Here is a 1153433-nt window from a genome sequence, read left to right on the forward strand (position 1 = left end):
AATCAGAATGAGCTTTACTCTCTCTGGGGTTTATTTTGGATTTTTTTGGCCTGGTGTTTCTCCACCAGCTCAACTGCACCAAGCTGGTCAAACAGAGGATACAGACCTGCTCTCCACACCGATCCACCTGTTTGTGAGGCTGTCACACGCAGCCAGCCCACCTGGGAGCGCCGCCATCAGCGCTCGGGATGTCCTGGTTCGGGGTTCTTGTTCAATCAGCGCTCTCCCGGCCGCCGGTCGTGTTGCCCGTGGCATTTTGATTGAATGTTTTCTATTCACACGCAGAACTCCCCTTTAATGGCCCCTTTCCATGTGACAGTGATCTATACGCAGGTAATTACAATCGGCCATGATGGATAGCGCTGTCCGATTCACCGTGATTATCCTGAGATTAAACATGTTTCAGAAATCCCAAATGTCAAAAACTATTACAAGGTCACAGGAAGAGCTGCTGCTCCGCTTCGCCACATTATGATTTATTTGAAATGATGTCACCGCGGAGCTCGCCGGGAGTTTGTGTGAATGTCGGAAAACCTTTAAGAGTCGAGATCACGTGATGTTTGCGGGAAGCTTCCACGTGCCGCGAAATCAGACGGCGTGCGCTCTGTGTACCATGTGTGCCTTGTTTACCGTGATTAAATCTCTTTAGCGTGGCTGTCACACCGCAGACTGTGGAAATACACTCGTCTGATGTTTAGTCAGACAGGTTTCGCCGGCTTATCTGACTGACTGAAGCCTGCCAGGACTGTGACGGATGCTTTCTGGAAGACGTGATGACAGAGCGAGTGATGTGGAGTCATCCGTCAGCGTCTGTGCAGGAAACAAAATGGAGAAAATGGCATTGCAGTTATTTAAAGGAGCAGTTTATCCAACAAAAAGTACAGTACAGGAATTATTTCCTCCCCATCCTGGAGCTCCTATCTGTTACCGTACCGTGACTTTTTTCCTTACACACCTCCACACATCACGGCCGTGACAGGCGGAAGGTGGAAGCGCCGTTACTGTCCACATCTTTTAAGGCACGAGGTAATTTTGTGGTCATTATACACAAAACACAGACGTGCAAGAGCGCAAGAACCGAGCCAGATTAGCACGACTCTCTTCCTCCCTGGTTTTTCCAAACAGTCGAGTTGGATCGGCAAAAAAAAGATGCTGTACTCTCCATCCAAACCGCCCGCTTTCTTCTCCAATGCATGGGCAGTTTGTGTTTCAGCAATAAAAGCTGACACAACAACAGTCACACACGTCTCTACGGTCCGTTTGACGTCTTTGTTGCAGAAGACGCAACGTCCTGCGTATCGAGGAACACATGGAAGTCTTATAAACTGAAGAGGTTATTAAAAGTTCAGCTCTACGTGTTATAGAAGCCTGATTAGAGAAAAAGAGCAGAGCAGCAGAATTTACCAGAGCGAAGAAGAAACTGTAGGAGCCGTTTTACATTTCTTTGGCTGCTTCGGTTGTTTAGCAGAATGCTGCATTGCTCACTTGACTTTCCACCGGCGTGAGGGGGAACAGATGATGACTGAACTTTTCCTTTTGTGTGGATTGTTCCTTTAATCGTCCCCTTGGCGTAGACCTTTGTTGCGTCTTGTTGCTTTTCATCTGGACTGTCATCCCGAACAACCATTTGTTCCTAATTGACCTCCGTTGTTAAATAAAAGGTGATGTGGAATATAAAAGTGAAAAGATGTAAAGAAAAAAAAGCTCAAGGTTGTCCTCTGAAAGCTCGGCTGGACCTCGGCCAGCGCAGACGGGAGGAAGCCAAAGAGCTTCCTGAACTAAGAGGACAACCGCCAGAAAGACAAGGCTTTAAATTCTAATTGGTCTGATTAGAGGGACTCTAAGCCAGCACTTCTGATTAAGTGGAGTGATGGAGGTGATAAAGGCCGACTGGCAGGTGGCGCTGGACCATTAAGCGGGCAGAGTGAAGCAGAAGTTCGCTCCCGGCCGGACGGGGATCCCGTCCTCTGCGAGCGGTGAGATGTGACCGTATCAGTCATCATCTCACGCCGGCGCCGGCTCCACGCGTCTCGCCGCCGCAGCCATTCACGGCCTGACACGCGCTGCGAGTGTGAACAAGAAGCGAGGGCAGAGGCAGGAACATTTCTGCTCCGGGAGTTTCACATTTTCCTCCTTCGGTCGACGTTTAATCGCCTCATTCTTTTTCATTCTTCTGTGTTTATGCTGCCGGACCCCTAAACCCTGTTTTTTTTCCCCCCCTGCACCTCCTGCAATATGCACAATTCAATAGCTGTACTTATATATATAATAAAGCTGATTAGATTTCCCTTTTTGGAGACACAACAACAAGTTAAAATTCAGTTTAAAAACAATAAATGTGGAGAGGAGAAAGCAACGATGCCCGTGTAGCTCTGCAGGGCGTGAGATGTAACTGAGTTTAACACACCGCAGACAAAAAGAAGCTTTTCCTTCCAAATCTGGTGACGTAAGGCGGTTTTTTAATGTTCTTTTTAATGTTTCTGCTGAATGCACAACACTTACTATAAGAAATAAAAGCACAAGGGGCATATTCTTGTTAAAAGCCTTCCTGCTGTCAGCCTCGCGGTGTAATTTCAGGACACGAGTCTTGATAAGGAATTAGGTCGTGTGCGCCGGGTGAGGAGGAGGAAAATCGCGCGCCTGGAAAAAGAGAATATTAAAACCACGGAGGAAAACTTAAAGCTTATCCTCGCTCCTCAGCTATATGTGAGACTGGATTTGCAGCTGTGGACAAGTGGAAGTGACACTCAGCGGCCGATTCAGCTGTGAACAGTCACCACAAAAGAGTGAGGATCTCGTCAAACTGACTCTTTTTATGCATTTGTTGAGTATCGGAGGTTAGTCAGCGAACTCGTGAGATCATCATGTGTGACTGGAAAGCTTGTGTCATGATTTTAATATCCCCACTCTGCAGTGTTAGGAAGGCAAACCTCTTTAAGTTCCTTTTAAATCTTGAATTCCCAGTTTTATTCTGAGGTTGTTGGCCTGTTTACGATTTTAAACTTAGAAATATGTTTGTTTTTTTTGTCCATAAGTGAATAAACAAGTTCTGTTCTCAGATGAAATGAAATTAAAGGTCCCAGAACACTGAAGCTAGACAGGTGGCAGGGTCCGCCACAGGGTCCGAAAACATTTGGGATAATGCGAGTAACAAAATAAGCGACAAAAATCTACTTTCATGCAGAAATCTTTCATGTTACATCTCGGTTTCTTTCGGAGGAACGACCCCAGCGCTGGAGATGACCAGACTCTGATCCTGCTCCACCCACGCAGCACACATGGCGCTCAGATGGCAGCGAACGCCTCGGTTGGAAACAGGTGGATGATGAAGGTGGGGTTAAAAGCGCTACATGGAGCTGCAGCGAGTGTTTGCAGTCGTGTTACTGCAGAGCCGGTAAATACGACGCGGAGCAACAGCGCAGAGCGTTGACCGACACGTCAACTCACAACTTGTATATTTGTTGGAACGGAGTCTGCAAACACATCCGAAACATATCAAATACGATGTGATGTTTGCAGTCTGAGCTCTGATCCCGTCACTCTCCTGACAGAAAGCTCAGCGCAGCAGAGAAAAAGGGAGTGACGACAGCAGACTGACTCACAGGCTGCAGAGATGCCGGAGAGGAATCAGGGTTTTATAAAATGAAACAGCAGCGGCGGCGGCGGCGGCGGGAGCTGACAATGACGAATCATCTCACAGAACGTACGTGAGCGCACGGAGCTTTATTTACATTAACGTGGTGAAGTCGAGCAGCGGTCTCGCAGTTTCTCAGCGTGGAGTAAAACGTCTGGGATCAAGCTGCTCGTCCCGTCACAATAATCAAGTTTCCCTCCAAATCTGAGAGGAAATCTGAGCAACGGTTTAAAAAAATCATCTGAAGAAAATGTGAGTTTATCTTCACTCCCATCCACTAAAGTTTGGAGTTGGTTCATCGTGAGTCAGGTGCAGTTTAGAATCGTAGAAGAGATGAAGTCAAAACTCGAATGTTGGAAAAACCAGGATGGAAATGACATTTCTGTTAGCTTCACGTATGAATGTGAGGAAGGTTACAGCCTCCTCGTCACTACAACACAGATCTGATGTTTTCTTCTCTTCCGTAGATGTTTAATTCACATAATTTATGATTCTTCTTCCTCCATTGCACTCTGTTGCATTTAGTTTCATTTATTGTGTTTTATACACTTATATATTTTCAAATCACTTGTGTTTTTTGATCCAAAATGTGCAGGAAAACTTCAGTAAGCTGTTGGTAGTCGAGCTCCCTCATCAGCCCGGTCGGCGTGCAGAGACCACCTGCCGAGACTGCGTTTCAACATTTCTCAGCAGGATCCCAACTGGATATTTTTCAAGACGTTTTTCGCAGCACAAAGCCTGGTTTCTATTATGATAACCTGACATTTTCTTGCCCGAACAAAGTAGTTTCTATGCCTTAAATCCAAATACATTTCTACCTAAAAGAATGTAAACATATTAGATAGTATTACTGCAAGTTTTGCAGAAGAGCAGATCAATGAAAACTTAAACCTTTCTGCAAACGCTGCGTTGGATCCACTGCATGTTACAGTAAGTACAGTTCTGGAATTTCATATCGCAGTGAGCAAACGCAAAATACATTTATTGGCATCTAAATAAAACATTAAAGATTTTCATTTAGTCTTGAACACACTTTGTGTTATAGAGTATAAATGTAAAACAAAACCAGAATACGATGGTAAACAAGCAGAATAGATTTTCCAGGAGAAGCCGAGTTATTAATCTGCATGCAGTCTTTGGTTAAATATACATTTAAACATGAACGGATGATTAATTAAGTATTTTGGCTAATATTTGTTATCAGTAATCATATTCATCCCCCGGGCAATTATTATTACATAAAGCAGAACATCTTTTATTCCTTTGCCAGATTTGTATCTCGTTATTTTAGAAACTCTGAGATCACAAATAGTTTTGTGATTTAAACATTCTGTATATACGACGTCCGTAGTCTCCAGCTGCACACGCCTGCATCTTCACTCGCATTAAAGTGAGACAATATCACAAAAACCGAGTTAACGGCGCTCCGCTGTTCTGCGGCAGGAGCCTGAATACAATATCTCTGAATGAAGTCGGAGGAATGACTGCAATCTCCCCTCCTCCTCCACCTCTTCTTCTCTCTTACAAACACCGTCCTCCGAGCTCGAGAGGAGGAAGAAAAGGCTTAAGAGATTCCTCTTCTCATAATACACGTCAAGTCCTTATTGCCTCGAGGTTATTAAAAGTAAATGTTATATTGACATTTCAATCACTCAGCCTTATTGCTTTCTTCAAGTCGCTGACGGTGACCGCCGGTATCCGAGGTGATTTTCTTTGGACTTGTGTCTTTTCGGTTACATGCAGAGCTTCTGTTGCCAGAGCAAAGGTCATCGATAGAGTCTGTGAGCGTCTCTGGAGCTGCCGTTACGCTACGTAATGAGGTTCTCGTAACACCCCTAATACAAGTATTATATCCAGAGTGGAAATGATTAAAAGGAACAAGAGTTTTGGCTTAAAACATTTTAAAAAATGCACCATGTTGCAGAGATTTCTTCTGAAGTTAGCATGCTAACCAGCTAGCCCTGTTCCTGTGTCATAACACCATATTTTGCATGTTTCAGTGTTTCAGCTGTGGCCATGTTCCACAAGCTCTCTTATGTTTTAATGAAGAAAATAAAACACACAATTTGTCAAAAGAGGAAATGCTCTTAGACGCAGATAAAAATGATTTATGTTTCTCTCCTTTACTGAACGAAAACGACCTTAATCGCCTCGTTAACTCATCCTAAAAACACACTTCATTCAAACGCGACAACACTTATTCAAAATTGCCAAAACAATCTTGGTTCAGTCTTAATTCACAGAGTAAGATGTGAAAATATTACAGCTCCACATGTCGGTTCGCCCACTGCTGATGTCCGGATCTGTTGTAAATCGCCTCTGTACTGTGTCCCAGGTCTCCAGATGGGTCAGCCATGTTCACACCTGGTTGAGGTGACCACTGTCGCCCATGATGACTTTCCCCGGTGATCCGACATCTTGATCTAGGAAACTCTAGTGCGACTGGCTCCACATATAACGATAACATGAGCTAAAGGTAGCTCGCTATAGCCAAGAATAGCTAGCAAAGAGCAGCTTCCTTCGTATTCTAGCCGTATTTTACAACTTATAGCTGCGTTTACAAGGACGGTGTGTAGAATTCATTTAAGTGTAAACTGGCAATAAAGTTGCATCTTATCGTATCGTATGTGTGGCACGCATCAGGTGACAACATTTCTGCAAGGGACAGAAACTAAACATAACTGATCTGTGACCGATACAACATTTTTATTGGACATCTTAAAAGATTAAAAGATTGTTGAACACCTCGATGGTCGAAAGGCTCAAAGCAACAAGTTGTTGTTGAAACGTAAATATTGTTCACAGGACATCAGGCAGAACCACTTTGTCCGAGTCAAAAAAATAAATAAAAGCCCTCATTAAAAGCTTTGTGCATGTAAAAGAACATCTAATCACATCACTTAGTTTAACGTCCTTGTAAAAGTTTCCGTCTCTGATCAGACTGAAGACGTAGTGATCATATAACCACAGCTACTGTGAGCACTGAGTTTTCCATTTCCTGTTTTCTGCCTCTGCGAGTAAAAGATGAATTTTAATTGGAAATATGTCTTATACAGCAGCAGGAATATGTGTTTATGAAACCCTCAGCATCTCTTCCATCCTTAATAAAGCAGCGGCTCCTCTCAGTCTCTGCCCAGTGACAGTTTCCAAAGCTATGACATTTATATCCAAATGGTAATTGATTCAGGGGAGGCTGTTAGTATGCAGCTACAATTTAACAACTCTCCTCTCGGGGGGGGAGGAAAAGGAAAAGGAGGAGGAGGTGGAGGAGGAGGGATCAAGCTCCGCGAAGGAGATGCAAGATTTTTTTTTTATTTGATTTTTTTTTATGTCGCTGTTGTTTTCAGCGTTTAAGGCGGCCACCTCCCCTCGAGATAGGAGGGGAAAGATGGGAGAGGTGGCTTGTTTTCAACGTTTTGCTTCCCGGCACACACACACACACACACACACACACACACACACACACACAGTGCAGTGGGATGCTGCTGAGGCTGTTATTGATTGGATGCCACTGACAGAATGGACTTTGCCACAGGCAGTACTCTCCGCTCAGGCTGCAGGCTGTGTTTACTGGTGCGTCTCACCTACGAAGTCGAGGCACAAACACCAGCACAGACGACGACGACGACAAAACAACAACAACATGAGGGACTGAGAGGCTGCAGTAATCCTCCCCAGATACTGTCAGGCCTGCTGCACAGAAATAATGGCATCCCATCCAACACGCTGACTGCATGCAGACCTCGCAACAACATTGCCAGAGTTGTCACTCATGATTACCGCTCGTGAGCACCGGCCGTGGAACCGTTACAATTATGACACACTTAAGGGGAACAAATGAAGCCGTGATTGGTCGTGTAATGTGACCTCTGCAACAGCGTGTGTCCTGAGTGTGTGTTTATCTTTCAACAGCTGCTCACACGGATGAAGGCCATCACTTATCACGAGAGACACACCAGAAAAAAACCCTGCGCCCGAAGATTCCTCCGTTCATTACAGCGATCCTGGGCTCCTCTTGAGCAAACAATCGGGCCGGAGCAGAGGTGGAATGAGTTTAGCGCCTCAGTCTTTGCTAAACAAGAAGAATGCACCGTGTTCGACGGTTTACACCCTCTAATCTAGTCACCCCCCCCCGATGGTTAGTGTCGCACGAGTGATGAACAGAAAAGAGGAACTCATCAGCTCTGCGAGGTTTCCTCTGGCGTCTTTCATTAAGCTCCACTATCTCATAGTCATGCAAACCAGCGTGAGAAGGAGGCATGACTGACAGCTTTAATCAAGACTCCGCTCCTTTACTACAATTATACCATTTTTTTATATTTTCAGAGTGTTTTCAGGTCTTCTGTCCCTCAGATATCACATTCATGAGAATGGGACGAACGCCTCGAGGGAATTTGTTCATATTGGCACCATCTGTATCAGACTGCCTCTGTGTTTTTAGGTGTATAACACACATTTTTAAGTTTGTTGTTTTACAGGTCAAGCTCAAAACAAACATCTCTGTCAAGGTTCAAATGCTAACTTAAGTTTTTCCACTCATCTTTACACAAATGAATGGGTTGCTAATGCCGACCGAAGCTTCACAATAAAAGCCTTTAACTGCGCAAAATGCAGGTTGAATTTTATCAGTGGTGTGCACGGGGGGCTCGTGGCCCAATTGTTAAAAAATGCATGCTAAAGTGCTCTCATTGGAGCCAAAACGTGTGCTAAAGTGCCCTCTTGGGAGCCAAAATATGTGCTAAAGTGTCCTCTTGGGAGCCAAAATATGTGCTAAAGTGTCCTCTTGGGAGCCGAAATGCGTGCTAAAGTGCCCTCTTGGGAGCCAAAACGTGTGCTAAAGTGCCCTCTTGGGAGCCAAAATGCATGCTAAAGTGCCCTCTTGGGAGCCAAAACCTGTACTAAAGTGCTCTCCTTGGAGCCAAAACTTGTGCTAAAGTGCTCTCCTTGGAACCAAAACGTGTGCTAAAGTGCCCTCTTGGGAGCCGAAACGCACGCCAAAGTGCCCTCTTGGGAGCCAATATGCACGCTAAAGTGCCCTCTTGGGAGCCAAAACGCACGCTAAAGTGCCCTCTTGGTTGGAAAAACACACTTAACTGCCCCTGGTTAAAACATGATAAACTGACCTCTTTGGTGGCAAAAACGCGTGCTAAAGTGCCCTCTTTGGAGCCAAAACGCGCACTAAAGTGCCCTCTTCATTGGCAAGAACTCGCTGTATTTTCGCCCCTACCATTCAAAAAGTCTGTGCACGCCACTGAATTTTATTATGAAGGTGTTCGTGACAGGAAATGCAACGTGTACAGCGAGTTACCACCATCGTTCATCCAAATAATGTCTGCACAGTCTGCTGCGGCTTCAGATGCCCTCAGTTTATAATTGAAGAATCAATCGTGCAACTAAGTATTGATTTTAAGAAGGAAAAACAATGATTGGCAGGTAATATAATCAGCGTATACCGTGTAACACCAACTACTGCAGCAATCTTCGTGTCCACGCTGGCGGTGTTTGGTTCAGTTCAACGGTGTGAAGCATCTATGTTTTAATAATTTGCAGCATCTTTGCAACAAACATTGTAGTCCTGATGTCGACTTTCAGGTGAGTGTCATTGCATACGATGGAAGATAACTTCCATTTTGTCAAAAAATGACTTTTATCAAGTCTTTACGATATTGAAGTCCGGATAGACGTGAGTGTAAAGTGCAAGTTGCCTGTCTGACAGAGGCGGACAACTGTGATGTGGTGATTCTAATTTATTATATTTAGACTTTTATGTGAAAAGCATTAATCCCTCAGTTTGCTCCGATGTCCCTCTTAAAGACGGAAGCATTCTCTCTTAAATCTGCGCTTTATTTCCCCTCCAGCTCTGACGGCCAGATGTCTGCTCGTCAGTAATTGTTTGCTAGTCACAAAACACCTGTGATGGCGCGATGCACTCACGCAGTCTGCTCCTCGACTCTGTTTGGATATTTACTGTGCAATCACTCGTCTCCTCTGAGAACAACCTCTGCAGTTTTCTTCCCTCCTGCTCGGCGGTTCTGTACATTGGCTTCACACCCTGAAAAAACACATTTAAAACAAACAAAAGATGCTCGAAGTTTTAATTTCCCCCGACCTTTTCTTTGCACTCTTTAGGAAATTCATTAGGTATTCTTTAAGGTGCAACTCATCCCAGTCACTTAGGTCCAAATTAGAAGTTTAGGTGCAGCTTGTAATCCTCTTCTATGCATGAAAGAGCAGTGAGGTGTGTCAATGAGAAACAAAACACACCAACAGGTCTCTGTGGCAGCTCAGGATACAAAGTTTGAAGAGAAAGACAAAGACGAGCTTCTGAAACTTTTCTCGATCCTCTGTCATGCTCACACCGAACATCTTCGGAGAAGTTTACACAAACCAACCACAGGAGGATATCGCTGTTTACTACTGTAGGACTATCTGCCAGCTCAGTGACTTCAATCAGTATGAATTATTTTAAATAACACAGCTGCAGACTTTTTAAATACATGAAGATGACTCGACATCTTCTAGTTAAGCTCTGTAGAAAACAGATGTGTTGAACTACCACACATAAAAAATGTTACCCAATCGCCAGATTACATTTAAGTCAAGTAAGAATCTGTGTTGTAACTTTACATTTGTTTTCGTTAAAGTTTGAATTTCTCTCTCATGACAACGCTGTGCTTGCTTTCAAGCCGAACCATTTTGTTTTCCTGTCTTGCTCGCCACGTTCACGGACGGAGATGGTTTCCCGAACTTCACCGTGAAAAATCGCCGGTTTGGTTGGCATAAAAATGTCTCCAAATATCTCCAGGTGTCCTTAAAAATATCCGCTGGTGTGACTTAACTGAGGTCGGACATTTGGCAGCCTTGTCGGCTGAAAATGGCGAGTGTTGTAGTGTAAAGTGAAAGGTGTTTGACCCTCAGACAAGCAGTTCTGACAGAGGATACTGGCAGGAAGCCGTGGAAGCAACACTTTAATGATGGACAGGACATTGTTTACGTTGAAGTTTGAATTTCTCTCCCACGACAACGCTGCGCTCTTTGCTTTCAAGCCGAACCGTGATGTTTTCCTGGCTTGCTCGCCACGTTAACGGATGGAGATGGTCCCCGAACGTCCCCGTGTTTGGTTGCCATAAAAATGGCTCCGAACGTCTCCAGGTGTGACTTAAATTGAGGTCGAAAGATTTGGCAGCCTTATTGGCTGAAAATGTCTGATGTGTTGTAGGGTTGGACCCTCCAACAAGACATGGAAGAAACACTTTAATGAAGCAAAGGACAGTTTAAAAACTTGGCTGTCTCGTTGTCTTATTCCCATAATTTCTTAAAATCTTTGGTAACAAATAAATTGGTTAATGTATCTGCGTAGTCCACCGGCTTCATCAAGAAAACTTTGTGTAGCTCAAATATTCCCAACAGGGTGTGAGGAGAACTCTCCATGAAATAATAAAAAAAAGAGGGCAACAAAGAGTTTCATAATTTCCATAATATTTGGTAAATAATTCATCAGCTCATCAGGATCTCTTGCACATGGGAATAAGAAGTGTTGGTGACAGGTGGGTTGGCAGCGAGGAACGACGCTCAGTCAGAGTGCAGCGGCATCACTTTAAATATTATCTGTTCGCTGAAATGTTTTGTTCTGCCTCGAGAGAGTCCCGTAATTAGTAAATAACATCCTGCAAGTGAAATTGTCAATCAGAGCTTCTTCTTTTTTCTTCCTCACCACTGAATAAAAAGATGCTGCAAGTCTGAAATATTTGTGCATATTTCATTCAGATTTAAAATGTGTTCGCTGCAGCTGAAGTTAATTCAGTTACAGGAGCTTTCTGGTTATTCCGGCCAGTGTTGCCAGATTTGACTGACAAAAAGAAGCACGATTAGAGTCTCGATCCACTTATCACAAAAAAGGTAGCTCAGTTTTTGCAGGAGGAGCTAATTTGAAGAATACAGCCAAACTTTCCAGAAGTGGAAACCAAACTAAAAATCCATTTTCAGAAAGTTGACCCCCATTTTTTAATAAGTTACCCATTTGGGTGGAAATAATGTCTTATTTCTTTCTCATTTGAATATTTAACACTATTTATTTGTGTTTATTGTGTAATAATTACCTGTATGGTGTCCCTGAAGGTCAAAACAAGGAAATTTTTTTGGAAATCACCAAATCTGTGATCTGAAATGTTCTATTTACCCAATTTTTCCCCCCCAAATGTTGTGTTATGTCCAAAGTTTTATTTTGTTTCTTCAAAATGTTTGTTTTTTTCTGAAATATTAAATGTTGTTTTCCACATTTTTTATCCCCCAATTGTTGTTGGTTTTTGAAGATGTTACATTTTGTGACATTTTGTTTTGTTTTCGACAGTTTCGTTTTTCAAAATGTGTCAGGTTTTTGTGATATGTTGCTGTTTTGACCCCTCAGGGCCACCTTATGCTTATTTTATAACATTGTTTTATGTTCTCATCATCCTCTTTGTCTTTGCTCCGTTCTGAAGGCGTCATAGAATATATATGCTTATAACTCGATAGCGGTCGTGTCTCTGCAGGTTCACGTGCTCGACACAGAGGATAATTATGGGACCACTTCAGGTCAAGAGGCATCGTATGGAGGATCAGACGCCTACAAGGTCGACGGGAAAATGAGCCGTGTGGCCCCTTTAGTGATGCTCCGTCATACCGGAATGGTGTTAAGATTCACTTTGCATGGAGTGTTGAGCCTTTTTGAAACATGTTGAGGCTGCCTGGCTCATTAACAAAGGCGACGGAGCGGACCCTTGAACAGGGCCGGTGTCAGAGGAGAGCAATTCCCCTCTGCACCAGAACTGGGGCAGACATTTTGGTTGGTTGCTCTGAGCTAAACCAAATCAAGACCCACATAGACTCCCTGATTGAAAGACAAAATATAGACCAACTAGATACTAGAGAGAGAATGTGGGGCAAATATTCGTGAGACTAATCAACGTGACAATTACAAGGCGAGAGCTTTGAGGAGCCTCCCCGCAGCGCCGCAGAGCCGTGTCACTTTCTCCCGCGTGATTGTTTTTGTGCTGTTGGGCGTCGAAAAAGCCGAGCTCCGGATCTTCTTTGGTGTCATTCATTATTTCAGTCTTCTGTTGGAAATATGGCCTCATTATTCTTCAGCCAATGTCGACCCCGCCGTTACCTGTCAGCGCTTTTCTGCTGAGGCCAGCTTATGTGCACTCGGAGCTGTTTAACACTAATGGACGATTCCTCTTCCCCTTTTGTGCTCAACATGCCATCTGATGTGCCATTTTGACTGACAGACGAACGGAGGGGCCAATTTGCAAATGCTGACTTCCGGAGCATCCAGTGTGGAAAGACATTCATCAAAAGCTCCGTGCCCTTTTTTTTTTTCCTCTCTCTCTTGTCTCCTTGTCATATTATCTGTACGGCGCTGTCAGGGGAGCGCCGCCGAGCTGATCTCACTTTATTTCTACGGCCTGAACGAGCAGATCAAACGACTGGTGTAAAATGTGGCTGGACAATTAAAAAAAAAGGTCCACTTCCTCTTCTGTGAAGTTAGCGGTCTGAGAGAAAAGTACTGCCGAGGTCCAGAAGGGAAGCAGGAGTCAGGATCTGTAAATTAACAATCATTAACTGACGGTAAATACGTCGTTAATCACACTTTGGTTAGTCGTTATTTTACTATTAAACAATAAAATACCTTATGAAGCATTTATAAGACTTTATAATAAAGAACTGCAGAATAAATGGCTCAAAACGCATTAAATTGTCTAGTTAATGTTAATTTCCTGTTAACAATGTTTGATTAAAGGTGCAATACGTAAGATTTTTTGTTTAAACTCTTACAAAACAAATAACAAAAATATCAGACATCTATGTATTGTGGTAACAAGATATCCTCTGACGCTAGCATGCTAATCAGCTAGCCACTTTTTACTCCATGAGGTGCTACAAGCTAATAGGCGTGCTAGCTACACGGCTAATTTGGCTAACTAGGTGCTCCGTTCTTACATATTGCACCTTTTACTGTAAATGCACCATTTATTAGTATAAACACAATCGGTAAATTACTTTAAAATGTATCAGTGTGGTGCAAATACAGGTGTTATCCTGTTTTAATGACCTTATAAATGATCTATAATGTTTCTACAGTTTATAATTACTGAAGCATCAGCTGGACTAATATATGCTGTTGATAAAGAGATGTCAGGACAGTCTTCTTTTAGAAAACAGCGACTCTTTGTACAAAATTATGAGCCCAAAATATGATAACATGTCTTCATGACCTGTAGCAAGAAAAGAACTGTTTCACTTTGTCTTGTTGTGACAATAATTAGAAATCTGTAGAGGTGAAAGACAGAAAAAGGTAAATATCTTGTTTGCTTTGACCACAGATGTCGGTCAGAGGAAAGCTTTTTACTCTGAGTACATTTCACAGCCTGTACTCTGTTACTTTAACTGGAGTAAAGAAGTTGAATCAGTACTTCTGTCTTTCTGAACAGACACACTGTGGACTTTTCTCCACTTCTGACGCTTTGATGATGTCACTTCGAATCTCACAATCAAACACTGAGAAACAGGAAGTCACTTTGCTGATCTGGATGAACGTTGCTGTCGTGTCTCAGGTTGTAAGAATCCAACAAGTCGTGCCGAGTGATAAAGACGACTTTGTTAAAGGCTGTTTAGCGGTTTAGTGTCTGTGTCATAACTCCAGTGTAGTTAAATGTTGCAGAGGGCTCCGATGAATATAATCACCAGGTCCACTCGGGGCCACACGGACCCTCTCTGTGCTGTAAAGGTAATAACAGCAGACCTTCGTCAAACAGCGTTCACCTTGATCAAACAGCACTCAGGCCGGCTACGACAAATAAATCCAGGCAGCGCTTTTTTTCTTTTTCTCTCGTCTGCACACCAGATGGATGAGCTTTGACACGCCGGGTAATAACTGAGTGAATGAGGACAGCCGAGTTCAGCCAATGACAGCAAAGTATTTGAAAGTCAATTTTGATTTGATTTCCTTTTCACCTGTCTGCGATGTTTTAATGGGCTCGTTTTCACCATCTGGCACAACCAGATTTCACCAGACCGGTGAATAACATTAACAACATTTTTCAAAACCAGCTCATTTTTTCCTCTCCTTGTGGTGCCTTTGTGGAGACGGACTGTTTGAAATGAACTTAATGTAGGTGCAAATAAAACGAGAGACCGTCCTGTGACCCACAAGTCGTCATTATTCACAACCATCGTCAACTTTCATCTGCATCTTGTACTATTGTGACAAATAAAACACCTGCCAAAATGCTCTGAGCTGTTTCTGTGTCCGTTCCTGCTACAACACTTTTCTCCAGAACACATTTTTTGCCTTTATGAAATGCACACAGACTCACAAGGTGATGCTGATGTCGGATGAACCGAGATGACACGTTTCGTGTCCTTCTCGAAGAATCAGCACCTGTGGAAGGAGATGAAATCATAAAAGTTTGAGGACAGTGACGTTTGAGGTTCAGGTGAAAAGTTTCAGATATTAGCTTTAGCTTGAAGTAAAGACTGAGAAGCTGGACTGTCTGAGACGTTCACATTTCAGAGTAAACTTCTGCAATTTGATAATATTCATAAACCAGAGTTTATTCATGAATGTACTCGTATAAATCGAGATGAAGAAGCAGATAGAAATTATATCATTTCCTCTGGAGATTGACAGAATAGCACAGTGAGAGCAAAGTTTGTCTTACAACTGTGACATTGTGTATTCAACATTTACTTCATGATGATACGTTAAAGAAATAGTGAGTTCAAAGTCACATGTCAGGCTTAAAAGTTAATAATCTCAGATCAAAGTCAGAAAATATGAAATGTGAAATCTGAATAAAGTGGCATTTAAGTCATAATCTTCAGAATAAAGTTATACTTCTGGGAGTGAAGTTGTGTAGAAGTTGCTGAGGTCATAAACTGATGAGATTAGAGAGTTTTCTGTAAACATGATTAAATATTTTGACACTTTATCGCTCAAAGTCACAAATCTGAGATAAATTCTTACATCTGTGAAAAAGAAAAACATCCTAAACCGAGATTGTTTCATGTGCTTTTATGTCTAATTCATTCTACAGAGTGTCCTGACTTGTATCAGGAGCCCTGAGTGTGTCATAAAGTTCGAACTGAAATCAGAATATCTATAGATTCATGAGGATTTTCAAAATAAAAGCGCAAAACTCAGCGTCCATCCGTCAGATTTCAGACTGTGGTTTAATTTGAAGGAGAAGAAGTCAGAATTCAGTTAAATGCTTCAAAATCAGATCCTTTTACACACATCCATCCCATAATAAGAGATTTTACTTTGAAAGTCGGAGCTGAAATTTACCACTTTGTGTCAAACAGCAACAGAACCCTTCCTCCTCCTCCTCCTCCTCCTCCTCCATTTAAATCCTAAAGTCAACCAGCTCAGGCATGTTTTCACATTACACACACACACACACACACACACACACACACACACACACGCACGCTGATTGGTGACTTGTGAGTGGATGCAGCTTGTGTGCGCGCTGGAGCGTGAACGTGCACCAACAGCAGCAGCAGCCTCGCGCCTCTTACACACAATCTCCAACACACTTATCTTTTTTTTTTCTCTTTCCTCTCTCCACCTCCGCGAGTTATCGAGTGAAGCCTGGAGGTATATGACCGAAGCAGAGAGTGAGTGAGTGAGTGAGTGAGTGGAGGGGTGGAGGGGTGGAGGGAGGAGAAGAGATGCCGATTGATAATTAACTGAGGTACCTGAATCGGTGACGTGGGTGGAGGGGTGAGAGGAGAGAGAGGAGAGAGAGAGAGGGAGGGAGAGAGGGAGGGAGGCGGGCCGGAGAGGAGAGAGAGGTCTTGGCTCTTGTCTTGCTGAGGCTCTTTGATTCAGTGGCAGAGGCTGAGACGAGCCCGTTACCGGCCACCGCTCCCCCGGTAAGTCCTCCCCATCTTCTCTAAATCAAACTCAGTCTTCAGTTTTTATCTCTAACAGGCAAAGTTAAAGCTCCGGGTGGAAGAAAAGTTCGTGCGTAAAAGCGATTTTTCGTTTTATTTTGCATTTCTGTGCAGCTTGTGAACACAGATTGTTTGGATTTCATAGTTTAACACCTCGATTTTATGTTTAAAGTGAAATTAAATCAGAAAAATGTCGATTTTTTTTTTGGTACTTTTTGGTGCTGAAACGCGTAAAACACCCAAATGGGAACTCGGGCGCTGTCCGCGGTGCTGAACGCGCTCAAACTGCAGTTACGATCCGAACTCTTCTTTCTCTGATCAAGTCAAGTTTCTTACTGATATTTAATTCATCGATTAAATCCCTCTTTACATTCTCCACAGTCTAACTACGAGCTTCAAGATCAACAGCTCGCGGCAAAGAGAAGACAGATTTCCCAGGAGGACATCGGCTCTTTACGCGTCTCTGCACCAGAAAATCAAGAAGAAAAAAAAGAAGAAAAAAAAGAAAAGGGACATTTGCCCAAAGCGAAACTTTTTCCCCGAAGAAGGCCGGCTCTGCTCTGGGTGACAAAGTCAGAAGATGCCTCCTTGTGTGTGTGATGAGCAGTCAAAGTCCGTCAGTGAACGCTTGGCACACGAAGGAGTAGCTGCGGTGGAGAAAGCCGCCAGTCGGTAAAAAGAAGAGTGACACTCCGAGAGGCAGATCCGTCAGAAGAGAGTGGAGGCCGAAGAACAAACACCAGCGCGTCCTCAAATGATGGGGATACAGCACCTTCTGCTTCTTTTGATTTACTTAGACCCGCTGAATGTCCTGTGCGCCGCCACCGCCAATAAAAAGAGCAAAAACGCGCCGAGGAGGACCTCAAAGGTGAAGGAGGTCAACGGCAGCACCACTGCGGTCCCGCTGGCCGCGGTCGTCCCGGGGAGGATCACGCAGGTCCAGGCGCCCTCGGTGCAGCACGACACCTGCCTGGGCTACTACGACGTGAGCGGCCAGTACGACAAAGAGTTCTCCTGCAACAACACCGACCACCGCTTCTGCTGCGGCAGCTGCTTCCTGCGCTTCTGCTGCGCGGACCGGGGGAAGCGGCTGGAGCAGAAATTCTGCACCAACTACAACACACCGGACTGGATCAAAACCCAGCCCCCGTCACCGGCGCCGACAGGTGACACGTACGACCCGGAGCTGGACCAGACCAACACCACGGTGTACATCAGCTGCGGGGTCGTTGCGCTCATCATCGCCATTGGGATTTCTGCTAAAGTTGCCTATGATAAAGCCACCAAGCCGCCTCAGGAAATGAATGTACACAGGTGAGATCTTCTTTATTTCATAGATGATGTGCACAGAAAATGGTTTTTGCGCAGGATTTGGAGTTTAACGCACCAAAAATGTCCCTGGAGACGTGTTTCTGGTGCGCGCACTGCGTTACTGTTTGATCGATTTAGTGAGAAAACACGTTAAATTCATCTTCCTCTGCTAAAAAAAATGCATTAAAAATGACTTAACACTGTCACATGTATCTATTGTTTGGTGCCCAACATGTTTCATCGTGCGTAAAACTGTAAAAAACATGACTGACATTTCCCCTTTAAGTGGAAATCTGCAGCCTACATAACTCACAGCGTCGATATCACGGGTTCAATCAGGCTCGTGCCCTTTAACACGTGCCATTACTCTCCTCCCCAGAGCCCCCCTGTCAAAAAATGTCACCACTGTATACCTTTCTATGGTACACATCCCATCCCAGTCCATCCCAGGAGAGGCAGGCCGTGGTATTTTGTGTCGGTGCAGCCTCAGGAGGGGGGGAAGAAGTAAATGCCACAGAAAGCCATTATCAGTGATCACGTTCACTGTGATGGGAGTGGTCTCTGCTACAGTGACAATATGTTTGAACCCCCCAGGCACCCATAGCGGTCAGAGAATTGCTTGATGAGCGTGAAAGCAAACATATAAAATAAAAAAAAAGACATCCTGTGGTCATTTCATCCAGCAGCTGAACAAACCGCTCCCGATCACCTCCACACCAAATGATTTCTGAACGGTGGCAATGATTTCTTTTTATTTTTGAGATTGTTATCTGCACTTGTGTCCTGAAACAAACCTCACAGAGAGATTAACAGATTCAAAACAACTCAAAATTGATCAATTGTGGCCATAACTTGGCGTTTTAAGCACAAGTGTGTTTAAATGCATCCAGAGAGCTTCGGAAAAAACGTAGTTTCAGATCTTAAATTCACCTTGAGAACGTTTAATATTCACGATAATTAAAGATATAATCACTTCATCTCTGCATTAAAGACCTTTTCATATATTTTCCTGCCTTGTGTGCCAAATCCAAAGAAATCCATAATTTCTTTCAGTCACCTGTCGCTAAAACCTTAGAAGGAAACATCAGAGGAAACGTCAGAGAGTGAGGAAGGAAGTCGGCGAACGTGGTTCAGGTGGTCTGAGTGACGTCAGCCATTGCTCCCATGATCCCTTGCTACTTCATGACATCACAGGTCCGACATTTTTGAGCTCCACGATGTCTGGAAGGCGGCACGACTATTTAGTTTCCCTCGTTTCCACCGAGGAACGTATCAAAGAAGGGAGGGTCATTACGTCACTGAATCTCGCCTCGGTGCCAGACTGTGGCGACAGCTGTATTAAAGTCTATGAGAGATGCATTGAGAGAAACACTAAAATCCAACTTATCTACGTCGTCTGACTTCTGATGAAGAAACGCCTTCAGAAATCAGAAGAACACACTTCAGAGATGAGGCTAACAAGTCATTTTTCTATCCACACGTTGTTCCTTTCCTCAGATTCGGCTCCTGTTCTCGATGTAATTGCAGTCGGACCTGCCTCGTTTGATCAGAATGTTATTATTTGGAGGGAGAAATCAGTAGTTAACCTCGTCTCTGAAGTGTGTCAGACGACGACAATATGTTGGGTTGAAGTGTTTCTCTACGCATCTCCCACTGACTTCCATACAACCAGCACCGCAGTCGGGCCTGACGGTGAGATTCTCTGACGTAACGACCCGTCCAGCTTTGATAAGTTCCTTGGTTTTGACCGACCGAGTCATGAGATCAATAAAAGTTGAATTGAGACCTCTAGTGGCAGAAATATGATGATGCTGGATTCCTATTGGTGCATAGAAGTATGTGACATCACCTTTTTCGACAGAGCCCCGCCCACTTCAAACCAGTAAGAATGTGTCATGTGACAAAAAAAAAAAAATCAGCTGATTGAAGTTCTTCAGGCTCTTTAAAGGACAACAAATCCTGTTTTTAACCATTTTCATGATTAATTTGACGTAATTTTTCAAACAAAATGTCAAACATTTGTTGGTTCTGCTTCTAAATCATGAGGATTTGATGCTTTTCATCGTCTTTCATGATACTGAACTGAACTTCTTTGAGTTTTACGAGCAATTTATAGAAGTCAGCTTTTGGCATTTTCACTATTTTACGAGTTTTTAGCGCTTTAGATGATTGAACGCTAATAAAAACGATCGTTAGTTGCAGCCCCTCGTAACACTGCGTGCATAAAGTGAAGGTTAGTGTATTGTGTTTTAGCCAAAATGTCAAACATTTGGTGGATTTGATGCTTTTTCTCGTCTTTCATGGTACTGAACTGAATTTCTTTGAGTTTTTGGATCCAAGGCAAGAAATGTAAAAGGTGTCAGCTCGGTCGAATCTGAGTCTGTAGAGCAGATGATTAATCGATCATTAGCTGCAGCCCCGCCTGTAACACTCCAGTGTGTCGTGTGGAAAAGCCTAAAGCAAGAAATGATTCTGGATTGATTCACATTTATGAAGGATTTAAACCGTTTTTTTAGGGCATTTCGATGGTTTGATGCACATTTTCATCTTGTCCACACGTCACAGAGTTCAAACACACACACAGGTGGAGAGGAATCCTGAAACTGAATGAGTTTGTCTCATAGAGGCATAAATATCTCGACTATCGCCACTCTTCATCCCATCTGACGCAGGCACTGAAGCTGCAAAAAAGACGGATAAATTGGCTTTTAATTGGAGTGACGACTAAATAAAATTGCATGTTTTCCGCCCACAATCCTCGCCTCTTAGTCACCGCTCTTACACAAGAGTCACCTGAGTCACCTGCCATTAGGAGTTCATTTTGGATGCAGTCAGGAGGAGGACTGATTAAAAAAAAACAGACATGAGTATAATCGAGCATTGTTGCCTCGGCTATTAAACTTTGGTGCCTGCTGCTTTGGAAAATGTCAAGGGAGATTACTCAGCTTCCCCTCGCGCAGGCAAACACGGCGACACGTTCCTGATCAAACAAAAACAAAAACAATCTAAAAACTGGAGCCCCGACGACGACACGAAGGAGCTCTTTCAGTAGATCAGTTATAGATTAAATCTAAGCTCCAGCGATCGCCGTAAGTGTCTTCTCAGAAAGTTGGCACAGTCGGCTTTTAATATCCATATGGACTCATGAGAGGGTTCTTTTCAAACACAAAAGGAACAACAAAAGCTCCTGATGCAGCATTTCTTTTTGTCTCCATCTCTGCGCTGAGAAATGAAGAGATGGTGAAGTTTATGTCTTCATATCGCACTTCTGTTGCAGCCAGCGGGCGTCCTCTCAAGTGGATCCGCGCAAATGCCGCCACTCCAACGTGAGCGCGTGGCCGTGAGAGTTGTAGAGAGCCGACGTGGCTTCCTGGGTGTTCAATAGAGTCTCTTTTTTCCCTTTTTATGACTTGTTTATTTTTCCACCGACCGTTTGGCGCACAGAGCTGTCGTAATGATGTCTGCTGGAATAGACCTCAGAGGCTGGCAGCAAGACGTTCACGCTGACAGCCGTGACCAAGAAGAAGTAGTGGAACATGGGATTAGCTTTATATTTGGCAAAGGGCCCCGGCTCCTAAAAAAAAGTGGGAGCTTCTCTGTTAATTTCCGGTGCTTTCTCGAATGTCATTTGGACTCCTACCTCTGCGACCGAGTGGAGGACTGTGAGCAGAATACTGAGCCGCTGGCAGACCTTTGCTGTTTGAGTCCGTGACCTTCACCGAAACACAAGAAAATGCCGAGTGAGAGCTGAAGCCAGTGATTTGAACAGGATGTATTGATCACTGTCTCGCAGAGCAAACCCCAGATGCAATTTATGCCGGCAAGGTGGTGAGAATAATGCTCGGTTCTCCGATTGCAGGACCCGAAAGGCAAACGGTGGATGGGCAGAAATAGAAGCAGACAGACACAAAGTTCAAAGTAGAATGGACAAGAAAAGGGCAACGTTTGTACAAGAAGTCTGCGGTGAGGATTTAGATCGGATTCTGTATGTTGGACTATAAAGAACATCAGATTTCAGAACAGCAGAGTCCAAGTCATTACATCGTTTGTCCACTTGAGAACAACAACGAGCAACAACAGTTTAATTATTGTTCTTTCAACCTCGAGATTCTTGAAAGTTAACTTTATCTTCAAAAGGTTACGGCCAATGTTCTGTGTTTGTTTCTTTTAATAATGTCCGATGAAAACAACAAACCCAATCATGTGCGTCTCACAATACTTTATCCATCTCGTCTGCTGCCCTCAGGCCAAAGAAATTGATCGACTATTAAGACCTGGACGCTTCATGTTGCTGCTCAGGTTTTCTTCCAATTTTGCCCAGTTACAGTGAAATAAAACCCTGCGGACCAAAAAGCATTTCCCCCCTAGAGCACCAGTGTAAAAGACATCAAATTTTTTGATCCTTAGAGGTTTTATATTTGTAAAACTTACCTTGACTTAGTCATTTAAACTCCTATGATTTCATCGAAATGTAAAGTCTGTGGGTCACTGAACCAGGAAGTAAACTTTTTTTAACGTACGCAGTTCTCTTTGGACTGATTTGTGTGTATACGGTGCGTTCATGTGCTGTCGGATTTATTGGAATAGCAAGATTCACATGAACGCTTTCAAGCTGGACCAACAGAACATTTTTGCACATGAGTTGACGTCACATGACGCTGAAACATGGCGGATGAAAACTTACCAAAGTCATGTATTCATTTTGTTGATGCAATGATGCATCAGCTCTTAAAGATCTATGGACCCAAGCTCTTTGGTTGCTTATCTCAAAATATATGGTTTAATTTTTCATGAATGTTTATTTACTGTTCTGGTGTTTTTGTTGGCCGGCTGTGGCCTTTTCATGGGGTTTGTTGGCACAATGATCTCATCATCTCTAGAACCCCGTGAGGCGCTTTGAGTATCTAGAAAAGCGCCATACAAATCCAATATTATTATTATTATTATTATTATTATTATTATTATTATTATTATTATTATTATTATTATTATTATTATTATTATTATTATTATTATCTTACTAGCAAAAGGGAACTGCTACTGTACATAAGTACATTAGTTGTGGCGTTCCCCAGGGATCCGTCCTCAGCCCACTGTTGTTTTCACTTCTAAACACTTTTCTGTATATCTCTTTGGTTCTGCATGAATTTTAAAATTCTTTCCATCAGATACTAAAGGAAATAAATTGATTCCTGTTGACTCCCTATTTGCCAGCGTGTCCCCTTAGATGTATGACGGGAGCTCGGCTGCTTATTTGTAGGTCTCATCAAGATAAATGCTGACCAAACCATCAGTCAACACCTGTATACACACTCACAGATATCAAATTTACATCTTATAAGCAATTTTTGTGAATATTTCATATGTTTGATTCAAGTTTTCATCTACCATCAACATTATTCTTCTGTATATGAGCTTAATTTCATTTTTTTTTAAAGTTTATTTTCTGTCCTTTGTAAAGCTTTTTATACATTTTCATAAAGGTGTGATATGATAACAGGTGTTTTAACATTTATCTATAAAAAAGTAGATTTTTGAGTCTCATTCCCAACTTGTCCAATGTGTCAGTATTTGATGGGTTGTAAACTCTTATAAATTGGACCTTTAAACTCACAAATATTATAAGTATCATCCCCAGAATTCAGTTTGAACCAGACTCTTTTCAGAGTATAAACATTAACAGCCTTTCTGACTAATCCTCATGCGACTAGACGTCAATTAGAAGTTCTGTTTGCTTCTGTGGTTTCATTTCGTGGACCAGATGTTGTTCCATCTTATAAAACATATGTTAAAAGTCGGGCCCGTCCCTGCAAATCTGCTGTAGCTCCCTGCTGCACACGACGTTTCCGCCAACTGGGACAATGCAAAAAAAAAAAAAAAAATCAGGTCGCCTCCGTCTGCGAAAAAGAAAACGGCTAAAGTGTGCTCATCCTGGAAGGGAAATGCTATTAATATATACTGTATCTCCCAAAGTCACAGAGTTCTGGAAAAGTGGACTGTGCGGTTCCTTTAGGTTGACATTGACACAGTTAAATCATTTCCTTTAAGAAGACGCAGCGCTGGCGGTGCGTCGCAGTGTCGCCGTGCCTCCAAAAGTTGGTGAAATAGTGCTTTTATTTTGTGGCTGCAGAGGAGACACCGACTTAACTCTCCATAAATGGGCTTTCAGCTTGCGTCCGGCACACATAATAGGACTTGTCTGTACCTTGTGTACCAGGCTATTGAAACTCCCTCACTCCCTCGTGACTGTGGGTGTAATTAGGATTTCCTTTCTGCCTCGCTTCAAACCTCTATGATTCAAATTGGAGCTAAATGAATTAGAGAGACCTTAGAGGGCGAATAGGAAAGCGAGGAAAAAAAGAAAATGTGGGTAATTGGAAAACATTTCAGTTTCAGCATTTCCTTTTTTCTTCATTTATGTGATTTCTTTTCAGAGCGTTGGCAGACATTCTGAGGCAACAAGGACCGGTTCCAATATCTCAGTACGACCATGAAAACATCGCAGCAATTGATGGGTCGCCCAAAGACGAGACGCCGGTCAGAACCTCCAAGAATCATTACACACCTGTTCACGGCAAGACATCAAACCACGGTAGGAGACGCAGCTTTTTTACAGATAAACAGCTCTGACTGCAGGCATGTTTTGTTGCCCATGCTTACTCTGCTACTGCACAAAGAATGGACATGTTAAACTTTACATACTGTAGGCTCACTTTCATGCAGTGACAAAACAGAGATAGTCTGGTTACCCACCACTCAGGATCTGGTGTTGCTTCTGGAACATCATTCCAACGCAACACTTTTCAGTAATGTCATAGAAAAATCTACACATGAGAGAAGTTAGCCTTCGTAACACGTGGTTAACATTGTGAAAGGGTCTGTTTTAACCCAAACCATGTCTGCCCAAAGCTAACCAAGTGCTTCTGTTGCCAAAACCGAACCAAACTGTCAACAGTTGTGTTCCAGACAGGATGTGAACTCAGTCGTCTCGAGTGAAAGTCCAATAACTGACCCATATTGCCATGACAACTCTCTCCAGGAACACAACTGACAGGACTCAGTTTAAATACCTGGTTTTATCTCCTCAACATGGCTGGCGATGTCCTGACATCTCGTTAAAAACACTTGGTTTTCTCACCACAAACGAGGCTGAACATTGTCCTGAGAATCCTCAAATTTCCAGTGTTTGCACTCTTACAAATATTGGAACATAGTCTTGAACAGGGGTCACTGGTTTGCCAGCACCACCGCAATCCTCTCCACCCCCTGATAGTTCATATACATGTTAACTGCCAAGGTTTTATTCTGACAACTGCTCTGTAGAAAGAGAGTTTGAAGACCAAATAAGTGTCTTATGTTTAGCTTTCTCTGCACGTCCATTTTTAAAGAAATCCAACTTTACATCACTACGTTGGCGTTAAGCTTAAGTGTTGTATAGAAAAACTCCATTTGCTTTTCCTAAATCTGCCACTTCCTTTGATTGACGTCCACTGAGATAGATGGACGGGCTGTGAATCTTAAGCTTCTCCTCACCAAGAGAACATATAAGGACATATATAGCGAATTAAATGCAGTGCTGCAGTCCCATAAGCCTACTCAGCACTGGGCTCAAAATCGAGATGCAAATTATCATCTTCTGCGGGAGACGCCTGCTTTTTTGTCCAGAGATAATTCTGTCGTGCAACGCTGTTCCCTCCTACTTTTATCCGCTCGGTCTCCAGATCCCTGCTCCAGGGATCAGCTCGTTTGCTAAGTGCCCTAGTATGGTGTCCCAGATTCAACAGTGTTATGTTTCACTCTGGTGTCACCCTGCCTCCACCTCTCTCCCCCTCTCCATCACCGCCGCCACCACCCAACATGGAGGGAATGTGTCAGAGCAGAACTGATACAGACCGTTCTGATTCTGATTCTCTGCAGCAGAATGATTGTTGAGGGGTTCAGTTTTTATGAGGAGAAGATAAGTTCTAGTTCTACTAAAGAAAAGTAGATTAAACCACGTCTGGTCGCCGACAGATGGTCCTGACTTTTTTTTGACTTTGTCGTACATCTGCTGCTGCATTCAAAGCATCATCATCGTCTTTAAGATGCAGCTTTCCATTTTTTTAGTTGAATTTTTTTCTCTTTTGTCACAATGCTTTTACACAAATGACACTTTGTTAGGGTCAGAAAAGCATCTTGATTCAGTCGCCTCACTCACGAATGGAGATGATACGACTTCCCCTGAAATATTGCAGGTTTTGTTCGTCACAAACACAGATGGAAATGTGTCAACAGCTCCATAAAGAAAAAAACTCGGCTGCACTTTTATATTATCTGTCACTTTATTCATATAGTCAATGTTTTGACAGTCGTGTCATAGTTGAGTCTCAAAACATCAGCAGTGATAGCTGGAATAATATTTGAGATTGCTGGCTGCAGTTAGACGTTATAACCAAATCAGCAAGTGTATTTTTTAAGTTACAATCCACTATGTAAGGGATAATATATAGAACGGCAGTCATTATCGGGAAAATTAGTCCCGACAGAACGAAACGGATTTGTCTGGTCTGATTCGTCCTGAAGGGACTTATTTTCCTGATAGTGACCGCCGTTCTATACATTATCCCGCTTATTACACGGTTACTTGCCAACACGAAAAAAACTTGACACAGTGTGTCTTTTTACAGTTTGTTACCGTTCATAGTGTTTTCCAGCAGAGAAATATAGTTTGCCAAACCGACGCCGTTTCTCTTCTCCCTCTTCGCTGCTTTCCTCTCTTTTTCTTTCCTTGACTGGTGACGACAACTCAGCCTTTTGCCAAGAGTTGAAATCACCGTATTTCCCAAGAATATTAAAGTTAATGTGAAACTCGTCCATACTAGTGGCCTAGGAGTACGTTTTTTCCGATATGAAGTAGACTACAGATCAGCTGACGTCGCTTAGCGGCCGAAGACGCTGGGGTGAAAAGTGACCGGACTACTTGCGGAGCAAAGATTTTAGAGCGCGGAGTGATACGAAATACGTGAATCAGAGGCAAAAAGGCCACTTTCCTTGACGACAGTAAAATATGCCTAGCAGCAGTCAATTATACCAAAACAATTGACCGCCGAACGTTGGGAAGCAAGTGAATGGAGCATTCAAGTGAATGGAGCATTCTACAGAATTAAGACGAGCCGCGTTATAACATAGTAATCAAAAGTTAAGAATAAGTAATTTCTATCACTTAATAAAGTTTTGATTTGGCCCACAGTGTTGTGAAAGTACCTCAGAATTGTACTACAGTCCAAACCGAAAGTTTTTATGGGATAAAGTTGAGTTCAGAGAGTCCAGGAATCTACAAAGTTCATCAAATGGGCTCTGTTGAACTTCTGTGTTGTGTTAGAAGCCGGTCGTTTGTTTTAATTAGCCTACGTTAGCTAGTGTTGCACTCTGTTAGCGGAGAGAAGAGATGCCCTGAAACAAGATGCTCGACTTAACTTAAACACGTCATCCACAGGCTCGTATCGACAACCGAGAGAGTGTTCACATGTGTCCAATAAAAAAGCGATTAAGCCCCTTTTAAAACAAAGTTTGTCTGGAATAAGTAAAAAGGTGGACTAGTAGAGAAGCTAATCTGGAGAAGTTGAAGCCAGCCGGGCCGAACAGACAGAAGTGGTGCCACTAAGACTTGATTATCCACCGGGCAAAGTGGGCAACTGTCCCAAATCATTAAACCATCATGAGACCCAAACGCTCCAGGTTCACTGTGGGGTAATTTAATTTATTGCAGACTTGTTTGCATGCACCGCTGAAACACTGTTTGGCCAGAATTTATTGTGATTACCAGTGGAAGAAATTAGAGCGGCGGTGGGAGGCCACAGATCATTTGTGCCCCAAGGCTGTCCAGAGAGTTACGCTGGCACCGAGCCCCCCGACTAATGCAGCTTCAACTTCATCTGAATATAAAAAACACAACGAAGACAATATCAGCACATTGGACAACTCAATTAACAGCCAGTGTCTTAGAAAGTAGTACATTATAATCAGGCTAAATCTATAACAATACCTTATAACCTTTATTGAGCTCATATTTTTGCTGTTTTTGTATCAGCAGCAGAAAAATGCCTGCTATGACAACAGTTACAGGTCTTTCTTATTCAAACATGGCCTTTTAGGTGTGTAAATACCACCTTTAAAAGAAGACAGTTTGAAAAATGTAGCAGTCAGAGCTAATAAAGGTTCGCCCTCGTGCTAATTGTGCACTCATATTTCATCTTGACTACACGCCGACGGCTGCAGCGCCTCTGTTTCCAAGTGCAAACGCAGAGCAAAAGATTACCCGTCTGTGTGATTCACAAAGCCACGCATTGTCATTTTGTTCATTATATGACAAACGCCCACGGAAAAGATGTCCTAATTGTCCAACCTGTGTCATATCAGCCTCCTATTGTTTGCTGGGTGAACAGTAGCGGGACGTCACATGGCCGGGGCGAGTGCTTCAGAGCGGAGAAGCCTTCAGAGAGGAGGGTGGAGGGAGTCCGAGCAGGGATGGAGGCACTCCAGGGGAGACCTGATGACAATGTGACGTGAATTTAACAAAAAAGGGGAAAAGAATCTGTTCTTCTGTTAGTGTAGAAATGCTCAAAGCTCATTATATTCATATTTATAATGTGGCTGAAGATTCCCAGCTTGCATTTTTATGGATTGAAACGTGTTTTTTTGGGTAAAGTTTATGATTAATTACAGTTAGACGTTAGGAACAACCCAATCACAAGAATAAATGTTACATTTTTATACAATTTTATGTCGTCACAACGCTGTTATAATGCTCTGTAGACGCCACTCCTCATCTGGACATTAATGCGAGGTCATACACATGATGAGTAAACGAATAAATCTCTGACTGGCCTTCAGTCGTTGTTACGGCTTTGCTAAATAAAAGGCTGCAGAGGCCGCCTAAATTACACGTCAGGTGATGTTGCCTCTGTTTAATATTTAGATGCATTAGCAAATTTGTCATCTAGCTAGTTTCACAAGCCATGTCAGCCCAATTCATAGTTTAACCGCTCGCATGTTATAGCCAGTTGTTCTGTGTTTAAAATCAATAGATATGGGAAATATATTTCTGTTGCATGAGGGAAGTTGATGACGAAACGTATCTTAAAAATGTACAAATTTACCATCGTTGGTTCACAGAAAATATGGAATGAAAAACATTTTTTTTACTGACTCATGACAGCAGAAACAAGTTTTCAATAAGGGGTTTCTCATTTTGTAAATTTCTTCAAACTGATTAGCTGATTAAACCATCCTCCGTTTAAATAATTATTAAAGATAAAGTTATATGCAGATGACGTCTCTGTTTATACGGAAGTTCAGCTGAAATGTTCCTCCTACGTTATTAGATATTAGACATTACATTTCTTTAACTACCTGTTTAGCATTTGAAAAAGGTCACATTTCGGCTGCCTGGCTGCCTGCAAACTAGCCCCAAACCACATAAAGATATAAACAAAAAGGTCACAAATACTTCATCAAATACCTCTTTAAATGGTAATGAAACTAAAATATGCTTTTTTCAACCACATCTAAAGTCCCCAATGGAACGAAAAGAGAACAAACTGAAGGTGTACAGAAGGGCTCGGACATCGTGCAGATTGTATAAACAGCTAAAGAAACCTGCAGGTACCAGGCTATTAAAACGCAAACAACACTTCTATAATTAAGCACGGCTCTGATGCAGATATCAGAGCTGATGGTGACTTTTGATGGTCACCTAACTCGGTTGTTGAACGCTCACAATTTCCCTCGACTAGAAAGAACAAGGATGGCAAGAAATCTCAACATGAAGTGATTAGATGCGTGAACGACTCTCCCCACCTCTCTTAAGCCTTCACAAAAGGCCGTCGTCACACTCTGATTGGCTGTGAGGGGAATGCCCCCAAGCTGCTCTCACTCATTAATTAAGAGCCGGTCTCCAGATCCAGGTGATCTGAATCAACTGCAATCAATCCAGAGGGACAACGATAAAGATAGCAAGTACCACACGATGGCAAAAATGTCCAGTAGTTTCATGTTAAACGGTTCATAATATGTGTAATATGAACGTGATGTGACAAATCATTCTAATAATCAATACGATACGCACACATTTGAACGTATCCATCGTTAAAAGAACGCTTTTGGTTAACTCAAACACATTTCGTGTCGATTTTGCACGTTCTGGTCTGTTTTTGAGAGCTGCAGTCTGCCTGTGTTGTAAAAAAAATGGCTGTTTTTCTTACAAATTCTCCTTCACACCGTTCTGTGACCTCGTGATGTTTCTCATCGTGGTCAAGGATAAATATCCAGGAAGAGAAAATGATCCTCTTCAGGTTCATGAGATGGCTCTTATGAGGGCCAGCCAGCAGCTTTGGTCTGAAAACCATCTCCTGGGTCGGATCTGAGAATAAAGATAGATCTTAATAGATATTTTTGGGACGCTGATGTAGAGTCATAAAAGAGAATCAAATAGACTAGTGGAGCTCATTTCCTCTTTTTTAAATCCTTTTTATCGCTCCATCTTACACACTGAGTGATAAAAGCTGACCGTAAAATCATTATTACAGTTCAGTCAAAAGAGAGCAATTTTATGGTATTCTTTACCAGAACGTCCAATAAAAAGAGGCTGATGCTACGGATGCAGCAGAGGTGGATTCCTGGATTTGGACTGAAAACATCAGCAGTATGTGATGTGAAGTCGTCCCACTCGATCGCCCGGAGGAGATATTATACCCACATGTGATGCTGCGGCGAGGATGGCACTCTCCAGAATTGTCCTGCAGTGAGGCATTATCACTTCAATTTCCCAGAGTTCACTTCTCTTCTCTCATTTTGTGCTCGGAGAAGTTTCCACAGCGCTGCGAAAAATAGGCGACAAATGTCTTCCGCGCTTTCGCAGAGAAAAAAGAACGGGAATCATCTCCGTAGGACACTCACAGCAGCCGGGTTCATTTGGACTTTTTGCATGCAGAAGTTCAGTATGAGAGTAATTTTGGAGCGATATTTTCAGAGGATGACGTCGTGCTGCTGATGGTAATGAGTCTGGATGTCTCGGTCTGCCTGCAGAGGAACAATTAGAGACTGTTTGTGTGCATTCATTCAGCTAAAAGCCGTTAAATTCCCCCCGTCACGTCTTCGACATTAACACAACATTTTTACACAACAGAATTTAAACCCTCCACCATAATGTTTTGGACCAGACTGCAGGGATTTGCTCTCTTTCTCAACCACAACAGCATTAGCGAGGTCCAGCAGTGATGTCGGGAGATAAGAGCTGGCTCGGGGGGGAGGTAAGCTCCGGCTCGCAGCCGGCCTTCCAGTTCATCCCAGAGGTGATGGATTCGGTTGAGGTCACTGTGCAGGCCAGTGGAAAAGTAGAAGGATAAACACAAACCGTTGCCACAAAGTTGGGAGAACTTTATTACAACTTTTAAATATTTTTGTGTAGCATCCGAGGAATAGTTTCAGGCAAGTCAGGGCAAGAAAGGAAGATCAGTATCTATCTCTGAAATGTTCAGGAACATTTGAAGTGAGAATAGGAGCAGGGATCAATCTGTGCCGCCAATATCCCGCCTCAAGACCTACTGCTGTTTCTGAAGGACGGCTGTGGGAGCCACTTGACCAATCACAAGCCGCTGTTTGTCTCCAATTCTATTCTTGCCTTGCAAACTTGTTTAATATGAAAGACAAAAACATCTCCGCACCGACTTCCTGAAAATAAAATTACCTCTTCCAAATTATACAGATACGTCCCCCATCTTCTTCTTCTTCTTCTTCTTTTTGGTTTTATGACAGTTTGCATCCGTAAGTGTTGCATTACCACAATCTGCTGGACTGTCCAGCATTGCACCCACATCTGTGAATAGTTAAAGTTTATCCCAGTAATTTACCAGGACCAAAGTAGAAGCCAGTTAGCTTAGCTTAGCCTTGCGAGTAAAAACAACAGGGAAGCAGTCAGCCAGGTTGTGTCTAAAAATCTGCTCGTCACATCTAACTCCAGCTCGCTAATGAATACGTTGTCTTCTCTTCCATCATCTGTTTAACTGACTCATGTCTAAGACTGTCTTCATCACAGCGAGGTTGCCAGGCAACCAGCGGAGACGAAGGAAAGTCACTGCTTGCATCCCACAAACTGGCACATACATAACGCACAACATGTCAGTTTCATGTTTTTGATATTTTACCTGTGTGAATTTCTGGGCTTTATGTATGCTTCGTGAAAATACAAAGACGAGTGGAAAACGTGGGGAAAGAACCAGAGTTTATGGTCAGTTCTGTGTTGAGTCAGAGGCCGAGCTGAACGCAAACTCACAGACACATTCATACAAAAAACAGTCGGTGCGTCTGTTGCTAGCTAGTACCGTTAGCATTGAACAGAGCCAGGAGGGTTATTTCCCCCTGTTTTCAGTTTTTATAGCTAAGCTAGCAGGATGCTAACCCTTTGCAGAACAAACAGTATCAATCAGCTTGTCCAGGGCAAGAACGTGAAGCATTTTGTTTCCCAAAATGTCAAACTATTCGTAACTAAGAATGGGGCAAGCGCCAGCTCCAGACCAAAGTTTATACAAACCATTCTGTCTGCACATCAAGACCGTCAAATGTGGCTGATGACTCGCTGTACTTCCTGGTTAACAGCATTCAATTTAGCCAAACGTTGTGTGTTAATGCGTGACCCTCTGTGACATCAGCTCCTGTGCTGCAGGACTGGAGTGCAGAACTGTGGACAATGAGTCACTAATCTGATGACTGTTCACTTTCCCCCAAAAGGCCAATTCAGATGTTACCTTTTTTTTTTCCCATCACCAGGTTTGACTTTTTATCTTTTTTATCTCCAACATAAACCCCCCTTTGTCCTTCATTCATGCTGAAAACCTTTTTAACAGAAAGGTTAGACCTTGTTTCATTATGCGGCGTAGATGAGGCAATTTTAAAGACCATCGTCAGAGATAATACGGGGGGCTGTATGTTTGTGCAGCCGCATGGGAGCAATTTATATCACGGTCAGCATCCCCGGCTACCTGATTTCTGCTGCACGGTGCCGTCCTTGGAGCATGCGGAGGTTGTGAATCACCCTCAGAGACACCACAAACACGCTTGCTTATAAAACTTAGTTTCTTAGATTCTGCGAAATGTGTGAATTATTCTGATTTCTTTAAAGGTCTCCCAAATTAACAGATGGTCCGAGTGCGTCAGTAATCGGTGTGTAGTCATCCTCTGGGTTTGTTAATAAGAAACAAACGAGCTGTGCTGCCTGAAGCTCGAGCGCCAAACCTTCGACGTGATGAAGACCGGGCCGAACCGGTCCCAGGTGTTTCTTCTCATTATGATAATTTGAAATGCTGTTTGATCTCGGCTTCCAGAGGCCCAAAGGTCTGAGTGATGTTATTGACTTTGAAGTGGCTCCTCGGAGAAAGAGGCGTTTAGCCGTTCACGAGTTAATGGAGACTCACGGAGAAACAAGGAAGAGGTTTGATAAACTCTCCAGATTTTGGATTTTATCGTTGTTTTCCTCCTTTTATTTGTCGATTCTACATTCTCCAGTTTCGCTGTAGGACCCGTCTGTGATTGACGGGACAATTGAATGTTGTCGGGGTGCTAGCGGGCACCTCGTCTCGCTCCTTTGTGCTCTGTGCACTCTTCAATTACAGCTCTGTTTCGGAGTAGAGTTAACACAAACTGCATTACGGAGAGAAAATCCAACAACGTCTGTACCTGCCTGAGGTGTGCTGGCATCCTTGAGGAAGGAGGCTTTCGATCTGAGATCAAGTGTATCAAACCGCAGTCCATTCGCCTCCGAGGCAGCCAAAGTGTTTCCAGTTATATTTAATATTTCTCTGACTGTGCTGAGGAAGAGAAAAGGTGTTTGATAAATGGCCGATACGTTACGCTGATGCCCTGAAACCTGCAGATTGCATCTCTGGCATCCTTAAGCAACACGTATTGACGAGCTGATCCCACCTGACACTCACTTTTGTCAGTTATGCCATTTTAGCCCTGTTTAGTATTCTTGTCATCGGCCGGCCGCTGCTTTATAAAAGACAGGCGATGACGGGGGAATAGAGTACAGACGCTGCTCGGCGTTATGGCCGGCTCGCAGCAGCATTTAAAGTGCTGAAATTTGGCAGTGAATTAATTTAAACGGAGAGGCCACCGTGGACGGAGACTCTAAAATGGCAGGAGTTGTCGTAGATCATAACGTCGCAGAGCAGGAAGTGTATTTCCTCGTTCTGCTAACGTTTGAAACATTGATATCCATAATTTTGCTTCAGATGCAAACACAGGACAACATAGATGATATAACAAGCGTACAGTAGAGGGTTGGTTTTAATTATCTCAACTTTGTTTATGAGGAATCAGGTCTCGTCCATCATTTTATGAGCTTAGGCCTTTAGCTTTCAGATGTAAAGCAAGGTATAGAGCTCAACAGTAACCGCCCACTTTTTTAACGGCTCCGGTTCCGGAAGTGAATTTGCCATTAATTTACGCCATTGAGGTTTCATAAAATCCTTATTAAAGAGTTTTAGGCCTGGAACCAAGCTAATCAGCTAGGAGATGAATCGTGACCATAAAACATTTAATTCGGTGCAAAAAAAAAATTTTGGAAAACGGAGAAAAAAAGCAAAGGTACAAGACTGTGTACATAATTATCTTAAGAGTAAAGGAACTACTCACCCTATAAACCAGAATAAATCGGCTGAACCCTTAATAAACTCTCCTCATCACTAAATAAACGCAGTAGGTCAGAAAGTGAAATCATGTTCGGTCGTAGAGTTCAGTGTTAGCAGTAACTAGCTAACATGAAATCGTGGGTTTGGTAAACATTTCCATGGTAACAGCGAGCTCCACCAATCAGAGACGTCGCTGTTACACTATAGGATTGTGGGTAGTGTAGTACTTCTCCATGACATCGCAAATAAAACATGTTTTTCTCAAAACAAGATTGATATCATGCGGACTTGTGACTTCTACAGGATCATATATCATCGTTTGACAATCTGATAACTCGTGGTGAGTCTATTTTGGATGGTTACGACATTATGGCCAATAATCAAAATCTATATGCAGAATATGAATGGCATTTTCACTTCCGGAACCTCATTGTTGAGCTCTATTTGTATGTTTCCCGCTGAAATGCACCATGGGAGTTGTAGTTAACTGGAGAGCTTCATGTCGTTCCAAGCAGTAAACTTATTAAGACACTTATAGGACACGTTTGAATGATACAAATATGTTTTTAGGGATAGACGATGAACTTATTGTCCCGTTAGCAACGAGATAAATTCAGTTCAAGGAGAGTTTTTATGGTCTCTTATTATTATCTAATTATTTCCTGAATAAATGGATACACAATGTCAGAGAGGGAGTGAACGACCAACAGTAGAGAAACTAAATAAAATCTACGTACTGTCTAGTGCTAATACTGTATGTTCCTTTAAGAAAATTCCCCAGACTCCCTTGTAAAATCACTCAATTTTGTGAGTTTTCAAGTTAGGACACCCTTTATAACTTTGTGAAACACTGTCTAAGACACATTTCTTAATTATCTTGGCCTTCTTGTTAATTCGGCATATGTTAAGTCCAATTACTGAACAGTTACGGTATGTTCCTTCTTCCTTTGAGTAAAAATCATCGTGTTTAGTTGCATATAAAGTGAGGACACAAGTAGAATATTGTCATTATTGTCCTGGACAATCTGCCACGTCTCGTCACCGTAATGTCGCTGATTAATATTCCACTTCTTTTTCCATTTCACCAGGTCACTATGGGAAGGAAAACATGCGCAGCGGAGGCCAGGACATGCACAACTTCATCTCCTCCGGCTTTGTGACGCTCGGACGCGGCCACTTGAAAGGTAAAGTCCGTCCTCATTATCAGTTTTTTTATTCCCACTTCACAGTTCAGAATAATAAATCATCCGTCCACTCTCGAAGCCGCCGTGTCATGCTGTCGCTCTCTCTGCCAAATGTGCGAGTGTGACTTTTGTTCCAGCCACACTTTTTTTTGCAATGACAAAGTAACACTTCCGCACTTGGTAGGCAGCCAGTGTGCCAAGAGTGCAGCATGGCACGACGGAAGATTCCCCCCCCCCCGCTATTGTCTTTCATTTGGAGTTGTAATGAATGAGTGTCGGCGTGAGAGCGAGCTGTAAACAAGAGGCCCGTTGTTGTGTTTCTACAGCGCAGCACTCCATCGACGAATCGGGGCAGATGTCCTGGCAGGGCGAGCTGGACATCCCCATCTCCTACGGTACGTTCTCCGAATGTTCTGCACCTCGCCACGCGCCCGGCTTTCTGCTCGCACCTGATAAGAAAACACACACAAACACACAAACACACACACGCGAAGCCAGTCGAGTGCACTTGGCTGATAATCGCAGCGCCGTCATCGGTCTGCAGACTGCCAGAGTCGTAATATTTCATTTATTTATTTCTTTTCAGTTTAGTGGTTTCGTGAGCCAAAGTATTTTCCACTGGTGGTTTTGAAATGAAAGTGATTTATATACGTATAGACTTTGATGGACAGGTGAGGGTGTCATTAACACTGAGAGTCTAGAGAGCTGATAGGTGTCTGCAAGGTAAGTGAACGTTTGATTCAGACACTTAATCTGAAGTGTTTTATTTATTTATTCATCGATGTCAGTTTTGCTTTGTGTTTTGCATCCATCACATCATCAGTTTGACGTCAACGTCTCTGCTGTTGATGATATTTGAGCTTTTACACTCCGAATCCTTCTGAATCCAGATTAAACACCTTATTGTTCAGGAGCCGCACAATACTTCCTGGTTCTGACTTCCTCCGGGTCTCTTTTATTTTGAACTACACGTCACTTTCGTTCAGCTTCTCCACACTTCTGTTTCAGCTCAGGTCCATGAAAACGTCCGGTTTGTTGCTCTCGAGTTACTTTTTACAGTTCTGCTGCTGTTCTAAGTGACATAAATATCCAGCGAGCGCCGAGACAAAAAGGTGTTTCACCGTGAAAAAATAAAAATCTTGTGGCGGGCCGAGTGTTTTATTGAACCGATGATTGTGACCTGACAGCTTTATTTCACAGTCTTTGTGATATAGAGAGACGCTCGCTGTGGAAATGGGTTTGCTATTGAACAGGAAATTACTTCTGAGCTTCTCTTCAACTTGTTCCTTTTTGTCTTATCCGTCTCCGCTGTCAGCAGCAGGAGTACAGTAACAGTCCACTCCTGCACCCTGAGGTACAATCTGCACTAATGTGATGGGCTTAAACATCGGACCTCGAGGAAAACCATTGACGTTTTTTCCACTCGGTTTGACTCAGTACGTCAGTCCAGCGCGGCAGGGATTTGCTATTGCCATGACAACAGGGCTACCTGCTTGAAGGTGTGTCTTTTAACGGCTGACAGTTTTAGCTTGTGTGGTGCTCAGACGAGCCGCTGTGGACACGAAAGCGAACATCCTGGGTGTGGCTCAGCACAAAAATGCATATGGAAATGCAAATTAGCGCCTCGGTTTGACTCAAAAATGGAAAAGCCCCATTTGTGTACCCTTTGAGGACCAAAGATATACACATATGTACCATTTGTTTCAAATTTTACCCTTTTTTAAGGCTTGAAATTGACACCAGAGATACAGGACTGGGTTCTTTAAAGGTACAATACACGATATGAAAGGTACAACAGCTGTAACGTAGACGGTTCTGCCCCAGTGGCGACCCAATGTACCCCCAAAATGAACCCTCTTCTCTGGCAGTGTACGGACTGTTTACTTCCTGGTTAAAAGCGAGGAACTTATTAGAGAAGGAAGGGTCATTACGTCAGCTGTGTTGAAGTCTACGGGAGATGCATGGAGAGAAACACTAAAACCCAACATATCTACGACGAGGTTCGACGTAGATATGTTGGGTTTTAGTGTTTCTCCGTGCATCTACCATTGACTTCCATACAACCGGCACCGCAGCTGTTTCAGGGCAGGGAAGGTGATTCTGCTGGAGAGAGATCGTTTCATTCCCAGTTTCATTCGTCGCTTCTGGCACAAAATTCTCGCCCCACCATCAGAGTTTGACGACCTGAGAGTGAGACTCACTCATCAGCCATCTTTCTCCAGAATTGCCTTCCCCCCCTTTTTGTCTTTAAGTGGCCTTACGAGACTTTTCCACGAGGGGTAAATCTGAGGACATCTTTCTTGTTAAAGGTCCCGCTGCTGCTGCTGGAAATGAACCGACTGACAGTCATTGTTGGTGACGAATGACTCAGCTGAAACAACTATGACACACTGAAGGAGGCACAACTGAAAAGCTGTGTTTTATTCCCCTGCGCTGAGCAATTCTGAGAATTATACAAACAAAAAATGTGCCGTTTGGAAAAAGACACACACACACTAAACTTGTGACACAACACCTGGAGGCGAACGGTCAGCAGCAGGTTGCAAACAGCATGTCAGCGCTCATGAACTGTGACTCACTTCTGTATTATTTCACTTTGCAGCGCAGTGATAACACATTAGTGAGGACTGACTGTGTTAGTTCACTTCACTTAAACTTATCATTTAAATAAACAACTCGTCTGCGTCCATATTTCTTGAGTTCAAACCCGAGAAATGTTTTATGTAAATGTAACGTGAATGAAACTTTAAAACAATCATCTCGTCCACGAACGTGAAATCTACTAGAATTAAATCCTTCATCCTTCCTTCCTACCTCCACTTTGTCCCTTCCTTCCTTCATTCCTCTGCTCTCTTCATTTCTTTACTTTCTTCCTTGCTTCTTTCCTTCCTTTGCTCACTTCCTTTATTTGCTGTCCTCCCTCCTTCTTTCCTTTCTTTGTTCTCTGCCTTCCTTCCTTCTTTCTTCTCTTCCCTTCTTTGTCTGCTTCCTGTCTTTGCTCTCTCCCTTCCTTCCTTTGCTCTCCTCCTTCCTTCCTTCCTTCCTTTGCTCTCTTCCTTCCTTCTTTTGATCTCTTCCTTCCTTTGCACTCTTCCTTCCTTCTTTCCTTTGCTCTCTTCCTTCCTTCCTTCCTTCCTTCCTTTGCTCTCTCCCTTCCTTCCTTTGATCTCTTCCTTCCTTTGCACTCTTCCTTCCTTCTTTCCTTTGCTCTCTCCCTTCCTTCCTTTGCTCTCTTCCTTCCTTCCTTCCTTCCTTTGCTCTCTCCCTTCCTTCCTTTGATCTCTTCCTTCCTTTGCACTCTTCCTTCCTTCTTTTGATCTCTTCCTTCCTTTGCACTCTTCCTTCCTTCTTTCCTTTGCTCTCTTCCTTCCTTCCTTCCTTCCTTCCTTTGCTCTCTCCCTTCCTTCCTTTGATCTCTTCCTTCCTTTGCACTCTTCCTTCCTTCTTTCCTTTGCTCTCTCCCTTCCTTCCTTTGCTCTCTTCCTTCCTTCCTTCCTTCCTTCCTTCCTTTGCTCTCTCCCTTCCTTCCTTTGATCTCTTTCTTCCTTTGCACTCTTCCTTCCTTCTTTCCTTTGCTCTCTTCCTTCATTCCTTTGCTCTCTTCCTTCCTTCCTTCGCTCTCTCCCTTCCTTCCTTTGATCTCTTCCTTCCTTTGCTCTCTTCCTTCCTTCTTTCCTTTGCTCTCTCCCTTCCTTCCTTTGATCTCTTCATTCCTATGCTCTCTCCCTTCCTTTGCTCTCTCCCTTCCTTCCTTTCTTTGCTCTCTGCCATCCTTCCTTCCTTTGCTCTCTGCCATCCTTCCTTCCTTTGCTCTCTCCCTTCCTTCCCTTATTTGCTCTCTCCCTTCCTTCCTTTTCTCTATTCCTTCCTTCGCTCTCTCCCTTCCTTTGCTCTCCTCCTTCCTTCCTCCCTTTGCTCTCTCCCTTCCTTCCTTTCTTTGCTCACTGTCATCCTTCCTTCCTTTGCTCCCTTCCTTCCTTTGCTCTATTCCTTCCTTCGCTCTCTTCCTCCCTTTCTTCCTTTGCTCTCTCCCTTCCTTCCTTCCTTCCTTTGCTCTCTTCCTTCCTTCCTTCCTTCCTTCCTTCCTTTGCTCTCTCCCTTCCTTCCTTCCTTTGCTCTCTTCCTTCCTTCCTTTCTTCGCTCTCTTCCTTCCGTCCTTCCTTTGCTCTCTCTCCCTTCCTTCATGAACTAGATGTGTGTTACCAGCTTCAGACAAACACTGATATTTAAAGGTGTGTGAGGTGGTGTCCCTCCCCCCGTTCTCCCTCCGTCACCCTCTCGCTGCACCCATTAGGAGACGCTCTGCGGCGGCCTGATGGCGGCGGCTGTCATCTCAGAGTGGAGGTCCTGTCAGCCTCCATCCTGCGTGACTTAGTTTAACAGCTGGCTGTCGGCGAGCTCTCAGCCTCCCCATCATCAGCAGACCTGCTGTCAGGAGGAAGCAGACTGACAGATGTGCAGCGTGTCACCGCTTCCTGAACAACTGCTGAACAAACAGCTCAAATCTGTAGACAACATCTGGAGTCAAACACATCTGCACAGGTCATCGGGTCGCAACTGGATGTGAAGACGACTTTGAGTTTTTATTAATGTGATAATATTCCACCTTTTTGTTTTCTTCCTTCGTTCCCTTCTCGTCTTTTTAATATTTATAATTTCCACTCCTACATTTATCTGACGGCTGACAGCTTTTATCTGTTCCCTTCCTTCTGTCTTATCTTCACCTTTAGGCTTCATCCCTCTCTCTATCTCCTTCTTCCCTTCTCTTTGGCTTCCTTGTGTTCTATTCTTTCTCTCCTCTTTCCATTTCTTCTTCTTTTCCTCCGAACTTACTTTGTGAGCTTTCTTTTCCTTGTTGATATCATCTTTCCCTTTTTTTAAATTCACTTCATCCCTTCCTTCCTTCCTTCTTTCACTTTGTCCCTTCCTTCCTACCTTTGCTTAATCCTTCCTTCCTTTGTTTTAACCCTTCCTTCTTTCCTTCCTTCACTCTATATCTTACTTCCTTCTTTTATCCCTCCCTTCCTTCCTTCACTTTGTCCTTTCCTTCCTTCCTTTGGTTTATCTTTTCCTTCCTTCCTTCGCTCTATCACTTCTTTCCTTCCCTCCTTTACTTTGTCCCTTCCTTCCTTCTTTCAATCTATCCCTCCTAGGGCTGGGTATCACCAGGTACCTCACGATACGATACTATCACGATATTTTGCCCACGACAACGATAATATCACGATACAGCGATTCTGCGATAAACGATATATTGTAAGAAATTTCCTCCACGATACATCACGATATCTGTGTCACTGAAGAAATTCAGAATTTATTGACTGCACTGAATCCATTTCACAGGAATTATAAAACATTGTCAATCAATTTCACATGAATGACAGCCAAGTAAAACAAAGTGACTGACTGACTGCAACTTAAATATTGTTAAATATCGATATTTGGCGCCAGTGTATCGATAACGTACCTCAAGATGAAATATCGCGGTACATCGTAGTATCGATATTTTGGTACACCTCTAATCCCTCCCTTCCTTCCTTTGCTTTATCTCTTTGTTCCTTCCTTCACTTTGTCCCTTCCCTCCTTCCTTCCTTTGCTTTAATCCTTCCTTCCTTTGCTTTGTCCCTTCCTTCCTTCCTTCCTTCCTCATCTCACCACACCGTCCTCACTCTCTGCCTTGCATGGTCCCTTTCCTTCCACCATTACTCTTCCCTTGTTTCCTTCCCTCCCTTCTTTAGTTTTCCCTGTCCTTCTTTCTCTTTAACCTCCTTCTGTTTTCCTCCTCGGATTAGCAGCAGCGAATCAGACTACCCTCCTAATGATTTCTGCCAACTGTTGCTATTAGCTGGTTAAATATTTGTATTCACGAGTTGAATCTGCGGGTGAGAGTATTTTTACACTGTGGCACATTTAATCACAGCCTCGCTTTGCATTTCAAACGTTGAACTTCTTCAGGCAAACAAAACATTTCCAGTAATTCCTAGAAAATCTCCTCGCTCTCTAACGTCGAACCGACCGGGAACTCCACGGCGTGTGAAACACCGGATTGTTTGCGTGGGCGCATCACAGTACACACAGTACAGATCCGAGTGTACGTCAGGCCTTAACAAGCTGCTAAACAAAGCGCCAAGTAATGCCGTCATTAATATTCATGCGTCTGTGATGTAACACGACACTCGGAGCTCTGAGTGGATCCACATGAGCAGCGCCGGTTCTACCTGCTCCGCGGGTTTGACTCATGTGGTACAGCAGAGTGTGTGAGGACACCGCCAAGGCTGCGAGATGGATTCACGTCTGATAGGAGCGAGCGCCGGAGGAGAGTGGTGTGTTCACTGCCACCTTCCCCCCGTCTGTCCGTCTCCATCGCCTCTGATGGATTGTTTGTAGTGAAGCGGCCATTTAACAGCTCTGGACCGCGGCGGGTTCTGTCTGACTGAGGGAGCTGTGCGTTGATTCGAAGTGGACCTGCAGTCAGAAAATGTGTTTGTCTTCTTGTTCCTGCAGTTGAATGTTTGAGCTTTGAGCGACGAATAGGAGTCAAACTCTGTATGAACACAAGAGTGAATCGTCTCTGCACTCGCTGGAAAGCCTGATTTAAAAGGGGGCGGGGCTTACGAGCATTATTTGTGACATCATAGAGCTTTTTAAGCCAATCCTGGTCCAGTATTCAGTGTACACAAATCTGATGCAGAACCATGTTTTTCTACTTTGTTGTGAATATTTGTATTTTCATATATTTGGGATTTTTTAAAGAAAAGGACATTTTATAATCGTAGCTGCACTGAAAACACGAGCCCCATCAAACGCACACCAGAGACTTTTAATTCATGAAAAGTACAAAGTTTGGCACGATGGGTTTCTTTTCTTTTCTTTATATTTAACTTGTTCCACCTGACATGAAAGATTAATATTGCATTTAAAAAGACGCGAATAGACAGTTTAGGATTTAAGAAAGAGGTGTGTGTGGAACAAGCTTGAAGGAACAATCTTTTATTAAATGAACAAACGCTTTATTCAGAGAAAATGACCCGTATGCTTCTCCTGCTTGTCTCTGCAGGTGTGTGTTCACGCTTTACATAGAGAGACCAAAATGTTGTCGATGAGTAAATCAGAATAAAAACTAAAAACCATCTGACTGATCGCTGTCTCTCCTCTTCTAAAAACAAACCCTGTGCATCCACAGACGTCCGAGGTTAAACGATTTGTGCGTTTTGTGCGTCGTTCCGGCGATCGGCTCGCAGATATCTTTGTGTACAAACATTCCCCGTCGTCCTCGGGGCTCGTTCGTCGCTCTCCTTGCCTTCTCCGCCTGTGGCATCCACTGATGTGCATCCTGCTTAATTACTTTTTCATGAGTTGCTCCCTGTTTTCATCCCGAGGGAATCGTCCCCCCCTCCTCCTCCTCCTCATCCCAATCCACTTAAGGTGACCTTGTGTTATTGGGACGCGCTGCTGCAGTGCTCCCACCTCCCCCTGCTGTAATCCCTGCAGGCCCTACAGTGAGTCTGTGCACGGCTGTGTAGCCGAGTGTGAGTGCAAATGGATGGCGGTCGCCGTGTGCCAAGAAGGTATCAACTTGCCCGGTTTGCCTCCATTACCGAGTCCTCATACGCCTCCGTCTTTAAAGCGGGCGGGTGGCTCTGAGCTCCAGCCGGCCGTAACTGAAAACTTTGATCTTGAGAATGGCGGATCAATAAATCATGTAATGTGACATCATCAGCACGCTGCACACTCATGTTTACCGGCCTCACTATGATGCTTCATATCGATTCAAGATGATCGAGCGGTGGTGAGTCAAGTTCTCTCTGGATCGAGTGTTCGCTCGCTCGCTGCTTGAAATCCACTCTGAAGTTTCAGAGTTTCAGCGTGTGAGGACTCAGGATCAGATTCTCGTTCGTGTTGCAGCTTCATGATGCTTTTAGGTGTTCTGATCAAGTGTTAGTGGGTTTGTTGCCAGGTTCTGAAAGCAGTCCACTGGTCCAACACTCCTGGAACTCTGTTGGACTCCTTAAGAAACAAATGATCAAAGTTGAAGCAGAACCAGAGACAAAAGTTTTTATTCCACACGTTCTTCTTCCTTCCTTTAAATCCAGCTGCCTACATTACCCACAATGCAACTCGAGATACCTTTTTATTCCATCTGTGCATTAATTCAAGGTTGTGCTCCTATTTAACAGCCAACTATCCTGCAGGGTTTGAGTTCGAAATTCTGACTGGAGCTGCAACAATTTGTCGATCGAAAGAAAATTAATCGTCGACTGTTTTTATAATCGATTATTAAAGTTATTTTTCAAGCTAAAATGTCAAAATTTGCTGGTTCCAGCTTCTTAAATGAGAGAATTTGCTGCTTTTTTGTCGTTCATGACAGAAAATTAGTCTTTTGACTGTTAGTTGGACAAAAGAAGCGAATTCGAAGACGCCATTTCTGGGCTTTGGGAAAATGTGATGAGCATTTTCCAGCATTTTATGACATTGATTAGTGTCGAGGGAAGGAATTTACCATTTTCTTGACCTCAACCCAGTGATTTAGTTACCCAACCTGAACCAAACTGTGCAAGTATTGTAGAAAATCCCTGAACTAAATCTGGGACACTGACGAATCTTTCTGCAGGAAGTAGAGAAACGAGGGCGAGAGTGTTGGAGAACGAAGCACTGAGTAAATTCTGGTTCATGGTCGGCATCTTAACCTCCATGCGCCCCAATATTGACGTTCTTATCTGGTGATTTTAATGAGAGCCACCTCCGTCAGTGGACACAGCCTACACCTTTAATCCTCCCCCATCCCTCTCCCATTGACTCTGAATAATAATGATACAGACGGATCTCAGTAAAGTCGTGCGTCATAACTTCTCGTTCTCTGGCGTGCAGAAGCATTAAGGTCATTAAGACCACATGTAGATAGAGAGGTCGTGTTTCTGCTCCTTTCATTGTGCTGTGACACATTCGGGCTTGAACTGAAAGGAAACCGTGACATCTTCCTCGGCCATTAACAGTCCCCGAATAGATTCAGAGACAAAAAGCAGAGCGGCAGGAAATCTATCGGTGAGGCGGAGAAGCCTTTGTTAGTCCCGCTGCGCTCTGGACAACGATGCTGCTGTTGTTTTGTTCCTAACAGGGTTTCGTCCTCCACACGTTCAGCCACATCCATACAGCGCAGCATAAAACGCCAGAGACTAACAGCAGACGTCTTGAGACGATCAAAGTATTCGCAGGACTGCGGCTCAAAGACAACACGCGAGTGAAGCTTTCGCTCTCCTGCCCCTGAAGCTTCCCGTCACAGAGCTGCAAACTTTTTCATCCCGGTGATTTGTGTCGTCGCCGCCTCACGCTGGGACAGAAACGAGCCCCCGACGCACACAAATTTTGTAAAGCTGAGCATTTTGACCAAAACGACACGACTCTAAACTCTCAGATGTGTCTGCAGAGGAAGTTTTTTTCCCTTCAGAGATAAAAAAAAACAAAAACAAGGAGAGTCTAAAATATTTATCAGGTTGTCGAGCCGAGGAGGCTTTTTGTGCAGCCGCTGAGATTAAAGCAGCAGGTGACAACAAGGTTAAATGAGACACTTTTTGCAACACTAATTGGTTTATTTGCATAAAGTTGGAATTACATTTTCATAAAAAAAAAAATAATCCAGCTTTAAAAGAAAAAACTCATTAAAAACATTTGTTCTGCGCAAAACTTAGCTGCAGCACTAAAACCCCCCCGATCCCAAGATGTTTACCAGAAACAGCTTTAAACAGTCAATTACATTTTCTTCTCAGACTCGATGAATAAATGCATCAGTTTGCTGCATTTTAAGAGTCCGATAGAGAAAGAAATATGAATCAGATCGGATTTGGGTCGAGGATATTTAACAGCCAGGACGCCACGTTGATGTCGGGTTAAGGGAAACAAAATCATACTTATACGATTGTTTTTCAAAGATTAATAGATCGATATTCGGCAAAAAATATGTGCAAAATGAGATTGAGAATAATGTTGAGATGTTGTTTCACTTCTTGACGGTTGCACAGATGTTTTCAGTTGATGCTCAGTGTGTGAAGTGTACCAAAGTCCAGACAGAATGACAGAAGTGCAGCAGAACGAGAGGGAGATCGAGGGAGTCTCTGGCATTAGGAGGAGTTCATCCTGCTGTTCTCGTTTCAAGCAGCGGAGAAGAAAAGACCTTCCTGTCTGCGTCGAGACAGATGGTTGATATTTGTTATATTTATTGCTATATTTGTTTTCTGATGAACAACACGTCGGTGTAGATTATGTTTTTTTAACCGAAGACGTGGATTTCTCGGGGAGACATCCCTCTGAATATTTTAAACACACGAGTTTGTCCCAAGGGGCCGTATGCAATTTAAAAAAACAATGGCTGCAATCTGCTGTGAAATGAAAAGACGGAGCTGCAGCTACACAGGGCTCATAACCACAGAGATAGGGAAGTTTGATTTCTATGCTGAAATATTGATGTTTCCACCATAAATCCTGCAAGAAAGGACACATGCTGGTGCAGAAACGTTCACCAGAATGCAGGAAAAGAAGTGTTTGACTCATGTGCACGTTCACTCAGAGGCACAAGTCATTTCTCCTCAACGTTAGAGGATTATTTTGTGTTTGTGTGACGCCCCTGAAACAAATACAAGTATGAGTTTTATCCTGATATGTGTGAAAATCCGTCTAAACTCCAAAACCTTTCCGTCCGTCTCCGTGCAGCGTCGAGCCTCTGACGGTCTTTTATCAGGTCATTTGAAGTCGGCGCAGCGTTCGCCCGACCGGTCATTTCCTCTTCCTTTCTCAGCGTGCATGATTCAGAGCAGCAGGAAGTCGGCCGCTCTCACATAGCTCCGATCTGCCGCCCGCCAAAAGCACAATATGAATTGATTCCCCTCCTCATCTCTCATGTCCGTTAAATAGGGAGGCTAATGAAGCTGATTAGGCCGGTCGGATGAAGCTCACACTCTCACAAGTCTTCCACCCGAGAGTGAATACCGAGATGGCGAACAGATAACCTCTCTCGTACGCAGCCTCGCCTCATGCATCATGCAGAGCCGGACGTCAAACCTGCGATATCTCACGTTAACGCGCCTCCTCTTAACATTCTTTATCTCAAATTGGAAATATAAACACAGCCCCTTCTTCCTGCCTCCACACATCTGTCTGTATATATTTGTGTCAGAATATCTGCGATGTGATAGGTCAGTCCGCTTTCATTTACGTATTTATGATCCGACTCTGGACCGAACCGATAAAAAACCCTTAAAAATGTGTATTTGTGCAGCGTCGGTGTCGATCCGTGAGATTCTCGCGTCCTGAGCGCCGCGTTCCGTCCTCGTCTTCGCGTTTTGACGCTGTCATTTTTTTCCGCCGTTGCGTTAGATTGCGTTGAGATTGCATTTTACCCTTCACTGAACCCAGCAGCTCTCCGACGGTGTTAAAAAAAAAAACAGAACATAACAGTAAAAAGCAAAGCCCATTTATTTATACTGCACAATTCACACACGAGGATGTTTCCGAGTGCTTTACATGCTTTTAAAAAGGAAGTGAAGACGGTGGTGAAGCGATGCACGCCAGAGCTGCGCAACTAAAGCGAGAACGGAAAATAAACACACATATTAATGACATTTGCTCTGCAACTGTTGTGTGATGCAGTGCAAAAGTTTGTTTTAAAGAACAGGCAAGAAAAAGGTCATAACAGAGGGAAGAAAGTGACAGCTGAGATACGGACGACCTGTCGGGGGCCTGGAGGAACACACCAGGGAACTGGGAGAGCAGGTGTGCGAGGGGGATGTGGAGGTCAGGTGATAGGAAGTGGTGGGAGAACAGAATCTGGATCTGGCAGCAGAGCGAAACACGGTAAAAATGCTTCTAACGAATAAGCTGCTACTTTGAAATCCACAAGTGACGGATAAGAAAAGGGTTGAACACACTAGATCCTACATTTCCCATGATGCAACAACAGCAGCCATCACGGTTTGGTTTGAAAATGTCCACAAGAGCGACGACGCCTCGAGCTGCAGTCGGCCATGTTGGTTTGTGATAACCTGTCGCTCGACCCCACACGCTGCAACATCCTCCAGTCTCGTGAGGTTATCGTTACCCACGAGTCAAATTTACCCAGCATGCATTGTGCAGCTGTCGACGTGAAGGCCCTCGAACAACCTTTTTTTTGTACTTTTCCCTCAATTTTGTGATTGCCTATCTTTATTTTTTGATCAAAATATCATTTTCAGCTCCGTAGTTCGTTAATTAAATCTTTCACCGTTGCTTTTCTAGCCTGTACACTTCCTGTCATCTGTGTTAATGGGACAATGGGTCTAACAAGCATCCGTTCACCTGCTCAGCCTCGGCTCACACGAGTCGGGCTCCGCTCTCACATCGTTCCCTCTGAAGGCCGCGGGCTGTGCCACCGTGAAATGCTATTAGCGGCATAACAAAGTTGTGAATTGAATGCGGCCGCGATGAGAAAGACATGTGGAAATCCTGTTAGGATGCAGATTAGCGCTATCTGCGCTGCACCTGTCAATATCTATTATGGTTGGAGGGCAAGGACAGGCCGGGGCCGGACATGGAAACGCTTCAGTCAGCACGCCGGCCACAATCAAACACCAACGCTTAGGAGGACGGCGTGCATTGGTATGCAAAGAGTCAGCTCTGATACAGTAGGCAGCCCGTCTTCCCCCCCGGAGCAGCCTTGTTTCTATCACAGGGTAAATATTCTTCCTTCGCGACGAGGAGGGATTGTATTCAAACCGGGAAGCTGCGAGAAAAAGACAGAATAATTCAAGAAAAAAATCCGCTGACAACCAAGGACGGAGAAAAGCCTCGGTGTGATGAGAAGAGGCAGAGCGTTAACGACTGTGTGCCGAAGGACAACGTCCTCATTTGGAAAACAAATGCAGAGTACTGGCGCTCACACACACACACACACACACACACACACACACACACACACACACACACACTTACAATTTTATTCATAGGTTTTCATCCTAAATCTACACTAAAGGAAAGGTTACTTCCCACAAGGAGAAAACAGAGCAGTTCTTCTGAACATACGTACTCGTCGGACAATCAGTCACATGGAGACAGAAGACAGCTGCTAGCTTTATGTTAGCTTAGCATGGTTTTAGCAGATGTAGCGACACAATCAACGACTGTATAAAGTATTGACAGCTTCTTTAGTGGTCATTGTATGTAAGCTTATGGGAAAAAAAATAGGTTTATGGTCTCAATCTCTATTTCGAGTCTTCTTCAAGGAAATCATCTCGATTTGGGTTCAAAATCGTTCCTTATTTCTGCAACTTCCATCACAAACGCACCTTTTTTTTTTATTGCTTCGTGTTGTTTACAGGACAGCGACTGCAGCGTTTATACACAGACAATAATCTAATCTGGAGCGATCACACGTCTACAGTCAGACTGCACTCACACACATCACACAAAGGACTTGGTAACAGGCACAATGAGCTCATCAGCGAGACAGAAACATCGGCCTACAAACAAATCAGAGCCCACTCGGGTGGAGATGTGATTTTGCTCCACATCAAACCTCCCACTCCTCTCCACGCCGCGCTGCTGCTGCTACTTCTGCAGCTCGAGTGTCAAATTGCGAGCGGCGGCGGGTAATTGTATGTAAAAACACGTCCGGAATTACAACTGCGGCTCATCTGCAGGTCGACGACACCCAGTTTTTCTCCACTAAATGCTTCATTAGTCACTGCCTCTGGATGTTTTCTGTGAACGCCAGCCGCCGCCCACCACATTCCCTCTGACCCTTCGGGCGGACCTGCAGTCGCTCGAGTGATGCTTCCTACACACGGCAGGCTTCATTCATAAATCTGGCTCTTTAAAAAAAAAAAAAGCACAGACTTGCGGGAGACCTCGCCTGTGCTGGAGTGAACAATTCAGCATCCGTGCAGCAGCGTGCTGTGACAGTAGGCTCGGGGATCGCAGGCTTAAATCTTGGGAGTCAGACTGAGGCGCAGTGATAAACCTGTGATTAGCTCCGTCCCTCGAGTGTCGTCCTGGAAAAGCAACCAGGCTGCCCTGCCCTGCCCGACAGAGCGGCACAGAGAGGCGGAGGTAAAGACAGGAGAGCGAGCCGGAGGGGGCGGCAGGTTTGGATTTCCTCACGAGGACCTTTTTTCCCTCCCGTAATGTGAAACATCCATCAGCGATGTTTCAACAAGCTGTGTGGCCACTTTTCTGTAGCGCTCATTAAGAGTCGTCACCAGCTGGGTGCCTGCAGAAATGCATGATGGTTCATTATAATATTTACCCACTTTTTGCTCCCATTCATCACGGGGTGTAATGTGGTTTGCAGAGAGCACATCAGCGTCGGGTGTTTGTTGTGAGTGCGTTCCACTGAGCCGCCTGGTGCCTCGCAGCGTGAAAAGGTCCTGGAGCACGAAGCTGGGTGGTTTCCAAGACAAATGCCAGAGTACATTTCTGCAAACCACAGATATACAAGCATAAAGTTCAGTTTTATGTCGTGACACGGCTGCGTTTATGGTCTGGCACAAAAAACACTTGGTTACGTTCAGGAAAACATCACGTCTTGGCTTAAAATCCCTGGTTTTGTCGCCACTAACATGGCTGGAAAACGTCCAGAAGTCTTCTGTGTAAAATATTAAGTCGTTTCTCGCTTACAAATGTTGAAAGGCCATCTTGTAAAAGTGGTCTCTTGCTTGGCAGCCATCTCCACCTCCTCCAGATCATGAAAGCCAACTCAGGGCAGAAACCTAAAAGTGCCAACATTTTAATTTGCCTTTGGTTCTGATCTTTCCTCTGGCTGGTTTCCCAAACGCAGGTACAGTAACGTGGATTAGACACTAGATTCCTAGTTATCCTGCTTCTCACCCAGTGCACACAGCGACAAATGCATTGAATAAGATAAGCAGTATAGAAAATGAATGCATGGATGACTGCAGACGGAAGAAGTTTTGAGGCCATATCTACATTTTTTTCTTCTCCCAGCCAGCGAGTAAAAAAGGTATGCAAAGCAGAAATGGAACCAGGTCACCCTTGAAACAAAGTCAGTCTCGAGTCTGAGTCTCGAAGTAAAGAAGGTCGACATTTATAATCATGTAAATCTTCTGTCAGCGGATGTTTCTACAGAATCTGGGCCCGGCAGCGACAGACGGTATGGTCCGATTTATGGCAGGTTCTGGAAGGTCACTGTCTGGTGGACGAACCACCAGACAGTGACCTTCCAGAACCCAACACACTTTTATTCACTACTCTACTACTTTCGTTTAAATTCTGGCATTTGTCACAGATCCACTGGACACTTTATATTTTAATATCCCCTGAAAAAAGTGACTAAATGCAACTTTTTGACATTTTCTAAACCAGGTGCTGCACACGTACAATAAAAGCCTGATATTATAACGGACGACTGGTTTCCTCTGCAAGAAGAATTGTCTAAGATGCTTAAATTCAACATTTCAGGGGCCAATCTGATTTAAAAACTTAGAAATAATTTCCACAGTGACTTGCTTTCCCTCGATAAGTATTTTGCAATAACTGTTCGAGGAAGCTTTCATCTCCAGTTTACTGATCGCACACTTTAATTTGTATTCATTTTAATTTGCTTGATTTCGTTGACCGTGAAGCACTTTGTGACTGCAGTCTGTGAAGGTTGGTGTATAAATAAACTTTGCTTGCTTTAATACAACGTAGACAATAATTACTTTTGACATTTTAAATCCTGAGATGTTTTTCTCCCAAGACTTTCCACAGTTTTGATCACAGTGGAGCTGAATGCACGTTCTGGTTCAGATTTGAGTTCTTTGAAACAGGATCTTAAATAAAACCCTTTAGCAAACCGTGTTTTTCAGACCAACCCACTTTGTTTTGTCTTCATCAATCCATCACGGAGAATATGAAAGACAGACGGTCGAATGTGTTTTGATTCGTTCTGATTTCATTAAAGCCTGATTTGATCTGTCGTCGTTGCTCGGATATCACCCGCAGCCTCCGCTAATCATGCAGCGACGTACATAATCGCTTTGCACGGGCGCTCTAAACTTTACATAAGACAGTTTTGTTTACATGCACACTAATAAACCAATCAGCATCTGACGAGGGGAGCTGCAGGATTATTCAAGCGGTCACGTAGACGACATAACGTGATATGCTTTATCGGATTATGAGGAAATCCGATGAACACAGCTAGTTTTTCAGCCAGAATTCTCTTTCTTTCTTTCTTTCTTTCACATCTACACATTTGTAAAAACCTAAAAGAAACTGGTTGTATTTCTTTGCATGGAGACGCCACGATAGACAACGCCACGTTGACAAAGCAGAGCAGTTTTATTTAATGTTCTCGTAAAGGAATCGCACTAATTGCACACGTTTTTTCAGTCAGATCAGATTATTAGCAAAACCTTGATTGTTCCCAGTTATCAGAATATTGCGGTCACGTGAACGTGCTGAAGGATGAAGCATGTGCGGTTGTAGGTTCTGGTTTGGCATCATTAAAGCATTAGACTGGTTATAATATGCTCGTTATCGTTGGTTAATCACATGTTCGTGTCCTTCAAATGATCATTAATAGCTGATCGGTTGATTAATCAGCTCTCTGCTCGCTCCAAACTATCGTCGTTATATCAGCATTTAAAAATCAGCTGTCAGTCGACCTCTAATGACGATGACTGCAGTTTGTTTAAGTGCATATATTTAAACTTTGCATATAGAAAGAGTTTTGTTTGATGCTCAAAAAAGTAAATACATCTGTCTAGACTTTAAATCGATCGCTGTACGTCCGCGCCTCTCCTGCACACCTGTGGATAGTTTCCTGTTCAGAGTCCATTCTTGCAGAATCCTTTTTTTTTTTTTATGATTGTCAGAAATAAAATGCAATCTGAGGGCCGTGGTATTGACTTGTGTTGGGGGCCTTTGGAGTGCCGCTGCTCCAAGTTTGTGTTTGAGAATATTTGAAAAAGCTCATATCACAAAAAAGTCGGTGTTGGACTCAGTGAAATGGAAAAGCCAATGTCCGGGGAAAGTGTTGTACGTTTTTTACTCAGCCATGTGGAGCTGAGTTTGACTGCAGGTCATGTCTGGAAAAAAAAAAAGCTTACCGGTATATTTTATTTTTGCATTCGAGACTTCATCACGCCGATGATATGATCGATCTGCAGACCGTCAATTAACTCGACTCTTCAGCGAGCCGCGTTTCAGATGGCACGATTCTGAAATGTTCTGTCGAATGAGATGGAAAAGCGATGTCTTTATGGAGCAGTAATGATGCATGCGGCCGTCTTGTCTCTCCCTTATCGTCGTGATGTGAGCTTTAATGTGCTGCAGAGCCGCGGCCCTATCAGATCACATGTGGCTCCGGGCGACTGGAGCCTTCATGGGCGGAGAAGGGATGGAGGCGAAGGAGGAGGAGGAGGAGGAGGAGGAGGAGGAGGGGGTGAGCGGCTCGGGGTGAGCATCATATTCTTCCCATTTCTCTCCAGTTCCAGACAACAGGCCCCGGTGAAATGACTGTGGGTGCCGCCAACTGTGAAATTAATTGAACTTGTGATCCGAGGGGGTAGAGACCAGCATCCGGCCTCGAGGAAGCGAGTGTGCAACCACTCTTACATTAGCTCATGAGAGAGGAACAGCCGAGCCCCGAGGCGCCGACCGGAATCTGCGGTCAGTTTCCTCGACAAGATGTCTCCGGACGTGGCCGAGCTTCACTTGACTTGCGTGACATTGCAGCAGAGTGTGTGAGACGTGCTGTCACGCTGCCGGCTCTCGTTAGAGGCATTACTTCAGAGGGATTTGTCGGCGGATCCATCGTGTCAAGTTTATGACGGGTCTTGTAGATAACGATTGTGTACTCCTGTAGGGATTAAGGCTAGTTTGCCAAGATATAGGAGGATATCTCAATTATTGCTGTGTGATTTCAAACAAAGTGCTCGTTGGAGCGACTAACAGCAGCTAAAACACACTCTGTCTGACCACATTTGCACAGTCTTCTGCTCCGTCTGAAACGCCCCGAAGACCTGCGATTTTTATCCTTAAATCGTGAAAATATGTGATCTGATTCCCTTAATGAAGATCAAGAGTTACTGCGGGTCTAAATCACGGCTTAAATGAAATCCTCCTAGGAGACAGGTTTAACTTCAGATTAATGCCGTCTGCCAGCGAAATCAACATGAATTATTTGGACTATTTTAATGAAGACGTCAAGAAAAAAACACCGGCAGCCAGAGAGGAACGCTGGCACGGAGCATTTTTAAGTTCCCACACATTCGAGGAAAACTGCGGTGGAGATAATTTCACTGCTTCTTTAACATATTTGCATCGATGTTTACGGCGCTGTAGAGCTAATTATATTAAGTTTTTTTTTTTTGACAGGGTTGTTTTTCTGTTCTTTTCTCCTTTAATTCCAACAAATGAACAGCTTTGTGTGATTTACTCCCGCTCTCGTTATTAGCAGCCTCGGGGTCGGCGCCGTGTGCAGGCACTCTCGCTAACGAGGACCAACACAGGTGGAGGAAATTAATCTCGTTTAACTCTGTTCGGGCCTCCTGAGACCGAAAAAAAGTGAAGCGCAAAGCTACTTTTGAACCGAGATCAACTATTGAAGCTTGTTTCATGGTGATCGGTGCCAAAAGGGTGAAGCTAAACAACAGCTGCGTCCATCCTCCGTCCAAACTGTCTTCATATTCGAGCCAACGTCTGATGAGATGTAATCAGTGGGGAGTCAAAGAATCTATTACACTTCTCTGATTTTCCTCGTGGCGTTTCCGACCAGAGGCCGAGCCGAACAGACCGGAGGCTCTCAGAGCGAAGGCGAGAGTAGGCCATCTCTATCAGCGCTCCGCTTTAAGCAGTTTGTGTCCCTGAAGTTTCTCCTCGGCTCGGCCCCGCGGATACAATGCAATCTGCGCTGCCCCACATTAGATAAGTATCCTCCAGCTCTCATCCAGGTCACGTTGCACCGCAGAGTGCAGCAAAGGGGCTTCCAAGACTCAGGTGGAGGGAAGACACTGCGTACGTGACGGAGAGAGAGAGCCTGTTGGTCCAAAGTGTTTCAGGTCAGCTCCGAGTGGATCTGACGCCACTGGTTCTGTTCATGGAGAGGTCGTCAGCACAGCAGCGTTTCAAGAATTCAGCCTCTTTTATCAGACGTTACTTGTGTTTTCCATCCTGACGGTTATAAAACAAGATCAACACTGAAGTTTCTGAAGTGTTTTGTAGCGAGTCCTCCTTTAAAGAAAGTCCAGCCAGCCAACAAAGTCCAAGTTTGGTCTCAAGTCCTAGACGACAAGTCACATGGCATGTCTGTGAAAATAAGTCCAATTCAAGGCTTGAATTTTTAAGGACAAGTCTCAGACGTGTCAAGCAAAGTATAGGTTAAAGGGATATTCCGGTGTAAATTTAATCCATGGTCTAACACACAGTGAAACTGTGTTAGACTCCCTCTCGAGAGATCAAGTTAGCAGACCGCTAATTTACGGAGTTTTATCAACCTCAGAAACGACCGCACGACAACAATACACTGCAGTAAATGGATCCAAATATAAACCGCCACCAAAAAGCCACAAATAATGCTCAGAACAGCACCAAACTTCAGCAACAGTACAAATAGGGTCTCAGCACATAGTCCGGGGCATCTAACCTCCGCTAGCTTAGCTGGATTTCTATTGTGAAGCTAAAAACAGATTTCAACTCTCCTCCATCAGCTTCCGGGTCGGGGAAGTCCCGACGCGACGATTACGAGTGTGGTTAGAAATGCTCAATTCCGTTCTTTTCCCTGTCCGCTCTCGATAATAACTGTTATAAACTGGCAGGTAAGACACATATGAACTTTGATTGCTTTTCCATGGAGTCATAATCAGACATTTTCATCCATGAGCCGCGGAACTCTGCTGCACTCGGTAATCGACTCGTCGGGACTTCCCGCCAACAGGAAGCTGCTGCAGAAGAGTGGTAAATTTAGTCAGCTTTTCAGTAGAAATCCAGCTAAGCTAGCGGAGGTTAGATGCCCCGGACTATGTGCTGAGACCCTATTTGTACTGTTGCTGAAGTTTGGTGCTGTTCTGAGCATTATTTGTGGCTTTTTGGTGGCGGTTTATATTTGGATCCATTTACTGCAGTGTATTGTTGTCGTGCGGTCGTTTCTGAGGTTGATAAAACTCCGTAAATTAGCGGTCTGCTAACTTGATCTCTCGAGAGGGAGTCTAACACAGTTTCACGGTGATTTAGACCATGGATTAAATTTACACCGGAATATCCCTTTAAGTCAAGTTTCAAGTCCTTTAGGGCAACACTTAAGTCTAGGTGAAGTCTCAAACCCCCGAGGACAAGTCAGAAGTCATGTCCACTCAAGTCCAAGTAAAGCTGTCCAGCAAATTACAAATCAGGTCTCAAGTCCTTGACGATAAGTTTGAGTCTGAGGTGTCCAACAAAGACCAGATAAAGTCAAGTCACAGGTCATTGCCAACAAAGTCCAAATAAAGGCAAGTCAGACATCATGTCAAGTCTTTTGTTGAGTCCAACAAAGACCAGATGGAGTAAAGTCTCAAGTCCAAGTCTATTCTCCTGACTGGGTCACGTTTTGTGGACAAGCCTCAAATCATGTCCAACAAAGTCCTGATCAAGTCACTTCTTGAGTCCTTCAGTACGTCTCATCAGGTCTTAAATCCTTTGGGACGAATCCAAATCCTGTCCAGTAAAACCCATGTCAAGTTCCAAGTCCTTAAAAGCAAAGTTCTTGTCCAGTCGGGTCCTGGGACTTTGCTTTCAAGTCTTCAGGGAGTCAAATTAAATCCCACAACAATCAAATCTCAAACTGTATTCTTGTGAGATTTAATTTGACTTGATTTCAAGTCTTCAGGTGAAAAACGTCTTCTACTCAACGATCATACAAAAGATAAAAAAGCTCGAATTAATGCTCGAAGTTGCATCAATGCATCATGATTTTCTGACTGTCACACGAAGAGGTTACGAACCCTGTGCGACAAAAAACATCTAAAGCTTGTCGCCTCTGTGAAACATTATGTTTGTGGAATAATGAGCGTGGAACTTAATGCACCTTCACAAAAAGCTTTAAAGATTTATGTTAAAAGCCCCAAATGTGTCCCGGTGTAGCTGCTGCATCGATCAAACGGCGATAGAACAAAAAGTAGCTGTTTGCTGTTCAAGGATGAACTTCAGCATGACATTCAATTATTAATAGAAGTCAAAGTATAGTGATATTTAATTAGAACTCTTTGAATATGTGGTTCAAATACCACAACCTTTAAGAAAAACAGCCTCCTTTGTTATAAAACTCCACGGCTGCCTGCCCGCCTTAATCAATTAAACGTGTAAGCTTTTAAGCTCTTTCCTCTTGATATCTGTGATATGCATAATAACGACCTCATTACTGGAGGCGTCGGCATTGTGTTGTGGAGATTGGATGCTAAAAAAACGCACTTTTATCAGTTTGTAATTCATCCTTTCGGAGGAGAGGAAGCGAACGGCGAGAGGAGACCGGGAGGCTGCGACGGAGAAATCAGACACTGTGCGAAATCGAAAACCAGCCCGAGTCATTCCAGGCATGAACACACATCCAACCATGTCTGTAATATCTGCTCACGGTCGGCTGCGAAGGCGTAAGGACAGTCACGTGTCCTCTCCTTGAATATAAAGCATCCACGGCTGTTTTGACAAAGCCAGGTGTCAACAGGAGGAAGGCAAAATGACCTTTTCGTTGAGCAGAGATCAGGTTTTCTCTCCACCCGGCTCCTTTTCTTTTCAAGGTTTCCTCTCAGTTGTCAAGGTTTCACCGTGAGCGTTATCTGTTAATGCAAATATTCATGTTTTGCGTGATAATTGCAGAGCCTTGAACACAACACGGCACTGCTCCGAGTGCTCGGCTCGTTTAGTTTTTTTCCCCCCGCTATCCGGATTTTGGCGAAACAGTGCAGACACAAATATATTTCTTTGTGTGTCAGAAATAATTAGGTGTTGTGAGTTGTATTGACGATGCCTTGATGCATTCGGAGGCCCTTTTTTTTGCAGATAACCAATTCATGATTTTTTTGTGTGTGTTTTGTTTTGTTTTGTTCTCTCTCGTGCCAGCAGACAGTCTGAATGTCAAGCAGTGGTGTGAAAAGCACTGAGAACAGAGCGGATTTAAAAAAAAACAGAAAACAAGCGAAGAACGCAGCGCCTCGTTCAACACGCTCATCTGTTCTCCTGAAGAGGCCGTCGTAGTCGTGGTGGTGGACTAAAAAAGTGCCTTTTAAAAACCAGATTAAGTATATTTTCACCGTGTTAGATTTAGTAAACTGTTAACTATAATTAGAGATGTAAATTCAGATGTTGTCGTCGTGTGCGGTGGAAACATTTGGGCTGCAATGAAGACATTTATATCACAGATCAGAACTTTTCTTCTGAGATTTAATGTTTAGATGCACCGATTTGCAACAACAGAAACAAAAACCACAGAACTCCCTCAAAGCAAACACCTCTAACATGATAATAAAATTGCAAACACATGAATCAACCAATGTCAAACGGCCGACATATCGAACAGAGAACCATGTTTATATTTAAATGTTTGCATCTAAGTTCCTGCAAACTACAGATATGTTCAAACTTTTAACACTTACTTCATGTCGTCACAACAGTTCAGACAGTTGAAGCAACTTGTTCTCGTTCGGCTCCTTGACTGTGGATGTAATAGAGATCTTGTAAGTTGTTTTTTTTGGCACGTTTTGCTGATTGCTTAATGTTTCGATCATCCTCTGTGGATTAAACAGCAAACAGCTTTCCCGAGCAGCCTCGGGACGGAGCAGCGCTGCAGCTCCTCTCGCTAACGAGGACCAGCGCAGGTGTTTGAGATTAATCTCGTTTAAGTTAGCTCAGCGCTGCTTTGTCAGGGTTATTTATACGGCCCGGAGCTGCAGAGCTCTCCCAGAGGGTTTGCAGTGTGTGTGCGATGTATGACGCCGACTTTCTCTTGACTGCTGAGTGAAAAATGTCCTCGACATTGTTGCGATGCAGACAGGAAGTGGGACTGCAGGGGAATACTTGAACAAATTCATGCAAGGAAGAAGTAGTCAGAGTGTCGTCGTTGTGCTTCACAGGAAAAAAGCTGAATATTTAAAATGCTGCACACAGACTTTTAGATGCAACAAGTTAAAGAGTATCAAGTGGAAAACTCTGACTCAAGTCAAAGTTTTATCACCATATTTCCTGTTTTTTTTTTTGAGCACTTCCACTTTAAACGAGGAATCTTCACCAACAAACTTTATTGACAACAAGCAGCGAACATGACATCCCGGTCAGCTCGTCCCTGTGGACCGTTCGCACGCTCGGGATACAGATCGAAGTCGAGGTGGAAGCAGAGGGACGGCGTCACGGCGTCGAGGCGTTTACAGCTCATCAAGTTTCCCCGCTGAGGTCGTTAGCGAGCTGTCACTCCACACGGCAGCAATAACTGTCCCTGAGAGGGTTTTCACCTTTAATCAACCAGAGATTAACCTGAGAGACGTCTGGCCCGAAACCTGACAGGATGTTTGGCACCGGACTCGTGTCTGTTTATTGGCTGGATGTCTTTATTAGATGCTCATGCGAGGAATTGTGCAGACACTGATTTTTTTTTAATTTTTTTTGAGTGTTTCGTGTAATTTTGACTTCAATCTGTCTCTCAGTTGAACCTCATCCTTTTTTTCTTCCCTCACCCTGTTTTTGAAGAAGCAGCATGTCGCTTTGTTTTTCATTCCAGAAACACAAAAAATCTGTCAGACATCTAATCAGACGCTGAATTCTGATGTGTAGTTTCTTGGCTGGCATTTCAGAAAATTGCAGAACAAAATATTTCACCTGTCTGTCTGAATAACTGAAGGCAGACGGAGACAGCCAGCTGCTCAAATATTGATCTTTGTTTTCCTCCGGATGCTTCTTACTAGTGTATTTCTGCAGTTTGTTCAGAAAGAACCAAATACGGGAACTATTTGTTATCAGCCAACACATTTCTGATGCAACAGGAAACTTTTAATAAATGTAGAAAACCATCTGGTGGTGCTCAGACTGATATTGTTCCGTAACGTAGCCTGCCGTTAAGCATCGCCGAAGACAACCGCGATTGGTTTTAAAGAAATACAAACGATTGTGGAGGACGTGATGACATCAGATCCTCCTTGAAAACAGGCCATTGCTTTATTTTCCATCCTTTTTTAAAGTGCAACCTGCTAATTTAACCTTTATTTTTTCCCCCCACACTGTTTCTTGTTATCGCTTCCTACTTCAAACGTTAATCAGATTCTTCCTCCACTGTTTTCCCTCCGTGTGCTGTGATTACAGACTCTGAATGTAATCCTGCCGGTCTTTGTGAGCGCTGCAGCAGGTCCTCACCGGCTCGATTGTTGTGCACAGATGGTGTTTCCTCTCTGACACCGTCGGGGATTTTTGTTGGCTTGAAAGCAGCTTTTGTTTGCGATGGTAAAAAAAAAACAAAAATCGAAGTTCCACCATCACTTTGTGCCGCAGCCTGACTCGCTGAATGCAGATGAACGCTTTGACTCCTTTTTTTTTTATTAACCTCGGTTATTAAAGAAGAAGTCGGGGCTGATGAGGGGCAGCGCGACGCTTAATGAGGGTTTGTTTTAAAAAAGAGGCATGACGTCTTTTACCAACTTTTTCCTGGTTGCATGGAGGAAAACTTGAAGTTCAGACTCCTGGGACGTCGATAGCGACACTGAGAGCTGAAGAAACGCAGGCAGTGCGACAAAAACAAGCACGTTAACAAGTTGGTTTTGTCGCAGTTTGTAGCCTTTGAACAGGCTCCTGCACTGGAATCGAGGGAATTTACAAAATAAGTAGTAAAAAGAAAGTTTCATGATAAGATGCTCAGACTCAGTCCACAAAATGACTCGTCATCGAGGAAATGTGTGTGATATCGGATAAGAAGTGTTTGGACTGAGCTGCTTTTCGGCTAAAACAACCTTTTTGCACCTTGACGAGGTGAAAACGACTCCACTGCTGATTTACAACTCTCTCCGTTTCATGTCAATTTATTCTGAATTGCCCAATTTTGGAAATAAGGTTTTTTTGTTTTTTTTGCCTCTAGGAGCTTTACGGTCTGTACATCATGCAGCATCCTGCAGTTTGAGATAATATGTGGAGGGACACTCGACTGGGACTAAAGATGAGAAACAGATCTTGTGTCTTAAGAATAAAAAACAACATAATAAAGTTTCAGTACGGATAATAACACTGACAGAATTGATCGACAGCTGTAAAACGAGGATGCGTTGATTAATTAAAAACCACGATTCTGTTCCATGTGTGTTTTTTTTTTTTTTTTTTTTTTTTTTTTTTTTTTTTTTTCTCTCCTAAAAGAGAGATGCCCCGTATTTATCCTCACAGCGCAGTGCATTGTGGTTATTGTAGTTTTCTGCCTTTCTTTGGAGCCAAAGGGAACTCACATCTCTTGTTCTGTGTTTCTCAGTGAAATCTTCTTTAACATCAGTGACTTCTGTTGGACGGAAGCGTTTCCTCCACAGACTGTAAACCTGATGACACGATGAGAAACGTCTCCATGAAAAGACTCGTAACAAAGACCATTAATTCTTTACAAGATGTAACATCAGGACTGCGTAACGCGATCGTGAACATGCAGTCGATCTGTGCGTACGTGTTATATTTGCAGTATGAGAAGAGTTGTTTCGTCAGCCGACTCTCTGGTGTTTAAATCCTCACACGCCGTCTCCTCCCTCCTTCCTGCTGCATCTCCAACATTTTTCCTCACTCGGATTTTAATGACGTGAAAAGAAGTTTCTCTGATGTGCTTTTTGAGTCACGCCGCCTCAAAAAAAACGCCATTGTTGTGACACACGTCACTCCAGAAGATCCCCAGTATTTGCAGGAGACGTGTTTTTCACGGAGGGGAGAAATGCAATTAGCCGAGCAGCCAGCAGGGATCTCGAATGAAAAGTCACATCTCTTGATGAGTTCATTAGATTTCAGGGGAATGCGTTTGTGCGACGGCGGAGGAACCCTTTCGGCAAACGACTGACAAAACAAAAGTCGCAGCGTGTGATTAAAACACATTTGAAGAGGGATTCAAGAAGGCGTTACAGGATCAGCTGAACACTCCATTTTCTAATTTGACACTCGCGTGTTGTGAGGAAGAAGAAGAAGAACCGTCCTCTGCAGCTCGCCGGCTCCCTCCTCCCCCCTCCTGTGAGAAGATAAACCCTCCGCTGCTCTCACGTCGCCGTTCATTCAGATTTTGTTTACAGACGACTTTGATGTTCTTGCGTCATGAACGAAGCCACTCGCGATGATCTCCTAACTGATGTTGCACTGGCAATATTTTCAACTCGGCAGCTCTGCCGGCAATTAAAATGTCACAGGAGGAGAAGAAGACGTGAGCAGATCAGAGAGAGGCAGAGAGGAAATTAAATTCAGTGTGAAAGGCGACATATTTAACACTTGACCCCGTTCTGGAGAGTGGGCAGGGTGGAGGTGTGGCGCTCTTCAGCGGCCTTTGCACCGACGATGTTCATTTGAGAAAATTACATGATCTCTGGTCGGGATCTGTGGCCTACTTTCTGCCGTGATATCCACACTGTCAAGATCCGACTCTGAATTAATAACTCGAATACTTATATCGCTGCTCTCCAACTCTCCGCCCCCCCCTCCGATTATTAAATCTATCTCCTCCAGTGTTATTATATTCTTTTTTATTTCCAATGCAGCCTCGACTCCAGAGTAAAAACTATAAACTCACAGCTCACCTGAGAAGAACTTCAGGGTGTTTTATTATTCTTTCAAATGTAAGAAGGAATTCATGGGCACTTTTGAAAATGTAGAGTTCAGAAGTTCATAAAACTGAAGTCGGGTTGTGAAAAGAGAGTAAAGTTGACACATTTTAAATCTTAAGAGTTGAATGTTTTTAGGAGGGAACTAACGCCCAGCTTTAACGTGAAGCAGGGAGAAAAAAGGAAAACCAAGAGGTGTTAACTCCAAGAATACAAAGAGCAAAAAAAACAAAAAGTACAACCAGTAAAAACACGAGGAACAAAAACAGAAACGTACCACTGGGAGACGCGGAGAACAGGCTCAGGTGGGAAAAACACAGGACGAACAGACGCTGATTCACAGAGCACAGAACAGGAACACATAAGGTAAAACTTCAAAGTAAAACAGGAAATCAGAGTCACAAACTGAAACATGACGAACAGATTCACCTCTTAGAGGATGTTTGTAGGGACATTACATCGCCTCAAAGTGTTTGTGCATCTGTTAATATGCCAGTAATTTAACCAAACACACTGAAAATCAACTTAAACTACAGTAATAAAGGTCTTGAATCTTGTTTTTTGATGACATAAGAGTCACAGCCGTACATAAAGACACAAAAACTCAAAGATATTCAATGATTTTCCAGGTAACAGTGCTTGCAAGCCGACCCAGAGAGATTTATAAGAGTTTCAACTGATTTGGTTTCGGCTGCAGAAGGATTTTTAATTTTAGGCTCGTTAGAAGAAGAGGAGGATGTCACACTTATTCAGAGGATTACCAAAATAAAAGGTGAAGTTATTTTAAAGATTAGACGTTCAGTTCACATTTGTTCAGGTGCTCTCTGGTTGTTTTTATGTCTCTGTGAGCGTTAAAATGAAGTCAGGACTTTTTCCACATTCACTTAGACGTGAGCCTGGACTGCAGCTTTGCATGCTGGGAGGGGATTATTGTGATTTGAACTCATATTATATCTGCATTTCTTTATGTTTTGTGGCAACTGAGCAGCAGCACAATTTTTAAAGATGACATAATTTATTATAAGCATTTATTTGGATTTTTTTTAAATGTTCCAGCCAGTAAGAAGGTTCATTATTCTCCTTTTTTAGCTCTGTTTTGTTCTTTACTAACTCCTGAGGTAAATATGTGGCTCTCCAGCAGATAAATGCTGCTTTATGTCACCGGCTTTTTGCAAACCTCCTCCGCCTGCCTTCGCCGGGCAACTAACAATAATGTACAACAGTGAAAACAGGCTCCATGAGAGCAGTAAAAGTAAAGATGGAGGCTGAGAAACCGAAACAAGGAGCCAAAAGACACTAAAGCGCCATCTGATCTAGTGTTGATATAAAAATCTTAATGAGTGCAGCTTTTAAAAAAATAAATAAATATGTGCAGCATACGGACTGAAGATCATCGAGCGTAAACACACACACACACACACACACACACACACACACGGAAAAAATGAAAATCCGGAGCAGCTTCACGCTTCATGAGACGAGCCGGCCTGCTGGCTGCTGTATGTCGTAACCATGGCAACATGTCTATTGTAAAGTGGGGTTGCCTGTAGTGCGAATGACCGGAGGGAGGGGTTAGATATGATGGCGTGATGTGGACACAAGCCCGCGGACTGTGTGTGCATGCTGATGTCCGAGCCCGGCTGGACATCAGCTCCCTCGAGGTTCTTCTTCTTCTCCTTCTTCTTCTTCTGCTGCTTCTTCTTCTTCCTCTTCTTCTTTTTCTGCTTCCTGTCGGGAGCAGCTGGCAGATTCTTATGAAGTATCAAGAGGGAAAAATATTAAGAGAGGAGAGGTGTGGAGGTGGAATGGTACTCTTAACACCGCTGGGGAGAATAAATGCTTTTTTTTTTTACATTCGGGCGGTTTCAGGTTGTTTGTGGCAGGATTTACCTGGTCGGAGTCGGAGGAGGAGGAGGAAAATCCAAGCGCACAGTGCGAATCGCTGAGCAAGCTGTTCTCCTCCTCCTCCGAGGAAAGTCTGGCTGGATGAAAAGGGTTTAGTGTTTGAAAAACACTCTCATTACCTCTGGGTTAAAGGGGCATTAACTGATCTTGACTTTTAAGACATGAATACATCTTAGATCCAATTGCAAAATCTGGCAGACTCATGAAAAAATAACTAACGTCTCCCAAACTGCACGGATCAGAATCTGGGTGCTGAAACTCGTCCAGTCCGCCCTGAGTGCTGCTTTAATTCAGCACCTAATGAAACAACCAAATGTGGCGTATAAGAACCAAATCCAGCCACGTAGATCAAATTTAATGATTACCTCGGAGCTTTTGACCCTCTGGTGACTCCATCTCTACAAACTCGTGCTGTCTTTTTGCACAACATTTGTCAAACTAACCAAACTTTGCTCCTAAACGTCCCAACAATGTCAGACTGAATATCAGGGAAATGTTTTTTGAAGTGTTCCAATGAAACAACGAGAATATTTCTGTCTGATGGGACGCTGCGGCTGCAAAAAGTGTCGGGTTTGAATGTTTCACCGTGTGCGCAGCTTCGGCAAAGAGAGATAAGAGACGGAGTGTTACCTTAATAATGTCAGACGATGTAGAGAAATATGTTTCCTATCACGCAGCTTCTCGAGGTCTAAAAAATGTGGCTTTAATCTCTACCCATCAGGTCTGGACGTGCACTGGTTAGACTTTCAAAATAAAGGCTTGCTGACAAACTGTTCCCATATTATGACTTTTGGACTCTCAGATGTTCTTATCTCTTATCTAAGTCACTGCAGAGCGTCTCACCTCCGACTTTGTGAGGAATAGAAAGCAGTCAGTTTGCTGCTGCAGATGGATGGAAGGTCATCCTGTGAGTGAACACAAACAACAGCCTCGGTTTGTCTGAGATCCGTTTTTCTAACTACGTCATCAAACGTCAAATTGATGCTCACACATGGGCCGAATTAGTTATTAGCAGCTCCTGTTGTCAGTGTGCTCTTGGATGTACAGCCTGCTGTCTCTAGATTACCGTGAGGCTGAATAAAACTTTAAATTGTGACAATTTTCAAGCACGTCTGGGACTTTTAAAGTCTATTATTCCTCTGAATGTGTACGTTCCACTTAATCTAAAAATATGTGGATCATTTCTCCGAGTTATAACTCTGAAGTGGAACATTTGATGCAAATTTGTGCTCTTAAGCAGCTTGTTATATTTCCTATAAGCGCTGCGTCGCAGCTGCTGGCTGTGTCGAGGTGACCAAATCAGCAGGAGTACTTTAGATAATGACTTGTTGTTTGGCGCCAATCAGCCAATCAGGGGCACAGAAACTATTACGACTCACATATAGACATACATACCGGTCTCTTTCACCTCATGTGGTATTTTGTTTCAGGTTGTCGATGGTTTGATTGGTCGTCACTCAGAGAACAGAAGTTGCTATATAACCACATGTGTCCCTCACTAAATTTAAAGAAAATTAGACGGGTTGAGGGGTCGGGATGCAAAGTGAAAATCAAGATTTTAAAAAGTTAATTGAAGACGGAGCTAAAAAGACAAAACACTATCATTTGTTTTCCATTGGCTGAACAAGGCTGCAGCTTCTGGCGACGATTCAGTTTCGGGGCAAGAACAATTTAAAGTCTCCAATTAGTTGAATTGATTCCACGTTAAACTCAGTCACCAGAGACGAGCAGCACAAATAGAGAAGGAGGTGATTTTTCTTTTTCTTTTTAAATATTTGGGTCAGCCTCGACTCGGAGGTAAAACTTTTCCATTTGAGCACAAAAGCATCTTTTTGTTGTTATACTTTTTTGTTTCTCTCAAAGTAATAATAATGCCTGTTAATGGTGTGATGCATGGAGTGGAGCATCGAGGTGAAGCGATGGAGAATAGCTGGTGCTGCATTGTGTATATAACGCAGAGCAGTACCTGGGTCCAATCGGAGCCACGGAGACTATCATGACTCACATTAGATTAGACCAGGCTTCTTTCATTGTTCCCCAGGGCCACATAAATCTTGTGGCAGTCACCAAATATTGACTGTAATGGTGACAAATGTGGTGTGCATAGTACAACACTTTACGGCTGATATTGTGCTCTCCTGTATAAGGCCAGTTCATTACTGGAATTCATTATACGCGCAGGACAGACTGGGTAATGCTGCGAGAATTGAAAGGCACCAATTTACTTTTAACAATATGCAAGGCTCCCCTAATCCCTCGCTATAGACCTCATCAGTGGAACGGATGGCTGTGAATATGGAGCCCATGAATCTTTAACCACCGCCGCTCCGTTCCCCCTAGTTGTTGAAGTTGCTTGGCTGGCACTGTTAGAATTCAGAAGTAGAAGCAGCTCTGGAGTTAATCCGCAGGTCTGTGCGCTGTTTACCTGCCCAGTCGCCCAATCCCGACCACTCGCAGGCGCCCACCACGCCGTTTTTATAATCACAACCCGCCAGTCGGAGGGATCCTGCGGCGTCTCGTGTTGGTTTATATAACTCGTGTCCCCCCTCCTGCGTGGACAGGTTCGCCATGCAGCGTGCTACACCCCGAGCCTCGTGTGCTGCCCTAGTTAAAGGGGTATTTTAAGAGTTCCCACACGGGTTGATTTGCCCTCGTATCCTTCTGAAGTTCAGCCTTTTTTCCCTTCCGAAGCCTCCTTCAGTGTCAGATGAGAGGAGAGAGCCCGAGACAATCGTACACCACCGTCTTGTTCCAGTGAATAAGGATGTGCACGTAAAGATAATATAAATATATATTTAAGAAACATGAATGCATAAGTTTGAACCAACATTGTCAAACTGCTATCTCTCTCTCTTTGTTTGTTCCTTCCAAATTACATTATAGAAGATGTTTCAGGTGACTGGTTTTATGATCGGCCACCTTGTGAAGGTTTGGTTAAATCTGGACAACTAAGGGTGCCCCAGTGGCTCAGTTGGTGAGGCCTTGTGTCCTCGCTGCAGCTGCTCAGGGTTTGCATCTGACCTGTGGCCATTTGAAGCATTTCATTCCTCATGTTAGCTTGCACAAAAACAACAACGGAAGCTGTAAACTGAAGTGTTAAACTCAGCAGGCTTCACCCTCTTGGGACCATGAATGTTTGGTGGATTGTGGTGCCATGTGGTTCCAGTAGTTATTGAACTATTTCAGTTTGAACCAAAGTGGATTGTCTCTGGAGCTGTTCTGCTTAAAAAACAACTTTATTAAGGTGTTGGGAGGATCACAGTCGAGGTGGAAATAAATACATGTTGATGGTTGGGAGGGGTTGAGATGCTGTGGCTATTTAAAACAGCAAAAATCATTCTAATTGACCTGTAAACTATCATTTAGAGTGATCTATCTCTTATTACTGCCATCAAAAAGTTAGGAGGAGAATCCATTCAGTTTATAGTTCTGGTATTAAAGGAGACTTCGCTCCGCCATAAAAGATAAAATGGTTACGGAGGAAATTATGAAACCGTAAAAAGGCCAGAAGCAGATCAGATAAAGAGGAAGATAAAACTGAGCCCACAATTGCCAATAAAAAATACTTCACTCTGCACATTTGACAACTATAATTCTAAATTGCAAAAAAAAAAAAAAAATGAAACGCTGAAAGGTCTGCCAGCTTAAAGGGCAACTCCACCAATTTACACATTAAAGTGTGCTAACAGGAGTATCACTGAAATTTAGTCCACTGTGGCTCCAGAGGAAGCTGCAGCTAATCTGATAAAATGTCACTTAGTAGAGAAATTACATGTAGCTGGATGTGTCACACACTGGACTGTCCCCAAAGAGACCGAGGCATCAATCCTGTGTGGCAAAGTGTCAAGATTGGTTTGTTATGTTACGTACTGCAAGTAAGGTAACTTATATAAATTATGTAATTAAATTATATAGGTAACATAGTCATTTCAACTAAAAGTGCAATCATTTCCTAAATATAACCAGGTAGTTTTTGTGGCTGCAACTAACCCTAACCTATGGTTGTTTAGCCTAAACCTAACTTAAACTAGTAGTTTTTAGCTTAAACCTAACCTAATATATTTGTTGTTTAGCCTAAACCTAACTTAACCTAGTAATTGCTCAGTCTAAACCTAACCTAGTAGTTGTTTAGCCTAAACCTAACTTAAACTAGTAGTTTTTAGCTTAAACCTAACCTAATATATTTGTTGTTTAGCCTAAACCTAACTTAACAAAGTAGATGTTTCACCTAAACGTAACCTAATATAGTAGTTGTTTAGCCAGAACCTAACCTAACCAAGTAGTTTGGTGCCTAACCCCTAACTGTACCTAACCTAGTAGTTGTTTCACCTAAACTTAACCTACTATGATAGTTTTTTAATCTAAACCTAACTTAACACAGTAGTTGGTTAGCCTAAACCTAACCTAACCTTACCTAACCTAGTAGTTGTTTAGCCTAAACTTAACCTAATGTTGTAGTTGTTTAGCCAGAACCTAACCTAACCAAGTAGTTTGGTGCCTAAACCTAACTGTATCTAACCTAGTAGTTGTTTCACCTAAACTTAACCTACCAAGTAGTTTGGTAACTAAACCTAACTTAACATAGTAGTTGGTTAGCCTAAACCTAACCTAATGTAGTAGTTGTTTAGCCTAAACCTAACTTAACCTAGTAGTTTTTAGCTTAAACCTAACCTAGTAATTGCTCAGTCTAAACCTAACCTAGTAGTTATTAGTCTAAACCTAACCAAGTAGTTGTTTAGCCTAAGCCTAACCTAATATATTTGTTGTTTATTTGTAAACCTAACTGTATCTAACCTAGTAGTTGTTTCACCTAAACTTAACCTATGATAGTTTTTTTAATCTAAACCTAACCTAACCTAGTAGTTGTTTCACCTAAACTTAACCTAATGTAGTAGTTGTTTAGTCTGAATCTAACCTAACCAAGTAGTTTGGTGCCTAAACCTGTTGCTAACTTGACTACAGATCCCAGGACGAGCACAACTGACGCTAAAAGGTTTAGTGGAGCATCAGTGAACGTCTTAAATGTATACAGATATATTGCATGTGGATTTGTTACTCTGATACTCGACCATTTGTGATTAATGTCTGATTTAGACTGTCTGAACATGCACCTATTCACACACTAGCTTTAAAACCGTGTGGTGGATAAAAAGTGATGCCTTCAGTTCTGTGCAGTGAAACACTAAGTAAATGATGTGACCCAGCAGCGTTTCACTCTTAATGTTTTTCACTCTTATCACCTTTTTTTTCTTTAAATCTTTGGACGTGCCTCAGATTAATGCAATTGCAATAACGCTCCACTCAAACAGCAATCGAGTCATTTTAATGGCTTTTTGTCGACTTTTGGCAGAATTTAATTAGCAGGATATTATTTGAATCGTCTTTCCCGCTGTGCTTTGTTATTTGTGCCTCTCTCTGTGACCTGACGGTAACGACTCCTCTTTCTCGGAGCGGCTCCTTTTCAAACAACGATCTCCAGTCTGGTTTCATTCATCAAACGCCGCGCAACCGGAAATGAATTATGAATTTGAAATGTTTGCGCTCGATTGTTTTTTAATCTGCCAAGGTGATGATAGGTTTCCGACAGTGTCAGCAGTAACCGAGGTGCCCGGCTGTTCATAATGGAGGCTCATTACTTCACACAGTCCTGATCAGCATTTCTGGGAGGTTGGTGGAGAATGTTTTTTGTAATAAGATTTAAATCTCCTTCTCCTCCTTCTTCAATTATGTGAAGAGCTTCCATCTTGATGATTTTGTCAACCAGATCAATTTAAAGTTAATCTGTGACCTCTATCGACTTCTACGAGACTAATTACAACATCTCTGACAGACGCAGCTGAAATTAATATTTTACTAGCAACTGAATTAACTCTTTATTGTGCAGCAGAGATCTGAGATTCTGACATTTTTAGATTCTGGGGCCTGTAGCAAGAAGTTTGCAAGCTTGTTTCCTTTTGCTCATTTTTACATGTTTCACTAATCAAACCTTAAAACACACTTGTGACCCTTCAAGAGACCTGCAGGATTTACAAATGCAAAATCAAGATGTGCAAAAACTCAGAGCTTTATATGCATTATTTGCTTCGATTTGCAGCAGTCAGTGATCAGATTGTGTTGAAAGCTGTTATGCAAAATGCTTCTATTATACCTGATTTTCTTTATATCGGAGCATTTGAGAGGACAGGCTTCAATCAGCTGCAACACAAACTGACTTGACTGGAGAGTGAATCACTGTCAAGTCAAATGTTTTAATGAAATAGTGATGAATTGTTGTTTTCAAGAGTTTCATTCATCATCTTGTCAAACACTCGTCCTCCTCCTGATGTCCAAACTCAGGGTACTGCAGAAAGCTAACAGGAACTTGGTTATTGAAGTTTATATTAAAGCTGCTGTAAGCGTTATTTTCCTTTTTATAAAAGACACATTTTCTCATATCCCTGCTCACTTTATCAAATCAGAGACAAACAATTGAGTGAAAGGAAAAAAGGTGCAATCGGAGCTGCCAAGAAAGAAAGAAAAAGTCGTGCAAGTGTGGTGATGTAGGGAGGAGGGAGGGGATTGCTACCTGCAAAACAGACAGGAAGTTAGCTAAAACAAAGACGATGCTTAGAGGAGCTTTAACGTGCACAACATGGCCTTAAGTATGTGGACAGCTAATAATGACACATCTCACTGTTGAAGGCATTGTTCGAAAACCAATCCTGTGCTGGTATAACAGCCTCCGCTCCTCTGCTCTGGGGATCTCCAACACATTTTCAAATCCTGGCTGCAGGGATTTGCAGACACAACGAGCATCAGGGAGGTCTAACACTCATATCAGGTGATAAGTCAGGGTGAGGTCAGGAGGAGATGGTTTTTTCATGTTGTAACAGGAAAAGGACAAACATGACACTGTTGTATAAAGATGTCATTGCCTAAGATCATATACTTCTGGCCATAGCGTTGAAATACATCAGCTTCTCGCTCACCCTTCATCACTGAGCATATTAAAATGTCCGACGTACAGTAGGCCGGGGTTCATTAGGTCAGTATATCTCATTCTGTGCAGCACATTCCTCCCTGCTGTCCAATTTAGAAGCTCCGGTTTTTCTTATCTGCAGCCACTCTCCTCGAAAAGCTGCTGTTCTTCTGACATCATGTTTCCTCGTCAGGAGCGACAGACAGCAGGCTGAATCCCTGCGTGGATTCCAGTCATGCAGTGCCCACTAGGATTTCATCTCCAAGCAGTCACGACCCCTGCGAACCCCACAGACTGATGCGTCTGGCACCCGGAATGAGCAGAAAACAGCGAGGGGTGGAAAAAAAAAAAACGAGCCACTCCGAGGGGCTTGTTAGTGCATCGCTCTGTCTTGTGAGAAGTGCCTCCATGTTGTTGTTCCCTCCGTCGCAGAGGTGTGTTTTCTAACTCCCCTGGACCAGCAAATCATCCGGCCTTTTCTCCTCATACCTCCCATTTCTCCGGGTTCAGGTTTTATTTAGTTTTCATCTATCAGGTCGTAAAAGCGCAATTTCCCATTTTTTTAAAATATAAATAAAGTGCCTGTGTCTGTGTGGTCGCCGGTCGGTGTGTTTACCGCACATATGGCTCCCCCTCCCCCCCTCCGGCTATTATACTGAGATTTCGTGCCTCGGTTAATGCAATCTCCTTTCAGATTGAAAAATGTATTTTGAGGTTCACACATGAAAAAGTGAAGCCAAGCCTATTCCCCGGCTCTAATTAAAAAGCGAGATATGTTTGGTTAGAGGGGGAGAAACGGAGAGACATGAAAGCAAAGATCAAAATGTGACTGGCGGTGGCTCACCGACAGCAGGAGTCTTCAGATGGGAGACAAGAGGTAGCAGGAACTTCATTTGCTCCACCGTGCGAGACACTTGAAGGCACAACGAGGCTCCGAGCAAATCAATCTCTCAAATGATTTCCCTTTCTTTTTCTTCGTCTTCCTCATCTCCGACTGTAAATGAACGCCCCGAGGTCTTCCAGCGTACGTCCTCTAATGCAAATCACCAGTCGCTGTTTGCTTTTGTGCAGCTTTTGTTGAAACTGAAGCTGCGACTGCACGACGCTCGCAGGGTTTTCAACGCTGAAACTTTTTCGGATCGATCCCTCACATCAGGTATTTAAACTGAAGGAAGGCGAGCTAGCTGGTCTCAGGTGAGAGGAGGGAAGTGCCGGCGTTGCAAATGTCATTACAGCAGGAGGTGTAAATCAGGGGAAAACAAGTCCTCACAAAGGGATTTAGTGATTTGTTTTTTTATCGATCAAACGATGTTAGAGCGTCTAAAAAAATAGAAATGTTATTGAAACACTTAAAGGAATATGTCGTGGCCTTTTCAGCGAGTCATAGCTTCCTGGTCTGAATTCATTCTAATGGCCAGTAGGGGGCGACTCCACTGGTTTTCAAGTCTAATTGCATGTAAGTTTATGAGAAAATGAACCTACTTCTCACCCCAGTAAACAGTTTCTCGATGTGTTTTTGGTCTCAGTTGCTAGTTTCAAGTCCTTCAGGTCCCATTTGCAGAAAAAAATGGTAGATCATTTCCACATGTGGCAACAAAACATGGCGCATAAACTCATTTTCGGAAGAAATGAATATAATACACATAAATTACAGACATTCAGTATGTTATTGGCATTTTTCCACAGCTTCAGTTGGAAACAATGGGTTCTGGTTGTCAGATATACGCAGTAGGTATTCAGAAGACGGATGAACGTGCTGCTGGTTTTGGTCTTTTCACGGGATTTGTTGACGATAAAGTTTAAAATGCCAGAATGATGAGTTGTAATCTGTGGCTGCCGCGCCCTGCTGCACCGTCTCTCTGGGCTGCAGCGACACACTGGGATTGTCTAATTTCTTCAGAACGTCAGAACAACAAGATAAGAGCTCTCTTCACGTCGAGTCGTCTGGGAACATTTCCCAGCTCGTGTAATTTCAAAAAAGTCGAGACCTGCTCTTAAAGACCGGGTTTGTGTTTTCGCCGTCCGCCGTCTCGTCTTCTTTGATGTCGCCTCGGTCAGAAAATGTCTCCCGTCCCTTGGAGGGTTGGTTTGCGTCTGTCCTCTTCCCTCACCCGTGTTTCTCATTCTCTTTGTTTGGCCAGGTGGGATTTTCTTCACCTGTGCATATGACAGACCGCTCTACCCTTATCTGCTCGCTGACCTGTCCTTTTGTACGAACCAGACGGCTCTTCAAAAGCTCCGACAATCACTTCACTGTTTCCTACGCATTCATTCTCTCTCAGCGCTCCCTTTCATCTCCCTCCCTCGTTCCTTATCCCCCCCTCCCCATCGGACAGGTTGAGATCAGATATGAAGCAAAGTATTTTCCTCATTTTCTTATTGCAGTCCCCCAAATATTCCCTCACTCGCATTCATCGAAATAAATCCTTTCTCCTGCTGTGATGATCAGATCTCACCTTCGCTTTCTCTGCGAGCTACATGAAACATCGCGGCGGCAGAATATCATATTTATGGAGAGAGGGAGAAAAACAACAAAAGCTTTTTGTAAAAAGTTACATTTCTGATGTTTTTGGCAGGCGAGTTGCCTTTTTCACAGCGGGCCTCCCCGCTGTTGTATAATTAGTAATCACTCCTGCAGTCAGGACGGCGGGGAGCAAGTCGAGCTCCAGGTAGACAACCGACAACTGTGGACACACGGCGAGCACAAAACGGACCTCCCTGAGGAACACGTGAATTAACTCGCTTCCTAAAAGTGCGGTGGTGTAATTTGGTGACTCTGTGAACTTTGTGCACGGACAGAGAAGTTTGTTAAATGTGTGTAATGGCGTTGTAACAAGCGCTTCACTCCGGGACATTTAGACGCCGATAACGGAGGATGAACACACCTGACTGCTTTTTGCGGAGCGTTGCATCATTTGACACCCGCAAACGTTTAACTGACTCGTCAGTCAAAGGGAGCGAATGACATGAAATTGCTGCCATTCTGAATGTGTGGCCATGCTGGAAAACAAAACGATGACACACACACACTACAGGAGAGAGACAGGAGGCGGCAGGTGTCCACGTCCTGTCGGGTCGTCCAACCCAGTTCATCAGAAGCGAGGAGAAGGTCAGCGCTTCTGAATCTAGGACAGTTTCGGCGTGATGCTCTTGTTCTCAGATGTTCAATCCCAGTAAATGCTGCTGCTGCAGTCAGAATTATAGGTCTGACACTGAGGAGACGACAGCATCGGTTTATTTTTCTTAACAGCCTCTTTGGGTCGTGGAAGTGTGTGACGTCGGTAGAGAAACATTTTCGAGGGAGAAGGTCAGGCTGAGAGGTGTGAAGTCATCGCTGCTCTCTTTAAACTAAGTCATCTTTGTTAGGAGCTCAAACACAGCTCAGTATTTAGAGGTGGCGCGTACAAACCTCACTAAATATCTGAAATTATCTCTTTGAAATTATCTTTCTTTAATAAAACATACTGAATGCGTCAGTGAAGTGTTAACTGACGAGATATTTAATTTAACCCTAACCCTTAATTTCAGCCAAACCATTTTAATAGAGCGATACAAAAACTGCTTGCAGGGACTTTTTGTTTAAACTTATAGAAATGTGACATTTTCACATAAGAATCTAATCCACATGTGAAAAAGCACACATGAATCTTTGTAATTCAAACATGTCAATTCCACATTTCATGCTTGACAGCTGAGCATTTTTCCACAGTAGTTCAAAAAACTCTGGTCACCAGTGAAGGTGTTGAAACTGGTTGAAAAGTGAACATCTTCTCACCAGTGTTGCTGTATTTTACTAACATTTCCAATTCAGGCATTCAACTGGGAAATCTGGATGTTTTCTGAAGCCGAGCTGACTACGAAACCGCATCCAAAGTGCCCAAAGACGAGACTCAGGATGTGAAGCTGCTCTGTCGTTGTCGTCTGAACATAATCCATGTGGTTATTACATCTGTAAAAACATTATGAGCGGGAAAACAGTTCTGTAGGAGACGCCGCTGCGCTGTGACATGTTCCACTTCTTGTAAACGTCCCAGTGTCACGTCAGTAGAAACACCTGTGAGTGAAAGCGTCCCGCCGTGTGAGGATTATTACAGCATGTCGATTGAAGCGGCGGCTCGGTCTGACCCGAGGTCAAAACCGCCATCCAGACGCCTCTCGGCGAACACTTTGCACCTGCAGCCCACCAGCGAGCCTCACATGCTACCAGTTCAGAAGCAGCCAGAGGCTCTTTGGGCTCCGAGCCAGAGTTTTAATAAGCAGTCTGACTGTGTACCTGTTGAGGCGCAAACCCGACTGCAGGGCATGTTTGACACGAGGCTGCACAGGGTGAGCAAATGTTCTTAACACCTTCACCGAAGGGGCTCCGGGCCGGGCCAGGAAGAATTAAAAAGCACAGCGGGGACGAGGAGCAGGAACGTGATTATATCTGAAATGTTACAAACGCACAATCAAGACACTGTTGCTCGTTGTTATGAAAATGAGATTTCTGGCATCTATTTATAAAAGGTCCTCCTGTTTGGAAACCCGCTTGGCTTCGTCTTGACATTTCACAAAAGTCCCACTGCGCCCAAATTTTAACGAGTGCTGGCATTATCACTCGAGTGCTCATTTGAGATTCCTACGAGGGCGGTCGATATTCGGGGGTTGACGGCACCTAATCAATTAGGCCCGCGGCCTCTCAGACAGTGTGCAGAGATGCCGCTGCTGCTGGAGGGGAAAAACAGATCATCCTCCGTCTCTTTATGAAGTCGTATTAATCATAAGTCTCCTAATAAACACCATTAGACGAATGCAACGGTGGCGTCTCTCAACGCGGCTCACAGTGTTCAGCCATCGTTAATTAGCATCATCATCCCCAATTGTTTACTTGTCGCGAATGATCATTTAATTAGGTAACTTCAGATGGAGGATCCAAATATTATGGATAGATTATAACAAGATCAGTGGCAAACGGCTCCTGCGGCGGCTTAAGGAAGCTCGGCTCCGTGGGACAAGTATCAATCACATTTATATGTAAATAGATGCAATTATCTGTTCTAATCATCACACATTACTCACGAGGCAGAGGAAGAGAAGGGCGCTTGTTGCTTTTTAATTCTGTGAAAGTGGCAGAAGTGTGAAGGAGACAAAAGCGCCTCAAAGACGCTGAGCCAAGAAACGCAGCTCTGACGGAAACGGCTGTAACAAAAAAAAAAAAAAAAGGCTTCGTGATGAAAGTGTCTGCGAGTAAACGGCGAGACTCTGATGCGACGTCTTTGTTGCTTCTTTTCTTCCCTTCCAGGAACGCCAAGGTTACGTTAGCTTTGATTTCACAAGAAAGCGAACACATCTGCAGAGGGAAAAATAAAAAATACTAAATCTCCTGCTGGGGATTCATATTAGTCACAGCTTTCAGTTTCCTGTTCGCTCACCGAACGAGGTTTCCAGTATTTTGTCCACTCGCGCCACAAAAACCTCCTGGAGCTGCAGAAACTCATCTCATCGAGTCTTTCAGTTTCTGTAATTCAAGTTATTTTTCTCAAAACAAGTGGGAAAGTTAGACAGGTTACTTTACCTACAACGTAAATACACTCGTATATTAAAACAGAATTGCAACTGCAACAATCTGCCGTATTCATCCCCGTTTCAAGGTTGAATGAAGTCGATTCTGTTGGACACTACTGTCCGAAGACATGAAGGAAACGAAGCCGGACAAAGTATTTAACGACTTAATTACAGACAAAGGAGGCAACAATTCATCCTCCCATTCTTAGAAAGACCAAAAATATCAGGGTCCTTCTTCAAACCGCCACGAATAAAATACTGGAACAGTTTATTCATGATGTCGTCCTAAAACAAGTCCTCACTGCGAGCTTCGAATCTCGATGTTTTTTAAATCACGTCCTCGTTTTATTTCTTCGTCCCTCCGCGCTCATTTACCGCTGCCCGTCTGGCCTTCAGGCTCCGGAGAGCTCAGGAGTTTGTCTACCGGAATTTCTTTTATTTTTTTGTTAAGGAGTCACAAGGTCGGCCTGAGGGGAGCGAAACAACAGTCTGAGTCTTTCTCTTGACTTGAAAAAAAAAACCATGTCGGGGGCGCATGATGTGTCCAGGAGCTGCGACACACAATCCCTAATCGATAAAGGAGAAACAAAGATCCTCGGCCTCGGGGGCCTCTGGTGGGAAGTCTTAATGTGTAATGCCGAGCCGGTCGCCTCTGTTCGAGGGAGGGCTGTCTGAACACACACACACACACACACACACACACACACACACACACACACATACACACACATACACACACATAAGCAAAGAAATCAGACACACAAATAGGAGCAGCTGGAATGGAAACAACCTCCTCTCTCCTTGAGTTTCCTCCACTTCTTACACTCCAATATGAATTTTCACACCACACACGACTGCGTAACCGCGTCCGATCGAGGCGTGAACTCAAATTAGCCGCGTCTCAACCGAAGCGCGTTCCCCTAAATCGACGCGAGAGACGTAAACATTTTCGGATTAGCATTCTGTTGCATCCGAGCTCGAGTCGTAATTGCAAAGTCATTAAACGATCTCGGCGGTAATTTTCCAGTGCGTGGCGTCCTCACAAAGACGGCCTTTTCTCCCCTTTATTTAATCTTTTCATCATCCTGCTTATCAACAGTAGCTTTGCACCAAACTACCAATATAATTACGGGAAAACACGGAGTGTAATTATGGAAAATAAGTTACAGGGGTGATTCATTTTTGGAAGACTCAGCCGCCTTTTTTGTTTCTTTTACTCCCAAGCACGATAAGAACGTTTGGCGTCCTCACTTAATTACTTCTGACATATACTGTCTTGTGTTTGTGCCACGAGTGTTATTAAATTCTGCTTTTCAGCTTTGAACCATTAAAGTTTCATCACAACAGAGCTGTAGTCTGCAGATGTTCTCTGAGTGCTCGGAAGAACAGATGCAGAATAAAAAAAAACTCGTTCCATTCTTTGAAAGTTCGACAAAAAAAGAAAAATGAGCCAGAAGTTTCCTTCATGCCACGCTGAAACTATGGATTTGATGTAATTTAAAATGAAATTACTCAGTGTTTTCATGCACGTTATAGTCATTAGTATGTGAACAAACCGAATATCAAAGCCGTAGCTGGCTTTTGAACACGCCGGTCCAAATCGTAGTCATTATTCTGCAGCTCTAACAGCCTCCTCCTGGTTTCCAACAAAGCTTTTCCCCCACAGGTGTTTGAACCTGGCTGCAGGGATTTGCTCCAATTCAGACGCATGAACATTAGTGAGGTCCAACACCGACGTCTAAAAATTTGTCTTTCTGTAAAGGATAAAGGAAAGGAGGATATCGTGGTTGGATATTTGATATAAGCACTTGAGAAACATCAGTATCATCATCGTGAAATTAACGTATTTCATTTTCTTTCCGCCTTAAATAGGCAAACTGCATCATCTACTTTAAAAAACGACCTGTAGATCAACCGTGAGCAGCTTATCACGACCAATATTAATGTTTCTTGTTAGGTGGCGACCTCTAGTGGCCTTTGTGATTATTACAGCAGCAAAGGAGGAAGTCAGGAGATGTAGCATAAAGAGCGAAAAAGGCTTTTGCACACGGAGGACGACGACGTTTTATTTTTTTGTTACTTACTAACAAGTGAAACAGCGCTGTTGTACTGAACTAAGTAGTTTTAGTGCCTAAACCTAACCAGACTGCGAGTGAACAACAAAGGCCGTGTACGCCCGTTGTTTGTATGCTGCAACGTTCATTACGCTTCTGTAATGTGATATAAGTTATTATATCATTAGCTTCTTTTAGATAGAAAAGGTGGCACATTTGCAGCAAGGTAAAGGCTGAAATGTGCCGCCTTGTCTCTCTAAAAGGGAGGTGTAATATTCCACTGGGGTAGACGTAAACATGTGACGTGACGTGAAGCACGAAGTTGGGTTGTGAACAGTGGAGCAAGTCGAATTTGTCTTCAAAATAAGAGCTTCACATTGCACCCCATTGGAGTTTAGCGACTGTTAGTAGCTTGCCGCTACAACAACAAGCTAACACAACCAAACAGCTACAGAGACCGAGGAGACGCTAGCATCTCCTGGATCTCAGCAGCTGTCCAGTTGCTCATCTTGACGTCCGTGGATGGAGTGATGGACTGACTGCTGTGATCAGCTGTTTCCTGGTTTTGAAACTCCCCGGCTGTGGGTCGCACAACAGTGCACGTCATCAACACCTCCGCCCATCTCACACAATTGTCGGCACATCGACTGCTTGGATTTACAAAGCAATGGAGGAGGAAACAAGTGTACCCTCCGAGGCGTCAAAGTGGTGGACCAAAACAGACCCCCAATATACCGCCTTCTGTCTAAATCCACAGACCCAGCTGCAAAAAGGACGGCCACATTGGCGGCTTGCTGCTCAGTACAAAAACAGCTATTGTGAGAGTCACTGGCAATCGAGGTATGAGGATTGGTTGGTGTGGAACTTGGTCAGCAGCACGTTGAGACATGAGATTTTTAAAATTCATTTTATTACTAGGTATGCTTGCCATCCATCTGTTGGTGCCTCCCTGCAGCTCCAGCGTTGCACACATACGTAGTGTTTCATTTACTCAAAGAAAAATGTTCCATGCAACATACAAACATTATTTCTAGGCTGCAGGATTGGAATGAAATAAAACTTCTGGTTCCTGAAGCAACACGCCGGCACAGACTTGACTTTTTTCGCAGTGCTTTTTTTTGTTGTTTTGTTTTGTTAGGTGGGCTGTGAGCTGGTAAGTGACCTGGCTTTGTGTCCCTAAACTTGTGGCCATATAGTAAACACATCAATATATGAGCCAAGCCGTTTTTACATCTATGTATCGAGAGAGATTTGTGTGTCGGTGCAGGTTTTTCTCTGAAGACTCGGACATGATTCAGCCTCAGCGTGTCGACACGGATCCTTCAGCATCGTCTCGTTTTTCTGCCCCGCACTTCACGGAGTCGCATATTCCACGGCAAGGATAACGGCAGCTTTGTGTGATGTTACTTCTGACGTATCGGAGAAGACATCAGATAAATCTGTGCTTATCCTTGTTAGTAATTCACAGACTCCAGAAGAAGCTCCCTGGGACGCCGTCGACACTTGTACGGGTAAGAAGGTGCACAGGCCGAATGTGATCCGCTGGGAAAATGTAAGAAATCGCTTTCCAGTAAGTAAAAATAAGCTGCAGAGACACGCTGACTGTTTCTCTGCTGCAGCCTGAGATGGAAAATAAAGAGATTTATAGTCAGCGGAGGATACTCTGTGTTTACTTGTGATGATTCCAGGAAACACAGGGTTCATTTGTAGACGGGGCTCAGATTAATTCATGTGCAGAGAGTAATAACATTATGGAGTGAAGCGCACAGAGTGTAAATGTTTTAAACACCCAGTACGCTGAGATGTGCCATTAAGAGGCTCGGGGGAGTTTCATTGAAGAGAAGACGCAGACGTGACATCAGCAAGATGCCAGCGAGTCATCAAAGATGAATACAGGCCCTCAGATGAGAAGCGAACGACGAACACTTACGCACGAATTAGCATTTTCTTTTGACAATCTTGAGGACGTTTTGTTGAGACGTGACCTGACTTTAGACTTTGAAATGTTTGTTCCCAACCAGCCGATGAAGAATAGTCTGAAAACCTTCTAATCATTACAAGTTTGCAACCATCTCTCCTTGATTGGTTGCCATTTTTGTTTTAATTTTGTTCATAGATTAAGTTCCTGTCTGAGTTTTCATCTGTAAATTGACTTACAACAACTGTGCACAGCTGCATCCGTCTCATACAACTTAGAAACATTCCTAGTTTGGTAAAAACTCCTATGAAATGTCCTCATCATTGGTGGGTTCAGTTTTCAGGCTTTGTGGTCATACTTGCGCTACATTTTGTGGTGGGTCAGTCAAGACGCTAAAGTACCACTGATCAACTTAAAGGGATATTCCGGTGTAAATTTAATCCATGGTCTAACACACCGTGAAACTGTGTTAGACTCCCTCTCCAGAGATCAAGTTAGCAGACCGCTAATTTATGGAGTTTTATCAACCTCAGAAACGACCGCACGACAACAATACACTGCAGTAAATGGATCCAAATATAAACCGCCACCAAAAAGCCACAAATAATGCCCAGAACAGCACCAAACTTCAGCAACAGTACAAATAGGGTCTCAGCACATAGTCCGGGGCATCTAACCTCCGCTAGCTTAGCTGGATTTCTACTGAAAAGCTGACTAAATTTACCACTCTTCTGCAGCAGCTTCCTGTTGACGGGAAGTCCCGACGCGACGATTACCGAGTGCAGTAGAGTTCCGCGGCTCATGGATGAAAATGTATGATTATGACTCCATGGAAAAGCAATCAAAGTTCATATGTGTCTTACCTGCCAGTTTATAACAGTTATTATCGAGAGCGGACAGGGAAAAGAACAGAATTGAGCATTTCTAACCGCACTCGGTAAACGCCGCGTCGGGACTTCCCCGACCCGGAAGCTGATGAAGGAGAGTTGAAATCTGTTTTTAGCTTCACAATAGAAATCCAGCTAAGCTAGCGGAGGTTAGATGCCCCGGACTATGTGCTGAGACCCTATTTGTAGTGTTGCTGAAGTTTGGTGCTGTTCTGAGCATCATTTGTGGCTTTTTGGTGGCGGTTTATATTTGGATCCATTTACTGCAGCGTATTGTTGTCGTGCGGTCGTTTCTGAGGATTGATAAACTCCGTAAATTAGCGGCTCTGCAAACTTTATCTCTCGAGGGGGGGTCCTACTCGGTGTCACGGTGTGTTAGAACATGGATTAAACTTACACCGGAATATCCCTTTAACTGCCAGTTGGCTAAAAGTGGGTATACGGAGCATCGAAACAAATTCACGTAACCTGAACATGATCGAGGTTTATTTTAGGAGAAAAGACCCAAAAGATTTATCAGAAAACATGTCCTGTATCACAATGTATAAAATACTGTGACAGAAAATGTCGGCCACGGAAACTGTGATTGTTCTCCAGCCAGGAGGAAACAGCCAATCAGGAGCACTCGACCAGATGAGCCGCTGAAACAAAAAGCAGCAATTTAGAGGCGTTGGACCAATTCTACTGTAACCTCTTTTTCTCCGAGAGCGACACACACACACACACACACACACACACACACACACACACACACACACACACACACACACTCGCCAAGATCTCATTACTGCACAGGACGAGACAAAAACAGGACAAACTTTCCTTTGTGATGTGTTTTTTTTCTTCTTGTGTCGTTTGATTCTGATAAGAAGTCTCTTCGTCGTAATGATGATGAATTGTAGCTGTTTTGGCAAAAAACGCAATGAATCTGCTCGGATTAAACTGCCTGTTCGTCATTTTCAGATCATCAGATTGTAAATGAATCTCCTGTAACTTGACATTTTAGCGTCTGAGTTGTGAATCCCGCTGCCAGTAAAAGTCCTGAGTGGTTTTGAAGGTGAACAACAGCAGGCTCTCGCTCTTTTCTTTTCTGTCTCTCCATCACGCTCATGGATACGCACAAGGACAAAACGAGGTGATCCGTCCCACCAGCGGGTCCACATGGTCCTCCGCACTCTGCCAGCATAATGACATAGCGTGGGCTCTCTCCGTCGCCAGCGTCTGTCCGTCAGCCTCCCCAGAGCGAGGCGTTTAAAATGGATCTGGGTCACAGTGGGATCCCCCCACTCCGTCCACCCGCCGGAACCTGGAAGCGTTCGATTCATTTGTGACGGGGCCGCCCTGCGCTGCTCCTGCCAATCCGTGTGACACACTTAACCGTCAGTGAGAGCTGCTGCATTATGTATTAACACTTAGCAGGTGCGTTCCCCTCCGCGTCCTTCACATAGCACGGAGCTTCATCTCAGCTGGACTCAGGATGCCAAACGCTTCAGTGTGAATGATAAAACTGATATTTTGGAAGAAGTCCCCTGACATTCCTGCTCCACTTTTCTCGGTCAAGTTCCTGTCGTCGTGCGACGGTTTAAACCTTTAACACCAGCAGCTGTGAAGAAAATCAGAGACTTTATCTTCAGATATGTTTCTTTGTGTACTTAATACATCAACAACTACTAAAATACTGCAGAGACAGATTCTCTTTAAGTGTGTAAGTCGGCTGATATTCTGCATTTTTCTTCGTATCAATAAAAACCAATGAAACCACCAAATGATCAGGGAGTTTGCAGCCGTCGTGAAACTATGTGAAGTTTCAACTTCGCTGCCTTGCGTTGCATTGTGGGTAAACATTATGAACTGAGGTGTGGTGGAGGGAGGCAGCAGGTATTTTAAAAGCATGGAGACATTTCAGACACAAGCTGTGTTGCACTTAAAGGACATTCTGGGGAGAGCGTCCTCGTTACTGCGATATTTATTCTTTATCTCTCATATTTATTCCTTTGCAATACCTCTACTGCTTCTTGATACTCATGATAACATACAGATGTCTTTGTTTTCGTCCTTGTTCCCAGCAGAATGTCTGTCAGTGAAAGCAACGTAAACATAATGTTACCTGCAGCATCTCCGGTTTCACTCCAGCTTGGGGCCCTTTTGTTGCCTCTCTGCTGGAAATGCCCCCAAAGAATTTCTTTAATAATTAAAAGAATTGGTTTGGAATGAAAGGACTCGACTGGTCTGCTCACAGCCCAGAACCTCAGCCTCGTCCAACACCTTTTGGATGAGGCCGGAGCGCCGACAGTGAGCCAGAATTCAGTTTCAGACCTCACATCACTGCAGCCAGGCACATAAACATCTGAAGGACGGACTCAAACCAAAGTAATGTTCGGGAATGATCCGGTGTCTACATTCTTTTCCTCAAACAGCACAGGTTATTTTGTCCCTGCATGGTTTTCATGTTTATTGGCTCTGTCAGATTTTCTGCACATGTCAAGAGTTTGTGGAAACTGCAAATGCAGAGTGACAAACAGCGGAGAGAGACTGCTGCCACATCCACCGCTGCTGCAACAGACGGTCGTTTATTGCAGCAGCGGTTGGACTCAATTTCATCAACCGACCTGTCATCCTGCTCTGCGCAAAAAAACAGAAAACCAGTCAGATTCTGGTACCTGTAGCTCTCCTCCGACATAAGAACAAACAAAGAAATACAAGTGTGAGCGTCAGACGGCCGTCGATGATTTTCTAGTTTCTTTTCAGACTTCTTGCTGCAGTTTTTTTGTGGTTCCACTTGAGCTCAGGTGACTTTGGTCTGACTCGAGCCGCAGAAAATAACTGTACTTGCTGTGAACACGTTCCCGTTCGACTGCTTCGTGCGGGGTGATTGCTCACTTTCCCCCCCGAGGCTGATTCACACCGGTCGAGTACTTGGACCAGACTCTTCTGTGAAACGTACCCCTCCAATAAACAAATGTCGTTCTTTCTTTCTTTCTCCTTTTTTCTTTAGTGCCCCAGCTGCTGCACGATACCAGCAATAACCGTCAGATATCCCACATAAAGAGGATAATTGGATCACGGGAATGTAAAAACCCTGAACCAGAGATTACCTCCACGGGAAGAAAAAAAAAGCATCCTCGCTCGGTGATAAACTCGTGAACCTCGGTTTAAACACTCGCGCTACATTTTAATGTGTGAAATTTTACGAGGCTGTCGTTTTCCTCTCTGCTGTGGAGGGAGAGAAGAAAAAAAATCAGTTTCTGCAATTACACTGATAGTAAAAAGGTTGTTATTTATTCGGGAATTTAGCGCGAGCTTTCTGTAGCTGTTATAATTGGTCCCTTGATCAAAAACCTGTGTGATTGGGAAAAGAAGCAGAGTACAGCTGCAGGCTGGAAACGGACCGAATACGACTTGTTTTGTAATTATGCTACGCAGCCACTTAAAACCATTTAACTCTCAGTCTTTATGTTCCTCCGTTCTCCGTGAGCTGGAACATAAATTTCACCACGGCGAAAATATGTGAGATTAATCTTCATACGGGCTTCGGATCTGAGCGAAAAGTCAAATAACATCTGTCGGAAATGTCACACGGAGCCGCTGGGAGAGCGTCATGATTGAAACACACACACTGATCTTTAACAAGAGCAGAACACACAACCTCCCCCCATCTAAAGAGCTCATATCTGTAGTTTAAAGCCATCAGAGCTGTGTTTTTATTGTCTTTAGCACCCTTAGAGGATGATAGATGAACATATTTAAATGCAAATAAGCTACAAGTATCACATATCCATGTTTTGTGCACGCCGCCGTTCAGAAAACACCCGCTGTAATTGAATAAAGGCGATATTTCCACTCTCTGAAATTATTTGAACTCGCCATCGCAGCTCGGTGATGGAGGTCTCAGATGATGCCGCTTTGTTCTTCTAAGTACTCGAACAACACGTAACGATATTACTGCGACATCAAATGACTGCGCCGCAGCAAAAGATGGATCACCACGAGCTGTTTCCACGTTCCCAAATAAAAGCGGCTGTAATCAATCATTTTGGAGCAAAGCAGTGGTTCGCAGTGGATTCTGTCAAATGGAAGAAGAAGGAAAAAAAAACGCTCACAGGCCCGTAACTGAGCCGTGACAGTTTACTGCTCACTTGAGACACGGCGAGAAAATCAAAGCTCTTCTATCTGAAAAAAACAGCCGACGCTGACGGAGAAGTCGGCTGATACTCCGTCAGCCAGGCGTGTGCTTGTTGTGCTCGACTCACAGAGCGACTGTCCTTTTAAAAACAGTCCGTTTGCTAAAATCCCACAACACATTTTTCACCCACTCGTCCGCAGCGACACAGTATCTGGACGATGCACAAAACTGTGAGGGTCAGAAAAGGCAAACAGGGTTCAGAAGGGTTCGATCTAAGACAGAAACATCTGGGAGGTCGTCGTTTGAAAAAGGGGAAGGCACTCGATCGATACAGTAAGAGAGCGCCACCACCATCAGACTCTTTCTGAAGCCCGTCAACAGAAGAGCGATATCGTGTTTCCAACGGAGAAAAGTCTTCAGTGTTGTGGATGAAGTAAACTCTCTGGTTCTGATAGAACTGATGCTTCTGAACCTCTTGTGACTGAAACCACCGCTGTAGCTGCCAGTAGTTCCTCATTGGACTCTAATTGGTTCGAACAGCTGTGTGTTCGGCTTACGTAGCTACATTTGCGAGATCACATGATCCTGTTATCTGACAGATAACATCTTCCCAGGCCGGTCTCATGAAGTGAGGTTTGGTCCGGTTGATTCTTGGCGCGTTTCTATCTAGTGGCAGCAAGAAAGCGATTGCACCATAGACCAACAAATACCCGGTCTGAAGTCAGGGCTGCAGTCTTTTTCTTGCTACAGCTTCCTCAATCAAATAGTTGCTGTGTCTCAGTTCAGGGTGTGCATCCTCTGAAGGACTCGCCTTCAAGGTCTTCGAAGGCGAGTCCTTCAGAAAGACCTCGTTTACCGTGTCAGACGTTGTTAAATGTGACGGTCTAGCCTTTGGAGCATTTCCTGTTTTCATGTTTACCCTTACGTCACGATTTCTGCCGCCCAGGCCCACGAAAGTGACGATCTCCGCCACGCAATGTCGCCATGTTCTCTCTTTTCGGGTGCACAAAGAATCTTGGGATATGTGGGGCCACGAAGGATAGTAGAGGTGCATCCTCCAAAAAGACGGAAAAGAAGGTGCATTTGGATTGGGTCAGCCTTCGGGCGCCATTGTGACTTAATTGGCCTTCAAATGCTCCTCCAAGGATGCAGACCCTGAATTGAGACAAAACAATTGTTGCATTTGCTCATGAAGAAAGTGTTTGAATTGTGTATTAAACAAGTGAGCTGCTGCAGCTTCAGAGGAAAGAATTGTTATGTCTTGGAAACCATCAAGGTCGAGAGAGAAAATCTGTTTTTGATTGGGTTGATTTGATCGAACTGACCCTTCAGCGTCAAGGCGAAGGAGCTGCCTGATGAGACGTCTGATTTTCTTCTCGTCACTTGAACCTGACATGTTGAAATGAACTCTGGGTATTTTTTTCTCTCCACAGGAAACCACCACCATGAGTACCAGCACAGCCACCTGGATCTGACGGCGCTCACACCTAAACTGGGTAAGAACACGAAAAGCACACGTCGTCTCTCCGTGTTGTGTCGGGTTGTTAGAATAAAACTTCTGTGTAGCTTTTTTTTATTCTTCTCTGACTTTTAAACAACAATAACTGACCTGACTTCGACTTTCCCCATAAACGATCTGCTTCATTATCCGTCTGTAAATGAAATCAAACCAAAACAATCCTCGCGATGGACCGTTTCCAATTTCAAGGACAAAAAGTGTTTCTTTTCACGGGGAAATTAAAAATCCGAGGAGCCGATAAAGAAGTCCTCTGAGAAAATGAAAAGCAGGGGTGGGGGAGAAAAAAAAGTGTCTGATAATCAAAAGATCATCTGCGCAGTTTGCCGAAGAAGTTATTGAAAGCCCAATTACTGTTATTGCATCCCATCTATTCCTCTTAATGTGATTTTCTGTGAAAGGGGAGCAGCTCTTAGTGTGGAATCACTGAACGCTCCTGCGACTAAACGGCAATGAAATGAAACACCGTGTAATTAAAGAAGGAATCAGGCCTCGACTCGACACAAAAGAGAAAAACCTTTGATATTCTAAAAAACCCACAGAGGTCGACTTTTTTTTGTGGAAGCGTTTTTTTTTTTTTTTTTCACAGAGTCCTCGTACAAACCCTCCCAGCGTTAATGGAGCGCCGCCGTCCACGTTCTGCCACCTTTTCACCGGGGAAATGGGTTTCAAAAGTACTTCCAGCGCCAAATAAAACCCTTCAAACGGCGCTTCTCCGCGGCTATTTAGCATCCGACAAAAGGGGGGTTGTCGTGTCTGTTCTGCATAATTCAAGAGTTTTTTTCCTGGTTAACACATTCTTGTAATATTTGAACAGCCTCCCTGGTTTATGGGAGGTTTTGACTGTGCACATTGATTGTCATTGATCCTTTCTTTCTCACTTGGATTCGTTAGCCCACAGACAAATGAGATACGGTAAGTGATACACATACACATGGTGCCTATGTGTATTTTTTCCTTTCACCTTTCTTTCTCCAACTTCTATCATGTAGAGATGAGTTGATTTCTACCTGCACACTGGGGGTCATTTTTTTAAAAATTCTCCTTTTTCTTTCTTTTCTTTTCTTTTTTTAAGCGCTTGTGTATTTTTTGCAGTCACAAAACTTCACGCTGCTGCATCACAATCCATGACCTTTAGTCCAAATCTGCTACAATCTCTCTCTTCACACATTTTCACTCCACCTAACCGGCTCAACACACACACACACACACATGCACACACACTCCCCCTTCTAACGCCATATGTTTCCTCGGTGTTGTGTGTCCCTGTCCTCCTCCTCGCTGCGCCAGTAGTCGCCCCCGTCCTATTTTTAAATCCAGCACCAGAGTCCCTGCCCGTATCCCAGCACCTCCCCACCCGCTGCGCCTCCTGACCCATGACTGGGCGTCCCAAATACCGAAGCCACGGGAGCTCCGGCGCAGTGCGGGGAGCCTGTAATGGTGCCACGCATGTCACCGATGGCAGACGCACAAACCGTTAAAGGGAATTTCAAGATGAAGCAGCTGACAGATGTGATTTGCAGCCGGCTCAGAATCACAGATTAGTGCGTTTTAACGACGCTACGACTCGCCAACATTCGGTTAAACGTAACCTTTTTAAATACTCAGGGGAGCGTCACCAGACTCCATTCAAAAATCAGGGATTTTAATGTTTTTTTGCCTTCCACCGCCAGAAAACTGTACGAGCAGTTATGAAGGAACATGTTAATCTTTTTAGTGCCGTAAGTAAAGTGATATGTCTCACTAAGTAGTTACTAAGTAGTCCCTGATTACTTCATCGTTATGACAATTAGCTGTGACCCCAAGTTAAAACCAAGCTGCTGCTTCTCTTGATAGTGAAGAACTGCTAACGATCAAGTAATTAATGAGGCGTCGCTTGTTTGTGCCGCTGGTTCATAGTTAAAACACAGAAGCATTGTTGAGGAACCGGATCTGAGGCGTTCTTTCGGGCCCTGATCCAAATATGGGCCACAGTTCATTTTCTTCTCTCGTGGGCTGGATCTGGCCGAGACCTGGGCCGGTTCTGGTTTATCTGGGCTGACACGAGTCCATGTTGCGGCCTGCTTATTATTCAGATCCATTAAAGGGATATTCCGGTGTAAATTTAATCCATGGTCTAACACACCGTGAAACTGTGTTAGACTCCCTCTCGAGAGATCAAGTTAGCAGACCGCTAATTTACGGAGTTTTATCAACCTCAGAAACGACCGCACGACAACAATACACTGCAGTAAATGGATCCAAATATAAACCGCCACCAAAAAGCCACAAATAATGCTCAGAACAGCACCAAACTTCAGCAACAGTACAAATAGGGTCTCAGCACATAGTCCGGGGCATCTAACCTCCGCTAGCTTAGCTGGATTTCTACTGAAAAGCTGACTAAATTTACCTCTCTTCTGCAGCAGCTTCCTGTTGACGGGAAGTCCCGACGAGTCGATTACCGAGTGCAGTAGAGTTCCGCGGCTCATGGATGAAAATGTATGATTATGACTCCATGGAAAAGCAATCAAAGTTCATATGTGTCTTACCTGCCAGTTTATAACAGTTATTATCGAGAGCGGACAGGGAAAAGAACGGAATTGAGCATTTCTAACCGCACTCGGTAATCGTCGCGTCGGGACTTCCCCGACCCGGAAGCTGATGGAGGAGAGTTGAAATATGTTTTTAGCTTCCCAATAGAAATCCAGCTAAGCTAGCGGAGGTTAGATGCCCCGGACTATGTGCTGAGACCCTATTTGTACTGTTGCTGAAGTTTGGTGCTGTTCTGAGCATTATTTGTGGGTTTTTGGTGGCGGTTTATATTTGGATCCATTTACTGCAGTGTATTGTTGTCGTGCCGTCGTTTCTGAGGTTGATAAAACTCCGTTAGCTAGCGGTCTGCCAACTTGATCTCTCGAGAGGGAGTCTAACACAGTTTCATAGTGATTTAGACCATGGATTAAATTAATACCGGAATATCCCTTTAAACGAGAGCGGACCGTTACCTAGTTGATATCTCAGTCGCTAACAACTAGTAGAAGTTGCTTCTTCTGTCCAATCAGGAGTCCAAAACCCCAAAACATTTACTGTCATCACTCACAAAAGAAAAGCATTTTGAGATGCTGAAACCTGTAAATATTTCTCTTTTTCTGCACTGCTAAAGTTGGCGGTTAATTCACTTTTGATCGACTTTTCGTCGCAGCTTCAAATTCAGATTTCAGTTCACAGTCGGTCTGAACGCAGCTTTTTAGAAGCAGATGCTACGCGGTGGTTCCCTTTAACACCCCGACACGTAAAACCAATCAATCTCTGAATCCCTCCTCTAAACGGCGTCACCTCCAGTCTCTCACTCCACACTTCTCTCCACATCACACCTTCTCTACCTGCCTTCCTCTCTCTCTCTCCTCCAGTAACGACTCCCAGTGTATAACCCTTATTTCTGACTGACTGCAGCGCACCGCTTCCTCCCCCTGTCCCCTGTAGAGAGACCCCAGCGGATGAACAACATCCTGACCTCAGCCACGGAGCCGTACGACCTGTCCCTGTCCAGATCCTTCCAGAACCTCAGCCATCTGCCGCCCTCCTACGAGCTGGCCCTCAAGTCTGACTTAAGTAAATACTCCTCCTCCCTCCACAGATTAAGTAGGTGGTCCTTCATTCGTCCTCCATCGCCGTGTTCTGCCTGATGCACCCACAAAAAAAAAAAAAAAAAAAGAGGCGGGAATGACGTGCCCCCGCGCATTAAAGGGTCGCCGCATTCACCACGTCCGGCCCGGTGAAACATCTGAATGTCCATTACAGAGACATGCATCATGATAAGTATCTCCAGATGTTCGGCGCCTCATCACGCAGGTCGCCCTCTCACTTTTTCACCTTTTTCCGGGAAATAAACTTCCTTTTTAAAATGCATGACGCGGCGCCAGAGCCTCCATACTCATCTCCATCCCCTCATCTCCATCGACTGACAACTAATCGGTGTGTAATTTGGCTCCATCTGCAGCCCATATCATGTTGCTAATGTCTCTTAATGACATATTAAGGGCCGTTTTCTCGCAGCTGAATGGCTTCTATACCGCAACAAGACGGCGCTTTTAATATCTCCGGCAATGCAGCAGTTCATTATCTGTGCCGTGGCATTTGACGTGGATGATGTGGTTCTGACCTCGTGACCCGGCATGCCCAGTTTTCTTTTAGATGAGATGCATGTGTGCTGTGTTTGTCCAGGTTTTTTTCTGCTTGTTGATGTATCCTTTAATAATCCAGGAGACACATTTTGGCAAAACAAACCAAAAGTGGACGATAGTAGCAAACAGACAGACGAGACAAGCGGCTTGAACGAGAGTTCGACTAATTTAAAAAGTTCCTTCGTCGTAAAACATGTTTTGCATGTTTGTCTGATAGGAAGGCAGAGTTTCCAATGTAGCTTTATCTTGTACATTATTCCAAAACCTCCCCAAAAATGTTTAAAGATCTTTAAAGATGAAAAGATGAATCTTCCCTTTGTGCTCGTAGTTACATCCATCAGTTTCACACTTACAGAGTGATGCAGTTTTGATCCAACATTCAAAACAGACGTAAAGATGAAGAGTGTTTTCACATTAACCCGTTTGGTCGGTTCATTTTTGGCGTGAAGGCAAAAGTCAAACCACACATGAACCATCAAGAAAGCAATCTGAGCAGCTCACACATCCACGTGTATGTACGTCACTGTGAATTAAAGACTGTGAGATGGTTTTTGGTGTGACTGATTTCACCATGTTGGTGTCGTTCTTACTAAATCATAAGTAGTGTTGCTCCAACAGAGTCAAAGTGAGTGTAGGACGAGCTGTTGTGTGACTTATTATTTTCCATTTCTTTTCCACTTTGTGTCGCTGTTTGGTAAAGTTTCGGTAACAGAAACTCTTTGTTACGTCGTGAAGTTGCATCTTCATCTGCTCTCTTTCCTCCCAGAGTCGCTCAGCTGTATCTTCATGGCGGTCAGTGACGTCTCGGACATCATTAATTCTGATCTTGGAGGAAATGCATCAACACAGCGATGATCAGATCGTGCAAAGATTTCCCTGATCAGACAGTTTGGTTGTGTTTTTTGTCGCTCTCTGTGTTCTTCAGCAGCTCACCTCATTAAAAGTGAAACACAGCAGCCACCCTCCTCCTCCTCCTCCTCCACCTGAGATACCTTCATCGGTTCATTATTCAAACTATATAAGTCAAGTTGCAGTTCCCACTAATAACGCTTAAAAACATTTTTAGCTGTTTGTGACAGCAGAGGACATAAATACGCACATTTAAAGCATTAAGTGACTTAATGTCAGTCACCACAACTTTAATTTTCTGCATCGGCTCACACGCTGGAAAAAATACATCTTCTAAAATAAGTACAAACATTTTTTGTCTAGAAATGAGAAAAATACACATGATTTTGCCTAATTTTCATTTCTTGCAGATGAAATGTTTGTAAAAATGACACCAGCATGTGTTGTGCAGCTTCCTCTTTGCACAGGATGGTTATAAATGTGTTTTTCAGACGTTCGAGGTTCGATTCGATTGGTAAAATGATAACTGGAGTTCGGTAAAGTCAGCTCAGAGATCAGTAACAGAAGCAGTCGGCCTGATGCTCTGTTGCATCCTGGTTTGAAGTTTAATGGACTGAAAACATTTATAGTTACACGTCTTTCTTTCATCTTCGGCTCTTCTGACGACACCGAGGTGCGCAAAAAAGCAAGAATGCATCATCTCGTCCTCGACGTCGAGCTCTGGAGGGTTTTATGCAGACGTGGTTCAAAGAAACCCTTTAAAGCAGCAGCAGCAGGAATATTTTATAAAACCTACCATATTTAGTGACTATTTCCGCTTCAGATGCTCCACTTGAGACACATCCATTTTTCATTATATTCTTGCGTCAGTGTTTGAGATGGATTCAGAGCGATGAGATCGTCGGAGAGAGACGCTTCAGGTTTCAGCTGGACTCGTCTCGCCTGAGCATGAAAACTCCTTCAAGACGTGTGAAATCTAATCGAACGGCACATTTCTCCGTCTCACAGCTTGTACCTTCAGACTCTTCAGACTTCTTTGTGACACGCTCAAGTAAACACGCATTGAGCGCGTGCCGCTCGGCGCGCCGCCACGTCGCCCGTTTGTCAGCTGAGTGAAAGCACCGACTGTGGAAACACACTGCGCGCTCGCGAGCCGTATTATGTTGTGAGTTATCACATTTAACACATTTGTTGACAGTAAATCTTTTCCCGAGAAACATTTCCTTTAGCCTGAAGCGGCTCACATCGATTTATTCTTGTTGTCCACACACAGAATACTCGTGCCGTACTTTTTCTTCACAGCGTTATTTGCGGAGACGATTTCCAAATTGCGCCGCGCCGCTCTCTGTCCTTGACTCTTAAGAGAAGTTAGACAGAAAGCCACTTTAAAAAGTGCCATCAGTGGTTGTGTGATAGAGGAAACATGCATCGGTGCAATCTCCTTTCAGCGCGTTCAACATTCGTCTTTTCTACGTTTTTTTTTTTTTTTTCTCTTCACTCCCTTATCAACTCGGGGCTTTGCTCTTATCTCGCTGGAGCCTTGTACACACACAGAGAATCACAGAGATGAATCACGGCGAACTACAAAAAAGAGCTTTTCGAATTTGAGACGGGAGCCCTGCGGAATTTGTCAAACAAGCGAGCGAAGTCGTCCCCTGACGGAGGCCGTTTCACTCAGAGAGGAAAAAAAAACATTTTACTGCAGGTTGAAGCGTGAGTGAGGTCTTTGGAAACAAGCCTAAAAGTAATATAATTAGTTGCCTTTTAATGAAACCATCTGGAGAGCTGATGATGACAAAATTAAATTAGTATGGTTTATTTGCAGTTTTAAATGATCGTGTGTGTGTGTGTGTGCAGACTGTGTGTGTGCAGACTGTGTGTGTGCGACTCCTCTTCCGTCCTGCCGTCCTTCAGCGATGTCAACGCGACAGAGATGGAGGACGCTGCTCTGAAGTAACCCCAGCTCCTCTGCAAAGAGGAGGAGAAACAAATCTGTTATCTTAATCGCACTAAAAGGGATCAAAACACCTCCGGAACAAAACAAGTCGCCCGTAAAACGAAACAAAAAAAACAAAACATGAAATGATATCGCCGCGTTTACCCATTTTAATTCCAGCGCTCCGGCTCTAAAGATCACTTTATAATTGATGTTCCACCAGTTTCGCGGGTTTTAGTGCATTATATGATTACAGGCTTCTGTGATCAATAGCTGACACATAAATAAACCGGCTATATTGAATCTAATCTAGCAGAGTGGGAGCTGGGGGTTTAATTAGCCGTTGTTAGCAATTTACTGTGTTTGTAGCTCCGCTCCACGTTTGGGACCCCTTCGCCCCCTTCGCAATCATGTTAATTGTAAAGTGCTGCATTTTATCAGCGCCGCAGAGATGAGATCGAGCGGTGTTGCACCGCCCCTGCTAAATCATTTCAGTCACTTAAAGTGTAAACAGTGAAACAAGTGAACGCTCGTAAAGAGCAGGTCCTAAATCAAGCGGTGGTGGAGGCCGGGCCGCAGGAAGAGGAAGTGTGTTTGTGGGTGGACGTTTTGAAATTAATATCACAACTCTATTTAGCTCAGCGGTAGAGAGAGGGAGGCCCACTTCACTCTGATTAAAGTTGGACCCTGTTTTCCGATCGGCTCCGCTTTAATTTGCTGCTAATTACAGCTAATGCTAACTGCCTCCATGTTGTCATAATAAATGTCAGAGTGTTTGTACATTAGCTCAGTGCAACTGTGACGTCGTCCTCAACACTCTCCGGCTCTGATTCACAGTTTTCACTGACTAATTACTTCCACTCACTCGTGCTTTACTGCTTCAACACTCTGGATGCCTATCACGGATATATTATGCAAATTTATAACTGAGATCTTTGAGTGACGTTTGATGTCTCAACAATACAGTTTGGGCGGACGAGGAAACCGGAAGTACAAAAATGCTCAGTCATGTCTTCGTTTGAGGACTGCAGCACTTTACAACGAGTGATAAAGTGATAATGAAATCATTTTACTAACAAACATCATATCATCCCTAAAGGTCCTGTAACAGTCGGGCTCTATCTGTCGTTGTTGCCATCAGTGGGCATGAAACCTACAAAACAGTCGTTTGACAAAAGCTCTAATTTCCTGCCGAGCTTTTATTGAAACTCTAACACCGATAAACGTTGGATATGTAGTGACATCACTGAGCTTATGGTCTGGTTAGGTTGGACTGGTTTTGGATTATAATACCCGGTTTAGTCGCCACAAACATGACTGGAAAATGTCTCGATGCCTCCTTGAAAATATCCAGAGGTTTCACTCTTACCGATGTTGTAACAGCGTCTTGAACAGTGGTCTCTGGCTCGGCAGCCTTCTTGCTGTAACGCCACCACCAGCTCGATCTCCTCCTGTCATTTAAACATAACTGTGGTTTGCAGAAACTTAAAATGAGGCATTTTGTTCTGGTGTTTGGGACTCTTTGAGAACTTCTGTCTCTCTCAGTGATACTGACCTATTATTGGAGCTCTGGGCCTCTGCGCTGTAGATCGTCTGTATATTTGTAGCCTCTGGTTGAGTTTGGTTGACATTTCCTGCCATAATGTCACATCTAACCAGAGCCCTTGAGGGAGGGATGCTGGAGCACATCGCCACAGGCCACAGTTGGGCCCCTCCGTCATTAAAAATGCGGCGAGCGGTGGACATGAAGCCCCTGATGGAGGGACAATAAGGTGACCTTCTGTATCCAGGCTTGACATCTCTCCCAGAGAGCCGCCGAGCATCCAGACAAACAATTCCCATCATCCCTCTTCTCCCCAACTCGCTGAAGCGTGAGATGGTCCTAAAGCGGCCGTTCGACCTCTGTGTTCTGCGATAATTAACTACCGCAGAGGTAACGACCCCTCAGCCACCGCGGTTCATCACCGAGCTGCTGTGGTAGCGTCCCCCCGTGAGCCAGCGCTGCCAAAAACAGGTAGAAAGAAGTGTGCTGAGAGCCGATTTGCCGAGCTGTGGTTAATACAGCCGTGAACGACTTCGCCATTAGGAGCGTTTGTGCACCCGCAGAGACACAGACTCGCTTTTCTGCCAGAGGAATTAAACAACCGGCCGAGCGTTCAGGCACAACCGGCTCATGAGCCGTCGAGTTATCGCGGCGGCCTGATGAGTCCTCTCCACGCTGAAGGACAATGATGCTGATGAGAGTCTGCTGTCCTGTTGTTCGTGATGCAAAAGGACAAAACCATTTTGAAAACAGTTTGAATTGGACTCTTCGGCAGCGCGGCGGTCTCATCATCACGTCATCCATTCAGCAGCAGGCAGCAGGTGGAGGACGGAGATAATGGAGACTGATGAGTCGACATTATACTTCCAAATGCTTCTCAACCGCTCACGTTCAGTCGGCGTGTTTGCACAGCAGGGTCGGAGGGATTACTTTAATACTGTGATGAGATGTGGTGAGGTAATCTAAAGTTACTATCAAACATGCAATTAAAACAAGAGAAAATAAGATTACTTTAATTTGTAATTCTGCTGGTAATCCCTCTTTTTAACTCACTGTTTTCGTATCCTAGTTTTGTAATCCTGATAATTTGTTAGTGAGATAAAGGAAGTCTGATTTGACCAAATGTTCATTTCTGAATGTGCAAAATTAACTTTATATGCACTGAAAAAGATCCTTTTTTAGTCTAAGGTGCAATATTTCCAATATTTATTAAGTAATCCAGAAGTTTTCTGAGTTAATGTAACTTCATTTGATGTTGATTCATGTTATAACTCTGCATATATATGACTCACCCCTTTACAACCTGGTTATTCCTTAGTGCTACTCTTATGTACCATCAGGATCACATGTGTCGCTTGTTGATATTTTGTAGAAAAAACGTTCAGAAACACATCTCGACATGCTTTTGATTTCCATTTTGACTGAACAACACTAGAGACACACGTCCAGTGTTCAGCGCTGCATGCGGACCGTCTTGAGAAAATGCAGGGAGCTCCGGCAAAACTAAACAGGGTGCTTTACTTTGTAACGTGGAAAATATTGTCTTTGAGTAATCTCAGCCATCTCAAAGTAGATCTTCAAGATCTTTCGTTGTTGATCATACGTACCCACCAACGCAGCTGTGAAGCTGTTTAACTCGGGGCTGTTTCTGGTCCCACTTCAGCTGGCTGGTCGGAGCTCTGGCAGTAAAGGATCAGAGTTTCCAATTGATCAGCTGTGAGTCAAACTGTGATGGTTTCCACACAGCCACAGCAACCAGACAAGGGGAAACTATTCCAAACAAGAAGCCTTCTCCCAGCCGGGCATCAACGCCTGAGTCTGGCCACAGATCTTGTCTTGAAGCTTTTTTTAAGAATATTTGTGCCGCTGGCGACAGAAAAATAACTGAGTCTTTGCCCTCCGTATAAAAAAATCTCACTTAAAGTAGTCGTCCTAGGATACATTTCACAAAAGCGATTGCTGCTTGCAAATTGCAGTGAAATTTGCAAGTCCTTCAGACCCCCTGCATGATCATGCATGGGTTGCAAGAATGTATGTCTGTTTTGAAAAGTAAAATTGGGTTCAATGAGCCCCAGATACTGTGTCATAACTCTGCCGTGATTAACTGATCACGGCAGAGTTAGGAAGTCAAGATTTAGACACTTAACATTGACATCGAAGTATCTGAGGGTGTATTTATTCAAAGCAGATCCAGCAGTCTTGACACTGTCGCCTCTCTGATTACCTTTTGTCTTCGTCCTCAGGTGATAAGGACATCGATGAGTACTACGCAAGGAAGCATCATCATCAGGACTTCGGCGGCCAGGGAACGACCCACATGGTGAAGCTGAACGCAGATCCCCATCAGCACCAGCAGCGGCAGCGTCCCCGCCGAGTCCAGAGGGCCATGTCCCAGGACCACGTCCTGTCTCCACCCAGGACGCCACGTCGCGGGGACTACGGCCTATCTTCGTACGGCGTCATGGCAGCCAACGCGTACAGCAGCAGCCGCCACCTCTCAGAGGAGCAGCTGCTGTCAGCGGACCGCCTCCACTCCCAGGATCCCTTGCTGCTGTCTCCGGCGATGAGGCGCGACAAGTTCCGGGAGAAGGCGATGGCGCGGGCGATGTCTCACGCCGACATGTTGATGCCAGTCACGCCTGTCATGGACCGCCACAAGATAGCCAAGATGCACTCTCAGCCCAGTGCCTCTAGCGACTCCTACAACACGCTGACGGTCAACCACGGTCAAATGACCACGTCTAAGAGGCAGGCGTTCGCCTCCCGACGAACTCACACGGTGGACCACCTACAGTACATTCCCGGCCACCACCACACATACCGCACTGCCAGTAAGAACGAGGTAACTGTTTAACCTGCGGGGTGGTCAGCTGAAGGATTCCTCAGACTCACCACGGACGGTCAACAGAAATCAGCAAGTCCCCTCAGCAGAGGCGTTTCTGTCTTCTTCTTCTTAAAAAAAACAACAACCTCCTACATTAAAGACTCTTCCTGCTTTTTAGCACAAGCTTCCCGTGTCACCCAGAATCAAACCCCGGCAAAGACGTTTTCTCTGTTAGAGCATCATAAGGGCTTTGCGCGTCGACACAAAGAGGGATCCTTCATGTCAGACGTTCAACAGCGCGAGGACATATTTTTTAAACTGGACATGGGACTGGAAGGGAATTGTATCAACTTTATAAATATATAAATACACTATATTTACTATTTGTATTTTCAGTCCTTGTTATAGCTTTAGAGATTCTCATTGACTGATGTAAGCACTTCAAGTGGTGCCTCTTAAAAAGCGTCCCATTTCAACGATGAAGTGGATTTGTGGGTTAAAAAGCACAATTACTGAATTCCCTTTTTAAATTTTATTTTACTCTTCTTCTTCTTTGGTAAACGGCCAGAACATATCAGCTTATTAGTGAGAACAGAGGCTCTTTCTGTTGCGTACAATAGATGATTGTAAATAGGCTATATTAGCAGCATTTAAACAAGAGAAGCTGGCCCTTTTTTGGCGTTACGTTTTGGGTTTTTTTCTCTCCCACCTGGAATCTATCACGGATTCCTCAATTAGTAATTTTAATTTTAGATAAGGTCCCACGTTGATATTATTTCCACAGATGTCTGCAAAATATGTGGATGTAATATGTATATGGGGAGTATTTTTTCTTTTTTTTTAAAAACTGTGCTTGTAGCATAGAATGATTGTGTATGAAACCACCGTCGATTGGCAGCTTCAGTCTAAATCCACAGGTGAAAACTGGAGCCTGGTGATCGCCTGAATTAGCGTAATTTCTCGTTCATTTCCTTGCTTTGTCGTCCGCGAGGGTGACCCTCCCACCGTGCTCGGGTAGTGATTGGCCAGCTGCTTCCATCTCTACGTATCAGGTACTCTGGGGAGCGTTTTGGTGGAGTCGTAGTTTCGTGTCGATGTGTTGACAGAAACAATCAGTGTTAGAAAGGACGTCATAGTCGCTCGTCAATCAAGCATTAATCAAAAAACTGTGAACTGTTTTTGTGCGGATGTTTTCATTAAAGCAATGCCTTATTGTATGGATTCCCATATGCTCTTGATTGAACAATCACGCTTTTGTCACATGTCTTGTTTGTCTTTCGCTTTCTGTGCAATATTATTGATTTATAATTTACCAGCAGTTTTAACCTGTACAGTGATAGATGATGCAGATGATGCAGTACATTATACCTCAAAAAAGACTAAATTCAATTGAAGGAGTGTCAAACTTTTGCCACAATCAGAACATTTGATATTAGAGGGTATTTCTATCAGAGAACTGTTAGACTAATTAGTTACCTGAATTAGCTTTGTAAAATGATTATGGGCTCATAGGTATACAGTGCTTTTGATTTCAGCTGTTTCAGTCAGATGAACTGCAGAGTCGAGGTCTTCAAGGGTTCATCTGGTTCCCAGTATTCAAGACAGGAGTTGTGACTGGTTCCCGGATGTTGCCAGTCTAACCAGGTCAGTTCGGGTCCAGCTGGATTTGTTAGGTCTCTGGACTCTTTGCCAACACGTCCCAATACGGTTTGACCCGAAGAGAGTTCCAGTTCGGAAATGGTCGCAGTTTGGTTCGGTTTAGTCAAGGAAATTACCTGTTTAGGGTTACGTTACGTAAATCTAGTGTTACGGGCCTTGTTACGTTAACTATACGTAACGTACTTACTGATTTTGATCTCGCGCGGGACATGAAGGGGTTGAAAATCTTATGTTTGACCCATCCATCCACCCATACCTTCTCCAAAAGTGTAGCTCATTATAGTAATAACTCCTCCTTTGCTCCTGTCATGATTACTACAGCCACTAGAGGTCACCATCACAAGAAACATACAAATGGACTGTTATAAATCACTTGCCTATACAGACATTTTTTGTGAGTAAAGGTCTGTGTCATACCTTGTGTCACTCTTTCAACCGCTAGCTACGAGTTACAAAGTCTTTTTATTTAAATAGTCTTGTCTATAAGTCCAAATTTAAGTCTTTAAAGTCAGGAAGCTGAAGTCCAAAGTCAACTCCCAAGTCAATTTGGTCCCAAATAAGCCATGAGTGAAAACTGAAGCCAACGCAGAGTTTCCAAAAACTGCAGTTCCTTAACTGAATCCAAAAGTGAGTCAATCCCTACAGAACCCTCGTATTAAAACGCCTTGAACAAGAATTGTCTTGTTTCCCAAGTTCATGACAACTGCGGGCCCGTCTCAGCTTCACCGCTCGAAACCAACAGCCCGAGCCACCACGCTTGGAGCCTCACAATGGCTCCTCAAAAGAACCTGTGGGTGAGATCATTCAGACTACATCCATGTTTTGTACAGTCTATGGTCCAAACTCAATTGAAGACCCATGAATCAATGTGATCCGGGTAGATTTCCCACAGGTCCATTTCTACTCACGTCCACCATAACGACCTAAACTAAGTCCAAAGGCCTTAATATGTCAGTTTAGACAGTTTGAGGGTTAAAACCAGTCGGACAAGAAGCCTTTATATTTTGTAAACGTGCACTATCCACTCCCAAAAAGCCAAGAATTATGAAATTGTGGGTATTGCTTACTTATAACATTAATCAGACTACAACTTGAACTTACTGTACAGGTAAAACATCAGGAACATTGTTGTTTCTACCATCAGATATTTGAGTTGTACACGTCTGTATGTAAAGACTTTTTTTTAAATGGCAGATGTCTCATTACACATAAATCTGTCCCAATGTTGAAATGTGCTCATATCTTGTTGTTTTTCTTACGTTGACTTATTTGTTTTAATAAATTAATGATTGCTGAGGAACTTATTTCAAAATTGATGTGCTACCTTTAATTTTTTTTATGTCAGGTTTGTATTAAATGATGTCAATTAGAAATGGTATTTTTTTGTTTTTCTCCAAATCATTGTCATTTCTGTTCTTTATCTTGGAGAGTGTTTGCAGGTTATGTAAGTATATTTGATAGCTATGGCTGAGGGTGGAGTAGACCGCTTCAGACAGATATCTGTACCCTTTCACCTCGCTCAGACGTCGCTCCTTCTTTTCACTTAATTAATAATGATGTCATCCCGAGAGCCTTTTTCTCTATGTGCAATATTTCCTGTTCATGCAGCATAACTCTATAGCCACTTGCTCTTTTTGGAAAAATGTCGTGAGGTTCATTTGCTGCCATAAAGGCTTTGTTGTCCTTTATTCATTTAGGACTGTTGTCTTTCATAGTCAAAGAGGAGTTTTTTTTATATATAATACAGCTCAATGTGGTATGAATGGGAAAAAAAAGGTGTCTGTGTAACTGCACAAATAACTGGAGACGAATTTAAAGGCTTCAAAACAACAAAATATGACTGTTCTTGTGCATTTTTCTGTTTGTTTACTATTAAAGCACATCATGTGTGTTGTATACATCAATTTCATCACGTATGGTCTTTCATAGCAGTGAAATAATTACTAGAAACAGACGATAAGATCATTCTTGTTATTACCCAAAGAATTTGAAACTTGATGACTTACACTTCTTTGATACGATTTTAGGTGATACGTCTGTTATTCGCCAGAATTAGTGGAAGAAAAGTCTTAATAACTGACTCAGTATTGGACTATTCAAGGCTTAAGAAGCTTTACATATATATATAATAGTGTTAGTAGTATTCTCGCAATAAAGTCACTCATCTAGATCTTCATAAATAAATGTTATTCAGTAACAAACACTCAGGGAAAGACGATTATTGTCCTGGAATCATGGAAAATGGTGGTTCAAGCGACACAACCATAATTGGTGGAGTGAACTCTGGGCCAGTAGCATCGCACCAAAAGAGACGGTGAATTAGTTCACAGAGGTGCAGTCATTAGCACAAACCCCCAGGAGGAGCGCCAGGATTTGAAGCAAGTTTCAAATCATTTTCATGGTGGACAAACTGTGTTATTACGTCACGTGAAGCACGGCGTCCCAAAAAGATTGGTCCCCATTAGCTATTTTGAGCGTCAAAACTCCTACAAAATGACTCGTTCGACTGTCCTAACTAGAGCCATTTGGTCCAATAACCACGTCTAGAAGAGCTGCACGAATAAATGATTGAATCCACATTCAAGGTAGCCGGGCGCTTAACCAGAAGTTATGCCGCGAAGTCTTTAGTGCGCATGCTCGATGGGTCACACAACAAGGGAGATCAGGTTATTTTCATAGCTGGGAAGTCAAGCTTTTTTGGCCACTGAGCAGCTGTCATAGGCATGAACGGGTCTCTGCCTCCAAGGCTGTGTCACGATGTAATATATCGTTCTTGGATTAGCATTGTTGCCTCACAGCAAGAAGGTCCTGGTTTCGAGACCCGGCTGCGAGGAGTGGTGAGGAGCTTGCATGTTCTGGGTTCTCTTATTTCAGGGTAGCACGTCAGTTTGGGGGTTAAGCTACTGTTTCTTAATGTTAGCATTGATGTTAGCATCCCTGTTTTGATCGTTAGCCGTCTTTTAACAAAAAATATAAGCTAACGTAACTTTTTCCAACCATTTCACACTTGTGTGTTTTGCCAAAAAGTCAGTCGAAATCTACTCGCTTGCTAAGATATGTTGTAGTGCCACCCAAGCAAGCTAAAAGCTCATTTTCAGGAGCTGTCAGAACAATTAATACGATAAATAAAAAGTAACATCAGTGCATCACTGTTCTAAAAACACAGAGACAGTGACCCAGAAGAGGTCCTGGTGGTTATTTTCTGAAAAACGAGCTGACTACAGACCTACTTTCGTGAGGTAAGACCTAATTTTCTCAGCTGGCTTGTTCTGATTATCTTTGTTCCATTTACTTATGATGTGTTAAAAAAGGCAAAGTGCTGTACAGTAGGAAAATATAGAGGTTAAATGGCTTGGGACTGTTGCACCTAAAATATCTCGTCTCGTGATACTGGGTCATGTTAGCATTAGCTCTTCATCTCAGACTGACTTACACCTCGTCGCAGTGAATTTCCTACGTAACGTGCCAAAGATACAGCTGTAAAAATTAATCCCCATTTATCCAACTGTTATGCCAAAGATGTCCATCACTTAGTTAAGAAAATGTTTTATTTACATACCTAACTTAACTTAACTTATCCCAAATGCTTTAAAATGTTAACCATTCATTCTTAGATTAATTGGACGTCGTCATCAGCGTAACAATAAGACATTCAGGGTGTATGAGAGTTTTCAAATCAACTGGCCTTTGTTTTCAGTACTAATGGTGTTTTTGGAATAATAGATCATTGGAACAATGGGTCTCCACCATTACCTTCATGATTTTAACACTTACTTCGTGGGCAGTGAAACTACAGCTCTCATTTTAAAAAATTACAAAGTACTGTTCTCTGGGAAGGCGGCCGAGCCGTCCCTCAATTAAGAAGTGTCATTATTGGACGAGCTGGGAATGATACTCACATATCAACTTTTCTCTCAAACTTAGGACCTTTGAGACAAATATGAAATTGTTAGGCTGCATCCGAGTGTCTGGACTTCACAACACTTGCTGACTCAAGGTTTTTGCGGGGGCGTTCATCGAGTCCACAAGGTCTCTCAAGAGGACTTTCTGCAGACTTCCAGTGAGTCCACTTGAGCTGCAGACTTCACCGGACTTCACTGATTTAATTACCCACAATTCATTGCAATACAGGCGTGACATTGTAGAAATGATTATGCATTTGTAAAATAATTACTCAAAATTTGTTTATGGGCATTTTTAACTCCTTTATCTCTAGAAGGTTAATCCAACAAGGGAAGATGTAGAGCCTAAGTGCCCCTTTTTGCAACATATTGGTCTTTTCACCTCCTTTTGTTTTGCCTCCTCGATCCAGAGTTTCTAGTTTCTTTCTTCATTTCTTATTGATGAGGGCACAGCTTTGTTGAGGTATTATTTCCAGTGGTTCCACCCCTCTGCGTGGTTTTCGCTGTTCATTTATAGTAAGGCACCTAACGATGTGCCACAGTCAATTCTTTAAAATTCTCGCCCAGAAACACAGAACAAATACAAAAGCAGATGCAATAGCCGAGAGTGTAACACTGGTCTCAGTGTTTCTGCTGCCAGTGCACGATGTAATCGAATGCGGCCCATGAAGAATGAGGCTTTTCAGCTCTCACACTATCAAAAGGCTGATAAAGTCAAAGCAATCCCACAATGTGATTGAACAACCATTTACGTAAAGGCAGTCTTTGTAAGATTTTACCCTTAATCCAGTTTATCTCCTAATAGGTTAAAAGATGTGGACAAAAGGCAACTTGTGTTTTCATTTGGTTTGTTGTTGTTCCCTACACGCTGCTCCATCTGTGATTATTATGTCTGAGAATGCAAGTCGATACTTGTGACCTTGTAGAGAAAGTCTTTCCCAAGTTTCCTTGGAGAGAAAAGCCGTTTGGAGAGAACGGCTTTGTTACAGTTCGAGACAGACTTTGTGTTTGACATTGTGCAGGATCGATAAAGACACCGCTCTTAAGTTTCCTGTGTGGTCACTGTGGCTCTTATTGCATATGTGTCTTTATTTAAGTGAGTATTTAGACTCACCACACCTCACCTGTTCTGTTAGCGCTGTCGTCTACGCGTTAATTGTTTTGTCCTGAAATTGGACTTCAAACTTGCGCATTTCCACAGAGGATTTGCCAGGTTTCAAATATCAACACTGACCTTTAAAGAAAAGCCAGAGACAGGGTTGCAGAGATACAATGTTGGGCAAAAATCCAATTAATTTAGAGGTGACCAAATGTTTTTTTTCCCTCAGAGGACCAAAAGAAAATCTCTCCTCTATTGTATTGTTACACACAAAATGCTGCTGTCCAGCGACAAAATCAGAACAGCTTTTTTAAACCAAACCATGATTTTTGGTCACCAGTTGTGACAAGAGACACATAGAATATTGAACTTAAACAAATGTAAAGTAGCAACAGAAACACAAACGCACTTAACTAACATTTATTCTTGCGAGTGGATTGAAAATGTAACGACACTGTCTAGTGTCTCTAGACCTCGCGTGAAAACTGCAAGACTCGTAAATGGTCATCTTAGGCTTCAAACGTTTTCTCCTACAAGTTTCTGTTTCTGTCAGTTTTAGTTGACGGTGAAGAAAACATTTAGAAGTTAGAGAGACTTGGTTATATCCTCGTTTTCAGTCACTCATTCTGAAGACCAATGAATAAAAGAGCCGTACCATGGATATGTTAAATTTGTTCATCTCAGTTCAGGTTAGGTTCAGGCACAAAAAGACCAAAACACTCGGTTAGGGTTAGAAGAAGATCATTTTTTCAGGCTTTGACATGCAGACATTTGCTAAACACAACATCTCCTTTGAAATATTTGATTTTGTTAACACAAAATGTTGAAATGTCAGCCACCAGCATCCCCTCCTCCTCCCGACGTGAGGAGAAGAGTGACGCATCTGTTGTTTGCAGAAACGAATAATGACAACATTATATTCTGGAGAAATGGGGAGAGAAAGAGCTGGGATGACGTGTCCTTCACACATTCATTAACAACTCTAAAATAAAATACTTCTTGGCAGCTATTTCATCCAGGAAACAGGCTCAGAACTTTTGAGTGTGCGTCATAATCAAGTGGAAAAAGTTCACGCTTTCTTTCCACCACCATGCTTTTATTCTGAAAAAACACAAATCACAAAATGCGCACTCTAAACCTGCCTTTGCCTCATAAGCACAACAAAAAAAAACTTTCATTGTACATCTGGTCACTGACACCATCACCGAACGCACCGAGACTCCTATTACTTTTATGACAAATGTATAAATACCCAGAGTTCCCATCACGTCCTGGGCCATCAGAAGCCTTCTTGAAATTCATAGAGGAGCGAGTGGGGCAATGCATTTCTCGCACAACCAGAACAAAAACTCGGTGGTTACAATAGTGGGCAGATAGCAAATGGCAGTGGTTTCCACTTTCTTCAATACCCGTCCATTTGCATTTAGATGGAAAAAGGAACAAGGTTATTTGGACGACAGTGGCCCAAATGGAGGGGCAATGGTCAAATGTTTGGCCATTAAACAATTCTGTCCTGCCCGTGTCCTTATCAGGTGAATTAATTCAGTATGCTGCTTCGAATGATCCCGATCATCGCAAACCAACTTGGTCGTCCACCATCCAAAAAGGTGATGTTGTGTCTGTGGAAGGCCAACATGCAGTGTTATTATCAGAGATCCAACCATCAGAGGGGTCCGCCTGAGCCCGGGGGAAGAACACTGTGTCCATTTAAACCAAATGCCACCGCCAACAATGTAAAATATCCACCGCTCGCCCATAAATCTTCCTGTTCAGTCATTGTGTCTGATGTCGTGCTCTGAGGTTCGTCTCTGATGGGATGACCTTTACATTTTTTATGAAAAAAAGGAAACATGCAGACCTCTGGGACGAAGCAGAGCTTTCCGCCTTTTTTTTCTCCTCCTCCTCCCATTTTATTTTCTATTAATCCCTGAATTTGTGAGCCGACTTGACTGGCAGAGTGAAGGATTTTAAAAAAGGCTGCTGTCGACTTTATGTATCACCGCCTGACCTTATCCGATCAGAAGCCACAGCGCCGCGAGGGACAAGTCGGGCCTGATTGATTGACGTGCCAAACAAAGATCCGCAGGTCAGAAGGAAGCCGGGCGGAAAAGAGACGAGTATACAGTACAACACAAACAAACATCAGCTGTAGAGGCACTGAGGTCGTTTAAAGCTGCGCTAATCAATATGTTTCTATCAACGAAGGATCAAATGGACTGCATGTAATGTGAAAGGAGTCAACTGCAGTGATGAACCCACAGACGATTATCACCTGACTGCAGTTTCCACCTCAGGTTTATGGAGCGTTTTAGCATCTTTTAGCTCGTTGTTTTGGTTTCGCAACCCAGAAAATTGCAGTTTTGCAGACAGACACAGTGGTGGAGACCAAAAACAGAGCTAAAAAAGAGAGAGTGAATATTAGATTAACATTGTTAATGGTTGTTTTCTACGTCATCGTTTGCCAGCATATATATAATTAACCTGACATAGAATAGAATGACTGGCTTTCAATCCAAACTCTCGTACTCGTTAATCTCACATCATTGTAGTAGTGTGGTTAATGTTTGATAGTAATATGTTTAATTTAAGGTTTTCCATGAAACGTTATTCAATAGTCTCGCACTTTCATTCCTTGTTCTTCGATTTGTGTCACCGTGCTCATATTTGAATTCAGTTTTCTCAAGTTTTATTCAAATTGTATCGAACTTTTTTCCATCTTCTTAGATTTTTAATACGCTTATATATTTTTGTTCAAAACCAGAGGCAATCCAGGCTCTGCAAACAGAGAAATGTCTGTTTTTCCACTCTTAAATTTTGCAATTTATGTTTCTGCAAACCACTGATGCATTAAACTGTGTGTGTCATCTGTAATATTCTGCCATATCACATTCACACTACATATATACGAGCTGACTTTGCCAGAGACAACTGTTTGAGACGACGTATCAACATTTGTTAGCCTGATACCAGTGGATTCTTTGGACGAGACATCGATGCATTTCCAGCGACGGTTGCGGCAACAATTGGGATATTTTTGAGGAACCATTGGAACAATCTTGGCCGTGTTTGTCACAACAAAACCAGGTATTTTAAGCCAAAACAGTATCTTCTCAGAACCTTTAGCAACTTGTTTTTATTCCTGAACCCAACCAGACAATGAGCACAAAGATGATAAAACATTTCCATGCATTGTGTGCATAAACCATACATTTCTTCTCATATTAAACTCAAATATTTCCCTGCTTGTTTAGTCAAATTTATGACAATGCATCATATTTAACTCTGTATACTGAAAAAGCACAAACATCTAATTGCAGTGGGCTGAAAAGAAAACTTATTCCCCTCTGAAATTCGATGTTGTGGCGTATAAAGATATAAAAAAATAAATAAAAATAAATGTACTATTTCCACTGCTGAACAAACCACCTGGGCAGAAATAGGAAACCATTATCTGAGCTGCAATTATACCAACAGCATCCAACCTGAGCAGAAATTGGACAATTCGTGTTATTTATGGTTCACAGAGCTGCTCACCTCCAGGGAGAAACGATTGGATGTGGGCAACATGTAAATGCAGCGAGTTAATAGAGCCGGGTGCTTAAGGAGCCCGAGTGTGTAAACACCATGGCATTCACCGGTGACCGTACCACCATGGGAGCGCGATGATGAATGCAGCTAATAGGCCGAGGCAGTTCTCATTGCACCGCACACACACGTACGTCGTTCGCATAGGCGGCCGGTATCGATCCCTCCGACATACTGCTTCACCACTGCTTAAATGAGAGCAGTCAATAGCAGAGCTGTCTCTGAGATGGCCCCCGAGTGTTTCTGCAGTGGAATGGAAAGCTGTTGATTGAGGAAGAACAGAAAGATTTTAAGAAGAGGGAAATTGTGTAACTACAGCCTAAAGAGGAAGAAATCGATTTGCGTTTGCAGAACAGACGCAGCAGACAATCTGTATGTCTGTTCGCTTTTTTTTTTTGTGGAGAGATTTATTTGAGTTTGAAATGAAAAGACCTTCAAAACATTATGCATCGGTATGTTCTGCTGTCCCTGTGTGGTCATGATAGAGCTTCTTCATCACTGGTAAAGGACACGTCTTCACCATTTCTCTTGAATAAATCAGACGTTGCTCTTTGATATTTTTCTCTTGACATTGAGAAATCAAGGCTCAGACAAGGCTCGGAGCGCCCCACTGTTCGCTGTGATCACCCGCCGGGGGAATCAGACTTTGGGGGTGACAAGAACTTACCAACAAACTTCTTGGATGTCGGATTGAGGAGCTGCATCTGAAAAACTTCAATCCACCTTCATGTGTAGCTTGTTTGTGACAGTGAACATGTAAACACGACACAAACTAGTTATTTGTCAGGCATTAACCATCAGTTAAACAGTAAAGACACCAACATGATACACCTCATGTTCTCGAAAGAGTTTTGATTTATATAAAGTACAGACTTTTGTGTAAGCCTCAGAAAAAATGGAATAAACGCTTACAGGCTTGAGTCAGAGTTAAGCAAATGGGCCAAGGCCTCAATTTAAGTCTATAGTAATGCTATGCATTGTAGGAAAGTTCAATCAACAAACAAACAAGCATGTATAAAGTTTTGGCATCTCACCAATGAAGTGGGAATATATTGGAGTTTGATGTACGACTGAAACACCCAAATGTCCTCTAGATGCATCTAAGTAAGTCCAAAACACAGTATTCAGTGATTAAATGGTGACAAAAAATGTAATTGTGGATGCTTTTTCATGGTTTTATCTGAGCTTCTGTGCCCACCCTAGAGCCCACAATGGCCAAATAATGGATGTGTAGACCCGTGAACCACCGAAGCACTTATTTTGTATTATTTTATACACATAAAGCCAGTGTAAATAAAGAAATAAAGAAGTATAATGAGTTTTTTCACCCTAAAGCGGGGGTATTTCACATTCCTTAGATGTGGAGCCATTGTGTTTTCTGACTTAACATTGGCAGTTAATTAGTAATAATTAAATGTGTTCAAACTCTGATAGATCAATGACAGAAGCACGTATAACGCCTCTAAAATATAGTTTATAAAATGTTTTAAAAAGCCCAAAACCATGTCTGTAATCCAAATGGTGCAACAACAGCTTTTAATTTACTTTGGGCTGGAGTGGGATGGATGTTTTAGGATTAATTTAGAGACATTTCCAGAAATAACAACAGGTTAACAACATTTATTCAAATGTCTTTATTGTACTTGCAACAACAGTCAAGATAAGAAAACACGATATGTGTGTATTCGCGGTATATTCCTTTAAAGTGGCCCATCTCTGAGCCGTGTCTTCACATAAACACTGAGCTCTCTCCTGTTTTTATAACCCTCTACAAATTAAGATGTGAATTATTATGAAGTGGCTACCTGCAGGTAATAATCCATAACTTGGATGTGATTTGAGTAATTTCCTAATGAGGCTTGGCACCATGATGATCGGCCGTATACTCTGAATGTGCTCAGGCCTCATCGCCTCGGAAAGTTTTTACCCTGCGAACGATTTAAAGGTCCGGTGAGCCACACAAAGCATCCTGCACAAGGACCGGGGAATGATGATGATTATTGCATCATAAACGTAATCACAACAATTATGGGAGTTATTATTAAATCCCTCCTCAAATATCGTGGAAATATCCTCATCACGGAAAACTGCATTCAAAGGAAGCATTATGTTTACCACAGCAGCTGTAGAGTTCTACAACAAATCACCGCCGACATGATGCTTTTATTGTTTTATTCGCCCAAATGTCTCGGTTTGATATATATTCAAATCTTTAATTGTGGCAATGAGCAGAGTAACAAAGAACGTTGAGTTGAACTGGTCTCATTAGAGCCGAGAAAATGAAAACAATTCAACCCAATCACCAGGATGAATGTGGGCAGTGTAGGTTTCCACAAGCTACAGGTGTGTCCAAACTTTACATGTTGTAACTTTATAGGTTACATTTACTATTTTATTTTGCCACAATACTGTGTTTATGGTCTGGTCAGGTTTAGGCACAAAACAATCTTTTTTAAATACCTGGATTTGTCACCATGAACTCTGGAAATGTCTGATTTTGTTGCCAGAAACACGGCTGAGAATGTCCTGACGTCTCATCAAAATGTCTAGATTTGTTGCCACCAACCGGGTTAAAATGTCTTGCTTGACATCTCATAAAAAAAAATCTGACTTTGTCTCCACAAATATGGCTCACCAAAAATGTCTGATTGTGTTGCCACAAACTCAGCAAGAAATCTCCCGACATCTCATAAAAATGTCTGGTTTTGTCGCCACAATCACCTGGAAAATGTCTTGACTTCTCATTTAAAAAAAAATGTAATTTTGTTGTCCTAATCACAGCTGGAAAATACTCCAACATCTTGTTCAACATATTAGATTTTGTTGCCACAACACGACTGTTAATGTCTCAATTTCTCATCAAAAACATCCAGTTTTGTTGCCACTAACAGGGCTGAAAATGTCCTGACATCTCATCAAAACAATTTGATTTTGTCTCCAAAACATGGCTGGTAAATGTCCCCACATCTTACCAAAAAATTATCTGATGTCTCGTCAAAAATACCTGGTTTTGTTGCCACTAACATGACTGGAAAATGTCAAAAAATCTTGTCCAAAAATGTCTTGACTTCTCATCACAAATGTCCTGTTTTGTTTCCACAAATGCAGCTGACATCCTGACATCTCACTAAAAATGTCTGATTTTGTTGCCAGGAACAGCTGAAAAATGTCCTGACATCTCATTAAAAAAAATCTGATTCTGTTGTCATGATCACAGCTGAAAAATGTCCCGACATCTTGTCCAAAACATTAGATTTTGTTGCCATAATCACAGCTCTTAATGTCTTGATTTCTGGTCAGAAATACCTGGTTTTGTTGCCACAAACAGCAGAAAAAGTCCTGACATCTCATCAAAAAATGTCCTGATACCTCATCAAAAATACCTGGTTTTGTTGCCACTAACAGGGCTTAAAATTTCTTTACTTCTCATCACAAACGTCCTGTTTTGTTTCCACAAACTCAGCTGAAAATGTCCTGACATCTCATTAAAAAAATTTGATGTTGTTGCCACAATCACAGCTCTTAATGTCTCAATCTCTGGTCAGAAATACCTGGTTTTGTTGCCACTAACAGGGCTGGAAATGTCCTGATGTGTTGTCAGAAATATCCAATGTTGTTGCCATGAATCAACTGCAAACATTTTCTAATCAGCAGAGGCTGATGAATGTCATTCAGGCCTGAGTATCGACCGGTGTGAATAGTATGTTCTACACGTTACGGCCTTGAAAACAACTCCCAGCTATAAAAAGTCCTATTTCTATGTGCTCCACATCCAGAGAGAAACATTCTTCAATTATAGTCGGAGCCTCCTGCCAGACTGATGAATTAATATCCCGCCTGCATCGTCTTATTGACAAGCACCTTCATTAATCACAAAACATACACACAAATCAGTCTCCATCTGCTGCCGAGATAACAATGGCAGCGGTTTGTTAAATTCTCCGCACACTGCCTTCTTACTCCTCTCCGTCACTCTCTGCCTCCTTCCTCCCTCTCTTCACCTTGAAGTTTTTTTTTTTTTCCATCTTCTGCTTCAATGTCACTTTCAGCCGTTTTTTTTTTTTTTCCCCCTCCAGTCTGGACTTTAAGCCATGAAGCTTCAGACGGGTTGAGGCCACAGAGCGGATCAATGTGCAGCACACCAGAGATCAGAACCCTCTCCAGAGTCTGAGACTCGGCTCATAAGTCCATTTGATCGAATGCGTGCAGAAAAATATATATAAATATGAGGAATAATGTGAGAAAACACCTTTCACACCTCGATGAAAGAGCTCAGGGGTTTATCAAAGTGCTCTCAGTTTATTTGCTGCGACTACAAGAGCTCCATGTTGAGGTGACCTGTCGGTGAAAGGTTGAACTCCCCTCACAGGTGGAGCCGGCACTAAAATGCCAACATGTTGAATTTTTACCTCCCGTTGAGGGAAAACAGCTTATACATAACTTCTCGAGGTTAAAATAATGCTCTCAAATGAAGGTTTAAACACATCTGCAGATTTTTAGCTCTTTAAATTCTCTGTTTTGGTCTCCAGATGCTACAGGGCTTCGCTAACTTTTTTTTGCCTTCGTCTCCATTAGCACGTATCTCCGTTAGCTCTGTTAGCTGTAAGCTCCGTTAGCCAAACACACTGTGGGTCTTCCCCCTCACCAAATGCTAACAGCTAACTAGCTCTCCTCCTGTCAGTTTTAATACTGATTTGTAGTAGTTCGAGATGTAAGCTAGCACCAGTGGAAAATGGGTATGTCCCCAACGTAATGGTTAGTTTACGGAGTTCTTTTTGGTTTTAACACATTGGATTTTTTCTAGGTCTAACACTGCGTAGCCAGCGATTGATATTATGTACAACAAAATGGTTTTATTGATCACATGTCTGCATAAGAATGCAACCAGTACCAGTTTGACCTGTAAGGATGGGAAAATATCATATTTTGGGACCCAAATGGGTGGAAAAGCAGGGCGCAAGTGCCCCATGGTGGAAGAAAACATGATGAAGGGACCCTACGGGGACCCTCAAACATCCTGAGACCGTCCCTGCCCGGTGGTTTCACCCATACAAATGGTTAAATGCAGTTTTGTGCCTTCACAGCTTTTAGCTGCCAAGCCACTGCCATCACCTCCACCTGCTCACATGAACTGATCAGTGGTTTGCAGAAAGGTAAAATGCCTCGTGGCGCTCCAGTAAAAGTACACATTATCTGTGAGTCTGGCTCGCGGTGGCGACACAGCAGTATCATGTGGGGCCTCCCGTTTCCTCTGAGGTGAGGTGGAGAGGCTTCCGACTGGTTGAACATGATGAGACGAGGATGCTGAACAAGATGCCGCTGATCTGACTGCGTCCTGCTGTGAGCTATCTGACGGAGGGAGGGAGCCACCAGCAGAGAGCGGCGCTTGTTTACTGGGTGTGTTCGGAGATGTGCTCATTTGTGTCACTGATCTCCGTTCACACTCGATTTCCGATTGTTTTTCGGGATGTAAGACTGTATAAGTGAGGGGTTTAAAAGACATAACAGCCTGAACACTTTCAGGATGTGTAGCAGCAGGGGGGTTCGAGGGGGAACTCACTTTTCTACTTGGTTTAAAGTTTCATTCCAGCGCGAGCCGACCACTTCCAGGCAGATATTTAATGTGGGCAACTAGGCTGAAGTCTCTCTGAGGGATTTACTCTGAGGGGCACAAAGTAAGCACACAAAGAGAAAAAGAAAATACCCACCGTGCTCCATAAATTTTTCTCGGCAGTAAACAGTTTGGAGAGGCCTCCAGCAGATTTGGCTCTTCACAAAGTTCACGGAGGATTTGAGGGGGTTTCAGGAGATCAGCTTGTTCTAAGGGGAAGTTATAGTTTACAATAAACCTCTTCAGCTCTTCTGTGCACATTTTGCGGCGCAGCAAAGTGCCCGGTCGCTCTGCCACCCCGGTAATACGAGGTAGATGAACAGCTCGTCCCATGAGGCGAACCGTCCCAGATTTTAAAGACACTGTATGACCTTGATTTCTACGGGAGGGAAACCTACAGAGCTCTGATTTATTTTCCTTAAGCCTAAAGGAAAAGCTGCACCTTGCGTCGGAGCGGTGCGATGTTGGTGTGCAGCCTACTTTTTAGGATGAAATCTGGCGGGGAGGAGTGAGAACGACTCACACTGATTGGTACCGACAGCGCACAGGTTTGATTCTGAAACTAGAATAAATGTACGTGTAGGATATAATGAGGTATTAGCTGGATACTAATGAACTGCAGCTGTGCAGAGGCGGCACGAGTACAAATACTCTTCACTCAGGTAGAAAGTACTGATCCGACTTCCGGCTCTGAAATGTACTCAGAGTAAAAAAGGACATTTGTGGTCAAAGCTACCCAAAGCTCACCTCGTATATATATAATTTAAAGACAATTAAAGTTAAAGGTAGAATCAGTAGGATTTGTCCCAGCTGTTCCTGAACGCACCACAAAGACAGTTGATTGTTGAGTCTCATTCCCAGGACGTCAAATAGACACATGTTGGGTTGGTAAAGTGTCCCGAGCAGCAACAAAGAGAGAAAATCAGAAACTCTCTGCAGATACGAGACACTAACACGCCTTTTCTCCACATTCCAGTCTCCCTCTCTGTCTGTTTACGGCTTCTCACGTCTTTGTTTCGTCTGAAATCAGTCTTGTGATGTTGGGAATGCGGCGTGCGATGACGCCAAATAAGATTAATCCATAATTCCCCTCAAAGGCATCAAACTAAAGAGATGAGCCTGTTTTGAGAATGTGAGCAGGAGAAAGTTCAGATTTAAGAAATGACTTTCACTGTGTTTTCTGTTCACTGACGCTGCACGTTCCCACTTTCCTGCTTTAAATCTGAGCTCATAAATTAATAAGATTGTTTATTTTATTCTCTTGTGAGGTGGCGTTCAGTGTCTGGCCTCGGGCCCACAGTTGTGTCCTGATAGTTCATTTCTTCTGGTGCAGTTTGCTTCCCCGAGTAAAGAGTAAAGTAGCTGTTTTGCTGTGTTTTGCTGGCGCCTGACTTGGCAGGACTGATCGGCGCTGCGGTTCTGTATCTGTGCTGGAAGCGGTCCAGACTCCGCCAGTGGAGCTGAATAGTAAACAACTCCGTGCTTCTGTTTCTGTTTCATTAAAAAACAGGCGTGATTGGCTCTCGCCCGGCCGTCGCACACGCTGCCTCTTCAAATCTCTCCCATTCACAATGAATATCAGCCCGTGTGTGCGTGAACGGCCTCTGACAGACGCTTCGCTGCAGCACGGTCGAGATAAACGCTGCGTTCAGACCGACAGCAGCACTGCGTCCAAACACGCAGCCTCAGAAAATAACAATGAATGTTCCGAGGAAAACAATGTTCCTGAACTGTTGCTGTGATGTCATCCAGCAAACTACATTAAATTACATTAAATGTAGGAATCACAGGTTGTAAAGTTCCCTGGAATTTAAGCCACATCAAGTTAATTGATATGCAGATTGTCTCGACAGAGATTTTTTAAAGTTTGTGTTGGTTCTTGTATGTGAGAATGTGACAGTATGACTCAGAATTCACACCATAACTTCAAATCATCTGAATTTCAGGACCTAAAAAAAACACAAATGCTTTAAAAAAAAATTCTAATCATCTTGGAGAGGAACTAAACTTCATGATTTGCTAAATGAAACGTGCCACATTTGATTCCCAGGTTGTGGAAAAAACCAGGCTAACCTAATTAAAACGACTTCCCTCCTGTGATTTGCCAAATCAGAGAGTTGCTAATTTCACCCGGCGCTGCACAAGATACCCAAAGAACCTGGAAGAAGTCGCCTGGTATCAACTAACTTTGGTGTCTTTATTGACAGGATCCAGTGAGGGACGAGACTTTTGGCTAAAAAAGAAGCAAGATGAAGATAAGAATCCAATTATTGGGTGTAAACTTTCCTTTTTTAATCCAAGAACAATTTAATTTTGGCTTTAAAAGATGGTAGATAATAGAAACACCTGTAGAAGATAATCCAGACAGGTATGACATCCTACCTGTGGTCGTGTGTGAGGTTGTACTTCATGGTTTTTGTGTATTTTCAGTGAAGGGAAAGGTCATTTGTGTGGATTTGACCCCCGATAATTAAGACTTGGACCCCGACAAAAGACGTAAAAACAGAAGTCAAGGAGGTTGAAACATTTATACATCCTTCTTATCTGTATTCTTAAATATCAAAGTCTATATTTTCCACATTCATGCCTGCAAAAATCTTCTAATACAGTTTCAGACACCCCTAAACTGGACCACACTATTTCTTAACCAGCTAAACGTTACTCCTATGTCTACGCTCGCTTATGTGCAGCAATGCTAGATGAAGATTAGCAACTATTTAGCCTGTTTGACATGCTTTCATACCTTTAAAGACTCTAATAATATTGTTTCAGGTGTCAACAGATTAATGAAAGAAACGATTGTCCTGGAGTAAAAGTTAAACCCTCTAGATGACCGAAGCAAACAAGACCATCAGCGAGAAGATCGGCTGTTTGTAGTCGTTCTTATTCTGCGTTTAAGTGGGTCGGATACTGAAAATAAAAAATAGTTTTTACGTCAAAGCCCTGAGGATTCATCAGTGCTTCCAAAGCAAATGCATGGAGCCAATGGTTCATACCGCTTTTGTCCACAGGGGGCGCCAGAGACAACACGAAAAAAGGTCCTTTTAGCTGCTTTAACTAGAAAAATATAAACATTTAATGCAGGAAAAATGTAATGCAGGAATCAAAATGCATTTGTTGACTGGAGCGCAGATGAAACAGACACGACGGAGACGATCCCAACAACACTGATGCCATTATTGCAAGAGATTGCAGCACCAGATCATTTTCCCACCTTAAGAAAACTTTGTTCAGTCGTTGTTGTTGGTTTTTCAGCTTTTACGTCTCATGGCTTCATTCTTCAGGGTCGTTGTCAGCCGGCTCTTATATCACCGGAGAGTAACGATGGACGCTGCCCCGCTCGGCTGCACTATCTTCACAGCCTACGGTCCAGTTCGAGTCTTCACTCTCATTCACAGTCACACGTATTGATTTGCGCGTACGTGAAGACAAAAAAATAACATCAAGTAATCCTTAAATGCGTGTCTCTCTGTGGATTTATGTGCCGGCTCTCAGTGAACCTGATAAAAAAGACTGCTGACCTTAACTGGCGTGCACTGCAGAGGGAGAGAGAACGAGCAGCTACTCTTTATCTGGCATTTCAAGTGTCCTGCGAACGCACTGCGAAGGAATTGGCTAAAGAAAAAATAAAAGAAGGCCATAAATGTTTTGATCTAAAGTGGCAGAAAGATTGCCCCGTTAAGGTCAAACCTCTTTGTGTTCCCTCTGCGAGCGTGGAGAGGCTGCCGAATAATTAAATGCGGCGTGACAGTTTGGAGCAAACAAAAACAGATTCGGGGAGAAAAAGAGTACACTCATGAATAATTCAGAGTGGTTAGTCTTTCAGCAAACATCCGCTTTATAATGAACTATGAGTGTAAGAAAAATAAAGCTGCCAAGAACGTGTTGATACTGACAATGTTCGAGTCGATTACAGAACACGGGCGTGCAGAGAGGAGGCGACGAACACAATCAGATATACAGTTTGAGTGTTTAACTTTCGCACGAGGGAAGATTTTCAGACAAGCAGCCGTTTCTGCAGGAGGAAAAATGTTTGATTGCGAAAGTTTCTGACAGCGAGGGGCTGCTGTAATTATACTCCGGCTCCTCTTTTGAAATGAAGCAAGTAAAAGAAATCAATGGCTGTCTGGATAGGCAGATGAGAACGGAGGAGAGAAAACTCAATCGTATCGACGTGAATCCGAGGGAGTCGGTTGTTCCTGCGCTCGCTTGTCGGAGAAGCGCTGAATGAAATCTTTAAAGCTCAAACGGCAGAGAGGAAGTCAGACGTCCATCGTCCACAAGACCACAGCGGAAACCCAGCAGCTCGACAGACGGCAGGATAAATGTCGGCGTTTTGTGTTCTGCAAAACACACATACGTTCAAGTTTGTGCATATTATATCAATACGTCAGGAGGTGGAGAGGATGTACGTCTGCCGAGCCAGAGACCGCTGACTGAGACTTTATTTAAACATTTGAAAGCGTGAAACCACCGAATACTTTTAAGAAGACAGGACATTTTACAGCCTTATTTGTGGGAACAAAATTGGATATTTTGGATGAGATGTTGGGACATTAACAGCCGTGTTTGTTGCAATAAAATAGAATAGTTATGACATTGTTTTGTGGCAACAAAATCGAATATGTCTGATGAGACGGGACATTTCAAGCCCCGTTTCTGGAAACAAAACCAGGTATTTTAGGCCGAAACATGATCTTTCTCCAACCCTATTCTGTTCTTTTGCCCTGTGTCCGTCAATATTTCTTTCATATCAGTGGAAAACGCATTATTTTAAAATACTTTCTGCATTAACAAACATTTTGATGATGTTTTTAGCGAGACACAAGTTGTATTTTCATGCTCTTCATTCAGTGAATGTGTGTGATCTTTATTTTGTTGGTTATTATGAAGACGTATCCAGGTTTCGTTGGCGTAGTTTCATCGCGTTTGTAACATCGTCTTTGTGTTGTGTAGTTATCTGAGCTTTAATGTTACTTGTGTTGTGTGTCTTCTTCTTCGGTTTTCCAACGAGGCATCACGATGCTCCCGTGTTAAGGTTTTCTTTCTTTTAATTAAATCCTCAACAGTTCAGGAGTCTCAACCTTTTGAGGGACGAAGCTGCTCTGTAGTCTGGTAATACGGCAGCGGAGTGAACAGACTTCGTAGCACTTCTGTAGCATTCAACTACAACGTCCTTCAAAATGTGCAGCATATAAATAAATATGTTCTTTGAATAAATATAAATCCTGGTTCAGTTTTTAAAGTGTCTTATCACCAGCGATGGACACAAAAACAGGAACTTTCCCACCAGACAAACAGTCTTTTCTAACCTGTTTCCTTCATGTGTGTGCTCTCAGTTTTCTCTGTGAATATAACGTTGCTGTTTATCATCTCACACGTCAGAGATCGCATTAAAACCTGGACGTGAAATCACCATTTGTCGGTGCGACCGCGGGGGACCGGCTCTCACAAACAATCAGCGTGACGCGCTGCTCCGGCCTCTCACGCCTTCATTTGATTAATCAGTGGCTCGGTGTGGAGACGGCTCGGCGTTAGATGAAGTCGGACCACCTGTTCAACTCGCTCCATTAACGTGTCAGTCTGAGGAAGGTATGAATCGCTTTTTATGCCGTTTGGCTGATTTGGTTGTTATTTTTCCGTCGCTTGTTACGCGGAGAAGCGTTCCGACAAAGCGGAGAGAGAAATGAACGGTGTCGACGCGACGAGTCCCTTTGAGTCCTGAACCGAATACGATCATCATCACAAACACGGCTGACTGTAAATCTGTGCTACCTCTATTTATCCTCCTCCACTCACAATAAACCATAAATACACCCATTATTTTTCACACTGAGTTGACTTTCTGTTCTATATATTAATGCATTCACATTGGAGGGGTGCATTTAACATATTTATGTGAGAAGATTGTTGCATTAAACGTTGGTCGAGGAAAATGTTGTGGAAAAAATGTCTCGACAGCTCTCGAAGGTTCATTGTTGGCTTAAGATATAGATTGAAATGTCGGTATCTCACAATCTTAGAGCCATTACTGTGAAACTACTACACTTTAGACACGTGAGGCTCGGTTTCTACTTGCCACATACTCTACTCCATCAGAAAATATAGATGAAAGTTGTCATGGCATAAAACTACCGATTAATTCTAGATTCAAATGTCTGTTGTTAAAGTTGCATAGTTGAAGCAAACTCTCGCCAAAATGCAACCGAGGCTTCTTTTGTTAATGTATATGAGTCAAACCTTTGTGTAAAAGCATAATTACGATTAAAGAGGCACTTTTAAGATTTACCGTATTTTCGTTTTCAATGGGAGTGCTACGGGCACTTTTACGATAGCATCAAAATCTCTATGTTTAAAACAGTAAGAAGTCTCGACACAACATGAAACTTTGCTGGTAGTATCACCAGGGTCTCTACACATGAACACGAGCATTGAGAACATTGTTTGTGTACACAGAGTTTACTAAAAAGAAGGTTTTTAACAACTCACGTTAGCAGTAGCTTGTTCCGCTCGCCGCCGTCCTGCCAGTGGAGAAGTGTCGATCTCAGAATGTGACGTAACCTGGAGGACAGTTAAGGTGGAACTACTGTCTTCCAGCAACAACTATCCACGCGAGATCTCACGTGACTTTTCCAGCTTTTTATTTTAGTACTGTTTCTTATATGAGGCTCCTTTTTCAACTTCAAGGTCAATATTGTTTTTCGCTAACGACAAAACAACAAATTATCCTGCATTTATATGGAACTAAGCTTTAGGAGCGTTCCACCTTAACTGTCCTCCAGGTTACGTCACATTCTGAGATCGACACTTCTCCACTGGCAGGACGGCGGCGAGCGGAACAAGCTACTGCTAACGTGAGTTGTTCAAAAACCTTCTTTTTAGTAAACTCTGTGTACACAAACAATGTTCTCAATGCTCGTGTTCATGTGTAGAGACCCTGGTGATACTACCAGCAAAGTTTCATGTTGTGTCGAGACTTCTTACTGTTTTAAAAATAGAGATTTTGATGCTATCGCTAAAGTGCCCGTAGCACTCCTATTGAAAATGGTTTTGACCCGAAAACAAAAATATGATAAATCTTAAAAGTGCCTTTTTTGTCGTAATTATGCTTTTACACAAAGGTTTGAGTCGGGTACATTCACAAAAGAAGCCTCGGTTGCATTTTGGAGAGAGTTTCACTTTAAATGGTTTCCTTATTTGTTGGTTTATCGTTAATATTTCTGACTGTTGTGCTGCAGACACCATGTCGGCACACTGTTTTATTTTGAAAATTGACATGATGCACCGTGTCGCTCTGCTGCTGGACTTCCTGTCTGGCTGAAAAATAGATTAGATGAAATAGATGTCTGGCGATCACATTGCGGCTGCGATGGTCCTACAAGAATCTGGAGGTTACAGTCGAATTGCTAGAAAAGAAAGATTTAGAGAATATTTGTGTTGTGATACATCGCTGTTGAACTCTCTGCATAAGTCGCCTCCAGCTGAAGCTGCAGAATCAGACAACAGTAGAAGGAAAACTTTCAAATTGCCGCTTGTTGCGCGACTCCTGAACTGTTTCCTCCGAGTAATCTAAAGTCTGCGAAGCGTCTGCGCTCCGCAGGGAGTTTCTCCAGGCAGCTCAGTTGGACCACCTTATCGACTTTACAGCCAGCAACAAAAGACTCCACATTTATCTTGATTAGGCCCGAACATCTGCACGGCCTCGACCATCAAAGTGTCACTGAACATTAGCCCCGGTGCTCTGCAATCGCACAAAATATGGAGTACTGCGAGGAGAAAAAAAAAAGGGGAGGATGTAAAATACTCATCCGTATGACCGCAGGCTCTCCTCCTGACTCCTGATGGGGATCAATACCATCGATCGGTCCCTGCTGCTCTGGGGGGAATTAGCATTTCAAAAGGAACTCCAGCCACAGCTGAGAAATTAAATCGACTGGAGGGTTTCTCCATCAAAGGTGAGACGTGTCTAAGCCTTGACCTGTGATCTCGGCAGAGACGGACTGTACCGAACGCCACGCGGCCTCCAAACCTCGGCTTTACGGAGGAGCGATTGTGAGATCTCAGCTGTATATATACGGACACGCCGAACTCTCTTTATCCCTTTGACCCCGGCTAGATTGCACTTATTTCCCATGGTTCAGGAAGCCAGGCCCTCTTGATATCTGAAATGAGATGTCAGAGTCTCTCTTGTGAAGCAGAGTCATAACTTGCTGTATATTGCTTTAGTTGGTTTGTAACCTCGACCCTGAAAAGCTCCCGACTCCTTCTCGCCGCTGACATCGTTAGAGGTTTATTGCTTCTAAAGGGATCATACGGAGGAAGATGGAGCACTGGACGGGTTTCTGAGAGTTCCTGAGGTTTTTTTTTTTATGTCTCTTTTGTAATCTACAAATCTGGTGTAAAATAGAGTTTCTTTGATGCGCGATGGTCGTCATCTGCAGAAAAACTCAAAATAACATTATCCCCTCCGTGCTTGAAGAAAATGGGCTTTCACACCCTTAAAAAACCTGACGTGATCTTAGATGACATCTTGAAAATATGATGCTCATAGCGCTGCTTCACCTGTCTGCTGCAATCCTCTTTCATTTCTGATACACGACATCCAGGTAGCGTCTATAAATACCGTAGAAATCTTCTTTAAGGCGGCGATCAGTGGGTTCCTCGTCATCTCCTGAAAGCACACAGAGGTCAGCGCTTAATCAATAACCTGCGACAGCGTCATCCTTGGATTTTTCTCCGGATGACGCTCGACTTGATGCGGGTGCCGCTTGTTTTCCTTCATCTTCACTTTGTCTTGCCATCAAACAGCAGCTGTCCCCTGATCCCTGTAACTCTCCTCAACATCAGTCTGAACTAAAACCTCATTGAAATGTAAATCACATAATTTCCTGCTCTTTTAAAAAAAACATTTTAATTGGAAAATACATGTTTTCACAGATAGAACAGGAATAATGATCCCTCGTGGGACAAAAGAAGCGAAGCCTTGTTGACCTTTTCCTTATTTATGTATGTATTTATTTATAGGGCAGATTGTTAGAAATGAGACAAAAGAAACAAGAATATACATCATTTATAAACTGATACAGGATCAGATAAGCTTGCAGTAACAGATTTTAGGCCACTTGGGGGCAGCAGAGACGAGTTATGACCACAACGCTGATGTGTTTACATGTTTTAAAGTTGATGGCGCACTAATTTTCAAAGCAGAGCGACAATAACGTTGATGCCGAGTCGCGTTCGCGTCCATCACGTCAGATATTCTCCGTCTTTTAGCTCTGACTTTGGTCTCCACCAGCTCCTGAGAGAAAATATCTGGGTTTTAAGACGATGCATTTTAAGACGATGCATTTTTCATCAGCGAGAATAAACAAAGCTGGACAATAAGGTCAGAACACTGAAGCTTCAGAGGTGGCAGGGTCCGCCACATATAAACAAAGTGAACAAGCTGTCCTTTAAGGTCAGCTTGTTCACTGAGACATGAAAACAAAGAGAGTTTGTTCGAATCTTTCTCCTCTGAGTGCTCCTTTAACGGCGCAGAGGCAGTCAAGCGCACATCACCTCGGCTGATTTAACGGTTATTATTACAGGGTTGTTGTTTTTTTTTTGTTGTTGTTGCTGAAGTTAATTAAATAAGCACATTGATTGATTGGAGAGTTTAGAGGCAAGAGAGTAAGAATGAAAGTGCACGGCTGAGTCACCGCTGTTGCTCGGCAGGATGTAGCGGGGAACGTTTGTGCGAGATACGTCCGAGGTTGACATTTGTACCAAACGTGTCATATCACATCAGCTGACGGAGGAGGTGGAGGTGGCAAACTGCCGGCTGCAGTTTGAGTCACACCAGTGGGTATTTGTGAGGACACCTGGAGACATTTCTGGAGACCAACACGGGCTATTTTTCCATCTCCAGCTGCAACTAACCAAGTGGTTTTTGTGCTGCAGTGTCATCGGTGGTTTTGCAGGACGGGATGAAGAAAACAACTTTTTCTTGCACTTTGAGGTTCTTGGTTTACGTTACTGGCACATATTATTAAAAGAATGGCGTTCAAATAATGTAACTCTTGTTTTCTGACATTTTGTGAACTACAGGTCGACTGAAAAATAAAAAAACGTATCATGCATTAGTTTCGATCGCTGCCGTGTCACTTCAGTCAATGACAAGAGGCAAAACACACTTCGCCCTGAGTGTTACCTTCATGCAGATCACACTCGCACCTGTGCATCGAGTGGGATTCTTATATCTTACGGTATACGTGTGTGTTTTAAACTCTCTCACAGAGCAACAACATAATCTATACCCCCACTCGTGATCTCTTAAAACATTGTTCAGGCTGTATATTTTAACAGAAGCACCGGAGAAACTCTTTCACGCTGCTCTTATTAAAGAAATTCAACCTTAAGTGCACATCACTCCGCAACGGCTTTTATATACTTCTGCGCAGGAATCTATGGTAAGTGCACATAACAAGACCTTTTTTTTTTTTTTTTCACGCGCGCTGAACAAAAAAAAAAGAAAGAAACACTTGTGATGCTCTTTGATGAAAGCTGTACGAGTTCAGCAATGAAAGCTACGACACGAGATGTGTTATTTTATCATCCGCCGAGCTGCAGATGGTTCGAAACGTGCGTGTGAGAAATCAATCCGGCCGATTTCATAAAACAAAAACAAAAAAACAGCAGAAAGGTGTTCGGTTCCCGCTCAGCAGATGAAACTACACGTGTTTTTCCTCTCAGCTGTGTTTTTGTCTCCACGCAGCCTCTTTCTATTTCAAATACGTGACTCATCGCAGACTCAACGCTTCAGAGAAATCATCGAATTATTCAGTTCGAGTGTGAAAATCGCCCTTTGAGTGTCGTTCTCCGGCCTTGTGTGGTTTCACCCGCGGACACTTCTCAGTCTTCTGGTTGATTTCTCACCTGAAGCACCGTGTTCACGCCGACACCTCCAGGCCACATACCCCACGTTTACCTTTTAAGAGGCTGTTTGAAGTGACGGTCATTCCTCAAACCTGTTTTTTGGTGGGCTGAGTACAAAGATGTTCGCTTCTTTGTCACGGTTTTAACAGAATCCAGAGGGTCAAATATGAAAGAAAACGTTGAAGCACGTTGATATTTGATTGTGAGAGTTAATTAAGCTACATCGGGATTTTTGCACCTTAGAAGCTCTGGGTTTTTACACAATTCACCTTTCTTTTCTAGATGTAGTTTTCTAAAAACTCATGTAATGATGTCGCTGGATAGTGATTTGACTTAAAGTGAAACTCTCGCCAAAATGCAACCTGAGTCAAACCTTCGTGTAAAAGCACAAATACGTCGAAAGAGGCACTTTTAAGATTTGATGTATTTTCGTTTTCAGGTCAAACTCATTTTCAATGGGAGTGCTACGAGCAAATTAGCGATAGCATCAAAATCTCTATTTTTAAAACAGTAAGAAGTCTCGACACAACATGAAACTTTGCTGGTAGTATCACCAGGGTCTCTACACATGAACACGAGCATTGAGAACATTGTTTGTGTACACAGAGTTTACTAAAAAGAAGGTTTTTGAACAACTCACGTTAGCAGTAGCTTGTTCCGCTCGCCGCCGTCCTGCCAGTGGAGAAGTGTCGATCTCAGAATGTGACGTAACCTGGAGGACAGTTAAGGTGGAACTACTGTCTTCCAGCAACAACTATCCACACGAGATCTCACGTGACTTTTCCGGCTTTTTATTTTAGTATTGTTTCTTATATGAGGCTCCTTTTTCAACTTCAAGGTCAATATTGTTTTTCGCTAACGACAAAACAACAAATTATCCTGCATTTATATGGAACTAAGCTTTAGGAGCGTTCCACCTTAACTGTCCTCCAGGTTACGTCACATTCTGAGATCGACACTTCTCCACTGGCAGGACGGCGGCGAGCGGAACAAGCTACTGCTAACGTGAGTTGTTCAAAAACCTTCTTTTTAGTAAACTCTGTGTACACAAACAATGTTCTCAATGCTCGTGTTCATGTGTAGAGACCCTGGTGATACTACCAGCAAAGTTTCATGTTGTGTCGAGACTTCTTACTGTTTTAAAAATAGAGATTTTGATGCTATCGTAAAAGTGCCCGTAGCACTCCCATTGAAAATGAGTTTGACCAGAAAACGAAAATATGATAAATCTTAAAAGTGGCGCTTTCGTCGCAATTATGCTTTTACACGAAGGTTTGACTCGGGTACATTCAAAAAAAAAAGCCTCGGTTGCATTTTGGTGAGAGTTTCACTTTAAAGTGACAACAAGGAAACACTCTCGTGATTCCTCTGATGACCTGTGACAGAATACGAGACCATCAGCTGTGATTAAAGCGTCTGCTCAGGTCCGATCAAATATAAAATGACATATAAATGTGCAGCAAAGATCTTTACAACAACAGACGTTCAAGATTTTGGGAAGGAAACATATTTAAGCAGCAGGAGCATCCTTAGATTTTCAAATAAACTTCAATTTTACATAAATCATCACGTGTGCTTGTGTCGGAATTGAACCTGAAGCGTCCACAGACACGACTGTCGTTGCTTACTGCAGAGGGATCTACTCACCAGACTCACAGCCTGTTTGTCTGTGCATCACTTCTGTTGACATGTTAGAAGCTGCAGGTCATTATTTATTTACAGCGTCTACATGCTCGAAAAGATGCAGCAGAAGAAGAGAAGAAGTTAGGCGAAGGCGAAGGAATCGTTTCACCGTAACGGCCGACAGATTTATTCCAAGCAGAGTACGAAGTTTAGGAGACACGTCGAAACACCGAGAGAGGATTTATTTATCAAGTTTCGGCAGATTTTAGATTTGCAAAATCTCTATAATGGATATGTTGTTTGAAAATACAAGAATTTTCCTTTATTTGGGATAAAACGGCTGCTCCAGTGTGTGTTCTCTCTGTGCCAGTGTCTGTGTTTCAGGATGATAAATGGATGAGGTCTTCACAGGTCCACCTGAGAACCCAGGACCTGCACAGGTTCAGGATCCACGTTATATGTGATGGGTTGGGTCACATTCTTTCACTCCCACTGAGTCTCGGTTTAACGTTATGTGTAATACCCGAGTGGATCCGTTAAGACCGGTATCTGTGTCAGTTCTTCATGGTCTCGGTCTCGGCTTGGGTCCAGTTCAGTTTGAGTTATGTGGTATTTTCTCACTGTGTGTGGAGGAATGTCTCGGTATAAAGATCTCACCTGCGTGTCCACTGGCCAGTTTCGGTCCGTCAGCACCCTCCCCCACCTTGAAGAGACCGTGAACCGTGAGATCAACAGGAGCGAGGCCGCACTTTGTTCTTCGTCCCAATTATCAGACTGTGAAAACTGTCAGAAATGAGATGTGGCTCAGCTATTGATCTGTTTACACTGATGTATGTCTCTTCCCTTCCCGCAGCATCTATTAGCGCTGCCCGCCTCTCTCCGTCTCTGACAGGCCACAGCAGGGGCGGCACAGCGGAGGCCATTGACGTCATCGGGGGGGTCAGCATCACTCGCAGATACCTGTCCTCTAACTGCTGACGGCACGTATTATTATGAGCTCCATTTTCATTCCAGTGCGGTGAATGAACCAGACGGGCCCGTGTATATTAGCACAGATGGATGTTGTGATCATCAGAGCGAGGAAATGCATGCGGTGAAAGCAGGCCTCCACTTTCCTCCCCTGAAATGGAAAAAAAACTCACCCAAAAATCATCCACTCGGGCAAATCCACGAGCAGATCTACACATTCTGTACCTAACATGATATTATGATTATCAAACAACATGATTAGGGCTGTTATTACACTTTAATTCATTTGACGTTTTACAGAATCACTGCTCCAGAGGACAGCGATCATCGAAGATAGTGAATGTGAAGAAAAGTAGGTGTTTGCAAGTTCAAATAAAGTGGAAACACCTCCAAAGTACGAACTAAATGAAGGAGCAGTGATACTGAACAGTGTCAGTGAGGTGTTCTTCCTGTTAGAGGTTGTTTGGAAACTGAATTTTACAGATCTTCTCTGTATTTCCACGGCTGAAAGAGCCTTTATGCTACAGTTGTTTGGGTGCCTTTCCCCCTCTGGGATTACTCAACAAAAAGCTGTAAATATGCAAAGCAGATTAATTAGTTTCCCAAGGTCACTTGTACAGAAAAAAAAAGGGCTCCACGTGTTAATAAATCAACGGTGTGTTGCAGGAAATGTGATTTGTCTGCAGACGGTTGAGCATCCGCAGACGAGCTGCCGCGCGGCTTTTTATTGATATTTGCTCGGGAGTTAACGAGGCTCCGTGCGAGGCTTCATTTGGCCAAAAAGTATTTCTGTTTAATCCACAGCCTTGGAAAAACCGCAAGGGTTGGAGTTGTTAGAGCATCTTAGTTCTGGTGGCTTTAACCGGAGGGCGTGCACGCTGCACCTCAAAGTCCACACTTCATTTGAATCCGAGTCCTAAAACCCTTCTGCCAGGCCAACGAACTCAGCGTGCTGACTCAAGACGAGGCTTATTAGCGCTAATCCCCGGCAGCCTCCTGTGTTTGTGTTATCAAGCAGGATTAGACTGATACCTGTGTGTCGGTTTACCAATACACCGGCCCCACTTTTAACTTTTAAACACCAGCAAGTCCAATAAAATCCACCTGTGATGACGTCACTCTGGAAAACCTGCAGCTGCGTTTTAATTGGTCCTGCACATCATTTGTATATTTTCTTGACATTTATTCTTGGAGTCAAACTATTCTGTCAGTGTGTCAGACAGTTTAATTTGTAGCGGCATCAAATATCAACAACAGCGACACTCGTGCAGTATCGTGTTCACATATCAGCTGAGCTCCACGTCAGGAAGTCGAGTGAATGATGGTGACGTTACAGCTCGTCCAGAGACCACTGATTGAGATTGTGTTTCAACATTTGTGAGCGTTAAATCACTGGAAGTTTTTAAGTAGACATCAGGTCATTTTCCGGCCGCGTCTGAGGCGACAAAATTGGATATTTCAGACGAGACATCAGGAGATTTTCAGTCTCAATTGTGGCGTCACGACTGTGTTTCAGCAGGATTTTCTGACGAGATGTTTTGACATTTTCCAGCCAAGAAAGTGTCATGTTTTTCTTTTCTTGACCCTAACCAAGTATTAACATATCTGTGGTTTGCAGAAGCGTACACTCCCAATTCTGTTGATTAAGTTTGGCCACAATATTCGAAAGCCTAATCTCAGGTTGTGAAATTGTTTTTTTTTTATCTGAAAATACTCAAAATATTATCACATAAAAGAGAGAACAGCAGCAAAAGTCACACATAAAAGGCCAAATGCTTGAAAAATGACTCAAACACTTCTTCAAGTTCACCCTTAAAAGCACACGCGCCACACTTAAAGGAACAGTTCACCTGTCGTTACCTCCTCCCTCCTCGCTGACGGACAGTCAGGTGAAGTTTCGTAGTCCACAAATCATTCCTGGAGCTTCACAGCCAAACAGCGCCGCAGCTGACTGACTCTCCATCAGCATGAAGGTGAGAAGATAATGCCTGATTTGTCCCTTCTGGGTGAACTGTTCCTTTGCATGTTACTAAAAAATGCTTAACTGGTTTTATAGTCTTGAACCGAACATCTTGATCAAACAGTTAAACGGAGGCCTGCGTCTCCGCCTCATCCGTCAGCGGTGTAAAAAAAAAAATACCCTCAGATGACTATGATCAAGTGAACGGGACACAACCCGCTTTAAATGGACCATTAAGGAGAATTAGGCGCATCATAATCGCAAGATACTGTAGCACATTACACGGAGCGGCTGATTAATTTCCCACATGTGGCTGCAAAATAAAAGACTTTCATCCAGAGAGAACTGGAGCTAAGAGGTAATTACAAATATACCGAATTAAGCGATTCATTAGCTTATCCTGCTATGAAATATTTCACTAAAAGTTAATGATACAGCAACACTGGATCCCAATCGTTTGCCCACACGTGAAGACACATGTCAGTACTGCCCTCTGTTGGCCGGAGCGGCTCGTTGCGGGCCGCTGACAGCTTTCCATCACGTCGCCACAGGATGGTGCGTTTGAAAACAGATGACGGCTGTAATGAGATCAGGCAGGGAGCTCCTGTGTTTACTACGCAGGAGGAGCAGGAGCCTCTCCAGCTCTCTGCAGAGTGTAATTGTGTTAAAGAGCGGGGCTCAGGTTCAGATCAATGGTCGCATACTGACACTGTGTCTTCTCCAGAGGAGGACACACAAACACAAACGTGATATCTCGGGCTGTCAGAGTGTCAGGTCGCAGAAAACTCTCTCCTCATTCGTTTCCCTCCTGGCAGGAAGCATAAATCCTAAATTCCAACCAGACGTCTGTTTGATTTCCTCCATTTTTCTGGGGGGTTAATTATGCCACATTGATCTCATGTTCAGCAGATAAAACTACAACTTGCAGATAATTGCTCCAGGGTACTTTGGGATCAATACCGTACCGACATATCAGGCTGTATTGGAAAGTCTCTGTATGGGTGATTGCTCGCTCCATCAATCCGGCTGTAACACAGAGAGCCATTTCCTCGTTGCTGCCCTGCTTCTCTTTGTGCTGAAAGACTTCCAGCCACAATTGAGGCTTTTTTTTTCTTTGTCCTGTTATTGTCCAGAAGTCCTGCAACATTTCAGGCTTTTTGAAACTAAAACTTTTGTCTCACATCGTTTCACAGACTGATGGAGGTTTCGGCCTGAGTGCTTTTTTTTGGGAGGGGGATCTATGGATGTCCTCTGGGGACCGGAAGGCGAGCTCCTCGCCCTGGACGCCACATCAGGACTGAGAGGCTGCGATGGTAGATGATGGTAAGGAGATGGTGGCCACAGATTTGTCTCGAGGAGGTGGAGATAGCACACGAGGGTGGGTTGGATGGTTGTTCAGTGGGGAATCTGTAGCACTGCGTTTTTTTCACTGGTTTCTCTGGTCGGACGGTGGGCGGAAATCTCCCCCTCGGCTTCTCCTTCAGATTTCTGGACGTTCTCTGACGGTTTAGAGATTTAAACTTGTTGTTGTTTCTTCAGGAATACAGAATACAAAGACACTTGATTGTGATCTGAAGGTAGGTGTTTGTTCTACGTGTTTATATCTGGTTTGCTGGAGAGGAAGACGTCCTCAGATCAGTTTCGTCAGTAAAAGTAGCGCTAACACAGCGTTACCGTTAAAGGTGCAATGTGTAGTTTTGAGGAAGACGTTTTAAAATCTTTTCCGACTTATTTTTCTTTTTTTTCCTCCCTAAACAATCTAAATAAATAAACTATATTTGTTTACATGACTGAAAATAACAAACTGGCCTTAAATGACAACACAGTTTATCCTGTTTTACTTTGTTTATATGTGGCGGACCCTGCCACCTTTATGGCTTTAAACAGTGTTCTGATGATTTGGAAAAAATACATATTTCTACGATTATTAATGGCTTTTTTGAAACTTTAACTATATTTTTAAGTACTTGAAAGAAAAAGAAGTCTTAAGAATGAAGAATAATACACATACTAATAATATTATATATAATTTGATTGATTAATGCATGCATGATTGTAATGTCAGGGCTTTACATACTGCCGTGCAGCTTATTTTATAATAATAAGGTCATGTGTTATCTGTCAATAATGTCAGGTATTGATTATTTGAAGCCACAGAGTCAATAATGACTCAATTCATCAAATAAATGTAGTAAACAGAAGGACAATTATTCCCTCTGGAATGAAGCACAAAATGGAATTAGTCAAATTAAGAACAGAACTCGAGTAAATGTTCTTGTACTAGAGAGAAAAGTGTTTTTGCATCATGCTGATGTGGAAAAACTCAACGTTTTAATGATTTTACGAGTTCTATATTTGAAATGCTGATGATTAAAGGAACAGTTCACACAAAAAATGAGAGGATCACTCTTTATCTCTTCGCCCCCACGCTGCAGGACAGTCGGGCGATATTTCTTCTTCCTGGAGCTTCACAGCAAAATGTTTTAAAAGATAAAAAAAAAAAAAAAATTAAATGTGTCCGTGCAGCTTGTCCGGTGTTATTCAACTTTCCGGAAGCCCCGAGATCGAAAATTCAAAGCTGAACTCTTCACTTTAGCCACACGTGGGTGAAAATTATGATTTTTTAAATCAATTTGGGATCTCTCGGCTTCCAGAGAATTGAATTAAGTCGTTCTAGCTGCCATTTTATGTTTTAGATTTGGGATGTCAGTTGTTTGAGGAGAGCGCTGCCGGGCTTTTTTGTAATGAAGCTCCAGAAATGTTTTCCTCATCTGACTTTCCATCAGCGTGGCGGGAGGCGGGAGGCGGGAGGCGGGGGGCGGGGGGGTAGATGATGAACTGTGCCTGTGAAGTGCTCGACAGTGGCTTCCCGATCACAGTCGTCTGCATGTTTTGTGCACGTTATATATCATGTATTGGATAAAAAAAAGTCACGCCTCCCCGCTCACAGACTGATTCCTCCTCCCACAGAATCACCCAGGAGGCCATGTCGGGCAGCCCAGAGAACATCCCCCTGGGAGAGTGCACCCTCTCCGAGTCCAGGGACCAGCTGACGCCGCCCAGCCGCACGGAGAGCACCGTGTTCAGCCTGTCCCGCAGCGAGTCCCTCTGGACCCAGGAGGCCCCTGAAAAGAGGAGCCAAGTCTACTGGTTCCCCATCCACCTCATGTCCACCGGGGGCAGCTTCCTGGCGTGCGGCATCATCATCAGCGGCCTGTACTTCGCCGGCCACTGCAAGAAGGTCACCAACATCCTGGGCCCGGGCCTGCTGTCCATCGGGCTGATGGTGTTCGTGGTGGGCGTGGTCCTGATCCCCATCACCAAGGAGAACAGGAAGAGGGCGAAGAGGAAGAAGGTGCCCAGCTACTACAGGCAACCGATGTTCAACCTGTGACGAAGCACAACACTTCCTGTTTGACGCTGAGGAACTCGACTTGGACTGAAATGATCCTGTGCAGCATGGGAGCCTCTGTGGAAGATAATTACTTAAAAGACTCCACGTGGTGACGTTAATGTTTATTCTCTGATTTACCAGGATCGTCGACACTAAGCACTTATCTCAGTCTCAAGCGTGCATGACAACATTTTGCATCAATAAACCCCCCGCGGCCGCCGACGAGGAAGGTGAGAGCACGACGGACAACAATGAAATGCAATTATTCACACACGATTTAGCGAGGTTACTCGAAAGCAAACTGTCCTCGTGAATATTTATGAGGGGGAGAGTGGACGAGGGGGACTTCCTAATGCTGTGTGGTACAGTATATGCCAATTCATGAATAATTAAAGGATGTGAGAGCTTGTAATTGTCGGTTCCCGCTTTACTTTTGTCTCCTGCGTCCGCTGAAGTCCTTAATGTGGAACTGAGTCACTTTGAATCTGAGTGCATTCATCCTCAAATGTATGTAAACGGGGGAAAACAATTTGACTGCTGTGACCTCAAAGCACATTTTCATAGGATTTAAATATTATGTGGCCCGGAAATGTCTAGTTAACCTCGTCAGAACCAGAGTCTTTAATGTACATGTGCACTTAAAATAAGACCTGCAGCAGGGATTGTATTTAAAGCAACAGCAATCAATACTGAATGGGTCACATGACTGCTTGTAATCTCAGATTCTAATCGCCCTTATTAGCTTCAGTTTAATAATCAACAACTACATAATCAGAATCAGTGACATCAGTGGAAATTTCTGCACATTTCAGTTGTTTTGGTGTCTTTTAATAACAGAATACTGATTATTGGATCTGTGAGTCTTAACTCGGTGGTTCTTAAACTGTTCCTGCTGTCTTGTGGTTTTCTCTTCATTACTCGACATTTTATCGGCGAATCTGAGGATGAGAAACGCCTCGTCGTATCTTCATGTCTTTGTTTTGGTGGCTGTAACGACTGACGTAGATTCATCAGTCCTGACACAAACTAGCCGTGCAGAATCGCAACACCTCCAGGTCCAACTTAGGACATGTCCTCCAGTTTGGGAGGCACACAATATCCTTTTTTTGATGCAGGCAGCTCAGGCGCTGGTTCTGAGCCGGTTCCTACTCATTTCAAAACCCAAAGAACTGGTTATTTTATCGGTATCGGCCACAACAGTCAAGTAATCATCTGTTATCGCATCAGCTGAAAAAAATCCATATTGTTGCTCGATGATTTAAATCCCTTTAGACGTCGGTGTCGCCTCTGCTGCTTTACACGTGTTGATTTTATTTTATTTTTGAATAAAAATGTACTTTAATCTTTATATGCATTGTTTTTAATAGCAGTAGACTGTTGAAACTGAAACTACAAAGTGACTAGTGACTAAATTTATCAAACAAATGTCGTGGAGAGGAAGAATAAAGTAGCAGAAAATGGGAATTACTCAAGTAAAGTACCTGCAATATGAACTCAAGAGCAGTACTGAAGTAAATTTGATATCATCCTGAGGAAGAAATGTGCTGAGTGACCTTCCCTGTTTGAAAAGGTCGTGATGATGAATCCACTCATGCAAAAAACAAAAAAACTAAAAGAAAACCACCCAGGCTGAAGACTTCCACGTTACACAACAATCATGTGTCATCACATCTGCATGAGAAAAGGGAAGTGGGGAACAATCTGACATTAAGTGGTTCAACTTAAACACCTGATGGCTCCGGTGATAAACAGAAGCTGGTTTATAATGAAAACACAGGCCGCCTGCGTCACAGCTGAGAGGCCGGCTCACCTCTGAGAACAAGGACGTCTCATTTGAAAGTCAAATCAGATGTTAAAACCTCCTGCAGCTCTGCTTTTTATTTGCATGGCGACTTAAACATCACATGTTTTTTTATTTGAACTACCTTCTGCAGGCTGCAGTGTGCTCAGGTGTGTGTGTGTGTGTGTGTGCAGGGAGGAAACACCCTGTTTGTCTCCACTGTGAGGAGGGGCGTTGCTCTCCAGGTGTCTCAGGTGCGCAGGTAACACAGACACACATCAGGCATCCTCCCGTTATCCTGCAGCTGCTCGGTGATGTTCCCAGCATGCAGCTGCTCAGGTGTATCGGAGGCTGCGTGCCTTTCTTCCTCTTCGCCGTCGCGCTCGATGTGGTCGGTGTGATCCTCCTCTTCGTCGGGATCTTCGCCAACCTGCGCCTGGACGGCCGCTTCTACGGAGACTTCTTGATCTACACCGGCGCGCTCGTCGTCTTCTTCAGCCTGGGCTGCTGGCTCATGTGGTACGTGGGCAACGTCCCGGTGTCGGAGGACGACGGCCTGAGGAAGACGAGCAGCATCGTGCGGCTGGCCAGGAAGCTCTCCGAGAGGCTGAGCCAGACGCTGAAGCGGGGGGAGGACCGCCAGAAGTGCGTCCAGGACGAGGAGTGCCACAGCCAGGCGAGCCCACCCGCGCGTAAAGCCAGCCGGGTGACGTGGGGCAAGTCCACGGCCTACCACAACGACGGGTACGACTACAGTCTGGACTCAGAGGAGAAGAGAGTGGAGGCAGAGAGAGAAGAAGAAGAAGTGGACATCTGAGCGTGACTGACAGCTGCTGGAGAGACTGGACCGGTGTATGAAGGATGATTTACACACCGACACTTTAGTCCACTTTTAAAGGTGCATTATGTAGTTTTAGAGACGAGTCACAGGTGTATCTGTTTGTCCAGGATGGAGAGCCAGGGTGGATGTTTCTGTACATCGAGCCCTCATCAAGTAACGTTACGCGGCTGGATGAACATAATATGGCAGATAAGTAGCTCTCCTGGTAAAGAACGCGCCTCGTTTAGACCAATCAAATCCTTCCTGTAGCTTCTGCTGCACGGCCGTCAGAAAAAACTTAGCTTATCTGTGACTTATACTGAAAAAAAATGTCTGAAATTTCACTGTTAAAACGTCATATTGAACCCTGGAGGATGTGACTTAGATACGTCATATATTTATTTTCTCATAAGCTGTTCTCAGAGGAAAATGAGAACTTTGTTTGGGGCTAGAAAGGTGGCAGGGTCCGCCACAGACATGACAACAAAGAGGGTTTGTTTGTTTAGTTTGATCAGGGAGTGAAGATTTTATAATGACGTACTGCTCCTTTAAAAAAGAATGCCATCCACAGCCGCGGGGTCAAAGGTCTCAACATTTCTGTTATGTTATCTCGCAGGTGTGTGATTTCAGAGGGACGTTTCCCTAAAGAAAAATGTGGTTCTGGTTCTATTTATAGTTGATAAAGAGCGAGAGTTCACTCGCTGCACTCCCCATGAATCAATTCCAGCTCATTGTGACCTACTGAGAGTGGAGCCGACAGGAAACGTGTGCAGCCGGGCTACAGGAGAGACGTTAGCTGTTTTAATAATCACGTCTTTATTGTTTCAAGTCAAACGTCGCGTGGTTCCAGTTTCTTTTAAATATGAGGATTTGCTGCTTTTGTTTTGGACTGTTGGTCGGACGAATGAAGCGATTTGAAGACGTCACATCGAGACCGAAGGAAACCGTGACGAGCTTTTGGACAATTTATCAACTTTAACGCTTAATCGTGTAAATACTTGGCGGATGAATCACTTAATGAAATAATGGTGAATGAAATGTGGTATAGATGATCTGAGAGACATGAGACATATTTTTGTAGCAATACAGTCGAGGAAATTCCTTCAATTTCCACCAAATGACGTCATAATTCTGTGTTTTTATTTCATCTGTTCGACTGTCTTCTTGTATTTTTCTGCGCACTTTATTTCCAAATGTCAGACTGGACTTTACCACTCCACGTTCAACTGGTTCTGATCCAGATTCTGCACTTAAATCTGATCCATTTGGAGCATTTCTAGCTTAAATAAATTGGTAATAGAAGGTTTGAATGGAAGTGGGCGTGTCTTATGGCTGGTTGTTGTTTATGTAATGTCCATGTTCACCAAGTTGCTGTTAGTTTATTGTAACTGAATTAATTTTAAATGTGTTGGACCTGAATTATTTCAGGTTAGATTTGTTTGTTTTTTAAATAAATCAATAAAATTCTGCTTAATCAAGTTAATTCACGTCTTCTAAATACTCACACAGAGAAAATGAGCGTTTGAATCGATCAGTAGGGACCAACAGCCGGTCGATCTGTTTTATTTGTTTCTTCTTTTGCTGTTGTTGTTGTTGCAGAGTGTATTGATTAACTCTCAGCGGTCACTTCACTTGTTTCAGGTAGACGTATCCGGAGTAACTCGACCCAGTGCAGCCGCTCTGACATGAATTCTGTCTTTTTACGAAGCTTTTATTTCTGCAGACGTTGAAAGGTGATAATTGTAAAAACTCTCTCATGTCCGTAAATAGGGTGGACAAAATATTAGAAACACCTCCTCTCACTTTAAACCGCAACCTCAGTGATAAACGTACAGCGTCAGTTCAATCTTGACGTCCTCATTGGTAGCTGTGGCCCTGTTTTAAAGACAAGATCAATCTTTGGACCTCCAGTTTGTGGAGGAAATGTTCCTGTTTCCTGCTGTATTTATTCTGTGCAACAGCTCACACGTGTTCCTCAAACATTTAACATGTTTTGTACTTGTTTTAGCTGCTGCTTGACACAAAAACAGTCAAGTCATGCTCCTCTTTGATTTGCTGTCAACGCAGCTCCAGCACTGGTCCGACTGGTTTCCTCTCCGCGGTGTCGTGTTGGTTAAACAAACCTGAAAGCCTTCAGCAGCGGATCATGTGACGTGGGGACTGAATCTCCACCGAGATGACTACAGTCTCAACAAGTCATCCACACATCGGGGGTCACGCCTTATGCAAATGTCACAGATCTGCAGGGCGAGCCTTGACTGGCAGCTTAAACGCACTTTAATCAAACTCCCGGACGACGTTACAGTAAATAAAATCCATCTGTGCTGTGTAAACCTGCTGCGGGAGGGCAGGACAGTAAGTCAAAAGCTGCGGAGCAGAGACAAATAGTGGCAGATTAACAGGTCAAACAAGGTCCTCGGAGGGAAGTTTCCATTACGTTCATTTCCTCTTTGTGACAGTCGCTTCACAATAGCTGTCGTTATTGTCGCGGCGCATGAAGCGTGGATTGTTAAATATTTAAGGAGCGCTTGAATGCAGCGTATCCACCCCGCAGAGCTGCGCCTGAGCTAAATATACAAAAGGGTAAATATATTTCCAGGGGTTAAAAAATCTCTGAATGCTGTTGGGGAGAAGTCAAAGAGGAAACTCTGACGCTAAAAAGATGCAGCACACTTCAGTTTCATTATCCGAACACACAAAGATCTCAGGGGGGGTCCCAATTAATTACGGCAGGCTTATCGCTGTGTCGGCGCCGCTCTCGATGGCGGCTGATTGTGAAATATATGTGCATAAATCTGCCACACTGGTTACAGACAATGAGGCTGATGTGTCGCATTAATGTCATGAGAGGTGCAAAACAAGTCGGTCCTGCACAGGAATGAAGATGGACCGTGTGACAGCTAATTGCAGCTCAGCCCGTCATTGTGGTTGGATACCAGTCTTGCCACTAAGTCTCGAGCTATGAGGGAAATGTGAGGCGTGAAAAAGAGCGATCCACATGACAGGGGAGCACTTTACCCGAGAGACTCGCTCCTGTCAGACCTCCAGACGCCGTCCGACTCACCCGGCCCGGCCATGGAGGAGGGGAAGGCCACCGCCTTCTTCCTCGCGCTGGCTGTGATCATGGACGTCGTCGGCCTCATCCTCTTCTTCCTCGGGATCTTCGCACCGCTGAGCTTCTGGGACTTCTTCGTGCTGTCCGGGCCTCTGCTGATCTTCTTCAGCCTCGTCTTCTGGATATTCTGGTACTTGGGGAACCTCAGGGTGTCTGACGAGGAGCTCAACCTCACCAAACGCGACATCCTGTGACTTCAAACGAAGCAGGACTGAAGTCAGATCAGCGGTTTGATGGCGCTGTGGAGGGGAAACAGGCAGGTCAGACAGAAGCTTCAGCAAAAATCATGAATTTTGTGTGAGACCTGTGGCTCTCTGAACCCCCCCTGAGGTTTTTGCCTCTGTGAAGGAAATGTGATAAATCCAAATCCAGGCACGACCAGGAACACATTTGACTAATCCCAGGAGATAAAAAAAAAAAAACGGTTCCATCCTCTGACTCCAGGGAAAACAACTCGTCATGTTGTGTACAGACAGCACTGACTCCTGGACTTTGTTGAAGTGGAAAATGTTTTTTCTCAGCACTTTTACACGCTGACACCGTCTGAACTTATTTCTCTCATTATTAACACATATGCACATTGTGAGTTGATATTTATTATATTATGTCTCTGCACGTGTCATGTAAGAAGGAAAGGCTTTGAATCTAGTCACTAAACATGCTTTAAGAATCTGTTGTTGTTGATTTGATTTATTTCGGCTTCAGGTTGAGATGCAAAATCTCTTCTACAGCTTTTATAATGAACGTGTCTTCTGTTTCTTTATGTTGCAATGTTATTTTTCTTTAGGTTCAATGCTGTGATTATGCTCTGGTTGGGTTTAGGCACAAAAAAAAACGTTGTCAAGGTTCGGAAAACATCATGTTTTAGCTTGAAATACCACGGGAGGTGTCGCTCGGACGGAGCTGGATATTTCCTGAGGTCACGTTCAAAATATCAGTTTTTTGTCGCCCAGAACTCGGCTAAGTGCTAAGTTCCCTCCGTAAAAACACCCGGCTTTGTCATCGTGAACACAGCTGGTTCGGCCCGACTTCTCATCGGAAACTTCACAATATTGTCGACAAAAACACGGCTGGAAATGTTAAAAAAAAGCAGTTGTTGTAGATGTAAACACAGATAGAGACGGCCCGACTTCCCATCAAGACACCAGAGTTTGTGTACACAAGCCGGCGGGAGTTGTCCCGAGGTCTCTTTAAACACATCCAGCGGTGTCAGACTGAGCTAAACCACCGAGGCTCTTCAAAAACAATTCGTCCATACGATACGTAGCTTGTGACAAATTTGACAAATTTCCTCCTTTTCTTCCTGGTGACTGTGCTGAAGAAACAGGCAACAAATGACATTAAGACGATGAACTCATCAGTCACGTGTGCATTCGGTGCTCAGATCGTCTTTATTGAAGGAGTAAAAACTTTAAAAGCACTTCGAGCAGCGACTGCGTGGGTTAAATGTTCTTTGTGAAGCTGCTCCTTTGTAAGAACTAACCAAACAGGCGCTGTCGGTTTGTGCTCGGGGGTTATTTTAGTCAGATCCACCCAGTGCGGAAAGGAATAAACATCACTCTGACAAAACTACTGAGGTATGTAGAGACGGGAAACAGGTTTCTTCATCAAGTCTCGCTGACGCTCCGGCACCTATAATGTGCCGAAACCTTTTTTTTTTTTTTTTGCCAATTAGCAGTTTCCCCCCTCGGATACAAACAACACCGCAGCGACGCACCGCCTCAGTTTGTTCACCACAACAGCCAGCGAACAGGATGAAACTAATACTCCTCCTCCAACTCTTCCCAGCCTTAATCAGCACTCAAGGCACCATTAGCTCCCTCAGACATGGGGAGTGTTATTAATGTGTCCATTTGGTTCCTGCCCCTGAGAGAGGAAATGGAGGAGAGGCGTAATGGCTCTCTCTCTCTCTCTCTCTCTCTCTCTGCAAAGAGATGGAAACCCTGCTGCTCGGCCTCTCCTCCCCCCCGCGGGATGCCGCCCTCTCTGTTGTGTTCAAATCCCCAAGTTGTCCTCACTGTATATGTCATTACAACCTTAATCACAAGTGTACTCGTCGGTGCATTATAGGATTTTTCCCAGGAGAGACGCAGAGCAGTTCAGCTCCAAATGTACATCCTGGTCGGTTGTACTCAGCTCAAATAACGCAGCATGATGCAGCATATTACACACTGTAAAGGCTGCGAATCCCAATCATGTGGTTGGAGAGAGCTTTGACTTCCCATTAGCCGTGCCACAGCGGTCACTGCTCTTCCTGGATTGTAGTGAAATTGGACCGACTGTCACCAGTCGACTCACGAGCGCTTTAAAGTACACAGAACGGGCCAGAACAAACACACAGGTGGGTCGCTCAAACGTCCTCGCTTCAGAGGTTTTTAATATTTCAGATGTGGGTCTCTAAACAGCCTCATCAGAATAATCGTGACATGAATTATTACTCGGGATGTTTTATTTAAAAAGTGCGATCAATCTGATGCGTATGAACGTTATCTGCTCTCTTATTAATAAACAGATAAACGCCGGCGTGCTTTGGCCTCCTGCCAGGCGATGAAGCGATGATGTCCATCACCGCGCTCCGTGTGTGAACACCACTTCAGCCCCTTAAAAGCTTAAAATGGCTGGTGAGTTCATGATGTCATCTTTGCAGGATTGTGACGGTGCATGTCTCCCTCCAGTGGCAGGAAGAGCTCCAGGTTGATGTGACGGACTCTTCAGGGCCAATTCAACCATTTCTGTGTCAACAATAAGGAAATATGAAACTTTGGACGGTGTCTGCTTCTGTCTTACTCTTACACTGATTGTTTAAATGAACTCACAAACTCAAATTTTCTTGTTTTACAACATCGACAGTGTCTTAATTTACTCGGAGAACGCTGATTTTATTCAACAGATCAGCTGCTGGTTGGTTTTAAAGGTTATTCAGACACATTTCCACATAAATCTCTTCCTGTTTTATGTGAGGAGAATAAACTGCATGCTCACATGACAAGAGACGCTACAAGAATATCACAGTTTGGCGCTACACGCTGTAATCAAAGAAAAATAATGCATTCACTGGATATTAAGGCATTACACTAAGAATAAGAATAAACATACTGAGTGTGGTATGAGGAGAAAATCAGCATCAACATTAACAGACAAAGAAAAATAACCAAAATATCAAAATAAAATCCAGAAGAGGGAAAGATAACCTGCCACCCAATCACCTGAAAAAAAATGCTGTTAATGAACATTTCTGCAAATTATGGATATATCTAAAGTTTTACATTTCTTTAAGTTCAATTCAAAGTTCAGTTTTCAGTGTTATATGTGGTCTTGTTAGGCTTGGGCACAAAACATATCATGTTTTGGCTTCAAATACCTGGTTTTGTCTCCACAAAGCTGGAAAACTGTCCCAACATCTGGTATAAAAAAATAAATATCCAGTGGTTTCACACATGTTGAAACACCATCTCAAGCATTGTCATATACATGTGATGTGACGCGTTAGTGTTTCAGATTGTGTAAATACATTATATATAGTCAGATATATATACAGTTTTAGTTTTCATCAGTTCATTTTTTTATAATTCTGGTGAAATAAGGAAATGATCAGCGAGGATCATTGAGGAAACATGTTTTAATTGACACTTGCAGTTGTAAGACGATGCGTGCATTTTAGCTCAAGAGCTGCGACGATTAATTCTCAACTGTTTTGATAATTGATTAATCATTTAAATCATTTTTTTAAAGAAAGAAGAGGATTCTAGCTTCTTAAATGTGAATATTTTCCTCCCATATGACAGCAAACTGAATATCTTTTGGGTTGTGGACAAAATATTTGAGGACGTCTTCTTAGTCAACATTTCTAATTGTTTCTGACATTTAAAGACTAAAAAAACCGACCTGATTGATCAAGAAAATCATCAGCAGATTAAAGGGATATTCTGGTGTAAGTTTAATCCATGGTCTAAATCACCGTGAAACTGTGTTAGACTCCCTCTCGAGAGATCAAGTTAGCAGACTGCTAATTTACGGAGTTTTATCAACCTCAGAAACGACCGCACGACAACACACTGCAGTAAATGGATCCAAATATAAACCGCCACCAAAAAGCCACAAATAATGCTCAGAACAGCACCAGACTTCAGCAACAGTACAAATAGGGTCTCAGCACATAGTCCGGGGCATCTAACCTCCGCTAGCTTAGCTGGATTCTATTAGTGAAGCTAAAAACAGATTTCAACTCTCCTCCATCAGCTTCCGGGTCGGGGAAGTCCCGACGCGACGATTACCGAGTGCGGTTAGAAATGCTCAATTCCGTTCTTTTCCCTGTCCACTCTCGATAATAACTGTTATAAACTGGCAGGTAAGACACATATGAACTTTGATTGCTTTTCCATGGAGTCATAATCATACATTTTCATCCATGAGCCGCGGAACTCTACTGCACTCGGTAATCGACTCGTCGGGACTTCCCGTAAACAGGAAGCTGCTGCAGAAGAGTGGTAAATTTAGTCAGCTTTTCAGTAGAAATCCAGCTAAGCTAGCGGAGGTTAGGTACCCCGGACTATGTGCTGAGACCCTATTTGTACTGTTGCTGAAGTTTGGTGCTGTTCTGAGCATTATTTGTGGCTTTTTGGCGGGGGTTTATATTTGGATCCATTTACTGCAGTTCCTAAAGCCGAAAGTGAAGTATTAAAATGTGCTCAAAATCCAAAATATATTTAAAATTCACAATAAATTAAAACAGTCTTAAGTGGGTGTATAGTGTTTGACACGGTTGCACCATAAATTTCTCTTATTTTATTTTATTTCATTTTAATGGTGATTCAAACAGATTTCGGCTTGTTGTTTGTTTGTTGATGATAACTAACCTTCCTCCATGATGCGTTCAATGAAAACCTGTTAACGCCTGTTCATCAGTTCACACCTTGTCAGAGGTGTTATCGCCTGTGATAGAGGCCTTGGCTGGTCTCACACACGCACACACATGCACACACACCACTTCCGCACAGACAGTCCCTCAGTGTTTACAAACAAGTGGCCTACAGATGGCAGGGTCACTCACCCTGGTGATAACAAGGCGTGCAGACAGGACAGGCCGGGCTGACAGACCTGCAGCCTGCCGCCATGATGCAGCTCTGTCTGTCTGTCACAGCAACAATCTGTGTCTGCACTGATTACAGCCTGTAACGTGGATTTAAAAAGATATCTAACCTCATCATTATAGAGTAGCAAGGTGCTGCAAAGGGGGCGACGTGGGAAACCCGGCATGGATTCTGTAGTGGAGGAGGAAGACCGTCGTGCACTGTGTCTTTACCCTGCTGCGACGTGGAGACTGTTTGGAGCCGAATCCTGCAAAATGACCGGATACGTGTGTTTATTTCTCGATTTTAAAGCGTGATTAGTCGGTGATATCGATGCATTATCATAGATAATCGATAATCAGTCGCTGTGGGGATTATTGTGACTGATAGCACGTGTGAACTCGTTGCTCCACTCCTTCTCTGTGTGGTTGAAAAAAACTCCACTGCGCGTCTTCGTTCTCACCAGGCGGCATATGCGCGTATTGCTACACACCAACCGACCTTGAATCGTCCTCGGATTAATTCTCGCCTGTGATTGGTTGCAGCCGCGGAGCTGCAACAGCTCACTGGATTCTCATTGGTGGAGCGCGCTGTCTGTCAAGTCATATCCGCCTCCTGCTCTGTTTGGTTGGATCTCTCCCCTACCCTTTCTCTCGGCGGTGGGTCGGAGCCGCTGTCCCTGGCCTCGCATGTTCCCCTCTAAATTCCTGTTTTGAATTTGATGCCCCTCTTGTAGATTTACTCCATTTTCACGCCTCTGTAAGGCCACAGTCGGGCGTCTGCACACCGGTGTTTTATTTGTCCCAATATTTGTCGTTTAGGCAGTTTAACCCGAACATGGCCGTGGTGAGCGGATCGTCTGGGCCGGTTGCCCGGCTCGAGGGCCGTGAATTCGAATACATGATGAAAAAGCGCTCGGTGACCGTCGGCCGGAACTCGTCTCAGGGCTCCGTGGACGTGAGCATGGGCCACTCCAGCTTCATATCACGGAGGCATCTGGAGATATTCACCGCCAGCGACGACGGCACCGGCAGCGGAGATTTTTACCTGAGGTGTCTCGGTAAAAACGGGGTGTTTGTAGACGGAGTGTTCCTCCGACGGGGCGCCCCTCCTCTGCAGCTACCGCGAATGTAAGTTTCCCCTCTCGGTGAACATGTGGATGCTAGCGCTAGTAGCCGGCCGGCTAAAGTTAACAGTTAACAACATTGGGTTTATATCGGCTAGCAGGGGTCGAAGGGGACCACGTGTTTTAGCATGTTAGCAAGAACTCCGCATCCTGTTCCCATTGCCATTTTCTTTGTTGACATTTTTGCTAGCAACAGTGTTAATTAGCCTCCTGCTCTTATCCCACATTCCTCCCCGTGGTTAAGTTAGCGTTAGCCGCATTCCTCAGTGCCTGTATCGGCGCTACCTAGCAAAAATAACTCTGCTAGCTCTTAGCTTCAGGGATGCTATTGTTGATGTTGACTTGTGGTGTGTTTTGTATCACGTGGAGACTCTCGAGTCGGAAACGTACACCTGGTGATACTGTAAACAAGTCGCCCTTGTTGTCATGCAAACATGGTAGCTAGCAAGTTAGCCGCGGCTTCTGTGTAGTTGTGAATGGAGCTCCTCTCGACCCCGAAACGTAAACAAACCAGTCCGTCCCCGCCCTGCCGGCTCATAACAGCAGAGCCTGCGGGACCTTTGGCCTCCATTCAAACCAACCGAACTCAAGCCAGCCAATGGGCTTCACTAATCATGTACCAACATTAACCATCAATCAAGAACTGGAGCCTGATTATTTGATTTAAAGTTTAATTAGAGTGTTTTTGTAAGGGAGGCTGGTTCAGATCTTCAGAGAAAGTTTCTGGGCCACGTTGTGCAGGTTGCAGCTTGTCTGTTCAACTTTTAGGACTGTTGATTATGTGCTGTTGTGAAATGTGCTGCTTTCTAAACAAACATTTATCACACAGGGGAATCTATATGCCTGTTATTGAACTAATGGGCTGTAAATCTTGGCACCTGAATGAAAGTAAACATTCTCTGCTTGATTTGGATGTAAGTCACGTTTAAGTTGGCGTATGCAGAAAGTCGCAGATGAAAGTAAGCGATAAAGTGGTAAGAGATCGGTTTTGAAGCGATATGAAACAATGATTTCATCAGTGGGATCCTAATCACCACCCAATCATCACAGTTATTTTATAGGCTGCAAACAAGTCAAAACATTTCCTGGTTCTTGTTTTTCACACGCGAAGATCTGCTCTTTCCACTTTGTAATCGTGATACGTTGCATATCTTTTTGGTTTTGGTCTGTTGGTTGTACAGAAAAAACAGTTTTGTCAATGTGCGTTTGGGGAAAATGTAACTTACAGTTTTCAGTCAAGGTTCAAGTTTCTTTATTTGTTACATACACAAAACAATTTAGGTTAAGATCTCCAAAATTAGAAGCAAAGAAGTAACAACATATAGATAAAAAAAAAAAAGGAAATTGGAGATACAAGAAGAAATATTACGTACGTATGTTTTCATGTTACTGAAAATTAAAAGATGAATCGGTTAGTTTCGATAAATTGACAGTGAAACTACTCAGTAGCTCCACAGCCAGAATATAAACGACGAACCAGAATGGGAAGATCATCTCGACCAAAAAACAAAATCCAACAACCCAGTTTGTTGACGCTCGGAGCAGACAGATTTATTTGGGATTTGAGCTCGCCAAAGAGCGGCTGCAGTTTATTCACTGGAGTGACTTGTAATGTAGACAAACCTACCAGGCTCTGCCAACACTGGCCAGACTTCCCACACTTCTCTCAGCTATTGTGCAATTCCTCAATGTGAAACCACTTTTCCTTTTTTTTTTTTTTTTTTGTACGCCACAAAGAAAAAGCTTGTTTTGACTTGATGCAATTTCGGCACCAGCTAACTTTTTGTTTTTTTTGCACTAAAGTATTGTGAGCAGCTGAACGTGTTTTGTGTTGAGGGTGGTGGTTAGTCAGTCAGTTTCTGCCCCGCTCGCAGCCACATCAAGCGCCTACTCGTGCATTTCATTCTAACAGTTCACCAGGAAGGAGGAAGGAGCAGCGGCGGTTTCAGGTTGTCGTATTGATCCGGCCAACTGCCAATAAAGAGCTTTTAATCAGCGGCGCTCTTTTACTAAATGCACTTCCACAAGTAAGACGTGCTTTACTGTAATCCTCCAGCCGGTGTAGGACGCTTAAAGACCCTCAGTGTCCACGCTGCAGCCACAGATTGACAGCATGAGAGAACTGGTTGCGCTGTGGCCCGGGGGACGGCTCGGTTGTGTTCCAGGGATTCCTCTTTGGTGATGTAAACAGTCTGAAGAGAAAGGAACAGCCTCTCTCCCCCCTTCCACCTCCCTGTCCTCTCCCACACCCGCAAATTCTCTCCAAGTTGGTGCTCTTCCCCGTCTTGCTGTCTTCTTTTGTTTACATTCTTGTTTTTCAGCAGGGCGGGCGGGGGGTGAAAATCAAGTGAAAGTTTTCAGTCGGACGGGCTTTGTTTGTTGCCGTCCTCGCAGCTTAGCAGCATAGCAACTGTGCGTTTTTTTGTGTTTTTGGAGTTCGGGCCTCATTGTTCATACAGGAGAGAAATGGGGTTGATAAAGAGGCTTCAGTGAATGCTCGCTTTGAGGGGGGACACTCAACAATGAGGACGCAGTTTTCCGGACCACCAAGCTCCACTCAGACAAAACAAAAATGTCTGGTTATGAATTAAACGTGATGCATGTAGTGCTGTTCAGTTAATTAAGCAATTAGTTAATGCTAGGAATATGTATGGCTTGATTACATATTCGTTGATCAAATTACATCCTCTGATGGATTGATTTCTTTTTAGGAGTGACAACTAAAACTTTTAAATGATACTGAACCTCTTGATCGAACAGATGTCCCTTGTTTTGGTCATTAAGATGCGTAAGTGGCAAACGTTTGCTGGTTCAGGCTTCTCAAATGTAAAGTTTAATATCATTGCGATAAATATCTTTTGGCTTTGAGCAATTGGACAACATTTATAAACTATGTAATGATTACCTGAAACATTAACCAGTGCAATATGAGCAAAATCTCATATTCCAATAAACGGGTCATTTAAAAAAACAGATAACGATAAATATAACGAACAAGCATATTTTCTTTTTGTAAATTAAATATATGGTTTATGCAGAATAACCAGGTATAAAGACATATTTTTAGGATAAACACTACAAATAAAAGTACAGTTATATCCTCTTATTTAGAACCTTTTTCAGTTAAGCATGCAACAAAATGTAGAATATTAATGTATAAATATTCAATATCTGAGACTTTTCCTGCTGAAATCACGTCCATAGCACAGAAGCTGCTTGTTTTGTGACACCTTCACTGTCCTCCATGATTGTGTGTGTTGCCTTCATGCACATTTCCTGGCTGCATACAATATTTATTTTTTACACCAGCAATCTTTAAGCCTTGATTTGTGTTGGGATGGAGGATTGGTCAACCTAATTAGCGGCGGGTCTTCACTGAATACCGTGAGCAGGAATGCAACTTGTCGGCAGAAAACGTTGCTGTAAAGGCTGTGATTTATTACTGCAAAAAAAAAAAGCTTATGGTGCATTTTACCTCATAGTGGTCGGCCCTAGCTGGAGAGATAAAACATGTTGTAATGGTAGTTTTGATCTTCTTCTCAAAAGCCTCGTAAAACAATATATAAACATCAAGTCTTGGCTGTTTTGGAAACTCTGGACTATGAACACTTTCTGATTGGTATGTGGACACGTATCAAATGTTGGAATCTGATCCAGTCAAATATTTCTTCCATCTGGTTTGCTCAGTATTTGATGAGATAGTTCCTGACCTAGTTCTTTGGTTCAGTGCAGAAAGAAGATTTTTCTACCCCTCAAACCACGACAGGGAGACAAATATGGTTTTCTAGCCGAGACTGAGAAGATAAGATCAGATTCAGGTATTTATTGTCATTGTGCAGAGCATCTATATCTGAGTGTTGTAGTGCAGAATATAGATGAAAGTAGTAATAATAGAATAAAAATAAAATGGCTACCGAAGAATGAAATTGATACCTCCCAGATAAAATAGTCACTCAGAGCTCATAGCTGCTGCGTTTCTGTGCGCCTCCATCTTGGCTCGCTCTGTTTAGTACACACTTTTGTGAAATTAAACTACAACCTTTAGGGTACAAAATGACGTGAGTGTGATTTTTGTCGAGGCCATCGTTTACTGACAGAAATCGATCATGACGTGAGATGATCCGGCTGGCCTACAACCCTGAAATACATCAGGTTAGCTGCAGGGAAGAGTTCAGGAGACGACCTTGTTTGTTTAAAGTCTCCTAATAGAGAAATATTTCATGCACAGTCTAAACCAACCCACGCTGCCTGTGTACTATACTGCACACAGTCCTCCTGATTTAATATTCCCTTATTAAAGTTGCCCTAATGGCTGACAGCCGAGCTCGTTTGTGTTGTGACTAATATACAGCGGTGCTCACTGACAGCGCGGCGAGCCACGCTGAAGAGCATAAAGGAGCAGGATCGTGTTTGATGATTTATTATTTATCGGTATATTTAGATATCATTGTCCCCACTCTGTCAGTTAAACACAGTCTCCAGATATTGAGATGGCTCTGATGTTATTTAAGGATCCTCCACAACTTCCATCAGACCCACAGAGAAGTCTCTCTACGCTCCCCGAAAGGAAAGGGTGCTCGGAGGGCACGCGCATAATGAAAGCCTCTCCCCTCCAGTAGCAGCCCGGCTCCAGGAAGTGTTTCGCTCTCCTCCTGTGAGCAGCAAAGCTAATTTGAGATGTAGGTGTCGGGGAAACGGTTCCCTCAGCAGATGCCAGCTCTGTGAGGGCCTGGCGAAAGAAACTGTGCCTGGCACCCTTTTAACTAAACGAAAGCCAGTGTGTGTGCCCGCTCCGTCTCCAGGCTTCCTTCTATTATCTGTGAACGTTTTACCCTCATCCGTCAGATTTGAATGTTTCCAATCCTCCGATGACGAGCGGCTCCAAAGTATTTTAATTACAAGGAAACCACCTTTAACCCGGTGCTCAGTTTCTGTTGGCAGCTGCTGTGCATTCCTAACTTCACGTTGTCGGTTGTTGTAGTTTTATATCGTGATGGCGTCGAAGGGAGACATGAAGATGGTCATTTTTAAAAATCAGCAAATAGTTTTCATGTCCAGCGTGAGAGGAGCAGACCTGTTCCTTCAGACAGTAAAGATATACATGACACCAGTCAACACTTGATCAGTTAATTCAGATATAATCTTGGCTGACTGGGAGCAAACGACATCCGGGCCCAGACGTACTTGTTGGTGTTCTGGTCAGTGTTCACAGTGCGATTTAACGACTTAAAGTGCAACAACGGAGCTTTTCTGCTAATCTATGTAACCGAGGTTGCTAAATAAAAAGCTAAACCACCAGACGATAGCTGATGGGTTCTGAGATTACACTTCGATAAGTGTCCTGTGGCTCTTTTGCTGTCGACATGCGCCGTTTATCTGCATGTAACCAAAGCCTGCTCACACACGGTTCATCAGAACTACTTGGACCTAAAAATCTATTAAAAATGGAAACCAGAACACCTCAACTTCTCTAAGCTAATTAATACCTTGATCGAAATTTGAGATTTGAGATTTTTTTTTTGTCTTAAACACGTGTTTTTGTTAAAGAAACATTCCGTATAGTGTCGTCAAAAGTACAGAAACATCAGTCGATATCTTTAATGAATATTTGAAATGGTTTCACTACACGTTTCCTCAGTATTGATACTGATACTAGCTGCGCTTTCTCAATCACTCCCCCCTCCGACAGCAAGTCAACACACACACACACACACACACACACACACACACACACACACACACACACACACACACACCGCCTCCTCACGCCCAGTTACCGTAAATGTTTTACAGTCTTATATTCTGTTATTTATCAGCCTGACTCTGATCTGTTGACGTGGCTTCAGTCTGTGTTGTGGTTGGTTGTTGAGGTGGTTGTAGGTTTGAATCCAGCCTCACCTGTATCAGGATATTTTTTTCCATCCGTTGTGTCACAACCAAGACACATCAGCACATCACTCCTAACATCCTTTGGTGTCGTGATTATTTGCTCGGCAGCTCGGCGCACTAGTCTTCTCAGTTTTTGCCGTACTGAGGAGAACAGCAGTAACTTTATTTTATCGAGGGCAGCAGGACGCGATGTAGGTCTGATCTACAGGTAGAGGTACCAGGTTCTGTAGGAGGCAGCCTCATTGGACCACAAGGTGTGTTGGATTTAAAGGAAAGTGGAACAAGTCCTTAACCTGTTTTTCAGCAACGTTTTGAAAGTCATTGTTGTATATGAAGCAAAGGTTCAGAGGATGTTGGGGGAATATGTACTGATTGTTTGCAGAATAATAAACCACCTAGTATTTGTATTGTGTATCATGTAGTCTAGAAAATGGCAAGAAATACTGTCATCATGTCGTCATATTTCTTTTTTGTCCGACAAACAGTCCAAAACCAAAAGAAAACCAACTTGCAGACAGAAAATGACACTTGAAGTCATCAATATTTATCATTCTACACCTGATGCGTCTCTGTTGTCACCTCATTTGCTGTGAATCAATTGACACATTTTAAGCTGAAGTGCACGTTGTCATCTGAGACGTGTTTCTAATAGCTGGCACGATGCTGAAGCTGCTGCGCTGTAAGCACGCTTTATATTTACCACTCGGACTAATTTGGGCCTCCATCGAGGCCACCGCTCCCCCCAGAGCAGCCACACCAGAACAGCTTCGCTCCTCTGCAGTGAAGCAAAGTAGAGCCATCTAATAAATCCTCGGGTTCAGATGATGCCGGTGGAAGACGGGCGTCTCACCGAGCATCAGTATTCAAATGTAATTAACTCGCACGTCGTCTCTGTCGGCTAATTAAAGTCAGTCAGTCGGCAAACGGTTCCACCTCAGCTGCAGTCGGCGTGTCGTTATCAAGTTCAGACTGATTTGATTTCCCTCGAAACACCTTTTTGTAAGTCTTGTTTGTTTTTCCTTTCGCAGGTGCACGTTCAGGTTCCCCAGCACAAACATCAAGATCACATTCACGGCCCTGTCCACCGGGAAGAAGGTGAAGCGTGAAGCTCCAGAGTCCCCGGTGAAGCCGGTGCAGCCCCAGATCTCCCCGCTGACCATCAACATTCCAGACAACATCGCTCACCTCATGAGCCCCCTGCCATCGCCCACCGGCACCATCAGGTACTGCAGGTTATTACATGCTTCACAGGCAGGAAGTGACTTTTCTGCTTATGACTCAATATTTAACAGCTGCCGAGATGATTTCACTCCACAGATTAGTAGGAAGTCTGCTCACAGATGATTGTGGAGCGTTTAGTGATCTCGTTCTGTGTCACAGCAAAGATTTCGCAGTAATTTGCTTGTTCGGTTTGAGGCTAGTTTTGAAGCTTAATGTGTACGTTTGACACGGTTGAAGGTCGTCGACGTCTCGTTGTTTTATCGACAGATATTTCAGTTTCACGATGACACTAGCTTGAACCTCCGTCCAGGTTGAAGGTGTTCAGAAGCTCAGTCTTTATTGTTCAGCGTCTGGACGACAGAAATGAGGATTTTTGGAAACAAAAAGAAGACGCATGTTTATCAGAGCAGATAGAATCATGAGAATGTGATCTCAAAGTACGTGGAGATATTTAGCTTGCACGTTGTCAGGATGGATGTTTATTGTTTAACTTAATATTCAGAACAGTGATGGAAGAAAGAGAAAGATGGCTGCTAAACCGCCATTTATTGGAGTTGTGAACATTTTCCTTTGCATAAGAACCTTACAGGATAGTGAATGTTCCGGCTACAATCACATGAGAATATAAATGAATGGTGTAATTTCTTTTCTTTGGCGAGTGGCCATGGTATAAGTGGGATAATACTCTTATTCAATGTGTCTGTAATCAGGAATTAATGGGCCTCATTCATCCAGCATCCCATTAATTCCTGATGATGAACACCTTGGTGGGATTTATCCCAACGTTGGTAATAAACTAAACATCAGAAGTCGAGCTGTGTCGGTTTCCCCGAGAGAAGACTGTTGGACCTTCTTCCACCATTTTATCACTCGCAGCACAGATTAAGTTCCCGCGACCCTCGATCGGCGCCGGGTGGCGAGGAGTCACTCCCACACCCCCCTGGGTGACCTTGGCGTGTCAGCTGACCTTGATATTGCCCCTGCATGGTGATCAGCTTAGGCTTAGTTCAGCCACTGCAGGGCTCAGAGAGAGAGCCGGCTCCATCTCAGACTCTTAGATCCTCTCAGCCTCCTGATCTCAGCCAGATGGCTGAAAACCAACCAGGTTTCTTCCTTCGTACGAGGCCCGTTTGAAGGTTATATGATAAAACATGTTTACTGTTGGCAGACGAGCAGTCGGTGTAATGAAGGAGGCAGCAGGTGTAGCACATGTTCCTGAATCCTGAGCTGCTGCTGCGTCTTTGTTTGGTTTACCAACATCTCCAGAGTCCCCCGAGTGCTGCAACACACAATAAATATGGAGAAGCTTCTTTACATAAAGTCTCTTCATCCCCTGGTTACTCCCAATATTAACCGGATAATTAGAAGCGATTAAGATGTGAACGCGTCGTAGCTTCAGGCCTGATTGTGTCTCCTAACGAGACTGCAGTGTTTGGAGACAATCTGGGAGGTGGTAGTGTGATTTGCATAGAAGTCGGCCAAAAGCGTGCCACTGCAGCACAGACTGCGGCTGAGCCGAGCCAGGAAACAGAACCGTGGCCCTTCTGGGACACGACAGGCTAGTTATGTTTTAGCCTCAAGCACTTAATCCAAACATATTGTTGGTTGTTTATTCCTGTAAGCCGTCTCTGCGCTGAGTTTCCTGGCAGCTGACAGTCTTGTTCTTGTGTTTTTTCTTTTTCTTTTCCTGCAGTGCTGCTAACTCGTGCCCCTCCAGCCCGCGAGGCGCAGGCTCGTCAGGCTACAGGATGGGCGGCCGCATGGTCAGCTCTGCAGAGCTGCAGCTTCTTAATGACAACTCGCAGCCTGAGAACGACAAAGACGCCTCCGGAGGGGACAGTCCCAAGGTGAGAGCCTCACGGTCCGGTCGAGTGTTTCAGTCCTGACCTTTAGTTTGAGATGCTGCTCAACATGTCATCGCTTCTTTCACTGCCCTTTAAGACACAGCCACAGGGCGCTTTGTGTTCAGCTCCAAACTGGTTTTCAATGCGTCTTTTAAATGCTGCTGTCGACACACAATATGTCATCACAATATGTCATCGCAGCTGATGGAGTAGATAATCAGATGAGTTGTCCGTGTTGTCCCTGGTCAGTTTGCAGTGCTGTGTTACATATCTGACAGCTGCAGTTGTCATGAGGCCTCCTGATGTTTGCAGAAACATAATTCATCACGTGTGTTTCTGCTCTCGCTCCACAGGACGACTCCAAACCTCCGTACTCCTATGCACAGCTGATCGTCCAGGCCATCACACTGGCTACGGACAAGCAGCTCACACTAAACGGAATCTACAATCACATCACAAAGAATTACCCTTATTACAGGACTGCAGACAAGGGCTGGCAGGTGAGTCCGTCTGTTAGAGGACGCAGTTTAACTCGCCCGCTCCAAAACAACGTGTATTTTTGATGATGACCTTTTTCTTCATCCCCTGCTGCAGAACTCGATCCGTCACAACCTGTCGTTGAACCGCTACTTCATCAAAGTGGCGCGGTCGCAGGAGGAGCCGGGCAAAGGTTCGTTCTGGAGGATAGACCCGTCCTCGGAGGGCAAGCTCATCGAGCAGGCCTTCAGGAAACGAAGGCCCCGGGGAGTCCCCTGCTTCAGGACCCCACACGGACCCCTCTCCTCCAGGTCAGTACAGGAACCTTTTTAACTCCTTACACTCAAACAGTCATCAGTCACCTCTTAACTCGTACATACTGACATGTGACGGTGAACCTGTCTGACCCTCAGGAGTGCCCCAGCGTCTCCCAATCACTCGGGGGTTCTCTCCGCTCACTCGAGCGGCGTCCAGACCCCCGACAGCCTATCACGAGAGGGCTCCCCGGTCCCCCTGGAGCTGGACACCTCCTCGGCTCCTGCCCCGACCTCCACCACAGTGACCCAGCCCAAACTGGCAGTCATCCAGGAAGCACGCTTTGCACAAAACACACCAGGTACGAGCTCCCTCACTCTCTCCCTCGACTGTCTGATTGGCGTCCTCTCTCCGACTCCGAGGTTTAAAGCAGCGTTTGTGTTTCAGGCTCGCCTGTTAACAACCAGCCGGTACTCATAGCAGTCCCGCGTCAGTTACCTCAAACCATTAAGCCAGTGACCTACACCATGGCCTCCCCCGTGAGCACCAGCACCTCCCAGCCTGCTGTCCAGACGGTCCACGTCCTGCAGCAGATCCCAGCAGGGTCCCTCAGCTCCGCCGTCATCGCCCAGCCGGCCACCATCATCAACAAGAGCGAACTGCAGGAGAACGGAGAGCACACGGAGGTCAAAGGTGAGGCGGGAGGGAGGTGCTTTCATCTGCTGCCATCAGAAGCCTGTTTATCAAACCAGTAACTGAGAAAGTCTTGTTTTGGTATCGAGACTAAGATGTTTTATTGATTACCAAACAGTTTAGACGGCAGCCCTACTGGCAACAGCAGCTGTTGATCCCAGAGCTCGATCACTTGGGGAAAAAAAGTTATTTATTAAGTGGTGGTATTTTTAAAATGGTAAAAAATGTCTATCAGTGTTTCCCAAAGCTGTAGAGAACATCCTGAAATGTCTTGTTGTGTCCAAAACCCAAAAAAATACTCAATTTCCTCTCATAGAGGACGAAAGAAACCTTTTTTCGAAGCTGGAATCAAAACATTTTGACTTTGTTTTCCTCTAAAACGGCTCAACCACATGAATTAATTAGCAAAAATGATGAATTGCTTTGAGTTCATCGCAGCTGTAATGCTTTTATGTTTAATTACAAAGATGATTGCTTAATTTTTAATATAATCTGGTGTTTCATCGTCATTCATGTAAACAAAACATGTCTGTAGTTGGATATAAATGTAAATCCAAGTTATTTGTCTACAACGAGGTCTAAAGATGCCGCTTACAGCAACATTTAGTTTACGGTTCATATCTTCATGTTTATAATTTAAAAGCAGTGATATCAGTTTACTAAATTGACGTCACTGCTCGTTTCATAACCCTCCATTCATCGTATTATTTGTGCAGTCTGTACTCGGCTTATTTTTATAACATCAGTTTTCTGAGGCAGAGTAATGAGATGACGTGAGGAGGGAGGGAGCGGAAAATCCTCCACACTTTGATCTTTCATATGTAAATGAGACTCTCATGACAGAGTTTTTGTTTTTTTGCTCACATGTTCCCAAATAAAACTTTTCTTTCCGCTGATTTTCTGCCACGTGAACCTTCACTGACGTCTGTGTCCTCCTCTCAGTCAAAGTGGAGACGGTCCCCACCATCACCTCTATAGGCGGCTCCAGTCGCATCATCCAGAGCACCCAGTCGGCCACGCCCCTGCAGACTGTCACCATAGTGCAGTCGGCCCCCATGGGTCAGCACCAGCTGCCCATTAAGGCCATCACACAGAACGGCACCCACAGCATCACCACTGCCATCCAGGGACCCGTCAGCTCAGGTGAGACACGTCAGCTGTGTTTGTGTTCATGTTCGTATGCTGTAATCACATTAGTCCTTTTTAGATAGAAAAGGCGGCACATTTGCTCAAAGGTAAGGACGGAAATGTGCCGGCCTCCCTCTGAGGTAGGCGTAAACATGTGACGTGACGTGACGTGAAGCTGGAAGTTGTCTTCAAAATAAGAGCTTTACATTGCACCCCATTGGAGTTTAGAACTGGGTTCTTAGCGGGGGGCTTTTAATTTGAATGTAGCGACCGTTCCTAGCTTGCCGACACAACAACAAGCTAACACAGCCAAACAGCTACAGAGACCGAGGAGACGCTAGCATCTCCTGGATCTCAGCGGCTGTCCAGTTCATCTTAATGTCCGCGGATGAAGTGATGGACTGACTGCTGTGATCAGCTGTTTCCTGGTTTTAAAACTCCCCGGCTGTGGTCACACAACAGTGCAGGTCATCAACACCTCCGCCCACCTCACGCAGAGGCCGGCACATTGCCGCTTCGTTTTTAGATCGCAGGCGAGGCGGCAATAAGTGTACCCTCCGAGAAGGAAAATCGGCGGACCACAACAGACCCCCAGTTTGCCGCCCTCTGTCTAAAACCGCAGACCGAGCCGCCAAAAGGACGGCAAATTGGCGGCTTGGTGCTCTGTCTAAAAACGGCCAGTGTCTCTTCACCGCTGTCCTGAAAAAACTACTTTAACAGCCCAGAAGTCAAAATCAAAATGTCTTTCCTTTATTTTATCATCAACAGTTGTTAGTTACAAGTCTTCAAACTGTTCTCAGCTGAAGAACTTAATTCACTGCCAACGTGTGTGTTCATGTTCCTCTGATGCTCAGTCCCGCTCTGTGTTTCCTGTTAGCTGCATTAGCTTTGTTAGCTTCCTTAGCCAAACACACCTCAAGTTAGCTGCCCAGAAACTAACGAGCTCTCCTGCTGATGTCAGCGTAGATCTGTTGTTAATGAACCTTCAGGGGAAAAGAAGAATTTGTCGGTGTGAGTTTCGGATCTTAATGAGTCATTTTTTTCAGGTCTCGCTATGAGAAGACATTCAGTCATAGTAACTATACGAACATTATGAGAAGATGTGCTTTGTTGTAATGAACGTTGGCTGAGTTTGTCGTTAGTTAAACATACGTACGTAGAAAAATCCTAATCGCTCTGCCAAAGATGTTAAATTTACAGTCACGTAAGATGAAGAAAAGAAGAAGTTTTGTCATTTTTGCTTTAAATTCTTTTGCTCACTCTGTTTTAATGTACGTCTCCTTTAAACTCTCTAGTTTGGTGTCTTCAGTTGTAATCGTTTCCAGTGTGGTTACTCGCTCTTCTGACTGAAGTCGACCACAACGTCTCCTTCACTCGGTTAGATGTTGAAACAATAAAGACTCTCTGAGCCTCCAGTGAATCACGAGGCTTTGTTATCCGCCCCGTTGGTTAACCACAGCGCGAGCAGCTCTGTCAGTCGGGTGTTTCCTCTGCTAACCTGCTTCTCCTCTTCTGTTTCCTCCCGTTCAGCTACAGTGGTGGCGAGCCCCCTCCACCTGCTGGCGACCCACGCCTCCGCCTCAGCCCTCCTCCCCACCAAACGACAGAACGGGGACCAGCTGGGCGCCGAACAGCCCGACGCCAAGCGCATCAAATCAGAAGACGAGGCGGCCCCGACCTCCTCGACCCCGGCGGACTCGTCAGCAGCTAACAACTCGGGAGCCCACAACTAGTCTGTACAACCACACACCACACGACCCTCCTCCCCTCCTCCTCCTCCTCCCACCACCTCCACATCCACCTCCACCTTCTCCTCCCTCCACGGTTTCTCTCTCCTCGTCCCTGTCGTTCGTTTTGTTTCTCCTCCTTCTACCGCTGACTCCCGAGGTGCCAAAACGGAGAGGATTCTTTTTCATTTTCACGTTGGGTTTTTATCTGTTCTAGAGCATCGAAAAAGGAAGAAATAATGTCCACCCCTTTAAAAGACTGGAACGTGGGTTGAGAACAAAAAACAAAAACTAAACGGGACAAAGATGAACTCAAAGGTGTCCCCTGTGAGCCACTGAAACAGGAGAGTGACTAAAAAAAAACAAAAAAAACCAAGACCACAGGAAGCCTTAACAACAATTAACCCTTAAGAGCTGACCTTTGACCTCAAGCGGTCCAGCGGGGGAGACTCAGCTCGGGGCTGGACGCCACCTTTCTGTCGCATCTACCTCAGAGCAGATAGGAGACTCCGGCAGCCAGCAGACGACGCCCCCCCCCTCCCACCGGACCCCCCGCCAGGACGAAGCGACCAACCGAGCAACACGTGTAACGAAAAAACCGGTCAACGCATTCAGAAAGGGATCAACTCGGAGCCAATATTCCTGAAACTCTGGCAGCTAGCCTCTCACAATACTGACCTTCCTTTTATCGCAGCTGTACGTAGATATGCAGTATTTTGTTGTTCAAATGTGGAGCATAGGATTCTTTTCTCTTTTTTTTTTTTTTTTATTTTAATGTATTTTCAATTATCTAGATAAGTAATTTAATTAAAGGAAGCGTACAAAATGATGAGGTCGAGGACATTTCGGTAACTAAGTTAGAAATATCTCACTACTTTTTATTTTTTAAATTTCTACGTGGACTTCCTCCTTCTGTTCGGTGAAACAGTGTAATTGTTATTTCGTAATATTTGTTTTCTTTTTCTCCCCCCCCCCCTCTCTCTCCCCCTTCGTTCTGACATATCCATAATGAAATTTGCTTAGTTATACCTACATATTTTAATACTTGCACAGATAACCGATATTAAGCATATGAAATCTCCATGTGTAGTTCCAGATGTTGACCTTGCATGTATCCGACAAAACAGAGAAGATGAACTGTAAATTGAACAGAGGAAAAAAAAAAAGGAAAAAAAAAAAAAAAAGACCTGCTTTGTCCAAAAACCACACCTGCACTTGATTAAATGTTTGTGTTTTTCATTTCCCTCCTCCTTCTCCTTCTTCTTCTTCTTCTTCCTTTTTTGTTTCCCCTCACACCCTCCTCCTCCTCCTCCTCCTGGTCCTCCTCCTGGTCCTGGTCCTCCCGGCTGTGTTGACGTTGTGGTGTTGGCAGACCTCCCTCCTCCTCCTCTTCCTCCTCCTCTCCCCTCCTTTTTTTTGCTTGATTATTTTACTCTGTTCCGGCGACCTGGCGAGTCTGTTTTCTGATTGTACACGTTCCAAACAATAGTAACGGAAAAAAATTGATGTTTGTTCTGCTTCAGTGGAGAAATGCTTTTTTTTTTAATAAATTAATTTAAAGCCCTGTTCTGAATCCACGACGTCTGCTTCACCTCCAGAATCATGATTTGTTTTATTTGTTTGTCTGTCATTGAGTTTTAACACAGGGGTTGTGATCCCACTCTCGTCCACCGGGGGGCAGCGGAGGAATGTTTTTACAGGATGTCAGATGGCTGGAAAAGCAGCATGTTTGTCCTTTAACACAAGATGGCTGCATCCTAATGACACGAGAGGTCAGGGACACAAACACGAGGAGAGCAGGAACATTTTAATACCCTTAATTATTATTATTATTACTCATCAAGCCATTAAATATGAGTGTTTTTTCAGTTGAGTTCAGGTGTAAAGAGACCGATCGTCACTACAATGAGATCTTTTTAATTCCACATTTGACAGCCAACAGTCTCCATGAAAACAAACATTGTAGAGCTGCGCCTGAATATCAGCAGCTCACAGAACTGCTGTTGTCAATATGAGCAGATTTATTGTGATTTTCATCTTTCTTTACTCACCTTTTCTGAGCCCAGTCGGCGGCCATGTTGGTGACGATGTAGCTCACTGAGCGCTTTAACACAAAATCATCTAGTATTCTTTGTTATTTACGATAAACTACCTCATTCTAAAATGTGTAATACCTTTTAAACCGCTAATCCAACCATATGCTTTAAACGCTCGTGTAAAGTTGAGTTTCTCAGCTTTTCAGTCGTATTAAATGACTCGTTTGAGCCTTCAGGGACTCCGTAGTGAACCTGATTACACCAACAAGCGATGGTTGTAGCCGAGTTACTTTTCTTGCAACGTTCTTGGGGGGAAAAAAAGTCTCTTTCTCCTCAGTTTCCTCTGTTATGATTTAATTAACGTTGTGTTTACTTTTTTGCTCACATCTACGTGGTCGGTGAAATGAAAGATGCTGCTTTTCACTGCAGTGATTCAATAATAAACGACTGTAACTTACTTGGACACACATTTTGACTGCTGTAGACAAACACAAATGTAGGATTGTGACTTTAAATGAGCCGGACTGAAACATGAAGTCCTCCTGAATCAGAGCAAGGAGGCAAAACTAAAGAAATACAGGAGATCCAGACGCCTTGAATATGTTTTTTGAAGGGTAAAATGATAAACATCAGCAGTCAGTCAGTCGTCCTCACAGGTCCAGGATCAGTCGGGCTCTGATCAGCCTCATACAAACACCAACCAAACGTGTAACTCTTCCTCAGACTAGAAGTTTTGCAGGGATCTTGACCTTTTCCCTCCATCAGTCATCCAGCTGCAGAGAGCCGCTCGCTGCCTCCCTCATGTTGTTCTCATGTGTCGCTGGATAAACGCCCTGCGACAGTGAAACAATTATCCACTTTGCGGCCCGCTGAGTTCCAACATTCCTCCTTTTGTGTCGGACGAGCTAAATAAAGCCGCCGCGTCGAAGGTGTTTCCTCACCCGAGCTTGCGACAGAAAGCTGCGAGCAGATGTGCTGAACGCAGCAGCAAACCTGCAGAGTGAGAGCGACAGGCAGCAGCTTTTAGTCAGAGCTTCCATTTGTTTATCATGTGATCGTTATCTGTGCATGAAACCAAAACTCATGAGCCTCATGACACAGAGTTGTTTTATATCATACGATGCCACGGAACAGATGTGCACAAACATCAGAAGAGTAACGCTGATTAACTCGAGAAGAAATCGTCTCCTGCAGGGTTGTTAGTTTGTCATGAATCCACCGGGAAACTGACTTATGACGGCACATACACAGTAATGACCAGAGTCCAGTGGGAATAACACAACACAACACACAAACATAAAGCATCGTTTGCTGACATGTAAACAGGGTGGAAGCTCATTAACAGGTGTGCATCATCACGAGCTGTTTACATTGTCAGGTACACAGATGGAGGAGCTGTGGGCAGATGTGGGTTGTTCGTCACTTACAGAGTTGAAAAGTCGTGTGTCATCTATTTAAAAGGAGAAATAAAACTACTGAACAGATTTCAGGACCACAGACAGGAAGGGTGAAAGATCTCGCCTTGTAGAAAGTGAGATTTTCTTAAGTCTTTTCTTTATTATTAAGCAGATCTAGGTGCTGAATAAATACTGTGAAAGTCAGAGCTGGTATCAACACCCGTCCTGAGCCGAATTTACAAGAAGGCCCAATTGATTAAGAATTTCTTGTTGACGGCATTTCACAAGGTTGAGAAAGTTTCTGCTAACACCACAACACACAAAATTCTGCAATTTCTTAAGGGAGTCTGGCGGCTTTCTTCGCGAGCAACAAAGAATTATCCTATATTGGTTGCTATTTATTTTATTTGTACAATTTGACATGTTTACCCTCAAAAAACGAATTAATTTAGTACTTATGTTCAAACAGCTGCTAAATGTCGGCAGGTGAGACGCACTTTACACACAGAAACAGACAGGCTGGTTCAGTGATGCTGACACAAGGAAATAAACAACTTCATGTTGCATTTAATGCCGAATTTACAAGAAGGAACAAATGATTAAGAATTTCTTGTCGACAGTTTTTTAAAAGTTTAGACCGTTTCTGCTAACTCCACAACTCACAGAATTTAGCAATTTTTGAAGGGAGTCTGGTGATTTTCAGGATGGGCTTCAAAGAAGTAGCGTTTATTCGTTACTATTTCTAAAAATTAAATGAAATTCATAACTTAAGAGTATTCAAATCTTATGTGTACATTAAACAGTAACTAATATAGGTGTATTACTTGAAGTCGTTGAAGAAAGTCCCCAGACTCCATTAAGAAATCGCTAAATTTTGTGAGTTGTGGCGTTGTGAAGAAACTTTTTAACTTTGCAAAACATTATTGCTAACAAATTCTAAACTTTTGGGGCGTTCGTGTTAATTCGGCAAACATTATACATAAAGAAGCCATTTTTTAAAATTCTCTTTAGGTTGTTTTCCAAGTAAAAGTCGTGCACTTAAACTCTCTCTGCAAAGCTAATAGCAAGCATCAAAATATACACACACGAAGCATCAGTAAGCGTCACTAAGCTGATGTTTGATTGTGTCCCTGTCGCATCTTAAACCCTTCAGTCTCCGTTATGTAACCAACTGTAACACTGATGAGTTTGCTGGTCTGATGATGCGGCTCTGACCTGCAGACAGGACGCGCTGCTCCGTATGTAAACACTCTGAACATGGAGTCTGTCTGTAAATATCCAGCTCACTCTGACACTGTGCTGATGAGATGAGAGACACTAGTGAAGGTGACTAACAATGGCAAGAAGAAAAAGCAGCATTTAAAACACTGGGAAGAGACGGAGGGGGGGGGGGTAGATTGGCATTATGAACACATTTGTGTTGCCTCCACTGCTGCCTGTGTAGGTGGAGTCTCCATAGAAACCAGGAGCTTATTGAGACGGCCTGATTCGAGTGTTGACGCTCTGGAAGCTGCTGGGAAAAAAAAAAAAAAAAAGAAAGACCAAAAAATCTGCTCCGCATGATTTTCTTCTTATCCAAACTGTTCTTGGAATCATCTTTTCTTTGAAAGAAGCGACTTTTTTTCACACAAAACCAAAGTCTGCTGTCTTTTATTAGCTCGTCTTTCAGGTCATGAGGTGGTTGCTGGCTGTTTGTATTCACAGAGTGGAGGAGGAGAAGGGGGGGGGGACTATTCCAGGACTCTAATCCTCTGATATTATCTGCACTCCGCATGTTGAGCTACAGCTCGCCTTAAAGCCGCCGTTTCAACGAGGATCCTTCGCTGAGACTTCGCTGGGTGACTCCTGAGAAGAACGACATTTAAAGCTCGTCAGTGCGCAGAGGAACAGTCCTGGTCTCCCTCAACACGTGGACTTCCACTTGTGATCTCTGCTATTTTAAGAGACCAAATCCAGTTATTTGGTAATTATTGCAGTCCCGGTTTTGACATAACAGTAGCAACAAGAAGCCTTTCAGTGTTTTCAGCCTCACAGAAACTGAGTTTATGTTCCGATCAGAGCTCCGGATGCTGCGACTGGATCGGAAAACCAACGTTCGCTCCTGGTCTGATTATTTACTGATGCATTTATTTCTGCAAAAACAGTGGAAGCATCGTCACTCATGAATTAAAGATGCACTCGAGGGAACTTGACATGCTTAAGCGCTGGTTGCAAGTTTGTCGTTTAATTTAGTTTGTGAGACGTGTCATAATTAATGTGAGAGGACATTAGCTCCAACGTCACAACCCCCAGAGAGAAATGACTCGTTTCTCTGTCGTAATTTGAGCCAGACGGTCCAATAACATTCGGAAAGTCTATAAGAGCCGCACGAGTAAATTATTATATCCTCATTCAAGTTAGCTGGGCGCTAAACTGGAAGTCAGCTACTGTGCAGCTTTCATAGGAATGGACGGGACTCCACCTCCATTTAATGTGACGTCCTCGGTTTGCACCATCAGTGACCGGGTTGGCGTTGGAGTAAACTGCCTCTTGTGGCCGATCAAACAGGCGCTGAACCAGGAAGTGTCAGCTCCAGCCGGGGTTTGGGTGTGAAAACAAGCATGAGCGACGTTTGTTTGGATCCTCGAGAGAGACTGAAGGTTTTTGTCGATGGAGAAGATGTTTTCCCAGAACAGCGAACAGAAAAGCTGTCAGGAAGTGTCCACAGAAACGAAAATCCTTCAGTCTGTCATCAGTTATGAACAACATTTCAGTCATCAGATGTCTGACGTCTGATTGGTGCTTTTTCTTACATAAAAACCCAAACAGACCTTTTGTTCACATGAAATATGCCTCAGATGATTATTTTAACCATCTGCGGCATGCCTGCAGTACTCCTGCTGACCACTTGATGGCAGTGCAGAGCAGAACATGCAAACACTCTTGGCCGACACACACACACACACACACACACACACATTTCAACACATTCACAAGTGCTGCACCAGATACCTGAGCGTTCACAACTCTGCGCTGCACAAGTGCCACCAATGTCGAATCTAATGGCCGTTTATTTCGCCCTCTCAGCCTCTCGACTGCTCCGACATCGGACGGCATCCGAGCGGCAGCAGAGAGAGTGGGGAGCGAGGACGGAGGGATGAGAGCCTGATGGAGTGAGAGATGTGTGGGTGGGTTTGAGAAGCAGAGAGGAACGATGCTCCACTCAGCCAGGCGGCAGGGATGAGGCCTGTAACCCCGGGTAACAGCTGCTCCACATCCGGCCCAGACCGGTTCCACCGAGCTCCCAAACTCACACGACTCCCACAAGTCTCAGCGCTCACAAAAACCTCTCTCAGCTGGTTTGCTAAGAGCACTCATTTCTCTGAGAGGCCTCGACAGACTGCTGGTGTTTCACGCTAATGGGATGCTAAAATCACTTGACATGCAAAGTATGAGCTCCTGCTTTGTGTCGGCCTTCATGAAGAGTCTTCTGTTTCTTGACCTCCCCTCAGTGTATCTCATGTTGCATCTCTCCGTCTCTGCTGGATGGATTCGGGCATGTGTCTCGCTGCCGCTCTGCTACGTGTCGGAGGGGCCGGGATCAAGCGGTGCCTCCGGGTCCATCAAATGGTCTGAAAACATCACGAGGTCGTGTTGGACCGACATCAGAGGCGTCTCAGGAGGCGTGCAGCAGCAGCAGCGGCGTGTTCGTCCATCCTGTAACGCTTTTCAGGAGCTTCACAAACAGACTGCGAGGGCAAATTTTAGTCCACAGCTACCGGAAAGACGCCGTCATAAACACAATCTGTCGCGGTCAAGAAGTGCGAACATGAGAGCAGCTGCCTGTCTCGTTGCCTCAAGATATCCTGAAACCAGACTTCTTATCGTGATGATATATCTCAGACTTGGAACAATCCAGTGATTGTTCTGTTTTCTTCTTGGAGGGTAGAAACCTTTGTCCAGACAGTCAACAGAGGTTTAAACGCTTCACATTTTTACAACCCAGACAGACTCAAGTACTTTGAAGGTTAATACCTCTACTGGAGGCTGCACAGCCGGCAGACTTTGGTATTTTAAAGCTCCTGTGTGGCCAATTTCAAGACTTTGGGGGCAGCATTTCTCCAGAAAGTTGGAGGGTCCACCGATCATAAGAAGCAAGGAAGTGATGCGGTTTCAGAATCAAATGTCGTCGTTTTGCTCGCCAAGAAACGAGGGCACAACTAAAATTAATGCCTGGTGTCCTGTGGAAAGTAAAAATGCAAGAGCAAACACGCTGCAGTGTCAGAAAACACACGCAAACCTCCTCAACAATCAGGCAACATTTAGGACGCAAATGTACAAATGCCCTGCAAACACTTTCCAAGAGAGAAACGTGCAAATACACAAACGATGCAAAGTCAAAAACACAAAACGCTGAGTATTCAGTCGCCACAACTAAAGTGCTCCAGGCCTCTAGAGGGAGCTCTCTCCAGCAACTGCAAGTCTTTTCTAGCCCCTGATGATCGGGCCGGTGAGTTGTGGGATTTCCTCGCCGGATGGACGGACAGCACAGCACACGTGTACCAGGTCGGTCGGGTGGCGTAAGAGGAAATGGGTGAAGTTTAAGAGCAAGACAGATGAGATAAAACATTTCGTTACCTTCTCGTCTTTGTTGTTATTTAACAACCGATAATACATAAAACATTTCGTACAGGGGGAAAGTAAAAACTGACTTCAGGTAAGTAAATTCAATGACCCAGTTACTCGATCAGGAGCTTGAAACGGTAAAAATGTTGACTCACTTTCGCCTCCTGTGGTTCAAAGTGGTATTACTGGACAAGACAAGCCGAGGCTAGCTGGTTGGCACGCTAACATCAGTGCACTCACAATATATAGACATCTTTGACATAACGTCAACAATTCTACACATTCTGCTGATTAATTTTCAAATATTTTATACTTAAATTCTCACATATAGCTCCTTTGAAGCCACTTTTTGGGCCATTTGAGGTCAGCAGAGATGGTTTATAAGTCATTATAGTGTTAGCAAACATTTTCTATTCCCACGTCCAGCAGACATTTGAAGTCTGGCCCACAGAGTATAAAGCAGCAGTGACGAATTCTAAGAAATCTCCCTGGATTGGCATCAAAATCTGTTCCCTCCGCCTCAGCGTATGGCCAGAATTTCTCCCAAAATTTCATTAAGTCATTGTCGAGTTTCTGAAGTAAGTTGCTTATTTAACAGAGCTAGATTTTTTTGCGTCTCCTCCGGCTACATTTCCTGGAAAATCTGCTCAGATTGAAGCTTCAGTGAGTCTGTGACAGTCACATCGTTGTGTAAAAGAGAAACCTGCTTCTGCCTCGATGATTCTCATTTGCACAGACGTCAAAGAAAAGAATCTGGGTCGAAGACGTGAGTATTGTTGTTGATTTTTCTCTGCAGGTGCTGCCTCCTGATTGGTCCTTTCCGGTGGTTGCAGAGTTGTCGATTGGCCGTAAAGAAGGTTTATGGATATTAGATCTTATGAGTGAGGAGGATTTTTATTTATTTCACCGACTGTGAACAATCAGCAGAGGGCGACTAAAATTCTTTATAAAAGGTCCAATTGTATAGAAGCGTATGAGAAAATGACCGATTTCTTTCTTGATGAATTAATTTCCTGATGAGTTTATGGTCTGAATGTTCTTCTTCAACACAGCACGGTGTTGATTTAGTAAATTATGGTCACATTTTGAGTAAGACAGATGACAGAGCGTGTCCTCTGATTCTCGGTCAGATCAGATCAGGATATGCTCTCCGGCTCCGCCCCTTCGTGTCCAAATATGGTCACTTCCGGCGATGACAACAGCCGTAACACCAAACTCGAGGCTTCGAAAACAGGCGTCCACAAACCAGCGATGACATCATGCTGGGTTCACACTAGATTTTCTTTTGGTTGTGGTTAAAAGCCTGCAGGCGTTTTCTTTAACGCGTGAATTTCACCAAATTGTTCTCGCCGCTTCTGACCCAGAAGTCATTACGATGATTTCCTTTGGACGATGAAATGTGTTCATCATCACAAGACCAAATATTTCCCAAAAGGAACAAACTTCTGGTGAAGCTTGATTAAGTGATTAAAGGAGGCGGACAATTTATTTCATAACATTCAACTGAGCAGAACACAAGATCTCATGTCTGCTTGGCCCGTTTACAAGAATCCATGAAAGCAGAACACTGTATCTCTGTAACATCCAGTATTAACATCCGTGAGCTACGTGTCCTCTGCAGCCTGAGCCTCGCGCCCTGAAATGAAAACATGAAGAAGAAAACACACGGCGTCATGTATGGCCCGCGTGTAATGAGTTCAGTTTGTTTATCAGGAATCCATTCGATCAATAACTCAAACTGCAGCAGGGAAAAGATGTGTTTGTTTTCTCAGTGATGTGCAGAAAAGATTGTTATGTTCTTTTTAAGCGTCTTTATTTTAACCTCCAATGGAAACATATAGATATTCGCGTTCCCCAGAGGATCATCCGTAAAGATTCTGGTGACTGCAGGACTGTTTTTCTCTGTCGCAACAACTCCAAACCTTTACAGAGACCAATACGCTTGTTCATGATGAGGTATCATAGAAACTGAGCTAACTATAAAAGGCACTGTGGGTGTTCATGGTCCTCAGATGATGAACCCTTGGCACAATCTGAAAAAGTGCTCGATTGTACACAAAAAGACATCAGACTGAGGGATGGACCTGCACATTTTGGACGCTCTCTGATCAATGTTGGTCAAAAACTGAAGCTAATTGGATTTTAAACTAATTGTGTTGCACATTCTTGCTCACCAGAGGATGAAGCATTTATTTTGGGATCTCCAGCTCTATTTTTCATGGTACATGAGCCTTCAAACCAAGTCCAGATCAAACCTCCAGCCTCAGTAAATGTCCAGCGCAACCGTCAACTTCACTCCTTTATTTGTAATCACTCAATCCAGAAGAGTCCCATCCTGTCTTCATTTACTCTCAGCTTTATTGAAAAACATGTTTTTGTCATCAAACCCTCTTCAGGTATTGTTCTGTTCTTAAATGACCGAAACCTTCAGTAACTTCTGGCTCTTCAGTGGACGTCTTTTTGGATTTGTTTTGCTCGGAGTGGATCAGTTCGTCGACTACCAGCCAGTGATAAGTGCATTTTTTTCTCGTCGTCTAAATGGAAAACAAGAAGCTACACTCAGCTCCTGACCTCCACAGATGTCCTTCTTGTCGTCCAAATGTTTTGACGTCTTTACAAAATATGTACGCACCAAAAATTCATATAATCGTAATAATCCGAGCGTCCCTTTTACCCCAAATGAGCCATAATAGCTCCAATTAGACTAAAAGACTTTTAGTGGCTCTTTGTTAATGTTCTCCTTAAGACCGAGAACATTTGAAGAGAAAAGGGAAAAAAAAAGTTGCGCACACTTCAAATAAAGTGAAGCCAAAAGCTTTATTAATAATCCCCGGAGCTTTTTTCCTTTCTTTTTTAATTGCATTTCTTCGCTGCGGTGACTGAAAAGCTCTTGAAGATAATTTACGGATGCCGTGCGAGAGGTGCAGCACCGCCGGCCTCTCGCTCTCGCCTCTTAATTGGTCAGTGCCGCTCTCTCTCTCGCAGCACTCGGCTCGGAGATGGAAAGCCTCCTCTCAGTTCCCAAGGAAACGACGAGGCCGCTCTCACACTGCAGCAGCTTTTCTTTTTCTTTTTTATTTTTTTTGCTCAGGGTAGCGATCGTGGGCTTCCACACGCACACAGACTGTTTCACTGAGTGGTTTTTAGTCTTTTTTACACGCCAGCTTCGTTTAACCCCGTCGTCGTCTTGCGAAAGGACCTCCCGCGGTCACAAAGCCTCACATCTACACGCCACGTTTCTCCATGTTGTAACTCTTCATGATGTAAAAGGCTCCTGTTGAATTTGTTGCATCATGTCTCCACGACTACCGGTTCTCTGATGGAGAAAGGCTTTCATAACACTGAGACGACTCATGGTTCCAGGAGAAAACACACCTGTTCACCTGCGGACGGCCGCGTGATGATACTCCACACCGACATGTTGCTTATCGTTATCACCGCGTGCACCAAATGTGGGTTAATCCACCGCCGAAAATAGACCCAGACAAATGTTTTGTTTCCTAGAAAACCACCAGTCGCCTGCTCTTTTATGAAATCGCTGATAAAAAATGCACATTTGTCAGCTGTGTTTAAGGATTTATTCAGTGCTAGGCATCTTCTTATGTTTGCAAAGCGTCCAAATGTCTCCGAATTAATAATTAACAGCCAATCAGGTGTGACGACGCCCCTTCATGAGGGCCTGAGACAGGTGAGGAGCAGCTCACCTTAACAGACCGTCAGCCAGAAACTCTGCTCGGATGTTTCTTTGCTGTCTTTTATCCTTTCAGAGTTTTGCTGTTTCTGTTTGATTTCAGTTGGGAAACTTTCAAAGGAGGGAAAGAGAAGAAAAACATTTCAGTTTCATTATTACTGAAGAGGCATTTTTGCGAGGTTTGGGATTCCCGGTTAATATTTGTTTTCTTTGAAACTGGTGACACTGAACAAATTCGACTGGTTTACTGAGATTCAGTGAAATAAATGTAATCAAGACTTGACGAAAGCTTTTTTAAATTCAGTTTTGAAGAGCGTTACAGTGACAGCCAGACGACAACAAAGAAACAAACTGAAGTGAACAAACACAGACGAGTCATCGTGTCTCAAGTCAAGTCGGGTCAAGTTGTAAGTCATCAAAATTTTGACTTTACTCCACATCTCTGTCAGTCCATCATCCAAGAATATCCCCTCATCCAGTTTGTTGTCACTCTCACAAGATATATCAGTTTTTTGTTTATGTAAAGCCAAATACTTCCTGAGAGAAGTGAAACACTTGAAATGAAAGAGACGAGAGAGAAGTTGAGACTCTGCCCACATTTAATGCATTTTTTATTATCCAAGTACGTTTCTACAAGCCGACAGACTGAATAATTTATTTTTAAGTTGCAGAAACGCACCGAAACGTTAATTCCAGGTGAGGGAGTCTTTTTCCTGATTTGGTCCGTCTTCTGTCTTTTCCTTACGCACCTGTCGAGTCTGAGGTGTTTCAAAAGCTGCACTCTTTCAGAAACTCTGCCTTTTTCTTTTGGGGGAATTCACTGTTTCTCTCTCGTCACAACGCTGTGCTTATGTTCTGGTTAAACCCACGAGGTGAGAGTTAGTTAAACATCATGGTTTGGCTTAAAAATGCATTTTTTTTTTGGTTACTACGATCACGGATGGAGACGCTCCAGGTGTGACTCATACTGTGGTCGTCCGTTCGGCAGACTTGTTGCCTTTAATAACAAACGTCCAGTGTTGAAACAAAGTGAAATCGAGCATAAAACCACGTGGAAAGAAAAGAGGTTTACCGCGCGTCCCTGCTGTGTTTGAAAGCTTCCACAGACGACTTATAAAGTGGTGCTTAAAAATATCTCACATCATCAAAACATCCATCGGTTGGTCTTTTTCACAGCAGACATTTTGACTTGGCGTGAAATCTAGTTGATGCTAAATGAACGATGGCTCGGCGGCGACAGCGTGACATCGTGCACAATAGCGTGACCCTGAAACTGATGAGCTAAATGGGATTCAGCCATCATTCATCTAATTACACACCTCGTCCTGCTGTGACATGTCAGCGTGTCGTCCCTGAGAACACGTAACCGGCGGCTACTCGACCTGCTTCGTGTTCACATGAAGAATAAAGTTGAACTTACGCAACCGGCAACATGTGACGGCGACGTTGGAGGCCAGCGGTGACCGACGACGCCGGGAGGACTCGACACACTTCAGCCTCAGTTGGACGGTTGGATAATAGAAGCACAGAGAGATTTATTATGTCAGCGTCCATCTACGTGACAGTCTGATCCAAACTCCTGCACTCTCACTTCAACCATTTTATCTTGTTAACGCAGATTATTTCGTACATAAAATGTTCCAGGTTGTGTTCTTGCTCATCCTTAATGCCGTCTGACAGCTGATAAACTGAAAGGAGGACATTGATAAAAGGATACGTGATGAATAAAGCTTTGAGAATATGCTTTCTACTGATTACTTTGACAAGATAATCTGTAATAAAGTACGTCACTAACAGGATTTTTAATGAGCACAAATGTACATTAAAATCGGACCAAGATGGAGGTTTTATCTCATTATTTTCAGTAACAGGATGCGCAAGATGAACCACTGTGAAAAGGGCGAGCAATTTAAAAAACAAAATACATGGCAGGTGATTGGATGAACCATCCGTCAATCACCGTCTAACTTCAACGAATCAGTGCCACCACCAGTGGCGCCGGTTGGTAGATGAACTTGTACTGGAGTCATAGGCAAATCAAAACTCTCCCCTTCTAATATAAATGATGCTACGATGCTACGCTAACGTCTTGACGAGCCGCCATTGTTGTTTTGTTTTCAAACAAGCTGCTAGAAGCTCGAAAACCTGGCGAACACAATCACGTGATCTTCGTCTTCACGGCGTGTTGTGCTTCTCCTCATTTGCTTAAAGTTGAAGTCTGGCTACTTCCTGCAAATCGTGGTGACGCGACGAGATGTAAATTGACTCCAGAGGCGCTGAGCTATTTTTGTAATGTACGAGAATGTCCCAGACGAGCTGCCATGTTGGAGCGCAGCCAGCGAGCAGAAGGTGAAGTCTGTTTTGTTCGGGCGTGCCGAGCTGTGGGAACCATCGCGTGTCTTTCTTCACCTATCCTGCGCCAATAGGTAATAAAATGAAATGCTGACAGGTGGAAGGTGAACGCTGGCAAAACGTGTATAGCAAACTTTTCAAACAGATTGCGTCAACATCAACCGTCCGATTCCTGTTTAATTGGTGTCAGTTGCCGCTGTTATGTAAGAAACTGCATGATCAGAAACAGTCTGTGACACGGGAACAAATCTGAAGTTGTGAAACTCGCAGCTTTTAAACAACGCTGGGGAACATTTAATGAACGTCAAAATAGATTTAATGTGGCTTTTTGTGACACGGATCAACAGAACAACGTCTCCTCCGGTGTCGGAGTGAAAACGGACGTCTGCAAAGTGTTTGCATCAGAGGACACACCTGAATCATCACCTGTGCAGTTTGTTTGAGAAGTTGCACGATGGGGTGAATGGAGATCACCTGTGTGGAGAGGTTTCAGGTGACAGACTGCAGGATAAGTGAGAGAAGGTGGATACAGAACATTTCACAGATTTTCTACCGGAGGGAAAGAAGGCGACACTGAGTTCACAATAACAACATGAAGACAGGAAGAAGTCTTCATCTTTTCCTGATATACAGATTTAAAACATGGTTCGTGTTCGTGCTGTTAATGCTCGATCGTCTGCACTGACAGCTGCAGGAGGCTGACCGGCGTCTTTGTTTGAGCTGGAGGTCGGAGGTCAAGCCCTTTCCATAATCCCTCCTTCGGTCCAAGATAGCAGCGAAAGTATTTCAGATAATCCATGAAGAGAGAACTCTGAACATCTGATAGATTACATCTGTGCAGACTCTCTGTGTGTCTGTGTGCTTTGTTTGTTTTAGTCTTTATGGCTCCAACAAACCGCTGGACTCCAAACATCGACAGGAACCTTCACTTTGAATATTCAGATGTCTATAAATTTAACTTCAGGCTGTTGTGTTTCTGTTCACGGCCACCGGGGGCAGCAGACTGACACCAGACTGAGGAATCATCCCTGTTTGTTGTGAAGGATTTAAAGAGGAAGTTTTCTGTGATGTGATGACAACAAACTGTACACAGCTGACTTTTTAATGTCAGAACAGAGGAAACCGTAACAAGTCACTTAACATGCGGGTTCCAGGGGTGGAAGTAACTAATTACATCTACTCAGATTACTGTAATTAAGTCGCTGGTTGGTAACAGAAAGCTCTGCAATCAATGATGCATCAAACATCAACAGTTAGAAAGTAACTAACACTCTGAGTAAAGCGTCAGAGGGATATCCTACATTTTAACTTGTAAATTAGTAATATTTAAGTAATGTAACTATGTTCTGTAATCAAACTCTTATTGGAGTTATTTATTGTACTTTTTACTCCGACTACATGTATTTGATAACTTTAGTGGCAGGTTACTTTGCAGACATCGTGTTTCATCAGAGCCAAAGTGGAACAATTTCAAAATAATGTATTTTATTCTCGTTTGCATTAAATAAAACAGCAATTTTGATGATCAGCATATCAAAAAAATATTGAATATTGGTCAAGATGTCGATAAGCTCACGCCGACTACACAGTACATATGTACACGTAAGTATAATTTAGTTTCACTTTGTACTTTTTATACTCTATTCTTATGACACTGACTGCAATAAATAAAACAAATGGTTAAATATATTCACATTTTTACACATTTCCTCTCCCAGGTCGCACAAACGGACGTGAATCATCTCCCATAAACGCAAATTAAATATCCGGACAGTCAAAGTAATGTGTGCTTCTGTTTTATTTATTTTTTTTATTGCTCTGACTCACACTCGGTTGCTGTTTTTATTGTCTTTTTTTCCCACGTGTGTATATTTAACATGTAAATGTCAAAAGCTGAAATGATTTTCAAAGCAGCTGAAAGTGGGCGGGACTCATCCATTAGTCACCATGACAACCATGTCGTTTAAATAGCAATCTTGAAGACGTTGCTACCCAAACAGCCTGACAACTGGTTCCAGCGGCAGCCCGGTCGACCTCCCCCAGTACCAAGAACTTCAGTCCACCTCGTGTTTGACCTCGGATCTATTTTTATCCGCCAGTGAGTCCCAACATACGTCCTGCCGCTGGACGCAGAGTGCTGACGGTGTGTCCTACATTTCCTCCCTCGCTCGCGTCCGGCCCTCTGTGAGCTGAGAGGAAACGCTGGCTGTCACCTCACAGAGAAAGTGTGTCATCGGGCTTCTTGTGAAATAATTTACACACACGGTGATTTTTTTTTTTTTTACCTTTCTGGCAGAGAAGATGAAGCTTTCATCTGCACAAACTGTGAAGGAATTTAGTTTTTGATCATACGTCAGTGCCACTCCAGGACAGACGAGGGTGGAGCGAGTAAACTCAGAGAAAATCCTCATTATCAGACTGAAGTATTCTGACGCACACATGCTGCGCTGAGACGTATTTCCAAAACTTACCAGGTAGTCAGACTTTCTCCCTCGCACACTAAAAGTATCAACGTGTCAACAAACCGACTCCCTCGATTTTAGCATCTTATTTTCACTTTTCTTAAGAGTTGCTGTTGATCTAAAACGAGGTCTTACAGATTACATGAAAGTTTTAAAGGTTTCGGAACGTGTTTGTTTGATATCTGCGGGGAAGAAAGGGGAACACCGCTGGTTTCACACGTCAAACTTCTGGGGGAGTTCCTGAGAAGTTCGACTGCATGTGTACATCTGTTGATTGAAGCTGATCTTACTTGAGTTTATTAATGTTTAAAGATAAAACCTGTTGGTGTGGAGAGCTTGACCCGACATCTGCCGCTCGTGCTCGTCTGTCGTTGGACAACTTTTTTTTCTGTTTGGGCTCCAAATGTGACGACGTTGACCTTTAGTCGTCTGACAGAAAATATGATGACCGCAGAGGGTTCATGTTTACCAGCAGTCTGCGACGATATGAAGCAACAGACACCAAACAGCTGAGCAACATCTGAACAGTCGATCCTCTTTGGATCTCTTCCGATGCACCATTGAACAGAAAGTCTTCTTCCTCCTGCAGACCAGAGGAATATTAATATGTTCATCCAGTGAATAACTGCCTTCTGCTTAACGGCAAAATGTATGTTTCAAGCCCGACAGAGAGCCCCCAGATGATTAAAAGTCATTAGATGTTGGAAAACTCATTAATTACTCCCATTAGAAAACATAACCAGCCCCGAACAACCTGTAATCAGCTCCTTAATTACTATGGGAGGCATGTTAAATGAGACTGTAGCAATAAATCAAAGCAATATGATAATTATGAGTTTTAGACGGCGTGATGTGTGTGTGTGTGTGTGTATTTTGTTTTGTTTTTCGCTTCCTGTGTGTCTCAGTTTCCGTCCACGCTCGCAGCAGAAAATCGCCCCGGCAACAAGTCTCACATCACATCGCTGCTGCAGATGAAAGGATGCAAACAACAACAACAAAAGGTAGAAAATAGCAGGAATGCAGAAGAGTGAGTGCAGGGTCAGAAAGTTTACATTGCCCAGATTGATGGTATGACACATGTGTGAGGCCCTGTTTCTGAACTGCATTCCTTGTGCAGGGAGGCCTCCAGGATAGGGGCTCTGCAGTATTCTTGTGCCTGCCTGTTTAATCACATTTGGAGGCGCTTACAAGCCGCGGTCAGGGACTCCCAGAACCGCTGGATCGGACTCTGGAGCTCACATGGCATACCATGCTTTCTGCTCCGGTCAAACACGCCTCCTTTCTCTAAATACCAACACAAACCAATACCGACGCCGGCTCGTCACCGCTCCCCTCCGCCTCCTGATCCCCGGCAGCTCCTCCCCCGGTCCACCTCCGTGCAGAACTCCACTCCACGTCTTCTCTCGAGCTTGTTCCCTACTTCGAAAGTAGGTCACTGTTTGCTTTGTATTATTCAGCAACTGGAATGATTGTGCGTGAGGGCTCTTGACTGTGATCTGGGTGACATGCAGCCAGCCGGTGGTGTGCAGAGCAAAAAAAAAAAAAAAAGGCAGAGGAGACGAACCGGCCAGGCAGCAACACACCCCGGCCGGTCGATTCCAGATACTGTTTGGCGCTGGAAAACAAAGTGAAACTTCCCAATCAGTTTTGCAGTCTCATGCTTCGGCCTTCTCTCTCTCTCGCCCCTCAGCACAACAAGACAGATCCTCAATGAGCAGTCATGAGGAGGCCCGTGAATACACAGTAATCGAAACTGTGAGGAAATGTTTTTTAACGCGGAAGAAAATAAAACGAGGCGCCTGCAGAAACACAGAGTCATGGAAGTTCTCACCACAGGCCCCCCGAACAGCCGGCAGCGCTTTGATAGAAAAATCTGGCAGGAGTTGTTTTGGTTTTGTGTGCAGGTACATTCAGCATATCTGTGCCCACTTGGTGTGAAATATTTTCAGCTTTTTGTGCACAAAAAAGAAAAAGAAAAAAAAGAGTCTGTGTTGGGTCCACAGGAGTATTAGCTCAGGCTGGGATCCTACCTGGAATGCAGAGCTGTTGCATAACTGCAGGACTTTGGATGATCTGTGATTGATGCACTTTGCGGCATGTTGTTTTTGGAGCGGCTCCATCTGAAAATAGGCTACAGCAGTGACACACGCACACACACACACACACACACACCACAATACATTTATTGGTACAAATGTTGAGCTGCATGTAAACACGAGTAAGCTCATTAATTCCCATGTTTTATTGTAAATGTACACTTTTATATTGATGAGAGACAAAAGGAAACAAGCAAAAAAGTGCAGAAGGCCACAATCACACATACTGTTGGCATATGTATCAATTATATATGCCAGTTAATTATTAATTGAATTATCTGACCTTTAAATAAATCAATGTTTCACAATGAAAATCACACACTTGCAAACCCAGAGACCTCAGAAATAGGGAGGATTTTGAAACCAAAGCAAGATTTCGAGGGTCGAACCTCCGAAAAATGTGAGATTCACAGAGACGGTTTCCTGCATTCAGGCGACATTTAAAGAAAGAAAAACAACAACATGAGTAATAATCATCACTTTTCGCACCACTGCTTTGTGATTTCTGTTCGGCAAGATGGACACACTAGTTAGAAAGCTAATATTAGGCTATAAGCTAACTACATCGCTGTAGCATAGCATCCACATCACCCCCACTGAGCCTCTCCTGCACTCTGCTGTATGCACTTGACTCTAAACAGGTAAATCTACAAGTAGAAAGAAAAGATAGTCGGCCTGTGAAGACGGACTAGCGAACGTGATCGAGATAAATGTCCCCAACAGCTTTAGTCTCATTGAGCCACTTGTTGGCAACCGCCTTTTTAAAGATACGTGAAAGCTTTAAAATTCCCGTGCAGGGTTTCTTCTGATGTATTTAGTTGTAAAACAAAACGTGAAAATCTCTTAAGCTTGTGTTTAAAACCTCGAACTAATAACCTGTTAAAAAAAAAACCTGCTGACTTCGAGTTGAGGAAACCGAAAGCGGAAAATAGTAACTGGTTTCCTTGTTTTAGGATTCCTTCAGCACTCTATGATGAAACATGTTCGCTAACAAATTCGCTTCCAGTTTAACAAAATCCTTCTTATAACAGCCAAAAAGTCGAGAAAAAATATTCTTTAAATTCTCTTTACCCCAGCAAACAAACGGGACAAGAGGAAGGATTTATATCCATTATGACTGCGATCGAGGGAAACACTCCTGCAGCGTATGAATCACGGTCTCTACTCGTACGCTGGCATGCTGGCAGAGCTCAGAGGAGGGAGTGATATATGATCTGTGGAGGATCTTCAACTGTAGATGTCTGAATCTGACTGACTCGGAAACTCGCAGGGTCACTCTGCCGCTCTGATGAGGTGAGCGAAGGCCTTAAATCTTGTTCCCGCTGTGACCAAATCAAAGAGGAGAGAGAGGAGGTGAGACAACTGGAGACAGCATCTCTGCCTGATGCTCAGGACCTGAATTAACCGTCTCTGGACTTATGGTCCATGTCCAAAGATTTGACAAACTGCAAGACAGTATTTGTGAATTGCTGCCTCAAACCGTTTGTTAGCAGATTCACAACATAATCGCCGGAATAAATGTCATCTTAGTACGTTTCTGTAAAACCACAGATGAGTTAAAACTTCTCTTTTGTTCTTTTACGTTTGTTTAGGTAACATTTTCTCTCATTGTGTCACGTCGCTGTGCGTATGGTCCGTTGAAACACTTGGTTACGGTTGGGAAAAGATCACAGTTTGGCTTAAACTAGCCTGTTTTTGGTCTGCGCAATAACGACGAAGCTGCATTAGAGAAACAACACGTTTTTGTTCCCCGAGAAACAGCAGGAGTTCGTACACCTTCTCGAGGAGAATAGCCGGCTTTAAAGTTACATAATGTTGCTTTAATAATCCTATTATCTACCTTTGAAAGGGTGGTACCACAGTAATGATGGATGAATTTGTTCTTGTCCTGCAGCTAACCACTCACCTCTTTTTCTATCCATTAATATCCCAGAATAAGACTTTATCCTGCATTAAATGCTACACCTGGTATTCTTAAGGCCTCTTCGCTCTCTTGACATTTTTCTTACTATCATTCGTCCTTCTGCACAAAAGAGGAGAACATTCTGTTTATATTTTCAAACCAAGGCTTTGAAATATACAAAGAAAGAGAGGAGAATAAAATAGTCCATCTTAGAAGAACATTCATCCTGAGTACATCAGCTCTGCCCCATGAAGTCAGCGCCAAAACATATTTCAGTAATAATTATTCCAATCCATAAACCCCAAATTATTCACCTCCTACACGTTCCAGATATTGATTAACACCACATTTGAATGATCATGAGCTTCTACGCCCGTCCTGTGGCCTGCAACAGCCAACGACTGATTTCACGGACGATAGACCCACTCCTTGTTCCATCCTGTCTCACCTGAGCCAAGGTGTGTCTTAAACTAATGAACAATAAACCTAACTTAGTCATTTAAATGCTTTTATTATAAAGCAGCATTACAGGAAACGTGTTTTCACCAGCAGTGACTAAAACACGACTCCTGAAACGGCTGAAAGTGAACTCGATGCTGAAACAGTAAAACACAGCACATGTTTGAAAGATCAAACCGGACGCGAGAAACTACAGAGAACAGATATTCGTCCGGAAACAGGTTAATAAAAGATCATCTGCATACGTATTTAGTTTGAAATCATGACCACCGGGTAACGCACGAGTGCACACACTCATTGTTCTAAAACAAACAGTAATGGAGACGAGCAACAACATGATGAGTCAGGCTCATGAGACGATACTTTAATCCTCTGTAAGATCAAAACCGTGTCTGGAAAAGTGTGTACGACAGGTATGGCGACTGTTTCCGACCAGCGATACTCGTCGCCACTGGATGTTGGACTGAGCTGGTCACATGCGTAATTTGCTGGGCCCTCCTAAAATTTATTAAAAGCCGCCCTGGGTAAAGCCAACCTGATCCAGGTGGATTAGAGTGGATACAACATCTTCAGTTACCATCTGTTGAATCAAACACACTGTATGTTCGGAAAATGTATCAGCTGTCACCCGTCTTTAGCCTTTCCTTGACGTGGACAGAGCTGCTGCCTGTACTCGGTTAACTCTTGTCACTGATCATTTCTGTTGTGAATTATAGGTGGATATTAAAACTGTACCACAGGACGAGTTAAATACAGTAGATCGTTGTCACACGGCAGCCGTTTCCCTCTTGCTCATCGTGGGAAGTGCAAATGTTGCACCGCAATCTGACAAACCTTTATCGTCAACTAACCCTGATTGATCAACAACTGGCTGCCGTGTGATTATAGTTCATGTGACGGTGTGAGAGGATCCCTTGTAGTGATAAACTGAAAAGAATTATCACCTGAATCTTCAGCTTTAGTGACTTTAAACTCACGGTTTAGCTGTCGGGCTGCAACGTCATTGTTTTGGTCAACGTTCTTTAGTTTTTGGCGCCAACAAACAGGCATCACGTCATTAACTCCAATGGAGCGTGCAATAACTTGCGATCTAGCAGCACTGATACTTTCTTGCAGTCAAATTTCACACATTTTTTCTGATTTGATTTTGTAGTAGCGAGCCACGAAGATGTTTAGGGGGAAATTTGGAGATGGTGGAGACCAAAAATGGAGCAAAAAGAAAATGTTTAGTGGATTTACATTCATCAAGTGACGCAAACATGACTCCAAATTAAAGATACGTTGTTCTTTAATGGTTTCAATGTTGTTTTTGTGGATTTAAGTTTGATTCTAATTCACAGGGGAGGATCCATTACAATGTTGTGCCTGTAAATCCATCCAGTCCATCAGTTACTCTCATTCTTTTCCCTCCTGATACAATTTATTCTCATTTTCCTCGGGCTGAATAAATAACCGGTATAATAACCACAGATGATGTAAGCTGTCATCGTGTTAATGCCATTGGCTGAAAGGCTGAATGCCTCCGAAACACAAAGCCTGCAGGTTTCAGATTGATACCCTGGCCGGGATAAAGACATCGGTGAGCAGGAATAAATCATCTCCTCGTCTCATGCTGCGATTCTGATAACCTTTTCCTTCCCTCATTAACAGATGGAGATTACAGATGTTCCCCCTTTTTGAAATCTGTCATGGTTTCATCTCAGCGTGATAAAAACCCATCAGACAGCGATGTCTGATTGACCTGCCACGCTGTTTTGCAGCTCCCGCATTCATCTTTGTGGCTCATCTTTTCGTCGTTAAATTGAATAAATACAAAAGTAGTGTGCAGATCTGGGCTTCCTGGGAAAGAAGGGTAGCAGCAAAGGTTTATCATCTGCTCCTGCAACATAGGAAGGTTGATAGAGACGCTTTAACAAACCGCAGAAAACCAATTTGTTTCCTTGTGTCATGTCAGAGTTAAAGAATGTCACCAACCTGTCGCTGATACATTATTATTTTATAGGTGTGAAGGTGTGGATGAGAACAGCTTGTAAAAAAAGATGCAACAGGTGACATAACGACGAGCATCCTTACAGAAACGTTTGTCATGTGTCAGTAAAGTGTCTCTCGGATTGTGCAAAGTTGTGAGGCAAGTCCAAGAAAAAGTGCGAGAAACTTAAAAAAAAAAAGTCCCCTCAGTGAAAGAAACAAAGGACGATGTCAGCTCTCTTCCTTCAGCTGTGATCATGTAACCACCTTTCACTTCCTGATTCAAGCCAATACGTGAGGTTGTGTGCACCACAGAAACAACAACACAAGTCAGTTGTTGAAATGGTTAAAGCCACGCTAACACTTGGTAATTCAGTGTTGCATATCTGTATGGAATCAGATGTGATAACTCTTGACTGCATGCACTGTGGTTTTCCTGTCCACAGGGAAGTGGTGTTGAACCCGAAGCCCTTTTGTAATGCCCAACAGTTTACAGCCATCAACTAAACTAACACAAACACTTTCATGAACGGCGTTTATGGTTTGAGAGCAAAGCCAACTCCAGCCACTTCCTCACCTGTGAGGTTCGATGCTCTTTTACCACAGAGACGGTCGAACTGATCACAGACAGTTTGACCGTATGTGCTGAAAACAGTTGGGCAATTTTCTTGCCGCTGCTCTAATATCGAACATTTCTGCCTTTAAATGTCAGAAAAAATGACTAAACCTTTGTTACATACGTTGTTGAGTCCCTGTAACTCCTGAGAAACACCACACGGTAGTCGGAGGGGAAATGTAAGGTGAGATTAAAGTTTATTTCTTTCTTTTGAGTGACTTCAAGGGATAACGATAAATAATCAGAATCAGAATACTTTATTGATCCCTGGGGGGAAATTGTTTTTGTTACTAAATAAAATGGGCAAATATAACCTCTTCATCCCGCGGTGAAGCAAATCCTCCTGGCTTTGCATCGATTCGACTTAACCAATTTGACCCACGAAGTCGCGGGCACAACCAATAGCAAAGACGTTACGTAATTATTTCTAAATTTGTTGAAGGGCGAATGTTTCCAGCGATTTCTTGCAGCTGTAAAAAAATAATCAGCCGAGCTGGAAATAATGAAGCCGAAGTCAACCTTGGTCTCTTTTAATCACCATCACAGTCTTTCCCTAAACTCATTTGTGTCATTTTCTCATAAATGTGAAGTATAACGCCGGCATGAATGTTCTTTTTGTTCATCATCAGTAATAACAAGGAAAAGCCTGATGACTTTGTCACAGTTTGACTATTACTCACGTCCACACTGGACATCAAACTGTCATCAGCAGGTTTTTGATCTTTAAAGAGATTTGATGCCAGGAGGAAAAGGTTCAATGACGCCTGATCTGACAATCCTGTTAATGACAGGAACGTTGGTGTATTTTGTGTTCGGCTTCCTTGTGCGTATTAAACACAAATTCCTTCCTGTAAGCAACAAGGAAAAATGTAGCTGGCTTTCAGAGGGAACATCAGCCCACACAGCTGCCTGCATGCTCCACTGTGTCTTTGTCTCTCGGCTCAGTGGTGGGTTTAAAGCTGGTGCTGTTCTCTGCCTCGTCCTCCACAGGGACTGGCAAGAAAATCACCCAAAATGTCCTGCAGAGCCGGAAGATGGAGGCCAACGTCTGCTCCACTTAAGTTCTGTCTTTGTCACATGAACGAAAATGAGAGCGAGGCACCTGTCGGCCTTCTTCCTGAGAGCGGTGGTGTTGATGCAGGACAGTCTCAATTGTTCACCTGCAGATGCTGCAGAGTTTCCTGGAGTCCATGTTGCGTCTCCGCTACCTGCGGAGGACGGAGAACTGTTGTCTCGCTGTGCTTTTCATGGTGTTGTTTAGTTTGTCCAGGCCGTCTCATCACCAGCGGTTGTGTCATCGGCAATCTTGATAATTGTGGCTTCGAGTTCCATGAAAAAAAACACCAAAAACATTCACAGAAATGCTGCTTCTTTGGACAAGTGGACATGGACTTCTGATATGGTTAGATGTTGGTTACATTGGCAAATCTGAACTAAAATTCAGCTCCAGTTAGCAATCGAGCTAACGTCATGCAACACAGATGTGTGGGACGCTAAGCTGCTGTTCTGCCAAGCAATTTGGAATTGTTACCTGGATCTAAACCATATCATAAAGAAGAAGGAAAGCAAGGAAATGGGTGTGAAAGATGCTCTTTTTGCTCATTAGCTTTTTTTAGCTAATGTTGCGGTAACTAAATTACTGACAGCAGTGTTTAGATAGAGTTCCCATCCAATACCGACACTTTGGCTCCATATTTGTCCTGAGAGTTTCACCCAAAGCACCAGTTCCTTCCTCCATTTTGGCTGTCAACTCAAAGGCATAACCGAGCTAACACAACCTGTAACACGTCCTCTGGAAACACGCTGGACACACTGGATGCCTGTTTGCTTCACTGCTGCTGCCCTATCTGTCTACACGGAGTTTGACTTTGATGATTATCTATAACGCTGATGACGTGATTTTCCTTTACCCCCGCTGAAAGAGCGAGAAAGCCGGAGAGGGAGAGAGAAAGTGAAAGGAAAGAGTGCACGGGGAAGAAATCTGACCGTCACCTGTTGTGTGTTTCTGACCGTCTGCAGGTGGGTTTTAGCCGAGAACCAGGCACGTGTCGAGGTAGAAACAGGTGAGACACTGAAGCACGTCTCAGGTGTCCAGTGTGTCAACACGGCCGCCGAAACGGAAAAAAAAAAAGGCCAGAGGCAACGCCGCGCAGCAGCACTGACTGATGCCTCTTTTCTAACCACTTACCGCTGCTGCCATGGTTATAACCCACCTGAGAGTTTAATACTGATGGCTGCTTGATTATGAGTATCCAATATGTTCAGTGTCAGTTCGAAACATTTCACACATTACGACTTTTGGAGTGTTTATTAATGTTGTCAAGCTGTTTTAGTTTGGAGAAACATCCTTCTTTGTGTCCAATTAACGTTCAGTTGCGCCACTTATGTAACTTTACCGACACAAATCTTGATCTTCCAGGGAAAGTCCTGCGTATGATCCGACCAACTAACCCCCAACTTTTCTTGTTCCTGATATTCCTACAGCGTCAGACTTCGATGATTAGATCCACTGACCGGCCCTGCTGTGTTTGACGTGTTGAGGTGAGAACAACTTGTCTCCAACTTGCAGTTTCGTTTTCTTTTAAAAGACTTAATAAGGAAAAAAGCACTCTGTGTCCCGCGGCCTTGTCATTCTCCCCTTTTCATATGCAAAGATTCAGTTTCCCTCTGTTAGTCACTGACGAGTCTTAATTTTAAACAGAAAAAAAAATAAATTAAAAATCCTCTGCGGTCTGAAATCTGCAGAAAATTACCAAATGTACCAAAGTCATGGAGCGTTAAACAGCAATCAGATCAGTCATGCGATCAAAAATGGATGTTCTGTGTTCTGACGGTATACAGCCTCATGCTTTCTGCAGGATCCTGTCTGCAGACAGACGGACAGCTGACACGGACGAGTTGGTCAAAAAAATGAAGCCGGTTGCTGAACGTAGAGCCGCCATCTGCTGCGCCGCCCTGAGCTCAGAGACTGAAACTGGGAGAGAGTCTTACCCTGTACAACCCCTGAGTGCTGCTTTTATTCATGCTTACTAAGCCCACTTCTGCCTCGGGAGTCAGACGGATAAACATGAAGAGATCAGTTTGTACCCACTGCACCGCATCATCACAAATTCACAGAACTCAGAACTCCCTGTTCATTATTTCCACTCAGGGTAGAAGGGTCACATAGACAGCGGCTCTAATTCTTAACTGTGGGAGGGATTTTAGTTTTTTAACATCCTCAAAACTCTGACATCCTCTTTATAAAATATGGTGACATGTATGATAAGTGTCTCAAAAGCCCCGGGTTCACTGTATGTCAGCTGGTTCTGATGGTTTTGTTAATGACGGATTTGAAAGTGCATTTATCAAGAGTACAAGATCAACGATTAGCTTCTGTTGTGGCTGTAATTGGATGATTACATGACGATGTGTTCAATCAAATGGGCAGTTTTATTTTGGCACTGAAGGACTATTTCATTCTACTACTTCTACAAAGACGACCGGGGAGAAGCAGAGACTCTGTAAGACTACGAACAAGAAGACCATGAAAAAGACTAAGAAGGTAAATATGACAAAAACGGAGACGAAAAGATGGAGACTACGAAAACAAAGAAGGCTAAGAAGAAGACAAAGGTGACGAAGACTACAAAGACGAAAACTACAGAGATGGCAGAGTACAAAGAAGATGAAGACTACAAAGTTGAAGACTACGAAGAAGAAGACAGATATTACAAGGAAGAAGACAAAGGCTACAAAAACGAAGACTGCGAAGAAGACGAAGACTACGTAGAAGACTACAAAGAAGACGAAGACTATGGAGTTGCAAACAGAGACTACAAAGACGAAGACTACCAAGAAGACAAAAACTATGGAGAGGTAGACGGGGACTACGAAGACAAAGACTATGAAGAAGACAAAGACTATGGAGAGGTAGACGGAGACTACGAAGACAAAGACTATGAAGAAGATGAAGACTATGGAGAGGCAAACGGAGACTATGAAGACGAAGACTATGAAGAAGACATAAACTATGGAGAGGTACACGGAGACTACGTAGAGGACGAAGACTATGAAGACTACGAAGAAGACGAAGACTATGGAGTTGCAAACGGAGACTACAAAGACGAAGACTACGAAGAAGACTGTGGAGAGGCAGACCGAGACTACGTAGATGGAGACTATGAAGAAGACGAAGACTACAGAGAAGATGAAGACTATGGAGAGGCAAACGGAGAGAATACGAAGACGAAGACGGAGACTACGAAGAAGACGAAAACTATGAAGACTACGAAGAGGACGAAGACTATGAAGACTACGAAGAAGACGAAGACTACGAAGAAGACGAAGACTACAAAGAAGACGAAGACTACGAAGAAGACGAAAACTATGAAGACTACGAAGAAGACGAAGACTACGAAGACTACGAAGAAGACGAAGACTACAAAGAAGACGAAGACTATGAAGACTATGAAGAAGACGAAGACTACAAAGAAGACGAAGACTACGAAGAAGACGAAAACTATGAAGACTACGAAGAAGACGAAGACTACGAAGAAGACGAAAACTATGAAGACTACAAAGAAGACGAAGACTACGAAGAAGACGAAAACTATGAAGACTACGAAGAAGACGAAGACTACAAAGAAGACGAAGACTACGAAGAAGACGAAAACTATGAAGACTACAAAGAAGACGAAGACTACGAAGAAGACGAAAACTATGAAGACTACGAAGAAGACGAAGACTACAAAGAAGACGAAGACTACGAAGAAGACGAAAACTATGAAGACTACAAAGAAGACGAAGACTACGAAGAAGACGAAAACTATGAAGACTACGAAGAAGACAGAGACTACGAAGAAGATGAAGACTATGGAGAGGCAAACGGAGACTACGATGACTACGAAGACGAAGACTATGAAGAAGACGAAGAAGACGAAGACTACAGGGAGGCAAACGGAGACTACTAAAAAGACAAACCCTAACTAACACTAACTACAAAGAAGAAGATGAAAGATTACATAGAAGACGACAAAGATTATTACAGTTGGTCTTTTTGCAGTTTAAACTCCAACATTCACTAAAATAACTGTTCATTGAGCAGCCATATTTTCATGAAATCATCCACTTCAAAATCTATTTATTGGCAGAACTATTAAAACTCAAGGTCCCCGTGTTCAGAGTTTTAAAAGGATTATATGTGATGTATTGAAAACTCCTGAACAAACAAAGTAAACCTCGAGTCGAGATTCTTCAATCAACATTTTATTGTAAAGATTTACAAATATTTCGCTTTTCATTGACACATAACAAGCTTTACCGAGGATTTCTGTTCTCTGTGACACTTTTAGTTTCCCTTTCAATCAATAAAGTCAATCTTATCTTACATGTTGGTTGATCCGTAACGTTATCAATCGCTTCCAGAGAAATTACAGCTTCTACTGAGTGTTTGTGGTTCTCTGACTGACACCAATCTGTATGTTAAAGGTGTTTCTGTGACTCACTATGGGCAGCGTCTCTCATTAACCCAGTTTTTATGTTTATGTAATATCTTTCCTGCACACCAGGAAACAGGTTGCAGACGTGAGATTGTTCAAAGATTGATTACCTTCACATATTCTTTGTGCTTTTCACGTGTTTTTGCACATTTATTTTGCAACAGTTTGCAGCTCTTTGATAACATTTGTAAAAACATGCATTTTGTACAGTTCTCTGCACCAATAAATCAGGTCAAATCCCATGTTTGTGAGCACCTCCTTGCCAATAAACCTGAATCTGATCTGTAATCTGATTATTCCAGAGCAGAAACAAACTACTTGTCGGGTTTTAAATAGGCCTCTGAAGAAGCTTTCAGCACAAAAAGCACCACATTTATGTAATAAAATATCAAAACTGGTGAGTCTCTGTTTTATTCCAGACTGATCCTCCTCCAGTAGCTGTTGAAGAACATCCTCCCACACTGTACTGTGATTGTTGTGTTGGTCAGGGATCTGCTGACGACAGAAATAGCAGCGTTATTGAAGTAGCAGTGGAGGTGGACGGGCACCGAGGGTTAAACTGAGTGTTCAGACCTGCAGGCTAAACTTACCACTGCTGCTAATTTCTCCTCCAAAGCAGAGGATGCAAAAAAGAAAAAACAGTGGTCAGAGCGAGTCAAAGTAGACACGTAAGTCAACCGTCTTGTAAAGAGGTGATTGGCTCAGAGGCGACTAGTGTCAGAGAGAGTACATGTGAAACTAGGTCACCCTAACCAGCATACGTAAGACAGTGAGAGCATGAACTCGCCGCTGATTATTTGTCCGGTGGAGACGAGGTTGCCTAGAAACAGAGAAACTGCTTATTCCTCACATCTCAGGTTTTCATATCGTTGTTGTTTTCGACGTTAAGACGCGTCATCACAACTCTCCAGCCTGTGTGATCTGATTCTTTACAGTGTGGGACACTCAAAGTGCTGGTTCTGTTTGAGTCACATGCGTCTGCCATGGATTTTCCTCTCAATGAGGTGACATAAGTGCGGGGTTACGAGAACAACGACTAATCCTTTATTTTTGATCGGGCAGCAGTTGAAGGGTCTGAACGCGGAAGCACGCGGGAAGACTAAACATTCGCGCTGTGTTAATAGCAACGCTGCGCGCCGTATTTATACGTTGCGTTTTATTCTCTTTCACTTCTGGTTCTGTTGATCTAAAGTGCCCTCCAACACATTTAGGTGGCTCGTTAAGAGTTCCAGGACACCAGAGGATTAACCGAGTAATCCTCCATCCATCAGCTGGTCAAAGCCAGTGGTCGACTATTTCTGCTCTGCTCATAGTACACCGAACTATTCCTGTAGTGTTTTTCTTCTCGTGGATGAGCGGCAGGAATACAAGCTGCGCCGTGTGGATTATCACGGGGTGGGACATTAACCACGAGTTCAACTGGTGGTTTACGTGCAGTTTTGAATGTCGTACATCAGGGCTTAGATATTTACAATATACGCTCCGAAACATAACACAAATTAATAATAGATACTGGTCTGTAACAATTAACTGAAATGAATCATCAGTTTTCGTGATAATTCCGATTTTAAGGTTGTTTTTCTCTGTTATACATCACAGGAAGCATTTTCCACAGCTTTCTGACATGTTTTAAGAAAAGTTATCACTTGATTAAAAGATAATTGCCATTTTTTTCCTCTCTCAGGAATGTGAGTCAGTTTATCAGTTGTTTTTTTGGTCATTTCAGTCGTCAAAGCTCAGATTTTATGAAGAAAAACCCAAGACGAATTAATAATTCAGCAGCGGTCCTGCAAGAATAATTGGGTTTAATTAACAAACTGAGTGCCAGAAAATCAATCATCACGGTTTTCATAATTGATTCACATTTTCAAAGGTTGTTTATCAAATAAAAGAACATGCTTGTATTCTATAATATGTCATTAGAAGCATTTCGGACTGTTTTCTCATACTTGTTGGAAAAACAATTGCTTGATTAATAGAGAATTGCTGTTTTCCCCCTCAGACGGTCGATTCTGGGGTCAAATTACATCAGAGCTCAGATTTTATCATACATAAATAAAACCCTGACACAAATTAATAATTAAACAAAGGTTCTGCAAGAATTATTGGATTTAATTTCCTAACCGAGTACCAGAAAAATCAAGCATCATTTGTTTTTATAGTCATTTATCAAGCAAGATGCTTGATTATTCTCTCTGTTTCCCATCATCTTGCGGGAACAATAATTGCTTGATTGATAGAAAATTGCATTTTTTTTCCTCCTTACAAATGTCAGCGAGTCAGTTTGTATCACTCGGCTTCAGTTGATATTGAGGCTACTTCAGTTTACAAGCCTAACCTTCAGCTTTTCATCCCCAAAAAGGTCACATTAAAAATAAAAAAATAAATGGAAGTTGCTCATATTTTAGAGTGACAGCGGTGGCGCGACACAGCAGGTAGATTAATCTTCACAAGGTTACGGGATGAATTGATTATAAAGGACAGAGTTAAAAGGTTTAAAGCCATTGATGTAGAGAAATAATGTGCTAAAAGTGTGCAGATAATTTGATATTTTCACAGATTTACATCCAGTTTCACACCTTTTTCTCCTTTTTTAGCTGCTGTGTGACAGTAACACATACAGTTTATTCTGTAACCTCCAACCTCCAATTAGCTTTGTTGCCTCTGCATTGTTGCTGTTCATTGTATATTCAGCTTGCTAGGCTACTAAACTGTAGAAATAAAGCATGGTCAATATTATGCACACTGAGGTCAGCGCTACTGCTCACTGTGTCAAGAAGTCATTTACAGCTCTTGGTGTTTGGAAGGCCTGCTAAAGTGACTAAGAGCCCCAGTGACGAGCTTAACATTAGCAGAGCTAGCTGACTAGCTATTGTGAGACGTTGATGATCACAAACATTATAAATAACCTGCTATTAACAACATGTTAGCTGTGAAAACTCAAGTAGGCCAAACTTTCTACGCCACTTTCTAGAATTGGCTCTTCAATAACGTTAGCTTAGCCTCTAACTTTTTCCCTTTTCACATTTTGTATATGTGGCTAATAGTATTTAGCCCACCATTCAGGCTGTGTAGTGTTTTTGATCAGTTTGATAATCACCTGAGGTCTTATAGATTGGCTTATTGTTAGCGACGTCAGCTAGTCACTAGCTAACGTTAGGCCGCTATGGTTCTTTTTTTACAGGAGCCGACAAAAAAATTATACCTTTTCTTTTTTTTCCATTTCAGCAGCCAGCCATGTAAGTTAGCTGACTGGCAAATAATTTCTAACACTGCTAGTGTGGTGATTATCATACTAATCAAAAAAACTATAAACAAAAAATATTGGTTAATACTAATATGAAAAGCTGCAAAACTGTTGCAGGTGAGAGTAAAAAAAACAGGTTGGATGCTAAGGTGACATTACTGTAGAGTTGACACAGGAAGAAATGTTCAGTTTGTAAAACAGATCAATCAATCAATAAATTTTTGTAGAGCACAGCAAACGTGTTGCAAGAGTTCTTAAAAGTTAACCACCACCAGGTTGCTGTTAAGAATACCACAAAGTCAGTTTAACCTGGTTTATGCTCTTTGTTTATATCTCTGTAATCATCTTTACCTTCCTGTTATTGCGTGTATTGATTGTTTAAGTTATTATTAATGCTATTGCCTCCTCTTCTTGTTTTATTTCTCTGTATAACTGTGAACAGGAAATTACTGCAGCAAGTCACAGGCCACCAGAAAAAGGTTAAATGACAAACCACATCAGTGAACGTCAACACTCTGCTTTTAGAAGCCTCTGTCTCAAACTATTTCTGATGGTATCTGGTCAATAAGACCGAGCTGAGCCCTGTTTCTCAAAGACTTCCGGCCCCTCACTCACACAGAGCAGATGCGGCTAAATGCTTGCTACTTGTTAGCGTGATGACATTAGCGCCTGTGTGAATCACTTGGCCTGGAGGCTGGCTGGCGAGCCTCCAAGGGGCTTCCGTGACAACACCAGACAGCCAGAGGACAACCACCGCGGACGCACACACACACTCATACAATCACACACACAACTCATTTTCCTGGCCCTCGCTCTTCAACTCCAAATCCTCAGCTGGCTCTGCAGACGCTGGCCCGGCTCTGCTCTGGCCGCCTGAAGGCAGGAGGACGGTATCGCCAGGGCAGCAGCTGCTGTTGCCGTACCAACGCTGGTACACCGGAAATAACAGACGAGCCTGATGAGCCTGAGAGCGTTCAGCAAGAGAAACGGTGCACCATAATTTATCTTCCAACTCTTTAAACCTGGTTCTAAGGTGACGAGTATAAGAAGAGAAGAAGAATTATCGGATTGTGATTAAGGGCACTTGGCTTGCTCCCATATTAAACTGGTTCCTGCGGCATGGAAACTTATTTCACCTTTAGTTCAGCCCACGTAGGACTCGAACTGGAGATCTGCCAATAGATGGATTACTGAGTGCATGCAAACAGCGAGCAGTCTCTGTGTATATCATTTAACAGTTTAGTAAGACCTCTCCCATTGGGCCTTTTTGTTAAACATCACAGAAGCTGTAGCCGACATGCTAAAGCTAGCTCAGAGAAGGAGTGCGTTGTGCGTGATAACCTCAGATAATCAGTCCCAATCTTAAACCACAAGAGGCAAATGAAGCGGAGCAGGTTTTGACAAATTATCATCTCATTCAAATTCACCAGCGCCGATCCAGGAAGTCGCCTGCAGATAAAACAGCGGGGGATAGGCGTTTTCCACACTGGCATCCTGGTCAAAATGTTTTATTATAATCTCAGACAGTTGTTACCCCGGGCATGTGTGCATGTGCATCCGTATGCTTCTGAACCCATCAGCGTTAAACCTAAAAACCTCAACTGACTCCTATTGCCCGGTTGGTACGGGCCAGAAATGATCGACAACCACTTCAGTGCTGTTTCCGCTAGGGTCAACAAATGCAGTGTTCATGTTTCGTCCGTTCTCGGCACGTTTTCTCGAAAGTTTACGGAAACAGTAACTCCGGTTGTCTTGTGGTAGAGTAGCAGTGTAGCGAGTGAGTTTTAGCGGCGCCCTCTAGTAAGTATTTCTAAATCAAAGTATGTGGGGCCTGATGGTTATATAGTTTGAAACGTATTTGTCCATTTTCTTGCTTAAAGGGAGCAAAAATTAACCTTTAGTGCTGGCGGATGCCCCCGGACACACCTGGCGGAGATCCTGATCTTCGTTCTACTGGGTGCACCCTTCTAGTTTGAACACGAACTCAGTCGTCAATAGCTTGTCAACATTTCAGCTGTCTAAATTTGGAAATGTACTCGGTAATTGTCTTGTAAAGCACTTAATAATGTGTCTTAATCTCTTGAACATCAGCTCTTAAAGTTGAGTCATTCGATGACTTAAGGATTTGAAGTTCCTCAGACTCTGTTCATAGTCAACGGTGAAGTCATTCTGTTCTGGCTTGTGTCAAGAAGTCCAACCAACAAAGCCATTTGTCATTAATGGATAATTCTGCCTTTCTTAAACTTGTTTTTCAGATTAAACAACCTTTGTACCCAACACATATCTCACCGGTCACATTGATCTCTCGCTGGGCTGTGTCCAGACCAAAACTGCTTCAATAGGAAATGATCACAATGAAGTAACAAGACAATTTGTTTAGCAATCTTTAGCGTGCATGATCACAATCTTTCATTATCGTCAGCAGAGTAGTTTCTCTATGCGGGAATTAACCTGTCGAGAAGTGTCTCATAAATTATATTTTACTAACACAATATCGGTACTGCATCTAGGACTGATATGAATCATCACTGAACATAACTCAGGCTTTGCAGCATTACGTACATGTTCATTTTTAGGAAAGTGGGTTGCATGAATGAGCAATGGTTCATACGCTTCCCTGTTTGCTGTTATGACACATCACGCCTCACAGATCAGGATTCAATATGTGGACACCTGAACATTACAACCAGATGTGATGGTTCAACATGTCATTCCCAAAACATGGGAATTAACTCCACTCTTCTGGTTTCAAGCTTTCCACCAGATGTTGAACCTGGCTGCAGGGATTTGCACCCATTAGGCCACAAGAGTGTGAATGAGGCCCAACACTTCCACAGGTGTTGAATCGGGTTGAGGTGAGCCAGCGTTCGATGAGATGTTCAAGCATTCTGTCTTTGAATATCTCGAGCCCAGATAATAAGAATTAAACCAAATAAACTTTGATGAAGCCAGATTTAGCTGCAATAAACGATGTTGGACAAATAACAAGTCAGGTGTTGGCTATAAAGTTCCAAGATACAACCCAAATTGGGGCCAAACTGACCTAATTCAAGACTAACAGGTCCCAAGTCAAGGATAACAAGTCTTATATCAAGAGCAGAAAGTGGCACGTCATAAAAGTCAAGATAAACAAGTCAAGACCAACATATCCCAAATCAAGCCCCAAGACAAGACCAACAAGTAAATACCAACAAGGCCAAGGTCAAGATCAACAAGTCAAGTCCCAATACAAAATCAACAAGACCCAAGGAAAGACCAACAAGTCAAAAGTCAAGACCTACACGACCCAAGTCAAGATCAACAAGAAAATACCAACAATGTCCAGGTCAAGATCAACATTTCCCAAATCAAACCCAAGACAAGACCAACAAGTCCGAAAGTCAAGATCAACAAGTCAAGACCAACATTTCGCAAATCAAGCCCAAGTCAAGATCAACAAGTCAAGACCAACATTTTGCAAATCAAGTCCCGAGACAACACCAAAAAGTAAATTCCAACAAGGCCCAGGTCAAGATCAACAAATCAAGACCAACATTTCACAAATCAAGTCCCAATACAAAATCAACAAGACCCAAGGCAAGACCATCAAGTCAAAAGTCAAGACCTACAAGACCCAAGTCAAAATCAACAAGAAAATACCAACAATGTCCAGGTCAAGATCAACATGTCAAGATCAACAAATCAAGACCAACATTTCGCAAATCAAGCCCAAGTCAAGATCAACAAAACCCGAGGCAAGACCAACAAATCCAAAATCAAGATCAACACCCCAAGTCAAGATCAACAAGTCAAGACCAACATCTCGCAAATCACGTCCCAGGAAAAGACCAACAATTCCCACGTTAAGATCAACAAAACCCAAGTCACGACTAACGTGTCAGGGCCGACATTTCCCAAATCAAGACCCAAAACAAGACCAACAAGCCCCAAGCAGAGACCAACAAGTAAATGCCAACAAGTCCCACATCAAGACCAACAAGTCAAGATCAACAAATCCCAAGTCGAGACCAACAATTAATAAATTAAGACCAACAAGTCCCGAGTCTAGACCTTCAAATCCAAGAGCATCACAACAGGTCCCACTGTTTACATTTCAGGCCCTAACCAAGTCAATAAGCACTCTTCTCCAACTTTTCCTGCCATTTTGGATTAAAGTCTAAAATCAACACGTTCAGGACTCGAGTCACATGACGCGATCCTGCCGCTCCGTCTGTAACTGCAGCGATCATCCATCTACAGTTCTCTTCTCGTACATTGGAAGCATTTGACATTTACAAGCCAAGTGAAGTTAATGGTGGTGGATAATCACTCTTTCTCTGATTGCAGCAGTCATTCCCTCACCGAGGGCTGCCGTGGCTCAACACCAACAACTTCAATCAGCCGAACATTGGCATGGGAGCAGGCAGCAGTCGTTTAATGAGGCGCTCTGCTGGGTCCAGATTGTTTACGCTCGGTGTCATGGAAAAATGAGAGGGGCTAAATTAAAATGTTCTGCTGCGCGGTGTGGACGTCCACTACCTGCCTCCTGCTCTCTGTTTCACAAACGCTCTCCCGCAAAGGAGGCTGTAAACATGTAAATACACCGGCACACATGGCCACAACGTCAACACAACAAAAGGCTTTTTGTATACGAGGCAGGGAACAGAGAGATGTAGAAACAGGAAGGAGGAGAAAGGAAAAAAAAAGGTCCATTCCAAATAGGGAGAGGAGGGAGGCAGCGCGAAACACAGAAAGAGAGGAGACGGAGGGCATGTGCTCAGAAACGTGTTCATCCATGCTGACAGCATGTGACTCTGTACAAGTCTGAGAGCAGGACACAGCAGGGGAGAGTGTGTGTGTGTTTGTGATTGTGATTTTAATGGATGTGTGTGTGTGTGTGTGTGTGTGTTAGCGCCTCAGCCTCTCTCTCTCTGCATGTGTGAGCTGAGCTGCTCGATCACAAACTCGTTTTTTTTTTTGCAGAATCACTAAGACTGTGAATGAAGCCCGGTCATCATGTTACTTTTGACTCAGGCAACAGTAATCAAACTGACCGGCCTCGCTGTCGTATCGGCGAGGAGGATCTGCCCGGTCCTTTCTGTTTAATCCTCGCAGGCACTGTTGTTTTGGCAGGTCGTCTCCAACAGGGGAGGATTGGCTTTCATGTGTGATGTTGCCTCCTAGTAACACCACCACCACCACCACCGCTCGTACAGGAGGAAATATTATGTGCCACGTGAAGGCCGGCAAGGTGACTAGGTGGAAAAGACAGGATGCATCAACTGAAGGCGATGATGCGTATCAGGTGATGAGACACGGTTGAACACAAAAGAGGGAGAAAATAGAAGCAGATGTTTGGTAATAAACAACTCGTGACCCCTGAGACCCAATCTGTGGAAAACTAAACGGACTGCAGACAAACAGAAACAGATTTTAAAAGAGAAATAACGGACATATAAATTGTTTTTATTCATTATTATCAGTGTGTCCCGGATTCTTTCCAGACTGCCAACCAAAACCGTCGCTTCCATTATAAGTGAGCTGCAGAGTCATTTTTTCTCGCCTTTTTTCTTTTTAATTACCAACTTTATTTCTCTTGACTCACTGCAGCGCTTCAGATTTCTTTTAAATTCTCATCCCAAACAACTAACGGGTGATTTACAGCGTCATGATCACCGAAGGATGAATTTTGTGACTCTAAAGACTGAACACAAACTAATATCATTCCCATCAAACTAACCTGTACCTTGTATTTATCACTAATTAGCAAATATTGAAACGCTAACTATGATTGTGAATAAACGTCGTGAACATTTATCCTGTTCCTGCTTTTTACATCAACATGTTTGTGTTTGTAACTGTGAGGATGTTAGCGTGCTGATGTTAGCATTTAGCACAAAGCACCACTGTGTCAAATTCAGTCAATCAATCGAACTTTATTGGTATTCGCACTTTTCACACAGCAAAGAAACACAATCCAGTAGCTCTGATTAGCCACTTAAGACACGAGAACTCCATCGCTTCATCGCAGTTGAGAGACGACTAAACTAAACGTTCCCATTTTGTCCAAAGCCTCTCGCCTATTTTTCACTCTCCACCTGAATGTAACCGATGTGTGCTCGTAACTGATTGATAAATACTACTCAGGCTACAGGTGAAAAACAGAACGCTCCTGATACCAAAGTCTCTACAGAGATTAGACGTCTAAGATTAGATAGCACGGGTGTTGACTTGAGGGGAAAAGTCAGCCGGACTCGTTCCTCTGGGGCCCATAATTGTCTGATCCAGACTCACATATCAACTATTGTTTGGGTTCCTGTGCAATTTGGGTCAAAGCAGCGGACCGACAGGCCGACAGAGAGTCTCTGAGTACTGTGTTTTTCCAGCTCAACCCTCCAGTTTCCCTGTCAGAGATTTTCCTACCAGAGGATTGAACAGAACATCACTCTCTCAAAAACGTCTTTCCTAATTCTCTGTTTTGGTGATGTCGGAGTTCTGTCTCGTCTGTGGTCAGATACATTAACTGCGAGGCTCATACCACGTGATTCACATCATTTCACTGAATGAGAGCGTTTGAATTCATGACGTCTTCCCACTGATTTATGCAAGTTTTCCTTAATTTGTCACACATCTGCCTAAATGAAGGATTAGATAGAACAGAAATCATCGCGTTTTGAGGGAATGGTGCGTTTTTCTATAGATGCAACGTACAAAACCTGTGGATTCGATGCTGTAATCCGACAATTTTAACAGATACAACATCAAATATTCCTTTACAGCACATTTACTGTAATATAATCAACCTCCACAGCGGAGGCTGACGGACAAACCAAATCGTTTCTGATTTCAAATCGTTGTTTTCCCCCCTTAATATTCAGCCTCTTCGCTCATTAACGCCAAGAGCAAAGTTCCATTTCAACACGGCATTATGAAATTGAATTTCAAAACCACTGTGAGTAACTTTCCTCTCGCCCCGAGCTGTCAAATCATTCACTGCGCTAACAGAAAAAAACTGCAGCATTTTCCACAAAAAAAAAAGAAAAAAGAAAAGAAGAATCACTTTAATCACTTTGGTTCAGAGAGTTTGAGCTTGTTTTTTGGCAGCACTGTGCTCTCAAAATGAAAATGAAATATTCCTTAAGAAGGTTCCTCATCCATCTGCATGTTAAACAGTCAAGTGCTAACAATGAAGAAACACAGCAGAGCATCATTTCCCCCTCCCACCTCTATAAATGGACCGACAGCACATTACAGGCTCCAGAAATATACAGTATCTGTCAGCCACTTGTTTCACCTGCAGCCCTCTCGCTGTGTGTGGGCACCTGAGTGTACGGCGGCGGGCGGTGGGGGGGGTGTGAGTGTTTTAATGCAGTGTGTGGGAGGCGGAGATGAACGACCCTACGACTCAAACATCTCTCACCTGCTGGCAAGAGCGGATGATGGAAATGCAGAGCTGAAGCTGCTGGTTTCTGTTTTCTGCCGGAAAACACAAGAGTGTCTGTGCCATACTGCGAAGATGCATTTTCTGCATCTGCTGTGTAAGTTTCCTAAAACACGGAACAATGAGGATGACGCCTCGCTTCATTAACTGACTCATCACTCAAGATTTTATCAGGAGTGTCTTTTCCTTCTCCTCGCCCGGCGGAGTAACCAGGAAAAACACGAACCTGACACTCGCCGTTGTTTCTAAATAAGTCTTTTGTCAAGCACATTCCGGAGAATTAGATCTTGTAAAAGCATTTGTCATCGTCCAATTATGTGTCCGAGGAAGTTCTGTCAATTCTGGGAAATGTTTTTCTCGCAAAAGCAGCAAATTAAACATCTGCAGAAGGATGTAAATGAGCTGGCTCGACCGTCAATATGGGGATAATTTGACCATAATGCAAAACTGTCACAAGAGAAAATGTCTGCAGTGGGTTTGAACCACAAAAATGTAGTTTTGTAAACAATATTGTTGATGGAAGTTGTTTTTTCCGTCTCTTGTGTCTTATGTTTCACACATTTATACCCCGAATGAAGAATAATCGTGCTGCTGTCAGGAAAACAACCTCATACTGTTAGCTTTAGCTTCAGCTTATATCTGCAGCTGGTGTTATAGTGGGAAGGTTTAGCTTTGTCCTTTAGTGTTTGGCAAACTGTACTTGTGTCTGTCGCTGCTCTTTGCTAAAGCAGTTTCTCCTGAATTCTTCAATCACCGTATCGTATACATCTCGGATATTTGGATGCCCAAATTTTATGGACCAGTGCTGTGTTCAGATATTCATATTTCCATACTTACACTATCCGCACTTACTAAGTACGCAGATTTCAGCAGGTGAGTGTTGTTCCAAATCTAATTCTCCGAGGTGCCCTTACCGGAAATTACGATCGCGACAGCTGCCGCGGCTCGTCACCCGCCAAAAACATCCCGCTTTGAGCGGTGAACAAAAGAAATCTACGACTTTACTTTTTAACAATTACAATCCTACAATCCTGCAATATGGCTCCGCTGCAGGTGCTGTTGTCTCGGTAGCTATTAAAAAAAAAAATCCGAGCTGAGCGCCTCTGCCTGGCTCCGCTTCTTCCGCTACGTAGACAAGATGGCGGACGTTGAGTGCGTAAAGTGTACATCGTTGCACACTCAACATTTTTGCCGTTATGAGCGCAACATCCGGGTACTTTAAGTACACTTCTTTTCGCCGCGATCGATATCAGAACACCCTAAGTACTCAAACTAAGTATAGTAAGTACAGGAAGTATGGAATTGGAACACGGCACAGGTCATTTCGAAGGGGAACAAAACCACAACCGGCCAATAAGGTCGAGTCTCAGTCGGCCTGCCGCTTCGTCTCAAAGGTTCTCTGATTTCAGGATTAAAGGAAACATTCAGGAACACATTCTGATCCATTTTTAAACACTTCCCACGGTATAAACTCTCACTTATCATCTGCAGAAGATAATATTGATTGTAGTCGGTCACAAGAATGCACCATTGTAAATTCGGTTAAAAAATAGCCTGTTAGTCAAGTCGCTCGCTTTGGTTTAACCTCCGAAGTAGAGAATAATGTGCAACTCGTGCTGTTTATCCGCATTCCAAGCATGTATGAGGTGATTACACAGGATTCCTGTGAATATTCTGCCTCTGATGGAGGCGTCAGATGGGCCCCGAGTGAAGGTCCGACGGTGTCAGCTGGGATGGTTGTGTTCTGTGGGACTCTGCTGTGACGAGCGAGGGGATAACAGCCTGTGAGTCTGTGTAATTGCTCCGCTAAGTGTTACGTAACAGGAATAGTTTTGTTGCAGATTCAGGATCATTTCAGCAGAGTGCTGCAGGCTTAAAGCCTCAGTGCTGCTGGATTATTCTGGTATATTTAATCAAGCTTATTTTGTACTCCCCTCCTCCCGTTATCGCATTTCTCAGAAAGAGAAAAAAAACTGGCCGTGTGACATCGTTTGACCCGTTTGTCACATCGGGTTCAGAGCTTCTACTTTCGGTTGTTTTTGTTATCTAATTTTCATATTGTCAGAACGTCTGCAAACAATGAGCACGTTGTTGAGCAAGTGGGGAAAAAGATGTTTATTTTTTTAAAAGTCTAAGGGAGATAAATGTGCAGTGGAAACAGTGTCACACACCTGTCTGCATACCTTTGTGTGCATTTCAACAATGGGTTGGTGTTTTTCTGGTTCGTGCACCAACAGCATTTTCTGCTTTAGGATAAATATTTCAGCTCGGGGGGAAAGTTCTTGTTTCAACACGACAACGAGAGCCACAGGTGAGGTTCTTATCTGGGTTATATTACTTTAGTTTTGCTCTTTAGATTTAGATTTTTTCATTATTTCAGCACCAACGTGTCACAAGTCCGACAGTCAGAGAAGGCGTTTATATGTGCTGCACTGAGGAGAAAGTTATCACTGCAGGGATCATTTCATCTACGTCTAAACGTCTGTGAAGTGTCGCAGTCTGACCTCGCAATGAACATTAAAAAGAGCATCGCATTGAAGTGGAATAGAACAGTTTTGACCCTTCAGGAGCGGAGGTTTCTGCAAACGGTCAGGGACTGTTTCTTTCTTCGTCATGCCGTCTGTCCGTCTGTTTTGAGCCTCCTGCAGCCCTGAACTGTCCATGAATGTAAAAAAAAAAAAACCCAACATATTTTTCAGCCTACCCGGAGACAGAACATCAGAAATAGACTCTTTGTCAACAGCAGACGGTTCAGTGTCATTTAATAACCGCTGCATGTTCAGGTAGAGGTTACCACGGCAACAGAACAGCTCAGACAACAAAATAGGCTTCTGCGAGACGAGCCAATTTGGGTCAGTGTCTTGCGGAGTGTGTTGCATGATGGGTAGTGATGTCGTCCTTCTTGCTCTCGGCGACACAGCTTTGTCCTCAAGTCCAGAACAGAAGCTCCTCTCTCCCGCAGAAAACGCTGCTCCCTAAACGCCTCGTCAGCGGTCCCGCCTCTTATTCCGTGACTTTGTGACATCACGCTATGTCACCTTGTCGCACATTTACACAATTTAAAGCCGAGTGTCTAGTTTGAGACGTGAGAATTGATTTTGCAAGGCTGCTCTGTTGTCGTTAGCGGTGCTGGCTCGGGTGCGTGTGAGAGGACCAATCACAGGAAGAGGAGGGGGCGTCTTAAAGAGACAGGAGCTTAAACAGCGCGTTTTAGATAGTATGGAAACACAGATGTTTTTTTGAGCAGTAAAGCAAAAAAATAATGAGCCTAAAAATTAGCTTAATATGTCTTTTTTTACTTATTTATGCATTTGTACATTCTCCTGTCGTGTTTCCACATCTTTTCCTTGAGTAGCTTTTAATTTATTCGTCTCCATCAAGATATGATATTACATTTTTCGCCATAACAAGTCGAGTCAGGCCGTCGCTGAGATGTTTACGCCATATTTTGAAACCTTTGTCTGACTGCCATCGTCCACTGTCCAGGCGAGTCCCGACACGCCTGAAACAAGTCTGATGTGTTCACACAGTCACGGTGTCTGGAGGGTTGGGTGGGTCGGCTGGGTTCACCAAAATAAAAACAAAGAATCCAGGATTTTTGTTACTATCTGTGCAGATGGTTCGAATGTTTACGGTCCCAGAGTTTGAGGTACAACAAGTTTCTTTTGCGTGACATACAGTTCATCTTTTTCTCATACTGTTCCCTGCAAGTTCTGATAATGTTGCAAGGGAATGATTGGATTTTTAACATTTGAAGATTATAAAACAACAATTAAAGCATTAAAGAAAAACTCCTGCAAAACTTTTCAATCATCTTCATTCTTAGCCCCTGAATATAAACGTAAACGAGACCAAATGCTGTCAATCATCGTGTGAGAACATTCTCTTCCAGGTTACTCAAGAAGGATTTGTTAACTTAAAAAATATTTTCTTTATTTGTGAAGCAAACATAGCACAAATATCTCACACTGACACTGAGCAGCAGGCCTCTGTTAAACCGTGTAATCCCCTCCACTTCCACACACAAGTCTTTGTGCTGCGCTGTCACAGTCTGAAATCACATTTTCATAGGGCTGAACTTCTTTGAATTCGTCTTTTTTTACGTGTCCTTGACTAACTTGCAGTGATTTGGGGGGCATGCTGCTTCCATTCAGCTGACCGCTCTCAAACAACACACGTTTTGTTCAACTCATACGTCACAAAATTCCCTCCGCAGAGTTTTTCTCACAGTTGAGAACACAAACTATTCTTGCACATGTTGCATAAACACCTCGCTGCAACAGAAAGATGAGGGAATGCTCTGACATTTGGTTATTTACGTGCAGCTGATTGGCCCCATGTGACCCGCAGATCCAGTACATGTGTCCTGACCTTTGACCTCCGCTCTCAGTCTCTCTTGTGTCTTCAGCCTCCGTCGGCGCAAGAACATAACACTTCCGATTCGCCTCGAGTGAATAGTTGAACAGCGGCGTAAAAACTAAAAATACATTCGCTCACCATCTTCGTAAAACATCATGAGACTGGTAAACGTCATTTCCCTTTCTTTCTTTTTTTTGCCACATTCCTATTTCAAGACCTGACCCCCAGATAAAGAGTTCACCAAAATGTTTTAATGCATCTTTTTTTAATGTTTAGGAGCAGTTGAGTTGACACTGATGTTATATTTCTTATAGTGATTAAACACACAGCTGCACATCAGCATACATACAGTAAAAAACACAGATATAACATGTAAGAATTCTGCATTAAAATGTCTTTGATTATATATATTTTGTTGAGATGTTTAGGCCTAACGACATTATCACAGATGTTCAACGATGTTCAAACTCACAGAAACTCACTCAAGCGAAGTCGACGAAAAACACTCAACGTAACGTGAATAAAACGTCAAAATAGGGAGGAAAGATATGGATTTTTCGATACCAATAACTGATAATAATTATACATTTTTGTATTGAAAGATAAGTTAATAACCTGGAGTTTACGCACCAGTCAGGGTAAAAAGGCTGATATGTAGCAGGCAAAGATGGAGGATTTATTATTAACACCTCTGATAAGATTTATTGTCTTACACTCGTAAAAACAAAGTCCGCTCCAGAGACGACGTGTGGATTGTCTACATTGTGCAGCTCTACACAGGATTGTGGTTCTTCTTCTTCTTCTTCTCTGTGTTTATTGGTAGCTGGCAAGTGAACTTTAAAGGTGCACAACACCACGTATTGTGTGTAAATGCTCCCCTTGTTTTTATTTTAACGGTTTTATTTATCGGCTACAATTTCTTTATTTGACATTAAATTTTGATGCAAATTTTCCATCATTGGGCCGATTATTTATCCCTACTTCAAAACAAACGAGGTCAGTTTTTAATCTTTCTGTTGTACATTTTTGATCCAGGAAGGTTTGATATTTGTAAAACTTTCCTGAAGACGATAAAAGCGATTAACCACATAAATAGGGAGTAAAAAACGGAAGCTAGAAACATTTTTTGGATTATTTTTATAAATGACGATCCGGCACGTCGGGTTAGAAAAGCAGAACTATGTTTGACATGATATAGAAATGAATTTCCTGTCGCCTTTTTTGTTATTATTGGTAATTATGCAATGTTAAGTCGATAACACAACATTTTCCAAACATATTCTTCTACAGGATCCATTTAAGCCTGTAAGTTATTCGAAGAAAGCCAGAGAAATAAGTTAGTAAGAGGAGATTTATAAGCACATTTACAAAACATCAACAGCGTCCGACCTGGTTGAATTTCACCGCACGGGAGGACGTTTCCATTCGACAGGGCTTTAAATGTCTTCATGCATAAAATTAGACTTCACGATCTTCAGTTTTGATGCGGCGTGACATTTATACAAGCATGAGGACGGTTTCAGGTAAAAGGATTCGTCCCACACGCACAGTCAGCTCCTTTCATAACACTTTTGTCAAATATCTCCTCATGCAACTAGTTTTTCCTTGGGCTCGACATTCCTGTCATCCCTGTTTGAGGTGGAGTTTTATTGTGTGAAACGAGTGGCGCGGATGATACAGGCTTACTAATCATTTTAAAACAAACAGACGGGCAAGAGCGGAGACGAGGATTTCACCGTGACTCAGCCGTTACTACACTAGAAAGCATGAGTTTCCATGTGCCACGACCTGCGCAGATAGAATTACTGCCTGACAACACCCAGTGGATGAAAGTAGGTCAAGTTTAGATTCACGTCATTCTTCGCTGTGGCACTACGTTGGACTGTGTCCTCGTTGCTCACGCTCAGAGTCGTGTACAGCAGCTCTGAAATGCTCATTTGATCGTGACTGTGAGAAAGAACAGACAGTAGACGATCGCTCAGGGTGGATTGTGGGATAGCTCAGTTGTTTTTAGATTTATTTATGAACATATATCATCTGAGGGAAGAAACTGAAGCAGTCAGAGATCAAATCTGTGTCAGTGGGACAAAAGGAAGCTGCTTTATACGTAAAGAAAGACTTTGGTTTACATCCAAATGAGTTTGTCACCTGGAAAACTCTTGACATGACTGGTTGCATCGGTTGTTTTACGTGTCACGATCGGTTTCTGTTTTGCTCCTGTCGTTCTGAGTTAAGTCCAGTTCTGACCCGAGACGTAATGACAGACTGTAAACTGTATACATTCACCATGGAAACTTGGATATTTTTAACCTGGTACACAAACAAAAATACCAAGCGCTCAGTTTTCATGGGCCGGCTGATGAACGGTGATTTAAGAGTGTTTTCAAGGAAAAACTGCCCGCGGTCGCAATTTTGGAAAATGTTCATGGTTGGGTTGAACAAACAACGGAACAACATCGAACTAACTTCTGCTGTAGCATAACTGAAGAGTTACAGTCCGGTCCATGCAGTTAAAATGTTAGCATACCTGCGCTAAATACCTTGCGGCGCTACAACTGCAAGAAAGTGACATGGGAGCAATCAGAACATGAAAGACTTTGGTGATAAACTAGGACAAGAGTTTATGACGGGCAGTAAATATGATGGATGTGAGTTCAGGGTCAGCAGGTGTAAACCACAAAAACTACATTTTAACGCATGAACCTGTTGAATTCTGGGAAAAAAGGACAAGTATTACCAATTCTGGAACATTTTGATCCTGGTTCATCATAAATTTATTTAAGTCAACTAAGTATGAATGAATGCAAACATGCAACAGAATAAAATACAAACCCTTGAATGTATTGAGAAATGTCAGGCCTGTAATCAGACACTCAGGGCTCAGCCTGTGCCATGCTCATGGGTACCTCTGCAGTGCCCAGGATGTAAACAGACACCAGCTCCAGCTGCTGGACTGGACGAGTCTGTGCTGACAGATTCTTGTGGGTCATTTACGGGTTGCACTCGGGTCCGCATGCCAAGCGGCATTGAATTGAGGAAAAGAGGGGGCATCCGGATTTGAACCGGGGACCTCTTGATCTGCAGTCAAATGCTCTACCACTGAGCTATACCCCCTGCTGCTTCCTGATTATAACAAATAGAGGTGTGGCTAGTATAATAATGAATCACAGTACAAGGTGCAGGTAATGTTCATAAAGACAATAAACGATAAGAAAAATGTAAAGCTCTGACAATGTTACTATTAAAGTTTACTATTAAAGCTATGACACTGTAAGTTTTACACTGCAAATACAACATGTCAACACCTGTAAAAATAAAAAAAAAAAGTTGTTAGCAGTGATTTGAATTTGGGATATATAAAATGTTTTATCACATGTAAAAACAAAAATCTAAAAACAAACTTTCTACACGAAGGAATTAAATATTCTTCCGTGTCTGTTATTTATTTGTAATCTCAAATATTGAATTGGTCGCCTCGGGCGTTTAAAAGCAATATTTCCGACGGTCCCTGAAGGCACCATATTCCAGAGCTGCGAGGTCGTTTTTTTCCACGCGCGACTTGAACGCGCCGCGAGAAAAAGTGTTCCCGCCCTCTCGCTGGTTTGACGTCACCGGCGTCCGTCTCCGCACATGGATGGAGAAGTGTAGCGGCTCCGCTCCCCCCGCCCTCCTCCTCTCCTCCTCCTCCACCACCACCACCACCACCTCCTCCTCCACCACCTCCTCCTGCAGCTATTTGCCAGCCAGCCTCGACGACAGACAGCCAGCCGCTCACAGTCCTGCAGCGCGGAGTCCCGTTTTCTCCCTCCGAGACCCGGCGTTGTCTCCTGTCTTCTTCTCCCCGCCTGCGAGGATCCTCCCCGGGCCGGCTTGCGAGTTGGTTCGCGTCTCTCTTCGGGGGCGATAAAAAGTCAAGTGTTGTCTTTTGCGAGCTTCGTTCTGCGGTTGCCCTTGAAGACATATGGAGAAAATGGCCAGACCTCTTCCTATAAATCCAACTTTCCTGCCGCCGACTCACGGCGTCCTGAAATCCCTGCTGGAAAATCCGCTCAAGCTGCCTTTCCATCATGATGAAGGTACGTTGTTGTTTTGTTGTTTTTAATTTTTAAAACTTAACCACTTGACTCGGCTCCAGCCGGCTTATCTGTGCCGTTTTATTTGCGGGATATTATCGTTTCTCCGCGGTTTTGACAGGTGATATTACAGGTGAACCCAAAAACCACCCAGCGTGACGCTTCTTAATATTCTGCGATCTTTGTGGAAAAACAAACCGTTTGATATTATTCGGCGCGCGGCTGCAGAGATAAGTCAAATAAAATGATGGTTGACGCGTCTGGATTTTTGTTGACGGGAACTCCAGCTCAAGCTAATTAGCTATTTTAGCGTTTATTCTGAGCTAAACGTAGAAAATAATACGTTGTGTGTTGTGTTCTCTGTGTGTTGGTGTTTATTATTGTGACCGAGCTGTTTATAATCTTTAAACCCCTCGTCTTCAATGGGGATTTATATTAGTGATACAACACTCTGTCGGTAGAGGGCGTCATTTCTGCCCTGCTCAGCTGTTTGTTTGTTTGTTATTGGATGTATTGACTGTAATGACATTATCATGAGCAGAGGCCTGATTTTAACCTCAAAGGGTCCATTTATCCAAATAAATAAAAAGTAATTTTCTCAGTAGATAAACAATGATTAAATGTATTTATTAAAGCGAATACAGATTAATAAATGAGGCAGAAACGTGCAGATACTGTCAGTGAAATTACAATCTTTCTGTTGCACCCAGAGAATTTCTGTAAATTGATTGAACTGACCCTTTAAAATGAAGCTCCAGGCATACTTTCTATTTATACCCATGCAATGACCCGTGATCCTCCCCCTGCTGTAAGACAATGACGTGCTTGTGTGCTAAACATTTGCAGGATTCGGAAAAGACAAGGATAAAGGGAAGAAGCTGGAAGATGAGAGCAGCACGGCAAACCACCCACAGTCGGCTTTCCTGGGCCCGACTCTCTGGGACAAGACCCTGCCCTACGATGGCGACAACTTCCAGCTGGAGTACATGGACCTGGAGGAGTTCCTGTCGGAGAACGGCATCCCCGCCAACACAGCCCAGAGTGACCAGGACCGGCAGGCAGCACAGCCGTCGCAGCAGGCCCCGCCACCCACCCCGCCTACCCCGCCCACACCTACCGTGGTGGACCTCAGCAGCCGCGCCACCACCTCGGTTCACACGGCCATGGCGCCTCAGAACTGCCTCCACAGCCCCAGCACAGCAGGTAGGAATCGCACGTGCAGCGGAGCCTGATGTGCTCCTGAAAGTACACCTTCACGTGGGTTCACACCTCTTTTGTCGTAAGGGGGAGTGCTGATGTTTGCTCACCTGCCACACACACTCATACATCCTCATTAGAGTACACAACCAGACAAAATAAGGTGTTGTGGTTTCTGTTCCCCTACCGAGCGCTGTCGCACATTTAGCTCCTGCTGTTCCACCTTCTCCTGGTTGGAGCAGGTGACTACAGGTTAGATACACATTGACACACTTCAGCTTTGATTTACAGCCCAGAACTGGACTTTGGAGTCTGGATTAAACTGTAAACCAGCCAAGGATGCAGCTCAGTGTGATTCAGAAAAAGGCTCTCCCCGCGTTTACTTGATCTGTCATGAGTCATGTTCACAGTGGTCGGTTTTGTGCCGTCGTTATAAACATGTTTAGTGAGATTGTTTGGAAGATTTGGTTTCAATTTGGGGTTTTTTAATTCCCCAGAATTGGCCACAGGGTTCTGTGATTTCTAATTAAATGTGCCTGCGTCTCTCAGAAATGTGATTTGTAATTTCCGCTGAACTTCATTGAGCCTTTGGCCTGCAGTGCCGACTCGCTGAGACTAATTCCTGATTGATTTTTAAGGCTTTTTAAAAGTGCTATTAAATTTCGTTGTCATGTGGCTCTTCAGCTCGACAGTGAGTCATCAGAACATTTCAATAAATATGGTGTTATGAACCCAGAAGGCTCCTTGTTTCGGCGTCTCGTGGTGCTAAATCTTTTCCGTTGTAATGAGCTGACGTTAAGTAGGCAGCTGAGTATTCAGACCGAAGCGTTTCAGCTGTGTCACTGAGTTTATTAAGCTACTGCCAGACACTATTTGGGTTTTCAATTCACCAGACACCAGAACGATTTGAATCATTTAAAGGGGCCGGACCCCTCGCTGTAAACATAAACACAGCGAATCCTCAATGGAGAAATACCCGACCACAGCGCAGGAGACGCTCAGTGTTTCAGGTCCAAACTAACACAGAAACATCTCCTGGTGGAAGATCTGAAGATATGTGATGTATGAACAGGTGGTGTGTGTTGCTGTAAATGCTCTGTTTACATGTGTTTTACCTGTAAACGCTGAAGAGGTGTGGTCCAGGTGAAAAGCAGCTTTCACTGGGTTAATGGACTCAAGAGGCAGATATTTAAATCACATGACCCCCGATTCAATTTCATGCAGATTCACTGTGTGTGTTGATACTCAGCGGTTCGGGTGATAAAGAAGGATGAATGGTGATTAGCTTAATTACCTGAGATGTGTCCCTTAACAACATACACACTGAGGTTGTTGTTGCTCAGTGTGTGTGTGTGTGTGTGTGTTTCTTAGATCTCCATAGCTGCCATATAAACACACACACACACACACACACTCACTTCCTCTGAAGGGTGTGTGTTAAGTCTCATAGTTCATGATGAAACTACAACAACTGTAATGTGACATTATGAAAAGTCTCGCCAAAACTCAGTTTAGTGACGAGATCCAACTCCAGATTCAATCGGCCAATCAGACAGCAGAGAAAATGATACTTAGAAACAACACGTGCTGACCAAAGAGCTTTAAATGTACAATAAACTAATAAAACAATAAAAAAATACATCACTGATTTAACAGAAAACGCAGAACATGAACAGAGTGATTCATGATTAGTGAGTGAGCCTGCAGAGAAAACAGCTTTAATTGGTTATATTAGTCATATTATTGTATTGGAAATATAAAATATAATCTAAATCAGTTGACAGGATTTCTATACATGACATAAGTGTTGTTTTTCTCCTGGTTTTAAGGGCTGAATTACAGAGAGGTGATGTCATTTATGAACTTGGACAGACTGTTCTACTTGTTCTAATACTAACACTAAATATATCTTATGATTCCTCCTCCAAATACTTAATCCTCACATCCTCATGTCCACACAGACCAAAAATAAACAACAATAGATTAAATCTCTCCCAAAAAAACAATGAAAATGTCCAAGATTGATACACAAAATGTCAAATAATGCTCCAAAACCAGTGATTAACACTTTAAAAACAAAGACTATAACTAATCCAAATCAATTTAAGAAAGCCAGATGGAAGAGCTTTAATTTTCCTTTTTAAAAACACTGAGAGAGTTTGCCAGTTTTAATATCCAGTGGCATCAAATATAGAAGACACCCCTCACCGGGGGAAACATGAGGACCAGTCAGAAGATAACTCTCGTGATCTGGCTGGAAAACATTAATGAACAAACTTTAAAATCACGAAGAAGACGGCAGCAAAATCCTCAGATACTTAAAATGTATTTAAACACAAAATATTTGAGGCTTTAGACACCTGTGACTCGTTTTTATAGAAGTTTGTGCAGTAAATCTTTACGTTGAATGTGCTCATCTCAGGTGCGCGTAACATGATGTTTTTGTAAACAACGAGAAGTGTGTAGATGAAGCAGGTGAGATAAACATATGCTGCGGAGTCGTCGGTGCATCTGTACAGTACACTCTATTCCCGCCTGAGTGCACATGTGCGTATGAACAGAGGCAGGACTGTGTGTGTGTGTGTGTGTGTGTGTGTGTGTGTGTTCTGTTTGGGTTTCTCTCCGTGTGCTTCTTCACATTTACCTCTCACGTGAACGCGGCTAGGGTTTCCTGCAGCGTGTCGGGCCATGTGACGGACACATGCAGGCGCCCGTGTGCAGCGCTGAGCTGCGAACAGGAGGTTGTCACGGCATGAACCTGCCTCCCTCTCATCCCCTCCCCTCTCTCTCCCTCTCTCCCTCTCTCACACTTTCACCCTCCCCTCCCTTCCTCGAACACTTCCCGTCCAGCCTTCCTCTCCCTCCCTTTGCCGGGCTCGGCTTCCACACAGCCTGGACTCGGAGCCAAGGCACAGGCTGTACCCTGCAGAGATCACATGGACTCTGGTGTGCTTTTGTCACATGCGCGCAATATTGTTCCAGCCTGCAGAGTCTCGTCTAACCAGCCGCTCCATCACCACCATCACCACCACCCACAACAACAACAACAACAACTACCACAATCCCTCCATGCACGCGCTCTGCTTGAGTTGAGAAGCAATACAGCAGGCGGCGGATAACATTGTTATCACAACTAAAGAACAAATGCTCGGGCGTTGTAGTGTTTTCTCAGTGTGTTCAGGAGCCCTGCAGGCGTTGAGGGTCTGCCGCAGGGGCGGTTCAGGTCAGGAGATGGACCCCTGTGTTCTGTTGGCAGGGTCCAAAGGGGAAGTCAGATTGAGGAGGGGGGTTAAAGGGCGTGTTGTGCTGCATTCCAGTGTGTTTGTTAAGGACAGAGAGATCATCGGGAGACATTAATCAGCACATTTTGAGGAGCTAAATGTGGAGCAAAGTCAATACTTCATCAGCTTTGCTCTGAGAAGTACGTGGTCTTAACTTTATCTGTCCCATTGTTGCACTTTTAGCTCGTTTCCTTTGGCCTACTTTGCAAACCGAGCAGCTTTTCCTCTTAAGTGGACGGGATGAGTGTGTCTCCGCAGTCCTCCTGACTTTTGTCACATGGGAAATAAAAAGTAAATTCTGCAGGGTTTGATCAATCAACAATCAGTCTAAGGTTCAGACTGTTGGTCGCGCAAAACAAGCTATTTTCATGACATTTATTGACAGTGATTAACCAATAAATCTCAGGGAAAAGAACATCAGATTAATGGATAATAAAAAATAACAAATCACTGGCTGAAGATTTTCCCCAGTATGAAAGCAACCGCACAAACAGACGCTCAGGGGTCATTTAAGTTTGTTTCCAGGCGACTGATTTAATTCTGGACGGTGAAGTTTATTGTTAAACTGTAAAATATTCGACCGTATTGATCCAGAAACAACAACAGCTCGCGATGATCTGTGTTGTCCAACAGTGGCTTAAAAATCGTAGGCGCTAGAGAGAATAGCGCGCTTGTTTTGGGACTATTTACAGCTGCGGATTACTACGCTATTTAAGGTGTAGTGAGTATTTGTGGAGTAACGATTACGTCCATCGTCTGTTAATCTCGGTTGTTTTTTTGGTCCATAAAATGGCACGAAAGGGTGAAAATATTATTGATCGACGTCCACAAAAGGAAAGATATTGAGATTAATGTCAAAGATGAGCAGGGAAGATTGACTCAAACGGATCAATTGATTATCAAAATAGCTGGTGATTAATTTAATAGTTGACGCGTGGTAGATTAATTGGTGTGTAGAGCTGCTAGGTCGATTTATCCATTAGTTGATTGAGAGGAAATTAGTTGAGAACTATTTTAAAAACAAAACACGTCAAACATTTGGCCGTTTTATCTTAAATGTGAGGATCTGCTGCTTGTCTTTGTTTTATCTGACAGTAACTGAAGAGTCTTTGTTGTCGGTTGAACAAAAGAAACAATTTAACGACGTCACTTTGACATTTTTCACTTGTACATGAGTACATCGCGAGGACTTATGTGCTTATGTGTTTAAGTAAACCACGTTGACCTTCTTGAAGAAAGGAAAAACAAGTCACAGCCGACAATTAGACATTTATTTTTTCTCCCTTCACCCTCACAGTGTCGTCTTTAAGTGCAATAAGTGACCGTTGTCACACCCGGGTCAGAGTTCACACCTCCGACACCACCAACAGCTCCGTTTATCACTACATGCAGCGTTATCACCCACGCAGCTCGTTGATAACACCCCTGTTAACAGCTCTGATACGATCATAGCGTGACACCAAACCTGCAGCCGGCGTTGTGTGTAAATACATGAATACGTCACATGAAAACACGTTCCGCAGGTTCTTTAATCAGCGTCTCCCCGGCTCGTTAATTTTAGACTTCCTGTTCTGGAGACGAGTTTGTGATTCCGCGTTCCACTGCTTCCTCCTTCCTCCTCCTCCTGGAATGTGTCGTACACGGGTCAATGAAGTCCGCTTTTAGCTTTTAGTGACTGTTTTTAAACTCCGCTAATGAGGATGAAGAGTCAAGGTGGTTAGGGCGAGGTGAGGTGAGGCGAGGCGAGGCGAGGTCTGACAGATTGTCTGTCTGAGACGGACAGCGTCCAGTTTTAGTCAGTAAGTAGCTTTCTGTCTGCCGGCGCCGTGTTGACGAGGGGTGATGTGTGTCTTGAGTTGTTTTGGGCGGAGGAGTCATGTGATTCACGGAGCTGACGGAGGAAAAAATCACGTGTGGGACTGATTATTAGTCGATTGTGTGATTAGTTCACTGACAGAAAATGGAGCGCGGCGTCAGAGATCGATTGATTCGTCGTCAGCAACTGTTTTCGATAATAAATTCTTCATTTTGAGGCATAAAAAATAGTGAAAATTGTATAAATGTGAATATTTTCTGGCTTATTTCCTCGTCTTTTATAGTAAACTGAATATATTTTGAGTTGTGGACAAAACAAGATCGACGTGTTTAATCGAGAAAATAATCAACAGATTCATCAACGATTAAAATAATATTTAGTCCTCTGGTTCCACCTCGTCAGATGTTTTGTTTAGTTTTGTGAAGTTTACTTAATTTATACCATTTTTAGTCCAATTTATTTTAGTTTTTTGACTTTGACAAGCAAATTTAAAGACTTGACACTTAATTTTAGTCTTAATCTGTTGGTCATTATCTAGTTTCAGTTACATAATACTGACCACAAGATGAGCCCCATAAATGTAGGAGGGAGAGAGAACATCAGATTAATGGGTCATAAAAAATATAAAGTGGTTGCATCATTTTTATGTAATTTTAAATGATGAATTTTGAACCCAAGAACCCAAAGTTTGGAATTTGTTGTTTGGTCACATTCCCCCAAACAATAAAACGATAAATCTTTTTTTTTAAATCCTCGTTGTGTCTTTATGACGTCAGTTTGTGAAGATTCTTGTTCCTTCGTGTCAAATAAAAAGTCTTTTTTTGAAGGAACACATGTTGATTAGATTATGTTGATTATTGATTTATTTCCCAGAGCGGCGAAGTGACGTCTTCCAAAACACAAAGACGCTTCGTTTAACTTTTATAACTGACAAAGAGAAGCAGTTCATCCTCGACGTTTAAGAAGATGGTTGGCAATTTAATTTCTTTTAATCGATTTCACATTCAGCCAGTCTCTCTCCTCCTTCTTGGTTTGGTTGTTTTGTATTCCGTTTCCTTTTAACGTTACGTAAAATAAACGTATTCGTCGTTACAACTCTTGTGTGTTCACGCCTCCTCGAGCCGAGCTGCGACCAGTGTTTTCCTCGTCAGCGTTGGACCACCGCAGCTACAGACGGACGACATTATAATCTAGAAAACAAACCATAACTTTAAATAAACACCACACATATTAAGGATAAGAGGTATGAAATGGAGGTGTGTCCAACGCTCGTTGTGTGCAGCATGAACATCTGTTGAAGGATCTGTGAAACGTGTGAGGATGTTGTTGAAGTCGCTCTGTTGTCTCCGGGGTGTTTTTTTTCCACGTCTCTGTTTTACTTTACGAGGTGATAATTAGCAGCATAGTTTTCCCTCACAAACACTTTTTGTTTTTCCCTCTCTGCTCACGTAGAGACGTCCTGAGCGGTGTGACACTCAGCTGAGGTTTTTCTTGTGCGCCTGTGATGAAGAAGACATTCACTTCCTCTGGGTGGGGCGCTTGTATCTCATGCACACACTTCCTGTTTGCCTCTGCGAGAGGAGGCTCACATCTCTACAGATTCAGCGGTGAGCGCTCTGACTGAAGGTCAGCTGCATTGACTGGCTGTCACGGCGGGCGTAGAAATGTAGGTCATGATGTACGAGCCGCCGCCTCGCTGCGTTTCTGTCGCGCTCCCTTATTGTCCCGTCACTTGTCGAGCCGGGGAACGCAGGTGCGGTCGGTGTGTGACACAAACAAATTGAAGCTTAATGTAATGAGTCACAGAGTAAATCGCCTCCATTTAGGTCGGCTAATGAAGTGAATCACCTCTCGGGAGCTCGGGATCAGTCGGAGGAGACGTGAAGGCACGCAGCGGCGGCAGATCTGTTCAGAGACAAAATGTGGTGTTTTGAGATCAGCTGACAGGAGCTGCTGATGGCTGCACAGTCTCAGATAAAGACCGTTTGACTTCAGCGTGTTCGGCTGTCGGTTTTAAAAGCTGGTGTGACGGCACCACCTGCTGGTCGGACGAGGCAAATGCACCTGTTGTGGTCACCTGTTCTCTTCCTCTAAATCTGCCTGACATCAGAGCTGCAACGTTAAATTGATCAAGGTACTTTTGCTGCTACTAACGATCATGTTCACTGTAAACTGATTAATCATTTAGACAATAACATGTCAAACTCAGAAGAGCACTTACGAGCACAAGTCCCCTTTAATTCAATCCTTTAAAATCTGGATTTTATTTGAATCTGCATCACATATCAGCGCCCTGAGAAGTTAAGGTCAATGCAGGAAAACGCCCTGTCGAAACTGAGAAAAACTTCCTGAATCCTCACCAAAATGTACTTGGATATACTCAGAGTTTAGACTAATCTTCCATCCAAGTTTAGTTTAAATCTGTTCAGTAGTTTTTGTGGAATCCTGCTGACAAACAAATGGACTTAAGGCCTCGTTGGAGGTGAATTTTGTGAAAAATGGCCGTCACATTTTCCCAAACAGCCCAAAACTCTTCATCTACTGTCATTAATGACAAAGAAAAGCAGTTGAATTCTCACCTTGGAGAAGCTGGAACCAACAAATGTCATTAGCTGCATCTCTAGCTGACGTTTCTTTTGTGAATCGGCCCTTAAAGACACACAATCGTGTGCTCAGAGTTGAAGACCGGCAGCGTCTAGCTTCTCCCTCACGGCCTCCTGCTCAGTGTGACTCATCAGCGCTCGCTCATGACATTACATAACCAATTAACCCAAATCCGAGGGCCACCTTGACCTTTTAATGGTGCTATTAGAGTCCAAATTAGAGGTGGTGAGAGTTTGGTTCCCTGCTGACTCACTGCCAAGTAATTCAAAAGGATGAGTGTGTGTCCCGCTGGGAGCTAATGTGTCGTATCTTTCATTTGTTCCCCAGCAGCAGCACTGCCCTCAGCCCGGGACACCCCCAGCCCCATCGACCCAGAGTCCATCCAGGTGCCCCTGACCTACGAGCCCGACCCGGCAGACCTGGCTCTGTCCAGCGTGCCCGGCCAGGAAATGTTCGACCCCAGGAAACGCAAGTTCTCCGCCGAGGAGCTGAAGCCGCAGCCGATGATCAAGAAGGCACGCAAGGTCTTCATCCCCGAGGACATGAAGGTGAGCTGCTGCTGTGTGTCGGGTCAGAACTCCTGGTCTGGACTGTTGTTGTGTGAACGTGTGAGGGTCTGAGGAGAGTCGGACAGCTTTAATAGAGTCAGATGTAGCAGAGAGATTTTTATTTTCTCGCTTTAAATTCTCCCCACAACATAAAGACGACAAACAAACAGCAGGAAGAAAAATCTGCACGGCCGCTTCAGTCCAGTTTAACACATGTTGGACTATATTTAGCAGGAGTTGTAATCGTGGTTCTGCTCCGATGAATCACAGCAGTGAAACAAAATGATCCGCTGTTTGTTTTATCTTCAGAAGGTTTTCAGCGGAGGGTCTTTAGTGAATGAGTTTCAGGTCTGCAGAGCGTCACGTGTTGATCTTTTGACCCGGCCGGCAGCTACTGCAGCTCGAGGCCCGAGTCATGGGACTCATTAGACTCCGAGTCAGTGAGGGAGAACGAACAAAACACAGATATCTGACAATTAATTTCACTGTCAGGTCACGTGTAGATTATTTTCCCGGTTAACCGATCAGTTTGTTTTTGGTCTCTAAAGTGTCAGAAGCGAAAGATGTTAGTTAACCGTCAGAGAGGAGGAAAGAAAACAGAATATATTCTTAATTGATTGATCGCTGCAGCATTTTGTGATCGGCTCCGTCGCTGACCCGTCCGCTCTTCTCTTCCTTTCCCTCCAGGACGATCGGTACTGGGCCCGGCGCAGAAAGAACAACGTGGCGGCCAAGCGGTCACGGGACGCTCGGCGGCTGAAGGAGAACCAGATCGCAATCCGGGCCAGCTTCCTGGAGAAGGAGAACGCCGCTCTCCGCATGGAGGTGGCGGACATGAGGAAGGAGCTGGGCCGCTGCAAGAACATTGTGGCTAAATACGAGGCCCGACACGGGCCCCTGTGAAGCCTCCCCCCGCCCCCAACACACCCCCACGACCCGACCCGACCCGCTCCACAGACCCCACCCACCGTCCCTCGAGTTTGAAGGACAATGTGTCTCTTTTCGTGGCACTGCCCCCCGTTCTCCTCCTCCACCACCGCCCCTCCTCCACACCTGTATGATTCTGGTATTATGACTTCTATCATAAGCTTCAACTTGTCGGTTCCTTCTTTGATTTTCTGTACACATCGTTCGACTAAATATATATAAATATATATATATATATATACATAGATAAATATATGTATTTACACATGCATACTTCCCACTTTAATGTACTGTGAGGAGTAATGAGCCAACCCACCAGCTGAGACCCCGCCCCCTCCTCGTCCTCCTCCTCCTCCCTCGCCGCCCGCCGCCACCTTTTGAGAAATGATGCCATGATGTTTGTTGTTCACTTTCATACCGATTTTATACGTGAGATCAGGACTGAAAACTGTTTCCTGTTTCCCTCCTTCGTCTTCTGTGTTACGACGTGTGACGTGTCCGAGAGCCTGCTTTTTACACAACCTCCTCCTCCTCCGATGACGACGAAATCTTGTGTTTTCTTTTTATTTTTTAAATCTTGTTTTTATTTTTCCTCCCATCAGAACCTTCTCTTGTTTTCGATGTTGTATTTCAGTCGTCTGACGCGACTCTCGCTTCTCTAACAGCTCTCTGAGTATTTAATCAGATTTTTTTTTTTTTTTTTTTTTTGCACGTTTCCGTGCGATCATGGTGTAGATTTTACTTTTTGTTTTGTTTTTCTCTCCATCAGCCGGACACTGAGCAATAATTCCTGTCCAGAACTAAACTGACATGACTACCTAACATGCTCCTGGTCTCCTCCCCTTCCTCCTCCTCCTCCTCCTCCTCCTCCTCTCATCTTAACTCACCTTCGTTAACTAAGACAACCTTAGTTAACCTCTGCACTAATTAACGCGTGTCTCACAATCTGATCCGGTGCAATGTTTCACTCAACTCTCACTCAAAAAATTGCCTCTGCCTCATATTTATCTACCTTTTATTTCTCAGATGGAAGATTGTTTTTATATACATATATATATAAAAACATATATATATGTATTCTGTTGATATAATTGTTAGTATTAATACTCTTGACATTGTCGTTTAGCCTCCTCTTTGTTTCAGATTTCAGCATGATTTTCTTTCACAGAACGAAAAGCTGTTTTTTGTCTTTTTTTTGCAAAAGTTGTCGATAATTCTTTGTTTTTTTTTTTTGCTTCTTGTTTTAACTTTAGCATGATTATTAATTGCGTGTTTTTATTTTTAGATACAAATCAATACGGATGTCTGTTGGGTCTCTCGTTGTAGCTCTCTCGTGTCTCCCGCCCTCTTTTTTTTGTTTTTTGTTTTTTTTAAAGATGGCTGTATGAATGTAAAAGATGTTGACGAAACTCAAAAACAAAAAAATAAGAGAAAAGATAAAAAAAAACAAAAAAAAAACACAATAGTTGGATGGTGTTGTCCAATACTGTGGTTAAACCCAATCAGTTTGTTTACTGCAGACCAAACGATTCACAACAGAGATGATATATTGGTTACAAGAGATATGTTTATATGAACCTATTCTATAAGTTGTTCTTTTTGTACAGTATTTTTCCTATACATTACTGAACTATGTATTTTAACGGCACAAACAGATCCAGAATATTATTAAAGAAAACAAGTATATAAACTCAAAAGACAAATGCATATAGTGGTATTTTGATATTCTATATTAGCTTTTAGGATGTTTAGATGTTTTACAGAGATTTCTGGATATTCAGCAGCACCTGAACCTCCTGGGCATTATCGTTATTATCACTATGAATATTATTATTATTAGTATGACGTGTAGGCGCCGCCTTTTTAGGCTCCCGTACCATGTAAATCCATTAAACTCTAAAAGAAGCAGATGCTGAAAATGCAGGCGAGAAGAGAAAATGTACATTTTAAAGCCCTTTTTTAAACTCAGATCTGACCAGAGAAAATTCACTTTTAACCTCCCCGACACGTAAAGGAGTCGTCCAGGCTTTTTTTTTGTAACCGCGCAGCTTTCGTGTGAGTCTTTTGTTGCTTTTTCTGATCTGATTTGATGGGATGAAGTTACTATGAAGGAAGGGAAATCAACTGTAGCTTGGCGACCGCTGCTGCTCCGTTTGTGTCTGGTTTCCTTCGGCCGATGCAGTTGTAAAAAGCGTGTTCCTGTACCTGAGTGATGGACGCTGGGAAGCTTTACTTCTTTGTTTTTCTTCAAATGAAAACTTAACAGTGCAGCCCAAACCTTTAGTCGTAGTTTAGCGCTGCATGCTGCTTTTGTTTTTTGCCGATCACTCCGAGACTCAGCGACGTGACCGACTCGTGCTTTTGACGGCTGATGTTGACGTTTCTGATCAATTTGTATGGAAGTCCAGGGCTGCCGATATTAAAATGGAATCATCTTAAGGACGTTGTCAACATTTTGGGCATATTTCTCACTTCTCTCATATTCAACGCTTACATTTTATTTATTTTTGTGTTAAGCTAAAATCAGGAGAACTCAAATGTCAGCGCTCAGTTTGCTTTTGTACTTTTTTTTTTTTTTTTGTTATTCACTCATTTTAAGGTGAAAAGTTAATTTTACTTTTTTAAAATAAATAAAATGTAATTTTTAACATTTCTTATACATTCCCATGTTTTGATTTTTCTTTATTGAATTCTCATTTAAGTTTTTCTGCATTTACAAAAAATTAAAATGCAACTTTTAAAATGCATTTCTTTTGACAAACATGTCGACACAAACTGAATTATTTTATTTAAATGTGGCAGCCCTGAACTTCCATATACTGTTCTGAACTCAGAACTTTTTTCAGCGTAAAAATGGACTGAAAACATTTAAAATCAGGAAAAAAAAGCCAATATCAGCCGGAGAAAATACGGATACGCAGGTCAAACCTCAGTCCGGGCTTTATTGAACATTATTGATCCGATCCAAAGGTGTGTTTGTGTGTTTGCGTGACGCGAAACAATTCTTTTCTAACCACAAACTATCGTCTTAGTACTTCTTGCGCTTTAGAGGGAAAGTTTCCCTTCTGCATCTTCTCTGCACAGACGCACTCGAGTGAGAACAGGGTTTGTAGAGACGAGTGAAGACTGGAGCGATGCTTCCTGAAACTGGGGAGCATCACACACAACACACACACAACAGTATATATATATATATATATATATATATATATAGGAAAAAGCCAATAATTAATCCATGTGTATCCCAAAATTACCTCACTGTCGAGTGATTTCACTACCTCACCCGGAAACGTTAACCATAAATCTGAGTCTATTCCAGTGCCTTGAATACTGTTCCCCAGTCTCTGAGCAATGTAAAGTTCTCATTACAATCAGATAGTTCAGATCAGCACTGAAGGGCTTCTTAGTGCATCAAAATATCTATATATATATATATACATATATATAATATTATATACACTGACGACTCCTCATTTCTTATTTTGGACATTGCAACAGACCTGTAACCATTGTATTCATGGCAACACCAACGGACTGTTTCAGAGTGTATAAAATACAACAGAAAGGTGTATTCGGTCTTGTTTGTCATGGAGTGGATGCATAACATTTATTTGTGCTGTTCAGCCCTCGGCCTCTCCGTCTCTCTGTAATTTGTAGTGTCTAATAAAAATCCCGATTCTTTTCTGACGTTCTGACTTTTTCTCTCATTTTTCTGTGCTGAGTGCTTTTAGAAACCTGAAATCATGACGGAAAGTTTAATGATCGAGATCCAGATGTGTCCAAAATATTGATTCAGTTTAGTCAATTTTAGTAACTAAAAGTAGGAAGGAAAATAACTAAGGATTTAAAATGTAGGAACTTGTCTTGCTATAATTATATACTACTTAGATTGTTAAAACAATATAAGACATCAAGTTAAATCGTTAAATGTTTCATGTTAACTGTTATAACAACATTACGGAAGCCCGGAGGGACAACAGAGACTTTTAGTTTTTTCATGTGGCCAGAATTGTTTTTATTTAAGTTGATACGATATAAAGAAAAAACATTTCTGGAGGGTTTTTTTTATTTGTGAAACAGATAAAATAACAGAATAAAAATAATTTCTCATGATTTTTTTTCCTAGGTGCCTGAAACCAGGTGAAAAAGACTTTTTGATGAGGATAACAATTTTAATTCTATGTGTGAAACAGAAAACAAACCTTTTTTTTTTACGTGTCTCAAAACATCTAAAACATTTCAGTCTGTTACCCAAATGCAAAAATATTTCACACATAATAATATTTTGAAAATGAGTCAAACTACGTTTTTCTGGAGATGATTTGCATCAAATGGGTGAAATAAGAGTAAAAATATTTTTTTTCCTAGGTGTCTGAAACCAGGTAAAAAGAAATAAAAATAAAAATAAAAACGTTTTCAGGAGGAAACACACAAGTTTTATTGTTGAAATAAGTCAAAATGAGAAAAATGTTTTTTTTCACCTGGTTTTAGACACCTAGAAAACTAAATGTTCAAGGAGAATTGTTTATTGTTTATTTTTGTTTTATTTTTACTGTTTCACACTCAAAAATACCTCCTGAAAAATTTATTTTTCCCATTTGGTTTCAAACATGCCAGAGAAATAATTGACCTATTGGTGAATTTAATATTAATGAAAGCAGTATTATATAATTACAACAGCGGTGTTGCACCCACAAACTGTGGGGGGCGCCAAATCACACCAAATGACAATTTCCACATAAAGTTGAACAAAGTATTGTGTTGTTGCCAAAACTCAGGCATCATATGGGTGAAGGATAAAAAAGAAAAACGTGTGTTAAGTGCTTTAAGTTGGCACTGAATGCTCGGTCAGGTTCCTTTTTACTTTATTCTATATTAACCATTTAAAAAAGGACTTACACGTTGGTAAGGTCATCGAAAAAACAGTTTTTTTCATCAAAGTTTGTCTTATTTTGGTGTGCGAAGAAATGCATTCTGCAGAAAAACTTTCAAGCAAATGCATCAATGAAAATATGACTTTTGGTGTCTGATGCAGAACCAGAGATTGGTGTTAATTTGTCCAATTCTTGGCTTTATTTAAATTAAAGTAATGATCAGATATTTGCTCATTTATTGACACGAAATCTGTGTCTGTGCTCTGAGAGTCGGTGAATGCAAACACAGTTTAAGAACGAGGATCTCAATGTGGGGCATGATCGTTTTTGTTTTTTATTGTCACATTAGAAAGGTGATACTCAGTATAGTAGAGGAGCATTCATGTACAGTATATGCAGCACCATTAACAGCCAATGGAACAAACAAGAAGCAGTTTTTTTCCCTGCAAAAGGCGAGGAGCATGTCATCGACAGAACAAAAAAAAACAAAGGACAGAATATACAAACATTACAAAACAGAGTGGTTAAGGAAAATAATTTCAACAAGGACGTCAAAATTAAGAAATATGCAGCCGTTCAGCTTCGCATTTCACTACGAGGAAAGTTTTTTATGAGCCACTGAGCACGTTTACAAAAAAACAAACCATGAGACGAAAAACATGAACGTGAGGTTTCTCCACCTGCGTCAGAATACAAACGGGAAACACTTCTACGTTCTAGTGGTGCGAGTTATAAATCAGTGGAAATGTAATACTGAGCTACAGTACGAAGGTCGTGCACACACACTGTTCACATTAATAACAAAGTGGAAAAGTTCTGTCTCCTGAACTGATTTTCTCTCTCATCGTTTGGCTCATTAATAATAAAAAACAAAACAACAAGTTCACCTTGAAATGCCGTCAGTCACTTTCTCAGCAGAGGGCGCTAAACACTCACAGAAGAAACTGGCTCTCTGAAAACTGAAAACTGCATTTAGAAACACGTCAGGAAAAAAGTAAAAAGAGAAGATGGGTCAACGATGTTTGAAACACTGAATAAAGAATAAATGAAAACAATTAATCAACGCTTGTTGTTTTCCATCAGATCAGGTCAAATCTCCATTAAACTACTGACAAAGGCTGGGAATCAAACCACAACACTATTTGGTACAAAAGTTGGCATCAGGCTCTACTGTACTGTACTTACGCTTTGATTGGATTTAAAGTGAATTTTGCCGGTTTTAATGTTTCTACTCATTCAAAGTTCCTGTACGGCTACTCGTGGGATCTTTGGTTTCTTTTTTGAATGTTTATAGTATCAAAAAATATACATAATTTTGGGTATTGGTACGTAAACCTTTTCTGATGATGATACCCAGCCCTGCTCCTGATACCAGCTGATTTTTTCTTAAGCACCTCATTCGACGTCCCCCACCAGCTGAAATGGATGAATTCTCCAGGTTTTGAAACACAGAATGACCCGCGATGTGGAATGTGACTCGATTCAAGTGATACAAAAAACTGCTATCAAATTTCTCAAACACTCATGAACGGGCCAGGGTTCATTAGAAAAAAGTCTAAACTCCCTCCCTCACTGAAGTTGTACAAAACAGCTTTTTGAAAGTAGCTTTTGTTGGTCAGAAAAAAATCTGTTCTCCATCGTTAGAAAACAGTAAACAATTCACGGTCAGTGTTTTCGTAAACTTTTTGGCTGTCGTCGCAGCTTCAGCGGGCAGTTGAGGGAGTCGGTGTGCAGGGCGCCTTCGCTCGGGCGCACAGGAGGAGGAGGAGGAAGGTGGAGAACCGGCGTCCAGCCCCGGCTGTGGTCACGACTGCAGGAGGGTGTCGGCGCTGGGGGCCTTGTAGAGGTATTTCCAGATGGCGTAGTAGTGCACGGCCGCAGCCAGCGCCACGAACACGTGCCAGATGGCGTGGGCGAAGGGGATGATGCCGTCGCTCTTGAAGAAGAACACGCCGAGGCAGTAGATTAATCCGCCGCAGGCCAGCTCATGAAGCCCCTCGGTGTTGCTCTGCAGGACGGACAAAACAAGACGACAATGCAGGAGAAATGTCAGTTAATGTGTAAATTAAATTGTTCGGTGTGCTGTTTTCACTGGAACCACTAGAGGGCGGCAGGAAGTACAACACAAATTTGACTTGTTGAAGTTTGCTACACAGCAACAGAGCGCCTTCTTATACAGATTGAGATGTGTTCATGAATAAAACTGATGAGAAATAACAGTCATTTTTCTGATAAACAACTTCGGCAAGAAGAGGAAGTGAAACACTCATCGCGCCTCCACCCTGCCGTGTGGAAGACGTGTTACGTGACGTGCAAATAAACTGAATGCGACTGTAAATAATTGAAATGCGTCAGAATATTACCATTGACGCGATGACTGATGCGGGGAAAAAACCCATCGTCAAGTAGAAGGCCAGCTCGACAAGTTTGTATCTGTGAAGACAAACACACACACACAGACAAAACATGTTCACTAATGACAACGTGATCTCAAACTCAAGGCAATTAAGCTGCACGTTAAAAGACTTGTTACTTATTGACGATAAAAAGAGCTTTTCTTGGCAGGTCACGAGGACCCTGGCAGGTTGTTGTGACAACCTCCCGCATGGGGCAACACTCAGGGCGTAACAGGTGTTAACACTCAGTCGGAGCACGTAACTGTGACTGAGCACAAACAATGAATTAAATAAAAACTCGCCAAACCTGCCTTAAAACGTCCCCTAGTCTACAGAATCAAAACAGAACACCAGAGAGGCAGTGAGGCGAGTCGAATCACATTTTCAAAAACAACCGATTCATGACTGTTATCATCTTTAACATCAGATAGTCGAATGAGACATTTAACAAAAGAGCTGCTGCACAGTTAGCTCACAGACTTTCTCAATGATCCTGACAGTTACATGTAATTATCACAAATAAACAACCACTTGTTGCTCCAGCTGTAAAATGAACTCACTTTTCATGATAGTTGAAGACATAAATGGTTCCAGCAGCAGCCATGAGCCACACAAACCAGCGCATGTGTGCTGCTAGAGGGCCCAATTCACGCAGGTTCAACCTGAGAACAAAAACATATGAATCAACATTCATCCTCCAGATGTGACACCAGCCCTTCTGAGTACATACAGTTCTCTGTGAGACACTCACCAAGGTGTGTAGGAGGCAGCGATGAAGAAATAGATGACCACCCTGTCACACATGTGGAAACAATGTTCCACAGACCTGAAACGACAAACAGGTGGACCGGTTAGTTCTCGTTGACTCAGGGAGTGCAACGCAGAAACATTATTTGCATATCTTGTTACACAAGAAGAGACGTCAGGTTTCGCTAAAGACAGCTGATTATCTCAAGTTAAATACGTGAAGATGCTGATACAAATGAACTTTAACTGAGAGCTGATGGAGGAGGCAGAGAAGGTGAGGAGCGATAGAAACAGAGGTAAAACAAGAGTGAACAGACGAGCGTTAACTCGATGGAGAGCGTTCCGGTGTTGGAGAAAAAAACGGCGTTCGTTCTACGAGATGAGAAAGTAAGAAAACCTGCTTCTTATTTATACGACTGGATGTTTTCAGAGCACTGAGATCAGAGTTTCCAGGTCAAACATTCGGACATTAGCCAGGCTGATAGATGGACACTTGGTGCTAACACTATCTTTGGACACTTGGATGAAACTGCCGAAACAGGTAAAACATGTAAGAACAACAACATAATCTCAGGGTTTCTCCTCCAGAAAACACCAGATATTTCGACAAATTGTGACGTGAACGCTTCATCCATTGAACTGGAAACTGGAAACCAACAAACACAGCCACAGCGGGAGGCTAGAGATGCAAACACATGCAAATATCTCTGACAACAGTGAGGTATCAGTGCAGTGTTGTTATTCCCACACAGGGACTCCAAAATCTAAATCACAGACCGCCTCTCAGTAAATTATTGATTTCACTCTAAATATTAAAAAAGGAAAATCTGTCCGCGTCCCTCTCTCGTTTGTCGTTGTCCTCATATATTATGTATACAAGTGTGAGTACGTTCTGTGTGTACGGTTGTAATGTCAGCTCGTACTCACCTCATGTGACTCCTCTTCCAGGTGATGATATGAAACACAGTGGAGACCAGGAAGAGGGCACACAGGCCCATGCCGTACACCCAGGCAGTGATCCTCTCCCAGCCGGTGTCTGACAGACGATGCAGCAGCGCCATGCCCACGAAGGCCGGCATGATGAGGAGCTGATGAAGAAAAATCACACAACCGTTACAACGACATATCTCAGATTACTGTGTGTCTTAAAAAATACATTCAAGCCGCTCACCGCATGAGTGTAGCAGTTTGCAGCATGCTCATAGCAGGTGGGCTGGTAGCGGCAGTTAGCAGCGGCTCGTCTGTTCATGAACCTGAAACACACGAAAACACACAATTAAACAACCGTGGATGGATGAATCACAAGTGTGCAGCTTCTTACAAACCAAACCCATCGATCTGAATCAGAAGGGAAGGAAGTTTTATACATTTTCTCTGCAGTATAGATGTTTCAGGCTTACTGACACGGAGGTTTTCCTCATACAAGGGATTTCTCTTGGTAGTTTGGTGCATAATGATCAAAACAAAACACAGTAAGACAGACGATAAACTAAGTATTTCAAGTCAAGAATGGAAATTTACTATCAAAACAAGTGTGCCAAAATAATCCAAAGGTTTTTCGTTAATGTAACACATCAAGTCTTAGATAAAAACACAGGACAGAGATGTCACATTAATGACTAAATGAAACAACTGAGAGAAAATATAATCTTTACGGTCAGTTAAAACCATGCTTTAACTTTAATAAGACACGACTAGAGCCACAACAATTATTCCATTAAATGATGAGTCTATTGTCAGGAAACAAACACCTACTACTTTGATCATTTTAACATCATTTTATCTGTTATTTCTGGAAGTACATAAAGAGTCTTTTGGTATTTTTAATCGTTGGTTGGACAAAAAAGTGATGTGAAACTTGACTTTCTGATGAGCATTTCCATTATAATGCCTTGTAACTTGTTGATCACGACTTCCTTAAAAGTGTTTCTGCACATCACCATCTAAATTAAATGATATAAATAATACTAACAGCACATTCAGTACTTTTGAGTTAACAGACAATTCTACTGCTTAAATTTAGAGCTGTTATATATTATTTTATTCTGTGCTTTTATGATTTAGTTCATTACACATTGAAGTGTTTCATTGAGTAATGTGTTTGACCTACTGAAGTTGCAACTATCATCTTGTGCACCAAACCCCATTCAAAAAGTTCTCAATTTAACGCTGCACCGTTGGTTTCTTTAGCTAACATGACACATCTACACAGGAACTTCAACCGTTTCTGAGAGACAAACAGGTTTGTGTTAACGGACACACCTGACTAACGTTACCTCACCGTCACTCTCCGTCAGTCGTCGTCTTAACAAACCCAAAACACGATGTTTGACAGAGATTTGTGTGTTTCACCCACCTCTGAAAGCTGTTTACTCTCTTCATTTCAGAGCCTTATTCGCCACAGGGAGCAAAGAAAATGGTCAGCAAACGGCGGCGAACAAAGGAGCTACAAAACGCTGCTTTACAAAAGGGGAATAATAAAACAATAAAGTGTCCTGACAACCAAAGGAAACGGAAGGCCTAGCATGAGCTAACGTGATGCTACTCATAAGCTAGCTAACTTTCACTACAGCTAACGTTACAAGGCACCGGCAGCATTAATACTCCTACTACATAGGCACCATTTTAGCCTTTTTCTTAATATCATTCTGTGACAAATACTGGCTCACTGCCTCGTCTTCAAGCTTGAAATATCCATAAGCGGCAGCGGCAGCCAGGACAAACCGAAAAAAAGACCCCTGCAAGCTCGCAGCTCCGCCGGTCAGTGACAGGCTGCTCCCCGCTGAGCCGCTCAAATATGATTTCTTTTTTTGTGCCCCACCGCCCAAACAGTGGTGAGACGTCGAGTGACGGCCGCGTGAGCCAATGAGCAGCGAGATAACCTGCGCACTGGCCAATCGGGTGTTAGGTGGGCGGTGTCCTGTAAAGAGGAGCAACAGTCACATTCTGGTTGTGCTAAAACTGCAGATTTAGCACGTCAGCGTTCATGAGAAACAAATAAATAACATTTGATTTTTTACAAATTATACATTATTTATTTATTTTTCTAACATTTCATTGAACACTTTATCCTCTCTCTGTTGTAGGAAGTGGTTTCTGATTTTTTATAATTTTTTTTTTTACTTTTAAACACCAACTTTAAACGTTGTCATGTGAACAAAACATTGTTTTCTAAAATAATAAAATAACCTCCACATTGCTACCTTTTCTGATTATGGTCCAAGTTGTGACAAATGGTTGAAAAAAAATAAATACATAAAAAAAAAAATCATCTTTATATATCAGATATAATGAGATCATTTAATGAAATCTGCACTGAGTTGATGGATTGTTGTAAAACACTTAATTAATTAATCAATTAGGCCTGTTTAATAAATAAAACTGCACTTGATGGTTTTCCAGACAGTGAAACACTCGAAATAACCTCTTTTAATTAATTATTTAACATGTGAACCTGCAGAATTCATTATTTATTAAAAAGTTGGATCCATTAGCGTTTGTTAATGAGGAGGAAAAACAACAGGGATTTCTGGCAGCCTGTAAACCCTGCTGTTATTAATGATTGTTTTGTATAGGACTGCAGCTAATGATTATTTTGAATATAGCGATCAATCTGCTGATAAATGCCAAACACCCAGAGCACAAAGTGACACCTTAACAATGATTGTTTAGTCTTAAACAGTCCAAAAAGTCCTTAAAGTTACTCAGACGATTATCAAAATAGTTTCAATAATAATATCTACATAAAAATTTAAAAAAAACTTTGTCTTTTTCTGGCAAATAAATACAAAAAAGTGCAGGGAGGGACTGTATTATCATTTGATCACAATTTTGTCATACTTTTGTACTGATAGTTTGGTTAAAGACAAAAAATTATATTTTATAAGCTTTTCATGTATTTTGGGAGCAAAAATCTAAATGACAAACGTCACTAAAGCTGTGTAAATGTATTAAATACTTGAGTAAATGTACTTTACATCCCCGGTACTGACCCGGTCTCATCCAGCATGTTCTGTCAAACAAACCTGCTCTTTGTAACACAGTGTTACATAAGATTCATAACATTCACCGTGAACTGAAACTAACGGATGCTTCCACTCAATTCAATGTATCTTACAACTAAACCACTTTGAAAAAAACTGTCGCCCTAGATAGAAAGACGCCATTTTTTCCTGGGACAGAAATGTGTACATCTGGTTTGTAAATGAGGAAGTCGCAGCGAGAAATCAGTGATTCATGGCGGGAGACGAAGTGACAGAGGCGGACAGTGAACTGCACACAGTCGGTGTCACGCTGTCGCAGCTCGGTTGCATAATAGTGCTGTAACTTGATCGGTGACTCTGAGATATAACAGAGGCTTTATGTAAGACCAAAGTGCAATCCTCCTCAGGCTTAATGAAGTTCATGCTGTGAATGTTGCCGCAAGCCACCAGAGAAAGAGAGAGCGAGAGAACCAGCTGAGCCTGCTGATCTCTGACAAATGTTCTCTTCTAGAAGAACATGACCACTTTTTCTCTTAAATTACAAGCACTGATCCACAATAATAAGGCTCAGAAATTCATAGAAAAGCTGATTAAATGGATGTCTTTGTGGTGGCAGAGAATGGGATTGATCCAGACAAAGAGAGAGCTCATTGTCCGACAAAGGGAGGCCCACATGTCAGAGGACAGTGTCTCCTTGTTTCTGGCGTCGGTCTGCGCTGCTTCATTAACACCTCTGATGTGACACGGACCTGAGAGCTGCAGGTCGGCTGCAGCGTCACAGCAGGTCGGGATATCTTTGTTTGCTGCTGGACGTCAACGCTGAGTGTTTCTCTGGTGTTTAAACATCACAACCGCAGCTGTATCAGCTTACACCTGCACGTGTGAGCAGACCGGGATTCATGGGAAGTTGTTTTTACTTTGATTGATTGTCGTCGTGTTGTGGGTTACTACATTTTAAAAAGAAATGTTGATTTCCTACCACACATTCTCCTCTGCTAATCACCCACAATGCAATTTGATCAACGACGCCTCAGCCAGAGATTCAGGTGTTTTTATGCTAGTAGCTTTGAGCCTCAGGAATAAATATGGGTTAGATTTAGGCACAACAACCACTAAGTTAGCATAAGAACATTTCCTAAATTACCCTGGTTCTGTCACAACAAACACGGCTAGAAATTATCCTGATGTCTCGTTAAAATCAATAATTTTTGTTGGACTTAAAAGACATCACTTAAGGATATTTAGCAGACGACACACAGGTTCCTCTGGAGTCAAACTTTGTCTAGACTTGAAAAAAGTTCCCTTTTAACTGGGATCGGTTCTGTTCTGCCAGTTGAACAGAGCTTCTAACAGCAGGACAATTCACACCCTCAGTCTGGATTAAACTCCTGCACCGATCCACTCCGATTGAGGCCCGTATGAGGGACAAGTTCAGGCCTGTTCTCCCTGTAAACCTGTATTCTTGTACCAGGCTACAAACTGCAGCGTCACTCTGACTGTCCGTCAGTTGTTGGTAATGTGACTGTCTCTTAATTAATGTTTCTGCTTCCATGAGCCATCATGTTATTCGATGATAAGCTCCACCCGACATCTGCGTGAACACACAGTTTGTCTAATCAGGCAGAATAACTGCAAACACCTGTGAGGGTGTGAACAGCTTCACTCCTTTCTTGGCCAGAATCCTCTTAAAATGAGACATATTGTTGTCAGAAAAGAAGAATTATGACTTATGGATGAACAAGTTAAAGTCAGCTGTGCTGTTCTTAGAAACTAGTCATCCATAAATGTTCAGAAACATCAGTGTAGTGTGTTTTTGAATACGCAGTTGGAACTTATTTGGGTTTACCAAACACCATAAACCAATATGAATGATAAAGGACTAATAATCTGTCCTATATCAAACATAATAGGACAACTGTCGAGTAAACTAACACCTCGTCCACACGTATACAGATATTTGTCCCCTCTCTCTGAATAAAAATCCGTCTACACGACCTTCTTTGTCATCAGGCGGCGATACAGTCAAACAGTGCCGTGGTTTGTGCCTCACTGCAAACCAAAACAACAACCGTTATGTGTGAGTTTGGGAGATAAATAGAGCAAAATATCGTCTGTACTCGTCCAAACAGTCCTCAGAAGAAGACAAAGAGGAGAAAGCACCTGAGGCGGCGCTCTGATGGATATTTAACACGTTGTGACACAAAACCGACTCTAATCATACGACGACCTCGAGTTTTTTTTTTCCAGTGACGTGAACGGTTGCCGTAAGGTCAAGTTGTAAACATCCTTTCCCTTTCCGTCCGTCTAACTTGGCGCCGGGCCCTCCAGAACCCACCTGTTCACCGGGCTCCTGGTCCTCCCGCACACTCGTTACCTCATCTGGCCTCAGCACATAAATATCTGACACTTTGCTCGCTCATGTTCGACAGCTGCCTTCTGTCCCAGACTTCAGTTCGTGTCACCGACAACTTCACACTGATTGTTCTTGCTCTGATGAATAAAATAAAAAATAATAAATGCTTCCTGCTTCTTTTGGTTTAGGTGGCTGACGGAAGTGAATGTAGGCTACGGGACAGATACGCAGCGTATACGGTGGGAGTGCCTTCAGAATGAAAGAGGCTTTATGTACACATGTGACCCGAGGGTTAAACAGCTTTGTAATTGGTTTACTGTTTCATGCTAGAATGCAGCGACCGTAGTTAACCCGCAGTGTGGAAATGAATTCAGAGGGGAATCATGAGAGACTTTGGATCAACGAATCCTAAGTGCTCTGATGTGACGTCGTCTTCTAATCGTCCTTTATGGATTTTATTGTTTCTTTCTCTTTCGTTTTTTCTGTGATCTTGCACGTTTTATGGCTTTTATTCCCGACCTCATATTATCTTTTTGTGTTTGTACGCTTTCCGAGTGTTTATTCTGTAATATTATCTTCCTGATTTTCTTGCTTTTGCTTTGTAAATTCAGACTTTAAAGGTGCTATATCTATAAACTTTAAAAAGTATTGGAAAATATACGATAACTGACATTATGCTTTTATATTTCTGCACTGTTTAATCGTTGGGTTGGAAGAAATCAGTATATTTAGGTCAGCAGCTTTGTTCTGCACTGTTCCGTCGTATCTGAGTTAATTAATCTTTCAGTTAACAACCTGAGCCGGCGTTGCTTTATAGTCGGAGAACACGGCGGTGCGTCTGGCCGAGGGTAACAGAGTGCAGCCGCCCTCCTCGACTCACTTTACACCTGAGTGTCACCGACACAACTTCACCTTCACGTTGAAGCGTGACGGACATTCGATCGGAAAGATTCTCGTCTCTGTTACACACAAAGACGCATTTCGTTGTACACTGAGTGTGTTTCTTTAACTGAGCATTAAACAATAAACGCTCTGATTTTGACTTCACATCGTTTGATATCTGACTGGATTCACACATTCACAGCCCTGTCGATCATCCACGGTCCACATGAAGTTGCTCTTGTTCTTTTTGGACACGACCAGAATAATTTGATGACTTTGAGATTAGTCGACCTTGTGTTGAAGATTTGTCTCTGCTACCGAGGAATGAGTGACTTTGTTCAAATCCTGGAGAGGCTTTCAAAGATTAACCAGCACCAGTGGAATTGTTTGCTCTGGCTCCAGAAGGAAGAGGAAGTGCGTCTGCTCGTGTTTGACTGCAGATTCCCAGAATAAGTCGACAACTTAAATCCTCCTGAAAAGCTGTTTCCCAAAGTAACTTTATGTTGCATTTCAGTGCGACAGATTCTGGTGAACACAAAATGTAGTCTGAGAAATATTCAACAACAGCCGACTCATAAATTCTGACGTATTGTTATAAATTAAGGTATCTGGAATATTTAACATTAGCTCTACATTTAGCTTTAGTGACACTTTTATATTTTAGTACTTAAAGCCACGACAAGAACTGGTTATTAAAACAATCTCAATCTCAATTGAAGCAAACGAGAAATCATCAGCGAGAAGATTTATTTAGATTTTCTTAACGCGCATACAGACTGGTAGAGGGCTGTGTTTCCATTTCCACCAGGTGAAATTACAGTGAGTATTGTGTTAGCCAGGTAAAAAATGGTTGAAACACGACCACTTTTGTCCACAGCGGGCCTCCAAAATCAACAAAATACGAAAAAGATCCTTGTGTTAGCTTTACGTAGGCTATATTTTAATGCTAATACTTTACTTTCTATGAGGTTGAACTTCTGCTGAGTACTTCTACCACCCCCAGTGATTCCATACATTGTTTACAATAACATCTTTTTAAAAAGCAACCAGTTTTTAGCCTCACATCATCCAAGGTCTTTGTCTTCAGATGGTGTTGAAATATATACGGTACTGTCTGAAGATGGAGGTCAGTTGAACAGCAGAATAAATACAAAATTAAAAGGTCCACTCCAAGTTGAGCCATTTAAAATAACTTATAAATAACATGTGATTTATTTATATCATATAAAGTATTTATAAACTTTTTGTCTGATCTTTTCCGCCGACCTATTTTATGAATGAGCTCCATTAACTGCACATTTCTGAGAAGTAGCAGGATTACTCTGAGCTCGTCCAGGTTTCTCTCTATGTTTACTGTTAAGAGCTCTCAGAGCTGCGAGATCTATTTCTGTTGGATGTTGGCAGCACAAACTGGATTCAACACCTCTTCCTCTGCTCTCTTATTCTGAGAGACTCTAGTTTGACCTATACTTTTGTTTCCTGGAAGGCAAATTCAGGATGTACAGACTCCAAACATCGCTGATGGATCCTCAGACGTGACGCAAACAACCAGGTTCTGCTGCAACTTGAGAGCCTTCATGTAAATTGTGTGAATGTTGGGTTATCAACAGATCGACATGTCACTGTATATTCATTAAATATGTGTTTAATTCAAGAACTAACTAAAAATGAAATTAAATGATCAACAGAATAAGAAGAATTAAGGTTTCTGTCTTCATGTAGACACGCGGCATGCTAACGTTCTAGCCCCGACCCACCCTGTGTCCAAACACCGCTAACTGTACAGCTAACTGAGCTAACGTTAGCTACTTGAGTAGTCAGCAGTGAACACTTGCAAACAGCAAACTTGCAAAATGAGAAATAAGTAAGTAAGTGTATAAACTTGCCTGATTTATGTTAGGATAGTTTGCACGCTAGGCTAACAAGCTAATGCGGGTAAATACACACAAATATAAAAAACAATATATTACAGGCTTAACTTCCGTTCTAGTGCTTTCATTTCGGTGCAGAGCTTAGTTCAGACGTAACCAACAGGATTATTGTATCTCTAGGAAATGTTCGCGCTCTTAGAATTATCGTAAGAATGTTTTTCCATCTGGGAAAATTCAAGTTGCCGGTTTGACGTCATATGACACCGAAACTCGGCGGACGAAAGTAAACGTGTGGTTGACGGTAAGAAACTTTAACCAAAGTCATGTTTTTTACAGTCATAGTCAGTGGCGTACGCAGACTTTTTGAAGGGCAGGGGCGAAAAGAAGGGCACTTTAGCGCGTGTTTTGGCTCCCAAGAGGGCAGTTTATCATGTTTTAACCAGCCAAGGGGGCAGTTTAGTGTGTTTTGCCAACCAAGAGGGCACTTTAGCGTGCGTTTTGGCTCTCAGGAGGGCACTTTAGCGTGCGTTTTAGCTCTCAGGAGGGCACTTTAGCGTGTGTTTTTCAACAATTGGGCCACAAGCCAGTGCACATCAGTGGTCATAGTATTGTTTCCTTTGCTCTTCCTTGTCACTGGAAACAGTTGTACACGTGTTATTTTGGCGTCCATGTTGCTCCTCCATTCCGACATCGAGCAATTTCCCAACTCGGGAATTCGTACCATAAAACTCCAATCATGGGTCTTTTTCAAGAGGCTGTTTTGATGACTTATCTCTGCGTGTCTGTTGGGGAAAGCTTGTGTCTTTTACTCCATATTTCATATCGGACATCAGGAGTTTTCTCTCAGTAAAGTTTACAGATAGCTCAGTTAAACCTGATCCTTAGTTAAGACGCCTCTGCTTTGATTTGAGACCCTCTGACAGGCCGGCTAATCAGTGTGACTCGCCACATCGCCGTACAGATTACAACATGGCGCCGCACGCAAGATCGTCTACAATGAGCGACCTGTGAAACAGCCTGGACAGGAGCAGGAAGCCAAATGTAATCGACGAGTTAAGTCGAAGCCGAGGCCACTTAGAGAATATATATCGAGCGCATTAGAGGAGAAATCGATCGTAGCAAGTTCTCATCAGGATTTATTGGTCAGTTTATTCATCCTGAACTGAGGAAACGTCCGTGTGGAGTCGTATCAACTGTACTCTGCTGACTGATTAAACACACTTGTCGTGTTCATTCTAGCTTACACAAAGCCTTGTTTGCATGTTGATGCGCCTTATCTGCACTCGAGCGATACGAGAGACGAAGAGAAAAGCATTTTTCCTCACGCTGACGAAATGTTTCCGCCGTGTTCTCGCTCGTGGAGTGCGAGGTAGCTTTAGCCCTGAATGGATCACAGGGGTTAACATCCTCCTGCCGTGATTACACGTCTCGAAATAAGACCGTAGACGCTGGAAGTCAGGACCTTGATGGGGAGAGATCTCACCCAGCTGTCTGTCGCTTTCTCAAACCCTTCCATGCACATCACACTTCCTCGAGTTATGCAAGGGGTCAGCGTCGATCCAGACTTAACCAAATGTTGAACACTAATCCCCGAATGAGAGCCAATCAGGAGCAATTTAGCTTTTATTTCGATAGAGTAGTTAAAGCCGAGATAATAGTTTAAGTGCATGTCGGAGAAGAAGAGGAGCAAAGTCCAAAGAGTTCAACGAGCGTTCGCTTATCTTGTTTGTTTTGTAAAAGATCATTTAAAATCTTAAAAACGCCACAAAATTCAGGACAAAGTGAAGTTTCTGTTCTACTACACTCCTCCGTGTGTTTTCCTAACGCTAACCTTAATCCTAAACCTCTCCCCCGCTCAGTCCGCCAACACAGCACAACAGAAATGCCCTCTTTATTCCCTGTGCTTTATCAGTTGTGACACTTCCTCTCCACAGCAGACTGCAGGCTTTGGCTTGAGATCCTGAGATAAAGAGGGATTTCACATGCATACAACACAACACATGTCACTCTCCCTTACCGTGCCAGTCTGGTCATGTGTAGGTCAAATCCAAACATCGTCCAGAGGAACTGTAAAAAGAAACAAACGTACAAAAGAAACGAAAGAAAAAAAAAAGAGTCATGTATGTACAAAGTCCGCCGAGTCTCGCTCAGACCATCGTGCTCTTCTTCTCCCGGAAGTCCGCATGCGTCGGCTCGTGGTAGGTCGTGATCATGTTGGCCGTGTCCCACCGACCTGGAGCTGGAGAGCTCTGCATCACCACCAGCCTGATGGGCGACTGAGTCGGCTGCGGGTCCGGGGCGTACTCCTTCGTGGGATCTTTGCCCCGGCAGTCGTACATGATACACGATATCAGGAAGACCAGGAGCAAGATAACGTAGCTGGCGATGAGGATGCAAAGGTTCAAAGTGACGGGGTCGATCTCCTGGTAGTTCTCCAGAAAGCCCATGGTGCCTGCTTCATGCTGGGCGGCCCTGAGGCCTCGCAGAACCAGCACCTCGGAGGCCTCGGAGGACGGTGGATGTTCTGCTGCTACAGACGGAGAAACTCTAAAACGAGCCTGGCGACAGCAGGGCGCTCTCCCTCTCTATCCTCTTCAATCTGTCTCCCTACTGTCCTCCCCCGCTCTCCCTCCCTCCCTCCATCCTCTCTGCCTCAGCTTCTGTCTCTCACCTCTCCGTTTCAGATGAGCGCCGCGGATACGTGGCTTTGTGGTAAAAATACTTTAATCCGCAACCACCACTCCTCCAGCCTCGAAATTCCAGCGATCGATGGCTCCCTTTAATAACTTAAGCCTCAGCTGTAACTCAGCAACTGTGACAGCAGATTTCTGCGTTACATCATCTGCGAGCAAATGAACATTAATTACTGTGTATGTGCCGTATTTGAGTGCATGTTCATGTGTGTGTGTGTGTGTGTGTGTGTGTGTGTGTGGCGTAATCTTAATCTTGATTGTGAGTGGGGATTGACAGAGGAAGCCATCTGGCTCAATAGAGGCCACGACTAAAAAGCCACTCAGAACATGCTAACATGCTAACAGCAGAGGACGTTGAAGGAGCGAAGGATGTTTTTCTCTCTAAAATCTAAAATCTCTGACCTCATATTATTTCTGTGGAACGTGTAATCTGGACAGATTACAGAAACCCTCCTTCGTGTACATGTGAGTGTGTGTCACACTCCTTGTTGGAAGCTACCGGGGAATCAGAGACGGGATTATCAAGCAAACTCCTCGTTTGATTTAATCTCTGTTGATGGATGACAATGCTCACCATATGTGCAGGTGCAGGACAGGCATCAAAAAAATGTGTGTTTGTGTCGGGAAAGACGACACTTTGAGTTTTGAAATCTCAACAGGTCGTCTGTGTGTGTTGATGTTGTGCAGAGATCAGACGGTTAAAGTGAGACAGCAGAGGGCAGCAATTAGCAACGTTAGCAGCGGGAGGAGAGGCAGAAGAAGCAGAGGTGGAGGATGAACTTTGGCCCAGACAAGAAGGAGGAGCGGGGGAACAAATAAAGCAATAACTCACACTGACGTCCACATTAAATACAGCGTTTAGTGTGCGTGTCGTTTCTTTTTACACTTTGGACCGTCTGCATAATGTGTCTATTGACAGTGTTGTTCTGCACAGGAAGTGGTGACATGGCTCCAGAAACAATATATCAATAAAACATGTAGTGGATGAAAGAACTACGGAAGCCCTGAAGGTCAAGAGAGAATTAGTTCTTTAGGGTGGCACATCGATCTGATCTGAGGATCCAGATGTTGTTTTTTTCACTCGGATTCACACATGAAGTGAAATAACATGTTGAAATCAGGTCCGACCTTCTGTAGTTGTCATGTTGCACCATTTCATCCACAATTACAAAGAAATCAACCAGATTTATTCGCAATTTTTTGAAACAACACGTCTTAACTACAATATAAAATGCCGAAAGGTTTGAACTTTTGCTGCAGATGTCATTTACCAGAAATAATACGTCCAAATACTTTTACTCATACAACACAGAAACTGAAAAAGACTTAATGTTCTTGACCTAACGTAAACAGGGCAAGCATGAAATCCGACACTAATCTCCTGCTGAACATAATGTCTCCCGCTATATAACAGTGAGGTCGGGCAGCAGATGCACACATCACATCTGCAGAGCTCACAATGACCTCACTCCTCTCTCGATGCTGTCACTGTAATCCCTCTGTACGTCCAGGAAACTGGTGTTAGCAGCCAAAGGCTTGACCCCGATCCTGCCCGACCTCCCTCCAACCACAGCTCCAGCTCCGGCGATGGGGAGGGAGCTCCGTGACCTGCGACCTCACTGACGAATCATCCGTCAGTGAAACGCGATGACCCTCCGTGCGTCACCAGGACTCAGCATCTGGTAGTGCGCTCTGCAGAGTCACCGACGGCCGCATCATTCTCCCACTTTTTTCGAAATATCCTCATAAAACACATCACAGTTCGCTCATCGTGATTCATCGTGTTTCGCGTTACAATGGGGATTATAAAGAAGGCTTCACAACACATAAATCTGGATTAAGTGACTCCGGGGAAACATATTTCTGTCTCGGATTCATAAAAGTTGATCTGATTTACAACATAAGTCACTTCCTCTTGTGATTTTGTGAGATAATACACAGAATACACCACTCTCTAAAGAGGATCCATCAATAATCAGACATTAAATCTTTGTATTCTCTCTTTCTTTCACATCTTCTAGACTTTTGGCCTTTTCATGTCATTATTTTTTGTATTTCATCCTGGAGCATGGGCTATGATTATCTCTATAGACTCAGATCTGCTTATCAGGAGCCAAATGACAGGATAGTTGGGAATAAACATGATAAAACAACATTATCTCCACTGAGGAGGTGGAGAAAAAATGACAAACCACATCGTTGCCATTTTATGACACCATTTTATGTCAGTGATATAATGATAATATAACAGCATATTGGCCGTGTTGGGGCGGCAACCGGTGCTGCGCTGTGAGAGGAAATGTTGAATAAATGGTGTTTAAATGAAGATGGAAACACTTTCTCAGCACACCGCCCTCAATGAACAATCTACAAGACAGGTTGGCACAAAGTTTGGTCTCAAGAGGTCGACATGATGCAAAGATGTGGCCTGCATATGCAGCGATGGCAACTCCACGGTGTTGATTGTTCATGGGGGCGATCACAGTCCACTGGTGGGTTTCTGGGCTGAAACATTCCAACTGAAACCTCCACAAGTGTAAATCTGGGAAAAACAGGAACAAGAAAAAAGCCTTATTTAGACTTATATCTGATTGTATGGGCGGACAGGAATCCTGCACCATAGTTAAACTTGACCAGCTCAGCTCATCATCAAACTCACCCCGATAACAAATGGAGGCTGTCCTACCTCACATCACCAGCAGGCGTCGGAGTAGTCCACTGGTCTCTTCATCCAGAAGAGCTTTGTGGCCACAGCACCGACCCGTTGGACCGTCCACCGTGGAGGAGCCAACGGGTCGGTGCTGTGGCCACAATGCTCATTTGGCTTCATCTTGTATCAACACGTTGCCCTGTTCAATTCTCAGTTCTTCAGCACCACTCATTTCTTTTTCAGATTTTTTTCTGTTCTCCATTTTCACTAGTTCAAGTTTCAACAACACAACTTCAGATGCGACACATGAAGGCAAAATGGCGTGATAAAAATACCTTGATTTTCCGTATTGTGGGGCCGACTGAGCGTGCGCACAAGATACTTCCGCCGACCGAGCCGGCAACATTACGGTTTAGTGCGTTTCTTCTAGGCTTTCCCGATTTTATTGGACCTAATGGCTCAAATTCTGACAGTCAAACAAGTCATTTCTCTAAGGTTTTGACGCTCTTGGCTGCCATGCATATCTGAACAGTTTGATAATGAGCAGACAAAGTTAAATATAGTTTACTTGCTTATGCATGCATTTTGGCTGCATGTAGATGTGTTGTCATGTGTGCAAACTTACACAAATGTATTTGAGTTTTATTACTTTATCAGGTTGGAATGATGTCTGTAAGTCAAACTATGAAGGAGAAGAGGTTAAAAGTCGGGTGGGTTTGATGAGGATCTGAAGATTTTCCTATTCAGTTCCATTGTAACTTGTTTTTTCAAAAAAAAAAAAGCTGAATATTTGAAAAAGCTGAAAAGTACAAGACTGAAAGAGCTTAAAAAGATGAATATTTTGATAGCTGAATGGTTTCTCTAGCTGAACGTACGCTGAAGTTGTAGCAGACAAAACTACGTCAGTATTTCCACTGGCTACGTTGCGTATCTGTGCCATGGCAGTCTGGACTTCTACGTAGCAGATATGCAGGGCTTTTGTTGAAGTCGGATGCCGGTGCACGGCCCATCCATTCAGTCCGAAGCAGACAGGAAGTCAGGCACGGAAACAACAACGGTGAGGGTTGACAGACGAGGGGGCGCGGAGCAAAACCGTACCTAAGCCGCTCCGTTACGTACGCGACAATGATGTCTGTAGGTCAAACTGTGAGCTTGAAAGTCGGCTGGTTTTGACGAGGATTTGAAGATTGTCCCAATCACTTCCGTAGACCTATTAAAAGTAATATTGGCTCCTTATGTTTACACATTTTATATAATTTGATTACATAATCTTAATTAGATGTAACATGTGGCCCTTCCCTGCATCTTCAGGTTGCCTATTCCCTGAAGCAATTTCAAACTAGGAATCTCCTTTTCAATGTGTTATTGCCGTTTTCATCAGGATATCAATTATTCCCAATTTACTACTGAAGTAAATGTCAGCCAGTGTGTGTGGTCAACATGTGTATTGCATTAGACAAAAACAGGAAAGTCAGGTGAAGTTGAATATCGATATATTCTTAAAAATAAACACATTAAGTATATACATGGTGGAAGACACTTCTGCTTTGGTGATTCTGCCCTTTTTCATCCAGGTCACTCGGGTCACACTGACAGCTTTGGTTTCTCACAGGTACTGCCAAACACAAAATTACATCAACTATGTACATTGGCTGGAAAAACAGTTCTGATTTTGCGATTCCACCTTTTCATGTCATGGTTTCGAACAGGAGTTTGACCAATCCTGGTCCTCGGTGCATGTTGGAGGGATAATTGCAACACAGTCCTGTCCCGCCTGGCTGTGCTCCCAGGAGGGATTTACGTTGTTCGGCTCTCCGGTCCTCCAATAACTCATATTTGAATGGATGCTTTGGCTAGTTACCCAGAGTAAGTTGCCCTTCACTTTTACAACTTCTTTTGAGTCTTCGGACAAGAAGGAGCAGCAAGACGAGTGCTCGACAGCGAGACCACTGCAGCCATGATGCTGTCGCACAATCTCCAGACGAAAGACATTGATTTAGTTCTTCCAGCTGCATGCTGGTTTGCTGTTCACTGTCCAACATCTGGCGCCAACGTTCGCTCTCTGCTCCTACAAGCCTGCAGCTTTCCTTGGTTGACTGTAAAAGAATGGCAGACTCTCTCTTCTCCTCTTCAAACTGGGTTTTTTCACGATACGCGTTTTCCAGGAGTAGACTCAGATTGGTCTTTCCAGCAGAAAGCTCACAGGAGTTTTGACAAGCAGAGTCCAGCTTTCTCCGTTGTTAGCTCATATTAGCCGTGTTAGCTTGTGTCCATCTTGGTTCAAACTGTTTTCTCCACCAGCTTCTTCCCCAGTGTTTCCTCCAGCGTCTCCTCGTGCCTCGTTTTGGTGTGTTTCTACTTTTGGTTTGTGGTTGTCCATATCAATGTGGTCGAATAATCTTCTCTCCATTCAGTGTCTTGAATAGACAATAGAATGGAGCAGAAAACTAATTTAAGCCCACAGATAACCACGATCAAGTGGTATGAGAAAACAAAATCCCCCATAAAACAAACCTGATCAGTTCTGCTTGCATATGAACAAAGGAAACAGGAGCAGGAAGTTTTCTTTCACAGTGAGGTCTACTTATCTGTTATTCAATTATTCAAGATCATTTTCCTTTGTTGCAATTAACAGATTATGCTTTTACATGATGACTTAGTTCCTAGTATATCGCACCTGTGTGATATTTATGGGCTACACATTGGTAATACAACTCTTGAACCTGTTGGTTTAAATGTTAACTCATCAACCATCTCTCATTTTATGTGACTACATGATTCAGTGATGGACAGAGATGTCTGATGGACTTTGTATCTTGCATTGGGAACAAATCTGGATAAATAAATAATGTGGAAAAAATCTTTTGTGATTCAGGCTTTCTGTTAGTTCCCTGGAAGGCACCTGGGCAGTTTTATTCAAGCTAACACATGAGAAATATGTACAGACACTTTATAATTTTAGTGATGACATTGCAGATCTCTTCAAAACATTTTTATTAAAACTCACTTACAGTAGTAACATTTAGGGGATACCTTCAAAACAGAGAGATAGGAGGGAAGCTTAAAAACATTCATATCCAGAACATGGAGGAAGAAGAGAACTGCTGATAGCAAAATAAAAAACAAAAAAGTGAAAACAGAACAAACAACATTTGAAAACCTAGGCTAGAAAATGATTTGTACTCCTGCTCAGGCTGGACGAGAATTCAATATTATCCTTTGTTAACTGACTTTAGGCCAATTATTAAAAAGCAACTCTTATTTAAACCCTTAAAGTTTGGTCTGACTTGAAGTTCTGCTTTGACAAACCCCACTGTCATCCTCCATGTGGCTAAACACACTCAGCATAGGTGTTACTGACAGGTACAGAGAAAACAAACAACACCACTTTCAGCAGTTCAGTTGCAGCTTTCTCCTTCTTGCTGCCTGCCAGGTCTTCTGGGATGCATTCAAAGACACTGTTCCTAACCCTGGCACAGTTTGTCTTCATCTATGACAAGAGCTAGTTTGTCGACCGATCCCTCGAGTGCATCCTCACTTCATTGGACCACTTAGCCGCAGACAGCTAGTGTGAGACAAAACTGGATTATCAAAATCAAAGTTAGCCTCAAGGAACAGAGCAGCCAGCCAGTGTTACGTACTTTGTTTGTTCTCTTGCACTCACCCTGAGATTCCAGCAAATACGTGTCCACTGCGTTACAGCTCCAATTCAGTTTTGCTCCGCTGTCCGGCAACCCCCACCGATTGCGTTCTGAGTCCGCCACGGTGCAGTACGGTCGACAGCTGGCGTCACAAGACCGAAGACTTCCTGTGAAAATGACGTAATCACTCGCAACCGCAGTTATAGTAATGCGTTATAAAAACAACATGAAGTGTTCCCGACCAAAAGATTAGAAGAAGAGCTACCCGGATGTTATATTGTTGTTTTGGTGTGTGGCTTCCTGTCTGCTTGGTGCGAAATTCAGCTGAATTGCTGCGTCGTGCTCCAGCATCCGCCAGAAATATAAGTCCTGCGTATTTGTTCCGGAGGGTTTCGGACCGCCGGAGCTGAGACGGAGTAGATACGCAGCGGACCTGGTGGAAGTTCACACACAGACTAGAGTGAAACCGATCAGCTCTGCTGGCGTAGCGGAGACGTAACGCAGCGGAAACATATCTGGTGGAATCTCGGGGTCAGTTTTCAGGTTGTTTGCTTTGTTTTATGTCCACAGAACTTGTCTTCACGGCGGCACAGCCGACTCATCACTTCTTGAACATCCAGTAGAGTAGGATACGTATGTACATGGATACAGTTAGTCGTTGCCCGAGTTCGATGCGTCAGAACAGACAGTAAAATATGGTGCATCTTGCAGTTCTGTGGCTAAATGCTCCGGACTATAAGGAGCAAGGACATTTTGAACTAAAGCCTCACTTGTTGTTCTTCCACATGACATTTTAGTGGCAGTAGTAGAGTCATTAAAGATCCCTGCACTTACTTTATTGCTGCAATCCGTTGGTAGACACTGGTCTGCCGCTACGATCTTGTCTTCTCCTGGTGAACCTTTTTTGGTCATTAAAGTTGCAATGGCTGCATGTTTTTGTTTGTTTGATATGAAACCTTGATCTTTTTATGTTTTTGCGTGGATTTCCAATGCGTTTTTCCTTCATACTTTACAGAGATTTTCGCCGGACATGAAACACACGAGGCGGAGAAATTGTCTCCGTGGATCGGCCGTACACATTCAAACTTCGAAAGTTTTCGCCCCGCCAGGATTGTAAACAGTACATCGTTTTGTTTATTTTTGCGCTGGTGGCTTGCATGTGTTTGCTCCACCTCCTTCCTCGTCCATCGTCTCTCCTCCCATTTCAAATGAAGCTGTTAAAACTTCTTTGAGCATTGGATGGATGCACATGCAACGTGGACTTCATCACGTGATTGGATGTATGACGTAGACTATAAATGGGAAGAAAACAGACATTATTGACGGAAATACAGAACGAAGGAAACCAAATTAAGGTTTTACAATTTCCCCCCAAAAGTTCCCCCAAAGTGATTCAAGAACTGTTGGGACAGAAATAAGTTAACTGTAATCTATACTATAATGTCTGTCAGTTATTAATAACCTGTTTTGCTATAATCAACAACAACACTTTAAAGCAACAGAATTACCTTAAATAACAAAAAGAATCTTGACACAACACATGTATCATTTTTAAGTGAATCTTTGTTATGTCTGCAAAGAAAAAGAGAGAGGTGTTTGTTGTGAAATAAATCTTGTAAGTCTCTCCTCAAGACAAAGAGAAGCTGCAGTTTTTTGTGTATGTGGATTGTCACTGAGATTTAGAGCTCTAAAAACAGCCCGGAGTCGGAGGAAGAGTGGCGTTTCTGTCCTGGGGATGTTTGTGTTGTCGGGGGACTCGGGGGAATGATTAGCTCAGAGGATGTAATCGGTTTGTCTGAGTGTATACCAGGCCTCCTGGGTGGAGTTGCTCCTGCTCATATCTTGGAGATAGATCTTCCCCCCAGCGCCAGACGCTGGTGCCAGGGAGTCCGGCCGCCTCGCCGGGACCGCGGGGGGAGATGATGGGAGAGGATGTGTCGATAAATCTCTGCTTTATATATCAGCCTCACAGGTTGTTTGTTCGTTGTCACAGTGTGAAGCTGAGTCTCCCGCTGTGTGATCAGACACATGGTGACCTCTCCCACCGTCAACCATCCAGAAAACAACAAGCCATGTTCCAAAAAGACTGAGGCCAAGAGTGACCTAACACACAGAAACGTGTGATGAGTCCGCCATGTTTCTACAGGAGCCCAGAACAGACAAACCAAACTCCAGCTCCAGAGAGGAGCTTTCATATTTTCGTTTTTGGGATTGTGAGACGAGGGGTATTTATTTGGTTACCTCATCATAAGATGTTCTTCTAAAAACCTAAACACTTGTAAATGTTAGTTTATCACTGGTTGTGGAATAAAAAAAGTCTAAAATACAAACTCAAAAGAGAAATATTGAATGATATTCCCTTTTTTTTATAGTCTACACATCCCTTAAATAAATAAAGTAATATTCGTATATAAATCATCATTGTAACACAAACCAGTCGGCAGATTTAATGTGTGCAATGTACATTTCTGCAAACCAAAAATATGTTGAAACCCTTTGAATCTTTAGGTTCATGTTCACAGTTCTGATTCACTATGATCTTGATTCAGTCGCCTCGACTGGTTACGGAGGGGGTTCTAGAGTTCGGCCTGTAGGTCGGAGGGCACGGAGAGGAGGGAGGCGACGTGGTGAACGTGATCCTCCGTCTCCGTCGCGTCTACGGAGACGTTCCATGATGTCAGCAAAGGAGGTGCTGTTACACAACCAGGAGACAGCTGAGGGAAGGACGGGGACAGAGAACAGACCCACAGTTATATTTTACATAATATGTAAAACTAAAAGTGTGAAATATAACAAATATTTAGTAAGAAAATTATACTTTATGTGAATGTATAAAGTAAAATGAGAAGAAATGTACATAAATAGTTTTTGTTGGTTTTCTTTGTGTAAGTCTTTCAAAATAAAAGCACTATTCTTAGATTTATGCACATTTTTGTTGTTTTTCTTTTATTTCATACTTGCTTTGGCAATGTTAATGTTTGTATCACATGCTCATACAGCCCTGTTTGGATAGAAAATTGAATGAAACATTAAAAGTAAAAGTACTCGTGTTGTCAAGTGACTGTCAAAATATTCATTTTGTTTCAATCAACTTGGTATCATTAATTGAGTAATTGTTAGATCTGTACTTAAAGGTATTTAATCGCCATTAAAACATAATATTTCATACATCTTACATATATTTAGTTCACAAAAATCATATTTTGTAAAGAAATTAGTCACTAAATATGTCAGGTAATGTAGTTTAGGTAACTTTGGTCGAGTTTAGTCTCAAATATGTCAATTTAAATGTACTGTAATGCGTCTTTCAACATTTCTTCATGCACAATTAAGCAGAAATCAATCTAAATGCTTTGATTACAACTAAAAGTAAACACCAAAACCTTTAAAAGGAAGCTGTGAGTCCAATATCCAAACAGACAGATAACCAAACATTCTTAACGTCACTGAGCCTCTCATCGTATTAAAACGACATATAAAGAGTCAAACTGTCCTTTTTTCCCCCTGAGTGTGACGATGACGTGCACCTAGTGACCTCACCTCCAGCATGATGAAGAAGAAGAAGAAGAGTGGAGGAGGCTGGCTGGGTGGGGTGTCACCTCTCCTCTCGGGGAGCAGCGGGTGACGGACGGGGTCGAGGATCTCGCAGATCTGATAAAGGCCCAAAGAGAGCCCTTTCCTTCCTGAGTGCCGGACTGTTTGTGTTACAGCGTTGTGCGTCTCTTCTTCTGGGTGTGGGAACCTGCTCCTCCCAGAGTTCATGGTTTCCTCCCTTCAAGGACCCTCCACCTCCTCCACCACCTCCTCCACCAGCAGCCTGCATGTGTGTGTCATCTCCAGAATGAAAAGACTTTTAAAATGTGTAATATATGTTTTATTATATATCCTCTGATATTGATTCATGTAAAAGCTTTTAATTGAACAATTACTTCAGATGTTTTACTTTGTACGTCACACATTAATAAAGCTGCTTTAAAATGATTAATTGTTTGGAAAAAAAGAGGAAATATAAGTTGAGTTTTTGGGGAGTTTGAGGTTTCAGTTATCTTACCGACAATAACAAAGAGATATTTGAGATATAAAGATAGAAATGAGATTTATGATCGACTGTCAGTGCTAAAAAAGTACCCAAGAGTCATATTTGAGTAAACATACATAAATTGTGTTGAAGAATTACTTTGGTTGAAGTGAAAAATCGAAAGTAATTTTATGGCAATAAAATCACAAGTTGAAGTAAATAATACATATATTTACATGAATGTATGTAAAGTAACTTAAAAATGTGCTACTACTGCAGCATGTAAGTAGTAAAAAGTACAATATTTGCCTCTACACTGGAGTAAAGTGGAAGATTCTAAAGAAAAGTACATGTATCTCAGATCTGCAAAGTAACTAGTAACTAAAGTCATAAAATAAATACATGTAATGGAGTAATAAGTATAATATTTACCTCCAAACAAGATCTTTGTACTTTTGATCCCATTAATGAGATTTTACATCTGATCTAATAATTTGTAGTTTTGTTTTGAGACATTCTCTACAAACAGGATGATTACTACTGTAACTGTACAGGTACAACATGAAATAATGAAGCTTTACTCTTAATCCAACCATCAGACTAATTGTAATAAAATAATATTTATTCAAACCACAGATATGTTGCAGCTTTATAATTCTTTAGGTTCAGTTTTCATTTATGTCGAGACGACGACAATCGTGAAGGTAAACTAATATACATGAACTGTAAATGTTATATGACGTATTTAATAGAAATTTGTTTTTCAGACACATAACCTGAAACTCACGAGCATAACTTTTATTTTTCTGACGTCAGAGACATCAAATATGCAACACACCAATGAAAAACATGCATCTATCTGCAATACGCAATAAAATGTGGAATGAGGAGAATGCACACGTCGCTTACAACCAGGAATGTGTAGATTTGATATATTATAGAAGGAAACGGTGCGTTTGAAGGCTGATTCTGATACTGGGTGAATTGAATGAATAAATAAATGTGGAATGAGGAGATTGAGGAGTCAGGACAAGAATAAAAACCATGTGGGACCAAAAAGGATTAGTAATGTGCACCAATTAAACTAGAAAATATGAAAAAGCTTCCAAACTCAACATGGAATTAATTAAGATTCTGATTCTGAGCAGATTATTCTCTTTCCTCCAGTGAATTCCAGGTATTTCCCAGCTTGCAGACACACGTTGGTGTTTTTCTTGCAGCTTTTCTCTCTCGGTTTTAAAGCAGTCTTTGTGCTGCAGCCCCACATTCACACCCAGTTTAAATCAGCAGGGAGCTGTAAAACTGACTCCTCACCATTGTCTCGCGTACGTCATCACAACAGCTTGTTCGCTCCTTCCCAGGCAGCGCTCAGAGGAATGTCCACGGCTGATAAAAACCACAGATCTCATCAAAACATGCCTCCCCCACCGGGGTTAACACTGACGCTGTTTGCACTCTCTCAGGGGGACGGAGGGGGGCCGCGGTCGGCTCCGGTTCCCCTGTTGACGGGGATCCAGGGAGGCGACCTGCTGCTTTATGGGCCCGCCGATGTGAAACGAACCAAGAAGGTGTCGCAAGACGTCAACCGTGTTCACACTCAATCAGACTGTTCTGCCATGAGACTCAGATATGATGTTTTCTCATCACTGCGACATGAAGTCAGGGAGGGAAGGAACCAGAGGACTTTATTTGGGCCTCACTTTTAAAACAAGATGGCTGCAAATCTAGAAACAACTGTTTTGAGATGGTGTTTCAACATTTGTAAGGGTGAAACCACTGGGATCCATCTTTTCCTAACCCTAACAAAGACAAGAATAAGAGATACATCTGCTGTGTCTCAATTCAGGGTCTGCATCCTTCGAAGGACCTGTCCTTTGTGGTCTTTGAAGGCGAGTCCTTCAGAGAGACCTTGTTAACCTCGTCAGCCGTTGTTAAATGTGACGGTCTAGCCTTTGGAGCATTTCCTGGTTGCGTCTTCAGATGTTTTACCTTTACGTCACGATTTCTGCCGCCCAGGCCCGCGAAAGTGACGATCTACGCCACGTGATGTCGCCATTTTCTCTCTTTCTTTCTGCTTTTTCAAGTGCACAAATAATCTTGGGATATGTGAGGCCACATAATTGGCGTAATTGGCCGTAAGATGCTCCTCCGAAGGATGCAGACCCTGAATTGAGACACAGCAACAGAGCCACCTTAAACGGGTTGTATGTTTTTGTCTGAACCCGACTGAGTCCTTGAAGGCACCGTGTCAGCATCATTTAACCTGGTATTCAGCTTTTTTTTCTGATTGTTTGTCTGTTTGTCCTGCAGTTACTTTGAAAAATCTGCAAAGTAACGAGTAACAAAACTTATCCAACAAATGGATGGAAGATTGAAGTTGAAGTTAAATCCACCTTTTTTAGCCCTCGACTGGGTGTTTATTCCTCTTGAAGCTCCAAACTCTTCCGTCTCCTCCAGAAAACCACCAGAACAGAATAAAAACAAACCACAGCTGACTTGATTTGTGTGCAGGGAGAGGCCCGTTAAACCCAATTATCAGAGCAAAGCTTCATGCTGTAACTGAAACTTGTTGGAAACAGATGTTGGGAGTGTTTTCTCTTTATCAGATGGGGAAGTATAAACTGTTGAGCAGCTTCAGACTCTCCGGTCTTTAAGCGCTGCAGATAAACTGTGACCGAGGACGCCGTCAGTCGGAGGGTTTATGGGAAGTTTGGGCTCCACAGAGAAGCTCAGCTGTTCGGCAGAAAAAAGGAAACCAAGTGCTGTGAAGAAGCTACTTCCCATGACATCATTGTGTTTGTTGAATGACCTCGGCGGGCACGTCGGGCACACCTTCTCATTTCCTCCCTGAGCCATTCAAATTATTTACTTGATTTACAGACGGAGGGGAAAAACAGTTTGTGGTTGCCAAAGACCGTCACTGAAACACCCGAGAAGATACAGAAGAGAAAAACTAAAAAACTGAAAATGTTTTTTAATCACAGAATGATTCAGAAGTGACAAATATATTCATCTTTAAGAGATTCATGGAAAGAATCTTTCTTGTGCCTTTCCTCTTTCAGCGTAAAACAGATTTAATTAGAACATTATTTTCATTATCAGTAAATCAACTTCTTGTTTGGTTCATAAAATATAAGAATAAAGAGACTAACTCCTTAAACTTGATGTCACGTCTTCAGATTTCTCCTTTCAAAGATATTTCATCCTCGTGCAGACAAATAAAAAAAGAAGGAACGAATTCTTGAGTTTAAAGAAAGTTTTTCCTTAAAATTTAAATTAATCGATCATCAGAAGAGTTAACGATAATGAAAAGCCTTGAAATCTATTAGTTGTATATTTAAATACCTAGTTTACCAATGAAAAACAAGCTTAATGTGAATGTAGTGAATCCAGACTGTTAATTAATCCTTCACATGTCATTGTCAGACTAAATTCTGGACTTTATGATGTTTTGGTTTAATGAAACTCTTAATAAAATCCTCCTCTGAACACTTTACCTCTATCATCCATGCCTGTTTTGCTTTATTCTTTCACTTTATAGTAAAAAAACATTTATTTTAGCCTGGTGTCCTGATGTGTCCTCCGGGCTGACGTGAGGATTGATGTCGGATGTTTCCTCAGAGGCAGGATGTGTTCAGGGACACGTGTTAGAAATTAAATGACGACCTCGAAGAGCTCCTTCTGTTTTCTTCTTCAACATCAAATAAGTACAATATTGAGGAACTTGGGTTCTTTTTCATACTTTACTTCTGTTTCCTTCTTCCTGATCTATTAAAATATAATACTGTACGAATACTTCTTAAACTATCCAACAGAATATAAAATGCATGCCTGCTTTACACTTTTACGAGGCTATATTTACAAGGTTTGCAGCCAGAGTTTTTTTATTATTTTATCGATAAAGACAATGAGACAAACAGAGTAACTGATAATCGATCATGAAGAAGTACAGATGCATGTAAATAATCTACTTCTACTTGTACTTTTGATACGTAAGTACATTTAATTTCAGTTACTTTGAGACGTTTAATCAAGTACTACTCATATAACATATAACATAGCTTTTACTCCAGTTTGACTTTTAGGTACAACACCTACAAAATAATGCGTCTGTCTGGAAACAACTACGTTTCTTTAATACTTTAAGTACATTTTGCTTGTATGTGGGACTCATTTTTAAAGTAAAAGATGATTTTGTGACTCTCATCGCTGCTTGTTGAGCTCCTGCTTTGGTTCTGATTTTGAGCTTTTCACTACATTTTCAAAGCAAAGTGTTCAAAGTGTCTCTGTTTTGACTGCGTGGCGGATTATTCCACAGGCGCATCGAGCTGTTTGGCCTTCGATCGGACTTCTCGCCCTCCTGTGGTTGAACATCGCAGGAGAATACGGCGCGATTGGCAGCGCGTCCTCATCAGAGACCCTCTCAGATCTCAGCTACAAGAGGACATAATGTTCCTGACTGCTCTCACGGCTGCATGTGATGTTCATTACTGCTTCTTAAAGGGATTGACGACGTTCATGCTTCATGTACTTTTGACTCCGTGTGATCAGCGCTGCAGCCTTTGTGTCATCAGACGGGATTCATGCGTTCAACGTTTGAGGGACCTGTTTGTGATAAAAGATGATTTTTGATCTTCGGGAGCTTAAAAAACACAGTTTCCAGTTGCTTAGCGTGCTCTCGTCAGACATTTACGTAACAGGCGATCAACGTCAACACAGTAAGAGCGAAATCTTCGATGAGCAAACGCAGATTAAGGAATCAGCTTTTCCAGAATCTTACATCCATCCAGATTTCTTTAGAAAAACAAGCCTTTTTACTCGGTATTCACAGATGAGCCTCTGAGCCGGTTTCAGTATCTAATCGCTCGGTGGGAGGATGAGCGAGACGCTGACACATCAGTCATTCATGCAATTTCCCCGTCTTTTGCAACGTCTTGTGCGTCAGAGTGGCATAACAGTCCGGAGAGAGAAGCCAGACAAGCTGCCTGCAAAGAAAAAAAAAGTCAAACAACTGGTGGTGATTTCTTTTTTCCCCACTCAGACACATATGGACGTAATCATTGTCGACGCACGATGGGACCGACAGCAGGGTGTTAACGTTCCTTTTGTTCTGTTTGTTATTGCGTCCTGCCTCTTTTATTCCTCCCTCTTTCTTCTGCTGTTGACCACAAACTTCAAATTGCAGAGAGGAGGATTCAGATGTGGCGTGGCGGTAAATTAAAGGATCAAATCAAACCGCAGCACGACCTCCGACTGCTGGTTTTCTATCCCAAGATCTACATGCAAAACAACCTTTTGTGTTCGTACAAATGAAGCTGGTGAAAAAAAGAACCCTCAGATGAGCTTCATGGTGGCCTCGTACACTTCTCTGAATCCCTGACACTTTATTTTCGTCGGTATTACACCCCTGGGTTGAATTAGGAAGTGACAGGTCACCGTAGGAACAATAGGAAAAGGACAAGAAGGTAACAAAGAATAAAAAAGCCCCTGCGCCAAAGCGATTTATTGGAAAGTCGATGTGATTTCTCAGCAGTTTACGAGCACGTAGATCGCAGGGTGTGAACGCTTGAAAACGTCTCTAATCAGTTAAATAAACCGATGATGTCATGTGAAATAAAAGTCGGTTGTTTTCTTGCTTTCTGGATGGAAGATTCTTATTTAATCAAAAGAAACTCGGACTTTAAAAATCAATTCAATCAAAGTGTGTGTTGAGGGAATACACAAGCATACATGACATCAGGTTGCGTTTCTCCAAAGTTGATTTGGTTTCAACGCTAGATATTTGGGTTTTTCCAGCTCGTTTGTTAGAAAACATCACGATGAGAGCTTCAAAACTGAAACAATGAGCTAAAATAGGCTAAAGGGGCTCTATGTTTGTCTGTAGCTAGCTGCAGAGTTGTTGCTTTTTAAACAACAAGCATTTTATCAACAAGTAACTGAAAGCTTGAGATTTATCAAGATGATTTTTGGTTATTTACTGAAGTTAGGACATGAAAGCTTTCATGGCTGGTTAGCGTCTTGTGTTTTTGAACTGTGAGTCCATGTGAAGCTTTGAAGGAGAAGGTTTTTTTTATGTAGTCTCTCGTACTAGGGATGACACCGGCACTCTGTTGCAGCGGGACTTTACAATAAAACAGGGAGGAACTGTTCAGGAAGAGCTTTCTCTTTATTATGTGGTGGAATGAGGGCGAACCGAGCCGGCGGCACCTCTTGGGACTGTGGGCAGCCAACACTTCAGACACTCCAAGAACCACTGGCAGCACATGAAAGAGTCAGAGAGAGAGCATATCGTGCAGTCAGTGACCGCCACTGTCACACTGTAATATATTGCTGGCTCTGATTATGTTCAGCGGAGAGGTTTGGCACTCTGACATGAACGCCCTGTGGAAAAGGTGTGTCGAGAAAAGCCAAAGATCCACAATGGACTTTGAGACCTGAGGAAGATCAGGTCCGCGGATGATGGAGGAAGCTTTCTTTGTATATTAGTTGGCTAACGGCTTCGGTACGCTTCAAACAAACTAGGTTGGATGTAAACTGGAATATCTTCACTCACCACATTATCCGTCGCTGTGGTTTCCTCAAATTAAAACCCGGCGATCACGGAGCAGACACACCTCGCTGGGGCAGGAAGGAGCTGAGCTGCTGCGTGAGACCGAGAGGTGTTTCATAGATACAGGTTACGTCCACATCTGACTCTGGAGTTCAGCTTCCTTCCAGCGGGGCGGTGTCCTCTCCAGCAGCAGAGACACTCGCAACACCACGGCTGTTGTTCACAAGTACACCGTCCACCATCTATCCACATCTCCACAGCTACTGGACGACATTCCTGGTCTGCAGAGGATGAATCCTGATGACTCCAGCCACACCTGTAGTCTTGTGTTTGCATCGCCATTGTGCGCAACATTAGCATCTCGTTCAAAGCGCCACTGCGCCTCAGTCGCAATGGCCTCATAGGACGTCTGTGCAAGCAGCTTATGACCCATAGTTAAGGTTCAAGGTTTGGCGGCAACCTCTAGCAGCAGTAGGTGATTTGAGCGGGGAGTACGCCATCACCCATTGCAAAATGACCCATATCGATAGTATTTAGAGCTGACAAAGTTGGAGGAGGTTGGTGTGGATGGAAATGCAGCCAGTCTTGAGTTCCATAATCCAGTTATTTTACCCCAAAGCAGGATATTTTCCAAAACCTAACCAAGTAGTTTTGGTGCCTGAACTAAACCAAACTGAAACCATTTCACAACGTTAAGTTCAGGAACCACTACAGTCCATTACACCTGTCATTGGTCCTCTCCATAGGTCAAACATCAGGCTAAACATCAGACATGTTGTTTTAGGGGTCATTTTACTAAGAGAGAGACTGAGACTGATACAGTCTGCCTAAAATCTGCTGAGTTTAGATTCAGTCTGCCATCTTCTCCTCCTGACACCCAGAAGGTTTATCTTTGCTCTCAGAATACAGAGCGTGAACCCAGTTTTGGCCTTTTTCTTGGAACTGATCTTATCAACACAGTATTTGTTCCTCCTCCAGCCACAGAGCCCTGCAGAGTAATGTTAACAATCAGACGACCTGGACCAGGTCAAGTACAACAAGCCTCTGAAAACATTCATCTCCTCCCGTCCTTTTGTTCCAGGTTGTTCCAGAAAATGACCGAATGTCACTGCAGTCCGGTCAGCTGGTCGGGGGGGAGCTGTCAGGTCACTGTTCATGCTCCGTCTGCACAGCTGTTTTATTGAACCGGACCAGGATCCCTGTAACGCTCACCTCATTATGTTTAATTTTGTTGGATTTGAACAATTGGTGGGGTTGAAGTCTGGAATTTGAGACTTGAGCTTGTTCTGTGTTTGGCTCCTCTTTTTGTTTAAGGAGGTGGAAAGTAAATGTGTCGTAACCGAAGTGCTGTACTTACCGGTAAGAACAGAATTGAGGTTCTGGCACTTTCCATTTCCTCTTCTGGGTTTCTGGGGGAATTATTGGACTAATCCACTACGTTCAAGTGACGGTGGTAGCGTAATTAAATCTGCTTTGCAAATTCAGAGTCAGATTTTATTCTTCCTTCCTTCTAGCCACTTTCATTTCTTCATTTCTTTCTGAAGTTCTACTCATTTCTTTCTTCCCTCTGGCCTCTTCATTCATCAGTCATGTATTCATTCTTCTTCTCCCTCTATTTCTCCTCTTCCTTGATTTATTTCCTTCTGTCTTTGTTTCCTTTCAATCATTCTGACCTCTTCTTTTCCTCATTTATTTCCTTTCTGTCTGTCTTAGTTGCTTTGTTTTCTCCCTCCCTCTCTGCTGCCCCCTGATTTATTTCTTTAAAGCTCTATGCAGCAGGTGCAAGCAAGTATCCAACCTAAAACCCCAGACCACCCAGATGCTACATTGAACAAGCTCTCTTAGCTTTTTAGACAAATCAATACATAAATAAACAACTGTGTTAAACGGCACAATCCTGCAAACACAAGCAAAATAGTCCTGAATGTACCTCAATCTGAAAAGGCTGTGCAGCACAACACTTACTCATCACATCAGAGATATACTTGTGTGATGCACCTGTGTGCTTTGTGCTAACGTTAGCCGCCAAACATGTCTGTAATCTTATCTGTGTCTCTATTATTTGACTCAGAGGCTGTGTGCTTTGTGCTAACGTTAGCTGCTGAACACGTATGTAATCTCATCTGTGTCTCTGTTCTTTGGCTCAGAGGCTGTGTGCTTTGTGCTTACGTTAGCTGCTGAACACGTATGTAATCTCATCTGTGTCTCTGTTCTTTGGCTCAGAGGCTGTGTGCTTTGTGCTAACGTTAGCTGCTGAACACGTATGTAATCTCATCTGTGTCTCTGTTCTTTGGCTCAGAGGCTGTGTGCTTTGTGCTAACGTTAGCAGCTGAACACGTATGTAATCTCATCTGTGTCTCTGTTCTTTGGCTCAGAGGCTGTGTGCTTTGTGCTAACGTTAGCTGCTGAACACATATGTAATCTCATCTGTGTCTCTGTTCTTTGGCTCAGAGGCTGTGTGCTTTGTGCTAACGTTAGCAGCTGAACACGTATGTAATCTCATCTGTGTCTCTGTTCTTTGGCTCAGAGGCTGTGTGCTTTGTGCTAACGTTAGCTGCTGAACACGTATGTAATCTCATCTGTGTCTCTGTTCTTTGGCTCAGAGGCTGTGTGCTTTGTGCTAACGCTAGCTGCTGAACATGTATGTAATCTCATCTGTGTCTCTGTTCTTTGGCTCAGAGGCTGTGTGCTTTGTGCTAACGTTAGCCGCTGAACACGTATGTAGTCTCATCTGTGTCTCTGTTCTTTGGCTCAGAGGCTGTGTGCTTTGTGCTAACGTTAGCTGCTGAACACGTATGTAATCTCATCTGTATCTCTGTTCTTTGGCTCAGAGGCTGTGTGCTTTGTGCTAACATTAGCCGCTGAACAGGTCTGTAATCTCATCTGTGTCTCTGTTCTTTGGCTCAGAGGCTGTGTGCTTTGTGCTAACGTTAGCCACCAAATTAGTCTGTTCTTTAGCTCAGGGTCAGTTTGAATACAGCTTGTCGCTGGCATTGCTAACAATACCCAACTCGCTCGTGCATAAAAACACCTAAAATATTACAAAGAACGTAAACATGGCTACCACTGTCAAGCTAACATGTTCGCGTTGAGAACCTGTGGCTGCATTTTCTCTGCCTTTTTTGTGTCGACAGCCATAAACACTTGATTTTTGTATTTCTGTTGTGAGTCAAAGCATTTGATTCATTGACTGCTGTCTGGATATTAAGATATTTTCTACAGATATAACAAAAAAAAAGCTTCAAGAAACCCTTGCTTAACTTCCTTCGTTTGTCCTATTAAGTTTCTTCATTATCTCCCTCCATTATCAGATTTGTAAACCCATTAAAGACATTGACACCAAGACACTAACAGACTATTTTACTCTCCTTGTTGTGATGTAACTAATTCCACTAGAACGATTCGAGTCGTTCCTGTTAATTGATAAACTAACCCTGCGGCGTGGCACGGAGTGGAATGAAAACTACGCGAGGCCCAAACTGACCAACACAGTCCCTACATGAGGTGCCAGCAGTGTGTAAAGAGGCTGAAGACGCCGGTGGAGAGCACCTGTCAAACCTCATATCAAGTCACCCGTTTTTCCAGCCTCGGTCTGCCTTCCTCTAACCTGACGAGCGGGGCAGGGGACGCCTCGCTGTGTCATGTGTCCCATAAATGTGTCACCGATTTGATCTCAGAGTCCGTTCAGCACTGGTAGCGTGTGTGGCGGTGATCTCCCAAAAGTGACAAAGTGTGTTGGAGGTTCTCCTCTGACGCAAGAAAACCATTTAGTTGTAGTGTCTGGTGTCACGGGGACGCATAGCAACGCAAATGCTGCCTATAAATACACTTCCACGTCCAGGCTATTTTAGACCCGACAGGGTCAAACAGGAGAGTTCAACTTCCTTTTACCGCAGGGAATTTATATCCCCGAGATGTCTGGAGGAGCCGGCAGAGAAATGAGCTGATGATTATTTAGATGATACAGTATATTAACTCAATTAACACAGTCACAACATCTGTGATGAGGCCAGACTGGAAAAATAAACAGACTAGAAATAGACGATTAAAGGGTCAGTTCACTAAAACGAGATGATCACTTATGTCCAGGGGTGATTCTTGAGTCCTCTGGCTTTGTCTTTCTGCAGCATCTCTTGGCATTCGTCAGTGGATGTTGCTATCATGACTTCCATGTGGAATTTTGGTACTTTTAGGGCCGCTTGTTGTGATAGTAGCCTAATACTTGGATCACATGACAGCAACTAAACCATCTCCACTCAGGTTTTTGGATGGTTGTCTTTGGGATTCGAATGAGCAGGAACTTCATATGTATTGCACCGCTAATCAATACACCACATAATACACTGATTTCTTTGTAGCTCCATAGAAACCCACCTCTTCCTCCTCGTTCTCCTTCCTCTCCAGATTTTTTTTAATCCAACTCTTTGAATTTAGGGTTTTTATGTCGACCAACCAGTGTTTGCTGGGACAGTGGAAAGATGAACCAAGACAGCTTCGGTGGGTTTAATTTCATTTCAGATAAAATTACTGTTTCTGTAAATGGAGTCTGGTGGATTTGGTGAGAGTAACACAACAGCTGTTTGTGGTTAAAACCAAGAGGATTATACTCAATCTGAGCCTGTTAGGGTCAAAAAGAGGCACTTTCAGCGGTGGTGTATCGACAGGCGAAGTTGCCCTGGAGGATTACGTTGCAGGCTGGTGGCTGAGGCGATCAAATAGACCAGTTTCCAAAACAAACACGAGCACGTAAACAGAGGGCCCAGGTTTAAAAATACCTGAAGGACCCTTTGAATTTATTCCATGTTGTGTGTCACAGTGGAGGCCACAGCCGGAGCATCCAGGATGCCTCCCAGCGACCCGACAAACAGATGAGCCTGTTGTCTTATCTCTAGTTTGAATACTTCTATAACTTTTTGACATGAATATGATGAGCTGATCTGACAGATTGACCATTTTTTCAATGCAAGAATTAAATTTACCTCCATTGTGTCATGAAATCTCAGACAGGTTTTCTAAAACTCTTGTGAGCTGACCTTTTATTTAATCGAGATGTTTTGATATTTCCAAAGCTTATTATTTTAACTGACATGACAATCCAAAGCTTTTTTTTTTTTTCCTACCTTACTCAGTTTGATTATTTGAGGTAATCAACAGAAGACAGTCTGTTTATTTGTGTGTGAAGCCTCCGGCACAACCACGTACGTCAGGAGAGAGAGAGAGAGAGAGAGAAACATTTCCTTCAATTCAGCGAGAACAGCAAAGAGCTGAATGTTAATATAATAACTCATCACTCGTCCGACTCATAAACCGTCTCCAAGAAACAAAAACAGTGACGTCAACTCATCAAGAGTTCCTACAAACATTTAAATCCTGACCTGTGTATCATCAGCATCAGTGTATGTATATTAAAAACAGCTGTTTGTCCACCTGACAAGTTTATTTTAAGAGCGTGAAGTTGCCTTTATTAATATCACTTTTTGAAAAAGACCAGTTAAATATTTTGGGGGAATTAGCTTGTTTGCTTTTATTTCTTTCAGAGCAAAATCACAACACTGATATTAATCTGTTGTGTAAAGAGTCAGGATATGCTTAGCTTTGCTTAGCGTAGCATAGCATAAATGTTGGAGGCAAGATGAAGCGGCTAGCCTGGAAAAAATACTTCCTCCATTGCCTCTGCAGAGCTCACTAACACAATTTTTACCCCAAATTAGAGCATTCATGTTCTTTTAACCCACAAAAAATGGCAATCGCCTCCTTTCCCAGCGCCAGAAGGAGATTTTGTTTGTTGTTTTTTCTGGTTGTGTCTCGTTCACAGCACAAACAAAACAGGGAACAGTAGAAAGCAAAAATATTTAGACGTCAACGTCCAGATATTCCGTTGGCTCCACTGGTTTCAAACATAAGTCTGACTCTATGTAAGCTTATGAGAAAATGACCTGACTTCTCACTCTGTTTTTTTTTTTCTAAACAGTTTCCTGATGAGTTTTTGGTCTCAATCTTTAGTGTCAAGCCTTCTTCAACACAAGATGACATTCATTTTGTGAATTTTGGTCCCATTTAAAGTGAAACAGACATTAAAGCAGGGTATCGTTTAAGGGGCGTGGCTACCTTGTGATTAACAAGTCGCTACGTAGTGTGTAGGTTAAACAAATGAGATAGTTAGCTAGCTTCAGAGGTGATGCTAGGTGTGTTTTTGAACTTTGAAGCTAGCTGCCTCCCCTTTTTTCCAGTCTTTATGCTAAGCTAGGCTAACCATGTCCACATCCGTCCCAACAATCAACATTGAAACTCGTTCTTCCCAGATTATAACTTCCGTATTAATGAGTTTATTAAACCTCATGACGTCCTGTTGACAGTTAATACATGCAAATGATTACATCAAAACAAAACAAATGCTACATTTAATATCAATTTACAGTATTACTTGATTATTTGAAGTTCAAAATCACTGAGAATTCTGAACATGTCGCTTATTCGAATGTGTTAATAGATGTCGTTTAATGCTGATTATGATGATTATGACGGATCAAAGTGCTTAAAGAGAAAATATATGTACGGTTAAATATTCTCTCTGTGTATAACATCATGTGCCTTCTGATCTGAACAGGATGTAGAGTCAGATTTTACACACAGTCCTCAAGTACCATCCATAACAGGCGAGCCGTAATCCCTCCCTGTGAGATGAACACTTTAAAACACATGTGTCCGAGTTAAAACATAGTAAACGAGGCATGAATCATTGTCCTGGATCTTTTCCTCTCCTTTTCCTGCGCTTTTTCATACCACAATCCCTCCCATTACAATCAAAGCCGCCACATCCAACGGACGGATTAATGGGAGACTTCCTCTACATCGCTTCGCACAGTGGTAATTCATCTTAATTGTGATACATTCCTGTTGGCCGCGTTCCCAGCTCGCCAGATGCTGCACGTCTGTTTGACAAATAAATCCCTGACAATGTCTTCAAAGCTTTCAGTTCTGGGTCTGCGGTCGAAAGCTTTTACAGGTCGGGAATCCAAACGCAAACGCTGGCAGACATCTGTCCACAGCTGGTTCTCCGACTCAGAGAACCAGGATGTGTGTCGTCCGACTTGTTCATGTGAAAATACTCCTCTGGTTTGCGACCAGGGCCGTTTGGCTCTCCCGCCGCCGCTCCTTCTTCCTCTCCAGCCTCATCTTCCAGCAGACGGCGCTGGACGCGAGGAGCACCAGTCCGGCCGAGAGCAGCACCAGGCCGAAGTAAGAGATGGTGGACCCGTGTGAGTTGAAGCTGTAAGCGACGGCGGTGACCACGATGCCTGCGATGAGGACCACCACGCCAAACGGGATGGTGCAGCGGTAGCAGGACAGCTCGGCGCCGCCGGTGGCCGCGGTCAGCTGGATTTCATTGACCAGGGGGATGTTCACGGTCGTCACGGGTGTTGCGGGACGCTCGTTGTTGTTGTTGACCTTCTCTGAGGTCGCTGGCGTTCTCATGGCGTCCTTATTATTTTCTTCTGGCATCGCAGGATCAAGGAGCCTTCTGGTGACCAACCACAGATGGTTCCTCCTCGCTGTTACCAGGTTTCCTCACTAGGGTCTCCCAGTCTGTGGAGAAAGAAACCACTCATTAAAAGAACAGTTCACACAAAAAAAGGGAAAATTTAGGCTGTTTCGCATCTCTAAGCACTCAACAAACTTTGCAAAACTCTGCTACAACCACTTGCCTTCTTGTAAATTCGACATGAAACACATTATATTAAGATAATGCTGTTGCAGCGGTGTGAATGCACAGTTTCAACTGATTTCACCATTTATGAGTCAAGACAACATTTGTAGGTGGTCAAAAGTAAACAGTAACCAATATAGGCTGCTTCTTTGATGCCCGTAGAAACAGTCACCAGACTCCCTAAGAAAATCACCAAATTTTGAGAGTTGTGTAACTAAGGGAAACTTTAGAAACTCGAGGAAATGTCGTCTACAACAAATACTTAACTAACTGGGCCTTCTTGTTAATTCGGCAAATATCACACATGAAGATTATTTCTTTCTTCGGGCTTCTCAGGCAACAATGCGTAGTCTTTTCTCAGATGCGACCAGTTAATATAGGAATACTGGATTTAGCTTGATTGAATTAAAGGGGACTGTTGTACCTTGGCAGAAGTATACGCTCTACTCAGTCCTCATCTGCTTCAGTCGTGTAGGACTTTCCATCAGTTTTTATTTTTTAAGGGAACTGAACAGTGAGAGAGCAGACGTGTTGCTCAACACTGGAAAGACAAAGAGACCCCCACAGATGCTTTTTCTGAGAATTCAACACCACATTTCACAACTGTGCCCGGGTCCCTCTGAGCACAACCCTGCTGCTGCTTTAAACTAACCTCTTTGCACAATCCGCCCGCCGCCTCCTGACCCAGTCAGGGGAGGTTGCCTGAATGACGCAGGACCACTCAGCCCAGCACGAGCTGAGACATTCCCTGGAGAGCGCAGGATATGACATTACAAACTGCTCCGTGAAATGCGAGGAGCTTCGAAATCACCAGCAATTTCACAAGCACTCATTCTTCCCCCCCCCGCTCGACCTCGACGTCTGCAGGGAGGAAAAGCTGTGATTCAGACGATAAACGAGCAGGACGGTGTCACTTACACTCTGCATCAGCGTCGCGCTTTCAACACGTGTTGCTGAGTCGTTTTCGTTGCATTAAAAGCATTTCTTTCAGTGGCTTCTTACTGAGGCTTTGTCCTGTTTTCAGGGGAACATTTGGGACTTTCAGCAGTTTTAAAAATCACACATGTTGGGTTTTTAAGTGGCTGATAACAGTTTCCACATCAGGATTTTATTCCTGACAGAGTGACATAATTAACTGGTTGATTGTTTTCTGAGAGCTGCAACAATTTAATGTATTTTGATCATCGATTAATTGCCGCGTGTAACTTTTTACGACACTAAACGTCTAAATTCTCTGATTTCAGCGTCTTAAATGTGATTATTTATGGTTTCTTTGCTCCTCAGAGACAGTGAGCTGAATATCTTTGGCCTTAGATGTTTATCACAATCAAAAAAGGAATACAATCATTTGTTGCAGCCCGTCACATGTGAGGGTTTGCTGCTTTTCTTTGTCGTTAAAGATTGCAAAGTGAATCTTGAATAAAACAAGACATCTTTTTGTATTTATACGGTGCATTTTACAGTATTTCATTGCAGAAACTAATCAATCGAGAATATAATTTACAGATTAATCGATACGGAAAACGTTTGTTGTGCCTGAACGCAGAGTGTAGTCGAAAAAGAAGAGTCTTCCAATGACACACATCAACTCTTTAAAGGATTTTGTCTCTTTGGACTCTTAAAAGTATGCAAAAACAACATTACAATCCTTTACAGACACATGAAAAATCAACGTATCGATTAATGATTACATTGTTTAGTCAAAAAGTGTCCAGAGCCCAAAACGACATCTTCAAATAGCTTCTTTTAAACCAACCAACCGCCCAAAACTCTTCATTAAACGACAAAAAAGGGGTTGAGAAACAGCAAATCCTCGTATTTGAGAAGCTGGAATCTGTAACATTTGACGCTTGGAAGGATAAAAAGATTATTTAAAATGTTTGGCAGCTCATTTTCTTTAACTTGTCAAATCAGTTAAGGATTTAAAACCCCAAATAACAGATTAAAAAGTTCTGCAATGTTTATCAGAAGATCTTTGTTTTAGTTAAACAGTCACTTCCTCTGATATCAGTGGAATAAACAAGAAAACCCAAACTGCTTCACTTGGAGGTTCAGTGGAATGTGTGTCTGTGAACATTTACAGAAAAAGAAAAATGTGTTGTATACCATCTCTAACAGACTTTGTCATTGTTTAAACTGCTGCATGTATAAAAAAAAATATTCCTAATTTCCAGTAAATGAATCTGCACCATCTACATATTTAACTCTGTATGGAGCGTGTCTTTGTGTGGTCGCAGATAAATTAATTAGCTCTAAATGAAACTTCATGCAGTAGTTCTCAGTGTGGAGGATCCGCTCCGTGCAGACACAAGAGAGTTCAGTTACCTCACAGACGTTTTCCATGTCGCTCCGCAGCCTCCTCACAGCTCCTCCGTCCAACTCCTCATGAAATATTCACTCACATTCATCTGGTGTAAAGACTGTATTGTTGTTGTTGTTCCTCTGTGCTCAAGACGACAACAAACAAACAAACAAACAAACAGACTGACTGACAGACAGACAGACAGACTGGAATCTGACTCCCATTCATGAGGACCGTCCCCCCTGTGAAGTCCTCAGGTTCGGAGCTGCAGTCCGACTGCCATCCCCATTCACACCAACTATTTCAAGTATCGATGACGGGACCGTGAAGCTACAAACAGACAGGGGAAGTGCAATTTCCGGTGTATTTCAAAAATAAATCTCAAGTCAGAACCCAGAGTTTGTTACATCTACTGACAAGGCATTGTATGCTTTTATTTTGTAAACAGTGAGTATGTTTCCGGTTAGAGAACAAACTGTCATCATGATGAGTGTAAAACTTTACATTATAGACATCAGTTCAAAGTGTTATTATATGTTATATTGTGTTATGTTGTGCTGAGTTGTTTTGTTTTATGTTATGTTATATTTAACGTTGTTGTATTATGTTGTTTTATGTCATCTTATTTGTAATGTTTTGTTGTGTTATGTTATGTGTTATGTTAATAATAATAATAATAATAATAATAATAATGCTTTATTGCAGACACGGGTCCATATCATACATCATACAACAATAAATAGATTAAACAATGTTGTTTAATATTATCTTTTTTGTTATGTTTTGTTGTGTTGTAATGTTTTGTTGTGTTATGTTATGTCATGCTCTAATGTCATGTGTTATGTTGTTTTTTTATTTTATGGTGTTTTATGTTATGTTTTGTTATGTTATATTTAACTTTGTTGTGTTTTGTTGTTTTATGTTTCTTTTATGTCATGTTTTTTGTTATATTGTGTTGTAATGTTATGCTGTGTTGTTTCCTTTGTTATGTTTTGTTGTATTATGCTATACTATGCTATATTATGTCATATTGTATTATGTGATACTATTTTATGTTATGGTATATTATGTTATGTTGTGTTATTTTTTAGTTATATCATGTTATACTATATTATGTTATGTTGTGTTATGGTATGTTATATTATGTTTAACCTTGTTATGTTTTGTTGTGTTACGTTGTTTTTTTTTATTTTATGGTGTTTATCTTGTGTTATATTAAGTTATGTTAACTTTGTTGTGTTAGGTTTTTTTGTGTTGTGTTTTTGTGATGTTATGTTTTGTTATTTATTATATTGTGTTGTGTATTGTTGTTTTAGTTGTTTCCTTTGTTGTGTTTTGTTTTGTTACATTATGCTATATTATATTATGTTATGCTATATTATGTTATATATTGGTATATCATGTTATATTGTGTCATGTTATGTTATATTATGTTGTTTATTTTGTTTGCCTCTAAATAAACAACAATAATTATAACATGTATTTATATATCACCTTTCTGAACAAGTAATAGAGAATACAATGTCATTCAGATGGAATAAAGTAAAAATACAGTACAATTAGGAACATTAAAATAACATCATACAAATGCTCGTCACCAATTACCAACAATAAGCATAAAACTGGAATTGCACCTAAACTGTAAAGCACAAGTGAACCATTAACATGATGAACTTCTCCTGCAGCTGACTGATGCTACTCTGTGATTCTTTATAGAGGCAAGAGTTCAACTAACAGCTGACAGCTGAACATGTTATTATCCTGAATATTAAAAACATGTTTTGTGGTGATTTGAAAAGCAGACGAGAAACAGAAATCCCAGCTCGCATTTGTTCGTGTGAGATAATCAGTGTTGTGTAACAGAGAGACAATCCCTGAGCAGAAGGGAGAGATACCTACTGTGTAAATGTATTTACAGTGTGAACAACAGGTGTGTGCATGTTAGACTGTGAATCGATGGCTGCTGTGGGACGTTTATGTAACAATGACAATAACAGTGATCCCCGAGAGAGTCTCACATAGTGTTAGGTCAGCGTTTAAATCCAGAGAGAAGCCAAATAATCAGCTGTGGAACAAGTTTGATGAAAGACAGTTTCTCTAAAATGTTTCTTAAAAGACTCTGTTCCCATTTCTTCTTATTTTTCTTCCTTGTTGATGTTGGATATTCACGTTATAGTAGGTGAAAAGATGACAGTATATCACATGAGCATTTCAAACTCTCTGCTTCCCCTTATTTCATATCGCCTTCCTCAAATTAATTCAGTAATAAAGTCATAAAAACATATTAACAAATACAAAACGTGCCACAGTTTGAGCACCTCATAACTGAATCCCCTGCAAATAAGAGTATATGTCTCTTATTTCAAAAGCCTGAAGTGGAGGGAAATTCAAACAGTTTTTAATGAATAAAGTCTTGTAGTAGATTATCAGAAGTCGAGGAAGTATATCAACTCTTTACTTTACTGAATTAACAATACCATCCTGTAAAAATAAACCTTTACTTAAATACAGTCCAGTATAAAAACACAATACAATAAACGTAAAACAGTCCCATGTGAGTGTTAAAGAAAAACATTTAATAATACTAAACTAATATATTTTTGGAATGTTTTATACATTAATATGTTAGCAATATTACATTAATGTATTTTGTTGACTTGGAGCTTGTTTGAACAACTGTATAATTTTTTTAGGTAGTTTTATTTGTAACAATAATAAAATAATGACATATTTCTTACTAAAACATTAAAAAATCTAAAAAAACAAGTTGTTATAACTACACAAATAGAAATGTAGTGGAGCTGAAGTTATACTCAAGTAAAGGTAATCACACTCCAAACTGTACTGCAACCTTAACTACCTGACTAAATATAACACTACTAATAATACGACTTCCCTTGTTGGACATCATGTGCACACCTCAGTCATTAACCCTTTTAATGTGAAAGGTGAGACCGGAAGCCGTGTGTGTCGCCTCGGTGCTAGGTGACGGCTGCAGCAGAGAAGCCGTCATGTCGCTGCAGTTCACAGATGAGGAGTTCCAGGAGGCGTGGAGGGAGCTGGACGAGCCGCAGCTGGAGGGAGGATGGGAGCTCTTCACCGAGACGATGGGAGTGAAAATCTACCGGCTCTTAGACAAGGTGGGAAAAATAAATCAAAGTGCTGCTTTTACCACCGGAAGGACGGTTCTGCCTCAATCAGTCAGAATCCGATTGAGGTTCCGCTCCAGCGTTTGTAGCGTCGTTACGATCATCGATAATCTCTATAAAAACTGATGTGAGATTATTATATTTAATGTAATTAACGTATTATAAACATCAGTAGATACATCAGCTGTGTCGCCCTAGCGGCCGACAGTGGAAATACCCGGAAATCAAGCGAGAGCTGTTGGGACAGAAACCAGCTGCCAAACTCCATTTACAAATCAGTCATTTTAAATTTGCTTACACTTTGGAGCAAGCTATCAACCTAATCGAACTATATATTAATACACCATTTAAATCAAAATGACCCACTCTTAAATTCGGCGTACATCTCACACATTAATGAAGTACTTTTTAATTCATTCTGACCGAAAGAAACATAAATTAAGCAATCAAAGTACTTAAAATTAAATTGTACTCCAAAATTTAAAGTATGCAAGAGGTAAACAAAGCGAATGTGTAACTAATCTCAATTACTCAGAGTTATTCAGGTGTGGTGTTCACTGCTACAGGGAAAACAAGGCATTCCTAAATGTGCGTTTTTGTGAACGGAGTTTGGTGTGGATTTACCTTTCCTCTCAGGTAGGCATGTAATCGGCCACAAAATCAGTTATACTGAATGCAGTGTGCCTCATTTATTTACATTTCAGAGTGAGATAAGAGTCTCCACACATGTTTCTGCACTCTGGAATAAAATCCAACCCACTTCCTCATTCTTCTGGTTCTAATCACAGTTGTGCTGTCTGGGATTAGTTCCATACTGTGGGTGTGGCATGAAGTCTGCATTTGAAAGGGAGAAAATTCATGTGCTGTTTTTTTTTTTTTTTTCTTCAGGAAACTGGACTTTATGAGTACAAAGTCTTTGGTGTGCTCGACACCTGCACTCCAGAGCTGTGTGCAGATGTCTACATGGACTTGAAGTATCGCAAACACTGGGATTCATATGCAAAAGGTAAAAACTAAAGAAAGTAAAGGCAAGGTTCACACTTTGTTCTCTCATCTCTCCTGATCCAGAATACATCTTCATATTCACATTAACCTTTTTTAAATGTCACCCTTATCTCATCTTCATGCACCTCTACAGTAAGCTGCAGGTAACATGTTGTTTCTCTAGTCTGTAGTCACATATTATATTGTAGAAAAAACAAAGATTTTTGCTTGAATCAAAAACATTTTAGATGTAGTGTGTGTGGTTTTACTTATAGTTTAAGTAGTGTGTGTGTTTTTGGTTAAGTCTTATTGTCTGTGGTGTTAACGTACAGTATTATATGTAATGGTCAGTGTTTAAGTTGTGTTTTAAATGTTTTCTTCAATCTGTTTGGCTCACAGGTAATTTAAAAGGAACAATATTAGTCTTTTGGGGGCCTTTAGTTAAAATTCTGTTCTAATAAATTAGTTCCAGGTAGTATTTTAAATGTACACCTTGAATTTTATTTAACACCGTTTCCATTTCCTTAACATATAAACTAGGTCTGGGTGATACGACATTAGAATAACATTGTGATAATATTGTGTTTAAGTGGAGTTTCAATAAAGTTTCTCTGGATTAAGAGAAACTTTATTGAAACAACATTAGCCCACAGGAAGTTTGACCACATTTATTTTGGTCAAACTTTATTAATCGTCTTTATTAAAGACAATTTTAATGTCATCATACAATTGTTTTATAATTGTCGACCAGCCCTAAAATGTCATCTTGAGCTCTGGAAACCGTTAAAAATACATTTTCAACCTTTTTTTTTCCTGGTTCTTTGTTCAAAATTTATTAATCGTCTTTATTAAAGACAGTTCCAATGTCCTTACCATACTCATAACCATAGAAACAAGGACTGGGTGATACGACCTTAATATAAATTTGTGATATTTTGAGGCTATATTGGATTTTTGTCCTTCTTCATCAGTGCTTGGAAGCCAAAATTAAATATCAGAATATTTTGTTAACCAAACATTGATAGAAATGTTGCCATAATATTGTGTTGTACTCATGCAAACGTTTTGATAAATTATAAATTATTTTGTTCTACTTGTTCTCATGTATGAGAACAAGTAGAACAGTAAAAAGATGACATCATTTTAATGTAACTCAGCCTTTAAAAAACAGGAAAAGAATAGAAAGCACTATTGTTTTCAATGTATTGTGTGTCACTTGTCCATCCACCCGAGCTGATGTTTTTCTTTTTAATGTTTAAGTTATTTGTTTTACTCAGAGCTCTATGAGAAGGACTTCGACGGACAGAATGCAATCTACTGGGAAGTAAAATACCCGTTCCCTCTGTCAAACAGAGACGTATCCTTCTAATACAACAAGTCAAACACGTGAACACTCAGAGTTTATTTCCCTTCAGGGTGTATCCGAGAGCATATTTTTTCCCTGACAGCTCAAACTCTCAGTACGTATATGTGAGGGAGCGGAAAGACCTGGACGTGGACGGCAGGAAGATCTGGGTGATCCTGGCCAGAAGTTCTCCAGAGACGTCGTGTGCAGAGAAGAGCGGAGTGCTGCGGGTCAAAGACTACAAGCAGAGCGTCGCCTTGGAGAGCGACGGAGGCTGTGGAACCAGAGGTAGCACGTGAGGAGGGGATATGATGATACTCTATCCAATCTGAGTGAAAGTCAAGCATAAACATTTACAAAAAGTATGTGAATGCACACCAACACTGGGAAACATCTGGAAAGCTGGTTGGCACAGAAACCAGCTCAAGCCAAACTCCATTTACAAATCAGGCGATTTAATTTAGCCTCTTCCTTGGGTACAGTTATATACCTCTTAAAACCTGGTTGAAAACATTTATGAAATCTGAACAAGTCACTCTCCAACTCGGCATACTGTACACCCCACACACCAAGCCAGGGGTTTGTAATTCATTATAAATGAACAGAGATTATTTTGATTTAGTCTCCACTGCCAAAGGAAAACAAGGCACGTAAACTGATGTTTTATGAATGGAGTTTGGTGCGACTTTCATCTTGTACTTTCACTTCAGGTAGATATATCAATGACTGGAAATGCAGTTTGTCACATTTATTACCATTAAAGTGTGAGAGAAGCATTAACACAATGTTATTATATTGTCATCATCGTCCAGACGTCTGTTCTGGTTCTGTTCGAGCTCTGGAAACCTGTAAAAAAATACATTTCAGCCTGTTTCTTTTGAAGATTTCTTTGGTTTCTTTGTTTCAGTTTTCCTGAATTACTTTGACAACCCTGGTGGCATGATTCCTACCTGGCTGGTGAACTGGGCAGCTAAGGTGAGTGCGTGCAAACAATAAGAGCATGAAATATTTAACGTTTTAAACCTGAATAATAATCCCTTAAGTAGATTAAGAGGCGGTGGCCTCACTTAACAGTTACACTTGGGTCACATGTGGAGGATAGACTGCATTGAATCGAGGTGTTATTTAAACGTAAAAGAAGCAGATTTAAGGTTATTTTATCCTCATGTTTTGGAAGTAAACTAATAATATAGTTAGCAGCAAATCTCCCGTTTAGCTTGTGCAGGATTTACAGTGGAGAGAACTGAGTTTAGTTTGTGTAAAGCAGCTTCATCTGGAGACATTTCCCAACAAAGACGGGGGATTTATGTGATTTGAATGGCTGCCTGCGGGGATTACACTTTCCTCAGCTGCACAAGGAAAAAAACAGCGCAGGGTGAAAAACTTTGAGGGGTTGGTTGTGTATTGATATGTGACATATGTGAGTCTCATACTGTATCCACAGCCATATGAAAACAGTTACATTTCTTCTTCCTTGTTCTTTTTTCTTCAACAAAAACATCACTTGCGGCTCCATTTTGGTGCCGTCGTGTTCTCAACATCATGTTTAGTTCTCGTCATTAACATGTTTTCCTGTTTGATGAGATCTAAGGAAATTTCCAGCCTCGTTTGTAGCAGCGAAACAGGACATTTTCAACCAAACGTCGGGAAAATTTCCAGCTGTTTTGGCGACAAAACAAGATACTTTTGACGTGATGTGGCGACAAAACTGGATGTTTTCTGATGAGATGTCAGAACATTTTCCCGCCTTGTTTGTGCCCAAAATATCAGTTATTTTTTAAGCCATAAGCCCATAAACACAGCGTTTTAAATTTAACCTAGAGAAATGTAAAGTTGCAACATATCTGTGGTAGAAAAAATGTACATTACCAACATTTATTCTTGCAATGGAGTGAAAACAGACAAAAAAAAAGCCTTTTAATTGACACTGTGCATTCAACAAAGCCTGAAAAGTGAAAGTGAGGCGCCAGTAAGATTTATATGAACTTAACTTTCATTCACAAGTGAAAGTCGAGAAGAAACCGTCTTCTAAACGTGCACATGTTGGTCGTTAACCTACTTAAACGGCTCTGTGATGAGGCCTTTTAAAGAGAGCGTTTAAAGGGTTCACTCTCGGGCCTCGGCTCCGTCCCCTTCGCCTGTTTCACGCTTTTCCATCATTATCGTTAGCAGATGTGTTGCGGGGATGATGTCAGCGGCTCGTCTCCTCGCTGCCCCTCCCGGGTCGAGTCTTCCAGGGGCACATGTGTTTCGTGACGCTTTGCTGATGGACGCTCTTTGTGTGTTTGTTCCCCTTGCAGAGTGGCGTCCCAGGGTTCCTGACAGACATGCAGAAGGCCTGCAGCAACTACGCCAGCTACTGCCAGAAGAAATGAAACGCGACTGACGGAACGGCGGCTCACGCACAAGGGCTCGGTTTTAGTTGACCCGTTTTAGCTTTGATGATTAAATTAGACTTTTTTTCCGGTGGGGGGGCTGCTACTCGTCGCTGTAGCATGCTGTTTACTCAGGCATGACGTGCATGACCAGCCATCCTCAGTAATCGGCTGGTGTTGGATCGATTCTGTTCCACTGTACTGTACTAACTGAATACTGTGTTGTCTTTTCTGTGCAATCGCTGTTCACTCCACCTTCCTCCAGGGTTCAGGAGCATTCATAGGATATTATTTAAAGACTTGTTTAGAGTTTAAACATGATTCTCTGATTTACTGTGTCGCTACTTTGGGGCAAAGGATTTCATCACTTTATATATATGTTTATAAACTGATTTATTCTGTGTTCAGTCACACTGGAAACTTAAAAATGACAAATCTGTTCTGTAAAACGAATGTTGCCTGATGGGCGTCCGGTGATTTTTTTCCCATGATGTCATTACTTATGCAACGGCGGTGTCATGACACTCGATGCTGATTTATTGTGGGTGCGTATGATCAAAGGTTCTGGGATCTGAACTCATACTGTGCTGTGCTCCATTCATACAGGTGAATGTGGTTTTATCTGGTCATGACAAAAAGCCTATTACTGTGTAATACTGCTGTGTTATTGAAATGAATAAAGTATTATCTGAAATTTGGAACTGAAAACCGTCTTATTTTCTCTCATCTACACTGACATTGACACACTGATGTGCCAGTTTGTTAGTCAGTTCCCTTCAGGAAGTTAAATTAAAACAAATGTACTTGTTCGTTCCAGGTTCTGAAGATGAATCACAACATGAGCGCCTCACATTTTCCTACAAAAAATTACAGCTGACGACTGATGCAACTATTCTTTTGCAATTCGTACGTGCTCCTGCAATTTCATTTCAAAACAAATGCCTGAAAATGTTGCAACATGTGATGAAATTTGGCATTTCAGGCCCAAACAATTAACAAAAACAAAGCTTGCAAAATCCTGGAGGGACTGAACAGAGTTCCAGTAAATCCATCATGTAGGTCATGATGTTTAGTTTTTGTTTCAGAGACGTGTATGATGATTTTGGAGGCTGATACATTATAGAAGAAGCTGTTTCTGTGTTCTGTCTCTAATACAAATTAATAAATATACTAAAAATACTAAATAATGAAGGTGTTTTACCTTGAATGCTTTGCAGGTAAATGGTTTTATGGATACAAACTAAACGAACGGACACGTTTTTGTTAAATCATATGAAAGTGTTCCTACATATTTATAATGAATCCTTATTAACATTAACAGTAGTGTGAAAAAAAAAAATGTTTTGTGTCTCATGGCTAATGCTAGGCTAGCTGTTAGCTTGACCACACTCCCTAATTTAAGGTACACAGCCGATGTTTTAATCGTTTTTAATGATTTGTTAGTTACTTTCTGTCATCTAAGAGCTCAGAAGGTGAACAGGTATTTTTTCTGACTACTTGATAAACTTTTATTAAGATTTTATTAAGCTAGTTACCCCAATGTAGCCTTTCATCATGACATCTGAGTCAAAGAGTAAAACGAGTTCCCTCCTGACAAGCTTTAAAACAAAGTACTGAACTGTTTCCAGGTTAAAGAATATTTTCACATATCGCTGTAAATTAAGTGTTTAGATGCTAATTCTTGAAACCATGGGCAGATTTAACAAGATGAGTTTGGGTGAAGGGTGTCTTAAATTCCTGTTTTTTTAAATGGAGTCTGGTGGATTTAGCAAAACTGATTTAGCTGCTTTTTCTGGTTAAACAAAAAGAGGTTTTATTCTTTTTTTTACACAAAAAATCAGAAGGAAAATGTTTTCATAATGCTGTCAGACACTTCTGAGCCTGTCAGGGGCAAAACCAAGAACTTTAATCAGACTTAATTTGACTGTGAGAATCAATTTCCAAAACAAAATCAGTCATTACCCTTTTATGAAGTGAGTCAGCAGGGATGTGACTTCTTCCTCCAGCAGTTGTTCCTCCAACTAATCTAATTTAGAGCTGCAATTTTTAATTAATTATCTATTTTTTGGCCAATTCTGATTATATTCTTACCTGTTTGATCTATTAAACATCAGAAACATCACTTTTCCAACACACCCGCAGTCCCAAACCCAAAGATATTCACTACAAAATCATACTACATGAAGAAAAGTATCAAATCCTCACAATTAATCTGAAACTGTGACGATGTCTTCGGTCAAACGACGTCACCATTGGATGATTTGTAATAAAACAGTGTATCCGACGTCTTTCAGCCTCAGAGGAGTCGTCAGTGGAAACAATGAATTACGAGGTCACTTCCTCGCCGCCCCTATAATCCTCCTGATTACTCCTCTACCACAGAGTTCAAAGTGAAACCAGGACAGGAACCTTCACCCCCCCCCGACACCACCACCCCCTCCACCACCTCCGCCCTGTGACACGCCCTCCACCACTTCCCCATTTCTTTTTTGTTTCTCTCTCTGCCGACCAGTCGTGGGACTGAAGCGTTGGCCCAGATGTTTCCTGAGGGAAGAAGATGGTCGTAGTTTCCTGTGAGGTCACTCAGCTGCTGGTGTTCGGTCGGCTGATGTGTTTTATTCTTCTCTTTTAATGTCGGTTTCAAAGTACAATCAATCAAAGAAATTAAAGTTGTAGTTGAACATTTACAAAACAGACGTTTAGGACAAGCAGTCCAGTTTGTAGACCTGTTGATATCTTGACTAACATGGAGGATCTGACAGCTGTTTTTCTGCATTTTCTAAATTTCAGATTCATGTTTTTTTTTGTCTGATTCCCAAAAAACTGATTTTAAAAATGCAATATTTTGGCTCTGATGGTGTCAAGTGAAGTATGAATACATGTAGTGGAATAAAAAGTATGATATATGTCTCCAGAATATATTGGATTGAAAGTATAAAGTAGCAGAAAATAGAAATAAGATAAATTCTGATGAATCGGGACCTAATATCTGTTATGTGTCCTCGATTACTAATTGCTTATTTCCAGATTAAACAATTTTGTGTTAACTTTATGATTTGTTTATGAAGTTGAAAGTGAAAAGGAAGCATCAGTGGCATTGTTGTTAAAGATGAAGAACATTTTCAGGCAGAATTATCAGAACGGATGAAAAGAAGTTTTATGTTGAGCTTGTTTTGTGAGGATGTCAGAGCTTAAAGATGGATTATAACACCCAGTTAGAGATGAAGATCGATCTCGGTACGTTGTCCAGAATAAAGAGGGCGATGAACACTAACATTTCACATTGGGAAACATCTGTATTAATATATGAATTCATACAAATATGATAATATTTAATTGTGTACTGTGCTGCAGCACGGAGCCACGACCGATGCAGTTTTTGCGGCCGATGGTGATTCATTTACTTCACTCAACGTTTATTTAAATCTCGAAAAAATCACTGAGCACAAATAGGAAAAACTGAATAACTGTAAACATGTGATAACAAAGAAACAACGAACATAACACAGAGTGGGTACGTAGAAATGATAACAGATAAGAAGCAAAACGATAGAACAGAAATAAAACAGGGAAAAAGTGCTGAAAATGATAAGAAACTGCAAACGAACACGACAAAACATGTATCAAGTTTAAATGTACTTTATAAAATGTTGTACAGCACCGAAATCGATTCCTGGGAGTAAAAAAATTCAGAACTCGATATATCGGTCGGGATCTACTGGAGCATTCTGTGTGCTTTTATTAAAACTGCTTATAAAACCAACACAGTTCTTCTACAAACGGCTTAATTTGGATATTCAGAGGGAGATAATTTAGTTTCCGGTCTTTCTCGCGGTTGTTTTACTGTGAGGTTTCTCTCAGATGAAATATTTCTCTTCTCAGCAGCTTTGTGTGAAAAAGGAACATAAAACCAGAGTCCTCTGAATGAAGATGTACAGAACTTGGACTGAACTTTAACCAGCTGACAGCTCAGACTGATCTCTGATGTGTTTACGCCCTCTGCTGGTTGAAGTTGTGCATCGATTGAGAACAACCTCAGACTCTTCAGTGAATTGTCAGATATCAACATCAGCCTTAACATGTGGCTGGGAGGTGTGACTTTACATTTACGGTATTAATCACAGCATATTTGTTAATCCGAAGACTCAATGTACATTTTTCTGAAGGGTTAACACTCTGGTGTTACAACTGTAGGCCTACTTATATACTGTAAACAGAGGTGGAAGAAGTACTATGTGGTTTCAATACTCTTCTACAAGTTTCTCCGTTAGAAAAGATGTAACGGCGAACTTCTCAGAACGTAAACACGTCTCTGTGCATAAATTACAGGCTTCCTCTTCCACGTCGCCATGATGGCAAACACAGATAAAAAGAAACATTGCTCAAACTCACTTTGTCAGTAAATCTAAGTTTGATTTAAAATGTAATGCGAGTTGACAGACTGACAACGATGCAACTTTGTAGAGATGTTACGTGTGACCGATGAGATCTAGTTTCAACGAAGCTCTCGTCCCGTTTGTTTTTTGGAATAACAGCGGCGGCGGTGACAAAAATCAGACGCTCAGATCCACTCCAACGCAGCGTTTTATCCTCCTGGAATGTCGTGGGTGAATAATATTCGGAGCTGGAGTCTTTCCACTGCCAGTCTTTCACAAATGGAAGACAAATATATTTCTTGGCCGGCCGCTGTGTTTCAGAGCGAGGCTCTTTTTGATTGGTAATATACAGGGCTAATTAGCTTAAGAAAGTGATCTAGTTTTTCTGCTGGACTGCTGCTCCCCCCCCCTTAACGTCAGCTCAGATTTCCCAGGTGCCTCGCTGTCTGCCAGAGGTAACAAAATAATGGCTCTGCTTGGAAACCGATTTTTCAACATGCTTTTTTTGTGTGATTTTTAATAGATTACTATTAGAGATATTGGTGGAGGGATTTTCTTGACCCTGAATAGTTTTTTTTTTATGTGCCATGTGTGTGTTGTTTTTGTTCACTCCGCTGCGCTAATCAGCTCTCCAGTTTTTGGTGGAGGGCCCTCTGCTCCATTATGCATGCAGATTTAATGCGAGCCCATTTTTTTTTTACAGAGAGGGGAACCTGGAGGCACCAATTTGAGCGCTTGAATTTCATTTTCTTTTTTGGGGCATCGCAGAGTGAAAGAAAATGCAGTTATTTCCTGTAATGTCAGGACACTCTCACGGCCGACATTCCTGCTTCCAAACCACAACTGTCAGGGTGTAAAGTGCATCAGTTCACATTGCAGGCAACAAGGTACAATTTGTTTTGTACAGATTATGTAATATTTTGTTATTGTTGGTCTCTAAGGCCACATCTGGAAAGCCTGTGGTCAAAGAGACGGAGGAAAGTAACTGTTCAAACCGGGTTAACGGAGCTATAGTTCGGCACATTTAACTCACAGAATATTTGAGCTGTCGAACGCAAAACTGGCAACACGTCTAATTGAAGGAATCTCCGGGTCAAACGTGAAACACGTCTAAAAGCTGAAAAATGTGGCGTGTTTTAATAGCCTGGAAGTTGAACCCTTCACGGATGATGAAACTTTAAATGAGGCATCGACAACTTCGCGTAATTAATCAGCTGGTTGGAGGAAAAGCTGGGTTTTTGGTCGATACCAGTGGCTGGATCCAAAAACTTTTCACAAACTTGCTCTGTAGTACACGTAAACAGTGTGTGAAACCATGATCTATGACTTTTCTGACAATTTAAAATATCTTTTAAATTGGCAAACATCATATGTGTAGTTCAGGGCACAGTTAGAAACGTCTCTCCGTTCACTACCATGCAGTTTTTTTTCAAAATAAAGTTCCATGGAGCAAACTTGAGCGGTCTCCCAGCAGGAAGACTGTCTTGACTGTCCATGCTTTAGTCGATAGAGATTATAAAACTTATAAAGTCGCCCTGAACGTGGCAAATACACCTACTTCTCCTCCATAATTGGAATAAGTTGGGGAAACCCCTGAGTTCTCCCGTTATTAATATTATGTCTGAGTTGTAGCGCAATTACAAAAGAAAAAAAGGAGGAGAAAGCAATTAATACACTCAGCCTGTGTGTTGAAACTTGGATGGTTACCAGCTGATAATGTTTCTGGTGTCTAACATTCGTCTTCAGGCTAACACACGTTACTTACATGAAGCAGTTTTCATGTCAACATTAGCACAGCTGTATTTCTCTCCCGCTGCTCGACAGTTGAGTGAATCAAAACGCCGAAACATTTGGAGGTAATTCAACCTTAGCGAGGAGAATTCATCAAACTGTACCGAGCCATTATTCAGATGAGCGGTTTCCTATAAAACAGGGAGTTGTCTTCAGGCGGTGTAATTTAGATATGATCTATGTGCGCACTTAGGAAACGACAACAGGGTGAAACCACTTAAACACGACTTCTTTACATTCTCCCAACATACAAAACAAAGAAGCCCTAAATATGCAGCTGTCGTTTACACCTGTATTCACATTTCAAGGTCTTTAGTCACCTGGAAAACAGACAAACCTCAAACCTCTCAGATCAGATCTCCGTCTCGGAGGTTTTTTCCAGCGTCGTTCCAGGCAGAGACTCTCCGACATTTCCAGTATTTCGTACCTGACGAATGAATGGCCTCTTTTTTTTCTTTTACGAGCACACAATATTGTCTTAGCTACTCACCTGCAATCACTGGTAGACTTGAGGCTATTTATACTGGACACTTTGGATCATAGTGGAATTAAAGATAATGTATGATTTTCACTTTTTAACTGTTAAGAGAGCGAGCAAAAATAACACGGAGCCAAAACTGGATCGTTCAGGCGGTTAAATCTGTTGTTTGTTCGCTCGAGGGTGGTGAATAACAAACTGGCAGTCTTGTTCTTTGTTCACCGTCTATAATGTGTTTTAATACAGTGTAGTTGTTGTCATTTACATAGTTTTATGGTTTCATCTCAGGTCGTACAGCCACAACAAGACACACAGTCAACATGGATGTAAATAAGAAGATTGGTGCAACAGAAGGATGTGAAAGCTCAGTTCTCTGGTGTGTAAAACATCTGTATAATGTGGACAGAGAGGCCAAAACTGAGAGAGAAAAGATTTAGATTTAACCGACTATGTGAGGATGTTGTTACTCTAACAAACTAAAATAAATCGTACTGATGACTTCAGAAAGGGGTGGAGGATGATGGGAAATTTAAAAGCACGACATCATGATCTCCTGTAACAATTCTGCACGACAAAAGAGGGAAAATAAACTATTATTTGATTGAAATCCGTTTAGTTTTTAATGATCCAGTAACGATTTATAAAACCCTGATACTTCATGGTGCATTCAAGTGCTCGTAGAAATCTGCGCTTAAATGCACACAAATGTTGTTTAAAACAGAAAAAGATTCTATTTTCGTTGATTGAAATGCATCTCTCTAAATCTCTAACTACTTTCTTGTACGGCATTTTTTAATAATGTTGCTATAATCCCATAAATATCCACTATATGCGAGCGAAGCGTTGCGTGGCAGATACGCTGCAATTAAGACGAGCACGTCTTTACAGTACACTTACAGTGAGTGCATGTCTAAATTTAAAAGGACTGAACTCTGCTGCCTGTCTGCGCTTGCATGGATTTGATTGCGTAACGGTAATGCTCATGGGCTGCACGGTTAATGCCAGCTGTTTGTTTTCCTGCGTTCATTAAAAATAATTGTGTTTTCTGCCGAGCAGACCACAGACTGGCACCTCCTCTGAGTCGCAGCTCCTCTCCGGGCCAACATAAGCCCCGCATACCGAGGAGGGACTACTTGTGTTTACCTCTCCCTACCGGCGCAGACCGACGGCAGACTCGGGGTCCTCTCCTTTTTCTTCTGTGGTTTCTGGCAGCCAGCGCCAGATTCCTCCGTGTCTATCACTGCAATCAGCAGGCCAGACCTGCAGTCAGCCAAGCAGCTTGAAACAAAGCAGCATGAGCGGCTGAACATAAAGTAGGTGAAGCATTTCTTTTTGGATGCCGAGAGTAGGAATCTGTGCTTTCTCTCTTTTTTTTTTCGCTCATTGACTTGCAAAAAAATGAAGAAGAGGAGCTGTCGTCTGATGACAAAGTGCAGGAAGCATCATTTCCTCCCCAGAAGAGGAACTTGGAGCAGCAAAAACTTCTCCTAAATATGTTTTAACATCAAACACAATCATGAGAAACTCTGTGTATTTTCTCCCTGACGTGTTTCTGACTTCTGATCGTCTCCTGAGCAGATTCTTCTCTCGGACTACATGAAACTTTCAGGAGCGCACACCTCAAATTAACCCACCATCCCTCTCGCGGATGATTTTTTGCTGACAATACACATTAAACCAAAGTACGTGCTGATATGCTAATTGTCCTAGTTAAGTGGCAGAGGGTGTAAAGCATCCAGAAAATGAGGGTGTTGGTTAGAAATGCTTGTAATGCAGAGACATGTTTACCGAGGAATGATAAATAGCATGATTGTGCGCTGGCACCAGCTGAGTGCTTTTCTTGGAGCGCAGCTTTACCTTCAGCGATTATTCAGATTAGACTAAATCAAACTGAGACACCTCGAGAAACAGCAGCCGAGTAATTTGACCCGCAGTGAAACAATGTGAAGGGTTTTCTCTTTGACAATGAATCAAACGTTTGACCTGTGAGTCTTCTTGTGTTTCTTACAATTGTAAGAAACACAACTCGTGAATTATTATCCGATGATGAAAGAACAAGAAAGTAGTGACAGCTAACAGTTATTCTAGCGATTGAGTCCTCGGCCTCTCTGCAAAGCAACGGACAACTTTATGTTTCTTTAGGTTCAGTTTTATATTCCTCTCTTAAGTTTAGGTTTGTGGTTTGGGATACATGTTACGTCACATTCTGAGATCGACACTGGCAGGACGGCGGCAAGCGGAACAAGCTACTGCTAACGTGAGTTGTTCAAAAACCTTCTTTTTAGTAAACTCTGTGTACACAAACAATGTTCTCAATGCTCGTGTTCATGTGTAGAGACCCTGGTGATACTACCAGCAAAGTTTCATGTTGTGTCGAGACTTCTTACTGTTTTAAAAATAGAGATTTTGATGCTATCGTAAAAGTGCCTGTAGCACTCCCATTGAAAACGAAAATACGGTAAATCTTAAAAGTGCCTCTTTCGTCATAATTATGCTTTTACACGAAGGTTTGACTCATATACATTCATAAAAAAAAGCCTCGGTTGCATTTTGGCGAGAGTTTCGCTTTAAGTTACGTAGATAAATCACGTAATGTCGATATCAACACAGGGTTGCATGACAAAACATCCTTCCTGCTGCACAAACAGAACATACGTATGTACAGTTATTTATATACATATATACATACACTTGTAAACACTTGTATAGTTTTATCGTTATCGTAACATATCGTAACATATCGTTATGTTGTCGCCATGATATTGACAATAATTGCAATATTTATAATAATAATAATCATCATCATCTGATAATAAAGTCTAAAGTCATCGAGAGCCTCATAAAGGGATATTCCGACGTAAATTTAAGCTAGCGGTCGGAAAACGTAAGTAATCCCAGTTTTTTTTGTAGGAAGCTAACTCCCGATAACTAGCTAGCTAGCTTCTACGACACTAGTGCAGCACAAAACCGTGTTTGATGGATGAGAGCAAAACTATTTACCCTCTAGCCCACGTAAATATCGCAAAACTGTTATCGTAAATTTCTTTGGCCATGAGAATCACGCAGTGAATATCTGGAAATGATTATTTTAATAATTATTTGTTGGGTTGATTGCTAACAGAAGCAACAAGATCGTGTTGATAATACGTTTTTCATTCTCACGTTAAATGTTGAACATCAGGAAAATACTGTACATTAACTTTGGCTGTGTGCGAGCATCAATAATGTAAACACAGAGTCCACACGGAGATCTGCTGATAATTATATAATTAATGTCACTAAATACAACGTCTCAAATGATTCTGATGAGTGATGTTGGGTTGTGTTTGTGGATGAAATGGCGCTCAGCTGTTTTAATCTGTCTGGCTGTCTGCCACAGTGTCTTGTTTTTAATACGACCACAACTTTAAGATGGCTGGCTTTAAAACACGGCCCAATAATCACACTAAATTGTAATTTTGTTTTTATGTCATTATACAGTCAGACGTTCGTGGGCGTATGAGCAGTTTTCTCTTTGTAGCCGCTTGTGTTTATCCAACAATTAGTCGTGTGATTGATGTGGCTTTCCCGTCGTCGTCATCGTCGTCATGGAAGCAGAAGTAGACGTTGGTAGGAGCTGTAAACTTAAAGGAGACCTGTTATGCTTTTATTCCTTCCCTCAGTGTTTTATATTTGTTCTTGTGCATGTCAAAGATCTTACACCAACAGAAGCTCCTCTCTCCCGCAGCAAACACTGCTCCTTGAACGCCTCGTCAGTAGCTCCGCCTTTAATTCTCTGACTACATCACCGTGTCGCACATTTACGTTTATGTATAGCAGCTAGTTTGGCACGTAACAATCGATCTAGCAGAGCTGCTCTGGTTTTGTAGCGGTTCTGGGTCAGGCGTGTGCAAACTGACCAATCAGAGGAGAGGGGGAGGGGCCTTAAAGAGACAGGAGCTGAAACAGAGCATCTCCGACAGATAGCATGAGAAAACTGAAGTGTTTTTTGGGCATTGAAGCATGTAAACGTATTCTAGTAGTACCAAAAAATAAAACAAGAAACTTCAGAATGAGCATACTTTGTCTTATTTAAAGGGACAGTTCAACCAAAAAATATTTTGCTTGTTTCGACCCATATTTAAATTTCTTTTTAGGCAGCGACCTCTAGAGGCTGTCGGAATTATTACAGCTGCAAAGGAGGAAGTGAGGAAAAGTCCAAATGTTCAAATTTCCAAAAACCCAGATGGACTTTGACTTAGCAGACGTCTGTTCATGTCCAGTATGAAACTAGAAAACATAGTTACGTTACCTAACTAATGCAGGTACGTTTGTAACTGAAATGACAGAAGAAACATGTATTTTAACCCAAACAATAATGTTTTCCTAAATCTAACCAAACTGTGATGATGAAGGTCCAGATAATCAACCCACATGTGTTAAGAAAAACATGTATTTTTGATTTTGAAGTCGAAATTTCCATTGAAACGCTGCTGTAAAGTTCGCCAGGGTTGAGATCCTCAGATTATCCAAAATACTGCAAGTGGATTATCATTCATCAGTGTTCTAGGGCTCGTTATTACTCCAAAATATTAACACAATGAGATTTCTGATCAATAACCATCAGTAATGTGGACATAATGAGTGTGGTAAGTTAAGAAAATATCATCACTTTACTCTGAAGTGGCCTTTGAAAACCCAGGAAAGGAAAACTCTTCTGAGCGCATTTCATTTTTTTAATAAAACATCTGCTTAGTGAAGCATCATCCTTTTTAAAATCTATATATTTATTCACTCTTACTGTAACTCTCACCATCACACACATAATCCGGCATTGATAACATAATTTTTCTACCTAATTTTCCCTAAACACCTCTGGTAGCAGCTCAGCCTGCGGTTTTGTTGCATGCTGCATTTTACACCCTAATTATCAAATTAAGCAAGAATGACAGCAAGAAAAAAAAAAAACCCTCTTTGATGAAATGTGTGCTGCAGATACGAATCTCCGCGTCTCCTCAGTAACCTCCAACACTTTCTGTGGGAGCAGCGAAACAGTTTTTAAGAGAAATGTTTGTTATTTCACACCAAGCGCACGGAGCCAGCAGTAAACCCGTCTGTGAACTTAAGTGCTCTTCTATAAACTTCTCAACAGAGTATTCCCTAGTAAAAACAATGCTGTGTTGGTCAGAGATGGATAGGGGGCATTTTGGGACCAATAAACCCAAAATACACAAATAGCTCAAATGAGATGTCTCATTGTAGCCTGCAGACTGATTTACTGATTCCCAGAATCAAAGGCCGCTCACCCTCATACCGTCGCCTTCCACAAACAGAGTGGGAGTCGGGGGAGGACGCACAATGGCTGCGACAATATTACTGTTATTATCATTCCGCTGTTGTTCGCTCCGCGCTGTCTAATCACTGGTAATAGATATGATTCATGTGCTTTTTCCCCTTTTTAATTTGGCTTCTGAACGGAGAAAAAAAAGGAAAGAAAAGAAATGTCAGAATTTCAGGCTGCGGATATTTTCTCCATCGTCGATTCATCCGCAGATTTGTTTTTTTCCACGATTCAAATTGATTGTTCGATGGGAAGAAAAATGGACAGACGCTTCTGTTGTCCAGCCAGGAGATGTTCCAGATTCAAAAGGCACCGATTCAAATGCTGATTCAATCCAATCTTGATTCAATTACGGACATTTCAGTTACTTCACCAATTTTGCTCGGATATGAAAATGATTCTGAGAGAACAAATAGTATGAATTGTACAAGAAACCCTCTAAAGAAGTATTTTCAGGTTTGCACGAAGAATTTTAGTATCTAATCATGAAAAAAGCTGTTAGTAGTGACGGCTAACATTTTATTCTAGCGATTGAGCCGTCGGCCTCTCTGCAAAGCAACAGACAGCTTTATGTTTCTGTAGGTTCAGTTTTATGTTCCTGTCTTGTCACGACGCTGTGATTATGGTCCGGTCTGGTTTCTGAACAAAAACACTTCAAACATCATGTTTTGGCTTAAAAACTACTCGATTTGAGCACCACAAACACGGCTGAAAGTGTCCTGTTGTCTCCTTTTAAACACCTGGTTTAATTTGCACAAACACAGTTGAGGTTCCCACAAACAGAACTGGAAACTGTCCTGAGATCTCCTTTACAATATCCACTAATGTCGTGTTTAGAATCGTTGAAACTCTGCGGTTCCTCGTCAGAGTTATCGAGTGGTTTAGTTTAGTGAATTGTCGATATGATACGTAGACGATCACATTTAAAATCCCGGATGCATCTTTGCTTTGTGGAAACGTTAACAGCTTATATTATATCCAAGTGACGGGGCCATTTAAGCACAGATACCTGAGTTTATGATGTGCACTTGAATGCACCATGGAGTCCCTGTGTTGTGTGTGAAAAGATCAGCAAAGGACCGAAGCATCTACTGAAAATATTGATTATGAAACCAGCTGGTGATTGATCTGATTGTTCCAGCTCTCTGTGTTTATGTTCTCAACCTGCTGGAAGACGACTGAGCTCACTTCTTCTTCTTCTTCTTCTTCTTCTTCTTCTTGGCTTCACCGTGACCGAGAAGTGAAATATGAAGCTCTGGTCGACCTGCTGTCTCCATCCAGCAGCGGTAATGAGCAGTAATGACCGCTCATCCTCTCCGGTAACACACTCACGTATGATTGAATCCTGCGTCTTCATTTTATTTATTTTTTTCAGACACGTGCCTCGAAAAAACCTGCCCCCATTTTGCAAAACCCAGTTAGCTGCAGCAATCCGGGCCGAGGCTGCGGAGCACATCTTGCAGTATCATTAATGCCACTGCTCGTTACGGCTCTCGGCCTTGAATCCACACACACACACACACACACACACAGGCAGGAATCGAAAGTGTTTCACGGCTGCAGCCATGGCAACAGAAACTCTGCCTCGCTTTTGACTTTTTTCCCTGGAAAATAGCAACGTAATCGACTTCACCGCACGCTGATAGAGTCGAATCCTATCTGTCCTCACGTCTTCACGCAACTCCCTCCTGCGTCCACAAACAAAACAGGCTTCACAGAATAAAAGCTTGTGTACATAAATTATTCAATCAACCTCAATTAAATGGTTATTGCGTTAGCCTGTTTTTGGAATCGGGAGATAGGACGAGGTCCAGACTCTCAGGGCTCCCCCTCCGCTCCGCCGCCGCCGCCGCCGCTGCTGACTTTGTGTTTGTAATGAGTTTTAATTCGACGGTTATTAAAGCCGAAACACTGACGGGAATCCGAGCAGGCAGACTGGATTCTCACAGAGCTTGACATCCAGGCCCGTCTGGGATGAGTCTGGTGCCACGGTTCTTACGCGGGATGATTCCACATGTTGTAGTTTGGCTCTGGACCGTCAGTGGCCGCGCACACACGCTTTCAAAATTAAGGATATGTACACACACTCGCTTAGCAGGCTGAGCCGAGTCAATATTATGAGAGGAAAAGGCTCGACCTCCTGAATACCGATCTCCGCCAGAAGCACGAGATGACTCAATCTGAAAATCTGAGCTTGGTTTAGAGGAGATCTGGATGGAGATAGAAGTGTAATAATCACTGTTTCACGATGTATCATAGATCCAACCCTGCCAGTTTATCTCCACGTGGATATTTCTTTCCTGTCAGACAAGACAGGAATTATCACGGCGCTCCTGCACAAGATGATTTTCAGATACTCACGTTATCCATCGGTCTTGTTTTGCCGTCTTCCTGTCGGCGCACTTCCTCGACCACCAACTTCCTGCGTTGGATGGCGTCCATTTCCAGTTGATAGGTTCGGTCCTTGGAGTCCTTCGACGTCATCTGGCGTCTCGCTTTTTCGAGGATTTGTGCTGGAACGCCAGTCGGCTTTCATTTTTTTTTCCGTGCCTGACGATTTGCAATCGTGAAAAGCGACGATTAAACCGAATCCAAACACAGATGGTGCCGTTATTCCTCTGCCATTACGCCGTGCAATCAACATTTACTCCCTAATGATTATTAAAACAAACAAAAATCAGTTGAATATCGCCAGCTGAATTAATTTCTTAGATTTTTATCTGTTAATTCAACAGTTACTCATCTGGAAAAAAGTGAAAACTCCGACCAACAGTCCTAAAACTACACATTATTCAGTTTGCTGTAACGAGCTGTGATGTTGATTTAAAACAAGCGCCGACGTGACGGATAAGTAAATCTTTGAAGTGACAGGGCGAATATACGGCTCTGATTACACGCGTTACCGTATAATCTGAACTCTTTAAGTGGTTTACCTGCCGCCGGGCTCGGAGCGTCGCTCTGGACTCAAAGCGGATTGAGAGGAGCAGCTTTCTGCCCTTTGTAGTCCGCGGAGAGGGTGAAGGGCGGACCGGGCTTTGTTTAGTCTGACCCCGGCGTGTCTCTGCTGCTCTGTAAGCCTCTGGAGACGCCAATCTTAGAGTGTCTGAATGACCGGCAGCACATCAGTCACTGTCAGCTCCCCGCGGCCTCGTCTCAAACACCAACACCTCAGGCGATCGACGTCCAACCGCGTTATCTTTTAACGTTTCTTTTTGTCGTCTCTTTCTCGAAAAGAATTGAACTCGATGGCTGAGGCTGTTTTTTAATGCGATGAAATTGCGGGAACTTGCAAAGAGCAATCTTTTACTGTACCGTACATTTACATACTACTAATATACTTACAACTGTAAGGTTTTTGAAACTAGTATGATTTTTTTGTTGGCAAATGAGACTGATTTGCGGGCTTCATCATGGCTTCATCGCGGGGTTTGCAGCTTTTTGATGATGTTCACGTCGCGTAATTACGTCACTTCATAACTTTCCCATGGCAACAGGGGAAAATGGCTGCTCTTCTGTGAAACAAACGCAACATTTTTCAACTTTCTGCTGAGATATATGTGACTTTTTTGCAACGAAAATGCGAGGATTATAAATTCATGCAAGCCCCCCATATTTTGCGCAGAAATCAGCAATTTATGCAGCGAAAGTGTGGCGTATTTGAAAAATGCCGCCCCCGCATAAATATGCAGGCTTTGGCTGATTATGCAGTGAATTATGCGATCGCATAATCGCGTTTTTCTAGAGGGACTGATATACGTATGTTTTCTCTCTCTAGCTAAATGACCACCAGAATGTTGAACTCCACCAGCGTGTGCTGACTTTATCTCACCATGTTAAAGAAAAAGAAAAAGCCCGGAACAGGAGGTATCAGGCGGCACAGAACCAGACTCCCTGCCGAGCAGAATCAGGACAGCAGTGAAAACAAACCCGACCGCACAACTTCAACACGTCCCCGTCTGTCCTCGACCACATCGGCCTGTTTGTTGCTGCAGAGAATCCTCGTGAAATATATTACGATTACTGTTACGTTACATAAATCAGCTGTGTGGAGGAAGCGCAGGATGTCCATATATTATCTTTTATTTTAAAAACCTTTCTGCTGCATCGGGCCACCGTCAGCGCTCTGGCAACTCCTCGAATCATTCAGAAAATCACCTTTTTATATTTAGATTTCCTTCCCCGATCATCGGAAGCTTCGCCTCGATCTACACAGTTTTATTCCCTGTTATTTTCCAGATCTCAGCGCTCCTGCGACGGGATCTGGGTGGTCTGAGTTGCTCTTCTTTCTCTGCGGGAGCTTCTCGGGTTGACCGTCTCCGGACCCGCTCAGGTAATTTGAGCGACTCCTAATTAATTGTTACAGCATGGCAAATAGCAAGTGGCCCCCGTCTGTTCCTCGCAGAACCCCAAGCTGGCGTCTGACTCGTGTTTTAAAAGAGTCGGTCTCAGGGTCGAGGGGAACCGGGCCTCTTTGTCTCCGAGCCACTATTTTCATACTTCAGTGTCTGGGAAGCTGAATTGGAGCAATAAATGTTCATTGACGGTATGATGGATTTCACGGCACAGTTGAGAATCGGGGTCCGGGTCGAGCCGAGCGACGTCGGCGCTCAACGGAAAAACCAGATGGAGCCGATGATGATGATGATGATGATGATGGTGGATGGATGTCGTATTTATCATGAAGACGCATCATCGCGCTTAAAACTCTCCAGTTTCTCCATCAGGTTTCACAACCAGCCGCCGCAGGACATTAAAATGTCATCAAACTATTGTGAAGTTCTGGAGGACATTTAGTCCAATATTGACCAAAAGAATGAGCCTTTTTTGTTTCTGTGGTCATCATCATCTCTTACGACATCGTAAAAAGCTGATACAATCTGATTAAATATCACTTTGTACGCACAATAACACAAATCATGACTTACACTTTGACTGAAAACCTACCACGGACATTTTCTTTTCTACCCTCCACAGCTTTTAATTTGTATTTTATCTGGCAGTTTCTCAGTTATGACACCGTAAAAAACAAAGTCCGATGAAATATCACGACAGATGCACAAAGTCATAAACGCTCCGTCAAACCCACTAATTCTACATTTAGCAGAACTTCACCACAAGCATCTGAATAATAAGCCCGTTTGACTTTAATGGTTTTCTTAGAGGTAGCGGCGGTTCTCCACGTTTGGGGTCCGGCTGAACGCTAACTCATGAGTTTGGGCGTCTGTGGTCTGATTTGTGTCAGTTTCAGGGCTCCTAAGTTTGAGAAGCGCTGGAATAATGAAAGTTTACTCATTATGAAGTGAATTTCTGGAGCCAAAAGATAAAATTCCTGCAAGTAAATAAGCTTTAAATACATTTTCACTCCTCCTGAAGAAGCTGTTTTCTTATTTACGATCAGTGGTGTGCACGGGGGGGCAGAAGGGGCGGTTGCCCACCCTCGTGGCCCAATTGTTGAAAAATGTGCGCTAAAGTGCCCTCTTGGGTGGCAAAAACATACGCTAAAGTGCCCTCTTGGGTGGCAAAAACATACGCTAAAGTGCCCTCTTGGGAGCCAACATGCGTGCTAAAGTGCCTGCTTGGGTGGCAAAAACATACGCTTAAGTGCCCTCTTGGGAGCCAAAATGCACGTTGAAGTGCCCTCTTGGTTGGTAAAAACATAATAAACTGCCCTCTTGGTTGGCAGAAACGCACGCTAAAGTGCCCTCTTGGGAGCCAAAACGTGGCTAAAGTGCCCTCTTCAGTGGCTTCAAAAAGTGACTTCAAAAAGTCTGTGCACGCCACTTTACGATGCCTTAAAATGTTAATAACTTCACTCCACGTGCAGTTCATGCATGTTTTGATGATTTTGCATTTGATTCCTTGCCCTGTACTCATTATTTGTTCCCCTTCATACTGTCTATGTGACGTCACCTCGTGGTTAAAGCCTTGAGTTCGTCATCACAGCTGCTGCCATCTTGGATTTTTGGAGCCAGAAGTGACGATATTAGGACGACGGTTGTGGAGCTGAGAACATAAAGACACACCAGGGTAGCCACGCCCCAAATCGTTCCCTGCATTATCGCCTATTTTACTCGAAACTCTAAACCATAATTTGCAAATTTAACATCACGCTCTGTTGAAGAAGACTTGAAACTAAAGATTAAGACCATAAACTCATGAGGAAACTGATCACAGAGGTCATAAATCAAGTGAGAAGTCGGGTCATTTTTTCATAAGCTTACATACTTATTTTCTTTTTTCTCAGTGTTTTATAAAGTCAGTGGTTTGAGTATTAAATTCAGACAGACAGTTTGAGAATATTCTGATTTTGTGATTATAAAACCACCAGGGCTGCAGCCAACAATTATTTCCATTGTTCGATTAGTTTTTGGATTAATCAATTAGTTGTTGGTCTGTAAAAAGTCGATCAGTGTTTCCCAGAGCGAAACATGAAGCCTTCAGATGTCTTGCTTTGTCCACAACCCGAAATATATTTACTTTACTGTCATAAAGGAGGAAAGAAGACTCAAACTAATCAAATATCTCAGTAAATTAATCCTCCTTGACTGGACTTGAGTTTTATGCTAATGTTAACTCAGTAAGCACGTTCTCCTCCCGTCTAAAAATACTCTTTAGAAGAATTACTCGCACATTTTTAGCAATAAAAGCTCAGCAGCAGTTACATAATTTAACCCTTTCAGAGCCGGCGAGGAATGCATGCAGAGTAAAGATCCTTTTATTGATTCGGAGCGTCTCAAACGTCTCGAGCGCTTGTTTTTAATCAAATTAAACATATATTTAAAGACAGAGAGAGGGAGACAATGCTCTGGTCTTTGCCTTCATATGGGCATTTAAGCACAGCTTGTGTTTTTCTTTAATAAAGCAGCGGGCTGAGATCGCAGAGTCGGCAGGGATCGACCATCCCGGTTGCTGAGACGAGTTAAAGATCTTAAGCTGGGTGTCTCTGCTGTGCACCCAGTGGGCTTAAACATATATCACACTGGCAGAAGGCTGTTTGCTTTCAACCCCCCCATCCCTCCTCCTGCAGCCGGGGCAGGCCGCTGATCCTCTCCTCGTCTCTATCTCGCAGTGAATCCCTTCCAGTCGGCGGCACGACGTTGAGTTTTCACAGTCGAACAGCACCATGCTGGCCGAGAATTTCTTTGATCCCCCCCCTCCGCCCCAAAGAGCTTCGTATCTGACGGAGCTACTGAACAACCTCCCCTCCGGGCCGGGTCAGTGACGGAGGGGCTTAACTAACTAACAACAACAACAACAACAACAACAACAAGAGAAAAAAAGGGATAATCGATAGTTTAAAAGAGGTAAATATCTGTTCGGCTCCTGCTGCAGTGATTTGATGAGCTTCCAGTTCATTAAAGTTTTTATTGTGGTTGTAAATACCGAGTGTGAGGTTGGTCTCTCTGGGAAAAACACTCTGGACTGAGCAGCGCCTGCAGAGACTCCTGACGCCGTGTGACCCGACGGTAACACTTCATAACAACATCATTATTAAATCAAACATTTAGGGTTCATTAAACTTAAGTCAGAGGTTAATTAACTGTTAACAAACACTGTAAAACTGAATATTTTAGCTGCGGTAATAAGTTTATCAAGTAAAATATAAGTAAAACGTAAACTGTCAGTTCTTTCCTTTAAAAAAATAAATATGAATATATATATATTTTGTAATGTTTATCATATGTAAGTTCTGCATACAAGATTAGATTGATTGGATCAATAGTTGTGAACAAAAGTTGCAGCTTGATGTTTATAAACCTTTACAATCACTTTGTAAATGATTTATAAAGGATTTAATTGTTTATTTGTTTATGCAAGCTGATAAATTGCCCTCCAGTGATGTCACTCTGTTGCATTGTGGGTAACGTAGGCACCAGATTTGGAGAAGCAGTCGACAAGTTGGGCAAAATGTTTAAATACAAATGATGAAGAACCATAATTTTTTTTTATCCCACACATTCTTCGTTTTGAACCTTGCGCCTACATTACCCACGATGCAACTCAGCGACTGAGTGACGTCACTGGAGGGCACTTTAACAGATTACACGCAGCTTCACTGGAGCCACAAAAGACTTTAACTACTTTTTTTTTTTAAATTTCACACATTACGCAGAACTCCACGAAACCTGTAAACACGCTTTAATGTGGAAAATTGGTGGAATTACCCTTTAAGTGCATATTAACACGCAGCATTTTCATCATCAGTTCGTTGTGCTGAACTCTGTGTTACGTTTCGTTATTAAATAAACGTTTAAATGTGTCTGAAGTTAATCTGACGGCTCGGTTAGACGATCCAAATGGTTTCCAGGCAAAAAAAAGCGTGTTTGTGCTGCAGAGCTGCAGAGTTCACACGGCGGGGGAGAAGATGGAGGAACATGCAGTGATAGTGACGGAGGGCCGGTCTCGGCTGTGAAGGCTGTGAACTGTCCTGCTGACCCCTCGCGACCGCTTTGATCACTGGACCTCGGCGACAGTGCGCCATTCCACGCCAAATTGCCGTGTCACAACGCGGCCGACCATCTATCAATCTAGATTTTCCCCCTCGAAGACGCGACGTTTATCTGCTCCGAGATGAGACGCGGGGGAACGACTCCCGCCCTTTATTCTGCGGTTTCACCCAGTGTGGAAACAATTAGTGCATTAATTGATTAGGCGATTTGGGTTTTGGACAGCTGGTCGGACGATTTTCTGACGTCTTATAAACAAAACGCTGAAGAAACAATCTTTAATTCCAATTGTACAAACACAAGGAGGCGTTCAAGGCCCTGCAAATATAAACAGGGCTAATTTAAAATCTCTTCTTTGGCCCAGGAGAAGATTTGAACACTGAATTACAGATTAATGATCGTTATTATCTTTGCAGCACTTAATTTCCCTAAAATATGAGGCTCAACTTCATCAGTTGGCTTCTGATATTTGGGCGTGCTCTCTTCTCACGTACGTTATTTCAAAGAAGATTCACAAAGAAAAGAAATCAACCGAGGGTCAAATGTATAAATTAAAAGTTTCATCACGCAGTCATTCAGCAGAGTCATTGCGGTCTCCTGGTTTCCGCGTTTCTTAAGAGTCACATTTGGGAGAAATAGTTGAAGTTCTGCGGTCAAATCAGTTACAAAATCCTGACGTTTTAATTTCCAAACCTCCTGAAGAGTGATGCCAGAGTGAAACATGAAATAATGCGGTCGTGCAACCAGTCTCTGTGCTTTTCTTGAGGTTCAGTTTGATTTGCAAGAACGGACAGAAAATGCAAGTGAAGGCGAACTTCTTCTCTTTATTTCCTTATTATCTGCCGTCATTATCTGCCGTCATCTTGCAGCCACATCACGGCCAAAAATTGTGACCTAAATCCTCTTTTTACAACTCCACGGATGCATCTTGCGGAGCTTCACGTCGTTATCCGTCCGACGTCTTTATGTTTCGTCTCCGCGTGAGAAAAATGCCTCAGAAAACAAACAGCTGGGCGGCGCGCAGCAGTGGAAAATGTCTTTTCTCTCTCCGTGTTTACGTGACGGTCTAATTTAAACTAAAACAGATCTCATTGGTACAAATTGCCTGTTAATTTGTTTGTGTGAGGCGCAGATGTTTCTATTTTCATAGTCCAATAACTTTACCCACAAGAATCCGACGCTTTACTTTAAATACCGCAGTTTAACATTTATAAGCTGCAGATAAACATTCGATTCAACGCGCTGTAATGTGATTGTACACAGATATAAGGAGGTTTTAAGTGCATATCAATCAAATATTTTACTTCAGGGTTCAGTCGGTGGCTTCTTCCTACGATATCTGTATGTTTGAATGTGAGCTGTTTGATTAATTTAACGATTTCACCTTGTATCTAACGGTACCTTTGACGGGAAGAATCTGTGAGGTCGCTGCAAACTTCAACTTCGACTACAAGAAGATTCACATTTTAATATTTCACCTTTTATAGTTCACAACCTGCAGTTTGAGCACACCTGAGAACAAGGAAGGCTTCGATCTGTTGAGGAAAGATGGATGAATTAATCTTCCACAGCTCTGATAAGATTTGTAGACTTGCAGGTTCATTTACTGCGTCTTGTCCCTGTTAATTATCGGCTTTAATTTTTATTTACAGAGATAAACTGCAGATAATTCAACATTTCCCAATATCGGGACGATAGATCAGCTGATCTGTTTACCATTTTTTAAGCTCCGAGTGACTCGTAGTCGAGGCGAGTGATAAAAGAATCTTAAATATGTTTATATGCATAAGTTTATTTATTTATTTTAGTGATGTAACGATTGAACGCAACTCTTGATTGTTTATGCTATCCAGCTAGCACAATATCATAAGTATTTAACCTTAAAATGTGGCAGACAATCAAGCTTTTTCTCTATTTTTCCACAATTTATTCCTCTGTTTTCTAGAATATATTACACAATATACTTTGTTGTTAATACTAAATAAAACCTGCAGAGTTTCAGTGTTTCTTACTAAAACACGTTGTGTCTTTGAGGTGTAACGTACACGTTGAACGTCTTCCCTTCTTCATGAAACAAAGTTTAAAGCTTCATTATTTAAAGGTGCAATATACAGTTTAAGAATTTGCCTTGATGAATTTATACTCCAGACAGACAGGGGGCAGTGGAGCATCAGAATAACCGCTACCAGCTCATTTAGCCGTTTTTTTAATTGTTTTAAATTGTTTATCCCTGCCAGTTTTCTTCTTCCCCTCTGCTGCTGCTTTAACATTTCCACTCGATCCTCTCATGTGCACGCGGCTAAAAAAACATTACTCCATTACTTTAATAGCGGTCAGGAACTCCACGGGGGGCCTTAAAAGCAAAGCGCTGCAAAGATCAGATTAGATTCCCGTTTTTAATGCGAGTCTTGACACTCTGCGCGCGGCGTGTACCGACGAGTGTAAACCGAAGTGACTTCTTTACGCTCCTGCAGGCGATCCAGGAATTCTGGGAATCTGCAAGCGGGTATAAATCAAAGTTAATCAGCCACCTGAGCAGGTAAAGAAGTCTCACCAGTGTTTGACAAAAGAAAGATGGAGTAGAACCAACCGACACATTTTTAGTGTTTGGCTGCAGGGCCCTTGGGGAAGAATGTGTCTCCCAGTAAAGCGTCACCTCTTAAAGAAAGCAGATTACGTTACATACAAACATGTCATTTGTGGGACACTGGGGTGGAAATGTCTCCCCGGGGAGCAATCAGACTGACTCCAAGCTTTTTAAAAAGTCTCCTCTCTCCGCCACTCCTCATTTTTCAGACTCCTGGAATTAGTCGAAATCCTAGCTCGGGAGTATTTTGCCCTTTTTTCCCCCTCCCTCCACACACACACACACACAGCTCAGTTACATTGATTAGAAATCAATTAACATTTTCCTGTTTGTTGGAGACGCTTTGTAATTCAACTCCGCCGGAGATAAATCAGAGCTGGGAACATTTTCTCTCTGCGGAGACTCTCACAGTGATACTTTTCCTGTTTCGCTCTGAAGTTTAAGAACAAGACATGAAGATGTTAAACTAATGCAACATTATATTTATGATCAGAAGAGTTCAGTACAGAAGATTATTGTCCAGGAAGAGGGAATTATCTTTGCATAAAACCAATATAAACAAACAAATACATTCATGAAGTGAATTCTATTTGTCTTATCGTCAACAACTCATTAAAAAAAGAGCAGAACCACCAATATTAGTCCGTCTCTTAATACTTCCTGACTTCTCTTCTCTTCAGTTTCAGTGTTTCCGACACTGAAGACATAAATCTTTAAAATAAACACCTCAGAAATAAAGTGTTTCAGTCATGCATCTGTTGAGCAGCATCTTAATTCTCTTTACTAAGTATTTGTGTCAGCAGGACGATGTCTGTTGGATTGAGTTGGAACAGTTTTTTGGACAACAATCGAGGCGCAACGTCTGTAAATCCGTCTGAAACGTCTCTTCTGGACCAGACCGGACCACTGCAGCAGATCAGACTCACTGATTTCTCATCCTCCTGGTGATTTACTGTGAAGTTGGATAACCTTCGTTTTAGTGTTTGTGCACCAAACATGCAGAATTACGTACGAATCCTCCTCAGCTGGACGCTTTCATCGCCCCTGACGCTGATCTCCAAACACAGTCTTGTTCTTTTGACTTTTAAATAAAGGTTTGAACTGAATTTATGGAGCTCGGGATGCAAAAGCAAAACTTATACTCGGCTGGGTCGGTGTCAGTGCTCCCTCTGACGGAGGCTTCCTGGAGGATGGAGCAGGAGACAGAAGGAGGGTGGAGCAGAGGGGCGGTGGGAAAGCGTAAATCCAGTAGGGGAGATGGAGCCTGGCTGGCCACAGGGGCTGTTGTTTTAACCGTCAGACACACGGCAGCAGGGAGGAGGAGGAGGAGGAGGAGGAGGGGTGGTGCTGTGGTTGTAGGTTGGATTTTAGGAGGGTGTGTTGGAGGGGGGGCGTCCCTCTCGGGTTGCTGCTGTCCCCAAACAGTCCTGTGGGAGCTCCAACCAGCCAGCCTCTCTGTCGCTGTCTGCCCCACCACCTCCTCCTCCTCCACCTCCTCCTCCGCCCAGCATGGGGCCCCCAGCGTCCCCCTCCACATGACAGCTCAGAAGACAACCTCACGCTGGCTTTACTCACCCTCCTTTGTGCATTTTCAACACAGGGATACCAGACAAATTATGCTTAATGACCGGCGGTGGTTGCCAGAGGAATGGCTGCTTTGTTGCCGCTGCCAAGTGTGTAAATGTTAAGAGTGCAACCTAATACAGACGCCCGGGTCGGGCCGGGTCGGGCCGGAGCAGATGCCCTCTCTGGTACCAGAGTAAACACTCACCGCAGAAACTAAAGAGAAACTCTCTCAGGTCGTCTGAGAAATAGACGGTGCGTTCACTGTCACTGCAGCTCGTCTTCAGAGCAGCTAAAACAATCAATTACCTGGTTTTTTCACCCTAAAATGGAAACTCATTAATAAAGATGAAGCTTCGTCATCTAACAAACATTTCTTGCAGCGAAGAAGAACAGTACTGGTTGCTAGGCAGCTATTGGCAACCGATCCCTAAAAAATATAAAAAACAGGGACAGCTCCACACAGTAAATATGTTAGTTGTATTTGTTGGATTGGTGATATTTAAATGTTTCTGTCACAGTTGGAACCGGAACAAGTATTTACTAAATGCTGAACATGCGTTGGTGCTTTTACTCGTGTCCAACAGGCATCTTTAACTTTTTCTTTTATGTCACATTTTCGTTTTCAGGCAGCGTCGTAGCTTCAACACCCAAAATGTGAGGTGAATAAAAATGGTAACCAAGATCTGACGCCTGGATTACAGCCAGTTAACCACTTTTAGAAAATCAGTGTTGAGCCCCGTCTTTAACAAATGACTCGCTGTTGTAGAGTTGAACTGTCTCTTCTTCTTCTTCTTCTTCTTCTTCCGTCATCCTGCGTCTCTCACCTGTTGCAGAGGAACAACGACCGACGTCAGCTGATGAGAACAGTTTGATTTCTGCAACTATCTGACTGTTTATCGTTTTCAGTTTAATGCACAGAAACATAAAACTGTGTCCTCGTCTTCATGACTACCAATTAAACATCACGCCGTTTTATTTTGCCATCTCCGACCTGAATCCTCTCTGTTTGGGTGTCTGTTAGCTCCCTAACTCAAAGTCTGACGCGCTTTGTGAGTTTCTGACACCGTTTGAGAAACTCCTGATGTAAACCAGCCGACCTCCTGTTGAATAACAGAACACAGAAACTTCACGGCCTCACTGTCACGTTTTATGATGAAAAGGGGGAAAAAGAGCGAGAGAAAAACGATTCTGTCTGCCAGAGCCGGTCTGAGATCCCGTCCGTCTCCACGTCTGTTTGAATTCACAGCAGCGACACGGTCGCACGTCGAGCCAACGCGAGAGGGGTCGGCCTCTCGGAGGTGTGAATTAGAGGAGGTGTGAGAAGCTTATAGAGCCAATAAAGTGATTATTGGTTCCTTCCTATCAGAGCCCACAGAGACGGCGGCTCAGTTCAGCAGCTGAGAGGCAAAACAAACATGTTGGTTTTCTCTCTAAACACACAGATCTGATTTAATTTATCACCCATTGATTCAATCTGACCTAATTAAGTTCTTATTCTAATTCATTTATTCAGATTTTAGCTCCAAAGGTTATTTGTTCCATGTCGGCTGTGACTGATTATTTTCTGGATGAAATGATAAATAATTTAGTCTTTATGTTGGAAAAAGTCAAGATCTCACATCACACTTGTGTAAGAATACTGGACCAGAACCGAACCAGCCTCCTGGTGGTTTTAGATCTGTCACACCTGTCTGAATCCAGGCCGGTTCTGATCCACATGTTTGAAAAAGGAGGGAAAGCAGAATAAAGAGCTGGTATCGCTGCGTGCAGGTAGCAGAAACCAAAACTTCTTGATAAACCAGGCGCTTGAAAAAAGATGGAGGAAGGTTCTGATGTCTGGTGGGTCCGGTCCAAGCCACCAGAACCAGCCACTCGCTCCTCTGTAAACTACAAATACATCCAGGTGGACGTTAATTCAGTCTCACAAGTGGATGTTCTGAAGGACTCCTGGGAATCTGTTTTTGTCGCGACAACATCAGGTGTATCAGGAGACCTGCGACCAGAACCAGCTGTCGGACCGTCTCCATCCGCGATCCTGCCGGCCAAAACTGGCATTTTAAGACAAACCCAAGATGTTTTTCTAACCCTGACAAAGTGGTTTTTGTGCCTAAACCTAACCAAGAGCATGAGAAATATCAAATTAAACCGAGACAAATATGAAGTTGTGACCTTTAATCTGTGGATTTGCAGAAACACAGTTATCTTCCATTTGTTCTGGTGATGGTTCTGGTTCTGGTTGTCAGTGTAGTGGAGCTGCGCCTGTGTGCTCTCTGTCGTACCGGACCAAGAAAAACAGGAAGTCTTCAGAGCTGGAACCAGAAAATATCTGGCAACAAGTAAAGATAGATGCAGAACTGACCGATCTTTAGTGTCATCATCTACCTGCCTGCTTCACCTCCTGGTTGCCTGACAATGCTGAAGCCACGTGGAGGCCGACTGACAGCCTCACCCCCTGCTCTCGGCCTCACCCCCTGCTCACGGCCTCACCCCCTGCTCTCGGCCTCACCCCCTGCTCTCGGCCTCACCCCCTGCTCACGGCCTCACCCCCTGCTCACGGCCTCACCCCCCGCTCACGGCCTCACCCCCTGCTCTCGGCCTCACCCCCCGCTCACGGCCTCACCCCCCGCTCTCGGCCTCACCCCCTGCTCTCGGCCTCACCCCCTGCTCACGGCCTCACCCCCTGATCCGTTGCGGCCGCCGGAGCTGTGGAGGTGAGCTGGGAAGCGCCTGGGTGGCAGGGCAACACACGGGGCCTCCCTGGCTGGCGCCTGTAATTTTACCTTCCCATTCATCAGCCAGAGATATTAATAATAACAGCACATCTGGATTCACTTTACTGTCTCGCGTTAACCCTTTCCTCTGCAGCGCCGACTGCTGCTGCAGCCGCTGGCCAGCCCCAAACCCCTCCACCACCCTCCTCCACTTCCTCCACCCGACTCAAGTCTCATTCCTCGCGCTGTCAGTCTTCATTTCTCTGTCTCATCTACTGCTGCACTGTTTCCCTCTTCAGCCTCACCTGGAAAACTTTAGCTTTCACTGACAAGTCAAGACGAATGGGATTGTAAATAATGTGTCGATCCAAAGATGCACTGTGTTGAAGATGATCTCCAAGAACTTACTGGTTCTTTACACTTTGCATGTTGCAGGCGTGGAAAACAAATTAAATATCACGTCTTCAAACTGTATTCGGTTGAAAATGACCTAAAAAAAAGATTTGACACGGCTTTATTGTTTTCGTATTGGGGTTTTAGTTGCATATCTTCCTTCCATTCTCTCAGCTTCCCCTTTTGACTCGAATCACTTATTTGCTAGAAGAAAACGTTCGTCTTTCATTGTCGCTCAAACTTAAAGCACCGAAAGAATCACAAGTAGCGTCGTGCAGCTGCAGCGGGAGAACGTGACACTTCACGGCTTTAAGGTTATTCCTCAGACGTGTGTCGTACACTTATTACAACCAACGGCTCGCTTAGGCCCTGAGTCCTGAAACCTTTTCCTGAGTGCAAGCGTCTTTTTTCAATCGTTCTCAACCAGTAGTGAGCGTCTGCAGCGGTCACCCGGAGAGAGACGCAGCACCCAGCGTCTTCTTTCTGAGCGATCTGCCTTTTTTGTGCGGCCGCTTGAAAATCCAGAAAGGTGCAGGTCATCATTTCTTGCACCGACGTCCTCCTCGCTCTGATGTACTGCTGTCAAATAAAAAACAAACTGATGGTAAAAACCACAAAGTCGAGGTCGATTATGCAGAGGCATCGTCAGGATATTGATGGTAAGACGGTCCTTATACGCTTTTAATCCCGGGCTTTATCAACAACATGATAAACACTTTTTGAGGAGAGACTGACTGAAAATATGTGCCGTAGAGCTGCAACGAAGAGTCGGTCAATCGATTAGTTCTCAACTACTAAATTAACCGCCAGCTATAATTAAATCTGATTCATTGTTTTGAGTCAAAATTCTGTTTTCTTTCATGTCTCTGACAGTCAGCTGAAAAGCTGTTTGTGTTGTGGACGAAACAAAACATTTGTGGAAGTAAGAGTTCAACAATTTTCACAATTTTCTGACATTTTATGGACCAAACAATAAACTGATTTATTGAGAAAATGATCAACAGATTCGTCTATAATAAAAACAATCTCGTAAAAACTACCAGGACACATTAAACTCAGAGGTATTAGAGCGTGATGCAGCTGAGGCACGTCTACGATGGCGAGCTTTCTCGCCCCGCCGTCGATCATAACCATTCCTTACAGACATAAACACTTCGGTGTTTTTCAGTACGCTGAACCCTGACTGGCCCGTTTCAAAGTGTCGCCTGCAGACGTTATTTTCCCACCTAATTCGGCGAAGAAAGAACTAATTAGCCGTCCGTCCATTTGATGTTTGTCGCCGCGCCAGACAATCCGAAGGCGAGAGCTGCACTTTGTTTCATGTCAACATGAGACGACGACGACAGGGTGTAAAAAAAAACCCCACTCAGACGTTGGCCTGGCCGCGTGCCGCCGCCGCTGCTGCTGCAACAGCGTACACACGAGTGTCCGTAGACACCTCGGCGTGGAGGCAGAGTAAATCACCCCGCTGAGCTGTCTATAGGTGGAGCCAGGGCCCTGCGACTGGCCGCCAGGCTTGGCCCCACGCCCGTCGCCCAAGCCTCCCGCTGGTGGCAACAGGTGACAGAGGTCTGCTGTGTGTGGAGCTGACAGCCCCCTCGCAACGCATAGGAACACTTGCTTCATTACCAGACCCCCTCCTCCACCTCCTCCTCCTCCTCCACCTCCTCCTCCAGCTGTACAGAGGGAGACAGGGAGACGGACAGGAGTCGAGAGAGGCTTTACTGCTGTTTCTGTGGCACTAAACATGAGTTTGAGAGGAGGCAAAAAGCTCAGTGTGCATCACTCATCTGCTCATGAGTCAACACTCATGATGTCACACGCTGCCCTGCCAGCCTCACACACAACTATACTGTAGTACCAATTTTCTTATAAAAGACCTTATTTATTAAAAAAAGGGGAGCGTTGGCTCTTTTTCCATGCAGTGGCCTGAGCCGTACCTCCCAGAGAGCCCCGACTGTTAAGCCATCGTGCCACAAACAACCTGCTAAAAACACTTAGAGTATTTCTCCCGTACAGAAATAAACACCGGCCAATTAGTGTTCTTATTTTTGGAACTATTTTAGCTGCCAGAGGAGTTGAAAATATAACCGACCAGACGTGGCCTGACACGGAGGACTGCAATTTCAGACCCCGACGTCTCCGTGTGGACATCCAGGAGCTGCTATAGCTATCAAGCGGCTGCGCGTCGGCCTCTGGGATAGTTTATGTCCCTGAAATGAATCCTCGGCGTGGAACAATAGCGCCACTATTATCCGGCGCAGAGAGAGATGAATTCACATGAGGACGGGTCATCTTGATTTATGAAGTGTGAATTAGGAGCTGAGAGTTTGAGACCGAGGTGGGGTCGGTGGGGGGCGGCGGGGGGGTTGCGTGGCACAAACAGCCGTCTGTGTTGGAGGGGCTCGGAGACGCCGCGACCTCCCGTCATCCCCCCTCCACCACCACCACCACCACCACTACGCTCTGACTCCCGGCCTGTTCGCTCGTTCACAGGAGCCTCTGGCGCGGCTGCAGCTTTGGCTTCTGATGATCTGTGGAAACGCGGCCAGATCGCCATGTGGGGATCAACGCCTCAGCGCCCCGCGAGCTGCAGCAGACGCCTGCTGTGCGTCTGTGCCGGTCGTCAGGCTTCATTTATGTCGCACGGCGGGTTGATTGAGTGCTGAATCATCCATCAAGAGCACAAGTATTTACTTTGATTCTAGTAAAATAAAGGTTGATCGAAAGCTGGCTGAGCTGGACTTGTTCTCACGCCAACATGGCAACGTGAGCGAGGGCACGGCGGCGGCGGCGGTTGTGTGTACCTGCGTATTTGTGGGTATAAGTACATAGGAGGTTTTGACCCAGTACAAGCTGAGTCGTGGTCCACATCTGTGTGAATTCAAGTCCTCTTTCTGCAGCTTCACGTCACAGATAAATTACACAATTTGAGACACCGTGCAAATCATTTTCGAGTTTAGATTCTTGTCTTAAATTAGAGTTGATACAGGTCGTAGAAAATTAGGTAAAGACGACGGCAACCATTCCAGTTTTCAGTGAATGTTACCTGCAAATATTCGACTGCAACTGTCCTCACCTCCAAAGTCTTACAAAGTCAACGTGACAAGTGGACGAGTCTGCAGGAGTCGCAAGTGTTGAGGCTTCATGGGAACGCATTCGTGCAAGCGGAGCAGAAAAAGTCCCTCGATGAAAGTTTTGAGACTTTTCTGAAATGAAAAGTGTCTGAAAAAGGATGAAATCCAACACTTTTCCTGTATGTACGTGTTGCAAAGTCATCTAAGAAATCTAGCCGATGTGACGGAGCAGCAGCCACAGAAATCGAACTGAAAATACAACTTAATACTCACCGACTGGATGTAAAAGTTCTGGAAAGTCTTTTATCGTTTTATCGTTGTTGGTTGTTGGTGGAGGATCTTTTGTCGGCACTCCTGCTGCCACAATCGACATTAACGAGGCGTTAATTGTGTTTTTATTTTTTTTCACATCACAGTGAAATAACGCGGCTTATCAAACCTCCTGGTATTCGCAATAATCTAGGGAAGTCAGTGTACTGTGTGCAGAAAAAAAAGTTCAATAAAATTCAAAATACTGGAAAAATGATGATGCAAAGAGGAAAGTCAGCGCGCTCAATGAGCCAAAGACTCAAAGTCACATTACAGCAGTTCGTAAAAATATTTGTTACCGTGCCAACAGTCGACCCATTTGTGTACTTGTACTTCAACTCCACGCCTGAGTATCATCCACGTAATCTCTCCGGGTTATTTGCAGGAAGAAAAAAACTAAAGTATATTTTTCAGTCACCTGTGTGCTTAAGTATAAATCCAGTCTCCTGAGTAATCACTGAGCACTTTGTTCTGACTCCCTCTCTCTCTCCGGTTTAATGACTTTGTTTGGATGCAGAGTTTTCTGTCTGTGAGAGCGTTTTATGGACGAATGGAAGGAACACACACTCGCACCGGGCTTCTGCTGCTTTCTGAGCATCGACTCCGCAACCTGTGGGAAAAGTGAGCTAAATGTGCTAATTATAGAGCTCGTTAAAAGCCGCAGATATTTATGAGCGTTCTCTCTCAACCCCCGAAGATGACTCTGTGTAAGATTTGACTGCTGACCGACTGGAGTTTGATTCAAATACACTCCAAGAGAGAAAATATGCAATTAATGAGCTGATTTTGTGTGTCAGGTTGAAGGAAGGCTGAATTCATTCTGTTCTTTTTGCTTCACGACAGACTTTCTGAGAGAAAAAGGAAGGCAAACGACAAACAAAAAAATGCAAATGTGCCACCCGGCTCATGGTCAGCGGTCCGAGGCGGCAATTAATTTTAATTAAGCTCCCAGCAGGAGTGATTATTGTGATTGTGTGCTCTTGGATTGCAGAGGAATGGAAAAAAGTGCTAAACAAACTAGCAAATTGCACACCTCCCGAGTGCCAGAGTAAACAGAATAGCACCCACTCCGTGTCTGTGTGTATTCAGCTTGGCAATGTGGCCTCAATTAGCCGGAGGTGTGAAAGTGGCGTACTGAGGGAGATAAAGCGTGTGAAAGGTGCTTTGTGTTTCCTCTCTTGTCATTGATAACCTCCTGCGCACACGGCGGCGGCGGCGGCGGCCTCGGCTCGGACTGATTTCTGTTTTTCGACTCCTGAAGTTTTTAAAAGTATCTCAGGTATGTGTGGTTGTGCTCTGGATGAGAGTGGATCAGAATCAGTTCTGTGTGTGTGTGTGTGTGTGTGTGTGTGTGTGTTTCTACCTTCTTGGTACCGGCGCTGAAGGTGTCTGCCAAGAGAGAAGTCTGCTTTTCCTCACTAAATGAGAAATCAGCAGGGGAAGGCTACAATGACCCGGCGCACGGCTCGAACAAGGCGGATTCATTTTGAACGCGTATCCTTAAAGGATTTTAAACGTCTTCCCGAAGAACCAGACCCAGGTCATTACACCGGGCCTGGGTTTAATAGCAAAAAAAAAAAAAAAAAAAGGGGGGGGAACTGTGTTTGGTTAACTCGTCCATTAGGCAGGCGTCTGTCTCAAGTAGCCTGTCTTCTTAAGGAGGAATATTTCACTATCAAAATGTTCCTGTGGTAAAACAGTAGGAAGGGATTAGAAGAAACAAAAACAACTCAGCGTTAAATGAGCCTGGCAGTCCTGATGACACTTAATGAGAACCACGTTTGGACTTCACCCATGCAGCCACATTAGAAATGAAATATTCCAGCGTGTGAAATACTTTTTTAAAGTGCCAGGTCGAGTTCGAGAAGCTCCCGAGTCAGAACCAGACCGCTGCAGGTGAACGGGTCAAACCTCTGGACTGATAGAAGTCGACGTGAAACCTCCGCAAGACATTTTATCCTAAGCTGAGTCACAATCCAAATAAAAGTACACTAATTTGCAAACATCAAAACATCCAAAACAGAAATCTGAACATTGGATAAACTCGTGTTTTCTTGACGTATTGATGTCAAAGGTTTTCTCTTTTCATTACAGCCATAAAAATCAATTTTCTGCATGTTTTTTAGGAATAAAATGTTCTTAATGATGCTGTGAGTGATTTAAACAAACCCATCTGTACAAAAGAGTAAAACTGGACAGTTTGGTGTATGTAAGTGCTGATAAGTGGAGATTTCTGCCTTTTTCAACTGTTCTTCTTCGCTATGTTAGTAAGAAAATAAAGTTAGCAGCAGCTTTAACTATCATGAAATCACAGTGGAACTCAAACTGCAGTTGAGCACATTCATTAACGGGGTTATTTGTCAGATGTGGCAGCAATTCTTTGGTTTCAATATTTAAAAAAATGAAAAAACATCGATAGAATGTGAAGAAACATTGTTACCATCTGCGTGTTGTGTTGCAGAGATGACTACTGAAGTTAGCATGCTAACACGCTAGCCGTTCCTCTTGTAATACCACTTCATACCACAAGAGGTGAGAGTCTGATAGCCGTACTTTCAGCTCAGGGATGTAAAAGTGGCGAGTTTGCAACGACTCAACTCAGATTTTATTTTTACGGAAAAATCAACTTTACACCTTTTGTATTCACGTTTCTCTCTTTGACAGACCTGAGATCAGATTAATCGCCTCGTTAATTCATCATAAAACACACTTCAATCAACTCAAATCAATTATAGATATAGATCAAGCTCACCAGAACAGTCTTTCTTTGCTGGTTTGCTCCAAATAAATCCTAAATTCACAGAGTAACGTGAAAATACAATGTTGTTTCCACCCTGGTCTGTAAATCGCCTCTGTATTTTATCCCCCTGTCGTCAATCAATCCCGTATCTGTCGACCTTGGAGGCTGCGTTCAATCCCAGTGTCGTGTTGATCGCTGTTACTCTCTCCTATCTGAGCTCACAATTCAGGTAGACTCCTGTCAGCTAATAGCCTAGCTTTGCGGCTAACTGAGCTACATGCTAATGGCAGGTAGTCGCTACAGCCAAAAAAAGCTAAAAAGTGTAAAAAAGCGTCCTTTTTTCCTACAAATTGCACCTTTAAGACAAATGTTCTAATATTTCATGCTTAAAACTGCAAATTAGGTTGTTTAATTAAACATGCACTTATGTTTTCATAGAAATTTGAGCTAAAACAAACACTTAAATGTGTATTTTGGACATTTTCTTTGCGCCCGAAACCTCAAAACTGATTTTAATCCCCTTAAATTGTCAATAAGAAAATAAGTGTTTGCTCTTAATGTTTGATTTCAGTGTTAACTTGTGGTTTTATCAGGCTGACATCAGGTTTGTATCTCCGTGTCTGTGCAGCGTTTCACTCGGCAGCGTCTCCGCGTGTGAATGCTCTGGATTGAGCCTATCTGTCAGAGCTGTGGTTTATGATACGTGCCGGTCAGATGAAAAATATAAGGGGTGACATTTTCCAGACTTTTTTCACCTCACCATCATTTGACCGTAAACTAAATGAGTCGTGTGCTCAAAGTGCTTGTGTGAATTAGCTCATTCAAATTGAAACAGAGATGCATTTATCTCACGCGGATGGTTTATGGCTGATGTAGCAGCTGGCTAAGTTCTTCCATTAAATTATTTTTTCAGAGAATGATTCTCTGAGCGTGAGTTTAGACAGGTTCGCAAATTGTGATACTTTCCATGGCTGCCGCTTAGTGAGCGTTGTTTATTTGGGAGCTAATTTGGCCGGCTTTATTGAGAAGGCTCGCTGTGGCACCGGTACAGCCAGAAATATTGTCCCACTTGAGTTGGACACAGGCAGTAAAATACGCTGCAAAAAGTGCACTTAACAGGCCGTTTCATCTCCTGTTCAGGCTGTAAATTGTGACTTTCTTCAAATAAGTGAACGTTTCTGGTCATTTGGTTGATGTGTTCACTCGTTTCCGGTGCCGAGCGCAGTTGTTGGATTGTTTTTAATAAGCGCTGCGCTCACTGCAGGTTTCCTTTTGTGTTCCTGTAACCTTCAATTGTTTGAGCTGTCTTATTAAACTTCCTCTGACACACATCATATATTCTGCATCCGGTTGTTTCTGTGTATGGTTTCTTTTTGAAACCAACCCTCTTTTAACGGCACAGTTTCGTCCAATGCAAATATCCCTCGTCTCTTTTTTGTACGCATTTCCATAAAAGTCAATCTGACATATTTGGTGTACATGGTGGGAACTTTTGGATCTCCATTAGAATTTAAAAATAAAGATGGAGAGTTTTAAACGACTGCATAAGATATTATTTGAAAAATAAAGACACAACCGTCTTCGACGTAGCTGAACATTGTTTGTATTTTGCGGTGATGCCTTCAGAGAAACTCAGACGAAAGTATTTCCAAACATGCACGGTTCGTTTTATCAGTAATGTACAGATTTTGTTTGTGTGTTCAACCTCGAGCTGATTGATGCCTTTGATTATCAACGACATGGAGAAGACACTCAGATGGAGGACGAGAGGAGACCACGTTAACTTTTGGTGTTGATCCGGATTAAAGGACGGATCCACGAATCTGGATAACAAACATCAGGTAAATTCAGGTTCTGGTATCGATGAATAAGTTGATCTTAATCTATGGTTAAGCAGTAATCTAGACTGATGCCGGGCTGTCAGGTTTGATATTGGGCCTCTGTGAAGGTATACGCTCTACTAAGTGCCACTCCAGTTAAATTTGTGCTCTTCAAAGTTGAATTTGACTTTTAAAAACGACCAGAAATGTTCCCAGTTCAGCTCCGAAAGAAAAGACATGAGCTCAGAGGTTTAATGATTCTGGGCTGAAAACAGAAAAAGTGAGGTTCTGATCCTGCTGTGACATGTTTTCAAACTTATTAAGGAAATGAAGCTTGTCGTCCAGACTAAATGTATTTTTTATTTTTTTTTATAGCAGTGGTGAAAGAAATCTGCTTTCGCTTGAGAAAAGAAAAAAAGAAAATACCACAATGTAAAATAACTCCTCGGTGGTGAAAGTCGACAGAGTGAATGTGTGAAGGCGAACAGAACAATCTGCAAAGTTTCCATCTTATCCAAAGTGAAAGTAGATTATTACAGCTCATATATTAACATGTAAACAGGCAAAGAAGGAGGTAATTTACCTAAAACACACTTTGAATCTACAACAACACTCAGCAGAGAAGCTTCTGGCTGCTCGGACTCTGCGGTGGTTCCTTCAGCCGCCTCGTCCTGCAGCTCCAGCAGAAGGATTCTCCAGATGAAAGACTCAAACAATCATCCCCACTGTGAGACTGATTTAAGGACGTCTGGAAAACCGACAGGGGGCGTCTCCTCTGCCTGCACACCCCCTCCCTCCCTCCCTCCTCCGGTGCGGTGGAAGAAGGAGGTATTGGGGATCTCCTCCTAGACAACAAACCCACATTCAAAGAGGGGCACACGCGTTACGTCACGCACCGTGTGGAGGATATAACGGAGGTGGCGCGTTACGCTCAGCGCTTTTCTGTCGGAGGAGGACACCGGGAGCATCATGCCGAGGCGGCGCGCACCGAGCCCGAGGACACATCTGAGCGTTGTCACGAGAAAATAAAGTTTTATATTCCGTCATCATGGGAAACTGAACTTTCACGGGACACTTGAAGACGCAGGTTTGGATTTTTTGGCTCACGCGTAATTGCGCACAAGAAAAAAAACGCTCCCCACTCCTGTGCGCGCTGATCTCCAAGCAGTCCTGACATGGATCAGAACCCCCAGCAGTGTGTGGCCATGTATCTGCTGCTGCTCTCCCTCGGACTTCTCATGGACAGAGGGATCTGTCAGCACTACTACCTTCTCCGCCCCATCCCGAGTGACAGTCTGCCGCTTGTGGAATTAAAAGAGGACCCGGACCCGGTGTTCGACCCCAAGGAGCGGGACCTTAACGAGACCGAGCTGAAGAGCGTCCTGGGGGACTTTGACAGCCGCTTTTTGTCCGTTTTACCGCCGGTGGAGGACAAATACCCCGGGAACGACGAGCTGGATGACTTTGAGGTGCTAAAGCCGGGCGGAGTTCTGCCCAAGGAGATCCGGGCGGTGGATTTCGACGTGCAGTTCGGCAAGAAGCACAAGCCCAGTAAGAAACTGAAGCGGCGGCTGCAGCAGTGGCTGTGGGCGTACTCGTTCTGCCCGGTCGTGTACACGTGGACCGACCTGGGGAACAGGTTCTGGCCGCGGTTCGTGCGCGCGGGCAGCTGCCTGAGCAAAAGGTCGTGCTCGGTGCCGGAGGGGATGGTGTGCAAGCCCGCCAACTCGACCCACCTGACGATACTGCGGTGGAGGTGCGTGCAGAGGAAAGGTGGACTCAAGTGCGCGTGGATACCTGTGCAGTACCCGATCATCACAGACTGCAAGTGCTCGTGCGCCAGCTAGAACCCGGAAGGGACGCGAGACTCTAAAAACAAAAGAAAAGAAAAGAATAAATTATAAGCTCATTATTTTTGTGATTCTTTCTCTCACGTGCACTACCGAGTGTAGGAATGTAATTGTCTGTATATGCGGTGCCATGCAGTTCTTATATAGCTCACTGTACAGAGTCAGTATTACCTGTAACCAGAGTCTACTTTATTTGTGGAGAATATTGGTTATATATTTTGTATTTATGGAGATTATGGCGCATAGAGCCACGTCAGGACTTCACTGTTTTCTCCCCATATTTGGATGAAGCAGCTCGACCTCAGAGTTAAACGTGGCTTTCTTTTGTTTGTTTTTTTGGTTTTGTGATCCAGACTTTTGTTTTTATCCTGTAAATTAAGGACATGTGCTATTTATTCTTTATATTCGTGACAATAAACCGACACTGAAATGATTTTAAATGCTTTTCCTTTTCTTTTTGTTCACATCACAGTCCAGGATACCTTGTTTTTCTTTTCCTTTTTTAAAGTCACCTGCCGCAGTGGCGCTAACACCATTTTACGCATCACCTACTTTTCACAATCATGACCTTTATATACTGACCCGGTGTGCGGCTCCGCTCTGCATCGCAGCTTATGGTGGTAATTATAGCAAACAAGAGAGGATTAAGATGAACTTGGAAGCAGATTTATTGGGGCTATAATCTAATATTAGCTCCACATGTGGTCAGTAGTGAACCAGCAGTGTGTTAATCTGTGTGGAGCTGTCAGGCACATCAGACCGTCAGCACCAGCTTGATGAAGGAGAGAGGCAGAGATCGGAGGGATTGAAGGAATCAGCAGCTGCTAACAGCTCCTCCTCCACATTTGCAGCCCAGCAGGAGCTGATCTGAGGAGAGGAGCTGAGAGGGAGCAGAAGAAGAAGAAGAAGAAGCTGTTCCTCCTGTAGCTCTGAATCAATCTGTCATATAAATCACTGAAGCTGGAATCGTCTGTGTTATTTACACCGCTGAAGCCACTTTTTATAAGCACAATCAGTCAAAATGTTGATTTACAAATGAGATCAAATGAATATTGAGTTGCCATTCTGCAGTTTTGTCCCCTCGCTCTCACCTCATAAGATCAACTCATGACTTTGCCTAAATTTGCACATGTTGAAGACACAGTATGTCATCTTCACCTGTGTCTGATAAGTCTCTCCTTATTAGACAAAAATGATCGGCTGACGTGTCCAGAAACACAAACGACAATCAGAACTTTGCAGCAAAACTATTATCTAGTGTCACACAATTCAAAGGATTGTTGTCAAATGCAGAAATAAAGAAGCTGATGCATTGAAATTCTTTAGTTTGCAGTGTCAGATATCCTATTTAAACGATACGAGAGGAGAATAAAAGAGATAAACACACATTCATATCCGCTCATACGTACTGAGGTTGGACAGTTATAACAATAACGACAATAAGTTAGATTCTTATTTAAGTAAAGGAGTGAGAGTTTTATTTGTCTGGTGGCTCTGAGAGAAAAACTGCAGGTAAAACAAGACGAATGAACAAATAAACAAATAAATAAATACACAAAATAAATCTTAGAAAGTAAAAGTGCTCGTTAACCTGCAGGACGTCTCGTTAGTGATGTCATACATCGTATCTTTCACATTTTATTTTGAAATGTGTTACTTTGGCTCAGATAACTTGTAACTAGCAACTAAAGTTGAGTAAAAGTACGATATACTTTAACTTCGGTACAATCTGGAGGCAATAAAGTAACTTACAGCTTTAAAAACGTGGATTACAAACGCAGAAAAACAATATAACAGAATAAAAACAAAGAAAAATAAGATCTAGAGGCAAAATGTGCAGCACAAACAGAGGAATAAAGGCAATAAGTCCATTTTGTTGTTGATTTACTCGACTTGAGTAATCAGAGTACAGCTCTGAATGCAGGACTTGTAGTTTTTGTCCTCACACAGCGTTGCAGCGTTACCAAAACACATCTCCACCGCTGTGTAACTCACATCCTTCTGGCTCGGGACGTCAGCGCCTGCTTCACATCTTGGCAGTCGGATTCTCTCTCTCTCATTTTTACCACCGACCGCATAATGAGCCACGTTTACGGACAAATGTGATGATTAACGATTAATCTCTTCTTCAACTCTTCCCTCAACTTTCTTTTTTACATGTTTCCCACAAGTTTTTCTCTGCATCCAGCCTCGTCATTAAAAGGCCCACGATGCCATATTTCTAAACGATCGGCGGCACCGTCGACATCAAAAGGAAAAAAATAAATATAAATATCCTCCGTGTCTTGCGTGTTATTTCATGAACATTTATCCCCAAAATTCAAACTGACATTTTTGTTATTTTTTGGAAACTTTCACATCTTCTCCTCCCCACAAAGAATCGTACAGTCAAAGCGCCCGTGTGCTTTTTGAACAAAGTTGGACCGAGCAACGCGGGTTTGTAAGAAGACGGAGCCGTCGCCGGGTCACGAAAGGATTTAAGACGTAAAAAAATAATCGTTTTCAATAAATTAGTGGCTGTAATCGTCTGCGTAGCGGCTCCTCTCTGCCTCTCGCTGACTAACTCCCCCTCCCTCTGTTAGCAGAGCCTCAGTCGGGCAGACTGTGGGGCACCAGAAAGCCTGTGTTTTGTTTTACTTGTGTTTAGTCCGTAATGATGCTCCTTAGCCTCAGAGGCAGCTCCGCACGTACACATGCAAGCAGACAAATCCCTCTACTTGTCACCGGATAGCAACGTAAGGGGCGAAGATCTCACCGTACAGCTTAAACAAACACAATAAATAGCTTTTGGTGGATGTGTGTGTGTTGGATCCTGTGTGTGTGTGTGTGTGTGACAGTGATCCTCTTGTCTTTTCCATGATACTGTTTGTTCCTGATGCGTAAAGCTCGTGATGGTCAGTCGACAAGCTCTGTGGATGTCCACCTATTTCAGGTCCCGTGTGTCACCGTCAGGCGTTAAAGCTCCCCGGAGGGATTAAAGGCTGGACGGTCAACAGCTGCCGCAGAAACGGGTGATGCATGGGAGTAAAATGCCACCTCGCAAATAAATAAGTAAAAAAAACAAATCTGCTGATGGAACAAGAGAAAGATTGTGTCTCACATTAAAGGAACAGTTCATCTTCTCACCCTCGTGCCGATGGAAAGTCAGGTGACGCTGTGTCGTCCACAAAACGCTCGCTTGCAGAATAAATGCAGGAGCTTTACGTGGAAACGTTTCGCTCACGTCCACAGGGGTCGCCAGAATCAACAACAAATGAAGGTTGCTTGTAGTAAAAATGCAGCGTTCTCCTAAACAACTGAAGTAGCTGGAGACAGAAAAAACAGCCAAAAAATGCTCCACAAAGTCAGTGACAGTGATTTGAAAAGACGTTATTCACACCGTTGATCTCGTACGGCCACTTCAGACGGGGTGCTAACACTTTTAGCTTAGCGGCTACAGAGAAGATTTCAGCTTAGAAAGTGTGAATAACATCGTAATGTTGTTGTTTTTTTAATGCCAGCTCACTTCAGCTGACTCTCCTTCATCATGGCGATGAGAAGATATACTGAATTTACATTTTGTCCATTAAAGCGGCTGCAAAAAAAAACTTGTCTTGTGTTCATGTTGGCGCCCCCTGTGGACACAAGTGGTAGTGTTTTCACCCCCTCCTGTAGTAAAGATCTTTAACTTGCTGGCATTTTCGTTTTTAAAGCGGGTGAAAGACACTTTTAGAGACACAGCTGTTTGCAGGATGCATATTGATCGGGTAATATATTAATAACTGTAATATGACGATGATGAATAGAAGTAAACTTTGTTTTTGTGCCGTATTGACACACTACAGAGCTGCTTCTCTCCTCAGGCTGTTAAGTTTTACAACATGAGCAAACTGTAATCCGATATAGAGTTAAAAACAGTTTCATAAACAGCTAAATGTTCCATGTTGTGCCTTAAATGTAAGAAAAATACAAGGGACAATTTTACATATTTGGGGTGTAACAGTCTCTTGTACTCTCTTCCGTATTATAACTTTGTTCCGTCTGTTGTTCTCAGTAACAGGTGTCCCACTCGGACTACTTCTGTTTCCTTTTTCTTTCAGTATCTTTCCTATGCTTACTTTTCTTACAACCATATACCAGAAACTCTTGTTGGAGTTTCTGTCGTTCCTTCCCTCAGTGTTCCTGCTGCAGTGCAGACTAAGTGCTGACGCCGGTCAGATGATTTGTGTGTGTAGTAATACGTGTTGACAGAGCGCTCGGTGCCTGCTAATACCAGCTGCAGACTGGAGGAGGATGCAGGGCTGCTAATGCCCTTCGTCACTCCTGCGCTGGCTCTCAGCTCTCAGCGTCGTCGCACAGCGTGCCGCTCGGCTGTCCGCGGATCTCTTGCAGCCCTCGGATACCCAGCGGCGTAACGCTCCCAGCCTCCAGTAATCCATTAACTTAATGATATCTTTGGGTACGGGCTCATTTTTATTGCTTCTCCTCTCCCTCCCCCACTTTAACCTAATCAGCTCTCCCTTTTTCTTTTTTCTTTTCTGTGGAGATATTCCGAAGCCAAAACCTTGCCGCTGATTAAATTCTGCTACAGGCTTCAGATATTTTCCTGATCAAAGCAAACTTCTCTTTGTTAGCTTTGCCAACGATATCAAACACGAGTCGTTCATTTTTCATTACGCGATGATAAAAATTGGTTTTAATAACTTGGACCGGCTCATTAATAGGCCAAAGGTAGCCTCTGTGGCACCTTCATTACGGATACGATAACAAACCGAGCTCAGTTTCTAAGAGTCAGACTGTTTATTCAATGAAAATGACAAATTTTAAATAATGCCGTCGAGCAGATGAAAGGATGTTCTGTAACGATCGGGTTTGAGCGCTCTGAGTATGTGTTCGTCGCTGCGTCTGGACCGCAGCTCTGTAATAAAATGATACACAACGTTTTCTCTTCCACCTTTTGATCTCCGTGACGCTGGCAGCAGAGAAAAGTTTCACTGGGAAGAGAAACTGTCCAGTTCTGAGACACAGTTCATATAAAATATGTCATTTAAATCTCTTTAAAAAAAACACAAATTCAAAAGACAGTGAACTGCAATGACTTTTTCATCCGCCCACTTCTATTGTTTTATAAAATGGTGTTTACACTGGAGGTGAAATGATTTATTATTCCAAAAGAAAAATGGCTGTTTACAAACTTGTGTTGTGCAGAAAAAAAAGCTTTGTTGAGATCCCCAATTGTTCAAAAAAAACCCCATTGTGTCAAGTTTAATGTGCCGGGAAATTCTGAATTCAGATCCACAACAAACTCAACCAGACGTGAGATAGCTTCCTTTATGAGGAGAGACAACGCAAACCCCAAAATAAATGTCGGCAGTGAGACATTTCTGCAAACTACCATCATGAGGAACTTGACATTTCTTCATGATTTTGTTTATTCAGAATGGGTTCAAAAAGGGTCATGTTTTGGATTAAAATATCTGTTTTGTTGCCAAGAAAACAGCTGAACATGTCTCAAAGTTGTGTAAAAAAAATGCCCAAAAAGTGGTTTCACGTTTACGAATGTTGAAACGCAGACTTGAACAGTGGTCTCTTGCTTTGCAGCCTTTTCCCCTAGCAGTAAGGCCAAATCCCCTCAAAGTAAGGAGTGAATTCAACAAACTACGAACAAGAAGAACTTGACATTTCTTCATTATTCTGTTTATTCAGAATGGGTTCAGAAAGGGTCATGTTTTGGATTAAAATATCTGTTTAGTTGCCAAGAAAACAGCTGAACATGTCTCAAAGTTGTTAAAAAAAAATGCCCAAAAAGTGGTTTCACATTTACGAATGTTGAAACACAGACTTGAACAGTGGTCTCTGGCTTGGCAGCAGTTTCGCAATATCTCCATATATCTTTAAATAACTCTTTGCTAAAAAACAAAGCCACAGAAAACCCAATCGTCAGAATAAATGTGTTTCTGCAAACCACAAATTTGTTAAAACTTAACATTTCTTCAGATTCTATTTTCAGTTTTATGTTGGTTAGGTTAAAGCACAAGAAACACATAGTTAGGGTCAGGAAAAGATCATGTTTTAGCTCAAAATACTCGGTTATGTTGATACAAACACATGTCTCGACAGAAATATCCTGTGGGTTCACGCTTATGAATGTTGAAACACAGACTTGAACAGTGGTCTCTGGCTTTGCAGCCTTTTCCCCTAGCAGTAAGGCCAAATCCCTTAGAAGTAAGGAGTGAATTCAACAAACTACGAACACGAAGAACTTGACATTTCTTCATGATTCTGTTTGTCCAGAAAGGGTTCAGACAGGGTCATGTTTTGGCTTAAAATGTCTGTTTTGTTGCCAAGAAAACAGCTGAACATGTCTCAAAGTATGTAAAAAAAATGCCCAAAAAGTGGTTTCACATTTACGAATGTTGAAACACAGACTTGAACAGTGGTCTCTGGCTTGGCAGCAGTTTCACAATTTCTCCATATATATTTAAATAACTCTTTGCTAGAAATAAAGCCACAGAAAACCCAATCGTCAGAATAAATGTGTTTCTGCAAACCACAAATTTGTTAAAACTTAACATTTCTTCAGATTCTATTTTCAGTTTTATGTTGGTTAGGTTAAAGCACAAGAAACACATAGTTAGGGTCAGGAAAAGATCATGTTTAGCTCAAAATACTCGGTTATGTTGATACAAACACATGTCTCGACAGAAATATCCTGTAGGTCCACGCTTATGAATGTTGAAACACAGACTTGAACAGTGGTCTCTGGCTTGGCAGCAGTTTCGCGCTATCTCCATATATCTTTAAATAATTTGCTCGCTACAAAACAAAGCCGTCAGAGTAAATGTGTTTCTGCAAACCACAAATTTGTTCAAACTTTACATTTCTTTAGATTCTATTTTCAGCATTACATTGTGAATGTTTTGGTTAGGTTAAAGCACAAAAACACAGGAATAGATAGATGTTTTGGCTTTAAATACCTGATTATGTTGCTACAAACACGTCTCGAATGGGCTGGAAATGGAGGTGAGGAAGACTTGAGATGTTGTCAGTGGATCTTACGTTAATATTTTAGTTTCCAAGGTTTCGAATGAAGCTCGACTCACGTCTTTAATTTGTGAAACTCGGTGTAGGTTCGTGAACGAGCTCCAAGGAAGGAACAACTGTCATTTAAAGTAAAAAACTACATTTGTTTAAATCAAACCCAGAGGAGAAATATCATTCTTAGTTAGTTACTAGAAGTAAACTACAGTTGCAGAACTTTTTATTACTCCTGATTTTATGTCATTAAACTTATAAAGAAACAGCCAGAATTCAATCGTAAAGTCAGAAGAAAATAATGTTTATTGTCTCATTTTCTTGACAGCTTCTCACAAGTGGCTGATTGATTTGTTTAGTTGGTCTATAAACTGCTGGACTTTGGACGAATGTAAAAACACAAAGTCTACACACATTTCCAAAATATCTTTGGCCTGCCTCCTGCTAATGAAACCTTTTGACTCTGATTTAAATCTGCAGTCTGTCACGAACCTTTTCAGCTTCCATGTCACTCGGCTTGTCAGTGAAGACAAACCCGGCTTTATGATGGCCGAAGTGGTTTCTTCCCTGTACATCTGTCAATATGATCAAATATGAAGTGGTCGCTCCTCGTTCACTGTCCAGATGTCCGGCGGTGAATGAAGGCAGGTGTTCAGTCCCAGTGGAACAGAGATCAGCTGTTTCTGTTGTCTCACGCAGCTCACATGTGAACATGTTGCTCTGTTAAAGCCTCTTGATTGTCGAATAGAAAGTTCTTAATGCTTGATTGACTTTCGATGTTCAGTTGGTTTACAATCATCCATCATTCTGTCTGATCTGTGACTGAACAACCATCGACAAGTACCTTCCATCCTCCATCTGAAAGTACCGTGTTTATTCTAGCTGTGATCAGTTTCTGCCAACGTAGCTCGTCATTATGCTAGCTGTTAAACCTGATTTATGTTAGATGACTTTTTCAGTTCATGCTGATGGAAAGTTGGGTGAAGTTGAGAAGTCAACAAAACATTGTGGGAGCATCAAAAAACCAAACAAGGATGCAAGAAATGGCTCCAAACAGTTCGTCTTGCATAATGCATTATAAAAAGTCTTCAGAAGGCCCAAGATCCAAAATTGGTTCGACGAGAAGTTATTTTCAACCTTTTTTAAACCAAAATCTTCCAAAAGTGTTCGACCTCGAGCTAGACCGCATGTTGAGGGTGAAAATAACGTATTTATTAAATCAATTATGGATCTCAGGGCTTCTGGAGACTTTGGATTTAGGAGCTATTTTTATGTTTTTTCATTTGGGTTTCGTTGTTTAGCCGAATGCTGCAACGCTGTTTTGCTGGAAATGTTTTGTGGACTACAAAAAAACTTCATCTGACTTTCTGTCAGCATGGAGGGAGGAGATAATGACTGAATTGTTCATATATTGGGTAAATTGTTCCTTTAGGTAGAGGTCGGGACATTTACCAGCTGTGTTAGTGGCGACAAAACCAGATATTCCAGCCGTGTGTGTGGACAGAACCAGCTGAAATTGAAGTTTTCTTAAACCTATCCAAGTGTTTTTGGTGCCTAAACCTAACCAGACCACGAGCAACACTGCCAACATATCATTAACCCTGATTTCAGCCGACCTTTGAGAATGACTTCCTGAAACCAAAACATTTCTGTCTCCAGTCACCCGTTCCTTGGTCTCTACTTTGTACCAAATCCCACTGATATCTGAAAAAAGATTTCTGGGATTAAGAGGGCGGTGTCCTTTCCGATAAACAGGTTTTAATTTCAGTACCTTTCAATATATTTAACATCTTGGGGTTTGCTCCGACCAGATCGTCTTGTATCTTTTGTTTTGACATTTATTTTTTAAATTAAGTTAAATCAATCGGCGAGCGCCGAGTACGAGATAGCATTTGTGGCAGTTTGTTGGAGTGCAGTCTCTCTGAAAGGCAGACACGTCCTGTCAAAAGTTTTTATTTGTTTGGTAAAGGATGCTGTTTGGCATGCGGCCCAGTTCATTGTGCTCTCCCACACATCAGATAATTGGAGGCTTTTGAAATATCCTCCCTCTGCTTCTTCTTCTTCTTCTTCTGCTGCTGCTGCTCCCCGTCCTGGTCACGATGTTCAGGCTGGGATGCGTGGCAAGGTTGATGTTGATGTTTCCAGCAATTTTTTTTTTGTCCGCTGTAAATTTCAGCGAGCCGGGTTTGATGACTTGTGGGGGGTGATCCTGCTGTTTGATGTCCAGAGCTCGTTAATCCAAACCTCATCTGGTATGCAAGGTCAGACCCTACTTTGATGTGCACGGGCCGGCTCTGCCAAGTCTGGAGAGTCGAGAGGGCACCGTCCGTTTAGCAAAGATCAGGAACTGTAGCAACCCTGACACATTCTGGCTCCGGTCCATCAACTACTGTGAGGATGAGGTCTGGTTTGTTAAAAGGGGGGGCCTCTTAGCTCTTAGCTCTCCTGCAGCAGGAGAAAAAAAAAAAAAAGTGCACACATGAACATTTCCTGAGAAGCCGAATCAAATAGAAATCTTTTCCCAAACACACAGGCTAATTGGAGGAATGTGTGGAACTTGTATGTTTTCCTGGGGGAGCCGCCGCTGCAGTTTATAAGACGAAAGCCCCGTGATAACCCAGAGTATATAAACCAAATGCACTTTCAAGACTCGCCATAATTATCGTTCTGATAAAAACTTGCTCTTTTTTTTTTTTTAACTCCTGCAACAACAAAACAAGCAATAATTAATAATGTACTCAGTTGATTTTGCAAGAATCCAAAACCCTTTTTTGTTGTGCATTTTTGTTTAAATTGTCTTTTGGTTCAAGTTCCTTGGAAACGGAGAAGAATGAGGAGAAAACGGCGTGTTGTTTATGTAAAATAAAGCAACAACAGCCCCCACTTTGCACCCAGCGCAGGAATTCACTGCAATTAACTCTTGAGCGTCGCATGTAAATATGAAGGTCCGGGGCTCCGCGGGCTCACTCACACAGGGATCCAGGGTCTTTGTTCTCTCCCGGGGCTTTGGCCGGCCGCCACGCTGCCTCAGTTGGCGGCACCTAGCTATAATTTTCTCACAATGGCTGGCGTGTGAGCCGTCCATCATTCCTCTCCCGTGTCTCCCTGTTTCTCCCGAGCACCCCGCCGCCGCCCTCCCCCCTTCCACTGGCAGGTTTACCCGTTCCCGAGTACATGCCAAGTCTTTCCTATCATTCTGTCATCTTACACAACTAAACAAGCTGCCGGGGGATATTTATTAATTCACACTTGGCTGCGCTTTGATCAGATGTTAAGTATCATTTCTGGAGGTCTGGGAGATTCTCAGATGTACTGCAGGATCTCTGCAAATTGTTTCCAGGTCCACCTCTTTCTGATTTAGCCTCTCACCTACAATAACTTCAGAGGGCGATACCAAAGGAGCGCTGCCTGGTCGATATTTCTTTCTGATTCCTAAAATACCAGACGTATTGAGTATTCACTTGATACCAAGAACAACATGATATTGGAAAAAAAAAAAAAGTCAAATCCTCCAGGTCCACAATGTTACACAGCGCTGGTTTGAATCCAGAGATCCAACTGGAGAAAAATTGAAGAAGGAATGAAATATCCAGGAGGAGGCTGAGAGCTTCTCCTGGAGCTGGATTTGTTTTCTAACTAGAATCGTGTCTTAAAGTCTTTGTCCTTGCCCAGAGGTTGCGGTTCGGGGTGGCTCGGCACAATTCATTATAGTTAGGAGTCCTGGCAGCGGTCGCATGACAGGAGGCGAAGTTTCTGGTTTGGGAAATTGGGGATAAGTTTGGCCTCGTTCCTGGATCGGCTCAGCTGGATTGTCTTTGCGTTTCCCTCCTTTTCTCTGGGGGTCGAATATTACATGAATACTGTTGTTTTTTTTAAAAAAAGACAGCTCAACTGGGTTCAACAGGAATTTAAAAGGTTTAATATGTGGGAGCTTGAGAAGCATGACTACAGGAGAACACTATGTGTTGATGGCTGCATCTGCCGCAGCATTTTGTATCTTTGTCTCAAGTCCAGTTCTGTCAGGAGTTCTGATCTGGTTGGTTTGGACGCTGTGTGAAAATATATCCCTACTTAAACTTTGAGACTTGATATTAACAATATGATATTATGAATCCCACTGATCTTTCTCCTTCTCCTCAGTTTCCCCGGTAAAGACTTTGACCTCTTCGGCCTCCTTCCCGGTCTTCTGCTGATCCTCTTCAGGTCACTCGTCTTCCAAATTGGACGGTCCAGGTGTCCGAAAGGCAGAGACATCCGAAGAGGTCAGTGTGTTTACCGGGGAAACTACAGCCCACAATCTGCTGTATTAGCTCTGTGACTTTTCAGCTATGGTGACGTGAAGAAGCCATCTGTATGTCAAACTCTGATGATTTTCTCGCCCTCATGGATGCGTTTAGCGTGGAGTACAAGGACCACACAGCCATCGAGGAGTTTGCTGTGTCATGCAAGAAATCCAGTGTTGTGTAATGACGTGGTAGCTTGGTGGCCGTTTGCTAGCTTGCAAGTGATTACCCAGCGTGAATCTTGACCAGTGGAACAGTCTTCTGTCTATAAAGAAGGAAAACAGGCCTGATTCAGTGCTGCTGTGTGGGAAAATAAGGTGCTGTGTCACTAAAAAGTGAAGAAAAGTGTCCAAATAATGTGAAACCTTCACCACGATGTCTAAGAACGACGAAGAGAACCTGAATTCAAGCGGCAGCCTCAGATTATCTGACTATCTCAGAGGCGAGATTACCAAAATTCCTAAAACATAAAGGTTATCAGGAGCAAACGCCCTCCAGCACCAGAAGCTGAGACTAAACCAACCTCGTGTCTCCATCCTGACGACAGAGCACCATCATTAACACGCCTGTGGGTTGCTGATATAATTGCTTTCTTTCGAGGTGTTGCACAAACATGTCGCGTAAACACTGTATGTGTTATGTGCAGGTTGGAAACCCACTTCAGGCCTAATCCTGGATATCTTTCACAACTAAGATGCCTTTATTATTTACTGTACATCTCTCTAACCCAAAAGATAAAACTGTTACACCTCCCAAAACCACAAATTGGCGTTTTTACATTTCTGTTTGTGTGTGAGTTAAACAAACACGATGCAGCGTGTTAATTAGCGAGCTTTAGGTGTTGCTGAGAGCCAGGCTATCTGTTTCCCAATTCCTCCAAGTCTTTATGCGAAGCTAAGCTAATCCCCTTACAGCTCCGGCTCTGTACTTAACACACTTGAGAGTGGTACCAATTTTCTCACCCTGTTGTCAGAAAGAGGGCGAGTCAGTGCATTTCACCGAAACCTTTAACCTGGACAGATTTCCTGCATACAAAACTGTAGATCTCATAATCTTTTCTCTGAGTGGTTTTTTTGTTCCAGGGAACCATAAAAATAACAGAAAAGATCATTTGTGTCGCTGTGCTTTGCTTTGCATTCACACACATTTGCATCCTCGCACTGATACCCTCAATTGTTCTGCAGATCTAAACTCACAAGTCGTGTTTTTCAGTCCTTTCTCCTCGTTGTCTTTCTGTGATCAAAACAGCCTCACCGCCGCCTGAACAGAGAGAGGAGAAGGCTTTTAAAAGACGGAAACAAGGGGAAGCAGGCGGCCGAGGATGGAAGACTACTAGATTTATCACCGCGGCACCGAGTGGAAAGAAGTGCTGCTGGTCTGGAGAGCGGCGTTTCCACTTCACTTTAATTCAGTGTGAAGTGTTTAAGACACACGAGTGTGGTTTGGGGAGATAAATGGGAAAGCCAGGCTTTTTCCGTGGAGACTGACACCTTCCGTCCTCTGATCCGTAATGAACTCTCGCAGGAGTCACAGTCACTTGTTGACAGGTTGTAGTGGTAGTTTACTGCATGTTGGTTCACTATTTGAAGCATGTCTTCAGATTAATTCCCAAATGTTCTTGTTTTTTTTCTCCCTGACACGACTGGAAGCCATCACTTTAGGACTTTCATTTAGGGAATATTAACGACAGCTGCTTTGTTCTGAGCTGCACTCGAGGAGGATTTCAGAGGGATATCTGCCATCTAGTGGTGCAGATGTGTGCAGATGTTTTCCACAGCTGCTGCTGCTGCTGCTGCTGCTGCTGCTCTGAACGTGTCGCTCGCTCGGCCTCCTCGCTCCGCTCTGTCTCGGTGATGATGCACACTGCCGTGATTAAAAAGCACAAGTGTTCAGCGTGCTAACCGGGACTAATATTAGCGCTGGACATTAGCTCAGCTTTTATCTGATATATTTAGATCGAACTCTAACGCCGAGGAATCTCTTTGAACCGCTCTGACGCAGTAAATCCGGAGCTTTCCTCGATGCACTTCATCTATAAAGCTTTTTGTGACTTCAGAGGAGCTTTTTTTAAACACATCACATTTACATTTTTAAAACACCGAGCATGTCTGCGTGTGTTTGAAGACAATTCCCTTTGTGTCGGCTCAAAGAAATGTGCACTAAATGGCGCGTTTGATGAAAGCTGAGCGGCTTCGGCCCTCGTATTCCGAGGTCGTTGGCACGTTAATGGCCGCTTTATTACCATAGCATGTTAACCTGAAGCGCCGCTTGCCGCCTAAGAAGAAGCCGTGGAGCTGCATGAAAATGATTACACCGCAATTATATGAGCCACTTTGTTGCGACTCCTCACCGGCCAGCTGTCTGCAGCCCGCTGCCAAGAAATAGATTAGTTTCACTGCCCGTCTAATAAGACTGTTAGACCAACAGCGTGAGCTCAAATAAATGAATGAAAGCTGCAGATAGGGGGACAGAAATAGATTAATATTGTCAGACTGCGGCGTGTGTCTTCATCCAGTCATAGCTGGAAAACTGGCTGAAGCGGAGGGGGAGATTCTCATTATCTGTGAGCAGCCAGAAGTGTCTCACCGCGATCTAAACCCGTCAAACGCTCTCACACAGGACGGCCCGACGTCAAACAGAGAGTGTTTTGTATCCCCGGAGGGCTGAAGCACAACCCAGGCGGTAATAAAACTCAGGCAGACCATGTTGGTCCTGTAAACGTAATCTGCAAAGTGTTAATTACAACCTGGCGCCTCTGTGAAGCTGTGTGTGCTGGAAGTCAGCTGAGTCGTCAGCGGCGTCCTGATCTCCTTCCCAAACAACCCGGCGCGAGCCATGGCGACAGCCTTGGAAACGAGATTTTCTCTCTGTTGATGATCCTGTTTGAATGGGCCGCTTTAAACAAATTAAGAGGCAGTCAGATGCTGTGTTTGTGTGACCCCCTTTCTCCTCAGGGGTGGTGGGGCGGCTGGGAGGGAGGTGGGGGCGCAGCCGGAGATCCTGTGTTGTTTACTGTCATTCATGTGAAGGACTGAGGGTGTGTGTGTTCACCACACACACCCTCTCACAGATGACACTCAATGAAAAGGCTCTCGGGCTTCAACCAACAGTTGTTTTCATTGATGATTAATCTGTTAGTTATTTCTTGATAGTTGTTGGATGGAGCTGCATGAAGATTCGAGCTGATGGTTTTAACTTTCCACAGAAAAACTAAATTGCTGCTGCAGATTGTTCTCGTGCTGCTTTTGAGTGAATCCATCCTGTAAGTGAGCTGCAACTAATAACAACTTTTCATGTTTTCGATTAAACACTTTGTTGTTTGGTCTGTAAAACATCAAAAAAAGTTGAAGATGACGTCTTCAAACGTCTTGTTTTGTCCACAACTCGAATAAATTCAGTTAACTGTCATAAAAGAGGAAAGAAGGAAGAAAATATTCACATTTAAGAAGCTGGAATCAGATAATTTGCAAACCAAAAGCACATTTGCAGATTACACAGACGTAAGCACAAGAAAGAAATCGTGAAACAATAAAAGTAAAACACACAGAATCAATTAAATAATAGATAAAAAAGTAAAGTAATCAATTAATCGTCGCAGCTCTAAGAAGCAGCAATGAGAAGCTGCGGCTGCATCGATTCATCGATTAGTCAGTTCTTTACACTAAACACTTCATTGATTAATCTCTAAAATGTTTAAAAGATTCACGTATCGTTAAATAATCACCTGTCTAATCTTTTCTCTCTGTTTCTGATTATTCACATCCGTCAGCCGTCTGCTTGTTTCATCCTGCAGAGCATTAAAATCTGTTTTTATGTGCCGACTCTGGTTGTGAGGAAATTCATCCCTCGTCTCTTTCAGCGAGACTTAAACGAGAAGCTTTTTTTTTCCCCCTCTGCGTAGCCTCAGAGGACAGGCTTCGGTCAATGAGCCCCTCTTTCAGATTTTGTTATTTTGTTATTGTGTAATGGCCTCCAAAGGTTGAAGGATGGCTCCTCTACAGGTCTCCCCGAGGAGCAAAGCCTCTATCTAGACATTAATCTACTGCTGTGAGACAGACACGCTTGTTTAGCTAGCACAAAGCCCAGTAAGCTGTTGTCTCTGAGAAAAAGCTGGCCGTCTCCAGAGCCACTGGAGGCTGCGATGGCTGGAGCCAGAGTAATGACCTGTGAAATTCACCGATAGACTTGTCCTGTTGCACACAGGTCCGCCGGCACCGGGCCTTGTTCGCGGCCTGCCGCTGATTTATCAGCGCGCCTCTCCTGGTGCCACTGGCTTTCAGGAGTTTTATGTGGGTTGACCAGAGGACCCCAGTTTGGGGGAAATTAATGCAGTGTTTGTGGATGTCAGGGCTTTGAAAAGGTTCTTTATGAATCATTTTCTGACGTGTTGTTCAGGAAAAAAAACTCCCAAATCTGACATTGAATGAAGTTATCTGTTGGAAAAAAGCAACATCTGAGGTGTTTGTTCCTGAATTATTCGGATAAAGTGCCAAACGTTTGAGCTCCGTTTCCACTAGTGTATCATAGCAGTGGTTTCAAATATTTGCCCTGCTTTGTCCTGCGAAATAGTCAATATTTTCCCTCCTCCTCAATCAGATTAGGATGTGAGGCTCAAAGTTAAGGAGACGAGTCTTTGAAGGCGGTAAGGAGAGTAGCTGTGTCTTCCCCAGAGTAGATTATACGAAGATCAGAAGGGCAAACTTCCCGCTGGCACCTTCTGTCTGCTGGATACAGTTTGACTTTGTTACCTCAGTTTCACAGCAGAGGGAGATTCCTCCTTATTCCTTCCCCGTGGGTGTTGAAAGAGACGGCTCTCTGGAAGAGACGCTTTTTCATCTCCAGAAAGCGCTTTTGTGTAATAACTCCTCAGACTCTGAGTCGTTCCACCTTCTGACTTACTTTTATTTTGACTTTCCGCTGTTCTCTCTACTCTCTGTACGTGCTTTAGCATTTTTGTATGATGGTTTTTTATCCTCGACTGAGGTCGACCGTCATCTCAGCACGCTGCCTCTTACTAATGAGCTCTAAACACAAAGTACATGAAAGGCTGATGGGAGTGTTATCTGTTTCTCAGGCATTTGGTCTTAAATCATCATTCCAGTAAATCTAGTACATGTGGTGGAGCAACACTGTCTTCTCTGGAACCACATTTGATTATTTCCTCAATAAATTTATCAGAAAATGTCCACAACCTTAAAGATATTCAGTCGACTGTCACAGAGGAGGAAAGAAACAAGGAAATATTTAGATTTAAGAAGCTGGAATCAGATCATTTTCAACAGACACAGATAAATCGATTATTCACAGCTGCAGCTCGACTACAGATATTTGAGACTTCGCTTTAACTCGACAGGAGCAACTTAAACCAGGTGTTAAATTAAATTAATTTAGGTGACAAGAAACAAATGTTAGTGCTTGATAAACTTAAATCTGTTGATAGATTACATTTAAACACGTTCATGCTGTTGTGGTTTGTAGTTCAGCCTGTCTGAGAGGTGTGACGTATCAGACGGTGTGCCTCAGGGCTCAGTGTTTGGTCTTCTTAATTTTTAATCTTTAAACACTTTTCCCTCTCATGTGCTAATGTGAAGCAACAGCGTGTTCTCTCCTCTAGCTGGGCTACACTTCTGAGCTGAAGTTTAAACAACATTAAGACTTTTACGCACATTTTCTCTCGTCAGACGTCCCTGAAATAGCAGAAAATCAGTTGTGGAGAAAGGGAAGATATTACTCTCATTGGATTCACGTCTTCACATGTATTTTCTAATTTACTCGTATCAATTTTTAAATGTTCATCTAATATGGTCGGTCGTGGAGGAGTTCCTCCTCCTCAGGACGAGGTTTCTTTTACTCAAATTAAGGATGTAAAGGCGATATAAATAAAACGGACTTAACTTCCACGTAATTATGAATAAAAGTATCTTAGGATTCCCCAACAAGGCGAGGAAAACCAGAAAAAGTTGCAATTATCAGACACAAACTCTGATCAATCTGTAGTTTTTAATAATTATTTCAATTTGTATTCATCAGTTCTTTTCTGCATCAAGTTACCGACATTTAAATAACTCCACAGACTGTTTCCTCGTATTTACATTTCTTTGCTCGCACTTTGACGTTGCCTGCAGTTAATCCTTCCCGTCTCTTGGTGCTCTGACGCTGCTCTCTCGTGTTTTACAGGTTTGCTGAGCAGCAACTTAAAAAAAAAAAAAAAAAGTGTTTATGGAGCCGGGATGACATCAGATACCGTGACTAATCAATAGGTTTCTCTCTCTGCCTGCTTGCCCTTCAGGTGTCCGTGAATTCGGAGAGAGAGAGAGAGAGGGGGAAGAGGGGGCGGAGTTCATCGGGGTGTAATAAAAGTAAAGCTCGGAGGAAAATGTGACAGATGTGGAGGCCTGTGCCAGCGAGAAAAAGCGAGAGTGGGACTGTCAGACATGTCGACTCCGCCGTAGTGATGGATGGAGAGTGAGGTAAGACAGATGACATCGTCTGTCTGAGGCCGTGTTGTCATAGTGGAGGATTGCCGCTTGTCTTAACCTCTCAATATCAGAGAGCAAACTGAAGTTTGTTTACACTGCTCCAGTGGAGTGATTTAGAATGAGGGGCGAGGGAGACGTGGGTGGAGAAGGTATGCTCGCTGGAGGGTCGGATCAGGTTTCTAAACATTCCCTTTGAAATCGAATAGCAAACCATCCCAGGCGTTTTAAACTCAACCAGCCCCGCTCGGTTACAATCCCTGGAGGTGGAGAGGAGGGCAAACACAAACACAAACAGAGGGAATTAAAAATCAGTGTCGGCGTTGGCCTTTTAAATGCTCCTATTAGTCAACATCCAGCCGGGATTCTGAGCGATAAAAGCAGAGAAGAAGAAAGGGTGCCTCTAGTTTGGTGTGGAGAGATCATAAATCAATATAAAACATCTGTGATGAGCCGCGCTTATACTTTGTGAATGAGAAAAAGGTTCATTCACACTTTCGTCCCATCAATTTTTAAGATAATACTTTGTTAAAAAGTCTGAAAAATAGGTTGTACCAAGAAATGTATCCAACAAATTAGAGATATCAGCCTGTTCTCACTCCCAGCGCGAAAAATGCAGCAAAGTTTGACACAAAAAGCGAGAAAAGCCCCAAGTAAATTATATATTTTACACCACTTAAGTTACGAAAGTGAACGTAGTTGGTTTAACCCAAAGTACGATGTTTTCCTGAACTTTACCAAGTATTTTTTCAACTACTCATCAAACTGCGACTGTTTCACAACGTAAACAACAGTCCGAGTCGCAATGTGTGAAGCTTTATTTTGAAAGTCTAATCAGACGTAGTATATTACGTATAAACGGTATCCTGACATTCACACATTAACGTAATTAAACGTAATGTTTCTTCATGTTCAATCCTCTGTTTCTTTCTTGTTTCTGTGCTCACACTCTGGTTAGTGTCCGGAGAACATTATTGTTTTTGTGGCTCGACTTTTCCCGTAAGAAATATAACTTTTTTCGACTGGAAATTGTCCCGAGCGCCTCCGGACGCGTCCAGTGGTGTCAAGTGTAGAAATGTTGAAACGCCGCGGTCCCCTTGTCTTAAAACATCATCTAAGATATTTAGTGGTCTCACACTAACAATTGTCTGAAACACAGATTTGAACTGCGATTACGTCTCGTCACCTGAAACTCTCCCAGCGTTTCCTCCCGACGGCCGATGTGAAGGTCAGGTAACGTGCGGACGTGTGAATGTGAACGTTATACGACACATTTTGTGTAAATATCAATATAATACATAACCTACGACATATACAGTACGTCTGAATGTATCTGTGGTTTGCTGAAACGTTAACTGTTGACATTTCATCCTGTCGACTCGGCTGGTAGATCGTCATAGTTGGAAGCTGAAGGACGCCGACAAGCCGCCAGATTGGACGAGTTGGGAGCGAGATCGCGTCGCCACATATGTTGATGACCATTTAAAAACCATATTTGACCTGATTTGAGGACATTCTCTGTATTTTATACGATTCAGTCACGCGGCAGAAGAACATTTGTCTCTAAAGGAAAGAAAAATCTCTCCTGCAAATACAAATTCCAGTAAAAATTCAGCCCCCAGTCACGGTTTTGGTTGCATCCTTTTGTATCAATTGCTTACTTTGAACAATGCATCATGGAAAAAGCTTTATTTGTGGCGTTTAAACAAAGGCCAGCGTTAAGCAAAGAGCGGATTGATTTATGGCAGCGTGTGTTGCTAAAACAATAAGATGTCCTGGAGGAAAAAAAAAAAAACAAAAGACATCCCCGGAGATGAACTTGCTGAATGCTCTTCAAAACAACATGGTTTAGGGGGTGTGTGTTATTGCGATGGAAGATGGATTGGAGTCTGGCTTATTTTGCCAGGAGTCAGGTGTGGGGTGGAGGAGGAGGTGGAGGAGGAGGTGGAGGAGGAGGAGGTGCATCGGCGCTGGGGGTGAGGTGGGGGTTTAGGCTCATTTCCAACCCCTGCCTGAAGTCAGTGCTGGGCTGGGTTGTTGGGTGTATGTGTGTGTTAGTTAGTGTGTGTGTGTGTGTGTGTGTGTGTGTGTTAGTTAGTGTGTGTGTGTGTGTGTGTGTGTGTGTGTGTGTGTGTGTGTGTAGGGTGGGTGGGGGGGGGATTACACTGTCACACTGTTCATACTGTTTATGCATACCAGGCCACTGTGAGTGCCTCTTTGTCGCGTAAGTGTTTACTTGAATTTATTTTGGGAGAATTCCACATGACCGGGACGCGGATCTCTATAAATTATGGAATCGAGCGCTTTGTGTAATGATAACTTCTGTCAGTTAGTCGGGCTGTGTGACAGTGTTTTTAAGAGTGTGTAAATACAGGCGGGGGTGGGTGGTGGTGGTGCTGGTAGAGGGAGAGGGGTGTCTGCCTGCTGAAAGGTGCTGCAGACTTTCCTGTTTCATTTAGTCTCCTCAGCAGAACAATAACAATGCTTTGAGAATGGGCTTCACACACCGCTCAGCACCAGAACCAGCGCCGGAATGTAGTCTGACTGCTTATATACACGTATATATATTTGAGAAGATATCGTGTCAAGTCAGTTGTGAACAATACACGAGTGAAAGTCTTCTGAAATGTAGTAAATTATCAATAAATGTAATGAAGTAAAAGCAAATTCAACACATATTTACATGTGTATTCGTGTATACTGTAAATAATCCACTTATCTAATTAAAAGATGTATTCAGTCTTTAAAGTAACTAGTAACTAAAGTTATAAAAATACATGTAATGGAGTAAAAAGTACAATCATGTCAGAATTACACTTACATGTAGTTTTGAAGGAGACAGTTTCATTTTCTGACTCAACAAACTAAACAAACAAACTCTCTTTGTTTTCATGACTGAACAAACAAGCTGACACACTTTCATACTGTTTTGCTGTGTTTACATGTGGCGGACCCCGCCACCTTTTCCTAGCTTCACACAGTGTTCTGTGGACCTTACTGTCCTCTGAGAACAGCTTGTTTATTCACTTTGGACAAAGAGTTTGTTTTATCACCTCATTAATTTAGTAAATATTAAAATTCTGTGTGTGTTTATAAGTGCTGCACTTAAATACAGTTTATTTTAGTCAAATATTTCCATTTTATGCTAATATGTGCAACATTTCAGTACAAAAAAAACACTCTTTTGGGTTAAACACTAAGAAAAATGATTGCATGTGTTGTAAGAGCCTTTGAATCACATTCCTCTACTAAAATGGCACTCAGTAGAGCGCATACCTCTGCCAAGGCCCAACAACAACAAATAAGTTGCAGATAAATAAACGAAAACGTTGAAAAAAGCCCTATTTTGCAGTATTAAAGACATAAAGTTGAATTAAAAGTCACTGTGGTCTGTTCTGGGTCGAGACACATCCTCCAACATGGTTTTGTGGAAATCAGCTCAGTAGTTTTTGTGTAATCCTGCTGACAATTTCGCAAATTATCCCACAAAACATGTCAACAACTCACTGAATAGAAGTCATTAAACAACAGGGACTGAATGAGACCACGCCGTCTGCTAATTGTTCATTTAACTAAACGATTAATCAGCCGGTTGTGTCGATATCACACAGTTCTTATCCTCACACGAACCAGTTCTTCACCCGATGTTTACAAAAAGTTGTAAAGATAATAAATAATGGACACCCAGAAAGGTTGATAGTAAAACTCGCTGACTGACTACAACCGTTAGACGTTGGATCTCCTTTAGCGCGTGTCTAAAAGAAAACACTGCCCGTTACACAACAGCTAGCAGAGATTAACACGACAGAACGGGCCTTTTGCTTCGGGCCTCCGCTTGCTGAGAAGTGATGGAGAAACTGGTGAAGCTGACTGGCTGTATTGTCCTCCGTCCTGTCAGAGCGCCACGCCGCTGTTACCCAGAGATTATTTGATTTGAACGACTAAGTGCCAAATCAAAAGCTGAGTTATTCTGCGGTCGGTCCGGTTCTGGCCCTTCAGAGTCTGTGGGTTCACACACAAACACACAGCGCAGCACACAGCCAATTCATACATACTCCCAATACCTATAACGACCCGAGGCAAATCAAATTGAATGAGTGGCTGAAATTTAATCGTCCGGCCACGCAGCGAGCGCGTTGGCATGTCGGAGGCATGTCGCGTTATCAAGATGATCAGATGAGGACGCGGTGCAAACGGAGGACGTCGACGTTTCTCTTGGCAACAAGCTGAAATTAGAAACTGTGGTCGCAGATAACCGAAAAACTGGAGCCATTGTCGAGGAATAAAACCTGTGAGGTGTTTTATTAAAATAAAGAGGAGACTGAAGTTTGTTTGCTGCGTCTTATAAATGACTTTAAATGTAAAGATCTGAGCTCAAGTGTGTAAACTGACAGATTACATAATTGTGGTTAATTAAGGAACTGAAGCGCTGTTGGGTCTTTACCTTCAAGTGCAACAGCACCATCTAGTGGTGACTGCAGCACATGCGTCCATATGTTGAGCTGGAGATCAGATCGTCCACTTGGTCTCTAACATCTGGTTTTCTCCTTAACAGATGTGACTTCTTCAGCAGTGTTGAACGGCATCTTTTCCAACTGTTGGTGAATTTCTGTCCAGCGCAATAAATCAGTTGTTTATAAAAGTCGGTGGCACCTTTAGAAAAGACAAAAAGAAAGGAAAAGAAAGTTCTGAAAGCAGAGAGACAACAGTTACTTTCATCATCCTTCTGTTGTTTTGATAAACTGACTAGTTTGTCTTAAACGGCAGAAATTGGTTGTTTTGTCCAACAAACAATCCCAGAAATAAAAGATATTTAAAAGGACACTGATATAAAACTAAGATAAGTCAGAATTCTTCACATTTAAGAGGTCGGAGCCTGATTAACTTTTTTCACTGATGTCTCAGAACCGTCCTAAAAACCAAAATGTTGTTTATTATCTCCTCCTTGGTTTGTTGGATTTGTCTCGACATCTATAGATCCCATTAACTCTTAATACAGATGTGGATACAGGAATTGTTTTCTCACTTTCTTCAACATTGCGACGGCATTTTCTGACATTTTTGTTACTTTATTGCGGGAATAATGCACAAATCTTTAGTACAGTGTCAAGCAGAGCCAAATAAATATGTTAAATTTTATACTGGATCAGGTTTGATTGATTTAAAGGGGACTGTAGCACATTCTAGTTCTAGTTTAATTTATCATCTGCTCATCAGTTTAGCTAGCTTCTCAGTCTGTACTCGAGTACAAGTACAGTTACATTACTGAAATATTACTAATTTACACGTTAAACTGCTGGTGTTAAAATGCAAAATCAAACAAAATTCTTGTATCTACATAATGTTTTTTTAAGTAATGGTACAGTGTTCTTCTAAAATTCTACTCAGAGTATTATTTCACCTTTTTAACTGTTGATGTTTGATGCATTATCAATACCAAGCGATTGATTAAAGAGGTGTTATTGGCTACAAAAAAGCAGATGAAAGGTTCAGATCTTCAGTCAAATTGTGCTCAGTACTCAATCATGATTTAAAACGAAGTAGATTACGAGTGAAAATATACAAAGTGCGAAACAAACGACCTTAATACAGTAATTTGAGAAGCTGTCATCAGTTAAAAGTTAAAAGTATCAGCATTCAGAGTATGTTTACGTCCAGACTCTGCTGATTTACTGACCGTGTAGATAAATCAGCTTCGTGTTCACTCTGTCATGCTGTGTTTTAGCTGTCACGTAACACGTCACGTAACAGCTGCTACAACCAGCCGTCCTGCTGATTTCATCCGATTCTTTACAATATAGGCACAAAAAAGGGACTTTAATGCTTCATGTTTCTGTCATCAGCGTTGCACACAGTATCCAGTGATAGTAACTATAGTAACAGCAGAGAAATGAGACCCCCCCCCCCCCCCCCCCGACTCCGCTTCCCTCGGCGCTCGGTTCAGTTCGTCATTTGCGAAGCGTTAGCTCGACATACTCATGCATAACATTCCTTTCATCCTCGGGTACAATCTGTTCATACCAAAGACATTTTCCTATCATCGCCGCCGCGGCTGGAAAACTGCAAATGTTTGGCATTTCTGTGCCTGATTAAAAAGGAAAAAAAAAGTCGAGACATAAAGTAGTTTTTGTACCATTTTATTAGTTAAATTGACAAGTGGCACAATACAAAAGGATTGGTGACACTGTCCTACCCTGAAAAGGCTTCTGATTTGAAATAAATAGATTGTAAAGAGAACATTCCATTGAGATGGTTAGTAGAGCTAGAAAAAATAAAAATAAACAGAAGACTGAAACTGGAAATATGCCAAGTTTGTTCTTGTCATTGAGAAATCAGAAACAATAAAAAACATTTTCATATAGAACACCTTGCATTACCCCGTAGCCTATCGCATGCTGGTGAGAACCGGCGGTCTGATTACGCCTGGACTAATCTTTGAAACGGATACGCTGGAGCTGTATTGACGAGGAGACACGGTTTTCACCTGTAATATGAGAATCCCCTCCTTTTTGTCTCGCAGTTTATCCTGAATGGAAGGTGTTCTTCCATCTTTAACCCATCTTATTGTTTCAATAAGACATCAAATATGTTTCTCTGTTCCATACATTTGTTGTGCTAAGTCTTCCAGCTCCGGTTTCAAAACAACACAGACAAGACGAAAGAAAAAAACCGTCCAGTCTCCGTGCTATGCTCTGGGGGTACTCCTTTATTGAACGACCTGAAATTCTAGCTATCTTTGGGGTAATGCCTTTGTGTTTAGTCTTTTGAGAGAAAGGAAAGGCACAGTCTGCAGAGCAGGATTAGACACAAGAGTTCAGTGGAAGTGCTTGGTTGCTGAACTCCTCTCGTGGGAGCAGAAAGTAGCGCACATTGTTGTGGTTTCTTTTCCGTTACATCAGATAAAAACCTTTTTCTTTTTTCTTCTCTGGGAGGCCGGGCCCGCAGCTCCTGAACCCATGCAGGCGGGTGAAAATGAGACGTCTGCAGCTGCAAGTTAAAAAAAAAACAAAACAAAAAAAAAAGAATCTGGTGTTTCAGTTCTCGACGTCTTGAAACACCAGCAGCAACAGACAGAACGAAATCTGGTGTTTTTGTGGTGGGCGACAAACAAAGCTGAGTGGTAAACTGCCAGGCTTTGTCCACACCCAACCTCTCCCACAGCGGTTTTAAAGGCCGCCGCCTTCAGAAATCTGAACGGCTCATGAAAAGCTCTCGCTCTCTCGGAAGCCTCGTCAGGTTGTAATGTCCGTGATCATCCTGCCGTGTCAACACAAGCACTTACTCTCGGGTTATTTACAAGTCTGCTGGTGAAAACCTTGAAGTGATGCAGAAGCAGAAGAGCAAAAAACATCAGCCGGTCTTATCTCGACACCAGGGAGGAGCACAGATACTGTATCTGACTCCCCCACATGCTTCGGCCCGTTTGGAAAAAATCAAGCTGATAAACCGTCCGCGCCGTGGAACGAAACTGCTTTTTCAAGGCACGCAGTTCAACACAGCGGCTGTCCGCGGGTCGCTGGTACAAAGGAGCGTGAGTCCGATACATTTAGAGCTATATAAAAACAATTATATGGACACAATAATGGTTTACCCTGGAGGGAGAGGCTGTCCAGTCCCACGAGAATTGAATATACATATGCAGCAAACGCTGAAATAAACATAGAAGAGGTAGCTAATTTATGAAACATTAAAAAAATAAACAATACTATATACTAAGAATTAAAACTGCTTTACATTAGCTATTGATTGATATGGATTCACAACACTGACACATTCTGAACTATATGTCTGCTACCCATCAAAGAAGCTAGCCCTCCTGCTCGTGTCTACCCTTATTACTTCTTTACTAAAGGAAAAGTTCACCCAAAAATGTAAATCCGTATCTGCTACCCTCCTGCTGATGGAAAGGCAGGTGAAGTTTCGCAGTCCGCAGAACATTTCTGGAGCTCCACAGCAAAAAGAAGTGTTGGAGCATTCTCCTAAACAGCTGATGTAGCTGGGGATTCGTTTTAAGAGATAAATAAACATAAAAATGGCTTCATGCAGCTCATCAAAGTCTCTGGAAGCCTCAAGATGCCAAACTGATTTAAAACGACGTTATATTTACATCCTTGACACACTATCAAGCTCTTGCATCCACTTCAAGCTGGACACTAACGCTTTTAGCCTAGTGTGTAAACAGTTCTTGGGTCTTCGGGAGACTTGGATTACACCAGATGAGCAGTATGAAGTCATTTAATTTATTTATTTTCTGTTTTATTATATTTTAAAACAAACACAAGCAGCTTCAGTTGTTTAGGAGAATGCTACAAACACTGTTCTGCAGTCAAACTCCAGAAATCATCACAGAGGTGAGGAGATAATGTCAGAATTTAAATATTTGGGCGCACTCTCCCTTTAAGACATTCCTCTCATCTGTTGTGTTTTATGTTGTAATAGAACTGAATCAGGAGCAACATGAATGTGTGTATGAATGTTTCACGTAGATTCAAAAACCTACATTTGGGAGTTTTATCTTGATATTTGGAAATGGATGTGATGAATAAGTTATTTGTCTCCAGGATCGTAACGATGCGCGTTTGAAATGCATTCCTCGTTGCATTTCTGTTCCTCCGCTGCATGAGGCATGAGAAAATAAATAATCACAATCAATAACTGATGTTTATCTTTCTTTTTGTTTAAACCTAAAAATTGGTCTTTCCTAAAAAAAGAAGACGAAGAGCAAATGAACCTCGGGGGGAAATTCTCCGGCCAAATGTTTATCCAATTTCCCATCCGAACCCCCAGAATCCCATCTGGTTTGCAAGTGTGTGGAGTTCTGTCAGTAGTTGCGGATGCTGAAGAAGCCCACGCTGGTTGGCGACTCCTTGACTGTGACCGTAACAAGATTAGCAGTGACATCCGTTACGAACACATGCTCTATGAGACTCCGTGTCGGCTTCCAGTCCTGGTTCTGGACCGTGACCGAGGGATTCTGTCCAGCGTAGTCCTGGTCGGACTCTGAGCTGCTCTCGTCTTCGCCTGTGCTCATGTCGTTCATTTTGGCTTTCTTGCCGTCTTTGGAGGCCGATCTGTCCTGCTGGCTCTGGACCTCCGTGGAGGACTTCTGCACGCTGCTCTTCTCCAGCCTGCCTTGGACTCTGGGGGTCTGGATTTCTGTCGCCTCCTTGACCTTGTCTGCTACGGGCTGGTTCTTCCTCGTCTGCAGTCTTCCCGGGGTCGACAGACTCTTTGGAGGATTATACTCCTGATTTGTGACAGCAGTTTTCCTTGCAGGGTTTGTTGCATTCCTCAGGCTTGACACTGGGGCGGTGCCGTTTCCAGGGGCATCACCGCTCTGCACCAGTTTGTTCTGGAGGTTGAGAGGCTGAAGGCCAGAACCTTGGTTGGAGGAGGCGTTCTTCGACTGTAAGGCTGCCACTGCTTTAGTATTGGGTATCCGCTGCAGCGTTGCCACAGGGGACTGGGGTTTCTTTTGTCCGTTGGGGGAACTTAGTGTATGCTGAGTGGTTCCTTGAGTCGGGTGTTTGGATGTATTCAAATTCAACGCTGCTACTCCTTTTGATTTACTAGCAGCTGCTTTCAAATCCAGACTTGCCCCGCTGTTCATGCTTGAGATAGAAACTTTTCCCTCGGTGGTGTTCCTGCTCGGGTTGGATTTGTTCATGGCAGGAGAGGCCGGTTGGACCGACCTGCCAGATACCACAGAGCCTTTCACAGCCCCACCCTGGGTCACAGGGCTCCTGTTCTGACCACCCGCCGGCTCCCGACCCGAGCCTCGATGGAAGCCCATGAAGGTGAAGCTCGCCGGGTGCACCGGCTTCTTGATCGAGCCTGGAAGATCTGTATCTTTGGACATTTTGCGAGGGCCCTTGTTCTGTTGGAATTCCTTCACGTCGGGGGGCAGAGGTTTCCTGCTCCGTTTCTTTGGGGGCTCCTGTTTTGCCACGACAATCTGCGCCTTCTTCTGCGGGACGGGATGAAGGTCACGCGCTCTGGTGCTCGGCGTGGCCTGTTTGACGTGGCTGTCGTCGTCATCGTCGTCTGATGAGGATGAAGAAGAGGAGCAGGAGGATGACGAATCAGAGGATGATGACGAGGAGCCAGATGAAGAGCTGCTGGACTTTTGGACCTCAGGCACATTTTCCTAAAATTAAGAGAAAATATTAAAAAACTGTGCACTAAATTGTCAAAGATTCCCATTCTGTTTTGATTTGCACTTACTAGGATTTTCCGTGGTCGTCCCCTCGGCCTTTTCCCTTTCTTACGTATCAGAAGCTCCTTTTCTTGCTCTCTGTAAAAAAAAAAAATTGAACAAATGCTCAACGAGGGTTTCAAGAGTATTCATCAACTAAAATTGTTATTTTTGAGGACTGTTTGGACTGAATTTGATTAAAACATGAAGGAAAAAAGGAAATAAACAATACATAAACAAATGAAAATCATGGCCAAAAATGCAACATCTTTACTCATCATAACTACAGACAGATCGTAGTGTTTATATCTCAATCAGGACACTCACTTCTTGTTGAACGCAGCCAACAGCCTCGGGTCGAGGATGTTTTCTTGCGGCTCCCAGCTGTTGTGTCTGAAACAAAATGGACAGGAACAGTCAAACCTCGCAGTCACAGATAAAGAAGCCCAGAAAGGTTAAATCTGCCCTCCAGCCTCAGCAGTGACCTCAAGTTTAGAAAGAATGGCTGTTCAACAGATTTGGTTGTTCCAGCAGCCATGAACGTACCGTAGACATCCTGCATATTAGCTGAGACTAATTTTTTTAAGGCTCGGTTGAGAAAGACCATTCAATTGACTCAGGGAGGCCAAGAACTCTATTATACGACAGTAATGAACCATTAATACACCCTTTAAAAACACACAAACACACCAGTAAGACACATATATGCATCTTGTCACTGGTAAGTAATATCTAAATAAAACAAAATGTCGGTCTTTGCAACAATCAAACTAACACAATTCAAATCTTGGCTTCGTCTGGAACAATTTCCAACCGCGAAACAATCTCAACGTCCCGCCCCGGCGCTACAACATGACCGGCCAGCTGCTCAGAGGGCGAGAAGGTCGCCAGCTTTTTGAATTCCACATCCCCAAAAAAAATGAAATTCAAACAAGCTTTGTGCTCAATTTTCCAAGGCTGTAAAAAGGGATCCAGGGCAGGGAAATTTTCTGGGGGGGTGTTGTTACAGAAATATGTGGGGAATTTTTCGGGAAAGTTCAGCTCTTTCAGTGAAACATCACAGACGGCGCTTTACAAATCTACCTCCCACAGCGACCGAGTCAGATGCAGTTCAGAGTTATTTTAAATTTTCCACAGCGAGAACAACTCTGGTGAGAACCCCGACTGAACACGCCAGGAAGGAAGCCCATTTTTAGCTCTGACATTAATAGGAAGTCATGAAAAAAACAGCTTTGTAACTGCACAGCAAAAAAAAACACAACCTTTTATTTCCATTTGCACCTGTTCACCATGACAAAATCCAGCGTTAACCACCAAATGTGTGTCTTTTCTTTAGCTGCACCACACTTCCCCCACTATATTTCAAATTAAAGCACCTGTTAGAATTAAAAAACTACAAATACAAACTGAAAACTGTCCACTGATGTGAACTACATGCATGTGTAATGACCTCTCCCTCTCCTCATCACTTGTTGGTTGAATAGCCTTTTCTGATCAGCAGTCACCAGTGAAATAATCAACCCCCACCCCTTTTTCCCTGCACACACACACACACACACACACACACACACACAAAGGATGTGGTTCTAACAGAAAGCCATGGAGCTGGCAGGCAACAGTGTGCATTGATGGTGGATTACAGCAACAATGTGGAGAGAACAGAAAGGGCAAGTGACAAGAAAATGAAGGCAGGCTGCAGATTGATAAGTAGCAGCAAACATGCAGAATTAAATTAATAAAAACATATAAAAAACACTTTAAAAGTGGAGTTATGTAACGAATCCAAACACTGAATAAACTGGTTATTAATCTAATATTAAATAATCCTGGCAAATTTGACATAGGGGTTGTTTTTTTTTAGGGGAGGGGGGGCACTTACACACAACACAAAACTTGTTTAAAGTCAGGGATGAAAAATGAGCTAACTATCAGAATTATGTGTAAAAAGGATTTTTAAAAGCAGAAATATAAACTGAAGCAGGCTAACGGAGTATTTTCTTAGCTTTTCCGCTAACTTCCCAAAAATTTGAGATGTTACGAACAAAAGAAAGCGACTGAAAAAAAGGTCCTGCGTTTTAAATCAACCTCCGCAGGAAAACAAAACGACGTTGCAGTTTTACAGTCGCTCGTTCGTCTGAAACAACCGAGCGGGTGTTTTTTTTTTTTTTTTTTAAGCTAGCTCGCTCCGGACTGAGAGCAACAAGCGACACGTTGTTGTTGTTTTCATTGTTTCGGGCTGAGCAGCACCGCTCGTACTTACTTGGACGACCATCCCCTCCACTTCACCAGAAACTCCAACTTTCCCTGAAAGAAAAGAGGCCGACAGAAGAAGCACGTTCGTTAAAACAGCCGTTAGAAACATGTCGCGGGTCGATAGTGCTGTTTGTCTCGCGGCTCGGACCTTTCTCAGCCGTTTGTTCAGAATGCATTCGGCATCAAAAACCTGCTCTCCCACGGCGCTCAGCTCCTCCATGTCTGCCTTCCTTCGCCCCGAATAAGAAGCCTTTATCAGAAAGACGAGAGGCCCGTCAGGCCAATCGGAGTGACGCTCGCGCGGGACCGGAAGTTCGCGGTCTGGCCTTCAATATAAGATCGCAGCGACACATTTTTGTAAGAGTGTTAAAGTTTGTAGTTTTTATATTCGTACATATTTAATTCTACGTGACGTAACAATTCACTGTCAAACTGGTTATAATTCATGTTAATGTTCATTTTGTACAATATTATGTTCATATGTATATAGGAGTTCTGTTTTATTTCTTACCTTTTTAATTATACTGTTTATTTTTTTATTTCAAATGCTGCAGTCCTTTGGCTGCTGTTGCAAACACATTTCCTCATTTGTGGGACAATATAGGAATTCCTATTCTGATTCTGATTCTGATTCTGGTAGCATACTGGACGTGTTTCAGTTTCTTGAAGATGTTTCCCCTCTCGTCCAACAGGCTTCTTCAGTTCTTACTAACTGGAGGGGAGCTTAAGTTAGGGGAGTTTAAAAGCCTGCAGCTTCCCTTCAGTTAGTTTTACAAAACAAACGAACAAACAAAACTGGATACATTTCTACAAAGTAATGTCATTAATTTATCATTCAAAATAAGTGATAGCACAAGTATTCACCACCTTCAAGTCAGTTTTGTGTAGATGCATCTTTTTATTTGGCAAATTCTTGTCAAAAAAGCCAAATTACATTGACCATGAATCCATTACTCAAAGCAATAAAAGGGGATGAATTGTTTATAGGCATAGTTATTCAACTCTTGTACCGTAAATGATTGCCACTCATTATTTTGAGGCAAATATTGTTAATTATTTCCCTTATGTATGTATTTTTATTGCATTGTTAAATACACTACCAATAGTCTTAATTCTTATTATTTATCCTCTATTTGTATATTTTTCTCTATGCTGAGCAACCATTCCATAAATCAATTCTAATATTAGCTCTTTGTTTATTATTCTCTATGTTCATTATTCTTTATCTTTATTCAGCTGTGTTGTCCTTGGTTCTAGCTGTATTTGTATTCCTATCAGAGTTAACACAGAAGGCTAATTTTCACTTTTAGTTGCATTTTTCTAGTCAGGTAACCTCAGCAACATTAGTTATTTTATTTTTATAATGCTCGTATTAATGTGATTTTTGCACTGTAAATTTAAAGTTATTTGAAAAAAAAAATACAATTAAAGAAATGCTGCAAATTGTACATGGACATTTTGCAAGTAGGTCTATTAAAGTGTAAAGTCAATTATATTAAGTTTGTCAATCTGTTCAACTTTTAATTCTACTATTTATAGCAAAACATACAAAACACTCTTATTTTGAAAGTCATAACCGGACATGTACTGCCATCGTGCCTGACTTGACTCTTTCATGCGAGGAGAGGCGGGCAACTGAGAAAGCGATTGTTTAAATGTGTCCCTCAGCAGCCGCCGTCCTCTAATGGAAACATGTTCACACAGACGTAATAAAGTCAAAATTTCTCATCTCAGATCATCAATTAAAACACATTTAAAGAATCTAAGATAATTAAAACGTCTTGTCAAATCCTTGTGCACATTTAAACCTCATAAACACATGTAAGCTAGTAAGGTAATTACATGATATTATGTATTATATATTAACAAGCTGTGACACAGGCAGCAAAAAAAAAACACTCATTACTCATCAGATGTATCAACAAATAAAGAAAGACAAAGCTGATAAGTTATTTTATTATTTGCATTCCACCAATTCTCTTCATTTGTATCTCAAATTTTTGGAAAAGCAATAATTAATCGTTACATTATTTACATGGTATAAATAACAGAATCAGTGAGGAGTGAAAGGGCCGTCCACAGGCAGCCGTTTCTCAGACTGTAGAGTCTTTTTTTCTGCGCGATGATCAAAATGAAGTTACTTTTGAATCTTCGTCTTTCTCTGGAAGATTGTCAGAAATGTCCTCTCTGAAACACACACAACAGAAATGAGTAGGTTCAGTGCTGAGAGATGAATAAAGACAAGTTAATCAATAGTTTCTAATCAATCAGTCATTACCTTCTGTCTTTGTGTGACTTCCTGGTGAACTTCTTGGCTAATGACAAGATGAAAACTATAATAAGAAATCCGCCCACTGCAGCCAGTCCAGTGAAGACGTTGTGCCTGATCGAGTTTTGAGCTTTCTCTGACAGAAAAACAGAAAATACAGAGAGAACACATTCATATTTAGATCATGTGTTTATGGAAGCCTGGTGCTGTTATTCAAGACATTTACTGACATTTTGTTTTAACATTGAATCCCTCTAAAGGAGCACAGTTTTTACATTTATTCTACTGTTCTTGCTTTTTACCCCTAACAGGGTCTGAACTGAACCAAAGCACTGCCTCTACTCTGACAGCAAATCGCATTAACTAACCACATGATGGCGCAATAACAACTTTTATATTCTATTCAATGCGACACAACATTCTTCCAATATAGCCTCCATTAGCAGAAAAACACACCAGAGTGTGACGATGATTAAATCAATTAAATCTAAAAATCAACACAACACACTTCGTTTTAATATGTTAGCTAAAACACACAAGAACATCACGTTTCATATTCACGCAATACAATTTAACATATAACCAATAACAACAATCAGATTTTAATTATGTCTGCTACACTTCTTTTATTAAATTAAACGGAATATTATAGCAAATTAAATAAATCATTAGGAATGATTCCACAACATTATTTTGGCCTAAGTCAACTACAATATTTATTTCATCATATTTTCTAGCACTTTAACTATTATTTAATTTGTGTAATTACATGTATAACCTTTAAGTTATATTTTACGTCCCCTCGTTTAAGCGTTAACATCGGTTCCTACCTGCTGTTGTTGCAGGAGGGACAGGTTTGAGTGTAACAGAGCAGACGAACATGTGGAGATCTCCACCGAACCGAGACGTGAGGGTTAGCCTACTTTCAGTTCTCGTTATGACGATATTAAGCACCAGGATGTTGATTTATGACCAATCCGACTGTGTCTAATCAAAGTGTTCACCGCAAACCTGATAAAGAAAATTGAATAAAAAAGGATCACATCCATTCTGGAGGTAGACTGCAGTGACTGGACAGCATCTGGATGATGATGAATGTTTTATAAATGCATATCCAGCGTTGGATTTATTAAACTAACACGTGTTGTGTTATGGATCTTTAGCTAACCTTTTACCTAACAAATCATTTCCAGCAGCAGATGGATGTGAACATGTTCATGTTTTATGAATGTGAGCAGCGACCAACTGCTCATGTTTTATATCCCGTCGTTAGAAACCTCTTCATGGCTGCACCGTTTTTTATTTTCTTGCTTTTGTAATATATCAGTTAGCTTGGAAAATAGTGAAATCCTTTAGTTTACCAGCACGAACACACACATCGTAGTTTACTTTGTCTCACACAGTCCTGCTGCAGCGAATACTCACTCGAGCACCAACTGTGGATTCATCCGCTGCAGGAAATAGTTCCCAACAAATGCACGGTTGTTATAAAGTATTCAGCTGTTTCAGGAAACTAAGAATAATAATGAAATAAAAGCCCCTGTAGCAGTGTCCCTTGTGACTTTACACCTCCTTAAAATCTTTACAAACTTCCCATGAGCGGTGCCAGATCTACTTTATAGTTGTAGCTGTAGGAACATGTGTGAAGGGGGAAATGATGGATGAACGGCCTCATAATGGAGGAGCAGGTGTTGGAGTGACACACTTTCCAGAGGCCACGTGGAGAGACTCATTAGTCAGACGCAAACTCACCCGGAGTCGTCTCTGGAGTGGTCGCCTCGCTCGTCGCCAGCATGTGTCTGACGACGTTCAGGTTGCCGTCGTTGACCTCCGGCTTGATGCCCAGGATGTGACACATCAAGGGGTAGATGTTCACCGTCTCGAAGGGCCCCACCTGCAGGTTCCTGTGAAACGCCGGCCCCACCGCCCTGAAGAAGGGCTTCATGTCCATCTCCTGGTTGTCGTAGCCGTGCTCGCCCTTGTTGAACTGAACCGGGAAATACTGCAGAAGGACACGCAGGGAAGGATGACATAACCTCAGTGACCCAGTTTGTACGATTCAATCAGGCTCTCACTTTTTATAAGACAGTGATTTTCACAAACGTAACCTTATCATCAAGAGAGTGCACGCGCCTGTTCAGCCACCAGAGGGCGGTATTAGACAAGAGAACGAGTCGAGTGAAGCCTGTTTTCTCTTTGTGACGACTATCAACCAATGAAAGAGGCTCAACGAGAATTAAAAATCCATCTCTCGAATTTCCATTTTAATAAAACACTTATAAGACATGCACTCCTTTGATGCTATTGTCATATATATTATCTGTTATCAACAAAACGTGACAGAAATATGAGTATGTGAGCACCCGGTTATCTTTTTTAGCTATTATGTAACAGTCTCGGCGTGCTTATCCTGCTCACAGATCGCACTAAAAGGAGTTTAAGTGGCCATAAAGAGAAGAGAACAAAGAGTCACGATCATCAGTCCGAACCTATAGACCCAAGATAACCAGTTTCATCATGACTCATTATTCCCCCCTCACATTCAAGCGTATGAAAACATTCTTCTTATTTAATTATTCCAGCCTTTGAGTGAATTAATGACGGACACGTTCGGCACAAAAAGTTACCACACAGTGGAGTGGAATGAAAAAAAAAAAAAAAAAGAAGAAACGCTCATTTTGAATTTTTTGAGGCATGAATAGCTCCATGAAGCATTTTGAGAGCACTGCATGTCATCAGCCAGGCCTGGATTATCCCGAGGACGTGCAAATGCTCTTGATTAAAATTGTAATGTGCTAAGAGCCCAGTTTCACCCGTTTCCTGTGAGCGGAAAAAAAAAAAAAAAAGCGCTCAGCTCAACTGCTAATTTAAGCAGTTATGTAGTCAAGACTTTAGGTTATTTCTAGAATAAACTCGGATGGCATGTAAAGATTAACCGTTCTGTATCATTGTCTTTTGATTTCTTTACGACTGGGGTCATAATCACATTAATGACTCACTCCGGTTAATAAGTAACAATTAAAGTACCATTAAAGCATGAAATCCGAGCGTCTGAGCAGCGCTGAAGTTGTGTTTTTCCACATTTCGGTGCCGTTTTTTAAAGCTGCACTTGGCACGCTGGTGGGGCACAAATGGCAAACTGAGGTAACTGTTGACTTTAAAGGGTAAATCAATAGGACTTGCAGTGGGCAGAAAACTGCTGCTGCACATCTCTTTACGGCTCCAGCGTGTTTCATTTCTGGCCAAAACCCGAGTCGGTAATGTCAGAGAAAACACACAACCTGACGTGATCGGGTAACACTGAGCAGTTGTATTTCTGGGATTTGCTTGTATGTTTGCTGAGGAATAAAGATAGAACGCACCCCGTTTATCACGTATCCGATGTCGGCCCACAAGATGATGGGGAGGATACGCTCGTTCTTGGAGAAGTGGAGGTGCTCCGGCATGTCCTCCTTCTTGTACACATGGAGGTGCGGATGGGCTCCCTTCAAGGCGTTGTAAACCTTATCCAGCATGCCGGGCTTCGGCAGCAGCATCCCGGAAGGACCGTAATCCACCAGGTGGAAGGACAGGTCGCTGAATGAGAAACCTGGGATCTTGGACAAGATGATTTCTTCCACCAGACCGCCGCGTAACACCGTGGACATGCCGTGGTCAGCTGTGATGATGATGTTCAGGCGGTCGCCCAGCTCGTGTCGGTTAACGGACTCTCGAATGTAGCCAACCTGTCTGTCAACTTGCGCCACCATCTCCCGGCGCTGCGGGGAGTCGGGGCCGTGCCTGTGGCCCGTGCCGTCTGGCTCGCCAAAGTACAGGGACACGAAATCCAGATCCTGGTCTCTGAACCAGCCCATCACCTTGTCGGTGTTCACCTGCCAAGCGGTCTCGTTCTTGTAGTCGTAAAGAATTGGCTCCACTTCTTGGATCATCGCGGTCTCTCCGTCGTAAGTGCAAGCTGTGCCAGGAAAGTGAAGAGAGCCAGCTTTCCGACCCTGAAACAGTCGGAAAAAGAGAGACATGAATATGAAACATGTTTCTTAACATGCTTGCTGTGACACCAAGAGTTCATCTGTTCATACTGTGGGTCAACATCCAAGGAAGCCAAATCAGTAGTCGCTGGGTTTTTCATCAAAGGGTAGGAAAGCCAACTCTGGAGGAAGATGGTAAATGGTTGAGTCACCCAAAGTGTCGGTATCTGACCTGGGAATGACGCTCAATCATCAGCTATCTCTCCCCAGAATCAACTAACCTACCAGTTCAATTTCATTAAGGAACAGTTCGCCCATAAATGAAACTAATCCAAAAGTTATTATCTGCTCACCACCATGTCGACAGAGACGGGGGAAGTCTGGTAGTCCACAAATTATTTGAGTTGTAGAGCAAAAAACAGCGTTGAAGAAATCTCCTGAACAACTGAAGAGGCTTATTAAAAAACATAAAAATAAAGTTTTGAAGGAATCGGCTGCATTTTTAATCACTCTCGTCTCGTTCAATCGATCGTTTGCTACATTCTTTACTTAGCGTGTGGTTCTACGACAAGTTTCTGCGACGTGAGTCACCCAGAAAACTTAATTCCTCGAGGAAGTGAATGTATTGTGTCAGGTCAGAGCTAAAATATGGAAAAAGGAGTGTTTGTTTACTTGTTTGCTCGTTGAAATTGAAGTAATATTCCCACACACAACCTCTTCAATGCTCGGTGATTCTTTTTTTAAGACACTGCTGATGGTACATTTATAGAGACGCGCACCCACATAAATATATATGGCAATAAAAGAATGTAGAGGATTTTTCATTTGTCTGCTGTGGGTGTTTTTATGCCAACGTGGATATTTCAGATCGACTTTGTGAAGGCTTCCACATTTTATCATAATTTATTGTGTGGGACTCGCTCCGGTCTCAAGCTCTAGAAAGTCTTCATCTTATCTCGGACTTGATACTCTCTGTTCTCGTTCATGATTTGGTTTCAGTTTTGACTACAACGCCGTCACAAGTCTCAGGATCAGGAAACTGATTTGAAAAGACGTTATTAGCGCTCTTCTTCGTCGAGCTTGTGCGCCCGCTCCAGATTGGGTACAAGATTTTGGCATAAAAAGAGTTTAAATAACGTCTTTTGTCAAATCAGTTTGGGATCTTGAGGCTTCTGTAGGCTTGGATGACGCTGGACGAGCTGCACGGAGCCATTTTGTGTCCCAAGCTACTTCAGTTGTTTCGGACAATGCTGCAACGCTGTTTTGCCGTAAAGTTATTAAACCTCCCCTGTATTTCCTTCAGAATAGTAGTGAGGAGATAATAACTGACTTTTCATCATTCGGCTGAACTGTTCCTTTAAATCTACAGCCTTACCTTTAAGCCGGCCGTACAGCGGCTGTCATCTGCATGCAGTTAACATCTATACCCCACCAAATAATTTGCAGTGTAACTGCGGCAATCTGGGCTGAAATGATTCTGCGGGCTCTCGGAGGTGTTTTGTCAAGAGAAATGGCTTCCAGTGCTGTAAACATCCCAACAGTCTCTCACAGTGATAAGATGGAAATTGTGCTGCACAGACCTGTCTCTGCGCTGTGATCCAGATGGGCAGAGTGCCGTTGTCCCACCACTCATTCACAAACAGACTCTGATAGTACGGCCACTTCTGACCGCTGGTGGTGTCGAACCACATGTTGTGGATCACGCCGTGATTCTCGATGTAGCGGCCTGCGGAGGAGAATCGCTGTCAGTCGAAAAGCTCGCACTCATTATTCACAGCGTGACACATTCACATTAAAAATTCTATCAACTTAACGGGTTGAGTGGCATGACGCTTTTGGACAAGGTCTTATGACCAACTTCGGAGATTAGAGGAATTTAATTTCAAGGAAGTTAAATTTCTTTTAGCTGGCTCTGATGATTTGAGAGTCAAAATAAGAAAGGGAGCACAGAATTCCTCCTCTCAGTCATCCAAGCATAATTATCTTACTCAGCTATAAAAGCTGTTGGACCCTGGGACATTCAATTACAACTAATTCCTTTTTACCCGTGGCTTTTTTCAATCCTTTCCCAAAGTAAACTCAGAGCGGGGGGTTTTCCTATTCCCCCGCCATGATATGCAGATCCCCTGCCAACTGGGGAGCACTGTTGTAGAAAATGAAACACTTTACCTGTCAAGAGGGTGAAGTGTGTCGGGCTGGTGATAGTGAGGTAGGGAGGTGTGACGTACAGGGCTTTCACTCCGTCCACGGCCATTTTGTCGAGGTTCGGCGTGTCCACATCGCGGTCGTAATCCCACCGGAATCCGTCGAAGGAGATCAACAGCACCTTCTGTCTCGGTTTGTTTGTCGGCGCTCCGAGGACGGCCGAGGCCAAGAGGAGGCAGAGGCTGGCGGCCCACAGCATGGTGCACACAGACGCTTCGTCAGATGTCGACTGACTCGATCCTGAAGCCGGTCCAACCTTTTGGCTTCTCACCTGCCTCGACGGCTTCCCGAGCAAAGTTTCTCCCCCTCAACTTATCTTATCACGCCGATTGGACAGACGTTATCTCAGCGCTCCCTCGCACGCGGCCTGATGATGTTTATGAGCTGATTTTACGGCTGGGAGTTGTGTTCACAGTGAATTTCCCCCCGTGTTTTGCTCTTGAGCACCGGCAGTAAAGCAGATTAATCTCCCTGGGCATCGTGGTTGTTTGTTTCCCCCACTAACTCGCTTGTTGATGCTGTCTTTCTGTTTGTCTGCCGGGGCCCGTCTGTGTGTCGGAGTTTCCTGTGAATCACTGACAATGGGGGAATGACACTTTGATGGCTTTCACCTTGAGTTGGGATGGTGCATGATTGATCTGACACCGGGAAAATGAAGAGGAAAATGAGAGTATATATCTCTTCGTCAGCTGGCGGTGGTCTCTCGGGGGAGAAAAGACCCTAATAGACATATTCATTTTAATAACTCTAATGTGTGTATTAGCCTCGGGATATTGTTAAAAAAAATCGACATTGATTTTCGGAGCAATTGCCTTGACGATGGACAAACTATAAAAACGTGAAGTGCACTCCCTCCTCGGCGTTTCAGCTCAGATCACACTCCTGCCTTCTCATCTTGATAATATATATCACTGCGTTGTGATGTAACCTTATCAACGTCCATCGAATTGCCAGACACGCTAACTCTTCAAATTCGCTCTTTATTGTGTGTGTCCTTGGCGGCGGTTCAAGGGAATTGTCCAATCTTTATGGAGATAAGGGATAACATTCATCAGCTTTCATTTACCTCATTCATATTCATTAGCTTTCCTCGTATTAACTCTATCCGCTCGTCGTCCACCGTCAGCAAGATTTTGGAGGAGTGTTTTTTTTTTTTTTCTTTTTTGGACTGCTGAGACCGGTGCGAGGCTCAGATCTTCGCTATGAGAACTTTATCAAACACACACAGTCTGAACTTGAGGGGGCGAGCAAACTTTATCTGACCCTCTCAGTCCTGCAAAGACGCTCCGCAGGGATTCGCACATTTTTTTCTTGAAGAAGAAAAGTGAGGGGTTTCTTTTTTTGTGTGTGTGTGTGTGTGTGCCTTTAGCGCTCCCCGCTAGCTCGTACGCAACCACTGCAGGGGTATACCTGCAAAAAAACAACTTCATCAATATGATCCAATACGTACAATATTCTGTATCTGGAGACACAACTTTTACGACACCTTCGGCTGATCTGTGTACGACTTTTACAACATCCGTAAAGATAGGAAGACAATAAAAGGCGCACTCTACACACTTCTGAATCTGTCACAACAACTCGAAAAAACTCTTGAACTTGATCAAACAAAGGACATTAATATATTCTTTGAAAGAATCTCTGTTTTATATTTTCATTCTTCAACTTCCACGCACCCTCTCACTTTACTTTCATTTGATAATCTGTTTACAATAGTCCAATAAACCTTGAGTTAGTAAAACCTGATTACTTTATTACATCATTTGTCATTTGTTTGTTAACGTAAGAACAAAAACTACTGTACGGATTTCCACAAAACTCAGGAGAGCGGACGTGTCTCGGCCCAGAAAAAACCCTTATTAACTTTTGTTTTTCTCACTTTCTTTAACACTTTTGGATCAGGCGTGTTCAGGTGTCCGGTATCTAAGATCCCGGAACCTGGTGAGCTGTAATTACGGTTAATCATGGGTGGTTTGATATGTAGAGCGATGCAGAGCAATCTAGATTGATATAAGGCTTGATTAGATTAAAGGGGACAGTTGGCGGATGTGCCTGTCTACTTTTTTATAGCACCTTCCCAAGTCTGGGCCGGATCCAGCCCACCAGAATACAAATGAACTGTGGACCGGACCTGGGCCAGTACTGACACGTGACCATGCAGTGACCTAGGCCTTTGTTCCACGCGGTATCTTGGGACAGATCTAGGCCAAGATGGCGATAAATATTCCTAGAAAACCTTCGCCGTGCATTAGACATATCGTCCAAAAGTCAAAGAATTCGAAAATGGCAACAACAGCTGATAAAAAACACCAATTTTCACACTTTAAATGAAGAAAGTTATTGCAGATGTGGATTGTTTAATTCTGAAGTTGACATAATTTTGTTTCCCTCTCATTTGATAGTTTGTACGTGTGAATCAGACCCGACGAAAGTTGTTTAAAAGAGAATGAATTTGAGTTATTTGATGACATATTGTGGAGTTTTTAAAGATTAGTTACTATGATACAGCCTCTTTAGCTTTACACAAAGTGTCTCTGAACAAACATTGAGAATAAAGCTGCTCGGTTTTCAGACGCAGACAATTCAAGTAGGTGTTTCAGCGCTGTATGGATGTACGGATTTAATTTAATCTTTATACAACAGACCTAAATGTCAGCAGAGTTGTTAGAAAATGATGCCAAATCACAACATTTTCAAATGTAGCTCTGAGTGCGACGGCGAGGATTTAGGTTTTTAAAGAAAACATCCGCTGAGTCATCTCACGAACAAACAAACTGTTAAACAAATAAAATAAATGAGATGAAATGTTTGCTCCCGAATCAGAATTGCAGATGAAGGAGGGAGTGAGATCTAAAAGCAAAAAACACACAAACACAACCGTCCTTTATAGGTGAAAAAACACTCTGTACTTCATCGGTATTCTGCTCACTGTGGCGTTTGAATGGCAAGCTGCTTCTCTCCCCGCTGTGACTGGAAGTAGACCATCAAGTTCACGCCGGCGTGCCGAGATCGATGTGTTTTGAATTGTGAGCAAACAAACTTTTTAATGCATGAACGGCTTATTATCAGGTTACATGCAAATAAGGCCAAGCGTGAAACTTCAAACGGCAGGAAGTGCACAGCGTTTCTCACAAAACAGCTCGCGAACTAAACGACTGATACAAACGCGTGTCTTTGATTCTGCAACATGTTTAACAGTCTGTCCGACGCAGTTAATTGACGCCATACCGGAGGAACACAGTGTGATGTTTTAGCAGATTTTGGTTGGAAGCAAAGAAGGAGTAAATGTTGGCAGCGTACGTTTCCGTAAACTCTGGGTATGTTCAAACTTTGTGTAGTTTTCAAGGTTTTGTTGCGTCATATTGACGTTTCTGCTGAGGGGACACGAGAGAAAGCTGCCAAGCCAGTGACCACAGTTTGAGACAGGGTTTTTAACATATGTAAGTGGATATTTTAGTCATTTTAAGTAATCTTTGCAGCCGACTTTGGGGCAACAAAATGTGATATTTTTTGTGTAATGCAGGACTTTTTTCAGCGGTCTTCAGGGCAATAAAACCTGATCTTTTTAACATTACACAAGGATATTTTGCAGCCGTCTTTGGGCCAATAAAACCAGATATTTTTAATGAGATGTCAGGACTTTTTTCAGTGATCTTTGAGTGGTTTTTAAGCCATAACATGCTCTTTCTGAACCTTAACCAAGTGTTTGTTGTGCCTAAACCCAACCAGACCGTAAATATAAGTCTTGCCACAACATGAAAAAGAAAACCGGACCTCACGAAACATAAAGCTGCAACATATAGAACATTTTTGCAGGAACACACATGACAAGGTAAATTCAGGGTTTCAAAAACTAAATAATGAGTTCTTGAGTCTTGCTACACCTGTTCTAGAAAGCAGAGAGTTGAGGTTCAGAAGTTTTTCCAGCCTGGGAAAAGAAGCATCTCCGTAGTCTGGTGATTCTTACCAACATTTATTCCGGCGCTTGGGTTGGTATGACTGTTACAGGTTTCAACATCCCTGTGGTTTTTTGCAGGAACAATAAAAAGCTGCTATTTCATTCCCGTGACCTGGCTGCTCGAGTAGTGCTGTCATGTTTAAACGATTGGTCGATTTCTGTCAGTTTTCATGCAAAAAATGTTGAAAGATTTGCTTGTTCCAGCTTCTTAAACGTGAGGATTTGCTGCTCTGCTCTGTCATTTATGACAGTTAATGAAGAGTCGCTGGGTTTCGGATCTGAAGATGTCACTTTGGGCTGTAAGATGGCTGTCAAACAGACATGCTGAAACTAAGAAAGCGTGTATGTCAATCTGTGTTAATTATACTGATCCAGTAGAGCGCACACCCACATAGGTTAACATGTGATGACAGCACAGGGCTCTGGGCGGTACCGAAGCCCGGTAAGCCGGCATTAAAGGTCCGATTGTGTAGAAAGTGAGATTTACATGATTACAAAGCAGATCTGTGGTAGTATTTAAACACTCTATCCAGAGAATGTGTCAGGGATTCTGTAAGGTTGTGATGTCACAACGCACTGCCTGCTCAGGCCTGTGAGAGCCGACCAATCAGAGAAGACTGGCCTTTTCTTTTTGTGGGAGAGGGCGAACAGAGGTGCTGCAGCAAAGGACAAAATTGTTTGTTTTTCCTAACGTCTTCCTCCGTCTCTCTCTCTTCGCGTCCCGTCACTCTTCAGCTGCCATGTCGTTGAATTATAGTCATTAAAACGCACCGGGGGAAAAAAAGCGCGCGAACATAAATGAAATATCAATTTGCACCTGAAGATGAGCACAGTATGGGACCTTTAAGTGAACACACGCTGAACATTTATTTAGTCTGCACAGTTATGGCTGCGAGCCGTACAGTTTGAACCATTAACAATCTGATATCCATGTCGGCACTTAATCAAACCTGCATTTATACTCCAGACCGACCTTGAGTGTCTGTGTGTATCCTTGGACAAAGTCTATATGTGAACGCTGCTCCTGTTATGCGTGTTGACGTTGATTTGATAACAATGAGATTAACATTTAGAGTGGGTGGCAGTCAGTTCCGCCTGAACGGGCGCAGCGTTACGTTACGTACGGTATTAAAATTGAACAGCAGGAATATGACAGCAGATATTCCAGTAATACTGAAGCTCTTCCTTCAGCGAACCGCCGGCACGTAATCTCCTTCTTCTCTTCAGTCCGCCGACGTCCTGAATCTCTCAGCTGCTGACCTGCAGTGTATCAGCTTTCCTCTGCACTAATTCCTCACTCGCTCTCGTGAACGCTCTGCAGGGTAAACACGGCCGCTCTTGCTTTGTTACACTGCCTGTGTTTTGCAGCAAAAGTTATTCATTGGTGCATTATGCTGAAAAATTGTGAAATGCAGTTAATGATCAGCTCAAGGCTTCACCGTAAAAGACGTCATAAATACTGTACTTCTAGAAAAGGAGTTGCTTTGCGCTCTTACCGTAAATCTGTATCTTTGTACAAGTTACCAAAGTAATAACAAGAAGCAGACGTCTGTAAATAAAGAAGCAGATACCTTGTAGAGTTTCCACCGAGGAGGCGTTCAGGTTTCTTTCTGTTGTGTGTATAATGTGCTGTATTATAGCAAATGCAATGCCTCCGGTAATGCGATACTCTTCCGCGCTGACCGTAGAGGACTGTACACATATTGACTGTAGAAGCCCGCCAGCAAGTACAAGCAGATGTAAACAATGTTGGTTTGAACACAGAGAAATGTTTGACAAATGTTTCATGAGGCAGAAAAATGCATTAAATATGTTTGTTTGGCGTTGAGCACGCACACAATGAGGAAACCTTGACTGCACACAGCAAGTTTGCGCACAATGAAAACTTTCACGAGGCTACAAAAACTTGATATTTCGTTTCTTTTTTTGGTCAGCGAATAAAAAAAGAAAAGCAGCGTGAATGCACCCGCTGAGTGCTCGTGTGCGCATCAAGGTCTGACGGATCTCGTGCCGCTTTGTCCGGAAAAACTTGGAATTTAACTTAAAAAAAACACATCAGTGAGCCGCGACGCCGCTAATGTGACTTGTTCCTTCATCGCCACGAACACACACACTGTAGTTTACTTGCACACACACACACACACACACACTGTCCTGCTGCCACACACAGATGAACCATTTTCTCCTGATGAAGCAACGATTGATAAAAACTAGTGAGCAGCTGAACATTTGTGGAACTGTCAGAAAGTGTTGTTGCGGCAGACCGACATGTTGGTTTTGGTCTTTTCATGGTTTTTGTGCACGATAAGTAAAAATATGAAACAATTAGCACAAGAGTCCAAATCCATACATGCTGCAGTGATCATTATGCAACATAAAAACAAACAACACACAGATTCTTCTGCTGTTTCTGGTGTTTTACCAGCGCCGGTACCGTGTAGCGAGCGCTGAGTATAAAACGTGGTCGCGGTCTCTATTGTGTCACCCGGTTTTCTCTTAAGAGCCAGATGTGAAGCTCAGCGCGGTGGCTTCAGGCGTCGGCGTGTTGGCGGTGCCTCGCTGCGCTCAACCCACGTCTAATTCAAAAAAATAGGCGAAGAGGTGGAGCGTGGGTGGAGCGGAGGAGAGGCCAAGTGAAGCCTGTTCACTGACGGCTAGCAGCTAGGTGTCGCTAAAAGTGCCCACAACCTTAAATATGCAAAACTATAAGCCTTAATGTGAGAAACACAGTGGTGGGATGTAACTCAGGACATTTACATACTGTAATATAAGTGTAATGCACATTTGTTGGTACTTGGAGGCACTTTTACTACTTTTACTTTCACTTTAGTTACAACATACTTTCCAGATTTCATGCTGCGTCAGAGCCAAAAGAGCACATTTTTAAATTAATCTATTTTATTGTCAATCAGATTCAAGAAAACAAACATAAAGTATATTATATAGTATACAATAGTAAACCCAGAGTACACAGTATATAAATACACGTAAGTACATGTCAAACTTATTTTGACGTGTACTTTTGATACTTACATGTTTATTTCCCGGGAAATTAGTTTTGATTCTTAAAAAGGCTAGTTGTTGTTTTGCAGAAGAAATTCAAAGTCAGAATTTTGATATTTACAATATTAATGAGGTAATAAAACAATGACAGACATATTTATTTGTCCTATATGTGAATGAAACAGAGGACAGTAAGGTCCCAGAACACTGTGGCAGGGTCCGCCACATATAAACATTTAAACAAAGTAAAACAGTATCAATAGTTTTGTCCTTTAAGGTCAGTTTGTTTATTTAATTTAGTTTGGTTTAAGAAATCAGTCAATGAAGACCTTGGATGCCGTTCGAGTGGCTGACTTTCACTTTAATAATAAATATTTCAACACGATATCTTTACTTTTACTCAATCGTGACTTTTTGCGACTCTGAGACAGAGTTTTATCAACATTCACCCCCGTACGGTCGCCATAAATGGGGAAGCTGAAGCAAACCTTCTTCTTGCAGCAGGCTGTGAACATGTTTGTTCCCTCTGTAAAGTCACATGTTGGTCTGTGGGGAGTTTTTCAGCCCCTCGTGGTCGCCGCTCATGTTCAAGTTGTCCTGAGGGTGGCAGCAGAGAAGTGAGAAGTTCAAAAGGTTCATCCCGGAGAGCACACATGTTCATCGGCAGTTTTCTGGAAATCTCTACTTTCTTTTTTATGATATTTTCTTGTGAAAGTTTGTCAAATAAATCCTATAAAACTGGACTGCAGTGGAGGCTCGAACAGAGAACCGAAGCCTGCGAGGGATGTTTTTGCGTTTAATCAGTTGCCAGCGTTGATGAGCAAGCAATACATAGTAAACAACCATTATTTTTACCCTGAGAGATCCGTGGCGGTAGCATGCGTACCATATGTGTGCACTGTGTATGTTTGTGAGACGCAGAGAGGGAAGAAGGGAGGTGAGAGGATGAGTAAGAGCTGGGAGCAGAGTGGAGGAGGCTCAGGCTTGTGGAGGCAGCTAGGCTTGATTTGCGGCTTCATTCCAGCGCGTGGGCCCTTTCAGGCTCTGTTGCCTGTAACAGGTTGACGTGATAAACTCTGCAGCCGAGCCAGTCAGATGTGGCGCGGCGGAGGCGCCCTCCTCCTCCTCGCTCCTCGCTCCTCTCCCCCTTGGCCTGGTGTCTCATTGTGGGGCTCCAGTGTGCTGGCATTACACTTTCACACGGCAGTAATTGATTTCTTTAATTTGCTTCAAGAGAAACTGTTGTCAGCCAACCAGGCAGCCATTTTTCAGGCCACTTTAATTAAATGCCAGGTCTTTAGGTGTGATATGAAATTCGTTTGGCTCCTCTGATCTTCTACTCCTCAGACAATTCATTAACATTTTCGTTTTCTGCCTTTATGTTTTACACAAAGCTTCAAAAAGGAGCTCATCAGTGACATTTCGGTTGCCGCGCTATACATTCAATCATTTATTTAAGTGCATTTAAACCAGAGATTAAGTGCAGTGTGGCTGTTTCACTTGAGATAATACAGAGAGTGTGTCGAGCCTCAGTCGGCTGAGGAATTCAAGAGAATAAAAAGCAGGCTTCCACTTGTTTGTCTTTTATTGGAGGCTCTGTTAAATGTTGTAACTGTGTCAGGATACTAAAGTCAAACCTGAAGACAAGGAAATAATAGAATTAACTGCAGTCGGCGTCAGACAAAGACTAAAGTCTGTATTCTTGACTTTATTAAACGGCCAACATGTGATTTCGTCGCGAGGGAAAAGAGAACTGGGCTGAGCGGGGAGGGCAGAGCAGCTGGTCCGATGATCAGAGCCGGCCAGCTCTGGAGGAGAGAGCCGGGTCAGGAGCCAGATATTCTGATCCGGAGCCCATTTACAGCCATCCAAGGAGAGCTCAGAAATTACTTTTAAAGTCAGGCTGAAATGAAAAATGCCTTTTTAAAGCAAATTTAGATCACATCCATGGTCACAGCATGCACCAAAAACACATTTCTTTGTGTTTTTATATCCAAATCCAGCTCTGTCTTCTTCCTCCTTCCACCACATGTGCATACGTCAGCTTGAATCAACCAGTTTCAACCAGTAACATCATTCATCAATCCCCAATTTCTAGCGGTGGCTTTAATCTAAGACTTCATATCAGAAAGACGAAGCAGAGTCGGATACTCTGACATGTGGCTGCGTGGCTAATGCTACTAGTTACTACAACAAGTCCTGCCCTACCTGATCGTTTTGACAGGAAACGTGTAAATATGCTGAAGCGAATAACACTCAGCTGTCCGTAGCACTTTGAATATTTGGACATCTTCATTCCTGTTTATCAACCTGACTGCAGCAGTGATCATCAGGTGTTTAGTCTGTGATGTTGTTGGAGGGGAAATGTATATTTCTTGATGAATGAAACGCTACAAGGAGGAGATTCAGTGAGAGGTTTGTCTGAATTCAAACACACAGACACAAACGCTCTTAGTGCATGTGGTGGTTTGCTAGTTTACGGCTAATTTGCAGTAAAGTAACCGGGCTGTTCGGGTGATTAACACTCCAGGAGGTGCTGTGAGTTAAAACTAATTATCTGACTGTAAACACAACGTTAAGCAACCACCACATGTAGACTTCCTTCCAAAGACGGTCACGTACATTAGAACCACAGTGATGTAAACTTGTGGATTTGGATTTTGAACATTGTTGGAAACAAGAATAATGTAAATACACAACACAACACAATATACAACAAATGTCCAGTTTTAGAGAGGAAACAGGTCAGTGGCGTGCACAGACTTTGAAGGGCAGGGGTGAAAAGAAGGGCACTTTAGCGCGCGTTTTGGCTCCCAAGAGGGCACTTTAGCATGTGTTTTGGCTCCCAAGAGGTCACTTTAGCACAAGTTTTTGTGACCAAAGAGGGCAATTTATCATGTTTTAACCAGCCATGGGGGCAGTTTAGTGTGTTTTGCCAACCAAGAGGGCACTTTAGCGCGCATTTTGGCTGCCAAGAGGGCACTTTAGCATGCGTTTTGGCTCCCAATAGGGCACTTTAGCTCACATTTTGGCTCCCAAGAGGGCACTTTATCATGTTTCAACCAGCCAAGGGGGCAGTTTAGTGTGTTTTGCCAACCAAGAGGGCACTTTAGTGCGCATTTTGGCTCCCAAGAGGGCACTTTAGCGCACGTTTTTCACAATTGGGCTACAAGGGGGGGCGACCGCCTTGCCCCCCCCCCCCCCCCCCCCTTGTGCACACCACTGAAACAGGTTAATATGTGGAAATAGCAGGCAAATGTTTGGGATTAAAAAGTAGATTTATCTTCACTCCTGTTTATCAACCTGACTGCAGCAGCGTCGCTTGCTAGCTTACGGCTAATATACAGAACAGTGATCTGAAAAAACATTATTCAACAACCTCCACTGCTGATGAAAATCTATCTGACGTTGACGATGTGATGTTTTGGTTTTATTCACATTTTGTCAAGACTTCCTTTCCTGAACGTGTGGATTTCTAATGGAAAGTTTTGTCGTTTTTCAATATTTCTGACATATTCTAAATATAAATCTCACCAGCAGCTGCGTCGTTCTACACATGTGATGAGCAGGTTTCAACCCGGCGGCCTTTGTCTCGTTCTCAACAATCAGAAGTGTCATTAACTCTAAAATCAGACGGGAATTACAGGTTGAATGTCATCAGATGAGTTTTACACCTGATGAAACAACACAGGGCAGGTGGATCTCCAGGTCTAAAGCAGCAGAGCCATTTATTTCAGCCATAATAGCAGGGCAGCAGGCACACCTCCCTAATAATATCCTGATGCCTCCCCACTCGCTCTGACTCAGAGATCTCCTGAAAGGCCCCTCTCCACTCATCCTCTCAGAGTGGCCTTCCTCTCATGGAGATGAACAGCAGCTGCCTCTTCCTGCCTCCCACCATACGTCAACGCATCAGCTCCACTCTGCCTGCCTGCCTGCCTTCAAACACCCAAAAATATGAGGCTCGCTAAACCCGAAAGAATAGCCTGCCGCAGTTCACATTACAGCGGTTGATATGTATTGACAGATATATTTTTTTTTTCCCCTGGCTGGCGGATACCTCAGTTGCAGCCAGACTGAGCTTGCAGTGTGTATTGCTGAGTGGAAAATTTTTTGGGGGGGAATGTATAAAAATTATTCTGGAGCATGGAGGCAGAAAAAGAGGAAGATGGTTTCTATTTTTTTTTGCAGAAGTGAGGGGAGTTTAAATTAACCCACAGTCGCAGCTTGACATTTGGTTGGTCCATTACATTATTTTGTCAACTTTGAGAGGAATTGCCACTAAATCTTGCATTGACATTCATGGTCCCCGGAGACGAAGCCCGCTGACTTGGTGACATTTCTTCTAGCGCCATCGTGAGGATGACATTTTTGTTTTTTTGTTAGTGAAATGTCCCCACATCTACGAGATGGATTGGTTGTTTTCTGACTAGACATTCATTCCTGGACGATGAATCTTAAGGACCTCGGAGACCTCCTGACCTTTTCTTTAGCTCCACCGTGAGGTTCATATTTCTGGTGTCGAATTAAAAACATCTGGAGCTGGAAAACTATTCAGTCAAAACTTTGGTTTATGACCAAACACCAAATGTAAACCCAGCGTAATGTCACCCATTGTGGACTGCTGTTTCAAAGCCTCGAGTTTGATATTATGTCCGTCGCAGTCTTGGTTTGTTGGAGCGAGGATGAGAAGAGCAGCTGACAGAATATCCAAGGACACGAACCTGAGAGTTGTCTGTTTTTACTCTAATAATTAACATCATGCTGTGTTGAATAAAACTTAAAACTACCGATTGAGACCGTAAACTCATTAAGAAACTGGTTACTGAGGTCATAAATCACGTGAGAAGTAGGGTCTTTTTCTCATAAGCTTATATAAAATCAGGCTTCTTTTTGCCCCTCAATACTTTATACCGTCAATGCAAAAGTACCTGCAAAATAAACAATATTCACATCTTCCTCTGATGTACTTTCTAAATAGGGATATTAGCGAATGTTAGCATGCTAAAAGATGACACACCAGCATGTAAACATTGTCATTGTGAGCATGTTTACAATAAAATAAGATGTTAGCATTTAGCTACTAGCATTGTATGACATTGCAGAGCTGCTAGCGTGGCTGCAGACTCTTGTTTGCTTTTCCAGATTGTTTCTCTAAACTTGTGTTTATGTTTCAACCAGAAATGTGACAATTAAAGGTTTTTATCTCAGATTGAGAGAAAATAAAAACAATCAAATTAAGTTGATTGTTGTGCATTTTCATTATGGGGATAATATCCCCACATGAATGACTGTATAAAGCTGTGACATCGCACAATAAAAGCGTCGAGGGCTCTTGTTGCTCGGACAAAGAGAGGATCTCCACGGACTGAACCTGATGTACAATAGCCGCGTCTTCATCGCAGACCGCTGGCAGCGTTTCAGACCCGGTGCCTCTTCAAGCTGCCCGTTTCCTCACAGCAGCTGCGTTTCAATCATTGTTTACAGTCGTTTGGCCGACATATTTTGTATTTCAGAAGCATATTGAACTCGTGTTGGCAGCTCATTCATGATTTATGTGGCCAGACTTTTAATTACCGCGTGCGGCACACAGTTAAATCGTTATGTTCTCTGTGTTTCCTGGATATTAGCGGGAAAGAAACCCTGCAGAATTCCTTCGCAGACTTGTGGAGAAGTCGCGTTAAACAGAAAATGGAGTCAGTGACTGTGAAACACATCATTAAATATTCATTTAAATAAGAAATCTGTATTTATACACATTGACAGACAAAAAATAGCCCCAAACATCCGAGGCGTAGAAAAGAAATTACCTCGACTTTAAAGAAGTTGTCCGTGCGATCGTGCTGGAATTCTGAAGAAAAGTGAAGAATCAGGGTGCGTGCAATGTCAAGACTTCACCCCGAACGCATTAGAAAGAAAGGTTTTTCATCTGGAAATAGAGCGGGAGGCATTGTAAATGGGAACATTAAAAAGGAATCCCACATCAATTTCCCCCCCATACCAAATGCTGCATAACAGGAGTCATTTTGACAAAGTAGCCGTGTGATTATTTTTTATTTCCATTTGAAAGCAATTAGCTGAAAGGTCCTTCCCTTGAGTTCTGTGGCAGAATGTGTGGAATGACTCAGGATAATTGCTGTGAAATGAACAGAGTGCCAAGTTGAGAGAAGCACGGAAAACCGCAAGGGTTCCCTCTCCATGGAAACGCCCTCTGCCTTTGTCAGTGCACCAGGAAATTAGGCAGCAAGTGATAACGGGGCTTGAATGAGTAACAAATGCAGGAGGGGGGGAGGAGGGGGGGGGGGGGGAGGATGATGGGAGGAGGAGGAGGAGGGGGGGGCGAGTGATATTTACTCCATTTCAAGCCATTACAGAAATTGAGTGTTTCCCCACGTCTCACGCTGTGCCTACTGAGTGCTGGATACAGGAGGAGGAGGGTCATTAAACATGGCAGCCGCCAGCGACGCGCCGCAGAAAGAAAAAAAAAGCCGGTTGAACAACACAGAGTTCGCAGCAACCGATGGGCAGGACGGATATAATGAAGCCCGGCGCTGTCAGTGGACGGCACCAGACTGATGAGACTGATGCCTGAGAGGAGGACAAGGTGTAAGACGAAAGAACGAGGCCGAGGCGGCGTTCGCAGCTCGCCTCTTCGCCATAAGCTGCCTCCGCAGCTCCTGCCCTAATTGCTGCCTTGCTTGGAGGCTGCGCTCCCTCGGTACGCCTTTCATGCCTCCCTTAATTACGTCAGCCAGAAAGGAACGTGATTGTTATTGTCATTACTCTCGTTAGTAATTAAGCAGCTATTGACTGCTCCCCTACATTCGGTCTGTTTGATTAGGCCTGAGGTCTGGAGATATGGATTAGGCTTCTCACAACGCCGCCGTCTTTGGTCGACCGTGAGCCCGCGCGGCCGATACGGGCGGAGGAAGAGGAGGGTGGAGACGAGGAAGAAGTCGAGTGTGAAGCAGACAACCTGCAGCCCGTGCTCATCATGGACGAGCTGGAGCATATTTACCTCTCGCGCTACATCGTTGTCGGTGACGCTGATGTGTTGCGCGCCGTCTCCGAGCTGGAGGACACAGAAATCAACCAACCAAACCGACGTGGGGATGTCAGGAACCTGCTGAGTGAATCCTCAGGCAGCGCTGGAGTAGTTTTTACTTGAAAGTTCAGGAGACGCTTGAAAAAAGAAAGATGTTGTTGTCGATGTTATCAGCCCTCTTCTGGTTCTCAGAGAAAAAAAGTTAGCTTGAAATAAAGGCAGCGTCGGTGAACAGACAACAAAAAGAAACTCTCAACTTCCTCAACAAAGTCTGAAAGTTCATTCTTGACCTCAGAAGCATTTTCACACAAATCTCTTCTCAAACTTGTTCAGCACTTTTGTCCACAGCAGCGGCGGCGGCGGCGTTTCCAAAAAGAACCTTTCATTCGACCGCTATTCAGAATAAATAGACAGAATTTCGCCCTCAGCAGAACTCCAGATTAAAAGACATTAAAAACAAGTTTATTTTGACAGAAATTCAATTCAATTTAAAAAAAAACACTTGAACCTCTCGCAGCCTTGTATTTGTGAGGGAAGTGTTCGTCCTGAGCACTTTGTTCGATCACCTCTGCTGAAGCTTTGTGTGCTTGTTTGAACGCAAGAGAATTGTAACTTTGGACGAACAGTTAGGAGGAGTGACACTACCAGAATCCAAAAATAAATGAAGCAGTAAATGACTCAGTGAATGAATTAATATGCCGTTAAATGCACCAAAAATAACATTCAGAATAAATGTAGAAGAAGAAGAAGAAGAGAAGAAGAGATATTTCTGTTTTAATTTGTTTCTGCATGTAAAAACCTGTGTATTTTATTCATCATTGTTTTCATTTTTTTAATTATTTTATTTACCTGTGCATTTAGCAATAAAAACATGATTAAAAATGTAAATAAATATGTAAATAAATGTAAAAATGTATACATTTTGTATTTATTTCTGAATAATTTTCCCGCTGCGTAGATAAATACACTTGAAAATAAATAGATAAATGAATAAATAAAATGGTAAAACAAAGAGCAAAGTAAAGAAAATACGCAAGTAAATATAAACAGAAGCAAAATAACCACCAGTACTGCCTATTAGAGATGTCAATGATTAAAGATAAATCGATTAATTGTAATTAAGAATTCAACCTATTAGGAACAAACTAACCAACAATCAGTGATGGACACAAATACATCAACAAGTATCTTGTAACAAAGTACAAATATACGTTCTCATCAAATATATCACAATAAAATACCAGTATGAGGAAAAGTATTAAATTATAGAAGTAACTTTGACATTACTTAAATAAGTCATTATTTTTTTTGGTGTTTTGTGAAGTTTGTCAATGGAGAAACGTCCAATATAATTAATTTATCATTAACGATTAACTGATAATCGATTGATAAGGCAGCCAATCAACGAAGAGAGCTGCTTCAAATCTGCTTCTCTGCTTCACAAATGTATTTATTTATTTAAATTATTTCTGCTGCATTTAATGACAGATTTACTCATGTATTTAGTCATTTATTTCTTGTTTTATTTTCTGATTTTGTCATTATCAGTCAGTAGTTGAAGGCTGGAGTTGCTCCTGATCTGGAGTCAGCTGTCGATATGTGTTTCTATCGGCTCTGATCAGGTGCGGCTCGTAACGATGTGTCTTCACAGGTGAGACTCTGCGCCTGGAAAAAGTGAAGTGTTTGGTAAAAATCATTCTTTTTTTTTCGACCATGACTTCTTTTTAATTGGTGGAGCTTCGTGCTGCTGCTGCTGCTGCTGCTGCTGCCGGTGTCGGTGCCGGTGATTGCTCTTTTTCTCTGGGTTTGTTCAGCTCCACCGCATTTTGAATCCAGTCAAATTATCCTCCGGTATATTTTTCATGCATCTCTCTTTTTTTTTTAGTTTATGCGAGAGGCCGAGTGCTGAATTTGTTTGTCCGCTTGAAAGGACCTTATACACACAAGGACGAGTCGTAGAAACACACGGAAAGAACACGTAGGCTCGCGGAAACAACGGCAGAGGCTGCAGGAAGGGTTCGTTTTCTACCAGAGCAGATCAGAAACGTGAAATTACCAGAATCTTCTGCATAGCTCGATTCCCGTTCCTCCTTGAATGGGGGGAAAATCATTAAATCGTGCTGCTCTACGAGATTCTGCAGCTAGTCTCAGAGCAAAGCCAGTATTGGACACGCCGATCAACTAGAGGACAGCGTGTAAGTGTGACGGTTTGTCTCACAAGGGCGCAAAACTGGTGTGCACGAGCTTTCAACACCAGCAAGGTTTGACAATCGCAACCAGGTGACCAGAGAACGAGTCCAGAGAGACGCAGGTCGTGAAAGATTTAAGAGAACAGCAATCTTTTCCTGAACCATACCATGTTTGTTTAGTGCCTTTATTTTGAAAGTGTGACTGGATGCAGCTTCACAAAAAAGTGTTTTTGTGCATCGACGTCTTATTCGCAAGGTTTGGACGCCGCGTCAAATCAACTTCAAAGCCTGCCGCTCTTCCTGCGACCTCGACGTAAACACGGGAATCGCTGCAGTGACGACTTATCGCCAAAATCATTAAATCGTGCTGCTCTACGAGATTCTGCAGCTAGTCTCAGAGCAAAGCCAGTATTAGACACGCCGATCAACTCGAGGACAGCGTGTAAGTGTGACTGTTTGCCTCACAAGGGCGCAAAACTGGCGTGCACGAGCTTTCAGCACCAGCAAGGTGTGACAATCGCAACCAGGTGACCAGAGAACGAGTCCAGAGAGACGCAGGAAGTCAGTCGTGAAAGATTTAAGAGAACAGCGATCTTTTCCTGAACCATACCAAGTTTGTTTAGTGCCTTTATTTTGAAAGTGTGACCGGATGCAGCTTCACAAAAAAGTGTTTTTGTGCATCGACGTCTTATTCGCAAGGTTTGGACGCCGCGTCAAATCAACTTCAAAGCCTGCCGCTCTTCCCGCGACCTCGACGTAAACACGGGAATCGCTGCAGTGACGACTTATCGCCAAAATCATTAAATCGTGCTGCTCTACGAGATTCTGCAGCTAGTCTCAGAGCAAAGCCGGTATTAGACACGCCGATCAACTAGAGGACAGCGTGTAAGTGTGACGGTTTGTCTCACAAGGGCGCAAAACTGGCGTGCACGAGCTTTCAACACCAGCAAGGTGTGACAATCGCAACCAGGTGAACAGAGAACGAGTCCAGAGAGACGCAGGAAGTCGTGAAAGGTTTAAGAGAACAGCGATCTTTTCCTGAACACAACCAAGTAGTTTAGTGCCTTTATTTTGAAAGTGTGACCGGATGCAGCTTCACAAAAAAGTGTTTTTTTGCATCAACGTCTTATTCGCAAAGTTTGGACGCCGCGTTAAATCGACTTCAAAGCCTGCCGCTCTTCCCGCAACCTCGACGTAAACACAGGAATCGCTGCAGTGACGACTTATCGCCAAAATCATTAAATCGTGCTGCTCTACGAGATTCTGCAGCTAGTCTCAGAGCAAAGCCGGTATTAGACACGCCGATCAACTCGAGGACAGCGTGTAAGTGTGACAGTTTGTCTCACAAGGGCGCAAAACTGGTGTGCACGAGCTTTCAGCACCAGCAAGGTGTGACAATCGCAACCAGGTGACCAGAGAACGAGTCCAGAGAGATGCAGGAAGTCAGTCGCGAAAGATTTAAGAGAACAGCGATCTTTTCCTGAACACAACCAAGTTTGTGTAGTGCCTTTATTTTGAAAGTGTGACTGGATGCAGCTTCACAAAAAACTTATTTTTGTTCCCGTGTTCCCGTTTGGACGCCGCGTCTAATCAACTTCAAAGCCCGCCGCTCTTCCCGCGACCTCGACGTAAACACGGGAATCGCTGCAGTGACGACTTATCGCCAAAGGTGTCACCACAATCAAAGCGTCCGATCCTGCGGGTGGCCATTTTAAAACCCCAGGGATTCCCTCCCTGTGGGAAGGTGGCAGAGGAGGATGAGAATAATAGTCTGAGTACAGAGGAGGGAGTTCAATAATCGTGCAGGAGTGACAAGAACCCAAAAGCAATTCCTGACTGAGCACTAATCCCCACTTTTTTTCGCGGGACGCACAGAGAGCGAGATAAGCCCGGAGGTTAATGCAGAGGCGTCTCTCCTCTGTCCTCGGCGGTGACAGCCCCTGACAGGCGGACCCCAGCAGCACGCCTTGTTTATGTTAATGTCGGTGGCCCGGGCCAGCTCCCACGCTGAGCGCCGCAGATAGAGACGTCAGAGGCTCGTCAGAGTGGCACTCGCAACCTCTCGCCGGGCCGCCCTGGATCCCTGCGTCGGCGTGCTGGGGGGGAGGTTTGGCTGTGGAGGAGTACCCGGGGTGAGGGAGATGGGTGAGGTGAGGCGGGCCTGCTGGGACTCCCTCCCACCTAATCATGTGTGGATGGTTCATCTACCTCTCCACACTTCGTTTGAACCACAAATGACATCTTGGAAGAAAAGAAGAGCGAGCGAGAGAGAGAGAGAGACAGAACTCTGCTTTTAATATATGCGTCTTTGAAAAATGTGCATGTTTTATACCGACTCCTTCTCTTCTCTTCTGTTTTATTTTGATAGGGTCAGATCCTGACAGTTACATTCAAACCCGGCCATGCACTGTCGGGTCGGCCTTCATGTTTGACGCATGTGTTGTGTTGTTCTTAAAAAAAACAAAAACTGATGGACCCAACGACACGCAGGACTGAGCAAAGAGTGAACGTAATAATAAAAACACACAGATCTAAAAAAGGATTTCAGCAAAACCACATTGCTGCTGAATTTTGGATCCAATAAGCAACCAGGCAGGAAATTGATGATATACATGTAAATATATGTGTAATTTAATTTTAATCGTACTTTTGATACTTAAGTTCATTTAAAACATTAAAACTATGGGAGACTTTTGGGGTGAACCGACTCTTAACAGACGATCCGCTACGATTATGATAATTCAGGACAGTTTGAAGTCAATCAGCTAAAATGCCAAACATTTCCTGGTTCCAGCTCATCAAAGTCAATTTAACATTGACATTTAATGTTTTCAGTCATTTTGAAAGGACTATCCTTTAATTCAGGGCCGTTGGATGGACAACAGAAGCGATTTGAAGACGCCACTTTGAGCTCTGTGAACTCGTTAAAGGCCATTTTTAACAATTTTCTGACATCTGAGTAATTTAGACTAGTCGATATTTATGTATATCAATAAGATCAGTGTGATAACGTGATCTGATGTGAAGAATTTGTCAAAAAACAGTATTTTATTTGTTTTATTTTACCTTTAGACTTCCTCCAACTGGAAAAATGAAGCCAAAATACGCTGAATAATAAGATTTGTGATATCTTATCCTGGTGACATCATTTTTAGATCCAGACTCAGCTGTCAATCATGACTTACATCCTCTTTCTATAGCATCATATAACAAATTAAACACACAGTATGTCATTTCTGCCAGTAGGCGGCTCTCGATCAGAACAGAGCAACAGATGTTAAGTAGCTTGTGATCATAAAAGTTGTCTCTCTTGTTTAACAACATCTGATGTGACTCACAGATGAAGAAATGTTTAAAACACAGCGTTTCCTTGAATAAAACTGCTGATTACTCTGGTTTTAAAACTATGAACCAACTCAACAAAAGTCGTTTTTAGACATTTTAATGCCAAAAAGTTCTTAAAAACCAAATGTATCAGAAAAACAACACACATTACAACGAGCAGAAGAACCTAAAATGACAGAAAACATTTTTATTTAACGTTTACTTTGAATGTATTGTGAGAGAGAGGAAGTTACAGACCTGTACTGCAGCCGGCCACCAGGGGGCGATCAAGATGTTTAACCTCTGGCTGCCATGTTGTCCATCTTTACATACTAGGGGTGGGTATTGGCAAGAACCTCACAATACGATATGTATCACGATACTTTGGTCACGATACGATACGTATCACGATATCACGATATTGCGATATAAATAAAGATGAAAACACAAGTACCTGTATATGTACATCAGATGATATTGATCAGAGGACAAATTGAGTCAAAACTATTTCATTCAAAACAGCCTCTCCATTTTATTAATTCCCATAAAATTTCCGGGCAGTAATATTCTCTTTGTCCCGCTCGTTGTTCTTGCTATCTCTCTTAACTTTGAAGCCAAAGTGCTTCCAAACATCAACTTTAAATTGCGGAGGCGTTGTTAACTTGCCATCCATGTTGCAAAGACCTCAGCCACTCTCTCTACCACAGAAATACACCCGCCGCACAGCAGAGTCGCTCTTCGGCGATATATCGATATTTGGAGTTGAAAAATCGATATTGTATTGGGCGACAAAGTATCGCGATATATTGCCGTATCGATATTTTTGCCCACCCCTATTACATACAGTCAGGAATTTTACCCAAAGAAAAACAAACATTTACAAACAATCCAGCCACTGATCGATTATCCCGGAGAACACTTCCTGCACCCTCGGGTGTCGCCGCCGCCGCCGCCGCCCTGCTCTCAGCCGGCTACAGTGTGAGGTCCTCTTGTTTATCTGTTCGTGACTCTGAGGCATCATTCCCATCATCTGCCTTGTCTCTCTCTGATGAATGGTTGTGCCTCGGTGACCTGCCTTCTTCCTTGTTGGTGTCAGTGTGATGTAGGGCTGACCCGTGGAGGTGGGAAGCGAAGGTGTGCGTGGGAGGGGGGGCGGGGACATTGAGACAGATGAAGGGTCAAATATGTGTTGCCGAGAAGCGTCTCCTCTGGGTCTCCTTCACCCCCGCTCGCTCGACCCGCGCCAGCCTTTCATTCTAATCTGATGATAATGATATTTGCTCAGGACGACCTCTGCTTGCACAGTGTAATTACCCACCCAGCTTTTCTATGATCTCAGCTATTGGAAATCGATGGGCCATAAGAGGGCCCCATCAGAGCTTATTATTATCACTGCTCGCTTTTCGTTACAGCGCGATCAGATTTAATATGTTGTCCAGTTTTTTTTACTGCATGTTTCCACCCCCTTCTTTTTTTTTAACGTCGACTACAGCGCGGACGACAACAATCGAACGTTTAAAATCTGAATGCAGACTCTCGAATATCCTCATTCTTTCTTTACGTTACGCTTCTTAAATTTAAACCACTCGCACAAAAACAGCTCCAGTGGATTTTCTGGTCGAGTTTTTTTTTTTGGGTCCCCCTTAATAGCACCTTTGGCTTGGCAGCACTCAGCGGCTCCATGCTTATCCATGCATTTGTGAGTGCATGCCTATTTAAATCGGTTAGGTGAATCTGCTCTGGATGACTCCCCTCCATTAGCTACTCATCCAGGGTTAAGTGCCCTCTGGAACAGACGGCGCTGGCCATCGGGTGACCCCCGTCTCGGCGCTGCCGTGATTGAGACACTTCACTTGAGGCCTCTGCTGCCGTGACCTTCCCCCGAAAAGCCTCCAGCAAATAGACCTTCCTTGTACTGCCAAGGGTATGCGTGTGGTCCGCTGATCTGGACATTATTGCCACTACTCCAACCTTATGAAGCCCCAAACTTGTTATTTCAAGAGCAAGGCAGTATCTTTGCGGTGACCTTCGCGCTTGTTATTGTCAGTCTTGTCAAAGAGATAAGAGGATCGCAGGTGAGATTTCATCAATGAGGGTAAACGAGGGCAGAGTTGAGACACTTTTCAGGGAGGGAACTGGACCGAGCCTCGCTTTACAATTAAACAATGAAGATGGACTTTCTCTGTTCCGCAGAGAAGGAGGTGATTTTATTCCTTTCCATCTGGATCAGGTCACAGATTGACTTGTACGTCTTAAGTCATACTCACACACCTTCTTTGAGCAGCAATTTCCTTTTATTGACCCCTGTAAAGTGCCCGGCTCTGTAAACATCTAGGGGCTGTCATGTTTTTTATGAGCTAAAGGAACCTAATAACACAGCAATCAGCATTTATTTGAAGACGGTGCATTTGTGGGTTTTCACAAAGGGAATCCAAAGTGCCAAACCGGCCTCGAAATGCACGGGAGATGCTCCGACCTCCGGGACAACATCGATAGTATCTTAAGGTCGCCGCGCCTCGAGGAGGTCGCGAGATGGATTTTGATGAAACAAACATTTTAGATAGAAATATGAAAAGGATTAAAGCCCAAGGAGAGGGGTCAAAGGATGAAGGGAGGAGGATTGGAGGTGGTCGCCGGCGACGCGGATTGGTTGTGAAAAAGTATTTTTAGCCCAGGACAGAAAAGGTGACAAGGGAGGAGAGGTGGAAGTGATCGATATGTTTGTGCAAAAGGCAGAGGACTGCCGAGACACAACAGTGGAAGTCATGAGTGAAGCGGTCCCTCAAGGGGACGGCGGGCTCGGCCAATGTGGAGACAACAAATGAGGAAATGGTAACAGAGATATGGCTGATGAGCAGGGGGGTGCGCTGGGAGTGCGGGGGTGCTGCTAAGTGACAGGAAATATTTGTTATGAACAAACTGTAGGCCATTTGAAGATGGGAGCAAAGTCTCGGCTTGTTGTTACCAGACGGAGAATAGACAAAATGCAAAGAAATATGTTGGCAAGGACTCGCTGAAGTTGGGCCAATTCTATTCTGAGAGAGGCGGCGAGCGTGGAATGTGGTTGTAGTTCTTACATAAAGTTTTGTTTATCTGACAGAAAAGGAGTGAAAAACAATATTTGCATCTACATTTTTGACATTCATCCTAAAACCGTGCGCTCACGTTGCTTACTTTTTCCAGAACATCTGACCCATTAACAACTGTTCTGTCTCCGACAGTTTATTTTACCGTCTGAATCGACTCTGCAGGGTGAGAGGATGGACGAACCGGAGAAGTTTGTAAAGACGGATGCCAAACTCCCTTTTGGCAACGCAAGTGTCTTCAACTGAGCTTATTTTTACACTGGTGGATGAAAAAAAATATACATGGTTAAATGTTCCAACCTTGTAGAAGTGAAACTATTGTTAGTGATTCTCTTCCACTGCTTTTATTCTGCTCGTCCTTCACAACACAGACACAAAGAGCTTCACAGGCTGACGTCTGACATTTTTTGTATTGTATTTACCGTGAGAATGCATGTTGAAGTGTCCTTGGGTGAGATACTGAACCCAGAGCTGCTGAACGTATGTATGAATTACTGTAAGTGTAAGTAACTCTTAATGTAAACGTAACTAAATGGATCCAAAGTATGAAGGAGATCCTCACGAATGGCGAGGCTATAAAATCTCTTTATCCTTTCGGAGGACAATATCAGATTTGGTCAAAGAGTTTTGCTTTGATGGAACATTTTCCAGGATATTGTCAATTTCTAGCCACGGCTGTGTAATCTTAGCACAAGACAAGACCACATGTGCAAATGTCACACACATGTACCAGTCTCCTGTTTGCATCTGGTCCAGAACTCGGGTTAACATGGTTGTGATGGCTTTTTAAAGTCTCCATTACAGCTGACCAAACCTAAACCTGCCTGTGAAAACCTTGAAATGATCACGATAAATATCTTTAAAGTCGCTTCAATCAGAAGAATCAAACGTATTTTAAAGCAGAATAATCTAAATCGAGCATACACCTTAAACAAAATGTTTCTGTAAGCCACGTAAGGTCAGTGTCAGTCACACAATCTGTGTATTAAATCGTGACATTTTTATTCTAATGTTCAGAAACGTTCCACATGATTTATATCTTCACTTCTCTTCGCTTGTAGACAAACACAATTCCCAACAACTGATCCCTCAACCGACCGCCCACCTTCAATGCATGGTTAATGTACACCAGCCACCTTTGGTCTTTACTGTACAATGTGTGTGTGTTTGTCTGACTTTATGAGTGTGAGCGTGTGCATGCATGCGTGTATTTCTCTCAGCTGTGACTGGTTAAATGATTTCTTGAAGGGCTATAGAGCGACCATTTCATTTTGGCACCTAATAACAGTCAGGTCACACTGTGCCCCGGCTGATCCTCTTTGATATGGTCCCTGCACTTGCCCAAGCCCTCTTTCACAGGTGCCAATCATTATAATCAAGCTTCCCACCCCCACCTACCTCCACCTCCACCTCCAGCCACCAACACCGTCTCCTGCCCAACCTGCAGACGGCACGTGGCGGAAGAGGAGAGTTTAATCTGCTCCCTGTTCTGGCAGACGGGCCGGATTCTTTGACCCGCGCTCGAGCCAGTTGGCAGTCTTATTCTCCATCAAGCTCTGGACAAAAGAGTCTCTAACCCCATCACTGCTAAGCATGCACGCTCTTACACTCGAGCAGTTGCCTTGTGCAAGGGCGTCGTGACAGTAGGAACTAATGGTTTTGGAAGGCTGAGCTTTCTCCCCCCCTCTCTCCCACTCATGCACCCCCGACACATTTCCCAGCTGGTGTGGGGATTCAGAGGGGGTCACCTGACAAAGGTTACCCATTTCAAAAAAGGCCAAAGGTCAAAAGTGAGCCTGGTTTCCAGATTATATTTAGCGATTGGCTGGGTCTGCCCTTTTCTGAGATGAATTACTAACTTTATTGCTCTCCCCGATGGACTGGTCAGTGTTAAACCAATGACAGCAAGACAGAAATCAAATTGAACTCCAGATCAAATCAGGGCAAACAGGCGCCAAAGGCAGCCGCAGTGTTAATGAAAACTGGTCGAGCAGCTGATTGCTGCTACTTCTTTTTTTTTAACATTTGTTGATGCTGTTACATTCCTGAAAAAATGGTGGAATCGCAGTGTTTACTGTAGCTTGTTGTTAGCAGCGTAACATCTCACACATTATGCTGTCAGCTTGTCGATGTGTCGTGTCGTGAACGGGGTTCAGCTGCGATTTATTCAGACTGACTCTCCTGTCGAGAGGGAAACATTACGTACCACTAAAAGTCCTTTTGAAGGAAATGTCACACCTCCTGGATGGTTCTTTTACCAACATGTCAATCTGTCTGTCGACTCATTCCAACTGAACATACCTGCGAAATGTTCAGTGTCAACTTATCTTTGGTTCACCTACAACATTGTTTCTCAGTCTGTGGGTCGTGGGATAATTTTCAACGGGTCATCAGATGGTGGTTGAGAAGAAACCCCCTCTTTTTTTGTTCTCTCATCTTTTTCAGGATGTTGTCAGCGAGTTAAAAGCCCGTGCTGGAGGGTTGTGACTTGTTAAGGTCGAGAATCACTCCCCCTACAATATCCACCCAACTGAATCGGCAGAATAAATGTTGGTCATGTAGGTTTCTACAAACCACAGATAACTTAGGCTTGACATTTCTTTGAGTTAAATTTTTAATTTTATGTTGTGGTTAAATTAAGGCACAAAAAAACCACTAAGTTAGGGTTTAGTCACCACAAACATCTAACAATCCTGACTTCTGGTCAATAATATCCCATTTTGTCTCCACAAAAGAAGCTAAAAAATGTCCAGAGGCCTTCCTGAAGAAAAAAACATCCTCCCCTCAAAAATATCAGTCATAAACATGTAATATGATACGACACGGTTTGTTGAAATGTCAGTTACGCCTACAAATGTGAACATATCAGTGGTTAGCAGCATGTTAAGTGCCAGCATCTGATCCTGGCGTCTGGCCTGGTTGTAGCTTGAAATACTTGGTTTTCTCGCGACTTACTCTACTAGAAAATGTACATTAGAGCTCCCGGTAAAAATATCTAGTAAAACACAGTCTTGAACAGTGGTCTCTGGCTTGGCAGCCTTCTCACCGACCTGTAACGGCATCACCGATGTGAAAACTATTGTAGAAATGTCAGTTTGCTGCTTACAGTACCGCTAAGGTTACATTTACTCATTAAAGACCTTTTCTTGGGGTTTCGATGTTGTTCTTAGCTAAATATTTTGGTTTCGATATACAATTTTTAACCACAACCAAGATTTCTCTGACCCAAACCAACGTGCTTTTGTAGATTACTCTGTTAGGAACTTGTTTTCAGGAATGTCATTGCAAACAAGATCTTCGGTGTGATTCTTCCGGACACGACACAAAGAAGTTTGATCATCTAAAGGAACCGGAGCATCGCTTTTTGAAGAAATATATCACATTTACAACACAAAAAAGCAACAAACAGTTCCTCTCACGTCAGCAAATTCAGTGCAACCGAACCACGAGTGAGTATTTCTTTTGTTTTATTTAAAAAAAAAAACCTGAATTCACAATGTATCACATCACCAGAGGATTTCTGTTTATTCATTTATTTATTCATGTATTCGTTCCTGCCCAGGGCCGACCATCATGTGCTTTACGTTTACACTCTCCATGTAACATATGCACGGAATATAGATTCTGCCACAAAGTGATTGTTTTCCTCTGATGTAGTCTTCTCTAACGGAAAAAAAATCTGGAAATAATTCAGCGATATAAGAACATGTATTCTCTCTCATGTCAGGATTAGGTGGGAATAATCCTGCAGTGGAAACTTGCGGAGAGGCGCCGATGGTAGCACGTAGATATGACCTAGTTTTTTAGATTTCTCTGCTTTATTTCTGCCTTCTATGATCGTGTCAAATCCGTCGTGATGCATTAGTTTAATTACTGGAAATCACCTCTATCTCACGCCACTGCGAGTCTTTCCCCAAACACTAAATTACCCACAAACCACGCTGTTTTCCTGTCACATACAGCACTGTTCTCCGTGCCCACCTCCCCTTGGGACGCTTTCCTTCCACCATCTGTTATTATCAGAAACTCTAAAAGCTTCGGTTGTCGTTCTGCCAGAGGAACAGCACCCTCTCCCTTTTTTGTGCTGTAAAGCAGAATCCCTTTTTTTTTTTTGTTCCCTAAAAACGATCCAGCAGCTTTTCCAGCCAAATTTCCGTCCCCGGTTGCCGCACAGTGTGGTCTAAAGGCCAGCGGAGGCTCTCAGTCTTCTCTGCCATGATCTCATTTGTTTATGGTGATTGCACCAGCGTTTAAAAATAAATGTGGGGTTGATGCACGAGGTAACAACAGTGGATGTGAGGTTTATTGTGGAGAAATCAGCCTCATAGCTCGCGTTAAAGCAAAATAGATGGCTTCAAGGGATGAGAATGCAGAGTTTCAGATCAATCAGCATCCTATGAGGGGCTACTAGCAGCTCAGGAGAACATCATGGTTTAGCTTAAAATACCTGTTTTGGTTGCCACGATCGGCGGTGGAGATGGTTCGACTTCCTGTGAGAAATAGCTAGTTTCAGTCGCTACAAAAAACAAGTGAAAATGTCCGGAGTCTCCTTAAAAAAACAACAGTTTCGACACCACGAAAATGGCTGGAAATGTCCAGTGGTGTGATGTTTAGCAGCCTTGTTGGCTTCTAATAACTCCGCCACCATCCTCGACGTAACTGTGGTTTGCAGAAATGTTACCTGCTAACGTTACATCCTTGGCAACGATGGTGGAGCCTCAAGAAGTTAGCGTAGCTGCTGCTTTAGCATCAGTTTCATCAGAACTGGAGAGTATGTTCCATTGAAAGAAGAGCAAAGAACTGCACTACAGGTTTTTTCTCCATGGAAGAGAAGTTCACCTCCGATTAGATTCAATAAGAGTTTGAGTCTTCCATTTTTGCCCGTCTGATTGGTTCATGTTAGTTCGGGACAGACTGTGATAGACGGATGGTTTTTCCAATCACCTGCCAGGTATTTTTGGAAAGTTCCCGCCCGCGTCCAAACAGTTGGTGCAGCAGTTTGTTATAGAATCATCGGGCACGTCAGGTAAAGTCTTTAGCCCGACAATGACTAAAAAGTCGTATCAGGGGTACTTGACTCACCTTTTACTCTGAGGAATCTACCACTTTATGGTTTGACCTGATGGCTGTTTTCCGTGTTGAGTTAACAGTTTCGGTCAATTGTAAATTTGGCGATGGGGGCGTAACAGAACTACTGACATCTGTCAATGACAATTAATATATAGTCCCTCCTTAGCTTCCTGTTTTTACAGGAAACACGTTAAAATTTGTAACTAAAGTAAAGCCCTGAACTTCGCTGATGTTCATAATTACAACTTTGAAAATAACTTGAATCATTTTTTAGCAGCCTGTCACTTTTTTTTTTTTTATATAATATTGATGTCATTACTTACAGAGATTTAAGGAACTATGAGTTGCCTGAATGTAGACTGTAGATTGTTTTGTCTTCTACTGATGGTTTGGTTGATACAAACATATTCTTTTTCGACTTTAAACTCAGTTAATAAAAAAAAAAGAACCACATGTTCTGCTTCTACGTGGTGTAAAAATAAAATTTAATAACCTTTAAAAAGGTCAGAATCTGCAGCGGTGTCAACGTTTGTTTGTCAACGTATTTTCTACATGTTCAGAGCGATGAGTCACCGCTCAACAGCGCGGCAACGAGCAGTTATCAGGGTTTAAGTCGACACGTAGCTACACTTTAAAAGTTTATTTAACGTCACCTGGTTTCTCAGCCTCAGTGTTGCTTTCAGTCCTCTCCACACCGCCACAGTCAGCCGAGGGGTTGGAGTGGCTGAAGATGTGGTAGCAGCATGGCCTCAACCTGTGTTTTAGCCCTAATCTGTAATTGCATCCAGTGAAGGAGGAACAGCCTCTCCAACGTGACCGGCCATGGAGCACGAGGCCAGAGCCGGCCGCCGCAAAGCCAGAGAGAGATGGAAGAGATTGAGCAGGAACAGCAAACACAGATAAAAATGAATAAAAAAAAGAGAGAGAGAGGGAGAGAGAGAAAGCAAACGGATTGACTTTGGTAAGAGGTCACTTTTGAAAGTCCTCCCAAGTGATTGTTCGAAAGTACCATTTTTTCTCAGTTCAGGACACCCCAGAGATGTGAAGTGTAAGGTTATAGTATGGCCCAGTGCTCTATATTAATGGTGACTTTGGCTCACCTAATACGGATTCTCAGGGTTATAGCCCCCGGGTGCCTGCTGAGCAGAATGTGAATGCAAAAAGAGCCAATCCCTCTCCCCATCCCCTCCCTGGTCACCAGGGCCCCACCAGCCCCTCGCTCAAGGTTACAGCCCCATACAAGCCTGGCAGCGATGAAGCCATCAGGTCTGATTTTAAATGATACCCCGGACTAGCCACCACTTAATGCGTTCCGTCTCCCTTTACTTTCTTTCCTTAAACTCTTGATTATCCTCTTTTCAAGTTGATATTGTAATGCGTGATCAGAGGCGAGGCTGAACGGGAGAGACGCGTTTTCTCCTTGAGTCGGCCGCCGGAGTTCCTGCTGGGAGAAGAAAAAAAAAAGAAAGGAAGGAGAGGTTATGATCAAGGGGCCTGCCTCTTAAGCCCCGAGCTATGCGCAGGATGTTTTTTGTATTTTGGCGTGTTTCAACGTAAGCCCGACGAGCCGGCGGTATAAATAATTTGCTAAACTCCTGCTCCAACACATCATGTGTTCATTTCGCAGGGAAACACAGCTCACGCTCACACATCCTGTAATTACACTGTTGGGAATCCTCACGCAGAGGAAAAAAAAGGTTCCTACCACGACTGTCACACGGTGGCTCCGACGGACACCGACACTTTTTTTTTGTGCTACTCCCTTCTCATTGCTCATGTAGATTCCGCTAATGCTTACTTGACGAGTAAAAATGTTATTCTAATGATGGTCGAGGGAGCAGGGTTTTTGCAGGTAGTTGTTATGGAAACTGCAGCTGCAGCTTAACTGTACGATAAGCCTCCACTCTTACCGCCCTCCCTCCCCCCATCCTCTCTTCCTTTTCGATCTGGTGAACACAGCATGTTGGGAGTCATTACCAGAGTACAAATGGTTAAGGACAGAGCCGAGACACGGGGGACAGCGTTCGCTCAGATGCAGAGAATGTGTGTAAACTGCTCATTGTTGTTATCTGCGAGTCACAATCGGGTCCGCGGAGATGGAGGGCTGCGATGTGCGATCCCGCTCAGTTCATTCATTCCTTCACATTCCTCAACACCTAAATAACATGTTTGTGTAATTACTGTTATGAGCGTTATATTTCCAGACGCTCTCCGTCGGTGAGAAATGTTAACGAGAAGTGTCGGGTTGCGCTGATTTGTAACACCAGCGGTTGAATGTCTGTTTCCCTCGTTTTTATTTCTGAGTATTGATTTACAGCCACATTTGCTAAAACAGCTCATTGTAATCTGTGTTGTGTAAGTGTTGCCGGACACTGATGCAACTCATCGGACTGAAGCTCGAAATTCCCAAATGATTGTGATCAAATTCTTGAACAGGTGTTTTGTTTTGAGGCGTATGATTCTCCGTTCAGTTGCACCAACAATGGAATCGATTCAAGACCTTCACTTCCTCCCGTCCCTCCATCCGACCGTCATGTTCAAGGTTTTACCAGTTTTCACCATAGAATATATGAAGATGTGTTATCTAGTGCAAAACAATCGATAAAGACTCTTTCATATTCACATTTTTACCCCTGATATTCAAAATTTCCACAGAGAAACCGAGATAAAAGATAAATAATTATAATAATAAGCCTTAAAGGTCCAGAGTGTAGAATCTAGGATGATTCAGGAGCAGTAATGGAATATAATATTCATAATTATGTTTTCATTAGTGTATAATCACCTGAAAGTAAGAGTCTTCAACCTAATCGCTAGAGGAGATGTAGGAGAGTACATTTCTGCAAAACCGCAGATAAGATAAAGCAGAAAATTTCTTCTTCTCTCTTGTCAAAATGCTGTGCTCATTGTTTTAAGTTTAGGTAGGCTACAAGACCAGCTTGGTTAGCGTGAGGAAAACATCATGGTTTGGATTTAAAATAACCTGCTTTTGGTCGCTACAATCACGGGTGGAGATGGTCCAACTTCCTGTGATCAATATCCGGTTTGGTTGCCACATAAGCGCCAACTTCTGACGCAACAAAAACTGCTGGAAATATCCTCGAACTGCGGTTGACTGTTTGGCAACCTTGTCATCAGTAATTGGCCTGTGCGTTGGCCACAAACCAGGCCCTGAACGCACCACAAAGACTTCAGCTAAAAGCGAACTAGCTGAAACATTGTGCACTTGCTTGAGAGGAGACAACCCTCCAGACCAGTGGCGTGCACAGACTTTTTGAAGGGCAGGGGCGAAAAGAAGGGCATTTTAGCGTGCGTTTTGGCTCCCAAGAGGGCAGTAAATCATGTTTTAACCAGCCAAGGGGGCAATTTAGAGTGTTTTGCCAACCAAGAGGGCACTTTAGCACGCGTTTTTGCAACCCAAGAGGGCAGGTTTTCACGTTTTAACCAGCCAAGGGGGCAATTTAGCGTGTTTTGCCAACCAAGAGGGCACTTTAGCACGTGTTTTGGCTCCCAAGAGGGCACTTTAACGTGCGTTTTTCAACAATTGGGCCGCGAGGGGGGGCGACTGCCACAGATGCTCAGCGAAAGACGCCACGGAGACTCACTTGGTTGCATCTGCAATCTCACAGCTACATAAGACTAAATCCTGCACGCTGGACCTTTAAACAAACAACATTCCCGTCCGTCAGCAGGCTGCTCGATGAAATGCGCTCTGTGTGCCATCAACCACGAGGGAAAACCGTTCAATGCAGACTAAATGACAAACAGCTCCCGTGACATCACCTCCCCGGTGACCCAAATGACTGCAACTGTCTGAACGCTGTAAAATGATTCATCTGATTGTTTCCTGATCTGCCGGCTACATTATTTTTGTTCTGTTAGGTTTCACAAAAACAGCTCCTGAATGTGAACAACGGTCTCCTGTGTCAAATTGTCCGGTCACTCGCCCTCCCCTCCGCCGTCCCCCCCAATACGTCTCGGGGAGCTATAACAACGTCGCACACTACTTCTGCTTTGGCTCCTCAGCAACATCTGTCATAATTTGTATAGCCACAAGAGGTCCTTGTCAGGTAAACATAAATATGGGTCATTTCAGGCAAACAAAGAACAGATTCTGTCATCTTTTTTCTGGTGAGGACACTCGGGAAAAAAAAGAAAAGAAGGAAAGAAAACGTTAACTCGCAGGTCGTGTGGAATCACGCTTGTGTATTTATCATTAGATAATGGTAGGCGTCTCCCTTTGTGACTCATCTTGAGCAACACATCCAGCCTTCATCCTGCTTTTTGTTTACCACAAAAGCAGACCAGTGTCTATTCTTCAGTTTGCACATTTGAGTGGTTACTCTGAAGTCTAAATTAGGGCTATGAATGAAGGGTGAACGAGTCTTTTTTAGGGTGTAATTTGAAGCATAATACTGGGTTTGCTCTTCTAGGCTCAGAGTGTCCCTTTAATTATGTTATTTATTAAATGGGCATGCTTTAATTGATGGAGGCATTATCATAGGGTGCTCAAATGGCGCTGAACCCTCCGCCGAGTGTGAAATGCTGCAGCGGGAATTTACTCCAATTTAGACTTCTTAGTCCCGACGCAGGCACTTCAATTAGTCGGTGATGGGAACCTTTTTATTAAAAAAAAATACCTTCGGATACTTTCGGTGAATCAGACCTCTCACATTCTTGGCACAGCTTGTCTCCCGCCGAACAAATGTTTAATTCAGAAAATAATTTAAATTGGAGAGGAGGAATTTTCTGAGAAGATTGAAGGCCAAACAAAACGTAATTACTGTGAATAAAAAAATTGATATTTTGACTTTTTTTTCCTTTCCTCTTCTTTCTAAATTTCGACATGGCTGATAATAGGATTGAACTGTTTGCAGTGACTAATGAGCTCCATGTGAGATCACTCAAGGTTATAGCCGGCAGCATCGCAGCCTAATGTGACTCGCTGTGTGACAAGTCCCCCCCCCCCCCCCCCAAGTTTCCATCGAGGTTCTGTCTTACTGAACTTCCACAAACTTCAGCTGAAAGTGTGGTGATGTCAGTAATGATCTCCAAGTAAACCCAGCTAAAATAGCACAGTGACCTCATTATTGTTTCCATAGTTACAGAATGGCAGGGTTACAGTTCCTATCTATAGCCGCGTTCACTTCACACAAAATACTGCATTTTTCCCACAGATGATAGTGGTTAACAGCTAAATTGCACAAACAGCTCGTGTTAATCTGATTTATAGGCGGTTTGTTGTGAGCGCTGCTTACTTTTTTTTTATTTTTTTACAGCTGGACACGAAACGCTCTCGGCAGCGTGGAGCTCAAATTCCCAAATTGTGATCAAATTCTCCAACGATTGCTCTGACAAATTGAATATTTGTGGTAAATGACGGTGTGTAGTGCTGTTGATAATGGCTTGCATCGGTGTTCTGTGTCTTGTTTATCAAATATTATCATCATTTAAATTGCACAAACAATGATATCAATTCCAGACCCTGAAACTGCTTCACTGCCGCCCACCCACCTATTTCACTCTCTGTGCCAGAGAAAGCATCACACACTTAATTGAACCAGCTGGCTTTGTCAGGCATGGATCCAAAACATGGATCTATATTTACTAGGTTATATCACTGTACATGAGTCAACTAAAATAAAATTAAACTGATGTAATGATGGAAGCCCTCATTGTGTCTCAGGACTATAATATGCAGAAACCACTCTTGCTGCTTTCCCATCTCGTTAAACTGAAAAATTATATTCTTGCATGTGAGAGATTCCTGACTTATAGTTTCCCCCCAGCGAGGAGTCTTTTCTGATGTTTTTTGTTGTTGGAGGAGAAGTATCGCCTGTTTCTTGTTTGGTATTTTTGGTGACTCAGTGCAAATTCGACTGCGCCAAAGGTGGAGGAGAGGCACAGCGGGTGGCGCGTCAGCAGAACTGGGACAGATTAGTGTCAAGAACAACAAAGATTGTGGCTTTTTCTCGTCGTTTTGTTTATACCCCTAAGTTGCTGACATGTTCTGTTACATCTCATTTCATAACCATCAAATTTAATAAGCTGTGGGGAGCCTCCACTCTTCTTTGAAGGCTTTTCATCAGAGCTTCAAACCTGGCTGCAGTGGTCTGCCCGCATTTAGCCGCAAGAGCATAGCAACCCAATCGCCGGAATAAATGTTGGCTGCAAATTCACAGAAACTTTACTTTTCTTCAGGTTCAATTATGCTGTGAGAACACTGTGCTTATGGTCTGGTTTGGTTTAAGCACAAAAACACTTGCTTAGGGTTAGAAAAAGGTCATGCTTTGGCTTTAAATATCTGTTGAGGTCACCACAAACATGACTGGAGATGTCCCAAGGTCTCGTTATAAACACCTGGTTCTGTCCCCACAAACAAGGCTGGAAATTAGAGGTCTCCATGAAATTATTCAGCGGTTTCCTGCTTACAAATGCTGAAACCAAGTCTCAAACTGGCCTCGTCACCTGTAACTCCACCACCTTCCCCTCCAACTCCAGTTTTGAAAGTTAGGTTCATTGCTGCAGAACCTCTATTGAGCCCGCCGTGCCATAAAGTCCAGTTTGCTCTGATTGGTTAGCTCTCTGGCCTGAGCAGGCACCGCCCACCTTTGTTTCCAAATCGTCCATATCCAACGGCAGCTCTAGCATGAAGGAGAATAAAAAAGTTGAATTTCCAGAAACGGTCTGTGCAGGGTTGAAGGGCTGATTGGGTCACCAAAGAGGCCACTAACTAAATTTTCATGCTCATAAATATTGTAGCTGGGGGTTATAAATTGTGCCTTTTTGCTTAATAAAATAATATTACATGGTATTCTGAAAAAATGGTTCTTCCATGGACTCTTCAGTTTTTGTACCTTTCACAATAAAAGCACTAGACATACACGCTGTGAAAGAGCTCATCAGGGCAAACTTAAATTCACCACTCAAAATACCTTCAGTATATTTGTATTCATTTTGTTTTCCTGAGTCACCTTTTGTTTACATTGATTCATCGGAGAAGGTTTGAATCCCCTCTCCGCCCATTTCTCTCCCTGTGGCCTGTCTGTCTCCACTATCACCATCAAGTAAAGTGGAAATTACAAATAAACAACCAGACAAAACACTGAAGAGCAAACTGCTAAAAGCCGACCCAGACAGGCAGAATCACAACAAATGAAATCCATTAAGAGAGCAACAAAACACCCATTACATCAGTAAATCATCCAGATTTTTAAAAAGTGTGTATTCTGCCGTGCACGCCCGTGTGGTGTAACCTACACACATTTGTGATTTCTCATTTCATAGAGTGGAGCAGGACTCCATCTTAGAGACTCCAATTGAACGCTCCGACCACGCATTGTTGAACCGCGGGTTCAGCAGCAGACAGGTGCTCGTGAATATTCATTGGCGGGGAGCCCTCACAGATTCTAATCACTGTCAATATGTGTGCACTTTGCAACTGTCAACTATTCAGAAAACAAAATATGCCCCAGCGCTTCAACTGCTTATGAAAATGTATGATGCAGGTAGAAAAATGGAGCGTATATTTAACTGAGGTTTACACTAAGCTCCAACAATGGAATTGTTTTTCAGATGATGTGCAGTAATGAGGAGATTGAAGGTACGCGGCTTTATGGAACCGTTGATCTGCTCAATTATGTCTGTCTGCGGCTGATCTCGTTAAAAGCACAGATCCAACATTGTAATTAGCTTTTATAGTTCAGTCTGTATTCTTTACCCATACGAACGCCCTCATCAGATAAACAAACATAGAGGTCGACTGTGCAAGCAGCTTATTATGACCTATATTAACATTTGTTGTCATGTAGCGACCTCCAGAGGCCGTAATTATTATTACGGCAGCAAAGGAGGACGTCTGCATATGGAGGAGGATGAGGTGAATGGGTGGTTCAACCAAGAACAGGACTTTCACCAGGAACACCACTGTTGGTCCATTGTTAAAGTCAACTGCGAGTTATTTTTTGGGAGCAAACAGCGCAACATCGTCGGCGTCATGAGGTATCTGTGTGTTCGTCAGCGATCGAGAGTCTTGGTTGTCTTGCCAGTTTGGGGAGAAGAACACTAAGAATGGTTCTGCAGTTGTGCTAGAGCTGGTAAATACAGTTCCTTTTAAGGATTCGAGTCATCATGAGTCACTCATTAAATTGAACCGGGTTGTGCGAGTCACTTGAGTCACTTGAGTCAGTATTGGCTTCTGTTGTATTATGACAGGGATGTGCTTTTCACGCTCAATGAAGTCTAACCCGGAGACTTCACTCGCAGCTGCTACTCATTCGGAACTTAGCCGACTGTTTGCGCTATCCTGCTCTGACTTGAGTCGCGAGCTCCGAGTCTGCTGCTGTGTTTCCGGTGCAAGCTCGCAAGCTACGGGTGTTTCGGGCATCACGAATTGCGAGCTAATGCTACGACAAGTCGGCTGTGTTGCTGGCATCGAGGCTCGCGAGCTACGACGACGAGTGTTTCCAGCATCGGCTTGCGGGCTAGTGGGCTACGAGCTTGCTATGTATACGGCTCTGTGTGATGCTATTTATCATTTTAGATTTGATTATAGTAGGACTCAAGTGATTCGAGTTAATGATACTGGAGACTCACGGGTTATTTTAAAGACCCGGGTTAAAGATCTGGATGAGTCACGATTCATACACCTCTAGTATGTGCCCAGCCCTAATGTTAGCTAGTCAGTAGCAATGTTAGCGTTAGCTAGTGTAACAAACTAGCAACAACTCGAGGGGGCAGATGATTTGAACAACACTGGTCTTCTGATATAAATACAGCGGAAAAAGTAGTTTTAACCTACGGTGAACGCTGATATGTTGTTTTACGAGTCACAGGCAGTCACCAACCTTTCTCAGTCGCTTGTTATTAGGACGTGTTGGACTGTGTCTTTAACACCCCCCTCCTGAAAAGCCAAGTCTGCTCTGTGTATTTGCAAACGCCGCCATGCTGACGGCGTGGCTGAGGGCATAAACTGTATAGTTGTGGCATCTCAAACCCTCAGGAAGTCCTGATGGCTTGTTTAAGGAAACAGCCTCTCTTGTTTTAAGAAAAGTTTTATTTGTCGTGTTGGCAGTACTCTGTAAGTACGAGGACGTGCATTAGCGAGCGAGGTACCAGAGGAATACAAATGTGCCTGAACAACATACATTATATCCTCTTTGTGCCTATTGATGCATAAAGAGATAAAAACAAGTCATCTTCTCTTTTGGCGGTCAAAAGTGTCTTTAGTATCCTCAGTTCAACTTAATTTCTGTCAGCTCTGACTCCAGTGTCCTTCTGCAAAAATATTTCGGGCGCCTTCATTTGCAATTTCTTCTCCAGGATCCGTCTGAGGCACTTCAGGATGTCACCTTCTTGACGCTGCAGAACACCTCCACTAAAACTCCACCCACTCCTCGTTAAGGTGACATCCATACATTCCTGTCCTGTTTGTTCCAGTCGCTGTTTATTTGAAAAGGTTAGTGTCCAGAAAGTCTTCACGGTGCTGCACACAGATTTGTTATGAGCGAACTTTTTTCTGAGCACGAACAGCGAGGATGCATTTGACAGCGTCCTGCTACAGTTTCAGTGCGGATGACACACCTGAGGATCTGATCTGACACAACGGCTGCGGTGATGGATGTGTCGAAAAACTTGCAATAAAACCTGCCTCCTCTGTAAGGAGCTCCTAACCCACTTACAAACACATGTGCCATATTTCAAAATGAAGCAGGAACTGACTGTATCTCGAAGTGAAGTTAATGAAACAATTGTCATGCATACTTAATGAAGATGTCGGTGAAACTTTAACGCTACATTCAAATTTAGCTCAGTTGGAAACAAAAGTCTCTAAATCACTGCATACCTAATAGTATATCCTGTTTGTGTGAGGTGTTGTCAGAGTCTGCAGGGGCTTTTATTTTAGAGAGTTAAGCTTTTAGCTTTTGTCAAAATCAGAAATCGTCCATATCTGAAGAACCACAGCATGGCTAGTTTGCTGAAAAACTGAAAACAAACAACAAACTCATTGAGAGAGGAGATCGGTGTGAACGGTGGCATGAATAAAGTGGGGAACCACGACACGGATGACTGCCGTTTGCATTAATTTCCTATTTCTAGTCAGTTTCATTTTAATCTCTATAAACAGATGTCTTCATATGAATGCAGAATTTGTCGGCGAGGGACAATATTTTGGTATCTGAAGCTTTCTGGTTTCCATTTGGTTGCATGCAGGTAAACAGTCATGATGAGAGCAAAAACATGCCATTTAGCTTTTTATTGGCGAAAAATCTAAGCTTTTGCATCTTAAGATTCTGAATAATTGATAACTTTCTGATAGCTGTTATTCGTTACGCAGATATCTCTGACATCGGCCTTTGGATACATTTTTGTCACAGAAGAGGCAAGATTTGATTTCTTTGAACTAAAACCATAATATCTTTCCCCGACCTTAACCCTGTAGTTATCGTCTTTAACCTATATGAACCAAACTGTAGAAGCTGCAGATCAGAAAACATACGAAACCACCAAATGTAATGAAACACAGGGACAAACAGTGTTCTGCCAACTGGGAATCAAATCAAAACAAAGCAACACCAAACAGCATTTTGTCATTTAGTCTGGAGGACTTGTTGACGTCTGGATGTCTGCTGCCCTGCAAATCATCAAGTGCTTACATAGGATTATATCCTATGTGTGTGAAACAGTGCAAAGGTGTGGAGAGGCCTGTCAGCCGGAGCGTTTACAGCTTTATAGCTTTTGTTGAGCTCAGACTGTCCTCACCAGAAAAACAACAACCACACTGCTGTTTGTTCAGACACTTAAATGATTGATGAAAGCTTTTGGAGAGAACAGCTGCGTTGGAAAGTAGATTAACTTTGATACGAGAGAAAGATGTTCACATCCCTCCTCCAACGTACACTCAGAGACGGGCTCTTAAATCATGACTGCAGTCTTTTCCTAACTGTCACATTTTGCGAAAAAATGCCGCCCCACCGATTGGTTAGCAACGTCAAAAAGCACAATTTTTTGTGCAGTGGTATATCAGAAAATATGCAGTATGAATGTAACGGTTGGCACCAACAACATTTTTGCAATTTCGACATGCTGACATCTTTCCTTTCTGTGTAAAACACTGTTTGTAAGTCTGAAGAGGCCTTTTGTGTTGGAGCGTTCACAGCTTCACAGTCCTCACCAGACAAACAACAAGACTGGCTGTTTGTTCAAACACTTAAGTGACTGACACAAGCCTGATTGAAATGAGGTCCGGGTTGGTTTGGTCATCACAGTCGGCATCTTAGATACGGGAGACAGATCTGACTCCTAATCTACACTCAAGGACGGATTCTTTTAATCGTGATCACTTTGTTTATCTTGCAGAATGTGTTGTGAGAAATTAATACAGTCCTGCCAGCAGGCTATTAAGATTAAAACACATGTTTTGGAAAAACAATAACAGGCGAGGCCGGCGTTAGTTTCCCATTTTCTACTGACGATCAATGTTGGTTTCTTTGAACCCAAACCAATTAATAATCATGGCAGTTCACATCAGAGAACATACAGAACGAGTAAACGAACGATCGATTTGGTCGTTAAGATTGGAGAGCTTCCACACATCTGTCCTGTGTGTGTGTATGTGTGTGGAGAAGCTTTTGTAACGGAGAGTTGACAGCACAACAACAACACAGGTTAAATGACTGATTTTCAAACACTTTTAACCAACAATCAGTGCTGGTTTATTTTAACTTTGACCACATTTTTCCCTTTACCTGAACCGATTGAATGTTTGTGTTTAACCAAAGCTTAAACGCTGCAGTTCACGTTAGTAAAAACACGCCGTATGAGTGTTGGATCACGCCGACAACCGGGCCGCGGAATCAGAAACCCTTGTGTCATTTTTGAAAGGCGACAACAAACGACCGTTTTGTCATTTAGATCGGAAAACTTGCTGACATCCGTCCTTTGTGTGTGAAACGCTGTTTGAGTCTGGAGAGGCCGTTGTGTTGGAGAGGTTTACAGCTTTTTTAGCTTTTGTCGAAATCAGCAGGTTCAAACGGCGTCCTACAACCAAGCTGGCACCGTCCTGAACCTCAGGACTCCACTGAACTGGGATGAGGAATGCGAGGTCAGAGCCAATGCCATTGCCAGGGCTGACTGAGTCATTTTACACTCTGTCATCACTCTTATCACAATTTTACCCCCTCTTTCACTCTATCTTGATTGGTCACTCCTCTCTGGAACACGTCTGCACCCTAGAGGCTTTATCTGTGATTCCTTATCATCCCCAACTCTGCCTATCAGCTCCCCCCACCTCCTATTCCCCTTCTCTTTTCTCTCACTGCACCTCTCTCGCTCTTCTTCCTCCCATTTGTCTGTTGCTCTGTCATATTTGTCCTTCTCTATCTCCTGTAATAGAGCTGGAATTATATTTTGAAAGCAAATAGTGTAGAGGTAAAATAGACGTACGTTTTTTCCGGCAGGCTCCCCCTGAGGGAACACTTCCACAGCTTCCCCTGACTTAATTATATTGTTCTTTCTTGGGTACGTTTCGTGTCATATTTCCTGGTTTTTACCCTGTAATCACAGGGATGAACTTATCACTGCGGTACATCAGTGAAGAAAGCCGGACTTTACACTTTGCACAATGTCAGCGAGGCTTGACACTAATTATGATATTTTCAAAGTCAGTCAGATTCACAGCAGAAGCACATTTATGCAGGATCCATTTAAATTCTTAATTGTGCCTTACTGGTAAAAGTAGAGAGTCTGGGTATTTGGTGTATAGCCTTAGGAGCTGTTTGCCCTTGGCGATTCTTTCATCTTCAGATTTAATAGAACGAGTCAAACAGTGTATGGTAAATTTGACTGGGGTACATCAAGTAGCCGGAGTTCCTTGTGCTAATATTGACCTGAAGGAGTGGGTGAAAAAGGAACGTGTGGGACATGAAGATCCCTCCGAGATGGAGCCGGGACTGAACATTGTTAGAGGACGTTTATGTTTGATATGTGTCCTTTGTCTTTCTCGCCTTGAAAGTCACACGTATCCAAGACTTTTTGTTTAGCATCTGATTTTCATAATGAAGATGACGGTAGCTCCTTTAAGGTCTTTCAACACGGCTTTGAGGTTTTTTTTTTTCACATGAACCTGTCAGAGAGTTCAGTCGACACTTACCACATGGTGCTATCTACCTCGCAGTGCATTTTATAATGATGGATTAGTGCAGATTAGAGAGTGACAGATAAGGAATTTTAGGGGCCAATAATCATTTAATGTGTCATAATTGTGGGCAGTATAAACACATTACTCTTGTGTAAGCGATTATGTGAATTAAACAATAACTTTTGGCCTGTTTATGTCCAGTGTAAAGGTAAACTGTGAGTTTTTTAACGAGCTAACGAGGCTTTTACATTCTGTACATGATGTATTTTAAGTTACCTAGTAACTGGTACAGTGGGAACAGAAGCTGCAGTAATAGCATCTTGATTCAAAGTCAAATCATGCTGTTTTGCAACCTGAACCTAACCGAGTAGCTTTGTAGCCTGAACTTAACTGTGTAGCTTTGTAGTCTGAACCTAACCGTGTAGTTTTGTAGCCTGAACCTAACTATGTAGTTTTGTAGCCTGAACCTAACTGTGTAGTTTTGTAGCCTGAACCTAACTGTGTAGTTTTGTAGCCTGAACCTAACTGAGCAGCTTTGTTGCCTTGATGTAACCGTGTAGCTTTGTAGCCTGAACCTAACTGTGTAGCTTTGTTGCCTTGATGTAACCGAGTAGTTTTGTAGCCTGAGCCTAACCGAGTAGTTTTGTAGCCTGAGCCTAACCGAGTAGCTTTGTAGCCTGAACCTAACCATGTAGCTTTGTAGCCTGAACCTAACTGAGCAGCTTTGTTGCCTTGATGTAACCGAGTAGTTTTGTAGCCTGAACCTAACCATGTAGCTTTGTAGCCTGAACCTGACTGAGCAGCTTTGTTGCCTTGATGTAACCATGTAGCTTTGTAGCCTGAGCCTAACCGTGTAGCTTTGTTGCCTGAACCTCACATAGCAGCTTTGTTGCCTCGACGTAACTGTGTAGCTTTGTAGCCTGAGCCTGAGTAGCTTTCTAGCCTGAACCTAACTGAGTAGCTTTGTAGCCTGAACCTGAGTAGCTTTGTAGCCTGAGCCTAACCAAATAGCTTTGTTGCATAAACCCAACCAAGTAGTTGTGTAGCCTAAACCTAGCCAACTGAAACAAGTGTTTAAATACTTTTGTAGCCTTAAACTGAGCAAGCAGTGTTTTTTTTTTAACCTAAACCAAACAAAGTAGTTTTGTCGACTAATCCTGATCATTTTGAATGCATGTTCAGGTTAAGTGACCAGACGTTCCGGACGTTTCCAACAATTTACTCAAGGCATCATGGGGGCTTATTAAAGGTGGATATAGCCTCGTTTAAGCTTCATCCAATATCTAAAACCTTTTTTTTAGAAAGTATTTCTGCAGAATTACATTGGAATAAAGTTGATTTATCTACTGGTGCAAATTTCAATAAATATTTCAAACTTAAATAACAAACAGAAAGCTCTTTGCCACTACCAGCCTATTATAGATGAAGGAACAGAGAGAGGTGCTTTTTAAATTGGCTGTATTGATCATCAGAAAGTAACTACAAACAATATAAATCATAGGCTACATTACAATTACAGTTGACACAATTAGATTCAATGGCCTACATGCATCTATCTCCCTGTGACATAATTATAACAAAGGTATTCATTCAGACGAACCACAGTTATTGTCAAGAAAAGGCTCCAGACTATTGTCGTACCGGTTGGATCTCCATTGTCGGAACAATAATTAAATATTTCCAGTTATGGAGGGATGTTGTGTTGGCCCTTAATAAATTGTGCATGCCGGCTTTTGACTGTTTTGAAAAGCATGCTGCAGAGTTTCACACTTCTGAATGTGTCTGAAGGTTTATTTCTTGCATCCTGTGATTTCTATTCATGTCGGTACGGAAATCAATTACCAAACTGTTGAGACTCCTCTCAGTTGTGTAATCCATCACAGAGAATGTTAAGTCTGCAGAGGTCTTTTTTTTTTTCAAAGTTTCAGTATTATTACAGGGTAATGCCATAACAATAATGGTACTTTGCAGGAAAAAAAACATAATGCAGACATTATTTTCACTGTGATGGATTACACAACGTTCAGGTTGCTTGGTATGTAGGGAAAATATGGATTTTTAACATTGTCACTTGTAGTGTAATGTACTTGCAGTCTATGGATTCAAAAACTGAGCAAATGTTATCAACAGAAAGAACAGTTTTGATGTCATTTCTGAGATGTCTACTAAATTTAGCATGCTAACAAGCTAACCCCTGCCCACCCTGTCTCGTAACCCTTTGTTTGTAAAGAGGCGATAGTCTGTTAGCCTCCCTGGTTTTAGAGGGGAGATGTATGCAAACATGTTAGTTAGATTCATAATATGGCAAGACAGGAAGTACTTTTACACCTATTTATGTTATTAAACAGAAAAATACAGCCTTACATACCGTCTAAATTGATCCCAAGACGGGAAATGGCGACATACCGAGCGACATTCACCAATATTCTGTTCATCCTGAATGACTTGGCTTCAATTTGCATCGTTGTGTTGCATCCTCGTGGACATCCTTCCATTGCATACTGTGATCTTACTTTCGGCTTCTTGAAGCTACATTGCGTGACTCGATCCGTGGCTAGCAGCTAACAGCAGCTAGCTACAGCTTAAAACAGCTCCAGCAAAGAGTATAGCAGCAGTTAGCGATGCTGCCCCTTATATTTTTGGAGCTACCTCGAACATTTCTTACTCATTACACCTTTAAGTTTACCAGAAGATTTGTGTGATGAACATCAGTGTTAATAGATTAGTTTACAGCGTTACTGCTATTATTAACAATTTTAATTTGATGACATGAGCTATAGAACTGCTCTGTTTGGCAATAAACATATTAATATTTTCACACTGAACAAAATAAAATGATAAATACATATTTAATGAGTATTTCTTAATTACCGGTGCATCACTTTGTGTGTGATTCAGTCTCTTGTCCCTGAATGTGTGCACTTGACTTTTAATGGCACATTAGTATGTGTGTGTGAGACTCCCCCCAACACCTGGCGTTCCCATTTCCTCCACTCCAGTTCATTCAGCGACACATTTTGCTGGCACTGAACTTACTTTTGATGATTATTCTGGCACCAAATGTATTTTTATACTCTTTGAAGTGAATATATTTTAGAAACAGCTTGAAGTCCTCGCTGCCTATGTTTAGTGGAGCTGTGGTTATCGTGGGTTACAGATCTGGAGGCTTCCTTCATTTCCCTGTTTATCAGTTAATTCTGGCCAAAATGACTTATTGTTATTTCCGCTACTTGTCTAATGGAACAGCATTATCAAGGCTCTGTTTTTATGAGATAATGCCTGGGAAGACACTGTTCAAGGTCTGGCATGGTCTACCAGATGTCAGATTACCACAAGAAAAGGCACAGTAAATAAAAAGCACAGGCTGTCTTGCTGTTGCATACCACTGTATACATGCAGCTCTGTGAGATATCAAAATGATCAGCCTATTACAGTCTCCACTGTGCTAAAATCCAATCCATGGCCTTCTTGTGTGCACTGAAATCACCATCACCTCATCCATAAATAAAGCAAGTGAAGGCATTGTAGAGAAACGACTTGTCCGGTCTCCAGCGAGCTCCATTCCATTTTTTTTCCTCCCAGAGGCGAGTCACAGCTCACATTGTCTTATGTTTGCTCCATGTTGTCATTCTCAGCACATTTCATAATGGATGAACATATTTCCTTCGTATACAGGAAAGCGCTGATAATGAGAGTTCTCGTTCTTTAGAATTTGCACCACTGATGATAATGGACTTCATTATGTCCCTCTTCCAGTAAGCTGTCACCCTGAACAAATTTAAATTAGCCAGCCCAGAACAGATCTTACACCAAGATTATTTCCATTCAAGGCACCATTTGGAGCTGTTTTGATTCCCTTTAATACAGGACTTTTCACTCCAGCAAGCAGCAGCCCTGTTTATTTGACTGTCACAACATTATAAATTACTGGCAGCTCTCTAAGCAATGACAAGAGGGGAGAAAGTCACCTAGAAGCAGCCCCGGCGAAGAGAACGGGGGCTGGTGTGAAGGATGCTGGCTCACTGGCTCCGAACAGTGCAAGGTGGGGTCTTGGGCAAGGGACCCTGAGGGAACCATGTGGTGGAAACCATACTGTGACTCATTCAATAAAGTTAATTAATGATATTTTATACATAATGAGGGTCGGTCTCCCATGTGGTCCTCTCTCAGGTTGAGTTCATGGAGAGACAGCAGTTCTGCTGCGGCTGCAGGGAATATTCTGGAAACAAAACAGGGGTTGTGTCAGGTTGTGTTAAGGTCATTTTGTTATGACTTTGTCTGTTTGAAGCGCAAATTCTCATTGACACAAGCCTCTAATGTTTATTGGTTTATTCATCAATGAATTATATGAGAGATATGCTTAATATTAATCATATAATATGGAAAATATCCAAATAAAGGGTCTAAAAATGACCTTTGTTGGTTATTTTGTTGAGCTGTGTACTTAAATGTTTAAGACGATATCTTTAGAAATGTTTAAAGATAATGTTTAACACATAGTACATAATATATTTTGTGTGTTTCACTTTCCAAGATGTGTTTTGATATTTTACAATTATTGTATTATTGTCCTGTCATATCACACAGTGATGTTAGCTAGAAAGTGGTTTAATGCTAACATCAGATAGCAGGCTACCATTCTAACAAGCAACATGGTTGAGTTGACATATGTAAACAGTATATTGCTGTAATTTGACCGTAAATTTAATGTAAATTGACATATTTACAATAACTACAGACGCTTATTACAGTATCATAGAGTATATTCATGCTGTATTTTCACCGTAAAATTATTATATATTACTGTGATTTACATCTATGTTGCTGTAAAATAATTACAGTGTACTGCTGTGAATTTACTGTAAAATGACATTAATGTGTTGTGTTTGATGTTAACCCAACCGGCCTGTTAGCATGTTAGCATGTGTGCCTTGTTGGACCTCAACATCTGTATTTAAGACAAAGAATAGTATAAAAACTATGTTAGAGATTATTTATTTTGCTCAAAACAAATGCGCAAGTTAAAAACATCAAGGTCTTTATGACGGAAGGTGTTGGTGCTCATACTGCTTTTGTCCACAGGGGGCGCCAAAATCAACACAAATGAAAGTTACTTGTAGCCGCTTTAAATAAATGTGAAACCAGGGGTATTGAGTAGATATTGGTGACACATCGACACCCTGTTCCTGTCCGATCGTTTGACGTTGAGGTCCTCTTTTTGTTCTAAGATGAGAAACTAAACTGCAGACATACACAGATCGCTGCCAGCTAACATCCTCTCTACAACAGGAGTTAAGTTTCTGGGGGAAATGTAGTCCAGATCCTGAGAAACATGAGCCTTAACAACACCACAAGTGGAAGATAAAAGCCAACAAATTGTCTTAACTTTTTCCTTACCGTTTATGATAAATACACGAAGCATGTGTGGGACGATTTGAGCTGCGCAGTCACTCACAGCTCATGTCACAGTTCACAGTGTGGTGCTGAAGGTTTAGACTCTGACAGCAGAGCGGAAAGCTTCAGGGAGAGAAGTAAACTGAATTTGTACCTTGGCTGATTTGCGAGAACAGAACAAAAATAACATATCGGGTTTTGCATCCCGTTCAACAGTTTGTGAGGAAAAAGATGTTGTTTACAGTTTGAGGCGTTCACACTGAAAGAAAAACAAAAACACAGCCAAGCTTTTTCCTCGTATCGTGTTTATCTGCTTTTGGACCTGGAAGTCAGACTCGCTGCCAGTTTTTGGTTCTGATTAGCATGTTTTCAGCTGTATTGACTGATGGTGAAACACCAGGCTGGCTTCCCTCTAAAGGTGTAATAAACAGAACCAGGGAGGCTGCAGCATCTGCATTAACACCTTGCCGAGGATGTCTCCCAGGGCCCAGGAGCCGAGGACAGTGCCTTCCCTTCACACCTCGTTACTCCTGTTCCCTCCCGTGACCTTTCCCTGCAGGCAAACACGCACCCCATGAGACGGCAAGCCAATCAGTACCCCTCTTCCATCCAGCCCCACCCTTCGCAACCCGTCATTCCCTTTTTCCTCTGCCCAAATAAACTGTCGCCGCGACTGTCATAGATTCTTTCGCTGAGTGGTATCGCTGTCTCCTGCCCCGTCATTGTCCTCCACTCTTTTCAGTCGGCGCTCTTTTACGTTCAGGTGAATTTTTTTTTAAATCACTCCAGCGGAAAAAAAAAAAAAAAAAACCTGATGTGACCTTGAAGAGAGTGTCTGTGCCTTTAAAAACCTGAAGAGGAAGGAGAGCGCTCTTTGAAAGACTTGTCTTTCATGTCACTAATAGACGGCAGGCTGTCTGAATTACTCCTTTTTTTTTTTTTTGACCAGTCATTACAAAGATCAGCACGAGCTTGAATGCATCAAACCTTGGAGAGTGAAAATGGAGTTCTCCAGGTGAAAGGAAAACAGGCCCTCTGGCAAGGTTGCGTGGTTTGTCTTTGATGCTCCTGGCTTGACACGGGCGCTCACCTTGACTGGGTCATTTATTCAGACGCTCACTAAGTCACCTGGCACCTGGAGGCTGAGAGACAATTGCGTTCAGCCTTCATGCAGCGATGACGCCAGGGCGACCACAAAACATCTATATTTTAAACTCTCAATGACCTGTCACCGTTTGAGTGCTAATCCAGAATTAATAAACAACTTTTTCTTTTTTTTTTTTTTTTTTCTTTTTTTTTTTCTGGCCTGGATGGAAAATTAAAAACGGGCTCTGCTCTCAACTTTAATTAATTTTCAGTTAATTTTCCTCCTCAAAGCAAATTAGAAAAAAAAAAAAAAAAAAGAAAAAAAAAGCACATTATTTCTAGTGTCTCCGCTAAAATATTAAGAAGGAAAAAAAAGGAGGCGTGAGAATCATGTAAATGGCGCCGGGGCCACCAGCGAGATGCCGATGCCCTTATCGCTTCCACCTTCTGAACAAACCATCCCCAACCTGACCTAGGACGTCTGCGAGTCTCACACCATAGATGAGTTGCAAACTGCAGTGTGGCGAGTCAGAGCACAGAAAAACCCTGTTAATTGGTCCAGTCTGGCTGGCCCCTGTCAGACGAGGCCTTTCATGGCCTTTTCATGGCTTTCTCCTGGGAGAACTGAGGAGGCTGCCTGTAATGAGGCAGCGTACCTGGTTGCAGAGGGGGGAATCAGGAGGGTCACTCGTGGGCAATTAGGGAGAAATAATGAGAGCTTTCTCTTTCTCTCTGTCTCTGTTTCTACCTCCCCACCTCCTCTCCCCCTGTTCTCACCTCATCCTCCCGTTTCCTGTGAGGACGGTGGCTCATCAGGTAACTTTTTAGGAAAGGGGATCCCATGAGAGGCAGCTCGAAATCCAAAAGTAGCACTGCGAGAGAGGAAGAGAGCCCGAGATTTGTCGATCTTTAGCAAATATGCACAAAACAGAATTGGCCACATATGCTGCAGCTCTCTGGGCCAGCAAGTAAACTAGCAAAACTTGAGCGTGATGATGCTGAGATGTGATTCTGTGACACCGATCCGGAGAGATCTTTAGCCGAGTCTGTGTGCAGCCTGCTATCGTAGCTGTCATGTTGTCAGCGCCTGAGGGCTAAGAAGAGGTACTATAGCTTAGCTTGTGCACAGGTCATTATACAAGGCCACGATGAGATGCTATGCACAGGAAACACTGCCACTTCAAAAATAAAGTGAAAAACTAGAGGCCATCTTGCAAAAGGATCACAGCAGCCACAGCGCCTGTCAACATGCTGATGTTCCCCCCATGACTACCATGTAGTCATTACAACATTTTTAGATAGTTCTATTTTTGGTTCAGATCATATTTATCCTTCATTTTCATCTCAGCTACACACTAGTGAATACTAGCAAATCTGGGCCAAGGGGTGTAAAATATCGAGGAAAAAAACCCTCAAGAAGTAAAAAAGAGGGTTCCTTGATTGTAATAAATTAATTAGAAAATATAAGTATAGCATTTTTCCAAAAACATGCGTCCTATAACTCAGTCAAATACTATTTTCGGGATGATTGTGTCTGATATTAAAGCAGCTACAAATAACTTGTTTATTCTGGCGCCCCCTGTGGACACACGCAGTACTGCTCCCATCGAAGCTCTTGATCTGGCTAGTACGTGCTTTTATTCTGAAAGCGAGTAAAAGACGCATATTGTTAGCATTTTTATTTATTAAACAGCTGCTAGCAGGAAACACGATGATGTAATGTTTCTCATTGTTGTTATGCAGATCTGTAACATGACGATTCTAAGGTCTTTGTACTAAGTGCTGGTTAAAAGTTAATAAGGCTGTTAGAAGTTCTTATCAGATGCTTATTAACATTATCAAGACTTAATAAGTGTAATCAATATTAGTGAGCTTCTTGTAACTGTGTATATTAGCATAGGCATTAGTTTATAGGTAATGAAGCCCTAATAATTCATTATAAGATGCTAATTAACATTAATAAGACCATTTAAGTGTTAATAATATCATAATAAACACATTTATTGTTGAATTATAGGACATTAATAAGCATTTTTAAGACATTTGTTAAGTTTATGGATGCTTAAGAATCTTAAGTTTAGTTACAAACATATTTATTGCGTGCATTTCGTTGGTTTATCAGGATTATTACTTGCTTATCGTTCAATTATTAACAATTAACTCTCGTTTTTGTAGCTGATGAGAAAGAAAAATGCCCTGTTAGGATTTATAGATCCTTTCATTGTACTTACAGGTCTCTTAACTAAGGATGTAAACATAAAGGGCTACCGTAAAGTTTGTTTTATTGCCGAAACACCCGACTACAGAGCAGCTTCTTCTCTCTTCAGACTGCGATACTCCTCAGTTCATCTTCTCCCTGATGGTCTCGTTTGCTCATGTAGGTCACAGAGAGGCTGTTTCATAACCAGTTAAAAGCTACTTTAAGTGTAATGAGATGATCTGACGAGAAATCAGACAAATATACTCACAATAATGAGCTTTTGCAGTGCGTCTTAGCGTCTATACAGCTTATTACACCACTCTATATTTTACCCAGCTCCTCTGGGATTGCAGTTTTTCATGCAGCCGGTGTTGCTGCTGTACTTTCCCTCCCCGGCTGCTGCTGTCTGGAGACGGATTTCCACTTCTGTGACAGAGATTGATGTGCTGCCTGTCCCTGGCTGTAATAGCACTCAATATCCACTGCACTTAATATCCAAATGGCACCAAATCAAAATCACCGCCGGTCTGACACCAGGGGCTGAAAACACCTCCGTTAAGTGCGGCACCCTTATTTACATGCACAGAGCCGATTCATTTCTTTAGTGGTTGAAAGGTGATCAATAATTTACATGCAGGTAAAGTGCCATATATCTGTGAAATTGTCCACGCGCCTGGAAGAATAATGGAGAAGTATCTGAATGGCGATACAGATGGTTAGAGTTGTTATTAGCTGGAAAGAGCCATAAAAATTGATTAAAAAATTGAGGTTGTGCAGGACAACGAGTCCTTTCTGTCGTGCTTCTGCACCGAAAGGGAACGCGATTAAAAATATATTGTAGGAATATTTAGTTGTGCCTGTTTAGGCGTGGAAAGAGCCGGAGAATGGTGGACTAAAAGAAAATAAGAAATAAAAGAATATTGGTCTTTTTTGTGCAGCCCTAAGGTCGAGCGTTACATCAGACTGCGAGACCCGCAAACCAAAAATCACTGTGAAGCCGTTCCTCCCACTTCCTTCTACTTCAATGATAATCACAGATTCCCTCACTACAGGCTGCTCCCGTCTTTTGCTTTTTTCTCGCTTTAGCCTTCAATTTTTTGCTTTTCGCCGCCGTAGCACAAGAACCGAAAAAGAAAAAAAACCCCTCTTTGAATACATTTTGTTGTTGCAGGAAAAGTGAAAGCGCGGTGGGTTGAAACGCAGCCGCTGCCCTTTTTTTTCTCCCCCTCGGACGGGTCGGAACGCCGAGCTCGGAAAGGAGAGAAGAATAGTGTGGTGCAGATTAGTTCTGAAGGCGATGTTCTGCATTCGCTCTTTTGTTTTTTTGTTTTTATTTGAAGTAGTACGACAACTCTGATGGCGTGACAGATTTGGGTTAGCATCCAGACCTTGTTTTTGATTTTTTTTTTTTGCCTTGGAGAAAAAAAAAAAAGAGGGCCATGAATGTTACAGCAGTGGTTGGAAAATCCCACCCTGGTTAAAGCTCCATCTGTGCACAAGAGGAAGCAGTAAAAAATGAATGCGAGGATTGCGAGATGGCCCAGGGAGTCTGTTACGCTGATAGAAAATGTAAAGTGCTATAGTCATGGATGTAATGTAGAATGATTGTCTGTCTCCCCTGTTTATTTGCCAGAGTAAGGGGCCTGTAATGGAGACAAATGCTCGTCTGAGCCGGCGAACCTGCTGCTTTGGCAATCTAACTCCTCGCTACATGTAGCCGCCGAGGCTGCAGCGCCGAGAGGAACCGTGTGAAGGCAGGTGAGAGGTCCTCAGGTGACTAACCTGGCTTTTATGCCTTAATGACTCCTTGTTACTCTCATAGCTATTTCCCAATTGCCACCAGCAATTCCACCCTCTGTGTCCATTAGATGCAGGGACCGTGGATCAATATGTGATGCAATTTCCCTGGGGAATGAGCGAGGCTTCTTTAGGGGTGGCTGGCACGCCGTCTCCCCCCACCTCGCTCTCCCTTTCTCACTCTCCTCCTCCTCCTCGTCCTCCTCCTCCTTCTCTTTTACATGCTATGCTGAGTAAACCTCAGGTAGGTGTTGCAGAGACAAAAAGGAGATTTGGCTCAATCACTTATCTAAGAGGAGTAAAAAAAAAAAAAAAAATGCAGCAAACGACAGGAAACACTTTGTTACAGCGAGCTTAAAAAACAGAAAACCTGTCACCCAGGTCTCTCTGAAGCGCGTGAAGAATGAGTCATCAGCGGTCCGACACCCACCCAGCAGCGAGGCTGGCACTCAGCATGCCAGCAACATCATCTGCCTTACAAGGAATGCTGCCCGGCTATTATCTTTGAACAATGAGACACGGTTTGCTAGTATTCGATTTAGCTGAAAGGTCAACATCATTTTGCCACTGGAGTAAAGTGTTGTTTTCATAATGAATATGCCCTAGATTATGCACAGACACAACACGGCCCCATACAGTCTCGGTGCAGCGAGAGCACATTATGAAGCGATCGCACACTTTTGTTAACAGGAGCTTTAAAGTCGCTGCCTTTTTGTCTTTCAGCTTCGTGACGTATTTTACTCCTTTGGCCGCTGTAAGACGCATTAATAATCAAGTAATGCCGCGTCGCACAAGTTGTTTTAAAGACGCTTTTCATGTTCCTCACGTTCTCTGTGCTGCTTCAGACTTTATGTCCTTAATGGAACTCGGACCGATCCCACAGTTCTTCTGGGATAACGCTGACATTTTCTCACGATTGTTCTCTTTTGAGTGTCTAAAAATAGACCCATAAATACAGAATTATTTTAAAACGCTGATGGCCCGAAAAACAAACCAACCACACCATGACTCATCCTGCCCCCATTCTTAAAGACTTAAAGGCATCAATGTGAACGTTTCAGCAGCGTCGGCTCATCGGACGAGTATCAGAACAAGTGTCCGGGTCGGATCAGTCCTACAAATTAAACTATTGAAAGGAGAAAGTTTCTGCAAAACGTGTTAAAGAAGAAACTTAATTTCTTTCACACACTTCCAAAACAAATCGTGCTGGATGGAGATCTCAGGGTGACGGTGTTTGTACCGCTTTCGTCCACAGGGGGCGCCAGAATCAACACAAAATGAAAGTTCAACGAAGCGACTTTAAATAATCACACAAGTTAATGACACTGAACGCACCTCCTTCCAAAAACAAAGACATCTTCTCAAGGGATCGGCTGACTGTTTTATTTTTTTAATACTGGTAATGATTGTAAAAAAAAATGGTGTGACCAATAAAAAAAGACCAATAACCGATATTTGGAAGTGATTTTTGAGGTTCTTTACATCAGTATTTCCAAATGTAGTGATTTTATTTACTTTCACACCATGATATGTATTTGTTAGCTTTAATTACTGGTTACTATTAAGGCTAATAAAGAGTTCAGTGTTCTGGGAGAGTCAACTATCAGACACTGACAATCACAAAAAGCAGAATATCGTCCCTGATCATCGTCCAGGATGACGATCGGTCTATCCTCAGGCAGAAAATTAAGTTCAACTTTAACGTATCACTTCCTCTTACGATATAGTTTATCGTGAGTTACTTCGTGATCAGTGTTTTAGAAGTTACCCAACGTGTAAGACACCGGTACGAATATTACTTGAGCAAAAGTGTCTGAAATTAAATGTACTTAAGAATCAAAAGTACAAGTTAAAGTTCTACATTTGGGTCAACCGACTATCTGTGTTGCTGATTGTTGGATCCAATTTTCTGCGTTTTGTATTTTGTTTTTCATCTGAATGCTGATAAAATAAATAGATTGAAGGATGATCTGCTTCGGCTCCGATGCAGCACGCAATCTGCAAAGAAACTGGTGAGTAAAGTTACCTAATAAATGTAGTGTAACTCAAAAATGCACTTGAGTAAAAGTATTTAGTTACATTAATCAGCCATAATCTCTTCATCTCTCTGGCACTTGAAGCGACATGCGTACATTTCTTTTTGGAAAAACCAACAAAATGTGTTGACTAAGTTTGAACTGAAGTTGTGCACCATCACTCCTCCTGGTTTCCTCTTTTTAGAGTCACAGTCGTCGTTTTAAACCCACTGATTCATTCAGTTTGTTCGGCAGAAGCCTCGTAACGATCGGAGACGAGTGAGCGCTGCATTCAAATGTCTCCTTCCACTGGTCGTTTGCAGATTTTTCCTCAAGGTTAATCGTTTCATGACAACAGATTGTAAATGCAAAATTCAGTGTTTACACTGTAATGGAGCACATTTTTCCTTCCCTGCAGTCCACCCTGTCACGGGTCAGTGATTTTCTGTGGGCTTTAGGGTTTGTAGTTAGCGCCAGTGTAGCAGGTGAAAGATGTGCATGGTGCAGTAGGTGATCAGAAAGTCTGAAATTGGCCCGGGGAGAGCACCGCTGTCAGAAAACGACCACAGCACTGAAGAAAAGAAATGGAAAATGCCATCCCCCGCTGAGTGAATGAATACATGAGTTTTCTCTGTGAACTTTTGCTCGTGCTGCTCGGATCACAGCATCAGCAGAAAGCACTCTTAACAGTCTACAGGTTTCTAAAGGGTATAATAAAACAGGAAGGGTTATTTATTTCAAAATGCATAGGTTAGGGCGAGGCGGGCGGAGGCGGAGGGCGGAGGGGGGGTTCCTCTCATGTCAGAGTGAAAGCAGAAGGAACCGACAGTTAACATCTTCACTTGTCCCATTGTTGTATTTGTCCACGGGGGGATATTTCTGTCAGCCTCTCTTGTGTCGAGTCGAAAGGATGTTGTAGGTGTCTCCCTCCGTGTCTTTTAATCAACGCACAATGTTTTCTCCCACCAGCCTTGGCCCCTTGCATTTGTTTTCCGCGGCTTGCTTCGAGACTGAACCGTTGGCTACTGAATGGCACCATTTCAGGGATGAAAGCGCCGCGGTGCAGATGTCGTAAAAGGAAAAAAAAGAAAAACACCGGCAGAAGAGACACGACAGACAAAGACGGGAGAATGAAACGGGAGGAGACAAAAGCGACGGAGAGAGAAAGAGAGAGTGTGTGGTTCAGGATCTGAAGAGGAGACATCAGTATGTGTGGGCAGTGTTAAATAATTTACTCCTCCCTGATCAGACCCTACTTAATTAGGCCTTGTTCCGCCGATTTAATCAGGCCCTCTTGGTTGGGGTGTCGGGCTACGAACTGTGAGGGGCGAAGAAGCATCATATGTTCGCCTGCTGTGTGATCACAGCGGGGCCTCAGGTAGAGGACACGGGGACTCGTCCTGCCGCCTGACTCCAGTTATTGCTAACAACACTAACAGGGCGCAGCGGCAGACCTCGGTGACTCCTATAGGCCCGCTAACAGGTTGCTGTCTAACACCTTTCATGCCTCCACTTACCGTTTAATTACGCTCCTCTGAACACGTTATGCAATTATCAATTATTAGATTGTGCACAGATGTGTGCTGGCAAAGGATGTGAGCGAACATCAGAGCCATCCCTCTGCACCCCGCGTCTCGGGATTAGCGGCAGCATCTTTTAAAAACTTTCTGGAGGTGATAGCAGAGAAAGTAGGGGTGCATTTAAGTATCGTGTTGCCCGAGGAAGTGCGAGCCGCCAGAGGATCCAATTTCAGGCCATTTCCCCTCCCTAAAAAAAATTGTCTGAAGTGGAAAATCACACCTGATGGGCCACTAGCATGGCTTTCAAGCCACTAGATGGTGGTATGGAAGTCTTTGTGCGGATCAGTCTTCTGAAAAAAGGGGTTATGACAAAAAGAGAAAGGTTGGACAGCAGTCCAGATGACCATCTGTGTCCTTTGGTAAAAGACCGTGTTCTTTCTCACATCGCGGCGAGGCGGACCGGTGGAGCAGGGTTTCTTTCTCACACCGTGGGATAGACATGAATCTGCTGGTGGAGGATATTGAATTTGTTTCAAGCTCCACTCCCATGATGTGCAGCCAGTGCTGAGGTACACACTTTGATTTGTGACATGCAGAGAAGGGGGGAGGGAAGAAAGAGACGACGATGAGGAAGAGGAAGAAGAAGCATGGGGAACAGAAGTGTAGTGTCCCGCTGAGGTAATTTGCCTTGGGTCTTATAGAGCTTACTCGCACTGCTGGCAGAGTCATACGCTGGCTGATAGGGGAAAAGGAGAAGATGTGGGAACAGCGTGAGAAGCCGGCAGAATCACAAGTGTTGTGGCTTTACCTTGTAGCTTCAGAGGAAATAAGAAAGTGAGAGACCCGAGTGAAGGCTGGGAGTGGAGTAGGGTTTAACTAATACTCAAACAAAAGGTAACTGAGCGTGTGTGCACAGACACACACACACACACACACACACACATAGAGCATCCGGGAGAAGCTAAGGCCAATTTTCATGGGAGCATAGCAGTTTTGAGCACACATAAGCGCCTGTGACACCTTTGGCAGTGCCAAGAGCCCACACATCAGCCTGCATTGACAGCATGGCTGGCACATGCCTGAGGGGCTGGGAAACTTCCCCTCTATAATTGCATCCCATGTCAACCCGTGACAAGTCAGGCTCAACCAGCACGGGGAGCTTCACTAATCACCGGCTCGCCGACCTCCACCTCTTTTAGCCTCTCGTTACCCACCTACGCCCACTTTCATCCCGCTCGGCGCGCTGCAGCTACCTGCCTCCCGTCCTTTTTGTTGTTGCGTCTGCAGGGATATCAGCCCCGAGCACGCCGTCACATCTGCACCTCAGCCTCACCTGACGCCACCAGCATGACTCAGCAGTCGGAGCGGTTGTGTCTCATTACAGGCCTCTACTTTTAAAAAAAAACACTATCCGCTAATTTAACCATTTATTCCGTCCGGTGTTCTCACCGCTGACACATTTACTCATTTCATGATAATTACGTAAAATCTTGCGAGAGTGGGTGCCGGGATCGAAAATGATAATAGTCTGTCTGCTCTTACGGGACTGCAGGCTGGCAAATTCATGAGCTTCTTCACACCTCCCCTGAAAAAGTCTGAGTGTGACTACGACACAGTCAGTTAGCAGTTATAGGAATGTACTTTTGTGATTTTTTCTTTTTGAGACGAGGGGGCGAATCGCAACAAGTTTATCTGCGTGACGGCAAGTTTGTAAAAGTCTGTACAGCGGACAGTCCTTGTGATCTTTGATAAGAGATATCGGTGTGTGTGTGTGTGTGTGTGACCACATCTTTGATCTTTGGCGAGTGATGTGTGTGTGTGTGTGTGTGTGTGAGAAGGAGAGCGACATGGTGCGAGTGCCTCCTGCCTCCTACAGATTGAGGTGAGAGCAGCCAGGTGGGGCCCGGTCGTGTCTGTGTGCCACAGTAACTGGATGTGATGGGTGGCCTCTGGGGATCTCTGCCTTAGAAGTGCTAAACGAGCGAAGCAGAGCAATCACACTGTTCCTGTGCGTATGTGTGTGTGTGTGTGTGTGTGGCGAGCCTGCACACACCTATATATATATTTATATATATATATATATATGATAGTCGCTGTGCTTTCCTGTTGCCACCGGCTCCGTGTCTGTGTAGGTGTGCGTGTCTGATATAAAGGACACTGCATTTATCCCTCAGACTAAATATAAGCGCCCACGAGATGGATGATGATAAAAAAAAGCCTTTAATGTATTAAAGTTGCCCGGTAACAAGCGTTTTTAAATAACAGACACACAAACATGGCGGCTGTGTGAGGTGACGGTAAGTGCTGCAGACAGTCCACATGTGGTGGAGCTTTGGCGCCGCTCTCCAGCCGCAAAGGTGGTGACAAAACACCGGTTCCAGTCTGCAGATTGTGACCCCACCTTTCTCCTCCTCCTCCTCCTCCTCCTCCTCCTCCTCCTCCACGTCTCAATGTGATTGTTAGCCTGATGCCCCTGAAAGGGCAAACTGCCCCCCACCCCTTCATTAACCAAATGGAATTGACTTAATTCAATTAAGGAGCAAAAATGTCCCTCCTCCCATGAGACGAGCTGCTGTTTGTGTAGATTTCTGCCTCCTGCACATCAGCTGCTCGCCGCTCATGCTCGCACATACATTACACATGCGACCCGCAGAATGAGCTCTCATGCATACGAAAACAAAACAAACGAGCGCGTGTCACAGGTCGTGTTCTTGCCGCGGGCTGAACCGCGGTCCCACCGGTGGCGCTTCAGAGGCCTCCGGTAGCACCTGGACCCCCTGCGGCTCCGCCCGCGCCCTTGTGCGCGGCCGCCACGAGCCGAGGTGAATGCCAAGGAGTCTCCGAGCCACTCCATCAAGCAGCAACCCCCCCACACCACCCACCCCAGGGGAGCACCAGCCAATGAATTACAGATTAGATCATTGTTACAGGATCATAACAGTGATCTAATTGCCAATTTCTCTTTTTAATTGAATTTGGTGGAGTGAAGAGGCAGAGATAGGATTCATGGGACTTTGTGTGGAGCCGATTGGAGTCGGTCCTCTGTTGACCGGACACGACGGCTAATGAGGGAAAAAATACCGGAGTTGACATTCGGCTGCGAGCTGGGCGTCGACTGCAGACACGTCAGGACTAATCTACTCCGCGGTGCTTCTTCAGACGGAATCTCGTTTTAGGAACGTTTAGGGTGTGGGCTCACTCAGATTAGTCAAATTGCATTGGCAGCATTATGCATCAGGGTTAAATCAGTGTAACTGGGTTGCACACGGACACTTATTGATCTTTTATCTTTAATTTTCTTTCCCCCAGTTTGTGTTTTTTTAAGTGCAAATGGCTTTAATCTGAACCCTCAGGCTGCTGCTCTCTGACCGTGTCCGTCCTCCCCCCTTTCGCATCCTCACAAAAAAAAAAAACACCCTGCGTCCCGTCCGGCCTTAAACGAGCTCCACAGTGTTGTCTGATTATAGCTCGGTCAAATTAGATGAGATAAGTTAGCCCACATCTCCTCCACAGCCTTGCTTGAGAGCTGACAAGCCCAATACATCTGCCGTGGCCATGGTAATTGAGATGGGGAGGGGAGGGAGGGAGGGAGGGAGGGGTGTCGGTGGTGGGATGTGCAGGAGTGATTTGTGTGTGTGCATGAATGTGTGTGTGTGTGTGTGTGTGTGAATGGGAGGGAGGATGTTGGGGGGGGGGCTCCCTCTGTCTCTTGTTCCTCAGTACCTGTCATTGATGAGGAGCCAAGGAGAAGCTTCAGCTTGAAGCTGTCATCGGCCCTCTGAATCTGTCTGCCTCACTCTATCATCCCTCCCTCCTCCTTCCTCAATCTCCCTCTCCGTCTCCCTCTCCGTCTCTCTCTCTCTCTCCGGCTTCCTCTCTCTCTCTCTCTCCCTCTCTCCGTGTGATGTGGATGCAGAGTGTGTGAGTCGTGAGCCAGCCGAGCGAGCGTGTGTGTGCGCCGTAGGAATCCGCGCGACCGGCTCTCGAGGCGTTTAAAATCGGAGAGACGCCGGCAGAGCGACTGGGGTGCAGGCTGCCCGCCACGCTGACACCGCCGAGACCGACGCTCCCTCTCCCGGACTGACAGGCCAATCGCAGGCCACCGCTCGCCCTCCCTCCCTCCATCCACAGCACTCTCTCTCTCTCTCTCTCTTTCTCGCTCACACTCCCTCCTCCTCCTCCTCCTCCTCCTCTCCTCTTTCTCTCGGGTTCTCATTCCTTTGCGTTCAATCCGTGCATCCCCTCCTCCTCCTCCACCACCACCACCACCACCACCACCACCTCCTCCTCCTCCTCCTCCTCACACCTTTTGGTCAGAAGAGGAAGAGGAAGCCCAGCCCAGGGAGAGACGCTGAGAGGATGAAACTCTGACACGCCGACAGACCACAGGGAAACAAGAGCACAACTGTGAGTACAGCAGTCCTTTCACCTCTCACTCAGGCTTAACGCTGTCACACACACCTCGTCTCTCTCTCTCTCTCTCTCTCTCTCTCTCTCTCTCACACACACACACACACACTTACACACACACACACACACACACACGTGTCCGGCACATTTACTTCACACACTGCACGGTGACTTGACTCTGATCCGAGAGCATCCTCACCTTCCATCCGTCCATCCATCGCTCAAGTGTCTTTGTCTCTTTTCAGGCAACAGTGAAAGAAGTGCAGGGTTGTGTGTGTGTGTGTGTGTGTGTGTGTGTGTTTCTGTGTGTGTGTGTGTGTGTGTGTGATCCTTCATGTCGGCTGTTTGGTTTTGAGCTTTGTCTTGTATTTATTGCATCGCACAGAATGCAAACAAAAACAAATCCAGCACCACAAAAAAAAAAAAAAAAAAAAAAAAAAAGTGTGTTTCGCACTTTACAATACGTGGGCGACATTTTCTCCCACTTCAATGGATTCACTTTGATTCTTTTGTGCCAAAAGTCAACATTGTATTTTTTTATGTTTCTTTGTTTGGCTCAGATGAAAAGAAAAAAAAAAAAAAAAAAAGCAATATGCAAGGTCAACTGAATAATGTTTCACACGCTGCGCATCATGTTGTGAGCTGCTTCTTTTTGTGTCTGTGCAGTTCTGCTGTGTTTATTGGCAATATAAGCACGCTGGATCACCACATGAGGACAAGCGTCCCTGTTCTTATCTCCCATCTTAAACGTATAAGCTGCTATAAGCCAATAGATGCCTGCGGGGTGAAAAAAGGGGGCGTACTTTCTTCTCAACGGCTCACGAATCCGGAGCAATCCCCACTGCTTATTGTTTAGCGCTCAGCCGGGGGAGGTCTGCGCGCCGCGGCTGATCTGCGCCGTTTGCGCCACACTATTTTTTGATTATGTTCCTGGTTCATCTCTGGCCGAGGCGATTTCCTATTTCCCTTCTCCCATTTCGAGAGCGGGGAGTATAATATGATAGCGGCTCACATGCGGGGAAGTGCAGACAGTGGATCTGTGCAGAGGACACAGATTGCATTTCCCCTGGAGAATGCTCTCGCTGTATTAAAGGCACTAGAGGGCTGCTCGGCACTTGTCATCAGCTCCGCTGGTAATGCCGGCGACGGGGAGAAAGTAGACGTGGTGTTTACCGCCACTCTCTCATTTAAAGAGCTCCCATTGGCCCCTAATGCCACGGCGGCATCACACCGGCCCCCGCTGCAATCCAGGTTATATTACATCGGCGAGGCCCGAGATATTGTGCCGGCGCCTCACTTTGCTTTGACAATCTGATGAGCAAATGTGGAAAATGAAAAGATATATATGTTAAACACCAGACAGTATATTAGATTCCTCGTCGCACTATAAACTCCGGGAGTGAGGACGAGAGCATTTGCATTTTTATGACGAGCTTTAACATGGATCACATGCTCCACGGCTCCTGTTTATGCTCCAGAATTGAATTCACATCCCTCCTCAGTTTAACTTGCCTGTACTTCCATTTCCTCTTCCGTGTTCTTATTATTTTTTATAATCTTAATGTTGTTTTCTTCAGGCAGCTTCAGGTGACATTCCTTTATGTTTTTGTTTTGTTTCCCCACGTCGCTGAATCTAAATGAGGGGATTGATTTCGACTGTTAGAAATGTGAAGTGACACATCAACGGCTCTCGAGGCCCGACGAGCCTCTGGGTGCCGATGTGTCAGCAGAAGTGAATGAAAAAAAGCCCGAGACTCACTTCCTGCTCGGTCCGGGCCTCTGCAAATTTACCGAACCCTTGTGGTTTCACACACACACACACACACAGAGACACACAACGTTAAATCAAGGTAAACAAGACAATTATCTATCCTGCGCTGCTCTGTAGTTGCCCCCCTTTTTCCCATGCAGGGATTATTGGAGAAGACTGATGAGTTGGAGTTAAACAGGAGAACTGATTTAGTGTCCTACATAAGAAAACTCCCGGCTCCGACCAGCGCCGACATCGCCTGTAACCAACCATCAAAGCTATGATATTCGTGGCACAGGAAAATTACAAAAGCTACATCACAAAAAGTAATTTAAACTCTCTCGATTAATGCAACTTTCATTTTGGACTCGCCTGTGGCTTTCATAGAAAAATTCCTGTAATTTAAATGCGAGGGGGGGGAAAGCCTTCCTGCTCCTGACTCGGTCGCTGACCGTCAATTTAAATTTATCTTCCGCACGTTGTATGTTTCATTGTTGAGGAATATATTGAAGGGGGAGTTAATAGGCTTTTATGATAGGAAACATATTTAATTACGTATATCTTTCAGTGCGGAGCGTTTACCCCAGAGGTGCTGTTAATGTAAGTCCGTGATCTTTGCAGTTATTAAACCGGCTCGTGAAGGCGAGATAAGTTACTGTCATCCCATATTTATTACTATCTCGCTCGTGTATCTGCACTTATTGATCGGCTGGTTGGTAACCAGTCCCGATCATCAATAGAGATCCGTACAAGGCGAGGGCCAGATAGTCTCTCCACTCTCCCTGAAGGCTCAATTACACAGCATGCACGAGGAAATGCGAGGTGGGGTGGTGGTGGGAGGGTGGAGGAGGAGGAGGAAGGAGGAGGAAGGAGGAAGGAGTTCAGCGTCTGACAAGGTCAAATTATACATGTCAGCCTCAAATCATTTTGTTGAGGTATTCGGCCACATCTGAATGTATAAAGAAAGACGCATGTGGGGAGTCAATAAATGTTGTATGCTGCAGCGCTTTAAATATTCAGGTCCTTTGCTTATTAAATTATGTCTACTGGAAGAGACGCTTTGAGCTCCTCCTGGGTGTTTTCATTTATTTTCGCAGAATCTCCACCTGACTTTGGGGTATTGCACGCCAGTTAATTGCACATCTTGAATAAATGAGTGAAGGAATTTACTAATTTGCCGACTGGTTACCATTTAAACGATGTTGATTACAATTGCAATCCCATCGTATGTTTCCCAGTCTTGACACAAACGCAGAGCTCAGAAAAGTTGATGCTGTAATTGGTGTTTTGCGGAGCTGTTTGCTCTCTCGTGCTTCTTCCGAGACAATGGAAAACACAGCCTATTCAAAAACTCATGAATACCACAATTCAGTGATGAAGGACATGTGTAGCAAATATTGGAGGTGCTTTTTTTTTTTTTTTTCCGTCTCTCTCTCTCTTGGTGGAAAGCCAAAAAAGCAGAATTGATTTGTTGAGTGAGCCTGGGAAGGAGAGCCTCTTCCTCCGAAACTTTTGTGAGAACGATGGTAATTGCAGGGCGAAGAGCCGCTGACAGAATACAGGAGGATTACCATACGACTTCAATTGCAAAGGGGGTTTGAAAGATATACATATCAACAAAAACACTGGTTTCATCTCGCCAAAAGTAGCTTCCACTCGTGCAACATGTTTCGAGGGTCAGTTCACGGCGCATTTTCTCATTTGCCTGTAGTGCTTTCCATCCATGCAGATGTTATTTGTCTGGATTTCGACACTTTCATCCTTTTTTCTTCCTGCCATCAGCCCAAAACAATGGAGGAAAATGGAATTTTGTTTGGGGTGTCCAGGAAGATTTCCACATCCCAGACAAATAGGGGAAATTCTGCTCAAATATTATCTTATTTATCGAGCTCAAAATCAACTCATGAAGCCCGAATCATCAATTTTGACGATGACATTCAAACTTTGTTGGAATTAGTTCCACCAGACATTGAAAACCCATCAGTGTGTCCTCATGTTCTGGTTACCACTATATGAAAAATGGGTTAAATTATGAGTTGTCGTACTGATTATTTTATTCCCTCCACGCTGATGGAAAGTCAGGGGAAGTTTCGTAGTCCACAAAATATTTTTCTGGAGTTTCAAAACAAAACAACGATCTCCTTGTTTTAAAACTTAAAAAAAAACCATAAAATTGCTCCATACAAGTCTCTGAAAAGGCCTAAATTCTCACATTGATTTGAGGATACAGTGTTTACACCCTTTGTAGCTGTAAGTCATCGGTGTAAATAACATTTTTATCGAATCAATTGTTTATCCCTGAGCTTCTGGAGGCTTGGATTACCCCGGTTGTGCTGTTTGGAGCCACTTCATGTTTTTGTTTCAGTGGTTCTCGAGCTATTTCAGTTGTTTAGAAAATGTTTTATGGACTTAAACTACACCCAGCTTCTCCATCAGCTTGGGCGTGAGGAGATAATGATGAGATTTACATATTTGGGTGAACTGTTCCTTAATCATTTGTTGCTCAACATGTAAATAAATGGTTAAAATGTCATTGTTACGTCCAAAATAGCATTAAAAACAGAAAACAGTCGCATGAGAGGAAAATTTAACTGCTGATTTTTTCTCCTTTTCCATACAAATGGTTGTGAACAAGTTATCTTTGAATTCACTAACACATTAAAGATATAATACGTAGCATTTCTGCTTTAAAGTGGCCCCAAAATGACTTAAACCTTTGTTTTATTCATGATAACGTTGTGTTTCATTCAGTAGTCTGTCGCTGTAACTGCCAGGAGCAAGTCAGAGAGTGAAGAGGGAAGTCGGCAAACAAGTCTAAACATAAGGTTTATAAAACTTTAAAACATTACCTCGTCTGTGAACATCAAGTAGATTTTAATCAAGGGTGGCTGCTGATTAACAATGAAGACGAAAACTCCTCATCTATCAGATCCTGTGTTGATTACATCTTTTGTTTTGTTTCTGCAGACTGACCCCAAACCAAAACAGTTAGCTAAAACGGCTAAAAACTCGTCCAGATTCATTTTAATCATCCGTATTAAAATATATATTGATAAGCAGAGCTTTAAAGATATAATATGTAACATTTCTGCATTCAAATGTCTAAAAAAATTACCATGTTTACATTTTTGTTGTGTATTTTATCCCAAATGTTTCTGCAACGTAAAGCATGAACTCGTCTGCAAACGTGTTGCACGATTGTCGCGTCAGATAGATTTCCGGCAGCAGCAGCAGCGGTGGTGATGGTGGTTGTTTAATAATGAAAACAACAACTCCCATGATCCCACGCTGCTTAAGTCTTTAGCATCATTTGATTGAGAGCTGCAGAAATTACATACTGAGCGTTTATGTTTCTCAAATGTCGTATGTCTCCTTCACCTCTCGCGGTTTTAAGACAGATATCTCAAAACTCAAACTACCTGGTTCGATATCACCGGGGGGGGAGGGGAAAATATGTTTTTGTAAAACACCTTGTTAAAGTCGGCCTGCACCTTAAATCTTCTTAAAAAAAGTGTTTATTTAGTCCGGTTTATTAGAAGGTTTATCGCGGCCCTGGGTGGGCTTTTGCTACTTGGTCGCTATTTAATCAGCCAGTACCCCCAGCGCTAACCTTCATTACCTCCCTGTGTCATTCTCTGCAGGGTCATGCAAAGTATCATCAAATATTTATGATATTAATAACTGCCTTTAGGAAAGAAAAAAGGAACATAAATAAATCTGCTCCGCAAAGCAGGCGATTAAGGAGTCCATTCCATTTAATAAAGCGGGTGAAGGGGAAATAAAAAGGGCAGAAGAAGAAGAAGTAGAAGAAGAAGAGGCCGAGACGTTACAAAAAGCTGTGACTAAAGACGGCCGTGGCACGAAAAGTCGGAGCAGCCGACAGCTTTTTGTGGTACAGTGGGATGCTTCCTCTGTTTCTTCATTATCTGCCGTGCAATTGTTCTTCTGAGAGCTTATTGCGAGCTCCGGCGGAATCGTTGTTGTGGATGGCTTGAGCATCCGCGGTCCCCCGGGGCTGGGGTAGATGGGAGGGGGGGGGGCCCTCCTACATCGACAGACTCCAAATAGACAAACATGCAGACACCCACACGCCTGCACACACATATGTACACAGGGCTGTTTAGCATGGAAGCCGATTGAGGCCGGGCCCAACATTAATTATCTGTTTTTCAGCCGAGGTCTGGTGACAGTGATTAGAGTGAGGGGTTTTTTGGAGAGTGGTGCACACGCCGGTCTAATGAGGAAAACTGGCCTCTCTATAGAGCTCTCCAGGCACACTTGATCTGCTCTGTGGCTCGGCAAGTGTATTTGTGTGTGTGTGCACGAGTGTGTGGGTGTGACTGTTGCTCCTCCAGGCTCACTGCTGGGAGAAACACACTCCGAATCCGAGGGTTTTAGAGGCTGATGTAAGAGTTGAGACACTCCCAAAGCAAGAAACAAGGTCTTTTACATAATTGCTGTTTAATTGTGCCGTATTGTGACGATTAATGTTTTCTTTGCTGGTCGTGGTTCCATCGCTAAAAAAGCTTGAGCTGCTTAGGAAATAATGTGATTCTGCGAGCGGACCACATGACAGCATGGACCGGTCTGTATCCCATGGAGTCTGTTTGGGAAAAAGAAGCAAGCTGCTTTCCTTGTGAGAGAATTATAAATGGCTGTGTCCAAAACTTTGGCAGCGCTGAGCCAAAAATACTCTGCACAGTAGTGTGGAGCAGCAGTGAGTCTCAAAACAAAGGAGTGATTTTCTACAGGCGCAGAAGCAAAAATGACTTGAATGAGGGTTAGAGCTTTAAAATTCAAGAGTCAAACGCTTGCAAAGGTTCAGGTTACTCTGACCTAAATATGCTGTAATAAGCTGCTGGGTTTTTCTGTATGTAAAACATTGTTTTTATCTGAGTTCAAACCAGAAAGCAAATGCACAGACGTTTTTTTTTCTCAGCAGCAGGAGCAGCAGATTGCATGGCTTCAAATACTAGTTTTCTTTCACCGGACGCACTGGTCCAGCACATCAGCTCTCCAGTATCGTCGACTAAATCACATTTGTGAAAATGCCAATGTTGGTGTGCACCTGACTGATAGATTTCTTGCCCGCACCAGGTTGGCTTTAGGCGAGGAGGCCTACACACGTCATTTTCCACACCATTTTGTCCCAAAGTCGATTACTTTGCCTCTGCAGCGATGGCCGCCTCTGAATTGAACCACACATTTAGCTCGGGAGCTGCCAATAAAAGTCAGAGAGCCCGGCTTCCATCAGCGTAATGATATTTCAGCCTCAGTATTAGTTCAGCACTGTTCTCCACAGCGGTTTCTGCTCAATTAAAGATGGTCCATATTTAAATACGTAGAAAAAATCAGAACGCCGGCCAGACTCGGGCTCCGTGTGCATTCAGATATGCTGTCGAATGCTTAAATGATGAAGTTTGAAATGGACTTTTTTTAAGCAGCCGTACGCTTCCACACCTTTCGAGTTTGAATAAGGGGTGGTGGTGGGGGGGGGGGGGGGGAACTGTTCATTTGTAGCTGTGAAAATTTCCCTTTAACGTTATTGATGTAGATTAACTTTTAAAAAGGTAAGTAAGTGAAATGTGAAATAATTCATCAAGAGGCAGCCATGTAAGAAATGTGATTTTGCTCTGGCAGAAAAAAAAATCTCGTAGACCATTACCCCAAACAGAGGAAGTAGATTAAGGGCGGGTCTTTCTTTCACTCGCTCGCTCTGCGGGCCTCCAAGAAAAAAAAAAAAAAAAGTATGAATAGCACATTTCCAACTAAATTGCCAGGCAGAGCGGAGGAAATAAATTCCAAGCTAGTGTCAGCCGTGTGTGTGTGCGCGCTCGTTGGTTTTTGGTACTTCCGTTGTCTTCCCCCCCCTTTCCACCGGCCACTCCAGCTTTATTTAGCGGGAGCTGTCATTTCCCATAAATCCCTGGGAGGAGGCGTCCGTCAGAGCTGCCAGCTTCCCCTGTGTGGAGCACCTGTAACGGGGGAGCGAAGTGACAGTTGTGCTGGGACGGTCCCATCCCATCACACGTACCGACACACACGCACACACACACGTACACACACACACACGTACACACACACATGCACACAGAGGACCGCGTCGTCGCTCGGAGACCTTTGCGAGTCTCTAAACACAATAACAGCTTCCAGTCAAAACATCATGAGATATTTAATAGACTTTTGTGCCACGAGTTGATTTGAATATGTGCAGAAGCCTCCACCTGTTTTCTGTGAAAGTGTAAGTTAGTAAGTAAGTAAATAAGTAAGCAGCTGGTGAATAAACATTCAACCGCGTTACTGTTTCTTTGAGGCTCCATCTCCGGTCTTTTGTGTTTATGTCTCGGGCTGTCAGCCTCGACACTTTAATGAATGACCACAGTGAGAATAAATGTACAGTGCACGCAAGGACATGGTATCTGTCAATTGTCATTTGCCGCAGACTAATTGTTTTATTATTATATTTATAAATGTCGCTTAAGAAATGCTCGTGAGGTGGAAAAACAGGAGAAGTCTTTTCTCGCCCCCCCCTTCTTTTCTTTTTTTATCAGATTCGGCTGTCAGCGCACATGCTCCATCATCTGCGCTCCAGGAAATTAGAAAGGAGAAACGTTTGACAGCACAATTTCACAAAACACCGCCACGCCATCATTTCATTTTCTCTGAACCCTTTTTTTTTTTCCCCTCCCTTTCATTTATTTATTTCATTGTCTTTTGAAAAACAAACCGAGCGATAACAGCGGTTCCTTCTCAGGTAATTTATCCCCGTTGCCGTGTTTGCAGCTCGACTCTCACCTTGCGGAGCTTTAACCCCGAGCTGATTAGCCGGTGCACGGGTCGGATGTCGGCCCATCAAAAGAGGAGGGTCGTGTTATGTAGCAGATAATTAACAAGAATAAAGGGCAGTTTGGTTTAACAGATGCTGTTTTGATGAGCTGGATTGTGATGGAGCTGTTGGTTGGTTGAGCCGGCGCTGCCCTTGGCGCTGGCCCGAGTTGCTCCACTGAGTCTTGACCAAGACGACAAGAAGTCATCAGTCGCCGCGCAGCCACGGCGGTTATATATCACCAATATCAGTGGCTGACGGCTGCTTATCTCTCAGGTATCGATTGGAGGACTGTGCATGGGGGACCAAAGCGGTGCGGCCAATCAATGGGGGCATTTCATTCTCCTTGAACGTCTGCTTTTTGATCCTCGCCACTGATTGGTCGGGCTCGCTCCGATACTGTGGGGATTTTTTCTTTTTTCTCCCTTTCTCTGTATTATGAAAAGGAGTGGGAGGAGAGTGATGAACACTTTGGTGTTGGCAGCCTGCTGAGCTTCTCGCGGATGTGCATGGCATATGTGCGAGAATCCTGTTGTGTTCCCCCCCACACTGCCAAGAACCCACAGATCTCGCTTAGAGGTTTGATTCAAATTTGCACTCTAATTTCGGTACACATAATTCCACCGCGGAGATACGGAGGGCCAAAAAAAAAGTGTTTTTTCACTCCAAAAGTTTCTCTGGATTACCTCCACTGAAGTACATGTGTAATCTGTGAGAGATCTTTGTATTCCACGTGCCGGTTTCACGGAATTAGCGAGCTTTGCTTGGCGCAGCTGACATTTGAAGTCGTTAAAGCCGACTGTACACATGATTTGCCTATTTTCAGCAAACTGACATTTGCCTGTCGTTTCTGACATGGTTTAAGGGACACGGTGTGTTCCAGGACGGGGAAAGATGATTAAGAATTCATGAAGCCTATGCTCATTATATTTGACTTTTCTGAAATCCTTTTCTTTGAGATTCAGGACTTTAAAATTAGAATAATCAGAGATGTGATCAGACGGTTTGGGACCTGGATTCTGTAGGACAACACAAACTTTTCGTTCCTTACTTAAAAGTAGGGAAGATTATTCTGCAGAAAGAAAGTTGATTCTTACGCTTTGGATCAGTATTCAGCCCGAGACTCAAACCCAGAGCGTCTGTATTTGATGACCTGAGACTTAACGATCAACTATCTTTCTGCAGAATCGGCTTCCCTGCCTTTAAATCTGTGACACTTGCTTTAAGCCTCTTTTGTCGCCTTCAGGGAACAGGATCCTGTAATGGAGAGAAAAAAAACAATTAAGCCACTTTTCCTTAAATCTGAGAGGAGTAAACAAGCTAATCAAGAGCAGTGGTGCCGGGCAGAGACAAAGCATAGAGGAAGATGTTCAAGAGATTTATCGAGGGACATTAAGTTTAAAAATATCAAATGAAATAAACAGACAGAAACTAAAAGGACTAGAATGTGAGCTTGCTTTGTTTTCTGGTTTTATGTCACAGTTGTCCTGATGGATTGTTCCTCTCAGTACGACTCCTAACGGTAAACTTTTGGTTTGATATTCGTCCACTTTGCTGCCTTCTTCATTTAAACCCTTTCGCCTCAGTTGCTCTTCCCAGACAAGACTACCTGGAACTCACAGAGATCTGAAGTGAGAACATTGATTGCGACTCTCGTCTGTAGATCAGCGGATGAAAGGTTGATGGAGTCAGTCGGGGTTTGGCTTGAACGACTCCTGCTGGGTTTCCAAGTTTCCCCGAGCAGTGTTTGTAATCATCGTCTTCGTAATGAATGTGACTTCCAGTCTTAAAAGATGTGTTAATTAATCCTCTGACATTTACAGGACAGTAAATCTCAGATGGAGGACACTGTCCTGTCCTGTTTGTCCTCCACACTGTTTGTACAAATAACCCGGCAGCCGAGGTTCCTTCAGGTGTGCGACATTAGAAATCACCTCCTCGTGTTTGGAAAATTAAAAAATCTTCAAAGTGAGTTTTGAGGCAGGGACTGTCAGCGGCAGCGGGGTAATCAATATGTCACTGATTAATGATAAAAGAATCCGTCAGCCGTCTGCATCTTAAAATCTGAAGGAAGAATCTAAATTTCCTTGAAGAGGGATTAACAAATAATGATTGTTCTTTGTGAGAGTCTGCCGGTTCACGCCATCTGATACGCTCTCAGCTTTTCTGTATTCACAAAGTAATCTGTGTCGAGGTGTATAGACGGCTCATATTGGATTCATAAAGTCAGTCATGCGGGAACAAAACCGAGCACCTTCCCTTTCCTGTGATTTCACTTTTAGATGGAAAATGAACAAAGACCGGTTATGCCACTCTATTTGTGGTTCTGCAGGATCCAGAGAGATCACTGTTTGCATAATATCTTTCTTATAGGTCTCCTTAACCTTTGCAGAAGGCTTATTGACTCTCACTAACCTTGCAGGGAGCTGCTGGAGGACAGGAGATGATGAGCGTGCTCAGTGTATGGAAAAAGGCCCATGTGGAGGTTTTTTCCGCCCCCACCCTGCCCTTGCCGAACGACACCTCTACCAACGCTTTGCGTGACCTTTGCCTTCTGATCTCTGTTACCATGGTGAAGCCGGCGATGTTGTGGATTCAGGCTCAATAGACACATGATACAGTAGCACAATGTGCCTCGATGCACTTCCAGCAGGTAGAGGAGCGTAATGTGGTTAAGACGAAGGTTAAGCGAGAATACAAGTTGACAATTGGAAGATTATCTCTGCAAATTGACAGTTTATTCTAAATTGCAAGTTCGGTAGTCAGATAAAAAGAAACTCTTTCAATCAGTCAGTCAGTCTGTGTGTCCTTGCTTCCACAATTTTTTAGTACGATGTTCCTCTGACCACTAGAGGCAGGTTCGCCCTTGAGTAGATGACTCAACACGACCAGACTTACAAGGTTTCCGTTAGAATAAAAATCACCACCGCACACTGAATAAACTTTTAACAGTTTAGTCATCTGCTGCTGCTTGGTGCAGGACTAAAGTACAAAACCTTCCTGAGTGAATAGAAGATAAAAATTCTGGTGAACGTGAAGCTCGTGTCGACCGGTGAAGAGATTTTCTCCTCGTTTCCCTTCTCTGAAATGTCATTCCTTTTTAAACGACACATACGTATTTTTCAAATTGGACCAAATTGCAAAAAAAAAGTAGCTGAATCCATGTATTTATTGTACCCGAACAATTCCTTTTGTTGCTCATGCATGTCCTCAATACTGTTCAATAAAAGGCACATAACCTCTGCTACGCCTCAACGGGCAAATTTGCACCACCTGGCAACCAACGATATTCCCCTCGTATTCTTTGACACGTTTCATTCGTGATTGATGATGATATTTAAAGTTAAATTATAGTCCTCCAAAGAATCCGGAGAGGGTTAGACGGTCAAATGAAGCTGGAGCGCTTTAGTTTCCTGGAGTTTACAAACCGTCTGGATGAAACATGGCTGTAAAATGTTGCTGTTTAAGAGATAATTGGGAAAATAATTAGTTTCATTCACTCATTAAGACTTTGAAGCGACTCGGGATCATTATACAATATGGGTTTTTTACCCGTACGACTATAAATCATCTGTACATTTGGAGTTTAATCATTAAATACAGCAACTTCTGATCAACAACCAATTTAATGGTGTAAATGGACCAACTTCCATGAAGTCCCGCCCCCAAATTAAAACAAACAACAACAACAACAACTCCTCCACCCCAAATCTGGACAATGTGAGTGAATTCTGGGACAGATTAGTAAAAATTAGAAACATCTTAAAAAAAAAAACACTCCACTTTTTCTTGGAGAATTAACATTAAAGGGTAATTCCACCAAATGTTCACATTAAAGTGTGTTTACAGGTCTTGAGGAGCACTTCTGCATATGTGAAACAGGTAACATGAAGCCTTTTGTGGTTCCAGAGGAAGCTGCATGTAATCTGATAGATTGCTTCCAGTCATGTCACCCATTGGCATTGTGGGTAATGTAGGCGGAGGGTTTTGAAAAGCAGCCATCACACTCCCATAACACTGTGAGACTCATCGTGGATGGTTTGAAAACAAATGATTCAAATCACTTCCTCTTTTGTTTCATAACCTGGCGCCTACAATTACCCACAATGCAACTCAGCCACTGAGTGACATCATGGGAGACAATTTAACAAATTGCATGCAGTTTTTTTCTGGAGCTACAAAAAGCCTGTAAAACCACTTTAATGTGTACAAATTCACATTTTACATTTTTTAAATTGATGTCTGCTCGATATTAAAAATGGACTTTGACATTTTGAGGGATTTGAGAAGAACGCATCCTCAAAGTTAATTAAAAAATACCACAATTTGTACAAACAGTACATGAAACAGTATTACAGTAGGAGCTTGAGAGTGAGTTGCTGTTGTAGTTCTGGTGGAATTAACTGTCAGTCTGCCACCACACTGGCTGGAAACACGTCCAACACCACAACAGATCCTTTTGCATCACTGTTGGGGGTTTTCCCCTGGATTCGATGTTGCATCCAGAGAGAGATGGGGGCCTGGGTGTTGGTGGTGTTGCAGGAGGCTGGGAGGGGGGTCAAAACAAGACGGAGCTGTCGAAACACTGAGAGCCATCCTTCACGTCTGACTGTAGTGGTTAAAGGGCAGCCAGGCTCTTAAAGAAACCATTAGCATTTAGATTTGAGATGCTCCCCCCGCGGAGCTGCAGGGAGCGGTTGCGTCACACCTCAGACTTCTTTATTTTTTTTTTTACCTGGAGTGGGCTCCAAGTGGCAGCGCCGTCGCTCTGATCAATCTCTCAATATGCCCAAATTGCTTAAGATGACCTCCTAGTGGAGAGATGGGATCGGGGCCGTACTGGTGCTCCTCCAATCAATAGCAGATGCTATCATGGCCCATCAACAATGAAGTGTTTTTAATGGAGGTCAGGGCACGGAAGATCTAATTCATTTTAATTTGTAAATTGTGGCATGACAAAATTCTAATCAGGGCGCTTTGCTATCAGATATGCAGACTTCTGAGCCTCTCGCTCCCTCTCGTTCCTTCGCTCTCGGCCTCATTTGCATTCACATCCGTCTGCGAATCCACACAGGACGGGAGGAAGCATGAATGTATACATGACATATATTAAATATCAGTCAGCATCGCTCAGTTCTTAATGTCGAGCATTTATTTATTTAGTTTTTTTTTTAAAGGTGTATCATCTTTACTCCGAGACAACTTTACTCACAAACACACACCATCCCCTCCGTGCACGTGTTCCAGCTCGTTAAGTAAAGATTTGAAAAGATTACAAATGTGACACGTGCAATTTATTATCGTAATTAATTTACTGTCTTCCGTCAGAGACAGGCAGGGGCGGCTCTGTCATCCAGAAAACATTTTTTTTCCTTCGGCGGGGTTGTTCATCGGGAGCTGACGCCGGCGTTGTTTGCCGAGATTAGTGTAAGAGGTGAGCCTTTTCCATCTCCCCTTCCATTTCAGCTAAATTTGCCTCAGCCACGGTAATATGCACCGCGGGATCTCCCCCCTCCATCCCGTGAGCGGAAATGCAATTGGAATGGGATGCGGCCGTCCGTTGTGATTGTGTGCAGATGAACCTGTCTGCCCTTGCGCCCGGTGCATGAGCGAGGCCATGCAATGCTCATCGTCTGCAAAGCTTTCCCGTGCAGCCGAGAGAGGAGGGCAGGGCCGGCGGGGTCACCGTCTCCACACGAGGCAGCACGCTCGCCGAGCTGTGACCAATGCAATCGGGAGGGAAGATCGCCACGCCATTTCAAATGGATTATGCTTCCTTTCAATGTGGAGGAAAATTGGCTAAAACCCTCCTGTCATTGTTGGCGTAAACACTGAAAAGGTCGCTGTCATTACAGAAATATTCAAGTCAAGGATGCTGCCAGTGAAAGAGGGGAAAAATAAAAAGCTGTTTTTTTCGTGCGTCAAAGGGCCTTGACTAAGTCCAAATGTGAAGAATGCACATTCATTTTGGAGTGACTGTGCTGAAGCTGTTCAAGGTCTGTCGTACTTCCTCCCCCCCCCCCACCGTCGGTTGTAACACAGAAATCTATGAGTGAATTATGGAGGAACAATTATTGATGAGAGGCAAGGGCATTGTGCTGTACAGGAAAGAAAAGGAAGCTTCAGAAGCAAGCGGCATCAACCCCCGTCTTCACTCGTGAGCGTCCCCATTGATTTATCAGGACGCTATTTTTAGTTGCACATGGAACAGTAATGGATTCATGGGAATTAACAATGATTCATGCGAAGCTAATATCAGAGATTTCAGAGGCTCGATTAATGCTGGAGGAATTCGGTGCCTCAACTCCCCCAATTATTCATAATATTTCTCCCGCTGCATAAACACAGACGCTTCAACCTTATCTGAAAGGCTTGTTAGAGGAGCAGGTGTGTGTTTGCTCTCTTTTTACACCCGCGAACTGTAAGAACATCTAATGGGCTGCAATTAATAGCGTGAACTTATTCCCTTTCATGGTCGAGCTGATAATGGAATAATATTTTTGGATTGCCGTTATCCACACAGCAACCCTAAAGCCCCGCAGGTGAATTACCCATTTACCCCCGGTGGTATCTAGTCATGCAGATTATTAGTTTTCTTCACTGATGTTCTCAACCACTAAGATTTCTGTCATGACTATGGAGGTTTTGTATTTATCCACAGTATGACCTCATTTGTCTGTAGCGTGCTTCGTGCAGCAACTTACAGATGTAAAAGTATGTTTTTTTCCAAGTTGACTTTATTTATGTTTACAAATCAAGACGCCTGGAGCCTCATTAGCTAATGTCTAGCTAACTTGCTGTAATGGACAAGAATATATAAACGATCAGTTTTAGTTTCGATGCATGTTGGTGGAGGAAATGAAAATTTAACAAGCTAACATCAGTTTTATCTTCTCCAACAAGGTAACAGCAGTGTTATCTTCTCCAACAGGCTAACAGCAGTGTTAGCTTCTCCAACAGGCTAACATCAGTGTTAGCTTCTCCAACAGGCTAACATCAGTGTTAGCTTCTCCAACAGGCTAACAGCAGTGTTAGTGTCTCCAACAGGCTAACATCAGTGTTAGTGTCTCCAACAGGCTAATATCAGTGTTAGCTTCTCAAACAAGCTAATATCAGTGTTAGCTTCACCAAAAGGCTAACATCAGTGTTAGCTTCTCCAACAGGCTAATATCAGTGTTAGCTTCTTCAACAGGCTAACATCAGTGTAAGTGTCTCCAACAGGCTAACATCAGTGTTAGTGTCTCCAAAAGGCTAATATCAGTGTTAGCTTCTCCAACAGGCTAATATCAGTGTTAGCTTCTCTAACAGGATGTCATCAGTGTTAGCTTCTCCAACAGGCTAACAACAGCATTGGCTCCATCAGTGGACTAACGAAATGGATATGGAAATGTAAAGCTAACAGGCTAACATCAGTGTTATCTTCAACAGGCTCACTGTTAGCTTGAATTTAAGGCAGGATCCATGTCATCCAGAGTAGGACATTTAGCTAAATTCCTTTCTCAAGCTAAGAAAGTTTTTTTTTTTTTTACATAATGCAGTGAGCAACATATTTTTGTGATACCAAAAAACCTAAATGTCAAGTTTCTGAAATTACCCTCCAAGTCTCGGATTTCTCTGGATCGGATGTTGTGCAGCTAATGACTTAATTTACAGTAAAAAACTCAAACTTAAATTTGAGCATATATTTCAAAATGTTAGCTCTTCCTTTTATCCACCTACTGCAGCCATTTTGTGTACCGTAAACGGCGTTGAATGGAGGGACACATCGCTCACTGCTGACTGGTTTCAGCTGTGTACAGTCCCTCCCTAACAGAAAACAGCCAGCACGAACATAATGCCAGGCTGAATAATGAAGTGGAACAAAATGGCCATTCGGTCTGATTGTCAGGCTACGTTTATACAGCATCATCTGTCGGTCCGCGATTGAGTTTAGATTCAATTTGATGGTTTTGCTTCGCTGGATGAATGAGCACTTTGTCTGTAGTTCTACGCTGATGATGACTCGCGTAATGTCGTCGTAGATCCTAATAGATTTAACCGCTCTGATCTTTTGTATCTTGTAATTGAATCAGCCAAAACACTGAGGGGCCTTCAGTTGTGAAACACTGTTTGGGGTCAACCATCCAAATACAATCCACAAGAAGGGGAAGACCTTATAGGCTAATAAAAATGTCAAGGGGTGTTCGGAGTCTTCTGGATCAGATCCTTTTATTAACATCTCCTTCTAAGAAACAAATGCTGATGTACAGACTTCTCTCTGAGCAGCTTTTATTGGTAACTTTGTCTCCAAAATGAAAATAACCCGAGTATCAAGTGTTGTTATTTGAATCAGCGTCTCAAATGCAGTCAGAAGAAAGAAGTCATTTCAGTTTTATTACCCCGACGGATGCATTAAGAGTCGACAGCAGAATTCAGATTGTCGTGAGAGGAGACGGAGGGTGTTCACACCCCGTACGCTACATTTGATAGTGTGTGTTCAGGGGTGTAATGTAGAATCTGTTTGAATGTGTGTGTTCGGGCTCGGAGGTTGTTGTCGGGCACTCTGGGGACGACGGGAGCGGCCGCGGCTCTGACCTCCTGCCTTTGTTCGGACAACACAGGCGTCGCTTTCTTGTATTTCACACCGTCGTCCTCCTCCAGGTGGGAGTCCTCGCCTCACAACATTAACCTTACCTCAGAACTCCAGATATCATCATGGTGCTGTTGTTGTTGTTGTTGTTGTTGTCGACGAGACCGGCGATGCACAAAAAGCTCCTTTAGCTTAGTGTCGACTCTATGAAAAGGAATTATGAAATGCTTCTCATGAGTTCAGTCTTCCAAGCGAGACTTTTCTTATAACAACTCGGCGGTGTCTGGCAGAGACGACTCAGGTCTCCTGTTGAGTCAATATGCTTCCTCTCCGAGCGTTCTTGGCTGAATTAAAATGCTTCAAACCATCAACGTCAGATTCAATCAACTACTTTGCTTCTGTCGTTACATCTTTCAATTCACTGACTTAAAGAGGAAATGCTGTTTTTTGATGTCTGGTATGTCCTAAAAATGTTTATACTGATCTTATGAGAGGAATGTGTAGACATGACATGTTTGAGTTTCATTTGTCTGGTTTAAAACATAAAATGTCACCAGAATGAATGTTAGTGCAAAAACCTGAGATAAGTAAAAGCCTAACGTGTCTTTATGTCGCAACTTTACATCTGTTTGGATCCAATTTTCTATTTCTCTCTTGTCACAACGCTGTGGTTCTTCTCTGGTTCAGCTCTGGTTCAGTTAAGGCACCAAATCCACTTGGTTAGGGTTCAGAAAACATCACAGTTTGGCTTAAAATACCTGTGTTGGTCGCCATCATCACAGATGGAGTTTCAGTCACAAACATCCGCTTCTGGTCGCCACATGAAAAACATTGGAAATACTCACAGGTGGTCTTACAGATATCCACGGGTCTGACTCGCACTGCGTCTGTCCGTTTGGTGTCCATGATGGCTGCAGTAACGCCATCACGACCCCCTTCACCTCCTGAAGGGAAAGTCAGCTTATCTGAGTTTATTAACATCTGACTGAAACTACAATCTTTGACTGAACTTAACAATTAAAAATTAAGTGCTTTTGTTGCCTCTGAACCCTGAAATCTGGCTTCCGCTCCAACCATCTCCCTACAGCTTAATTTAAAAATTAAATCACTCAAAAGAAGTTTACCAGTTTACCAACATTCAACCTCACCACAATGCAACTGGTAAAACAATTTCACATTGCAAGAGTCATCTCCGGACACAGAATCAGACCGAGTGTTAACCCGCCGTGACTACAGCCTCCAGTCTGAGATTACAGCTATTGCCATTTTGTTTTGTTTTTTTGGAGCCACAAGTGACAATATTTGGACAAGAGTGTCGAGCTGGGGAGGAAATCCTGACTGAGAAACCCAGAATGCACCATGGTACTGAAGCACATCCTGCTTTATCGTCTATTTCACTCTAAATGTGACCGTGAGCTACAAAATGAGCATCATATTGTGTTGAAGAAGACCTGAAACTAAAGATTGAGACCATAAACTCAATAGGAAACTGTTCACTGAGGTAACAAATCAAGTGAGAAGTCGGCTCATTTTCTCATAAGCTTACATACGGTCAGACAAACCTTTGCAACCAGTAGAGTTGCAACCTGCAGCTTTGAGGCCAATATTATAAAGAGTCTAACTGAACATTTGAGGAAACGTTTCTCCGATAATCCTTCAGTTCTTCTTCTCTTTCCTGCAGTTTTCTTCAGATACCTGCATCTGTTTACTTTCTTTTAATCAGTCTAAATTCACCTCAAGGCTGCAAAAACCAGACACCTCATGAAAATTAACCAGATCAGTTATAATGATTAGAGCCGGATTAATACCTGAATATAGCCTAGTCATCATTTAAATGCTGATTAAATTACACTTATGTTACCGAGTAAAACTTTAATTGGAATAATATTTCTCTGGACAAACTTTATCTGAGTTTATAACCCCTAAAAGTCTTCTGACCTAAATTAAATCCGTCCTCACTGAGGGAGTAAAAACTGCTGCATGATATTTTGGCATTTTCCTGTTGAAAACTTTGTGTTTTCCCCTGATTTAATAAAAATAAGCTGTAGATGACAACCACAAAGGCGACGTGTACAGTACGAAAGCCTCCCGTGGGAAGAAGCGACGCTCTGCATCAGATCCGGTGTTCGGATGTGAGACGTCGGCAGGTTCACGTCCAGGTTATGTAACGTCTTGTTGCCTTGAAACGGCGCCTCAGACTCAATAGTGGTACTCGTGTTAGTCATTTTAGCTTCAGTCACCTAATCTTAAGTTTCTCTGAGCGGAACAAGAGCCGATTGAATCGAGCTGTGAAACTTTCTGAGCTGGGTTTTTTCATTACCCTGACGCTCGCTCGCTCGCTGCTGCTATCTGGAGCGGCGCCAGATGTGTTTCAGGTGTCCAAAAGCCCGTTACGCAACACACTCATCAAAATACGGCCCTGTTCTCGCTTTTTCTCAGAGCAGCCATCACTCCTTCAAACCCTTTTTTTTGTAGATTAATTATTAATGCTCGAGGTCGGGTCCTGTTAGAGGCGCTGAACCTGGACCGGGCTTCCTGCGTCCGTTCTGATATCATCATTTTTATCCAAAACGCAGCGACGAATCAAACAGAACCTGCACGTTTGTCGGCACTTAATGAATGACAGCTTTACGTTCAAAAGTCTGAAGCTACTCAGAAAGGAAGTCGTTGAATGTTGAAAGTATAATTTCAAAAGATTCATAGTATTTTTTTCTTACTTTATCTAAACTGTGCACCAGCGTACCTCCAAATTATCTCTGTGCGCCGCCGTTCTCCTCCCAATAACCGACTTCACACGAGCCTTTCATTTTCATTCTGAAGGTATGAAATGTTTTTTTCTTTTTTTTTCCCACCGCTTCAAAAAAATCTTGGAAATTGGACTCAAATGTCGTCCATGAATGAACCATGAATTAGACTTAAATATTTTAACAGGCAGCGCATCCGCCCGTAAAAAAAATCCATCATTTTTTTGGAAGTATTTACTTTGGAAGTATTTACGGGACGTAATGTGGACTTTGATGTTACTAACCAAAACAATGTCAAAGCGTAAAAAAAACACAGAATTCAGTTTGAACACAAACACAGAGCAAACTGTGAAGGGCTCCAGACTTTCCCAGCATGAGAGGCGGACAAATCAGGTTCAAATTGAAGCCCGTCTTCTTCGCTGATCCACTTAAAAGATCTTTAATCCGACCTGAAACTCGAAAATGTCTGAGACGTCATAACGAAGCGAGGCTGCTGCTGCTGTCGTCGTCCTTCCTCATCGTGTCGGAGTTCATTTCTCACACGTTGTCAGCGAGGCAGCTAGTCGCCACTTTCACTGCGAGCTATAAAAACTTAAACAAGCGTGTAAAAAAAGAAAAGAAAACAAGGATCAACAGTGATTCTGTCTGTGAACAAAAAGGACGAGCTGAATGCAACCGGTGGCGTTTGTTTTATAATCGATGTGAAGCGTACGATCGCACCTGAGAACACCTGGGTGTATTTTACAGACCAACAATGAGACCAACACAGAAAACTGTAAAGTAACAACTCCAGTCGTGCTTTGAGGATATAACGTAGATATCGTCTGACACGGATCACTTTCATCACGTTCACTCATTTCTTCTGGGTGAGAACACAACAAAACATCATCGACAGATAATAAATATTGCTTTTTTTAAGTTACAAAGAACTTAACATACAAATTGAAGGCAGCGAGCAACAGAGGATGAGATATTAGGATGAAATGCAGCCCAGGATGACATATAATCAATAAAAAGGAACTTTGATAGAGTGACTTTTTAATAAACAGGACAAAGTTTAGTGTGTCTGATCTTCACTTCTTTTTAACACTTTCAAATCGCATCTAAATTCATTTGTACACTTCAATTTGCAAAAACAACAACAAACTTATTCATTAAAACTAGATTTTTATGATCTAATGTCTTCTTATTTTCACTCTCTCATCGCCATAACAGCTTTAGTTTTACTGGTTGTAGTCGCTGTAAGACGGTTAGTTATCGCTAGCGCCTTCAGCCACCCGGCTAATGTTAGCGGTCCTATTAGCTGAGTCGTGTTGCTCGGAAACAACTCCAGCAAGAACTCAGATGCTGTCGACAAACTGTCGCCTTCGTTGGCGATTGGACTCAGATGCTGTCTGACTGTTTTTATACGGAATGCGTAAATAAGACTTCACCCCCAGTTTCAGTAGGATTTGAAGGTTTGACCGAGGAAAAGGCAGGACTACTCTATCAGTCGGCTATCAGGAAGTCAGGTTTATTCCCTCTTCAAGCCTTAAAAGTGATTATTATGATGTAAACATGTATCTGAAATGGACCGGGAGGCAGTGAAGTGACTTTAAAATCAAACCAGAATCGCCAGAACAAATCTTGGCTTCTGCGTTGAAACGTTACATTTCTTCTGGTTTCAATTTTTTGTTTTAAACTCTATGATCTGATTAGGATAAAGCATAAAAAAACACTTGGTTAGGGTCAGAAAAAGATCTTGTTTTGGCCTTAAAACACCTGTTTTTGTCGCCACAAACACGGCTGGAGATCATCACACACGTCCCAACGTCTCCTCCATAATTATCCAGTGGTTTGAAAACGACTGATTTAATTTGCCGCTATTTCATCTCTTTCTAGAAAGTGAATCTGATCTGTGCTTTTTTAAAAAACTTTCTGCTGAGAACCGAGTCAGTTAAGGTTACCCCGGTACTTCTCCTCGTGATTTACAGTGGTGGCAACGCGCTCCGTAAAACTGAATAGTTAATTTGGGGTATTAGTTTAGAGCTGTCTCTGTGTTGGGAGGGATAAAGAGCCCGGGGCTAAGTTCTAGGGAAATAAGTCCTTCACTATAGTTACAAGGGTGTTGGTTTGTTGATGGATTTTATTTGACTTTGCTTGTAAAAGTGCTTCTGAATTAGATTATTTTATGTGAAAGACTGCGGGGACTAAACAACGTCTTTCAGCAGGATAATTTCTTTGTGGAATATTTTGCCAACATCGCAGGTATAGTCTGCCCTTGCAATCATTTTTTATTTTTTTTTGGTTTCCTTGAGGGACAGACTGCGCCGTTAATATCTTTATTACTTCTCATTAAAAACTGTTGGTTCTTTTAGCTCGAACAACACGGAAGCATATTCCTAGAAAATGAGACGTCTGTGAAACAAATGAGCTGAAACCGCGACGTCCCAAAAAAAAGAAAAAAAAAAAAGTGTTTTCGACACCTGAGAGAATATTAAAATCTCTCCGCCGGTCTCGGGGTCCATAATGTGATATGAAAGATGGGCGGAAAGCAGAAGAGGAGTGGAGGCCAACCTCTCATCACCTGGTCACCCAGAACGGCAGACAGAGCGCTGGCCGTCTGTCCACTCGTCTGATTTCCATCCCCTTGGCACGCTGGGTAATAGAGATCAGTAATTGGGTGCTATAAATCCTGGCCGAGGACAAGGTGGGTCAGAACAGGCTGATTACTTAGGCATTACAGTCAATCTAAGCAAGTCCTTGAATTGAAAGATTTGGTGAGGTGGATTCTCATTATCGGGCTCGGTGCATGTATGCATTTGTGTGAAAGAGTAAGAGGCCAAGGTCCTTCTTCTTCCCCGTCCCCTGTTGCAGGATGACATTACGCAACGCTCCGGTGCCCCTCGTAAACATCACAACAAATTTATTTTCCTCATCCCCCTCTCACAGTTTTATAAGAATGTTTTCAGAATCGTCAGAGAGCGGTCGGAGGGCCCCGCCGACCGAACGGCTCCTCCAAGCGCGTTAAGCACTTCTGCCTGGGCGACACGTTCCGCGGCGGGTTCAATGTTAGATCACGGCAAAGTCTCTCGGATTCAATCAGCAACAGGCTCTCTCTCTTCATCGTCCCCACCTCCCTCCTTCTCGGCTTCTTCAGTTTCACTGGAGTGGTGTTTATCTTCTCGGTGTTGCCAGAAAACAAGCTCTCAAGGTGATTAGCCCCGTCGCTTAACACGGAGCAGATTGATGGCTATATGGTGAAACGCACCTTTCTGTTATTTCTCATCTCAGGGCCGATGAGCTAAATCCATTTTAAGCTTCTCGAAATAAAAAAAAGAAAGAGTGTATGGAAGGTGAATTAGAGTGTAAAGCCGATAGTCTTTCTCAGCATTCTCTCCAGCTGAGGGTGTGACTTACTGGATTATGGGAACAGTAGTTTCTGCTCCAACCCCCCTTTAAGTTCCCCCGATGTGGCTTTTATATTCCTGCCTATTTTGATACACTTTTTTTTTCTCTTCTTTCTCTTTGTATCGGGAGCGCATCGACACATTCTGACTGTGAATTTCTTCATCACAAGTTATCACGCTCCTTTGTGCCATCACTCCCCTCCTCTCCTCCTCCTCCTCCTCCTCCTCCTCCCATCCTCCACCCTTTGATTCGCAGCCTTCAAAGTCATCTATCTGAAAAAAATATTCCAAAAAGTGTAGAATCACGCTATGAATAGCGATGCGGCCCGCCGGATTCCAAAATACGAGCTAAATGAGCAAAATGCGATCAATTTATCTTAGCATACGTTTTTTTCTTTAAAGCCGCGGGAACGTATACGCAAGCGAGAGAGAGAGAGAGGGGAAAAAAAAAAAAAGATATATGACAAATTTATGCTGTGGCATCAGTGCAAACCCCTGCAGTGTGAAGTGTTCCCACTCAGGAAAGCACTCATGCTACCATCATCCCTCGACTCCTATAACAGCATGCTACTTCACTTAGCAGCCTCCATTTGGGATACAGCACAAACACTGTTTTAGCGCTTTTATCTTAATGCACCGCAACACTCTGCAGCACTAAAGGCATGATTATTGTACAGAGATAGGAGGGGCGTGCGTTTAAGCAAAGACGTATTTAGACGGGAACTTAGCACCCGAAACCCTCGAGCGCTCCAGGGCAGATGGCTTTGTGATTCTCATTGCTCATTTGGTTCATTTTTTTTTTTGCTAAATGGACTCTTTCCATATATTTTAATATAGCACTAATTCCTCGTGTCGTTATCCCAGTTTAAAACCATAATGTCCTACTGAGCGTGTTTGCTGTTTTGGAGAGCGATCCGTCAGCCGGAGAGCAGACTGGTGTCACTTTAACCATCTGCTGGCTGGTTCTGGCTGTGAAATACTCCTCGAGGAAAGAGAAGCAGCTGAGGGTTAGCGGGATCGTTCTTGCGCTGGCGGCCGAGCAGCGTGCGGCTGCTGTCGGCTTTTGTGGCGGAAGCCAGGTGTGGAGGTGAGTCGCGGCAGAGACGTTCTACTATTGTAGAGACAGATCACTCTGATCATTTCGAATGGGAACATCCGCGACGCCAAAGATGGCGCATATCCCGCCTCTTTCACCAACAGCCAATCACCTGCGTTGTCACAGCCGAACCGGGAAAATTATAGCCCAATCATGTTGTTTCACCAGCGCATGAGCACAAGTAGTTTTTACAACAATAGTAAAACGTCTCTGGTAGAGCCAGAGCACAGCAGCCGGCACAGATTCAGCCGTACGATGGACATTGGCAGTGATGAGCACAAGGGGGGGCCCAATTGTTGAAAAACGAGCGCTAAAGTGCCCTCTTGGGAGCCAAAACGTGTGCTAAAGTGCCCTCTTGGGAGCCAAAACGTGTGCTTAAGTGCCCTCTTGGGAGCCAAAACGTGTGCTAAAGTGCCCTCTTGGGAGCCAAAACGTGTGCTACAGTGCCCTCTTGGGAGCAAAAACATGTGCAAAAGTGCCCTCTTGGGAGCCAAAACGTGTGCTAAAGTGCCCTCTTGGGAGCCAAAACGTGTGCTAAAGTGCCCTCTTGGGAGCCAAAAAGCATGCCAAAGTGCCCTTTTTTGTTGGCAAAACACACTAAACTGCTACCTTGTCTGGTTAAATCATAATGAACTGCCCTCTTGGGAGCCAAAACGCGCGCTAAAGTACCCTTCTTTTCGCCCCTGCCCTTAAAAAAGTCTGTGCACGCCACTGGACGTCGGTGTTGTAAATCCGCGCGCATGCAAAGTGGAGTTCTCCCTGTATGAAAAGAGCGTTTTAAACATCATTTCTACGGTAAAGTTGATGTTTTTTGGTTTTTATTTGTATCTTATTTCACTGGCGAGCATGTCTGTATTTTTTTTCCGTCCTGCTATCACGTTAAAGGGTGGATTTGACCATGCCTCCATCCATTTAGATAGGGGTCTGGTCCCTTTGGGCTTTTCGAGGCGTCGCCAAGATGGCCGCCGAGTGGCATGACTTGCCTAGAAGGACTTTGGTCGCGGGCAAAAGGCCTCGCCGCCACACCCATGATGGCGGACGCTGGACTGTGGACGGTGGAGGACGGTGGAGGATAAAACGTCTGTCACCCTCAGCTCTGAGCGCCTCCACACCCGATGTGACAGCGAGGCTTGTTCTCACACTTTCAGAGGCCACTGATTTAATAGAGGCACAGTGTCAGCGCTGACCTCATCCACTGATGTCTTCACAGCTAATGCCCTAACATGTGACACTGACACTCAGCAAGACAAACAGTAAAGGGAGGGAGATGGATGGGCACGCGGTCCTCATACGTCTCCCGGCGGATGGAGGATGGAGGATGGAGGAGGATGATGGGCTGCAGACGGGAGGACGAGCCGCGTCGACAGGAAGCCGCAGAATCAAACACGACGCTGTTGATTTTGCGGGAGGCTCATAATCACGTGATGTTACAGCACATCATGTCATGTTACTGCGGAGGGGGCGAAGGCATGTGTGTAGTGTATTACACTTGACAGGGGTGGGAAGGTTACTTTAAAGGGACAGTTCACATGAAAATCCATTATACAGATGAGCACAGATCCATAAATCTGCTCAGGAAAAGGTCTCGAGGAAGCAGGTCATGGTCATTTTACTGAACGTGTCGACGATCTGACATCAGCTTTGTTCCTATAACTTTTAATAATGTTACGCCTAAATATATTCTGTTGCTTCCCGAGTCTGTGAAAGTAAAGTTTAGTATCGTTCTGCGGTGTTTAAGTGTTTTTGATATGCACATGATCATATTTTCTGAGGTCTCATGTCAGTTCATGTCATGCACGCTTATTGTTAGAGATAAAAATATAACACGGGCCGTCTCACGCGACACCAAACTCCAGAATCATGCAGCATCAAAAACAAATTAAAATACGGCTGCAAAAACAGTAAAATACAGTAAAACACGGCACATAATGTAACACTGAATGTGATATTACAGATGATCCGTGTTTACATGTTCTCTTGTAATTTCACGGTCAGATTTTAGAAGAATTATACATTTTCACTGCATAAAAAACACTTAAAGTCCACAATTTGAAGGTAGCTGCCTTCTAAATAACATTATTAGTATGTTATTATTCAATCTAAAGCATGCAACTGTCATTGTACAGATGATTTAAGTAAAATAAAGGAAAGTTTTCAGTCATAGCAACTTTGCAAGAGAAGCGATCGGTCCATAAATATTCTTATCCTTTAAATTAAAGCTAGTGGCTGATGTAATCTTTGGACTTTGGACTCATACTTACTTCAAAACTGTGATACCTGAAGATCATTTTGATACGAGGATCGATGCTTATTAATAGTCAATACTGCAGTCAAGTTAAAGAAGAGGTCAGCCATCAGCTGGCTGCAAAATGTTCTGTTTCTGATAGTTTGTCACTTCTGCACGCCTCAGCTGACACCACATATTTGGACAAACCTTTCTGTATATATATATATATAAAAGGAGATAAATTCTGAGTTCTGTGAGAAGTCAGAGTGAATAGGAAACAGCATACAGAGCTGCAACCAAAGAGAAAAGGAGGGAGAGGCTGATTGTGAATGGATGTCCTTCAGAGAGGCTCAGAGTATTCAGTCGGGCTGCATACAGAGCGAAGATCACCGAAATCTGCCGTCAGCTGCCTTTGTGACGCTCCGCGCAGCTGCTCTGTGATTAGTTTGTATTATTTAAAATAGCCTTTAATGTCAGCCAACTTCTCAATTATGTGATTTGAGGTTTATGAAGTCAAAACGGATGGAATGTGTAAATTCCAGCGTCCTGTTGCTGCATGTGAGAGAGCGGAGAGACGCTGTACCCCAAAAACATGGTCAGTGATAGCAGAGTTAGCATGAAGCAGCTAGCCAACAGACTGCAGCACCAGGTCGGCACAGTTTAACCAGCGAAGTTCACCAGATGATTCAACAAGGTGTCGCCGGACCCAAAGCGGGGAAAGAAGCTTATATAAGTAAAAACATAATTGATATAAAAACTGATATGAAGATGAAAACGTGGAATCAAAGTAACCTTGATGTGGTTCCTCGTCCTCGCCCGGCGCCGCTCCGATGTTGCGTTACGCTCTCCGTACGTACGTCGCCGAACTCTACTTAATGGACTAACCTGCCGAACTCGCAGCAGCAGCAACACAAAGAACCTGCTGTGTGTTTTTTTTTTTAAATGATTGAGCCATGACTTGTCAGCTAGAATCCACTTTCAACCCTTGAATACTAAATACGCGGCGTTTATGCAAAGTCACGTACGCGCTCCCCGGAGGATCCTAGCCTTCGGATTTCCAAAAGTCTTAAAAACAAATCTTAACATGTTGTCAGCATAACAATGTCAATAAAATGACACTTCACTTTCTGTGTCAGCGAGCTATTTTTTTTATATTCTCCTCCCCAAAAAAGGAAAAAGCTTCAATAACTCCCTCCTCCTCCTCCCTCCCTCCCTCCTCCCTCCTGCAGCAGTGCACATTATCTAAATCTGTGACACAATTTCTACAATCAGCCTGACAGCTGCCCTGAAACAAATTAAAATGTATGAACTGAAAAATGCAAATGCAATCCAGCTCATTTTCCAGAAGTTCTCTGTTGTTTAAATGTTTGCTGTAATCACTGTTTTCACGCCGCGCAGGGCCGAACCCAGAGGCACAGTTGTTTTTTTTTTCTTTTATTAATATTTAAGAACTCTATATTTGTTGGCGAGTTTTCCGGCATGAAAGTTGAGGGAAAAGTTTGAGAAATTGTCTTCTTGCAGTCGAGTGTCTGCGCTTCTGTAGCTGGCAGGAAGAGTCTTCTCGGCTTCTGAGCGTTTTTTTAGATTCTTTAAAGTCGAGTTTTTTTTTTTTTTTTTTAAGTGAGCGCTGAAAGACTTGATATGCAAATTATTTGAGGTGTGAGGTTTTGGCATTAACATTTTAGGTAAGGTTATATTGACATTGTTTTTTTTTCTTTTTGCAGACACATTTTAATGTAGTGCTGGAAGCTGAACGGCGGTGATAAAGAGCCGGTTTACCTGCATACTGATGCTTTTTAATTTTTTAAGCCACTTCTTCAGGCTGTGAGAGAAAAAGCAAAAGACTGCAGGTTAATTACTGCAAAAAAAAAAACACCTCGATATAATATAATAACCCCCCGAAAAGTTATTTCATTAATTATTCAGCCTCATTTCGGGCAGGTTCTCATTCTCAGCTCAGGAATTAGGGAACCCACTGAGTTATTTATTACAGGCAAGTCACAAAAATGAGCTACTGCTTCTGTCACAACATGCTGCAGGTAATCTAACACAACTGATTTGCCAACAAGTCTGAAATCATTTAGTCTGCAGCTGAAAACAAAACAAAAAAAACACCTCATTTTCACTGTACAGAGAAGTAAAAACAGCCTCGATTTTAACAAACGTCTACGTGTAAAGGCTTTATTTTAATTGCAAGTCGTGTTTTAGCTCCTCAGTAAAGTTTCTAGGATCCCTGAGCGTCAGAATCTGAGCATGGCGGGCAGAATGACAGTTTTTGCAGGATGTCGGTCAATTAAGCAAACTTAGGATCCGACTACGGAAGCCCGGAGAGTCATGAAGGAACTTAAAAGATTATCCTGGCAAAAAACCCTTTTCCTTACGTGTTCTTCAGTCATTATAAAACAATTTAGATCATGAAATTGATCACCAGAATATACATTTGTTTACCTGTCTGTCTCTCTCTCTGGCGGTCCTCTGACTTGTGGACCACCATCAAGATTCAGTTTTTGCCCTGGCGCCCCTGACTGTTGCAGGCAGTGTGCATACAATTAGGATGTACAACACTATTTCACCAAAACACATCTGTTACAGTCTGTGGCACAAAATTTGAAGTAAAGAAAAATGTGCAATGGGTCAGAGAAGATAGAAAAACATTAGCATTTAGCATCCTGCAAAATGCTTCCAGATGCAATAGGGGCTGGTAGTTTTGATGCACTGCAGTTGGCATTCTGGCATACTACACTTCCCATAATGCATCATAATAACGTCTCGTCATCAGACCCTTCATGCCTTGTAAACGTCCGCGTCTTTCCGAGGTCTTTCCAAACCCAAATCGATGTTTCCCAGATGACGTCTTTCAAGCATTACAAAATATTTTAGTTTTCACCGACTGAAATCTTGATTCTTGAGGTTTCTTTGCATCGCAGCTGTTGGTTTGTTTTGACATAAACTGCTTGAAACTGTTTTAACCTGAGAAGATTTCTGTAAACTCGAGGGCATTTTATCCTTGAACCTGCAAAAATGAAAGTCAGGTGCGTTCCGGAACTGTTCCCTAAAATCAGGAGGTTATCCGTCCGAATGTCATCGATCCGAACCGTCCGTTTAAAGCTTTTTCTGCAAATCAGAATTCCTCGTGTAAATCGCCTCGGCGTGTCAACAATCTAATCAGCAGAATTTGAAATGAAGGGAAGACGAGGAGAGAGAGAGAGAGAAACCAGAGGAGAAAAAAAAAATGAAGCTGGGAGGGAGAGAGGGAGAGTCGAGGGGGGGAGAGAGTCACCGCCTGGCCCTGACACCTTGTGAAGAGTGCTCATTCATCACACGGCGCAGGGCTTGAGCCTCCGTAAATCACTGTGGATAAAGGACGCGCCATAAAGAATGGAATTGTGAAGGTAAGGGTTTTAAATCCCCCTAGATGATCCGAGATAAACACGGAGAGACTTTTGACAGTCCCTCGTTACCGCCACGAGCGAGAGGAGCTGTCACCGCTCCCTCCTTGCCTTTCATCTCTTGGTAACAGTCTGCCTGCTAATATCCTCAATTATCTCTGCAATATGTTGCGGGGAAAAAGGGAAAGTTCCGAGGAGGCATTCACACAATTTAAAAGTTTTAATTTGACAGCTTGTGGTGTAATGATGACTTGTGATGAGGGGCGGGGGGAGAGAGAGGAGGCCCGGCTGCCCACACTCGCCGCGTGACAAGCGGTCGGGTTCGGACCGAGAACGGTTTGCGGATGTCAAGACTTTCTGGATCAGATGTCGGGAAGCCGAATAGATGGCTTTCGCAGGTTGATGTGAAAAAGCTCCGAGCACCTAATTGTAAATTGGCAGAGCAGCATTTCATCTACTGGCTGTTTTTTTATTTTGGGTCTGAAGGTAAATATTTGTTTCATCAAACTTAAATTTGCTTTTTAAAATAAAATCCAATCAATGAAATTCTTCTTCCTGCAGGTGATTGTTACAGTATCTCTGGTGCGCCACATTCATGGCAATCGCTGTGAAAACACCTTCACCAGCATGTAATTTGATTTAATCAGCCTAATATTGATCAGCTGCCCGTCATTGATTTAGACTAGCGTGTTAAAAAACACACACTGTTCAGCACAGATTATCTGGTAATGTGAGGGGTTTACAGATCCAGTCTTAAGCTTCCTGAGCCGCTCGCAGACTTAATGGGTCGCCCCGAACGTGTTCAGTATGTGCGATGTATAAATCTGGAGCAGCTAAGCTAACGTTAGCATCACGCTATTGTTGACACACCTCCACATCTCCCCCGTTCATCCAGACGTGTTTAACCTTCCGCTGTTTTAGTTGTTGCACCACAACGATCTGCATTTTGTTTACGTCTGCTTCCCCATGAGAGGAATCACGTGTGAGCCCGGATACGGTCGATCCAAATTACAGCAAAGTCGACACCGCACTTCCTTGGATCCTCAGCAACAAACCAGCCAAGTTTGAAGTAGATCGGATGAACGGTTCTGGAGTTATGTGAATGACAGAGAAAAAGACGGACAGAAACAAAGAGATTCCTTGCTTTATAGTGAACTTTTTCATCTAGATTTAAAGAGATACTTCAGATATTCAGTTTAGCTTTTCCATGAAGTTATCTGAGAGATATCTCAGCTTCACGCTGCATTGTGAAGACGTTCCTGATCAGATGTCAGGAAGTTAAATCCGTGTTTCTGCAGGATGATGTGACGAACCTCAAGTTCATCATCGTGAATAGCTGTCATATTTCATCTACAAGCGGTTTTGCCGTTGGACGGTAAATATTCGTGTCACTGCCTTCACCTTAAATTCCTTCATTCCGACTAAATCAAATAGACAAAATTCTCCAGCCGCTCAGTGATTACACGTGTGAACGCCGGGAACATTTCCTTGACATTTTCAGAGAGCTACAGCAGAGTGTTGTACAGTGTGTGCCTCTTTTTTCTGAAATAACAGCCAAAAGAAATGTCGGCAGTGTATGTTTCTGCAAAATCACAGTTATATTGAAACTCCACATTTATTAAATTGCAACTTTACGTTTCGTTATGTTAAATTCTCAACGTTATGTTGTGCCAACGCTGTGCTGATGCTCGGGTTAGCTTCAGCCAGCAGAACCGCTTGATTGAGTCGGGAAAGATCCGGTTTTGGTTTTAAAATATTAGCTTTAGTGGCAACAAACGCGGCTGGAGATGTCTCCACTTGCTTCATGTCTTCCATCCACTCTCTCAGCCGTCCTGTCAAAATAAAAGCCCAAAACAGGATGTCTGGGTTTTATCGGCACAACGGTACGAGAAATATTAAAATGCCATCTCGGTCTGGCCTTGTTACGTGTAACTCCACCACCGTCCTCTCCACCTCTTGATATGAAAATAAGGTCATAATTTGTACATATAATTTATTTCTGTTTATCCTTTATTTTAGCAGAAACATTCCAACTGATACTCAGCAGCATAAATAATTAAAACTTAGCAGTATAGTATCCTATGAAACACACGGATGTGAATATCAGCGGTTTGCAGAAATCTTAACTTCCATCATTTCCTCCTGGCGACCCGCCTCCTTCTTTACTGACCTCGCTTCTGTTCCTAAATCCATCCGAACGTGCCGGAGAAAGAACAGAGAGCGTTTTGCATAGACGGAGCAGCCGTCCGTCTGACACTGACGGCGGAGTGACAGTGCATGATGGAGACACAAAGGCCGCAAGACGGTCGCATGAACTCTCAGGAAATATCCTCCCACCCGGGTACCTCGGCAGGTAATCGTCTTTTCCCCCCTTTCTGATATATATACACGGCTTCAAGTTGGGAGGATAAACCAATCGATCATTCAGAGTGTCTCAAGTAATAAGTGAAAGTGATAAATCACAGCTTTGCACTCAGGTTTATGAAATATCGTGGGTCCTGCAGGTGCGGATGCATTATCCGGCAGTCAGTGTTCCTGCGGGCCGAGGTGCCGGTGTCAGAGCACGTAGGCAGAGCTGTGCTGCGACTAATAGGAGGATCCGCCTACGGTGGAAGTGCCTACTCCATCAAGGGCTTTTGTGCTGCAGTGCAATTAGTACACAAAATATTAACATAAGGATCAGACGTGGTGTTTCCACCGGGGCGCAACTTAAAAGTTCAAGGTAGTTCACACCGGCGTAGTTGTGATCTTTTTTTTTTTTCACTTGAGTAATTGCCTCAGGTTCATTCAGTCTGAATCAGTATGAGGTGAAGTCAGTTGCCTCGCTGGCATAATGACAGAGTACACACTTTCGTGCTCACATTAACAGCTTTTTCTTGATAGATAAAAGTCCCAAATAATGGCTTCTGTGATGGAGTGAAACCAGGATAACAAATTGGCCCTTTGTGATAACAACCCCCCTGTGAGCTTCCCGGCCGTGTGAGATAGACAGACAGCTTTGAGGAGACTCAGGTCGGCAGCGGCTCTTTGCGCCAGGGGAAAAAGCTCCATGCCCTCCAGAAGGATGGATAGTGTAGATTTGTAATGGTTCCTCTGCTTTTGACGGAGTAACCCAACCTGCAACTTTCATCCTCATTGGCTGGAGTGAAAGGGCATTGGCAGGAGGAGCTGGCCTGAGATAAGTGAGGTCTGTCTCTGCAGCGGGCGCGCTATAAATCGCAGCTACCTCCATCATGTGCGTGAGAGACAAGTGGAGCTGTCTCCCGTGACAACCTCCCTTTTTGACGTGACATGCAAAAAAACAAATTGATACAAGGCGGAGAAGGAGGGATGGAGAAGAATGAGGGCTGAGCAGATGTGGGAGGTGATGTCTTCCTCCACAACTCTGATTTCACATTGCATAATGTGAGGAATTAAAATTCTCTGCACACTTCTTCTACAAAAAAAAAAAAAGGGCTGCAGGACATCAGAGTGTCCAACACAGGTTCATTAAGCCCCCTCAGATTTGCCCTATTTGTCCAAAGAATCAGAACAAGTGGTATTTCTGCTCAATTTGCAAGAAATGTATCGTGATGTAAAACTTTATGCTGTGGAAAAGTGGAGGTTAAATAAAGGTTTTAGCCTCTCCGCCTCCCACCAAGACTAACAATGCTGATCCATTGCATTTGCAGTTAACTGTATCGAGTTGCTGTGAAGATTTCTGGAGCTGCTGCAGGGTCAGCTCACCTGAAAACACAAACAACACATTTAATTTAACCCCGAATGTCACACAGACAGGCAGATACGGCTGATTTTATCCGGTGAGGCTGCAAAAAATGTGCTGCGCGTCTTCTCATGATAAATAAACGATGGAAAAGACGACTTAAACAACAGCTGATAAATCCTTTCAATCTAGTAAGTTAAAGAAGCCTGCAAGGATCCAAGCATGTGCAAAAAAACAGTACAGCAGCCAGTCGTAGTCTCTCCCTCCCTCTCTCCCTCCCTTTCTCTGGTTGTGCAGCAGGACCACCAGGACACCCGGGGGGAAGGTGTGGACACTGGAGGACAGCCAAGAACAGGTCCCATCGATATCCCTCCCTCCAGTCCAGTGCACCAGCATGCACATGGAAAACCTCCGTCAGCATAACTGACACCGTTCGAAGCTAGAAAAGGTGGCAGGGTGCGCCAAAGTAAAAGCATGAAATTGTGTCGTCCAAGAAGAAAAAGTTGAATTCAGGAAGTGTGCGGTTGTATTTTTGTGTTTGCTGAGGGGCTAGTAGCTGGTTAGCATGCTAACTCCAGTTGTCAACACTGTTTTTAAACAAAAATTCTGGGCACATCTTCCAAATGAGGACCTCAAACTCAGTGCCGTCACCTCCCGTGTCGAGGTGCAGATATCTCCAGTCTGCATGCTTTGTTCTTCGGGAGAGTCTGCATTTTTACAAACCCATATTTGCATTCAGTAGTAATTAAAACATCAGCGAGATATATTAAGTATCAGCTTTAAATACTGCCTTCAGTTCCTGCAGGTCAGCACCATCAATGAACGTTTTCTCTGTTGCTAAGTGCTGAAATTGGGGAAGAATCTTCTTGTGTTACATGCAATGCAAAAGAGATTACGCAACCTACCGACTGTGTGTTTTATGTGGGTGTTGCCGTGGACGAGCACAGTACTTTGTTGATCAAAGTCTCTGTGAAATAGCGGAGATATTTGACAGAGGAGTTGGGCTGAGGAGAGAGAGGGTTCCTTTTAACCCACACTCCAACCCAGTCTGTTCTCGCTGTGGAAAAGCCTCCGACTTTTTTTTCCTTTGTTTTGTTCTTGTTTTGACCGTATGCGCATAAAACACAAATCTCTTGTTATTGTAAACCTAAAAAAAAAGCCAGCCATTAGCTCTTTGGCAAAGTCTCAGACAAGGGTATTAATCACATGACCACAGTTCACTGAACTCTGCCTTGAAATATGAGACTCATTTCTCCTTCCTGGATAATCAACTTAGGGAAAGGGAAAAAAAACATTAAAAAAATCTGATATTTCACCTTGAAATGCTTCATAACTTGCTCGCGGGCTTCTAAACTCGTCATGCTCATGCCTGATTATACCAGACTGAAAGAAAACTAATGAAATAAAAGCTGGGATTCTGCAGCACAGCTTTCTCTTAACACATGCGCACCGCTGTGTGCATGCCAACAAGCAAATGAATAAATCTTCATGAAAGCCCATATTAATTGAAATGTAGTTTTTTTTTCCGGCGACAGCAGATGCAAAAAAATTAAATAAATTCTGGACTAAAGACTTTATTTTGGCCGGTTCTGATGGGCTGTGAATATGTTTACCAGACCATTTAACTAACAAGATCATCAGTCAGTCACTGAGCATGAGGGAAAACTTCACAGGATACATGAGAACGTCTCGTAGACGGACGTTAAAGGGCAACTGTGTTTATTTTAAACATGTAAAATAAAGCCTATGATGTCACTCAGTGGCTAAGGTGCATTGTGGGTAATGTAGGCGTCTGGTTTTGGAAAAGGAAGAAGAATGTGTGGAAGACAGACAGGAGATATTTCTGCTTCTGCTCCATCAGTTTTTGCTCTTCAGAACCTGGTGCCTACATTACCCACAATGCAACTGAATGACATCACAGACGGCAGTTCATCACATTACATGCAGCTTCACTCTGGAGCCACAGAAGGATTTATACTTCTTTTTCCTCAACATTTGCGCTTTAGAATTTAAAAGAACGACAAAACATTTGTTGGGTATTCTATTAAGTTGTGTAGTTATAATATCCCGAAGGTTTCCTACGTTTTACTCTAATTTAAATCAAGATAATGGAATGTTTACATTATTATTATTATCATCTGTGAACAATAATGCGTGAGTCACATCAGATGTATTATCATCTGCAGCTGTTTAACAATGAAAAACAAAAACAACTCCCATGATCCCACGCTGCTGCACGACATCCTCAAACTCGTCTTTTGTTGTCGTCGTTTTAATTGAAGGGACGTGCAGCTGCAGAAATTACATACTGTCCCTTTAAAAAGAAAAGTCAGCCAACATCATGCAACAAACTCCTTGAGACGATCTGACGTCCTGGCGTCTCCGCTCGGGCTCTCTGAGTTTCACACACGACTTTATGCGAACGATCGTGTTGTCAGAAGCGGAGTTTTAACACAGTAACACCCCGCAGAGCACAAACCGCTGTTAAAGGACGACTTTGTTGCTAATTAACTAAACATCCAATCTCAGCCAGAATCCCTGTGAGCTGTTTTTACTGTTCCAGCAACTGTTACAGAAAAGTGTACTCTGTGAACTCCGCTCAACTCCTGCTAATGACTTTTTTATTTCCTTTATCCTCAGTTTCTGTTGGTACTTTGTGTTTTATTGCACCTGATTCCACGTCCGTTTACCGTGAACTCACTCTGGAATGACAGTAATCTTCATAATGAGCTCTGGATTTAGATTTTTGGTTGGATTGGTTAAAGCTGGTGCTAAACATCTCTGAATCACATCTTTAGATTCTTCTTCTGTGGTTGAAATGAGTGTGGTGTTGTGTTCACTGACTGGTTTCACGCCGTCATTCTTGACGCGCGTCCTCTCGGCCTGTGTGTTCTGGGTTTGTTATGTTTTTATGACTTTCTCTCACAGTAAAGTAGTTTCAAATTATCATCCGCATGTTGAAAAGAAATAATACAGGGTTTGCACCAGGTGCTCGAGGCGCTTGAACTCCGAGAGGAAGAAAATCAAGAAACGGAATACCTTGAAAAAATATCTCTTTTTCTGACAAAGTGCTCAAAAAGTCCTTGAAATTCAAATGAAACATGCAAAGTTGTTTAAAGTTTCACATCCCTCAGAATCTTAGTGAAGGTTTATTTTCAACTACAGGCTAATGCAAAAAATCAATCGATTGATTATTAATAAAATAATCAGGAGGTTGATTAGCTTATTCGTATTCTCAGCAAATATATGTAGAATTTAAGGTGAAACTCAATCAAACAGCAACAGTAAAAGACATAAAATCCAAAATAGCATCTCACAGCTGTAAACCAAGAAACATTTTACTGTCATAATATGAAGAAAACACAGAATTTTACTGCAAAACATGAAAATTCTGGTAAAAAATCCATTTGGAAATAATTTAATATCACAGGCAAATAATCATACCAGTAAAAACTTATTTCCTGCCGTTTTCTGTAATTTATCCTTGTAAAGAGTTGCCTAATGTGACACTTGGTAAAGCCAACACATAGAATAATATAGTATTATATCAGAAAATGCATAAAAATGATCTTGTGGAGCCACACAGCTGTATAAATTTGTACTATTTTGAGAGATAACGCTGCAGCTGTAGCCTGTAGGCTTGTTTTTGCATTGGATAGCAAAAGCTAATATATAATATAGTGAGATGTGGGAATAATTACCAGGCAACAGGGTTCAGTTTATTATTTTTAAATCAAGGATAACATATGAACAGTTATATAAGCCTAAAACACAGCCACCTGTATCTGAATGTCCCTGATTTTCTTTTAGTAATGTTCGATATAATTCTTATTTAAAGGTACTTCCACCAGCGAGCCTCTTTATGTTGGAGGAGGTAAACTAGGCGGCTCAGTCTGGCCACATTTCAAGGTAGTGTGGACATTGTCGACATGCCTTAATCAATACCAATAAGGGTGAAAAATCAGAGCAGTGTTTCTTAAATGACAGGTTAACAAACCCTCCAGCAACAAATGTATTGCTGTTTTCTACACCGGGCCACGCTCACACACCCACACGCCGGCCTAACGAGATAAACAAATGCCAAACGTGGCCTCCCATTTTTAAAAAGTTTGGAAAACCCCAATTACTTGGAGGGACTTGGAAAAATGACTATTCATGAAGGCAGTGAGATGTTAGAGGTCAAAGTGGTTCCCTGATGGTTCGGCGTCCTCGTGCTGAGCGAAGCCTCCTCTGTCACCTCCACTGCTGCTCTCCTCTCAAACAACGCTCTGCATTCAATCCTTTCAGGAGAAGCTGTGCCCTTCCTACCAACACGCTGATGTTTAATTCATTCCCGGACACCTGGGGGACGCTCATAACAACAACGGGGGGAAGGAAAAAAAAGAAAAAAAACAAAAGGAGGAGGAGGAGGAGAGAGAGGGGAGGAGGGTTAGGAATGAGAAGGAGCTAAATGTTTGCTTTGTGTTTGCTATCGTCGGATGAATGAAGGGCCGGCAACAAGACCAGACGTCAGGCGGTTCTGAAGGAACACGGAGGACAAATAAATCCTTTCCTTCCGTGTTGTTTGACTCCAGGAGAGGATGGCGGGCAGAGGAGATGGTGCTGGACACCTCGGCGTGCTCCCTCTTAATCAGAGGTTGATTAAGCGCGCTTTCAGAGGCATGGATTAGGGGGCTCCCCTCGGACTCGGCTAAATTGGTCGGAAGGGAAGGAAGGCAGAGTGTTGAGCGCTGCTGAGGGAACTTTTGATGTGTCAGTCAGAGAGTCTGGCATGGTTTGCTTTTATTGACCTTCCCATCCTTGATTTGTGACAGATCCCCTGGTGCTGGGAGGGGTAGGTGGGGATAGGTGCTCGGGGAGGTGGTGGAAGGTTAGAGGAGGATTCAGCTTTTGAAGAATTTCCCAAATTCTGCTGATCCGCTGGAGCTGCCACAAGCATTCCTGCAATTCATAACAACGAAGGGCACTGAGCTACTAAACTAATCTGCAGCCTAGACGTTTTTTCGGAGATTATATTTCTGTTATTTTATTTATTTATTTATTTATTTTTGCTTTATTTGACAACAACAGGAGAAGCAGCAAACCAATCACCAGAAACTCTGTCAGTAATATATCCTGCAAACCACGGATATGTTGAAACTTTACGCTTCTTTAGGTTCGAGATGTCTTGACTTTTCATCATCTCATCGACCTGAGATCTCGTTGAAAGCATTTGTTTTTCGTTGCTACGACACGGCCGGACATGCTCCGACTTTTCATTACGAATATCAGTTTTTGTCGCTGGAACTCATCCTGAGGTCTTGTTAAAAACACCCTGTTTTGTCGCGGTGACGCAGCTGGAAATGTCCCAACTTTTAGTAAAATATATTTGTCTTTTGTTGCAAGAAACACGGCTGGAAATCGTCTCAAGGTTTTGTTTTTTAAAGCACCTGGTGTTCACGTCTTGAGATGTCTCAGTTCATCAAAAATATCCCTTTTTTGTCGCCACACACTCAGCGGGAAATCGTGCGAGGTCGGCAAACAATTATCTACTGGTTTCACTCTTGCAAATATTTAAATGTGTAACTTTATAACCATCTGCTCAACCTCCTGATATAAAGTCAGGTCATCAACATACAATACGAACATTATATGACGCGGATTGCAGCAATGTTTGGGGCTGATTCAGATCCAGGATGCTGCACCTACACGGCGTACGTCTTCGATAAGTGATCTGCCAGGCCTGGTGGTGTTTTATCATCTGGCTCTCTCCATATGTCTCTCTCTGAAATGTAAACAATGGGTTTTACTCCTATCATCCCGTATCCACCTTTAATGGATCAGCAGAGCACCACGGCTCGGCTCTAAATATATCTGTCCCCATGTATGGACAGTGTGTGTCATTTATGGATTTATGGTTAATAATAGCCGGATGCTTTCTCCCCTGTCACACCGGTTTGTAACCCCTTCACAGAAGGAATGGCATTATTCATGTTGCGGCGGTGGCACCGCTATTAATGTAATGAGTCAGGCTGTTAATGTGATCCTGCTGCAGACACAAAGGGGATCTCTCAACCTGAGCTTCCTGCTGCAGACAGCAGACCTCTGCGCCCTACATAACAACGATGGGACGTGTCATCGCTGATTTATTTTGCCCTTGAACCTCCTAGTGATAGGACCTTGTGGGATAGCCTTTAAAAGAAGCGCCCAGAGATGAAATGAATGCTCTGTACCAAACTATTGGAACGACGTGCACTACAGCTGAAGGCTTTTAGAGGGAGTGCTGTAATCTAAAATGTGCTATTTCTCACACATCTCACACATTCTCACACAGCTCCGGGACGGGGCGGCTGATCAGATAGCCTGAGATGAATCTGACTTGACCTGTGAGCAGCAGTCGCCGCCTCCTGCATCGCCGGGCCATGAGAGGAATGTGCAATGGATTCCAGATAGATAGGAATCAATTCAAATTCAGCGGAGGCGCCACGCCGTTCGACGAGGCGTTGCTACACCTATACTCACAGATTTCATAATGAATAGATAAGGATTAATGCAATTTCAAACTGTCAGCGGCTGCCAGATGGCGCGCCATGAATGAGCTTATCGTGGCGCCGTGGATTTTTTTATTTACATCTGTAAACGTAAACAGCGGCGCTCGCTCGCGTGTGATCCGTCAACATGACTCCATGGTTACCGTCCGCCGAGGTGCATCCTCAGAAGTGTTTTAAACAGCCTTATTAACTCTGTCCTCGCGCTCATGTAATTAATGTCTGCTTACAATGCAGCTAATATCCGCTGTGTAACCTGTGAAGACACACAATAATTATGTGACCCCGTTTGAGTGACAGAGATCAGGGAGGCAAATAGAGAAGGCTCGTCCTCCGCGTAGTCGAGGGGGGGGGGAGAGTGTTGGTCCAGGTTAATGGGCTTCCTCCAGGGAGGGATTATCCGGAGTTAAAGAAAGTACGGAGGGAGGCGTTTGGATTCACTATAATAATGTCAAATACCCCTAAAATCTTTCTTTTGTAATCTCATTGTCACGGGCCATTTGCGAGTTCTTGGTCCAAGTTTTATGAAGTTCCCCACGCAGGCATTAAAAGACACTAAGATCCTGTGAAAGAACACTTTATTTGAGCTGGACACTCTGTAGTATCCCTCCAGAAATAGCCAGCCATCTGTTTCCTGCTTCTGCACCAGCCAAGCTTCGGAAAAAAAAAAAAAAAAAACAACTCTCAAACTGACTTGAGTTTTGAGGAAAGAAACAAAGGAGGAGGATGAAGATATCGCAGGACTGAAGTCGCGGGCAGGTGTCTGGATCCTGAATGTCAGCGCGGGCAGGAAAATGTCACTTTTATAAGAGGAATGCCACTTGTAGTGGAGTGGACCTGTGATCGATTGGGATGTGAAGTGGCTTAGCCGTACCTCTGTGTGTCAATAGCTTTCCCCCCTCTCGCTCAACCTTGTGATAAAAAACAGAGGCGAGCGGCGCTTAAATCTCGGGTTGGTGTACATCTGTGATAAAGCCTGTATGATTAAATTTTCATCTTATAACTTTATTCACTTGATCTGCAGCGAAAATCCTCTGATCACAGGATCAAAAAGTAGCCAAACTTTTACTTCAGTGAACTCAAAGCCAGGACAGGAGACGTAGAGGAGTTAAAGGTTGAACTGACAACGAATTAGAATGCGGCCCACGCTGCCATAGATTGAGACAAGGATTTAATTGGCTCCATATCAGGGTTAGATAGCACCAGTGTTGACTTTTGATTAGAAAAAATAAAAGAACAAGGTGACTTGATATTGTGGTGATAAGCAAAAAAATCCCAACTCGATCACATCAATAAGTTGCTCGGGTGCACGTAGGTGGCTCACCTTGTAACCAATGACAGCGGCCGCGGCGGCTCGCGGGCCGATAGACATCAGAGGGTTTTTTTGTGGCGTGCGTTCGTGCATTGTCATACATTTATTGCTGTGTGTGCAGCGTCTGTTTTCCTTACAATCGTCCCGGTTCGTTCTCGACATACTGTTGACTTTAGAGGTCAAGCCGCGGGAAAGGCATAAATTTCAAGAGCGTTGATGTTGGCTAATTCACAGCATGTCACACAGCAGCTCTTCAAAATAAAGGTCACCTCTGGGCAGCACTTTTACGGCTTTATATCCGTTTTATAGGCAGCCGTGCAGATCAACCGCGGCACAGTTTCAGAATCTGAATCACCTTTTGTGTGTTTCTGCACCTTCATATAGAGGCTCGAGGTCAGTCGGTTCAGTTTGTATGTTTTTAAACGGAGTGGAAGTTAATTTCCATTGCAATTAAAGCAAATGCAACTACAAATTAAGTTAATTTAAAGGAGACCTATTATAGTTTTTCATTTTTTTCCTTTTGTTCAGTGTAAAAGGTTTTGAAAGTTAAAAATCCAAAAGTTTGTGCCAACCAGAGCTCCTGAAATGTCTGAAACGCCTCATCAGAAGTCCTCCCTTTAATTCCGTGACTTTGTGACATCACACTATGTCACCACGTCACACATTTGCTTAATATATGCTTATATTACTCGGTGAAAGTTAAGCTAATCTGGAAGCCGAAGACACGATGGAGCGGACCGAAAACGTGCCTAGCAATGCCGGCTCAGGCGTGCGTGAGCCGGCCAATCAGAGCAGAGTTAGTATCAGGGGGAGGGGCCTTAAAGAAACAGGAGCTGAAACAGAGGGTGAATACAGAGCAGCTGAACTGGACCATTTCAAATATTAAAGCATGTAAACACATTCTAGTAAAACCCTAAAATAAAATTATAAACCTGAAAAACAGGATAATATTTCTCCTTTAAACTATTTTATACATAAAATATATATTTAAATCATTCTCATGCTCTGATATTCGGAAAAAACGACCAATAATGACAAGAACCTCCTCAAAATGTTGATTATGTCAAGAAAACCGCAGAATCCTTTCCTACAAATCAGATGAAATCACTTGGAAATATTACAATATTATAATGAAATTCAATTCTGAAGGGTCTGTGTCACAAAATGGGACTTTCACAGGTGTTTTTTTTAATTCATTATACCATTTCGGTCACGAGCACAGCAGAAGATCACCTCTTTTATTCTATTCTGCAAATTACATTTGAAAAAGTGAAGGCCGTAATATATTCCAGAGACCTTACAGAACAATTTCCCTACTTTTTAATTTAAAAGACGTTCAGTTTCTCGGCTACAAATAGCTGTCATCCTAAAAAATGACAGTTGTAGTGATCCGTACGTGTAGAGGATGTTATATATTTGTATTTTGCATATTTATTTATTGAATTCCATCTGTAGTGTTCTTTTATACGGCATTCAGAGCCTGTTATCTGAAGAACTAGTTGACAAAAATAGCTGTGTAGATCTAATGTGTCCGGCTCTTAATGTTTTCATTCAACAGGGCCACTTAATTTCTGTTTGACATTCACCTGTGTGAAAACGTCTGCCACCTTCCTGCAGCGACTATACATGTTGATTCCAGGTTGAGCCCTCCGCATTAAGACCGTGTTGACATTACGTCTCTTCGCCCGCGCTTGTTATCTCCGCGCCCCGCGGTTTTTTACCTCGTTCAGTCCAAAATGCCACTCTATGTGTCTTTAGTCGCAAAAGCATATTAGTCTCCATGGAAACTCGTTTTGCCAATACTTCATCGTTGCCAAATGATCCTGTACTGTTACTTAGCTTCTCGCCGCTTTTGTGTGGAAGTGTTTTTTTCTTTTCTTTTTGGAGATTAAACGTTCGAAAGGAAAGAAAAAAATAATACAAAAAATGAGGTCCTGCTGGTTTTTTATCGCCGGGATATTGAATAAGCATATGTGGGAAAACACCAAAGCGTGGCACTGTAACACATCATTTTTTATAAAAAAGAAAACAGATTATGATGCGTTTTCTGTGCTTTCTCGGGGGGGGGGGGGATAACGGCACGTGTAATGCCAGGGGTGCTGCACTGTTTTTATCAGGTAGAAACAGCAGCAACCAAACACATTCGACTGCTTTGTATGATATTCCACCAAGCGAACGGCCCTGACCTCTTTAATAACGGCACGTTCTGACAGCAGGAGATTTCTTCAGATTAGTTATCCGGCGTGGAAACAATGACTCTGCTTTGTTTTTAATGTGGCCATACTTTGCTTCCCGCGGTTCACGTATTGAGCGGTATCCGCTCTGGTATCTGGGATTCCCCCTCTGGAATATTTACGCCGTCTCTCTCTCTTTCTCTCTCTGTCTTTCGAAAAAATGTCCACAGATAATTGCTAGAAGGAAAGCGCCCAGGAAGGTCAGCCAAGTATCCCGCCGTAGGTGCCAAAGTGAAATCTACAGGACTACAATTACTCGGACAGACTGAGGCAGCGGAGCAAAGTGAATGACAGGTAGGAAATAATTCATATGAATCACCTGCTGTATTATGAATAACCACCTGCTGAGAGGACATAGCACGGTCAGTTATCCTCAGAATTGGTTCTGAATAGCCCTTTTTGTCATTTGTTGGTAATTGCCTTAATTCTCCTGGTGATATAGTGAAATTAACCTCCGAGAACATTTCTTCCTTATGGCATTTATGAGACAAGGTTGAAGTTGACATGCCAGCAGTCACACAATTATATTTAGATTATTCTCCTCCGCTGCTGTTTGGCTACCTCGTCTGATGTCGAGTCCTTTTTCCCGCCGCCGCCGCTCACAACTCACAATCTTCATCTTCTTCAACATACAGTGTTGATTTTTTTTCCACACGAAGGGCGTCCTTTAAGAAAGCCAGGATCACTCGCTCCTGTTTTTTCTATTTAGGGTACATCTGACCTTGTAGTGAACAGACATGAAAGAGCTGTCAGTCAAACCATCACGCACGTCTTTGTTTCTTTGTGGTTGTCATTCTCCAGAGGAGTCGAGCAGCCAACTGACTTAAATCTAGTGATTCTGCGCTCCTGGCAAAATGCTTCTGTGTCCTTCTTTCTACCGAACTCAGCGACCGCCTCGGGGTAAGGTGGAAAGAAGGTGAAAAAAATAAAAAAAGAAGTTTTAAAACAGCGCTGAGATGGTTACAGAATGTAATCAAGGCCGGTCGGTGGTTAAACAGTTCAGCTTCCCCCCTCGACGTAACGCTCTGACCTTAAAGTAGACGGTAACCTTTTCTGTCAAACCGTCGTAGCGAAGAATAAAAGATGATGAGTTGACACATCTGTTGTTAAAAGTCGAGCCCAACTTTGAATCCTCCGCACTTTTCTCCGTGTGAGGAAATATGCATTTAAATAATACTCCAGCGACCGAACATTGTTCTCCTTTTCAAAGAGAAGATGAAAAAACGTTTCTGAAACGGCAGCAAAGCCTCAAAAGGAGCCCTGTGATGTCTTCCTGTGTGTGTCGAGAATGTTGATTAAAAAGCATTTGTTTTCCTGAATGAACCCACAGAATCAGCTGCTGGTGATCTAAACTGTCCCATCATGCTCTCAAGTTTATATTTCAGCTATCCTTGCCGAGCTAACGTTAGCAGGGATGTAAAGAAACATGTACTGTAAAGATCTCATTCAGCTAAAAATGCCTTTTTGATGCTTTCATGGAATAATGACACTTTCACTAATGTTAGTTAAGATGCCTAATTTACCTGTTGGTAGTATATTTCTGCAAAACCACAGACGAGTTCAAATTTCAAGTTTTTCTGTTGCAGATTTCTGTTTGTTTTTTTGCTGAATTCTTGTTCTCTGGCTCGGTTAGCGTCAGTAAAAACTAGGGGTGTTCCAACGAGGGTACCTCATGATTCAATTCGATTCGATTATTGGTGCCACGATTCTTTCATTATTGCGATTTTTAATGCTTTTTTTACATACAAGATTGATTTTGATTTTATCAATTAACTCAGTTCCTCTAAAACTACACTCATTAAGTAAATAACAAGGTTTTTTGAACATTTGACACTTTGACCTACCTAACTTTGACCAGGGAAAGCTCCACTTGCTCGAGAGCCCCCTATATTGGCGGAAAACACTGAAAACAGCAAATCTCGTAGGTCTTGCCAGTCGTCTTGTTTGCACTCTCATAAAATCCAATGTGCTTCCACACGGTTGCAGTGAACCCCGGTTGTGAGAGAATCGGCCGCTCTTAGGGGGCTGCTAAAGCTGTTTTGCAAAGAAACTAACGTTACTGCTCCGTTTGTTGTGGTCCCAGTCACTAAACAGTCTGGGCGGAGCGCGCGCTAAGGTTCTGGTTACGTGTTTTTTGTTCCGGTCTTGCGGCAAAGCATCAACGTTAATTAATCGATGCCAAATCATCACGTGATGCACACATCGCCACATCGATGAATTGCACGCATCTCTAGTAAAAACATCACGGATTGGCTTTAAATACTTCTTTTGGTTGCCACAAACTCGGCTGTAAATGTCTCGAGGTCTTCTTAAAAATATCCAGTGTTTTCACATTTACAAATGCTTAAAACCACAGATTGAAACTTCGGTCGCCCGCAGCCATCCGGACGAACGGGCTTGAGTTTACCTCAAACTAGCAGTTCCTCGCTGTAGGATAGATCTGGTTTATTAAAGATGCTGGTGAGGCACGTCTCAATCATTCAGTCGATACAGACACCTCTTAAACAGCAGAAACAGCTGATCCATTTTAAAGCTTTCGTCAGCTACGTTACACTCACTGAGCTTCCAGAAGTGGAACTAGGAGGCAGGTGGACACAGTTCTGGTAGCTCGATGTGTCTTCTGTGATATCTTTAACCTTCTGAAAGAGATTCTTTCTGACCACTCCGTCGGATCTCACAGAAACGGGCACTCCCGAGGCCGCCTGACACTCTGATGTCTGACTCCTGGATTCACACAGAGAACTGAGGCAAACAACGCTCGCTCTCCAGCTGTTAGGCTGTTAGAACTGAAGTGTATCTTCAACCGTTCGGTGCCCACAAAGATGTAGTTGCACCGGCCGTATTGTAACACCGACCGGCCGTATTGTGGTACCGACATCCTCACTTGTTGCCAACGAGTCCCAAACACCAGACAACAAGAATGTAAGGAGGTGCTGTCATAGCTGGAAGGTGAAAAACATTGTTCATTTTAGCGTGCAGCTTTAAAGGTGCCGCTTGCACGAATACATTACTGCTTCAATTGAACATTTACGTGAATAAAATCGAGGATATCACCTCCAAACTACTGCGGACGACGTTATTACTGTTTCCTGATGCTGTTACAGGTTTGTGTTTGTGGTAGTGTCTTAAAACGCACCATTCAACATGTCTTTATTTCCATTAATATCATTTATGATGCAAAAAATAATTATTTTTAATGCAAGACCGTGCTGATACTGACCCAGATTGGACCGTGATGCTGCATGTTAACGGTTAAAAACTGAGATAAACATCGTGTTGGTTTGTGTTTCACTGTGTTGGCATCTCATCCCGCCGTCTGTGTGTGTGTGTGTGTGTGTGTGTGTGTGTGCTGCCTCAGATGTCTCCGCGCGTTGTTGACCGCAGTGTTTATGGGAGATTTCAGCCGTTTGTCCGTCTAACCAGCAGCTGACCGACTGACTCAGACCCTCAGCAGAACATCAAACATCACAGTATCTCGCTGCTTGGCTCAGTTTCACATAAACAGATCAAGGCTAGCACAATATTTTTATTCCAGTTGATATGGAAATGTCACATCATTTCAAAGAGAACCTCTGTTTTATTCATGTGTAATATCCTTTTACTTCTGACTGCTTAATACGGACCTGGACGAGCTGGAAACCGGGCTGCTGCAGAGCACAGGGAGCGTTACTGTAGGAGGTGCAGTGAACCCAACGATTGTTCTGCTGCAGAAAAACGTGGGATTTTGCAATATTTGTAAACACTTCTGAGGAGAATTATTATTATATCTTTTCTGTAAAGAGGGAATTTCTGTATAATGATTCTTCTGTGAGTCTTATTTATGCCTTTCAGTTTGAAGTGATGATCAGGAGAGGAGGAAATTTGTCAGGATGAAGTTACATTTTTCTTCTTAAAGGATAAAAAACAGATTTTATCTGCACATATTTTATAAGCAGAACAAATCTGATATCTCTTTGCCCTTTTCCTCCTCTTTTTGTGATAACAGCCGCTCTCTCCTTTTCACAACGGATTTGTTATTTTAACAGATGTTCTGAGGGCTCGTTTTGAGAAATGAGAACATCAGACGGGAACATGTGTGGATGGTATACTTTAACGACGCCGGTTTTCAATTTCTGTTCTCATAAAATTAAACATTTATATTTTTCCTTCATAATGCCGATGACACTCTAATTAGTTTCCGTGCTCAAGCAAAATATCGAGAAGCAATTAAGGCAGAGTGTGTAGTTAATTGCAATAATTTATCTGGGGCTAACAATTATTTTCATTATCATTAATCTGCCTTTTGTTTCCACCATTAACTGATGAACAGTATGGTCTATAAAATGTAGGAAAATGATGAAGAATCGCTGTTACAACTTTCCTAACCTAAGATGACTCCATCAGGCTGCTTGGTTTTCCCACCAACACACCAAAGATGTTCAGGATACAGTTTATTATCATGTCAGGTGAAGAAGAGCAGAACATCTGAGTGAAACGACTGAATCAGAAAGAGAAAATGTTGGGAAGTTTTGGCAAATTTTTGGCTGGGAAGATAAAAACATACCGGCATGAGGCAAACAGGACCGCAACTTCGTTGTCACATGGTCACCACCATAAAAGGGTTGCATTTTGTTAGGTTTATGCACAAAACCAATTTCGTAAGGTTTTGCAAAGAGTCTTGGTTTTGGTTAAAATACGTAAGATACTTTAGAAACGTAAAAAGACGCGAGGTGGAACTGTAGAGGTGACCTGCATTTCCGGGTGACATGTTGACTTGCGACTGGAGCTGGAGGGAAAATGTACGCTACTTCATGAGCGTAACGTTACGTAGAGGAGAGAACCGGAGTCTCTGGTGAGTGCTGAGTTCACTGAGAGGCTCGACTGAATTCAAACTCACACACTCGACGCGTGATGTTGCTTGCTAGCTTACAGCTAATGCACAGTAAATAAACGCAAACATTGGCCGCTATTCGGTGTGAACACATGATTTGCCATCCAACAATAAATGTAAAAATGGGTCCAATGGAGGAGCGTCCAATGATGTTGGCTGCAGATTAACTTTAAAGTGACTCTCACAGTTTTGGTGACATCTGCACCAAAACATTACCGCTAACTGCTAATCAGTGAGACCTCCATCTGTTTGTCTTTTGTTGTTATGTTCTTGCTATCACTCCAGCCACATTAGCTATGACCGTGCAAGCTAAACAACATTTTTCTTTTGTATTAATGCAAAAACACTTACTTAGTCGACACCAGAGGAAGTTACCAGGCGAGGAATCAGTTTGGCAGCAGCACCGTTCACAGACTCGATAACGTCCTGCTAGCTGCAAACTTTAATACCTCCAGTGATGTCGTATTCGACCTCATCTGCATGTTATCTCGGCACCACGACTGGCACCTTCCTCGAGGGGGTCCCGCTTAATGTTTCCACTCGTATGTCTGGTGCCACACCTTATATATCTCCGTCCTCAATTATACATGGCTGGAATGGGAAATTAACATAGGGCACATCATAAAAAGCTTGATAACAGAGCTAATACAATTACATTAGAGTGATTAAAAAAGGTTAAATAGGTGATCTGTTACATTGATCTTGAATGCATTCAGACTTAATTTAATTTAACAGTGCTATAATGCTGTAGTTAAAATATGTCCTATTAGTGTTTGGTGCCTGCATGTATAACGATTAATTATTGAATAATTGTTCATGCATTTCAACACTGGCAGCCTCTGAAGGGTGATTTATTTTCTTCAGTGGCTGTACAGAGATAGGGCTTAATTACAGTGGATAGCCTTATCTCCCCTCTCTAATCCTCTCTTTGGAGTCTCCCGCGTTCACGCCATCTAGTCGTCGATATCATCAGACTGTTGGCGGAGCCAGACAGAGAAAGTGATCCCCAATTTCTCTGTCACATTAAGGCTCATTCATGAAGTCTCTCTCCGCTGTGGACCTGATTTAAGAACTCCAAAACGGTGAGGAAAGAGGAGTCGCTGAGTGCCGGAGAAAACCTCTCCCCCAGGCTGAGGTCAGCGCCTGGTTGGCACATTACCCACTTTTGCTGTCTTTGTCAGCTGGATGGACTGAAGAATGTGTGGTCAAATCTGATCAGATAATGGGCTCGGTTTGTGCCAGCAGCAATTTGTCGCGGATATTATTGTACTAATGTCCTGCAATTTGATTGCTTACCACCTCTCTGCTGAGTCCAAAAACTGAATCCGTGCTGTCCACGAGGATGTGGACCAAGATTAGACATTTTAACCCAAAAGTGCCCACAGACAAATATCTGTTTTGCCTTTTTTTTTTTTTGTTGACCACCGGTTTGACTTGATGACTCACAGTAAAAACCGTGCTAGATCATAATCAGGGTGACTCACAGTTTAATTATTGCTGATTGATGGAAGATTTCCTCCACAGTTGGCACAAATAACGGCATAAATAAACCTTTAGATGAATGAAAATGCTGGCAGCCTCAAACAAACTGCATTTTGAAGTGCCAAACAGGAGGGGAGGATCAGCTGATCAGATTAGCGTGATGTGGCTGAGCTACGCTGATGCTCAAGATAAAACCACTGCAATTAAAAATGTAGAAACCCCTCGCAGTGAGTCAATAACATCAGTTAAGAGTCGTTTCCAGAGAGGTTTTCGTCATCTTCTGGCTCAAGTTCAACGTGTATTTCAACAGAGAATCAAGTACCTAAATGCAATATATGGACTTAATACATCAAGTCTGGAGTTCCTTTGCAAACGCTCATATTTTAAACACTTGTGTGCGTCCATCTTTGTGGCAACAGCTTGGTGAAGTCCCTCTCCTTTCACACGATGAAGAGCTTTTTCCCAGTTTGGTGTGAAAGGACTCGACTGTCCTGCACAGTGAGCCCTGACGTCAACCCCAGCCAGTTCTTATCGCCCATCGTTGTTGACCTCATGAATGTTATTTTGGCTGAACGGAAGCGAGCAGGTTCAACATCTGAAACTGAAAAATTGGAGGCAGCAGAAACAAAATATTGATATTGCATGATCCTGCAAAACCAAAGTGTAAACCACTGTGATGGCACCGTACTGGTTTGTTGACTTCCATTTGGCAGCCGCCAGTCAGGCAATATGGCGGCCACCATCTTGGTTTTTTGGAGCCCGGCGTGACCACATTTGGACAAGAGAAGGGAAGTGAAGAGGGTATTTGGATCAGACTGAACCTGAGGGAACAACATGGTGACTGTAATCTACACAGTTGACTTCATCTTGTGTTGAAGAAGACTTGAAATGAGTGATTGAGATTGTAAACTGTTAACTGAGGCAGTTAATCAGGCATGAAACACGGCCATTTTCTCATAAGTTTCAATACAATCAGACTACTTTTTGAAACCAGTGAAGTCTCCCCCTGCTGGTCATTGGAGAGAATGCAGATTTACTACTGGGAGTCAATAGAAGACGTTGCAGTTCTGTCAGGGAGTTTAAATTAGCTTCTAGTGCGCCGCCAGCTAATTAAAAGGATCTTCAGGCGTAAATCACTCCAATTACAGTAAACATATGTAAGAGTATGAAACCTTAATTAAAATGGTCTCCTTCACATTTTAATGAGCGTCGCTTTAACCTGCAGAAATCAGGAGGGTAACGGAGGAAAAGTACATTAACAGGTCAGTCTGACATGTTGAATAAAAGGTCCAAATATTTCCTCTCTCTGGTCTTCAGAGTAAAAAAAAAGAGAAGAAGAAGTCGTCTGACACCAGAACCAGGAATGCGACGTGCATGGCTGATGAAGTGGGATTATACACACCGACTGTCTTTGAGTTCTTCCCGGCCGCCCTGTGTTTCCGGAGCGATGAAGACGGTGCCGGAGATGCTCAGTATGTTGATTTCTTAGGGAGATGACAGGAGAGGCTGGATGTTTTCTAGCTGTACTTTCATTGGCTGACTGGGTTGATGTTTATTAGAGCGGCAGGCGTTACGGCTCGCCGCTAAGTTCGGGCTCATCCAAAAACACGGGAGCCGCCGCCGCCACAGTTTCCAGTGACCGAGGAGAGAAAAAAATGTCAAACTCAACGCACCGACAGATTCCCTCCTAATCCGTCATTCCGGCGTGTTTTCCAGGCGCCGACAGCTCTACCTGAAAGTGACACAACTCCCAGAGAGACGTTCGAGCTAACTAATTATAGCAGAGATCCAACACAAATGTTTAATGAAGAGATTTGACGTCTCCGCACAGAATCCTGAACCACTTTGTCATTTGTCATTTTCTACCTTTCTTACTGTTACTCGCTTCAGGAAGTTTTTAATTCAAGTTATAGTGAGTTTTTTTTTTTTTTTTTTCCACTCTATTCTCAGCACACTCTCATGATGAAGTACCCTTCGCTCGGATTTCATTTAGTTTTCCAAGATTAATCCATTTTAAGGCACATTAAGCTCATTCGCTTCCATTTATTTCCGACTGATGATTTTTGCATTTTTTCTTCCATCTTCTCTATATTCTCTAATCATTATTCTGCCATTAAGCTGCACAGAGGCCTTGTTTTGTTCTCGATCTGATGTTTACGAAAAGAAACAACACTTTTTTTTTTCCTTCCTCCACATTTTCTTGTCGCCGTAGTAAAGTCTCAGCTTCCTACTCCACATCTTACACTTTTTAATTTCAGCAATTTTTTATTTTTTTTTTGAGATTACAATCTTTTTACGTCCCATCGGAGCGGATCCTCGTGATGAACGATGTATCGGCGGCTGCGAGCCTCCGATGGGAACGCTTTATTCCTTTTTTTTTTATTACAGACGCTGCGGTTCTCATGTGGCTGTGAATGAAAACCACATGTGTAATAACGCCACAGATTAATTTATATTAATTGCGCTATGAAACGAAAATGAAAAAGAAAGATGTGGCCTTTCTTATCCCGACTATAATTCGATCACAAGACTCGGATTGATGAAAGAAGGACCTCTGCACATTTGTGTAATTAACCCTTTCATGCTTGGTGTCCTTACAGTGGAAGGACATTCAGAAGCCATTTTTAACCACTTCAATTGGAGAACCATGTCCCAATCTCCAGCTGGCGGAGCCTCTAAAACCTCATTCTCAATTCCATTTGGCATATATGGCATCATAATTTCTATTTAAACCTCTGGCATCATCTAATTAACAAAAAAACAGATTGGTAGAACATATTCGTCAACTAAAAAAGGGGTTTAGAATACTTAAATCTAGATTTGACCTCCAACGAGGAGGTTGGGTTTTCAGCCGTGTCCGTTTGTTGGTTCGTCGGCAGGATTGCACAAAAACTACTCGACGGATTTTCACAAAACTCGGATGGAGGTCGGGTCTCGAGCCATTTAGACCTTCACTTTTGTTGTGGAGCTTCTCTTGTCTCTTCTTGTATCTTCACACATTCTTAAGCACTGATGAAGAAATAACTGGTATCTATAGCCGTTTTTATACTGGGCAGCAAGCCGCCAATGTGGTCATCCTTTTTGCGGCTAGGTCCGCAGATTTAAACAGAAGACGGTATATTGGGAATCTGTTTTGGTCCGCCAGTTTGACGCCTCGGTAGGTACACTTTTCTCCACCTCCATTGCTGTAAATACAAGCTGTCAATGTGCCGGCAATTGCGTGAGGTGGGCGGAGGTGTGGATGACCTGCACTGTTGTACGACCCACAGCCGGGGAGTTTTAAACCCAGGAAACAGCTGATCACAGCAGTCAGTCCATCACTTCATCCGCGGACGTCAAGATGAGCAACTGGACAGCCGCTGAGATCCAGGAGATGCTAGCGTCTCCTCGGTCTCTGTAGCTGTCCGCTTGTTGTTGTAGCGGCAAGCTACCATCGGTCGCTACTTTCAAATTAAAAGGCCCCCGCTAAGAACCCAGCTCTAAACTCCAATGCGGTGCAATGTAAAGCTCTTATTTTGAAGACAAATTCGACCTGCTTCACTGTTCACGCCCAACTTCGTGCTTCACGTCACGTCACGTGTTTACGCCGACCACAGTGGCGGCTTTTTGGAAAAGAAGGAATATTACACCTCCCTTTTAGAAAGACCTTGCTGCAAATGTGCCACCTTGTCTATCTAAAAGGGGTTTATGAGTGGATAAAAGATGACTGTTGGGCCTCGAAGTGAGTTATGTGCCTTCAGATTTCGTCTTAATATTGGCTGATTTTATCTAAAGATTAGACCCTTTGGTCACTAATATCCAGCGCAGAGGACGGATGTATTTTCAGTCAGTTCTGAACACAAATTTATTATATAAATGGATTTAACTGTTATTCCAGAGTCACGTTTTATGTAGTCGATGGTCAACATCTACCCAACCCCTTAAAAAATAACAAATATCGAAAATAATATTGATTTTTCACTTGAAAACAAACATAAAAGAAATCTCTCATGAAAGAGTTGCGTTATCGTTATCTGCCCTCGAAAATTCAATATCGCAGCGTCTCTATTTATCCTCCTCAAAGATAAATATTTTAAACCGGGTTCCACATGAAAATCATTTATAAATCATCCCATATAAATAAAAAACACATCTCCGCAGCCTGTCAGCTAATTATTCAATTATTTGGTTGTGCTTCAGTAACTTTAATTCATGCTCATCTTCTCTTTTCTTGCCCTCTTTTTTATTGTAATTTTTCCGAGAAGGAGTAAAACTCAAAAGAAGGTAATAAGACTTAAGTCATCCTCTTTGCCTGGAATGCAATCAATATTCAAACGAGGTAGCTGATTTCTGCTAACTGAATACCATATGCCAGCACCTGATGTTATAGTGATGGTAATAGCACTGTCAAGTTTGACAATGTGGAGAAAGCAATACTGTCATTCCCCATATTCACTTTTGAAAATCTCATTTTGCTTTCATCTCTTCACTAACACAGAGCTGTCAACATGTAATTCAATGAGTGTCACCGCTGTGCTTGAACATTTTCTTCATCTCTCCGGCACGACGGTTTTTTTTTTTTCCGTTTTATATTTTCCTCTGTCGTGTTTAAATCGCGCTGTGGCCACTTTGCTTGTGATTATAGTTAATTATAATACAAAACATCGGCCTCACCTTTTGTGTTTCTGTGCTGGGTTTCGGATGAAGGTCTCGGGTTTTTGTGGGGCCCATTTGATCTGAAAGTGATGTGTTGATGTTTACAGTAATGCCTCTGCACAATGGCCGCCTTTATTCAAAGTTGCGGATGAAATGGGCTGTCAGAATGGAGGAAATTGAAACCAGTCAATATCTGGGGCATTGTGGGAACACTATCTCCTGCTTTCAAAAGCAGTACGAGCACAAAACCCAAACACACACACACACACACACATAAACCTCCTTATGCACATATAAAAAACCATACTCTGCCCTCCCCCCAACCTTACATTGAGTGAAATGCACCTCAAGAGGGAGCGTTAACAAGTGCGCTTCCACCAAGGACGCGTAGACATCTGAATCCAGGGGAATCAATGCATCTCTTTAAAGGACGAGGCCAACTGTATTTTTTGCAGTTTTCTTATTTGTAACAAGTTCCAGAAAAAAGACCAAACGTGACACTGAACCGACGGACTATTCACAGCTCGGAACATCTTCTTTCTCTTGAGCCTCGCTCCTGCACCGGCTGACATGTTCCTTCATTACCATGAACCTCACACACTGTTCATTTTAAATCAATCCGACATACACCACCATCCTGCTGCCGGAAATACTCATTAGAACATATAGGCCCGATCCCAACACACATGTTGCTCCTGACCACTTAGCTCTAACCCTCCGGGTTTTGCACATTCATGCCGAGGGCTAGAGCGTCCTGAGGGGGAAGGGTGAAGGTTAGGGCTTTACTGATCGCAGAACAGGTGGAGGGGGTTGTTGGAACTATCAATCAGTTAGTCGTATCAATGTGTAATGGTCCTTTACTTTATAAGAAGAGAAAAACAATGTGCTTTTTGGATGTTTTGGTTGTTAACTAGCTAACGTTACATTGTTATTGACAGTTCTGCTTGTCGACGTATTTCAGTGTTGCATTCCCCCCTTTTTGATTTGAGGCTTCTCTAATATCAGTGCAGACTTGCAGGGTAGCAGCATGGGTTGCTAATGTTAGCCTACGAAGCTCCGCTAGTGGCAAGGTAACTAACCCTAACCCCTTTTTTATTTGATATCTTGATTGATAGCGTGAAGTTTTGAATGATTTACGAGCGTCCGTGCTTCTCTACTCTCTACTGTGATGCTGCCAAAGTAACGCAAGAGAAATCGATACAACCGAAGGCGCGTCTGTTCAACACCATCGACAACTACAGATGATGATTGAGGGTCTTGAAGGCTGAAGATTGGTACAAGGATTCCTTCTGTTTTAGCAACGTTTCTGTGAAATTAATGTGCAGCTGCATCCTCTTAAAAACATCAAAATATATATTTGTGAGCTCCTTTTTTAGATGTTTGTCATCAGAAGGAGCCGATGGGTTGACACTGTAGAGGAAATGTTGGCAAAGCGATCTCATCTCAAGGTAGCTCTTCTTTAGCTTTTGATCATCACATGTTATTCATGAGCAAAAAATACTTTGCCCAGTTGTCATGGAAATCTTCAAGCTCCTTTTTTTTTTTCTTTTTCTGAGCTTTTTCACAGCTTTCTTATCCAACAGCACCACAGCACCGACCAGACAAACGGACCTTTAAGGTCAGGTTGTTTTGTCAACGTCAAGGTCGGGAACGCATTAAAACGTGACTTTTAAGTCGCCATTGATGAGGCTTCATTCTTAAAACTGCTCAGTAAAAATGGAGGGGAAATGTGTGTGTATTTCCATGACAACTAGTTCAACGGGAACATCTACGCGATCCATCAGGGGAGATTTAGTCCGCTGCTGTTTCCAACGACAGAGTTAATGAGTCTAATGTCTATTCAGGATCAAGGACCAAGACTTTCTCCATGTTTCGTGGAAATCCACTCAGTAGTTTTTGTGTAATCCTGCTGTCAAACCAACCAATCAACCAATGGAAATGGGTGAAAACACAAAAGCAATAAAAGGGACAAACTATTACTTGGAATAAGCAAAATTATCTGGCAACATAACAGAAAAATCTGTCTGAATATGTTGTTTCAAATAAGCTACAGATATCTTTAAACTAGTACGCCCAGATTAAACATGCACATTTGTCTTGATACAAAGAAAAGATTAAATACTTCAATTTAGCAAAATCTCCTATCATTGTCTTGGAGTAAAGCTGCATGTTTAGGATCTTGATATAAACTGGTGACAATTAAAAACACAGAAGAAGATAATAATGTTTCCTGAGCACACAGTTGACAAAAAACAACATTTCCAGGCAGACATTTCTTCCCCCAGACAGGATTTGAGGTTTAATCTGTTTCCTTGTTAAATGGCAAACACTTTTATCTCCTCCCTTTTCTTTACCCGAGATCCAAAGATTCAAACGGATCATTTACATACAAAGGGATGATCCCTCCTTCTCAGCCCTACAAGTGATGGGAATTATCCGCTGTAGTGCTACTTGTGTTGTTGGCTTGTTTCACCGTAAGACGTGTGAACAACACTTCAGTTGTTTCCAAGCGGGCCGACACTGCACTCATTTTCATCAGCACTTCTTGTTCAGGTAATGTTCCTTCAGGCTCGCTTGATTTCAGGGCTTATCTTGTTAAGAGCCCCCTGCTTCGCCACAGATCTGCGCGGCTGTCAGCGGCGGCGGCGCCCGGCACATTTCAGGACTATTATTGGTGATCGTAGAATGACACTAATTAAAGTCATTGATGTTTAAAATCAGGCGCCGCACGTCCCGCTTGTTTTGCCACAAAAAGCGCCGATAGCTCCTCAAACCTGGCCCGCGTCGTGTCGTTATCATGTCATTTGTTTTCAAGCCATGTGGAGAAACTAGCATGTGTGTGTCACTTCATTAAAACGGGGGGGAGAGCTCTGCTTGAGATATTTAGATTAATTTGCTTATGCAAGGTGTAAAACTATAGCTCACTGAGTCAATCTGTGGAGCTCTGAAGCCTAATGAAAATAGCAAAGCCTGTTTTATAAAGAATCGTCCTCCCCTGTGGTGACATTTAATGCTGGATACACGATCTGAAATACAAAATGATACAGCGAGTCAAATTCTTAATGTGCAAACAGTTCGATTTTGCTTTAAAGGAACATTTCACCCCTTTTCATCCTACACAAACAGCATAACGGCAGCAGCAAGATCCCAATCTCACATTTACTGTTGCTCTTTTTTTAAAGGCGCAGTGTTTAATGTAGCTGCTAAGCTAAAGGTGTTAGCATGCACTCACATCAGTTTGGGATCTCAGGGCTTCCAGAGGCTTAGGTTACGCTAGATGAGCTTTATTTTGGATAATAAGGATAATTCTGAGGCAAAGCTCCAGAAATGTTGAGTAGACAACGAAACTCCTCCTGACTTTCCATCAGCACGGAGGTGAGGAGGGTCATTTCTGTCTGGTTGCATCTATTTGTCTGCTAGATGTTCCTTTTTATTTTATTTAATATATTTGGTTGCATTCAAACTTGCACATTTGTCATCGCACAGAGACAACAGAAGCTTTCCAAGTTGCTTTCCGTCCAATATTTACTCAGTTTGTCTTCTTGGTCTATTTCTAAAGAACATATCTGGTTTAGCTAGCAGCTAATTGTAGCATATTTAGAGCTTCTATTCCTGGAAACAGCTGACACAGCTAAGTACAAAATAATCTATATGGATGAAAAAGCACCACAGGTAAGAGGACAAGTATAACGTCCCTCATAAAAATAGAAATGATGATCAATACAGCGATCGGTACCTGGTTTACTGTCAGATTTCAACCTTTCTTAAACGTAATATTAAGAGAAACCCAGTTTTCAGTAATCGGGTTAAGTCGTTGTCATGTTTCTTTTGCTTCTCCGGGAGAACATGATGGCTGACAGGGAAAACATCTCTGTGGTGAGATGAGAGGGACGATCTCGACTTCAAAACATCTCTGTGTTTAAAATAATTCATTGTCTGACTTCAACTGAAGCTGACAATAAGCTGCCCCTGAAAGTCTGAACGAGTCTAAACAGTTAAAATCAGGCACATTCATCCTGTTACAGAACATGTGCTCTCACTGCAGAGCCCGTTCTGTCCAAATGTGCCTCCGATGCTTAAAATAACAAACTCATCGTTCCAAAATATGTTTGACGGTGGGTGTGAAATCTGATCCCTGGCCTGCTGCATGTAAACATGGATTTTACAGGAAGCCGGTTACTCTGGTACATTTTCTCTCTCTCTGCTTGCTCGCCTTCTTGTGTGCATGTAAACACAGAGAGTGTCTGCTGCCATGTTCTGACGCCGGACGCCACAGGACTGATAACTACTGTAAAACCCGATAATTTATTCCGCTATTGGGGGAAATGTACACAGGACGGACACATTTTATCCAATAAATTAGTCGATACTGTTTTCAATTAGCTGAATCGCTCAAAGGGCCTCTGTGAAATGACTTGAGGGCCCGATTCGACCCACGTACCACCATTTGAATAACCCTGCCTTAGGGTATAATGAATTGACAGCCTTTGATTTGAGGCTTCTGCTTCAGTAGCCGCGCATCAGCACCTCACCTCCCTGTTGTTGAAATGGCTTCACGGATGCTCGTTGCATGTTCCACCTTTATTTATGGCCGGAGGAGCATCTGGCTGGCAGCCACAGCCGGCTGCCCCCCCCCACAACCCCCTCCTGCTTAAGATGCAGTGGAGCCTCCATGGGTTAGGAGGGCCAGCTCTATCAATCTGCTCCCTTCCGGCCCCCACGTTCCCCAGTGCGGTTAATCACTGCCACTAATTAGTGCTAATTACTCATCGCTGCCCGGGAGAGCCCCCCTCGCTGGCTCGCACTGATCTGAAGGTCCTCTGTGGCACCCTGCTGCTTGGCATTCCTCAGGTACGGGAGGAGGCTGCGGGGACGTGGGAGGTGCTGAGGGGACGGAGGAGGCTACAGGGAAGCTCATCTTTTCTAATTTCCTTTATTTTTTTTTTTTGGGCAACATTTTTTAGCTTAATGAAACACAGTCCCTGGTGTTTAGCCCGCGGTGGCTGCAGGTAGAAGGCTGCGTCCCCGCGGTCCTGCAGCAGACTGGTTTGCGCTGGTCTGGCTGGTGGCCTTGTCTGCATTCGCGGGCCTGGCCGGGCTTAATGAGCCAGCACCTTTCTGCTCCCTCTGTCATTAATTGTCTGCGGCCACGACTCTGTGGGTTATGTTGCGTTTGGCTGATTCCTTTTCTTTTTTTTTTTTTTTTCCACCCAGTAATTTTGCTTTAATAGATTCAATTTGCTTTCATTTGCTTTGTATTGATTTATTTGTCCTGCTTTGTCTCGTCAACCATAGAAACCTATAATTTCTCACAAAACTTTGCGAGGAAAAAGGGGCCGAGGAAAAAAAACAAAAAAGCTCATTTAATTTGCTAATATTGAGCGAGTTATTAAAAAAGAAAAAAAGAGAGAGAGAGAAATGACAAATGATGTTGATACGGTGTGCAAGTGAGGCTTGACTAAAGGCTGAACTCATTTCTTGAAGGCAGAAAAGAAAAACCACATAGAAATATTAGCGTTTTCAGATGAGGTGCAAACAGTGAAGCTTAATAACAGGTTGAGAGGTTGTTGAGTCTGACGGGCCGCCGCTGCCAGAATGCTATCATTTGATCCGACAGGTTTTAACCCGTCCGAAAAAAAACCCAAAACATCTCCGTAATATTTGGTAATGGAAGGTGAGGATGACATGTCAGGCCGAAATAATTACACAATGACAGCTGATTGGGGGGGAAATGAGTAAATTGGTATTTCAGGGACAACCGTGGAGACGGCGGGGGTCGAGGATGTGTCTGAAACAGATTGCTTTAGCCTCTGTCAGAGCGACACGGAGCGCCGCGCCGAGTGTCACCGCGAATCAACCAGAGGGTAAAGCCTTTACCTCTCGCTGACCTCCAAATGTGAAGTGTCCAGCTGTAGTAACTGTGACAGATGAAGCAGCCACAATCATAACACACACACACACACACACACACACACACACACACACATAGAAAGAGTCAGAGAGAGACATATTCAGACGGAAAGTTTCAAAGAGAGAAGTGGAAAGTTCACTCCGAGTCAAATAGTTATAGGAGAGTTTTTACTTTATTTAACAAAAACTTCTTCTTTTATTAATATTGTAGTTTTTTGACAGTTGTGTTTGCATGTGCACGTGTTAAAGCGGCGGTCTGACCGCTGTTCAGCTCTTTTTTTCTGGAAAACGAGAGTCAGGTGACAGGACATGAGGCCAAATCACAGCGGTAGTTTACTAAATAACGTTGTACATGAGTATTGCATGAATAAAAACCTGGCAAAGCAAGAATTATCAGGGTTATTTTAAGCAAAGATATATTTTTATTGAATCTTGTTGTCTATAATCGAATCCTACAAGGCTTATTTTCCTGAAACAGGTGTCTGTATCTTTAAAAACAAGAAAGAAACTAGGAGATTGTTGCACACAAATGTGAAGGCCTGATATTATGCTCAGTTTCAGGTTCATATTTTTATAATATGAGTCAACTGGAAAAAAGTTTACATGCTTTAATTTCTCTCACGGTGTCAGTAACAGCACCTTTGTTCAACCTATGTCTGAACGCTCTTTTTTGGGGGCGCCTGTCTCTTTAATTCCCTGCCTCCTGAAAAGCCTGCTCTGATTGGTCAGCTCTCACAGGCCTGAGCAGGCACCATCCACCATGTTTCCATATCAGCTCTGCTGTGTTCTCGCAGCTGACTCTAAAAATCTTTGGAAAAAGTTGTGGCTCAAAGTTTATTATTATCATATTTGATTTACTAGCTTCTCCAGAACCTTTTTTAATTCTCTGATATAGTCTTTATCAGCAGACGGGAGTGAACACAGTTGTAAGTCGGTTATTGTAGTAGTTCAGAAGTTCTTCTTTTTCTGAACACTCAAAGGCCTTTTCATCAACGTTGGCTCCAAAAGCCGAGGTTCGAACTTCATTCTTGACCTTGAAAGCAGCAGTTAACACAGTAATCTTTACAGCGGCACAAAGACTGTTGAGTGGCTGTTCTGATAAATCAATATGGACAGAAAGTGTTTAAAAAATGAAGAATTCAACACAATTCAATGAAAACTGAGGTGAAGATTAAGACCATGTAATGTGAAGATGGGGATCAGATCATTTGGTGAGAGTTTAAGAAATTTATCAATTTTCACAAAAAAAGGGTTAAAAAAAATATTAAACTAGCAGAATGTTTTACCTGTATTCCAAAAAATAAAACTGTTTATAAGAAAATGTGATTTTTGAGTGTCATCCCCAACTCGTCGACTTTCGTAACTCTAAGATTCCACTGGATGCGCGTACGTTGCGGAATTGCTCCGGTACGTTTTGCTCTGCAGTCCACCTACTGCGCTTTGAGTCCGGATCCGGCGCAGCACTGCCTGACAGCTGGAGTTGCGTTACCGAGGAGTTCCCGCGACAATTGCAGAAGCAAACACGACCGCAGCTAAACTTACACGCAATTAACACAACAACAAAAAGTATTCCCAACCGCAGGATTAGAAGAAGAGCTTGGATTTGCGCTTGGAGTATGAAAATTAACCAGATGTTGTGTTGTTGACTTCCTGTCTGTTCCGCGCTGAATTCAGCTGAATTGCTGCGTCATGCTTCCGGCATCCGGCAGAAATAGAAGCCCTACGCAACGTAGCAGAGCCAGTGGAAGTGCTCACATAGACTAGAGTGAAGCCAATCCGCTCTGCTGCCGTGGTGGATCGGATACGGACCAGACACGTACCTGGTGGAATTTAGGGATGTGACTCAAAAATCAACTTTTCCTACAAACAGCATCTTTAAGGACCAAAAAGCCCAACATTTTTTGTCATTCACCAGTTAATCAAGTAGTAATGAATGCTACACAACATAAAGACGTCACGGTTTATTCTAAACGTAGAAAAAAAAAGGGGAAGTAGATCCAACAGCACTTAAATCATCCGGTCGTATAAACGTAACCAGGAGATCGACTCAGACTGAATATTGTCGAGTTTGTTTTCACTCTGCGGCTGAACCGAGCTGACCGGGCGTCCTCACGTTGAAGCATTTCTTATCTTTGTGATATTTGCCACCAAGGCCAAATAAAAAAAAAAGCAATACGGGCAGGTTAGACCATGAATAGAAAACACTGTTGCTCTCTTGTCATTACTTTTCCGAGCAGAATAGCAGCAGTTTTGAAAGCAATCTCAGTCGCAGCGTCTCAAAGAAAAGAAGAAGAAGAAGTGTCAGACTCAGCAGGACAGTAAACTTGAAAACTTTTTATACAAATGACAGGATGACGTTCTGTTTTCCAGCCTGATGGAGTCGTATCTCGCCGCTGACGGGGAGGTGAAATTAAGTCACGGTTAATCACACTTCTCAGGCGAGCTCAGACAAGTGTGTTGACAATGAAAGATGTCAGACAGATATACATCTCTTTTTGTTTTTTAATGAGTTATGTGTGGGTTTGTGTTAGCTTGTTTGTGGCGTGTTAGGAGGACTGTCATAGAGCTATCAGATGGATAAGTAGTCGTACCTTTGATGCATGTTTTCTACCTTATTTTGGTCACTGTAAATTGTCTTTGTGTCCAAATTCAAACTGCTAGATTTACTAGGAACACCTGAGGAACAGGTCCTCCAGATTAAACAACAAAATATGTCTTTGGTGCCCTTCAGGACAACACTCCGGTTAAGGTTTTGTTGAGTTGAAGACCAAAAACAGCTTGGTCATGTTCAGGGAAACGTTGTGGTTTGTTGAAGCCGAGGGGACGAACAATAATGAATGTTGTTGGAAGAAACCAACGCTAGTTTCACAGGTTGATGTCCAGAGTTTTGTTAACCCAACCAGAACTTTGTCTTTTTATAACAACTTCACAAGACTTCCTCAAGTGCTTCCGATAGATGATAGAGAGGATTCATACTGATCACAGTTACTGAATGGCACTGTCGCCTGAATATGAACATATTAAAATGATCAAAAGTGTCGATATCTCAACAATTTTGCTTGTTGCTTTCTTGTTTTTATGGTTTTGTTGCAAAGTTTAAAATTCTGGTCTTGTTTTGGGGTAATTTGCTGAAACAACTGTTTGTTGTTGTTCTTGTCGGAGTTGAGTCTCTATCTGAGCCCGAATATAGTTGGAAGACAATCAACAATCACAGTGGGAACAAAGATGAGCAGCTGCAATTTAGTCAAAAACCAGACATGGATTATAAAGTAGAGCAGGTAGAAGACCTTATATTTCTACTCCACTACATCTTAGAGACAGAAATGTTAGAGTTTATAGTCTTATAGTGTTATTTCTTTGCTGGTAATGTCGGTGAATATAAAGTATATTGCAGGTTGCAACCAACTGAACATCCTTTGCCTCACTATCCTTTATTGCTGCCTTGGATTGTCCATTCTGGGCCACTGTAGAAACATTCTGGTGCAACATGGTGGACTGAAAACATAAATATGAATATTATATTCCATTTTTGTTACTGGTATTGTTGTAGTTTAAACTGCCCAGGTGTATTAAACCAGTTACTTTTCTCCAGCTGCAACATTAAAAGGGCTCTTAAATGTTGATTGCATCAAAGATTATAATCCAGTCACTCGTTTGTTGGCTGGTTTAAGGTCGAATTTGTAGGATTTGGGGGGATTTGGTGTCAGAAACGTAATAACATTCATAGTTATGTTTTTATTTGTGTATGAGGGGTGTTTACTTGGTTGCAGATCCGCCTCCTGAACACCAGGTGCCACTAAATCCAACACTGGACCTTTTTAAAACGTAAATGACCAGCATAACTTTTACGTTATAGTTCAAGTCCAAGAGAAAAACTGTATGTTTCATATGTAGATGCACATCCCGCTAGATGAAGTTAGCGTTGAGCAGTTAAGTCTGCAGTGGCCTTAAATGAGCCAAACGATTCTTTATGCCGGCGTTGTTCCTCCTCTCCTCGAGTGTTTCTTGCGGTGGGACTTTAAACTGAGACACCAAAGCAATTCTTTTCTGAACGAATTTCTCTCAATGGAAGACATGAAGCCTCTTTACTGTTTGAAAATACATTTATATCTTGTCGGTATGCCTCCCTTGAAAGTGTATTCATCTTTTCCAATAAGATAAATTCCCTCTGCACAAACTTTGTTCATTAAACCTCCGAGATTCATTCAGGTTTATTTTTAGAGAAGACATTCACGGTTATAGCGGTGCTGATTCTCTCTACACAGTCTTGTGGGTTTTTATTCTGTTGCTGCGGGTACTCCAGCAATATGTTTCCTTGAAGCAAACACGAGTGAGATGAGGTTGGAGGTGATCTCCTCTATAGTGGATTTCAGTGCTTTAAAAAAAAAGAAAGATTCAGGTCCAGGAGCGGTAACGTTATCTCGGCACGACTAGTATGTCTTTGTCAGGAGCCTTTTAAAAAGGTGTCGCTGGCATTCATACATCCAGCCGTGTTCTCTCCTGGTCCCCGACAACATCATGTGTGTGAAGGTCAAGCTTTCTCTTTGTGTTCACAAGCACTTAAGACAGATGTGTGCCGCTTTTATCGACTCGGGTTTCTTTTGAATCAAATTTAATTGGTATTTTATTATTTTCTCACAGTCACACCGAGTTTAGAAATTGACAGTTTTGGAATTAAGGAACGAAAACAGAACACAAAAGACAGACGGGAAAAACAAGGGAGATGTGTTTTATTTTTTTTTTTGCACATTTGAAATAGTTACTGATAAATAAAATCTCCCACTCGCCCTCATAATGCACCCCACATCTGCGCTCTGTTTATGGGACTCTTTCGGAGGATTTGTCTGCATGATACTTTGTTTGCTTTGTGTTTTTTTTTCTCCCAAACCCAAAAATACTTTCACATAATTGAGAAGCAGCGGGTGTCCGATGAAGATACTCCGTCTGCAAACAATGTTTGTTGTCGCTACATTTGTAACTTCTTCGGATGCAAATATATGCAGATGTCCCCGGGAAAGCACCTCCGTCTTAGAATTAGCCCCCGAAAAAGAGCGAGGGGGGACAACATAACCTATTACCTCCCGCCCACCCCTCGAACGCCGCTTGCATTTGTAAATCGGAAAATAATAAATCCACACAAATGGCTCAAATGTCACCGACGCGAGGGGAAAACATCAAACGAACTGTAATCTGCTGCATTTCACCCACTCTTAATTGACCTTTTGTTCGCTCCCCTCTTTTTCATTTTCTTCTTAATTCTCAATTCGCGAGGAATGCAGCCATAAAACCTGCAGCAACAACAACAAAAAAAAAACACCAGTAAAAGCCAAACCCAGAGGCCGATCGTATTCATTAGAGGAGCTCGCAGCGTTGTTGGCTGTCACCGCCACCGAGGGGCCTGTCCATGGCTGCGGCAGACATCTGTTGGCATAATGTAGCGTCCAGGGCTCTGATAGGCAACGGGAACTGATTTATAAGGTTCCCTGTTTAAGTGGGTGTCTTAAGGTAATTATGAACTAGTGGGGGGGTTGCTACTAATTGCACCTTCCCTGATCTGTAATGAAGGCCAAACAGCATGAACGAGCTCATCCTGCGCTGCGGTGGAGGAGCGAGGGCAGCTGAGCTTGACCAGTTACTGTTGGTTTAGCTCTGGGCTGGAGCTCCTCACCTGCTGTTACGCGGCGTCTTCAGCCAATTTCTCTTGAGTAATTAACTGTGATGCCACATATGGCGAAGATGGTGGAAAAGTCTGATCGCTGGCGGATGTAGAGGAGTCGGGAAAAAAAAAAAGAAAAGAGCGAGAGAAAGCTAAACGCGGGGTGGGAAACCCCGCGGTGACCAAAAGCTCCGAACACCCCGGCGCGAGCATAAACGGGGATGACTGGAAAATTCTTTTGACATGCACAATTAAAAACAAATGTTGTTTCCACATGACATAAATGAGTGTAATTAATCACCGAACAAATGAATTATTAGGAAGATTAGAAAACGAGCTAGATTAAGTACACCAATGAGGCTTGAATTATTAACAATATTTGTATCAGTTGATTAAGATGTTATAGGACGAGAGCACATTCTGCAGACATACGACAAAGTAATTAGAGGCGGAGACTCACATCCATTATACATCCAGACGCTCGACGGCCAAGAGAGGCGAAAAACATAAAGAGCTGCGGTCGCCATCGTCTCTCTGGAGCTCCTGCGTACATACGTGGAGTCTCATATCCATATGTTTTCATCCCTTATCAGCATTACCTTTTGATTTTCCCTTTTGCACGTATACAAAAGATTAATATGCATATTAATGTGATGGAGAAGCGACTGAAGCCCTCAGAGAGGCACGCTTCAGTGCAGAAGCTACCTCAGTCCATTAAAAAAAGGAAATAGATAAAGAAAAACATATTAAAAGGATGTAGAAGAGAGACGGGAGATAAGAATCCACACATTATTAGGCAGACGTACAACCACATGAGTAATTAAATACAATTAGAATGACTTGTATTAATGGACAGTTTGCATAAATAAACCGTGACAATAAAAGCTTTCTCAAAACTAAACCCAGTCTCTAGAGTACATGTTGGCAAAGCACGTTAACGTTTCTTCAGTTAAATTTTCGATTCTATGCTGATGGTCTGGTTACGTTCCGGCACGAAAACAACTTGGTGAGGGTTAAAACACCTGGTTTGTTAAGACAGAAACAGCTGTAGATATCCAGAGACTCGTTTTATTCTCAAATCTACAGATTTGCAATCTTCACAAGCACAGAACTTTGTTTTTATCGAATATGTTTTGGTGGAAATGTCGTTGTTAGCTGGACAACATGTTGTTCCAGTCCGGAATAATGAGGTAGGTTGCTGAGGTAGATGCCATGTTGGCAAAGCACATTTCTGGTCAGCACTGATACGTTAAAACTTTGTTCTTTCAGTTAAATTTTCAGTTTTATGTTCTGACAATACTCTGCTGATGGTCTGGTTGGGTTCAGGGTTAAAACACCTGGTTTGTTAAGCCCCAAACAGCTGTAGATATCCAGAGACTCGTTAAAAACATCTGGATTTGTCGCCACAAACACAACTTATTTACTAATCTGATTTTCGGCAGATTTTTTATTGAATATGTTTTGGTGGAAATGTCGTTGTTAGGGTTAGCTGTCCTACACATGGTTGTTTACTACCACACCAGCTAAAGTTAGGTGGAGACAATCTTTCCTGATCCTAACCAAGTGCATCCACAAAACATACAAACATGAAACCATAAACATGTTAATCATTTATGAAGAAAACAATAAACCCAATGAGCTGGCTGTGGGAGGTGGTTACTTGCATAAATTGGTCTAAAATTAAAACCACGATAGCTCGAGCATTCATCTTTTTATTATCGGAAAGCTGATGAGTCTGCGTTCGTACGCTTGAGATGACATGACGCATTCATAAATTATCACCGTTTCCTGACTTACAGATTTCAGGGATACGAAGCGAACTCATAGAAGATACTCCAACAAGTGACATCACATATAAATATAGGCACTAGTGGACCATTTGCACCGCAGAGTTCCCATATCAGTGAATCATTTTGTCGATTTCTGAGCAAAAATACAATATTCAAGGCAGAGTACACTGAGAAGAAAAACATGAAGGTAAAAGTACATATGAGGGTGAAGTAATGACACATCTGAGATAAAGTATAAATGTGAATGGAGTGATTGTGTATGAATAATACATGTTTTTAATCAAGTGTTAAATTAAACGAAAAGTAGAATATAGTGAAAATATACGTACGGGGCGGTAATTATATTTTTGAAATTGGTCAGAATGAATAATGGATGCGTCGGTCCTGCCGAGCAGACGACGACAATACATTTCACATTTTCACATTTTAGCTTTCGAAGTATATTATATCCAATTTTTATAGAATACATTAAAACGTCGGCGGGATTATTTTGGGTAATAAATGGTTTTGTCAAAATGATCAAAAAAATGCTCGAGGTTCGAGATCAGCGCGCCGCAAAACAACGAGCACGACGAGGTATTAAAAAACACGGAGGTGAAGCTGTGTTTAAGCACTGAGCTACAGAGGAAAAGAGTTTCCGTCGAGTGACTGACACAAAAGCAAGATTAGGGGGGATCAAGTGCTGAAAGATGAGAGAGGAATTTAGTGGAATTGACAGCACATTCAAGGGTTTCCGAGAGGAAGAGAAGACAAGAGACAGGGCGATAATTTTAGAGATTTGAAGGGTCAAGATTAAGCTGCCTGATAATAAGCAGAGTGAAATGAACCAATTTTGAAAATATATGCTGATGCAGTGTGGACGGAGCGGAGGAGGAGGAGGAGGAGGAGGAGGGGGAAGAAGAAGAAGAAGAAGAAGACAAAGCGGGTTGTCAGTGCTTCCACAAATGACTTGGTATCAGACAACAGGCTTTTGGAAATATTGGATTGTACAGTCAGACAGTTTTTCGCTGCCTGCCGCACTATATTTATGCACAGATCATATTCGAGGCTGCACGCGGTCTTTTCCTCCTGCAGGCTGCCATTTTCTCCACGCTAAAAATATTGTGAGAGACCAATAAAAGAATCCAGGTTTTTTGTTTTGTTTTTTCTCTCTCGTGGATGTAATTAGCCAATCGTTTCTAATAGTGTCCATAGCAATGCATTTTCACGGCGGTGTCATTTTACCCCGGGCGGTGCGCCTCGAGGTGTAATTTCTGCCCGAGCGTTTAGACACAGAGCTATCGATTGCATTCAGTGAATGATCTGCTCAGAAACCCATCATCTACTTTAATAATGTCACTCACCGCCACATTCTCTCTGCTTGGTTTCCATTAATAGCCATCCTACGTGACATTGTCAACATTCACCGCTCAAACAACAGGGTCTCTGAAGCATGGCCGCTTCGCAATTGGGTCATTTAATCAATTTATACAATTGAACCTATTTAACATATTGATATGCAGTTACCCTGTAATGTGTGTGGCCTTTTTATCCCCCCGAGTGAAGGAAACTCCAAGGGAGCTTTTCAGATCTTCTGCCGTTATTTATCATGTGACATTTAGCCGGGCCCTGATGGCGGCAGCTCTCCACTTTAATTAAAGGTTCAACCTCTTCACTGGATGACAAATTGACTGGTTTGTGCCTTGGAAAAGTGGTGGAACATGTCTAGTCCACCCTGGCCCTCGCTAACGGTGGGCTAGCGTTCGGGGAGAGGGGGAGGCGGAGCTGGCATTTTAGTCAAATCATCGCCGAGCAAGGTCAGAGAATGAGCCGGATTATCTACTGCACGGCTCTGCTGGACCAAATAAAACAAAACCACTTCCATCTTCAGGTTATGCTTTATATCAGGAGCCTTGTAATAACTGTTAGGTAATATGTAATAAAGCTCCTACAGGTTCTTAAAGTATGTTAACCCTGCGGGGACACGGACATGTACCTCTGGGATAAAACAGCACAAGTCAGATACAAAAAGTAACTGATGCACTTTTTTTCAGCTCAACCTGATGTATTTCAATATGCAAGTTGCTTTAATGTGACATGATGTTAGTAAAAGTTAGAAGACCACAAAACCAAAACTAAACCCAATTTTTCAAGCTTTTTGAATCGTCATCCATCCCCCAACAGAAGAAAAACGCCTCTTTTGCACACAAACATGCAGAATTATTCACATTTGAGTCTTTCCTGACTCCACTTTGTATCACGTGAAGCTTGCAAACGCACCAAAACACCAAATTCTACTTCACTGTATGCAATCCACTCAAATTAAGCAACTTTTTGATTAATATCTCTGTAGGTTTTTGCTTTCGTGCTACACTAGATTTTCTAAAACGTCTCCAGTCGCGTTTGTAAAAAGATGATCCACCATTTTTTGTATGATTCTTAATGGCTCGGCTCTTTACGCACCAGTTTGTTCTGGTCGACCGATATGGATTTTTCCGGGAAGATGCTGATACAGATTATTAGAAATCGAGGAGACTGATATCTGATATTTGGAACTGATATTCATTTCCTGTCTTGATTTTGATCCAGTGATGGAATGAAGTATAATTTTGAGATACTTTACTTGAGTATTTCCATCTTCTGCCACATTAATTTGATAACTTCAGTTCTGGTGACTTTGCAGATGCACGTAATTGGAAAAATGCTGATAACTCTGTGACCGACATTAACTTTATTTGTCAGGAGATGAAAACAGTGGGCAGAAACGCTGCGGAGGTGTAAGAGGTAATCCATCTTTTCGCACTGATCATAAAAGATGTTTCTCTCTCTCGTTGTTTGTCTTTGACATTATTTCCTCCTCGCGTCGTCCTTTTTGTTAAGCTTTTCGTGACCTTCTGTTTTGTGCAGATGCGAGATCTGCAACTCGGTCGGTAGCAGCAAATGGCTAATGGTCCATCCCCCGGTTATTTTACGGCAGGCTGGAGAATATGTCCACTTTGCATGGTTCCCTTCTTCCATTTTTCAAACTTCGCCTGAGTTGGGGGGTGACACAGCTTGAAACGGGTTTCAGGAGAAGCAGCAACACAAATGGAAGAGTAGGCCCAGATGATACAATCACTTTGTTCAGCATGAACACTTCTGCAAACATGTTTGGAGGGGTGGCGGCGGCGGCGGCGGTGTTGGGGGGGGTCGGCTCTCGGCTCTCGGCTCTGCAGGGCAGGCGCCAAGGCTTCTGTGTAAGATGAGATGGTGTAAACAGGCAGATTGGCTCTCTTCTCTACGTTAGCTCCTTGAGATTTCATGCTGGATGGATTTATAGAGAGTCACAGTGCACTGGAATGTGCCGTGGGCTCCTCGGGGGCCGCTATCACAGAGCGAGAGCACGGAGCTGTGAACTTCACATGATGGACTGATGATGGAAAGAAGTGAATATATTTTACTGCCTTTTAAAATAGACCCTCATCTTTTATATTGTGACTTTCATATCGGAGTCATCCTCCCTGCTCGACCTTCATCTTCATAACTTTACACTTTTTTATTGTGATTGTTTTAATGTTTGTAAAGTACTTCTGGTGTTTTCATTTTGTTTTCTTTATCTCGTTTTCATTTATGAAGGAATTGAGGCCACGTTTCTGCATAACAGGCGCTTTAAATATACACTTTAAACCCCTTTTACTGAAGGATGGCTTATAAAGTGGACTGGCACCTTGGTTCTGACCCATCTCCTGCTATATTCCACCAGGAGAACGAGCCAGAAAGAGATGTTTGTGATCATTTGTGGCCTTTTTATGCATCTTTGTTTAAATTTTTTGGTGGTTTTGGGTCAGTTTGAGCTCATTCTGTGTCTCCTTTTGGTTATTTTGTGTTTATTTTAATCACATGTTGCAGCTGGGCCACTCATACCCATCCATGCTTTTTACTATCCAGGTCTTTTAGATGCAACAATTCATATACAGTTCAATCCAGAACATGTAATACGGTGACCTGAGGATGTCACTTTACTGTAGGATCAATACATTCTGGTCCGGGACTAAAAAACCTGTGACTTCACTGTATATTCACTGTAGAGTAAATCCTTCTGATTCGGGCCACGTGCCGTATCACAATATATATAAATAGAGGAATCAACTCTCAGCGGTGTGAGGAGTTCACTTTCATTGTTCTCGGCTGCCACGGATGATAAAAACCACATATTACATAACGTCATCCAGGATCCATGGCACTATAGTTACATATGGAGGCTGAATGTGTGAGTGGGCGTTCTCTCTCTCTCTCTCTCTCTCACTCTATATATAAATATATATATCTATATAAATATAGATATATATACATAATATACTGTATATGTAGGCCGTAATATACTCAGTTTACAGCAAGTTCACATGTGAGTGCTTAACACTTGACTTTACAGCCCTGACATGAAAATACAACTTCATTTGTTAATTAATCCACCAGAAATACGAACATTAACTTCACATGGTAACAGATTTAAATGTAGTATGATCACAGTGATGATGATCACTGCAGGTCATAGAAGTGTTCACAGTAAGAATTTAGATATTATAAGTTAATCTCCTTAGAAGCGTCTCCTGTTTCTCCCTCCAGGCAAAGAAACACTCGATTTCAGCCACGTTTTTTAACAGCAGCGCCGCGACCCAACAACACTTTCCACAAAGAAAGAAATAACTTAATGTTTTGTGTTTAATGCCGAATTCATAAGAAAGCATGAATGATTTAGAATTTGTCATAGCTGTTTCACAACGTGTGATAAAAGTTTCTCCTCACTCAACAACTCTTAAAATCACAGGTTTTTCAAAGGGAGTCCGGTTATATTACTAACTCTTTAATGCTTGGTGTGCACGACAGTAGACGGATATCTGGAAGCCATTTTTTAAACATTTTAGTTGACCCATGTCCTGTCCTTAATTCAATTTGGACTTTGTCAGAAAACCAGGCAGGTAAAACAAATACTTTCAACTAAATAAGATGTCAGAAACAGTTTTTCCTCCTATATTTTCTTCTGTGGTTGAAAAAATACCTGTTCACTCCAGTGGACATAGTCCGCCAAATCTTTATCTTCCTTATTTTGCATGTTTATGTAAAAATCTGATATAGTTTAGACGGAAATATCTATAAAACAGTCTTCAGATCTGATCTAAATATAGGCCAAATCAACTTTAGTCTTTGGAGCAGAACGTCCTCTGGATGTGTTTACAGTCACAGAAAAACAATGTACAACAAATATAATATTCAAATGTGGATGATAAATATTTCCAACATCTCTTGTTAAGTTAAAGACTTTTTTTTAACTGCCTGTCTGGTTCTCTGAGAGTAAAAACAGTCAATATTGATTCCTGGATCACTTTTTATATTGTTGTTTATTTCTGCATATTTACATAAACCCGCCAAAATATTTATTGACCTGCCATTTTACTTCAAAACAGTCCAAAAAAAAGCTTTAACTTTATGATTTACTGTGGTTAAATATACCGAATATGATATTTAAAAGTCGGGGATAAGGAGGGCAAACATCTCATCGATCTCGACTTAATCCAGGTGTTCAGTCGGTCGCTCATGACGGTGTTTGTTGGTCGTGAACGGACAGCGGGAGCAGTTTCTTGGACGAGGACCGACGGAACAACGGTCCTGTGCAGAAGGGACAGTCGTCTCGGCTAGGAGCCCTACTTCCTTGACAGCCCCTGGGATCCCTTTGTCCTGCTGTAAACTATTCTGAAGGAAGGACATTTAATTGCCCGGCACACACTAATGAGTTTGCAAACTAATTAAAGGGGGTATATTACGCCCTGTGGAGGCCCACATCACTAAGAAAGCCAGGGACATCTTTAATGAGGAGCCTTGATAACCCTTCAAAGGAGGAATGTGTAGTGTCTGTAATGATGCCCAGGGTAAAGCCGAGCTCAGCCAGGGAAAAGTGTATGTGTGTGTGTGTGTGTGTTGGTGTGTGTGTCCCTCACCTCGGGTGTGTGGAGACTTGCAAGCAGATGCCAAGTGTTTTCAGTCCATCGCCCACAGCTACCTACCTACATGTCCTAATCAAAGAGTTTCACTCTCGTTCCAATAGGTTCAAAGAGACCAGCTCCGACTCCTCTCTCAGTGGGTGGCACACACAGAGATTTCTGGGTTGTTTCATTCTCCCTGTATTGTATTATTCACTTCAGAATAATTTGCTTTATTAAGGAATCAGAGGAGGCATTTTAGGAGCGTTTTCCACGATGCGACTCGGTTGACCTATATCACACGCGAAGAATGAGAACGGCAGATACAGAAGGAGGAGAAGGAGGGAGAGATCTTGGCCGGGCGAGAAAGGCGCGAGGCACGAGTCGGACAGATGGACCGAATATGCCATCAGAATCGATGAAGGTCATGATTAGTCCTCATTTTGGAATTCATTAAATCGCCCGGGGCGTTTTGTGTTTTCAAACAAATTAGACTCTGTGACTGATGCCGCGGTTCAGCCGCCGCTCTCCGTCGTATCTTCTGGGGGCTCCTGCTGTGTGGCTCGATGCAGCCGGCAGCGAAGTCACCCCCCCCCCCCCCCCCCCTCCTCTCTCACGCCTCCTCCTCCAGTAAACAAGTGCATTTTTTTTGTGTGGTCACAATATTTTCCTCCCAGACAGTGACGGCTGTTATTTCGCCCGTGGCTCCTGTCAAAACTAACATGGCTTAATTGACTGCGAGCGAATGAGCTCCTGGATTGATCCTGTCAGGCTCCTCAGGAAGTGATGCTGCTCCATCTGTGAGGCGCAACTCCAGCGACAGCAGCAATCTGTTGCTTGGGACTGAGCCAAGGCTTTAAAAAAAAAGGGAAAAAAAAAAGTCAAAATTACAGAAAGTACCTCAGGCGCTGTGTGTATTCTGATCAGCTGTCAGTGATGACACACTCAGATGAACACGCACATGCAAAGGCAACTCGAGAGCGAGACAGACAGACATCCACATATACACGCTGTAATTTTTGCATCATGGTTAGCAATGTCACATTCAAGGGGCCCCGCGTCGGTCCCCGAAGGTACGGCGGGAAATCAGAATGGTCTCGTCTGCCTTGTTAGACACTTGATGTCAGCCGAGCTTGTCCTCGGGGTGTATCCAAAAAACGCAGCCTGTCATCTCCTCCTGCAACCGCTGTCATTTGTCCAAACAATTGTGGCATATACTGTCATCTTAGGTTTTTACCTGTAACTCAGCTCAGCCAGGCCTAGTCGTGACCCCGCCAGCCTTTCACCTCTTCCCTCGCTTCCTCCTCCTCCTCCTCCTCCTCCTCCTCCTCCGTCCCTCTTCCTTTTCATCTGCCGCAGTCTATCTTGGAGACACTGTATTTCCCCGGCCTAAAGTGTGCGGTGCAGCAGCGCCTTCTGGCACGATTAAATATTTAGACGGCTGTCTATGTAGATGGCGGCTCGGAGACGCGGAGGAATAATCTTGGAGACAGCTGCTGTAGCACATCTGGGTGTCACTGATAGCAGAGGAAGGTGTGTGGCTGGTGTTGCTATGGAGCGAGGGTGTGTGGGGGGGGGGGGGGGGACTTGAGAGACACAGCTGTCAATCAGCCGGGTGGCATGGGTGCCGAGGCTTCATAGCGTCCCGGCACGGTGGGCCGGCTCCCCCAGACTGACGCCTGACAGACAGGCTGAGGCTGAGGCTGCCGCTGACACCTGAGCTGATGCACTTTTCAGGGTCTGTATGCCAACTTTGCCACCAGCTACACTTTGAATCAGCTCAGCCTGTCTGCACACCTCCAATCTAATCCAGCTAAATTCCCATGAAGTGTTTTTGTCACGGGTATCTCTCTCTATCTCATCTGTTCACCGGTATCGGGGACAAAGCGTCACGTTGTCGGTGTTTTTATTTGTGTTGTTGAGTTTGTAACTTCCAGGACAAACTATACAAATGTTGGCTGCTCATCTTTCACTGCGGGGCAAAGATAATAATGATGCCAACTCATCCCAAAATGACTCATTGGGTCACTTGCCAGTGTCTTCCAAAACAACATATCCGTACGACCGGCTGCCCAAAACAAACATGGCTGTCGCAGCGTACCAGCCGCAGGTGAACACGACCTGCTCTCCAGCTTTGGTTCGGTTCAGGCAACAAAACTGTGCTGTGAGTTTAAATGACTATAATATTATATTAAAATAACTTAATTGTGTCAGTCAGCTCACCTTGGACTCAAAGCGGACTTGTAAGTCAACTGACTTCCTCCTTTAGGGCTGTAATAACTATCATGGCCACTAGAGGTCGCCATCTAAGAAGAAACGTAAATACTGGTGTAATAACTCGCTTTCAAAGTCGGCCTGTGTAGTTGTTTTGGGTTTGACAGGCCTTCTTCTTCTCAGAGTTTGTTTTGTTGCGTCTGGTTCTGGCCGTGCTCACTCGGTGGACCAGTAGCTCCACGGCGAAGGGCGTAATGTAAATTTCAAGTCAATCAGCATCAGCGAAATCCTTCCCCCAGCTGCCCGTTTTAACAGGAAACTATGCCGGAGCACAAATGGCACTCCACTTTGCGTTTCATTAAAACTTTAATCTCACGTAAGCACAATAAAAGCATCAGTTACTAACTCCCCCCCCCCCCTCCTTCAGCGAGTCTCCCTCCAGGAGACGTTCTGGTTTTTTTTAAATGGTGCTGATCCTTGTTTAGGTTTGCTGGTAGCAGGGGGAGGCTGTAGGTGCAATGTGTCAGAACATTTGAAGAAGATTGAGTGTGAAAAGCCGCCCACTTCTTCCCCCCCTCCTCCTCCTCCTCCTCCTCCTCCTCCTCCTGCACTCTTCATCCGCCAGCAGCCTGAACTTGGAGGCTGCACAGCGGCGCTACGAGGCCGGCTGGCCTGAAAATCACTTTGTGTTCCTCTCCCAGGCACATGCGATATGGATGCGTCTCCACTCGGCTCAGGCCCTCCCGACACCGTGATTAATGGCACTCGCTTCTCTCCCCATCTCATTCTGTTACTGTCAGAGTTAAGTGGGCCGAAGACAATAATAAACAGTCAGTCTTCTGTGAACCCCCTAACACGATCATTCCACCCCACCCGATTCCCCCCTTTCCAATGAGAAAAAGAGGAAGAGAGATGGAGTGAGAGATAGAGAGGAAGTGTGTGTGCATGTGTGTTTTGCCTGTGTGTGTGTGTGTGTGTGTGTGTACACGCTGCTGCACAAGGCAGACAAATGCAGAGTTAAAGACACAGAAACAGGCCTCAGTAATGGAAATGGAGGCTGGGAAATACGTCAGTGAATCAAATCGTCTCATGAGCATGTGAAGTTTACAGCACACAGTGCGACTGCAGGGTCTCAGCTTCCACACACACAAATGATGTCATTATTTATATACTTTTAGAGTTTATACATTTTTTTTTTTTTGCACGCCTACAGTTTTAAATGCATTTATATTCCCTCCATCTCCATACAGTATGAAAATCAATGAGCAGAGACAGGAAACGTGCATGTATTTGCATTTATTGAGCGAATCTGCATTACCTCACCACAACGCACTGAAGTATTTAATCTAATCTCGCCGTTCTGTCGGCAACATACACGTAAACGTACAAGAAACTTTGCTCGCTTGCTTGCAAGGAAGTAGACATACAGCGAGGGGGGTCAACAAATAGGATAAAGAATAATGAAATTAGATAAAGAACAAGACGTGACGGTAAAGCTGTCGTGTTATAAAGTATATTTAAAACGCCATGGCAACACCACTAAGGAAGTACGGAAGTCTGAAAACAGGTGAACAGGTCGACCGTTCTGTGTGGTAAACAGAAAAAGTAGTGCAGAGACTTAAAGACAGACTGCTGGATAAATACGTGCATTCAGTGTGGATGATTATGTACATTATTTGCATTTATTAATATACTGTTTTCTGATGTTTTGTCAGCTGTGGAGGAAGAAGTATTCAGATCATTTACAGCAGTAACGGTAGAAATACAGCACTTGTGACATAAAGATGCTCCCCGTCAGTGTTTCTGCTGTTTTATCTGATGTTTTTGGATTATTTATCTCCTGCATTAATGTCTACGTTGCATTTCAAGGTTGAGATCATCTTAACGACTGTCGGCTAGTTTAATTTCACAGCGATGCATCGTTTCAAAAGTCCGATTTTCACGTCAGAAAAACAGTTTTCAGCTTCGTGCAAATGCATGAGTTTTATTTAGGTTTACACATATTTAGGAACACAGTGTTTGCAGACACATGGAAAGGGAGACGTGCTAAATTGTAATCTGAGAAGTAACTAAAGCCGTCAGACACATATAGCAGAGTAAAAAGTCGTACAAACTGTTATATTTCAGTCTGGAACCTGTAATATTCTGACTTAAGAATAACATATCTCTGCTCCACTGTTACATTTCTGTTTTCAGACTTTGTTTAATATTTGCTGGGTAATTTTATTCCCTCAGGTCTTTAAACGTTATTAAATTAAACCTTATGTAACCTGTGGCGACGTGTCTCCAGTAGACATTTCTTTCTGTCAGAGTGCATTCGCACTTTATAGGAAAGGAGAAAAAAAAATACTCCTTTCAGCGCCTTTAGAATAAACTCCAGAATTGCGACTGATTGAGAGAAAAAGAAGAAATTGAGATCGCTGCAGCCAGAAGAAAGAGAAGCGAACAGAGCGTGCGGAGACACTCTGTATCTCAGACCTGCCGTTTTAGTCACTAGTGAGCTGTCTCTTCCTGCAACTCCAGCCTCCTCCTCCCTCCCCGGGCCTGTCACTTCACTCTGCCATATCCTCTTCAGTGGAGCACTCCCTGCTTCTCTCTCCGTCTCTGCAAGACGCCGACCAAACCTGCCACACAAGCAACCCGGCACTCATCCTGCAGCAGCAAGCAGCAGCAAGCCAGCAGCAGCAGCAGCAGCAGCAGCATCGCTCAGTCCTCCGAGGGTTCCCGTACACAGGCAGGAATAAAGGGCTGGAGTTTGAGTTCCAGTCACCGACCTTGGTTTCAGGGCCTCAAATGTCTCCGCTGAGGCCGCGAGACCCTCCACCACCATTACATCTCCTCCCCCTCCGCCTCCTCCTCTTCTTCTTCTCTTTCTTATTACTGGGGGATGACCTGCCTCGCAGCCCTGGGCTCAGTGACCGAGAAATCCTCCGTCCCTCACCGTCCCCATCCTCCTCGCCGCTGCCCGGATTGTCTTTGTGTCTACCGGAGTGGCCTCGGAGAAATGAAGTGCCATGATCTCATCACGCCGAGCCCATTGTTTTCACTCTCATGCACACTGTGTAATAGCCATGGAGATAAGGGGATGATTCAGGCCTTTCACGGAAGGAAATGTGAAAAGCCTGCCTGTGAAAAAGTGAAATTACTGTTTTGATGGCTTTTGATGGCGGGGGGCATAATTGCTGGATGGAAGGAAGGATGGAGGGTGAAATACACATAGGAGATTAGTATTTCTAATACTGGAGACGGTTGGTAGGAGGCCCGCGGAAGGTTATGCACGCAGTGGGTAGTTCTAATGAAGCTGCCATGTATGTAGAATAGCAGATTGACTAAAATAGCTCATTGTTCTTCTTCCCTCCGCAACCTTTGCCCCTCTGGATTGAAACTCCATTCTTGATGGCAGCGCCTGATTATGATATTGTTCGATGCTCATTGCCATAGTAACGGTGATTATTTTCACATTGTTTGTGCATGAAATAGTTTGCCGAAGCCTTCAGGAATCGGGGTGGGGGTGGTGGTGGGCAGGGGGGAACGAGCTTAAGTATTTTTGGCACCCGGCATAAGGCTCATCAACACATGCAGACAACACGGGTCGGAGGATTACAGCTTGTAGTAATGACAGGGGCAAAGCGTAAATAGTATAAATACTCCATGGGATTATAATTAGCCTTACTCTGCGCGTTTAGACACACTCAAGTGGAACTAAAACCTTATTGACTTCTGGAGACAATTTCATATTAATTGGATGCCTCTCTCCGTTCTCACTGTCTGTTTTCTCCGGTTTGTTTTCTTTCGAGCAGCTGACAAACGCGACGGGCTAACAGAGAGCATAGCGGATTAGCATTAGCCACGCGGCGCCGGCTCGGACGCGAGGAGCCCCGCCTCCAATCGGCGTCACCTGGGCCGACGAGGAGAATCAAAAGGCGCTGAGGACGTCTACTGAAAAAGGGGGGAAAGGTGGATCGATGCGAGAGGGAGGAGATAAGATGAGGCACGTGCCGGCGGGGCTGCAGGCGGAGGAGGAGGACGGGGTTTCCTGGCCGGGTCGCGAGGGGAAGTCATGCGAATCCTGTCCTCCCAAACACAAACAGCCACACTCTCCATTTCATCTCCCATCTCAGCATTCAGCGTATGTCCTCGTCCCTCTCCCTCTCCCCCGTTCTGTCTGCACACCGGCCACAGATCCGTCCCTTATTTTCCATCCAGAAGTGGGGGGAAAGTTGTAAAGCTAATTAAGGAGCGGGGGATGCGGCAGCCCCGACAGATGTGCATCGGAGATGGGTGCTATTGAGTAGCGGGGATAATGGTGTGTGGACCTGGTGGGCAGCAGGGTTGTGTTGGAGGGAGCTCCTACCTGGGCGTGCATGTTAATCAGCGCGCCTGTCTGCTGAGAGCTGGGGAATTAAGGGGGAAGGGAAGCGTGTCGCCAGCCTCCAGTGAGGAGACAAGGCTGGCAAGCTGATTAAGAGCACAAATTCGCCAGTTTGGTCAGACAGGGAGATATGTGTACGACGGAGGGAAAGGGCAAGAAAAGTGCGTATTGATTAACAGCGCAGGTGGTGCTGGAGTGGAGGAAAAAGAAAAAAGAAAAAGATGTGGGTAGAAATCTGCCTACCGTCGTCAAACTAAATATTTCACAGTACTTGAAGGCATCACAATACTTCAAAGGGGGGAAAATCACAAAATGGCCCTCGTGTATCTGCAGGGAGAACTGTTGATAAATGTTAATAACTTAATGATTTCTCGACCCCGGTGCAGAGATTTCTGCCTGCGAAAACTCAACTCAACACGCACACACACACACACACACACACACACACACGCACACAACCCCAACTTGCAGCCTGATGAATTTCATGACATTCACAGTCTCCTTCACGTCCACACGCATTTACAGCTGCTCAGCAATGGAGGACGGAGCTCCGGCGTGAGCGAGCGGCAGCATTCAGACGGGGATGAAAGGCTCGTGTTCCAGACCGAAACAGCAAATGACAAAGAAACGTTCTTTGTGCCGTGTTTTACATCAAAAGGCCGGTCGTGGGAAAGACAGAAACCCTCAGAGATAACCCAAAGATTACTTTATATTTCAGTCAAACGACTGCCGGGGCCTTTTTAAAAACACACGGTCATTAAACGCCTCTTTCCTTACATGCGTGACGGTGCGGCCGCACTTTTTCTGACTGTTAGATGAAACACAAGACAGATCATTTGATAATGGAAATGATGATAATTAGTCTCAAAATAGTAGCAACTAAAACGTGACCTGGTTCGACGCCAATTAGCAGCGTTTCTCGTGGATGCAAGGAGCAACAAAGAGAAACCACACCACCTGGAACACATCACGTGTGTCCTGTGAGTGAAAATGTTTAAATCGACAGAATTCAGCATCAACCAGTCAGTAATAGTCTCACCAGCTGGGAGATTATGGACATACATACATCACATACATTTGCATCCAGTTACTTGAAACATAAAGTCCTTTTTTATGAGGCACTGATGACATTTTATCCCACGACGGGAACTCGACACTCTCTCTGAAGCAACAGTGGCTGATATTAAAAAGCGGGCGAACAATAAAAAGAATTTAGTGACACCTCGTAAACGACAACAAAAGTTTTTCACACATGAGCGCAGAATAATTCCCCCTCCCATAGAAGAAGAGATGCACAGCTTTATGCTCCTCTTCTCCAGATATCTGCAGGTTTTTAATTAGAATTATCTCCCTTTTCTCCGACGCAGCCTGATCTCATTTCTGCCCTAATTGTTGTTATTTACACAGTAAAGGTTTACGCTTATTTATCGACATTTTCCCTCTCGCGGATCTCAGTGTCTGTTGTCGATAATGAGTAGGGGAAATTATTTTTAACACTCAGTCATTATCTCTGTGTTCAAGTAGTCTTTCCTTTTAATATGCTAATGCGGCTGATATAATCAGCTGGTAATTGTAAAACACTTCAAGTACGACACATTTTGTGGCACTCTCTCCTGAATGAAGAAATCACAGCCAGCCAGTCAGCGATGGCGGCGACACGGAGCTGCGGTTGGATGCTGTGGATGTGCCGACGATCTGTTTATGTTCTCAGGAGACGGCGTTGTGGAGGGGAAGGGGAACGCCCGCCATCCGATCCTGCATGGCATGAATCCAAATCACACACTCACACACACACACACACACACACACACACACACACAGACTCCTATAGAAATGTGTAGGCTGGCGTGAAAGCCACACTGCTGTGTGAGCGATGCCACCAGCACCACCACACTCTCCTTGTCATCCAGCTTTTTATTCTGAGAATCCACCTTTGATTATCACTGATCCCCCCCCCCCTCACACACACACACACACACACACACACACACACACACACACACATACAGTCGGTTTATACCAGCCTGCTATTAAAGTCACAACATCTTAAATGAATCTTTTTTTTTATTGTGCGTTAACCAGACTGATGAAAGAAGCGTTCTCCCTGCGTCCTGCGGGAACGCCGGTGCTTTTCTCCGGGAGAGGACGGGATCCTGACTTTGTTTTTCTCCTTCGGCTGTTATTTCCCTGAAGAGAGCGGCGGAGTGAGGGGAGCTATGAGTGATCGACTCTGCCTTTATTCTCCAGGTTTTCGGGGGATTTGAAGTTATTGAAAGTCTGGGGACGGGTGACAGCTCGGAGATGTCTGTGTGATGCCCATCAGGCGAGCGCTGGGGCCGCCGCCGCCACCGCCACCGCCACCGCCACCGTGTGTTTGAGCCGCGTGCGCGGCCGCCATGTGTGTCCAGGCGGCGAGACAGAGGGCACGGGGCTCCATGTTCTCAAATACATGTTATTCTTGCGGCCAATCATTTCTGCTCACACATGACATCTCTCCCAGATTGATTTCATTCAGCTGTAGAGGGCGGCAAGATCAAACAAATGTTGTCTGGAATAGCGGCGGCGGTGCGGCGAGGAGGACGAGGAGGAGGACGAGGAGGAGGGGGGTCAGGGGTGGGAGGTTGCTTGCTTGAAAGATGAAGCGAGGGATGGAAATGGAGAGAGAGAGAATCAGTCATCCAGTCAGCAGCACCGTGCCATGTGGTGACACGGTATAGCGGTGGAGAGGTGTTAGTCTATAAAGCACCGCTGCTCCTCTTCACAGCGAGGTGGCTCCTCTTTTCTTTTTTTTTTGGTGTGTTTTTTTGCGGAGGTGGGCGGCGGGGCCCTCTCTCCGATTCCTTCACGATGCCTCTGAGTACCCATGCAAGGAATAATGGATGCGTAATATGGAACGACAGCTTGCAGAGCACTATCATTAATGTTGTAATTCACTTTTAGTGTTTCTACTATTGCGCTGCAACAGGAGGCACAGATGTCACCTGAATCTGCTCCTTCTAGCAGCCAGAGCACACCCGGTTTTCACCAGCTGTCTTGGAACGCACCCTGCCAGCCCCCCCTGTGTGGGCAAATGTGTGTGTGTCTGTGTGTGTGTGTGGTACATGTGGTCCTGTTTAACTAGCCTTTTGAGCACAAGTTAGGGTTTTTGCACGGAGGGTTTTTAGTTTCCATCCCATGTTGTGTTTGTTGTATTTCTGCAGTTTTTTTTAAAAAAGGGATTAGTGTGCAGAAGTGTTCGGACGAAGTTCTGTTGTCGTTTATTTTTCCAATCTTTGGTTATGAGATGCATCGGTGAGGTTTTTTTTTTTTTTTTTAGACTTTTCCTTTCTTTCCTCGAGTGAAGTTAATCCATCACTTTGACTGAGAGGATGACAGCCGTGTTTGACAACGCACTGCAGAACAAACAGACGATACATTTTAACATATCGGAAATAAGAAGAACATCAGATGATCAACTCCTGACGATCACAACCAAAGACACACAAAACTACCTGACATAAAACTACACGTGAAACATATTAAACAAGTTTCATTGTGGGTGTTTTGTTTCCATATTGTGGTTATGTGTGTCTTTGTTGTTGTTGTTGTGTTGCAACTATTTGTGGTTGTTTTATTGTCATTTTATGTGTATCTTTGTTGTTTTGTTTCATATCTTTGTGGTTCTTTTGCATCTCTTTGTAGCCGGCTTGTGTGTCTGTAGCTGTTTTGTGTTTCTTAATGGCTGTTGTGTCCTTTTGTCATTCAGCATTTTGTGCTGTTTTGTTTCTTTATTGTCGTTTCGTGTGTCTTTGTTGTTGTTGTGTTTCATATATTTGTGGCTGTTGTTGCGTCTCTTTGTAGTTGATTTGTTTCTGTGTTGTCGTTAAGAATATCTTTTATGTTTCTTTGTGTCTGTTCTGTGTCTCATTGTTGTCGTTTCACATTCTATTGTGGTCATCTTGCATTTTTCTTTATTGTCGTTTTCTGTGTCTTTGTTGTTGTTGTGATTCATCTCTTTGTGTCTGTTTTGTGTCTCTTTGTAGTGGATTTGTTTCTGTGTTAGCATTCAGAATATCTTTTCTGTTTCTCTGCGTCTCTTTGTGGCTGTTTTTACCCTTTTTGTGGTTGTTTTGTTTCCGTATTGTCATTTTGTGTATCTTTATTGTTGTGTTTCATATCTTTGTGGCTCTTTTTTAGCTGTCTTGTGTGTCTGTAGTTGTTTTGTGTTTCTTAATGGTTTTGGTTGTGTCATTTTGTCATTAAGCATTTTGTGGCTGTTTTTGTTTCTGTATTGTAGCTTTGTGTGTCTTTGTTGTTGTGATTCATCTCTTTGTGTCTGTTTTGTGTCTCTGTAGTTGTTGTTTTGTTTCTGTATAGTAGCTTTGTGTGTCTTTGTTGTTGTGATTCATCTCTTCATGGCTGTTTTGTGCCTCTGTAGTTGTTTAGTGTTTTTTAATGGCTGTTGTTGTGTCTCTTTGTAGTTGCATTTTTCACGTTTCTTTGTGTCTCATTGTGGGTGTTTTGTTTCTATGTTTTGTGTGCATTTCTTGTTTCCTTGTGGTGTGTTGCATCTTTTTGTTGTTTTGTGTTTTTTTATGGCAGTTTTTTTTTGTCTATGTCCTGTTTTTTGTATTTTCTGTGTTGTTTTTTTATAAATTTCTGGCTGTTTTATGTCCCTTTGCTTTTGTTTGGCTGTTTTTGTGTCTCTGTAGTGGTTGTTTTGTTTCTGTATTGTCGTTTTGTTTGTCTTTGTTGTTGTTGTGTTTCATCTCTTTGTGGCTGTTTGGTGTCTCTGTAGTTGTTTTGTGTTTCTTAATGGCTGTTGTTGTGTCTCTCTGTTGTCTTGTCACGTTATTCTGCTGCTGTTGTCTCTTTGTAGTTGATTTGTTTCCGTGTTGTCGTTCAGAATATCTTTTATGTTTCTTTGTGTCTCTTTGTAGTTGATTTGTTTCCGTGTTGTCGTTCAGAATATCTTTTATGTTTCTTTGTGTCTCTTTGGTGTCATTTCACATTTTATTGTGGTCATTTTTTATTTGTCTGTATGGTTGTTTTGTGTATCTGTGCTGTCGTTTCTACATATTGTTTGAATGACTTTCTGATAAGAATTGTCAACATCACTTTAACACAGAGGCTCTGATACTAACGAGTGATCTACCTGTGACCTCCTGACTCAGGTGAGGCTTCACCAGACCAGTCAGGCTTCTTTGTGTCGAGGTTACAGGAATAAAGATGTTTTGTCACGTTCCTTGCAGGCGCGGTATTTTTCCTTTCCGAGGCCGAACGCAAAAACAATAAGTAAATAACGATATGGGTTTAATGGATGATTGATGGATAATTGAAACAGGTGTGATTAGCATATTGTTTGTGCTTCATGCTGCACTGTAGGCCTGTTTGTGTACCTCTTATGGAAATGAGCGCTTTGAGAAAAAAAAAAAAGAAGAAGAAATCAACAGAAAATGTATCCTATTTCTTTAAAAAGGGGCACAAATTTAGTGTGAAGATCATCCTGGCAAAACCACAGAGGGAAATGTCAGGAAGGGAAGAAAAAAAAAAAAAAAAAGGTTCAAAGAGAAAATAGCTGACTGACTCTGTAAGTGAAGCTAAGCTCAAAATGAAAAATGTTCATTATATGCCCGTCAAGGTGAAAGGAAGCCATCTCCTCGCTGCTGCAGTTAAAATGTCGACCTCTCCTTCTCCGAGGGCGAAAAGAGAGGAGACATGTAAAAAGAGGAGAAAAATTATGCTTTGTGTGTGTGTGTGTGTGTGTGCATACATGTCTTGTGTGTGTGTGTGTGTGTGTGTGAGTGACTGATCTGAGCTCCAGTTCAGACAAGGGCAGAGATGTTAATGGTTCTGCTCAGTAAAATGACCCTCACATCCGTTTCTTCATACATTTTACAGTGCTTCAGAAGTCCTCATATTTTCCCCTTGTCAGCAGTGTTTGTGTATCACTGTGTGTGTGTGTGTGTGTGAGTGTGTGTGACCTCTACAGCGAGCCCGGCGCCCCCCCTCGGACCTCTTGCTTGTCTCTTTGTATGTACCTGCTCATGTTAAGGCTGTTAAATCGCTCTCAGGATGCATTTTATTCGGCGGTGGAGCAGAATGCTGCGCTCGACCTCTGCGGATCACAGATGCCGTCCCCGGTGCCTCATTACTGACAATTTATATAATCTAATGTTACTTGAAGCCCTCGCTGTGTTGGCAAATGTGTTTATTTTTAAAGCGGATCTCATTCAGCGTTAACACTACAACCACCATCGCCGCCGCCGCCGCCGCTATAAATCCTGGGACAGATAAAGCAGCAGGTGGGAGTCGAGCAGCTGACCACATTTCGAACCGACCTCTCGCGGCCCGACTGCTAATGAGTGGAAGCCTCACAGTTCTGATTTGTTGGATTCGGCGCTCGTGCCAAGGCCCGTTACAATTTTCATAAGGATCGGACGCCAGCGTGGCCGAGCTTAACTATCTGTTATGGATTATGAGCCGACCTTTCACCTCTTACAGCAGCGTTGGACGGGAAAGATTTTAGATTTTTTGTGTGCAGATATTACAGCCCGTCATTAGAAACCTCGCCACGGCTGCAAAGTTTTTTGTCTTTCTTGTAATGTTTCAGTCAGCGGGGGAAAGTTTGCCTGACGGAAATATTTATTGAAGACCAAAACTACCAGGGAATAAATCCACCAGCGAGTATTCTGCGTGTATATCTTCTTCCTCTGTGTCCAGAAACTATTAAAAACACATCACTGTTGTGCCGGCTGACATGTTTCTTTATTACCACGAACACACACACACACACACACACACACACACACACACACACTGTAGTTTATCGTGACTCAATCCTACACAGTTTGTTACTCCTCAGCTCAAAGTAGTCGCCGACAAATCCACTATTTCCTGTTTGAGTGACTTTTCTGATAAACTACAGTGAGATTTATTGTTTTATTGGAAGGTGACTGTAAATAAAACACAGAAAAAGTCGGCATCGACCTTTTTAATTGTTCAGTATCGAGCCAAAGAGAAGTTTTCCAGATTCAAAACGGCCCCCCAGATGTTTGCAGCTAAAAACAGATGTTAAACAAACACATTTTTAAAACTTTAACAGTGTTTATATAGTTTGCAGAGTGACTCTTTGCGGTGTGGCTGCTTCGGATCCTCGTTCCATTTCTGCATTACAACAAAATGAAACTAAACGTGAATGCTTTTGTCTCTTTGTCCACCGTTAAGTTTCAGTTCCGGCCCTCAAGGAGAAAAATTAGCAATTAATTGTCATTATTACTGCATTTATGACTCTTGGCTTAAAGTTCAGTCCAGATAAATTACTTTTACATCAAGTTAAATTAAAGAAATGACAAATTAAAGGGACTGTAAGTTAGAGGACGTCACCGAGCCTCGGTCTTTAACAGGAGGTCCTCAGGGTTACTGCGGTGGTGGGCACCAGATTTTTATGCAAACAAGACGATTTTATACTCTCGACCACGATGCAACTCATCGAGCAGGAGACGTATCGTCCACGTAATCCACTGGAGAGGCTGCAGAGAATCAGGCGAACGCTGCTGATGTGTTTAAACGTAAGAATATGACACGTGTGAGTTTGGAGTTGAGGGTTCCTCGGCCTGAAAATCGTTGAAGCTGTAAAGAGAAACTAAAGATCAGAGGCGGCTGAATATTTAAGCGCTCAGCTGCTTTTTACTGAAACTGACACACTGATTTCTCGCCTGGTTATAAATGAACTGAACTGAGTATCAACATTTATATTTCTGCTCTTCTTCTTTCAGACACTGATTGGTCACAGTGACGTCTCTGACTTCAGCCTCAGCTGCAGCAACAAGTGATTCTTCCCTCTTCTCCCGACACCTTTCCGACCTCTGACCTCCGACCTCTCACAGGTAGGATGACTCACCGTCACCGGACGTACATAACTGGCAGATAACGGTGCAAAAGTTCACCTCGTATCTGAATGGAGAGCTCTGTTAGAGAGGATACTGTACATGATCCTGAGAAACAATGAGAATGGAACATCCAGATCTTCACCTTTTAGATATAAATACAGCATCTTAAGAGGGTTACAGTCGAACATGACACCGGCAAATATTCAATAGGCCTCTCACTTACCAGGAACGATAATGAGAGGGAGGAAAAGTCAGCGGCGGAACAGTTTGTTCTCTCAAAATGTGCTTTCTGATGAAACGCTGCCGACGGAAGAAGAAAAATGCAGACTGTTCTTTTTTTTTTCTCTCACGCAAGAAAAAACAACAAACTGTTTGTTTTTTTCTGCTCGGAGAACAAAATAAAAAAAAAGTAGAGAAAGTAGAGAGGAACTAATTTGGAGGACGGAGGTGACCTGAAAGTAAGAAAAATTAATAAAACAAAGAAATCTTTTTCAGCGCACTGCTTCCTCTACTTTCTCATTATTTAGCACATCTTCTAATTAAAGGGAGGCTCGGCAGGTCTCTAAATGCCATATTGACTTAAGATGCAAACCACTGGACAACAAAGAAATACCATTTTTCTTCTTTTGCCATTTTGTGTAATGAGCCGCTGTTGGAAAGTGCTTTCTTTTCTCGTCAGCCCGGGCTATATGCAGCCGGTTAAAAGACATCAGAACAGACTCATTGGAATGATAATCTAGTACGTGTCTGCACTTACGGAGAGAATATCTCCAAGCATGTCAGACTTGCATCAAAGCCGCCGTTGCAATTTTCTTTTCAAGGGCAACTTGAAAGAGGAAGTCAGGAAGAGAGTGGCATTAGTTTCTTGTTTTCTTCCCTACGAGGCAGCCGGTTCAAAAGTAACCCGGCGCCTTCTGACGGGGGAGGAGGAGGGCGGGATGATTCAGCAGGAACCCGGGAAACGACCCGTCTGACTGATTCACATTCAAACATAAACAGAAATATGGCTGCTCCGGAGGGGGAAAGCTCCGCGGAGGAACGGAAAAGCAGCAGCACCCCCCCCCCAAAAAAAAATTTCACAGCAGCAAATCAAAACGTCTTTTTATTTAACTCTTCCTCTCTTGTTGCCTCGTTCTCTCTCCCTGTAGCATTGTGCACACAGAACAGCGCCTACTGATTGGGCTTATTTGAAGCACGTAGCCCGACACAGACACACACACAAAAAAAAATGGAGAAGAGGAGATTTTCCCGTGTCACAACGGGATTGAATGTGGTTCTCCAGAAGAGGAGGGCCTGAGAGGATTATATGGCTCAGTGGGCGCTGTATTGTGCGGGGAGTGGATACAGCAGGTACCCACCGAATCCCAGCCAAGAGACAGACACAGTGTTGCTAGGGATAATGTTGCCTCCCAGCAATTAAACTCTGGAGGTTTTGGAGTGGTTTAGGAGGAAGCTTGTTAAATTATCCCATCGCTTCTTTTCCCCCCTCTCTCTCTCCGTCGCTCTGCCTCCTCCTCTTTTTTTATTTTATTTTATTATGTGCTTCTCTGGATGAGGACTACAGGGGGAGTCGTCCGCCTTGAATGTGTTCTGCTGCTTTTTATTTATTTATTTTCGTTATTGAATCCTTCCTCCGGTTGGGGTTTTCTTTGCATCCTTCACTCTTCCAGCTCCACTCTCTCGTTCAGTCGAGGTGAGGACGACGGTGAAGAAAAAAAAAAAATAAATGCCAAAAGCTGCCAGCTGATGGCAGCTTTGAATTAGGAACATAAAACATACAGACACTCAAACTCTGGAAATAATCTAAAGTTAATGCAATGTGTAAAAGACTCAGCCGTGAGAGTAACGTCACTGTTCACTGCCTCCATCCGGAGTCAGAGGCGATATTAATATTCTGTAGGAGACTCATAACTGTGACATACATCTTAGAGTACATTACACCTTCTGTTTGTTTATGAAACGTATTTATCTGAAGTAAAATCAGGATTTGTTGGAGTAAAGGTTTACGTGCGGGAAGAATCATTTCCATCGTTTCCCTGTTCACATATTCGTCTTGTTTTCATGCTGCTTTTGTCAAACAACTGTATTTTTATTTACATAAATAATTGGACATCTCAGATACTTTATTAGTTGACTTAAACAACCTGCTCTTAAAGTTGCACCACTGCTGGAAAGTACAGTACATTTGAGGCACTTGAACCTCTACGTCTTCTTTGTCAGAGGTTGCAGCTGCAGATTCATTTTGGAGAAACCAATAATCATCAATGAAATCACAGTGCAAGTGAGACAATTAAATAGTGTAATGCTGCTTTCATGCACATCTATAATAATCCAGTAATATACGGTAACTATGTTTGCAGGGATGTATCGTCTTGAGGTCGACTGTGGTTTGAAAGACGACGATTATCACACCGTGTGCATCTTTGGTTTCATCTGTCCGGACATAATATTCCCTGATATTGTGTCATACGATGAGAAACGTATCAGTGAAAGCAGCCGTTCCTCTTGCATACTTACTTCCTCTACTTTTTATATTAAAGCACATTTTGCTCGTAATAATTCTCTATTTTCACTGAAGTAAAATGTGCAGACTGTTCAGTGTGCTGCCACTTTCCGTTACAATCATTCTCCCTCAGATCTTCAGATCGGAGTTTGATTGGTTGGACTGTAAACAAACACATCAGCAGCCTCTTCTGTTTCAATTTCTCTCAATTAGTGTTTTCTCCCAGTGAATTCTGGGACATGTAGTGTTTAAAAGAAAACATACCTGCAGTTACCAGAAGTAGCCGAGGGTGTCACTGAATCAACCAGGAGTGAAATCTCTTTATAAGCATCTTAATTCTTCACCCGTCTCTGGGCAACACAACACGAGAAGCGATCTGCACTCAAACACAGCTGCAGCCGCTCCATGATGCGTTCAGGTACCAGCTTTGAAAAAAAGAAAGGGGGAACTTACTGTTTCCTGTGAAACTTTTGCTGAATTTACTTTGTGTGTGTGTTTTTTTTTTTGTTTTGCCTTTGATTTCAACCTCCACAAAAAGCTCCTGTCTTAGGTTTTTTTTTTTGTTTGTTTGTGTCGCTCTCTAACTTTGACCACTGTCCTCGTCCTCGGGCGAACAAACAGCCCATTTCAAAGGTGAAAGTCTGCGGCGTTCGTCGTGGAAAAAAAAACACATTCTCTCATTTATTTCCAAATGTGACACCGTGCCTCCTAATACCCTTGGGACTTCCGTGTCCGTAGTTCCGGGTCGGTTCCCAACAGCACAGCAGTGCTGCGTTAACCTCTTTTCCATACCCCTACACACACACACACACACACACACACACACACACACCCCAAGGTAACTGTGGGTAGTAGAGCCCCAAAGCTTCGTCGTCCAGGACAAATTGGTAGCAAGCGGCTCATTTACTCGGAGCCGTCATGAATGGACTGTGCCGTGACTGTGTAAACAAGTGCAAAGACTCCCAAGGGCATTCCTGCATAAATAATGACTCCAGGAGATGTTTGCCATTTGTACCACTCACTGGTTGCAGACATGGGTCAGCTAGTCTCCTCTGTAGGGAGTCTTCAGTAAACAACAGCCGCCGTGTCCATTAACGACTGTGTGTGGAAAGTTTACCTGGTCACAGGTGCAAGGGCTGGTCTCCCAGGCTGCAGGACGCTGGGAATTTATTTGGCTCTTTCGCTTGTTTACTTGAAAGCATTTGGTGTTTCAGAGACGAACCAGCACATGTTCCGCTCCGGTATGTCTGTGTTTGGTTGGTTTACGTTCTTCGGTGGAACTCCTAAAAAACAAAGTTTCCTTTGACTCACAAAAGAAGTGATTTTGTCATGTGGACGTTTGAGGGATTGTGTTTTGTCAGCCTGCCAGACTGGAGTTTTGGGGGTAGACGAGGAGTCAAAGCGCATCACGTCTCCTGTCACTTTAGCCCGAGCGCAGGACCGTCTACAGTCTGAAGAGTCACGCATGCACAAGAAAAAGTTTGAGTGCGAGCTTCTTTTGGTGTTGCTGGTCTTTGATAACCTGCAGGAGCTTCCTGTTGTCAAGTTTTTTCGAGGAGGGTATAATTATTCTAATTATTAGTCCTCCTGCCTTTCAGTGATGTTATTCTCACCTCTGCAAATTAACTGGACTGAAGAATCCAGCGTTCTCCAGTCTGATTAAATTGCTCCAAACATGCTCGGCGTGAAGGCACCTGAGGTTGATATAAGAGGAGCGAAGCAGCTGTAAACACCGCTTTTTTGTTCTGGTCTCATTCTGATTAAGCTGCTCAGGTTCGTCCCCGGTGTGCGACTGTTTCTGTGACTCAGCCGTTACGAGAAGCTTCCTTTACTTATTTTGAAGAAATCCTTGAAAGTAGAGAAAAAAAGGTCAAACGTGTTTTTTATTTTATTTTATTTCTGTGAGGAGTGAAGCTGCTGTTAATATGGTAAGTAAAGTCAAGGATCTTATCTGAGAGTTGGACTTTTTCTTCTTGAGATGTTTTCACAGAAACAGATTTGACAGACGGAGTTTCTAATTTTTTAACTTTATTAATCCCAGAGGGGAATATTAGGTTATCTGAGCAGCGGGAGCAAAAACAATCAAAATACAATACAAGGGCAAATATAGAAACAATAAAGTACGAGTTAGCAGTCGCTCCAGTCGCGTATTGTCGCCCCAGTGTTTGATTTGAGGCCACAAATGAAAGCAAGCTATCTGCTCCTTCTGACGATTGTAGTAATTATTACAGGTGGAAACGAGGAAGTGAGGAGACGTGGTATATAGAGTGAAAACTCCGTCAGGGTGGAGGTAGAGGATGGAGGGTCGGTTTACCGAGCACCAACCATCATCATCTTTTCCTAAACATAACCAAACTGCAAACTAACGATGTGTTGTGTTTTGGATAGACGTGACATGTTATACGAGTCGAACAGCACTTTTTAAACAACAAGAGGTCAAAACTCCGGCTTTTTGACATCAGTATGAAGATAAAATATATTAAAAGACAACCAATCAACACATCCAAACGCATATCGACCGAAAGGGCGCCTGTGAAGGTGAGTTGTTGATGTGGTCGTGTATTTTCAGAGGCGACACGTCGGCTAACTCCACGTTTTGTCCACCGACTAGTAAAGAGCAGCTTAGAGGTGGTACTTAAAACTGTAGAAGTTTTTATAAGCTGCTATATATAGAACGAGTGGGCAGAGCAGCCGGGAAAATCATCATAAAAGCACACTACACACCACGTAATTGAGAGATGCTTAAGAACCACTATACCTCCACTTTCCCTTCTGCATACTTCTTGCAAGTTGTGCATCTTTTCTGCAGCTACGATCATTCACTGTTGCATGACCTGCTCAAAGGCCAAGCAGCTCCCGGACTTCGTCGCCTCTCCAGTTTCAGCCGCTGTTAGCTGCTAACTGCTGCTAGCTGCTGTTTAAATCTCCCGAGGTTGCACATTTCATTTGTTATCATAACATCATACCTCTGTCAGGTCCTGTCGGCACCAGCGAGCTGGAACAAAGACGCAGTGTGCTCCGTTTGTTCGGCACAAACTGTACAAGCCACATTTTTCAAAGGATCTAAGAAAGGAAGAACATGTTGTTCCCCAGATTCAAAGAGTTAATCCTTGTCACGGTGGCCATTTTCGGACATCCACGCTCAGCTTGTCATACTCGGCTCCGCATTGTCAGGTTTTTGGTTCGGCTTTCAGCGGTCTTACCTGTAAACTGTCAGCCTCAGTTTCACGGGGGCTAAGCTGTACTTTGAGATGAATACGAACATTATGGTGCACCGGCCTGATATCATCTCCACCTCCGTGCGCATTATGTGTCTTTTTAAACCGTTTTGTTTCCGGACGTCTTCGGCTGCCGGGAACTCTCCGGTTTGCGATGCTTTTTTCGACGGCCACCCGGGCAGCGAGCGGCACTCCGAAAATCGTGTTTCATAATTGTTTGGCATATAGGTTCTTCTGCTCCGAGCGTGGGTTTGAGGGAGAATGGAAAGCAAGAGGATGTGTCAGTGGGAGAGAGGGGAAGAAATAAAGAGGAAGACAAAGCAACACCCACTCCTCATTAGCTTAAACATTGCGTGTATCCGTTATCCTGTAAGATAACATTTTGAAGAGGGAGGAAGAAAAGAAAAAAAAGCGGAAGCCCACATCTCCCGCGCCACGACATGGGATGGAGATATAAAACAAATCTCCACACTTAGACTCTACCATCTGTTCATCTTGGAGAAGAGCACGCCTTTGCGACACTTTTTTTTTTTTTCCTCCCCTCCCTTAGAAACCATCAAGCTCTCGCAGAAACCATACAGCATGACAAAGTGACACGCCTGGATGCCAACCCCGTGGCTGCGTGTTTTCTTTCTCCTCCCTCCTTTTACAATCTTACTTTCTTCTCCCCCCTCCCTCCCTCCCTCCCTCCGCACATAGTTTGCATATCTAAATCCAGTTTTTGATAGCATATGCGGAAATACAATGTGACATAATACAATTTTGAGCTCCATGTGAGAAATGGAAATTATCTGCGGTCGTGATTGTCGGCGCCGTGTTACAGTAATCACTTTCTTCCCGGAGCGACGACGTGACTCACTCACAACTTGACCCGCTGTCGTTATCCATTCGCTCTGACAGTATTTATGCGTTTGGCTTGATATTTTGTTTCCCCCCCTTCAGGTGAATTAGAAATGAATTTGGAAATAGAATAAATAAATAAAAAGGAGTGATGAAAAAATGAGTAATCCTCTCGCAAATTGGAACAAGGAGTAAATCCCACCGGCGGTAAATCCCCCCGCTGTTTCCATCGCTCGCTTTTCTTTTTCTGTCCCTCAAAGCGCTGTTTGGATGCTTTCGGAGGACGACGTGGTCGATCTTCACAGCGAGGACGCGTCATGGGCTGCTTCTCTGTGATCTCCGCAGCCAGACAAACTCCCCGGTGGTCTAATTGATACAGGATGCGTTTTTTTTTTCAGGTCTCCAGTGGAAGGTCACATCACATGAGTCCGACACACCGTGGAGATACAAGAAGAGAGCAAAGACGCTATTAATACCACAAGTGGCTTGTTAGATGTTGCCGGGATCATTTACTTTTATTTTTTACTCCTCACACTGAGAACGACTCTTCCCAATTTGGCTTATTTACGAGCTGAGTCGCCGTTTTAAATTTAAAGTTGGACCTGGAGTTCTGTATTTTGGATCAGAAGTTGCAGCCGTTCCCTTCGAATGTTTGTTGAAGATAAACATTCATGAATAGACTTTAGCTCACAGAGCCAAGACCTGAATTTAGGCACCGACAACAAAACGATTTTTATTTCATATTGAGGACTGTTTTATTCAATTTAGCCACAGAAGCTAAACTTCTCTCTGTGTTTAATGCTCGAAATGCAAGAAACTTTAATTGTTTCGATGTTGCCGCTTCTTCATTTTCTGACTTGTCCAACCAAAAACAGGATCCAACCAGGTGTCTGGCACTAAAACTAACTTCTGCCGATGGTTTCATTTGCTTAAAAAGGCCTCAGAATTAAACTGAGACTGTTTCAGATAAACAGAAATATCAGCTGAATAGCAAAACAAGTCTGGAGGAGAAGCTGAGAGCTCACAGCAACACGATCCTTCCTGCTGGAGGACAGCTGACGTCCCAAAACTCAATCATCATCAATATATTGAAAATCCAATCTGTGGTCATCGAGGCGAAAATAAAACGGTTCCTCAGTCACGTAGAGATAAAATATATTTTGGTGGCCTTAGAAGAGATTAACCCAGATAATTTAGTTATGATTCAGACTCCAGTTAAAGTTAAATATTCATTCATCATTATTTTTGGAAACTATCCTGTGTCTGATCTTTAACACAACCTTTAGACAAATGACACTATTTTCTAGCTGGTCGTGCACATTATTTAACACATAATCTCCAGTATTTTACTTTTAACTTGCACCATATTACGTTCAGTTGCCAGAATGAAATGCCTGCTAACTGCAGATATATTCAGATTTGTATCATCTTGACATTTTTTGTTGTCATCACGTTCGTGGCAGGATGTGAGCGATGTTTGTGATTGTGTTTTCATCATTTGTACGCTCAACACTGCCCAATATTCTTAATAGGATGTCCAGCTGTGGCGACAAAACAAAGCCAAAACATTTTATTTTCCAAAACCTAACCGAGTGTTTTTATGCCTCAGTCTAACCAGACCATAAAACTGACAATTGAACCTCAAACCAACAAACACAAATGTAAAGTTTGTACATGTTTGTGGTTTTTCTGAAAAACGTACATCGCTAGAAGTTGTTGTGGCGTTCCAGGAAGCTGATCAGGAAACTGCTCAGCACAGTACCACTCGTATCCGTGCGTAATGATGCAGCGTGCCGGTAACTAAAGGCCGTGCAGAGCGAACAGAACCTGCTCACAGTGCTGATGCATTAATTGTAACCATGCAAATAAATCAGCGTCCTCCTGATTGTCACGGATTAAACCGGAGCACGTGTCCCTCCGTGTTGTGGGCAGTGGTATCTGGGCGCTGCACCCCCACCGCCGCCCGCCGCCGCCCGCCACCCGCCCTCTGCCAGGCGGTGACACACGGCCGGCTATGCATCATTTTTTGGAGTGTTTGGCTGAAGCGGTGTTCTCTCTCCACGGCCTCTCAGCCGCTTCCACAGCGCCGTAAAGAGGACATCCATCAGGACAGGTGTAATTTGCCATGCAGTCACGCTTCTCTGCTAATACAATTTGTTAACCAGTTGTTAAATGTGTGTGTGTGTGTGTGTGTGTGTGTGTGTGACCCTTGTGTGTTTTCAGGGATTTAGTTTTGATTTATTTTTCTTTGAACTTTGAATAACTTTTTCGGTTTCTCTCTCAGAATTCATTCAATTTTCCGCTTGTGTCCTTTTTGATACCTCAGCTGTTTTTCGCGCGAGGACACTGACAATCGTAAATTTGTCCGGTCAGCTAATTAACTTTTGTTTTATCAAAAAATAATTAAGAATTTGTTCAAAAGAAAGGCAGACTTTTCCTTTTTAATCCCGTGGAGCGCGGCGGAGATGAAACAGAAGCCTCGTGCTGATACTCTGATGATTCGCAGGCTTCAGCCGGTGTCCGCCGGCTGAGCGTGACACGGCGGTCGATGACACTATGTACTCCACACTCCAAACTATTTGTTGCTCGGTGACATCGAGGTGACCCAGAAAATTCTATGTCATTAAATGCTTGGAGGACTTTTGGCGGCCGTCCGCGGCTCGTCCTCAGCTCGGCGACGACACGCCGCTTGTTTCTCTCGCCTCGGTCCTGAGTGTCATCTTTTTGTCCGTCCCGCTGTAATGAAATTCTACAATTACTGGAGCTCTTCAGGCCGATTTGATTTTGTTTTTCCCTCCCGCTCCTCACCCTCCCTCCCTCCCTCCCTCCCCGCCACGCTCTTGCATCACAGTCACAGCTTCTTTACACTGAACGCCACCAAATGGGTTTCCCAGATAGCCTCACACAATGCAGTTTAATTCTGGTTACACAACACTAGATGTCACTCCAATGTTCCGAGATTAGTTTGATGTGACTGCGTTTGCCCACAGCCTAGGTGGACATCCCCACTCGCCTTTTAGTGCATTTCCACACATCGGCTTGCATGCTTTCACATCACATTACATCACGTATCCCCCCCCGTAGTTAACCACGGATCAAATGCTCGTGTCACCCAAGTCGGGAGATGCTGTCTCAGATAAGCAGATTTAAAGTGTGTGTTATTTGAGCAGAAAAACTGAAGAGGGGTTAGCGCTGTGGTGTGATCCCGGGTCTCAGGGGGAGGCTCCCGCTTGTCAGAATGTGCTGTTGCAGGATCTTCCTGATGAAGTCATTAAGAAGTCATTAAGAAACCATTAAGAATCATTAAGTCGGCGAGGTGGCACTCCAATGCGCGCACAGCGAAGCGCCAGGCATCAGGAAAACTTGTTAATCACGCAGTTTATTTGTTTCCCCAGTGTGAGACTGTAAATACTATGACAGTGTGTTGAAGTGTGCATCCTAATGAAAGTCTGTATTAGCTCCTTTGCCAGTGTGTGAACGCCCGTCTCCAGAGGCGCCACTCTCATCATCACACAATGGCTGCCTCCTCGCCAGCGTACTCTCTAAAGCAATAAACAAGACCACGCGTTTCTGATTCCGTTCACTCATTTTCCCCTTAATCGGCCAGGTGGCTGATTTATAAAATGGCAGAGGTATCGAGGAGCGCCGTGCTTTGTTTTCCGTCCTCTCCGTGATCTTTTGGGCCGAGCGCTGTGTGTCGGCGTGTGGCTGCGCTCGCCGCTGCATATAGACGCGCCCTCGCTGTTTTTCTAGCTGATTGTCTGCGACCACTAGAAGCCCCGTACTGTGACAGGTCGGCAGGAGGAGGGTGCTGCTTGAAAAGCCACTGAAGGGCTCTTATCTTACTCATTAGGCCTGAGCGAGACGTCGCCTTCCCCCCCCCCATAATTATCTCCATACAGTAAATCTCTCATTAGGAGGTCCCTCTAAACCAAACCCTCAGAGACGCCCGGCTATCTGCAGGATGAAGAGGGAGGGACGGAGGCTCAGGTGGCGCCTGACGCTGCTATCAGACAGGTTTAGGCTCCGTGGGGGGGCGAGGACTGACAGAGGTGGCGGGCACAACCAGTATGCCATTAAAATACACAAAATTGTAAACGTACTTGAGGATAAAAGCACCCCGATGTGGATAATGATTCATAGAAGGACGAACTTGAAACGCTCTTGTCAGGGAGCTGCAGCTCAGAGGCTGACAGACTAACCTGACGGGTCACAGAGTTAAAGCTTCAGCCTCCAGCTTCATTTTTCCGTTTTGTGCTTATTTCATTTCCTTCCACTCGTGGTGGCTCCAGCCGCTGCCATGAAGGTAATTAAGTGGCTGTGTTAGCTATCACACTGTGTGATAAAACACTTCCTGCAATTAGCTGTTTTGGCTTCGCTCAGGTTGCTAAAAACAAAAGAGGCATGTAGCTGTTTATGTTTTTCTGAGAGCGGCCGCTCGCTGTTTTCTTTTCATCCGCGGTTGAAGTCTTTTTTTTTCCTTAACGTTAACCGGTTAGTTTCCGCGTCTTTGATCAGGAAGCGGCTTCGTGGCTGCGCGCAGACAGGCGACGTCTTCCCGCTTACAGAGGCATTATTTCAGGAAACAGTCGGGGGTCGAGCAGAAAAGTTCAGTCTTGAACTTCAACGAAAAAAAGCGTTTGTTTAAATGAACCTTCATCTTTTCTCAACAGGAAACACTTCAGGGAAAATAACTAAAACTCTTTCCTGCACTGGATCCTCATCACGCCTGCTCTCAGTCCAGTGGAGAGAAAAAACACATGAATACACCAGAAGTGTTTATTCTAGTTCAGATTCATATTCCAGGTTAATAATCTACCAAACAATACAAAGTATAAATGTGAATACATATGTGAAATGTTACCTTTACTTGTACTTTATATACATACGTTTATTACCAGTTTTGATACTTATGTTCATTTACTATTAGATGTTTTAAGACTTTTACTGGAGTACCGTCCATATGAGTGTCTTTTATTAAAGGGATATTCCGATGTAAGTTTATTCCATGGTCTAAATTACCGTGAAACTGTGTTAGACTCCCTCTCGAGAGATCAAGTTAGCAGACCGCTAATTTACGGAGTTTTATCAACCTCAGAAACGACCGCACGACAACAATACACTGCAGTAAATGGATCCAAATATAAACCGCCACCAAAAAGCCACAAATAATGCTCAGAACAGCACCAAACTTCAGCAACAGTACAAATAGGGTCTCAGCACATAGTCCGGGGCATCTAACCTCCGCTAGCTTAGCTGGATTTCTATTGTGAAGCTAAAAACAGATTTCAACTCTCCTCCATCAGCTTCCGGGTCGGGGAAGTCCCGACGCGACGATTACCGAGTGCGGTTAGAAATGCTCAATTCCGTTCTTTTCCCTGTCCGCTCTCGATAATAACTGTTATAAACTGGCAGGTAAGACACATATGAACTTTGATTGCTTTTCCATGGAGTCATAATCATACATTTTCATCCATGAGCCGCGGAACTCTACTGCACTCGGTAATCGACTCGTCGGGACTTCCCGTCAACAGGAAGCTGCTGCAGAAGAGTGGTAAATTTAGTCAGCTTTTCAGTAGAAATCCAGCTAAGCTAGCGGAGGTTAGATGCCCCGGACTATGTGCTGAGACCCTATTTGTACTGTTGCTGAAGTTTGGTGCTGTTCTGAGCATTATTTGTGGCTTTTTGGTGGCGGTTTATATTTGGATCCATTTACTGCAGTGTATTGTTGTCGTGCGGTCGTTTCTGAGGTTGATAAAACTCCGTAAATTAGCGGTCTAAAGTAATATTTAAAATTATCTATTTAATATCTTCACTTTGACCCTCAGTAAGTTTTTACGACACTGTCTGAAGAGTTTTTTGTTCATATATCATTCACAGTCTGATTTAGAGAACATTTTATCCCTGAACACAAGACAAAATGATTTTTTTATGGCTGTTGACAGATTGTTTATTTATTTTTTAAATTATGAAGTGATAAAAAGAGAGATCCAAAATTCCCTCTTAAAAAAAAAACCAAAACGTTTGACTCTAAAAAGTCAAACAAAATGAGGAGGCAAACTGGTGCATTTATTATGGGATGATTCTTCGTTTGCATATTTAAACAAAGATATTCATAAAACTGAATGAATAATTGGGATAACAGCAGGCAGAGTTTAGTCTTCTGTCAGTCGCTTTGGAAAAAAAAATGACAAATTGAATATTTTGTTGTTGAGAATCTTCTGTTCACTGGAGGCTGATTTTGTTATCTGTGTCTGCGTACATCTCTACCTGAGCTCACACAGTCGTGTCCTCCTGAAAACACCTCCGCAGCAGCAGCAGCAGCTCCGGCACATATATATCTGTCATCCTCGACATGTTCCAGGGCTTCTGTCCAGCTCGGGGGGCCCTGAATCATTTAAGCCCTGCGTGCTGCGTCCAAACATCCAAAATAAACAATAAAAAATGCAGGTGTGCTCGGGAAAGCGTCTCGTGTGATCACAGCCTCGTAAATCCCCGCATGAACTTTTACTGCCACTCAGCTGTTTTTGCAGCCATCGCTGGATATATTGACATGAAGTGCTGTCAGAATACCAGGAAAGGCTACGTGACAGATGGCCTTCGGCTGCATTATTCAGCTTACGGATGCGCCTTTGTCCACACATTTGGCTTGACACCTCTCCCCCGCTGCTTTCCTAGCCGGAAAAACACAACCCCTCCCGCTGACCGCACGACCCGGGTCAACCAACTTCTCTCAGGGATTAATCCGTGCTGTGTGTAAACACATTAACTGGCAATTAATATGGTGATTCTGCTCCAGATGTGCTTGTAAAAGTGGAGTTTGGACTTGGCAGGCAGCTTTCTCCGATCCATATGGGTTAGCTGCCGAAGCAATATTCCACCTGCTCCTGCCGCCATTATTTTTCACACAGCAAACAAATGCCCCAAATGAGAGCCACAGCATTTGGTTTAGCGGCGCTGATGAGGGAGGGAGGGATGGAGGGAGGGAGGGAAGGAGGGAGGGGGAGCTGTGACTGCCTCATTCTTGCAGCATTCATATACACCTGGTTAGTACGTGTTGAGACGTGGCACAGAATCAGTTTCTGCTCTTCCGTTATGTTAATTTCCAGTCCTCCCACGATTTGGAACATGATGATGTGAGGGTTTCATCAACAGCTGCAACTGTCTGTCGAGTGATACAACATTACTGCAGTATCAGTAGTTTTCTGTCGACTAGTTAAAGTCGACAAACTCTCACCTTCGGATTGCATTGATAACGCGGGAGGAAAATGATGTAAAGCGCAGAAATAGCGAACGCCTGTAGCGCCGGCTCAATCCCGTCTGTGGCATTTCACCTCCACCTGCTAACGCAGACACACAGCGGCGGCCCAGGACTCCTCAAACAAATTGAACCGAATTGCGCTAAATTACTTTTTTTATCGATCCGGCTTATTTTCGAAGCCGTGTAATTTAATCCTCCCATTACCAGGCCTATATATCATCTTTGTTTATAAAGAAAAAAAGGCCGATCGATAAAAAATAATACCGACCCTCTTTTTGAAAATGAATCAACGTGAAACATGATGCTGCAGGATTATCATTCAGAAGCGGTGTGTGGCAACCCGATCCGCCGCAGATGTACTGTCACAGCTTCAGCGGGCGAAAGGTCTTATCTGACTGGCAGCGTGGAGGCATTAAAATAAAACAAACAGGGAAAGTAGCACACTGAAACAGATAACGCTCGCGCCGGCGTGTCAAGCAGAAAGTTAATTTTTTTTGACGCCGTGCTCGCCCGTCCTCTCCGGTTTTCCCTCGGCTCCTCGTCAGGTGCGCGCAGGTCACAGCTGAGATGTTGTGTAACGCCCGCTGAGATGATCAGTCGCATCAAACCAGCTGCAGGAGGAGTGATCGTTAAGTCATCAGGATTTCCTCAAAAATAAACGCCCACTAATTCAGAATTCAGAGCAGCGAGCGAGCAAGCGGCTAGTTTTCATGTCACACATCCCCTCAGTTGTTGTTTTTTTTTTTCTTTCCGTGCCTCTGCCACAAGAATCGCAGCGCTCTCATCATCTGAGAGATAGACTCCATGATAGAAATATAAATGTATGCATATTTTAAAGCCGTCCTCGGTAGAAAACACCCACATTTGAATGTATTTGCACTGAGCGAGTCGCTGGATTCCCCAGCTGGCTGCCTCAGAGCCGTCCTCGCTCCCTGCCTGCACCTCAGTGTGATTAAAAAGCAGGTGTACAGCGAGACATTGATCATATTTTTGAAATGACATGTGACTCCTGTGTATTGAAACTCATTAAATGTTCATCTTGCATTAACAGAAAAACCTCCCGTGCAGCTGTTAACCTTGATAGTTGTGTGCATTTATTCCGTGGTCTTAGAGGCTTTAGAGGAAACCCTGACACAAAGACATGAAAGATATGAATATATGTGTGAAGATATATTCTGTGATGCTCCTTATAAAGAATACTGAGTTGGATTCTTGTTCTTTAGATAATATCCAACTTTTGGAGCTGGATCTTATGCTGATGCTTCCAGATTGGGAATTTAACTTTGCTTTTCAACATAAAAGGGACATTAAAGATAGTTAAAGCAAACATTTCCACGCATAAAAAAACTGAATGAGTCTCTGAATGTGTACATCTTGAAAAGCTTCATATGTTTGAATCTGCCAGCCGGCCATCGTGATAGGAGAGGTTATAATAATAAGTCGACTCCACGACAGAAGAGAAGAAATATGAAAGAAACTATCGCTTCACTTATAATGTATTCATGGTTTTGCAATCGCTTTTGCACGAGAGAAACGCTGGAAATATCTGTGAGGCTGCACAAGTGCAGGAAATCACCAAAATACAACCACAGATGTGTAAAACTTTACATATATTTATGTTGAATGATCAATGTTATGCTGGGACTACGCTCTGGTTAGGTTAAGGCACAGAAACCACCTGGTTAGGGTGAGAAAAACATCGTATTTTGACTAAAAATACCTGGATAAACGTACGTTAAACATCTCGTGTGAATGAAAAGGTAAAAGAAGGCACTGCTTTCACTCCGCGACAAGATGATTTACTAATAGCCGCCATGTGATAGGAAATAATTGGAAGCGTGACCTTAATTTATCCCAGCACCTATATCACCGCTGGGCCACAGAGGGATCGTAATTAACTGCACCGTATTACAGTAAATTCATGTTAAAAAATGCTTTACGTGGCAGTTTTCTTAACGGCGGCAGGGAAGCTTTGGCTTAAATTAGACATCACCAGTAAGAAAGTGAAACAGGATGCAGTGCTGCTGGCTGTTTTTCGAGTAACAGCCACAAACCTCCCACTCGCCGCCACACGGGGTCTGTCCTCCAGCTCGGCCCGGATGGACTACTGCTCCCCTGATGGTTGCATCCTTTCCCCTGAGGTCCGCCGTGTGCCGGCGGGTAAAGGGGAGCGATGCACTAGCAGACGCTGGCCACAGTTGCTCTGCCTGGCATGAGCATCGTGTTGGCTCCGACCAGGCCCGAGTCTTCCAAGAGCTCTGTCTTTTCCGGCCGGCCTGAGCGTCCGCATGGGGCCTGGCATGCTGCGCGTGAGCTTGGCATCCCGGACAAACAACAGGAGGTGGAGGCATCCTCGCTCTTTCTCTCTCCTGATGATCTGCTCCAAGGACGATTTCCCTTCTCTCAAAAACTGGCTGCGGTTTACGCGCACAACAGCAGCAGCAGCCGCCGCCGCCGCCGCCGCCGCGTTTACAGACCGTCAAAAGAAACAGAACAGAACAAAAAGGGACTGAGGGAAAAGAGCTGGTTTGCTTGAGTCGTGTTGTACAGAATCTCATCCAGGCTAATTAAATTGCATTCATGTTGGATACAGATATATTGACATGCAGAATCTGTGTCAGGGCCTCGGCCTCTGTGCCTGACAGAAGATATCTGCCAAAAGTGGAATATAAACAAATGACGTGTTTGTAACTGCGCGGCTGACAGGATCATGATCATCAGGGTGAATTATCAGTGTTTCACTGCAGCCAGCTAATCACAGAAATGTTTGTATTTTAAATGGTATGTTGTGACAACGCTGTGCTTTTTGTCTGGCTGGGTTCAGGCTCAGGAAAAAGATGATGTTTCGGTTTAAAATATCCAGATACGCGTCTTGAACAGTGGTCTCAAGTCAGCTCTATTGTAGAAATGTTGATATGATGGGCACGCCACGTACGACACGTCCAGAACTGAACATCTGGGCTGGTCGTGAGAGAGGTGGTTAGCAGTGGCTGTTAGCAAAGCTCAATATTTTTCATATGCATTGATATTAAACGCTGTTTTACAAGTTGTATCCGTAACGTACAACGACCTGCATAGCTGTCTCCGTCTCATTCATACATTTCTCATTCATGACAGTTTTTACGTTGCCATTTTTCTAGCTGTCGCACAAGCAGTTGACATCCATACCTCGTCATCCAGCCTACAATACTCTGAGATATTTAGTTGGGAAACGTTTTAAAGAACCCGACACTACATTTCTACATTATTTTAGTCTGTCAAAGAACTAGAAATGTGAAAAGATTCAGACACAAAACCTGCCGAGGACGACGGCAATTTGTGGATCAGATTTTAGAGTCTCCCAACAAACAAACAAAAAGATGCGGCCGGCCTCGACAACAGCTGAAATGTTTCCAACTGTAATGTCAACAACATTAAAATTGCCACTACAAGCTGACAAACAAACTCATTTAAAGTCTGAACTATCCAGTAATGGAATTTTACAAAACCAAAATCTTTGGTGAGGCTTAAAACATTGACATTTGAGACTCGTCAACACATTTACTGTAGTGTCATATAAACAAACCAATTACGACGACTTTAACACAAATATTGATGATGTATGTCATTTATCAACACTGTGCATCGATTACAGAACCAGGAAAGAACCCAAACACCAGAATAAATGTTAGCTAGGTACGTTTCAGCAAGTCAAAACTTTATTTATGCTTCATCTTAACATTTGTTTAGGCTCAAATGTATATTTCTCTCTTGTCACATTACTTAGCTTGTGCTCTGCTGAGGTTTAAAATACCTGGTTTGGTCCCCAGGATCACAGGTGGAGACGGTCTGGCCCCCTGTGACAAATAGATGGAAATGTCCGCTGGTCTCCCTAAAATCACCCGTCCTTGTCGCCACATAAATGGCTGAAACATCCTCATTTGGCAGCTTCGTTGCCTCTAATAACAGAATAGATTGCGAATGTGAGATACCACATTTACCACGAATGTCCACCTTGCAGAAATGTTAACCGCTAACATTATATCGTGGAGACTGGGATGCAGAAAAAGAACCATCTCTGCTAATATCTTGATTACAAGATATTATATATAACCAACATTCAAAAGTACAAGAATACAAGTAGACACAAATTAAGATAATCCACCCACTTACCAACATGTTTTAAACATTTACACAGTGAATTATTAATTTTGTGATTAATAGTTGCACCTCCAGAAGCATTAATACTGTCCAGTAAACATGCACATTGTAATGTAGTATAAAAAAATGCTCTGCTGCATTGATATAAATAACAAATGTTTCACATTTTTACATGAAAGTCCTAATTTAATGAATTGCAGAGGGAGTCTGGCAGGCTGTGCCAAAGGCTGTGTGTTTCCCACATTTTAACACTTGTGCAGCAATTTTCAAGTTGTATTGTTGTATTCACAGCACAACGTCTCAACTAACAAGTCCACTAAACGCCTCTGAGAGGAAGTCAAACAAAGTAAAAACACAGTTTAACAAACTTCCTGCTACAGAAGCTGCCAGCTGAAATCCAGACAGGCGCAGAAATCCTCGCTGCCAGCTGTATTGTTCCTGCAGCCCGGAGGTGTAACTGCATGTTACTGACATCCACACAAAACTCCTTCTGCAACTATCTGACTGCGTTCTGCTCGTTCCACCGGATCCTATTCTGAAAGTTAGAAGCTGCAATAGGTCGAAAAGGGACCAGTGATGTGAGGAAAACCCATCCGAACCTTCTGCTTATTATTCACAGCGCTTTAAAAAAAAGAAAAACACTCTTTTATTTTGTATAACATCTCTATCACTGTTCCCTTCAGCATTATCATATTGATCTCGTACTGTGGCTAATGAGCTGGAAGCTGTACTCTCCTCTCCGCCACACCGACCGACCGACTGACCACCAGGAGATTTGAATCCTAACAACGTCCTTCAGGCATCACGTGACCGAAAAACAGGGAGCATCTCATTTCCATACGGAGCTCTGCGGATGGCTAGTTTTCTGACCGCCCCAGCTGATGAAAATAAAGGAAACTGTATTTTAAAGCAGCGCCCTTCCCGCAACCCCCATAATTCATGCTGTTTATGATGTAAATATTTCAGAGAGGTGAGCTGACCCCACAGCATGGCAAAGGCCATTAATAATCATAAAAAATATGAACCGCCCTCTCGGTGATTAATTGCATGCGTTTTGCATAATGCTTTGTTTGCGGTGAGCTTTAAGCAATTTACTATCAGCCGACCGAACTGTCAAAGTAACCAAGGCTACCTCAAAGTGATTCTCATCACTGTATCACTGGTAACGCTGCAGTTGTCTGCAGAAAGGCTCAAAGGTTGAGTCAGCCCGTCGTAAAACCAACAACTGTGAACAGAAACAAGTGAGAGTCTGAAGAGAGTGAGTCCTGAAAGTTTCCTCTCAAGTCGAGTTTCTATTGAAAACTGTCATGTTTATATTAAAATAAATACTATTAACTTTAATACTGTACTATAAATGTTTTTATTTGACTTGTAATGAATACATTTTCTGAGATAAAGATCAAAAATCGGGTTTATTTCAATAACACATTTCTTTTACAAAGTTGAATCAAAATGTTAAAATATCACTTTGTGCTGACGTCTAACTTTTGGTGGTGCGAAGATTTAATGAGCTTATTGTCAGTGTCTTTTTTAATAAGGGTCAAACCAAGTGAATTTGTTGTTATGTTATGAAAAACAACAAAAAAAACACAAAAGGAGTAATAAAATGTCTAGCAGAATATTAAAGTAACAGAGGCAGATATATCAACATCCCAAAAGCCTCACAGTGTACTGCTCCTTTAAGACTCCATGGAGATATTTTTACTTTGACTGATTCTGGGTGATATATTGATCCTGCTGGCAGGAGAGTTCAGTATTGACTCTTTTGAGCTGAGGGCGAAAAAATATCTGCCAAACGTTGTGAACTTCGGTGTCTTGGCAAGTTCAACATGTCCTGCTGGCTCGGCTGAGGACAGGTTGTCAGCTGGATCGTTCACATTTATTTAATTTAACATTTTTTAATTTTTTTTACGTAGAACATAGTCATTACTTCCTCCTCTGCTGTGCTATAAATATAACTTGTTGTAACAGTTATCAATATAGTTTTTCGTGAGTTAATTGGGTCGATTCCTCTGCAGCAGAAATATGAGGTAGACGAAGATAACTGTTGTAATTAGACACGGAAAGTAGTGAAGCATTCTCACGTTGCATCACGCCGACCTCTTTAATTACATTTATTTATATATTGATCATTTGCAACCACCCACACACATTTTAAAGAAATTTAATTAGGTCAACATAATTAGTGGATAAATGGTTATTTAGCTGCATAACATCTGCTGTCAACATTTTATTTTACCAAACTAACCACGATGACATTTTGTCTTTTAATTAGAAATGGAGACTTTCAGGAAAGTTTCAGATTGAACGCAGGAAAGCCAACAACAGCCGGGGTTACAAGGACGATGTCTTCACTCCGATCTGAATGATTTTGATTAAAGACTTAAATCTTTACAACGACGATAAGACACAAAGTGATCAGAGAAGACAGGCGCAAAGTGGTTCCACCCACTGTGAAGCCTCTAATCTGCCGGAAAATGTAACAGAAGAAGAACAAAATGTTGTTTTATTCAACTAAACTAAACATGTAGTTTTAAAGATCTCCAATTAAAATGTGTATCAGCAACAGAACAGTTGGATATGTTTCTATCCAATTATATTATTATGTAAATAACCAAGCTGTCTTCCGTTGTTTTGTCTTGGCAACGTCATAGTAAATGTAGGTTATGCACCTTAACGAGCGCCACAAAATGTAGGAAAAAAGATGTAGTGACTAGCACGATGATCCTGTAATGAAAATCTGACGTGTTTACATGGTTATAAGTTAATAATATGTTCCTAATAAACAGATGTTTCAATGTTTACACAACTCTTATTTTCATACGCTTGTCAAGAGGAATATTAGGGTCCATGAAGCAGCAGCGTGCGTTTCTACGCTGATGACACAGTGATGTTATGTAGTAAAACGTATGATGAGTTGGCTGTTTTAATCAACTCATCTTTTAAAGTTTCAAGACTATAAATAATCATTTAAGTCTCTGTGACTTGAAGCTGACGCATCCAGTTACATGTGACTGATGACAGACCTGATTTAAAGCGATGGCACGGCGTTACGGCGCGCTTAAATCTCCTGAGACGTGGCTGCTTTCACTTGTTGCATACAGAACACACAATGGATTATGCTGTGCTGTATTTTTTACAGCGGCCTCTTGCTGTCATAAAATCCAGCTCAGCGGCGCACGGTTACATTTGGTGGTAAATCTGCTGGATTGTTTTATGGCACAAAGACAGATCGCTTCACGGCCCAGAACAGGAAGCAGGTATTGTTCTCTGGGTGTATTCAGAGGGTGAGCATCAAGCACGAGGAAAAAAAAAAAGCCAAGTCGCTGTTTGTTTGTGTCCTTGTGGCAAACGATCCTTCCAAGTTCCCCTGCAGAAAATTGAACAGAGACGAGCTTCCTTACAGTTTTAGATGGGCTGTGTGCTTGATATAGCATGTGTGACCAATTAAAACACACAGCTGTTCTTTCTCCCATCTGTTTGAAGCGGCTCTGTATTATAGACTGTTGCGGTGTTTGGATGTGATGTGTCATTCTCACAATGAATCACCGGGCTCCTCATTTGTTCTCATCAGCCGAGCTGCTGTCTGATTTGTCCTCATCTGTCTCCTGTCCTCATGTTGTTTCGCTGGAGTGTCTTAAACTCGGACGATTAGACGACAGAAGCTTGTTTTTTGGTGGAAAGGACGGGTTTTTACTGGAAATGAGATCCTGAAGCGAGAGTGTGTGACTTTCTCAAAGAAGAAATAAAACGACTTTCTGTTACAAATGAAAAAGTACAAACACTCGAGGCCTCACGTGGTCTGTGATGACAAGTGGCTGATGCTGACTGATGTTTACAACTCTTAGCTAGATAATGCTAATGTTATGCTAGCACAGTAGGCTAGTTAGTCAATGTAGGCCACTCGTTCTCAGTCAGTCATGTGTTGGCGCCTTTTTCACCGTCCCGCCATTTGGTGTAAAAGCTACAAAAGTCAGAATTGGAAAGTTGTTGTTGTTCCAGAACGGGTCGAGGTTATGATCGTTTAATGACGTGATGTGTGTGCAAACCCACAAGCAGGACGCTTACAAAAAAGTTATCCGCTAATAAATGTGGGGAAACAACGAGGTCTGGTCACTGCGTACCCTTTGAGCAGAGGAGGACTTCAACCGCTGTATAACAGGGAAGGTAAATGATGGTTATCGCCATTTTACGCCATTAAAAACAAACAAAAAAAACCACTGCCTGACTTTTGTAAAACTTCTCACTACGTCGTCTTGCTCATCATACGTCACCAACGCCAACATGGCCGCCACCGCGACACAGAAAAGGTCTTAAAAAAGATGAAAATCACAATTAATCTGCTGATATTGACAACTGCAGTTCTGTGGAAGGATGGTTGGTTCTGGTTACTGACATTAAACATAAACTAAACTTCAGGGTTTTAATGCCTTTCTCGATTTTATGAAGCTTTGAGATTAACCATCTGTTCTCAAACCGTCCCTCGGGCTCTCGGAAAGATTCTCCGACGTCACATTCTTTATAGAGCAAACAATCGGTCACAAACAATTGACAGATCATGCAGATCGAAGCTCCCCTGCAGCGCTAGTTACTATACCAACGAATCACATTTCACAGCGACGACGGCGTCGACAGGCTGAGCCTCAGGTTGACTGAGTCACCAGCGTGTTGGATCAGGCCGGCGACAGACAAAACTGACCAAACAAAGGGCTCCTCTCGTGGAACATTGCAAGCGCTGGCAGTCAATAGTCTTATTTGATGTAGATTCCTGAGAGGCTGAACTAACCCGCAGTCTGAGTGAAGGTTGGCCCTGGATACAAACCAGCACCGCCGCGCCCCCCTCCTCCTCCTCCTCTCTTTGGACCAAGACAATACATCTTGTGGCCTTGTGAAACAGGTGCTGGCAATTTAGCCTGGACCAGCGAGACATAATGTTTGATTGGAGTGGAGCCGGATCAGATTGTTCCCTTCCAATTGAGCCACAACCAGCTGACATTTTCACAGTATTTAATAAAAGCCACTCTTGATTAGTGAGGCCTTACCACGATCTTTTTATTTATTCTCGGCGGCAGAAAAGCATTAATTCACAGTAATTAATGAACAAGTGGTGGAGGGCCTCGGAACAGCTGCCTCCTCTGGGAGGCTGGAGGAAGTGACTCTTCCCTTTGCCCTGATTAGATGCACTCCATTTCCAAGCTCCCCATGACACTTTTACTGTCTAATGATAGCTGCTGCTGCGGCGCTGTACCTGGGTTTTATATCACACAACATATTGGAAAAAGCCAGAGCTGTTTTTGGCCTCTGATTACGGCTGCTCTGCAACACATTCGTCTTCTTCTTTGGGCGAACATACAAGAATGTTGGGCCTCAGACTTTGTCTTTATTGCAGTCCAGCACAGGATGCTGACCAATTTCTCAGTCATCACATACCTAAATGCCACTTTGCATGCTCTGTCCTGCAGCTACAGCGTTGGAAAAAAAAAGTGAAATCCAAACATACTTATTGGCATCAAAACTGCGATGAAAGTGTTAAAAAAAAAAATCCATTTTCAGAATTTGATTTTGCGCAGCGGCTACAGCAGACGTGTTATGAGTCCATTTGGAGTCGTTCAATTCGCCATCCATCTTATAATGTGCTCGTTCCTGCATTGAGATTTTTTTTTTTTTATTTAGTTCAGAGTCATTTTGTTGTCTTCCAGCCGCTGCCTTCTCATATCCTCTGTCTTTGGCTGTCACTCGATTTTAGTCAGACGGATAAGCTGATCTCTTTTATCCACACTTGATCTTTTTTCTCTTTTATCACCACGTCTTGATTTTTCCTTTTTTTCCCCCCTGACATCCTTCTTCCCTTCCAGTTGGCTGGTCATAGAGCTCTGCTTTATGAAAACAGTTTAGACTTGAAAGGCAGGAGCGAGGTGGCGTGGGGGGGGGGTGGAGGATGAGTCGAAGGAGGAGGCGGAGGAGGTGGTGGCGGTGGAGGGGGTCGGCCAGCCCACGGGTCAGACTTTCATTGGTGTTTTGTCTGTCACTGTGAGAGCCAGGCATCAGCGCTTGGCATCCCATCAGCTGCTAATTGTCTGCTTCCTTCTTATAGATACTGGCTAAAGACCTGGGCTTAAATTTAGACTTGCTTACTTGCCAAAAAACTAAGTTTTTCCTCCCACATGGAAGGAGAAGTGGTGGTGTGAAGGCAGTCGAAATCATTATAGTTTCTGTCACTTACTGGCGGAGAGACAGGTGGAAGTCACTGCTTCACTGCTGACATGAACCACAGTTAGACAGTGGAGGATGCGAGATGTCTGTCTACTGCTTATCTCTCTGCAACAATAAGAAAAATATATCACCTTATATAAATAAGAGAGTAAAACCTTATATTACCTTCTCAAATATAAAAGTAATTTCAGATGGGCTAATCCTTGCAGGTAATACAAATACATATACCAAGTGTGTATATTCACAATTGATGCTAGATGGATTAATTACAAGCGCTGCTCATAATAAGTTCATTATTAGTTTCTGGATATGTTGAATATGTTAAATTACTTCCCACAGTTTGACTCCACGTATACTACATTTGGAAAATAACTGATACGTCTGGTGATATTCTATATTTTTTGTTATTGCCAATAAAACTGGTGAAAAAAACAAATGCAGCAACACAATGATCCTATTACAACTACAGCTGGTGCATCTCCTAAGAGTCTGCCAGCTCGGTTTATATCCAAAACCTTAAAAAAAACACGGCAATGTTGCTTCACGACCACAAGCTCACACCCTCAATCCTACATACTGCCTGAAATACTGCAGCAACAGACGTGTGTCTATGTACGGAAATACTAATCCACACGTGAACAAAATTAATCTCAGGTGAGCGTTTAGTATTTACGAAAAATCCCAGTTCATATGTGCTTTTTTTTCCTTTCGTTTCACATCCCACATGAAACTGTCATCTCGTCACCTTTTTCTTAAGGCTAACCATCCACCTACAATAATCCCCAACAAACGCACTATTTTGTTGAGTTTGAGAAACAGTTGGACACAAACAAAACTGCTGCATTATGAAACTAGATATTTGTGAGACAGTTTTAAAGATTTCATATTTTCTGTTGGAGCCAGTGGGCCGCCAGACAGGGCAAAGGGAGGTCAAGGTATTAAAAGATGCACTAGTGGATTGTTTGTTCTGCCCTTTTTATTGACAATAACAAAACATACACACACAACATCTTCAGCTGCATTGCTGAAATTTTGTGATCATCACCTTACTTTCTTGATTTTAGTTGTTTATGTTTATATCTCAGCACCTTTGAGATGAATGAAATACATGAAATGATGATCTTGTAATAACAGTTTATAATTTAGAGGATTTAAAGGAAATACTCCAAATATCCACACAGGAGAAGCTGGAACCTGCATGTGTTTTGTCAGTTATCGATATTAAAACTGTTGCCAATCATCTTTCTATTCTATTCTATGGTTAACTAGTTGATTCACAGAAACCAGCGGCCTGAAAACTAAACTTAAAAGTTGTTTCAAAGCATATTTCCTTTTGCCAGATCTAAACCTGCACCAACCGGTTTTAACAAGCTCCGACTCGCTCTCTCTTTTTTTTTTATCATCTCTAGAATCAATAAAGACAAACTCAGTGAGCATCACCCAACAATGCCAAAACAACAATCATCTAAACTTTTATTTTCGAGTGTTTATTTCCACTCCACTCTCTAAGTGTCCCTCTGTGAGCCATCACCGGAAATCAAACTGAGCAGGTAAATAAAAAACTAACACTTTGATTCCTAAAAAAGTCGGGGGAGGTAAAATTATCTGGGGAAACTGAGACTGACACCGGTGAACCCGCACGTCGTATCATCAGAACTTCACCGATGTATCATACCTGGTGATTTAGTGCTTATACCAACATTTACACCTTCATTATATGATTGAAGGAGGAGCGGCTGGACCAGTTTTCACCTCAATAATCAGTCGAGACTATTCTGGTGACATTACAAATGATTAGTACACGTGTAGCCGCGCTGTGTGCAAGTTTTAGATATTACATTTCATAGTATGCCTGCCGATTAGATTGTACGCATGATCAAGTTCTGATGGTGTCACGTTGGAAATGGACAGCATATTTTATTCAACCTTCTGTTCTAATTTGTTTGAATGTATGAATAATGAGGAGAGCCGAGCGGCTGTCTATTGAACCTTGTATTTATGGGCCCAATGCATTAGAAAGTGCAATTCCTGAATGATAGAGAAACCCATTAAAGTAGTAATAAAATTGCAAATGTCTCCCCTTCTCTGTTTTCCTGCCTCTCAATATGGGCAGCGGAAACACGTCGCTCTCACCAACTGTGCGCGAGGCCGCTGGCGAACACATACATAGCAATATGATACCGAACACATTTCCCCAATCCAATTCCTCCCCGTTGCGTCGGTGAAACACTTGGTGAGATCCATCTTTTTCAATTACGCCGAGAGAGGACACACATTCCTTTAAGCCCGGAGGGAGAGAGAGGTTTTAAGGACAGGTCTCATCCCCAGATCTCAGGCTACATTAAAATGTATTGGTGCCATTGGATATTGAAGGAGAATCTGCCGGATTAATCGGTGAGACGCTGGCTGAGGAAGCGTCGTCCAGAGACATGCACACATGTGCTGACAGGAAAAGACTGCTATGATAACAGATTCATGGAACATCAGCTACATGGCAGGACATATTAGATGGTATAGTGATGAATTATTAAAGGATAATTCCAGTTTATTAGAGTTTGGGTCCAATTTTTGTAGTATTGGTCCAATAAGTTCCATCTGTCACGTTGACAGGAATCACCAAAATATACTGTAAATGACAAAATATGTCACATTTGCAATGCCTTCCAAATCAAAACAACATTACTGACTCTGATTTAACACTACTATGGTTCAGATTAGCTGATTTTTTTATGCACAAGTGGACAGATGGCGGCAAAAAAAAACAATATACCATCAAATGAATGGCAGTCTGAGGAGTCAACGTCTCGTGATGATTCGTTGAAGGTGCAAAAGGCAATTCTAGAGAAAAGATAGTTGGCCACCACCAAGCCAAAGCTTCACTATTTGACCACCTTGGTTTTCCTCCATATTACCAATGACAAAATGTTGTCCTTTCTGAGAACACGTCCAAATTGCGGCAAAGAAGTCCAACAGGTCACGAAAACTTCAGCATTCAATTACACCAGTTGAAAACAGACTTTATTTGGAGGCCAAACTGAAAGTTAGCACACCCAAATAGTTGGAAATAATAATAACTCCCTCACTGCACAGGAAAAATTGTCTTGGTACAGTAGGTCAAAGCGTAACCAGAGAGTCCAAACTGTAAATTGTGTTTGCAGCGGACGGTTTGGGTTTTGATTTTCTCCAATGTTTGGTTTGTTTGGCAAATCTAGAAGGTCGTTTAAACTCAACAGACTACATCCAGAAGTAGTTAAACTTGTCCTCGACAGTCTTACTTAAAAGAATTCTGAATTAGACGCATTGTTTCTTTCTGGAGTTAATGATAGGAAGTAAGTCGCACTGATCAGGCGGCTGGCAGGACTCTTACGTCAGTCTCTCTTTCAAACTCAGCGTCGACAGAGCGATGATCGAGTGCCACCTAAACCGAGACAGATGGAAAAGTCTAAACAAATCAGCGGCCTTGATATCAAAACACGTTATAGCACTGTGCCGCTCACCCAGCCGAACAGAGCCGGACTACTGCATTCGAGTCATTTGACAGTAGACTGAATGCCAATTGTTCCCATTTCTATTGAAGACAAAGGCCAGATGTTGGTGTGTCCCGGTACGAAAGGGGTATTAGTTCTCAGATTAAAGCAAATAACTCCCCCAAAAAATGTGCAATCCACAGATCTATTCATCTGTTTCCCACCACTTATCTGGGTTCGGGTCACGGTAGCAGCAGGCTAAGCGAGGTAGACAAGACCTCCTTTCCCGGCCACTTCATCCAGCAGTTCCTGTGGGACTTGGAGGTATTCAAGGCCAGATGGGATATGTTATACCTGCAGAGGTTTATGGGCCTGCCTCGGGGTCTCCTCCCAGTTGGATGCATCCATGAGGCATCCTAATCAGATACCCAAACCACCTCAAGTGGCTCCTTTCGATGCAGAGGCGCACTTGTTATACTCCCGAGCTCCTTCCAGATGCCTGACCTCCCAACCCAAGAGTTGTTATAGCGACTCCAGCCACCCTGTGAAAGAAACAGAGTTTGGCCACACTTGCAATCTCAGTCTTTCAGATACCATCCAAAACACAGGAATTAAGCAAAGGGAATGCGGCAATGCACAATGTCATTACAGACGACGGGAGGGATGATGGCAAAAAAACTATGAAAACAACACCCAAGTTGATTACAACGAGATTGTAATTATCTTTAAAGCAATAAGCGAGCAGGGAACAACAGAAAGGGAGACTGTGAAAATGCCAACACACTCACCTGAAGGCATCGGCAAAGATTCACAAGTCACCCGCTAATGGCGTCGTCCAGCTGCAGTGTGAAGGAGCAGGAGCTGTGCAGTGAAAGGTTACAGCAGCCGAGTTTGCCCCCAGCCAGGCCCCCCTCGCAGCGCACTATAATCAGTTCAGTATGTGATCATGGTGTTTGGTGTGTGATCACTCAAAAACCCTATTGTGAATGGGGATTGAAAACACCAGGACGCTTATGAGTAATGGACAGAGAGGGGTCCCTGTTCCCTAACCCACCTTCTCCATCATACACTGCCACTGCCCTGCAGGCAGGCGCAGGGGAGGGTGGGTGAACCACACCAGCGGGTGGGGAGGCAGTGGCAGGGCTGCGAGCGTTTGATGCTCGCCCCACCTTACCCTTGATTCACAGCTGGTCATTTGTTTTGCTTTATGTAGCGCGGCGTGAGCGCTACAGCAGCCTTTCTGATCACCTTAAACATGCACGGGGGTGTGTGAAAACACGCCGGCAACAAGCCAGTCACATCCTCAGCTCCTAATCAGGGAGCCAGGCAGCATCCCTCCTCCTCCTCCTCCTCCGCGTAGTCCTCACTCCCCTGACCGACCAGAGGAAGGGAATTACATTTCCCCTGGGTGGCCTAGCGCTGAGAAACAAGCCCCCACTGGCCTCGTGTTGGGGGAAGATGAAGATAGCCTGTGGGGTAGATTGAAAAAGTGACAAAATCTTCCCCAAATCAGAGAGGTGACCTAGCCCAGATTGTTTGGCAGATTAAAAGTCTAAGTTTGTGATACTTTTCATTTGTCAGACTACGGTGATTGATTTGTGCTCTAAACCCTTTTTAAGTGCAGTGGCATCACGGCAGTCACAGGAGGCCGTGTCTCTGCCAATGACATTAAGAACACTGAGGCGGAGATATAGAGAGGCGCTCACCTCTGTCCACACAGTAGGATCATTTGTTCCATCCCACCATCGAGTAATGAAAAGAAGAGTCTATTAGTCGATGTTGGGGAAGTGACAGAATATCTCTTGACAACCATAAGTTATTTATAAGGCAGGAATACTAAACCTGTACATGTTCCAACATCTCTAACGTGAAAGTTTGCTTCATTTCTTTGTGTTACATTGTCGTGAATTTAAGATGATTGAAGACTTGACTACTGACCTTTTTAATTTTGCTTGTGAAAAGCTTTAGAAAGGACCCATTGCCAAAGTACAACTGTCCATTGATTTGTTAGATCTCTACGTATCTTTAGGTAAAATTTTGAATGTTTATGTTGTAGCAATGGTGTACATGTGGTCTTGCAGAGGGTTGCACAAAAAACAATTGGTTAAGGTTGGGAAAATATTCACGTCGGGAGGTTGCGGGGACGGTGGCATCGTTGCAACTGGAACAGAATGCGGCCAAGCCAGAGACCACTGTTCCAGACTGTGTTTTGACATACAAACACACATAGAAATGGTCTTTTCATCACATGTAACCAATATTGTCACAAATAGCACAGCTTGTTGTCTTGTTAACATCTTGCCACAGTCCTGTCTGGAAAATATCCCTCAAATTATCACGTTTTGGCGTCACGAACATGGCGGGAAATGTCCCGATGTCTCCCGTCGTTTAGCGCTTATAAGCGTGGATAACACAGACTTGAACAGTGGTCTCTGGCTTGGCCGCTTTGGTTCTGGTTGTCACGATGTCACCACCCCCGTCCTCCTCCCGACATGCCAGTCAGCTCTCATGTTAACATCATACGACAGGTCTTGCAGAGATGTCAGTATGGTTCATGTAACACATACAAATTTAAACTTAAACTACTTTTTTAGATGCAAAGACTCTCAGTTCGTTGCAAACCAGCTCCCAAATGGTTTCCCTGCAAGCTTGCCGCCGTATGAAAAACACTTGCAAGGTAAATCGTGATCAACATTGACTTTTAACACGACTGCACTAGTAAAGAACTAGTTTGAAGCTTGACATTGTGTTCGTGACACGGCTCCTTCTCTATCAACATTATTATCTAAATCATGTTATTCCACTAAATCTTCTCTGAAGGCTCCATAAAGAGTCTGTGTCGTTTTAAATAGGCACTGGACGCCTCTTGCCGGATTCTCTGACCCCGTGAAGGTCACTGTCAGTCTTTGTAGTAAAACTTTATGAGATGAAAGAATCCCCAACTGAGTGGAGACCTTGGTCTGTAATTGCTTGATACCCTTCTGCTTAATACAAGAGGAAGAGAAAGAGAGAGACGCTGAGGCTCAGACGGCGAGAGAGTCTCATCTGCGATGTGCACAGATGAGATTGAGTGACATGGGGTTGAATATTCCGGATGATTCTGTTGGACGCAGCGATCGGGCTCATCCTCCATTGTTTTGTTTTTTTTTTCTTTCTGTATCGCCACAGATGGGATAAGAGTGCGAGGGGGGCTTTTGTTGTCTCCGTGCTCATCGCTGCTCTGTTCTTTATGATCCCGATGTCCCCAGTCTATACGACACAGAACCGGCGATTGTCTGCACAAACAAAACCTCAATCCCGAGCGATCGCTTTCATTGAGCCGCAGACACTGTATGAAAATATGTACTCCGCTATTCAGGCACGGGGAAAGGGCAGCCGTCAACAATACCTTTTGCCTTTTTCAATTCACGGCTCACATCAAAAGACGACACTGGAAAAAATGCGACGAGTTGCCAAGGACTTCACCGTGATTCTACTTTTTTTTTTTTTACTTTCATTGTGGCTTTTTGTGTCCTCTTCATAAAGAATAACAATGGCTTATTGTCTCTGTGTCTCGCTGCGAGCCAGGCAGGGACTATCAGAGGAAGAGTAATAGGACGCGCAGGTTGGGGCATATGCTGGCGCAGACATGGCCCCTAAACTTCCTCTCCATCATTCTCTCCATTTACCCACCGCTGAGGCACATCTGGGTCCAGGTGGCATCCGAACATGTTGTCAGCATGTTGTGGTAACTGCCTTAATGGCTTGAGTCATTCTAACTGACAAGATGGGAAAACAGACATGGCAGAGCCTCACTCAGCCTCTTTATCTTGTGTTTACCCACCACTGTTCCGCTGATAACAAAGAGCCTTGTACCTCCATGGCCTGCAGAAGCCCCGACCAGGTTAGAGCCTACTGGGTTTTTGATAAAACAGATTAAATAGATCTGTTTCCTGCTCTGCAGCGGTTCGACTCGTGCAAACACACTGCAGAAAGATTACAAGCGAGCGAGACTGAATAGCATTAACGTGTTGTTATTCTAAATAAAGCAGAGACAAAACAAAGATCTACATTTTGGTGAAACATGACGCAGTATTTTCTTTCACCGAGGCCGTCTGTTCCGATCAGAAAATCTTTCTCTATTTCTGCAAATTCAAAGTATTATTGTGCATAGAGCGGTTAAGTAATCGGGGTTAAATCATTTCAAAGAGTGAAACTTTTATTCTGTGTTGAATAGACGGTTCGAGGCGACCGTAGGAACAGTTCTATTGCCGGGATGTACGCCGTGCTCTCTTTGAATCATCAGTTCAAACTGTGACCGACTGAGTTCAAAGAATTTATTCACGGGTGATAAAAGCGCGATGGACAAGTGGATGACTTCAAGTCCAAGCACCAACGTGTGGTTTTAAGGCCCTTGATTATGAAGGTGAAGCATTCTTAGACTGGAGAAAGAGACGTCTTCTGCTTTAACGGCATAAATTAGATGTTGATTTCACGATGTAGCGACTGTAAGACTCGTGATTTTGACTCCAAATCGATCGAAATTAGCTTTTAATTTCAATTGTCGAATTCAAAGGCAGTATATGTGATATTGGTTGTAAATAACTATCAGTTGTCAGGACATAAACACAATGATCTGTTGTGGATAAGCACAAGAAAGGTTATTGTTAGCGTGGTTTCTACTCTGAGGAAAACTGAAAGTGATCTAGTGGTCGCCAACATTAATACCACTTGGAAACACAAAGCGAAGTGCACCGCTGAAAAACCAAAGTCCTGAAATGTTTCTAAATCAGACTAGAGAGCAACGTGTTTTAAATAAATCTTCAAAGTCACATTTGATGTTGGCATTTAAATGTAGAGTCAGTGCGAGATGGTAGATTTGCTGAACTCGTGTGAGATTTTGCACATTTTACAAACTGATTATGTTTTATATTTTTTTTAAAGATCGTGCTCTTTCCCTTCTTTCCCTGTACCCTTCACCCTCGGTTAGGGTGAAGGGTACAGATCAAGGTTTGGGTCGGAATGATTGCTCCGGCGTTACCATCCCGACACGACGCTCACAAAGCGAGGTCCGCTCTTTGTCCGGCTGTGATAACCTGCTCGAGGCTGTCTGCTTGCAGAATTCCTTCAGAACAGCTGAGCCGAAGAGTTGACTTTACATCTCTGCGTGCTACAGGATACATACGCTCACACAGACTGGATATATTCAGCATGCAGATCTCTGTGAGCCTGTATTTATGCACCAGTTCCTGATACAGCTCGATTTTTGCCCACACACATGCAGCTTAATACCTAAAATGTCTAAAATAAAGGATAAAAGTTAGCTCTGGATGAATCCTAATGAGCTGAACTCCCAAGATGAGCTCGAGGATTTTTAATTGACAGCACAGTCAGCTTGTTGCCGACACACACACACACACACACACACACACACACACACACACACAGACACACACGCACATCAAATAAATTGGCCCCTGGCCTCCGTCGAGCTTCGAGTGTTGCATAAGAGCTTCCAGGTACGTTTTATGAAAAACAACAGCGCGCCTTTTTACCTGAATAAAAACTGGGAGATTAGTCCTTGTTTGTGATGACATGTGGAGATGTGATGACCCGGAGGAGTTAAGGGATATTATCCGGATAGAGGAGGGACTGCGAACCGCCATAAGTTACACTGAGACGTGCACTTATGTTTAATTAACGCAGAGTTCAAGAACTGCTGGCTTCATCCGTTACAGAGACGGGCAGACGGAAGCTCCTTTAATTGGGGATGAGGGAAAAAAGAAGGAAAAAAAAAAACAATTGAGTCGAGCGGATGGGTCACGCGTTTAAGGTCAACATTTTTCATAGAAACCTCGGATCCTCTCTCTCCCTTCCAGCCTGACTGACTTCGTCACAGCTTTATTTTTCTATTTGTGTGCCGCGAGATAATGAGTTTAGAGTTGAAGCTATAATTCATATATTTTTCATTTCCGCCTCGGTGGAAAAACAAGTTATTTCTTTCTTTCTTTTTTTTTTTTTTCTTACAATTTGTTAGCGCTGGGAATCAGGGCCGGTGACGTGACCTGAGGATGAACGGGGGTGACTCAGGTAATCAGCGAGCCCGAAGTGTGAATTTCTTTTATTTCATCAGAGCAAGTCGTAGAATTACATTGTCACAGAGGTGCTTTCAATTTACACAAATACAGATTAATGCCGAGTACTGTGGCACTCATTTCCTTATTGAGATCGTTTCCCCTTTGTGGACCGCTTCATTTACTATTAGCGTTAATGTTGTCGATGACACCGTTGACAATGAAAACAAGACTGAAACTAAATAGAAAGAACATTTTTGACGGATGATATGATGTGAAAGACGGCTCAAGAATCTGATCTTTAGATCTGCTCCACCTCGTGCGATGATAAGCTGCTTTTTTTGCATTCACGCAACATCACGTCTGTGCAGGTAATGTTAGTAATTCTTGGCTGTTGCTGGCATCAATACAGCCGCTGTACCGCCGAGAATTAGACAAACGAGAAGCAGAAACAAAGCGGCTGAGACAAACCAGGAGAAGGTGCAGAACATCACGCCAACACCAACTAACGTCAGCGTAACATTATCAGGGGCTGCGGATGTGCAGGTAATGTTAACATTACTGTCAGTCATGATTAATGTTGTCTGTCAAGCATCTGAGTCCTGCTCTTGAAGCATCTCGCAGTGTTTTTGGGGGAGCAGGTAAGCGAATGCAGTGAATAACACAGGTAGCCTCCAGGTTTTTACACCGTAATCTGTTTCTAGTCTGATTCTGTGTTGTAGGAAGACGACGGCAAAGATGGCAGCTTATAAGTTGTGTTACTTTCAATGTGTAGCTTCTTCTACGCAGCCTGTCCAGAGTAGGAATGTCGTACCTTTATTCCACTTCGTCATCCGGTATTAAAGGGATATTCCGGTGTAAATTTAATCCATGGTCTAACACACCGTGAAACTGTGTTAGACTCCCTCTCGAGAGATCAAGTTAGCATACCGCTAGCTAACGTAGTTTTAGCATCCTCAGAAACGACCACACTGCAACAGTACATTGCAGTAAATGGATCCAAATATAAAACAGCCATCAAAAAGCCACAAATAATGCTCAGAACAGCACCAAACTTCAGCAACATTAGAAACAGGGTCCCAGCACATATTTCGAGGCATCAAACATTTGATATCATTGCCGTATTTGTCGGAAAAGAAGAACAAAACTCACCACCCGAGAAGCCTTCCTTGTTGTGGGGAAGCCCTGTGAGTCGATTACCGAGTGCAGTAGAGTCCCGCAGCTCAATGATGATCATTACTGCGGGACTCTACTGCACTCGGTAATCGACCCATTTACTGCAATGGCATGTTGTCGTGCGGTCGTTTCTGAGGATGCTAACACTACGTTAGCTAGCGGACTGCAAACTTGATCTCTCGAGAGGGAGTCTAACACAGTTTCACGGTGTGTTAGACCATGGATTAAACTTACACCGGAATATCCCTTTAAATGCTCGCATGTGGAGCTGAACAGCTGCAGGATTCACAGGACCGCACTCATGCACGCCCAGATGTGCTGTTAAAAGCGAGTATATCTTCGGCCTCTGTTGCTTCAGGAATGCTGACATGCGATCCAAAATCACACGCTGGGGCGGCATTGTTTGGTTCTGCATAAGCGTCCTGATGGGTCATCTTCAATGCACTATTGTGGGTTTTAAAAGAGAGTGTGTAAGAACTATTACAGTCTCTTTCTCCCCTAGCCCTGCAGCATATCACACTTCTTCTTCTTCTGTTGTATAATAGCAGGTTGGCTAACAGCTTCTGGGTGCACCGCAGCCGCCCTCTGCACCAAACGTGGCCTATGAAGCTGCACGGTGAATGCTTGTTAGCTAACGTCGACATCAAGAGGCGGAGGGGACGGTGGAGATGTTGTTAAAGGCAACGAGGGCCGACCACAGCTCGAGTCACACCGCTGGATGTTTTTAAGGACACCTGAGGATAATTCCATCCATTGTTGTTGTGTCAGAAGTCAGAACTTCTCCATCTGTGATCGTGGAGAACAAAACAAGCATCTTAAGCCAGACCGTGATGTCGTGATGTAAACCAAAGCTGAGAGCGTACAGTTAACACAAAGAAAAGAAACCTTCAGTCCTAACTTATCTGTGGTTTTGCAGAAACGTCCGTAGCTGATACTTATTTCAGCGTTTGGTTTGGTGTCGTTCATCGAGCTCTCCTGCAGAGCTGGTAGAAACACATTACAGCCACTTCCCGAGGTCAGCCGCTGAAGAAATGTAAAATCATGGCCCCCAAATGAAAAGATATGTCCGTCATTCTTATGAGGATTTTGGTACAAATGTACGTTACCCAGAAAATTGGAGATTAAGTAAAAGCGTGCGGCCCCTGCACAGCCCTTGTTTTAACTTGTCATCTCTGATTTACTCTCGCAGATGGAATATTAAGTATGTTCTTTTAAACACAAGAGGGGAGGGGAGAAGGAGAGAAAAAGAAAAAGAAACGGCAGAGAAAGGGAATTAATCCGCTTGGCTTTATTTTGATAATGTTTTAGAGCTACGCCTGCCCAAATCCATCGGCAGAGCTGTTCCACTTTCTCTTTCCACAGACAAGCCAATTCTTAATCCCAATTCATCTAATTGTACCTCAGAGTGCTAATAAATATTGTTATGAATTATTCAGGCTCTGAGTGGGCTGATGACACAGAAACGGGTGCAGTGAGCAGAATTCAAAGCACTTCAAATTGGAAATGGGAAAGTGCACTAAATTCTCTCAGAATTTGAATTAATGAAAGTTACATGGAGAAATGAATAGTGTAGGGACCTTCTCCACATGATTATTGTTCTAATGGGGATGTTAGTGCGTCTGTCCGAAGCAAAAGAAAAAAAAAAACACACACACGCACGCCGCCGGTTCAGGGGAATGCAAGCAGATATAAAAGGTAAGTGGCATTAAAGCGTAATGTTGTCAGTGATGATAAACACCCTCTGCATTAATATGCCAATTATACATGAAAGTTTGTGCACTCAACAACTGACTGACATCGTCTGAACCCAGATTTCTACCCGGGTGCTCGTGTCACAAAGAAAATGGTTCAATAATCTAACGGCGCCGCACCTGGCAGTCATTTCCACGCCGTTTAAGTGCTGCTTTTAATGCATTCATCTCTTTAATTTGCCGCCCAGATACTGTATGTTTTCAAAATGTCATCCGTGTTCGGCACAGCTGGGGGTTTTATTACAACTTGCTTCATGACTGCCGGTCCACAGGGAGCAGCCGGGGATTAGGCTCTGTGGCAGCATTGTGCCGAGGCCTGTCTCGTCGCGGTACTGTTCCACTACTGAGCTCCACTAATGGCCACGGCTCAGACCAGGCCTCATTAAGGCAAACTGACACCGGGAAACGGGGGCTCGCGGTAGGCGTGATTAGATTAAAAGTTCAGACAAGCCTTTGGTCTGTGTAATTTGTGGGGCTCCGGTGATACACAAATAAACAAAACGCAAGAGCACTTTAGAAACAGCCCCCTTAATTAGCTCATTGGGACTTGGGTAAGCAATATCAACACCGTGGCCTTGGGCTCGGGAAGTAGCTGCTGGAATATGGGGGTAGCTGAGAGACGGGGGAGGGAGGGAGGGAGGGAGGCTTAACGCTGAGGGGAAATGAGGGACAGAGGAATTATTCACTGTACAGTCATGTGTTATTTTGCGGCGGCGGAAGCAGGCGGGAGGTCACTGGAAGCAGCAGCACAGGTCCAAGCTGCTGATTTGGGGCTGGAATTAAAATGTTCCACAGATGTTTGGCTGGTCTCTGTACCTTGACTAATGAGTTGTGGAACAGGCTGATATCACGCCAGTCGGTGACATCCTCGCTCCGACCAGTCGACTGTTTCAAAGTGTTTTCCGACTGAAGATACCACCTGCCCCGCTCAGCTGTTGCTACAAACAGCTGCCTGCCCAACATGTGGACCGCGGTGCACTGCATGCCAACGTAACTTTCCATCAGACCTCCAGCACAATTACCAGCCTCTTTCACTCCTGACACCAGATTCTCTTTACTTTGCTTTCTTTTTTATTTGCACGCGCCAAATCTGCTACGAGAGGAAGAAAGAAAGCGGAGCACCTCTTTTGCTCCTGCAGATGAAATGTCGCGTGAAACGTCCTTGCAGGGTCTTTGATGAGTTTATTAAAGCTAATATTTTCAGTTTTTTATCATTCTAAATAACACAGCTTTTAATAAGCTGCTTCTGTACCTAACAAGCGACTGTTGTGACCCCGTTTGATCCATCTTTTGCTTTTCTGTCACACAGTTGAAGGGTTTAATTGATAAGCAGTGACGGGAAGTGTTACTGTAGTCTGTTGAATCTCAGGCCGCCTGAATCAAAACCAAATAACACAAACTGCTGCAGCTCTAATTGGAGCGGATGAGAAAACTCGGCTTGCTGTCAGCACTGTTCCTGATTTCCGGTGAAGATTAGTAGGTGCTCATCCGAAGACGGGATGAAACGCCACAGAATGACAAAGTAGCTCATCCTTTGTGACAAACCTGCTCCTAAAAATCACATTTCTGTACTACTGAATGGATTTGTCTTCTACGTGTTGAGGAAAAACACAATAATTGATCATCCTTGTTCATGATTAGGTCAAACTGGATGTTAACATGTCTTTACAGTAGAAAAAAACATATTTACAGCCTGGTACAAAACAGTGTTCAGTCTCTACAGCTAGTTTAGTTAGATATGGCAAGAAATTTTAGTTTGAAACATTAAAAAAATAGCGTTATGTGCTGTGTTGGAGAGATGTATACTGTAGTTAGCATGCTAACAAGCTATCTCCAGTGCATCCCAACACTTTGTGCCATAAGAGTTTGCTATTAGTCTCATAAGTCATCAAAATAAACCCCCAAAATATAAAGACAGGAATGTTTTTACACCTGTTTTCCTCACTGAACACTAAAACACAACCGTGCAAAGTCTGAATTCAAGTTTCTCTAAGACGAGCTTAATCGCTAACTCATCATAAAACACACTAGATTAAACTCACCGTCTTGGTTTGGTCCAAATTCAATAAATCTTCAATTCACCCAGTCAGATAAAAAGATACGATTAGCTACATGCTAATAAATCAATATATTGAGCAGCAGTTAGTGGTATGCTGCCCCCAACCTTTGAATTATGGCCATTTCTTACAAATTAGACCTTTTAAAGTTAAGCATAATTAACGACACGGCTGTTGTGTGACGGCTAGCTGCTAGCTGCTAGCTTCTTTCTCCCACCTGAGCTGCATCTCTTTGCTCATATTAGAATTAGCCGTAGTGTTTCTTTGGAAATGATTCACCCCAAACTTCTGCATTCCACTAACAACAGAAGAGAGCAACGGCAGCTATTGTCGGAGTCCACTAACACAAACTAATGACCGTCTTCCGGCACAACACAGAAGCTCCACAGAGCCTCTTTAATAGCACACAGATGTAATTTTTCAGGAGAAAAAAAGTTGCCTTACTTCAGGCTAAGTTTACTTTATAAAAAAAAACATTTTAACTTCAACATATTTACAGTTTTTCTGGCCAAAAAAAATAAGAATCAGCTCCAGCAATCGATAAGCTCAGGATCGGAGGTGCACAATCAGCATCAACATTCAGATAACGTGACGCCACGAAGGCCAAATCCAAACTGTGCAGCTCGTCCGGCGGGTGCTGATGCTGAAGGTACAGCTGCCCTCTGCATTACTCCATCAGCGGCGGCCTGACAAAACCACGTTCAAAATGAAAGTAGGCGCATCACTTAAATTTGGGAAAAAAAAGGTCTACGAGGCATCGCGGCTCCTCTGCCGAGAGAAGGACGATATGAAAAACACAACAAATTGCACAAAAAAGAAACAACCTTGACTGTCAGGGGCAGTCAAACGCCCATCCAATTAATCGTGTCTGGTGCCAGCGCTGATTGGACCCCTGTCTGATGGTCTGAAGTGGGTTTTTTGAGCGCCGTGTTGCCTGTCCTGGATGTTTCTGATGCCAGTTTTGTTGGTAATTGATGACAGCGATCGTCGTCAAGCGACTAAAACAAGCGTGAAAGTGTCGACAATACAAAGTGAGCTGCTCGTCACTGTGTTTGCATTTCCTCCCTTTTTTCCTGCAGCATCTGTACTTTATTTAACACCTTTTTGATAAAGTATAGTAATATATATATATTTTTTTTCTCCGCTGGGCGCACCATCAGTAAACATTATTATAGAAGCAGCATGATAGCTAATCTGATTGATGGATCATGCATGAGTAATGGTGACACATAAGTGATGGATAGTGTTAATATCTTTGAAAACATTTTTTTCCCTCTAAAAAAGACAGCAGCAGGCAGCCGCACTCCTACACTTATTTTTTTTTTCCGTCCACCAGTTAACTTCCATTTATCATCGCATTTGTCAAAATGTGTGCGCTAGATGTATTTTTACTTCTTTTCTCACTCTCCGCGGTCGATAAAGTTTCCCGCGTGGTGATTTGCAGCTGATAGGTAATCAGATTTAAGCGATTTTCCAAATCTTTAACATTTAGGCTTTAAAATTGTCATTTTAGGCCAGCTGTCAGAGAGAAGGGAGGCGTGTGTGTGTGTGTGTGTGTGTGCTGCAGTATATTTAATAGTATATTTAATAGGCCCGCGTCAGGTGATAGAGAAAGTTCTTAATAGGAATGTGCTTTTTCTGTTTCCTCATTGGCTCTTTAAATGGTTAAACAGGAAACCAACAGCCAACTGGTTGTTAATTAGAAAAAATTCCGTAAAGCCAAATACGATGTTCCTGACTTGTGACGGTAACGATCAATACTGTAGCGATACTGATTACCTGCTCCACGTGGCCTCCATGACGGGTGATTTAAAGGTGCAGTGTAGTTTAAGACTGTTAGTGTAAAAAAACATTCAAAAAACTATAAATTACCAACAGAGTGACATCATGTCAAAGTCGCCTGCTGCAGGTATTGTGTTAAAGAGATATCTACTGAAGTTAGCATGCTAACAGGCTAGCACCAGGTCTGAAACCACGTTTACCCAACGGTGCTAAGCTCCTGTGCTGGCAGTGTAGACACCAGCAGTCCCAGCTAGCTGCACGGCTAACTGGGCTAACTGGGCTAACAAGCTAACGGGCATGGATGAATAAAACAGGTGTATGAAAAAAACAAGGTTAGCAGCAGTTAGCAGTTACTCAGGTGATATACTGCCTCTATATTTTCATCTCCTTCTTCTTCATCTCCTCCTACTTTGTCTCCTTCTTCTTCTTCTTCTTTGTCTCCTTCTTCTTCTTCTTCTTTGTCTCCTTCTTCTTCTTCTTTGTCTCCTTCTTCTTCTTCTTTGTCTCCTTCTTCTTCTTCTTCATCTCCTTCTTTATTTACTTCTTCTTCATTTCCTTCGTCTCCTTCTTCATCTCCTTCTTCTTTGTCTCATTCTTCTTCTTCTCTGTCTCCTTCTTTGTCCCCTTCTTCTTCATCTCCTTTGTCTCCTTCATCTTCGTCTTCTTCGTCTCCTTCTTCTTCGTCTCCTTCTTCTTCTTCTCTGTCTCCTTCTTTGTCCCCTTCTTCTTCATCTCCTTTGTCTCCTTCTTCATCTCCTTCTTCTTTGTCTCATTCTTCTTCCTTGTCTCCTTCTTTATTTACTTCTTCTTCATTTCCTTCATCTCCTTCTTCTTTGTCTCATTCTTCTTCTTTGTCTCTTTCATCTTCATCTTCGTCTCCATCTTCTCTGTCTCCCTCTTCGTCCCCTTCTTCATCTCCTTCTTCTTTGCCTCATTCTTCTTCTTTGTCTCCTTCATCTTCGTCTCCTTCTCCTTCGTCCTCTCCTACTTCCTCAGTATAATTATGAAAGTCCACTTTGTAATAAAACACATTTTTTTGGGGGGGGGGGGGGGGGTTGTACTTCAGGTCCGTCTCCATCCTATCCCGTCAGTATTTAAGGGGTTCAGAATGAGATTCAACGGCCGACAGCTGATGACAAACACTTCTCATTATCAGGTCGATCATTTATGGCCCATTGAATATCATGTATCCCTTGTAATTGTTTAAAAATCCTGCTAACGGTAAAGGATGAAATCTTGTGGCTTGAAAGCCTCGATAAGTAAATTATACAGCTAAATGTTACAATACATTAAACATTACGATGGCAGAGTCTCTGATGCACGTACACAGACGGACTCAAACACTCGAGGCGCGACATCCATCGTGAATGGAAACCTGCAATAAGCAGCCAAGCTGCCCCGCTGATGCAACATTCAAAAGTCAGCCAGCGGCGCGACTTGAGAAAAGGTTCGACTCTCTGCACATTTCCTCTGATGTGCCGGAGCATCAGCTCGGAGACAACCAATCAGCCGTGTTTTTGATTCCCCTGAGAAACAGAAGCTCAGCTGTTAGCGGCTGAACCCGTTAGCTCCGACTCAACTATGTAAGAGAGCTTCAAACAAATGTGGAAGAGAGCCGATCGTCATGGTAAACGACTTCCCCATTCACTATGATATAACTTTAATGAGCTACTGGGACTTGAAGACGATGCAGAGAAATGAGATTCTTCTTCTTTGTGCCTCCACTGTAGCGGCAAGAGCGGAAAAATAAGTGTCCATCTAGGCTGAGGATGTAAATTACATGCTCGACACTAAACACATCCAAAAGCTGCGGGCCTGAGAGGGAGCCCGCTGCTCCGACTCCTTTGTTGTGATGTAGCATTGTGCAACAGTGCGATGTGAAACTGTGTGCTGCACACTTTGAATGAAGAGTTCGAGTTTAGTTTCACAGAATTTCACACTCTGCAAAAAAGGAAATGCAATTATTACCGTAGTAAGTAAGTGGGAAAGGAAAGGTTGTGAAAGGAGTCGGGGGTTATTAAAACATCTGATAGCAGAGTTTATGAATAAAGGAACTGTAAACAAAAAAAACTTTTGTGCCGATAATCATTGTTAGCACAGAATACGAGCCGTCTGCAGCTAAACCTGATCCGGCTTCAGAGACGAGCCGATCCACCTCTGCTGTCAGGAGACTGACCCCCACATGGAAATAGAAACATTATGTAAATCATGAGTCATTTTTTTTTACTTTCTTTCAAAAACACCACAGACGACATAACACAGATACTGCGAATGACCACGACCACGATGTTTCCACAGCACCGTGTGTTGAAAAGTGCCTGAAAGTTTGCATAAAATTATTCCTGAGCCTGATGCAACTTAATTATATCCACTGGAATAATGCTGATAGTCAATATGGGTGGAAAATGGCAGCCGACGAGGATCAGATCTCGAGTCGTCTCTCAGACAAGCGGAAGGAAAAACACCCACATTTAATTTCGTAGCCTTATTTGCATATTTAAACATCACATATCTAAAAAATTGTAATGCAGAAAATAATTGCCTCACTGTACGTCATCAACGAGGGGAAGTTTCATGGTGATATCTATTAGTTATTAGTCGAATTTTATATATAATACGTGTCTTTAAAGGTCGATTTCTCATTTCAGCAGGACTTACACTTACACCAGACTTTCCAGTTTTGTTCCAATCTATATTCTGAAAAAAAAACCCATCAATTAACACACAATTAAACTGTTTATTGCAACATTAGAACTGATGTTTATAACACTCTGTAAATGGATGATTATTTCATCTTTGTTTGTTACGTAGTTTATCCTGATATAGCCTAAAAATATTGTGATATTATTTTCAGGCTCGTATAATAATTACTAAACCATATGATTTATAATTTCATTGTTTGACAACAGTAAATTAACTGTTCATTTAAGATTAATCAGTTTACCTGTTATCTGTGACGGTGATCATGAAGTGTTAAGAAATGGCGGCCGACGAGGATCAGATTTCAAGTCGTCTCTCAGACAAGTGGAAGGAAAAACACATTTAATTTCGTAGCCTTATTTGCATATTTAAACATCACATATCTGAAAACTTGTAATGCAGAAAATAATTGCCTCACTGTACGTCATCAACGAGGGGAAGTTTCATGGTGGTATCTATTAGTTATTAGTCGAATTTTATATATAAAACGTGTCTTTAAAGGTCGATTTCTCATTTCAGCAGGACTTACACTTACACCAGACTTTCCAGTTTTGTTCCAGTCTATATCCTGGAGGTTTTTCCACCGACGTGTTTGTTCTCACATCCCTCACAGGCTGATTTTGTAGTTCTAAAAACATCTAATCTAAAAGCTAATTAATCTGTTTATTGCTTATGTTTATAACACTTTGTAAATGGATGATTATTTCATCTTTGTTTGTTACGTAGTTTATCCTGATATAGCCTAAAAGTGTTGTGATAATATTTTCAGTCTCGACTAATAACCATATGAATTATAATTGCATTGTTTGACAACAGTAAATTAACTGTTCATTTAAGATTAATCAGTTTACCTGTTATCTGTGACGGTGATCATGAAGTGTTAAGAAATGTAGAGAAAAGGGGAATTTTGTCATCGTATAGAAACTCGAGCGTCACGACTGCGTTTTAAATTATATCCAGCAGGAGTCTGAAAGTGCAGAGCTTTCATACTCAGTGTCAGTCAAGACAAGAGTGTGGCAGAGAAACGACAGACGAGTCAGGCCATTTTCTCCTCCTTTTTAGATTCCTGTCTTCTGACTTCTACCACCCACGGTGCTAAATCAAGGGGCCAAAGTCGAGCTCACTTCTAGTATAACTGTGTTGGGGAAGGGGGTCGCAGGGGAGGTGAGAAGTCCATCAGTCCAGCGCCTGTCAGCGGGAACACACCGCACGCCCGGTCCAAAGGTCCAGGCCCGAGCGGCGGAGAGCGCCGTGGTCGCCTCCACACCGCTCTGCTCCCAAAACGTCCACACCGACCAGGAGAAGCAGCAAACAAGCCTCAAAGTGATATTACACAACATATACACACAGTGTGTTTGCACAGGGGCGCTCTGTTTACAGTAGACATATACAGTATACATATATATATACACACACACTGCAGCACACACTCATCTCAGGAAGAACAGAGTAGGTGGACAGGCTCTTCCCCTCTTCCTGTCACTGTGCGGTGGTGTGGTGGATTCAGGCCTTGTGTTCGGCACAAAGGCCTCCTACATGCCCGGAGGCCCGACTCCTACGGGCCGGATTTACCCAGCAGGTTCCCTCCCACCAGGATCCCGCTCTGAATCATTAACTCTTACTGAGGCTTTCCCACAGTGTCAGCCTTCTGACAGAGCTAAACCCGGCTAACGGAGGAACGCAGAGGTCACTGTCATTTTGTGTCAGGGGTTTTTTATTTTATTTTATTATTTATTTTTTGTTGCATTACTCCCACGTTACTCACATTGTTATTCTTCTGACAGGAAGTAGCCTCACTTTCTGCTCCTCTAAAGCAATCGGATGGATTCCTTTTTCTACCTGCAGCATAATCGACTGGAAATATATAAATATATATTTATATATGTCTGTAAAAGGTAGAGAAACTCTACAGGCAGGAATAAAATCACTAGTTCAGGTAAACTTTAATGGGCAGAGCCTAATAACCACCATTTCTACTGAGTGCATTTAACTAAAGTGCTGAAGATATAAAACTGCTTCATTAAATTATCTTCTCTCTTCCTACATCTCACATGGGTATGAGAGCATTTCCTTTTTTTAAGTGAGTTTTTTTTTTTTTTTTTTCAGCTTCTGCCTCTGTGATTTTCATCCTCGACTAATGAGATTATTTCTTTGCCTGCGTCTAACCTCTGAACTATCGTCCACATCTTTTCCAGCGATTGGAATAAGGTTCGGTGTTTTTTTTTGCTCGCAGGCATTTTCACTTGTCATCGTAGGAAAAAGAAGAATAAAAAAAAAAAGCACACGTGTTACAACTTTAGAGCGGCGATGGCTTTTTCTCCGTCGTCCTGGAACAAACTGGAAGCTGTTGCGGTGGAAAATGGCGGCAGACGAGGATCTGGTTTTGATTTCGCAGCCTTATTTGCATATTTAAACATCGTACGTCATCAACGAGGGGAAGTTTCATGGTGACAAGTTGAATTTTATATATAAAACGTGTCTTTAAAGGTCGTTTTCTCATGAATCTGAGCCACTCCAGCAGGACTTACACTTACACCAGACTTTCCGGTTTTGTTCCAATCTATATTCTGAAGGTTTTTCCGCCGACGTGTTTGTTCTTACATCCCTCACAGCCTGATTTATAGAACATTTTATTCCTGAAAACAACTGGCGGAATGTTTACTTATTTATCTGTTTACTTTCTGGCCGTTGACAGTGTTTTCTGATTTATGGGGCGACTTTTGAAAGTGACGTGAACGAAATGAAATGAGAATTTTCAAACCTGGCTGAAATCCAAAGTTCAGATTTGTCTTGGAGTTTAGGCAGAGTTGTGCATAGTCGATTAATTTTTGTTTGAACTTTTTCCAGATATTTCAGAAGGTCCTCATGTACGTATCTCTTCACCTGCAGTATCTTCAACCTTAAAGTGGCGTGCGTTATTTCTTCTGTGGTGACTAAAATGACCACACCGGCGTGACTGACGTGTAAATCACTGACGTCAAAACAAAAGTCTGATCCTCCGGCTGATTATTTCCTCTTGCTGCCTCTCTATGAGGTGTTGCCGTTGATAATCGAAACTCCAGCGCGCCGTCTCACCCAGGAGACGGCGAGATGACCTTCAGAGAGAAGCCGGAGACGAGAGGAGAGCGGCGCGGTGAAGTGACAGGTGGTTTCAGGGGTCAGGGATGTGTCAAGGAGAAGAAATTATAGAGTGAAAGAAGTGTCGCACCCTCCGGCTGCATGCGAGGTTTCCTTTAATTAGACGACGATCGCTGGAAGAACACAGGTGCAGTTTGTTGGTCGGCTGCTTTTATTGTTTTAGAAAGTACGGATTGATTTTTATAAAAACAATAATGGCCATGATGTATGTGATGTTTGAGGAGAGCTGTGCAGAGTGAAAGAAATGAAAACACATGAAATCAAACAGTGTGCAGACGACGTGGAAGAAGAAGAAGAAGAAGAAGAAGCACTGAATCCATTTTTTTTATGTGAAAATACAAATATGAGAATAAAAACGGTAGTTTAAATAATGTACATTTTATTATTATAGTTGTTGAAGCCTCGAAGGTGGTTCGACTACATTTGTTTAATCTTTTTCTACATCATTTATTTGTTGATTATAGTTTGAATTAAACTTAATCTGCAAAATAACTGTTGTCAAATAAATGTAGTAGAGTAAAAGGTTCAATAATTGTCTCTGAAATGTCGTTAAGTGGAGGTATAACAATGCAGAACAACGGAAATATTTATGTAAAGTACCTCAATGTAACTTAAGTACAGCAGTTGTTGCATTGTGGGTAATGTAGGCCACAGGTTTGGAAAACGAAGAAGAAAAAAAACAATAAAAAAGTATCTGCTGTATCCAAACTTTCTGTAATTAGCAAAATACAATATAAGAGTGCAATGCAGACCAGAGGAATACATTACCCACAATGCAATGCAGCCACTGAGTGACATCACGCGACGCAGTTTATCAGATCACATGCAGCTCTCCCTGTAAACACACTTAAATGTGTAAAATTGGTGGAGTTACCCTTTAAAGTCGACCTCACGTCATTGATCTCGCTACAGACAAAGCCAGGCAGCGCAGGTTCAGGTAAAAACTGCTCTGAAGTCTCTCAGGTCGGCGCTTTGTAAATAAATATGCTAATCGATACAGTAAGACGGCCTCTGCATTAATTGGCTGAATAATAAAGAAGTTGAGTTGTGCCAACGCGGCGTTCTGACCAGAAAAACCTCCCGACACGTGTTTATTAGAGCATCACGCGTCTGTGCGTCCCCAACAACACCGGCGTCAAACACACATGTTGGAAAAAAAGGCGCGGCGTCTCTCGGATGTCATAATGAGTCCGGACAGAATCAATACACATCAACGCCGTGATTGATGACGACCCAGAGCTCCGCGCGAGCTCCGTCTCCGTTGTGATCCACTTATAGTAAGACGCACATTAGCATGTCGTCTTTAACGAAGGAACATAAACAAGGCGCGGTTCTCGGGGGGATTGCGTTGTCTTAATTTTTTTCTTTCCCCGTCGCGCTTGATCGGGCTCGGTGGCGTCCTAGTAGCCCATTCCAGTCACCATCAACTAACTGCCGCACTCTGGGGCCTCCAGACCTGACTTAATCAGACCAGCTATACATAAATAGCAGGCCAGCCATATGGTTCCGCCGTGACGGCTAGTTCCTCATTACATCGGATCTCGTGAGCAGCTATCTGCAGCTCTTCTCCTGCAGGGCATGAAATAAATACTAAACTAGCTGCGTGACGTGTGTAGGTAGATCCGGCTGTACAGTTAGTTCATATATACTGTGTGCATGTGCAGCAGCCTCAGGCTATGCAGCAGCCTGCAGGTCAGAGCGGAGCTGGATGCACAACGTGTAATTTAGTCGTACCAACAATCGGGTTGTCAAGCAGGTTGTTGTGGGAGAAAAGAAAAGAAGAAAAAAAAAGCGTGTATCGGCGCTGCTGCTGCTGCTGCTGCTGGCTGTGGAGTTGGTGGGAGGGGAAATCTATAAATGTTTGCCGTATATTGTGTCAGAAGCAGCGTAATTGTAGCCCATTAAATCAGCACGGTGTCCGGTGGGCTAGCTCTGATGAAACACCTCTCGGCTGCTGCCTCCACCATCCAGCAGCAGGGTCAGCAGCCTGGGGATCGCGCAGATGATTTAAGGCCTGAGTTGCTGGTTAATAGTTAATGAGAGCGAGTCGTTCAGAGGCTCTTGATGGTTTCTGAGGTCCGGCCGGGGCTCGGCGGCGGCGGCGGCGAGCCTCATAGCCGCCCGGGCGCTGGGATTGAGAGGCAACAGAGAGGTCTAATCACTTTGTTAAATACAGCTGGCCTCCTCCTCACCCCGCTGCAGATATAACACACATATTAAGATAGAAAACAAACACAACAGCGCACCTACACGCTCCCTCGCTCCCTCGCTCCTTCGTCCCCGCCTCATCTCCTGCCCTGTCCCGCCACCCGATTTACAGCCGTCCCCGTCGCCTCGGCAACTTGTTCCCTCTGAATTTTTTTTTTTTTTTTCTTGTCCCGTTGTTCATCATTTTTCCATTTTTCAGGCCCCGCACACGTCAGGGCCATAATTCAGGATCGCCAGGATACCTTGTCATTCAGCCGTTTCCCGAGGAAAAAATAAAGGGCTGTTCTTTCTTTTTTCTTTTTTTCTTTTAAACCCCGAGGCTTCTACACTTACAAGGGTACCCGCCGCCGTGCCCCTCCATCCACGACTACAGCTGGGAGGAGTGATAAGTGAGAGACAATCAAGGGCACATTAGTCTGCAGAGAGACTGGAGAGAGGATGTGGTCCTACAGTAGGAGGCCATTATTACTACAGGTGTTTTTGCTAATGCATAAAGTGGCCATTATCTGAGCACCGCTGCCACACGTCTCCCTTTGGTTCAGAGGTGTTTATTGGTTTATTAGAATCCACACCGACTTCACTCCGACAATTTAACACGGCGGAATTGAAATAGAGCCGAGATATTAGTGCGGGGGGTAGACGGGAGTGTGTCATGTGTCCTCGCTAACGTCGTTTCCTTACGAGAGGCGGCCGAGGATTCACGACGGATTCGCACACGTTTGTCTTTTCTTTATGTTTCCGTGTGAATCTCGTGCATACGGCATCGGGAAACCAGCTCTGTGTGTCTGCTCTGCGTCGGCTGTGAGAAAAGACAGAGATTGGGTGAGAGCTGCAGAGAGACTCTCCAGGGTTTAGAGAAAATGCTCATTAAGGCCTCCTATAGCACAGCCAGCTCATTCCTCACAGTCCCAGCGGCCGGCTCTACTACGCTCTGCTTCCTCACCACATCCTCTCCCCTCTATTTATCTGCTCTCCTCTATTTCTGTCTCCCTCTCTCTCGCTGTCTTGCCTTCCCCGTCTGCGTCTCACCTGCTTCCCTCCGCTCGGTCCTCCACCTGCCACGTGGAAGCTCAAACGGCAGATGTTTGCACGGGCGATGTGACGGCTCGCATTAACGTCGAATACCTTTAACAAATTAGAAATATAGCAAAAAACAGTCTGGCTTCGGCTCAACCTGTGACAAAGTGTGCAGTTGTTTGTTACCTGCTATTTGCATTCTTTTGTATAATTGGGCTGCACGTGTCTTTGAGCATGCTGACAACAACAAATAGCAGCTGGCGGATGTTTCTAGATATTTTTTTAACGCATAAAAAAAAAACCTTCCTATCAGTATTTGCGCGGAGGATTTGAACAGGTGGAGCCATCAGCGGCTCTGGATCTGTGAGAGCTGGCTGCTGTTCTGGAGACAGTTTTATATTTAACTCGTCCCGTTTTGAATCTTCACTCCGCAGCTCAAGCGCGCAATTAGGAGCAGAAGAGTCCTTTCTTTGTTTCTGCCTCATTTCCTAGTTTGAAGTTAATGAGGTTACTGTATTATTGCAGGAATATCTCATACAGAAGTGTGTTTTTTATTTATTATTTTATAAATAAATCCCCCGAAGAGACCAGAAACCAACAATGAGCTGAGAATAATGTCTCCGTGCTGCTGAGAGTCTCCGAAATGAAATGTTGGCAGCTTACGATTTGGATATGTTGAGATTCGTACGTGTCACACGGACCGCTGTTGTGTTTCTACGCTGACATCACGTGAGAAGAGATGACGGTGGCTTTACAGCTACGTATCTATAAGACTTTAAACCAAGAGACTGCAGACGGTGTTTAAGTTTCTGCATTTTTAATGAGACATCTGGACGTTTCCCAGCCACGTTTGGCAAGTGGATAAATATTGACAAGACATCGGGACATTTCCAGATGTGTTTGTGGCGACAGAACCAGATGTTTTAAGCTAACCGAGTGGTTTTTTGCCACAACACGTCACTGCCCAAAGCAGCCAAAGAACTGCGCTCGAGAACATTTTAATTCGGTGTTTTTTTTAATTCTGGATGAACTGAATTTCTGGAGAGCAACTCTGTGTTTGTGAAATGTCACCGAGCCGAGCCGAGTGTTTGCCAGGATGACGAGTTCAAAGAAACAAATTACACGTCTTCCACTTAATGAAGGACCGTCTCGTGGAAATGTAACTCGCCGTTTGTTTTCAGTCTTTAATTCAGAATGCGGCAGGTTTTATTCTCAGACATCTCGTTTCTGTGGCGCCGGAATTCACCTCGAAACTCTGCTGGTTAATCGTCGACCTCGCTTCCTCCTGCCTCATTTTTTGGAGTGTGTGTGTGTGTGTGTGTGTGTGTGGCGATTGTATTTGCGTGCTCGTGTGTACAGATGAGTGTTAGTGACGTTATCTGTCACGCAGACAGGCAGCCCGCTGTCGGCTTGATTACCGCTGGCCAGCCAAACGCTTGACCCGCGAGCGGTCGAGGCCCCGGCGGTGGCAGCGGTGGGAGCATTATCCACCTCCACCCCTGCCTGTGTATAATGGCCGCACCGTGTGATCGATGGCCTGTGTACCTGTGGAGCCCAGCAGCTACAAAACCAGACACACACACACACACACACGCATACACACTTATACAACCAAGCGGCTCTCATAAAGGCCAGGAGACACACAGCGCTCCTCAGGAAACACCTCCAAGTCACACCCTGACACATGGATCCATTATACAGGCTTGACTAGGTGTATGGTATATTCATCATCTTGTCCAAATACGCTGCGGTCTCGCTGCTCGATCGCCTGAATGCAGAATTGTTCACTGTAGTAGAAGGTTTTTTTTTCTTTCATGTTGACAAAGGCTTTCACATAAACAACAGCGTGGGCGGATTATAAAACGATCCCGGTGTTATTAAAGCGACGTAACAAAGTATGCTTTATTCTTTGGGTACTGGATTGGTACCAGTTCCTGATTGGCCTACCTCAGGGAGCAGTGGGACTGGGGGGCGGGGACTATCTCTGGATCTTAGCCAATGTCTTCTAGTCTATCAATATTAACGAGTTGTATTTTTATAAATTCCTAACGATCTGCTGTTGATGATGCAGCTGTTAGCATCAGGCGACGGCGTCTCACATGATTATTAACTGTACGTTTACATCCGTATAACATGATTTAGCATCAGTAGGCTAATTAGGCTACCTCTTCCTGTGGACCAACACTGCAATCAGCCAATCACAGCCCTCTGACATCACCAGTGAGCTGCTCCAGGGCTTCTTTTAAGATTATTTCAGCTAACTTCCAAATTTAACTGAACACAATTCCCAACTTCCTGTTAGTACACTCGCTGCATGAGCTTTTGCAAAGTTAGCTTGCTAGCTAAGCTATGCTAACAAATAGGCGTGCAAAATTAGTATTTTGTGTGATTTGTCGCCCCCACAGTTTCTGAGTGCGACACCTCAGATCTGTAAGAGTTTGTCAGATGAATGTAGGTGCTGCAAACAAAACTCATAATGTTACATAATGTTGTTTTTAAATATATATATATATAAAAATACACCAAACTCCTTCAGTGCCAACTTGTTTACCGGTGTGAGTCACACAAAGATCTGTAATGAGCACATTTTCCCTCCTTTCATCGCCCATTCAAAACATTTTTATGGTTTTTGGCACGACCGCGGCGCTGGTGTTGATCCAGGACCGTTTACATTCTGCTCTGCCGTCCCGGGGCGGAGCGGTCAGAAGCGTGGGCAGGACATTCTTCTGAGTTTAATCAAAATGCAGCTAAATGGAATGAATACAGTGAACACACAACACAGAGTGTGGTGCAGCAGTGCAGCTAACGTCACGTAGATATTAACTCAGGTTAGCATCAGATTTTAAGCATTTTGATTGTGTTTCTAATTAATCCCATGCACAGGTTGCAGCCTCAGCTTCGTCAGTGTGGAGCAGAAGTCAGAGATTCAAGTCCAGCTCATTTTGTATTGCATTTTTTAAATCTCTGACTGACGTGAAAGGGGAAATTATCGACCAACAAAATTATAAAAGCAGCGGAAATTAGCGATGTTAAATGGCTGCGTTGGGTCCAAGGTCCACCCGGTGAATCGGTGTGCCGTGTAACTTCTTACTGTGAAAGAAGTCAAAATAAATGTTCTGTTGCTTCTTAGTTTTTACATATTTTAATGTAATATTTAATCTTATTTAGCACCAAATTACGGCGGCAGCATTGATATCGGTATTGATTAACGACGCTGCACCCTCAATGCCAAACCGAGCGCTCAGCTCTGGTCGTACTGCTTTTTGTAAATGTCGAGCGAGGCTTTCAGAAACATTCCTAAACTGCTCAAATCTATTATACAGGTCTGACCACCTGCCCGCTGAATCCACCTCACTGATCGCTCCTTAACAGGTGCTTTATGCATTCCTGTCTCTGCAGAGAATTTCATACAAACATCCCAAATTCCGCAGCACCCTTGACGCTGAATTGTCCGACACTTGCTCGGTACATTTCTTTCTCCTTTTTTTTGCTTTAGAGAAATCCTGGCAATCCTGAGCTGTATGCACCGGTTCTAAAAAAGCATTCCTGTGCGATCAAGCATCCTTGTTTGACAACAGGAGCATGTTGGGCCTGAATCTATGAATGCAGCAGAGGAATAAGAAGCTTCAGCACGTTGTGAATGAGCTCCACACGTTGAGGAACTTTTTTCTTTCTGATTTGAATTCTATGGAAGCCGCTATAGCTTGATCGCACCTCCCTAAGTAGGACAGGAATCCTAGAAAGCCCCTTTATATATATATATATATACTGTATATATGTATTCCCCATGTGCACCTGTCTTCCCTGCTCCGTCCTGTTCCTGTCCATCTCCTCCATAAACAAAATCCCCTCCTGCTTGATCTTTTCAAAACTCTCCGTTTGTCCTTTGGAGAGCCAAGGTTACCATGTCCATCGCTCCCTCCCGCCGCTGCAGAGATCTGTCAACAAACTTCTGAAGACTTTCTCACTTGGCAAACTTAAAGAGGAGCGGGGTCGTCCCAGGAGGTAATCAAGCTCCTTCTCCCCGCAACCGGTATCTTTAAACAGAATAGATAAAGGAGGAGCGGGTCATGCAGGAGAGCTCAGGTACTCGGCAGGAAAAGTTCAGCGTATTGATGTGCTGCAAAGGGCTGCCGCTTCACAGAGAGAGGAGCCCGTCAGACCCCAGGCTTGATACCTGCACAGGTAGCCCAAAGGGAGCTCGGTTAGTGCCCAGAGAAATTGACTTGCTGAAAAAAAAAAGATTACTCCCTCTTTCTTTCTATCTCCTCTTCTTTTTTTCTTTTTTTTTATTATTTCGTGCACCTTACCCACACGAACCCTCTTTCACGCTCAACTTTTGTGGAAAAGAACAAGAAGAAGAGGAAGAAGAAGAAGAAAAAAAAAGGCACACGGATAAATGACTGTCTTCTTCACTGGAGACTAATGATCCACTGGTGTCTTTCAGTCTTGGCACTGAAAGTGGAGAAGAGCTTTGATGATGGAGGATTGCGGCTGACAGATAAAAGCTGGATGCCCCCCTCCTCCCCCTCCAACACCACCCTCCTCCACCCGAGATGCTCCCCATCTCTCACACTACTTAGTTATGTGCTCCACTGTTATCGCTATGGTAACCCATTGTTATTTTATTTCATCTTTGGCACGGAGAAGTTCAAGCTGCATGCGGAGGAACCCTGCACGCAATCCAGGTTGCCTCTTCCTCCGTCTCTGCTCGTCTGCCTCCCTCGGCTGCCTTTTGTCTCCGTCCCGCTCGCTCTCCGTCTGGATCTGTTCATCACACAGAATGCACTCTTGTAACACGGTGGCGTGTTATTGAAGGACGTATTTTCTCCATCGGAGGCTTTCTAGGTGTTTTCTATAGCATGCGGTTGAGGTTCGCTTTGTTCGTTCCTCCTATTCAGATCTTCAAGTAAACACTTGTGTAAGTCGAACTTTTTCTTCCATCAGACGCCTGCGACACGATTATACAATGAAAGGTCACCGCGCTGAGCGCTTTTAAAACTCTCAGGTGTTTTTGTATTCCCCGCACTGACTTCTTTACCTTCCCCCTGCGCGCGGCCGTCTTCAGTAAAGCGGTTTTAAAGCTAGCTCTGTGCAAATTCAAATGCATTATTTACTAAATTGCGGCTCTGAGCTATTTAAGGATGGAAGGAACGTGAACTCCCCGAGAAAATGCGTCTGTTTTCGAGCCCCTTTTTCTCCCCCCGTCTCCTTCCCCACTCCTCACTTTTTCATCCGAGCACAATTTGATTTGACTTGATTTGATTTGAGCCCTGCCACTTTCAGTTTGAATAAGGTAACCAAGAGTTATTTGCCAGGAGAGACAAGGGGGCCTCGCCGGCTGGGGAGGTTTGATGAATTTTTTCGCGCCGCTTAAAAAATTCTAACTTTGCTTTATTCAAATGTAACACATGACTACAAAGACCCGGTGTTTGATGAGGTGTATGAGATGTAAATGTCTGAGCGGAGCCTCTCCACTTATCTGCCCCGCCGAGGAAGGTGCCCGGCATCGTAATCATCTGATCTGAAGGGATTCAAAGTGTGCTCCTTTATGTGAATGAGTGCTGCTCCGTTGCTTTGACGGAGGGGGGAGCCGTACAGTAACATCCCCCCGGGGGGGCTCGCTGGATCAGATGGAGCAGGCGAGGAGATGTGTGCTGCGGCTTCTCTGGGATCTGAGATGTGGAGTATAGTTATTTTCAGGGCATCCATTTTTTTTTTTCCTCGAGGAGGAGCACTTCAAATCCCAGAGTCCTGCTGCACTCATGCTGCATCTGTACCCCCCCCCCCCAAAAAATCAACTTTGCTCTTCGTTTCCGTCTCGTGCCGCATCTCCTTTTTTACACACAATGGTTTTCTCATTTCCTTCTGTAATCCAGCCTCTCGTATTCTAACCTTTGCACACCTGACTGTCATCTGCTTGAAGTGTTTGCAGTTCAGTCATGTAGAATAACTCCACTCGTGTATGTATAGTAAGCCACTCCGGATGAGAGTGTCAGCTAAATGTCTAAGATGTAAATGTATGTAAATGTGAGACCTCCCGTGTGCGACTGCATGTCTGTGACTGCGCGTAGCCATCAGCGGCTGTCGGAAAAGGAAACCCGCGTCTACTCCTTTCATTCACTCGGCCTACGAAGTGGCCCGCTCCGCGTCGGCGCCGCTCTGCGGTCACATCGATACACGATTATCTGGCCTAATGAAAAACAAACAAAACAGTAAAACGTAAAATATCAGAGCTCGGATTGAAGAGCAGATGTTTAGCAGCACAGCAGATGTTGTGGTGTCATCAGCGAGCGAGAGGCTACATACAGTAGCTGCTCTGCCGGATCAGCGAGCGTCTACCTCCGCCTGCTGCAGCCGAGCCTCTGGACGGCCTCGCAGACGGCTAAGCTCAACCCATTTTGCTCACTTTGTGCGCCTGCGACAAACAGAATGTGCAGTGCATGAGCATGCATAGGCTGCTCTTTGTTTGTGTGTATTTGTGTGCGAGCCCGGGAATCAAGCTGCTCACTGCCTGCCTGTCTCTCGGCCCCTCCAGAGGGTCATTCAGCCTCTCTCCCAGCTTCTAATCCCGTCTGTCCGGGGGAGATAGAGGGGAGCGGACGGCCGCGGCGCACCCGGGGCGCCGCAAACACAATCACCAGCCTTTCACAGACACTTAACGGGGCTTTGCGCTTGTTCAACAAGGCAAAACGCGGCAGGAGGGATCAATTTAATACAAGGCCTGACTCAAATGGAAAGAGGGTAAATAAATAAGCAATGACAGCGAGGACTGTCGCACAATTTGTGTAGTGGCTGTCCACTTTCTCTCAGCAAATCCTCGGTCGCCTTTCTCAGCAGCACCTATAGGATTCCATTTCCTCCCTCGGCGGCGTGTGAGGACGAGCTGAGAAAGAGCAACCCTGGCTCCTCTCTCTCATCAGGGTGTGTTATTTTAATAAATCACTTCTGCCATTGCTTGGTACATTAATTCCCCGGGCCCAGAGGGCTGTGTTGCCACTAGCAGCGATCTGCATGAGGCGCTAAATGATGTGGGGGATCCCCCGGTGAGAGAACAGAGGCTCTCTGAATCTTCCCTCCATCTCAGCCTTGTCGGTTTGGCTCTCACCCTGGGCTGGCCCGGCTCTCAGCAGACATCATAATCAGAAGAGAGCCAAGGCCTCATCGCGTTGCACATACCAATGAGTCGCACATATAGCCAGAAGGGAAGTCACCTGACACCTCGCTCTGCAGACACTAGCCCCTCGCGTGGCTTCATTAAGCTTTTTCACTCCGGGGCTTCATGATACGCTGCATGTATACGCCGACTACATGTGCACATGCAGCGTGCGCGCTCCCAGAACAGATTTTTTAGAGAATTGTGTGTATTCTCTCGGGGGGAGAATTGTTCTGTTTACTCGTAATCCAAAGACAATAAGTCGCACAGCAGTTTAACCTACGTCTTCCTTTAACCTCTCGGTTTTGCATAAACGTGCCCACTCGTCGAATGAGATTCCATCACGTTGTCGCCGTGCACCGAGACCGTCGTAGCTCCCGGAACGAGCCGCGCGTCTGCAGGTGGCGGCATGCATAAACACTACGTAGATGTGGCTGTTTTACATGGCTGCTTGATTGAATCCAGCACAGTGTGACTGCACGGAGGCAGGTGGGAGTAGCAAAGTGGTAACACCGGCGCCGGTAGTGTTGATGGGAGTGATGTGAATGTATTTCTCCGCTGGGGGTTTCCAGACGCTCCTGTTTCCCCCCCCCCCTGCAACATCTTGACGCAGCGTGGACTGGCTTGCAGTTTATTTTTTTTTCTTTCTTTATACATCATAACTCCTTAGACAGAGGTGAGGTTGCCATTGGTATGCACAGACAACACCGGCAGATTCACCACCCAGAATACCGCTGGGAGATTATACCCTTCCCGCTCCACGCAGCAGGGATCCGGCCACCGTAAATAGAGCGCTTGGGAGTTTGCCGTGTGCCTGGAATGACAGAGCACCACGGCGGCTGAACACGCCATTCAGTCGCCGAGCACAAACTCAAGGACTGCCGCAAAAATACAGTAATCTCTCATCGCTCTCCGTTGCGGTTTTTCCCACCCGTTTTTCCTACGGGGGGACTCAGAATTCGGCGCACTGGAGATCCGTCTGGCTGATTGTCAGCGTGCAACCGCTGGGGCGTGCAGGACATAAGCTACAAACGAAACTTCAGACAAGATATATCACGAGATGACAGAGAGAAAATGACTTTAGTGCAGAGTTGTTCACACAGAAACTCTCGTCTCTACACGTGTCATCCTTTATGATAAAGCCGCTCAGTCAAAGCAAGAAGTCGGCACTAATCAGAGTTTACAGAAGAGAAAATTGGCCCCATTTATTAGCTTTTTTTTGCCCAAACATTAAACTAGTTTATGGATAAATTATTCATTGTGTGTTTGTATCGAATCTTCTGAGAGACGGAGCACCGATTGTAGCCGCGGTTCAGCGTGCGGATCGAATCATAAATGAAAAGCGGGAGTTCTTTCTGAAGGAGCTTCTGTAGTATCGCACACAAAAAGTGAATGGCAGCAGGAGGAGGTAATTTGAACGAGTATAACGACTCGCTGTTGCCATGGTGTGCGATGACACACAGTGGAAACACAGACGCAGCACACTGAAAGTCGAGACGAGAAGCGCTTCGACATGTTTTAACAACAAGCCGACCCGTCACACCGTGAAGGGGGGTAAATAATGCAAGTGCACTCCCGAGTGTGTGTGTGTTTTCAAGATATTTCAAGTTTAATTCAAACGTTTCACGGTCGTTTTCAGTTTTCATCATCCGGCGTTATCAGCGTCTATTTTTGGACATACTGATTTCCGCTACTTGCGCACACTCTGACCCATTAAAACTGCATCTGTGCATTTGACTTAATATGGGCACGGAGGGCTGTCTTAATTAATAAGCAGGCATCCACCAAACTAATCTGCCTGTGTTGTGAAGTCTGTCCTTTCCATTAAGTGGGACTCACATTATCTCCTAATCAAATTAGTCACTTAATTGTGGCCCTCCCTTGATGGATCCCATGAAAAAAGGAGCGCCGTGTTTGCTGGAGGGGGATGTGTGAAGATGGAACACGGCTGTTTCATTACGATATGAATTTTTTAATAACCAAAGCGTTCGCTGTCATCTCCTTGCTTTGAACCTTTGCGAAGGGTGAAGTTGAATTTGACATTTTACCCACTCACACAGTTGAGTGTCTAGCTGGTGTGTTGGGGCTAAGTACCTAGCCCAAGGCCACTACCCAATTGCCCGACAGGGGATTGACCCCTGTCATCCGCTGATCACTAGTCTGCTTTCTTAATCACTCCCCCCCACACACACACACACACACACACACCGCCCGCTGCACTACCTGATCTTAGTCAATACATTAGCTCCTTCAGCGCTGATAGAGCTGCTATTCCCCGAGTCATGATTAAGGAGGGGAACCTTATGTGACCGAAAGATGCCGCTCTGTCCGTCCTCGCCTGCGCAGATTGGCCCCCGGGAGCTCACATTTTCAGGGGAGAACGAAGGCTACCCCTGCGGCGTTCGGGAGGTTGCGGTGGCCCGCGTCCACGGGGGGAAACCCCGGGTGTCTGATGAATGGCGGCATGTGTGGTCGTTTGTCCTGCTGATGGAGTTTTATCCCCTGCCCTTTCAGAGCCGCCAGACAATAAAGAGAGCCACAGCCAAGCGTGACAGGTTAACCCAACAGTAATAGAATACTCTTAATAGTCTGGCTCGAGCCAAAGTCGGCGGCGGCGGCGGCGGGGGCCGGCCAAATCGCCGGGCTACCTCGGCGGCGAGAGTGCAGGAGGACGCGACACGAGCGCTCGCTGTTGTTGTCAGACAGGGGAGCAAGGACAAAGAGGGCAGCTTGATGGCTTAATGGGTGGTTTGATGGCTTCACAGGGTGAAATTGAAGTTGGTGAGGGCGACCAAACGGATGAAAGAGGGCGCGGGGGGCGTTATACAAAACGGAAATTAGCCATATATAAGCGTGACGTCAACCAACTGTATCAATTATAGATTTTATAGGAATCCTTGAGCCTCGGCGAGGTGGCATTGTCTCCCTCCGCCTCGCCTTTGTATGGAAAATGATTTACAGAGGATGCTCTGACGGCGCGGTGATGTCTATACATGAGGGAGAAAATAAACACGATCAAACCGAGCAAACAGTCAAAAGAGATTTGGATGATGTTGTCATGACGTTGACGTGAACGTGCCTGCTTTCTGGCAGATAATCCGCACAAAGAGAATCCTCCGGGCTACATGCACCCGCGCGAGGCAACGCTGCTGTCGGTGTTTGTTTCTGTAGCACCTCCGCTCGCAGTTTGTCATGTCTGACTTGGGCTTTAATTAGGCCTGCGAATTGAAGCGGCGGCAGCAGGGCTGGGAGCCCTCTGTCCACAGCTCAGCCGTCCTCCACGGCGTCTCCTCAGAGGACCTCTCTGCTCTGTGTGGTTAAGATAATAGAGGCTCGCTCAGAAGATGTTAATTGAGGGGAGATAAAGTGCAGTAGTGGCTGGAGGGATGCAATGTGCGGGGGTGGAGGGGAAGGAGGGAGGGCTACCTGATTAGAGGCTGAGGTGTTTGACTTACAGCTCTTTTTTTGGTGATATATGTACTGCTAGATTCCCCCCCACCCCCGAAAAAAAAAGAAACAGGAAGAAAGAAAATACAGGAGCAGCATGCATCAAAAAGCCCGACCTGAAAGACAGTTATTAAAGTTCCTCCTGAATCATTTGTGTTGTTCGGCGCTGTGCCGTGCCATGCCGCACTAGCCTTGCAAGACCTGATAAGGCCAGGAGGATTAATATATTTTACCTCTCGGCAGCTGCTGGAGCTGAATGGTGCTGTCAAATTGTGCAAGGTGGAGCTGAGAGTTTAGGTCTTTGTGGAGCTGTTTCGGGGGCCGTGCAGGCAGCAGGCAGGCAGGCGGGCAGGTAGGGAAGGATTCAGACCTCTACGTGGGCCGTGAAGGTGGAAAGCAGAGGCAGAAGTGATCTGACCAAAACAGCTGAAGTGACAGAAGCTACATTAATAGTGGCATATGTCTGGAGCACCGAGAAACTGAAAGAGAGAGAAAACAGACCCCTCCACCAGCCCGACGGAGGACGGAGCGAACGAGAAAGAGGAGGGGAGGACGAAAAAGGCAGAAAACAGTGCCAGCAGCCTCTATAATTGCCTCAATGCCACTGGGATTGCTTTCATTCAATTGAAGCATTCTCTTTCTCTGTACATTTCGAGGTGGAAAGCGTTCGCACGGTGGAGAAGGAGGAGGAGGAAGAGGAGGAGGGTGGGAGGAGGAGGAGGAGGAGGAGGAGAGGAGGGGAGTGTTGGGCCGGGTGGCGTGGGCGGGCGGGAGATCCGACGGTACCCTCCCTCTTTCGGTAACATACAGCGATGAGGGCGATAGCTCCCGTGTAGCAGCTGAATCTCTGGCATCAGTGTGAGCAACAGAGAGAGAGAGCGAGCAAACGAGAGAGCGAGAGAGAGATACAGTGAGAGAGAGAGAGAGAGAGAGAGAGAGAGCACAGTGCTGTGGAAGAGTGAGGTAGCGATAAGGAGGTAGGTGGACCGCAGATCAGACCTGTCAGATGTGATTGCGCACCCAAGTGCAACCCCGCATGTGAGCGAGCGTGTGTGTGTGTGTGTGTGTGTTTTATATTTCCCAAAGACAACCCACCTCCTCACCCCCCTCATAGCAACACACACATCACACACACATCACACACACACACACACCCCATCGCTGCCCGAACACACTCACATTCCTCGAGGAATCCTTTATTTCTTTATTCGGGCTCCTGTTGGTGCGTGCATTGGATGCTCTGCTCCCTCCTCCTCCTCCCTCTTCTTCTTCTTCTCCTCCTCCTCCGTGTCCTGCTCTTCTCTCTCCTCCTCCTCCTCCTCCTCCTCCTCCTCTCCCCTCTTTGCCGCTCTCACAGCCTAGTTTTCTTTTTTTTTCCTCTTCAATCTTGTGTGTGCAGGTTGTATCTGACGGAGGGACCGGCGCCGCGCTCCCATCCCCGCGCTCCTTCAACAACAACACTGTGAGTATTCTCATGCTAATTCGGCGTCTCCAGCCTTTTTTACCCAACGTCGGTCTGTCTCTTTCTCCCTCTCCTCTTCTTCTCTCTCTTCTCTCTCTCCCTCCTCTCTTTTCATTCTCTGCCTCTTTTAATGTTTTCATCCACCGCGCCAAACGCAGCGGTGGCGACGGCGGCGGCAGCGGCAGCGCGGGAAGGGAGAGAAAGAAGTGGAGACAAAAAGGAACGAGGGAGGATGCACGGAAATAGAGAGAGAGAGAGGAGAGAGGGGAAAGGGAATCAGGGGAGGGGAGAAAAGCGACAAGGGGGGAAGAGATTTGCTGCTGCTGCTGCTTACCGCTGCTTCTGATGCGAGCGACCCGTTCTGCTTTCGGAGGTGTTTCTCTTGGAGGATGGTGGAATTGCCGGAGGGATGAAGGGGGCGGGTCTTTGGGTTTTGTGAGTAGATAGTTGTGCGAGGATGATAGGGGATGCTGTTGACAAGCACAGAGTGGCTCATCAGACAGCCGGGCAGCTGGAACCAAGGTTTTCTCTGTTGACTAAACTTCTGATTCATCCGTCACTTTCTATATTTGCACGCACAGAGAGGCACCCTCCTCCCGCTCTCCTCCCTCCCTTCTTCACTCACTCTTCTATTATTTTAGAACGAGGGACTCTCTTTTTCGATCATGATGGTGTTGAGCGCTAGCGTCTGTGCAGACGGGGGAGCTGAGTCGTAGTCGGTTGCATACCTGTGCCAAGACGTGCCGAGCGTCAGCGTGTGTGTGTCATTCATAATTTGCACTTAGTTTTAATGACCAACAGCAGCAGCTGCATGAGAAAAAAAGAGCTTTTCTCAACATTTATTCCACGCATATGTGCGAGTTTCAGTTTGTGTTTATTTACATGTCGGCGCAGAAATCGGCGTCAGAGTCGACTTATTATGCACACACAGTAATGAGCACACGGCGTATGAATACATGATATATATAGATGTGTTTGTAGTGTGTGTGTGTGTGTGTGTGTGAGGTCAGTAAGTCAGTGTCCATTCCCACACACTGCCCTTTGATCAAAGGGCCACATTTAGTCCGCCCACGGCATGTGTCTGAGCCATATGAGGAGTGGGTGTACTCTGTGTGTGTGTGGCGTGGGGGGGGCGCTGAGATGGATCGGCCCTGTACCCTCACTGCAACTCCATGGCTAATGGGCACGCGGGTCAGCAGGGGTGGACGCGCATCCGGCTGTGCGGATATGTCACCGAGACCAAAAACCTCTCTCAGGCCTTCGCGGGGAGTCACGAAAACACAAATCTTTGCAAGAGAAAAAGCATATTGGGCCAACAAAACGCTCGGAACACACTTTGGCAGATTCATTTGGCAGAGTAAAAGGGATTGATCTGAGCGTGGCAATTAGGCAAATTTCAGAACTAAGCATCTGGCGAGGCGAGAACGCTTCGCCTGGCAGAGGATTACCATTTTAGTTCCATTTTGAGACGACGCAGCCCAGAATGTGTTATTTCACAGCACTCCTGCAGGCAGCACGGCGGCTCAGGCAACACAAAAAAAAAAAAAAAAAAACGCCACATGAGGGATCTTTGTGCAGCGTTTATGTTGTGTATGTTGATTTCCCGCGACCTGCGAAGTAAAAGTGGTGCTTTGATTAATGATGATTAGCTTTAATATGTGTGTTCGTAGCCGTGGCGGCCCGACCTCCCTTTCCCCGGCCTTTATGAAAATGAATTGTCAGAGTAAAATGCCTGGGATGATAGCAGCCTGCCGATGAGCTTGCTTTCTAAAGTAGGCTGATATAAATGAGAACCATTCCCCCAATTACGGAAGATTAGGTTACCCTCCACCAATCTGAATCCTTAAATCCCTTCTGTTTTTACAGCTCTGTCTGCCGAATGTAATTCAGCTTCGAGACCTGGGCAGAATAGCAATAAAAGAAGGTAGAAACTTTAGCAGTGAAACCAAGGCAGTAAAAATATCCATTGGGAGAGAGAGCTAAAGCACATGATAATTGACACAGCGCTGTGTTGCAGTTGGCTGTAATTAACTGTGTAACAGAGGTTGTCAGTTGGAAAGAGAGAAAGCCCCGACTATCTTAGTGCATTTAACACACTTGAAAGTGCAACATTTATCGTGTCTTCCCAGGCGTCACCGAGGGTTGCGTTTCACGTTAGCGTGGGCCCTCCTAGCCGATCTTCTCTACTACAGGCCCCAGTCAGACATTATACACCACTTCCTCTGTCCTTTTGTCTCACAGTTTCAACACATGAAAAATCAAAAAGGAGCCCATTGTTTTCTGGGGCGAGCGCAACAAAAAAAAAAAGGAAAAAAAAAGCTTATCATCTATTTTTAGTGCACTTTTCCTCATTGTTGCCTGGGCCACGATTCATGCTTACGTCTGGCGGTTGTGTGCCATAAACTATGTTGTGCTTCGCAGCCAAGCGCTGGCTGGTGACAACTCTCACCCACACATAAGTGATCTATGAGCCATATACCACGGGGCCCCCCTGCTGCCGCGCCAGCCGCTTTCAAACGCGCAGGACCACAACAATGTCATTCCCCCCCTGTGTGATAGCACCCATATGCGCCGAGAGCACCTGTATTAGCGTTAACGTGCCAACCCCTTTATTTCTCATCACTTATCACAACCCGCTACATGCTGTACCGAAAAGGGGGGAAAGAGAGAAAAAAAGCTCATAAAGATAAAAATCACATTTCACTAGAGGGTGCTTGTGTGACAGTGATATATGCTGTGAGCATCCTGCCACCTCATTGAGATGGGAGTGAGTTCTGGGTGGCTAAATCAATTTGTGCAAAGGCTGTTGGCGCTAGTATTGGTGTCGTGATATGATCTTTGTTGTCCATTTTTAGAGGTCAGCGCGAGCGCAAACGACAAGGGCACGAGAACCTGACCGCTTTCTCTCCTGTTTCTAGGCTGGTAAACGATCTCCCCCAAGAGGATTGTGGGTAAAAGTCAGTCTTGATCAAAAAGGTATATGTTTAGTTTTTTTTTTTTTTCACTAGGTTTAGACACTATGGATTCTCTATTAAGAATGTACTTTCATCCATTACCGCACGCTGTCTTGATAGAGTGTCGAGAGCCAGAGGCGAGCTCTGTCCGTGCATTAATCGCTGTAATTACTCAGCGAGGGTGACAGTGATTCTGGAGGTGCGTCTGAGTACATATACCAGTAGAGGACTGGGGGCGGGTGGTGTTAGGACCAGTCGATAGGTGAACCCGACTCCGTCTAATGTTAGAGATCTCCGGTCAGGAAGGAGTGAAAGGAGCGCTTCAAGATGTGTCAGCGAGTTAAAGCAATTTCCTCAAATGAGTCATAATCTGGGCCGCGTCGTTCTCAGTATGTAAGTCGCTGGAAACTACACCGCTTTTACAAATGCATCGTCGGAGTGATGAGTGTTTCATGCTTCCAGAGCGTCTAGTGAGTTAAGGTTTGTTTATTTATCCGGCACGGACCAACCAACTGGAGCCTGACCGACATCGGCCTGTTTGTTGTCCAACACGATGCGAGAACTCTTCTTTTTTAGGGATGAGAACGTGTTTGATAACCACATTTTTTAGGATCATTGCAAAAAAATGTGTGTACACTAGCCAATTATTTAACTCCCTAATATCGTTATCAACCCCAAATCTGAGTATCAATCGGCTCTAAACGTACAACAGTAACAGTGCTGCAACATCATATCATGCACAAGCACCGACATCGACCTATTTCTTATCTGTTGTGATGCAGACACTGAGGTTTCTTTGCACCGGTGTCATTTAAGACAACAGTGTTTAATGTTAAACTATAAAACATGCAGCCTCTTTGTCCCAAGTGTTTCATATCCACAATCATCGCAGACGACGTGCATCAATCAGCCGTCAGATGTTTTTACTTCATCACTTTGGCTCTAAACACACCCGTAACATCGATGCTGCAGCGTCGTATCACGCGCGAGCACCAGATGCACTGTTTATAGCAAGATGCTAATTTACGACACCTCTCCTCAGGAGGCTTTCTGCAGGCGGCACGACGTGGTTGTCGGAGACAGAATTCAAACTCTTTGAATGAGGTCCCCCCAAGAACGACTGTTTGAAGCTACAGAAGGTAGCAGGGTCCGCCGAATATAAACAAAATGAAACGGCATGAAACTGTGTTGTCCTTCGAGGTCAGTTTGTGTATTCAGTCATCAGAACGAAGAGAGTTTGTTTATTTGGTTTGTTTAGGCATCTTTCTCTTCTGATTGTAAGATTTATAAAAGTATGAAGAAGAAAAGAAAGAGCGAGAGTACAAATTCAAGACAGTGATAAGTAGAGTAACAGAAATACAGCCCTATAAAGCGAGAGATGTTCCTGTGCAGGTGTGTCTTTGAGCCACAACAGCTGTATTTTAAATATAGAAATAACTGGGTGTGATATATTTAAATCGCATTGGGAAAAACAAAAAGGGAAGTCGGAGGCGGAGGAAAGACCTCGCAGCGCCGGCCACACTTTTTGACTGACTTGTGATCTCTGGGAAGTGCAGTGCAAAATCACCACAGCAACGACTGCTTAGCAACAAAGATGTTGCCAACATGAAAAACAAAAAAAAAAAAAAAAAAGGGAAAAAGGGAAAGAAAAAAAAACAACAACAACAAAAAGAGGAAGATCTCAGAATTATTTAGCATGTACGTAATTTAGTTTTTTTTTTACAGCGTTGATGTTGACCGCCCGTACAAAGAGACGTCCATTGTGAGCGGCGCTCGTAAAGAAAAGGAGGCGAGTGGTCAAATCAAGGCTGTCCAGTCAGGGAAATAAAAAAGCGGAGGAGGGAGAGCTGAACGCGCTGCAGCACTGAGGACTCCTCATTGTCTGTACAAGGGCAGCAGAGTTCCTCTTTGTGTTACGCTTCTGGAATGTGTCTTTTAACGATGTCAATGTGCCAGTTAATCAGAGCGGCATTGTTGGTCATAATAAGTGAATGGAGTTTAATAGGTGAGCGTCTGCCACTTCCCTTCTTATCTCGCAGTGACTTTCACTTTTCCTCGCGAGCGCCTTGAGCGAGTAATCACGGGGAAATATACGACTCAGAGACACCGTTTTTAATTAAGGACAGTTTTCAGCATCGTTGGGAGGAAGAGGCGCACACACACATGCACACACACACACACACACACACACACACACATGCATGTGGAGCCCATCTTTTTTGGGGGGGGGGGTTTGGTTTTCTCATTAATCACAGCAGAACCATGTCTGATACTCGCGTACAGGAGATGAAACCAGGCTGGAACGACGGAGTTGAATATTTGAACATCTCAGTTGCTGATGTGTGCAAAGCAGAGTGTGTGTCTGCAGGGGAGGCTTTGAAATTTCATCCACTCCATCCCTTTTAACTCTGCGGATAGGATGTGTGTGTCTCGCTCCAGTCGGCCAATGGCTGTTAGGAAGCTCCCGAGCACCCCCACCCGAACCCCTCCAACCATTCACACGCATGCACCGCGCCGCTTCCTCGCTACCCGCCGCCCCGCGCTCCCCCCCTCATCCACTCCACCGACCTGCATTGTGTCAGATAGTTTAATGTGAAATTGCTTTTCTTTCAAATTTCCCCCTGGAAACGCAGGTCGTCGCAAAATGTTACATCTCATAATGGCGTGTTATTGTTGTTCTTTCATACGAGTTCTTGGCTTCTGAGTGCAGGATTTGTCGGCGCCGAGCTGAGGTCACACCCGGCTATTTTCCCCCCCCCCCCCACCTGGTACGCTTCTCCTCTCTTTGTCATCTCGGATTCTACACCGAGCTCTTCCTCTGCTGCGCCCATGGTAACCCCGCTGAAAAATTTATCACCACCTCACTCTATGATTACGCTATGCATTAGCAGGGCTTAAATTTAATTTGTCGGCGGGCCCTCGCGGCAGTGCTACGGGCCTGGCCTATCAGAGACACTTTGTAAAGGCCCTGGAAGAGCCTCCCGGGGTGATCCTATCAGTCAGACACACTGTCAGCAGACACACTCAGTTAGTCAGCATTGAGTCAGAAATGTGGCCCAGCCAAGCCACACGCCACCGTTGGCTGCTCCGCTGGGCCGCTGCTGTGGGCATCAAGCTCCCCCGCCTGCCAATCAAAGCTCCAGCAAGGATGCTGACCTTTGTTCCCCTGTTGAAATGAATGCTCTTCAACAGGTGATCCACCCGACATCCCTGCCTCGGCACCCTCAAGTTTAAATATAGCATACTTCTTGTCTTTTTTTTGTTTTTATGTGCCGCCCTCCCTTCGTATTAGCTGTTACAGGGCTGCTGTGTGTTTATGTCAGCAGCTCTGTAGGATGTACTCACATTATTTCATGTATTTTTAAGACTTTATTCAGTACACACAATGTCAATCCCCTGACGATCGCCTCAATAATAATCACCTGTCGTAAAGTGGCTATTAGCGTCTTCCACTCCTGTGATTTACATTAATACCTAGTGGTTAATGTCATGTTTCTGTACCGAGAGTACGTGGAACATTTGAGTGCACGGCTACCTCCGCAGTAATACGCCGTGTGATTATGTTCCCTTTTTTTTTTTTTTTTTGCTCAGCCTTATTTTTACTTTCACATTTTCATCCTCGCACACGACTATCAAAATAGCCTGATCTGAGGCCACTCAAGGCTGCTTTTATCGCCGCTCGCAGAATGAGAAGGTCAATTTTCAAGGCATTTCGTGGGGGGAAAATGTTTAAACCAGCTAGTTACTAAGAGAACCAAAAGGGCCTTATGCTTCCCGCGGCTCTAATTGGGATCCATTTTCATTTTCATATGGTTTTAAATGTCAAGAACAGAGCGCACGCAAAGTGTTTTGAATTTGCTCAGGAAAGGCCTCAGTCCCCGGGTCACGCAGGTTTGAAAGCATATTGGTTTATTATGAAAAGAAGACACGCTGTAACAAGGCGCCCTGTAGCTCTGCGAGGTTTTACCATCGGAAAAAGAAAAGGAGAGGAAAAAAAAAAGATGATATACTGCTTCTGACCTCATCCTTGGTCCGCTGAGAACATAGTGTCAAAAGTTGCCAGCGCCTTTCTTCATTTGACAGAAACAAATCCTCAGGAAGGACTCGGTGGCCCTCCCCCCGCCGTGTGCAGCCTGTACGCTCTCCTCGCCTGTGTGGGTTTCCCCTGAGGCTCCAGTCTCCCCTCACGGTTCAAAGATATACAAGTTAGGTGGACCAGAGACTCGCAGCTCCCCAAATTCATGAATGGAAATGTGTATTTTATAGTGCTCGGTCACACCGAGAAAAGTAGCCCCGCTGAATTTATTTAGGCATCGTCTGGAAATGGGCGCTGGAGGAAGCTCGCGGTGGAGAATACAGGTTGTTCCTCGTTGTATTTATTACGCCGTGCTCGTCATCTGGGTAGGATTCAGCACAAAGAGAAAAGATTGTGCCTCCACAAACACAGCTGGGAAATGTCCTGACGTCTGTCTGGATTTTTTACACTTACAGATGTTGAAACGTCTCCAACGCTGGTCCCGACATATACGCGTTTATATAACACATCTGTGCGAGATTTGGCGACCAGGCAGGGATACAAATAAGAGATGATTTTGATTAATTTGTAATTCAAACTGGAGATTTTGGTGTTGATTCCCATTCTTCAGATCACGGTTGTATAACGGCATCATCGGCAGATAACGACATGTTTATGTTTAACGGACAAAGCCCCCTAGTGGTCGTATGAGCAAAGTCCACAGAGATTGGAGTTGTTGGATCGGTAAACAACCGTGACACAGGAATAATTCTGGATTACTATTGGAGCATAGTTGACATCGGTTCTTTTTTAACAACAAGATTGTACCTTAATGTTAACCAAACAAAAGTCGTCCTTGAGCTGAAGAAGTTGTTTTTTGTGCACGACTCTAAGAAAACTATTACCGTAGCGGCGTCAGATCAGAAAACAAGTACATGTGTCACTCTGGAGGGCAGTTGTTCCTGTTTCATTTGGAAGACTAGTTTTTGAGGGTGATGGTTCGGCTCCTCTGTGTACAGAAAGTGCATTTGTATATGACGGTGCAGTACCAAGAGGAGGCGGTAATGGCAGGAACAACAGATTGTAATTGGTGGTTTGATTAAATATCTTTTCCTAAACCTAACAAAGTAGTTTTGGTGCCTTTATTTTGGAAAATGTAACAGGATGTAGCTGTGTTTGGAGTACCGCGTTGTCCCTTCCCACAAATGTCAGAACTGGTTTGAAGGTGAATACACACAATTAAACTGGCCCGCTGCACAAAGACGTGTCATATTTTTCAAAAATTATGTGAAAGCAAAGCAAACAAATCCGCCGACTGCAACAGCTCCAGTGGAAATTATTAAGATAACTCGCTGACGGGCATAAATTCTGGTGTGGTCGAGGCCTCGGCTCGGTGGATTGTGCAGAAACTTTCCTCGTCACGTGGAGGAAACGTGACCATGAGCAGCTGTTAGGACAATACATCAGTGAAACACCCTGGAGCCTGGATTTTTGTATCTGAGGTTCAAATGCAATTTTTCATCCCGTAACAATGCATAATCCTCTGTCCAAGCAGGCCTGTATTTCTACCTTAAACATCCCTTTCATTCCTTCATTTAATAAATGACACCCAGAGGACGAAACGGGGACAAGTCCCCACTGACACCTATGAAATATAGACTGATAATGCTCCTGCCACTCGCTTAATGCCGCTCCCTTCCACCTCCTCCTGTCTGACAGGCCGGCCCGACGCATGTATCATAATGAGCCGATCTCCGCGCCGTCAATTAGGAGCACCTTTAGCATGTGACTGAACTCGTGTGATTCCTGAGAATAAAAAGGAAACAGATGAAGGGGTCTCTGCCGGCTCGTGGGAGCGAGCGCCATTTCTCCTCGCGGGGGCACGTAGCATCCCCTCACTGTTAGCTTTGTCTGCCAGACGATTACAAGCACAGTGTGTGTTGCTGCTTTATGTTGTGTATGTGTGCGCTGTGAATATGCGGTGGCGGTCCCAGGGGTGGTGTGACGGAGAGGAGCAAAGCGTACCGGCTCATCCGTGCCTCCCCCCCCCACAACCCTCCTTCTCGCAAATGTGGAAAACCTCAGTCAGTCATTGTCTGCATGGCTCACTTTGAATGATTTAATTACTTGCTTTAGACTTGAGCAATTATAGCTGAGCAGCACATATGTTAATTATATCTGACCTCACATTTTTGCTGCTCTGTTAATTGTTCGCTTAGATGACATTCCGAGATGACTGTCATTGGTGCCTGCGTATCGGGCAATTTAAGAAGAAAAAACACACAGCGAAATGGCCGTGTGACAGATTTCGGTCGATGGAAAAGTTTAAGCTGCGGCGTTCGGTCCCAGATGGAGGAGGGGGGTCACCGCGTTTAGGTCTCATGACTCGTCCTTCTAACAACCCCCCCGTCGTCTTTCTCTGTTTTCAACTCTTCCAACACCACAAGCTCTGACAACCGGGACTATTCTTTCTACTTCAGAGCACAAAAAGGTGGCGTAACCCAGTCAGCGATGTACGTTTCCTGCAAACCACGGATATGTTGCGACCTTCCATGTTTCTTTGTGTTGCAGCTTTATGTTTCTGTAACACTTGCTGTGTCTCAATTCAGGATCTGCATCCTTCGGAGGAGCATTTGAATGCTAATTACGTCACTACGCCGCGCGAAGGCTGTTCCAATCCAAAGGCTCCTCCAAACGCTCCTTCTTTTCCCTGTTTTTGGAGGATGCACAACTACTATCCTTTGTGGCCTTTTTTGCACGCCCAAAAAAGAGAGAAGATGGTGACATTGCATGGCGTAGATCGTCACTTTCGCGGGGCCTGGGTGGCAGAAATCGTGACGTAAGGGTAAAACATCTGGTGACGCAACCAGGAAATGCTCCAAAGGCTAGACCGTCACATTTAACAACGGCTGACGCAGTTAACGAGGTCTCTCCAAAGGACTCACCTTCGAAGACCGCAAAGGATGCAGACCCTGAATTGAGACACAGCAACTGTGTGCTTATAGTCTGGTCGGTCGAGGTTAGGAGAAGTTTTGTCAGAGCTAATGCGGCTGCAGAAGTCCTGACGTCTTGTTAAAAATACCCACGATTGTCTCCATAAAGACGGCTCGAAATGTCCCAAGATCTTGTCAAATATCCAGTTATACTCCATTTTTCAAGCCGCCACTAGCTTGGCAAATGTTATCAATGCTTTCCTGAAACTAATTCATGTTGAGACTCAAGGGAATCCTGAATCTGTCCTCCAAATAGTTTTTGGTTCGGAATATTTTTAAGTTTTGGCCTTCAGAGCTAATTTTCAGCATCTTAGTGATTCTTCCTGTGTCTTTTCTGAGCCTCGCCAACTGCTTTTTCTTTTTTTTTTAACCGGATTGGGCTGAAATTCGTCCAAGAGACCCTGAAGAAACTTGGCTACATGTACTCGTTAAAAAAACCTAAAAAAATATGTTGCTGAATGGTTACAGTGATCGATAACAGGAGGTCGAAGAATCTGTCATTCTCAAACATTCATATCTCTGCTAGTTTTTCCTTTTTCTTGACACCAGTTTTTGGTCCTGCATAAGAAAAAATTCCAGATTTAGAGCAGCAGTGGTAGTAAAAGTTTTCCGAAGAAGGATTACTGCATTGTTTATAATACTAGCTATATTTTTTATGTTTCACAGGCTGTAAAAGTTCATCGGTAGTTTCTTGTTTTCACGTTCAAGGTTGTCTTTCCGTCTGAGCCTGGATTTCATTTGGTTCTGGAAGTCTGCAGGTTGCAGCTCGTAATGGTTTCTCTTTTTCGCCTCAGTATCTCATGTTGATGTAGTCGCAGTTGGTGTTTAACGACATCCGCGTAGCTTCGTCATCGTCTCGGCTCAGTCGTGGTAAAAAAGCGGTTGCGGATGATCGTCATAGTTTTCATTAACGAAGTGAACAGTGGTCCCCCCCAAAAAATCCTGTGAGGTGATTAATCTTTACACGACACCTACGTTTAGGAAAATGCTTTTTACACGAGCAGAATAAATGGGCACGTCGAGCTAAAGACGAAGGGGCCGGCGACCCCGGCTTCCTTCGGATGCAGAACTCACTTCCTGTTGTTTATGAGATGATGCATTTTTGTTCACTTCTCTCCTCCATTATTGCCCAGGAAACATCTAAACCCACTTAAGACTCCAAACGCTCACGCTGTCTGTTTTTCTAATGCACATTCGCCTTCCCCTCCTTTTTCCGGAAGTCCTCGGCTCCCCCCCAAAAAAAATCCATTAAAAACAGCTTGCGGAGACAAATTGCTACCTGAACTAATACATCTTGTTGAACGACACATGTATTGCAATTTTATTTTTTTTTTCCTTTCCCGAACATGGTTTTATCACACAGCTTATTATCACATTTAATGGGGACTGCTTTCACTTTTTGCCATTACTGCACACTGTGGTTTAATTCTCCTGGCAGCAGAGGAGGCAGAACAGAAGTTAAGGCAGCGTGGAAGGCAGATACACACAGCGAGCTCTTCAAATTCATTTTTGTCTTGCGATATGATTGCAGCTGCGTGACTGTGGCCTTATAACGCGACGGCAGGAGAAATGAAAAATACATGTGCCGCTCAACACAATTACATTTGTTAATGCAGCAGTATGCCTCCGCATGCTGTTTCTAATGGACTGTGCTTTTTTGTTTGTCACCCTAAGTGAGCAGAGACGTTTTCTTGTTTCACTTCGCTACACTGGAGTGGAATCTGGTAAAAATAGGGACGAGTCTGCGGCGCTGTAGTCGGAGAGGAGTGGATTCTTTCCTGTGTTACGTTACGATTTAAGATACACGCTACGGATAGTGAGAGAGCAGCTGCTCGTAATTGTCTTTTTCTTCTATATATACTCTGACATGACTGTGTTGGTTTTCCCTGCCCAGCCTGGAGTTCAGCTAAAAATGAAAAAACACTTGTATCATCACAAACAAGTGCTGCTGCTGCTGCTGCTGTGATATGAGACTTTATACAGTCTTTGATTTGGCTGCATTACAGTAAAGTGATGTCATTCCCTGCTTTATATCCACATTACTGATGATTATCAATAGTTTCTGCCAGTTAAAGACAAAAAATATGACGACAACTAAACATATTTTGACTTATTATCTCAACATGTGAATATTTTTCTCATCTAGTTTATATTTAGTCCTTATTTTTTGTATTTAATTGGCAGAAATTAGCTTCCATAACCCACCAATATTCTCGCAATATAGATATTGATGTATTTGGTCAGTGATATTGTGATATAATACTGATTTTCTCATCCAGTCTGAGGATTTATGAAGTGTTAAGATATATATATAATGTTTCACAATACAGCCTAGAAATATCAGATATTATTTTGAGGTCATATCACTCGAACCACGTACATATTTCTTCCCGTTCCACAAATTTCAACATAATCTTGCGGATCCGGATCACGTCTGGAAACTGCAAATTATCTTTGTTTACATTTGAAATGAGACGTATGGATTAAAGTCATTTTGATGATTTTGATTTCACTATTTAAGCTTCGATTCTGGTGTTTTTCCAGACAAAGACGTACATTTCACATGATTTATTCAACATGATTCAGATATGTGACAATCTCACAATAGTTTTATTGTCTCTGGCTGTGATGTGGTTTTATTGTGGTGATGTTTTTTGAAGGTTGTGAGGTGACGATGGTTAAAAAACAGTCATCTTGTGTCTGTTAGAGCAACGTTTCGTAGGGGACTCAAACCTCTCAAGTGCCGTTTGATATTTGAGTCGGTCGCAGCAAAGACAGGTCTCTAAAAATGCACGTTTATCCAAGTGTGTACATTTGTCTTTTTAAGTTTATATCAAGTCATATATCAGTCAGTGTTTATGAACGTCTGTTTTCCTTTCAGCGTTAACGTAGCATAACTGATGATGATAATAATCGTGCCGTACCGTGAAACCGTGATGTTATCTGAGATGATTATCGTTCCGTGAAAACCTCCATACTGCTGCAGACACAGCAGGTCCACCTGACGCTCTTTGTTTTTAATATTCAAGAAGATATTACCGGACACGCAAAACATGATGGAAAAACAGGCAAAAGCACGCTAATCGTATCTTCGTAACGTTTTCCACTTGTGGAAAATATAGTTTTAAAATGCTTCAGTGCACGTCTGCTGTCATCGATCAGTTCTGCCAGCTGTAGAATGATATTTGTAAAGATTTCTATACAGAAGGATTACATCATCATTCCAGTTAGCACCTTTTTAACAGTCGACAGGTGTTGAATATCTACACTGGTGTCACATTCCTCTGATTCAGTTTGTGATTTACAGATGTTTTCCAGCCTCGTCCCTCCTGAGATATTAAATCCTTGTGTGTCAGAGTAACGTGGGCACAGACGTCTTGTCCTCTCTGGAACTGATATGTTACTTTGAAAAAAGTCACATAAGTGGCGGTTGCCAGACTTTCTTTTTGTATTTTGTAGATGACAATGCCTCGCTCGCTCGCTGGCGTTCAACCCTAATGTGACTCACCACTGTGTTTGTAATTGTGATTAAGGTCCTTTCGAAGAACTCCTTTTTTCTATTAGGTGATATTTAGCATTTTTTGTTGCTAATGTTGCGGTACAGTTCATGCTGTGTGTGTGTTATTGTGTGTGTGTGCGCTCCCCCGTCTGCTTTGCCTGAGACTCGGCGCTGATGGCAGCACACATTCATTAAGCGCGGTGGCTCCGGCTTCTCCCCACCAGGATTCACAGACAGCTGTCAGTTCGGTGAGGGACTCCTGCACTGATTGTACATCAACATTCACTCCGACTCGCACATTCCACTGCACATCTACTTACCTCCGACATTTACATACCCATCAACACGGAGGCCGCCGCAGTGTGTGTGTGTGTGTGTGTGTGTGAGCGCCGGGTGACTGTCACAGGATCGATTGCACGGCGGCGACCTCTGCTCCCCCCGTGTATCCAAATGTGCAAGTTGACGGTTATGTTAAAGTGGATGCATCGTGCGCGGCGGCGGCTGTATGGATCGAGTTTTTAACCGTTTGATGGCAGGAGAAGTCCGACGACAGACCTCCTGATTTAGAAGTCCAGCGGGCAGAGTCTAAAGGCCAGTGTTCGCTCTGCTTTTAGCTCCTGTTGGACTCTTCAGCTGCTAAGTGTTCGCCTCTCTTCACCAGCCGTGTTCACTTAGTTTAGTCCGCCTCGTGTTTGGCAACTGTTGTTGGTGCATGGTGTGTTTATTGGAGCTTCTTTGCTGAAAAACAGATGGTTTCTGCTGCTGCTGCGGCTCCAGGCCGAGCTGGGTTGGTAGAAACAGATCAAGTGTCAAATTACAAAATAAATAAGTAACGATATTCATCCCAGATTACATTTGGACATAGTCACGATCACTTGATTTTATTTTTGATTGCACCTTGAAAATCTGGGAATTTCAAAGTTATTTTTTCTATGAATACAGTGTTGACACACACACACCTGTACACCTGTAATTCATGTCAGAAGTCGTTACGTAAGGGTCGTTTGATTCGACCAACTGTCGCTGCTGAATATTTAAAACGTGAGACGCTCAAAAAGACAAAAAAAAAACATGTGTGGAGCTCCAATTTTTGTGGTTTCGGTGAAATATCTTTCTGTAATTGATTTTGAAGTAATCCAAAAGTATTTAGATTACATTACATTCTGCTTTGGTAATCTGACGGATTACGTACGCGACAAACTGACACATTAAATACGTACAGTCTCGTGCTTGGTTTTGACTGTTCTGGGCCACCGTAGAAAGATAGCAGAGCTACATGGTGGACTGTAGATACAAAAAGGCTCATTTGTAGGTAACAAAAGCACAACAATTGTCTGTTTCAGTGGATTATAAACGCATGAAAACATAATCATGAGTGTTATATTCCTTTACTGCCAATAGATCCTCCTAAATCCTCACACTGTATCTTTTAAATGTGCCGTAAAACCAAAACATTGAGCTAAAAGAGGCTAAAAAGCAGCTAGTTCATCACTGCAAGCGACCACTTTCACTTTAAGTCGTCAAAAAGAATCCAGAGGTCAAGCTGAATATAAGTAAAAGTAAAGATATCATGTTAAAATATGACTTTGATAAACGTGAAATCCACCCGTATGAAAAGTATCAGTGAAAGTCTTTAACTATGTGATATAAATTGTATTTAGGTGCCAATAAATCTACAGAATATGAATATTAAGTACATTTATTTTGATTTAAAAATGCACTACATTGGCTCTGATGCATATAATCTAAACTAGTAACTAGGTTAGTGCCAGAAAATAGCTAAAGTACAATAACCTCAGTTACTACTTATTTACTTTTATGTGATATAAAACTGAGTATCTTTGCTTTTATTCTGTTCGTCGGACAAAACAAGATGTTCGGGCTGAAAAAGACCTCGTACGGGATAATCAATGACGACAATAATCTATTGTTGCAGCCACATTTGGATCATTTCCAGCAGGACAGATATTGATCGGTGGAGCTTTAGGTAAAATTGAGCCTTCACATAATACTCTGTGGAAACACTTTACACCCCGACCTTGTGCCACAAGAAAGTTTTACTCGATGTTCTTTTTCGGTGTTTGTTCTAACGTCTCTTTATTTTACCTTGCTGTTCCCGTCCGTCGCTGCGGCGGGGAGTTTTTTCTTTCAGTCATTGGTATTCAGATATGCTGGCCCGAGGTGGCAATCTGTTAAAGAACGTGGAGGGGGGTGTCACCTCTCAGTTAAGGCGGCGCTGCCATCCTCGAGGCCCGGTGTGCTTGGACAGCTGGCCTCAGAGTTAGCGAGTGTGACTGTGGAGGAATGGACGCTAAATAACAGAGCCTACAGCTCTGCCCTCCCGCCTGGCCGGCTGGCTGGCTGGCTAGCAGGCGTGACGCGACAGGACGGAGGCCAGAGCCAGCTACAATCCATTACTTTTACCTGAGGAAAGAGGGGAGGCAGAGCGAGAGAGAGGGAGAGATTGAGTTAAGGGCCAGAGCACCTTTTCAGCGCTCTCTTCTGCATGCTAATTCCGCCGGCGCTTCGAAAGGGATCAGAATCTGCTGGCTGAGAAACGTGGCCTCTCAACTCACTAAAGGAAGGGAAAAAATCCTGCTGCCTGCTTGACGCTCCACCAGTAACCAGTTTGCAGACATATGCATATTAACACACAGCTGCACACGCTGTTTAAATAAGGTAGTTTTAGAGTGCAAGTCGGGGTATTTTCCTCGAGTGTTGCATCAGCTGGCACACACAAAAAAGACCCTCAAGAAATATGGAGATTGAACCTGGAAATTGGAGATTGGATGTTTTTCTTTTATTTATACAGACCTGATGCATTAAGATTACAGAAAAAAAACAAAACAACTACCTCTTCAGTTTATGAAGAAGTCAGCGTTTTCTCTCCTCGTGTTAAATCCTTCAGGGTGTGAATGAGAGAAGAGATGATAAGAAGACGACTTGAGGGGAAGGTATTACATGCCTACCTGTCACATGTTGCTCAGTGATGTCACGACACGCATCCAAACGCCGTCGCAAATCCCCTCCGCCCCCTCGAAAACCAAAAAATAAATAAATTTCCCATGCACGGCAGACAGAGAGCGATGAGCATTTGTGCAGAGACCATGAAGCAGAGGGTGATTTTTTTTTTTTTTTGAGGCGCTGCTTAAAGCTATCACTATCGGAGTGGAAAGTACACATGACAACTGGTTTGCAGGTTCCAAATGAGAAACCACCACAAACAGTGTAGGTGGGGGCGCCGGGAAGAGACGGAGAGAGAAGAAGAAGAAGAAGAAAAAAAAAAGAAAACGCAGCCCGGATTGGCACCCAGTGACAGTGATAAATTTCACCAATCGTCCAGTGTGAAGATCTGTCTAATCTTAGCGGTGGCTCGCAGCGGGGTAGGACCCCATCACTCTCCCATTATTTGACAACAAAACATCCGCGGAGAGCAGTGAGCCAGGTTCAGTTAGCTACAATACACTCCCCGCATACACAAATACCCAGTGAGGGGGATTATAAAGTGGCTCTGTAGCCGGCCGTTAAAGGGGCAGGCCATTAAAATGCAGCCGCAACCACCTATCCTCACTCCAACGGTGGAGTGGTTGAAAGAGAACAAAACAAAGCCGTCTGTCAATAGCCTTTAATTTTGAATAGAGAGCAAATAAAATTCAATGCCTATAATGGCCTTCATTTTCCTGCCGACTCTTGAAATTGATTCGATGGCTTAATTTGGCGACTGTGGCAGGTGGGGTGCGACTGGCAAACATATACGGTCTTTGCGTGCCGGTTCACCCCAGATGACTGGATAAACAGCATTTTGCAGCAGTTTAGCAACAAAAACATTTCTCTTTTTTTTTTTTTTTTGTTGATGCATCGCGGTGCATATGCATCCGCCGCGGCCATGTGGTGTTGTGCTGGCAGCTCCGCGCTCGGCGTTTACACCCAAAATGTTATTTTGATTTCACTGACACAGAGATAATGTTTCATAACACACAGTCAGTCACGAATTAGCCCATCTGTCTGTTTGAGCTTCCCCGTGCTGATGGAGTCTCTCTGTGTTTGTTTGGGTGTGTGTGTGTGTGTGTGTGTGTGTGTGTGTGTTTGACCACAGTGGCTCAGCCCTCTCCCCACCAGGATTCACTGACGGCTGTCAGCTCATTGAGTGACTCCTCCACAGATTGTGTTTGAGCCAAAATCCTGATCCCTCGTCTCGCTGCTCCTCTCGTGCTTTGCCTTCGCACACTCCTCGCATATGCTGACACGACTCGCGCATGTATATACAAGCGCTCGCACAACGCGGGACGGTATGTTGCGGCGCTGCGGATTGCGGCGTTTCGACAGGAGGACGAAAGTGGATCTCGCCTTGTGTAATTCAGATCCAGCTCCACATCTGCGGCTCTAATGGGCTCCAGTCTCTCTCAGCGGGGCCGGTGGGGGGAAGTCGGTGCCGCTCTGTTTGGCTAGAGATCGTATTTACTGCAGTTCAAGCTTCATAATTAAGCGTCTTAATTGCCTGTTGTTTTATAGAGATGCTCTTTCTGTGTCAAGTCAAAGTTCAGGGCAGCTTCGTATTTTATATTTATGATCCAGTCCTGTGAAAAGACGACATGTAGCCACAGCTAGCAGACAAGACTGGATGTTTATCAGGCAGATGAGTACTTCTAATTTCATGATGGGAAATTTGGATGATGTATCTGTTCTCCCTGCATTAACAAACACAGGCGTCCCATCGTTAATCATCATAATCTACGTTAAAGCGACAACGTGGAGCTTTTGTCTGTTGATTCTGGCGCCCCCTGTGGTCAAAAGACGACGATGGCGAAGCAGAGTAAAGGTTGTTTTTGGTGCTGTACTCCCCCGACTCATCCTCAGCACTCTGCAATAAAAAGAAGTGTTTTAGTTTTATGACTTATCAAACCTCTGATAGGTGAGAATCTGATGACAGGCTCTAAGAATAATGAGTTTAATTACGTAGAGATAGCCGGTCCAGAGCCTCTTTGTAGTGCGTTTAAAATTACATATCCAAGATTTATTTATTCTTTATTCCGTTTCAACTGGGTTTTATAACGAGATGAGGTTTGTTTGTCGTCCCTTTTGGCCACAGATAATACATTTGTGGATGAATAAATAATATTTCATGACAGTCTCAAATAAAGCCAGCGAAGGGTTAACTAACGTCGGGTAAATGAGGTAGCAGAGGTCCTCGATTGGCTCCAAGTGAGCTGTGATCTGATTGGCTGAGCTGCAGGTACTGTTGGACTGAACAACACAGCTTTCTTGCAGGAATAGAAGGAAATCTTCCTCTAAAGACCTTAAATTCTGTTTTTTTTAACGCGCCATGAAATAGAAGATGATTTAATTCTGTGTTGTTGTTGTTGGATGCCATCTCGCAGCGCTGAACAGCCTCCTGTGATGCATTATGATGTCAGATACTACCGCTACTGCGATCACTCCACAGCGACGCACAGTGTACACTATCAAATGTACTGTGAAACTCCCAAGAAACACACAAGAGCTCCATCACGTTCAGGCAGCAGCCACGATATCCGGTGTGCGGCGCTCCATCGTGGTCAGTGTGAAGGACTCGCACATCTGCAGCTGTTTGATAAGACACAGTTTTTTTTTTTTACACATCTCTGCAAAGATCACATCTCCGTGATCCCGGTGATCACTAATGAAGCAGGATTTTAGCAGAAAGCTTGCATCCTCCTGACTGATCGGCGCGGCGCGTTGGTGGATGTCACTGCGTCGCTTGGATGTTTTGTAAAGGAGGCCACCGTACTAGAGACGTGACGCTGATGTCGGGCTGAACACGGTGGCATAAGTGGAATAAATTCGTTGTTGATTTTTTTTTTTTGTCTCTTCTTCTGCGACAATAAGAAGATCGTAATCCTTTAACACCCCTTTTTGTACAACCCTGACAGCTTTAAAACAGCTCTCTTCGGTGGCACTCACTGTTCCTTTCTGCAGTTTTTTTTTTTTTTAGACTCGACGAGCGTCTGATCTCCACATTTGTATTCTCCGAGACAAGCCGAGAGAATTGCAGTATAGACTGTGATTATAGTGGGATTAGTTTCCTTAATTGAATATTTTTTCAAAAGTAAAGAGAGAGAAAAAAAAAAACTGTTGATCGTGGTTTGGAAAAGTTTTCCCACGTTGTTCTTTTGCACGCTGATGAAAAACGCTGCTCGGCGTGTTTTCTCCTGCCGTCCGTTGCTCCGCGGCCTGTCGTGAACAAAAGCTCACAAACCCTCGCTGTACTCGTTCATCCTCCTCTGTCTCATCAGACTCCTTCTCTCCATCCTCTCCATCCTCCTCATCAAAAGAAGAGGCGGAAAAAAGCCTCAGCGCTGGAAGTCTCGCATTGCTGAACAATTTTGATCATGGTATGAATTTTTAAATCTAAATCCAAGAGGAAAAAAAAATGAGTTCAGTCCTGAATAAGGAATCAAAGCTCTCCTCTTTTTTTTTTGGAGTGTTTTTCATATCCTCCTCCTTCCTGTCAAACTCATCTTTTATTGTCTTTTTCTCCCCCTTGTGCTCTTCCTCTCCCCCTCGCTCTCTCCCTAAACCCCACCCGTCGCCTCCACACACCATTTTCTAAACAAGTACAAAGAAATGATGATGCCCAGATTGAGAACCGGTGCGATTTACATGACTGATTACAGTGTAATTTCACACTTATTTGCATGGATCTCCTCAACATCCTCGCCGAGCTAATGGATTGTTAGAGCTCTGCAGCCCGGGCCATGTAAATGAGGATGAGCAAGATGGAGCGAAGAGACGAGGAGGAGAAAAAAAAAAAAAAAAAAAAAAGACGGGAACGAGACGGAGAGGCAGACAAAGTTCAAGTTAAAGTTCAAGGTCATTTATCTCCATAGTCCTTTATCACGCGTACGTCTCCGAGGGGCTTTAAAAGGGACAGACGGGGAGAAATAAAAAAAGAAAAAAAAAGACAGGAGTGGGAAAAAAATAGAAAGCAAAAAATCCAATTACATCCAGCTAATCAGCAACCAATCACAAAACAAAATGAAACAGTGTGTTGAAAGGACGTGGCTGCTTACCAAACCTTCTAATCAGCCCGAGAAAAAAAAAAAAAAAAAGACAGACTGATGCTTTATTAGCTCTGCAAAAGTCTGCTCAATAAAACAGCTCCACACTTCTCTGCAGGGGCAGTTTATTTCATTAATTATACAATAAATAGCTGTTACCCACTGCAGGAAACCAAACTGAGGCTGGTTAGAACTAGAACTATATGTATAAAGCACCAAATCTAAGGATTCGTTCATATTTACACCCGCTGTCTTTGAGCTGTATCGCGTTATTTTGGATCACACTACTTCTCTTTTTGGGAAGACCCAGCCTTCTCTGCCTCTGATTGGTTGCTTCATGAGGAGTGAGATTATCGTACCCTAGACTTCCTGTTTACATCCTTGATTTCCTTTATTATCCACCCCAGTATACGTTACTAAAGTCTCGACTGGCTGAGACATTTGCTAAGTTTTAACGAAGTGACCTCTTTGAGTTAATCGCCATCAGAAGAGCCTCTCAGACTTTAGAAAAGGCAGATGAGGAGGATGTGCTGATTGGATGTTCAAGGCTGAAGAGGACTTTTTGTTGCTGCTGTTAGATGATGGGATGTGCGTCGCGCGCTCCACATATCCGACTGTAAAACCGCACTGAAGCAGGGGCAGTTTATTTCATTAATTATACAATAAATAGCTGTTACCTACTGCAGGAAACCAAACTGAGGCTGGTTAGAACTAGAACTATACGTATAAAGCACCAAATCTAAGGATTCGTTCATATCTTTGAGCTGTATCGCGTTATTTTGGATCATACTACTTATTTTTTTGGGAAGACTCTCTGCCTCTGATTGGTTGCTTCATGAGGACTGAGATTATCGTACCCTAGACTTCCTGTTTACATTCTTGATTTCCTTTATTATCCACCCAAGTATACGTTACTGAAGTCTCGACTGGCTGAGACATTTGCTAAGTTTTAACGAAGTGACCTCTTTGAGTTAATCGCCATCAGAAGAGCCTCTCAGACTTTAGAAAAGGCAGATGAGGAGGATGTGCTGATTGGATGTTCAAGGCTGAAGAGGACTTTTTGTTGCTGCTGTTAGATGATGGGATGCGCATTGCGCGCTCCACATATCCGACTGTAAAACCGCACTGAAGCAGGGGCAGTTTATTTCATTAATTATACAATAAATAGCTGTTACCTACTGCAGGAAACCAAACTGAGGCTGGTTAGAACTAGAACTATACGTATAAAGCACCAAATCTAAGGATTCGTTCATATCTTTGAGCTGTATCGCGTTATTTTGGATCATACTACTTATTTTTTTGGGAAGACTCTCTGCCTCTGATTGGTTGCTTCATGAGGACTGAGATTATCGTACCCTAGACTTCCTGTTTACATTCTTGATTTCCTTTATTATCCACCCCAGTATACGTTACTGAAGTCTCGACTGGCTGAGACATTTGCTAAGTTTTAACGAAGTGACCTCTTTGAGTTAATCGCCATCTGAAGAGCCTCTCAGACTTTAGAAAAGGCAGATGAGGAGGATGTGCTGATTGGATGTTCAAGGCTGAAGAGGACTTTGTGTTGCTGCTGTTAGATGATGGGATGCGCGTCGCGCGCTCCACATATCCGACTGTAAAACCGCACTGAAGCAGGGGCAGTTTATTTCATTAATTATACAATAAATAGCTGTTACCTACTGCAGGAAACCAAACTGAGGCTGGTTAGAACTAAACCTATATGTATAAAGCACCAAATCTAAGGATTCGTTCATATTTACACCTGCTAACTTTGAGCTGTATCGCGTTATTTTGGATCACACTACTTCTTTTTTTGGGAAGACCCGCCCTTCTCTGCCTCTGATTGGTTGCTTCATGAGGACTGAGATTATCGTACCCTAGACTTCCTGTTTACATCCTTGATTTCCTTTATTGTCCACCACGGTGTACGTAACTGAAGTCTCGACTGGCTGAGACATTTGCTAAGTTTTAACGAAGTGACCTCTTTGAGTTAATCGCCATCCGAAGAGCCTCTCAGACTTTAGAAAGGGCAGATGAGGAGGATGTGCTGATTGGATGTTCAAGGCTGAAGAGGACTTTGTGTTGCTGCTGTTAGATGATGGGATGCGCGTCGCATGCTCCACATATCCGACTGTAAAAACCACACTGAAGCAGGTTCCGGCGCTGCTCTATAAAGCGCAGTATTTTATTTTTTGCTCTACAGATGCCATTTATAGTTTTGTCTGAGAATTTCATCAGTGCTTTTATGAGAGGTTGGCCGTATTTGACACCGCTTTTATGAGGCCAGTTACATTTTATGTGAAGCCTTCAGTGGAAATGTTGATGCGGTATGATTGCTGGATTGGGAAGTTTATGGGGGATCGGCGCTACGAAACACACAGCCAAAAAGTAGCTGTCTCTTTTTTAAACTTTCACTTTCAGATACACGGATATCTAATCTAATTTCTTCAGGATTAAAACTCCAGCAAATTATTTTTAGTTTGTGATTTTAGAGCTTATATTTCCATATCTTCTCCTGGCCCATACCCTCTTTTTTCTTTTCTTTCTTGCAACAAGTAATTAATTTCCACTTGTTGTCATTAGTTAAACCAGTTAAAAAAAAAAAAAGAATTATGGGCAACTCCATGCAAATAGTGATTAATTGTAGCTGGCTTTAGTCCATTTGTTCTCATGGAAGCTGTACAGGGAAGCTCCCCGGGTGATTCATTTCTCCTGCTTCCAGAGATACGTGGCTCGTCTTGCCTTTTCATCCCCCTTTTTGTTTCTCATTGTTTCCCTTCACTTTCATCATAAGCCGCATGCTAATGTACAGTGCGGCTGGGGTAGAGGCTGGAATATATCATTTTCTGATTACATTCTATAAATGGATTTGTGGCTATTTGCACAGAGGAAGTGTCACGGCGACATTAGATATGAAAAGCTGACTTTTACGTGCAGGTACAGCCGCAGCAGGTTGTCAGAACGTCCGTCTGCTCTGCGGCAGCTCGCCGCTCTGACGGCGAACGCTGCTGAGGGAATTACCGGCCGTCAAGGGGGAAGCTCTATTAGAATATCTGTGATGGATCCCAGAGTGAGAGTTGACGTTGAAGCTTTTTTTTCCTCCAAGTGATTTTTTAGGTACCTTATGCATAAATGGTGCAATTCAGGCTGCTACTTAAGCCCTCTGCAGAGGTGCTTAAGTCTTCTCTCTCACACACAATTTCCTCCCCGCTCATTCTGACATTGAACTGAAGTGCAAAGCCATGCTGCTCGCAGCGAGCCGCACTCTCACAACGGTCATTTGCATTATTTAAAGGCTCCCTATGAAGTCGCATACAGATTCTGACCCATATTTATATAATCTGGGGAAAAAAAAACACAATGCAGCTATGACGGGGTGGCGACAGGACAATTCAGCAACCACAGCAGTCCTCACACACACACACACACACACACACACACACACACCTCGAGAAGGGATTGTGTCTCCGGAGCTTTTAATCTCACCGGAGCACCTTTGAATCCAAGACTGCAACCGTGGAGTAAATATTGTGGGGGGGAGAAAATCTATCAGAGGCCCTGAAAATAAAATATGTAATTTCCGGTCAGTGTTTAATATTCATACTTATCATAATGTTGTTCTAGAACCTTCAGAACCAAGAACCTGAGGTCACTCAGGAGACCCGGTTCAGTTGCTGTTGCTGGTTTAGGGAACACTCTGTTGGGTTGAGTTGAGGACGTGTTTGACAGGATAACTTTACTCATGTTCATGTGTTTCCAGGCTACGCTCTGACATCACAGAGTCGTGATTGGTCAGTTTCTATGACGACCGTGGCGCAACGTTAATTATGATGCTGAACATATATTTTAGCAGTATATATTGTTGGGAACTTTTCGAGCACGCTTGAGTAATTATCGCCCTGTTTTAACCTCAAAGACTGATTGAGGTTGACTGACATTATGGTTTTATTCATGTTAGGATTAAATTGATGCAACTGATCAATGACTAAACTCAAAAGTTGTGTTAAATCTCAACAACTTGTCGAATTAGAAGCTGCGAAGTGGAGATTTGCGTGTTTTCTTTATTGGAAAATGTAATTTCTTTAAGTCTCGTCGGGTTCAAGGTTTGTTTTGCTGTTTACATTTTTAATTCACTTAATTGATAAAAGTGGATTTATGCACAGGAGTTAATATTTTTTTGAAAGAAAGAAGAAAAATACCCAAATTTCAAATCCCAAAAATTAACAGTAATGTGCTTCGAGTCCTTGACTCGTCCTTCGCTGCCTCCGTGAACGAGGTCTTCACAGCGTTCACCGCCGTGTTTTTTAGCAGGAACTAAGCGGCGTGATCTTCCTGCGTTCACTTACAAAACACCAGAAAGTCACCCGGTTCAAAAGAAACTCGATAACAAGATGTAAAAAAAGATTTTTGTTATCAGTGACCAGAGGGAGTTGAGCGAACCCCCTTCGACACTTAAAAAACATCTCGTTGTGCTCGCTGAATCACCAGCAGGTCGGACCCGCTGTACCGCAGCTCCAACGCCTCTCCACCACTTACTGTACCATACCTCGGTCCAGTCTGCACTAAACCCCCACACTGCCACCCCCTCCTTGCTCTGTACTGTACTCTTTATCTCTCCCTCTTTGTCTTCCTCTCTCCGTGTCTTCCTCCCTCCTCCTCACCACGGTGGGGCTCTGCCAGGGGCTTGTGATCGGATTTAGCGCCGCGTTCTCACTCCGTCTCCCAGAGATGAGTGACAGATGGTGGCCATTAGTGTATATTCCATGCATCTGTTGCAAGGCGCTAATTTATCTCATTAGGGGAACGTGTGTGGATGGGGGGGAGAGGAAGAGGAGGAGGAGGTGTGTGTGTGTGTGTGTAGGAGCGAGGATGGAGCATTTTATTACGAGTGTAAAACACGGCGAATGAAGCGCCGGATGCAGCGAGGGAGAGAGAGAGGAAGGGGGGGGGCGGAGCCTCAGAGTCATGAGGTCACGGAGCACAATAACTAGTCGAGATAGCTCTGCAGACGTGTGTGTGTGTGTGCAGGAATGAGTGGGTGTTTGCGTTGTAATGTGGGGGTGAAGCAGACAAGCCCACTCACATATGTGCACCCCACCCACAGACACACTCGCATAAGCAGCCACGCCCACGCACACACACACACCTCCGCCGTACCGCGTGTTTACATTCAGGAAAAGGCAGCCGTGCTCACGCTCGCACTTAATTAATGTTCCACGCTGCCGAGATGCTCTTCTGTGTATGTGTGTGTGTGTTGGAGGGGGGGATGGGTGCACAAAGGATGCTGGGTAACTCATTAGCAGACTGACGTGTGCTGCTGATAATCTTTTGTGTGTCAGAGTACAAATAATAATAATAATAATACGCAACGCAAAAAAAACAGGATGTAATAACGTGCCAATCCTTTTTTGACACGTTAATCTATAAAAAGAAACAGCAGGAAGACAATTTATTTCACGTGTTACTTCTCCAGCCTCATTGTGGAATTGACGGCGGCAACAAAAGATGGTGAAAGGTGTGGAAATCACCTGTGAGGATCCTCCGACAGGTGAACGGGCTCATGGGTAACAGGTGATAGTAAGGGCGTCCTCGGAAGGCTCCGACGTTCACAAGGATGGAGCGAGGTCGTCGAACGCGTGCAAGTATGAGAAAAACACTTCACTTTAAGAACGTTAGCCGCTAAAGCTGCAGCGTTGATTACTCGCGGCCACCGGGGGCAGCAGAACATCGTGGCCTCGTGAAGTAAACGTGCCGGATGTGCTGGTAGATTATATTCTATTAACACATCCAGCAGACGCAGAGCAACATATGCATCCCTCCCTCAGAGGTGTATTTCTGACAGCGCGGTCTAATTTTAGCTTCGACATTTTCTGAGATAAATCTCCCGTCTTGTTCCGCAGCTAGTCGCTAACCTTTCCGCGTCTGCCGTACGGTGCCGGGGAGGGATTGCTCTTCACGGCTAATATCGCTGAAGTTTAGATTTCCTTAAAGTCAGAAAACAGTGGAAGTTGAGCACAATTTGATCTATAAGGTTAGAAGTTTTCTGGAAAACAATACTGGCTATAAGTTCGGAGCTGTGTCACATTCGAGGTGTTGCTCAAACGCATGTTATCCTATAAAACGTGACGTCCGCAGGTCGCCTGGAGGGTTTTAGTCGTTAAGCTCAATAACGAGGGACTGAACCATCCTGCACACATTCCAGTCATGTGTCTGCATTTCTACTATAATAATAATAATCATCAGTGCAGCTTTAAATTAAATTGCGGTCATTGTGGTGGCTGTCACCAGGATATTTCCGTCTCGAGCACTCAGCAGATAACTTGTCAGTCAATCAGTCCGCGCCGTATTTCCCCTGGATTTTCTCTTAATGAAGGGCTGATCGTTACTGCGGCGGAGGCTGGATTTCTATTTCTCACCTTACTATTCCTCGTCAGCCGGGCTCGGTTCAGGTAACGACGACAGCTCCGTGCTTGATTTAATGGCAATAATGGCGCTCTAATGAAACACAAGCCCGTCGTGTGAGAATGATTAGTCTGATTAGGAGAAAGAAACGCAGTAAAAAAGATGATTCATGCGTTATTTTGGCATTAATTCTCATTACTGAGCGAGTTGTGACACACTGTTGTAATTAAACAAAGGAGAAAGGGGAGAATTAGTGAGGATTGGCAGCCTCCTCCGCGTTTTACATTGTGCCGGTGTCACTGAAGTGAGGCCTGAAGTTTGCTCCGCTGGATTTCAGTTCTGAAAACACCAGCTGAGAATCAATTTGGGCCCGAACAGCTGGACGGCTGGGCGACGGCGGAAAAATGAGCGCTGCTGTATTTTAAAGCCAACTCGTAAAAGAACAAAAAAGAGTTGAGCTTCTCTGGCGTAGACGGAGCCGGCGCTGCAAAATTAAATATGTTTACTTTAAAATTAATGCTATTAAACACAGGCTGGAATAGCTTCATTAGCCGTAGCACGAATGTTTATAGGAAATGAGGTCTGGAAAGAAAAAAAAAGAAAAACAAAGCGCGCACAATAACAGAGTTAGAGGCGCCTAATCATTACCACCGCGGCCTCATTTGTTTGCAGTAATTATACCTACAGTAGGTAGCCTTAATTACTCCAACAATAACACACTGATGATTAAAAAAAAAAAAGTAAAAATGTCGCCTCCGCGAGCCGGACCAGCCGGAGGTGGCGCGTCGTTTATCCTCCTTACAGACTTAAAGTGCAGTAGTGAGCATGTTTAAATTTCTGTCCGAAGTGTTAACTAGAGTGGATTAGAGAGGCCCGGTGCTCTGTTCACAAACTCCCTAATACCTTCCAAAAGATTGTTTCAGCACATATTCATGAATAAAGAGCGAGTTTAAGGAGATTTGGCATCAGGGCTCTTATTGACCCGTCTTCTGTGTACGGTTTTCGCAGGGCTATCTGCGAGCCCAGGGGAAGGATTTAGCCTGCCCAGGAAAAATCTAATATTTCTCCACATTAAAGTCAAATAAAAGCCACCTGGCAGCCCCTGTGTGTGTGTGTGTGTGTGTATATGTGTGTGTGTGTGGTGGGAGATGATACAGTGGTGACCTACAGCCATTCACCGCAGCCCAGAGTTAAACACTCCGGTTTGGCCTCCTGCTATCGGCTCCGGGTGCCACAAGAGGTGACACATTCTCATAAGCAGGCGGGAGGCCACAGTGGGTGTTGATATGCCGCCGATTGATGTGTGTGTGTGTGTGTGTGTGTGTGTGTGAGTGTGTGTGTGTGAGGTGAGGTCAGGTGAGCTGTTCCTGCAGTAATGCATGTTATATTTAGGATTCAGCCTCTGAATGTGCTGTAAGAAGACGCAGCAGCACTTTTTTTTATTTCCTGTTTATTATTTCATGCATGGGGAGCTGCCGCTGAGGAGACAGTGAACGCACCGCGAATGTAAAGGGAAATGTGATATTTTGTCTGATTTATAATTCAGGTATTGTGCTTTTTTTTTTTTTTTAGTAGGGTGCATCTCGGGAATTTTATGAGTTATTGTTTGCTTGGGGCTCATTAAAACATGGGAAGGAATTGAATTTAAAGAGAAGAACAGGTGAAAATCAGATAATAAAGACTCCACTCGGAGCACAAACGCTCCGTAACGTCACTCTTTATTGTTGGTTGTATCTCACAAAGGAGTTCAGTGGATAATGTGCCAACTATCCATTCTTCTCTTCACTTTCTCTGAGCCAAGGACAACAGCTACTGTTAGAAGTAACTCATCTTTTCAAACCGTTCTGCCTCATTTTTCATTTTTTAAATCAGCGATTCGAGCACCGGCAGCGATGCAGACTCCCTGTTACTCTGTCACAATCTGCACACACCTGACGGAAGCAGGGGAAATAATCTGTATCAGACACCAAAAACAAAAGAAGAAGAAGAAGAAGAAACAGAAACAGAAGAGAGAGACGGACGGACAAAGATGTGAACATACGTGCTCGTTAAAGTCACGACGCTGCCCGGAGTTTTGCATTAATCTTTCAGGAAAAAATACAATTCCAGTATCCTGCACTTAACTTGTTAAACTAGCCAGCAAATAAACAGAAGATGAGATAATACAGAAGTTTATTAATCCCAACAAACTTCTTGTTCCAGAGATTCCTCTTTAAACAATGTACAGCAAAACATAAAAACAGAAACAAGCAGGAGGTGAGCGGGTCAGGGTCACACACAGGGTCAAGACAGTGAGAGTATTAATGTAGAAGGTCGTATCAGCAATGACAGTAAAAGGTCATAAATAAATACGTGATATTGATTCTTAACATAATAATGAACATGATCTGATAAAATGTCTGAACATCCAGCAGACACATATTCAGTTCACAGTCGCAGAGTAAAGAAACCAGAACATATTCACACTAAATTTGAATTTAATAATTTAATATATTGTTTTACTCTTCAGAACCAGGAACAGTTTGTTGTCCGTCCACTCTCTTCTTCTTTTAATACTCAAAACAATAAAAAATATCTTAACTACAAAGCTGGACGGACTAAATGACCTCGCTGCAGGGAGGCTGATTTCTGCTGTTTGACTATCGATCTCCTGCTGATCATAAATGTCTCCAGTCTGAATCCGACCGGCATCACCGGGAGCTGAATGTTTAAGCGGAGATGGATCACCTCTCGCACGCCGGCTGCTGCTTTAGTTTGGATGTTGTGAACCTGTAATCCTCCAGACGCCGTCGCCGAACGCTCCCACAGGTGACTGAGAGCGCCTGCAGCACCTGGAGTTCCACTCACCTCATCTTTGTAAAAAACAAGAGCCGCTTGTTTTTCTCCGTGACGTCGGATTGTGGAGTAAATCTTGTATATCTCGCTCTGTGGCGGATCTATAAAAGATGTTTTGTGCGTGAACTGAACTGTGACGTTTGAAGGCGTCAAGGACCCGACCGCTACATCACAAAATAAAAATAATACAACGGAGCAAAAGTTTGATCGAATCTCAAAGAAAACTCTGAGCGTTGGGACGCTGCAGCAGATTTAAACAGAGCAGAATCTGGATTTTTGAAATGTAACTGTGTGGTTCGGCTCCTCCTCCTCTGGCTGGTGCGTTGCTTCCAGTTTGCTCCTCTTCTGTGCATCATGAGCGGCGTTATCAAGAGATTTCATCATTTCCTGTGTAGCAGCTCATTTGGGAAAATAAGTCGTTACAAAGCAGAGAGGAAATAATGCGCCACGCCGGCCTCGTCACATCAAACCCAACACCCTGTCGGGATGGAAAAAAAACAAAAAGAACCTGAGATTTTGTTGCGGGTTCGGGGGAGATTTATTGCAGAATAGCAGGATCTTTATCTGGGTTTATGCCGCCATGGCCGCCGCGGAAATGTGTGTTTTGTTCCTATCTGTGTGTACTCGTCTCCGTCGGCGGTCACATGTCTCTGTGAAGCCGCTGTGCTGTTTGTTCCCCGCCGCCTGCAGCCACGCGGGATGAAAGCTGCGTCGGTGGCGGATGAGGCTCAGATGCGGGCGGCTTGTGGCGAATCGGTGAACTAGCGACTTGTCTTTACGGGGGCCAGGTCACCGGGAGGTCTCCTTTCATGGAGGTGACAGATGTACAGGGAGATGTGCATCAGTGTGTGTGTGTGAGACAGTGTGTGTGTGTGAGCTCTTTTCCTTTTTTTTTGAAGGGTTTTTTTTTTTTTTGCATTGATCAAATTAGACCTTCCCGTAGATGAGAATGTTCATTTAAATGTCAACACTCATATTAGCAGGCCTCCTGTGAAATATGGGGGATTTGGCGGAATCATTTAGATGTCAGCCTTCGTTTTATATCTTCACTTTAGTGATGAATGGCACCAGTTTGTGTCTACTGAGCAGATTCAAGGGAAAGGTCTCATCATGTCAAGTCAATATTCAAATTAGGAGATGCAGGAGATGGGTGTTTTTTATTTCTTTCTCTCTCCACAGATGTGAGTTTTTTTTTGAAGACTTTTAAACAGCAGAATCTAATAATCCTCCTCCTTGTCCATTATCCAGTCGTCACGCCGCAGACAAACACACACAAAAGAAGGAAGAACAAGAAAAGGTTCCTGTTGGAGAGAAATAACTCAAAAATAGCAAATAAATTCACGACAACAGAGAATCTAATCAAACCTGATCTATTGAAAGCCGTCGAGGTGCGAGAGCGGTTCTTTATGCACTTGTTCAGCGGCTGGAGACAAAAGCGGGACTCAGACTTCAAGGTCCCGGATTCATCGCACGTCAGTTCGGCTGATAATGTGATAAGATGTGAGTTTTTAAGGTAACTCGAGAGTGTCAAAGACAGGTTACCTTTATGGGAACTGTACCTCAGGATTAGATCAGCGGTTAGTTTTGTGATTCACTAATGAAGCTGACGTGTTTGTGTCTCGAGTTTCAGTGCTGTAAACAACGATCCACTGCAGGGGGGCTGGTCCTGGATCAGTGTGAGAGGAGAAGACAACAGGAGAAGTTTATGAAGTCTGTGATTTGATGGTTTATAGGGAACCAATCACAGCACTGGTGGGTTTATACGTTGTGTTCATGCAGCCATGACAGGAGCAACATCTCGACTGTGTCTGGCCTTTAAATGCACCCAAAAAAACACTTCAGAGCAAAACAGTGTTGCAGCATTCTCCTGCGCAACTGATACAGCTGGAGACTTGATTAAAAATGTAAAACACAACCCAAAAAACAAAAGAAATGCTCTGAAACTCCATTTAAACTTTGCCGAATTAGCTGTTAGCACTTCCTGTTTGCAGTGAACTCATGTAGGCACAGACAGCCATCACTGGATCACTCTGAGACTGAGAAAACCTAAAAACATGATGTTTCTAAGGCAAGTTCTGCACACGTGAGGCGCCTCTTCTTTGAGGATTTCTAAGCGGATTTATGGAGTCATCATCTCCTCCCTCCATGATGATGTAAAGTCAGGGAGAGTTTCATAGTCCACAAAACATATTTCTGGAGCTTCACAGTATCTGGGGTCGAGTTTTAAAATGTAAGCCTCGTGATCCCGGATCGATTTGGAAAGATGTTATTCACAAATGTTTTAAAGCTGAAATCTTCACCGGAGCTGCTGAGCTAAAAGCGTTAGCGCTCACACCGTCTGAAGTCGGTGCACAAGAGTGTTATAATGTCTAAAAGTCTCCAGCTGCTTCAGTGTGTTTATGAGAATGATGCAACGCTGGTTTTGCTGTAAAGCTCCAGAAATAGAGTATAACTGTTCCTTTAATGAAGAACTTCAGCTTTAACTGAATATGATGTTTTGGTCCCAGATGACGAACAGGACTGTGCAGTTTTTTCCCCCGTCTCTTCTCGACTTCTTGTCCGAAACTTTTTCCCCGAGCCCTGCAGCAAACGCACACTAAAACTGCATCCCAGCGAGAGTCGGAACGACTCCCTGAATAATTCACTCGGCTCTATCCACATGTTTTGGGAAGAAGTCGTTGCTGCCTTGACTCCCTCCTACTCCTCAGTTTGTGTTTCATTATAAATCACACCTCTTCTTTTCTCAGGCTCCTGGTTTGATGTGCAGAGGTGCATTGTGAGCCGCGTGGCGCTAACAAAGCTAAAGCAGCGAGGATATACCCCTGTGAGAGACAGTCAGCCAGACAGGCACCTGTGTGCTTGTCAGCCTCCCTTTGTGTCAGCCACCTAATTGGGAACAATTAGCCCAAAGGTTGTTTTACATGGCGGAACATGATAGACTTCAGTTATTCCATTGTTCCTGTTTCCTGAATGGCGCTATCTGAATGAAGCTCTGATTGGAATTGTCTTTCCCGACGAGGCGCAGCGGCGTGTCAGCCTGTCAAAAAGACACTTCCTGAAAGCTCCCTGAAAATAGGCGGCGGAGTCGGGGAGGTCATTGTCATCAAACGAGCAGGCGTGCGGTTTTTACTGCATGTATCTCATGATCGGGCCGGGTTGGGTGCTGCGGGGGCGGTCGGCAACAACAAGCCTCTCATTTCTATCAGCGTTTGTACCGAGAAAATAAGAGGCTGTCATCCAAGAACAGTACGGGCGCGCGTGTGTGTACGATATGATCAGTTATGGTGATAATAAGTCATGATGGATTCTCATAATGACTCCGATGGCTCCGCCGCCACGCACACATCATCACCTTTCCCTTCCACGCTCATTTGTGAACACGCCGAGGCCAGCTCGGCCTGCTGGTTGCCAAATGGAGCTAACCCGAAGCCAGCCAGCGCTGAGTCTCCTGTCTCCCGCGGCTCTGGAGGGGAAGCCATCTTCTGAGGCCAAGGCAACGTCTCCTCGACAGATCCCTCTCCTCTGTCACTCTGCAGGCGCCAGAGTGTTTGTGTCAGAGCGTGTTCGTCTTGCTCCGCGTCTGGATCGGTTCAACACGGGCCTCTTATTAAAAATCTGATTTGATCCGGCGCGAACCGCAACGGAAACCATAAAGAAACACATCCCCATTGTGTTTTCATGAATATTTATATCAAGTGTTAGTTAGAAACAGTCATTTATCGACCCAGAATTCAAAACATTCTCTGTTATTTTTCTGTTTTCTAGCATCGACTTGTCAATTAAAACTTAACAAAACTAAGAGTTGGGTCGTACCTGGAGCGCTCGTAGTTTAAGATGATATAAACTGATCGTATCTCAAGAATTTAGCCTTTTACATGTGAAGCAGACGTGATTTAGACAGCTAAGAATCAAACTTGGAGAGAGGCAGAGCACCACATCCTAACAACTAGCCCCTAGTAGACCCAGTGTGTCGGCTTTAAGGGAATCTATCAGCAGAGATTGAAGATAATACTCATATTTAAGTCTGAATGTGTGTTTAATCACCTGAAACTGAGATTTGTTGTGTTGAATGAAGTGTCTGCCATGTTTCTGCAGCGGCTTTCACGTGTTGTGTAGCAGGATTCCTGACAAGGTGCTGAACACTCAACAATAACACAGTTATTACCTTTAAGATGAATTATAGCTAACATGTTCCTCACCAGGTCCTGAGAAAGATACCTGGCGCTTCAGCCGCTGGATGTTGACTCTGTGTTGAAAGCAGCCGCCTGCCGGTGCTGCAGACGGACGAGTTGATAGCGGTGAAGCTTGACCAAGCTGGCAGAAGTGCTGTAAAACTAAAACTATGAGCTGGGAGAGGCTAAAGAGCTCAGCCCGGCTGCAGAGTTGGAGATCGCTCTCGGCGGGTCTGTTCTTCTGCAGGCCGACGAGCAGCGCGGCGTGTTTTGATTCATTGTTAATGTAAAGCTATTGATTAGCGGAGCCTCAATGTAAGGCGGTATCGTGTTCAGAGATGTCCGACTTGTGTTTCAGAGGCTTTTCCGACCTGATAAAAATAAAAAACCTGGAGGAAGTATTGAGTACTCTCCTTCTTTGGGATTTTTTTGTGGGCACGCATCGGATTTCGATGTTGCAACTTTGCACCCACATCTTCTTCTGTTCTGTTCCGTTCCGTCCCGCTTTGTGTTTGGATCAGCAGAATATTTTGTCGTGCATGTGTGTCCACTCTGTTTTTGGGACACCTGCCACGGTCTTCCCACATCCTTTTGTGCTCTGCTGCTGGAGCTGAGTGGGTTTATGTGAGGGGCAGTATGGTCCTGGAGGGAGGGGGGGTGCTGCTGGTGGTGGTGGTGGTGGTGGTGGTGTTGGCAGGCGCGCAGGCCTGATCCATGGCTTCGCTCTTTCTTTAGAGCCGGGGCCTTGGCTGTCGTTACCGGAAGTAGCAGCAGGAGGATGGCAGTGTGCTGTAATACCCAACAGTGTGTCGGTGTTGTGTTTGTGGTATAAATACAGAGAAGAAGTACCTGTGTAGTCAAACGGCGCTCGTGTATTTCCACGCCAGACGTGAACACATTACTCATTCTGTTTGTTTACATTCGGCCTTGTTATGAATATGATTTGCATGTGTACATCCGAGCCGTCTCTGCGCATGTTTTTCCTGAGTGTGTGTGTGTGTGTGTGTGTGCCAGCGGGCGCAGCTTGCAGCTCAGTGTGTTTATATATTCCTGCTCTCAGTGTGCGTCCGGCACTGCGGCACTGCGCCCAGCTTCACCTGAGGCCAAGGAATGTCCTCTCTTCCTCCTCCTCCTCCCAGCGTCCCTCACACTCCTCGCCCACACCCTCAGCAGGGCAGCGGGCGCCTCCGCACGGCCCGGGCCAAACAGACCTGCCGGGCATCTGGGTCGACTGAACCCGTCCGCACTCACCTGGACCTGCGCAAGGTCAGGAAGTTGGGAAGGAATACATAACCGCGAAAATGCTCAGGCCCGGGGCAAGGAAGAGCAGAGGCAGCGTGAACCCAGCAGACCTTCTGTTCCGTTTCACAATGAACTGGAAAAAAGGAGTTTCCACTGTACAGTTTCGACCGGGCTGAGAAAAAAAAAACCCACACTTTTTCTCCGATAATTCAATGATCAGGAGGTTACAGTGAAAACAAAACGAGAGCAAGAAAATACAACTCAGCCAAGGTCGGTAAAAGTAGATGAGCGGCGTGTTCCAATCCGTGTTTCCTTCGCCCAAAAAACACAGCGAGACTCTTCTGTGTTCAGGCTGCTGTGGGAATGAGTGAACCGGGGGTTATTCTGGGGATTTTCATGCTGTGCTGCACACCAAATAGGCAGAACCACAGTCAGTCGGAGCAGGCAGAGAAATTCAGAACTAACCCGGGGATCACTCAGAGTCTGTAGCAAAAAAAAAAAAAAAAAAAAAAAGAAGCCAGATCTCTCCTTCGCCGCCCTGTGTTCTCACGCAAGCAGACAGCGTAGCTTTGTCTCGTCAATCCCACACTCCCAGAATTCAAACTAATACAAGCCCGGCCCACGAGCGTCTCACTCCGTCAGGATGCGAGCTACAAGAGATTTGCTTCACTTCAGCGCCTTTGAAACAGGTTTTTCCCTCATCGCCATTGTCTGTTTGACTTTTAAAGACGATACTCCCGAGGAATATGGGCACGGCATATTCTCGGCTTTAACCGGCAGACGGGAAAAAAAAAAGAAAAAAGAGGAGGATTGTGGGTAACGCTGCAGACGCCCGCCTTTCACTGGGAGCCACTCGGCTCATCTAACGCCGATAGAGTTCACGCTCGCCGCTGAAACGGGCCTGAACTACTTTTCATGCAGTGAAATCCCTGGATGTTTCTCCGAGGCCTCGATTCCTCTCACGAGCTCATTCTCTTACTGTCACCGCTCCCTCCTCCTCCTCCTCCCCCCTCCTCCCCCCTCTGTCCCCTCTTCCTTACCCTCATTTTTATCACCGTCGTTAAACTGGACCTTCTCGCCCCCCGACAGCGGTTTTTATAGTCCTTGAAGTTATTAAACATGTATAATTACTTTTAGTCAGTTCTGCCGTGGGGAGATGAAGAGCGAGTGCGCGGGGAAAGGATGGAGACGGAGGGAGGAGGGAGGAGGGGGGAGTAGAGACAAATAGAGTTGGATTTTGTGTGCTCGTATATCCTCATTCTTCATGGAGAGAGTGGGAGCGCTGCGTGTGAATGTGTGTTTGCCCTCCCGCTACATCCCGCTCATATTTCTTTTATTGGCTGTGTGGCGTTGCTGTCGGAGGGCCCGGGGCCGCCGCGGGGACGGCAGGTGCGGCCTCTGCGCGCTACTGTATTAGCGGGTATAAAGGCTCGGACTGCCCGGGAGTGAAGTGCATGCTGGGAGCCGTGCGAACAGCTGCGGAACGGCCACCGGGGCCTCTCCATTGTTTTCGAACGGCGTTCATCTCCTATTCATTATTCACAGGCGGGCTGTGTTTGCGAGCGGTCTAATTTAATCTTTTTTTTCTGTTTCCAGGCCGTCTGAACAGCAGACAGGAGTGTTAAGGTCAAGCTCCAGTAGGGGGCACTCACCCCGTCGTGTGGGCTGACAATTGATTTAGGTCATCCGGTGAAGGACGTACAGTAGGAAGGGCCGTGGGTTTGTGTGACATTTCGGACATGGCGTCTCACAGAGTCCGCCTCCTCTGAGCGTGTGGGCGCTAAATATAAACCGTGTGGCGGGGGAGGAGGAAGGGGGGACAGCTTCCTGCTCCTCCAGGAGGATTCACCTCCTGATTAACCAGCTGAGTGTTTTTCCTCTGCAGGGTTCACACAGGTGACGTGATGACTCTCCTCCATTTAGGATGCAGGGGCTAATGGGTCTAAGCGGGCCGGGGGGGAGCTGGGGGGCGGGGCGGTGGGGGCTTTGGTGGAGGCACGCTGCGTGGTTGCTGCAGTTTTTTGGGAAGAGGTCGGCTGAGGACAGAGGAGTGGCACGCGCCCGTGGCATTCCTGTCTGCACAGGGACATCTGGTGGACGCTGAGGGGGACTGCAGCGCCGTCCTGCAACACCTCCACACGTCTGTCCGTGGGTGTCGGGTCAGCAGCAGGTTTCTGCTGCAGGTGTTTGCAGTCCGAACAAGATGTGGACTGTACCAGATGGATGGAACTTCCTGTTTATTTATGTATCCTCCTCTGACTAAAACATTAAAACACAAACAGACGTTTGGAGCATTTAGCAGATATGTTAAATCTCCTCAGCAGAGTCACATCCAGCTGTTTTGATGGAGCCCACCTCTGGATGTGGAGCTCGTGTGTTTGCTGTGTGTGCGTGTGTGTGTGTGTGTGTGTGTGTGTGTGTGTGTGTGTGTGTGTGTGTGCTGCTCTGACTGAAGGCCTCGCAGCACTCTGCAGGTCTTGTTGCCCGTCTCGGCCAGTAGATGGCAGCAGTGCTCTGGATTTGCTTCCCTGCACGACAACAAACCCTGAACAGCCTCCTGCATGTGAAGGAATGAAGCTCGTATCTCTCTGTTATATTCCTCCACTTGCATGCTCACGTGTGATTATTGAACCTAATAAACACCTTGTGTGATTTCACACTGCAAAGGAAATAATTCTCTTAATGAGATTATCTCATCTCCTCTCTTATTCATCTCCTTCCCTGATACAGTGCCGAGCATGAACAGCAGGAAATTACTCAGAGCTGTTTACATGCAGCGTTGGGTCATAACACAACTTATATTTAGTGCATTTTGATTTATTCAATCAAAGAACATCACTGTTTCGACACAAAAACAATTAATATCACATTAATTTTTACTTAAAAGGCTCACGAGAGTGTTTAGTGTTAAAATATCATTAAGTGCACAGGGACATTTTCCCCATTAGCTTTTATTCTACTCCTCATTTATCCAAAAATATGTCAGAGAAACAAACACACAGTCGCTCAGAGCCTGCAGGTGGGGTCTTTAAACGCACGGTTTGTAATTTCTGCCACTAGGAGGCGCTCGATCAAAACAAAACAAAAGACGTCAGCAAACGACGATGAAAAATGTCAGCGTGACTCAGGAGGAAATGTTCGCAGACGAGGTGAAGTCAGTCTCTGCTGGAAGCTGCAGCGATCGACAGACATCGAGTCGCTTGATCCTCGTCTCAAGTCGAGTCCCGAGTTACTTTTGTCCCCCAAAGATGATACAGTCTCACCTGCAGTGTCCAGTTGTAATTAAGAGAAAAGGATGTTAGCACGTCTAATAAAGACATTCTAACTTCTTCAATGTAATCAAACAAGTAACTTTAATACAAATGCCATGCAGACTGAGTCATTCAACTCATCACGTCTCAAGTCGAGTTTCAAGTCATCAAAACAGTGAAAATCAAGTTCAAATGAAACAAACCTTCAACTACAGATCTAAAAAGATAATGTACCTAAACATCTCTTCTGTCTCTTCATATTAATATATTTTAATGCTGCATTTAAACCGCAGTCGCCTTTAAACCCTGTTATACAGTTGAAACAGGAAATATGTGCACTGTGCCTTTAAACCAAACATTAATATATCAAAAGACAAATTAAGACGGATCATTTGAGTGAGGATTTATTTAAACCGAAGATCTGAACGCAGATTCAGAGACAGGTACGATAATACATGTCACAGTTTATGGATTTGTCTTCCCTAGAAAAAATGTTTAATGCAGAAATTTAACATGTTTTATATTTAATATTTATTAAGTTTCTTGTTTGTTCAGATCAATAGAACAATAGAAGTCTATGAAAAACCAGCAGCTGTAACTACTGTGAGAGTCTGGAACCAGGTGGCGTTATGACATTTTTACTTTAACAACATTTCCTCGTTAGTTTCACGCGAGTTGACCGGATCACATTCACAACAACACTCTGGTCCTTTAACCCTGCTGACCGTGTTCCTGCAGCTGCAGTAAATACAAAGCTGCTGCTGCAGAAAAAGAAGAAGAAGAAGAGAGTCATTCATGTGTGATAATCACTCGTGCTCTGATGTCATGTGCGCGGCACACGCAGGGTTTCCAGGCCTCCACCACCACCGGCAGCAGCAGACGACGACGACGACGACGACGGAGGATAAAGTGGGAAAGCCTTCCTGTGAACGTATCAGCAGCTCGCTGCCAGCTGCCTGTCTGGAATAAACAAACACAGGCTTATTTGTTGCGGGCGGAAATAGGCAGAATCAAACTCTATGCCGCTTATTAAAAAGCTCTCCTAATCTTTCGCAGAGCACACATTGCTCTGAGATAAAGACCACCAAATTAATTACCGGTTAATTATCATTTCTCACACTGCTCGTTCCAAAGAGGACAATGGAGTCTTTTTCCCCCTCTCCTTTTTTTTCGGTTGCCGCTCCTCCCCCGTACATAGGTTTCCCCCCTCGTTTTCTGATAAAGTGTTTATTTATTCCTACAGTATATTTGGCACACGCAACCTTTTTTTTTTCCCAGTTACCTCTGGAGCATCTGCACTTGAGCATGCTGGGAGAGAACGAGGGAGGAAATATGATTTGAATGCAAATCAGTGATGTAAACACAGACAAGCAGCAACATGTTGTGCTGATTATGGAATAATATTCAAATAGAGAATATTCAAGAGGAAAAAAGAAGAGAGAAAATCCTCGACGGGGTGAATAATCACTTCAGTGCAACTGTCAATGAGCAGAAAGAGAGGAGGAATATTTACAGTAAATAGTGCGATGACTGTACTTATCCCTTTGTCCTCTCACAAGACAGCGTGATTAAAATGTAATGTTTAAATTATGGAAATGTTTGATTGTGCATTGTTGAGGTTTTCTTCTTGTGACTGGGAGCAGCTGCTTTGAATGTGCAGACAGGCAGGCAGGCAGGTACGGCAGGAGGATGAATTATGCGGCTCCTGACATGCCTTTAGGCAAGGCACTTTACATTAGAAAGACGCCATTCAGGCGCCTTGGAAAAACGGCGACAAGCTCCCGTAGTTTACGAGATGAGTCGGATGATATTCTATAGTTTTATTCCCTGTCACAATATCCTGTAAATAGACTGAAACCAACAATGAGTTTATCCGACGAACGCGTCTGTGTTTGTCGAGCCGCACACGCCGTTCAGAACATCAGTGAGTCACGGCGCCGCGCTGGGTGACAGCGAGCACACACACAGGGTGGTTTATTGTGACTCATGCACATACAGCATCATGTCAGCCATAGAGAGGCCAAGTCCCGCCCCTTCCGGTGGACCGCCATGATGGAAGAACGTGTAGTTAATGATGAGAGACGATCGTTAGAAGATGCTTTTTGAATTGTGGCATTAATTACACGTGATGTCACTTTAAAGGTGCAGTTTTTAAGACATTTTTTTAAAGAGAAACTAAAAAATAATTTACAGTTTTGTCTGCTGGATTAACCCCCAAAACGTCCTCTTGCTTGCGGTCCGAAGCAGCTGGTGGTGTCAGTGTGAACGACACCGTCTCCAACCTGCCGGTCCGGCCCGCTAGCTGCAGCGCTAACTGAAACAACCAGCTGGTTTGTCATAAAACTGTCGTTTTAAAGACGACACATCCAACTAAAACCTTGTCGAGCAAGTACTGCAAATCAGCTGCCTCTCGCCCCCTTCAGTATCACCACATTATGATTTTTACCCTTTTTTAAAATATGTTTTCTGCAGCAAGGTGGCAGCTATTCTGGTCTCGGTGACATGCATCGGTCCACTGAGCAGCTTCTCACAAAACTAAACGTTACGCACGACTTTCTGGAAATTACACGCCTCTGTCTTCTTCCAAAAATAGTTCCCAGGAGGTTAACGAGAGGACGAGAGGGACTGCTCCTCTCTATACGTCCTCACCGCAGAACCGTACCGTCGTCTGTCTTCCCCTCCGCAGACAGAAACTGTCCTCACATCGACAACAACCCCTCAAAGTTTGATCTCAACCAAAACGCCGCGCACTGTAAGCTGAATAATTCCTTTTGATGCCGAGCCTGTTGCTGCCACAAAGTTTTCCCCCGAAAAAACATATATATATACGTTTACTTTCCTTACTTTTCCCAAACTGCCATATTCTGCTCTCTGTGAGTCAGAATCCTTTATGTTCCTGAGTGTCTTTCAAACACCGTCGCTCACTCTTCTTAATCTGTTACTCTCAAGTCTCATAAAGCGTAACGGGGGACGTCATCTGTCTGTAGACACGCTGCAGACAAACCTAAAAAAAAAAGGTGATGAGGTATTTTGATGTTTCAGTTCTCAGAGAACTCAGAGTTTAAAAATAGCTGCTTCACTGCAGTCGTTTTCTCAGCTTCTTCTCTTGAATGAGCAGATTTTGCGCCAACACGTCATCTGTCAGGGCGTCTCCATCGCTTCGTTATCAAGGCACAATTAATTGATCGTGCGCGAGCTTCGGCGCGAGAAAGCCGCGACGTCACCGCCTGTTTTTATTTCACCTCGCCGGCCTCCTCGGGGTCACGGCGATAATGAGAGCAGAAAACGCACAAAGTCCGTCGGAGAGCTTCTGAATTTTGGCAGATTTTTAGTTTGGCTCCTCACCGCTCGAGTCCAACAGTTAACGACAAATCATTACAGGAGGTCAGAGGTCACGTCAAGCACGACATCGCACTCACAGGAGCTAATTAAGTTGATCTCTAAGTGCTCGGGAGTGGAAGAGTCAGTTTCTGCTCCACATTAAGGCAATCAAAACCTGGAGGGATGATCAGGTCGGAGGAATAAAGAGCGTTTATCTGTTTATTTATAGTTTGTGACGTAGTTTGATCTCGTCCAGCTTCTACAAGCGAGACTAAATGTAATGATGTCACATTTTATTACATTACTTAAGTACAATTTTAGTTACTTGGGTATTTTCAGCTTCAGTAATCCCATTTTCTGTTACTTGTTGCTTTTTATTCCACTGCATTTATTTGAGAACTTTAGCTACGAGTTACTTTTGCAATCAAATCTAAAAAATACCGATTTAAGATGATCTGATAACGTCTACATGTATGTAAATATATGTCTAATTTGTACTTTTAATACATTTAATATCAGGTAGTTATAGACTAAAGTACTATTTTTAATTTTCACAACTTCTTCTTTACACATTTTGGATGTTTGATGTTATTTTAAGGTCGTATTAGAGGATAAAAACAGTCGTACAGCTGATGTTACACCGGTGAGACATTTTTTGTTTCTGGAGCTGCAAAAACACTTTTAACTGTGTTTATTCTACAATCACTGCTATTAAATAAAAGAATATATTATATCCATTGCAACAAACAGTTTGTAGTCTTTTTATTGGACTGTTTGGACACACAGAACACAGACAGACTCACTGCGGTCGACCGTCAGACTGACTCCTGTGTGGAACGACCGTAATGACTCTAATACGTCCTCCGTGTGGCCGCGTGCTGCTTTCAGGTGAAGCTCCTCTGAAGGCAAAAGGACATTTTGAACCCAAACACAGTTCATTTCATCCTCTTTTTTCTTTTCCCTCCAAACTAAACAGCTCGGCTGAACCCGGCTGCCATATTGCTTCTAGCGGTGGATGCTAAGTTTCCACTCCCCTCATTGGAGCAGACCTGTTTGCCCCACCGGCCGCTGCCGGTGTCAAAGCCTTGACTCTGCTTCAAAGCTCGTGGCGAGCGGCGGCGGCGGCAGCAGGCTGTAGCTGCACCGAGCAGCCCCCCCCGAGTGTGCATTTGTAGAGCCGTATGAATAAAAAGAGGCTGCAAACCTTTTTCTTTGCAAACTGTAAAGGAGTAAATGTTGCAGCGGCGGCTTTAATGCGGCGCGCCCTCCATATAAAGAGTCAGTAAACAGAAGCGGCGGTGTGTTTTTTTTTGAGGCTGAGCGGTGCAGAGCAGGTACACGGACACGATGATAAGACCGGGGGGACGCCGAGGAGACCCGGCACAAATGAAAGGCTAAGTAAGGCGGGCAGGCGATCTTGTCATCACATTAGCCCGGCCTCATTGTAATTGTGAGGCTGCTGCTGTCAGCCCCGGTGCAGCACAGAGCTCCCAGTCACAGCCGGAGCCAGAGCCCCGGATAAAGTGCTCCGCCGACTGGAGATAATTGAAAATCCAAAAAAGACTCGGGCTAATTTGATTACGCCAGGCAATCGCTGAATTGTTCCCATTATTAAAGGGATTTGATTATGACATGAAGTCAAGTAATTATTGGTGCCGAAACTGCAGGAGCTGTCCCTTCTGATGAGGGCCGCCGCTGCAGGGAAACAATGGTCCCTGTGTGCGAGCAGCGTTCGTGACAAGAGCGAGCGCCGAGGTAATTCACGCTCCGTGGAAATTAAAGAGAAAACAACACGTCGGTTGTAATAGTCGTTAAATCTTATCGCACTTTTTATGAAAACGATCCGTCTAGAATCTCCAGGTTTCTCTTCTTCTCTTCTTCTTCTTCTTCTTCTTCTCCTGCGCCGACTCGTGACGAAACAGTTAGCTTAGCCGACCTCCAGACTCATCCTGTGTGCACGAAAGATGTTTGTTTTCTTCATCAGAGATCCTGTATTGATTTGTTTGGGAAGATGGATTACTCAGGAGCAGATTTGAGAAACCAAACTTTGTAATAAACTGAATTTCTGTGGTATTTTGACAGTTGTCAGGGCTTAAAAGAGTGCTAAAAAAATATTTGTTATCGTAGAAATTAAATCTCTAAAACACAGCGAGAAGGAAATTAGCTGTAAATCTGAACTACATTACCCAGAAATCCTGTAACACGACGTTGATAAACTACACAGCACACACACGCTTTCAGTTACACAAAAATACAAAACACAAAAGGATTTGAACTGATGTTAGTCGTTTTGTTAAATCCTCCGGATGTAATTCCCGCCCCTCGGGTCTGTCAATCAAAGCAGAACAGAGTTTAGCGGGGCATCGTGGGAGTTTGTTATCGTCGCTGTTCAACAACCAGCGCTGCAGATTAACTATCTATTCAGTTGTGAATCGAGGACGTAGTTTTGTTTTTAAAAGTTTTACTCAGGTTGTGTTTTTAGTCAGCAGCCCTCCTCGCGCTCTGACACATCATCTGATAAGTTAAAGCGAGCGGGGACCAGATGAGACGCCGATACCTCGTCTTAAACGGTTGGAAACACTCGGGACAACGCAAGAAAACGACTCGCCAAAATACAGAACAAAGCTCCCACCGGTTGTACACGTTTAAATGCAGAAATCTTACACATTTTCCCCTCGATTGTGTCTTCTGTTTTTTCTTTCTAACACTGTCTGTGACTAACACGATGTCTTCTCGCTCCACGCCATCAGAAGTCGACACGCGGGCGGCTTTAACCGGCTGCCACCGAGAACACGAGAGTGAGACGCGGTGTTGAAAAGTGTAAAATGGTCCCCATTACAGCGATCATCAGCTGTGAGATAAAGTTATGTTTGGAAGGAAAGAGAGAAAAAAAAAAAACGCTGCAGCACAAACAGATAAAACAATAAGAGCAGAGCGCTGCTCGGCCCGATGTATATTACGTTTGTGAAGGCAGCAGTATGGCTCTGCAAGCTGTTTTTTAATGGATTTTTTTGACAGCAATGGGCGCGGAAGCAAACCTGCAGCCCGAACAGACTGTCGTGCAGTTTCTGAAATACATCGCCAGGTTTGGACTTCTCACAAGGCTTTAACGGCAGAGCGAGAGAGAGGGAGAGAGAGAGGGAGAGAGGGAGGAAAAAAGTGAAATTGCAGCAGTTTTAGCCCTTCACTTTTGATTCATCACTTCCTGAGGACGAGGCAGCCCCTACCGACAGCGGAGTATAATTTGGGCAAATAGAGTGAAACTACAGCATCTCACTTAGGGGGACGAGGGGGAAGCGCTTCTCTGTTTCTGCCCCACTTAAGTGATTTAGGCTGATGGGATGGGTGTGTTTGTGTGGCGCAGCCCTTTTTTTTTTTTTTGTTTTTTTTTTTGTTGGCTCGACGGCGACGAATCTGCGTTTTCTTGCTCTCCGCGCGGAGGACAGGTGAATAAAGGAAAGTTCAATAGTTCGACGCGCTCATCATTCTCGCCCTCGTTCTGCCCGCTGATTTAAATATCAGCTGAATTCAGCGAACGCTCTGCCCATTAAGGCCGGAGACGAGTCGCGTGTAATGTATGCCCCCTCATGCAGCTCGCCACGCACACACACACACACACACACACACGCCTTCCTCGCCGGCTGCCTTTGGGCGCTAAAATTCATATGAGGGATTAAGAATCCTTTGTCACTGGACCCCATTGACATTTGAGTGAGCATTAGTGAAATTATAACTGCATCTGGACAATATCCATCCACGTTTCCGCTCAACCTGTGTGACGCTGGGCCGGGTCGGGTGGAGGTGGGGGAGGCGGTGTAGCCGCACGGTGCGACCAGAAGGGAGCAGTCTTGTGCTCTGCGAGTGTGTGTGTGTGTGTGTGTGTGTGTGTGTGTGTTTGTGAGTCAGTGCTGTACAGTACGTACACACTCGGGGTGTATGCAGAGAGTGTGGAAGTGTGAAAGAGTGATTTTGTCCCTTTTGTATCTCGGCGAGCGGCGCCCTTAGTTCTGCTTGGGTGGAGGTATGAAGAGTCACAGTGGGGGAAACAGGCGCAGCTCTCTTTAAGGCAGGCTTTACCCACTCGAGTGTCCCCATTTGAGACACAGTGCCCAGCTTATCCCCCCCGATAGCACCTTTTGACTGGGCCGGCCTCACTCCGCCAGAAGAAGAAGAAGAAGAAGAAGAAAGTGCTCACCCCCCGAACGAGGAGCGAGGGCACCCCACACCGGCAGAGATGACTCATCCTCAACCTCCCCTCCTTCCTCCTCCTCTTCCTCTTCCTCTCTCTCTCTCTCTCTTCCTTTAACCAGATTTGAAAGTGACTGTTTGTAATTCACCTCTGCGCTTGAATAAAGCCGCGCTCCTCGTCCAGAATGAGCTTTATACACTGCAGCGATGTGCGATGGCTGTTTTGTGCTCAGTGGCAGCAATAGAACATGAGTGGTTTGAGGTTTATTTATTTATGCCTTTCGGGCTCTCCTTCCCTCTTCATTTTGGGGCTAAGAAATGGCAAGCAAGTGCCGCTGAGGCTGCGGAGATTAGGTTAGCATTGATTGCTTTATTGGTGTGGTTGGATTGTTTCGTATCTGGGAACATTTGATGTAAGCACAGGCATTTGTCTTGTCTCGTGCTTGTCTCGGTTTCGTCGAAAGATCATTCATTTCTCTCTCGGCGTGCGTGGGATTCTTTTATTGGGCGATGCAGAAACAGAGGGGAGTAAATTCTCTCCGTTATGCGTTCTGAATGTATTTTTTTTTATTTTTAAACGATGAATCGAGATGTATAAGTCCGACGCCGGGCCTCGTTATTATCACTCTCGTTGGAACTGTTGCCGAGTAATGTTCCAATTTTAATCAACACCTAATTACATCCAATAATGCACATGTAGCTAATCGGCAATTGTGATTACTACGTACTCCAGCCTGAGAGGTATAGATCTGACTCGCCGCTCCTGCTGCGGACTTTTTGGATGTGCAGCAGCATTGATCATAAAAGTCAATCATGACACGCATTATAGTAACTTTTTTATGAGGGCTCTGTGACGTTATGCAATCCCTCCTTCTCAGTTTGATGCCCGCTCCTTTTATTTATTGTGCTGAGCTGGTGCGATCCCCTCCAGACCTCATTGTGGATGTGTTTGAGCGCGTCGATACCATACTCTTCTGGCACCAACCATCAATAGTCCGCCCATTAAAATGTGGAATTGCTTAACGCAACACAGTGAGATGCATTTCTCTGTATGGAGACGGGTATTTGCAAATAGCCCTCAGATCAATGCTCTTTTACTGCCTTCTGAAACCATTGTCTGCAAAACAATTGGAAATCTTTGGGAGAGTATAGTGGAGGGCAGCGCGGGAGGAGCTGGAAGAGGCGAAGCATCCCAGCACAGCGGCGAATTAATTACCCTTGTGAAGAATGAAGGTCTGTGAGATTTGCTTTTTGGGCCATTATCAAGTGACACTGCGAACGATTGTTTGTCCCTCTCTGGGTAATGTAGCCCAAACAATGGCTGGCCCAGGCCATCATATGGATCATTAGCAGCTCGCCGTGGGACCCCCGTCCTACCAAGTTGCCCTTCCGCGGGGGGAGCTGAGGGTGGTGCTGGGTGCTCTCCCTCTTTCTGTCTACCAGGGGACAGACAGCCGACAGCCCACAGGAGGAGACGGGCGCTCATTAGGAATGGATGCGCTCGAGTCGGGTCGTCGGAAACGAATCCCACCGGGCGAGAACGGCGGCTATTACTGTAACTGTTAAGACTGCTGAGGGACTCCAAAAGCTCGTGAAGACACCAGAGAGACAAGACGGCGCCCTCAAGTCCAAATCATAAATGCCAACAGTGTGTTTTTGTTGATGGATTTCTTGGCCGGTGGGTTCTCGTACTGAAGAGTTTAAAATAATGAATCGCTCCTAAAAGGAGATTCTTCGCTCTTAAACAGAAGCAATCAGTCCGGGCTGCTCGGTTTCACGCCTGTTCTGATCCGTTTCAGACAACGTCCCAGAGGAGGGGACAACTTCTCTCCCCTTCAGTCACATGGAGATGACATGTAGCTCGATAGCTAACCAACTCTTTAAGTGTCGGGGGGCCGTCGATGAGTGTGTTTATCCCCCCGACGGCTCAGTTCTGATCCAGCGTGTGTTCTCCAACGCTGGTCGCCTCGTGTCGTCGTACACTTGCTTTTCTTATTACTGTTATTCATCATTGCAAACTTGGTTAGACTAGAAACAAGCTCCAGCTGTCTGGTGATGGCGAACGTGGCGCCGACTGCATCAAGGACGTTTAAGTCGCCGCGTGTGACAGCGTTATTGGTCTGCGTTGTGTTTATCGTCCTAACTAGCGTCGAAGCGTCCATCCCTCCTTTTGAAGAAGAGATTTTAATATGATTGAGATTATATTATATATATTTTTTCCTGCCTCCTGACTCTCCTGTATTTATTTTGCTTCTCCTGCTCCGTTCCAGCCGTCAGCGCGAGTGTCGTACATCGTTTGATTCAGGAGGACGTTAAGTTTTATATTAGCTCGTTTAAAGTTAAAGCTTTACATTGGCTTTGTCTGAGAACGGAGACGTGTACCTGTTTCTTTATTACTGTGAACTCAAAGAGAACCTCAAGAAGTTCAGTCTCTTTCATTTTTTAAAACATGTACTTGGACCTTCGTCCATTTCTGACCCGTCCTGAGCGAGTTCCAGACATTTATTATAACATGAACTTCAGCGAAAAAGCAGGTGAGAGTGTGTATTTTGCTTACTGTGTCGGTTAGCAGATCACAAAAGACGACACTGAAGCGATTTCAGAGAAACGTATGATCTACTGAACATCGACAACAGAAGCAGCTCGATGCAACGACCGCCTGTCGGTCCAGAGGAAGAAACAACAGAACTTTAAGGTGTAATCATGTTCAGTACGGTGTCCCTGAATGCCCAAAACAAGACATATGTGATGTCTGGCAAATCGATCTAAGTCGTAGAAATGGGAGTATCTTGACACCCTGTTTTCTAGATAATAAGATGACAATTTCATTCTTTAATCTCCAAAAAACAGCGAGAAGGAAACTCATATCCTGTAACGTGTAACATGCATTTGTAATTCCCACTACTAGAGGTTACTCAATCAAAACACAACAAAAGATGTAAATAAAAGTAAAAGTATAACGTTTGATTCATGGTACATTTAATCTTGTTAGTCGAAACGAAACACACATGTACCTGGTTAAAGTTACAGATTCCTCTGGAAATCATTTGGGATAACTGAAGAGCACAACTCAACAAAATATACAACAAAGGTCGAGTTTTGTATTTTATCTCTAAAGGCTGCATTTAAACCTTTATACTGTACAACACAGGGAATATTAACATAATTTAATCATCAGCAGGTGGAAGACAAATAAAACAAATCATTTTAAGGGTGGATTTCTTTTCCCGAAGCTGTTCATGTCTGAAATAAAACCTTTTTTATATTCTGGCGTCTTCTTTGTGAGGAAAACTGATCTGAACGCAGCGTTTTTACCTCCGCAAACGAACAAAGATAACAAACGTCACAAATTAAGGCTTTTCCTCCCCCCTGAGGTTACGCCGGCGCTGAAACAAACAGGCCAACCAAATAAATAAATTAAAAAAGCGGTTTACCTTGAACCTGTGGTCCAATTTGTTTGTCCAAACAAACATGTAATTTAATTCCATTGCATGTTTCAGAGCGGAGTGTGCGTTGCAAGAGAAACACATTTCCCCAGTGAAATGGAAAAAAAAAAAAAAAAAAAAAGCACAAACAAAATTGGCAAGGTGCTGATGGATTTTATGTACAGAGGATGCATAATGCCCCGTGTCAAAAAAGCAAAGTGAAATTTCCTGTTAAATATGCAAAATCCCGGCTGTCTATTGAATGATAATGGCTCGGCACCTTGTCGCTGGGTTGCTGACTCCGTTGGCTGCGCTTCAAAGGCCTGTTGACTAACTTTGAAAAGACCTTGTGTTTCCTGACTCTGGGCTTTCTAAGATTGGACAAATGCAGCAGAAAGAGGGCTGTACGAGTGCCAGTCACGGCTTCCCCGAGACGCCGGAGGGATGTCAGCCTTTGAAGTGATAAAGACCCACTGTTCCTCCAGACAGCCATTTCAATATGGCCGAGCTCTGTGATGCGCTCATGTTTTTTAAAAAATGACCGTGTTGCTTTTCGTGCACCGCGCCTTTCCTTTCAGTGGGGGGGGGTCACATGCTGCATGAGTTCAACTCTTTACTGTGAAGTCGGGTTTGTGTTGGTTCTGTCGTTGTTCGTGGCCATAAGTATGTGGACGCCCTGTCTTTCATCCTTCGGGTTCGAGCGCCGTGGTTACAATCTCATGTCGGGATATTAATCCATCCAGATTAGTTCGGGTGTGAGGAGATTATCAGGTGTAGGATTGTCTTCCTTCCAGAAGTAGATGGCAACATGATTGATGTGCAGCACACAACACGACATTTAAAAATAAACCCAAAAGCAAGAAATCATGACGAGGTTGCTCACGAATACAGGGGCGCCTGTTTTAAAATAGATAAATAAACGGTGGGCCAAAGGGCAGAGAGAAAAGAGGATTTACTTTGCTAAGATGCTAAAAAAAGTATTAATATTTATCCCACAAAGCATCTGCAGGCCAATCTGAATGATATGTCATGCTAACTTTGACCCGCGGGCCCATTTAGAGGCCCACGTCTCTACTGTCGGTCTCCAAAAAATATGGACTATCCCTTTAATGCCACAGCCTGCTATGATATATGATCTATATCATATATACACACAATAACAGATGTGTGCTTCACCCTTTGTGGCGCCGGCTCGCTCTGGTGTCATGGTGTCAGTGCCTCGGCGCTCACAGCCAGATCCACACAAATGGTTTCTCCCAGTTCTGTGTGGAAGAACTCGACCGGCCTGCAAAGAACCATGACTTCAACCCCATCCAACCATGGCCGGATTAACCTGTTAGAGGGGCCCCGCGGCAGAAAGCTGCTGTTGAGCCTCCACTGAAGCCTCCACCCATCCATCTCCTGCCCTCTGTGTGCCGCGGACGCCCTGTCGGCTCTGGATTTCCATCAAATGTGTTTTTTTTTTTATCGCGAGGTTTCTGTGTGTGACTGAATTAAGATTATTTTTGAAAATTTAGACCAGATAATCGTGCAGGTTGAGGCTCGTGGGTCCTCGGGCAGCTGTCAACATCAAACCTTATCACCCAGCATCAGTTAGTCGCGGCTACACAGACACAAAAAAATACAGAATTTGACCATTTTGTGACGCTTATATCTACAGCTGGTGTCTTGTTGACATAATCAGGTCAGCAAAATATGGATCCTGCATCACACATGACGTCTTTTCGCCCCACAACACGTATTTAAACACTTGTTGTGTTGTGAGCCAGTGTTAATGCACACATTTGTTCTTGTGATAATGATTCTGGTAGGATCATTTCCCCCCAAAACTATAATTTTAGGCCTCTAGTTTTGATATTTCCCATCTGCGAACACAGACAAGGATCCACTCGTGCACTGGATATTGTTTTAGGAGAACTTGGGATGTTTCCCAGCATCGTTTGTGGAAACAAAAGGAAGTTGGGCGATCTGCAGCCACTAAAACAGTTATTTTACACGAACAGATGATGTTTTCCTGCCTTTTAATCAAGTGAACATGAGCACTCTGACAACAGAAATGTAAAGCTGCAACATGAATAAACATTTAAAGTTACCTGTGGTTCTGGTTGTCGCTCCCTGCAGGAACTGTCAGATCTAAAACGTGGCGAAAAGCCTTGAAACACAATTAAAATAACACAGGTGTCCACATACTTTTGGCGACGTAGCCCCCCCCGTGCAGCTAATCCATCATCATCATCATCATCATCATCATCAACAACAGGCCTTCGCCACCAGAATCCGGCGCGGCGCGTCGAGTTCTGCGGCAGCCACTTGTTATGTCACATGTGTAAAAGCTTAATAAATGGTGTGCGCAGCTCCACTTCATGAAAAATGGGGCTGCTCCCCGTAATCAATGCAGGGGAGCAACGTGAATCCGGCTGGCCATTATTCCGTCGGCCTAATCATTTGAAGAACCCGGAGACAAACTACCACCTGTGCTCCGAGCATTGATCATGTGTAGGTATTCTATTAAATCTAATAATACGCTTTCTTTTGGCTAAATCACCCCGCACATTTCAATACCAAATGACTTCTGTTCATTCTATTAAAGTGGAACTACTCTCAATTATGTTTCATAGTCCTATTGTCTGATACTAATGAAGATGAAACACTTTCATTTTTCCACTTAATTAGTTCATATTTAACAAAGGTGCTGTGCCATCAGACTCCGAGGAAGGAACGCTCCTTCTTCTTCTTCTTCTTCTTCTTCTTTCTTTTTTTCTCCTCCTCACCCCCTCTCCCACCTTCCCCACCGGCCCCCCTCCCTCTCTGTTTTTCTTCTTCTTTGCCTCCAATGCATTGAAAATAATCCTTTTTTTTTTTTTTTTTTGGCTTTCATCCCTCTATAGAAACGTTGTGTCTGCGTGTTTCTCCCTCCGTCTCTCTCTTTAATTTCCGAACACTGTTTTTTTAATTGAATTCCTCAAAAGAATCCACCTGATCCTCGCCACATTTTTCCCGTTGAATGGGGAAACGCTTATGTGTGTGTGTGTGTGTGTGTGTGTGTGTGTGTGTGAATGCGCCGATGCTCCGGGTCCAGTTGGCAGGCAGTGCCAAGGACAGCTAATTGAAGGTGAATTGATAATGCCCCAGCTGTCTGTGTGTTGCAGCCTCATAGCCGGTCTGCTGTGCGCGTCTTTGATAAGTAATTCATCTGTTTGGCCTCGCAGCACTGCCTTGTTGCTTTCATGTCACTCTCTCTCTCTCTCTCTGTATGTGTGTGTGTGTGTGTGTGTGTGTGTGTGTGCGTGAAGCCTTGGATGCTCCATCCCCCAGGCTATGTGTCTGTAGTCATGGTCAACAGGGGGTGAATCCTCTGCTCTCTCTGCTCTTGCACTCTTGGTCTCTGGGTGGCATTACAGCACTTCATCTCTCTCTCCCAGGCTTCATTCTAATTGGATCCACTCCCAACTTGCCACACAAAAAAAAAAAAAAAAAAAAAAAAGAAGAAGAAAAATCTCTGCGAGTCAGCCACCTTTCCTCTCCTCCCTCCTCGAAAGTTCATCTTCAGAAAAACAATCCGGGGAGTGATGCTGAGACGCCGACTGATGTGACAGCCAGAGGTGCAGCTCACCGGGGAGGAGGGGGCGCCACCGCCGCCGCCGCCGCCGCCGACCTCCTCCTGTTGCTTTCAAGCCGACACCCCCTCTCCCCTCATGTGACCCCCGTTAAGCCCCCCGCCTCTTGTTTATTTTTGTTTCTGCGGTGCGATTCATTAACATGTTTGAGGTGGACATGGCGGGGCCCACAGAGCGGCATCTGAATCAATGCCCTCGCCTCCCAATCTGCCCTTTATCATGTTAATATGATTTCCATTGATGGAACGCTTTTTCAAAATGGCATCCCCTCTATGGTTTTACATATTGACTTTTTAATTCATGGCCCTCAGTGCCGCATCACTCTTGTTGTGCCGCCGCTGCACGAACGCTCCCAGATCAGAGACGGATGTTGCTTGAGTGTGGAATTGACTTCAGGGCAGCGTTTTTTTATTTTCTTTCTCTTTTTGTGCATGTGTGTGTGTGTGTTTGTGTGTGTGTGTGTGTGTGTGCAGCTCCACCCCTTTCTCTCTGTGAACCACTGTCTCCCCGATGGTGTGTGTGTTTGTGTGTGTGTGCGTGTGTGTGTCTGTGTTCTCTCGTTAGACTCGAGCCAACAAAAAAAAAAAAAAAAAAAAAAAAAAACAAGAAACAAAACTCCTCTTCAGTTTCATCTCGCTGGGGCGATGAGTAACTTGCCTCGCTGCTAATGTTCTCACCAAAATACAACCCGGCCTCAATAATAATAATAATGTTTACAGCTTCTCCCAATAGCCGGTGGAGAATTGCCTGAACCTGTAACATAGCTATAACAGGAAATAGAGAATTTAATGCCCCGTAGAGTTACGTCATGCAGCAGTAAAATATATATTTCATTATATATTATGAAGACCGAAGGGTGTCTTCTTCTTCTTCTTCTTCTTCTTCTTCTTCTTTCGTGAGCACTTCCTGCAGAGTTCACCGGGCTGTTAGTGGGACGATTAACACGATCTCTGTTTTGCTTGTTTAATGAACAGAAGCTTCTCACCGGTGCTGGATTATCAGGAGGAGTCCGACGTCTCTCAGGACTTTTTTTTTTTTTTTTTTAAATAGGTCACTGGATCTCGCTGCTCACTTTAAACAAGATTTGGTTCTCAGGCCTGTCAGTGTGAAGGGGGTGATGGGGGGGGCGTCACGATTCCTCCAATCCACTATTCTTTTTGATTGGGGTTTTCAAAGCGGTTTTATTGTTGCCGGCGTCGCAAAAAAGAGCAACTGGAACCTTTTTTTTTGTTTTGTTTTTTTCAGAGTAACAACTCCCAACAACGCAGGACAGAACTGCTACAGAGACGTCAGAGCAGACAGAAATGATGCCAGGCTGCAGGATTTAGTAGCGTAACCAAAATTTAAAGAGAACTAATGTAAATACAAGAGTGTCGTTATTCTACGTGCAATTAACATTAACTTCATAATGATAGGATGAAGGGAAAACCTTGTCTGGTGCCAGTTTAAACATCCTTTGCATTATTTGTTTCTTCAAGTGTCACCATTTGATTTGGTTTTACATTTTCGTCGATCGATTTTCACTGATATGTCACCGCAAGACCAACAAAAGATCAACACATCACTGGTTTTACACCCTGATGACTGTCAATTACACATTTCTATTTAAAATATGGGCGACATGACGTGAAGTGTGATATAAAATACTCATTTAGTGGCACTAAATGATGGCACAACGCTGTTTGTGTTGTTCTTGTATTTTACGTATATCTTCTCGTTGGTTGAGAACAAGTTAGCGACGGTGGAGAGGAAACATGAGTTCGTGAAACCAACATTTAGAGCTACGAACAAAGAGAAGCATGTTGAGACGGAGATCTGGAAACTGCAGATGCACTCGGTTTAGATAGCAAAGGTCTTCGATTCAAAACTAAATATTCAGGTGTGTGCACTTATTCTGAAAAAGACAATATTCTTTTGTACATATATATTCATTTTTCACCATTCTTTCCTTTTATATGCAGCCTTGCACACTCAGATTAATTAATATGTGCCCCAACATGTCGTCTATCATGTCAAAATTTGTACTATTAGACCTGCCGGAGCTACATTTTTCTTTTTGGCGTCAAAACAACATTTCTCCAGCGGTGGTGGGCTTGTTCCTGAACTTTCCTGAAGGGGTGGGCACTGCCATATTTGGTGCATAAACCAAAAAACCTGTCGAGATTTAAGTGTTTTGTATAAATGTAGGTGTTGTTTTCCTTCCGAGCCACAAATGTGTTTTTTCTTTTGGCTGTGCGTCTCTACACTGGACTGAAAACAGGTCGTGTGTCCAAATTACACAAATAAAACCTGAATAATATTGACATATTCCACCTGTCGTGTCATAATCGGACAAACTACCTCCAGAACGAGGCACAATCGAAAGGTCCAAATGGAAATATGTTGTTTGAACGAGCTGCATCAAATTCTGAATACCGTCATATTCTGAATAATAGTGGAAAGCTAGTGTGCATGCAGTCTTGATATTTGATGTCAGGCTGGTTGGACTCCTGGCTCGTCCACTCGTCCTGCTGACGTGTCCCCGGGCAGGACACCGAGCCGACGATGGCTCCCGGCGTGGACATACACTCCAGGAGGGAACGAGTTATTTTAGACAAACGTGTCGAGAGCCAGAGGAACGTAAAAAACGACAATTGCCGCTGAATGGCCGGCCAGTTTTCCCCGATGCCTTTAAGAGACATCAAACCGCCGCCGTAAACTTCATCACCACCAACTGTGAGCAACAGTTGACTGCTCATATATGAACAATTAAACGGGAATAAAATCGCTGTCAGCGCACCAGCGTTTTGATGCGCGGTGATTCAATCATCCAATCGCAGGCGCGCGTCACATCGTAAAACGACTCATTTGCGGCGGCAGCAGCCAGCCAGCCAATCACTTTAAGTCTCTGCTTTGGCTGTTGACACGGAGCTTCAGCCACGTACGTCTGGGGTTCCTCGATGGAGAGCCTCACAGATCTATGTTGAGCTCACTGATTAAGCAATGGCTCTTCTCTCCATTTCAAATGACAAGCTGCCAGGGACTTTGGTTTTAAATTGTGCAATTAGTGATCTGGCATGCTTTGCTTGGCTTCAGTCAGACTCAAATCCCAGTCCAGGGCCTCGCCGAAGCACAGTCGACAACACATACTCCAGGAGCATTTGTCAGACAAATTCATCTGAGCCTCCACTTCCACTCGGCTCTCTGAGCACACTAACCTCCCTCAAATGTCAGCCAGAGTATTTACCGTCTCACCGGTGGGTAAACAGTGGTGATCCGGGTTCGGTCGCACCAGATTTACTGTGATTCCTCTCAATCAGAGCCACGTAATAACTCACCGCTTTTCTGTTTTTGTTTGGTTTTTTTTCATACAGATGCACAAAATTATGTTGAGTGTGCAACCGAGCCTGTGCCAAAAGTAGAAGCGCTCCTTATATTCGCAGGATAAAAAATGATCTATTTCCCCGCAGTCATAAATTATAAATATATTTACATTCACAATATCCACCTAGGACTTGCTATAATAAATCTACATAATCTCGTTGGGTTTTTTTTTTTTTTACTGCAGCAAATATATAAATTAGGTTACTCATTTTAGGTTGCAAAAACTACAAACCAGCCACCTCTGGATCATTATGTTGGCTCCAGAATGAAAACCGGCTTATATAACGTAATTATTACTGTACTATATAAATAACCTAGGCTTGGATAATATTGGGAACAGCTTAGATAATAGCCTTAATATTTAATTTCCCCCCTTTTGAAGTCCCGGCTGGGTACATTAAAAGTTCAAGAAGAATATGGTAAAACTTGTCATCACCACCAAGATTCATTTGAACATGTATTTTTAATCGACTTCTTGTAGGAGTCGGAATTTCTCACAGCGCCGAAGAAAACGGCTTTCATTTCAGCAGTAGTTTGTTTCATGTCTAAAGCCGAGCATCAGGAGTCTCGCATCTGACCAGCTGGGATTTAATGTGCCTCGCTGATAGATGAAAAACTTGCTAAGTTGCAGAAAAAAATATTCAGAATTACAAGTACCTTTCCCTCCTCCTGCTCCTCGCCCTCCTCCTCCTCCTCCTCCTGCATCCAGAAGTACAGCTGGATACTAAATATCATTTTTCTGGTTGGCGGAAACGACAGTCATCTGCAGAAAATGGTATTATCAGCCATTTATCACCGCCAGTATTTGCTGTGGTAATTAACTTTTTAATGCTGGGAATTTTGATATCTATTACAAATTAGCACTGTTTTTTTTTTCCCCCTCTCTCTTCGGGGACACAACAAACACGAGACGTTAGACACATTAGGATGCTAATTCCCCCCCATCATCATCACCACCAGCGCCGACCCCTCCTCCTCCTCCTGCAGCTTTTGTTCTGTCGCAGTGACAACTGTTGGATCGGTTGTAGCGAGCAGCGGCAGCCAAAACAGGATGTTCTGACATCCATCCACAGCCGGATACGAGCATCGGCGGCGAGAAGGAAAATAAAAATTGCAGGAATCACGTCCTACAGTATATGTCCCAATTTTCGGCCGAGGCTTTCAAATCTATGAGAGTGATTTTACTGATGATCACTCCCCCCTCCCCCGAGGAACAGGAGCTGTAAATGTTAACAACACAGAGTTTTTTAGAAGCTGGCACGGCCCGATATCCCATCTCGCTGCCAATATATCTTTCTGCCGTTTAATGTGCTTTAACCCGGCGTCACCGGCCCTGATGGAGAGCGACTCCGCCTGCATTCACGTCCGAGCTTTACTTAAATACAAATTTGAGATACAGCGATGTATTCCCCCTGTTCCCATTACGATCCACGACGTTTAATCTGACGGCTGTAAATTAAGATTGTACTCACAAAAGAGTCCGTATTATAATATTAGCTGCCTCTCTCATATTATACTACGATGTCCGAATACGTGTTAATGCATCCGTAATCATTAAACTACATTACGTACGATAAATAATCAACATATGTACTTTTATTACTGATACTTTCAGATATGATACGTATATTATTATATATTTGACTCACGTTAATGTTTCATTTTTACACCTGGGACGTCAGGTGAGAGTGAGGGAGGAGACAGTGAATGTGGCGTAACGCAACGTAGATTAAGATAACTTTGATTGAGAGACCCCTAGTGGCAGAAACAACACACTGCATGTAATTAAGTTTCTGACCAAACAACCAATCAGCTACTTAGCCAGCATCTAACCAGCCAATCACAGAGGCGGAAGGATATCAAAATATCTCAAACTGCTCAACGGGTAAAGACAGTGAGAGAAACATGAATTGGACCACGTGTGAACGCATTTCAGGCGGCGCTGAGAAGGTTCTGATACCAGCAGTGCTAATGTCCATGTTGTTGTTCTGAACAGCACTAATTAACCGTGTCCCCCCTCCTTTTGTTTCCCTCTCTATCTCTCGTCCTTTTGTTCTTTACGTTCCTTGCGAGACGTGACGCCGTCCGTCACGTGGATAAATGAACTCGAGCGTCGCTGAGTGATGAAAACAATGTCGGACTGAACGGACGTCCGAATATGTGTTAATGTGCCCGTAATCATTAAACTACATTACGTACGATAAATAATCAACATACGTTCTTTTACTCCCGATACTTCCAGATATGATACGTATATTATTATATATTTGACTCATGTTGACGTTTCATTTGGTCACCTGGGCCGTCAGGTGAGATTGAGGGAGGAGACAGCGAATGTGGCGAAACGCAACGTAGATTAAAACAATTCCCATGATCCCACGCTGCTGATGTCTTCTTTTGTTTTGATTGAGAGAGCCCTAGTGGCAGAAACAACACACTGCATGTAATTAAGTTTCTGACCAAACAACCAATCAGCTACTTAGCCAGCATCTAACCAGCCAATCACAGAGGCGGAAGGATATGAAAATATCTCAAACTGCTCAACGGGTAAAGACAGTGAGTGAAACATGAATTGGACCACGTGTGAACACATTTCAGGCGGTGCTGAGAAGGTTCTGATACCAGCAGCACTAATGTCCATGTTGTTGTTCTGAACAGCACCAATTAACCGCGTCTCCCCTCCTTTTGTTTCCGATGAAAACAATGTCGGACTGAACGGACGTCCGAATACGTGTTAATGCGCCCGTAATCATTAAACTACATTACGTATGATAAATAATCAACATACGTACTTTTACTCCCGATACTTCCAGATATGATACGTATATTATTATATTTGACTCATGTTAACGTTTAATTTTTACACCTGGGCCGTCAGGTGAGATTGAGGGAGGATACAGCGAATGTGGCGAAACGCAACGTAGATTAAAACAGCTCCCATGATCCCACACTGCTGACGTCTTGATTTGTTTTGATTGAGAGACCCCTAGTGGCAGAAACAACACACTGCATGTAATTACGTTTCTGACCAAACAACCAATCAGCTACTTAGCCAGCATCTAACCAGCCAATCACAGAGGCGGAAGGATATCAAAATATCTCAAACTGCTCAACGGGTAAGGACGGTCAGAAAAACATGAATTCAGGCGGTGCTGAGAAGGTTCTGATACCAGCAGCGCTAATGTCCATGTTGTTGTTCTGAACAGCACCAATTATCCGCGTCCCCCCTCCTTTTGTTTCCCTCTCTATCTCTCGTCCTTTTGTTCTTTACGTTCCTTGCGAGACGTGACGCCGTCCGTCACGCGGATAAATGAACTCGAGCGTCGCTGAGTGATGAAAACAATGTCGGACTGAACGGACGTCTGAATACGTGTTAATGCGCCCATAATCATTAAACTACATTACGTATGATAAATAATCAACATGCGTTCTTTTACTCCCGATACTTCCAGATATGATACGTATATTATTATATATTTGACTCATGTTAACGTTTCATTTGTTCACCTGGGAAGTCGGGTGAGAGTGAGGGAGGATACAGCGAATGTGGCCAAACGCAACGTAGATTAAAACAATTCCCATGATCCCACGCTGCTGACGTCTTGATTTGTTTTGATTGAGAGAGCCCTAGTGGCAGAAACAACACACTGCATGTAATCAAGTTTCTGACCAAACAACCAATCAGCTACTTAGCCAGCATCTAACCAGCCAATCACAGAGGCGGAAGGATATCAAAATATCTCAAACTGCTCAACGGGTAAAGACGGTCAGAAAAACATGAATTCAGGCGGTGCTGAGAAGGTTCTGATACCAGCAGCGTTAATGTCCATGTTGTTGTTCTGAACAGCACCAATTATCCGCGTCCCCCTTCCTTTTGTTTCCGTCTCTATCTCTCGTCCTTTTGTTCTTTGCGTTCCTTGCGAGACGTGACGCCGTCCGTCACGCGGATAAATTAACTCCAGCGTCGCTGAGTGATGAATACGTGTTAATGTGCCCGTAATCATTAAACTACATTACGTATGATAAATAATCAACATACGTACTTTTACTCCCGATATTTACAGACATGATACGTATATTATTATATATTTGACTCATGCTGACATTTCATTTGTTCACCTGGGCCGTCAGGTGACAGTGAGGGAGGATACAGCGAATGTGGCGAAACGCAACGTAGATTAAAACAATTCCCATGATCCCACGCTGCTGACGTCTTGATTTGTTTTGATTGAGAGAGCCCTAGTGGCAGAAACAACACACTGCATGTAATCAAGTTTCTGACCAAACAACCAATCAGCTACTTAGCCAGCATCTAACCAGCCAATCACAGAGGCGGAAGGATATCAAAATATCTCAAACTGCTCAACGGGTAAAGACGGTCAGAAATACATGAATTCAGGCGGTGCTGAGAAGGTTCTGATACCAGCAGCACTAATGTCCATGTTGTTGTTCTGAACAGCACCAATTATCCGCGTCCCCCCTCCTTTTGTTTCCGTCTCTATCTCTCGTCCTTTTGTTCTTTACGTTCCTTGCGAGACGTGACGCCGTCCGTCACGCGGATAAATGAACTCGAGCGTCGCTGAGTGATGAAAACAATGTCGGACTGAACGGCGATCATCAGTTACGAGACGTTTGAGCCTGAACCACTGCAGGGAATCACAGCAGATGTTTTCTTTTTTTCTCGTTTTCTTTTTCATGACACCATCACGCCATAAATGACACTGATCACATCCATTAATCAAGCAGCTCACCACACTCGGGGCAATTCAGGCCGTCCACGACTACACATTGTGTACCGTGATGTAATATCTCGCGCTGGACTCGTAGGTGATTGAGAAATGCTGCCGTGTTTTCATGGTCCCACCATGGTAGTTTGCTCTTCTCCCAAAGCTAACATAGCAATTACAGGCGCTGTCAGTCACTGTCAGATGTGGCATCGGTGATCAATCCCGCCCATTGGACTCAGGACATTAGACATGAACATACATGCAGGGGAGTTAAATCCTCCCCCAGCTCCCCGGCCTGCTGTTCAATCAGCTCCCTCCGCCGGGACCGAACGGGAATCCATTTTGTGTTGCAGGCGGCTGTTTCTGCTGCTGCTGCTTCTCAGGCCACATCTGGCTCTTTAAAAGCCACAACATTCCCCGCTTCATACACCCGAATCCAGCATTTAACACTTTTTTTCCACTGATGTCAGAACAGCGTCTGACACCGTCCCTCGTGTTCCTGGACATCAGCGCTTGTTGTTGTTTATTTCCTCCATCGTCCTTATTCTGTCAGATAACCGGCCAAAAGCAGTGATGTCGCCCTTCTGCACAAAACAACCGGTTTGATTTTTCACATTTTCCGTTCCAGCTGTCCAAAAACATCAAAGTGTAGCGTCGGGTTTTTGGTTTCAGTCCCTCGGAATGAAACAGTCAGGACGTCTATCTGCAACTGCCGTGTTTCACTGACGTTTAACGGCAATGCAGGCAAAATAATCAACTGACCGGCAGTAAATGTTCCACACTGGTAGCAACACAGTCCGTATGTATTCATTACTGTTCTCACTGCAAGAAAAACAATTTACAACACTGTTTTTACTAGCTGCAAATTATAGAGTATGTGCATAAACAGACTGAGCAAACACACATATATTTGTACGTTTTTCAGATTTACCCGAAGCGTTCCGTCACCGTCTGCAGTTTCTCTTTCAGCTGTGCGATGCATTCAGGGACATCAGTGTGCAGCCCACTCAAAAGTCCAGCGTTTTGCCTAAGTGGTAAATGGCCTTGGCGTTTATATAGGTGGACCACTCAAAGCGCTTTTACAACACATTTATCTATTCATACACGCATTCATTCACTGATGCAAAAGGTGCCCGACCTGCTCATCAGAAGCTGCACGGCGCCTCCTAACCAGAACGTATATCTGTCTACGCTCAGCCATTTACACAGCAGCACTTCAGCAGCTTCCCTAAAGACACTCTGACACGCAGCCGGAGCGGAGGATCCAACCACCAACACTCAAACTGTCCAACAACCCAACATGTTTGTCATCACAGACAACTTTTTGACTTGCAGTGCGAATCAAAACCTTATATTAAGCACGTAGCGTTGTTGTATTTTGAGGAACGTAGATACATTTCATCTATTGAGCATTTTTTTAAATACTTCTGCAGGAACTTTTGGAGGAACTGCAGAGACCTGGGTCGGAATTAAATTCTTAGGACATTAATTAACCCCCAAAAAAGCGTGCATGAGATTTATGATTGATCGAGCACTCGCAATTTTCTGTTTATTGCATGGAGTTGCAGATGTAAACGTACGACAGACGGACCGATTGATGATGAATATTGGCGTATATTCCCGTGCAAAAACACCCGCTGCTGCGTCAAATGTTCGCAAACTAATTTTCTTAATCGTTGCGGGTGGATCACGTTGGGAAACAGACAACAACAGGCTTAAAGAACCTCACAGCTCCTTAAAAAGTTCGTCCTGTCAGGACTTATTGCCCCGATAGTGAGCGCCGTTCTATACGTTATCCCTTACGTATCGTAGTTGAGCATTTTTTTAAAATCTTTTTATCCACTGCAGGAACTTTGGGAGGAACTGCAGAGACCAGGGTCGGAATTTAGTTCTAGGGACATTAATTAACCCCCAAAAAGCGTGCATGAGATTTATGACTGATCAAGGACTCGTAATTTTCGTTTTATAATGCTGCAGTTGCACATCAGCTTGTTTTCTGTTCATTGCATGGAGTTGCAGACCTAAGCATACTAATTTTCCTAATCGGGTTAGGGGTTGCGGGATGGATCACGTTGGGAACCACAGACAACAACAGGCTTGAAGAACCTCACAGCTCCTTAAAAAGTCCTTCCAGGAACTAAAAGATCAACGTATTTCGATTTAAAATCTTAAAGTTGGACCATGGAGGCTTTCTGCCACATCTAACTGCAGTCAACATGTTGCCTTTTTAATGAAATGTGTGGTGCAGATCACAGCACAGACGTCTCTCTGTGAAGCAACAGGTGTTGAATAGCTTAAAATATACAGAGGTGAGTCTCGGGGGGGGGGATGGGGGGCCCAGCCGGTGATAGCGCTGCCCCTCACCCCCCCCAGACGTCCTCGGCACGCCCCTGCCTGTTAGCATCAGCAGGAAATCAATAACTGAAATAGAAGCAGCAGAGACAAGTGTGTAGACCAGAGGCACAAACGGCAACACGTGATCGCAGAATAACTCCCGAGCGCCGCAGACGGATGGATAGAAGAGTACATGAAGCCGGAGTTTTTCCTCTAAGTGCACAGTTATCACGGTGTCAGACCTCAGAGGGAACGAGCCATAATGGCCCCATTCTTAACTTTACTTCATTGTAGCTTCTGTGCATGTACATTATTCTCATCCGCCCCTGTCGCCCTCTCACAGCACGGCAGATAGAGATCTATAACTACGATCGCCGGTCTGGAGGGAGCCGAGGGAGAGGCGGGGGGAAAGGGCTTTTGTTAGGCTACGGGGTCCCTGCCTGCACGGCTGCACCGCCGCGCTCCGGCGTGGGTAAAGAAACAGCCATACACACTGACCTCAGAGCTGTTGTTTAATCACCAGGGCATTTTAATGGCTTGTCAGAGTAATGAAATATGGTTGGAGGCTACCTGGTGCAAACATTACGATAAATCCCTCTCACACAAGCCTACGCAGGGCTTAATGGTTATAAATCATCACTTTGGGGAGAGAAAAATGACAGCTATTAAAATAATGAATGGGATGATTAATTTTTCACATTAAAGATTAAAAGCTATGAGAGGTATCATCAGATATTTGAGCCGCCGTAAACGTTTGAAAGTGAGAGCTTATTTTCCGCACTTTATGACGCCCTCCGTTTCTTCACTGTCATCCAAGTTTCTGCCCCCTTTTCTATTTTTTCTCCCCTTCTTCTTCTTCTTCTTCTTCTGGGGTGCAGCCCGCCGACACAGGCATTCCTTACACCTAATTTGTGCTCTTGTAAAAGTGCTCTGAGGAAAAGCCTTGAAGAACACTCATTGCTCGAGGCAGTACAGGACCCTCTCAGCCTCTCTGCAGGGGCTCCTCAAGGCTTTCACCGACATTATTTCATACCTCTAAAGCTGTCATACCTATAGCCCTTCACAAGAAGAATAAGAGGAGCCGGGCCGGCGGTGGTGCGCTTTGTTTTTGCCTCGCCGTTCTCGTCAGCTTCCCTCGGCTACATCTAAAGCGAGAGCTGATTAGTCAACTTTTCTGCTTGGGAATGCGTGTCGAACAAAGACGGTGTGCGATAACACGTGCTCACCGAGCTGGCATAAATCCGCGTTGTACAGACACGAGCGTGACAAGCGCTCCCTCTTCGGCGGGCGGCTCCCGGGAGAAGGTGCGTTATTGCACGTAGATTCCTTAATTCAGCTCTCTCTCTTCCAGGGGACTCGCGGCGCCGTTCAGACATACATCACCCAAATTGCGAGGCGAAAGATTAGAGGGGAGAAGCATAATTAGAACATTAATAACCATACATGTTAGGGAACATAAGTAATTGAGTTTTTTATGATGAATGGGAATGTAAACAAAAGGCAGGAGAGTGAGGGCTTCAATTAGAAATCGCGCGGCGGGCCGCGTCTCAGCAGAGACGTGGACGTCGGCTTTCTCTCACTGTTGCCCAATTATTTCTGTGTTCCCGGGCAATGATAGTATTGCTTGTCCATCTGCAGCCTTCAAAGGGATATTCAAATCGTCTCATTGAAGCAACGGCTCCATTTGTTGGCAGAGAATAAATTGTTGGCAAGAAATTTTCTTTTTTTTTTTTTTTTTTTTTTTTGCATGCGCTCAGAGCAGAGCCAGGTATTTGTGCAGCTAAAGTTATTTACAAAGTGGTGGGAAATTTAAACGACTCCTCTGGCGTTTCCGCGCGCCTGTTTTTTTTTTTTCTTCTTCTTCTTCTTCTTTGATTTCTGCCTGTTTCGTGTGTGTGTATGTGTGTGTGTGGTTTTCATTTCACATGCTGTCACCGGAGACTCGCGTGACGGCCGCCCACACCTACTTCATGTTCTCGCAGCTCTTTTTCTTTTTTTTTTTTCTCCTGCTAATGATCCAGGGACACGCGGAATAAAGGGCCAGTGAAACAAAATGGCCACCTTAGCTGCCCACTTATATCTCAACCCTCCCCTCTCGAATCAATTCTGACATTTCATTCTGCCCTTATAGAAGGTAATGGTGCATTCAGAGGTTGTTACCGATAATGTTGAAACGGTATTGCTTGGTTTCATTGGACAGACGTACTGTACCCTCTGCTGCAGGATGACTTCAGCTCCTCGCCTCGCCTCGCCTCCCTCGCCGTACCTCTCCGTCTCATTGTTTTCCCTCTCAGACGGAGACGTCGGTATTTACCGCCTCAAATATCTCTTTCTGCACAAGTGGGAGCAGCGTTTTCTCATTTTCTGTTAACAAGTAACCGACCAGTGTTTGTATTTTCCTCCCACACTTGTGTTCACACAACACGAAGTGAAAACACGCTTTTAAGTCGGCTAGTCAATATGCTGTCTCTAATATATTATTTACTGCCTATGGGCTGTATATCAGAATGCGCTAAACAACTGTTTCGGGGGGGTTTTTTTGCAGTCATAATCATGTAGAAAGAAATCACAGAGCCAGATGTCTGGCCCTCGTTTTACAGCGTTTATGTTTTCCTCTGAGTTTATGTAAAATTCATCCTTCCCTGTTTTATTTATTCCCCCGTTTTCACAGACTCAACAATTAGTCAATTCCCAATCAACAAGAGAAAAGAAATTGCTTTTAATTACTTTTGATAAATGACAAATTGTGTTGGCATGGCTCCCTGCAAATGCTTAATCAGGTGCAGGGCGGGGACGGGAGGCGGGCACCGGGAGAAGGGATTTCTGCTGGGATGAAATCAATGCGCTTTCTCCCCGGTTCACCGGCTGGGCTTCTGGGCACCAGCCAACCTGAGGCCTGCGGAAAGATACACAAGTCAGCAGAAAAGGCAGCCGCCGCATGAGAGCAGCCTCACAGCGAGCCACGAACATGCTGGAACAGTCGGGCGGACGTGCTGCATGTACGAGCCGTCCAAACGGACGTATGAGCGGGTCGTGGACGTCGACACAGATTCACAATCACGCGCTCATTTACTCACGTCGTCTGTAAACACAATAATACACCACATAACGTTATTACTCAGATGTAGAAACACCAAGCTCCATCATCGAGACTGTTTTCATTCACAGAAACGCTTGACAAGCTGCTAAAAGTAGTCGAGGAATGATTTAAAATATATTTATCACTGATCCAACCAGCAGCAGCAGCAGCAGCAGCAGCAGTGGTCTCGTCACTGCAGGGAGGTTGCCAGGTTTGTGCAAAAACAAAAACAAAAACGTGCACTTCTCAGCTCTATCTGGCAGCCCGTGCTGTGGTGGGTGAATGGATGAAGTGTGAAACAGTTACAGCATCATTCTAGAAATACAAAATGTTGTTTTTAATACAACGAGGGCGAGATGCATCGTGTTTGGAAATGTAAGAAGGAGTGTTTGGCTCGTCGTCGCTGCAACAATGGAGAGTTTGGTCACGAGAGGAAACATTTAACTGTTGATGTCTTAAAGTCGATGTGTTTTCAGTCGTCAGATTATCTTCTCAGCTGTGTAACCGACTCGTTCACCCGTTCCGCCTCTTTCTGCTGCTTTAACAGGAGCTTCATGTCTCCACCTGTCTGCAGGTTCATCAGCACCTGTGGCAGCCGCAGCGAGTCCAGTGACCTAGCTTCAGCCCGACCGGCTTTACCTGTACATGGAGACCCCCAGCTGGGCAGGTCAGTCTCACAACATAACCCCGGACCGCCTCCTCATGTTGTCTGTGTGCTGTGAGGTCACGTCTGTCTGCATGTGTCTTATGTTTCATCCTCTCCTGCTTCAGGTTTGTTTTCTCTGGACTGAGCCTCGGCGGGAAAGTTTATTGACTTTCCAAATTTGGGTCTGACGCTCAAAAGAATCGTATATTTTTTGTGAATCTGCGTCTTAAAAAACTCCCCAGACCTCATTAACAGCGATGAAAACAAGATGTAGTTGTAAAATGAAGCATGCATCGTCTATTCTCTCCTTTATTTCCCTGAAAAAGGATCCAGTAGCAGCCTGAGTTGGTTATCTGTGGCCTCCAGAATAAAACAAATCCGGATTGTTGTTTCAGATTCGGCCCATCTGAACTCTGCTCGTCTTTGCGTGTTGCGTCTTCTGTTCGTGTTCATCTCCACTTTCTTTTTATATCCATCAATCTTCTCATCGCATCCTCCGAACGAAGCAATTAAACAGTTGTGTTTAATCGCTTTCCAGTGAGTTGTGTAACTGTTGTTGCTCGTATCAGCAGGAGATCGTTCGTCAGAGCCTTCCAGAACACTGCATAATCATTTGTGTTTTTTCTAATCTTCACCCACTACGGATGACTCAGGAGTGCGTACTTTACCTCTCATCCGTCTTAATATTTATCCGAGCTTTGATGAGAGGCTAGCTGATTACGCTAACCAAGCTAGCCAACATTACAACCCGTCCATGATCAGGTGCGTTCTTCATACTGAGCAAGGTAGGACGAGAAATATGCATCTGTGGTCGTCCGCTGGAAGCAAAACTGTCTCTCCTGTACGACAGAGTGACTCTTGTTTTTTGACCTCCTGTGGTAAATTCCCAGCATGCTTAGTGTTTCAGTACACAGTGACATCACTGTTCATTAGCGTATAATCACCTGAAACTAACAATCGCTGTGTTTCTGTGAGAATGACTCTTTCTAGCGGCCGCTTTACGCCTCGTCAGTGGTGAGGGGTGTTTAGTTGGTTGTAATCTGCCATCTTCAGCTGTAGCTGCCACTGAATCCTACACAGCGAGCCTTTAGATCCATCGCAGCCTCTCCGTCAGATCCACTCGGCTGCTCGAGCTGTTTGTCAGTGAAACATGAATGCAGGTTGTTTTTTTTGGAGCGTCTGAACAATCGATGCTGTTGTTTCACTTCTGAGGACGCTCTGCTTTCTTTCTTCAGATGTTTTATTTTGTTTCATTGTTTTTTTTGGGTGAATTTCCTCTCCACTCCCACGCACGGTTCATTTAGAAGTGAGACTCACATCGCCGGTATTGTGAGCGCTCGGCGTTCTCACCTGACCTCACACGAGGAGCTCCGGAAGCCTGAGAGGAAAACGACTTCACGCCCTCACCGTAATATCGCCTGTATGTATGCGCGCCTTACTCTCCCCTATCCGGCCGTATTGTGCTAATGTGTGCCGGTTAAGTAGCGGAAGACTAGAGAAAGACTCTTATCCATATGCCTGAGAGCCCAGGAGCCGGCGCGATCTCTCCCCAGATGGAGTCCTCTGCCTCCCTGCCCGTCCTCGGCGGGGCCATATAGCAGGTGGCGGCGAGGATCAATGGTCCTCCGCCATTACCTCCTCTCCACTTCACATCTCCAGCCTCATCTCCAGGGGGGGCCCGCGGGGCACGCGGCGCATCTAGCTGCAGCACACCGGGAGAAATAGGGACGTTTTCCATTAGTCTAATTGCTCGGTTATAGTTCTATATTATTGCCGTGATCACCACTGTGGCCTGGTAATGACGGACCTCCCGTGCCCCCACGTATAGCTGGTGGGTGTTATGTCTCCCCCGCCGCCGCCCATCGAAAAAACTCCCCTCTCAGTGGGCGGAGGGAGAGAGAACGAACGGAGTCAACGCTGAGAGGAGAACAGGATGATAAACACCCCCCCACCCCAAAAAAAAAGAAATAAAAAGAATGGGCTCTTCAAATGTTTTGATGTAAGAGTTTAATCAAACAGCCTCGGCTATTTACATTCTCAACAGGTGCAGCGTTCGGCTGATTTATGGAACAAACACTGGAGTTCTAGTGCTTGTTCATTTGCCTCCGCGCAAAAAACAAAAAAAAAAAAAAACTGGCAATATGGGGCTAATTTGCAATAATTTGCTGCTGCTGTGGCCACTGGTTAAGAATGTTTATATAATCATGATATAATAAGAAAAATGAAAATGAGTTTTTCACGCGGTTCAGGCCCTGTCAAACACAGCTCACGGACTCGCTAAATGATAATTACATTCCTGGAGCACAGTATTACATTTTACCCTCTTACATGGACTTTGTTCACGGTGAACGAGGGGAGTGTTATTTCCACTCTGAGGCGATACGACCCGGTATTATTCCCACGTCTGAGCCGCCTCGCCACCTCCCTCCTCTTCATCGGCGATTACACGAGGAGTCTTCCATCAGTCAGCAGATGAGGTGAGGATTATAATGAATTAATTTACCCTCAAAGACGTTCTTCTTTTTTTCTTGTGTTTGTAATATCCCATTTGCATAACGCGGCCTCTCTCGATCGAGACATTGGAGGAGCTTTAGTCTTTAAGCTGCGGCGGACTAATCGGCGCTGAATATTTCACGGCTGACCTGTGGCTCTCCAGACGGGTCAGCACATAAAATCTGCTTCCTGTTTTTTTTGTTTTTTTTGTTGGATTTCCTCTCGTACAGTAGGACTGCTGCTGATTATCTCAACTCTTATTCCTTAGAAGGAGAAAATCCTTGGCTGCGATTCCTGTTTTTTTTTTATTAATACAGGTGTGGGTATTGATCTTTGCCTTTGCTGCAGGGGGAGTGTGTTCACTTAAAAGGCCCGCTGATGTAGCAGAGCTTATTAAACAAATAGGCCGGAGAACAAGGCCACAATCGCTTTGAATCATGGAGGAGGTTGCCCGTCTTCAAGCACCACTATATCAAATATGAAACGCTCTGCTAACAAGGTGTGTAATCTATTTTAATCAGATCATATTTTATGAAACAAGGAGAAGCTTGAACTTAAGTAAGAGAGAAAGATGGAGGTTCTGGTGGGGGGGGCGGCGGGGTGGGGATTGTATTTTGAAATTGGATGTGACGGCCAGGGACCATGACTTGATTTTACATGCATGGCTTTATAATGAAGCCACGGCAAATGGTCAGTTATGGTTAACTTTAGGGAGAGCCGGAGTCTCGCTGTAATGGGAGGCTAATTCAGGGCCCGTGACGCCTTGACAGGCTGCAGAGCGGAGCTGGAATATGGATAAGGATGTACGTCGGAGGCTCTGGGGCAGAAGTAAAGGTCTGTATTTGTCTGCAAATTGCCGGGTTGCCTGAGGATATAACAGGGTCAACAGCAGCCGAGTGTGTTTCCCCGAGTGTACACAACAGACGGTGTCACGGACGTAAATACAACACGGGAAACACACTCGGCCCGTGCGAGGCGGCGCTGCACAGGACCGGCTCCGTGTTGTCGACGCATTTCAGGCCATGATCCTTTTTATATGTCTTTACACCGGCCGGGTTCAGAGGCGAGTGTTTTCAATCACGCTTTTTTTTTTTCCTCTTGCGCCATAAATTGTTTCAGATCCTGTGACACTGGACGTGGTTATGAATATATGAATATATATATACACACTCCTAAGACCTTAAAAGCTCCAGTAGTCAGACAAGGTAATGGATAGAGAGATATTATATACTGCTCTGGGAAGCACCACTTGTTAGTGAAGCTGCGCCGGGATTTTAATCATCTTAAGGAAAACATTAAAGACCACATGTCCGCCCACAACACCAGGAAACATATATTAAATTGGAGTTTTAACCTGAATTTGTCTCCAGTGTTCTGGTAAATACTCTGAGAGGAATGTGATGGTCGGCTTGGGATGCAGAGATTTGAGATGAAGCTGACCGTGTCGTCATAGAGGAATATTATATCACAACATGATAGTAAAATAATGTCAATATTTAGGACGACATGTTGGAGTTCTGACCCGGGGTTGACGTTGTCCTGCAGACCGGAGAGAGAGAGAGGATATAAACTTCAGTGGGACGAAACAATCGCCATTTTTAATAATTGTAAGATAACAACAAGGAATATATTAGATTAAGTTTGCAGCCAGACATTTCTTCTTCTTCTCCCTGCAAACAAAAACAACTAAATCCTCTTCTGTTGTGGTGAATAATAAAGATAAATATCATATACTGCTCTTGGAAAACAGCATCTGACAGCCTAAGTTTGTATTTTTACATATTTTAATATTGATCACAAAACATTTAACACCAAAAAAGTGAGTTAAAATGTAGTAGTTTCATAAGTTTGACTGAATCTGTGCTGTTGTGCTAAATTAGGATGTTTTTAATAATCATAAAAAACACATTTAACTCCTAAATATCTGCTTACAACGCTAAAAAAACCCCCCGATAAATTAAAGTTTAAACTTGAATTTGACATCATCGTTCCTCTTCCTCTGGAAATATGAGAAAGAAATATTATATTCTGCTGTAGGAAACACACCGCGATAGTTACATTTGTCTTTTTAATCATTTCAAATATCATGAATAAACATTTTAAACCTAATTTCCACCAAAAATGCTAAAAACTGAGTTTTAAGTTGAAGTTTACAGCTGTCTTCATCCTCTAAGACACTAAATCATCTGCTGTTATGATAAATAATCACAGAATAAATATTAAATACAACTCTGGGTGGGATTAAAGTGTGTCTTTAGTAATTTCACTAATCATAAATAAACCTTCAAACACTAAACATACATTAAGTTGTATCTTAATGTATGTAATCTCATGCTAATACGGTAAATAAATATTATGTTCTACTCTGGGAAGCAAATCTTTGCAACGTTTGTCCGTATTAATTTCCAATAATCATAAATAAACATTTAACACTAAACAACTTAAAATTTGAGTCCCCGTCTTCCTGAAACAAACTCAAATCATCTGCAGTACGGTAATTAATCAGAGTGATGTTGTATACTGCTGTATGAAGCAGCACGCGTTGGTAATGTTTCCCTTTTTAATCATTTTAACACCAAAAATAACATAAAATTTGAGTTTTTACAGTTCATTAATAAACATTTCACACCAAACGTCTCCCAACAACACAACAAAGTACATTAAATTTGCCTTTTTTTGTCATTATTTCCTTTTTTCCTCCTGGAACAAATTAAATCTTCTTCTGTTCTGGTAAATATTAAGAGATATTATCTATATTCTGCTCTTGGAAGAGAAAATGAGTGATAATAACACCAGAAAATATTTAAAAATAACAAATTTGAGTCTTAAACTTAAGACGACCGCGTCCTAAATAAAAAGAACTCCTGTGCTGTTATAATAAATAGTGCAGATATTAACAGATATACATCAGATTATTCTCCATCAGCTCTGGAGAGCGTCACTTTCTAGGGAGGCTTCCTGTGAACAAGGCCGAGGAAACTCCCCAGATATCAGTCAGCGTGGCAGAAAAAATAAAATATGTCACGTGTAGCTCTCCCTTTTTTTTTTATCGTATTGCGTTGTGGTTAAATTCTCTAGATATCTACATTTTTAGGGCCTTGAGTGTTTCCTCCGCCACCACCACCGCCACCGCCACAGGGCTGATGAGGGAAAAAAGGGGGAGGAGGAGGGAGGAAGAGGAGGGGGTGCCTGCGTCTTTAAAAGCTAGATGGAGTGAGGGAGTGGGGCGGACGGGTGGCTGGCAGGATTGTGCTGACGGCAGGGCTTTGGTTCAGAGCATGCCCATTAGAGGGAGCCATAAATCCTGGGCTCTCTGGGCCGGGCTGTGTCAGCAGTCCACTGAATGAATTGATTTTAAACGCCACTGAAAAAAAGAGAAAGTGCGAGAGAGGGAGAGGGAGAGAGGGAGGGAGAGAGTGACTATTTAATTCACCCTCCGCCAGAAGCCCACACCCCGTTCCACCCCGCTTCTCAATTCAGGACTGTCGCTGAAAAAAGAGAAAGAGAAAGAGAAAGGGGGAGGAGAGAAGTCTAGAAACACTGAAACTGTCACCAGCAACAAGCCCAGGGCTGCACGGCCCCCACGCGCCTGATTTAAACAGGAGGGGAACACACAAACCAAATACATAATCTCAGATTCCATACAGCATTTGTTCTCTCCCACCCCTCTAATTTCTCCTCTGCTTTTATATCTCCGCCAGAGAAATGAGACATATCGTAAAAAAAAAAGGAGAGAAAAGAGACACGACTGCATTTGAATTTCAAATGTGTTGGATTTTGAAATTGATGTATGTGTTTATTCATTTACGAGCAGCATCCGTGTGTGCATGCATTCGTATATTATCAGCTGCGATGAAACGCTGCGTGGAAGGTTCCTTCTCCCCCCCGCGTCTTTTGTCTCCTCGTCAATCTGCGGTCGTCTGCAAACAGACACAACGCGGTAAATTGTGCATGAGGACCGGTTTCAGGCAGTCATACTTATTTTATGTAAACACATTTAGTATCCGCGACCAACTTTGTGTGTTTGTCACACTGTGTGCCCACGCTCCGGCGTCCCCTCGGCGTTCGTACCTGTTGGAGTGTGTTCAGATGTGATGCTGCTGGTGGAGCGCAGCGTTTGCAGAGCAGCATCAGCAGCAGCGTTGGAGCGTCTGCAGGGCCGGCGGAGGATTTGGATCCAACCTGCAGTGCAACCAGAATATAGGGAGAGGGCAGGGCAGATCCAGAAGTGTGCAGTCAGAAAACCCCCTCACACACTGGAGTGGAGCTCTTTAACGCCTCGGTCGGCCTGAAATGAATACAACAAGACTATTTTTAATTTTTAAACTCGCGTGATGAATCTGGACTTTTAAGTTGTCATGAATTTATGACGTGTCGAGACTCGGCGGGCTGCTTTATAGGCAGGAACACGCCTTATTTAAAGTCCCCGCTCCCAGTTTCTCCTCCCGTTCCTCCACTTCCACCGTGTGGGATGATGTATGTGCAGAGTTCGACACTATGTCATCGCTGGTGGAAGCAGGATTTTTGGGGGACATCGCAGTTTGGAAGCGAATCCTCTGAAATTCAGCAAACAGAACAGAAGTGTGGTGTGTAAAACCTGAAGCCTCCGTTACAAACACGCTGAGGATGATCTTGAAATGACACAAATCTGAATATTCATAGACTTCAGGATGTTTTTAATGATGGAGGAGGAGAAGGTGACATTTTAAGGATTTTAACAAGATAGCAGAAGTTTTTTCTGACCAAACAACACACTCAGCAACAAACGATGAGACGGAGTAGAGTGTCTGGATGCAGAATAAAAAAAATTTCACATAAAGACACAACACTTAAAACATGTTCCGCTTCATTTACAAGCTAGTTTTTAACTTCTTCTGTCTGTTTGGCGCTCGGCAGGTCGTGTACATTGATTAATAACCTCGTGTCCAAAAGAGTTAGGACACTGTTCTCTCCTACAAACCAAAACAATTCGCTAAAAGAGCTCAACAACCTTCCAAAAGTGAAGATACTTTTCTGCGTAGCAACTTCTGACGTGAAGAAAAGCGTAAAACATTTCCTCCGTCTGTCCGAGTCTGCAGTGGAAGATGTTTACTGATGAAGACTACAACTCCCATGATGCCTCACTGCTGACGTCTTTTGTTTTGATTGCAACTTCTTGGGCCTCACACAGACTTTTGTGATTTAAAAGTATTGATTAGTAGCTTTAAATACCAGTAATGCAAAAGTAACTGAGTACATTTACTAGAGTACTGTACTTGTAGCTGATGTGAGTGTGTATTTTCTGACACGTTATACGACTACAGGCAAATATTGTACTTTTGTACTCCATTACAATTATTTGATAGCTTTAGTTACTAGTTACTTTACAAGTTACATGTTGTATCACCGCCAAATTAAATCGTCTTTTTCTGTAATCGGATAATAAAAACGATGATTTCCTTGATAAGAAAAATGCTGAATATCAGATCAGATAATCAGTCGGGTTTAAGATAGTATACAATATAAACATACGTGTAAATATAGCCTATGTATATTTGTACTACTTGTACTTTTAAGACTTGTACCGAGGTCAGTTGTGTTATTTCAAACTATTTCAACGCGACGTCTTTACTTTGACTCAAAACTGAGTCGTGGGTACTTTTAACAACACTGTTAAAAACTGTATGTTGGTTCACATGATTCGAACATGAGATGGTATGATAGGTGTTGGGTGTTGGGGGGGGGAGGTTGGGGATTGGAGGAGCGACAGGGGGGCGGGGGGTGGCGTCCTCTCTGGCTCATTACGCTGTTTAAAGAGCCGGCGCCTCCGAATCACCTGCACGGCTCCACGCTTCAAACAAGCTCAGCCACCAGGGATCATACATCAACTTCTCCATCAGTCCCCGCGGCTTCACTTCTTCACCGCTCGCCCCCCGACACACGACTCTCTCCACACACGCCACAACGTGGGGAGCAGATAGCGTCGCTTGTTGAATACTGATGTCACGCTGCTGCTACAAAAAGAATAATAAATTGGTTACAAAAGCAGCCGTATGTTGTTATGGATGCGATCATGAATTTAATCCAACGCGTCCGACGGACTCGCAGCATCCGGGGCCTCAACATCCCTAATGCATGGCTCTCCTCTGCATGTAAAATGTACACTTTCTCATGCCTAATTACCCACGGGCTACGGCATGAAGAGGACTCGCTGCATATTACTGTAAAGATTGCGAAGATATTTCACTTTGAAAAATGGCAAAGCACACAGGACTAAGGGCTTGATTACAAGGAGTGGGGCGCACAGCCTCTACATCTTCCTTCCCTCATTTCAATTATGGCTGACTGGAGGCACGGCGCTGCCACCATCCTCAAATAAAACTAAAATATGATAAAGCTGAAATATCAGGCCCGGGACTGCTCCCAGCCTCGAGCCATGTAAGGCGCAGATACTCTGCACGTAATTACAACATTTGCCAATATTTTTTTGACGGGTGGATAGGAGTGAGAGAAGGGGGGGGGGAGGGGAGCCATGAAGAGTGTTCATGACACATGATAAAAAGCACATTTCATTTCGCCTTCCCTATGGATAACGGGAGACGTGCATGCATGGAGCTGCCACGCCGCTCCCCTATGCGAACGTGTAGGGTAGCGGTGTTATTTTTAAGTCGTGCGATCATTACTCATGTGTAAGATGCATGAGCTAACAGAGGATCCGCTGTCATAACAAAGGACGGCGAGCGTTGGGAGCGCCAGAGAAGAGCTCGTCGTTCCCGGTTATATGTTCCATGAAAAAAAGGCGTTCCCCGTGTTTGAGATGACATCTCAACAATCCAGGCGGCTGTGAGCAAATGTTGTTTTTTTTTTTTTTATATATATATATCACTTGTTTGTAAGAGAGGACAGAGAAACGTGTTACAGAGCATATTCTCCATTCCGCTCATGTTTGCCCTTTTAAACGCTGCCCTCTGCGACCCCCTGCAGATGGAGGGTGATGTGTGATGTGGCCGCTTTCTCGCCATGACGCCCCAACAAGGTGGATCTCCGCCGGTGCCCGGATCCCCTCTGTGGCCTCTGCACGCCGGGCGGCCGCGCTCCGGCCTCCTGTACGTCAGTGTTAATATCAGTCCGGCATGCTGTCGGTGCCACGCGGGGGTCAACGCTCGGTGAGATGCGGCGCCTTCTGAGGAGAAACCCCAGCCGGCGCGGTGCAGAGGCTCCCGCTTACACCGGGAGCGCCACAATGAATGCGAATTGACAAGAGGATTTGCAATGAATGTAATCTATCTTAGCACATTTTAAATTTAACCGCTAATTGCTTTGAGAATAGTCTCGGTTCAGGCACTGTTTACTTGTCAAGCCGCAGCTTATAAGAAAAAAACAATTTAGCAAATTAAATTTAAGCAAACAAAAAAAAAGAAAACACACACATATGTTTATGAAACGTGCGTTCGGGGAGCTGACATGTCAACTCTCGGCAGAGTCGTGTCAGAGTTATCTCCGTATAAATCCTCTCTTATGACTGTGAGGAGCTGCAAATGAATAGCACCAGTGTGGCTGTTAAACACCAGAACGCGTCTGTAGTTTCGTCTCTCTTTCTTCTGTGGAGATATTGATTAAAATTAGAGGAAGAGCAACTTTAAAGAAGGAGAAGCGAGTGCGTTGTGACTCAGATTTTGTAGATCTGATCCTCCTCCTCCTCCTCCTCCGTCATGAGTTACTGGACTCAGTCACTGGAGTCCTTCAGATAAAGAATCTCAGACTTCTTGTGTTTTTTTTCTCCACGTTGTTATTTTTTCTCTTCCTGGACAGTTGAAGCAGCTCCGGCAAGCAGCAGCTGCTTTTTTCAAAAGCGAAGGAGGAAATGTTTTGCAGAAGGGAAGAGCCTCTGCAGCAAAAAAAAAAAAAAAAAAATCAAGGAGCGATTCCGCCCCCTTCGCTCGTCACAGTGTGGGGGATTCAATCAAAAGTCTGCCCTGTGACCTGTTCTCCCAGAAACAAACAGCCAGCGGAGTCTCCCAAGACCAAAGCCATCAGAGGAGGGCGGCTTGTGTTGCGAGCTAAATCGCGGCCACCTTTCTTTTTTCTTTTCTTTTTTTTTTCTGAGAGCTTCCATCATGGAAAAAATTGTTAGTTGTCGCAGTGGAGAGTGACTAGCATGGCGGTACATTGATACATTGATGCAGTGAACGCCTCGGACAGTGCAGTAAAAGTGCTGAGGTTGAAATTAAGCTGTTATCTCTGGCATGTATCACTGGGGAGGCGAGGAGCAGTGGTGCAAAGGCAGCAGCCTGTTTGCTTTACTGTTATTGCCTCGGCACGTCCGTCCTCGTCTGAGTCTCCTCGTGCTCGGACATTTTTTTTTTAAAAATGCATCCCTTCTTTGATGTTTGGAAAGCTATCTCTCTCTCTCTCTCTCTCTCCTCTTTTAAAGAACATCGCTCCTCTTTTGTTTTGTCGGTAAACTTCATTAACATAGCTGCATGTGGCATTTAAACATCAATAAAACATTACGTTTAAGAAATCTGTGTAATTACCAGGAAACACACACACACACACACACACACATACTGAGAAAATTGGTGTCCTGATCCAGTCTGAGTTCTGCTTTTTTCCACACCGTGTGAACGCCTCATTATTTCTTACTTCTGTTTACTAAAAAACAAAGGATTTCTGTTGATGTTCATCTCAAAACGGGTCAAAGTTGTGTTTAAAAATTCTGGAAAAAGTTAGATTTTTGGTGAAATTTGGGCTGCGGTGCATTAATCAGCAGCTCGTTAGTGTTTCGTCCTCATTTTTTATCTTCACTTCAAGATGTTCTGGAATTAAAAGGACTTCAGTTCAGTGTCTTCTCACAGCGGGGAGCCCAACAAATCTGCATCGGGGTCATCGAACGATAGCGGTCTCTCAATCCAATCACACGAATGAAAACAAAAGGCGCAGTTTGATGATGTCACGGAGTTGTGTGGCATCATGGGAGTTGTTGTCTTCGTTGTTAACCATCATTGCAGCTGGGAACCGGTCGGATGTGGATCAAGCGGCGTCAAAACTGTACATAAAAGTTTTATTATCAGCTGACGTTTCTGTGGTTTGAACACTTTTGAGAATATCTGAGATAATAAACAACTCAACACATTCGCATCAAAGGTCAGTTTAACACGAAAAAGCTACGTATTCTAGCTTTAAATTATGTCAGAACCTGGAAAGACGAATGATCGTTTAGTTTTTCTTTTGCAAGTTTCACTTTTCTTGTGGTGCAAAAACTCTTCCTCACACCTGCAGGCTAATAAAGCCAAAACCACCCACAACAGCGCGGACTAAAGGTGGAGCACGCCGTTTCCTCATGAGAGGTTGTCATCAAACATTTTTTTGTCCCCCAACGCTAAACCGGCGCCGCTGACCTTCAGCCCCGCGGTGCAGGTGGAAGGTTTGTAGTCCTACAAAACATTTCTGGGGCTTCACAGCTTCCAGTGTTCTGGACGGCTGAAGTGGGAACTGGGCTCGTGCTTTAAAACAAAGAAAAACAACCAAATTAAAAACATAAAATTGCTCCAAACAGCTTTTCCAAGTCACCAAGAGGCCCGGAGATATTACATCGATTTTAAAACAAAATATTTTAAACCCTGGAAGCGAAGTCGAGGTCCGAGCTGAACTGCTGCAGTAAGTGAATAACGTCTTTTCACATTTTAATTTGGGATTCTTGGGGGCTTCTGAGGCCATTTTATGTGTTTTTATCTGTTGTTTCTTTGGGTTTTAAAACGAGTCTGCGGCTGTTTTGCCGCAAAGCTCCAGAAATGTTTTGTGGATCGACTCTCTGTCAGCGCGGGGGCGAGCAGATAACCAGAGAATTCAAATGTTTGGATGAACTGTTACTTGAAATGACGAGCGTTAACTGCGTGTCGCTGGATGGGATTTAGTGGGGGAAGAAACACTTAGCATAAATTCTAAGAATAATTGCTTTTAATTGCCTCCAGCAGACAGAACCGGGCCTTTTGAGACTGGACTTTATTCCTAACGTGTCCTGTTTTATGATTAAAAGGAAACTCCACTCTCATTGTCTTGATATGATGCACTGTTGCGCTGATTAATTTCTTTGTGCCAAGTTCTCATCCTTAATGAGGAAGAAGGATAAAAAAAAAGTTTGGTGAGAGAAGCGAACAACAACAGGAAGTCCTGTGGCGCTAACTTTCAGAACCACGACCACAAGAACTCTGGAGGGTGTGATGGTCTCATTTGTTTACAAGTGAGGTAAACAAATGCATCACAATTAATTTGACAGTGATATATAGATGTTCAAAATGCTGCACATAGCACCTTTAAAAGAAATAAATAAAAAAACGCAGTTTCTATGCATATTATCATAAAGCCGACAGTGAATAATATCCTGGAGGCACAACAATTGGTTGATGTGACAGCGCGAGATAATGATGAAAATCAACAGATCAGTCTTTAAAGATGGAGCGCAGATACCATCCGTCACCGCGCGGACCTCGGCGCCGATTCGGATTTTTAACGCCAAACATGAAGGGCATTATGTTTTCCGGATCCCCGAGATAAGTTTGCTCGTTAAAAGTTCAGGGCACTCGTACGTCATATTTGTCTTCCCCGGGTGCAGTGAGTGAGGGGAACATAGGTGGAGGTGCTGGTTCTTGTCACGCCGCGCTGACAACCCCATGAGTAATCTGGCGCATGATAAACAGAGGGTCGAGGTGTCACGGGAACACCTCAGCGACTGGCACAAGGGTAATTACTCTTCCTGCGTGGGTGCAACTCAAAATTTTTGAACCTTTTCTTTCTCCAATCATACTTGATGGATTGAGTGGAAGAGGGCGATCATCTGGTTCTTAGCAGGCTCACTGAGCGTGGTAGGCCTCTGTTGATTAATGATATCTGCTGCAAGTCACCAAAAGCGGAAATTAAGTATTTCTGTTTAAATGTAACATTTGTCTCCTTTGCTGGTGTTGAGAAAGGCATTTGTCAAAATCCCCGGGCTTTGGCGAAAGGTGGATTTCCTCTGGGAGCATGCTGGGAATTACTCCCTACTTTCACATTAATGGCATTCAGTGTTCCCTATTTTATACCTTGAATCTATATTTCACCCTTTCACCTTTCACGACGTATTTTGAATATGGAATCGCTCACTTTTAAAAAAAAAGGCCCTTAGCGGTGTGACAGCTCAGGAATAAGCATGTTGTAGATTTTTTTTTTTTTTCCTCCAGAAAGACGAGGAGTGACCTTGGCTGTATGAAAGGAAGTGATTCCTGATGGCATCTCTGTCTGTCTGTCTGTGGCGGGGCACATGGGACGGGTTCTGGTGGTTTCACTGGTTGAGTTGGGTTACCGTTTGCCCCGTTTGGCGAGCCCCCCCTCGCCGCGCTGGAACAGAACAGACTCCCAGCTCCTGAGGAGACTAATGGTTACAGGGCCTGGCCGTCGTCCAGTGCTGCCCCAGCCACCGCCTCTCCCGTCGCTGGGATATCATTACCTCCAATGTGTTACATCAGACTCGCTTGGTCAGGCTCTGAAACAGTCAATACTCCACAATTTAGAAAATCAGCCAAGTTTGCAGAAACAAAGAGGCAATATCGGAAATAAAGACGGATATATAATCTGACGCCAGGCATTTTTTCATGCCGGGTGAATTATTTGTTGTCCGGAAGGTGGAGACGTGGACGGGGCGGAGGGGAAGGAAGGAGGGAGGGAGCCAGGGATCTGTCAGGGGTTAGAGGAGGTGGTCAAGCGGCCTGAATAAACGTGCAAATCACAGCGCCCAACCGCTGACCCTCCCCATCTCATACAAGCAGCCTCTACTTTTTCCATCAATGGAAATCTAATTGCTTGAAAAGCGATCAATGGAAACTAAATTGGTTTTGTGTGGAAGCGCGCGCGGAATAAGCTCTGAGCTGTTTTAATGTGTGTTGGTTTTGCATCTTAAATCACGGTAATATTTGGAGCGGGCCCTCCGCTCTCTGGAGGGGGTAAAGTTTGGTGGTGTCAAGGCACCGGGGAGGAGGCACTCAATCAAGCTCCTAATAAAAAAATCACAGGCTTAATTGTTTTTCCAACCTCATAAATCGTCTAACTTAATGGGTTAATATTAAGACTTATACGAGGTTGGCGGGGCGCTTGTTTCGGAGCGGCCGGGAGCTCCTCTTTGTGGAGCTGCGACCACTGATAACCCTCTAGTGATCTGATATGACTAATCCCCTCTAATCCTTAATACACTCCTTAACATGCTCCTAACTGACAGCAGTCGATACGGGTGCACTTCTCTGTCTTATCGCTGATCTCTTTGTCTTTGTACACTCTCTCTGCAGTGAAATTTGCTCTCCCTCTCGTGCCTTTGACCGCCCATCGCTGGCACATCTGCATCGGTGTCACACGTTTTTTTTTTTAGCTCACGAGTGCTTTGGTGATAAGCAAGCGAGGGGGTTGATCAGAGTTTTGTAATTGCGCCGACTTGCGGGTTACCTAAGGGCTCGCGGAGAGAGACAGACCCTTTTCTTCTTCTACCGCAGTATCCGAAACTGCTGCTTTTTTTTTTTCTTGCTTCCCACCCCACTTGTCTTTCCCATCGGACACCTAGATGGACTGCACGGGAGGTTGGGATGTGGCTGGTGGCCGCCGGTCGTGTAGCCTTACCCAGGAAAGAACAGTCCCAGCAGAGTAATTTATTGACAGCATTGAGATGTGTTTCTGGCCAGGTGCTTCTCTCAGCCATCCCTCAGGTGCTTATCTATCAGTTATCAGTGCAGACAGAGCACAGACCCAGGTTGTATTTCTGTCTGCTATTGTAATTACATTGTAATTGATCCGAGGGTGTGCTGGGCAGTGCCCATGCAGTAACTTTGCTAGGGCTTTTTTTCTTTTTCTCTTGTTATCTGGAGGAGGGCTACAGTATCGCTGTAAGCAAACCTTCTGATGCTTTTTACAACCGTTTGTTGTCTGGCCAAAATCTTCCCGTAAACAGGGGGAAAGCTAAAAGATTAAAAAGTGATTACACGGCAGACAAAATGCAACAGAAAACACTTTCAACCCCGGCATGCATGTTTCTTAGAAGTCAAGGAATCTCTGTCTATCAGTCTGTATCGATTTGCATATCTACAGAACCGTTTGACCAAATTGCTTCACACTTGGCACGTTTGTTGCTGAGGACGAGAAGAAGTCCAGTGTTGAGTTTGGTGAGAATTGGACACATTCATTATGATAAAACAGAAACTCTCTGCAGACTGACGGTACACAGTCACACGAAATTAAAACACAAATATTTCCCTTCGTTCACTTCCATTCTTTGCGTGCACAGAGGCAAATAGATGATGTGTGTATGTGTGTTGACCCTTAAAAGGACTACAAACCAGTACATTAAGTTTCTGTGGGCCTCAAATGTTGCACAGCCTACATTCAGCTTTAAATTTGCCTGCATTGGCTTGTTTGACCGAGGCTACGCTCACACGTGTCCTCATGGGGAAGCAGACGTAAACAAAATGGAGATTAGCCAGGTGCAACAACACGCTGTGGTCACACTTTGCAGGGAGAAATAACAGATCAACAGAATAACGATCAACACAGAGGTGAGTTTTTAAGTTTCTGTCAACAGTAGCACGCAAGCTAACGTTTAGCGTTTCCCGTCAGCCGCTCCGGGATCGCCTCTCTCATTGGATCTTGTGCTCCGGCTCAGAAAGTGCCGACATAATCCTCCAGATTTTTAAAAACCTTGATATCAAACACGTCTGATCGGTGAGTCTGTGAGCAGTTCAGGAGCTTAAACCTCCGTCGGAGCATTACAGGATTATCTGTGACGAACATCATGTTTCGAACGGGCACTGCACCAGTAACATAAACATATGAGGGCAAATGTTGATTTTTTTTGTTTTTTTTGTTTTGCCATATACACATTTGTAATCGTTTTAAAAAAAAACCTCAGACAAACAGAAATGCATACATGTCAATATCCGCTTCATTGGAATTAATGTTGATCCTGTAAATCCGCGAGCGTGTCTCTTCTGTATGTGCGCCATCACTCCCACAACAACAAACAGCACGGTTTGTGTATCATTCCAATCACGCATATTAACCAGCCCTCGCCACCCATCAATCTTCCCGACGCCATTTTGTAACTGATGCTGAAATGATGTTATAAATGATGTTTGAAAATATCCCCCGTGCTGCCCCGCATCAGCAGTCTGAAGGCCTATCAGATGTTCCTTCCGCACACATCTGTGAGCCGCGTTCACCTCCGGGAAATTAGCAATCAACCTTTTACCAGCCAACACCTGTATAAGGAACACAACATTTCCCCCCCCATCCAGGCGCTCGTAATGTCAGGTCACACACTCTGCACGCCCGTTGTGTTGAAAATGTTATTGTTACGTTGATAGTAATTTCACATTGCTAATCACTGTCGTGGCATGTAATTTGCATGTCGGCCCCTTCTGTGTAATAACAACAGCCTCGAAGCGCCGCCGAAAAGCCGTCTGAAAGCAGCGTTCGTCCGCGCTGTTGCAGCTCTTGAAGCTCTTGTGCAGTCTAATGTAAGTATGCACGCTCTCCCTCATGATCCCTCATTTATCATTTTGACACTGGCTACTTTTTTGAAGTGGAGAAAAATGTTGCAGTCAGCTCTTCCTTTGGTCTCGGAAAAAAAAAAAAAATATGTGCGAATGAGCGCGCGTGTGCGGCGCGTGCACGTTTTTCGACTGCTCGTGGAAGATAGAGGGGAAGAATGTGTGTGTGTGTGTGTGTGTGTGTGTGCGTGCATTCCTGTACATTATTGTGTGTCTGTGTACATGCATCAGTATGATTAAGGAGCACGGGAACATGGCACTGGCTATTTACTGCTGATAAACCAGAGTGTGCATATGCTGTTGTGTTGCATCGCCGTTTCTCGGGTTGCTTGTTATTCTCCTTCTGATGCTCCATCTATCCTCCTTTTACGGAAGACAAATCGTATCCTATTTTAAGACGCTTGTTGCCCCGATATAGAAGCAAAACGGTTTCTGTTTCTACCATCGAGCGCCATTTTGGCTCACTTAGGTTAGCTTTATGTAACGGCCAGGTGTCATTAACGCACCTCTCAGTCCAATTATGACCTAGAAACACTGTTTAGCAGAACTCCTGACATTTACCTGAGCTCGGACTAATATCCCTGTTAAATCGCATCGATGGATATCTGAATGGGTATCTATATTGATTGCCATGGAATCGACTGCTGACATTATGATCCCTCTTACAGCGTGCTGGTGGAGAGCCTCTGATAAACAGTCTGATCCATCTAGCTGCACAGAGGGATAATGTTACTTGGCTTTTCTGTTCTGTGTGTGTGTGTGTGTGTGTGTTAGTGTGTTGCGAGTGTGTCATGGCAGGTTACAAATGAGTTTGTTTGTGTTCTGGCCGCAGAAACCTTTTATGCCCCGGGCTGTGTGTGTTGTGTGGGTGGGTCTTGGTGAATGTGATAGAGACTAAGGATCTCTATGTGTGTGTGTGTGTGTGTGTGTGTGCGTGCGCGCGCCCAAATAGCTTTATATGAGTGGGATGGTTATGAGTTCGAGATGCCTTTTTAGTATCTTGCCTGTTGTTACCACCCTAAGCCATATAGTTTCCTGTCCACTCGGTTTCGATCCCCGTGCTCGCGCTGAGGTCAAGCAGGTGACCTATTGGTAAAAGTGCCTTGCGTGCCAATAAATGCCTAGCAGTATTAATCACATAGGAGCCCTCACTCTGTGAAGAGGTCAATGCTTTAAAGGGCACCCAGAGAGCTGCCTAAGACTGAAATACAGCCAGGGCATCTTTCCGGTTGAATGTACCAAAAGTTTTATTAGTTCCCCCAATGAGGTCAGTCTGCCCTGCATAAATGAAATCTGTCGATATCCCATTATAGGCTTTTGGAACTTGATTGTGAGGCATCTGTCAGATGCATATTTCATTCTAAATTTAGTTAGCTGGCTGTAAGTAATGCATACATTACCACCAGCTTATTTCCCAGTGTACACGGCTGCAGAACATCTGTTTTTCTATTAAGTGAGAGATGAAATATTAATCTGAAAGCAGATCTGGTGTGAGTCAATCACTGACAGACCGCAGTGACAGCTGCTGTGAAAGTAACACTATCATGTCAGGTGTCTGCCTTGGATACATCTGATCACGACATCAACACACACTGTAGCTCAGAGCCAAAACACGCACGGGTTCAGAGGATCAAATGGACTGTTTTATTAACTGGGTCGATCCAAGCTGGTAATTGGAGAGCGGTTACGGTTAAGAGAAATGTGGCGTTGATCTGTTCAAAAGGAAGATCCTGAAAATACGCCGCAGCGCCGAACATCTTCCACCGTCTCCGTGATTCGCAGGAGACATCTTCAACCAATGACGCCAAGAAAATGGTTTTAGTTTTCGTTACCTTCCACGTCGTCCTCCATGTTGCACCGCCACATTTCTACAGAAGCCCAGAACAGACAAACGGAACCTGCCCTCAAAACCTTTCAATCAGTTTGTTTGTACCCTTAAAACAAGTGGAAAATCAATAACTAATCAATGAAGACAATAACTCCCCCCTGGATAAAAGTATTTCTCATTAAGCCGAATATTTTCTTTCGTACCTGAGGTTCTCAATTTGAATCTATCGTGTCATATGTCAACATGACAAAGACATACAAAGATCCTAATCAACTAATATTGTGGACCGGGCCTTGTGGATCCACTGGGACATGGTCTTCCATATTTCATTGGTTGCAATCTGCACCCTCACCCCTAGATGCCACTAGATTTTACAAACCGGACCTTTACACTCTCCATACATGTTTAATCTTTCGAGTATACTATTCGCTGCGTTTTTGTCGATCCATCCGTCGCTTGGGTTCATGATACACAGGAAACCACAAAGTGTCCCTGAATTGTAAAACCGAAAGACCAAAGTGAACATTGATTACACGGCTGGGTGTAACATGAATGAGCAGAACGCTGATAGCCGTAATTTTCAGCAGAATTAGTCGTCTGCATTGTCTCAAAGTCATTCCCATGTAGCACGACTGCCTCAACAGATGTGCCCAATCAATATAATGTATGCTCCGCAGCTTCTTCTCCTCACTCAGCTGCTTTAACATTTGGATAACAGGACCTTCAAAAAAAAAAAAAAAGAAAAGAAAAGAGCGGCCGCTGATGTAATGTTGAAACAGCCTCCCGTGTAAACACATGAAACCAAAGTGTGTTTTTTACCCAGCACAAAGAAAAGTCCACTGACCCCTCGGACGGCGTGTACGTGATGGATTTCGCATTAATCACTAAATACATCATCCACCTATTGAATGTATCAATCCACTCAATGAATTCATTGAACAAACCGAGATCCATACAATGCAATTATTGCCCCTCTAAATAGCCCCTGTGAAGACTTGAAAAGCTAATTGTATGTCAATACTGCTCAAAGGCGACTTCTATCGACGCGCAGCATTTGAAGAATTTAGTATTTGGCTCTGTTGCCAGGTGACGGGCGCCAGACCTTTCGCTCGAGGTGGCTGCAATCGAATGTTTCTTATCATCGTGACTAATAAGCACTGCCTTGTTTATGTGGAGACGGTGTGAAGTGTGGCGATCTTTAACAATAACAGCATATGCATTTTGCATTTTAGCATTAATAAATAATTACAGAGAGCTTCAGACTCATCACAATGACTCAGATTCTTCAGTCTTTACAGCCGCTGAATTGCTTTTTAGTGTTGTGTAACGTCGGGATGTATACAGCGGGGAAACCGCATTATTGCGTTATGATTCACAAGGCGTATTAGTTGAGGGGCATAAAACAATTACAATGAACAATGAATTGTAAGAAATCTACAGTTTGATTAGAGTGCAGCAGTTCTGACGGCACACAGCAGTTGTTGTACAGCGTCTATTGTTCTGTTTACATGTTTTTTTTAATTAACAAAGATGTTGTTGTGGAAGAGACTCGGAGCAACATTTAGCTTTTTAAGGTGTTACGATGTGATCTGTTCTTTGCAGAATGAATCCAACTCATTGGTAATAACTGTTGGCAATTAAAGTTTGTGTAAACCACAGATGTGTTGATGGTTTTACTTTTCTTTGTCGTAACTTTGTTTTGTTGGTTCAGCTTAACAAGGAGGCGACGCCGTTTCTCCTGTGATCTGGTGAGCACAAAACAAAAAAAAACACCTGGTCAGGGTTAGAAAGAAAGCTGAAAAACATCTCTCAGAACGTCTTGTCAGAATTATCCAGTGGTTTCACGCTAAGAAATATTGAAGCCATCCAGTGGATTCACATTAACAATTGTTAAAAATATCCAGTGGTTCCATGTTTACTTATACCAAACTACCGAGTGGTTTCATGCTTACTTATCTTAAAGCTATCCAGTGGTTTCACACTTTCAAATGTTAAAATTTTCAGTGGTTTCATGCTTACAGATGTTAGAAAAGGCCAGTGGTTTCATGCTAACAAATGTTAAAGCATTCATTGTTGTCATGTCTACAGATGCTAAAACTATCCAGTGGTTTCACATTTACAATTGTTAAAAATATCCACTGGTTAGAGGCCAAGTGGTTTCACGCTTACAAATGCTAAACATTCAGTGTTTTCATGCCAACAGATAATAAAGCTATCCAGTGGTTTCACACTTTAAAATGCTAAAAACTATCCAGTGGTTTCACATTTACAATTGTTAAAACGTTCAGTGGTTTCATGCCTCCAGTTGTTAAAAATGTCCAGTGGCTTCATGTTTACAAATGATAAAACATTCATTGTTTTCACGCCTACAGATGTTAAAACTATCCAGTGGTTTCACATTTACAATTGTTAAAAATATTCACTGGTTACAGGCCCAGTGGTTTCACACTTACAGACATTAAACATTCAGTGTTTTCATGCCTACAGATATTAAAACTATCCAGTGGTTTCACACTTTAAAATGTTAAAACTTGCCAGTGGTTTCATGCTTACTAATATTTAAACTATCTAGTGGTTTCATGTTAACAATTACATCCAGTCGTTTCACGCTTTCAAATTTTAAAACATTCCAGTGGTTTCCTGCTTACAAATGTTAAAATATTAATTGTTTTCATGCCTACAGATATTAAAACCACCCGGTGGCTTCATGCTTACTAATGTTAAAAGAAACCAACAACTATCCAGTGGTTTCACATTTAAAACTGTGACACATATCCACTGGTTACAGGTCCAGTGGTTTCATGCTCACAAATGTCAAACATTCAGCATTTTCATGCCTACAGATATCTACTGCACAGTGTTTTCGCGCTTACTAACGTAAAAATAAACAACTATCCAGTGGTATCATGCTTATTAATATTGAATCTATCCAGTTGTTTCACACTTATAGTAATGTCAAGGAGATATAAATAAATATATAGGAGTTATATTTCTAACCAGCAGAAACAGGACTGAAGATCACTTACTTGATGAAGCTAATAAATAAAAAAAATAAAACAAATCCTGATAAAATGCTATGAAGCATCTTTTCCCGCCTGCACAGCGGTACAGTTCTAATAACCGAGATCAGAAATTCAGCATGCGTTGCCGTTATGACCCACATGCTGTATCAGTGTATTCCATTGTTACCAGGCTGCCCTGTGCGTCCCTGCAGACTTCCCTCCAGGCCCGACCGTGCGCCGACACTGGCAGAACCGTCTTCCCCGTTGAGCTAAAGATGCTTGGACATTAGCATACACAGGTTGTCACGGGTAAATGAATGACAAGACTTTCATCTCCCGATGTGTCAGCCTCGCTTAGCGGTGACACGGTTCAATGTGCCCGCAAAGTGCCACTTTGGTTGCCTGTGGAACCGGCGTACGATTGAAACCCTGCCTCACAAAGATTACTTAATAAATAGAATAATTTCACCATCAATATTATCCCAGCTTTGTGACAATGTCAAGAGAGAGCAAGAAAACAACCAATCTATATTTGTTATGAAACTTTGCCATCCTCCCAGCGTGGCGTGCAGCCGTTTAAACCGTAATGAAAAATGGAGGTATGTTTATTTTTTTGTGCAGAGAAGAAGAGTTTGAAGCTGATTTCGTGTGTTTTCATCGCTCTGCTTCTGATTTTTTTTTTTTGCAGTAACCGCCTTTGTTGACTCGCGGTACCGTCGGTCACAGCGAGGCTTCATTATTTGGATCGTGCAGCTGAACATATTTGCACAGGTTTTATACACAGATACGCTTCCTGAACTCAAATTGCTTCACATAATCTTAACCCTGACAGTTAAATCATGTCGTGTCAATTAGTTTTTGTTGGGGATATTTAATGCTCATTAAAAAATTAAATGTGAGCGGGCTCACTTTGCGGAGAGAGAATTTAAAACCCTGAATATTTCATGAGACCTGTCTCCTCTGTCTCGATGACTGTGAGTAGTTCTGCTAGCAGCTGCTCCAAATTTCACAAAGCCACCCGCGATCCAGTTCCCCCCTCCCAAAAAAAAAAAAAAAAAAAAAACCTTCTGACGTCCTGTCCCTTAAAATGGATGACATCTTGATTCCCCGGTAATGAAATCATCACTGGGATATTGCGGACGGTTTTAATTCTGATTAAAAGTCATTTTTTAAAAAAGAGATGACCTCAAACATCTCACTCCTCTCATCCCCGCTCTAATTCTTCATTTCCCATTGCTCCGAGCTGAAGTCCTGAGTTGGCAAAATTCCGCCCGCGAATAGGAGACGTTTATCAAATTTCTCCATTAATCTGATGTGCAGGGCCTTGATTAAAACGCTACCCCACACAGACAACGCAGATGCTCAAAGTGCAGACTTATAGGAATGTACAGATTGATACAGATGTGCTGCGCTCCCTCTGCCGGGTTTCGGACGCAGGGGGTGGCTGCGGGGGGAATCGATAAAGGGAATGCTCTGTGATCGGGGCGATGGAGGCTTTTGTCTTTAGTGTTTATCCTGACTCAGCACAAAGTCAAAAAGGCAGCATGTGACCGAAGGGAAGACTGATGTGCTGAATACACCCCCCCCCCTCTTCTTCCTCCTGGTCCTCCTCCCTCCTCTCGGTATATCTGACGGTCAGGGATTCCACAGAGCGAGCAGAGATTGATTCCCACCCCCCCTCCAACCCAGAGATAGGGCTTGTTTTTCACATAGGGTGATATGAGACTTTCAGAGGGGGTCTGGGGGAGACGGGGAGGGGGAAGGGGGGATGGGGAGGTATTGTGCTGGGGCGGTGGGATTGGTATTGGTGGAGATGACAGGATGGTGATGTGGGGATAGGCAGGACTGATTGGAGTTGAGAAAGAAGTGAAAAACTGAGACAGAGATGGAAAAGCTGGCGGCCGGCTCCCTGAGACTGAAGGGATTTGCCGCGCTGCTTCATTCCAACCATCCCTGGAGCCCAGAGACTCCTCTCAGACCGGCTGCTGTTCGCCTCTGGACAAGTCGTCCTCCGGCGTATAGATCCGCCGTCTTCTAATGCTGATTGATATTAATCAAATTGTCTTTGACTGACACAGCAGCCAAGAGGCACGATTTTTTTAACCCAAAAGACAATTTTCTAAAATGGGCTGGGGTTGAAGTCTGCAGGCGTTCTCGCCGACTGCTCCTGCCAGGGCCACTGACCCCTGGATAGCACATGTAATGGATGAGTACATATGCCTCGTGCTGTCTCCCTCTCTCTGAGCGGAGGAGACATGAACTAATTAATTACGGGGGATGTTGGCCAGGCTGGACGCTGACACGATCGTTGTGGCTGTGTGGTTATTGACTACTCCACAGAGGAAAGTTGCTCATTTAGCACTGTGTTGCGAGCCTGGGAGGTCACTGATCATTGTGGAAGGAGCATATGCTCTGTGTTTGTTTGTCTCTTGGCTTGTGTTTGCTCCCTGTCACGAGGAGTGTGTGTTTGTGTGTGTGTGTGTGTGTGTCAGGTATGATGTCAGCAGAGAGCATATCTGCACCTGTTATAATATTTTCATTTGATTCTCGGAGTGTTAAAATAAACCTGCAGCCGGTTATAACAGGCGGCTTTTACTTCTTCCAAAGCTCAGGAGCGGTTGTGGACGTTCCAAGTACACGGCGAGTAGAGTAGATTAGAGGGTTATGCCCTTGAACATCTCCAGTTCTCTGTATTATTCTGAAAATATAGATTACAGACTCGGGGTCAGGGAGAGCGCCACAGGAGACTATAGAAAACCACTGCAATCATCTCAGCCGGTCTCCAGCCCTGATTCACAGATGCTTTTGAAATTCTAATGCGCGCCAAGATGGATGTGGAAAAGTACTCAACTGCAGCTTAAAAACAGATAAATTACAATGGCCGTCCTTTTACAAAACACATCGCCTTAATGGCGGGGGCCTAACCGTGTCGCAGCTTATGGTGTTCCAGCTGTAAATGGCGCACCTCAGGGACCTGTCGTGGTGCTGCAGATCAACCTTGCTCTTTAGGGGAGGAGATGCTTTTCTAATTGCTTTGGCTTTTGCCTTTTGACTCTTGCTCCTCAGGCATGCACACCGAGGGCCAATGAGAGGCGGAAGCAGGGAAGGTCTTCTGGGAGATGAGCAAGTGTTGCAGATATTGTCAATGGGAGAGGTTAAGGTGGAGTCTGTGATTGTGCTGTTGTTTTATTTATGAGGGTTAACACAAGGCTGAGATCCATGGTGGGAATAGAGTATACAGGATTTAATTCCCATTTCTCTGACAGGTTGGGGTTGTGTATCGATGCCCCAGTTCTGAATAGAAACCGATTTAAAATTTATAAGAATTGGTAATTTGTTAAGAAGCCTGTTCTCTGATCCCTCAGCGGAGAACTTTGGACCTTCAGCTTGCAAGATGGCTGACTGAGGCTGCGGCTGAGAGAAGTTAAACATCAAAATCCAATCATGTGAAGTCTGTTCAACCAATGTGACTACGTCTCCACTTACTGTCAGAGGTGTCCAGCACGTATAACTCAAGTAAAGACAAATGTAAACATAAAGGAGTCAAAAACACCTCTGACAGCAATATATATATATAGCCTGGAGAATATAGCTGGTGTTTGCACTCAGCGTGTTTTGCTTACTTTTAAACTCTACACTTTGCCAAGAACCACAACCAGGATTTGATGAGAAAAAATAAAGATCTATAGAGACGAGTTGAGTTTGCAAAAAAAAACACGAGCTTTTAGTCCGAGATATTGCTGTTTGCTCGATCGCAAAGATGCTAGCAAAGCACCGCCGTTAATAAAGATAACCACAGCAGAAATGTTTTATCAGTTGGACCATCGTGTTGAAAGATATGACGATAAATTCAAACAAGCAATTCAGATCAATCGCCCGTTTTCTACCTGGAAGTAATGTGTAGCATCCTGACAAGCCTGACACCACTGTTCAAGACTGTGTTTCAACATTTCTGATCATTAAACTACTGATTATTTTAACGAGACATTTTACAGCCGAGCTTTTGGCAACAAAACCAGATATTTCTGATGAGACACTGGGAGCCGGGTCAGTTAAAAAATTATCTTTACGTAACATAACCAAGCTGTTTTTGTACCTAAAACCCTAATCGGCCCACAGGCACTACATAAAATGTTTAATTGAACCTAAAGGAATGTGAAGTTGCTGAATGTAAAACTTTTAATACATCTGTGGTTTGCAGAAAAGTAAAGAGCCAACATTTATTCTTGTGATATACAACAAGTGCCTCTAATTCATCAATATAACTGTCTCTTTTCATTACTTTGAAGATTAGTTAGTTGTTAGCTGAGACCCACACCCGAGTGGCTCTGCTCGCCTCTTAACAGAAATAAGAAACCTCAAGGAGGAAGCAGCTACTGTACACAGCTCAATTAAAAAAAGGAAAACTGTTAATAAATTATACCTTTAGTATCTTTTCTCTCTCTGCTGTCATAAATCCAATAAAGCTAAGGTCCTGTGGGTCTCCTCGTAATAGATGAAGACAAAACTCCCCCCGGGACCAATTAGACCATCAGGAAATTACTATCTATTGGATTGTATACCATTAGAAAAAATCATATTGAGGATCTTTTCAACAAACACTTGTCAGGACAACATGATGTAGGTGATTCACATGAGGCGGAGGGATTTTACACCGGTGGATATCATCTTTATGTCATCACGGCGGCCCTGTTACAGTGATTGCCGGGTGCACAGGGTGTTTGCTGTGAACATCAGTGTCGGTGTAATGACCCGGCAGGATCAGAATCTAACAGCTGATGGTGAAGGAGTGACAGTCGGCCTTATTCCATCCCCACCTGATGGAGGTGACAGTGATGTGGCGCAGGCAGGTGACAGCAGTGAATTGGCAGGTGTATCTTGTTGCCGGTGCTCGGGGGTTGAGCTGAAGTTGCGGGTGGTGGGATGATCTTCTGCTTGGCCAGAGGGAGATGACGATTCATACATTTTTAATGGTTGTCTGGGGGTGCTTACGCAGCTCCTCGTTACTGCCCATCCAACCTGTCATGGCACCGGGCCCACCGGCCCGGCAACAGGCCCTCCTTCACACACCTCAATAATTTAGTGCATGTGTTTACAGAACGTTGACAAAGTCAAGTGCACTGGCCCCTGTATACATCCCAGAATGAATAATACATGTGGCCGGTTTGGGGAATGTGCCTCGCAGTATGGAAGTTCAGATCTACCTCAAATAAGCAAAGTAAATGTCCTGACATTTCAAATATCCAGTGTGCTGAAATGTGCTGAACGCACAGAATCTGGCCAGACTCCCCGTGACGAGGGAGAGTTGGTTAGGGGCGGCGGTGGTGGAGGTGGTGGTGGATGGTGACGGTGGGAGGTGTGACGATTGTACTCCAGAAATAAAGAGTTCCTCTCTCAGAACAATGGCCTGAAACACACCCAGCACGGCCACGGGCTCTGTGACGGGATGTTTGATGCCTCTGTGCTTTTATCCGTTGTTTGAGATGCTTAGCAGAATTACAGACAGCGAGAACATGTGGGTGTTATGTTAAGCCAGAAATACATTTTTCCCTTTTTTTTCTTTTTTTTTCCTCTCCTATTTAAGACGGAGAGTCCAAACTACGTTCCCGTGAGGATGAAATAAAGATGAGGAGCTCTGGGGAAGGAAGGCAGGAATCTACATTGCATATTTTTTTTTTTTACCCTCTCCCATCGAATGAAGTGTTGGAATCTCATCAGGAGTGAAACGATGACTAATCAATTTTTACAGTCCCCCCGGTGCAACAGCCTTGGACAAGGAGAAGCCTCTAATTTTACTCGTACTTTACAAATGCACGAGCTCGTGTGGCTGTTGAACGCGGCACAAACCGGATCGCGGTTTATGAATGATGCTCGCGTAGGTAAATCGAGGCGCTGTGAATCAGTAAACACTGTCCCCCTCCTGTTGCACTTCTTTTTTTTTCCTTTTTTTTTATCCTTTTGCTCCTAAAAAATAACAATCACCGCCGAGGAATTACAACCATGCAATCCACCGCACCATTTTACGATGGACAGAGATGTAAAACACCTCCCTTCAGTCACTCCCAATCAGAGTGATTTTTATGCACGCCATGACATGTGTGCAATGCGGTGGATCGCATTTCAAATGGAGTTATTTGCGAGGAAGACATTATGCGATATTGTGTTAGACCTGTGTACACTACATACGCAAACACAAACAGACATTGCTTGCGTTTTGTTTTCCCCAGGCGGCATCAGTGTTTCTGAAATGAAGCAGACAGCAAACACTTCCTGTTTGTTACATTGGAGGTATTGATGCCGCCGTCTCTACAGGAGCAGACGCCTCGACCGCTGCTGGAGTCTTAAAAAACACACACTGTCGCATAAGTCTTCCAAAACTAATTAGTGTTCCGCACATAATTCAGATTTAAATGCTCAAGAATCTGGATGTGAGCAGCGACATCTTGTTGTTACCTGAGTCTTCTGGAAGCATTTTTACTTTCATAACTGGCTCAAAATTAAACGTTTCTTCACCATCTTGTTGATTAAACGTTCGCATTTAGACTATTTTTCTGAGAAATTTGGACGATGTTTCTAAGTCAGGCTCCAAAATGTTGATGTCGCCGTCATTTGCTCATTCTAGATGATAAAAGGTGTTTTCAAAGTGTTCACACATGTTAATGTTTGAGGGATCAAACCAGCAATCTTCTGATTGATAAGCAGCCACTTTATCGGTTTAGCCACAACAGACACTCGAGTCTTCAGAGGGTATTTATTAATTTATTCAGCTTGTGTAGTTTCTCCTCAAATCTTGGTTCAGAGTAATCAAAGCTGTATATTTATGATATATTGTATGAAACATGAAATTCCTCTTATGACTTTAGCAGAGACGCATTCACAATAATCACTATGGTCTCTCTTTTAACCTACAAATGAACAAATTATCAAAATAATAACACGTATTTGTGTTTTGTAGCTGTTGTAACCTAATCTAAGCCAGGTGAAAAGACATTCAGACCAAATATCAACCAGGAAATCACTGTTGAAGTCCCAGTTGGTGCTCTAACTGGGAAGAACTGGACTTCTGCACAGTGAAAACCAGACCTGACCGATTCAATGACTGATGAAATTACACCATTTTCCTCATTGGCCATTGCTATTTCAAAATGATTGTTTTGAGTATCTACAAATTTAGATGCAGCCTTTCAACGGCTCAAAGACACCGACTGCAGTTGCGTGATATTTATAGACACCAAGTATTTTGCACACGACTTATTCACGCTGGGCACGCCTCAACTTGAAAGAATGTCAACTTCGTCATTGTCGAACTGTCCCAAACTCCAAAAAACAAGCACAACATTTGAATACTTGACCTGGACATCATCCAGGTGAAGCTCCCGGACCAGCTGATGGTACTTCCTGACTCCAGAATACCCTCAATCGCAGCTCGGAGAAAGTTTAGTACTTAGAGCTAGCCAAATTGGAAAAGTACACAACAAAAGCTAGGGAAGAATACGACCCGTCTGACCGGCCCTGAGGCGGTCGCTGGTAGGTTCAGCCTTCCTCGTTCAGCACTGATGACTTTTAGTCCACACGTACTTACGTGGGTCCCGACCTGGTCTCACATGGTGTATAAGATGGGCTCAGACCGGATAGTCAGCTCCTCAAAACAGCTTTTCTTCGGCTAGTTTAAGGATTTTCCCGCAGCTTAGAGGGCTGTAGACTCATGGTAGTTACAGCGCGTAGCTAACGGTTATATTTTCGCCTTCTCAGTGAATCATTAGAGGAATAAAAGCAAAGCAGGATGTGGTCCATGCCCCGCTGGGTCCATCCAGTACCCACAAGCATTAACACACCACTTCACAAGGAATCAATAACCAGTCCATACTCTGTCAATGTGTCACAGCCCATGCTATGAATCATATATCATAATGCAGATGGCGCACATGCGGCGCAACACCTGATACGATGCCGGAGATTAAGTTTTTACGCACTGTAACAGTCCAGCAGAGAGAAAACAGCTCTCTGCTGCTGAAGGGCGAGAGTTAAAGCACCCCAAACAACAATCACTGACCAAACACCCAATAACAGAGTGACTCATAGAAAAGTGAGACATCCCAGCAGAGGGGAGTTATTAGCTAATTAAAATAGGTATTATTGTGAGTACAATAAGTTGTGTTCATGTGAGCCAAAGGTTTTGTTCGTGCAACCACATTTATGACTCAAACGTAGCTTAATAGAAACAGACGTACGCGGCTCAGCCTTGTTTCATCCGACTCTTATTTTCTCACCAGCCAATCAAGTACAGCCTGGGGCCCTGGACCCCTCAAGTGCCCCAAAGCCCCCAGATTCATTGCATATCAGTTGTTTGAAGGTAATTTGATTAGTTGCAAATGTGTGCTTTTTCTCCACAAGACGGGGATTTGATCAGCTCTAAAATTCAAGGCACACTGCTTTTCGTAAAGTGGGAAAAGCCTTCATCCTTTCCTACATGACTGAAAACAACCGTGGAAAAAACAAGACCGCCGCATATTAACTGCCAACTGGTCCTCGTTGGAATCAAACCGTTGTAACCAAGTCCTACAAATCAGACCTCCAAAAATGTGAGAAGTTGCATGATGTGTGAATGTGAAACACCAATACTGCAAATAGTAAGAACTGGCACGTGCATGCATACAAGGTGTAAAAATAGGGAGGGAAAAACAGGCAGGTGTGGAGGAATTTGTGCCCTGAATGTTTGTTTTCGTCCTGTTCGTGACGGCAAGTACCGTCATTGAAGTACAAGGAACAACAGAGGTTGTCGGGCATAATACAAATTCCTCCAAACATGTAAGAGGCTGCAGATTTCACAGGAGAATTAGAATAAACAATGTGACGGCATCTCAACGACTGACTGGGTCACATTGTGCTTAGAACTAAATGAATGTGTTCTCCAAATGACTACAAACTGCGTCCGATTAGGAACCCTCCAACCGGGTTCACCCACTTTCCTTGCGAGGCAGCTGGTTTTGTGAGATAACGTGATGGTCTGATTGTGCACATCCATCTTTTCAGCTAGCTAGCAGCTACTAGCATGGTTTAGGTGTGATGACCGGCGAGATAAACGACTGCTCGTCAAGAGATTAGTGTCGCTGCTACAAAAGGAGAGTTTACTCCTGGTGGTAGCTCGCTCCTAGGGTTGATCTGATTGGTTGAAGTTAGCCTGTGATTGATGGTGATAGGCAGATGGTTCGTCCGATCAACTGCCACGTATTTTTCCTGAAAGACAAACACTTTGTAAGGTCGACTTCCCAGATGGTTCTGTTTTAGAAACCATCTGGCGCATCAGGTTATTTACTTTTTACGCCACCGTCTACGAATTCATCGGCTGCATCCGCAAAATAGTCGTCCAGGTTAATGAGGGGGATTCCCCCCCTGAGCAGTGGTGAAACCAGGAATAGACCCGCATTTGATTTGGAGGCCCATCATCATCTTCTGGGACTTTGGGGGTTTCTGTAATTTCGAAAAGAACGGCATGTCATGTCAGTAAAGTGTCAACATTCATATCCTTCAGCAGAGCAGATCACAGTGGGCTGACCTGCAGGGACGCTGGCTGTAGGGTAATACAGGGCGGTTTGTTGGGGGTATTTGCAGAGATGGTAATACACTGTTGCACACACACACACACACACATGTGTAAACAGTGTTTTCACCTGGGGAGACATGTTGACGGGAGCTGACTCTTGATTGAGGGGCTGTCCCTCTCTGCCTTTGCAGATTTATGACTGAGAGGATTTGTGTCCAGTCCAACATATCTTGCTGATAGACAGCCTTGTAGATTTCCTCAGAGTGGATTTATGTTCTATGGGCGCCGGCGCTGCAGGGGCAAGTTCTCTGGACCTCCAATATACCCTCTTTTACACTTTACTTGAACTTTACACGTCCACACGGTTGCGTCGTCCTGCTCTGAGTGGCTCTCCACCTCCAGCCATTTACTAGAAATGTAATTATTTATGCTCCAGCGTAGAGACACGATTTTATAAGGAGTCTCACATTTTATCTAATTCTCCCTCGTCTCTGAAGATGGGCGATAATGGTGTTGAATATGCAGCGATGCCATATATGGAATATTATTTTACTACATTATTTCAAAGTCAGTGTGATTTATGGGGGCCCAGGCTCGAGACGTGATGATCGTAATTAATCTGAACCGTCGTGAGAGGAAAAGGCCAACCACTGATCTGTGCACGGCATATGGCTGTGGGATCTTATTCTCCCTGCACCGAATCGCACTTCTTTCACCTGAATCAGCACGTTTTGGCTTCCCTGTGCGACGGCGCTCTGCCAGATTCCACTCTTTGACACATATGGCTGTTCAAAAACGTGTGATCACAATAACATAGATACTCCGCTTTGTTTTTGTTTTTTTTAAACATCTATTCACAGAATCTTTTGGATTCAATTTGAAAGTGAAAACCATCTTGTACGACTGCTGATTAAAGACGCTGATGTCGGTGGGAATCGTGTTTGTAGCCCGCCTGCCTCGGAGGGAGGGACCGGCTCACGTGTTGACCTCTTCATACTGAGCACATTTGCAGAAATAAAACTCATCTGAGCCTCAGACTGGCAGACAAAGGGAGACACTCGTAGCTGGAGAGCTGGAAAGACAGAGAAAATTCTGAGTAATATTGATCTTAGTTAATTAGATTCCTATCTAGTCTCTGGGGACTGGTGTTCCGGCAACACATTTTAGAGTGAAGAAAGTGGCTGAGAGATATACCAGTATATGAACTCAGTTAATTTAATTTCAAAGCCCCGAGTACAAAATGTGATTTGATTATTGGGAATATTTTTCATGTCTAATTACAATTTCTCTTTTCTCCCCTAAAGTTTATCTAAACTTTTTTTTCTCCCCGTTTTTTTTTATTCCCACTGAATCCTAATGAATCTCAGTCCTTGTTTAGAACTAATGACCAAGTGTTTATCTCCCCACCACCACCACCACCACCTAATCCCTCCCCATGCAGTTCACTAATTCAATAAGTAGTGCAGAAAAATTAGATTTGAAATTGAACGCTGGTATTGTTAGTTTCGCCACACATTGAAACTAAACGAATTTGCACGTTGAATCGCTAATTAGACAGTATTTTATTTCACTTTCCCTCACATTGAGGCCGCGCAGTAAAATATATTATAAAAGGTAAGTCCAATTACGACTCTCTGGCAAAGCATTCAGTCATACGTCAGCAGGTTTTATTGTAATTAAACAAGAAGGCGTGATGCGTGTTTTCAGATTACTCAGTAGATTGTTTCGGTGTCCCGCTCCTGTGCAGAGTCGGCACTGGCACTGGGACTTCCTGTGTGTGTGTGTGTGTGTGGTGTGTGTGATGGCAGGCGGCGCCGGGCGGGGGGAGGGGGGAGGGGTCACGTTGGGAAGCGGCGTCCTGACGTCCCGCGGCCACACACCAGGTCACCGGCTTTCATGGCTGATCTGTTTGTCATAATGGCTTTTAAAAGGTCACGTGTTGATTAAAATGACTGATCGTTAAAAGCATCCGTTGGTAACGCGTGCGCGCACTCTCACACACACGCACACATGCACCCGTGCGCGCGTATATCCGCGGGTCATGTCCACCGGTGTGTAGTGCCATTTGTTATGGATGGATGCGGGAGAGGGGCCACAGATACATGAATTAGTGGAGTAGGTCAGGCAAATATATGAAAAGCTCCACACTCCCTTGAAATATTGTCACATATTTCTCGTGTCACTTGCTCCGGCGAGCGTGCACGTGGGGGGATTTCTTTCTTCTTTTTTTTTTCCTTCTATTTTTTAGTAATATGGTCCAAAGCGGGGATACGTTGTAGCATTAGCGCCCGCTGAAAAAGGATTATCCGTGTATTCTCCTCACACTTGTCATCATTTATCTCTCGCACATTATTTTTTTACGCCGCTCCGGCCCTCTCCTCGCAGATTCCGGCGTTGCTGCAGGGTGCTCGCTCCCTGTGAGTGGCTGGCTCGTATGGGGGGGACGTACCTGTGTCTCACTTAAAACCAGCCTACCTCCCTCCACCCCCTCCACTGCCGAGCGGCTCCCCGCCCCCCCAGGCATCTCGTTGTATGGGGGCTATAATTGTTGCTGTAAATTCTGCCGCTCCCCTACGCCCCTGTCTTAACCGCCCATTACGCATGGTTCACTACGGCCCTTGTTGATTGCAGCTGTCAAGAAGGGCAGATTTATGCACTCTGGCTCGGAGATGGAGGGACGGAAAGGGAGGAGTGAGAGAAGGGTGATTAGGGGGAGGCGGGTTTATTGGGTGAGCCCACGCTTGACCCCCTCCTCCAGCCCCGGTTTACCCTCACCGGCGTAGGTGGAGATGAGCGAGGCTGATACGGCCTGGCATAGGAGGGACTCGCTCCACGCTCGGAGGAGATGGGAGAAGAAACGGGAGCTCTAAAGTGGGCCGGTGATGAGATCTGCGCCTGATCCGCTGAGCTTTGCCGTATGTGTGCGTGTGTGTGTGTGTGTGTGTGTTTTCTGCTGCTCACGCACACACTCTTCTCAGCCTCTCAGACACCCTGTCCTTTCTCAGAAAACACCACTTGTGTAACAAAGGCTGCTAATCTGTTGAGTACAGCAGTGAGCCCAGTGTGGGGGGGGAAGCACTTCCTCAGCCCATCGCAGAGTCCGCTGTGGTCACACTTTAATCCACTGAGCCATCACAGCACTAAAATAAACCATTATACTCTGATAGGTCCTCCGCTCGGCTTGGCTCGGCTCGGCTCTGTTCTGCTCAGCTGTGTTCAGCGCCACACAGTGAATCCTTTACAACTGATGGTTGTGCATTTAAATTATAAGAGAAAATAGTAGAGGGATGTTGGTCAAAAGCCCTCAAATGTAAGAATTCACTCAATCTTTTTGTTAAATACAATCGTTACGTGTTTTGTTCAATTTTGATTTGTTCAGCCGGACATATGATGTCAGGACTTTATTATTTTGTGTTTGTTTGTTTGTTTGTTTGACTGATCATGAGTGATATATTGTTACGTCACTAACTATACTACGCTACGTTACGTTATGTTATTATGTTATGTTGCTACGTTATGTTAAGTTACGTTACGTTACGTTATGTTACGTTACATTGTGTTATGTTACGTTACGTTACGTTATGTTATGTTATGTTGTTACGTTATGTTACGTTACGTTACGTTATGTTATGTTATGTTACGTTACATTGTGTTATGTTATATTATGTTACGTTACGTTATGTTATGTTATGTTGTTACGTTATGTTACGTTACGTTACGTTGTGTTATGTTATATTATGCTACGTTACGTTATGTTATGTTATGTTACGTTATGTTATGTTACGTTACATTGTGTTATGTTATATTATGTTACGTTACGTTATGTTATGTTATGTTGTTACGTTATGTTACGTTACGTTACGTTGTGTTATGTTATATTATGCTACGTTATGTTATGTTACGTTACGTTGTGTAATGTTATATTATGTTACGTTATGTTATGTTATGTTGCTACGTTATGTTATGTTACATCATGACAAGTATGTTAAAATGTGTTATCTTAACAATAATATAACATAATCCCGTCTTTATGTGTCATTACATGAATTTATTCCAAAGTTACGTTGTGTTATGTTGTGACGTAACATGTTGTGGTTATTACGTTCATATAAACGTTATGCAGTTTGTGTATTTACGTTATTTACCGTCATGTAACGTGTCAGAATGTGTTGATCTGTCGTTACATTAGTAGGTTTTATATGCGTTTGTCTCCTCCTGAGTCACATTTTGTCATAATGTTATGTTTTGTTAAGTTTTTCACGTTATTTCATTGATTTTATCATTTACCGTTATGTTACGTCAAAGTTAACATTGGTATGTTATGTTATATGTTCTTTTGTCATGTATGTGCCGTAATGCATCCATATCATTATATGTTACGTGTAGTTCTGTAATGTACATCTAAATATGTTATTTTATGTTATCTTATGTTAAAGTTATTTATCGTTTGTCAACATATGTATCATCATTGGTGTATGTCCCTTTATTTACCTTAATATTATTATATATTATGTTAAGTAAAACGTGTTTTGTGCCATTATATGTAGGTTTATTTAATTTTACGTGATGTGTTTTCATATTTTGAGCCATCATGAGTCATTTTGTCGTGTGTGGTTTTGTGTTATTGAGGTTATTTATCTTTATTTCATTTCTCATTACGTTCTTTGTCATTCGTCTTCTGTTTTCTTCTGTGTCATTTAACGTGTTGTCATGCGTGTGTTTTATGTTTTGCTAGTTTTTTAAAGGTAATGCTGTTTATTAATCAAACGTTTTTTTCCATCCTGGTCTTTTATTTTCTTCTTTTTCCGTCTTGATGTACTTTCCGTTTCCATTTCGTCCCACTAGTGTCTTTTTAAACGGATCCATCCACACTCTGGAGCCGGAGCTGCTGTTTGTTAGATCGTGATAGATAGCGCTTGTTGCCCAGTTGGCAGCATTACTGTAACGCAGCTAAACGTGCGCAAGTCTCTAAGTGGTCCCTAAGTCGTCCTGTGGGATGATGGGATGCCATAGTAGCGGCGGTAATGGAATTACGGGAAAAGACCCTGCCCTGGTCGCAACTGGCGAAAGGTACAAATGGGAGGATGAGATGGAGTGAGGAGGAGAGGCAGAACCGGAGCGAACAGACCCATCTACACTGTGGCACTTATGGAATTACCCAGTTCACCTTCTTCGGGGCCGAGGAATCAATGGCGCTCATTAATAATTCACACGGTCTTAGGAGGGAACCATAACTGTCATAAATGGTAATTTTGTTTGATCATTACAATCCTTTTCATTGGGATAAACAGACAACATTATTCATCAGCAGAAAAAGTATAAATATTCATGACACGCACACGTTCTGTATACAGAATAGCAAAGCGACCTGCAGGAAAAAAAACATATATCCAAGCCTGCATCGATGCCATTTCCCCCCCCGAATGATGAAATAATCTGCAGAATTGATTAAGACGAAGGCTGATCTTTACGGCTGAATGTGAACGCGCCCTGCTCCGTCACGTGTTAGATGGATGATCAGCTGGCGTTTGTCTTTTTTCGGGGGGGCGAAGCATCGTGGAGGGAAAACGTCGGAGGACAGTCGGGGATTCTGTGGCGCAATACGTCACCTTCATTTCTTCATTAGCTGCCGAGAGAATCAAGTCCTAACCGCTTTTGAATTTTTATTTATAGCTCCATCGCTTTCCTTTTCGACGCGTCGGAAACACAATCACGGTTACTGCTGCAATCCATATCTATCCGTTGTGTCTAAAATAAGTGCCATGATATTAGATTGCGACGACGGCGGGTTTGCTTATGAGTAGGAAGAAACAGATGGGCTATTACAGATACAGAGACTGAAGCAAATTGAGGTCATCGAGCAGGTCTTGTGAATCGTGCGTCGGAGACGTCAGGCGTCGGTGTAAAGGAAGGAAGGAGTTTTGTTTAAAGAGGTGTCTTTGGTGCAAATGTATTCAGCGCATATGGGAGAGGACGGGCCTCTGGGCACAGACAGCCGTCAATGGGCAGGGATAATTTGATGAATGCGTTCCCCGCTCCCCTCCTCCTCCTCCTCCACCACCACCACCACCCCGTCATAACCAGATTTCTTGTTCTCTGGCTTTATTTTTGTCTCTCAGATGAAGTGAAAGTGGTGGAATTTGCTGCATTTTGTATTCATGCCGGCTCGTCTGTGTGACCGCAGGGCCGGGTGACTTCAGAACAAAAAAAAAAGAAAGAAAGAAAAAGGGAAAGAAAACCTGAATCTCTGTGTTCAGCCTCCCTCCAGCGCTCTTACCCTCCATCTTTGAGCCCGTGTTGCTCAACATGTGAGGGTGTTTAGGAATAAAAGGGGCCGAGCGTCTGCGATGTAAATGACGAGCTGTCATTACAGTCCGCATCACACAAGACGAGGCAGGTTTTTGTCTCAGGATCTGATCTTAGCTTTTTGTTTGTCTTCCTTCTTCACGAGTGTGCCGGTGCGTGTACAGGCTTGCGTGGGAGCAGCCGCTGAACGCGAGCTCCTCACCACCGGGGAGCGATTTAAGGGCCTTTTATAGAGATAGATCCGTCCGGTTTACTGGGCTGAAGCTGGCTACCAAGAATTGTGACAGACATGTGCCTGCTAGACCTCATACATAAACCACTGGGGTGTTTGTATGCATTTGTGTGTGCGTGTTGTGGGCGCTGGCGATAGCTGTTGTGTCTCCGCTCACGTGCCTTGCCTTCAATTGCCCAATCAGTCAGTGGACCCTTCAGACAGTCTCCTCTTAATAAGGAAGCTTCCAGCCCAATTCCCACAGATAGCCTAAGTAAATCAAACCGGTGAGGAGGAGAGGAGAGCCTCTTCAATCAGGCTCTAGAGAATGGAGCCCGGGCAACTCTGGCACTCCAGACAATAAGAGAGAGAGGGAGGGAGGAGGAGGAGATACAGTGATATTCCCGTATGGTGATGACTACACTCAGAGTGAGGTATACCATTCATCTGGCCCCAGCCATCTTCTCAGAGCTGCATCTCTGCACCCTCAGGTCCTCTACGCCCTGCATCCCGCCGTAAAACATTCCCCATTGTAATTCATGTTATGCCGCGAGAGCCTGGGCTTTTGGTACAGGCTCGCAAGTGCACACGCCCTCCTCCTCCTCCTCCTCCATCCACCCCACTCGCAGCCTTATAATACGGTCCTCATGGCGAGCTGAGCGAGCCATAATGCCATGTTTTGTATTCAATCCCGATAGCAGCCATTTCAGCAAAGCCACAAACCAACGGGGCCCCAGCTTGCGCATTGGTCAGGGTTCAGGTTGGACCATTCGGAGCGGTCCCACGTCGGCAATTTGGGCAGAGGGAGCGCTCCAGGCCACATGCGCCTTGTTCCGTCCATCACAGGTGACGACGAGGAGGAGGAGGAGGAGGAGGAGGGGGAGGAGGAAGAGGGAGGAGGACGGGGGCCCCGGGCTGAAGTTGAAAGGCGAGGCCTTGGCATCTGCATCCGGTCAGGCCAGCAGATGTGGCGATCCTGGTCTATTTGAGCTAAAGTGATGATTAAGGGATCATGGCCCTTAAATAGACAATCCTGTTTACCCAGTTTAGGGCCGCAATCAATCCGCCACTCGCCAGATTAATTGAGACGCTTCCGATTGATTTTCCTTTTTTTTTTCCTCCACCCCTCACTTCCCCCCTCCTCCTCCTCCTCCTCCTCCTCCTCTGCCTTCCTATCAATGACTTCTCAAACTGTGAGGCCATAACTCATGACAGAGGGCTGAAGGGGTTGAGAGAGAACAAGGCCTGAGTGCAGAGTGCATGTAAAACCCTAGTGACGTCATGTTTACTTCCTGCAGCACTGTTCGCACTGAGACCAGCATCAGCAAACAGCAGGGAAGTGATTTAGAAAATGAGTCCACCATGTTGGTCCTTTGTGGTGTTTTACTTGTATTTACTGACACTGTCACCTGAATCTGACGTCAAGTGTTCATAGTTTAGAGTTCACTCGTCCACTTCCTGATGTTTTGTGGCCGTCTGTGAATAACAATGATTATCATCTGAAATATTCTGTTTTTTATTGTACTCTCATCAGTTAAAAATGTACTTTGTAAACCAAAAACATCTATTGTTGTTCTGTTAACCGATGGGTTTTGTGTTTACACTTTAAACACTTTATCTTCTGTATGTTTTGTATATTTCAATCCTATTTAATAATGTATTAGCTATAGAATAGATTGAATTATATCTTGTTTAACACACGTGCGGCCCAACGAACACAGTAAGCAATGAAAGAAATGGAATTTTTGAGCTGAGGAAGCTCCATGTGGAGTAAAACAACTCCACCTTTAACGGTAACCAAACTAACACCACCCTCTCCACTTTAAACGACAACACAGGCTCCACAATCCAGGTGAAAAACTGTTTCCCACATACATTTTGTCGCAGCACCTGGCCGTCCAACTCCTGCTTCACTGACAGCGTGTGACCTCACAAGTCCGAGCAAAAACCCCCGATGAACCACGCCGGGATAAAATACTGAGGTCAAGAGAATCACGACGGGAAAGATCTGATTCATGTGACAACGTTTGACTGCCGTTCGACACATTATGAGCCGGGAACACATTCCTTATATAATTTATTATATTCTCATCATGTGAATAAAGCTTTAGTCAGACTCAGATGACAGCCACCTTTCACCTGACACACTCCTGCAGAGCCACTTCTTCTTTGACATGAACCTAACCCACCGATTCATGCTGTTTTCTCCTCCTAACACGTCGTATCGCCTCGTCTTCATCACTTAAATGTATGTTGGTGTAGGAAATGTCATGAGGGATGTCAGGGCGAGGAAATCTCTCCATTCTCCCACCTGTAATGATCCTCATTAGCGACGGAGGAGTCGTCAGTTAATTAGTCCAAACGTATGAACTTTACACTCTCGTACCCGTTGCCGGGCGATAACCGTGTCACCACGTGAGCCTTTCATGAGAGGTGAGAGGAGAGAGGCCACTTAAAGTCTTCCACAGCCGCCGTGTGCCGTCTCTCCTCCGATCGTATGTTCCACGTATGTTTTCATGCTTATTTTAATTGCCAGCGAGCGCGCGGAGTGTTGAGTTATTTATCCATCTCGATCAGAAGCGACGGGGAGGAAGGTGATCACGAAGTAAACTCGACTCCAGCAGATCTCCTTCATGTGAGACAATGTCTGTCAGCCATCACCACCATCTGTCAGCCCAGAGAATCTTTAAAGACTCTTCTCTGCACTTTGCCTTCAGGGCAAACACATTTCTCATGTTGCTACCCCTCCGCCCCCACCCACCATCAATCCAACAACCCCAGCTTCCAATAAGCAAAGGGAAAACAAAAGCTGGAAAACAAGGCAATGAGGGTATCAGTTTTGGCAGCGCCTTCTGAGCGCTCACTCTCACGGAGGCAGATTTGTCAGGCTTTGCGAGGCTGCTCCTTGACAGCTTAAGCACAGCAGCTACCTCACTGTGAATTTTCTGAAACGTTGTGTGAAAAGTAGCCATAGATCATCTCCGAATCCCCCTTTTTTTCTCTTCTCTCTCTGGTCAGCGTGATGAAGCAACGCGGATGATTGCATGAGCGTGTTATGTTAATCACGCCGGTAATGCAGTTTGCCCGTCGGTGACGCTTTATTGAATGTGACAGCGAACATCAACGGGGACAAGATGACATGTAGTTAGCCGTACACAAAAAAAAACAAAACAAAAGGAGCATTCCGTCAATCGATTCGTCTTCGCTCTTCACCACAACACAAACAGAATCGGTCGTAAACAACCACAGTTTGGTTTGTGGTGCGTGCGCTCGTATAGAAGACCTGTTTTGCAGTCACGTTGCTGTAAATGAAAGCGGTTTAAACACATGCATGCAGGCCAGATGATGGTGCACACCACATATGTATAAAAATCATTTTAAATACAGATTTCTCAGATGAGACCTGCAGGTGTGCATGCAAGGTGCTTTGTGGAAGCGCGGCACTTCCTCCTTCTGTCTTGTGCTCTAATTTGATTACAGACTGATTAAACCCTCCCTAATGCAGTCAGAGCTACGGCATGCTAATGTAATAAAATCACTTACAGCTAAAACAGGTTAGCTTAATTGGCAGGAGGCACGACGCTGGGATTTGCATTAAATTATTTATTTGCTTAGCAGACGCCCTTATGCAGGGCAACTCTCAATTCCATTATACACATTAGCCATTTGCGCAGCCAATTTAGCTTGAGCACCTCGTTCAAGGATAGAACAACAAGTGTTGAATCGCCCCCCCCCCCCCGTTCCACCACCAACCACGCCACCTTCCCTCCATTTTGTGTGGTTGGTGTTTTGTTTTTTTTTTCCAGAGGAGCATCAAGAGAAACAGGAAGTGCTTCTTGGATTGGACGCCGCCGGTGACACATTGTTGGCAGCCTCGCAGAAGCCTCTGGAAGTTTTTTTTTTCTTCTCCTTTTTATTCCTTCCAACAATCCGGCATGTCCACTCAGCGTCTGGTGTTAAACATAAACAGCACACAGCAACATTAGCGCCGCCGCCGCCGCTGCTGCTGCCGCCGTCGTCCCCGGTCAGTCCACTGAAAGTCAAAGCATAATTGAGCTGCTCCATTAGCACCGGGATCAACCAGATGGTGCCCCCGTTCTTTTATTCACCCATTTATGTGGGCATGTCATTCTTCCAAGTGTAAAAAAAAAAAAAAGAGCAAGAGATGGAATGAGTGTTTGCATACGTGCGTGTGTGTGTGTGTGTGTGTGTGTGTGTGTGTTTGGCTGGCGGTGTGTGACTCCCACCTGTTAACTAATCTTTCAGCTCGGTCTGTCAGCACGATCATCTCTTCCTCCAACAGCCTAATGGCTAACCTCGTTATCAGGCGAACTGTACACACCGCTGATTGGTCTCCACACTTAGATGAATGGATTCCGCCGGCGTCGGCGGGACGTGTGGCGCTCCTCAGCGAGCGACCACAAACGTCGTCTGGAGCTCGGAAGTTAAAGGTTGTTTGAAAAAGCAGCAAAATATGTCAGAGTTAACCCGCGAAATGAGAAATGATTCGCTGAGATTTTAAAGGAAAAGTTCATCCAAAATTGAAGATTTAGACGTTATCTCCTCGCCGTCATCCCGACGAAAAGTCAAGTGCGGCTTTGAGGTCGAGAAAAGCAAAACAGCACGCTCCGAAACAACCGATGTAACTGGAGACTTGTTTTAAAACATAAAATGGCTCCATGCAGCTCTCCTGACGTCCAGAGAGCAAGAATATAAATCCATTTTTTTAGATATTTACACCCACAATCTTTGTTGTAGCTGCAAAGTAAAAACCATCAGCGTGCTTGGGATTAAACTGGATGAAAATGTATGAAGCCATTTTATGTTTTCTCTTGTTGAAAATGCTTTGTGGACATCCAAAATGTTTAGTGGACGACGAAGATTCACCTGATGACTGAATTTTCATTCTTTGGGTGAACATATTCATGTTGTGAATGTTAAAATTCTCCCCATTCGTCCAAAACACACATTACTTTTACATCCATGTGAAATATCTGGTTAAATTCTCACAGTTTTGACATTTCTTCCTTTATTTTTGTAGATTATTTCTTTCATAGCCGTCACAACAACAGCTGCTTCCAGCGGCACGGATTCAAAATCTTCTCCCGACGTGCCGCTGATGGTTTAAACACGAACACATGTGCAGAATCTCTTCCTGCCTTTTTATCACATGTTGAAAAACCCCCGGTGACGTGTCCCACTTAGTAACCGTGTTGATGAGAATCCATTTCTGATGAAGCAACACTTGCCAAGGTTTATATTTGGCTTTGCGCATTCAATTTGCTTTACATTTAATACAGTGTCTTTCACCCAGTAACAGAACTGGCTGCCTGCCACAGAGGCTTTTGATTGGAATTGAATGCACAGTCATTTTCTCTAATATAAATCAATACTCTCCAAACCTGCCACAACACATTTTAGATGCTCACTATTGCCTCGACGGCGGCTCGGAGCACTAGTGAAACGGTCAGAGCGGTTGACACATTTTGTGCGGTGAGATTAGTCTGTTTGTGAAATCTGGGAAAACAAATCACTTAAGAACCACTCAGACTTAATCATATTACCTTTTGCTAAGTAAGAAGTTTCAGATCCCTTCTTTCCTTCCCAAACTTCTGAAACGTCGCCTCAACTTAAATGCGCTCACGGCGGCTGATGGCACCGCTTACCTCGGTGGTTTCGGTGTCAACTATTGTTGGGTGTCATTACGCCGCCGCTTTGATTCCCTGCCTTTTACAGTCCTGCTTGAGATGTGATGGGGGTTAAACGGCTGTATCGGTTTTAAAAAAAAGGAGTGTATTACAAAGTGAAAACAGTTGACCAAATGATCAGAGGCGAGACTCGGAGCTGCAGCGTCTGTGTTTCTCTCCACTTTTTTCTTCTGTTTTTTTTCTTTGTTTTTTTCGCTGCAACAACAGTATTGTTTGCATTAAGGGCCTGGCTGGAGTAAATGGAGCTGTTTTCAATTAGTTTTCAAAGTGCTTATCCCATTAAAGGTAATGACTTATTGATTTAACGACAGTGGCGCTTTTGGTGTGAAACGTGGTGCTATTATGACTCTCTCCTCTGTTGTTTGAAAGGGGCCAGCGATGCTGAGCGCCGGGTGAACGCCTTCAGTCTCAGCCTTCCCATGACCATCGCGCTTGTTGTTTTTGCGGCGCTCCCCGGGTCATTATTGAGTGGCATAAGTAACTCTGTGCTCGCGGGGCGGAGCAGGTGATTTTTCTCCTCCTGGCCTTTTGCCAGCTGTGTCAGCTGGGATCCAGGAGCCATCACAGAGGTGGGAGAGCCTGATGTCATTGTCAATGTTCCTGTGCGTCCCGCAAACCGCAGTGCAGAGGAAGCGATGGAGGGCCCCGTGCAAGCTAATGTACCCGCTGCCTCCCCGTGGGTTCCACTTTGCCATGCAGCCATATGGCCGCGCTCCTCCTCTCAGTAATCCCTCACTGGTGTCAGCATCCAACCCAGGAGGGCCACACTTTTGTGTTTTCTCCTTCTCACTCTCCCGCTCTGTCTGTCTTTCTTTCTTTCTTTCTCTCATCTTTCTCTTTTCCCTCCGATTTTTTTTTTTCTTTCCCTTCTTTGGCATTCTGCGTGTCTCCCTGTTGAACTCCCTTTGTTTGCGGTCTCATTCTCTTCAGCATGCTAAAGGTTGGAGCATTGTTTTTTAACCTTGACAGAACTTGGAGAGGCCGAGCGGGCTCGTCGGTACAGTAATACGCCGCCCCGCCGAGATAATTGGCTTTTACTTATAACTCATCATCGGCGGTTGCTACTTGCTAATGTGCCGCGTGTCCTCGGCACCGCCAAAAATCACAGCGTTAGTTCAAGGCCGGTATCTTTCAGTACTATTATGAATCTTCTATACGGTCATCCTCATTGTGAGTTCTTATGGTTAATTAACTCAACAGAAGTCACATAAGGAATAACTTGCAGGAGTATCAGTTAGCGTCCTCGTTCCACTTCTTTCCTTTCTGCTGGAGTGTGGATTCCTAACCGGACCAGGAGGAAGATGCACAGCTGCTGACAGTCGCTGTTTCAAGTAATGAGACAAGTGATAAGTCAGCTAGCGACCTTGTCTTATTCCCTTTTGCTTTCTCTGTCCCATTTCAATCTGAGATATACAGTTATATACTGAATGCACATGTAGCGGCGCTTGAAGGGAGCTCACTTCTGTCTCATCTGTTTTCTATCGCTTCCACTGCAATAACTCACACTTCAACAACCAAAAAAGACGATAACAGCCGGACTGAACGGCTAAAGAAGTCGAACAAGAGAACGTTGATTTAAATAATTGATTGTCAAGTATTGCTGTTCATCTAAAACCCAGAGTTTACAAGAAAAACATGGATTATAGCATTTAAATCTTCTGCAAAACACATACGTTTCAATAGTTGTTCTGATTATTAATAATGAGACCGTGAAGCAATTTCCAGTCGTGTTTGTGCCAACAAAACTGGTCATTTTAAGCTAAAACATGACGCCAACATAAAGTGATTTCTATGCCTAAACCCAACCCGACCATGAGCACAGAATCTGAGACCGTGTCCGTTAATCTGCTGCTGTAACAGAACTCTTTCTTCTAGTTTCAGGCTTTCCATCAGATTGTGAAACATGGATCACAGTTTGCATTGTTCAACAGTTCATCCAGAACTCAGAGAAACCCAGTGAAGCTCTTTTAAATCTTTATGAAGCTGGATTCTGCAAACTGGTGCTACAAAGCTTGAAAACCACTAAAAAATTGCTTTAGAGTACAACAACAAACAAGAAACGTGACGTATATCAATATAATGAAAATAAATGATATTTCTTCAGCTGTAAAATGACAACAAGGGTGTTTTCCAACCAACCTGAACAACTGGTGCAATTAGCTGCTAACTGTAGCTGCTGTTAGCTAGTTAGCTCTGTTAGCAGTGCAGCTAGCAGGAGCTTGGAGCACTGAGGGAGTGTTGGTGATCTATAAACTCTTACGTATTGGCCCTTTAATGAATAAAGATAAACACTGATTTGTCTTTTCCAGTGTTTGTATGTGACGGGACGACTTTCCACCTCTGCAAACAGAAGAAATAATTTAGTCATTAGCATTACAAGCGATAAAATCCATGAAGAAGAAAAAACAGAAACCACTTGAGATAAAAGGTGTCACAGCGAACAACGCGGTCTGATTGTGAGTCTCCGTGTTCGCCGGCGTTAAGAACATCACAGAAATGACCTCTTATCACCGAACACGGCGACAGAATCAATGAAAGAATGAACCGCTTTCCCCGAGATACCCCTGATGAGGACGTCCGCGTGTAATGGGAACTTTTTTCCCCCCCAACCAAAATTAAAACCGAGCTTCTTCTTCCTTTTATCTGATTGTCATTTTTAACCGCCTCTCGTGGCGCGCGGACGCTGAAGCTCGCCGAGGCCGTTCGCGGTTATTGAACAGCTTGAGTCACCGCTCACTGTCAGCCGGCAACTTGATTTCTGTTTCCCCGAGGATTGGAAATGAAATTATTCCTGCGCTCTGTAGGTTGCCTGATTGACAAGGCTTACGGTATACGCACACGTTTAATGTATTCTTTAAGCTTCATAATGTCCACGAGAGCAGATTCGTATTTATTGTTTTTGTTATATCTTTATTTAATGTTTCGATGAAAAGTGTATTTTATTACACTGAGTTCATCCTTTTTTGCCCCGTCTCTGACCTTTACATGAGCAACAGCATGCCGGTGATGATATCTGATATTACAACCTACTCCGTCAACATATTCTGTCATATTGTTCTCCATTACCTGCAGTCAGTAATACACAAGAGGAGCAGATTGAAAGGGTTTTGACAACAGCCCCGGTGCTCACCACGCCGGAGACTGCATGAACATTGTGTACTCCGCCGCAGACTGTGAAGCGGCGTGGCGAGAGGAGACATCTCATTTGTTCGCTCGGCGTTCTTTACAGAGGAACCTGGTCGGAGCAGCAGTCAGGAGTCAGTCGGGCCAGAGGCCAACAGAGGAGCGAGAATCCTCTCGTACTGTACGTGCCGGAGAGTTCAGACCTGTGTTTGGCGCACTGTGTTCACATTTCTCCCTCCTCCCTGAAGCTGTGAGAGGTGGGTGCAACTGTACACCACCTAGCACTACAAAACAGTAGCGTGCGATATAGTGGAAAGATCATAAGGTCATCTGAGAGCGGAGCCACGAGGTTACGGTTCCTCCTCCAGATAGATGCCAGAAATAGACCGAAGCCGACGTTCAGGCCGAGAGTTTTTATGCAAATGAGGAGAGATTCAAGCAGAAAGTGGCAACGTTCAATCGATTTCTTCTTAAAGTTGCAGCAGAGATGCATTTATTCTACATCATGATGTCATTTTATTTGAAAGATTAAACGTTGGCAGTGATGTGATACAGGTACTAAACATTTTCTACTCAGTAGCTCTTTTCAAAACCAAAACCAGAACCTGGATCGGCACCAGAAGTGAATCACTTGTTCTCTGGCCTTTTTGATTTAATGAAAATAAATCATTAAAATCAGCTGCAATTTATTTGGATTACCTGCCAACTTTGACAGACGAAAAAATGATCCTGAAACATAATGCTCCAAAGAAATAAGCAAATATAACAAAACTCAAGAAGGTCCACTAACCAACCAAGCGCAAACCAACAGTTTGTTTGTTGCGGTACAAGAACAGAAAACTTGGAGTTCTCTCGCAGGATTTGCGACTGGCAGTCGTTGCTGGTTGTTCAGAAAAGACTGAAGCATCTGAACAAGCTGGTGGAAACAATCTTTAACTGCAGTCTTTGTAGGCTTCTGCTTGTTTGTCCAAAGCTTTAGTGATACGTGAGCTCAGCGGCTGTTTTCAGGGACGTCTCCAGAACAAAAGAACATGTAGGGATTGGACCTCGAGTTACGATCGTTTGTTCATAATCCCATCTCGGTTTTCCCTCATTAAAGAGATCTTAAGAAGTGAAACAGAGGCTTCTGATTGGAGCTGGGTATCACCAGGTACCTCACAATATGATACTATCACGATATTTTGCCCATGATAACGATAATATCACGATACAGCGATTCTGCGATAATCGATATATTGCAAGAAATTTCATCCACGATATCTGTGTCAGTGAAGAAATTCAGAATTTACTGACTGCACTGAATCCATTTCACAGGAATGACAGCCAAGTAAAACAAAGTGTATACTACACAGCAGCTCTTCTTAACACACACACTGACTGCAACTTGAATATTATTAAATATCGATATTTGGTGCCAGTGTATCGATAACATTCCCCAAGACGAAATATCGCGATATATCGTAGTATCGATATTTTGGGACACCCGTACTTCTGAGTTTGTCTGCGCCGTGCAGCTCGAACGAAACATCATTTGGAAGCGATTCTAAATAATTCCGTCTCATAAAATATAGAAATCATGTGGTCGTACTTCACATACGGCCGCCATGTTTCCTGACCGTGAAGACGTCACACTGTGCTGCAGGACAACAGGGATGAGGTAACTAACTCGAGTCACCCCGACTAATACACTACACACGACCTCTACTTTTAATTCTATTAGAGGACAATGAAAAAACTTTGGATGGATAGATCAAGTTGCCGTGGAGAGTCTAAATTAGTCTTACCTTTTCTGAATTTAATGAAGGTGGTCCAATGCAAATGTGGGACTGTGTGCTGCGTGAGGGTGTGCTCTGTTGTCTATCCGGCGTGGTGCGATGATGGATAGGGCTGCCAGCAGACTGGGGTTTCACTAATACCGGAGCCTCAGTAGAGGGACGGGGAGGGATGCATTAATGGGTGTGTGTGTGTGTGTGTGTGTGTGAAGGCAGGATTGTCAGTAGGAGCGTGTGTTGTACACCTGGCTGTATTTACAGGTGTACAACAGAGCAGCGTTTCCTTCAGCGTCACATGTTCAGTGGAGAATAATTAAATACAGTAATCTCGGTGTGGGATTAATATTAATGCAACATTATGTAATAATTTACCTTAAAATCATGTTGATTGAAACTGTAGGGGGTGCCACATCCCAGTTCTGATGAGATCAACTACATATTTACATTATAATCTACCTTTAACACATGAATTTGTTCTGTTCAGGTGGTTTCACTGTGTGTCCTCAGTGATACGTTGTCTTGGACTGCAGGAACTAGAATAAAGGGTTAGAGACATGCTTGCAGACATTTTCCAAAATGGCATGAAGGTATATTTTTTCCGTGCATGCTAAATGAAATGTCCACTTTGCAAGAACATTTATTTTTCCCAACTCATTAAAAGGTAAAAGGCTTTGGTTTTCCAAAGTCGTGAAATACAGATGATTTGGGATTTTAGGTCGCGTCTGTATTTCACGAGTTGGGAATGAGACTCAACGTTCTTACGAGTGGACCTACTTTCTATAACATGTCTGAGGAAAACTGTATTTTTCCCAACAATCTCTTTGTTTTTATACGTTTGCATTTCCTGCTAGCCAGCTAGCTAGATTGTTAGCCTGAGTGGCTTCTCGGTGCGGTCGCCTCACAGTTGTGATCTCACGAGTTTTCCACTTGAACACCGGGCACATCGTGTACTCTGTGTTTAATGTCGTTACCGGCTCATGAGTTTCTCCACTGTGGTCCACGAGAGTTGTGTGGCACAAATAAGACACCAGGAATTTGGATTTTCAGAGAGCCTTAAGTCTGTCCTGATGGTCGCGCTAAAACATGTGGTCATTTCTTTGAATTCAAAGGAAGCAAGAAGTTCTGTTGAACAAATATCATGGCAGCATTTCTGCCCGTTCAGATTAAGATCTAGCGGTGAGCATGGTGCAGGAGGAACACTTACAGTCTGACCAAAATGGAATGGGTCCATTCCCTCTGGAGCAGAACCATCAGCATAAACCGTCTGAGGATGATGAATATCTGCACCAAACCTAATGCCGACCTGACGGGCCGGTTATAAAGACAAAAGTTTCCCAGGAACAAATAACTGACCTCCATTACCAACATCAGGCGCCGCATTTACTGGTTGGGCCCATAGTGCTTACCTCTGCAGCTGAAAGCAGCATTACTGACAGCCACCTTGTATTTCTTTCGCTGATGTTGTCTCACGCGGTTGTAGTCGTAAACTTTCATTTTACTGACTGAAAATTGCTTAACAGTTTAAGTATGCAGCGTCCCAGCTCAAGATGGCCAATCTGGGCAGCTGCTACATTGAGAGTTGTTGCGTTATGACTCTGCAGAGTGTAAACAGCAGTATATATCTGTGTGTGTGTGTTGGTGTGTGTGTGTGTGATTGAAAGCCTCGGCAGCACACCTGCTCGGCTTGGACCAGCAGTGTCTCTGGACCTCATATCCCATTCAGGCGAGCTCCTGTGCGGAACAGGAGCATATGGTGTAAAGAAAAAAAAAAAAAAAAAGAGTTCTCCTTTCCTTTGTGCCGATGTTTTATAGAAGGCCCATATACGCTCAGTGCTCCCAGGAAAGCTGTTCCTTCGTCTTCTTACCCGCAGCACTTTGCCCCTGTCTGTCTGCGACGCCTCATCCGTGATGGCTTTGGCGGCGTTCATCATCTGACATATGAATATAGACACCCTGGGAGGCAAAGTGAGCGGGAAGAGCCGGCTCCACTCCGCTAAAATAACTCGCTGACTTGAATTTATAATTCACTTCAAACGTGGGTGTCTCCTGGCGTTGATGCGATATCTTTTTTTTCTTCTGTGAGATTATTCTCCCCCCCCCCTCAAAAAAAATAAAAAATTAAATGAGGGAAAGAGCAAATACATTGTGGCTGAATTAGAAAAACATCAAACTCCCATTCAGACGGAAGAAAAGCATTCCTCGCCGTAATAATTCAGTAGGAGTGCTTATTTAAGACGAGGCGGCGGGCGGATTATTTCTGCATATGAGATTTTGGGATTGTCGCGCGACGTGCTTTTTCACTATTGATGTGTTTTCTCATCGATGCAGAGATTTGGGTTGAGGGAGCGCCTCCACTCTGGAGGAACACCTGTTTCAGCCTGCCTCCAGATGGTTAGCAAATCTAAATGCATTTTATATGATGTCACACTAATCTGAATATAGCATGGCGCGCACATCAAAACCTATGCCTTAGGTGGTGATGGTGGCATCCATATGCCATCATACATGAGTACATGTTTACAGTAATGTCATTTTATGGCAATATTTTGCCCGTGGAGCCCCCGATGCTTCTGAGAGGAGAGGCTGAAACATACAACGAGATTAAATTTGTCACAACGTTCCTGGATTTATTTGACACTCTTTGCTCCTCACAGTAGCACTCACTTTATATATATTCTCCCGTATTATGCGACTATTTGCCATAATGGTGTTGAATGTTTTGATCATTCTTGCAGATGCTGGAGGTTCACACTGTTTCCCAGCACGCATCAGTCGAACTCAAAGCGATTTATGACACTGTAAGACCCGAACGGTTCAGGGTGAGCGTGGGACGGGGAAAAACAAAAAAAAAAAAAATTGAGCTAGAAAAGATGCGTAGGACGGCGACACATTGGATGCATGAGAAGCGAGGTGTACCGCGATGCTTCTCCCACTGATTCTGTTGCAAAAAGAGGAGTCCTGCTGTCTGTAGGTAACACATACCTACGTTCATCAATTTCTTCTATGCCAGCGAGCTACATGTGATAACTATCTGCAGAAGGGAAAAATTAAGACGTTTAAGGAGCCTGCAGACGGTTTGTGAGGGAAAAGGGCGGCCCAAAGTCGGGCCCGTGGGTCAAAGTTGGCACGCCATGAGGCGCAGTTTGGCTCGCTCGATGTTTTGAGCAAAGAATAATGAGGATAATAATAATTTTTATGTTGTTTTACGTCTTTTATGTGGTAAAAATTCTCTCTGAGCGCACAGGGCCAGTTGATGCTTTACACAGGAATCAGTCAATTAAGGAAATTTGGGACTGCGGAACCATTTTTGCATCTTAACAATACAATTTAGAACAATATAATAGTTGTTGGCTTTCGGCCTGTGGACCACCGTTAAGTTGCAGCTCCAAAGGAAAACATTTTGGCACTCCTGCTCTACAGTCAGCGGCGTGAACCGCCAGCTTACCATTGTAGTTTTTTTTTATTTTGCAGCTGCACGGCGCGCCACGCACATAAAACGTGAACCGCCAAGAGCGCATTGGACACATCGCCGAGCCGCTGGAGTCGATTTAAAAAGGCGGCCAGCACAGTTAAACACAGTGAGATCAACGCTGCGACCGTCCCTTTCGCTGTGGAGACTTTCTGACACCATCAGCAGTCCAGAAACACCCGTGTCTTGAATTCACCGTCCTCTGAACACATAATCTACCTCAAAACCACATCCAGCGTCATGCTCACAAATAGCTGGAACATGTTATACAATCGGTCTGCCAGGCTATGCAAAAGGGGGAGCACACAAACACGCGTACTTACATATAGGCGGGAGCTTTGATCACTGCACTTCCTTCATCATCTACAGCCTTTGCGTGACATCCGCTGTGTGATATGTACTAGGAAGCCGATACCCCGGCTTCATAGGTTCACATGTATATTTAATGCCCTCTCCGGTGCATTAGAGAGCCGCACAGCTGAGCTACCAAGTTCTTGTCAGTTCAAGAGTGTCCACATGTGTTAGCAAAGATTTTCTGTGCATTAGCCTGGGAATACTTACATGCTATATTCACGTGGGTGTGTTTTTTCCGCTTATCAATATTTAAAGACGTGTAACACATTCCATGAAGCATATTTTTAGGTCAGCATCCCTCGTCCTCTGCGTGTGTGTTTAGCTGAGTTTAGTTGCATTCGTACCTCTTTTTTTCTCTGTTTTAGCATCTGAATATGTGCGTTTGAGTGTGCGAGGAGCGCCGGGCCGCTGCGATCCATCCTCCTCTGCAGCGGGGTTAAAGCCGCACACTCAGGGCACAGGGGCTGCAGGAGGGAAGGCGCGGGTGGGCGGCTCATTAGACAGCACTCCCCGCGGAGTGTGAAGGAGAAAAACACCCATTAGCAAAACAAACGATGTGCCCATCGCTCACACAAACACGCCGATTGTTTACCGAGAGCCAGGCGGCTCCAGCCCGTCGGCAACCTGCGCCTGCTGGGGGTGCTTCCTGTCAGAGAACTTCCGGGGTCACGCATGACGGCTGGGGATGGAGCGGGTTATCTGGGTTGTGCACAATACCTTACGGACGCCTGTGGTGTGTTTACAGTAAGAGGAGATGCTAAGAGACTTATCGAGGTAAAGAAAAACAGGACAGAGGGACCAGTAGTCAGTGAGTTTCTATATCTAATACTGGATGAAAAATGTAAAGTATGAAGCAGAAACATTAATTATTCAGCGGTGCATTAGTGTAAAGCTCCGTGCAGCTGTGCACTTTTTAGCTTACTTAAGCTACAACACAAATCCGAGAGCTTTTTTTTTTCCCCCTCTTCCTGTTTTTTTCATGTTGACCTCTATATAAATTGAAAGTCTGGGGAAAAAAAGTTCTTCATGTTTTTTTTTGAGGCCCTCAGTAACATTTAGGTCGGTTTCTCCAAACTAAATGACTAAACAGGTCGTTTGTCAATGCCTTCAGAAACAACACATTTTGAGCATTTTCTGATCCAGCGCCCCGATCAGCAGGACACCATCATTTATAAGTGCCATCTAAAACTGTTACAAATGACTATTAGAAAAATGATTCATGTCACCATTTTCTGCTCTGCCACCTCCACAGTTTGCTTCAGACAACCGCTGGTCATGCTTAAAAGAGAGCAGCGCTGTGTGCTGGTACAGTCGTACTCAGGATCCCAACAGCAGTCGCGTGCGTGTTACGTTATTTCTACATTCGGCCGGAGAAGTCGAGGAGAGTTCAGCTGAATCGATCGACGCTGTTGGAAAAACTCTTCTGTTGCATTCACAGTGTGATCCTGGCTGAAAATGCAGGCGTGTTATTTTTACATCTTGTCGTTTTAATGTCTCAGCCAGGATCTAATAAAACTGTTATTCAGTGCTTTCACCATTTAAACTCTCTCACAAAAGTATAAATAGTTTAAAATGCAGCTCACACATTAGTTAAAGGTCATTTTGATAACTTGACCTGTAGAAAGATGCAAAATTAATCCATGACAAGTTTTATGTTGCATGTAAACATTATTATGATTGTGAATCATCGATTTTAAATGTCCAAAATGATCGTTTTGTTTATCTCAGCGTGAGAATTTGGACAATTGGTTCCAGCTTCTAACGAGGTTCGTCAGCCAATAGTAGAACGGTGTTGTAATCCACTGTACTGTTGTGAGCAGTTTCATATTTCTAGTTTCCTTCTTTCAATCTAACTATGTTGCACAACGCATAAGGAACCTGCATGTACTCATGGACGCAGTGCAAGATGACAACAACAATGGCGTCCTCAGGTGTAACGTTAGCTAGCTTAGCGGCAGTGCAGACTAACTTCTGCTCATTAACATGCTCGCCACCAGGTCTGGGGATTATCTTGAGTAACCAGGTTGTGATTTTTTTAAATGTAATCCTTTGGTGCTTTCAGCACTGAGAGCCGAGTGCCAGGTAGTTTTGTTGTATTGGAGCGAAGGCAGATATCTTTAAAACTCGAGAAAATCGAGATGGTTTAACAACACCACGGGTGAGAGGGAAAATATGTGTTTTTGATTATAGGGTGAACTGTCCCTTAAGTAAATACTTAAACAAAAGCAGGAAGGATCTGTAAATGTTTCCTTTTGTCTGACCAACAGTCCAAGACGTCTACGAAACTGACATTTTGAAAATGTTTAGATCCGTTGCAGCCCTCAATCCACGTAGTCCAGAGAGCGTTAAAAGACAGATATATGAAATCTGTCGGATGTTTCCTGGTGTACGTTGCGTGTCATCTGTGCAGTGAAGCTCGTCTCCGTGTGCGAGCAGCAGGCTGGGCGTAGCCTCCTGGGTAATTAGCGGTATCTCAGGCAGGTTCGTCTTCCCGACCTCTGACCTCAGGAGTCGTCTTCCAACACTGCGACTTTCCCTCTCCTGCCCCGACGTCGACGCCGTCATCTCCTCATCAATCTCTGCCAAACCGAAAAGACCAAACAGCATTTGATCTGCGGGTAGTAGCACCAGCGCTAATTTGCTATTATGCGTCATCTCCCAGTCATTTGTTTGGCTGACTGACTACACAGTGTGTGTTACGGTCTGCTGGCTCTGTCTGCGGAGTCCTCCTGCCGTCAGGTGAATGATGGAAATAATTTTCATCAGATGAAAATCAGGCCAAGCATCACGCCGCATGTTTTTTTTTCCTTTTTCTCTCTCTCTCTGTCTCTCTCTCTCCTGGCTTATTGTGAAGCCAGACTGTTTCTGGAGTCTGGCTGGGTTTTATATTCAGCTTCATTTCGCTCCGTTTCTCTCGGGGAACCTGCTTCAGATCTTAAGTGGAGTCACCCAACCTGATCCCCACCCTCGCTGTGGTCTCTATCACAAGTCTTGCAGATGACTAGTTTGCTAGTTTGAGAGAGGTGGTGGGAGGTTTCTCTCTCCCTCTTTTGTCTCTCCGTCTCGCTTCAGCCGGATAATTAGCTGCCGACTGTCAGATAATTAGCCAGGCTGCATCTAATTTTGGTCACAACCTCGGACGATAATGGTCAAATGAAATCAATGGCGTACAGAAATGTGTGGGATTAGCTAAGCAGCATGTGCTCAATTAGCTCATTCCAAATGGTCTGTCCCTATTAATGAGTTAGTTGCTTTGTGTTCGTGGCCACAGTCCCATCATCAGAGTGGTCATATGTTTATATCTGAAGCTATGAATATCTTAAGATGCGAGTCCAAAGGAGCATGAGGCGTGTTTTTATGTCTTCTCTCAGCGCTTCATCGAGGTTCCCCCACAATTTAAAACAGCCTAGTTACTATTTTATCTCTCAAAGCGTGTCGCCAACTGATACCAGCCGAGGTGTCGAGTGAGAAGAAATGGATAATAATGAGAGCCATTGTGTAGATTTCCTTTTTGCTCGCGTCATTTTTTTCCCCCCGCCAAACACACTTATGTACAGGTGTTCTGAAAAATATCTTAGAATAGCTTCCTGAGTCGAGCATTTTGTCAAGAAAATGATCTTCACCGAGACGTTCGTCGTGCCTGGGAGTGCCATTAAGTTGAGTAGCAAGCGTAATAGGCAGGTGTGACTGAGGAAATACCCCACCTTCAAACTCCCACTGACACCTCCCAGTGCCAGCCGGGGGATTTGGGTTAATGCAGAGTTATAAAGACATTCAGTAGGAATGGAGGATTGGAGGCGTACATCATCATGATGCACCTCTGTGTGATGACAGCCGTACTGTATGTGACGGTAAATCCTTGATACTTATGCATCATTTCCTATTTCTTGCTCACTGACGACTGAGGGGAAGTATCAGCAGTCATACAACAATTTCCGCCGGGGCATCCGTCTCTCTGAGAGCTAAAACACTGGCAGATATGACTTCCTGCAAGGCTAGAAAAAAAAAAAACCCACAGCACATAAAAGAATAACCGAGTCAGGGGTCTTATTTCTGTAGTTTTTAGCCGGTCGATCCTTTCGATCATTCAATAAATGTTGAATAATTCCAATATCAGTATTGTTGTCTGAGGTGCAAGAACAGTTGGTTGTGAGTTTAGGAGAGAGACGAGTAGATCAAGCAGATATAATTGTTTGCGGCGTTGCGGTGCTAGACCTTCATCCCATCGCAAATATGTGTATCTTTGCTAGTTAGAGGACAAAAACAAAAATAACCTTAACTAGGGTTGTTCCAATATTGATACCAGTTTCAGAAATGCCTCCAATGCTTCTGAAAATGTCTGAATCGGTATTGATAAGTAAACAAATCTGTGCATTTATTAATTAGAAATGGCACCCTGTTCAAACTGTATGTTTTCTTCTTCTACATCTTCAATTTTATGTTGTGACACTGTGCTGACAGTCCGGTTAGGTTTAGGCACAAAAAACACTTGGTGAGGGTTTGGAAAATAGCAGGTTTTGGCTGAAAACACCTGATTCTGGCTGGAAAGTTTCCCATTGTGACGTTAAAAACATCCAGTGGTTTCACCTTTACACATGTTGGAACAAAGTCTTGACAGTGGTCTTTGGCTTGGAAGCCATCATGGCGCCACCATCCACTTCCCTCCACCTACTGACATGAAAGTCAGTCCATAAACATGGGATGTAAACACGGTACGACTGCAATGATTCCTGACATTAATCAATTAGTTGTTTGATCTAATAATCAGTAAAATGTCGATCAGTGTTTCCCGAAGCAAAGGAGAATATTCTCAGTTTCAGAAATGCCTCCAGTGCTTCTGAAAATGTCTGAATCGGTATCAAGTAAACAAATCTGTGCATTTATTAATCAGAAATGGCGCCCTGTACAGGTGTGCAACTTCACAGATGTTTCACTGCACAGGTAGCCATTATACACATCCATAACACTAGAATGGCACTGAGTGAATACCTCAGCCAAAGACCCAACCTCAGGATTCATGAAAAAAATCAATGAAAATGTTTTACAAATCTCACATTGTTAAAGGAAGTGAGAAAAAAGAAAAAAAACAGGTTTTGGATCCGTCCCCTTTTTCCGGATCCACACCAAATGTTAATGGGGTCTATTCTGGGCTGAGATCCATCCTCCATCCAAGTTTCCTGGGAATGTGTTTGGTAGTTCTTTGTGTAATCCTGCTGACAAAACCAAACAGCCGACAAATACGCAGAGATAATAACAGCCACGCAGGGTTTGAAGTTAGCAGCTGTCAGAAAATCGGCTGCTACACAATATTGAGGAATTGGAAAAACAAATTGTGGTGAAGGTTTAATTTAGACCTACAATACAGTTCTTCCTGCAAATCAAGATTCAAGATTAATTTAACTGTCATTTAGTGAAGCAATATTTGAACATTGAGGATTGAGGAGCCTCTGCAGACTGAAGGTACAGCAGCGAATACTTGTGTATCTCTTGTCAGACAGCAGCAGGATAAACAGATCGGTGTGGCCGGGGTGGAATTATATCTTCATATCCTTTGGGCTCCGTGCTGATACCCGACTTCACCAACATCCCTGTTGCTCTGGTCGGTTTTAGTCACCCAGTGGGAGATCATGACTGATAGTTTAGCAGCACCCCTGTGTGGTTGCACCGCCAATTAAAGTGGTTAAGATAATTTGGATAAACTTTTTCTGTAGACTGTGTTATTACTGACAGGAAATGAGGGCCAAAACTGCAAAATGACGAGTTTTCATGAGGGGATTGAAGTTTGCATCGTGTCATGTATGATGCGTCTGTTGGCTCAGGGTGGCTCCTCTTTTTAAAGGAGTAATAAGAGAATGTGTTTGGCTAAACGGGATGGAACCGGACCAGACGTCTCATCCAAATTCCTGTCATCTTGCCCAAAGGGTCTCGTTTGGCGGACATTTTTTTCCCCTCAGGCTTCCCAGAGATTTCACATTTCCTCCATCCTGTGAGGTTTTTGTTTTTTTTTTTTTGGAGGGGGGGATATGGAGTGGATGTCGTGCGTGTGTGTGCGCACATACCTGAGTGTGTTGTGTATGTGTTTCCCCACCACACTCCACTATGCACTTTGTTCCTTTGGCATCTTTTGCTGGGGAACTTTGTGTAACATTAGTATTCCGACAACATCGCAGGGGTCATGCGATCTACGCCCCGCTCCCTCCCAGCAGTGCATCTCGTTGCACCCTCCTCCCCCCTTTCTTCCTCTCCCCTTCCCTCCCCTCTCTCCTTTTTGTGGGCTGCAGCACTGCATTAACTAGAAGCACGGGGAACAAATAAAAATAGATGGGCAAAGTTGTGAGATGTGAGCCCTGAGGGACGCACGGTACGGATATACATTTTCTGTGCGCATTTGGAGCGGCCCTTCTCGTCAAAGAATATTATCCCCCCACCTCCTCCACCTCCACCTCCACCTCACCCCTCCCATCTTTGGATCAAGGCAGTAATTCAATTGGGGATAGACAAGAGCAGGATTTCCTTGATGCTTTTTTTTTTCCCGTTCCCTATAAACGGGTTGTCTGCCTGTCAGCATTGATAATGCTAGCCCGTGCACACTGCGGCTAACTCTTCCCAACCCCGCGCTGCCATTCTCCATCCTGTCCCGGCATTGAGGAGCTTCTCCATGATTTACTCTATGCTTGTCTGCCCATCTGGCTTTTTTTTTTTTTTTTTTCCTCATTGGCTCTCCCTCTCTCCAGAGGACCGGGCTGCCCGTCTCTCATTCTCTCCCGCTGATCTGTTTTTCTGTTTGACAATCTAAGCATTGTCCATCTGATACGTCTGCGTGTCTACGGCTATCTTTCCATCTGTGGAGATGGGAATGAAATGCGATCTGACAGGAGGTTGGATTTACTGTATGCTACCTTCCAGTCGCTCAGTCCCCCCCCCCCCCCCCCTCCTACTGATCTCAGCTGTTTGATCTGAGTATCTGAGCTGATCCATTCTGCAGCATATCTGATCAGCGAGGCCGGGTTAAGTTATGGTCAGAAAAAAAATAAGCCGATCCGCAGCAGCAGCAGCCAGTCCGAAGCTATTCACATCATCAGCCAGCTAACAAGGACCCACATAAGTAACTGATGTTCAGGCTGACAGGTGTGATCGACCAAAAACCTCAACGCCGAGTGTGGTCGGTTTCCTCTGAGAGCTTCATCTTTGAGATTTTCTATTCTGACAGCTCCTTGACAGTGTTGACTTCAGAACTGTATCTAGCTCTCAGACATGCTGTTATCATTTTTCTGAAATGTTCAACATCATGTTAATGGGTGTCAGGAGGATGTGACAAGGTGTGGCAAACATCACAGCTGCACTTAAACTGCACTCAGCTTTTTTTTTGTCGCTACGATTCAGAGCAAAAGATCAAGAGTCATGTGAGGTTTCCCCATCAACCGAGAGTTCACTTTCCACCGGTACGTCTAATTATGTGTTACATTAACCAAAGAAGTGATTTCTCTTCTTGTATCATCATTTCCATGAGTGGATGTATTACATAAGCATGAGTTTTAGAAGGTTAAACATGAGCCCTGACTTTATAGATGTTATGAATATTACAGTTTGAAGTGTGAATACATTTCTTCCGACCTGTCATTGATCGTATGAAATATTTCTTTGGAAATATTTTTATCCTGTAGACATGAAGTTACTCCTCAAATACTGACAGAGAAAAGTTATAATAAGATTAATAAACACGCTGCGTCTGCTCAGGTATTAAAACTTTGCCTTTAATATTATTAATGTTATTATTATTATATATGAGGAAAGCTAAAGCCCAACAATCTTTATTTTGTGATGCACCTTTCATACAGTTAAACAAGTAAACTTTCATTTTGAGCACTAATACAGGAATAAAAAATGGTTTCATCTGCAGTTATAGATTAATAATAACCGTAACACTACTTTAAAGATTGCCAGAATAAATGTTGGTGATGTGCGTGACTTTCTGCAAGCTAACAGAGATGTTCAAACTGTATGTTTTCTTCTTCTACATCTTCAATTTTATGTTGCGACACTGTGCTGACAGTCCGGTTAGGTTTAAGCATGAAAAACACTTGGTGAGGGTTTGGAAAATAGCAGGTTTTGGCTGAAAACACCTGATTCTGGCTGGAAACCGTCCACTCATGACGTTAAAAACATCCAGTGGTTTCACCTTTACAATTGTTGGAACACAGTCTTGAACAGTTGTCTTTGGCTTGGAAGCCATCATGGCGCCACCACCATCCACTTCCCTCCACTTACTCACGTGAAAGTCAGTCCATAAACATGGGATGTAAACACGGTACGGCTGCAACTAATGATTCCTGTCATTAATCAATTAGTTGTTTGGTCTAATAATCAGTAAAATGTCGATCAATGTTCCCCAAAGCACAGGTGAATATTCTCAAATGCCTCGACAACTCAAAGATATTTAGTTTACGGTCAGCTAATAAGACAAAAGAATTGGCAAGAGTCTGCAATAAATTGATTAATTGATTATTGTCACAACTCTAGAATGTGATATAACACAAACTGTAGAAGCGATGATTCCCCTCGTTTGCAGAAACGTAAAAAGCCAACTTTAAATTCTGACGATAGGTTCAACTATAACACTTCATAATGCACATTGTTTTCCAGTGTTTTCTCCCAGGGTTCCCAGCTGCACTGGCCCGTCCACAAGTACATTTTCGTCAATAAATAATTGGTCCTAGATATTCTCAAGGTTGTACACAGTGCTCGTTCCACCTCCATTATTCAAACAACATCTCAAATTCTTCATCGCCAATCACAGGACGGTTTGTCATCGGAAGAAACAAAGACAAAAAATGTAAAAATCTGGTGCGAGCGGTCGGAGACGCGGATGTTTGTATCTGATAGAGTTGCAGAGTCGAGCAGGAGTCCAAAACAAAACCGTTAAACGAGGAACAAGAATGGAGAGAGCGAGAGTAATAGGCTGCATCAGAGTGGTGAGGAAGCTAATGCCTCTTGAGACTGTTTGTAAGTGAGGGAGGCCTTTTGGATGGCGAGCTGACTTCAGTATGTGCATTACTCAGCCACATAAATCTGGGAGCCCCCGCCTCGCCTGCCTGCTTTGGTTTGGCTTTAATTACCTGAGCTATCCTGCACTCACCACCAGCACTTCCCTAATGGGGCTGCCTCGCTCGGGCATCACTCACACTCAGTCCGGCCAGCTGGCAGGATGGCCTGGGGGGGGGAGCCTGGCCCTCCTATTATAACTCCAAGTCTGTGGCCTGACACACCTGTAGTCTGTGTGTGTGTGTGTGTGTGTGTGTGTGTGTGTGTGTGTTGCTGTCCATCTCCTCAGCTGTCACACTTACTTTTGCAAACAGGGGGTGGAAGCAGAACGTTAATATTTCTCTACAAAACAGTCCCTAAAATATTAACCGCTGTTTGTGTTCGTGCTGACCAGGACCGGTTTCGCTAATTTGGCCTTTTCCCATCAGAGCATTAAGCAGCGTTGGTTTAGTTGTGCGTTGTCCTTGGGGGAGTTTTCTGCTGTCAGTCAGCGACATGTCACGTCAGCATCGCCACTTGTCAAGTTTGTGTGCTTTCATTCTCCTTGTATACAGCTGCCTAACAATGTGCCAAGAGCTTTCAGCGGCCCGACTTAAAATGCACCGTCCCTTTCTGTCCCCCCCCGCCGCCGCCGCCACCGCCGTGTGAAAAGACACAGACTCGACTTGGTATGAGCTCCTCGCGCTCCAGCCGCCGTTGAATGACTCACGGTGACCTTGGAGATTATTGCTATACTAGACAGAAAAAAATGCTATATGTTTGTCAAGAGCTGTCTGTCATCAATGAGCTTTTGTGTTGGCTATCGATCGGCTCCTGGGCAGGACACCGGGGTTGATGGATGCACAACAAACAGACTCTGCATCGCCAGCAAGCCGCCCAGCCAGCGGCCCCCCTCGCGATGAGATGTCAAAGTCCGGGAGGCTGCCGCTCGCCGCTCGCTCTTCCTCCCTCGGATGTGATTTCACCCGAGCGTTGGCCCCGCCCTCGGCCCTGATGCAGAATTGAGCTGCGGCCCTAAATGGCGATTCATTAGTAAACATGAAGTGGATTACTGTAGTTTAGCCCCGCTACCCATGCGTCGATAACAGGCCCTGATTGCTTTGTAAAATGTTGCGAGCTGCTCGCGAGAGCTGTGCCACTGTATCTGCAGCGTGCACATATAAAGATAACAACACAATTCCCCTATCAGTTGACCTGGTTTCTCTTCAGTTAGCAGGCTCTGGCCCCCAGGGTGCAATTGAGAGCGCCTTGGTCCGATACTGGATACAACAGAAAATGCCAGGCGCGATGCAACAATCATCATCCCCTGTGATTCTGGCGATTTTTCAGGAAGTGAGCTACCACTGCTACATTATTCAGCCTCTGTCTCTCAGACAAGAGAGAATGACATTAAAGTTAATTTCAGCGCGGCTCCAGCTGGTGCTGTTGCATGCAAAAAGAAGCGGCGTTGTTATGTATTTTTATTGTAAGAGGAGAGGCAGCAAAAAGGGCTGTTGTGAAGTGTTTGTTTCCCTCTCTTGACTGGCTTTAACCCGGCCCGGCTGCAAAGCGTGGACGCACTATGAGGTCAGACTGATCGATCCGCTTTGATATTTTATAGACCGCACTCAGCTTCACCCAGTATGAGCTGCACGGTATTTTCCCAGCGCAGGATTACTAATGTGATCCACCTGTGGCCACCAGAGATCTTAAACAAACAGACGTCATCATCAGCAGCGAGACAAGGACACACACACACACACACACACACACCTCCACCCAAACAAATCAGGCCGCAGCTATTGACCTCCACAGTTAAACGCCTTACAAAACAGAAAACATCGCAAAACATAAACTGTGAAATTTTTACCGCCTGTAACCATCTTTCTTTGTAGTTTTTACTGTCACATTATCCCGAAACATCTGGGCCAAGAGTGTGTGTGTGTGTGCCGCTAAACTGTGCGATCCAACAACAACACAGGCGGGGGGGGGGGGGAACAAAAACACATCAGCCATACTGTGAGTTTCACAGGTGCTGGACTGGATCCAAATTGATACCAATTTTTCAGAGTTTGCAGACTCAATAACACTTAGAAGGATACAGGAAAACAACAGCGCCGGACATGGAGGGGAGGTCTGGCAGATTACAGGAGATTTGTCGGCCCCTGGGAGTTCTCGCTCAGCTGATGTTGACAAAGCAGAGCTGATGGAGGGTGGTGGGGAAAACAAAAAAAAAAAAAAAACCTTTTGGAGGAGAAGCCCGCTCATGTACACACGCCTGTGCATGATACATTTTGAACTTTCTTTGTCTTTTTCCCTGTCAACACCCTCTCCCACCCCCCACCCACTGCTCTTGCACCAAGGGTAGAACATCAATGAATAATTCATCAGTCAAATCCAAAAATCTATGAAATAAAATCATTTGTTGCCCTATAGTGTGCTTGACAGAGAGATTGTTTATAAGGGTGGTAAAGCAGGACTCGAGCGTTGGTAACAATCAATAGTCTGATGGAATCCCGAGGCCCCTCGCTCGTTGCCAACGCGCATCCAGACTGAGACATCAAAACAGCTTTTGGTTTTCTATCCTCTCGTTTGTTTCTGCGCAACGTTCTCCAGCCAGATGGGCAGTTCAGACGATCTGTCATTGGTTGTGTTTTGTGCATTTGCATTATTTATTCCTGCATTAAGGGAAAAAAACCTTCCCTCCACATCTCGAGGTTGTCATTAGCCGCAGTATGTCGCGGCGACGCCGAGAACAATTAGGATAATAACGCCGTGACCGATCGTAATGGTGATAACGATAATGAAGAGATAATGATAAGAAGGGATGGAAATGACTGTAGCATGAACTCCACAACAGACAACAACACACTTTTCTTTACACCAATAATAATAATTATTATTATAATGATGATGATGACTCAGAAATCCGCCCCTCCCCCCGTCATCCGGCGTTCCCTTCACCCCCGCTGCTGCTCATTAGAAACAGGAGGTCAGCCAGTCATACTCATACTGATACTCGTACCTGAGTACTCAAAGTACTCGTATAGATGATCGGGTTTGTGATTGATTGATTGGTTTGTGGTTGATGCCGTCTCTACGACACCTCCGCCACGTTTGTTCGGTCCGGTCGGCGGTCTAAAACCTTTAAACTTATTAAAGAATATTTAACATCAGCACATCTTCACGTCCATGAAGCTGTGATGAAAAATGATCCCAGAAAAAAAAAAAAAAAGATCAGAATTATAATAGTTGCCGATTAATTTCCTGTCGATTGACTAATTGAATAATCCTCTAATTGTTCCATCTGTTGTTGTGTAGTCTGTCGGATAGTTTCATTTATTACGAGCATCATATTTTATAAAATCTTTACATGTTTTCTTTGCAGAAGTAAACGAGCGCTCTCTGGTTCAGACGAGATGTAGTCCAGCAGAAGTAGGACGTGACATGCGAGTACCTCAAATGTGAAAGTAAATGTACTCGGTTACATCCTCAGTTCCTGCAGCCGCGGAGCCTGTGAGCGGTGAAAAGTTCCCCGAGCCGATGACTTATTAATCTGTGAACTACACGTGAACGGGCCCGTGCACTAATGAGGACTGATTAAAGAGAGCGAGGAGACGCTTGTGGAAAGACAAGAGTGTCGAATGAAGGGAGTCAAAGGAAGACGGACAGAAATAGAAATGTGGAAGCCATTTTTTTATTTCTTTATAGGGCCGGCTTTGTGGTCGTCCCCTTCGCCCTGTGCATGAACTGTTAGGATCTGGAGTTAATGATGGAAGTAGTGAAGGAGTGAGACATCTTACCTTCGTCCCATCTCTGTTGAGAGGTGCACATGTGCACCTCTCAACAGAGATGGGACGAAGGTAAGATGTCTCACTCCTTCGATCGGACATGTGCACGAAAACGGTGGCAGGTAAAGACGTTTATGAAATGAACAATCAGCAAGAATTCACATTTTCCGATATGCATTTACGTCTATGATGCATTAATTTACCTTGCAACTAAATAAATACTGAATTCAACTAGTAATTCTACTGTCAACAAACAATGAGGTGCTTTATAAAACATTTGTTCAGCAGCTGTTCGGTGTAAAGCAGTTTTTTTTCTGCTTTCCTGTCCTGGTAAAATCTCTCAACCTTCAATATTTTAACTCTGCAAGGTTGTGTAACAAAACATCAAGTCTGACGTGTTCACGACACTTCCTCCTTCTCCTCTCCCACATCTCAGAAGGAAACGGCTTGTTTGCACTGCAGTTACTTCATAAATTTGATTTCTGCACCCAAAAGAAATTTGTTTATAAAATGTGAGTCAATCAAACCCTCCGAAAACTACTCAGCAGCTCTTTTTATAATCATTTAAAGTAATTTTTTAAGCACAAATGTAATGATTTACTTCTTTTCCTGCACTCAGTACATGCTGTACATTTTCCTGATCATACCTGCATACTTTTACTTGAGGGTTAGTGGTATTTTTACCCTGTGGTGTGTATTCTTAAAGTATCTGAACACGTCGTCCATCACTGGAAATCCGTAGCAACCAGCCTGTCCACATACTTCTGGCCACATAATGCAATCAATGAGCAGCCATGTTGTGGAGGTCAGAGATCAGCGCCGCTGTGCGTCTGTGCTGCGCTGCGTTCCTCATTTGCTCCCTCCCACCTCCAGCTTTTAGCCCTCGCAGCGGAGAGCGAGCATCGTTTTCTCTTTAAATTCAACAATTAAACCGCAGCGGCGTTATGAGAAAGAGGAGACCACCGAGAATCCTCCCGTCGGGGGGGGAACGCTCTCCCTACTGTATGTAGGTGTGTATACATTCTGTAGATAGAAATTGGCCCTAATCGGCCCCGCGGCTCCACAACAGAAAAAAAAAGAAAAAAAAGGAGAGGAATCCACTTAGCAGCGTGGCTAATTTGCATAGCTTTGAAGAAAACAGGGTCTGTGTTTAGTCAGCTTAGATGGCAGAAGCAGGAAGAACGTCGGAGTCTGACACTCAGCGGGAGGCGAAGCAGCTGGCTGACTGGCTGGTTTGACGGCGAGGCTGGATGGATGACTGGCTGGCTGCACTTTGATGTGCACGGCCGCGCTCATCATCACACTGTGTGTATGGCGGTGCACACAAACCAGAGCTGGTCAGGTTTTTATGTATTTAAGAAGCAAAAATATCCCCCCCCCCAAAAAAACTATTTATTTTGTTTACTGCTGACAGGAAGGAAAGAAGAAGAAGAAGTTAAGCAGCGTTTAGACGTTGAGGGAGTAAAAAAACACGGAGCTGGAGGACGATTAATTATTATCATCTCTTAACAGTCAGCAGAATCACATTATGATATAGTTTAACAAAGTGTTTATGTAAAAAAATGTCTGGTTTCAGGCGCTAATACTAATAATTTAGTGCTACAACGCTGTTTATCAAGTGTTTACCTCTGAAACAACCAGCCGACGAGCCGGCTAACTTCTGGTTTAGAACCCAGATAAAATGATTTAATCTTGCATCTTCTAAACTTTTCACTATAATTATAAAAGCCAGTGGTTGTGAATGTGTCCACCGCTTTAAATCTTACTTAAATAAGCAGCATGTAGCGCGTTCAGTGGTGAACGTCAGCTGGTAAAGCTAGCTGTTTCCCTTTGTTTACACTTAAAATGCTAAGCTAAACACCCACAGAGCTTATTAATTATCTGCAGCCTGATCAACATCACAATCAGGTCACATCTGAAGGCTTCCTGAGGACAACCAGTGTCATATTCTACTATGAAATATGTAATCGTCACTCCAGAGGTGAACAACACCGACTCCACCGCACTGATTTCTCATAAAAAGGCTAATATATCAGCCAATCATAACACCCGGCGTCTCCCTCTGTCTGCTGACCTCCTGTCTTCCGTCTCCGCGTCTCTTCCAGCACGCCGGACTTTGATTTAAGATCTCTGCAGCAGTTTATGGTGTATATATCCTAAATGGACATTTTAATAGGCTTTTACTTTCTTTTTTTTTTTTTTCTCTCATTGTATTGTGCAATGTAAGCAGTGATCATAAATTATAATAATTATAATTTGTTGCTGCCGGCTGAAAAACCTCGCGCGGTATCTCTGAAATGTCACGTTTTCACAAAAGGGAAACAGCCTCGTTCAGACGCTGACCGCCGCCGCCGCCGTGTGTGTGTGTGTGTGTGTGTGTGTGTGTGTGTGTGAGGAGCTGAGAGGATAATTAATAAATGTTTGGGTTTCAGCTTTTGACGCAGGCATACCTTCAAGTACAAACATCACATTTTGGAAAATAACTGCAGGATTTAATTTTTTTTTTTATTTCCGCCCGACCTCTTCTCCACTGGACGGTCTAAACGAGCTCACGCCGTGCAGCCCAAACATCCCTCAAAACCCAAACAACATTTAATTTCAGATTGTAGTCGTGGAAGTCCGCGAGGATGCCGAATATGTCAAGCCGGGAACCACAGAGGTCTTTAAAAAGATGCGCGAGACATCTGGAATATTTCCATTTGTTGAAATGGTGCAGCAATAAAACACTGAGCGTGGGGCCTGAATATTTCATTAAATGTAAACATCGTAAAGCTTCGATTAGGAGCTGAAACAACATGATACAGAATACTATAGTGCACATACAGCGCGGTGCTGCCAGACAGCCACACTGTGGGTGAAGGAGACTTTTGCAACATCACATCTACTTACAATAAAAGTGGGAAGTGGATGTTCAGGGAGTTTGTAGCATCTGCTGCGGCAAAAAGCTGCAAGATTTTAGAAATTTGGTTTCAGTAAATTCAAAAATTAGCTAAAATTATCAGCAGAATGTGCAGAATGTGAAGGAATACAGAGGTTTTTAAGGCTCTCTGCTAGCTGGTTAGCATGCTAGCTTCAGTTCTACTGAAGCTAGCATGCTAACCAGCTAGCACAGGGCCTTAAAACATCTGTTTCTTGAAGATCTGAAGCTCCTGTGCTAGCGGTGTAAACACCAGAACTCCCCTGGTAGTCCAGCTAGCTGCACGGCTAACTGAGCTAACAGTAACTTCAGTCATGGATGTATAGCAGCATGTAGCAGCTTCTACATGAGGTTCATTCCCCACGTGTGTGTTTAGCTCAGCAGAGACTAATCTGGACAGCGACGGCTCAAACAGGACGACACACTGACGACTTTTAGGTATGTTTGTTTTCGTCATGTTGCTGCCAACAACACGAGAGCGTCTCCACCCGTCTGTTTACTGCTCGCTCCCAGGAAAACCCCCTGGAGTGCAGCGAGAGCTCGCAGATTAGAAGGCCAGGCGGCTCCTTCATGTATCTTTAAACCCACAGTACAACGAGCTGTTTATTGGCTGTCAACAAATCACTCACCGCCAATTGGAGCCAATCATTTTCCCTCTCTGACAGTGTGTGGGAGGGTAGTTTGTGTTAGTAATCAGAACGATGTAGTTCATTACATTTGGGAAGTAATCTGCCCGACAGTGACGGCAGGCGACAGTCGGGGTCGGACCGTCTCGTCGTGCGCGTTGACGTATCGTTGTTTTCCCAGGATAACAAAACTGAGCACATCTGCATCCGAGCCTGCTCCCGTTTCTCTCCCTCCTCTCTATTTTTTATTCATATTCAGCCCTCTTTGCTCTGGAAACAGCCATCAGGCTCAGAGGCAATTTACAGTACCTTTGAACACGTCCTTAACGGTACCATCATGCGTCCATCAGTGCCACGGCGAACACGATTTTATTACTCAATTTGATTCCATACAAGGTTCATTCCCCACATTTTTTATGCATCGTGGGCTTAGCTCAGGCAGAAAATAATCTGGACAGCGAGGGCTCTGTATTACGGTTCAAACAGGATAAAGCACTGACAAATTTCGGACCGGAGGACTAGTGAGCGGGGAGGACAGGGAGAAAGAGAGATTAAGAGCTACACCATTATTTACCTCCTCCTCTGAGGTGCAGGATACTCTGTCGTTTATAAATGTTGGTAGCTGTTATTGGTTACCTCGCAGGCTTTTGGGGAAAGAGGAAAGGAAAATGAAAAAAAGAAAGAGAAAAAAAAAAAAAAAACTTTGGGAAAGACCCAGGAGGGGGTTCGATACAACTTTAATAATGCGTAGCAGGAGCTAAATGAGCCATTCTGCGGTACTTTAAGACGTCTTCCCTCCACCCATCCCCCCGCCTCGTCCCCCCTCACGGTCTCAGGGCCTGAATTATTAAAAGTGTTGTTTTCCCTTATTGCATTGCAGCAATGTGCCTCGTTGCTAGAAGTGAGCAGCGCATTCTGGAGTTTGAATGCTTAAAGCGACCCACCTCCAGCAGCAGAGCCAGGGGAGGAGGGCCGGAGAGCCGGAGAGCCGACACAAACACACACAAACACATGTATCTAAATAACAACCGTCACCTATAATGTGGACATCGCGCCCGGACGGAGGCTCTGCGCTCGGGTATTAAATAGGCTGTAAACAGAGAGCTTTGTGAAAAAGGATCTAATGGTGGGAAACTGTTTTTCATTACAGCATGTAGGGCTGCAGCTAACGAAGATTTCCATTATTGATTAGTCATTAAAGAAATATTTCACAGCTGGAAAGATGGCACACAAACTGAGGCCGTCTCTGCAGCAGGAACACGTGATTATTATTTTATTTTTTTGTAAATTGCTGCTCCGTAACCAGAGAAAACAGAGAAACAGGGCTGTGGTATTCCCTTCTGAAGGGAAAGGTAGAAAAAACTATGATAACCACAATGCATTGCAGCACACGGGACAAATAAACACTCCGGTTGTGCTGATGGGTGACACACGACAGGCTGGATGGTGTTCAGGTTTGTTGTGCGTTCAATAAAATATGATTCTGAAAACAGTGAACAGGATCGTGGTTCATGTTGGATCAGTACAGAAACAACATGGCCGCCTCTTCCAGTTTGTTATTATTCTCTGTCGCAGCTGCAGAATGCTAAAATGTGTTTCTGACAACATTTTAGGAGAGAATCTTATCTTGGTTTTTAGTTTCTAAGCTCCGCCTTATTTTGACAGTTTGATCTTTCTCTCTCTCGAGTCTGTGGATGCTGTTACAAAATCACTTCCAACACTGATTGTTTTGCAGCAGTAGTAGCACATGTGGTTGTAGCTAGTTAGCTAGTTAGCTAGTTAGCTTGTTAGCTTGTCGCTGCGTTCTTCTTCTTCCTCTTTCCTGTTTCATGATGGATGGCGACCAGTGCTCAGCTGCATCACCTTCTCTGTTAGAAGAGAAATGATCTAAGAGGATCTGAGGTCTTTGCACGATATCAATATTTCATTTTTTAATATCATAATGATCATCAGTGTTGGTAAACACACGACACCCTGATATAAAGCTGATTGCAAAGTTCATCTTTAAGCCTATAATACACCAGAAATAGAAAAACATTTTCCTTTCTATATTAAATAAGACAAAGAAAAAGAACAAATCCGAGCAGGTGGAGAAACTGTTTTATCAGCTTCTTCATCCAAATCAATTATTTTTTACACCCCAAAAAAAACGAGTGAAACAAAGTTGCCGTCGTGTTCATCTCCAATCAAATCCAGCCTTTTCCTTTCCTTTCAACGTGCAGACGCTCAAATATAAAAACTTTTTCCCGCATGTTTTATGAAAACTAGGTTTTTAGGACTCAGATATCGTCAGAAACAACTTCCTGAGAGCGTCGGAGTGAAATCAGTGCATCATCTCTGATGTAACGACTGTCGGTGCCGAGCGATCCCACTCAAGTTTATCCCAAAGTATAAATTTCTGTTTTCTTCTTCTGGGGAAAAAAAAAAAAAAAAAAAAAAAAAAAAAAGTTTGAAAAGTGGTGAAGTTTAAGGTTCAATATCGGCATTTAGAATAATTTATAAGCAGATTGAATCCTGACATATTGGTAGCAGCGTCAGCCTTGAGATCTGTCGGCCGAACCTCCGTGTGTGTGTGAGATAAGAAGCTCTGACTCGCAGCCAGAAGAAAATGTAGCCGGACTCGACCGGGCATCGCTCGCTTAATAAAACAATACCCTCCTCTGCTGATTCTGCTCTTGCAGGTATTGTACATGTTAAATAATTTGACGCCTGTAGTTAAGCACCTCGTTCTGGAACGTAAGACAGTGAAGGAATAAAAAAAAAAAGTTGTAGATAATGCAAAGTAGACTGCAGGTTGCATTCCTCCACCGCCCTCCTCCCTCCTCCCTCCGCCCTCCTCCACCAATGCACACTTTAATCACACAATAAATAATTAATCAGAGGTTGAGCTCAATGCTGTCGAGTCTGCAGATGAGAGAACACCCAACCGCTGAGCAGAGCCCTGGAAAAAAACAAAAAAACGCAGGATTAACAACCAAAAAAATAAAAAAATAAAAGGACCATTAACAAGCTCATCGTGAACCAATAAGCAACACATCATCAGTTTATGTTCGATTTTATTAAATGGAAGAAAACTGCAGATGCTCCGGTGGCAGTGTGAATATGCAGCGGGAATCAATTTTTTATAAACAAAAATAAAGAAATAAAAAAAAATAAAAACCTTCAGCTGTGCAGAGTTTATGAGGAGGAGGTGGAGGAGGGTGGAGGAGGTGGAGGAGGGGAGCTGTCTCTTCTATGTGACATTTTCTACATGCAGATCTGGATAAATGCGATGCCGCGCTCTGCGTGTAAACACCGTTAATAACAGCACAGCTACCTGCTGATGGAGGGAATAGGTCAGGGATGTGTGTCTTTAACCGCGTTATCTAACAGCCGCCGCATTGATTCCGAAAAACGTGCTCGGCTGCCGTGGAATTGACCAGAACAAAAAAAAAAAGAAAAAAAAACACAGCAGAAATCACTTTGTGCGATTTATTTATTCCCACTGATGTATTAAATATGTTTCCGATACTGTTAGCAGAGAGATCAAGAAGTCGTTGCTTTATATCCTCCTGGTTTTGTGATTTCTTCTTTTCTTCTCCTCTTGCATGTTGCAGCAGAGCGTCTGCAGAGTGTTTACCCAGCTGTAATTACAACATGCACAATGACCTCATTCTGCTGTGTCAGTCGCTGTAATGTATAGCCCTCCTTGATCTTAAACTGCAAAGAAAAATGGTATGCACTTATTTTCAATATGCTGACTACATTCCCGGCATTTTTTTTTTAGACGTGGCCGTGACGGCGGATCAGAATTTGATATAAGCGCCGCTGCTCCTATTCGTCTGACAAGGTCTCTCTCTCTCTCTCTCTCTGCCTTAATATGCATTCAATAATGTGAAATGATATTAGCTGTAGGAGCTCATTGACTGTGCACTCGAGGTCTCGCCGTGTCTCTCCGTCTCTGTCGGTATCGTGCTCTTTATCTGTTCCTCTTCCTCACACACACACACCGAACACACACACACACACACACAGAAGAAATGGAAAGAAGAAGAAGAAGAAGAAGAAGAAGGAAAAAAAAAAGGGGGAGGCTTGAACCGCGGATAGCAACAGCAGCAGAGCAATCACACTGAAGAAATGCCCCCCACGCCTGGCCCATTAATAACAGTAATACGCACACCGCGCCCAAGCCAGCACTGCCGAAAGCACCACTGACACTTTAATGGGCATTTTTTACTTTTGTTTTTAAATAATGCATGTGCTGCTTGTCAGCACTGCTTCACTCCACCCCTGGTGTGCCTTTGCAGCGTTCCTTTGTGCAGAAATTACAATGGGGACCTGTGTTTTCTGTGCTGCCTGCTCCATAAGCTGCATTCATCACATACATGGGGATGGCAGCGCGCACTGCATCACACTCCTGGGGACGTGTGTGTGTGTGTGTGTGTGTGTGTGTGTGTGTGCGTGTGTGTGTGTGTGGGCATACGTGCATGTGTGTTTTGTTTGCGGAGGCCCCTCGTTGGCACCGAGCTAATTAAGAGTGTCTTTGAGAGGGTGAACTGTGTGCAGAGGCTCAGCGGCAGTGGACACGACTTCTATAGGAGGTTCATCGTTTACATTCTGCGGCGGGTTTGACGGAACGCCAGCGTGTCACCCGTCAACGACACCTTGTTCAGATTGCATTTATTTATTTCTCCCCCCTCCGCTTGTGATTTCAAGCCCTCCTATAGAAGCGGAGTAATCCAGGAACTGTTCCCTTCCAGCAATAACGGAACAAAAAACCTCCAGCCGGGGAGTAACGAACATATATACTGCTGTTAATTCATCGCTGTACGTCGTCAGCAGCTTCACACGCCGAGGCTCTGACGAAACAAACCCTGACAGAGCGCCGGCGCTGGTGTCGTCTTGTATCTCTTTAACTTTTGGCCGACTTCCTGTTTACCTGAAGAGGTTGTTTGTAAAACACTCACAGGTGTGAAGGTGACGGGTCTTATTTGTCCCGTGTGATTCATTCGGCCCAACCGTGGATCTGTTTCCCTTTTTTTCTCTGTCGTTGATGTCGTATTTTAGAAGCTAACGAATGACTCATTATCTAACTTTGTTAAAACGCAAATAATTCAACCTGCAGAAGACTTGCAGGTAATTAATCGCAGGAGCAGTTTGACTTTTCTAGTGACAGAAGTTTGTGGAACAGCTGTTTTTCCTAAATTGCCAAATCAGGACGCGAGATTAAAATGACGTAACCATGACGAGCAGCAAGAAATAAATGTCCTGTAGGTGTGTTACGATACAGCAGTTTGTTATCTCGTGTGGCGACAGATCCGGTTCAATCACGTCGTGTTGAACTATTTTGTAACAGCAGAGCGACAGAACAGTGAAATCATCTAGAAAAATAAAGGAACAAATGAAAACATCTCCATGTTTGTGCCTCCTGAAGTTGCTCCTCTCTCTTGGGGTGAGAGTAACTGTAACTGTGCTCAGAGTATTTTTATTTCTGGTGTGTAATTTTGCTTCTTGATGCTGTCGGGCGCCTGCAGCTCACCTGCCAGAGCGTCTTGTAAAAAAACAGGCTGAGTCCTCAGCGGCGTGTTGGATTCTGACCCGAGGCTCTCTGCTGCACGCCGTCTTCTCTCCAGCTGCCCCGGCTAATAGCAAAGACCCATAAAGCCCAAAACAATAAAAAGAAGTAATATGATCCTTTTAATGTGACCATGAAGCATTTTCACACATTTTTTTTTCATTCAGATTTTCTCATCGTCGCCATCTTCACACTGTGTTGCATCACCAGCTCGTTTATTGATCGCAGACGAGCAACCTATCTGTATTTGTCATTACATGTAAGGTCAATAAACCTCTGGGATCAATATTTATAACAATCGATGATGCATTCTCTGTTATTTCTCTGCAATTATTTCCTTTGATTGAATTTGCCCTTTTCTCTCTCCCCCCCCCCTCTCCTCGCCGCTCAGCTCGGCGGCTCGCTGTTTCTCTCGTGGCCGTCGCCCCTCCGGCTGCTTCCTGTCCGTTTGAATGACGCCGCCTTGTGTTTCTCTGTCTCCCTGTAGGAAACACGTTGTGTAAGTCAGGAAGCATTGCTGTCTTCGGGAACGTGGTGTACAGCGGACTGCTGAACGATCACCTCTGGCATTTGGGAGTGCCCCTCTTTACAAGACTGGTAAGAGCAGCCGGCCCCTGTGTGCACACTTACCTCCATTTTGTCAGAAGAGTTTCGTGCAGGTTTGTTGAACCCAAACAGGCTTCGAGGGGGCGGCAGAATTCCCCAACGGCGCTAATGGGCTGCTTTTGATGCCTGCTCTGTTGACATGTGTTAGTGGAAGTTAGACTACAGGATGTGACAGTCCTCTGCTGCGGATGTAAGACGAGGGCAGCCCTCCTATAATCTTAGCATCTTATTCCGAGTCTTCAGGTTGGAAATGTCCCATGTGAGGAGCCGTTTTCTCTCTGGCCCCGTAAACACAGGAGCCATCTTTGGATTCACGTCTCCCCGGCTGAATCCGGCCCGGTGTTTAGCTTTCACGCTGAAAATAATAAAAAGAAAAGAAAAAAAAAAAGGGCCGACTAAATAATTCATGGAATTCAGTTTTATGGCAACAACTTAAAAAAATTATAAGGCTTTAATTAAGAAGCGGAGCAGCTGAAGCCTCTGTTAAGAATTAATGATAAATGTCTATCCCTAATTGTCAAAAGGGGAAACTGAATGTTTGTTTTACGCTCGCTCTCTCTGGCGCCGCGATGTGAAGCTCGCACTCTTGTGAGCGGTAATAAACCAGGAGGATCGGAGAGAGATTTTCCTGGAGAAACAAGAAAAATTCAGCACAGTACTTTTTTTCTTTTCTTTCTTTTCCTTCTTCTTCTCCTCCTTTTCTCCTGCCTGTTAATTACCCTCTTTCTAAGCGGGTCGCAAGTTTTCATCAATGTTTATTATTGATTAAATCTGTCGCCGTAGCTGTCATTTATGAGTCGGGAATTACTGTTGATTGGTGCACAAGGGTTGCATATAATTGGGTTACATTAAATAGATAATTCAGCTGATCTCATAAATGTCTAATGTGAAGGCTTGTTTGATTATCAATTAATGTCAAACGGAGACGCGAGAGGCTGTTAGGATTCCAGTTGTGTCTGCGAGAGGCGAAGCTTCACAACTGTAAGAACCTGCAGCTCGTACAGTGAAATGTAAATGCATATATATTAATATATAACACACGAGCTAATGAATTTATGCTCCGACACACTGAGTGCACACTGCAGCCAGTAAACAAGTCGCTGAGAGATGCAGCACATGATAAAGACATCAGAGCCGTCAGCTGACAGAGATTTGGGCTTTCAATTAAGCAGAAATGTATCTGTTGTTGGTTTTTTTTTAAGTCGTAAAGAGACGAGGGAGGAAAAAATAATTAAACTCTTATATTCATAGTTCAAAAGTCTCCCAATGGCACCTTTTTACAAAGCAAAATAATTTAATATAATAGGACGGTTTTAGGGGACGACGACCGCAGAAGTAGTTTTTCTCCAAGAAATTAACTCTCAAAGATCTGGAGCGACTCTCGACTCTCCGGCACCGGGTTTGTTTTCCGACTGTCGATTCAGGAGAATTTCAGTTCAGCTTGCTGGAAGTCCCAATTTTATATTTGCACAGATAAATTCACCAGAATCTGAACAAATGTGCTGTTTTTTCTTCTTGTTAACCGAGACAGAACCGCAGGAAGTTTAGTTTTTTGTCCACATCCGACCTTCCGTCCTCAGCGAGTTACCGCCATTCATCATAATCTCATATCATCAAAACAGGTGTAATCCTGAACTAAATCCACTCACCATGTAGATGTGTCCCAAAAGAAGTCCAGAGAGTAAATAGAAAACAAACTACGTGGGGGTTTCCTCGGTGAGTCAAAGCTGCCATGTTCACTACGGAAGCCCTGAACGCCCAAACAGAACATGTTACAGCTGAAAAACTGAGCTGCTGTACCTTCATGACTTTTTTAAAGCGTTAGGAGAGGATGAGGGGTTCAGAGGCTATTACATATTTAAGAACAGAAGCTATTTTTAGCGTTAAAGGAACAGTCCGTATACGTAATAAATGTGGAGTGAAGGTAGAATTTGTGGTTTTGTACGAACAGTACTTCAGTAAATATACTTAGTTGCATCCATCATGCTGTTAAGTGTGTAGTTACGTTTGCATGTTGCATAAATAGACACAACCGGGTTGCATTGTGGGATACGTAGTGCCCTTAGAGCCTGACCCTTGCTTGGAATAACAGTCTGGATGTTTCGTCCGCCGCTGCTTTAATGTCATCTGCTCTCTTTTTTAATCTGTCTGCAATAATTCCCCTCTCTGCATGGGAGTTCAGACTAAACTGCTGGTGTTCGCCTTTGAGCCTTTTTCTCCACAAATGATGCAATTTGTGTCAGAACCGTGCTTCTTTCCTCTCACTTATAAATTAGTAACAGCGGAACACACAGGAGTCAGACGCAGACGGCGGGAATCAGTGCGACGGCTTCTCTATATGACGGACGGACGTGGAAACACTCGTATATATTAAAAAAAAGCTTCAAAGAAAATCACATTACAAAGACACCTCTTCCTCATAGTCGTTATTAATGAGTGAAGTACAGAATCCGGCACAGATGCGGACACGCAAAGACGGAAGTAAATGTGAAATAGAGTTCAATGAATAAACAGTAATTACAGTGTAACACAAACAAGGTGTTATGCATAAAACTGGAGCACAGCATGAAAACACTCTAATTTAAAGTCCCCTCCAGTCAAAACTGTGTTTTCTTCTCGCTGAATGTTTGAGCTTCACTGTGCAGAGTGATGTATGTGCAGAGTTCAACACTGGAAGGCTGTTTTCATATTTATTGCTTAAAGTGTAAAAAATGTTCTCCGAGCTTATTGAAAATCAGATTGTTAAGAGGCGGAGCCTGTGAGCATTATCGGAAACAATGATCCAAAATCGTTACAGCAGACCAGAGAAATCACCTTGTTTTATTCCACACATTCATGCAAAACCCTTTGCCTACATTACCCACAATGCCACTGAGTGACATCACTGGAGGCGATGTATTAAAGTACATGCAGCTTGTAAACAGACTTTAACTTCCCAGCGGCTGCAGGAGATTGTTAGTCACATGATCGTCTTTTGAAATGGATTGAAAATGGAAACCTCGACACCTAAAGCATTCTCATCTTGGGGCTGAAGTGGCTGCAGGAGATCCTTATTTGCATGATCCTGTTTAAATCTGTCTAAAATCAAACCGACTATACAAAGATCATTAATTTCTTCTGCAGCAGAAAGCTGAGAGCGTTTTCTTCCACCACATCACCCTGCACACGTGTGATGATGTCACTATGTAACATGATGCATGTTGCAAAAACGTAGTGACGACGTTGGAAGAGGAGCACAGAGGCAAGCTGGTAACTGTGAGAAAGAGATGTAAGGAATTGTAGTTTTGATTTATGACAATTTCAATATTTTATCATATGATAAGATATGAAAGACTTAAAAAATACCCCAAGATATCACATCACAATTACCAAAAAGACAAATGTAGTCTCTGGCACATCTTTTCTATTCTGCAGAGTTGGTGGCGTTACCCTTTAACACAGGTGTGCAGGGGATCTTTATTTATTTTCAAACTGGACCTGATGTTGCTCCGGCGCCCTGATGCCGACACGTAAACACTTAGAAGGTGTTAATGTGAACACACGGACCCCACGCGACGCTCACGTTGCGCGGACAGCTAACGACCGCTGTCACGGCGTTAACATCCTCTGCGTCCTCGTCTCGGATCGCTGCGTAACGACCGAGCTCGCCGGCTGCAGGAGCAGAAAAGGCGCGACTTCCCGCTGTGACGGATAAAGGTGTGGCCTTGTGTGGGATTCGGCGCGCCCGCCGCTGCCGACACACCGGCTCTGCCCGGCAGTGGTATCAGCATGACACGCAGCGAGCCTTCACATCCCCAACACACAGCCCCTAATTACTGCACAGCCCTGCCAGTTCTCAGCCCTGGGCCAGTACCGGCTGCTCAATGCCAAGGTGTAAACACTGCATTATTAACACTACATACAGTCTGTGCACACGGCTATGTTTAATATACTCCACGTATGTCTACACGGAGGCGTTACTTTAGTGGGATTCTTTACATGGAGCCATACAATAGATTTATTGTTTCCCAGACAGTGAGCTCCAAAATCACCAGATGGGCAATTTGCTGCGTATAGTGTAATGTATGCTTACAAATGATGTTTAATGATGTCTTCCAGGGCCGGGAAACAAAACATTACTGTTTCCGAGGCTAAATATGCAGGCGGTGTCAGAACGCGGGAGTTAAAGAAGTAAAACCGTGAATTTTCTTGTTATTTTGTGCATATTTATCGGCTGTCAGGGAGTCTTGATGCCATGAAGCAGTTTCTCCGCTGTCATTAGAGTAATCCACAGCCCACACACCAGATAACTTATCAGCCGCTCAGTTTTTTATTTCAGGAAGTGAAAAACAAAAGTGGAGAGCAGCCGAGGCTTAAAGCTAATCCACCAAAATCTCTACCTGTGCAGGGCAGGCGCGTATCCCAGCATGCACTGCGTGAGAAGCAGGGTGCTCCCCAGACTCTCTCAGTCCAACATGGAGCCGATGTACTTTAACAGAAACTACATCACTATTCACATATTCACAGGAAGTTGAGATCTTATGTAGCTTTGTTAAACAGCAGGTTTCAGCCCAGCTGTCAGAATGTAATGTTGGCATTTTTATGCTCCCGCGAAACCACGAATACGTTAAAATCTGTACGCGTCATTTAACGTCCTCGATAAAAGTATATGAGCTCCCTGTGACACCAGGAGGTGGCGAGGTGACAGCTCAGCGAGACGGCTGCTGTTCAACGTCGCAGCCGTGAAACCACCGGATAGTTTTAGAGACACGTCGGCACATTTTCAAGACGCGTTTGTGGCAAAAAACAAGGTAATTTTAGTTAAAAAAAAAAAATGTTTTTCGTGCCGTAAACTAACCAGAGTGCAAGCAAAGTGTTGTCATGACATAACAATTCAAATTGAACCTAAAGAAACATAAGAATGCAACATTAAGAAATGTAGAAACGTTTAAACATATTTGTGGTTTGCAGAAATGTATTCTAGGATTGGATCGCTAATGAAAACATATTTGTAAGATTTGTTTGTTTTTAGTGAAAAAATAATGTCAACATATTTGAGGTTATTCATATTTACCCTCGACTTACTGTTGCACGACCGCCGCCAAGCCAGAGACCACTGCTCAGGTCTGCGTTTCAACATTTGTAAGCGTGAAACCACCGGGTCCTTTCAGCGTCACGTCGGTGTATTTTCCAGTCGTGTTTCAGGTAATAAACTCACTAAATTTAAGTTAAAACAATCTATTTTTTTACCCTAACAGAGTGTCTAAACTGACCCAGATCATGAGCACAGTGTCGTGACAAGATCCAGTAAAAAAAAAACATTTATTCTGGTGATTGGGTTGCAGGTTTGGACCTCTGACAAAAACAAACCTTACATTTTTTTGAGGGGTTACTACAGTCCTCTTCTCCAATCATCCTTTCAAATAGTAAATTCTAAATTACATGAAGCACGTGCCTTAAATCCTGGAGCGACTACTTATACGAGAAATCACATAAAACCTGAAAAAAACACAATATTTCCAGAAAATAAGACGTCTGACATCCAGGCGGTCTGCTGCCTGACGCTGCTGCTGCGTGAATGAATCCCCTCCTGTGTGTATCTGTTGGTATTATGCAGCATATGAGGAGCTGCTCGCTGTGTACAGGAATTATCAGGAGCAGCGAGCGATTACAGGAGTTGGTATCACCAGCAGCCAGGTCGAGTCGAGCACGCGGGTTTACAGTAATCTCAGCTGGGAGCAAATCAGAGGGTTGTAGCGCTACGGAGGGAAACTGTCAGTCATCAGGCGCGCCGCTTCACGTGAGCGGCAGTTTGTGGAGCTCGTTCTCTCTGCGGCGCTTCAGTCCGTTTGCTCGGTAACCACCTGAAATGTCGCGCGATCGCTCGTACGCTGAGGATCTGCTCGTTACTCCGCAAGTCGGAAACTCCGGCATAAAAAGGTGTCGAGCCAAAAACTGGATTTTTAGGGTTTTTTTAATGATGCTCGCCCTCCTGCTGTCACATCTTTGTTCTGTGATCAAACTTTGATGCAGATGGAGTTTAAATCCAGCTTTATTGGCAGGAACGTTCGATTTACGAGCACGCCAAAGCGAATATCGAGTAATTATGTTTTACACGAGAAAACTTAAACGATTATCTTGAGATAACAAACACACACTCTGGATCACTCAGAAACATTTAGCACAGAGCTCGTTTCTCTTGGATAAACACGAGGATTATTACATTAATTCACTATTATAGTAAAGTGAACACAGTCGTCGCTATAGTTTCATTTCCGGAGCGTTAAAATTTGATTTTGCATTCACGAATAAATCCAGAATCACGTAATCACGCTCACGTGACCTTTTTTTGTGGCTGAGTATTTAGCAGATTCAAATGACGTGACTTCCTGTCACTACAACAATAAAAGTACACAGAAATACAATATGCAAAACTTTATAACTTCACCAACTGAATCGACTTATCTACAATTTCAAGAAAGGAAACTAACAGGACATGAAAGTAGTGAACTTTATATAAATACACTGAATTAAAATACAGTTGCAATTTAACGGCCTGTATTTTTGTAAAGTTTAAAAGTACACTACATACATCCTGACCATTGCTGAAGTCATATATTTGTTTTTAGCACATTGAAATGGAGTATATTTTGAATATACTTGAATTAAAATACATTTTATTACAATGCAGTGTTCTGTTTGTGCACGTGGGAGTGACTGTGGTCTGGTTAGGTTCAGGAAAAGATCATGTTTGGGCTGAAAACACCTGGAAATCTCCCCAAACGTCAAATATATCCAGCGGTTTGTTGCTTACGAATGTTACGACTCTTTACGACCTTCTGCTCCGTCACGCAACATGAACATCAGCTAATAAACATGTGAGGTGAACGTGACACGGAGCATCTTGTAGAAATGTCGACAGCAGGTTTTGCAGAAATGTTAAACGCCGACATTTTATTCTCCGACTGGAAAACATCTCTCAGAGTCTTAAATGTTGTTTCAGTTTGAGGATTTCAAAGCGGCGGTCTCTCCCGCTGACTCTCGTGGCGAGCTTTATTTAGTACAGAAATGTCAATACTTACCTGTGGAGCTGATGAAGACAGTTAAAAGGAGCCTAGCTGAGGATCCTTGTCAGCGAGTTGTAAAACAGGTCACTCCATAAAGTGAAGTGTGTGATTAGAGAGGAGTAACCTCAGAGACTCGGAGGGATGGAGCTGCGTCTCCTTTCCTGTCTTCCTCCACCCGGCCGTGGGTCTCACACCAGCTGAGACCAGACAGCGCAGGCGTTTGATGAATGGGGACGATAGGTCGAGCTCGCCGTAACTATCGCCCGGATCTCCGCTGGGATTATGTGGGGTTGAGAGTGAGAAGTCGGAGAGGGGAAGTGCGTCTCGTTGTCTCCTCTGGAGTCTCTAATGACAGAGATCTGAGTGTAGTTTGACAGAAGTTGCTCTGTAAGTAGTGGCGCGCTACAGAGGAGAGGTGAGATCATCATGAAATATTAAGACAACAGAGCTCGCGTCGGTGAGAGTCGGAGACAGACGGACATTTTAGGCAGAACGCGCTCTGTGTGAGGCCTTCACTTCCTCTCCTCTTTTGAGAGCTCCATCTTTATAATGGATGGCGGAGTCTCCGGGGAGTGTCTAGACTATGGTGGGAAATCTAAATGGTCGGGGGGAAAAGCCACTCGCATCCTCGGTAAAGCGGCAGCGGCGGCGGCGTGGAGCGAGGGGCGGGGGGGGGGGAGACAGGAAGAGCGGGTCCGCGCCTCCGAGCAACGCCATCTTAACCCGACTTCCATTTTTCATCTGTAATTGAAGGAGATTCCTGGAAAGGAGTCGTGGGGATTATGTGTTGCCGAAATGCCCTCAGATTCTTATTTCCTACCTTGTTTCTAATCTCTCCCAACCTCAAGTGCCCTCAGCCGCAGACCATGATGCTCTCTGTCTACATCTACTCCCCCCCCCCCCTGCCTGTCTGGCCCTTCCCCTCCGGTCTCTCCCTCCTCTTCTTCTTCTTCTCCTTCTTCTTCTCCTTTCCCCCTCCCTCGTCCCCCCTCAGTTATTTATGAACGGGACTTGAAATAGACTTTAGTATTTGATAAAAGCGTGATCCTTAATCCGAGTTGCCTGAGAAGTGCATTTCATTTTTATTCCCCCCCCCCCCACCACCACCGCCGACCGCCACCGCCATCAGAGATTGATGGAGGAGCGAGGCGGGTTACCCACTCTGTGATTGCTAATGTAAATTCATTGGGTTCTGGTGGACATGTAGAAAGATATGGAGGTCTCGCATGTGCACGGTAATGCCACCAATAAGAGATTGTGTGTGTGTGTGTGTGTGTGTGTGTGTGTGTGTGTGTGTGTGCAAAATAATAGAAAGGCTGTATTGTGATGGGAAGAGGAGGCGTGTCAGGATTATATGATGCATGTGTTGATTTATTCTGGAATAAAGCGTTCTCTCTAAAACATCACAATATTTGCACACACACAAAAAAATAAAAAATAAAAAAATCACTAATTGCGATTCCTTTAGCGCCTCCGCCGCGCCGCCCTCCACGCCGCCTCGTGTCTCGGTGTTTCGCTCTCCTGAAGGAGGTGGGAAAAATAAAATGGGTGATAAATTTAAGATGACAGTTCCGCCATATGAACGAGGCCCCTCGTGTATCAATCCGCTCAAAGCCAGCTGCAGATTTAACTCAGCCTCCTTATGTGGCAATTACTGACGGGTAACATAACCTGCAAATATCTGCTCTGTTCATTACGCCAATGTTCCTCTATAGCTGGCAAATGTTCTTTAGGATCCTACAGCAAATTAGCTCGTCCCCCCAGGACGTCTTTTATTGGATGATCCGGCACCGGAGGACGCCGCAAAACCACTCGAGCTCTCCGCAGCCTGCCCCCGGTCGCCACAGGGTTAATATTTAAAAGGCGCGAGCTCCCAGTCGTGTATTGATGATATGTTTTGAAAATTGCTGAGGCAGGCTCATTGTTACAGTGCTGTCTAGAAGATAGCCAAGCCCTCCCTCCCTCCATCCTCCTCCCTCCCTCCCTGGTTTCCCCTCCCCCTTTACAGCCGCCAGATGGAAAACACAGTAAAGCATGTAATGTAATATAGCTTGGCGCACAAAGGTGTTTCACACCAACTTCATCTGGCCTCTGATCTGCCACAGAAAGGGGTTTTTTTGTGTGTACCAAACAAACCGCTGGTCACCGGCTCGTGGTCGGTCGGGGGTGAGAACAGAGAGAATGCAAACATGGAGGGAGGGAGGGAGAGAGAGAGAGAGAGAGAGCGTCAGCAAGCTAAAAGTAGAAAACAAGTGGAAAATAGGCTGTGCCTCCCAACTGCCTGTGGCATACTTTAAGGTTTTCTCTGAGACCCCTCCTCCTCTTTCTTCTTCTTCTCCTTCTTCTTCTTCAGCATTGTCTTCTTCTTCTCTTCAATGAACTAAAACTGCCACAACTTCAGTGCAACATCTCAGTCACAGAGAGAAGAAAGGAGAGCGATCCGTTAGCCCTCCACTATCACCAGCATCATCATCAACACAAGCCTCTTCCCCTCCCTCTCTCCCCCCCTCCTCCCCGCAGAGCTCTCCCAGCTTCCTGCCTCCCCCCTTCCTCCCTCGCCCCCCCTCCTCCCCGGGACGCTGAATTTTACAGTACCGTCTGCAGGATCCCGGTTTGTTCGGCGCACTCCTCTATGCAGAGCAACACGGCTCGGGTGGAGGAACGCTGGAGGCAGCTGTCAAGCGCAGGCTGCTGCTGCTGCTGCTGCTCTAGTTGAGCCTCGGCGCTGTACCGACTGATTTCACATTCACCAATAAGAGACGGCACAGGGGGGAGAGAGAGGGAGAGAGAGAGAGAGAGAGCAGAGAGAGACAGAGGGAGAGTCTCGAAGTGAGTGGTGTGGAGAGGCAAGTGGAGTGGAAGAGTGTCAAAAGAAAAAAGAGGTTACAACACCTCCCCAGCTCTCTTTTTTCCTTTTTCTCTCGTCTTCTTGCCTTTTTTTGCGTCCCCCCTCCTCCTCCTCCTCCCCTCCTCTCTCTCTCTTGTGTTGGCTCAAAGGAAGAGGAGGAAGAGACAGAACAAGGGGGGCTTTTAAAAAATAATAATAACTGACGAGAGCAGAAGAAGAAGAAGAGGAAGAAAGAAGAAAGAAGAAGAAGAAGAAGAACGGGGGGGACACCTGAAGTGAAGCCTCAGTGGAAACAGGGACCAGTTAAAGAGCTCTGTGGTCCAAAAAAGCCCGCTCGGACTCCTCCTGACTCCCACACTGGCTGGACTGGTCCCAGCGCTCGGCCCGTCTCTCCTCCGCCCGCCTGCCCACACCTGTCCCACCTCCACCATGATGATGTACTTTTGGGTGAGTACCGGAACCACAAAGTGTGGATCTGCTTTAGCGCTCGCACACCGCTCCGGCATGGGTGGAGAGCCGGTGTGTGTTTACAAGCGTGTGTGTGTGTGTGTGTGTCATATGCGTCAGAGCCAAACTATAGTATACACAGAAAGAGTGTGTGTGCATGTGTGTGCGCGTGTGTGTGGCGCCTCCCACATGCATGAACAGAGCTGATGGTTTTTCCACTTCCATGTGTTTTATTGATGCTGCAGCCAGATGCTACGGAGGCCTGCGCGCCGTCGGATTCATTCAGCCCTTTAAATGAGCGAGGAGGAGGAGGAGGAGGAGGAGGATTGTTTCCCCCCTCCTCACACTTAATACCCTCACAACTTATTGTTATTCAACTTCGACAACTGACAGTCAAAACTACCCAGCATGCAGCATGTCTGCCATGAGAAACTGTACCCCCCCCACTCCTCCGATTTTGTTTTAAAACGCCGTCTGAGAGGAGAAGTGCTGCAGGGTCTTCCGGGGACACTTTTTTATTTTGTATTTCTTCTTCGTCTGTGTTTCAGTCGGCCATGTATCTACGTCAGGCCTTCTATTTGTTATTTTTTCCTTTTCTGCCTTTTCATAAATTAAGCAGCATTAAAGCGCAGAATGAGGATGATTACAGATTGTTAACCAGAGCTGCTGATTAATTCTGTTTGAGATCATGTGTGATTAGTCAGATTGGTTTTGTCTCCTCCGTGGTTTTTTGTATTCTCACCACAACAATATACCCGCCCAGGGTTCGCTCGTTCGTTCGTTTCTGCATTTATATATTCTCTCTCTCTCTCTCCCCTCTTTATTTTGTCTTCTTTTTCATTTTTATATTTCTCACTAATGCACGCTGCAGATCATTTTAATCCTCCCGCCGTCGTGGCTAACGTGTGCTTTGCACCTTCGCAAGAAAGCACAAAGTAAATGAAATTATTTTCCAATGCATCACATATTTTTTTTCCAGAATTGCCACAGTAAACAGTTCGAGGCTGTAATGCAGTTACAGATGTGTCTCCTGCAGACTGTGTGTGTGTGTGTGTGTGTGTGTGTGTGTGTGTGTGTGTGTGCAGATATTGATCTCCAGTTCAGATTTCTGGGGAGAGAGCATCTTTTTTTTGGGGGAGGTGAATGGAAGGAAAGTTATTTTACGTGGATGACTCCATTACGTGACTTAATACCTGAACCGCAGTTCTTTTATTTTTTTATTATTAAAGCGTGGAAGTGAGAGCAAAACATGAATAACAAAAACCCACTTTTAAGCGTGCTATGAATGAAACAGCGCCGCATTGATCCCGAGCTCAGATTTCTGGAGAGCCAGGATGTTTTGGGGCCAAAGAGTCGAGCACAAGATTTCATGCTTTTTGTGTTTCCAAGTCGAGTGGAAGTGACAGGAAGGTGTTTCATTTCTAAATTATGTCATAACTTGAGGAAAGTAAGAGTGTGTGTGTGTGTGTGTGTGTGGAGGCCTCTCTGATGCCTGCTGGGTGTCGGTGCTGATCCGAGGCCGGCTCGTCACTGTCTTCTGGCTCTCTTTGAAGGTGTAGCTCGCCTCTCCTCCACCTCCGGTTTCATCACTAATAGACCCTGCGGCCGGTGGGAGTGACGACCACACGCAGGTGGAGGCGGGAGCAGTTTGCAGCCCTGCAGGCTCGCCGGTGCGACGCTGGGCCTCGACTCTCGACTGAAGCTCTGTTTGCACTGTGTGTGTGTTTGTGAGCGGATCCATTATCGTGGCACAAACACTTTCACTACTTTCACTTTCTATTTGCTCCAGAAGAATCATTCCGCTCTGAGATTTAATTCAATATGCGACTCTTTGTTTTTGTATCATTTCCTTTCTAAAACTCCACAATCGATAATTATCAAGCATCAGATTTCTAATTTTCTAAACGATCGCAGACGACAAATGTCCCCAAAAATATTTCCGCACTGAGAAACTGGATGTTTTTTTACGCCATTTTGTGTCCAGGACAGTTACAGCTCATAGTTACTGTATGTAGAAAGATCAGATCAGCTCTGAGATGTGTAAGTTTATACTATAGATTCATTATTTACATCATATATCAAGATAAAAGTCTTCACTCTTGGTGTTCATGAATGTTTCTGTAAATCCACTGAGGCTGTACGATGTCCCGATCACCAGCTGATAGATCTCCAGAGATTTCTAGGATTTCTATCTTGTGTGTCTCGAGGCATCACACATTCAAAATGGCGGCTGCACCAAGAACCTCTGGATTTACTCTTACCAGATGCGTAAAACTGCTTTTCACAACCAAATAAGATGAATATTCACATATTTGTGTTGGGTTTGTTTAGTTTTTTGACAAAACAAGCTGTCTAAAGATTCCGTCCAGACTCCAGAATATTGTGATCTGGTGATTTTGACAACACTCAGATGATTTGTTGACAGAATAATGGATGAAATAATCGTAAACATTAACAGAGAATGACAACGTTTGTTAGCTGGAGTGCTAAAGTATGAAAAAATATATAAAACATTTCAGTTATAGTGAAAGTGCTGAAACTAATATTATGATCAAGAGAAAATCAACTGAAAACTAGTTAGATTTATTGTTATTTATCAATAAAATATGCCAAATACTTTACTTTTCTATCATTTAAGTGTAATGTCTTTATGTTTTGGACTATAAGAGCAGCAGATCGTAGTTGGTACTGATCCGCTCTCTCAGTAGTTTCCCTCAGTGTGGACCAGAAAGTTCTGATCTAACTATCAAAGCAAGCAATTTGAAAGCAAAGCAGGGGGGTGTCAGGAGATTATGGAGGAACTTCTTCATAATTCTCTGACACGATGATTGAACTATGCATTAATTAAACTGAAAAATAATCAGAAAACAGATTAACAGACAATGAAAAAGTTAATGATCCTCGGTGCCCCGAGGTAATAACACAGGCAGCCACAGAACTTTGTTTCGGCTGCCGTGCCGCGAAATAGAAAAAAGCCGGCGTGTGCAGGTGTGAGGCGAACGAGAGACGACGTCGGCGTCACGTGACGAAACAGGAAGTGGAGTTTTAGAAATGTGAGCGGCTGCAAACTAACGTCGTGATGTTGCCGGGTAACACAGACTGCAAGAGTCGCGTGTGGTTCGTGAGAACAGAAACATCCCAACCGGTGCGTGATCAATGATTTACCACTCATCCTGCTATCTTTAGTGTGTGTGTGTGTGTGTGTGTGTGTGTGTGTGCAGTCGTCGGCCAGCGTTTAGCTGCGAGAGGAGGGTGGGACCGCCTCCTGTTTGAACTGCAGGTGGTGAGCATTACCTGCGGTCCCTGCGGAGGCCTGTCAGCCGTGCATCAGTCTGGGGAACCTGCAAGCTCCCCTCATTAGAATATTTATTCACCAAGCAGATGTTCTTATCCAGGGCAATTACCTTTGGCTTACATTTCCCTATTGCCCACTGATATAGATGAATGTGAATACAAAGACGTCCCAGGTTATGCATGGGGCCCCTGGGTGCCACCCACCTTACTCCCCCCCCCCTCCTCCCGTATGCACGGCGGGCGAACGCCAGCGAGCGTCTGGTCTGCCACACAGCAAACCCAAAGCCAACCTCAACTCCGCCGTGGTAATTGGAGGAAGTGGAGGCGACATCTCCTGCGATGGCCACACAGTGATGGAGAGACGGCCTGTATATCATTCTCTCCACCCGGCTGTTCCTTTGCATTAGAGACAGAGAGAAAAAGGGAAGAAGCATGGAGTGGAGAAACCATGCATGCTTCTGTCCTCCCCTCAGTGTGATGAATAATTTAGCAGTGCAGGGCCCTCGCTGTCGAGTAGAGATGGTGGTAATGGGGAGACTGGATATATACGGCATGGCAAGGAGCAATGGTTTACGTTAGACTTCCCCAACCAACGCACTGGAGTGTGCCGCAGGCTGCTCACATGGAGTGTTTTGGCCTGCATTAATGCTTTGTTTTTTATCTGCACGGGGGAAAAAATAAAAACCCGACAGAGACGTCCACGAGCAGTGGCTTAAAAATCAGGAAGGAGCCGGTTTGAGGCTTTTGGAGCGGCGGTCATTAGTGGAGTGGATTCCCTTTAGGCACACGTTCAATCAAAGCTGCTGTGGTCTGGTCGTATATGGTGCATTATACTGCAAATTGTATCAGTAGGTTAGATTTTCTTCCCCGAGATGAAGAATGGCCCGGAGCGCTGCTACATCTGCACGCTGTGCATATATACGTACGGCATGTGTTGTGGTTACAATGCATGCATATATGTTCTGAGCCTCTGGTGAGACATTACACACCCACTCGCAGGCGTTTGCAGTCTAAACCGGCGGAAGATGTTGAAATTCATGGCGGACGGTGTGTTGGAGGCAGAGCTGATCAGCCATTCCAGGCGGGAGGGCAGCGAGTCCAGGCCGCCGGTTTCATATTGCAAGATGAAGTGCTTGCGATCGTTTGTTAATGTATTAATTGATCTGTGTCCTCAGACGGGCGAATCAGGAGTAGTGTCACGTAGACTCTTTAGTACTCCCCGAGACGCCTTCATTAGCTGCTGCTGGCCGGCTCTCCACCCCCATTACAGGACGGCGTTGCCACACACTTTACCTGACTGCTGTAATAACTTTAGACATTTCTATCTCCCCGGCAAGTCCTCCGACAGCCAGAGCGGTTTGGGGGCTTAACATCAAATGTGAGGCGCTTCTTTGAAAGGCTTATACTGCAGGTGATTCACTCCGGGGCGTCACGTGCTCCTTGTTTTGTCTGCGAGTTGTTGCTCTCCTTTTCTTACAAGTTTCAGTAACGGGCTGTTGCAATCAAGTCATTAACTTCCAGCTCAATGTTTTATAATCTGGAAGGCACACAAGCCTTTGTAGCGGCGCTGTTACATCAGCTCTGCTACAAAGCCGAGCTAAGGAAGCGAGAGGAGCCGCTACATCCAGGAAACGTGTTATCTGTTAAACCCGCTAATACCGATCAGATTCCAGCGACTTCATCGGGCCGTGAATTTTGGAGATTTCTCCCGTTTGAATCAGAGAGCAAAAATGATCGATTCACAGAGAATGATAAAGTATATTTTCCTCTTTTTTTTAAAAAATAAAAAAAGCCAGGCCCCACCCTTGGAGCTCTGCAGGATCATTAGCAATCAGAAGCTTAGCGCTACTAGTAACAATAATTCTGTCAGCTTTTGGTCTCCGGCCCCTCGGGGCTAATGGGTCTAGAGCCCGGCTAATTGTGATTAGGGCTCTGACAGCAGGTTTTACTTGCAGGATTTTCACACCACAGTCCTCTTTGATATTAGCCGCACAGCTGATAAAGAGATTAGATACAGGAGGAGAGAGAGAGGATGGAGAGGGAGGGAGGGGAGGATGGAGGAGAAGGAGAAGGATGGAGGAGGGGGGAGGTGTTCTTAAACTACAGAAAGACACCTACACGGGGGAAATCACTGGCGAGTTTAGCAGAGGAAAATAGATCCGGACGCAGTAAAAGCCTTGCGCTCGCTTATTGCACCTGCTATCATTAGCGCTTTTGTACACATGGTCAGCCTCCCAGGGAAAAGTCATTATCCAGCTGTGCCGTTATTTTTCTGCTGTTTTCTCCTAGTGGAGTGTGACTTCAGGGCTATAGCCAGCGCACCATTTAATGCCTCCAACACAATAAAGGACTCTAGCCTTAATGATGTGGGATTGGATGGCCATGCCTCAGGTTGTCCAGGGGGCTTGTGAGCCGTTACTACGAGCGGCCATTTTGCCTCGCCCCGCTCGCCAAGGCTCTCCGTGTCAATTCGGCTCCAGCCATTCCAGAGGAGGCAGGAATAAAAAAATCAGATTTAATGATTAACGGCGGCGGCGTTGTTTAAAAGGCTCCTCTCTCTCTCTCTCTCTCTCCGTCGGATCGGCTCGCTCTCTCCGGGAGAACGAGGGAGTGAAGGAGTGCAGCCTTGAACGGTGCAACAGTGAGGGAGTGGAGGAGCTGCTGGTGGAGGATAGTGGGATGGAAAGTTGCCAGCGAAGTCGCCAACTTGCCAGAACACGAGGTGATATTGTCTGTTTCTCGCTCGTGACTGAGCGAACAAACCCGGATGAGTGAATCACACTCGGGGGGGGGGGGGGGACGTGTGATTATGCAAAATAATGTTTTAGACTAAAGCGAAGCAGACATCTTTTTTTTTTTTTTGGGGGGAAGAATTAATTATTAACCGGACGGTTCCTCAGACAAACGATGAAACAAGAACTCAAAAACTGGAGCAAAGGTTTAAAGCCGCACGTTTCGTTTTCGTTTCTGACGGTGGGTTTCCGGATCGGTACCGTGTGTCAGTTAAGCCCGGGAGGAGCAGAAACACATACTTCTTGGCAATTCCAGCTCTATGGCCTAAAATGCCCCCTTCAGCTGATTCTAAAGAAAGAAACCGCTTCTCTCAGCACTGATTCATTTGCAGAAGTTTGCTCTTCCAGCTCCAGAACGCACTTCGAACAGAAGTATCTGTTAAAGTGAGCATCCCTCCCCTCCTCCCTCCTCCCCCCCCCCTCCTGTTTGCCAAATGCCATTTCCCTCGTAATTATTTTCCTTCAGTCTTATTTATTTATTTTCACTTTCTGCGGTTGGCCTGTTGCGTTTGCCAGTAACTCCAGAAGTCTCTCATGGCAGTCCTTCATCCTCCTCGGCAGCGTTGCAGCAGAAGGCGTGTGCATTGCTAACACGCCTGTGCCATAGATATGCCCTGAAGTGTCAGCTCTCACATAAGGAAAAGATTGGAGGAGAGGCCCCTGTGAGAACGGCAGCAACATATCCACTGGCAACCTGCCACGCATGATAAGAAAACCACTCCTGCCCTCTCTCCTCTCTCTCTCTCTCTCTCTCTCTGCACAGCAACAAATGTAATTTCCACTTTTTTTTTTCCTTTTTTACACTCCGTTATTCAAATAGAATCATCAAGTCGCACTCATTAAAATGCAGAAAACAAAAATAGTTGGCAGGAGCTTCCGTCGCCGTTGTAATATCTCTCTCGCAAAGTGTTTATTTGCAGCTTTATTTTAGCCGTTAAACTCGTAGAAAGGTAGGAAAAAAAAACAAAACATATTACTCAACGGGAAAAACACAACGGAGAGCCGCGGCGCCTGCGAACGATGACAGAATGAAAGAAAAAAAATGGTGAGACGTCGTGGTTCTTTCTCAGTTTGGCTTCACGACGAGTGTTTATTTACAAAAAACAATCAAGTTTATTATCTCGTCCTCGTTTTCGGGTTGTGCAACACTTTTACATCTTCTGTGTGAGCGGAGGAAACGCCTCGACGTCCTCCGCAGCTTCGCGTTGGTCATTTTTTCTTTGTGTGTTTCACCAGCGAGCAGGTGAATCTGCCTCTGGTAAGATTCACAGAGTTCATGAAAAACCTCATCAGGAAACTTTCCTTACATTATATAAACAAATTATATAATCTGGAGCCCCTATGCTCCCTCGTATCTGCATTAAAATATTCACATTTACACATATTTGCATGTGTTAATGTGCGGCGTGTGCAGAGAGCCGGTCTCAGCGGTCGGAAGCCGATACATGTTTTATGAAACACAAATCAAAAAACAAGCTGCACGTGATGTAAACGAGGCGTTCTGGTCATTTCCAGAGTGTCGGGAGGAGAATAACCTGCAGAGCTCGCGAGTAAAAAAGCTGCACATGGTGCACCGCTGATCCGCTGACTCCAGCGTTTTTACCCCCAATAAAAAAAGATAAGTAATGCGTTCAATATGTATCCGCCAGAGTTTCAGTTTGCAGAAAAAACTTTACTGTCTTCATATTAAGAAAGAAAATACAATTAAACACAAGCGAAGAGAAAAAGAAGTGAACGTAAAGACGCTGCAGACTGAGTGCTGCAGTCAGCACGGACGACTCGCCGTCTCTGGAAGCATTTACTCGTATTAATGTTTATTAAAGCTGCCGCGAGCATCATTCTCTTATTAAAGTAAGTGTTAAACAGCTCTATATGCGGGTATCCCTGCCCACTTTATCCAATCAGCACAGAGAGCTCCAGAACGAGTCGGTTCTGTCTGCTCAGCAGCGGCGGCACGACAGGACGGATACAACTCCAGAATGAAATCACACAAGGAAGAGGAGGCGGCGAAGAGAGACAGCTGGAGGGATGAAAGTGATGTAATGATGGAGAGTAACTAAGTACATTTACTCAATTTACAGCGTAGTGGTACTTGAACGCATCGTCTCATCGTTCCTGTAACACAGAGTTAAGATCTCCAAATGATCTGAGATGAAACTGAAGAGACGTTCTGACTTTCTTCCTCATGTTATTCTTTTTATACTCACAGATATTATCAGTTTTCACTTCGCTAGTTACTCTGCACATTCAGATTATTAATACCTAATAAATCAACTAATAGATTACAGAATATTGTTATAAGATCAAGACACCCACCAGGATGTAAAGCAGGAAAAACTAGTTCCACCTTTAACAGGCCAGTCTGATCAATGAGTACTTTTACTTTAAGTACTTGGGTTGGGAGGATTACTTCAAAAATGTATTCCAATACAGTAACTAATTACTTGTTAATAGCAGCATGTAATCATTGTGTTATTAAATCTATTAAATATACATTTAAAATTAGAATCCTGTTAGTATTCCCTTTCAGTAGATGTCTCTGTAATCACATTACTTTAGCCGAGTTACAGTATTTTATATATTGCAGTATTGTTACTTTTACTTAAATGAGAGTTCATCCTGCAGCACGCGTGTAAACAATAAAGGAAGAAAGTGTCTTTTAAATGAACTCCAGAAGAGTTTCATGTGAAAACCCTCAAATGTAGCTGCGAAAATAAAGAAAAACAAATAAAAACAAAATAAAAAGCGAGCGTTGCGTTTCCACTCGTCCCCTGGATCCTTTTCATACATGTGTTTATCTTTACAGCTGCACAGACTCCATTCAAAGCTTGTTATATACTCTTCTCAATCAATCCCTGCGAGTATAAACCCCTCTGTCACGTAAAAAAAAGGGGTTAAGAAACAGTGTGGCACACAGGCCGTAAAATTAATGGCAGGAGAGTGACATTAGTGTTATAGGTTATTGACCGATTTCACGGAATTTATGACCCTAATCGAGAGGCGGTGTCAAAGGGAATGAAGCAAATAAGAGTGGCGCTGACAGCCGTGGCCGCGCTGCGACCGCTGGACACGCCACAATTTGAGCCTTCCCAGTAAATTGTGACTGGGACTTTATAAGTATCGGCGGGGGCCCCTCTCGCTCCGGCTGCCCGGGGTCCCGAGGCCGCGCCCCCGAGCCCACCGCCATCCCTGCAGGTCAGACGCAGCCGGTGATGAGAAACGCTGCTTCATCTCACCTCGTGTCAGACTCGGCCTCTCCCGGTGTCAGCCACCTTCTCCCCGTGTGTGTGTTTACGTGCATCATGCGTGCACGCTCCTGTCACTGTGATGGTGTGTGTGTGTGTGTGTGTGTGTGTTGGAAGGAGGTGTTCGCTCTCATGTAGTTTTCATGGTCGTTATATAACCCGCTGCATGTTTGGCGCTGCCGGTGTCTGTTGCTGTGCCCGGTGCGAGCCGGTCAGAGCGGCGGCTGCTTAAAGCTCCACTAGAAACAGAAATATTCAGCAGCGTGCAAAGGGCCAGCCCGTAAAGATGACTGAACCCCTGCTGATAAATAATTCTCACTTAAAACGCTGTATAATGTGACACGGGTGTCATTTTATCCCCATATACTGTATATATGTATATAAATATATATTTATATATAAATATCACACATCCACACAGCAACTGTTTGTCTTTTAAACCGTATGTAGTTTTGTTTGTTTTAACCTTAAACGCTCGACCAGAACTCTGTAATCTTTATGTTTCATATGCTGCATTTAATCCTTATTATGTGCAGCTGAGTTGGAGAAACAGTTCACGTTAGTTGTGTATATATATATATATATATTTATTATAAACAGTTATAATATCTCCTGCTCGCGTAACGGCTCTGATTAACTTTCAGATGTTCTGTGTGTGTTTTTAATATTTTGATATTTAAGTTTGAGCTTCTAGTTCTTCTTCTTTGGTGTCAATTCCTTCTTAAATCCCAGAAAAATAATAATATGCTAATGTTTGTTAGCTGGACACAAGATATCTCCTGCTTCACACTGAGGTCCAGGAGCCTTCAGGTGTTTGTGCTGAATATCATCCCAGGTGTGGTGTCATCGTGACGCAACAATAAAAGCTGCATCACAACTTTTCAGCACGTCGATACAAACGCAGAAACAGCTCCAGTTTTCAGTGACTAATCCACGAGAAGTCTGTGTGATATCACCTCGCTGAGGGATGTTGGATTGATGGGAGTTTGCAGCCGGGGAGTGACGTCCGGGCTCTGCACTCGCAGCAAACTGCAAACAGTTTTTTGATTAATTCATCAACCGCAGCAGGGCTGGATAAAAAATGTTCTCCCCTAATAAATCAGCCCAATCATTTCTAGAAGGATTAATTATTTTGAAACAGAGCTGCTCAAGTAATCTGGAGGAAATTCATATTGCGGAAAAAAACCAAAATGTCAGTATTTCCCTGAATACTGCAGCGAAATCGCCGATCACGCTCGATGGCCCCGCCTCTTTAGAAACGCAGCGTTTCAGTGAGCTCAGAGAACATTTCCACTGTGAAACTTCTGGTGTTGAACTCTGCACAGTGAAGCTCAAACATCCAGGAGAAGTAAAAACTCACCTGTGACTGGACGCTCTGACGTTCATGTGATCCGCTGAGTTCTGATCAGAAACTGTTTTCTTGCGTCTGTTCTGCAGGTGCCTGGAGATACGGAGCTAAACAGAGGCGAGGAATTAATATTTAAATCTGGCTCGCTTCTCCCATTCGTCTAAAAATAGCAGCTGACATTATCTCGTTGTCAACAACTTGTCTCGGACCCGCCGGAGGAGCCGTGTGAGGACGGTCAGCGGCGCCGCGGCCCGTTCTGCTCCGCCACTCTGTGGCTTTTTGTCTGCGCAGCACACTAACCTGCTTAAAATCCCTTTAGTGTGGTTCTGACATGCTGTGCTATCACACCGCGGCCCGTGCTGAATGTATAGAGCCATTCAGACACTGTGCAGAGTGGAATGAGTTTTATCCAGCGGTTGACGATTGAATGTAATGGCGCTCTCTCCGGGGAGCAGAGAGTTTTTCTATCCGCTGATGTTGGCGCTGCATCGCTCCGGCACCGCTGAGGAACAGCTCGGCCTCGGCTCTTTTAAATTATGCATCTTCATGACTAGAACATGGGGAGGACTGCGTGCCACTTCTGGATGTTTACATTAAACAAAACGGACACAATGTCTCGCGGCGTTACGTCACCCATGATGCACCAGTGTTGCTTCCGCCGCTGCCGTCAGATGAAACCACGAGGAGGATGAAAGTTGTTTTGAGCGTCACATAAACAACGCTGATGGTTTTACAGCTGACGACTGACGTGCGATGAGAATTAATATCTACTGTATGAGCGTCATTGTTTGGGCTCTGAGGGCTTCCGTGACAGCTTAATCCCGAGACGCGACGGAGACAAACAGTAAATAAATTCCTCTGCGGCGCTGATTGATGACGCGCCGACAGACGGGACGCTGTTTCTCATATCGCGACGAACATATAAAACTCCCCCCGTCCTCATCGTCAGCCACGCCGCCGGTATTTGACAGAGAGCGCAGTTGTATGCTTTTTAATTAAAAAGAAAAATTCAATAACCTTATCAAGACTTGCCATTTTAGTTTGAGACGTATCGATCGGCGCGTTCAGTTATGCAGATCCGCAGCTTTTCATCTTCTGGGCAATTTTGCGTGTCGGCCCTGTGGTTACTGAAAAGATCTCATTTCAGAAAATCTATTTCATATATTATTCAGGTTATGTTTAGTTCAGCTTACAATACAATATTCAAATATGTTGTCAGGGCGCGCCGTGTGTGTCTTAATATCAGAGGGCGGCGGATTGGAGGTTAAAAGCCGAGCGGAGCCGGAGCGAGAGGAAACACTTGTTCCCGAGGAATAACATGAAACGCGAGTTGGCGAAGTGTGTGTGAAGGTGAGTTCTTGTCACCGGAGACTCGGGACAAGATGGACAAACACCCGCGAGTGAGAGGAGGGAAACTGTGCCGCTGATGATCCGTCGCAGCGGGAGGCTAATTGCCCACACACCTCCGCGCATCTCGCTCCTCTTCTGTTTAGTTCAATACGTCTGCTAATGGAATTAAAAACATGTTGCCAGGGGTCTTTGCAATTTAGAAAATAAGTCCATTAAGTTCATTAATTTAATAATGGGCAATAATAATGAATAAAAAGTATTGCTCAATTAGAGGAGGGGTGGGGGGGGGGGAGCGTACGGTTGGCTGTTTCACATTCATTCGAAATCACCTCAGTGTGCAATAGCTTAATGAGATTATAATGGAATTGATATCACATAGGTAGTGAATTAAACCGTTACCAGAGAACCCATTAGGAATGAAATTCTAATCCTGAAACACTTGTCACAGCTAAAATAGGCTTCTACTTTTGTTATTAGCGTCAGTAGAAGTGATGAGGAATCAAACGAGAACACAGTCTGAAGGTGAGTCCGTGCCGCCGCCGCCGCCATCGTCTCCGCCGCCGCCGCTGATGATGATGACGGAACAAAGTGATTTTCCTGGATGTGTGTTAATAGCCGTGAATGTCAGGCAGTCCCTCAGTATTTGTTTGCTGTTGTATCACGGGGCTGTATTGGTGGCATCGGCCTCCCATTGATCCCCATCAGCGGCCCGCCTCCTCACGTTTCATGGCCCGGTGTTTCCAGACCGGCAAAGCTGCTGAGGACTTCAGTTAAAATTACACAGACAAGCACATTCATAGTAATCTAAAAAGGTCAGGATAAATTACACTGCTTATTTCAGTGAAAAAGGCCGGTAATGTGATCTGCTGTGAGTAGTTTTTCATGCCGCCCCCTCCTCCTCCTCCTCCTCCTCCTCCTCCTCCTCCTCGGGTACATTCTCGCCGCCGTTATGGCCGCAAAGATTTGACTCTTTGACTTTTACACGCTCGACACTTGATGTCAATTTACCGTCTTCCGTTTTAAGACCAGGAGGGACTCGGACGGGATGAACTTTTCCTCTTTTCATCAGGATATTACAATAATTTGAGGTGTTTTATATTCATAATGGCTTTTTTACAGGAACACTTAAAATAATGTGTGGTCGGAGGATGTTGTTAAAATCAGAAATAGATTGGTTCATAATTTAACTTTTCATTTAACGCGGGTCGCGCTGATACACCTTGTAAATCCACGTTCTCAGCAAGTTTGTGCGGCTTCAGCATGTCAAACTGTATTATTAGTGTCAGTCTTAATGTACTATATATAATGTATAATGTGCTATATATAACGGATTCAATCAAAAAAAAAGAAGAAATGAGATCTGTGCTGTTTGAAATATGTGGAAACAAGAAATTAATCAGAAAAAAAAAGAGAAAGTAGAAGAATTTAGAGGAGTTTGGAGCAGAGCTGTCGTGCCCTTGGCTCACAAACTGAGCCTCGGTCTGTTTTAATGTCGGAGAAACAGTTCAATAAAAATGATTCAGATTGTTATTCTGCTCCAAACATGGAAATATTGTGTTTTCAGATCTTGTGGCTGCACTTCAGATTCACAGCGAGCCGTCCGTCTGTGAACAGGCAGGAAATACAACCCAAACACACAGGTGTGTCCTGAACGCACCGCACACACACGAGCTGCAGGGATTCATCAATCAATCCATCGATCAGAGACGGAAAGAAAATGATCTGCAACTATTCTGATCAGTGTTTCGGTCAGATTCCAGCTTCTGAAATGAGAGAATTTGCTGTTTTTCTTGAGGAGTTGTTGAGTTTTGGACGGTCGGTTGGAGGACGCTAAAAAGAAGTTCAGGTTCTGGAACTAATTTTGTGAAATCTTTGTGGTGTTTTCCCGACATGTTAGAGACAGCCAATCACAGGCACTATTAGATCATGTCTTAACAAGCATGCTGCGTTCTCATTGGCTGAATGATACTGATGAGAATAACTGCTTAACATCTTTCACCTGGTGTAGTATCGAGGCAAAAGTTTGACACTCAGTTCTCGGACTAAGTGGCATATTTTATAGATATTTCACGTTGTAGTCGATGCAGATCAATAACAGCACGGAACAGCTGATAGATAACACAAATAGTGAACACAATAAGTGCAGTGAGTTTGTGTTAAACAAGCGCTTTGGGTGAATTTTGTGCAGAATCACTGCTGAGATCAGAGTTTTGATGATTTTAAGGACGTTTTTGTTCAGTTCTTTGTCTCTTTTTTATGTTTTTTTGTCATTTTTAATAACCGCAGATATCTAATAGATTGTTTCTGGATGAATTCAGTGTTTTCTTGATGCCAAGTAAGTGTTTTATTATTCTTTAGTTGCGTTAATTGTGGCTGTTAACAGTGAATGTTCAGGTTGTTAGTTGGTTAGTTAGTCGTCATTCTCACCTCTTCGAACAACGACACTTTGGGTCGGTTCAGTCAGTTTTGACAAGTTGGGAATGAAACAGCCGCATCACAAGATTTCTTACATCCCTTAAAATCAGGAACGTGGGGGGTTCTGTGAGGTTCTGGGGGGTTCGGACCCCCCGGTAGGAAACCAGCGGACGGAACGATTAATGGTGAAAAATAATCAGCAGAATAATTTATAAAGAGACGAATCATAACAGTCCTACCACACACAGAGAGCGCTGCACTCTGCAAACTGACTCTTTTTATTTCCTCATCCTGGACCAAGTGGTTAGAAAAAATAAAAAAGAAGAAGAAGAAGAAGAAAAAAAGGAAAAGAAGTCAAATGAGGATTCTGGGTGATGTGAGAGGAGAGGAGCCGGGAGATGACAGCACTGAGCATCTTAAAAAAAAAGAATGAAAGGAATTAATCAGTAAGATATGGTTGTCTGCGATATGAAAATAGGCTGGTGTGTGTGTATGTGTCAGGCTGTGTGTGTGTGTGTGTGTGTGTGTGTGTGTGTTTGTGACTGAGACAAATGGAGCTTTAACAGAAGAAGAAGAAAGAAACGACGGCACTGTTTGACAAAACGAGACAAGAAATGAGGAAAGTCCCGCGTATACATACTGTACTTAATCCTGAGCAAAGCTTGTATACGCTCGCGCTGTATGTGCGCGCATATGGGCGAACATGTGTGCGTGTGCTTAATTAATATTTAAGCCACCTTCAGCATACCCTGGAAAGGAAGTAAAGGGGATTGTGTTCTCATGGATCCTTTAATCCTCTGAATTAGCAGTTTAATAACAAGAAGCCATTTGTAGATTAGTAAGATCAAGCTTCCGAGACGTGCTTGTGTACAATCTACTTAAACGCTTTGATTTTTTGATGTCGGGAAGAAGAAAAATTCCCTTCACACATCATCCTGCGTATACAGTGAGAGAGAGAGAGAGAGAGAGCAGCTGCATGTATGGCTGCGACAGGAGGAAGGAAGGTACGACTCTGTTATATTCTAGATTTGTGCAGAAACGATTAGCAGAGGATGTTAATCAACAGGAAACTCACTGATGAGGCAGAAACACCAGAATAACGTCTCTCTGTGCTTCCTGCTTTGATCAGCTCCTGTTGGATTAGGTGTAGTTGGCGGTAAATATTAGAATTACTCGTGAAGAATAACTCAAAACGTTTGAGGTTGTTGGGTTTATATTGTTTCTGCTGCCGTAGCCGTGCAGGGAAATGTATGCACCCGGGCACCAGATGCAGGAACATAAGTCTGGTTTTATGTCTTCTGCTGCATTGTTCCCGGTGTTATTGCGTTTTTTACATTTTCGCTCTATACGTTTCCAGCGCGCTCACACTCTCACAGCGCTGTCGCAGTTAGTTCTCACAGCATTGTGCCGGCGTAATCTTCACAACTAGTGTCGAGTAGTTTGACTCGTCTGGCTGCAGATTTGGATCCCCGATCTTCTTTTTTCATGTGTAAAAGCTTTTTCTTGATTAACACATCGAACGCTAAATTGTTCTTAATTAGAAGCACTTCACATGTGAAACTCTAGATGCATCTCTTCTGTCTTTATGTGGGAAGAGGAGGGAGAGAGAAACACAACACAAATGCACCAACTTGTCAAAGATGTCGGCCTCGACTGTGTGTTGCCAGATGAGAAAAGATGGGTGCAAATTCAAATTATAACAAAAGTTAAAGCGAGCTGATGTAGCTGAAGATGCACTGAAGGTGGAGTCCATCAGTCTGATAATCTTTATAACACCTTCCTGCACACAACGACACGACTGGAAGCCCGTTCACACTCTGCATGGAAACAGTGAACACTGCACGCTAATTACATAAAAACTAACTGGACTTGAACGCAGCATTCCTGAGGGATAAAGTCTGATCGCTCACTTATCAGGAAATGACTCAAGTCAACTAATAATATAAGACGTCACAACATGCTAAAATAATAAACATTTGTTGTGGCAAAGTTATCATACAAACATAATCATGGTAAATCTGGTTATACTGATTCTGTTAAATAAGTTAAAATGGAATTATATTCTTTCAATTTTAACTTATTCAAGTTTTTAGTGGAAATGTAAAGTAAATATATTTGGTTTCAAAATGTTGGTGAGACAAATCAATCAGTTCAAAGATGGATTTTTGGCGCCTGGGAACAAAGTTTTCACACATTTTCTGACACTTCTTACAGAAGAAAAGACAAAAATATCCTCGATAATATCTAGTTAAAGGTGCCATGTGGAGTTTGTTATGATCAGATCTCCGTTTTTATTTGTGTTCCGCTTTGATTACCCATCATGCTGCTGATTGACAGTCAGTGACATATCGAAGAAACACAGCGATGCACCGACAGTGGTGATGAAAAACAAGACTGCAATAACGCACGATTAAAAACATTTAAAAATGTGTTTTTGTAAAAGAAAATCCAAAATGCAAGACAAAAGAATTTCCAACGAGCACCAAACTAATTATTACTTTCTTACCTTTCTGTAATAAGCGCAGGAGTGACTTTTATTTTGAAATTGTTGCGCAAAGAGCCGACATCTGCAACTTCCTGTCGTCGTACAGACAAAGTGATGAGCTGATTAATCAGAAAAATAAAAGATATGGCAGAAATAATTAGTTGTTTTGGATGTGAAGCAGGTCGGAGTGTCCAGCGTCGGTGAGCTGGAGGTTTATCTTTACGACCTCTCGTACAGTCGCTAATAAAACAGTCTGAAAAACCTTCGATCAATTTTATGTCTTTGGACTTTTCATTTAATTGTCCGATAGATTTTTCTGGAGTAAATTAAGTCATCGTTTTAAAAGCCCGAAGCGTCCTGGAGTGTTTCCCTCCTGCTGAATATGTGGGAGTGATAAATAACTGATACAAGAAAAAAAAAAAAAAGTTTTACTCTTTCACAATCATCTTATTTATGTCTTTCATTCTTGTTCATCACGACTTGTTTGATTTGAGTTTAAACCAATCAGAACCCGGAACAGGTCTCACCTGCCTGCTGTGTGCACATACAGTGTGTGTATGTTTGTGTGTGTATGACTGGTTGTTTCCGTGTGTGTGTGTGTGTGTACAAAGCGTTGCAGTGTTTTGCATCAACACAGCCGCTCTGATCCTCACACACACAAACACACCCAGATCCCATCTTCCTCTATCGGCGCTCGCCGTCATCATTTGCCAGCGATGACAGCCGCCTCTGTTTAACCGCCGCAGATCAGCGTGTCACAGCAGCCGCCGTGTTCCTAATCATCCCCGCGCAGGAAATCTCCGTCTTTGTTGGCGTTGGCTGATATCGCCTGTGTTATCCACCCCCCCTCTTGACTCTCCCACCCAGCCAATATCAGAGATTGATTGCTTTTGTCTTGTTATCGGGGTCGTTCAGGTGAGATTGACATGTGCTCGCCGGATAAGGGCTCTCCGGATGTGGAGGAGAGGGGGGTCCCCGGTACGGGTGCAGCGGCGGCGGCGTTGCCTTTTAAAACATGCATGATGACCCGCATGAAATGTTGATGATGAATAATCAGCTGCATCACGGGGCTGTAAATGGGTCAAAGTGACGGCTCTGCACTTCACTTTGTATTTTGGCAGATTGTTCGTGCGAGCACGTCGAGTTTTCTGTGCGGGAAAAGAAAAAGAAATAGTCCAGAATCCACTCCGCTGTGAGCCGAGAGCCCCAACTCAGCCTCTCACTCCACCAAACTTATGGCGAAGAGGAGAAATAAAGACCTCAGACGAATGTTTGTTGCAGACTGAATTCTCTGGGCCACTCTGCCTGGCGGTTGCCGGGCGGGGTGGCTTCATGCTCTGCACACTAGCCACACATCCTAAATAATTCACACTCTACTTGAGAATTCTCCAACGGACTCGCTGCCGCCATTAGACAGTCTCTGGCTGCCAGTTTTTCTTTTTCTTTCTCTTTTTTCGGGGGGCTTGTTTTTCACATTCTGACTCCAACATTACAACCTCAACCACCAAAAAATGGAGGAGGAGGAGGAGAAGAAGAAGGAGGAAGTGCGGTGGTGAGGCGGGGGGGTCGGGGGGGAGAGAAATGAAAAACGAGTAATATCTCGGGTCGATGAGAGTTCATGGACAATCCAATATATAAAAGCGAGTTTACATGCATAACACTTCAACATTAAGATTTTTCACAGAGTTCAGCATATTTTCTAGAACTCTCCCTCCACTAGGTTTTTTTTTTTAATCTGAGACGCCTCTTTGACAATGTCTTCCTCATGCAAAATGCATGAGCGCTTGTGGATCAATACAGGCCCTTTAATCTCTCTACATAGACAGCTCCCGCGCTCAGGCGTTGAACCCACACCCATGGCTGCCACCGCTGCAGTCCAGATCAGAGGCCAGAGAGGAGGGAGGGGGGACCAGGCCGAGCCGCCAGAGTCCCCGACACGGAGGGGTCATCTTGGCGCCCAGGGTGGGACTGTTGACGGTGGAAAAACTCTCCAGTATCGTCTCAACGGCACTTCATGAAGCGTTCCCCTTCTTCAAACACGTTAAAGTCTGCTTGTAAAACAGGTGACTCACCACAGTTGAAGCTCAGAAGTGTGCAGAAAGAGGACTTTATTACTCATCCACTGCCCGGCTTTTTGTTTTTTTCTCAAAAAATAAAAAATTCCAAACACGCCACTGTTGCTGCAACCAGATACATAAAACACACAGCAGTGGAAGACATATTCACCTCCTTTACCCAAGGAAAAGTCGAAATTTACAACAACAAATACAACCAACAATGAATATATTTACTTACAGGTAGTGTCTCTGTATCACCGTCTGATATATTTTCTTCCTCTGTGCCATCGCTGTCCGAAAAACACATCAGCAAGCCGCTCTGGACGACGTATTCCTTCCTGGAGCTGCAACAATTAGTGGATTAATTGATAACTAGCAAAAAACGTCAAATATTTGTCGGTTTCAGCTTCTTAAATTTGACGATCTTCTGCTTTTCTTTGTCATTTATGACGGTAAATGAAAAGTCTTTAGGTTTTGGACTGTTAGTGTGACAGAAAGTGTTTTGAAGACGTCACTTTAGGCTTTTTGAAATTATAAACTTAACTATAAATTGATTAAAGGTGATGTATGCAGGATGTTTGCTGCTACTTCTTCATCGTCTCACGTTGGACTGAAGGCAGACGAGACATTACAGTTACTCTCTATCGCCTCTTGAGGTACAACGTGGTATCACGAGACAGGAAGCAGGGGAGGCTAGCTGGTAAGCATGCTTTCAAAAGTTTTAAAGTAAAATTAATATATAATGCTCCTTTAATTGTGAAAATAATCATGACACTAATCGTTAATTGCAGACATATCGAACACACTGAAGCTTATTTTGACTGAGTCCCATTTCCACCATTCTGCTGCAAGAAACACTCGACGGAGCGCCAAGTGTGGATTAATCCACCGCTGAAAATAGTCCCCCAACAGATGCACTACTTCCTCCACTAGTTGGTCTTTTTCATGTGATTTGCTGACGAGAACAAAATATAAAAAGCAGTGGCAGCTTCATCCTTCGAGTTCTGAATGTAAAACTGTTTATTTAACGGAACTTTCTTGGATTGTTTTACCTTTTAACACACTGATGGGTATCGTTTTGTGCAACGTCCGTCCTTTTAGTAACTTTTATTCTTTAGTTTAGTCCTTGCTGTCCTTGTTCCAAGCTGCATGTCTATTTATTTGTAAGAAAACTGAGCGATGCGTCAAAACTGAGTCTAATTCCTCACATGTGTGCGATTACTTGGCCAAATAAATAAATGAAAAGACAAATTAAATATAGATACAGAGGAAATATAGAGGAAATGTATGAAAATGGACCTCAGAATTGCACTTAATGTGCTTTATAACTATCCAGAAACAGCCAGCAGTGTCCTGACGGGGAAACACACTGTGTAAAAGAGTTATTTCAGGGTGTGTATTTAGGTTAATTCAGCGTTGTGTTTGATCAGTTTGTTACAGATTATTACAGTGGATATTTGAGATGTCACAGCTTATGTGTGATTACAGAGAAGTCTTTCAGCGGAGGTGTCTGAGCTGAAACGAGGGGCTGCCACAGAGAGAAGAAAGACCTTTTTTTTTTTCCCTCTTTTTTTTTGTTGTAAATTTTGCGCACAAAAGAAGATTGCTTTGGCTTCCTTTTATCAACACTTTTGTTTACTTAGGATGTGCCAAATGCAGGATTTAGTGTCACATTTGTCTGAGTGTCTGGCACTTTCACTGAGCTCATACTTCAGCGGCTCTTATTATCAGCCATTTTGAAGCTGTTACTCATTTTGCCAGTCATTTAGTTATTTTTTTTTTTTGTCTGAGACGTTGTCATTTCGGTGTGGAGGTACACTCGCTGCCTGCGTGAAGCTTTGATCATGTTTTTTTCGTACAAACAGATTTAGGAAACAAAAGAAAAGGCGAGCTGAAGGTTTTTCTTCAGAAGCGTGCTGTTTGTACATATTAAATGAGGACGGAAACATTATTACGTTGAACACAAAGTGTGTCGTTCTCAGAGGGAGACGAGGCCAAACGGAATAAAACATTATCAACATATTGGAGCTTTTTTTTTTTTTTCAGGTAAACTCTTTTGATTAAGTTGATGAGCCGGCTGATTTATTATTTTTTTTAAAGGCTTGCACACCAGAAACACGCGTGAAACAAAAAGTTTAACTAATGAACAGCAGGATTATAGAGAGCGAGCGATCAGTTACGTGGAGTAAATCAGGGCCCACCTCCGGATAATGTGTGGCGCTTTAGAAATGATCCAATATGGCTGATGCATCAGCTCTGCCTCCCCATTGTCTTCCACCCTCAACAACTCCCCTCCCCTCCCTTTCCTCTTCCACCCCCCATAATGCAATGCAGCTTTTGTTCACTCATTCTTTTAACCGTTTCTTTGGCTGCGAGTTGTCACGGCGGGACAAATTAAGGAAGCGGTAATAGGGTTATGTCAAGTAGACGGAGGTGCTGGCTCTGTGTGGATGCCTCCCTCCCTCTGTCTCCATGAAAGGTTACTGCGCTTGCCGGGTTTTGTCTCCCCCGCTGTAATGAGAAAGGCAACAGACGAGCCTCTATCAGTCCTGCAACACCTACTGACAGATAGCATTTAGAGAGTGGAGAAAAAGAAGCATTAGGGAAAGAGCGAGTGAGCGTCACAGGAAGTAATACAGCAACATGAGCATGACTGATCGGGACGGACACGCATGACCAGGGAAAACAATCCCTCTCGCCGAGGGCGCTGTGCCTGAACACTTACCTTTGACACCTCGGTGTGTGTATATATGTATGTTTGTAATTTTCTCTCTCACACATATGCGCCTTGCAGAGTTTGACACTTTAACATTTTCCATTGGAACCATCGATATTATGCCCTCAACAGGGCGGCATTAAAACCAGACATCTTTTAAAATATTGAGCAGGGATCGCAGCATTTTGCTTCAGTATGATATTACATTCATGACTCCCACACTCCAGAGATATTACGCTCACAATTCTTCCACCACCTTTGGGCAGAATTTCTCAAACCCCTTTCTCTCCGCCGCCGCCGTTCCGCGGGCAGATGTCCGTGGAAAATCTGTATCGGTGCGAGAGTCCCCGTAGCTACGTTTTGATGGCGCTGGAATGGAAAGAATGCAGGAGGTGGCGGGGATCGTTGTTGTTGTGCTGCTGGTGATGTGGTCAGAGGGCAGGGTTGGATCTTAGGTAACAACAGCAGACGCTGCGGGCGCTTCATGCTACACGGGAGGGTTTTATAGCCTTGCAGGTTCTACACAAAAAGCACATCTCCAGCCAGAGACACACCAACAGAGATACAAACACCCAAACACTGAGGGAAACACATTGGGACTGGGACAGAGGCACACACCCACACAAACTTTTATATTTAGAGCTTCTATTTAAGAAGCACTTCTCAAAACACAGGCGCTTACCAACCAGACGTCGTAACAAAAAAAGACACAGCCGGAAAAAAGAAAAAAAAAAAAAAACCAAGCCACATAAAAGATTCAACACTCGGATTTATGAAAAGGCCTTTTGGAACAAATGGTATTTGTGAAGCGATTCAAAGGGAGGCATTGATTTAGCCACTGCGACGTCCACCGCCTCCGGGGCTGTGATGGAGAAGCTGGGTCACTTTTAGTCTTTAGCCTGGACGTTGACGGTTTCGCTCTGGGAGAAGAAATTAAGCTTAAAAGGGGGTTAAAAGGTGAGAGAGGGAGCTGCAGCGGAAACCTCAGCGAGCTCTTCAACTCCATAAATGATTAAAACAAACAATCACGCAAAGTACGGATGCCGTCATTGTCTTGAAAACCCTGATCAGAATTATTAAACGTTGTGCATCCTCCAGCGCTCTTCTATTTCATGATGTTTAAAGATGTTAAATGATCTCTTTATTGCGTCTGACACGGCGAGACTCTCGTTCAGATCCGATGGAAAACTCGCCGGATTGATTGACGTCGAGATACTTTTTTAGAGTTTTCTGGTTATTAGAGGTGTTTGAAGGAGGTGAAAGACGAGCGGCTGAAACTATGGATCGTTTTTCATCGTCAGTTTATCTGTCGATTATTATTTTTCTGAGGAGGTGATTGATTGAGTTTGTTCTGTAAAAATGTGAAAAGGTGCCAACTGGCAGGATGAGAATAATAAGTAGCGCCCGACCAACTGGCCAACACCAGAAAATATACAATAAACAGCAACACAATAACAATAAATCAATATGTCAGCTGAGAGTCAAACACAGAACTCCTCTGATGGCAGGAAGTAGGGTGGATTATGGGAAATGCAGTCTTGAAGGTACATTCTGTTCTAGGCTACCATAGAAACATTAAAAGACTCCCTGCTCCCCTGTAGATGTAACAGGCTCCTGAAAACAAAACGATTATTGGTTTCAGGCAATTTTTACGCTGATGATGAAAATTATGAAAACTGTGTTACCTTAATCACAAACATCGAACCTTTTAAAGATATAATCTGTAACATTTCTGCATTTTAAAATCTAATTGTCAACATATTTTCTATTGCGTTGTGAATTTACATTATTCTAAATGTTTCCAACAAACTAATCGAACACAGAGAAAATCGGAAACTCCTGGGAAACATCAGATTGATCCGAGAGTGAGGAAGGAAGTCAGCAGATTTGATATGACTAACATTACTTTCTGTAATCCTGTTAGTAATCCCCTATTTTTCTAAATGTATCCGTAATCTAACTACACCTTAATTTTCTGTAACTTGTACAGATTTTAGTTAGCTTTTTGTATCCTGAATAAGTAATCCTGTTTATGAACTCAACCTGGATCATGTCAGATGAAGACTGCAACTCCCATGATCCCACACTGCTTTACAATGTCAACAAAAATAACACAGTCCGTGTTATATTCATGTTTTTCTTTCTTGTTTTGACTGTGGCAGAAATGACATACTGCGATCCGAACTCAAAGACATGCTCTGACAGGAAGCAGAACACACAGTCTGGGATTTCAAAACAAAAGATGCATGCAGCGTGGGATCATGGGAGCTGTGGTTTTACACAACTATCATTGCTGATGGAAATCTATCTGATGTTACTCTCTGACTCACTGTTAGATCTGTTTCTTTGAGTAAAATAAAAGATATCTCTGTTTTGAACATTAGTGGAATCATTTGCTTAAATTCAAGTTCAAAACTCAACAAAATACACAACAAAGGTCGCTTTGTTTTTGACACTTCTAATGCAGAAATGTCACCTATTATATCTTTAAGCTACAGAAACATGAATACCATTTAAATGCACAAACATATAACTGCAAAATCCACCAACAGCGGTTTAAAAATCCAGTGAACACATCACGTGTAGTCGAGGTGTTTCACGTGCCGACAGTCGTACAGTTGCAGACATATTCACACATCTCCCGACACGCCCCGCGCCGTCCTGATATGATATGTGTGTGTTGGTGTGCCGCTGTGGCCCTCGCGCGTCTGGCAGTATTGATGTACCATTTCTCACTCGCCGCTGCTAAATATGAGAGGGTGGTAGCAGCAGTGTGAACCCCTGACCCCTCTGGGAGACACAGCAGCGCTCACAGTTGTGGGAAATAGGTCTCTGGATCCCCAACTGCCTGTTTAGAGTAATGGTCAAAGGTATGCCTGCTGGAAGGGAACATTACTGGGCATGACCAATCTGCTCCCAAATGGAATACACTTTATGTCACTGCACCAATCTATGTAATTGACTTCGCTTTGGGCTGCAGCCATTATGGTTAAGGTTGCCTTTTTTTTCTTTTTTTTTCCTACAGAACGTCAATGAAATCTGAAACGCACAAAGATGGTAGATTTTGAGAATGATTGCTGTTGATGGATATGAATTATGGTGCATTTTTCGGAGCTATAAAGAACGACTGATATGTGTAATGTGTGCCTGTCGAGCAGAGTGTTCTGTACCTTCACACGCGGCGCTGCCAGGTAGTATCCACTCTCGGATTCAGGCCCCCGCGACAACAGGTGAATGCAATTAAGTAGGTGGCAGAGGAGAAAAGCAGCAGTAGTCTGGACTCTGAGGATTGGATGTGAGAACATTGGCCTGACTTATTGATTGGTAACTTAGTATGATTACAGTACTGCTCGGTTGTGCGCGTGTGTTTCTTGCACTTCTGCGTTATAAAAATAGACAAAAGTGAAGTTGTACAGCAGCTTCACTCCTACGAGCGGAGAGATGAGGATGAGGTTCAAACTGGCACTAGACACGTTAGAAGAATATTTTTATATCTAAACTACATAAATAAACTATTTGTTTTCATGACTGAATAACTGGATAAACAAACTGACGTTTAAGAAGAACACAGTTCGTACTGTTTTACTTTGTTTACATTTTGCGGACCCTCTCTACTCAGTTTTAGTGATAAGCGATAAGAGTTGGTGATATCGATATTGTAAACACTACTTTTCTGAATCACACAGTGCTCCTTTAAACTTAAAATGGTTATGACATTGATATTCACATGTTTAAAAAATCAGTGAGAGATGGTCATAAAAGACACAAGATACAAAAAACAGATAGTGACCGAGTCTGTGCCGTAGGGTGTTAGCATAAAAATGAACCTGCTAACTGACTGATCAATGTTATACAGCTCCACATTTATCCAGCTTATTCTTAGCCCCCATGTTATGTCGTGCGGAATATGGGTGAGTTCCACGATAACAGGATGCTTATTGTCTTTCTGAGAGTGATTGTTAAAGCGTATCATTAATTTATAAAGATGTAGGTTAGCATCTTTACCAAGTGAAGACTACTAACATTTGTCTTATTGTTTAGCCCACTTAGCTAAAGAAAGGACTTGAACTTCTACCAGAAGCATAACCCATAATCGTTTCTTGGTAACCTCCCCAGGAAACTCCTCATTAATTGGATTCCCAGTAAAAAACTTGGACAGTGTATGTCGCTAACGTTTGTCGTTAGCTAGCTTTGTAACATGTGTAGTGGTTGCATGGTTCACCTGACAGGCCACCCTCCTCACTTCTTTGTCGCCATGCCTCGCCAGTCTCCTTAATGCACATCTAAAAACAGGAAAATGTCTGTAGTGGTGTTTCCATCCATCCGTAAGAAATGCATTTCCTTACATTGAATATTAGAGGCGAACATCCGTAATTACAGACTGCAAACAAAACCGTGTGGAAAAAAACCAGGCGGTCGGGGTGGAGGATGATGTGTGACAGACTGTAAAACCCCCGGGGACAAACTTGTAATTTTAAATACCGACAGAAGTCTGCATATACAAGTGTAGCTCCTCCATCGTGTCCTTTTGTCTCACTTACATTCATTTTCTTGCTGCTATTAAGCTCGTTTCTAACTAACCGCTCCAACCCTGGAGGACAAAATGGGTGAATGCATATTTGCTGGCTGACACATTAGCCTCCCCATGTACATTCAGTAGTCACACGCTTACATGCACCATGTGACTTCATCCCCAAGAGCGACTCTTGCCGCCACTGAATTTTTCATCATTGATCTGATGTGATTTCCATGCTTGGCCGTCCCTCTGCCCTGTCAGCTCTCTCTCCATCATTGCCGTCTCTCGGCCTAGAGGGCCAGCAGGGCGTGAGCCATCAACCCCGTTTGTTGTCTCCCACCATGCCTCAACAAAACCTTCCCTGTCCTCCACCCACCACCACGACTATCACACATCCTCTGGCCCCTGTGCTTCGTGGCGACAAGTAAACCCAGACCTTTGGATAAGAGGGTGGTAAAACGCTCGATGTATTGACATGACTGTCCGCTGCCATAAAGCTCCATCACCCCCTCCTTTCCTGCCTTGTCAAAGCGGCAGGAGGAGCCGTGTGTGTGTGCGTTGGGTGTAGACGGTGCGGCGTGGAGGGCTTGATGTATGACGATGAGGGAGACAGAGTCAGTGCACCTTTCGGTTTCCGCTCTGCCTCCTCCGATGGAAGCTTTTTTTCGAAAAAAAAAAAAAGAAACATCCTGATACCTGGCCGGAGCTCGGTGAGCGATGGCCGGAGCCAACCTGCTGATCTTAGCAGCGGGTGCATTAGTTTGCCATAAAGAAGCAGTGATTTTGAGACGCGGCAGGCGAAAACATATGAGGATGAATGACACCATATAAAAGCCAAGCTCTGTTTCAAAATCCATTAGAGAAGCAAGTGCCTGAGCTCCACACGCAGCAAAAAAGCCAAGGCCCCCACATCCTATCCCAGCGTCCAATTGAGGCATGGATCGCAGATCACTCTTGCAGTTCCTCCCTTAACTGTCTATTTAATCAAAATTTTTAATCAATGCATTAGTACATGACAGCTTTGAAGGGAGAAAAAGCATACTTCACTCGGTGCCAGATATTGGCATCCAAAGATAGGTGGGAGATGAATGCGGCTCATTTGGTGCTGAGATTGAACAAGTGCTTTTTTTCTCCCCCCCTGCACACGTTCTTCTGGAGTTTATGAGTGCAGACGTGTGATTGTGTGCGTGTTTTTCCCTCCATGAAACCCCACCACCACCACCGCCTCCTCCCCGCGGCACTGCCTCCTAATTACTCAGATCTGCGCTCAAAGTGAAGAAATAATGAACGAGAGCTTTAATTATGCCTCTAGACAAAGGATCCCTGATGCCTCCACAACACCGCTGGCATGCTGCGATGGGTGAGGGCAGGTTAAACAGGAACCCTTTCCTCTGGGTGCAGGAAAAGCTGGTCAGCCTTGAATACAGACCAAAGCCTGCAACCTGACATGATGCAGAACAGCGCAGATATCGGCGGGGAGGAGGGGAGGAGGGGAGGGAACTCCTTGATTTAAAAAAAAGATGAGCAACATAGGTTTGTTATCTCTAACAGATATGACACAACCTTTAATTAGTGGGGATCCCTGAAGCTCTGGGCCCGAGATATAATCAGCGGACCTTTAGCGAGAGCACAACCCTCCCCTCTCCGGGTACCCCCGGGGCGGCTGATTGAGGCGTCCTCGTGCCCCCTCTTCTACAGCGGGGTTGGCTGGCACTCTGGAGATGCCAGATAATGAGGAAGCCTGTCAGAGGGGCACTTCAAGGGTGCCCCTCCAAAGGCCTCGCCGCTTCCCAACGAAAGTCCACCAGCACCAAACACTGCTGCTTTGTTTTTTCTTCAGAGTGCGTCTCCTGAGGTTTGGGTTGAGTGTCCGGTGGGGTGGTGGTGCTGGTGGTGGTGCTGGTGGTGGTGGAGGGAAACACACTGCTCCCCCCTTCGGACTCGACAATCTCTTTCTCCAGCTCGACTGATCACAGCAGCAGCTCAGATGGGCTAATTATGCCCTACACTGTGACTAATGGAGAATGTGACAGAGGTCCGTGTTTACTTTCATACATATTTACAAAGTTTGTGTCCGTGCATAATATTGCATAATCCCCATTCTCACATGTTTGTGTTTGTCTAACTCTGGCGGTCGTCCTGATGGGGGAGCTGTGACCATAGTGAAGTGCAAAAGAACTGTACCAGCTTCTCATTTTCTGCTCTTCCCTTCTTATTTCTACTACTTTATAGTAGAAAGTGTTATACTCAGACATAAATCTGACAGGTTTAGCAACCCGAGGGGTGTTTTACATCCCGTCATTAAAAATGTACACACGTTTGAGTGTTTTATAAACTGATTTTTGTCATTTCAGACTCTCTATATTCACATTTCTTTACTTTTAGGCAATAAGTTAATTTAAAAACTTATAGATTATGTATTTTCCCCAGCAGAACATTATTCTTGGCAGCGTGGAGAGAAACTTCTGAAACAGGCTTTGAGACATAAAACTTAAAAAACTGCGATTGAACAGTGAATAAAAGATGACAAATGCAAACTATTAAAACCTTTTTAAAGACTTTATATTTTAAAAAGGGGGGTATTAAAATGATAAAGAGACGACAATAATGTAAATTAAAACGGGAAGATTTTCACATTTGGGGCTGCGAGTTTTCACGACCCGTCGATTCATCGTTCAGCCAATAAAATGCCAAAAAAACGGTGACGAATCTCATCACAGCATTACAAAAACCAAAAGATTTTTCATTTAGTGTCATGAATGATAAAGAAACGCAGCAAATCGTCATATTTAAGAGCCTGAGAGCGACAAATGTTGGACTTTCTTCCTGAAAAAAGATTAAACGATTACCAAAAAAGTGGCAACTGATTTTGTTTTGATCGATCAATCACCAACCGAATACCAAACGTGTGTTTCACTTTTGATACATAACTATCTATTTTGCTCTTTCACATAAGAGATGTTGAATGCAGGATAATTTCACTGTGTTATTGCTTCTATTACTTTAAGTTAAGGATCTGAATACTAAAAAACTTGAAGCCACAGGGATGAAAATGACAATAAAAAGAGTAAAATACATTTAAGATTTGCACATAAAACACAAGCTCTCTTTACAAACCATCAAGATCCTGATTACACTCTCCATTTTATACTATTTATTTTACTGGTGAGACTTTACACACTTTCACATTACAGATGTTGTATGTAGGATTATTTTACGCTGTGTAAATCCTGAATAGTTCATTCTCTACTGTCGGAGTAAAGGGAGTTAGATGACACATGGTAATTATGTCCGTTAAAAACAGAAACATTCACTGAAGATTTGACATAAAACACACGATCTGTAGACAAAATGGAGTATTTATAGATCAAACCCTTAAAACACTGAGGCCGACTACGTAACGATTTCTTTTTGCTGATTGAAGAGATGTTTTTTTTTTTCTTTCTTTTTACAGCCGGACTCCCGTCTTTTTAAAAGATTACTTTACACCGCCGTGTTATTGCTTCTCTTACTTAAGTAAAGGATGTGAGCACTTCCTCCTCCACTGTCAGAGTGATGGGAGTTAAGGGAAATAAACAGTCATCTCTTATGAAGATTAGTGCAAGTGCGCGGTATTGATCAGCGGTCATACGATAAACAGTGGAGAACAGGAATGTGCCGCCAATCGTTTGGGCCCCATTAGTCGCCGCTTGTATTGCCTTTGATTATTGCTGACTGAGCTCTCGGTGCATGTGATGGCTTTTTACTGCGAGAACTGCTGCTTTCAACCTTTTTTCTTTTTTGAGGAGCACATTAAAATAACACAGGCTCAACAAGACGAGCCACTCTACACACACACACACACACACACAGACTCACAACACGGACGGATGTGTTAGCGGATGTTTTCTTTTTTTTTTTTTGAGAGGAGATTAAAAACGGGATTTAAAAAGCTTGTAATGCTTCAAATCAGCTGAATCTCAGAGACGGGATTTAAACACACAACGCGTACACACCTGCGCAAATCCACACACATGCAGCCTGAATGAGAATCAAAGGTTTTTAAGTCCTGCCTCGGAGGGTAATTCCCCGCTCTGAAGCAGGCCAGCAACACGGCCTGGGAAGACAGACGTGACAGAGTCGACAGTGACAGTGATGATGATGGTGATTGTGGTAATAATGATTATGCTGATTATTACAGGGCTGCCACAGCGATGTGGTGATTGCACCGCAAGGAAGAAATAGAGGAAGACAAAGGGCGATAGTGACAAAAGTGATGATGAGGATGATAATGACTAAGATCACTTTTTTTTTCCTCCCTTCTTTTGGTGATCGACTGTGAGCCGTTTGCAGCGGTTGTTGATCTTTCTTTAATTGGCAGAACAGCAGCGTGGGGAGTTAAACTGAGGATATCTCCATCGCGTTTGAGCGGCTTTGATTTCACATGACAAAAAGAAAAAGGCACTGTTGAGAACATTCCAGCAACTCCCCTTTGAAGGGAGTGATCTGGCAGTGCTCATTTGAATTATTAACTGGGTGAGACAGACAGACAGAAAGACAGGATTAGAAAAAAGAGCGAAAGACAGAAAAACACACACAGAGGCGAGACACGGAGATGGATACCCGTCTTCAGCAGGCAACGCCAAACCGTTGAGCCACATCCACGCCACATACGGGACGACTGATCTTTTCATCAAACAGTCGGCCCAATTATCCAGGAATGAGACTGTATACCTGCACCGAAGGATGGCTTAGCGTTTCATTTGAATTTTGTTTCTTTTAGTCGAGTTCATGAAATACAAGTACGATGGTGTAATTGCGGGTCAGCCGCCCCTCCTGCTGCATGCTGGGAATTGTTTAATCTGCGGCGGGAGTGTCCCAGAGTGAGTTAATTCTCCTCCGTGCTCGTGTTGTGTCACCCACAGCAGGAGCCTATTATTACTGTCAGTGTGGCCGGAGCAGCAAAACTCAGAAGGTGAGACTGCAGGTAATGTGCTGCAGGATCTCTGAGTGAAGCTCTACAGCACAACATCATGTTCACGTTGGCTGCTTTGTGATGATTTCTGACGTTATCTGACCCGTCTACGGCGTCTTTAGTCGACACAGGAGCTGTGGTAGAAACCAAGACGCTGATTTAGGAGACCTGGATGCGGTGGTGCCACTCAGCCAAGGGGTACATCCGATTTAGCCCGGTGGTCGCTCGTAGTACTGCAGCAAAAAAAAAAACCTCTGCAGCCCAAAAAACATTAAATGCATCATTATGAAAGACCAACATGTCTACATCTACAATGATCCAGCTGCCCCTCAGTGAGCAATAATACATAATATGTGACGTCCAGTTAGACTTTAATAATAAATCTTCAAATAATGAGCTAGGGTTTGTTTTGTATGTTGCCATTCCACAACAAAACATATCACATAACACTCTACAGTTGCAGCAGTTCCAGACTAAACTCTATAATTTATTAATTTACAGTTCCAACATTTGCCACTTGGCAACAGTGGCGAGAAAACCTACAACCAAAACTACCTGGTTAGGTTGCTTTGGGTTAACATAACTATGTTCAGTCGTACAACTCGAAGTGTGTTACTTGTGCAAGTTATTTAATGAACGTACAATAACTGAATTACGTAACATAAAAAATTCACTCTAGTCTACCACCGACTACAGAGTCAGACTCAGGAGCGAAGCTGCTGTATTTTACATGTTGGGAGTGAGAACAGACTGAAAAGACACAATAATTTCTGATTTCCAGTGGTTTTATACTTGTTAAACTATCGTCAAGCTTAGAAAAGTCATTTAAAAATAAGGGAAAGTAAGAAATTCTGACCAAGGCATCTCAATCTCAACTCAGCTTCAATCTACGATGTTCCACCTGCCCCTCCGTGAGCTATAATATGCATTATGCAACACCCAGTTAGACTTTCACAATAAAGCTTCAAATAATGAGCGAGGGTTTTATTTGTATGGCGCCATTTCACAACAAAACGTATCACATAACATCTACAGTTGCAGCAGTTCCAGACTAAACTCTTTAATTAATTCATTTACAGTACCAGCATTTGCCACTCGGGAACAGTGGTGAGAAAACCTGCAACCAAAACTACCATGTTAGGTTGCTTGAGTGGTACAACTCGAAGTGTGTCACTTGTGCAGCGCAAGTTATTTAATGAATGTGCATTAACTGACTGACATAACATAAAATAATTACTCTAGTCTACCACCGACTACAGAGTCAGACTCAGGAGCGAAGCTGCTGTATTTTACGTGTTGGTAGTGAGAATAGGCTGAAAAGACACAAGAATTTTTGATTTCCAGAGGTTTAATATTTGTAAAACTACCATCAAGCTCAGAAAAGATTTTAAAATGAGGGCAGACAGATTAAAATAACCAGGGAGTGAGCAATTCTCATCGGACTGTAAAGGCTCCGTCTTTTGCATTCAGTATCCAGGACTTCTTATAAATCTAAGGAATTATTGTTCGCCGTAAAAGCAGAGACATTTGAGGTTTGGGTTCACACACTGTGCAGACCTGAGCAACAACAGCAACAATAAAACACATCGGTGCAGATTCGCTTAGATCCAGACAGCAGCGGCACGTTCAGATCATTGATTTACAGCAACTCGTACAGCTGCATTCATCTCACCCGTGCACGCCTCCGTCTTTGTGGCAGTTTCTTCTCAATTGTCATTCTTCTGGCTCAGGCACAGGATAAGATAACAATCCTTGTTTCTTAATCCTGCTTAAAAGAGGCCCGATTGTCTTAGCTGTGTTTTCAACCAGGGCAGCAGCTATCAGTGGGCACAGGATCTTTGAGTCACTGAGAAAACAAAATCACAAAAAAAAAGGCCACCCGATAGATCGAACCACTCTCCATCCATCCCTTTAATTCCTCCGGCCCGCTTCTTAATGTCACGTGACGGCGTCGTGCTCCGGTATCTACAGAGGGCATGTAATTTGTAACTTCAGGCCTCATAAATATAAATCGTCTTGACTTGATTGTATTAAGAAGAATTACAAGATCAAGAGTAACCCACACGGTGCGGTACGGCGTAGACAACCCGCGTTGCACCGATTCTCTGAGGCTTTGTGGAGGTTTTTTGTCGGACAAGACTGAAGATATATTTCTTGTGTTTTTCCAACAACTCTAAGGTAATGGAGCATCCACACCCACAAAAAAAGGGCTGCCTGTGATGTAACAGATACATCTTGTACATTCTCTTTGTCTGCTTCTTTTAAAGCTGTATCAAACGGAATTAATCAAAAAAGATACATTAAAAGGAAGCTCTTGGTTGTTTTTTTTCGCCTGTACAGTTTAGCGTGCTCGCTGATTCGTGCATGGCTGGATGCATATTAACAGCTCAGGATAGATGCAAAAAGGATTGTCACTGCCGGGGCCCCTGAAAGCAGCCGTCTTTTTTTTTTTTTTTTTTTAACGCAGTTCCCGGTGGCTTCACGGATGTATCTGTTATACATGCTGTAACACCAGTGTGTGTCCTTGAGCACGCACACACACACATGCGGGGGAGGCGAGGGGAGGTGGCACCGGCCACCAAGGGGGTGTGTGTGTTTATGTGTGTGTTTGCGGGTTGGGGGGGCCCCGCAATTAAAAGGCAGCATGCAGTGTCCCACGAGGTGCTAATGCCCAGGATCAGCTGTTCTAATGTCATTCACATCCCCTCTGTTATTCAGCCGGCCCCGTTTGATGTATGAATCCATCGGGGACTTCATCAGTAACCCTCCCACCCACCCCCTCATTGCTACCACCACCACCACCACTTTTATAACCCCACCCTAACCTACCCAACCCCCTGTCGGCTCTACAACCCCTCCTCTTCTTCTTCCTCCTCCTCCTCCTCCTCCTCCCTCCTCCTCGGCTTGCACAGAACCTCCCCTTCTGTGTCTGAATGCTTATGTTGGCTTTTATCGTGCTCAAAGTAAACAGAGTCGCGCCAGGGATAGTGAGAGAGAGAGAGAGAGAGAGAGAGATAGAGAGAGACAGAGAGACACTGAGAGAGAGAGCGAGAGAGAGAGTGCATTAGTGATAAAGGTGGAACATGCACATTGTCTGCGCACCGCTCGCCTCCCTGCTACATCTTCAATAGAGACACAAAAGCCAGCGAAAGGGGAAATTTAAAAAGCCAAGAAGAAGAAAAGAAGAAGAGGAGGCTGAAGAAAGGAAGTGATCCGAAGAGAGAGAGAGAGAGAGAGAGAGAGAGAGTGGGAGCAAGCGAGCCAGAGAGAGAGAGAGGAAGAAAGAGAGTAGAGCGAAAGGATCTCCCTGCTAAATGCGCAAAGCGTCCCGTCACCCCACGCTGAGCTCCATGGCCAACTCCGGCTGCCTGCTGCTCTCCGGCTCCGGGATGCTACCTCACTCGCTCCAGTGTCCCCCTGCGTTCCTCTACCTGCCCGAGGTAAGACTGAATGAAAGCTCGCTTTTTTGTCGCCCCTTCGTTCGCGCACTTCTCCCTTCCTCACCCCCTCCTCTTCCTCCTCCTCCTCTTCTCCCCTCACGCTCTCTCCATCCGCGTGCCTTTTTTTTTTTTTCCTCCTCATTCCTCCGTGCGCTCCTCGGCGGCGGCACGTGATAGCATCGCGCTCGCTTTGTGTTGTTACCCTGAGTACTCTCACCCACCCCCCTAACCCTTGACCCTCACCCTGCTTTTGAGCGGGGGAGAGAGGAGGTGACGGGGGGGTTTCAGCTCTTTAAATCTATTCTTCGTGTCTTCTCCCTCCTCCTCCTCCTCCTCCTCTCCTCTTTCTCTTCTTGATATCAAAGCAGTGAATTAGCGATCAGTGTGACGTGCAGTGTTTGTGTACAGTCGCTTCATGACTCACCGCGCTCGGAAATGTTTCCTCGGTCAGTTTTGTTGATGCTCAGACTTCCTCATCACTTCTCTGCTGTAAAAAAGATAAAGGCTGTCCTCACGCTGAGCTGTGTGGTTTTTAATTCCTCCATAAATCATCTCGATGTCAACTTTCTCTGCAGCTCCTTTTTTTGTTGTTGTTGTTGAGAATTATGCAGAAAACTCCTCAATCTTTATCTCCATGTTGTTCCTGAGTGCTGTTACCTAATCTGACCCCCAGCCTGCCTCTGCTCCACACAACTCGCTCATTTCTATTTTTTTTGGAAACACATTTCAGTTTCCTTAAAAACTCTTACAGTCGGAGCTGTGAGGCCTCTGGGATGAACACATGTAACATTAGCTCTATGTTTTTTCGCTGGTATTTAAATTATTGGAGTGAATCTGCGTCTGCTGGCTTCAGTCGGAGAGAGATTTTAGTTTTGTAACATGGAACAAAAACAAAACTCTCTCTCGAGTGTTCACATCTTTTACTTATCGCAGTTTTTTTTCAGGGGGAGCTTATCTCGGATTAAATATCTCTTGTTTTACATTGTAAAGAAAATCCACAGATATGTTTTAAACATTCAGCCTCGCGAATAATGATACTAAACTTTCTTTTTTTTTTTTTATGTTTTATATCGTCTGGATTCATCACAGAGAGCTCTTCAATCTCTGTTACACCCCTTCATTTTTCTAATGGTGATCACCACCAAGTGACAGCACTTTGAATAATTATATATCTCCGCAAATTAACATTGATTTTCCACTCTTATTGTGTGTGTGTGTGTGTGTGTGTGTGTGTGCTCCCTCCTTTTGGAAATTGATTCTGTCACTGATCCTGTTGTTTTGTGAAACCTGAAGACGGCAATTTTTTTTTGTGTGTAGAGGGAGAAAAAAAAAAATCAACAACAAGGTGACTCTTAAGAGGCCGAACGCTGTCGGTCTGCTGAATTATTCACGTGTGTTAATTCAGGGAGATGGTGGGTGAGGGAGGAGGGTGAGGGAGGAGGGTGAGGAGGGGTGAGGTGAGGGTCCAATTCTGTTTTTACTACCAGCAGCATGTGTTGCAGTAAACAGTGTGTGCTGCTGCAGTGATTGAGGGGAAATAGCGTTGCGCGATGGAAACTCCTGCTCTCTCATTTTTTGACTCCCTCCCCCCTCTTTCTCCCCCACCATCATGGTAATGGCCCTCACCCCCTCCCACCCATCTGTCCAGAGCGGGCACACCCCGCCAGGGATGCTGGAGGGGGGGGGGGAGGTGGACAAACCAGGTGCCACCAACACACACACACACACACACATTGAAGAGCAGCCAAGGCCACAAACTCTCAAAAATATAAAGCAGGAAAAAGATTTGTGATTATGTTTTTTTTTTTTCTTCTTCTTCTTCTTCTTCTTCTTCCAGTTAATTAGATTTCAGGCTCGGTGTATGTAGTGGTGACAAATTGGAGGATAATCTATCACCTCGGGATGGTGGGAAAACATTTCTCAGATTAATTATTTTCTGATTAAATTAAACTAAAGAGCACCTTAATCTTCAGATTCAGAACATTTTAATAGCTTATATTTCGATGACTGCCTTATTTTTTTTTATGGCAGGCTGTGAGAAAGCTTTCAAGAGCTCCTTCTCCTCAAGTAAGAAAAAATAAAAAAAATGTTAGCAACGTGAGTTTTAGGTGGGTTTACCTTCCACTACATCCCCCGTTACATCCAAATCCTCAGGATGGCCGGTAAGCCTCTGGAGTGTGTGTGTGTGTGTGTGTGTGTGTGTGTGTGTGTGTGTGTGTACCTGTCCACGTGTGTGTTGGTGTGTTTACATCCACACGAGGTTCCTTTTAAAAAGTCCAGCGCGGAGCTGAAACTGACACTTCCTGTGTGCCATTTTCATGAAACAACCCTTTTCTGTTTCAAATCCCTTTAATGTATCAGCAGCTTTTGTTCTCTCTCTCTTCTCTTTTTTCTCTTTGCGGTAAATCCTCGCCCTGCAGCGCTGCGAGGGGAAACAACCCTCTGAATCACACTGTGGCCAGCTTCCCCCATCCCTCCTCCTCCTCCTCCACCACCACCATCCCTTTCCTCCCACATCACCCATCCTTCCTAGGATGCTGCCCCCGTTTCCCGCCTCCCCCCTCACCACCACCACCACCACCACCGCCGCCACTCTCCCCCCTCCTCCTCCTCCTCCTCCTCTCCCTCCTCCTCCTCCTCCTGCCACAGTGCAGGGCTGCAGCGTCGGCTCGTGTAAGATGACAGCCAGAGAACAGAAGGGGGAATAGATTGAGGTGATAGCCTCTGCCTCACAGTTTGTTTGCATTTCAAATAAGACACTGTATTAAGTTGGGCTCGGAACAGCTTTGCTTATTATGTGTGAACATGGCGCCGCGTGATATCACAGGAAGACAGGAGTTTATTACATAAAAGATTAGCGAAGCATACCTTGCCTTTATTTGTGTGCAGCAGTGTTTGGGTGTGTGTTCTCAGGCAGTTTGCTTTGATGCTCTTTGTAGTCGGCTGCGGCGCGTATAAATCCCGGCTAAATGTTTGTTTTCATTAACACAAGGAGAGACTCCCTGCGGTGTGGTGGGAGAACTGTGGGCTTCTGATTACAAAAAAAAAAAAGAAAGAAAGAAAGTGGCGGTATCGCAGCAGCGCTGAAGGGCCGTCCCTCTCCTCGACAGGGGGAGAGTTTCTCCACCACACGGGGTGCCGGCTCCATCCTTCCGCAGGATGATGTCACTTCTCTCCTACCGTCAATTTGTATTGTAGTGGCTCGTTTCGTGAGTTACGGCGCTGGATATTGAGGGAGTTATGAATTACAGTGTGGTGAGGCTTTTACGGGATGCAATGCTCACCGCTGTAGGCCCGTATTAAAGTATAAATATATTTATGGTGCGAGCCGGAGCTGACGGGGTAGCTCAGGTTTGCTCATGGTAGTTAGTAGCTGTCTTCAGAGCCATAAAAACATGGCATCTCATGGATTTTCTATTTACCAGGCACTGGGTGGGCATATGGCAACGCTCGTAAATGTAACTCTATTATCTAAGACGATGCTGTTGGGTGGGAAGCAGGGCGTTAGTTATGTCTAAAGAGGAAAAAAGCAGCAGTTGTTATTGTCTTGATGTCACATCTCTCTCTCCGTCGTTGCCTCGGACTTATCTCCAGATCTCCCGTTTTCTAAAATTGCCTCTCTTTGATTTGTAATTGGATTTTCTATCATGGCATTCCGCTGCGCTGATGTCTATTGTTATTGTTGCATCTATTGATTTCTTTTTTGTGGCTTCTTTGGTCGGGCCTGTTTTGAATTTCCCCCTTAACTGTACACGGCTTCGGTATCGTTTCTAAATGCTCAGGTCACCGAGAGGAGGCGATCCTTTTTATGTCGGTGGATCCTGGGAGGAATTGCCCGGGCTCTCTGGTTTCAGCGGCCTCCTCCTCCTCCTCCTCCTCCTCCTCCTCTTCCTACTCATTCTGATCTCCTTTCTACAACTGTACTGGGAACCGACTCCCTCCTTCCTCACACACACACACACACACACACACTGATACATCTGGTTAAAGGCGAGGGATGCAGAGCGGAGAGGACTGGGAATACTCGTGACACACTTCCCCCTCGGTTCAGGCCTTGATCCTGCCTCCCAAAGCGCCGCTATTCACGGGGACTTTAGATATCGAAGGATTCAGGTTGGCGGTCTCTCGGGGACGGACTAATGCGAGCCGCGCAGAGACGGCTCCTTCCTGGGGGATAATTATTGTAGGCCAAGCTGTACTATTGACAGCTGTAAATGGAGATGCTGTCTGTAACTGGGGAGGCCTAATAGGTTTTTGTCCCTACATGGGCTCTCGTTAGGCCGGTGTGGGTGCATCGGAGATGAGTTTGAGAAATGAGCCGCGGCCTCGCCGGGCTTCATATGGGACCGCCACCCCCACACCCCGACCTCCCGGGAGAAGGGTTAACATACAATGGTTGGTTCTGTTTCGATCCACCGTTCCGACTCTCACTGTTCATATCCGCCCTTCCATCTTTAGAGGTTGAGGTTGGTGATATTTTATAACCACGTGAAAATCAACAGTGAACGAACCGTTTCTTCTATTTTGGTGATCGATTCATCGTTTTTAAAGCAGAAATGTCAAACGTTTGTTGGTTCCAGCTTCTTTAATGTGACGATTCGCTACATTTCTTTGTCATGTATGACCGTAAATGAAGAGCGTTTGTGTTAAAGACACACTTTTGGCTACAACTAGCATTTTTATAACATTTCATCACCGACTGACCAATTAATCGCGAAAGAGCGCTTTTTGTTTCGCTTTCTATCGCCGATCTTTAAAAGTAGACGATGAAAATGAACTGGATTATTATTATAATTAAATAATCTGCAGTTCCAGCCCTGATGGATCCACTTCCTCTGTGTCGTAGACCTCCAGAAACATCAATGAGCCTCACTGTAGTTTTTATTTTGACTCGATCCCACGTACGCCGTCCTGCTGCTGTTTGAAACACCAGAGCAGCGGATGTGTAATAATCTGCAGCTGAAAATAGTCCCTGCTAACGTCTGCTGCTGCTCCAACAGGACCGGCCTATCACACAAATTAGTATTTTTTACTAGAACTGAAACGATGTATTTGTTCACAGACAGGAAGTCATCGAGAGGCGGACTGACACGTCGATGGTTTTTTGGTCTTTCTGTTGAATTTGTTAACAAAACGCACCTCTTGTTGCGTTTGTTGCATCTGTTTTCACAAACCATCTGATCCTCCTCCGCCGTGCTGTTACAGGTAAACGCTATATTTGAAATATTTCCATTATATCACAAAGCGGCGGCAGCTTTGTTGTTTTTCAGTCAATTCAGTCGAGCACAATTCACTCAGATTCAATCAGGCACAAATCAAAAAAACTTAAAACTCAATTTCATGGGCGCTGGAATATACCTCTCAATATGTTCTATGTTCTGGTGTGAAATCACTCAGAGTCTTTCTCTCGCCGCCGTTCAGCTGTTTTGTCCCTTAAACAGCTGATTCATAGCGGCATAACAAAGGCGGAGGGGCTGATTGAAATGTTTTCTCACTTTTCTCTGGCCCGGAGGAGAATTGTAAATCACAGCTCAGTCGTTTATTTTGAAATTTCATTTGGTGTGTGAGCGAGTGCTGCCTTGTTCTTCACAGAGACTTCACAGTCGGGCTGACTTGTGTGTTTTTTTTCTTAAGGCTACCCACCGTCTTACTCCACTAGACCTTTGTAAATGGAACAAAATTAAATTTGTTCCCTGTATAGAAGACTGGCACAAACAGTGCAATAGATTTACTCACCAACAAAGCCTTTCCACCGGGGCTCTGGCTGGATTTTTAATGCGAGCGTCCACATTTTTGAGCTTACATATGTAGGAATCCTGTCGTCTGTAGGTGGAGGCTCGCGGGGGCTTTGCATGCACGCCGCTGCGCACTGCATCAATAAATGTGTATTTACATTTTGCCAATAATGCTAAATATCCTCCAGTCATTAATGTTGAGCGTTAGCCTGTAGTGCTCCTGTCTATATCCTGGACCTACAGTGCCGGTGAATTAGCATTCACAGTGCTGCGGATGCTAATATACTCCACTGCTGGTGGAAAAACAAAGCTGCAGTTGCAGACGTCCTCACCTCGCCAATAATTACCCAGCTTGTTGTTTTTTTGGAAGGTGGCAAATTTATAATGAAGCTTTTAATTAACGTGAGTGTCAAACAATTACTGCTGGGGAGAAAAATATGACACCGCGGGAGATGTTTTCTGTGTTACCTGTTTATCTGCAGCCCTGAGGACCACGTGTGGTTAGTTAGCGATGATGATGTGACGCCGCGTCTCAAACTTTAACCCTCAGAACTCCAGGAAGCTTTTTTTTTTGCTCCTGTCGTATTATTAGTGAGAAAACACTGATTCTGAATCTGCAGAATATAAAAGTCCTGCAGCTCGATGGAAGCAGCACAATCATGGCGAACGTAGGAAGATCTCTGACGTCTTTACGACAACAGTTTCATCAGATTTGGTTTCTGTCCATGAACTAACCATTCGTAGTACTTTGTCACTTCAAGGTATGTCGGAAATTTTAAAATCCAACAATAAGTCCATCGTGCTGCCTTCATGAGACGTTGGCAAACTGCTATATGATAGCAATTCCTGTCTTTGAAGGATTTTCAACATAAAAGTCTCAGAGTGGTTGTTTCCTGATGGTCGGACATGCGTTGTATTTCATATAATCGACATTGGTGGACATGTTTGTTTGTATATCAGGATGGAAATGTTTTGTAATTCGTGCACAACTAGAAAACTACAGATAACTAACGTTTTGTCTAAAGGGAGTACGTGTATAAGCGAGGAACAACATATCAATGATATCTTTTATTTTGCATTTCAGTCTTTATTTAACTGAAGAAAAAGCAGCTGGACATTAACTTTAGATTTCACATCATTTAAGAAAACATGAGTTAAATGTTCCTGCAGCTGTATGAGAGCAAATAACATGAAATAAATCTGATTTAAATCTGATCACGGTTCACAAAACTGACCAGAAATCTGACGGCGTGACGTTAGCGCCACAAAGCTGTTCAGCCTGGAGTCAGATCACTTCTCCAGGGTCAGATAAAGGCTGCAGTTGACACTCACTCTCGTCGAATCTGCATTGCGGTGGCCCGTCGTCTTTTCCCACCCTGGCGTTTTCTCTCTTTCTTTTTTTTTTAAACACAGCTCAGGAATGTGCGCTCGGTTCAGAAATCTCTGCTGCTCGGCTCGCTTCAGCGCTCCTTCAGGCCAAACGCAGACCGGGCGAGAGAACGGGGGGGTGAAGACGAGACGCACGACACTACACCTCCCTGTCTTTACACTGCGGGAGCTCTCACTACATCACACACACTTCTACACACACACAGTTACAGGAGGGTAAAGACGGGAGGATCACCTCGCAGTGGAACCGATTGTGTGCTGCCTTTTTTTTTTCTCCTCCTTCCCTCAGAATATAATGTGTCCCGAGGTTTTTCTATTTCTGCAAATGGCACGCTAAAATGCTCAAGCAGCCCGACCAGCTTGAGTCCAATTATTTCTTTACTGCAGTATCTTAGCCAGCTGTGATTAGTATGTTTATAATGTAGTGTCACTCTCACACTGTCCTTCAAGCATTCTCCTCTCGGTGGGATCCTCTCAAATGAGACGTATTACCCAGTGTGCTGACTTAACAGAGTGGCCGTACAAGTGAAAGCAGAAAAAAAGAAAAAGAAGAAGCTATCACAAGCCATTAAAAGCACTGCACCTTTTTATCACCAGCGGCTTAATGGCAGTGGTGAACAGCAAAGCATTATTACCGCTTCTCCTTGTGCTCCTGCAAAGCCTGATTCCCTCCACTGCCAGAAGACACGCTGCTGCTGCTGCTGCTGCTGCTGCTGCTGACAAATAGATCTCCAGGCAAACGCTGAAATTTTGTTTTTCAAAAGGTCGTTATCTGTCTTCATCGGAGCAGCAGGCGCGTTGCATGGGAACCAAGTTTGAGGGAATTTATTCTCATATCAAACGGGCCTCAGAAGTTTCCTTTCTCCTCCGTTCTGATCTCATTATTTTAGTTGTTTTTTTGTTTTTTTTATCGGATGCATCTGCACAGAGTGTTTGACTACCGAGAGGCACCCCGGGTCACCCGCCGGAGAAGATCAATATTTGAACTATGCTGTTGTGGGGTCAGCATGTACGGGTGTATAAAATTAAATGGGGCTTGAAATTGATTTCAAGCTCTCCTTGAAAAAGTCTACAGGTATTGGGAAATGAAACCACGAGGAGAAGAAGTGCCGCAGAGGGGAGATGACCTCCACCCAGGCGGATTCATAATTGTTTTTGTTTCTCCAAATTAAATGAGCCCTTTTATTATTATTATTATTTCTATATTGCAGAGCTGGGGGTCCGAAATTGCCAGTTATGGCACGTTCGTTTTTAGAGACCTAAAGTAATATAAAGTAATGGCCACGATTCTCCACTGGCTACTCCCTTTAACTCTATGAAACAAATGATTATGGGACGGACTTGAAAATAAAAACCGGCCTTCGTTTTGCTTAATCTGAGCTCTGCGCTGCTCGAACAGCAGGAGACGTAAAAAAAACAGCAAAAAGCTCAAACTTTGTTTTTCCCTTTTCCTCTCGGGCAGCCGAACGAACAGGTACCCCACTGATTACTCTGCTGCTCCTGTAATCGGTAAGAAAGACGAGAAGCTCATATAATTTAGCCGCCCTCCTCCTCCTCCTCCTCCTCCTCCTCCTCCTCCTCATTTTTCCTCTCCTCAGATGGAGAGTCTAAATATCACTGCTTTTTTTTCTCGCAGCACTTTGTTAGTGGAGCACGCCTCTGTGTTTTTCTAAAATCATCTATCAAGGTGAGATCTGTGGGAAAGAGCAGCGCCTCGGGCTTCCTCTCCGTGTGCTTATGAGGTTTTATTAGGTCCCACAGGACCGCTGCTTTGGTGTGTGTTAAAAACAAATGGAACTTACAAATTACAGATTACAGCCTTCCGCAGGCGCGCGCATCCGCCTCCGAGTGTGTGTTGGTGTGTGTGCGGAGACAGGTGCGAGTGTGGCCAGTTGATGAAGGTTGGTTCGGTGTGTGTGTGTGTGTGTGTGTGTGGTGTGTGTGTGGAGGAGAGGTGGTGCAAGCTGCCCCACATGAATGTGTTTATGTCCGCAGCTGCTGGAGGAGTGCTGCATTAGTGATGATGGTGGAGGAGGAGGAGGAGGAGGAGGAGGAGGAGGAGGTGGTGGTCCAGGAGGCATCGTTTACCAGGTTGATGATATTCAGTCTTAAAGGGTCTGTTCACCCAAATTACACCAAGATAAATAAATCCACACTTCACTGCCCTTCAGTGGAATCCCGTCTGCTAAACAGAAGTATATTTACACAGGACGTACTCAACGCCGTTTTTAAAAATGCATCTTGTGTTTTTTTGTCCTTCCCAACGTAACGAGGAAACATAAATCACAAATTGTTTGCACTTAACGCGTCAGCAGAACATCCACTGACGACACGGTTAATGTTTTTTTTTTTACTGCAACATCCGCTGCTGGCAAAAAAGTGAAAGCAAAGAAAAAATTTTCATCCGTCGTGTTACAGAAAAAGATAATTCATGCAGCGGTTACATTCTCCACAAAACACGCTCAGCAAAAAAACTATAAATGTAAAAGTTAGAGACGTCAGAGGTACAACTTCCAAAGTGAATCATCCAGAGGAACAAACAAGAACAACATGAATTAAACTATATTTAATAATAAAAGCATCATGAACACACACATTGTTCTTTTTAATAAGTGCAGAATAAGAATAAACCACTATGTTGTATAAAGACACAAATCTTGGTGTCAAAATCTAGAATAATATTTCCATTTTCCTCCACTCGACTACATTTATTTCACACTTTAGTTACCAGTTACTCTGCAGATTCAGATCATGTTGTGTTGATCAGGAAAATGCTGAATATCTGCCCTGATAATTGGAATAATAAACTAATTACCAACCTTAATCGGACTTTGTTCTCACTTTAGATCCGGTAACTGCATAAAAACAAAGCTACCTGTTAATTAATGTCTAATAAAGTATTGATTCATCTTCATAAAGCAACAATAAACCTTAGTAAAGGTGTAACAGTGATGTTAATGACAGTTATATATACATTTAACAGTTTATAGAAGCTTAAAATGTTAATAAAAGCTTATGATTTAATTTATAAAACACATTTATTGAGTTTCTCATCACTTTATATTATCGTCCTTTCCAGTAAGCATTAATTAATATGTAATAAGACCTTTATAAGTCTTAATAAGATGCTTATTGACATTATTAGGACTATAACAGCATCATAAACACAACTATTGTTGGATTTTTTGACAGTTTATTGATAAAAAAACCTTAAAATCACCTATCGTACCTACCACATCATTGTTAAACCTTTCCTGAAGCTTTATTTAGATTAATACACACTTTATTATTCATTTATTAAGAGTTAAAGTCTCACAGTCTTATTATACACTTCATAACAATAACAAAAATGTGTGTGACGCCACGTTCAACGTTATATCGTCATATTTATGCTGATAACATCGTATGAGGAGTGAGTAAAGGTTAACACAGGGACCGTAACGTAAAGCGTCTCTGGAAAGACGAGACGAAAGATTTATTCTCCTCGTTTACTCAACGCAGATTAATCCAGAACCGTCTGCGTGCTCCTCCTGCTGCAGATAACCGCTGGAGGTAAGTAAGAAACTGAGCTTTTCTTCCCCTTAATTTGGGTGAAGCGACCCTTTAAACCGTAACACGTCGTCAGGGCTCAACAGGGATGAGGATTTTCAATTGCCCACTCCCTCCTATTCACCCCCCTTCCTCCCCTTTCCTTCTAATTTAATGACTCAGAATTGTAACTCCAACATTGTTATCATTCAGCAACGGCGAGTAATGAATAGCAATTAACGCTTTCAAAGGAGGGAGTAAAGCTGGAGAGACGTCGCTTTTCACCCACAAATGTAGGAACAGCGCGGCGGTGGGAGATACTGTCATGTAGAGGAGGAGGCTAATTTATCCGTCCAGCTGTTTTTTGGTAAATAACTTTTTTTTTCTTCCCTTCACACAGACTGCTATCAGCGCAAACACAAGTAATCATTCTAATATCCAACACGTTCTGGCTTCCTTCAATAAACTGTAATAAACTGTAATAAATTACTCCGCGTTGTTTTTTTCTCTTTCTGTCCAATGATTGCTCTTTCTGGTGCCGGCAAGAGGAAGTTTGCTAATTAACTTGGATATGAATGAAATTCTAGGGCGGCGCGGTATCAACGGCGGGGAGACAAATGCGATTTAGTTCTGTGGCGAGCGAGTGGAAAATTGCTGTGTAAATAGGAGGTTGTTGCGGCGGAGCGTTTTTTTTCTGTGTGCTTACATTTCATGGGTGAGAATCCAATCTCGCAGGGCAGCATGTGCGGACTGCCCTCTCTGATACACTCCACCGTCCTCCACCTACTCTATGATAGCGCTCTAAAAGCTTCCCCCAAATCTCTTCACACACACACACACACACACACACTCTCTCTTCACACTGACACAGAGAAACACAAACACATATTTCAAAAAAGGTACAAAAACACACACAGCGATTGTGGAGGGCGTGAGAGGAGCCGGCGCCGGCTGGAGGTAAAAGATGCGAGCGAGCGTATTTGCCTGGCAATTTGACTCATCTTCCCAATTCGCCAAAAATTCCCCTGACACTTGATTTCACGCAACATAAACAGAGCAAATTCTAATTGTCACACTTGTCCCTCTCCTCTACTCTACTTTTTGCACATCCTTTGGTCGCCTCTACCCGGATGTAGTGGGTAATTGAGGCAGGAAAATAAAATACAGAATAAAAAAGAAAAAGACCACCGCCTCCTCATCCCCTCCGCTGTTTCATCTGTAGCTGTAGTGGCCGTTTTTATTTTTTTTTTATCTATGGGTTTGGGCAGTTTTGGAGAGAATTACGGTGACAGAGCCATGGAAATGATAGGCCGGCAGTGACATATCTCTGCCTCATAAATTCTACATTGCTCAAGATAATTTACGAGGGAGGTTTGTGTGCGTAAGACAGACAGCGCTCGGCGGTATCCATCCACTCCACAGCCCCCTCCGTTCACTTCAGCCCCGCAAGTGCAGTCGATTTATCGAATCTGAATTTATTTTCACATTCGTTTCTTTTTTCATTCCCAAAGCATCACTTTGAATGATTATGATAATTTCTCTCACCCTTTATTTTTATTTTTTTTTGCTCAGAATATGCCGGGGTTGTTATTTGTTCTGTCAGGATTATTACAGATAAAAGAGCAAACTAATAGATCTTCTGCAGGCGCGTTTACTACTTTACAACTTTTTTTTTTTTGCCGATTAGGTATTCTGCCATCAGCAAAAGGTCATCAGCTCCCCCGATTGTGCTGCACGAGCGCGAGGCCAGGCCAAAAGACGGCTCTGACATTGGTAATCGTTCTTCATGCATATTTCTGTTTGAGGGGAGGTTGGAGCAGATGGACTAAAACTAGAAAACTAGCCTTGCGTTCCTGCAAGGAAAAGAAAAAAACCACAGAGCATCCCAGGACGAGCTGCTGAGGTCAGGTGTTTCCACACGTTACTACAGTAAAGACTCTCCTCCCAAAGTTTCCAACACACTGATATCGCTCCTGAAGGGAGAAATGGATTTTTCTTTACTTATTTTTCTTGCTTATTTCCTTCGCATTGTTCCTGTTCTCTCTCTCTCTCTCTCTTGCTTTCTCTCTGTCGGTATACACCGTCTCTCTCTGTTTTTTGACAAGGTCTGAATTCACTCTTCTGTGTTACGAGCTGATTCGATGAGCAGAGTGCGACTGCAGCCCTACAGCGATGGAAGTTTACAACTCAGTTAGCACCGGGCTGTGTGTCTCTATCCAGTTAGGCTCTTAGGCCGTTCTTTTTGGTTGCAGCATCGCCTCTAGTCTCTCCTCCCTGCAAGGCCTTTTTTCAATAACACCGTCGCACTTCCAACCATTTACAAAATGGATGTCTTCGCCAGGGAGAGAAGTCCCCTTAAGGGAGCGAGAATAAAGTCCGGTGGGCGCGGCGCGGTACAGTTTGTACCCCGGTGGCTCTCGAGAATCGCTCGCTTGATCTTCATGCAAGACGTTCGCTCGGGGGAGGCGGGAGCCGCTCGTCAGCCGCGTGTTTGTGTTTGAGGAATACTCTAAAGGTTCTCCAATCACCGCCGGTATTCCCAACACGACTCTGATGTCAGCGCACCTGCTTATTGCTGTGGCATACCTGTGTAGTTTTAACTAGACAGGATGCACAATGGAAGCAGACAAGGCTCTTTCACAGGGGAGTTAATCTAATCTACTCCCACTCAACTTGGACATTGGCTGTCACTGACACGCCGGCGTCGTCTCCAATAAAACAGGTGAAGGCAGAGCACGTCGGCTGCGGCTCTGCAGGTAACTGGGGCTGGCACTCTGCTGGGCTTTCATGTTAACCCTCTCCGGGCTCCCTCCCATCATTATACATGAGCGCTCATTCTCGATTTAGGCCGCTCTTCCAATCAAGTTATTTTCGCTGTCGTCTCAGAGACGCAGCCGCGGCGATGCCACTGACAGGATGGGTTTCCAAAAATATTCATAAACTCATGGCTGCATTGTTTTGTCAGGTGTTTGGGGATTTAAAAATAAAAAAAAAAAAGGCAGATTTTAACATACCTCCTCTTTCTTCTCTCCTCGCTCGCTCGCTCGCTGTCTGTGTGGGTAGGTGTGTGTGTGAGTGTGTGTGTGTGTGTGTGTGTGTGTGTGTGTGTGTGTGTGCATCATGTGCAGCACAGGTGACGAGTCAGTAATTCAAGTGCTCAGCAGCAGGTTATTTCCTCTGAACCGGGGCCCTTATTTAATGGTAATTGTAGCAATTAGCATGTGAATGAGGTAAGAATTGGATAATAGAACTAAGATAAATATTGATGTTAATTCACATTGGAGGAGTGGTGTGTGTGTGTGTGTGTGTGTGTGTGTGTGTGGAGCGTACAAGTTCCTGTAAATTCATCCTGAACTCTCATTTGCATGCATTAACGCGGCGCAATTACCACCTCAAAAAAAAAACATCAGTGTGCCGCCGACGTTAGAAATAAATCAAACGCTCTTTCGAAAGGCGACTTTATCATATCAGGAGAAAATGGATCCGAGGTGTTTTCAACTTTCCTCCCTCGGCCTTATTTACTTTGGCGTCTCGACCAGTAACCAGCTGCTGGAAGGTTAAATGACATCCATCAGCTGTCAGACGGCTGACCCGGGGATGAGGCTTTTCATTTTGACTTTGTAATAACTGCGGCTTCACTCACAAAATGAGACGGATGACCTTGCGAGGGCCGTTCCCGTAGGCTCCCCCCCAAAGCTCTCTCTCAGTGCGGGTTTATAACAGGTGATGGGACTGTGTCATTTCCCCCCGCCGAGACGTGGCGGTGGTTCTCTTCTCTCTCGTTGTTGGAGAGGCGATTTTTGGCTCGTATAAGAAAGAGACGGCGGGCTCGTTTCTGACGACTGGTGGCTCACGATGGAGAAGTGACCCGGGATGGATGACGCTGGGAGGTAGCTGGGGGTTCTTGGTGGGCCGCTGCAACTGAGCAGTTGTTGATGTGGAAGTAAAAAACAGTCTCCCGAAGGCGCCTGCCATCTGGACATCGGCCCATGTCTGCAAATCAGCAATGTGCATCCGATGGGCCGTCTCTACCTCCCTCCCCCCCACCCATCGCACACGCTCGTACGAAACATTACGATCGTACGCCCGCACGAAAATATACGCCGACATTCACATCAGCCACCCCCGTCCTCTCACCCCCACCTCCTCCTCCCTCCTCCTCCTCCTCCTCCTCCTCCTCCTGTCTGCTGTTTTTGAAAGAAAAATGTGAGAGAAGAAAAAAGTGAGGGAAAGAGTGCAGTGCCAGGGGCGGGCGGTGGAGAAAACCTCATTTCTTCCGGCGTGCTGCAGCGAGTGGGTTATTGAGGTGGCTGTAATTTGATAAGGAGAGGAAACTCAATGGACTGTGAGCAAGTCAGCAGTTTGAGCCCAGTCACATTTCTGATGTGATGTGGAGGTGGCGGTGGTGATAGTGAAAGGAGGGATGGAGGGGAGGAGGGAGGAGGAGGAGGGGGGAGCTGGAGAGGAAGTGAGGGAGACAAAAAAAAAGGGGATTGCGGAAGAGAAGAGAACGGGGTTCCCTGATATCGGAGGCCTGTTTCTCTCTTCTTTCATGGGAACAGAGATGAAAACACGAGCACTTATCCTCCCCTCAGGTCCGACCGTCTCTCGGACCCAGCCAGAGGCGCGTTCCCAGGCAGACGGCTCATATACATCGGGCCTGATCACTTCTAATCTGGAGATCTCCCCACAGAGCAGCGCCGAGCCCTCCCTCCCTCCCTCCCTCCTCCGTTCCATTTCAAACGCTCACGCCTTTATATCCTCCACCTTTTTTCCCCTCCGTGCTCTGAATTTCCACTCTCCTCACAAAGTCACTTTTTGTTGTTGTGGCTGTTTCTCGCTCGCTAGATAAGAGACACAAGTGTGATCAGCGGAACCTTTGAAGTTCCCATAAATAATCGGGCAGCGTGGCCCACTCCGGAGCCCTCAGCTTCCAGTTCAGATCAAAGATTAGCCTCACGTCGGCCCCAGCCCTGGAATAAAGCACTTTATTGGATTCCAAAAGCCGGGCGAGCAGGCCCCATTCTCTCTCACCGCGGGTCCCTCGTCAGACACGAGGCCCGAAGACTTTCACACGCAGCCTATCGAGCTGTTTGTACTCCCAGGATCCACAAGAAAGAGAAAACAAGAAAGCCTGAACAATGCTGACTTTTTAATCAACACCACGTTCAGAGGCAATCAGCAACCAAGGCCTGATGTCTGAGAAATCTCTTTGTGGAAAAAAAAAATAAAAATGGGACGGAGGGGGGGGGGGATTTTTGAAGTTACTGTTAAACAGGCTGTAAAATGCTCCCTCAGACCTGCAGGGCATTTGGATCTGGCGAGCCAATGCAGGCAGTCGGGGCTGTTCACACATGAGCGGGCTCTCTCATCTGGCTGAGGGCGAAGTCAATCTGGGGCCCGGTGTTTGAGAATGGCAGCCCACCATTCAAAAAGGTCGGCGCTGGGCTTCTCTGGCTCGTGGTCACACACACACACATCTATCTGGGTTCTCTAGCGTTGCCGTTTCTACACTCCAGGTTAGAAAAACCGGCCCGAGCTCGATTCTCCAACGCCTGGACTAGAAAACGAACGCCGCCAGCATTTAGATGTCTGAAGAACTAAAGGGTAGGCTGGTCTGTTGTTAGCTGGTTAAAGACAGGGCTCACTGAGCCTTTTGTGAGGGATGAAAAACGATGTCCCTCTGCATGCAACGCTGCTCAGAGGAAGACGCGGCTGATGAGGGTTGGGGGGGTTGCAGCTCCTCTAAACCCTTCCGAGGAGCAGAATTATCTTCCCTTTATGTTCCTCCCACTCGCCACAGAAAGTCTCCTGTACCACTCAACACCAAGAGTTACTGTGAAGACTTTACAGGTCTGCAGGAGCATCAACAACACTGTGTAAAACATTAACAGGCCTGTTTAATATCCCCATCCTCCGTCGCTACAGCTCTCCTAACATTGCACATTTTTGACAATAGGTAATACTCAAATCTCTCTTCCAGAGCCTAAATCCCCATAAAAACACATCTCATCGTGGCAGCTGTATTCTCTGGGGATTTGATGTTCGTGTCATGAAAAGCCATACTGTGCAAGCACACTGGAAGCGCCCACGCACAGATTAGGCTGGTCATACCAGCTCGCTCTCCATTTTTACATTTTTATTTCTTTATTTTTTTTTTTCCCTTTTTGAATTATACTTGGTAAACAGCTGAGATTGTACCGAGGGGAGGGATTTTACGAGCGGTGGGGAATATAATGACAATAATAAAGACAGAGACAACAACATCATCACCGCGGGATGGAAACTGTTCCAACCTGAGATTCCTCTTTTTTTTTTTTTTTTTTAAATATAAAGGTGCAGCGTATAGACGAGAGAGAGAGAGAGAGAGAGGGAGGGAGGGAGGGAGGAGGGAAGAGGCTGACCGAGCCAAAGACGAGATGAAAAATAATTCTGTCAGCAGACACTTTCTCCCCACATCACCCCATTGCACTCCTAATTGATAAATGATGTTCATTCATTTCATCAAGGTCAGCGTACAATTAAAACATTCATGATTTATCAGCCAGCGAACAGAAACCAAAAATCAGCAGGGATCGCAGGCAACAAACCTTGATGTCTGATGACTTCAACACACTCTCACACACACTCTCTCACACACACACACACACACACACACACACACTCTGTAGAGGGGTGTGACCTGAGCAGCTCACAGGGGATATCAAATAACTCCTAGTCCAGAGTGACACTCGGGCTCCTGCTGCTCCCGAGTGTGTGGAGTTATCACACACACAGGATTCATCTCCACCTCGCAGCGCCGATGTTTCTGTCAGACGCTGATGTTTGTGTTTGAAACACGCACACAGCAGATATTACTACATGAAAACAACGAAATCTGGAGTATTTTTACGTGATAATCTTGAGATACGACCCGGCAATACGGGTTAAAACAAAATCAGAATATTTTATCAGGTTAATCTGGATATTTTGAAATCTCTCCGCTGTTCATACTTTCACAAAACTGTTTTGAAAGAGCAAGTATTGGTTGTTAAATTAATTGACTGATTATCTTTGGGTTGTGGACCAAACTTTAAGACATTTATGAGACGTCCTGTTTGGTATAACGAAACACTAATCAACATTTTTTAAATGTTTTCTGACATTCCACAGACCAAACAACTAATAACCAAGAGATAAATCAACAATAAAAATAAGAAGTATCACTAAACAACTGCTGTAACAAGTGAATTTCCCCAGTGAGAGTTTTCTTGAGCCAGTACGATAACCGATAATTTCACATTTTTGTATTTTTTAAGTTCACAATCTGCAGTTTCTGCAGCCCTGACGGTCAGAAAGGCTTTGCGAGTCTAATCTACACTTTGTGGATCAGCGAACCCGAGTGGCTTCATATTAACGGCTCTATTTATTGGCGATAATTTCATTTATGGGCTTAGAATTTATTGTTTTCATATCTATCACGCATCGCTAAAAACAGGCGTTAGTTGCAGCCTCAGCAAGTGTTGGAATCAGTCCTCATCACTTTACTGTTCCGCAGCGATTAAAACCAGGAAAAGACGACACGCATGATACAGAAGTATGAACATAACGATAAAACACGGACTTATATATTTGCTAAATTTCAGATTTTCCTGCACGAGCTTCACAGAAATTATTTAAGAAATACATTAACATAACATTCTGGTATTAGTCACACATTCCTGGCACGTTTTCTCCCACAAGCCCAGATAACTACCACATCCTAATCTCAGAAATTAAAAGCAGCATATGTGCCTCATGATAATCTGCGAGATAAAGCGGCACCAATCTCCAGTATGACATTAAATTAAACATACAGGCCGGTGCAGTCATGCTACACCCCCCCCCCCCCCCCTCTCTCTCTCTCTCTCCCTCTCTCTCTCCGGTGCTCGTGCTTTTTTTTTTTTGGTGAATTTCCCAGTTTCAGAAATCTGCATTACCTTTGCATATGAATTAAAAAGGTCATTACAAAGTCTCCTTTTTGATGTCTGAGTGATAAATAATATATATAAGCTTTTGCAAGATATGCTCTTTCAAGTTCTATCAGCAGATCTTTTCTTAATATATGCGCTACATTACTGTGCATGCACACCCTTTGGTGCACATCCCCCCATGCATACTCTAGATGTATGTTAATGACTTTAATGGGCTGTTCTGTTTCCATTTAATCAGAATCTAAGTTCTGGGATACAGCTGTGTGTTCAGCGGTGTCGAGGCATCGTGTTCAGGCCCAGCTGAACGCCACCGCCGCCGCCGCTGCTGCCTGATTCAAACCTGCAGCTCCCAGCCTCCCCGAGACCGGCCGAGACGAATGCTTGATTGCACTCTGCCAGCGTGTGTGTGTGTGTGTGTGTGTGTGTGTGTGTGTGTGTGGAGAGAGGGGGGAGGTGTCAGGTGAAGTTTAATGTTCTTAAGAGAGAAATCTCAGTGTGAGAGAATGAAATATGAGGAGCGTTGCTTGATGTGTGGCGACTGCAGACTTACAGTTTTCACCTCAGATGCTTTTTCGCCTCCTCGCTGCTTCGCTGCAGACCCGATAATGGGGCGGCTCGCCGAGCCTCTCTCCAGCTTCCTCCCGCGTACGCTATGATTTTTTTTTATGGGCTGAAAAAGGGGAACAAAGGAGATAAACAGGAATGCATTTGGCAGATTTTTTTTTTCTCCCTTATCAACCGTAATGAGTTGCCTCACATTTCAGCGTTGGCTTCGGGTCTTCTCCTCTCCCGGCCTACTCTCTATCCTCCCTGCGGTGATTCCAGAGCAGCCCATCTAACTGAACCTGATACTGAGATTTGTGCGGCTAATTCCCTGCACTCACACGGCTCAGTGTGGTGTCATAATTGGCACACCATTGATTTATGTCTCCTCTTACAGCGCCCTGAATGGCTGATGAGTGGAGCTTCCTGTCATAATAGGCCTTGTCCAGGCCTCTTGCCGCTCGGCTGCTCACCGCACTCCTTCCTGTCCTCCGCTATTTGTTGTGGCTGAAACGCAGCTGAAACTATGTTAATTTCCTTTTTACACGGGGACAACACGGGACGAGTGCTCATATTTTACCTTGTAGCTAATAACGCGCTGTACATTTCCAATCATTAACGGGGGCTCGGAGACCGGCGCTGCTCAGACTCTGTTAGCCTGTAATCACATTGCAGTTGTGCAGTAATGCGATGCAAGACTCCAGCAGAGGTTAATGGCTTGAGTGTGTTGTTTTGTTCATTTAAAAGTGAGACAGTCTTTATCAGGCTGACCCATGTTAGGTCCAGAGAGGGATTTTGAAGCACGCTCTCTTTCTCATATGGGCAACCAGCGGGGGGGGCGGCGGCGCCTGCTGGGAGTCGGGCTCTCCCCGGGGAATGCTGTAATCTCGTTGTCCCACAGTGGGGAATGAAGAGAGGAGGTGGAGAAGGGGGCTGCAGCCCTGGGGAGTCCCAGCCTCCGCTGAGAGCACTTTCTCCATCTTCCCACCTCACTCTGCGCTGCCAAAATGCTAAAAGTAAGCAGTAAAGATGCTCTAGTCATCACAACCGCTCCTCTGCAAGCTCTGCCTTCATTGATTTGTTCGTTAGATCTGATGAGAAAGGAATTGCGCCTGATGAAATGAAGAAGTCGTCTGTTCTTTTCTGTAGGTAGTGGATGACCTTTTAACAGATTTGTGACGCGCTGTTGTCGTCTCTCTCTGGCATTTCTAACATGAGTGCTTTATAACAAACTCTGCCCACGAGCGCATAAACTGCCAGACACACACTCGCACGTCAGCGGACAAAATAATCCATATTAAGGCTGTGTGAATTGGCACACATTTATGAAAAATGTATTGAAAGCTGTAAGCTATGCGGACGATAAGCATTGCACAATAGTATATTCTGCCTTGATGTTGTTGTTCTTCTTCTTCATGCTTGCATTTCATTAAAGTTTCAGTCGGCTGGCTTTGAGAAATCAGATACCATCACAAAGGCAGTAGATGCATTGAAATCAGACCGGAGAAGACAAGGCAGCGAGAGCGAGCGAGCGAGCTAGCGAGTCGAGGGTCGGCTGGGTTTGGAGTCGTGAGCTCGAGAGCGAGCAAAGCTAAGATCAGTGGAGGGCTTCAGCCCCGGGCGTGGCCCTGCCTCTTCAAACTCCCTGCGTTCACGGAGCTGCTGATCGGACAGGCGGGGCTCAGCCCAGACGAGCTGTCAGGCAGGAGTCAGAACATCCATGGGAGGCTGTGTGAGAGCAGCAGCACGTGGCTAGGAAGGCAAGAAAAACAGCAAGGAAGGAGCGGAGGAAGGAAGGAGTGGCAGGGAGGCAGGCAGAAAAACCCCAGACCTTGTGTTTCTAAAGCCCAGCTCATACATTGCTAATGCCTGGAGTAATATGGGTTCATTCATAATGGATAAACCCTTGGCCCCGGCCTGCAAAGTATATCATGTGCACTGTAAAGAGGTTAAAGATTGGGTTGTGTTTGCCAGGAATGTGGCGACCACTTCTGGCCTGTGCATTAGCGTATGCTATTGTTGTGACCGTGCGATGCAGGGAGGGGCCGCTGCAGTACAGCCCGGAGGCCTGGGGGGTCCTGGTGCTCTGCGCTCGGAGACTTGAGTCCGCTCTAGCCTGGATTCTAGCTTTGTCTGTTTTTATGTTACTTATGGCTGCTGTAACGTTGGTGTAAATGCGCCAGAATGGTATAAAAGTGGGCGGCTGGGCAGGGTTTTTATTTCACAGCACCCTGATGACAGTATCACAGGGTTTGCATTGTGTTGTGCAGCAGTGAGTGGAGGCTGTGCGGCTGTCAGCGGCACATGCCACAGATCAGTCAGCGCTGCTGGGCAGTTCTCTGCAGCCCGCCATCTGCTGCGCCGCCAAAAAAACACCAGTCCTCTAGGTTCCAACTTCGGCTTTGGCGTAACCGACAGTCGAGAACACGAGCCATTAAAAATACAGAGGATGCAATTTAGGAGGATTTTAGTGCGGCGTTGTTGGAGCGCTCGGCAGCACGAGCACTGAGCGATCGTTGTGGGCTGATAGTCGGGCCAAACACGGTGCAGTGCAGAGAAGGTGAACTGCTTTAGAAGATAGAGCATCGCTGAAACACTCCTTCTTCTTCTTCTTCTTCTTCTTCCTTTTTTACCGCCCTCTCTTCCTCTTCTTCCTAGGTGACTGTGCACATAAATCAGCACTCCTGTTTGGCCCCATTACAGAGCACTTCCTCCACCAGCATCCGGCCTCCTCCTCCTCTGCTCCGCCACCTAAACAATGCATGAACCTCTCAAAGGGCAAAATGCTGTACCACTTAGCAAATGCATATTTTATAGTGTGTAAAACTATGTACGGCCTGCCTTTTGACTTGCGCCCCTCGTCGCTCCTCCGCCCCCTCCCGCGGCTGGAGGTCCTCGGCTGCGTTGGTACCGATTGGCTCTCCGACGGGGGTCAAAGTTCACGCGAGTCTTCCGCCACATAACATCTGGCGCTCCTTTAAGTAGCATTCCAATTGGTCCTTTTGATAAGGCGCAGCGCCTCGGCGCACTGAATGTGATGTAATTTCATTTGGTATAATCGCATCAGGCCTGTGATGCCTCTTGTCAGATTACATACAGCACAGTGGAGTCCAAATGGGGGGGCAGGACTGTAAAGGGTCCAATAAAAGCTGAGAGAACTTATGAGAATAATGTATCACAGAACTGCGGTTGCGGCTTCATTTACGCCCACAAGTCCGCCCGCTCGTGTTCTGTGGTCCCATAATTCTCGAGCAATCATCCAGAAGCCTCCTTAATGCTGCGCGTCTCAGTCAGGGATCACTGAGCTTTCTGCTTTAGGTCAGTGGTCTCTGGGTTAATGATCTTATTACGGCGCCACAGCTTTCAGTATTAGATGTCTGTTTGCCGGGATTGAGACACAACATGAGCTCTCATCCTTCACACACCTCCGTTTGGGTTCTTTCTACCACAGCGTCCACCCTCCTCCTCGTTTTTTAACTTGTGTCGTGTGTGTGCGCGGAATTCACTAAGAAACTTTCTGCCTCTCTGCAACTTACCCACATACCTCACCTCTTTGGCCTCCATTTCCGCCTTTCCTCCCTCACCCCATCCCATCTCTCCAATTCCCCCCTTTCTCTTTTTTTTCTTGCTACCCATCTCTTTCTTTCAATTTCTCTCTCTCTCTCTCTCTCTGCTCTCTCTCCTCTCTCTCCTCTCTCGGCTGATCGATATTTGGGGCTGAATTGGCTGAAAGGGGAAAAGAAGCCTGTAAAATTGAGGAGACAGGCTGTTGGAGGGGAGCCAGCCTATCTCCCTGGCTTGTTTATGCTTCAGGAATGATTCCCAATACCAGATAACCTGCAGAAAAGTCAGCATGTGTCTGTCTTGAGGGATGGCCACGGATTCGCCAATTTCTAATTATCGGCCAGCAGCCCACTTATCCGAACGGTATTTATTGTTATTAAAAATGCTAATTGCATTCCAAATCCGTCTGCTCTTCCTCTTCGTTTCCACGCACTACTAATGAGGACGTGGGTCTTTATATCGGGTGGTGCTGTAAGATGGCGGAGGCGGTCCGGGTCGGTCGCAGCGCCGTGGCGCTCCATATCTGCGAGTGTGCACGCATTCACAAAAGGAGGGCCCCCGTGGGGAGTTTGTCTTTCTCTATTTGTGTTTGTCAGGGGATTTTTTGAGGCAAACACACACTTCATCACTTTGACATTGATTAAAAATACATGGCCCTATTCTCGGGGACAGTCAGTGCACAAATCAGCACAGTGTTCAGTTCAGCACTCGTCGTCCAAAGCTCTCCGGCCCCTGCTCCTCCGGTCTGAGCATCCAGGCCTTCCACTCCTTTAATTGCAATGCTGCTCTGGGCAGCGTAACGGCAGCTCATAGGGCTGTGGGCGCACATCCATCCGTCACCGCGCTCCGCCACGCTCCAACGCTCGTACACATCACACACACACACACACACACAGTCCATGCAATCAAGTTTAAGGCAATGCTCAGTGTGATCATCGCTTTTAAGAGCAGTGAGAGAAACCCAGCTTCCCGTCGAGCAGTGTGTTGCAGGCAGCAGCACTTTCTTTTTTGTTTTGATACCGATATGTTGCTTTGTCTCTCTCTCTCTGTGTGTGTGTGTGTGCGTCTACCTCGACTCCGTCCCCTCCTCTCCTCTCTCCTCATCCCTCTCTGCGTTCAGTCCCTGAGTGCCTCTCTGGTTTCCTTTGGCTCATCTGTTAAGTGGGAGATAAACCTCAGTTAGCTTGTGTGGAAGTCTCTTCAGTGGGGACAATGTTATCTGAGATGCAGCCGCGCTCCGAGAAGAAGAAGCGCGAGGGAAAAAAAAAAGGTATATACGCTGGTGTGCAGATGTGTGCGCTGGCTCTCAGGTGTGTGGCGCCCTCGCGGTTTGTTCTCCGTTGTAGTTATGTGGACGAGGTGTACCCACTTCCTCCCTCGGCTAATGCACCCCTTCCCACTCGTCCCACCGCCCTCCACTCTGGGAGCGTCTGGTGTGGTCATCCGTGCCTAATGGGCTCACGTCGGGGGCCCATCTTTCCAGCTTTGCCAGCAGAATTGTTGCTCCATCAGTGAGTGCGGGGGCCATTTTGCTGGGGATGGCTGGGCGGTGGTAACCCAGGCAGGGCAATTAGAGGGTATACGGAGGGGTAACACATCCACTTCTCTTCCACCTCCCCCCCCTGCTCTTCATCACGGCGCTGGGATGGTGGTGCTGCCGATCGATGGCCGGACCAGGAGGGGGAGTGGGTTTGCTGATTAGGGAGGGATCGGTTAGAGAAGCCACAGCCACTTCTTCCCCTCTGTCGTTCTCACTTCACTATCTCCACCTCAGACGTTCTTGCCCCCATTTGAAAGCAGGGTGTGTGTGTCTTCTCGTGTGTGTGTGTGTGTGTGTGTGCGTGTGCGCGCGCTACCTTTACCCTGACATCAGTGTGACATGGCACTTAATGGACTCTGCCATGTGAAACAAGCACCCTCAGTTAATTACCTTGCCAAGGCCCTGGCCTTTCTGGAGCAGTTCATTCCCACTTGGGCAGGGACTGCTCCAGCATGTGTGTGTGTGTCTGTGTGTGTGTGTGAGAGAGAGAAACCATGTGTGTGTGTGTGTGTGTGTGTGTGTGATTGAGTGCACAAGCTCCCCATTGTTACTCTAATCCTCTGAAGTTGAATCAGATTCGGGCTCTTCCCTCTAAAAACAAGTGTTTTGTTGTCGCCTTTTTTTTGCGCAGATGCAGCAGGCTGAGGCTAGAGGCGAAGCGCTAACAAAGAGCCGGAGATACAGTAAAGCTGGAGGCTATTCTGGGAGTGGAGGGGCTGCAGCGGTACACTTCCTGAATAAGCTCGCCTCCCTGGCTTCATTCATATGTCGATTAGCATTGAGTCCTCTCTCTCTCCTCTCCCACATTTGAATGGAGAACTGACAAGCGTTCTGTCAACAGTCGCACGAGCGTCTCTTTTCTAATCTATCGGCGCGTTCCGATGAGTTTTTTTCGGGGGGTGAAAATCCTCCGTGAATGTGAAGTTTGTTTTTAATTCGCTCTTTTATTTTTCCCTTTAATTTAACGTCGCAGCGTCTCACGGATGGAAGTCAGGCTCTTTGTTTTTGTCGTTGTCGTGTTGAAATCTTCAGCTGACGGAGCAAACACACCAACCAGCGAAGGCGTCTGCTCTCAGGTCGATCGCCCGCGCTCGTTTCTGAAACAGGTGGCGTGGAATAAAATATTTAACGGCGTTCTCTGAGCGTACACATCGCAGACAGTTTATGGTGAAGTCCGGTCTGTGTGTCGCTGAGGTAAACAAACCACCCACACTGTGATGTACCTGTGCGCAGTGTTCAGGCAGCTCGTCAACGTCAACACGGAGGGTTTTGAAGGGCTTACGAGTAAAGCTAGGTCAGCTTCTTTTATTGCTAATTATCTGCTACATGTAGGAAACGGTGTATCCACGGGTGTGTAATGAGCTTAATGTTTAAGACCACAAATGGAGACGGATTTATCTGCAGGAAGAATTAACTCGTCTGTTTCCTTTCTCTTTCTCGCTCTCTCTGCCTCAGAGTGCGTTTCCTATTTCGTTAAAGTAAAAGTGGAAATTAATTATTAAGGCTCCTTAATACGCTCGTTACTGTAAAATATCTCATCAGTGACTTTTCAGGAACATCAAATAGTGTAAAAACAGGGATAAACTTCACAACGAACAACATGTGACAACGACAATCTTACCTTGTGGTCCAAAAGATAAAATGGTGAAGTATTCTGATGTTAAACAATGAACTGTGCCACATAATACAAGCAGTCTACTTTCAGGTAAACGTTAATTATTTTAGGTTTTAGGCCCTAAAATCTTCACAGACGAAGCTCGGGTGTGGGACTCGAACTCATCACGCCACAAACACTGCAGACATCAGAAGAGACATTAATCTGCTCGACTTTAACATCTCATCATGTGAAATAAATCCTGAGAGAGGGAGGAACGTTTTCATCACATCCACATGTTGGATTTCTTGGTGTATCTGCAATTTACGACAACAGGGATTCAGTTAGAGCTGCAACCAATCATTATGTCTTTGTCAGTGAATCAGTCGATTGTTTTCTCCGTTAATCTTTAAATGGTTTGGTCTGTAGCCTTGTGGGTCCTTGTAGTTACTCTACTAATATCTGCCCGGTCTGTTAAGTACGTGTTATTGAAACATATCAGCTGATTATCTGTGGATTGTTTTGTAACTTAGCAACTGAGAGACTCTCTGACTGGTGGTTTCTGAGGCGGAGGGTCAGTCAAACTGCAGACTAACATTAGCCGCAGTCGACTCGTTCGTACACGGCGATAGAGCTCGTCCTGCACGCTACAATTTAATATTCGATATAGAATATGTAAAGTGTGTGGTCCCTGCTCTGTGTCTATAGGCGCTCAGGGGTCCTTGGAATCTATAAAAATTTCCAAAAACAGTGACGAATGAAAGAAAATATTCACGTTTAACAAGCTGGAATGGTTGGAGATTATTGAAATAGTAGGCAGCGGATGGATGAATCATTGCAGCTCGGGTTCAGGCTTTCAGTCGTCTCTGCTTTGGGTGCGCAACAAAAATGAGTTAAGTCAGTGTTGATGAACTGTAAAGCACCGTCGGACCTCGCACTCCCGCTTTGTGACACGAGGATGTTTCATACCGAGGCGTCGGAGAGATGATGGCTCGCTGCTGCTGGTTTTTCGCGGGGCTACCCCGTGTTTATCTCTGAATTACAGGCCTCTAAATACTGTTTATATGTCGCTGTCGTCTGCTCGCAGAGATTTTCTGAGAAGTGGCAATTTCCAGCCAAAAATCAAAAAAAGAAGTATCGATTGCGCTGACAGAAAAAGTTCAACTCCCCAAAATGAAGCATGGATGTGATTTGAAGGCTCGGAACTGAACCGAGGCACTTTGATCAGGAAATTTGAGGAGGCAACAATAGTGACATGGTTGTCTTCGCTGTAGATGAAAGGAGAGTCGAGGTAGTTTTTCTTTTTTCCTCCCTCCCTCCCTCCCTCTCTCCCTCCGTCTGTCTGTCTGTCTCCATCATGCATTTTACAGTAAACATCCTCTGACGGAGCCTCCATCTCTCTTTGAGACGCATGTTATCCAGGATTCAATCAAACTTGCATTTTGGAAAGGGGAAAAAAAAAAAAGAAAAAAAGTATCTTTTAATTAGTCCATTGTTCTTCGCCGCGTAGATTAAATTTCATAGACGCAGACAGCCGGCTTTCATGTTCAGAAGTTTCATGTGATGGATTCTCTTTGAATGCGTCTCCTTTATTACTCATAAACTTCACAATGGAGTCCAACGTGTGCCAGCCCCAAAGTTAGCGGACCCCTCCATCTCTCCGAGTAGTTCTATTCGTCATGGCTGATTATACAGCATGGACTGCCAAAGTAGAGTGAGGCCTGGCTTTACCTCTGTCATTACCATAGTGTGGATATACACTACATCAGCTCTCTTTCAAACTTCCAGGCTGGTGGCAGGCAGGCAGGCAGGCAGGCAGGCAGGCAGGCAGGCGGGCGGGAGAGACTTTGGCTGCTGGGCACTGCTGCACGGGGCGTCAACCGCCTTCATTAATGATTCAAGAGACACTACCTCTTCTCTTGCCAAGACAGACAGAGGGAGAGGAGAAGGGCCCCTGAACTGAACAGCCCCATGGGTTAGCCTCTAACAATGTCCTCCCCCACCTCCCTCCCCTCCTCTCTGCACGCTCAACACACCCCAGCCTGGCTGCAGACTCAGTCCAACTCCCCGTCTACCTCATCCTGTCCGTCTCCGACCGCAGCCAGGTTGAAACTGAGCCGGTCCCACAGCAGCAAAAGGGGGGAAGAGAGGCAGGTGAGGGTTGGGGGAGGGAAAGGGAAGGAGGTAGAGTGACAGATAGCGGTTAAGGATGCTGACCGGAGCCTCAACCGCACTTTACCGGCCAGAGAGATAAGCGACATCCTGCTGGATTGGCGAGCTGGTCGTCCTTTTTTTTTTCTGCACCGCCGTTCATTCATAGCTCGACTTCTGCAGGATCAACTTGTGCATGTGTCGTTATTTTACACCCGGTGTTGTGACTCAAGGTGCAGACAAAAAGAGCTTAATAAAAACGTGCCACTTTTTGATTAAAGTTGCTTGTGTTTGGCGCCACGGCTGCCCTCTGGTCTTCTTTTTATCAAAGCAGCTGAATGCACCAATTTGTTCCTCTGCCGTGATTAGATAACGACATGCAGCTATTGTGAGGATGTCATATTCTCCTATCTTATGCAACCATATGTAACACAGCCCCCCCTCTGACAGTAAATACCTGTAAGGCTCTCTGGCTGCTACCTGAAGCTGCAGCAGAAACGCCGCCATCTTTTTTTTTTCCTTTCTCCTGCTTTCAAGAAACCGATCTGCAGTCCCCAACTCGACACGCAACGCCTTTAATCTGCTCTAATATTGCGCAATTAAAGGGGACTGTGGTTTTGTGAAAATGTAAGCAGAGACCAATTTAAAATTTCAGCCGCCGCGAGGCTGCTTTTTGGTGGATGTAAGGGGATGAGGTGTGGTGCATCCCGCCCACATCTCCGTAATTATTCGGCTGAAAGCGATAACCCACTTTCGTCGAGTTTTGTTGCACTCAGCACAAACTCTTCGGCGGTTTGTAAGACACATACCGCCGTGATTGAAAGGCACACTAAATGTGGGAGATGGTGTCTTGCCATGCAAACTATCCCCCCTTTTTTTTTTTCCCCTTCTCCATCTCTTCCCCACCCACTTCAAGCAAAGTGGCATTTCCATTTTAAGATTGCCTCCCGAGCCCCTTTGTGGATAGAATCGAATTACGCTGAAAAGCACCGATTGATTCTTTCTGAGCACAATAGTTTTCATCATTTAAGCCAATCCCAGCAGGTTTCCCTTTTCTTGAAGTACCTATTGAATCCGGTCCAAGAAGTCATTGTGGCCATTTCATTGTTTCAAAATGGGTAAATGGGTGAATGGGTTCTGGGATCAGGAAACACAGCTCTGAGGAACCGTGTCAGAGGGGCCCGATGTGAGATGTAGATGGGGCGGGCGGGGTGGGGGACGGGGGTCAGGAGTTCAGCTGGTACATGCTCGAGGTCTACGGTATGCACTCCACTGCTTTAATACACAAATGGGCTTGTCAGTGACTCTACCTAGAACCCAAGGGCCCTTTTTAATGGCAGCACCGCGGACGGGATCGCAGCTCGTTATGAGCGCTAATTTGCCACGAGGACGGAGCGGCAGAAAGCGGCAGGTTCAGGCTCAAAGCCGACGCCGGTCGAGAAGCAGCGGTGGCACATTTTTGATGGAGGAGAAATGAAGAGAAGGGAGGTTATCCTGGAGGTGTTTGATAAATGAGCACCCACCATTCCAGCTCTCTGCAGCCACCCACACCCAGGCCACCGTATCCCCACCCACCTCCGAGCTTCTGATTACCCTTTGAGGGCGCCGTAACGCAGCCTTCATGGTCATAATCTCGGCGTGCGAGGCCCCACCCCCAACCTCCCCACCCCACCGGTGATGAAAGGCAGAGCAGGTGACGAGTTCACATCTGCAAACGGGCTTTAATCAACTTTCCTGCAGACATGCAGTAATGTAAAACAGAGGACGGGAGGGGGGGGGCGGCCAATCCCATCGAACAAGCCCACCACCTCCCCTCTTCGCTGCGGATGAGGATGAGGAGCAAAAGGGGGGAACATCGCTTTTTCCAGCCCCACTCAGTGCCCACTGACATCAGCTGCCAAGTTCACAGGCGCTGAGGGACGGGGGGGCAGCAGAATGCCTCTGGACCAGACTCAGGCTTTGTCAGTCTGCGCTTTGACTAGCAACCTGTGCTGACGGACAAAGAGAACAGGGGCACTCTGGGTACTCCACAAAGGGTTTGAGTTGGACGTGTCCGCAGGAGCTGCTGCAAGTGATGTTGAGCCAGCGATACATGGATGAGATCCATGTGCACTGTCACACCGGCACTGGTGTTGTATATCAGTGAGACACTCCAGTTCTCGTCTGGAGGGATGCCAGTCTGATGAGCTGGAAGCGAGGATTTTTTTTTTGGTGCACATTTTTACTTTTTTTTTTTTCCCTTCCCCCCTCGTCAGCAGAGCAAAAAGAATCCTGCACGCTCTTTAAGGCTTTGCTTTTTAAACCAGATATGAGACGGTGACTGAGGAGGCCTTTTTGTTGCATTAAAATGCGTGAAATGTGGAATCATTGCGAAATGTCACCGACAGTCACGGTCACGTCTGCACCCTCCACCCATACCTGCTTATGAGCGCAGACCTGAATTTCATCCCCGCTTCTGAAAGGCGACTTCCTCTGGCTGCAGCCGAGGAAATTACACCATTAAGGTGAAGAAGAAGAAGAAGAAGAACAGTGAGAGTTTCCTGTGTGTGTGTGTGTGTGTGTGTGTGTGTGAGCAGCCCTGCGATGTGTGTTTATGTGGGATGTTTTATTAAAGGTGTCTGTCTATTGTGTTTTAAAATGGAGCTTGCTTGACCTCCACCGCACGACCGAGCGCTGTTGAAATATTTACCATCCGCAAAAATTGTCACTTCGCCCGACGCCGCCCGATCAGTCATCTGGCCTGCGTGACCCTCGATTACTTCCACCCCCTGCCTCCCTGTCAGGCCGACATGATCAGGCCCTGGTGGCTGCTTTTGTCCTTTTCCCCCCGTAATGTAGTATTTCATGCTTTCTTGCCCGATCTGCTCGATCAGCAGTATTCCCTCTGTCCCTCTGCACTTCCCCCTAGTTCACCCTGTCCATTTCCTCCCTCCATTGGTTTGACATACACGGCAGAGAACTTGCTTTTTTTTTCCCCCCTCTCACATCAACGTGGAAGTTTAGATCATGATGCGCTTATTGACTTTCCTTCGCCTCTCGTCTTTGAAGCTCGTCTTAGAATAATGGAGGGGGGGAATAAAATGTCAGAATGACCAGAAACTGATATTGTACTCTTCTATTCTCCTGCTCTTAATCTAATTAAAAATGCATTCCCGATCTTATCTCTCGGTTGCTTCCTCGGCAGCGGCGAGATGTGCAGATTCAATGTTGACGGATGCTTAACTGTCAGAAAGTAATTATAAAACAGTGTTATTCCCACCGAAAAATGATGAATTAAAGTTTAACTCAAACAGTGGAGAGGAGAAGTTAATATGTAACATGAGGTTCCTGCGTGAGATCAGATATAATCCTCCTGCTCTTTCCCTCCATCGTTGGATAAACAGAGACAATCTTCAAGCCCTCTTTATTTATATCCTTAAGACCAAACCCAAACCTTGACTGTATATTTTTCTTTTGAAGATCCCTTCCGTGGATTAAGGTGCTCCTAATTGACTCAATTATCCCGTCCAGCCAAAGTTTGAAAAGTAAAGTGTGGGTTGCGGGGATTTTTCTGGCATTAAGTCGTCATTGAGGGGGCACGCGGGCCCAGTGTATTTACTGCCAGAGCCCGCGTTTATCCGACCTGATGCCTCTAATGCGGGTATTAATCTCCACAATGCGTTCTCCCCTCCAATATGGGTCGTGTCATCTCTGGTTAGTGGAGTCTCCTGATGAAATTGTCCAAAACTCCACCGATCAATCAGGCTTGCCGAGGGGATTGATTTTCTTTCATCTTTCTCGTCTTCTCTTTCTCTTCCTGCCCCTCTCGATTCCGAGGCCTCTGATGTTTCTCAATGTAAGACGAATGTCGCGCAGAGGGTAAAAGAATGGCTCGCTTTGACCCACACCTACAAAACATCTCTCCTCCTTCTTCTTCTTCTTCTTTAAATCCTCTCTTTCTCTTCAGACGCTGGTGAAGAGAAGCTCCCCCCTCTCTCTCTCTCTCCTCTCTCTCTCTCCCTCTCTGTCTACATTTGCTCTCTGGTAAAAAAAGAAAAAAAATGTTTCTCCAAACAGAGTCCTTTCATTTGTTCTCTTTCTCCGGCTGAGATATGCATTGTTGGTTGTAGTGAAAAGGCTACGAGGCAGTGAGCAGGCGGGTCTGCCCCCAGTTTCCCTCTCCGGCTTCGGGACGGCGGCTCGGCAGATCAACACCCCCTCCTCCTCCTCCTCCTCCTCCTCCTCCCTCTCTCTCTGCCCCCCCATTTATATGGGCCTCACGACTTTCCCCATAATGAAATATTCACAGGTCACTGGTTCCCTGAGAAATGATGGGGGTCAGTCAATTGCTTTTCAGCGAGTAATTTTCTCCCCCTTCAGACGGCCCTGCTTGTCGTGTTGACAGTCATTAGCGCAGGAGGAAGGCTGGATCGAAGCGCAAGTGTGACACTTGTCAGACAGTCGCAGTCTTTAGCTCCTCTGCCTCTCTTTTATTTCCTGCCACCTTTTCTTCTTCTATTTTATCTCGCCTTTTTTTAACGCGCCGTTTTCTTTCTTTCTTTCTTTGTGTGTGTGTGTGTGTGTGTGTGTGTGTGTGCGCCCCCGCTGCTTTTCAGCTTCAAGTCAGCTGGATAAATCACGCAACTGCAGGTTTTTTTTCCCTTTCTTTCATATTTCACCCAGCCTCTCTTTTTCTTTTTTCCTGTCGAGCTGGTTAATTCAATCCAGAGAATTTCCCGCGTTTTTCCAAAAAAAAAAAAAAATAGCTGACTCTCGTTCTTCTAAATGTCCCTTTTTCATGTGTAATGATTCACTTTGAAACAAGGCCATCAAAAGCCAATCAAAAGAGACACTTCAGATTTGGTGATTGGTGATTAGACCTCTGGAAATCCCAGGGAAAGTTTAGCCAAGGCTCCTTTTTTCTTTATGACTCGGCCTGACCTTTAAAGATATTACCATTTGACATGATGAATGGTGCACAGAGGAGACAGAGACTTTTCCTATTAACCAGCTACAGTGGAGGGAGATCACACTCCTTTCCTTAATCCTCCCCCTCCTCCTCCTTTTCCTTAAAGGGGGGAGAAAGAAAGAGTCCCGTCAAGCGGTGACACAGTGTTAAAAATGATGCAGGGGGGAGGTTCGAGTGGGGGTCCAGGCAGCACAGATGACTAGCCTGACCCCGAGGAAAACTCCAATTAGCTAACAGTAATGGCCGGGCCCGGTGCCGGGTGTCTGCAGGCAGCCACGGCGCCTGACCCTTAGGCCTCCACGCTCCCTCTATCTGCTGCGACGTGATGGAGAGCTGCACAGCCACCGTGGCAATCTGTTTCCATTGTGTCAGCTGCCACATAGCAGCGACCGCATCCACACACACACACACACACACACACACACACAGGTCGGTGTGTACTCGGGTTACCACCAAATACATCCAGCTGATTGTCAGATATGATGTAGGCTTGTGTTCAATTAAATTAATAAGGGGTCCGGATCCTTAACTCCTCCTGCCGCCGCCGCCGCCGCCGCTCAGAGGGGATTTTCGGTCCAATTTGGTGGATGTTCTGGTTGTTAGCCGGCCCGGATTAAGCATCCGGAAATCTCACAGAATCTCAGAAAACTTAACGTGATTAGTTTTGGTTTGTGGACGCTTTCAGATTTTTCCCACAATTTTTTCTCCTCACGAACATTTTTTTCTCAAAATAGATTCAAAGATAATCGAATAACAACCGACAACATTTGCTGATTTCTCTTTGGGCTTCGGACATTTGCAGCCTTGTTCCTAACTTTGAAAGGAATATATCATTTTTGACAAGTTCCTCATTAACTCCTTCTTGTGCAAATGTGTATCGTCTTTCCTCTTAATCTTAATCCAGATTGAGAGCAGATCAGACGGATTTAGGGGGATCGAGCGTCTCTGGCGATGTGTGAATGCCTTTTAGCGGCAGAGCCTGTAAGTGCCCTCATCATTAAGGGACACTTGACATGAGTGGTTGTAACCTGCAGTCGCTTTAATGTTTCCTAAACGTCTGAAACTGTTTTATTTTTACCATTTTGTTTGTTTTGGGTTCATTTTCTGATGGCACGACCTCTCGTCGTCTGTCAGCCGATGCAGAGTGATCGTCCTCTCCTGTCAGGTTCTGTGCAGCCTTGGCGAGGTATGAATGCTTCTTGTGATTGGACGATAAGTGCTCCTCGTCATTAAGAGACACTTGACAGAGTATCAGAGAAACAAACAGCAGTGCAGCGGGAGTGTTGTGCCGTCTGGTAACACGGCCCACATTCATTTTCTTTTTATGTGTCCGTTGTGTTCGTGCTGGTTTTAATTTTTCCATCTTCTTGAGTAGTTTGACTTTTTGTTTTGGGTCCACGAGGATCGTAAAACAAGAACATTTAGATTAAATTAGTAGGATCAGTCATTTTACTGTGAGACGCTTCACGCCGACAGGAGACAGTTTGTTTTTCTTCATTAAAGCTGCAACGATCAGACGATCGAAGAGAAACTAATCAGCTGTTATTTTGACAAAAGGTTCATCGTTTCAGTCATTTTTCAAGCGAAAAAGTCCAACAAATCTTCTGCTTCTGATTCTGAAATAAGAAGATTTGCAGCTTTTCTTGCAGTAAATGAAGAGAGTTTGAGTTTTGGAAACAAATAATCGATTTATTGTGAAATTAATCTTGAAGAAATACAGCCAGTAGCAGATCTAAAGTTTCCTCTCAGGTGTTCACGACACCTTCCAGCTGAGCGACTCGCAGGAGGAAAAACATCAAATTACAAACATTTCTCGCTCGCCACTCAAACTGAACGAGCGCTCTCTCTTCAGCTGCACGTCGTGTCGTGTCGTATCTTTGCGTTGCTGCAGCAGAGTCCACACCGGACGCCATTTTGTGTCTCTGACGGCGTTATTTCCTTTTTGCAACCCGCTCACCTTCTGAATTCCTTCGTTAGCTGTGTGAATTAAAAGAGTACAGCTCGCAGTAAAGTGAATAAGTGTTTGTAATACGCTCGCAGTCTGTCGTAATAAAAAGCACGACAACTTTATTTAAATATTCGTTTGCCCGCTTGTTTATTCACTCATTACTTCTTCTTCTTCTTCTTTAATTCAACACGTGTTTGCTGAGTCGGCAGCCTCTCTCTCGGCGAGGCGTCGCCCCGCGGTGCTCTTCACACAGCGCGTTAACTCTCGGTGCAGTTTTCTGCTGATGGCCGCCGAGCAGCTCAGTTAGGGGGATAAGTGCTTTGCTGAAGGGCACGTAGGTTGGAGATGGTAACTTGGAGGGAAGTTAATTTACCTGCCAACACTTTATGCTCGCAGCCGGTGTGAGGAATTATGTTGAGCAGGAGGAACGTTCTCCACGTCTCAGGTTTCTGTCGCCGCTGATAACAAATGTTTTCCTCTCGGTGAATTTTATTTAAGTATTATGGCGTTTCTGAAAGAGGTGTAACATTTAAATTATGTATCAATCGTATTAATGTGTTTCTCGAGGAATTGAATGTTTGCTGATTTTCCTACACCTCCTAAAACGGCTCACAAATATATAATTTCGTTTTTAAAGAAAAGCTAACGAGTAATTTAGGAACGCAGCTGAGCACATGCATTTTTAGCAAACAGGAGGATTGTGGGTATTAATGGGGACTATTTTCATCAGGCGGATTAATCCACATTGTCGTGAGTATTTGTGTCAGCGGGACGGTTTGTGTTTGTATGGGAGGGAAAAAAGATATTAAAAATACTTTCAACTCATTCTTTTCATGGGAGTCATTCATTATAAAGGATTAGTCCAAACAAAACGTGTATTTATTAACATTTCTGGAGCTTTACAGTAAAACAGCGATCTTCTAAACACCTGAAGATGGAGACTCGTATTAAAACGTCGACATTAAATTCACTTTATTTACACTTTTACACGAGGCCGACTGGGTGGGTGCTAACGCTTTTAGCTTAGCAGCTACGGTGAAGATCTGAGCTTAATAAAAGGTGTGAATAAAGTGTTTTAAAATCAGTTTAGCTTCTTGGAGACGTTTTAAATTAAGTCTCCAGCTGCTTCAGTTGTTTAGAAGAACGCTGCAACACTGTTTTACTGTGAAGCTGCAGAAATGAAACTCCGCACTGAGCTGACTCTACGTTTTTGTGTGGACTGCTCCTTTACGAGACACACAGGCTATCAGCGGCTCTATGATTTTAACATTAACATCCTCACTCTGTGTTTTTGAGCGTCTGCGCTCTGCAGTTCATATCAAAATGTCACGCTCCTCATAATCCTCCGTGCAGTTTGGCCTCGGCGTCTGTTCGGCAGGGAAGCCCCATTATTCCAAACTTTTTAACTTAAAAACGAGCGGTGATTAATTAGGAGCGATAGATCTCTGCTTCCGCCTATTTACTTCTGCATCCCCTCCTCTTTTTTCTCTCTCCCTCTCCGCCGAGGGGGGGCAGATGTTTATACAGAGGAGATCTTGCAGTGCAGCAAAGAAGCCGAATATACCGACTCGATCAGAGAGCACAGCTCGTTCAAAGATGGTTTGATCTTGTTTAGATTTTGATAAACACGACCGGAATGTGAGCAGCCTTTCACATTACAGTACATATGTGTGTGTGTGTGTGTGTGTGTGTGTGTGTGCTGATTATTTCACACGTAAACAGGAGGACCTGCTGTGTATCACTATTACAGCCTGTGTCAACATGTAAACATTGCGCGGCATCAATCTTGCACTCAGCACAAGTGGACCGAGCTATTATGTTAAAAGCCCATTTGCTCCGACATATTCTGAGCCAACATGGCCTCTTCGCCCTGGTGGGAGGAGCCTCATCCCGGGCGAGTATTGATAGGCTCATTGATTGATTGATGGTCCCCGGTGATTTATCGATTCATCTCCGTTCCAAATGAGCTACGAGTGCTTTTTTTTTTTTTTTTTTTTCCTGCCCAGAGGAAAACAACCGCACTCTCACACAAGCTGCTGTAATGAGAATTCACCGACTTATTTTGAGCCGCAGCAGCACCGACGAACACTCTCCCATTCGAATCTGATCTGGTTTTTTATTTTTGGGAGGGGGATGTAGAAGGAGAGAGGGAGAAGGAGGAGAGAGAGGGAGAGAGAGAGGGAGAGACGCCCTATTTGAAATTGAAAATGAAAATTGTTGCACGGTGTTGTGCTGTGAGATTTAGAGAAAGATTCACTCAGGCAAAGCGCTTTACCCCATCACTGTACAAAGTCAATCTCCTCCTCCCGAGGTTTTAAGAAGAGTTTCGGGGCGTCCTTAGGTAGTTAAAAGTGCATCGACTGTGGATGGGCTGGTGGGATGTGTAGATTAATGCGGTGGAAAGCCATCCCTCAAAGTGCTTAGAATAATTAGAGTCAGGCTTCCAACAGAATGGGCATGTCACTGGAGGAAATTGTATTTTTATTTACTGTGTCGGGTCTCCCTTGGCCTCCCTCTCGCTCTGTCTCTGCCTCTCTCCATTTGTATGGCGGTGGCGGTGGCGGCGGCGGCGCAGCTTCAGGAGCCGGGTGTTTCTCAAAGTGTCTTAAAGGTGCTGTCAGCGCGCCGTGATGCATCTCTTGGATTTGTATCCGTGCGTGTTTCCACGTGTGGGCGCACACCATTTGTATTCCACGCGGGCATTTGTATTCAGGAAGTGGCGCCAACGTTCGTTCCGTGGGTGTTCATACGCTCCTATGTTACAGAGCTCACAACTATATATGTAAATCTGCTGCACCGGGCCGGGCTGGTTCTGTTAATGTGTACATGTGCGGAGTGAATTGGGTCCAAGTGCAATTTTAAGACACTTGTACTGCGCCTGAGTATTTCCTTTTCATGCAACTTTACACTTTTTACTTTTCACTTTCACCGCATGTATCTGACGGCTGTGGTTAAAAGTCACTCTGCAGATAAAAGCCATCAGGAAACATTAACTAACGCGACTGCACAGCGTCTGTACGACACATTTTAAACCGTACATGTGATGAAAGTAGATCACCACGTATGGATCTGTCTCAGTCTGACATTAAACATTCTTTTTTTCTCTTGATCAGCCTCAAAAAATCATCTTTAAAAAATGACTTTTATTCATTTTTTAAGCAGATGAAACATGCACAACTTCCCAGAATGCTTTTTATAGCGGCTGATTATTTGTTAATGACGATCGCTCGTTCGATTGGATGGAAGCGGGATGTCTGCCGCTCACATTATCAGCAAAGTGTCGGATTTTAATGCTTAATTAACACGTTGTTAATGCCGAACAGTCTGTGAATAATATTTCTCAGAAGATGTTTCAGAAAACCGCCGTTATTCCACATTTATGTCCCGTAAAGAGACGTGATATTCTGCTTCATGTGCTGCTTTCTGTCTCACTACTCATGGAAAGCTTTAGAAAATGGCTCCCACATTTAAAGGATAACTTCAAGAAAAGATTCAGTGTTTTCCTAAAACAGCTGCGTGCTGCAATTTTTAGCAAACAAAAGTCAAACAGGAGGATTGAGGGCAGTTATAAGGGACTATTTTCAGCAGCGTAACGATTCAAATTTGGTGCTCTGGTGGGTATTTGGGGCAGCAGGACAGTGTGTGTGTGTGTGTGTGTGTGTGTGTGTTTCAAAATAAAAGACACTTTCAATTCATTCTTAGTCTTTTTAAACGAGAAAACACAAAACTTTTCCTACAAAACAAGCTCTTCTGAATCACTTAGCTAATAACAGCAGCATTATGCAGATAACACGAGCACTTTAACATCTTAGTGTTGCTGCTTTTACTTTCATAAAACATCTGAACGCTTCCTCCATCGTGTGTGTGTGTGTGTGTGTGTGTGTGTGTGTGTGTGTGTCTGCTCGCCTGCCCGTGAAACTGTTGAGGTATTTCCCATCTCGGTGCAGCAGTGGACGCTGGTGGACAGCGAGGCGGACCATTGATAAATTGATCACGGTGAAATTGTGGAGTAGTGAGACATGCTCTAAATCCCTCCCCCATCGCTACACGTCCCACGCACACACACACACACACCGCGCACACACACACACACACACGGTGGCTCTGGCATCAATTATTGTGGATTGCGTGGTTGACAGAGTGTAAACCAGGTGCCAGCCCTCAATCCAATTAAAGAGATTTAATTGGAGAAAATAAATGGAGTGTGTCCACAAAGTGCTGGCTTACCCACATTTAGTGGATTCTCTCTTCTTCTTCTTTTTGTTTTTTGTTGCCGTTTTTTTGGAGAAGTAAGGTTTTTTTGTTTATGAAAGACCGATTGAATCTAATAAACCCTCAAGGCTGTTGCTTTTTTTTTTTCCCCTCCCAGACTGCCTTGCTCCACAGGTCAGTAATGCAAACAATCCAATTTCTCCCGTCTGAGCGCCGCACTGGCATGTAGAAATGGGATTATTATCTAAAATGGGGCCCAGCAGGTGTTTCTGCGATGCGGTGTAATTTTAGGAGGGTGATAGCGCTGCGCAGGGTCCGGGGCTTAAATTCCCACAGATACTCTTAAAAGGAACATCTAACAAATAAGTTGGCAAGTCCTTCCACTCCTGCCCATTAGCATTATTACCGGCAGATCAGGCCGTTTTCCAGAAGCGATTTCCGCCGCGACTGCATCGTCTGCAGTTGTCTGCAGCCGTCACAGTTTGAGGAGTTCGCGGCGCTAAAGAGAGGGCGTCTGAAGCGGTCAGGTGGCGCCTGCGGTGGTCCCGACTCCTCCACACCTTCGCTCTTTTTCTATCCAAATTTGTCCCCGGGGGGATAAGAGAGCGCGGCTCATCCCCGTCGCCACTCCGCCCCGTCGCCACCGCCACCGCCACCATCCCGCATCTCCTCACAAGGGACAGACATGCATAATTCAGGATTGTTATCTGTCTGCTGCTCACCCCCTTCTTCCCCCCACACACACACACACACATGCACACAGATCTGCAATGAAACAGTCTGACTGCACATCAATGATTCACCAGACAGCTACCCCCTCCTCCACCACCACCACCACCCCCTCCTCTCCGTTGAGGGAATCATATGGAGCCGACAGGGACTCCACGAGCATGCAACTTCCTATAATTGGAATGAAAAAAGGGGGCGAGTGGTGGAAATGCTGTATCAGGGATCTGGCGAGAGCGGCATAGGTGTTCAAACAGCCATTCAGCAGTGTCAACCAGCAGATGGGGGACTGGGTGCGCACGTTGGCCCACTCGTTAGCCACCGCGGAGAGGCGACGTGGCGCTGAGAGGTTTCTTTTTTTTTGTTTTTTTTTGTTTAAGAGGGTAGAAACACTTCAGAGTTTGGATTCATCTCTGTGAGGAAGACAGATTCTAAGTGTCTGAGATGCTGCAGCGCCGGGACTGCAGACGGTTCTCCTCAGCCCTCCTTAAAAACAGAAAAAAATAAATAAATCCCTCTTAGCTTCCCGCTGCGAGCATCTCTGTTTCCCCAGGTCGCCCCCTCGCCTCTTTATCCTCTAAATTCTCCCTTTTCTTCTTTCTCACCGCGCTCACCTTTTCCCTTTTCTTAAACATCACAGGAGCAAATCAGCAGACAAGCGATCGTACAAGTTTTCTCAAGCTTTCAAGAATTACCACCATTTCATCACGGATAATCACAGTTAATAACCCTTCTCATTAAGGAGACGAGAATCACGGGTCATTAATATTGTTAATATCTTCTCCCTTTCCTTCTCTTCTATCTCTCTTATTCCCCCTCTCTGCGTGCCAGAGGGAGTGGAAACAAAAGGATGACTAAAAAAGAGCTTAGCGCGACAGTGATTAACCGATAGGGGTAGATGGACTGTGATGAATCAAAGTTATCTCTCAAATCTTAATAACTGGAATTAGCCCCTGATTAGATGAGCTTTGGCTACAGCGGGGAGCAGTCGGCATTTTCACTTCAAAGAATCCCGCCCATGTAAACCTGTCCCTCCCTCCACTGCAGAGCAAAGACACACACAAAAAAGGAAAGACTCAGCGAGGCAAATAGGCCAATGGAATAAATTACAAAAACAGGGGAATCATGAGAGAGCAGAGAGAACGGCGAAGAAGCCGAGATAACACAAACAACCACGTTACACCTGTTCTCCGCGCTGGAAGCTGCTCGTATCTTCCAGTTTTTCAGCTTCCCTCTTTTTTTTTTTTCCCCGACACACTCGGGGGTCCGGTGGGAGGTGTCAGAGACTCCGTGACAGGGTCATAATGAGAGTGGCACTCTCCTTCATTTGCATATGTTTGCCATTGTCACAGCGGTCAAGGAATGTCATGTTGAGATTCCTGCATGCTTAAGTAATGGCGTTTTGTCCCCACGAGGAACTCTGGCCCCTGTATCATAATCCCAGCGTGAAGAAGGCTCGAATTAACATGACAATCAGCTGATTCTAAAACAAATGTTGGCGTTTTTTTTTTATCCCCGGTAGGATTTCTGAAGACTCATCTGCAGTCTGACGAGCGCCGCGCTGGCATGACGGCCATGTGGAATTGATTCTCGGGTTTATATGACCGGAATGACAGAACAGTCCAAACATTTCACTTATCAGTTCTCTATATTTTATTTTTTTTGTTCCCACTCAGGTCTTTATCTAAGTGATCAATAGCAATCTCAAAAGAAAAGTCGTTCAGTTTTGGGAGGTTTCTTTTTTTTTTGCGTCGATATCACTTTGTTCTGACAACTTTGGAAGAAGAACAAAAAAGAAAAGAAATAAGTGGAGAGGAGAAAAGCAGCTGGGAAAAAAAAGTTCTTTGGTGTGTGTTTTGTGTTTTTTGACGGGGTCAAAGCAACACGGCGTCTGTTCGCGCTAATAAACGAGTCTAAACACCAAACTGGATGCATCCCACAAGTTAATCCAAATTTCTGACACCCAGACTGAAGTAATTAGTCCCAGATGTAAATATCTGTTATGCAACAAAAGAGGCAACGGCACTGAAACAGACAATTATCTCCTCTTATGGCGTCGGCAAAACGCTCCGAGTCTAACCATGTGTAACTGATGGCTTTTTCACACGGGCCTCCAGGCTTCTTTGGATGTGTTTTAGCTTATTTATTTATCTACCTGCGTTTTTTTACCACGCAGAGCCGGAGCCCAGACACAGCTGTGGCGGAGACAGACAGGTTCATTACATGTCACAGGAGTTCAAAGTGATCCTCTGTCTACTCTGTTTATTAAGTGGCGCTCCGGCGTCTCTGAGGTATAGTAACGCTCGCAGTCGCATCGCTAAGAGCAGCCCCCATCTCGGTGCGAGGCGCCGCATGCAGCGCCTCCGCCGCAACGTAATGAAGAAATCAGCAAGGGATTGAGGAAAATGAACTCTCTTTCTAATACCTCCATCCCGGGCCGCGGAGCAAATAAGTGCTCCCAATAACGAGGAAAAATCACGTTAGAGGGGATGAAACATATGTGACACGTGAAAACGATTAAACCTCTCGGAGAAAAGAAGAAAAAAAAGAGAGAGAGAGCGGCGGGAAAACATGCACGAAATCTAAATTGACTTGGACGCGGAGCGAAGACACCGAGTGTTTATTTTCGAGGATTGATTTTTCCACAAATGAGGTGGAAAAATGGAAAAGAGCGGAGTTTGCAAGGGGAGGAAATGTGAGACAAAACAATAACCCTCTCCCCAGCCTATTTGAAATCATAAACCTACTGTAATGGTGAGGAAGACCGGGCTTGTGTTGAGATTGGAGGAGGAGGAGGGGGGTGTGTGTTTGTGAATCTGCATTAAATAGGACTGCTTCTCCACATCTCCCCGCTCGCTCTCTCCCCTCTACGCTCGCTCTCCCAACATCGCGCTGTAATTGGTTGACTGGTGGGGGGGGGGGGAGGGGAATCGCCGCTGCACCAAATATGTGCCTCATCATGAGAAACTCAGCTGAAGGTGTTTTGTTTTCTGGTTGTTGTTTACCGCGTTTTGAGCTCCTCGCCTTTTCTACCGGCTCACCTTGGATTCACTGTGTGGCATGTGGTTGTAATTAACACACGCTGCAGCCTCTGGTGAGTGTTAACAGAGAGACTTGGAGTAAGATCATGTGGCTCGCCTAATTAAAATGGACCCGGCTAGACAGCCTTTATTTATGCGCCTTCAAGACAAAATGAATGCCAGTTGCCTGTGGAAATCATCTCGGGCCGTCTTTTCGCCTGCTTGCTGCCTGCCTGCCTGCCTGTCTGTGTGCGGGGCTACAATTAACCGAGCATCAGCAGCAGAGCCGGGGACAACAAGAGGCTTTCATGCAGCTGGCTGAAAACCACTCAGTGTTTCGTTTGTGTTGCGTCAACTGATTGCCGCACGCCGGCCTCCGCTGTGCCGCATTACACTTTTCACTGTGAACTCGGCGCGGCTCTGCGCTGCGACGGCCCGGCGGGATTTGTCACAAGTTTGCTACTGTCACTGTCAGGCGGTCATTAAAACCAAATGAGCACTGTTCTGGAGAGGAACGCTGTGCGGCGTTGATGCTTTAGATGAGGCGCTGGAAAAGCTTAAGATTAAATTAGAAAATGTTATGTCATCCGCGCTCTGACAAAGCAAGTTGCTTGTGTACATTCTCCGGTGAAGGAACGAGACGGCGAACGCTTTATGTTAAGTCAACATTTAACTATTCATGCTGTTTGGATTATGCAGAAACACTGCAGAGCCGCTCATAAATCTGCGTGAATTGCTTAGCGTATAGAATCAGGAGGAGCATTTCTTGCTCGGGGACCATTAGTGTCATACAGTAAGGATCCATGTAAAGTAGGGAGGCCTCCGCTGAAAAATGATCCCAGCCGCATGTGACTGAGCTGCAGCCATAAAGCTGCCCACTCCATCACGGCCCGGGATCGCTGAGATTGATCAGCCCGCTCCCCATTTGAGTGATTTCCCTCCGGATTCAATGCAACGCAATTAGTCGCCTGCCGTATTTTGCCTTTGCGTCGCTCTTTGACCCTCCATCGCACGTATGAGTCAGTGGAGCACTCTGCCGATATGAGTTCCTCCTAACAGCTCCTGTATTTGCACAGCCCATCTCCTCTTGGCCTCTCATCGCCGTCCCCTCGCAGCGCCGCTAAAGAGGATCACGGCTCGCTGGCGAGCGGCCAAGTCGTTGTACCTGCTGAGATGGAATATAGCCTTGACCATCCACACCGGGGGGGTTTAGCACCAGTGAAAGTCTGCGTCTCTCTCTCTGCCTCCGGAGGCTGGGAGTCTCTCTCGGACTGGCAGCCTCGGCAGTGGGCATTACCACGAGGCCTTCCTGACCTCTCTGGCTCCTGATGCTGACTGTAAAAACAAAAAAACTGGGCTCCAGAAGTGATCTCCTTAAGTAAGGGTTTTCCAATCCAATTTTACACGGGCAGAGTGCTTAAGATTAGAGATAGTGTTTTTTATTGTGCTCTTCAGTAATAGGAGTAGAAAGGGTGGAAGGGAAGGAGGGAAAGGAGGACTGGGAGAGGATGGGAGATCGATAAAGGCTGCTCTCCGCCGCTTGCCTTTATTCGTCGTCGCCGTGGTCGTTGTGTCCGTGGGGACGAGCGAGGTTTAGGCGGCTCATGGCAGCGGGCCACGTAAGGGGGGCATTAAAGAGCCGCAAGGGGACCTGCTCTCCCCATAAACAGGCCCGCAGGTAGAGAAACACTCGCCGGCATCCCAATATAACAACAACAAGTCGTGGAGCTCCTTCGAAGCCGTAATGAACAGCAATCTGTTTCGGCGGAATGAGATGTGCCGCGTACCTGACTGGTTTGTCGTGGAGGGCTTTTCATTAGGCGCCGCAGATTATCTTGACGACTTGCGAGTCAGCCCGAGCGAAGAAAAAAAAGAAAAAAAAAAAGGACTCGTGGTCGCACTGGGACGAACACAACTCCCCTGATTTGCATGGGCCCTTTTTTCTTCTCCCAGTTCATTTCCAGTTGAATAACTCGTTTGTCACATACATCAGAGGAAGGCGAAGATCATACGAGAGCTAGTGTTACTTTGTGTTTCACTAATGAGGCCTGTACTCTCCGCCTCCTTGCTTTTGCCTTGCTGCCCTTTGAAACAGCGACGACTTGGCGCTACAACACTCTCGCAGTTTTCTCTTTCTCCAAAACCGAGCTCGGGGCTGTTATCCTGTTTGTGTGTCACTCGGCTCTGTCTCGGTCCTTTTTGCACTTGTTTAAAAAGCTCAGATGGCAGCAGACCTGACACAGATACTCTGGCCTTTGTGCCCCGCGAGCGCAACGATTTAGATTCTGACCCGAGCGCAGGGGAGGACAACTGGAAGGCAGATGGTGATTTAACAAGTTTAGCAGAACGTGTCAGGACAAATGCAGAACTGAGGCGTGAAGAAGAAACAGTAAGCAGGGCTGCCAGTGAGGAAAGTAAACTACATCATAGATTTCCCTAAACTAAGGAACTGTCAAACAGCTGAGGACACAGCAAACTAAAAACAAGAGGCCGCTCCGAAAACATGCTCGGCAGAAACAACGAGGCGGAATAAAGAACCCGAGAAGTTCTGAAGGTTCAGATCTGAGAGAACAGCTGACACCTCCTGCTGATGAGGGCCACAGTCCAACTCTCACACAGTGTGTTGGTTCACATGCACACTAGTGTCCCGATTTACCTGATTTGTTCCTGATTATTGACCATCTATGTACATCTCAGACACTCTTGGGGCTTTTCCACCAACATGGAACCAGTTTAGTTCCAGTTTGTCGGCTAATTTCAAACAAATTGGATCCCAGTTGGAACCGAGAAGTAGCAAGACCATGTGTGCGAACCAAAGTGGGCGTGTCATATTCTACATCCTCGGTGGAAACGCGAGCTAGCTCGCTACATAGCAACCCGTCAAAGAACCAGAGACAATTTGGTGGAAAAGGGGCATCTTTCATTTTAGTTCCAGCTCAACAGTTGACAACAGAACCAGACTTTGTACCCAAATATCATCACTAGTAATGCAAGTTGGGCTGCAGAACTAAAGTTATTGTCCTTATAGTCCAAATAGCCCTTTTCCACCAAATTAGCCTTTCTTGAACCGGTTCCATTCAAGACTTTTGGAACCTATCCAGTTTGTCGGCTAATTTGAAAAAATTTGGATCCTAGCTGGAACCAAAAAGTAGCAAGACCATGTGTGCGAACCAAAGTGGGCGCGTCATATTCTACATCCTCGGTGGAAACGCGAGCTAGTTCGCTACATAGCGACCCGTCAAAGAACCAGAGATAATTTGGTGGAAAAAGGGGCATCTTTCATTTTAGTTCCAGCTCAACAATTAACAGCAGAATCGGACTAGGTAACCCAAATATCATCACTAGTAGAGGAAGTTGGGCTGCAGAACTAAAGTTATTGTCCTTATAGGTCAAATAGCCCTTTTCCACCAAATTAGCCGTTTCCTGAACTGGTTCCATTCAAGACTTTTGGAACCTATCCAGTTTGTCGGCTAATTTGAAAAAATTTGGGTACTAGCTGGAACCAAAAAGTAGCAAGACCATGTGTGCGAACCAAAGTGGGCATGTCATATTCTACATCCTCGGTGGAAATGCGAGCTAGTTCGCTACATAGCAACCTGTCAAAGAACCAGAGATAATTTGGTGGAAAAGGGGCATCTTTCATTTTAGTTCCAGCTAAACAGTTGACAACAGAATCGGACTTGGTAACCCAAATATCATCACTAGTAGAGGAAGTTGGGCTGCAGAACTAAAGTTATTGTCCTTATAGGTCAAATAGCCCTTTTCCACCAAATTAGCTGTTTCTTGAACTGGTTCCATTCAAGACTTTTGGAACCTATCAATCCACCGATTACAGAGAATAAGAAACATACACTTCTCTTCACACCTCAGATCTTTGGTTCCAGCTGGAAACCAACTTCTCGGGTCCAGTACCAGTTTATTTTTGGTCCACATGCTAAGAACCGTTCAAAATGAAGTATTTGAACCAGAAAGGACGTGGAAAAGCCCCCGCAGGTCGTGTTATACTGTCATTAAAAACACAAAGCAGCACATTCTTTCTTTCAATAATCTGGAACCAGCTAATGTTTGACATGAAGTGATCAATCGATTATCAGAAACACCTGCCAATTAATTTTCTAACTGGCAGCTGCAGGAATGCTGTTTATCTTCACCTGATTATCATCGTTTCAGATTCTAGATCATCATTTCTTAATTTATTGATCAACTAATGTAGCTAACCAAAGTGTTGGAGGTGATTCGAGCTTCTTAAATGTGAATATTTTCCGGATTCTTTCCTTCTCCAACTAAATAAATTATCAACTGTGAAAATAATTATTAATACCAGTCGTAGCAACAGGTACCGGTGTATGAAATATGATCCAGGAAGTCCAATTTAAGTAACACGTCCATCGAGTATGAAGTGCTAATGCAGCGGTCTCATTGAAAAAGTAATGAGGAGTATCCTGAATTAAATCAGAAAAAGGCCTGGCGAGCATAACGAGGTTTTCTCAACCCCGGGAAAAAAAAGGTTTGTCCTGAATTCTGAAAACCAGGAGTCGATGTTTATCTGATGTTTGATCGTGACCCCGTGTTTGAGCGATCGTGTAAACAACGCTCAGTAACTCCTCAGCAAATCCTTCAACAACGCCAATCAGGACCACGGGCAGAGATCCTGACAGTGACTCCCCCCCGAAAAAAAAGACATAACTGCGGCTTTGATCTCGTTAACGACATGAGCAGTGTTTGATGTACAAACAGTCGAACACAGCACCTTCGGGTTTTCCGGGCTGCTGAGCTTTCCGTCTCTGCTGGACCGTCGAGCGCCGGCGTGTTGACGGCTGGTTGAAAGGAGGACGCGCGATCTGGTAGTACGTTCAGCTGTCAAACCAGGAGGTGCATCGTTTTTTATTATTTTTTGTATTTTTAGGTAACCAACCCCATTCTCCTCTTTTAAAAAAAAAAAAAAAATGGGCGCTTAGAAGCTGAAAATTGCCAACATCAAGAGCTTCCTTGAATTAGGATGCCCCGCAATGCAAGTGTGTTATATAATGCCATGACTGGAGGGAGAGGAAAAGTGGAGCACAGGGGTAGAGATTAAAAAAGTTTCTGCATAAAAAGAGAGAGAGAGAGAGGGGGGAGAAGGAGGAGGAGGAGGAGGAGGAAGAGATGAGCATGAAAGGGAAAGGGGGGAGGTGGAGGGATTGAGGGAGAGACGGAGGAGATGGAAATAAAGTATAATGAAAGAGAGAAGGGGGATTAGGTCAGGCAGGAGTGAGGGTCCGGTCCTGCAGCAGGAGCAGCCGTGAGGCCCGGCGGGCTGCAAGAAGCTGGTCAATCCTCCTCCTCCTCCTCCTCCTCCTCCTCCTCCTCCTCCTCTCAAGGCTCCTCTCTTTTTTCATTTAGATAATGGAGCATTTCCTTAATTGGCAGAGCACAGTTTAGGCCGAGGTTTGTTTGCCAACACGTCAGAGCAGAATTATTTCCACTACATTTACAGCACAGTGTTGCTCGGCTCTCTCATTAAAACCGCCGCGTCCTCCTGCCCAGATTGAGCTTCCTGTGGAAAATCTCCAGAAAGAGGCCAAACACCACAGCAGCAGGAAAAAAAGGGGGGAGAAGAAGAAGGAGGAGGAGAAGGAGAAGAAGAAGAAGTCGAGGAGAATAAAACACATTTATCTCCTATCTCACCATCCCCAGCCAGCTTGTAAAGGAAGAGACAGAAACTTCTCTATCTGTTTACTGTTATTGTTTTTCTCCAATCATAAACTCTCACTTCTGGCTGCTATTGTGTGCCTTCTTTTATTCCCCTCCTCCTCCTCCTTCTCCTCCTTCTCCTCCTCCTCCTCCTCCTCTCTTACCGAAAGAGTTATGCATTGTGCTCGCATGATCTGTATCTTTAAATTTGATTGAGGGTATTTGCAGGGGGTGTTATTGGATTTCGGTGTTATTGTCTCACCTTTTTCCCTCTGCGTTTTTTTAATGTTGGGATGGATATCCGCTCCAGCAGCACTGATCTCGCTGTTCTGCTCATTAGTCTGGATTCGCAGAGCCGAGCGCTTCGCAACAATAAGACATGCACTTCTGTAGTCCGGCCATTACCGAGTTTAACAATGTGCACCAGCCAGAAAAGTCCATTATTTCTGCAGCTCATCATCTCAAGCATCCACACGAGACAAAGGGTCTGTGAAACTGCTTCATTGCAAAAGGCCATCTATCACTTAAGTCAAGAGCAGAGAGGAGAAAAAAACACAGAGTATTGTGGTGGAGATACCGCGTAGTGTGTGTTCTGGAAGCATATGGACGAGGAGGAAGACGAGAGCTTCTCCTCGCAGCGGAAATGTGTGGAAAATTTTCCTGATTGAAATACAAATCTGAGGTTCTCTGCCGCCAAATTGAACCCGAGTGCATCTGGGATTTCAAAGAGGTATCGAAACGCAACACAACAGCACTGTTCTGGTGTCGTTTTCAACCATTTTTCAAATAACAAGAAACAAAAGGCGGAGGGGACGGAGAGAGCGGGAGGGGAGCTGATAAAGTGACACGCAGGTTAATTTCAGAAGTGTGAAAGTGGAGCTGGGAGAGGGAGCAGCTGCTGCTTTAACAGACCTGTCATAGGAATCAAAGGCCCTAATCAAAATTTTATCAATTAATTGATCTTTCCTCTTGTGCTTTGCCACAAGTGCAATTGAGATTCCCCCTGACTCTTGCCCCCTCCAACAGCGAGTCATGCTCTACAACATAAACTGTGTTCATTAGCAATGATCAAGGAATTCTTTAATGCGAGCTGAGATGTGATATGACGGCTGTTTCCCTCTGACTTAGTTGGTTTGCAGGAGAACTCTCCCCGGTTGCTTTTTCCCCAACTCGCGCTGACGAACTCGCACGTCTTTCATGCCGCTCGTACAATCAAACAATGTGCTCAACTTTGATCTCGACGGCAGTTCTAACGCTCGCCTCCTGTTGTGTGTTTCTCGCAGGGTAACCAAGAGGCCACCAACCCCCCAGAAGCGATGGCCCAGCCGTACACCCCAGCCCAGTACCCTCCTCCCCCACAGAATGGCATCCCCGCAGAGTTTGCGGCACCGCACCCGCTCCCGACACAGGACTACACCGGGCAGAGCCGGGTTCCTGAGCACGCCATGACCCTCTACACGCCCACACAGACGCACAGCGAGCCGGCCGGCACTGACAACAGCACGCCCGCCATCACCGCCACCACGACCGCACCGGTCAGTGTCCTTCATCACCTGCAAACACTGTTCTCAACACGCTGTCAGCAAGTAAAAGACATTATTATCATTATTTTACCTGTTTCTTTACATCTGTAGAGCAAAAGTGTGATGTTTGTTATTGGAAAGCTTTGTGTTTGAAGGTGTTTAAAGAGACGTTTATGATCTTTAACATGGTGAAGATGACAAATAGAGCTGCAACTAATGATGACTGTCAGAGGAGATGAATCCATCAGGTGTTTGTTGACGACATCCTGAAATGTCTCGTTGTTTTGTCCACAACACAAAGACATTCAGTCGTCTGTCACAGAGGACAGAAAACAGAAAATATTCACAACTAAGAAACTGGAATCAGACAATCTGGACTTCTTTTATCCTCAAAAATGACTCAAACCAATTATTCGATTATTGATGTTACTATTAAAGGATCAAGCTGGAGAGGAACAGTTCACCCAAAATCACCTCCTCAATCCGTGCTGGTGGAAAGTCCGGTGAATTTTCAAAGTCCACCAAGCATTTCTGGAGCTTCAGAGTAAAACAGTGCTGCAGCTGAAACAACAGAAGAAGCTCAGGTCTTGTTTTAAAACGTAGAAAACATCCAAGAAAACATAAAACAGCTCCGTACAGCTCGATACGAATGTCTGTGGAAGCCCTCAGATCCCAAAATGATTTCAAAAAGACGTTTTCTTTACAAGCGTTGAGCTCGTGCACCAACTTCAGACGGGTCGCACGCTCCAGTGAAGAGTTCGTCTTACAGAAGGACGTGATATCGTCTTTTTCAAATCGATTTGGGATCTAAGAGACTTCCCAGCTTGTTTTAAGAGAATGTGAAGCTCCAGAAATGTTTTGCAGGAAACTCCCACCAACTTCCCATCAGCATGGGGTTGAGCAGACAACTGGATTTTTTTTTTTTTTGTATTTTAGGGTGAACTTCTCTTCTAGACGTCGACAGCTAATCGATTAATCGTTGCAGCTCTATTAACAAACCAGACAAAGTCAGCATGTTTCTTGCAACTTGTTTCCCCTCCCCGACTTTTCATTCCACTCAGAGAAGTTAGATTTCTTTCTCATTCCCTTCCTCCGATCGTCTGCCGTTTGCCCAACGCCTCAAACGCCCAAAGCTTCAGTTCCATGTGTGGCACAAAGCGACAGAAACACAGATAATTTAAAAAAGATTTGCCCCAAATCCAGCTCGGCTGCACACCTCGGTAAAAGCAGCTGCCGTTGGTTTAATCCTGGAAGTTTACAGCCACAAAATTTAAAAATTAAAGCGGTAATGCATTAATAATAATTACACCTTTAATTATACATTGCATGCATTATTATATTTTAAAATTGTACATAATTTCAAACAAGGTGCGCCCAATGAGTGCTTAAGAAGCTTAATTCGGCCCGTTGTGATGTATATTTAATAAACTCACATGTTGGAGTGAGTTCAGAGAGCTTTTACATCTCAGGCTCCACCTTCATATTTTCCAGGTAATCCTCCAATTTTTCTTTGCTTTTTTTTTTGTGTGTGAACGTTTCCTCCATCAGACACAAAAACCGTCGAGACTAAAAAGTGAAGCGGAGCGTGATCCCGCCGCAGCGAGCGGGAGACTTTGATGTGGCGTTAATGCTTTGTGCTCGACGTTCGGAAGGTGAACTTGATTGAAAATGTGCTCATAAAATAAAAGTGCATTTCTGAAGAGCCATTTAGTGCACCCTAAAAGACATGTAAACCTGAGCAGATGTGACAGGCTGTAGACATGAATGATTCAGGATCTCTGAAAGGAGGTCTGTTAAGAGAGCAAACGAGAGATGCGCTCTTTTTTTTTTTCCCCCCTCGACCAGCCAAAACCAATCGCTGCTCAGTCAGATCAGCTAATTCCTCGTAACCGCGTCCCAAATGTTTAAGACATTCCTTTCAACGTGAGATAATATCCCTCTGCGTAACTGTGCCAGGACCTGATTCTAATCCTTTATTCACTCATCATCACCTCGGCGTGAGAGTGCGCGTATTTAAATTCACTGGCAACTCCGAGTGGTAAAACAAACCTCTGGCAACGTTGAGATACACAGCTGGGAAGAGAGTGAAAGTCTGAATTATATATCACACATCTCACTCCTGCGCGCTGATGCTCTTATATGAAATGCCGTGACCTGGGATTTACCTTCACAAGAGGCAGATGTAGATAAAAAGCAGGACGACTTAGCGGCAAACTTTCAAGACGCGCCTAGAAAGACAGATAATGCTGGCAGAGGGAAAAAAAAAATGCTAAGACCTTCAGACCTCCTTCTCTCCTGTAGCGTGAACACACCTGCTGGGAGAGGTCACGGCGAGGCCGCGGCCCTCCTGAGAGGGATCTGGGTCACTCGTAAAGAGCGCCGTTAATAACTCCATTTTCCCCGCCGCGCAATTACCGCACGGCGACGAACATTTGGCACCCTGGAAAAAAAAGAGAAAAAGTGCTTATGCAGCACGAGCAGAGCAATCGCAACTGCGTGGCGTATTATCGCCGCCCCGTAATGTTGGCGGCGTTTGATTTGACGATTCGTGTGACGCTCTCCAGCCGCTGCGCACTTACAGTAATGGCTGACACACACGAGAGTTTAAAGTGAGGAGAGACTTGGCAGGAGGTTCAGCCTCCACCTCCTCCTCCCTCCCTCCCTGTGCACCACTCCTCCACTCGCTATCTCTCACCGTCTCCCCCCTCTTCTCTCTCTCTCTCTCCATTTCGCATTTGATTTCATTTCATCTGCTCACCCGCTGTGAAGAAAGCCCAGAGATGGTGGCCATGGAGAGATGAGAGCTCGCCTTGCTTCTCCTTCATGCCTTCCCCCTCTCTCCCCCTCTCTCCCTCTCTCTCTGACGCCGTCCCTGCTTTCCCTCCATCTTCATTCCCTGCATCCACGCTCTCCCCCACTTCCACCCATCGTTTTCTCAGGCAGGACAGAGGGATGAGATTAGTGGGGTGTAAACAGAGAGTCTAATCCTCGGGGGCCGCTGGTGTAGTGTCGCCCACCGCTGTGTTCCCCGGCTTTAATGACAGACCCAGCCTGTTTGCTCTGGGTGCCACAGACGGGCACGGGTGCCTTTGATTAGGGCACCCTGCAGAAACACAGATTGAGGGAGCAGATCAGCGACTCCCCCTGCCTCCCTTTCCTCACCCTCCTCACCCACCTCCTCCCTCGGCTCGACTCTGCTGCGCTCAGCTTCTCTACCCCACGACGACGCTTTACTCTGCACATCTTCTCGACTTAAGGACTTAAAAAGCGTCAAGAGGGAGTGAAATTTCAGTGAAACGTATGGATTCTGTGTGAATTCCCCGCAGAGAGCGGATGGTGTGTATGTTTTAATGAGGCGCAGGGACTCTGTCGGCTTCTCTGTATCCGTCTGTGTCTACCAGTCGCTCGTCTATACTGGGGAAGGTGGTGTTGTCCAGAGTCAGACCTATGGGACCTCGCTCTGTGCCGTGTTCAAACAAGCTGACTTGAAAGCAGGCGACTTGAGGAAGAGAGGCAGCCCCCAACTTTTCTCCAAATCCTTAGAGATGAGGGTAGCAGAGGGCTGCCAGGGAGCTCTGCTGGAGAAAGAGAGAGAGAGAGGAGAAAAAAAACTGAGCTCGTTATCTGGCTCAGTTCAAATAGTCTGTGGTTTGGTTGAATTTCATGAGTAATCATTCTCTTTTCAGATAACAAATTAAGGCAGTGGCGTTAGGGCAGCACTCAATTCCAGATTTTTCACAGCCCGTGTCAGCGGCGTGAAGACTTTCCAAAGGGTATTCTGGGGGACTGTGATAACATAGACGCACGCACACGCGCGAACACACAGGGGCATGCGGAAAACATGGCCGAGCTCATGCAAACATTCATACGCGCACACACTCTCGCGGGCGGTGTCGCTTTCAGAGGCGGCGCTGATGGCAGCATGTAGGCCACCGTTTAAAAAAGGGGGATGAGTGCGTTATCAGGAGGTGGGAGGAGCCACGTGATGCTCACCCCGCTGTAAACCCTCATTTCAAATATATTATAGATACCCTCAGTGTTCCCCAACATAAAGCTCTCATTGATAATTTAGAGGATAAGGCTGCTGTTACTCGATATTAGACCAAAGAAGACAAAAACCAACAACGTCTCCTGAAACTCTCTTATTTTCTTTAACCTGCTCTCAACTCAGAGCTGATTGGTTTCTACTGAAGACATAAAAACCTTCCTTATTTTAAACAAACCGGAGGAAACAGTGCATGTTATTGTGCAGGGACTATTTTCCATGGCGGATTAATCCACATTTGGTGCCCTGGTGGGTATTTGTGGGCAGCAGGACTGCTCAATGAGGTGTTTTTAATAGTTTTTGGAGAGCAGTGGAGCTCTGTTGGACAGAGGAAGAAGAAACATTAAGAAGTTTTTGTTTTGTTTTGTCTTCTGATCAGAAAAAAAAACACAATTCTTGGAAAAAAAAGAGGTATTTTACAACATCGGCTCAAGTTTATCCTGATCTGTCCTTCAAGTAAATATATAATATAAAATAAAGAGTCGAGAGTTCAACAAAAGAACACCAACAATTAACAAAAACAGAGAAAACATCAGTTTGTTATAAAAAAGTTTGGTTTCTCAAATCTGACCTGAGTGAGAGTTCTTCCCCGAGCAAATCAATAAAGGATCTTTGGCAGTGTTGCTGCTTTTCAATCGATTTTCGGTTCAGAATCAAAACAGTGACGCCCGTAGCAACGCAAATAAAACTCTGCAACATTATCAGGCAGGTTTTCATCGGAAATGGTGAAAGACAACAACTCCCATAATCCTCTGCTGCTGCACAACACCATCTTCCTACGTCTCTTTGTTTATTATTGTTCTCATTGAGAGAAATTACACTGTCTGCATTTAAAGTTCGTCATCATGTCAGTTTAGCATGGAGGCTGGTTCTAAAAACTACATTACCCATGAGCCTCGGCTGCTGTAACAGGAGGAGCACTGCACCATAGTTTCTGAATTCATCCAGAATCTCAAATCTCAGCTCAGAGTTCGAGCCGACTTCCGTTTTCATGAATCCACACTTGTTCCTTCGCCTCTTTATAATTAACGAACCGAGTATTTTTATCATGCAGCCGTCGTAGGAGATTTTCTGCTCCATTCAAACTTTATTGGCACGTCTACTCCCAATCACCCAACGTTGTTTATGCAGAAAACGAACGTGACTGCCGCCCTAAAATAACTCCTCCACCTTCCTCTAGTTTAAATGAACCAGGAGGAGGAGGAGGAGGAGGAGGAGGAGGAGGAGGAGGAGGAGGAGGAGGTGGGGGCGGCCCCTCTCCTCCACACTCCCCTCCGTCACACCCCCCTGCTCCCTCTCAGGTGATGGAGGAGATATATTTACAGCTTCCTTAGAAAAAGAAAAACAAACAGTGGAGGAGCGGGAGAGGAAAATAATGAATTAAAGCTCAGGCATTATAATTCTTGTGAGCGAAGACTCAGTATCCCCCCCTATTTAATCGGATGTAATCTACCTGCTTGGCAGCATTCCAATCAGATAGTTTCAATTATGCTCTTGTAATGCCACTCTGCGAGGAGGGGGAAAGTGCTGAGCAGAGCACTTTGCAGGCGATTTGCAAATAACAGCTAGGGAGTCTTTTAGAGAAATGACTGAACAGGAAGCCGGAGAGTTGCCGGAGTTGACAGCTCTCTCACTCTCTGGTTTGCTGGCTTCGGCGGTGACGGCATGTTTTGCATCCCACCTCCTCCTCCTCCCCGTGACAGCAGCTGTCGGGACAGTAAAGTGCCACTGAAGGTGGCCTCCTATGGTAATACGGAGGTAATTATTTTCCGCTGCAACACCACCATCTCACAACTAGGCAGGCAGGCTGGAGCCTCGGGAGCAGCGGCGCAGAGGCAGCCATCCCGGATCTCGGTGACACTCCAACTTATTGAGTTAGTAGTATGCAGTCAGGGGCGCTCTGGAGTCAGCGATTCAGTATTTGTGTTCTCCATATGTGTATTTGCCCTCCATGTCAACGTGCTGCCGGCCTGTCTGAGCGCCGAGTGAAAGTTAATCTGGATGTTTGCAAACACGCGACTGCGCTCGCCGTGATAAAAAGCCAGACAGACAGAGCTGGAGGACAGAGGTGCTCAGTAGTCTGCCAACATACGCTAAAGGTCGATAGTGTCATGTGTGACCGATGAAACAGATTGACCCGCGGGGCTCTGGTACCTTGTCACCCTCCACGGTCCCAGCATCTGTCTGCAATGTGTCACCCCCGGGGCCCAACATGGCTACTCAGGCTATTAACCTCCAGCACGCGAGGACACGGCAGAGTTAAGACCCCTCCGCCCGTCTCTCTCTGTCACAAATCCACTCCTTACCGGCCGGCCGGCCGGGTCGCCGCGTTCCCCGCCTCCCGTGTCCTTCGCCACTTGTTAACCTCTGGTCCGGCCGCCGTCAAGGCTAGGCGGGACTTAGGTATCTGCCACCCACCTGCCCTACCTGGATGGCTGCAGGGGAGACGGAGTGGGACCTTGAATCAAACAACTGTCACTGTTAACAATGTATGTCACCGTCTCGGAATGGGCCATAAAAACCAAATAAATGACGGCCATTACAGTGGAGATTGTGATTATGATAATGAGAATAATAAAGGCGATCATCATTACGATCATGATGATAATGATAATACTGTGATGATGAATTATAATGAATAAATCCCTACCCCATTTCCTAAATGGTGGGAAATGTATCACTAAGAGTGGCCTGCAGCCATCTGACAGCCTCCGAGCAGGGCGAGGGTTATCACTGTGTGTGTGTGTGTGTGTGTGTGTGTGTGTGTGCGCGTGTCATCTGAACCGTTTGTACTCTGGCAACAACCTACTCCCTTTCCACGTCTGTATCTCGGTACAAGATTGCGCCTGTGTCTGTGACTTCCCAGCCAGTGTATAGTGTGTTTGCCATGCTCAGAGAGCACTTCCCAGGAGACCTTGCAGTTTACATATCACATTCAAACAGCTTTTGTGCTCAATATCTGCCACTTCCACTCGCTCGTTCTCTCTCTCGCGCTCCCCCTCCTCCTCCTCGCTGTGTGTCGTTAGTCCCCCTCCGAGTCATCTACACCAAATCAGGGCTGAATTTTATTTGTTTTAATCATGTTGCTGCTGCAGAACGAACGCTGCTCCCGTCGCTAAAAACACGCAGCGCCGGCTGTTTGTTCAAACGCTAAAAAACAAACGTTATGTCGTCCTGGCGAGTGACCTCTTGTGGCCGTAGAAGTAACCATTGTCCTCTAGTCCAGTGTTATAGATCTGCAAAACCTCTTACACAGGAAATCATGCTGATGGTTGCTTTGCTGTCACCATGACCAGGACTTCTCCTACCAACATCTATAGCGATTAATCGTTTGTTTCAGTTCGTTATACAATGCAAAAAAAATTGTGATGCTTGACAACCAGTTCTAGAGCGCGTTGCCAAATGCAGTTGGTAGTTACAGCTGCTAGTAAAGGTCTCAGGCAAGATGGCACCAAACCTGGCAACCCCACCGTGACGCTGAGTCCAGGAAGTTGCAGAAATAGAGCCAGAACATAACTCCAGATAAACACTGTTGCTTCAGGGCGCGAAAAAAAACTTTTCTGTCCATCGACCGCAAAGCGAGGGAATGTTTTGTTGGTCGCTTTGGTTGTCGGTTCTAATTTTGAGCCCTATAATTTCATCTTATTTTAACTGATGTCCAAAACCCAAAGACTCCTTATTAACGCTTATAGATGACAAAGAAAAAGTTGCAAGTCGTCACATTTAAGAGGCCGGGATCTTAAATCTGTTTGACATTTTCTACTCGACAAAAGGCTGAGAGGATTAATCAATTATCAAAATAGTTGGCAGTTCTTTTTCTGTCAATCGATTAATTGACTAATCTGTGCAGCTGTTCCAATTATACAATGAGACGTGTGTTAATTAGTGTTCATTAGGGCTGTTTTCCTTTCCTTCACACACAGTCGGGCTCACTGCTCTCCTGTTTCCAGTCTATATGCTAAGCTAGGCTAATGTCTTTACTCTTGATGTTCATGCATGAGATCGATATTGATCTTGTGATCTAACGGTACAGTGTGTTGGATTTATTGGCATCTAGCGGTGAAGTTTGTAGATCAACCCTCGATATAAATGCTCATTCTCAGTTTCATTTAATTATACACGAAGGAAATCATAATCATTTATATTCCATTTCTGCCAAGAGGGCAGAAAAAGAAACCAAATAATTGAAACTAACCCCTAACTAAACCCTGAAACACAAAGATGGCAGACTAGCTTGTGACCTTAATTCTGTAACAGTCAAATGCATTTTTGAGAGACAAACAAACAAACAAATCTAGTGAGATCAGAACTCGTATCCCCCACAATGCAACATTAAAAGAGAGGAGAATCTCTGCTCGGACCGACGAGGTTTTGTCCACAGAAAAAAACACATCAGAAAAAGAAAAAAAAGAAAAACAAGGTCCATCTGAACAGACAAGCCGGCAGCTCCCTCTGTGAAATCCATCACCGGTGTCACAGAGAGAAACAAGTGGAATTTGTCATTGACACGCGACGCGTCATTTATATAGAAATGTCAGCATAGCATTCGCATAATGATGGAAACAACAACGCTGAGGGCTTTGGGCCTCGCACTCTGATGGCTGTGTGCAAACGTCACCAATAATGTGTCTTTAGTCTAGACATGTCAGGGCTCTGTGGGATCTATATCCACGCCTTTTTGTCAGCGCCTTCAATCTTCCCTGTTGCTCAACAGCTAAGTGCAAGAGATTAATAAGTGGATTTGTAATGCACAACCTCAGGTTTGACACTATAAGTCATCGGCTGTTTATCGCTTCGGCTTTCTCGGCGGATTGAAAAATGGCAGACGCTGAGTAAGTTAGTTAGCCAGGGCCTCCCCCCCCCCCCCAAACCCTGCATCCCCCTGCATCCCCTGCATCCCCCGCATCCCCCGCATCCCCACACCCACCCTCCTGTTTCAAAAACCCCCACCCTGCCCATACTTCAAGACCGGGAGGTACAGTATACTGTAGCCACTAATGAGCAGCTTGTGTCTTCTCTCTGTTTGTTTCCCTCCGGCAGACAGATGATGTGACGCAAACAGAGGGCTCTCAGCAGCTCCAGCTCCAGCACTCAGACTCTTCAGAGAAGCAGCAGCCCAAAAGGTTACATGTCTCCAACATTCCCTTCCGCTTCCGGGACCCTGACCTAAGGCAAATGTTTGGGGTGAGTACCAGGAATGCATCACAACTCGTGTCTCGTTTTTTTTGTGGCTTTCGGTAAAAACACTGCACTCGCCAGGTTAACTCCTGCAGGAGTTCGCTAACTGACAGTGTTGTGTTACAGTTATGAGTCAGAGCTGCATGTATGAAACGGAAATAACAACACGCAGAAAAGTTTCTTTATTGCCCCACAACATGAACACATTTAGATTTTATCTCCTATTCTGTCGGTAAACGTTATACAATCGCAGAATTATACTCAAGGGTGTGCTTCACCTCCATCATCGGCGAGGCTGTTTTCCTGTAATATTGCTTAATTTAGCATAGCAGGAGCGTTGGTAATTATTGCAGGTTGTCCCGTTGTGTTTTATGCTAGATGCACCTCCACCTCCACTGAAACATGCGGCTCCTTCACCAACAGCAATAGACGTGATTACACTATTATTAAATAGAATATCTGGCTTATTAAGCTTCGGGGGGGAAAAACGAGCCGTGGGGCTGAATCACACAACAAACGCCACGTTTTTAATTGTAGTAACGACACTGTCGGGTAAAAATAACCTTGAAAAAGTAAAGAAAAACATCCGAATCAGTCATAAAAGCCTGCTGATGTACAAGAATGAAACTGCTGCACTGACAACAGTTAGTTGAGATGTGAAACCAAGTAATAATTTAGTCTTTCCCGAAGAGATTTTAACTAACTTGAGGTCGGTTTTGAGTTCGTTTGATCCTCTGACTGCTCGAGTTTTGACGCGCGTTGCTCCACATCTCACACGTTTTTATCAACAACGGAATTTCTTATTTTATTTTCTTCCTGATTACCAGTTTAGAGGTTACACAACCACAGCGGTCGCTCGTCTGCAGACCATCAGATGAAACGTCAGCACAGCGGAGGTCCTTTAAAAAAAAAAAAACAAAAAAAACAAGTTCTCTCTTTCTCTCTCTGTCTCTCGTCCAATTAATGAGGCAATGAATAGTTCAGCCGCTCACCCCTCGTGCCTCACAAAAGCCTCAATAAGAATTGAACCAAACATCCCCCAATTCAATAACGATAATGGATCTGAATGGAGACGATTGCCAAAAATGTACTTTAAATGTTATGCGCTAATTGGACCATTAGAGCCCAGAGGCGTTAATTCTCATCGTTATGAAGACAACATCCAGCTGATGATATTTATTACTCGAGAGGCCCGGGCTGTGGCTTTATAAATTGCAGACAACATGGCTGCTCGCTCTCCCTCTCTCGCTTTTCTCTCTCTGATTGTTGGCTTTATTGTTCCCAGCTCTGGTGCAGGTCGTGTGGAATCCAAATCGCCTCAGTAATTAGCTCGGAGGCTTTGTGTGCCTGGCCGGCCGCATGCAGATATACGATACAAAATTGATCGCAGCCCACCCAGTTCCCCTCAATCACCCTCCTCACCCACGTGGCGCCCGGTCCTTCCTGGTACACGCGCCCTGCCCTTCTTGGTGGGTTGGCATCGTGGAGGATTGTGGGATTGATCGTCTTGGGTAGCGCTTGGCAGGGAGATAGCTGGTCTGCTCCACCCTCTGACATGGCCTCCACAATGGGCCTTTGTGTGATCAGCGTGTGCAAAGCCTCATCCCTCTAGCTCTAATGGCTTCTGGAGCGCCACCGGCTCAATACACCATTACTGTTGCGCATGAGTGAAACCCCACACACATGCAGGCAGGAAGACAGAGTGGAGGTGCTGCTACAGAAAGAAAGCCCCCCCTCACACAGCAGAGCAAAGTCGCAGTGAGGCAGAAAAAATAAAAAAACTCTGCGGTGACACCAGCAGTAGGAAGCTTTCGGTGCTGGCACCCTAAAACACGACAGGGTGGCCCGAGATGCACCCTGCACGCCGCAGGATTAAGGGTGTGGAGAAACCTGTGAGCCCTTAACGAGGTGCTGAATGAAGGGCTCATTAGGACGACCACAGCGGACCTTAATCAGTAATTAGAAACTGTGATCTCTGAGAGCGAGCGAGTGCGGGGGGAAATGAAAACACTCCAAGCGCGAGGGGAGCCGGCGAGCTCTGCGCGGCGCCCATGCTGCGCTGCTCGAGGGTGCCCTCGTTTGTGCGACTGGGTTCTTCAGCGCCGCTTCTCTCAGTGCATGTAAGGGCTCTCACAGAACTCCCCGGAGCAATCAGGACCTCTGCCCTGCCCCCACATCCTGCTGTCACACTGACTGCTGCGTCTGAACACGCTCCACTCTGACACTCCGCTGTTTGAATACACGGGGCTGCTGTAGCGTAATTATAGGTTTGTGAAGAGCTTAAAGATATTCAAGCTAATCAAAGGTGGAGGCACAGTGGCCTCGATCTTGTTTGTTGCCTCCACTCTCTGAGGCTTAAGGCGTGCTGTAATTTCATTTAGGGGAAAGGCCACGCCGTATCAAAGCACTGTGCCAGCGTGTTTACTGCGAATCATGCACTATACTTAACATTTCTGCCTCCTATTTTTGTATTCATGCTGTGCATTCTAACTACTCCAGGCTGCCATTGGTTTCTCTTCATTTCTATGTAAATATCAAATATTAATCCGACGTATTCCTCTGTATTTATAGCGCGGAATGATTCTCCACGGCGTGATTCAATAATGTAATGGAAGCGTCGTGGAAATGAAAGGAAAAAAAAAAAACGATGGTCTTAAATGCAGCAGCACAATTTGCTAAATGTTCAGCTGTAATGTAAAAGGAAAAGATGTGATGAATGTGATCCTGTAACTGATACTCTCACATCAATACTGAATAGTTCTTATAGTCCATGTATGGATGGATGAAGCTGCAGCGTCTCAGCTGACATCACTCCCCCATCCTCCCTCTGGAGGCTCCTCCCATTGAAGCTATTGTTTATCGGTGCTGCTGATGCAGCTGTTTCTGTGTGTGTGTGTGCAGGAGTGTGTGTGTGTGTGTGTGTGTGTGTGTGAGTAGGTGGGTGGGGATGGGAGTGCATGAGATCACTGGTGAGCAGCGAGCAGTCCCCAGCGCCATGTGGAAATCCACAAAGACGACTTCCTCTGAAACTAATTAATCGACGCCACAAGCCCATTACGCTCGGTTAAAACAATTAGCATCTGCACATTGCGTGGGGAAAGCATTGTCATCTCAGGCGCGAAAGGGGCATCACGCTGGGATATAAATGCCTGTGTGCGCGATCGAGCCAACGCTTCCCATTCGAATCAATGAAGCCGAGCGCCATATGAGGCAGATGTGTGGATGGGATCTATGGAATCTGCTCTCCAGAGCGGATGTGTCGGGGGGGAGGAGGAGGTACAGCTCGCTGAAACAGAGGCGGTTTTAAATAACCGAGCCTCATTTTGCCTTTAACTTGTTGTGGTTAGGTCACCGCGTAGCCCCTTTCGAGTGGGAGGCGACATATGTTTTTCGCTATCCCGTAAACCCCTCACCTCCTCGAGCCCACTCCACTCACTTCAGCCAGATAATAGCCAGCTCCTTCTAACCCCTATTAGCGGCTCAGTCAAACGATCCATCCATTCCCATTGAGCGTCGACCACATGGAAGGCCCATTTCTTCCCTGTTGTGCCGAAATGAAGGCGACGCGGACCGCTTGACAGGGTAATTACTTTTAATGAAATAATACGGCCATTGTAGACAGCAATTAAAAGTCGCTCTCACTCCACTCATTAGAGGAACTTACAGTTTACTTTCATTCCTCTGTTTTCTAATGATCCAAAGGCAGGCCTGTTAAATCGAAAGGCTGGAGCATGTTAACCCCCGGGGACTGGCCCTTAGTCCTGTTGACTGTGAGAGCGCACAAACAAAGAGAGGAAGAGAGAATAAAGAAGAGGCAGATATAAAAAGGATAGCGAGGTGCACTCGGAGCTGATCCACCCAAAAAAAAAACTTTTCTCTGTTCCAGAGACGTGAAGGAGCGAGTTTTCCTCAGGTGATCGTGAAGGTGGAGGCGTTTTTCGCATCTCTCAAAACATCAAAATCGTGTCTGATGCTCCTCTTTTTTTCTCTCTCTCTTAGCGTTGAAACAAGCGAGCAAACAAACATCAGAAAATGCTGATATGAAATCAAAGATCCAGGATTTTCTTACAGGCGCTGTGATCTCCCTCCATATAGCATCGGTAGAAATGCATTAAAGCGGCGAGCGAGGAGTTCTCTTTTTTAAGGCGCGCCAGCCAGCCAGCTTCAAGAAACTGTTTGCCGAGCTAACAAATGCAAATTGACCACCATCTCCTCACAAAAGTAACACTTCCATATTGCCTTAATGGATTTTTTTCTTTCTCCAGTCGTCCTCCTCATGAATTCACCGTCAGCGAGGCTTTCTAACTCCATCTCTGCCCCGCTTCTTCTCTTCTCTTGTTTCTTTTTCTCTCTGCAGCAATTTGGAAAGATTTTAGATGTGGAGATTATCTTTAATGAGCGAGGATCCAAGGTAAGTGAACTAGAACGCCAGCTGCTTCATTACCATGTACTTCTTCTGTTTCCTAATGATGGCATTAGTGTAGTGTGTACATTGGCTGAGAGTAGTGGTCCCTAAGCCTGGTCCTGGAGAGCTGCATCCACCGTGCCTCTCTATTCTCGTTCTCCCTCCCTCCCTATTGTTTTTGTTGTTGCAGCTCTAACCCGAGTTGTGAATCATTAGCCCTGTCAATCAATTCATTATTGAGCTGTTTCACAATTCACTTAATCCGCCAGCAGGCTGCAGGTCCTCAAGCTTATGGAATTGAAACTGCTTGTTTAGGGACCGGATCCTCTTTGAAGCCTGGCTGTTGGTCCTACATTATTCAGGTTTTATCATTTTGTTTTTCTAAATGCACAATAAATCAGGACGAGAATAAGACTCTCCTGGATGCCTTGTGAATACATTCTGAAGGCTAATCCTACTTTTCACCTCACACACTTCAAACTCTGGACAATCAGCAACGTCTCCTGTTTGATACGCGGAAGCTTTGACATGTTCAGTTAACGGCAGCATCCAGGATACATACATGTGTAGTTACCAAATCCCCAGAAAAGACCAAAACCATCAGTGTGTCTCCTGCAGTCCGTTGGTTCCTACTGAAGATGTACAGTGAATCTTTAAGACGAGGTCATTTATACATAGATTTATTTATATTCTTAAAAAGCTCTAATTTCCTAAAACAGCTGGTCACTGCAGCTTTTAGAAAACATTACTTTGAGGTCCAGTTTGTAGGATTTAGAGGCATCGAGCAGTGAGGTTGCACATGCAAGAAAGATGGCGGCGAAAAACGCTAAAAGTCCAAAAAAACAGCCAGTGTTTGAAAGGCTAGTTTAAAGGTAATGAAACACAACAAGTCTTATTTTACACAAATTAAAACATAGTTATTAATATTTTATTCTATTCTGGTCCTTAAATCCCCGAAGCTGAAACACAAGATGTTTTCTTCCACAAAACCATCTGGGACGACACTCTCAGAAACTGTTTTTGGGGGAAATAACTTGGCAGGTGATTGGATGAACCATCTGTTTATAAACGGGGTAACTCCAACCAATCAGAACCAAACATCTTTTTTAATCGAGACAGTCTTCAGTGCTGTTCTCTGCTGATGGAACTGATGCTACAGTGGCTACGCTAAACCTCCTGCGTCGCCGCCATTGCTGTTTTCAAACTGGTCGTCACATCTAAACCAGCAGTTCCTCAAAGGATCAACCACTGTACGCTCACAGCTCCAGGCAAGATGGATTTGCGATGATCTCACAAATCCAGCTGCCTCACAAGGTAATAAATCCCCCTTTTAAATCCTTCACACTGGACCTTTAATCGGGACTGAAGCGTGCCATTGTCTGGGACTATTTTTAGTGGTGGATTAATCTACATTTGGCGCTCCATTGAGTGTTGCCAGTGGCAGGACTGTGTTTCTGTGGGATTGTGTTAAAATAAACTGGTGTGTGTGTTCGCAGCGACAACAATGAAGCCGTACGGCACAGAGGAGAAACGCTGGTTTTTTTGGTCTTTTCATGGGATTCTGGGTTTAGTTATAAAGCAGGTCTTGGTTTTACATAAATACTGTGACACTCAGGGCCTGTGAGATCTGACCAATCAGCTTAAAGAGACTAAAAATGGACAGTAAAGCACGTAAACATTTCCTAGTAGACGCTACAGAAGCCACATCTTTAAGGTAAAATCAGAAATATCCAGTTTACCTCCTATTATTATTGTTTTAAACAGTTACGATCATCTGAACTCTTAAATCCGAGGAGCCAGCAGACAAACAGCCACAGCGCCGCAGCCTCGCTGCAGTATCAGTCTCCTAACCACCTACCATGGACAGGTGAAGCTCGCGGTGGTGTGAACAGCCGAGTGCTTCTCATCCAGCTGTTCATTTAATAGAGTGTACTAAGCTCCACAGCTTCCCATTCATAAAGCAGACAGGATCCCTGGCTGGGTGTTGAGGCATGAATACTATTGATTCCCATTCATACCTGGGAGTAGTTGGGGCTCGTACACAGCCGTGCAGGGAGCCCCGCAACCAGGCGACGCTGCTGCACTCGGCCCCCTCTGCCAGACAAGATTGAGCACCGGATAAACCTGCCTCCTCCGCCGTAACAAGCATTTATTGTTTGTGCCCTACAAAGCCATTACCCATGATGCCTCTCTCCCTCTCTCTCTCCCGCACCCCGTGTGCTACATAATGAACCTACCAGGCCATTAATAAACAATCTATTTCCTATGAAGCTTTGGCAATTTGCATTCAATATGTTTGTCTCCTTTGAAAAATGGTGGCTCCGCTCTCCCCTCTTGTAAGCTAATTATTTGTGCATGATAAAAAAAATAAAAAATAAAAAATAAAAAAAGATAGAGGGGGTAACCGCAGTCGGGTGAATGTCCAAAGGATTAATTTTGCCCTCAATTCCTTTTTTGAATTTATTTCTTTATCTCTCTTTCCCCAAGGACAGGTCCCGTGTTATTTATGCTAGGAATAGCAGCCCCGGAGATCCTGTGTATGCATACCAGATCACGCCGCTCGCCATCTCTCACATGTATTACATCCTCGAGCAATTATCAGGCAGCGCCGGCCATGCTCCCTCTCCCCCCCTCCCCCCCTCCCCCCTGCTCGTACCTCTAGAAGTATATATAGAAAGCAAAGGAATGGGACTTGTTTGGCCAGCATATCTTAATGCTTCCACTATAGAGCTCAGGTCCAGCATCCCAGTCCACATAACTCAAGGAAGTGACAAACCCCCCCAGGGGAGCGAGGGAGACAGAGAGTTGTGGTGGGGGGAGGGAGGGAGGGAGGGAGGGAGGGAGATGGAAATGAGAGGTTGGGTATATTTTGGTCGGGGGTTTAAAGTCAATACCCTCGCTCTTCTCTATCACAGAGGATGGTATTTGCGGCGACACCTTTCACTTCCTCGCATCAATGCGCCGCTGTAACTCTGCCTCCATGCAGAAAAAAATAAAATAAAAATGTCCGACTTATTAGAGCAGCGCATTAGAAAATAGTCAGAGATCAAGTTAACATCTCTCCGCCGAGGATTCACAGTCCTTCTCCCGCTGCCCACCGTCTTCAAAAAGGCGGGCGGCCTGTTTGAGCGCCGGCGCTGCCGGAGCTGTGTAGATAATTATACGACTATTATGGCAGCTAACACAGTGTTTTGCTTCCACGGCTTCCTGACATTCACCCATGGCACCGGTGCCGTGCTGTTTAATTGGGTAAAGCAGGCAGGTTTGTTGGTGTTGTTGTGCGAGGTCATGTCACCGTTATCCTCTCCTCCTCGGATCTCTCTGTTTGCTGTTTCCTGACGCCTCACTAACTGCCTCTAATTAATCTGGCTGCTTACAACTCGACTCTGCCGCCGCTGCTGCTCACCTACTCCTCTCTTCTCACCTCTCGTTCCCTTCTCTCCTCCCTTCCCCTTTTTCTTTTTCCTCTCTCTCTCTCTCTCTCTGTGTGAATGTGTGTGGGTGTGTGTTTGTGTGTCCATCCTTCTCCCTGTTCTTCTTCTTCTTCTTCTTCTTCTCCTGCTGGTCTCTAACGCGGCGCTCTCAGGGCTTTGGGTTTGTAACTTTTGAAACAAGCACAGATGCTGATCGTGCACGGGAGAAACTAAACGGTACAATCGTAGAGGGACGCAAAATAGAGGTGCTTTCATTTCCCTTTTTTCAAATCTTTCTCTCCTCCCTGCCTGCCTGCCGCCTCCTACCTATAAACCCTTTGGATTAGCATGTGGGTGCTGAATGTATGTATGTATGTATATGTGTGTGCGTCTGGAAATCTGCATCCCTGAATGCACGTGTGCCTGGATGCATGCATGCATAATGGTGCGCATAACTTCAGTAGAGAATGTGGGATCCATACATGTCGACCTGAACACGCCAGTTGTCCATCATTACCTGACAATGCAGAATGAATGCATGCCATCATCCTCTGGGTTCCTGTCAAATCTGAGCAGACCTGCATCCCCCCCTCCCGTCACCATCGTTTAGTGTCGCCTGCTCTAATTCTGCTCTTGTTTACGACGAGCCGAGCCCCCGCTCAGTCATTCTCATCAGGTCAATAGAAGAAAAATCAAAGCACTGTCTGTGTTTTTCTTTTGGAATCCATTTGTTTATCCAACCAATTACTGAATTTGGAGGATGTTCCTTTTTTTTTTATTATTTTTTGTATTCATACCTGTGGGTAATTGGTGCATGCTTTCCCCCTTCTTCTTTGCCAGTAATTTAATAATGTGTAAGAGAATTGAAACGATGAATAAATTCATGAAAAAAGGGCTGAACCCAAACTCAATCACGCCAAAGTGCTACAAACATTTACATAATCATTTATTTATTTATCTATTATTTTATGAATTTTTTGCCGTCGGTCGTCTTTGGTTTGCTGCCTGCTTTTAGCCCATCAGACGTGGATATGTGGTTAATACATGTGAAGGTCAGTGATAACGGGCTGTGTGTGTGTGTGTGTGTGTGTTGTGTTGCCTTGAACAGGTGAACAACGCAACAGCACGAGTGATGACAAACAAGAAAGTGGCCAACCCTTACACGAACGGTACGAGCCCAAACTGGATTTTAAATCCTTTTGAAAAAAACGATAACGATTCCATTTTGTTCTCAGTTGAGTGTTTTGTGTTTTTCCTCTGCAGGCTGGAAGCTGAATCCAGTGGTGGGAGCCGTCTACGGTCCTGAACTGTACGCCGGTAAGTCACCTCCAGCTCCCGGAGTTCAAATTCTTGAGTGTTTTTTCTTCCTCTCTCTCCACCTTCCACCACCACAACAAGCGCCGCATCGTACCTGAGGCCGCTATCAGCCGCGGCCAATCCCAATCTGACCCCCTGAATTTCTACAATCGGGCTCATCCTGAACCTACTGAACATGAAATTCCCCTCAAATCAAAGTGAATCTGAGAGCGGCCCAGATAAGCAGTGGATGATCCAAGCCTCCACTGAGTGGCTGAGGGAGCCTGAGCCATTGTTTGCGCGGTGTGCAACTGTAAAGCTGGGAAAAAAAAAATGATTTCAAGAGCAAGCGCCCCTGCAACTGTTATCAGATTGTGGAGGCTGCTGCTGTGGATGGATTTGCCAAGTGCGCCAGATTGACTTTTACAGAGCTAACCGAATAAGGGAGATTGAGTGAGCGATATTGTTGGCACCTACCCTGTCGAAGGCCGCTATTCCTTCTGGTCTCAGTAATGGAGGAATGTGATGAGCTCAGTGGGGTTTTCCCTATCTCTCCCCGCCTCGACATGCCAGCTTTATTGCTGTATGTTATATGAACCCTTTGCATTTTAATGAGGGGGAAATGGTACTATTTCATTTGGAAGAAGTGCTGAGCACATCGCGCCACTTTAACGGCTTTCCTTTCTGCTCATTAGACTAAAATCTGTTCATTCCCCGGACAGCTTTACGGCGAACCTCTAAATAACTGTCCATGACAGAAAGCAGCCATCTATCATTTTTATTTCATCCCCAACCCCTCACCCTCTCCCTGCCTCCCACACACCTCCTCCTCCCCCCTACACTCCCTTGATTTCGACTTCCTCCCCCTGATAATTATGCACACACACACACACACACACAAACACATGCTCAAACACATACGTTACGCTCGTGGTCAGGTGGAATATTCACTAAATTAAAAATCTGGACGTTAAGTAAGTCTTAACTTATATTAACAATCAGTCACTGACCCACATATACACACACCTACACACACACACACACACACACACAAACCTACCCTGTTTTTTTTTTTCTTTAACACTCACACCAAAGCATTCCAGCACACAGAAATAGATAACCTATGTAGAACACAGACACTAATACATGTCGCCTCTCTCATGCACACTTTCTTCATTTTACACACACACACACTCATGCACACACACACACACGCACACACACACTTCCCAAATCATCTCATAAATCAGAGGGAGTGTGGTCCACCACTCCAGGCAGGGGAAGCAGGAGGGGTTGGGTGATTTATTGGCTGCTAATTTTTCAAGTCGTCTTGACATGGCACTGGAGTTTGCCAAGCCTAAACGACAACATATGCTTGCCAGCTGGGAAGATGGGAAACATAAATAAGAGATACATTTTTTGAAACAAAAACCGCCCTGATGAGCAGCGAAAAGGCCGTTTGAGCTCCTTTAAAAAAAAAAATAGAAAACACACATCCTGACCGTGAGCCTTCGACTGTGATGTTCCTTTTCCTCTAAGAGACAAAAAAAAAATAAAAATCAGGTTCGCAGGATTCAGGACGTATTCCAAAATCATTACAGCTACAGTTAATATACTTTTGGTGGGAGTAAAATGGGATATAAAGGCGATTAATCACTGTTTATCAGTCCTCATTTCTGTGCGGGAGATCAGTGAAATTGGGAGCCATAAATCCTGGCTCGGTGACAGCACACTTCGTCTCCATTCGTCCTGGCGCTACAGGTTTATTGTCCTCAAAACCCATTCAGGAGAATGACGGATGAGAGCCTCATGCCGGCTCCTCGCTCTTAACCTCTTCCAGGGTAGATTGGCTCCTCCTACCGCTGGAGGAGGGCGGCGGCGGCGGTGGTGGAGGGATGTGGAGTAGTCAGTAGGGTACAGGCATGCGGCGCCAACCCAGAGTCCATGTCCTGTGTTACCACCGAACACCCAAACCTCCCCCAGAGCCCCGATGGAGGGAGGACAGACGGGGGGGAGGTGGTGGTCCAGGAAAGAGGAGCAAGGTGATTGGGTTCCCAGTCAAATGGAGGGATTGGCAATAAAACATGGCAATGGCACAAATCACAGTGTGTGGCAGCTGGTAGGCATCCAGCGCCTGCGCTCACCTTTGTCCTCTTTCACTGAGCGCTGATCTGGTTTACACGGAAAGTTTTGTAGAACAAACCCCAGAATGTGTCCTCGCGCTCCGCCTCGTCTATATATATCTGTTCATATATAACAACGACCAGCTGACTGTCGCTGTCCTGCTCTGCTTTTATTTCACCACAGACGCGTGTTCACCTGTCTGTACATACAGTTTATATCTATATCTGGCCGTGCAGCTGAAGATAAATATCTTTATATTACGTCTGAAGTCATTGTTTCAGACGAGCATGGTCGGTTGAAATGTAATCACAAACTACGTGGCAGTAATCTGAATACTTTATGTACTTTAGAGCTACACTGACACTGGATTCTTGGGGCTGATGCTGATATTACGAAGTAAAAAGTTGCTTTTTCATTCACAAATTCATTTATTTAAGTGACTCAAGACCATCAACACATGTTATGCAGCACAAACAGCGACTACGACTAATGTTGCTTCAACAAAGGAAGAGAAAGCATCAGTAACTATTAAACGCTCTGATGCTCCGTAAAGAAACATTTCGTATCAGACGACATGTACGCAGACACCAATATATCTGTGATAGTCTAAAATCTACTGCATCTAATCTGAATACTGGATTACATTTTAGATTACTTACAATTCAAACACTGGAAATCATTCAGCGTATATCACAAACATAAACGCCGCCACAAAAACAGTTCTACTAATGTTCTGTGTTTCTCTTTTAAACGTCCGAAAACATTTTAAATACAAATTAAACACCTTCTTCATGTTCAGTGTTTGCAGACACAGTCCTGACACAGACTACAGCTGTACTGGATCCACTCTACACGATGTCAGGAGGGTTTGTTGCTGCAGAGACGAGCACGACTCAAAATCCTCCATGTCGAATGTAAATAAATCAGAATAAAAACTGCAGTAATCCACAGCTGCTGCTGCCTCAGTGTACAGTATCCAGTCGAGTGTTTATCATGAAAACATGATTTTCAAATCAAGATCTTGTGATGTAATGTAATCAAGTAATCCTTGACCTGATGTAACGTATTTTCACATGTTTAATATGTAATCTAGGATGATTTTTGGAGCCCAACAGATTTATCAGTATCGCCGTGTATGTTGTCTGATATCAAACCTTCTTAAAGTCTTAAAGTCTTAAAGTATACGATGTAAAATGTATTTAAGTGTCAAAAGTACAAGTAAAAGTTAATCATACATATATTTACATGCATGTTTTTACTGTATACCATCAGTCAACTGATCATCTGATCTGATATTTAGAATTGTTCTGATTATCAGAGTGTTTCTACTTTTACTTGTAATTGAAACTGGCAAATAAATGTAGTGAAAAATATAGAAAAACGTACAAAATGCAACGATAAAGAAGCAGATAATGGAAATGCTTGACTTGATTAGATGTACTTAGTTACATTCCAACACTCACCTGTGTGTTTGATAACCACATTTGAGGGATACATTTAAAAATATGCACACAAAAATATATTTATCTCAATTTTCTCAGCCCCAAAAACCCCAGTATTGGTGAGGCTCTTACATTTATAATCACCTACTTGTTGTAATCTGTTAGGACCAAACTCTGTATCTACATGTGCAAAACATGTTTCTATGTATCTGTGCATGTATGTATGATCATTTTCCAGATTTAAACTAAATATTAGAGACGAATGTCGGATGAAAACATGCAGAAATGGAAGTGAATGAAGCAGAAGTCCGCTGAGAGATCAGCAGATCTGCACTGTGAGCTCGTTTCTAGCAGAATTTGCCAACTTTTTTCTGGATGCTTCCTCCCGTGTTGGATGTTTTCAGCACCGTGGACAGCTGCCACCTAGAAACCCCCTCTCATATGGTCGCTTCCCCCTCAGGCTAAAAACACAGAGTCTCTCCTCTGCAGCTCCTTCCCGTGGAGACAGGAGATGAGAATTTTGTTCACTCGCCGGTTCATATTTTGTGCTACAAAGGTGGGGTTTTCTCGAGGACTTGTGAAAAAAAGCTACCAGCTGTGTAAATGACAGACAAAGAAAGGCTAATTGCCATCTTAATATATGTAGACAGATCCTTTCATTGTCGGAGTGTACGTTAGGGGGATAATTAAGCTCCAGACTCTTGATTAGATTAAGCTGTTTTTGGTCCCCAGTGCGTGGATTAAGTGCTCATTGCCCGATGTATTTGAGCAGGAAGTATTAGAGAGATCAACCTTGTGGAAAATCAGATCTTTCTTTATGGGAGCCGGTTATGACCCCATCATTGGCACAGAGCTGGATTACCTCAGGTCCAACTGGCTCTGCAGGTATTGAGCTTCTCTCAAGTTGACACGTATGACATATGAGGTGCAGCGTGACCCCGCCGCCCTCCAGCGCATAACTCATATTTTCCCCCAGCCCCCCTCGCGGAAAAAGGTGTTTGACTTTGGTGGCTAGACCAGGTTTGTGCTCTCATACGCCGGGGCTGTTGTTGCTTTTCACTGGCTCACCAAGGTGTGACAGTGCCTTTGATTTATGGGTTATTATTGAAGCAGTGTAGCCTATCGCCAACTCATTATAAGTTTACATTCACATACATCACCGCATGCATATTGCATACAAATTTCCCCCCAAAAAAAGAAAAGAAAAAGAGGCAATTGGACTCTCTGGGGCCTAGAAATAGTCGTGATTTGTTAAGAGCAGGGCGGAGAGAAAAAAACAAAAAAACACACACCTCGGAAACTATCAAAGAGGATTGTTTTTGCCCTTTAGCAACTGCGCTCAGATGTCCACTGCTCCAAAAAAAGAGACTAATTTAAATGTCAAGGTCAGCATTATAAATCACTTGGGGGAAAGGGGGCACCCTGCGAGTCCAGGCAGTCTATCGGTACGCTGGCAGCAAACAAAGTGCCATGCACCTTGGCGGGTGTGTTGAGGGGAGCCATGTGGGCGTTACCTGGCCAAATGAGACGCAGAGTTTTGAATATGTGTGCGGAACCCACTAATGGAGCGTGATGTTAATGGCAGAAGACATTAAACCTGGCTTCTCTGTGTTTTTAAAAGCACCACTAATCTGTCTCCCTGTCAGCTTTATTGAAGCAGCGGGGCTCGGGTGTGCATCGTTCATTAGGGCGCTCGCTGGCCTCGTCCACCTGCAGGGTTAACGCTGCGCTCGGCACGCTAACGCCGGCACGCCGGGAACATATACGCCGCGATTATATACGAGCTGCCATGGATCTTCATTGCGGTGGAGTTTATCTGCAATGGCGAGGGACTGCCTGCCGTCTCCTTTGTGGCAGCGGGTTCATTTGAAACACATTGGATTCATGTTATTAACCCCAACTGAGCCGCACCCCCCTCCACCCCAACAAGACCAGACAGGGGCCCCATCACACACTGATGTCTGATTGGAGAGACTCAAGTGGTCGGTGATGAATTCCCCCAAAACATGTCATGGAAATGAATAAAAAAAAGAATAAGGTGAGGGGAGGGTGATGAGGGGGCGTCGCTGGGGATGAAGAATAATGGGGATGACTGCGTGGTGATGGGCTGAGGGTGAGGAGCAGAGCGGAGAAGGGGGATGTGAGGGAATTTCGATTGCTGGAATAGAGGAGGCCAACTTAATCACGCCTGGAGTCCGTGGTGTTTGTATGCACCTCCACAGCTTGTAATCAGACAGCCACTGGACTGATTGAAGGTTAAGTAGAGAGTTGAGGATCACATCGTCTGTCCTCTAATCTGTGACCGCCGGCATTTTTGTCGCACCATCACACCAACCTCTGACGCTTTCACCCCGGCACTCCCGCCCGGATTCACCGGTAGCCGTCAGCAGAGGACATGTGTAGCTGTGCGATTGGCTAAAGACGCTCCCAGATGGGTTTGGAGATGGGGGTCATGCTGAGGTTTGGGCCTTGGCTGTCCGGCCCATCTGCTCCATATCCCCTTGGGGAAAGTTCTGAACATCTCGTCAGGTTGTTCAACAGCATTCACCTCCCATCTGACTCTCGCCAACACCTAGAAACGCCCTCTACCTCTCCCCCGGTCCACCCTCCCACTGTTCTCCTCGCTGCTAGCCCATTGTGTCTAAACTATGCAAAAGCCGTGGTGCGAAACTAGTGGTATTGCATCCATTACCTGCCTATGCTTCAAGGCTGCCCCTCGCCAGGCATCAGGAAAGGATGCGTACAGCAAATGTGGATCCTTGCTGAGTACGGCACAAAGCAGCGAGCTGGGAAAGGGGAGAGTGCTCGATGAGGCGCACCTAGAAAAGATTAAATCTATTGTTTCCTTGTCTTCCCCATAATGCATTCTGTCATAGGGAAAGCAGTGCCACACGTCTCTCTCTAATGTATTCTGTCATAAGGTAAGCAATGCCAAGCCGAGGATGTTCTCTGAAAGTCATTTTCCCTTCTCTCGTGTGTTTCCTTCCAGTCACAGGGTTTCCCTACCCTGCCACAGGCGCTACGGTGGCCTATAGGGGTGCCCACTTGCGAGGTCGAGGGCGGGCTGTGTACAACACGTTCCGCACAGCTCCACCACCGCCACCAATCCCAGCTTATGGAGCGTGAGTATCAGATCTATGACCTGAACCTAGAAAACAACAATGAGCGATTCAGACGTGAGCTTGAATGACTGATTGAGGTCAAATATCTTTGATTCCAGCTTCTTTAATATTTATATTTTTTATGTTTTCAGTATAAATATCACAGCTGATTGTGTCAAGAAGCTTCTTGTGAAGTGTGATACACATTTTATTAAGTGTAAATAAGCAAATGTATCTTTACGCTAACTTTAATACCACGTTATACGCTGAAACCAGAATCACTGCAACCCTGGATGATGGTAAAAACATCTTTGGACCTCATCTCGGGCTTTGACGCTTTCATAAACCAAACAACTAATTGATTAATCAAGAACATAACCAACAGATTAATTGTTAGTTGCAGCCCTGCTTCAGATAGTGCCAGACCTTTAGGCTGTGTTCAGATCGCAAAGTGATCAGATTGATTGTTCTGTCCAGTGATCAGCTTGTTGCTGTGGTAACAACGTAGGCGTCAGCGACTACAAACAGTGTTGAGGTGACTTTCTAACACTTAAAGTGTGAGAAATGGACATTAGAAAGTCATGGGGAGACTGTTTTATTTCAACGTGATTGTCCACAATTCTCGTAGCAGCCGGTACACTTTCGTGACTCTGGATTCAATGTTGTTGCTGTTGTGTTGCTGTCCAAACTTCCTAAAATCAATCTGGATTTGGAAAAAATATGATTTGTGCTGGTGGTCTGAACTTAGGGTTGTTGTTAGTTGTGTGTGACTGTACGCGTGTTTGCGATCGCATGTTGGATTTGTACAAGCTGTTACTGTGTTTCTTTCTAAATGTAGGTGTGCTGGTTGTTATTCAGATATTGATGAGATCACGTCTCAAGACCCTAAACTTCCCATTCAACAGGGAAGATGGGTGATAAATGTCATCATATAGTGTTTTATTTTGACGTGCACAGGATTTTAGACCATTTGAACGCCACAGCTAAGGTCCATTTATTGTTCTTTGTCCGTCTATTGCCTCGTTTCTGTTGCAGTCGACGCAGAAACGTGAGGATTTAGATGTTGCTTACCATGACAACTGTAAAAGCTCCGAATCCTCAAGAGCATTTTGGTCGGCCCTCGTTATTACAGGATTAAACCATGCATTGTCAATTATATAAAAGAGTTTAATATAAAAAACCAAGAGTTAACTAACGTAGGTTTTGTTTTTTAAGCTATAATGCTGGTCTCAGGTTTTTTTGCAGACCATTTGCTTTGTAATTCCTCCTGGCGGTGTCTTTGGGGAGTGGAATCATTGTTGGTATCTAGGTATGTACCCTGCTCATCCTTATATTTGTACGCTGTCTGTTGACAAAGGAGGAACTAACAAAGCCACAGGGAGAGCTGTAGAGAGCTGAGATAGCGTATTACTGGGCAGATCTCACTGGACTGTGACCAGGGCCTATGCTGATCTCCTGGCTTTGTGCAGCGCTGCCTCACACTCGTCTCTTATCAGCGGTGGTCTGTGTGGCCGTGGGAGAGGTCTGACGGAGACCGGCCGAGGGTCCAGTATATCTGTCTATCTGTGATTAGATCAGGATCCGTCTTACTGCAGAGAGACTCGCCGCTGAAGCCGGGACTGGAAATCCCACGTCCCCTCTCCCCTCCCTCCCACTACGGGGCCCTTTGCTACCGATGGCAGCTGGTTGATTTATATAGCGGAGTCATGTGACGGAGCTCCTTCGCTGCCTTCTTTTGTCCTCCCCTCCTCTCCCTCGCCGCCGCCAGCCCTCCTGACAACACTGCAGCAACTAGAAAGACAACAATTTTTACCAGAGCAGAAAATTGGACGGGGATGTGAAACGGTTGCACTTTTTCCTTTTTTAATGTGTCATTCATTATTTGTGGTACAGTAAACCGAAGCGGCTGCGAGCTGACCCAACGGAGCCACGGAAGGTTGAAGTAGCGAGATCGTCGGTGGCACGTAGGCCAAAAAATCACCTTAACACTTCCTGTTCTCTCCTTTCACAGGGTGGTGTACCAAGATGGCTTCTATGGTGCAGAGATCTATGTAAGTACAGTTGGCTTTTCCTCTCGCCTGCTTAGATGAAACAGAAGTAACGCAGACAAAAAGCCCAGCCCTGGAGACAAAAACGTGATCTCCTCAGCCCCCAGCGTTCTCCCAGCCTCGCTGCCAAGCCGGCGTCGATTAGGCCTCTGTCTACTGTGCCAAGAAACCCAACAACAAAATTTAAAACCCCCTCAGCTCCTCCCTCCTCTCTCCCTCTCTCTTCTCCCTTCCTATGATCTCAGACTTTGGCAAAGACGCAGACCCGGGCTCAGTGTCCCGTGTCAAGTTAGGTCATTTCTTACTTTAGATTTGTCTGGGGTTTTTGAGGCGGCTTGTCTCCTGCAGCCCCTCTCCTCTCCTCGCCACCTCTCTCATGTGTTGTGTTTGTGTACACTCGGAGGGGTTTGGCAGGGGGGGATATCCCTGCCAGCCCCCCAGGGGGTCTGTGCGGGCCTGAGTGGAGCCGGTTCCTCCCAGCCATCACCGTGTGGGAGATAAGAGGAGCGGCAGCAGATAAAGGGATTAGCTGTCCCTCCGGAGCTGTCCGTGCCGGCAGGGTCACATCAGGGGCCGGCCCTGCTGCACGTCGCCCTTGACAGAGAAAAGCGCGGCCGCTGTGGAGATAATGCTGAAATTACCACGCTGCCCCACTTTGACATTAGTCCAAACGTTTTCGGGAGGATGTAATTTGTTCCTTTGATTCTGCTGCCTTTTTTCCCCCCTGCACTGCCGTCTGCTGAGATAGCGAGATGACAGCGGGGCACGGCAGCAGTGACAGTTGCCTCTCACTTTCACCCCGACGACGACCAGTGTCTGGGAACGAAACCCGGTGATATATGGCTTCCACAGCGGCCCGCATGATAGGACAGTATTTCACAGTTTTTTATTGTGGCGACATCCACCGCCGTGGACGAGACCCGGGGCCGCGCTCTGAGTGATATTGTTTGTCCCTCACACTCGTTCAGCCACCTCCAGCTAAGTCCTGCACCCCGGCGTCCCCTGACCAAAGCCCGGCCAGGTCGGTTCATCACTCAACCCGTCATGCCGGCCCCTGGTGCTTTACTGCCATTAGTTTTGGCACTGGCCGCTGCACTGCTTCAGACTGGCTGAGTGTGCACGAAGGTCTCGGGCGACCGAGAGGAAGCCGTCCCTCAGCCCTCAGTGTCCCCCACAATCATTCAGTGGACACAGAAGCAGCTGGTTGACGTGTCGAAGCTTCCTCTTGGAAAACAGATGACCTGCTAATACATTAGCAGGGAGGCAAGCCGGATGGAAATATACACGCCGCGCGTTGCGTGCGCTCATACATATGCATGCGTGCGCCTTCATGTCGAAACACACATGAGCGCACACATACATGAATGCACAAACACACACTCGGCACGACAAAATAACAAATGTGCTGCACTGTTGTGTGCAGGATTTGACAATGTGGGAGAGTGATTTATTGGTCCGTGTTTGTTCGGGCTGTTGCTGTAATCAGCGCAGTCCCAAGGCATGGCCGTCCCACAGGAAGTCATCTGCCTCGAGCGCAGCTACTTCCTGTCTCTGTGGAAGAAACCTTGAGGGGGAAACCGGGGGAGCGAGATTCAATCGCTGTGGCCCCTGACCTGATTTCATGTGCAGCCGTGGCAGCGACCGTCGCACCGCTGCCTCTCCGTCGGACGTCTTTCCCCTTGAGTTTAAAAATGAATGAAAACATGCATTATTAAAAGCCACCTATCCACCGTACGGACGCAGATGGGCACACACTCCACTGGCACTAATAGAAAAACAGTGGGAGAACGGCTTCATTTTTCAAAGAGAGTAATAGCAGCACTCCACAATGAGGTCTTTAATTCCTTCCCCACTCTGGCAAATTAATACAGCGGTCCTGACTCTCCAACGGTCCGACCGTCTTCTGCCTTCTTACTCCATTTGTGAGCCAGGGGGGTCGTGTTAGGGAAAAAAGGGGCTCTTCAATAATGAAGCAGCAGAACCTCCTCAATCTAAAAAATAAAAAAAAAAAGCGGGCTGAATGTGGGGCTCACGTGGCCTCTGTTATGCTGTTATGCTACTCTAGTGTGACAACGACTCGCTCCCCCCCGAATATTCATTCATTTCCCAGTTGCCACCACTCGCTTAATGCACCATATATCAAACAGCACCCTCTGGTGTCTGACGGGGACCCTGCAGTCGGGGTGACGACCAAACACTGTGCACTGACATTTAACTATTAAGGCAATTTAAAGCTCTACATGTGTATTGTTGTTTCCTTGTGTCTCTCAGATCTAACCTTTCTCCGCGCAGGTTGAGCTTAATCATTGATTAACACTCTGGTATTTATTTTTTTTGTTTTTTTTTACAGGGCGGCTATGCAGCATACAGATTTGCCCAGCCCACCACCACCGCTGCTTACAGTGACAGGTGAGGAGCTTCTTACATCTTTTTAATAAAAGGGCTGAATTGAGAGATGTAGCAGCGTGTAAAGCGTTACATGCTTCAGCAGAGCCGCATCGTCCAGATTCAGTCGACCCTGAAAAAACGTAATTAGATTAATGTTTCTTTAATCTCTCGGGTCCATTTTTTTTTTTTTTTTGGGAGGGGGGGGGGGGGGTTGGATGTTTCCATCAGGGACAAACAATGTGATGCCACGTCAAGACTTCCAGCGAGGATCAAATGCAATTTAGAGCAGGAGAAGAAAAAAAAAACAGCGTCTTCGTTAAAGCTACGGTTTTCTGTTTCGAGACGACACAAAGAAATCCATCGCAGAGAAGAAAAGATTGCATTTTTTTACTCATCAGGCAGAAGAAAACATAATGAGCTCGGAGACGAATGATAAACATGTGTATATTATGTTCGACAAGCCGTCTTTGTTAATGTGAACTTTTGATTTAGAGCAATAAGTTTGATCCTGCAGGCTGTCGGATGGAGAGAAACGAATGAAGCCGAGGTAGAAAATAGACGAGGAGGACTGAAGGAAAATGAGACTTTAATGCAACATCCCAGAATAATATCAAACCGGGCTGCACGGCAACGTAAAAAAGAAAAGAAAAGATGAAATTGCGATTATTTTGACAGGTATTATGATTAGAGACGGGGCAATGTGAGATTTTATCACAGACTGCAATAAAAACACTCTGGATCTGTTAACCGAACATCCTCCTGAGTGACGTTAAAAAGCTGTCAGGCTTCATAATGAACAGTCCAACGTTAATTTTTAAATTGCAGCTGCAGGAACTTGCTTCTTTCAGTCATTGACTAAAAGGAACATCTTTAATTTTATCCCTCGTAAACAAAAGTGAAACACAGCTGAGAAATACTCTGGATTTTAAACTAAAGGACGATGCGTTTCCCTACAAAATGTGAGTAAACTGACCTGTTCCGACTTGTTATGATTTACGATTGGAGGAAATTATCTTTTCCCCATCACAGTTTTTATTTTCGCTCAAAAAAACGTGACATTTGTCGGGTTCTGATCCAAACAAACACGTTCTCTTACATCTGCAGAACGGGATTGTAGTCCAGGACATCTCTGCAAAAAAAAAAAAGAAGACATTTCCACAGTTAGACTCAGTTTAGTTTTGCAGCCCTAGTTTTGTTTTTTCTCAGCAGAAGAAACAGAATGTAAATCTGATAAAAACAAATAATGAGTTTAGAAAATATTGACAAACTTCTTCAAGGTCCTATTTGTTAGAAAAGTCGATTTTCTGAGAGTCATGCCCCCAAAAACTGCCACAGCAACCGACCTGACCTACAATCCCAAAGCATCAGTAATGGAATTATTCAAACTGTTCTTACAAAAAGGACTTTTAATACGAACTTTGGCTGAAGTAGAAAAGGAGACCACAAGTCAAAATACTTCCATTTCGTTTTCGTTCAAATTAAACTGCTAAACTAAACTCGACAATTCCAGTAAATAGTCCAATCTTTGTTCCACTTCCTCTGCTTCGATGACAGCGTGCACTCCTGCTGGCATGGACTCCACAAGTTTGTGCAAAAACCTGATAACTCGTGTTATCTCTGTGTTCGGTGACGTCACGAGAAGCTTTGAGAAACACCTTCTAATAATGCAGTGATGACATAAAACATCAGGTTTTTGCACAAACTTGTGGAGTCCATGCCAGCTTCAGTGCACGCTGTTATTAAAGTTATAGATAATACGAACATATTTGATTGTAGTATTTTGTGTCTAAATATCTAAATATGTTCGTATTATCTATAACTTCAATAACAGCGTGCACTGAAGCTGGCATGGACTCCACAAGTTTGTGCAAAAACCTGATAACTCGTGTTATCTCTGTGTTCGGTGACGTCACAAGAAGCTTTGAGAAACACAGTGATGACATAAAACATCAGGTTTTTGCATAAACTTGTGGAGTCCATGCCAGCTTCAGTGCACGCTGTTATTGAAGTTATAGATAATACGAACATATTTGATTGTAGTATTTTGTGTCTAAATATCTAAATATGTTCGTATTATCTATAACTTGCACTGAAGCTGGCATGGACTCCACAAGTTTGTGTAAAAACCTGATGTTTTATGTCATCACTGCATTATTAGACGGTGTTTCTCAAAGCTTCTCGTGACGTCACCAAACACAGAGATAACACGAGTTATCAGGTTTTTGCACAAACTTGTGGAGTCCATGCCAGCTTCAGTGCACTCTGTTATTAAAGTTATAGATAATACGAACATATTTAGATATTTAGACACAAAATACTACTATCAAACTAACGTTCTCAGACTTTTTGACTCTACTTTGGACGAAGACAGTTGAAGGAAAATAAGTGAAATTCTTCAACGATCGGCTGACGACTAAAAATTAATATTTTATAAATGGATTCATTGTTGAAGAAAGAAAACCAAAAAATTCTGATTCCAGCTTCTTAACTGTTAAATTTTCCTCCTCCTCTTCGACACTAAACAAATAATCAGATTCATCTACGAGGAGAACAATAAGCTGCCGCCCTGAAAACAAACTTCAGCACGCCGTCTTTGAATATCACAGAATGATCTCTAACAATATAAAAGCGGCACATGGGGGGTTTAGTTTCAGGTAATTAAAGCGTTTCCTTCATAACAATCGTAGCTGAATAATGTACGTGATGGATGAGGCGCCGCTCCAACAGCGTATCCTATATTTTCAATATTCTATGTGGGTTATTGGGGGTTTCTTGGGTTTTTATTTTTTTCTTCTCCTCTTCCTCTCCAGTTATCTTTTCTATTAGGAAAACCAGCGTATTCTTTTTCGCTCGGAGCTAAAGAAGACAAAAAAGACTAACCTTGTTGGACTCAATGAGAAAAAGCAGTGATATATGTCGTGACTCTCTGCTTGTGATGGGAGAGTGGGTATATCACTGCGGTATTTATGAATGGCCTCAGGTCTGTGGAAGGGAGGTAGAGAGAGGGAGAGAGGGAGGGAGAGAGAGACGGACCGGCAGGAACTCTATCACTTCTGAGTGATGTCACTCCGGTTCAGGTGTGCTCCGTTTGAGGAGGCGTCGCTGATTCATTTCGGCCCCTGAAAGCCGTTGTCAGCCGGGATGTGGGCTGGTTTGGGAATCTAATCTGGGAAGGATTGAGCATGTCACTTGTGATAACGTACACCCTGCCTGAGAGCCTGAAGATCATATCGATAATGTAAGATTTATCAGGCCTCGCCGCGGCTCGAATTATGAGCAGCCGTGCTCGGCGAGAGCAGAAATTGGACAGCAGCTTTTTTTTTTTTCTTCTCCCTCTCAGAGTGATTTAATTCCTGTTTCTCTTGCCTTTACTTTTCCCTGAGATTTAATGTAATTCGCCCCCAAGTTGTTTGTTTTTGCTTTGTCTGTTTGTTTCCTTTTGAATAAGCGGTCATGCCCATTGGATCAATAAGGGTTTTGCCGGTATTGTCTCAGCAATACCTTATCAGACTTAACCGCGGAGGAGCCAGTCAGCCAATCATAAAAAAGAGGTCACCGGGATTGTGAAAGGCGTGCGAAACCCTGCAAAATATGAAACATTTATTATCTGAAAAGCCCACAGTGCTCACCGGCTGCATTACCAAAGCCCCCTTTAAGTAACTAAAACCAGTGAGTGTGAGGCATCAGAGGGTCCTTGTGAGGAGCCAGTCACATCGGAGAGACCCTGCTGGCTTCCAATCAGCTCTGTGGAGGCCGTGTGACATTGCGCAGGGTGGTTTGACCTGCTGGTCGTCAGCGGTGCCACTCTGGCGAGAGTCATTTTGTAGATGTATTAGCCTGAGAGGGCCTGTGGGGTTCGGTGCTCACTGAAGATAAGAGGACCACGGAGACTTCCCCCTGACCATCTCATGGCACCGGCCTCCTCCCCAGGGAGCCCACGCAGCCCTTTCTGATTTCACGTCCTGCTCACTGACCTTGGGTGCTGCTGGACTTAAATGGGCCGAGCCATATTTAGATCTTATACAACTCGATGTAGCTCACGCGAAAGGCATGGGCGCTGTATGTCTTGTTGTCTTCCTTTAGGAGAATTTCCTCCTCTCTCCACTTCTTCTTTCTTTTTCTTTTTTATTCCTGGTTGATTTGGTGCCCTCAGTCCTTGGCTGGGTGTGCCTTATCTGCTCCATGCAGACCCTCATTTGCAAGCGAGCATTGAGAAGAAAAAAAAAAAAAAAAGGAAGTAAATAGAGGAATATGTGAAGTCGAATAAATAAATAAATAAAGCAGACACATCTTGTCCTGTCTCAGAAGGAAATTGGAAGGATTAGTTCCAAACCAGCAACAATGAAAAGACAGGGGCGTGAGCCCAGTGTGCAGCCTGGGTAAACAAGAACAGGGTGAGAGACCGGGCCCTCCGGCGCCGACCGTGGTGCCTCTGCATCCTTCTTCCTCTGTCTCTCTCCGCGCTCATTACCTATTCTATCCAACTAATCAAGATGACAATGAAAAGACAAGTATAATTCACCAACCTTTGAACTCCCCTTTTTGAACCACCTTGTATAATGCAGGAAGCCCAGGAGGCCGAGGAGGGAAATAATTGATTGTGTTAGAGACATGAAAGAGTTGACTTGAGGGGTTGAGCATTAAACAAGCATGCATAAATGTTCTGCTCTCCTAGTCAATGATAGATCAATGACCGTGTTCTCTGTGCCTCCCGTTGTGCAGCTATGGCAGAGTCTATGCAACAGCAGACCCCTACCACCACACGATTGGCCCTGCTGCCACATACAGTGTGGGGACTATGGTAAGTCTTTGAGAGCGCCGCCCTGTTTCTGTGTGCACCCCGTGTGAAACATCACAACACGACAACGCGACACACACACACGACTCACACACACACTCCAAAAAATAAAGACCAGAGGCTGCAGCAGTCGCTGGTTTTTATTTATGTGTTTATTCATCAATTGATTGAGTTTTTTGTCATGCTATCTGGCACACCCTGCTGGAGCTGAGCAGCACTGTAAAGAAAAAAAAAAACCCGGCATGTTGAAAGTGGCTCAGACAACTTAACGTGACGCCATGCAAGCTCACCTCATGCAACATTAATTTGACACGAGTTTCCTCCTGAAATGAGAATGAGTGATTACTGCAGCGTTTTTGAAAAACTTTTGCATCTTTACATAACAAACGTACATTCTCCTGTTCATCCTACATCACTCGACTCGCTGCAGAGTGAGTTGGCTCATCATCTTTATTTCTTCTTTTTTTTTTTCCTCCCCATTCAGCCAAACCAAACTTGATGAAGGGATGAAGTTGAATTGTTAATGTCTGTTTTTAGCTAGCTTTTGCAGCTACTGTAACATCAAAGATGAAAAAGTGATGATGAATAAAAAAAAAAAAAAAGGGCATCTTTTTTTGAAACGGAGAGAGAGTTTCTCTTTGGTTTTTGTGTTATGATGATGAGGGGATGGGACCGGCCTCACAGACCAAACCTAGAGATTAAGGACCATCAAACGCATGCAGCAGTGTGCCGTGGGACATAAAAGAGAGAGCGAGACGGAGGGAGGGAGTTGTCTCGCCCTCCCCTCCTTGCCCACAAGCTTGATCGGAGGCGTGCTCTCTGCTTGAGAAATGACTCAAATTTACCATTCCGGCATGCATGCGATTTTTCCAACAACATAAAAAAAGAAAGAAACAGAAGCGTATAGTTCCCCGGTGCAGCTGCTAGCTAAAAGCTTTCATTAATTAAGACATTTCTTTTTCCTCTTCATTTTACTTAATTAAAAAAAAAAGAGAAAAAAAATGTGCTTGAATGTTTTTTATTCTTTCTTCTTTTTCCTCCAAATTTCCTTCCATTTCTCTGACACTTTGTTCGTCCTCTCGATGAAAAAAAAAAAAAGAAGACAGGATTTGGCCCTCACTAAAAATATCAGAGCTAATGTTTTGTGTGTGTTGGGAGCTCAGGGAGCTAACACAAGACTCCAGAGAGTGTGTGTGTGTGTGTGTGTGTGTGTGTGTGTGCTGAACAAATGGCGAGGCTTCAGGGAGAAGGGCGGCGCTCAGCCTCGACATCGAAATAAACTCTGGAGCCGAGCAGAAACGACCAGTTTGGCTCCTAATTCTTTAATCATATTTGATTAATGGTTCTCCAGCAGAGAGGAGACGTCTTTGCATTTAAAAAGCTATACAATAATTAGTTCCTCCGAGGTTGGAAAACTCTCTTTACGCATTTTCCAGCATACGGAATCATCTCGTATGGATGAAAGTTTTGTACGAGCAAGAGGGCTCCCCGAAATTAGGCAGAAATTAGCCTTTGAAGACATTCAGTAGCCTTTGGAGTGAGTCTGAATTTTTAATTGCAGCAGAGCCACTGAAAGATGAGAGGGAAGCCTGTGTGTGTGTGTGTGCATGTGCAGGTGTGCATGCGTAGGCCCACATGCATGCTTTATGTGTGCGTCTGCCCTAGATATCTCGAGCATGGTGCTAAGTCTAAGGGCTAATATCCTGCGGTGGTTCGCCCCTCCAGAAAAGGTGCAGACACCTCCGACAGACTTGAAAAGGAGCTGTGATTAAACCTCTCTGAACTCATTCTGCTTTGGCTCAATCTCTGATATTGTTACCGCCTGAAAAGGAAAAGGTTTCCTCAAGTAAGAGAGAGAAAAAAAAGCACAAAGCGCACTATTTTTGATTTAATTTCTAAAAGGAATAAATTATAAATACTTCAGACCAGGCTCGGTGTTTTTCAACTGCACCAATTCAGCTCCGAGTCCACCGATCCAGCAGAACTCCAGGCGACCCTGGTCCTGACACACACTCTTAATTACTGCCTTAAATATAATAAAACTCAAACCCGATTGTTAAAATAAAGTCGCGTGGAAAACGGAAGGAAATTTGTGGACAAAGAGAAAAAAAACGGACGTAAAGCTGTCACCTGAATACTGATTGGTACTTTTTCATCTTTGATGTTGCAGGCTAGCCTTTACAGAGGAGGGTACAGTCGCTTCACTCCCTACTAAAAGAAAAGAAAAAAAGCGAGAAAAGACAGAGACATTTCCCCCCAACAAACAAACAAACAGACAAACTTAAGAAAAAAAAAAAAAACTCAAATCGAGCGATCACCTGGTCGTTGGTGGAGAGCTAAATCAAACTAAAAGCTTCCAGGTCCCCGTCCTGAGCCCCTCCCCCCTCTCAAGCTGATATTTCTACAACAACCTATTTGATGTCATCATCGGTCTGCTCTTGTTTTGTATTCATTTTGTGCTTTTGTTTTGTTTTTTTTGGAAAGTTTCTTTTTATGCACATGTGCATTATCTTGATTGCTGTATATGGGTGCTGTGTCACCATTAACCAATGTGAGCCTACTGCAGCACGCATGATGCATGCTCAGAGGTGTGTTACGCAGCCGCTGTCGTCTGACTAAGAATGCACTGGGGCATTTTATCACCATAATGTTAAAGGACAAACACAGCAGGAGTGATCAGGACGAGTCTGATCCTGGATCTGTCTCAGTCTGTTAATCCTCTCACCTTTATCTTCTATTTAACGCTCAGAAGTTAAAGCTCAGCCGGAGCGCTGACCAACATGCCTCGGTGATTCTTAGGTCAAAGACGGCGCGTTGCTCTGACTGCTTTTGTTTTTCCTTTAAACGTTTTGGAGTCCTACTGTTGTGCACTTGCAGTGGAGCCTTACGAGCTGTACGATGTGGTTTGACAGCATGCAGAGTAAAAGAGGTCATGAAGGTCAGATTTCTGTGTTGAACTCACGATGCTCATACTCCAGCTCCCTCCGTCTCCTGCAGGTCGATCCACGTTCACATGCAACTGTTCTGCAGCGGCGGTTATGTTTGGGGTGCGTTCAGGGACAAGAAGCGTGTAGAGCCGAGGGTAAAAACGGCGGGATGAGGTTAGCGACGATGTTTTTTAATACTTCACAGGAGCGATTGTGAAATGAATCCTGAGCCGCCTCAAATGAGTTTACTCCAAAGTGAACTTTCATTAAACAGTCACGTCTTTTTTTTGACTCAGTTCATAACGCAGGATTTTTGAGAATTTCTAGACTTATTGCATCATTACTGCGACTTTATGAGGCTCAAAATTATTGCAGAAGTAATCCAGTTTTAATAATTATTGCTGCGTCAGACTGTTGCTCTCACTCAGGCGTTTAACTTTAAAAGTTCAGTGTTTGTGTAGCTTTATTGTTAAGTTATCTATTGTTGCACACCTGACAATATAAAGTGCAGTCTCACTAAACATCACAACAAGTTGTAAAAAGGTTTAATGACATGTGGAGAAGCATGAACATATCAGCAAGTCAATAACTTATTAAGAATTTTAATGCAACTTTATATTCTTTGATACTGGGTGAATTTAATATGCAGCGTATACACACAGCAGTATCCAATCAAATCCATAACTAGGACAGAATTATTGTCAATTATCTGATTAGCTGATCGTTCTAAAGAAAAAGGGGGATAATTGGGAATTTGGACAAAATGCCCCAAAGTTACTTATTCCAGCGTTTTGCTGTTTATACAATATTATAAATCAAATTGAAAATATTCTGATGTGCTGATGATTAAATTGTTCAAGAAACTTTAGAGATAAATAGATAATTTACCAATTTGTCGATGTAAAACTGTAATGTTAGTGCTAAATCATAAATCACACCTGCTAAATTTAAGGCGCACTATAATTTTTTTAACCACATGTACGAACAGAACAGTCGCCCCCTGGAGGCGTGGATCACATGTTCATTATGCAGAAAAAAGATGCTCAGGATCATTTAAATCGATTGAATTCCCATCACGAACTGCTAAATCTGACATTTCACAGGCGTGTCACCGTCTGTTTCCCCCCCAAACGTAACCGCCAAACAGTCGCACGTGAACCGGACTTGCAGAAGACGACGGCTGCATATCCTCACTAATACACCACAGCAGACAAACTGTACTCAAGGAGCACCGACACACATCACGTCCACACCGACTCTCACACACTCGTCACAGATAACGACACAGCACCGAGGCGGGGTGAACCTGACAAGAGGGCTGTTCTGCTTTTTACGAGTCACCGGTCTCTTTTTTAAGCATTGCACAAAAATGTTTTACCTCAGGATAAGCTAACTGAAAACTCACAACAACAACAAAAAAAAAAACTAGAATACAGAGCTATTCACTCTCTCAGCAGGCAGGACAGTTTCATCTCTAACACAAACCAGCAGGTTGTTTTACTCTTTAGCAACACGGCTTTATACAAGAGCTTATTTTTGACTTTCTGTTGAAGCAGAGACCCGAAAGACAGGCAGATAAAAAACAAGACTGTACTGTTGTTTTCTTTATTAAAGCTACTGTATTATATATATGTAGACATATACTGTATAAAAAACATTTCAGCTGTATTCACACACACGCACACACACACACAAGTACAGTAGGATGTTATATAAAAGCACCCAGGAGTTAATGTGTGTAGAGTGCAGCCGTGCTCGCCTCCTCGTCGACATACAGCGGTCGCTTCTGTTACAACTTTGTGCTACGTGAGGTGAATTGAAAAAGAGGCTCTCTGTGTAGCTCCTGCTAGCTGTCGAGATTTGAGTGCAGCTATGGAAATACGACTCAAAGCTATTGCCAATAATATTTAATTTATATGTACTCACAAAAAGTTTCTGTGGTCTCAAAAGATACAAAAAAAAAGAAAAGAAATATATGTTTGTTGCACTTTATTTGTTCTTTTTTTTGTTTGTTTGTTTGTTTGGTTTTTTCAAAACTTTCCGAGATGTAACATATTTATAAAAAAGTATCATATAAAGCTAGTTATGTTTAGTCGAGATGTTAAAAATGATATAAGAGTAATGTTGTATATCAAAAAAACGAAAAAAAAAAAAACAGAAGAGAAAAGAAGATTAACTCATTTATCTCACGAGTCTTCAGAAAAATCTTTATGTGGGTTTAACAAAAAAAAAAATGTTGTTCTTCCTTTTATATGCTCGTACGTACGCAAACGTTTAGGGGGATTTTTTATATGAGTCGGTAAAACGAAACTTTGAATATTATTTTTACCATTTTCAAAAACAGGAGAAGCGGTTTGTGCGTTCGTAGGAGTTCCTCGTATGAACTCTGCAGCAGAGAACGTGTGTGGGTGTTCAGTGAGTGACCACGATGAGGAAGAAAGACTGGAATGAAATAGATTTTTGTTTTGTTTTCTGATCTGAATGTGTGTGTGTGTATATATAGATAGATATATATATACATCTATATATATATGCATTAGGATGTGTGTTTGTGTGTGAGGAGGAGGAGGAAGTGAGGGGCGGTTTTGCTAACACACTGTAGTTCGCAGTAAGCTAACAGTTTACATGACTTCACTCTGCGTCCCTGTAATCACATCACAGCAGCTGAACTCTGACCTCGAACGCATCGGGGGCGAGGGAAAATATTCATAACCTTTAATCATTCTCGTCTCATCTCATACGATGAAGGACTTCACGGCTCTCGGGAGCGTTATCTCATCTCCATTTCATCTCCTTAACTAGTTTCAGAGCACAGCGGGCGCACAAGTTGACGCTTTTCCGTACGTTATAAGTAATCGAGTGTGATGAATTCAACTGAAATTAATAAAACGTCACGCTGTGAGAAAATAAGACCCGGAAAGATCCAAATGTAGACAGTTTTTTTCTGTTTAGTGAGTAAATCTGGTGACACGGGTTTCATGGTGCGTTCAGGTGCACCTCGTAACCTCTCAAATCTACGTTTATTTCAGTCCATGGTGCATTCAAGAGCACCTGGTAAACTCAAATCTATACTTAAACGGCCACAAAGGTTGTTTTAAACTTATTTTTCTTACATACATCTATCATAACTTACTCTGTCTTAACAACAGCTTTTTAATAATTAAATGCAAAAATCTGTCCTAAAATATAATCTATTTCTTTTCCTGCGTTGGCAGATTTAAAAATTCTCTAAAAAATAAATCAAAATGCCCCAAGTTTCTTGTACAACAGGTCCAAAGTACCTCTGATAACTTTCAAGCTCTTCTACAGCAATTCTTTTTAAAAAGTAACTGAAAACTTAAATCATAGCAATGTGCTTAATTAAAGTCTGTAAAATAAATAATCTACAGATAAACTCGACGGCGTCATTAACTCCGTTTCAGACTAAAAAACAACATCTGTCACTGATTATCTACGGCGTACAAAGTGGACCAGGATATCTGACATTATAAATAATCATTCGACTGATTAAAGCATGAATAAAAATGAGTCAAATTAAAGAAAATGTAAAAGGTAAATAATCAGTTAATCATTGAAGTTATCAAACAATTGTTATTGTATCTATTAGAACACCACGACTGATCATTTCTTTTGCTGTTAAATTAACCTCATGTAAGAATATATCACATTTCTAAGAGATGTCTCATATCTTGTTGGTAAACAGACAAAAAACTCTATTTATTCTTCAATTCAAAGTCTAAAATAAGACAGAAACATCTGGTGAGAGGCACCACGGAGCGATCGCACCATCAACCTCATGAAAACAGAAAAAGAGGCCCTCTGAGGCAGATTTGGCACAAATAGCTTAAATTATTTTGCTTTCTAAATCAAATCCAACTTTAGATTCCTAATAGTTCCTCTGAATGACACACGAGTCGTACCGTTCTGCTCGATCTTGAGGTTCCTTAAAGCGACAGCAGACTTTAACCTAACAAACCTGCTAATTAATGTTCCCAAAGTAACAAACGTCTGCCGTCGTGCACCCGGATGGTTGCGGACCTCCTGGTCAACAAAAACAGTATTAAAATAAAGATATATCTCACCACGAGGCTCCTCTGCAGACTCACACCTCCTTATATTTCCTCCTCATCACCATGACGATCGTTTCCTCCTGCTGTCATGTCATCACAGGGTCGTGTTGAGTGTCGTCATCAGTCTGCACGGGTCCGTCTACAGTTTACAGAAAAAATAAAGTTCCTATAAGCATTGTTTAACTGTTTCAGTGTCAGCTTATCAAGGCTTAAATGTAAAAGACATAACATGTAAATAACTCTGGTAGTCAGTATCGTAGAGGTCTGAGCCGTTTACTTACGCTTACAGTCAGTCGAACGTAATTTAAATGTGAATTTATAGAAGAGACACTTTGATATTTTTGCGTTGAGTTTGCTTTCGTTGTATTCCATAACCAGCTTAATATGCAACCAGACCTCTATTTGATTCCAAACTTATTAATACTTATAAATATTGAGATATGTTTACATGGAAAAAAAACACTCTTTATCCATCATTTATATTTAATACAAGTATCCACGTAAAGCCCTGATAAGCTGGCAGGTGCATTTATTAATCCACTTAAAAAAAAAAAAAAAAAAAAAATACAGATTTGTACAAAAAGAGAACCAAGCAAAAAAGTTACAGTACCTGTAAATACATTTAAATGTATATACACACACACTATATCGCAAATTCTCTGAGTAACTGTTTTATATGTATTCCTATATGAAGTGGGGTTATCTGTGTATTTTCAATTCAGCTGAACTTGTTCTTGAATTGTATGTACTTTCTATCATGAGAATATATTGTCTGACAGGTGTAAAGTACTTTTTTCTTCATGGATTAATTTCATTAGGTAAAAAAGTATAATATTATGACTCGTTTTCTTTCTTCATGAATTACTTTTTGTTGTCAACATGTGACATATAAGTAACCTCTGATTGTTTTTTGAGTGTCAGAATAAAAGCAGTTATAAGAACATTATGTCTGCCTTCACACATGGATGTTGTTGCTGTCAACAAAAGGTTGTTTTGTTTTTTGGGATTTTATTATTTATTGTATATGTGCACATTAACTGTTTCTTTACGATATTTACTCCCAGTGGTGAACTATTTTATATGGAGGCCAGAAAGTTCAGTGCAAGGCGGCTTACAACAGAAATTAACAAATGTAGAAAACATCTTTTCCACCTCACAATTGGGAAGAAGAAGTGCAAATTTAAAAATATCCGCTCGCTGTAAATGCTATCGGAAGTATTGGCTACACGTTGAGCAACAGCATTTTACTAAAAACAGATGAGTTCCTTAGTTTTCCTCCCAGAAACACTGTGTTGATATCGTTACAACAACAGTGTTGACATTATGTTAGCGATGGCTACCAAAGTTAGCCTGCTAACAAGCTAGCCCCGGCCCAACCTATCGCAGCTGGTAGGCGTACGTGAGATGCTCTTGACTTTTATTGTAATAAATTAGCAAAATAACTCACAAGGAAGGAGATATTTTTACACCTAATTTCTTTGGTTAACAGAAAAATACAACAACACATCGTCTGCATACAGGTTTATCTTTTTTAAATGAACTAACAAGAGATTAAGTCATCAAACGCTCCATGAAGTTTTGGAGTTACTTTCAGATTCTGTTCATTTATTACAACTACACCTGTAAGAATGGAGACAATACCAAACTACATAGCCAGCAAGATAGATAACTCTGAAAAACAGCGATTTGCGTCAATCAGATTCAAAGAAATCACACTGGCGATATTGATGGATACGTCACTCAAAACCATTTCGTTAGAGACTCAAGTCCAAACAGAAAGACGCTAACGTCGAACACAACAACTACAATGGCACTCAGGAGAGCGCATACCTCCGCCAAGGCCCAACAGATATCAGCTACCAAGATATGCTTGATTTTTTAGAATCAAGATCCCTGAGAAACTATGAAAACTATGAAAACTGCCAAAAACGTCTCACAATGTTAAAGGATCCGGATTAGCACCAATAGATGATGGCGGGTCTTTTCTGGTCCGAGATTCATCCTCCATTTAAGTTCTCTAGAAATCTGATATTGACATTTGAAAGCTGTGAGAGAAACAAGCTGAAGCCCATTCACTAACTTTGTTTGAGGAAGGCAGCAGAAATCCAAAGAAACGCACTCCTGCACTTCGCTATCTGCACGGCTCGATATCTCTAAGGTCCACGTAGACAAAAGCGTCTTTCTGTAATCTGGGTGAACCGACGCTATAGTGGGCCAAAGTTTTAATTGCCAAACATAGACTTGTTTAAACAAACTATGAGTGAAAGAAGCGCTGCTCCAACACCTGAGCTAACCCTCCCCTGATTCCTTCACGTCCGTGGGTGATTAATATATTTGTCTCTGCAGCCCTTTCAGTTCTAGGCTGCCTGTCAGTGAGGACTATATGTAGCTCCAGCGCTATTGTGCTCCCTCCCCGCTGAGCTATAAGCCTGCGTGTGGATATTTTTGTATGGTGGGTCCCCAGCGAGCGCTCAGTAAATCTGAGGTATAGGATGGATAGGGGAGGTGTTGAGGCTCGGGCCAACTCCTCAGATACAAAGGAGAGGCAGGGTGGATGCTGATTGAGCACGCCACTTGTTTGACTGTTTGTCTCCCTGGATTGGAAGTGGGTTGGGGAGTGGGGGTAACGCACTACAAAGGCGTTTTCCAAATTAAAGCCTCGTCTTCTTTCATTTCCGTATATTTTTTGTCAGAGGCTCCGCGGAGCTGCTGAAGATCGCTCCGAATTAGCGAGCATCTGTCATGACGAGGGTCCTGGGACACTCGACTCGCCCTCCCCCGCCAAACACCCACACAAACCCGCCCTCCCTTCTCAGCTTCCATCCAGCCCCATTACACTAAGACTTTTCACTTTGCACTGCCAAAGTGCCGATCTCCACTTGTATGATTACAGCACGCTCTGATCTTTATTCTGGGGAGAGCAGTAGCACTAGTTTTGGCAGGCGCAAGGCCGCTGCTCCCGCTTCTTTTATGCCACATTACAAGAGCGGAGATGAAAAGTGAATGAAGCTGTTGTCTCTCCACCCTCAAACTTTTTTTTTCCAGCCGAGTTTTGAGCGCTTGTTTCCTTTTCCGTGTCTTAGCATTTCATCGGGAACTTTTTTCCTTCCCCCTCCCCGTAACAGTACATTACATAAATGTGAGAAAGTGTTGCGGCGTTAGGACTTTAGAGGGAGTGTGTGTTGTTTATTCCATACATTATCTCATATGTTTGCTCATATTGTTTTCAAAGAAGCCTATACTCCTAGAAAAACTTGTTCAGAATAGGAAATAAACTTGCACTGAGCTGCTCCACATTGACTTTTCATAGCACCTCTCATTATGTATGCCTGTCAAAAAAAAACAAACACATAACCTTCTGCATATTTACCCGTCTCCCCACTTTTCTCCCCTGTTTCCAGTAAATACAAAAGGAAGAGCTGTACTCAGTATTGATGGACATCACAGATGAAAACAACGAAGGGAGGAGAACTAGCTTTAAGAAAATAACACAAGAAGAAGAAGAAGAAGAAGACGAGAAGGAGTCCCTCTACTGAGGCTGGCGAGGGAAGACAGGAGGCGTACAAAGTGGCGCCGCGGCAGCGGTGTCAAACCAGCCACAAACTTGACAGACGGAGTGAGCCAGTTTCCACCAGGGACCACCTTTTTGCCGGGTAGAAAAAGACAGAGAGAGAAAGAAAAGTGTCCCGTTATTATAAAACATTTTATTTTTCTATACTTTTGTGATTTACAATGGTAAAAAGTGTGTATAAAGCAGTATATATGTACAAATCTGTTTTTATGTTTTTTGGTAAGGGAGATGAACAGTTGGCCCTTGATGCTGATTCTGTGGTATGCAGGAAGGAGGAGGGAGGACCCCCAACCCCCCCTCCTCTCTCTATGGCACACTGCTCTGTCGCCGAGGTCGTGTAAACAAAAACATAAACAGAAAGGTGGCAGGGAGCGCTCGGCATCCAGGCAGAAGCACTTTCTACGCTGTACTTCCTGTGGGTGGAGTCAAAGGTCAGCCTCCTGGTCTCACTGCTCCGCCTTCTTCCTTCCAACCTCCCCGACCTCCTTCCTTAAAACTTCGCTCCTTCCTTTTTTCCGGGCCGGTGATGTCGCTCCTTCCTCCTTGTTGCGGTGTCACTGACCGGCAGCGCCTCCTGTTAGCAGCGTCCCCCGTGGATACTGTCGTGATGTCACTTTCTCCTGGCAGCACCATTGGGCATCCCCGCCCTCCCCAATGGGCAGTGTCACTGGTTTACAGCGTTGGGGAGTGGGGGGGTGAGCCACGGCGGGACGGTGAGACGGTATAAAGCCGAGCCTCCCCGGTCTGCCCCTCTCCACGCCCCAGCAGAGGTCAATGACTGAGGACTAGTTAAAGAAAATGGCGCAGAAGTCGCCGACTTTACTCACCTGCCAGACTCCGAGCCCAAGCCTTTGTGTCACTCTGCACCGACGGACAAACTATCAGACCGACGCGATAACGAAGGTGCGTTACTACCAAGGATGCACGTTTCCACCTGACGAGAATAACTCATCAACGTCCATGTAACAAATTGAATTATAATCGAATAATCCCATTGTACTACATCAGCAGGTGCATAACCAAAACACAAGCCTGAGGCATATAGACTATGTCGCTAGATAAAACATTATAGAAATACAGTAGTGCCCATCCAACGGTAACAAGGAACGAGGGCTAAAAATATGTCGATTTCTTTTGTCAATGTATTCTGAGAATATTTATTTGTGTGTTTTTCCGTTTCGTTTATTTTTTGCAGCACTGAAAACTTTTAAAGAGAAAAAAGAAGTTTTACTTTTTGGTGGAAGCGAAACCTTAATTCTTTATATCAGGAGAGTCACTGTAAACGTGTTTAAACAAGAATGTTGGTTCAGTTCTTTGAATGTACATTAATGTCTAGGGTGTCCAATAAGTATGTATTCTTTTTTCTGTATATAAATATATATACATATCTATTATATGGGCTGTGGTGATGTCAGGGAGTAGAGGGGGTGGGCAGGAAAGCCTCTGGCCCCCGAACATAGATATCAGACCCCCCCACCCCTCCAACTAAATATGTCCCTGATATTTACTGTAACATGTGATCATGTGTTATATGATTGAAAGTGTGATGGTGATAGTGTGAACTGATCTCCCCTGAAAAACCCCCTTTTACAGACACACACACAAACACACACACACACACACACGCACACACACGCTACACTTCTGCCCCATCAAATGCAAAAACATCACATCCTACTTTTAGCCGACAAACACTTCAGGAAAAAGAAAATCACAACTGCAGTAAATCTTCGGCCCCTCTTTCACTGGAGCCGGGAAGACTCGCTAATTAGCGCAAGGTGTTGTGGTTGTCAGATACAAAGTTTATGAATATTGATTTTTCTTTTCTTACTTGAACCAAAGTATGATTTGAACACACACGGTCTCAGTGCTCTTTGATCAGGAGACAGCGAGACTCTGTGATGACGGCGGTGCCCGGATGTGTATTGACGTGACCCAGATTTCATTCGCTCATCACCGCTGAGGAAGAGCTCGCTGTTCTGCTAATGTAAGGAGCCGCCGCTGACGAGGCCCCGGCTCGCAGCTTCCTGCAGCAGCCCCTCGGTTTATGAACTGCTGTTCTCATGCTGACCCTGGTGGGCGGGCGGTTTTATTGCATATTGGAAGTAACCTGCTGGCCCTGAGAAGAAACTTTTTCATCAGCGGCGAGCAGGTTCGGGTGAAGCACAACTTTGTTTGAGAGTTCAGGGTACACTACTTAGCTTGTAGTGGTTTTGTGTGAATTGATCCAAGAGGGAAACACTCGGTTAAAGCTCCTGACTTCCTGTACAAAACTACAGTGTGTACTGTTAATATCCTGTACAGTAAATCTCACCTCACACTTCTTGATTAACTTCATCTTATTTCAGGTTTAAAAAAAAAAAAAAATCTTGTTCTGAATCAGGGCTCCTACCCACGCGACCTCTGTTCATCTGTAGACAGCTTCTCATATATTACAAAGAGTATCTATATCATGGCAACTAACTGTTGTGAAGTCTAATTGGGGTAAAGTCGGTCATTTGTTCTCCCATGCAGCGATCATATGCAGGCTTAGCATTTTTATACCTGTAGGTTTGTTTCTGAGAGTCACATGATTCACCTGGCCTACTTACAGACTTGTGGCGGGTCAGAGACGACTCAGGAGCAGGCTGGAGTTTTACTTTGACGGGAACTTCCTGGGAGGCAGAGCTGCTCTGGAGTCAGCCGAGCGGTCGAGTTTGACGGACGGAGACGAAAAACCGCAGTTTAGTTTGTTTGTTTTTCTCCATTTTAACGTTTGGTCACATGATCTGAGTTTTTCGTCCACTGACTGATCTATGCACTTTGCAACAAAAACAAATATGATGTCACATGTGAGAGGCACATTTTTGGAAGACACCACTGTTACCTATTTATTCTTATTAGCTAGTAGTTCATTACATCTGAGGCAATAAGGCTGGTGCTGTTCTTTATTTTCTCTTCTCGCCGTCAAATCACACGAAAAAGACCAAAACGAGCAACGTGTTTGTCCTTCTGTCAATACTTTCTGACTTCCTGTCTGTAGCCGACTGGTTCCCACTGAACGTGTAAATTTGTATAAAGGCTCAAAAAAACAGTTTTTAGACAACAATGGAGCTGTGTGGTACAGATATCAGTCTCTTTAGTGTGATTATTAGCTAGTGAAGTATTATTTATCAGTAGTAAGTGTAGTAAGTGTTTTTAGGTGTCGTACTAAAAAGGTAGCTTGAAGCTCATTTTCACATGCAGCTCACAGTTAACACTGAACATGTAAGACAAGTCACTTCCTGTTTTGAAAGTCATATTTCTTTGTTTCTTTAACATTTACGAAAATATTATATTTCCTGTAATATGTGTTGTGAACAAGAGCAAAAGAAAAAAACAGCTTCTTGACTTTAAGATACTCGAGTGTCTTGGTGTAGCCACATGTTTTTGGGGGTTGAAGCCCCGTTAGCTTCCCGTTAGCTCCCCGTTAGCTCCTGTTCTGTTAGGTTTCCTTGTGTTTTTTAGGGATGCACGGCATTAAACGATACGTAGAGCCGATAATTACCTGCTTCTCATGGTAGATACCGATTACAGTAACAGTATCCTGTGTGTTACTGAAGCGCCCTCTAGTGGAACTCAGAGGAATCCCACAATCCCACTTTATCAGGATCCAAGCAGTGCAAGCATGCTAACAGTAGCCGTAAACAGAGCCAATGAGCTAAACAGACTATGCTAACGCTACTGTATGCTAACGTCGGTGGGACTTTGAAAGCCTAAAAATTTAAGGTGCTAGTTTTGAGAAACACTTTAATAGCTGACCGATAATTTCACATTTTTGTATTTGTAAAATAAAAAACAAAAAAAAACGCCTGACCTTCTTCAGACTCACCTGAGGCTACAGACGGCTAAAAGACGTAGTGACCAGAGATGGAAGACTTTTATCCTCCTCTGTGGGAACATGTGGAGCAAACTGCAGTCGTGTAACTGTAAAAAAATAACAAAAAAAGTTTACATGTTTGGATCTGTAGTCTCTGCTGCAACATCGGCGTGCGATGCTTCTTCTTCTGCTTCGTGTTTCAGGCTGTATCAGAGTGTGCAGACGCTTGGCTTCGTATTATTGGCTTTATTTATCGGCCTTCATCTCACCAATAATGTAAACTGATAACTTATTGGTCTGATATGAATCGTGCATCCCTAAAATTACTTTTTGTGTTTTCTTCCCTTTGCTGGGAAGACGAGATAATCGGTTAAAAATGCACCTGAGATTTTATTGCCTTAGAGTTTTCCGTGTCGACCTGTTTCACGTCTCGCGTTATTCCTTTGACTCATCGTTGTATATGAAGAATATTTATTATCTGAATTTTACCTTATCGAACTCGTTAGTCTGGCTGGTCTTCCATGTTAGTAGCCTTACTAGCATCAGTGGTTATTGATTTAAAAACATCATTTGGTTTTATTCCTGTGGTCTTCTGTGGTAACTGCGGTCTTCCGTCTCCGCTCGGCTTGAACTCGACAACAAGATTTGATTTCCTGCGTCCGGAGACGTCCTGCCTGAAACAAAAATGTCCGTCTTTAAACTCCAGCCTGCGCCTCAGCAGCGGGATGAAGCGGGGGGCCGGGGTTAGAGCGACCCTCCCTTCCTTCCTTCAGATGCCTTCAGTATAATGAACTGGTCCTGATCTTCCTGAGCACAACTGCTTGAGCTGTGACACTAGCAGGATGTCCCCTCTGAGAGCCCCCCCGCCTCCACCCCCTGACCCCCCGACACACCCTCCTCCCGCCACCCCCACTTCCTCCCCCCTCATAGCCTTCTAGTATGTGAGTCGACTGGCCCCTTTTGTATTCCTGGTGTTCTGTACATAATAACCCTCACCCCTCTCCTCACCCCTCCTCCCCCAGCTGTCCTTTCAGGGGGAAAAAAGAAAAAGAAGAAAAAAAACAAACAAACAAAAAAAAAAAACTACATCCTCTGACTCCCCGAAATCTTGTATTTTGTTCTAATAATGACAAAATTTATTTATAAGGATTTTTTAAAATCTATCTCTTTCTCCTTTTTGTAAATGTTCCAGTTAAATAAAGTTTAAAAATGTTAAAAAATTAAATGGATATATTGAAAGGTTAAAAAAATGTCTCTAGAAGTCCCCGCCCCCTCCTCTGGCTCTGTACTCTGAACTTTGTGTTTTTGTTTTTTCTCTTTCTGTATGCTTCTCTTTACGTGCTTCAGATGAAGAGTTCTATTTATTATGACATTAACGTTATTATAATTATGACTAATTATTAATATTATCATCATCCTCATCATCCTCATTATTATCATTAATAAACTTGTCTACTTCAGCCTCGGTGTCTGTGCGCTGTTTTGTGGTGACTGATGAGTTTCTGCGTGCTCGGGGGCGAACTGGGACCGCTGGTAAGACTACAAATCCCACGACGCAACATCGCCTGCAACACCGTACGAGATGAGCCAGGTGGAACAGGGAGGGGTGACGCTCCCAGACCCATTTGTCTTATGCCGAAACCCCTCCGGGTTTACAAGATGGAGAGCACCTGTCTGTCGCAGAGGCCGCCATTTACCTAAGCGGAGCGAAGACAAACTCTGCGAGAGGAAAAATACAGACGCACGCCTTCAGGGGGGACGGAGGCGCCGCGAAAACACACAAATGTAAATACCTCAAAAGATCAGTGCCTCTCCATCACTGTTGACTTTGTTTAATCCTTTGAGCCTCTACAAACAATGGGAAATGGGATTTTTTTTTTTTTTTGTCGCAGCCCCCCAAAAAAGAAAGATGGAAAGAAAAATTGACAATCCAGAAAACACTGTTGTTATTTGTGTCACTGCGACGGCACATCAAAATGTGCTCAGCGTTCTGTGAGGAAGGTGAATGTTCGACACATCCGGCTCAGATTCTCAGAGTGTCTTTCACCCGCGAGGCCTCAACTGGAACCCATTTAGATCAGACTTTCAGTTCTGGACTAATGGAAGATATGTGGCAGGAAGAATGAAATAAAACTTACTTATTATTAAATAAAAATAAGAATTTGCGAGAAAATAAATCTCACAGAAGCAAAAACAAAGTCAGCAGTGACGAAAGAACTGCGTATTTGCATTTATTTGCTCTTTTCCTTTTTAGATAGCACGTCCTTCTGTTTACAGTTGACTCTGCAGCGTCCCCGATCAGCCGGAGACACACTGTATGATTTAAGCCCGTTTTGGATCCGTACAGAAGGAGCGAGGAACGATTATCTGCTCCTGACGGTCGTCTGATGGTCGTCTGATGGTCGGAGGACTGAAATGTTGGTCGGTCGTCGCTGCCTCTTCATGATGCCACTTCCTGCGGGCGCAGTGAGAAGAAAAATAAAGTCGGGGAATCGACTCGTTGCTCTGGTTTAACATCCTTCCATGGAGCGCAGCTGAACCAGAACCGCGACCCGATTCCCCGACATCAGCGTCTTTATTTTCTCATTGCGCCTGCGCGAGGTTGAAACATGGACAAGCCCGACTGACCACGGCCCCCGAGCCATCTTTGACTCCATATTTTTACACCGGCGCCTCTTTTTCTTGGATGTTTCAGCACACAGGATTAAACAGGTTATCAAGAAAGCTAATGCCGGGTCCAACGGGCCCTGCGGACCGTACTCATTCCTAAAATCACACAGTAGAAGCAACGTTTTGGCAGAAGTCCTGGTCACTCCCCTAAAACGTCCCCGACTGGACTTTGTAAGATTGAAGTTTATAAAGTTTAAGTATTGATCATTTATGTCGTCTTTGCTATGATTGGTTGTTTTGTTATGATCGTAGCTTTGCTGTGTAAAGCTCAGACAGTTCAGGCTTTAACGTGAGATCTGTCGCGGATCAGAGTTCAGAACCACCTGGTTTACATCTGGTACCCAGTACCATTTCTATTTCTAAACACTGTGTACCTAAAGAACCTGAATCCTGCCAGGTATTTCTAGTTTCTTTACTTTGACACGACTCTGACTGATAATGAAGGTAATAAATGTATACAAATCATTTTGATATCCAATCAGTTGTTGTCAAACACGTTCTGGTTCCAGCTTCTTGAGAGTCGTTTGGGTTTTGGGCTCTTGGTCACTTTGGGTTCTGGGAAACCTTCTCTGTCTGACACCACACATGGCTTCATCGCCTCCTTTCCTTTTTCTTACCGTCCTTTACTCCCTTTATTATCTTTAATCTCTTTTTCTGTCCTTCATTCCATTGATGTGATATCATCTTCTAATCGTCCTTTATTATTTTATTCACTGATTTATTCTTCTCTCTTCCTTTCTCTGTGATTTTGGAGGTTTATGTCTTTTATCACTCTTACATGAAACATTGCCTTTTTTTTTCTTTTCACATTTTCTTTTCTGCCGTCTCATTTTAACCTTGAGTGTTTATTCTGTCACATCACTGAGTTTCCTGCTTTTGTCTGATTGTCGAAGCTCTTCTGTAAAGGTGCTACACAAATAAAGTTTATTATTATGAAATATGATGATGTCACAATGGGCTCTAACTGACAAAGACTATGTACATTTCTCATGTCAATAAACACTTCACTCTTATCAAGTGTTCGCTAATTTAATGTTTCCATTTGAAACATGAGAACATTTCCTGCTCCTGTGTAGAACCACGAAAAGTAGACAAGAGACAAACATAAAAAAGCATGAAATATTGTTTTTATTATTGTTATTTAATCAGCATCAGCCATGAGAGTCATGTAACTATCAGTTATCATATCAGCTGTAAACAAATCCATACCGTGCCTCCCTGAAACACAACATAATCTTTTTTAGAATTTGTATATATCTTCACATTTATTGGAACACATCTATAACGCAGCTGATTGTGCATTATTTTACATTATTTAGTAGATATATAGTAGTAGAGAGTGGTCCAAGTATTTATTCTCTGAAAAACTAAATTGATTTCTTCCTTGCAGACATCTGAAGCAGCTGCCTGTAATAAATAATTAAATTAAAGCTATTAATTGCGCGTACATTAAGCTTAATACAGTACGTGTAATGTCCTTTAATTCCCACTGGGTGGCACCATCTCTCTGCCTGCCTCGGCTCTCCTGGAGGCCTCACCGGTTGCAGGATTCATCCAGCAGCAGCATGTTTTCAGCTCCGGCTCGGCGTTAACTCGACTGTGTGATCTTCCCCTCGCAGCCTCGGCGTCTCTCAGACACCTGATCCACCTCCGGAGTGAAATATTATCTCCTCTCTTTTATTCATACATGTAACGGTTGATTAAGGTCAAATGGGGATCTAAAATATGATAAAAGCATCTGTTGGGCTCGAATAGAATCTGTCACCCCAACCACAGCAATTGACCATAATCACACAATTATGAAGCGATGAGACACTTTGGCTTTATGGGGAGGGTGCTTTGCTAAAATGGCCCACGTAAAACCCCATCTGTACAAATGGGCCTTGGATTTGAGCCAAAGCAGGGGCTAAAAGACCCGATATATCAAGTCACGGCACATCTAGCAGAGGGGGGGGGGGGGAGCGCGAGCGGGCTGACAAAACGGCAAGTCTGTTGGTGTCAAAGAAAAAACACGGCGCGGATATTTGTGGGGCCGCTATCAATTTTGTAGGTACAGGATTCCCTCGTGTAATTTTGGTGGCAAATGAAATTAACAAAGATGATTCATGAGCCGAACGACGGCTGAAGCCAAAGCAGCTGATAACACAGTCCGCTCTTCAGTTTGTTCAAGTATTTATATGACACTAATTAATCTCGGCTGTCACCAGAGAGCTGCTGAGGAGGGTTTTTATTCATTTATTTATTTATTTTTACTGCTACTGTTTGTGTATATCCTGCAGAGTATCAGTGGATATAACGTGTGTGTAAGTGTGTACACTCAAAACTGACAATATATCAGATGGCTGTTTATTTATAATATATTGTTTTATGTAAATGCTTCTTATGTCTCATATCTTTTCTGTATTTTTGAGTTATTTTAAAGGGATATTCCGGTGTAAGTTTAATCCATGGTCTAAATCACTGTGAAACTGTGTTAGACTCCCTCTGGAGAGATCAAGTTAGCAGACCGCTAATTTACGGAGTTTTATCAACCTCAGAAACGACCGCACGACAACAATACACTGCAGTTAATGGATCCAAATATAAACCGCCACCAAAAAGCCACAAATAATGCTCAGAACAGCACCAAACTTCAGCAACAGTACAAACAGGGTCTCAGCACATAGTCCGGGGCATCTAACCTCCGCTAGCTTAGCTGGATTTCTACTGAACAGCTGACTAAATTTACCACTATTCTGCAGCAGCTTCCTGTTGACGGGAAGTCCCGACGAGTCGATTACCGAGTGCAGTAGAGTTCCGCGGCTCATGGATGAAAATGTATGATTATGACTCCATGGAAAAGCAATCACAGTTCATATGTGTCTTACCTGCCAGTTTATAACAGTTATTATCGAGAGCGGACAGGGAAAAGAACGGAATTGAGCATTTCTAACCGCACTCGGTAATCGTCGCGTCGGGACTTCCCCGACCCGGAAGCTGATGGAGGAGAGTTGAAGTCTGTTTTTAGCTTCACAATAGAAATCCAGCTAAGCTAGCGGAGGTTAGATGCCCCGGACTATGTGCTGAGACCCTATTTGTACTGTTGCTGAAGTTTGGTGCTGTTCTGAGCATTATTTGTGGCTTTTTGGTGGCGGTTTATATTTGGATCCATTTACTGCAGTGTATTGTTGTCGTGCGGTCGTTTCTGAGGTTGATAAAACTCCGTAAATTAGCGGTCTGCTAACTTGATCTCTCCAGAGGGAGTCTAACACAGTTTCACAGTGATTTAGACCATGGATTAAACTTACACCGGAATATCCCTTTAAGCATTCATCATTGGAAATAAGTATACATTTAATGAAGTATATCAGCAAAGATTATTGTAGGAGAACGAACCACCATTTTTTTAATGATTGATTAATCTACCTGCAGTTTTTTAAAGGGACAAGGGTTCATACAGGTGCTGGAAATCCTTGAAAACACTTGAATATCATGCTGGTGTCATCAAGTTTGTAGATTACTCAGATTTTGGTTAAAGTGCTTGAAACTGTAACATTTCTGCAGGACGTTTCCAGGACATTTTAATGACGATCTAGCTGGTAAGACGCCTGTAGACGGATATGTTCCTTAATCAATTAATTTATATCCTCAGTGCTTTTTTTTCCTCTTGTGAATTGCAGCATGAACACCAAGTTTCATCAAGAGCTGCGTGACTGCAGGCTGTTGTGTTGACATGGAAACATTTCAGCAGACTGCTGGAGTAATTATCGACTGCTGTGAAGTTCTGAAAACATGAAATGTAACAGTAAATACTCCAGGATGTATCAGGATATACTGCAGGCTCTCCATTACCGCTGATGTGTGATCATGTGTTTTTAAAAAGGTCTTGAATACCAAACACAACCTGTACGTACACGACGAGAAGGTTCGCCATCTTTCCCAATATTTTCACGTCCGATGCTTCGTGCTTTACGTACGAACACATCAGAGCTCTTTCTGTAAATCACACTCTGGTCATTCTTTGTTCGCTCTCCACACAAAGCTTACATCATTATTAGAGAGCCATGAAATATTAATTCACACTCGCTCGACGTTAAGAGGCCGAGCAACTTATCAAAAACATTATCCAAGCTGCATTAAGTGCATCGCCCACATCGCAGCCGCTGATTTATCGGTGTCACGAGAAACGATTATAAATGAAGCGTTGTGGTTTCATTTTCCAGGCCTGGAAAGAGAGGAAACTCCAGGTTTTCCATGACTGTGAGAACTTCTATCAGGTGCAGGATCGACATCTTGTTTTCTCCGCCGTGTGAGTGTTATCTGGATGTTCGGGAGCTGCAGACTCTCAGACGGAGTCGTGGAGCAGCAGGTTTCTTGTCTGGAGCTCTAGACGGAGCATCCATCAGCTCGGCGCTCCACCATCTGCTTGCTAACGCCGCGGCGCTCGGCCCTGCTAAGTGCCATCTGCAGCCAACTTCACTTCCATCGCTCTGAGAAGTCTTTTTTAAACTCTGGACTCACAACAAGTGCTGAGTGGCTTTTAGAAAGAGAGAAGGAAGAGCGGCGACTTCCTGAGACGTGGTGACGCGTCGGTTTGGAAACAAATCAGCTGCGAGGAGGAGAATAAAACGCAGAATCGATGGTGGTGAATGTTCGGGGTGAATATTGTGTTGACATGTTGTGTGAGTCGACTTATCAAGGCTGTAACTGCGCTGTTGATCCAGAAGAGGGAGACAGACGCCTGGAAATCACAGTGAACACATCAGATCATCATGATCAGAACGAGCTCAGTGATTTAAACCACATCACTGAAACATTTGCACTGTTATTTAAGTTCTGGAGGCAATTTAAAGTCAAAACTGAGAAGCTGCCACTTCTTCTGTTATCTGTAAAATAAAACACAGTGAAACCTGTACTGTGATTTCTTTACCCGATTTTCTTCTTTGAGATGTACATCGTCAGTTTCTGCTCTCGCTCTTGGTTATATTGTATGAGAGAGAAACATCTAAATATCACAGTATAAAACATGTTTTCTGTTGAAAAGTGCAAACGTGTAGGAAAGGCTTTCTTAGCAAACTCAACCAACGTTAACTCGAGATGTTAAAGGTCTAATATGTAAGAAAGTTGAGTTTTGAGCCACATCATTGTTTTTCTTCACTCTTTTTCTGTTTTATTGTGGATTTTTGTGTGACGTTGCATTTGAAGATGAAGGGATTTTGATCAGCTTCAGAGTTCCAGTCATTTGCAAAAGAGATCTGAATCTTTATTGAACTTCCTGGGAAACTAAAGGTGAAATAAAATATAATAAATAAATATTATATCGTCTGTTGTCCCTAAATTAGCACTAACGACCTCATCTCATCCCACAGCGTCTGACAGGATCCTGTATTCTCTATTCCTGTGTTCTAGTTCTTTACTGAAGTTATCTAATGTTTAAATATGCAAACCAAAGACTTTAATAACACATTATTAATCCTGACACACTGGTGTCTCTGGAAAAGTCTGGGTTCAGCACCAGTCTTTAAAGTAAAGTTCTGTGGGTTTGAACAAAGTTCTGCTGAGCGGCGAGAGAATTACTGAACAGCAGGACGCTGCGTGTGATGCTGTCAAAACTCAGAGAGGAGTTTCACAAAGTTTCACGGTGAAAAGTTCTCAAAATGAAAGTATAAAACACAATCACTTCCAAAAAGCTGATAAACTGATTTGACTGGATGTCGGTCAGCGATGCTCGAACACTTCCTCTGAGCAGGTCGTGTGTTCGGCCTCGTCAGCCGGGCGAGCGAGAAGCGAACGGGCAGGAAGAAACACTGCGACACTCGCTGCTCTCGCTTAATACGATTGTGGTTTAATACCCATTACAACAGACACAGTGGAGGTGCTGTCATTAGCATTAGCCGGCCTGGGAAAAAAAAAAAAACTCTCCCTCCCTCCTTCAAACCCATCAGGAGAAATAATGATAAGATTCCTGAAAAGCAGCCGCGCTATAAAAGGAAACCAAAGTGCTGAGCTCGACAGAACACGAGCCCCAGACACAATTTGTGGAATTAGGCGAGCGCACGGCCGATGACCCGCAGCCGCGAGGAGTAACGCAAGGTCACATGAGGAAGTGGGTGATCGCAGAGCTGCGAGTTAGAAGACTAATTCTGTTGGCACGACGACAGCAGAGACGGATGGAGGGATGAAAAGATGCTGAGGAGAGAGGAAATGGAAAGAGAGAGAGAAGAAGAGAGAAGAGAGGAGGGAGTCGGGAAAGGTTTCAGGTCTAAACAAATTATTATTCCATTAGAAATCAAACTAAAACGTCTATTTTTTGATCAATCAATCAATCAATTGTTCAAGACCAAAATAAAATGTGGAAAAGGCTCCGGAGACGTTCTGAACTCGTCTGTTTCATCTGACGACCAGAAAATCATCACATTTAAAGAGTCAGAATCAGAGATGGTCGGGATGTTTTCTTGACAAATTACAAATGATCGATTAACTAACTAACCCACAACTAATTAATACTTCCTGTCATTTTAACACAAGAGAGACAAATAATCATTTAACGGAGAACAAACCAACAACGCTGTTAAAACCTCAGACGACCTGAAGTTTTTGAATCCTCACACAGAGGACATAGGTGTTTCTTCTTGGATAACAATACGTTTTACAGTCCAGTGGGTTTTATTTCTCTTATAATATAGTCGTGAAAATCTCAGGAGTGTTTTGAGCCTCAGAAAAAGTGCGAGACAGAAAAACATGAAGCGAAACAGAATCTAGTGCAGCGACAGTGAGGTCAAGGAGAGGATGCGGTTCTTCTCATTCTCCAGTTTGAGGCTAAAAACAGCCTCCTTAAGTTTTCTTAAATTTAGTTCCTGCAGCGATTTCTTTTTATATCTTCAAAATCAACTGGATCAGTAACAGCCACGAGATCTGCAAGCGCTGACGAAGAGTGGAGCGAGTGAGAAACATGTGATCGCATCAGAGAGAAGAAGAGAAAACAACAATACAGGTGAGGAAGTCTGATGAGGTGACGGTCTTAAAGAAGGACGGTTTCTTCTATAATATCATTCTGGGCTCGCTGCCTTCATCACGTCATATTTATATTATTCAAAGACTACTAAAGTTAAAGGTAGAATCAGTAGGATTTGTCCCAGCTGTTCCTGAACGCACCACAAAGACAGTTGATTGTTGAGTCTCATTCCCAGGACGTCAAATAGACACATGTTGGGTTGGTAAAGCGTCCCGAGCAGCAACAAAGAGAGAAAATCAGAAACTCTCTGCAGATACGAGACACTAACACGCCTTTTCTCCACATTCCAGTCTCCCTCTCTGTCTGTTTACGCCTTCTTACGGCTTTGTTTCGTCTGAAATCAGTCTTGTGATGCGATGACACCAAATAAAATGAATCTTACTTCTCTTAAATGGATCACAATGTTGGTATTTGTTGAGATGTTACAGTCCAGATGCCTGCGGCTTCTCCTGCAGCCAAAAATAAACTGTAATTAACACAACTGCATCTCACCTATAAGAATATATCTCAGCCTGGGGACGTTCGCTGCATGTTTAATTACTGAAAAAGGCTTTTTATAAAGGCCTTTTATCACCCTCCATCTCTCTCACACTAATCAGTGAATGAGCTCTGATATCACGGGTAAAACTGTTCCAACTGGCCGACGTGTGATTCATAGTAAAAACCACAGTATCGACACGATGCTGTATCGGTCTCTCTCCTCGTTCTGCTGCCGCCCCGGTGCAGGATTTAGAACCACTACTGGTGTCCATCTGCACACCGGATTTAAAAATGTGGCTTCGCTGTGACCCGTCTGTTGTCCGAGGCCTCTGGAGACGGAGGCAGGAGAGGACGGCGTGCCAGGAAACCCTCTGACAGCCTCCGTCCTCCACAAACATGTGCAATTATGCTGCTTTACTCATGGAAAAAAATAATTACCAGGAGGTATCGAAAAATCCAGTCAGTCAGCGAATTAGGAAGAAAAGTGGATCAATCTGTGCTGCCATCAGTGAGAGCTAAATGCTTTATTCTGCACCTTTAAATTCAAATGGACAAGGAGGATAATCTAAATATGCTGTAGTTGTTTATCTTTGCGTGCCATTTCTCCTTTCAGATGACATATATTTGAATGTTAAACCGTGTTTGACAGCGCTGCAGGTTAGTGTGACAGCAGGGGAAAGTGTGACCTGTGAAAAATGAGGATGTACATGAGAGAATCTGTGTTGTGGACGATCCTGCCGGTTGGTTTAAGGCAGCTTACTGGGCGTCTGTTCCAGCCAAATCCATTTTTATTCACCCTGTGGATTATAGGATGGGCTGGCACGGCTGCCCTAGTGGAACCGAAAGCCAAGACAGGGCCATGCAGGTGGATGCCCTGCATGTAGAGCACGGAAAACTGTGGAATATATCTAATACCTCCAATCAGCATGTGATGTTTGTTTTTTTCCCCTTGCATATTCTCACTTTTGAGCCAAACGTCTGTGTTTAAATGCGTCTCTCTCTTTCTCCGAGCGGCCTTTAGAGGGCGCTGACACACCGGCGATGGGAGCAGCTGTCTGGACAGGTGCTGAGGACACACTTTCTCAGCCGCCGCATGTGTGTGTGAAGTCTCGGGGATGGTGCTAACAAGTGACGCTCGCCTGCAGAGAGCGTCCTCAATCAGACCTCTGCGCCCGTCACGGCACGCGGGAGGGAAAACATGGAGGCCGCTCGGTTGGAAACAGCAGATCTGACGGCGATCTTAGTTTGAAAAAATCTATCAGAAAACATCTAAATATGGGTTTGTTACATTCACACTATGAAGTCTGAGGACATTTATTTTTAGGTTTTTATTTATACTTTAAAACTATTTTCATATGAAGGCAGATTTTTCACAGAATGACTTACTGACCTGACCGCCAGAACAAACTGTACCTCTCAATGTTTTTATGCGTTTCAGTCCGACTCTCCTTTCACACTTTGCTTTGATGCAAGTCTAAAAGAATTTGTAAATATGCAACATTTTGCTTTTACATAAAGTTGTAAGTGATTTGTTCTTGTTTCTGTATCTTATTATTCTGTACTGATGGTGCCTTTTTTGTGTCACATTTCTTGTACATGAGATTTTACCTTAATTATGACAAACTGCGACTTTCTGGACACAAAATGATCTTTTAAAGCAAAACTCTCGCCACAATGCAACCGAGGCTTTTTTGTGAATGTATATGAGTCAAACCTTCATGTGAAAGCATAATTACGATGAAAGAGGCACTTTTAAGATTTACCGTATTTTCATTTTCGGGTCAAAAGGGTTGCTACGGGCACTTTTACGATAGCATCAAAATCTCTATTTTTAAAACAGTAAGAAGTCTCGACACAACATGAAACTTTGCTGGTAGTATCACCAGGGTCTCTACACATGAACACGAGCATTGAGAACATTGTTTGTGAACACAGACTTGCTCGGCTCGCCGTCAATATTGACCTTGAGGTTGAAAAAGGAGCCTCATATAAGACACAATACTTAAATCAAAAGCCGGAAAAGTCACGTGAGATCTGGCGTGGATAGTTGTTGCTGGAAGACAGTAGTTCCACCTTAACTGTCCTCCAGGTTACGTCACATTCTGAGATCGACACTTCTCCACTGGCAGGACGGCGGCGAGCGGAACAAGCTACTGCTAACGTGAGTTGTTCAAAAACCTTCTTTTTAGTAAACTCTGTGTACACAAACAATGTTCTCAATGCTCGTGTTCATGTGTAGAGACCCTTGTGATACTACCAGCAAAGTTTCATGTTGTGTCGAGACTTCTTACTGTTTTAAAAACAGAGATTTTGATGCTATTGTAAAAGTGCCCGTAGCACTCCCATTGAAAATGAGTTTGACGTGAAAACAAAAATATGGTAAATCTTAAAAGTGCCTCTTTCGTCGTATTTATGCTTTTACATGAAGGTTTGACTCACATACATCCACAAAAAAAGCCTTGGTTGTATTGTGGGGTGAGAGTTTCACTTTACATTGACAAGCATCGTATTTGTGATTCATGACACACCTGTCCAATCACAATGAACGTGGGCGCAATTACCAAACTGGAAAGCTACAAAAGAAGTCAGACTCTCTCGTCTAGTTTGAGGTTCTATAAATCATCCTGACACTTGACTATAAGCCTTTTCTGATGTGTATTTGGAGCACACAGTTAGCATCAAGGCCTCAGCAGTGAAGTGGCCCAACTCCCTCGTGCATCTTTAAGTTTTCTACCCCATGAATCAGCTGCAGTAACTGTCCGCCCAGCAACACCGAGGCTCACCGTCGCTCTGTGACAGCTCAGCTAATGGCTTTGGATTGCAAACATCCCTCCCTGTTAAGTTACCGGATCACAGCGGCATGCGTCTGCCATCAGGACGTGTGTTTGGAAAAAGACGGAGATCAGATTGTAAGCAACTGATAAATCAGCTCTGTGTACACTTGTTTGTGAACACAGATCCCAGCTCAGCTCTGCTGCAGGTGGTAGATGGATACACGAGGAAATTAACTCGCTTATCCAACAGACGAGCTCGGTAAAAACGCAGCAGAGCCTCATTTTGTGTCGATTTGGGTCAGTTTCGTTTTCCATTTTTTTGGCAGGAGACAGAGAAAATGTAGCAGAGGCCTCAGCAGTGATGTTGAGTTGTTTACAGTGACTGCATCATCCATCAGGCAACAGGTCTCAGCTTGGCGTGAGTTCCCAGAGTGCACAGATGCTTAATGGCATGACAGGTTGTGTCCAGGCTCTCAGGCCCCGACCGAACCGCCGCTGGCTGCTGGACGGAGACACCAGACAGCCTCAGGACACCCGCTGGACTCAGCATTCAGAGCAGCTCTTCACACCAGCTGAGGCTGCAGCTTCGGACGCTGCTGGCTGGTTAAAAAGAGGTTTGAGGTGAATGACACCATGACGCACAGCCTCAAGACGATAATGTGATCTGAAGACGCGGTGATTGACATCAGAGATGTTTGTGAAGAATGTTTTACACGTTATTTACATCTTCTTATTCTCAATTACATTACATTATGTGAAAGCATCTGTCAGATTTCTCTGATGGTGGAAGTATGACTGGACTGGATGATGATTGATGGATTTTCTCCACTTGTCACTGATGTAACACAGTTCTATGTGGGCAATTTTCCCATCATACACCTGGGGGGGATCGCAAATGCAGTTAAAGGTTTATAGTAGAAAAAAATGGCTGCTTTCGAAACTCACTGGCACAACATTATTACATGTTTTTTTTTCACGATTGGGAGAATTGTTGTGTGCAATACTTTACATTACATTTATACAACTTTAAATACAGGACACTTACTGATGTGCCTTTTTGCAACACTCAGATTGCGACACACAACAAAAACATTGAAAGCCGTGTCATCAGCGTACAACGTTACTTACACGAACATCAATAACTAAGCAACTAATGCAGAGAGGTTGGTGAAGTCTGGATAGACAAAATCTGATACGAACACTTAAATAACAGTGTAGAAGATCTGAATTGAGTAACAAATTGGATATTCCTGCTGCCTAGAACAAAGCCTCAATGTCACAAGGCACCTAGCTTGGTTTTGGTACCCAAGTCCTTTTACAGAAACTACAAACCATGTTGAATGTCAGAAAGAGACAGGATGTGAAGTGCTTTTCTCCAACACGGAAGTTCAACACAACACAGTTTTCTTTACCCTCCATTGGCAATGTTGCCCAAACAATCCTATCAAGAATCAGCACACCCTACCACTGGGCATTAACGTGCAAAACAGAAGGGTAGGGCTACGTAAAAGGGGTATTTGGTCCTAGTGTACAAACTTGTCTGACTTGCCTACGTTTCCGCAAACTCAGCTTCAGCAGGAGGAAAGATTGCAAGATTTACATGCAAGAATATTTAGTCCATTGTTACTGTTTTTATGGGAAAGGGCTTTCATGTCTTGTGATGGAACTGGAGCCACGGAATAAAACCACACAGGAAAACATAAAAACTACGGTATTGAAATTGATACGACTCTTGCTCTTGCCACACGTCAATGGACATCGCCGACCACACAGGTACAAATTAAATGAATGATGAATTAAACTGGATTTGGGGGGAAAAGTGACACCTCTACTAAAACCTAAAAAGCTATTTAAAACCCAGCATGTTTCATTAAACTTGTTTTGACCTGAAACTAGACAAATCAATATTTATTTAACAGCTGTTTTTATTTATCATACAGAAAGCCAAGCACACAATGTTCATTTTTAGAAAAGAGGGCAAATAAATCAAGACATCTGATCATAATTCATCAACAAACAACATGTTTGAGGATTAATATCTGTTTGTCAGGCTTTATTCTCTGTTGTCAGCAGCAGCAGCGTTGGAGTAGAACAGACAGAGAGCACTGAGAGCTTCGCTGTGCAACACAGAAATCCAGGTTTTAAGGGTGTAAGCTGAGATGGCACTGGTCAATACTTGGAGACGACAGGGATAAATCTGGCCTCCCTCTTGGGATCGACAACATCTAAGTTTGGCCTTTTAGCTCACTTTTTTCCCCCCGCCTCTGTCACAGAAACACTTCTGAAAATAGCTCAGAGAAAAACCCAGATAGATAGAAGGAGAGCGAGTTGGTAAATGCCAGGAGTTTGGGCCAGCGCGACGGCTGAGATGACGTTTGGTTTTCCGTCTGTGAGGATATTATTTTGGGTCAGATGTGCTTCTCTGCCATATTGTCCAGTGAAGCAGGAAGGCCAGGCCACAAAGAGAGAGCATATGCCTGCCTTTCCCTCTGCTGCCGCCCCTGACATGTGTTACTTCCTCCTCGCTCAGCCCACCTGCTCGGCCGAGCATCATAGTTTACTCTGAAAGCCAGCCTACAGCACCAGTATGCAGAATGTGTCAGTCTGCAGAGTTAGATTAGTTAGATTAGATTAAAGCTCATCAGAGAAGAAACCAATTACCAGTCTGTCATTAAAACTGCTTACACAGAATTCAATATTAAACATATTTTAAAACCAACCATTTGTTTATATATTAAAGTGCCTTCATATGAATAATCGATTTGGGGTTGGGCAATCTGCCGATTTTGGACTGTGATCGATCTTGAGTGCTCGTCGTAGAGATCACGGTATCTCATGTCCTCTTACCTCTGTAACCAAACTCCACATTATCTCACTGACTAGCAGAACTGTGCTATCTGAACAAAGCAACAGAGTAAGTTAGCCAACTAGATGACTTTGCATTTAGCATGACTTGATGAATTCCTTCACGTGGCTCTTTCTCGGGTGCGGTCAAAGTAAAACGCTTTATATGGCGCAAATTTTGAGACTCGTAGGTTGTTCCAAGTCTGGCTAAAGTGTAAAGGGCATTTCAAAAAGACGGTAATTGAGTTAATGGATCGTGATTGCGATGAAATACATTGATGACACCATTTTAAAGGACTAAGGTTATTCCCACATCCAATACTGACACTTTGGGATGGCGGCCGACCCAACCGACAACCTAACAAGACGAGTTAGGATTGAGACTATTTTCAACAAAAGTCTTAAAAGAAGTCACAGTTGCCTGCATAATTTAATTGTACCTGAAGGGTTCAAAAGTATATTCTTTAGGAGCCAAATCGGGGTCAAATCAAGCCTGATCAAGAATGGAATCAACTTCAGATATTGGACAATGTAAGATTGTAGATGGTGTGTTCGTGATAAAACAACCCTGCACGCATTGTTCAAGACAAGGCAGAATAACTGAATTGTTCTAGTAACGGTGTAAAATGGAGGATTGAGCTCATGCCCAAAGCAAAGGAGTTGAAGTATCTCTGGGTTTTGTTCACGAGTGATTGAAAATGGAGCGTTAGATGGACGGGAGGTGTGGTGCAGCGTCAGCAGTTCTGCAGGCGTTACATCACTCCATCGTGGTCAAGAAGAAGCTCAGCCCAAAGGTAACGCTTTGATCCACCAATCAATCTTCCTCCCAGCCCTCACCCATCGTCATGAGCTGTGAGTAGTGACTGAAAGAATGAGATCGCTCAGATGAGTTTCCTCCGTAGGGTAGCTGGGCTCAGTGTTGGAGATAAGGTGACGTGATCGAGTAGAGCTACTCTGCCATCGAGTTGAAAGAAGCCAGCTGAGGTGGTTCAGGCATCTGATCAGGAGTCAGGACCCTGCTGGGCACCTCAGGGGAGCAGACCCAGAACTGGATGGAGAGATTTCATATCTCATGTGACCTGGGAACATCTCAGGCTCCTCAGGAGGAGCTGGGACGTGTTACGTCTTGAATATCTTCCTTCACCGGCTGCCAGCAAGACCCAACGTCCAATAAACAGAAGAAAATGGAGGGATTGCTTAATGGATAAGAGTTATTTCATATCGCGTCGCCCATCCTGGACAAGAAGATGATTAATTTAATCTTGCATTACATTAGTTGATAGTGGTCAGTGTGTTGTGGTTTTAATGTGACGGACTAACACCAGGCAGGCTGCAGGCAGAAAGCTGTTCCTCTTATCTCCAACAACAAGCACTAACCTGAGAAGCCACCCCACAACGACCGACACGTAATTATCTCTTGCTTTACGGTCCCATCTGTTTGCCTTATCGATCACCTATCGATCGAGGAAAGCCAACTCTATATGCTGTTGATCACAAGCACGGGGTTCACGGACATTTATTATTGTACAGCGATCGATCGGGGTCACGCTGCCCAGCCTCCGCCATCGGCCTCGGAGAAACAAATACGGCCTTGCTGACACATCTCTCAGTGCAGCTCTGACAGGCTCATAAAATCCCACTGATGTCCTCCTGCCTGAGAGAATGGATTCATTTTTCCGAGGGATTCATCCACAGGGGGAAAAAAATTAAGATTAATGGCTTTTTGTGCACCGCTACAGTTTGCAATTGTCTTTCTGAGGGAGACTGTTTGCAGTCTGGCAATGTGATGTATGCAAATGTGACCTGGAAGTGAATAAACGGGTTCTCACAGAATGACTGTGTGCTCACTGACGGTCTCAGCTGAGGGTTTAACAGCGTAAACTCAGGACGGGCTAAAACACTAAAATGTTAAGAATTAAGTCAAAGTGCATGAAAAAGGAAAGAAGCTATTTCTGAACCATAATTCCTCGTGTGCAAATCAGCAGGTGCATTTCTCCTCCTTGAACTCTAGGGGGGGATCATGCCCTGACACAAACAGGAAAATGGATGTGAGATAGCTTGAGGCAGCGGGTTTGTGGAGAGTTTGAGAGAAGAGGAAACAGACATGAGTCACCTGCAGACAAGCCTGCACTGGTCTATTAAAGTCAAGTCTGTCTCAGTGCTGTTTCACGTCCTGAATACCAGCGTGACCTTTCAAAACAACTTTACACAACCTGCAGTCTCACGACAACACTGAGCTTCTGTGCTGAGAGAAGCGAAGAGAGCAACTGTTGGCTGATGACCAAGGTCAACCAATGTCAACGCCGAGGTTGTTGGCTTTTACAAACTACAGCGACCATCATAAAAGAGCAGTCACCATTTCCAGCACGTCAGAAGTTTCTTTAACAGCTCATCCTTGTGGAACAGTGAGATTTTGAAGCATGACCACAGTCTGAACGTACACGCTGCGAGCTTAATGGAACATTTTTAAACTAAATGTTAATGGGATGCAGGACACAGCTGATACCTGGAATCAAGCAGAGAAGACACGTGATTGGAGGATTGATTCACTTTATCGTCACAGAATTATATAATTTATGTGAAGTGCATTATGAACTCCAGAGGTTGAGTTTGAGTTTTAAAAACACAAAAAGTATTGTTGATAACAAAAGGAAATATCTGCCAAAAATCCTCCGTCTACAATAAAATCGACATCGCTTGATTGTATTTAAACTAATCTTTAACGGACTTGGCGTGTTGTGGGGATCTATTCTAGCTGTTTACCATTGTGTTTTCCACATTTGTACTCAATCCCATGACTGAGTTGATCCTTAAAAGCTAGACATCCAGGCTAGGTGTCAAAATTCATTTAAAAAGAATTAAGTTGAACCGAGAGAAAACAATCCTGTAATTCATTCTAATTAATTTGCAGCCGATGCAGATTAACCCTGAACCACCTCGTAGCGCTGACCTGGTTTTGTTCAAGTCTCTGCTGTCTCGCTTGAGGGACGTTACGCTGCATTCACGTGCTCCTTTCTTGGTCCCATTTCCCAACTTGGGAAGTCGTTCTTCCGACTTCGGTGTGTTCATGTGCGTCGTGTTGGGATGTGGAAGCAACATGGACGCTGAACAGAAGTAGTTTTCAAGTCGACAGCTGTTTTCCAAGTCACAAAGACGAGCAACAGCAACACTGACGATTAAAAACATGACCTTGGTAAAAGTTTCTTACTATCAGCCTAAAGTTAACGTTCGTCCGCAATGTTTCAGCGTCATACTCGACTTCAATTCGCCAACTTTTGTCCCAAAACTTTCTCTGCCTTTCCAGGCGCCCTCTCTTATGAATTTTCCCCGCCGAATAAAAACATTTCTGCAATAATTCTGACAGTACGTGAACACACAGCATGCCAACAAGTAAACTGAGTTAAGTTAGAACAAGTTAATGTTACTGTAACGCAAACAACCTTTTTGTCATCTTTATCCAAAATGTTTCTGTAAAGGTTTCTATCAAAAATCCTTCAAATCACCTCCCTGACAGTTCTAGCCGTCTTTATTATCTATTAGAATGACTTGCAATCCTCCTTTTCCCCCAACAACTGCCTTCTTTATTGATCAGGTAACAAGGTAAACAACGGGTCAGATCGGATACTGAATCATTGAGAAACAAATGCCACCCTGATCTGTATTTGGTGTTATCGAGCACAAATCAGTCAATCAAAAGGCTGCAATTAAGTCAGATTTGGGTTTTACTCACATTAACATAATTGGATGACTGATGCGTCGACATCCACTGTATGTTTTCTGATTTTCCAGCACTAAAAGAAAAAACTTTTTTCAGGACAGGAAACTAAAAGATCTCTTTAATTAAAAACAACCTGCTGGAAATCCACCAGTTTCAGGTACTTGGCTCACGTCCTGCAGGTCTGAAGCCAAGCAGCTTATTGAGTCTTGGTGAAACCGAATGAACCACTGCGCTCCAGAGAAAAAGACGCAAGTTATTTTCATGTTTTTTTCATCATTTTCTGCAAAAAGGCTCAGTTAAGCAGACTTCATGTAGACTCAGATGATGAAAGACGGCGGGAGAAAAGATGCGTGTCACGAATCCAAACATGAAACTAAATGAGGGTTGTTCTCTGACACCAGCAGCAGAAATGGCAATGCAGCCTCAAATGATGCAGTGCACAAGTCTATGAACCCATGCAATAACAAATCATTTAATTATTGGAAACTTATACTACAGAATGCCCCTATATTTAAGATGATAGTCTTCTTCCAGCTTTGCGGATGGAGAAAGACGGAAATTGATGTCAGGACAAAATGATAGAAAACATGATGTTAATTTGTGGAACCTGCTCGCAAAGACGTCAGGGAGTGTAGTCAAGCTTTTAATCATAAGGTTACTTAATATTAACAGGAATACAGAGGAGGACTTACAGGACGCCCAGAAAAGCTGGAAGTAAAACTCGAAGAGGTAAACTTGTTGTGTTGTCACATTAAACTGTAATTCACAGTTTTACGCCTCATGATCCTCTGAACAGAAACTCTCAGTCCTGCTGTGTGTTTATCTCTGTTAGACCGACAAACAGCACGACTCTGCTGCCTGCCGGCTGCAAACAGCTAACTAGTGCTCCTCCTGCCGACTTCAATGCTGACGCCGCTAGTCTCGAGCTTTTGCTCGCTGACGTTCCCTGAATGTGAATCAGAGCAAATCCCTGCAGCTGCCTAGAAAATCTGGTGAAAAGCCTGAAACCAGATGAGATGAGGGTGGTTACAGCAGCAGAATAATGCCTGTCCGCATACTTTTGGCCATGTGTGTGTTCTGAGTGGGACAAACTTGTCTGTGCTCTCTGGTGGTCAAACGATGTTATGGCATCAACACTGTTTCTTAACTAACTCAACGGAATCTGGTGATTTCTCGTCCGTAAGTGCCGACACGTCGCTGATACTGACGCATCGTTGATACGCTAAAATCTGCCAGATGGTCAGCCTCTGATGTACGCCTGCGTATGCTAATGTACACATACAGTACTGTAAATAAATACTGCACATACGTACTCAAACACTTCCATGTGCACTGTATGTATACAGACACATACGGCTCATAGTTTAAGAGATAAAGCTGAAAAAGAAAGGAAGGAAAAGGCGAGCGTCGACTCCGTTTGTCCCAGAGAACATTTCAAGGACAAACCTGTTGATGTGAGCTGCAGCAGGACGGAGGAGATACGGAGCAGAGCGGGAGACGCCAGGAAATAAAATGTTAAAAAAGGATGAGCTGACAGATGATTGAGTCGAGGAGAAGAGTGAGCAGAGATAATGCATTATACGGTGAAAAAGAGGCTGTAGTATGTTGAGAGTTGTAAGGCGGCCGGTGCTCCGGCAGCAGAGGGAGGGAGATAGACGGGATGGGTGGAGGGAGGGAAACAGAGCGGAGGGAGGGAGAATGAGAGGATAAATCCTTACTACATAATGATTAGAGCTCACAAGCCCTTCCTGTGACATGGAGTGTAGGAATCAGGATTACAGCCGGCCAGTGAAGCCAGAGTGAAAGCTCTGCTGATGGGGGAAGGAGGGGCTCAGGTGGGAAGAGGAAAAAAAGACCAAGCGGACAACAAGTGCCGTTAACTGAAGATTACAACCAACAAGGTGTGTTTCAAGGAGAGGCAGGGGGCAGATCCCAGCAAAGACAGAGATATTGGAAGAAAACTCCAGCGGCTGACTCGCATCTGTCCCCCTGCCCCGGCCATCTGTCGCCGCTCGCTGACATCCTCGTCCCGGGCAGCTGGATCAAATCTTCCACTCTTATTTTGATGGAGCGGCCACGAGAGCGCCGCTCGCACCAGAGGAGGGCGAAGACGGGAGGCTGGGAAACGAAGACCAGGGTCACCCTGCTGAATCTGTGATAGATGGGACTCACGGTGTGGACAGGTGTCTCAGCCAAAGATGGAGTACATGTGTCTTTGCGGAGCGGGGCAGTGACGGAGAAGGACGAGGCTGGATGTTGAGGATTTGCTCTGCGCCGATACATAACATGGTGTAAGTTTCTGGCAGCTTTCAGAGCTTTATTGAAGTCTCATCCTCCAGCCAAGAGAAGGAATTATCTTTTCCCCAGAGGTGAGCAGCTGCTGAAGACCTTAAAAAAAAGGCAACTGCTTTACACACAAATATGCACGCTGGCGGGTTTCTCCTCAAAGCATTCTGGGACGTCTTACCTGAAAAGCCTCTTCTGAGGTAGCTGTCTCAACTTTCATTCTAACCTGGAACATTTGGCCAGGAGCGCCGGTGCACCTGCGGACAGCTACGATTTGTTTTGTTTCCTCCTCCTCCGGCACCTGCTCACTTCAATCTCCCTCCATCACTCCGCTCACTCTCCTCCTCCTCCTCCTCCTCCTCCTCTACCTCTTCTTCTTCCCTCCCCTCCCCACCTCCTTTTTTTTTTCTTTTTTTTTTTTTACCAGCGAGTGATAATGTGACCTTCTGCCAAAGTGCTGGAAACCATGCCACCGTCGCAGCGGGCTCCTCTGTTGCTGCCACTGAAATAGACTCAAACAAGTGCAGGGAGAGGAAGAGGAAAGGAGGAGGGAGAGGACGAGGGAGGGAGAGGAAGAGAAGAAGAGGGGCCAAAGGGGAGAGGAAGAAGGAAGAGAAAGGAGAGGAGAGGAGAAAAAAAAAAAAGAGAAACGGGGACAGGACAGCTGAAGCTGCAGACACGGGATGAGTGGTGACGAGCCAGGGCTGGATGTGGATTGCCATCACAGGTAACGCATCACCTTCATCATCACCTTCATCATCACCTTCATCATCACTTTCATCACCTCACTGAGCGTTTTATCTGTTTAGTGCTCTTTGTTTCACTTTAAACAAACTGAGTGTGAACAAGTGTGGAAATGCTTTCTGCTGCTTTTTATTGTGTTCAGAAGTGTGTTGTAGTTTTTTAAGTAGCATCCCACTCCTCCTCCCCTCCTCCTCTTCCTCCTCCTCTTCCTCCTCCTCTTCCTCCTCCTCCTCCTCCTCCTCCTCCTCCTCCTCCTCCTCCTCCTCTTCCTCCTCCTCCTCCTCTTCTAACTGTCAATAGAGGAATTATCAGAGCGCAGAGGATCAGATCAAAAGCAGCACTCGGCAGGATCCTTGTCGGGGGGGATCAGACGGCACGCTGTGTTTGGCTTTTGTGCCTCTTGTAGGTGTGTGTGCTGGCTGTAACTGTTGCTTTAACTCACTGAGCTGTCGGGGGGATTAGGCAGAGTGGATCGATGCGTCATTGTAAACAGTTAGAGCGGCTGAGAGGGGCTTTGATACCTGCCCGCCGGACCTGGGATAGTGCCGCCGCCGCCGCCACCGCCGCCGCCGCTCCTGCTCCTGCTGTTGCTCCTGCTGCTGCTGCATGGGAAATTGAACTGCCACTGAAGAGTGACTTTTCAGGATGTGTGAGAATGAGAGGTTCCTGTAATTATTGAGGGATCCGTTCTGGCACTTTGGCTCCATGAATACAAAACAGGCGTGAGAATGAGACCTGAATTGGAAAAAAAAAACTGACAGCTCAGTTTCCGTCAGCTGATAAAGTGACTCACTGAAATGTAGAGCAAATTAAACGACACCATACTCACACTGACGACCCGGAGAAGCAAACACACACACACACACACACACACACACGGAAGACAATAAACACAAAAAGATAAGAGGGAAACAAGAGCAGCAGGGCAGAACAAGAACAAAGATATATTTATCAGCAAAGTGTGAGGAAGCCGTCTGCACACAGGGAGGGATTCATCCAGAACAACTGATCAGATCCACTGAATGACTGCCTCTTTATCTCACAGTAACAGTCAGATCATTATGTCGCAGACGGCAAAAAGCTTGAAGAATGAGAGCGATAAAAGGTCACACGTCAGAGAACGGTTTGTGTTTTTGATTGGTTCGAATCAGCGGTGCAGTGAGACGAGGAATCCACCGGGATTCGTTTGGCTTTTCAAGAACTGAACCCGTCTCCTTCCACCTCTCTGGCCAGCAGCCACGGTTTGATTTAAAGGGTCAATTTACACTGGAAACACAATCAACATATCGTGTCTCCTCACTATCCTCTGCAGCGGTATCTCACCACGCAGCTCGCGGAGGATTCGCTTACTTTATCGATGCAGAGTACGACAGAGGGTCAAAACGATCGCCAACAAAAGGATATTATGTGACACCGACTGCAGGTGTTTCTCTCAGCGCTCCATCTTCGACAGTGGTTCCCAAAGTACGGCTCGGGATCCCCCAAAGGATCACGATAGAAATCTGAGAGGTCAAAAGATGATTGACAGGACCAGGCGACAGAAAAATCTGATATATTCTTGCTGCGTTTAGATATAATGGGCTTTTTTGGATGCAAGTTCAGGTTTGTTTTTACCTCTTCTGGCCTTTGAAAAGTCGAATCAACCTGAGAAGCATAAATCTACTCAGCTGACTGACATAAGCCAATCTTGAGCACAAGACAAAGAAATAAATAGACATTTGGAAGCTCTGATGAAGACCTGCTTGTCGCTTTTTACTACTTCCTTCCTCAGTGGAAACATCGTCTGTTCTTTCTGGAGTTCCACTGGTTTTAGATTTTCCTCCTCAGAAAGAGTCAACACAACAATGGTTCCCAGTCTCCTTCAAAGCCAAGCGTGACCTCATTTATGCTCTGACAATAAATAAATCTGTTTTAAGACTTAATAACCGTCAAAGCCCAAATACTCTGCGTGCCTTCACGTTGGCATCAATGTTAAGAAACCACTAGATGGCAGCTCAGAGTCAAATCCATCCAATCAGCTGTTCTGTAGTAACCGTTTGTTTCTGTGTCTGGGCGAAGAAACATCGTACAGATGTTTTAAAACGTCCCACCAACTCGCAGAACCTCTCCACCATTTTTAAACCTTCTTCTTCTTGTCGTGTCTCGAGGAACTCTTGGCTGCTACACTGCCCCCGGCGACTACAGGCGGTACTGCGCTGTTGGTCTGCATCTGTGAACTTTCAGAAAACGTGCTGAAATGTTCCCGTCTCTGGTTGTTTATCTAAAAAGTTTCTATCAGCAACATGTTGGAAAATACTGCATCTTCTTCTGTCCTGTCTTGTTGATCGCCCAAAGATGGAAGCAGCTGTTCCAGACTGACACAACAGTCGTTGAGATTTGTGCCTTAATTGTACCTCAACATGATGAAGGTGGTTTATATTTCCTTCGTGGTACTCGCAGCTTTGTGGTTAATGAGGGAAATATGTCTTTTTTTGTAATTTGGCTGAACTCATGCTTGAAAATGAGGCAGAAACTGTCATTTATTTCTGTGGTTTGGTTGAAAATGAGTCAGACGTCAGCAGGCGGTGTTGTTAAATAAGCCTTATTGGTTATAACTTCGGTGAAAATCATCCATCCATCACAGGCGGAGCTTTAACTCTGAGTGGATAAAATGTTCTTTTCCTCCACCTGAGTGTGAACGAGAGTGTGGAATGAGATGGCGGGAACACCGCGGCGCCAGTTAGGCAGGTGAAAAATGGCTGTTCATTATGTTATGCCAACCATATCCTAGTTTCAGTAATTGGATGTACTGGTATGCATGTGAGCGCAATATGAACCCCCCATGCATCTGTCAGAGTGTGTGTGTGTGTGTGTGTGTGCAACATGTGACAGGAGGACTCACACACAAGCACACACACACACAAGGTAACACACACACACACAAACACACACACACACACAAACACACACAGATAGACAGCCATGATGGAGGGAGCTGATACTGGACGTCAGGTTGAAGGAGGAGCCTGATCAATAACACAGCTGATACATTCGGTGATAAAGCAGATTTGTTTCAAACAGATGCTCTACTAATCCCACACACACACACACACACAGACACACACACACACACACACACACACACACACACACACAGTCACGTTTGTAATTTCTTAACGTGTCGAGGATTTCACCAACGTTTCCAGCGTCGTCAACACTAATCCAGCTGAAGTTAAGCCCGCCTTGTTTAACACATGTATCGGTTACAGTGTAACATGAAGGAGTATCAGTCCTGGGTATTGATACTGATCAGTCCTTACAGACAGTATTGATCGGCTGGGATCAGCTGTAACGTTACATCAGCAGGAAATCATCGTGCATGAGGCAAACTTTAAAAAAAGCTCCTGACCTACATTCGACTATTTCCCCCGGCGAGTCTGTCCGTCATTTTTATTCTTTTTGCTCGTGAGCCAAAACCAAACTGAACTTAAAGGGTAACTCCACCAACTCAGTGGCTGAGTTGCATTGTGGGTAATGTAGGCGGCAGGTTTTATAAAGGAAGAAAAAAGTGTGGAAGAAGAACGGTGATATCTGTATTAACGTTGATCAGTTGTTTTTATGAATATCAATGAAACCAACTGTGTTAGCGGACTGCTTTCCAAATCATGGCGCCGACATTACCCATAATGCAACTTAGCCAATGAGTGACATCACTGGAGGCAATTTATCAGATTACACACAGAGACACAAACAGCTTTATACCACGAGTTACCTTTAAAATACAAAACTAATTTATGTATTTTTGTTTGCTGATCTGCTCTCCTGTCAGAAGTGTTTCATCAATAAAGTTGATTGAATGTTCAGATGTTCTATGTAGTTTTAAGATAAACTACACAGAAAATTACGCATTTTTTTGCAAACCCAACCAGATTTGTCAACACTTCCTGCAGTAGTTTCAGGTTTAGTTGTGTTTTGAACTTTAACAATGTTAATCGGTTTATTCGGACTAAAGTCAGATCATTCAGGACTGGCTGACACCTGAGGTGCTGCGCAGACAGGTGGCTTTAGTAGTCAACACACAGCCGTGACACAGTCAGACAGCCACAGGGGCCATGCAGTCTCTTAGCTGTACCTTTTGTCGAGTAGTTAAAGGTCAAAGTGTCACAGCAGCACTACAAGTTCATCTTTCCTGTCTCACGACTGTTTCCCTTCAAATGTCAGGGTTATGTGACGTTATGTCAGGTAATGTGTTTCCTTTTCTGTTTGCCTGGTTGGCAAAGTCAGAAAACTCCTTGCAGAAACACACATTTTTTGATTTCTAAGACTGAAATTAACCATCAGCTCTTGAGAAACTGATATTATTTCACCACTTTGATAGATTTACGAGCCTGACGAGGCATTTTACTTTCCAAATCGAGCAATGCTGCTGATGTGTTACTGTAAACACACAAAGAAGACTTCTCAAGTGTTAAACTCCTGAAGACACATCTTAGTTCTTCTTCAGGACTTTTACAGAAAATGACAACCTGCCGTGCTGTTTGTGCAGCTGTAGTAACTCCACATGCTTTTGCAGCCTGCAGTCAGATTGAAACGACCTCTGGGTTTGTATCTCAGGGTTAGCGGCTGCTTTGTCAGCTGTCCAGCTCCTCCACGAACACTTAGAGCCGATCTGCTTAATCAATTGTTAAAACACCGGACCTCACGCCATCGTCAGCGTCTCTGCAGACACAGAGGAGATGGGGAGGAGACTGACAGGACACGGGAAACACAGAGAGGAGGGGAAATGTGTGTTGGTGGAATCGTCCTAAACAGATTTTAGAAATGATGCCGGGCATGCTCGCTGAGACAACTGCTTCAGATGGATATTGCACTGATTGACAGCGAGTCACGAGCATCCAGGGCAGTAAAACCTTTACTGCAGGGGAGGGACGGAGGTTGCAGGATATCAGAGCAATTTATCCAAGGTCACGAGAGGAGGGGTAGTAAATTTCACTCCGAATCAGGCAATGCTGCATCACCACGTGACCCTCTTTCCCGCCAATTTATAGAGACCTGACAGGCCACTTGTACGTGTTCGAGCACAGATCTGCGTTTCGATACGGCAGATGCACAAGTCCTCGGGGTGCTCTCACACTATGCAAGCTATCTGATGAGATCTTAAACTCGGGGCAGAAGAAGTCTGGCAGGCTGTGTTGCTCCCCCTTCCCCAAGTTTATGGCTGCGCTCACGGGCACAACAGAGACTCCGGGCCCATTTATATTCATGGCGCAGCGCCGCTTGCACCTCGTCTAACGTCCTGTCCCTGTTGAGAAGGAAAACTGACACGCCGTGGGCCGGGGAGGGAGGCATCTCCGCTCTTTCCTTGTCATTCTCCTGCCTCTTGTGGATACCGACACCAACCTGAGTGTTTGTGCATGTGTGGCGCGGATGGGTGCATATGTAATTTGTAATACGGGAAATTGATTAGCCTAATTGCGTTCTATTCACAGCTGCATGTGCGCCGCTTAATTTTTCACAATTAGCCCTGAGCGGTGACACGGCGGGGAGCGTCTCCGTTGAAAGATGATGACAACGATAACCTTAGAAATGATGCCTGCGACGCGAGGAGGGGTCGAGGCGGCTCTCGGCGTCCACATGGAAAGAGCAAATTGACTTTGCGTGATGGAGCTAAAGAAATCAGGCTGGATACTCTCACGGCAGTCTAACAAAAAGTGACACAGGGCGTCCTGGTGGCTCAGTTGGCAGAGCGTGACTCTTGACGTGCTTCAGGTTTTTTTCTGTCTTTCTTGTGACATGCCTCCTCCCTCCCCTCTCTCCCATCGGTGTTGTCACTCTCCGTTGTCACCTAACAAACACATGCAAAATGCTCAACAGACCTACAGAGACGCTCTAAAAACAGGCACAACTTTTCTTGGCACCAGACTGGCTCTAGGAGTTTGCATAAACACCCTTCCCAAAAGATGAGGAATTGTTTTCACTTTCCTGGAGACTCTTTATTGCAGGAAAAAGAAAAAATCAATACATCATCTCGAGAGAGAAACCCATAAAAGGCAGAGTTGTTTACGACACGCTCTGATTGCTTTCCATGGAGCAGTTTTACATGTTTGAGCTGCAATTAGAGGGACTCGGTCTGTCAGTCACTCGGGTTTTACAGATGGTGGAAAACAGATGACCTTGATCTACTTTCTGATTCTACTAACTTTACATTTCTCTCATAAAAAGCACCTTTTTCTAATAAATCACTGTTCAATATTTGTGCTGCATCCTGTAATGTACAATAAGCTGTTCACTGCAGAGTTTTTGTTTTGCTTATTTTTGTTCTGGCTTTTGTTTCCGACAGTAATTCAGCATCGAGCGAGCAGAGAAAATCAAATATTTTTATGCTTTTATGTGTTTTGGTGTTCTTCTGTCCTCTGGGCCAAAAATGTGATATTGAAACTTTAATGAGTGTGAGAGAGGCTGTGGAAAATCTAAAAAATTGATTTCTCTTTTGGTACTTCCCTCAAACCTGCATTCTTTCTAAAGCCCAGCAGGGGGCGACTCCACAGACTGACTGTCTGTATGTAAGCTTATGAGAAAATGACCCAAGCTACTTCTAACTCTTTCTAACCTCAGTCAACAGTTTCCTAACGCGTTTATGGTCTGAAGCTCTAGTTTCAAGTGTTATTAGTAAATGTATTTAGTTTTTTAGTAAAAGAGACGATAAAGCAGGGTGTGTTTTAGTGCAGAGGTCACTAATCGGGACCCAGACCACTCACTACAGCGACCCGAACCTTTAACTGATAAATTATTGATGATAATTAAAAATTTGATGCAGCATTTTCATTTTAAAAGTCCGACTTTTCAAGCTTTGACGGCACAGATTTAGGGGAAAGACAAGAGACAATGCTTTGAGAAATAAGCTTTTCTCAAATAGTTTTTCTTACATGTTCGTTCTTTCTACAAATTCTCTACGTGTCGTATGTTCGGCGATTAAAAGCGTCAGAGTGAAGCACCAGCCAAGTTTGGACAAATGAAATAAAATCAAAAATAAATCAAAGAACTACTCTGCATGATAAGACACCACTGAGAATAAGCGGTGTGCTTTTGGGGTGAACTGGCCCTTTAAACTGATTGGAGTTGGGTTTTATTTCCTTACACGCCTGCTTTAAATACATTAGCAGGAAGGACAGAAGAAGAATTGTAATACAGTGCGCTGACAGGAGCACAGGAACACACAGCATAGATTAAAAACAAAGTGGTATGCTCATATGTGGATTAGAGCGCGTGTGTGTGTGTGTGTGTGTGTGTGTGTGTGTGTGTGTGTGTGTGTGTGTGTGTGTCAGAGATCAGCTGTATGTGTGGGCAGCAACCACAGAGTCAACTGGGAGAAACGAGCCCGGTGACAGCTGGACCTGTGGCGGGGCGGAGGGGGTGGCGGTCTGGTTCTGCACGGGCAGCCACGGTTTCAGCTTAACCAGGGTCTTACACTGATCCCTGCTCCACATACGGACGCGCATGACGCTGAGCGCCGCGGAGGCCGCCAAAGACTGCAGAGGACCTCCTGCTCACCTACCGACACGGGTTTATAACCGGGTCAGACTGCAGGGTCAGAGTAGGAATATTAATATCAGAGCTGCGTGTGGAGGCCAGTAAGCCACAGGTAAACATCCACCCATGTGTTATTGCAAAATGGATTACATTCGCAACACCACTGTACTGTAATCTGGCAAAAGATTATTACCCTCCAAACACTTGCACATACAATCTGTTCAATCTCGCTCCACGGCGTGCTGACGAAGCCGTCTGATGGAGCGGTGCAATCGCAATAAATGTGATAAAGCAAACGGGGGGAGATATATATCAAACATCTGTCCAGTGACGAGCAGGCACATGGACCTTTGTCCTTGGGGAAAAAAAAAAATCCTGTTTGGCATTTTGATGTAAATGATGATCTCGTTGGAACCGTGTTGATTCATTTACGGCGGTATCAATCTTTTTATATGCGCTTTGATTGTTTTAACGTAAAGCTGCACAAAAGACTCACGCTGCGTCACGTGACCTCAGTTACTGGGAGCTGCTTTGCTTCAGCGCTCGACGGGATTTCAAAGACAGAACTGCAATAAAGCACAACTACTTCGCTTTCCATCTGCTGTGGCATTTAAAACCTGCTGATCACGGCCCCTCAGATACTATAGAATCAGACAATCCAACTGCTCGGTTCAGCTCCACTTCTCTCCTGAATATTTAAATCCTTTAATGCACAGAGACACCAGCCAAAGGCTTGAATACCCTTCAATTGATTCCTCTTGCAGTGTGTGAAAATTTACAAGACATTTCAGGACCCTCTTCACTTATAACCCCTCCTCCCCCTGCTCTTCCTCACACACAGCAGTAAAAACCACGACTGATTTATTGGGATTTCACCAGGACAGATTTCCATCCTGTGGCCGATCAATCACATGTCGCGTGTAGTTAATGTAGAGCCGTGCATGTCTTAAATATGTCTGCAGTGCTACAGGCAGAAGTCTGTGACAGAAGCCAATATCACTGAGTGAATCTGCTTCATGTCCCTCTGTCTGCAGGGGTCAGCGGGGACGGATAAATCACATGTGGTTTGGACTGAAAAGCCTCCATCGTGGTTTAGCTTTGGGTGCACCTCAGCAGGAAACGCTGCAGGACACCGGCTCGCTCTTTACACTTCTTCACACGACAGCGTGAGCTTTCCATTTATCACGTGGCCGTGATACAGAAAACTATACCATAAAGAATGGAGCTGTAAATCAGCAGACAGGTTTAGAGATGGCCAACAGGGGGAACTCCGAGCCGAGCTGCTCGGCAGTCGGTCTCTGCAGGAATCGGGAATTATGAAACCTGACCTTCAGAAAATGGAGCAGCCAAAGATATTGTCTCCAAATGAGCCAAAGAAACCCGGACCGGGTGTCTGATTGAGTTATAGCTGATGTGTCGGTGTGTTAGATGGACTACAGGCCCAGTTATCACCTCTCTACATACGAGCACATTAACTCTCAGGCATACTGGGTTGCTTTACACGTTTTATGTTTCCTTAAACAATAAATTGAATGTAAAGAAGCTGAGAAGACGAGAGGCATAAAAACTCGGGGGAAAATGCCACTTCAAACATAAATTAAAACTAGATTTACAGCCTCACGGTCGTCTGCCTGTGAGCTCCAGTCAAGTTGCTGTTCCAGAACTGTGGCATTGACTGATGGGAAGAACACATTTTTGTCATTTTATCCCTTTTAGATGTTTGTGCAAAATGTTATATTAATGACCTTGATGTCTGGCCCCTTGGACGCCATATTCTAATCAGTTCGTCCTCATGTGGTGGTGGACGTTGTACCAAATCTCAGAGATATCGCGTTCACAAGACAGGGATGGAAAGATGGACGGAAAACATAACGAGCGAGGCATAAAAACAGTTAATACAGCAAGTTTCTTGCAAAAATCTGCCAGTAGACGAGTGAAAATTGTCTGTAAACAAAACCTCCTTTAGAATATTCTCAAAGGACATTCATGGGTTCTTCATTTCATAAAAGCATTTAAAATCTGACCGAGACTGTCTGCATGGTCGTATCACTTCCACTTCACTTCGTATCAAGTCGAGCTGACCAGTCTGCTTTGGCAAATACATCTAACTTCTCAATGCACATTTCTACAGACTGTCATTTCAAGGACAATTAGCCGGTTCCCTGCATGCTTCAGTCCAGTCAAAGTCAGTGAGTCAAGTGATCACAGCTGTGATTAGCAGTTGATCTATGTGAGAGGCGGCACAACACATTAAAAACAGGCTTTTCTGAACCAGCGTCGGATTGTGACTGAAATAAACAATGACTGTGAGGTTCTGGGAATGTGAGCACACACAGAGGAGTGAGATTTTTTTTTTTTTACTTCATTAATATTTAATTAGATATTTGCAAACTTAATGGCACGAATGCAGGAGTTGTTTGTGCGCTCTGCCGTCCCACAGAGGCCGGCTAAATTCAGCTCTGGCTTCAGTATTTGTTGCCTAAATGTCTCGGCATCAAAGTAACTATGACGCGGCTCGATGACTCTGAATTCAGTCTGTCTTCATCGGAAAAATCACGGAGAATATCAGCAGCTTCTCGCCACACATTTCTTGATTTCACAACGTTCATATACGTCGTTTTCTGACTCAATCTACGGATTTATTTGTCGTGGAACCGACAAACATCCCACTGCTTCTGATGCTGCCATTATTTCTTTGTTGGAAATTAAACCAACACTTGTTTGTCCTCTCTCTCTCTCCGGGCCTTGTAGAAACAGTCCAGTCTAATGTTTCTTATCTGGACTGTTGTGATTGAGAAACTGGTCGACTGCTGTTAATTAACTCCATTTCCATTACTCAGAGCCGGAGCTTCTGGAGCTGTGCCAGCCGCAGCCTCATGAATATAAAGACCAGTTGTTGTCTTAATGTGTTTGAATAGAAGTCTAACAAAGCTCACAGCGTGTTTGTTGGGACTCTATTGGCCTATAACTAATGTTATAAGCTGTTCAAATGTTTTAGAGGACCGGCCGAGAGCAGCCAAACAAATCATGGATGAATTATAAGCCGAGAGCTAAATTTGGCTTTGTTTCAATTTGTCTTGTGTCTTCTGCGTTCTTAACAAATGGTCCAAGATCAGATAAGGATAACGGGGGATGGCGTGAGATGTAGCTTTATTTACGATGATGCTCCGGCTTAAGATAGTCCGATTCAGCTTTCCCCACATGATCGGTCAGGACCTGCAGGAGGAGGGTCACAGATAGTCGCTGGGTCGCAGATTTATCTGTGATTTTGGCTGCAGATATTGTTCCGTTTATCGGAGATGGGTCGCAGGATATTTAAGATGAATCACATTTGGAGCAGCAGCAGAGGAGCTTTAGGGAAACTAAATACACAAAATGCGTTGGACTTGACATTGACTCACACCTGTGGACACGCGCCAACTGTGTCACACTGTGGGTATTTTTGGGTGCAGATTTTTTTATTTTTTTTTGGCTTGTCACCTCTTCTTGCTCACACTGTACTCGTGATGCTGATGAATCTACAGATTAGTTTAATGATTGTGGGTTTAAAGAGATTAGCACAGCTGTTTTTTTTAAAAGTGCTTAGTTAGTTAAACATATTCATACAGGTGAAAGCAAAAAGATACACGTTGGTTGTAATCCTCACACTTTATACAGCGTACAGCTCTTATTGTGAAACCTTTTAGTATCACATAAATATCCATCAAGCTCAGAAAACATTGATCCTTATTCAGGGGGTCACAAATCTAATGGGAACACTGATTTAAATTTAAAATAATTCAATAGTCGTGCAGTAAATCTCACATTTATGAGGCTTATATTCTGAAAATGAATGCATGGATTATTTATAGCAAGCTGCACTTCATAAACTGAATATGAAATGAACACAGCAGATTATAATAATTCACTTTTTTTTAAAGCATAAAATCTCCACAACAAATCTACAAGGAGAAGATGCTGACAGATACACATATAGATAATTAAGTCTACTGTACTTAAAAGGTATCTTAAAAACATATATTCAGAAAGAAAACACTTCCCTCAGGTCAGTCCTGAACAATCGGCTCAACAAACACAACCAAAAAACTAAAAACTCTCCAAGTCTTCTCAGTTAGACTTCCACTTCCCACCACGACCAGACTACCTGCTTGAAGGTGCGTCTTAAAACTAATATGGCGCTCGTCTTGAGTTCAGCTACATACATGTTTTATTTCCTATAACTTCTACACAATAAAAGTCATTTAGAAGCTTTAATTATGAAGCAGTTTGACTCGCTGCAGCCAAAAATTGCGAGTAGAAAAAACAACATCTGTTGATTGGACAGAAGAAGCAATGTGAAGACGTCTCTGAGAATCTGTGACTAAATGTTTTGACTAAATGATTACCTGATTCATCCTGAAAATACGTCTCAGACATTAAAAAATAATCACTGGCTGCAAACCTGCTGTCCTCTCATTAGTATAAAGTTCTGTCTTTGTGTCGGCCTCTCTCATCCACCACTAAAGCTCAAAGCAGTAATATTTACTAAAAGACACCAACGTTGGGAACTCAGCCAGCTGAAGATTCATATTAACTTCAGCTGACCTTCACAAAACATCTTTACACAAAACAAGGACTGTGGATTTGTGGACTGAGGGAGCTTTTTGCAGCCTGAATCGACAGAGGGAACAATTCCAGCAGCTAACAACCCTTTTAATGTACATATGGGTGTTAAATGTACTAAAAGGACGTTTAACTGGTTCTGAAACAGCCTCAATTTAATACTGACGGCTCTACATGCAGACAAGACATCAGTGAGAAGATTGTTTATTTCTGTCAAGTTATTGTAGTTATTCTTAAAGCCTGTAATTGGGTCAGATTCAAACTAATTGGGGTTAAATAAGATAATAAACTATTTATTTTAGGCTGGAGTGTTAAGGACAAAAACAGGAAAGAAGCTGCTCTGTGGTCGGCGGTTGTACGGCACGAAAACAAGGACTACTTTGTTTCACCATCGTGATCGTTTTACGTCGGAATAAACAAAAAATCAAAGTTCCTTGTGGCAGTTTTAAGAATAATATCAAGATACGCTTGAAAAATTGAACCTATTCTTAGTTCTGTTCAGGTTTAGGGACCAAAACAACTTAGTTAGGGTGAGAGAAAGACTGGTAATGGTTAAAAGAAGCGATCAACCGACCGGGGAACAGATTCAGTCAGAATTCGGCACGACTGGCGACGACAGATATATCCAATTCTGTACCTTTCACAGTAAAAGTTCGGAAAACAAGTATACACTACGTAAATGCTCATCTGGGGGAACTTAAATTCACTTTTACACAATTTAACTGACAAGTTATTTAATAAAGTAGCCTGTGACATGTAAGATAAAGCGGTATATACTGAGATTAATTCCCAGTTTGATTTTATCTGTGGAAAAAAAGCAACAGAGCACATTATTTTGAAAGCTGTTTCAGCGAGACTGAGACGAGGTTGTGTAACCTGAAGCATCTGTGGAGATAATTTAAGAGTCAAGCCTGTCAAACTGTCAGTGTTTATTAGAAACGTATGAATGTTTGTGTATGCTATCGGTTAAAGTTCCTGTGTTGAAGTCGCTTTTGTCAACCCATGAATCCAGACTGACAGCCTCATGGACTCATAATTCACACGTCAGTTAAACATTCTGTATTTAGGACATGAAGAACGGCGTTAAGAGAGAGAGACGTGACACGTTTCAGCTCTCAAGCCAAGCATGAGAAAAAACATTGATACAGCACTACAGACTCATTTTGTGTGGTGATGCTGCAGATCCTCACTGGAGGTCTCTGTTGGTTCGTCGCTCTAATTAGCTGCTTCACTCATTTAAACACTGAATCAGCCGCTTCTCTTGTGACTCTGCTTTTGTCAATTATAGAGGAGCTGGCTGTGAGACGTGAGCCAAAGTGGGAGGCTGGTTTATGGAAATGTCTTATCAGTTTTCCTATAATTCCTACCAATAGAGGTCAATAGAGGTCACGGATTACTAAATGGCTCTCGGAGCATGGTGTAATATCGGAAAGTGTCCTCGAAGGAGCTGGACGGTCAGCAGTTTTACTGATAATGACACAGAGGAGGACGAGTTTATCAGCATGTGTGCGGCGACGCAGCGGGCTGCAGATGCATGGACGAGTGTATCGATCACGGAGCAGAAGACGGGACAGGTGCACATTGTTAAACAGCTGCAGCAAAGGCGTCATGCCCAGAATATAAAAGCCGTCATTAAACACTGCGCCGATAAGACCTCGCTCCTCAGCCAGATGTATTTACCGCCGCAGCCTCACGTTAATGAGCTGGATCAGGAATCAGCTGGAGGACTTGACACCTCTGCAGCGACTCATCAATAGAGGCCTCTTTTTTCTTTATTCAACCGACTTTATTCATACGGTCAATATCAGAAAAATGAAGAGAGGGAGAATTTTAGTTGAATGACACCGCAGAGAAATGACATTGAAATAAAAAATGCACAGAAATTATAATATAAATAAACTACTTACAGTTGACGGCTGTGCACGGTTGGAGTCTCTTGAAAGGAAAAAGAAAATAAATGAGAGGAAAATCCAATGTGTGAGATTACAATATACATATTATACTGAGCCGTGCGTATTAAAAATGCGCTCGTATTGTCATCACCGAGTCTGCGGAGGCCATACATACTGAGCAGGAAGTGTCAATGTGTGCAGAAAATCCTATTCACCTTATCAACAATATTCAACTTACAGCAGCTGATAACATATGTGCAGGCTCAACGTGCAGATGTGGGTATTTGCATTATTACCTGTGCAGTTTATCAAACCGTGCAGGTGTCAGCAGAGTGAAGGTTCACCGGAATAAACCACAAGGAAAGGAAAATGATGTGATCGAGTGATAAAGAGCCAGCAGTTATTCTGAATGCATCCTCTGTCAAATGCAGCTAATTCTGTAAAGAAGCTGCTTCCACCATATATCACCCACTAGAGGGGGATAAGCACATCTTTAATGTTTGTTAGTCAAACAGCACTGACGACAGAGAATACACAGACTGTCAGTGAGAGGTTCTCCCTCAAAGATATAGTCTCACTTTGAGCAAAAGAAGATCAAATATTGGTCGGAGGAACTTCTTCAGTCACCTTTGTATTAGTTTGACTTTGCCAGGAGAGGCTGTAAGAAAAAAAAGCTTCAGCTATTATAATAATCTGCCACTGGGAGATAGGATTGTGCAGCGTGCGTGTACTTGTATTATTAATATTGCGGGGGAAGAATATCTGTTCAAACAGTCACATCATGAGGACTAACCTTTCCAAACCTCTCCAAACAGCCGAGGCTGAGAGTGAAAGCCACAGTCCTACCTGCAATCTCTGCCCATAATCTCTATAAATAACCTTGTACACATGTACTTTGTGAAAGTTTGTGATTCAGATTAAGAGACAGCAAAGCTTGTCGCTGCAGAACAGTGAAAGGTTGTGTTTTTTGTTCAAAATCACAAGGAACTTTTAAGTGTACTGTTACATAACACCATCAGCAAGAACACTGGATACGTCTGCATAATCCTTTAAGTCATCTTGATGCCTGTCACCGGGTCAGAATCCGACTCATCCGGGTTGGATAAGTGGTAACATTAAAGGTGGGGAAGGTGATTCTGGAGGAAGATAGGTGACTCATAAATAAAAGCATTGGCATTTGACGACCTGGGAATGAGACTCAACGATCATCCATCTTTCTCCAGAATTGCCTTCCCTAACTTTAAAGATGCTATATGTAAGTTTAATGACCAGGCGCTGTCTCCAGCAGTGGAAACGCCAACGTTAGGCTGTTTTCCTTCATTTTACTGTGAAACGTGATGATTCATCCTCATCCTCTCATGTTGGACTGACACTGCAGTAACTCGCCTCTCGGACAGGCAGAGTCTGGTGGACTAGCATGCTAACTTTGTTGATATCTCTGCAAAACTGTTCGTCTTCAAACTCTTGATAATTTTAGTAGATTTTTGAATGTTTTAAACTAAAACAGTGTCACAGGCAGAGGATAAGGCTGTTCTGTAAACTGGTGGTACGGTACTAAATTCACCATTGTAGTCTTTTGTCTGAAGGGGTCAACAGAATCAACAAAACATAAAAAGTTCCTTGTCACAGCTTTCAGTTTGGGCTAAAGATTAGTTAAATGTTCAGCCTATGGTTGTGGTCCATCTCTGTAGTAGTTATGATTATGGTTAGGACTGCATGATATGGTAAAAGAAATCATCTTGCACTTATTTTGAAGGATATAAAGACAAGACGGAATGATAAGTTTTGGATTGTAACGTTTAACTCCACTGAAAAATCTGTAAAAATCATGATGATAATGATTTTTCACCAAAGTCTGTTGGGTTGTTTTTTGGTTGGTTTGGTTCATTTGTTGGTTGGTTTGTTTTGGCTGTTTTGGTCCTGTTGTTTTGTTGGTTGGTTGTTCAGTCTTTTTGTTGGTTGTTGAGCTTGTTCTCTGTTTGGTTGGTTAAAAAAATGAAAATAAAAAATCAGGTGTTAGCATTCATGGGTTGTTTGATTACATTTAAGAGAACTGTTGGGCCTTGGCGGAGCTATGCACTCTACCCAAGCGCCAAGTGTTATTTCTGATTCATTAATAAACATCAGAGCAAATCCAATTTGATTTAAATTAATCAAAGCCAAAGCTCACAAATGGATTTTATTTCTAGTTCCTATCTGCCACAGAAGCTGAAAAAAAAGGTTTTAGTGAACTCTGGCAATTCTGTCAAGTTTTCAGGAAACCCTCGGGTTTTAGGAGGCGTTATAAAACAACGCCTTCGGTTTTAGAATGAATCTTTTAATTGCCGCCTTAGGTCTTGAAGATAACAGAAAGGTCCCTGCTTGAAATTACTTAAAAGTGCTTCTGATGTGTACACAATTCAACAAAAATAGGGCATTTTATTGAATCATGAACTATGTCTTAAAACAATACCATGCAACCTCAAGATTAATGATTTATATTTCAGGAAAATAGATCTGAAACTACATGTTTACGGAGAATCATAATACAGTAGTTAATTTGTGATTACATGTAAACGGAGGAGGTTTGTAAGAAGCTACCATCAAATAGATCCTAGCAGCATGTCTGTGTGTAACAGAAGGACAACAGGGTTTCGGTTGCAATTGATTCCACTCACTCCGTCATCGGTGTGACTCATGCTGAATCCAGTTTGTAACAGCGTCATGACGCAAACAGCAACCTGTCTCCTGCTCAGACTACAGCATGTACCTACAACCAGGCTGCAGAGCCAGATAGACTGAGTGTGTCGTGATGATTCAGGATGGATGTACCTCGTCATGCAGCCTCCTTCAATAAACCCTCTCGATACAACGGATGACCACGGTGACTTCTGATCCCAGAGATCAGAGTGGAGGCTTCAGCCCTTGTATACACAGGAATGATTTTTGGAGGATTTAGCGCGAGCACAGATGCAAAGCCTCTTTCCTTTATGTATCAGTGCAGTTTACAGATTCTGCTGATTGTTAGAGTTGGAGGGGTCAGAGCCCAGCAAATCTACAGAGCCAATCTGCATTTCAGCTGCGTCACAAAGCTTAGCTGACTGCACTACTCTGAATTAGAAAAAGGTATATTGGAAGCCGCATTTAGCCAAATTGGTACAGGTTGTTATTTCTTTTCTTGGATTCCAGCCGATACACATAAATGATAACCTGCTTCTCGTGGCCAATACCAATAAGATAAACAATGATTTTACATGTTTTGTTTAAAAAAGAAGTGGAATGTGTAGTTCATGCACACGTGAGAGAAAAGGCTAATATGTAGTGAGCAAAGATGGATGATTCAGAGAGAGTATAGCATGCTCTTCTTCTTCTTCTTCTTGCTTTTCTTTGTCACACTCTTCTTCTTCCTCTTCTTGTTTTTTGGGACATCGCAATCCAACTGTACAGCTGAGCACTGACACAAGATGTTGCACTTGTTAAGTCCAGGAAAGTGATTTCTCTTCGTAATTTTCATCCCTCTTTATCGGCACTGATTCCACAAATACTGATAAATGGCCAACGGTACAAATTCCTTATCGTGCTTTCCTAATACAAAGCCTTGTCACACAGTTATTGATGACTCATTCCCTGTTTGGTTTAATCCCATATCCATCAGCCTGGAATTCGACCTTCATACATCTGCCTCAGCTGTTTCCCCGCCTTGATTAAACACATGGAAGGTTGAAGCTTTTAAACATTTTGACCACGTACGTTTGCTCCCCGTCAAAGACATTAACCCGAACCTATTCCGGTGCTGTTGCAGCTCAAACATGGATAATGTCATTGAAAGGAATGTGGCAGATGCCCTCTCGCGGTGACGACTAATCAATTTATGAGATGATTTATGAAGCGGCGCCTACCTGGAGAATCGCATGTACGACATGTGCGATGTCTTTTATTTTGGGATTTCATCATGTGACTGGAAAAACAATCCCATAATAAGTATTCTGCTGGCCTACCCACCCAAGCGCCTCCGCCTGCATGTTTATCTGCAATGTTTTCTACGAGGAGCTCGCCGCTCGGTCCCACGCAGGAAGTAGAACATAGAGAGAACTGCGCCACACAGCCACACTGAGCCTCGTGCACTCGCCAAATCTCTTGATAAGTTTATACACTACAATCAAGCCGTAGGCCATGACGCCTGGCAGGGATTACCAAAGGATTACAATATATTCACCCCACTGGGATTCCATCACATGGTGGATCAGATCTCTGTGACAGGGGACCAGTGTGCAGCACTCCCCCAGGGCCACAAACACGACTGTGACAGATTTGACAAAGAGCCTAAGTCTGTCTGACAGCTCAACACAAACCGCTGTCTGGCTACAATGTGAATGTTAAACCAGCGCTACAGGGTTTGACATCAGGGCGTCCTGCCATGGTGCTTCTCCCCCATTACCTACCACAGGGCAGAAAGCAAAGTAATTAGGGGCTCTGGAAGAAATATAGAAAGTAAGGCCAAGAGTTGCTCGTTGCAATCCAGTCCATTACTGATGCAATGCTGCACAAAGAGCTCGGATTTTTTAAAGGCAAACTATGAATCCCTTTTAAAAAATAGACTTTGTGACTGAATAATTGAAATATCAGTTTCAAACAGGGCTGTTTTGACAGAAATTCCTATGACTATATGATTCACAATTGCTGGGAAGGATAATTCTTGCATCATAATTTACATTTTCACTTAAAAAATACAAAGTCCCTGCCGACTGTATACAATACAGTAGGCGGGGACATTTCTGCAGCGCTACATTATTTCATTATTATGCCATCGTTTCATTTTACTTGTGTAAAACACAAACAAAAAACTGCTTTGCGATTCGGATATTGCACTCAGACATATTGCAATTTCGATAAAAAGTTCAACCCTTGTTCCAAACTAAAAAAAAACTTCCCCAAACAGCCTGCAAATCACAATAATGGATGTCAATTAATCAGCAGAGCCAAAAACCATGCATGCATACCTTTGGCAGATTAGGTTTGGATGCTTTGGCCTGCGGGAAAAAATTAAGCAACAGCCTCAAAAGTACTGTCACGAGAGAAAAATTATAAATCCTCTTGTTCTCCATTTGTAGCATTAAACACTGGACACCATCTGTTGGGTTGGACCACAGAATACAACAGCAGCAGGGTGGCAGCTGCCACCCTAAGACGCAACAGCCTGGCCACTGCCTCATGTCGCACGCTGACACAATCTAAAAATACTACTCTGGGCTTCGTTAATGGGCTCTTACACTGTCTTAGTTATATGGCAGGCAGACCAGCACACTGAGCAGAGATGAAGCTGAAAGGTCATTAATCAAAACGAGCCAACTCTAAACAAAAGGCAGTTTGGTTGGCCTGCCAGCAGGGATTACTGAGCATTATGACAACATTTCAGAGAAAGGCAGCAACTGGTCCTTTGTATCTAACATTTCAATCCTCTCTCCTGACCCCTCCCCTCCACTCTGACCCCTCCTCCAGGCAGTAGGTGACTGAGATGGGCGTTCGTCTAGGCTGCTCCAGCGACTCCCCGTGGTGGCCGCCACCGCTGCTGCTGCTGCTGCTGTTCTGCACTCTGCCCTGCTGTTCAGGAAGGCCGTTCGGGATTCCCATGCCCTCTGTGAACGTGGCGGTGGTGTTCAGCGGCTCGGCCTACCAGACGGAGATTAAGGGGCGGTTAAGCAGGGAGAACTTCATGGACCTGCCTCTGGAGGTGAACCCCATCACTGTGCTGGTCAACAACACCAACCCACGGGCGCTGCTCACCCGCATCTGTGACACCCTCTCCACCAACCGCGTCCATGGAGTGGTGTTCGAGGACAACGTTGGCTCGGAGGCCGTGGCACAGATCTTGGACTTCATTTCCACTCAGACAGCTGTGCCCATCGTGGGCATCAGCGGCGGCTCGGCTGTCGTCCTGCCATACAAGGTCAGTGTTGGGCCGGGGAGGGGGGTCGGGGTTTCTTCCACAGCCAAGACTTGTGGGAGCATCATTGGAAAATATAATTTGGAAGCTGATCAAACATGGCAATCACATTCTTAACCTCGTAATCTGCATGAAATATGCCCAGAAACCACACATCAAACATTAAGTCAGTCAGAGAGAAGGACTTCTGAGAGATGCACTCTGAAGGCCACTTGGAAGCCTGAGGATCCTGATTAAATCTTCAGGTAATTTCTTATTGATATCATTCACAGTCAGCAGCTAAACAGAAGGCTGTATAAAGTAATGAACACAAGACATGACGGGATGAATACAGATCATCCGCCGTTAAACAGCAGCAGCAGAGCCGCCACCAGCTACACTCCACCTCTGGGTAGTAAATCGCATGCAATTCTCCTATTGTTGCAGGCTAAATGACAGACTCTTTAATTCAAACGCTAACAGGGGCGAGCCGATGGCTTTTCATCATTTCTCCCCGTCATCCTGGTTTGTAACGGCTATAAATTCAAAGTTTTAGAAGACATGGGCAGGTGTGGCGCAACAGAGGCAGGCTGTTATACCTCCAGACTGAAATCTGACAGCTTTAAGAAAAGCCTGCAGAGTTTTGTCTCAGTTTGTTGTAAACACGCTCATGTAACTATTTAGCTTCAGGCCACAAACAGAGCTCATCTATATTTACTGGTGTTTTGCAGTGGGGCAAGAAGTTTTCAGTTCTTCCTTCACTCCAGTACTACAAGTAAAAGCTTCTCTGATTCCAGCGTACTAAATGTGAACATGTTCTGGTTTATTTCCTCTGTGACAGAAAACTGATTGTCTTTGGGTTGTGGACAAAACAAAACCTGTAAGGACGTCATCTTGGGCTTTTGGAAACACTGATCAACATTTTTCACCATTTTCTAATTGATTAACCAAGGAAACAATTCAGCGATTCAGCTCTCAAGCAACTAGTATTATTGTATTATGCAACCAAACTTGAAACCTTGAAAAAAATGTCAGATTTTATACATTCGTAACTTCCATACTTTTATCATCTATTACTGTTAACTGACTTACATAACCTTTGAGCTCAAGTTATAAAGATTTCAGGTTGTTAATTTACCATAACTCATTTAGCAGACTGACAGTGACGAGAGAAATTATAAAGAAACAGACCATAATGGCAAATTGATGTCATCTGACTTTGATATTTAAATCTTGTTTTGGAGCATTTGTCGTCGAGGTGTCGAGGACTCCTGACTCCTTTCACAGAGGTCATACAGATGGTTTGATCTGTTTTTTAGATATCAAATTAATCAGCTCAAACTGTTAATTACAACCATTAAAACAAAACTTAAATATTTTAATCACAATTTCACTCAAGGTGCAGATTTTTTTTTCTTGGAAGCAGTCGGATAATCACACAGAGGCCCACACGTAAAGTCATTTTAGTGCTAATTACAGCAGAAATAATGAGTGTCAGAGAAATGGACAGGCACAATCTGTCATTTTTATATGACTTAATGATTAATAAATATCAGAAAAAAACAGTCTGCTCAGGAATGCTCTAGCGTAGCACTATGTTCAAAAAGCAATAAATTAATAAGGTAACTCTGTCAAGGTCTGATACCTCTATGTTCGTTAAAACAGATACACTGAAATTAGGTTTTTAGATGGTCACTATCGTTTGTGTTGAATCATTCCCAGTACTCTTTGTAGCGTATGTAGGGCTAACGCTTAGGAGGGGAAAATAGCTCAGGAGGTAATTGTGACATTAGAGCAGCCATTAAACTGGAAGGTTTAGGTGCAGTGATCCATCTATAGGAGCATGAACAGCCAACACAATAGGCTGAGCCACAGACACCAACTATAATCCTTTCAGAATAGCTTTTTTCTGGTTCCTTCTGAAAACAGAGCCTGGCAACACAGAATTTGAGGCTCTTCAACAAGATGGTTTAAACTGAGTAAACATTGCACATTATAGGGATTTCTTAAAAGCTACATGCAATAATGAAGAGAGAAACATTACCAATTCAGAAAGTGTTGGACAATAAGTGTGGGACAATGTGAAAAAACTAGTTAGTGTTGTCAGAAAAAAGCAATGGATGAAGATAAGGAACGGAAGGGGTCCAGGACTAGACCCCTGTGGGACACCACATCAGTTGTCTGCACACTTAAATTTACAAATTATCCAATATGTAATCTAAGGTAATGTTAACAGTAAACTTCAGGGGATCTCCTTTTAGCTTCATTGTCAATAAATGTCCATTCTGAAAATGATGACATGAAAAATAATTTAAAACTGGCATTACCTCTTTGCAGTAACATACGTCCACAGATCAGTCAAGTTCCTGTTCCTGAGCTGATGGTGTTGAATAACTGGCGGAACAATTTGACTTTTGACTTTTAGGATGTTTTCATAATTCTATCAATACATATTTGCATGTCAAATATGATCTTATTATTGTATAAATCCTTGTGTTTTGTGAGCTCACAGTGACCTTGACCTCTGACCTTCGGACACTAAACTCTCATTAGTTCATCCGTGAGTCATGGTGGGTATTTGTACCAAATGTAGAGTAATTCCCTCCAGGCCTCCTTGAGATATCGTGTTTCAACAATAACTTCTGTATTCTTCAAGTTATGTTTATCTGATTAGAATATAGTTATTTAGACTTTTCGATTTTTGTTGCATTTTGAGTCTTGCAGCATTTTCTATTTTGTGAGAAACTCGTGCTCTCATAAGACTCCTGTAATTTCCTTAATTCATCTTGGTTTATAGACGGCTCCCCTGTCAGCTGCATCCATTTCAGAGAACATGTTTGGGGATCTTGCCATCAGCGTGGCATCTCAGGGGTAATAAAAGAGATGTCACTCAGCAGTTAATGCCTCCTGCTGCTCATTTGCACTCTAACTATTCTAACTTCAGGACAGTAACAGCAACTCAATCACAATAAATTACCAAATAAACACATGTTATGATAAATAAGCCTAATGACAAGGGCTGGCAGCTGTTCAAATGAACAAAAATCTTTCCATCAGTAATTAGCCAACAAGGAAGTTGAGAACATTAATATATGGTGTGTAGTGAATGCAATTAAAAGTGCCTTACAGACCAGTGAATGCATGCATTATTAATAAGGAGAGTCTCAGTTGGAAACCATCTGTAATCTTCAGCTACCCACTGAGGTACCAGGCCTCTGATTGGTGTGAGTTTTTTTTTATTTCAGGAAAATAACAATTTCCTCGTGGAGTCACTTTACCATATGTAGGTTTGCATGTTTTGGCCCTTTCACTTCAACTCTCTTAGATTTAGGTTGCTGCTGATCATTCTGGATCGTCCCATACCAACTCACCTAGACCCTCCCAGAGGATGTGCTGGACCGAAATAACCTTTATTTGTGACAGAACTATATTAACACTGCATAAATCAGAATTTGGTTGCAAATCATCCTTGGGGGTTTCTTGGATGTTCAGAACATTTCAACCCAATCCAGTGACAACAAGCGATTGTTGAGGCTTAGAATAGACGTACAAAGAATCTCAAAAATTGTTAAATTCATGCTCTTGTTTTATGGTGGATGGAGGTAATGTTACTGTTGCATAATATCACTGTTGGTGTCTTATTTGTTGCTGTATGTTGTGTTGTGCTGTTGGGATGATCTGCCAATCAAGAAAACAAGCTCTAGAAAAGCATTATGTTGCTTTGTTGTGTCAAGAAAGGTTCGTGCACAACATGGAAGGCTTTTCAAAGATCTCATCAAGGTGATGCTGTATTGTGTCTTTCAAATAAAGTAGGGTTGCTGCCGCTCAGCTGATTGAAATGTTGCATTTCCAACCACCGCTGACCACATGTTAAATGTCCTGAGGTCAGCAGTAAAGTAGCTCAACCTTACAAATCTGAATTTAACGGGATAAGAGCAGGCAGCAAAAACAAGCAACAAACATACTGGGCAAGGAAAAAACAAAGGACAATCCAGAAAACAACGAGAAACAAATCAGGACTGGGGAACAGGGACAGGAGCACAGGAGCTGCGTGGCCGAAAACAGACAAACCAACAAGGAGTGAGGGAACAACACAAGCTTCCATACAAACTAAACTAACGAGGGGATGAGGTGCAGGTGCAGGTGTTCTGAAGAGGCTGATGGGAGACAGGTGTGGAGGAACAATCAGGCAGGAGCAGCACAAGAACACAGGTGAGCAGGAAATCAAAGTGACAACAAGACACAAGAGGCTATAACTTCAAAAAGAAATAGAAAATAGCCAAAAACTAAATCCATGACCGATACAAGGTCTTATTAATTCAGCTCTCCCAGCTTTACATGATTAATACTGAATATATATAAACATTTGCACACTTTTAAAGATTGCTGAGCCTTCCTAACAACTCATCAGTAACATGCTGCCTCAGTTCAGAGAGGGCTGCCAATAGCGAGCTTAGGGGGAAGCAGAAACGAGGGTCTGTCAGCATATCTGCTTAACATCAGAGGGACCGCGATGGATTACACCACACTAACAGAGCTGAAGTGGTGGCGTTTTACCTCTGGGTTGAGTCTGTCCAGAGTGATTATAGTGGAGCATATCACAGGATCCAGATGGCAGACGTCCAGGACGACACAAGTGGAAAATGATGAACTACCACGTACTGACGCACAGGATCATTACAGTCACTGGATTGACATGAGATTAAAAGTCAAGGCTTGAAACAACAATGACTTCAACTGGTCAGTCTATTAATCAAAATATGACTCGTGCTAGCAACAGATTGTGTTTGTCTGTGGCAAATATTTATGTCTCATATTTGCAGAAACAAATTCGCCTGCAGGGATCAATAAAGAATCGTCCTTATGCTTTAATTACTCTTTCATTAGCCTAATACTTAAGCGCTATAAATTAAACAATGAGCACATGGCAGTTATGTAGCAGACACGCAGAGATGAGTTTGGTCCAACCCTCTGAGTCTTCTTCTCAATAATCAGGGACGCCGCCCGTCGATTGATTTATGGGACGCTGTCACAGGTAGTCAACAAGGCGATGGAGCTCATTCATTTTTCATACGTTATCGCTGAAAGCCGAGAGTTTGATCTTTCTAGAAGTGACAGCATAGAATTAGGTGATAAAACGATTCCTGTCCCCAGGACATTTGAGTTTGTTGATTGGCATCAGAGCAGACATTGTTCTCTTCATTTTTTATCACGATAAGAAAAAAAAAAGAAATAGAGAGACAAGCAAAAGTTCTCCCAGTTAAAGGAAAGCAAAGTTTACTCCTCTTAAAATCCGGTTTATTTATTCAGCTAACGGCACATTAGAACTCATTCAAACTTGCAGCGATGTCAGTTTCAGATGGACAATAAATCAAAGCTACACCTCACTATCACCAACAGATCAGTCAGTTCCCACAGGCCTGCTGGATGTGCAAACAGTGGACGGATCAATAGTCGAAAGCATGACTGAAACAAATGACTTGACTGTTTGTGAAGCCCAGAGAAAGCTGAAGTGCAGCTGGTAGTGGAGCGGAAATATGGCTGCTCTTCTGCCAGGAAACAAGTCCTGTTATCACAAATGTATCATGATTTCACAAATGTTTAGTTTTTAACTAAGCGTAAAGTAATACAATCAAGTTCAATACTGTAATTACATTTATGACGCTTGTATAAAAGGGGCCGAGCTGCCGTGCTTGATAAGATTGGTGGAATTAACAGTAAAATGTGTATATTTCGCCAGTTTATCTCTTTATTAGATTATTAGATTACAGATATTTTATTCAATTCTGGAAGTTTTCACAACAAAATGGTTAAATTAATGTGTTTTTTATTCAACTTTCAACAAGGCTAATGTTGGATGGTGACTTGATCAGGCTTACGTTATACAACAGTATTTTGACATATATATATCATTTTATTACATCAAATATTGAGTAAATATACAGTACGAGTAATAAATCCAAACCCTAAATAAATCCCATCCCTAACAGCAGCACTCTGTAACAATTTTAAGCCTGATTATTGTTATTACCGCAGTGCTCTACCACTATCACATATTATTTTACGTTTAAAAATCATTTAACAATAAAAGACAAAAAATAAAACTTAGGATCTTGTGTAATATTATAAAAAAACTATTCAAATGAAAGCTATAAAACTTTGTTAATTATGGAAATTGATTGTATCTTATATACAGTTTAATTCACATTTCCTTTTGTTGTTTTGGTAAGAATAGCGAGAGATTTTCTTTATAATACAGATGCTGAGGATGCTTGAATGTCAATTTCTGAGACTTGAACTAAGATTTGATTCTTCACTTCCTGCAGCATGAAAGAGTGACACCAGAATGGACCATTAGGGTGATTTACAGCATCTCAGTGAGACAAAGGCGTTCTAAAAAAGCTGTGACGAATGTCTGAACAAATAAAGACAGAAAGAAATCCAGTGATGTCCTTCAGAAGTAATTACACACTCAGGCGGGTTGTTGTAGCCTCGTGAATCCTGAACAGACACACTGCAGCATGAACCTTTTCTCTCATTAAGCATCCAGTTCTTGACCTCAAATTCAGAGCATCCTTTGAGGGATTCATTGTGCGGCCTGACCGATCACATCCTCCGAGCCACGGACAAAATGTGAGTCGGACACAAGCAGGACCCTGATTGTCTTTGGAGAACACGAGCCCGAGGCTTCTCTCAGAACTGGAGCAGTTCCTTTTGTCTCTGTCTGCCGTCTCTTTGACCTGGACTCGCTCGTCTCTGAGTCCACCTCCCGCTGCATTTTAAAACCGCTGGCACAGTTACAGTGTAACCTGTCTAGACTCAGGTAGAGGAAGTACAGTGCAGTCATACAAAGCAACTAGTGGGGAGCGAGCCAAGGTTGTTAGCAGAGAGTCAGCAGATGTGTACGTGCACTGTGACTTTGTACCGCTGTTAAAGTACCAACCATCATTTTTTACACATAGTTGTTGAGATATTTCATCCCGATCCCAATCCGAGTTCTTTAAAATGGAGTAAATGCCGACACGAGTCCCGAGGCTCTTTCTTATTCTGCATGCTAACATCGGCCTACCACCTTCCTTGTGTTTGTTGCTCTGCTGTATGAGACCCACAGAACTTGTGCGCGTACCGGCACTGTCACATACTCCCCCGCCCCCGCTGATTGCGATATGTATAACCGGAGATTCTATTGGCCATTTGGTTGTGGTTTCTCCCAGGTTGCCCTAATCTGATGATTGAGGGGAGGACCTATAAAGGGGAAGGAATGTGGCTCGTACCTCTCTCGCTTCTCCTTTGTCCAGCCAGTGCAGCTCCTTCGTTACCCTCCCCACAGCGGTCGTATTGCAGATGTTGCACATGTCACCGCTGGACTTCTTTCGCTTTCTAATTTAAAACATTTCTACACTAAAGACATTTTATCCACAGGTTTGCCAGAGTAACGTAACGCACGCGTCTGCGTTCTGCCACAAATTGTGCTCTGACGTTAAAAAAAAAAAAATAACAAAACGGAACATGTGAAACAATCACCTGCTAATGTGTTACATCAAAACTACACACACCAGTACCAACGGGAATGGCAATAGTATGCTCCATCTCATTACAAAAGCAAACGAGTCGGACTGGCAGAAAAACAGCACCAGCTTGCAGATCTCCAAGAGCTCCCCGGGGGTCTCTGGGGTCGCACTGTAGCAGTGACCGGCATGCTGACAGGTACAGAGAGGCTGCGATCAACCAAGTTCATCAGGTTCATCAGGTGTAGGAGTGGGTTAAATGTCTGAATATCTGACATCAATTAACCAGGAGTACTAAAATACAAAAAGACTAAAATAATGTCAATGATAAACCATGTGAGTGTCTGTCACTGTATTTGTGTCCTCCATACAATGTTAACAGGGTGCTCAGAGTCATTAAAAACTCAACTTCAGCATCTGATTTGATGTGAGATGTCTTAATTAGTTGGTTTTTTCTTGATTACTTCAGAGAACAAGCAGAAATGCTCATTTTCGTTCTGGCTCAGTGTCGCTCCACACCACACACCATCTATACAGTCTCGTAATCTTGGTGTTTAAGTGGAAAATGTCCAGGGAGTTGTGAGTCTGTTCCTGGTTGCCGTGCAGGATCTACGTGACGTCAGCAGCACAGGAAGGTGGTGCCAGGGCATTTCCTGCTGCGTGGCGGAGGCAGACATATGTCGCAGCAAAGAGCTGTGGCCAGAAATCACTCTTTATAGAGAGAGAGAGGGAGAAAGAGGAGCATACACCAGTTTGTGTTCCGTCTCCTCAGTAGTTTCACTCACTGCCACAACACATTTACTGCAAAACATAATCTCATTGTGGCTTCAGCCCCGTGGAGCCAAGTGACGGTTCTGGTTCACTTTAGACGTCTGGACGTATTCCAAGTCTATCAATAGACGTCACTCACCTGAGTCATTCAGATAACCTTCAGCTGTTACAAGAGGCTGTTTAAGATCAGCTAAAAAAAATGCTGTTTGTGGACTGGCTCTTTAATTTCTATTGTTTGGAGATAATCACTCATCTAACTCCAACTCAGACCAGTTTCAAAGCATCTGAAATCTAATCTTCAGGCTGCAAGTCGTTCACTCAACTGGTCACTGTGGGATTTCAGCGCCACACATCGAAATATTAAAGAGTTAAAAAGTTGCCAATGTGGACTCAGCAGCGGTTCTACATGTGTGTTTGTAAACAGAGGCGAGTTCTTCGGTACATTTCCCTCTTGTGAGTGTAATCTCAGCCTTGAGAAGCTAAGCTTTCCACTCAGTGGTTGTAATCTTCTTTGGGACCGTAGACCATTACTGTGAGCTTCTGTGGACAACACTGTGGAAGTGCAGCTTACTGAACGCAGTCGTGGTTTGCACTCATTTAAAAAACACTAACATAATCGAACATACATTAAGCATAGCCTTTGACAATATGATCATTTATGAGCTGATGATGGAACTTCGTCAGCAAGGAAAGATTTACGGTCTCTGTAACCTCTTTAATATCTCTGATTGTTTAGTTTTAGAGGATTTTCTGTTTTATTGTAGTGAGGTTGCTTCAGTTTTCAGGATTTATTTTATTTAATTAACTAAAAACAGACTTCAACATTTGGTACATTTATCTACGGAGGGTTTCTCCCATAAACCATTTCATGAAAAACTTTACAAATAATATTGTAGAGAATTAAATCCATTTAGTCCTTTGGTGGTTAAAAGTGCACATTTTTAGGACTAGAATAGATTAAACTTCAGGGAAAATTATCTGTGGAGCTACATCACACACATAACAGACATAAAACAACATACAGAAACTAAACATTGTGACATATCATAGATTAAAGATGTCTCAAACATGCATTATTGTTTCTACGTGAACTTGGTGCACCTACATTCTTGAATTTTGACTTAAAAGATTCTACACTGATGCAGTAACAACATAATCAGGAGTTTGCAGCATACTAATGTTGATTTTTCATCATCGGTTTGACAATAAATCTGCAAAATTAAGTTGCAACGCATCGACTAGTGGGTGAGCATCTGGCTAACTACTTGTGTATGTTGGGAGATCTGGCAGAGAGAGGCAGATATCAGCAGAGAGATAAAGAGATAAAAACATCTGCGACATTTCGGATCATCATAAAGTTGCTGGGAAACACGAGCTGGTCGAGACAAACGCTGTGTGTAAAATCTGCCTCACAAGACTTGTGAAACGTGTTTAACGAACACAGTTCATCAGTTGTGAGTTGAGGACGTGCTGTTAACTTGCAGCCATAGTCATGTTTAGAGTCGTGTCCAGTCTGAGAGCTGCTACATGAGATACGAGTAAAGAAGCTGTGTGCAGTAATGTAGAAGATTGAGGATCAAGATGCATCGAGAATCGTTGTGCAATCGAATCGTTGACAGCTGCACTGCATGGAATTGGATCGTGAGGCCAGTAAAGATTGAGATCTGGCGACTTCAGCATGTGAACGACTCGTCACGTTGAGACTAGAAAGTCTTAACACACTCAGGTTCTTGGAGAGAGATCAGGGGAGAGGACGGATGCACGAGGAGGAGGCTAAAACGGCAGCACTCTTTCCCTCCAGTGGCTGTCTGTAATTAGATTTAACATTTTTTGCCTTTACATGTGGTCATAAAACACATCGTATGGTTTGTTCATTCCACTGAACTCTTTAGTCTGCTTTTGGCTCCTACGAGCGGTGATGACTACTGGGTGGAGAGTTCATATAAGATTCTGTGAAACTGACTGTGACTGCTTCATTTTATTCCCTCTAACCATATGTCTTGGATGGTCCTGTACATGCTCTGCACACTGACGGGGCGGTCGTGACTTCAGGCTTTGAGCTGCAGCTGAGCCTGTGGTAATGCCCCGGGCTCATTTGGACCGCGCGATCAGCCTGCTCGCTGCTAATTGAGCTGTTGAGATTGTAGTTTGCAGGAGGCTTTGCTCTGACACACCACAGGGCTTTTAAAGCATGTACCTTGGCATACAGAAACACAAGCACGTGCATAAAACAAACACAACCATATATATGTGATTCGACACCTTCAACCTGTTGGGGAACAAACTGACTGCAGATGCTGGAAGAAGGCAGCAGCACGTGCAGGAAGGAGGCAATAACGCTGACAGATTTGCTGTGGGACAGTGAGCAGAGGGAGAAAATGAGTAGATTTATACGATCTTCTCGAGCTCCTCCGTGACTAACCTGCATAAGATCCCCGCGCCCAGTACGGATGCATGCAGCCAGCCGGCCTCCACTGCAGTCTAATCCATCTTAGTCCACAGCAGCTCCTTTACGCCGAGCTGAAGCCAATTCCTGGTACGGACCCTGATAACCGAATGTCATTTATGTGAATATTAATCAGTAACACATGAGACCGGGCTTTTTAAAAGAAAAGATAAGAGCTCCGGCTTTTAATTGAATGAATTAAAAACGAAAAAGAATAATTACCCGAGAATGGATGTTATTGCTTCTTTGAAATCATCGCGGTTGTAGATTTAGTACAACGCACATATTGTGGTTCTCCTTCAATGAATAAATTAACTGTAAATCAGAAATACTCTTTTTTTTAGAAGCTGCCTCACTGTTTGGGAGAAGTCAGAGGAGTCGGAGAAAACAAGGGCGCTGACGAGTGAAAAAAGGCGAGAGAGAAAGAAAATGTTTTCAGGGGTGCGAGCTCGGTACAGTCACAGGCACAAAGTCAGTGGATTTAGCCGTGACGTCTGAAATCATAAGATGCTCATACATCACAAGACTGCTGAACTCCTTTCAAGGACAACAGGGAGACAGGCTGAGTAAGATCACAGCCCTGTTCACAGTCTCAGGATACCTGACCCCAACAATCCTCGGCGCTAAGGGCCCGACGCCCGGGATGGAGTGGTTTTTCCCCAGAGAAGGAGAGGGTCAGGAGGGGGCCACCTAGCCATCAGCCTGACGGAGGCAGAGAGAGATTTTATATAACGAGATCACACCAGAGTCAAACATAGATTTCTACTTCACAGAGATGAGAGGTGGGAAAGTTGCAGAAAGTTTCAGACTGATTTGGAAATAAAAACTGTATTTGTACGCTACTTAATATTCACATTTTAATGATGATGTTTGTTTTGCAGAGTAAAGATGAGGCAGAGTATCTGCTGATGTCTGTTAAAACTAATGTCCACATGCACAGAAGCATCAATCCATCACTGTCACATTGATTATGACGCCTCGGTATAATTAATGTGAAGAGATGTGATCTGGTCAGGTCTCAATCTGATGACAGCAGGGTTGTTAGTCACTGCTTGTACATTAGCACCTATTTCCATAAATGCACGCTTTAAAAAGGACCTACCAGCTTTTGGGCATTATTTAGTGTTAATAATTATTGGTTATTGGTTTATAGACTTTACTTCGGGAGACGGCCTAGGTATATTAACGGTTGCCAAAAATTTTGCAACACATTTCAGCATTTTTTTTAACTTTGATTTTTCGTCTGAGAGAATGACAACATCCATGATCGACTAAGCCTTCGCTCTGTTAACTGGCAATCAGAAACAGAAAGAGAGAAAGGTTTTCTCTGGTATTACATCACTTCTGTAACACACTGCATGTGATGTGACCTCTTGTATTTAATGTTTATGCCATTTCTTGATTGGTTGTTGCGATGTCATTCAGTACCACTTTGGTTTTAGATGGACTACTGCGATGCTTCCTCAACATGCTTCTCGTCTGCTATTGTGGAAACAGAGTTGAGGTTGAAATCTAAAACACGAGGTGTATTTAGATTTTATAAAACATATCGCTGACCACAACAGTCAACAAAGCAGATACATACTGGATAAGAGAAACAGAAAGACAGTCTGTGAGCGTTAAAGTAGACGATTAAAACAACATTTTATAGGCAAACTTTTAAAGGATTCAGAAAAAGATGGTTGGTTTCTGAGGCCACAGTTTGCTCTCAGCATTGGAAAGTATTTGGGTACCCATTCCTGACATCATTCTGTTCTTGAGTTGCTTAAAAGTTGTAATTCATGGCTTTATTAATGGTTTATAGATCAATGAGTCATTAATACAAATCGTCACTTAGTTACCCTATTCTTTATCGGAGCAGAACCAACAACTTAACATTTACAACTGCAGATTTAATGATTTGTTTGGCTGTAAAAATCGCATATTTAAAACATAAGAAACCCATTCAAGATTAGAATAATTGTCATTATGCAACAAAAGATTGTGTGATGAAATTGCCATTGTAGTTCCCAAAGCTACTCACACACAAACAAACCTAAACAGACTGAAGAATAAATAATATCAAGTCATAAAACTAGACTACTCATGGAGGAGTGTTGAGGATAAGTCCAGGAATCTTTATCTCTATCTGGAAAAACGATTAATAAAATGTACTTTGTGCTGAGAAAGTTCCACAGCCAGGTGTTCCTGTCTTCTCATTTGTTACAGGAATTACCTTTAAGGGAAACTTAATAATCAATCAGTGGGAAGAAAGCTGTTACCGCACTGTTCTCTCCTTAAATCTTTCAAGCACCCTTCGGCCACACCACAATCAGTGATGTCACAGCGGGAAAATGATTCAGTGCTCATTTTAAACCCCACCTGCAGCTTAACTTCACCTCAAGTGTTTGAAAATACTGGATAACACTGTTTTAATAAAAATCTCAAGAAAAAAGTATCACATTTCTCCCTCCTTCCCAATTTTTTTTTAATAAGAGCACTAACAGAAGAGCCGCTCTCATCGCTCTCTCAAGGTCATTGCATTTGCGGATAAGACGGATGAAACCGTGCAGACGCTGGCCACTGTGATAGTGCTATCCCTCTGAATTTGCAAGTGTGGATGACGGCCAGTGTTTGCGCGGCAAAAGTGAGACATGTGAGTTTAAGTGATGAATGGTGCTGCACCTCCTGGAAGAACAAAATAAAACAGAACCACTTAGCTCCTGTCAGGGCTGTAGTACAGACCCTACTGGTTGGCCAACTCACTTCTCCACGTGTGATTTATCCGAGCATGTGTGTCCCCTCGAGAGGATCCTCCAGAGATCATGCTTCAGATTAAATAAATTGAATTAAGATGAGTTAATTTTGCTTGTTAGTGCGAAGCAAATTGCGTGTGCCGAGTTAACGAACCGTAAAGGTCTTCGTATGTTTTCCGTCTCCTCACGATGTGGTTTTCCTCTTCCTCCAGGGCGAGGGCTCCAACTTCCTCCAGCTGGGCTCCTCCATCGAGCAGCAGATCAACGGCATGTTCAAGGTGATGGAGGAGTACAACTGGGACAGCTTTGTGGTCATCACCAGCCTTTACCCGGGCTATGAAACCTACGTGGATTACATTAAGTCCTTCACAGACACCAGCTACTTCATATGGGAGCTGCAGGACGTGCTGACCTTCGACATGTCAGCCGACGGCATGAACGACATCCGAGCGCGAAGGCTGCTGCAGCAGATTGACGCCCAGGTGCTGCTGGTGTACTGCTCCCATGAAGAGGCGCAGTACCTGTTCACCATGGCAGCCGAGGCCGGACTGGTGGGGCCGGGCTACATCTGGATTATTCCCAGCCTGGCAGTGGGGAACCCGGACATCCCCCCGCCGGACAGCTTCCCTGTGGGGCTCATCAGCATCATCACGGACCGATGGAGGATGAGCCTGAGGAAGAGGGTGCGGGACGGGGTGGCCATCGTGGTGAAAGGCGTGCAGAGCTTTCGGAAACAGAGAGGCTTCGTTCCCGAAGGCCACAGTGACTGTCACAACACCGTCAAGCCCCCTGCTACTAACGACACTCTGTTCAGGTAAGATAAGGTGTTGGCGACCAGAGGGTTATTCATCTTCAATCCAATATAGTCTACACAGCATGTATTCAGCTGTAGTCTTTGGAGATGACGATGTATTCAAGGGCAGTTTTTTGGTCTAGACAGGCGACGTGAGACAACGCAACAGTCAGTCTTGGTTACTGCAAGTTCTTGGATGTTGGTTTAAGTGTTTCTGCACCCTGAACTCTTCAGGCAGCTGAAAGGCCCCCAATACTAGGGGTGTTCCAACGAGGGTACCTCACGATTCGATTCGATTCGATTATTGGTGCCACGATTCTTCGATTATTGCGATTTTTTATGCTTTTTTTCCATACAAGATGGATTTTGTCTTCATCTGTGGCTACATTTGTAAATAAATAGCCTATCAATTAACTCAGTTCCTCTAAAACTACACGCATTAAGTAAATAACAAGGTTTTTTGAACAGCTGACTTGTACCGAAAACAGCAAAATCGCGTAGGTCTTGTTAGTCGTCTTGTTTGCTCTCTCATAGAATCCAAAGTCCTTCCACACGGTTGCTCCCCGGTGGCGAGAGAATCGGCCGCTCTTTGGGGGCCGCTAAAGCTGTTGCCATTCTTCAAAGAAACTAACGTTACTGCTCCATCTGTTGTGGTCCCACTCACTTAACAGTCCGGGCGGCGTGCGCACCAAGGTTCTGGTTACGTGTTTTTTGTTCCCGTCTTGCAGCAAAGCATCAACTAATTAATCGAGGCCAAATCGTCACGTAAAGCATCGCAATGCATCGCCACATCGATGAATTGCACCCACCTCTAGCCAGTACTGCCTTTGCCATATATGTAAAAGAAGAAGCAGCAGAAAAAGATCCTTGTATAGGTTAAGCAAAGAGAAACTTGAAGCAGCAGATCAGTCTGTTTAACAGCTGTTTATTTAAAGGTTTACGGTGGATTGCTTCTGTGGAATTCATTGAATTTCTTGACATTTTGTCAATGCTTGTCTTTAAAAAATGATTTTCCATGTTCAGCCGCAGGGTCAGATTTTATTTATACCTGCATTTAATATACAGAAGAGTCCTTAGTATGATTGCATGCAAGCAGACAAATTGAGCTCCTGGACAGTGATTGTTCCCGAGTCAAACACCGCTTTCACATTTAGAATAATGGCCACCAGGGCCACTTGAAGAGCGCTAATAAATGCCAAGAATGAGTTACAGAGTCGAGGCTCTTCTCCAGACTGTTAATGGTGACCATGAGATATGAAGCCCCGTAGCTTTAGAACCATCTAATGTGTGCTTCATGGTGTCTTGTTTGTTGTGTTTAACTGTAAACGACACACAGAGGATGATGCCTTAAAATTAAATTGAACCCCTGAGTGCTCAATGAACTTGATGTGACCAACTGTTACAGCAACTGTGCATGATGAGCCAAATCCAACAAAAACACAATCTTCAGGACTAAACGGCTGTCAACACCAAGAAGGATAACTATAATAATAACTGGAAATACACTCCTTTAAAAATAGCTCTAACTCAAGCTGACGGCAGCAACAACAACAGCGGTGAACGATATCTTTGGGATCATGCTGGAGCAACATGATGAACAGCAGAAACACCGACAGCCAATCAGAATCTGATTTAAAGGGGCATCAATTAGCTTGATTGAAGGGACATTTTCTCTACAAATCCATATTGGTTTCTAACTGCAGCCAACATCTTTTATGTAAGATTGTAAATGGATTTTAGGAGTCTACTCTGATAACTAATTCTTGGTTATCTAGACGTCTTATTAAATGCTTCTAATCTAGATTACGTTAAAAATCACACATAAAAAAAGTCATTTGCCTGAGACATGACGCCAAACAGCGCTGATGGTGTGAAGGAAGTTTGTCTTTACTGATGTCCTCTGCGATTATCGGCAGGAAATTTCCCCGTTTGCAGGACTAATAAAGGAATTCTGATTCCGACATTCGTTCATGAAAAATCGATTTGGGGGACAATGACATGGCTGGATCGCTAGCTAGTCTATCCCTTATCTATTCATTAAAAACTACTTCTATGTTTAGGTTTAGGTAACAAAATCTCTTGGTTGAGGTAAGGAAAGATTTGTGGTCAGGGATGAAAGAAATCAATGCCGAGTTTTAGGAGACAAAATAGGATTACTAATGAAAAAAAATATGATGTTTTTCATGCCCAACTATTCTCCCCAGTCTCCTTACCAAGTGGCCGATCACTCATGAGATGCATTACTAGGTAGGTGTCACCAGCAAAACCAATATTCCGTAATTAATCTTGTAATTACAAATTACGGTTGGGTGCACACTCAGCCCGGCTCTACAGGCGTTGCAGCCTGGCTCCACATGTGCTCCGTGCTGTTTTGTCAAAAATACGCTACCCTGAGAGGTTTTGTGGCAGCATAGCAAAAATTGGTAATCTTCTTTTTAAAAAGGACCGTCATTAGTTGCGCCACAAAGTCACCTTTCAGCAAACTTTAATCACAGATGTTTAACAGTCCATTCTGCAGAGGACGGTCACTATTCTTGTCTCAATTTAAATCTTCCGCTTATTGTTTGCACAACCTTGTTTAGGACACGAAGCAGAATGTTGTCTGATGGTCAGGGATCCAACAGTAATGGCTCAGACTTCCTGGCAAAAAGAGGTCAACAGTCGTTTATTTATTCATGACTTCCCATCTGTTTGGAGCTGTGAAGCCCATTTTATGGCAACTGTCACTCTCTCCAAAGATTTGTCCTCTGCCCCGCTGATATCTATCTGCTCATCTACTGAGCGCTCGTCTGTATCTCTTTGGATTCTGTATCGCAGGGCAGTTTAGTTTGGTGACGACAGATAAAAGGCGTGGTTTCTTTTCATTAAAGCCATGCAAAAACAGCATGGAACATGGAGCAAATCCTTTTTTGTTTGAAAAATGTTTTCATCAGCACAGGGGAAGCGCAAGAAAAAAACTGCTCGAGCATCAGCTTTTGGCTCACATAAGCCAAGGTCATTCAGGGAGACGGGAGTGTGCTGTGTGAATGTGTTGCTGTAGATGGTCACCAAGGGGCTGCTAACACGACACGAGCATCATCAGACACTTCTCTTGCATTATGAAACATCACTCTGTCCCCCTCTGATGTCACAAGTCATTTTTCTTTCGCAGTCGTCGGAGCCTTAGGGGAGACAACTCTTCCTTTTGTCAAGCCAAACCGTCCATGAAAAAGTGGAAATGGTGAACATTATCTCAAGCTTTGATACTGTACAAACCCCTGCTTTTAGATTTTCTAAACCCAGCAGGCATGACTTGAGTAGCAGCAGCTCTCACCAGTAATGTGAAGGTCGGCGAGATAGAACAAAGCACTTTCTATTAACTTTATAGTCAGTTATCTCGTCTCTTTCCAGCCACATCAAACATTAACATCCCCCTCGGTTCTCAGATTTGTCCTCACTTGATTGGAGGTTGTTTTTTTTCAAACAAGCTTCTGATAATGAGACAGCTCACCTGTTAATGGGATTATAGCAGATTACCAGATTAAATAGGCTTTTCACACAGACCAAGCTGAAGGCTATTCTCCTCCCAGCAGGCTTTCATCACCTCTGCTGGAGTGACGGGCGAGGTGAGAGAGAGCAGCACCACAGGTGTAGTGTAACAGGATGTGAGTGATGAAACAATGGAACCAAAGGAGGCAGGTAGCTGTTTCCTACACTGTACAGAAGCTGCCAGGACACCTCAGGTCTCTGCTGTGCCGCAAACAAACAGAGCTGCGTTTCAACTCATTTGTGACTCATCCAAAGGGTTTCAAAATGGGTTCATGATCCCGACAGCGACATGTCTGCTATTCCCACTACTGAGGGCAAAACAATACGCAGCATGTGTGTTTATCTGCAAAATATTTGGAAAACAAAGAAATTAAAAATTAAAAGAGACTGCTAATGATAAAAATATCAATAAATACCAAGACTAAGAGGCTCTGTGAGGTTATAGATGGGCTAAATGCTAAAATCAGAATGAGGAGAGTCACGTTTATTCCTATGAAAGCTGCTCAGCAGCGCATGGAACCAAAAAGGTTCGACTTCCCGGTATAGAATCACCCCGATCGTCCACATCGCTAACTTGGCTAACTTCCAGTTTAAATTGAATCAAGACAAAATGATTTAATTGTGCAAACTTTCTAGAATATCAAAAAGTTTTCGGACAGCTACGATTCAATTCCGATAGTAAAAAAAATCACTTTGTGGTTTAACAGCCGCTTTCTTTCATAATGTAAGCTAATGAGAATTATCTTTTAACCCCATCTCAAATTAGCTTTAAAGTGTTGGATTTACGTGTTAGCATGTTAACATTACTAACTAGCACTGAACACAAAGTAAAGACAGATGACCAAAGTCAGCCTTTGTTGAAAGGTATTTTAGTGAAAGAACCAAAAAGACGAGCTCTGCTGGTGTTTAACAAAAAGTCAGTACGATTCATCTTCCAGGGACCATAAACCTCTGTACATAAATTCACAGCAATCCATCGACCAAAGCTATAACTTTGTTGTTAAATAAAAAAAATAAAACCATCTGTCAGCTACAATCTATCACAGGCTGACTTCAACTTATCAGATCAACAGTAGGATGTCACTTCCACCGTGGAGCTGTTGGTAAATCAAACTCTCACTGAAGCCAGTGGAGAGAAGACTGAAAACATCTCTTCCATCATGAAAAGTCTTCAGTGTCGTTCTTCACATCATCATGTTTTGCCGTGAACCAAGCTGCTTCACAACAAAAGGAGTGGACAAGCAGACTTTCTTATATTTGTATTTCTCAGTTAGGTAGTTTCTCAGAGGTCTGACCTGAATAGTGAAGCTTCTGACTCGTGATTAATCATATTTACTTCCTCATAATTCTGTCTACAGTTGGGCGATTGCAGTTGCATTTCAGTTTCCAACAACAAATCTCTTATTGAACCTTTTTCATCTCACCTCACTCGTTCATCAGCAATGATCACGGTACAAGAAATTACATTATCATGAGTTTCATGACTTTCAAAGTACAGCAGCCGTCGATGATTATCGCTCATACCGCTTCAGTTGAGAAGCTCCAGCGTCTCAAGAATTATTTCCAGTTTTTTCTTTGTCTTGTGTCTTAATAAGATGAACATCTCTGCAGGATTGCTCTGTTGGTCGTACAAAACAAGCTACTTCCAAGACGTCACACCTTAATAATCATCCTTCCTTGTGTTTTGTTCCTCTGCAGGCACATGTTGAATGTAACCTGGGAAAACAACGACTTCTCCTTTAACAGTAACGGTTACCTGGTGAATCCAGCCATGATCATCATCACGCTGGACCGAGAGAGACAGTGGGACAAGGTGAGCTTCTACCTTCATCGCAGAATTAGTCTTTGTGCACGCACTAAATTTATTTGGAGAGCTGCTCTACAGTTACACTGCGTCTGTCTCTGACGTCTTCTCCTGCATGCTAAAAGCAGAGTGATTTCATACATCACTGGTCTCTTTGTAAAGACCAGTTAGAGGAGTCAGAGCTCTACTGATACCAATGAACCACTTAATGAAGGATCATCTCTTTAGCACACACACAGTACCACACACACTTCACACACACACCTCTCTTACGCCTACTTTACATTTCTTCTGAAGATATTAAAAGAAAACCCACACACACACACACACACACACACACACACACACACACACTTCAGTCAGATAACTTTGCAGCAGCGTGACGCCTCATTGACTTTGTTGGAGATTGAAACATTAATTTAACCACAGGGGGCAAATGTGATGCGGACACAAGACGGGTGGAGTTCACTTCCTCTGCTGGTTGAGTAGAAGGTGTTTAGTTAAACATCACGCTCAGAGTAAACAGCCACAGGAGCGTCAAAGCTAATTATGTTGTATTGATGTTTTCTGGTGCTGCATCCGATTAATTTCCAATGTGCTATCGATAGTCTCAGCTAATGAGAAGCTGTGATTGTAGAAGAAGAAAACAAACAGGTTGTGTATGAAAGCAGACTCTAATGATACAGGTGTTGTTTTTTAAGAAAATACATGACATTTTACTGTATTTATTCGCAGTCAATTATATGTGTAAAATAAAAATATATTCCCAGTGTCACACCGTTGTTGTGCACACACCGATTACATTACTTGACCACCAACTAGGGGTGCACCGATCCGATATTAAGATAGATTATTGACAAAATAAATGGATTGGAGATCAGAAAAATGAACAGAAGAGTTGAGTTAATCGTTAAACAACATGCAGCGAGCTAAAGAGTCGGCTGTGTGGAGATATTTCACGCTTTCCACGCCAACTAGTTCGACGGCTGTTTGCAATGTCTGCATAGTAAATGCTTCGGGGGGTGGTAGTACTGCAAAGTACAATACTACCAATTTAATCAAGCACATCCAAAAGCACCGTGCTGAGGAACACGCCGAATTCTTGCAGCTCAACAAAACCAAAGGAGCAGGAAACACAGAAAGTTTTAGAATTCATTGTTTTAGATGGTCAACCAATGTCAGTTGTTGAAGATGAGGGTTTCTGTCGCCTACTGGAATACTTAAAGCCAAGGTGCTCTCTTCCATCATGCAAGTATTTTTCCGGTATACAGTTTGTTATTAATTCAACAACGGTATTGGATCGGTAGCAGGTATTGATACATACACAAAGCCCAGGCATGGTATCGGTATCGAGACTGAAAAAGTCGGATCAGTGCATCCCTACCACCAACACTACCATCGTTTTGCATTTGGAAATCAGCAGACGTCGAATTAGTCGGACGTCGGACGCTATAACTACAAACTGCTGTAGGCGCCCACTCCGCGCAGCAGCGAGGCCAGCAGCAGAGTCACATTTCACTTATCACGCTTGCAAGGAGAGTTGACTGACAAGACAATTGCGGAGGATTTGTTGTCAAAGCAATAAACAAAAGTAGACAACAATCTCTAACTGTGTTTAAAGACCGACATTAGGGATTTGGAGGCGCTGTTGGACTCTAACAGTGTTCAACTTTAAAGGCAGGCAAATCATTAGTTTGAGGTGAAACTGCTGTGTTTTCTTCGTTACTGTTCTACCAGCCTTCTTCGTTTGTGCTTCTGGGTAATGCAGTGCATAAAACAGCAGTAAGTGCCGGGCAGCAACAATAGAGACAATCTTAAATCAATCAGTCAACAAACAAATGCAGAAGTGAGGAGAACAAAGACTAACGGGATGAGCACCTTCAAGCTAGAGCTTTCCTTTCTCCTTTTCTTTCATTTTGAATTCCTGATGAGCTGTCTTTCATCCGAACACAGACAAAAAGCAGCTGTGTTTTGCACTTTTCTCTGAGCCTCCTGTGTTGTTTGTTCACGTTGAAGGGCATTGTTCTGCACTGCAACACTCCCAGTAGATTAGGGAGGTTTTAACCATCTTAATATCCTCGTCCTTTGTGCTATCAAAGACAAAAAGGAAAGTCGGCTCTGTAAACTTCCTGGAAGTGTTACGATGTCTCCAACAATTCTACAAAAAGAGAACAGACTCAAAAAGACTGAAATTAGATCATTTCAGTGACAGTAACATGATTTGGATACATCACTGTCCTGACAGGGTTTATTTGTGTTTCCAGAACAGTTGTGTATAAGGTTACGGTCGTGTCCAATCAGACGCACTTTCATATTAAAGATAAATGTTACTGACAGAGAGACTTCTTGCCGCGAGTTGATGCTAAACGTGTCCTCTCATTCACCCACGGACTCCAGCACTCTTTTTTTAAACACGCTGACCTTTACGTAAACCTTCTGCGGGTGTAAAAAATTATTTTGTCACACATCATTTTGCTCGTTTCAGAAAGACTTTCGTGTGAGGCGATACCTTTCCTGCGCTTCACTTTCTGTTGCTTCTGGCTTCTTTTCTCTGAGAGCTGAAAATCAATTCCATCTTTTGATTGCCTTTTTGCCAGCCGTCTTATTGTACACGTCGCAGGGCTGCCCGTCTGTAACGTTCATACATCACCTGTGTATAACCAGCCTCAGCCTGACACTGCACAGACTGATAACTCACATTACACCCCTCGCCCTTTCTATTTATTAACTTAAATCGCTTCAATGCTCTTATCAAATGGAGTTGCTGTAATTTGCTGCTTCCAAAAAGAGTCATTGTTCGGCTCCGACTTCCTCCTGGATCTAAAAGTCAGGGTAACTTGGGAAGATGGAGCGAGAGCATGACAGAGGAGAGTGGCGACAGAGAGAAGAAGCCCCGGAGGAGAGCGGGAAGTGTTCCTGTCATCGCTGTTATCTGGCAGGCTGATATACGACTGGACTGGAAAGCTGCCGTTCTCTGGCTGTATATCTGTGACACACATACAAACTCTGAAATTACAGTCTCGTCGGCTGGTTTCTAAACCAAAGAAAATAATCAAACTGGACCTTTTCCCTGGTGGAATTTTTTCCAACACAAACTATGCTACTGGAGTGACAGTCTTCCGTCATGACACCACTGTTTAACGTGCTGTGTAAAGAAAAACAAGCCTTTTTTTCCTTTTTTTTTTTGAGATGGATGAACAATAAAGATCTTCCCAGCGTGAGAAGCCACAGGGACGAGATGTTTTTCATCTCAGTAAATTTGAAATTCTGATTGACTCGACTAAATGCCCATGAGTGGAGCGATAGGTAAACATCAGGACTGATCAATATGACTGGCAGCAGAGAGGAATAACTGAACGGATCCAGAGAGAATTTATGATATTTGCACTTCTTTTCCCCCCACGTTGAGTTTTTTCATTTCACTGTGGCTGACGGTGTGATCAGACAGGATTGTCCCGCTTCCTGCATGAACAACAGAGATTATGTGGGAGGAAAAACATTTTGTCCAGACACTTATTTATTTATTTTATTTTTTTAGCTCTGCGGGAAGTTAATGACATTTACAGCAGCACAGTCGAGTGTTTGTGAAGCAAACAGACTATCGTTTATATGTTAATCGGCTCACATTTGCACCACAGACCTCGTATCAGAGCTAAATTGTGAGTGTAATTGATTCATCTACAGAAAAGAAGATAACAGGAGGAAACTGCTCTTCTCATCTCTTATTCCTCACCTGTACCTGTGACACGTCATGTCCTCACACTTCTCTTTCTATTCTGGTTGGAGTCATTCTTGAAATAGCCTCAATTTCTAAGAGCAAGAATAGATTGTTTTCTGGACATTTGAAGATGATAATCGAACCCACAAATGGTGATGATCCAGATACTCAACCAGCCTCAGGAAGGCCAGTTTTATTGCTTCTTTAATCCGCATGATTAGCCTTTTAACATGTCATACTTGGATTAGCTAACACTGGACCACCGGAGTGATGGCTGCTGAAAATGGAAATGTAGATATCCTTTTAAAAATCACCCATTTCCAACTAAAATGGTGATTTATCACATTAATTACTTCTAGATCGCATTTCTTATCAATGCAGTGTGATTTTAAAGAGAAAAGTTGTTTTTCTCACAAAATTAAGGACATTTTGAGCATCATGTAGCTGTACACTCCACATCAGAGGTCTTCAACAGGGGGTCCGCCACCCCTAGGGGTCTGCGGAGGTACTGCAGGGGGGTCGTGAATTTTTCAGTTGATTAGACATTTTTTAAATATTTTTTACCCCACAAATTTAAATGTCTTTAAATACAGATAAACATGAACACGTGCAAATATCGAAGCTGCACCTGCAGCTGATGTAGCAGCTGATAAGGGTACAGATAATTATCAGAGGTTTGGATTTGCATTGAATTAATAAAAATAAAACATGAATCCATTATTTTAACAGCTCAGTACTGTCTGTAAGATAACAGGTATGTTTATATTTGGCAGTGGCTCAATTTCATTTCCACATTTATGTTTATAATAGTAATGTCAATATGAGTAGCATGTATGCATGCTTATCATGCAAATGACAGACAATGCTGATACTGGCATTGGTTATGTTATGGATGGCGGCGACTTGCAAACATGAATATATGAACCTGTGTATTATTTGAACAGCTTAGTACTGAATGCACAATAACAAGGTACGTTTATACAGTTTAATATAAAACATAATTTTATACTGTATATATAGTAGGGGGTCCCGGTTCCATCTCTCCATCAGTTTGGGGGTCCTTGGCCTGAAAAATGTTGAAGACCCCTGCTCTACATAATATACTTATATTTAGTAACAGTAACAGAAAAGAAGGTAAAGTAGCCCTGATTTTTTATTGTTAAAACGTTTGTGTACAATGTAGTCTAGGAGTTGTTTGTATGAATTATAAATAAAGCTAAAGCTAAAGTGAGTTCAGGTCTTAGGGAAGACCCTTTCCGGTCCCAACATAACAAAACCGGCTCCATAAAGAAATGGTTTCCTAGTTTAGCATTTAAGAACTTGACTCTGACCCAAACTGCAGCTAACAACTATGGGATGAACTGGAGTGCAAACTTCAAACCGGACCTTATCACCAAACATCCGTGTTGCACCTTGCTCGTGTGGCTGAAGGGACCAAAATCTTACAGAAAGATAAAAAAATGGTATTTGGTCTGCATACATATATACAAGCGCTCTGGAGACGAATTTAAAAACTGATTTTGTTGTGCTGCAGACTGGAAGCTAAAACAAATGTGTACAAAAACAAACCAACACCACTTGCTCATATAGTTTGTTTTGCTTTACGACATTAAAATAAATATTTAATACTTTTTTCAAATCCATACTTGATGATTTAATTATATTATGTTAATCACTGCCTTGTAAATGGGAATCCCTGAATACTTTTTTTTTTTGGTGAATTATTCAACTCAATCATTTCAACCTTGACCGGCCTCAAGCGTCTAGCTTTTGCAAAGCATGTGATTAAAAAAACATTTAAATCAATTCAGTAAAGGTTAAGTGATATATTAATCATACAACATCAAAACTGTGGGGTGTTTTGTTAATTAATCACCTCCGTCTAAACATCCCAAGTACAGGAAACAGGTTCACAATCAGAGAGTTCATGTTTCCTGAGCAAAATATAAAAAAGTCATTACTGTGTGCTTACAAATATAAAGATCTGTTTGGAATTCATTTGCTGAATTATGGCAGCCAAAGCAGCTTTTAATAGCCACATCTGATTCAGCATAAAGTTAACAGTCAGTGGCATGTGTTGATGTTTCGGGATAATTGGTCCTCTGCGACCTTCATTCCTTCATTTCTCCGCCTCATTTAAACACAGAGAGTCCGATGGGTGAATTTGTGGAACGTGCTACTAAACAGGTCACGGCTTTTTCAAATAAGTAAGCTTGAAATGTTCAATTCCAGATCTTGATTATATATTCAGCTTGCTTGAACGCTCATTTCCCCACAACATCCAATTAAAATTAGCTAACTGGTAATATGGAAGGGGGTGGAATTGCTTTGGTTGCATTAGATGTGTAATTGCTCTCTCTACATCCCCAGTCAGCCAAAAATCAATTTCCTCTAAACTGTCGTCGAACTAAAGCTGCCCTCGCTGCACCGGGTCCAGATGCACAAATCACAACGACGTGCGATAACAACATATACACTCAGAGAATTGGGGACAACTGTATTAAGATTTGTAGGTTGTGATAGACGGTGTTATGTGGTCGTGTCCTCACTGGCCTCATCAGAGATTTATGGAGAGGCAAAAAATGTTATTTCTTCAGTGATTCTCCCCTTTATTTGAGGCCGAGTTTAACAAGTTTCTGGCATCCTCTGCTGTTTATTTATGTGGAGGGATTTAAAAGAATCATTGTTTTCCATGCTATAACACATGAGAATCAAGCAGTAACCATCTGGGGTTAGGTGCTGAGATTATTCACTGTTGATCCACTGCTCACTCCTTCAGGTGGGGACCTACGAGACGGGGATCCTGCAAATGAGATACCCCGTGTGGCCGCGGTACGGCTCCTACCTGGAGCCGGTGTCGGATTACAGGCACCTGACGGTGGCCACGCTGGAGGAGAGGCCCTTTGTCATCGTGGAGGCAGTGGACCCCGTGACTGGTACATGTGTCAGCAACACTGTACCCTGCCGACGACAGTCCAACAAGACGGAGGCGTAAGTCAAACTGATGCTCAACAACACTGAACTGTTCCTTTCCAACAAACACACCAAAAACCTTGTTTGCAAGCAGTAGGTGACAAAAAGGTGACTGGAGATATGCTCACATTAAACTTTGTGGAAGGAAAAGACTTCTACAGGATAATCGCATTTGTTTAGCCAAAGTACAAGCTACCATCGCAGCGTATTACAACTAGGAACGTAAGGGAACTTGCAGTGAAATTGTGTGCAGATCTGCAGACACTTTTCAACAACAACAGCTGCAACTACTGGGATCCTAAATCGTAACTACCCAGTTAACGACTGTTATGGATGAACGTTTGAGGGAAAGAGTCCGAAAATGGGACGCAGCTCGATGATTTCATTAGAGAAAATTAGAGAATCAATCACAGAGTCGTACACATAACTGTGAAGTGATGTTACAGGAAGCTGCCTCCCGTATTTCATCATAAAAATAAAGACAGGCAGAAAGTACATAAACAAGTTAACAGCCAAGTTACCTGCAGCATTAATGTTAACTATCTGGAGCTAATTTAGCATTTAAACCATCTGAAGCAACAGCCAGCAGGTGAGAAGAATTCTGTCTCTCATTCTACCAGTATAATAAGACATTTTGGCATTGGTTTTGAGTCAATGGGTCAAATGACAAGGAAGCTATTAAGAAAAACAATTCTTTACTTTTATTACCATTTTAATTATAATGAGATAATTGATTGTTGAGGCTTATCACCAGGTCTTCATATATTGATGCTTTGGGCTGAAGACACACTGCCACATCAGCGGTTTGGGTTTCATCAATAATCGAGCTTCACGATCGAAAACAACATTGATCAGACATCGAGTCAATAAACCAAATCTGTCTGGATGAATTTGGAGGAGCAGAAGTCATGATTTCATTTCCTGTCACCAAACTGAGCGTAGACCATCTAAAGTCAAGGCAACCATCTGAATCAAACTCACTTTATATCACTGTACATTCCCACATGGGCTCACATGTTAACATGCCCAGCTTAATTGATTTTGTATCCAACTTGAGAGTGCCATTAGGTATGAGATTAAGAGGCTCTTCCCTTGCCATTACCCCAGGCATGGCTTCTTATCACCCAATGAGGTGAGATACTCATTAGGCTGCTTGGCCGGAGAGCAATATCCCAGGGATCACCCTGTGACCCAATCAAGGAAATATATGTGCTGCATGGTGGGGTATCAATTAGATGGGACGATTAGGCCAGGTCATCAATCCTCAACACCTAGAGACTGATATTGGTGTTCATTAGTGGGGGAGAGAAGCGCTGGCCATTACCCATTACTGACAATAGCGTTAACGAGATGAGGGGAATGGAAGACGGAGATCGCGTCCCTTCAGTGTTATGGAGCACTGTAGTGCTTTATCGCTCATGCTGACCAAATCGTCCTGCCTGTATTAAAAAAATGCATAATTCCCCCTCGTTACACAAAGGCTCTTTTCGTGGATCTGCAAAGAAAATCAAAGGCAGAACCAGATAAAGTCAATAAGAAGTTCAATGAAGCAGCGAGCACTTTGGTCAGCTGAAGGAGAAACACTGACCAATGAACGTTGCAATGAAGGGTGAAGAGGTAGATTCTTCTCCAAGCTTCCAACGGTCAAACTGAAGATAGGTCTTTGTGCCTAATGAGGCGATGGATGGATCTATAGAAGGGGTGGGTGATATGAGCTCAACTGTACATCAATAAAAGGGATAATCCACTTTCTACCCCATCATCAAAATAAATGTTAGCCAAGTACATTTCAGCAAAACCACACAGAAGTTAAAGCTTTACGTTTCTTTATGTTCCAATTTACGTTTGTTTAGGCTAAATTTTTGGTTTCTTTCTCATCACAACACTGTGCTTATGCTCTGGTTAGGGTTAGGAACCCATCACAGTTTGGCTTAAAATACCTGATTTGGTCGACCCAAACACTGGTGTAGATGGCCCAACTTCACATGAATAATATCTGATTTATTTGCAACTAACACAGCTGGAAATGGTTCCGAGTTCTCCGTAAAAATATTGAGTGGTTTCACACTTATAGATGCCAAAACGCAGACTCGAACTGTGGTTGCCCGTTTGGGAGCCGCATCATCTGTAACGAGCTTGCTTTCAATATCAACTTTAAACAAAGAACAACATAAACAAATACCCAGTTCATCACAACTAACCTACCTTGAATGTCCCTACCTTTATAAAACTAGAGCTTGCCTGATACTTGATATTACTTTTCTTACATAAATACATAATATTGAACTTTTTTTTATCCGTTACATTAGCTTCATAAGGAATAAAGCTGAGATGAATTTAGCAGAATAAAACATAACTCGTAAGTGCTCTCTATTGGACAGACTATGTCAAGGCAACACTGTCAAACATACATTCGGTATTTCTGAAGTGCAATTTCTTGTTACTCACGGCAAACGTGTGCGAACACTTGATTTATTTGTTTTATCAGTCAACCAATTTATCAATCGGCCACAGTTGAGAACAAAAAAGAGAATCATGTTTCCTAATCAGCAATGCAGGGTGACCTTTCCTTTACTGAATTTCCTGCACACCTACTAGAGTTCCCCACCGTGCTCAGCATGTTCACAACTTAGACCTACATCAGCGCTTTGTAAATGGGGAGTCAATGGTCATGCAGGTCCTCCATTCCAATCCCTCAACCCTTTCAATCCCATACATCCAGGCTGCCCAGTACACCATCTGTGCAGCTCCATCATTCGTCCTCAGACAGGCCTGACAAACAGCCACCAGTACCCGGCTCAGACTTGGCTAAAGCGGCACAAAGCGGTTAACACCAGCTCTTCCCTTTGAGTCTCACATGTTTCTCCAGTGGGATCAGAAAACAAGTCTAGAGCTCTCTTCCTCACTGCTTTTGTACTGCAGGGACACTCTTCTCCCTGAGAGTGCGTTGGAGGAGATTAATTTAGAGGTAATGCCCTGGTGAAGGGTGGTATTGACCTGGGAAGATAATGTCATCATACATTAGCTGTGTTCAATGGGAGTTAGATCATAAGTTGATTTAATTAAAGCTGAGGCTGAGTGCAGCGGTAGACGAGTTCCCCTGAGTCTCAGAGCAACAGGATCGAGTACACAGCGCCACAAACCTGCATTAAATAAACTCCACACATTGGAGGATTCACAAATTAATGCTTAAAAATTGTAGTCGTGCTCAGAGGGTATAATATTCTAATGTTTATGCACACAAATATAAATCTTACTCACCACTGGTCCACAGTACAGCTGTACATGTAAGCCCTCATGAATTCTGATTACTCAACAGGCCTACAAGGCACCTGAGTCAGAGCATTAGTGTAAAGTGGCTGTTATTAAGATTCGTCATTGCAAAGGGAAACGTTCTCCATGTTTACGCCGTGCAACAGGCCCCCAGGTTAACGAAAACACACCCTAAAATACACTTTGAGAAGAGTAACTACACCAAGACCACAACATCTGCTGGCCTCTGCAATTAGACTCACACTTTTTGTGGTAGAGCCATGGATCTGCTATTTAGACATGAGAGGATACAGTTGTGCTGCCAGCGTTGATTGCCATTTGCCCAGTGGCCATTGCAAAGCAGAAGCATTTTGCCATTTTAACCACTGTTATAAAAAAGAACAAAATCAGAGTATGAGCCAAAAAATTTGATTTAATAGTCTGTGACATCATAACAATGCAAAGTCCACGCGCTGAGAAGGGACTCACTAACAGGAACAGCGTTGTCGTCAGACGGACTGCAAAACTTTATCGATGCAGTTGGTTTTTTTCCTTCAATTTAGCCAGAATAAACAAACTAGCTAATCGTTCTGTTTAGTAAAAACTACTTTATTTCTTCCTCATTTGTAACATCTGGTAAACCCGCTAAAATTCATTTTGTGACCTCTTCTGTTCCCAGCAGTTGGGAACACTTTGAATTTCAGATTCTTCAATTTTGGCGAGTCTACGGCATCACAACTGGGTGAACAGAGCGAGACTTCTCTAATTTGGTTTAATACATCAGCTTTTAGAAGAAAAATTGCTTTGTGCAGCTTTGCAACTGTTTTTAAGAAGTGAATATTTTAAGGGCTTCTCAATGAGAGTGTTGTGAGTGAGTGTTAAACTTTGTAGAACACAAGTGTAGAAATCCACACACACACACACACACACACACACACACACTGCCATAACTGCTGCCTGTCACCATCCATGGAGCAGCTTGGAAACATTATTCTAAGAATGTACACACTTTGAATAAATACCCTCACACACATTTGCAACAATTCCCGAGGACCTATTTTAATGCAATTGGCAGCCGATTTAACGCCCAGCCTTGAACCCTGGCATCTGGTGAGACGGGGGATGTTGGGACCACTGTGTTTACTCGCGGTCTGCTGTGGCAGCCTTGTTTTCCTCTAAAGTGTTCATTTGTTTCTGTTTGTTGTGGTGTTGCTCTGCCTGCTCGACGCCCCGCCTGTCCGTCTCATTGCCTCCTGGTCCTGATGTGTGGGCGCAGAGTCCATTAGACTGAAGGTGTGGGGGAGGTTAGGGGTGACGTGTCATTAGTGCTCTCTGCATTGCGCCCATGGCTCACTAGGTCGCTGCCGCATCACCTCACACTGCCCTCCGTATACGCTATAGAGGTGTGTCTGTTTGGGTTTTTCTGAAAGCAAATAGACGTTTAATGGTGGACCGTAACCTCTCTGCAGATGAATATAAACAGACCGGATCGTCAAGTTTGGCTAAACTTTGCTGCCAAGCTCACATCAAGCAAAGTCAGACACTCTGACACTTTAAGAGCTTCAGAAATAGATTTCCTAAACTATGTAGAGCCTTCATTTATGGGAAAGCTCCGCCTCACCACACAAGGGGCTCTTCCAGACGCAGTGGCCTGTGTCAGTGTTGTAAAGTTCATCTGTAACATTTGATTTATATTTTTACTTAACCAGATTATTCTCAAATATGAATCACCAGCCACCACAGCAAATTCTGACCTTTCAGAGTTCATTTACAACACCTTTGTGTATTGTGTCACACAAAGAACACAAAAACTTCAATTATAACTTACTGCTGACTTTCTTTCAAACCAGTCAGAGCAAGCAGACAATTTAACGCCTCATTTCTCCTTTATTTTGCTAAACCGATAAATCAATTTTTAGACATTATAATGCAGAAAACAATACTTTAAGATAGATTTAAATGTATTAAATTCCCAATAAACAATATTGCAACAATATTGTAGTGATGACTGTTAGTACTGTAATCAACAGTAATGTGGATATAATGATAGGAAAGTAGAAAAGTCTGGTAGGTTCAATATCACACTGTCATGATATCCCAAATTTAAGATGATATATAGTCTCATATCACAATAACAATATATATTGTATACTTTGCCCAGCCCTACCTAAATCACAACGTTTCTTAGGTCACTGCAAACCAAGTTGAAGCAAATGAAGCTTCAAATTTCTCTCATCAACTTTTACGACATTATAACAATAAAAAAGCCAAAACATCCTGAGACAAAAAAAAAATGGTCTAGCAATAACTTGAGCACATTTCTACAATAGGGTGAGAGCAAAAGGAGATTTTTGTAGCTGTTATGTAACTTTAAGTGCTGTAAGATTGTTGCTAGATTGCCCAATTAAAGACGGAGTCAAAAGATAGTTGATTGTTGCGACTCATTCTGAGGTCAGATACCAACACTTGGCTCGCCCAGTGTCAGTATTCAACAAACTGAGAATGAGACTCGTCAGCATTCAAATGTTGATTCAGAATTCAAATGCCAACATCGTTAAATGAAGCTTTGAAGTGTTGAACTATTTGGTATCTGCAAAGCTTTTTCCAACACATCAGTGCAAGCAGTCAAAATAAACTGAATGCCTCGAGGAACGTTACATTTTTGTTTTTTTACTCTGATCCCAGGATTGATGGCCCAACCCAAAAGAAGAAGTCAGGCACTGTGAATGAAAATAAAGCAACTGGCAAAACTGCTCATTTTATCATATGTAATGTTTTGTGACATCGTGGACGACAGCCAATGTAGCATCTGTGACACCTCACAACATCCTGACAAACAGACAAATCTGTCAAAATGTGTTGTTGCCTTCTCTCTGCTCTCTCCTATGATGTGTTCGGTGATACTGGCCGATGCACACAGCGGTAAACATGTCGAAAGTAAAGCGGAGAGATGATGTTGGTGCTGTCAAGTGGAATAGTGAAGTCAGTTCCTGGCAGACGGCAAGCTATGATTGGTCAGGATCCAACTTCTAGTCTGTCTCTTAGCCAAGTCACAACAGCTATGTATGACTTTATGATTGCTAATCTTACACTGGGACCATTTCAGACAAAAAAGATCATGTAGTCTGGTCAATGCATTAATCATGAGCACCACAGCAGAGCAGAGAGCGTGAGCAGCATCTGTTCGGAATCAGATTCACTTATTTTGCCCTTCAGAGAGACTTATCCATGCACAGTACACCTTAATGTTAGAGGTGAAGGGATTAAGTTGTGCTGGAACAAGAAAGAATGATCGATCATTTTGTCTGTAAATAAGGAAGAAAACACTGGAGACATCTCCAAATGACTTGTTTCGTCTGATCAACAGTCCAGAAAAACAACATAAACACGGATAAGCAGAAAATCCTCACACTTGAGTTAATGTGGCTGCTTGATAAAAGACCTCTTCTCTAAATCCGAGCAGAGTACAAGATGTTTTACAAGGCACTGGACTTGTTTTCTCCCCTCGTCCTGACTCACATCACTGGCGTCATCCAGTTAATGTGAGACTGAAGGACATTTTCATCCTCGAGTTCCTGATAATCCTGCTGATAAGTAAGGGGAATTGATTTCAGCCCTTACGTCAGCCTCTTTTACTTGGTATGCCGAGGCTGAGAGTGTCCGTTTAGCTTGTGCTGCGTGCTCTGTCTGAAGATCAGTACTGTATGAAAGCAGGTATACCAGGTTATCTGTTGGCATGTGGTGGGTATTACACAAGCGTGAGTGTGTTCTCATTAAAAGGGTTTAGCATACTTTTAGTAGTCCACACCACATCCAAGTCTGGGTCGAAGTGTTTGGTCTTTGCAATAAAGGGACGTGATATAAAGGTGCGTACGTGTAGCATTTCAACAGCAATATGGCATTAACGGTTATACAGCAGCAGATACTTTAGAGAAACAAGAGACAGACAGAAGAGGCAGCCTGCCAGACTCCATCCTGCATTTTAGACCCCATGCTACTAGTTCGGATATGAAAGTGCTGCAGAGTAAAAAAGAAAAAGAGGCTGCTATTAGTAGAGCAGTCATGACCTGAGAGCTTGATTCATCCTCATCAGTAAAATAAGGCTGAGGTTGGACAGTGTGCATGGGTAATGTGAAACAATACAAAGTAACAACTAACAAGCAAATCCTAAAATTAACTTTACAAAAATTACACCAATGTTTTTCCACTACAGGTCGATCAGAAACTGTTATTTATTCATCAAACACCACCGTTTTCATTTTTAGAGCATTTCACTGAAACCATCTTTTCTAGCAAAAATCGGAAACATTTGATGTTAATTCACAATTTGTTGCTTTCCTCTTTTGTATAATTGTAAACTAAACATCTGAAAGGGTTAGTTCAGATCACAACTATCATGTTAAAATAACAAAGTCGCACAGTAACACAAACTAAATGATTAAGCGGAGATGTTGACTCAAATCATCGTGACTTGGACTCAAGTAAGTTTCAACTCGACGAAAGAAAATAAATGACTTGAGAGTCAGAACTTGGACTTGTCAGTTAATGACTCGTGACTGATTTAATGACTGGAATGACTTATCTGTATTCATTTTATGTTCTTGTTGTTGACTTGAGGGTCATGTCTGCAATTAAGGCAGCAGTAGACCAGCAAGTTGAAGACAGCGATATAACAGCTTCAGTTTCTGTCTGAAAGGCCTGTTTGACTGCAATATAAACTGGTGAAAACGTTTGAATACAGCTTACACTTTCACTGATATTGATCATTCTAAAATGAAATACTGAAATTGCTGCAGGCCCTCTCCACACAATGCTTAGCAGATAATTACTTCATACAACTCTTCAATCCAAATGATCCCTTGGGCTAATGGAAACGGATTGATCAAGAAAATATTTGAGTTTAATTAAAAATAAATTATGGTTAGTCACAGCAGTAATAAATATCATGATATTGCACATGTTCTTTGGGAAAAGGTAAGCAGACGCATTAAAATATGCATGAGTGGTGTTAAATGTATACTGACCCTGGTACATATTGCATAATAAATGGTTGATACTGATGCATCAAGTACTCGTTTATGACTTAAGGTAACATTTTAAGACTGGTTGCTGTTGTCAAGGCCAAATAATTCAGCAACGAGTTCCACTCCTGTCTGCCATTGTTTGTTTGTGATTAATTCATGTTGGATTTGTTTTGTCCACCCAGCTGTCCGTCCATCTGTCGGGGCCGTGACACAGTAAGCAGGCCTGTAGAGTAGCTCCAACTCTCCCACCTGCAAACCCCCCTAACGCATTTTTCTTCCTAACGTTGGATCCCAGGCCTCGATGATGAGGAGATGGTTGGTCCTCTCCACACCTCCATCACCTGCTTTGGGTTTCTAAGAACCCAAAGTGACGTTCTTATGTAGAGAAAAAGAAGTAACATGAAGTCCAAAACCCAAAGACTGTTGAGTCTCTTGAGCAAACCCTCACATTTAAGATGCTAGAATATGAAATGTTTGACACTGGTGCGTGAAAAATAACAATGTCTTCAACATTATTTGACATCTGAAATCTTCTGTTTCTGTGGTTTATAACTGGGTTTGTTCTGGGTTCAAAAATAAACCAAATACAGTGGTTTAGATCGCATCAGCTATATTGTGAAATAAGACGCTCATTACACCGGATATATCCTTTAATTAAGGTAATCCTTACTACTGTGCTGTTTGTTATATCATACGGATGTTTTTGATCATTCCAGCTCAGCTATAATCTTTTGTTTACTGGAAGATGTTTGTTTTCTACAACAGCAGCGTCTTAATCCGCTGTGGGACGGGCCAGATGTTTGGTGTGCCACAGAAATAAAAAACAAACTAAACTGTAGTGGACTGTTGAAGGTTATCTGTTCTCATCTTTGCAGATATCAACCAACACATCGAAATATCGGTCTCAAATATGACTTCTGATTACAGTGGGATTCTGGTACAATCTAAACAATATATTGGATCTAATAATTGGCGGTTTTTTACCCGCAATTGATAACATATAATGGGAGTTTAATGGCGTCATCTATAACAATGAGAACTGAGCAGTCTAGAGCAACAGAAACCAATAATATAAAGAAACCAGTTCTCAAAGAGACAGAGCAGGAAAGACACTACACTGACCTCCAGATGAAATCCCCACAGAACTACAATGGAACAATACGCTGTAGAGGGCAAACCGCCACCTGATATAATAACTAAACACACAAGATTTTTAAACTAAAATCAAACTCATTGCTCATTGACTCATTCTCCACCTAACAAACAGACACGGGTGAAATCACAACCTCCTTGGCAGAGATAATAACCTTCACATGTTCATGTGTTAGTGACGATCAGAACCTTCACATTCTCTGTTTTTGTCGTGTCTTTATCTTTTAGAATCGTGGGTCACACCGAGCCGTACACAAAGCTGTGCTGTAAGGGCTTCTGCATCGACATCTTGAAGAAGTTGTCCCGCAACATTAAGTTTTCCTACGACCTCTACCTGGTCACCAACGGCAAGCACGGCAAGCTGGTGCGAGGCATTTGGAACGGGATGATCGGAGAGGTAAGAACAAGCACAAGGCTCGTTTAACGTAGCAGCAGTCCAGCTTCACTCAGGACGTCAACACAGTGACATCGCCAAGATTAAGAATGAGATCAATTCTCCGTTAGCTGCTTTTTAAACAGCTAGGATTGATTATTTACCAACATTTGATTTATTTCTCAGGAAAGAACATTAACAACACGTGTGGATCTGTATGGCCTTGCTGTAATCAGTGATACAAGTCTTAAGGTCATTTGATTGATCAAATATTAGATTTCGTCTTTTACAGCTACATGGCTTTGCATGTCATGCTGATCTCAGTGTGCAGGGAAACCTTCATGAACAGCAAACCAAGGGAAATATATATTCCTCAAAATGCAAATCATTTTTATAAATAATTTTATGAAATTTGAGTTTTTGAAGGGCAGTATTGCGCTTGGGGGTTCTTGCAGGAGATGATTTTTAAACCAGAAACGGAGAGCTTTTATTACCTAAACTGCAGCTTGATCACATCTGGACCTTTCAAACTCCTTTGAAAAGTAAACGTGCTTATAATAGAAGCTAATGAGAGCTAATTCTGGTAGTAGTGACAAACCGCTGATGAAGCATGGCCAATTGTTAAAATTTGACTTGAATGAGAAGCAAAAAGGAATCCTTTTTATTATGGTTAATATTATTAGGTCAAGGAACCAAAACACGGCAGTTTAAAGTACAAACAATCAATCAATATTGTTTTAATTCCATATCACGCAGCTAGAGCATACACAGCCAAATCATTAGACATGCAAATACATGCAAATATTAACCAATCACATTGCAAGTAGATTGAGTTGGATCTATAATGTCAACATTTGTGTAATAGTGTTTTTTTATTAGTGCTCAGAAACAAGAGCATAAATCTTGATTTTGAACTTTTTGATTGATTTTTTGGTTTATTATTTTTGTATGTGATCAGAGAATAAACCACTGATTGAGTCAGAGTGGTATAACAATGAAAACATTTATAGAAATGTAAGAAAAATCACAATTTATTTAATATCAACACTCAATGATTTGTTTTTCGAATATGAAATGCCTTGAAGACTATAGTCAGACTTTAAATAGCCTATGAGTTTCTCCATTTGCACATTTAAAAAACACAAATTGCATTTAAGATGGTTGTTTTTTGCCACTATCACTCACTTTTTTAGAGTAAAAATACTACAACAAGTCTCCAAAAGAAGAGCCAGGTGTAGTAATTCATCCAATAAGTAAAGCCATCTAGTCAGATAAATCCCTCTGTTGGTCTGTACACGTAACGTGGATCAGTTTGTCAGTAAATACAACGATTTCTACGACTGAAGGTGTCCACGATCTAAAATCGCCCACCTTTACCTTGATTATAATTAAAACATTGTGTGCGCCATCAATAAAATGAGAGTGAAGAACCTCAGACATGACTCTTTTTCTGCTGTTGGCCAAAAAAATAAAAAGGAAAAGCAATCTGAAGTCAAGATTAATGAGTACATGAAAAGGTACCAAGGTCAGTGTGGTGAGTGAGGGAGGGACTGCTGTACGAAAAGGAGGAGCAGGTGTCCTTGTGAATAATCTCCACAGTCAGGATCCTCCTGCCGGCCCTCCTCTTGAGGAGTTGGAGGATACAACATTAGCTGGCCTTTTATTTCTACAGTTTTTTTTTCACCAACAAGAAGGCTATTGTGCCCAATGAGGCATCAAACTCCATAGGAGAGCTAATGGCTTGCATGAGGCGGAGCGTCTGGACTGTAAATCTACCGGTCCTCTATCAGTATGATAAACAGTGGTGTGGTGTGGCAGAAAAGGCTGGAAAAAGCGGTCACTGGGGCTTCTGAACTGTGCTGTCGAGACTCTGACATTAGCAAGAATAGCATCGCTTCCTATTCAGCCTGAGCCCCTGTCACCTTTAGCCTGGAGCGATTAGTTTCAGTTCCTGCTTGTGATATATTGTCAACAGACGACTTATGTAACAGGCATTATGCTTTATGCTGAAATACCTTCTGGTGGATTAGAGATGGATTAGATAGTGGATGCTGCTTTACAATGCAGCAGTGAAAAAAAAGGACAGATAACATCAGGATAGGCTTTTAGGTTGTGTCCGCCTGGCTGCTGGGAGGAATCAGACAATATATCACCCTCAGGGACGGAGGCCGAGTGTGATGACTTCACTGATAGATGAGATTTATCAAAGGTCAGCAGTGGACGTCCAGCATTATGTCCGACACTGCTACACAGGGTCCGATTTATGATCGCGCCAGACAAACATCCGCTTTCCATTTGCACTTTCATCTCACCCAAAGAATATCTCTATTGACTTTCCCTCCGCCACAGGTGTTCTACAAGCGGGCGGACATGGCCATCGGCTCACTGACCATAAACGAAGAGCGCTCTGAGATTATTGACTTCTCAGTGCCGTTTGTGGAGACGGGGATCAGCGTGATGGTGGCCAGAAGTAACGGGACCGTCTCACCATCTGCCTTTTTAGGTGAGAAACTCCTCTGTGCACCTCTGAAGTAATGAAGACATATGGCTGGTCGCGCCTCTGCTTGGAAAAATACGCTCGAGGTATCAACACAGCATTGTGGGAGCCTGGTGGTATAGCTGCATAATGTATAATGTGATTCCAATGGCACTGGTTCCTTCCAGTCAGGGAAAGTTGTTAGAAAGCACTCCCCTCGTCTCCTGTGACCTTTGGACTGGTTAATCTTTAAACACTTTCATTCTAAATATATATTTTTAGGCTAATATATTCATTTTAAATGTATAATAATGTGCAGGGATTCTGTACTGTTTGTATTTTATTCATGTATAATGTTGGTAATTTTATTTTACTTCATTTTTGGGGGGTAATGTGTATGTTAATCTTTCATCAAGGTGAAAATTTGCCCTGTTTGCCTTTTGGCTAATTTACAGCAGTTTTATTGATCATGGTCCCCTGACCAATAAAATAATAAAATAAAAATCTAATCACATTAACAGAAAACCCCCAAGGGCAGGTATGTTGAATATTGCACCTTCAGGAAATTGAAAATTACAGTATGCTCTATAAACAGATTTGTCGTTAATGCTGATCGTTCGTCTTTGTTTAAGTGAGCAAAGTTTTCTTCATCACTGCCAACAGATGAAGTTTGAGTCTTGATTGTTTGTCTGACTCTGATCTATGTCCTCTGTCCCTGTAGAGCCGTACAGTCCAGCGGTCTGGGTGATGATGTTCGTCATGTGTCTGACTGTCGTGGCCATCACAGTCTTTGTCTTTGAATACTGCAGTCCAGTCGGGTACAACCGAAGCCTGGTTACTGCAAAAGGTAAGTCTCGCCTGCCTCCATCCAAAATCATAGACGTCTTCATACTTCAGAGAAACAGCGTTTTATTTCCTTCAGTTTTTAACTGAAAGGGAAAAATAAAGACAGCTGTTTCCCGAGAGCCAAGTCAATATATTGACAATTCTGTGGCAGAAACACACTACAGGTGGTTGTAGATCGGATCAGGGATGATTTAGGTTTAGTGGATGTCCGTTTGAAAGTACAATAAGCTCTAAATATAGCTCTTTCCTCTTTCAACAATCCTGAACTGACATTTATTATGAAAACTGCATCATTAAGAATAGCACACTGGAAAGAATAGAAGATAACATACTGTAGAGGGAAACCAGTACTTAACTTTAAATTAGAATTTCTTCATGCTTTTCATACATATTAAAACAATGCCATTTGCATTTTGTCAGAATGAAACATGCAAGTCAGAGCCAAGGTTGTGTGTTAATAGTGAATTTTGTGGTGTTAAATTACAGAGTTGCTTGGAAATAAAGGCACAGTTGCCTTGTTGGACTTCTTTGCGCTTGTTTAAATCTGGCATGCTGCTCTGCTGATTGGATTCCAACACAAACACCCATTTTACATGTTTGTTTTCACGTTGAGGTACCATGTAACATATTTCATAATACAAATTTGAAGCAAAGCAGCAAATTAATGTTTGTACTTAAATCAATTCTTTCTAATATTGGCATCCCTGAACTGCCAGAGAGAGGCAATAAATACAGAAGTCTTACAGGCCTCCGGAGTCTTCAGAGAACATATGAAATCCAAGCCTATTTACAGAGGCCACATATTGGATCAATGCCTGGAAAATTGAGATACTGCAGTTTCATCTCAGAGCCATGTGGTCTATAAAACATCTTATAATGGATGGAGAAAGGCCAAAAGGGGCCACGCTCCTGGCTCAGCTTCTGATTTTCGTCTTAATGTATTTTAGGATGCATGACATATACGATGCCAAAATTAACTGCAAGGTCAAATATGACGTGTTCTTATTGAAGAACAAGGATAATGAATCAGTTGTCGGTATTTTAGTTCAGACATGTAACTGAGTTTTTCCTGAAATGTGTCATTCTTTAGCCACGCTGACAAGACAGCTGCCTCACTGTTGTTGTGTGTTATTGTCTGCTGACAACTGACATTTGATTTCAAGTTAAAGGTGTAAAATCACTTCATTGTAATACTGACACCGACATATATTTGTAATAAAATACTACACCAATAAGGTCAACTGCCTCTGGATCTAATTTCTTCTTACATGCTGGCTGAAAATGAAAAAAAAACAAAATTCAGCTTTTGTCAAAATTCCAGAAGTGTGACTCACGAACACAGCAACACACAACACCAGAACTCAGACAACACTTCAATTCAGTCAACTCAAAAGAAAATTAGATGCCAACTGCTTTGATAATCAATTAATTCTTTGAGATATTTGTAATAAAATTACAAATATGTGCTGCTTTTCTATGTCATCTATGACAGTTAATAAATAAAGAGTCCTTTGGGTTTTAGACGGTTGGTCGTCACTTTGGGCTCTGAGAAATCTTTTTTAGCATTTTTGTAACTTTTTTGAGACTTTATAGACTCACAGACAGATGAATCAATAATAAATCAATCATGACCCTTCACAATACAAACAAAATAAGCAGCAGGGTTGGTCCAATGAACAACACCATTGTCCACTCGATGGAGCCCCACCAGAGAGTGCAATGAAGTGAAGTCTCTGTAACCTCAAAGGTGATATTCCAATAACCTTCTCCATGGTGTGAAAAGCTCTAGTTATTTTTGGAAAAATGATATGGGTCATTCTGGAGGGGAAGGACGAACATATTTTAGGGGTTAGATAGAGCGATGTGTGTATTTTGTTGAACACTGTCCACCATGTACAGACTGATACTGAATCCTATCTACTCTTTATCGTCTCTAGATCCCGGTGGTCCCACCTTCACTATCGGGAAGTCGGTGTGGCTGCTGTGGGGAATCGTCTTCAACAACTCTGTCCCCATTGAGAATCCAAAGGGCACCACTAGTAAGATCATGGTCCTGGTCTGGGCTTTCTTCGCTGTCATCTTCCTTGCCTCCTACACAGCCAACCTGGCGGCTTTCATGATCCAGGAGCAGTACATCGACACGGTCTCTGGGCTGAGCGACAAAAAGGTACAGAGCTCCGTCACTGTCATTGACAGTCCTGTGTGCGCTGTGTCGGGCGTGTTGTTGTGTTTGATGTACAGCTTAGGTATACACAAAGTGGTCTATTTCTGGTGTGTAAACAGTGGGTGGTCGAGCTATGAAGGCAAATATCCAGAAGTGACAATGTCATGGCTGTGACTTTTCACTTTCCCCGCAAAATATAAAAGGGTCACAGAATAAGTGGTGAAATTAAATTACATCCACGGACCCTTTAGACGGGAATGTCACTGAAAAGCCTATGAAATGTAACACACAAGTGGATTTTCTGGGGGGACAGTGATTATAATTTCTGGTATTATCTTATGCATATTTGTCTGGCCTGAGGATCTGTTTTATAGGAGTATTGACAAGGAAAGCCATGTTAAACCATCAGCACAAGAAATGGTTTGTAGACTCTTTGCTCTCAGGCAACTGAGAGGATTAAAGGGGCATTTGAGGGAAAGACCAAGCTGTCCACTGCTCATTATGATTCTGGCAAAGTCATTTACAATTCTCATCTCATTATACATTAAGTCTGCTATGCAGAGAAAGAAGCAGAGTCATTTTGACAGCCAGTCCATAGATTATTGAACAGCATTCTGCATGGCAGCATGGGGGGAATGGAGGTCTGAACCGCTGTTTGTCCAGCTGTGTTGAACCCCTCAGGTTAAGTAAATGTAAATGAGGTACAAGATGAAGCCACAGAAAGTGACCTTGTATCCGAGGAGAGAGCGATGAAGACGCGGAGAGCTGCTGTAAGGAGACGGCGTTGTGTTAAGGCTGATGATTGCCTCATCCACACAGAATAGACACTTCATTTATAGGAAAAGTCCTTGTGATGGGGTAACACATCATGTTACCTCTGACATCGACCAACCTCCTTCAATCCACCATTTGTGTCTGATACGCTCATCTCTGTCCTATGTAGTATGAGGAAGGTGTGTGCAGAAAATGTTTCAGTGACATGCTGTCAAGATATAGCAAAAGGGTACACAGATATAAAAGTACCGTCCTCGCTAGGAAAACAACAGCGTTAGCTGTTTGTTCAAACACTTTGAATAACAGATGTTTGCGTGTTCCTGATAAGAGACACCTTGTGGTTTTGCAAAAACAGCTCTCAGACACCAAGGTCAAAGTAGCAGGATGCTGTTGCAGCACAGCAACAGAGGGAAGGTTGTAGCACGTGCCTGAGTGAACATATTGACTTTGACCCCCCCAGACAACAGTTTGTATTAGGGCTGCACAATTTATTCTCAAAATTGATATAGGGTGGAATATCAAAATCACAGAAGCTGCAGTTTTTGATAAAAGGTAAAATGTGATACAAAACAACCTAATGAAAGACTAATAAGATTAGTTGACAGTAACATTAATAATTCACATGCAGAGCTCCTGTCGTAGATATCTCTCACTATCCAGGTGCTGACAGTGCATCAAGAAACTACAAACTGGAGGTCTTGCAGTGTTCCCTGGTAAAAAAAAAAAAAAAAAGGCAGCACATTCTTTTTAACCGACTTTCAAAATTGAAGCAGTTATAAGAAATTGTCTGTCCAAGGTAAAGACACACGCTGTGTCTCACTTCAGGGTCTGCATCCTTAAGAGGAGCATTTGAAGGCCAATTACGTCACAACGCCATGCAGAGGCTGTCCCAATCAGAAGGCTCCTCCAGATGCGTACCACAAATGCTCCTTCTTTTCCCTCTTTTTGGAGGATGCACCGCTACGATCCTTCGTGGCCTCATATATCCCAAGATTCTTTGCGCCCGAAAAAGAAAGAAAGAGAGAAATGGCGACATGGCGTAGCATATATCATCATTTTCACGGGCCTGGGCGGCAGAACTCGTGACGTAACCAGGAAATGCTCCGAAGGCTAGACCGTCGCATTTAACAACGGCTGACGCAGTTAACAAGGTCTCTTCGAAGGACTCGCCTTCAAAGGACTCGCCTTCGAAGACTGAAAGGCCGGGTCCGTTGAAGGATGCAGACCCTGAACTGAGACACAGCAATAGTAATGACCAACACTTATACAGCAGTCTCACTTGATATGTTTGTTTATGCTGAAGCAAAACGGACCCAGTTAAGTCCATACAGACCAGGAGGATGTTGGAGGAGATCCATTTAATTTCTTGTAATTGTTTGTTTACATTTTAACAGTAGCCGTTCAATTCTGTAAGATTGGGTTGTTCATATTTGCCTGTTAAGGCACCAGAAGACGGCAGCATGTTGAAAGCAGCCTTTTAGTGTCAACCGCTGTCACTCCATAAAGGAAAATCATGTACTTCATGTGGTGTTGACACATAAAGTGACCGCACAGTTGGTGTCCCTGTTAATCTTTTCTCTCCATTCCTCTAAAAAATGTTGTTCTCATATCAAATGTTATAGTGATCAAGCTGTTTTTGAAAATGAATGCTATTAAAGAAGGTGTCGTTATCCTGCAAATTAAAATGAGGGGTAATAATAGATTATGACAGAATTTTTACAACCCTGTCCGTCAAAATGACAGACAACGAGAACGTCTAATGGAACGTCTGGTTCTGACATAAAGCATGCTTCATTTGAGGGAGCTGCAAAGACTTGATGGCCACATGAGACATATCATGGCACTAATGAAACGGCCGGCACTCCTGTAGTGTAAAATGTAATTGAAAAGGTTTCTTTGTAAAAGTTTAGTTATTCTGCTTTGTGGTTCATTCCCTGAAGACAGAAAATTAAACATTCACCACTCCAGTTTGTTTGGCTGTACAGTGTAATTCTGTTATTCTGTGTTTCTAGTACCTTGCAGTGTCACTCCTGTGTTGTTCAGAAATATATGACTTTCTCTATATTATAACTCTACAACGGCTACTTCACAACAAGATTCTGATTCGTATCCAAGCTTGTGTATCTTCCAACCCTCAGGATATTAAAGGTTGAGCTGATAACAGAATGCAGAAGAAGTCCGGTTCATCTTATCTGGACGTGACATTGTCCACTTTCTCAAACACAAACTTTAATGCAAATTGTCCCTCAGTTAATGCAGTGAGAACATATTTGCACAAGGTTAATGAAAAAGTGCAATTATGTCGATTGTATTTCCGCCACGTCCTACTTCCTGTCCTCACAGATAATGAAATGCATCTTGTACTGCCAAAAGGGAAAGGATAGAATGAAGAGTTCATTTCTAACGGGGGAACGAGGAGAGGAAGAAGGAAGTTTGGATCTTTGGATACAGTGTCTGATCGTCACATTATAGAGTTAGATGTGAAAATGAACCAAGCAAGCGGCCAGCAGGATAGATATCACAAACGCACTTGGAAGTTGACACATAAATCACAAAAATGGATGCTTTATCTGGACCCAAATGCAGAAAATGGCACTGTAATGAAGTCACAAACAACCATGAGGGTGATGGAGCAAACTGGATATGATTACATGTTGATACGCCAAGGTCTCGACGGTGATAATGAATAAATGATTACATTTTCATTAGATAACAATCAATCAAATCACTGATCATTTTTGTCATTCCTCATTCTCGACAGTTTCAAAAGCCACAGGAGCAGTACCCTCCATTCCGCTTTGGTACGGTCCCAAATGGCAGCACAGAGCGCAACATAAGGAGTAACTACCCTGAGATGCACTCCCACATGGTCAAATACAACCAGAAGGGAGTAGAGGATGCCCTTAACAGCCTCAAAACAGGGTATGTGTCTGCCAAGGCATAGTAACGATGTATTTACAACAGAACTGAGAGCCAAAGCGGAGCCAAACAGTTATATAATGGCCTTTTGAGTATAAAAATCTTTTTCTTTATCCTGCTAGGAAACTGGATGCCTTTATCTACGATGCTGCTGTGCTGAATTACATGGCTGGCAAAGATGAGGGCTGCAAGCTGGTAACCATTGGCAGTGGGAAAGTGTTTGCTACCACTGGTTATGGCATTGCTCTGCAGAAGGATTCACGCTGGAAACGACCCATCGACCTGGCCCTGCTCCAGTTCCTGGCTGACGGTTAATTCTTCATATATATACAATAAATTTCATTGAATATTACCAGTAATGCTATAACTATGTTTTCAAAAACCTGAAAGGGAATAAATGCATAAGGAGAAAGAATAAACACAATAAATTGGCATGGGGAAATGGGAATGGATATTGGGTACAGAATATGGTAGAATTTACTGACAGATGCATAAATGCAAGTCAATAAAACCAAGTTTCAAGCTGTGATTTAAAATGTGTTTCTCACTCTGCTAACTTGAGCTCCTCAGATGAGATATTTTGAAGCTTTTCGCAGAAATATGCAATAGTTGGTATGATGAACAACGCAACACTTTGCATTATATGTCACACAAAGGCCAAATAAAAAGTGCTGTGATTTAATTAATTTTTGCCGACAATCTAACCAGCTTGTAAACAGAAAATGGTAAAGATAATCAAAAGTAAAGTCAAATAAACAAATCTACCTAAGATATTCTTTGGGTACTGCAAAACCAGTATTTGATAATAATAAAAAATATCCATAGAAAATGTGTTTCTAGGCTGTTTCTATGGTCTAGTTTAATTTTTTGGGCACATGTGTAAACAAAATAGTCACACACAGGAGCTTTTGTAAATCAGTTGAATATAAAAAGGTCAGAAAAAGGTATTTATAGTTCATAAAAATTGTTATTGTTTTTCCAGACTTGCCTCAGATCTTGTAACATACTAGATAATTTTCTTCTTCAACCTTCTAAATGTCACTCACCTTAAACAAGAACAAAAGTCTTTAAACTGCTCACAACTAGTTTTTCATGCAGATTTGTAACAGCCATTATTTGTTTTTCCTCTTGTTGAACAACATTTGTCCACTTAAAGAAAAAAAAAAGAGTGATCTGGATTAATTTGGGATTTACTAAATCACAAACAGAACAACCGTGCAACCTTACACAGTTGTATCTGGAGTGCCGGTTATTGGAGTGAATTTCATTATCCCATGCAAATGAATTTCATGAGAGGCTGGAGGGTATTTCATTACTCACTCAGAGTCCCCAAATAATACTAGTGTTATGCAAATGGGGCTTAGGTCTGTATTCTGTGCTCTTCCCCCACAGGCGACACACAGAAGCTGCAGACCGTCTGGCTCACAGGCATCTGCCGCAATGAGAAGAAAGAGGTGATGAGCAGTAAGCTGGACATTGACAACATGGCAGGAGTTTTCTACATGCTGCTTGTGGCTATGGGCCTGAGCCTGCTGGTTTTTGCTTGGGAGCATCTGCTGTACTGGAAACTACGACATTCAGTCCGCAAATCCGAGCGCCTGGACTTCCTCCTAGCCATCAGTAGAGTAAGTTAACCTTATGCATGAAAACTACAGCACAAAGTGGTTTTTGTTACTGCAATCTATGACTTTCAAGGGCTAACTGCAGCAATACAGCAGGAACAAGTTGGCAAGTTGTCTTTTAGCAGACAAGTTTCTAAGAATAACTGCCTTATAGTTACATATGTTACGGCCTTGCTGCATGATAAAATGCACTTGTAAAGACTGCTGTCTCCTTGTGAGGTATCCTTTAAGACATGGCTTTAGAAATACTGGTAATGCAGTAAGTAATCAACGTACAACCAGAATGGTTCAAGGGCAGCGACCATAAAAACCGATAGTGAAATAAATTGGTTTAAGGTACTAAAAGAACTTCATGGAAACTTGCTGAAATATCGTGATGGCTGATGAGAGAGAAATTGGATTTAAATTGTCCCATCAAGAAGTGTCAACAGTAGTCTGAGGTGATATAAGTATTCCAAACAGACATACAATTTGAAAGTAAAATAAAGCTGGAGCTATAATAATGGAGAAACTAATATGGTAAGTGCATGATCAGCAACACGCTCATTTATAAGCCTGAGCTGTGTTCAAGATCAAGTTCTGTGCAAACAACACTTCAAATACAACAACACGAACCCGAAACTACTACCAACTACAATGATTCTCTTTCGGCAATGGCAGATTTTCCTTATTAACATTGTCACCTCATTTGCAAAAAGTTAATAGGAATTTTACACCATATCTGTAGAGAAACGTGACTGAATACCTTTGAAAGTACAATAGCGTGTTGGTTAATTCTTGGATCTGTCTTTCTGCAGGGTATCTACAGCTGCTTCAATGGAGTAGAGCAAAGCGACCACAATGGGAGCATGCAGAGTCCAGATGTAACTACCAACTATTCACAAGCCAATATGCTAAAGATGCTGCAGACAGCCAAGGACATGGTGTCCTCTGCCAGAGTGGAGAACTCTCTAGACAATGCCACCAAAACAATAGAGAACTGGAGCAGGCGTGGGGCCGACAATGTGCGGGCCGGCCTGCCACCTCGAATAACCACCACAGACATGACCCATGGCCGACTGCCCTACATCTCCAGCATCACAGATAACCACTCACCGTACCCTCAGAGGGCCCTCACACCCACCTTCCCAATTCATTATGGGGACGGCTCCACCCAGCCGCTCCTGGATAAGCCCCGGGTGGTGACCCGACCCACTCCACTCCGCTACACGCTGCCCAGCCGCAACAGTCAGCATATCTTAGAGAGGACTCTGCCCATCTCCAGCCTCAGCAGCCCTCATATCGCCATGCGGGACCCTGCTCCCTCTGGTACTTCTAACCCCCACCACAGCAGCAGGCTGTATGTGGAGAACCAGGCCCGGCACCCCACATCCCCATTTGTTCCTTACAGGGAGTTCCAGGTGCCAGATATCTACGTGGAGCACAAAGGACCGCTGAGGAGGAAGTTTAGCTACCCCCCTGACTGTGTGAGCCGGAGGAGGAGGTCCCATAGCTACGTGTTTGATGCTGCAGACCCCAGAGTCAGAGGAGACTATGATGAACCTCGATCCTGCCTTGCCGAGTTGAGGGCCAATCACCTCCTGAACAACCATGCCTCTGTTGGTGCCGCCATGGCCTGCACTGCAGGACACTACCCAGGTGGCAGCACCAGCTGCAACTCCTGTATGAAGTCCTACCTGGAGCCTGAAATGGATGATGTTCCACTCCTGGGGAAGGAGAAACTCAACCGCCGAGCCTCATTTCTCAAAGCCACTTGGGGCAATGATAGGATCCATCAGGTGGATGAAACAAAGCCCTCCACATCCAAATCTAAGCCCACCCGTGCAGACATGCCTGACCTTTTTCCACGGGTGGTAGTGGCCAACCCAAAGCCCCACAAGCTCTACGGCAGTCTGGGGCACAACCTGTCTTGCTACCCCTTGGCTGCTGAGCCTGCATACTTGGACCCAGCCCACATGGGCTCCTACCCCTACAAGCAAAAGCTCAAGTACTCTGAGTCCACCCGGCTGCCCTCTTATAGGGAAGCCATCCTGCAGAATGCCGCTGCCCTGCGCCGCTCCTCCTCCACAGTGGTGCACAGACACTACTCCACCTACCTGAACTCGTACACAGACTTACCAGTGTATGTAGGGCCACTGGCTCAGGGACCGTCCCAGTTCTATGATGGTTCCAAGGACATGTGCCACTTGTTCCCCTGTGCAAGCCACTGCCCAGATAACGCAGCAATGCTGCCTCGCATGAGTGACAGGCCGCTGGTTTATCACAACAATATGTATGGGCCTTACGATGGCACAGGAAAGAGGGAAGACCCAGGCTCTGGGAGCAGAGAGCGGAGGCAGGTGTTGGTGGCGCGCAGAGTCAACAGTCCGTATGTGCCAAAGCCCTGGGGCAGAGTATCCAGCCTGGAGTCTGAGGTCTGAGCCCCATCCTTACTGGACCTCCACTAGGCTCTCAAACTGAGCCCCTCTGAAGAGAGGGATGCCTGGGGGTTCTCCCCTCAGCCTCTGATTAAAGCAAAAATTAAACTCTACACCAATAGTGTATTTGAGAGTGGTGACTCTCAATCATCAGTGCAATAATATCTTGGGCAGCGACATGTAAAGGAGAAGACACTGAGTAGCAAATTACTGCTGGGACTTTGTAAGCCAAACTTAAAATATAAAAAAAAAAGAAAAGGAAATGTTAAAAAGTATTTAATACATAAAAATTTAACCTGTTGATTGTTATTTAAAGGATTTTTAAATGCTGTGTTGCTATGTTAAAGAATTCTGGGAGACAATATACTGTAGCCTCTCAATCTGATTACGACTTGAGACATTTATTTTTCTCATTTGTTTTCAAATTCATTCCCCACCCTGTCAATTGAGAGATAAATTATTATTATAATTTTGTGATCAAACCACTGACATATCTTCCCTAAATTTTCTAAGTCAACAACCTTGGGTACACAGTTTATCTAAGGCTTTCTGCGCCATTGGTCATTATTGTAACTTGACTGGGATTTTAAAAAGGGAAAACCATAAAACGTATCACGTGTATTTCCATTATTACACTACCCTTTAATAAAGAACAAGGTCATCTCAAGGGCCTTTTGGAATCATCTGTCATCTCAATCTTTATGTTAAACATGCTCTCACATCATACAGTGATTTAATGAATGTGACTTTTTACGTATGCACACCATCTATTATTTCAATCTTCCAATCTCACACAGAGTGGATGATTATGTGAATACAGAATGCAGAATGTTCAGAGGTGATATTGAGTGTCAAGGCTCTGACCTTGGGTGCTAAGTGCTCCCACAAAGTGCCTCCAATCATTAAAAGGAACCTTTACAGTGAACTGAGATGGATAACACTGAATACACCAATTTACTTGGCATGCAGCGGAAGGTTAAACGCAATGTATGCAGTACATAAATATGAATTTATGCATATTAAAATGATAAACTTCAGATTGGGTTTATACTGAGGGTTAGGATTAGAAAATAAGAACGACCACGCCCCCTTTTGGATGAAGACAAATGCTTGAACAGTGCTAGCACCAAATTTAAAAAGCTGGTAGCCTCATCTGTTGCATTTTGCACATCAAAAAAATTAAAAACACCACAATCCACGTTTTTCTTAACTTTCTCAAAGAACGTAGGACAGTAAAAGAAGAGATCTGTGGCTTCAGGCTGTCCATGGAGACGGTGAAAATGGTTAACTGTGTTAACTTGTGCCTAAAGATCGAAAAGATAAAAAAATATGGCCATACCATATTTCATTTTATTGTTAGTTTATTTTAACAGTCCTTCGAAAGCAATGGATATTTTAGGGTACAACATGATTATCTGCTGATACGATTTAAAGGGTTTGGGATCCTAACACCTAATAAATGATAAGGTATTCTTATTTAATGCTATTAAATTCGCAAAGACCTTAGATTTGCATTTTCAGCCAGTACAATTAGCAGGGCTACTTTCAAACAAAAGGATCTATCAGTATACAAATGAAAGCACATATAAAGAACGTGTGCCAAAAAAGAAGCAAAGCAAAAGCAAAATAAATCCACTATTAATACACAAAACCACAGATATTGCACATAAAAGCAGCATGAAAGCTCAAACTGACAGCCAGCAGACATCAAACAATAAACCAGAAGCACCAGCAGCAACACAAAGTAAAAACAGAGCCTTGTTGAAGTGAATCAATGATTGAGTGTCACTTGAGAGTCAACCACACAGTTCCAAGCATATTTGCTTCAGACTCGAAAGGGCATTATTATAAACAACTGTAAACATTGTCCAAATATGACAGAAAATAATCAAGTGGCTCTGTGCAAGACGCAACTTATGTTTACATCCCAAGAGCCAACACTGAGCATCACTTCAGCCTCAGGCCTGGTTACAAAACAACAACAAACTGGAAGGGAATACAGTGCACTCAATACACAGACATCCTTAAATCACAACTGATCACAGCAAAACATTAAAAGCATCATAATACACGTGCCAAACCACAGCCAGAGGACAGTTAGCTCACTCACGACAACAAATTAATTACATTTATACCAAACAGCAGCAGAAACAACCAGCAGTGTCAGCAGCCACACAAGCATATAAACATTCACTGAAGAGAGCAGAGACTGAAGAAAGAAGATCATCTCCTACCTCAGTACCACATATTAACTGCATACAGTGTGAACTATATAGTAGTATTTACAGTACTGTTTTAGAAGTAGGTATACTAGAATAAACACATCAAACAACTTTTATTCTGTTTCGAAATGCTTAATTTTGTCATGTTTTCAGCACGTACACCACACTGTAAACCTCCAATGAGTTGTATGGAACTGGGACATATCTTTGAAATCCCAGCTAGCATGTTAGCACAAGCAGAGGACACCTTGCTGAAGTGAATCAGTGAGTGTCAGAGAGGCAGGAGGAAACAAAACAACAGGTCCTTAACACTCAGACATCAGTTGTTTTGCATCACAGCAAAAATCAACATCACACATCACAGCATCATAATACATGTGCCAAGCAACAACCCAAACAATATATACGCTTAGCCGCAACAAGTCAGCAGCATTAGAGCAAATATTAGCCGGCAGAAGAAGCAAAACATAAAACACAAGCAGCTCAACCATCAGCAGTATTGGCAGCCATATTTTCAAGCACATAAACAGAAGCTGAACAAAGCAAACACATAAACTCACAATATGAATTTTAGTAAAAGCAGCAGGCACTTTGCTTGCTGAAGTGAATTGGTGATTGTCAAGGTTTCTACTATGAGTGTGGTAGAAGAACAATCATAGCTTTAAGGTGCACTTACAGGAAATAATATGGATAGCAAGGAGTAACCCAATATCATCAACTCACTGTAAAGCCAATATAAAATGAACCTGAGCATCAGGACTGGTTAGAGTAAGCTAAGAGGAAACAAAACAGCAACATGCAGTGCAATGCAGTAAAAAAAAAACAACAATCTGGGCCTCAACACTGAATACTAAAACAGTATGTTTCCATCACAGTAAAGATCAGTAAACATCAAGCCCTAAAACAAATCTTGATACATGTGCCCAACAACAAAAACAACAAATGAGCTCTAAGCTCAGCCACAACAACATATGCAATCAGTTTTCCCCAATGTAAATGTTGCACATGAATCAAAAACAGCAGCATTAGAAGCAAATATTAGCAGCCAGCAGAAGCACGAACATAAAACATAGCAACAGAATCACCAGCAGCATAGGCAGCCATATTTCAAAGCACATAAACAGAAGCTGAACAAAGCCCAAACATAAACAAACAATATGAATATTAGTAAAAGCAGCAGGCACGTACCTTGCTGACATGAGTCAGTGATTGACAGTGTGTCAAAGAGTGTGTGCTAGCAGTGTGTTGTCATGTGATCAAGTTGCATTGACAGGAAGTATAGTAATTAGCAACCCATATTATCAACTTGCTGTTTACATCTCTTAAGCCAACATTAAATTACCCTGAGCTTCAGAACAGGTTACAGTGAGGTAAGAGCGAGGAAAAAACAACAATCTGCAGTGCAATGCAGTGAAAAACCAATCTGGGCCTGAAACATTCATATGGTTTTCATCACTTCAAAAATCTACATCAAGCACCACAGCGTCACAATGCATGTACCAGACAACAATTCAAAAATGAAGCCCTGCCACAACAAGGCATGCACTCACATTTGTTTCCCATTGCAAATGCCGCACATGAATGAAAAACAGCAGCATTAGAGCAAATATTAGCAGGCAGCACAAGCAACAGGACCACCAGCAGCATACACAGTCATATTCAGAGCACATACACAGAAGCAGAACAAAGCCAAGACATAAACACACAACATGAATTTCAGCACAAGCAGCAGACACTTACCTTGCTGAAGTATAACAGCCCCCTGAAGGTTCACTCTGAGAAGAACCAGCTGATCAAAGGAAGTGCCAAAGTCACAGGACGGCAGCAACAGAGTGCAGCACACAACAGGTCCATGTACTCCTCCAATAAGCTGTAATGAAGCGACATTTTGGGACTGTTAATATACAAACTTCTTTATCAAATATTACATGAGCCACATGCTGATATATAACTGCAAAGTCCTGAGGTCCAGTAGATAGAGTATGAAGATGTATGGGCTAAAGTACTAAACGTCAACATTTTTCAAGGTTTATTTAGTGAAAATAATGATAAAAACACAACAAATACCACATTAGTATAATAGCCTAATTTTTACTCCAGTACAATTGTCTGACAGCTACAGTTACTAGTTACCTTCTCAGATTACAATGTTTTATATAGATCCTGTCCAGTGAAATCAATCTTTTTCCAAATCTGGTGATTCTGAATTTGAATGTATGTGATAAACTGACAGGCTAAATGCTCCTTTATGTGTTGATAACATTCCTCTTCATATAGCTTTTCATATGCTTCATATGCTATATGATCTCGTAAAAATATATGATGAACTAATAGAATACAGGGTTTTTCTACCATTATAAGACTTGGTGTCAGCACCCAAACAGATAAATGTATAATCAATGTTTTGCTCCGGGTCAGTCAGTTTTGGGGTGTTGATTTTCAATATCAACTCAAGCTTTTCCAACTTTTTGGTAGGAAATAAATAGCTCAACCATACACATTAAATGTACAGCAATTAAATGCAGCATGCAGAAATATTAATCCCAAAAAACATCATATACATTTTTCTGCAGACATTTTTATGAGCACGTTTTACTTTTGGTATTTTATATTAACACTTGCATACTTTACTTAAGTGTGTTTTGTGGCCAAGACACACCAAAAGGCAACCCAAGATCTCAAGACACACCTGTCTTCAAATCATTTATTAAGAATTAATTTAAAACTGTGTAAAATGACATTAAAACAGCTTCTTTTCAGCCCTTGTTATCCTCTTTCACACTGGCTGTCTACCAGGACATCTGATGTGTCACACACTAACAATTCCTACCACCCAACAACTGCGTGAACGCGAAATAACTTGAGTTCCCAGTAAAGTTTTTAAATGATTTTTCAGGTGTAGAATTTGCCTCCATACTGGGAAATGAATATGTACAGAGCTCTGATGTAGTGGATTCTAAACGGATTCATTATGTTGTATTGTATATATTTCAATTAAATGTATGTTTGTTAACACAATCCCACTGCTCACCTGGATTTTAAATGCTATTTAAGCAGTTGACACATAACGTTATTAATTATAATATTAACAGGGTTAAATCAGTCTCCAACGGCCATATTAATAAGATAAAAATCACCTACCTTGTAAAAATGTCACAGAAATATTTTAGCTTTCTGCTCGTTAGCAAACTCCAGCACGGAAATGACGTGACTCGTGATCGCAATCAAGCTAGGAACGTCACAGTTAGCTAATTAATTACTGTACAACAAATTACACACGGGTAACAATGTCGCAGAGACATCTGCTGTGACAGCTGGGAGCTTTTTACAGACTTTTTACATACAAGAGGGGGGGAAAACACACTTTAACCGACAAACGCCGAGCTCAACGGACTTCATTAACTCACCGAGGCGACGGGAGGTAACTGAACATGTCGGGGTTCACCAGGCCAGTCTGCAGGGGCCTGTACAGCGCGCGTGCCACACAGAAGCCCCAGGAAGCTAGGCTATGCTAACACGCTAGCATACACAGTTAGCTCAAATAAAAGTAGTTTAAAATCTAAATACCTGCTGATTAAATAGCCTGTGTGAGTGACTAGTAGATGGATTTAACAGTAATAATGTCGATTAGAATCAACAACTGTGCAACACAAAACATACTGTGATTAATAAGTGTTTTAACAAACAGGAAAGAAATTATGGAAGCCTATTACCGCCAGTTAAAATAAATCTGATTACATCTTAGTCTTCATTTAAATTTAAAAAAACATCGTAACTCAAAACTGTGTCAGAAAAAGAGTTTTATCCCCTAATTTGGACTTTTTCCCATACCTATGACTTAAATAAAATAAGAAATCTAATCTAGTCATAATTGTAATTATGACTTTTGATCTCAAAAATATTACCTTCAATTCCTTCTTGTTTTAATTAGACTTTTATTTATATTTTAAAAATGGTGTATTGTCAAATATTTGTGACTTTATGTTTGGGGGAAAAAGGGTGATTTTTCATAATTTACTCCTCGATCAATTCTTGATCTCATAAATATGACATTTGTCTCACAAAATGTCAAACATTTAGAATTTTATCCCATAATTATGACCTTTTTAAGCTCATAATGTAGATGGTCTATATCATAACCTAACTTGTCACGATACTTTTATTTATTTTTTTATGAAGGCTAATTTTTCATATATTTTTTTTAGCTGGAGGAACTAAGCTTCCACACATAACACATATTATATATATATTATTAAGTCTTTGTTCCTCTTTTTTCTGTGCTCAAGATTGCTACTTTACAACAACCTGCAACAATAGCCTAATAAAATCCAGATTTACACAAATATTTCTCTATCAATAGTTTCAGGGTATAAGAAAATCATCTTGTTTTAAGATATCTAACAGTGACACATATGAATTCTGAGCATTCAAAGCCAAGGTGACAAAAAGTTTCAATCTAATATTGTTGTTAACTTGCACATAATTTCATGCACATTTATCCAAACTTCTCCACTAGCATTTTGAACAAATGTGAATAATGTTGGCCTGCACAGCAAGTTTGTTCTGACTGAACAATGCTTGAAAGAGAGGATTAAAGCATCTCGTTAGGCTTCCTCCTTTTTTAAGAAGTTGACCTGCTGGCAAACTCTTTAAAACCCTGAATATGAATTAAAGTCTATTTTCGCTCTGACGTTGTTTCCATAAAACAAATGTTAACAGCCGTGGCTGAGAGCCAGACTCTATTCTTAATCCTTAAAAATCACACCGTAGTGGGGAACCAATCCAAACACAGCAGCCTTGAACTCTCCAGTCACAGCAATTATCCATCTTGTAATGTTTGAAATATCACAGCCCAAAGTGTTTGATTCGACACAGCTCCCTTTTAAACTCAAACATTTTAAAAGGACAGGAGTTCACCCTCATTGTCATCTATCTCAGAACCACAGCTGCATTAATGCTGCCAGTGATCCATGCAGCCATGAAACCCTCCTGCCTTGGGCTCTTTTGTGTTTTCAGGTTGTCCCAGAGACAAACAGCGATATAATGGTGCAGCGATGAGGCATTTATGTATTCTGCACTCTACTCTAAGACCCGCAGAATTGATGGTAGGGCTGGCTGATTGCAGTGCAGATGATAAATGATTCTACACATGCAGATAAAATATCACCAGCCATTTGCAATGTCCAAAATATCCACCGCCACACACACGTGGTGCTGTGGAGATATTAAGGCCATTTCAGAACATTTCAAGGCTCTCTGGGACTCCTGGCAACACACTGGCAAACAAAACTATTAACCTTGATTACTTTTTTCCAACATTAGCAGCCGTTTAAAGCTCCCATCAGGGACAGTGTCGTGCTGTGAAAAAAAAGTCATAAGTACCTCCATTTTGTTAACATACAGTGCTTAACAGAGAGCGATAATTTACCTGGACACGACACTGACTTGAAGAAAATGATTAGTAGTCATGCAGTGTTAGGGATAGCTTAATGAAGAAACTGTGGGGTTATGTTATTGTTTCAAGACGCTAACATTTTGCATCGATGATGATGATAATATGGCGAGCATCTTTACATAAAAGCATGAGACATTAGATAAACACTGTCCATGTGGTGGAGACAGGTCTCTGTAAAGATGTTGCAGGATGTTGTGATGGAGACAGGTCTCTGTAAAGATGTTGCAGGATGTTGTGATGGAGACATGTCTCTGTAAAGATGTTGCAGGATGTTGTGGTGGAGACAGGTCTCTGTAAAGATGTTGCAGGATGTTGTGGTGGAGACAGGTCTCTGTAAAGATGTTGCAGGATGTTGTGGTGGAGACAGGTCTCTGTAAAGATGTTGCAGGATGTTGTGGTGGAGACATGTCTCTGTAAAGATGTTGCAGGATGTTGTGGTGGAGACATGTCTCTGTAAAGATGTTGCAGGATGTTGTGGTGGAGACAGGTCTCTGTAAAGATGTTGCAGGATGTTGTGGTGGAGACATGTCTCTGTAAAGATGTTGCAGGATGTTTATGGTGGAGACAGGTCTCTGTAAAGATGTTGCAGGATGTTGTGATGGAGACATGTCTCTGTAAAGATGTTGCAGGATGTTGTGGTGGAGACATGTCTCTGTAAAGATGTTGCAGGATGTTGTGATGGAGACATGTCTCTGTAAAGATGTTGCAGGATGTTGTGGTGGAGACAGGTCTCTGTAAAGATGTTGCAGGATGTTGTGGTGGAGACAGGTCTCTGTAAAGATGTTGCAGGATGTTGTGGTGGAGACATGTCTCTGTAAAGATGTTGCAGGATGTTGTGGTGGAGACATGTCTCTGTAAAGATGTTGCAGGATGTTTATGGTGGAGACATGTCTCTGTAAAGATGTTGCAGGATGTTGTGATGGAGACATGTCTCTGTAAAGATGTTGCAGGATGTTGTGGTGGAGACAGGTCTCTGTAAAGATGTTGCAGGATGTTGTGGTGGAGACAGGTCTCTGTAAAGATGTTGCAGGATGTTGTGGTGGAGACATGTCTCTGTAAAGATGTTGCAGGATGTTGTGGTGGAGACATGTCTCTGTAAAGATGTTGCAGGATGTTGTGGTGGAGACATGTCTCTGTAAAGATGTTGCAGGATGTTGTGGTGGAGACAGGTCTCTGTAAAGATGTTGCAGGATGTTTATGGTGGAGACATGTCTCTGTAAAGATGTTGCAGGATGTTGTGGTGGAGACAGGTCTCTGTAAAGATGTGCAGGATGTTTGATGGAGACAGTCTCTGTAAAGATGTTGCAGGATGTTTGATGGAGACAGGTCTCTGTAAAGATGTTGCAGGATGTTTATGGTGGAGACATGTCTCTGTAAAGATGTTGGAGGATGTTGTGGTGGAGACAGGTCTTGTAAGATGTTGCAGGATGTTGTGGTGGAGACTGTCTCTGTACAAGATGTTGCAGGATGTGTAGTGGTGGAGACATGTCTCTGTAAAGATGTTGAGCCATTCTCTACACGATGTTGCAGGATGTTGGGTGGATGGAGACCGGTCTCTGTATAAGATGTTTGCAGGATGTTGTGGTGATGGCGAAAAGGTCTCTGCTAACGATGTTGCAGGATGTTGTGGTTGGCGACATGTCTCTGTAAAAGATGTTGCGGATGTTGTGTGGAGACATGTCTCTGTAAAGATGTTTGCAGGATGTTGTGGTGGAGACATGTTCTGTAAGATTTGCAGGATGTTTATGGTGGTGGAGACATGTCTTGTAAAGATGTTGCAGGATGTTGTGATGGAGACATGTATCTGAAAGATGTTGCAGGCGGTTGTGGTGGAGACAGGTCTCTGTAAATATGTTGCAGGCTGTTGTGGTGGATTACAGGTATCTGTAAAGATGTTGCAGGATTATTGTTGAGTCGGTGGAGGACATTTCTATGTAAAAGAGTTGCAGGATGTTGGGTGGAGACATGTCTCTGTAAAGATGTTGCAGGATGTTGTGGTGGAGACATGTCTCTGTAAAGATGTTGCAGGATGTTGTGGTGGAGACAGGTCTCTGTAAAGATGTTGCAGGATGTTTATGGTGGAGACATGTCTCTGTAAAGATGTTGCAGGATGTTTATGGTGGAGACATGTCTCTGTAAAGATGTTGCAGGATGTTTATGGTGGAGACAGGTCTCTGTAAATCTTTTCAAACGTGGACATGTCTCATTTCAGCTGAGATGCCATGAAAAGGAAGTATCGTCTCATTGTTTCTGTTATTACTGCACATTTGTTAATAATTATGTCTGCAGCTTCTCTGCTGGTCCTTAACAATGTGGACACTATGATGACTAATTGGATACTAAAGGATGCTCAGTTAAGTGGATATCCGTAATGTATTCTCTGTGTAACTGTCCATTCATTCTCTTCCAAGGAAAGCTGACTTTTGTTGTAATTTGAAGGTCTTTCTGGGTTAAAAGCTCTGCGTAGCTCCATCTCAGCATGGTGCACTTATTAACTGAAGCTTCTCACTGATACCACTGAGCGATGAGCACTTTTCACCAAAGCCCAGTTTCATACAGAAACAAGACTCCTAATTGGACAAGGAGAGATTAATGCCACAAGCGCTTAATAAGTGTGAGAACTGACTCTCAGCTGAATAAACTCATTTCTGAGACCCTTAAGTAAATCTCTGAAGAACTCTTTCACTACGCTCAGCGACCAGACCAATATTCATTCATTTCACACAATAATTAATGACTAATTCTGCGATCTGTGTGCTTTGTAACGTGACAAATTCATTCCCTCTCGCTCCTCTTTGAAATGTATGAATTCACAGAAGGTGGGCGCTCAAAGACGAGCCATGCAAGACAATTCATTTCCCAATTTTACAACATAAATAGTGGACAAGATTATATCTAGCGTCAGGGAATAAGTTTATGAATATGATTTCACTCTTGATTCCCTCAGCATATTGAAAATATTGAAATTAGATAAAGTCACAGGTACATCAGATGTGCATCCGTAGGCAGGAAGTTGGCGACAAGCCTCAGGCTTTCACTCTGACAGGTTTGGAAAAGATGGCATCTAACGTCCCATTAAATTAACAATTCATTTTCACAGCTGCTGCCCTGAAGCCAGTTGCATTTTTGTTATCTTTCTCATTAGCTAAGATGAACTACTAATAAACGATGTTGGTGTGGGATGAAAAAACCCGACACATACCCACCAACTCTTGTGTGGAGCCAATCAACACAAGAGCAAAAAACACCTTTTCCATCGAAGAGAAAGGAACAAAAAGGCTTGTTCTTTGCTCTTTCAATGAAATAAACTCTCCAGTTTCAAACAAACTGTCTCGCTCGCTGGTCGTCACACCTAAACCACACTTGTACCTGTCAGTCATTCTTCAGAGGATGCTGATTGGTTCGATGGCTGTGCTTTTGGCTACAAACACAAAGCCTGTGCTTGGCAAGATGGATTTGTTCAATCAGATGATCAAGTGATCTCACAAATCAAGCTGCCTCGACAGGGAGCTCTGACTCACCACCCAGACATATTAAATTATTTCAACAATTCAAAGAAATCTGTTGTTTTGCTCATTTGGATGTTTTCTCACAGTTGGAAGAACAACAAAATCATTTTTGTCATCGATCTGTGCCAGACCCAGAAAAAATGGCGAGGATGAGATCAACACAGCAGGTTGTTGTAAGTCAATTTGCAGGAATTATAACTCGTAAATCGGCATCTTTCTTCGATCAACATGAGGAATGCTAAGTTGAATGCTTGTAGCATCTGCTGCCACAGCTTTGTGTGTTGTTTTATCTGCTAATTCTCAAACCTAGCAGCCTTGTCAAGATTGTGGTGTGATCTCAGCGTCTTATGTACAGCTCTGGGAAATCTAAGTGCAAACAGTGGGAAACACCCAGTTCAGTCGACAGAGTAAAATGAGGGCTGTAAAAGTTTCTGCCAACAATTGATACTTTGAAATTTGGTCACATCATGTCATTACACTGTGTTTGTTATATCACGTCACATTACATGGATGTAAGATGACTTGTTTGTTGGGAGCAAGCAACGTTTGCAAGCGTGGAACCACCTGACATTTTAAAAGAGACCTCGAGACATTTTTCTTGATCTGTTTGTGGCCGAACAAAAACAGTTTCTCGAAGTCAAAGCATGATCTCATCCAAGCATTTATTGTGCCTAAACCTAACCACACCATAAGCCCAGCTTCTTCTCAACAATAAATTCAAATTTAAGCTCAAAGAATTTTAAGTTTTAAGTTTCAAAACATACACCTTCAACATTTATTCTGGCATTTCAGTGGGAAATACCTCAAGCTTCGGTCTGTATTCATTCCAGCAACAGAGAAATGCTGCTACTCCTAACTATGTTAAGAGTTAATAAATAAGAAAGACTTGCACAAAAACACTGGTGGCAAATAAAAAAAAAATGCAAGAGCAAAGAAGAAGAAGAAGAAAAGGAGGATTTATGTTTTGTAGTTCAGCGGGCCCAGAGAGAGTCGACACACATCCGAGGGAGGTGCTTCAATAGTTCAATATGTACTCTAAATACCAGATTAGCTTCTGGTGAAAAATTCATCGTGTTTCTCAGGATGTTGGTGCGTTCGAACGGTCGATCTGAAGAAAAGACTCTCTGACTCAACTTCCTCTATTTTACCCTTCAGTTTTCCTCCCAGACCTCACTGCTTAACCCGCAGACAATGTGTTAGTGATGTGTTTAATCAAACCACCTGGATAGGTAAGTGTTGGCAGAGAGCCAGACTTCACTCTCACACACACACACACACACACACACACACACACACACACACACACACACACACACACACACACACACACACACTCTGACCCGTCGAGGCCCTTCTCATTAGCTCAGTCGTGATGTGTGGACCCGGGCCGGCCAGCTGAGCAGCTTTCTGCAGAGACCGAGGCCTGCTGGTTGTTTGATGAATCCTTGAACTCCCCTTCCACTGCAGGACTGACAGCTCTGCGCAGGGAAACACAGAGCCGCAGGGGGGGTGGACAAAATAACAGAAACGGCACATGAAAAAGATTTTCTTACTTTAATCCAACCAAACTGTAGATACGGAGGCAGCAGCACAGAGATGTGAATGTGTCACCGTTAGAAGACTTCTGATAATCAGCAGCTTTATTATGTTGAGTTCTCAAAGCGGAATGACGCAACTGACATCCAAAGAGAAACAGGTGGTGCTGCACTGCAGGTGTATCAGTCAAGCAGACTTAAACAGGTACAGCGCTCACTGATCATCCTGCGTGTTGATGCCCCCTCGAAATAATATGAAAAAAACAATGGATACAGATTGATTCTTGCTTGTGAGCAGTAACATAATCCCTGTGTCTCACTGAAATTGTTTTTTCTCGGTGATTATGTCGTCTTTAAGTGTAACGAGAAATTAGACAAACATACTAGGATAGATGTTGAGGTATGGCAGTCATTACAGGTAAAATAAAAATGAAACCTTGCTCAGAGATATCTATAATTTCAGTTGTTTCACTAGCCCTTTTTAGATAGAAAAGGCGGCACATTTGCTCCAAGGTAAGGACGGAAATGTGCCGGCCTGTCTTTCTAAAACCGAGGCATAATATTCCTCCTTTTCCAAAAGCTGCCACCGGGGAAGGCATAAACATGTGACGTGACGTGAAGCCCGAAGTTGGGCTGTTAACAGTGACAACGAAATTGTCTTCAAAATAAGAGCTTTACATTACACCCCACTGGAGTTTAGATCTGGGTTCTAAGCGGGGGGCTTTTAATTTGAAAGTAGCGAAAGTTAGTAGCTTACCACTACAACAACAAGCTAACACAACCAAACAGCTACAGAGACCGAGGAGACGCTAGCATCTCCTGGATCTCAGCAGCTGTCCAGTTGCTCATCTTGACGTCCGTGGATGAAGTGATGGACTGACTGCTGTGATCAGCTGTTTCCTGGTTTTAAAACTCCCCGGCTGTGGGTCGCACAACAGTGCAGGTCATCGACACCTCCGCCCACCTCACGCAGAGGCCGGCACATTGCCGCCTCGGATTAAGATAGCAGGCGAGGCGGAAATAAGTGTATCCTACGAGGCGGCAAATCGGCAGACTAAAACAGACCCCAAATTTGCCGCCGTCTGTCTAAAACCGTGGACTGAGCCGCCAAAAGGACGGGTAAATTGGCGGCTTGCTGTCCAGTATAAAAACGGCTAGTAATTGGTTGAAAGCGCTCAACTTTCTCAGGTTAGTTGGTCTGAAGCAGGTGGATTCAAGTGTTGGAAGTTCGGTCTTCACTTCGTTCAGTGATGTTTCCCGAGCCATCCCTTAGCACCTGAATTTAAACTGCTTCCATCAAGACGCAGATTTAATGTGCCCAGATGCAGGACTGACAGATCTAAAAAATCCTGGGTTCTAATGGCTATTGGCCTTCTTAACAATCTTAACAATTAATAGCACTGTGGTCACTTTAACTCCTTATTTTTATCCAATTTTATCCAGTGAGGCACTGTTGCACTTTGTTTGTTTGTTGTTTGAATTGATGTTAATTGTTTTCCTGTGTCGTTGTCCCATGTCACCCATGTTGTTGTTTTTTTTTTTTTTGTTTTTTTTTTTTTTTTAATTGTGTATTGTTGTATTGTTGTTTTTTTGCTGCTGGCTGCACCGCAAATTGCCCTCCGGGGACAATAAAATCTCTTGACTTGACTTCCACATGCTGTGTTGTCGAGCACCAGTTAGTTTCCCTGGTAAACACCCCAACCTCTTCGACCTCCAGCTGGTCTGCTAACTAACCCAGAGAGGTAAGTGTGTTTACCAGGACAACTACAGCACACAGTTTAAATCCACTGTATAAGCTCTGACTGTTTCTTTTATAAACTGACCGCAAAAAAAAAAAACACGGTTATGGTGATTTTCTGGAGTCTGCTGCAGCTCTGACTTGATCTTTATTTAAAAAGACGTGTAATATACTCAGGTGGGTTCGCAAGAAGTGCTTTTAAATAAATAGAGTGCAATGCTGCTCTGTGTTGTGAAGTCATCCCTGGTTACAAACCTGAGGGCTGAATGATAGACTGGTCAAAGTTTTGGACAGGAAATAAAGAGTTAGATGTGTGGTGGTGATGTTGATGTAGTGTCGATGAATGAAATGGATCCATTTCATTTTCACTATATGAAGCCCAGAGGAGCAGCGAGGTGTTTACATGAGGTGAGAGGCTGCAGTAGTTCAGTCTGATGGAAATATAAAACAAAGCAGTAAACCAGATCCGTATGGATGAAAGCAAACAGCGCTGACCCTTCGATACCGTCAACTCTCAATGCAGAACTGAAGGAAAAGATCAATATTACAATCTACATAATGACTGTTTGTCAAAACTACCTGGTGATTCAAAGAGAATTTCTGACAGATCAATGTGTTTTAAAGTCTTAAAATAATAATTAATAGAAGATGAAAAATGTCTTTATGTAATAATTCAAATGATGCCTCTTTGGATTATATCAGTCAGCTTTCATCATTCGTAAATGTGCTCATGTTCTGATTGAATGAATGACATAAAGTAGGTTTAATTCATAGATCCGTAAGCTGGGGACACAGGCTGGGGACCGGCCCCTGGTGGGTCCAGGCTGCTGGCCTCCAGCCAGTCCTCCTGGCCCTCAGGGCCTCAGAATTACATTGTATTCGTGGGCAGATGCCTTGGCATCTGCACCCAGGGTTAGTAAGCAACCATCAGCATGTGCTGGCGCTGAGCAAAGTGCTCTGGGCCGGCCAGAGTGCACGGCCAGCAGCCCTCTGTGGAGCAGATTGTTGGCCATGATGGAGCCTGATTTCCATCATCCATTATCCAAGGCTGCAGATAAGTCAAGGTCCCACAGGGGCCTCCTCTGAACTGCACTCTCAGGGAAAGGTGGAGGGCCACATGTGAGGGTGTATGGTGCCAGGACAGCAGGGGAATGATGACATAAACAGAAAGAGCGCTGGTTACTCAGGCTTAGATGACGTAATGAATTTGGAGTTAGTAGTTGAGAGTTTTGATTGACAGCCGGTCAGAACTGTTGTAGATTAACAGAGAATACAGAGGATGTGTGAAAATACTCAAAAACATACAGGCAAATAAATTAAGCTGCATCACATGACAGATTCATAAATACAACCAGTGCAAAAAAGAGAAAACAATCTAAAATATGTGTACATGTACAAGAATCCTGCAGATTATATCTCGTAACAATTTCCCAGTTGTTGAATGAAAATGTTTAGTTTTTTATATTCAACAGCAACAGTTTACAGTTCAGGTAAGAGGACCATCATGGTTATGGCAAATAAACTACAGAGTAAGCGAGGTTACAGCAGGGAACTGCAGACGGAGGTCAGACCAAACACACTGTACTGATAGCTCCATTAAATTTAATGCAACGGAGCCTCAGTGTCGCAGCTTTTTATTGGCAGCCATCAGCACACTGCGCTCATCTTCTGTTTGACTCCTGCCTCAGTTTGTTTTTTATCCACCTGCAAACGTTTTTTAGCTGCGAACACTGTAAACTCTGAGTGAAAAATTACTCACAAAATATGTAGTTTTTGCAGCTGGCAGCTTCTTTATGAAAACAAAACAAAACAAGTTCTGGAGGAGAGAGTCTGGTGCAGATCCAGAACGTCTGGAGGAATAAACAACCGCAGTCACATCAGATTCTGCTTTTACAGACGGGTGGAGAAAAGTGGATTTATCTTCACTCCTGTTAATCAGCCTGACTGCAGCAGTGATCCATGCAGGTGACCTCCATTGTCGGGTGTTTCTGCTCTGTAATGTTGACTGCTGATTGGAGCTGGAGGGGAAATGTACTTTACTTCATGAAGGCTGTAGAGATGAGAGGGAAAAAGAAGAGAGAGTTTAGTGATTGACATGAATATAAACACAATGATCCTGCAGTCAAACTCGCTTCGATGCTGGTAAACACACTATTTAACAACTACAACTGCAAATGAAAATCTCTCTGACAAGACTGATTTCATTCTCGTTACGTTTCGTCTTGTAGGTGAAATGTCCTGTTACTTGTGAATTTCTTGGTTTGAACATCGTTGATCACATTCGGGATAATATAAGTGCACAGCTCAATCAAATATATGACAAAGGTCTTGTCGTTTTCAGACATTTTAAGGGAGGATTCTCACAGATTATATCTTATATCTAACTGTTGTTCTATGAAAGGATGCAAACTTGACTTTTCCTGCTGATCCTCCACAGCCTCATTCTTTGCCTCGCTGGATGTAAAACGTTCAATATAAACATAATTCCAACGGAATACGGAGCTGCATCTTGCTGACTGCTGGTCTCATCTTTTGATTATCATCTGCCAAGTATTTCTGAATTGCTTTCAAGGTTTTATTCTTGTGTTTTTAGAGCACTTTTGAATTTCCATATCAGGTCTGCAGCCTCCAACACAAATGACATAAAATCTCCTTTTTATTAACTGTAGCTTTTAAACATGTCCTTGTTTATTATGTATTATTTTAAGTAACTTGTTTGTTGTGCAGCACTTTGCCAAATTACGGGACAAAAGATATATAAAAAAAACACTTTTTTCCTTCTCTTCGTTGACCTTTATTGATCTGGTATTTGACATGAACACTGTTGAAAATACGATAGCACTCAGGACCATATGGGCTCACCTCTACAGGCTCCTGCCGGTTAACAATCAGCCTTAAATCATCCACTTTCTCCAGCGCGTTCTGCCATCTGGCCCGGGCATTCAAACCAATGACCTGCTGCTCACGAGCACATCTCCACAGTGCGGCAGGGGCGATGATACGTTCTGCCATCAGCTCGATCGTGCAAATGAAATGACCAAAACTCCTTCAGACTTTTTTGATGTGACAGCTGAGCGGAGAGCGGCGGTGGGAGGTGATTTAAAGCGCCTGCTTTCAAATGTTTAAATTTCAAGCCTGCTAACGATCCTCCTTCTTGTTTGTCGATGGGGAGTTGACTTACAGTAGCGACCTTGTGACATTGATGAGTATTTATTCTCCATTAAAGTGGCACGCCATTAATTAAGCCACTGTTTGATCAATTAACCCAAAAGGCACATGACTCCAGGGCCATTTGGAAGCACAATTGATTTTATGACCTCCTCCCTCCTCCGTATTCATGTCACTAATGTCATGCCACTTATCTGCTCGGCAGCACACAAGCCTGCACTCAAAATAAAACCACATTCATGTCGGTGGCGTCCTACAAAAGCCGCGTTTCTTCCCCGTCATTACACCTCACACACACACTCAGAGCAGCCAAATAACTTTATCGAACTCATGAAACTTTCTTTCTTTTCTTTATGGAAATAAATGCAATTCTGATAACGGGCAACACACACACACACACACTATGTTTGGTATCATCCCACTGTCCTCCCGAGCCTCCCGTTCGTCCACAAAGATGCTCCTTAACTGAGTTCTCGGGACATCCACACTTTGAATAAATTGCCTCACACTCCATAAATTTTCACAGATGCTCAGAGTCACTTTGAGAATCGGGTGGGGGGTTGGGGTGGTTGGGTGGAGTTGGAGCGGTGTGGTGTGGGGCTGAAAGTGTAGATGAGAATAAAAAGAAGATCAACAGATAGAAAGTGCAACTGGAAAACGACACAATATCTACTGAAGACAGTCGTAAAGTTCACCCTCGAACTGCTCCACTGAGGACGACCAAAGTTCCTAAAACAGCAAGCAAGTTCTACGTCTTATCTTGAATTATTGTCGTCAAAACACTAAATTAAAATAGTTAAACAGGAGAAGATCTTGTTTAGCCTCTTCTTCTTCATATTTTAACTGGCTGATAATAAAGGGCTGTGGGAACTCAGGACATTTAAAGGAAAAGTAGAAGCTACCAGATGAAAAACAAATTAATTCATAATAGAAAATTCTGCAAACAAAAAGAAACATAATCCCTGTTCAGGATGGATGTTCGTGAGTGTTTAAATTGAAGAAGCTTGTAGTTTGTTCATAGCTACCTTTGAATAATAGATGAAACCATTACAGGCTCAACTAAAAGCCCAGCAATCATGGAATTATGCCCCTCAACTAAATCATCAAGGCTGACTGAATAATAGTTTAGTGGGCAGTGAAAATGACTTTTTTGTTCTGGTAAATCTTACACTGTGACAGGTTTGTAATGCAGTCGGCCCAGAACTTTGACATAACTGCAATAAGCTCTGTGTGTGAACATAAAGTTTGACTGTAGAAAAAAAAACCTGCTGCCCAGAAAAGTTGTTCATAAACCCTGAAAAGGTTTTTAAGAAATGCCCAATCATTTAATAAAAAACTGCTGATTTTTAACATGCCTGGAAAGTTTGTTTCAGAATGTTTTTAAGCACAGCGACAGGTAACTTACAGTATTTATTGGGATACAGCACCTGATCACAGTGATGATTTAACCTAATTTACACATGTAGTCAGAATCACATCTGTGTAGGTCAGAAAGAGGCGTTTAAACATTCTTCAGCATGGAAGCACTGGATATGTCTAACAAGACATTGGGACATTTCCAGCCGTGTCAGTGGCAGCAAAAGATTTTTATATTGAAAGAGACATCAGGACAATTTGCAGCTCAAAAGCCGGCGTTTTGAAATGAGACGCTGGGACATTTCCAGGGTCACCTCAGTGGCAATAAAACAACTGAGAGACGTAAGACTACACCACAGGTTAAAGCCAAACCACTGGTGTCTTTGAACAAGATGTCAGGACGTTTTCCAGCCATGTCTGTGTGCGACAGAACCAGGTAAGCAAACATACAGTTGTAACGTAAATAAACTTAAAGTCTCAACATCTGGGGTTTGCGGAAACATGCACTGCCAACAATTTTATCCAGGTTGGATTTAAGGACAGCTCAAGATTCAGTACAAACCACTGTGAGACCTCCGTAATCAGGAACAGGTAAAGTTTCTATGTTAACAAAGTGTCTAGTCCCACCGACCGAAGCCAGGCTTAAAGGACGGTCTGGTACCAGATGTACAGTATCACTGACACTATGTGCGTACACTTGTCACTGCTACGGTTTGACCTGTGTATGAGCTTGGTGATCAATAAAACCAATATTGGCTTTTTGTTCAGATCTGGACATCAGCTAATCAGTGTTATCCAGCTCTGATGTCATCTGGTATCGACCTTCAAAATCCCATATCAGTCACAGGCCTCGTCTCATCATGTGCTTAATCCTCCAGCGTTGCACGTCTTTGGCGATGGCTGGTGCAAGGGCAATGGGAGTGCTTTAATCGGGTCCTCCCTTCCTCCCCCACTTCATTTCCCATGTCTGCGCGAGAGACATGAAAGGAGGACAGGCCGGATCATTGTGGAGAGCTATTTCCTTTGTGGTTAATGAGACAGAGCCAGCTCCAAGGTTAAGTAAAGAAAATGCTGTTTCCCATGCGCTCATCCGCCTCTTTTTTTTTTTTTTTTGCAGAGTTTATTTGGAGGAAAATTGTCGAGACTGTGTTTGTATGCGCGCTGGGAGCCCTGCCAGTAATCAAGGTAAGATCAATAAAAGCTTAATGTTCCCCGAAGAAACTCCAATGTCAACATGTTTGTCCATTTAACCCCCTCCTTTTATAAATGAATGGCTCTGCAGAACTGAATCTATCAATCAATGAACTGATATAAAACACTTCCTCTATCCTTAAAATGACGATGAGGGGCAGATTTGACAGAAAAGGTTGTGTTGCACAAGCATTGCAGGTTGATGGATCTTAGCGCCCCCCTACAACCATTTACCTTGAGATGACGTGATATCGTTAACTTCCGTACGCATCCTGACTGGAAACATAACAACCTGGTGTGCTTCATGCATGGCCCAGGACTGGAAGGGTCTGCAGGGGGGATTAAAACAACCCAAAACATCATTCACAGAGGATCAGTGACCTCAGTGAAGCAAGATGTCTGCACAGAACCTAGAGGATACAAGTCAGAACCTGTTTACCCTGTTGCTGTCTGGCAAATGATACAGAGGTATTTGTTGCCTCCACCAGACTACAGAGCAGCTTTACTCCCCAGGCTGTCCTGAAACCTTGAAACTTTAAAACATCTAGGCAGTCCAGAGACCCTCTCGGTCCATTTCGTTTTGGTCCCAATGCAAGACTGCTCATTGAGTTGGTCTTGACAAGCTTATAGTCAATCCAAATGCCCAAGACATTTTGAAGAAGTTGATATACAACAGCTGATTAATTTCCATTTTCTAAAACTTTATTTATCCAGTGAAGGTTTGCTCAGCAGCTTTACTCCTGAGGCTGTGAGTGTCCTGAAACGTTGAAGCTTGAAACATCAGTCCAGAGACCCTCTCGGTCCATTTCTTGTTGGTCCCAATGCAAGATTGCTCGTTGAGTTGGTCTCAACAAGCTTATAGTCAAACTAAATGTCCAAGACAATTTGGAGATCTTGATATACAACAGCTGATTTATATCCATTTTCTACACTATATTTGTCCAGCGAAGGTTTGCTCAGCAGCTTTACTCCTGAGGCTGTGAGTGTCCTGAAACCTTGAAGCTTGAAACATCTAGTCAGTCCAGACCCTCTCAGTCCATTTCTTGTTGGTCCCAATGCAAGATTGCTCGTTGAGTTGTGCCTGATTTCTAGTTGGTCCAAATTCCCGCACTGCCTTTTCTCGTCAATACAAATGCCACGTTGGCTATCCCAAGGGCCCTCGTTTGTCTGCCCAGATACCTGCTGCAGTCTGCGCTAGCGTTCTTCTATCCAAGTGGCCCTCTGGTCTTTGATAATGCCCTTCCTGATGGTACAAATACCATTTTTTCAGGAAAGTCAAAATGCCACTTTGATCAGCCCAAGTGCCCTCCCCTCGATCCAAATGACCTGTGTTGAGACAAAAGTTAAATCTAAGTGCCCTAAAGTTTGTCTCTCTGATAAGCCCAACTGTCTTTCTAGTCATTTTAATTACCCTTGTAATCAGTCCAGGCATCATTGACATTGTGTCAGATTAGCATTCAGCTCAAACACACTTCTAGTCAATAAAGATGCCTACTTTGGTTATGCCAAGTGTCCAGTGCCTGGTACAAGTGCCCTCTGAGTTTGTCTTAACGGACCTTTAATTAAAGTCCCTTTCTAGTGAGTACAAAGATCCTCAGCCAAAGTGCCATTCTGGTAATTCCAAGTGTCCAACCTTAAGTCAATCCAAACGCCCCTCCGGTCAGCCTATCTAGTTGGCAGCTGTGTCAGATGCCTCGGCGGAAGGCCAAAGCACCCCGTTAGTCATCTTGAGAGCCCGTGTGGTAGCTTCCCTCCTCTCTGATCATACAGACTCTGTACAAACCGCTGTCAAACTGACAGGTGTGATCGTGTGTAACTGTTTACACAGTTCGAGACGGCGTGTTTACTGAAAACGAGTGTTCGTGCTCAGCAAACCTTCACTGGATAAATAAAGTGTTAGAAAATGGATATATATCAGCTGTTGTGTGTCAACATCTCCGAATCGTCTTCAAGGCCAGGAAATGTAGTTACTGTACCAGCGTAATAAAGCATATCCTCAGCTCCCTCTCTCCCCAGACATCGCCATCCATCAGTTTGGTTTGATCCATGAATTGTTTTCTGCTCCGTAGTTAATGAGCCTGCAGTCTGGCAACAAGGAATCGACTCATCCTCATACTCTCCTATGGATTTCACCATCACAGACATTACAGATGGTTGACTCCTGATCATTTTTGTCATTGATTTTCCTCACAAGGCCAAATGTGGCACAGCAACAAGGCAGGAGAAATGACCACATAAATCTGCTGTGATACATGCAGGAGTTTCTACTCTGCAAAGTGCACTCCGTCTGCAGCACGGACCCAAATGAGCGATCAGCGAGGGCCATCCTGAGGGTTTTGGGTGGAGTTGGAACGAAAAGAGGACTTAAGTGAAGTTTTTGATCATTTGTGTCTCGTATAGACTGATTTAAAGACTTAAAACACAGAAAAACAAGACAAATATAAGCAATAACTCCACTTGAGGAACTTTGATCTTGCACAGCTCCATCATTTCATGATTGTGTTCTGTAAAGCTGCTCTGCAATCAATTCAACCTTGGTTTAAACGTTTAATTGTTCCCTTAGTTGGTTGTACGCTCTCTCATCTTTGGGGCTCTAAGTCCTATTCCTGCATTTTAGACAAAACCAGAATAAAGTGTCAAAAACAGATAACGGTAACACAAAGGAGACAGTTTTGTTCTTTCAGTACCGTCTGGTCTTTATGTAACTGGTTGCGACTGGAGTTGTTTATGTTGTGTTTTGATGTGGAAGCCCAAACCAGGATATCTTTGGTAGCTGTTTATTCTGATAAAACCAGTGAATAACAAAATCCTCCAGTCAGTTATGGAAACAAACACAAGCTGTTCTCCCACAGAGTGTGATAGCAAAAGGGTTGCATACAGCACAAACCTCCTAACGTTCAGATCCACGGGTCGTCCAGCTCATTTTGCATGACAATACAACCGTGATTTGGCAATTTTCACAACTCCCTTGGAAAGATTTGGGGGATTCGGTTTGAGTAAGCCATTTCAGGATGCAACTACATCAGTCAGGGACAATCAACAAACAATCAAACAAACAAAAAGTCCCTAAAAGTCCAGTAGATCCATTTCAGTCAAACATTCAGTCCAAAGAATAAATAGCAATGACACAATTCCTTTGATTTCACTCCGTAACGACATTTTTCAGTAAAAAAAAGTCATACTAAGACGCCCATTGATCTCTGACATATTAATTGGCACCTCATTTGATCAGATAGGATCTTCTATGCCTGCCCTGCAGCCTGCAACAGCCAACAAGTGATCCCTCCCGTCTCTCCTTTTACATACATTTATCAGAAAAGATACCTAAAACACAAAGAAACACAAAATCTTCAATTACAGTATCAACAATTAAGATCATACACTCAAGCTCCTACACAGGAATATATTGGCATGCTACATAATTAGTCATAACTGCGTAATTATAAGTATATATAACATGATTTAAAACAACATCCGAAGAAATTCACATCATTTCCTTGCAGATTTCGTCCTCACACAAGCTAAACTGAGAGAAATAAAAAGCCCATCCACTCCTCCAAGGACGAACATTAATCTCCTCCTCTCACATATGGAAGGGAGTACAAGGCGAGAGGCGCATTTATTATTCTGTTTAGCACATTTCAGTACAAATAAAGTGCTTTACATAAAAATGTGCACAACAAAAAAAGCAGCATGTTCACAGAAAAATATAATACATATAAAAAAGGTAAAAGGGAGAAACACCCACGCAGCAACATAAAGATGAAGACAGCAATAGCTCATGAGGGAGGGAGCGGTGTGAGGAGCTGCGAGCTTAAAGCCACTCGTCTCTGAAGTGGAAATTTCCCTGGAGGAAATCAGCAAGAAAGTAGAAACCATTTATGTGTTCAGTCCTCCCCGTTGCAAAGAAATTATCCTGTACAAACCCCCACATTCCTGGGAGCAGAGCCACCTTGACCTTCACCACGCTCTACCTGTTGTAAAGCCTCTCAATTTGCAGCCCATTTTGTGCTGGATATAAAAAAAAAGCGGAGCGCGCTGGAGCTGCAGAGAATAACACGCACTGACATATCCATGAATTCCAATGAAAAACAAAACGGGCCGCAGGAAAAGAGACCAGCATCCAGGTTACTTTACCGCTGAACTTTAGAGGAAACAGGACTTTTAGGGGTTTAATGTTCAAAGGAAAGAATAAGTCTCCCTGCATCGCTTTCACTCAACGTGCACAAAGTCATTATACCGGCACATTTCTTTCCCACCACCAGCTCGCTCCGTGAAAATGTTTCCATTGACAGCTTATTCATCACATTTCTAATTATATTACTGAGATGCGATTGTGATCCGTCCCTCTCTCCGTTCTTTGCCAAATTCAGTTTGAACTCTGGGAACAATAAATAAAGGCAGTGATTTCCATATTTCAAGTTTAGAAGACACGATTAGTAAAAAGGAAGTTTGCCAAGAATGGTTTTTGTAAATAAAAACATTCCATTAACTGAGGCAGCGTGGACAGTCTGTCATGAATTTCAAGTGCGTTAAGTATATTTTTATAATTGGCACATGACAACAAAGATCTCCTGACTGTCTCTATTTTGAAATAATTGCATATTTATAATTGCTAATGTGACCGTGGAGCCCTGCATGTGTTAAATCAAGCTTGTGTGCTACATGCAGCATGAAGCAGTGCTGCTGATAGACAAGATGATCTGCATCCATCCATGGTGCCCAACAAGCTGCTATAAAACATAATAATCCATGCATATTAAATGCTACATATGTCATGTTTGTTATGTGTTAAAAACAGATCAAACCAATGTAAATGTTTGAGAGTTTTCAAGGTTTTTGAAGCATTTTATGCAAAACTACGTCAACAGATTCATGTTGTATTTAAATTGTATTTTCATAAAAGTTTTAAGTGTCTAAAATAACTCTGTGTTCTCAGGTGGGCTGTGATGTGATGCGGGGAAACTTTTGACCTTGTCACGGTGACTTTCAGAATGTTTCCACACAGTCTGCAAAAAAAAAAATCTAAATTCAATATATATATATTTTAAAAAAAACGAGTTAGTGGAGAGGAGTCAGGAGAGGGCGAGCAGATCTGTGTAGGAGAAGAGACCTGTGGGACTGAAGGTACAGCAGAGGGCAAGGTGTCAGCACACACACACACACACACACACACACACACACACACACACACACACACACACTCCATATAGATCTGTTAAAGTGTCCGTCTCATGAGATGGAGATTAAACGCCATTTCTGCAGTTTCCTGATAAAAAAAGACTCTCCTCTTCTTCTTTGTCTCTGATTTCCGGCTGTTGTTTGCTCTTTTCAGTCTCCTTCATCCGGCGGTTTGAACTCTTGATTGTTTTGCTCATTGAACTGTCTGTTTGCCTTTTCTGTCTGTCTGCTGAGAGGAACACAGGGACCGCAGTGTCTCTCTCAATCAGATCATCACCGAGGCGCCGCGGTAACCAAACCCATTACTGAAGCCGCTCTGGTTGTGGAGGAGTTTTGTGGTGTGAACAGACGGACTGGAACAGGAGTGTTGCAGGTCTGACAGCCCCATTTCAGTCCTGCTCAATAGATATATACATATATATGAAATTTCCCTTACAGCACAGTCTTTTTACCGATTGAAGAACAAGGGCAGAACAGCCGATGTTACGAGGGTTTTGTTTTAGCCAGCAGATTTCCAGATAACCGATATCCAGGCCACGACTTCCTCTTTCATGTGCCAGATATTAATCACAGTCCGATTAGCAACAGATCCATTTTAAAGAAGTTAATAAAAAGCAAAGTCATTGTTAAATCAAGGCCTGTGGGTTCCAAGTGTCGCAGTTCAAGAATGTAAGATTGAAGAGTCCAGGTGCAGACGTGAGACAAACAGGAAGTGGAATTAACAAAGAAGTAACTTTAATAAACTTGCTGGAGCAGAAAATCCAACTGAGAGAACAAAACAACAACAGATATCCAAACACAGGTAATGTACAGAGAACTAATGAACTAATGAAACACAGGTGAACACAGGAAACAAAACATGACACATGAGGAGAGGCTCTTTCAGCATAAAACAGGAAATAACTACATTAAACGACGACCATGACACCAAGATGTTTAGCCGAGGTGATCCACCTCTTTTAGTCCCGTAGTCGCCCTTTTGCTTTTCCTGGCCTAGGCCATAAAATTCGTGTGACCATGGCGGCCATTTTTCTCTGATGTCATGTGGGTGGGAAGCTCAAGTCAAGGCAAACTAAAGAAAAGACACTTAATTCTGAAATACTGAGACATTTCTAATCCTGGCAGTGAAACATACTGATGTAATCAGACTGTCATGTAGCTAGGAAGTTGTTGAATGCTAACGTTAGCTAGCAGGATATCAAATATGTTGTTATACTAGTAACATGGCTCAGTGTTCCTCTAGATTTTCATAAAAGCTTTAAAATCATAACAATACGTCAGATTCCCTCCAGTTACACAACGTGCAACCTGCAGCACTGCAGCGTCGACATAACTCAAAACGTCCCTGATGTTGGAATAAAATGGCCGCCTGGTGAATAATATCTCTTCATTTGTAGGCGGGATGTTCCTGACGTGTCGTTAAAGTGAGTCATCTCTGAAAGTAATCGGGAAACTGAGAGTTTAAAACATCACGGAGACAAATGAACACTGAGATGAAGTAAAAAAACACATTTATCAAAGAAAAAAACCAAGACGTAAAACTTAAGAGCATTTTTAAAACATTCATTTCCTGAATTCATGTTTTCTAAATGCTTAATTTATAATGAATTTTCACAATCTGTCTGTAAGTTGAATCTAAATGTGGAAGTCGGCCGGCTGTGAACGCCTCCTGCAGGAAGCAGTCGGCGCTGCGGAGCGTCCAGGTGCGGACAGGTGGCTCTCTGTGTGCTGATAAATGCTTCGGCACATTAAATCTGCTCGTTTACTCCTAATGACTCCACTTCCTGTTCCTCTCCAGCTCCCTCTTTGACTCTTTGATGAAGCCGCCGGATTTCTTCTGTTCAACTCGCAGACACTTTGTTTGCTATTCATCAGTGTCCAAGATTCAGAAAACTTTTCTGAATGGCCGCCAACATCGCACCATCTGTCTCCACCTGTCCGGACGCTGGAGGTGCCGAGGAAATTGATATCTACTGCTCCGGCTCCACCTGCAAGAAGAGGAGAGAGGGAAGAAGGTGCAGACTAATGACTGCGAATTATACCAGGGCGACGGTACAAAGATGCTTTTCAACCAGGAATTAGGCATCACCGAGGCTAATCGGTCATAAGCATGTCAACTTGATCTTCATTTCATTATTTTCTGAGTAACACCCGACACGTGTGTGAAGAGACGAACAAATGATTGTAGAAAAAGAAACCAATGTTGCCTGATATGTTGGAGAACAGCTGCTGTCAGCCACAGAAGTTTGTGCCCTGCTGAGCATCTGCCTTTGCAAATTGATTACCCAGGGGGAAGCCCCCGCCGAACACAAACCACAGCTGCTGCTTTGATTAAAAGTCAAATGCAAGTCCGCTGTTTCCCCCCGATGCAAAAGGTCCAAGTATGAACCGGGGACCAGCGATATCTACAGAGGACTGAGGATGACCACGCGTGTTGTGATCGTTGAGCGAGATGAGTGGAAATACATATTCCTCCTCCTGTTGTTGTGAGTTGCTGAGTTTTGGAAACTATCAGGTTTGTCTCAAATAAAACAGAAGCAGATGACACTCGGCTTGTTGTGCTCAAAGCGCTAAAAAATACATTTGAATGTCTCTTTCCAGAAATCGTGACCTGGATACTGAAGATACCCCACAAACCTTGTTGTGAGCGGTTTCACGAAAGACGACTTTTTCTTTCACCCTCGTAAAGTCCCGATTGCCAAGCGGATCAACCTGGTCGGGGGATCAACAATCATAAAGTTTTTGATTAATGAGCACAAATGTGTTTTTCAACCAGGTGATGGTACGAACATGATCCTGCATGTATGACTTCATGCACAACAAGCAAAGCTTTCTATTTTCAGTGCGCCCCGATTGTTCGAGGAGCTAATATGTCTGCTGCACTCGGCCAAAGAAGAAAGAAGTCAAACATCTCACAGAAGGAAATTGGTCTGTGGTTTATTCTGCCTTCACACAATCACATCTTCATGGACTGAGTGAGTTGAACCTCAGTGTGCGTTCCTCCTTCCAAAAGCTAATTAACTCAAACACTTTCAACGGAAGCAAAGATTGACCTTCGAGTCCTTTCTGACATTTCTGGAACCGAACATCGATCTCAGTTATCGCAGCGACTCTGCAGCTTCCTTCGCCCTCGGGAGGACAACAACGTTTTCTCTGGTCGAGGCAACAATCACGTTTCCTCCGAATGTGTTTGTCAAAGTAGATTAAAGGCACGTAAACATAATTTTTTGGAGACAATGTTGGTAGAAATCTGAGGAAACGACTCCTGACAGATTTTCCTAAACTGATTTCGAGACGAATTCTGAGACGAAGGAGAACATAAATTCAGTCCGGTTGTATATTTCTGTAGATTAAAAATAAAACGGCATTAATCAGCTGGAGCTTTTTCAGGCACTCGATGCTCCAAGTCTAATTATGCTGATGAATAAATATTGGCATGATCCTGAATTACATTATGAATGCGTTGCAGTGGAGATTTATCACTGTCCTGAGCAATAACGCAAATCACCTTTAAAAGTTATTTATATTAAATATGAAAAGCAACTGAAGTACTCTAGTTTTACAAGTGCCCCAGTGTTGGAGTGGTTTAAGATGTCAGTCAAATCCAAAATGACAAAGTAAACTCTATAAACAGACGTATTGTAGTTTTCTCTGATGATGCTACACTGTGAGCAACAAATCTGTGCTCAAATCAGCAGGAGAGCTAGTTAGCAGTTAGCTGTTAGCAGCCGGCGGTCAGCAGAATGTTGCAGTGTGTTCGGACAAGGGAGCTAACAGCTAATGGAGCTAAAAGAGCTAACAGAGATAACAGCTACTGGAGCTAATGGAGCTAAAATAGAAAGTAGCTAATGGAGCTAAAAGACCTAACAGAGATAACTGCTAATGGAGCTAATGGAGCTCAAATAGAAAGTAGCTAATGGAGCTAAAAGAGCTAACAGAGATAACAGCTACTGGAGCTAATGGAGCTAAAATAGACAGTAGCTAATGGAGCTAATAGAGCTATTGGAGATAACTATTACTGGAGCTGATAGAGCTAACAGAGAAAACAGCTAACAGGGTCGAGAAAGCTAATGGACATAACAGCTAGTGGAGCTAATAAAGCTTACAGAGATTAAAGCTAATGGCGCTGATAGAGCTAAAATTGATAATAGCTAACAGAGCCAATTGAGATAACAGCTCACAGAAATAACAGCTAAGGGAGCTGATAGAGCTAACAGAGAATATAGCTAACAGGGATAACAGCTAAGGGAGCTAACAGAGCTAACAGCTACCGGAACAAATAGAGCTTAAATAGGTCATGGTTAACTAAGATAACGGAGATTACAGCTAACAGACATAACAGCTAAAGGAGCTGATAGAGCTAACGGGCATAACAGCTAGTGGAGCTAATAAAGCTTACAGAGATAACAGCTAACAGAGCTGATAGAGCCAACTGAGATAACTAGTGCTAATAAAGAAAATGGCTAAAGGTGCTGCTAAAGCTGACAGAGAAAATAGGTAACAGGGATAACAGCTAACAGAGCTAACAGCTAATGGAACAACTAGAGCTAGAATAGGTAATGCCTAGCAAAGCTAACAGAGATTACAGCTAACAGATTTAACAGCTAAAAGAGCGGATAGAGCTAACATTAGCCTCAGATGATGACTACAAAGTTGAGATAACTAGACTTTTTTCTTAATTCAAAGGCCGACCATCAGCTGTCCTTCACTACCAGACACACGGTGAATGTCAACACAGGGTGAACATGCAGTCATGGTGGCACGCTGCTGGAAACTGTCCACAAAAGTTCAGCGCAGAAGTCACAGAGGGGGGTTCATGTTTTGTGATTCATAACAGGAAGCTTGCAGAAATACTTTGTATGTATTAAATAGTGTATATTCCCTGCACATAATATCCAAGAATACTCAGACAGAGGCAGCTCACTGCAGGAATGACAAACACAAGAAGTATATGTAGTTACAGTTTGTCGTTTTTTGGTGGTGGAAATATGACGGCTGCATGCTAACGGATGAGCATTTTCTGAAATAACCAATCCTTATGTTAGTGAAAGTAGCACATGTGAAGCTGGTTGTCTGTGCAGCTTGTCATCGATCACGTCATGCAGTTATTATTTTTATCATAAAATACACTGTCTCAAAAATGTCCTGTCTGTCATGTGACTACAAACACGTCCGGCGTGACATGAATTATTACGCTACGTGAGATGAGGCAGGTTGGTTTTTGACGGTCCTGCAGGAGTCCGGCTTCATTTCACTCTCCAGAAAACATGGACGGACAGATAACGTGATATCGATCCAGTGTAATTCCTGGAGTTGAAAGATTTGGAGCACAGATGGACGAGGAGGAGGAGGTGGAGGGAGGAAGCAACATGAGTGGATAAAAATAAACTAATGGCCAATAAAACTGTGGCTCACTCGTCTCACGGAAGGTACTTTTTCCTGCCGCTTTATGTGACGTAATAAACAGGAGAGCAGAGGAGAGGGAATGACCGTTTTATCAGCTGGAAATTAGTCTGTCTCTTTCAGCCCCAAAGAATCATATTAGTTTTATGCCTGTCATGCTGCACTTCCCAGAAGCCTCTTGTCACATTTGCCAGCGTGCTCGTTTTGGTCGCCGTCCTCAGATTTACACTCACTGCTGGAAAAGTCTCTCCTTGTTTATTTCATGACTTACCTACAGATGTTAAAGGGCGCAGAGACGTTACTGGATGCTGACAGATTAATGTTTTTCCCCTTCAAACTGCAAAAAAAAGAATATAAGACGGGCTTCAAACCGTTCACTGTCTATGTGAAAGTAGACAGTGATGAAGGACGACAGTGGAATAAACCATAAAAGTTACCAGAAGCTGAAAATGGGGCTTAAATCTTCCCTCAGACTGGAGTTTGAAAACAAGAAGGCCTGTGTCAGCAAACTGGCAGTTTTCAACATGAGATCACTTCCTCTCGCCCGTTTTATTAAAACTCAAACAAACGGCATCGTGTGGCTCGCTCGTGAGGATTCAAAAGTTCTGTTGGAAAATCATAAGCAAGACGTGATGCTGCAACCATTGGTGCTAATGGATCATTTTGGTGAAATGGGCTACAGATTTTCGGAGGGAAATTATTGTCAAAATCTAAATCTAAATATAGAAGTGTTGTTTATTCACACTGATCTTTTCTTTTGTTGCTAATGTGAGTTCATTTATGTTATCTTTATGTCAATAAAAACAGTTGTGTCATCAGCAAACAATAACACCAACAGTTTGAAACAAATACATTTCTGTTATAAATCAGAAACAGTGGTGGTCCGAGGACGCGACCCTGAGGTACACCACAAGTGACACGTTAACCGTTTACTGTCTTTGAAATAACAAAACAAAACACAAATGCAGATTTAATTAAAATTCCAGGGTGATAAGTTTATATAAAATATATTTCTATTAATATTTAGCGATCTGTAATAAGATACCATTGTTTCCTTTCTTTCTCAAGCTTTATAGTTTTCATTAATAAGCTGCAGTGTTTCTATTTAAAGCAATATTCCTTTAAACTGATCTTTATTGGCTACTTTTAGTTCATTTTTTAATCTTTGTGTCAATAACAGCAGTTGTGTCATCAGCAAACAATGACATCAACAGTTTGTTTGAAACTTATAAATAACTTGTATAAATTAAAAACAGTAGTGGTCTGAGGACGCGACCCTGAGGTACACCACAAGTGACACATTGATTGTTTTTCTGTCTTCAAGATAATTAATACAAAACACATAAATGCCGATTTTTGCAACTCCAAGATGAAAAATGTTTATATAAAATATATTTCTGTTAGTGTTTAGCAAACTCTAATAAGATACCATTGTTTCCTTTCTTTCTCACGCTTTATAGATTTCATTAATTGTTCTTTTTAAAGCAATATTGATAAGTAAATAGAATATTTTGCCCTTCCAGATGATTCTTTTACTAGTATTTCCAACACTTCCTCCACTACAGGTAGAATTTATCGGTCTGTAAAGAATAACCTTGAACATCTTGGTCCAGGGTCGACAACATGCCTGAGAAACACATCACACATGACTGCATAATCTCATGTCGTATGTCTTTGTCCTCCTCGTAACCTTGACACTGAACCCTCTGCGGCTCTTTCAGCCTTCATTTTGACCCTTCGAGGCTGAAAGAAGAGTGATTCCCCGCTTACATGCAGGATTTGTGGCAGCCCACGACCTGACAATGCGACTAATGAGATTTCATCTGCGGTCATAAATCTCAGATTTAATCTAAGAGGCTGACAGTGATAAAAAAAAGAAAACACCAACAATGATAATTGCTTCAGCTACAACATTCAGAAATGTATCAACCTGTTCAGATGGATCACACGGGCCTCATTTGCATTTATTCAAGGCTGCTGTCGACATAATCAAAGCTGTAAAGCCTGAAATCACTTCCAGCGCGGGGCTCAACAACAGTCAGCTGGCACACAATGAGTGGACAAACTCCCAATCTGCGGGAAAAGTCGCGGGGTTAACAAACAGATCCTTCATTACAGCCAAAACAATCTCCGTCTCCCACACAATTAGTGCCAGAGCTCCCGGCGGAGCCTCGACAGCTCGGAGCCGCCGTCTGTCTGCTCCCGGCTCCGTCCAGGACCAGAACCGTCCGGTCACAGCGCTTTCTGTTCACTGTTCTACACCAGGACAAGTGTGTTTCCAGGGAGGCGAGAGCCACGACAGGGTCCCCGAACACATGACGAAACAAAACTGGATTTAAGTTTGTCACAAAGTTTCTCTTTTCTCAAAACATTATAAACTTATTATTGTGACTATCATCAGTCACGTCTGGTTCTCATCTGAAGCCGCTCAAATGTTTTAAAATAAAGAAAGAAAACATGAAGTAACATCTGATTGTATGTAAGCTTATGAGAAAATTATGCTACTTCTCAATTGATGTATTGAGTCAATAAACAGTTTCTGAGAGAGATGACGGCCTCAAATTCTAGTTTCAAATCTTCTTAAAGCAGGACGATGCTCCGTTTCTAAATGAAGGTCTCATTTAGAGTAAAATAGACGATATAGCAGAGCACGTTTCTGCAAAATCCCTGCTAAGTTCAAACTGAACGTTTCTTCATGTTGCAACATTTTGATGTTGAATATTTATATTTCTCTGCTGTCATAACGCTGTGCTTACGCTCTGCTGAGGTCAAACCACTTGGTTATTGTGAGGAAAACATTGTGTTAGATGGTTTTGTTGCCACAGAAACGGCTGGAAATATCCTCGATGTGACAGAAAAGGGTTGAAACATTCTCAAGTGTCTTCAAAAATATCCTCTGGTGTGACTTAAACGTCCATCCTCTCCACCTGCTGGTGTGAAGGTGATACGTGATGCTTTTAAACAGCAGGTTCGTTTCCACAGCATGTGTTTAACAGACTCTGCGTATGACCGCCCTGATTCATTGTCATGTTCAGTTTGCTCGACCGCTCTGAGTCTAAGTATCTTGTTGGGACGAGACGCCGCCCGACGGAGCAGAATCATCCTCGGAGGCTGAGGCGTGGTCGGCGTTCCTCCATGTGTGAAGGCCCTGCGAGGGGAACAGATGAGAAAACGCCGACAAGATGAGCAGTAATGTGCTCATCCATAACGTGCTGGGCAAATATCCCATAATTACTGTGTGCATTGGGTCCAAACATACATTAGCATTGATCATTACAGCACAAAGCTACCTGGTTGAACCAACTGATGACACCAATCACGGCCTTAATGAATCCCACTTTGCACCAGTGGCTAGTTATCCTGGAGCGATTACATTCCCAGTGAATTAGAGGCACACATCTGTCACGAGGTGCTCGAAACGCTTTGTCGGCCCGTAGATCAGCGTTATGAACCAGCGGAGGAGCTGATGAAGGTTCTCCGTTTTTGCTTTTGCATGTAAACGCAAACTGTTCAGCTCCTCTCCACTCGGCTGGCTCCTCAGAGTCGCCCTTTAGGTGGAAGTAAAATGGGAAAATAGTTTTGCATTTTTTATTTTTTCTTTCCAAACGACTTTGGTCACTTAGCAGAGCGATGAGCCGTTACGCGCGGCCCTAACGACTTTCCTCCTCCGGCTATTAGAGGGGACGAGTCGGGCGGATTTAGAGCCGGTGTTGTGTGAGCGTCAGTGAAATGATTTGGATTATGATTGTCAGGATGGGAAAGGACAGGATTACAAAGAGAACGAGGGTCAGAGAGGGTTCAAACTAAATGCATAACAAGAGCGAGGCTGCAAGTGCTCTGTGGTAATCTACTGTAAATACTGTAGAGAAAACAAAGCAGATCATTTACAGCTTTTAAAACATTAGTGGTGACGATCAGCAAATGACCAAAAGGGCCCACGAACTACCCGCCAGCTCAAGAGTCGGTGACAACAACAAACAGGGCGACGCTGGAGGAGGTTTTGATGACGTACCTGATGAGAAAGAGGCAGAAGAGGAGGCGGGGTTGGTCGACGGCACAGGCATCAAATCTGATGCTGAACATACACGAGCCTTTAAAGTGAAACTCTCACCAAAATGCAAGCTAGGCTTTTTTTGTGAATATACATGAGTTAAACCTTCATGTAAAAGCATAATTACGACGAAAGAGGCACTTTTAAGATTTACCGTATTTTGGTTTTCGGGTCAAACTCATTTTCAATGGGAGTGCTACGGGCACTTTTACGTTAGCATCAAAATCTCTCTGTTTAAAACAGTAAGAAGTCTCGACACAACATGAAACTTTGCTGGTAGTATCACCAGGGTCTCTACACATGAACACGAGCATTGAGAACATTGTTTGTGTACACAGAGTTTACTAAAAAGAAGGTTTTTTAACAACTCACGTTAGCAGTAGCTTGTTCCGCTCGCCGCCGTCCTGCCAGTGGAGAAGTGTCGATCTCAGAATGTGACGTAACCTGGAGGACAGTTAAGGTGGAACGCTCCTAAAGCTTAGTTCCATATAAATGCAGGATAATTTGTTGTTTTGTCGTTAGTGAAAAACAATATTGACCTTGAAGTTGAAAAAGGAGCCTCATATAAGAAACAATACTTAAATCAAAAGCTGTAAAAGTCACGTGAGATCTGGCGTGGATAGTTGTTGCTGGAAGACAGTAGTTCCACCTTAACTGTCCTCCAGGTTACGTCACATTCTGAGATCGACACTTCTCCACTGGCAGGACGGCGGCGAGCGGAACAAGCTACTGCTAACGTGAGTTGTTCAAAAACCTTCTTTTTAGTAAACTCTGTGTACACAAACAATGTTCTCAATGCTGGTGTTCATGTGTAGAGACCCTGGTGATACTACCAGCAAAGTTTCATGTTGTGTCGAGACTTCTTACTGTTTTAAAAATAGAGATTTTGATGCTATCGTAAAAATGTTCCCGTAGCACTCCCATTGAAAATGAGTTTGACCCGAAAACGAAATACTGTACATTTTAAAAGTGGCTCTTTCGTCATAATTATGCTTTTACATGAAGGTTTGAAGAGAGTTTCACTTTAATAAACCGTGCATGTGCGTAGGAAGCATTAAAATGTTGCTCGGACAACATAGAGCTGGTTCCCTTGTAAAATGTAATCAGAATAGATGTCATTTCTTGTTTTCTGAGTCCTCTCAACACATATTTGAAGGTATTAAGTAGCTGAAAGTAGATAATTTGATTGGATGATTAGTTTGTAATAGCTTTGTGGACCAGGACCTTAAAAAACAGAGTTGACAAACAAGCAAAAGCAGGAAACTGAGGAAGACAGTATTACAGAATAAAAACACTCAACAGTGGACAAAAAGGCAAAATGAGTCATCACAAGGAAAAAGAATAAATCCCATAAATCAGGCAAGATCACGAAAAAAGAAAGAAAGAAAGTGAAGCAAGTAAAGAGATTAATAAAAGTCACGTTTCTCTTCTTCCTCCCTCGTTAACTTTCTGCACTGAAGGCTCGTTGTGGAGGCAGAGTGAGAGTTCGTGTCTCATCAGGACGTCTATGCACTATTTTCTGTACTTTATTCATGTGATTGTGACCCTTTGTTTTGTTCTGTAGTCTGTTTAGTCATGAACACACTGAGTTCTTTATTTCAAGGTATTTTAAGTCGCCTGCACACGTCTGTGCCTCGAATTTGCATCCACTCTTGGCTCTCCGTTGACTTCACGATTGGTTTTGCATTCGAGCTGAACGTGTTTCCGAAAAATTGCAGCTTTTAAAATGTTACACAGAGACCGAGTTAAATGCATTTCTCCACGAGGAACAGACGGCATAATGAGGCACTCTGTGTACAGCATGCTGACGCTGTATTATCATAATGCTGCTGTACGCGACCGAGACGACCCTGCTTTAATTCTCAATTTGTTTCAAGACGTGTGAGGCCTTTTAAGATCTATTTATGTGGATCTGTTGTTACTCAGCAGCGTCAGAGAAAGTTTCTTCTTTATCCACAGCAGCCGTGTGTGAATCCACCGCGGAGGATCTGTTTAATAATCTCTGTTAGCGATTTCAGTTTGTGGTCAAAATGAAAACTGACACTGGAGGGAAAACGTTCCCACACTTCTTCTCTGCCAGCCGACCCGGCTCTCCGTGCCACTTCCTGTTTTATAATTGACGAGCGAGGACGGCATCCAACGCCAATTAGGAGTCGGCGTGAACAAAGAGGAGTTAAGAAAGCTCAGGTTGAACCCAGAGGACGCTTAAAGCGCAGCGATCTCCGTCCGTTCCCACGGCCATGAAACGACCGGTGTCTCCGTTTGTGCCAAGACGTATTATCAGAGATTTAACCACACTGTTGCCAGCGACCCTCGAGAGGGAAGGAGGAAGCCCACGACCGAAACAAAAAGCAGCGCGAGGGAAAAGGACGAGTGTAAATCTCGGAAGGCAGGAGCGGACAAATATTGTGTCGCGTCTTCATAAATACGGGCCATAAAACCAGACGGATCCTCGGGTCCTTGGAGAGCTTTCAGGACAAACTGGCTCAGATTACTGAGACAGCAAGGGCAGTCGTGTTTATCAAACGGACAAACACGGCGGAGCAACGAGCTGTTTGGACCGGATATTAAAGTGATATTTCACTTTCCTCCACTACTTTTCCATCCAGGAGCAAATCCTTCCTGGTGATGAAGCAAACGTCATCTTCGGCTTGTTCAACAGAGGAAATCAGCACATTTCTTTTTTAAAAGATCTGACACAGCAAAAAAAAAAAACTGAGGCCTTAAAATTATTCTTGTTACGTCGAATCGGTTAAAGAGGGAGTTCAGTCTCCAAGGTTTCTTCTCCATTCTGACTTTTACAGCTGCAGCCTTTTTGTGCGGTGATATAAAGCCAGCGAGAATCAGCTCGGTGGTAAATCTGATTTAAGGTCTTTCAGCAGGAGTGAAAAGTTGTTGAGAGACGGCAGAGCGGAGCAGAAGACGAGGAAAAATACGACTGATTGTTTGCTTAAACTCATCTATGCAATGAACGTTCGTCGTATTTTACTTTCACTTCCTGTCTTTGTCTTTGTCCTGCTCACCTATGTCTCTATTAATTTATCAGTTCTTGTGTTTTCCTCAGCCATCTTTTTCTCACCTGCCTTTTTATTATATCTTGGATTTTGGATCCAACAACTTTCAAGAGATTTTATCCGTGAATCTGCCGTGTTGTCTCACGTGTGCTCTGCGAGAACAGAAACTTCGCTGTAACGAGGGCAAGGTTCAGGAAAACAGTGGCACCAGGAACAGAGTCGACTCTACAAGCGAGTGGACTTTAAAGGGATATTCCAGTGTAAATTTAATCCATAGTCTAAATCACCATGAAACTGTGTTAGACTCCCTCTCGAGAGATCAAGTTAGCAGACCGCTAATTTACGGAGTTTTATCAACCTCAGAAACGACCGCAGGACAACAATACACTGCAGTAAATGGATCCAAATATAAACCGCCACCAAAAAGCCACAAATAATGCTCAGAACAGCACCAAACTTCAGCAACAGTACAAATAGGGTCTCAGCACATAGTCCGGGGCATCTAACCTCCGCTAGCTTAGCTGGATTTCTACTGAGAAGCTAAAAACAGATTTCAACTCTCCTCCATCAGCTTCCGGGTCGGGGAAGTCCCGACGCGACGATTACCGAGTGCGGTTAGAAATGCTCAATTCCGTTCTTTTCCCTGTCCGCTCTCGATAATAACTGTTATAAACTGGCAGGTAAGACACATATGAACTTTGATTGCTTTTCCATGGAGTCATAATCATACATTTTCATCCATGAGCCGCGGAACTCTACTGCACTCGGTAATCGACTCGTCGGGACTTCCCGTCAACAGGAAGCTGCTGCAGAAGAGTGGTAAATTTAGTCAGCTTTTCAGTAGAAATCCAGCTAAGCTAGCGGAGGTTAGATGCCCCGGACTATGTGCTGAGACCCTATTTGTACTGTTGCTGAAGTTTGGTGCTGTTCTGAGCATTATTTGTGGCTTTTTGGTGGCGGTTTATATTTGGATCCATTTACTGCAGTGTATTGTTGTCGTGCGGTCGTTTCTGAGGTTGATAAAACTCCGTAAATTAGCGGTCTGCTAACTTGATCTCTCCAGAGGGAGTCTAACACAGTTTCACGGTGATTTAGACCATGGATTAAACTTACACCAGAATATCCCTTTAAGATGGAAGAAGTGACCGCTAGATGAGTTCTTGGCACTCGTCGGCACATGCAGGGTTTATTAAGCAGCCTTATCGACAAGTTGTTTGCGTGAGAACAAACCGGGACGAGGTTCATATTAACGGACCAAAGTCATGGAGTGGTGGTGGTGGGACGAGGACGAGGGAGGAGGGGAAAACACGGCACCTGGAGACTAATTAGATACGACATCTAAAGCCTGCTATCAATTTGTTGCCTACACACACACACACACACACACACACACACACACACACACACACACACCAGTTTTGGCAGGAACGACGAGGACCAAGGTCAAATCATCCAGGTAAGAAAGAGAAGCTCATTGAAGGGTAGAAGAGGAAGAATAATTACACTCCTGCGATTAAAACACTCTTCTCTTCTGCATTTTTATGAAAAATCACAAAACTACAGCAAAACACATTCAACAAGAACTAACTGATCAATCCAACTGTGTGAGGATTTGCTGTTTTTCTCTGTTTTATATCATTTACAATGTTTTTTGGACTGTTGGTTGGATGAACAAGACATTTAAAAATGTCACCATGAACTTAGTTTTTCATTTATTAGACTCAGCCCGTCCTCATCGGAAATAATTTAATAATACTGACATTTGATGTTAGGCGACGACCTCTAGTGGCTGAAGTAATAACTACAGGAGCAAAGGAGGAAGTCAGGTAAAGTAGTCCATCGTCTGCACACAGAGGAGGACGATGTTCAGGTCCAGTGTGTGAAACCAGAAGTCAACGAGGAGTATTTGAACTTAATGGCACAGTTCAATTACGTCACATTCATAACGTAGGTATATATGTAACTGTCGTTTCACAAATACACAAACCAAGAAGTTTTCCCAAACCTAACAAAGTAGTTTTAGGGTCTAAACTGCCCATAGTAACAAAACAAATAATGCAGACTTGTTGTAAAGTAAATAAAAAATAAGTTAACAACAAAGGCACACAAGATTTCGTGATAACCATTTTACAGGTCTGCAATATTTTGTGGAAAATAGGTAGAAACAACCAGAAAACAGCTTTTTATTGACTGCTTATTGGAAAAACTATCTACACAACTATCAAGGTCAGAATGACAAACTGTTCGATATATTATCGCGAGGTGTGAATAATAACGGCATCTATCGTTCGTTCCCCTGATGGAAAAACCTGGAAACAGAGCGGACACATTTCACGTTACAGAAATCCTCCGAAAGGAGACGATGACCTTGAGCTCCCTCGCTTCCTGTGATTCTTACAGTCTCGTACAGTATGAAGAAGCTGTACAATGAGGAAAGCCTGTGACTGGAGAGCTAACCCTCAGAGATACTGTGGCATTTACAGCAACAACAACAACAACTGAGCGTTGCTGTACACAATGCAGGAAACACGAGTGGAGGACGGAGACAGGAGGGACAGATGGCTTCAGACGATGGAGGAGGGGGCCGTACAGCATGTCATCAGTTCATTTGAACTGCAGCCTGAATCCCAAATGATGCTCCGGTAAAAATTTCAAAGACGCTGCAACAGATTGAACATCGAGCCTGTGAGAAAAAATCCCAGCAACGAGGGTTTAATTGGGAGCGTGGACATGCAAATCCACCGCGGCATCAAAGACGGCTTCAAGTACTACAAACTCGTCTGTTCGAGTCGCTCTGAAGTTTGTGGGAAAAGTTCTACGTGATCACCGTGAACGTAATCACCGCAACAACCTGTACTAACAAATCAAAGTTAACAAGACCTTTACACATTTCACCTGACTCGTCTTTGTGTCGACTCGACGTGAATGTAAGCGTCTTTTCTGTCCTTGTATTCGAGACTGAATCAATAGATGCCCCGCCGGCAGAGGCAGACAGGACCTGAGGCCGTGGATTTGTGGAGCGGGGGGAGATCGGTCACCGAGGGAAACGCCGGAAAGTCAAAACTGGTGTGACCGATACAGTACAGAACATCTTAATCTGCCCTGAGTAACAGCAAGACAGTGGGATAAGCTGCATGATCTCAGGAATCTTCTCAGCTCAGTCGAGCGTGTGGGCACGCTCATGCATAAATCCAGGCCTTAATACACCAACACACACACACACACACACACACACACACACACACACACACACAACATCAGACTGGGACAGCATGAGGATGGATGGGATGTGGGTAAACTGGGTCATTGCAGCTGTGTGAAAACATGCAGCGTTACATAAATCAGAATATGAATGAACCAAAATATGAATTAAATGAAAACGAGCTGCATTCCTGTGAAGGTGTGTCACGATTCTGCAAATCCAAGATGTGATTTGACTTTTAATTTACATAGTTCGTCTATCAAGTCTGTGAGATACCTTGTAAGATACTGAAGACATTCACAAAACAAACCGACATCATGAGTGTGAAGAAACGTTACTGTAAGTCGAAGATGTCTACGTTCTGTGTTGCAGAAGCTAGCGTGCTAACCAGCTAGCCCACCTGTCATGTCATGAATACACGTTTCTTTCTTTTACTGAACGTATCGCCTCGTTAACTCATCAAAAAACACGTTTTATTTAAACTGATGCTGATGTTTTGTCCTCCCTGAAGGAATAGTCCTGGTCACACCTGCTGTAAATCACCTCTGTAGTTTATCCCCTGTTGTCAAACGGACCTCCGTCGGACTTCGGAGGTCGGAGTTTGCAGCCAAACCCAGTTGACCTGAGGTGGTAGTGACAAAGTTCTGACCCAGACGAACTCTTGGGCCATTGGCTTAGATGCTAAACGAGCTATTAGCTAATTAGCTAAAAGTAGATAGTTAGCAAAGGTAATCAGTTGTCAGTAACTGTATGTTTTTGGAGCATATTCTGCAAATTACACCTTTAATTCACAGTTAAGTATAATCCCTCTCGTCCATTTCTAATTATTACAGTGATAACAAACACTGCTGTGGTATATTAAAGACAGAGCTGAGTCCTGGTGGTTCAGGTAACAGTATAGTATCCAGTATAGCTACAGAGATTGGTTGGGTGATTCCCCTCTGAGGTGCTTCATCTCGTCAGTGTTGGCTGTTTGCAGAGCTCCACGAGGATCCGAGTCTCCGTCTGGCCGTATGTACCCAGAAGTCACCGGAGCCTCGGCGGTTAGAGGATCAGGAAGAGCAAACACTCGGAGACGGAGCGGCTGCTGGTGTCGTGTTGTCAGGCAGCTCGTCCTCCAGACAAGCAAACATTCAGCTGCAAACTGCAGTTAGTGTCAGGAGTTCTGTTCACTCAGGCTTCTCCTCACATTTTCTAGGTTTAGAGTTGTCCTGCTGCTTTATTTTTAACCTTTGTTTTGCCTTTCCAGACCCAACAAATGGTTCAACAAGCATGTGAAAAGTTCTGGTGACTCACTTTTGTGTCGTCTCTTACTCCCAAACATCCAGTAGATCTACTACAGGAAAATATTTAGTCTAAAACACAGCGTATGTTCAAAAACTCCTTCCTTTCCACTCTTAAACCCGTTAATCATCCATATGGCTGATCCAAAGATGGCCGTCTTTTGATTGACAGTGCGTTTGACCAGTTAGGAGCTTGTATGCCCGCCCTGCGGCCTGCAACAACCAGCGAGTGATCATGTGGACAGGGACCAACTCTCTGGTCACACCCCTTCTCTCCTGAGCCAATTACACGCCAACCTTCGCATGATTGACGCATCACGCAGCCAATGAGATTTCAAATCTGGCAAAATGTTGTTTTTTATCAGTTTTCTGAGGCTGTAACTTGGAAATTATGCAAATTTTTATAGTTTTACAGGCTGTTTTTTCACCTTGGCACTTGTTTCTGATTAAATTAAGAACTAAAATTAGTTTAATGATTCTGCTTCTCTCGTTCTGGGTATTTAGAGGTCACAAAATGGCATTTTGTTGCCAGGCGCCTCCATATTTAATTAGAAAAACATGTGTGTTTATTTTCAGTGATATTGTTATTATACTTGAAGCTGGACTATGTCAGACTATATGACACGGACACACTGCGTTTTCCAGCTCACCTGCAGGATTATTTTTGCACAAATTAATCAACTTTCAAATCGACCTTTCAAAAGAGCCCAGCACCTTGTCTGAACTCCAGATGGTCCAACTGCAGCTTTCAGGAGTTGTAATTAATGCTGAAGTTGTTAATAATTACTGTTAACAAGAATAAAATCTCTGTGTGCATATCTGTGACTCCAGCTCCCTGTTTTTTTGTGCTTCATGAATCGCCTTGTTAAAATTCCAGGTCTGTACCGCGGGGTGAAAGCAGCGCCACACCTGCAGGACACCTGTGGGAAGGTTAATCATTTAATATGTAACTGTCCTCCTGAGGGGTTCCACAGGTCACTGCTAATCATCATTCACATATTCTTCACTCATTAAGCCGGAGCCAGAAGTCATGTGTTGAGCTGAGACGCAGTCAGAGAGCCGATGACTCGACGTCACAGGAAATCAGGTATTCTGAGCCTGTGGAGACGATTGTGTTTCGTTATTCTGGAGGAGAAACGAGCTGCAAAATTACTGGTTTGAAGCAAAAACAACTGCAACAACAATCCACCATTTCCTCAATTTATTCAAACGTCTTCTCAACTGAATTTTCTCAATCTAGTCTTGCTCGGATGGTAGTTTGGTGGAGATGGAGAAACAGGAATCTTTCTTTTGTCAGCGTGTCTCTAAGAATGGATTTTTATTAAGGTCGGAGGTTCTGCTGCAGTTCGAGCGTGCGTCCGTCCACTGAGGATTAAGTGACAAAGTTTGGATTGATGTGGTTGGACAGCGGGGCGGAGGGAGGTCGTGAAGTCACCTCCACGCTCCTCATTAGGATTCGCCGCCGGAATGCAAACTAGTGGAAATGACAGCGGCTCAAAGGCGAAGCAGAGTGATGATGCTGAAACAGCCGCAGTGGGACGGCAGACATGAGGCCACCTCGGTGTCGCACACCAACTTTGGCTGCAGCGTTTGAATTGGACCGCATTAAGTTCTGATTCACCTGGATTCATCATGTCTGCACCTGGAGGAAACATCAAGTCCGTTATTTTCTAAACACAACAACGAAAAAAATGTAGTTTGAAGCCGGGAGTGTGTGAATGTTAATGAATCTAGACGAACAAGCTGAAGAAAGAAGCTGTGGTGATGAGTTTTCTCTCCTTCGCTGTTGAAGCACCTCCACCTTTTTTCCTCCTTAATCGTTTCAGAGGTGTAGTGGCTTATTGATTTTTTATTGGCAGAGCACACAGCCAAAGTTCCTCTGCAGAGGTGCAGTGTAGATCTGGTTTTAATGATTGCTCACCTTTAGTCCATCAATCACACAGGTTTTAATGAACGTACGTAAAACATCAAATTACCAAAACTGTCCATTCACCGGTTTGTCTTTGACGTCATTCAAAGTCACTGACTTTAAATCTGACTTTGTTTGTTATTTTCCAGATATTCAGAGTTCAGTAAAGAAAGTAGAGAGAAAAATAAAAACCATCATCAACAGAAGTGAGTTTGCAGCTTGTTTTTTACACCGGAAACAGAATTTTAACAAGAGATCCGGATTAGGGGACGGATCCAAAATATTTTCATTTTATTATCAGGTGTGTTTAGGTGGCTGGTATCTATGAGGACTTAATGGAGGTATTCTAGTTTAAATATGGCTTTTAAAAACACTTTTCACCTTTAGTCCATCAATCACACAGGTTTTAATATACGTACGTAAAACATTAAATTACCAAAACTGTTCATTCACCGGTTTGTCTTTGACGTCATTCAAAGTTCACATTCAATTTTGGTTTTAAATCTGACTTTGTTTGTCATTTCCCAGATCTTCAGAGTTCAGTAAAGAAACTAGAAACCATCATCAACAGAAATGATGAGTTTGACAGCTTGTTCTTGACATCGGAAACAGAATTATAACAAGAGATCTGGATGAGGGGACGGATCCAAAATATTAGTCGTGTTTAGGTGGCTGGCATTATGAGGCCCTGATAGAGGTATTCTAGTTTAAATATTGCTTCTGAAAACACTTTTCACCTTTAGTCCATCAATCACACAGGTTTTAATGTATGTACGTAAAACATTAAATTACCAAAACTTTCCATTCACTGGTTTGTCTTTGACGTCATTCAAAGTTCACATTAATTTTTTGTTTTAAATTGGACTTTGTTTGTCATTTCCCAGATCTCCGGGGGTTAAGTAAAGAAACTAGAAACCACCATCAACAGAAATGATGAGTTTGACAGCTTGTTCTTGACATCGGAAACAGAATTATAACAAGAGATCTGGATGAGGGGACGGATCCAAAATATTAGTCGTGTTTAGGTGGCTGGCATTATGAGGCCCTGATAGAGGTATTCTAGTTTAAATATTGCTTCTGAAAACACTTTTCACCTTTAGTCCATCAATCACACAGGTTTTAATGTATGTACGTAAAACATTAAATTACCAAAACTTTCCATTCACTGGTTTGTCTTTGACGTCATTCAAAGTTCACATTAATTTTTTGTTTTAAATTGGACTTTGTTTGTCATTTCCCAGATCTCCGGGGGTTAAGTAAAGAAACTAGAAACCACCATCAACAGAAATGATGAGTTTGACAGCTTGTTCTTGACATCGGAAACAGAATTATAACAAGAGATCCAGATTAAGGGACGGATCCAAAATATTACACGTGTTCAGCGGGCTGGTATCTATGAGGGCCTTGATCGGAGGTATTCTACTTTAAATATGGCTTCTAAAAACACAATAAATCCCTACAATCCCCACAAATCTACATGCAGGAGATCACCGCCTGCAGTTCGAGCTCCGTACTGTACAAGATGGAGTCATGCGTGTGAGCAGCGAGCGTTATGACTGACAGAGAGGCATCGCTGTACGTTGTGTGTCACGGACCGAGTCTGTTAACCAGACAGGTGTCAGAGTCTCTGCAGTTCCAGTAAAAAGGTTTCTCAGTGGAGCGTTGAGCCGGCGGCAGACAGCCTGTTGACCCGGCAGCTGTAATAGAGAGCTGAGCTGCACGAGACGCCGTCCTGCAGCCTGTCAGCCTCCACCGATACCAACACGAGGAGACTGAATAAGCCGTTTCTGTTCTTTTTAGCGCGTGTTGTCGGTCATTTGTTGCGCTCATTCAGCGTCTGAGCTTCAGATGACTCGAAAGGTTTTCGGAGACATAACACTGAGTGGATTAGGATTAAAGCAATAAGGGCTTTTGGAGGCTGACACTGACGCTAAAGTGAAGTATTTACCATTAACATGAATCCACATCCGACAGCAATCCTGCCACAAAGTACAAGAGGGCAGGATTAGTGATTCCCCTCAGGACGGAAAAGCCTCTAAAGCAGCATTCAGCCCGTCACATGAAACTGTCGCACACAAGAGAATGTTTGTAAAAGAATTAATAAGTCAGTAAAGAATACAATTAATTTTTAAAAAAGGCAGCAGTGTGTTGAGTGATGAAAGGCTGCCGGGGTCGATCGGGTCGAACGTGAACGCTTCCTGAATGCGAGCAGCATGTCGGCGGCTGCTCGGCGCTCGTCTGCACGTTTAGTGTGCGGTTATAAATCATGTGCTGACACTCTTAACAGACACGACGCCCGCTGAATATTCAACCACAGCTCCTGTCAATACAGTCAGAGAGGAAGAGGACGAGATAACAGAAGAAGAAGAAGAAGAAGAAGAAGAAGAAGGAGCTGAGAGATTAAACAGCTCCATGTTGGATTCAGCAGCTCAGGTGTGATTTCTGATATATTTACAAGGTAAAATGATCAAAGACACGAATACGGACGCTGAGGCCGAACAGGTCGAAGAAAAACGACTTAATCAAGTGGTTGTTGTTCCTGCTGCTTGTTGACCTCTGACCCTTGATGAAGGGTCGCACGAGGCACTTATCCCTCGTCTGAGTGTTACCTGCAGTCGATGACCGTCAGCCGTCCGCCTGAGTGGAGAAGCAGATGAATTTTAGCCACCAAAACTATGTATATCCAGTTAATTAAACGCTATGATAGTCCGACCCAAACAGATGATGGCAGGCACACCTGCTCTTGTGCGAAGGGATACGGACGTTTGACGGTTTTGGGAATGTAGTGCCAAAGAAAAGGGCTGCTGACGGCGCTGCAAAGCTCAAAACATGTTCAAAATATAGCATCTCACAAGGTTAAAGAAAGTGAGAAAACATTCCTGGATCCGTCCTTTCAACCGGTCCTGCACCAAACGTTAACAGAGTCCATCCTCCATCTGAGTTTGGTGGAAATCTGTTCAGTAGTTTTTGTGTAATTCTGCTGACAAACCAACAAAAACAGAACTTCTTTGGCAGAAGTACGTCGAGGAAAACCTGGAATATTCTGATTCCAGCTGGGCACAAACTTTTCGTTCTTTCTCGGTCAAAATGTGAGAATTGGGAGCACGAATCGGACCAGAACCGGCTCCATGTTATTCATTACTGAATGACGTTCAACCTCCGGTTCGCTCTTCCTCCACAGTCGAGGCAGAAGTGAGCCAGAAACAGTGAATTCCCTTCAGTCCAAAAGTCTGGATGTGAGCTCAGAGACGTCGTGGAAACGTCTCTCGGACAGACGACCACCTCCGTCCGGCTGTCAGAGCAGCTCAGTCAGAGTTTGGCCGCCATCCCTAAAATACTGTGACCCTAATCCCTCCCCAAGACTTCTGCTAAGCCCTGTTTGTGCTAATGAACCTCACAGCGGCGAGGCATGAGGGAGGAAAAAAAAAAGAGGTCATTAAAAAAAAGGGAAAGCATCTGTCTGGAATTAAAAGAAAGCCATCTGTCAGTACAAGATGAGACTACACCTGGCTGCTAATGACTTCCAAATGCGCTACAAACCTCCGGCAGCAAATATTAAATGTGAATGATGTTGGAGTTGAACAAAGGGAGCTGGCAGATGAGGAAGATCGCCACTTTTAATGCCTCTTTCTCGACTTTATTCCTGCTTCTTAGTAAACAAGCCCCTGGCATCGCTTTAATGCATCCATGTCTTATCTTGTAGTTCTGTGTTTACCGCCGCCGCCGCCACCTGAAACGACTCCCATCAGAGCGACGACGGTGCCAAGGTGAACACAACCTCTTAGCAGTGATGGTTGTACAGCATCGACAGCAGACAGAGGAAACATGCGACCCGCTAACGAGAGCTGAAACAGGGCGGCGTGTTCGATTTCCCCTCCGCTCCGTCTGCGACTCAGTCTGCAGCCTCACACGGCGTCCTGCCGCCGCCGCCGACACTTAATAAGGCCGCTTGATAGAGTCATAATCGGCTCCACCGGCGGGCCTCACCTGTGGGGGCAGGCAGGTCTCCCAGAAGCACCTGAAGCAGCCAGAGTAAATAAATGGAGTAATAAAGCTGCGAGCGGAGAGGATTCAGCTGCAGATGGTACAGTCGGAGTGTTACTGTCTCCTCTCAAGGGCAAACTGTGACCAACCAACCGGCTCGACAGGCTCTCAGAGAGGAGACGCCTGCCAGGACTTCACTTCCTGACTCGTTGGAGGGAGAACGAGGGGGTTTGTCTGCAAAAATGATGCAACAGGAAAGAAAGAAGGATGAAGAAGAGTAAATGTATCGTGTTTAAATATTACTCTGGCGTCATTAGTTGGACCTACGAAGGCTCCATCTGCAGCACCACACCTCCCCGGCTCCTCCCGGGGGATCCAGTGGCGTCTCCAGGCAAGATAAGGAAATGTTATCCCTCCAGTGAGTTCTGGGTCCGCCCCGGGTTCTCCTCCCGAGCTGGACAATCCTTCAAAGGGAGGCGACCAGGAGGATCCTATCAGATGTCAGAGAAACCTTCAGACGCGGAGGAGTAGCAGCTCTGCTCCGAGCTCCCCGCGGATATCCGAGCTCTTTACTGTATCTCTAAAGCCGACCTCGAGGAGAAACTCATGTCTGACGTCTTTTAAGTCGCTACTGAGAGCTCATGACCTCACGTGAAGTAGATCAGCTGGTTTATCCATCTCAGGCTCCATTTCAGCCCCACTTATGAAGAAAAGTTGAGGCCTAACAGCTGCATTTGAACACACCGCGGAGACAACAGCCGACAGCCGGCAGCTTGTAATCAACGACGGGGAGCACGGCTGGTTTACGGTCCTCAGGAGAACACGCAGTTTAAGGGAGGCGTGAGAAGTCTGAGCCCAGAAAAATGGATTCTTAATATCAAGAAGAAAAGTCAGAGCATCGTCAAAGTCGCTAAGATCCATCCTCTGAGGATCAGGAATGTCTGAACGAAAGGTCATCGCAATCCGTCCAATCGTTGTTTAGATATTTACATTAAAAAGTTAAAAAGCAGGAATGTTGAGGGATAAATGACTCAAATGCTAAAAAATGTGAAATAAAAATGTGAACGTAGCTACAGGCAATAAATAAACGGTGCAAACTTCATTAATATCGTCTCATAAAGAAGCGAGACGAGTTTAATTCTGCAGATAATCTGATTGTTGCTGCTTCAGTGAAGAAGAAAACACGTCTGCTTCCAGTTTTTATATTATAAAAAAAATGAAAATGTCCCCTCAGGAGATCAAACATCTGCAGACAAACATCACCAGCAGCAATTAAACACACAGTGAATTAATTCATTAATTAAATTAAAGCGTGCCAAGTTTGCATTTCCAATTAGAGACACACACACACACACACACACACACACACACGTCGCAGGGCAGAGGGGGAATTAAATCACAGCCGCGCTCTCATCGACATTCAGAGTCTCGCTTTGATCATAAAAACCTCGATCTGGTGTGTCAATAAAGAACAAAATAAACCTGGAGAGAGGAAACACACACGTCCAGCTGCGAGTGTGTGAGATGTTGAAATGTTGTAGGAGTCCGACTCGATACAGGAAGCCGTCGGAGCGGCGCCGCACTCGTTCACGCTTCAGTCCACCGGAGGAGGTTCTGCTGGCAGCAGCTGGATCTGTGACGTGTCGTTTAAAACCATTTACACACTCTAATTAATGACTGATGATGTTCAACAAGGACTCTTTAATTACATTTATTGAATCTTAACGGAAGATTAGTTTATTTACAACCTCAGTCGTATTTTTTAGGAGTTTGTCGACGTCGATGCCGCCGGTTGTCAAAGGAAGTCGAGCTGAGATATTTCAGTTTCACCTGCCTGATAAATAAAACATTAACCTTTTATAACGTGTTCAAAAAACTGATTGATATTCAGATATTCAACTTTTTGAAAGCTTTTTAATCCCTTAATTTCTTCTCAATCGAAAAAAGTGTGAAACAACCAACAAATTAAACTGAACACAGACACGTCATCCAATCATCATCGAGTGTTTAACGTCCAAGTCGAGTCTCGAGTTATTTACTTTCTGTCGAGTCAGGTTGTAAGTGTTGTTGGGTGATGTCACCAGTGGAACATCGTGATGGACGATGACATCATAGAGGCAGCAGTTGTGTGTTAGCTGACCAGCGTAGCCGCCGCTGTTTCCCGCCATCGCTCTGACATGAATCTCGACACTAATCTCTGTGGCAGGTTTAAAAGCGTCCTCGTCTCCACGTCACGTCTGTAACTGAGCTTTGTCCAACCTCATCTGCATAAAACAACGATGGCCGACTAGCCAAGGATGCTAAGCTAAGCCACGCTGATGGTAAAGTAAATCTGACTATTCAGTCGTTAAGGTGCGAGGATGTTTTGCAAATTCAAATATTAAAAGTCAGAGGCGTCGCAGAGCTTCACTGCTTCGTTAGCTGAACACAGAAGAGTTCAGGTTGTGGCTTCATGACAACACGAGACACATATTATATTATATTATATTATAAATACGTTTGGAAGATCGCTGCTGCAGGTTGGACCTGACAGAACTCTTATGTGGCCAGAAGTATTTGGACACCTGGACGTCAGATGTTGAACCTGCTGCAGGGATTTACTCCGAGTCCAGTTCCCCGCGGCACAAAACTGGGAAACATTTCTATATGAAACAGGAAAAGATATTTCCTCAAAGAACACTAATGTTTAAAACATCATTGTTCCCTTTATTAGAAATAACCAGACCAGTAAGAACAGAACCACACAGGCAGGGACGTCTACAGACTTTTACTCTCGACAGGAAACCCAAATAAATCTTAGAAAGGAAATGTTGAGTTGAGTTTAAATGTCTGAAGCTTCAGTTTTGTTGTTTCTGTTCTGTTATAAATGAGGAGACTTCTTTACCTTCATGAGGTTCAGATGAACATAAAGCTTTTATTCTTTGTGAATCATTAAAAAAAATCCAACAAAACGTTAAAGCAGTGAACCAGGCTGAGCAAACCATGTAAACAAAACCAAGAAACATGAAGAGAAATTACAACGAAAACACTGATTGTCAGTTTAAAAAAGAATTCGGACATGCAGACGATGTCGGTACGTCGATGAGATTAAAAAGATGAGCCCGTAAAAAAAACACAAAAGGCACAAAGATCCATCACCAACGTTAAACATCGTTCACTCACACGGACAAACACGAACACACGCGTCTTAAAAACATCAAACTACAGCGAGACTGAAGAGTTTCACTTCGAGGTGAAGAGGAGGAAACCAAGCGGCACAGACGTGGAAACGTAAACATGAAAATGAAGAATAATGAAGATGTTTTATGTGTTTGTGCAAACGGCGACTGTGACAGAGTCCGTTTCTAATTTCTGCAGACTTTCCATCAGACATCTGGACTTTCTGCTGAGTCGATAAACACAAATAGTTTCTGGCAAGACGTCGGGAGTTTGTGCAGCAACAGAACCAGATATTTCAAACACAACAGAAGGATATTCTTCCTTCATTTTTGGGACAACAAAACCAAACATCAGGACTTCTGCAGCAGTCTTTTCTGCAACAAGTCTGATATTTATAACAAGATGTCGGGACTTCTTGCTGCCGTCTTTTAAAACAAATATTTTTAATACGACATCAGGACTTTTTGTAGCTGTCTTTGAGGAAAGGACACCCGGTAACTTAGGCCAAAAGAGGATATTTTCCAAACTCATACTAAGAAGACTTAACCAGAACTTAACAACAGGACTAAACTTAAAAACTTACAACAACATGATACAAATCTGTAGTTTGCAGAAAGGTACAATCTCAACATTTATCATTAAAGACAGACAGAAGAGAGAAGCACTGATGTGACCTGACGAGCTGCAGAGTTTTAGAATTGCTGAAAAAACCTCCAGGAATCTGTCGAGTCCAGATTTGTTCGAAGTCAGAGATCGAGCGGTGGCGATAAAAAAAAACAAAAAAACGTCGGCAGCTCTTCGACGCACGAGCAGAAAATCTCACAGTCGCAGTTCCTTAAAAACAGTCGAGTCACAGCACATTAGCTTTCAATTTAAAGTGCATCACAGCAGCTGATGAGAAAGCTGCACAACTCAGTGAACTACTGTACGCCGACACTCCGTCTGCATTTTAATCCACCTCCACTGTCGAAGCACTGAAACACAAACGTGTGAAAACGAGTCGTGTTGCAGGAAACGGCAACATTTCAGACATTTAACAGACAGACTGTGATAAATATCCAACATATGGGACCTGGTGGAGCTTGAATAGTGTCGATATCTCACCCTGAGCTGCTTCCATTTCTGAATCTAAGTTTAATACAACGAAATCTCTCGAGAGGATGTTTGAGACGTCACAAAGAAAATCCATCCAACTTCATGTTGGTTATGATTATCGACGCTTTCAGACGATACAAACAGAGAAAAACAAGTTTGTGCTTTGAATATGTTGCTAAAAAAGTTGAAACAAGTCAAATAAACAAAAAAATTAAATCATAAAGAACCTTTTTTAAACATTTGTCATCATCTCACAACGTTTAGAGAGCTCAGATATGATCCGATATGAACGAGGTGTGCAGGAAAAGACGATCAAGGACAAGATGGAGGTTATTTTCATCAGCGGGACACTTTATGACGACAGAGATCTCCGTTTGAACTCCAAACTGTCATCCAATTAAAGTGCGTTCACGTGGCGTCGGAATAATCAGAAAAACGTTATTTGAACGCTCTTCAAATCGGAGCAAAAACTCTGAACATTGGGTCGATCGTAACGTTTATATTTCCATGTCGCTCTCACATCCCGACATGAAGATCCCGTCAGAAGAACCACTTCAGAACTCGGGAAACTGGATCGTCGGAGGAGCACCTGAATGCAGCACGTTCACGATATCCTACATAACACAAACAGTTCACTCAGAAACATTTCTCACCATCACTGGACTTTAGATTCAACACTTTTTCATCCTATAGTGGACGATTCTGGTGGTACTAAATAATCGAGTTGTCAACTATTAAATTAATCACCAACTTTGCTGATAATCAATCGATCGGTTCGGCCCTCCGTGATTATCACAGTCAGACTAAACAAAGCCAAAGATTTGATTACAAAATCCACAGAAATAAAGAAATTACACTGGATCATTAGTGAACCAGACGACCTCAGAAACAAGACGCACGAGGACGAACATCTTCACCGGATCGTTCACACAAAATCAATATTTAATTTTCTAATAGTGATCGTGATTATCGTGATACTGAACACCTGTAGAAACAGTGAAATTCTCTGATTCCAGCTTGTTAAATGTGAAAATTTTTTCTTTGGGTTGTGGACAAAACAAGACATTTTAAAGACCAAACCAAGAAAATAAATTGACAGAGAAATAAAGTTGCAGAAAATAAAAAAATAAAATTGAAAATAAAGAAATGAAAGCGCAGCAGGTAACAAGCTGCTGTTTGTTTAAGTTTCATGAATCGATCAGCTTCAGTTTCCTTCACTGCAGCATCGAAAGCTGAAGTTTCATTTTTACACAAAACAAACAAACAAAAACGAAAAAAACCTCTCGTGGTCTAATTAGTTTTACTCGGATCCATCTCGCAGATTTTTCTCCCTCCAGTCGAGATTTTCTTCGTTTGTGGTTTTTCCAGCAGCAAACATTTGCTTCCAAAAAACAAAAAAAACCTCTGGATGATCGACGGACCAGACGGTGAAGAGGAAACTACTTTCCTACTTTTTCTTTGTGTTCTTTTTGTTCCTGAGGTGAAGCAACCCAACGAGAGCGACTTATGAAACCAGACAACACAAAATGAGACCGGTAGAAGATTAAAGGTGATAATGAGGCCGATCAGCTGAGCTACAGTCGTGAAGCTCTGCTGTCTGAACACTGTATCCGGAGCTGAAACTCTGCGGATCAGCGTCATCCTGTCAGGTGCCGGAGCCGTGTGATAGATACAGCGAGAGTCTGACAGAGTCGTGAAGTGGTGCTGAGCAGTAAAAGACGGAGACATGCCCTGTGTGTGAACTACAGGCGCCACAGCCCGGTGACAAACAGAGACGGAGCTCTTCCAGGAGGCCGATCTGTCAGCGGATCTGTCACCGCGCCGGCGTCATTGTTCACGAGGGGGACGAGGAAGATCGGAGGCAGCCGCCGCTGAGGGATGGATCCACGTCAGACATGAAAGAGCGATCACCCGCGACTCGCTCCTGTTGGGGTTCTGTTCCGGTTTCATTATTGAGCTGTGGAGACGTCGAGCAGTTTAGCAACCGAAGCGCGAGTCTGCAGGCGACAGGCTCTTCGTTCTCGTCGCTACTCTGCTTACATATATTTTTATTTGAACATTCGTCAGCATCTTCACACCCGTCCTGTTCCCCAGTGTGAGATCTGAATGAGGGTAAATGAAATAAACAGCTGTAAGATGGGCAACACACAGAACCTTCAACCTTTTCCATGTTTTTGTGTCTAATACCAGTAAAAAGATTGTTATTTTTACGTATCTGCCAACATTTTTGGAAACAATCACATTGAGATAAACCTTCTTAACAAGAGTAAGATCCTCCTGGGTTTTATCAGAAGCCGCCAGACTCCATTTGCAGAAACGGTAATTTTATCGCTTTAAAACACGCTCCAGTCAAACTCGACTGAAATACACATTTCTGTCGAGAAACTCACCAGAATCATCCTGGTTTATTTTTCGGCTGTGGAAAAAATCACCAATTATGAAGATCTGGTCAAAAAAAGTCCGACCCGTCCTTCGCTCCTTTTCTTATAAACTGCATTTTACTACAATAAAATCGCTGTTTTTGCAAATGGAGTCTGGCAGATTTGTTCAAGGTTCATCTCCATCAGAATCCTTCTCATAATTTGGACACTTAATGATCCTTATTAGTCACTTTGACACAAAAACATGGGAAATTAATGTTCCAGGTTGACTTTTACAGATTTCCCCCTTTAAGGCACAAGTCTGCTTGAGAGTGTCGGATCATCAAACAACACCCAGCTCCACTTCCCAACATCCAACCTTCGACAATCAAGTCAACTTTGTGCATTTTGTACGACGTTTCTTTCAAACTAGTCAGATACATTTTTAAAAAGTCGTGTAAGTGCAAACTCAGACTGTTTGTTGACAAAACATCCGTTTAATAAATGATCCTTCTCTGTTCCCTTTCACTGTCGTCATGCACGGCTCCAGCTTCAATCGATGGAACTAAAACAACTTGACATTTGGTCCCTTTTAACACATTTGATAAATTACTCTTAATTACACGTAATATATGCAACAGAAGTCCCTTTTAAAAAGGCACACTGTCCAACCAGCAGAAAGTAAGGCCTCGTGTACAGAAACGGAGAGACTGGCCGAACAGACGGAGAGAGATTTGTTCTCGTTCTCATTTCCTGGTGTCAGTCAGGATGATGTTGGCTGTGACGAACATGAGGCACGAGCCGGCCCACAACCAAACAAACCACACCCAGAAGGCGTGGCGGAAAGGAGACCGGTGCTTGTTGATGGCATCCCTGCCCACCACGGGCTCCAGATGGCGCCTGGCGTAGTACACGAGGCAGGCGGGGACAATGTACTGGATCCCTGTGCCGGCGTAGGCTCCTGTGATGCCCACCAGGGACTCCAAGTTGTGGGTGCAGAAGGCCACCACGATGGGGGGCACCAGGGTGATGAGGGGAAACACGACGCGGTCCACCACCCACGGGTAGGTGCCCCCGTCCCGGTGGAACAGGGTCTTCCAGTTGTTCCGCAGTGTGACGGCGATGATGGGGAAGTTGGTGCTGATGGTGAAAACTGGAAACAGGCCCAGGAAGTAGCGCAGGAACGGGATATTCAACACGTCGCAGTTGTCCGTGAAGTTCAGCGTGTACATGTCGTGCAGCAGCGAGCTCTTGAAGCAGAAGATGGCGGTGAAGGAGAGGAGGACGTAGAAGCCGAGGATCAGGACGTAGTCCGCGAACACCAGGGTGCCGACGCGCTTCTTGTCGGAGATGGGCGTGACCAGGGAGGGGAGGGAGTGCTGACACATGAAGGAGTAGACGCACACGCCGAACAGGTTGGGCACCCCGGAGAGGGTGGCGACTGGCGGGGTGCCTTCACCGGTACCTTTACCGATGCGGATGAGAGCCAAGATGATCATCATGGTGAACGCTGCGAAGAGACAACAGAGGAGACGGAATTAGGAAAGTTAAAGTTCACATGAAAAACAGGCAGCTAGGGAGGATTCAATGCAGGTAATGATCGCCGTGTAAACAAAGACGTAAAAGACGTAAGAAGCCGTAAACAGACAGAGAGGGAGACTGGAATGTGGAGAAAAGGCGTGTTAGTGTCTCGTATCTGCAGAGAGTTTCTGATTTTCTCTCTTTGTTGCTGCTCGGGACGCTTTATGAGACTCAACAATCAACTGTCTTTGTGGTGCGTTCAGGAACAGCTGGGACAAATCCTACTGATTCTACCTTTAACTTTAATAGTCTTTGAATTCTGTTAATATGACGTGAGCTTCAGTTAGCTTTGACCACAGATGTCTGAGTACATGTCAGAGCCTGTACTCGATTACTTTTACTTCAATACTTCAGTACTCTTACCAGAGTTCTTTCTGCCTCTCGGCTGTTTCTCCCACAAACATGGGATAAAAAACCAACCAGGAAACATTTCACATCCTGACGTAAAGCCACTGTAACCAGGCGCAGATAGAGGAGCCTCTCGGTGCGTCTCCACCTCCCGCCGTTCGCATCGCATCTCCAATCGATTCCTGGAGGTGCCTGTCTGGCGACCAGTGCGAGCGTGACTGAAGGAGCGCTCCGAGCGTGGCGTGCAGTCCTGTTACGGGTCTGACAGTCGCCCTCTCACCTCAGCGCACACTCAATCAGCCCGTGACACCAGGAGTTAGTCATAGCCCTGTAACTTTCATCATCATGCTGTCCTTTAGACACAGGGTGACATTTAGGAAGCACCACTCGGACCGTAATTTGCCACACGTATGCAGGAATGATTCTATAAAGCACGCTTCCAAACGGACCCGCCTGCCGCCTTTGATGGAAATTCTTAAAGAGCGGGGGGAGGCACAGCAGGTCCGAGAACAGCTCCTGCTTCTAGAGAAGGTTAAAAAGCTTTAACAAGGTGGAGGGGAAGTTTCAAACAAGCTCGATTAATCAGCTGTGTGCTCCTGCAGCGGCACTTTAATGTGCGTCAGGAGGATAAAATTCATTCCAATTATCAGGGACGGACGGTACGAAAGGGAAGGAGAACGGAGGCATTCAGGACGGAGGTGAGTGTCCGGAGAAAAGAGTGGAAGTGTCTGAGGAGGGTTAATAAAGAAATAATAGCACGATTACGACTTTTGTTATATGTGGTTATCACGAGAAGAAGTCGAGGTGGAACTGTTAGAGAGTACGTTACAGAGACAGAATATCAAGAGACAGAAACAAAGAAAAACACGATGTCGGATTTATTAAGAAGAGACATAAAGCAGAAATACAAGAAGGAAAACAAGCACTAAAGCATGAAAACACCTGAGAACAACCTGAAAACACCAGTCTCATGTTTTAATGTACGTGGGTATTAACAGAACCGGATTATTGACGGATCTGGATCATCACACTCTGGTGTAATATCTCCTTATATCTGTGCTTCTGTAACTTCATTCATTAAACAACATCAGCCTTCTTAGACTCTTTTCCCGAGGATGATTTGGCACCAAAATTAACTAGCAAAACACAACACAGCTGTTAAAAAAGTGAGAGAAATTAACCCAAGAAATTAACGAATATGTCGAAGAACACGTCTCGTAAAGTGAGAAGAAAGTCACAATACATCAGTTCAGCATCGACATCGCAGCACGGTTCTCATTTTTCATGTCTAATATTTCGTATCGTCTACTTGAGAGTTTGTTTCCTGCATTCACGGTGAGCAACAATCACTCACGATCAGTTTAATAAATCAGGACACGCTTTGATCGCCTGATAAGATGCATTCCCCGACAAAATCAGCCCCATTTTTTCTAGAAGGATAAATTGATTTATACACGTTATCTGGAGGAAATTCCTCATCACAGGAAACCAAAGAATGTTTGTTCCGGTATCGTGATGCCTTCAGAGGAGAATCGAGATCGTAATCATTAACAAGGAAAACAGATGAAGGCTTTCAGATGATCACAATAACTTTTGCAAGTTGCCGTCGTCCTTCGTTTGTTTTCTGTGGGATATAAATCGAGGGGAAGATGATCTGAAAGAGAAATAAATCCTCCCCTTTTGTTTCACACTCGTATCTGAGCAGATGTATGCACACACCAGAGTCCACAGTCGGTGAACCTGTTGCACCAGTGTTCAATATTTAATGCATCTTTGGCTCCCGTCCAGCGTAATCTCTGGCTCCTCCACACACTCCGACCCTGAAGTGGAGAGGTCAACCGGCCGGGCAGCACACCAACTTCCAAGGACGAGGACGAGGACGCAAAGACGAAGAGCTGCAACTACAGATCATATTCATCATCGATTCATCTGCCGATGACTGCGGCGAGAGCTGAACCATGTGAGAATGGAGGATTTTAGTGTTTATAAGAAGAATATAAACTGTTCCCTCACATCTCTGTCTACACAATAGATTATATAATCAATACGACACATTTTACTGAGATTTATCAAATGTTTATATGACTGTAGACATAACGTGGGTGCTGTTGTCATTGTTGTTGTTGTGAATATGTATTTTCCGTTTGTTTACTTGTGAGGACGCCATGAAGACGAGATGGGGATTTAAATAAATCAACAAATCAGTTATTGATCACTACTAATACTGCAGAGACTCTTTAGAAGACTGGTGACGTCATTTGGAGCCAGAGGATGAAGTGGAGAAGTGTCGTCATTTTCTTTAAACATGACGATGATCGAGTTTGCCTGTTTTGAAGGAACAACAGTCCAAAACCTGAAGATGTTCAGCGACTGCAAATATAAGAAATTGTCTCAAACGAGGAAGAAAACGAGGCTTGTTTGTTTTTCAAAAGCACTCAACACAAATATCTAATTTCCCGTCTGATATAAGACAAATAAAAGAAGCGAATTCTCTCACTTGAGAAGCCGAAACAATAAACAGATAAAGTGTTAATTTTCTGTCGATCAACACCTCAATTAATCAACTGATGCTCGCAGCTTTACAGGAAGTCTGAGGATTATCTCCGTGTTATTTGAGGACACCACAGTCTCCACGTGTCGGCCATGTTTCAGACCCTTCCTCCCTGCATTACTCTCCACTCCTGAGCCGTCACTACTTCCCATCTGTCTGCTCCCTTTGCTCCTCCTGTCTTCTTTCTCCTTCAAACCCCTCGTCTTCTTCCCACCTTTCTGTCTGTAATGTGAGCTATACGTGTGAACCACCTGTCTGCCGGCTGTACACGAGGGAGGAAGAAAGAAAAGGTGGGGAGGACGGGAGGGGAGAGAGGGAAGCTTCTCTCCTCTCTGACACCAACGCTCGCAGGAAGGAAACAAGCATGGGGCTTTTAATTAAGAGTGCCTCGGGGTGGTTGGCCGCTAATACGAGCACCTTCCTGCAAGTCCAGCCAAGATTAAGATGCTGCAGGAGAGGACAGAGCGGCTGGTCGTACTGGTCCGCTCCCAGTTAAATGTGGCTGAAGGTTAATACCTAAATAATTTACCCAATCCGTCCAAATTGCAAAATCTAAAGCATAACATTTCTCCCACAGATTCACAAAAGGTTTTATGCTAATCGGCAGGCAGGGGAACTCATTTATCTTACTTAAGACACAGGAACTAACCCCTTATTTTTCAAAGAAATTGAAAGTCAATCAGATGGTCGAGAGGAGCTGAACAACCAGGAACAAAGCCACCACGAGAACGAAGCGTTTCATAATGTGCTCATTTGTCACCGACTCTCGGCTGCATCGCGCCCACACGAGGTGGGAAAATCACGGCGGCCCGTGACAAGTTTATCGCGCTCATCTACGGCGATGAATCCCAACTGAAACGAGGGCAAACCGGCTTTGAAGCACCGAGGAAACAGATCCAGTCGCATTATTCAGGAATTATCACAACGTATATTGAAACCAGCAGCACGTACCAAATGAAACAAACGTCTGCCTTTAATCTACACTTGTCATCTCTTCTCACAGCTATCATCTCCTGTCCTCTCTTTATAGTCTTCCCTCTCATAAAACCGTCCCTTAGTCGCTATCTAGATGGAAAACTTCCTGCTCGTCTCTTCTATATGATTGGAAATTGATGATCTTTGGGACTGTTTCACTGTTTTATGAGAGATGCATTAATCAAGGGAAACCCTGACATATAAGATGATGGGAGTTTTGCAGCGATGAGTCATAAAACCCAGGAATCCAATACCTCTTGTCTCAAAGTCAGAGGGTTTCTGGTTAATCTGTTTTGTGACCTCAGAGTAACAGGGGAAAACACTTATTTTAGTTCTTTATGTTCTTATTTACAGCAACTTTGTGCTTTTAAAAACAGTAAAAAAAATCTTGTTCTCAAGTGGAAAAACAGCGTAGCCAAAGAGCAAAATGCATCAAACTACATAAACCTGCATTATTTCCAATTTAGGGCTTTAGAATATATAAAGTATATATTGTTGGATTTGTAATCTCATTGGCTACGTGATGCATTAATCATCCGGAGGCTCAGGAGAGAGAAGGAAGAAGAGAGAGTGGATTTACATGATCACTTGTTGGCTGTTGGAGGCTTGAGGGCGGGCATAGAAGCTAATTTCTGCTCAAATGAGCTGTCAATCAAACGACTGCCTGCGTGTCTCACATCTAGGGATGAAGTTCGTTAATAGCACATTATATAGAGTTAGATTTTTACTTTCAGTGATTTTATTTTCTCTTTTGAGGCTTTTCGTCGAGGGAAACGATGCGACGCCAACGTATATTGAAACCTGTAACACGCACAAATGAAATATACGTCCGCCTGACATCCTGTTTTAATCTAAACGTATCATTTCTTCTCACAGCCATTATTGCCTCTGTCTTTCTTTATAGTCTTCCTCCTTATTATACACTGACAGGATGATGAAGCCCCGTTAAAAGATGTCACCGTCTCCCTGATGAAGTCTCATCTCACCCACCTGAACCTCCATCCATTCAGACGGGACGAGCCGGTCACCTCTGCAGATGTCTGTCAGGATCTGGTGATTACACACACTTTCAGATCGACACCGCGGCAACAGTCCCCAGTACACTTGACGCGCGACAACAGGAACTGAGTAAATTGAGCGGGTGTCAAACAGCCACATATCACGTCAACATAACTAGTGGCCGTCCATCTTGCAGCCTGTGATTTATTCTACCTAGATGGGGATGGCAATGACCTTGTGAGGAATGCTTCAACTTAACAACCCTCCAGAGGAGGCTCGTACAGCGGTACTCTCGCTGGTGGCAAACAAAGCTGTTGCTGTTCATCCAAGGCTGGCGCGCACTCTCAAAGCTCCAAGGAGTCATCGAGTGAGCGCGGAGAAGGATTCTTCAGCGGTTATCTCAGAGGAGATGGGATTCCTCGACTCAATTAATGAAGAGAAAATGGTGGGAGGTGAGAGGTGATCAATCTCAAGTGCGACGGAGCACGAGAAAGCTGCGAGTTGGGGGGTCTGGCTCCTCGGAGGGGAATGACTCGGGACACTTAAACGTGAGCAATTCATTGGTGATAGCGAGAAGGTCAAGGACGTCCTCGGCTGTGCTTTCATGTGAGAGCGTTTCAAACGCAACGTAAGGTCGCGGTGACGCTGCACGACTGTTTTCTCACCTTGTTTGCCAATTTAAACATCTCCCCCCCTCCAGTGGGTTTAGAGCGCAGCAATCATCCCATCATTAATTAAGAAAGACACTCCTTGAGCACTCTTGGATAATCTCTTAGGCAATTAGTAGCTCTGGCCCTTAGCCCAGCTCTCACCAAGGTCTCAGGGTTTTTGACTCCGGTGGAGCTCGATCACTTCAAACGCATCACGACCGGCGCTCGCGGGGGCCTCCGCTGCCGCGTTTGGTAGGCGACCGGGTGATAAGAAGCCGTCTTGCCTCGTAACAAGTTGTGTGATCTCAGATAGAGCTATCAGTAAACACAGCACAGAGCGGCACAGCAGTCGGTCCACTGTTTAGCACTCCATGCTGCAGCTCCGGTTCACAGGGATGAGCCCGCCAGACTCCACGACGCCGTCTAACAGCTTCACCAAAACATCAATTAGCCCGCTCGCTCAGCCGGAGCGCTGAGATTTTATACGTTATCCACCATCGTGTCTCTGTAAGAAGATGTTTACTCAATCCTCTGAAACGTCCTGCTCTCATTTGAGATCCAGTGAATAGATGTGGTTGATACGACAGCATTTCTATTGTTGTTCTGTTGATATATAGATTTAATTCTCAATAATTCCACATTAAAATGTCTGTAAATGACTCGTGTACGTACGTTATGTTTCCAACAATGTTCACACCCTGAGCAATATGTGATTTTACTTAATCATTATTAAGATAATGATGCATTTAAACCAGCAACTAGAGGCAGAGATAAACACGCATTTAAATGTCAAAACTAAATAATCTAGTGTTCGAACAATTGATCAATTGATGGAAAATGAAAGGAGAGAAGGTCTGATAACTGATTGATTGTTTCGGGTAATTTAATAAGAAATCTTTCTCTGGTTCCACCATTTTATATGTTTCTTGCTTGTCTGTTTTATGTCAAGAATTAAAGCCAAGTTAGAGGTTCACATGTTCAGTACGAACAAAAAGCTTCTTTTAAAAACAAACGTTTGCAGCCGCAGCTTTAATTCCTCCCTTCAATCACTCCTTTAATGGAACGAAGGCACTTCTGAGATAAACACGACTCAGAGGTCACTGACCATAATTAAAAGCTTAGTTACTGGGTATAGATCCGATCGATCGTGTTCTCCGACCAAAGCAGACATTGCCCAAACATTCCTCTAATCACCCTGGAACTCGTCTCGGCCGGAAGTCAAACCCTCTCATTACGCTTGGAAACATCGATACCGAGCCGGGTGGAGGACGGCGGCAGGACGGCTGCTGTTCAGTTACGCTCCACAGAAGTGTGATGGTTTAGTCCTTGCTTTGACAACAGGAGCGTCGCAGACTGACAGAACAGGAATGATGAGGTTTTCCCCCCTTAAGTGTAATTCTCCTGGACCTCTGAACTGTGTTTCTGCTGTTCGGTTCATTAAGAGCTGCTCATATTTCACCGCTCCCCTGTGAGTCGCTCGCTCTGGACAAACTGAACTTTCCACTCAACCAGCCACCAGAGTCCCTCCGACCTTCAGAAAAACAATATCTCCCCTCCCTCACCCGTGGAAAATGGCAGCGGGCAGCTGTGAACATCCCCGCGGGCGCTCTCTTAGCTCCGTATACGATGTTGTAGTAAACTAAGAGCATTAGATGGATCGCTGAAGATACGACTCGTTCACTAACAGTTGTGTTTTCTTGCTGCAGAGGAGGAAAAACGCTGCCGTTTACTATATTTCACATAAATATTCAGTTTATCACACTCAGGTTGGCAACTCTGAAGTCTCGACGATAAAATAAAATGATTTGACTGTAAAATGTTTGGGTGCTCTCAAATAAAATATATAAAAACAGGGAAATTTTGTTTTTTGTATGAACGATACTTTTAAATACAGAGCCTGTAGAAATGACTCAATCCCCTTGGAAGTTTTTATTGTTGTATAAAATAGAAGTAAAGAGGATTTTAAGTGTATTTTTACACACTGATGAAGAGAAGAAAGACTCTTTAACATCTATACTTGTTCTCCTGGGGTGAAATCCTGTTTATGACCGATCTAACCAACACGACTTCGACGTTTCTCTACAATCTACGACAATCCAAAGAAAGGAAACACTAAAAACATGCTACATTTATGAAAAGTGAACCCAAACCAACACTACAGCAGACAGTATAAATACAAAAAGAGGTTTGAAATGGAGTTAATGACTACATTAAGTCGATAAGTGCGTCGAAAAGGTAAATACAGTTTCAACCCGTTAGAGTCGGCCTCTTCATTTCCTGCCTCATGCCCGATGAAAGCAGCGCGGATCGTTATCAGCTCTCCAGGAGACCACCCTGCTCAACTCTGACAGCGGCAGAGAGCTCCTCTAATTGATATTGAGTGGTATGAGAGGAAGGGAATAAGTTAACAGCCTCCTCGCTCAGTAAACGAGTATTAATCACTTCGGTCCGTCTCTCCAGGGATGGGACGGAGAGCCGTGTGGAGCCTCGGAGGGGTTACCGTCCATATTAACTGTTGAGTGAGTGACATATGGATCCTGTGCTTCCTCGAGAGCAGCTGTCGCATTTACTTCAGAGGAAAGTTAGAGATTTCTATTTGTTGGGATACAAGCTTAGGGTGAAGTATGATCGGTCCGCTTCTTTTGTCTTTCTCCTCTGGTGTTTAGCGATGGTGCTGATACTGTGGATTGTGATGTAGTTTCCCTGGTAAACAAACCAACCCCTTCCACTGTTGAAGGCCACCTGGCTGCTGCTCTTCATGGGTTATACACCATATCCAGAGCGGTTTTTCACTGCTGGAGTGTCTCTGAGTTAGCGACAGCAGACAGGCCGGTTATCTGAAGGGCGGGCTGCCCCTCCACGAACAGCTAGCTGCAGACGTTGGCTTCAAAATCCTTCATTTTAGCATGTTGCATATAGGGCTGGGCGATATGGACTAATAGTCTCATCCCGATATATTTAGGCTGAATATCGATATACGATATATATCTCCATATATCTTTATGCAAAGTGAGAGCAAATGTTCAGTCAAAATCAAAGCCAAATATGACATGTGGGTGGGAATTTCGTAATTTCGTAATTTCGTTAGGGGCAAGTCCATTTGGCCTTCACTTTTTTTTTTTGTCAGGGGCACAAAGGCCACTGAGTAAAATGTGTTGATTTACCTTTCAGACTGATACCATAACATCCTAATTTATAATAAGACATGGATTATGTATTAAAACATTTTTTAAATACCAATATCAAGTTAATGTTAGATTAGAAAACAGTTTTGTTAAGTAGGGTTAGGGTGAGGTGGGTTTTGTGACACCTTACTGAATATTAGTGTTATTGAATATTTCTCCCAAACAGAAATTCCCCAAAATTATGGCAAAGCACATTTTTTCCAAACAAAAAAATTGTAGAATAACCAGCAGGAGACCACTGATGTGTGGAGTGATTTTGGTGACACTACACTCTGAATAATAGTGAAGTTATTGAATATTTTTTGTAGTTTCTCTTTTCAGTGTTGCACTTTGTAGACGGTCCCTGCGCCCTCGTCTCACAGCTGGCTGACCATACAGACCAGAGTTAATGTCCAGACGCTCGTTTTGATTAACATACCGTTGTAGCTCGTTGTCTTCCTCACTACGGTAGGAAAGAGCCGTCAGTTGTGTTTTAACAAGGTTTCACTTATGAGTTATTCATCCGGGAAGTTCGAATCTGTGAATATATTTCCAACTTTACCGGACTAAATCCTACCACATAAGTCAGTTACGTATCATGTCAAACCGGCTGCGCTCGCTCGCTGTGCTGTAAGTTTCGTTCTTCTGTTTTGAGACGCTGCTGCTGTTTGAGAGGCTTTCACGTGAGATCATCGTGATGATGAGACTCCACCTGCACGAACCGCGGACTCACTGAAGTTACTGTGAGTGACTACTGTGCACTCAGGTGGCTGTAATTAAAGGCAAGCTTGCTACGCTGACCGGGCCAGGGGCACAGAGGACACTGTGGCCGTACGATGATATTTTTTCACGGGGTATCAAGGCCAAAGTGTGGGGCAACGGCGGCCACCAAAGTGTTTGTTGAAGAGTGCCGGAGTGTCTGTTCCAGCCCCTCCCCTCTCTGTGCATGAAGGAGGAGGGGCGCGGGGAGCAGTGCAGAGAGCTCCGGGTCAGCGGTTTGCCTGGAGCAAGGATCACAGCGCAAATTTGAACTATATCGATATACGCGATAGGGTCTAATTCGATATCACATTTCAAAAATATATCGATATAAGTTTTATATCGATATATCGCCCAGCCCTAGTTGCATATGGAGAGGCAAACACTCGGCCTGTCCACTCCGTCTAGCACTGAGACACAAGCTGTTTTATTCTGGGCAGCAACCTGCCAATTTGGCCGTCCTTTTTGCAGCTAGGTCCTCAAATTTAGACACAAGGCAGAAAATTGGGGCTCTGTTTAGATCCGCCAAGATGACGCCTAGGAGGGGACACGTTTTGCCACCTCCACTGCTATGTAAATCCAAGTCATCAATGTCCCGGCAATTGTGTGAGCTGGGCGGAGGTGTCGATGACCTGCACTGTTGTGCGACCCACAGCTGGGGAGTTTTAAAACCAGGAAACAGCTGATCACAGCAGTCAGTCCATCACTTCATCCGCGGACGTCAAGATGAGCAACTGGACAGCCGCTGAGATCCGGGAGATACTAGCCATCACAGCTGAGAGAATCGGCTAAATATTCTACTGTTCACGCCCAACTTCGTGCTTTACGTCACGTCACATGTTTACTCCTACCCCAGTGGCGGCTTTTTTGAAAAGAAGGAATATTACACCTCCCTTTCACATAGACAAGATGGCAGATTGCAGCCTTTACCTGGCTGCAAATGTGGTACATTTTCTAACTAAAAGGGGATACTGATGTATCACCATCGCCAACATCGCAGACATGCCAGGGAACATAATCGTGTCGGCAGCTTGCCAAATTTATAGCGTACAGACTTCCAACATGAGGTTTTTCAGAGATTTGTTGTTGTTTCAGTGTATTTTGGTCCTTTTTTTTAAACAATCGCTACAAGTTTTGCTGACATATTGGCAGCTTACCGACCAGCTAGCTAACATAAATCGTTGCTAATTTGTGCACGACGGCACCTCATTTCGACTCATTTTTTTCAATCTTGCACCACCACTTTGCAAATAATGTTTTATGCTAAAGGTTAATGTGCTACAGTGAGTAATGATGTGCGTTATACATCTCTAATATACAAAATTTTGGCCTCAAGCTCATGAAAACTTAAAAAGGAAATGAATGATGGCTGGTGGAAGTGGACGGTGTGTGAGTGTTATAGAAATATGGCTCACATATAGACTCTGAAGAAGGAAAAATATGAGGAGTGGCAAGTTTCCCTTTTTTTAATAATTATGTTGATAAACAGTTAATCATTCCAGCCTTTTCTCTAGCAAAGTTATCAAACATTTTTTGGTTCCAGCTTCTTAAACGTGAGGATTTGCCGCTTTTCTTTGTGAGTCTTTGGGTTTTGGACTGTTGGTTGGACAAAAGAAGACATTTGAAGGGATTAACCTGCCGTGGCGAGGTACAAATACTTCTTCAGTGTACTTTATTGGACGAAAAGTTGTTTTTCACACTCAATTAAGTTAGTGTCCTCATCTTTAATGGATACTTGACAAAAGTAGTTATAACTCCCAGGATATAAACTATAAACTTTCAGTTATTTCTAAGTAAAAACATTAAACATTTGTAGCTTTTCTTTGTCATTTCTGACAGTAAATGAAGAGTCTTTGGGTTTTTACACTCTTGGTTTGACAAAAGAAGCAATTTGAAGGTTTCAATTTGGTCTCTGGAAAGTTGTGATGAGCATAGATCAAACAATAATCGTCAGACTATAATCCACATTATAAAAAAGTGGTTCGTTGCAGGCCTACTTTGATTGCCCTCAACGGCAGCATGCTTGTTATCTTCATGAGTTTTATTTCCAACATGTGAGAAGAGAGCTGGTAAACAACTGATCTCTACTGTCTCAGATATTAGAGGTGACACCTTCAGTCCAGGACCCGATGGGTGTTGATAACTGTAGTAAGATGCTGACCATCTGAGATGTTAGCAGATGGCCTGAGCCCCAATGCTGCCCTTTGCACCACTTTCCATTTTAATTAAGGAACAATTAAGTGGCACGCCGGGAAAAAAATAAAAAAGACTAAATTACTGCAGTCAGGAGTTGTAGGTTGTAAAAGCGGTGTCACACTGACCCGGGCTAATGGACACGCCATTGAAAATCACAGCATGTTACAGGCAGCACAGCAGCAGGCAGTCACACCATCACTCATGTTTGAGGTAAAATAGGGCTCGCTGGACGAGAAGGTGACTACAGTTGAGTGGCAACGATGGTGACAAGGCAAGAGCCGAGGGGCAGGAGGTAGAGCCCCAACACACCAGCCAGCTGCTAACCCTGACATCCAACACACCACGTCGCCTCGCAGGGCAGCACAGGTGACTGCAGGTGTAGCAGGGGAGTGGTGAGTAACGGTCAGGAGGGCAGGCGGGGTCGTTTGTCTGCAGAGTTTTCAGTGTCAGTGGTTCTAAATAAAATATATCCAGAGATCCAGGGACTCAGAAAAAACAAACTGAGCTCAGTGGATGAAAGAGGTGTTTTGAAAGGTCCTTGTTTCTGTAATTAGAGTTAAAAATAGAGTAAAACTTGTTCTACTTTGATGATCTGATGACATTTCATTGTTAATTTGTTTATTAGTCAGTGTGAACTCATTGATTTACTTTCCTGATTGATAGCAAAAAGTAAATCTATCTAACTAGGGCTATGACTCTTTTTCGTTCCAATTCTTAGAATTTAGAACCGATTTAAAGGTAAAACAGACTCAGCATGGTTATTTTCTTCATCCCAGAGTTTGATGAAAATAGATTTTTTGCTGCCGTTAGCTCTGTTAGCCATACAGTTAGCGGTCCAGTTAGCCAACTCTCCCTGCTGTCTTCCTTAAACCTTGATCTTCTCACTCACCTCTACTGCTAATTGCTAATAATTGTAATATAAGCTGCTGTAAACAATTTAGCTCAGTTAGCCATGCAGTTAGCGGTCCAGTTAGCCAACTCTCCCTGTCGTCTTCCTTAAACCTTGATTTTCTCACTCACCTCTACTGCTAATTGCTAATAATTGTAATATAAGCTGCTGTAAACAATTTAGCTCAGTTAGCCATGCAGTTAGCGGTCCAGTTAGCCAACTCTCCCTGCTGTCTTCCTTAAACCTTGATTTTCTCACTCACCTCTACTGCTAATTGCTAATAATTGTAATATAAGCTGCTGTAAACAATTTAGCTCAGTTAGCCATGCAGTTAGTGGTCCAGTTAGCCAACTCTCCCTGCTGTCTTCCTTAAACCTTGATTTTTCTCACTCACCTCTACTGCTAATTGCTAATAATTGTAATATAAGCTGCTGTAAACAATTTAGCTCAGTTAGCCATAGCAGTTAGCGGTCCAGTTAGCCAACTCTCCCTGCTGTCTTCCTTAAACCTTGATTTTTCTCACTCACCTCTACTGCTAATTGCTAATAATTGTAATATAAGCTGCTGTAAACAATTTAGCTCAGTTAGCCATGCAGTTAGCGGTCCAGTTAGCCAACTCTCCCTGCTGTCTTCCTTAAACCTTGATTTTCTCACTCACCTCTACTGCTAATTGCTAATAATTGTAATATAAGCTGCTGTAAACAATTTAGCTCAGTTAGCCATGCAGTTAGCGGTCCATTTAGCCAACTCTCCCTGCTGTCTTCCTTAAACCTTGATTTTTCTCACTCACCTCTACTGCTAATTGCTAATAATTGTAATATAAGCTGCTGTAAACAAGTTAGCTCAGTTAGCCATACAGTTAGCGGTCCAGTTAGCCAACTCTCCCTGCTGTCTTCCTTAAACCTTGATCTTCTCACTCACCTCTACTGCTTACTGCTAATAATTGTAATATAAGCTGCTGTTAACAAGTTAGCTCAGTTAGCCATGCAGTTAGCGGTCCAGTTAGCCAACTCTCCCTGCTGTTTTCCTTAAACCTTGATTTTCTCACTCACCTCTACTGCTTACTGCTAATAATTGTAATGTGAGCTGCTGTAAAAAAGATAGCTCAGTTAGCCATACAGTTAGCGGTCCACTTAGCCAACTCTCCCTGCTGTCTTACTTAAACCTTGATTTTGTCACCTCTACTGCTAATTGCTAATAATTGTAATATAAGCTGCTGTAAACAATTTAGCTCAGTTAGCCATACAGTTAGCAGTCCAGTTAGCCAACTCTCCCTGCTGTCTTCCTTAAACCTTGATTTTGTCACTAACCTCTCCTGCTAATCGCTAATAATTGTAATATAAGCTGCTGTAAACGAGTTAGCTCAGTTAGCCATGCAGTTAGCGGTCCACTTAGCCAACTCTCCCTGCTGTCTTCCTTAAACCTTGATTTTGTCACTAACCTCTCCTGCTAATTGCTAATAATTGTAATATAAGCTGCTGTAAACAAGTTAGCTCAGTTAGCCATGCAGTTAGTGGTCCTATTAGCTTGATCCGCACCCACACTGGGCATGAAAACCTCCTCTTCAGGGCAGTCAAAAGCTAAACATCTCCAAGCAAAGTCAGCTTCTTAATATGATGCTAGCTATAGTTGCTAACTGAGCTAACTCGCTGTAGAAAAGTCTATAAATTACTAACTCATTTTCTCCATAAAACACGATCCAGTTTCACCAAAATCAGTGAATACATTTATGTATCAGGCGCGGCTCTCATCACTATCTGATCCGTTGGTTCTGACCTTTGGCAGGCTTCATTATGTTTGACAAATCAGGAGACGCTTTGCTTTTAGGGCAAGATACAAGCTCAGACGGAGTATTTCAGACAGAGGATCAACTCAAGGGCTGCAGAAAAAGGCCAGTATCAGATAAATAATGAATTTATGTAACTGTGAATAATGCAGACTCTCAGGGCTAAACTACTCTAGTTTAGCCCTGAGAGCTGGAAACGAGCATAATCGCTCCCCTTTAAAGAGAAAATGTACTTGTATATGTAGTGTTAGCATCTTATTTAGAGAGCAGCGCCTGTGATCAGCTTGAATTCATCAGTCATGTCCAAACCAGCGCTTTTTTTTCCAGTGGAACAGCAAACGATAAATCTTTCACAGCTACCTCTCTGGCCTGCAGGGGAGAGTCTGACACTACAAAGGCGGATCTGGAGCGGAGCAGACTGTCTAACATTTGATTTATAAGCACAGTTTGTGATCCACATGTAAACAGGGGAGTTTTCGAGGATAACCGCAGCCACTTGCTTCAGAGCGTTAAAGTGCCTCTGAGAGCAGAACACCGCCTCACATCCCGGCAAACACCTTGTAGCTGTCCAGAAAAACCCATACATGCATATATATCTGAAAGCAGACATCAGCGTAGTATTTCCTCTCGTCCTTGCGCAGCTCATCCGGAAACACTTCGACAATCTAACAAAGGGGGAAATGTGCAGAAGACGATGGTTGTCTGCGCTCTGATGAATGTGTGTCATGTTCTTAAAAGGCGACAAGGAAAACATGCAAAGCGTTTAAAACCTCGTGACTCAGACTAAGACGGCTTTTGTTTGCCTCTCCTCACAAATAAGCTTTGCTGTGATTTTCTTTGAGATTTTAGAGTCAAAATCTATTTTCAGTGGCTGATGGGAGTGTCTGCTCGGATTCGACAGGGAAACACAGGGTTTCCACCGCAGCCATTTTCAATCGTTAGCCAGCCCCGCAGAAGAGACAACACATATCAAATTCCCAGGCTGCCAGAGGAGGGTGAAGACAGATGAAGAGGAGTGAAAGGTGCAGCTCTTCAGACAGTGGACAGTATGTGGATGCTGCTGTGTTTGTGTGTTGTTTATGCGAGGTAGCGTGCGGCTGTGCGGGGGTGGCGGCGGCGCCATGATTCAGTGGTGTTGTGATTTTAAGCGCGGACCCAGGACGGGCGGTTTATTTTCGCCCGTCGCCCTGTGAGTGACGGTCCAATCAAGCTTGGGACGGGCTGTCAGGGCTGTCAGGCTGAGGAATGAGAGGAGATGGGAATCAAAGACACAGAGCAGGACCGAACCATGATGGACGGACCTGAGCGCGGCAACCACACAGGCAAGGGAGGGCGAGATGAAAGAAATGGGGGGAGACACCGAGAAAATGGAAATATTTGTTGGTGGAGGCAGAAATAGAGGGCGAGGAAACCAAACAGAGCAAACTGAGAACAGTGGAAGGCAAAGACAGACCCCTGAATACTAAACAGGAAGTATTGTAGGATTATTGTATTCTTACCAATCCAGCGCATGACCGAGGTGAGAATCTGAAGATATTTGGTCTTCTGGGCGTTGAAGAAGGTGAAAGGACCCAACATGAGAGTGAAGACGCTCTGCAGGAAGAGACAAAACAGAAGAGTTGATTAAATCCAAAATATTCTTACTTATTAAATGTTCGGCATCAGTTCAGTATCACTCAAAGGGATGTCGGGAACCAAACTTTGGTAAAATACGGCTGTAAGTGAGGAACCTTCCTGTACTATCCAATAACAAGAGCAGGCTAATGCTGTGAAACTGAGGCAATTACAGTAAAATGTCACCCGCCACGAGTGATGCCGTAAATGTCAGAGCTTGTCGCGAGTAATGTTTGATTTACAGGTGCTGTACCATCCTACCTCGGAGATACTTTGAACTTTTAAACCAATTTTCTCCGAGTACGACATGTTGTTACTCAAGGTTATGGTAATTATTGAGGCTGTATTTTGCAGTGTTAACTTTAATTAGTTCCCAAAACGTTGATTAATTGTTCTTGAGTAGAGGAGGTCAGGATTCAGTTCTCTTACAAAGTTTGGTTCCTCAAATCTGTCCCGAGTAAAGCATCTTCCCAAGCAAAGCAATAAAGGATCTTTGAGAACGTTATCAGTCTTTGAATTCAGAGATTAGAATCAAATTTGTGACACGACACTGCGATTGATCGCGAGTTTTAGCTAATTAATGTGAGTATTGGCTTCCGGGACCGAGTATCTTTAGATTTCAGACTGTTGGTCAAATTGATCCCCACTAAAACATCTTTCCAAGAAAATCAATAAGGGATCTTTGACAGGTTTGTTTCCGTCGTTTTTAGATTCAAGAATTGAAATCGTGACATCACTGTTATTGAAAAAAACAGGTTATTTGAAGACTTCACCTTCAGCTCTGGGAAATCGTGGTATTATTATTTTCACCCTTCTTGGGTTAAACAATAATCGATTAATTTCAGAGACTCGCTCCTGGCTCGGCCGTCTCTCCCGCGTGTGTTTGCTCGACTAACCCGCTGTCACTTTCAGCCTACAGCTCTGTTTTTTAGCCTCGCACTCGTGTTCCTATCGTTCGTATCATCCTCCCGAGCTCTGTCAGAATCCCATCTGCCCTCTCAAAGATAGGCGAACAGATAAACAGGTGGACCAATCCATAGTCCACCAAAAAATTTCAAATCCTCTCAGGCCACGACTCTGATTGCCTATCTGATACTTTTCTTTATCAGGAGCTGCAATCAGAGGCAGTGGCTCAGCTACTGTAGCTCCAATTCCATCAGTTCCCCTCACGCCTCCTCCTCCACCTCCTTCACACCTCCAGACTCATTCCCCTCATCCATTTCTTCCCTCTCTCCCTGCTCTCAAGTTTGACTGGCATGTGAGCTCACACAGTCACTTGAGTGCCATTTCATCTGAAGAGCAGCCTGCAGGGTTTCAAACGAGGACATCAGCCTCCCATCCAGACTCGCACCAACACACACACCTCTGTGAGGACACAGAATAAGACTTCAGGTCGGTGCTGAAAATGAAACGCAGAGAAAGTCTCGTGCTCTATCTTCAGTCCGGCTGCACAGGTATGACATTTTCACGGTGCAATAATCTTCTCATAAAACACAACAGTTTCATTGAATCGAATTATTATCATCTGTTTTTTTTTTAAGGAAAACAAAAAGTAGAATCAAATTCCGGGTTAGGTAAACATAGACCTCATCAACATTCACACCACGGCGTACCTTGGAAACAAAACATTACATTTGTAATAAAAGAAAACATGCTTTTGCGCTAAATTTCAGCGACTTGGCATTTTGAGGATGACCTTTATTAAGCCACTGAGCCTCTCACAAGATTATAACAAGATTATTTTCAAGACTTTCTTGAAAAACTTGACTCGGGTCTTAAGGAGCAGTAGCATTTTTTTTTTATTTAGCGACTAAGAGCCTAAAATCTTAAAGCTCCGAAACAGCCGACCGCAGTTGAAGTCTGCGTTGCAGCATTGATAAGTGTGACAGCACTGGATATTTTTAGGGAGACCTGCAGACATTACAGCTGCGTTGGTGGCGAACAAAACCAGATATTTGTTCGAGGGAAGTTCAGCCAACTCCAGCCGTGTTTGTGGTGACAGAAGAAGGTAAATTAGACAAAACCATGTTGTATTTCTAACCAGAACCGTGCACAGTGTGGTGAGTAGAGAGATATATAAAACTGAAACTAAACAAAGTTTCAACGTAAAGAAACGTACAGCTTGAACTTATCTGTAGTTTTGCAGAAACACACTGAGCTAACATTCACTCTGGCGGTTGGGTTGGATCAATACACAAGTAGAAACTCTGTCAAACAACTACTGGATGAACTAATACCTTATTTATTAAGAGCTCAAATCAGAGATATTCTCCCCGTGCTGACGTACGATCACATCATAACAATATTTTAAGCACATAAACTTTGACTGAACATTAACATAAGTTGTTTGTATATAAGCAGACGTGCTTCTAAACGAGGGTCCAGGGAGCAGAGTTAACGGGACACTTGGTAATTAATAGAGTAAAGGTGGTGCACAAAGATGATTTAAGAGTGTCTGACAGGACCCAGCAGAGCGTTTCTGTGTTTGAACTAATGAATGAGGGAACGAGGGAGCGATTTCGGACACAGCTAGAGTCAGCGATTATGTCCACATGTACGGATGGACAGCTGGAGTATCTGTGGGTGTGAGGGGAGAAGAAAAAGAATAGCCTTTAATTCTGCTGAACAGTGACGCTGGTGCCTACGTGTCTATATATTAAAGTATTACCAGCTGTCGTCTTGGCAAAGTGCAGCCTAAGCTCAAGCAGAGCCAAAGCATAAATCTGCAACACCTATTGGAGGTAATGAACGAACCATTATGAAGAGAGATGTGTCTGAAAGAAGAAAGTGAAATTAATGGCAGCCGGCTTGACAGACGGCTGTATTTCAGCCCCGGATGTTTCAGCCCGGTCGGCTCTTCATCAGCACCTTTGGTTTCACTTTGTAAACTTACAGCGTGACATCGACCCCGGGGACAAAGTTTAGACGGATATTGAAGTTTGAAGACGCTGCACTCTTGATACGGACCTTTATACACATTAATATGAAAACATTCACTCCAATTTTATCTTCTGTAAGAGACTCTGCATGTTTTTTTAGCATTCTGTACTGACCTTTTGGTAAAACAGTAAACATAATCTTTCCGTTATCCACTTTTGTTTCTTGGGTAAATGTTGCAGAAATAAGCTTAGAGTCCTTTGACATTTTACTTTGTCTGAGACACGATAACAAATACGACAGCTGAATTGCAATATGACACAAAGAGAGAAATCATTTTTTTCCCATTACCTTAGTTTGAGGTCAATAAACAAGTTTATCTAGAGAAACCTCTGTTTGAATTTAACATCCGTTGTTCAGAAAGGAGAATAAAAAATCAAAAACACAGATTCTGACATCATCCATCTTTCTGGAGTTTGGAGAACTGATTACAAACTCAACAAAACTGAAACCAGGACAGAAAAATATTAAAATGTCACAAAACTTTGGAGGAAAAAGAGAGAAACTACACAAAAAACACAAATTCATTAACCCCCTTTACAAAACGGTTACTGCGTCTGTTGCTAGCTAGCTTAAAGCTAACATTCATAGCGTCGGCGAATATGGTGTTTATTGTTCTGATTATGTAGTTTGTTTAGTTGTTTGTTTAATAAACTTGCTTTGAATGACAGGAGGAGAAAATTAGGGAAGTTCCCAACTCAAAAGATTTTTATAAAACAACATAACTTGTGTCAATATGTAACTTTAATTTAGACATTATACATTTTTTCTGGAGCCGATTAAAGACGGTGGGAACGTTTAAAGTCTCTATTCCCGACTTCTGATCTAAATGCCTCCCAGTGCATCTGCAAACTGACAAGTCTGTGAACCACACAGGGCAGTTAAAAGAAGGCGGGAGGAGTCGTTCCATCCTCACACTTGCAAAGACTTCCATCAAGCATGAATCAACTGAATGGAAGTGAAAATGGAGACGACAAAGTTGCTGTTGCAGCACGTTTCACAACACAAACACCACATAAAGCAAAACGATGGAGACATAAAAGGTAATTGTCATCTGTGTTTATGTCGGGCTATGCGGGTCTTTTGTTTCCCGGACTTGGTATTCCGACTCGGATGACCGTTCCGTTGCACTTTCCCGTGTCAGAGGTCGTTTTGTTGCGAGTTCTGATTGCAACGGATTGCAGCATTAGTGCCAGGTCAGAATCCAGCTCCGTGTGGGCAGAGATAGTAATAACCCCGAGGGTTAAGAGCACTGGGCACATGGCTGATGAATTTCTCAGCAGCAACTGGGCCTCTCATGAATCAAGACTGCACCTCCAACAGCTTACAGCCTCCCATAAAACCCCTTAACTCCCAACAGCCTGAGGACACCGGACCTGCTGGACTGTGTCTCAACAACAAGAGCGAGACAAGAGCACAACGGCACTGTGGACGTTAGTAACTGCAGCAGAGAGATCTACGTTTGCACCAATTATATCACCAAGAAAGATAATTATGTGGCTGCTGGAGGTTTGTTTTGTATTTGTTTTTGTCCAAACACAGTCTCAACAGATCAGACTGCATGCAGCCAAACGTTAAAGGGATATTCTGGTGTAAGTTTAATCCATGGTCTAAATCACCGTGAAACTGTGTTAGACTCCCTCTGGAGAGATCAAGTTAGCATACCGCTAATTTATTTAGTTTTATCAACCTCAGAAACGACCGCACGACAACAATACACTGCAGTAAATGGATCCAAATATAAACCGCCACCAAAAAGCCACAAATAATGCTCAGAACAGCACCAAACTTCAGCAACAGTACAAATAGGGTCTCAGCACATAGTCCGGGGCATCTAACCTCCGCTAGCTTAGCTGGATTTCTATTGGGAAGCTAAAAACAGAGTTCAACTCTCCTCCATCAGCTTCCGGGTCGGGGAAGTCCCGACGCGACGATTACCGAGTGCGGTTAGAAATGCTCAATTCCGCTCTTTTCCCTGTCCGCTCTCGATAATAACTGTTATAAACTGGCAGGTAAGACACATATGAACTTTGATTGCTTTTCCATGGAGTCATAATCATACATTTTCATCCATGAGCCGCGGAACTCTACTGCACTCGGTAATCGACTCGTCGGGACTTCCCGTCAACAGGAAGCTGCTGCAGAAGAGTGGTAAATTTAGTCAGCTTTTCAGTAGAAATCCAGCTAAGCTAGCGGAGGTTAGATGCCCCGGACTATGTGCTGAGAGCATATTTGTACTGTTGCTGAAGTTTGGTGCTGTTCTGAGCATTATTTGTGGCTTTTTGGTGGCGGTTTATATTTGGATCCATTTACTGCAGTGTATTGTTGTCGTGCGGTCGTTTCTGAGGTTGATAAAACTCCGTAAATTAGCGGTCTGCTAACTTGATCTCTCGAGAGGGAGTCTAACACAGTTTCACGGTGTGTTAGACCATGGATTAAACTTACACCGGAATATCCCTTTAAGGTCTGTTTTGAGAATTAATAACTAAAATAACACAATAAATAACTACATTTTATGATCATGATTTCCTTCTCACTTTTCCCACATCGGTGCGTTTTGTCCAGTTAACTTTGGTCGGAGTTAACGCCCCGTCCGACCGCCATTAAAAAGCACACCTTCATTTTTATGTTGATGTCCAAATCCTTGATATACTCGGGACGACGGCTGGTGCTAATGCTACGTGTAAAAGACTTCAAGTTAATGGGCTAAAACATGTAAAAACCACCAAGACAGTCCATTAACTAGATAACGAGGATATAAAGTAAATGTCAGAAGAGGGAATCTTGGCAAAGGCCGCTTGAGTTTGGTTAAAAAAAGGAATTAAATCACAAAGCAGTAGAGCTGCACAGGAAAGAGAAGAAGGCACAGGGAGCATGAGAAAGTAGAAGAGGAGGACGAGTGAGTGGGCGGCTGTAAAGGCATCAGATGCCATGTGCTGTAGGGTGAGTCAGACCCGGAGAGCTGGCATGACAGAACCGAAGCAGAGAGGCAGACTGGTCGGGTCATGAGAGGAACGACCAGCAGGAGATCACACAATAAAAGTGCACTTTCAGTACGATCCGGCTGTGAGCGACAGAGCAGGAAGTACACAAGAGGTGCAGTCCAAGTTTCTTTGTTTTACAAGTAAATGTGATCAGATTTTAGTCAGACGCTTGTTTTCTGATCTGCTCCGGCCTCTTCGTATTAATGCTATTCTTGATAAATTCAGGGAATGTAAGTAAAGCTCTTTCAAATTAAAACGCCTGGAGCCCCTTTACCTGCCAGTTTTACAGGTGCTATTTGTAAGAAGATTTTTGAGTCTCATTCCCAACTCTTCAAAAAGCTTTGTGATGCCGGCCAACCCGTCTCACATCTGAGCCTCAAAAATCAACTTCTCTTACATGTCACCTTTAAATGTGAAGGAATGCTGAAGTGTACGGTTTCTGATTTGGTCAAGAACTACAGATTATTTATTAATTTATCCACTTTCTTCCTCTTATCATGTGTCAGGCCACAGTTGCAGCACGTCGAGGTGTTCCCAGGCCAGACGACGAGATATGTAATCCCTCCGGTAAGTTCTGGGTCTGCCACTGGGTCCCAGTTCCATTTCCCTGGAAAACCTCCAAAGGGAGGCACCCAGGAGGCGTCTTTATCAGATGTCAGAACGACCATAACTAGCTCCTTTTAATGCAAAAGCTATTCTTTGAACTCCTGCTGGATGTCCGTGCTCCTCACCTGATCCCTGTAAACTCATTTGTTCTTTACAGCATGTAGCAGCATTTTAAGGAGGACCAGAAGAACATTTTCTTTCCATTCTTCTATGTTTAACAAGAGAAGGGTCAGCGTGGACGGGGCTCTACAACCTCGTCTGGACATCTCATCACCATCACCACATTCTGGGTGGTTAGAAGATAAAGTGTCTTATTTAACTGTAGACAGAAATTAAGAATAAAATAAATTGTTCAACTACAAAAAGAAACCTTTACTTTCCTTTTTTCAAACCTCTCTGTATAACCGCCTGAGTAGAGACCGAACGCATGATGATTTTTCCTAATTCTCCCGAAACTATGATGGACTCGTCGTTATTCTACCTTCTCCTTTGTGATTTTTTGGCTGACCTACTTTTATTATTTTATGAATTCTCACAGTTTAATGTTCTTTCCTATTACAATTAATAAAACGAGCAGATACGACTGAGACGGTGTATTTTAATTAAACTTTCTTTTTTATAATTTTCCGTTTCATTGTCGAACACTCTCTCCTTTACGACTCAATCGAGGTCAACCTGCAACAACGCTACGATGAGATGAGACCAAGACGCTGTGTTGCACGACTGTGCTCCTGCGACACGTGTTGTGTTTTGCACGTCACTTCCTGATGTGTGAAATGACTGAACGCATCCACAGATCCTCACATGCCAAATAAAAATGACGCAGCAGACGGAGACGTACAGAGAAAGAAGAAACACTTCAGCTAGTTGAAAATATAATCATAACCATCCAGAAAACTCTTCTGATCGATAGAAACCAGTATCCCTCCCTCTGCCTCAGCTGGGAACATGCAGCTGGAGAAATAAAACTGCCAGAAAACAGCAGAACAAGAGATGAATATGACCAGAATTTCATATGGTAGACAGATTGAATGACACTTGGTTCCAATGCATATATTCATTTAATACTTTGTTCGGGCTGTTCCAGCAATTTCATCGTACTCGTGCTCGCAGGGCCGACATACGGATTTTTTTTGTCGGCATCTTTCGCCGTCCTCGCCACAGAAACTGCTTACGTTTCATGCTCGGTTTAATAAATGTCTCAATAAACAAAAACTAATTCTGTCAGGAGAAAAGTGGCATGAATCAATTCTGGCTTCCTCCCCAAACCTCGTTCCCACCTCTTCGGGAAAGCTGATGGTTTTCCCGGAGCAGCACACTCATCAACTTTGAGCGTTTCACTTCTGACAACAAAGACATTCTTTAAAGAAATCGGCGGTTTCTCCCTCGGTCGGTATGAGACAACGCGTTCAGCCAACAAAACCACCTGGCTTGGCTGCAATCACACACTTTAGTGAAACACAATAAACGGCGAGTCTGGGATGAGAAACTGCGAAGGTGACCAACGGCGGCGATGAATACAAACAGTGAGATCAGTCCTGTTACGACTGGAGGTGCATTAGAAAATACTGAGGAAAAGATGCTGCGTAACATTTTAGATTTTTTTAAGCCGTCACCGATGTTATTTTGGTTCTTAACGGCACTTTGAGCCAATCATCGCTGCTGTAGGAAGGTCAAATTTAAAGACCACGACCCAAATCAAAAGACATTATCTGTCTTTATCATTATGTCAGCCCATCAACCTGCCAATTTACCACTTTCCATCACTCCTGATGGCAGGAAACAACATCTCCAAGCAGCCATGGTTACTTCAGGTGAGTCCGTTTAGACCTTCGATGACGACTGATTGGATGGACGTTGATGAGGAAACAAACAGTGACCATCGCTCGGCTTCTTTTATTCTATATCACCCACAATCTTCTCTCCTCCTATTTCCTGTCAGCTCTCGTAAAAAAAAGTTTTCCACAACTTTTCAGGCGCTCTCTGTGACGCCGCGGTTATAATTTGAGAGTAAGAGATTAACGGGGCTTAGATATGAGTGAATGATCTCAATAATGGTGGAAACCCGCCACCAACAGGCAACCCGGGCTGTCAATCACTTTCAAAGTCTATAAAAGACCAGTGTTTGGATTTGTGCGGATGAGAGAGCGCGCCGGGTATGGAAAAGACGTTTAATTGGCATTAGATTGCGTCACTCGGAGCTTCGGCCTATTCGGCACATACGCGAGCATTTTTCTCCCGAGCCACGTGTTGGTGGAGGCTCTTCATCCATCACAGTTGGGCTACATAAGTTGACCAATGACCGCTCCAAACCATTTAAGTAATTAATCAACATATTTTTCTGGAGGGTCAGCCAAACTCTGCCGCGGCACAGATGTCCTCGAGCTCTTGGACGTCACTGCAGTGGAATTTATATCCAAGGGAGCCAGACGACTGCTTTGTTCGGGTCTGCCAAGCTGTCCGGGACGACGCAACTGTGAAATCGCTGTTTGGCTGATGTTCCGTCAGACACAAAGAGGGTTAACGGTGGAAGACCCAGGGGGAGGAGCGGGGATCACATTAGGGAGAAAGGCCAGCGATGAAAATCCTAAGTGCCCTGTTGGTTCCACGCGGAGGTTCCAGCCTGGACGCTGATAATCCCCCGACAATCAAACTGAGAACGCAGGATTATGATTCCCCAATCCCCACAGTCCCAAGATCCCCCAGCCATTTGTGTCCGATGTTAATCTTTACTCCACACAGAATTCACAGAAACTAAATGTCCTGCATGCCGTCACTCATTTTCACCTCCCTGCCTTTGTCATTCTCGTTTGTTACTTCTTTAAAGTCTATAAAATGAATTATTCAGCTGATTAAGGGAAGCTGGATGTGATTAAAGGTTAAAGGTCATGTTGATGTTGATCAGGTTTTCTCCCAGGATGAACTTAACTCGATGCAGATCGCGTTGGATCTGGATCGAGTGTCCAGCTGATGTTTATCAAACGGACTTCGGACTGATAAGCAGAATCAATAACGACACTGGTGTGAATACAATCGTATCGATTACTGTCCCTCTCGTTAACGCAATGAGATCAATCAATCATCGTCGCCGGCTGAGCTGAATCTGACATCACTCATCTCATCACAGAAAAATGACAATTAGAGCAGCAACGATTGATCTATTAGTTATCAATCGATAAATTCCACCTATTTGGACAATCGATTAATTGGGTTTGGTGATTTTAAAAGAAAGAAAAACATCTTCAGCTTCTTAAACGTGAATATCTTCTGGTTTATTTCCGCCTCCATGACAGAAAATGGAATATCTGAAGACGACATTTGAGGACAACATCTCGGGCCTGATTGAACAAACAACTAATCAATTAATCAGAATATAATCAACATTGAAAATGATCCTTTGTTGCGATTCATGTGTTCTGCTTATTTCCCCTGAGACTTAATACAATATTTGATAAATGTAGTCTGTTGTTCGGAGGCACAAACTGATATCTATGGTGTTCGTTGCTCCAGAGCCGTCATCGAAACCGACCAATCAAGATTTAGTGATGTCACGGCTTAGCGACTCGGGGGACAAGGACGGGACACACGGGCGAAGATCGGCTTTCAAACACGTGTTCAATGTTGTGAAAGGGTCGATTTTAAACACACATCCTGGATCCAACTACGTGTTTTTGGTACTTTAACTCCTTAAACCTCAACAAACAGCGAAAGAAAACTAAGAAGAAAGAGAAAATAATAAACTGGGAGCACAACGATATGGAATTATGGACCTGGAACACCATTAACATGATGCACGTGCTGATATCTGATGGAGAAGAAGCCTTTTTATTCCAACTGAACACTCCTCCTCCTCCTCCTCTTTTTCAGTCTTTCACCAGGCTGTAATTAGTACGAGACCTCAAGTGTGAAGAATAAAACAATGTTCCCCGTCACATGCAAACATGTAGCATGATTTAATGCACCGCCGCCTCTTTCAGTGAGCTATAAAACACACATAAATGCCGGCTGTGATTAAAGAAAAGATGCATTTCTCAGCAGGAGCACATGTAGATGCAAAGCAGACGTCTATACACCAACTGAAATACAGATCTGTTTCCTCACCAGCAGAGCAGCTGTAAAAAAGAAAAAATACTGCAATAATTCCAGCCGTCTACGACTGCACGCATCATTTCATTTTAATTAAGACCTTGAGTTGAGTCCTTGAATGTGTAAAGTATACTCGAGCAATCTATTACTTTCTTCGTCCTGCAGACAGTCTGACAGAAATTAAGAAATATTCCCAGTGAGAATGATCCACAATTTGCTTTTCTTTTCATTAGGACTGAGTGAAATTAATCAGCAGAAAGAAAATGAACCAAGTATCCGATACACAGTTTAATGACTAACGTCCCTGCAGTGTTGTCTGTGTGTGTGTGTGTGTGTGTGTGTGTGTGTGTGTGTGTGTGTGTATGTGTGTGAGACAGGTATCAAAGTCTAAAAAGAGACAGATTATTTAGATTTCCAACGTGATATTTCATCTTAATGATGCAAAACAAGACAAATCGCTGTGACGCTGGAAAAAATAAAAACACCACCTCGACTACATCGCACACACAACGCGACGGAATACTGGACGTTATGGGGCAATTCATCGCCTGCGTTGTGACATGTATGATGAAAGACTTGAGGGGTAAGTTGACCACGGCGGTATGGAATAGAAACGGTATAAAATAGGCCATAAAAGCCCAGGAGATACGTACAAACCCTTATGATGGCAATAACAAGTCAAGTGATTCACTGAACACACAGCGAGGCAGCAGCAGGAGGAGGAAGGAGGACAAACACGAACATGATTATCGTGGGGCAGATAATACAGAGACCCGGTGCCTCGAAGGCAACACGACGCACTTACCACCATATTGGAGCTTTGTCAGGATGAACGAGTGTCTACCTTCAGCGTCATTAATCACCTGGAAACGTCTCCATCGCGCCGACTTGATTAACATAAATCAATTAAAAACAAAGTAATGAGCGAGATGATCCGACCAGTCATATTTCAGTTAACGACACCAATTAAGATATACGCTTCCATCCGAGTTTTTGATTTCTTGTGTGGGTGGTTAACCTTGTGTACGAATGCCAACGTGAGGTGACAGTAAACCGTAATTTAGAATAATTAATAACGAGATGAAGACACGTCACAAAGAGGGTGAAGCTGAAGTGATCGCTCGATGAGAAATGGCACATTTTTTCTCGTTCCAGTCTCTTCTCCAGGATCTTCAGAGTATTTTCTGGCATTTATAATCAAAAAGAGTTTTAAAAAAAAATAATATTAGTGCTAGATTAACCCGCAAAAAACAAACACTGGGCTGGTTTTAAAGTCATTTATCATTGACAGAAACTGTAAAAAAATGAATTATTCGTCAGATTTTTTAATTTTCCAATGTTCCTTGAACAAATCTCATTCTACAAATGCTTCCACTTGGAAAAGAAACGAAATCCAAGTAAAAAAAAATAAAAATACTGATGCTTAAAAAAAATCACTACATAAATTATCAAGAAATTCTAACAGGCAGCTCTATTTTCCACATTTCTTTTCCTAAAGTGTTTTTATTTCCTTGGCAGTAAAAGCAGAAGCATAAATTCAAATGACAGAAGATTCAGGAAAAACACAAATACAGCCGTGCCAGCAGGTCTCGACCCGTTTACTAAGATTTGGCCTGGTTGGTAAAAAGGTTCTGGAGAGAAATCAGCCACAGAAATTGCCAGATTGGGGTGTCTGAGTTGTGACCAGATCAACAGCAAGAGACGAGGGCAGAGAGAGGAAACAGACGACAGCTGACCTCCTGCAAACATCTTGAAGAAAATCGTGGAACATCGTTTTTCTGTCTGCAAAACGGCTGCCTGTTGTGCAGCTGGACTCAGAATGTAAAACAAAACTGTGGATCTAAAATCAGTTCAACCTCTGCAGGTCCCTAAAAGCCGACGAGCAGAAGACACGTGTCTAAATTTGCACAAAAATTAGTCATTTATAAATATTATTAACCGATGACAGAATTAAGGTCAATGCTATGTTAATTTATCTAAATGTGTGTGCATATTTCTGTGTTTTATGAAGCATAGCGAGCGTTAAACTGAGCGCTTATCAGCTGCCAACAGGCGCCTCTCCATCCGTCTCTTAAGCGGCCGTCTCTGTCAGCTCTGGACGCTGCCCTCCTCCCCCTCTGGGTCTCTGGGTCGCCGTGAAGCTATAGATATTCAGCTTACACACAGAGAAAAAGACAAACGCTGCACCAACACACATACAGTAAAGATGAATAAATAATGCCGTCTCTCTCTCGCTCTCTCAAAACGACTAGAAGCAGACTTCAGGAAACCAGTGAAGCGGGCTGTGGAGCGACTGTCAGGTCCGACAGGAAGACGGTTCAAATCACAGGAGGTCCTTCAGCCGCTTTGTTCAACTTCTTGCTGGATAGAAATGTGTGTGATATTTTTTCGTAGTGTTTGTATCGGCACAGCAAAGCAAAAAAAGCCCAGTGAAGCCAGACGACACACTAAAATACAAGTGAATTCAGAGAGTTACAGTGAGTTTACCTCACTGAGACTCTGGACACCGTTATAAAATAACAAGTGCTGCTGTTTCCACCCGTGCCGTCAATGACAACAGGACGTCGGAGCCTCGTCCACCAGCGATTACACAGATAATAATAGTCTGTTTGCACTGCCACTGTGTTTTGGCCTTCAGTGTAAGTGTGTAAATGTACATTCGCTCACTCACAGGTGGTGTTTCTCCAAATAGAAGCCAGGAGGAGGTCAGACCGTGTCTCGTTTGTTCAGGATTCAGGATCGTTCACTCGCTTTGTCAGAACTACAGCTGTCGAGCACTTTCACGTTTACGTCGTGAAATAGATTTTCCAGACATAACGTGGTTTAAATGTGCCAAGTTTAGTTTGCAGTTAGCGTAACGTGACATTAGTATTTGTATTTACAACAGCTGTGTTGCGATCACAAACAATGGGGGGTGCAATTAACTTATTAACGATGCATTAATAAAACTGTCGAATGTGTACGTTTGCATACCGGCTGTCGTCACTATTGACTCACAGCTTCATGCAAAACAAACCCAGGCAAGGAAATGTGGTTTCAATGCCAACAAAGCATTCACAGTTGTGATTGCGTCCCTAAACACCAAGGACACAATCCTCCCACAATTAAAGTATAGATGAAAAACAAGTGATGGAAACTGACGACACTAAACTGAGTATGAGAATAAACACCTCCAGAACTACTAATATCTACGTGACCAGATTTGATGATCATCTATAGACAAACTCTCTCAGCTCCTTTCATCTCGTTTGCAGTTGGTGAAAGCTAAACACATCCAGCGCAGAGGCCTATATTGTTAATTAGGTATGTGGCCCTGGAGACCGCCGGGCCTCCACACGATTAAAGATAGGACTCTAATGAGGGGAAGGAAGACAACTCAGACAAAAGGAAAGGTGGAGGAGGGATAAAGTGAGGGCGGAGATGCAAGGAGAATGCATCATCCTGTTCCCGGAGACCAAGTTCAGGTCAGGATATTTTAAACTGTGATACAAGTTGAGATTTCGATTAAACAAAAGGCTGCCAAGTGTCCTGACTCGGGTCACCGTGCTGAAAAAAAGGCAAACCAAGCACTTAAATTAACTTCAGGCTGCCGGAAGGAAAAAGTTCTGAGCAGAGACACCTTCATTTCACTGCAGCGTTACTAAATCAGACCAATATTTTAACTGTCAACAAAAGACTGTTGCAATACGCGAAGAGAATTAATGAGTGTGCTGGACTGCTTGTGTGTAAAAAGTTAATCACACATTGGTCATCTGCGGTGTGATTTAGCAGGTGATTAGGATGTTCCACCTCCGTGGTTTTTAATAACAACAAAAGGTCTTTCAACAGAGCGTGCTCACCTTCCGGCAGCAAGGTCACGATTACATGGATCCTGTTTACAAACTCTGAATGAAAGTTGAGCAAAGATAATTAAGAGGAGCAAAAACTGAGGGAAAGCGGTGAAGAGGACGGAGCGTCTCTGCAACACTTAAACTCGTGTTAGCTTGAAGAAGACGAGGTTGTACGATGTGTCATCCAAACGTGTCAGAGGGGAAACTGTTTACAGTCCAACACTGAAAACTTGAAGCACAGTATTGTCAACAAAAATCTCAAAGTTTCTGACGTTGCACTCACACAGGTCATATGGAACAGCCATCGACAATTTTGCCTCCCGACACGTTTTGATGACATTGTGCAACCTAGTTGTTTTTAAGCGTACACGTGTTTAAAGGGATATTCCGATGTAAATTTAATCCATGGTCTAAATCACCGTGAAACTGTGTTAGACTCCCTCTTGAGAGATCAAGTTAGCAGACCGCTAATTTACGGAGTTTTATCAACCTCAGAAACGACCACACGACAACAATACACTGCAGTAAATGGATCCAAATATAAACCGCCACCAAAAAGCCACAAATAATGCTCAGAACAGCACCAAACTTCAGCAACAGTACAAATAGGGTCTCAGCACATAGTCCGGGGCATCTAACCTCCGCTAGCTTAGCTGGATTTCTACTGAAAAGCTGACTAAATTTACCACTCTTCTGCAGCAGCTTCCTGTTGACGGGAAGTCCCGACGAGTCGATTACCGAGTGCAGTAGAGTTCCGCGGCTCATGGATGAAAATGTATGATTATGACTCCATGGAAAAGCAATCAAAGTTCATATGTGTCTTACCTGCCAGTTTATAACAGTTATTATCGAGAGCGGACAGGGAAAAGAACGGAATTGAGCATTTCTAACCGCACTCGGTAATCGTCGTGTCGGGACTTCCCCGACCCGGAAGCTGATGGAGGAGAGTTGAACTCTGTTTTTAGCTTCACAATAGAAATCCAGCTAAGCTAGCGGAGGTTAGATGCCCCGGACTATGTGCTGAGACCCTATTTGTACTGTTGCTGAAGTTTGGTGCTGTTCTGAGCATTATTTGTGGCTTTTTGGTGGCGGTTTATATTTGGATCCATTTACTGCAGTGTATTGTTGTCGTGCGGTCGTTTCTGAGGTTGATAAAACTCCGTAAATTAGCGGTCTGCTAACTTGATCTCTCGAGAGGGAGTCTAACGCAGTTTCACGGTGTGTTAGACCATGGATTAAACTTACACCGGAATATCCCTTTAAGTATCACAACGATGGAAGACAGTTTTTGTGACTCTGTTCATTATCTTTAGTCAACTTTTATTCAGAGTTTGTAAATAAGATCCAACGTAAACATCACCATAATAATTACAAGACACGGTACCATCAACATGATTGCGACCAGGCGAGAGTATACTGAAACAGAAACCTTCTAAGTGAGACACAGACTGTGCCGTAACAGAATATTGATCCATATATAACGCCACATGCATTTGCTTTGGTCTGAGATGCTGGTGCTCTAATGCGACATGTACTGGCAAACAAAGTAAAATATTTAACCTTTAAAAGTGGATAAACCCACGGAAAAAAAATAAGCGATTCATTAATTTCCAATTCCCAGTAGGCGTGTTTTGTTTCTTTTGGGTGTGACATGTTTGGACAGATGAAGCTGATCGCAGTTTTATGTGTTTTATTTTAGTTCCACTTTCAAACAGAACGCTGACTGATTAATTTTCAAGTTCAGCTTGACTGGAGACAGACGAAAATATATTCATGATCCAACATCGATAGAACTTCAATGCACGTTGCAGCACGCTGCAGGAACAGGGGTGAAAACGAGCGTGTCCACCTGGGTGTCATGTTTCCATCACTTCCAATCGAATGCCTGTGACTTCTGCAGAGTCATTTGACCTGGAATAAGTGCCAATCGTACCTTTTACCAATAAAGATAAAAGCCAGATGTTAGTGGGTTGAGTCCAGAATGAACTGTGCTTATAATGTGGAAAGAAAACCTTGTTGCAGCTGTATTTAAAAACATGTATTCGCAGGCATCCATCTCCGGTGAAAGGAAAGGGCAGCGACGTGTCAAAGTAAACACTGACGAACATCCATTCACTGCAGACTTCATGACTTTGAACAAGCTGCTGTTTCGTAAGACGTTCACCTAATTAAAACTCCTAATGTGCCGTTTCTGCTCCTCAAAAAAGAATCCATTACGCACCTACGTAGGTAAAAATAACGAGCAACAGCACACGGTGAAGATTTATGACAGGCTCGGGACGTATCTGGGGAGGAAATGAGAAACGATAATTTGCCTGTGGTTTAATAGGACGATGGTTATTTCACTCCTCCCTTCATCCAAAGTATTGTAAAAAGGAGACAGAGGAGGAGGAAGAGGAGGAGGATTATAGCACAAGAGACTTTCCCCCTCAAATTAAACTGATGATAGACTTTATGAAAAAATAAATCAACAAAGAGACGAATATACAATACGTCAAGATGTAATTGAAAAAGACAATGACTGGATATTTTATTTTCGGGGCCTGGCGGGTCAGTGGACAGCACTTAAGCAGCAGCTCCCTGAGGAGCGACTCCACAGCGCCGTGACCCGACTACCCAATCAATTCAAGAGTTGACAACCTATAGCATATAAATATACAAACACGCAGCCCGACACATAATGAGCTAAAGGTTACACCGGGTCTCAGTGTGGATGGCGATTGTGCACCCCACATTTTAAACGTGGCCGTGAACTCCTGCAGATTTCACGCAAATCACGCTAATTTGCCTTCAGCGAGTGAGACCATTACATCACTCTGAGACGTCCTTGGACCAGATAACCAGCTTCACACTTGGAGAATTCTCCATCCACTGGTTTCAGTTAGTAAATCAAGGTCACATACAGAGTAAAACAGACGATACAGCAGGCCAACTTTTTATTTACACGTCCAATCTGGATATCCTCCCGAGCTCTCACTTCTTGTATAGATATGATCACTTCTGGCTCCAAAAGGGCCAAAATGGTGACGTCCATGATGCCAAAACTTGTGAATGAGACTCAATAATCGAGAACTTTGCATATAATCAAGTTTTGTTACGGTTTAGGCACAAACATGACTCGGTTAGTGTCAGACAGAAACAATAGGTTGTTTAATTTTCCATAATAACAACGGGAAACAATCGCCTATCTCTTGTTTCAAAGTTCTACATTTTGCTGACCCACTCAGACCTCCAGGTCAACAACATCAGACCACTTCCTCCTGACAAATAAGAGTCATAATCACTGCAGCAGCTCCGGGGTTTTCTCACTTGACCGTAAACATTTCTTGGTTTCAGACATTTTTGTGGGAAAACAACTGACGCTGTTATTTTTCTTGGCACGGCCGCCTCATCAAGGAGACACACACTCACGATGCCCTTGAAGGTGCCGAAGCAGAAGAGATTTCTGATAGAAGACTTTAGTGTGGAAAAAAAGGCACCACTGTTAAATAAAAGCATGATGCACGAGTACATTCATGATCTAGTACAAACAGATGAATCATTCAGTTTATCAGGCGGCAACAAACTGGGCTGAAGAACTGCCGGCGTCTAACCGGAGCCCATCAGTCATTTTCTCTGTGACCTCCGCGTCTCCTCAACAACTGCTCCCTCATCACCAGTCTGCACCAGTCATCCCAGTGCCAGCAGCATCACGCCGTCTCCTCCCCGTCCCGATCAGCTGCTCTGAAACGCCGTCCTGCTGCTGCGTGTAGTGGACTCCCCTCGTGTGGATCGCAGCTCAAACACTTCTTCCTGCTGCGATAATCTCCATTAAACCATCTGCACAGTCGTCGTTGCCCTACAGCTCAGGCCCTCACGGGGAGGTACATATATATATATATATATATATGTGTGTGTGTATATATATATACACACCTCGTTAATGTATATGTCTAACACGAGTGCTTCAAACATGAGTACATATTCAGAGCACTTATTTCACTATCAGGATTTAAACGGTGTAAGGTTGGTAGAAATTAAAAGCCATTAGGAGGGAAAACAACGAGAGACTTATCTATGAATTAAGACCACAAACGCAGAATGAACGGCGAATTAAAAATGTCTGCGTTGGGTTGGGTATAGTCAGACGATGTCCTGATTTATAAATTTGTTAGGAAGACAAACATGAAGCCAGAATGTAAGATTATAACCTTAAAAGTCTGTTGTACAGAACGATTCTGTTTCAGCTTACTTCAGCTATCAGTTTTTTCTGTGCAATGCAAAATGTTTGTTTTACATCCAAATAAACTGGTTAGAATTATGTGCATAACTGCTGAAGTTTGCCTCGGACCTAAATATCCACAATCAACTTGGCAATCATTAAGATGTTATATCCAATATATTTTCTTTTTAATTTGGTTAATGATACAGAGCTGCAACAATCACTCGATTAGTTGTCGACTACGGAGTTAATCGTCAATCATTTTGAAAAGCAAATACATTTTTAAAGCACAAAAAACTCAAAATTCAGTGAAGAAATCCTCAAAATGTTTGTAACCAAGTTAAGCTGCAATTATTAATCAATTACTTCTCAATATTATTTTGATAAGAGCGTCCAAAATCAGCTTCTTAAAAGTGAACATTTTCTGTGTTTTTTATCTTCGATGACAGAAAACTGTCTTTGAGGCATTTGCGGACGTCATCTTGGTCTTTGGGAACACGAATCGACATTTGTCACCATTTTCTGACAATGACATTTATCATGAGTTGACATAATCAGACTCAACTTTGGTTTCACTTTACTGCTCCGGTGATTTGTTAGACAATAAGGGCTTAAAGAAAAATGCAAGCAGGAGAATTTCACACACTGCTGCCTCTGAAGTGGCCCCACTGTGCTTGTGGACAAACAAATTTGCTAAACAACTCATATGACCCACATGTGTGCTTATAACTGTGCAACAGGCTAAAACACTGCAGTAATAAGATGGCAGGAGGCCCCTGCAGGGAACGGGCATCGAGGTCACTGAAATTCCTCCTGGAATAAATCTTTATTAGTCAGTTAATTAATCAATCAGCTCAGTATTGAGGAAAGTGGCAGGCTGGGTCATTTCTGAACTCTTAGGGGACGAGCAACAACTTCAAATTAACTCCATCTCAATACATGAGACAGCGTACGGCCTAATAGAAACACGCTATAATTGAAACATCTGCATGAAGATAAGCAGTGAACAATGCAGCGTAAGCATAAAATGTCTTTGAGCTCATATGCTGCATTGATTTTCCATCACTTCCCACATACTGGGAGGACAATAAATCAGCCGTTTAAAATTGTACTGGCTGTCCAGCAGGGTGGAGTACACCGACCACCGCTTGGTTAGCCACTGTGACGAAGCCCCTGCAGTCAAATTCAAAAAGAAAACTTAGCAGGGGACAATCAAGGACAGAGAAGTTTAATTGAGGTCTCTGGAATCTCTGCTGGAGCCGAACAAAAACTCAGTAAGACCCCACTGTTACACGGCCGCTTAATCTTTTCAATCAAAGCAGCGTAAAGGCCGAGGATCAACACTGTTATGCAATGGCCACCCGTCATCTCTCTTTCACACCCCCCAAAGCCGTCAACAAATATTGTAGATATGAGAAGAAAAGCCCTCAGTCGTCCACTCAGGCAACAAACACGAGAATCAATCAGCGGCGGAGCAAATCACGGTCAATTGATCTTCTTAAGAGCTTTCAGAAGCTGCGATGAGGAAAATGGCTGTTGTGACATGTCCACAGCTGAGAGCGCTGATGTGTCAAGTCAATACTGATTAAGTCAAAGATGTGACCTGATGAAGTATCAACCGAGGCTGCTTCGGGCCTTATTATCATGAGTAATTAGTCTGTCTCTGTGAATTCAGCACTTAGGTCTTCATAAAAATGACAATGTGACTGTAATGAGGGTGTGATGTGCATTATAACGTCGTTCTGTGGCGGCTCGCGGCCTCCGAGAGCTGAGGAGAAACTGAGCGTTACACAATACTGGACGGGTCGCTGTGAAAAGCATGCAGATTCCAGCTAATTTAAAGGGGCAGTTCACCCAAAAATTAAAGCAGAGCGTTGCAGAATATTCCTAAACAACAGAAGCAGCTGAGGACGTTTTAGAATAACCAAAAAACATAAAATGGCTCCACACAGACATTTTTTCTCACTTTCTTTTACATTGTGAGGTCGGACGTTTGTTTGCATTTCTGAGACAATAATGCGTGAATGTTGATGAAGTCATATTTATGTAGCTGATCTATGAGTGAGTAAAATTTGATGCAGACCCAAGTAGAAATCTGGAACCAGCAGATCCAAATATCTTATTTGACAGCGTTTGATTTACTTGGGCGGGCCCGGGTGTATTGAGAGTCGCTAAAGTATATATACACACTTTCATTTTTATGTTTTTATCCATCCCAAAAAATGAGGCAATCCACGATCAATTAACTGGGTGACAGTCTGTCTGCTGCCAATCACACATGCTGCACAGAGACGCTCTTTCTCCTGAAACACACTGATTCTAAAGTGACCTCTCTTATCTAACATTCAGGTTGTCCCATTTTCTATTTTTCCATCAGCATGGGGCTGAGGAGATAATGACCAAATCTTTATTTCTGCATTAACTGTTTCTTTAAATGTGTGACAACCACACATAAACCCCCAGAGTCCCTATAGGCTGAGTGTCAGTGTCGAGACTGACACTCAGCTGGTGTGACTGACACATGATGAAGGAAGAGGCCGGAGGTGAGGAGCTAAAAAGAAAACATGGCGCCTGAAAACACACTAAATCCAAACATGCCCTCCAAGTGTTGAAGCGAGAAACACGAGTCAGGCGATCTGTGGAAAACAACTCGCAGTTCAACAAACTTTCAGCAACAGGTTGAAGAAAAACACCAGCCTGTGTATTTTCTTTTAACCTTTTAGAGGATTTGTGTCAGCAATGAAAAATGAACCAGACCGGGTTTCAGGCTGAGCGTTCCCTCCTCATTTCCTTAGTGTCTATCAGGGGTGCTGTTGTTGTTGGTAAAGGTCTACTCATCTGTACCGGGACAGCTGTTCACAAACCTAAAAATAACCCACAATCTGCTGTCCACTGCGAACAAAGCACCCTAATCGCTGCAGAGCAGCCATCTGGGGGAAACCTGCCAAAACTGTTGAATATATTCACACGTAAAAGTCCAGGCAGACGGAGGACCAACGAATAAGGTCAAGAAACTCTGAGGATGAGATAGATTGGAACTGAAAGTATCTAATCAATCTATTAATCATCAGCAAATTAATCTGTATGAAATTCTGGGAATCCATTTCATTTTATTAAGTGATTTATTATAAAAAGGATGAATTTTGGCTTGTTACAGCTCATAAAGTTTAGAGATAAAATATCCAACATTTCTGCATAAAAATGTAAAAAAAAAAACATCAACCTTAGTCACGCTTACGTAATCCGAAATGTTTCCAACAGTGTTTAAACCCAGAATAATCTATTCCAGAGTTAGAAAGGAAGACAGCAAACACAACAAAACAAAATGTGAATAAACTTCTACAGCATCATCCTAATGATGGTTATTTGACAAAGAAAACAACACGCCCATGATCAATGTGCATTTACGGACTTGCTGCTTTCTGTTTTCTTTGTTTTGTTGTTATGTTTGAACAAAAAAGAAATTTCAATGAACCGGATCGCAGCTATTGATGCAGCTGTTGAAAGACCCTGCAGCTATTAGAGGAACCTGGACGCAGGTCATGTAGGAACCTGAACACAGCTATTGCAAGAACCTGGACGCAGCTATTAGAGGAACCTGGACGCATCTATTAGAGGAACCTGGACGCAGCTGTTAGAGGAACCTGGACGCAGCTGTTAGAGGAACCTGAACACAGCTATTGCAAGAACCTGGACGCAGCTATTAGAGGAACCTGGATGCAGCTGTTAGAGGAACCTGGACGCAGCTGTTAGAGGAACCTGGACGCAGCTATTAGAGGAACCTGGACGCAGCTATTGCAGGAACCTGGACGCAGCTACTAGAGGAACCTGGACGCAGCTATTAGAGGAACCTGGACGCAGCTATTAGAGGAACCTGGACGCAGCTATTGCAGGAACCTGGACGCAGCTATTAGAGGAACCTGGACGCAGCTATTAGAGGAACCTGGACGCAGCTATTGCAGGAACCTTGACGCAGCTGTTGAAAGAACCTGGACGCAGCTATTGCAGGAACCTGGACGCAGCTATTAGAGGAACCTGGACGCAGCTGTTAGAGGAACCTGGACGCAGCTGTTAGAGGAACCTGGACGCAGCTGTTAGAGGAACCTGGACGCAGCTGTTAGAGGAACCTGGACGCAGCTATTGCAGGAACCTGGACGCAGCTATTAGAGGAACCTGGACGCAGCTATTAGAGGAACCTGGACGCAGCTGTTAGAGGAACCTGGACGCAGCTACTAGAGGAACCTGGACGCAGCTGTTACAGGAACCTGGACGCAGCTGTTAGAGGAACCTGGACGCAGCTGTTGAAGGAACCTGGACGCAGCTGTTAGAGGAACCTGGACGCAGCTGTTAGAGGAACCTGGACGCAGCTGTTAGAGGAACCTAGACGCAGCTGTTAGAGGAACCTGGACGCAGCTGTTAGAGGAACCTGGACGCAGCTGTTAGAGGAACCTGGACGCAGCTGTTAGAGGAACCTGGACGCAGCTGTTAGAGGAACCTGGACGCAGCTATTAGAGGAACCTGGACGCAGCTACTAGAGGAACCTGGATGCAGCTATTAGAGGAACCTGGACGCAGCTATTAGAGGAACCTGGACGCAGCTACTAGAGGAACCTGGACGCAGCTATTAGAGGAACCTGGACGCAGCTGTTGAAAGAACCTGGACGCAGCAATTGCAGGAACCTGGACGCAGCTATTAGAGGAACCTGGACGCAGCTGTTGAAGGAACCTGGACGCAGCTATTGCAGGAACCTGGACGCAGCTATTGCAGGAACCTGGACGCAGCTATTAGAGGTACCTGGACGCAGCTGTTGAAGGAACCTGGACGCAGCTATTAGAGGAACCTGGACGCAGCTGTTGAAGGAACCTGGACGCAGCTATTAGAGGAACCTGGACGCAGCTGTTGAAAGAACCTGGACGCAGCTGTTGAAGGAACCTGGACGCAGCTGTTAGAGGAACATGGACGCAGCTATTGCAGGAACCTGGACGCAGCTGTTGAAGGAACCTGGACGCAGCTATTGCAGGAACCTGGACGCAGCCATTAGAGGAACCTGGACACAGCTGTTGAAAGAACCTGGACGCAGCTGTTGCAGGAACCTGGTTGCATTAAGTATAATAATAAAAAACTAACATTTTTAAAAGCTTTAAGCCTTTGTTGTGTTGATTCACAAAATCTGGGCCGACAGATACCTAAAAACATCCACAGGTTGTCGGGTCAGGATGAAGTCCAGTTGTAGGAGAGCAATCAATGAACGCTTCTGAACTCGTGTGGACAAAGGTTTGCCCTGCAGGACAACAACTCTCCATCTCTGTCCAAATCCCTCTGACATCAACCTCCCTCACTGTCTCCTCTCCTCTCTTTCACTCTCTGTGCACCAATCACCCACACATGGATTAAAGCTCCTTAGAGCAACACCATAATCAGGCTGCTCTTTAATCTCCCGTCATTTTCCAAACTCTAAAAATGTTATGGCTGCAGTAATGTCTGTAGCATCACTCTCAGTGATTCCCCTGGACACAACCAAGCAGCTCCCTTATCACGCTCTGGCAAAAAGACAACACTGCTGCAGGCCAATGTCCGATAATCCCCGCTGCTTATACAGCTCTGTTCCTACAGAACAAATTGAATAACAGGAGGTGAATAAAGGTTTTTAGAATTCAGACTCAGCAATGAGGACAAGGAAAACTAATAACTAAACTGGGACGAATTACGAAAATGTAGTGTTGATTGTTTAGCTCTCACTGTAAGTATTTTGGATGTATATCTAATACAAAATATAAACGTATGAGCTGTGACCAGCAGCTCTATAGGTCGCTCTGTCTGCAACCCTTTGGCCGCTGAAGTTTTTCGCCCTTGGAGACAGAAATTTGCCACGGAGGTCAAGTGCATGTCTGTGAGGGTGTGTGTTTGTTTTCATGCCAATTGGCTGAAAAGTGCAATCAGAGGAGCCTGTCACAAAAAGGAACATAACTTCCGAATGGATGCACAGACTTGCGCAAGCTTTCATGGAAAGGCTGGTCACGAGCCAAGGACAGCTGACTAACTGTCAATCGGCCAACAAGACGTGCAAAGCTTTTACAAATTACTGTCACTGAACTTTGTAGAAGAGACACACACACGGTACTTTGTCACAGCCCCTTCCATAACTCAGGAATGATTTGTCATATACTCATGTAAGAGGCATCACTGAACTCAGAAATGTTTATTTTACATTGCTCTATCTTCAGTTGGTCTTTCAATTAATTGCTCGAGGCTGCAGGTACCTGGGACGAGGTTCTTATGTACTTTGTTTGTAGTATTTTCATACCTGTTCATATTGTTTTGATGTAAATTATGTACTTGATGAGGTTTATAAGGGTTTCTTGTCAGTGTTCGGTTGAGCTAACCGAGACCAATTCAGTCTATAACGTTGATATGATGGTGGGAAAATATAAACAGCTTTTCAGTGTTTGCTGCGAAGGCTGTAACACGTTTCACTGCAGATTAATAATTTGTGTGAGTCTCGAACGTAGGGTCTTTTCCTTCAAGGCTATTTTTTGATCCATAGCAATTTTGAGCATGGCTTCTCTGACTGACCCTCTGCAACTTTACACCTCTGAAAGACCCGAGTGAAAATGGTCCGTTACTAAAACAGACACTCGGATCAGTTCTGTGGCAGAAGGGGGCACTTTGTCCTTGCAGCTCAGCCCCCAATGTGACACTGAGAATACAAAGGTGGAAGCTGGGTGGGGCAGCTTCGGACAGCTCTTTCCACAGGGTGTAACACAGCTGATGAGAGACTGTCAATTATTTAGACTCATCATTCAGAGTCGGGGCAGTGTCTTTGGGCCAGAACCTCTGACCCGGTGACGGCACACACACACACAGAGTGGAGACGGTACAGTATCCTAACAGGAAGTGCTGAATGTTTCATCACAGCTCACTGATTTCTGATTTATTTAAGGAGAGGTCAACCAGGACAAAAAAACAGAAAGAAGAAGATTTCCAGAGTAAAAATATGGATCAGCAAAGAAAAAACAATCACTCGGGGATTGGAGGTGTTTCTCCTCAGCTGCTGCTCGGCATTTAAATTATGAAAGAAAGTACGTCATGTTCAGCGATGTCAGAATCTGTTAAAGACAAGACACAGACAGACGCCGCTGCTGTGCAAAACTGAGTGTAGAGACGAAATAAATAAAGTCTAATTATGTTTTTCTAACTAATTGGAGTACAACTTTAACTCAGACGGTTAATTTGTTGGCTTGACTGGCCTCTGATTAGCTGAGACGAAGACTACAAAGTCGACAGCAAACATTGCTGTGACAAATATCATTAAAAGCTTATCTGTAGGGGTGAATCCAATCTGATCCATCAATAACAAACGTATTAAGCTGATTGGTTATCAGCCAGAGGCGACAAACATTCGCAAAGATTCTATAAAGTCTTTATAAACATTTGAAAACACTTCACAGATGAAATAGCTTTTTTTATGCTTCATTTTGACTGAGAAGTGACAAAACATTTGTCTGTTTGCACAATTAAAGACACAGTAGGAGTCTCTCAATCGGAAAAATGACAACCACAGACGTAGCTTTTGACCGAGTGAGCGTGAAGATTTGGCGGTGGAGCTCGTTGGCGAGAGAAATCACTCCGACTGTCTGTTCAGTTAAGTGAACAACGACAGCCTGTCACTGTAAAATCCATAATTTCACCCATTTACTGCCATTTTCCTTACTTTTCTACAACTTGTTATGAGGCGTATTCTTGAATTCACGTGGCTTATATCAGTGAGAGCGGCGTCAGAGGATGCTGCACAGTTTGTTCTTCTGGTTTCCCCTCCCGTGACGATTACAGACTACTGCCACCTTGTGTTTTGGGGAGTTATTACCTTGTGCAGGTGCAGAATGACAAGCGAGTTTGTCGTCGGCTGTTGTCTTTGCAATGTGTGCAAGACGACACAAAAGTCGGCCTTCATTACGGCTACAATTTTATACCGGTAAGGTGTGTTTGAGCTTTAAACATCCACCACTGGCAATGAAAATCTATCTGATGAGACTCAGGCAGAAATGTTGACGGGTGAAGTTATGTATTCAGATTTGTTTCATGTTGCGTTCAGTCGTGTTCTTCTTTCTGATGTTTCTGCGAAAGTTAAAGTGACAGTCGACCAAATGAAACGTTAGATCTTCTGACAACGCCGATACATTTAACTACGTTGAACAAAGAGGTTTATAAGGCCATTAAGAACAGAAACAGTGACTGTAGATGTAAAAACAAGCAGAACGTGACGTCTTTTTTCCCTGTTCTGAGTTTAATGCACTGTAACACCACAAGAGAGGTTTCAGATGATGCTACTGGTGCAGGACTTGTATAAATTAGTATAGCCGGAGAAAAAAGGGAGATCAGTGCATCCCTTCTTATCAGAGTTCACTGGTAAAACTATTATGTAGTGTTAGATATCTATTTCCCCGAGGGTTCATGATGAAACTGTGGAAATGAGTCTGCAAAACTGCAAGTGTCAACAAATTGACCAGAGATTACAAATCAGCATTATTTCAATTTGCTTACACACAGTAAGAGGCTTATCCCCCCGAGAGATAAAAAGGGGAAGAGTTAATTCATTGGCAAATTATTTGGGGTCTGCTCATTCTATTAAAATATAAGCAAGGATAGGAAACAGTGAGAGAGAGCGAGAGAGAGAGAGAGAGAGAGAACGGGAGGAGGGAGGCTGAGAAATTATACAGGAGGAGATCAGCACATCTATCACTGTCGCTGTGCAAAGTTAAAGCCGGAGTAGAAAATCACAGAGTTTGGCCCGTTTAAGACTTCAAGGACACACACGCAGACGCTCGCTTCCTGTGGGCTGCAGAGGAAGTTAAAGTGAGGGAAGGATTCAAAAAACAGGACAGAAGATGATGTCAGAGATGTAGGCACGGCTGGACGCGCTACACCTCGTTCAGAACGGAGCGATAAGAGGGTGAATGTGCAGGCGAGCAGCTTCACCACCTCAGAATACCTTTCAAAAAAGGAGAATTCCCCAGAGAATACGAGCTGTACTTTAACTGTGCAATAACAATCATTAACTCTGACCTTGTCTCTGTAAAATGTAAACAGTTCAGCGTATAAATTAACTTATACTGTCCGTCCTCTTCACAGCTGGGATGTCGACGTGTAATTACTTTGACTTGATGTTGTTTTGTAGGTCACTCAGAAGCTTTCCTTCACCCAGTGAGTCTTTATTTTTTATTTTTTTAAACAGACAGTTTACCCCATATATCAAAAATACATATTCTGTCTTAGTGTTGGAGAGGTTTACCTTCTCTCCAATATAACGGAACGAGATAGCTCCCAGCTTTATGGACAGGACGATGATAGATTATGTCGCAGATTGTAATAAAAAAAACACAAAAAGTTCATCGCGGTTTGTTTTTATAATCAGGACAATAGGTGACTCGTGTGACTTCATGTAGGAACTATTTCCTCTCTACCGAGCGACACCCATCAACCTTATCACTGTGCAGAAGGAAACTCAAGCATCTACTGATGGAGGCCATTAACGGCCCTCAAGCCGGGACAACAACCGGAGAAAGAAAAACAGAAGAATTTGGAACACAAGTTGACGTCAGAAGAAAGTAAACATTGTGTTGATGGAGGGAAACTTCTGTCAGTCACGTTTTGTAAAGTCAGCGTAACCTTTTCTCTGCTCTTCATTGTCACTCAAAGACAGGAAACAGCTGTCAACGTGTCGCTCTGAGGGATAAAATGCAGAACAACTTCTTTTTGGTGTTCATGATGCTCCATGACACGCATGAACACACCAAAGTGGGAGGAACAACTTCCCAACTCGGCAAGTGTGGATGTGAATGCGACAGTAGTTTAAAAGGAGGAAGGAGGAAAAATCTATCAGGACAAGGAATCGACACTTACCAGAAACACCCTGTAAGCATCTTTCCTCGTGACGGATCCCCAGCACGGATCCGTGTCGTTGTACTTGACGCTTCCAGCGCTGCAGGAGTGATTCCCGCTGAACAGAACAAAACACAAACAAACAAGGCTTCATGTTTAACACAAACTAACCCTTTACTTTTCATGTAAAAGGTTTGAGTTTACACATATTAACGACACATTGGATTGGAAACGCAGCGGCAGAGGTTGTTTATCTCTTGAAAGTAATCACAAACCCCGTCAGTGTTGCGTGACAGACCGCCCTCCAGTAAAATCATCCGGCTCTGCCCATTCTGCTGAGAAGTCTGCCGTCTGTGCCTTCGGGCAAAGCAAACCGCTTTTGAAGTCTCAGTTACATCTCACATTTATTCTCGCTGGAAGGTTAGCAAGGTTTGGACCACAGTGGAGGAGAATTTAATACGATAAGACAGCGTCAGTGTGCTGCGCCTCAGGACGGGATGAGGGAGGCGCTTTGTCGCAACAACAATTAAAAGAAGAAGAAGGCAGAGTTTACAGGGTGACTTTTAAACTCAAAAAACTGCTTTTATATTGTTAATCAGTCCAATGAAACAGGACACAAAGGAAACTAAAAGGGAATTGAAAGGTTTTACAAATACTTATTGAGTGAAATTATTAACAACACTGTCCTGGTGAAAGATCAGATCAGTCTACAACCACTTTTACTTTTACAAAATAGTTTGCCTGTGTTAAAAAATGTTTGCATATCCGACAACATACACAACGATATAAATCAATCTGATTGGTCAAGCCCAGTATTGGCCCCCTGATATCAGAGTCTGGGCTCTAATTCTATTTTATGCTGAACACAAAAGTCTGAAAAAGTATTTGAGTTTAAAGGGATATTCCGGTGTAAATTTAATCCATGGTCTAAATCACCGTGAAACTGTGTTAGACTCCCTCTCGAGAGATCAAGTTAGCAGACCGCTAATTTACGGAGTTTTATCAACCTCAGAAATGACCGCACGACAACAATACACTGCAGTAAATGGATCCAAATATAAACCGCCACCAAAAAGCCACAAATAATGCTCAGAACAGCACCAAACTTCAGCAACAGTACAAATAGGGTCTAAGCACATAGTCTGGGGCATCTAACCTCCGCTAGCTTAGCTGGATTTCTACTGAAAAGCTGACTAAATTTACCACTCTTCTGCAGCAGCTTCCTGTTGACGGGAAGTCCCGACGAGTCGATTACCGAGTGCAGTAGAGTTCCGCGGCTCATGGATGAAAATGTATGATTATGACTCCATGGAAAAGCAATCAAAGTTCATATGTGTCTTACCTGCCAGTTTATAACAGTTATTATCGAGAGCGGACAGGGAAAAGAACGGAATTGGGCATTTCTAACCGCACTCGGTAATCGTCGCGTCGGGACTTCCCCGACCCGGAAGCTGATGGAGGAGAGTTGAAATCTGTTTTTAGCTTCACAATAGAAATCCAGCTAAGCTAGCAGAGGTTAGATGCCCCGGACTATGTGCTGAGACCCTATTTGTACTGTTGCTGAAGTTTGGTGCTGTTCTGAGCATTATTTGTGGCTTTTTGGTGGCGGTTTATATTTGGATCCATTTACTGCAGTGTATTGTTGTCATGCGGTCGTTTTTGAGGTTGATAAAACTCTGTAAATTAGCGGTCTGCTAACTTGATCTCTCGAGAGGGAGTCTAACACAGTTTCACGGTGATTTAGACCATGGATTAAACTTACACCGGAATATCCCTTTAAACAGTGTCAGTTCTTAAAGCATCACACACTAAAATTTCTTTAAAACTTACAAAAACTGCCTGAAACTTTGGAAACTTTATCTTGAGCTCACTAAAACAAAGAGGAAATGGTTATTTCTGCGGTCCAGGATCTAACTATATGAAACACTTTTTCCTCACCCAGTCTGGCCTTGACTTGTAATAAAAATGTGTCTGGAAGCAGGTCACCAGGACCCGGACGCCAGCAGCACCGGTACGAGGTCAGCAGGCCCGAAGGCCTCCGCCACCAAAGCTTTATTGTCTTAATCTCGAGTTCAGAAGGTGAGAAAAGGACCAACGTTTGGGGGCAGAAGAGCCAATGAGATGAAGACAAAAGTTCTTCAAGGGGAAAATGTATAAAATCCATCGATATATAATTTATATTTCACCATAAAACTAAGAATGAACGTGATAAAGTGAAATACGAGGTCTTACCAGGCGACTTCCATCAGGGATATCGGCACAGCTGCTGCGTAGATGGCCAGATCTCCGTAGAGATAGACGATTATGCAGATGTAGAACATGTTGACGCCAACTGAAAGACAAAACGTTAAAAAAATAAAGGATCAAGACATGAAGTCAAGACGTGAAGGACATCAACAAACATGAGGTCGACGGGTGACGAGCAAACGCATTTTTCATCTTTATCGGCCGTCCAAACACTTCATCTTGAAGCAGAGTTGATGGATGCGTGTCAGACTGAACCACCACGGTGCCATCTCTATTAAAATACACTCCGGTCCACACCTCCGCTCTGCTCATCCCTCCATCCCTTTTCTGGGACACGTGGCTCGTACAGCAGAGCCACGTCTTACTGGTCCGATGGAAAATATTAATAGCATTAATTAAAGGAAAACTAATCACACCATGAAGGAAATCTTCCTCGTCAGCCTTTACTCTCCACAGCGGCGAGCTCTTAACCATCTGCCATTTTCTTTTCATCCACCGGCCGACTGGTAGGCCCGACCCGGCCGCCGCTGCCAAGACAAAATCGAGAGCTCTGACCGGCAGACGGATCATCACAGAGCGCCACACATCCATCATGCTCTTCAACTCTCACAGGGGGGTTCTAACGTCCGACCGGACCCCTCGGCTAATTCATTACTGACAAGGAAATTAGAGCACAGAGTCCATTAAAGAGGAATAAAAAAGTGACAGATTTACAGCTTTGCTGGGTACACTGATTCTTTCATGAATGAAAGGCTGAGGGTTCCTATCAAACGCTTCAATTAGGCTGTGATGGAAGTTAAAAACATACATGACTGGCCTCATAAACAACCCTTCATCTGACTTTAGCTGATTCACAACACCAAAATCAGAAACTGGAGACCGACAGAGTCAAGTCAGAAGTAGAGATTCTCTTCTAGATCAATACGTACGACATGACCGATTTTATGAACTTAAAGAACTGAAGTTTGCACGCTTTGACTTCATGAATCATGTCACTCACTCGTTACATCTTTATTCTAAAGTATAGAAGTATAAGTATAAAGTATAAATGAGTCTGTAGTATATTTTTTCCCAACAAAAAGGCACAAATGTTCTGTAGTGGATCAACTGATGAATTACTCTTCAACCTCAAGCACTGTGATGATTTAATGATTTTAATATATAGTCCAGGTTCAAACCGGGATAACGATATGTTTTAGGGTTAGGGAAGAAGAAGGGAAATTAATTCTCCCTCGGTGTAATTTAACACGGTCAGCTGCAGAAACAACTCCTCCTCCACGCTCCGTAATGTCTCCTGTGCCACGGCGTTGGACGAGCCACATTAGCGTCCCAGTGGCAGATAGCAGAAACAGGACGGCCTGTACTCTGCCGCCACTGGCAGTAAGCGATAGCAAGGCGAGAGCCCTGCATGACCGCAGGGATGCAGGCCTTCACGGCACTGTAACTAATATTTGCAAATTACCCGAGCCGCAGGCTAAAATGCTGCAAAATGGGTCTTCACGTAGGAGCCCTGTCTTTCATGTAGCTGTGAAACGCATCACGATCCATCATCGGTTTGCTTCTGACAGACAGCAGACCGGACGACCTCACTGAGAGCAGAGACGGAAAAAAGCTGCCACTGTTTAGTATCGTTTATAATATGGGGAGTCACTTTTATTACCTCGTACAGGGGATTTAATAGGGATTTAGTACAGTACATTACATAACAGAAATGGAAAAATATGTTATTTTAATATCCTATTAAAGGGAGACGGCTTCGACCTCCCTTGTGAAGTGAGTTTCATGGTCACAAATAAGTCATCAGGAAGTTGCTGTAACACTGAAAAAGCCTCTGAAGTGAAGAGGAAGGAAGAAGAAGAAGAAAATTTAACTTTGAATTTAACCTCATTAATCGTTCTCTCCTTATTTTCCACTTCGACTTCTTGTGGGAATATCAGAGTGAAATATCTGATGAAGTGAGATAAGAGACGTTCACAAATCAAATCTAAATTGAGCCAGCGCCGCAGGCAACAACACCATTAACAATATGTCGCTAAAAATAGGTAAATAGGGCAGCGCAGAGGAAGAAATGACCAAATTTAGGAATAACTTGTGTTGGACCTCGTTTTGGAAAACATGATTCTCAAAATGCACGATTCATTCGGACTTTTAAATGTACATCTCATGAATAAAGACCCACATTAGAAAAATTCCAGAACACAGAGAAAGACACAAGCAGGCAGCAACAAACGGGGAGATGACGACATAATCTGATGAACCATTAACGTGCTTCTTTTGTCAAACTGCCTCGTAAAAACCACTTAAAAATGTAGTTTTTCACTGCTGTGAGAACATGCAAACACACATTGAACCCAGAAATGAATGTCGTGGAAAGCATGAGTCAACAACTCCTCTGACGTTCAGCCCCACAGCTCCACATTCGCCTCTAACTGTCAGGAAACAGAGTCGAGGTCTGAAAGGCCTGAACAGATTCTTAGAGGATGTTCAGACCTGGTATTAACAATTCAAAGACATAAATAAATGTATAATATTTGCCGAATTCACAAGAAAGCCCAAATAATTAAGATTTTGTCAGGGACAGTGTTTCACAAAGTTGATTGGGTTTCTCCCAACTCAACAACTCACAAAACTGAGCGATTTTTAAAGGGAGTCTGGGGACTTTCTCTCAGGTAAGACACAGAAGCAGACAGGCTGGTAAAAACTGACACTTTTTACAAAGAAACAAACAACTTCATGCTTTGATTTAATGCTGAATTTACAAGAAGTCACCAATGATTTAAAATTTGCTGTGACAAAATTTGTTGTTTCTCCTCTCACACAATGTCTTCTAAAATTGCACAATTTCTTAAGGGAGTCTGGTGATATTGTGGTTACTAGTTCAATGGTGTGTTTACAAACATGTACTGCTCACACTGGCATGTTGTCTGTTGAAGCTAAACATGTCACATTTTACAAATACAGTAACCAGTATGTACTTTTTTGATGCCCGCGGGGAAAGTCACCAGACTCCCTTAAAAAAAACACCAATTTAATGAGTTGTTGAGTTCGGAGAAACTTTATAAAAGTTGTAAAACACTAACTACAACAAATCTTTAATGACTTGGGCCTTCTTGTTAATTCGGCATATGTTCTGAATTAAGTTACATGTCTGTTTGTTGCAGTGGTGCACATGTTGGAGCTTTCCACCTGTAATCAATCGCTCAGGATGGATGTTAATACCAGGTCTGAACAGGCTCTTAGTTACAAGGCCTCACTTTTAAGAAACAAGTCAAGCTTTCATGGCTCTAGCTTCTTTCCTGGGGCTCAACTTGTAAAATCGATCTGTTGGGTTGATCACAGTTATCCATTATAACACAAACTCCCTGAGATTAAAGTGTATCTCTGACCAAGCTGACACAGGAAACTATTGTCACGGGGGGCTTGTAGGAAAAGATTGCACTGCGAGCTGAAGCAAACATGTCCATTTATCTTCCCCGTGGCTCGGGCACTTTTCATTTTGCCAGAGCTCTCGATGCTCAAGTATGACATTTAAGTAAAAGTCACTGAAGTATTAAAAATGGAAGCGCCCATGTTTGGCTCTCATTATAGACAGAGCCGGGTAACGGCGGAGTAAATTAGTATTCGCCGCCATGGTCCTCCGTATGTCAGAGGAAGGACGGCTCACGTTGGTGAAAATCCTGCTGTTTGCTTAGCCGCCATGCTAACCACCACATCACATCAGCTCACAGGGGTAAGAACAGCTGAGACAAGATGCTGATGCAAGGACAGCACTCTGTTCGTCTCCCTCTCTCTCTCTCCCTCCTTCGTGACTTTAGCCAAAGTCGTCTTCTAATCAACTTTCAAAATCATCAATGTGAAGGTTATAGTAACACCTTTCCACAGCGGTGCAGATAAACCGGCCCACATCAACATTCCTGTCAGTGGCTTGCAGGTCAGGCTGATACGATACCCATGGCCTTATTCCAAGCCTGCCGCACCGCCGCTGCCACGTCAATTTCAGTCCAGGAGGAAGTCGATGCCCTCTAAGAGTGCTTCCTCAACAGCAGGAGAGATGCTTTTTAATTGCCTGCAGCGGCGCAGGACAGACACTGTGCAATCACGCCTACAGTTTATTATCAGTGAGAAGAAGAAGAAGTGGTGTTTAAACCGTTTTAACGTGATGGGCTCGTTTACACTCTCAGCTCCTCGAAACGCATGAAGACAAGAGCTGAACACAACTGTCGCTCCAGATCACACTCGGCCCGCTCTTTCCAAGAAACACCAAACTGCTGGTTATCACACGTCGACATCTGTCCCCTCACACACATAATCCCCTCGCAATTTAGGTTCATGGGGTTGGTTTGAATTAAGCAGTTACTTCTAACAAACTGCACTGCCATTCCCAGATTTATACGTTCAGGCTCACAGTCTAGATGTAAATAAACAGCTCCTTATGGTCCGAACGTTTCTAATCTCATATTCAACAGATTATTTTGAATTCAGACTTTAAAGCTGAATGCACGTGACGCAGCATGAATAGTTGTTACCTTCACCTGGTTTGTCAGCAGGATAACTGCTGCAAAATTTACAGAACGCATTTCCTCGGCCCAGAATGGACTTCGTTAACTACTGGTGTGGATTAAAGGACGAATCCGTGAATATTTTCTCACTATGTTTAACATTGTGCTATGGGGATTAACTAATGGATCTTTATGACAAAATCAGATGAATTTTGATGGCTGGTATCTATGAGTAACTACAGAAGGGGACTGTTGACAGTGATGGAATGTAACTAAGTGCATTTAATGAAGTACTTAAAGGGATATTCCGGTGTAAATTTAATCCATGGTCTAACACACCGTGAAACTGTGTTAGACTCCCTCTGGAGAGATCAAGTTAGCAGACCGCTAATTTACGGAGTTTTATCAACCTCAGAAACGACCGCACGACAACAATACACTGCAGTAAATGGATCCAAATATAAACCGCCACCAAAAAGCCACAAATAATGCTCAGAACAGCACCAAACTTCAGCAACAGTACAAATAGGGTCTCAGCACATAGTCCGGGGCATCTAACCTCCGCTAGCTTAGCTGGATTTCTCCTGAAAAGCTGACTAAATTTACCACTCTTCTGCAGCAGCTTCCTGTTGACGGGAAGTCCCGACGAGTCGATTACCGAGTGCAGTAGAGTTCCGCGGCTCATGGATGAAAATGTATGATTATGACTCCATGGAAAAGCAATCAAAGTTCATATGTGTCTTACCTGCCAGTTTATAACAGTTATTATCGAGAGCGGACAGGGAAAAGAACGGAATTGAGCATTTCTAACCGCACTCGGTAATCGTCGCGTCGGGACTTCAAGTTTAAATTAACACCGGAGTATCCCTTTAAGTTCAGTTTTGGAGGTACGACATGCAAAGAAAAAACTTACAAGACTGGGACAAAGACAGAAAGAACTTAATGTAGAACATTTGCCGAATTTACAAGAAGGCCCAAATATTAAAGGATTCGTCACAGACGATATTTCACAAAGTAATTAAGTTCCTCTTGACTCAACATCTCACAAATTTGAGTATGTTATTAAGGGAGTCTGGGGACTTTCTCCACTGCTGGCGAGAAAATTCTACTAAATTTGGACAGTAAACTTCTTGAATGTTCACTTGTCTTTAGAAAACATTTCACACTTGAGAAGCATTTCGATGTTGATACAAAAACTCAGTCCAAGTCCAAAAAAAAGTTGGCATGATGTGTAAAACATAAATCAAACAGAATGTGATCGTTCACTAATCCTTTCTGACGTATTCTCCATTGAAAACCACACAAACACACTTTATTTAATGTTTTACCTCATCAACAACTGCTTCTCACTGTGAGTACTGGCTGCCAACAAGGCTGAGCTCTTTCCCCCGGTGCTGTTCTCTGTTTCTACTAATGAATTTTAAAATCAATGACAAATACTTTGGTTAATTTAAGGATGCAGATGACATGGCCATCGCTGGGATTGCCCACGCAAAGGCCCTGGAGACATGGCGTCGCATTAGCCAGCTATTAATCAATGTGGCCGAGACAAGAGAATTAATTATTTGCACAAAACAAGATCTGAAAAAAAAAGAAAGCCAGATTCACTTGATGGCCGACTTGTTGAAACTGAGGAATACTTCAGATACTCTGGTACAGTTCTGGACACAGAAGACTTTCAAGTAATGTTATCAGTGACTTTCTTATTAAACTCAGCAGCCTCGTTGTTCGAACTAGTTTCAAATTTACTTTTGAGTGTCTTCACCTTTCACTTTCCTGCCTGGCACGCTCACCTGAAGCATAGATTAGAGATTAAACTTTCTAAGATCGTGTCAATGGCAAGCGAAAAAACCTCAAAAGCCTCTGACTTAACTTTTTATTCAAAGTATGAGGTAGAAGGTGAGGAGCATCTCTTCTGCCAGTTTGAGCCTTTGAGCTCTGGGAGGCGCTGAAGAGTCTCTTTGGCGATTAAAAATATATTCAAGAGGTCGCCAAAAACATTCTTCACCTTTGTGTTTGTAAACACAGTTTGTTGGTAGACTTTTAACAGCATTCCAACTTGTTTTGGTATCAAAAATTTAATATGACAGCTTGCTTGACCTGTTAAATTTCCTCATTAGTGCACAAACAGGAAGCTCATACGCAGGTGTGAAAATTCTGGACATCAGGTAGAAAACTGAGCTGTCAGGGGAGACAAAAGAGCAGCGCTCCCCTTCTCCTCGTTCAGCATGTGCTGGGACGCGTGCCGATCTAATTCATTTCTGATTGGAGTCACCGGGCAGCGTTCCCATAGCATGTGGAGAGAGAGAAGAGGAGAGAAAACTCATTTCCTTATTGCCAATCGATACCTGCACGTGTCTCACCTGCACAGGGGGGAGAAAGGTCGTCAGCAGAGATTTTTTTTTTCACCTTTAACGGGCAGGACAGTGGAGCAGAGTGACGAGAGGCTGGAGGGACGGGAGCACACTGCAGCTTTAACAGCATGAGCTGCATGACGGCATGCATGAGTGCGTTCACACGTGTGGGTGTGAACATGAGCCGGGTGGATGTGTGTGTTACACCGTGTGTGCACATGTGTGCCGAGGGCTCCACCTAGTGTTGACGCGCTGCAGGACAGAAGGTGTCAGCGCAGATGATGTTGTCAGAGCTTTGACCTTTTGTCGTTCCTCGATTCCTGCGACAACAGGGACGCTGCGGACTGTTGAGTCACTCGCATCGGGTGAAGAAGAGCCGGTTGGCGTAATGCAAGCAGACAAGAGGAGGGTGGAGACGAGGAGATGAGGGGAAGGAGGTGCCAGGCAGGGAAAATGTACTGACAGGTTCGACGAATGTAAAGCTGCAAGGTTGTTCTGTGGTCCAAGGTGAACGTGATTAAGCCTTAACGTCTCTGCCACCAGTACAGGTTGTACCTCCTCCCACACACGTGCAGCGCAGAAAGATTAACAGCCCTGATGGAGTCTCATACAGGTAATTACAACCACAGGCAATTTACCCAGTTATAATTACATCCAATTAGAGCGCCCGCAGCCTTCCTTTGAGAATGTAACGATCGGACAGAAAAGGTGTGAAAAAGTATTTTCTAAATGATCCCACACAACCTTCAACACTCCTCCTCCACAAACGTCGCGCGTGGCTAACGACGGCGGTGTCGGCGGTTAACTGAATAATGGGCGCTGAGATTAGAAGCTCGAGGCCACAAGAATATTTTTACCTTTGTTGAAGAACATGGAGGCCATTTGACCCATCTCGACCCGCTCCGCGATGTCGAAATGATCGACGTGACCTCCCGATCTCTCTGTGAAAACACAAAACACCATTTTACAGTAAATGCCAGGAGGAGGGAGGTAAATGTCAAAGACAGTTTACAGCTTGCATCACTTGGTGTATGACATTTTTCCAGCTGTCCATAGCTGTCAACTATTAAATCAATTGCTAACAATTCTGATAACTGATTAGTCACTTCGATTATTTAAAGAAAACTGTTCTGTTCTTTGTTAAATGTGATTATTTTCTGGTTTCTTTCGTCCTCTGTGACAGTAAACTGAATATATTTGGGTTGTGGAGAAAACAAGACATTTGAAGACGTCGTCTTGGATTTTATAGACCAAACAACTCAATCAATCAATAAAGAAAATAATAAGCAGATTAACTGACAATGAAGTTAAACGCCAGACTGCACCACACTCCTGTAAAAACTCGCCAGTAACAGTTCGACAGTTTCGTCCAATCATATAATTAAAAACATGATATGAAGCGATGAAGTGATTTTATACATTAACTGTTCAGCTTTGTTGAGATTTACAGGCTAAACAGATTAATAACATTGTTATCTTGGCCATATCTGAACATATCCATCTCAATACTTCAGATATTTCACATTAGGGCGAATGAAACCAGAGGAAGTTTGACATTTTTGCAGGATAAACACATAAACAAGGAGCTGATTATCAAAACTGGTGAGGATGATTCTTCCTCTCGTGTCTCTACTTACAAACCATTCAGGAGTCATGTTCCTAACAACTAGTCGACTCTAGAAAAGATGCTTACATGTGCAGCATACAGCCTTCAAAATAGGAAAATCATAAACTACCTGCTCTTATTTTGTAGGACATGTTGATATGTAACCACAGCCGGTCCAGATTAAAATGTCATGTTTATGTTTATAGGTAATCAAACCTATTTACCATGAACACTTCTGTCACGATACTCACGAACAGACAGGATGGGCTTCGTCTCCGGCTCTGATCGGCCTCGGCCCATGACATCATCGTCCGAATAGTCAGAGTTGGAGTCGCTGTCATCGATCTGCGGAGATAAAACGAGTGTGTAAATGCTGTTTGTTTGCCTGTTTTTCCCTAATTTCCCAGTAAACAACAGTCAGTTTACAAGCGATTAACACGGTGTTTATTTGCTGTGTTTGCGAGGCAGCGGGGGGGAAGCAACATCTGGGAATTACAAGCAACAGCTGGAAAAGCACTTTGGAAATTGGAGTGACTTCACAGTTTACACCAATCACACACCCCACACACACACAACGCTTCTGAATCATTTTGCAAATTCTCTGCAGATTAATGTCAATTAGCTGTCAATGATAGTTAACTTTGTGAGCGTCATCAGCTGAATTAATCAGTGACAAGCTGGCAGGGAGTGAGGGAGGACGAGGACGAGGAGGAGGAGGAGATGAGGAGTGACAGCAGATAATGGCTCTGTGACAAACAACAAACAAACAGCAAACAGAAGCAAAAACGACAAAATAAGAGATTAATTTGTGTGGCATGTATGGATGAGAGTCAGATGCCTTCAGGCGCCGATAAGGAAACAAAGTCAAAATAACTTTTAAATCACAAAAAGAAGTGAAGAAGTTTCTGTGAGCAAAGTTCAACATGTTTGCTGCATTTACGTGGACTCAGGCAGACAGAAGACGGCAAATCAGATATGATTTTAGTGGACGAGAGCAGGAAATACAAATAAAGCGAGGCAACGGGAGCGGTAGTCGGCGTCTAGAGTTATACAACCGGATGTTACGTAGCTCCTTCACACAAGAAGAAAACATACTTTAGTTATCTTTACCTCTCAATTTTAGAATATTTTACTGTTAACACATAAGACGAAACAAACGTCTGTCGTAATAATCAAGGCGAGAGGAGATAAAAGCAAGTTTCAAAGCCTGTTTCCGCGTCTCTAAAATGTGTAATATATCTCATCTCTCAACTTTAAATCCCAGCAGACGGCGGTCACGTCTCCCCGTCCAGCTCCTCCAATCAGGACGTCACTCAGCTTTACAACCACTTATGTGATATTTAGGTTGATTACAGTCAAACATACGGTTGTGGAGATCAGTATTTCGGCTTGATACTTTCTTTTACTGCAACTCTCCACGTAAACTGCTTTTAAATTGTGTCTATAGCAGGTAAAGCAGACAGAACGACCGATCTCCAACTTTAAATCTCGAGTTTCCGGCTCATAAACTTATACGAAACTTTCTCAGAACACATATATGATGCAATCCATCGCTGTAAAAAAAGCTTTCGTTTTAGTTAATATGCTTCACTCGAGCAGAGAGACATAAAAAGCGTTCGGCTGCAAACACTTCCAGTTTCCCCCCCCTCCTCGTCTTGTTTTCCATTACGTAGGAGGAGACGGCTGAGAGGAGTACAGCGGCCATGAATCAGCGGCGAGCGTTCGGGGCTCAGTTAGAGTCGGGCTATTGTCCTCAGGCTCATAACTCCTCAACTGGAAACCCACATGCATTAAGCAAGATGACTTGTGTACCGGGGGGAGAAACAAAAGGCAAAGGCCGAGCCATTTAAAGTGCACAAAGTCTTTTTCTTAGTCAAAGTAAAAATGATTGAAGAGCCGGTTGTTTCCCGCGGTAATGGAGTACAGTCCTCCACCGAAGGCTTCATCCGAATTGGGTTTCTAACAGACGGGTGGCAAGAGACTCGTTTCACTTGTGCGCGGACCGGACAATAAAACAACAGCAGCCGTCTGAATGAAAAATAAAAAATACCGCTTCCTATTAAAGGAGAGATTTCTTTTTCAGGCTTTAAACATGAAATATTTCACAGTTTAGTTGATTTTACTGGCATACAAATGAAAACAGTTATTGCTTCGGTCAGCAGAAGTTCATTTTCTATACGGTCGTAAACTTCAGATGGAATGAGGAGGACGGGCTGCTGTGAGCCTGGAATAAACCCAGTCAGGTGTCTTTAATAACTAATATGAAGCTTTACGAATGATTGAATGATGGTACCAAAAGTGACAGTATGTAAACGAGAGGATATCCTGATTGGATCTGACAGTGTGTCAATCATAAAGTAGCCACGCCCTAAAGCACACCCTCCTGTATTTCACCCTAAATGAGACCTTTACTGACAAACTTGAAACTAGGCTCATTCTCTCATAAGCTTCCATACAATCAGACTTCTGTATGAAACCTGTAGTGTTGCCCCCTGCTGGCCACTGGAGAGAATGCAGGCTTGAGACACTTCTACTGAATCCTCTCACAGACCTGACAAATCTGTCACGGTTCAGGTTTTTGTTTCAGTTATTTCCTTCTTTTATTTTGTAGTTTTCGCCTCATGTGTCACGATTTACTCTCCACTTCCTGCCTTTCATGATTGCCCTATTAGTCTCATCCTGTGGTGAGTGCACAGCTGCCCACTGTACACTCCTCCATCACCCAGTGTTTGTGTTTTCAGTACAGAGGGATTAACATAAGTCTCTTTTTGAGAATCAATGACACAAACTAGATCTGGCGAGCTCCGAAAGGAAGACAGGATAGAAGGATAGACGTCATTAATCTGTCTCACAGTGCGGCTCTACAGAAGTAAACCATCAGTCTCTCTGACAGAAATCACTCTGGATTTGTTTCACTGGTTTATCTCTGTGAAAGACGATGGAGCTCGTTGTGTTATTAGCTGCCTAAACATGCTTCAACATGTCAGACGGAGACCTGAAAGCACATTAACCAGAGCTAAGAACTGGAAACATCCCTCTGCAGCGTTTATACTAACATTAGTTCCACTTTTTTGCCTGCAGGGTTTAAAGAGTGTTTGGCTTAATGTCTTATTAGACAAACTCTCCCTGACAGAGAGGAACATTTACTTCTTTAATATTTGGCTAGTCTGACACATCCTGACAGCAAACACAGAGCCGTCCATCCTGCCACCATCCTATTAAAGATATTTACATATAGAGTAAGACTCGGCTCCTGCACACAGTTCTTAATCTCACCTCTTCCTGCTCTCTCCTCTTCCAGCGCAGCTGAGCGTTGGCCGCCGCCATCGCCTCGATCACAAACGTGGTCGTCATGTAGCTGCAGAGAGGAGACGGAAGGATTAAGATAAGACGACCAACAGGTTGAAAAGCTGCAATTAACTTCCCATCATCATTTAGGCCTTTACCTGAAGCTTTTAATTTCCCCAAGTGGAGTTTTTTTATTCATTACATCTGGATTAACTCTTTAATCCCACGCTTCAGTTTCAAAAGAACTACAACTTTTATTCATTCAGGAACCAAACATAAAAGAAATTATTGTTCTTTAATCATTCAGCTTCATACAGACACACAACTCGTGTCGTCTTGAAACGTCCTTCATCTGCTCGGACCTTCATCATGTACGACACTCTGATTAAACACTGAGAGTCAGCTGTGACACGAATCACAGCCGTGAAATCAGAGATGATCACTTCAGGACCAGTTAACACTGCGTGAATATTAAAACAACCTTTCATCTCTTCATACCTTTTTACTGGAAAACACACGATTGACACGATTATTTGGACGTTAGCTCGGGTTGAAAAACAGATGTTTTACTACTGAACGTGAATATAAACTACAGATGTGGACGACTAATCAAAGACTCGACTCAGCACCAGAAATACTCGTTATTACGCGTATTTTATTATTGTATCCATATAAGTTACATGTCTTCTTCGTTAAATGAGCATTTAACTGTTGCATCTCAACGTTAAATTTAATTCTGATTCAACAGGATTTGATTAAATATTGATCTAGTTTGGGATGCTTCATTCAATAATAAAAAAATTTCTCAGATATGAAAGATACTGAAAAAACTAATGCTATTAATCGTACACAGCATCCTCTAAAAATAATATATTGGGTTAAATAATTTGAGAGATTTGAGATTAAAATCTGCCTGTGGACAAATAAATGCTGTATTGTTATGTCTAATTATTTAAAATTCTACAGCGAAATAAGCGAAAGATGTTGGTAAATAAAAGTAGAAACTACTTTTGAATATTTACGTATGTTACTTAGTTAATAACGTTCAAAATGGCACAACTTTAAGCATTATTTAAAATACAATTTGGTAACTGAAGATTGTTGTTTGCGGTTTCAAATCACTCTGATAACACTCACAATATTTTTACAGCAAGCGTTCGACCTTATAGATTAAATTCTGCACTCGTGTTTTCTTACTTTTAGACTCATCGACCAAGTTTGGGAAGGAAATGAGTCATGAGGAACGCTTCTCGACTGTAATGCATGCACAGAAAGCAGATGTTGGTAGATAATGTTTCTGCTGATGCATCGTCAACAGAAAGAGAAGTGACTCATGCAGTAATTGAGAAGGAGCTAGAGAGGTTTACGCTGAGTCTCAACTAATATGTCTGATAATGATGCCAATAATTAGAAATTAAGGAGACTGAAAACTGATATTTGGGTAAAAATCTAAACGTTTACGTCAAAAGTTCAGTGTACATTTTCTTATGTACACATTTTAGGTCCTTCACTTCATTTTATAATTTTCTATACTTCCTCTTTACGACATTCATTTGATACATTTAGTTACTAGTTACTTTGCAGATTCAGCTGTATATTTAGTGTTTACAAGCAATTAATTGTGACGCAGTACCAATCACATATTGTGGTGGGCTGGACATTGTGTGAGAGGATTCTGCATCAGAGCAAAAGAAGCACATTTAAAAGTTTTTATCGGCAATCCAACAGAAAAGTCATCAATACAATAAATCGGAAAAATGCTGAATATCGGCCCTGATAATCAGCCAAGACAATAATCAGTCTACCCTTTAGTATTCACTGCATGTTTTCTACGTGTTGCACACAAACTGGAGTTGGTGTGAGATCAACACTTACCTCATAAATCCTAAAAAGGAAATGAGAGCCAAGCTGACCACCCAACCGGCTGTGGCGAAGGCTCTGGGCATCGTCAGAGCTCCTGTTCCCACAATCAGGTTGAACATGTACACCAGCCCCACCTGATCAAGAGACGAGCACGACGGAAGGTAACAACATGAACATACTGAGACTTTATTTTATACTGCATTTTATATCCTTTAATTCAATTTTTCTGCACGACAAACTTTGATTTTTTTTGTCCAGCAGCCTGACCTAACTCCTGAATCAATCAAGTTTCATCCAATTTTAATGATTTACTTGATGTACAGCTACAAAATCTACAGCATCAGCTGCTGGTCAGCACTGGCTGATAAAAAGACTAGGTGGAGGAATCAACCATTGTCAGGGAAGAGAACTGGGATAATGGGGCAGCACTCAGTCCTATCAGGTATCACAGTGCTTAAATGATTCAAAGCTTAAGCTTCCTGAAAGAAAAGAAAAAAGCTCCTGACCGGCAGAACTTAATCTCTGTGGTCAATTCCTGCTGACGTAGGCAGGGACCTAAATAAGTCGTCAAAACTGAGTCCAGACCATAAAGACGCCTGAAGTGTAAAACAGAAGTGTGTAAGCATTCTAGCTTCCTCTTTAGTTTTCACTTCACTTCCATATGAACATGACTTCTTACAAAGACATTTCTCATCATATAACTTTGACGTTTCTTTTCTGTCGTAATAAGTTTATAATGTCTTTAAATTGAGTTTATTTCAGCAGATTTAACTGACTCAGAAGACAGGCGGTTCAAAAGTTCAACACAAGCCTCTTTTTTTAAAGTAAGAGCGTCTGCAAGTCAGTGAAGAAAAATACTTCTGCCTTTGAAACTGTGTCAGGTGAACTTTGCTTTCATAAATGTGCAGCACAAAACTTCTTGCGACCACAAAGTCTAACGACAACCCAGATTTTACAGACTTCTCCTTTGAACGCTGGAAAAAAAAGGGATTAACACAGTACTCTGCAGGACACTCACAAATGCGGAGTAGGGTTCCCCGGTCTCTGTAATTCCACCTGCCATGGTTGATGACACTGGTCCTCCTCACCTGAAAGAACAACAACAGCCACCTGAACCCAATTCCAGCTTCTTCTTTTTTTAAAACCAAGATTCATCTCATAAATATAATTAAGTACAGTTTGCCAAAACTGGTTGTGCAAAGTCTTTATTGTAAGAATAAAAATATAGAGCAAAGAGCCCCATTTACATATCTCTAAATTAAGATTTATTTTAACGTTGGCAGAAAAAGCACATTAAGTATAAATTAATTTAAAATCATTTCTTATATTCTAAGATCCTCTTTCTAATTCGGCATACATATGATTCAATAAGCAGCACATGTTTCGACATAAATGTGTGTTTTGGCTGATGTTCACCGAACAGTACAGGGTAGTCTGGTGACAGAGATTATAGAACAACAACTACCACTTCCATTAAAATCATGACATATGTTAGCTTTATGGAGTGTATGGATACTTCCAACAGCTACCAGGGTTGTATAAAGTTGTGTTAAAGTCAGTGTTGAGCTCAGTGAGCTTGCATCTACTTGCTAGCAACATAAATGTCAGCATATGTTTGAAACCTGTCACACAAAAATACATACGGACAATGTACTGTTGTGTCAGTTTATAAAACACGCCGATACAAGTAAGAAAATTGTTAAGCTGTCCGCTAGCTAGCTACATGCATGCCATTAATGAACAAAAAAGTAAATTCTACTCACCTTACTTCTTTCCAGTGTGTTTTGCCAATTTAGCTGCTAGGCTAGCAGGATGCTCCAAGCTTTCAGCTGGATCAAATCCTCGCTAGCTAGCTGAATAACCGCAGGCACCTAGCTAACATGAGGCGTTTATCTGTTGGATAAATGGAGGGAAGTAAGTTTAAAAAGAAAGTGTTGAGAAAAACACTTTCCCATGGGCTAGCAAGGCTTTCACTATGAGCTAACTGAAGCAGTAAACTCACAAACCAGCTGACTTGCTCCGGCACGAACAAACACCAAGCTAATGCTAACATGAACCTACACTTCCGGTAGTGACATTCAAAGTAAAATCGTGTCTGGCATCCATGAGTTGCGCTTAATGGCGGTTATTGTGACAAAGCTTTTATTGTGAAGGCGACACGGAGTTGTCTTTGTTGTTGTTATGTGGAGCTTGTCGCTCTGATTGTTGATTGGTTGTTGATGCCGGTAAATAAATCACGAGGTCCAATCAAATCTGATTGTGAATGCATGTTTTGTATGATGAATTTTATTTTATTGTATTTATCTTATTTATATATATATATATATATATATATATATATATATATATATATATATATATATATATATATATATATATATATATATGTTCAATAAAATATATAAATTTATATATATAGATATTTTTATTTTTATTTTTTTATTATTATTATTTTTTTACATTACTTTGTATTTATTGTGTTTTTGGTTGAATAACAAAATCTTTCAATCATGTTTTTCCTGAGTAGTTTGTACCCGCCCCTCTGTGCTGTTTAGGTTACCAAAACGACCAAACCCTTACCAGAGCCGGCCCAAGGCGTTACCGGGCCCTTAACAGAATTCAATTTTTGGCCCCCAGCTAAACGCATAACCCTCCTCAGTACCTCCAACATCAACTATATATTAAAAATAGAATAAACCAGCAGACATTTACTGTAAACAAGTCAACTATTTTAATATGAAACGTGCAAAAGTGCAGCACAGTCGGCTACAAACAAATAGTTTCTTACATGAATATGATACATACAAGTATGTAAAATGTTAGTTAAATGTAAACATGACAAAAATAATATCCAAAAATATGAGACAACTTAAACAGAAACATAAATAATGACATAAAATGAACTGTGTGAAATGGAACTTATAGAAATATGTTGTTTTTTCTTTTGTATAATTACGGCTGATATAACTTATCAAACACACAAAAAAATATATTTACCATGTGTGACATTTTTTAAAGCTCTTGGGGGAAACTGCTTTGTTTGTTTATTGCCTGCCCGTAACCAACATGTCCAGTCATATGACACATGTACAGGTCATATGATATGCACACCTGTCTGTTTACTTTTGTACAGGTGCATTCTCAGGACAGTTTTAATGAACATTTCATGGTACACTATTCAAAATTAGAATTATTACTTTGTGCTTTGTGAATATTTTCGGTCCCCCAAAAGAAAATGTGACACATTTAATTTGACTTTTATTGCATATCACAATAAATAAATCACCTTTTCCCCATTAAAACCCTCATGTTCTTCTTCTATCTCTCTTCTTAACAATATAGAAATTTAACGTAATATTAAATAGGAGGAAACTTTTCTTACAGTGATATCTAGGGAAACATCCAGACAGAGGATGAAGTGAAAGAAAAACCTGTCATCCTGACTATTTACATCAAAACAGTATATGCAGGTTGTAAATTCATGATCAGAGATCTGTTGTGCACTTTGAAAAAGAAGAAGTAGTCGAATCATTGAAGGATTAGATTGTTGTTTATGTAAGAACCCATCATCGTTGAATTTAAAAGCATGCATTGGTAGATTTAACACACAACATCATAAACCATTTGCAACCCACATGATATACATGAACGTCAGGAAAGTGACAACAGTAGCAAAATAGAGGAAGAAGAACACAGAGTCTATGATTATAGCCACTTGTTTGTAGTATCCAGGCTTTCTCTTTTCTTTCTCTCGGCCTTCTATTTCCCGCCGAGCTTCCTTCACTTCCATCAGGATTCTCTTCAGCAGGTCGCGACCGCTCGGCCCGTCCAGGGGAAGGCAGCTTTTCTCTGGTTTCACTGGGCCAGTCTCCACAGATCCAGCAGACTCTGCGTGGGAAGATAAACCATCAGAACGAGCTGGTGTGATTATTGATCCGGTGGCGATGAACATGCAGAAAATTATCAGCTGAATCTGTATCTAAAGGGCTAATTCCAGTATTTTTACCTGGACCCTGTTTTTGTGTTTGCACTGCTAATGGGGGCAATCATTAAACTAATCCAGTATTGAGGGAGGGTGAGCGTTAGGGTTGCTTTCAGTCTGACAATAATATATCTATGTTTTTTAAAGTATTTCCAAAATAAAGGAAGGAAAACAGACAAAAGAGAAATCTTTAGTTTGAATAAACGTACCTCTGTGACACTCTGTTTCCAGCTGAATCTCCTCTTCCGCATCAACACATCTTTTCTCCTTCTTGTCACAATGACCATCGAGTTCGAATAAGAAGGAAATCAGCATGGCCTCCAGGACGCTCAGCCCCACCAGGGCGAAGATGGCGACACAGTAGATTGCTGGAATGAAGGTGCAGAGACGTTACAGGTCAGCGTGATGTCGGTGAAGAGGACGCTGAAGACCCTATCACGGTTAAATCTCACCGATCATCGGCAGCTTGTCCTCGGTGGACGGCAGCATGTCCTTGAGAATGAGCAGCAACACGGAGATGGAGAGCAGGACGGTCACTTTGAAGCTCATCTTCTCTCCGCTGCCCTCACTGATGAAGAATGAGGCCAGATCCAGGACCAGCAGGTAGAACAGGGGCACGATGAAAATGACCAAATAAAGCAACGGCTTCCTGATGATTTTAACCTGAAAAAACTCATTAATTAGAGACAAACACACCTGAGGAATAGAAAACTGTTATCAAGAATCCTTTCCTACCCTATATACAAGTTTGCTTTGAGTCACAGAGTGTATGGTGACATTAATCCCGAAAGTTTCCATGTGTAGAAGCTGCCATTCTCCCTGTGTGACCATGAAGTGCTCAGACAATCGAGTCAGGGTCGTGTCATTGCTGAATGTTCCCAGCTTCATACTGCCATCTGTGAAGATAATAAAAAAAAAAAAGTTATTTAATTTTCAGGTCATTATGTCAAACATGTCCCAAAACCGTTCTGGATGATCTGGTGTCATTTACCGTCACTGCTCATGGATGAAAATGTGAAGTTACAGACTTGTGTATCGAAGGGGAACATCTGCAGCCTTAGCTGACAGGTGGCGGTGAGGCGCTGACGGGCGCCAACCATCACCCAACCGCTGGAAGTCGCACTGGCAAGAGCACTTCTCTGAGTACTCCCACTGTCAGAGGCACTGAGGAGCAAAGACGGTTTTAATAGAGAGCAAAGAGGAAATGAAAAGTAGTGAAAGGATTCATTGGTTTGCTTGTCTTCATCAAAAAGCAGCTGGTCTCTCCTGTCTGTGAGCCTACATACTGGAGTCTTCACAACAAGGCTAGGTGGATGTCCCGCTAAGCTATTAGCGAGCTAGTCACACAGGAATAGCAGCTATTACAAAAGCCATGTTCATTGTTAATGTGCGCTATGATGTCCGGAGTTTTCTTACATGTGGGTACCGATGACTGCGTTCAGCTCAAAGTGCACAAACCCTGATCCAAAGAACAAAGCAGCTGCAAGAAGGCACTCCTTCAGCGGCTAACGTTAGCACAAAGCACACAGCACCTGAACCAAGCGTACCCAGTTAGCACAAAGCACACAGCACCTGAACCAAGCGTACCCAGTTAGCACAAAGCACACACCTACAGCAGTAAGTGTTTACATGATTGAGGTGTTGAGTCGATGTATTTTTTAGACCAAAAAAGCCGGAGAGGTTGCTGAACGTAGCACTAGCTGCTAACACACATGTCCCAGCTGACCAGCGAGTGATTTTATTGCCTTTGATTTGTATTAAATTGCTTAATGTTTCCTGTTTTAATTGCTCTTATCCCCGTTATTCATATGCTTGCTTTAGCTTCTCCTGGGTCTGGTCTTGTTTCACTCTTCTTGTCCTCCTGTTGTTTTGTCCATTAAACCACTTTTTAAACTCGTTACATAAATAAGGACATTATTATAATTCTAATTATAATATGCTGCTCTGTAGCTGAGAACATTTTCTCTTCGCACATTCATCTTCTTCAGCTTTTTTTCTTTAGTCTGGTGAAACTTTTGTCACAATGAGAGCAGCTTTCCTGAGCTTCCTTCAAGAAATCACCACTTTGAATAAGATCAGATCCAAAAACTGCAGTTGTTATGTTATAAGATGATATTAAAATAAATACATACTCCTCTTGGATGAATATATCAGGGATCCACAGCTTCGATGTCGGAATGGTCAGCGTGTGGATCCCACAAAAGTCAGAAGAATTCCAAGTTAGGAATTCATTTTGCCAACCCTGGAAAAATACAGTTTTAAAACACAGTGTGACACAAGAGACTGAAGCTAAAGCAACCTGATGCTGCTGAAGTTAAGAAAAGACCACTGAGGTTTTTAAATTTAAACTTTTCTTACCATTTGGACCCAGATGTGACTCGTGACAGTCTGAGACTTCTCATCCTGCAGACAATCAGCAGCACTGCGGTGAGTTTTCACAGGCATTTACAACAAAAACATCAAGTTTGCTTGAGGAAAAAACAGATTTCCTCAGATAAATCTAGTGGTTTCCTTCCACACATATATTCAGGGTGATATATTTCATCTGTCTCTGAGGCGACACTCACCACATTTAAAATACCGTACATATACATGTCCATCAGAACACTGGAGGGTGTCATCCAGTTCTTCACGGGTCGCATGACTGATAGAAGTTCATTAGTTGCTGTCAGGTTTAAGTGTTGCAGAAGACTCAAGTATGAGCAGTCTGAAGCAGTCTGACTGCTGGAAACACCTGCAGGGAAAAACACAGAAAACACTCAAAACATCCTCATCGTTTCTAAATAACAGCTGCAGTTTTCTCTGTTATAATCCAGATCAATCTTTTAAAGCGTAATTTAATAACTCACCAATCAGAGCGACAAAGACGAGAATCCTCGGAGCCGACATGGCTGTTTGCCTTCATCTCGATCTGAGCGAAACCCTTTTAAGCTGCAACGCTACAAAGACAGCTGAACAATACCACAGGTAAGTCCCGGAAGAGACTTCAAAAGATCTAATTAACTGCTCTGCTCTGCGGTCCGCTTAAGAACGACATAAATCACCAGAACACACAGAACATTTCTATTGTCGACCTGCAGCTGAAGCAAGAAAGTCAACAAGAGGAGACCTCAGAGTGACATCAGTGTTCTCCATGCTTTCAACACCTGCAGTCGAGAGGAAACAGGCACATGAGTGGAAATGATTCAAGGTTTTTTTAATTAGAAAATGTAGAAAAAGAACCTGCACATTAGTAACATCTCACACAAGAAACACCAGAGCTCCAGAACCAGTACTGAATGGACCTCAGAGTCTCACTGTCAATGTCAATGTCATATCTTTACACTCAATCTCAATTTAAGATCCACTCAACTCGATCTCCATCAGCAGAACGGCCGACGAGATGAAGAGCCAAGGAAACGTTTGTAAGTAAACCTCATGATAAATCTGTTTAAAGGAACAGTTCATGCGAAAACGTCCAGTCATCATCTCAGAGTCAGGGGAAGTCTCGGTGTAGTCCACAGAACAGAGACTTGATTTAAAACAGAAAAACAACAAAAAGACAACATCTAGTGGTTCCACAGCTCGTCTGCTGTAATCAAAGTCTCCAGAAGCCCCCGAGATCCCAAAATGATTATTTTGAGGGTGTAAATTACATTATTTACACCCTCAATGTGCAGTCGAGCTCGTGCACGATAACACATTTCGCTCAACAGCAAAGATGTCACCTTGAGAAAGGTTGTTCTCTGGCCACCAGCCACCTGAATATACCAGATAAATGTGAGAAACTAACAAACATGTTGAAAAATTTCCAATCCTGCAACGACAATGACAATTTCTGGATTCCTGGAAGTTGGTGCACGAGCTCAACCACGAGTCTTTTAAAATCAATCCTGGATATTTACAGTAAGTGAGCTGTGTGGAGCCATTTTATGCTTCCATGCATTTTATGCTGCAACTCTGTTTTACTGTGAAGCTCCAGAAATGTTTTGTAGACTACGAAACTCCACCTGAGTTTCCATCAGCGCAGAGAGAGGAGATGATGACTGGATTTTTAGGTTAAACTATTCCTGAAGAGTTGTATTTATAGTTTGCATGACGAACCGCTAACATTTCTCAAAGAGCAAAACTAACGTGCAAAGTGAAGCATTCATTCAATTTCAGCCTCTCAGATACAGAACATCAACCAGAGCTGCACAAGAAGACACAGTTTGTTCAGACACCATGTTTTATCCCCTAAAAAGTAGTAAGACAAGTGTGTGTAACTGTAACACTTTTAGGATTTAATTTAGAATTTTAATATTTTCCTCCTCACTGCAGTGCTGATGCTTTGAAGCTGGAGGAGCTGGAGGAGCTGCAGTCGAGCATTCGGTATCTTTAAATAAAGAAAATCAGCATTTCTGCACTAAATGACTTCCTCATGTTCTTTTCCAGGACACTAAATGTCTTATTCATCTTCCGTCATCCTTCTGTCATGTGTCTTTTGCATAGATGTTGTAGCAACAAATCACATCCTGCTAGGAATAAAATACTCAATAGTTCATATACGTCACTTGGAAAATGACTTGCTCTGTCTCAAAACACTCTCAAAAGTTTAAACAAATCATGAAAACCAATAAAAATGAATTTAAAAACAACTAGATTTGGCACAGAAAAGACACAAGCCTCCTCCTCTCCCACAGAAACGACCTGAGGATTCAAACTTTTGGCACGAAAAGACAAACGAGCAAGTTTCAGGATCGTCTTCACATCGTTTAAAACAAGGACGTGTTTTTATTTCTCTTGTCCAGCCGACCCAACAGATGCAGACTGATATAAAAGTCCTGCGGTGTTTGTTGGAGAGCAGCGAGGTCTCACGAGAACACGTCAGTGGGCAGGTGGAAGTCTTTAAAGGTGTAGAAGGAGATGTCTCCGTGGTCGACCACGGCCAACACCACCGGGACGTCTCCACTCTGGTAGGTCAGGAGCTTGATGGCTCGCAGGTCGGGGACGGGGCCGTCGAAACTGAGAGACCACACGGAGGAAATCAATCAATGTGGTCAGACTCAAGAGAGAGACAACTGAACGCTTCAGTTTCACGATGTTGTACATGAATAGACTCACAGTTGTGGGGAACATTTCAATATTATATTACATTTTACTGACCAAACAATCATTTTAAGATAATCAACAGATCAATTAGTTGACTGCGGCTCTATTAGGGACAAAACGGTCATTCATCTTTAACCACTATTATATTTAATCAATGTGGGTCGGATGTCATTGTTTCTGTAAGATAATACTGAACACACACAGTTTGTTTGATCACTTACCTGCACACACACATGCGGGAGTAAGGTTTCCCCGGGTTGCTCTTCTTGAAGTCGGCCACCGTATCCGGCTGGTAAACATTGAAACAAATCCTCCACTCGTCTGAACCTTTTATACTGCGGAGACAAAGCACAACGCCTCCGCCTGAATGACAGACTCTCCATCATGTCAACAATACATCAACCTCGTCGTACGCGAGCGCCACGAGGCCGTGACAAACAGCGTCTTTATGAGTTTGTAAATTAAAGATCATAAAGTGTGATAGCAGTGAGACGAGCCGGGTTCATATAAAGTCCAAACTGATTTATTCTCTCCGAGAGGCGACGCAGACGTGACTGTGACCCAGCAGCTTACTTCATCAGGGCTGATGTGGCGTTCGACCCATTACACATCAAGTCTGTCACACAAATAAACAATTTAAATTTAACACCTTTGTTTTTACTGTCACAGCAGTCAGAGGATGACGGAGAACAAACAGGGACGATAAGGCTACAGTGACTCATTAATACTTTAAAGGAGCATGCCATAGTTTTGGGGAAGACATATTAAAGGTATATTCCGGTGTAAGTTTAATCCATGGTCTAAATCACTGTGAAACTGTGTTAGACTCCCTCTCGAGAGATCAAGTTAGCAGACCGCTAATTTACGGAGTTTTATCAACCTCAGAAACGACCGCACGACAACAATACACTGCAGTAAATGGATCCAAATATAAACTGCCACCAAAAAGCCACAAATAATGCTCAGAACAGCACCAAACTTCAGCAACAGTACAAATAGGGTCTCAGCACATAGTCCGGGGCATCTAACCTCCGCTAGCTTAGCTGGATTTCTACTGAAAAGCTGACTAAATTTACCACTCTTCTGCAGCAGCTTCCTGTTGACGGGAAGTCCCGACGAGTCGATTACCGAGTGCAGTAGAGTTCCGCGGCTCATGGATGAAAATGTATGATTATGACTCCATGGAAAAGCAATCAAAGTTCATATGTGTCTTACCTGCCAGTTTATAACAGTTATTATCGAGAGCGGACAGGGAAAAGAACGGAATTGAGCATTTCTAACCGCACTCGGTAATCGTCGCGTCGGGACTTCAAGTTTGGTGCTGTTCTGAGCATTATTTGTGGCTTTTTGGTGGCGGTTTATATTTGGATCCATTTACTGCAGTGTATTGTTGTCGTGCGGTCGTTTCTGAGGTTGATAAAACTCCATAAATTAGCGGTCTGCTAACTTGATCTCTCGAGAGGGAGTCTAACACAGTTTCACGGTGATTTAGACCATGGATTAAACTTACACCGGAATGGGCGCGCAGGTGGTTGAGTGGTTAGAGCGCATGCCATATACGCAGCGGACCCCGGTTCGATTCCAGCCGGAGGTCCTTTGCTGCATGTCACATCCCCCTCTCTCTCCCATATTTCCTATCTGTCTACTGCTTAATAAAGGTGTCTATGCCAGGAAATCTTAAAAAAAATAAAATAAATAATAATAATAATAACATACACCGGAATATCCCTTTAAGATCTTCATCAGCTGATTTTTTTTATGTTTCAACAAACTAAACAAACAAACTCACTTTGTTTCCATGACTGAATAAACAAACTGACATTAAAGGACGACACAGTTTATACTATTTTACTTGTTTATATGTGGCGGACCCTGCCACATTTGTGACTTCAAACAGTGTTCTGGGACATTTTTGTCTGAGTTTGAATTTATCCTCCAAAACTACATGATGCTCCTTTAATCTAATAACATTTATAAGACGTTTTTGTCTGTATTTTCCAGCTCCACACAACAATTAAGTCGATTAATGATTAATAAAATAATAATATTTTTTGTGTGCTTGCTAAAGTAAACATTTTAAAAGCTAGTGTCTGCTTGCTTTTCTCTAATCTATTCCAACTGCTGCTTGTTTTAATCTGTTATTCCACATTTTACATCCACTTCTATTGTTTTTATCGCATATTCTTTTATCCTGTCTTCGTTAAGCACGTTGGGCTGCATCTTTCCATGAAAAGGGCTAAATAAATGAAATTATTATTATTTTTATTTCAATAATAGAATAAACTTCTGGGACAATATGTTATTGTGACAGGCCTAGTAAAGGATAAAGGCCACAAAAAAGGATTATACAGCTTCCTGCATGGACACTGACCTGCCACGTCAGCGTCACATGCAGTTTATCAGCGTTTTTGTCAACAGCAGGCTGAATTCAAGGCTTTTCAGGACTTTAAGACCTGCAGACACTCTGTTGATTAAAGTTTGATCCGGGTAAAGACGCCTAGAGACCAACAGAATCTCACCGGTTCATCACATGTCACATGGAGTCGGATGGGGCTCGTAAAACCCCGTCAGACTGAACGATATCAGTTTAAAGGTATGTCATATGAGGAGGTGAACGTCTGGTGACTGCTGAACAGACATCAGATAAGACAAATCATTTTCACTGTTGACCAGTTGTCAGTGTGACAAAAGAAGCAGAAACAAGTGATACCTGGATGCTTCCTCCAGCAGATGTGTCGATTTTATCACACTCAGTTTATCCAGCAGCTCCTCTGGAATAAAAAAACAAACATCACTGATTGAATCAGATGCAACTAAAAGATCCTGAGGCTAAAATCAACTCTAGAAGCTGGATCTGTGTGATCTCACTAGTGGGGATTGGTTGTCTGGGGTCATGTAGAGGAGTGACCTCTCTGTTCCACAGGTGAGCTGGTCGGCCTTTAGGTCTCCCCTCCCGCCTCGCCAGGAGCTCCCGATACTCCGCCCAGTTTCTGCAGCGCCGAACCTTCAACAGGAACGCAGAACGTGAGTCCGCATGATGTGGCTCCGTGTGTGCAAAGGTCATTCTTATGCAGAGAAATCTTTTATTTTAAATACTACATCTCCAGAGCTTGTAGAAAGGTGCAGAATCAAAAGACAGTTGTGTTTTGATGTTATACTACATGCTACGAACCTCTCTGTCTCTGTTGATGTCCCACCGGCGCCTTCGCTTGTCCTCCTCCCTCCTCCGCTCCTTCGAGGACATCTTCACCTCCCGCAGGTTTATCCTCCGCCTCCAGGGGGCGATGTCACAGACTCCCACAGCCACAGACCCAGGGAGCAGAGAGGAGTCTGGAGGGACCAGGCAGCTGGAGGAGCTCCCCCTGGAGCCCAGGTCAGGGAAAGGGATGGAGCTGAAGTGCCAGCGTGAGCGACCAGAGGCGGGCTTGTGATCCGATCGCTCCCCGAGATCGTCCGTCATCCACCAGGTCCTGCCCCCGCCTTCATCCGAGGAAGCTGCAGCAGTCCCTGCAGACGCCGTCAAGGGCGATTCAGGAGGTTTTTTATCCTCTTCACCATCACGGCCACATTCATCTTCCTCCATTCTGTCAGCTGTGGGTGTTTCCTGTACTTCTGTATGACTAAAGCAAGAGAAAACTTTGTATAAGTTTCTGATTTACAAAAGTCTCAAATCAGTCATTTATCTGAGCAACACTTTACAAATGAAGCTGCAATAAAACTTAATAAGTTGTCCGAGTACATTGATGGAGAGAAAGTTGTGAGAACCAATAATTCTGTCATTCATCAGTAAAAATTTTATATTATTGAAATGTAGAAAAATCTAGTTAGTTGGAGACACTTTCACAGGTGAAACAATTCAAGAGGAACTATTACACATTAAGTTTGAGTTTGACAGATGTGGGCGATCACCACACAGCTAGAATTGATCAAAACATGACATTAAGCGTATTATCTGAGTTGTAGGACTCAGTATTTTTGAAGATGAACGACCCGTTAGAGTCAAACAGTCAGAATATCTCGTTACTCTCCGTTTCTGTCCTCAGTCTGTCTTTGCCTCCACTCTGATCGATCGATTTAATTCGATTGTCTGCTCTTACAGACGACCCAGTGGCAGCTGGTGACATTTTTCTTGGAAGTAGGCGCTTCAAGTTCAAGTGTAACCAGGATTGAAAACAGCCTCCTTTAAATCAATCACACCTGTCTGAAGGGACGCTGGCTGTGATCTGAAAGTTTGAAAAAGGAAGCAGGGGAAGAGAAATAAAGCATCTCTGCATGCAGTTAGCAGAAACTTCTTGTTAAACTCGCTCCTTAAAAAGAAAAACGAGTCGTCCTCCGTCTTGATGTCTGGCGCCCTCTATTGATCCTCTATTGACCAGCTGCCACAGGAAAAACTTGTTTGGTGTCATGATGGTCTGCACCCTGGCAAGGCCTCTACATCAATTTTTAGGTTTGGCAGATTTACTTAATAATCACTGGAGTTCCTCTAGAATTACTTTAAAATCAATAGCTTGTTCTATAACGACAAATAATATTCCTACTTTTTATTTCTTCCTGTTCTTTCATCGAGCAGCAGCTGAACCATAAAATCCAGTTGAGCCCCAGATAACTCTCTGAATTAAATCTTTCACACTCGGTAATAACATGGACAGTAAATGGAATTCGCCTCAGTCTACCTGGATGTTGCGGTGGGGCTGGCGCTGCGCTTCCTCTTCAGCTGTTTCACCGCTCGGTCACGTGACTGCGGCAGGTTCAGCTGCCTCGCGTAGGACGACGGCTCCAAACTGGGCAAAGACAAACATGACACACATTATTCTGACTTCTGCAGCAACAACATTCAAAATATGAGTCACTTAAGATGTATTTAAGGAAGTGCATGTCTGAAAGAGTCTGTAAATGCTTCTAACTCCGTCTGATTTCAATACCTGGGATCGAATCTGTGCACCACGTAGCCGAGCCTCTTCAAATGTGCGAACACCTTTGTGATGATAAAGAATCGTTATAAGAGTTCAGCACAGCGGTCGTCCTTCAGGATCTCTGAGTGTTTATTTGTACCTGATACTGCTGGAGGCTCACTGTGCTCGAGGACAGAAACTTCTCGTAGCCGTCCTGGATGGACAGCGGCAGGTTCTGGTAGAACACCTGCAGGTTCCCCTGATCACACAGGACACTCACATGTCATCATTCAGTATTTCACAAAACACATGCGTTACAGCATTTATGTTTTATAAATACTATAGAACAATATTGTCCTAAGAGGGTGAACCGCACCCTGGAGAACAGGTTTAAACTGCCACTCACACACTCCATCAGGTAGAGAGCCTCTTCAGGGAGGAGATTCTGTTTGCCGTTGGCAGAAAAGCCCATCGTCTGCCAAAACTTCCCCTAATAAACAAATATTGTGAGACACAGTTTAATATTTCAACAGACATTTAATGACAAATACAGGCTGATTACAGAGTAGTACTGATAGTTTGTTTCACTCACAGCAGGAGACTGAAGCTCCACTATCTGCTCACTTTGAAGCCATGTGGCCTTCACCAGGTTTCCTCTGCAGGAAAATAAAACAGACAGTATTCGTCTCATGTTGGTGCTGCAGAGTGACACAAACTACTTTTATCAGATGATATACTGTCCCAGAACTATCTCATTGTAATTTTAAAACTACTCTGTGCTGCTGATATAATAGTAATATATCAGCATCATGCAAATGCACCCTTTGAAAGAGCTACAAACTTTTAATTCTTCTGGTGATAATTAAGCGACGCTAACTCACAGTCTCTCCACTCTCTCCTCTGATATGAGGCTCCAGTGCTCGTTCAGACTCTGCTCGAGCCGCTGTCTTTGCTCGTCTGAGTCATCGGGGAAGAAATCCTTCTGACCTCGGACTGGGATCTTGTGACTCCTGGACCGGGCTGCAAACAGTTCAGACGGGCTGGAATTTAAAGAAATAAAAGCAAAACATATTAATATAAACTTCAGAGTCTGGACAGGATAACATAATGTTTTAAGATTGAACTTCAAGTCGACACTGAAGAGATGAGAAGGAAAACAACTGTGCCTGACAGGTTTATCAAAGATATTTCAAAAAGAGAGCACGAATTAAGGCTTTAGGTCCAAATTGAAGGTTTAAGAACAACTGCAGTCGCTCTTTTTGGAGAAAATAAAAGTACAGATGAGTTTGTAGTGTTGCACCAGAGCAGTTTTATAAATGTTCTTTGAGTGTTGCAGCAATGTGCAACTTTAAGGTATACATCAGTATTGGTATTGACAGTTATCATACTTCTTTCATTTGCTTATCTCCAGTTTTAAACTTGAGAGTTTCTAATAAAGCGTGTGTTCATACAAAAGCTCTTCTGCTTTCATTCCTTTAAGGATCGTCGTAACTGATGATAGTAAAAGTAATCTGGCATTTTCTGGGATGGTTGTCGTACCGTGAAAATCTCATATCCTTGCCAACCAGTTCAATCACACAACTAAAAGAAGAAGTGGAAAAAGGCGCTCTCTTACATGTGACTTTAACTCAGGCTAACTCACACAGCAAAGTGCTTTGAATTTATCATTATTATGTGAAGCACAATCATCACTTTTCATCTGAATGTGTTTTACAGTATGCACAGATAATGAGTGCTAATAACTCCCTCTTCTGCCTGAGCATTTCTGTTATATAACTTAATGAAAACCAGCTGCATGAATGGCTCCAAGTCCTGTTTATTTCCACTGTGAGTCATAAAGCCATGACTCACTGCCACTGGACCTCGCCCTGGGTTATTATTTTGATTTTTATAAAAATAGATTAACTACATGATGCCTGGGGAACAATGTGAAACGTCCCTTTGTGAACACCATATTCAAAACAACTAGCTAATGTACAGAAACCCAGAAACCCCAGAAACTGCTTTTACTGCAATTAATTCTTTATTTTTAAATGTTTTCCCCTCATTTCCACAACTAATTTAAACACAATTAGTCTGGCAGAGAGAGCACAGTGTAGAATAAAGATCTATTAACTGCTGTACAGCTGGCTTCTGTGTTTTTCTAAACGTTCACTGATGTTTTCCCAGTAAATTAAGTTACATGCTGGAACCACAACCTGACAACTTTGCTAGCTAGCTGACAGTTAACGTTGAATGAACCACGAGAAAAGAAGCACACATGGTTTCCGACAACACAAAATGTCTGACAAACATCCACTGAGCGGGAGAAATGTGTAACTTATTGATCCCCTGTCGATAAATATATTAAAGGTGTGAATAAAGGTGATAACGGACCTTAATACTTCGCTGAAGAACTCCCCCTCCGTGTCTCTCTTGTTATGGTCCGCCATGTTTACCGGGCAGCGCCGTCCTGTCCTGTACATCTCCTCCGGGTCCCAGAGCCCGTCAGGTTCACTGAGTATTAAAAGTAGTTGCCAACATGGCCAGCAGGGGGCGCTAAAGTGCAAACAGCTGTTTATGGAATAAACATAATTCAGCTATTAAATTATGTTAATAACCACAACAATGACTCACTTAAATGTCTTTTTTTTTTTTTTTATCTTTTAACCAAGTTTTTCTTTATACTAGTGTAAATATTTTGTTTCTTATCTATATTGTTTATATTGTCTTTACTGTATTTATTTATTACTCCTGTATCTGATTGATGGTCTCTATATTGGCTATGACAAATAATAATAAATAATAATTTCCAATTTGGCAAAATTCACTCAATAATATTAAATAGACAGCCTGGAGCTTCAAAAGTATTTCATTTAACAGCGAGTCAGATGAAAGAAGGTGGATGGAGAATACTGGTCGCTCTTTTACCTTGCAGGGAGGCAACTCGATGCTGTGGGGAGAAGTTCTTTGGACCTGCTGGAAATGCAGCTGGCAGCTTTCAGCAGCTGTTGGGCCCAAAAGAATCCTGGAGAAGAGCAGGAGGCAAAGCCCAGTGGGGGCAGAACTGGAGAAGAGAGGGAACAAACGATGGAGCTGGAGTTCTGACCACCTCCTCTGTCACCCTGACCAACAATAGCTCAAACCTTTGTCTCTTGACAGTCTTTGGACCATTGTTTGAAGACAGGGGAATTCTGGGAACTGAGTTCAGTTCTTCCTAAATGTTTTAACATATCGTCAGCCTCATAGCATAATTGCATAAGTCATATTTTAAAGTTTTTGGAAAACAAGAAAAAACATAATTTTTAGAAAACATATTGATATTTTGTATTGATATTGTAACAGTACATTCAACCAGATGTGTGAACAAGTATGCAAAAAGAAAAAGACCCATCATCAATTCCCTAACAAATAAAAAGTGACTTGGGCAGAATATGCCATGACTTAGGCATTTTTCGCTCTTACATATAAATGCAAACATCACATAACCAAAGTTGTTTTACCCTCCTAAATATAACCAAGATGTTTAACTTGTCAACCTTAACCAAGTTGTTTATTAATGTCTAACCGTAATCACTGTTTTCCTTTCCCATCCTTAATCAAAGTTCCACTCAGGTGCTGTGCAAACTCATTTTCACACTGTCTATTGATGAGGGAGGTTGTCATAGTACTGGTGGGCCACTCTTGGTAGTACTGGTTTCATTGCCTGCAAGTCATTGAATTTCCTGAGAGTAATTGGCAATTGGGAAGGAAAGAGTGGGACCCAGTGGAATCCCAGAGGAAACGAAAATTGGAAAAGAGATCTCAGTAGTGTCTCATTCATTTCTCCTAGACAACTATGAGATCTATGTGAGACCAAAGTGAGGCTGTGGCTGATTTCTTCTGTTTCTCAATTGTTTCTCCTGAGAAACAGGTGCAGAAAATCTCAACTTGGGCTCCCTGTAAGTTTCAAAGGAGATCTCATCAAGCTCTCAATGAAGTTTCAGAATGTCTCCCCATTGCTGGAAAGGAGCAAGGTTTAAGTGGTAAAGTCTCAAGTCTCACCTATTGATCCTAAGGAATTTTAGGAGAAACAAATGAGAAATGTTTGAGACCAAAAAAGACGACAACGAGACTGAAATGAGAACTCTCATTGAGCTCCTTCACGGCTCCATATACATAAAGGAGCAAGCTTTGAGCAGTAAAGTCTTCCTCTGGGATGGTTCTTCGGAGATGCTGATTCGCTGAGGCAGGTCAGTCAGACTCAAAATCCAACTTGTACCGGATTCGACCATCAGCCAAGTACTGGAGAGCCCGGAGGTCATGGACTGTGGGGTCACCAACTTTTTTACCTGGTCGAATATTGATGACATAGGCCCCAGATAACTTCATGAAGTCATTGTGGTATAGCTGAGTCATTGTATGGGGATGGATGCATTCATGCAGTCTCAAAGATGACAATGTAATCACGTGGAGTGTGAATATTTTTGATGATGCGCCGTTCAATGAGGCTATGCATGGAGTCACACTCCATTTGTATGTGCCCTGCAACCACAAACTTTTGTTCAATGGTGACACCATGCTTCATGGCCAGATGAAGGTAGGTGTTGCTGATGGTACCACACCGATTTTGATATCCACAGCCATCACTCCAGACAATGACTTTCTCGATGTTTCCGTTGGCCTCTAGGATTGATTCAAAGTGTTTGGACTGCAGATGGGCAAAAACCTCACTGCTGAGGGAGCCTTCATGCTCCTCCCAAGCATAACAATACCCATCTTTGTTACTCAGGTTGAAGCAAGCAAAGTTGTGCATCTGTAATTTAGTTTTATAATACATTGTACTTGCTTTTGTCTGGGGGCACAGAAGAACGCATTGATGGTCCATTGTCCACACTGAAAGTTTGTCACTGGATATTGAATAAATATGAACTCTTACCAGATAAAAACGAATCAAAGAGAAGAGCTAATGCTTCACTTGTGGACAGCCGAGCCCTCTTTCTCATGTTTCTGCCATTTTTGTTGTATCATCAAAACTGCCTAAGTCAAAGAGATGACTAAGGCAGATAGTGTTTTTGGATTCTAATGAGTGTTGTGATTGGCCAAGGACATAGGCAGAAAGGCAGGATGATGCAGCAGTGGTAGGAGAGTAAAGTTAGGCAGATATCACAATTTGGCCAAAAAATGACTTAGGCAATTATGCTATGAGGCTAACGATATGTAAAACAGACATGAACATAAATGTAACAAATTTAGTGTAGACATTTTTGTAGAAATGGGCTCAATTGGAAACAAAAGGAAAGTTGAACTCTGCTGCTGAGGTACGACGAGGTACATAAGAAATTGTTGGTCTTTTAATGTCGTTTAAAAGTCAGCTTATTAACGAGTGACGTCTTTCTGGCGCCTCTGATGTTTACTGTCCTCAAAACACCTCAAAATACAAACTTTAGAGTTATTTATGTTGGCGGCACAGATGAATTTGTCAACACAGTGGATGTACAAACTTGTCCAAAGGTTTAAAGATGCTGTTATTTGCATATCAGGAGGAGTTTTGGGAATCACAACATAAAAACCCTCCAGTTCAGACCGTCTGCAGGAGGACCTCTGCAGCTGCACGGTTTGTATACAACCTTAACTGCACTTATATATCTTTACATAACCAATCCTGTGCATATAAACTACTGAAACTGCATATAACATAATAAACAAATGTTCTCCAGGTTTGCCGAGACAAAATGAGACTCCCTGTGATACTTTTTCTCACTGCCATCTCCACGGTGTTGGCCGGTAATTATAAACCCTTTTCTTTCCTGTCTATAAACATTAAGGAATAAATGTAATCTTTTGTTTTTTTTTTATTTGGGGCATTCGTCTACCAATTTAAAGGTTAAAAAAACTGACTAAAACAGTCTTCACATTTAATAAACATTTATTTATTTTCTGATTTATCATTTATTTTCAAGCAAAATTGGTTAAAAAAATCCAGCTTCTTATAAGATCACAAGTTATTTATTAGTTTAAATTGTTAGTGTGTTTACCTGTAGTGTCTCCCCTTATTGTAAACATTTGAATATATATCTGTCATTATTTTATCATATTTAGGACCTCAAAAACTCTACAGATGTTGTTGCTGCTCTTGATAACCCTCGAGCCAACATTTCTTTGACAAGACGACTGTTTGTTGTCTCTCAGGGAGTGTTACCATCCAGACCCTGGTGTTCCCCTCTGAGACCGCTACCAGTTATGTAGAGATAGTCCCTATGAAACTCCTCAACCTGAAGGCTTTCACTCTGTGCATGCGGGTGGCCACAGAGATCAGCATAGAGCGCAAGACCATCCTGTTTGCGTATCGGACTGGAGACTTTGATGAGCTGAACGTGTGGCGTGAGCTGGACGGCAGGTAGACACACTTCTGTACTGGAGCAAAGACAGTGTGATTGAAGATAGATGGAATTTTGTCACCACATTTCATTAAAGGTACAATATGTAAGAATTGGCCACCTGACGATTTCAAACTTAAAACAAAAATGGAGCAGCATATCGCCTGAGTAACTGCTTACTGTAGCTGCCATTAGCTAGTTGGCTCAGTTAGCCGTGCAGCTAGTGTTACAGGCTGGGAGCTCAGAGACCAGGGGAGCATTGGTTCACACTGCTAGCGCAGCAGCTTTGGCCTGTACGGGCTGTTGCTAGCTGATTAGCATGCTAACTTCAGTAGATATCTGTAATAAAATTACATAGACAACAGAACTTCAAAACTGTTTTTCCTTCATATGCTGTTGATGACATTAGTTTTCAGCTGAAATTCTTACATATTTCACCATTTATATGACAAATCCCTCAAAATAATACTAATAGTACTAATACTGCTACTACAACGAACACAGTGACTTCTACTATTACTATTAAGACCAGCAGTACTACCACAATACTCCTCCGATGAATAATTCTTTTTTCTGTATGTGTGTTTAGCTATTCCTTCTACCTGAGTGGAGGCAATGTTTCCTTCAGTGTCCCTGACCTCGGAGCCATGCAGACCCACCTGTGTGTCACCTGGGATTCAAGTTCAGGTGCATCTGCAGTCTTCATGGACGGGAGGAAAAGCCTGACTAAAATCTACAAGAAGGGTCACACCATGTACTCCGGAGGCAATATCCTCCTCGGGCAAGATCCGGACTGTTACTTGGGTAAATTTGATGCCAAGCAGAGTTTTGTTGGGGAGATCAGTGATGTTAATATGTGGGACTCTGTCCTCTCTGACAGCACGATTAAAGACAGGTTCTTTGGCAAGAGAGAACCAAAAGGGAACATTTTCGACTGGGAAACCATACAGCTTACAACTAATGGGGCGGTAGAGGTTGTTAATACTGAGCTGTAGCTCTAATTCTCATAATGACATGCTGGAATAATGTAGGTAATTTATATTGTCAAGTAAGTCAATATATAACCCTCAAGCTAATGGAAGTCACTGCAGCCACACAACCAGTGTTGCCAGATCTTGCGAGTGAGACAAGCACGTGGGCCTATGAAAACAAGCCAAAAACAAGCAACTTCTCTGGTCGTGGTAAAAAAAAAAAAGATATCATTACACTTTGCACACACATAAATATCACCCTGCATTGTATCATTGCATTTGTTATTGTTTTTATATGTTATGATCCTTTTTTGTTTTAGTTCCAGGACTTCAAAACAATATGACATACGATACAATAGGAAGAGGATCGAGGAAGAACAAGCCCAAAAAACCCGCGACTACCAATATTTATAAGCGACTTTACAGAAAAACAAGCCCAAAGTCGCTTTTAATAAGCGGACTTGGCAACTGTGCACAGAACACTTGTATGATATACACAGGGGTGTCAAGTGGGACTGATTACCTGGGCCCCAATGGGGGAGGGGGCCCTCAAAATGCCTGAAATAAAAATGTTGTTTTTATTTTATTTTATTATTTCTAAGTAATTAGTGTCATAACTAACTTAAAATTGGCAGAATAAATCGGATGTGTAAAAAAAAAAAAAAAAAATAGTGGAGGCTGTCTGAGGCCCCTCTCACCCCTCACAATACAAAATGGTTCAGTCCACCCCGCAGCTGCTGCAGGAGCGGGAAAATGCGTCTCTGCTTAACGAGCGCCTGGCTGCTGCTCATCAACATGTCTTCACCCAAGAAAGCAAAACCAGGGAGCCTTAAACGAAAGGAAAGGCAGGGAGGGAAAGAAAGCTAAGAGAGGGAAGACAACTCCTCACACATTTCTTTCAAAAGAAAGGTGAGCACAGTTCACAGCTAACCCAGTTTAAGGACAGTTAAAGCTAATGTCAGCGGTTGTAAAGATTGAAGGCAGTCAGACAGCCATGAATCAGCATTCAGGTTCCTCATCTCATCCCTCATTAAAGTGAAACTCTAACCAAAAAGCAACCAAGGCTTTATTTGTGAATGAGTCAAACCTTCGTGTAAAAGCATATTTACGACGAAAGAGGCACTTTTAAGATTTACCATATTTTTGTTTTCGGGCAAGCTAATTTTCAATGGGAGTGCTACGGCCACTTTTATGCTAGCGTCAAAATCTCTATTTTTAAAACAGTAAAGGGGCGTTCAGACCAAACGCGATAGACGCGAATGGAGTGGCAACTCTACATTGAAAATCAATGTAAATGGCGCGATGAGACGCGAATCAGGCGACGGCGGCGCGTCTGGAGCGTCTGGCGCGGCGCGAATGAAGCGTCTGAAGCGTCTGGAGCGTCTGAAGCGTCTGGAGCGGCGCGTCTGAAGCGGCGCGAATAAAGTTGAAAATATTCAACTTTTCGGCGGCATCGCGCCGCGACATCCAATTAGCGACGAGTTCAAGCCGACGACGTCACTTCCCTCGTACGGTTGTTTACGGTCGCTCAGAGCAACAATGGAGGAGAAGCTAATCATAGCTGTCTGTGGGCACCCGGTGCTGTATGACACCACTGCGGTGTTTTACCACAATAGGTACAAAAAAGAGGAGGCGTGGGTGAAAGTCGCCGAGGAGGTGGGACTCTCCGGTAAGTTTTGAAGCTATCTGTGTCTTGTTTTATTACGTTACTGACCGTGTTTCTCTATGAAATATTAGCATCAGTTAGCACTTGTATAGCATTATCCCCCTTTGCAGGATACCACTTCCAGTTTGTGTGAATGTTTATTGTAGTATTTTATTTGGTTAGAAGCTAATTTATGCAATGTGAATGTCTTTTTGTGTGTGCGTGTGTGTTTGCAGTTGAGGTGTGTCGTAAGAGGTGGAAGGGGCTGAGGGACACCTACCTCAAAAGAAAAAGAGAAGGAGAGAGAAAGAGCGGGTCAGCGGGGGGTTCATTCAAAAAGTGGCGGTTCTCTCCGGTCCTGTCTTTCCTCGACCCCTTCACCACGCCCAGGGAAACCAGTGGCAACATGGGTCAGGGGGTCGAGGAAGACTGGACCGCAGAGACCTCATATGAAGAGAGTTTGGGAGATGAGGCAGCAGCAGGACCGTCAGAACTGTGGTCAGGAGAGGCAGGGCCGTCTGCAGGACCATTAGTTTGTGATGGTTGGTTAAGTGAAGACATACACATAGTAAAGTACATGTAAAAACACTTTCAAATTCAGTTGGCGAAAGAGCAGTTTATATGTGTATTGTTTCTCTCACATTTGTTTCCATTAAATCTCAAATGATGTGTTCCCCTATTGTAGAAAAAGTTTGGATCATATAATAATAATAATAATAATTTCTCTATAGAGCAATCTGAGGTCACAGCTCCTGCTGCCCCTGCTGCCCCTGCTGCTGGTCCTGCTGCCGGTCCTGCTGCTGCTGCTGCTGGTCCTGCTGCCGGTCCTGCTGCTGCTGCTGCTGCCGGTCCTGCTGCTGCTGGTCCTGCTGCCGGTCCTGCTGCCGGTCCTGCTGCTGCTGCTTCGACCAGTGGTATGTACTTTACAGAAGCGGGATTGTGATTATTGTGTTTATTTGTAGGGCTTCAGTCTAAATTGAAAATGAATGTTTACAGACTATGTTATCAACAGAATGTGTGCTTTTGATTTCATACAGGTGCACAGACAGGGAAGAGAAAGCGAGGGAGGGGCAGTGATGAGGCTGGAAGGAGGGAGGAAATGATAGAGGACCTCCTCATACAGAGCCTCCAGAGGCCACCTGCCCCCCTGCCACCTCCACCACCTCCACCTGCGTGGATAGAGGAGGAGAGATTTTTATCCAGCCTGTCTCCTTCCCTCCACAGGCTGCCACCCCAGCAAAAGGAATTTGTAAAATTCCAAATACATAAATTAATCTATGAGAACTCTTTTGTTTCTCTAAATTTGGACCTATTGGAGTAGCTGGGGTGGCAGCCTGTGCTGGGAACAAGCCAGGCTGATAAATTTTTGTAAATGTTTTGTTATAGTTGTTCTGTTCTATGTCTATTAATCACTTTTTATTTTTTTATTGAATTTAATCTTTGTAAATATTTTGTTTTCAAATTAAAAATATTTTGTATATATTTCTTAATAACTACTATTTCTTATGTCATTCTTTCACACATTCTTTCAAGTACAATGAGATTGTAGACTGGCCAGTTTCAAAATGATAATTAAAATATAGAAAAAGTGTAATGGTGTAATATCAGAGGGGGTCAGTATTGTATGAATTGATGTTACATGCACAGTGACTGGTAGACATGAATTGTGGTAGTTATAGTGCAGGATTATTGCTCAATACTCTTATTTGGATGGCTCTTAAAAGAGCCGTTTTTGGGGTGCTTGCGCACTAAACATTATGCTGCCACGGGACCACTCCCTCCGTGGAGAAGAAGGCTGAGAAGGTCTCCCGAACCCTGATGGCCTCTCTCGCCGAGTTGTTCGCCCCAACTCTTCCCAGACCTGGCAGTGGCTCCACCTCACTCCCTGTGATGCTTCCTCCAGCTCCCGGTGTCTGGGCTGTCATGCGCAGGAAGTTGTGAAGAACACAAGTCGCCTTCACGCACTTCTCTGCCACTTCCGGCTGGACATCGAGGACACGGTGGTACATCCTCCACTGAGCCGCCAGGATGCCGAAGGCATTCTCCACCACCAACCGGGCCCGGGACAGACGGTAATTGAAGATCCTCTTGTCTCTGGGGAGGATGCGCCCAGGGAATGGCCTCATGAGGTTCCTCAGGAGTGGGAACGCTTCATCAGCCACAAAACAATGAGGCTGGGGTCCTCTGTGTTCTGCGGCTGGTAGAGGCTGGTCCGCTGGCAAGTGGAGGGTTCCAGCACGTAGTGCCCGGCCAAAGGCAGAGTTAGCCAGGATACCTCCGTCACTGGTTCTCCCGAAGCCCCCGACATCAATCACCCTGAACCGGTAATTGGCATCGACCACGGCCAAGAGGACAATCGAGAATGTCCCCTTGTAATTAAAAAACTGGGATCCAGAGTTGGGAGGGGCCTTCAACACCACATGCTTGCCATCCAGAGCTCCACAGCAGAGAGGAAAGTTCCACCTCTCTTCAAACTGCTCTGCAATCGACCTCCAGGTTTCTGTGGTGGGCACAGCCATGAAGTCTTTGACCAGGCAGTCCCAGATGGCACTGTCCACGGCAGGAACAATGCCAGAAACCGTTGAAATTCCCACACGGAAACTGTTGGCAATGCTCCTGTAGGAGTCTCCTGTGGCCAGGAACCTGCAACATAGAATAGATAATGGGTCAGGCTTTAATTTTCTTGAAAACCTTAAAAACAGCCCATGGATATCACTTAAAAATTCTCCAAAGATTTAACATTTACACTTTATTATTCATTTATTGGAAACTGCAAGCTTTGATATTAAGAAAAAAAGTATGTATATTATGTATAATGTATATCCATATGTAAAAGATATCTGCGTAATCTCATTCTGAAATAAGAACCATTTTCAAATTTTAATAAGGAAAACTGATAACATAAACAAATAAAGAGTTAATAAATACTGTATTTGACTGAAAAAGGAAGAGAACGTAAAAAAGGTTTGCTTATGCAGGTTTATAGGTTGATATGCATTATAACACCACTTAGGCTCCTGTACAGTGGGTAAAATTAGTAGCATACTTTATATAATGTAGCCTATAATATTTTTACATGTTCATTTTGCAGTAGTCTACTGTAATTAGTACGAATTACTCACCTCAGACAGATGGACAGGCGCTCCGCGGCTGAGATGGAGCGCCTGTAGTTGGTGTCCAGGCGGGAGATCCTGGCACCGACCCGAGCTAACAGGTCCTCAAACTGGGCTCCGGTCAGCCTGAGGTACCGCTGGAACCGGTCGTCATCCAGACGGAGCTCCTGGAGGAGACAGTGAAATTTCCCCAGCTCCGTGCGTCTCTGGAGGACTTCGTGAACCCAGACACGACAGCGGGAGGTTTTCCGGCGTTTCTGGGACTTGTACAGCAAGTACAGTGCAGCAACGGTGGTGATATCAGCCATGATAGACGTGAAAAGACAGCGGGTTGAGAAAGACCGGTTCAAAATGAGCGGGCAAGCGCGAATGACGCAGTGGCGCGAATGACGCGAATGAAGCGAATAGTCCAAAATGATCACGCGGCGCGAATGAAGCGTCTGGCGCGGCGCGAATGAAGCGTCTGAAGCGATTGTATTCGCGTCTATCGCGTTTGGTCTGAACGCCCCTTAAGAAGGCTCGACACAACATGAAACTTTGCTGGTAGTATCACCAGGGTCTCTACACATGAACACGAGCATTGAGAACATTGTTTGTGTACACAGAGTTTACTAAAAAGAAGGTTTTTGAACTATTCACCCTTTAGCTGGATCTACAGCACTCCGCCGTCAAGGCAGACAAAAAGTGTCGATTCCGAGTGTCGATACCATTACTCTCCTACCTGTTAGGTCGCACTCGGGTATCGACATTTTTTGTCAGCCTGCCTTTGATTCCTATATGTGCTGGTTTCCATACAAGTATTATATTTAGTCCCATCATTTAAATTCTATATAATGTTTGCTGCATCTCTATTAAAACATCTGGTCTGCCGTCTGACTATATATTCCATATTATTCCATATTATAATATTCCAAGCTGTCAGGATGCGTTCCCCCTGTTTAAATGGTCAAATGTAATGATATCAGCCTGAAAATCACAGGACTTGTCTGTTGTTGGGAAAGAAGTCAGGAGTATGAATTTGAAAGATGTGTGAGCCTCCTTTCATACTGAACAGAGGGGGAACAGTATCTGACAGTAATATTCCAAGCTGTCAGGATGCGTTCCCCCTGTTTAAATGGTCAAATTTAATGATATCGGCCTGAAAATCACAGGACTTGTCTGTTGTTGGGAAAGAAGTCAGGAGTATGAGTTTGAAAAATGTGTGAGCCTCCTTTCATACTGAACAGAGGGGGAACAGTATCTGACAGTAAGCTGTCAGGATGCGTTCCCCCTGTTTAAATGGTCAAATTTAATGATATCAGCCTGAAAATCACAGGACTTGTCTGTTGTTGGGAAAGAAGTCAGGAGTATGAGTTTGAAAAATGTGTGAGCCTCCTTTCATACTGAACAGAGGGGCAACAGTATCTGACAGTAATATTCCAAGCTGTCAGGATGCGTTCCCCCTGTTTAAATGGTGAAATTTAATGATATCGGCCTGAAAATCACAGGACTTGTCTGTTGTTGGGAAAGAAGTCAGGAGTATGAGTTTGAAAAATGTGTGAGCCTCCTTTCATACTGAACAGAGGGGGAACAGTATCTGACAGTAAGCTGTCAGGATGCGTTCCCCCTGTTTAAATGGTGAAATTTAATGATATCAGCCTGAAAATCACAGGACTTGTCTGTTGTTGGGAAAGAAGTCAGGAGTATGAGTTTGAAAAATGTGTGAGCCTCCTTTCATACTGAACAGAGGGGCAACAGTATCTGACAGTAATATTCCAAGCTGTCAGGATGCGTTCCCCCTGTTTAAATGGTCAAATTTAATGATATCGGCCTGAAAATCACAGGACTTACCTGTTGTTGGGAAAGAAGTCAGGAGTATGAATTTGAAAGATGTGTGAGCCTCCTTTCATACTGAACAGAGGGGCAACAGTATCTGACAGTAATATTCCAAGCTGTCAGGATGCGTTCCCCCTGTTTAAATGGTCAAATTTAATGATATCAGCCTGAAAATCACAGGACTTACCTGTTGTTGGGAAAGAAGTCAGGAGTATGAATTTGAAAAATGTGTGAGCCTCCTTTCATACTGAACAGAGGGGGAACAGTATCTGACAGTAATATTCCAAGCTGTCAGGATGCGTTCCCCCTGTTTAAATGGTCAAATTTAATGATATCTGCCTGAAAATCACAGGACTTTTCCGTTGTTGGGAAAGAAGTCAGGAGTATGAATTTGAAAGATGTATGAGCCTCCTTTCATACTGAACAGAGGGGGAACAGTATCTGACAGTAAGCTGTCAGGATGCGTTCCCCCTGTTTAAATGGTGAAATTTAATGATATCAGCCTGAAAATCACAGGACTTACCTGTTGTTGGGAAAGAAGTCAGGAGTATGAATTTGAAAAATGTGTGAGCCTCCTTTCATACTGAACAGAGGGGGAACAGTATCTGACAGTAATATTCCAAGCTGTCAGGATGCGTTCCCCCTGTTTAATTGGTCAAATTTAATGATATCAGCCTGAAAATCACAGGACTTACCTGTTGTTGGGAAAGAAGTCAGGAGTATGAATTTGAAAAATGTGTGAGCCTCCTTTCATACTGAACAGAGGGGGAACAGTATCTGACAGTAATATTCCAAGCTGTCAGGATGCGTTCCCCCTGTTTAAATGGTCAAATTTAATGATATCAGCCTGAAAATCACAGGACTTACCTGTTGTTGGGAAAGAAGTCAGGAGTATGAATTTGAAAAATGTGTGAGCCTCCTTTCATACTGAACAGAGGGGGAACAGTATCTGACAGTAAGCTGTCAGGATGCGTTCCCCCTGTTTAATTGGTCAAATTTAATGATATCGGCCTGAAAATCACAGGACTTTTCTGTTGTTGGGAAAGAAGTCAGGAGTATGAATTTGAAAAATGTGTGAGCCTCCTTTCATACTGAAAAGAGGGGCAACAGTATCTGACAGTAATATTCCAAGCTGTCAGGATGCGTTCCCCCTGTTTAAATGGTCAAATTTAATGATATCGGCCTGAAAATCACAGGACTTACCTGTTGTTGGGAAAGAAGTCAGGAGTATGAATTTGAAAGATGTGTGAGCCTCCTTTCATACTGAACAGAGGGGGAACAGTATCTTACAGTAATATTCCAAGCTGTCAGGATGCGTTCCCCCTGTTTAAATGGTCAAATTTAATGATATCGGCCTGAAAATCACAGGACTTTTCCGTTGTTGGGAAAGAAGTCAGGAGTATGAATTTGAAAGATGTATGAGCCTCCTTTCATACTGAACAGAGGGGCAACAGTATCTGACAGTAATATTCCAAGCTGTCAGGATGCGTTCCCCCTGTTTAAATGGTCAAATTTAATGATATCAGCCTGAAAATCACAGGACTTATCTGTTGTTGGGAAAGAAGTCAGGAGTATGAGTTTGAAAAATGTGTGAGCCTCCTTTCATACTGAATAGAGGGGCAACAGTATCTGACAGTAATATTCCAAGCTGTCAGGATGCGTTCCCCCTGTTTAAATGGTCAAATTTAATGATATCAGCCTGAAAATCACAGGACTTACCTGTTGTTGGGAAAGAAGTCAGGAGTATGAATTTGAAAAATGTGTGAGCCTCCTTTCATACTGAACAGAGGGGGAACAGTATCTGACAGTAATATTCCAAGCTGTCAGGATGCGTTCCCCCTGTTTAAATGGTCAAATTTAATGATATCAGCCTGAAAATCACAGGACTTATCTGTTGTTGGGAAAGAAGTCAGGAGTATGAGTTTGAAAGATGTGTGAGCCTCCTTTCATACTGAACAGAGGGGGAACAGTATCTGACAGTAATATTCCAAGGTGTCAGGATGTGCTTTACCTGCTATAATGGAACTGGATGTAAGACAAATATGATACAGTAGCGATTTATATTTGCCTATAAATGAATGAGCACATTTTGTTCCAAAAGCTCATAATATTCTAAATGAAAAGTCTCTCACAAATATAATATTTTTTATTAATAGAAATAACAGTAGTTGGTTGTGTTAATAACGATATAAAAACACAAACATATGTGCTGTTGTCACAGTTTAAATATATAACTTGACAGTCATGAAATTTGGATTTCACGTCTACAATACATATCTTCACATAAAACTCGCAAAAAAAAAAAAGTCAGTTTTGAACCTCTGTGGTACAAGCACAACAGCTCGGGGGCAGGCTTTTTGTGAACGCGCGCTTCCTTCGCCCTTCGGGGCATTTCGGATGGGGGCGGGACCAGGGGAAACAAACCTCGACGAGGAAACTGAGCTCGATACAACACCTGGCAGCGCTGTCCTGTCCTGTACATCTCCTCCGGGTCCCAGAGCCCGTCAGGTTCACTGAGTATTAAAAGTGGTTACCAACATGGCCAGCAGGGGGCGCCAAAGTGCAAACAGCTGTTTATGGAATAAACATAATTCAGCCATTAAATTATGTTAATAACCACAACAATGACTCACTTAAATGTCCAAAGCTTTTATTTGATCTTTTAACCAAGATTTTCTATATAGTAGTGTAAATATTTTGTTTCTCATTTATATTGTTTATATTGTCTTTACTGTACTTATTTATTACTACTGTATCTGATTGATGGTCTCTATATTGGCTATGACAAATAATAATAAATAATAATTTCCAATTTGGCAACATTCACTCAACAATATTAAATAGAGAGCCTGGAGCATCAAAAGTATTGCATTTAACAGCGAGTCAGATATAAGAAGGTGGATGGAGGAAACTGTCCATCCATCCATCCATTTTCATCTGCTTATCCGGGGCCGGGTCGCGGGGACAGCTGCCTGAGCAGGGACACCCAGACTTCCCTCTCCTCGGACACTTCCTCCAGCTCCTCTGGGAGGATCCCAAGACGTTCCCAGGCCAGCTGAGTGACATAGTCACACCAGTGTGTCCTGGGTCTTCCTCGGGGTCTCCTCCCGGCGGGACATGCCAGGAACACCTCCCGAGGGAGGCGTCCCGGGGGCATCCGAAACAGATGCCCGAGCCACCTCAGCTGGCTCCTCTCGATGTGGAGGAGCAGCGGCTCTACTCCGAGCTCCTCCCGGGTGACAGCCTCCTCATTCATCTCTAAGGGAGCGCCCTGCCACCCTGCGGAGGAAACTCATTTCAGCCGCTTGTATCCGGGATCTTATTCTTTCGTTCATAACCCAAAGTTCACGGCCATAGGTGAGGGTAGGAACGTAGATTGACCGGTAAATCGAGAGCTTCGCCTTTTGAGTCAGCTCTCTCTTCACCACGACAGACCGATACAACGACCGCATCACTGCGGCCGCTGCTCCGATCCGCCTGTCAATCTCCCGTTCCATCTTTCCCTCACTCGTGAAAGAGACCCCAAGATACTTAAACTCCTCCACTTGAGGCAGGAACTCTCCCCCAACCCGGAGGGAGCAAGCCACCTTTTTCCGGTCAAGAACCATGGCCTCGGATTTGGAGGTGCTGATTCTCATCCCAGCCGCTTCGCACTCGGCTGCAAACCGCCCCAGGACATGCTGGAGGTCCCGGCTCGAAGGAGCCAACAAGACCACACCATCCACGAAAAGCAGAGATGAAATCAAGTGGCTCCCAAACCAGACCCCCTCCGGCCTGTGGCTGCGCCTAGAAATTCTGTCCATATAAATAATGAACAGAACCGCTGACAAAGGGCAGCCCTGCCAGAGTCCAACATGCACCGGGAACAGGTCTGACTTACTGCCGGCAATGCGAACCAAGCTCCTGCTCCATTCGTACAAGGACCGTACAGCCCTTAACAGAGGGCCTCCGACCCCGTACTCCTAGAGCACCTCCCACAGAATGCCACGAGGGACACGGTCAAATGCTTTCTCCAAGTCCACAAAACACATGTGGACTGGTTGGGCAAACTCCCATGAACCCTCGAGCACCCTGCGGAGGGTATAGAGCTGGTCCAGTGTTCCGCGGCCCGGACGAAAACTGCATTGTTCCTCCTGAATCCGAGGTTCCACTATTGGCCGAATTCTCCTCTCCAGTACCCTGGAATAGACTTTCCCAGGGAGGCAGAGGAGTGTGATCCCCCGATAGTTGGAACACACTCTCCGGTCCCCCTTTTTGAATAGGGGGACCACCACCCCGGTCTGCCAGTCCAGAGGCACTGTCCCCGACTGCCACGCGATGCTGCAGAGACGTGTCAACCAAGACAGCCCCACAACATCCAGAGACTTGAGGTACTCAGGGCGGATCTCATCCACCCCCGGTGCTTTGCCACTGAGGAGCTTCCGGACTACCTCAGTGACTTCGGCTTGGGTGATGAATGGGTCAACCTCTGAGTCCCAAGCCTCTGCTTCCTCTATGGAAGGCGTGTCAGTGGGATTGAGGAGATCCTCGAAGTATTCCTTCCACCGCCCAACAATGTCCCACGTCGAGGTCAACAGCCCCCCACCTCCACTGTAAACAGTGTTGGTGGAGGACTGCTTCCCCCTCCTGAGGCGCCGGATGGTTTGCCAGAATTTCGACTGCATCCCTTACTTCCCGGGTCCAACACCGGGTTCGGGGATTGCCACCACGACAGAGACCTTACGGCCACAGCTCTGGACAGCCGTGTCAACAATGGAAGTGGAGAACATGGTCCATTCGGACTCAATGTCCCCAGCCTCCCTCGGGATCTGGTCAAAGCTCTCCCGGTGGTGGGAGTTAAAGATCTCCCTGACAGAGGGTTCCGCCAGACGTTCCCAGCAGACCCTCACAATACGTTTGGTCGCTTTTTTACCTTGCAGGGAGGCAACTCGGTGCTGTGGGGAGAAGTTCTTTGGGCCCGCTGGAAATGCAGCTGGCAGCTTTCAGCAGCTGTTGGGCCCAAAAGAATCCTGGAGAAGAGCGTGGGGCAAAGCCCAGTGGGGGCAGAACTGGAGAAGAGAAAGAACAAACGATGGAGCTGGAGTTCTGACCACCTCCTCTGTCACCCTGACCAACAGTAGCTCAAAGCTTTGTCTCTTGACAATTTTTGCACCATTGTTTGAAGAAGGGGGAATTCTGGGAACTGAATTGAGTTCTTCCTCATTTTTTGAACAAATATGTAAAACAGACATGAACAAATTTACTATAGACATTTTTGTAGAAATGGGCTCAATTGGAAACAAAAGGAAATTTGAACTCTGTCGCTGAGGTACGATGAGGTACGTCTTTTAATGTCTAAATGTTTAAAAGGCGGCTTATTAACGAGTGACCTCTTTCTGGCGCCTCTGATGTTTACTGTCCTCAAAACACCTCAAAATATGAACTTTAGAGTTATTTATGTTGGCGGCACAGATGAGTTTGTCAACACAGTGGATGTACAAACTTGTCCAAAGGTTTAAAGATGCTGTTATTTGCATATCAGGAGGAGTTTTGGGGATCACAACATAAAAACCCTCCAGTTCAGACCGTCTGCAGGAGGACCTCTGCAGCTGCACGGTTTGTATACAACCTTAACTGCACTTATATATCTATATAACCAATCCTGTGCATATAAACTACTGAAACTGCATATAACATAATAAATACATGTTCTGCAGGTTCTTGACAAAATGAGACTCCCTGCGATACTTTTTCTCACCGCCATCTCCACAGCGTTGGCTATCAATTGTAAACCTTTAACCACCAGCCAAGTTAAAGGTAAAAAAACTGACTAAAACAGTCTTCACATTTAATAAACATTTATTTATATTTTGGTTTATCATTTAGGTCATTTTTCAAGCGAAACTGGTTAAAAATCCAGGTTCTTTCAAGATTATGAGTTATTTATTAGTTTAAATTGTTACTGTATTCTGGTTACTGTATTTGTCATTTTGTATCACATTTAGGACCTCGAAATCTCTACAGATGTTGTTGCTGCTCTTGATAACCCACAAGCCGACATTTCTTTGACAAGATGACTGTTTGTTGTCTCAGAGAGTGTTACCATCCAGACCCTGGTGTTCCCCTCTGAGACTGCTACCAGTTATGTGGAGATAGTCCCTCTGAAACCCCTCAACCTGACGGCTTTCACTCTGTGCATGCGAGTGGCCACAGAGATCAGCAAAGGGCGTGAGGTCATCTTCTTTGCCTACCGGACTTATTCCAATGATGAGCTGAACGTGTGGCGTGAGTTGGACGGCAGGTAGACACATTTCTATACTGTAAATTTTAAGTTATCTGTGGTTTTGCAGAAAATGTACTTAGCTAACATTTATTCTGGCAGTTGGGTTGGACATACGGTCATACAAGGAAAACATTGTGATTTGGGTGTGTTACTTATGTAAATTCAGCAGTTGGTTTCACACACCAACCGACTGGGTCTAAGTCCTGTATGCTCCCTATTTGGACTCCCTCACTTTTTACACTACTTCCCCTGACTTCCTCCCTTACTGCAGCAGTAATAACTACAGACACCAGAGGTCACTGCCAGCAAAAAACGTCAATATGGGATGGGCTGAACTCAACAAGTGGCCAATTCCTACATGCTGCATCATTAACAAGTGCATAGATAAGGATAAATATGTGTGAAAATGACACCCACCAGGCTCCATATGTCCTTTTGTCTTTTAACCTTGATGTGTTTTTATTTTGTTTTGTTTAACTTTCTGGAGATACAAGCAAATCTATCTTATATGTGTGTTTAGATATTCCTTCTACCTGAGTGGAGACGGCGTTATGTTCAGTGTCCCTGAGCTCGGAGCCCTGCAGACCCACTTCTGTGTCACCTGGGATTCCCGTTCAGGTGCAGCTGCCCTCTTCATGGACGGGAGGAAAAGCCTGACTAAAATCTACAAGAAGGGTCACACCATCCTCGCCGGGGGAAAGGTCCTCATCGGTCAAGATCCGGACAATTTTGTGGGCAGGTTCGATGCCAGGCAGAGTTTTGTTGGGGAGATCAATGATGTTAATATGTGGGACTCTGTCCTCTCTGACAGCACGATTAAAGACAGGTTCTCCGGGAAGAGAGAACCAAAAGGGAACATTTTCGACTGGGAAACCATACAGCTTACAACTAATGGGGCGGTGGAGGTTCTTAATACTGAGCTGTAGCTCTAATTCTCACACTAACATGCTGGAATAATGTAGTTAATTGCTTAATGTCAAGTACGTCAATATATAACTCTGAAGCCAATGTGAGTTACTGCAGCCACACAACACTTGTATGATATACATGATGATTTGTTGACCAAAATGCAGTTCTGTGCACCAGTTTAAGTGTCATTACTCTGTAAACATCTGAATTTCGCTATCGTCGACGTGACTCAATATATGAACTTTGCAGATTCTTTTTTTTGGCCTCACAATTGAGTTTGTCAACCCAGCAGATGTACAGTGACTTGCAAAAGTTTTCACCCCCCATGAACCTTTCCATATTTTGTCACGTTACAACCACAAACGTAAATGTATTTTAATGGGATTTTATGTGACAGACCAACACAAAGTGATGCATAATTGTGAAGTGGAAAGAAAATGATACATGGTTTTGAAACATTTCTAAAAATAAAAAACTGAAAAGTGTTGGGTACAAAAGTATTCACCCCCCTTTACTCTGATACGCTTAAATAAAATACAGTACCTTCAGAAGTCACCTGATGAGTGCCGGTATATGGGGTCCACCTGTGTGTAATCTAATCTCAGTGTAAATACAGCTGTTCTGTGAAAGCCTCAGAGGTTTGTAAGAGAATATTAATGAACAAACAGCATCATCCTGCTGGAAAAACCAGCATAGACCAGCATATGTTGTGTTTTGGCGCTGGTATGCTGTTGACCAGCATGGGATGTGTCTACACATATTGCAGAGTATGAGGAGGAGTGAAGTTGGCTGTGAAAGTCCAATACAGGACACAGAGTCAGTGATGTTGTCACAGTACACAAAGTTTATTGAACACAAGCTTCAAACCTGCAAGATTTTGGGGTCATTTGAGGGCACCTGAAACAAACTGTAAATACTGCAATAAATATAAAAAAATATAAATGCAACACTTTGTTTGTTGTTTGCTCCCATTTCTCTCACAAGTTGAAGTAAACAATTTCATAAAGTTTTTCTTTTGTATGTACACAAAATAATTACTTCTTTTAGATGTTGAGCATTTGTTAAAATCCAATAAGATAAGCCATCCAGCTGACAGGTGTGGCAGATCAAGATGCTGATTGAACAGGACTCAGGCACAGGTGCTCCCTGCCAGCATGGCCAGGGAACTTCCCATGCTGGTTTAGCGGATGGACCAGCTTCATCATGCTGGTCCACCAGCTAAACCAGCACCAAACCAGCACTAACCAGCATAAACCAGCATGGAAATCGTGCTATGCTGTTTTTTTTCGGCATGAAGCCCAAGGAACACACCAGACAGGTCAGATAAAGTTGTGGAGAAGTTTAAAGCATGGTTAGGATATGAAAAAATATCCCAAGCTTTGAACATCTCATGGAGCACTGTTCAATCCAGAGTCCAAAGAGTAAAGAGTAAAATGGAACAAGACATGGCCGTCCACCTAAACGGGCAGGGAGAGCATGGATCAGAGAAGCAGCCAAGAGGCCCATGGTAACTCTGGAGGAGCTGCAGAGATCCACAGCTCAGGTGGGAGAATCTGTCCACAGACAAATTTTTATAGCGCTTTTCCAGTCTAACGACAGCTCAAAGCACTGTACAATACATGCCACATTCACCCATTCACACACTGATGACAGAGGCTGCCATGCAAGGCGCCAACTGCTCAGGAGCAATTTGGGGTTCAGTATCTTGCTCATGCAACTAGGGGGAGCCGGGATTCAAACTGTTGACCTTCCGATCACTAGACGACCCGCTCTACCCACTGAGCCACAGCCGCCCCAACTATTAGACAACTACTAGTCATGCACTCCACAAATCGCACCTTTATGGAAGAGTGGCAAGAAGAGAGCCATTGTTGAAACAAAGCCATGCAGTTTGCCACAAGCCATGTGGGGGGCACAACAAACATGTGGAGGAAGGTGCTCTGGTCAGATGAGACCAAAATTGAAGTTTTTGGCCTAAATGCAAAACACTATGTGTGGCAGAAGACTAACACTGCAGATGACCCTGAACACACCATCTCCACCGTGAAACATGGTGGTGGCAGCATCATGCTGTGGGGATGCTTTTTCTTCAGCAGGGACAGGGAAGCTGGTCTGAGTTGATGGGAAGATGGATGGAGCCAAATACAGGACAATCTTGGAAGAAAACCTGTTAGAGTCTGCAAAAGACTTGAAACTGGGGCGGAGTTTCACCTACCAGCAGGACAACGAGCCTAAACATACAGCCAGAGCTGCAATGGAATGGTTCAGATCAAAGAATATTCATGTGTTAGAACGGCCCAGTCAAAGTCCAGACCTCCCCTGACTTCCTCCCGTACTGCAGCAGTAATAACTACAGACACCAGAGGTCACTGCCACCAACAAACGTCAATATGGGATGGGCTGAACTCAACAAGTGGCCAATTCCTACATGCTGCATCATTAACAAGTGCATAGATAGATTCATTCATCTCCATGAGGTTCTCATTTTAGATCTACCACTTTAAAAACAAAGCTGAACAAATCTGCTCTACTTCCACCGATAATCATGACATGTTCTCATGCATTTTTTAGATTAAATATCATTTTACATTGTTGCAGAATCAAGTTTTCAATTAAGCATTGAACTCATGAAATGTAAGATAAATATGTGTGACAGTGACACCCACCAGGCTCCATATGTCCTTTTGTCTTTTAACCTTGATGTGTTTTTATTTTGCTTTGTTTAACCTTTTTTTAGATATTCCTTCTACCTGAGTGGAGATGGTGTTATGTTCAGTGTCCCTGAGCTCGGAGCCCTGCAGACCCACTTCTGTGTCACCTGGGATTCAAGTTCAGGTGCAGCTGCCCTCTTCGTGGACGGGAGGAAAAGCCTGACTAAAAGTCTACAAAAAGGGTCACACCATCCGCCCCGGGGGAAAGGTCCTCCTCGGTCAAGATCCGGACAATTTTGTGGGCAATTTCGATGCCAAGCAGAGTTTTGTTGGGGAGATCAATGATGTTAATATGTGGGACTCTGTCCTCTCTGACAGCACGATTAAAGACGTGTTCTCCGGGAAGAGAGTACCAAGAGGGAACATTTTCGACTGGGAAACCATACAGCTTATAACTAATGGGGCGGTGGAGGTTCTTAATACTGAGCTGTAGCTCTAATTCTCACACTAACATGCTGGAATAATGTAGTTAATTACATTATGTCAAGTAAGTCAATATATAACTGTGAAGCTCATGTGAGTCACTGCAGCCACACAACACTTGTATGATATACATGATGATTTGTTGACCAAAATGCAGTTCTGTGCACCAGTTTAAGTGTCATTACTCTGTAAACTTGTTTCTTATCTCAGCCCAATTAAAAAACTATGCTGGCAATGTCTGTTGTGGTGGAATGTGTATCAAGATAATGACAAACTAAGACTGCCTCACTGTACTAACATATACTGAAAGACTAGAACTGGATCACTGTGTATTGTATCTTTTAGGATGATGTGTACTGGTTGTGTTGACTACTGTTGCAAACCAAATTGCACCTCAGGGACAAAAAAGACCCTCTAATCTAATCTAAACTCTGTCACTGGTTGACGAGGTGTTGTCTTTTTGGGGCCTCTGAATTTCGCTAACCTCGACCTGACTCAATATCTGAACTTTACAGTTATCTACAGTTATTGAGTTTTTCAGCTCAGCAGATGTACAAATCTGTTTAAATAGTCAGATTCTGTGTGTCTAGATGTTACATAAGGATGAACAAAGGTTTATAGATGCTGTTATTTGCATATCAGGAGGAGTTTTGGTGATCACAACGTAAAAACCCTCCAGTTCAGACCGTCTGCAGGAGGACCTCTGCAGCTGCACGGTTTGTATACAACCTTAACTGTACTTATATATCTTTATATAACCAGTCCTGTGCATATAAACTACTGAAACTGCATATAACATCATGAATACATTTTCTGCAGGTTTGCCGAGACAAAATGAGACTCCCTGTGATACTTTTTCTCATTGCCATCTCCACGGTGTTGGCCGGTAATTATATACTTTTCCTTTCCTGTCTATATTAAGGAATACATGTAATGTTTGTTTGTTTTTTTTTGTTTTTATTTGGGGCATTTGTCTGCCAATTCAAAGGTGAATAAACTGACTAAAACAGTCTTCACATTTAATAAAAAGCTATTTATTCTCTGATTTGTCATTTAAGTCATTTTTCAAGCAAAACTGGTTTTAAAAAATCCAGCTTCTTATAAGATTATGAGTTATTTATTAGTTTAAATTGTTACTGTATTCACCTGTAGTGTCTCCCCTTACAGTATTTGTAACTTTTTAATAAATATCTGTCATTATTTTATCATATTTAGGACCTAAAACTCTACAGATGTTGTTGCTGCTCTTGATAACCGTCAAACCATCTGTTTGTTGTCTCAGGGAGTGTTCCCATCCAGACCCTGGTGTTCCCCTCTGAGACCAGCACCAGTTATGTGGAGATGGTCCCTCTGAAACCCATCAACCTGAAGGCTTTCACTCTGTGCATGCGAGTGGCCACAGAGCTCAGCGGAGAGCGCGAGATCATCCTGTTTGCGTACCGGACTCAATACTATGATGAGCTGAACGTGTGGCGTGAGCTGGACGGCAGGTAGACACACTTCTATACTGGAGCAAAGACAGTGTGATTTAAGATTACTATTAAGAATTCCAACACAACCACAATAATCCTCTGACGAATTATTATTTTTTCTGTACGTGTTTAGATATTCCTTCGCCCTGAGTGGAGGCAGTGTTGTGTTCAGTGTCCCTGACCTCGGGGCCATGCAGACCCACTTCTGTGTCACCTGGGATTCAAGTTCAGGTGCGTCTGCACTCTTCATGGACGGGAGGAAAAGCCTGACCAAACTTTACAAGAAGGGTCACACCATCCCCCCCGGAGGAAAGGTCATCATCGGGCAAGATCCGGACAGTTACTTGGGTGAATTTGATGCCAAGCAGAGTTTTGTTGGGGAGATCAATGATGTTAATATGTGGGACTCTGTCCTCTCTGACAGCACGATTAAAGACATGTTCTCCGGGAAGAGAGTACCAAGAGGGAACATTTTCGACTGGGAAACCATACAGCTTACAACTAATGGGGCGGTGGAGGTTGTTAATACTGAGCTGTAGCTCTAATTCTCACACTAACATGCTGGAATAATGTACACACAACACTTGTATGACATATGAAGATTTGTTGACCAAAATGCAGTTCTGTGCACCGGTTTAAGTGTCATTACTTCTGTAAACATGTTTCTTATCTCAGCCCAATTAAAAAAAACAATGCTGGCAATGTCTGTCTCACTGAGAATGAACTGGTTTCTGCTAATTTAATCGAAAATTTGTCAAGGAAAATACACCACATGACATTTAAGATAGTTTTGGTAACTTATTGTAGGAGAATCTTTTATTATATTTCTAGAAAATCTCTTAACATCCCGACAGCAATCAACAATTTAAATGCTATGAGTAACTTTATTCCACAACGGTACGGATTTATTGCCAAAGCAATTAGCGAGCTGGTCGCACAAGAAGGCCGAAGAAAGTGCAGCCAGCTTTTTAAAAAATTCCTTTAGCAGCTCATGTTAGCACAAAGCACACAGGCCCTGCTTGAGGAAGAGCGCTGCAGTAAAAGCAACAAACGCCTTCAGGGGCAACTGTTAGCACAATGCACACGCCACCAGCAGTAAGCACTAACTTTAACTTTAAGTCCTAATTGATGTCTCTCTCTAGCTCATTTACTCATAAATGATGTGAATTTAGGTGATGACTTTGTTTTGTTGTGATGTAACGGATCTGTCAGAGTAGCTGTGCACGAAAAAGTAGTTATGTTTTATCCATTGGTTGCAGGCACGGACGGGGTTCGAACCCGCGATCTTCGGTTTACGAGACCGACGCCTTACCACTTGGCCACCGCGCCTGGCAGTACAAAATGGCCACTCTATGCCTACTTACACACCGCCGTTTCGACGACGTGTTCATAGTCTGACCAAGTCATGCCTTGTATCATGGTGTATAAAGTCGCCAGCAAGTAGGTAGACCCATTCCAAACTCCATTCAAAATACATCATATTGTGGCTTTTTTTGCAGTACAAGGAATAATCGTTCACTTTCAAATAATCTATGACAATTTCTCATTTCGTTCAAAGGCACGCGAAAATTCCGCAAAACTCAAAACACCAAAGATGACGATTCGGTAGACTTTTGCCAAGGGTACGCTTGTGTTTGCTATGCATTTTCTATGCTGCCAAATCAACGTACACCATGTAAAAGCTGATGAGATGTGACTCAATCTAAAATAAAGCACACCTTTATAGAATCATTGTATACAGCCGAAAGTCCCAGAAGATAGCCATGTTGAAAACATAAAATGACTTGGGTAATATTTTGTCACTTTTTTTTTTGTTGGTAGCGAATTCATAAAAACCGTAAAATGTCGAAATGAGGTTTGGCGTACCTGTGACGCCACACCCGGAAGTGGCTGTAGCAGCTCACGGCGGATGCGATTCAATCTTTCCTTGAAACATGGGTAGTTTCACTTGACATACGATGATGTGAAAGTTGAATTTTCGACTATCGGATGTTGCAGTTATTTCATGCTGCTAACTTCATGCTGTAAGTAGTGAGACTTAACAAAAAATCCGTGCCAGCGTGGAACGAAGAAACAAGGCTGGGGTGTTAAATGCTGCTAGCTAAAGCGTTAGCTTGCTAGCAGAGATTCTTAATCTTCGTTAGTATCGTGTTGTTTTTAAGTATATTAACTTACATAGTAAACTAAAGTGTTGCGAGTGTGAGCGGTTAAGTTAATATTGTTGTTACTGTACTTTAGTTTCACTCGTTTAATAGCATTTCAGCAGGCTGTACTACGCATGCCAAATTGCATTTAAAACTTTGTAGAATTAAGAAAAACGTGCTGATAGACGTATTTACGTCCAAGGCAAAGGATGAAATGAGACTTCTTACACGTAATTGTGAGCTGTTCTTCAAATCGGCAACTCAAATAATATCAACATGTACAGGTTAAACTTGATATAAGGTCTATAAGGCCTTTCCATACTAATAGCTTCTATTATTAGCTCAAGGTTGCTTTTATGGAGCAAACCTCTTCAGTATGTATTAATATGTACTATTGGAGGCTACAATGAAATACTGATCATTTCATCGGCTTATTGATATTAACATTTAGTTTTAAAGATTTCAATCACAATTTGAAAGTTATTGAAGCTCTTGTTTTTCATATTTGAATACAGGATTTTGCATTTAGCATCAGTGTGGTTATTTTACATGTGATTGTTTTACACATTTGCCTTTGAACTATTTTTGTATTGTATAGATTTCAACTATATCTCCCAATCTATGTCAACGTAAAGCAAATACAAAGGGATCACAACAACAAAGGGATATAAAAGCAGTTCCAAAGGATTCTTTTGGTGTTTTGAAAGAAATAAAAATGTATAAATTAAATGTTAATGTCTTATGTTCTAGTTCCGGTGTTTGACAGAGGCTGTCTGATCTGCTGCAGCTGAGCCTCCCTGTCTGTGTCACCATGCCGCTGGTGGTGGACGCCGTGTGGGCGCTGTGGAGCATCGGAGCCGGCATCTATGACTATTTCCACACCAGCGCCATGGAGGAGAGGATCCACACGCTGGAAAATGTCCTCTCCATCCACCAGTTTGTGATCGCAGGCCTGTCGGCAGGCCTCATCCTGCTCGTAACCTATATACTATGGAGAAAACACTAAAAACCAACATGGATCATGGCCAAGATACTCAGTGTTGTTTGTCGCAGGACATCTCATGTAACCCAGGGTAGTTTCCATTCTGATGTTGGCCAGAGAGACTTTTTGGAGTATGTGACTGCTCTAAAGCGTGTTAAGTGACCATCAGGATGCCCCAAATGAAGTCAGGAGCACTGATGGGCAACGAAGGACTCCACTCACATGCAGTCTCTGAAAACCATGTGGTACCTGTCTGGTTGAGGGTGCTTGGTCTGTCTGTTTGTCTGTTTTGGTTTGAGTTACACTAATGTAAAATTGTAACGGCTTCTCAAGGCAACATTGCACTTTTTTTTGCTAAGCTTGAAGACTTGACTGTCTAGAAAAGCCCTCTGAGATCACATCCATTCATAAAAACATCATCCCAGTGTGTGTGATGAAGGGGGGAAGACGTTCAGTCAGCGTTTTAATAGTTGCTGTAGAATTTAAAAGTTTGGATTTGTTACATGCTACAACCTGTTACCACAAGATCACAACATAATTACCTCCAGATTAACCATTTTCTCATGTTTACCTACAAATAAGTACTTTTTTAAATCTAACATCTGTTTGTTGTAGAGTTTGTTCATCTTCCTGAGTTACGGGCATGATAATCTCATTATCTTAACAATTTATCATCATGATTTAATTATCTCTATCTTGAAATGTCGGACATAATGAAACGCTGATCTTCTGAGGTGACTCTATTCTCTAAACTGAAAGGGACAGTCTTGAGTTATCTGAACAGTTTCTAAATAAAATGGCACTATAGTGAACTCTTGATTTGGATATTAGGGTTAAAAACACAATGTGATTATTAAGTTGTGATCTTGAGACAGCATGCTTACGAAATTCTTAACAGTGAAGGATTTTAGTAATACATCCCTCTCTTTTTCTTGTAACATCGCCCACCAGAGACTATCCAGCTCTTGAATCTTTTGCAGGTAAATTGGATTAAATTTCGTCCTCTTACAAAGGCTTTATAGGGAAGTGGACCACCACAAAAACTGGTGTGTTTCACTGTTTGACAGAGTTTTCGGTGGGAACGGGAAACAGGGCTGACTCCAGAACATGAAACCTCCCTCCTCACTGCCAGTAATTCTACCTTGCAGAGTCAGAGTTTAATGGATGGAAGTGATCGTGTTGCACTGTTACAGTAAAGATTATAATCAAAGCAGAGATCTTAAAACCGTACGTTTGCCTTTGGCTGCTGTGGTCTGTAATTAACCTGGTTTCAGGTGACAGGATAAGCACAGAAAAGCACTGTTAAGAAGTTCAAACATTGGGAAATGAATTCATCCTTTTATGTGATTTTTTTTTTTTAATATTCATGTTGAGCAGAAGGGATTACAGATGTAGGATGGAGGTTGGTCCTTTTTATTAAGTGTTGTGTGTTTTAATGTGTCCAAGTTTACATTTTTAATAACAGTTTCCGCTCAGTCATCCAAGTTTTTCTTACTCCACCACTTTCACCACTGTACCTGCTTACTTTCTGGAATTCTTTCATAGTACTGTATGCACTACTTCATGCTACTTTGACAAACCACTTCCATGGCTACTATTAAAGGGAATATGTTTGAATAATAAATCGTAACTTAAATCCAAGATGTTTTTTTTTTCCCTCACTCGTTTTAAGCATTTTTGTTCCATTTCACGATTAAAACAGATAATCCATAATGGAAAGAACGTTCTGCCCTTCTTCATTATCACATTAAGTTGTTTTATATATATCTGCTGTGAAATCGTCGGTGACAGAACAGCCTTGTGAGATGGAAAACTTCAACGGAAAAATACGTGAACAGTGCTACAGTTGTGCTATTAAAGCGACATGAGGGTCGTAAAACAAAAAAGCAAAACAAAGCTGAAGTGAGGCGTGCTGTCAGTGACTTTCTAGGCTCACTGATGGATATTTCTGCAGCTCGGTAACAGTGGAAATATGTGACCGTGTGTGTAAGTTTGAGTACTGTGTGTGCTGAAGCTATTTTAGTCCTCATTATGTTTCGGGGTCAGCGGTTTAGTCATGTGCCAGCTGCACTGTACTAATGTTGAACCATTTCAGGAGAGAATACAACCACATAATATCTCTTCAAACTGTTCTGGTAGTGTCCACTTTATTTTATTTTTCAACAAGCAGTTTGGATGTTTTTAGGAATCTCATTTGAAGAAATAATCTTCATAAAACTCAAACACTTCTATGATGAAAACAGTGAAAAAGGGGAGTGTGATAAATTGTTCTATTGTTCGAAATAGTTGCTAAATAAATGTATCATTAAATAAATAAGTATTCAATTAATGAATTATTATTTGTAATTTAAACAGTTTAAGCATTAGATGTGGAGTTTAATTGATGGATATTAGCATTAATTATTCGACACAGCTCTGATATTACTTCTCATGGCTACAACCTTCTATTTAGCCTGTATTTTAACTAGTGGATGTCTCAAAATTATTGTTTTTAGTGATTTAAAATGTGATGTTCTGTGCTTTTTCAAGGAAAAAGAAAACATCAGAGGAAAATCATAACATACAGCTTATATTACTTTAATTCTACAAAATAATACTTTCAAAACAGACTTAATCAGTGTTTGTTTATTTAAATGTAATAACGTTTTATGTCTTTGACCTTATTTAAACCTGTCTCGCCATGCTGCAGGCGGCAAATGTGCCTCTGTCTGCTCCTCCTGCTTCTTATTCGTTGAATGAGACCGGCCAAATATTTCCACCAATGAGAGCACGGGTTTTTACAAACAAGCTCTGTGATTGGTTAGAGGTGTCAGAAGGCGGGATCTTTCAACCCAAGTCACAGTGGAAGCTTCAACCTACATCTGTCAAGCCGCCGAAAGTAGACCGAAGAAGAAGAAACGCAAAGGGATTATGCTTTCAAAATAAAAGCATGCGATTGATCAGGATGTCATTCTAAGATAATGTGTGTTTATTTTTATGGCTTTTTTCATGGATATGTATTAATGATTTCCATATTTGTATTTTGAATTCATAAAAACTAGGTTAAACATATGTTTACCCAATTTGAAATTTAAGTGGAATTTATTTAGAAAAGGATGACCGGATAACCACCATTTTACTTTATGCTGCTTTCCATTACCGCTAACACAGCTTGCCAACGGGCGCTGGGCGAGACAGAATGCGACTTTCGGTGAAAGTATGGCATCGAAACCCGTGAATACCTGTGCCATTTATGTGTTTAACCGGTTGTCGTTTGGCTGCAGCTTTAGAGTTCTTCATTAGTGATATTAAAGTGCCGGACAATGCTAGCTAGTTAGCCCGGCGTTATTGCTAGCTGGCTAAGGAAGTTAGCCAGTTAGCTAGCAAGCCGCGTCAGCTTGCCGGAGGCTGATATCTTGTTTCGCGCATTTAGAGCCTGTTCGCCGACCTCTGGTACAGTTAAACCAGCACCGAAACGAAAACACTAGATTGTGGCTCCACCAATGTCGAATATAAAAGACTGAAACTTCTTTACACCGCTTTTAAAATGAGGATTCAACAGTGTTTCTCCTGACCGGCTGGATTTCTACAAACGCTGCTCTTTTGTTTTGACAAAGGAAGACGACCTGAGTTTCTTTCTTTTTTTCTTCTTCTCTGATTTCTTTACACCACTTCACATCTGATCGTAGGTCAGCTACTTAGGCCATTTTTTTCGGACATGGCTCCACAGAAGCACAGCTCTTCAGGTGGAAGCCACCCGGTGGGTTTTGGTTCTGGAGGAAAAGCCAACGGCTTGTACCAGTCGTCCTCCTCTGCGATGGCTGCAGCCAAGAAGCCCAACCTGCAGCTCATTCAAGCCGACCACGAGTTGTTCCTGCAGGCCTTCGAGAGTGAGTTGCTGCTGTCATCAAGTTTCATATTTATAGATATCAGTGTTGAACTTAAATTGAAGGTCACAGGAAGCTTTACAGAGTCCATCAGAGTGGCGAGGGATAGATTATTTTGCAGCTGTAGAGCTGACCTTCACACTTAAAATGATCATCGACTGACAGTATTTTACAGTTTGATTTCAGCCATGATCAATTTGTATTTTCCTCTTATTACACCTGTTGAAGTGTTTTACCCTTTTATATTTTTGACTTCACACGTTATAAGCTGCATGTTGTCTGGTTATTTCAGTTAAATCTAAGTGAAGATAAAATCAGAAAGTAATTAGACACAGACATGCATGTATCTGTTCAGCCGCATGTTTAACAGTCTCCCAAACAATGCTGCAGTAAAGGATTGTTTTCAGTTAATCTGTTAATCAGATTTTTATAAATATGGGCTGAGTGAAGTTGCTTGAGCAGAACTTTATGCCTCATAATGTCTTGTTTTGTTTGACAGTCAAATGAAATATGATAAGAAGATTAATGTAGCAACAAACTTCTCATTCATTAGATGAATGACTGTTTCGGCGATAAGCATATTGAATTATCATGCTTTTGGTTTGGCTTGATGCTTGTTAAAGATCCAAACTTCCCATTTAAATTATGGATGATTCATAAAGTAATGTGCTGATGGTGTTTATTTGCAGAACCGACCCAAATCTACAGGTTCCTCCGCACCAGGAACTTGATCGCTGTGAGTTACCTTGATTTTTTTAAGGGGGATAAGAGCCAATATTTCTTGTACCTCCTGGCACAATGAAGTAGATTTCTAACACCATTTTTTTAAATCTGTCCCTTTTTATATTCCAGCCTATATTCTTGCACAGGACACTCACCTACATGTCCCACAGAAACTCAAGGAGTAACTCCAAAAGGTAAAATAAAATAATCAAATCATGATGGTTTTCTCAGGCTGTTGTGCTGCAGAAAATCTAATTGGTATAGAAGTCCGTTGTCTTTTGTGGTGAAGTTTCTCTCTGTTTCTCATTACTATATGTTGGATGGAAGCCTGGTGTGAAGTATTCCATCTTTTAAAAATCAGGTCAGAGTGTTATCTGAAGCTAACCGACGTGTAGGCTGCTGTAGGTGGGGGCTCAGTTAAAGCTGAGATAGAAGAGACTTTTTTCGGTTGGGCTGCTTTGCATACAGACGCGGCACGTATTCACATGTGGCTTCTTGTGGTTCAGTCTACTCTGAAGGGGTGTGTTGAAATACGGAGAGCATTGTCTGGTGTTATCACGTGGATGTGATGTTGAAGGAAAGAGCTGGGGCATAAATCTGTTTGTACCAAGTAGCTGGAAGATGAATATTTGCTAATAATTTAAAGTTTTCCATTAGCAAAGAAACTGTGACTGAAATGGTTGATTGTTTTATGCAGGTTTTTAAAGGCATTGTTCTTGCACAGCTGTTTTAATAATAACTTTTGTAGAAATACTCATTAAATGTCAGAAAAGTAAGGTATTGAAATAGTATCTGGGTATTGGTGCCATTGAGTAATTATTTCAGTATTTAACTGTAGTAAACTGTGAAAATGTTTTATGTAGTGTTCATGCCATATTTTAAAGATTAGATTACAACAAATTATACTAAAACTAATTATTTTTGAACCTTCATTTTTAACTTAAAATAAAAAGAAGGATGAAGAAGATAAAAGGGCTGCGAGAAGTGATTCTTTTCATTGTGAATTATTCTGTGATTGTTTTCTCCATCAGTCGATTCTTTGATCTATTAAATGTCAGAAATGAGTGAAAAATGTTTCCTTTCTTGTCCACATTCAGAATATATTCAGGTAACTGTTCTACAGGAGGAAAGAAACCAGAAAATATTCACATTTAATAAGCTGGAATCAGACAATTTGTTTTTTAAATGTTTGTCTTGGTAATTACTCAAACTGATTGATTAATTATTAAAATAGTTGTTGAATAATTTAGTTGATAATTAATTGATTTAAACTTGCAGCTAAAGATGTAGCGTTATCATTATCAGAGTTAAAATTTCTTGAGATCGAGTTTAGTAGTTTTTGTCAGTCCTTATTTGGTCGTGCACTCATGAGACTGGAGGGACAATACTTTCTGTTCTTCGGCTGGTTGAAAAGTAAAGATGGCAGCCGTCATGTTCAGCGTTATTCCTGATTTGAAGGGGAGGCAGTGAACCAGGCCACTCGTCTGCTGCCGCTTGGCTCACTTTCACTTTTTGCTGCGCTCGTGCATGCTTCAGTCACATGAAACGCTGCTTGTGATTTGAGATGAATAAGATCTAATCATTGCACAGTAACTTTGCACATAACATGACTGACTGACAGAGAAACAGAAGAGCCAGGGATTTCATGAATTAAACACTGTTATTGTTCTTTATATTATTGTATCAGAAACTAAAAGTCAAACTGGTTTATTGTTCATGTAAAGGTGGTAAAGTGGTTCTGCCTCTTAGAAAGGGCTGTTTTCAAAATGGCTGCATATCTTCTCCTACCTGCGCTCGATCTGAAGTCTTCTTCATGTTTTATGTATCTAACTATGACCCAATTAAAGTGAAAGGCAGCCAGCTGGCAGCGTGTCCAGCTGCAGTTATTTCCTCCTGGAGAACAGTAAAACAATGGCATTCACATTACACACTAAATGTTTTTGCAGGAGCCAACGTCGCGGTGCTTTGGATTCAGAGTAAATGTCAGTCTAAAGATGTATGGGGGGTTCTTGAGGCTTTGTACAGCCTCACAGGTGTTTTCAGTTACTTTGGCTCATTAGACCTCGACTCAGGTTGGACAGAACCGGGAATTATGTGAGGTCACTAAACCCGCTTGAAACCCCCGTCGACACGCTGCCGATTTGAGCCAGGTGGGCATGTTTCCCATTTAGCTTCAGTGCAGCTCAAAAAAGAACAGCCCTCCTTTACGAGTTCAGACTATGTATGAAGGGTTTGTTTTTTTCATGGAGAATAAAACGCTGTCCTGTAGTTGAACCAGACTGATGACTGAAAGGGAAGAAAGAGGTAAAGTTCCCTCTGAGCAACAGTTTGATAAGAATAGAAGTGTCAAGTATTCAAGGGCACGAGAATGTCTGTAACAAGCTGTTTTAGCAGAGTTCTTCTTAAAGCTTGAAACTAGAAGCAGAAGTTTGGTCTTGGGTGAGCACTACTGGAACTGGATCCCAACATGTCAGCTGAATATACTGTGAACTGACAAATCACAGTTTACACCAGTTCAGTCTGAACACTGCGTAGCTGGCAGGAGCGTTGCTGCAGTGATGACTTAATCGTAACATCCCCTGTCCAATTTAAGTTTGATTTAAAAAGGCAAAAGGATGGTGAACACAGGGGGAAGAAATGTAATCTGTATGCCGGCCACCGTGTAACAGCGGGAACATGACTGCCGCGGCGAGGCTCGACTGCAGATGGTTCAATAATAACTTGTCGATAGGTTCCAGCAGTATTCTGTTGTTTAACACTGTGAGAGGCATCAACGAAATGGGAGTTTGAATCATTAAATTCTTCTTCTTTTGGGGACAAAACAGTTATATATGTACGTAATACATTTGGTGTGAAGAAAATCATTAATATAACAGATGGTTCCAAACAAAATATGTCATGTATACTTTCTGACTAAAGTAAAATGCCACACAACATCCCAGCCTTCACAGACCATGTTGTTATGTTTTAGAGGTCTAATGATGGCCTTAACTTTTGTTTTCTGTTAAAACAAGATCATCCAAATTCCAGTCTGAACAGTTTAGTCTAAAGAATTAAAGAAACTCATGTTGTGTGAAGTATCTGCTTTAAATCAGCAGGATTATAATATAATACACTTTGTTTTGTAGTTTTAGCAGATGATAGTCAGCAGACTGGATCTATCTTTGGAAGAATTTAATCTGACTCTGATCAGAAAGTCTCCCTCTGTCTGTGTCGTGATCTGTTGTTGTGCCTGTGGGTTGGTGTTGATGGTGGTGTTTTGTTGCTAACCTCCTGCTGTGTGTCTGCATGTGCAGGAAAAGCTCCAAGGTCGACAATCTGTTGTTCAAAGTGGAAAAGATGAGAGGCGAACAGGAGACTCACAGGTGAATACCGTTTCCACACAGATTTGTTGCTGCACTTTCCAAAACAACTGAAGTCACGGGGGACAAAAAAATACATAAAACGGCTCCATGCAGCTCTGTGATCCAAGTCTCCACAAGCCCCAACATCCCACACTGATTTGATAAGATGTTGTTTACACCCTTAGCCGTGTGCTTGAGTTTGTGCACCTACTTCACTTCAATCCTTTTAGCATAGCAAAGGTGTAAATAATAACATCTTTTCTTTCTGTTTGTTTTCCACAGTTTGGCCTCCAACCTGCAGCTCACCTTTACTGGCTTCTTTCATAAAGCTGGTAAGTTCATCCTGTCTCGTCAGCCGTACTTTTATCCATACACAGTTCTTCTGCTGTTACTGGAAGAGATTTTTACCTGGTTTGTGTCGTCGTGATTTCAGGGAAGCCGTCTCAGGACTGTGAGAACGAGCAGAACTCGGTGTCTCTGGAGGTGCTGCTGGTCAAAGTCTGTCACAAGAAGAGGAAGGTGTGTGAGATGATCATGCGGTACCTCATCACTGCAGATTAAAAAAATGATTTAAAAGAGCTTCTGCACTAAATTGATCTAAGCGGCTGTCATTCTGTGCAGGATGTGAGCTGTCCGGTGAAGCAGGTCCCCACAGGGAAGAAGCAGGTTCCTCTGAACCCAGACACGGGCGCTGGAGTCCAGGCCAAGCCGGGCTCCGTCCCCTCCCTGCTGGTCCCCAGCAGCGAGTTCGAACCCAGCAACTCTCACATGGTCAAGTCTTACTCACTGCTGTTCAGAGTGTCGAGGCCCGGATACCCCCGAACACAGATCAACGGCCTGACCAACGGAGAGAATCACCACAGCAGAGGTGTTTTTTTTAAACGATTGTAAACGAACATGGGTCTTATTTTGATAGTTTTTGATGAAATTCTTTCTTTTAAGATTGTGTTTTCTTGATAATGTGAAGCGTTTTGCTTGTTGTGGTCACTGATCAGGATGTTCAGACCAGTCTGAAGCCTCCTCCTCCTCAGCGCTGTGTGGTAGAGCAGGGTGACATGTTACTTTGTCATGTGTTGCAGATTTTACAGAGGAAGTGGTAAACAGGAAGAGGAGGAGCACCTCTATCAGGGAGGAGGGAGAAACCACATTTGTGGCTCAGATGACAGTCTTTGATAAAAACAGGTGAAGTTCACACCATTTCACACTCAAACTGTCGCCTCCTGACACAGGAAAACGTCTCGTTATAATCTCTGCTGTGTGCTTGTGTGCAGACGTCTGCAGCTGCTGGACGGGGAGTATGAGGTGTCTATGCAAGAGATGGAGGAGTGTCCCGTTAATAAGAAGAGGGCGACCTGGGAGACAATCCTGGACGGAAAGGTGTGTGAGAGAGAAGCTAAACAGCTCCACATCAAGTAGAAACTGTTTAGAAATGTAGACAGAAGCGAGCAGGGAGATGAATCCTCTTTTCATGCTTCAGAGGAGTTTTGTTTCCTCAGAAATGTACTGAATGAACTCAGTCATCAGGGTCAAGATACACGTAAAAACAGAAGTCATCAGAAAAGCCACGAATGACGGCACAACAAAGATGTGAACAGACGTAAACAAATTTGATTAAACCTAACCTCCAGTGGTGCTGTTCTGTAGGGACCTGCAGCATAACATGTGTTTTACAACCTCATTTATGTTTATGCCTGCACTTATCTGTTATTGCATTATAGTATTTATGTGGCAGCATTTATGTCCAAGATAAACAAAGTAATCATGGGTCTTTAAAAACAGAACGAACTGCCCTCAATCACACTGAATGTGGGTGAAACTTGCTTCCTCTCCAGCCTCTATAACTGAAGGGATTGTGTTTGTTTGTCATGTTGATGATAAATGAGTTTAAGCGGCTCTAATGAGACGTTCTGCTCTCTTTTTGTAGTGTTTGCCTCCGTTTGAGACTTTCTCTCAGGGCCCCACCCTTCAGTTCACCCTGCGCTGGACCACCGACTCGTCCGATCGCTCCACTGCACCTGTGGCCAAACCTCTGGCCACCCGCAACTCTGAGACCAACCAGGAGCCCAGACCCAGCACCCTGAGAGCCACGCACACGCTGGGTGAGCAGCAGGCGACAGCAGCACACACTCGGCATGTTTGATCAATCAGTCAGTGGTGAAACAGTTTCTGATGGTGTTTTTCTCGTCCGTGCTGCAGCTGTTAAAGAATCCATAAGTAATGAGATGCAAACCAGAAGAGAACAAATCTCAGCTGAGCCGCGACAGAAGCTACGGATCTTCTACCAGGTGAGTCTCACCTGATACTGCTTCAGTCTGTTATCTCTGCAGGGGTCAAACCCGACGCGTGATCCTGTTTCTGTCTGTGCTGTTTGGGCTCATTAACGCTCGCTCTCCCCTGTTCTTCCATCCAGTTCCAGTACAACAACAACACGCGGCAGCAGACGGAGGCCAGAGACGACCTCCACTGTCCCTGGTGTACGCTGAACTGCAGGAAGCTCTACAGTCTGATCAAACACCTCAAACTGTCTCACTCCCGCTTCATCTTCAACTACGTGGTGAGAGTACAAACTGCTTTACGTGAATACAAAACTATAAAATAATTCTATGACAAACAGCACAGCAATAATAACAATGTACCTCCTGTGATGCTCGGCAGCCTCATCCTAAAGGAGCGAAGATCGAGGTCTCCATCAACGACAGTTACGATGGTTCGTATGCTGGAAACCCGCAGGACATCCACAACCAGCCGGGCTTCGCCTTCAGCAGGAACGGCCCGGTCAAGAGGACCGCCGTCACACACGTTCTCACCTGCAGGTACTCCTGATGATCTGACTGAAATATGTGCCAATAATTCCTGTTCCTGGATATTTTCTTCATAAATATAAATGTGTCTTATCTCTCTGCCCACTCTGTCTGTCCAGACCCAAGAGGACGAAGGCGAGTCTGTCTGAGTTTCTGGAGTCTGAGGACGGCGATCGGGAGCAGCAGAGGACGTACATCAGCGGACACAACCGCCTTTACTTCCACAGCGACAGCTGCGTGCCGCTGCGGCCGCAGGAGATGGAGGTGGACAGCGAGGATGAGAGGGACCCAGACTGGCTCAAAGAGAAGACCGCCAAGGTGGGTTAACAGCGGGATGATTAAATGATCATCTGCTTTTCTTTGACTTTTTGCTCAGACATAAGAAGCGGTTAGATTCTGTCTAAAGTCTGATTTCTCTGCTCTCACTGCAGCAAATTGAGGATTTCACCGACGTCAACGAGGGCGAGAAGGAGATCATGAAGCTGTGGAACCTCCACGTCATGAAACGCGGGTGTGTATGAAGCAGGGATGGTTTATCAGGTCTGATTTAGTTTGCCTAAACTTTCGGGAAGTGAAAGTGAAGACTAAAGTAACTCGAAGATGATTTACAGGCAGAAACTCTACAGTTTGGAGGAAGAAAATGTGTTTTAATTCACGCCGACTCTTCTCTCCTCCGTCCAGCTTCATCGCAGACAACCAGATGAACGTGGCCTGCCTGCTGTTTGCCGAACACAACGCCGCCCACATCGTCAAACACAACCTCTTCCGCAACTTCCTGCTGCACCTGATCAGCATGCACGACTTCAACCTGATCACCACTCAGACCATCGACCAGGCCATGGCCCGACTCCGCCTCACGCAGAGCCAGACCAATCAGAGAGACAGAGAGGAGGATGAGGAAGAGGAAGAGGAGGAGGAGGAGGACTGGGAGACGGCCGTGGAGTCCCAGCCGGAGCCGGATCCAGATCCCGATCTCGATCCGTCTGAGTATAAACCCTGTAGTGACGAGACTAGCAGCGGCGCTCAGGAGAACGGGAACCAGCAGCAGCAGCAGCAGCAGCAGCAGGAGCAGAAACTCTCCAACAATGGATCCGTTTTAAACTGACTGTCAATCAGCGAAGATCCACAAACTGGACGAGTGGTTTCAACAAAGCAAACAGGTGCTCAAACACACAGGTTACTGCAGGGATTATGTTTTCACAAACAAAATGAAGAGATTCCTCAGAGGCGTTCATCATTTCATTACTTTGAACAGTGAGAACTTGAAGCTGGTAATCATCGTTATTGTCTTGTTATTCTGTGTCATGTGACCCGACAACGCTGTAGATGTAACAGGGTACTGGTTCTGGTCAGTCACCCGCCCTCGTCCCTCGTCCCATCATGTTCCACCCCAAACTTTTATTAACTAAACTTTGGAGCGAGCACAAAAGTAATTCAGTTCATGTTGTAGACCTCAGCTGTGACATTTCAGCTGACACTTCTTGGAGAAATTCACCAGACTCCCTTAACAGAACGCTCAATTTAGTGAGTTGTTGAGTTCTTAGAAACTATATAAACTTTGTACAACACCGTCTCTGACTAATTCTCAACTATTTGGGCTTTCTCATAAATTCGGCAAATGTTCTACATTAAGTTCTTTATTTCTCTGTGTAAAAAAACAAACATTGTTTGTCCCGGTGGTTTGCATGGAAGGAAGTGAGATCTGATCGTTTTGTGCTCGCTCTGCAGTTTAGTTAACAAACTGTGATCGTGTCTTCTGTCTTCCTCCGTGTGAAGAGCCAATCAGTGACCTTCCACACGAGTCTGATAAGGTCTGAACTGAAGCTGCTGCAGCTTCACACTCTCACTCACTCCATCTGATCACCAGTATATAATGATATTTATTATATTATTCATTTTTGTAAGGACTTGAGTCCTTCGAGGGCTCATGTCACATGTTTACACTCGCAGACAAATCAGGAGGATTCACCCGGGACACTCTCTGTGCCTCCACACTCACTTCCAGTGCAGTTTCTACTGCTGGTGCTACGTCTTTTTACTCCTCAGAAACACTCGGTGATCATCCGGATGCATCTCGGCTCCTTCCTTTCCTTCCTTACAGCGACCTCTACTGCCAGCGCTCACAAACGCCTTCACAAGATGTGGTGTTGGTTCTTTAAACAGACTCATTATATTCCTCCTCCTCCTTTTTGAAATCCACGATTCAAGGCAGAGCAGAAGCGGTGTGTCCTCTGAGTTCAGTCCGAGCCGGTCGTTTGTCTGATTTGGGCAGAAGATGCCGGTTCGTCCCTCACAAAGCCTCCTTTAAACTCAAACCGTTACAGAACTGTTGCATCAGGTGCTCGTTCCAGTTTGTGAATTTGCTGCTTTTGTGTCTCTTTTATGAGCTGAATCCTCTCAGTCTGACACGAGAGCTCCGGGAACTGCTCGTCTGCATTATCCCCAATTTATCAACTTAAATCATTAATTGACTAAATGATAATTAAATCATCAACTAGACTGAAGTGTCATATTCCAGCTGGTTTAGTCTATTTTTTTTCCCCTGTGGCTGCACCTGCCGTTATGTACATAAGACTGAATATATGTGTAATAAATTAGCGTTGGAGTTCTGATTGTTTGGAAACCTGACAGCCGCCCGGCAGGTTTAGTAGTTTCTTAGTTTACAGACCAAAGGGGGATACAGTTTCTGCAGATTTCTCCGCTCTTGTTTCTCGTCTCCTGTGAAAACTTCTTGTTTTAAAAATGGAAAAAAAAGAACAAAAACCTGAAAATCACTGCCTCGAAATGAAGAAAACAAAACAAATGTTTAGAGGTTTGATGACATTTATTCAGATTTGCTTGTGACTCAGCTCTTGAAAAGCTTTACATCAGTCAGAAGTGTGATGCTGATCCAAACCCAGCACGCACAGTTCTGGTTTCTGAGAGTCCACTGCAGGTTTTTCTCGTCTTCTTTGTTCATTCACACGAGACCAGCAGCATTTTGCACAGGATGGGAGGAGCCATGTCAAGAAAACAAGACTTTTTCTTCAACAATGTATGTTAACAAACCAGCGTAACGTTGTGAACATTTATGTGGAGTCAAAATGGTTTTCTATTAAAAGAACAATTTTGTACTATTAAACAGGATGTGGTCTGTTGCTTTCACTCAAATTACATCTGATCCCACGTCAGTGACTCACAAACGACAATATGCGAAAAGATTTGTAATATCACGACCAGCTTTTTGTGTAAAATTGAGCTCATATTCTGAACATTTTTGGGGGGATAGAAAAAGAAAACCTCTCGTCTCGTCAGCCGGCAGAAAATGACCTTTTTCAACTGAGCCTCATTAAGTCAATAACTCAGCAGAGAAGTGTTCAGTTTACATGATATGACCTTTATTGAACAAAAAAAATGAAGGATGACAGCAGTGAGAACAATTCAATGCAAATGTTTGACCAGCAGGTGTCACTGTGTCGACTGTCCAACACACCTCGGTGTGTCTCAGCTGCAGGTTTCTCTCCTTCAGGCAGGAAGAAGATAAACTGAGGTTGTGTTCACTGGTTTCAGGAAATCTGTACCATCATCTGGACGCAGCCAGAGTGCCACTGTCCTCCACAAAGACTAAACACTGACGTCAGATCAGCCGAAAAACAAGGAAACATCTCTGAAGAACGTGAGTTAGAAGAGGTTGAACAAGTTTCTCCCGCATCATTAATATCTAATAAATCACATCACGTCTTCCTGCGTCATCAGCACTTTACTGTGAGTGAATCAGAAGATAAGTTGAGACGTCATCGCTGTTAAAGGCTTCACTCCGACAGACGGGTCAAAACAATGAAGGACAAAACGGACAGCAGACGAATACATTTGTGAAATGACATAAATATGGTGGAAAGCCTCAACAGAGCTGCGAATGTTCTCTTTTTCTGACAGTTCCTATTTTCTCTTTCTATTTTCTCCTGATGGAAACAGGAGAAATACCCTCAATTTAAAGATAATTAATACAGTGATTAGTTGTAGTCGGAGCTGCAGCGATTATTTTGATAATTGATGAATTGTTTAAGTCAACGTTCAGGTGAAAACGTCAAACATTCGGCTTTTCGCTCCTGAAATTGTGACGAGCATTTGTCACAATCTCTTGACGTTTTATCGACTGAACTAATCAATGAAACTAATCAGCAGATTAACTGATTAATGACAATAATCGCTAGTTGACACCCTATCAGAGCCTGAATCCTCAATATTAGTTTAACACCAAAGATGCCTTTTTTTTTTCAAACTATATATGTTTGTATCTACACCACCACAGAAGAAGAAGTCAGCTCACTCTAATTAACAGCGAGATCAGCAGAACTGAGTCCGACTGTAAACGGATTCATCAATAACCAGCAATAAACAACATCAGGGTCTGTAAATACTGTTAGGATTGTCGAGGCAACAGGTAAAATAATTAAAAGTAACAGTTTGATTAGTTTAGAGGCAACAAAACAAAGATGATCTTCAGCGAGGATCACCGGGTCGGATCAGAACCTCTTTACAACAACAACTCCAAGATATTTTAAAATGACTGAACGGTTCTTCACAGACACAAAACAGCTTTTTTTAAAAAGTTTTCTCAAAAGTTTAGTTTGACATTAAGAGAAAATAACTTTCAACTGAATCCTCAAGCTCACAATAATCGTGCTCAGATTTAATTTAATCAAGGAGCGAGACGTGATTATAACACCAGATCTGGGTTATAGTATTTTAAAAATGTTTTAAAAACTTTAGTGGTTGCAATAAAACACTTTATGCTGAGATGACGAATGACAAACTGAAGTCACTTTAATCTAAATCGATCTAAATCAGAAAAAGCTGAGCTGCAGTCGAGGCTCCGAGCATTTCCGACAGTACGAAGCCGTAAAAACAAAACATTATCAGGAAAAATAAGAGGAACCAAAACGCAAACGCTCCCCTTCAACGCAGACACCGTTTGTGACGAGACACAATTCGATCTTTGTGCTTTTTTTTCTGCATTTCTGTTGTTGCCTCAGATTATCAACTGAGCTCCAAATCCTCTGAATTCACCCCAAAACTCAGACAGACAAACACACTCAGACTGGTTTGTATTTTCGGTGAACTGTCCCTTTAAATGAACAAGTGTAGAAGGCAGAGAAGAATACACGAGGACGTGCGACTTTCACAGTGACGTTTTCATTTAGATAATAAAAAATAATAAAGATGAGCAGCAGCAGATTGTAACATCTTCGCTCTCCTGCCGCTGCCAAAAAAAACGTAACCCATCTATTATTCTGTGGCCTCCGAGGAAACAGCGAGCGTCCCGAGAGGCTCGTCACTACGGCTAAATTAAGACGATGCATAGATAAAACAGCCAAATTTAAAAAAATAATAATTAAAAAAAGCTGTAAACAACCGGCCGACCTCATCAGACGGCCTGAGAATCAAACTAAAAAGCCCAGAAGCTCCAGCGCGGCTCCGTGAAGGCTGAAGAAGAGCCGGATCATTGTTGGATGATTCAGTTTCTGCTCAGCTGTTTGTGACACTGTCGGTCCAAACTGACAGAACTTTATGTAACGTCTGGATTAAAATCTGGAGCGATCACATTTCCTCCCAGACGGTCGGCACATTCACAAGCACCCGAGAAAATAATAATTAGCTCAGAGAAAAATCGTTGAGGAGGTTTTTTTTTCTTGTGTTTGTGTCGGCGGACAAACGATGAGATAATTTAATAAAGGTGAGGATGTAAACGCGCTGAATCTGCAACGCTCGAGCCAAAGCAGCAGAATTTAAACTGATGAACGCAGCAGATCTGAGGTCAGATCTGACAACGTTTATACAGATTTGTCTGCAATCCTCAAAGAAAGTTTCCTGCAACAGTAATATCTGTGTTCCAAACGACACCTTCTCCATCTGCTGCGTTTAACTACATTTTAATTCTAATGTCGGCCAATTTTGTCCCATTTCTCTGAAAGTTTCTGAATGTCTGGAAAACTCCAAGACAGAATTCCATGTTTTCCAGATTACACAGGAGACTTTGAAGAGTTACAGACAAAACAAAATGTTATCTGGAAGTTGACGGTTGCCGAAGAAATTCTGGGGAGAAATGAAAATGATGATTTTTCTTTTTTTGTCCGGACGTGTCAGCCTGTCAGTCGCTCAGCTGTGACAGGAAGATACCACAAACAGAAGTGGAGATATCGGAGCTGGTGTGACGAGCTCTTAATGATCCGTCTTCACGATCCAGCTTTTAATACACGAGCACCTTCCAGCCGGAGTGGACGAACGAGCAGCCGAAGAAGAGGCAGTCCACCGCCTGGTCCACCAGCCAGTCGAACACCACCTCCCGGTTCCCTGAGCCGATGGTCACCCGCAGCTTGAAGTTGCCGCCCTCGCTCAGGTTGTTGTTGCTGATGGGGAACAGGTTCACCACCTCCATGTCGAAGGTGATGGCGGAGCCCAGCATGATGGCGGGAAGCTGGTTGGTCATCTCTTTGCCGTTGACGAACACGGCACCTGAACATCCAAACACAACCACAACGTCAGTTTAGGGTGAAAACTACACGGAACAATTCATTAAAATCACTTTGAAAACTCTTTAAACTCTTAAATTCCCTCAATCGATCATAACAACAGTTTGTATATTCTCCTTTCTTGAATGATGAACACTGACATCCAAGTTATTTCCTCTCACACAGGCGCAGAACGTACAGCGAGGACGTCAGCTGGCGTCCTTGCGGTGCGTTCAAGTGCAGCTTTTTGGGCGAGACACGCCGACTTGAGGCGATGCAGCAGTCGCAACTACTTCTTTGATTTTAGTTCCGTGTGTCGGGGCTCTGGATGCAGGCCAATAACAAATCTATAGCTATAAAAATACATGAAGTAATAATCTCAAAGATCTTCATAGACATAACTGTCTGTGGCTGAATATGGTAAAGTTTTACAGTTTTATTTATCTGCTGTATTTATTTTGTAAAAGTGTCTACAGATGCTGTTTTTCCATCACATCTGCCAGGCGGACTCTACTCAGTTTGACTTGGCGCTGCGTTTCCTCCGCAGCTGGACTACCTGCTTGAAGGTGTGTCAGGTGGGACACGCTTGTCTCGTCCCTGCAGGACAATCGAAGAATCATTGCTAGCAAAGACAGCGTTACAGGAAACGTTGTGTTTTCAGCAGCAGTAACTAAACACGACTCCTGAACCAGCTGAAAGTGAACACGATGGAACAGTAAAACCCAGCGGATGTTTGAAAGAAGAAAGATGACGAGAGAAACTAAAGAGATTCAGTTTGAAGCTACAGAAGTTGTTCAGCATCGATTTTAGGGGGAGACGGCGCTCGTTTCGGGTCGGCTGCAGCCACAAGAAGCTGGGAAAACTTCAGTAGAGACAAAAGAAATTAAGTTGTTTGCGTCGGCGTACCGTTGGTGGAAATGCAGACGGCCTGGTCTCTCTGAAGTGACTCCGCCCCCTTCGGGCTGTCGACACACACTCCCAGACTGTCCCTGCGATCCATCTGACTCGTTGCAGAAATCCTAAACACGACATATGAGACAACAACACTGGTTAGATACATTCTCAAATAATATACATCAGGATGCAGGCCAATAACAAATCTATAGCTATAAAAATACATGAAGTAATAATCTCAAAGATCTTCATGGACATAACTGTCTGTGGCTGAATACGGTAAAGTTTTACAGTTTTATTTATCTGCTGTATTTATTTTTAGAGTGTCTACAGAGAAAAAAAATGTAATTTTCAGCTTTTGTTGAGAGCGGATCAGATGTCAGAGAAGTTTGTACAGTTTTAAACAGTATTTAAACATTATAAATACAGTTTTAAACAGTTCAGACAGTTTAAAACACTTTTCTGGGAGTGATGGAATGAGGAGGAGATGCTGAGGCTGCACACCTGTAACGTCTCAGCCAGGTAATAAACTCGGGTTAAAGTGTCCTTCAGATCTTAGACTCATAAAATCAGATCACAGTTGCCCACATAACGACTTCTTTATTAGGACGATAATAGTTTGTTTTTCTTTTCATAGTTTACCATCAGGTGTCGCCAAATCAACCCGGACACAAATCGTCGACACTGTCACGTTAACATTCATTCAATCAGTCTGCAGGAATAAATCGATCTGTGAGCGTCAGAGTTTGTGTGTGTGTTCGTACTTGAAGGTCAGCGTCTGGCCACAGAAGTACGTGGGTGCGTTGGAGTAAAGGACGGGGCAGCGCGACTGGGAGGAGTCGTTACGCAGAGCGATGTTCCTCCTGCTGCTCAGGATGTAGCCCTCAGTGCCCGGACACCACTCTGCATGATGAGACCACACACACACACACACAAACACACATCAACAAATGTCGAGTCAGGGAGAGATTATTGTTTGAATTATTTAAAAGGCTCTGGGAACGACATCAAAACTGGTCACAAACTGTGTGTGTGCTCGAGTCCTCACAAAGAGAATGTTTTAGGTTATTTCAACAGAAAATATGTAACTTCACATCATTTTAGAACATTATAATGATCTGAACTGTCGACAAAAGTAGTAAAATCTAAAGCAGATAATAAATAAACATTATCATCATTTATAATACAACTTGCTCGTCCACTGAGGATCATTAGATCTGAGAAAAGTCATTTAGTTTTGTTAAGACCGGCTTAGGTGTTTCCCAAAACGGCTCGGCTGCCGCACCTACTTTATATAATAGTCGGGAACTCCCTGTAATAATTCAGGTACGGTGGCTGGGATGGGTCAATCCAGGGGATAAAGGGATAAAAGTGTTTTTTGGGAGTATCGACAGTGAGGAACGGACGTGCAAATACGCCTCAGACGGGCGTTTCCCTTCTGTTTAAAGTTCAGAAAACATTCTTCTACATCCGTCACTTTTATTATTCTGGTGTGTTAAAACATTTGTGTGTTTGTGCGTTAATGAATTCATGCTGCAGTGGAATTATTCAAAGCTGTGAGCAACACAAACCACATGTATTATTGTCACATAATGTAGAGAGACTTCTCCGACTATCAGGGCTGATGATTAGTCGTATTATCAGTTTGTCTGTTTTATAAAATGTCGATCAGTGTTTCATAAAGAAACTAAAGAAGAGATATTTTCTGTCTCAGACGAGGAAAGAAACCAGACAATATTCAAACTCAAAATCAAGCAAAACAACTGATCTGTTATCAAGATAACTGGTGGCTGATTGCAGCTCCACCCACCGTGCGGTGCGAGGGTGGTGTATCCTGTCTGCGGGACGCTCCAGGGGCTCCACTCGGTGCGACCCTCCCCGCGGGCGCAGACCCTGAACAGGTAATCAGTGTGAGGGTCCAGGTGGAGAACCAGGAACTCACAGTCCCGACCGATGTAGGCGTCCTCGTACTGGCTCCCCCCGCTGCCAGACCGCCGGTACTGCAGCCGGTAATCTGCCGCTGCGTAGTCCTCATCCACCTGACGCACACACAGAACAGTAACACAGGTGTTGAACATTTTTAACACAGGTGAGTATGTTGTTTTATTCCACTCCTCCTGTTCTGACCTTACACCAGCGGACCAGGATGCCGCCCGGTCTCTCCTGCAGCTCTTCGATCTGGACGGGCGGGTGTGAGGAGACGGAGCCGTGGCGCGACACTCGCTCCCTCAGGAGGCCCAGCAGGGAGTCGTCCAGCTGGGCCGAAACACTCGGCACGTCCACCAACGCTGGTACCTCTGGAAGACTGGAAAACACACAGAACCGGTTAGAAACCATATCAGGCTGCTAAAACAAAACACCACAAAGCACCAGATTACTGTACAGGACAGTTACAGCCCACGATGCGTCTATAAAATGGCAAAAAGTGTGAATGATGTTCAATAAAGATTCTTTTACAGTCAGAAATCACAAAGAAAAGCAGCAAATCCTCACGTTTAAGAAGCTGGAACCAACAAATGTTTGATATTTATCAGATAATTTGTGTTTTTGCTCGCTGGATGAAACACCTGCAGACACACCGAGCGTCTCCGTCCTACCTGTCCAGCTGGATGTGCATGGCCTTCTTGGTGAAGCTGCCCAGCTTGTCCTCCTTCTCCCCGAGACCACAACGCAGAGCTGCTTCCCCTGAGACACACGGAGACATTTAATCTGAATACATGCAAGACATTTCTTAATTAATTGATTGTTTAGTCAGAGTACAGATGGAGATATAAACCTACCCTCTCTCAGCAGCTCGTCGGCCTGGCCCACCCCGTGCTCGATGAGACTCTGGCAGTCATCGAGCGGTTTGACGCTGTCCGCCTCGATGGTGTCGACCTCGGCCAGCAGAGAGGTCAATCGCTCCGTCAGCAGCCGACTTGCTGCCGCCTGCAGCTCCGCAAAGTGCCGCCGGAGAGCCTCGCGGGCCTGACCCGAGCTGCCACGCACCTGGAGAGCACAGAATGAAGGGAAGACGGTTAAACTACTGGACAGATTAAAGTTGGTTCATGTACATTTGCCGAATTAACAAGAAGGCTCAAGTCATTAAGAATTTGTCGGAGAATTGTTTCACAATCTTCTTAAAGTTTCTCCTAACTCAAGAACTCACTAAATTTAGAGTTTTTTAAAGGGAGTCTGGTTAATTTTCTCCAAGACATAGCCTATATTGTGTCTTTGTAAAATGTGACATGTTTAGCATCAATAAAATGTTGTCTTCCTTCTAAATAGAGTGTAAATGGTGAAATCAGTGTTAACAGTGTGTTCAAACAGCTGCTGGCAGGAAAGACTTCACCACTTTTTACAAGGAAACAAACAACTTCATGTTTTGCATTTAATGCTGAATTTACAAGAAGGAACCAATGATTTAGAATTTGTTGTAGAATAAAAAAAAAAAGTTTTTTAAGTTTCTCCACAAGCAAAAACTCTCAAAATTGTGCGATTTGTTAAGGGAGTCTGGTGATATTAATAACTCAAGGTCTAGATCATTTCCTGTTGGTGGCTCAGTTCCTTCTGAAGACGTTAATCTTTAAAAACGACTCAAATACATTTTCAACGATGCTGTTTTATGGCACAGACTAAGAAAGATATATCAGGTTGTGATACACGAGTTCTGTAAAACTTCTACTACTACTACTGCTGTTACTACAACCACTACAACAGTACGAGCACAAACTGCCCTCAGAGTCGCTCGTCAGGAAGCTTGCTGGTTTGTCATCAGCGGTGGGGTTCTTGTTTCAGTTCCTCTTTACAGAACACACTTTTATATGCACACACACACTCATACACACACACACACACACACTCATGCACACACACCACACACATTCAGGTCCCAGCATTTCACAATGAGCATACAAAGAGAGTGATGGAGAGATATCAGGAAACGGAAGCTGATTGATGGCTGCCGTGCTGATAAAACACGGACAGTATGATGATGAGAATGGAAACACACACACACACACACACACACACACACACACACACATTTTCCAGGATACACACTGGACATTTTCCTCTGGAGGCGACACATCACTTCCTGGCGGCTATCAGCGCGACACAGACGACCGATGGATCAATATTTTGGGCGTCGGGGAAAAAATCATAAGTCAGACTAAAAATATGAGCGAACAGGGAGGAGCTGATCTGACATCAGGCCAAACAGACGCAGACAAAGAGGTTTCATAAATGTTTGGACGACTCCTCTTACAAGGACGAGAAGCTGCAGTGATAGCATTGTCCGAGTTTCCAAAAACACACATTTATCTGCATGTGTGTGTGTGTGTGTGTGTGTGTGTGTGTGTGTGAGTGTGTGTAATGCTTCCTGGATTCCTGTAATCTGCTGCTGAGCCATCCTCACTGTGGGAAAGAAGCACCATCACACACTAGATCCAAGATAATGTGCGATGGAGCAGCTGCGATTGGGTGGAGGCAGTGTCACACTCACAAACACAAAACATTGTGTGTGTGTGTGTGTGAGAGACTTCTGGCCTAATTTAGAGAATATAATCTCTTTACAATATCAAAAAATAGTCGATTTTAGAGGCTGCAGATTGTTAAAGTAGGACAGCACCGTTAAATACTTGTAAAGGTGACAGTTTGTAGTTTTACTGGCAGGTTTAAGTCAAAACACCCTGAGAAGAAATGACACTTTTCACATTTATGCTTCAGTTTTTGTACAAATAAACAAACTGTGATAAACTGTGTTAACGTGAGAGCTTCAGAGGGGCCGACTGGAGGATTTTATCACCTTCAGTTAAAACAGTCGCAGCTTTATTCTGATACAACTCTCAAAATAAATCCAGAAAATCAACCGCTGACAAAACCCACAAGTAGCAGAGAAAGCTGAAAGACTGTTGAACAAAACCAGAGAACAAAACCTTCATTAAAATTTGGTTTTACATCAATTTAAATGTTGAAGTTAACTTGTAAAATATTTGTTTGACAGCGGAGTCTTCTGGTCGTGACTCAGCAGTAAATACGTCTGGGAGGAAGAGAGGATGAGCAATTTATGACTAATTCATCTTTTCCCTTTTGATATTCACTCTCTCTCTCTTTCTGGATCCTCTTGCAGCAAACCAACAACAAAGACTTTATCACCACTGTGGAAACTGGTCTGGGACCAGTTCAGCGGTTTAAGCTGTGGATCCAAAGATGTGGTCCCCAGACAATTAAGTTATACATTAATTACAGATGGAGTTACATGAGAAGAATCTTAAATTCAGACCACAGCTGAATGTTTTTAAGTTGAGGAACAGTGAGGATGAAAAGTCTGAAGCCCTGAGGTTTAAAATGCTTCTGTCAGTGACGCAGACAACAGACATCATCTGGATAAAACTGAATATTAATGCATTTTTAATAAGCTGTGATAGAAGGAAGCGTTGTGAGCGTAGCTGACGACACGACTGAGCTCTGCAGAATCTTTAGTTTGGTTTAAAACTTTATTATTTTAAAGACAATACGTTTTTGGCTGCATCCAAATATCTGGACTTCACGAATCGCGTTGGCTAGAAATGATATTCAACCACATCATAATACATCTAGACAAATACATTCTTCAGACTTGACGTGATGACAGTGAACATGTTGCGGTGCTACAACAGAAGCCCACGAGGGGCTCGGTCTGCAAATCAGGAGGGAGGAAATTTGGATTCAGGCTTTGCTTGTGCTGCAGCGATGCTATAAAGCTTTTCTTTAATTATTAGTCACTTCAAACAATATCTCAGCTAAACATGGATCACCTCTCCATAAAAAACTCCTCTAAAGTAAAAGTATTCAAGTGGAAAGTACGGCCACAAAACGCTTCATGGATGCAGCTTCACTGAACATAAAATGCCTCCATACAAATATATATAAACATCTGGATGTCAGAAATGAAGACTCAAGACTCAACACGTCTCATCAGGCTGAACTCTCTCCTCTCAGACTTTGTCAGTTTTTCAGCTTTACGTCGAGTTGAGTTGAGTTGAGTCAGCATAACGAGGAGTGGCCTGTTGAACTTCTTTTTTGAAAGGTCACATTTGTGAAGAGTGAAGCGTCGAGGGACTTTTACATTCCCTGCAGTACGTCTGACCTGTAAAGTATAAAGTGTATTTCAAATGATGCTTTTTTCCCCTCTGCTTCTCTTGCAAGTTTTCAAAAGTACAACAATTAATAATATCTACATTTTTTTTATGTTAGACATCATTTGAAATCCCTCTGCTTATAAAAATAAGTTAATAAGCTGTAGTTTATGCAGCCCTGAGGGTAAAAAAGGCTCAGATGTAGCAGGCAAAGACTTTTCCCTCCTCTCTGAACACTTGTGAACACACTACGTACTGCAAGTGACATTTATGTTGTCGTCTTCTGAACTTGGACAAACAACATCCACTCCAGGCCCGACATGTGTGGCTCTTGTCTACGTTGCGTGACTCTACACATCTGCAGAAGCTCTTCGTCATATTGTTCTTCTTCTCTGTGTTTATTGGCGGCTGGTGAACCAACGTTAAAAGGTGCATACCGCCACATATTGTGTGTAAATGCTGCACTTATTAAGTCAAATTAAGCATTTTGGCTTCGTATTATCGGTTCTATTTATCGGCTATAATTTCATTATTATGATATATACTACTTAGAGGTAGGATGTCAGTTTGATTCTCTTAATTCCCTCGGCCAATTAGTCTGCTAACCAAATGACTAAAGGGCCGGAATGAGGTTATTAAAGGGTCGCTGGTGGATCACGGGCCGCCAGTTGAAGAGGTCTGCTAACAGTCAGCATATTGACACACGCGTTCAAAACCTCTGGATATTAACACGCTTCTGTGTTAAAGGGATATTCCGGTGTAAGTTTAATCCATGGTCTAAATCACCGTGAAACTGTGTTAGACTCCCTCTCGAGAGATCAAGTTAGCAGACCGCTAATTTACGGAGTTTTATCAACCTCAGAAACGACCGCACGACAACAATACACTGCAGTAAATGGATCCAAATATAAACCGCCACCAAAAAGCCACAAATAATGCTCAGAACAGCACCAAACTTCAGCAACAGTACAAATAGGGTCTCAGCACATAGTCCGGGGCATCTAACCTCTGCTAGCTTAGCTGGATTTCTATTGGGAAGCTAAAAACAGATTTCAACTCTCCTCCATCAGCTTCCGGGTCGGGGAAGTCCCGACGCAACGATTACCGAGTGCGGTTAGAAATGCTCAATTCCGTTCTTTTCCCTGTCCGCTCTCGATAATAACTGTTATAAACTGGCAGGTAAGACACATATGAACTTTGATTGCTTTTCCATGGAGTCATAATCATACATTTTCATCCATGAGCCGCAGAACTCTACTGCACTCGGTAATCGACTCGTCGGGACTTCCCGTCAACAGGAAGCTGCTGCAGAAGAGTGGTAAATTTAGTCAGCTTTTCAGTAGAAATCCAGCTAAGCTAGCGGAGGTTAGATGCCCCGGACTATGTGCTGAGACCCTATTTGTACTGTTGCTGAAGTTTGGTGCTGTTCTGAGCATTATTTGGTGGATATTAACACGCTTCTGTGTTCAGATCCTACAGTTAGCTTGTCATCAAACATCACGTGTATAATCAATCCATTCAGCAGTGGTCGGGATGTTTCACACAGTGTGTTGTGCTAATAAACCAACAGACCGACCGACATCACCACAACAGTACCGCTTATTCAGCTAGCATGTTGGAACAAGTGAATAATAATAAACGTAGAGAATCAAACCTCAAAACTTCCTGTCACTGACCAAAATGTGTCAAAGTTAGCATCAGTTGTCTGGACAGGTTTCAGCACAGAAAATATTCAGACAGCATCTTGTGTTGGTGAAGCTGTTGAGGTTAAACATCTGAGCTGGAAGTCTGAATTTCTCCCCTCTGAGGATTTCTGTCCGTCCAGCGCAACAGGAAATAGCAGCATTGTTTACTGTGAGCAGCTGGAAGGGTAAATCTAGACAGCAGGAGGAAGGAAGAGATAGCAAAGAGAGACGGAGGGAATATATAAACTCTCCTGGGATTCAGCCGGGTCAGGGGCTAGCACACTTCATACAGGCCCGGCCCGGGTGATTTTATTTGAAATAAAGAGCATGTGTGAGGGTGTCAAACGGACAACGATGGTGGTCGGGCAGGAAAAACTGTGTGAAATGTGTATATGAGGTGTGAACAGATGGCGGTACCTGTTTGCGCGCCTGGTTGAGGCCATGCAGGCGCTGCTGCAGCTCACTGCGGTAGTTCTGGGCCGCCTCGATGCTTTCCTTCGCCTCCTGCAGCAACGCGTCCACCTCCACAGACATCCTCCCGCCTCCTGACACACAAGAGACACGAGTATTTACAAAACACAACCTGAAACCAGACACACACAAGCTCCCGTAGCGAGTTTATATGGAGACATCAGAGCATACAATGTCCTGAAATATGCTGTTGAAGGTTTATTTGCAGGATATTATGATATTATGGATATTAAATGTCTTCATAACTTCATAATTTTATCTATTACACATTTGTTATAGTTATCATACGTCAGTGCATCCACCCTGAACACCTACCTACCAACAGAAATGTAAATTTAGATCATTTTGCCATCGAAAACGATCCAGGCAGCGACTGATCATCCTCACAATATATTCCTCAAGACAGGGTTGCAACTTGATTATCAGACTGTGTGATGCTCAATGGAGATAATGCACCACGAGGAAAATCAAAATGCATGTATAGCACAGCATGCAGAGTGTTTTTGACAGGTAGAGGATGTGCAGCACCAAGAAAAACCACTTCCTCCCAGCGTAGAAACCAACGTATCAGTCCGTTAACAGGACGACGTTATGACTGACTTCAGCATTCAGCAGCAGCAGCAGCAGTGTGAGATAAGACTGACATTTAAATTCAGTTTGGATAAGAACCGGTGATACAACACAAACCTTCCTTACACAAATAAAACGTAGAATAGGTGAACTCATGATACGATACTGAATAAACCCGGTGAGACCCGGCTGTTCGTGGCCGGTCATTTCCTGTGACCTTAAATCTGTTATCAGAGATCGTTAAAATAATGCTGCTGCTCTGCTCTTCTGGTTATTTTGGCTGCGTGTGAATGATAAAGTCGTTCAGTGTGCGAGCAAGGCTGATAAAACAGAACAAAATAACATCAACACGCAGCTCTGTCGGCGTTAATGTCACCAACACTTGAGACGGTCTCCAACAGTGTTCACAGAAGTGTTATGATTGAGGATTGTGATCAATGTTGTGGTAACGTGATGCAGTAATATATTACTTTTAGAGGTAACAGAGTAATATAACACGTCACTAATAACCCTAACTGACCAAAGTGAAGCGTTTATTGTTTCGCCATCCACACTAGGGGTGGGTATTGGCAAGAACCTTGCGATACGATACATATCACGATACTTTGGTCACGATACGATATGTATCACGATATCATGATATCGCGATATAAATAAAGATGAAAACACAAGTACCTGTATATGTACATCAGATGATATTGATTTGAGGACAAATTGAGTCAAAACTATTTCATTCAAAACAGCCTCTCCATTTTATTAATTCCCATGAAATTTCCGGGCAGTAATATTCTCTTCGTCCAGCTCGTTGTTCTTGCTGTCTCTCTTAACTTTGAAGCCAAAGTGCTTCCAAACGTCAACTTTAAATTGCGGAGGCGTTGTTAACTTGCCATCCATTTTGCAAAGACCTCAGCCACTCTCTCTACTACAGAAATACACCCGCCGCACAGCAGAGTCGCTCTTCAGCGATATATTAATATTTGGAGTTGAAAAATCGATATTGTATTGGGCGGCAAAGTATCGCGATATATTGCCGTATCGATATTTTTTCCCACCCCTAATCCACACTAACATAAACATGTTAATATCGGCTATGTGTGTTTAATACAGTCGAGAACATAAGATATTTGTCTTGTCATGTCACTAAAGAAGTTATATTCTGTTGTATTTCATATGACTGAGCTGACAAATACAAATATTTATATATAATAATATATAATACATCAGTGTTCAAGGACATTTGTCTATTTAAAGACATCCAGGCCATTTAATGTCTCGATTTCTCTTGTTCAACTGCAACAAATATACAGAATATACAGACACAGTCTCACACACAGAAGCGTTGTAAAAAAAACGCCACGCTGCTGCACACGTATCGAATTCTCTCATAGAATTAACGTCCTCCTTAGAGCTGAGAGCGGTGACACAACCTGTCCCTTCTCTGTGGTCGGCAGCGCTTCCTTTACAGCGTGTAAAGAGGAAGTCGCTAACAGGCCTCATGCTTCTGCCACATACAGTATGCACCACAACATCATCATCATCATCATCATCGTGCATCTCCAATTATCAAATCCATAATCAGTCAGTGTCGGGAACGTCTTTGCTTGTTTCTCATCCAGAATCTGACGTCAGGCTGCAGATTAATAAACCCGACGCACCAGATGGTTTGTTATAAAGAAGCATCTGGAAAGGCGCCACGAGAAACCGTTTGGAGAAGGACTCACGCTTTCAAACGAAACCTTGGCAAGTGATTGGACGAACCACCTGTCCATCATCAGTTATAGCGGGATAACTTTAACCAATCAGATCACCAGTAGGAGAGCGCTAAATCAAACTCTTATCAGAGCTAGCCGAGAGAAGAGTGGAACATCTTTTTCATCAAGAATTATTTACATTTAATCTCTAGTTCTGATATAACCGGTCCAAAAAAAAATCAAATATTGGTAATGAATCAATAATTTAAGTCATTTATCAAGCAAGAAGCAACGTTACGACATCACTGTGGGTTCTGAACATTTGTGAGCCTTCTCCACTGTTTTCAGACATTTTATAGACTAAACAATTGATTAATTAAAAAAATAGCAGCCCTTAACAACAAGCAACTGATAAATTTTGACAGACAGTTGCAGTTTTCCCTCTCCACTGAAACAAGGACAACACAGTAATAATGACCTTTGTGGGATGAGTCAACTGTAAGACTGCAACTGCAACAGCTCAAAACTAAAAACGTCAAACGGTAAAAATGCCCTTTAAAAATTCCCCAGAGCCTCGAGGTGACATCATCAAACGTCTGCTTGGGTCAATCAACAGACCAAAAACCCAAAGATATTAAATTTACTATCAGAAATGACAAAGAAAATAAACAAATCCTCACATTTGATGAGCTGGAATCATACAAAAGTCACTGAAACAACTGGCTGTTTAAAGATATTGGTAGATTAATTTTATTTTGAAAAAGAAAATCACAATTTCACAATTTACTTGAGTAAAAGAAGCAAACCACATATATGTTGTAACTTTACACTTCTTGGCGTTCAATTTTCAATTTTATGTCGTTACCACTCTGTGATTATGGACTGGTTGGTTTAGGCACAAAACCCAGTTTGTTATGGTTGGAAAAAAGATTACGTTTTGGCTTTTACATACCTGGTTCTGCTGGAATATGTCCGGACATCTTGTTAAAAACATCCAGTAGTTTCACACTTACATGCAACCATCCCCTCAACTTCTCGACAAGTGAGGCGGCTCATAAAGATGCAATATTCATATGATATGACGCATACTGCAGGAATGTTAATACAATATGTATGACATGTACAAATGTGCGTATATCCCGTGGTTTGCAGAAATGTAAAAATGCCAACATTTTATTCTGGCGACGGTGCTGCGATCCCACACAAACACAGAGCTAATAAAGTGGTGACACCAAACAAAGCTGCAGTATGCATTAACACACACATGAATGCAGAGCAGAATTATGCAGGCATGCACTCGCTTTGACATAAACAACATGCACACAGACACCCCCTCTCTCTGGCTCCTTTCTTTCTGTTAACAAACTTCCCACACGGGCAGCTTTCAGTCGAGCTATCACCATCCGCCAGCCGACACAGATTTTCTTTTTCGTCCTCTAAAAAAAAAAAGAAGGGCGCTGGCACTCTCTCCCTTTAATCCTGCGGTTTATAATCCCTCTCTCTCTCTCTCTCCCTCTCTTTCCAAACCCGACTAAAGACTCAAGTAGAAGCAGGCACTTAGCCAAGCAAACATTAAGCTGGTTTACTTAAACACAGAATAAATCTTGTCTATATGAAACGGGTGTGGCTGGAAATAAAAACCTACTCTGTCTTTATTATTATTCTATAATTCTCGCACAAGGTAAATCCACAGTCAGGGAGTTGTCATCAGTGTGCTTTTCAGAGTATTTAGGTCAAACTGTGTGGATTGATGTCCTCCTGTCCTGCTTTCACAGGTCTGTCACACTGTTTACACTGTCAGAAGTGTGTGAAGTGACAAGTCTCACATGGGAGAGATGCCTAAAAGAAACTTTATAAGACGTGAGAAAAGACATGAATCTGACATCACACCACATTCAAATCCTCGCCACCTCGTCTGAAGCAGGCGCACAAGCTCAATCACACGTCGACAGCGTAGATAACATCTTTTCAAAGACGCACAATCTGTCCTGACATCTTATCAATAACATGTTTTATCAAACCAAAAACCACGGCTGGAAAGTGTCCCGACATCTCAGCAAAAATATTCACTTCTGTCACCACAAACAGGCCTGAAGATGCCCCGGAAAAATTTCTGGTTTTGTTTTTTTTTTTCTGTTTTAAAACTAGTCCACAGCTAATTCACTTGTTTAAGGAGAATGCTGCAACTCTACTTTGCTGTGAAGCTCCAGAAAAAGGTTGACACATTACCCAAACATCTCACAAAAAAATTTCTGTTTAGTCGCCACGAACGTCGCTGGAAATGTCCCTGACATCTTATCAGTAAAATGTGGTTTTGTCTGCAGAAACACGGCTGGAAAAGTCCCGACATCTCAGCAAAAACATTCAGTTTTGACACCACAAATCGGCCTGAAAATGTCCCAAAGTGTCGTCATAGATTTCTGGTTTTAACACAGCAGACAAAAAATAAAATGTCTCCATACAGAGGAAGATCCTCTGGCTTTCACGGATGACTGCGTATTGACTGAATAATAACTTTTGGGTGAAATATTCCTTTAAAACCATAAATATGACAGCTGTGACTACAAAGTTTATGAGATGCTGTTTTGGAAGCATTCAACACAAACCGCTAACTCTCATGCTTCTGTCCAATCAAAAACCTACAAAAGAAAAGCTAATAATAGCACAAATTACACTTTGTTTTTGATGTTGTGAGGCACTTGAACGCCTCACAGTGACATAATCCACATTTACAGGCGTCATATTTCAATATATGTCACCAGAAAGGAGTTTAAAGAGGTTGCATGACATTCCTTCAAGCATGCTGCACATGCTCTGACTAACAGGAGAGTTATGAGAGGCACTCAAGTGCAAACCACATCATTATTATTAGAGCAGACCAGTGACAAGACGAGACAACAGGAGACATCAGACATGTCTCAACTGGCTCACAGCAACTTCCGTATTTTTTAAAGTTATTTTCATCAAGTTAAACCTCCGCCCACCATCACTGGAGCTGCCATATATTCTCCTTTTTGAAGCCAAAGCATGTGAAATGCATAATTGCTTAATTTAATATGCATATTTTCTTGCTGGGATGTCACGAGGAGGCACATAGTCCTGATAATCATAATTCATCTGATGTGTGCAGGGGAAGTGCTCCCGAACTCCGTTAAGAAATCTCGTGTTTTTAAGTTTACGGAACAGTTAGACAAATTAAAATACATCACAATTACATGAACAAGAGTTTTCCTAAATATTTAACATCTGTATGTAAATTCGGCGTAAAAATAGTTCAATAAGCAACATGTTTACCTATGAAATGTCAACTCCGAAAGATGGTTGGCGCTGCTCGTCACGGCGGATTTTGTTTGAAGATGATGATGACAATAACAGACAACTAGCATAAAAAAATGTCAGTATCAGCTGTAAAAGAGGCTGAGGCGGTGCTGCTGGTGTAGCGGGGAGACGGTGTGAGTTATTCAGAAGAGCTACGAGTTATGAGAGGCAGGTAACGAGACGACATGACCGCACTTTAGTGGAGTTTGGCGTTACTTTCTCTCAGTAACGTTACAAGACAGGAGGAAAGTTGGGGCTAGCTTGTGGCCAAAGACAATGAAACTCGGCTCATGCTTGAGTGAGTCAACACAACACTCCCCTTTAACTACGACTGAAATCAACAGCTAATCGGTTTCATTGACAGGTTCCCCTTCTGTATGCGGAGAGTAAGTTTCCAAACGTACCTGTTTTAGTGCTTTCTGGTGGCCATTACGTCCTGAAAGTTGTGAATCAGCTCGCAGCCGCCGCCGCTAGAATCTGCCCAAGTTTGCTCAAGTCCAAAAATGACACTTCCGAGGCTTTGGGCGTAACAGCCAATCACAGGCGAGATAATTTTGATTGACAAGTATATGAGCCAATCAGATTGAGAAATATCCAGTCGTCCCCTCCCTGATTAAAAGACCCCTCAGATCAAGGTGGAGCTGATGAAATACATCCATGTGTAATCTGGATTTATGTTTAATTAATAAAAACATACATATAAATTATATTATATCATAATACACAACATCAACAGCGCCCTTACAACTACACTGTAGCAGTTAAACACTGTAACTATTTAAATATTTAAATAATACTCAGTATAATCTAGACTGAAGGTATAGTGAATGTATGGAGGTTTGTCTGTGCCAGTTAAAGAATAAAAACGATGAAAACTTAAAGGATCTTAAAAAATATATTCCGTATTAATTCCTCCCATTCATCCATAATATAGGCCATAGACTTAAAAAGCTAAAATAATGACATTAATTATGACTTTTTATGTCGAAATATCAGTTTTTAACTCGTAATTTTGATGTTTAAGAGCTTCTATCTCATAGTTGTGACTGCTTATTTCATAATTATTAGTTTTTATCTAATAATTATGAAATCTTTCTCATATTATCTATTTTTAACCTCATAATTGTGATGTTTTTTGTATCTCATATTATGACTTTGTATCTCATTATTATGATAATTACTATAGTGATAATTGATAATTATAAAATCTACTTTTTAACTCTATATTTATAGAATAATTGTGAGTTTTATCCCATAACCATAACTTTATCTAATAAATTATACTTTCTATCTCATAACTTTGACTTCTAACTGATAATTTAGACTTTATATCTCATAATTTCACTTTAACACACTTATTTCTTATCATCTGTTCTCCACTTCATGTCATGGGTATCATTTCTCTGTTCTGTGACATTTCTATAGAGGGAGTAACTGTAACGTGACCCAGTTCCCCTCTGTGATCATTAAAGTATCTGTGAGTCAGATTCAGTGACTGTGGAGTGACGTGGCTCTCTAGTGGTCGTGATGGAAACAACATGTGTGCAGGAACAAACTGAGCTCATTATAAGAAGCTTTGTCTGTGCTGGTTGGCATTCAGGGGCTTTTATTTTGGAAAACAAGGAAACACGCTGCCTCCTCTACAGACTTCCTGTCACATCCCAGATTCTAAAAGATCCTTCTTGTCTTATAAATATGATTTATATTCACACTGAATCCAGTTTCTGTTATCTAATAAATATCACTTTTTAATCCCAGATCTACTTTTTAGCTAATATATTGTTTAAATCTAAAAAATATATATCTCATAGATTATTATTATTATTATTATTATTATTATTATTATTATTATTATTATTATAAATATTACTTTTAAATATCATATTTGGACTTTTTATCACATAATTTGTTACTTTTTATCTCAACATTCTCTGTGGATGAGTTTTTAATAGTATAATTTTTACTTTTTATTTCATATATAAGATACAAAGTAAAAAAAAATGTTTATTAGTTTAAAAGGAAATATTTATAAAATATTCCCTTTAAAACTGATAAACATGATTTTTCTACTATCTTTAATCTAATAAATATAACTTTTTGATCTAAAATCTACTTTATATTTCATAATTATGACTTTTTAGTCTTAAATGTATTAAATGTATCTCATAATATATAGTTTCAATCTCATATTTTGACTCATTATCACATTTACCTTTTATCTAATCATTTTGACTTTAAAACTAATAAATGTTATTTTTTAATATAATAGATATATATTTAATCTATTAAATATTACTTTTAAATATCATATTTTGACTCTTTATTGCACAATGGTGACCTTTTATCTAATAATTTTGACTTTTAGACTAACAAACATACATTTTAAATCTAAGATCTACTTTATATCTCACATTTATGTCTTTTTAGTCATAAAATTATTAAATGTATTTCATAATATATAGTTTAAATCTAATATTTTGTCTCTTTATCACATATTGTTTTACTTTTTATCAAATCAAATATTATCAAATATTATTTTTCAATATCAAAACTACCTATCTTTTTACTTTTTATTCCATTATTTTGATTCTTTATCTCGGATTATGAGTCACCATGCGGATTTTTGTATATTAATTTAGGCAGAATTGGGCTTCTATATATATGATGGCACATATCTTTACATATTTCCTTAACCCCACAGTCCTCAACCTGCATCACCAGACTTCCCTCCACTGTGTGTTAGTTGTGTTGATACGCAGGAGACGTGAGAGATGATGCGCTGATCTGACAGCGCCTGGAGTGGCTGAACGCGCGTCGAGACAGCGAACTGCTGCTGTGGATGTCGGTGACGCAGTCAGACCGGAGATCCACGTCTGGACAGCCTGCGACAATCCCCGCTCAGATTAGCGCTTGACCCGCAGGATTTGTTGGAGAGGCACCTGATTCACCGGGAGCGACACGGACAGTCAGAGCAGACAGAATGATCTAGATGTATATTTATATTCCTCCGGAGTCGTTTCAAGAAGCTTCTCCGTCTCTGATATTGTTTAATAATGTTTGGACGCATTTTACGCACGCTTGACTCCAGGACGCCGGGAGCCCTCTCCAAGGACCAAAGTGGAGCCATGGCAGGTTTTACGCACAGAAATACGCCGACAGGAGTGTGTGAGAAACTTTCTGCTGCACTCTTTATTTCTCATTAGTCGTCTGAGATCTGATCATGTGTGATACTCCTGCTGCCGGTAGAAACGTCTAATCCCTCCCCGATTACCGCGCACAAATGGATTGCGTCCTGCCGGCCAGCCGACTGACATCAGGGCCCAGACGAATTGATTTAGCCGCTATGTTTGCGCTGTGACTGCTGAATTGAAGCCAGTCCAGCATCACTTCGTAAGCGGGACCTCAGCTTCTTCCCCCTGGTGCCAAAATGAGAAGAGCTGTGCTGAAAGAAGCCGCAAAACGCTTCCCCTGGCTGGCCAATGTCACTCTGTACGGGTGCTTATTCGCCGGCGGTGACCTTGTCCATCAGCTCATCGCTCAGAAAGAGCGCATTGACTGGAGACACACTCGCAACGTGGCCATTGTGGCAATCAGCTTCCATGGAAACTTTAATTACTTTTGGCTGCGAGCCCTGGAGAGGCGGTTCCCCGGAAAGTGCCCCGGGATGGTTTTCCGCAAACTGCTGCTGGACCAAAGCTTTGCGTCGCCTTTGGCCACCAGTGTCTTCTACACAGGTAAGATGGATTCAGCGCAGCAGATCCACATTCAGTGCAAAGACACAAACAGTGGAGGCACAGCTTGTTCTCAGTTTGGGTAGAGGTGCTGTGCGAATATCATCTATAACATCCAAATATTTAAATATAAATCAACTTTTTTCTCATGTCACCAAACCATCAGAGCAGGAACACAGACACAATCATCTTTAATCGGTTAGGAATCTGTAAAATGATCAGAATCTTTGTATCTTTGAACGATTTATCACATTTTTTTTTTTAGCTTTCTTGACCTACAATCATTAAAAATATATATAAAAGACACAGCAGTGAGCTAATGACTGTAATGAGCTAATGACCTTAATGATCTATATTAAGGTCCTCAATCAATCAAACATCGTGTTCACCAAGCTGAAGAGTCATTACACGCGTTTTAAGGTTGTGCGTAATGGCGCACTCCAAACTCTGCGTAAACGTCTCCTCTGTCCTGCAGGGGTGAGCTACTTGGAGGGAAAGGAGGACATCTTTGAAGACTGGAGAGAGAAGTTCTTCAACACCTGGAAGGTAAGAAAGGAAAGCAGCACGACGCGGAGGAAAGTCACTTTCCCTTCACACACTGACTGCTGCGAGCTCACAGCCAGATTAACCCAGATTGTCTCAGTGCTGCTGCTGCGCAGTGGGCGCTCCGCCCGGGCCCGGGAGCAGGCCGGGTAATTCAATCGTGTCAGTGCGTTTCAGGACGTTCAGGAGCTGAAGTCCTGCCAAATTGAAATCACAGTGTCATGCTGCGATGTATCACGATCCTGGTAAACATGTGCACACATTTGTGTCCAGAAATCTGAGTTTCCTTCAATCTGCAAAAAGTTCCAGCTCAGTGATTACAGACCAGTTTTCAAGAAATGTAAAAATTAAATTTTTCACAGCGGTGCGAGTAGATTTACTCAGTTACTGAGGCTACTTCAACAATGCACCATATTCTATAAAGCCAACATGGATTTAGTACATAAAATGTTAAACTGGTGACACTTTTAGAGCTGAATAAACTTTAATAATAAACCAATTATCAAGCAATTCCCACTGATCTTTATAAACCTTCCATGAAGCATTTCATGTTGGTAACAGTGAAAATAACTTGTAACTAAAGTTTGATAAATTATACATTTCCGGTCCCTGTGAGGAGCGACCCAGCAGTGTTATCTCATTTCTTCTGCAGAACATTAAGGACTTGTTATTATAATCCTTCACTCTGGATACTCTAAATACATTTATTTATATTTGTACTCATCTGTTTTACCTCAGAACTGTTTTGAAAGCTGGTAATTAACCTGTGGTTTCAAGTAGAATATGAATAATTCTGTTACCTGCCGATCATTCAGTTTTTTCTTACAGCCGTCACACAGAAGTCTGCACATTTCTGTGTTAGGTTACAAGACTCTTTGCTTCTTTCTGAGGGAGGAAAAGTTTATTTATTTCTCTTGTTTAAAGACTTGAAGAGAAGCTGCCGTCTCACCTCTCCGTCGCCCTGACAGCAGACAGGGTGCCGCTTCTATAACACAATATTTTAGAAGGATAAAGATTTTACTTTAGATGTTGAGAGTAACCTGGGAGTGAAGCAGCTCATGTGAATCTATTGTCACATCCTTTAAAGGTTAAACCACTCAATCTGAGGGGAAATGTCGCAATTCAACAACTTTCAGTTTAGTATTTTTAGACAAAAAGGATCCCACGCTCATAACATCCAATCAAAACTCATTATCAGGTTGTTTGTGTTGCCAAGCAGCTCATCACATCCTGTTTTCTCTTTCAGACTGGACTCATGTACTGGCCATTCATGCAGGTAAACATGAAAACTGTTTATTGTTTTGTGCACATTTATATCTGTTAGTTGGAAGAATTTTAGAAGAATCAGCCCACTGGAGGATCAGAGAGTGAAACTGTCCTCTGACACCAACCACAGAGTCAAATTTATTAGAAAATCCAGATCAAATCTGATTAAATTGATTGTATTGACGAGTCTTGTGCTCAGGTGCTCAGGGATTACTCTTCATGCCTCATTAGTCGACTTTAACTCTCATCCTGTTTTCTGCCCTCTCATCCCGCTGCCTCTTCACAGTTTCTGAACTTTGTCCTGATGCCGCTCTACATGAGAACGGCCTTCATGGGCTGCTGCGCCTTCCTCTGGGCCACCTTCCTGTGCTTCTCACGGCAGAGCGGCGACGGCACGGCCGGCGTGGCTCTCGCCTTCGTCATGGACCCTCGCAAGACCCTGGAGGAGATGCGCCAGGCCCGAATGGCCCGGAAGAAGCAAAAGATCCAGAGGGAAAACTAAAGACAGCATGAGGAGGAGGAGGAGGAGGAGGAGGAAGAGGAGGAGGAGGAGGAGGAGGAGGAGGAGGAGGAGGAGGAGGAGGATGCCTCTCTTTCAGGCCTTTGAGCATCAGTCACAGGACAGAGTGGTTCCTTCTTTTTGCTAATCAGCACCCACAAACTGAGAAACCACAGAGAGCCGAGGAGCTGAGGAAGAGACAAGAGAAAGAAGCCCATCATCACAGTCGTCATGACATCTGAAGGTGGAAGTCTCCAATGTGTAACCATGTGTTTCTGCTAAATATTCTCATTATATTTGAACATTTGGGTGTTAATTGTTTATTAGTGGAGGGTGAAATTATCAGAAGTCCTTCTCAGGGGAACATGAATCTTATACAGGAAGTTGTCGAGACATTTTGCTTTGGATCACAGATGGAAAATCTGTTCAAGTGGAACAGATTCACAGAATATGAGGTCTGAGTGCTTCATCCTGTTTATAGCTGATGAACAAACGACGCTCTCGCCTCCAAACTGTGATGAGATGATGTGATGTTGACCTGACGTGAGCCTGCAGTCCAGTGAAGATCAGGTTTAAGGGCTCCATATTTTCTGCTTTACACTCGTTGTGCCTTCTCTTGGTGACTGACTGTCCGGCCCACACGGGTCGGAGAGCTCGCAGTGTTTGGCTGAGTGGTGACAGTCATTCATATCAATCAATACAGTGAGGTACAGTATATATATTTTTGTGTGTGTACAGTTTTAAATGGAGTTTTTGTGTTTTATTTTGGGATGCACTGATTACAGATTCAGTCATTATCCCCTCCGCCACCGTGATGATGGAACGTGAAGTCAGGTGAAGTCTCGTAGTCCACAAATGTTTTTCTGGAGCCTCACAACAAAACAGAGTTGAAGCATTCTGCTAAACAACTGAAGTAGCGAGAGACTTGATTTAAAATGTAAAAAACAACCAAGAAAACAAAATCTTTGTTAAAACTTTGCCGGATTAGCTGTTAGCACTTCCTGTTTGCAGTTTACTGATGGATGTACAGACAACCATCACTGGGTCACTTTGACACTGAGAAAACTTAAAAACATGATGTTTCTAAGGCAAGTTCTGCACATATACAGAGCGTCTCGTTTGGGGATTTCTAAGTGGATAGATGGAGTCTTTATCTCCTCCCCTCACGTTGATGTAAAGTCATGTGAAGTCTCGTAGTCCACAGAACATTTCCGGAGCTTCACAGCAATAAAGCATCTCAGCATTCTGCTAAACAACTGAAGTAGCTGGAGAAGAAAGAAAACACCGGCTCCAAAAATCTCTAGAAACCAGAAATGTTTTGTGGTCTCCATCAGCACGATGGTGAGGGGATAACGAGTGAAATATTTTGGATGAACTGTTCCTTTTAGTGTAAAATGGTTCCTTACCTGGGGGGCATCGGCGTCTTCTTGAGGAGAGAAAGGATCAGGAAGTCATCAGACCATTTCAGGAATTGGAGACTATTTTCAGTGGCGGATTAATTAACGATAACAATCTATATGATGTTATCACCACATGTGTCAGTGCATCCCTCTCGTGTTGTGTCTCCTAGTCTGACCTGTGAAGCTGCAGTATCTTAATCCTGTCCTCTTACTTGAAACATCACATAGGTTGCCATCAGCCCAGATACCTTATCATGTAACACGTCACCTCCCTAAAACCATGCCCATGAATCACTCTCCTTTAGACTTTTAAGAAAGATTTGTGACTTTTATTATTATTAATCCAAAAAAGACGACTCAAACACCTGAAGATTTTCAGAACAATCGCTGTACCAGGTGTGAACGGCTCGGATATTGTTAAAAACGTACCTGTCAGTTACAATAAGGTGGAGCAAGTTTAGACAGACTTTAAGAGGTTTGGACGCGGCCCTTCTGTAGATAAGCTTTAAGTGAACAACAAATTAGACATTCTCTGTTTTTTCATGTATGAACCACAAATAAAACTTCAAAGAAATGTTCAGAACTTTGTGTGGAAGTCTTTATGTTGACGTTTTCGGTGACAAACACTAAAAAAACTCAACGATTTTGATGCTCATCACTTGTTTTTTATTCCAAGCACGGCTAATTACATCCTGACATTTTACTCTCTATATTTACCTCCAAATTTCCTGACGGTCATGCGAACATGTTTGTAATCTGCTGTCGGTGTTGTAAAGACTCTCTGAAAACACGCAGCCCAGATATGAAGCAAGGACACAGAGGATTGGAGTGTATAACAGCTTTATGCTCTAGTGATGGTGCGTGTGGATTAACCAGGATCGGATAGGCCTGCTTAATCCCTCTGAAAAAGGACGGCGTTGAACCAGTGTGACCTCTGACCCCAGCAACAGGAAATGAAATTCCCCCAATCAGAGTCAAAGACGCTGTCAGGTGCTGCGCCCGGACATCTGTTTGCTACACATAATGTAAGTGGCCAGATGTAGAACAGGAAGTAATTATGAGGGGAAGCAAAGGATTTAAAATACAACGCATCAACCCACAGTCAGGTCTAATCGTCACCATAGAAAGAGAAATTTAAAAAAGCAGGAAGTAAATTCTAAACCATTAGAGCATCAATTCTAAATATAACTGAAGTTTTGTTGTCTGTCCTGTTAAAGGTTATGGAAGATGCCTTTGGTTGTTTATGAACTTCTTTAAAAACAGTCTAAATATTTATATATAAGAGGCAGAGAAGCAGAATGTAGTTTGAGTTAATTTAAGTGTGTGCATGGTTGTTATTCCTTGAAAGTAGAACAGAAGATGACCACAGTGACGAACGCAACAGAAAAAAGGGGAAGATAATTACGTCCCCATGATGTGTTTACATTCTTTTATATCTAAACAAATCAGTTAAAATTAAAAAATAATAGCTCAGGCATTACAACGTGTCCAGTTGATTGAATTTCCTGCATTGCAATACTAACAAAAATAAAGCCTAGATAAAGAAAATTGGTATTTAGAATTTGAGTGCTGGATTTTCCCAGCTGTCATGGAATGCAACACTGAAGGAAACTATAAGAGGTTTCATTATTTTCCAAAATAAGGGAAAAATGTTTTGAAATATTAAAAAAGGCTCAACAAAAATAAGATGATCGATTTATTTATTTACTTATTGATTTAATTGCAGATAAAAAAAAACATAATAGATCAGATAAGAAGAGCCAAAACAAAAAAAAAAACAGATAATAGCTCGTCAAGTTGCCTCCTAATGTGAAACATATAACATGAAGACAAACGAATATAAGCAGTACACAAATATAAGATCCTAACTTTGATGAGTTTTCATCTCAACATCGGGAAATATGCTTGTATATATTTCAGAAACATCAAGATTGACCTTGGTGTCTAATGTTGTGCTCATATTACCTGTTATTTCCGACTGCTCATGAAGGCAGCACCGGCCGCTGCTAATCCATCAAAACGTCTAGACCCGTTTTACTCTGACATCTCTCCTCTGATTGGACGATGATTCTAATCCCGCCTATCAAAAATTGATTGACAGGCACTCAGCCAATAGCAGAAGTCCTCGAGGCCGCCATCTAACTTGTGATTGGTTAGTGGGATTGGACAATATGAATGGCAACATGTATTGTTCGACGTCTTCCCAAGAAAGCAGCAACTTTGTGGTTTCCAACTCCGGAGAGACTTCTTCGACTTTTCCTTCATCGGTTCTCCTTCAGACTTCACCGACACAGTCGCCGGTTGTTGTACCGGCTCATGACGACGATCTAGAGGAAGAATAAGAAAACAACATCGCGTCGAAAGAAGCGAACTGTTGAGCGTAAGTTCCAGTTGTCTGTTGTGTTTATCTCAGCTGGGATTTAAATGGTTAACGCTAAACTCCGTTAGCCCAACTAGCTAACTTTATATTTAGACAACTAAGAATATTACTCTGACTTTCTTGTGTTTTCTAAGTTTAGTTGAAAGAAAATAGTTTTAGCTCAGTTTCTCAAAAGTTTATAAAAGCAGGTGTAACTTATGATAAAGAAAATAACAGTATTGTAAAATACCCGTTATCTTTTAAGCACCGTTTTGTTCGGGTTCCCGTTTTCTGCGACCAGACTCCTTATAAATTCGGTGACAAATTTATTTCAGTGGTGGCTTGATTCTAATTTTACTCTACTGAACTTAAGTTAAAGGTGTTTTATGAATCGATGGAATCTAGTCTTTAATTCAGTAAGAAGTGTAACGTCACTATTGGTTGTTCAGTCGGATTTTCCCCTTATTAGCATTTCGGGTACCCGTTTTCTGCATCCAGACTCCAGTCATAAACTGGTGAGTAATTCATTTCAGCAGTGTCTTAAGCCACTTCTAAAAGAATTTAGCTAAAAGTGAAGATGTTTTATGAATCGATAGACTCTAATCTTTAATTCGGCATATATTCAGTAATGTTATTCAGAGAAATGTAACGTTCGTATACTTAGAGAAGTCCGTGGTAGTCCGATTTTACCGTTATCTTTCCAAACTAAGCACACCGTTAACTCCATGAAGGACGGTGACAGTCAAAGTCTGTAAACTCAGATTTTATGTGGGACATGATGGTTAATGATAATTCACATGATTGCCGTATTAAAGCAAAAATCAAGATGAATCGTTTAAGATCATGTTTTTCAATAATTTGAGATTTTCCATTAACCGGTGTGACGTTGATTACAAAATACCCGATTTCTAAACGGAATTCTGCTCCACCAGAACTTGCCTAATTGCCATGTTTTAATTGAACCCCAGACCAGGAGAGTGAGCTCTCCATCCGGACCAGGCTGGAGATGGGGGATCTGGAGCCTCCAGAGTTTGGGTCCCTGGAGGAAGAGCTGGAGTACTGGAAGGAGCAGGCTGCCCAGCACCAGCAGAGGTGTGTGGGCCCCATTTATGTTGTTTATAACAGAACAGAATCCATTTTCACTTCTGCTTACTGCAGTTCCTCATCTTAAAAGATGCCAAAAGTGCTATACCAGTTCAACTGGGTGTATATAGTAAATCTGGCCAATATATTTACACTTAATATAAGAACACATGTCTTGTTAGTTTCCCTTCACTGTTGTCTTTTATTTGTTATGAATTATGATGACTTTATAAGGGACTATTTTGGAAAGCATGTGAGAAACAGTCCCTCCATGAACAAACTACAGAGTCCTAGATGCCCTGAAAGGTTTTTTTTTATTTCTTGTAACTTGTTATATAAGTTACATAAATTCATATTTTGTGCTGATAAGCTTGTGGCAGCAAGATTATAACAGAATCTAATATAATCCTTCAGGACTTCTCGTGCTCTGCAATTAAATTCTGAAAAAACAATCAGAACCTATTCGTTTCTCATGTTTTCAGTTTATAGAAATGGGAGTCTGCAGACACTCCTGCAAGACAAATAACTGTGAACCTCAAGCTGTTTTCCTGTTAAACACATTTCTGCGATGTTTAAACTTGTGTTTAATCCATAATGCCCAGTGTTTCCTGTGATTGGGTGGGAAATGATCAGGTTTTGTTGTTTATCCAAACAAATTTAGTATAATTCTGCCCAGCCCTCCTCCACAGAGCGGTCAGATTATTTTGCTCTGAACATGACTGTGAATGATGTGTTTTCACTCAATAGAACCAGTAAATCCAAGCCAATAAACCAAATTGAATAATAGATCAGATTTGCTGTGATAGCGTCCAAAGTTAATAAAAGACAAACTTTACATTGTGTGTGTGTGTGTGTGTGTGTGTGTGTGTGTGTGTGTGTGTGTGTGTGTGTGTGTGTAGTGCGGAGGAAGCCCAGGAGGAGCTGCAGGAGTTCCAGCAGATGAGTCGGGACTACGAGGTGGAGCTGGAGACGGAGCTGAAACAGTGCGAGACGCGAAACCGAGAGCTGGTCGCAGCAAACAACCGCCTCAGGATGGAAGTGGAAAACTACAAGGTGCACACGACATTATCAGTTATCAGAGGCTAGCAAAGAGTATGGGTCTTGTTTTGTTTTGGTTTGGGTCTCTTAGATGTAGATGGATGTACTCGTCTTGTAATATTACGTTATAGTTTAACAGAGTGATCGTCTCAACATGCTTTTATAACACTGAAGCACAGAGATGCTGCATCAGGAAGGTCATTTTCATAACACTCAACCAACTGACCTGTTAAAGTGTATTTGACTGGGGATTTCCATATTCATCAGCTGATAGTAAGTGGAGTTTTATGGCCTTACCCTCTTCTCTGAACACACACACACTCACTCTCTCTCACAGAGGGTTGATTCAGCGCAGAGAGAGGCAGCTGATGACTCTCGCTCCGTTTGTGTCTGGAGGGGATAGCACTTTACATAAGACTAACTTCAGTCGTGTCGCAGTTCATTCGCACTCTCTTCTCCCTTTTTTTAAGAAATATATTTTGTTTGTCGTCATGCTGAGATGTTCAGAGGCAAAAAAACAAACAAAACAATGCATAAAGAGCGTCCGTTGTGAAGCCTTGTTTGTGCTCTGCTCAGTGTCCCTGCTGCGAGGCTTCGACGGTGAGGTCATTGAAATGTGTGCTGCTGTTTCCACAAGCGTTCATAACACGAGGCTGTGCAGCTCACTGTCTTTGTGACAAGGTGTTAAAACACTCTGTTAATCATTCAGGAGAGAATAAGTCATGTAGCTGTTTACTAACAGGAGGAGAGCTCAAGTGGATTTATCTTCACTCCTGTTTATCAGCCTGACTGCAGCAGAGAGCGGAAATGTATTTAACTTCATGAACGTAACGTTACAGAAGAGAGAGAGAGAGAGAGAGAGTGGGTGATGCTCAATCTTCACTTGTAAAGCAACATTAACCACAGTCAGTAATCAGACTGTTACAGTGGGAAGGAACCAGACTTATGAAAGAAGTCACACACGACACTTTTAAGAGAAATTAGCACTGAAACCACTGAAACGTTCCCTAAATGTCACATCACAAGGTACTAATTATAACAGTGACCAAAGAAAACAGAGACCCAGAACTGGTGACTACATCATGTTGACAGAATCTGTCTCAGCTAGAGGTTAAAATGATCTGCAGCATCAAAAACATTCAGTCCCGGGGTGATAAAGTAAAGTGGGGCACCAATGGGCTCGTTCCTGCTTCCTTCCTACCCTTTTAGTTCTGGCCCTTTGCTTTGACCACACCCCTCTTTGAACTGTTCCTGTGCTGAGAAGATAAAAAGATTTCCAGAACAGTAAAACGAGCTTTATAATCTTAGACGGCTCGTATGACCAGTATGCAGAGACTTTGTGGAATGTAGCTGAAGCATGCTGAAGCTTGAAAGTGTGTCATGTTGTCTGGTATCGGCTCTCTGTTCCTCACAAACCCTCCTGGAAGCTCAGTACAGGAAGATATTTACTGTGTTAGACGAGTTCTGATCCATGAAACAGACGTCCGTGTGAATAATTTAAAGCTTTTAGTCGAGTAAATTTCACCTTTCATTAGCTGAGTACACCTCTGTTATTAAATCCTCCTCTCTTTTTCCGTATTCTGTCCGTTGTCACGTCCTCTCCCGGTCCTGTGGTCGTCCTCCTGCCAGGAGAAGTATGAGACGCAGCACTCTGAGGCCTACCGACAGATCTCCACCCTGGAGGGAGACCTGGCTGAGACCACGGCCGTCAGAGACCAGCTTCACAAATACATCAGAGAGCTGGAGCAGGCCAACGACGACCTGGAGAGGACAAAGAGGTCAGAGGAAGTCACACACAATCTGATTAAACCAACTTTAGCTGTAACTGTAAACCTAAGATAGAAAAATGGGCAGCGGTTCTGGAGTCTCACCGTGTGTGTTTCAGGGCGACCATCATGTCGCTGGAGGACTTCGAGCAGAGGATGAACCAGGTGATCGAGAGGAACGCCTTCCTGGAGAGCGAGCTGGACGAGAAGGAGAATCTGCTGGAGTCCGTCCAGAGGCTGAAGGACGAGGCCAGAGGTGGAGATTCACTGATCTGCTGTCAGATAAATCTACTTTTACAGACCTTTACTGTCGTGGAGGGACGGGTTTGACGTATCTGTGTGATGTGATTCAGCATGTAAACACAAATTACATCCAATTACTGTGACAATTACCAGACTGTTGTGTGCAAACAGTTTTTATTCTCTCCAGAAGGTTCCCAGACTGTTTGCAGAGTGACTTAACTTCTGTTTCTGTCGCAGTTCATAAACCAGCTAAATAGAAATTACACAAAGCATTTTCTTCTTCACGTGTTTCCAGTCAAAATGAAAACAGTTGTTTGTTACTCACGTCTTGTATTTGTGTGTCAGACCTGAGGCAGGAGCTCGCGGTGCAGCAGAAACAGCAGGTACAGGAGAGGAAGCCGTCTCTCAGCAGTGCCGTCAAAGAGCCTTCCTCCTCCTCCTCTCCCTCCTCCTCCTCCACCTCCTCATCCATGGCTGGGCTGCCCACCCCACCCCTCACCCCTCCAGACAAAAGAGTGGAGGACAAAACCACGTCGTCCTCCTCCAACCAGCCCGCTCCGTCAGTCAGCACGCCGTCCAGACCTCCAGCCGCCGCAGAGTCCTTCAGCACCCCGCTGCCCTCCATCAGCAGAGGTCGGCCCACGAGTGTTGTGTTGTCAGAACGTCTTCTTCTTCTTCTCCTCCAAACTACAGACTACCTTATCTTAAGACTAAACACATTGCTCAGGACAAAAACAGCGATCTGTGATCAGTTAATGGTTTAATGTAAATCATCAAAACATTCTGTGATGTCAGCTGTTCCACTGTGTTTTAGCTGTTACATATTTGACTTGATTATCTCCACATTGATCAGCTGTTGTGTTCCTGCAGGTGAAAGCCTCTCGGGGACGCCTCTCACCACGTCGGCGAGAATCTCGGCTCTGAACATCGTCGGAGAGCTGCTGAGGAAAGTCGGGGTAAGAGCTTCGCTTGTGTTTTGGACCCAAAGGACCGAAGAGAAGTTTGGTGTTTAAAAGAATCGGCTCCTTCTGTTTTCATCGACTGGTGACTTATCATGTGACGCTGCAGGGTGTCTCTGCTTCTCCTCTCAAACGAACATAAATACTTTATTTTTTCACGGTTTGTTATTAGTTTGGAAAATGCTTTATTTGAACCGATGTGTTTTCATGTTTAGCAATGTGCTCCAATATGAATGAACGTGATGTTTCAACATAATCTGGTGTTTCATCGGCATGTTCAGGCGATGGATTTTGTCGAGGCAGCGCGCACCGATATGAAGCTGAAGGTTTTCTTCCCTGTACGTAGAACCTGGAGTCGAAGCTGGCGTCGTGTCGGGAGTACGTCAACGAGCAGAAGCCGAGCCGCAGAGGTCACGCTGGAGGACAGGGAGCGGCGTCGGGCCAGAACAGCTCCTCAGAGACTCATCCTACCAACGGCCTCTACAACAAGGGGTGAGCTGCCAGTCGTCGAGGAGAAAGGCTTCACTTATTTTACATATACTGATGAAATCTATACGTATGTTGAGGAAACGGCTCCCTGAGTGTTTTTGTCGTTCTGCAGGCTGGTGAAGAGGTTAGACTTCGGAGCGGGACCCAAACTGCTGCTGTGAAAGTGTCCGACCTCGTCCTGCTTGATTCAGCCTGGATCCGGCGGACGTTTCCCGGTACTGTGTGCTGCACATCATACGGACCTCTCACTGCGAGCTGCAGGGATAACACGGATGGACACTTTGTTACCGGCTCTTGGTTTGTTTTCTCGGCACTCGCACTTAGCTTGAACTAATTTACCGGAGTCGTGCTGCCTGTCACCTCCTCGCCTCCTTTGTGTTTGTCTGCCAAGTGTTTTGCTCTTTTTCTTTATTTTGTGTCTTTGTATTTGTGCCCATAAGCTGCGTCGACACTGAACAGGAAGCGAACTGTAGAGACATCCTGATCACGTCTGTGCTTTCAGTTCAGTGGTCAAAACCTGTGCAATTAAACCAAAGTGAACATCGGCTTCATGTTCAGTTTGAACACCTTCAGAGTGTCGGAGTGCTGAACACTGGACGAGCACTTCGACCTTCACTGGAGGGTTTTTGTCTTTCTGAATGCTTCATTTATGTGTTGAAGTTCAGTCAGTTTGGTCTTTTTTGTCGTCATTAAACCTCGTCGTCCGTTGATGTTCTGCTTTTATCCAGTGTGCCTCTGCAGGTGTATTAGTTGAGTAACGCCTCGATTCAAACGGGCTCGACTTTTGTTCCGTCCTCCGCACGGCTTCATTTCTCATTTGGAGCGTTTATGTTTATGTTTTTTGAAAGTTGACCCGATGCTTTGTACCGTTCTTGTGTGTGACTTCCTGCCCGGCTCGATCTGCTCTGTGCAGCCTGATGCTGCTTCTGTCGGGACGTATTTTAATAATAATAATAAATAACTGTAGTTTTACAGCACTTTTCATAAACCAAGTTAGAGTGTTTTATAATAAAAACTTAAAAACCATCAGTCAAGAAAAAGAAGAATAAAACTTCCTCTGGATGCTGCAAATTCTTCGGTGTGTTCAAGTGCTTTTAAACATGTTGACAGCTGATTCAGGTATTCTAGTGACAAGTAAAAATTCACAAATATGCATGTGAGCATCAACCCAGCGTTTACTGTCGTCCGCCATGTTTTAGCATCATGTCACATCTTGCTCTGACCTGAGGGGGCGTTTGCGTCAAGTTTCCTCATCGGGAATACGTTTTTTCTGCCACTTATCCAAGAGAAAATGTAAAAAACATTGAGTTCTGACATTTTTTTTTTCTAGTTTTCAATAATTGCAGATTCATTTCTCTCACCATTGATGGCAAAAAATAAGTATTTGAAGTGTTGGAAAAATAAGAAAAGAGAACGAAACTGCCACTGCCTCGTTCAGCTCTCAACACTTTGTTCTTATCTGTTACTTCCTGCAGATGTTCGTGGTCCTCAGAGGACGCTCACTAAACCCTCCTGTTACACTAAAAATATCAAATCTGAGGGGATGAAATTTACAGATCGCATTCATGAACTTTTAGATTTTAACACAAGACTCTCAGGACAAACTTCACACTTCTAGATCTGCTTTCGTTTAGGCTCTACGAGGAGAAATCCATCAGCATGTTGTTCGTTCTGCCCAATACTTTGATATCTGATGGGATGAAATTGGAGCGTGATAGTTTTAGTCTAGTTCTGGTCGGGTCGGGTCGGGTCGAGGAGAGGAGGCACCTTTTAGTCCGTGGAGACGCTGGTTAAGATAAACGAACCCTCTGCAGAACTCTACTTCTGACTTCTCCAGGAGTGAAAAAGGAAAACGTCTTCTGTTTGGAGGAGATATGAAAACTTCAGTGAAGGCTACTCGTGTTTTATGTTAAAAATGAAATGTAATAGTTTTGACTTGTAGTGTTATATACTGTACCTCTACTGTAGACTCACTAACATAGGTTGAATCTGTAGGTTGTGTTTAGCCGCTCAGGGTCGAGAGAGAAACGACAGCAGCGGACTGGACCTTTAAAACGTGAAGGTCAAAGGTCGGCAGACGTGGAAAAGTTTGGTGTTTGTTTTTGTTTTCTGCCTTATGACTCATGAAGAGAACGTACATGAGACCTGTTCTGCTCATTGTTACCTTCAGTGCTGCTTAAATGTTTCTGAAAAAGCAATAAAACTTGAAATAAAGTAAAAAATAAAAAAAAGTCTTGATTTTATTTCTCTCCAGAAATTCAAAGAACTGAGCCGACACGTGCGGATGGTTTGAGGAGGAGTTTAATCGCACTTGATTGGTTCACAAAGCAGGAAGTCATCGTACAACTCTTCTTTTTATTGTAGTTCTACATTGTGCGTCTGTGAGGGTTCATCACACGGTCTAAATCTCTAGAATGAACATACAAACAGCCGGGTTATAAATAAAGTTTTACATTCAGTTTCCAAATGAACAGATTCTCTCTGAAATATTCTGAAAAGCCCTTTGAGGAAGTGCAGGAACAGAAGAGACGGATCCAGTTTGTGCCGGTCGAGTCTCATTCTCCAAAAATAAAACCAGCTCATTAAAACGTCTTGTTGCTCTAAAGATGTTTCCAGAAAGTCTTTTTTAACAAATCCAATTAATAAGTATTAATTGATTGTAATATATTGATCATATATTTGTCTGTCTTCTCAGTTTTTTACATTTATTTTAATTTAGAATTTTTGTTTTGGTTAAAAGAAATTTACAGCGACCTGATTAGAAAATAAAAGTCGAAACTTGAAATAAATCATTTAGTAAAATATTTATTTTTAATGTAAATAGTTAAAATATTCTGGAAACAGTCTAAGAAAAGCTGCAGGTTTTGTTTAACAAACTTTTTGGTCTTTTAAAAGATGATCGTATAAATATTTTTTGGAAAAACAACCTGACTCGACTGTGACGACACAAACTGACGTTATATATCGGAATAATTTAAACTACTTTGAATATAAATAAATGTAAATATATTAAGTTCACATAAATTATATGTTATATTAATCCACAAACATAGAATGTAATGGCTTCTTTTTCTTCACAAAACCTCTTGAAAGATTTCAGGTTCGAATCAGAATCGATTTGAATTTTATCATGTAAACTTTATTATGGGAGTTAAAATCTGTTGCGTTCAAACGTCCGTCTTTGTGCTCATTGCATGATAGTTATTTTATTAAATAATGAAACGCATTCCCACTAAGTAAAGTTGAATAATTTGGAGTCTTGTTGACGTCATTAACGTTTACCTACAATTTGTAAACATCAGCAACCGAAAAGTGGAAGCAGCAGATGTTAAAAATCTGGAGGGACATCGCACCAAATATCAGGATAAAACATTTGATAACGTATTAGTTATCTTTAGCATAAAAACCATCAGCATTCTTCTACTTCCTTGCTAACATTACTGTTCGATAGTGTAAATTAAGTAATTGTGTTATCAAATATGTTGTTTTACTTTGTCCCTCCATATTTTCACTGTCCATCTTTCTGGAAGAGATAATAATTCAGATTTCTCTCGTTTATACAATCTGAGCTTGACGTCAGAAGAAAATGGCCGCAGTGTCAATGTCCAGCTGATGTTAACTACAAAATTTGAACCCAACAACAAGTCGGCCTCCTGAGCTGTGATCTGTTTTATGTTTTTTAATTTAATTTGATGTGTTTTGAGAGGGGGAGATGCAAACGAAGGCGAGCAGTAACGGAGCCACAGAGAGGGAGGAAAGGAACAGATGTTTGGTTCGTTAGCGGCGGGTTTAACTGCTGATATTTCTTCTGGTAGCATTTGTTGTTTGTGTCGTTACTCAGAGAGCGAAATTAATTTAAATTTGAACATAAATCAGTTTCTATGATATCGAATATAAAGAAATCTTTCAAATTAAAAGCCTAACAGGTTCCGCCCACTTGACTGTAGTCACAGTCGTCTCTACTCGTCGGGGGTGTAGACTTCCCCGCGGGGCTCCAGAGGAGGAGAGCAGCCGCCAGGAGACGGAGAACGAGGCTCCTCCTCCTGCAGCTCCACCGAGTTCTCCTTGATGGCGCTCCTCCTGCTGATGCTCCCTCCCAGCCCCAGACTCCTCATGCTGCTACCGCCGCCGCTGCTGCTCCGGGGACTGGGGCTGCTGTACGCCGCCTCGCCGCCGCTGCCGCCACGCCTGGGAACACCCGACACATCAGGAGGAAGAGACACAGGAGGAAGAGGAGGGTGAGAAGGAGATGAAGGACAGAGGAAGAACAGAGAGCAGCTGTTGCAAAAGCTAGATTTCTTTTAAAGTTGAAGCCCCTGGAATCTGCAGCAGGTGTAAACCGGAGGGATGAGGAAGTAAAAAAGCCCGCTGAGGAAGAGGAGAATATTCCCAGGAAGCTTTGAGGACAGATCAGTAGTGTCTGAGGGCAGGTGTGAGACAGGACATGGAAGGAGGAAGAGGAAATGTAAAAAATCACAAATGATCTCAGGTCGTCACAGACACGACAAAGAGTTCATCACAAAGAATTAAAGATGAACGTTGTTTTTTTATCGCTGCAGGAGTTTACGTCTGTATCAACTCTGTTTCAATGTGAAGCTCCAGAAATGTTTTGTGGACTACATGGAGGGAGGAGAGGACGACTGAGTTTAAGTTTTTGGGTGAACTGTTCCTTTATATTGACAAATAGTGCATTTGAATACATGTTCTTGGACCTCAGCCGGCCCGTCGGTACCTCAGCTTGCTGCGGAGTGAAGACACCTCTCTGTTCAGAGTGTCGTTGGCCTCGCTCGCCTCCTCCAGCTCCCTCTGCAGTTTCCTGCGAGCGGCTGCGACGCGCTGGGCCTCCTCCTCCGCCTCCTCCAGCTGATGCTTCAGCTGCTTCACCCGCACGTTGCCCTTCTCCGCCTGCACGGAGCAGAGACGGGTTTACTTACAGAACGATACATGACAGTAAAGAGACGTCTTTGTGGGCTTTGTTGTCACCTGGTCTTTGTACTGCTGCGCCTGCTTCCTCTCGTCCTCCACCTGGATGGTTAAATCCTTCAGTTTCTTCTCTTTCTGACGCAGATTCTTGGCGTTGGCCTGACGCTCTCTACACGACAGAATCATAGAAACATTTAATCCTTTAATGTGAGTCTCTTAACTGTGTTTAAGCTCAGATTCTTTCACTCTTCCTCTTTGTTTTACCTGCTCTCGATCTCCAGCTGCTCCTCCACCTCTCTCAGTTTGGCCTCGAGGGCGGCGATGGAGGATTTGAGTTTGGAGCGGCCCTGTCCCTCCATCTCCTGCAGTTTGGCCTTCAGATCTCGGTTTTGTCTCTCCAGCTGCTGCCTGGATCCCTCTTTGGTCTGAGAGGAAGTTCTCTCTGCTGCCAGCTCAGCACCCAGCTGGTCCACCTACACAACCAGAAACATGAAGAGAAATGAACATTTGCTGTGGAAGCATCAGGTTCTTCCTCGCTCTCGTGTCCACTCTGGACCCACCAGCTGCTGGCTCTTCCTCAGCCGGTCGTTGAGACTCTCCACGTTGGCCTGCTCTTCCTCCAGCTCCTCCTCCAGCTGGCTGATCTTCGCATCCATGCGGCGCTTTTCATCAGACAGCATTGATCTGGATGGAGGGAGGAGGTGTTCTTCTTTTATTGTCTTTTCCACTCACAAGAATCTGTATTTCTGACTGATTTGTACTTCCTGTTAGCGTCACACAGCTTTTATTCCTCTCTGGTATTTAATAAATCTTCAGTCCACATCAGATATCTCTTCCATGACATTTTTAGTGTATTTTCTTATCGTTTTGAAGAAAACTCATTATTTTCTTTCCACATTCAGCTCCAGGACGCTCGTAGAAATAACTCACGTTTCTTTCTACCTGTCGACAAATCTGCCTGATCCAATGTTGAAACTTGCTGTAACAAAGTCAAGTTTCTTTTGTTGTTTTCTTCATTACTTCAGTGCCTGTCACCTGTATTAATAATGTAAATGTTAATGACATAAGAAACTCACTTCCCGGAGGAGTTACTGGCCAGTTCTTCTGCCAGCTCGTCTCTTTCTGTCTCCGCCTGCTTGCGAGCTCTTTCAGCTGCTGCCAACATCTGGACGGAAGGACAGAAGAGAGACAGACGGACAGAAGAGAGACAGACGGACAGAAGAGAGACAGACGGACAGAAGAAACACAGACGGACAGAAGAAACACAGACGGACAGAAGAAAGACAGACGGACAGAAGAGAGACAGACGGACATGAGGAAGACAGACGGACAGAAGAGAGACAGACGGACAGAAGAGAGACAGACGGTCGGGGGAAAGACAGACGGACAGAAGAAAGACAGACGGACAGAAGAGAGACAGACGGACAGGAGAAACACAGACGGACAGAAGAAAGACAGACGGACAGAAGAAACAGACGGACAGAAGAGAGACAGACGGACATGAGGAAGATGATGGTGACATAAAGAAGGAAAGAAAGACAAAATAACTTATCGTTGTCAAAGTGTGAGAGATGATTTAAAGACACATTTCTTGACGGCTGGCCTCACCTCGTGCAGCTGGACGATGTCGGCCTCCATGACTTTGGATCTGCGCTCGGACTCGCGGGCTGAAGCCAGAACCTCCTTCTGGGATGCACGTGAGTCCTCCAGCTCCCTCTGGAGATCCTTCACCTGGCCCTGTGAGGAGCATTATTATCATTAGGAGTATATATTGTATTGTTTCTGATCAGATGAATGTTATTGATTGTTTAAATTAACTGCATTAATGTGCTGACCTGGATCTTGCGCAGCTGCTTGATTGCTTCGTCGCGCCCCCTGCTGGTGGCCTCCAGCTGGTCCTCCATGTCCTTCAGCTCGCCCTCCAGCTTCTTCTTGCTGCCTGACGCTTGACCTCGCTGCTTCCTCTCCTCCTCAAGCTCCGCCTCCAGCTCACGCACCTGCCGAGGTTCATCATTTGTAAACACTCACTGTCTTTTTGTCTTTATTGTAGTTGGATTTAATCTTAGAACATAATGTGGGTTAGGCGGTAAGTTGAACTCGACCTGTTTGAGGAGCTGCTTCCTCTTCTCCTCGCCCATCTCATCGCGGGCGTGCAGCTCCCTCTCATGCTGAGCTCTCAGCGCCTGAGTGTTGACCTCCAGACGCAGCTTGGCGTCCTCGGCGACCTGCAGCTCGTCCTCCAGCTCCTCCATCTGCGTTCGCATCTCGTCTACGATGGCCTCCAGGCCGCGCTTGGCCTTCTCCAGGTCATGAACCTGACGGAGGACAAAATGAAGACGATGTCAGAACCTCTGTAATAAAAGGATAAGTTGACGTTCAGATGTTTCCTCTTACATTCTTTCCCACGTCGTCCTTGGAGCTGATGAGGTCCTCCATCTCAGCTCGGAGGCCCTTCATGGACTTCTCCGCCTCCTCGAGAGCGTTCTGGCTGTCGTCCAGCGCTCTGGCGAGAGCCAACACCCTCGTCTCCTTCTCCCTCACATCTGCCTCTGCTCGATCACGCTCGTCTGCAAACTTACTGGACACTGCGCGCTCCTCTGCCAGCATCTGACCAACACCAGCACAGAGAACATGAATGTGAAATGTCAAAAATCAGAGTACAATGACGTTTTCACTGCACTTCAGCAGTCAGACCTGATCAAACTTCTTCTGCTTCTTCTCCAGGTTGGAGACGAGCTGCCGCTGGCTGTCCAGGTCCATGAGGACGTCCTCCAGCTCCTGCTGCAGCCGGATGCGGCTCTTCTCCAGCTTGTCGTAGGCGGAGGCCTTCTCCTCGTACTCGCCGTTGGCCGCCTCCAGGTCACGCTGCAGACGCTTCTTACTCTCCTCCAGCATCTCCACCGTCCCCGACATCTCGTCCAGCTTCTTCTTGTAGTCAGACAGCTGACAGAGTGAAACAGGGTTTAGAAGAGTTTGTAATGTTGATAAAAGTGCTTGAAAAGGTCTCAATTATCTACAATTACTTTAGATTTGTCTCTCATGTTACTGACCTGCATGTTGAGGCTGGAGACCTGCCTCTCCACGCCCCGTTTGGCCTCAGTTTCTTCCTCCAGCTGCTCCATCAGGCTGTTCCTGTCGTCCTCCATCTGACGCAGACGTCCAGACAGATTCAACTTCTGACGGGTCTCCTCTGACAGCAGCTCCTGCAGGAGAAAGACGAGGAGGTGAGGACAAAGATGTTGGTTGAAGCTTCAGTTTAGGACAGGCTGAAATATTTACAGGACTCATGTGTTGCTCACCTGAGCATCCTGGAGCTGTGATGTCAGAGCGGAGACGTCTTTACTCAGCTTGATGTTCTTTCCCTCCGCGTCATTCAACACGCTCGTCACACTGTCCAGCTCCACCTGGCAGAGATGAGGAGAGAGATGGAAGAAAGGTGTTGAACTCTCAAACACTCTTATCCTTCAGATTCATCTGGAACACAATTTGAATCTGACAAACTGTCCGATGATCCCGTCACGACTCACCGTCATCTTAGAGACTCGCTCGCCCAGCTCAGTCCTCTGCCGCTCGCTCTCGTTGAAGCGCGAGTGCAGGTCGTTCAGCTGACCCTCCACCTTCTTCTTCTTGTGCTCCACGTCCTGCTTGGCGCTGGCAAGGGATCGCAGGTCAGCGCTGAGATCTGCTGTTTCTTTCTCCAGAGTCTGCTTGGCTTTCTCCAGACCGGCTCTCACCTGGATAACGAGACGAGGTGCTGAGTGAGCGACATCGTGGTTTAAAAAAGAGTCCAGGTCAAAATCAGAATCTAGAATGTAACTAGTTCTGATGTGATGCAGTCTGGATGAACTTTACCCTCTTGGCCTGCTCCAGCTGCTCACTGAGCTCCTCCACAGCCTGGCTGTGTTTCTGTCTCAGGTCCTGGACTTGAGCGTCGTGGCTCCGCCCCTCGTCCTCCATGGTTTTCTTTAGCAGGGCCACCTCCTGCTCACGCTTCGCCCTGCCAGTCACAAATACATGAAACATCACCACAACACATCCAACAGCAACAGGCTTACAAAGTCCACTTCGGTTAAACACTTATCATGACGTGTGGATCAATCAGAGGTCGTATATGTACGATCCAGTCAGTCAGACAGACCTGAGCTCCTGCTGGGCGGCGGTGGTATCCAGGCTGTCCTCCAGCTCGGTGCGTAGAGCGTTCAGCTCCTCTCCCAGATCCCGTCGAGCCGCCTCCACCTTCCCCCTCGCCGCCCTCTCTGCCTCCAGGTCCTCCTGCATCTCCTGAAGGAGAGCCTCCAGCTCCCGGACCCGCTTCACAGCCATCCCTCGCTGGTTGCTCTCATCCTCCAAACTGTGGACACGGAAAATAAACATATACAGTTTCTTCTCTCTTTACATCTGTCGTTTGATTTCAGAGGGTTAATTCTTTATTATTATTTACCGGGCCTGTGTGGCCTGGAGCTCCTCCTCCTTGGCGGCTAGCTGGGCCCGGAGCTCGGCTAGTTGGGCCTGCAGGTCGGCATGTTGTTCCTGGAGGTCGGCCAGCTCCGCCTCCACCTTCCTCTTCGCCTTCTCCATGTCCTGACGACCCTTCTCCTCCTTCTTCATACGCACTGCACACACACAGACAAAGTGAACATCTTTTAAATTCACTGCTTTGATTTAAATGTTCATTAATTCAGGTAAAGCTGGACTTTTTGTAATTTACAAAGATGGTCAAACAGTTCATAGACGTGGTGGTGCTGACTGACCCTCGAGGTCCGAGATCATGGACTCGTGTTTGGCCTTCAGCTTGGTGAGATTCTTGGACTTCTCCTCCTCCTCTGCCAGGTTGGAGGTCATATCAGCCAACCTCTCCTCCAGCAGCTTTCGCTCCTGCAAACGACTCAACACGTTAGAAAAAAATGTGCGTGTCGTGTATTAAAGAACGACCACAAAACAAAACTGCGTCTTTCTACCTTCTGCAGCTTGATGTTCTGGTCCTCCATGAGCAGAACGTCCTCCTCCAGTTTCTTGACTTTTCCCTCCACGGCCACTTTCTCCAGCTGCAGCTTCTGACGAGCGTCTTCCTCCTCGGCGATGTGGGACTCCATGAGCTGCGGAAAAACATCATGTGTGGTTAAACTACAGGTTGAAAATGAAGGAGAGCTAAACTAAACCACTACTAATAATAATGTTTCCACCTGTAGCTGCTGCTCCATGTCCTTCCTCTCCTGCTGCAGAGAAAGGCTGCGCTCCTCCTCCTCCTCCAGCCGGGCCTCCATCTCGTGCAGCACCTCCTCCAGCTCCTGCTTCTTGGCCTCCAGTCGCACCCTCATCTCCTCCGACTCGGCGTACAGCTCCGTCTCCGCATGAAGCTTCGACTCCAGCTGGGCTCGCTCCTCCAGCAGCTACAAACACAGACTTCTGTTATTTTTAAGAAATGTTAAAATGTAAAAAAACAGGATTAAAACGTTAATGTATGCATCACCTGTGTGTGTTTCTGGGAGATGTCTTTCAGCTCGGCCTCGCTCTTCGCTGCCACCTCTTTCGCCGCCTTTAGCTCCTCGTCTTTCTGACCCATCTCTTCTTCCTGTCTGGTGACCTGCAGCAGCGGCTTCACCTGAACCACGACCAGAAACATCCACAACTCAGACATGTGTTCTCCTCCGTTGTTTAAATAGTTAGCCTGATAACTTTAGCATGCTGAGTTGTATCTGTCAAAAAACCTGCTCGGATTGGAGCGAATTAAATTATCATCATTTTGTGATGCATAATTATCTGGTATTACATTAAGAAAAGTAAGATATTGTGTGTAACCTTGGTGAAGAGCCTCCACCACTGCCAGTTCTTGAGTTTGAGGTAACAGGCGCAGTTCCTCTGGATGACTTTCATGGCGGTCAGTTGCTGCTGACGTTTACTGAAAGCCCTGAAAAAAAACACACAAAGCAAGATAAGTTCATTTTGTGCACTGGGACCCAAAAAGGCTGTAAAAAAATATAAGGAATCATTTGTTCAAATATCAGCGTCCAGTCTGTTTCTCTTACTTGCGGGCCAGGAAGCCTCTTGCTTGTCCCTGGAAAGCGATGATGACGACGGTCAGTTTGAGATCTCGCTCCTCCTCCAGCTGAGCCAAAACTCCCGTCCTGAAGAACATCTTACTCTGACCGATGCGATACAGGTTCGTATCCAGATCCAGGTGCTTCACCTGGAGGAGGAGAGGAGGAGACAGGAAGGAAGGACAGAAGACGAGTGAAACAGAACTCCATCTTCATATTATTTTATTATAGCGACGTCATTTTTAAAGTTCTTGCTCACCATCAGACAGCACGCCTGCTTCCCGTCCATGAAGCCCTTCGGGATGGCGTTGGCAGCCAGAATCTCGTATCTGCAAACAAGAACAACATTCAATGAAACATCAAAATGATCAGTAACACAAATCTACACTACAATCTACATTTTGAATGAAGTTTGCTGCGACTTGGACGAAGCCACACTCAAAATAAACTCATGGTAAATTCAGTTTATTTGAGATTTAAATGGAAAGTTCTTTTTGTTTTGTTTCTGTCTAGATGATTGGTGGAGAATCATGAGTGTTCACTGCCCTCCAGTGGTCACCATGAGGAACTACAACACAACGTTAATGTGGCTAAAAAACACAAATTATTTCACCTTCTGTAATCCAGCTGCAAACTACATCTACAAAAAGGTAATGTTCATTTCAGGGGAGTTAACTACGTGGTGTCAGGAGTTTCATACTGTTTAATGACATAAGTCTCATATTTTTAATATCAGTGCAAACAGAGATAAGAATATAGTCATTGAAACCTCTAAAGAAATCAATAGAATGTCCTCAGACTGTCTCCTCACCTCTGCCTGAACTCCTGGAACACGATGCGGTTGGGGAATCCCTGCCTGCAGATGCGGATCCCCTCCAGCACCCCGTTACACCTGAGCTGCTCCAGCACCAGGTTGGAGTCCATCTTCCCGGCCTGCAGCACAGCAGCGGGACAACAAAATGAATGTACGGACTCGCTCAGTCTTTAATCACTTCACTTTAATGTAAAGAACACAGACGACTGACCCTCTTCTCGTGGTTGGGGATGATGCAGCGGACAAAGTTGGGCTGTGTGTTGTGCAGAGTCGTCATCAGTTTGCCCAGAGACTCTTTGTACAGCTGACCGACTGTACGGAACATCCCCTTCTTAGATTTAGTGGAGGCCACCGGCGCTGAACTCTCCGACATCTTGGTCAGAGTGTCCAGACCCACAACTCGGTCCGCTGCCAACGGAGGACAAACACAGGAGAGATTAGTTCACATCTGATCAATCGTAATGGGAGATACGCGGTGAAACTGTCCCGACATGGA

The 1153433-nt window shown here is 43.4% G+C and overlaps 24 protein-coding genes, 3 long non-coding RNA genes and 2 other non-coding genes across 54 annotated transcripts in view; 16 read left to right on the forward strand and 13 right to left on the reverse strand.

Moving 5' to 3' along the window:
* Positions 1–16131: 16131 nt before the first annotated feature.
* Positions 16132–102271, forward strand: LOC115575975 (shisa family member 6). Of its 4 annotated transcripts, none has more exons than XM_030408423.1 (9): positions 16132–16552; positions 16955–17887; positions 24319–24476; positions 35640–35735; positions 36062–36130; positions 87308–87370; positions 88285–88305; positions 90856–91014; positions 98128–102271. In XM_030408423.1, the coding sequence occupies exons 2-9, from the start codon at positions 17328–17330 to the stop codon at positions 98736–98738; spliced, it is 1737 nt and encodes a 578-aa protein (XP_030264283.1). In that variant the 5' UTR covers positions 16132–16552; positions 16955–17327; the 3' UTR covers positions 98739–102271. The 4 variants fall into 4 exon arrangements, with proteins under 4 accessions (XP_030264283.1, XP_030264286.1, XP_030264284.1 ...); XM_030408425.1 differs by having other exon boundaries at positions 16133–16552; positions 90856–90984; XM_030408426.1 differs by lacking the exon at positions 90856–91014.
* A 682-nt stretch (positions 102272–102953) lies between these two features.
* pirt (phosphoinositide interacting regulator of transient receptor potential channels) lies at positions 102954–139811 on the forward strand. Of its 4 annotated transcripts, XM_030406369.1 has the most exons (4): positions 102967–103204; positions 103536–103606; positions 131224–131353; positions 133001–139811. In XM_030406369.1, the coding sequence occupies exon 4, from the start codon at positions 133017–133019 to the stop codon at positions 133422–133424; it is 408 nt and encodes a 135-aa protein (XP_030262229.1). In that variant the 5' UTR covers positions 102967–103204; positions 103536–103606; positions 131224–131353; positions 133001–133016; the 3' UTR covers positions 133425–139811. The 4 variants fall into 4 exon arrangements, 3 of the variants coding, with proteins under 3 accessions (XP_030262229.1, XP_030262230.1, XP_030262231.1); XR_003982569.1 differs by lacking the exons at positions 131224–131353; positions 133001–139811 and adding an exon at positions 127955–128075 and having other exon boundaries at positions 102954–103204; positions 103534–103606; XM_030406370.1 differs by lacking the exons at positions 102967–103204; positions 103536–103606 and adding an exon at positions 129962–130043.
* A 5024-nt stretch (positions 139812–144835) lies between these two features.
* Positions 144836–160132, forward strand: foxk2b (forkhead box K2b). The gene is made up of 9 exons (XM_030408318.1): positions 144836–145338; positions 152252–152446; positions 154138–154291; positions 154642–154788; positions 154883–155076; positions 155179–155381; positions 155468–155713; positions 156656–156856; positions 158372–160132. The coding sequence occupies exons 1-9, from the start codon at positions 145046–145048 to the stop codon at positions 158572–158574; spliced, it is 1836 nt and encodes a 611-aa protein (XP_030264178.1). The 5' UTR covers positions 144836–145045; the 3' UTR covers positions 158575–160132.
* Positions 160133–205701: 45569 nt separating this feature from the next.
* Positions 205702–205773, reverse strand: trnac-gca (transfer RNA cysteine (anticodon GCA)). The gene has a single exon. It is a non-coding gene; the product is annotated as a tRNA-Cys (tRNA).
* Positions 205774–206294: 521 nt separating this feature from the next.
* hlfa (HLF transcription factor, PAR bZIP family member a) lies at positions 206295–220792 on the forward strand. Of its 2 annotated transcripts, none has more exons than XM_030406803.1 (4): positions 206295–206735; positions 207579–207935; positions 215961–216178; positions 216866–220792. In XM_030406803.1, the coding sequence occupies exons 1-4, from the start codon at positions 206621–206623 to the stop codon at positions 217079–217081; spliced, it is 906 nt and encodes a 301-aa protein (XP_030262663.1). In that variant the 5' UTR covers positions 206295–206620; the 3' UTR covers positions 217082–220792. The 2 variants fall into 2 exon arrangements, with proteins under 2 accessions (XP_030262663.1, XP_030262662.1); XM_030406802.1 differs by having other exon boundaries at positions 206296–206735; positions 215958–216178.
* Positions 220793–222290: 1498 nt separating this feature from the next.
* mmd (monocyte to macrophage differentiation-associated) lies at positions 222291–236390 on the reverse strand. 2 transcript variants are annotated; one of them, XM_030406804.1, is made up of 7 exons: positions 236229–236390; positions 226294–226375; positions 226050–226210; positions 225127–225201; positions 224936–225037; positions 224343–224412; positions 222291–223987 (listed from the first exon to the last, which is right to left on the reverse strand). In XM_030406804.1, exons 1-7 carry the CDS (start codon positions 236264–236266, stop codon positions 223784–223786), a joined length of 732 nt encoding a protein of 243 aa, XP_030262664.1. In that variant the 5' UTR covers positions 236267–236390; the 3' UTR covers positions 222291–223783. The 2 variants fall into 2 exon arrangements, with proteins under 2 accessions (XP_030262664.1, XP_030262665.1); XM_030406805.1 differs by lacking the exon at positions 236229–236390 and adding an exon at positions 227479–227926.
* Positions 236391–260069: 23679 nt separating this feature from the next.
* On the reverse strand, positions 260070–264075 carry tmem100a (transmembrane protein 100a). The gene is made up of 2 exons (XM_030406437.1): positions 263797–264075; positions 260070–261350 (listed from the first exon to the last, which is right to left on the reverse strand). The coding sequence occupies exon 2, from the start codon at positions 261264–261266 to the stop codon at positions 260859–260861; it is 408 nt and encodes a 135-aa protein (XP_030262297.1). The 5' UTR covers positions 261267–261350; positions 263797–264075; the 3' UTR covers positions 260070–260858.
* Positions 264076–266714: 2639 nt separating this feature from the next.
* On the forward strand, positions 266715–272334 carry pctp (phosphatidylcholine transfer protein). The gene is made up of 6 exons (XM_030406381.1): positions 266715–266913; positions 267811–267928; positions 269184–269263; positions 269368–269539; positions 270159–270226; positions 271552–272334. Exons 1-6 carry the CDS (start codon positions 266785–266787, stop codon positions 271624–271626), a joined length of 642 nt encoding a protein of 213 aa, XP_030262241.1. The 5' UTR covers positions 266715–266784; the 3' UTR covers positions 271627–272334.
* Positions 272335–308092: 35758 nt separating this feature from the next.
* nog1 (noggin 1) lies at positions 308093–309531 on the forward strand. The gene has a single exon (XM_030406757.1). The coding sequence runs from the start codon at positions 308417–308419 to the stop codon at positions 309086–309088; it is 672 nt and encodes a 223-aa protein (XP_030262617.1). The 5' UTR covers positions 308093–308416; the 3' UTR covers positions 309089–309531.
* A 23454-nt stretch (positions 309532–332985) lies between these two features.
* On the reverse strand, positions 332986–339574 carry cbx2 (chromobox homolog 2 (Drosophila Pc class)). Its single transcript, XM_030408858.1, has 5 exons — positions 339461–339574; positions 339320–339363; positions 337387–337452; positions 337089–337158; positions 332986–337011 (listed from the first exon to the last, which is right to left on the reverse strand). The coding sequence occupies exons 1-5, from the start codon at positions 339530–339532 to the stop codon at positions 335686–335688; spliced, it is 1578 nt and encodes a 525-aa protein (XP_030264718.1). The 5' UTR covers positions 339533–339574; the 3' UTR covers positions 332986–335685.
* A 1676-nt stretch (positions 339575–341250) lies between these two features.
* Positions 341251–348022, reverse strand: LOC115574893 (ectonucleotide pyrophosphatase/phosphodiesterase family member 7-like). Its single transcript, XM_030406529.1, has 6 exons — positions 347719–348022; positions 347130–347275; positions 344944–345573; positions 343334–343583; positions 341591–341717; positions 341251–341499 (listed from the first exon to the last, which is right to left on the reverse strand). The coding sequence occupies exons 1-6, from the start codon at positions 347951–347953 to the stop codon at positions 341439–341441; spliced, it is 1449 nt and encodes a 482-aa protein (XP_030262389.1). The 5' UTR covers positions 347954–348022; the 3' UTR covers positions 341251–341438.
* A 58462-nt stretch (positions 348023–406484) lies between these two features.
* Positions 406485–844148, forward strand: LOC115575099 (RNA binding protein fox-1 homolog 3-like). 11 transcript variants are annotated; one of them, XM_030406944.1, is made up of 17 exons: positions 406485–406986; positions 450926–451049; positions 495378–495488; positions 557018–557080; positions 624106–624198; positions 698927–699036; positions 793805–794107; positions 803130–803273; positions 807625–807678; positions 811259–811351; positions 812194–812254; positions 812349–812402; positions 818937–819069; positions 821060–821099; positions 823447–823505; positions 828207–828285; positions 830453–836225. In XM_030406944.1, exons 5-17 carry the CDS (start codon positions 624177–624179, stop codon positions 830495–830497), a joined length of 1197 nt encoding a protein of 398 aa, XP_030262804.1. In that variant the 5' UTR covers positions 406485–406986; positions 450926–451049; positions 495378–495488; positions 557018–557080; positions 624106–624176; the 3' UTR covers positions 830498–836225. The 11 variants fall into 11 exon arrangements, with proteins under 11 accessions (XP_030262804.1, XP_030262811.1, XP_030262805.1 ...); XM_030406951.1 differs by lacking the exon at positions 830453–836225 and adding an exon at positions 828767–830147; XM_030406952.1 differs by lacking the exon at positions 830453–836225 and adding an exon at positions 838681–844148 and having other exon boundaries at positions 406488–406986.
* Positions 824054–940270, reverse strand: LOC115575100 (uncharacterized). Of its 5 annotated transcripts, none has more exons than XR_003982632.1 (4): positions 939762–940267; positions 938361–938490; positions 835292–835418; positions 824054–824613 (listed from the first exon to the last, which is right to left on the reverse strand). It is a non-coding gene; the product is annotated as an uncharacterized LOC115575100 (long non-coding RNA). The 5 variants fall into 5 exon arrangements; XR_003982633.1 differs by lacking the exon at positions 824054–824613 and adding an exon at positions 826466–827675 and having other exon boundaries at positions 939762–940269; XR_003982634.1 differs by lacking the exon at positions 824054–824613 and adding an exon at positions 828435–828499 and having other exon boundaries at positions 939762–940268.
* On the forward strand, positions 863850–935083 carry grin2ca (glutamate receptor, ionotropic, N-methyl D-aspartate 2Ca). Of its 2 annotated transcripts, none has more exons than XM_030406943.1 (13): positions 863850–865181; positions 884684–885127; positions 898776–899377; positions 904583–904697; positions 911186–911397; positions 921036–921204; positions 923530–923683; positions 924378–924503; positions 926440–926669; positions 930202–930362; positions 930482–930669; positions 931752–931984; positions 932779–934401. In XM_030406943.1, exons 2-13 carry the CDS (start codon positions 884696–884698, stop codon positions 934399–934401), a joined length of 4245 nt encoding a protein of 1414 aa, XP_030262803.1. In that variant the 5' UTR covers positions 863850–865181; positions 884684–884695. The 2 variants fall into 2 exon arrangements, with proteins under 2 accessions (XP_030262803.1, XP_030262802.1); XM_030406942.1 differs by having other exon boundaries at positions 863851–865181; positions 884680–885127; positions 932779–935083.
* Positions 940271–988304: 48034 nt separating the features above from the next.
* On the reverse strand, positions 988305–1053161 carry tmem104 (transmembrane protein 104). 2 transcript variants are annotated; one of them, XM_030408590.1, is made up of 10 exons: positions 1052869–1053161; positions 1052124–1052193; positions 1051118–1051239; positions 1049231–1049312; positions 1046206–1046299; positions 1045206–1045289; positions 1037481–1037580; positions 1035270–1035366; positions 1006611–1006704; positions 988305–990723 (listed from the first exon to the last, which is right to left on the reverse strand). In XM_030408590.1, exons 2-10 carry the CDS (start codon positions 1052166–1052168, stop codon positions 989960–989962), a joined length of 1482 nt encoding a protein of 493 aa, XP_030264450.1. In that variant the 5' UTR covers positions 1052169–1052193; positions 1052869–1053161; the 3' UTR covers positions 988305–989959. The 2 variants fall into 2 exon arrangements, with proteins under 2 accessions (XP_030264450.1, XP_030264449.1); XM_030408589.1 differs by having other exon boundaries at positions 1046179–1046299.
* Positions 1053162–1053812: 651 nt separating this feature from the next.
* On the reverse strand, positions 1053813–1058214 carry LOC115574773 (5-hydroxytryptamine receptor 3A). The gene is made up of 9 exons (XM_030406377.1): positions 1057937–1058214; positions 1057655–1057821; positions 1057446–1057490; positions 1057220–1057329; positions 1056079–1056251; positions 1055823–1055983; positions 1055540–1055750; positions 1055297–1055455; positions 1053813–1054993 (listed from the first exon to the last, which is right to left on the reverse strand). Exons 1-9 carry the CDS (start codon positions 1057974–1057976, stop codon positions 1054719–1054721), a joined length of 1341 nt encoding a protein of 446 aa, XP_030262237.1. The 5' UTR covers positions 1057977–1058214; the 3' UTR covers positions 1053813–1054718.
* Positions 1058215–1059276: 1062 nt separating this feature from the next.
* tsen54 (TSEN54 tRNA splicing endonuclease subunit) lies at positions 1059277–1067533 on the reverse strand. Its single transcript, XM_030406376.1, has 12 exons — positions 1067426–1067533; positions 1065931–1066089; positions 1065642–1065705; positions 1065456–1065539; positions 1065210–1065308; positions 1065080–1065132; positions 1064831–1064938; positions 1063330–1063777; positions 1063026–1063161; positions 1062868–1062928; positions 1060379–1060492; positions 1059277–1060070 (listed from the first exon to the last, which is right to left on the reverse strand). Exons 1-12 carry the CDS (start codon positions 1067512–1067514, stop codon positions 1059920–1059922), a joined length of 1566 nt encoding a protein of 521 aa, XP_030262236.1. The 5' UTR covers positions 1067515–1067533; the 3' UTR covers positions 1059277–1059919.
* Positions 1067534–1070571: 3038 nt separating this feature from the next.
* On the forward strand, positions 1070572–1072397 carry LOC115576428 (pentraxin fusion protein-like). The gene is made up of 4 exons (XM_030409023.1): positions 1070572–1070624; positions 1070728–1070794; positions 1071200–1071407; positions 1071977–1072397. The coding sequence occupies exons 2-4, from the start codon at positions 1070743–1070745 to the stop codon at positions 1072380–1072382; spliced, it is 666 nt and encodes a 221-aa protein (XP_030264883.1). The 5' UTR covers positions 1070572–1070624; positions 1070728–1070742; the 3' UTR covers positions 1072383–1072397.
* A 2459-nt stretch (positions 1072398–1074856) lies between these two features.
* LOC115576430 (uncharacterized) lies at positions 1074857–1075488 on the forward strand. The gene is made up of 2 exons (XR_003982841.1): positions 1074857–1074917; positions 1075041–1075488. It is a non-coding gene; the product is annotated as an uncharacterized LOC115576430 (long non-coding RNA).
* Positions 1075489–1075751: 263 nt separating this feature from the next.
* On the reverse strand, positions 1075752–1083700 carry LOC115575647 (uncharacterized). The gene is made up of 3 exons (XM_030407863.1): positions 1083603–1083700; positions 1077126–1077167; positions 1075752–1076646 (listed from the first exon to the last, which is right to left on the reverse strand). The coding sequence occupies exons 1-3, from the start codon at positions 1083698–1083700 to the stop codon at positions 1075752–1075754; spliced, it is 1035 nt and encodes a 344-aa protein (XP_030263723.1).
* An 810-nt stretch (positions 1083701–1084510) lies between these two features.
* On the forward strand, positions 1084511–1086278 carry LOC115576426 (pentraxin fusion protein-like). Its single transcript, XM_030409021.1, has 4 exons — positions 1084511–1084526; positions 1084628–1084727; positions 1085004–1085211; positions 1085714–1086278. The coding sequence occupies exons 2-4, from the start codon at positions 1084640–1084642 to the stop codon at positions 1086117–1086119; spliced, it is 702 nt and encodes a 233-aa protein (XP_030264881.1). The 5' UTR covers positions 1084511–1084526; positions 1084628–1084639; the 3' UTR covers positions 1086120–1086278.
* A 3524-nt stretch (positions 1086279–1089802) lies between these two features.
* Positions 1089803–1091410, forward strand: LOC115576427 (pentraxin fusion protein-like). Its single transcript, XM_030409022.1, has 4 exons — positions 1089803–1089952; positions 1090056–1090122; positions 1090519–1090726; positions 1090842–1091410. Exons 2-4 carry the CDS (start codon positions 1090071–1090073, stop codon positions 1091245–1091247), a joined length of 666 nt encoding a protein of 221 aa, XP_030264882.1. The 5' UTR covers positions 1089803–1089952; positions 1090056–1090070; the 3' UTR covers positions 1091248–1091410.
* Positions 1091411–1091965: 555 nt separating this feature from the next.
* On the reverse strand, positions 1091966–1092037 carry trnat-cgu (transfer RNA threonine (anticodon CGU)). Its single transcript has one exon. It is a non-coding gene; the product is annotated as a tRNA-Thr (tRNA).
* A 538-nt stretch (positions 1092038–1092575) lies between these two features.
* On the forward strand, positions 1092576–1095492 carry LOC115576432 (uncharacterized). The gene is made up of 2 exons (XR_003982843.1): positions 1092576–1092732; positions 1093603–1095492. It is a non-coding gene; the product is annotated as an uncharacterized LOC115576432 (long non-coding RNA).
* Positions 1095493–1096963: 1471 nt separating this feature from the next.
* Positions 1096964–1107689, forward strand: LOC115575492 (polycomb protein suz12-B-like). The gene is made up of 16 exons (XM_030407621.1): positions 1096964–1097703; positions 1098390–1098436; positions 1098553–1098617; positions 1101720–1101788; positions 1102050–1102099; positions 1102201–1102286; positions 1102389–1102635; positions 1102847–1102949; positions 1103039–1103144; positions 1103692–1103866; positions 1103964–1104052; positions 1104178–1104321; positions 1104423–1104580; positions 1104688–1104886; positions 1105000–1105079; positions 1105250–1107689. Exons 1-16 carry the CDS (start codon positions 1097532–1097534, stop codon positions 1105671–1105673), a joined length of 2214 nt encoding a protein of 737 aa, XP_030263481.1. The 5' UTR covers positions 1096964–1097531; the 3' UTR covers positions 1105674–1107689.
* Positions 1107690–1107923: 234 nt separating this feature from the next.
* LOC115575493 (cytokine receptor-like factor 3) lies at positions 1107924–1126288 on the reverse strand. The gene is made up of 9 exons (XM_030407622.1): positions 1126191–1126288; positions 1120154–1120281; positions 1114734–1114941; positions 1114551–1114638; positions 1114081–1114258; positions 1113764–1113992; positions 1112718–1112856; positions 1111966–1112078; positions 1107924–1111063 (listed from the first exon to the last, which is right to left on the reverse strand). Exons 2-9 carry the CDS (start codon positions 1120268–1120270, stop codon positions 1110798–1110800), a joined length of 1338 nt encoding a protein of 445 aa, XP_030263482.1. The 5' UTR covers positions 1120271–1120281; positions 1126191–1126288; the 3' UTR covers positions 1107924–1110797.
* Positions 1126289–1128508: 2220 nt separating this feature from the next.
* Positions 1128509–1131863, forward strand: LOC115575934 (mpv17-like protein). The gene is made up of 4 exons (XM_030408365.1): positions 1128509–1129520; positions 1129993–1130063; positions 1131307–1131336; positions 1131613–1131863. The coding sequence occupies exons 1-4, from the start codon at positions 1129214–1129216 to the stop codon at positions 1131826–1131828; spliced, it is 624 nt and encodes a 207-aa protein (XP_030264225.1). The 5' UTR covers positions 1128509–1129213; the 3' UTR covers positions 1131829–1131863.
* A 3527-nt stretch (positions 1131864–1135390) lies between these two features.
* On the forward strand, positions 1135391–1142154 carry LOC115576386 (nuclear distribution protein nudE homolog 1-like). The gene is made up of 9 exons (XM_030408972.1): positions 1135391–1135605; positions 1136553–1136676; positions 1137567–1137720; positions 1139335–1139483; positions 1139591–1139727; positions 1140060–1140347; positions 1140585–1140670; positions 1141020–1141165; positions 1141275–1142154. The coding sequence occupies exons 2-9, from the start codon at positions 1136591–1136593 to the stop codon at positions 1141321–1141323; spliced, it is 1095 nt and encodes a 364-aa protein (XP_030264832.1). The 5' UTR covers positions 1135391–1135605; positions 1136553–1136590; the 3' UTR covers positions 1141324–1142154.
* Positions 1142155–1143445: 1291 nt separating this feature from the next.
* LOC115576409 (myosin-11-like) overlaps positions 1143446–1153433 on the reverse strand; it is a 22433-nt gene continuing 12445 nt past the window's right edge. For both annotated transcript variants that reach the window (XM_030409005.1, XM_030409006.1), the window contains 26 exons: positions 1153149–1153345; positions 1152935–1153056; positions 1152383–1152452; positions 1152112–1152272; positions 1151885–1151993; positions 1151556–1151687; positions 1151269–1151475; positions 1151044–1151181; positions 1150837–1150960; positions 1150527–1150698; positions 1150224–1150436; positions 1149938–1150082; positions 1149613–1149819; positions 1149385–1149489; positions 1149136–1149288; positions 1148780–1149028; positions 1148480–1148692; positions 1148188–1148400; positions 1147921–1148082; positions 1147694–1147822; positions 1147162–1147250; positions 1146646–1146769; positions 1146350–1146558; positions 1146146–1146254; positions 1145895–1146067; positions 1143446–1145350 (listed from right to left, as the gene is read on the reverse strand). In XM_030409005.1, the coding sequence (XP_030264865.1) occupies positions 1145122–1145350; positions 1145895–1146067; positions 1146146–1146254; positions 1146350–1146558; positions 1146646–1146769; positions 1147162–1147250; positions 1147694–1147822; positions 1147921–1148082; positions 1148188–1148400; positions 1148480–1148692; positions 1148780–1149028; positions 1149136–1149288; positions 1149385–1149489; positions 1149613–1149819; positions 1149938–1150082; positions 1150224–1150436; positions 1150527–1150698; positions 1150837–1150960; positions 1151044–1151181; positions 1151269–1151475; positions 1151556–1151687; positions 1151885–1151993; positions 1152112–1152272; positions 1152383–1152452; positions 1152935–1153056; positions 1153149–1153345 (4154 nt within the window). In that variant the 3' untranslated portion in view covers positions 1143446–1145121. The remainder of the gene's footprint in view (positions 1145351–1145894; positions 1146068–1146145; positions 1146255–1146349; positions 1146559–1146645; positions 1146770–1147161; positions 1147251–1147693; positions 1147823–1147920; positions 1148083–1148187; positions 1148401–1148479; positions 1148693–1148779; positions 1149029–1149135; positions 1149289–1149384; positions 1149490–1149612; positions 1149820–1149937; positions 1150083–1150223; positions 1150437–1150526; positions 1150699–1150836; positions 1150961–1151043; positions 1151182–1151268; positions 1151476–1151555; positions 1151688–1151884; positions 1151994–1152111; positions 1152273–1152382; positions 1152453–1152934; positions 1153057–1153148; positions 1153346–1153433) is intronic.

Source organism: Sparus aurata, chromosome 23, assembly GCF_900880675.1.
Source record: "Sparus aurata chromosome 23, fSpaAur1.1, whole genome shotgun sequence".
Classification (NCBI taxonomy): domain Eukaryota; kingdom Metazoa; phylum Chordata; class Actinopteri; order Spariformes; family Sparidae; genus Sparus; species Sparus aurata.

What these genes read in the sequence shown, in the direction of transcription:
- LOC115574893 (XM_030406529.1), bottom strand. Translation starts at nt 347,953, where the DNA reads ATGCTGTGGGCCGCCAGCCTCTGCCTCCTCTTGGCCTCGGCCGTCCTC. An exon ending in GGATCACAGCGCAGAGACAG is followed by an intron (nt 345,574 to 347,129) that starts GTCTGTGCAGCA and finishes CGACTGTTTCAG; the next exon opens with GGTCGGAAAGCTGGCTCTCT. An exon ending in AAGTCACACAAAGACAGAAG is followed by an intron (nt 341,500 to 341,590) that starts GTAATGACTGAT and finishes TGTGTGTTTCAG; the next exon opens with AGAGGACATTTCTGACAATC.
- tmem100a (XM_030406437.1), bottom strand. Translation starts at nt 261,266, where the DNA reads ATGCCAGAAGAAAATAATAAGGACGCCATGAGAACGCCAGCGACCTCA.
- LOC115574773 (XM_030406377.1), bottom strand. Translation starts at nt 1,057,976, where the DNA reads ATGTCGGCTCCGAGGATTCTCGTCTTTGTCGCTCTGATTG. An exon ending in GTCACATCTGGGTCCAAATG is followed by an intron (nt 1,057,330 to 1,057,445) that starts GTAAGAAAAGTT and finishes GTATTTTTCCAG; the next exon opens with GGTTGGCAAAATGAATTCCT. An exon ending in AAAGCAAACTTGTATATAGG is followed by an intron (nt 1,055,751 to 1,055,822) that starts GTAGGAAAGGAT and finishes GAGTTTTTTCAG; the next exon opens with GTTAAAATCATCAGGAAGCC.
- hlfa (XM_030406802.1), top strand. Translation starts at nt 206,621, where the DNA reads ATGGAGAAAATGGCCAGACCTCTTCCTATAAATCCAACTTTCCTGCCG. An exon ending in GCCTTTCCATCATGATGAAG is followed by an intron (nt 206,736 to 207,578) that starts GTACGTTGTTGT and finishes AAACATTTGCAG; the next exon opens with GATTCGGAAAAGACAAGGAT. An exon ending in TCATCCCCGAGGACATGAAG is followed by an intron (nt 216,179 to 216,865) that starts GTGAGCTGCTGC and finishes CTTTCCCTCCAG; the next exon opens with GACGATCGGTACTGGGCCCG.
- mmd (XM_030406804.1), bottom strand. Translation starts at nt 236,266, where the DNA reads ATGTTTGGATTTGACCTACACATGACCAGACTGGCACG. An exon ending in GCTGCCTCCTACACACCTTG is followed by an intron (nt 225,038 to 225,126) that starts GTGAGTGTCTCA and finishes TTTTGTTCTCAG; the next exon opens with GTTGAACCTGCGTGAATTGG. An exon ending in CATCAGTCATCGCGTCAATG is followed by an intron (nt 223,988 to 224,342) that starts GTAATATTCTGA and finishes TCCGTCCTGCAG; the next exon opens with AGCAACACCGAGGGGCTTCA.
- tmem104 (XM_030408589.1), bottom strand. Translation starts at nt 1,052,168, where the DNA reads ATGGCAGGTGGAATTACAGAGACCGGGGAACCCTACTCCGCATTT. An exon ending in GGGAACCCTACTCCGCATTT is followed by an intron (nt 1,051,240 to 1,052,123) that starts GTGAGTGTCCTG and finishes TCTCTTGATCAG; the next exon opens with GTGGGGCTGGTGTACATGTT. An exon ending in CTCCATGTTCTTCAACAAAG is followed by an intron (nt 1,037,581 to 1,045,205) that starts GTAAAAATATTC and finishes TTTGTCTTTCAG; the next exon opens with TTGGCGTCAACATGTTCTAC.
- pctp (XM_030406381.1), top strand. Translation starts at nt 266,785, where the DNA reads ATGTCGCTGCAGTTCACAGATGAGGAGTTCCAGGAGGCGTGGAGGGAG. An exon ending in TCCCTCTGTCAAACAGAGAC is followed by an intron (nt 269,264 to 269,367) that starts GTATCCTTCTAA and finishes TCAAACTCTCAG; the next exon opens with TACGTATATGTGAGGGAGCG. An exon ending in TGGTGAACTGGGCAGCTAAG is followed by an intron (nt 270,227 to 271,551) that starts GTGAGTGCGTGC and finishes TTCCCCTTGCAG; the next exon opens with AGTGGCGTCCCAGGGTTCCT.
- grin2ca (XM_030406943.1), top strand. Translation starts at nt 884,696, where the DNA reads ATGGGCGTTCGTCTAGGCTGCTCCAGCGACTCCCCGTGGTGGCCGCCA. An exon ending in AAGCCTGGTTACTGCAAAAG is followed by an intron (nt 924,504 to 926,439) that starts GTAAGTCTCGCC and finishes TATCGTCTCTAG; the next exon opens with ATCCCGGTGGTCCCACCTTC. An exon ending in CTGGGCTGAGCGACAAAAAG is followed by an intron (nt 926,670 to 930,201) that starts GTACAGAGCTCC and finishes CATTCTCGACAG; the next exon opens with TTTCAAAAGCCACAGGAGCA.
- LOC115575493 (XM_030407622.1), bottom strand. Translation starts at nt 1,120,270, where the DNA reads ATGTCTGTGGAGGTGGACGCGTTGCTGCAGGAGGCGAAGGAAAGCATC. An exon ending in TCAACCAGGCGCGCAAACAG is followed by an intron (nt 1,114,942 to 1,120,153) that starts GTACCGCCATCT and finishes TGTGCTCTCCAG; the next exon opens with GTGCGTGGCAGCTCGGGTCA. An exon ending in CGTCTGCATTTCCACCAACG is followed by an intron (nt 1,111,064 to 1,111,965) that starts GTACGCCGACGC and finishes TTGGATGTTCAG; the next exon opens with GTGCCGTGTTCGTCAACGGC.
- LOC115576386 (XM_030408972.1), top strand. Translation starts at nt 1,136,591, where the DNA reads ATGGGGGATCTGGAGCCTCCAGAGTTTGGGTCCCTGGAGGAAGAGCTG. An exon ending in AGCTGCTGAGGAAAGTCGGG is followed by an intron (nt 1,140,671 to 1,141,019) that starts GTAAGAGCTTCG and finishes CCCTGTACGTAG; the next exon opens with AACCTGGAGTCGAAGCTGGC. An exon ending in AACGGCCTCTACAACAAGGG is followed by an intron (nt 1,141,166 to 1,141,274) that starts GTGAGCTGCCAG and finishes GTCGTTCTGCAG; the next exon opens with GCTGGTGAAGAGGTTAGACT.
- LOC115576427 (XM_030409022.1), top strand. Translation starts at nt 1,090,071, where the DNA reads ATGAGACTCCCTGTGATACTTTTTCTCATTGCCATCTCCACGGTGTTG. An exon ending in CATCTCCACGGTGTTGGCCG is followed by an intron (nt 1,090,123 to 1,090,518) that starts GTAATTATATAC and finishes TTGTTGTCTCAG; the next exon opens with GGAGTGTTCCCATCCAGACC. An exon ending in TGGCGTGAGCTGGACGGCAG is followed by an intron (nt 1,090,727 to 1,090,841) that starts GTAGACACACTT and finishes GTACGTGTTTAG; the next exon opens with ATATTCCTTCGCCCTGAGTG.
- LOC115576426 (XM_030409021.1), top strand. Translation starts at nt 1,084,640, where the DNA reads ATGAGACTCCCTGCGATACTTTTTCTCACCGCCATCTCCACAGCGTTG. An exon ending in AACCACCAGCCAAGTTAAAG is followed by an intron (nt 1,084,728 to 1,085,003) that starts GTAAAAAAACTG and finishes TTGTTGTCTCAG; the next exon opens with AGAGTGTTACCATCCAGACC. An exon ending in TGGCGTGAGTTGGACGGCAG is followed by an intron (nt 1,085,212 to 1,085,713) that starts GTAGACACATTT and finishes ATGTGTGTTTAG; the next exon opens with ATATTCCTTCTACCTGAGTG.
- LOC115575099 (XM_030406944.1), top strand. Translation starts at nt 624,177, where the DNA reads ATGGAGACCCCCAGCTGGGCAG. An exon ending in TGCCCCTCTTTACAAGACTG is followed by an intron (nt 699,037 to 793,804) that starts GTAAGAGCAGCC and finishes TGTTTCTCGCAG; the next exon opens with GGTAACCAAGAGGCCACCAA. An exon ending in TCTCAACACGCTGTCAGCAA is followed by an intron (nt 794,108 to 803,129) that starts GTAAAAGACATT and finishes TCCCTCCGGCAG; the next exon opens with ACAGATGATGTGACGCAAAC.
- LOC115576428 (XM_030409023.1), top strand. Translation starts at nt 1,070,743, where the DNA reads ATGAGACTCCCTGTGATACTTTTTCTCACTGCCATCTCCACGGTGTTG. An exon ending in CATCTCCACGGTGTTGGCCG is followed by an intron (nt 1,070,795 to 1,071,199) that starts GTAATTATAAAC and finishes GTTGTCTCTCAG; the next exon opens with GGAGTGTTACCATCCAGACC. An exon ending in TGGCGTGAGCTGGACGGCAG is followed by an intron (nt 1,071,408 to 1,071,976) that starts GTAGACACACTT and finishes ATGTGTGTTTAG; the next exon opens with CTATTCCTTCTACCTGAGTG.
- LOC115575975 (XM_030408423.1), top strand. Translation starts at nt 17,328, where the DNA reads ATGATGGGGATACAGCACCTTCTGCTTCTTTTGATTTACTTAGACCCG. An exon ending in CGGCAAGACATCAAACCACG is followed by an intron (nt 24,477 to 35,639) that starts GTAGGAGACGCA and finishes CCATTTCACCAG; the next exon opens with GTCACTATGGGAAGGAAAAC. An exon ending in GGCGCTCACACCTAAACTGG is followed by an intron (nt 87,371 to 88,284) that starts GTAAGAACACGA and finishes TGGATTCGTTAG; the next exon opens with CCCACAGACAAATGAGATAC.
- LOC115575647 (XM_030407863.1), bottom strand. Translation starts at nt 1,083,700, where the DNA reads ATGTTCTCCACTTCCATTGTTGACACGGCTGTCCAGAGCTGTGGCCGT. An exon ending in CCCGGTGTTGGACCCGGGAA is followed by an intron (nt 1,077,168 to 1,083,602) that starts GTAAGGGATGCA and finishes CACCAACTACAG; the next exon opens with GCGCTCCATCTCAGCCGCGG. An exon ending in CGCCTGTCCATCTGTCTGAG is followed by an intron (nt 1,076,647 to 1,077,125) that starts GTGAGTAATTCG and finishes TCTATGTTGCAG; the next exon opens with GTTCCTGGCCACAGGAGACT.
- LOC115575492 (XM_030407621.1), top strand. Translation starts at nt 1,097,532, where the DNA reads ATGGCTCCACAGAAGCACAGCTCTTCAGGTGGAAGCCACCCGGTGGGT. An exon ending in TCAAGGAGTAACTCCAAAAG is followed by an intron (nt 1,098,618 to 1,101,719) that starts GTAAAATAAAAT and finishes CTGCATGTGCAG; the next exon opens with GAAAAGCTCCAAGGTCGACA. An exon ending in AGCTACGGATCTTCTACCAG is followed by an intron (nt 1,104,053 to 1,104,177) that starts GTGAGTCTCACC and finishes TCTTCCATCCAG; the next exon opens with TTCCAGTACAACAACAACAC.
- pirt (XM_030406369.1), top strand. Translation starts at nt 133,017, where the DNA reads ATGTCGGGCAGCCCAGAGAACATCCCCCTGGGAGAGTGCACCCTCTCC.
- foxk2b (XM_030408318.1), top strand. Translation starts at nt 145,046, where the DNA reads ATGGCCGTGGTGAGCGGATCGTCTGGGCCGGTTGCCCGGCTCGAGGGC. An exon ending in CCGGAGGGGACAGTCCCAAG is followed by an intron (nt 154,292 to 154,641) that starts GTGAGAGCCTCA and finishes CTCGCTCCACAG; the next exon opens with GACGACTCCAAACCTCCGTA. An exon ending in CCAGGGACCCGTCAGCTCAG is followed by an intron (nt 156,857 to 158,371) that starts GTGAGACACGTC and finishes CCTCCCGTTCAG; the next exon opens with CTACAGTGGTGGCGAGCCCC.
- tsen54 (XM_030406376.1), bottom strand. Translation starts at nt 1,067,514, where the DNA reads ATGTACAGGACAGGACGGCGCTGCCCGGTAAACATGGCGGACCATAAC. An exon ending in AGCCCCACCGCAACATCCAG is followed by an intron (nt 1,063,778 to 1,064,830) that starts GTAGACTGAGGC and finishes CTCTTGCTTTAG; the next exon opens with TCATACAGAAGTACAGGAAA. An exon ending in CTGCTGGAGGAAGCATCCAG is followed by an intron (nt 1,060,493 to 1,062,867) that starts GTATCACTTGTT and finishes TTGTCTCCGCAG; the next exon opens with TATAAAAGGTTCAGACGAGT.
- cbx2 (XM_030408858.1), bottom strand. Translation starts at nt 339,532, where the DNA reads ATGGAGGAGCTGAGCGCCGTGGGAGAGCAGGTTTTTGATGCCGAATGC. An exon ending in TGGAGGGGATGGTCGTCCAA is followed by an intron (nt 337,453 to 339,319) that starts GTAAGTACGAGC and finishes ATTTTGTTTCAG; the next exon opens with ACACAACAGCTGGGAGCCGC. An exon ending in TTGGCTGCGTTCAACAAGAA is followed by an intron (nt 337,159 to 337,386) that starts GTGAGTGTCCTG and finishes TTTTTTTTACAG; the next exon opens with AGAGCAAGAAAAGGAGCTTC.
- LOC115575934 (XM_030408365.1), top strand. Translation starts at nt 1,129,214, where the DNA reads ATGAGAAGAGCTGTGCTGAAAGAAGCCGCAAAACGCTTCCCCTGGCTG. An exon ending in CACCAGTGTCTTCTACACAG is followed by an intron (nt 1,129,521 to 1,129,992) that starts GTAAGATGGATT and finishes TCTGTCCTGCAG; the next exon opens with GGGTGAGCTACTTGGAGGGA. An exon ending in AGTTCTTCAACACCTGGAAG is followed by an intron (nt 1,130,064 to 1,131,306) that starts GTAAGAAAGGAA and finishes TTTCTCTTTCAG; the next exon opens with ACTGGACTCATGTACTGGCC.
- nog1 (XM_030406757.1), top strand. Translation starts at nt 308,417, where the DNA reads ATGGATCAGAACCCCCAGCAGTGTGTGGCCATGTATCTGCTGCTGCTC.